This window comes from Copidosoma floridanum, unplaced genomic scaffold (assembly GCF_036245765.1).
Source record: "Copidosoma floridanum isolate Cflo_tuat_1 unplaced genomic scaffold, Cflo_Japanese_pri ptg000019l, whole genome shotgun sequence".
NCBI classification, from domain to species: domain Eukaryota; kingdom Metazoa; phylum Arthropoda; class Insecta; order Hymenoptera; family Encyrtidae; genus Copidosoma; species Copidosoma floridanum.
In genome coordinates, this window is record NW_028321896.1 from 1,582,544 (window position 1) to 2,735,976 (window position 1,153,433).

General features: G+C 37.5%; 58 protein-coding genes and 2 long non-coding RNA genes across 77 annotated transcripts; 23 read left to right on the forward strand and 37 right to left on the reverse strand.

The window, feature by feature from the left end:
• The first annotated feature begins 26,453 nt into the window (after positions 1 to 26,453).
• LOC106636909 (endocuticle structural protein SgAbd-6) lies at positions 26,454 to 27,401 on the forward strand. The gene is made up of 2 exons (XM_014349458.2): positions 26,454 to 26,462; positions 26,976 to 27,401. Exons 1-2 carry the CDS (start codon positions 26,454 to 26,456, stop codon positions 27,399 to 27,401), a joined length of 435 nt encoding a protein of 144 aa, XP_014204944.2.
• A 6,158-nt stretch (positions 27,402 to 33,559) lies between these two features.
• On the reverse strand, positions 33,560 to 36,189 carry LOC106636908 (larval cuticle protein 1-like). The gene is made up of 3 exons (XM_089593581.1): positions 36,165 to 36,189; positions 36,009 to 36,070; positions 33,560 to 33,880 (listed from the first exon to the last, which is right to left on the reverse strand). The coding sequence occupies exons 1-3, from the start codon at positions 36,187 to 36,189 to the stop codon at positions 33,560 to 33,562; spliced, it is 408 nt and encodes a 135-aa protein (XP_089449707.1).
• A 2,395-nt stretch (positions 36,190 to 38,584) lies between these two features.
• Positions 38,585 to 39,026, reverse strand: LOC106636907 (larval cuticle protein 1-like). The gene is made up of 2 exons (XM_089593582.1): positions 39,021 to 39,026; positions 38,585 to 38,905 (listed from the first exon to the last, which is right to left on the reverse strand). Exons 1-2 carry the CDS (start codon positions 39,024 to 39,026, stop codon positions 38,585 to 38,587), a joined length of 327 nt encoding a protein of 108 aa, XP_089449708.1.
• A 3,935-nt stretch (positions 39,027 to 42,961) lies between these two features.
• LOC106636906 (A disintegrin and metalloproteinase with thrombospondin motifs like) lies at positions 42,962 to 47,318 on the reverse strand. Its single transcript, XM_089593583.1, has 14 exons — positions 47,285 to 47,318; positions 46,695 to 46,768; positions 46,543 to 46,600; positions 46,254 to 46,468; positions 46,090 to 46,179; positions 45,793 to 45,988; positions 45,600 to 45,711; positions 44,565 to 44,718; positions 44,334 to 44,515; positions 44,167 to 44,228; positions 43,959 to 44,085; positions 43,237 to 43,383; positions 43,028 to 43,154; positions 42,962 to 42,973 (listed from the first exon to the last, which is right to left on the reverse strand). Exons 2-14 carry the CDS (start codon positions 46,743 to 46,745, stop codon positions 42,962 to 42,964), a joined length of 1,533 nt encoding a protein of 510 aa, XP_089449709.1. The 5' UTR covers positions 46,746 to 46,768; positions 47,285 to 47,318.
• Positions 47,319 to 48,709: 1,391 nt separating this feature from the next.
• sona (sol narae metalloprotease) lies at positions 48,710 to 78,642 on the reverse strand. The gene is made up of 17 exons (XM_089593417.1): positions 78,621 to 78,642; positions 77,481 to 77,578; positions 71,536 to 71,596; positions 69,980 to 70,191; positions 68,664 to 68,753; positions 66,151 to 66,355; positions 64,962 to 65,094; positions 63,437 to 63,566; positions 63,106 to 63,248; positions 59,725 to 59,780; positions 56,371 to 56,497; positions 55,975 to 56,139; positions 55,685 to 55,811; positions 55,479 to 55,583; positions 54,050 to 54,207; positions 52,728 to 53,191; positions 48,710 to 50,169 (listed from the first exon to the last, which is right to left on the reverse strand). Exons 2-17 carry the CDS (start codon positions 77,574 to 77,576, stop codon positions 50,036 to 50,038), a joined length of 2,406 nt encoding a protein of 801 aa, XP_089449543.1. The 5' UTR covers positions 77,577 to 77,578; positions 78,621 to 78,642; the 3' UTR covers positions 48,710 to 50,035.
• A 103,774-nt stretch (positions 78,643 to 182,416) lies between these two features.
• LOC149374478 (uncharacterized) lies at positions 182,417 to 185,376 on the reverse strand. Of its 3 annotated transcripts, none has more exons than XM_089593421.1 (9): positions 184,810 to 185,376; positions 184,572 to 184,702; positions 184,321 to 184,473; positions 184,082 to 184,210; positions 183,846 to 183,962; positions 183,645 to 183,767; positions 183,476 to 183,571; positions 183,261 to 183,398; positions 182,417 to 183,157 (listed from the first exon to the last, which is right to left on the reverse strand). In XM_089593421.1, the coding sequence occupies exons 2-9, from the start codon at positions 184,669 to 184,671 to the stop codon at positions 182,772 to 182,774; spliced, it is 1,242 nt and encodes a 413-aa protein (XP_089449547.1). In that variant the 5' UTR covers positions 184,672 to 184,702; positions 184,810 to 185,376; the 3' UTR covers positions 182,417 to 182,771. The 3 variants fall into 3 exon arrangements, with proteins under 3 accessions (XP_089449547.1, XP_089449545.1, XP_089449546.1); XM_089593419.1 differs by having other exon boundaries at positions 184,082 to 184,213; XM_089593420.1 differs by having other exon boundaries at positions 184,082 to 184,213; positions 184,572 to 184,723.
• A 4,755-nt stretch (positions 185,377 to 190,131) lies between these two features.
• On the reverse strand, positions 190,132 to 208,930 carry LOC106636976 (ornithine decarboxylase 1). 3 transcript variants are annotated; one of them, XM_014349567.2, is made up of 8 exons: positions 208,370 to 208,930; positions 194,175 to 194,350; positions 192,981 to 193,247; positions 192,819 to 192,895; positions 191,888 to 192,061; positions 191,460 to 191,799; positions 190,566 to 190,983; positions 190,132 to 190,466 (listed from the first exon to the last, which is right to left on the reverse strand). In XM_014349567.2, exons 3-8 carry the CDS (start codon positions 193,165 to 193,167, stop codon positions 190,223 to 190,225), a joined length of 1,440 nt encoding a protein of 479 aa, XP_014205053.2. In that variant the 5' UTR covers positions 193,168 to 193,247; positions 194,175 to 194,350; positions 208,370 to 208,930; the 3' UTR covers positions 190,132 to 190,222. The 3 variants fall into 3 exon arrangements, with proteins under 3 accessions (XP_014205053.2, XP_089449544.1, XP_014205052.2); XM_089593418.1 differs by lacking the exon at positions 208,370 to 208,930 and adding an exon at positions 207,539 to 207,648; XM_014349566.2 differs by lacking the exon at positions 208,370 to 208,930 and adding an exon at positions 196,065 to 196,383.
• Positions 208,931 to 210,766: 1,836 nt separating this feature from the next.
• LOC106636904 (nucleolar pre-ribosomal-associated protein 1) lies at positions 210,767 to 217,919 on the reverse strand. Of its 2 annotated transcripts, none has more exons than XM_014349452.3 (15): positions 217,840 to 217,919; positions 217,089 to 217,628; positions 216,425 to 217,019; positions 216,046 to 216,342; positions 215,691 to 215,981; positions 215,269 to 215,595; positions 214,856 to 215,183; positions 213,639 to 214,787; positions 213,244 to 213,567; positions 212,659 to 213,180; positions 212,464 to 212,591; positions 212,184 to 212,393; positions 211,890 to 212,122; positions 211,409 to 211,805; positions 210,767 to 211,330 (listed from the first exon to the last, which is right to left on the reverse strand). In XM_014349452.3, exons 2-15 carry the CDS (start codon positions 217,613 to 217,615, stop codon positions 210,800 to 210,802), a joined length of 5,859 nt encoding a protein of 1,952 aa, XP_014204938.2. In that variant the 5' UTR covers positions 217,616 to 217,628; positions 217,840 to 217,919; the 3' UTR covers positions 210,767 to 210,799. The 2 variants fall into 2 exon arrangements, with proteins under 2 accessions (XP_014204938.2, XP_089449542.1); XM_089593416.1 differs by having other exon boundaries at positions 217,089 to 217,650; positions 217,840 to 217,911.
• Positions 217,920 to 222,021: 4,102 nt separating this feature from the next.
• On the forward strand, positions 222,022 to 226,648 carry LOC106636903 (stimulator of interferon genes protein 2). 3 transcript variants are annotated; one of them, XM_089593109.1, is made up of 11 exons: positions 222,022 to 222,535; positions 222,635 to 222,734; positions 222,982 to 223,055; positions 224,370 to 224,423; positions 224,761 to 224,951; positions 225,026 to 225,139; positions 225,586 to 225,721; positions 225,801 to 225,943; positions 226,044 to 226,233; positions 226,314 to 226,427; positions 226,497 to 226,648. In XM_089593109.1, the coding sequence occupies exons 2-11, from the start codon at positions 222,685 to 222,687 to the stop codon at positions 226,583 to 226,585; spliced, it is 1,155 nt and encodes a 384-aa protein (XP_089449235.1). In that variant the 5' UTR covers positions 222,022 to 222,535; positions 222,635 to 222,684; the 3' UTR covers positions 226,586 to 226,648. The 3 variants fall into 3 exon arrangements, with proteins under 3 accessions (XP_089449235.1, XP_089449234.1, XP_089449236.1); XM_089593108.1 differs by lacking the exon at positions 222,022 to 222,535 and having other exon boundaries at positions 222,598 to 222,734; XM_089593110.1 differs by lacking the exon at positions 222,022 to 222,535 and having other exon boundaries at positions 222,598 to 222,734; positions 225,903 to 225,943.
• Positions 226,649 to 229,426: 2,778 nt separating this feature from the next.
• Positions 229,427 to 231,964, forward strand: LOC106636902 (sting). The gene is made up of 7 exons (XM_089593589.1): positions 229,427 to 229,457; positions 230,766 to 230,886; positions 230,965 to 231,097; positions 231,185 to 231,327; positions 231,431 to 231,620; positions 231,698 to 231,811; positions 231,891 to 231,964. Exons 2-7 carry the CDS (start codon positions 230,812 to 230,814, stop codon positions 231,962 to 231,964), a joined length of 729 nt encoding a protein of 242 aa, XP_089449715.1. The 5' UTR covers positions 229,427 to 229,457; positions 230,766 to 230,811.
• A 1,268-nt stretch (positions 231,965 to 233,232) lies between these two features.
• On the reverse strand, positions 233,233 to 243,097 carry LOC106636914 (macoilin-1). 2 transcript variants are annotated; one of them, XM_089593625.1, is made up of 12 exons: positions 242,508 to 243,097; positions 241,038 to 241,179; positions 240,833 to 240,959; positions 240,632 to 240,761; positions 240,487 to 240,553; positions 240,197 to 240,404; positions 239,841 to 240,069; positions 239,544 to 239,762; positions 239,282 to 239,458; positions 238,923 to 239,201; positions 238,657 to 238,850; positions 233,233 to 238,568 (listed from the first exon to the last, which is right to left on the reverse strand). In XM_089593625.1, exons 1-12 carry the CDS (start codon positions 242,585 to 242,587, stop codon positions 238,306 to 238,308), a joined length of 2,115 nt encoding a protein of 704 aa, XP_089449751.1. In that variant the 5' UTR covers positions 242,588 to 243,097; the 3' UTR covers positions 233,233 to 238,305. The 2 variants fall into 2 exon arrangements, with proteins under 2 accessions (XP_089449751.1, XP_014204949.2); XM_014349463.3 differs by having other exon boundaries at positions 239,841 to 240,090; positions 240,194 to 240,404.
• Positions 243,098 to 245,347: 2,250 nt separating this feature from the next.
• On the reverse strand, positions 245,348 to 252,632 carry Thor (eukaryotic translation initiation factor 4E binding protein thor). Its single transcript, XM_089592736.1, has 3 exons — positions 252,416 to 252,632; positions 246,853 to 247,011; positions 245,348 to 246,136 (listed from the first exon to the last, which is right to left on the reverse strand). The coding sequence occupies exons 1-3, from the start codon at positions 252,543 to 252,545 to the stop codon at positions 246,081 to 246,083; spliced, it is 345 nt and encodes a 114-aa protein (XP_089448862.1). The 5' UTR covers positions 252,546 to 252,632; the 3' UTR covers positions 245,348 to 246,080.
• A 5,308-nt stretch (positions 252,633 to 257,940) lies between these two features.
• LOC106646223 (uncharacterized) lies at positions 257,941 to 261,830 on the reverse strand. Its single transcript, XM_089593590.1, has 3 exons — positions 261,551 to 261,830; positions 259,141 to 259,377; positions 257,941 to 258,419 (listed from the first exon to the last, which is right to left on the reverse strand). The coding sequence occupies exons 1-3, from the start codon at positions 261,828 to 261,830 to the stop codon at positions 258,178 to 258,180; spliced, it is 759 nt and encodes a 252-aa protein (XP_089449716.1). The 3' UTR covers positions 257,941 to 258,177.
• Positions 261,831 to 272,688: 10,858 nt separating this feature from the next.
• Positions 272,689 to 289,703, reverse strand: LOC106636901 (orexin receptor type 2). Its single transcript, XM_089593591.1, has 7 exons — positions 289,335 to 289,703; positions 283,372 to 283,551; positions 282,492 to 282,607; positions 281,465 to 281,617; positions 280,478 to 280,663; positions 279,100 to 279,234; positions 272,689 to 272,938 (listed from the first exon to the last, which is right to left on the reverse strand). Exons 1-7 carry the CDS (start codon positions 289,701 to 289,703, stop codon positions 272,689 to 272,691), a joined length of 1,389 nt encoding a protein of 462 aa, XP_089449717.1.
• Positions 289,704 to 307,623: 17,920 nt separating this feature from the next.
• LOC111642846 (uncharacterized) lies at positions 307,624 to 320,713 on the reverse strand. The gene is made up of 8 exons (XM_089593592.1): positions 320,632 to 320,713; positions 308,948 to 309,114; positions 308,853 to 308,878; positions 308,662 to 308,760; positions 308,184 to 308,274; positions 307,973 to 308,106; positions 307,760 to 307,892; positions 307,624 to 307,677 (listed from the first exon to the last, which is right to left on the reverse strand). The coding sequence occupies exons 1-8, from the start codon at positions 320,711 to 320,713 to the stop codon at positions 307,624 to 307,626; spliced, it is 786 nt and encodes a 261-aa protein (XP_089449718.1).
• A 9,618-nt stretch (positions 320,714 to 330,331) lies between these two features.
• On the reverse strand, positions 330,332 to 733,999 carry LOC106636928 (aldo-keto reductase family 1 member B1). Of its 2 annotated transcripts, XR_016293104.1 has the most exons (6): positions 733,890 to 733,999; positions 732,638 to 732,923; positions 731,255 to 731,655; positions 731,013 to 731,161; positions 730,702 to 730,929; positions 330,332 to 330,347 (listed from the first exon to the last, which is right to left on the reverse strand). XR_016293104.1 is itself a non-coding variant. In XM_014349486.2 (5 exons), exons 1-5 carry the CDS (start codon positions 733,959 to 733,961, stop codon positions 730,887 to 730,889), a joined length of 951 nt encoding a protein of 316 aa, XP_014204972.2. In that variant the 5' UTR covers positions 733,962 to 733,999; the 3' UTR covers positions 730,697 to 730,886. The 2 variants fall into 2 exon arrangements, 1 of the variants encoding a protein (XP_014204972.2); XM_014349486.2 differs by lacking the exon at positions 330,332 to 330,347 and having other exon boundaries at positions 730,697 to 730,929.
• LOC149374479 (uncharacterized) lies at positions 344,291 to 417,184 on the reverse strand. The gene is made up of 5 exons (XM_089593593.1): positions 416,989 to 417,184; positions 414,394 to 414,657; positions 345,873 to 345,975; positions 344,509 to 345,462; positions 344,291 to 344,426 (listed from the first exon to the last, which is right to left on the reverse strand). The coding sequence occupies exons 1-5, from the start codon at positions 417,182 to 417,184 to the stop codon at positions 344,291 to 344,293; spliced, it is 1,653 nt and encodes a 550-aa protein (XP_089449719.1).
• On the forward strand, positions 417,367 to 462,013 carry LOC106636900 (Dpr-interacting protein beta). The gene is made up of 8 exons (XM_014349447.2): positions 417,367 to 417,448; positions 438,698 to 438,855; positions 446,631 to 446,816; positions 448,009 to 448,201; positions 450,348 to 450,476; positions 457,249 to 457,368; positions 457,985 to 458,155; positions 461,724 to 462,013. The coding sequence occupies exons 1-8, from the start codon at positions 417,397 to 417,399 to the stop codon at positions 462,011 to 462,013; spliced, it is 1,299 nt and encodes a 432-aa protein (XP_014204933.1). The 5' UTR covers positions 417,367 to 417,396.
• On the forward strand, positions 493,940 to 497,328 carry LOC106636899 (protein dispatched). The gene has a single exon (XM_014349446.2). The coding sequence runs from the start codon at positions 493,940 to 493,942 to the stop codon at positions 497,213 to 497,215; it is 3,276 nt and encodes a 1,091-aa protein (XP_014204932.2). The 3' UTR covers positions 497,216 to 497,328.
• Positions 536,122 to 560,549, forward strand: hts (adducin 1-like protein hts). The gene is made up of 15 exons (XM_089593159.1): positions 536,122 to 536,231; positions 537,926 to 538,057; positions 538,635 to 538,821; positions 538,894 to 539,276; positions 539,348 to 539,794; positions 540,157 to 540,293; positions 540,455 to 540,572; positions 541,842 to 541,955; positions 542,030 to 542,122; positions 542,200 to 542,395; positions 542,488 to 542,625; positions 542,726 to 542,797; positions 551,456 to 551,523; positions 552,428 to 552,557; positions 558,463 to 560,549. The coding sequence occupies exons 1-14, from the start codon at positions 536,151 to 536,153 to the stop codon at positions 552,539 to 552,541; spliced, it is 2,280 nt and encodes a 759-aa protein (XP_089449285.1). The 5' UTR covers positions 536,122 to 536,150; the 3' UTR covers positions 552,542 to 552,557; positions 558,463 to 560,549.
• Positions 567,432 to 662,225, reverse strand: LOC106636960 (protein Fe65 homolog). Its single transcript, XM_089593182.1, has 14 exons — positions 661,738 to 662,225; positions 607,110 to 607,425; positions 579,147 to 579,278; positions 576,433 to 576,677; positions 576,239 to 576,354; positions 575,955 to 576,067; positions 575,670 to 575,868; positions 575,456 to 575,583; positions 575,242 to 575,247; positions 574,680 to 574,930; positions 573,451 to 573,653; positions 571,809 to 571,985; positions 571,266 to 571,436; positions 567,432 to 568,663 (listed from the first exon to the last, which is right to left on the reverse strand). Exons 1-13 carry the CDS (start codon positions 662,069 to 662,071, stop codon positions 571,287 to 571,289), a joined length of 2,370 nt encoding a protein of 789 aa, XP_089449308.1. The 5' UTR covers positions 662,072 to 662,225; the 3' UTR covers positions 567,432 to 568,663; positions 571,266 to 571,286.
• LOC149374480 (trypsin-3-like) lies at positions 632,279 to 634,757 on the forward strand. Its single transcript, XM_089593504.1, has 6 exons — positions 632,279 to 632,410; positions 633,178 to 633,242; positions 633,323 to 633,414; positions 633,847 to 633,988; positions 634,075 to 634,179; positions 634,258 to 634,757. The coding sequence occupies exons 1-6, from the start codon at positions 632,353 to 632,355 to the stop codon at positions 634,588 to 634,590; spliced, it is 795 nt and encodes a 264-aa protein (XP_089449630.1). The 5' UTR covers positions 632,279 to 632,352; the 3' UTR covers positions 634,591 to 634,757.
• Positions 636,667 to 638,915, forward strand: LOC149374481 (trypsin-2-like). The gene is made up of 6 exons (XM_089593183.1): positions 636,667 to 636,787; positions 637,269 to 637,333; positions 637,413 to 637,504; positions 637,578 to 637,701; positions 637,785 to 637,892; positions 638,296 to 638,915. Exons 1-6 carry the CDS (start codon positions 636,730 to 636,732, stop codon positions 638,635 to 638,637), a joined length of 789 nt encoding a protein of 262 aa, XP_089449309.1. The 5' UTR covers positions 636,667 to 636,729; the 3' UTR covers positions 638,638 to 638,915.
• Positions 663,696 to 665,827, reverse strand: LOC106636962 (cytochrome P450 6l1-like). Its single transcript, XM_014349529.3, has one exon. It carries the CDS (start codon positions 665,825 to 665,827, stop codon positions 664,319 to 664,321), a length of 1,509 nt encoding a protein of 502 aa, XP_014205015.3. The 3' UTR covers positions 663,696 to 664,318.
• On the forward strand, positions 678,769 to 680,366 carry LOC106636898 (cytochrome P450 9e2-like). Its single transcript, XM_014349445.3, has one exon. It carries the CDS (start codon positions 678,844 to 678,846, stop codon positions 680,350 to 680,352), a length of 1,509 nt encoding a protein of 502 aa, XP_014204931.3. The 5' UTR covers positions 678,769 to 678,843; the 3' UTR covers positions 680,353 to 680,366.
• LOC149374482 (cytochrome P450 9e2-like) lies at positions 681,261 to 683,158 on the forward strand. The gene is made up of 3 exons (XM_089593596.1): positions 681,261 to 681,264; positions 682,190 to 682,710; positions 683,066 to 683,158. Exons 1-3 carry the CDS (start codon positions 681,261 to 681,263, stop codon positions 683,156 to 683,158), a joined length of 618 nt encoding a protein of 205 aa, XP_089449722.1.
• On the forward strand, positions 683,942 to 685,402 carry LOC149374483 (putative cytochrome P450 6g2). Its single transcript, XM_089593598.1, has one exon. It carries the CDS (start codon positions 683,943 to 683,945, stop codon positions 685,326 to 685,328), a length of 1,386 nt encoding a protein of 461 aa, XP_089449724.1. The 5' UTR covers position 683,942; the 3' UTR covers positions 685,329 to 685,402.
• LOC106636896 (cytochrome P450 9e2-like) lies at positions 691,733 to 700,811 on the forward strand. Its single transcript, XM_089593599.1, has 3 exons — positions 691,733 to 691,985; positions 699,772 to 700,040; positions 700,158 to 700,811. Exons 1-3 carry the CDS (start codon positions 691,733 to 691,735, stop codon positions 700,809 to 700,811), a joined length of 1,176 nt encoding a protein of 391 aa, XP_089449725.1.
• LOC106636895 (OTU domain-containing protein 7B) lies at positions 705,457 to 710,731 on the reverse strand. Of its 2 annotated transcripts, none has more exons than XM_089593259.1 (9): positions 710,483 to 710,731; positions 709,325 to 709,732; positions 708,722 to 708,980; positions 708,504 to 708,654; positions 708,024 to 708,392; positions 706,818 to 707,131; positions 706,574 to 706,732; positions 706,439 to 706,499; positions 705,457 to 706,358 (listed from the first exon to the last, which is right to left on the reverse strand). In XM_089593259.1, the coding sequence occupies exons 2-9, from the start codon at positions 709,572 to 709,574 to the stop codon at positions 706,206 to 706,208; spliced, it is 1,716 nt and encodes a 571-aa protein (XP_089449385.1). In that variant the 5' UTR covers positions 709,575 to 709,732; positions 710,483 to 710,731; the 3' UTR covers positions 705,457 to 706,205. The 2 variants fall into 2 exon arrangements, with proteins under 2 accessions (XP_089449385.1, XP_014204929.2); XM_014349443.2 differs by lacking the exon at positions 710,483 to 710,731 and adding an exon at positions 710,001 to 710,286.
• On the reverse strand, positions 716,653 to 720,605 carry LOC106636975 (cytochrome P450 4C1-like). The gene is made up of 9 exons (XM_089593600.1): positions 720,390 to 720,605; positions 720,202 to 720,311; positions 720,014 to 720,104; positions 719,669 to 719,933; positions 717,901 to 718,042; positions 717,748 to 717,826; positions 717,555 to 717,667; positions 717,232 to 717,469; positions 716,653 to 717,118 (listed from the first exon to the last, which is right to left on the reverse strand). Exons 1-9 carry the CDS (start codon positions 720,550 to 720,552, stop codon positions 716,766 to 716,768), a joined length of 1,554 nt encoding a protein of 517 aa, XP_089449726.1. The 5' UTR covers positions 720,553 to 720,605; the 3' UTR covers positions 716,653 to 716,765.
• A 955-nt stretch (positions 734,000 to 734,954) lies between the features above and the next one.
• Positions 734,955 to 737,892, reverse strand: LOC106636920 (aldo-keto reductase 1B). Its single transcript, XM_014349473.2, has 5 exons — positions 737,691 to 737,892; positions 735,904 to 736,386; positions 735,616 to 735,822; positions 735,392 to 735,540; positions 734,955 to 735,303 (listed from the first exon to the last, which is right to left on the reverse strand). The coding sequence occupies exons 1-5, from the start codon at positions 737,763 to 737,765 to the stop codon at positions 735,261 to 735,263; spliced, it is 957 nt and encodes a 318-aa protein (XP_014204959.2). The 5' UTR covers positions 737,766 to 737,892; the 3' UTR covers positions 734,955 to 735,260.
• Positions 737,893 to 740,345: 2,453 nt separating this feature from the next.
• LOC106636939 (aldo-keto reductase 1B-like) lies at positions 740,346 to 742,336 on the reverse strand. The gene is made up of 7 exons (XM_014349498.2): positions 742,153 to 742,336; positions 741,664 to 741,831; positions 741,394 to 741,510; positions 741,148 to 741,324; positions 740,867 to 741,064; positions 740,649 to 740,797; positions 740,346 to 740,573 (listed from the first exon to the last, which is right to left on the reverse strand). The coding sequence occupies exons 1-7, from the start codon at positions 742,219 to 742,221 to the stop codon at positions 740,534 to 740,536; spliced, it is 918 nt and encodes a 305-aa protein (XP_014204984.2). The 5' UTR covers positions 742,222 to 742,336; the 3' UTR covers positions 740,346 to 740,533.
• Positions 742,337 to 742,858: 522 nt separating this feature from the next.
• Positions 742,859 to 745,137, reverse strand: LOC106636932 (aldo-keto reductase 1B-like). Its single transcript, XM_014349490.2, has 7 exons — positions 745,059 to 745,137; positions 744,253 to 744,420; positions 743,946 to 744,062; positions 743,621 to 743,815; positions 743,316 to 743,513; positions 743,090 to 743,238; positions 742,859 to 743,009 (listed from the first exon to the last, which is right to left on the reverse strand). The coding sequence occupies exons 1-7, from the start codon at positions 745,125 to 745,127 to the stop codon at positions 742,967 to 742,969; spliced, it is 939 nt and encodes a 312-aa protein (XP_014204976.2). The 5' UTR covers positions 745,128 to 745,137; the 3' UTR covers positions 742,859 to 742,966.
• A 377-nt stretch (positions 745,138 to 745,514) lies between these two features.
• On the reverse strand, positions 745,515 to 747,965 carry LOC106636925 (aldo-keto reductase 1B-like). The gene is made up of 7 exons (XM_014349480.2): positions 747,805 to 747,965; positions 747,419 to 747,586; positions 746,608 to 746,724; positions 746,327 to 746,521; positions 745,910 to 746,107; positions 745,679 to 745,827; positions 745,515 to 745,606 (listed from the first exon to the last, which is right to left on the reverse strand). Exons 1-7 carry the CDS (start codon positions 747,871 to 747,873, stop codon positions 745,576 to 745,578), a joined length of 927 nt encoding a protein of 308 aa, XP_014204966.2. The 5' UTR covers positions 747,874 to 747,965; the 3' UTR covers positions 745,515 to 745,575.
• Positions 747,966 to 749,915: 1,950 nt separating this feature from the next.
• Positions 749,916 to 753,155, reverse strand: LOC106636926 (aldo-keto reductase AKR2E4). The gene is made up of 7 exons (XM_014349481.2): positions 752,973 to 753,155; positions 752,410 to 752,532; positions 751,438 to 751,605; positions 751,239 to 751,355; positions 750,569 to 750,928; positions 750,329 to 750,477; positions 749,916 to 750,250 (listed from the first exon to the last, which is right to left on the reverse strand). The coding sequence occupies exons 2-7, from the start codon at positions 752,488 to 752,490 to the stop codon at positions 750,199 to 750,201; spliced, it is 927 nt and encodes a 308-aa protein (XP_014204967.2). The 5' UTR covers positions 752,491 to 752,532; positions 752,973 to 753,155; the 3' UTR covers positions 749,916 to 750,198.
• Positions 753,156 to 753,941: 786 nt separating this feature from the next.
• On the forward strand, positions 753,942 to 755,588 carry LOC106636921 (cytochrome P450 6a2-like). Its single transcript, XM_014349474.3, has one exon. It carries the CDS (start codon positions 753,998 to 754,000, stop codon positions 755,516 to 755,518), a length of 1,521 nt encoding a protein of 506 aa, XP_014204960.2. The 5' UTR covers positions 753,942 to 753,997; the 3' UTR covers positions 755,519 to 755,588.
• A 3,344-nt stretch (positions 755,589 to 758,932) lies between these two features.
• LOC111642740 (nardilysin) lies at positions 758,933 to 765,051 on the reverse strand. 2 transcript variants are annotated; one of them, XM_089593177.1, is made up of 16 exons: positions 764,944 to 765,051; positions 764,740 to 764,837; positions 764,335 to 764,675; positions 764,128 to 764,195; positions 763,885 to 764,057; positions 763,694 to 763,807; positions 763,430 to 763,625; positions 763,143 to 763,348; positions 762,889 to 763,059; positions 762,461 to 762,804; positions 761,848 to 762,348; positions 761,603 to 761,753; positions 761,396 to 761,529; positions 760,875 to 761,253; positions 759,221 to 759,704; positions 758,933 to 759,143 (listed from the first exon to the last, which is right to left on the reverse strand). In XM_089593177.1, exons 3-16 carry the CDS (start codon positions 764,484 to 764,486, stop codon positions 758,992 to 758,994), a joined length of 3,225 nt encoding a protein of 1,074 aa, XP_089449303.1. In that variant the 5' UTR covers positions 764,487 to 764,675; positions 764,740 to 764,837; positions 764,944 to 765,051; the 3' UTR covers positions 758,933 to 758,991. The 2 variants fall into 2 exon arrangements, with proteins under 2 accessions (XP_089449303.1, XP_089449304.1); XM_089593178.1 differs by having other exon boundaries at positions 764,740 to 764,818; positions 764,887 to 765,051.
• Positions 765,052 to 773,510: 8,459 nt separating this feature from the next.
• Positions 773,511 to 779,425, reverse strand: LOC149374484 (uncharacterized). Its single transcript, XM_089593601.1, has 4 exons — positions 779,312 to 779,425; positions 779,148 to 779,219; positions 773,686 to 775,795; positions 773,511 to 773,590 (listed from the first exon to the last, which is right to left on the reverse strand). Exons 1-4 carry the CDS (start codon positions 779,423 to 779,425, stop codon positions 773,511 to 773,513), a joined length of 2,376 nt encoding a protein of 791 aa, XP_089449727.1.
• An 18,606-nt stretch (positions 779,426 to 798,031) lies between these two features.
• Positions 798,032 to 805,194, forward strand: ringer (tubulin polymerization-promoting protein ringmaker). Of its 2 annotated transcripts, none has more exons than XM_014349470.2 (4): positions 798,032 to 798,198; positions 802,878 to 803,242; positions 803,451 to 803,583; positions 804,326 to 805,194. In XM_014349470.2, the coding sequence occupies exons 2-4, from the start codon at positions 802,905 to 802,907 to the stop codon at positions 804,503 to 804,505; spliced, it is 651 nt and encodes a 216-aa protein (XP_014204956.1). In that variant the 5' UTR covers positions 798,032 to 798,198; positions 802,878 to 802,904; the 3' UTR covers positions 804,506 to 805,194. The 2 variants fall into 2 exon arrangements, with proteins under 2 accessions (XP_014204956.1, XP_014204955.1); XM_014349469.2 differs by lacking the exon at positions 798,032 to 798,198 and adding an exon at positions 799,013 to 799,355.
• A 1,860-nt stretch (positions 805,195 to 807,054) lies between these two features.
• rols (zinc-RING finger and ankyrin repeat domain-containing protein rolling pebbles) lies at positions 807,055 to 886,463 on the reverse strand. Its single transcript, XM_089593394.1, has 18 exons — positions 886,367 to 886,463; positions 818,334 to 818,746; positions 817,793 to 817,877; positions 817,421 to 817,591; positions 816,876 to 817,025; positions 814,902 to 815,069; positions 814,447 to 814,704; positions 813,228 to 813,368; positions 812,948 to 813,135; positions 812,589 to 812,867; positions 812,049 to 812,495; positions 811,754 to 811,960; positions 811,256 to 811,522; positions 810,875 to 811,170; positions 809,755 to 810,251; positions 809,373 to 809,674; positions 808,875 to 809,303; positions 807,055 to 808,789 (listed from the first exon to the last, which is right to left on the reverse strand). Exons 1-18 carry the CDS (start codon positions 886,461 to 886,463, stop codon positions 808,460 to 808,462), a joined length of 4,725 nt encoding a protein of 1,574 aa, XP_089449520.1. The 3' UTR covers positions 807,055 to 808,459.
• Positions 820,538 to 826,752, forward strand: LOC106636974 (uncharacterized). Its single transcript, XM_014349564.2, has 2 exons — positions 820,538 to 821,618; positions 823,629 to 826,752. Exons 1-2 carry the CDS (start codon positions 820,880 to 820,882, stop codon positions 824,804 to 824,806), a joined length of 1,917 nt encoding a protein of 638 aa, XP_014205050.2. The 5' UTR covers positions 820,538 to 820,879; the 3' UTR covers positions 824,807 to 826,752.
• On the reverse strand, positions 831,133 to 833,761 carry LOC149374485 (protein-lysine N-methyltransferase SMYD4-like). Its single transcript, XM_089593505.1, has 6 exons — positions 833,633 to 833,761; positions 832,399 to 833,535; positions 831,992 to 832,284; positions 831,750 to 831,920; positions 831,519 to 831,659; positions 831,133 to 831,384 (listed from the first exon to the last, which is right to left on the reverse strand). Exons 2-6 carry the CDS (start codon positions 833,414 to 833,416, stop codon positions 831,133 to 831,135), a joined length of 1,875 nt encoding a protein of 624 aa, XP_089449631.1. The 5' UTR covers positions 833,417 to 833,535; positions 833,633 to 833,761.
• An 11,098-nt stretch (positions 886,464 to 897,561) lies between the features above and the next one.
• LOC149374486 (uncharacterized) lies at positions 897,562 to 898,638 on the reverse strand. Its single transcript, XR_016293080.1, has 2 exons — positions 898,366 to 898,638; positions 897,562 to 898,284 (listed from the first exon to the last, which is right to left on the reverse strand). It is a non-coding gene; the product is annotated as an uncharacterized LOC149374486 (long non-coding RNA).
• Positions 898,639 to 903,531: 4,893 nt separating this feature from the next.
• On the reverse strand, positions 903,532 to 907,327 carry Ddrgk1 (DDRGK domain containing 1). The gene is made up of 3 exons (XM_014349506.2): positions 907,193 to 907,327; positions 905,899 to 906,147; positions 903,532 to 904,190 (listed from the first exon to the last, which is right to left on the reverse strand). Exons 1-3 carry the CDS (start codon positions 907,275 to 907,277, stop codon positions 903,658 to 903,660), a joined length of 867 nt encoding a protein of 288 aa, XP_014204992.2. The 5' UTR covers positions 907,278 to 907,327; the 3' UTR covers positions 903,532 to 903,657.
• Positions 907,328 to 910,732: 3,405 nt separating this feature from the next.
• Positions 910,733 to 911,463, reverse strand: LOC149374487 (uncharacterized). Its single transcript, XR_016293094.1, has 4 exons — positions 911,443 to 911,463; positions 911,119 to 911,360; positions 910,838 to 911,040; positions 910,733 to 910,769 (listed from the first exon to the last, which is right to left on the reverse strand). It is a non-coding gene; the product is annotated as an uncharacterized LOC149374487 (long non-coding RNA).
• A 2,431-nt stretch (positions 911,464 to 913,894) lies between these two features.
• eca (transmembrane p24 trafficking protein eclair) lies at positions 913,895 to 915,410 on the forward strand. The gene is made up of 4 exons (XM_014349500.2): positions 913,895 to 914,230; positions 914,339 to 914,559; positions 914,806 to 914,952; positions 915,049 to 915,410. The coding sequence occupies exons 1-4, from the start codon at positions 914,098 to 914,100 to the stop codon at positions 915,196 to 915,198; spliced, it is 651 nt and encodes a 216-aa protein (XP_014204986.1). The 5' UTR covers positions 913,895 to 914,097; the 3' UTR covers positions 915,199 to 915,410.
• A 655-nt stretch (positions 915,411 to 916,065) lies between these two features.
• LOC106636944 (eukaryotic translation initiation factor 4E type 3) lies at positions 916,066 to 920,074 on the forward strand. Its single transcript, XM_014349504.2, has 6 exons — positions 916,066 to 916,440; positions 917,292 to 917,412; positions 918,353 to 918,460; positions 918,623 to 918,745; positions 918,920 to 919,019; positions 919,736 to 920,074. The coding sequence occupies exons 1-6, from the start codon at positions 916,220 to 916,222 to the stop codon at positions 919,768 to 919,770; spliced, it is 708 nt and encodes a 235-aa protein (XP_014204990.2). The 5' UTR covers positions 916,066 to 916,219; the 3' UTR covers positions 919,771 to 920,074.
• A 23,377-nt stretch (positions 920,075 to 943,451) lies between these two features.
• Positions 943,452 to 950,901, forward strand: Reg-5 (Rhythmically expressed gene 5). Of its 2 annotated transcripts, none has more exons than XM_014349484.2 (4): positions 943,452 to 943,823; positions 945,640 to 945,811; positions 946,410 to 946,505; positions 949,432 to 950,901. In XM_014349484.2, exons 1-4 carry the CDS (start codon positions 943,710 to 943,712, stop codon positions 949,797 to 949,799), a joined length of 750 nt encoding a protein of 249 aa, XP_014204970.2. In that variant the 5' UTR covers positions 943,452 to 943,709; the 3' UTR covers positions 949,800 to 950,901. The 2 variants fall into 2 exon arrangements, with proteins under 2 accessions (XP_014204970.2, XP_014204969.2); XM_014349483.2 differs by having other exon boundaries at positions 943,456 to 943,823; positions 949,429 to 950,901.
• Positions 950,902 to 970,822: 19,921 nt separating this feature from the next.
• Positions 970,823 to 997,398, forward strand: LOC106636890 (irregular chiasm C-roughest protein). The gene is made up of 7 exons (XM_014349438.3): positions 970,823 to 971,207; positions 981,155 to 981,284; positions 987,419 to 987,618; positions 988,165 to 988,491; positions 992,019 to 992,525; positions 995,573 to 995,964; positions 996,893 to 997,398. The coding sequence occupies exons 1-7, from the start codon at positions 970,823 to 970,825 to the stop codon at positions 997,205 to 997,207; spliced, it is 2,256 nt and encodes a 751-aa protein (XP_014204924.2). The 3' UTR covers positions 997,208 to 997,398.
• Positions 997,399 to 1,000,078: 2,680 nt separating this feature from the next.
• On the forward strand, positions 1,000,079 to 1,001,558 carry Srp9 (signal recognition particle 9). The gene is made up of 3 exons (XM_014349502.2): positions 1,000,079 to 1,000,303; positions 1,000,401 to 1,000,469; positions 1,000,711 to 1,001,558. Exons 1-3 carry the CDS (start codon positions 1,000,232 to 1,000,234, stop codon positions 1,000,804 to 1,000,806), a joined length of 237 nt encoding a protein of 78 aa, XP_014204988.1. The 5' UTR covers positions 1,000,079 to 1,000,231; the 3' UTR covers positions 1,000,807 to 1,001,558.
• Positions 1,001,559 to 1,001,900: 342 nt separating this feature from the next.
• On the reverse strand, positions 1,001,901 to 1,002,970 carry LOC106636950 (guided entry of tail-anchored proteins factor 1). The gene is made up of 4 exons (XM_014349515.2): positions 1,002,744 to 1,002,970; positions 1,002,512 to 1,002,677; positions 1,002,378 to 1,002,445; positions 1,001,901 to 1,002,187 (listed from the first exon to the last, which is right to left on the reverse strand). Exons 1-4 carry the CDS (start codon positions 1,002,813 to 1,002,815, stop codon positions 1,001,996 to 1,001,998), a joined length of 498 nt encoding a protein of 165 aa, XP_014205001.2. The 5' UTR covers positions 1,002,816 to 1,002,970; the 3' UTR covers positions 1,001,901 to 1,001,995.
• A 2,840-nt stretch (positions 1,002,971 to 1,005,810) lies between these two features.
• Positions 1,005,811 to 1,008,909, forward strand: LOC106636889 (U3 small nucleolar RNA-associated protein 14 homolog A). The gene is made up of 6 exons (XM_014349436.2): positions 1,005,811 to 1,006,043; positions 1,006,112 to 1,006,310; positions 1,006,381 to 1,006,674; positions 1,006,736 to 1,006,987; positions 1,007,046 to 1,008,167; positions 1,008,249 to 1,008,909. Exons 1-6 carry the CDS (start codon positions 1,005,943 to 1,005,945, stop codon positions 1,008,765 to 1,008,767), a joined length of 2,487 nt encoding a protein of 828 aa, XP_014204922.2. The 5' UTR covers positions 1,005,811 to 1,005,942; the 3' UTR covers positions 1,008,768 to 1,008,909.
• Positions 1,008,910 to 1,009,180: 271 nt separating this feature from the next.
• On the reverse strand, positions 1,009,181 to 1,050,332 carry LOC106636888 (band 4.1-like protein 4). Of its 2 annotated transcripts, none has more exons than XM_089592912.1 (17): positions 1,050,219 to 1,050,332; positions 1,024,180 to 1,024,284; positions 1,022,760 to 1,022,899; positions 1,020,151 to 1,020,248; positions 1,017,931 to 1,018,051; positions 1,017,637 to 1,017,724; positions 1,017,092 to 1,017,208; positions 1,016,090 to 1,016,320; positions 1,015,379 to 1,015,684; positions 1,014,605 to 1,014,831; positions 1,014,274 to 1,014,352; positions 1,014,092 to 1,014,177; positions 1,013,577 to 1,013,936; positions 1,011,269 to 1,011,328; positions 1,010,881 to 1,011,193; positions 1,009,592 to 1,009,704; positions 1,009,181 to 1,009,323 (listed from the first exon to the last, which is right to left on the reverse strand). In XM_089592912.1, the coding sequence occupies exons 1-17, from the start codon at positions 1,050,330 to 1,050,332 to the stop codon at positions 1,009,287 to 1,009,289; spliced, it is 2,595 nt and encodes an 864-aa protein (XP_089449038.1). In that variant the 3' UTR covers positions 1,009,181 to 1,009,286. The 2 variants fall into 2 exon arrangements, with proteins under 2 accessions (XP_089449038.1, XP_023245138.2); XM_023389370.2 differs by having other exon boundaries at positions 1,010,881 to 1,011,189; positions 1,011,247 to 1,011,328; positions 1,013,553 to 1,013,936.
• A 20,830-nt stretch (positions 1,050,333 to 1,071,162) lies between these two features.
• LOC106636983 (uncharacterized) lies at positions 1,071,163 to 1,108,778 on the forward strand. 4 transcript variants are annotated; one of them, XM_089592554.1, is made up of 14 exons: positions 1,071,163 to 1,071,482; positions 1,071,906 to 1,071,988; positions 1,075,650 to 1,075,724; positions 1,080,594 to 1,080,596; positions 1,099,365 to 1,099,517; positions 1,099,687 to 1,099,800; positions 1,099,892 to 1,100,216; positions 1,100,578 to 1,103,478; positions 1,103,547 to 1,103,654; positions 1,103,727 to 1,103,822; positions 1,107,817 to 1,107,898; positions 1,107,979 to 1,108,168; positions 1,108,261 to 1,108,356; positions 1,108,440 to 1,108,778. In XM_089592554.1, exons 1-14 carry the CDS (start codon positions 1,071,377 to 1,071,379, stop codon positions 1,108,590 to 1,108,592), a joined length of 4,485 nt encoding a protein of 1,494 aa, XP_089448680.1. In that variant the 5' UTR covers positions 1,071,163 to 1,071,376; the 3' UTR covers positions 1,108,593 to 1,108,778. The 4 variants fall into 4 exon arrangements, with proteins under 4 accessions (XP_089448680.1, XP_089448679.1, XP_014205064.2 ...); XM_089592553.1 differs by lacking the exon at positions 1,080,594 to 1,080,596 and having other exon boundaries at positions 1,099,365 to 1,099,532; positions 1,103,547 to 1,103,650; positions 1,103,723 to 1,103,822; XM_014349578.2 differs by lacking the exon at positions 1,080,594 to 1,080,596 and having other exon boundaries at positions 1,103,547 to 1,103,650; positions 1,103,723 to 1,103,822.
• A 5,079-nt stretch (positions 1,108,779 to 1,113,857) lies between these two features.
• Positions 1,113,858 to 1,115,224, reverse strand: LOC106636969 (protein lethal(2)essential for life). Its single transcript, XM_014349552.2, has 4 exons — positions 1,115,117 to 1,115,224; positions 1,114,777 to 1,115,024; positions 1,114,547 to 1,114,634; positions 1,113,858 to 1,114,306 (listed from the first exon to the last, which is right to left on the reverse strand). The coding sequence occupies exons 2-4, from the start codon at positions 1,115,017 to 1,115,019 to the stop codon at positions 1,114,035 to 1,114,037; spliced, it is 603 nt and encodes a 200-aa protein (XP_014205038.2). The 5' UTR covers positions 1,115,020 to 1,115,024; positions 1,115,117 to 1,115,224; the 3' UTR covers positions 1,113,858 to 1,114,034.
• A 1,925-nt stretch (positions 1,115,225 to 1,117,149) lies between these two features.
• Positions 1,117,150 to 1,118,695, reverse strand: LOC106636970 (protein lethal(2)essential for life). Its single transcript, XM_014349553.2, has 3 exons — positions 1,118,426 to 1,118,695; positions 1,117,694 to 1,118,172; positions 1,117,150 to 1,117,602 (listed from the first exon to the last, which is right to left on the reverse strand). Exons 2-3 carry the CDS (start codon positions 1,118,145 to 1,118,147, stop codon positions 1,117,400 to 1,117,402), a joined length of 657 nt encoding a protein of 218 aa, XP_014205039.2. The 5' UTR covers positions 1,118,148 to 1,118,172; positions 1,118,426 to 1,118,695; the 3' UTR covers positions 1,117,150 to 1,117,399.
• Positions 1,118,696 to 1,119,991: 1,296 nt separating this feature from the next.
• On the reverse strand, positions 1,119,992 to 1,121,461 carry LOC106636913 (protein lethal(2)essential for life). The gene is made up of 3 exons (XM_089592707.1): positions 1,121,045 to 1,121,461; positions 1,120,899 to 1,120,958; positions 1,119,992 to 1,120,465 (listed from the first exon to the last, which is right to left on the reverse strand). The coding sequence occupies exons 1-3, from the start codon at positions 1,121,306 to 1,121,308 to the stop codon at positions 1,120,190 to 1,120,192; spliced, it is 600 nt and encodes a 199-aa protein (XP_089448833.1). The 5' UTR covers positions 1,121,309 to 1,121,461; the 3' UTR covers positions 1,119,992 to 1,120,189.
• Positions 1,121,462 to 1,122,846: 1,385 nt separating this feature from the next.
• On the reverse strand, positions 1,122,847 to 1,123,975 carry LOC149374488 (protein lethal(2)essential for life-like). The gene is made up of 2 exons (XM_089593220.1): positions 1,123,373 to 1,123,975; positions 1,122,847 to 1,123,045 (listed from the first exon to the last, which is right to left on the reverse strand). The coding sequence occupies exons 1-2, from the start codon at positions 1,123,837 to 1,123,839 to the stop codon at positions 1,122,862 to 1,122,864; spliced, it is 651 nt and encodes a 216-aa protein (XP_089449346.1). The 5' UTR covers positions 1,123,840 to 1,123,975; the 3' UTR covers positions 1,122,847 to 1,122,861.
• Positions 1,123,976 to 1,125,507: 1,532 nt separating this feature from the next.
• Positions 1,125,508 to 1,127,100, forward strand: LOC106636949 (alpha-crystallin A chain). The gene is made up of 4 exons (XM_014349514.2): positions 1,125,508 to 1,125,788; positions 1,126,123 to 1,126,204; positions 1,126,520 to 1,126,636; positions 1,126,825 to 1,127,100. The coding sequence occupies exons 1-4, from the start codon at positions 1,125,534 to 1,125,536 to the stop codon at positions 1,126,989 to 1,126,991; spliced, it is 621 nt and encodes a 206-aa protein (XP_014205000.2). The 5' UTR covers positions 1,125,508 to 1,125,533; the 3' UTR covers positions 1,126,992 to 1,127,100.
• Positions 1,127,101 to 1,127,892: 792 nt separating this feature from the next.
• LOC106636930 (protein lethal(2)essential for life) lies at positions 1,127,893 to 1,129,368 on the reverse strand. Its single transcript, XM_014349488.2, has 2 exons — positions 1,129,146 to 1,129,368; positions 1,127,893 to 1,128,654 (listed from the first exon to the last, which is right to left on the reverse strand). Exons 1-2 carry the CDS (start codon positions 1,129,216 to 1,129,218, stop codon positions 1,128,149 to 1,128,151), a joined length of 579 nt encoding a protein of 192 aa, XP_014204974.1. The 5' UTR covers positions 1,129,219 to 1,129,368; the 3' UTR covers positions 1,127,893 to 1,128,148.
• Between the last annotated feature and the right edge of the window lie 24,065 nt (positions 1,129,369 to 1,153,433).

The window sequence follows — 1,153,433 nt, forward strand, 5'->3', positions numbered from 1 at the left end:
GAATGTCTTAGGACACATGGCTGTTTCTACTTGGAAAGGCAAATGTATATTTCAAAGTGTTACGATTCAAGTTCATACAATGCTCCACCAGCATTGTCGGAGCAACCATGAGAGAGAAGATTTTTCAGTAAAAGTCCAAGCAACACAACACGTTCCCGTCATGTATCTTATTGAAGCATCTGAACGTCGAAAGGACACACTGCACGTACATTTAGGAAATGTATCAGAAATTAGTCACTTATGGCAAATCGTATTCGCAGAATTAATGATTCAGGATTTTATTCTATTATTAAATTGAAAATTGAGGTTTTTTTACAAAACATACCCACTCTAACACAAGTCTAGAGCCAGTGTGGATTTTATTTCGAATGATTTATCATTTTATTTAAAAACGGACACATAGAAACGTAGATGACTGTCACGCAGATAAACCATTAAACTTTACGAATAAACAGGCAGTTGGAATATCAAACGAGTACGTGATTGTCTTTTGAATGAAGCTCCAAAATGACCTATCGAAACACATCGAATGTAAACACAGAGAATCGGACGGAGAAGGGCAAACAAAAGAAAAATCACGGAAAAAAAGCAAAGGAGCAGATCGAGAGGAGGTTCGTTCAAACGGAGGGCATTCCCACAACTGCCATTAGCATAAAGTCTCTCCAGACGAGACCAACAGCTGCCCGTTGTACACGTGTACGCTTCCTCTGTCTCTGGCCCTCTTCGTCCCTATCTCACTTTCAACCACATCGAACCCCAACTAAACTATCAGCTTTATTGGTACACGCAGCGCTTTTAACATTACACTTCCGTGCGCGCAAGCTCCGACCCTGGCTCGTTTCCGCAAGATGCGCTTTCTCTCTCTCCATTACAGTCTTCCCTCCTCACCCCTTCCATTGCACTCATCGTCCGCGAAACTGCCTCCCCCCCTTTTGCCATCCGCACAGCGCGTACGCGTGTGTTTGTGCTTTCACGCTAATTACTTTTTGCGACACGACGATGCCCCGATGAATATTTTAGCTATCGAGGTCGCGCCAGCGCCGGAACGAGTGCGAGGGAAGGATTTGCTCTGGTTGTGCATTCGATTCCCGCTCGGCTTCGCCCGTGGAAAATTGCCATTCGGAAAAACCTGCGTCCTTCTTTTTGATGATGATGGCGATGCTGTTATTAAGGTCTCGTTGACGTGACCCTTCCCGTTAGGCGTGAAAAATAACACGTATCTGAAAACGATTTACGTTTCATTTGGCGTCTCATTGATGGGACTCTTGTACAACGATATGAACAACGGTTCAGGCGTATACATGGTTACAGTGAAAGTATTTCGATGAATCAATACGTTACGATGAGCCCCGGATTTTTCGAGAGTGCATAAGTTACAAAGAAGCTCTTGTAATTGTATATCTACAAGAAAGTACATTTCCCGAATAAACGTGCTGTGTGTACTTTTGCCGTTCAGATATTTCGAGAAGATACATGACGGGAATATGTTGTATTTCTTGGACTTCCTCTCGTGGTTGCTCCAACCATCGTATGAACTTGAATCGTAACACTTTAAAGTGCAAAAATACGTTTGCCTTTCCAAGTAGAAACAGCCATGTATCGTAAGATGTTCGTAAAAATTAAAAAAATAATTTTGGAAATAATATAATAGTGGATGTGAAACAAATCCACGTATAGACAGCCACTTTGAGCTGTTTTCGACTATGGCTGTATAGTTTGGAGGGAGAAGCATGAAAAGCCTCCTTGTACACAGTGTGCAATGAAATACACGTAGACGCGACACACCCGCGCACTTACACGTATACGTACAATGGCATCACTCGTGTCCGTCCAAGTGTTCTCTCTCCTGGTTGTTCCAACAATTTTGGTGTATTTGAGGTATTAGGATGAATTGGTCTTTCCAAGTAGAAACAGCCAAGTGTTGTAAGGTATTCACAAGAAATAAGAAATAATTTGAGAAATAATATTATAGTGTAAGTGAAAAAATCTGTGTATAGGCAGCCACTTTGCAATTATGTATCTACAAGAACATATATTCCCCAAACGGACGTGCTGTGTGTAATTTTGCCGTTCGGATGCTCTGAGAAGATACATTGCGGGGACGTGTTATGTTGCTTGGACTTTTACTGAAAAATCTTCTCTCTCATGGTTGCTCCGACAATGCTGGTGGAGCATCGTATGAACTTGAATCGTAACACTTTAAAATATACATTTGCCTTTCCAAGTAGAAACAGCCATGTGTCCTAAGACATTCGTACAAAATAAAAAAAATAATTTAGAATTAATATAATAGTGTTAGTAAAACAAATCTGCGTATAGACAGCCACTTTCACCTCTTTTTGAACGTAGCTGTAGAGACTAGAGAGGGACGCATATGCCTCCTTGCACATAATGTATACGTGTACACTTACACGTATTCATGTGATGGCATCACTTGTATCCGTTCAAGTGTTATATCTCTTGGTTGTTACAACAATTTCGGTATACTTGAAGTATTAAGATACATTTGCCTTTCCAAGTAGAAACAGCCATGTATCGTAAGACGTTCGTAAAAAATAATAAAATAATTTTAGAAACAAAATAATAGTGGAAGTGAAACAAATCCACGTATAGACAGACACTTTGAGCTGTTTTCGGTGATGGCTGTATAGTCTAGAGAGGGACGCACAGAAGCCTTCTTGCACATAATGTATACGTGTAAACTTACACGTATTCATGTGATGGCATCACTTGCATCCGTTCAAGTGTTATCTCTCTTGGTTGTCCAACAATTTCGGTATACTTGAAGTATTAAGATACATTTGCCTTTCGAAGTAGAAACAGCCATGTATCGTAAGACGTTCGTAAAAAATAAAAATAAAAAAACAACTGTAGAAACTATACGATAGTGTATGTGAAACAAATCCACGTATAGGCAAAAACTTGGAGCTATTTTCGGCCATGACTGTATAGTTTAGAGAGAGAAGTATGAAAAGCCTCTTTGCACCTTATGAACAATGAAATACACGCAGACGCGACACACCTGCGCACTTATACGCGTATCGTTGCGATGGCATCACTCATGTCCATCCGAGTGTTCTCTCTCGTGGTTCTTCCGACAATTCCGGTGTATTTAAGATATTAGGATATATTTGCTTTTCTGAGTAGAAACAGCCAGGTATCGTAAGACATTCGTAAACCGTAAAAAAATAATTTTGGTAATAATATAATGTAGTAAGTAAGACAAGTCTACGTATATGCAGCTACTTTGATGGTTACCTCCATCTACCTGGCCAAAACTGAAAGAATCTAACACTTTGGTGTTCCAAAGTTATTGCAAAAGATTAAAAAATACTTAATACGCCGCCTTTTTTCATCTCATCTCTTTGTCCTTTTATTCAACTTTGATTTCTCTGTCCTTAACTTTTTTACGTATGTTGTTATTCTTAGTATCATTATCTTCTTGCATGTGAATTGAAATCGTTACACTTTGAAGTATTTGGATAAATTTGAATTTTTAAGTAGTAAGAGCCATGTATCGTAAGACGTTCGTGAAAATAAAAAAATAATTTTAGAAATAATAGAATAGTGGAAGTGAAGCAAATCCACGCATAGACAGCCACTTTGAGCTGTTTTCGGCCATGGTTGTTTAGTTCAGACAGGGATGTACGAAAAGCCTCCTTGTACATAATGTGCAATGAAATACACGTGGACATCCGCGCACTTACACGTATACGTATGATGGCATCACTCGTGTCCGGCCGAGATAAGATAAGACCCAAGGTGACTCTCCTGCGCCTCCTTCCTCTAAGCGAGGAGCTCGTTATACTTGAGCTGCCGGTTGCCGCTACCGTCGCGACATCCGGAGGAGGACGATGGGTACAATGATATCCTTCGCGTCATACAGCAGGAGCGTGTTTACCGGCACATTACCGTACATAGTGGCCTCACTGCTGTTGTTGGCGTATCGCCTCCCGTGGCCTCTCTCTCCTCACTCTCTTTCCTCGTACAGTGTACGTAGCTTGAGACGCCGAGATGTGTATGTATACGTAAATTCTCCCCCCCCCCCTCCCCTACCTCACCGCAACTGTACTGTAAGGGCGAAGTGTATATAAGCGGAGCTCTAACTAGTGACCGCTCGTGTGTATACAATATGAACAGATGCGGTCTCTGCTCGTTGTTTCTTCTCTTTCCTGCTATCTTAGTGATTCCCATGTTCCTATTCTCGTAATTTGTCGGCTTTATATGTTGTGTAATAGGTGCGGCGCATTATGTTAGGGCTGTGCTTGAAATTTCGCCTGAGGACTGTTGGTGATTGGAGCTTGGTCGTGGGGTATGTCTCTACGTGCTGGTACTCGGGTATGCACGGAGTTGCCAAGTTGTCTGTGACGCTTTTTTTAAATAATGATGTGAGCTTTAATATCGAAAGTAAAAATAACATCTCGTATCGAGTTCTTTGAAGACAATTATGTAAATTTTTTTGTTTCCTTAGATGAAGCAATTTAATGGCCAAAAATCACATAATTGGATAACTTTCTGTGCAAATATGTTTTCTAAAATTTAAAAACTGAAAAAAAAATGTCTACCCGTGTATGTATGTGATCAGTAATATTGCGGAATCCTTCGATTTTGTCCAATTTTAATGCAACGTGGTTCTTTTTTTGTTCTGTTTTAAGATTTTATTTGTCGCTGTTGAAGAAAATTTGTGGTCACTGTCTTTTTTTTTTTTTTTCACAAAAGAGTTGGAAGTATTGTTTTTTTTTTTACGTTATTTCATTTGCAAACAAATAAAATTAGATCCTGTTTAGTTACATATTTATAAGGCATAGTGACAACAAAAAGCAGATTTTCATTACTTATGGATCAAATATTGTCGATAAAAATCTTTTACATGTTAGAATAACTTGTTTACGTTTACCTGTGTTTTAAATTTACTTTATTAAAATATCTCACTAATTGCATTTGCGCCATTCAGTAACAGTTACAGCTGATCCAATAAAAAAAATAAAAAATGCTCCAAAAATTTACATCCCACAACCAAAAAAAACAAAAAAAAACCCAGCTTTCAAATCAATGGTACCTTCTGCAAGCTCTGTTTAAAACAAACATGCCCAACGAACATTCGTGAAAGTACTTTAGAGGGCTTTACAATCTCGAAAGCAACTTTCGCGTGTCCACGGTGGGCTGTGTATGTAAGCGTACAAATACCTACACCCCCACCTCGGGAACTCTCGAAAATGCAAACGAGCACCGTCTAAGGGCAAAAGCAACTTTGCCATTCGAACGTTACCGCTGATAGCAAGGCGATTGTACCGTCTAGCGTTTGTGTAATTGTTACAAATGACTTTTAGCGGAGCACTCGAATTCTTTGCGTTATTCTTTTCTATTCACGCAAAGTTTTAAGGGATGATTAAGCAGATTTTGATGCGACGAGGAAGCCGATAAGAGCATTGAAACGGGGATGCACTCTTGATTCAGCGAGCGTTTTTTGAACGGGCTCCCTTGGAATTTTCTGAAAAAACGACGATCATTAGCGTAAATAAGATACGATCAAGATGCAGCGCAAAAAGCTCCGAGTGCAAAGCGAATTAAAAATCGGAGCACGTAGTGACGGTAAATGTTTCAAATGTGGACCAGCGTTGCTTTTGTACCCTCACTCCCGAAAGAAACGTATGGAAAAAGAGTCGGTAATGAAACAGAATAGCGAATGAAAAGCTCAGGGAGCAGCGAAAGCTCGCGAAGGGAACGGCAACTCGAACAGTAAGTATACATACAGCGCCAGAGAGAAGTTAGGGAATGGTAAGGCTAATGTTACGACACGAAAATTCGCAGCAGTATCTGGCACTTTCGACGCACGAGTACGGAACGATCGTGTTTATTGCGGCTCGTCCTAAATTAGCATTACGCGCAACTGCACTCGTGCCACATCTGCAATAACCCTTATTCCCCCCTCAATTAGCATTTGTCGCTTTTGCTCAAAAATACCGAATTATTCATAACTTTCTCCTCTCCCATCTCCTACGGGGATATACGCGATGGAAGAAACATGCCCAGCTTGCGTCACCACATCGCTCGTGTTCGATGGTCGGGGCAAACTTTACTCCGTACGAAAAGCATTTTCCAACGTGATGCTTGACTCAACTTTGCGCAATTGCTTGAAGCCTGTGTAGGGTAGTAACAGTGTGGCTGGAAGGATAAAAAAAAAAGAAAAATGTTTGAGACAGAGCGATTTTTGAGTGTTTCCGTAGACTCTCTATTTATCGTAAAGCTGCCGCTGCAAGTCAACTGTATTTAAATGGCTGTTTAGCGGCGCGATGATATTTTTTTTCCTTGTCTTGCATATATGCACCCTCTCAGTCGTCTTTACTGGCTGGTCGTGCTGTTATTTCGACGCTTGTTTGGGCTTGGGCTGTATAAAGCGTACATTATGCGCGTGGCTTTTCGATGCTCCCTCGTGTTTATTATCTCGCCCGCATCTTTTGTTCTCGTTGTCGAGCACGGCATTTTACGCACCGCTTTATTTGCATTAATGGCCTTGAAGTTTGTTCGCTTTTTACAACCTCGTTAAAAACGACATGGTTATCTTTGCCTGCGCGAGAAAGTGAGCACATTAAATATGAAAATAATCAAATAACATGTATTTGAGACGCTTTTCTTGGCAAAGTGATTCGTGTCTCTATCTGACATTCAGCTCAGACGTAAAACGATGGTCTCATTTCTTGCATGAATCGATATCAATTTTTCCGTAAAGTTCCCGGATACTCTTCTGTTTTAAATTTTACATTATTTACTCATAAAAATCTTTATTTGTTTGTTGCTGTACAAATTCTAATATCATATTTAAATGATAGATACTGTTTCCCTAAGAAACAAAATAGATGGTTTTTACGTTTTTTCATTTTATTTTTTGAATACGTTAAAAGTAGACGTTTTTTGAGAAGCTGCTGGCATTTATAGGGTATTTAGATCTGTTCTTTCCATTTTTGTTTCATCGACAATGGCTTTAGCACTTGTGAATTTTGGTTTTAAAATTATTCACATACAAATGTTTCTTATCTGAGATTAACAATTCAGCAGACTTCATTCGTATGCATGTTAGAGCTATCAACTTTGATAAATAATCGATTCTTTTTTTGAATAAAGAACAATGAACATTGAAATTTTCAGAACAACACCATAATAATTTATACTTAAACATGAATGAATCTCAGCGTGAAATCTTGAGATTGATTAATCTTGATACTAATAATAATAATAATAATAATAATAATAATAATAATAATAATAATAATAATAGTAATAATGATAATAATAAATATAATAATAATAGTAATAATAAAAATAAAAAAAATAAAAAAATAATAATAAAAATGATAATAATAATAATAACAATAATAGCAGTATAAAATAAAATGGGTATAGACTTATATAATGAATATTCTTTGTATCAATTTGTAAAAGGTAGACGAGAACAATTATTTTGAATATTGTATGTGTGGTATTTATGACCGACCTAATTCGATGATTTCTATACCTTATGTCTACAGATTTGGTGTTTAACAAAAAGTGGGGTTGATTTGATTATGCCCCAAAAGGATTCACGTACCCACTAGCCTTATCAAATATTATTAGTTTTAGTGTTCAAGTTCCTAAGGGATCATTCAAATTGACGACTTGCTCGTACACTAATTACTTTTTAATATAAGGGCTACAGTGTTTAATGCCACTATCAATGATATCTCGTGCATGTACTACAGCCTAATGTGGAAGGTAATAAAAATACTTCTGATTCCATAGACGACTCTAATTATATTAATTAATCAACCTTGTGAAGGTGGGGGTGTTTCATTCCCCTTTCTTGAATTTTTTGTTTTTTTTTTTCATAGTTTCCTCGCAGTATAGAAATAAAGGAAAAAAAATTTTTTTTCCTATCGTCTCGTAAAAATTATAGCTTAAAATTCTTCCTTCAATTGTTGTTACATTTTTGCTGTAACAAATTTTCCGTCTCAAACTCTTCTTACAAATTATTAAGACCAGATATAATTATAATACACGCTTGTTCTATGTGGAGCGGCTTCGAAGGGGCATTGTTATACACCCTAGTTGTTAAAAATCTCAACAGCTAATCGCATAAGTTTCGTACAGTTAAAGAATAGAAAAAAAAAAAAAACATATCAGCACTTGAGTAAGAAAAAAAACAACGCTCGAAGACCCGCACCCTAAGGTGTCGGAGCGTGTGTGCAACGTAAATTCCTTTTCCTCCTGTTCTGGCGCAGTACGATGCCACCCAAGCTTTCCTTTTCTCCTGAATCTCTTTTTTTCCCTTCTCTCATTCGTTTCAGTTATTTTTATTTCGCTTACCTTCGAGACAGAGAGAGAGAGAGAGAGAGAAAGAGAGAGAAAAAAACTTTGAACGAAAAGATCAATAGTGCAAGACCGTCTTTTCTGCAGTTTACGTGTGCGCTCACTCGCACGAGGAGCAAGTTTAAGAGAGAGAGAGAGAGAGAGAGAGAGAAGTGAAATTTGTGTATGTGCATACGTATGCATACACGATAAGAGGAGATCGTATCACCGGAGCGAATTTCAAGAAAATTGCTGCCTCCTTCTGCTGCTTTTCTTACTCCGCGATCAATGATGCTGATGAACATTTACGACCGTGACGCGATTCACAGCTCTAATTTACAACAACGTCGAAACGATCATTATCTCGAGTTTTAAAAGAACACGTACATAAAGACGTATGGGGTCGGCAAAAAATTTTTTTCGCAAATAGCTCGCAGAGTATACGAGCCAAGGCAAACATTTGGCCTCTCGTCGGGGTATAATTCTCAACTTGTGCCACTAGAAAATACGCCAGCTTTTAAAAATACTTTATTTTCTCCTCGGGCGCACTTTGCGCCACTAGGTCCGCGGTCCGCACGACTCGCCCGATTTTCCCCTCCAAATACTCTCCTGCGTACAAAAGGACTCCTCACTAAAATTCATATAAATAACCGCGACTAGCTTAAAAAGCAACCGCTACTGTCAAACGGCACCAAATGAGGGGAAAAAAAAATATAACGAAACGGAGCCAGCCAAGTAAATGGTTGTACGAAGTGGAAGTAGCCGTGCTCTCCCGACGCGAAAATCCCCTTCGACTTTCATGAAGATTCATTAGATCCCGGAGGTATGGCCCAACGCATAGCCGTACCCCCGCAATTAATCAACGCAAGTTCAACAGGCTCCTCCTCGGCCCACACCCTCCCATCGCCCGGGCATCCACCCTCGCAAAAACCAAGCGGTACAAAAGAAGAAACAAAGGAAAAGCTGCTCGCAGTAGGTCGAATACTCCAGGAGGGGGGGAGCTTTATCTTTGCGCCGAAAAAAAGGGATGACTCGACGCTGACTAATTCTTTCCCCGGACCGGCCAACTCTGCGCAGTTGCTCTCCTCACGCAGCGGGAAATTCAATTTTTTCGCACTCCCGAGAGAGGAGCGAGTACATACCATACACCCTCCCTTATATTAAAGCGTGCCCACGTCTCTTACGAGATATAAGTAGCGGGAGGTCGCATAAAAGTGACAGCGAGAGGGTGTATGGGTATGACTGGAGGTACATGGACGTAGAGGCCGAGAGATAGAAATAGACAAGGGAGGAGGAGAGAGTCCATAAGGTTAGCTTATGTTATTCCACGCGCTATTACCGAGAAGCCATCCCCGACTCGCCGAGGAAATAAACCCCCTCCTCGGCGCGTGTAGGTATTATATACAATAACGCACACACGGTCCGCGTACATGGGGCTTCGGATTTTTTCTTATTATCCTCTTGTTCTCGTGACTCTTACTCGCCTTGCGTTTCTCTCCTCTTTGCAGTGGGGGTGAGGTTTTTCTTCCTTTCGCCCATACCCCGTCCTCCCCGTTTTTTCTCTTTTTTACGCGCGATGGAAATTCTATTTCCTCCAGCAGGACAATTTCACGCATCCCTCGGTCTGTTGCGATTTTCTTGAGAAATGGAGTCTCGAGATAAGTTTTCCAAAACAACAACCCACGGGCCTCGCAACCTCAGCAATTTGACGGGATTTCAACTTTTGCACGCGACTCAATCAAATGCGAAGGTAGCAACATGCTTTTTCTCTTTATAGCTGTCCACCTGAAAAATTTACAATTGCATTGACGATTGGAGCCCACGACTTTGAATTGATTGCGAACATCAGGATGTCAGTGTTGATTCACTTTTTTCAAATTTTCTCGATTAAAGTCACGTTAATATACACACTAAGGCTGAAAAAATCGAAACGAAGATCCAAGGTTTCCACAAAACGTTGACTCAACGTTAAACCCCCGCACGTATGCATACATCTGGGAGAAAAAAAAGTAATATTTATCATTTCAATTTGTTGTCGTGCGTACAACACACCCCCTGGGCAAGCATATACTCTCGTTCGAGTTGATTACGACAAATATAAGCAAGAGATACGACTCTCCGCGCACTCGGCTCTCTCTAGTTTCATTTTATTACGCCCAGCCGCGCCTGTTTGCTCCCTCTCTTTAACGATCGTGCTCCACTTTTTATTTGTCCCCTCGTTTCACCTCGCGCGCACATACACATCGCTGCATTATATCGAGGGTGGGTCCAAGTCGGCGGCGACGAAAACCTCGAGATGGAGCGCACGAGGTATATGTACACGAGAAAGAGACGACGAGCTCGTACATAATACGTGAGCTCGGGCTAATTTGGGGGATAAGGCGTCGAGTTATTGGTCATTCGCGCGAGGACGTAAATGGAGCTGCGCGGAGCCTTAGAGGGAGAGAGAGAATACACTTACCCCCCCAAGGATATGGTTGCAGCTGATATTGCTGGCCACCTGAAACCCTGTGTGTGTGTGGTATCTGGTCGTTTGCTCGTTATACTTTTTCCCCTCGTCCAACGTTATTAGGTACATACACGTACGCTATTGTGTGTGGTTGTTTGTGTTTGCTCAACCACGCGCTGCTTCAGCGAGTGTATTATACCGGAGTCTCGCTTTGGCTCTTCCCGGCTTTCTTCTTCTTGGCTCGTCGGCCCCTTTTTTCTCCTTTACGCGTGTATACCCTCTTTTTCCTCCCTTGGACAGATAAATCGCGAGATAACCTCGCCTTCGCGGAGATTTAAAGAGGCTATTAAGCCGCGTAATGTATTTTTGCGACTCGTAAAACAAAATGTACATTTTCGCGAGAGGACGAGCGAAAGAGAGAGGGAGATACCGGGACCGATTTGCGCAACGATGACTATTTAGGTTGGGTATACGAGTATGTAATATAAATAGGGATGATTGTTGTAAATCTCTTTCGTTTGCGGAAAACGTTTGGCGACGCCGCTCGGGTAGTTTTACTGCTGCGGATAATGTGAACGATTGTCGGCGATATTTTTGGGTTATTTACGTTTCATGTGATTTTTCTCGTGCGTGCATGGGTATACGTGTGTGTCGATCGAGGTTTTAATTTTCATTTATCGATGTAACATTGGGAGTTGTTCGGCTTAATGGTATAGGTGCATTGTCGAAACAGTCGATTGTTGGCTACGTTAGAAATTTTTTTTTTTTTTTTTTTTATTGTCCTGATTTGGAGTAATTGAAAAAACAATGTGCAAGGAAAACGAGACGACGTAACAAAATTAATTGGTACCATCAACCACAACAGTTGAAAAAAACTGTAAGATTTTATCTAACTTCAATATTTTGGCGTTATACTGACTTTTTCTTTAGGAAAACTATAGTAATAATAATTTCAAGAAACATACGTATGGTCTTGCAGTGGTAGCACTGACATACGAAAGTTTTGCGAGTCCAACTTTAGTTATTTCTTCACAGCCAAAGAAGTACTACCTAAATACAAATTGTTTTGTAATCCAACAATGGCTCGAAATTCACCCAATACGAGCCATTAGCACTGGACGTGAAATGGAAGATGCTACTTACTTACGTTTCAAAACATAATGAAAGTTTTACCAAGTGTGAAAGCAGAAATCCTATAGCGAGAGCAAAAGAATTCAGCACAACTTTCCACGTACAGAGAGATAAGGGAGGAAAAAAAAGCTAGTAAAGCTTACACTTCGAGTCCAATCTCGTACACAGCGCTAGGAAAAGGTCGGTGCATGTGTATACTCGTGAAGTGCATTATTAAGAGACCCTTTTGCTCGGCCGGCTCGCCATTGCGATACAATTTTTATTCACACTTTTATTTTCCTTCCTCTCTCTCTCTCTCTCTCTACGCCTGAGAACGTGTTACTATATATATGTATGCGGGTCCGTCCACTTTACTATGCATTGAATTGAATTCAACAGGAGGCGAAGGCCGGGAATAGAGAAAAACAGAATTGGACGTTCCGACGTTTCCGTCATACGTGAGCACACAATATGCTGGTATTTTCGCGTCTTCCTCTTCTGCGTTCATTTCCTTTTATCCTTCATCTTCCAAACTCAGCTGGAGATGGGCTGCGAACTTGCAACTGCTTTTACTACTTGATGTTACTCTTATAAATGCTCACGCATTTTTTTTCCCCCCATTATACACGAGCAATTTTTTCATCACTAGAACTCAAGTGGCCTTATTAAAATAATAATCATCGAGGAAATGAAGAATCCCCAAGTGGCTTTATCGCTGAGTTCCATATCTATTGTTAAAAATGGGAGCTTTCATTAATAGCCAATCACTTGTAAATATGTCATTGAATCATGCACAAGACTTGCTTATGGCATACCAGCTTCTTAGTTTTTTGACCCAAGGCCATCCACAGACAAAGATAACGAAACCATCGTTCGTTACTTTTAACAATATAATACGAGCTAGATTGTTTGCGACATTTTTATACAACAGCACAAAATACAGTGATAAAGAAAAAAAAAATCTTATTTGTTTCTAAATGATTTCGTGATACTGACCGAATTCAATACAGTTATAATTTTTAGAACAACCTCGGTTTTATTTTCTGCGACAGTCTTATTGTAAATCTTAGTACGTATATGTTACTCATATACCTCGCCTCATCGGTTCGTACACTGTTTGTGGTGCCACAAAACCACGCACCGAGACAAGGATGCCAGTTACAACGCATCATCATGGAAGCTGAAAGGAGCCCAACTCCGACGATAAAAAGTTACTATCTTACGCGCGTCCGGCCTAACCGGCCAACGGCTTTCTAAAGCTTGTAAGTAAATCTCTCTGCAATGTCCACTCTAACAACAAAAGGATTCGCAGTCCTCATCGAGTGTATTTGGTTGCAGGAAACTATGCTGAACCAATGACGACGGTAGCTTACCTGTAGGATTACATGCGTGTGTGCCGCCACCGCGCTGGCTCAGTATGACGTGAGTCGTTGTTATACGAATCCGTCGTCGAATCGCGAATAAAAGTGTTCGAGTGTTCGAAAAGCTTGTGTCAGAATTGGAATCAGTCTAAACGTTTCTGAGGGTGTTCTGTGGATCATTGCGATTTGCAGACTACGCAAAAAAATCCAAAAACTTCCACCACTTTGGTTTGTCCTCGGTGGCATTCTCCTTCGTTTCTTATTCACTTGTTTCCCGTAGAGTACAAAAATCGAGCTGCTGGTTCCCGATGAGTCCTTTCAGCTCGGGGCACAGGCAAACGTTGTTGTCAAACAACTCGTCCAGTCTCGCCTTTACCTTGTCCCTCTCTTTGCTGCACCCAGTATCTCCGCACAGCTTCAGGAACTTTTCCACGCGAGCCTCCATGTGCACCTTGACGTTATTCGCAAGATTTGTGCGGTACTGATCGGCCAACTGTTCGGCGAGTCCCCCTCAACATGCATTGCTGTACAATTATTTTTCACACCTCGCAAATTTTTGTACGTTCCGAACAAGTCTACAACACCTTGCGGTAAATTTTTACTTGCTCTTTGTTAGGTACTAGGTATTAGGACGTTGAAATGTCTATGAGAGGTATTAAAAATATTATTTGAATTAATTTGAAAAGAATTTCATTCGTAGAGTCTTTGATATTTTTCCTCATCAAATGAAGCCATTGTTGATTAATTCTTCGGTAAAACATAAACGAGATAAAATTGTATACACTCTACACATGGCCTTTTATCGAATTTATTGAGCCAATAACATTAAACACTGTATGTTGTAGCCAGTAGGCTGTACCGTTGTATACACCACGCATTATTCCATTTACTTGTGTAACCTGCCACAGACGTACGGCGATACGATGTTTCAAGATTTCCAGTCGGTATAAATTATAGTTTTATAACCAGCACAGCTGCATGATGGTTATTGCGCACGACCCTGTTTATTGCTGCTGCAAAGGAGGAGTAAAAATTTTGAAAAAAAAAAACTTTCAAATGAATTCACAGATCGAGGATCCACCAAGGCCGTGTTTACCTTGATATTTGATCGTTGAAGCGTTGTAACTTGAGAGATTTGCTCTAAAAATATACGAAAAAAAAATTTCTACTAGATGATATCGTACAATAATTTTGATTCCCCAGCCTCTTGAGCGTACAAGTGAAGTTTTACCAGAGGGACCCAAGTGTCTTGTTAAGGAACAAGAAGTTATCTTATATTTTGAAATTTAATTATGAATATATCAAACCTGGAATGTACGGCCTCGCACAACGAAACACAGTCTGGAGCATGAGCGCAATAAGTAACGTCAATCAAACTATCCTGCGTATGCAAACTCTTACGTGAAATGCATACACATTTTATATGCATGCACGAAAAATGACAACAAGGCTTTAATTTTGCTCTCAAGTGTATCTTTTGCTCCATTTTCAAGTCCCTCAAAAACTTCAAGCTCAACAAATTTGATGTGCGGACGAAAATGCATACTACTCGAGACGGAATTGAAGCTGCAAAGAGATAGAAAAATAAAAAGAAATTGACAAAACGAAGCTTGGCAGTACAGGTGCCGTCGAGTCTGCATTCGTAATCTCAGCTCAAATCAAGTTTTGTATATAATTAGTTTTTTTCCATCATAGTTGAACATTTAGATGTATTTTCAAATCTTTGAAATAATCCAAGCCCAATTAAATCAAACTTTTTTACGAAAGTAACACGTGGTCCTATAACAGAATTTTAATAACACCTACTTACCTTCTACTTTGCTGCACTGAAAGAATATGCTACAGTGACGAGCATAAATGCTCTAAAATTGAGTAGACTTGCAATTTAAATTAAATTTTTAAAAACATAAAATTTACGTCATAATTGATCGAGGCACATCAATTACTTTATTCTATATTTTAATTGAGTATTCGAAGGTCGTGTAACTTATTTCAATTTTAATCATTACTTACTTTTCTCTTTAGGGTCAAGGCACTATAAAGATAGGTTTACGTAATGTAGGTATTATTGAATTTGCCCTTGGCAATGCTCCTGAATAACAGGTAAATAAAAGTTCACGAAAGAAGTATTTGGAATTTCAGATGATAAAAATTTAATCTCCTTTTAATTACAAGGAGATTAAATTTTTTTTAGGAAAGTTACATTATTAAACTATAAATACAATGAATCACTAAATAGCACGATGAATTAAAAGTTTAAAGCTATATTAAGTTTACTTCAAACAACAATATTTTATAAATGTTATAAATTCTAATATTTAATTGTAAAATTATAAATTCACACTATTATGAACATACGTTTATCTTAATATGAAAAATTGTTGTTATTTTATAAATGATATGTTAATTAAATGTAATTATTTGTACGCTCCTAAAAATTAACTTATTTTGTAGTTATGTGCGTCCAGCCGTAATATATTAATACACCAATCTGTTAAATTAATTGAGTTTTTTTGGGAATCTTTTTATTAAACTATTTGATCGAACATATTGTTACAGTTCTCGCATGGAAGTAAATTAAAAAATAAGAAAAAGATATTTTGATTGCATCAATTTTATTTTATCGGTTAACCTCCATATTCTAGCGGATAAAGTGATGAACTTTTCAAACTTCCTCGTTCGAAACAAAAATTAAATGTTTTCCAACGGAAATGAAAAAAAGAAGAAAAAAAACAGTAAACACAATAGGCGTAGCTCTTTGATGCAACGTAAGCGTATCTTGGACTCTTTTACACGTACACCGACCCTGGGGCTAAAATTTTGAGAGTAAGAAGCTTTTATGTATTTCAAGCGCGTTGGGGACGCGCTAAACTTCTGACGAGGTGACGACGACAACGTTGGCAGCATCTCTCCCTTACGATCGTGCGACATGAGAGAGAGAGAGTGGAGGGTAGGACCGTAGAGAGAGAAATAACTCAAGAGTGAGCGAAAGAAAAGATGGGTAAGCCGGTACAATGGGAGCGAAGAAGGGCAGGGAGGAGGGGTAGGCGCGTCCTCTGGCCCATATTAAACGGCTTTCATCAGCAAAGTTGGAACAATTTGTCAGACTTACGTCTGAAGTATGACTAATTAGTTATCTCACCTCTCGTCATTATACTACCAAAAGCTCCGCCTTGCTTCCCATAATATCGCCTTCCTCCTCCTCCTCCTCCTCCTCCTCCTTCTATACTTCTAGGAAAGCTCGATTTTCTCTGCATCAACTATCTACCCCCTTCGTTTGTGCGTACGGCGCATAATTTTCCCTCGGCAATAGCTTGTTAGTTTCCAGTTGGTGTAGTCGTTACGTATCAAAGCAGATATTTATAAATTTTGATTGACGCTGCCCGTGTCTACTGATATTTTACACCTAGAGAAAAAATGTATGTGAGTATTCGCTGTATACGCAACGGTAGTCGTGACCAAGGAATCTTATCTATAATTTTTATCATAGCTTCATGGTAATTTTTACCTTACAAAAAAACTGATATTGCTCAGCTACACTTTTTACGCTGAAGTATGATAGTTTTACCTATGCAAGTATCTGTATAATATTACTGACATCTGACTTCATTTTTTTCTTAAATCAGGAGAATCACCGAAAAAGTTCATCGTAAAGCTTCGATTAATATTATAGTTACAATACATATAGTCCCAACTTAACCACTAATTTTACGGTAATATAAATCATGGTCCTTTTTTCCCCGTTTTCGTGAATCACATATTCATATTTTTAACGTTAGCATTTATTTACCTTTCTTTTTTAACGAGTCCTCCAATAACCCTTGACAAACAAACATATTGTCACCAACTATTCCATGGATTATTGTTCATTTATATTTCTGCTTGTATTTGTATTTTTGTTTTTACTCCCCAACGTGATAAAAAAGTCACGCATAGGCACTCGTGCACCCAACCAAGTAACAACATAAGCTCTCGCTCCGGCTCTCCAGGCATTAGTATACTTGCAGATAATCCAGAGTCGTAGGTAGGCAAGCCCCTGAAGTAAACGTGAAATTACGACGTTGCGTGGCCATAGCGACAGTCCACGGCGCAGTGGCCAACCGTAAAAACTACATCACGGAAGTACGTGGGCAAATGCGTATGTGTGCTTGTGCGCGAGTATATAAAGAAGAAAGTGAAAAAAAAAATCACGAAGGAACGAAGTGTAGTCGTAAAACGCGAGCTTAATCAAGGGTGTCGTCGAGAGCTTTTGCGTCGCCCGTAACACACGCACATACTACCTGCTTGAGTCGCTCTCTTACTCTCTTTTTTTTCCTTTCAAAGGTCGTTTACGCTGCTCATCGCGTTTATGGGTGTATAACGTGGCTACGTACTACGGAAAAAACTGCGGCTAGTTGGCCTTTTTTGCTTCTACTTATACGAGTACCACCGAAAATTTAGAAGGATAAACAAAAAAACGTTGTACTCTACTATGCTGTGTACTACTTTTTTTTTTTTTTTAATAATCCGTGCTTACAAGCATTTTCAGCCCATAATCGCACAAGTTAATGCATAATGTAATGTATAGTATGCTATGCAATATAATATAAAGCTTCGACTTGCAGAACCAACGTGAGTCCAACTATTAGTCACGACCAACTTTAAGTTACCAATGATAATACAATAAAATCTCATGTTGTCAAGGATGATGATAAAGCATTTTTTTACCTACCCTTGTTGAAGCAGAAGGTAGCCACGAATTTTGAACTGCATCAAGGGCTTGCCAACCAGAAGACGAAGACGAGGTGTTCTGCCAAGGTATCCAGTCGAGCCAATAAATTATTACAAGGTATGTGCGTATGTAATACACAAATTGTTTTTTGATATCTACACAAAATTGGGTTCTCGATTGTTAAACGGTGGTGCAATCACTTTCAAGTCGTGAGTGATGTCATCCAAGTCTTAGTACCTTGTTTTTGGAATTGATAAAAGAGGGAGGCAATACTGCATTCATACTTACAAAATTTTATCTTGGACAAAAGATTAGGAGAGTTTGTCCATCTTGTCGTCAACAGTGGCGGACAGATTATTCAGTCTAGTTGCTGAATACGGTGAATATGCCAAAAATGATGACAGCGTCAGTTACTTGCAAAATGTTGTTCATGAAATCCACTCTTGACGATATTTTATTAATTTTGTAACATTCGTGTATAAAATTTCAGTAAATTTTTTTAATTGATAAATTTTTTTTTGATTTTTGGTATTGTACTTGTTTATATATTTTTTTTAATGGAGCTTTTGTATTTTGCTCCTTTTGTGTATTGGAATAATCAGATTGTAACCTTTTGCTTGGTACTTTTGTTATATAACCAATACAACCATCTTGACTGCCGTGACTCGTACATAGAAATGTGAACATGAATCATACAGATGTTTTAATGACAATATCACGTTAAAGTAACTCCTTTAAAATCACTCCCAAAATGGATAACGTTTTGTTTAAGTGAGTTATACGGAAATTGTGAGTTAATGATGTCGAAAAAAAAAAAAAAGATATGGCTGACTAAAAAGAATCTATCTTAAAGTAGAATTTCACTTAGTTGCTATCAAAGAGCTGAATCCGAAGAGCAGAATCTGTTTAAAATCATGTTCTTACGACCCAATAGCTGACGTGAGACTTATCATCAAAACTAAAAGGCATTCCTCAGCTTACCAGGAAAATTTTTATAAATTAAAATTGTTTCTCAAAGAGGCTGAGAAACTTCGGTACCTTCGCATATTTCTTTTAGCCTTGTTCCATCTGTCTTTGAATATCAAAGCCAATTGAAAACCAGCTTGCCCATGCATATGTATTATTCAGTCCAAAAAAAGTCACATCAAACGGCAAAAAAATAGAAATCCGGAAAAAGGGTCTGAAAATAAGCATACATCTTGAAGATATTCCGAGAGAGTGAAAGAGAACGAGGAAATAGGAGGTGGCGAAAGCCACAAACAACGATTCATGCTAAAGCTCTCTCGTGTTTTTTTTTTTTTTTTTTTTTTTTTTTTTTTTTATTTGGTATAGAGTCTAATTTGATGCGTATGAGAGGAGATGAAAAGAACGCCAGAGCACGAAAAGGACGTTCCCCCGAGGGAAGTGAGAAAGAGGCGAGCTGCTAATGCTGCGAACCCGTAGTGCGTGCTCTAGTCGACGAATATGTATAATCTGGCTTATATTTTTTTGAGCTTAAAGCTATTGGAACTGAAATACGCATGATACTCACATTCAAAGACCAAAGGAGGAAACTGTTACACAAAAAATTGTATTGATAAAGTACAAACTATAACTTGAAGTTTAGTTGAGAGACTATTTACTCCAATGAATTTTGAATTCAATTATTTATTTGGCTGCTGTGTATAAATTATTGACCTGATGTATACATTTATTTTATATTTTCTAATGTTTTACCTCATGGTTTTACTTCTGATTTTTAAATCATCTTACAAACTGTGTTATAAAATGGTGATACACACGTGGCGAAGGAAACAGTTCATTCAGGTATTAAAAATTTTTTTTTTCATGGTGAAAGCCAGGAAGTAAAAACCATAATAAATTTTTGAAATTTAAAAGTGTAGTTGAGTTTTTATTCCTGAATGCTTGTGTAATCCTACTGATTTCTCAAAGTTTTAGATAGCATTTTTTTATAAAAGATCTTAATTTATGCATCTTTTCCAAAAATTTTAAGGCCTAGATTACCCCTCTGGTTTGCTTTACTTCTGATAAATTTATCGTAATTTTACACTTAATTGTTGGTGTAAAAAGCTACGAATGTCGGTATCCTTATAAAACGTAAACTCAGAACTACAATTTATAATCTATTTTTTTTCACATAAGAAATCACGGATGTACCATGCTAATAGATGTTGTTCTAGATATCAGACAGTATACTAAGGAAAAGTTCCAAGCTTCTTTCTTTCGACGCGAGCAAAAATTTTGCGTTATCACTTTTCAACTCACCATCGGAGAGTCTTAAAGTTTTATAGCTCACAGCCTCGAAGTAAGAAACCTACAGAAACAACTGCTTTAAAATTCAAATTGTATCAAAATTCCTCCTCAAACTCCGCAAGTCACATTGACGCAAGGATAAAACCGAAACAGCGGAGAGAGAAAAAAAAGAAAGGCCTTCGGGAAGAGCTTATCAAGCTCGCGTGACTTTCCAGTGGCAATTTCTCCGATCCATAAACGTCTCGCGTTCTTCTTTTCCCAAACTCCGCGTCTGCACATGGTGTACGGCGCGTATAGACACAACATTTGGCTCCCACCCCGAGCCGAAGTAACTTACTGCTCCTCGCCTTTAAACAATCGCCCCTCCGCACTCGTAATTTACGCATAAGCTAAAGTGGCGTTCCTCCATACATCGTCCCCGAAGCAAGCGAAATTTTCCGTACATGCGCATCCCTTTACACGCTGGAAACTTCTTCGTCTCAATTAAGATTCCCGTCCGGAGACTTTACTCGCGTGCGTGCTTGTGCTTTGTACATTGATACGAAAGCCATAAGGTTGGTTGTTACGATGCCCAAAGCTCGTAAACAAGGACAGATTGATTTTGTCTCTATTGGGAGGAGGAGGAGGCGTCGAGGTGCAGTTGAGAAAATAAGTCGATGGGAGCTGAGAGACAACGAGTATGACTGCACAGTTTATAAAAACAGTCTCGTCTTCGTTTTTGATTTTTTGTTAATTAACGGTCCAGTTGTTAGCTTTATCTCCTATACAATTGAGATATATATTTTTAAATACCTCAAAATACTTTTTAAAACGTATTGTTTGCCACACTTTCAGTTAAAAGCCTGAAGTCCTTCTCAAGCCTGTATGAAAACGTAGCCTGTAGCAGTGTCTATGCTCATTAGTTATTAATTAATTTCTCCTCTCACAGGCATCTCCGAGGTGTCAAAAGGATTTAATATAAAAAAAAAAAAAAAAATAATAATAAACCATCTTTTCACAAGCATATACAAGTATAAACAAGTATCAAAAACATAAAAATGAATATTTTGCCACTTAAAAATCCCAAGGTACAAAAATTTAACAAGGCCTTTATTAAAAAAAAGGTAAAAAAATTTTTTCATCAATACAAAAAACATTTATTCAACAATCATGAAAGTGTTGTGAGTACATTTAGCAAGTAAAATACTACACACGTGTATATACATATTAGTTTTCTTTTTTTAATTATCAAGCGTATTCCTCGGCAAAGAAATAAAAATAAAAAACAAGTAAAAAAAAGTAGGAACCTTTTTTACGTATAGGATAAATTATTTTTTCGCAAAGGCAGGCTTGAACGGTACAAACTGCAGCACGGGCTTGTAGCCATTTTCGTCGGCGATGTAGGAGACACCGTGATAATTTCCCTTTGCGTCGAAGAAACCGTACGAGCCTTGAACTTTGTAAATGATGTGCTCCTCATTGGTTTTGGGGTCACGGACAAGTACGGCTTCGGCCACTTCGTTCCGGTTCTGGCCGTCGGACAGCTCGTAGTTGAAGTTGTAACTACTGAAGCCGTCGTTGTTATGCAGCTCTTCCTTAACAACGGTAATTGGTTGTTCTGCGTCGAAGGCGGGGGCAGGGTCGGCGAATTTGACGGGACTCTTGGTCGGGGCGAGAGTGACATGCTCTACGTGCTGTGTTGGCTTTGGAGTTGGACGTGCGTGGCCGGAGAAAGCGAAGACTGCTTTGGGTTGTAATCGGCGAATGTTCGCGGAAGCTTCAGAGACAACGATAGGCTTGAAAGAATTTGCTTTCGAGAAGGTGGAGGAGAGTTGGGATCGGATGGAGGAGGCCAACCGCGAGTCGAAGGAACCGGCAGATACGACGGCCACGAGGGCGGCGAGAGCTATGATCTGGAAATGAAACAAGTATTTTATGTCGATTGACGCAATTATGAGATTTTTGGTTACTCCAGTGCAACGTAGGAATCATTTGAGCCATATATTTCAGTTTTAATGAAAATTTAGAATGCAGTTGTCTTAGTTGTGTAATAAAATATGTATTCGATCTCTCTTACTACTATAAATCGTAATCATAAAAATAAAACAGCTCGTGGCAAAAAAAAGATTCAACGTTCTTGGAAATTCGGATTAGGGTACGCTTGAACTTATAAATGATTTTTTCTGTAAAAATGCCGTGATACATCTTAATAAAGTTGAAGAATGTAAAACAGAAATAAAATATAAAAACTTTCATCAACGACAGCTTTGAGCTTACAAAAACTGTAATTATGTATTATTGGATGCCTGTAAATTTTTTACAAACAAACTCATTTTGAAAGAATACATCAACAAATAAATTGATATGCTTTTAAATTTTCTGTTACTAAAACTCTGATTTCACTGATTAAAACAAAAAATAGTTATTTGATGGAAAAACTATTGGTAAAAATATAATTGCTCTTACCGTTTTCATGGTGATTATATTAGACTAGGAAGTTCTAGATCGAAAGACGAGCTGAGAACTGAATGGGTCTGATGTAAATGTCTCGGGCTTTTTATACCTGCTTCTCCTACTGCCGAAAATTTTTTCTCGCCTATCAAATTTGTGGCCTTTGCCGGTCATCCTTTGTTTGTCGCAACTTTCCCGACTCTTCCATTTCATGGTAAAAAAATTATCGTCCTCTTCAAATCGGGGGGGGGGGGGTGAATCCTCGCATCATAATCTCTCCTATTAACGCATATTTGTAAATCTCGTACGTATTCATGAGTTTTCGCCAGCGGCGGAAACTGTTTCCATGTCTCACGTTACGAAAGAATCATCTCATTATCATCTATAGTAACCTTGATTGGATATTACCGCACATTGTATCTTCTGATATCCAAAACATTCACGTAGTTTTCCACCTTTATAATAATTTGATATTAAAATTAAAATAGTCTTTAGTATTCACCTTATGAAAATTTTTAAAATCTTATTAAAGTGAGTATTCACTATTTGTTCTTGATAAAAAATCCCTTAGTAAATTGAACCATAAGTAACAAGCATTATAACTTTTATACCTTTTCCTGAAAAGTAGTATTGTCAAAATTTTTAATTCATGTACACTGTATAAACAATAAAAATGCAACTACAGTTAACCCATGGCATTTGGAGAACCTCTTATGTAACTCCTCGAGTATTTTTTAGTGTGTAAAACATAAATAAAAGTATTGGAAATCGACAAAGGGCCCCTTCAGGTGTGGTAGGCCTTGTGATAAAGTAACCCCCCTCCCTAATCTGACTGCAGTTGCAAATGAGATTTGTTTTAAAATAAACAAATTTTTGTAATGACGAAAATTAATTTTTTTCTCTGTTTTTTTTTTGCCTTCAAATATCCACATAATCTTCAAATATACAAATCCATAAACCGTTTTTTATCTGTCCCATTAGGTAATGTAATAATTGTATTGTTACTCAGAAATACATCTATAAAGGTAATTTATACTCTTAGTAGTACACTTGCATTTAAAATCAACTGCACAAAAAGCAAGTACAGATTGAACTGGCGCTCGATTAAGACGTAATGTTTTAGCATATGTATGGCATATTAAAGTTTTAGGCAGCTATTTTAATGACAATATAAAAACTATACATCATAAAATAAAATATATTACTATCACAATTATTAACTCTCGACATAAATAATACAACACATTACTTTTTAAATCCTTACTTTTGAGCTCGTAATGATGGTATTAAAAATATTATCTACATTACATATTTTTCAGCTTTTTAATTAACTATCAGTTTACTGGAAGCATTAAATCAACCGTGAAAAGACTACATAATGTGTAATAGTCCAAAAATATCGTAAAAACGGCACTTCTGACACGTATTTTTTCAAAAGTGTAGGCCGAAAGATCAGGTTTTTCACATTGATATACAATTTCTAGAGGAGGATTTCTGTTTTCCCGAACATATCGAACGCCCCAGAGAAGATGGGTATACACCGTTGCGAAAGAGCCCGTGTAAGAGCCTGTGTTGCCGTATGTGGTGGCTCGCAGTACCTTCTATTAACATAGTATTGATGCTCTGCCTTTACTTTAGCATTTTATATTTTAATGAAATCAGAAATTCTCTGAAAATTACAGTATCGGTGTAATAAATATGCCGTTTTTATTTAGACCATAAGTAAATATTGTATTACTTAATAAAGGTGATAAATAAGCTGTAGTTAACTGTGCAGAGTTTACCATTAAAGAAAAGGGCGAGGGTGATGGTACGAAAATGCCCATCTTTTCTCAAATGCCGGTATCGTGACGGGAATCTGATGCACTCTCATAAAAAACATTTTTTAACATCTGAATACTTACCACCGTCAGGTGTTAAGTATGTTGTGTTTTGTACTTAAGTTGTGTGCATTAGTAAGTGGTTCATTCCATTCAATTATTTCTGTTTTTAATATTCAATTAGTTATATACTATTACATTCTAATAAACAACCAAAAAAATTGATGATTCAGAAACTTGTTTTTACTGGATTATAGATTATATTTCTACCAAATCAAATGCACGCTTAAAATTGTATCGTAACAATTTTACATTAATTTTGAGTTATTATTTACTAGTTAACTATATTTTCAACAGCAGAATAGTCACACCAAACTTTTACCAAAGTAGTGATAAAATTTAAAAGATATATTTTTGAAATGAATCACATGCTTTTTTTTATATCAAGACATTATTAGATCACATAAAGTTAAACAGTCATATTGAAGAAAAAATTTAGATCTATCAAAAATAACTGAGAAAAACTGCAGTGAAACGAAATTTATATTTTCCAGTACTATTTTATTATCGTAATCCCAAATTTAAGGTTACTACAATAATGACGATTCAAATATCGATGTAACTTTGCTAACTATTAGATTTTGGGGAATAAATAATGGTTACAGTGTCATAAGATTGTAGTGTGAAAGAATGATTTATGAACACTTTTGGTTTTGTATGGGTTAAATACAGGTCTCATGGAAAATCATGTATTATCTCATATTTGATCTAACTTAGTACTTGTAACAAAAGAATAATAAAAGTAAAGAGTTCACAACTCCCGGCTGCTTTAGCACAACTCTTCTTCACTAAATATTTTCTCAAACTTTGTACCAAATGTTGGGACTTGAAACTTCACTCTCGTATTTTTAAGATACGAAGGAATGAAAACATTATCTGATTCTTTAAAGTAAGTCACAAACGTTTTTGTAATAAAAATTCGTATCGGAATGTTAGAGTTTTTTCTGGTTGGATAAAAAAATTGTCATACCTTTGGTACAAACTGTTAAAAACTCAATACAATGACAATGAGCTAAAAATGATTTCATAATTTTTGATAATAACTATTCAAGTATTTGTAGTGATTGTATAACTTGACATTAATTTTTATCAACGTTATACACACTTGATTACTTGATTGTCAAGTTGCTGATAGTACTACCTTGAAAGAAAAGTGTAAGACTGGTAGAATTGATGTTAATCGTTACAGATAATAGTAGTTTTCGTTGCATGAGCATCATTTTTAGTGAGGCCATCTCTATTTTCTTGAATGGTTGTATAGTTGGATTGTACCCATGTAATACATAAAAGAAAATAGTTCATTTATAATATTTTTAGCATTATAATTTTCTATTATATCAATTCTCTTCTTTTTTAATGGTAAAATCATGCCCCATGACAATGAACATGGTAATTATTAAGTCACTTTTTTATTTACCATTATAAATAAATTTATTTATAATTAATTACAATACTATGTGCAAAAAAAAATAAAACCAAAGAGTTTACAGTCTCGAAATGATTAACTAATCAATTACGAGGTAAGAAAGTACAGTATACCTGTGTCAAGTGGCTCAAGCCTACTGTAACGGTATCCAACTAATGTTGCGTTGAACTGATTTTTTCTGATCCAATACATCAAAAATAGTATTCACCGAAATCGGAAAGTCATTAATTATACGTGGAATATTCCCAGATTTCCATCATTAAAACTCATACTGATGTGAAAATCCAAAAATGGTAATTTTTCTAAACTAATCGACGGGAGAGAAATTCAAAAAATCGACAAACAAATGAAGTTTAATGAATTCAGCCGCTTACTCATTGAGTGGGAAGAATATTTTCCAACAGTTGAAGAAGTGGGTATAAAAAGTCGGGGAAAATCGTATTTGACACATTCAGTTCTCAGCTCATCTTCCGATCTAGAACTTCACTGCTCAACAACGAGCACAGTCATCATGAAAATGGTAAGAAAAATCACAATGTTTGAAAATAATTTGGCACTTGGGGATAATATTTTTACATCCATAAGTATACGTTTAAAAAGCAATAAAGTAAATTATCCAGAGCAATATTTAATTTTTAACGAAAAATAATCAAGAAAAATTGCCAAAAAAATCTATTTACCGTTTGAATTATTGAAGTAAAAATTATTTATTCATCAAGCTTAATAAGATGAAAGAACCTTAAATAACTAATGTTAGACAAAAATTTTGAATGGATAAAAAAACTAATTTTTTCATCTTTTATTAATTTTTTAGTAAGTAAATTGAGATATTTAAAAAAGGGCAGTTTAAGTTTTATTTACTGTCACATCTGATTGGCCAACAATTAACTACTGAATATAACTCGAGCCAATAAAAATAAAATGCAAAAAATTTTTAACTTAATAAACGCATTTTTGGGACATATTTCATCAAACATACAATAAATCTAAAAACATTGAGTTCACTGAGATAAAATACTTGTTCCATTTCCAGATCATAGCTCTCGCCGCCCTCGTGGCTGTCGTTTCTGCTGCTCCACAGCGTGAGATAGATACCTTTGATGCTTCGCAACCCTCCTTCTTCCAGAATCCTCTCACATTCGTCAACACTGCCCCCTCCTACAACAAAGGAGTAGAAAAGATTACCATTGTTAGTGAAGAGCCGCACAACAACAATGGCCACAGTCCTTACAGATTCTCTTACCAGCTGTCTAATGGTCAGTTCCACAGAGAAGTCGCCGAAGCCGTGCTGTTCCGTAATCCCGAAACCGACAAAGACTTCACCGTTTACAGAGTTAAAGGGTCATTCGGTTATCCTGACGGAAACGGAAACATCATAACCGTCAACTACGTTGCCGATGAAAATGGTTTCAGACCCGAGGGAGAGCACTTACCTAAGAATTATCACAAAGGAAAATAGTTTTTTACCTAAGATTTTATTTTATTGTCCTTTGTCTCAGCATCTGTTTGAATGACTAAAATGAAAGGCATGTTTTTCGTGTCTCGTATTGCTGATCCTATATATAGATATATGGTCACGTATTACAATTTTCAATACTAAAGCTGTTAAAAAATAAATTACTGTATTTAATGAATTGTTGAATAAATCAGTTTTTTTGTTGAAAACAAAAGATAACTTGTTGGATTTGTAAATCAATCGGCCCATCCTTTGTTTAATCCATCGATGTCAACTGCGTGGTATACGGAATGGAGCTAGCCAGTAATGTGTGATGAGCAAAAAAGCGTAGAAACACCACTGTAAGATAAGTTTTGGATACAGTAGGAAATTATTTAGTGTGAAAAAATTAACTCCAACCCTATCAATTTTATTAAGCGTGTAGGAAAACAAACTATTTGAAAAACTGATTTTGATTAATTATATTCAACCCCAAATCACTAAGTACACGTGCTTTTGTCTAAATTTTAGTATAAAAAAATATATAAATTTGATGTAGGATTGCACTTATTGAGTAGGGATGTTTTCCTCTTCAAATTCATTTACAAGTATTATAACCATACACCAAATATAGATACTATTGATTGTCCTTTTTTTTACAGAAGTGCATAGAATCAATTCATGTTCGTAAATTCGTAATCAAACGATGAATATCGTTAAAAGGTTTGAAATAATTATGCTAGCATACCTCCATTCCAAATGAATTCTCAATTGTAATGTTCCAATCGATTGGATACTAGAAAACATTTACTTGCCAGACGATCTCTCATTCAAATAAACCTTCATTATACGTAACTGGTCACCTATTGCAACGGTCTTTTTCCATCAGAAATCCCACAAAAAGAGTAAATAAAAATTGACAATGTAGAACGCTGACAGCTCTAACTGTAAAAGGAACAAATGGAGCCAATTAGGCGATGCGTATCAGCGGCAAAGTTACTCAATTACTCATCCCCCTTTAGCTGATATTTTCCCTGGCAGAGTCATACCCCAAAGATTTTGCAATACAACGCGTATCCATACATTACAGTAAAAACTCATAAAACCGACGAAACTTTCGTTTCGAGAAAAAAGAGTCGTATTGGTCGTGCACGGGGCTAGATAGTCGAGCCATTCCCAAAGATATATGTTTCGCATGAATGGCGAGGGGGGCAAAGACTAAATCTGCAAGCTTTTATTGGCTTGTCCAAACTCGGCATTACGTGTCGACGTACGTATACCATGCACGAAACGGGAAAGGGCAGCGCACACAAATGGACACATGTACACACGTGTCCCAAAAGAAAAGAAAGGAAAAGAGAGGGGGGAGGGGGTGGCAAGATTGTGGCATCTATTACATACGAACGGAAGATAGAGAGGGAGAAAGAGAGAGAGGCGGGGCACGATTACTTTTCGTTGGGTCGGCAATTCGATACCGCGATCGACGGGCAATTAACATCCACTGCTGACCTTGCACTCTGGATCAGTGCTACTCTCCTTGTAGGTATACACTCGTGTATGGGCACCTATACGTCGATGTTCCGTCAATTTTCTTTCCTGCCGCTCTGTCTTTTGCTGCCTCGTTTTCGTCATCACTCCTACTCTACGTGAGCAATTACTCCCTCCGCTGGTTGTAGAAAAGATAAGGAACGCGAGGGTACATACAATAGTCGAGAAAAGGTGGGGGTTGAAAAGAGAATGGGTGGGGGGCACATAGCAACAGCAGGCGCAAGCGACGCAAGACGATTAGATGACTCGGACGCCATCGCTCTCTTGGTAATTTACTCGTTCATTCTCTCTCTCTCTCTCTCTTTCTATTTTACTTCGCTTCATCTAAGACCCCTTCCCTTACTACCACCATCACCTCAACTTCTTTCCCTTCCTTGCTGATATAAATTACATGCTTCAATATCAGCTGCCACGGAAAAAATGAGTTCCATCTCGGGGGCCCGAGTGGGAGCAAGTATTGCGTAAAACTGTCGCTCGTCTTACTTTTCTTACTCTCTGGCGATAAATAAGCTGAGTGGCTTTCTTCCAAAGTCCTCTTACCGTCTATTCGTATTGCGGGCTTGTTAAAACGCAAGGCTAGCTGATTATCTGCAATGTATTATTACGCTAGCTGTTTTATTTCAACGTAGAGTTTTCGTGTTTAATGTGAGACTTACCCTGGAAAATAACCGGGAAACTCACGTTAAAAAAATGTTAGGTTTTTTTTTTAATAGCTTGTCGAATTTTCTGATGATATAATGGGAACTCGCTATTTTTTCAAAAAAAAATTCTACGTTAATCTGAACTGGACATTGAAATATTTCGAGAAACTTTTACAATTACTGTTAAAAAATACGTTGGGTATCCTTCAAAACTACCGAAAAGTCCTTGAAACGGAGGTCGGTAAGCTCGAAAAAGCTCAATGAGAGCCAAGTGCTTCAGTTGCACAGTCATACGAGAGGGAGAACTGAAGAGAATGTTTTTAATGAAGCAGAAGAGCAGCTGTAGTCCGGACAAGAGAACAATTTTACAGCACCCACAAGCCTATACCTACAAGTGCACACGATGAGCGTTTTTTCTCGGGAGATTTTCCGTCCTCCCTCTCTCTTTCATTTTTGTTCCACCACAAATATATCTCGCGTTCGTGTACTCCAGTTTTTTTTTCCCCAACCAAGTGACTTCCATTATATCTTTTACGTACCTAATAATATAATATTCTACGTATCTACTTAAAAAGAATAAAGTTTTGATGACTTAAAAAAAAGATTACTTTGTTTAGAAAATTGTCTTTGAATTTGCAAGCTTATGAGAATTAGATTAATTCAAGTGTTTGCTATCGATGTGGTAACTGAAACTTAAGATAAACGTATAATTTACTAAGAAATAAACAAGTTTTTCAAGCAATAATACTGAAAAGTATGTGATCTTTCACTTTTTACAGCTGTTTTCATTTTATATTTTCAAATCTATTCTATCTACAATCTCAATTTTTCTTGTGACTTGATTATCCACTCACTTTTTATTTAACATTTAATTATAGCTTAAACCTCAAAAAGGGAAAAGTGTCAAATAAGTCTTGAGCCATAAGCTTCTTTTCATTTTGTTTCTTATTTAAGTTGAGCCATGAAAGTAATTCGTTTATTATTGTTGAATCAGTTGAAACAGTGATAAATGATTAAAAGTATTATTTTACCTAAAATAATATTATTAAATCGTTCTGTTGATACAAGTTATGTTGTTTCAATAATATTTTTGAAAACATAATTTCTTAAAATAGAATTTAAAAATATTCCATTTCAAAATAAATTTTTTAAATTGATTTATTTGAAAATAACATAATATATGCAATGTTATATAGTATATACATACTGTTATTTTATACTATAAATTGTAATATTTATTTATCAAATCTGAATTTATTTACATTCGTAGCAGTTTTTCAAAATGTATAAACAAAAATGTGAAATAAAGTAATATGTTAAATCTAATACAAATCCAATGGTACAGTATGAAACTAGATGTTACAATCATTAAATTTTAGTTTCTTTCGTTAACTGTTTAATTTAAAAAAAAATTCTTATCCTCGCAAATAAAATAAAAAACTTAGAAACACTTGATGTCATTGAATTCTCGTAGGATGTACTCAAAATTAGTCTTTTCAAACCTTAATTTCCGTAAGTTTATCAAAAAACTTTTTTTCCCAATGTGGATACTACCGAGCGACAACAGTTTTCACCGCTGCTTTTTCCCGGGAGGTATAAATCACACTGGCCTTGCCCCTCTTCTCCCTTCTACTCCCTTGGTACGAAGGGTTGCTATTGTAGTTGTTGCGACGTACTTCTGCAACATAAACTGACCTGCCCGCCGGACCATTTATCAATTACTTTAGGGCGATTTTTTGCCCACACGTGACTTGAGTTTACACGATGGTCGATTGTGTACACTGTTTGAGCTTTGGTTATTGCAAACGTTCAAGTCAGAGTAAATTGATTCAAGATTTCGTTTTTCTACGAGTTAAAATACAAGATTTTTTTTTTCAATCCAATCCAGATTAAAATATGAGGGATTATATCATTTTTTTGGTATTCATGATGATGGTATTTATATGTTTCCATTACTATTGCTTCTAAAATTTTACATCATCAAACATTCACATATTTTTTCGTGGAATAGGATAATTTGTATGTTGGTAAGACAGCACTCTGTTTCCGGTATAGCCAGTATACTTTCTCAGCAATTCTTGAGGTGTCACCACTTTCCAGACAGCATTGTTCTGTCCAATGTCTCACTACAATGTGATCTTGCAGTATTGTTTTTTAATGATTTAGAATAAACCCTATTTTATCTGAAACTTGCAAAAAATATTATTCACAATCTTCTTTTAAAACAATTTTACTTTGTGTTGAACAATGTTAGAGGTGGCTTTTCACGATTAGTTATCAATCCCAAATAGCACCTACACAATAAAACTGATTGGTTTTTCTGGTGTTAGGTATACGAGCCTCATTTTTAAAAAAAGCAACGTAAGCAAAATAAATTTTATAATCCGTTTTAATCATGTATTTTATCATAATGGTATTACAGTTTATAAAGATTATTTTATTTATTCAACGATTTGATAACACAGAGTATACATTATAAGTATGTATATTGATTTTATTGAAAGTAAAAAGCAATTATGTTCAGTGGCTTCGCGTAAACAACTGGAACTGTTTTTTTATACAATCATTCATAACCCTTTTTTTTCAATTTACGTATGAAAGGATTTGGAAATAAAAACAAACCTATAACAATGTGAATCAAATGAAAACCCCTCAAGTCACAAAGCTATATTACTGATTCATATAATAATTACCAATATCCAAGCATAACGTATTCATGGTGAATTAAAAAAGAAAATTTCTAATGCAAAAACTATCTTCTGTCTGTACGAAGCACAGGGATTTAATTATGTAAGATAGCACCAAAGACTTGAAACTATGCCTACAAGCCAGGATGACCGAACCCAGGAAAGGGTATGTACAAAATGCGACGTCGACCGAGCAACACTCGATCACGAAAACTGTTCGGGCTAATGACGGTCGATTAAAAGGGCGCAGGCCCGGCAAAACATTTACGACCAGCATACTCGGCTCGTTAACGCGCGAGCCCCGGAAGGACATCGATTTACATCAAGAAGTTGGGGTGGGGGTGGGAGCGGAGAGCCAGCGCTTGATAAAGACTTTTGCAGTCTTGGTAAACGACCAAAGTATACAGGGAGAGAGAGCAGGGAAAGAAAAGGGAGGTGCTGCTGCTCTCGAGGTGATAACTTTTGATTTACGCTGTTGCGCTCTCTCGGGCGAACGGGGCTCGAGAGACGAGGAGAACTCGAACTCCAATTAAGTTTTAATGGCAGAGATAGGCAAACGTATGCCTTCAGCACTTTTCTTCGTCTCCGCGGCATGTACGGCGGGTTATGTCTTTTGAGGCCTTTGCCGGTAGGCCGATCGAGGAAAAGGAAGCGTAAGACCAGGAGTGGCAACTTGTCAAGTCGTTAAGCTTCGCTTTGAGTTTGCGTTTAACAATTAATTCAACTGAGCCGGCCGAACTTGCGGGAATAAGGTATGGAGGAGTAGGATACTGGGAGAAGGAGGTGCACTCGAAGCGTCTTGGGAGTTGCTTCTTAGCCGTGATGTTATCAGCCAGATATATATATCGCCATGGCTTCTGCGTCCATACGTGTTTTCTTATGATTATGGAAGGAAATATATGTACTTCGTATGGTGGATCGTAATTTGTCGCTAAATATGTCTCACGGACTCTGTTTTTTCGCTTTCGGAATAATAAAATGTGATACTTATACTTCAGTGTTGATTATGTGTTTTATTAGTTTCCGTCCATATGGAAAAAGTGTACTTTTTTCTACAAATTTATTAAGTAATGTTTGTCTCTAGTGGGTTTTAAAACTTTAGTCTTAAAACATATTGAAACCAATTTTCTTTGAATCTTACTTTTTCTTTAAGATGCCAAATCATTGTTTTGAATGACATAATAAACAACTAATAGTTTACAAACATAATAGTTTACAAATAGTAATTTATTTTTAAAAAACAGCTAAAGATGAAGATGAAAGAGGAAGAAGACCAAAGTCGACTACGAAGAAGAAAAAACAGTCTTTATTTGGGCAGATGGTCTCCCTCGGGGTGGTAACCATTTTCATCGGCAGTGTAGTACACAACGAACAATTTGCCAGTTTTCTGGTCAACGTAGCTGTACTGGCCTTGGATTCTGAGAATAGTGTGGTCCTCGTTGGTCTCAGGATTACGGACCACCGCGGCCGTGGCAACTTCGCTGCGAGCCTGGCCATCGCTCTGTTCGACGGAGAACTGGTAATCACCGATACCGATGTTGTTGTGCGGCTGTTCTTTAACAACGTATGTTTCGGCGTCAATGGCAGCGGCAGAGGCTACGGCCACGAGGGCGGCGAGGACTACGATCTGGAAAACACAATTTTGTTGAACGTTTGTAATTTTTTTTGGCTTACGTAATTTTGTTTGTTTTGTGAGCTATAACGACTATAATATTAATAAAATTAAACATCTAGTGTATTTTTATAGTCATATTTTATACGATAATTCGACTGATTGTCATAAACATACTGTATTAGTTTCATTTTAATATTTAATATTTATAAACAAAATAAGTATTTTTAAATCTTGTGATTACATGTGTACGTATTGATAAGTATTAAGGTGACTAAAAGTACATTGATCATTTACCAATTTATTCATTAAAATGATAATTTTATCAAAAAGTTATAATTAAATTCCTAAGAAAAGATAGTAACGAATAACTCAATAATTGACTTGATAAATTGTTATTTATTGGTTAAAAATAATTGACATTCATACAACACTCATTTAGTTAAGTTTTTACATTCGATTTTTATCTAGTAACTTTAAGTAAAAATGGATATGGAAGTTACTAAAGAGATTAAATGAATACTTTTATAAATATTCATAGCATGGTACCAACATTTCCAACAAAACCAGTAAAACAATTTTGTTTTTCTTTTACTTTTACGTACAAAATTTTGCAACAAAATTTTTTTTCAAGTTATTTATAACAATTAAAAATGTTCTTACCACTTTCATGTTGTTTTTGGTCTGGGATGAGCAGTTTAAGATCAGAAGACGAGCGAAGCACTAAATGTACCGAAATCTTCTCAGGCTTTTTATACTGGCATGTCCAACTACCAAAAAGCAATTGCCGCACGCCTTACCCGTTCTTTCATCATAACTTGTTTAGTACATCGATTCAATAACATAAAATTATCATCTTTTTACCTCAACAGCAGAATCTGTGCATCCAAATCGTTTGCCTTGACGAAATTTTATGAATTTTTCCCAAAAACGGGGACCAATTGCTGAGTTTCTGCTCATGCATCATCATTTTGAATGCTATTATGTACACGTGTACTGTAACATTAGATAATATACCTATTACAACGTAAATGTCTTTTGCCGAGTTTCTTGTTTATCAAACCAAGCATTTTCTACTTTTTTACTGAATTTTAAGTAATGTTACTAAAAGAAAAAATTACGGTTTTTACGGTTTGAATGTTTCATTTATTTTTCTAATCTAAATATTGCATTCAGTTGACATTACTAAGAACTTGGTGAAAAGTAACAATGTCACTTAAATATTTTCTCTTTTCTAAAATTTTACGTAAAAAAAATTTGAAACTCTATAAAATTCGTACTTACTATTATTTAGATTGCTGTTCATAGCTTTAATTTTTGTAATATCAAAAACGTTACTAATACAAAATCGAAAATCGGTTGTAGTAACCTGCATGAATGTATTTTCATTCATTTGATGAGCGTAATCCTTTCTAAAAAGTATTGTTGGAACAGTAAAAGAATCTTAAAATATATAACGATTTGTTATGGTTATAGAAGAAAAAAATACTGGTATGATACCTTAGAAAATAACTAAATTTTCAAAATCGATACCCAATGCTATTCTTTTACTGAAAAAGTGGCATTGTCAAATTTTCTACATACATATTAATCTTGAAATTCTGAAAAAATTTTCCATAATAATTTATTTAACTATGTTTTTTCTTATTTTTTTTTTTGTACTCAATTATATGTGTATTATTATGATAAATATTAAAAAAATTAGTGTGTATTTAAACTAGTCTAAATATTGTTACGGTTAGTGCTTATGAAAATTTATTAAATACTATAATTTTTTCAAAAAGTTTTTGTATTGAAGAACTTTATACTTTCAAGATTTAACATTTTAATTATTTATAGTTCGTTTTAAATATTAGATTATAATTTAAAGTCTCACTATGGCTTATATCCATTTTATTTTCATTTTTTTAATTTAGACATTTAATCAATCATTGGAGAAAAAAATTTTACTCTACAAAAATATTTTTTGGACCTTCAATTTTACTGTTTTGCAATTTTTCGTCTAACTGTAATTTATGAATCAATTTAAAAAGTATTTTTTTTAACTACTTATGGACCCTTGCCTTTGGTTTGGCAGCTTATTTGAAATCTTTATTGTATATAAAATTTACTTAAGCATAGTGTACACCATAAGAAAACTTACTTTAACAGCTTCTTCATCAATTTCAAACAAAGCTATCTCATCAAATAAACATAATATTAAATCTAAAGAACATATATTTTGAGTTAAAATTCATCCAATAAAACGAATGGTAAAAACAATATATGTATTTCAATATTTATATCATAGAAAGCTTACAATCTACATCAATTATAGCTGACATTGGACCTACAGGACAACCATCCAAAATAAAAAAAATTTTTACCTAGAAAAACAAAAAATACACCTTGGCTATGATTAAAATACATTTAGGCCTTACAAAATTCCAGTACTCAATGTCTAAATTATTAAAAAACTTATTGTAGTTATGACACGAATTGGATGTAGGAAAGTGTAAAAATCACGGTCTATTCATAACTGATCGACCTAACAAGGTTTGTAGATAATGTTTGTTCAATTCAAAAGACTATAATATTTGAAAATAGAAAGAAAAACAAGAAATGCTTAAAAAAATTGACGTTAGATAGAAGCTGTAACTGAAGTAACAAATCAGTTAGAACAACTATTAATAGGTATAATAAGTGTAAAAACCATAAAATACTATTTTCATATAATAAGTAAAAATTACTACGATAAATAATTTTTAGACTAGATTAATCTAAACATAGGATGGACTAATATTTTAATAATATACGTTGGTTTTAAAGTCTTTAAATTTTTAAATCGCTTTTTTAATCATATTCCTACTAAACAAAAAAAGTTAAGTAACTCATGAAACTACCTCCTTTATTCATAAGAGTCCTCATTTAGACTTATGACCGTATTTATTAGTATGTCTGGCTAAAGCCAAATACTCCTTATCTTGCTTCTATGAATGTCACTTTTATGTTTGTTTATTATTATTATTATTATTATTGTTATCATTATTATTATTATTATTATTATTATTATTATTATTATTATTATTATTATTATTATTATTATTATTATTATTATTATTATTATTATTATTATTATTATTATTAATACTCATGAAGATTGTCATAGAAACATTGAATTTATATGCTACCCCAGAGTTAATCTTCGAAGAATTTGTCTTTGCCTAAAAGTAAATTTATAAACATCAGTAAACACTATGTACATATTATATGATCACTACTTGGAAAGTAAAATTCTGAAAAAATTTTTCTACTATGAAAAAAATTTCAAGACAATGGATCAATAACGAAGGTATTGATGGTGAGTTTTAATTGCTTACGTTAGTAATTTTTTTTTTGTATTATTGGTCTATGGCAATCTAAATTCAATAATCTTTGAAACAACAGAGTCAGGGTACTTATTATTTAAAATAAATTTGTTTTATCATTTTCTATTAATATTGATTTAGTCTTCATTGATTCAGTAATAAGCCTGCATCTTCATTTTATTTTAGTAAACGCTATGTATCAGTGAACTGCACTTTTTTTTGAGGTAAATTGCTCCACCAATTCTTAGTCAATGGATAAAGTCTAAAAACAATTTTTAATTGAAAGCAATAACACATTTTCTTACCTATAATGTATTTTTTCTAATGTAGTATTTTAGAATTAGGAATAACAGATAACTGCTGATGAAACTTGTAAATACACATGTAAATACACGGCCAATTTGCTACTGTCAGTGATATTTTCAGTGAAAATGCAGGTGTGTTTCTAGTTTTACATTAACTGTCTGAATAATGAGTTTCAGTTGTTAATAAAAGACTATCATTATTGCTGACATTAAAATTAAATTTCAAATCTCTTTTTAGATTCTTTCAAATTATTTTTGGAAGAACTAATGACAGACATTATACCTAACTGGTTATAGGCAATATGTTTCGACTATTTATTACTAAATATTTTATTATGCTATTAAAAGCAGCACTATTTGAAAAGTTTTTTTTAAGTAAGCATATCTCTTGACTAATCCAACTTAGTCTAATATATTCATTTTTATGTCTAAAATACTAATTTCAGTGTTATTTAATCCACATCTTAGTTGCAAGAGCATAAATCATTAAATCGAATTATTTTTTCTTAGAAAAATTCAATCAGGAAACGGTGGAGAATTTTGTCATGCTTGTGAAACATAACCTTATATTGTAACTACGCCCATCAAGCTCCTAATAAATTTAATGCTTAAAGCTTCTGCTAAATTAAATTTCAAAAAAGGAATATGTCTGCTTGGAAATAGTTTACTGTTCCTCCGTACCACATCAGAAACAGTTGATACAAAAATCATCGATGATAATTTACACGTAACATTTTTTTTTACTTTACTGTTTAAAGCCGCAAAAATTCTTTAGTCAAGCGTATCTAGGATCAACTGTATATTCTAATAATTTTGTCCATACTCTACTAAAGACACCAAAATAGTATCTTCAGATGCTCGATACGGTTCCATTGTTAATTTTCATGTCGATCGTTATAATATATATAAATCAACAAAAAATTACAGACCAAGGGATAAGGTATATTTAAAAAGTAATTCAAACGCAGGATTAATAAAAAATAGTAATTTATTTTTAAAAAACAGCTAAAGATGAAGATGAAAGAGGAAGAAGACCAAAGTCGACTACGAAGAAGAAAAAACAGTCTTTATTTGGGCAGATGGTCTCCCTCGGGGTGGTAACCATTTTCATCGGCAGTGTAGTACACAACGAACAATTTGCCAGTTTTCTGGTCAACGTAGCTGTACTGGCCTTGGATTCTGAGAATAGTGTGGTCCTCGTTGGTCTCAGGATTACGGACCACCGCGGCCGTGGCAACTTCGCTGCGAGCCTGGCCATCGCTCTGTTCGACGGAGAACTGGTAATCACCGATACCGATGTTGTTGTGCGGCTGTTCTTTAACAACGTATGTTTCGGCGTCAATGGCAGCGGCAGAGGCTACGGCCACGAGGGCGGCGAGGACTACGATCTGGAAAACACAATTTTGTTGAACGTTAGCTATTATTGTTGTTCAGGTGATTTTATTTTTTTTCTGGGCTATAAAAACTTTAATGTCCCATACGATGCTTAGAGAGTCTATTTACTCTCATATTTCACAATAAGTATAACGTTAACATTTTTTATTGATAAATTAAATTAAATATTAATTATTTATATTCTCAAGAAACTTGAGCAGTATAAAATAACTTTTAAGTCAGTTACAACAGATTAATTTAAATAATAAAAATTTTTCAATATTGCAAATGCATTCTATATAAGTAAAGTAATAAATAATAATGTAATTTAATTAAATACGAATGATGAAATATCGATTTTCAATAACTATTGATGGATGAAAAATGAAATTTAAAAAACAGTAATACTTCTCTACAGAATGTTGTTTCTGATTCTAAATATTATAAAGTATCGATGAAATTTACAATCAAAACTTTACATAACTAGTCAAATACCTACTCCTTTAATTTTTATTGTATATTTTTTGAATGGCACGTAATCTTTTAGCACATTGCAACAAAAAAATTCTCTTTATCTTTTTACAAGATAATAAATAATCGCATGACGAATAATTGTTTACAAAACTTTGAATGTACCTACCACTTTCATGTTGACTTGGTGAAGGAATAGACTGTGCAGTGCTATCTTAGAAGATGAGCAGAGAACTGAATGTGCTGGAAGCGATTTCCTCAGGCTTTTTATACCAGCATCTCCCACCATCGAAAAAGATTTGCTTGGCCTAACGATAGCATGTCGATCACCTTCACCTTTTTTTTGTTACAACTTGTCCGGTTTATCGATTTCCAAAAAAAAAATAATTATCATCTTCCAATCGTAGGGTTGGATCTTCGCATGTAAATCGCTTGCTTTGACGTAATTTTATGAATCTTTGCCAGAGGAGGGGACCGATCGCCGTGTCTCTACTCATGCATTATTAATTTTAGGGGCAATCATTCTCATACTTACCTTAAACGTTAGATAACCCACCCATGAGAAACATACATTTCTTGTTAATCACAATCTACCATTTAAATTTCCTTTGTTCGCTGTATTTTAAATATAATACTTTTAAGCAGATATTGGTTTTACAGCAATGCTATTTTTGATCAATGTTCTATCTTTTCACACAATCTAAGTATTGTATTCATTAAACATTATGACTAACTATGAAAAATATATTGCAAATTGTACGACACATTACAATTTTACAAAAATTCTCTAATTTGAGAATTGGTAACATCAATACAATGTAATTTTCAGCCTATTTTAATAACAATAAAAAGTATTATTACAGCGTATAACAATTAATGTATCAATTTTTTTTAGAGCGTCTCATATGATAAGTGCGCTTAACGTCTGTACAAAACGTTGATCTATATATTATATTTTAATTATATTTTTAAAAGATTTACTAGTTGTATTCTAAAAACCTTGAATAAAATCGATTACTCCGGTATAGGTTTTTTGTAATTATTTTTTAAAACTATGTTTAATCGCAAAATGTCAGTAAACAATGCTAATCGCATAATTACAAAATTACAACGTATGTCTGCTTTTCTATGGTTGTTATGGTTCTAATTTTTAATTATTTTTCACAAAACAGTTTTTTTTTAAATTTCTTTTTACAGCGTAAAAGCATTGGAAGTATCGGTAGAACGTCCTTCAAGTAATAGAACGAAGTCAAAAACCTTCGAAGCCTTGCGTGACTTCGAATGAATTTTAATGATTTTTCAAAGATTTTGAAAGTATTTTTTTTACTGTCTTTGTGAGTGCTCAGCTTCGAAAATGCCCTTAAAAAGTTCTCATTTTAAATACTTTAAATTAAAAGCTTAGGGTTTTACAATTCATTTAGAAAAAATAATTACCTGAACTCAAAAAAATTGTATGCCTCTTGGGTTTTCAAGATGTAGACATATCATATCTATGGTATTGAAATAAGAAACTTTACTAGATAAAATAATTTTCTCAGCCAAATAAGAGTATGCCTCAATCAATCTAACCAAATTGTAACTAAACTTTTAACATTTGATACACAAATTTTTTCTTGGTTACTTGAATTTTCAATAAATATTTTGTAAAATCCAAAATTTTTTATTTCAATCTCCATATAAAATCTACCATAGATCTAAATATTTCAGTAACTCAACCATTAAACAGATAAGTGCTGTAAAAATATTACTTAACATGATTGAGTATTGTGACATATTATGTTTCACAGAAAAAATTGTTTTTTTTCAAAAGCAGCCACATCCATATGCATGACATTTTTCAAACAGTTGCAACAAAATATTTTACTTGCAATACTAACCACTAAGAGAGGACAAAACATTCAACCATAGAAAAAAAAATCACCGAAACAATAAACCAAACAGAGTTTTTTAAATTATCTCTACTCATCATTCTTGCACCAAAACCTTAAATGTATGCATCAAAAGACAAATTCATTTTACGTCATCACGATATGTAATGAACACTTGGAAAAAAATGGTCGAGGAACCCGATGAAAAGTAGTTATTCAAAAATCTCGCAGCGATCCAGCTTTCGAAAGTTCTCAAGAAGACACGGTAGCAGCATCATCTCCCGCGTGAACTACAAGAAAGCAATAGGCTAGGAATTACGCGAGGGGGGGGGAAAAAAAAGTGAAAGGAAAAAGGCTCGAGAAGAAGGGACCAGAGCCGGAGATAAAAAAGACCGAGCGAGGCATAGGAAGAGGGAAAATAAAAAAGGTCACCTGTCCGCCCGTCGCTCGTTCGTATTCCTGAAGGTGCGCGCTCGCACATACACGCGCGCGAATATTATCCATTTTCTTCCCTCCCTTCGCCGCACAGCCCCCTCTGTCTTCCCGCCCCGTGGGTGGCTTACGCTCCCAAGACGTTACGTGTACAAGGGAGAGACGTCGTCGCAGGCGCGCACACCCCGACCTGAATATAAAAAAGCAACGGCGCACCCCCGGAGCCAAATGTCACCTCGACCGGGGCTCATTTTCCACGAGACTCTCCCTGTACCTATACTCCACTCTGCTCCTCCGCGTGCGGGCTTTAATAATTCGGCACCACCAGCGCCGGCCGCCCTCCCACGTGCGCCTTGTTTCTTTTATTTCCCACGTCACATATCCCGTTTAAACGAGAGGAGCCGGCCGTGTCTTCCTGTCTCCGTCCTTCGTTGCTCGTATCGCCTCCGCGCTACACCAGGCTATATCTTTGCTGTACCTTCTTTTCCTCTCTGTGCTCCACGGCACGGCTATACCCCTACACGAGTCCGTAGCGAGATTGCTCCTGCCTTGATTTTTCTTCCCCTCCCCCCCCCCACCAAGTGTAATATGATCTCTGCCCTTCCCTCCGTTTTCATTGCGAAATTTATCGCTTCGCTTATTAAATCTAGATCGAATTGCTGGTCGTGATTGAACAACATTAATGTTTATTTCTCTCCGTTGCACGTGGCTCGGTGACAACTGTTGGGTATATGTATGAGTGTTGTTTTTATTGAATATCCTTCGTTATGTTCATGCACAATTTGACAAATTATTACGAGGTCCACGTACATTTGCTCACTGATAAGATTATGTACAACAGCTCAGGTGCAGTATAATGCAACATTAGAGTCAGCATTTGGTACCAGCCTGGATAACCATTGCGCGTTATTCGATGGTGTTGTTCATGATTGTTGCACCATACACGTGTATCAAACAAAGATTAGGTTACACGTCTCTATAATCTTGCGGGTGTCGAGGATTGGTCGGGTAGCGATGCAATTTCCAATGGGATTGTTAACGTCGTCTCATGTACGCATTTCCCGTTTATGCAGAACTAGAAAACGAAAAAGAAAAATGTATTTCCAAAAGAATAAATGATTACCACTACTTTATTGGGCGATGAACTTACATGTTGTGCACCACAAGAAGAACCTTCAGCAGCTGCAGCAATTGGTATACACAGACCAACTTGACGATCGAAGCAGTCCAAGTGAGTACATACACTACTATCGAGCTGGAAATAGATACATGTCAAAAATTACTATACGTCAATCTCGATTAGTTAAAATTCTATATTTGTGTTTAACATAAAAAAAAATCCAGCCATCCCAAAAAAAATCTTACGTTACAAGCGTGCGATGCTCCTATCCTCTTGCATTGCTCGTGAAGCGACAGGATTCTCCCGGGCAGGATACGGGGTGCTATCGAGCCTGCGTGAGGCTCATTAAACAGACACTCGGCTTTGGGTGAGCTAAAAATGTGGAGAAAAAATGTTACTTTAACTGCTCGATTGTAACCATTTGTGTAATATTTTTGAAATCATTGGCAATTACTGAATAAACTCTTTCAAATACTCCGCACTGCAATGAGACCAAATAAATGAATTTTCATTGAACGTCAAGCTGCGAGACATAATGTATCCGTACGAAGGACAAAGTAACTTGTTTGCTTCTTTATATCCATCATGAGGAGCACCGAATCTGCAATATATTATATTCCACAGAGATAAATCATACGTGTCGGATTTATCTATGTGATTAATAAGTTATTCTTTGCAAATTTCTTTAATACTAAACGAGACTAAGAAATATTGGTAATCAGGTATTTGGCATTTTGATTGATGCAATGACAAATATAGCTTGTCAACGACTCTCAAAAGATATTCAAATGTGTTACTTAATTTAAGAAAAAAAGCTCAATCATTGCGTCTATTGAGCCAACACCTGCGGTGTGATGTCTTCTTGTAAAATCACTCCTTTAAAATTTTTAAGCTAATATTGAGTCTTTCACCACACCACAGATTTTATGGATTGTACTTTCTATCTTTTATCTATACTTTAAATCTAAAAAAAAAAAAAAAAAATACAGATGCTTGTAAATTTAAGAGGGAAATGAATTGACAAAAGTATCCTTGGCTTATCATCTAGCGATGGATTGTCCAGTAGTGAAGGACAATCACATTCACTTTAGTCATCAGCTGGAGAACAGTTCATTACAAGCCCTCCACAAAACAATTGAGCAGCGAGTGTACGAGCAGAACTTATTCGTCACTTACAAATGTCCAAGTTCATGGGCAGCTGGAACAATTCCCGTGTACCCAGTGCGATCTTCCACAAGGCTTACTGCCTCTACCAGTGATTCGACGGCGTTTACCGAGCAAGCGCCTCCGCGGAAGGAATAGCCTACGATCGTAGAATAAATTATCATAGATTTTTCTCCGAAACTTCACGTAATCTTGGAATTATGTACGATGATACGCATACCTAAGGTGGCACAGTCGTCAAATGGGTTATTGCCCGCGGGCTCGCGGTTACACAAGTTCAATCTGTGGAACGGAAAATTTCACGTTATTGAATATGCATGGATTGGTTAACACTCGAGATCGAAATACAAAGACACAAAGCCGAGTGATAATTTAATATGGTCATACTTGGTCATTATCATGATTGCATCGTAATTATCCGCCAGAACTAATCTCTTTGCGTTTGTGTTCGTCATCTCGTCGTAAAAGTATCTTCCCGAGTGGTTCAGGGCTTTGTCCGCGTCGACGCTGGCGAGTCCTTCGGGGTCCGAGAACCGATGATCCGTCAGATAAGGAGTCGCGTTGGCATCCTGGAATATAACATTGACTTGACATTTTGTGAATAATCCCTGGAGTTACGTCGAACAATTGGAAGCTGCCATGTACCACTGGTATGACTATACCCGCGATGTTTATGCGGATGTTTGGGTTTTCAAAAACTCGATATCGTAAATCAACTGCGTTCCAAAATGACAAAATGTACTGCATCAATGCTTTGGAGTTTGGCAAGGCCCTTAGCAAACAAAAAGGTATACTTCTCAGTTTTTTTATAAAGTAATTTAGTACATTAGTATAATGAGGTACACCAAGTCAACTGATTGATACATATTTTATCGTGTATACGATTCATCCCAATTTGGTTATACAGTAGTATCTTATATTTTTCTTAGTATAAAAAGTGTATGTATACTTAAACCAGCTGACAACCATCTGGAGGGCGAAGAAAATTTTGATTTAAAAATTAAGAGGTGCTGATTTTTCAAAACCAGACTTTCCCAGATTACCATATTGTACCATCGGTAGTCACACATGATAAGTGCATTGATGTATCGTAATTTTAAGGATTAGTCAATGTTAAACAAAAAAATACTGGAAACAACAAAAATTGTATTGATAAAGATGTCGTTGTATAAGGGTGCCAAAGAAACTCGTAACAAAAATAAATTAGTAAGAAAAAACGGGAAGAGGACACAAAAAAGTAAAACAAAATATCAAAAGACTATAAAAAATACACATAAATAAAAAGGTGTAAGCATCACGTTGAAAATGTTGAATTTGAGTATATTTAAGGGTAACAAAGGATTTTTGATTGCACTACTTTTAAAAAAAAAATTTGAAAAAAAAATTAACAGCACTTTAACAGGCATTATATTTCCAAAATTTTATTAAAAATCAATTTGTATAAAATGACTTGTACTAATAAATTCTATATGTTCATCATAAAGTTTCCAGAGTAACTAAAACAATTATCATCGACTAGATTGTTGTAGTTTCCAATTAATCTTAAATTATTTTAAATCTCCATCTCATGTTAAAACCATTGTAGTCACATTTTTTACGAGAAAAAAGGTCATCGCACAAAATGAGGGAGGATATTGTTGATTGCTTACTTACAATCTGATGTCATAATCGATGACTACCAAGATCTGTGGAAAAATCGTTGCTGGCACATTCATGTCGCGTTTCGGCCGTGACGGTCCCCTTTTCGAAACATACGGACCAGTTTCTAAAATGACCACCACAAGCTGAATAAAATAAACTTTTCGTTACTGAGTAAAGGTGAATCAAAAAAATTCTCAACGCTTACTTTCTCGCGTTCGGTCGACCGACATCTCCGGTATCTCGATGAGTACATGATCATACTCGAGATCGTCGCGATACGTCGTGCGGAAGTTTTGCGGAAAATCGTTATGCAGGAACGCGCTGCGTCTGCCTCTCAACAATTTAACTCGTAATTCACTCGGCAACTGACGGATAACTAAGTTATCGCCAATGGTTCCCTCCTATTATTCAAGTTTCTTTTATTTCATTGCCACGCTAATGCCGCACTAGACAATCGCGTTGTCCGATCATTCATGACGTGGACCTTTGATTTAAGACTTACAAAATGAACGTTGCCGTTCTCGTCGTATCTACTCGTTATGGCTGCCTTCTGGTGGGAGTCCTGGTAAACCTGGATAGCATCGTTTATCGCCTGAAATTTAATTTAGCGTCCCTTTTTACAGTGCCATTTTACTGAAGATTTTCAAATACTTTTTTGCTTCTCACATTAGGGATTTGAGTGTATTTTACACCCAATGGGGCATCCCTATGGCTTTGTACTGCCCAAACAGGCGTGTCTTTTCCAGCCAGAACTCCGTTAACGGGTTCCAAGTACAGTCTAATATCCCGATTCAAACTCGTTATTTGTAATACTCGGACGTCTGCATTTGTCGTATCATCATTGGTGGAATATGCAGTACTGACAACTTCGTAATTAGGAGCTAAAGTATAACGATTTATTTTCAATTAAGTTTAGATACGAAATTTTCAATGTCAAGGTGGTACGTTACGTTACCTTTTTTTGTTCCAAAAATCGATGCCAACTGTTCATCGGAAATTACTACATCACTAGGCTACTATGTCCCATTCGAACACAGAAATAAGTATGCATGAGTATAATAATAAAAATAATAGAGTGATAATACAATTTTCAACAAATTTAGATACCTGAATGCCGTTACTTGAGGTCACTAGTAGACAAATAAAGAACTTTAACATTTCGTCACTTTTCTGTCTGAAAACTAAAGATTAAGCGGATAACGAAAAAAAAAAAAATAATAAAATAAACAACATGACGCGTGAAATAAAGCTAATTGTTTTTAAATTATTAGTTTTTCTAAGCCATGATAAGTAAATGAGTAGTCACATGTGTGTTTGTTTGATTCATTAAAGAACCATTTACTTCTGAAGGTATTGAATAATATTTTTCATAAACTCAGCGATTAATAAAATTTACCAGTGTTATTTTTAGAATGATTAATTAATTCTTAAATAATGTAATTTGGCACAGTTATTAAATTGCAGTTAACACAAATGTACACAAATAATATAAAGTATTGAAATTGTTTGCATACAAATAATGAGCGAAGTGACTCACAAATAATTTTACGAACAAAATTTTTTTTTAACTGTGTAAATGACAGCCTCTCTTTCACAATAGTATTATACATCGTTCAAGTGGCTGTGAAAATTATTTATTATATGGATACAGACATTTGTGACTGGTAATATAATATTTATTTATTTCTAAAGTTTACCTTAAGATTTTATTCTCTTGTACTCCGATGAAACTATGTGAAATCAAATTTGATTTGGGTTTGGGAATATGGGTTTCAAAATATTTCATAAAATTGTGCGTAAACAAAAAATCAAAAAGGATTCTGAAGGGCTTATAAGATTCAGCCAATTACATTTAAATAATGATAGACGCTCGGAAAAAATCAAATGGTCTTTGGTACTCCACATCTATAACGTGCTATTTATTAAATACACTTTGTATTGGAAGAAAAAACTGAAAAACCGATATTTTATCACACCATAAACACTGTTTTGAAATACAATAAAACTGAAAGAATTAAAAGTGTGACAATTGATGCTTAAAATAAAAGTTTATAATGTGTAAGGAGTCTGCTTTTGTTTTTGACAGAAAAGCTTGCTTGTTAATCTGAACTGCCTAACGGATCTCACACAACTGACGATGTTTTTCTACTTGCAATGCTCTATCCTTGAATTTTATAATCTAAGGAAGTAAAAAAAATTGCAAGTCAGTTCTACTCCGTACTGTTATGCTGTAGATGAGTAAATACCAATTTATTTGTGCAAGTAAGTATATAGCGGTGAGTTGTAACAGCTACTTCAAAGAAAATGATACAGCTTATGTACATCCTTTTAACTCTTAATTTCTGCTTATATCAATTACAATTTCATACAAAACAAAAATACCAGGTATTTTTGTGTGTGTTTATATTCTATGGTAATTACAAGATTTTTTCTTTAAAGGGAATGGTTTGCTGAGGATAAAAAAATGAACAATCTGTACTTATTATTAAAAACATGTAATTTTATTAAATATACTATTGTTTGTTTTTACCCCAAAAACATTAGTAGTCCTCAATTAATGGAAAAAAATAACACTATCAAATTTTCAATAACATTTATCCCTGCCAATCTTAAGAACTGTGATGTGAATATGTACGTTAATAGTTAACAAAATAGAATTGTATATTCTTTAACTGAAGTTATGACAGTTCATTTTCTCATACGTTAAATCCAATTTTTAATCCTATTTCGTACCAACTTTTTTACTTATTCTGTATTTTTTTTATTTATTTTTTTTTATTGTAAACTCGAGTAAAACCATTCTTTAAAGAAAGTTTTTTTTGCATCGTATACAATTTATTTTATATAAACTCAATTTTTTACGAAAATAATGAAAAATGACTCGTATGAACAATATTTAAAATTAATATAAAAAAATTTTACTTTATGTGCAGGTATTACTTGAGCAACATAAAAATCGTAAGGAATAGAATATCTTAATAAATTAAAAAATCTCACATGTATTATACATGCAAAGTTCAGAATCGATACGTAAACATATTGTAATAGACGATCAGATATCAATGAAGGGAACAAATGAATTAAAGCAATTATTACTATATTATTAAACTCTACAGTTTATTCTTTATGCTACAATGATTTTCGTTTACAATAATTATTGTTTGTCGGTGAGTTTTGCTGCTCCGATGGTAACAAACGTATATATAAACTGCTGGGATGTCGTCGTTGCGCGCGTTATTCGACGCTTAAAAAACATACTTTACAATAAAAATTAAAAATAAAAAAAAAATAAAAAAAAAAAAACAAAAAAAAAGTAATAAATTTGAAATACACTATCGTGCGCCAAGGAGTCAAGCCTCGACGATGTCGCACATAAATACAGACTTAGAGGTAGAAAAAAAAAAAGAAGTAAAATATAAAGGAAAAGTATTGGATAGAGGCCAAGGTGGAGTGGTATTAAGGTGGCAGGGGAAATCAAACATTGGGAATAGAGAGGGAAGGAGGAGCGAGACATTTCTCGTGATTTTCTCGGTGTACGAGTAAAAAAAGGGCACGCGTTGAGTTGCTATTGCGCAAGCTCGCCCCAAAAAGCGAATAAAGTACATCACTTTTTATTTTTTTATTTTCTTCCCTCCTCTCTCTTTCTCTTTATTTTACCGTCTTTTACATCCTCTCAATCCACCTCTCGTTCTTGCTTCCTTTACTTGAAAAAAAAACCTTACTACTAGCTTCATGTTTTTCGTAGGAATGGGATACAAAAAAAACAGAGGCATTTCAACAGGGGAGTGAAGTAGGTAAGGTGCAGGTGGAGCAGGAGATGGTCTACTAGGGTAAAAGTTATGATGAAGGAAGAAGAGATGCAGAGTATCTCTATATGCCTCTATCGAGACGGGTATCCTTCTTTTTTCTTTATTGCTATTTTTTAATGAAACTTTTCTCGCTCTACATGAAATTTTCATTTCATTTTTGTTCCTTATAGTTTTTTTTTTTTTTTTTTTTTTTTCTAAATGCGTATGTATATATAAAACACTCTTTCACCTCTCACGTTAGGGATAAAGACCAAGAAAAAAAATTAGGGATTTTAACATGGTGCCGTTCGCAGAACGCGTTTACATTCTATAAATTTTTTTTTTCTTCGTTCTCTTTTTACTTTTTGTTCTGATCGCATTCACATTTCAGCATAACAATCCCAATCACACAAAGTTACTGCGCACGGTGATGCAAACACCACCTCGTTGCAATCGCACTCTCGCTCATTCGTATTTATTTTTTTCTTTTTCTTCCTCACTTTTTCTATTCTCATTCACATCTTGTCCTCAGCTTCTCAGTCACTCTAGTGACTCCGATCATGCATTTTCGTTCAAGCGCGATATCGAGCCACTTTCTTCGTGTCCCCTTGCGTTTGCGTGTTTTTTTGCATTTTTCACCGGTCGTAGTGTTGGTTTTGTTCAGCAAATTGTTTTCAGAGACTCGCAACAGTCGGCTCTCACTGATTGCAGACGGCACAGCCATATCCTCAGCCTGCTGATCAGCTCCGCGCAGTTCGTACCCTCCTTGTCCCGGCATTCACCGGCCTCTGTTTCTGCATTTGTTATAAACAAAACATACATTAGGATTTATCTCATCAATTCACTAGTATGACTATATCGAAACAATGTCATGACAAACCATTTTTAAACTTAATGCCAAACCGAAAAACAAATAACTATAACTTAATATGTAATTATATGCAAGATGTTTTACGTAAAATGTCCACTCAGCAGTCATTAAAACTTTATGGTAATTTTACTAATTTTTACTACCAATTTGTTTTTTTAAAAGAAAATTATTTAACAATGGCGCAGGTATTAGCCGTGCTTCATATTTATTATTCATTTAAGCTCTTTGTGAACAATACAAAAATTCTACTACAAGGATGATGAAGAGGAGATTTTCTTCGTAGTTTGTGAGTAAAAAATCAATAAATTTAAACCAAGAACACTTTTTGTAGCTTGTATATTTTTTACAGGATAAAAGTTTTATTTAAAAAAATGTTAAATAAATTTTCAAACTGTATATAAATTTAATATCGTTAATAAAATATTAGCATGATATTGAAAAACCAGTAAAATATTCGTTTAGACGTAATACTGCTAGAATATTTAATTTGCTCTCTAACTTTATGTAATTAATAAAAAAAAAAAAAAAAAAAAAAACGGTTTATATCTTCTTGAAACTTAGGATTATTATTCAGAAGATCTAAGAACCATATTAAATTCAAAAATAGATATATATTTGCTGTAGAGATTAAGTAGAAAGTTAATATTGTCTAGTAAGTGTCCAAAAACTTCAAAATTTTTTTCTTTTTCGAGAACTGCAAAGTAGATATTTTTGTGTTACTGCATTTTATAATGTTATTTTTTTATAATAAATGTAATACATTAATTTAAAATACTTTACGTGAAAATATTTTTATACTACCATAGTAAATGTTCATAAAAGGATGGGGTTAAAAACCCATTAAATGTAAATATTTTATAATTTTTACTCTTAAGTTATGTAATACATAACAGTTAATTTTATCAATCATGAATTTGCTTCAACATAACAATAAAAAAAATTATACGAATTATAAAATTGAGAAATAGTAATTCCAAAAGAGTATATAGTTTTACAGTAGTACATAATAGTGATTACATGATAATATGTATATAGTCGATAGTAGTTTTTGTTAGAGTAGATCTTTCCAATGGTTATCCAAAGGGTTCGCAAAAAATCATTCCTTGTTTTACGGTGAAAATATTTTATTAGTTAATAAAAATTACTATCGTAAAACTTTAGCTATTGTTTAGCTTGATTATGAAAATACAATTCTTCAGACCATTGAAAAGATTATCATTTGATTTTATTGTTTATAAATATTTACGTAATATAAGTTAATATTTTATGAGTATTTAAAACACATTGAAAATTAAAAAATAAATTTACGAAAAAAAAAAATTTTTAATAAAATTATTGTTTTCGGTATTTATGTTGTATTAGTAACAACAACATTATTTTATAGATCGTATTACCAAGAGTATGTTTACTTGTAAATAGAATGAAAAGTGTAAAATTTAGCCATACCATAAATTGTAAGTCAAGGATGTAAATTATAGTTTATTATTTACTCGAGAGTCCCAAGTACGTGAAATAACTGAAATTAGAACAATATGTGTATGCCAGAGGAGACTTAAAACAGTCGATTTGTAGTATTAGAAAGAAAAGGACTAACCTAATACCCTATGTACATTTTTTTTGAATTTTTAAATTTAACAATTAACCAAAGAGCAGAAACAACTAGTAATATTCTTCTATTTGGAATATGTTTTTTTTGTTGCAGTGTTCCTGGTCAACTAAAAATAAAAATACTCGAAAATTGATAGTACCAGAGATGCATAAGAAACGAATAAAATCAGGTGCGTATTTTAAAGTAAAATTCCACTAACCATGCCAGAAATAAGAATTTGAAAAGATTTATGATGAAATATTTTTGAGTCATATGAGAATGATGCAAAAAGAGGCATGCATGAGCATATTTCGACCTGAAGAATTTTTGTACACTTAAAAACTAAAAAAGGTTAGAGACTGAAAGTCATGTAATAAAGTAGTCTTGAGAACACAACACTCATTTATATTTTATTATAGAGATAAAAATAAAAAAAATAAATAAAAAATTTGCTCATAAGTAACGTTGTACTAAAAAAGTAGAATTCCACCTGGAACAACGTATTGAGTAGTCAAAGATCATTGAAGAGTAAATTTTAGAGGGAATAGCGAAGACAGCAGTGGCAAAATAAGCGTCAGCTAACAAAAGTGAACGAAATTGAAATTGGAGCAAGAAAGTTTCCAGTCGATGAGATGAAAGAGATTTCATGGTGATTTGTGCAGAAAATTGTAAAAACGCAAAACATCTTGAAGAAAAGTACCAAAGAATTTCCAAGGGAAACCATAGAAGGCGAGGTAATATACAGCGTTTATCCCGTATAGAAAAAAAAGGAGATAAAAACAGGGGGTTGCTGGAAGCGAAGTATATGTAAGATTTTACGAGACAAAGATGACAGGGGCCAGCATACGATAAAAATAAACATTCGTATGCTGGGAGTCGTAGAGGCTCCTTACCGTGGGCGCGGTCGTGAGACGAGTACTGAGCACCAGCGCTACTGGACAACCAGTACGAGGTCGATCTCGCGGTAGTGCTTTGGTACCTGAAAGGCGTGGACTTTGAGTAGCCAGGATCGTTCGAGGTACTACTGTAAGTCGAGTGCGAGCTGTACTCGTAAGGTATCCTCCTCGTGGTAGCGCGGCTTGTGTGCGAGTTGTAATTTTGGTAATCGTTACTATCGTAATTGTAACTGAGTTTCTTGTATTGTTGGTCGTCATTTATCAAATTACTGATTGTCGAGTGGTGATGGGAGTTGTAGCGCGAGTTGTATGAGAATGGCGTCGGAGCCGTTGTGTAGTACGGTGTTGTTACGCCGATCTCCTCGTAGTTTGTACTACTTGAGGTCGACGCGTGAGGCATTGTGTATTTGTACGCCAAATCGTACGAGCTCGGACGCGTTGTCGTACTGGCCCATGGATACCTGTTTAGTGCACAGTAATACTCAAATTTTTCCCCTCTGATAATTTATGTTTTATGATCATCAAGAAAATGAATCTTTCACGATGAAATCACTTCAATACTACACGGTTTGTTTTATGTTAACAATCAAGATATTTCAATGAATTATCCTCTTGTGCCAATTGTATTATTATATTAATAACAATAATAAATAACTATTCTATATTAATTAATGTTTTAATTGAATGCATTATAATATATAATACAACAATATATTATATTATAATGTATTCAATTAAAATATGAATTAATACATTATTAATATATTATGCAATAATATCGTATTTTCATAAATTATTCATTTAGATTATTATTTTCTAAAAGATATGCAATCTACGTTTTGCATGATACACCCCAATATCTGTACTTTTCAATAATGTAAGTTAGAGATAACTAATTTTAGAAAAAAATGCTAAAATTTAAATAATGTACAAAACTTATATATTAAGTACAAGTGGTAATGAAAAAAATTGTCCCTGAGTGTAGTTGAAATGTAGAAAACGGAAGATTGTACACTGAAGACATTTTTTTCAATCATGATCGTACTCGATAAGTTTGGTATTAGTGATTCAATAATACAGAGATATATGATTTTTCAAAAATATGGAATAAAAAGAAAAAAAAGCTATTCCCACCTCGATGTAAAAAAATTGGTGTAAAAATGGATTAATTTCATTACATATAATTTTCGTTTTTATATGTTACATTTATTAATTCTTCCTACCCATTTAATTGGTAATCGTTATTGTAACTGCCTATGTAATTATAGTGAAGCACACGTGTGCCAAATGAGTCGAACTTATAAAGTTGAATACTTTACCTGTATTCCGTCGTACTGGTATTGTATCGCGTGTACAATGACCGACTTTGCGTCGGGGCGTTGTAAAGGTTCTCTCGCTGCACGTACATCGGTATGTTCTGTGTGTAATCGGGAATAATGTTTTCGTGCTCGGCAACACACTTTCCATTCAGGCAGTACTAACAAAAAAATAATATAATTATTTTACGATTGTCCATACATTTTTTCTTCTGTGTTGCATACGTGTTTGTGTATATCGGTATTCTTACGAGTAATAAGAGTCCGACCGTTGTCTGATAAACAATAAGTATCTACTGTTTGAGGTTACAAAAATTGTACATATTTCTTTGTACGTTGATTTATCAAATTATAATGTAATTTAAAAAAATTCAACCACTTATTAGATTTTTATATAATAATTTAAACAAATTACCTGTACGATAGACTGTTGTTGATTTATAACAAAAATTTCTTTACTCGTCACTTTGGTAATAAACGGTTTAAAAATTATTTAAAAACCTTCATGTCAATCGGACGTATACTTTTATGTAATGCAATGCCCGTAAACCTATCAGCACGACGGTGATTCGTTACCTTGAAATCTTAAATTTGTCAGTATGGATTAAATTTATATTTTAATAATTTACCTATCTACTGTATGGATATTGAATAAACAATATATAATTTATTAATACTGTAGTTGTTTATAACCGTGTAACTATTTATTAAAAAAAACAATAGTAAAATCTAATTGAGTTTGAGATAGAAACAAATTACTTTAGGAATTAGATGTTTAATTTTAAAAGCTATAAATCAGTAAAATGGATAGTCAAATGTTTTTCCACTATAAATTAAAAATATATTTTGTGATTAAAGTCAATTTTATTACTAGTCATCATAAAAATTTAGGATATAATGAAGAGCCTATTAATGTACAGGATATTTTCTGTGATTCTACACTATTTTTAGAAGTTTTTATTAGTTTAATGTATTTGTTAACGTATGCTCTGTTCAGAATCTTAAAAATTTTATTATAATTATTGGCGAGGCTTTTTCTTGTTAATCGTTCTCATTTTTATTGAAAAAAATGTAACTGCACTCCATGATTATGTATTATTTATAATAAAAATATTTAGTCAATGATAACTTTCTTAACTTATATGTAAAATTTTTGAATCCTCATACAAAACATAGTTAAGAATGTTTTTAACTGCAAATCATACAAGTCTTATATTGTTATTTAACTAAAAATGTCAAGGGTAGTATGTATCCAAATTTGTTTAACAGAATGTAATTACGAATTACATTTGTCGAACTGAACTACAAACGTAATACATATTACGTGTACGACATATGTAAAACACAGTAAAAAAACTTTGAAAAACCAAAAACTTTGCTGCACCGAAGCAGGTATTTTAAAACCTTTCATAGCGTATCAACAAACACTCACTTGGCCGTCTCCACAAGGCGATCCCTCAGCTGCTGGTCGATACGCCACGCAGTAGCCTGAGCCGGCATCGAAGCAGAAAAGCTGTGCACACACCCGATCATCTTTCTGTAAAATGCAAAAAGGAGAAAACACGGATTTAGAATCAGTGGCACATGATAAATAAAAGCTGGTGTATGAACAAGGCGTGTTAAAGAAATTGGTCTCACGAAACAGGCGCTCGTTCCTCGGTCCTTTCGACATTGCGCGTCAAGTGACAGCAGCTTTCCTGGCAAGACTCTTGGCAGTGCCTCGTCCTCGTGAGGTGCATTGTAAAGACACGTCGCTGTGTCCCCACTGAAAATTTTTTGCATTCCCTCATGATAATACGCTCGCAGTTGTTGTACAAGCCCTAACTCTCATTTGGCAATATCGCGTTTTTGCATTTTTTTTTATGTATTAAAAAAAAAAAAAAAAAAAAAAAAAAAAGTTACCCAACAAAAGAAGCGATGTATCTTACTTCAAAAAGTGATGGAAGGACGAAACGCTGCAGTGGGACCATTTGAAGCCCTTCTCCGTGTGCCTGAGGTCGCTCATGATGTAGCCGTCCTCCCAGCGGCACTTTTCAGCTCCCGGTCCTCCAAGGTAGCTCGGCGGCGGCGATCCATCGTGCACAGCGCCCAGCCTACACGATTTACAAACAACCTTAGTCACATGCTCTTTCATCTTTCTATCTCCATGAAATTCTTAAATTTAAAAATTACTATCATAACTATTATCATTGGTATTAATAGTCCAAGTGGCATGGTAATCGATGGTTGACGCAATATAAATGCATGAAAAAAAAAAAAAAAAAAAAAAAAAAAAAAAAAAAAAAAAACATAAAAAAAAGAGAGCTGAGTGAAAATTTACTTACAAGTGGCCGACTTCGTGAGCAGCGACGATAATGCCACTGAAGCCTCCCGTGTCTTCGATTATAGCCACAGAATTAACTTTTTCCAGTCTCTTGTTGACGACGCAAGCACCACCCACGTACGCAAAACCTATTTGCCAGAGAATTACTTCATCAGTTTTTCGTGCTGCTCAAACGCGTTTGGTAGAAAACGGTTACTATGACTATTGCTTAGGTTGTTTTTTTTTTTTTTTTTTTTTATTATTTAGTCAAAGGCTGAAGGAAAGCATGGATAAGTACTTGTTGGTTATGAGATTCGGCGGAAGAAGCTCGTTTCGGACTTGCGGTTAGATTTGAGTTTTTGATTACGAAGCGAAATATTATTTTAATTATGTACTGTAGAAAAATGCTCTCACGCTTTTGGTGATAAAATAATTTCTTTTTTTTCAACAATATTTATAAGTAGAAGAATGAAAGCATTCCTCGTTAAGTAATACTGTTAGCTTTGTTAACGTTATTAAATTCATTATTGGTCTTCAATTGTTATTATTCGAAGCTCAAGCTGTACACGACCACGCGAAATTAGTTCGAGCCCGACGTTAGCGTTAAATATGTTGTAAATATAGGTAGTACTGTCTTGCAGTATTCGTTAACTATGGTAATAATTGTTGGCTGTTAAATCCGCGTAAGCTGCATGCATTTCGTGAATGCTCATTTCAAACGATGTCGATCGATTTAACACACATATTCGACGTTACACACGAATGGAAAACTCCAATTCTCAAAATTATCACTTTTGGTTGCTAAAAAATCCTCAACTGTTTGACATGCACGTGAAAATAACAACCTACAATCCGTGATAAATTTCGCCCGACCAAAAGTTTTGGCTCTTTTTTTGCGTGTCCTTAATGTCACTCTATATACGCATATTAATACATATATATTTTTTGTTTCTCACAAAGAAACTTACCGACCGCACTCCAGAACGTCAGTAAGGCAGCAGCCAAAAAGAGAGAGCAAAAAGGTTCTTTAGAGTGACAGGCAAAGTAGAAGGGAGAAAAACACAACATTCACTGTACACACGAGACACACACGTATTTCGTTTTTCATGGCACGTTAAATAATCTCTCTCACTTCAGGGACATTTGACAATTGTGTGATCCCAGGTCTCGCAGTTGTTCGCGCCAATTACGCGAATGTTTTTTTAAAAATTTAAATAACAAATGAATCATTGGAAAAAAAATAATAATGTCACGTAGGTGTAACTGATATTGACGATCGATTGAATATGTCAGAAAGTAAAAGTCAACAAGTGTTACGCAACGAGATTTTACAACAGTATAATTTTGACACAGGAAGTATCTGCGAGACGCTGTGTTGGGGAGCTTGTAAAAACTAGACTATCAGCACTTTCTCTGGTGAACGTGAAAACCATTTTTTTTTTTGCTCTCAAGTACTGGAAAATCATGGAAATTATCTTATAATAACTGGTTAATGCCGTGGTAAAGCGCTTTGAAAAATAAAAATAATAATTGACCAACACGTAGGTATCAGTGAAAGTGCTGCAGCGTAAAATTTCTCATCAATTTTTTCTTTTATCATACGTATGAATTTATCATGTGAAAAAATTAAGTGCCACAGTAATCAGTCGTTGAAAGTGGGCAGAAAAAGAGAAAAAATTTAAAACTAATGTAGGCGTGAACATGATTGTGCAAAGGATACATAGTAGAACAGCAAGAGACAAAAATAATTAAGAGAGTAGAGAAGGAAACTTGTACTCGTAGATTCAGGCTGGAACTCATAGTACTATATTGCTTTAAAAACTAGATCATGAAGGTGATTTAAGTGCTACCTAAGATTACCCTTTAAGTTTTGGTTAAGATTGAATATAAACCCAAGTAAAACAAAATTTTTAAAGCAACTTTAAAGTAATCTGAGCTACCTTTCAGAACATTTTTGAGCTCAAACTCTAGTTTTATACTATTAGCTGAATCTTGAGAACGGCTAAAGTTGCCTTTAAATTGTGTTTCAATCGTTCTCAAAATTGAATTAGAATATAAATGAAACTAGATCCTATAAATGACTTAAGCATGTCTAAGTTACCCCCAGAATTATTTTGAAGTTGAACTTCAAATTGAGTTTCAATTTAAGTGAAACTAGAACTTAAAAATGACTTTAAAAAAGTATAAATTATTTTTACATCGTTATTAAGCCGTACTTAAAATAAAGCTTAAAACTGGATGAAACTAAAGCTTAAAAGCAACTTAAGAGTATTTTGAGTTGTCTTTGGAGAGTTTTGAATGTATTTTTAAATATTTAGTTTGAACTACACCAAAGTTATAGTTGGAATCTACTGTAATTGTAAGATTTTGAGAGAGACCTGAGATATTTAAAATTTTTTTTTAAGTAACTCGTAAAACTAAGTTTAAATCTAGATGAAACTATATTTTCTTTACCTTAAAAGCAACATAAGAAATATCTGAGTAGTCTTAAACTTCTCTTTTAGTCGTTCTCAAAATTAAAATAAAGTCTTTATGAACTTTGATTTCGAAAATAATTAAATCGTCTGTAGTCCTTTTAAAAATTTAATTCATGCGTGGATAAAACTAAATTAGCAAATATTAACTTAAGAATAACTTCCGTAGTCTGTAAGTTAGTGTCCAAACTTAGTTGAAGCTTAGGTAAAACAATATTATGTTAAGAATGACTAACTTTACTGATCTTTTATTTGTTCTCAAGATTGAGTCCAAGCAATATGTTACTATGAATTCCAACACTATTACACCTTTGAAGTTCTTTAGGAAAATGAAAGAACGAGCTGCTTTTACCAAAAATTTTCGAAAATCCATCCAGTGTACATTGCATTTTTCAGTGACGTTGAAGCGCTCTCGTAGTGCACCACGTACACTCAAGATTTTTTTTGGTAAATGGAGCTCGTCTATTCGGATTCTTGTACTTAAAATCACCCAAAGTGAGCTTTAAAACTTGGTAACAAGATAGTATAAATAATACAGATTGCAGGTATGAATATTTGACAGGTGAAAAATTAGACACAACAGATATAGCAAGTATCATTGTCATATAAGGTGCCAGAAGCTTAGATTTGGAAAATACGTTGAAGAGTATTGAAATATTGTACAGTAAAGAGTAAAATGAAAGTGGTGAGCGAAAATTCGTTGCCTAAAGATGATAAGCTCACAAACGAACCAATGGTGAAGGTACTTATGAAGAAAATACGTGTGAAAGAGTTCAGGTGGAAAAAAGACAATAGCTCGTTGCATACTGCGTCATAGTTTCAACATATACAACATATAATACTATGATACGGTGTTGAAAAATTGTCGCTTTTTCTGTTCATTTTTCACGAACAAAACGTACCTGCGGTTCCTCTATTGCACACTTCATTCGCGTATTGCCTCCTGCACATATCTAATCTGTAACGCAACAACAAAAAAGCTTCTTTTATTATCGTTAAATCATCACTATTTTCTTGTGAGACTCAACGGTGAAACATTATCATTACTTAAAAGAAGACGAAAAAAAGAGATTATGCACGTAAGAACGTAACTTTGTACGATGCACTTCTTCCACGTTCTTGACTCCACTTGAAGGGAAGTTTGAAGGGTGGTGACGATTAAAAAAAAAATTGAAAAAAATTTCCTAGGAAGTCAATTAGAAAGCGAAAGCTGAACCAGAGAGAAAATATATACTAAAGTGGTGATGCATGATTTGGAGGATACTTGTGTCTTATTTGAGATCTTTTCGCAATTTTTCATTATACTCCAATCAACTGTCGCTGTTTTAATTTCATCCCTCACTCCTAACATTTTCCCTCGCAAGTATAGATAGCCGAAACCTATTGGAAGGAAAGACGATGAAAAATCTCATCACAATCGAGATGCCATTAAAGTGCAGTGGATTTTTCGGTGAAAAACAAAAAGCAATGATGCACGTGTGGGAGCTTTTAACTTTTCCCCCCCCTTTTTTTGTACAGGTGCAGTGCTTTCACAAAAATCCGCTCTTCTTGACTATTTACAAATACAATACAACTTTCCTCGAATCCAGTATACACATCCAGCTGCCAAAGTATCTCGTCTATCATTCGGAGGTAAGGTAAATCTTGGCTAAATCTTGTAGATTCCTTCTCCTGACTAACTCATCGAAAAAATCACCAACGCACATTAATTTTGAGTTACGTCACATTTTTACATTTATATATATATATATATATATATACTTGTTTTCAGTAAAGTGGCTGTTGCTCCGAGCACGTTCCACTAAAGAACACACACACACACACACCCACACACACAAATTTAAGGTGCACGCGAGTAGGCGTGAGTGTAAGGCGCAGCTAGCACGTGACTGTCATACTTGAGTCGGGCTCACACGTATAATACTTAATACACGTATTTTTACACAAAAAAGGAGTTGAAATTTCTACAAGGATGCGCCGCTGCAAATGTAGTCACGTGCTGGCCGATATGTGATTTTTCGACCCCTTGGCTAGACGAGGAACTGTTATGCGGCACCCCAGTCTGTGTGACCTGGAATCTTTTGCACACTTCCCCTTCATTACTGCATGCTAGCTTTGTGCTATAAAAAAAAAAAAAAAAAAAAAAAAAAAAAAAAAAAAAAAAAAAAAAAAAAAAGCACGTGCCGTGAAAGTTTTTGGCAGGATACTGCATCCTACATTCGACAGTCGTTGTATACGCAGTTGTTTATTTTCATTGTACTCGATTGACTTGACAACAATTATTTAATAGGCTTTCATACATAATGTGAAATAAAATACTACTGTAATTAGTTATGATAAATAATTAACTTTATTATACATTATTTTTATAAATGTTCAGTTTACTTTATTAAATTCTTTAACAGTACTTTTTGCTTGAAAAGTCTTTTTTTCAAACTTAATACATTGTTTTTTATGGAATGAATTAAAAAAAAATACTATTTGCTAGACAATAGTAGAAAAAATATTCGTAGTAAAAATGAATGAAATAGAAAATATATTACCGCGAAAAACGTTGGAGAAAAGGTTAATAGCCAAACTACTGGTCACCCAACCTCAGGCAATCAAGCCAATCAAAATATTTCGGGATCTACGGAGACTATGCACGAACAAAGGAGTCTCCTGTTCGTTTTTCAACGTATGGGTACGCAGATATGTGTTCACGTTGGAACAACTAAATGGCTGCGCACGCGATCGACTTTCACAGCACGTGTCTTGACTCCACAAATACTACGTCCAGTCCACCACGTAAAAAGCGATTTTCATTATTCCGTCCGAATCCACTGTATGAAGAGTAACAGGAAAAAAAGTCACATTTGCCAATACTAAGTAAAAAAGAAAACTGCGTTTCGTTAATTAACGCACGTTGTAATGAAAATCGCTCTGTTTCGTCGTTACCACTGACCCACTTAACAAAAAACCATGTGTGCACCTATTGGCAATAATTATTGTTTGTGAAAAAAAATCCATAGGTGTATCCAGTATGTGAATTAAATGGTTAAGTGTATATATATACAATGTTGGTGAATCCAAACTACGTATGATGTTGGTCAAATAACAACAAATATAATGACACGCATGTAACAACGGGCAAACTAGTTGTTAAGTGACAGTAAAAAAAAAAAAAAAAAAACAAAAAAAAATATGCGTAATAATTGTAAATAAAAAGGAAAAGCGTGAATCGCTATGTAATAAACCATACCGGCAGTTCCCTTAGTGCAGCGACCGCCTTTCCTACGACGGCACATATCATACCTGTTTTGCGAAATGGAAAAAAAAAGTAACATGGGCGCTATGTAGTCATCATCATACAGCTTAGTAGGGCTAAATAATGTAAAATACCTGCGTGACTGCACTGCTAAACGCAGTTAATTTAAGTGATTGTGATTTATTGCATTTAAATAGATGCGATATGTGTATTTTATTTCTCTTAATTGATCGTAGATAGTCTGATGATGGCAAAGATTGATAATTAAAAGTGACAAAGTTCATGTGCAGCTTAAGATTTTAATGTATATCAATACTTTTGATGGCCTTCCTTCAAATAGTAATCAGAATTGTATTTGAAAAGTTTTTACGACATAAATTTGGTATTGAATATTGTTTATTTTCAATTGAAAAGCAAAAACCATCAAAGTATAAAGTATGTACAATCGCTGTTGTAATAGAATAAAATGAAAGAATTGAAGTAAATATTTTCTTTTATATACAAGTAATGGTAAAAAACAGTGGTCAGCAGAAACGTGATAGATGTACAAAAATAAAGAGAATTAATCAACCAAGAATTAATTATTTTTTATCAATTACAAATAAAAATACTTGAACATCTTATTATTTTTTAAAAATACGTTTTAAACACTGCATTTTTAAAGATAACTTTTAAAATGTCAGAACATACTTGCTGAAGTCTTTTGGAAGTTTTTTCATATAATTTTCCAATAGTTCAAATTTGTGTTTCCAATGAAAGATAATTCTTTTGTCTTATTATTTAAACAACTTCATAAGCTCTTAAAATATTTCTTTTACAAAGGTATAAGGTCGTACAATATTCTAGTCTTTAAAATCATTAATAAATAAATGGAAAAAACTGTATGATTAACAAAAAGTTCCAGCAAAAACTTAAAAAATACCGCTGTTTGAGCAATTTTTATTTTTTTTTAATTTTTATTGTAAATATATATGTATACATTAAGTATTTTAGTAAAGTCTACATGAAATAGTAAGGAAAAATAGGGCAAACTTACTTAGTGACGGCCACGGCAATGTCGTAAACCGGAAGTCTTCTTTCTCGAAATAGGTATTTGCCCATGTCGGTCAGTGCTGCCGCCGAATCAATTGCATCTCGTCCCACGCGGTTCCTCTCCAAGTATGGTGTGGCGTCTCTCCCCTGCGTGGCAAAAATCAAGTCTCATTACCCGAAAATGTCATCCAAGAATGGGGCATCGAAAACCAGATTTGACTAGTCAAATGTAGGATTTGATATTAAACAATGGCTTTGCACAGTAATAAAATCATTAAAATAATGTATACAATTGCACATCTGAAAATAATCTCTGGCAGTTAAAAAACACTCACGCGCGAAATTATGATGCCGGCTATGCTGATGCGTATCTTGGGGCCTTTTAGCAGCTTGTACCTGAGATCCACTCCGTTCCAGAACGACACGAAGTATCGTTTGATCTGCACATTATCGCCGCCGTGCAATCTGCGAATGTGACAATAGTACTTGCATGTGAGAAAACGTGGAAACGCAAGTCATAAAAGTTGAGACGATATTGTCCATTTTTTTGGAAATCCAAAGTAGTAATGGAGATCCTTTCAAGGATTTTGAGAAAACTATATTGCACGTGGTACTGATTATTCTAGGAAACTCGAATGTGGGCAGAGGATTGGAGTTGAAAAAATTTCACACCAAATTCATTCGAATGATTGTTTGCCGAAAGTTTTTAGTATGTTCACAAGTAGTACGGTCAGTTTTCGTGATAGGTATGTGCTAATTAAAAATTAATTGTACGAGACGAACCTTGAGAGTAATTTCTATGGAAAAAGGTTGATATTTACACAAATTATTGTCAAATAAGTTTGACGTATGAATACATTAAATAATGTTTAAACATGAAAATTGTTGATTAATTGTCTATGGAAAAAGTCCAAAACAAGATTTTTATGGCTACCGTTTATTATCCAAATATTGACTAAATATACATTTGTGTGTGTATGTTTTTAGTTTTATTAGAGGGGCTTCCTTTGCTATCTATACTCCGTATGCCAACCCGTGCGAACAAATAATAGTACATCATATGTATTTTTGCTAGAAATTTGTGAATCACTAGATTTTTTTCTTAGTTAAAGGTTTTCTCGATTAATTAAGAATCTTAGTAAAGCATGTGTAACATAAATAATGAAAATAATAAGACTGTGATTATGCAATCTTTGCTGAAGTTAGCAAATTAATGCTGATGACATTAATGATCAAAATAGCTCAGAAGTGTTAAGATTCATATTTGTATTTTAACTTGACCTTAGCTCTTATATTTCTTTTATTTCTAAGCCAACATGTCTTTGCTTTTCAGTTTCTTACTGTACCAATAGACATCTATCTTTGTACAATTTTTATATTTGTTTTTGTCGAAATCTCGATGGTTTGGATATTTTTGGTCTTTATACCTTTGTATCTTTATTATTTAACTGCTAAATCCATACATATTCAAGTTTTTTTGTGAAAATCTTTAAATTTTTTAAATGCTGTATTCGTTTGTATGAGTGTTGGTGCTCTCTTTTTATCTACTTATACGTATCTTCTATTAATTCTCTAAATGCGTGTTTATTTTTTCATGTCTTGGATTCCTAAACTCTTATTCATTTTTTTTTTTTTTTTTTTTTTTTTTTTTATCTATTTTACGCAATTTAAGAAGAAATTGGTCATGGGATTAACTTGTAAATTCAATGAATGATGTACTCGTACAGGTGTTAAAATCAGTAAGATCACGAGACATGTGCACCAACAAAACATATGGATTACTTTTATGGCAGCATGCGATAAAGATAAGAATAGCGAATAATGCCAAAGATAATAAAGACTCATTTGACGTGCACTTACCTATAGCCATCGTAGTCCACAATACAGAGGATTTCGGGGTAAATCACATACGGAGCTTCTCGCTTGGATCTACTAGTACCAGTTGACCGCTTCGATCTGAACCTCTTCGATATGTGATCCGGCTCCATAAATGCTGCGATTTTTCGGAAAAATAAACGATCATTGTTAAACTACGCAGAATCCAAGTAAAATGGTGCATCCAAGTTAAAGAATACATATCACATTTAGAATCACGATATTTTGTAAGGTGACAAAAAATACTGATCCTAAGATTTTTTTTACGTGCCATAAACTTTCTGTTCACCTTGAGTCTCTCATGAATAAAAAAATGTTGTTTCTTCATTTGTATGAATTAATAAAACTATATTATTGCATGAGTTTCTTTGTATCGTTACACCAAAGATTGCGGTAAATAACAGAGTGGTAAACAAAGTAATTTGAATGTTGTTATGTGGGACTGAGAATCATCATTAAAAGCACTAATATTTAGTTTTTTTTTTTTTTTTTTTTTTTTTTTAAAGCAAAACAATAAGCGTTAAATGATATCGTAATAGCTATCTTCATAACCATGATTCAAATCTAACGTAGATATGTGCTCTTCCCTAAAAACAAGTTGAAATGTTTACAGCTTGGATTTTACAAAAAAATTTGTTTTGCTAAGTATATTGAAAAACGTGAAACTTGAGATTTTGTAAAATTTTTGATTAAAAATTAATGTGAGGTGTACCATTTTATGAAAAAACAATGATGGTTGAAAGCAATTGGCATTGTTATTCTTGATTAATGATTGAAAAAAAATTACACTGTGTTTCAAATAAAAATTACTTATAATAACGTGATTTTTCTAGACCTCCAATCTACGTCTATGTAACGTGATACCTAACGTATAAAAGTATTGTGATCCCAACCACTGACATTTCCGTATTAAAAATAAAACTTCTCATACAATCCAAGAAAATTTTAGGGAAAACAAAATTACATGATTACATCCCTTCTTTTTATTTCCCCACTTCCGCATAACCACAGATACATATAGTAATCTATGTTTTCTAGAACAAAGCACCCACTGAAAAAATTCAACAAAAAACTTTTTTTTTATTTTTTATAATTTAACACACTCGAACTATTCAAACAATTAACTTGCCCGCAAAAGCATTGCAAACACAAGATAAAAGCGAAAGTAACTCACCGAAATCGCCGTACTCGTCGTCGGCTGGTCGCGCCGCTTTTTTGTAAACGACGTGGTGGTGCGTGTGCTCAAGGGTGTTGCGCTTCGTCCTCGTGACGTTAGGCAGCAAGTGCGGATCGTGCAACTCCGGGACTTTGCTCACGACTTCCTTAACGATGCGCTCCGGCAGTGGCTTGATCACTAGATCCGACCCTATATTACCCTCCTGCGTTTGAAAAAACGATTTTATTTTGCTTCTTTTTCCAATACAAATGTATATTTTGGGGCCCGAGCACCAAGACGAAAACTACTGACTCTTGTGAAATTTTTTCCATGTAAATAAGCTGCTCGTTTTGTACGAGTATTCGTTACAGATACACGTTCGAGCGGCTGCGGGATCGTAAAAATGACGACACCGATTGCACAAGCGCACAAATCAGTTCTTTGAGAAAAAAAAAAAATAATAAAAATAAAAATAAAAAAGAAAAACCAAGATGGGCATGTATATACACGCGCAAGTTATCCAACGCTCGCACTTAATACATACACGCAATCAAAGGAGCGTCATGGCCGTAAGGTTAATTCGAGTGCCCACTCGCGGCGTGCATCAATTCGCCTGTATACCACGTATACGGTCGGCCGAATCACTTTCATCCACCTGGGCAAAAATTGAGATGCAGCGCTTCGGATTCACCTCCCGGGCCCGTAGAGACGCGAGTGAAAGCGAAAAGGTCAGAAGACTCCGGGGCGCTGTGGGTCGCGGTTTATGTAAGTGCAGGCGCGCGACCTACATACAAGCGGCTGAGTGGCGCTTGCGTGTACTCGCCCTCCGGGCTGTTAAAGATCGGCAGGCCAGATTTTTCGAGGAGAGACGGGCTTGCTTCCGCGTTTTTGGTGCTTGCTATTATTGGCTGTTGGTTTCATTTTTGGCATATGCGTTGAAAATAAAAGCGATTGACCATAGCCGTCCATTTATAGTTCTGCACGCAGAATATTATTGAGGGCCATCACTTGGACATCGCACTGGGCGATTGAAATTAAAAAAAAGAAAAATGTAAAAAACCAAAAAAGGGAAAAATGTGTTTCCTGCTTTGGGCGTTTACTGCGACCTCAGTAGAAAAAATAGCGCATCCAACCAGGGCAAGCACAAGGGGTCCCTCGGGTCTGGTGCTTGCGCCCACGGGTTGTCTCGGCACTTGAATAAAACTCCAAAGTAACTTTTAGTCGCGTATTTTGGTTGAAACATGCATGAAACAAGAACGAAAGTGATTGGCATCCAGCGATTTCTAAACGGTAAGCGTCGCTCAATTATTCTGAAAAATGTTCAACGAAACAAAGGTTTCTTTTTTTTTCTTTTTTATTAAATCCACCTTCCCTCGACATGCACCTCTGCAGAAACAAAACTCGTGCGAGTCGACTTCCACCGTCACTGACCCATAGGCGGTAAGAAATCTAAACCAGCTCGCGTTAGCATTACCCACGCGGCTGTTTCGTAAATCCTATTGTCTCCTTATCAGCGTTCAATTGCAAAAAAAAAAAAAAAGAAAAAAAACAGAGCAAAAGAAAAGAAAGGGTGAAGTTGCGAAAATTGACGGGCGAACGGTCCAGTTTGCCTTTTTTTTTTTTTTTTTTTTTACCTCCCAGCGGTCCTGCCTGCGCTACTCGGCCTTTAAACGTCTCTTCCGACCACAAGCTCCGATACACCGTGTCTTTCGTATCCACCGTATCGGTAACCTCGTGTTACCGCGTACATTGTACGATATACACACTCGTTGCGCAAGACTACGGTATTGGCCAATTTCGGATCCGTCCGATTGTTTTGACCTTATCTCTGCTGGAACGGAACGAAAAAAAAAAAAAAAAAAAAAAACCACAATACGCTATCGAACACGAGTTATGCATTGTGCGCCACTCGGCCAACTTTATCTCGCTATACCCTATCGCACCCCAGCGAAATTTACCTGTCAAAATTATACGCCCTAGATATATACACCAAGTCGACGCGATCCCGTTGTATTTGGCGAGACAAACGCGTCTCGGGCGCAGTGGCCAGATACCGAAGAAGTGATAAAACGCCGGGGAAAAATTACCCAAATGGAGGTCAGGCGGAGAGTTCTTGGGCAATCGACGAGCCCGCCACGGGAGTACCAACTTCCTCGCGCGTACGGTCGGTTGCACAAAGTCGCGCTAAACCGACGGATTATGAGAACAGGAGCGGAGCTACTTCCATATACTTGTTATCAGCTGTTTGGGATCTCTCCGAATTCGGGACAATAAAGACCAAGCGAGCCGAAAACGGAGTGTAGATTCAGATCGAGGCTGGCGGCCGATCGTGGCTTACAGGGAAGGATGACAAAACACGCGTGTGCAACGCCCCGCTTTTGTCTCTCTTTTTTCTTGAGGTGCAATGTGAACTAGTTTTATTTTCCTTATAGAGCCAAGAAGGTGGGATACCCGAGAGAATAATGGGGGGGGGACTATCGCTGTTCGTGTCGTAATGACATAGCCCAGAGGATTCGATGATAGTTACTTACGACAGTCACTTTCCCACTGGCGTCCCGGTGCATGAGTATGGAAGCCATGTTCTCCTCGTCGTGGTACACGTCGCCGATGTCGGCGTCTTTCTGTTGAACAGACGTCAGGTTATGGTGGCGGAGAAATGAAACTATATTTTAGCATCGAAAAAACAAATTATTTCTCCTGTGACTCTGACATTGTTTACCGTTTTCTTGGCAAAAGTCACGTGAACTTGCAATTTAACGTTGTTTCGAATGCAAGATTTAGTTTCACTTCTGTTATGGAACGGCAGAAGATTACAAATGCAATATGACGACTTTGTAATTGTGACAGCTATAGAACAACGGATATTCATTTATACTTTTGAAATGATGTTTCAACTTAACCATCGACTGGCCTTGGCGTTCCGTAATAGCCATTACTGCGATCCTCTGGTAATTTTTTTGCAGTTACGGTTACGTGCCATTTACTGTAATTGTTGAACATTCCACGTCGGGTAAACAGAACAACAGCGATAATTTTTTTTTATTGAATTGTTGATGAGTAGAGGAAAATTCGTATTGAAACAATTACTTTTCATCTCTAAATATAAAATGAAATGATGTTACACGCGAACGCAAACGTAGGCATTTGAACAGTTTGTTATTGCTCTGAAATTGCCTTTAAAATCTTGTGTTTCAAAAAATAAAAATAAAAAAAATACGTAAATAACGTACTTAACAGAGCTATTGAATCAGCTCAGTGAAAAACTTACGTGATAGTGATTAAAATAGATTTTTTTTTTTTGTAACAAGACCTATTCCTACATCATTCTGTTTTTAAATAGTATTTAATGGTAAACCAAAATGCAATTGCAAAATTAGGCACTTACTTAGAAAAAAAAGATTCAATTTTTTTAGCTTAACAATAAGCTACAATTAATAACAAATTTTAATTTGGAATTTTTCTTAAACCTACTCACACGTATACAGTCACAAATAACAAAAATCTCTACCCATATTAACACAAAATGGCTTCATTTTATTGTTAAAGTCATAGGGTTTTGTCCATCACAATGTTTCACAATCAAACAAATACCAATTCATTGATAAAACAAAGTATAAAAAATCGATTTAAATAAAGTAATCAATTCCAGAAAAATCTATAATTATTTCAAGTCTAGTGTTAATTGGTACCAGAATTAAAGTGGAGAAAAAAAATGTATGCGATTGTCTGCAAGAATCTCGTTGTAAAAGCCTGTACGTAAGTATTTTCCAACGAGGGTAAATGCTGTACGTGTAATAATATGAAACCGCAATAACCAATAAACGCAACGCCATGAAATAAAAAATACCTCCAGAATCCTTTCGTATCGCAGTCCATCGGGAAGTGAATTATTTCGCTCGACGGTCCACATGCGCAAACTGTTGCCCGACACGAGACCATCGTTGGGCTTCAAGTACAGGCCGTAGTATTTACCGAATGCGTTCAGATGCACTTCCTGCTCATCTTCCGGACTCCGCCTGTGCACAGAGTGCAGGACCCGCACTACCTGGTAAGGTGGAACTGAAAGCACAAGCAGAATGGGATGTTGGGGTATATGGCTATACGTCGATGTTACTATGTGTTATGCGAAGGATTAACTATGTAAAAGGTACTGAGGGTCTTTTCTTCGTCCAAGTCACGATATCGGTAATGTTTTTTTGACTGTTTTGGTACTTTTTTTCGGGTATAGATTTCTCATTTCCATTCGGCCATTGACAAAAGACATCAGAATTCATAAACGTCATTTCATTGCTTTTATGTTCACAAGTTATTCATACCAGAGTTGGATGATGAATCCATATGAAAAGAAAAAAAAAATTTTTCCATACAAATGAGATGATTGACGGTACACTTTTTTTTGTAGCTTGGATCACTTTTGGAAAACAAATGATAAAACTAAATACTCCTACTTGGTTTTTATGTCAACGTTGGATCGATTCGGTAATGGTACATGATGGTCGTTTAGCGAAATGCACAGTTTTTATTGCATCAAAGTTCGGCAGTCGCAGGAGTATAATTTTTTCTTCAGGAATGGCACAAAAAATTAAAAGATGTGTAAAAAAAAAAAAAAAAAAATAGGTATAAAACACCTTTTGGCGTCGTTATGAGGGGGAATTGAAAAACTTTTTTACGTTTCAGCGGAACACGTATAAAAACGTTAATATCTTTTCTTACTTCTCGTCTTCGTTGAAATTTCGATGTTTCAATACCACAACAGGATACTAAACATCCGGTGATGAACACGGTAAAAAAAAAAAAAAAAAAAAAAAAAAAGTCAATGTACAGAAATTCAACTGGTCCCACAAACGCGACACAACATCGGTGTCGATTAACGAAAACGTCGTGAAGTCACAGTGGAACGACCTAGTTAGTGTACAATCGTACTTTCTCTCGCTGCAGACTTACATTTTCCTTACGTCTCTTATCTTTTTGTCGTAAGTCTTCCGACTCGCATGGGCTCGCTGATGTAATACGAACGACGGCTAAGGCAAACGAGTGGAATCGCTGCTTGGACGAATATGGGCAAATAGAGCAGATAACGCGAATGAAGGTGCACATATCTAATAGTTATGGATTCAAACAGGCCACTCAAACTTGTGGCTTGATTCTGTAGTACACATTTTACTTTAGTCGCTCTGTACTGTCAGAATTAAATCTTTCAGCGTAAAAGTGCATTTTTCTAGTCAACTATGTTGGGATATTAGTTGCGTACAATCTATACCTCGACATCGAGAAAACAGATTTATTTATGTTACAAAAAATTGACCCTACTGACAAAAAAATAATGAAAAGTGAAAAAACCGAATTCAACACTTGTTTATTACTCGTCGTGATTTGTTATGTTTGTCCTCTACATATACTCACCAGATGCGTGACCCGCCTGAAATACCGACATCATCTCCTCCTTCGTCATGTGTTCGTGAATCTGAAAAAAAGGATATAAATGTGCCATTAACTGATCGTATGCTTGTTGTTGTGTCTAACATTTTTATTTATTTTCCTTGCCCGTTTAAAAAAAAAAAAAATCTCTTAATGATGTGCCCAACATTACCAATACATAGCTTTACAATGAAAATAATGTGCAACCTATAACTTATGATTGAATAATAAGTAAAATCCCGTGACTATAAAATCTTCCAGTAGAGCCAACAACACACCATTGTTGATAAAGAAAGTAAGTTGGCCTGACTTTTTAGCTGTTACCCAATCTCAAGTTACCGAAGTACGGAAATTGGAAATCCAATAAAACATTTTAATGACGCAAGGGAAATAATTTATTTGTTGAAACTCCAAGGCGATTGCACAAATGATATAAACCTATGGTACAATGCAATAGAAGAATAAATTACCGAATAAAAAAAGCGGATGCCTTAACCTTACGAAATTTCAGCACGTGTGAAAAATGTATCACTTTTGACAAATATTGTTGACAAAAAAATTTGACGAATATTGATACACGTGAAGCTGAGCAAGATTATCTCTATGGCCACATACGTGTGAATAAACTCGTATCGACATCAGCGAAACTCGATAGACGTGGCGATCATATATTCAACACCGAGCAAACGCATAATGCTCATGTTTCCTTCCGTGAACTCTGACCACGTTTCCCTTAACTTTCTCCGAATTTCAACAGGAGAAATTAATTAATGCCCATCGCTCTTGGTGGTGCTGAATTTACAGTCTTACTTTAATTAAAATTAATGGGAGTACACGGCCGCTTGTGAATGAACCACACAGGAAAAGAACATGAGCATTGGTTGGTTGAACATTTTGAGCGCAGAGATGCACAAATGAGATGACCAGGACCTCAATAAATGGCACACGAGCTTAAAACTTTGAATGTAATTTTTTTTTTTTTTTGTTTTGTTTATCTTTTCTTGGTAATTATTTAGTTCCGTGAGCATCATCTCTGTACTTATTCTTGGTGAAACTTGATCAAATTAAATTCATTAACAAAATAATATCTTTGCCAGTAAAGTTTTTATTTCTTAGTTACTCTAGCTTTGTTTATTTTCGTATAATTTTTAGTTATAATGTCATCAGAAAAAGCAAAAGCAACGGAACTCCAACGACTTTGTCTGTTGAAGTATTGTGAAAAAAAAAAAAAAAAAAAAAATAGTAACTTGGGAATCCCAAAATCGAATCATTTCCTTAGTTACGTGTATACGTCATATTCGAAATCATAACGGTTGTGTTAGATTTTCAACAGTCCTTTTCTCACATTTCATGGCTCGAACCGACGCCATCTAATATTTTAAACAAGATACACATAAGCTTATCGTGACACCAACTAAGCTGTGTTAGATTTAGGGTATCTAGTGATCTTTTGATATTTCAGTCAATCGTAACAAAAATTGCAATGCTTTTGAAACTCACAATCAATGACTTTCACAAATCTTCTCTAAAGCATCAGTTTTCGATCAGTAAAAAATCATTCTTATTCACAAAAACGTAACCGTTACGACTTAATCATTGCCACCGGTTGGTTTTTTACCTACCCTTTACCCCTAACCATTGCCATTTCAATCGTTACAGAACAGAAGAAAAAAAGACCTCAAATCTATACACATCGGTGAAACACATCGAACGGTGCAGCTTCGATTTGCAAAACAGCCCCATTGATCCTTTTCAATTCATCTCTGGAGCATTTAACGCCGCTTCGATTACGCATAAAGTGGATAATCGTAAATCCACGGGTATGAGCAAATCTGTGCCGAAACACACGTGTATTCACACGCAAAGCCCATTCAATGGACTATGTATACGAAATATCGACAATGCGGGTTGCACATGTGCGGCGTTGAGTTTACGACGCCATCGAGAATCGATGGATCATCCGATTGGTAGATGGAAAATGGCAAGTCAGTTGGGATTCTTCTTTTCGGCTTGTCCCAGTATTATTGTTACAAGAAAACCAAAGAGTTGTAAATACGTAAAGATTTGACTCATTGTGATGGTGGCTATTGAGAACTTTTTTTAAGGTAAGAATCAACTATCCCTAATTGTGTTATTTCAGAGCAATAAATATTGAAAGTACTATTTGTCTTTACATTGGTAAAATATAATTTAACTGAAATAAAACACCCAATTTGAGGAAATCTTTTCCCACATATTCTTAAAGGCCAACATTTCCGAAACGAGTTACCGATTCCTTTCGGTTGTTGAAATTTATGTTTATGAGTATGATCATGTAATGTTGCCATAAAATCCGCCTTCGTCGATCCAAGACGAAATCATGCATCTCCGCAGCTGCACACGTTACCTCATTGAAATCCATTCATCGTATGTACGACATAATCTTTTTAATATTATGCACGTCAAACTCCAATGGTCTTTGAACATTTTATGAAAATCCACATTCATAATGCATAGGCATGTTTTATGCCTCTGGTGCCGAAAAATTTCCCTAATATTTAGAAACTTGCTCAAAAACACTCGCACGTACTTGGTATCAACTTTTCATATAAGACCTAATTTCAGACCTAAATAACTTTTCAATCTTCTACATACTTTTAGTGCAGGATCTAACGTACGTAAGTTTGATATATCAAAGTGATACTGATATTAGGTACATGTTCGCGTTATCCTGTAATCTTTCAATGTTATTGCTTGATTGTGCCTTTCAAATACTAACATTTTAACTTTTTGACGGTAGTTTTTTTTTCTATCTGCCTCATTCACGACTTTTATAACATTTTGATCTACTATATCGTCACTTCCATAGGTATATATACGTTACATACGCTATATAAGCCACGAACCCTTGGTTGTAACAAGTAAGATTTATGCTTTGAGTAAAATCCCATGTTTTACACGCACAGTGAGGTTTCGCGTATAAACTACGGCAGTGTATAGAACAAACCACCCAATGATTTTTCCTCTCTCGTGAAATCAGCCACCCCCTCGCTCTACTCTAACAGCCAGCCACTCTTTTCCTTGCCCACGTGATACTTCTCATGCCAACTGCCAATATTTACTGCCGCGCGCTCCATTCCCAGTCGTCTCCTCGGCCCCAGGGCGTAAAAATCGGCGTCAAAGCGCGCCCGTGATAATTCATCCGGCTCTCCCAGTTCCACCACCCATTCCCATATACACGACTCTGAACCACATACTCGCGCAACAAAATGTTCTCCCATGGGTGGCTTTGCTTTCGTTCGCGCGGTTCCTATCCGTAACTCGCTACCCACAAGTATACATAAGGGGGTATGTACCTTGTAAAGGTCGTGCGCGAGCGCCAACCCGATCACGGCTGGACGATAAACAAACTGGCCCGAGAAAGCGGCTCGACACCTTGCGGGAAGCGAAAACTCGAGACTGCAGCTCTGACGCCCCTATTGTTTCGCGCCGCGCGTGGAATCGAGATTGCACCTTGTAATTACACGGACAACGAGAGAGAGGCTTTCCGCGGGCTGTCACTGCCATTTGTCCCCCCCCCCCTCATCGAATGGGTGAATCGGTGATGAACTTGAATAACTAAATTCCAAAAAAAAATAAGGACAATTAGTCGTGTGATTTTGATGTAAGAAAAAGTGTAGCATGTCTTTTTAAACGTTATGGATTGTGATTGCTTCTTCTGAAACAATTTCACGATCCATGGATCAATGGGGGTATGGTTTTCCTGGTACACGTGAGAGTTATTGTTTTGCGTTTTTCGCGACATCGTAGATGGGGTGGCAGTAAAAATGAAAGGGGACTGTCACCCCGAGAGAAATTTAACTCATTGAGCGATGAACGAAGCAAAATGTTTCGAGTTCGTTTGGGTTGTCTTTCTCACTCGAGAGTTGGAGGATTGAGAAACGTTTGTGGTGTGCGAGCGGGTGCTAATGCGTATATTCATCGAAGATTTAACGATGATGAATAATGTTGTGCTCGCTAACCGGTTCACTGGATTTATGTAATGGATGGATTACGTATGGGACGATAATAGGTGATGCCAAAGTGGGGATCTCGCGGGTATTTTAAGGTGCTGTTTATTTAATTTTTTTTTTTTTTTTTTCTATTTCGGAAACTTGTGCTCTCCAACAGCAGATTGGTATGCGCTTGCCGATCCATGCAGATTTCGTTGGCAAGTACTTTACAAGCGAATGGTGAAATATGCGGCTCGGGAGAGGGTACATCGCCTTTTTTTTGTTGTCTAGTTTGAAGCTCCACACGTGGAATTATGACGGAGTATCGCGGGAGATTGGCTTTTCGCTTGTTACGTGAAGTGTGGAGGCTATCGCGGTGTTGACATGGCCTTTTAATTATTCGCCTTTCACGCCAAGTGTGCCGTGTACACCGCTTGAAGGTAGTTTTTCTCAAAAGATTAACGGTCACGTGAGAGATGGAACCTCTTCGTTCGCAACTTGATTGACCTTTTTTGATGAAAAGTTTTTCAACGGCAGACGATTCGAAAGTAATTGAGCGTTCGTAGCTGTGATTCGCAGCAAACACAAATCAAGGGCTGAGCAACTTCATTCGTTCGAATGACAGAGGGAGCAGTAACCAAAAGTGTAGATATAAAATATAAATAAGATAAAGGACATTAATGGAAAGTTATAAATGGAAAATAAGAGGTGAAATCTTTAAGAACTATGACCATGAAAAGTATGAGTTCGAGGCTACAAAGGCAGGTCAGGAGATAATGTCAAAAAAGTGGGAGCAAAGCCGTCAATAATACAGCGATAGAACGCTGTGAAATGGCATTACATAAGGATTATAAAAAGTTAACAGAAAAGCAGATTAAAGTCAGAAAAGAAAGATACGGGAAGTACGAGAGAACACCATAAAAGAAGTTGATGGGCTGAAGAAAGAATTAATTAAATTATCGGAGAAGCGTTGAATAATAAATGAAGAGAAATTCGACGTGTTAGAAGAAGAGTTTATCAGGATGAAAAATGAAGTCAATCCACGGATGAAAGACGTAATAAATGGCAAATCAAAAAGGTATCCTGAGGAGAAAAAAAAAAGCAAACGTGTGGTTTCAAATGATTTGTTCGGGGAAACGAAAAAAAAAAAGAGGGAGTTGAAGGTTACACGGAGTAAAATTTAAAAGTAGATGTATAATGACAGTAACAAAAATAGTTGGAATAAAGAAGAATGAAAGAGGTACAGTTCTAATGTAATGAGCAATAATAGCGATAACAAACGATGAGTAGGCAACCTTACGTTGAAAAGTAAGGGTCAATGATGATTGAAGTTTTTGACCTCTGATATGAGCATCTTAATTGCTATTTTATAAATTGTTATTAGTCATAACAACAAGTAGCAATACAATTGGTTCTTTAGATAGGTACTCTAATCAGGTGATGATGGGATACTGTGAATGAATATTGACGAATGTTATAAATGAACCATCAATTACGACCTAGTGCTATGGAGCAATGGAAAAAAAATATGTATATGAATGTTCTCTGTTAAAATAAATTTAAAATCTCAAATAATAGTATTTCAAGCAATCGTAACAAAAATCTTAAACTAGCAATTCAGGGAATTGTTACTTCATTGCAATCCAATATACACAATAACGACCTTAGATCGTAATAATCGGTGCTACGATTGTTTATATTCAATGTCAGAATAATGCACAGTACTATATCCATGATAAGTAATTACACATTGTTCACACCAGTGATTGGCGATTCTTTCCAATGCCATTTGTTATTGAAATTAAAATGTGATTGCAGTAACAAGCATATACGGATCCGGCATTAATTTCAGATGATCAACATCACGCTTATTGTAACGGTATACAGTGTTACCTTTTATTGTTTGAATCGATAATTCGTCGATGTAAATATTAGACAAAAGAAGAAAAAAAGGCTTACCTTGGTGCATTTTGCGAAGGGTAGGATCGCCATGCACAGGAAGACGGCGACGCGAATCATTTTGCAGAAGAGAATTTCTGGTGTGTTGCGCCACATCGCTGCAAACAAAGAGAAAATCATATTAACGCATGATCGGTGTTTCTTTGTTTCGATGGATTATGTGGGCTTTTTTGCTGTTTTACATAAAAAAGTATCAAGTTCTGTATTTGTTAACAGCATTCAGTTAATATTTTTTTCGATTATATAAAACATTGTGGAAAATCGTGAGTAATAAAGAGTATTTTTCTTTCCACGTGCCTCCAGCGATTTAACTGTACCATTGTGTTAACAAATCGTAGTGCGACATTTGTACATAAATATTGTCTTGGATGTATACTTAAAGAGTAGAAAAAGATACACATATCTAGCTGATATATCTCAATCTCGAGCTTTTACATAAGTTGCATTGTGGTGCGAATAACAAATGCCACCGTATGTGTCTCTCTAGGATTCAGGTTTTGTTACCTCGAGTGACCACTTGCAAGTATAGTTACGTACGAGCGTACTATCGATGCTTTGGGGCCCTACAAACCCTACCCCCTAGCGATAGTAATCACACCACCAAATGCAAACAGTCAAAACGACGAAAGAGAGTTTGTAATTCAAGTGCAAAACAGCAAAAAGTAAATAGATCCGATTAATCCCTCCCCCCTATGAGAGCGAAAGATACAAACTCGTTTCGCGTCAACGTTTCCTCCAAATATCAATCTCAAAGCGCGCTCGAGTAATTAAATTTTACAGCGCGCAGGCAATCACTCATCCCCGATTAGGAAGAGTTTCTCCACCGAGAGAACCTAATGCGCCTGCGATTTCCTAATTGATAAGCCAACATCGATTTATTAATACGGGAAACGGACGATGCGGCGAGAAAACGTATCGCCCCAACGCGGATTTAAAAGGCCCGCCGAGTCGAGCATTTTCACGAAATCGAGAGTTTTTCAAGATAGAGTTACAACGTGAAAGTTCCCATCGGCTCAAGATTTATTTTTCGATCCTCTTTCCAACGAGGTAAGGCATTACGATGGTCCAATAAAACTTTCAGCGGCTTCATACACGGCTTTCAGAGAAAAAAAAAAAAAAAAAAAAGGAATCAAACACCACCTATGCTTCCCCCGATCAGAGAGGAGCTAGAGGTGCGTTTAAATCTTTGCTTGCATTTCAAAAACTTCATTCCCGTCATGTATACACTCCACCCTCGCCCGTGGCGAGCGTGCCCTTAAGCTCACAAACAACGAGCGGCTTACTTCCGCGTTAGCTAATAAGCGAACGATCATGTGTGTGTATGCATATGTATTCGTGTGCGGGTGCACCAATGATGGTGGGGCACAGTTCGTTAAAATACCCTGACAAGCCCGACAACGTAAGAGTTTTCCACGCTGCTCTCATTTGTGCACTTCGCGTGTATGGTACTTACAGCACCTACACATATACACACTGCATTTACTTCCTCATCCGCTTGTTCCGCCTCGGGTGTACACGTAATACGCGCGGCCTTACCAGACTCGGCTGTTACTACTGCGGCTGATGTGTATAGGTGAAATTGGCGTACGCGCGCCTATACGAGGGAGCTGATAATATATGGTACGCGAGTCCAATGTAACATAGTGCGTTGCACCGACAGCACGTGTCCACGGCTCGAGCCAGGGGGGTGTGAAGGTGTTTGCCTTGGGTGCTGTTAATTTTAATGACGCGCTAATGGGTGGCACGAGGAAGCGAGCGTGCCTTCTTTCTCTTTCCTTCCTTCCTAGATTCGAGCCCATTGTTGCTACTGTCTCTGATGATAATACTCGGTCATTTTCAGGGTTTTTCAAGAAAATCAGGTTTTAATCTGACTTCCTTGATTGCAGTGCTTTCGTGACTACCGAATCGAGTACACCAAGTTGTTGTTCATGTACGTTCGACATCTTTGGATTGGATAAAAAAACGTATGACATTTAGTGGACATTGGCTGAAAAGAGACAAAGCACTCAACTGGAACGAGATACGTTATATTATAGTTATCCACACATCCCTTTGACAGAAGGTATGAATCCAAGCTGTGAGTATTCTGATTCACTCGCTATCTTGACCTGTTTATGAATCGTATTAATTTTATCCAAGTGTTGAGTTACTTTACATCAGTTCACACCCCTCCTCCCCCGATACGGTGTGACCCAAGCATTACCTGAAAATTTGTAAAATGTGCGCGAATAATACAAGTAGTAACTGTCCTTGTATGGTAATCAATCAAAGAAATACAAAATCATCATTGTCGCGGACGAAGGTGTTGATTTGCAGTTAGGTAATTGCAATGCATCCGATAGTACACATAATGTAGTGATAGTTACAATTAAGTGGTTAACTTTTTCCCAAGCTAATCATTTAATTTTGTATCCGTCCGAATCTTTTTATTCCTTATCTACCCTAACACTACACTTACGTATTCACTTTCGATTCGGCTTAAGAGTAGTATGAATTTGAAAATATGATTATCATACATGTTTTGAGAATCGTTTCAAAATAGGACATAAATAGTGTCATTCTTATGTTCCGTTTATTTTTGTATTACACTCTATAATCGAAAATATATTTTCACAAAAAGGTTGAACTGACATTGAATTTGTTGAAGTAAAAGAAAATTAATGACAAGTTTGGACATTGAGCAGAAGATCACAACCATTCCACTTATTAAGGCAGTGTATCATCGGCAAACAACAATCTCCAAACAATCCAAGCACAAGTACAACGATAAAACTCTACGATTTCAGTCCTGATGTACACCGACGACTCTCACTTGGTTAGCAAAGCACCAAAGGACAACTGGGCATACTATCCGATCGTACGAGACCAAAAATCTTAGCGCTTGTTAACACCGACTTGGACAACGGCCCGCTGTTCTCGACGCGTTACGGAAAAACCTCGACGATTGCGCAAGCCTCCGATCGCCGGGTTAGCTCTAGCCAACCGGACTGCCGGACACGTATAGCGAAACCACAAGAGACAATGAAAGCCGCGAAAGGGAGAGATAATAGATGCCGGCGAAACGAATCGTCGATTCGGCGAGTCCGAGCACCGCGCGGACAATGGGTCGACCCGGAGAAAGTCCCAATACCGTAAAACGGGGCGATTAATCCGATCGTTCCTTCACGCTCGAGACGATTTTGGCCCTCTCTTTCTCCCGGCTCTGCCTGTGTGTCGGAGAAAGCCGCCCGGGCTAATTTAGTTGGTCCGCGATGCTATCGGGACCGCGAAAACAAATCGTTTACACGGGCGCCCGTATCGGGAGGACGGATCGGGCCCCTGGAGCTGCGCGGGTCAAACGGCGCCTTCTCTGGTACGGTGGGCGATTTGTTGGTTTTATTTCCGCGTTAACAGTCATACCCGTGGACGCCTATACCAACAGGTCGCGTTGAGCGTGACATTCCAACCATCGGGTCTGTTGACGTTGGGTGGAGTGAGGAGTTTATCGAGTGGTTATACTTTCTTACCCTTGATTCCGTCTGTGCGTGAAATTTTTGTTTTCTCGGGCTTGCGTGTAGGCGATGTGGGAGATCGATCGTGTGACATATTTCAAAGTGGCCGTTTTCTGCGAAAGTAGGTTGAAAAATAGTTGCGATAAACATCGTTTGGAAAAAATTCTTGGGAAGAAAATTTCTTAGTATTGGGATCATTTGTTTGCTGAATTTTGACAATCAATCATGCCTTCGATGATTACGTTTTTAAAACAGTAGCTTATTTGATGATATTGATGGTATAGTTTTTACGATGTCTGTGAAGCGTCAAATAGTTATGAGGATGTACGTTTGTGGGGCTTATTACCATTATAATAATTGTGCTTTGATAAGATATAAAAATTTTATACGAGTACGTAACATCATTTATGGCTGGATTGGCCATTTTTTACAACAAGATCCAGAACTTTCAAGTACCAACACATTTTTACATTTTAGACGGAAAGTTGAAATTTGTACGAGTTGGAAATTGATCAGGGTAAACAAAACTGATGATAGTATCCACAGATAAGAAAGTTGTGAAATCGTAAACGTGCCTGTATGTTGTGATATATACATTGCATTAGAAACTCTTTGGATTACTAAATACACCAGAACTTATAAAGACATCGTACGCAGTAGCAGGTCAAATGGTTCGACAAGTGACACATTGGGTATACATTTCATCAAATAATGGGAGCCAACGACTCAAAGGAGCTCAGTTATTTTACTTCAAAAACTAATTACTAGGCTAAGACGTTTCAAATGATGTGACCATTTTTTATGCCATGGACAAAACTTATCCACAGCCATACGATTCACACCGTAAGAGAAATGCGTCATCAACTGCTGGATGTTTAGGAACTTACGCAAGTATATTATCACCGATGATTCAACAAAACAGTACACCTATGTGATCTATAGGAAACGAATTTTGATAAAACATTGAGAAGTGATTTCTAGTATACCCCATGTTGAAAACACAATGTACAAGTAGGACAATCTTACAGGCCTTTATATCATAGATTTATGTTACAACTTTTAAATGTATATCGATGTTAATTTTTATTTTCATTGCTAAGCTAATATAAATAATGGATTACTTTGATTAACAGACATTAATGAAAGTTTCATGCAAATTATTTCAATACAATAGAAAATTTCCCTACGTCGATCCTAGGATTTTTACTCTATGATGAACAACGGAATTTCAATACAAATTGGCATTTCGTAGCTCTTATTTGACTTCCATAGCTTGCCTTTAGAGTATGATTTTATGACTTTACAGTTTAATTTCACATTCATATTGTAGTTATTGTCATTAAAAACGTAGACAGTTGATTGAATTAATGTCCACAGGAAGAAAAACATCAAGATAAACACCAACACGAAGAACTCACGAAAATTTTGGTTCCGATCTCTGTCACCGAATACTTATCACTTGAAAAAATTGTAGAATGGCTAATCAATAACAGCTTTTGTAGGCAAAAACTTGGCTGACAGTGGGTGATACGTTTTTTCTGACGCTTCTCCTATATTTCTTTGTCTTCCTCCTGGAACTATGTGTCTGGTCCTTCAAAAAACGCTCCAGTTTTGGCAACTCCCTCCGTATTGAAACCATAACCGTCGAAATTATTGAACAGATAACAATCGTGATCGACTTGTGACACTGTAGATTGTAATGGTAAAAGAGCACTTTATTCCTCTTGAACTAGAGCCGTTTTTTCATGATTTCACATCTCAAGAGCACCAATAATACTGCACAATATTCACTATTTTCCTATTGAAGTTAATTGATGGTATAACGTCTCAAAAATGCGGACGTCATGATCTCCTCAACAAAATCTTGATTACTGTGGCTGGCTTTGGCCAATCGCTGTCCAATTTGGAGCTCTAGTCCATATTTTATTTTTTATCCCTCGTCACGTGAAAAAATTCTTTTAATTTCATCCCAACAGCTCCAAACAGCGCTCTGACCAATCAACACGTTGTTATTTTCGATCAACAGCAATAAAAAAGTAAAACACACTTTGATCGAAGCTCTTTAATGGATAAATGCTTATGCAAATTAGTGAATACATTACGTTTGATATCTATACAGTAACAGATGTATCTTAAGTAACTTTACTTTGTAGTATCATCAAAATAATTTCCTGTAGTTTTCTCACGTCCTTTGGGACTGACAAATTTGGATGATGACAGAGAATTTAGGCTTAGTTTTTGTACGTCAGCGTTTAAACTTTAACACACCACGTATTTACCGTTTGTTTTGACAGAACAGAGTCCAAGTATCGCCTGTCAAGCTATTGCTTTGCTTAAATGGTATTTTTTCTCATTCATAGGCATTGCTTAATTGTTACTTAAAATTTAATTATTTTTAATGTTACAAAAATACACTGACTAAAACTACTGTGTGCAACTTGTTAAATAATAGCAATAGCGCCATATGATTTTGGCACAATATATTGTTCATCCGATCTATAACACAATTATTGAGTAATGTGATAGGATACTAAGTCTTTCACCTTAAAAATTACAATTGTTACACACACTACAATGTAAAGTATTTACATATACTTTTATTATGACTAATTATTTAATATTAACACTTTATTTTTTTTGTGCAATGTGTATTAGTATATAAACCAAATGTAATCAATATCGTCAGAGTTAAGGAAGAAATAGTTTACGTTGATGGCGTTACTTAAAAGGTGACTACGAAAAACCACTAAGAATAAGGCTGCCTATATCTCTTTAGTAATAAAAAAGGGGTCTATCTTGATTGATTTACAAAAAGAGGGCCACTACAATTTATTTACGAGATGGCCCCCTTTATTTACGTAATGTGCGTTTACGTATCGTTTCATAAACACCAGTGATGTGGTGTTCAAATGGTTTTTGAATGAATTTTGTTTACAGGTTATCAAATGTCATTTATTTATGGAAAATGGGTGCAATAACATTTAACAAATCAAAGTAACTGTTTTTTTTTTTTTTTTTCAAAGCTCCAAAAATTTCTGGAGCAAAGCTTGAAACGAAAGGATTTGGTTGCTACCAAAACGTGACCAAACTTTTGTTTAAGCTTGAATTTCTGTTCTTATTACCAAATTCAAGTTTAACCCCAATTATTATTATTTTTCATCCAAAGTTATGATTATCAGAGTGGTCCTATTTATATCATTTTTTAAAACTATTTAATTAAACTGCAACTTAACAATCCACAGAAACCATTGAACAGAAAAAAAAAAAAAAAAAAAAAACGAACCTTTACAAGGTCTGCCTCATGCATGCCCGACCTTACACAAATCCTCCTTCCGAAGAGCACATCGTAACAAGGAAAACACTCCTGCACCCGAACTTTTAATACTTATCACACAAACAAACCAAAAAAAAACCTGACTGCCCACCTCACTTGCAAACGCGCACACCACAGTCTTGTACCCGGAGAAAGAGTTACATTAAAATCCTACACGGTTTGAGTGAAAAAAAAGAAGAAAAAAAAGTGTGAGATTAGAAAAATCAGCGCGAAAATACCGAGCTATCGCCAGCGGGATTGCTCGGCCAGTTGCGAGCGAGGCGACAGCTCGACTGTCGGGCTCTCCTCAGACGACGACGATGACACTGATGATGCTGATGAGCAAAACCCACACACATATATATATATACACGCAGAGACGAGAGTCTGGTGGCGGGAGAGGCAACAGCAATTTGCCAGAGGGATAAAAAAGACAGAGATAGAGAGATAAAGGAGAATCGTCAGCAGATCGGTCGACGCGATTGCCATGCACGTCACTTTGTGCAGCTGCAGTGTGAATCGTGCACGTAAATACAGGCTACGGTTGAGGAAGTGAGCGAGTGTTTGTATTGCTTCGGGTCACGCGGGGTCGAGAATGCACGTAATCCGGGCAGCAGTCAATCGTACGGACTAATTGATGCGACTAATCGTGATATCTCCTGATTTAACAGGGAGAATTCGGTTATTGGGTTACCTACACAGTGGTTTTTCCAAGTTGTGGCTCACACTGATTGACAACACGCAATCGCTTACTCTCTTACTGGCTGGCTATTAGTATTTTATGTTTTTTATCACGAATGGACAGTTTTTTTCTACATTCACTTAATTTTTAGAAGATGGAAAAACAATGCCTTTTCAGGCTTAAAGATTTAAATTTTTTACCAAGCCACAGTGAATGAATTTCAAAAGGTTCAAGAAGTTTAGAAGGTAATAGTTAAAAGTGATGACTGGTGTTTGAAGCTTGCCGTGGATACTTCATAGAACAAATATTTTTACTTCCTCAGGGGTAAAGCTTTTTAATGGACTAAAAATCATATACCTAGATAACATTCTACAAACATGTTTTCCGAACTTTAAAACTAAAGTACATTTACTTTGGTAAAAATGTCTATCTACGTACTAAATTGTGTGTGTAATCAGTCATACGTTCTGACTGATCGAAATCGGTTTCTTTCTGGCAACCGATTTCGACGTGACGTTGCTCTTTTTGTTTTAGAAGTTATATTTACATTTAAAAAAAAAATTTTTTTCGATGTACTGTTTTATTTTTGATTTTTTAACGTAATTTCTTGATTTAAATCGATTTTTCAAAATTTTTTCACTAATTTAGAATATTTTATGTATGAAAATCTGGAAGATTATGTGAGTTTTTTTTTTGTAAAATAGTACTTGGATTGTAATAAAAGAGTTCACGTGATTTGTATTTATTTGTGTTTGTAACTGATCGGTAATGTTTCAGCGACATACAGCTACAAAAAAAGGATTATGAAATATTTATGGAAAAACTTTAAGCCGAAATTATTTGCAGGGACTTTTTTTTCTTCGTAGCAAAATTTTTTGTGTAGTTGGGTAATTTCTTATTGTTGTTTTTATTATTATCATTACCAGTACTAGTGACGTTATAAATATTTTTCTGAATAATTTAAAAATTCCACTCAATCAGTCTAAATACCACGTATTGAAGTTTCGTTAAGTTACGTGCGTATTACTTAAAATCTTTGAAAAATCTGACGTTAGAGGTAACAAATGTGTTATTAACAAACATCACTATATGCTATAGATATTTTTCATTTAACACTGTGCATTTTATTCCAAGTTATTTATATTATATTTTTCGTCAATGTACTGTACCGTAATTTGAAACGATTTCAGAAAATTTTGCCCGTGTATAATTTTTCGATTTTGTCAAAAATGCTAGTATTTAATTTAAAATAAACTTTCTTCTCAATAATTTTTACTCTACTCCCCTCTAAATAAAAGTCGCAAGGTATCCTTTACACGTGTATCTTTTTTTTTTTTTTTTTTTTTTCGTAAACAACAGCCAAGACAAAAAGACACGAGTATTGGAAAACCGGCCGAGTTTCACTCTTCCAGTGACAATTAATGAAACGAAAAAAAGGTCATATTAAAAACCCGCCACATCACGCGACTCAATTGCGCTGTTCGGCCAACTTTCTACATTTGCTTAATCCAGCTCTCCTCGTGCCCAACCGTCATTTCCAAACGAACCAACAGCCAACGGATTTTCCATCGAAAACGCAATTCCGTCGCGGAAGAGGTGAAAATCAATTTGCAGCGAAGCAACAATCGCGATTGTCCCGGGCGCGCGTCGCAGGAGGCGACGGTAGGGGGCACGAAAATTTCATCGCGTGCCTTAGTTTTACGTAACCGAGAGAGCGCGCCCCGAGCCTACAAATGCGATTGTGCAAGAGATCGGTCGGCTCGCCCGATCGCTCTTTTCACCCGCCGTATAGGTCTGTTCTGCCGGTGGCGTAAAAGCATCGAGGAAGTGTTGGATGACTGTCTCCCGCCTATACACGTACTCCCGATATTAGCTCGCACGTGACTCGCGGGCTTTTCTTTCGCTGAGGGGCTGCATTTGACCGGCTATTCATTAATTTTCGCGCCTCCGACATGTCACCTTAGAGATGGCCGCTGTGACAATTTAACTCGTGTACAGCCCCAACTCGTTCAATAAAAGTGGAGGATTTTTATTTCGTGATGAGGAAAGTTTGTACTTTTTTGAAATTCGTTTTCAAAGATATCACAGAGCCTCAACATTGAACTTCCCAGTGATCCGATGATGTGCGTTTTTAAGTGTCAACTGATTTATTCGGAAGCTTGAGTTGACGGAAGAAATCTATCGCCACATATGGTTAAGGGATCATCGATCTCAAAAAACCTTGAAAACATTTGGTGGTAGGATACAGATTCGCTCACTTTTTTGTTTGTTGTCTGCATTTTTTATACCGTAAAAGTACAAATTGTACATCTGGGGGTAATAAAAAGCATATTATTTGTACACGTAAGTAGAAATAATGCGTCTAAAATCTAAATAGTTCGGTCGATTCCTAGTGAGGGTTAAATGATAAATTACGTATGCATTGAAATGAAACATTAACCAATAGTATGAGCGTTTAGTTTTGTATAAACTTTGGCAGGCCACCAACCACGTAACGATTTCGTTTGCCAAGCATCGGATAATGCCCGAAAAAGCCTTTCAATGATCAAAACTACTTTTACGAGCCACCAAACTTCTTCATTCGCCATCACTCTACAGCTGAAACTATCCAAGCTCGTGTATTAACGAATAACAGCATCGACGGCAAAAAGCAAGCCCCCCCCCCCCCGACTCGAAATTCCACGAATGCCCCGCCGATTTATACCGATCTTTTGGTCCACGTAACACTTGCCCACGCAATTATATTTCGCGTAACAGTAATTGCCGCGTATCGTGTAATCTGTCACGATACGCGATCTTACCCGAGACGGATGATCGGTCTCCATGGGACATTCTCACGATATCAACGACTGCCGATCGCCGATACACGCGTGTGCCATTTGTTGCGTAACCGAGCGGCTGGCTTGATTTCATCGTGTTCCGCGTAATGCAGTGCTCTTTTTAACGATGGGGCGATGCACGAGGGTGTACTTGCTTCAGCTGCCGGTATGAAATCGGATTAGCACTCGACGATCGAAAATCGATGAGTTATGTCATGGCGCAAGTAAAAGCGATTCCGGCGCAGTTCGTTCATTATGGACACAAGTGAGATAATGACGGGTGGTAGATATATACGATGGTTCGGACTGGCGCGTCTCTGGGAAGGAACAAAAAGCACTCGCGCTTACATTTTACAGCTTAAAACGTTTTTTGTTTCATTTTCGAGAAAGCTATTAAGTGAATTCTGGTTTTCACTCGCGTGGATCGGGCGACTTATTGACAAGAGTCATCGGAACCGGTCCCTCCCCAACGTTGATTAGTGCAAACTTTCCCGCGCCTCTGTACGCCTGGAAAATACCTCGAACGATATCACGAGCATAAATATATATGTGGGGGAGCATTAGCATGCAGATAATGGGTGCACCGCTCGTACAAGTGTATAAAAGTGCAATTAATTAAGCGGCTATACGGCTGGTACTCGATATTGGTCATTTGTTCTCAACCTAATTACCGAGATCCTTATGCGCGAGCGTTCAAGGAATTTGCTTTGCATACGTAACGTGTAGGTGTATGTATGTACGAATGATTAGTTGTCTCAGCTATTAATTATCTGCTCGTGAAATTATCTAGAAATGTATGTCAATAAATATACAAGCGCGAGTGTACACGCATTGTTCGTGAAATTTTTACTTTTGCTTCGACTTTTGATCCCTCTATCGATTTTAGGGTGAATACATGGCTACTCGCACATTGGCTGTCAACAATGGAAAAAATATACAGGTGCTGTAAATACGTTCAATTGGAATATTGGAGGGAAAAAGAATTTTAATTCCAATAGTAATTATTGAACAGTATTGGACCCTTGTTTATTTTATTTATTTATTTATTTTTTAAAATTTATTTTAGTATTAAAAAAAAGAGTTGACCAAAATAGAGCACATACAAGCTTACAAGTGGGGGTCAAAGACGTCAGAGTGCATTAGTTTTACATGAAAAATTCAGTTCATCATTATGTTACTAAAAAAAAACTACGTGTTTTATATTTTTTTTTAATTTGTCTGATGACCTCTGAAGGAATTTTTTCATGGACAATGAAGATTAAAAGCAAGATTTTTAATAACTTGAGCACATTTTATTTCAATAAGTGTTGAATTAAAAATTAGAACAAAATATTTTAGTTTATTTATATCATGATTTACCATAAAACTTAGCTATCGAATGATCGTTGTTTTGATCAATGAACAAATTTAATAATGATTAAAATACTTTTCAAGTAAGAATTAAACTTAATTGGGCATTAACTCATACTCTAATTAATAATAAAATTCAACTTTGAATTAAAATAATTTTGATTGATAATCAAATTAACATTTTAAATCAGTTTATATTTTAATTATCAATCTAAGTATAACCGGAGTATATATGGAGTAACGGGAGCCACACCTTACCAACTTAACAATTCTAATTTACAATACAAATAACTGATAATTTTTTTGTAAAATACCACTCGTAAGGACATATGTATGCATGCATGTATATAAAATGCTGGGTATTTTTTAGAAAATATCTAAATAAAGTTGTTTAAATGCAATTTTTATTCAATGACCAACTCAATTGTCAATTTAAATTATCTTCGTTTAGCAACTAAATTTAAGAATTCTTTTATACATCACTTTTAATTAAGAATCAAAATAAAATTCTAACTGTAAAATTAGAAAATGAATTATTTTATAATATTGATTAGTAGTGAGCTTACTATGGGAGAAAAAAAACACACACAAATGATTGTGGTAGTATTGTCAAGTTAACTGTTTTTTCTTTTTTTATCTTAGTATATAGCTGTAGCCTCAGCGATGGAAGGTGACTTGTTTATAATTAGAAACTAAAGAATTCGATATTTTCTTAACTCTTAGAAACTACCGAAAAAAAAGTAGCATAAATGTATACGTTTTAAAAGCCATTTCGTTTTCCCAATGGTGATTGACGGTAGCTACGAAGATTATCATAATCAGCTCTAGCTTAAACATCCTCGACAAGAGACACATTGACGAGTGAAAAAACTTGTAATAACAAGAGCCCCACCTCGCTGAGATTTCGATACGTCAGATGTACGAGACGCATAAGCCGAGAATGATGAAAGGGAGGTGGGGACGAGAAAAGGAACCTCATTGTTGACGAAGACGATGACTAGCGCGCGCGTTGTGTGTACTACTTTTTTTTTTTTTTTTTTTTTTTTTTTTTCTTTGTACAAAAACGGAACGTGTTGCGTTTCTTTTCGCCGTGATCGCGAGGCGTTTGCGCTTGATCTTGAAAGTTTACTGTCATGCACTTTTGTACAAATTGCATTGAACGATAGGTCAGCGTGATACTCTAACACTGCCTGCAAATCCTACAATCTTTTATTTTTCAGTAAAACAAGGTGCCTCATCCCGACGGGCTTACTCATTCATAGCAATGGGCCCATTCTGGCATTCAGATGTAGAGAGATTTCGGGGAATCCGGTGTCGTATAAACTTTGTTTTTTTTTTTTTTTTTTTTTTTATCAAAGTACGGTATACCACTCGAGGTTGTTTATTTTTGGCCCCCTCGCAAACAGCTAATCCGATTCGGCATGCAAATTCTTTGATTCACAATGTGATTGTTACTATCAAAAGTATATTTCCAAAAGAGTAATAACTTGGGGGATACGAACAATGCACAAGTGGAATGTGTAAGTGTGCAGAGGTACGAGACGAAAAAAATGGGAAGAAAATTGATTACGTCTAATTTGTCAAGCAACGGGATATCCATGGCATCCTGTTTTAAATATTATTATTCCGAAAATTAACTCTCACTTATAAAAAAAAGTCTCGCGCCGAAAGGATAATTACAATCGAAAGACAAGCGTCGCTGCTACAGGTTACATTACATGAATTACGGAAGTGCGAGCTCGGCCGGCACAAGGAGCGAGCAAACGACGGGTACGTATGTCTTCCGGCTGATTTAATGAATTAATAAATAATCAAGACAACTCGAGGTGAGGGAAGATGAGAGGCTTGAAAATCCGCCTCGAGTTGCTCGGTAATGCGTATTCGTCAATTTCCCTATGAAAAAAAAGAGAGAGAGAGAGAGAGAGAGGTAATCGAACCGTACTTTATTAGCATGTAATTAACAAGCCATTCGATCACATCGGCCCGTACACGTGAGTCATCCGTATACCCGTGCATAAACGCTTTGTACGAAGCGGATAAATCATAAAGAATTCACGCACAATGGACGCGCGCTTGAAATTACAATTCGGATCCTTTGTGAGCTTTAGCAGCTTGTAATGAATCAAAAGACAATGAGTCTTCTCTATTACCGCTTTCGCGCCTCATTTATATGCATTGTATACAGGTGCATTGAACGTACGGAAGTTCATCATGTAGTAAATTTTTGGAAGAACAAAGGTAGAGGGGTTGCCGTGCTGTGGAAATAAAGGGTATAGTGTCATGTGTAGCGGATTATTGCTCGCAGGGTCAATTACAAATTAGGTTTTCTGGGTGATATTCCACTCGTGAACTGCACGAATTCACGAGTTTCTGGTTTCCGTGGATTTTATGGAAAATTATTTTTTGTACTCCGTTATGTAGTGTGTGCTTACGTGCTGGAGAAACGACATTTTTAATCACAGAAATTGGCCCATCAAGACTTTTGGTACGAGTGTTTTCTATTCAAACCACCGTCGCTTCACTTTAATTAAGGTTTTTATTATTTCCAGCAGGAAATCGAATTACAAAGCTCAGACTCCTATTTTTTAGGATATCAGTGAAGAACGTTGGGTCTTATAGTGCTCTGTATTAACAGTTTGCCTCTTTAAAATCAATGCTTATTAAAAATCATTACTGATTCTTCTAATGACGTTCGATCAATTTGACATGGTATATCAGTCTTTCACGCAATAGTGCGTTAGTCACTATTTACCGATTTTACCGTTAACTGTTGTAACGATCAATGGATAGCCAGGGGGTAATTTAAAATTTGGAATGAAAGGAGAAAAGGAGAAAATTCAGTTTTTTACATGAACCGAGATTAGCAAGCACATCTAACGATTTCCTCGTTAACCATCCGATTTCTACAACAGATTATACGTATAAACTATCGTTACTTTGAAAACTTTAGGACAAATTGCCATTAGATCGAACCGGTTTTGAATTACTATTGTTACACTTTCTATTGTTGTTTACTAGGTGTTTTGTTTTACTATTGTCACCCGTGGATAAATCAGGCTCGACTATGAATTTGGTGGACTGTTGGCCGTGCACTCCGATCAGTCAGTCCCCTGTGTCTGTTTCTTCTATCATAAAGATTAATATTTTTCAGTCAAAAGAGTTCTTTTGTTTGCCTGCATCTCCTTTCCCTTTCCTTCACTTTGAAAACCACTTCCTTAAAATTCACTTGATTATATGCAGCTCGATACGTTAACGATCACTGGATGGTTCGATGTGTATATGCTCGAGACTTTTCAGGTGGCAGGTCAATTTTCATTTTAGTTCTCTTTCATTTCTCGATAGTCAGTTACCCATAGTAGCATCAATCTTTTTTCGACCACCCGGAGATTCTGGTTTTTTAAGCATCTTAAAACCTCTTTTAACTCAACCTTTACATCACTAGTAACTTAAACAGTTGCCTTACATCAAGATTTCAAACCATTTGAACATAGGACTTCATCATTGAATCAGTGAACCATATGTGGTGTCCTTTTCGATAAGTAGATTAATTCCTTACAGCTAGCATTGACCTTGGAAGATATGTTGAAGTTGATTCTGGAAAAGTATTCCATTCACTCTCTCCAAGCTAAACTAACGATGATTTATCAAAGAGGAGTAGACGGGGAGATGGTTTTAAAATAAAGTAGAATTGATCACACGGTATGCTTTAGAGTATCGATTTCCCTGAGACGTATACTAAAAATGTCCTTGTTGCCCCCAAAAGTTGATGAACCTGTCAATGTTGATGGCGCACTGTTAGCTCGAGCAAGATCAAGTGGCTGTACTAACAAGTGAGGGCACAAGGTACATTCAACCATTACCTACGGCAATCTTCATAAAATGCACCTTGAGTATTTGGTCCACCAAAGTGTGCGTTCCATTACATGGTCACACTTTGGTGAATGGTAAAAATTATCATTTTCCTTTATTTACTTTTCAACCAGAAGAAGAAGAAAAATTACTTCGCTTCTAGTGATAAGTGCCGTGTTTGTTCTCTCGGCTGAGGATTGCGTAAAAAGAATGCCCTGGCACTACTTGCCAGCTGAAAAGGCTTTGTACACGGTAAACACGACATGGATACGGGGTAAAACGCCGAAGTGTGTTTATGTGCATTGTAGTCGAGGAACCAAGGCCAGTTCAAAGGAAAAACATGCACACGTCTCGAGCAGTTACATTATTACCCACTGTTCGTTTCACTCGATCTTCGAAAATTAAAGGCAAAAGTATAGCTCCCTCAAGCTGCTCCAGCCAATTTTGCCTACACGCACAAAATCACCAAGTTTTGCATAGACATCTGATCTACTTTTGAGAGGATAATATGCCAAGCTCGTTTATGCGTGTGCAACTGATTTGCCGGGCACATGTGCAACCTTGTTTTCTCTCAAAGCCATGATTACGAGCGCGGTGTGTTAATTTTGTTTCACTATTCCCCCCCTTCTATTTTTAACGTTCGAACGTGTCGTTACTATGTGCTTTTCTGCCCATTACGTGTCCCTGGTCCAAACGGAAATTAGCTGCGGCTCGATAATGGACCGAGATAATGCCATGGGAAAATTAATTGGGGCCTAATGCTCGCGTGTGCACGCGGATATGCTGTACGACTTCGATTGTCCCGGGGGGAGGGCTTGGGGTAGGTTATACGCTTGTGTGCAGCTTTGGATTTTTATTGGAAATCGCAACGATTGGGTTTCGTTTGCGTGCACGTGTCGGACGGAGGTTTCGGTGATTCATTGCCTTGGATTTCAAGAGCTACTGCTGGAACACTTGTATCCGAAGCACAGCTCTATTTGTACAACAGCAGATTTGTGGGGCATGAAAAAGTTGAAATTTGTGCCGTTTAACAGGAATAACAATTTTTCCCGAGGACCCTGATTTATGGCTCACGGGTTGAATTTGACCAGCCGTGGGGTCGAGCTGGCCTGTGTCTACCCATAAATCGTATCCTGTACCACGAGTACGTGCAGTATATAGTCGAAAAATCGCTAAACACGATTTAATCACCCGAGAGATCGGGAAATTTAATTATCGTGTATAATTACGTGCGCTGTAGTAAGTATCACCGATGCCAACCCAAGTGCAATTTGCCACCGGTACTATGCAGCTTTGTCGATTCGTATGGTTAAATAAAAGTAGAAAGTATAATTTCGCGGTAGGTGGAAAAAAAAAAAAAAAAAAAAATCGGTATGAAGCGTAAAAATGTGGGCAATCGAGGCGAAATTCAGTGCCCACGAGTACATATAAAATCGTGTGAATAGAAAAAAAAAACTCTTAGCTGTTTCGCAAATTTCTTGCAAATGTCGCATATTATGCTGGAAGATGAAAAAAAGGGGGGTAAATGAATCACACGCGGCGTGCAAGCAGAGCTGCAGCCAATAAATCTGGGACTTATCGGCGAGCGTTCCGCTAATCAGCCTCGCTCGTGCACACAATTAGGTTTACGCGTTTCTCTTTTTCTCGCGCTCACCTTATATATATCCTCGTCATAACGCGCATGTACGCCTTGTTGCACGGGTGCATGCGCGGAAAGGAGGAAAGAGACGGTCGCTGCTGTTAAATTACGTCACGGGAACGCCTTTTTACAACGCAACCACGTACGAATTTATAAACGAAAGAGGCACGGATTGTTGTAAAAAACAGAGATGCGCTTCGCTCAGCTTGATTTGTTAAGTTAGGTATGAGATAACGCTGCTGGTGCATTTGGTAAGGCCTCAGGGGCCACCGGTTTCACTCATCTGCCTCGGACGTATCAAAAGAGAGAGAGAGAGAGAAAGTGAAGAGACTTTCGTGCACACGCAATGCATGTGCTCTGTTGGTAATAATTACGTCAATCCGTTTTACGAGTTAGTGGGAGAGGAGGCATACTTTTGTCTGGCTACGAAATGCCACAGTTGCGTTGGTTTCGATTCACGGACAAATTGGATGGATGCATACGCGGGATCGGTTTCGCAACTACCCGATCGTAATTTTCGCTTGATTTAGGTGCTTCTCGGGGGCTTACAGGTGGGTAGGCAAAGGGAACTTTGGTGCTGCAATGTATGTTTTTATATACGTATTAGTATACGTAAGGAGGTAAGGTGGTATTGGTTACACCAAAATCAAGCTCAAAAAATATTAAATGCAAGATGTAATTGTATTTAAATCATGGATTAGGTCAACAAATACGTCTAGTATCAATTACACATGGTTTGAAATCAAATTGTACAAGTACGAATGCCCGTAGGAATAATTTGATTTCTCAAGCTAATGGAAACAACAATGTAGAGACACGTTTTGCGTAATGAGTGTCATATTACTGTTACGCATTAATTTCTCAAAAGTGTAGATGATACTTCATAGACATGGTTATAAAAATTAATTTGTGGTTAGATGTTCCCTTTGCGTGTTAAATTTATGAAAATGCACTCAAAGTTGCAGCAATTTGTAATATCTAGCTGGTGAGATCAGTTAACGCTGACGACATAATCAAATAATCAAGTCCAATTACCACTTCAAGAGATTTCCTCTTTATGCGTTTGGACAAGCTATCAATTACCCAAGCTTTAATGAAGACTGCAGTGTGAATCTCAAGTGTGCAGTAACGTGCAACTTCCTCAAATGGATTATTAATCCGAAAAACTGTACTTCTTTCTCACCGATTGCCACGAAAGCTCTTGTGGTTCTCGATTCCTCGTAATTTACCAGCGGCAAACATCGCCCCGTCAATTTCAACTCGCATCTCAATGGAAACTGGAATTCTTCACGGGAGACGGCCGGCCACGTCACCACGTTCGTATGGGTAAAACAAATAACGACGCCTTGGTATACTTATTGCGTAAGCGCGAGGGAAGAGCACACCGCACAATGACGACGCTTGGGACGTATCGCGCGAGGGGAGCGACAATGCGTTAATTATCGACAATTACAACCATATACGTGGACCTTCGGACTTTGTTTACATGAGGCTCGTTACACATAATAATAAAACCAACGCTGAAGAGCCGGTGTTTTTTTAATTAAGGAACGAAGAAAAAATATACATATCAATCGGAGACCGCGAATGCACGGACGACTTATTCTCAGGGTGACAAGTTGCGATTTGGTACAAGGTGAGGATCGTGTTGTGGTGATGTTAACAAGAAGCGAATAGGTATAATAATGAATGTAAAAAAATTGTATAAATCAGGGGAGGGGGGGGGAGAATGTGTGTACGGTTGACAGCATCTCGTACTTATGTAATAATATTGCAAGTTGGACGAAAGCGATAATTTCACGGTCTTCTTTTTCGCTTGAATGTCTCACCGGTAAGGCTATCGCGCGTTTTTCGGATCATAAATCTCGAAGCATGTCGATCCTTATACGTAGCCCATATTTCGAGTTACTACATTTTCCGTACTTACGAGACATTCCATTGGAGCAGTCTCTTTTGCATTACTCGCTTAAGTAACGAGACCAAAATTGTATTTACATTCACCCTAAATGTCATGTACTGAATACTACATTCAGTAAGAGCATCTTCTTGTGTATGTAATATTCAATCGGATTCAAATGGTAATGCGCATCGAGAGCATAAATAATTCATAAGCCAAAGTCAATAGGACTAATGCATCCAAAGTTTCCGCGCATTCATCTTTCCGATAGTGTACTTTGCGCGTTAAGTGCCAAAAAGTGGTTTTTCCCCACGTCTGCGGAACTCCAACTACCCTTGTAATTAAAAAAATTTTCAAAAAATCAGTGGATGTAACACGTGCAACATAAGTATGCTCTTTATGGAAATCAGCCTTGTCCAGCACCATTGATGACTCACGGATACAATCCTCGTGTAAGAAAGCAGCAAAGTACCAAAAAAAAAAACCCACGAGGATCCTCGAACACCATCGTATACACACGTGGCGGATAGTATAAATTTGGCAAGAGAGTGGGTGTACTGCAACCGCAGCTCGTTGGCCCACTAACTCCGAAAATGCCCCTAATCTTGTTCAGCCATCTCTCCTGGTTCTTTTTTTTTTTTTTTTTTTTTTTCACTACCTTCCTTCTCCTCCCAGCGATGCAAAATTTTTCAACACCTCGGCTCGTCGGCTCGACCCAACCACGTGTCGCAACTGCGCGTGCACATACTACTTCCACGGGCTGCTTTAATAGGTCAACGAGTTTTATCCTTCTTACGCGGCGTTGTTGTTGCTTTTTTTCCCCCTTCCCCCTTCTTTTTCTCTCTTTCTTTGCCGCTGCACGACGGAAACTCGCGCCAAGAGTTCCCATGCATGCCGCAATCTCCTCGGCACGTAACGTACCCAAGACCGTTTAAGGTACACGTATACGTATACATGCACAAAAAGGAACAGGTAAGCGATCAGACCGACGTTTTAATTTAGAGGTGGTCGAGGCTATTCCTCGGTGCTTCACTTTTTTCCATGCCCCTGGCTGTGGAGCCGAGAAAATTTACCAACACCCATGTGGGGGACAAAATTTTGGCTTGAGGGTTCGTTGGACTGATTAAATGGCTTTTATGGGAAATGTCGGCTGCCAAGGGTTATAAGTGGACATTTGTGTCATGGAATGCCACCGCATGGTTATTTTCATACTGGCTATGCTTTGTGTGTCAGGATAATGGTGACTACGAGCACCAAAACAGAAAAAGTTTCAACGCAAGAGGAAAAAGGATGTATATTTTTTTTATCGTCAATTTGTGGGGCGGTAAAGTTTACTTTATCCCTCAAACAGAGATTCTGTTTTGTTGCTGGGGATGAAGAGTTTCAAGGGGCTGTTGACAAGTATACGTTGTACCCGCACTTTCATCCACGCAATTTTACACGTTTAAGGATGCAATTTGTTATTTACGCCCTTAAAATGTATTAAAATTAATTGTCTAAAACATAGTGAAATATTACATACAAAAGCCTTTCTGAGAAATGAGAGTCCGTCGTTCCTAATTGAAACAAAAATCTACTGTCGTAAAAAAAAAGCTGAGGTCAAGAATGGTGTTGTTAAGTAAATCCTTTGCCATTCGTGTTCTCAAAATCACAGATTGTCGGCAAAAGTTGAAAGTAAAAATTGGCCAGAGAATTATTGATTAACTTCCTCGTAAGATTGAAACGTATTGAAAGCTATCCACAATAGGATATCCGATACGACTTTTTATTGGCGTATAACCATATATCTGAAAGGGAGGATGGTAGCGAAAAAACAGAAACACGCAAGATATGTTTTGAAAGGCTCATTTTAGCAGTATATTTTTGATAGCATTCAAAGCTTTTTTTCCAATGCTTTGCCAAGTGAACAAAAAATCGACACAGATTCTTGTCCCTAAAAAACATTTTGAGGAAACATCCATTATAAGTATCATCCTAGCGATGCATCCTTGACAATAATATCCAATACGTCAATTGTTCATAAATCCTATTTTCCCTTGACATCTGCTATGCTCGCGCTAAGTTTCGGTAATTATCGATATGGAGTAAAAATTATTTTTCCGTCATGAAAATTTCAAGACTCATTCGCACGAGACACGTGGAAAAGTAAGAATCCTTGCAACAGCAGAATCATACGTGCAGTGCAAATGACTAGCCAATGCCACTTCTTTTGACGTTACGTAAAGTTTGTCGCCTCGGCTGATTAACGCCCAAGTCATCGTCATCGGGCTTATACGTGTGTTTGTAGAAGAGGGAGATCAACAGTGCATGTAAGTTGTGCTTCGACTTTGCTCGTACGCCCCGATTCTTCATCTTGTCGACAATACACTATTGATACTTTTACACACGGAACAGACTATCGACAACAATCGAGATTTAATGTCACTGAAGTGGTTGTACAAATTACTGTGTTTCATTCTTTGTCAGTAGGGGAAAAAAAAAATTCCAATCCAAGTCATCGGTACGAGAAAGCATGATGTTTACACTCCAAGCACCAATTCAAACATTTAATTTGTAGAAAGAAATTTTTTTTCCAGAGTTGAAAAACGCTTTTGTTGCAAAATTGGTAATACTGTGGTGTGCACGGGTAATATTGATAGTTTGACGCAACGCCGGATTGAACAATGTCACAGGTTTCAGATTATCCTCGAAGGCCAGCCGCAAAATTATCCTGAAAATCATGAAAGAAGTTGGGAGATACTTGGAAGCTGTAATAAATGGTAACGTTTCACTCATAGTTCTCGAAGCTAAATTTTGTCTTCCTTTGTTACGATATATTAATGACAATTAAAGTATTTTGGTCCAGTTCAATAGATGAAGAATATTACTCTTTTACAATGATCGGAGGCTTTACTTAATCCCAAGGCCCGAGTCCTAATAATTACTGAACTCCGATTGATAAGTACCACCTGAGATTCTCTCCCCCAATCATTTTGACGGTACAAAAGTGATTACTAGGATTTTTTTTTTTTTTTTAAATGCGACAACCACGGGATGACTCGGTCAAACGTAAAAAACCTATAATTATCGTCTACAAAAAGACCACCACGAAATTACAATGTCAATACCACCGGGCACCACAAGAAGAAAAATTTATCGAACGTTCGGTCACTCGCCTTGAGGGTCAAGGCTTGAGATTCTGAATGAAGGTTCGTCGAACTCGACGTGCCAACGCTCAAAAATAAATCTCACTGTCGCAGGCGAGTGTATGTGTGTGGGTACGTGTCTAAAACAGTCCGAGAAAAATTTTTCATGAAAAAAGAAATTGAAATAATACGAGCGTCACAAACGTGCCTGCAATTTTCAAAAGCAAAGTGATGGAAAAAAAAAAAAAACAGAAAGACGCGTAGAGCACGGGGGGAGTAAACTTTTTCTCTCAACAAAGGAATGTTGGGCCATATGTCATCTACGATATCAGACGGACGTCGTCTCTTCCTTTTCTTTTCACCCGTGACAAGGTTATCGATAAAGAGCCAATCGACAGCTCTTTCATTGCGTCTTGAAAGTCCTCGAGGGATGGGGATGGTGGCACTGGTTCAATGAGCCGTTGACAATAAACTCTCTCGTACATCGTACGTGCGAGGCATTCACCACTATTCTCACTTTTTTTTTTTTATGTTACTGTCTGCCTGTTGTTCTTCTCGATGTGGTATCTCAACAATGCAAAGTTTGAGTGTAGGGCAAGAGGACGGCTCTTTCCAACTGGTTGGACCAGAACTCTTGGGCCTGACGTGAGTCACACTGGTGAAGACACTTTATGGAGGAAATTAGGCTTTTTTTTTCTTTTTTTTTGAGATGCGAGTTGAATTTTTTTAAATCATTCAATGCACTCCAGAGGTTTTGTTTGGTATAGCGTGTTTGGCTATTGTATTTTGGTCCCGGAGCCAAACGCATCCCAAGAGTCCATGGCAAAAAAATAACTCAAACGATATAACGTCGACGAGTTTGTCATCTTTTCCTCGACAATGGCACTTCATTTTCCGTCCTCAATTCATAAATGTGTCACGTCTTTTCAAGAACATACAGGCAAAGATAAAAACAAAGTAAATTAATAAGTATACCTTGGCTTTGGCAATGGAAAAAATTATTCATTCGCTTCAAGTATGGTCTATTCGGATGATGAAAAAATTATGCCACTGCATACCGTAGTGCTATCATTCAAAGACTCGCGATCCGTCGTTATATTCAGATAAGACTCGTTGTTGACAATGCGCTATTGATGAATTCTGAGCACGACATCGGAATTGATCACTTTCGATGTACCGTGCAATGGAGTGCACTTGGTACTTTGACGTCACTCTGCGGAAACAAAGCTTGTTTTTATTGCAAGCACGACACTGTAAAAACAAATTTATATCCGCAAGTAAAGCAATACAAAGCTGACGCTGAAATGAATTTTTCATTGTGCAGGAACCAGGTAACTTAGTGCATGCACGTGCACGAATGTCTTTTGATTTTCAGGACCATTTTAACTACCGTTAAGTGGTAAAGTGCTTTATTATAAACAATGACACGCAAAATAACATTGGCACTCAAAACCACGAACCAGAGAATGAAAAGCACAAGATTGTTTAAATACGTAAATTGTCATCTATGTCATCCTGTTTTTCAGAAAAAAATGAAATGAAGATGGATACTCGCAATGACTAGTCATGGTAATTTTACGTAGTCCTTGATATTAACTGCAAATTATATGCAAAGTAAAAAAGAACTTACGGATTCTCTTTTTACGTATGCGCTGTATTAAGTAGGACAGTATCGACAAGAGTGCATAACTTCCAGGAACGGAAAACAAGTTCTGGTAAACACAGCATATCATTTTTCGTAAGTAGCCAATTTGATTATGAAATAGAGTATTTATATGAGCCCTGAAACTCGATCAAAAGTGATAATTTACTAGTTTTTACTGAAAACAAATTTTTCGTAATTTAGTGCTCCCTATATCAAAAGTTATAGCACATCTAAGATGTTAAACATCCAATCTTGGGTTCCGTGAAACATTTTTTATTATCTCTGAACCAATTTTTTATGAAAAAAAATTTAATTTGAGGACGAAAATTCTCAATAGAAAGTACTAACATTCTGAAATTTAATTCATACCTAACCAAAGCATCTTCCTATACTGTAGCTTATCTGTAAGCATAAACAATGTCACGTCAATTATGTATATCGAGACACAATTAAAATGTACAATATCTCTTGCGTAAGTCTATGTAAGATGATTCTTGAAGTAAACACTTTCTTTCATTGTAAAGCGCCAAAAATTATCTCCTGAAATATGATTTCAATTTATTTCTTGAGTATGAAATATTTTCTGTCCAATTACGTCTATGTATAGCATTAACCCCTTAAAAGAAGGGGCTAGCATTCCGTCGTGACTTGAATGACCGTACCGTAGTTGGGGTATTCCTATTTTGATTTAACGCGTTTGGAGACTTCAATGCTTCAATGTGACCACTTGACTTTTGAACGCGCTGTGCTTGTCTCGTGACTTCAAAAGAAACAACAGGTGCATGAAAATTAAAATAAAACATGTGTGACGTTTACTTGTTTGGTTTCAAGATACAGGTGTCATTCGGGAAAAACCATACTGGTATAAACTTTTTGTCTCTTTATTTGATCAAAACTCAGTTAAAGCTCATGCAGAATATTATGTATTGAATTTGATAGAAAAGAGTCATGTTTATCTATACCTCAGTAATATATATATATATATATAAAAAACGTGTACGCAAATCTGAAAAAATAAAACAATGCTTCTAATGTAAGCTTAGTAATCTGCAAAATTCAATCACACGTAATCACAATTATGTACGCATGTAACACTGAACCAGACCCATTCACACTTCCGTCTTTTAGTGTGAACTACTTGATGACGATTTAATTACTTCCATATTTAGGAATTCTTAAATTTATTCGATCAGCAATTCAGATAATAATGTGTAATTCGTGACTTTAAGGTGATGTTCTTTGTTATGGAGCTTTGCATGTGTACACATCCTCACCACCTACCAAATTCAATAAACATTTACACGTAACTGTATTTTTATATCAGATTTTATTTTATACTCGGATGAGGATATCCATTAGCCTTGAAAATAACCATACTCATGTATGAATGATAGCATCCGCTCTCGATCGTCGATTTGAATAATACCGGACTCGTTTCTTCCGACAATAACAGCTTTTTCTTAAAATCCAGTATTTCCTTTACCGTAACTTGGACGATAAACTGATAGGTGAGAAAAATGGGTATAAGGAGAAGATAATAATCCCACGGGATACAATCTTTTTGTACTGTTTCAATGTCAACGTCAACCGATGGGGTAAGAGATGGTAGGTTACGTATGTAAATACTGGACATTGGCACAAGCGTGACGAAAAAGTAATGGAGGCCTTGAAAAATCTTGCTGTAGCTTTCGTACTGCTTCTTCCATCATTTTCAACCAAATATGTATATGATCTCTTGATTTATGACAATCTCTTGGAAAAGCTATACCCACAACGAGTGTCAACGAGTTCACGTCATCGGAACAAACTCGTTTTCGTAGCCAACTGTGTTGCGGAAACCTTATCCTTTTTGTAATGGAGGGGAAAAAAAAAAAAAATTATAATAATAATAATTTGACGCGAAATTTATTACCGATCTCGAAGCAGATGAAACACCAGCCGTTGCCTCGAAGCAAACGAAATTTATCGATCCTCGTATCAGAGGTAACCATATTTTACCCGGAATAGCGCGCCTCGTGTGGGTGCTGGTGTTTCTCGGGCGTTTCGAAAAATTTTTCGTAGGAATGCAAATGAGCGCTAAACGCTGTTTTAATTATACGATCAGGTTTTTCCCAAAATACCGATTTACCTTAAAAACGAAGCGAAAAAACAAATATTCTTCCATTAAACGTTGAATCTTCCGAAAATACATACAGACGCACCGGTTCAGACCAACCTACACACACACTATGATTTTTTTAAATTTCAAAATGACGCACTTTAAGAAAACAAGCACCCGATTTTTCGCCTCAGCGTACATGTAAGCAAGACCTCTCCTCTTCCTCGGCTCTTACGTTTGCATTGGTAGATGTGTTTCCGCACACGTGACACTCGATTTTCTGAAAACACTCCCGCCACGCAGTACCGATCACCTCACCTCGATTGTTCCTCGAATCTGCCTCCTTTTTCACCTTCGCCGTACCGATCATCAAAATATTATTGTATTTGTATGTCACTCGCGGTTGCCACGATGTGCGGACTGTCTCCCGTGCGCGAAAATACTAAACGATCGGAGATTCAAAAAACCGCAAAAAATAATGGAGAAGAGGAAAAAACCGGTTGGTCGCAGTGGTGAACAAAAAAAAATATCCAACTGTGAGTAGCGCACGCGCAAAACAATTGCCGTACGCGGCGAAAACGCCGATGGAATTTCGAAACGTTTGGCTGCTGGAGGCTGACATTAGTTTTCCAACACACCGGAGGGGCTTTTCTGAATCACGCACATGGCTCATTTTCATTATTGGCTGATACGTATACACATCAGCGGAGGAACTCTCACGTGGAGACAGTCCTATACGAAAATCGTACATATGGATGGTAGGCATCGTAGGAAGATTCCATTGCGAGTGTCGGTCAATGACCATTGAATAATTTATAATTGCCATGTGTGTGTGTTTCTTTTAGCCGACCGTAGTTGCGAGTGTGTACGCGAGTATATGAATATGTAGGATTTCGTCGTCTTATACCTACTTTTTGCGATCGTTTCCTCGAACGTCCGGAATACTTATATTTGTATGAATGTAGTCACGTTCCGTTCAGATAGGATGGTATCATTTTTATTGATGGGAGAGCAGGTGAGGAGGCTGACGTTGTCGTCTTTGAAAGTGTGACTCACTGCGAATCGGTAATTTAATTTGGCGTTAGACTAACGATAGTTTAGTATATGGATACTTTTCACAGTATCAACACCGTCCATCTGTGCGTGTGTCATTCAAGCTCCTACACGTATCCTAACGTTTAATGAATAAACTAATTTTATTGATCCATTATCGATCATTTGAACAGCTCCACCTAATAAAAACAATTTCGAATCAAAAAAATAACCGAAGAGGCTGAGGATACCAAACGTCTAGTCGCAGAGTTAAAGGACCTGTAATTTCACTATTCTGGGGAAAAGTGATTCATTTTGTATACTAAACGTAAAAACAGCGTGCACCTGTTGCTGTTACACTTTGGATCATTTCGTTTTGAACGAATCTTTTTTTTTTTCGTTTTTACTTTTTCATACATATTGTCTGTAAGCATCTTTATTTTACTTAGGGTATATTATCAATGTTCTCATTGTTGTCTTATTCCGAGGATTCTTTTTTTTCATAAAAATAACAAAAAAAAATGTGTACATCACAATAATTGTTTTAACACACGAAGAATAAGGGTAGCTTTACGTAATGCGTTGAGGCCTTTGTGTTCCCACCTGAAATAGATATTTGTTTTTTTTTTTAATTTTTAACTTTAGTTGTGTAGCCTTAAAAAGGGGGTCATTATGATATATCTGTACTTAAGCACACTACCCATTTGCTTCTCCTTAAAACGAAATTAAAGCAAACATTTCCAACTCATACAGTTGAAAATATCACTTTTAATGGAATGTACTGCAACTCTTGTGATAACTACATCAAAAACGAATTATTCAATCAACTATAAACTATTTCTCCAGCTTCACTGAATTAAACTATTTTTTTGGAACTATCGCCACATAGAAAAAATACGAGTTTCCTTCTTAATATGTTTAATTTAAATTGCTGTGATGCAATTCATAATGAATGAAAATTTGAATACGACTCTTGGGTTGATGACGTAGCACCAAAGTCGGTGATCTTGATTGCTGCAACATACGGATAAGATCGTCACGTTTGGTGTACCACACGACGTAACTTCCAACGATTGCTCTACCGATCAACTTGACATTGTATTTTATACTCGTTCCGTAACAGCCTCATTGACCTCAGGTACATAAATAATGGCGATCATCAGTTTTATATGTTTGACCAACCATCGCCATCACTGATTGTTGTTGCAACGCGAACCAAGGGATATACATTTTTTTTTTTTTTTTTTTTTCAGACAGAGGCAGGCCTTTAGTTTTATCATCGCTGATAGAATATCTAAGAATTTTGGAGGATATCATCAAATAAATTTCATAAAAAAAAAAAAGACTCTCAGTAATTAACTAAAAACAGAGAGTTCGTAAAAAACGTCCTCCATAATGGAAACAAATTTAGTTTTAAAAATAACTCCGTATGTTTGAATGAGATAAGAGCGCATAAGAAAGATAAGTTTGGCGAATTGATTACGCAAAGTATAAATCTTTGTTCGGATACAAGTTGGAAGAAAAAAAAAAAAAAAAAAAAAAAATATGCAGTATAAAACATCGAGAACGCTGACTATTAAAATAAATCAATTTTACCTGCAACGCGATCGGCAAATTTTTCTTACTCTATTTTCCCGGCCGAGCTAAAGTGGCGATTAAAAATCTGTAAAAACAAAACGCAGCTTTTATATCTCGCCGCGAGGCTGTTTACTGATAACAGTTTTCAAAATAAATATCCACAAAATTGGTTTTTATACCGCAACTCCCCCTTCCTCCCATGGCCCCAAAAAAATTAGATAACATCTCGTCAGCTCCCATTACTCGGTGACAACAAAGCTAAAACTATTAATCCTGACCAAAATTTTTTCACCAGCACACAAAGAAACCTAAACACACTCAGGTATCGCATGTCACGTTGAAAGTAAAAAAAAAAAAAAAAAAAAGTCATCGAACAAAAAAACTGTTTTCGTGGATGACACATCTATAAAAATCGCTCAACAAAGACACAAAAAGACGTTGTCGGTGTTAAGCGAGCACCTGTTAAAAAGATATGAAAATTTCAATGGATCTCCATCTTCTCCTGCGAACCGCTGGGAACACTGATGGTAAGAGTATCATCGTACGTGTTCCCGGAGCACCAGGGAAAAGGCCAAGTTTTACTGCCGAGCAATTTTACGATGGACTTTTATCGAGCGTCGCGAGGGACCTGTTAACGCAAGGAGCGCCTTTCGGTCTTCCGGAGCGCGCTGGCCTCGAGTTTTTTTCCTTTTTTTTTTTTTTTTTTTTATTCATAAGACGAGCAAGGAAACTCACTAATTATTGCGGACTTTCTCGTGCGTGGCTAGTTCGCTTCGACGAAATTGAAATTGCATTAATCATGCGTCTCTGTTTTGCAAAAAGGGGCAATGTAAACGAGCGTTTTTCCTTTTTCATTTTTCGCTTTTCGACCGCGTTGGAAAACAAGCGCCGTGTCCGTTCGTTCGAGCGCTTGATTAGTGGGAAGTCTCAATTTATCGAGTCGGTGCACGGTACATGGGTTCCGCGACTGAAATAACATGTTGGGCTCGACGAGCAAATCTCACGATTTTTTATTGCAGTGCACAATTAACTCTCCATTGTACTGATTTTAATGGAGTTTTCTCGAAAACTTACGTAACTTTGGGAAGTGTTTTGGACCCAATGGAACACTTACCTGAAACAAACAAAACAATACGTTTTTCATTATTATTGGTACAGAAAAACGATATTTTTTAAACAATATAAAAATAAAACAAAAATGTGTGTAGACGAGGTGAAAGAATCTCGTCAAGTGTCTTAATCCATTTTTAATGTTTATTTCAAAAAACCCCCCTTCACCCCAATCGTTCACAATCTCTGTAACAATTGTTATTTAATACAAAAATGTTAAATATCTTTTGCATTTCATAACTAACTAGGAATATGTAAAAAAAAATTTTAAATCCACAGTTTAGTAAGAAAAGCTCAATAAATCATTTAAAAATTGATACAAATTGAAATTCACTCGTAAATAAAATCTATTAATTTTTTTAATCTGTGGGTTGTTTTCTTCAACCATCATACACTATATAGTTTTTCAAAAAGATGGTTAAAATAATCTCTATTGGATTTTAAAGAAAGATCAAACTTGTAGGTTGAACTAGTAACTTTGAAGCTCAATATTTCTTTTTTGCCCGTGACAGCTTGTTAAAATTTTGACAGCATATCGAGTAGATGATTCCATTTCCGCAAAAAGCTTATTTTAAATGCATCAAATCATAAAACAGCTCATCAAGTGATGTATAATAGCCAGCACGAACCACATTGTCAATTGTACACTGTTATCATTGAGTATTACTGAAAGTTAGTTTTCAACAACAATTTGCCGCTCATTGTGTATTGTCTTACGTAGATATGTCTGCGAGTGTCTCTCAAACGATGCATACCAAGGGACCCTAATTTAAATGACTCAGACGACAGAGAGGGAATCCGGAGAATCCATGCGAAGGCAGGAGAGAGGATAAGGAATCTTTTTGAATATATGCAAGTGTGAGCCGAGAAACAATGCCCTCGTCTGGAGAAAGGCACGCGTGCGACGAGAGAAACAAAAAAAAAAAAAAAATTACACAGCACTCGCAATGTAAGTGCTTACGAATAGATAAGCGGAGCCTCTCGAAAAGGTCGAAAGGCGCAGCAGTGGCAGAAGAAACAACGACGACGATGACGACGACGATACGTAGCATTGTTATACCTGCGTGCAAAGCTTCGCTTCCATGGCTTCCTCCTTGCACGCTGGCTCCAACGAAAGCGAAGAGATCACGGAGCCACACTTTCTCCGAAATTAAAGAAGAGAGGAAAAAAAAAAAAAAAAAAAATATCGCGAAAAGCGTGGAGGTGCAATTGTAATCGAATCGTGGATGAACGCGCGCGCGCGCGTGTGTGGGTGCACGCGTGAATGCCCCCGATAGTCGAGGAAAGAGACGCGGAAAAAGAGGGAAGCCCGACGAAGCGGAAGTGACTCTCGATTCAGCTGTCGGGGCTACGTGGTTTATGGACGCCCTCCTGCGAACGGGTACTTTTACGAGTTTCGGCGCTTTAATTAATGAAAGTGTTGGGGACTGATGCCGCGTTAGCTTGGGCACGAGTGCGCAAATGCCCGTATCGGTAAAAGACTCGTTTGTAGCGTAGCAAAGGTTTGGTATCTGAAAAACACTTTTGGTTTTCATTTATGTCAATACAACAAAGTACTTACTTTTGAAACTTTAAGTATATTGCACACAGCGCGTTTAGATCTATTCAAGGTATTCTCAAGTATTACCTAATGAAAATAATTCTTTTCTGTATAGCATCACAAAAATTTCGATGTAGTTTTTATAAAATTAGTCTTACATTTTCAGCCAATTGATAATTTTTAATCTATTACCGGTGGAACACGTCTTTTAGTTCGAGAAATTATGGAATTGTCATGAGGATACTTTCTTTCATTTTAGAGTGAGCCCAAATTTTATTCCATAATTGTATTGAGCTATTTTCAAGGAAAGTCAATACGATTTTTCTCAACTCCACCAAAGTAGTACTTAGATACCTTTTGGCAACAACGGATCTACTCTTCCTTTTTTTTCTGTTCTTTTCAAACCAAATCACCTATGCCATTTCCGCATGTATAATAGAAAAAAAATCAAACCACTAAGAACTTTTAGGCCTCTTGTTTGATTTTCTTATTGGTTTCACGGACTCACGTAACGCACATGTACGTACACCACTCGTCACCGCTTTACTCCCTTTTGCAACAGGTAACGCACACTGGATTAGAAGTGAGAGCGTGCGAATTGTTCTCATACCTATGTATGCAAGCGGCCAACACGCTTCCACGGAGAGAAAGAGAGGAAATGGTATTTGCCTTCGAACACATTTAGGCGTGTCAACTATAGCTAACGAGCAAAGGAGTGCGGTTTTTTTTTTCTAACTGTTGCTGCTATGCACAATGCCTCTCTAGGTAAGTGAATATTTGCAACAGGTAGGTGTGTGTGAGTACAGCAAGTGGCTGCTGTGCTCCATGAGAAAGAGACGCTCGGAAGGTCGGAAGGAGACGAGTCATTGCCTCTAAATGAAACGGCGTTTTTCCCCCGATTGAACTTCCATACGATTTGCGGTTTCGTTTTTCTTTTTCATCCTCGTTGGGAGGCTGTGCTCTTTTTTTTTTTTTATATGATTGTCCAACCCACCCGTTCAACTTTCGATATTTTCTTACTTGCAGTTTTTTTTCATTGTTTCATTTTCTCCCTTCCACAAGACGATTTCAATCTCACGACGTTTGATTATTGGCTTGTCGTAGTTGGAACTCTCTTTCTCTAATTACTGATTAGTTTAAAAAGTACAGCTGTGTGACGTGTCGAACCAGTTTTGTTTGGGGTAACAATGAAAAAGCAAACAATAAAAATTTGGAATCGTTTAAGCAGCTAAAGAAGTAGCTTTAACGTAAATGGATTGGCGGTTAGTGGTTGCTCGGAGTGAAATAATTGAACACGTTGAAGAAGACTTTCACTTAGTTACGAGAAGTAAATTTATAAACGACGAAACAGTGGTACTGGCAATTAATTCCTCCTTGAAAATCAATCCAGTACAATGATGTACGTGCAAGTAGAATTAGGAATCAAGGGTATAGTGTTTCTCAATCCAAAAAAAAAAAAAAAATTGAAAGTTTGACTCGAAAATAGAACTAAAAATTGAAACTGGACTACTATGATGTACCTCGTATTAGGTGTACAACCCTCCGAGTACATAAGCCACAGTTTACATTTTATTTTTCGAAAGGTTTCAAAACAATACTATACATATAGAGATGAAATTGAATTTGGAAGTGAGTAATAATTCTAATCATCGAAGTAGTATGTTCACACTGCTAAGTATTTGCATAATTTATTTTTAGGTAGTCGGAGGCTTTGGAAATACCTTAAGAAACGTGAAGGTGAAAATACTAAACTGCTTTGAGAGTATTAAATTTAACTATGGACGTAAAAATTAGAACAACATTTGAATCATGGAAAATTTACTACTCAATTGAAGAATAAATATCAAGCAAAAATATAAATTGAAATAAAAGCAGTAAATGTCCACGTTCGGTGAGAGCAAAGGCGAGACAAAACCAAGACCTGCTCTTAAAAAACGGTATCCTGTTACTGATTTTTTTTTTTGTTCTTCTCCTGCCTCAAATATTTGAATACCATCCCATTTTTTCACAACTCGTTGGAAAAAAATAAGACAAATACCGATTTAGGTGCACCATTAATGTGCTCAAAAATCGGCTCTATTTTTAAAAATACCTGATTCTCGATACTTTATGATAATGGCACCAGCACCCACGTGCATGGAATTTCAGTTTATCGGTCGCAAAACCTGCAGAAAAATGCGCTTTTTTTCTCTAAAATTTTGAATATCTCAGTTGACCTACCGACAGTGTATACTCAAGTCGCAGTAATAAAAAAAACGATACAACATTTCTAGCAAGAAAATGTACTTAAAACTGATGACTCAACCAATTGAAGGAGTTTCCGATACATATTACAATAAAACGATAAAACAGGAATAGATTCGAGTAATCGCTTGAAAAACTTTTAATTGCCAGAATTATTACGCACAAATTGAAAATATCAGCAGCCAATCAATAACAAGACACATTCGATTTGATCGTATTTTAATTTCCACCTCCGCTAATAGGAACGAATGAGTCATCCTGTATAATTTCTCTGTTCAAAGATAGATCGAAAAGACGGCACGAAGCGGCAAAATATTTTTGAATATATATATATACACATTCCATTTATATGTGGAAGTTGACTCAAGATCTAATTTATTGGCCGTCGTAAACTTGTCGCTTGAGCGTATAAATAAACAAGTGTGGCCGCTCACTTCAAAAATATACTTACCTCTGATGACTGTAGAAAAATGTCTCATGTATAATTAAGGCTTTTAGGGAAAACATTTTCACAGCGGATTCATTCATTACGTTTTACAGTTACGTCCTGCCACTTTGAACTCATACAGAAGTGGCTATTCAAAATCTCTTGTCGTCCTGTCCAATACAAGAGTTGAATACCTCCGTAACTGTAAGTACACGTTTTGTACATGTAAAAATCATTATTTTCTCCTTACCCATCCCAAATTGTTATTAACGAAGGGAGCTATCACCGCAACTCGTACCAATTATTTCCAATACAATGCCTCTGTTGGTACCCAAATCATCATCAATTATACTTTACCGTTAAAATGCTCATATTCACATTGAACTGCGGCTAAAAACGAAAAATTAAAAAAAAAAAAAAAAATACGCATAATCTTAACTGCACACGCGTGTAACAAGCAATTGGCAAAGCTAATAATCGTGAGCCGGCGAATCGTTCGCGGAGCCTGTCATCAGCCACTCTTAACGCCGGAAGCTCGTCGTCGTTGTCTTAATGATAGTGGTACATAAGGTAATCGTGACGGTGCTCTTTTATTCTTTCGAAACGAGGTGTGCAGCCTGCCATGGGTCGCTATGGTAAATTGTGCAACGCCAATGTTTTTTTTTTTTTTTTCTCTTCTTGCCAACCTCCTCCTTTTTTTCAATAGATGCACGCCCTTAAAGCTCTTTATAACTGAACTCCATGGCGTGGTGCTGGTAAACATGACTCGTGGGAGATGTAATGGCTTTTTTGTCAAAGGTGACAAGGCGTGCGCTATTTGCTCGGTCTACCTCTTTCTTTGGCTCGATCGAAGGGAATCGTGTGCGGAGTGTTTTTTCGCTGCTTGTTTTTTTTTTTTTTTTTTTCTTTCATTGACAGATTGAGCTGTTCACACGTTGTAGAAAAAGGAAACATTTTCGAGTAAACGTTGGAAAATGCTAGGAGAAGGGAAAAAAAGTCGTTTTAGTTCTTCAAAGCAAAAAGAGAGAGGGATGTAATTGTTAGATATTTTATCCGTACAACTTAAAGTGTAGCCATTACGCAGAAATAGATTGTTCATACAATAAATGAATAACAGCTTCTTTTGAAACAAGCAGCAGTGGAATATATTTATCGTCCTTTTGGCACATTAAATTTTTTAATCTAAAAAGGCATAGAAAAAAGCGTCCATCAGCAACTACTTCCAAAATTTTGCTCCGTTGACTTGTAAAGATCTACCAGCTATTTTAAAAAAAGAGGGAAAAGGGTCACAGCTTTTTGCAACAGTGGTCATGTCAACTTTGAAGAAGTTCATCAATAACAATCACTGACAGTTATCAGACTATCATTAGTTCAATCGATAAAGACGATGTGAAGCAACACATGGTCAATTTTAGTGACAATTGAAATGCAGGAGTATTTACTCTACAACGAAAAAAATTGACAGTCACGTCTTCGTGATATATTTGTTTCCAATCACGGGATTACGATCCTCAAGAAAATGTCAACCGATAAAATCTAGGATGCAGGTCACAATTGGCGATACGTTTACCACAGAGATAGAAGGAAAAAGGGTGGCAATCTTAGTAGAGAAAAAATAAAAATTTCTGCGAAACTCCACCACCTCGTACCTTTATAACATACACCTTTCCGCGTGTGCGCACGAGACGCTCGAAGGCACGATTCACTGCCGCGCGCAGCCTGCAGCAACGGACCGAGACTTTCTTATCGAGCCGGGCTCGCAAGGATAACAACTTTTCTGCGGTGGCAGTATAGACGAAAAGAACGAGGATAAGAAACGGGGGAAGGTAGCCGTGTAAAAAAATGTTGCAAAATACAAGAGGGGGGGGGAGCAGGACACGCTCGATGAGGAAGATATGATGAAAACGAGCGCACGAGAGAGAGGCTCGCGAGGCGTGGGGGGGGGAGGATAATTAAAGCTTATTAAATGCTTTTTCCTTTCCATCGCTGAACACCCGATGAGGAGAGCCTTTGCCGTTGCGAAAAACCACGCGAATCCCTGCTTGCATCCCGATGTTTCTGTGCACCACCGAAAGCTCTCCAAGTGCACGCACATTTATGTGCGAAGAATGAAATTTACGATACGAGATTTAGAGACCATATATACATATGACGAAACTATGTATAGACACGCCCGAGAGATGAACGGATTCATGAATTACATACGAAGCTCCGATGATGCCAACAGAGTTATTTTCGTCGACGATGTAATTGCCGTACGTATGGATTTTCATGACAGATTTTTTATTTTTGTTGTCCCCAAATCAGATTCCACCCGAGTTGTCCGACCGTTCGATTGCCGTAGACCTCCAATTGCTGTGAATAATCGTTGAATGTTTTTGTAAAAAATCGTGTACACTCTGCTTCTTCATAGTTCGTTTACTCATACAAATCGAAGTAAACAGAAAAAATTTCCCGTCAAATTCCCTAGGGGCGTATAATGCACAGTGCTAGGGTGCCATCAGCAAAAAGCCTTTCGAAACAGCCAACAATTGAGGGCGAGGGGGGGGAGAACGGGCAAAAAAAAAGGCCAAAAATGATCAAACTCCTGCTAGACACACTCGCACAAAGAGGGGGAGTGAGAGGTGGTGCACAAAGAACCTTTGCACAATAACGATTTTGTGCATCAATAGCGAGCGCGAAGAAACAAAGTACCAGCAACAGCAGGTATACATGTGTATGTCATGCACGTAGGTAAGCCCCACCACGAGAAGGGGGAGGGGGGGGGCTCGGGTGAAAGGGAAGCGAGAAAAGAGATAAAGAAGACTTCATCCGCGGGAGAGACGCCGACGAGGATTTTTAATATGGACGTGACTCCTGCGGGGCCTCGTCTCGGCTGATGCACGAGTACATGCATACACAGAACTCCAATGAATCTTAAAACGCGGAAGGGAATCTTTCTCGCTCCCGTGGGCAGATTGATGGACAGGGGAGGCGATGCCGATGCTAAACGAAATTTCAACTCCACGACAACGACGGAGATAAAGCAAGGCAGAGAGAGTTAAATGGCGAGTACGAGAGAAAGAGAGAGAGGCGAGCTTATACCGATTATTCATGCATTCTATACCCTGATGCTCTTGTCTGATGAAACTTGGTCGACGTCGAATTTGTTGTCTCGCGCGTGGATATATACTGCCGCATGGAGTTGCAATAGAGTTGATGTGGTTTTGTATTACGCGGAGGGAATGGAGGAGGACGATCGAGGTGCATGTGGCGTGGGTTTGTGTGCACGAGTTCGATCGTCTTGTACGAGATCGAAGATCGTGGAACTGTACACGTGTTTGAATGGATACACGAGGATGTTTCGGATGTATATAGGAGTCCTTTTGTCGGATTTTCAATCTACCAATCTGGATATCGGTTGAATCGGGTATGAAGTATTGTTGACTTTGTGTTTGAGATTAACAAATCTGTGTATGATTGTGTTTCTAGATGGACGATACATACGTGAATGAAGAAAAAAAAAAAAAAAAAAAAAGGATTGAGACAGCTTTCTCTTCAACGCTAGTAAACTAATACTCAATTGTTGATTATGTTGTTCCCAATAAAAAATTGTTACGACAAAAGGAGAAAGAAAATTGATCTTCTTCTCTCAAAGTACCAATTATCGGGAGGTTTCGGGTGCAGTGTACGATAGCTCTCATGAATACACCATCGCATGGCATATCATCAAGTTTATTTCAAAGCAAAAAGATGATTTTCATCAAGTTAAATGTTTACCTAACGAAATTGTTCAATTGAACGTGTTTATCAAAGATTTTTTTTCCTCGATCCTTGAAAAAAGAAAAATTTAACGCATATATATAAGTCATAAGTGGCTTAGTAATTGGTGTACTAACTATAAAAGAAGTTGGTGATAATGGGTTGGATTCCTCTTCAAAACTTTCCAATGATTTTTCCATAAAGATTGACTTCATCCCTTAGCCTTTTAAACTGCATCACTCTTTCTTTATATTTAAACGGCTCTATATCTCTGTATTGGGTTTAGTTTTTTTTTTCTTTCCTTACCGTAATTAATCAAGAATGAATACGAATGCAATCGATTGAAAAAATTACCCATTTCTTCCATGCAACGTCTCAACTGATACATGGGATGCGTTGCTAAACAAGTTGCAAGGATTCCCCGAAGCTTGCGAAGTCGTATCCGCGAAATTATACGCGTGAGCATGAACCATAAGTTAGTTTGGCTCTCCGTTTATCATGCACACCATGTAATTACATCCAAAGTGCTCTTTTTAATAAGGATATACTTTAGAGCTTGAGTGAAAAAATGTGTATTACGTAACTCTTACGTATTTTAGACATTCAAAATACTTGGCTGGATTTTTTAAACAAATTAAAATAAACAATGCAGAAATGTTAGATTGTTTTCTACTTGTCACGTGTAGGATTAACTCCGCACTATTGTCCTTTTTCAATTGCTTATGCGGTACATTACATGTTAATTTCAATCTCATGTCCTGTATCAAAGTTAAAAATAGCTATTTTCATGATTATAACATCCAAATAATTGGTCTTGTGCCAACGTCACTGCCATACCTACCACCTTAAATATAGGATTTTAATTTGACACAAATCGTTCCGTCATGCATACCTACATTTATATTTATTCAACCTTGACCCAATACATACAGTAGTAGTTCCCGAATCGTGTCTCGCAACCAAGCGAATTTCGGTATTCCAGTCAATTTCACCTGTTGTTCGGTGTAAGGAACCGTGGCGTCGGCGTCGCGAAGCACGACAAGCATATTCAATTGTGGGTCGGACGCAACTGTGACGATTAATCGGACTTTCGTCAAATTTGTACACCTATATACTGCTGTTCTGTCGGTCCCATTCATCTTGGGACAGCCACAACAATAGTTTACATCTCAAGGCGATAATGTGTTTTAGATTATTATTATGCTACTTTTTAGCAATAACACGTGATCTTGGAATTTGTCATAATATGTACTCGTCGAGGATATCCTTTCAAAAATAAACAATTTTGCTTTCAAATACTTTTGAGCAACAGTAATATTGTTTGGACATTATACACTTAAGCTTATGGTCATTGCAGGGATGTACCTATCTTTGTTACACCATTGTACATCTTGAGGTTCGTTTTTTTTCCCCCAGATCGATAAGATATGAACAAAAAAGTTAGCATTTAGTTTTAAATGGTACGTTCTTACAGCAACACTTGCAATATCAGAAGCTCCAACGTTTGTTATCATCTTGTGGATGATTAATGCAAGACAAGGTTTGTAGCGAATCATTAATAATTATGATGTAAGGAAAAATGATGTCCCTGATTGATGGCGAAGACGCGAATTTTCTTTCGCACGAACTAGCAATAGAAAAATCTGTTGACAGTTTGTTGGAATGTCAAATTCGTACAATCTACTGGACGGTGAATAACAAAAAGATATATGAATTTGAAAGAAAGAGACCCACCACAAATGATTCCAAGTTGTGCATATAACAAGGTATAAATAGATTTATCTCTGAGTGAAAATTGTAAGAAAAAGCTACTATTGGACTGGAATCAAACTTTGCATGATCTTGCAACACTCAACCATCGAGCATCTACATTTGAAATGGGTGGGGGGAGAAAAAAAAAACTTGTAAAATCATTTCAAGCAGCTCGTGCCATATTTCGCGACACAAAACTCATTCAGAAATACCTGCATAATTTTTTTCCATCCTCCACAGGTGTACGCACGCGTCTATTTAAATTTTTTTCAACACTCTCCGTTCGAGCCGAACAAAAGCTTATTAAAAATCCACCGATGGATCAATTCATCAGCAAAACACCCGTCAACTCGGCATTCCGCACTCACGCACATTTTTCACGCGTACAAACAGCTCGCGGTCTACTCGCTACTCGTTCGGTTATTGCAAAATCCGCGGGTATATATACATATGGATACACCGAGCGAGAGAAAAACAGCGATTCTCAACCTTGACCCGTTTTTCTCGTATATACCGCGTGTACACACTCGTTACACCGGCTGTACTCGGCTCACCTGTTCACCGATATGCAAGGGGGGAAAAAAAAGTACATTCGCACACACCCACTTATAGGCACACCGAAGGAGGTCTTTATGTGTATACATTGTTGTTGCTTCTCAGTGGTAACAGTACAGGCAGACACACCGCTGCCACCGAATCGTGTCGAGGATCCACGACGGATAAGTATCTTCAACTCGCTAGCAAGTAAGTAGTGTTCCGACAAACACGCCTTCCTCCTTTTTTTCCTCCTCTTCATTCTCGCTCGTTTGTTTCTAGTGTCCCTCGTTTCGATGTATTTGAGCCATCAACACCCGAGCAATCACTGTTCTCGAGAGACAGGATATTCGACGAGAAATTGGGCTCCGAAAATGACTAATTTGCCCATTTTTTCGAGCGTTTACTATGTACAAATTTATCATTAGGTTACGTCTTTGGTCCCGACCCCTGGAAATATAGGATGTAGTTTTGAGTGGTTGGGGTGCAGCGTTGTTGAAGAAAAATGGCACTGGCCATTGTAGCCGGTGGCTTTTTTCGGCAAATGAATAAAATTAACAAGTTCCGCAAAATGGCACTTGGCAAATTAAATTAGCAGCCGGTCACCAGGCGCTTTTGCAGGCATCACCGTGCAGGTACCTAATAGTCGCGAGGGAGATAATATCGGAAGTTTCCTTATTCTTACAGCGCTCGGAGAGGCAAGTCGCGGGGTGGGGGGGTTGGAAAAAGATGGACGGGAAGCGCGCGTTGAATGGACGTGTTTTAACGAATGGCTCAATATAATGACGGTATCGTCTTCTTTAGATTGTAGATATGCAAAAGATGAATGGACTTCCTGTGGATTTTTCATCGTACGTATACACGCTCACACACCCATACCTATAACCAGCTGGCCTTCGAACGCTGCAGGATTGCCGCCTAAATAACCCGCACAGCTGCGCGTGGCACAATATAATGTTTTGTTTTTATTGCTCATCAGGCGGTTTAACGATGTGAGACTCGAAATCGAGGTTTTCTTGGAAAAGTGCGAGGTATTTTTTTCCATTCATCATCGGAATCGACTGCACAGATTGGTAGTTTTTGCGGTTACGTTGGTATTGGTGGGTCCAGAAAATATTGTCTACATCGATTAGTACAGTTTTACACTTAATGAATTACATACCGAAGTATTTTTCTTTCCAAAACTAATAGTCTCGAGCTGAAAATAAAAACGAATAAACAACGCACCCAAGTTTGGTTCGACAAATCGAGTTGGATAAAACACCCCATTCTGATCAACCAATTGCCGTGCAATTCAGAGTCCTTCGATCTGTCGATCTTTCTTTAGGGAAAGGGAAAGATGTTGGATAAAGTTTTTTTCGGTTTTTCAACATTGAGGCCCAAGCTATTGACACGTCAAGCTTGGGTTTCATGAAAGATCGGAGATTTACTGGCCGATTCGATACAAAAGTGTGTCTCGCATGTATCAACGGTAAAAGACGCGACAGGTAAGAGCCTGAAGATGATTGTAATCGACACCGATTCCCAAAATGAGCCAACTTTTGACGTGTGGGCTTTTTTTTTGAAGAATACAGTGATTCCCACAGATCGACGTTTCGTGAAACATATCTGCTTGACTTTTGTGGAGGAGCGTGAGTTTTATCGTATGATGTTTGGTATTGTTTGAAAAAGTGAATATCCTTGGACTAATGGTAATTACGTATTCGACACAAAATAAAGTGTGACTATCGGTTGCTACGAAATGCCATTATTTTTATTACCTTGTGAATTAAAAACCAACACTTTTAGCACTTCTATTGCATTAAAGACTTTTCTCTTATTTTTCATCATCAATAGGAACGTAATATTATATACCTACACATTGTATTGTCACATTATGGTAAAGTTAAAATATTGACGATTTGCTGGAAAAATTTTGACATCGAAAGATTTTTCAAGATATTTTTTATTCTGTTGATGCAAAATAAAATAGTATTCGTCAAACTTACAAACAAGCTGAGTATTGATAAGGTAGAAGACTGGAAAACTCACCTGAAACATAAAAGAAAGAAAAAAGGTATTAAAACAATTGTTTAACGACTCGTACGTGCAATTAATAATTTTACATATGTATGTATTCCCCTTGTTATCCCTTGTAAACTCATCAGTTCACCCAACGTATGATTCCAGACTAACAAAAGTATAAAGAAACTCCACCAACAGCGAATCGTCTCCACACGCGAGATCACGGTGTTCACGACCTCGTTGTAAGAGAAAAAAATAAAATGACGAATCGTGGAACAAACGTTTTGAAAGTCCACACTGAAATTCGGCTCTTTTTTACGTAACCCCCCCTTGCGCGACCTCAGCTATACCGTATGGTTATTAAAGCTTACGAGAGACGTTACGCGTCGTGCCTCTAAATCTCAACGCCGACCCATTAACCCCGCAATTAGAGGACCAACGATTGCATCGCACAACAGGTACACACAGCTAGTTTTGGTAATTGTTTGCTCTCGAGAGATTATTGTGTCCCATGGAGAGGGGCGACGACGCTCAGTCGGCCAATGATTGCGTTCGTACTATAGGTGTGAGAAATAGGCTCTACATGAAAACAGAAAGAAAAAAAAATACAAAAAAAAATCGGATCGAGGAATAGCTCTCTTGTGTATGTATTATACCTATGTAGTTTCGACACGCTCGTCCGAGAGAGCTTATCTCTTGCTGCTGCGCAAACAACGGAGCATTTGAATGTAACGTGTGCACGAGTGTTGCAACAACGAGAGCAAAGAATCACGGCAACATCGAAGGCGTGCTTTTTCGATATAAACACTCATTAAACGCTCAGCATCTAATGTATGGACGCACGGACGAGCGATGGAATTCGAGTAACGCGCCGATCGGTGCGAGTCTACATTGTTAATAATCTCATTTGAACGGAGAGTCGGCGCGAAATAATTGACGTGTCTCTTGGTCGCGGGTAATTGACCAAAGTGATATTTTCCAACCACCACGCAAGGGTACGTACATAACGTATATGTATATACGATCGAATACGCGCACCTTTGCGAGGCCCGTCCCCCTCTCTCTTTCTCTTGGTCTCGCGCGGATAAGTAGATCCCAGAGACAACGACCTTACGTATTATATGTATATGCAGGTGAGAGCGAACGAGCTGGCGAATCGGCCCCCAGTCGAGTTCACCCGCGCGAAAATTTATCTCTCGGCATTGGCATCCATCTATCCGTGTGTGTATGTGTATAAATACACGCTCGGTGTGAGAATAGGCGCGGCTGCGAAACTGTTACCGAACCAATATCTCTCGTATAAGTACGTAAAAGCCAAAAGGCCACACGGGCGACTGTATCGCGAGCCGAGATCGCTCCAGAAAACGTGTACGCCCCGGGCATTTGTGCGGAAAAATCCAGACACGCTGGACCATACGTGCACAAGTTGCGGGAGCTACCTCCATCCCACCCGTATATTTTATAATTGCCCTGTCGGACACTTCCGCCTTTTTCGCGTGTATTGGTGGATACGCACGAGAATACTTTGTTACATTACCTGTAAAGACGTAGGTGGTGGTGGTGGTGCGGTTACGTATACGTATTTACAATGCGCCGGACGCTTTTTTTCGATATGTGGAGCATTGGTTGTACCCAGTACTCCTCTTATACAGCGGACCGATTCGCTCGCGTAATCGGTAACTCTCCCTCTGTGTGTGTGTCTAACGTGCGTCGGTTCGTATATGGACGTTTTTTCTCGGTTCGGCGCACATAAGCTTGAAACAACCATATGGGAAAATCGAGCACTGCAGCCGATCGGTGTTATGTGCGCGCGTGACGTTGTATCCAAAGAGGAATTTAGAGATCGGTAAGATAAAGCGGCACGTAGGTGTTGTTGTTGCTGTTGTTATCGATGGTTACTGTACTATATGGTTGGCCGACGAAGAATTTTGTAACAGGGGGGGGGGAAGTTGGAAGACAATATGTTGTACCGAGGAAGTGTATTTCATAGTACGTGTGTCCATACTGCAGACGATACCTAAAAGCCGATTGATTGCTCCGATGTGCGGGTACGCGATTCAAGTCCCTGTCGCCCCACGTGTTTGTGAGAGAGAAAATAAATATCGCGGTGTTTGGAACAATCCAATGTCAATGCGGGTACCCAACGTGTGATTGAAAATCAAAATAATAATTCACGCCAGCTCATCGCGGGACAAGCACGTAAATTGATTTTTTACAACTTACGGTGCGATTCCTATCTTGGATAACAAAAACAAGAAGAAAAAAAAAGACACAACTTACCGGCAAGAGAGAAGGAATTCATCGGTCTCCCTTTCAAATTCGCGCGCGTCGACAATGTCCAATCGGCAATAAATATACTAACGATCAAAGGTGGACCGAACCGAAACCGAGCGGCGGCCCTGACAAAAACACCCACGGACTCATCGCACTCACAGGCGATGTGAAATGAAAAAAAAAAAAAAAAAAGCCAACGGCAACAATTAAGCCGTTCCTCTCGGCGAGAGCCGGACAAAAGTGAACAACTGCAGCGCTCGCGTACACGCAAAGCGCGCGTTATCGGAATCGAGGAAAAAAAAAAAAAAAAACACCAAGCAAGTACACACAATATGCAGCACAGGCCAGAGATACACGCCTCTCGCGAGGCGGCTGCCCCTTTTTTTTTTTAGGTCGGTTGCGTTATTTCGTCAGAGAGACTCTCTGCAGCAGGCGGCTTTGATGTCATTAGAGTACAAGGTATAGGTATACCTCTACCTGCGCACTCTAATTATACGAGCTGCAGCAGAGCCCCGCGACGCTTACACTGTACACACTTGCCCGTGTCCCGGCGGCGCAATTACTCAAGTGTACCTATTTATACATATATATACATATCCAAGTATATTGTACGTATAATATACACACTCGCGCTATTAATGCTGCGAATGCAACTCGTCGCTTGGCTCCTTCGTTCGCGTACCCGTAATCAATCTCCGCTGTATTCGTCGCTCGTATATAAGTACACCATAAGACACACGGGAGGACTTTGCCGATGCTACTGTTTGCTGCTAATAGCGCGGCTGATGAGCCGAAGGAGGCACTGATTATATACGCTTATCCCTTATTACCGGCTGGTGCTGACGACGCATGTCCTCGAGAACGTCACCAGGGCGGAGACCTGCGTGCGGCTGTTCGTTACGTGGACAGGATGAGTCTCGGGTGAACGGTGATACATACAGCAACGACGGATTGATCGGTACGTGTACATATGGTACTCGTCCCGATTTCAACTAAATGTCACTTGTGGGTTGGGTCGTGAGTGTCCGCTTGCATACATGGTTTTATTTCATCGTTAGCGGCTGCTTATTATAAAATAAAAATGCTACCCTGCACATCGTTGGATGGTACTTGTTTACGTGCTCGATAGAGTAGGGAAATTAACAATCATTTGTTTCTTGCCTCGATAGCTTCCAGGGTATTGTTTTGCAACTACATAACGAGGGAACAAATCCTTTTTTCTTCGTTACGATGATTTGTACATGAATTCGTTCTTTCTGGAATATTGTTACATCGGTTATTTAACGACACCGATCAATTTGATCGCTGTACGTTCTCAAACAAACAAAATCCTCTTTCTTATCTCTCGTGTACTTTTCGTGAATTCCTTTTTTCTGGAATCCATGTGATGTCCACTATAAATTTCCCGAGTTATCTAAAATAGCTCTAATCCCACCTTAAGAGCGATTGATTTCTAAGTCAAACGGGTTATTATACGTGCCTTAAATGATGTATGTTTGCGAGACAATGAATAATTTATACCTAATAATCATCCTCCCAAAGGTTGTGGCCTGTGATGACGAGACCCTTAAAAATGATTTAACTACTTTTATTCGTATTTTGTACCTAAGATGTTACCATACACGGGTGCCAACGAAAATAACACATCCTTTTGTATTTCTCAGTTTTACAACCCGGAACTTAAACTCATACTTAAAACAATTTATCCTTTGACTGTTGTTTCATGCATCATAGCCACTAATCGAATCACACAATCTCTTTTCTTTTCTGTCTAATTACACGTAATTGCAATGTTTTATCAGTGGTCACTTTGCCTCGATTGCACTATACCACGTGTTACATCCACTTTGGTACTTTTAATTCTTAGTTCTTCAGTTTATCGTAATCATAGACATTCTCTTGACTATTACGTTGAACTGCAAATCTTGCCTAATCAAATGTGATTTACATGTTGATGTGCCACATCGTCCAACTTTTCGTTAAACTCACTCGATGTGAGCTCCACTGGAACATTATGACCTCACATGGAACCGCCCTTTCGTACAAATATTGCGTAAATAAACAATTTTGTCCGTTTCACTCTGCTCCATACTCCCGCGTCATTTGCATTCAATGAACGTCGCCTTGCAACACACTAGTGCCCCCCAGCATTTAAAAGCGTGCTGTTCGCACCACGCAGCCGACCTTCGGCCACTTTAGCCTTAGAACCAGGACCGAAACCCTCGTCGCAAACCAAAGTTCCAATGATTGAGGAGAGGCCGCACGGTCCGTATACCAATGTGGCGGCAGAAGTTGGATGGTCTAAGGACAAGTGGACTTTGGGGTGTGGAGAGGAGGGCGTGGAGGCATCGGCCTTGGCTCGACAATCGAATGAAGAAATGCTCGCAGTGTGGCGGTGAAGGCGCGCGCCGTGTCCTTTGTCTCTCCGCGGTTCGCGTACTTTGGGGACGGTGGTATAAAAAATTGCGCCGAAGGTTGTAACTGGATCCGTGACGAATTGGTCGACGCGCTGATGTTTTTGTGGTTCACGGGTACACGCGTTTCAATAATATAATAGTCAAGGTCCCTTTTGCCGCCAAGGGTCAATGCATCCCACTTCCGTCCAACTGAACGACCAGTTTGGTTGAAGCAAAAATGGATTTTAGTTAACTTTTGTTTTTTTATTTAGTTTACTTAGTGTCGAATCGATGCCAATGGAATAGCTTCGTTTCTTATATTTTTTCGAATTCACGCTAAATTTATACGATGTATTATTAAACAATCGTTTGATATTCATGCGAATGTTCCTTGTATATATATATTATATCACTGCACTGATAATTGTTTTTTTTTAAAACATGTGTGAACAAATCCTAATGAAGTAGTGCTGCCTTGTTGACACTGTGCCATTTCTACTCTTGAGAAAATTTCTTTCTCTCACATCACCTTCCAATTATATACATATACCACTAGTTGGCGTTTAGATGTGTGTACTTCTGATGTTTGTAAAAAAAAGAAAAAAAAATAATGTGTGTCACATCTGGATCACCAGCAGCATTAGTAACAGCAGCAGCTGATTGGAAGTGAATTAATGAATTATCAACAGAGCATGCAACGGATGTTTGTTTGTACGGAGCACCTGTTTGAGAACAGCTGATCAGACAATGATTTCACGTCAGAGCTGATTCGAGAACGCCAGCTACGACAACTGCAGTGAATCTGGCCTATAAAGAAAAAAAAATAAATAAAAACAGATAACCGAAGATACTAACGCAAGCCTCGTTGTAAATCAAACTAATGAGCGTCATCGTTACGAGTATGAGATAGAGTCGTTAAAAGGCAAGTTAACGAATTTAACGTCCTCCCGAGATGGAAAATACATCGACAATCGTCATAAGTATCACGGTGTTTTTTGCACATGTTTTCCATAATATATACTATCATATGGAGGGACGATTGAATGCGCTTGGGTGTATGCCTCGTGTGTGCGCAGACATCGATACCTGATTCGAAAGTAGAGGCGCGAGCCATAAACGCTCATTTAGAGAAAACAATGAGCAGCGGTTAACGGGAGCGTTATAAGATAAATCAATGCCCCCCCCCCTACTTCTTTCAAGCACCGTCGCGCTCGTTTTGCGCGTCAGCAATATTGTCATATGGCGCGCGAGGAGTTTTTTGCCACTCGCCGGGATGCATTCTCCCCGAGCGTATTTGTATATCGTTCAAGGCCCGGCGAACGAGCCGAGCTTCGATGTAGAAACTTGTGCAGTGTGGTACTTTACGGCCGCGCGTGAGATTACGCTGTGTTGGTGCAGCGCAATAGAGCGGCCCGTAGAGAGAGACGCCTTTTTTCCGCTCGAATCGCAAGAGTATAGGTACTTTGATATGTATATATAAAGTTCAGCGGTGGTGAAATTCTTGCCGCCATTTGCGAAATTTCAGAGTTCGGGTTGGCTAATCGGGGATGGGTGGGTGTTTTCTTCTTATTCTTCTTTTTTCGCGAGTAGGTATATAATGCAATGCGGTGAGGATGTTTAGCTTTGAAACATTTGATGGTCAATTTAATTGGCCAAAGTTGGGGTAATTGTTTATTTGCATTACTTGCGGGTAAACGCGACAGATGGTACTATTATTGCCTTTGCAAAGCCCATGCCAAGCTTTCGAATCATCGGTTCTGGTGTCGGCAAATAATTACGATCCCGTAGGTCCTTTGCATCCTTACGTGCTTTGTCTCCTGAAGACGAACCGAGACCAGAGGCTTATTGGTGCTTTTTGCACCGTATACTTGAAAGTCCTGGCTGATAAACAAAGGGACCAAATAATTTTTTAACTGGTCGTCGGTCCTTCTTCTCAAGACCCACATGGATCGCACATCAGATGTGTTCGTTGGTCAGCAGATCGGATCGCTTTATCGCCAGAAGTCGATGGAACTATTTACCGTTAGCTCTCGCGAGCTTTACTCGTCAGCCTTCCGATTTAAAAAAGACTCCCAGCTAACACTCACTGCGATCATTCGTCCAAAAACATAAAGCTGAGAAAAGTGTTGAATCGACCGTCAACGATGAAAAGAATGGATAAATTCACAAATGGAGAGGTGTGGAAAATATACGAGCCACACTCTCATCTATCTGCGCAACGAGAAACTTTTTCGTCCAAATGTTTTTTTTCTAAAACCATCAATCTTTGCTTTCTTTGTATTGGGCAGTTAACCCCCGACTTTTAACAAAACTCATTCGAGCAACGGGTACCATCAATATGAAGATCACCGCACCTACATCCAAAATGTTGTCTACCGTCTCAATTTTTTTTTTTAACGACCAGGACGCGAAAATTCCTCATCCTGTAGGTAGGTATACCTCGTTAGTGATAATAACCTATTTCTATTATATGCGCATCCTTTTGTAACGGCACGCAAACAGAGAAGTGAAGGTATTCCATTGTTCGGTGTTACTCGTTGGAGGAAAAAAAAAAAAAAAAAAAAAAAAAAGCGAAGATAGAAAAGGAGGGACAAGCAAGCAAACACGAGCTGGCTGCAAATTTTCACGCGCGAAATTGCCGGGATGGCAAAAAAAAAGGGGGTGCACTCTCGTGTCAAGGTCACGTACAATTTCCCGAACGTACAGCTTTGACTATCCATTCCTTTTTTTCCCTTGTGCTTTGCCGAGGTAGGAAGGGTGTATACGTATGTGTACGTGCAGGTGGGATTTGCATTTGCGAGCCTTTGCGTGAATTTTAACGATTCGACGCTACCGTACGTCGTATAACTCGTACACGTGAGAGGTACCTATTGCGACAAGCGGACAAAAGTGAATTAAACGATGCTACCTCGCGAGTGTATCTTGTATACTTTATCATTTTACAAGTACTCGTGCGCTCGGAATTTTTTGCGACAGGAGAAACGTTTAGCTTATTTTTACGAACCGGCAAATTCAGCTCCAAGGATGAGACTATCCTATTTGGTAATTGGATGTCGATGAACGGTGGGTAGGAATATGATATGTGCGTTTTTTGTCAGTGTTGAACCAACACAATGGTGGTTGTAAAAAGCAGCGTTCGAGGGAAGGATGGAAGTGTATGGGTGCACCAAAGCCATGTATGGCAAATTGAACAGCACAAGTGTGTCTAGTGTAATGTTTCGGAATATAATATTGTCTCTAAGAACACGAATGTCGCGTGGGTTTTGTAATAACTGATACATGTGTACGGACAAGTATATAAAACCGTGTAAAAGGTCCAACGGGCAAAAAACGTGTGCATGATTTTGCTCGCTTGTTCGCTCAACCAGAGGATCCGAGGGTGCAGTACACCACTCGTCGATTAAGATCTGCAGCTGAAGCTGCCTCTCGCGGAATATAGGATGAAACAGATCCTCTTTAAGTTTTTTTTATCTACATCTACCTTTGACAACACAACGTTGCAGGAACGAGCCCAGTGACATCGAAACGTCATCGACCGAGGCGATCGCTCATCTCCAAAGGTCCCGTTTCTTTTCCAACGCCCTCGTCTCTTGACAACCTCTGGTTGAAAACCATTGGCTCATTTGGTCGCATTGTTATTCACGGAATCGGGCACCTGCCAGTGTTTCGATAAAAAATGACCCCACATCCAGAATATATACCTATAGTATCGAAGCTATGTTCAGTAATTAGCCAGACGTGTCTCGGTCGGGCGATGAGCGTCCGAGCCATTTTTGGTGTCCATTGGATTGGGGGGAAAAAATTGGTCCCTCGTGGTACACAACTTCGGACAGCGTGACGCAACCGCGCAACGAGGAAGTGAAAAGGAGAGGATCGAGGAGAGGAAGAAAGTTATCGGGCGCCGATCAGCCGCGGGAAAATGGAGGCTCGTTAAGGGGCCATTTTTACGAGCAAGGCCAACAGCGAGCAAACGCGCGACTTTTCAATATCCTCGGCCACCTGCGCGCGTGACGGTTTCCCAGTGACCGGTTGGAAGAGAAAAAAAAAAAGAACCAAGTAACAAGCCTTTATAGGCGCGGTCCATTGTCGCTGTCCCCCGCTGCTGTCGTCGGGGCTTTCGGTGCCTTTTAACGGGCCGCGTCAGCCCGAGTATACATACCCGTGACGTAATTTAACACGTACAACAAGCGTATGGGCACACATAAATTTTCCTAGGAGACTCGAGTGCTCGCACTGCATATAATATACGGATAGTTGAAGGTTTTGACGCAATTTGAGTTGGTGGGGCACGTATAGCTGCGCTACAGGATATAATATAGATGCGAGCGATAAGTTTGCTGTGTATGTATACGTACGGGTGTAACGATGGTTTCGCCGTTTGGGAGAGATAGGGAGTGTTTTTACTACCTTTTAAGTACAGCTTGGGGTCTTGAGGAGCGGGTATTGTTGGATTCGTTGCTCCGAAATCGCTGATTGGGAAAAATATCCTTTTGGTTCTCAAACGATTCTCGCAAGTAATTGCTTACCGTTAAAGTTGGTGTGTGGCTTTGTGTGGTTCGCTCATGGGGTGTGCTCGTAAAAAAATTGTCTATGTACATTGGTAATTGACGTTTTTTTAGTGCATGGTCTTGGTGTCTCGTTTGGATGGAAAACCCCACACGAATGCAAACAGGTTGAAGCATCACGTTTAGAAAAATTTGACTTATTTTTTCGAACGAATATTTATTGACATTGTCCTTGGCGTAAGTATACAAGTTGATTTGTTGGATTAATGACTTATGAGTTACAAAATAACTATATGTATACATGGTTCAATTAATTAGAGTATTCATTTATTCGTATTAATAATACACGTTGGTACGTACACTTAAACATATTGTTACTTGAGACAAACTGGTCGATACTTGACATTATTGAATTGTGTTGAGACTTTGTGTTAAACAAAACTGTTGATGATGTATATTACGGAGGTTCAGTGGCTTATTCAAGTTAGCTTGTTAGAAAACCATGTGAATTTTTCAAGTATGTTATATCGGACGATTATTCATCCAATAAAGTCCGAACAATTCAAAGTGTTCTCGTAAAAAAAGTACTTTCACTACTTGACTTTATAGATCAGAAAGTAGACATCTTCAAAAAAATTTGGTAATTTTGCAAAGCATTTTGTAACCTAGCATCTTAAAACGATTTAAGTTCTTCAAATTATTTTTTTAAATAATAGTTTTATAATTATCGAGATGATTGTAGTAATAAAAACGAATTTTTTTGCTTTCTTTCAACATTCATTACTTAAAGTTAAATTTTTTTTTCAACTCTCACAGTATTTTTATTTTTAGTACTGTCAAATTAAAAACGGCCACTAAAATTTTCACTACAAAAAATTGATTAAAAACTGTAATGTTGATTTTTTGTTATTTAAATAGATTTAGTAGTGAAACATTTTGTAAGAATAAGTCACTCTATTCTGATAAAATCCATACGTAAAAATAATCTTTGTCATGCTAAAGTATGAGTCATAAAAAGCCACTGCTAAACAAGATTATTTTTGTTTGAATTATCGTTAAAATTTATCGTTGTGCACCGAAAGATTCGATTTAAAGTATAAAATAGTTTCATAAATAAAAACTTGAAACGTCTCATTATTTTTCTCAATCTTAATTCAGCCCACATTTTAATGATACGAGTTTTAATCTAAAAAAGAAAAAACCAGGTAATTATTCAAAGGAAAAAAATTACTAAATTTTGTATACATACATTTGCAGCCATTTAAGTGAAAAATAGTACCAGCTATACAATTATATTCTTCTTAAATTGCAACTTATTTTTCAAATTACTTCAACTTTCAATATTAAGTTTTTTATATATTTTCGATAAAGCTCTCACTCGAAGGTGTAAAGCTGACTGATCGTGAAACAGTACCCCAAAAAAACATTGAGAGCTTATTCATTCCTCGATAAACTTTTCCAATAAGCAAATGTACACTGATGTTTTGTGATGACACAGCACTAACAGCAATTTATATACAGGTTCCTTCAACGCCAATGTGACAAAAACATTGAAGCAAGTATGTTCAGGCACATTCTATAAATAGTTTACCACAACGTGATATGAATAAAAAAAATATCAAGGCGATAAATAAGTTTTCTATTTACTTATAACTTTTACGAACTATGTACTGACCTATGATACTTATCTATAGCATAATTTACCAATACATCTTTTCACAAGAATTCCTGAACTTTTGCAATTTTTTTCTGCCCATAAGAAACACATGTTAGTTTTTTTTTTTCAAGTCAACTAGTACATTTATTTTTTAGACACATTTTTTTATTGGAAAGTGTGGAAAGCGATCTAACTGAAAGAATTATTTTTGATGCACGGCTATGTTTAATGTGTTATTATTTCTGTTACTTTTATTATGATTTTTATTATTTTTTTTCTTGTACTCATCTATTGTAATACTTACTATTAGAATTAACAAAATGTTATTTTGCGTAGACATGTTTTCTATCAAAATCTATATTTTAATTTTGTCATTAAAAGCATGTACATACAAGCCTTATTATTTTGTTTTAACATCACTAATAAATTGGTGTACATTACCCTTTTTCTTCAAAGTGTAAGTAATTCTAATTTTAGCGTGATCTGTTTTTACACATTTCCTTTTATTTTACGACAGATTTCCTTAATTAAAAATCATCATCCTTTGCAAAAATGCCCAATATACAACTATATTACTATGCTATTATCCCTCGTAATTACTTTAAACGGTAGGTTTTGCATAATGAAATACTGCTTCATTAATTCTAGTACAACTTAATCTCTAATGAATCTGTTGGGTTTTATTGAATTATAATGGTCTTGTTCGTTTAACGATTGAAAAAATCTATGCATTAACCAACCAGGGGACCAGTAATATTATGATGCAAGAAAATGTTATACGTTAAGTAGAGGAAAAGTATTTAAAAATTTCTAAAAAAATCCTTGATTTTAAAAACTGCAAAAAAATATCAAACAACAAATAATACTCGCTTTCAAGATTAAAGATGTTACGTCTGAAATTACGTAGAAAATCATTCAAACAGTTTTGTCCAGTTTTTTTTTTTTTTTTTTTATTGACCTTAACCTTGCGCGACGGGTCGGTCGATATATCGACCACTAGTCAGATTGGGAGCCCCACAATGGAACTACGTTAAGTTGTATAAAATGTTCAACCTAAAAAGAATCAGTTGTAACTAATATTTTTCAACCATACAAAGGATGATAATATATTAGATTTGCTGAATATTATTAGCTAAGTATTAGTACCTGAAACTTTTTTCAGTGTAACTTTTAAGTTAAGTCATCGTAATTGGACACAATTTTTGTATTATTCAATATGACAGATTTTTTTAGAAAATATTAGAAACATTCAAAATTTTGTCAAATTATAACTGTGGTATTTAAAATACATGATGAAAATTGTATTTTTTCAATTATTTTTCTCCTTGATTCCTGAATTGAGAACTTGAATGTGTCAGAATTACGTAAACACTTTGAATCAATATAATCCCAGGTGAATCTAAATACTTTTAAAAGGTTTGGCACATCACAATTTTGTCACATTAAGTATATGGGACGGGGACGTCATTTTATTCCATTGGAATGTGCTTTAAGTACAAGAGTGAATTGAAGAAAAGTAAATTATAGATTAAATTTGCTAATATTAATTTTGTCGTGAGTACTTACACATCCAAAAATATGATTAACATCAAAAGTCTACCACTTATAAGTGGTTTGGATATTTTATTAAAATATATTTCATCTATTAAGTGCTATGTAAGAACATAAACGCACGATGTGATAAAAGTAGATTGGAATTTAATTTCCCCATATCAATACTGTAAAAAAAATACGCAAAATGGTACTGTCCCTCATAGAAGTGTAGGATAAAGTTTCTATAAAAATTGTATGTAAACGTTGCGTATACCATTGGTTGTATAAAAATTAATATGTGTTGTATGCAAACTACTTTGAAGAAAATGTTTCATAAAAATTATGTAAATATTATATGTATTTGTAATGAATTACATGATTATGTTAATATTTTGTACTAACAAAAGACTTTTTTGTTTTCAAATTAACGCATTATTTTTATTAATAATTGATTTACTTCCTATCTAAAGCTTATATAAAGTTCCTGCAATTTCTGGTAGGACTAGTATCGTGTAAAATTTTTACACGAGACGTTCTACAAAAAACTAAAATATACGTACGTTGCGTGCTGTCTACTCTAGGCTCAATGCATTCCACGCAAAATTGTGGTAGCAATTATATTTAATTTTACTAATATTTAATTTTGTATTATCTAACAAGCCATTATTATAAATTTATCTGAGCAAAAAAAAAACTAACCAATGGACACGTGTACTGAAGCCATCGTGAATTGTTGGAAAAAACGCAAGTTCTCTACTTCCTGCAAACAACCTGTTTCGTTGATAATTTGTGAAAAGCTTATTGATCCTCACTTTCTGGGTGCTAGAGTTACGTTGACCACAAAAAATTACTCTCAAACAAACCAAAAATACCAACAAGTAAAATTGAATAAAAATAGCAAATATCTGCTTGTATTGAAAAATTGTAGTTAAACTATTGGCGAGCTTGGAAAATCGAAAGAAAAAAAAAGTAAAAGCAACAAGACACGAAGTTTAGTTTAACCATTGCCACCTATAATCTGCTCGCATTCTCGACCGACTTGTAAAACTCGACGTAAGAGTGCAATATAATGTACGGCTCTTGAGAAATGTACGCAAACAACTGCTTCATTGATCCCAATTCAATAAATTTTTGCTTGGCTGAAAAAAAAAGTAAATAAATAATCGCTCTTATTAACGTAACGCGTGTAGCCCTCAAAATCCGGCATTGGTGTGCATTGTGTATATAATTTTTCTTTCAATCCCTGTACATTTGTTATTTTCGCTCCGTTAGGCGTGTAATTATTAAAAAAAAAAAAAAAAAAAAAAAAAAAAAAAAAAAAAAAAAAAAAAAGAGCTTTGGCCACCTAAGCGTAACGAGTATCAGATGTGGGATGACACAATGGCAATTATACAGAGCTGTGTGCAATTACAGTTGTTTGGCTTCCTCGAGCGAATTGAATCGCGAAAATGTACGTCGGCCGGGATTTACAGGTATTCCTATATTTAAAACGCGAACGACACAACTTCGAGGAAACTGAGAGCCGAGAGAAAGTCAACGGAGTTTCTCAATCAAAGAAAACTTATCGCGCTCTTTCGAGCATAAATTACGATGGTTCTTAATGCCCGGAGATGCTGTGTTTTTTTTTTTTTAAATAAATTAAAATAAATTATAAAAAAAAATCACTACTTTTCCCCCCTTTTTTCTTACTTTGCATTACGCATTTTAGTTATCATAAATTAAATTTGCATCCCCGAATGACGTACGTATGTACTTACGAATGAAATTTTGGCAGGTAAAAGAAAAAGTCCAAATTAATATCGAACAAGCAAACAACCAGTGGTGTCGAGAGAAGGTAAATAAGAGCTAAGGTGCTGCTCTCACTTTGATCGACATCATCTGGGAACAAGCGTGTGGAGAAGAAGGAGATGCAAAAAAAAAAATACAATCACGAAACATAAGGGGAGCACTTTCCATTTCTTCTCGGCTGATTCTGAATCACACACACACTGCAACAGGTTGGAGATCGGCCAGAGAGAGAGAGAGAGAGGCGCAGGACGAAAAAAGAGTTACGGCCGCGCCCGTCTTTTATACATCTATTATACATTACGTATACGTATGTATCCGATTTCAGGAGCACAGAGCTTTCCTTTTCTCCTTTTACCAGCCATGGAATCGCAAAGTTTGACACCATCGCGTGATAAAAACTTTTCACGATGAGGACAAGGGAGACTTACGTAAAATCACTGAAATCACCGAATCGTGTAAGTCACTCTCTCGAGCGCTAACTCTGGACGTCCTTAATCTACTTGAACCCGCACTACCGATCTTTTCACTCGGCCACACCACCCTTACATTCCTCTCCGCAGTCACGACGAAATCCACGTACTCGGCGAGAAATAAAAAAAAAAAAAAAAAAAAAAAAGGAAGCAATGGTGATACACCTCGAAAGTAAAAGCAAACGAAAAATCTCAAAAAAAAAGGCCCAACCACGTTACGTGTACGCGTATACGAACGCGCTGCTTTTGCAAACCCCCACCCCACCTTCCCTTCGGAGATCGTATCGTTTTTCACTTTCTTCCGCCGCCGTAACTCCACCGATGTATTTCCTTGGCCCCTCCCCCGCCCAGGGTTCACCATACTCACATCTATAATCTCTACCAGCGATAAAATCACCCAGGTTTCATCCACAAAGACGCGTGGTATTTTCCTACGAAGGACCGATACCTCTATGTCCATCGATCGGCCCCCTGGCTATCGCTATCGGATGTATTTCGGTCACTCGTTCTCTGCAAATGGATCAAAGGACCACCTGACGCACTACACTTGGTAAGAAAACAAAAAAAAAAAAAAAAAACATCAGAAAATTTTCGCCAGCCCGAAACTCACCTCGAGCTCGTGGGTATATAGGTACGTGTGTACTACGTCTGTAAAAAGAGGTATAGAAAATCAAAGCACCGGAGAGTGAGCCAAGCCGCGGAATGGAATGGCTGCAACAGCCATGCCTGCAGGAGTGTGTTACAAAATATCAGCTTTCACCGTGTATCAGCGCTCTGTGGCCCTGCTCGCTCGCTCACCCATACTACACCTATCCGCGTGTGTAAGTGTGCACACACATTCATCACACGCTCGTGGGTGTATAGTGTACAGGTGGTGGGTTAGCAAGGAGAACCGAGCTGGTGCAAAAGTCGCGGGACTCCACTTTGGCTCGGCTCGTTTAATATGCTATATATGATCCATAAGGGTGACATGCACGGGTTTGCATTGTCAGGACACATCCATACGTAGTGAGAGCAGTTTCCGAGGATCTGCTCCTGGTGGGAGTCGCCGAATTGTCCAATCGGCTGGGAAACACCGAATTTGACGAGTATGGAGCAACGTGTGTACGGTACAAATTCATCCGCGAATGGTTCAATTTCGCAAACAGTTGGTGCTGGCTGTGGGCTTTTTTTCCCAAAGAAATTCTAAGCAAATCGATCGAGTTCCCGTGTGTACGTATGCGTTCTCGTGGGGTAATAATATAAATTACATCCGCGCGGCGTATGCAAGTTATATACTGGGCAAGAAGTTTATGTAACGCGGGATGTATACAATATTTAAATGCGCGATTCTTCAGGCCTGCACTTTGTGTACCTACTCACTCTGTACGAAAAGGAGGTATTTTGTGCCATGTATGCGTGGATATGGAATCTATTTAGCTTGGAGTGTGTGCACGGGTGAGGTATTAACTTCTCTTTCTTCTTGTCCCAGTGTATATATTTTCACTCGTGTAACGGAGAGTTGTGCGTATCTTTATGGGGTTTTACCATGAATTTTTAACTTTTCGCGTGGTTGCAGAAAGATGACATTTGGTACATGACATTTTTTTTGTGGCTCAAATAATGTTTATCCCACCTGCAAATTACCAGTTTAATGACTCAATTTTTTTTCTTTTTTTCTCACTATACTCAATTAGAAGAAGCGATGTTTTTTTCCCCACCTAAGATGACATTTTTTAAAACCCGCTCACTTACGAGCGTCGAAGTAAACTTTTGGCAAAGACAAGCGCGCTCGTCTACTTTTTGTTTTTTTTTAATCCAAAAAAGTTTCAGCGTGGATTTTAATTTATTCTAAAAGTAAAAAAAAAAAAAAAAAAAATGAAACAAAAAAAGGTTTGATAAACGAATCGATGAACCAATAATAAAAGGACGCGAGTGTAATAAACGACAAGGACCGCGCCTAATGGGGACCTAAACGATTAAATTGCCGGTGAAAAGCGATCTCGCTCGTTAGGGAGTGTGAAAAAAAAAAAAAAAAAAAAAAAGCAAATCTGGTCTCGAGACCTGAAAATCGTCCCAATTATCTTTCCACGCTCGCACCGTGCACTGTGATTAGAAAAAAAAAAAAAAAAAAAAAAAATGGCACTCTGCTGTTTTCACACTCGCTCTCGTACAGAATGTACCGTACAAAGAAAACAAGAAAATTCCAATTAACAATTTTCGCGTTTTGGATCACCGGGAGACACGAAACATTCCGTCACAGCGAGCCCGTGTCCTTGAACGCATATATATATGTTGTACCGATTTCAGATCTCGCGCGCACGGGCGCCAAAAGAAGCCGCAATCGCAGGTGCGCGAGTGAAAGAAAGAAAGCAAAAAGAGAGAGAAAGAGAGAGAAAAGGAGATCACCAGGACGAGAAACAAACAGGCATCACGGAAGCGAAAACGAGAAGGGGGAGCGTGGAATGCGAAAGGGAGCAGTGACGGCGCCCGCAGCCACCCACCCACACTCACGTGGAACGGCGCGTGAGCCACATCGGGAGGGAGAGCTCAATGGCACTTGCAGGCTCTCTCGCTCGTGGAAAGTGAACTTTTTTTTCTCCCCTCTGCTAGCTCGATGCCAACCGGACACTCTTGCTCTCGACGGTACCTCCTATACGTGTACACACACACGCGCGCAACTACCTCGAATAATGGCAGCGCTATGTGTACCACCGCGAGGCTTGTCTGCTTTAATAGTGGCGTCGCGCACGACGCGAGAGATATCTCGTGTATATATACATACGTACATTCGTACAATGAATACCAGGTATGTGCGCTACATCTGAAATTTACAGGTTCAACGAGCCGCGACTGTAAAACACCGTGTTGTCGCGTCGCGCGCGCGGCCTCAGATGTATATAAATTATTTTGCGCTCAGCTTGTTATAATGGCCCAATCCCTCTCTCACCACATTGTGCAACTTTTCCCCCTCGCAAATCGAACTCAAAGAGGGTTTTTTCTTCCTCTCATTCCCGTCTCCTTTGTAATCTAATTCGAAACCTTTGCGACCGTCTCTCTGAACTCCGTAAACACCTGGACCAAAATTGTAGCTCCGGTGAAAGTCTATACGTACGGACGCGCGAGTGATTTTTCGGGGGAAACACAAGTATAAATCACGTCAGCTTTCGTTGTTCCATTTTGGGAGATTTTTGTACACCCATACGTATCTCTAGTATTATTCGATTACAAGATGCAGTCGACACCAGAATTGTGAATCGTGTTTATATATACGTACTCTGCCTTTTAAAACCCTTTTATTCCGCTTGAATGTCGAATGCAAAAAAAAAAAAAAATCGCGGTACACGACGCATCGTTAAACCCAACATTGGACAGCAAACACTATGCGATGATTTCGTCCAACACTTGTTCTTGCACCTGTGCGCACGAGTAACGCCGGTATAGCAATCCAATGTTTCTCTCTTTGTCCGTCTCTACGCGAGTGTTCCCGTTAACGATGGATCGCGTACATGTGCGGTTCAGCCAAAAACGCCGATGGGCACTCTGATGTAACGCAGATTCCACTGTGCGCACTTGCCACTGCGTTTCTCGGATTCGCTTGCGCCGTTCGAGCGGTTTTAATTAGGAGACGCTCGAGAGCCACCGAACAGGCCGATCGCGATCGCTTCTTGAGCCTTGTGTTGCAAATCGTGGCTACCCTACCTCGGGTTGGATTTGGGAAACTGTATACAGAAATGCCCAAAAGTACAACGTTGTGCAGGTTACGGAGGTGGGTAAATTTTACTCAACGGCAATGTCGACAAATCGCGGTAGGCTCACGTACAGAAGAAAAGTTACATTTAACATGAATAATAGGAATGGATGAACAAAAATCATCTTCTCAAAGTTTGGTCTGATGACGCCTCAAGATTCGTGCCGACGAACAGAGGGCCAGGTAACTTTGGCTCTCTCTCTCTAAATGGCACCGTAGCCACAAATAAGCAGGGTGTAACGTTCTCCACAATACTTGGGGAGAAAAGAACTTTTCATTGCACATGTATAATGTACGTATGCCCATGAATGGGCCATTATAAAATTATAAGATTTTCATATTTTTCTTTCATAAAGGGGACATAGTTGACAAAGGATTTAGTTTAGCAATCATATGGACTTTCCATAATGGCACGTGCATTATGTGCTGCGGAACCTTGACACCCAAGTTATATTCGTTCTATGCTGGGCACTTTTTTTTTGTCCCCCGCAATAAAGCTGTTTTTGTTGATGTAATGTACAATTCATACAATTCGAGTATATGAATGAGTGTTTTGAAAGGACGAGCACACAAAGATTTAAATGTCACCGACACTGGCGAACGTAAGTGACTCAATACAGCCAATACTTGTTTTAAACGTGTGTCATTTGTGACGTATTCCATACGCGACTATTTTTTTTTTATTTTCCTAATAATTGTTCATTGACATCATATGTTCATCTGTAAAGACATTTCCGCGCACATTTCCTCCAAACCCTTCCGTACACGGTAAAGTTACGAACCCCGCGAGCAAAGTGTCGGTATATTAACGCTTCGAAGAGAAAAGAAAAAAATAATAAATAAAACGATGCCCATTCCATGTGTCACGTAATTGAATATGCATATACGTGCACGAAAAAAATGTTTTCACGGGGGAAAAAAAAATATATATATACGTCGTCAGACCTATAAATAGAACCTGATGCCGTATCGATGAGTTGAAGCGCAAAATCGCTCATCCCAAAGTTATAATGTATACGCTCATGAGACGAAATGAAAGAAAAAAAAAAAAAGGACACCTCTAAAACGGCGATTCCCGATCGAAATCATCCAAGCGTCCAATATATATATACACCCGTCGAACTGTCACCATTTCGCTACGGAAACAAATCGAGACCTCAATAAGACCGCTCATTCGCCTGGTATTATACCAAGAATCGTATATATATTTTTTCTCCCTCCCCGGCCGACTCTCGATGAATATTCAACAGCTTTGTCCGTTCACACGTATACGTGTATACTTATACTCCCATGGAGTACGAGGACAGCGTAGCTTGGGAACAAATAATAAATAAAACAACCGCAACATTGAGCATCGGTATAGCGTCGAGCAAAGTACCGATCAAACGCACAGGAGTTTGATGAACTCTCGCGTATACGTGTATATAAATGCAGGTACAGGGTGAGGGGGGGGGTTCAGTGCCTGACTCCTCGCGCTGCGCGGTTCCTTTAAACAATCGCTGTCACTCCCATCCTTCTTCGCGCATACGCGCCTATCTCGTTCCACCCATACCGATCCGTCTCAAACCCGCACATGGATTTTCCGGTGGATCGCTTATACGGAAAGGACGGTGGGCCAGGTTCTTTTGTCACGAGATTTTAAGACAATGTTGATTCTTAGCTCACACGATTGTTATCTTATAGGACGACTTTCAACACCAATGACCCAACTCTGGATTCGCCGATCAGTCGAAAAACCCCGAGTATGTATATATTTCCACAGCAGTACTCCCCGAAAGGGGCCAGTGTTGCAACGCCGAAATTTGCGCGATTCCAAGTGCATTATGCAACCATCGCCGTACACATGTGTATCTACTACGTTGCCTGCCCCATTGAAATGACCGAAGAAGAAGAAGAAAGAGGCCAGAGTCACGTGATTGACGCGCTCGGCTAATTGGATATGGCGACGTCGTCGGTCATCGCAAAGGGAAGCCAATTAAAAAGCGACTTCGCGTCGTGTGTATCTGCTGTGTTCCTAATGGTAATGATGCAAAAATCACCGTGTCTTCGTGCGAGGCAGGATCGCAGAAACAGATCACCGGTCGAACGAGTCTGGGGTACGTACGTGTAGATTATACACTGTATACAGCCATCAAGTGTTGCACCGAGAAATCGGCGATTCGCTTTTTTACTTTTCCAATGCACCGATGCAATTTTGTATTTGTTGTTGCGCGCTTTGGTTTCCCAATACGCTTACCCGGCAGGAAAACTGTTTTGCGATTCAATTTTTTCGGAAGAATCTTTGTATACGCGTGCGGATGCAAACTGGAGCTTGTTTTCTCGCTCGGCCGAGCGTGGCATAGCGGAGATGATTTTACGTTTGTACTGAAACACCTCGGGTGCAGATTTCACTGAATTTCTGATCCTGCGTGTACGTAGGATACGGGGAACAATCACTTTTTTCTCCAACTCGCGAGAGAAGGACCGAAATTTGGTGTATCAAATAACCCATCAATACACGAATCGCTGGGTCACGCGGCTTAATTGAAATCGCACTGTTTTATGAAACCCATTGGAATGAAAAAAAAAAAAAAAAAAGAAAAAAAAACCTCATTAAACTTGATTATTCCGCGGAGGCTCTCTATGTTTAATTTAGTACACTTACACGTGTAATTAGCGCGCTAATGATTATGTAAGTCATTAATAGCAGCGTAACTAATTATATTCGAATGAAAAACCGAAAGTAGAAAGCGAAGATGTAACGCTGGTGTACACGTACTCAACTTTTTTTCTTCCTTTTTTCAATTTTCGTACAATTATTTTTCTTTCCTTTAATAAAAAAAAAACCACGTTAGTCGCCACGCATTTTTTCCCCTCATCTTCCTTCTCGCGCACATACATGAAAATAATCAATAAATAATCAACACACGTAATGACCCGCCATTAGTTGGCCACGAAAAACACATTTGGCGCATTGCGATTCGTCGGCTGCCCGTCACTTGCGCGAAAACTGATACCCCTTGTTTTTTTTTCTTCCCCCAGCCGCTCGAGATTTATCGAAACAAACGTTGTTCCCTCGGCTTTGGTGATTTATCTTTTTAAGCTTCGCACGAGTGTACAAAGGCAGAATATTGTCCCCAGCTGGGACGAAACTACCGTTCCAGCGCGCACAGAGAGGCGAAAACGATAAATCGGTTGGTCGAAAAAGGAGGCAAAAGGAAAAAAATGATCGGTCGTCCTGGGGCGTAAAAAAGGAAGAAAAAAAAGAGACGATGGGAGAGAAATTCGAGAGAGATAAGAAGAAGCCATAACGGTTCGAAGCCTGGGGATTCTGAATTGCAAATTTGCACACGGGTGGGGCGATAATGACGAGGATGGACCGTTAATGTTAGCTCCGTGACTCTACATGCACGTGTGAGGATAAAAAATTATAACTGCAGAGACACGGATAGACGCTGGGAGGACCTTTCTAACTTACAAGGTTTTTTTTTTTTTTTCTTTTATTTACTCTGAAGTAGACCTAATGAAAATAGCGAATGTTACTTAAATAATACAAAAGTGCCGATTTTTCTGATTTTGTCTACCATTTACAACTCAATTGTTGGTCGAAGCAAAACTTTTTCATTTGATAAAAACAGTCTGATTTCCAGTAAAAATTTGTTGATAGCGAATAATGAAATCGTACATTATTGTTTAAAACCAAATAAACCACTTGAAACAGAATTTTCAAGTAATTTAAACAATAAATATCCAGAAGTTGGGTGTTGCAGCAAGTAATTTTGTCGATTCATACATTACCTTTTTATTTCCCAACTCCACGTCTTTGGCTATTTTCGAAAAACCGGGGGAAAACTTTCGACCATGCGTACAACATTTTTGTCGAATTTTCGTGTATTTATGACTTTAAAAAAAAAGGGAGAAAAAAAACCAAACGACCCAGCGGTCCATTGGAATTTCAAATGAGACACCTTTCGAGCTGTGCAATTAAAGCCGTATTAGAGACACACACGCCGCGAACATTGTATAATTACGGACGCCGATTTCACGTTAATGTGTATACGCAGCTGCGGGCAATCATCTCGACAAATTAAATAAAACCCCGGCGAGCGAGATCCGATTTCTTTACTTGCCATGTTTTTTCGCTCCCACGGGGGGGAAAGCGAGCACCGAAATCGAGATCAAAAGTTATTAGAGGTCGCATTGTTTCCCGGAAAAATCGGTATGTGCACTCTCGGATCGCGATAAATTTCCAAAACGCGCATAACCGTAAAAGCGATTTATCGATCGTAAGAACAAAAAGCAGCTCGGGATGATGAAAAAATCGGATGCTTTCCCGCGGGTGAAAGTATGGAGCTTTGCTTGCTCTCGTATTGCATGAGAATCCAGTATATATTAAATATGTATGTATCCGTAAAAGTACGACGCTCCGATGGGTCGTTTAGTGGTTATTAATTTTCAGCCAACGAAAAAACAAACGCCGAACGGAAAAATAGTTTCGACGAATCACGCGAGGGTAAATACATTTTCTCAACCAAATTGATCGCATCGTAACGACGCGGACGATCCGAGTCCCGATTTCGAAAGGAAAAATGAATTACCGCGAGGTTTTTCCATGTCATCTAATTAATCGCCGAATCACTTGCAGCTCCCATAGCCCGGAGACGCAACGGCGTCAGGTGGTACCCGAGACTCTTGCACGGGGAGAGGAGGTGTGTAATAACGTGTACGTAAATATGCTGAAAGTCAGCAGAGCGCGAGTGTATGTACGAGGGGAGGGACGTGGGGAACGGGCCCATACATACATATATCTACAAGAGAGCGGAAGACGGAAGGAAACTCTCGAGCGCCCTGGAGTATAGTAATTAGCCGGCATCTGTGTGCGCTATACGCGGGAGAGGAGACGTGAAAGTGTCGCTCGTAGAATAAGTAAGTTATACGGGAAGGGACAATCGCACGATGTTTTTTTTTTTTCTCTTTTCTTTTCTTTCAACTTCCAGGGATGCCTATTTTACGTAACACTTGATCGGATCTCTCTTTTTATGGATCAATTATATCCATGCTTTGTCATTACCGATCTTTTAGTCGCACACAGCGTTGATCCAAACTACTTGCAGTAAGTACATGTACTCGATGGGCTAAAGAAAAGGCACTTGGTAGCTTTCGACAACGTGCACCATGTAAATCACGTATACGAGGGACAATGTACGTAAAGGTGCGCTGTTCCCCCTTTTTCTTCCTCCTCAAATATATGATCCGTGCAGATTGTATATAAGAGAACCCACAGCCGAGAAATGGAGATCGACAACTCCAATGTCAAGCCGATTGCTCCACAAATCGAATTATGATTTCACAAAGGGTGTACATGTATATGTAACCACTTAGCTCCTGTCATTAGATATATAACCCGATAAGACGCTCGTGTGAATTTTTGAAACCAATGGTCGATTAATCTTTATTAAGAATTATAAATAGTATTGGCCGGCCCAACGACAATATCGGTATATACATAGAGTCTTGAGCAGCAAGAGAGAAAATAATATAAAAGTCTGAAACAACGAGAGCACAACGAGGGGATACTTATTTCTCAAGCGATAATCGGCCACGGGACGTGTACCTAATACGCCTATACGTATACCGCAATCGTGGAAAAAGTCTGAGTATAACAGAACAAAAAAAAATGTATGAATACTCCAGTACCGATCGGACCTCCGTGCGTGCGTATATATTATGTACTCGCGGAATCGACCAAAGATCGGTAATGTATAACAATGCTAACAGTGTCATTAAGGTAATGGGACGTCCGCGAGTACTGTTTGTTGTACGTACGTATACTTTGGAAGGAGGAAAAATGCCTCTCACCGCACAATAACATCGTAGCGAGATGTGTAATACGTAACGATCGGGATCGGAATATATCGGACGATCGTTACGGTGCAGCGCGTTCGGCCGCGTCAAAAACGAGAGTAGATAGTCATGTACGGCGAGTGCCTTTCCTCTCTCTCCCTCCTTGAGTCTGTCCCTCGTTCGCAGTCTCCGAGCGCAGGTATACATGTATATACGTGTGTATAAATATAGAAGGCTGTTGGTGGAGAGGAAAGTGTAACGGCTTGGATTGTGTCAGAGAGAAACGAAAGTGCTCTCGGGAATTGTTTGCTCGCACGACGCGGCTGTGGGTAATGCGCTAACAGTGCGATTAATTTTTTTTTTTTTTTTTTTTTCTGGATTTCATTTTACCCAAAGCTCTATTGTTTATAATGTATATATTCCGGGTGGGGCTCTCTTTGCGAGCGGACGATTACTGTCGTCGGTAATATAATTACGTGGCGCTTCGAGGAGAGAATCGTCGGGACATTGAAATTTCGTCGCCCCCTCCCTGATCTTGTTAGCTAATAACTCGCTGCGAGGAGGTTTGCGTCACTCGTGCGATTCTTCTTGGGCTTTTTTTCTTAGCGATTCGCGGAGTGTTGCGCTTTTAACGAATTAGAGTCGTTTTGAGTGGTTTGTTGTTTAACGATTCCGTTTTCATTTTTTTTTTTTTTTATTGTGTAGCGTAATTGCACAATTGCCGGAATTGCACGCCCATAACGCTTTGCGCAACCAACTGACAAATGTGTAACGAGAGCGGCGTTTGCTAATCTTTCGATCGTTTTTTGGATAAAAAATGCTTTACGCTCGGTCGGAAATTGAATTCTGGAATTTCTCAATTTTCGTTGCGTCAAATATAGTCTTGGAAACTCGCGAGGTTTCCCTCAATACGTTTGAGCCGAAATGATGTACCCATTGCGACAGTTTGGCGCTGAAAAATTTATTTGCCGTTGATTTTCAGTTTATTGTGTGCTACATTCTCAAGAGAAAAAAAAAAAAAAAAAAAAAAAAAAAAAACTACAACTCGTACGTCAATGTCAAAGTGCGACAGTGAAAAAATGGTTATTCAAAGCCACAAGATCTTTCACTACAAAATTTAGAGAGTAGGTATCATTGGGTGGCACAAAAAGAGGGAGAGAAAAACGAATTACCGATGCATCGGACTGCAGTACCGGATCCGCGGAAAATTCGTCTGAGAGGTGTGAATAACACGTAGATTCTTCGTGTGCGTGCTTGTCGATTTATATCGCGACGAAATAGGTTTCATAACGTGATCGTCCAACTGTTATTTCCTTCACCTGAGTTGTATAAAGTGAAAAAACTACAGGCTTTTTTTTTTTTTTTTTTTTTTGTAAAAATCAGAGCAATAAAATAAAAGTGTACGTTGAATAAAAATTTTAACTGTCAAATAAAATACTTGAGTAACCTGTAAAAAATATTCGCTCATAAAATGCACAATGTGGCACCAATTAATTTTTTCGTGGCAAAATGGTTACCTAATTACCGAGCACAAACAGAAAGGAAATTCGAAAGTGACAATCGATAGATCGACGCAGATCTTAACGATCTAATAAAAGCGCCAGAGCACACATGGGTTGCCCGAATAGGCGGCGATTGAAAATTTCTCTTCTGTACAACGTGACGAAGAGCAACCTTCGATAAAATCAATAGACAGCCACCATCGTTGCCCTGGAAAATTGTGCTTTCGCTATCGTTTGGCTCGTGGACGTATTAGTTCAGCTCAGCTACGGGTAATAAGCAATACAAAATTACACAAGTGCTAACAACTATCAAAGTAATTAGAAATCGAAATTCTGAGTTTCGATATTGACCTCCAATAACACGAGAGCATTGACGCCTTCAGCTTAAAAAGTTTCTTTGTATACTTTTTGTACTACCCCAGCATGTATCTATACTTTTTTTTGTCATTAATTTTTTTTTATATTACATTGAAGGGATCTGGTCAGGAAACGTAAATACGTACGTGTAAGGCCGAGACGGAGAATCAAAGAAAAAAAAAGAAAGTGGGATAAATGTACAAAAGAATTGAATAAAAAATTAGATCAAAGGCAGTGGACAAAAAGAGTGAAAGTTGGAACGAAAATAAAAGATGTGCTTCGAGGTTACTGGTAGAATGAAAGTGAGAAAAAAATGGCAACGAAAACAACAACAAGAAAACCATATCGTAACATTATTGACAATATTCTATCACCAGCCCCAAAGGAGGGAAAGATGGGAAATGTGAAAGTTATTGTTTTTTTGACGACGCCAGTAAAAATAAAAATCTGGCTAGTTTGTCACAACGTGCACGAGCGTCGTCATTATCTATGCTGATCCTACTCTATGCGGAGCGTGTGCTCACTTTGTATCAACAGCACCTTTCTACGAGTTATATTTGAAAGGTGCCGTAAAAAAAGTGAGTATGGCAGCAGTCACGTATGTTCAATCTAATCTTGAACAAAGGATTTATTGGGAGATAACTTGATTGAGATAACAGGAATAAAATGAAAGATAAAAAGAAGGGATTTTTAAATATTTGTCAAAAAGTGAAACATCTGAAATGGAATAAGGGAAAGTACTTGCTTAGGGAGAAACGATCGAAAGATAACTGAGGAAAGGAAAAGGAGGAAGTGAGGTAGTCTGAGTATGCGGCAAAAATATTTATAAAAAATGTTTGAGAGTAAAAAAGGCAAAACGTGACGAAATAAATTAAAGAGAGTAATGAAACGGTGTCGAATCATAAGATACAACTTTTCGTCAGTTGGGCTGCAATGAAATTATTAATAAGCTATCAGTTGATAAGTCACAAGAAATAAGGTGGTGAAAATAAAAAAATAAGTCAGTTTAAATAATAATAATAAAAGAAAGTACAAAGAAAAATTGGCTGAAATAATAGAAGAAACATTTTTTTAAAGTATCACAAAAAGAAAAGTGAAAAAAACTAGTTTGATAAGAACAGTGTGAGGGGGTAGAAAGTTGGAAGAACCTTGAATAAAAAAAAAAAAAAAAAAAAAAAAAAAAAAGATGAATTCGGAAAAGTTACGGCAAAGAAAATGAATTCTGATACATTTGCAGGCTAATGAAGAAGAATTATAAAAGCTTGCAAAAAAAGAGAAACACTTTGTGATGAAACTTTGGGGGAAAATGGAGAGAAAAAAGATTTGTTGGTGAAAAATGAGAAACAGTTTTGAAGAAAAATAGGAAAATAGAATGAAGTGATAAAAACAATAAGAAAGTTCAAATTTAATAAAAAGCAAGAGAAAGAGTTTTTAACTTAAAAAAAAAAAAAACTTTTTAAGTGCTTCAAAGTTTTTAATCTAAACAACTCTTGCATACCTTGTTTAGTAACTCAGTTTGACAAATACACCAGTTCCGGAGTATAAATGTTTTTGGGAGACAGGACGATTGTCAAATGCGTTATCGAGCTGAGACGCCCGTTCGTTTGACTTGCGGTGTAAGGATTGAAAATTGAAATAAAGCTCGTGTCAACGGTGAATCTCACCCCCGCGCGAAAATTGGAAATCAAGAGGGGCCCATTCGCCTGTTCAAAATCAACAATACAGGAATCCAGCTGCGACTGGTTCTCAGGCGGCTGAGCAAAGTGCCTTTGAAAAAGAGTTTGGGAAGCTCGCATCGTCCTATCGCTTCCTTCGCGATCACAGTCATACATCTCGCTCCTTTGGGTATGGAGCCCATTGTCGAGAGATAAGGACCGCTATACTCTCACTTTTCTCACTCTCCTGGCCACGGGTGGATTAATTGTGTCAATGGTTACCTCGAACGAACGGCAAGCTCGCGAGCGAGGAGGGGAAAAAAACATCCGACTCCTGAATGAGTTACTTTGGGTCGCTCGGATTTGTGCTTCGTCGAAAGCGAAAATATGGATAAGAGCACGGGAATGGGGTACAAATGCGTGGCCTTCTGGTTGCTTTTTACAATCGTTCATAAAAAAATCAAATCAATTAGCAATGCATTTCGCTGTGGATGTTGTTTCCAGACGCGCGCGCGTGTGTGATTGGATCGAACATAAATACAACTTTTACGAGTGCGGATTCGCTTTTTTTTTTTTTTTTTTTTCTTTTTATCAAAACGTTATAAGGATTTCGTTTCCTAATAGACAAAATAGAATGATAAGCTTTTGATTTCGTTAAAAAATGCTTGAATGGGAAACAGATGCTGAGACATTTAATGGAAAAATATTACTGCCCCGGTATAGTACAGATAATTGTGTTTCTATTGTATTAGAAGCTTAAAATTTTCCGTCGTGACGGACTTTTGCTCCTTTTTCGTGACCTGGACTGCAACATTTATCGCTTCAACGGCCATTTCACACAATTAGCAAGGCTCGCTTTTTTTTTTTTTTTTTTTTTTTTTTTTAATACAAAAAAAACACTCGTGCTTGGAATTCGCGATACAATGGCATACCGTGTCGAGAAAATTTAATCCTTGAAACCATTTTATCTGCAAATCTGTACAAACACAATCGAGTCCGTGAGTCGAATCAACAATCGCGAGCAAATGAGCGCAAGTACGAGTATTAATGCCACAAAACGAGGATTTACAAATTTTTCCCCCTAAAAGTTAAAATGATTCAAAGGTAAAAGCTTCATCCAAACGATGCATCTGAAATTCCTTGCTTCGCCGCAACTTCCCTGCGTAAATGTACCATTTGCCAACCTCAACAACCTCCAATTAAACCAAAAGTCATCTCCCGACGAGTCGAAGGAGGGACCGGATGAACCCCCATCAGCGCCGATTCGTCCTTCCATCACACGATAGATAACGAGTCGGCCTTTGCTCGGATGAAAAAAAAAAAAAAAACATCCGCTCCTACCGTTGATACGCACGCGCGAAAACACCACAAGCGCGGACCGGCGTGAAGTTTCATTTCCTTTTGCGCAAACGCCTCAACGCGAGAGAGAACGCATTTGCCATTCTATACGAAATCAACAATTGTAAAGAGAAGAAAAAAAAAAAAAATAGACTCACGTCATGTATGCTCGGCGGGCAAAGGGCGATCCTTGAACTGGTGCTGTTGCTGTCGCACTTTGACCCTCCTCATGTTTCCATAGCCAAGCTCGAGCTCCTCGTCATCCTCGTACTGCGCGATTTTTCTTCCACTGTGCCTCTTCTCGAGCGATTGTGTGTGTGTGTTTTCCGCCCAACTATATTGAAACGTCAATTGTCCCCAGGTCTCGCGGTGGTGGTGTTCGGATCTTTCGTTTCCCGGAACTAGCGGGGGATCCCTTTGATCGATGTGGCGCGAGACGGAGACGATTATGGGACTCGCTTCACCAGCACCCACTCCGAGGCCGCCTCTTCTTCCTGTTTGCGCATGAGAAAGGGGGGGGGGGGAAGAAAAAAGTCGCGACATTAGTGCATAATGCATATCGTGATTGCGACACGGCTTAATTTATATACCACTACGGGTGCAATTTTTTTTTTTTTCTTTCGTCTTACGGTGTCGCCATTGTCAGGCTGCCGTGAAATATTGATTGTATGCTTTCAGCTCGTAAGTAATGGAGATTTTTTTTTTTTTTTTTTTTTTTGACGAAGATTGTTTCTTTCCGAAACGCAGAAAAGCTATCACGGCTGGCAAGTTTGTTGAATAATTAAATTTTACGTGCTTATGCATTTTTTTTTTTTTTTTCAATTCTATTAAATTACAAAAAGTTGCTTCCGAGTACCTAATGGATCTGGTGCGAATCTACGTATATTCTACATAAATAATCATCAACATGAGCTCTTGCACCATGCCACTGTAATCAATTTTTTTAGTTTTGTGGTACATACTCTTTTTGTAACTGTTTTTGTCCAAAATTCTGTATCCGCCTTTTCAACGAAAAGTATTGAGTAAAAAAAGCTCCGAGTAGAGTCACTGTTAAAAAAAAACTCTTGCAATTTATACCAAAAGCAAAAATTTAACGGAATAAAACTTTATGACTATGGAAAGTGTACCCAGTAAAAACATTTTGATCTTTTCCTTGGAGGTTGCATCAAGTTTTTCCTTCATATCGTGGTAAAAATAATCGGGGAAACGACGGAAATATCAGTACAAACTGGTATGCATGATCTTGCGATGTGTAAACGAAAATAAAATCCTAAAAACGCTGATGATTTCGTACGATTTTCGAAAGTCGAATATAATATATACGCATATGCAAATCGACGAATAATTGAATATTATCCCTGAAATCGCGCCTCGAAAGATTCCGTGTGGAGATAAAATTTTTTTTCTTTTCCCTCCGATTCTGTGAACGCGAAATTTACACTGGGTTTTCCACATACTTTAATACAGCGATTTTCAACCTATGTATAGAGTAAAAAAAAAAAAAAAACGTATTTAAACTTTTCTCACTCATGTAGCATTTACTCCGTGACAAGTAAAAAATTTTTGTAAAAATGATCCAATTGAGCCTAACTTATTGTTTTTCCACAGTTTACAATGCATTGATATGTATCGCTTGCGTGTACAAAAAAAGGGGCAGATGCAAGCTTTGTGGGTCAAAATTGAAAAAAATAAATAAATAAAAATGAGGTGCAGGATTGCAAAAATCAAACGTGACTGTATGAACGATTTAGACTAATTTTTTCAAGTATCACAAACAATTTAGACGTGTGGGTTACAATTTATTCTCGAGTATTATATTTTAGTGTTGGTATAAGAAAATTAATAAAAAAAAACACGATTTTCCCCTTTGTTTCGTACACAGCATCAATATAACTTATTCTGCAATCAATACATTGGAAAAACAATTGCGAACTTTAATTTTTAATACCGATTATTTGGGGCACTTTAAAAAAAAAAAAAAAAAAAAAAAAAAAACTGATTTTTCATAGACCAGCAAGTATAAACGCACCGTGGGAAAATCAAAACGGGATCACGCAAGGGCCCATCATCCGCTGTACAATACGCTTAATTGCACCGGAAAAAGTGATTAGAGCAAATAGGTATCAACTATTCGACCGCAGCGCCTCGGCTCTGCTACAGCGTTCATTGCCATTTTTATCAACTTGAAAAAAAAAAAAAAAATCATCCAAGCGCCAACGTCTCATTTACCGCAGGCAACCGACACAATTACTTGCAACCAACTTTTTTTCTTTTTTTTTTTTTTCATACCTGACAAGCCAAAATAAAACCCCGTCCGCACGAAGGATACGGTCCGTGGAAGCGCACGCACGCACTTCGTAACTCCTTCGAGATTTATGCGGATCATTATATAAACTCGCTCACGCTTTTTTTTCCCTGATACCACGTCTACATAGCCACCGTCGTTTTACACACGCGTTATTCACGGACTTTCTAGCTGGAAGCTCGAGTACTGCCCAATAACGAGCGAACCATACTGGTTACACCCATAATACATACCATCACAAACGATTCGCGATCGAGGTCTCGCGAGAGGAAGGGAAAAAAAGCGAGTGCACGCGTACTCTTACGCAAGTGTCTTTTTTTATTTTTTTATTTTATTGACGTGTGGTGTAGAAAAATAGCGCAAGAACATATGTACAGCGAAGAGAGCTGAAAGCGGTTGGACGCGCAAAAGTGACTCGTGGTCTTTTAGACCGTGTTTTGACAGTCACGCACCAATTTTTTTTTGTTTTTTTTTTTTTTTCTTCCCCCTTTGACCCTCGTCGCCGCACCTCCACTCAAATGCTCCCGCGTGTATTATTTCTACACGCGCACAATACACATCATGCACGAAACTGGTATAATAGGTATACAACAAACTTTTGCGAGCCAGCGATTTGAAACAGCTTTCGCGCTACCCCGCGTTACGAAACTTACCGTGTGCGGCCGTGTGTCGGTGCGCGCGCTCGGCCCGCTCCTTACGTAAAAGCTCCCCCTTTTCTTCTCTGCACTTTTTCTTTTGTTCTTCGTCTTTTTTTTTTTTTTTTTTTTTTTTTTTTTTTTTTTTTTCTCCAGGTCCAAGACGAAAGACAGCCAATAAACAAGCAAACAAAAACAAAAAACACCGGCTCCTTTCTCCGCTGCTTCGGCTCTGCACTCTTTTCCTTCTCGGCACACTCGGGGCGCGCAAGGGCTGTTCAAAGCAGCGCACTCCGGACAACCAAACAAGTACACGTTAAGGTCTCGTAGGAGCGCGAAATCTATGGGTTTTACGTAAAAATCGGCGCACCGTGTACTGGAAAAAAAAAAAAAAAAATCCCCGGAGCGAGGGACCGGCTCGCTCGTAGTACGGGCGCGAGGGTATATATAATATACACGAGAGCGCGCGGCGCTCCCCCAAAATATACCAACGCGAGTGTGAATGCGCGAGCGGACTCGGTCTAACTGCGGCCCGTGGCTGAAAAGCCGCGCTCCGAGCCAACCGACGGATGGAGAGGTGGGGAACGGAGAGCGCGTGTGTTACGCGACCGGGTGTGGGACTGTTTCGCGGGGCCATCGGCCACCACCACCACCACCACCGCGAGCGTGGGGACTGCCACTGACACGCTATATACCTCTGTCTTGTTGACTTTTACTACCGCCACTTTTGCATGGTTCTCTGTGTGTGCGTCGATATGGCTCTTTCTCCCTTTCGTTCGCGAGAGTGATCGCGTCTCGATTGAACTGCTGGTATACGTAGGTGAGCGCGTACGTGCGCCAAAATAATGGGCCTTTGGGTTATTGGGCCCTTGCGTTGTACTGATGTCCATTTGGAGCCGGACGACTACGGGGAGAAAATGTGTACCTTTGTGCAGCTCTGGTTGACCTTTTCGGAGATTATTGGGTTCGGATGTGCGGAGGGCTGGGTGCACTTGGCACGTTGCGTTAAGCGGTTTGAGAGAGGCTGATGATTCATTACGACGGGTTTCTTTGATCGGGACTGGGGGAAGGAAAAAAAAAAGGGACAATGATCTTGGGAGAGGATATTCATTCGCTTGTGGACGTTTTTTTTTTTTACCAGTGGTGAAAAATCGGTGATTCAGCGCTTTCGTTGTAAGGTCAACAGGAGCAAAGGTTTTTTTTTTCTTTTCTTAGAAAATTTATTTGTCCTGCTTAGAATCGCAACAATTAAAGAAAAGGAATAATAATTGTAACCATCCATAGTCTTCAATTTAAGAAGAAAAGCTCGCATGAATCATACTTCCGTTACTCATATCTCCGATGTTTGTCTTGAAAATTAGTCACCCATCACAATGTACGCAATCAACTATTATCATTAGTAATTATTTTAATGTTTATTGCATATAAAAACATCTAACCCACACCAATTATAAATAAATAAAAATGTATGATAAAATGACTCGAAGCAATAAACCAGTCCATAATTAGTGAAGTCCATCATGCATTATTTTAATTCAACGTTGCGTTTAACTAAACCATCGCTGGTCCCTTCGGACATACTTTACTCTACAAAAGACTAGAAAACACTGACCCATACCTTCATAAAATTTGTCGTTATGGGCAAAATCGTACCTTCACATCGAATTCTTCATCAAGGTATAGCAACACGAGATTTCTCATGCCAAAGTTTGCTCAACTTTGACGGTAAATCAAAATACACGCTCTTGGACATTGTTTGAATAGTATGTTATATTGTTAATCAATCACTTAATAAACATTGTTGAAAAAAAAGAGAAATTACATTATGTAACCTCAAATTTCATACATCCCCAATTCATTGATTTTGACTTCAATCTGAAGTTAGTCTCAAGGTAAATTAAATACAATATGTAAAGACAGATTTATATTTACTACCCTTTTCTTTTTCTTGGCATAATTGACACTCTAATTCTTGTACGAAACCATAGCCTAATTAAAAATCATAGAAAACATATTTATTTTAGGAAATATAGACAGTTTCAAAAAAATGAATACCTCAGAAGAAGAATCGAAAAACCTTACAAGTGTCTTGTATATCATAATGAAAAAACTCTGTTTATTATTAAACATTCAAAGTGTAAGATCAGAACTAATTTTTATACCATAGCCAGCTTTCTCGAATCTATTGTCTTCCTCCTAAAAACCATATAGGTGTTTATCAATATTTGGGGATACATAGTCATGTAAACTGAATTTACAGTCAGCATCCACAAGCAAACAATAAAATGAGTAATCCCTTGTGACTCACTTCAACAGCTGGTGGATGCGTCGAAACTCACCACCTTTTGTTAAATACACGTGATTGTGATCATCGTTACACCCATGAATCATTCCGCATAATGTGCCGTTTAAGTCGTGCAAAATAATACGTACAACGAACGAACGAATGAATTTTCAATGCAACTACTACGTTTCCTGATTCTGGAAGCTCGCATTCCTCATCATCACCATGTGCCGGTATATTATGTCTACAGCACAGCTAACGGCATGACAATTTTTTTTTTTTTTTTTTTTTTTTACATTTAGCACCTTCGTAGACCTTTGCAACGAAAGCGAGGTAATAGATATGCGTCCAAACCGCGACACCGCAAAACCATCATGATTGAATACAGCATTTTGTTACCTGCAAGAGGAGAGATGATCCTTGAGTTGAAATGGTCAGGGATCGGATGATTAACAGTGTCAACATTTATTTAGCTTTACCAGTTAGATTCTTGTATTGACGTTTTAATTGATGTATACTTACACTACAGACAGAACGAGCTTTTGAGAACTTTCCAAGTTATTTTAAGTGATTTTTGACGTTATGTATGAGATGTTATGAGCCTGCTCTGGTTGTTTCCAAACATTGCCACATTATGAGAATTTGCATAGAATAGAGCCGCTGACACTGAAATGATGGAGAGAACTACTTGTATCCAATCAATGATTCATTGATTTGATATATTGTATTGATGAAACAAAAAAGCAAGTAGTGGTCAACGTATTGCTTGTGTTCTACGCTGGGCAAGCGACTCAAGTTGTAGCTTCGATTACGGTCGTTACAGAAATTTGACAGCAGCTCGTACTGTGGCCACATGCATGTAGGTACCTCAATATCTCACGTTGGCTTGCCCAATGTCCGGTTTTGCACAATGACCGGGACTCCAAAATTTTACCCGAGTAATAACACACGGGCCGCGGTACACCTATCAAACTCTACCGGTTCTTGACAGTTGTTTGGTAGAAAGTTCGAGCAGCGCAAAAACGCGCATAATAAATGGCCGTCTCTCAACGGCAAGCTGCTCGATATTTCAGTCTAGGAATTTTTTTTTTTTTCTTTCCCCACAATGTCTGGAGCCATACAGCCGCGTTATCGAAAGTGCGACTGGAATCTGGTTTTTTTTTCTCGTCTCCCTACGACAAAGACATTGTTTCCGTCAACCCGAAATCTATGAGATGTTGCACCCATATAAAGTGCTGATCAGTTTGGACATTATTTCACGGGGCAATTTTTCTTGTTACTTATCTCGTAAAGCCATTCTTCGCCATTTTAAAATCCATAACTTTTTTTAGCTTAAACGATATAGAAATATTATCAGAATCTGTGGACAACAATGTGCTCTATGTCCCTACATCTTTTTCTCGTGGCTAGTATAATTTGATTTGCGTATTATCTTTCACATGAACATAATTGAATTTATGTAAAACACGTAAACAATTCATACAAGTGGCTTATCGTGTTATATTTTACTCTCAATGTATCCAAATGTAGTACAAATGGTTGTTCTACTGATTGCAATATGTGAACAAAATCTCGGATTTGCGTACAAAACATGCAGCGAACTCTCAGGTATATTATATGGCCCCAAGCGTATACATTACACCCGTGGTTTAAGTCAATCACGTACAAACGATCATCTCTCGTCATTAAACCTCGTGAGAGAAAAATAATTTCGAGCTGGAGCACAACTCGTTATCCCTGGTATATTTATATGTACAGCTCTTGTGAGGTGCATAGTGCTGTTCCTCATCCACGACTCTCACTTGCAACGCAGCAATTACTCGTACACGCACTCACGAAATTGTCATACTCAACTACTTCCGTCTTTCTTACATATATACGTCGATCCGATACAGATTGCATATATACATATATATTCATCTTGTTATCCACAAGTAGTATTATACCGGGTCCACTTATACTAAATTTTCGTATATATCGTCTGGCTCTATAAAATCAGGAGAAAATTGCGGGTCCACGTGTACTTACGGCGTTACCCAAACACATGGGTACAATATATATATATATACGTGAGCATTATTATATTCCTCTCACCTTACGTCTACAGAGCACACTCACATGGGTTGGCCGATCTCAAAGACCTTCGCGAACCACAAAGGAGTGGTGGGAGCTTGGTGGATGTATATAATATTATGTACATACAAACGTACAATGCAAACACATGGGAACAGTTGCCCATGTGACAGTCGCGGTGCACACCTTAAACCTCTCTTTATTTATTTATTTATTCTTTTAGTCATCGGTGTATTTATTTCTTCTTTTTTTTTTGCCTCTAAATTTTTCTGTGCTTACGTAATACATGTCCATCTCTTTCACAGCTGGTGTTTCTATTTTTGTTTCTAGACTTTTTTTTCAGATCAGCATCTCCTTTGTATAGATTTTCTGGTCCGTTGATATATGACGACTGAATTAGATTACGTGCGTATATACTTATGTTTCTCGCAAACTGGTTTTTGATTTTTGGCAACTTTTATCGTGAAAGTGGTAATACAACATGCACGGAAAATGTGTCGAGCAATAAGTGTGGATTGTTTGGACGACAAAAAAATGCTCAGAAGCAGTATTGTAGTGTATATATAGGACACACGTGCACGCCGGTACATTTTTTATAGACGGCCTTAACAAACATGTCTGTTTCTACTGGCTTGAGACAGCCACATTTGTCTGACGAACGTATAGGGTTATATGCATTACATCTGTCTACGTTATAGCTGTACAGGCTACAATTAAAGCCTTAAGAAATATGAAAAATAAATATTTTCTTATTAGATTACTAGTAAAATACTAACAAAGTAATGTCCTTTGTCTTAAAGGTACAAGACTAACATAATTGAAATTACAAAGAAATATTCATTAAATGCCATGGATGTGGGAATGCACGAATCACGTGTCAATTTTTACTTTCAGATTAGCAAAATCAATTGGAAAAATCTAGATTGCAAATCACACAAGCACAGGCAAAAGTAAAAGTTAAGATATCAGTAAAGAAAATATATATAATATATACGCACAACTAAACTCACATAGTAACATAGATACACAAAAAAGATAGTGAAATAAGGCACGATGACTCCAAGAAAATGACATAGACATAGAAGACAAAAGTGTAGAATCTAGAGTCAATAATCAATAGAAAATACTTTGAAATAGCGACAAATACGCAGTTAACATCGAGTTTGACATATGAAGAAGCCCAGGGACCTCAACACTTGATAATTTATAGAAACATAGAAAAAAGACAAATAGTTTTGCAGTAAACACAAAAATATAAATTGTTTGATGAAAGATTCCTAACTCAAATACTTGAGGAATAAAAAGTCAATTATTAGTCATAAATTTTCAAAAAATAATTTACAATTCATAGGCTGTGGCTTTATAAATATTGAATTAAATTTACTAATGACTTCATAATATCAAAAAAAAAGATTTTTAAACCCAAAGCAGATTTAATAAGGTGGCAACTAGTAAAAAAATTAAAAGGGATTTGTAAATACTGAGTGGCAATGCCAGAGATTATAGAATATGCAAATAGAAGGATCAAAGGAACCAAGAGAGGCATAAAATCATACTGAACATTACACGAACAGACATCATAAAGACAAAAAGGTTTAAAAAGGAAACTTATGTAAAGCTTTTAAAACAGAGACCAAGACATGCTTCTTTGTGAATCGAAAAAACTAAAATAATAAAGATGAGTATGTATAAAAAAATTCGAGATATTTAGACAAAATACCAAAAACATAAAGATAGAAATGTAGTGGTTAGAAATTACACGCATGCAAAAAAATAATTTATGGAATTCAAGTTAGAGATATAATAAAACTACTAATGTATGAAGACACGCATTAGTTAAAATAAATGCACACTTAAAATACAAAGACGGAAAAACCAAAATTTAGATAGAATATAAGACTGAGAACATAATACAGACACCTAAATCTGTCGAAGACACATAATATCAATGATGGCTTTGGGGTTTCCCTATCTAGATGTTCGAGCATCTACGTTAACACACATCTTACGCATATAAAAAAAAAATAGCTCATCTATGCCTTATTTTATTATGTTCAATATCACTTTTCTTTTTTTACAACTTAACTAAACGATTTATGACTTGGGGGGCATCGTTTAACGGAAGATCAACATTTCAACTCATCGTGAAGGACTAACACAAAAGAAGATGCGTATCACCTTCACTCATCTCGCCTTGTCTTGGCTGCTTCAAATTTTCTTTTGAAATATTTAACTAATGACGCATATTATAAAATGTTAATCTGTTTTATTTCAAACACCTTTTTTTCAGAATGAATTAATTTTATTTCGTCCATTTATCGACATCGAAAGCAAAACAACGTGTTTTACCATTTAAATCACCATATGCCATAATTCTAGAAATTTTTTAATCGGAGGGCTTGTAAGATTTCTCAGGTTTCTTGTTTTACTCTTAAGTATTGACATTGTTACCAGTAAACGAAGAGTACGTCAATCGTCAGTAAAAAAAAAAATCTTCAAGTATACCAAAGTAATGAATGTTTTTACGTGAAGCTCCACGTGTAAATTTTGGTCATAATATATTTGAAATGATCTCACTTACACGTAAACGAAGGGATGCAGTACAAATTTATTTAGTTTTACCTTACTGTAGCACCCACATACTTACTTTCATGATGTAATCTAAATCACATTAAGATATCACTTCTTCGCATCTTGTTTTGTACCATAAATGTAGCTTATACAGGTTTCACATGTATTTTTTACACCGATTCCCTTGTAAAGACTCTATGTTTAATTAATTTTATTCACATGTGAATGAACAGTGAAATTTACAAGTAAAGTTTATACTTACGTGGCTACATACATAATAATATGTAGCAGGACTAATGATGTGAAATCGAGAATCACAATGTGTTGATGATTTAGTTATAAAATGATCGCTCGTACTGTGTAAGGAACAGACCGAGGATGCACATTCAATCCGACCGTGAATTTTTCTTTCGGTAACTAAAAAAAAAGTGTCGCATTACGAAATAACGAAGTTTCAAGAACATCGTCGGTACAATGTCCCATCGCAATCAATCAACTGTTATACAAAGCCACACAACGTCACCAAAAGCAATTTCACGAGCTAAAAATTACATAATACCGCACGTATACAGCTGACGGCTGGCGTGGCCGATTACATTGGTAAAACTTTCTTAAAGCCCCCGAGAATTCAAATCCAGGAGTATAACGTGTGTTACTCAATTCTCAAATCTTAACGCGAATGGCTCTGTTTTATTGGACCCCGTGGATGAAGACTCTGCTTTTAAACAAACTCGTCGTGCGATGTTTCCATGATTGTCAAACTCTTCCAAATTGCTAGCTCAAGTGGAGGTCTTTGATCTCTCCCTCCTTGCCATATCAGTACTCGGATACTACGCGGTGCTCGCGAATGACGTCATTTGATATATTTTTTTTTTTCTTTTCTTTTCTTCTTCTCGAAGAAGGGCGCATTAAAATACTTCTCGGATCCCATTAGCCGTGAAATATGCTCGTGACTCACCGACAACACGAGCCCATGCATTGAGGGGAAAAAAAAAAAAAAAAAAAAAAGCTGTGGTGTTTTAATTAATAACAGTCAAGCGCTTCCTGCCGATGTTCACTTTTTAATTTATCACCCATAAATCGGCTAAAATAGTATACGAGTACACGTCTTATTCATCATCGAAGTGGTTTTTAATAAACGGACCTACCGAACGTATCTCGCTCTAAACTTCGGCTAAACGCCTTTACGGTCCGAGATAACAGGTTCAGAATGGCATCGGCATGTGTGCGTGTGTTGTAAACTCGCGCGGCAAAAAGGCACGGCTGAAAGTATACCTTTTAAAAATCAATCATCGTTGGAAGGAAAGTCTCACCTGTTGGGCATGTGGCAGGTACTATTTTCACAGACTCGGAAAAAAAAAAGAAAAAAAAAAAAAAAAAAGGATAAAGGCACACGCACGAGGGGGTGACTGCGCGGGTATTAAAGGTGGAATTCAAAGATCAACCGAGTGGCCCATAAATGTGCCGCAATAAATTCTCGAAATCATCGAACACCGTATAGCCTGTTACACACTATGGGTTAACGTTTCCGTATTCTTACTGCCATGGCTGGCTGCGTGCCCTCCACGATACAGTGTTACGTCAATTTGGGCTCTGCGCGTGGCACGTTTATGGCGTTTTAAAAGTTTCCTGGCAGTTTCTCAAAGAAAACCTTAACGGATATTTGAGGTCTCGGTGGTGGAGTGTGAATCTTCTTTCCTTTTGGTTTGATCCTTGAATGGATTACGTAACTGTAAGCAAAACAAAGCTAATTAAAACATAATCTTCATCAAATTTTATGAGTTTTAATGCTGTCATTGTTTTCGATGTAACTTTTTCGATTAATGTGAGTTGAAATAAAGACGCTTCACAAATGATTCCTTTTTTTTTCAAATATTCCTTTACTGCTTTTCTTTACCACAATCTAGTTTTGTAGAGAGAAGTTGACAAAAATTTGTTGGACATGGCTAATGAACGTCTGCATGTTATATTACAATATTGGAAAGCTATCGTTCAACGACCAATGTCTCAAAATCAAACTTTTGAATATTTTAATAAAAATATGTTTATGGTTAAAAAAACTTGGATATGGTAACATTCGTCTTGAAAATTATTTTTATACAGAATCGACAGATATAGAACATAAACAAGTTCTTGAAAGTTTTCAACAATTATAGAATTACTGACATTTTTCCAAAAACTTTTAAATACTCAGTATTTCGTACTTTTCAAATCTTAGTGCTGTATAAATCATGATTTTTCGGCGATTTCCACATGCATAGGTGTTGATATTTCACAAATGTATTCGTGACCTCCAACGGGCTGTTATCGTTGATAATTGGATTTCAATTGTGCGATTACTCCCTTACGATACTATAACTTTATGAAATGCAGTAGTTTTTATAATGAATAATGTATGTACATACGTGTGTTTAATTTTACGTCCATGATACGATAATTCGAGAATCGCTGTAGAGATTCCAGATAGTCAGAGCCATTTTATTCAACCGATCTGATAATCAAATTGTAATGAATGCTATCCACCTTAAAAAAGCTCAGTAGCTCACTAGAGACTTCCCGGCGATAATTTTATTCTGGAAAAAAAAAGATTTTATTCACAAGCCGGAAAGGAAATCGGGAAGAACAAAATCGCACGATTTCACGCTTCCGGATCGGATTGTAGCTTCGCGTGACCACTACATTACCGTATTATCGAACCAGCTGAATTGAAGCCAGTATACCTTACAGCGTTACCAGTGCACGAGACCTTACACGAAACCAATTTTTTTTCCTTCTTTTATTACGTTTTGCGAGAAAAATCGTAACAATTTGCATTGATTGTTGGCGAGCGCAAATCCACACTCTCTCCCTCATCCTTGGGAGTAATTGTGTAACCATGTGTAATCTCTTCTTTTTTTTTTTTTTTTTTTTTTTTTTCGATAATATGTAGAATATCGTCATCACATTTGGCTATTTTTTCGAATCAGCTGAAATCAGACAAGATTAGATGAGCATAGACAGTTGGGCCATTTTTTTCTCCATCAATACCCATATACAACAATTATAAATATATACTTTACTAAACGCAAAAATCACCGCACAATACAATACATCCAGATGGCGGAAATAAAGTTCAAAATGAATTCCAACTTTCTACGAAAACCACCTGTCTGCAAATTCACACCCAAGTCTCAGTTTCACCAATGAAGGCGATAAAAAAAAAAAAAAAAAAAAAAAGAATCGCCCGAATCAAAAACTCTAATTTCAGGTCTTAATGAAAAGGCCCCCCCTTCTCCCGGAAAGCCAATAAAAGCGGGGCCAAGATTGAGACAACCCTGCACCAAGAGACGCACGCCAGGAGGTGTAGAGCAAGAGAGGAAAAGAGTGCAAGGAACGGCATCGAAATCGTTTTCCTGCTTCCCAACGTATAGCAGTCGCCGGCCCTACCTTCGCTACAACTAAGGCAATGCACCTATTATATTACCGTATACGAGTGTATAATATGTATAACACAATCCTGCGTGTTATATGTATAACGTATGTATATACATATATACATGGTTCTCGCGTTGGCCTCGCGCTTTGGCTATATATATGTATGCACACGTAGCTGGCTCGCACCGCGAGAGGGAAAGTATTTTATGGGCACGCTCGGCTTGGCAAGAGAAAGGGGACACGCTTTGCTCCTAATTTCTGACTCTAACTTCTTAACGGACAACCGGCAGGTATTATAAAAGTGTATTTTTCTTTGGGTGTGTGTGAGTGAATTATTATGTGCATAGGTTCGTGCACACGTAAACAGTGGTCTGTCGAATTCGCCTGTCTCTCGCGAGGGGGTTCACAACGAAATTTTTTTTAAATCATACTTGTAGTCTGGAGGCAATCACTGCACATGAGTGTGCTGGCTAACTGTTTGATGTAAAAATATTAAAATTTTTGGACTGAAACTTTATGTAAGAGTTATAAAACAACAAAAAACCTTAGAATCATTATCAGATTCCTTACATGTTTACGTAGTTGGCTTTTTTGATGTGGCCATTCGAGTGACAGCATCTTAAGTACGGGAGAGACCGAGCTATTTTACGGTAAAAATCGTATTTTAAAACCTTATGCTGTTTTACAAATAACATATTTCCAACACACAAAAACCTGTGTTTAACGTGTTTAACCCTTGTTACAGTATAGTCTTCAATGCAATCAAACGACTGATATCTTGTATCTTGTTAATCACAACTTTTTTTTTGATGTCAGAATATAGTTTCCCGTAAAATTTCAACTTTATGTCTCTTTGTATCTTTATCTGCTTATACTCACCACCTATATGTTTGTGTCTCTGTTACCCCAATTTGGTGAAGCGTAAGAGGCTACTGAAAAATTAGAAAAAATTAAAAAAATTTTCATGAATCTTTCCAAAGTTTTGCGCTAGTATCGTGGGGTACGAAAATATTTCTTATCAAATCATGGCCTCAAAACTATTTAAAATAGTAATGTAACATAGTTATGACGTACCGTATTATTTTATCTAGACTGTATCTACTTACATAGAAATATGTGTTTAATATAATACATACATTTATATGATTCAATTTTCAATATGACTTGTTCTTGAAGGAAGAGTCGTAGGATGAATCGTTTTATTTTAGAGCGTTTAATAGTACAAAGATATTTCATCTTAATTTTAATTTTCAAAAATATTTGCACTTTAGTAACGGAATAATTGGTTCTATCTATCAATATCTTTGTATAAAACTAGATGTTAGTACAGTTAGAATGGATTGCTGAAATGGTGTGTTGGATACAATGAAAACAAAAATTTGAGCTACTTACGGTAACTAAATAATAAATAAAAAAGTGAAAGACAATTTTTTCCTACTTACACCACATGAAGATAAATGTACAATTTTATAATAACTAAAACCAGGTAGAGTGTCGTAAGTCCTAATAAATGTTTCTCTATCACGCTATACGTATTAAAGTATTGATTTCGACGATTAAGAAAAAAAATTGAATAACATTGATTTCATGAATATAAAACGAATGTAACTAACGAAAAAACATCAAGTCGAGGAAAGAAAAAAAATTATGATTGAATAATACCACTTTACACGGTTTTATGTATCGACATATTAGTAAAATACCTTTCGCACATTGATACTATAAGCTTATGTAAAAAATATTGTACTATTGTTAGGACACTTGAAAAATATAACAAAGCAATAAACGATTCAATTTCCTAAACGATCGTCCATAAATATATTTTAAACGACGCGAATTTGACATAAGTAAATCGTAAGTCTTGTGTAAAGAGGTATGTATGATAAGACATTTTAAAAGTAAGCCAATGTAATTTACGTGAAATTCCCACAACTGTAGCTAGTGAACTCACCATCCAATTTACTTGTAGAAGTGCATAATCAATGTAGCAAAAAGTCGATTAAACGATTTTCGATTAATTCACATGCACGTTGGTCTTGAATCTCGAAGTAGTACAAAGAAATCGGTAAATAATAAGTGTAATAGAAAATAAATGCGAGTCTGGATTACAGCACCTATACCTACGATGGAAAGGCACTAATATGTATATCACAAAAAAATCTTTTGATTAATAGAATTGTACGTGATATTGAAGTGACAATCAATTTATTTTAAATTGCATTTGAAGTAGTTTGTAACTCAATTCATCTAGCAATTAATTATAAATTCAGTGGCTACTTTTCTGCATTCAAAGAACTATCACCAAGCGATTCAAGTACATTAAAAAAATAAAGTATATAAAGTATTAAAATGCAATGGTTATTGTCCATATGCGGAGACTTTTATTATAAATATAACTGATAACAAATCTATTTCTAGACCTATTTGTATGAGAAACTCATGAGAGCGACCAAATATTTTCAGAAATGTGAAAAAACACGTAATCATATTGACAAAAATTTTCCTATGAATAAAAAATCGCTTTTACCAAGTTTACTTTTATGTCCAGGACAAATCTTGCAATCTGATTTTTCAATTTTTTCACTTATCACCCCCACAGGTTTAGTTATGATGACTTGAAACCATACAATGTAACAAGTGAAAATTCTATGCAACTGTATTTACAAAAAAATTTGACAACAAAAAGTAAAAAAATCAGGAAAATGCTCGAAATCATCGATTATGCTCAAAGACGCTTGAGCTGCGGATAGCACTCGTGTACGTCAACCTCCTTTATTCGACCAAACAGCGTGCCACAGCCAATACATTCGGAATATGCATGATCTCATCCCGGCATGATTTCGACCTATTCTCCCCTACGGGCATATGTTATATGAAATGCACTCGTGGACCGACATCTCGTTCAAGCGGACACACAAACTACAAGATATCTGGAGCACGAGACGGAGACTTGGTGCAAGTACCACCTCTTAACCTTCCATTACGTTCACTTATTTATCCACTGCTGCGCATAAAAACAGTGCCCGCGTATAATACGTGTGCGATCTGTGCTCTGCCCAACTCCCCCGTTAATTATTTCACTATGAGACTTTCAGAAAACGTGAATCCCACAGGTGTATGTCAAATATGTGCAATTTAAAGCGCCGAGGGAATCGAAGCATCCAACGTACACAAATCGGCACAAGTATAGATGAAAATCGGTAATTAGAAACTCAGTTATGGTGGCACAGCAAACATTTTTCGACGTAATTATAATCAGCTCGGAAAGATGTTTTTATTTTTTCCTTCGAAAAATAAGTACCTGTGATACCCATACCAACTCTTCTCACGTTACTCGCAGCGAATAACCACCATCGTATACATTATACATATACGTACATACGTACCTCGGGGAAAGGTAATTACCTGTACTATCCCACCTGGACAGTCCAAGCGCGAATATGGATTGGGCTTGCATAACGATCGGGAGCAAAAGCGATGCACGAGATGCTTATTAGATAACCGCGTCTATACACACACATAGACGGAGAAACAACAACGAGCGCGTGTCTACTTATAGCCCGAGAGAGTATGTATAGCCTCTACAGCTGGTTGAGCGGATTAATAGCTTGTGTTACGGGTATATATATATATAGAGAGTAGCCCGTGGGGTTGTAACGATCACTTTGTGGGAGTTCTTGGGTGTACAGTGTTTTTGCTCTCCCGTGGCGCGTGGATTTCTTTTTTCGGAAGGCGCTCGTATACCCGTGCAACTCCCCTTGTTTATTTTCGTGTTGCCTATCATATTGTAAATATTGTATGCACACTCGGTTCTGGCGTCCGAGTAACGAGTTCATACACTTTCCGTACGTATTACAAACCGCGAAATTTCCAGGAAGTCGAGGAGGGCTATTGTGGGGGTTTTTTTTTTCTTTTTTTTTTAGGGGATACGTTGCTTGGCTACAGCCAACTCGCGAGTTTTTAAATATCAATGTTTGAAATATCAATAGCAAACGAATTGATGAATTAAAGGTGATAAATACAATTATAATAAAAATGATTGATGATTATTCGAGTCCAAAAATTCATGCTTTTACGCGTGTCATAATTATCGCACATTTTTTTAAATTTCAAATATTTGTTAGAAATTTTTTGTAGTAATCGATACTTAATTATTAATTGTCTCAAAGAAAAACATTGAACAATCAAGGATAGTTTGTGTGCGAATCATTAGACTCTTTATAGATAACTTTAGCCGACATGCATATACATCAATTAGTTTTAACCATCTAAGAATTTACTTGTATTTTTACAAGTATCATAGACAAAATAATTCTACATCCGTGTGATATCAGGAGTTCTACAAATCCACCCCCAAAATTAGAATTAGCACCCAGTTTTCTGCTCTTGAGAAAATGTATTTTCCTCTACGCATAATAGTATGGGAGCCCATGGGCGAGAAACGAGCCAGTAATCCCAAAGGTGCGTTTTACGCACGATATTGTTATAAACATGTCAAAATTCGCGTAAAAATAATGAATATGAGCTCCTACGGAACTTTGACAGTACGTGGTCTACGGACAACTAGTAACGAAAATCCATCCACTTACTACACCAATTGTGAACTCAACGTCTCAGTGGTAATAGTGCATAGATCAAAAATATAGCAGAGGGACGGCAAACTTAGCTAAGCCTGTAGCCTGATGCTAGTGGTGAGTCACGAGGGTCCTTAAATTTGCAGTGAATTTCGGAAACTCGTTTATCCCACAAGAAAATATGTCGAGTCCTCTCTCAGTGACATGCTTTGCCTCTCTCTTCTGCCTTGTACCATCGACAAATTGAGTCACGGGTCCAGTAACGTCATACTCTAGGAGCGTTCTCATTACATTTTTGCTTCTTTATTTATTGAACTACAATGACTTGAAAATGCTTATTAATAGTATTTTTAAACGACACACGTGGCTGTGATGTAAGAAGCCTGGAGTTTCGGAACGAGTTTATATATATATTTGTGTGTGTGTGTGTGTGTGTGTGTGTGTGTGTTACTAATTATTACGCTATTTTTGAATCGACCATTAATTGGCTATTAAAAAAATTTTTTTTTTAATCAATCATTATTTTACCTGAGTTTTTTTTTAGACATTGTAGTACTTTTTCGTTGTTAGTTACTGTCTACAAGCTGCTTTTTCATTAGTCATTTGACAGCTGTGCAGTAAAAAGCTACGTTTGTTTGTTCAACCGTTGAGAACTTAATATGTGCTTGTGTGTGTGTAGGGTAAGTGAAGATATTATTTACTCCTGAATAGAAACGTATCATATACGTGTCTAGTTCTATTAGCTGGTAATTTGTACAAATTATGGAACTGTGATTGGTCGTTGTAGTTGTGCGCACATCCTCACATAGTTCATAATATTATAGTATACATGCGACTCTTGGTTTGGCAAGTGTATTAACTCATACTTTTTTTCACTGACATTATGAACAAAAAAAAATGCTAAAACTTATTTGTGTTCTAAAGGACAGATGATTAATTTAGTAAAAATACAAATTTACCTTAGACGACTCCAAAAATAAACGTATGAATAGAAATATGCTAAAATTTATTGTTTTTTCTTAACAATGGGGGGGCGGGGGCACAAAAACTTACTCATTTTTTTATTTTACTTATGACGACCCATAATTTCATCGTTACGTAGATACATCTTCTCTCCAAAATTTTGTGTAGCTTTTAGATTAAATTTATTTTTATTATTAACAATCACACTTTGATTGGTTTGAGCACTCACGTATATTTTAATCACCTGTACTTCATCATTATTGTAATCCAGTGTTTGGTCAGACTCTATTTTTTACCTCCAACACTCATTTCGAATTACTCGAAGCGAAAGCCTCTCATCGCTTTATTTACCAAAGTTAATATCATTAAAGAATATATGTAACGAATTTCATACAAAAAAATACGATTACTTTGGCAAAATTAGTTTGTACTTAGTAGGCTAAACCGAATTCAATGTCACTTAGGATGCATCAAACAAATAACTTGTATTATACTCGGATCATGTATGGATGTGAGGTAAATCCAAACATAGGCTGTCAGTAGAAAAACATAGATAGAAACTCGTCAAAAATGTATGATTAGTTAATCACTTGCAAGTGACGTTCAAAGGTTTTTTTCATGTATCTGTAATTTGATTTTCAGGATATTTCAATTAAATGTGTAATAATCATAGCGGTCGTGTCGATCGTCCTTCTTTGCACCTTGTGGCACTTTAAATATTTTATAGTGCAAAAACTATTTGGGGCTGTTCTCGTGGATTGGTGGTGGCCATTCTAAGTTTCAAACAAACTGGGTAATCAAATGTGTTTTTTCAATGCTAAAAAGTTACTTTTAAAATTTTTTAGAATTTGAGGATACATCGATACGATTCGTTTCAATTTTTTTTTTTTTTTTTTTTTTTTTACAGATCAACACCTTTCTGCTAATGCATTGGGCTCATGACTTGAGCGCACCAACATACTTGCTCATTGTTCCGACCTTTCAACGTATTCAGGATCAGCACTGATGGTCAAAAGTTTGATGCCACAGCATTATATGTACACAAATACTAGATACAATCACTTTCTAGAGGACTCCTTACTAATGGAAAAAAAAAAAGAAAAAAAAAAAAAATTGTGTTAAACTTAAGCTGTTTTTCAATAAGTGGTTATCAAGTTGTTAAGGATACTCTCACCAAACGGGAATTAAATTTTTTAAACAGTTTTATTTTTTACACTACATATTCTCTAGTCATACTTTCGCTGTTCGCTTATACCAGTAGAACAAACACGCAATCATAGATGTAAAATTTATTTGTAATACTTCGTATCATGCGTAGTGACGATAAGAAGCTCATCTTTGAAATGAGCTACAATGTTACCACTACAAATAACGATGTAATGGACGTTAATAATAATAAAAAATTACATAATAGATGATGCATCTGATGATTATGAGTATTCACATTGTCCTTGAAGCGCATATGTGAAAATTTTCCATACCATCACAATTCATAGATTATTCAGTGGGGCACTTGAGTCGGAAAGATAACAATCGTCAAAAGAAGCCATTGGCCTCGTGTGACCAAGTGCACTGCACAACCGAAGTGATTGAATCCCTGTACATTATTCCATCCCTTGTACAAAACGCAATCGCATCCAAACGATTCGACAACTCCTTTGTCTCATCGTAGCTCCAATCTCCGCTCTCCATCGGCCAGAGTGACGCGTATCTATTGTACACACGGGCGTATACATATATACAACAAGTATAACGTACGCACACGGTGCACGAGTACAATAGGTGCACGGCGTAACGGTCGCGCGCTCCTCGGCCAGGACAAAACACTCCGTGACCTCAAGGCCACGAACGTTGTTTTCCTTATCTCCCCCTGCACCATGCATAAAATAACACACTACGGCACAGATATGACGTGTCTTGAGCCAAGGGGGACGCCTTTTTTCCCCTTCATTACTCCGCGAGCTCGAAAGTGAAATGGCGCTCGGTACTCGCGACCCCACGCTTACGCTTGTGGAAATCAATGTCCTCGAGGAATCGCTCCTTTTTTCACTGGTGGGGGCTATTATCGAAACAAAAAAAAGCTGTCCCGTACGCGGGTCCGGACGGATACGGAGGATGCCGAGCACCAAAAACGGGAATTTCGTCAGAGCGCTCGTGTATTGTCTGCAGCGAGTACCTACAACAACGTGGGAGCTTATTGTCGTGAGATGGGAAAATACACAACGTGTAAATATATATATATATATATATAGGGTTATTGCGGCAAGATCGGAATTACTACATGTGCAGCCTCGTTGGAATATTGTTGTATACGCACTCGCGGTAATCGGTATTAAATTTAATTGCGACCCCGTTGAGGAAGGCTGTTATCTCATGCGTTTTGCTATAGAAATCCACTTTGGACCGAATGAATTTTTTTCTTTCGCTCAGGGGTTCTACGTTAGAGGGTTTGTTTCGCTGTAAGTTTTCCCTCGCTTTTTTTTTTAATGTTTGCTCGAGACCCGTTACGTTAAATTCGTGGATTTAGTATTCGTTCACAACTCAGATGTGCCTGTGTTGCCATGGACATAGAAATCGAGTGTATGTTTCACCTGCACGTGTTTTTGTAAAGGAAAACTCCAGCGTCTTTGGCTATCAAGCATCACTTAATTTACATATATACCTACTGCGTGTATACGATATACTCACGAAAATACAGTAATCTTCCGTAAGTTTCTTTCACACGTAATAAGTATACCCAATATGGTTGTATAAAATCTTGGACTCATTTGAAAAAATACGGTCTACTAGTTCTCCATTGACTCTTCGTGTCTCCGTTCACAGACGTAACATCCTAATCCCTGAAGCCCGAAAAATCGATGCTTGAATGTATATCAGATTTCACGCGCGTCCCTTTCAATTTGCACTTTTTCCCATCAGTTCCTGCATCGCGGCGGGAGAACAATGTAAGTATATACTTGTCGAATCTCCAGCTACCATATATATATATATATATATATATATATATATATATATATATATATATATATATATATATACATGTATATGCTGTGCTCGACAAAGACCTCGTGTGCACACACATGATCTCCCGTTCTCTCGTGTATGTAATGAAGGTACGTACGTGCTGTCCATACGAAAGTGAAAGTCCAACTCATTCTTTTCGAGAGCTGGCAAAGGTATATACCTGCGTCGTTGCGAGTGCGCCAACTTCTCGGTACAGGCGTGTGTGTATCAACGCTAAATCCATGGCGGAAAAAATGAAAAATCCTTCCTAAATTAGCTGATGGGATGAAAGAGACGGACGCGGAAAAAGTGACGTGTCGGGTCTTTTACGCGCAACCAATGTTTTTTTTTTTTTTTCTTTATAATCGTATATTTTAATCATGAATTTTTCTACATTCGTCACTATGTTTTTTCATCCATTATTAGAGACGATAAGCAGAATCAAAGTTTATCGTAAACGCGTGTGTTTGGAAACTCATAGATAACTAGGTACGTCCGCTTGCGTATAAATAGTCTTTGGAGCGTTTTAACGCGTAAACAGAAATACATATTATTATTTTCAGATAATTAAGTGGGAGGGTTCTGATGATGAATTACTTTTACTATATACTCGTACACTCCAACTGCGGAAAATTGTCATATTTTTAGCGTCGGGTTGCACAAGTAGTAACAGACAGCTGCCAAAGTATCGTAAGACATCCGTCAGTAGAACGGGCAATGTATGGTAAGACAAAATTTTACATTCAGTGTTATTTAAATGCGTGACCAGAGTTTTTATTAGTGCTTACAAATTATTATTATTGCTTTTTCATTTATTTACCGATCGAAAAATTAATTTAAATAAATTAATTTAAAAATCATAAATGTAAATATCATGTATAAATAAAATGATGTATCATTAGATACATAGAATATTATGGATGAGACAATCCACTGGGAATTCAGTCATTATTACGAACATTCAGAGAAACTTTGAATAAAATTCATACAATAGAAATTTAAGGAAGAAAACGAAAATAATAAACACACAATTATGTGTTGTACAGCGGGAAAAAAACAAAAGTCTCATTTTTATAGACGAGACAAAATTGTATTGACAAAAAATATCCCAACCATCGTTCAAGAACGCATTATTGGAGTAACGAAAAAATTGTGACTGACAATTTTTTGTCCACGCGAAGAGTTTTCTCTCAGAATTTCCATGACAACAAAAGCCAAACACGAGGTGTGGGTCGATTGATAAGAAAAAAAATAATAATAACAGAGCCCAAAAAGAGGAAGCCACTGTTTTGATGACGCAAGCAGTTAATAACTGACCATGAAACCCACGGGCGCAGAAGGAGGGGAGGGGGAACCAACCGCTTAATATTCCTCCGAGCGTCAAAACAAAGGTGAGATTATCGAAAGGGAAAGAGTTCGCGCGCTCGTTATCAGAGCGGAGCCTCACGCGCGGCGGAAGGAAAGAAGAATCAATTAAGGCCCCACCGCACCGGCGAGCTTAGAAAGTGGAGAACGAATTCTTCCGGATCGCCCGATGCGCATTTTTCTTTCTTTCATCCTTTACCTACTTCCCATGTTTATGCTGTGCGTGTATATACAATGTGGGGGCGCGTATATTATTATCCATACGATATCTTAGCACATATGTAATATTATGTGTGTAATTACATGTATGATCGGTATAAGTGAGAATTGAATTTAATGATTCAGTTCCTATCGGTGTAATAAATACGGAGATGTAAGCAAAGATTCGCGTGCTTCTCCTAATTGATGTTGTACCATGGCAATGCCAAACTTCTACGTGTGAGATTTCAGGTATCTTTTATCTTAAAAAAAAAAAAAAAAAAAACAAATCCGGGGCTGAAAGGCGTGTAGTCTCTAAAAGTTTGTAAAAGTTCCACTCATTACGCCCGAGTCGTACGTTCATCAGATCTTGGTTATACGAGTAAAATGGGAAATTTTGCGAGGCGGAGTTATCGCGCTATCTCAGCCTGTGACTGCGATTTTTCGTGAGAAAATCATGCTAATGTTGCTGGCCCTTTCGGTAAGTCGACATACTCGTCACGTGAATTGCACATACTGTCAAGCGAGTATGTAACACTCGTGAGAGAAATGAAATAACCGTCGAGGCTGATGTGTCTTTTTTTTTGTGGTGCTTCTGTATTTGGCGAGTTTCGAGATAGAGATTAGCGAATACCCTCAGTCATGAGGTGCATTGATATGCTTGAGTGCTTTTCTCGGGAGTTTTACGGTCCGATACTTTTTTCATACTCTTTATGCCCATGTGGTTGTATGTAACGTAATAAAATTATAGATGTTAGTTATTCGAATGGTAACACCAATTTTATTTTATACACCGTTTAAGCAAAAAAACTAACGCTCAAAATATCGTAAAGTGATCCTCAACGTTTATGAATTATTAATACGTTTGACTTTTATTGTCTCGGCTGCTATCCATTAGTATTAGTACGATCTGACTTATTTTTAGAAATCACTGCAGGTAGAAGGTGTTGCATTGTATTTTTTGTGTTTAAATTTTGAAGGAACAATAAAAATAATTTTTAAACAGCTCAGTTAGATTTTCATGAAAACAATTAACTTACGTTTCAATAGGCGGTTACCAATCGAGATATATTCCACCCAAATGTATTTCACAACTGGTTCCTTAATATTAAATTTACATCAATAATTTGCTTGATGGATCATTATCATTGGTATCATTGGTATCATTATCATATGATGGTGAGAAATCCTATAAAAACGAATAAACTCCAAATAAGGTAGCATAGTTGGTCGATCCAAATGTGTGATTTTTTTCGCTCAACTGATGAACTGCGCATTCTTTTGAATGGTAAAAAAAAAACACCAAATCATTGTAGGATACCAAACAAAAAAACATACGCATCAAAATATCTTCGAATGCTTTAAAAAAAGTTCTCCTATCAACTAGCTTTCTACGCGCGGTGTTGAAAAAAAGACAGCCGTACCATCAAAAGTGGTACGAGAAGTTCATTTGAAGCAACAAAACTGAATTTGTATACGACAGTACTTACCTTCGAATAATACTTTATCAACACGATTGTACATTTTAAATGTAGACTCAATCAGCGATAGAGAAAATATTTACAAGAAGAAAAAAAAACAAAAATAACATTCGACACGCTTACAGCTGAGCATTTTTCATAATTTTTAATTCAAGAACAAATCTAACATATGCTGAAAACTAAAAACAACATTTGAGGATATTGAACTGTACACTCAGTTTTTACAACAATTTTGTTCAAGGGACCAACAGTTTAGCTATCAGCTTTGTCGCAAACATCCTATGATAGCGAGCACAAAAATGTACTGCTTCGCCAATGCGATTGCCTCGCTCATGGGGACTTACTTTATTTCACTTCTACCATCATATACACGAGGCATGTTGAGAAGAGGAAATAATTGCAGCAGAAAAAAAGTCACAATGAAACCAATAGAGTTTTTGAGGTAGTATTGCAGCTGCTCGATCATGATGGGTTCTCCGAAAGACCCAAAAATTTTTCCTGGCCAATCACTTGCCTAACAAAATCTAGATGGTTGGTGACAATTATTTGAACCAAAGAGGTTATTCAAGGGTAAAGAGGCACACTAGCCAATTTCATAACTTTCTGCTTCCTCAACATGAATTGTTAGCTCTTAAAACAATAGCTGCGTATACCGCAAAACAAGTTAAAGCTATTGGAAGTGTGACCACTGCTGAAGACAGTTTTTGCAATTTTTGTTTGAATCTGAAGAAATAATGGAAAGGATAGAGCAAAATGTCACTTACAGATGGTAATACAGCACTGTCAGAACAATTATGTTCTCCTCTACGTTAATTTATACTTATAGAGACAAGGTGCCGATACTCGGAGGATAGAGAGGGGACAAAAAGAGACATGTACATTTTTTTTTTTTTTTTTTTCTTAACTAGTTCAACTAATAAAGAATTTTACAGGCACCGTATAGAATTTAAAAAAAGTTATTTTTTTAATTGTTAAACAGCAATTGTTTTTTAGCGATACATTATTAGTACAACATTTAATCTTTTATTTTTTTAATTATAGAAGTACATATTATTCACAAGAAAACTTTAAAAGCTTTACACTTTTTTTATTGTTGAAAACAGTGTTTTATTAATATTGGTATTTGTAATTGATAATAGATAACATTTGACCTCTAGTTTCCATACATGTAAAATATGTCAATCAAATCAAAAACTGACAATAAAATTTTGAAAAAAAAACTTTTTATGCTGTGACATACAACAAATCAATATTCTTATGTAAGTTTTATTTAACAAAAATATCACTTTTAAAAAGCGACTGGATCGTGATTCTATTATCCGTCAAAGTTTAGAGGAAATATTTTATTGGGAGACCAAAAATTTTTGAGAATATTTTGATGAGAAATTTTTTTTGATCCCATAAACTTTGCCGTTTGGTATTACACTAAATTTTCGAAAGTTTATAAAGTAGTATAAAAAGTCTTCATTTATTGAAAAATGATATTTTATCTAACAACATATTGATATTTCTAGAGTTGTTACTATTTAAATGTAATTTTGGTTACTTGAAGTCCAAAGAGCAACGATCGTGAAGCATTTTGAAAATTTTTTATTTTTCCGGATACATAAGGAGTCAGAAACAATTGAGTACCTTTTGTTTTAAATTTCAATCCGATTTGAATTTTCGCACTGTAATCTGAACTTCTGACGTCACTTACATCGACCAGACGACTTTGATCTTCTTTGCCATGACCGAAAATGAGTGTTACAAATGTTTTTAATCCAAATTTACCCGCACCTACGTCCCCGACAGGTGATAATGCTGTTCCTTTTGTGTCTATTGTAACAAATACAAACTTGCTATAAAAATCTTCTAAGGTAGGAGCATATTTTGCACAATCCAACAAAAATATCTCGGTTTCTGCATATCTTACACCAGTATTTAGTTGATCTATGGTGATCATAAAAAACTGGATAAAATTTATAGCGATGGTCAAGTTTGCGTGCATCTGAAAATTATACACAAAATTAGAATGTAAGTTTTTCATACAAAGAGATTTTTGTTGATAACTAATTTCAATTAAAAATTTCTTGACGTTTTTACATTCTTAAGAAGTATTTTTTGCAAATGTTGCATTTTCTTTAGGTTTTAAACTTTTCTAAACTGCACAAGGATCTCAGACACTAAATATTAATTTTATGCCAAAGGACGGTCTTACCATCAATATTTTACAAGGTTTTTTTATCCATGAATATACTGTAATTTTTTATAGGTTTATAACAAAAAAGGGCATTGTACAATTTTTTACATCACTTTCACAGAACATCTAAGATTTAACAGTTTCTCAAGAAGTTTATACAAAAAAAAAAAACGATTTGTTTCTTTAGGCCTCGACTTTGGAAAAATTTTATGTTCTAGAGATTTATGATTGTCTATTAGTTATGAAAAATAATATCTTTACGTTGTGACATACATTCAGATTTTTGTAAATCATTATGCAACGTGATCTTAAAGACAAATTAATTAAAATCATATTATGTACTTTAATTATATGTTGAAAAAATGTCTTCTTCTTTTACTGAGAGCATGAATTTAGAATCTACGTTTTTAATATAAATCATTGGGGAAAATACTAAAATATTTATATATTTTTTTTGTTTTTTGTTTTTTTGTAATAATATGTCACGTAATAATATAAGTAACATTTAATAAAAACTAGTTACACCCAGAATAAAAAATCAATATTTAATCAAAAACATACAGTTTTCACTGTAGGATTGTGTAAGGATTCAAACCTACTTTAGACTACTCTAATGTGACAAAAAATTTCGTGTAACACTATAATGTATTAGTAATAGCATAAACTTATACAATCAACCTAAACTAAATTAATGAAGCTTTGTATGCTACAACTACACTTTATTAAAAAGTAATAGTGAGCAATCGATCGTAGGTGCAAGGAAAAGCATAGTTAAAAACACAAACACTACAGTATTTTGTACGTCATAAATTTAATTTTTTTTTTTCTGTTTGACACTCCTTACGTTAGTATTTTTCACTCATCGTTTTACGATATTTCACATTAACTTCTAGTCACAAAATCACATTTAAAATAAATAATAAAACTTACGTTTGTACCAAGTATGCGAATGCTGCGAAGAGTGGCCTCTTACAACAATCAAGTACTTATGAGAATCTGCCAATGCAGCATCGTTATATATATACCTTTCAACTATAATCACTTTAAACAGTAGAGCGCATGCGCTCGCGTAGCCAAATTTTTGTCAAAATGACGATAATCATAAAACTACATTATGTGAGACTATTTTATTAAAATGATGGCCAACTATTAAAATTTTTTAGTATTTACTTGACACTCGCAATATACATTTATAAAAGTACGCTGAGAGAAAAAAAATAACAAAAGTTGTAGAGAAATTCCAGCAAGAATTATCATTTTGCACAGTAAATCGGTTGCAAGCAGGCAAAAAAGAAAAAAATCATTATTTTTAACAGTAAAAATTATTGTTTTAACAGTTAAAATTATTGTTAGAACAGTAAACCTTAAAAGGATCGGTTAATAAATTGTACTTTACCACATAAAAATTTTTACTGTTCTAACCATAATTTTAACTGTTAAAACAATAATTTTTACCGTTAAAAATAATGATTCTTTTTCTTTTTTGCCAGCTTGCAACCGATTTTCTGTGCCTAGTGGTAATTTTTGCTGGGATTTCTCAATAATAATTATTATTTTTTTCTCTCGGTGTAGTTGTGATTTAAATAATTAATCGCCCACGATTAGTTTATTTAAATTTAAAATAAAAAATTATACTTGCATTTTACTTTCCACAGCAGAATTAAAAATCACTGTGTGCCAAATACAAAAAAAAAAAAAAACTCAAAAATTATCGTAGATGAAACTAAGTATATTTCTTTTAAAGTACGTAAAATAAAAAATGTAAAATTTTCTAATTCTAATCTAAATGATTTCTAAGCTAGCTCAAATCAGCACACGTATAGGCATCGAGTTTATTGACCCCGCTTTTCTATTTAAACGTATTTTTATGACTCTCAACAAGATAAAAACGAATCAGCTATATTATAGCGAGGCTTTAGAGATGATATATTTCAGACAGCGATTAATTCCTCGGGCATTATGAAACGAATTCGTTTGGTCATTTTTGCTATTTTTTAGTGGGCAATGAACTATCAGACAATCAGTGTAATAACGAAGTTCGCAGAATAGCAAGATAATTTGGTAAATTAAATTTTAATACAGAAGTAAAATTTCATCCAATCTCGTTAATGCAGCTGTACACAAAACTAAGCGCAATCTTTTTATGTACTTAAATCCGACCTCTTCACCAAAATTGTAATCGATACAATGTACGTTAAAGTGTGTAATAAGCAATAACAAAGGTTACTTTTGGCTGAGGACTTGAGAAATATTTTATGAATGTTTGAACACTTCAAGAGAAATTTTTTTTTCCTCAACTAAGTATACATTATTTTACTAAAAATGTTTTTTATTCGTCACTATTCTCACTACAGTACTCAAAAAAAAATTTTTCCACAAAATAAGTGTAATAATTATAAGGTATAAAGGTCAATTTTTTAAGTATTTGAATCAAAATATTAAAGTACTTATTTTTAATTACTTTGACTTTTTTTTTCTTCTTTTAAATTTTGTAAAAAAAATTTTGTTCAGCGGTGTTGTAAATGGAACTTGAAAAATTTTTTTTTCTAAGTAAGTAATGCATTACACTTTGAGCAAAAAATTTTGTTGAAAAAAATGGAAAAAGTATCCATCCCCTTACAGGGCTGTTATAATTTATGAATAAATTGTAGTTTTTACAATAAATCTTATCTGGAAGACCAATTGTGATTACTGTCGTTTTGTAATTATACTCAGAAAATACAACAGGAAAGTTGAAAAGGACCTGATAAACTATTGTGAAATTCATGTACTGATAAAATTGACACGCCATAAAATCGTTTTATTTTGTTAGCCATATGTCTATTAAAACTTTTCATCCCATTTTTTTGAAGATTCATTATAATGATTTTAAAATCTATAGGTTGTTCTCTTCCCTTCCACATCTCACGGTTTTTCCGACTCCACAGGGCTTTTTTCAAATTTCCAACATTAAAAAAAACAAAATTCACGAAAAACTCGACGTGTTTACAAAACACCCGGTAATACACGTACATGCAACTCGCGCTCTCGCACCGCGAATCCAACCCTAATGAGTTCATCACGCGCGAAACGAAGCCGCGAGCGAGCGAAGAAACGGCATAAGAATTACCCCGGTTTCCCTCAGTTGAAAATCGTTTTCAATTTAAATTCCACTGGCCTCCGAATTGCTCAAACGCTTCCCCCCTCATTCCCCTGCCCCTCTCGCTCCTTCCCGCGGATGGATTTCATTCCTCTCTCGCGCCATTAAAATCGAGGAGAATTCGGAGCAACGCGCCGGTGCGTACGGGAACAGGGAAAGAGGGGGGATACAAAAAATAAGCAAACTAGAAGGGATTTCGCCGATCTTGGGTTGCGATACACACGCCCCCCCGGGGCCAGGGGTAATGAGACGTCACGTTCGATCTATTTACCCCCTTCCCCCCTCGTTTCCTATTCAATCTTTACGAAACTAAGTATATCGGCAGGAGATCGGTTGACCGGCAAAAAAATAATCCATGCGTATCTGGCGATCGGTAACGTGTGCGTTTGGCAACGAAACGAGATCGTTGAGGAAACCTTGATGTGTGGCGCGTGTGTAAGGTGGAATGGCTTATTAAGTCCGGTATACCTGCGTGCACATACCGATTTTCCACCTGTCGAGCGTACTCGCGCATTTGCAAATTCGGTGTACTTCTATATATATATATACAAGTAGCGCCTGGATGTATATTTCAATAGTAGCGGTGAACCGGTTTTTGCGTGAGTCATTATTTTGCGGAAGAGTCACCGATTTATCTTGCGCACTTTTCGGCTAAAAACGCGTACAAGGATGAGGTAATTTTTTCGAAATTCATCTTTGCAAGCGTTTGATCATTACTTTAGGGAGAAATCGAAACAACCGCTTTGACCCTAGATCGGATGTGCGAATACATATACACGCGCAGTTTTTCCCATATACAATTAACGTTTCTGCAAAACGATTGCGAGACACCCGCCGATTTGCACATTGGGAAAAAAGCGAGGAAAAAAGTGGTCATACCGATCGAGAGACGACAAACGCAACAACAGCAAAACGACTCCTTGTGCAAAAAAAAAAAAAAAAAGAAACATAGGAAAAGGAACCAAACCACAAGTGATGTCTTAAAGAGCCTCGGAGGACCAAAAAACTGTCTTCATTGATCGCGACACATCGCTCGGAGCAAGATGGCGTATACATACGATGCTTACCCGCATAATATATTGGCTTGCGCAAGCCGAGTAATGAGAAAGAACAAAAAAAAAAGAGCCCGTCCCGAAAAAAAGACCGTGCAGCGAGGATGTATACGTAATTAGGTCCTGTCTGTCTGTATACGCGCGCGTGTATTATTATGTATCAACAAACTGCGCGAGCTGTACATCGGATCGTCCATGCGCGAAGCCCATGGATGTACTTTCGACGTGGTGTGTGCTTGTTTTTTTTTTTTTTTTTTTTTTTTCTAGCTTGCAACAATTGCGCAACGCTCCTTTGGTTCATTTTGCAATCCACAACTCGTGTACACGCGCGTGTGAGGATGGTAGTACAACGGGGTGTAAAATAGGCCCGAAAGAATTGAGATTGAATTTTGTTGATCTTTCCATCAACTTCCTCGTTGCCGAATCGGTTCAACTGGGTTATTTTCGTTCTTTTTCTTCCATGCTTCGTTATACATCAATAAACAAATTTATCCATGATCAACTGTATCGTGTCTCAAGGTAAAAGAAAAAAAAATTTTTTTATGTGAAAAGGCTGCAGGACATCCTGCCACAGATATAACACTGTTGCGAGTATAATCGAAAGAGAGAGTCGTCCGTCGTATTAGTTTGGGAGATAATTTTTTGTCTTTTCTTTTTACTGAGAAAAAAAATGATAAAATCGTGTTTTTCGTGTATACTTTGGCAGATTAATTATCATTCTTCTTTGCTGATTATTGGAATTTTGATAAAAACCATAGACCAAGTGTTTGATGATTCTTTATTGATGTGATCGACTTCACGGAGTTGTGCGGATCGATTTTGGAGGATATATAATTAATTATACATTAAACTGTAGTGCATATACATTTTTTACATAATATAAGACGGTCCCCTTGAACTTGCACGTAAAATATGTACACGTATTGAGATGCAGCCGGACGAGTTTGCCGGCGAGAAATATATTGTGGCATATAGCTCGCACTCGTGTATACTTACTTCCCATCAGCAAATTGCGGATTTATCAATTACACCTTTACGTCCCTGCGAATACATTTAAAAAGAGATAGATGCAACAATTTAGGGAGACCCTGATTAAGTGTAATATCCTCCCTTCTGCAGTGATTTTTTTATTTTTTACGATTTATCTTGAAAGGAAACACGTGCGTCTTTTCATACGTGTATTGGGCCGAGGTACATGAGAAATCGTTTGACGTAATTGCTCTCAGGCTACAAAATATTCTCGCTTCGACGTGTAATTATTGAATATCATATTATACACGCAAACACAGAAGAGCAACGCAAAAAAAATATATATATATATATACCTGTACTCGTTTTTACAGACACGCACATAATACACGCATACATCGTTTAAGTACGGGCTTTTTATTTACTTGCGGTGATCGGCGAGTTACATTCTCTACATCTCTTGTGGCATTTTACGGTCAATTTGTTCAATTTAATTGAAATGCGCGCGCCATGCTTTATTTACCGTGGAAAAATACTCGTGGTAATCCGGTGTGATGATTTTGTACATAATATAGTCAAGGTGACGAGTAATACGCCTATAATAATACCACAATAGTGGGCGTAACTTGATATAAGTACTCTCGTATATATTTATCGGTGAGCGAATTTACGAGAAAATCCACAAAGTCGACTTAAGTTGAAATTCGAGCCAACAAGTGTTTTCGCGAGTAAAAGAGTATTAAAAATATTAAATATACCATTTATGTAGTTTTAATCGCAATGAAAATTGAGGACTATTAGTGTCAAGTATTTGGATTCAACACTTCAAATGTTTTACTGCTTTTCGCCAGTTTGAAGTAGTTCATTCAGTGATTTATTTTTTTATTTTTTTATTTTTTGTTTTTTTGTTTTTACGAAACACACACTTTCTATTGTCATGGCCCGACTCTATGACTTATTTTTATCTTTAAATTATTGATGTTTAGCATTGGAAAGGAGAGTTTTTCTCCTTGAATTTTACTTCAATACCCTGGAGATTTCACTGATTTGGAGATTGAAAAAAAAAAATATTTGATCTAGACTTAGTGTCATCAAAGTCGATATGAGGGTACAGACTCCGCTAAATGTCCCTGATTGGCCAAAGGTGGACCCAGCAAACGTGTTCGTCCATCTCAGACATCCATGGGAACTTTCACCTTTGAAAATGTCTTTCAGGTGGAGATTTAAGTAAGGAATCTTTAGAAAACTTTCCTACAGGGCAGCAAAGCCAACAAACTAGTGCTGAACATTGGTAAAGATACCTGTAAGGGTATGGTGAGTCATGCACCTCACTGAATGCAAATAGCCGCATCGTATCCTCATAAAAGAAGAAAAACTAGAGGTGATAGCTTAACTGTAAGTATTTGGAGAATTTGGTAAATTTGTAATGTATACATTCGAATCGTGGGAGAGGCGCCAGAGAGAAAGTTACGCAAGCAGTGATAGTATAGTATTCGTTTTGCCGTTATTGCGACGGAGGTAGCGTTCGAAGTTGTCTTGATTCGTGAAATTAAATGTTTCTAAACTGTCATGGCGCAAAAGCCACCGTTTGCCGTTCTAGCAATTACAAGTTCCTTTTCCACGACACGTGCGTTTTTACCGAATCTAAAGGTCTACCTAGTATTTCTATTGATTGTAGGTGCTTATTTTTTAAGATGATGTTTTGGCAACTGCAAGCGTATGCATTTACAAGTAATGAATTGAGTGGTTTACCCGAATCTCAGGGTGCCAAAAACTCGGGAAAGCATTAAAAATAAAAGTACAAAAACTGTCTTGCTGTAAAATAAATGCGATAACTTTATTTTCTTCAATAACTTGATGAATTAACTGGGATATTCAATTTTTTTTACACTTTTATACACACTCGATACTCTCATAACTTCAAAGATCGATACGTGTTTACAAAATATGATATAAAATACGTAATCAATGTTAAGTATGCTACTAACGTGACTTTTAAGATAATCAACGTATTTGTAATAAATATATCAATCACTCTGTGATTATAAAAAAATGAGCTGTACAATGTTAAACTTAATCTACATTTGTACTCTCTTTACTTATAAAAGGCTGTTTTTTTTCAGACGTATTTACATTCTTTACGTACTCGAAAAGTTAATACTAGGACTAGTAACGTGATTTTTTACTATATTCTCGTTAGTCGTAATAATTTATGCTTATGCAGCTCGTGTTTTTCTAAATCTCTCCGAGTCTTAGTCTTATAAGTGCATTGATCACATCTGAAATTCGATTCTTTCTTGCAATAGCTGAAATGCCGCTTCAAACTCTGTATACTAGAAAAAATCTTTCTACACTTGATACATCTTTTCTCATCTGTTCCAAACTCGCACAGCCTTGTTCTTATGTGATACATCATACAACCGTAAGTTTCGCATTTAGCATGACATTTTCGACAGTCATAAGTCAACTTTGTCCTACAAAATGGGCACTTGGCATCGTTTCTTATGGATTGAGTTTCTTGTATATCATCACATGTTTGACAAAAGCGATTAAACAGTTTAGATGCCAACTCTGAAAATTAATATTCATTAGTCTTAATATTGAAAAGTACGCTTTCAAATGATCTCGCACATTTGAATAAGAAAAGTTTCTACGATCATTGAAGTATACTGACCTTTTTTGGTGGCATATTTGGATTTTTCAATCTTGCTTTTTTTACAATAATATGCTAAAATAGGGAGCTTTGGCAAGACCACTTTAGCATTCTTCAACAAAAACACCTTCCCAGCAATTGTCACTTGAAAAACTTCATCTGAAAAAAAAAATTTTTAGTTAAGTAATTGCAATTGTCCAGTGCAAATTTAGGATAATCTACTAAGGTATACACACTTGATAATTTTTTGGTACGATAGTTTTGTTTTGTTTCCAAATTAGTTTCCATTTGAATCGATTGATTTTCATTTGAAATCGAATTGAGCATTTCTTCTGTATAAATAAAAAGTCACATGTAAAAGATGCAATAGTTGGTTACATAGATTTTAAAAGAACAAATAAATACCAATTTCTGTTAAGTCTTCATATACTGAATAATCATTGTAGTGTTCGTAATTCACATCTTTAAGACAACTGAATATATCTTCATTATTATTATTTTTATCTTCCCAAATATCTTCGGCCACAACTGCAAAAACAAATAAAAAATATTGCTATGAGGCTTGTAACAGCAATAAATTTTTATAAAAATTACTCAAATAATTACCAATATTTTTATAATCTGTTAATTCTGGATATGTTGAATTGATACTTGATAACGTCTGATTTGATACAGATGGGTTCAATACATTTCCAACGAAGACTGCATTGAAGGAATTCACATCTGCAAGTATTTAAACGTAATAATCCTTTAAAACCAAGAAAATGATAAATTTCGAAAAAGTTGAAAGTACAAATGCAAGAATTTTTCAAAAATACGAAATAAAAATTATCCAAAGTTACCAAAAAACATTGAATTTTTATTTGTTGAAAAATTTCCAGTAAGTTCTAAGGTCTGATGCTCTTTGTTGAGATTGTACGACATCTCGTCGAGCCCGTCAACGACATCGTGGATGCCGTCTAGCTTCACATCTTCTGTAAACAAAAAAGTGATTTTAAATCGCGTTTAAATTTTTTTCATAGTAACCGAAAAAAAAAAAAAAAAAAAATTGCTTCTTGAATCAACACACGCTCGACAGTACCGAAATTATCATAAAAAAAAAGATCTTGAGGAGGAGCATCGTCGTCGTCGTCGTTCGGCATCGTGCACTGCCACAAAGTCTTCTCGACCGCGTTGTTGTTGTTGTTGTGACTCTGTACCGGGGCGAAGCCCAAAAAGTCACCCTCACCGTCGTCTAAAATAGAAACGTAAAAAAATAATAATAAACACAGTTTAAAAACACACGACACTAAAAATAACCGTCATATAAAAATGGGCAGCACGCAATTTAACCTGATGATAAAGACAAGTGACGACTGTCCGAGTGATTCGAAAACGTGGATATCTTCTCCATCGCCGCCGCAGTGTTCGTGGGATCATGAAGGACACTCATGTTGCGTCAATCTGGAACTGTCACGTTCGCGCTAAAAAAATAATAAACACACCTACACTGTCACAAAAATGTATGTATACACACAAATGTGGCATGCTGTGACACGTGTTATATGTTATTCAATAATAATTTAACCACCTGCTGCTCAACGGAATCCGATGGTACAAGCTTTAATAATAGGTAAGTATAGATGTATCTATGATATATCTAATAATGGCCCCAAGCAAGCGCGTATGTGCCTAGTGCGCCGATCTTTGTCGTCGTGTCACAACTTGATTCTTTTTAAACTGCACCTGACTGCACCTTCCTTCTGATGTAATAACCTAAGCTTCGACGATTCGTGAAATAACCTCTTGCATCACAATTGATAAACGATCACACTCAATCGGATTTTCCGCGGAAACGTAAGTAACGCATCTTCGTCCTTTTTTTTCCACATAGATTTAATTTACCACTATTTTCACGTGCTGGTACTGTTGTAGATGATGGCACAAGTTCTATTTACGTTGTATACGTACTTATACATGTGTACTTATAACTGTCGTTTGTCGTTTGATTTGGTAATTATAGGTGACACTCTCACGTCTCTCACGCTCCTCACGCTCAGTACTCAGTATATACAATACCCTACACCTACAACCACCGGTTTACGCATTACCCCCCACTGTACGTACAAGATTATACTAAGTATTATAGTGCCGGCGTTTTCCGTTGACGCGTTGACACTGTTGACAGTTTGCATTTGCAAGCACACGAAATTCAAACATGTATATGTAGGTATTAGGTATATAGGTATATTCACGGCTGAGTCTCGAATGCCAAATCGATAGTATCGATACTCGATGATCAAAGCTCATCAGGCGGCCTGATTCAGGCCAGGAGCAGCTGCAGCATCCGAATTCCGAATTCCAATCGCGCGCATCCATAGAGGTAGTATAAGAATAGAGGAGAAAAGGGAGCATGATAATACCTATGTGACAGCAGAATTCGCTACGTAACGGGGTATCTGTCTTTGTCTGGCAGTTATGTTATTGGTTGAGTTCTACATGAGATTGAATCAACTGTAGGATTAAGGACGAAGAAGTAGCCAATAACGTGGCTTTGCCAACAAGGACAGATGCCCCGTTACACTGAATTATATGCTGTCGCTGCTGCTAATGGGCTAGAATAAGGAGCGCTTTTTCCCTCTATTCTTATACCTCTATCTATGCGCGCATCTCATGATCTCATCCAACACTCACACACCATTTGGTGTTTATGTGAGTAAATACTTGATCGAGTCCAGCCGAACCAGGTTAAAAATGAAAAAATATAGGATATGATGTGCTCATGTGCAATCATCGAAGTATAAGGATATATATATATATATATATATATATATATATGTATGGTTTTTATAAGATTTTAAATAATTGAGAGTGAAACATGTTCTATAGGCAGCTAGAGGTGCCATAATTAATATGTGGATTAGACTCAATCAATACCAATGGTAAAATGATAACTTAAAAATTATTAAAATGTAGTATATATTCAGGTTACAAAAAATTTTCTAACTTGATAAAGCCAAAAAAATACTGCCATTCGTGTTATATTACTCATATTTTTTCAATTGTTTATATAAAATACTTTATTCGGTGAATTTAGAGTTTTTAACATTATTATTTTTGTTATTAAAAAGTTAATTTGTAAAAAGTAAACCTTTTTTTTTTTTAAGTTCGAGACCTACAAAGTTTTTTACATCTCTTTTGAACTGTACCACTATTTTTCAAACTTTACTGTGTACAAAAAAAAGAAAAAATCAGTAAAAGAAGTTCGACTAACTGTTCATCAAAATTTCCAACGTTTTTCTCTTTTCAACTAGATTATTCCTTGATATTTCTTTCAGATGCTTCAATCGATCATTATTTGAGTGGCATAGTTTCTTTGCAAGAGAACAAGAGAAAAATGAGAAATACGATCAAAAAGTCCATTGTATTACATTACGAGTCTAATTTTCTCTGTTTTTCTTGTTTGGGTCAATGCTTCGATCGGCTGCTCTGCAACACGTGTATGTATATACATGTGTAAGAAGGATTGATTGATTGTGGATTCAGTCGTAAACTTTGGATTTCGATCAAACAATCATCGAATCTCTAATCCGTTACGCAAGTATTCCAACCGATTTCGACGATCTTAGGAAAAAAACCTTCGCTTTCACCACCAGCTACTAAATTAGGATTACTTTCGTCAAGTTTTCGGGGCAACTTTGTGAAAGAAGCTGTGTAACGCAAGAATGTCTGAAATATCCGCTCAAGCATTAAATCGACATGAATTATATGCTTTGCCCATCGTGACGTACTCGGAAAAATATAAATTTATATTTTCGTGATTTTCACCCGATGGCAATATTTGCTTTGGTGCTTACCTACACTTGTTTACATCCTTACATTGTGTCAGAGTAATTATGAAGTCTTTTCTTTGTTTTGTTTCAAAGATTTTGTTAAAAAAAATATATTGTATATAGCTGCATTCAACGATAAATCAAAAAGTTTGTACTGATAAAGCATTTTGGATCTTTCTTACTTGCAATTGTTTAGAAAAATCATAATGCAAATATATTTGTGTCCAAAATGGGCACTCAAGACTTGGTAGTATGTCTGAGTTTGTAGCTACTCGGTGACAAAATTTTTTTTAGAAGATTTTTTCTCTGGTAGTGAGTAAAGTTTCTAGTCTCTATAATTATTTAGAGAAAAGTCAATCCAACGGTAAGGTGCGATATTTAATTTAATTTGAGCAATCATATACATATTTTCTAGTACAGTTAAAGCCTAACAATCCAACAGACTAATAAATGTTTTCAATACTGCTCAAATAATATTTGACAATAGATTGCTATAAATTTTAAAAAAGCATCGGAAAAATGTACTTTGATCTAAAATGTCGTATACCACTATATATGTATACACAAATAGCTGAAACAGACTCGATCTATCGATTCTTAAAACCCCATCCATGTTTCTTTGCATCCGGAAGTCACAATATTAATTTATGCCGTTGACAATTTTCTCAGAATCACTCACATAACGTGCTTGATTGCCAAATAAACAACCGATCAATCTCGTCTTGTTCCCAAATGTATACAAAATTTTGGAATGATTAATCAATTTTTATGCAAAAAAAAAACTTATCAAGATCGAATTTCATCCCAGAGTTTTTTAAATTTTGTTGAAAAATCATTGGACGGTACTTATGTATCCGTAAAATCCACGTGTCACTGCAGAGCGATCTGCCGATTTATTTTGGGCTGCAGCGCAGCGTGACAAGAAAACTTGATTGAAATCCGTTGCGCAATCGTGGCTGCCAACACTCGTTCTCTTCTCCTTTTTTTCACTGATGGCTGTAAATTTTTTTTTTTACCTTTGCAGTAACGATCTTTATCTCGGTGATAAACTGATTTGACATTGAAATTTGAGGGAAAAGTCGTTCACGCATTGTTTGTTTGATGCCTCCGTATTATCAGGATAATCATAATACGTATATATTCAGTCAAGCCGGTTTTTATTTTTTGTTTACATGCGATATTTTAGCGTTTATTTATTTTATTTTATTCTTTTTCGATCATTACAGGATATACATTTTTGAGGACGAGAAATAACGACACGAACAACCATAATTTGTGGTACGTCTGCAAATACATTTTTTATTGATCTACAGTAGTTCATTACAAGTGACAGTTCACGAATAATCAACAATAACAATAATTTTAATGATGACAATATTAAGTAAAAGGAATAATTAATTGATGATTATATATGATACAATAAGGATAATTATAATTATAGTAATGATAAAACCTAATTGTCCTTTTTTTGCTTCCTATGACAGCTGCCTCAATGCCTTTTTAAGGGTTCCTAGCACACCTACAGAGTTGAAATTTTGTTTGTCATTCTGATTATTCAATTTTATCGTCCAATTATAAAACCCAATTATCATATTCGCTACATTTGAATCCACGAGTTTTCGCCCTCCGAGTTCATGTACAAAACTACGGGGACGTTTTGTGCATCCAAAACTCGAGATTGAAAAAAAAAAAAAAAAAAAAGATATTGGATTTTCTTTTCACTTTGACAGAGAATAATGAATTATTATGCTTTTTTCCGAATTAGCGATCGAAAAGTTTCGAATTTTCCATGAAATTCTCGTACAATCCTTCCATTTGACTGTATAATCGCTCGTGCGGCCCCATAAGCCCCGGGTCAAGTGATTAAAGAAAACAAAAGTAAAATCAAAGCACATGTGACTTAACGTTAAAAAGAAAATAATAATAATGAAAAATAATCGAAGAAGAAACGAACAAGACGCGAAGAGAAAAATGCAAAGGCAGTAAAAAGAAGATCGGCTTACACGTATTTCTCGTAGCATATACACAAGTTGTAAAATCGGCTAGAACGACACGTGTAATTTAATTTTTTTTTGTTATAGAGTAAAATGCTCGCAATAACTTTTAGAAAACAATATGTTACGATTCGATGCGATGAGCCAATTGAAAAACTATTGTTTGTCATAGTTGTAAGTTTTGCACATTTAGTATACGATATTTAAATACGTGAAAAGAGCAACGATCGACTTATAACTTGTTACGTTTCTTGCGACATATATTTTTTTTTTTTTGTTTTTTTTTCTTCTTTTTCGTTTACTCAACTAACGATCGCACTCGATTAAGTACTACTCCAAACACGAATTACTCGATCCCTGCCTTGAAAAACATTGGTTTTTCTCCGTCTCTCGCCTTCATTTTCTTTGCACAATCTTCCCTCCACATTCCCAAACTTGTCACCATCGCGATATCGCAAACTTTTTGTTTGTTTACGCGTAAGCCCTTCCATTGTTCTGAACAATTCAACATCCAAACGGTGCATCATCAACAAAATTGTACCAACAAACAACCGTTCGGATCGTGAGTCAAAGGTTAACCATTAGCTGACAACAATACACAAGTTATACCGCGTCAATGACACTTATACGCTACTTTAGAAAATTTACGAATATACGTCTAATGTATAATAGTACACGTGTAATATCAATCCCAAATCAAAAGTAAAGAATCGAAAAATTTCGCTGCATCCCCTCTGTGGGCTCATGTACACGTAGTCGTAAGCTGCGTTGTACTTTTTTTTTTTTTCTTTTTTCTTTTTTCTTTTTTTTTTTTCTTGTAACACTTACAAAAGTCTCTCGTCCGCACGTGTGTATACGCGTACATTCCCACGGATGGGCTCCCACCAGCCCGTAAAAATTCAATGTAGCAACAATAAAGCTCTTTCGTACCGATGATGTATTAACCGATCGACGGATCGAAGCCAGCCTCGGTTCACCTAACTGGAAAACTCGTCAAGCACGACACGCCCTGCAAGCCCCGACGGTGGACAGGCACCAGCCGCGCGACGTACGTACAATACACACGTGCGAACAAACGCAAAAGGAGAAAAAGATGGAGCAACGGAACGGCGAGACTTTGAGGTGATATCGGTACAGGGGTGCAATAATCAGCGTAACGGCGTGTGCGTCGTCTGTCTCAGTTGATCGGGTTGATCTCGACGTAGTCGCAAAGGTAGGGCGGCGGGCTGTCCATCGACTCGACGGACAGCAACTCCTCCTCGCAGGAGCTGAGCTCGGGCGAGACCATGAGCCCCATGCCCGGGTTGGCCCAGGCGTTGACGTCGGTGCCGCCTATGTCCAGGCCCAGCTGCAGGTTGTCCGGGGTGTTGCCGATCACAAAGTGCTCCTCCGTCAGTGGCAGGCAGTTCTTCAGTCCCACCCTGTGCGCGAATCATATGTTACCATTTAGTTTTTTCGTACCTAATGCTTGAAGGAAGTGAAAAAATGAAATAAAATAAATAAATAAACGGAAAGCTCACCAGATTTCCTGATTGGCGACTATGTGGACCTTGGGGATGGGGAAGCCGTTGAAGGGCGAGGCGACGGGCAGGGTGTAGGCGCCCATGTTCTCGAAGACGATCCACTCGCCGAGGTCCATCTCGTGGAGCATGACGTTCTCGACGACTTGGTCGAGGCCGTCGCAGGTCGGGCCCCAAATGCTCGAAGGTACGAGCTTGCCGTGGCCCGGGAGCAACGGCACCGGGGTCACGTGCTGGTGGTCGTACAACAGGCAATTGAACGAGCCGTAAACCCCGTCGTTGATGTAGTACATGTTGTGGATGACCGGGCCGTTGCCCTCCGAGCGGACCCCGCGTTTGCTGTGGATCGCGGTCGCCAGGGTAAAGGCCGAGGCGACGAAGAAACGCCCTGGCTCGGCTATCACCTGCACGTCGTCAGCTGTAACGCACCGACCAAACGTATTATCACTCTGCCCGTCCGCGTTTTACAAGTTGTTTCACAAAATCCAATTGCGTTAAAGTACACGTTTAACATTTGAACAACAACAACCAAGTCTATATGGTACACCAAGTGGCTCACTAAACTGGTCACATGTGAATGAGAAAAACCAATGCCATATGAGGAGTGAAAAAACTTGGCTGTCACAGGTTCAAAACCCGTTTACAAGTGTGTAAAATCTGTGACATAAACATTTCATTCTCCATATATGTATAATCTTTTTATGCCAATCTTTGGTTAAAAACAATAGTTCAGTTTAGTGGTTTGGGTGAAATGTGGTTGGTTGTTCTTGAAAAGTGTATACTTTAACACGCTTGGATTTAATTAAGTGCAACCGGAAGGAAATAACGAGAAAGGAAGACGATGTTGCGAAAGAGCCGCTTATTGGGGTAAAACGTGGTGTACACCGGTCTTACTTGGAAAGTACTCGGCCAGAGCGCGGTTGACGACATTGGCGATCTTTTCGATGCTGGTGCCCTTGTCCCCTGGGTAGCCACCACCGAGGTCGAGGAGGTAAGGCTTGAAGCCGATTTCGGAGGCGAGGTCGAAGAGGCCCTTGGCGTGGCAAATGGCGCGCTTGAAGACCGGGGGGTCCTGGCAGCCGGAGCCGACGTGGAAGCTCACGCCGACGACGTCGAGGCCGAGCGCGTGGGCCAGCTGGAGGAGGGCCGGTGCCTCGTAAGTCGGATCGCAGCCGAACTTCATGCCCAGTTGGCACTGGGCCACCTCGGAGTCGCAACGGATACGGAGCACGATCTGGACATTTTTATTATTTTTTACAGTTCTGGAAGCAATTGAAGCGAAGGCGCCCCGAGAAGGGGTGGTACATTTTAATGTGGCTCACCTTAGCGGTGGGGAAGAGTTTTTTTATCTTGTAGAGCTCGCTCTCGTTGTCAACTGTCATGAGATCGACGCCGACCGTTGCTGCGTGACGGATGTGCGAGGCGGGCTTGGCCGGGTTGGCGAAGATCACGCGGGACGAGTCGACCCCGATGTCCAGCACCTTGTTGATCTCGTTCTACGAGCAAAAGGGTTTTTGTTTTCTCATTGAATGCTCGTGTTTTCTAAATCTTTAGTACTTATAGCAAACAGTGCAAACAGTTGGAGGGAAAATATTTTACTTTCAATTAGTTAAAGTCTAACTGTTTCCGTAGTAGTGAAAATTTTTCCAATCAGTAAAACGTAAGATTTTACGGTGTCTAATCCCAGGGTATGAAGATGCAAATGGGGGAAAAAAGCCAAACGGTTAAACGTACAATCTACTTGTGTACACGATTATTACACGCATCATCGATTTTTCCAAACGATTTTACAAATTGTTAAATAATTTGAAAAAAAAATTTTTTTCTAAATAAAGGGTATTTTTTTTTACTAAGAAAATTTTTCATCTTTTACTATTCAGAATACATTATTGGGAAATTTTTTTTCTTCAAAAGATAAATGCGAAACAGTTTTTACGTTAAATTTTATTGTAAAGTATTTGAAATTAAATATTAAAATATTATTTTAAATACTTTCACTATTTTTTCTTTCATTTTGTACATGAAAAAAGTATAGTACATACAAAAATTTTTAAGATAGATAATGCACTATGTATCCATAGCAAACAATCATAATTAAAAAAATTAAGAAATATCCTTGTTCGAGTGCGGCTATAGTAAAACTCTTACTAATTTAAAAGAGTAAAGTATTTCTACTGTGTTATAACTTTGTAATAACGATTTTTTCTTGTTCTAAATTCACAGAGTAAAAATTAGTGATTTAAAATGACTCACCTTGGACGCGCAGTCGAATCCTATGCCCAACGAGGCTAGTACTTCCAGTACGGTGATGTGGTCGTTGCATTTGACGGCTGAGAAAATTATCGCGGTTAGTTGGTTAATTTGTAAAAAGTACAAAAACGTCACGCAAAGACGATCCGTTTTTTTTTCTCTTACCATAGTAGGGCTTGACGCGCGGCATCATTTTGTTCCAGATTTGGTATTTCTGGACGATGTCGCCAATGTCGAGAACGTAAAAGGCCTCCTCCTGCAGGCCGCTGTTTGCGATTTCTTGGATTACACTCATCAAAGTGGAAGTGGCGTTCAGCACGTGGATGCGTTCGTCCTGGTTCATCACCTTCATTTTGATACTTTGGGTTTTTTCTTTCGTTTTTTTAACTAAATAATAAAATTTATAAAACTCTGTGGTAGCTAGGCAGCAAACTGAAACAGAAAAGTGATGCATCATTGCTTCTGGATTTTTCTTTGGTACATTATTGATTTTAGTTTATTTTTCTTTTCGTACGTACGCCAGAAAGAAAAATATCGAGTTTGAATGTGCCATGAATTTAGAAATTATACATGACGCGTATTTTTCCAGGTGAACATTTTATTGTTTTTTCCAAAAATCAGTACTTTGCACAAGAGGCGAATGTTTGACAATGAATTTGCGCAAGTATTTTGATTTTGAACACTTGAGTAACCACTAAGTTGTTTGAGAGATAACGTATTGTATCTGAAAGTCACGGTTGAAAAATACATATTTCTCTTTAATTTTTCCGGTGGAAATTTTTACTGCGATTATCACTCGACAGCTTGGAATGATATTACGTATTGTCAAATTGTAAATCAAGTCAGACAAACACTTTTCTTTTAACGTTACATTCGAGATATTCCGTTAAAGTAAAGAACGATTGTTATAAATTAAACCATTATTCATGTATTTTAATAAGAATAAAATTAAGTTTTCCTCGTTTCCAGTTTTGCCATATCGTCGTCTGATACAATATTCCATACGTTTCGTAATGAAGATAATTTCGAAATTAATTGTTCAAATATCACATCGATTTAACACGGTGCATCATCAAAGAAGCACAGCATGAATCACTCGAGTATATGATATTTTTCACGGCAGAATGTTGCGAACCAGGAAAATTCACTGATAATTTTTTAACATAAGCTTCCTTGTACATTTTTTCGCAACTACATTTTCAAAAGAATTATTTTCAATGCTCGTGATATTCATACGGTTTCTTCCTCTTATTTATTTTATGAAAAAGTCGATTTAAAAAGAAAAAAAGAAACAAAAGACTGAAATATGTAATGATGATTACGAAATTAATTTATTTACGTGTCATTGAGTACACTTACGAGGCAGCTGTCAATTAAAATGATGAGAGTCGTGGGGAGGCGGGTTTATTGTGAGATCTGTGGCTTTAGGGGTGCTAGCAAAGCCACGGGGGCTCTGCGTTCAGGGACAACTTCCAGTTGCCGCAGCTCAAGCACCCAACAACAGACTGGTCGACCAGCCTCTCGCAGACGGAACCCTGAAACAGAACAAAATTAAGTTTTTTTTTTAATAGTGCAAGAGATAAAAATTTCATAAGCACACCATCTCTCCGGATTGTAATATAGATACTTGGCTGTCTACTTGTTACGTCTTTTAATTGTTTATCTTTGGTTACAGCGGTGTCGTGAGGGATGGCTAGACAGTTGCACGCGTGTCGAAGACAAAAAAACCTACTTATCTTTCGAAGAAGCGTAATAGGAGTAAGTGCCAGGGATACGTTACCTATGGTGGGAGTATTTTAGCGCTTGATAATGTTTGTTTTGGGGTACGCGCGTGGCGTTATGTGTACACGTTATTTTCGAAGAAATTATTTTTTCTTTAATTTTTAAGCAGTGAAAAATCTTTATCACAAAGTTGTGTAGGTAATACGCTATTACCATAAAAAAACAGCTAAAGTTAATTTATTGGTGTAAAAATGTTATGTACAAAAAATTGTGTAATTAATCTGATTATGGTAAAATTTATTTGACATAAACTAGCTATACTTTCGAATAGGGCCAGTCAATTATCACTCCGTGTACAAGGATATTTTAGTACAGTACAAAAAATGCTTTAATACTATTTTGTCGAAAGCTACAAAATAACTTGAAATTACTTTGAGATTTGAGTATTGTGTTTGTATGAAAAAAAATTATTACTAGACATAGGGAAAATTTTACGAATTTAAAAATAACAATTTCTCTTTTGCCATCTAGTTGTGTAATTTTTACTATTTAAAATTGATGAATTTCAAGCGCCTATAGTATGGAAGTAATGTTAATACCTCAAAAAAGTTAATAATACAGTATCACTTAATCAGTTAGGAATAATTAATTTTTCAGAAATTTTTTTCGAAGCGACAAGCCAATGTCATAGTATTTATATACACCTCATTGATACAAAATACATTGCCATTTGGAAAAGTACTCCAACGATGAGTGTACCAGAAACTCGTTATTTTCTAAAGTGATTAAATCCGAGTGAATCCGTTTGGGCTGTACTACAATTCATTTTGTCATTAGTAAGTTTAAAAATTAAAAATATTGAAAGAGATATGTGGCCATCAGAAAAAGCTGGTTGGTCTTAGGTAATTTATATTTGTGTTCTAGTGAAGTATACGTTGCACCTATTGTATTTCACAAGATTATAATTGCTTGAATATTCTAAAATATTTAATTACTCGTGTGAATTGCGTGGAAAAATGTAAATTAGTTGAGTGAGCAAAAGAAATATGGTTAAAAAAAAAAAAAAAAAAAAAAATGAAATCGTTGTGCAAACCGATCATTGTTCTATCTATTGAAAAATAAGTATATAATTTGGAGCCAACTACTTTTCCATTTCCCCGTATTTGTTAAATTACGTCTTTTCTCACAAAAACACGACCATACGAACAAAATGCGCAAATAAAAAATATTTTACTACATTCATTAGTTCGTAATGCCAGAAAAGTATGTCCTACCACCGAAACGTGCAACATAAAATTGTACAAACGTAATCATAAAAGCAGGCATTAAAAGAGCTCCGAAGAAAAACGACGCTTTGATAACGGAGCGTCTCTCTGCCACGCGAGCGCTCGACAAAGAGCAAAAATAAAACCATACCGTTCCGAGAAACCGAGCGCATCGATCGGAAAAACTCCATTATCCTCGGTTTTTCCTTGGCAAGTGCACAATGCAGGGAAAAAACAATGACTAGTGTGTAGATGTACGAACCTTTACGTATGGCGTAATTCTCGTGCCGTCTTGATCACACATGCAACAAAAACCAACCCCGAGTCGAAGAGCCGCGTGGTCGGAGCGCGTGAGAACACAGACCGCGCGCGATTAAACCCTTATAGAGTCCCCCGGAAAAATCGGCACGCGAGCACTCGAAGCGGCACCCAACTTGGCGAGTTCAGCAGGAAAAGTATCGGGAAACGCCCGAAAAAGTACTGCGATGTCGAGGAAAAGTGAAAAGAGAGGGTGCCAATGAGACTTTCGGGACTGCCGGCGCGCACTGCGGGGGGGTTTCGACGCAACTCTGAGCCCGAAGCGACCGCCGGGCCCGATATTTATACGGCAGAGATAAGCGCGTTATCAGCCTTCGTAGCCGTGATCCCCCTCCCGCAAGGAGAGGGGAAGTACACACGTTGAGGGAGCCCGTTATCATCGAAAGACTGGTTACACGCGTGACACATTACGCGCGTGTGTACGGGTATCGCGAGAAGAGAGCGTCTACCGATACACATTTTGTAGACTGTTGTCAAGCATGGTGGGGGTGTCGTGTGCAGAGAGGCGGGGAATGATGATGATGATGTCGATAAATGATGATTCTCTCTTGACATCCATATTATCTCTGTACGCGGTGTGTCAATTTATATGTATGTATAAATGTCTGCTAGTGCAATTATTGAGAAACGAGCCCGCGTGTGTGTGAGTATAATACGTGATGGTGATTAATATGATTTTTGCGCGAAGGGAAAACACAAGCGCGTCGAGAATGAGATTGCTGCTTTTTTACGTTATAAGTACCCTATTGCTAATTATATGTGTGTGTGTTACACGTGTGTGTAATAAAAAACGAGATCTCTTATCAGCGTCGTGGGTCGGCTTAGCTTGGCGTGTGGCAGGTTCTTTATTATTTTTATGACGTTTCGTATTCTTTTTTTTTCCCGCTCATTGACGCATGTTCTTCAGGTGTAACCTCCCGAGGAGAGTTTTGTCGTGCGATAAGAATCGGAAAAAGACTGGAAGTTCAAACATTTGCGAGGAGAAAAGATATATTCTGCGAATCATCGTGTGTATCATAAATTTCCTCATTGGCACTTTTCGTTGGATTTCGTGGAATTTTTTTTTTTTTTTTTTTTTTCAATGTGCCGTTCGTAATTTTAAGGGTGCAAAAATTAAAATTCATCCTATATATCTTTGTATGGTAATGATCACAATATATTTAATAGACGTTATAATTTTTATGTAAATCATTTCCTAATACAAATTTTAAAAAATACGGGTAATTAAATATTTTTTAATCTCAAGTGTAATGAGTAATTCATTTTTTTTTTTATTTTAATTGGTTCATAAAAAATTTTACTGCACAGTAAAATTTTGATACAAATCAAAAAATTACAGACTTGCTGCTAATGAAATATAAAAAATACATGCGATTAATACTAATACATTTAAATTCATTTAAGAAAATTGTTTAATAAATTTGAATTGTAAAAATCTTAATAGTTAGCATTCATATAAATTTTACACTCTTAAATGAATTTTTTAACAAGAAATTAGAAAAAAATGGGTAAAATCAAATTCTAACAAGTATTTTTATTTTTATTTTCTCTACGAAAAATATATGTTTATTTGTTGTCAATAATTGAATCATGATTTTTTTTACCTCAGACATAGTTTTTTGTGATAACCAATAATTCAGATCTATATTTTTGAATCCATGTGAATATATATATTCACCAAGAACAATGAGAGCATGTTCTCAATCGTGACATACTTATGTAAGTGACGCGTTTACTAGAAATAGTATAATCTCAAATAATATCGTCACGTATTTTGGCGCGTGACATACAAAAGCGTCAATCGAGTATTTTATGAAGATCATCTAACAGCGATCATTACTCAACTAAGGTATTACGTACATTTTCGAAATAGTGTTAACAATTACTGTTCAAATAATTACTTAAAAAAAAAAAAAAAAAATTATATTCGATTGGTTTGACGTTTATTTATTTGAACTCATTTGAATTTAATTGCTCTTTAACTATTAAATTATGTTTTATTAGAAACTATGAATTTAACGCCTATAATTCATCATTTTTAGCGTTTTTTTACAGTAGATGTTTGTTCATGGGGATACTATAAAATGCCAAAATTTACAATGTACTCGTAAAAATGTTCTCCAATACCCTAGTTTGATCAAAATCAACATCATTTGAATTGGTATCAGCCAAAGTATATGTAAATCAAACTGTTTGACGCAAATACAATTTTTGCTCGAATGTTTAAACCATCCAGCAAAAGATTTCCATAACATTAAGCTTTAATCAAACACAAGATAATGGGGTTCATAGTTTTTAAGTTAGCAGATAATCATATTAAATTTTTGTTCTGCTCGCAGGTGGCCACGTTTCACGGAATATGATACGATTACAGTTCTCGGTACCATGTAAGGATAATCAATAGCAAGGCATAAGTAAAGTATAAATAGCTGTCAAATATTATGTTATTCATCAATTTACGTACCCACCAACATACGTGCGATTTTGACTTTTGATATTTGATTAATAATTAACAATAATACAATGAACTCGGTTATTTTTATGTATGTTTCATGAAAAAAGCTATCTACCATCGCAGATTGATATCATAACTATATTCATTGTCTCTGGATTAAAGTCAGCTAAAAAAAGATATGACTTGGAGAAAAAAAAATCCCAAAAATATGATTTCAATTAAGAAGATAAGTGTAGATTCCAATTATATTGTAAGATGTGTTTTTATGATAAAACGTATTTTTATATAGTATGCATCCAGCATGAGTTAGAGGACATGAAAAAAATATCGTGAATAATGTAATATCTGTAAATAACTTGTGAGTATTTCTAGAAGCACAAAAATATGCATACCAAACGAAATTAGTTTATCAAAACTTACTTTAAAAGTACTAAGGAAGACATGAGACGAATGAAATCTATGTCACTAGTATAACGTCTCTCATTATTTTCTTTTTTCTAACGATAGTCGTTAAAATAAAAATCCGAGCTTTTGAGCACTCGAACTCGCACTAAAGTTAAGAGATACGAAAATTAATTGCTGTAAGCATAGAAAATTTTTCCTGTGTTTGAAAAAGGACGAGGGGACACGTATATGATGATTATTGCACAATAAAATGTAGAAGCAGAAGTTCAGTTGGAGTAAATCGACAAAAGATTGATTAATGGTGTGCGAATCAGTCGTAACAAGTAAAAAGTTAAAACAGAAAAAAATCTGAAAATCAAGCCCTTTTAGAAGTATTTTCTTTTGTAAATGTAAATAATTACAAGGAATGATACACAATTTATTGATAATTAATGCATATATATTTGATAATTTTAGTAATTATTGAATTTTTGCGAACCAACCACGTGAAAAGCGGTAGCATAATATAATATCTGAAAATGATCAGGAAGATAAAATAATGGTTTTGTCAAGAAGTTTTTTCCTTGGAACAAACGAATCCATTTTTTTAAATAAAAAATTACAACACAAACACAATTAAAAATGAACAAACTCGTCAGTAAACATTTTTTTTTTCAGTCACTATCTGAAAGCAAAAACATAAATTTTTTTTATAACTCCGGAACAAACAAAATTTGTTGAGTAAATCTTGAGATGTGACTTGACACACGCACACACGAGAGAGAGAAGAAAGAAAAAAACAAAACATCGGTTTATTCTACTCGTAGAAATATCCAATGAAGAGAATAGATATAATATTCAATTTCTAAATATTTGTTAATACAGAAAAATGAATGGGTTTTTTAATCAAATACGTACGTAGAATAAAATTAATACGATAGCCATATATTATAGAAAACACGTTTATTTGAAGGAGATTAAAAATTTTTCAGAGCAAATATAAATATAAATATTTCAAAATGAATTTCCATATACTTTATTATTTAACAACTTATATATTTAATGTAACATAAAAGTGTGTTTATAAAATGAAAATAACTGATTTAATGTTTGAAAAGATATCAAGACAGTTAACATTGAATTTGGTTTTTCTACGCTAATCGTCAGCCCTGATTTTGAAAGCAAATTTTTTTGTTAAATATTTGACTGATTTAGTAACTCGTTGATTTTTATTTTAATAACTTGCTCTCTATTGCTCATAATTAGGATTTTTCTACTTTTAATCGCGATTCATTCGATTTATATAAAATAATTAAAAATGAATGTATAAGGTATGTATTTTATGTGTCAAAAATAAGCAGCTAGAATAAACTTCGTGGGGAAAAATAAACGAGCCTAACAATACTGTTTGTGTGCTCCATCCAACATTTCTTTCACTTTATGAAATTTATAAACACGGGCACGCGATACTAGGGTCACAAGTTTGAAAATTTTCGTGGTAAGTATGTCCGTTAGTATAATCCTAAACATTACATGGTGCACGATCGTGACAGAAGTATAAAAGCGTTCGGTACGTACAACAGACGAGACCATAAACAAATAGTGAAAAGTATGTACACTTCAAAACATCTATATCATATTGTTTCATAGGCAAGCGACTTGTTTGGCATTTCTCGTCGCAACGAAAGATACAAACTTTGCAGTGTTATCTGGAAGACTGCTTATTTTATTTTTATTGATATATATTACATTAGGCTGCGCGGGAATTTTAGAATATGGAATATTTATAATGATGTGTAAGTTATTTTCATTTATTAAATAATTACAGCAAGTAATTATTTTTTCTTTTATACGATTAAAAATGATCCACGAAATTTTTTACCATCAAAATGCAGAGCAAAACTATACCGATGACATTTGTCTAATAATGATAAAAATGTACGAAGCAATGGGTAATCCGGGTCTCGAAAAAAAATGCAAAACAATTTTTTTTTTAAACCTGGATTTATGCAAGTCAGGAAGAAAACTTATCCATTATTCTACATCATGATTTTTGCATTTATATTTCATATTTTTTATAATCTAACTTCGATTTCATTTCCAAATATAAATAAGTAACAGTGCAAAAATATAATATACAATCGTTTTATTGTAAGTTAGCACTTGAACTCTAAAGTCTCACTTTCAAGCATGATAAAATATTAATTTTAAACATTATTTAGAATTTTAAAAGGGTTGTGTCATAAAAATAAAAAATTTATGAGACCCTTGATAACATTTGTTTGAACTAAAAACCGTATTCAGAATAACATTTAAAAATTTTACGTACTTTAGCCTTACTAATTTTGATGAATGAGTAAAATAACGTATTTAATTAATTTTTCAAATACGGCGAAGCTAAGATGTTTGAAATTTTATATGTTAATTTGAAACAAGTGATTCTTTTTTGTTTTTTGTTTTTGTGATACAAGACCCTTAATAACAATGATACCGAGTGATACAACTGCTAATTTTGTTCTCACTCACACAATTCAATTAAATGTTTAGTTTTTTTTGTTTCATTTGAAGATGTAAAACCTGAACAATGAATAATCTTTCATATCAAAATCAGGTGTATTCTTGGTGGAATCGGCCATGTATCATTTAAATAGCAAAGCAATACGGATCATTGAGGGGAAAAAAACTAAAATAAATTTACGAACAATCAATCATGATCACGAGAGAGCGAAGGCTTCAATTAAGCACAATGTCAATGCTCTGCCCTTATCGTCCACCAAGTTCACTTAAGGATAAAATGAAATGACGCGATGAGAGCAGACTGCGTATTTAAATATACATATACACACATATTGAACGCAAGACCGTCACCGTTAATAAATAATATCCGTATTTTATTTTATCGCATTTGCACGAGCAATTCCACTAAAAAGCATCGATCAATATGGTTGAAAAATAAATTGAAACAAGGTTTTTCATTCGCTTTTTGTACCAAGTATACTAAATAAAAAGAGAAAAAAATAAAAATTTTGGAAAACTCTTTTTCTTTCACGATACTACGTTATTTCAAACAGAATAAGTCTAGATCAGTAGTTGAACAGAAACAATTCCTTACGATACAGATAACAATTTTTTTTTTTAAACTCCCTAAAGCTAAGTATTTTAAGAAATGGGTACTTTTTAAATGCCTTGTGTTACGACTGTAGAATATTAGTTAGTTAAGAAAAAAAGTTATAAATTTATTTTAAACGAAAAATTATTTAATTATAAGAAACAATTAAAAACATTTTCAAAATACATAATGCATTACATTTTAGGAGTAAAATTTTACTTTATAGCGACAATAATGTTGTCTAAGTCTAACAATGCACCACACTCGTAAACTTGATTGGTTGGTCGGAAAGAAAAACAAAAATAGAAAAAGAAAAAACTCGGAGATGAAGTGCCAGATCAAGCTGGCTTACATCTTACTATTGATAATTTTTTTTTTCTATTTCGAATTTCGAGGAAAACATTTTTCCACGCGACGGAACGTATACGTAATACACAGCTCAAGTAAGTACGCTATCATATAGCGCGGAAAAATATTTCAATGAATCCCTTGTAAGTGCATGGCACGATGTATCACAGTTACCACGATTACGACAGAAAAAAATCAGATGGCAATAATTTATTTTCCGCGTATCAAGACCTTGCACCACATGTGAGAGAGTACATATGTATAATAATAGCAGATTGGCACTATCCGGGCGTTGACGTACGAAACCAAAGAGAGTAGATAATTGAACCATCAAGGGGCATATCAAGTAGGACCAAAAATTTTCTCATATTGATGTTCATATAATGTTATTGATGAAAAAATACGCGCACGTCGTGTTGCTGCGACGTTGTAAGAATGGATTACGGACATATGGCATAATTGCGAGATGCATTTTGCAATACGTAATCGTGTAGATATTAGATAAGATTTTTTTCTGTTTTTCTTTTTTTTTTTTCTACCTACTGATAAAAAGGTCGATGAAACGAAAAAAAGTCGATAGCATCAAACAAGTGCAGAGTTGATAATATTTTGAAACAGCGTATTTTGTTTTTGTCTCTCTTGAAACTCATGTTTTTGCTTGACAAGAAACTTGTTTATGATTTTATTCGGCGTGTGTTAGGTTTTTGCACAATTATTTTATATTTGTTTTTTTGTTTTTTATTCAGTAGTAGAATACATTCTATATATTATGGTAGAAAATAGTAGAATATATTCTTAGGGATTAGAGTTTATACGAAACAATTTTTTTTCGAAATATTGTTTCTACTTTATAATTAAATGAATTTTTTTGATTGAAAAATTTTGCGTATACAGTATTATGCACTAACTTAAATACTAATAATTTAAATACTAATTTAAATAATTGTATTTAAATAGAAATCGTAATCCAAATTACTTGAAAAATCCCATCTTAAAAAAGATAATAATTCAAATGACATTCACGGTTAATTAAAGTAAACGGTTTGTAAATCATAACGACAATATTTATGTGATTTTACAAAATGTAACTAAAATTATAATTGGATAAAACTACCATTGACTTGGGCAAAAAGAAAAAATATTAATGACAGTACAAACGCTGTAATGTATAGATTAAGTACGTCACTTAATTACTTTTTGTATTTGCATTCAAAATTTGTTGCTCAAAAGGTACTGTGAAAAGATAATAATTTAAAACCTTTCGGGTCTCTGAAAAACATCACCTACCATAAGTGGTCTAGAAATCTGAAATTCGGCATGAAAATATCTTCTCAAATCGACAGAGCAGCACGGTTTATCTAATTCATATTAACTTTAAAGAAACATCGGTGTAACTTTTTCCATTTTCGACTGAAGCAATCACACATAGGTCTCGCTCGATCGCAGTGAACTAAATACTGAGCTGAAATTTTACAAGAATGAGACGTGAAAAATCAGCCTCGTGTACAGCTTATCTCCGACGCTCCAGATTTGTCATAAAAGTATAGTAAATTTCTAGAGCAGCAGGGAGGGTGCAATCGGTTCATACCGGTACGGTATACGAGACGGAGACGAGAAGCACTTCGATGCCGATAAAATCGTCGGGGTGATAAATCGTTAGTAAAAGCAGTATGTCAAGAGCATTCGTTCAATGACGGAGTTTGGGGGAAAAACGCCAACTGTCACGATTTCGCGTACCTGCGCGTCAGAAAACTGCGATGGACGTGGAGAAAACAAAATCACAATTTATCGTACTAATACAAAATTCAAGGGGGCAAGAAGTGATTTTTCATTAAAAAGCGTCTCGCAAACCTGCAAGTGAGTATTCTTAAGTGTCTACCTAAGCGAGAACTGTTATTTTTAGAATCGCTTGAGCGAGCGACAACTGTATGCAAACACAGGAGGCGTGTTGTCGCTTCGATATTTGTGTTACCGAGACCGCAACGACGGAAGTTGAGTGGGAAAAAAAGCATCGACGAGTGGGAGGTACGGGACTCGATTTTCTAAAAACGGAGTGATAGGACAATTGAAAAAAAATTCAACTGCTTATAACAGGGTTCTAACAATATTTAATTTCGAAGTGGTTTCGATTACCATCAGAACTCTATTCCAATAGTGTTTGAAACAATTCAATTGTTATTTTAATAACGTGTACAACCGACAGTTAAGTTGAATTTTATAGATTAAAATATATTATGAATACCAGTGAAATCCAGTAGTTGATCAAATTTGGGGTCAATTCGAAATGCTTTAATTAAAAGTTGTCAATTTGATTGATGTTTAAATGTGGAATAAACAAATGTTACGTAAAATGTTTAAAATCAACCGAAATCTGAAATATATTTTATTTATTTCGTATTTATATTATGTTTTCGTATTTAAAAACAATATACATCACACAATCCAGACAAAAAATCTAGAAAACGCTGTCCATACCTTGGATTTATTCAACAATGTATCATACAAAATTATCAACATTAAAATCATTGTCAATTTTCACGACTGTTTACTCTAGCGGTAATTTTAAAATTGGTAAAATGTTTTCTTTTTAATAAAATTATTTGTAGTTACTATTTTAGTTATACTTCAGCTGAGGATCAACTAAAAATATGTTCTTGGAAAACAAATCCAGATACAAGGTTTAATTAAGTATACCGAAAGAAGAAAAAATTGTTAAAAACTACCTGTGCTGTTCTGGAAGAGCCAAAGTTATAAATAATTTAATTAAATTGCAATTTAATTACAGCTTAACAAGGAATCAAATTTAATAGTTTGATTGATCCACATTTTAAATCAATTTTAAATTTAATACTTAATTGAAAAAATATCAATTGACCATTAAATTTAATTCTTAATTAAAATATGAGTCGAGTAGGAATCAAATTTTATTTTTAATGATTCAAGTAAAGATTAAATTGCAACAGGAATAGCAGAATCATACCTTTTAATCTATTCTCTAATCATGCATTCAACAACCCCTATATATGGAGAATGAAATTTAATTGTTAATTAAAATAACTCGATTTAATTTATTTTCGAATTAAAAAAATCATTTAACTGAATCAATGAACTACACATTTTAATTAACAGTTGGAGTACAAATCCATAAAAGTATTAAATTTAATCCTTAAATAAATCGTAACTTAGTTGAATTATTTAGACGATCGTTTCATCATTCAAGTGTCACGCGGGCAGCGTCTCCATTGCAAACGCTTACGTAGCCCTCGTTACACTCACTTCAACAAACTCTAACAGGTGAAATCAACACGAGTCACAATTCGCGTAACGCAGCTATTGACTTGAAAGAGCTTGTATCCATACGAAAGATAAAAATTCCAAGTATTTTCAACCACCCGCTCCAGGGACCAATTTGAAACAATTCAAGACGTAGACGCGCCGATAAATTTAATCACCGTTGTTAAAAATAAAAAAAAAGAGTCGCACCAACTCGACTCGAATATTTTGATGACACAAAAGTTCGAAAGCCACACGAGATCGCCAGTTATAGAACACTGTACGGGCACTGACAGATTAGGGAGGAAAAGGGGGGACGGGGAGAATTATTATTTACTTTCTTGAAGTGCGACGATTGAAAGCGAGCAGTTAACTTCGTTCAAATGAATACAGTGTTGATCGATCGAGGCTTTACAAGCTGCTATATACAGTAAAAATTGAGGATATCTGGTGAGATAATGTGGTCGACAAATGTTGCGAGGGAATGAAGGATGGCATTTTTACCATTGTTGTTTTGTTAGTCGGACGAGTTATGATATATTTTTAGTCATATAAATTATGCAAGATTTTTAAAGTCTGTGTGAATACTCGCGTTTGTTGAAATATTCATATTTGCTGTGAAACAGAAAATTATTACTTAGGGCTCCACAATGGATTTTTGACATTGAGCTCAATATTTTCGTAAACATGGCACCGCAGCAGTTTCTATATTTACCCAAAGACACGAATTCAAAACAGGAGACCCTAAAGTGACCTTCGGTATACTTACTAGGATCAAGGAATTTTACAGCAGTTTTCTAGAAAGAGTATAGGTACACACAAAGGGACAATAACGAGAGACGTCGCGCACGTGTGTTCTTTTCAAAAACATGTTTGTCGTCCTTGCGTTTTCAGGCGATAACTATACGCGCCACGGGTATATTTTTCACTTTCTCGCTGCGAGGGAAAGAGAGCTTATATGTACGTAAAAGTGTTTAGGATCCTTGACACAGGTATATGCTTTGGTCTCGGCTTTGGTGAGGAGCGACGGAAGGTTTTTACAAATTTCCATACCAATTTTATGATCGCGCATCATCTCAAATACTGACCATACGTTTATCCCATCATTTTTGAAATTCTAGGTTTTTATGATACGCGTTTGGGGGATCGTAATTCTTTTACTAGGGTAATAAGGGAAAAATATACCATTAAACAAAAAATTATGTTTATTTACTTACTTACCATACGCAAAATATCGGTTTAGCGACTCGAGTTTCAGATTCCTACTTTTACTCTAAACTTGAGAGAATTTTTTTTTTTTTTTTTAATTACTCAAAACCATTTATGTGTGGGAAATGTGTAAAATATACGTGTTATATCGTACAGTAAATCAAGTCATTTATTTTAGTTCCTAATCAATAGTTTGACCGTGTACACGAATAATTGATTTTTCTTTTTACTTCAACAGCTGATAGTCTCAGGTATTTGAATTCTCACGATATAATGTACCCGTATTTCCAATCTTATCGAATAAAGTCGATTGAATACGTCGGTAGAGTTGGGGTGTGACTATACAAAAAAAAAAAAAAAAAAAAAAAAAATGTCACAAGAGACTCAAACAGAAACAATAAGCAATTTTGATTAAAGCTGGGTTCACGTGAGCTACCACAAATAATTCAGAACAAAAAAAATGTGGAAAATCGAGTTTGCAACGTAACAGACAACAACTCAGTAGCGCGTAAAATGTCCATCGATCGGTACACTGACGGCGAATCAAATCACTTCTCTTTTCCTTGGTATGGAAAATTTAACTATAAAAAAAAAAAAAAAAAAATAAAAGAAAAAGAATAAAATTTAAAAATAACCATACCCAGAAAACTGCCAATTTTCGTGTGTGTTCCAGACCTCGTGGCTATTCACTACAATTTTTAGTTTTTCCGAAATCCCCCCCTGTCTCATGGACTCTCGAGAAACAACTACAGGAAAACCGTCGGAAAAATCCGAAGGACACCGGCAAAACCTCTAGGTGCTATCTTACTGTCATTTCACACGGTTGTTCCCTGTAACTTTTCTCTTTACGATGCACGATGGATTTCTCATCGACGTGACCAAACACGTGACTCACGTATTACACGGTCCTTCGCTACTTTATTACCGATGTATGTACATACATACCGGATCCATCGGCATTTCACACCAGACCGCCCCTATGTGTACGCAAACACCATTATATTATTTATCTCGAGCACGTACTTGTTTATCCGATCTCTTGGGTGTAGGTATACACACACAACACCGTAATAATCCTCATGGCCATTGCCACGGCTGCAGAACAAACCACAAAATCCAAATGCCAGGCAGGAAAAGTGGAGGCGCCTTTTTCAACTACGTACTTATATGTATAGGCTTTGCGCGAGCCCGTTTCACGCTGTCAAGTACAACATAATTTCGGAGTCGAAACATGGCTGAACGCTCGAAATACACTTTCGTGTATAGTTGGGTAAATCGACGACAACGATGATGACCACGTTGTATGAAATTTCATCGGTGCACCGTATTATATGATCGTCAAGCTCGTCGAGCGTGGGGGGGGGGGGTTGCACATGTATACCAGAGGACGACGTGATGTACCTCACGAGGAAAAAAAAAAAAAAAAAAAAACGAAAAAAAGAAGAAGAGGAATGTATATGTCCAGACTGACCTTAACAAAGTTTCGCCACCCTGGGGGCCCGCACTCGTTTAGTGGCGGAATGATGGAGGCTTTCTGTGACTGGGCCGTGAAAATCAGTCAGAACGCAGCCAATAGTCCGGGCGAGCTGGGCGCGCGCTCAGACCAGGCCTCCTCGTTGCTCGCTACGTGCCCTGCAGCTGTTGGCGAACCACAAGATCTCTGGCTGGACATTCGGTGGCCGATTGCCTTTTTTTTTTTTTTTTTTCCTCTTCTTCTGTTCTTTTATCTCACTGTCGTTCTTCGGAGCTTGCGACAGTCGCTTGTACACGATGTGCACCCTAACTGGCTCTCTCTTCCGATGTTATTTTCTGTGTTGCCCTCCTCTTTCTCTCGAAGGTCCCGCAGAATGTGGATGGGTTCGCGTGGATGTTTGCCCGCACTCGGGAATTTACACGGACAAACGACGACGTGGACGCTCGGAGAGAGAGAGAGAGTTTCAAACGCTCCGCATCTCCCGTGACGACAAGTGGACACTGTGCACTAGTCGATTACGCAGCACAAACTGCACGGCGAGCACGGCTGTATGTGTGTGGATGGAGGGTATACGGAGGGAGAAGCCGCGGATATATCGCTCCTGTGAACGGCGTAAAGGCGCGAGAGGGAAAGAGAGAGCTCGGGGGGGACTGCTCTCGCCAGTGACGAAGTGTGCGGTGTGCGCGTGTACGAGAGCTGCGCGTATGCGAGCGCGGTGACCCGAGCTTTCGATCGATACATGCTTACGGTCCCGGGTTCCGTTCGTCGGCATTGTCGGCAGGGACTTTGTTTGCTCGCGCGATCGAGCTTGCGGGCCGTGGGTTTGGCTCCGCGATCGGTATCGATCGGTATTGATCGGTATGGGTTCGGTTTGAAAAGGAGCTAGTGCAGGTGTTTGTTCCACTCGTCGATCCTCGGATAAAACGTGACGACGAACGCATCCGCGTCCTCGTCGTCGTGCCTGTCGTAAAAGTGCCGCAGTACCATCGTCAGCCTCTTTATATCGCTAGGCCGGTTCTTTTGGACCCTCCCGTTGACCCAAACTTGGGCCCTGCGCAAGTCCCGCTTGTCGAACTTGTCCGCCGACACGTGAATCACCTCGGCCTTCGCGGAGGCTCCCTCTTGGTTCAGCATGTCCATCGCCTCTTTGCCCTCGCTGGTGAGCAGCACCCGGTGCGCCATGACGTCCTGGTCCGAGCGCGAGAGGAAGCCCGTGACCGGTTTGCCCCAGTTTTTCTTGGAGTAGTTCTCCACGGATTCCGTCTCGCCTGTGGCCTCGGGGTGGGACGCGTGACCTCGTGGATGGCCCGCGAGGCCGTCGGGGTGCCTACGGCCCTTTTGCGACTCGTCCAGTACCTTTTTCGCGTCCTCGGACGATTTGCCGCGGTACCGGGCGCCACCACGCATCGTGTCGTGAACTATGGCTGAAAATTAATTTTTTTTTTTACTTTTCCATTTTTATTTTACGTTCAGATAAAGCAACGCGCGCAAAAACGAATGATCTAGTCGCTGGTTTTCTAAGGCAAAGAAAAAAAATTCTTTACCTGCGAAATCGAGAACTCGACATCTCTGGTCACAGTGGGATCGCCGTATGGATGGTACCGTGTAATTGTTACTTTTGCTGAGACGGTTGATTTCTGAAAAGATCGTTCAAGAGGTACAAAAGGGACCTGTTAATCGTATGAAAAAGAAAAAAAAAGCTCACGAACCATAATGATCCGACCAGTACTTCCGCGATCGTCCGCGTAGTATCCTCCTGATGACTTCGCGCCGCAGCTCTATCGGTTCGAAGCCCGTTTGCGAAGCGACGCAGTCGAACAGGCAATTATTCGGGTACAGAGTGCCTCGAGGATTCGGTTCTTTGCCGCCTTTCAGGGCAAAGTGTCCGATCGGCGAGCTGTTTTTCGAAAATTCCACGTCGATCGCCGATCCGTCCGAAGAATCGTGGCGTCCGTTGACGCAGTAGATGAGTCGTTCCTTCGACCACACGTTGATGGGACGTTTTAAAAATTCGCTAAGGTGCTGTAGGTGAATCAAACGCGTTGGCGCGTAGTACTGCAAGTCGCAGCTGGACCGCCGTTTTAGCTTGGAGCGAGAAATCAAAAAATAACCCGGAGTGCGTGGAGAACTGGAATTTCGGATCTTGACGCACATTTTTTGATGAGTCTCTTTACCCTTTTTTAAAATTTTTATTAGGTTTTTTTCTTTTTACACTTGAACTGATACCGTTACTTGGAAAATTTTGACGTTGGTACCGAAAAAATGGGTTATGGGTTACATCACGTGATGTTTGTTTGTTTACCAACGTTTTTATTAACGATTTTAGGATATTTGGGCAAAGAAAAGGGGAAACCGTCGCGTGAACAATAAAAATCAGAATATTTTGTTGCTCTTTTTACAATTATATTTACAAGCAAGTACAAAAAGTTAATGGTCATTTTTTGTTAAATTACACCAGTTCACTACAAGTTTGTATAAACTATCTCGAGGACAGGCATCGCCGTCGATTTCACAATGTTTTACGAATGAACACCCGAACTGTAGAATTGCCTCGCACTCGTTCACGTCACCCAACAGAATCTTGGCAAGCTCAACTAGATCCACCAACAGGTGATCTTTTGCCAGAGCATTGCAGGCCATTTTGTTTGTTGCAGCCTTGATCAACGTATTGACAAATTTGTGGAAGCAGTCGACTGGAAGGTTATGGTGAAAGCGCGACTTTGTCTGAAGGAGTATTTTTATCAACAGGTGGTGATGAGTATCTTTCAATTTGGTTTTTCGATGAGCATCGATGATATTATTTACAATGTCGATGATGCACGCGATTGACTCTGAATCACCCTTCTTTAGATTTGCACTTATATTGACCAGCCATGGTAACAGAGAATAGCCATTGACGAGTATCGTGCAGCCTCTCGTTAACCTTGTCGCCGATCGAATCGTTTGTAGAATGAGTTTCTGAAAAAAAAAAAAAAAAATTTAGCCACGAGTCTCGTAAACTAGCAAAAATTGATATCAACGAGGAATCGCAATTACTTTAGTCACATCATCTGCCAATATACAATTGTAGTAGCAAAATAGCATCTTGAAAAGTAGATACTTCAAGGCAATATTCATATCCTCGTGATCTTTAAAGCCATCGCGAATGATCTCGAGGATCCAGTGTCTGTGAGCCAAATGCTCGACTTCGGAGCTGTGAAACAGGGGCAGGAATTCCGGTATGATATCGAGATCCAGAGCCGGTTTGGCCATGAGAAAAGCGTGAAGGGGTGAGTAGAGCGGATTCAACGGCTGCGTCATCACGTTGGTCGCTCGGGCCAAGAAAGTGGCGATGAAACCGTTCAGACGAATGTTCTCCAGCGGCTGCTCCAGCTTTGCTGTACCGTTGCACAGGGCTTCGATAAAGTGGATCCACAAGAGTTTTTCTTTCGCACTAAGTAAAGTGAAAGACAATTATTTGGATTTTTTTCGACGCGAGCCTGAAATTCTTTAAAAAAAAAGCTGAAGAAACAAATACCTTTTGCCGAGTTGCTGCAAATGACAGTAGAACCTTGACAAGACGGTGTAGGCAGCCAAGCGAATTTTATCGCAAGCGCTGCTGCAAGCGACTATCGTGAGCGCGAGTCCACCCTTGTGTACCACCTTATGGCAGGGAACGTCGTTGCAGTCCTGCAGCAAGCTGCAGAACACCGCCAGGTAAAACGCGGGATCGTAGATCTGATCTGCATTTTCTACGTCCACCAAGTTTCCCTGCAAAAGACAGAATGTATGAGTATAAATCCTTTGCTCGTCATAGTTTGATGGTACTAACCGCCAGATTTCTCGTCACTGGGAAAAATTTGATGGTTCGCGAGATCGTTTCAGGCACCAGGTGGTCTAGAATTTGGGATATTGAGCGTTCTCTGTACAAGGCAGTATCCAAACTTGCCTCGGTCCCAAAGTGGGACTCGGCTGCTTTTCCCCAAAGAAAGGGCGCGTAATCCGAGAATCTCATGTTGTTCCTCTCGTAGTGCTGGAGAATCTGTGAAAAAGAAGGTTCAAGTTTTAATACCATTTCACTGCTGCGATATTTACATTGTTTCGACGATTACTTTTAAAATGAATTGGTCGCTTTTGCTGAGGGTAGCATTGTATGCACACAAGTAAATCGGAATGTGGGCTTCTGACATGATTTCTTTGTTTTTTCTCACAAGGACCCACAATAGTTCCACGAGATCACCTTAAAACGAATAAAGATACAATCAGTTTGACAAACAGTATAAAAACAAAAAGTGCTCATCCCTTACTTTTTAATTGGCTGTTACTAGTCATTGTAGCCTTGAATTCGGTGTGCAAAGTAACCATTGCAAAAATAGTTTTGACGTACTCTTCGCAGTCGTTATTTTTGTACGCAACTTCACAAGCAGCGCTCAAGGCTTTAATCAATAGTGACGGCTGCGAACTTTTTTTATCTTCTTTGATAGGTTTGAGACCTGATTTCAGACTGATTCGCACGAACTGGGGCCACAAATGGTTCTTACCCAGTTCCTCGAACGCAAAATCTGCCTCTTTGGATTTCAAAGTATCAATGGTGTTGATCAGCAGTTTGTAAAGGTAGTTTAGTTTTGCCAAATTTTTCGAATCTTTCTTCAACGCCGTCACTGTTACATGAAGTAGGAGCTGCGTGAAATTCTTCAAGGCGTCGGGGTTGACGCTTAGGCTCTTCTTAAACAAGCTGTGATATAATTTTACGTGCCCTTCTTGAACTGCGTCCAATTTATTTCCATTTGACAAAATAGTGTAACATATTTCCTTGCACGACTCAGAATCTGAAAAAAGTCATTTGAAAGCAAGCAAATAAGGTGTTTTTGATGCAAACTGTCTATACCTACCGAAAAAACTTTCGATTAAAAATACTACGGCTTGAACATTTTCATGAATCCAAGGAGCCTTGTCAACTTGGGGTTCAGTTAAATATTGAACGATGTCACTTTTGTGCGATTCGTAAATTTTATTGATGAACTCTCGATTCCATTGATACTTCGAATTGCTGGATAAGATTGAAAAGATTAATGATTTTTTTTGCAACATCCTCTTGCTACTGTCCGTATGTTTGATAAAAGCAGCGATGAACTTATCATTCCTTTCGCACAGTAAATTAATAATTTTTTCCAACGAGGGTGTTAAATTTGTTTCCAAAAGTCTCGTGAATAGTTCTGTAAAAATGTTCATCAGCATGAATTTTGAAATTACCAATTGTATGGAGTTTATGTTTATTGATACTTACTGACACTGATTACGGAAATGTTGTGTGGAAACTTTACCAAATATTCATACAAATTGTTCTCCCAAGAAGACACGTCTTGCTTATACAATGTTTTCAAATCCACCAGATGAAGGAGTAACTTTTTCAACAAGTTGTCCTGGATTGTGACAAACGAGCCAGACTCATTTCTGATTTCTCCAACATAAAGTTTGCTTATCAACTCGGGCACCAAAATTCCCCAAATCGATAGTTTGGATTTATCCAACAACACAAATTCATTTTTCTTCAAATCAAGAATCGCACTCAACAAGTCCACCATGCGATCGACATCCAATTGCAACACTTTTATCAACTCCGTAGGTATTTCAATATCAATTTCTGCGATATTTTCTTTTTGTTTTTTAAACGTCAATTTTATTAGATTGATGAATTTTTCTTGATACGGCTGGAGAAAGTGCGAAATCAGATTCTGTTCGTTGGATTTACAAATTTGAATAAGAAATTTCGTAATCCCGTATTCCGCTGATCCTTTAGTTTCATGGATAGCTTCAAAATAATGTAAAACAATCGGATGCTTGAAAATCCATTCAAGGCAGTCTTTAATCAAGTCTTCAGAATCGACTTCAATTTGTCTAGCAAGTTTCAACAGTGCCAATAAAATATCCGTGTAAACTGAAATATTTGGTGGTTCTACGCCATTTCTTCGAACAATCTGTGTCAAATAGAACATGACCATTCGAAGAACTGCTGTTACTTGAAAGTTCGTCAATTTACATTCAATGACATTTCCATCCACTTTTAGACATAGCAATGATTCTTTAACTTCAATGCTGCAGTTTTCACTCGGATCCAACAAAATTGTACTTATGCTGCGAAAAATATTCTGCGAGTCAAAAGGTTTTTTGATGGAACTTGGTGATCTGTCACTCGACCAGCTAGTTAAGTATTTTTGGGCTGGAGTTTTCAGGTCTTCGACCAAGGACAAGAAAGCTTTTGACGATACTTGGCAGTGCAGTGAATGTACCAAAATCACGGAAACATAGTGGGCCAAAGCATTGGATGGGCTCTTTTTCAAATTTTCTATGGCACCGTAAATGAGCAAGGATATCGAAGTTAAAGGTAACATTGACGTTACAGATTTTGTTTCTTTAAAGTTCCTTTCCATTAAATCTGGAAGAAATTATAAAAATCAATACTACAAACCAAAATTTCAAACGCTCACGGAAATATTTACGTACCATCAAAGATATCATCAATTTTATTGACACTAACAATCTCTTCCACTGCATTTTCTTCAACCTGACTGATCAAAGATAAATATTTTTCAACATTTTTAGAAACACGCTTGATAGTTTTTGCAATCCAATTAGATACTTCTAATTTATCTTCGTGGTTGTCGATGTAAGTTATTGCATCGATCCAGATTTCAATTTCATCGTTACATCCCTCAAAAATCCCACAGCTGTTCATTAATAATTTAATCGTGTTTATCACTTCGAAATCAAACGAACTACTTTCGTGTCCTACTTTCGTCAGTAAAAATGAGAGAGCAGACGTAAAAATTTCCTAGAAAGATTTGTAAATTTAAAAAAATGCCCAAATACTGCTTATGAACTATTTTTTGTTTTGAATACATATAAACGATAATCACCTCGTTGGGAGCAAAACTTAATGCATCAGAACATAATAAGATTTTCAGAGCTTTTACTTTCATCATGGTCAACTCTTCTTCAGTCATGCTTGGAACATCATTCAAGCTTGTTAGTAATATCTTTGGTTCGTTTTCAGCGTTTGAAGCACTAATCAATAAAATTTCTGGACAAATTTCACAATAAATCTGTAAAAGATCTAGTACAGCCTGTAATCGATCTTTGACTTCTACAAACAAATCTGTCTCATCCGTATCTGAACTTTGACCTGATGCTACAGATAGAGCTCTTTTCCAAGTAATTATAATTGTTTCAAAAGTTGGGATGTGCTGTAAAATTAACAAAAGCATAATGTATAAAATAGTAAAAACAAATTTAGTACGTTTTATTTAAAAGGCTCAAAAGAACAATATTATTAAGTCACCTTGGTAAGTTGTCCTAATAAATTAGTTTTCAAAGCAGGAATGTCAGTAATGTTTGATTTCACAGTGCCAAGTAGAGTTGAAAAGCTTTTTATCTTTGTAATCATTACCGATACTAGTTTAATTATTTCATAGTGAATTAAGGGATTGGTTTGCTCTAAAGATGGAATTATGGCATTCTTTATAATTATTTGCGGCATTGTCAGATTTGTAATTGCGTTTGTCAATTGTACTGTTGTCATATCAGGGGAACACAATCTTAAGCAATTTTCTACATTGATGTTTTCAATAATCTAGAAAAAATTGAGAATAAAATAACTTTGTTAAAAACTGTGTTTCAATAGGGTCTCAGACTACCTTTCTCAGAAATTCTATAAGAGAAACCCATTTTTTAGAAACTCTTGGAACTAGAAATGGTTCTGCTAACAACAGCTGAGATTTGATCAGATCTGGACAAGCTGACAGAATTTTGACCACTAATTCTGATGGTTTTGCATGTTCCCAAGGTTTTTCTAGTCTTTGCAAAACTGTGTTGATTAACTGATTGTGTTTGCGACTGGAATCGGATCCAAGTTTTCTATCATGAAAAGCAATACCATGTCTATTAGATGTTAACAAAGTAAGTAAAAACTCATGAACAGCATTAACTGCAATCTGTGAATGAAATTTTAGTTAATCTATCTTCTTGTGAGAAAAATTGATTTCAGACAAATGATAAACAGTAATTTGTACATACTTCCTTGTCCTCTGGATCCACGAATGCTGTTACTGTTGACTTTTGCTTTTTATTTCCTGTCCAATTTTTTGGACCCTTCCAATTATACAAATTAACGATTCCTTGGATAACTTGCGTTGAAAACACATGTAGCTTTATGGTCTTAGAAATTCCCGAGTTCTCCAAAACATATTTTTTTACTGTTGTCAGTACAAGCTGAACAGTATGAGGGAAGTCATAAATCAAGTCAGAAAAAATACTTGAAACCACACCACGTTTTTCAAGCAGTGTTCTTATGACAGACACGTCACCTTCAACAAGAAAAGCAAGAATAAAATGTATAAAACATATCCTGACATTTTCCGGGTCCGTTGGTCTTACGTGAGAAACTAAAAACTCTACGAGCTCTGAGTGCAGAGACAGGTGATTTAACAGTTCACGTGGAAATGGATCACCCAAAGTGACTATTGCAGCTAAAAGTTTCAAAACAACTTTGCGACTTTTTGCTTTGCTTTGACTAGACAGCATTGAGTGAATTGTTGATAGATGACTATTGATGAGATGATGACATGCCTGCTCTGTCAACTGTATCTGATTGGGAAACTGAGACAAGATTCTGAAAATAAATGAAGTTTGAATAGATATGGTATCATAGAATCAACCTACAAAACTACAAATCACTCACTTCATGATGACAATGTGCATTGCTGCAAACACAGTGGTGGCATTGCTGATATTTTTCTTCTCTGCTACATCAAGTAATTGAAGAATCTCGAGAACGCTGCCTTTTTCCTTAATATACTCTGCAGCCAAGTCTTTTCCATCATTTTGCTGGTGCAAAGCAACAAACTTTTCAAGTGCCTCAAACGCATTTTCTGAGCTCAATAACTTTCTAAAAGCCTTCCCTGTAAATTGTTTAGTTTCCTTAGCAGAATATTTGACAACTTGCTCATCATCTTGATCAGGTGCTTTTTCAAAATCATCTACATTATTTCCTGCATCCACCTGCTCTACTTTTTCCATTTTATGCTTCTTATTAGGCACTTTTGGCACATCACTGTCTTCTTCTTTTTCGTCTTTTTTTTTTTTCTTCCTCTTTTTATTCAACTTTACATCATTTCCCATGTTGCCGTTCAACTCAGGCTTTGGTACTTCATATTTACTCTCTGTCAGAATCTCTGATTCTTTAACATTCGAATCTGGCGCTTTCATTTTTATTTCTTCGCTTTAATAAACGACATTCAATTCTACAAATTAACAAAATGTAGCTTCACTAAATTTAATCATTGAGATATTATCTATGAATTTAATGCTGTACAAGTTGATTTTTTAATTTTTCCCCCAACGTGCTGATGTCATTTCAATAATAATAACTTGATATTAGCATAAGTACGTAATAGATATTGTTCCTAATAGTTTTAGTAGTAGGTACTTACTTTGAGAGGAAAAATTATTTTTGTTTGAGCAGCACGTTTCAACAATAACCTTAAATTTTTAAACACAAACATAAACGGAAGCACGCGTGTTTAATGCAGACGACAAATCTTATGGTATATATATGTAGTATGTTCAGCAACACAGTATACAGTAACACACATGAACACGCCACACACACCCGTGCCCATGCACACTCAACATCCATTCATATTTGTACTTTTAGAGGTCGATATTCAGATACAAGATACATTGTAAACTTGCCGCAAATAGCACGAAAAATGTTAACTTTTTATTGTTTGTTTATAAAATTAGTTGCGGCTGGTTTATATGTAATAAAATGGCTCTACTGGAAATTGTAATAGTTATTTATATCAGCGCCATCTAGCGGTCTTTATTTTTTGGCCAAAAGTGGCTCCTAAAATTCTCAATCAGAGCATTCAGGATTAGAGCCATTTAGTCAATCATAAACCAGCCGCAACTCATGATAAAGCTATAAAATAAAAAAATAACGATACATGTGTTTTTGGCGGCAAGTTAACAATTTTTTTTCTATCAAAAAATTGACCTCCTACGTATTTATACTTTTAAAGATAAAATTTCGGCAAAAGATATATTGTTAACCTGCCGCCAAAAACACACGTATCGTTATTTTTTCATTTTATAGCTATTATATAAGTTGCGGCTGGTTTATAATTGTCTAAATGGCTCTAGGCGCTAAAGCTCTGTTACAAAAGTTTAGAGCCACTTTTTAGTTCAGAAATCCGCAACGCTAGATGGCGCTGATTCAAAAATTATTACTATGTACTTACAGTAGAGCCATTTAATCAATTATAAACCAGCCGCAACTAATTTTATAGATAAACAATAGAAATTTAAAATTTATTCTGCTGTTTGCGGCAAGTTTACTATTTTTTACCCGTAAATTGACCTCCAAAACCATAAATTTTCTATTTATCATAGGCTTATAAAATCGACGACTGTACTTATTTACAAAATCACAATACTTTAGACCTTTTACCATTAACTTATGGAAGCACAAATTAATCAGTGTCTAAGAGACAACTGAAGAAAAAAGACCTAAAAAAGAAGCACAGGCACACGAAGTCTCCTAAGAATGGAGCATTGGATCTCACTAAATAAAAAATACATTTATTACAGAGAAGTCAATTTTAAGTATTATAAATAAACAAAGTACCCAACCGTCTCTGATTGAGTGAAATCCAATTCTCCATTCTTAGGGAACTCTTCGTGTGCCTGTGCTTCTTTATAGTACTTTTTTCTTCAATTGTCTCTTTTAGGCTGTTTAATTTACGTATATATTTTATCGTTATTCAAGATTTCTGTAACACAAATTTTGCTATATATACACTATGCATATAAGTTAACTGTTTATTCGAACTATAAAGTTAAAGGGCTGTGCTTCTATAAGTTAATGGTAAAAAGTTTGAAGTGTTATTGTCAATTTTAAAATAGGTATAAGATAAGTCGAATATTTATACTTTTAGAGGTCGATTTTTAGATAAAAGATAAATTGTAAACTTGCCGCAAGTAGCATACAAAATTTCAACTATTTATTATCTATTTGTCAGGTTATTTGCGGCTGGTTTATAATTAATAAAGTGACTTTACTGTAAATAGCAATTTTTATTTGGATCAGCGCCATCTAGCGGTCTTTATTATTTGGCCAAAAGTGGCTCCTAAAATTCTCAATCAGAGCATTCAGGATTAGAGCCATTTAGTCAATTATAAACCAGCCGCAACTCATGATGAAGCTATAAAATGAAAAAATAACAGTACATGTGTTTCTGGCGGCAAGTTATCAATCTACATTTATTAGAAAATTCATTTTTAAAAGTACAAACACATAGGAGGTCAATTTTTTGGTAGAAAATCAATTGTTAACTTGCCGCCAAAAACACACGTATTATTATTTTTTCATTTTGTAGCTTTATCATGAGTTGCGGCTGGTTTATAATTGACTAAATGGCTCTAATCCTGATTGCTCTGATTGAGAATTTTAGGAGCCACTTTTGGCCAAAGAATAAAGACCGCTAGATGGCGCTGATCCAAATAATTATTGCTATTAAGCTATTTACAGTAAAGTCACTTTGTTAATTATAAACCAGCCGCAAATAATCTTATAAATAGAAGATAAATAGTTGACATTTTCTATGCTACTTGCAGCGAGTTTACAATCTATCTTTTACCCGAAAACCGACCTCCAAAACCATAAATATTCTACTTATCTTATATGGCTTATAAAATCGACCATATTTATTTAATACAATACTTTAGACCTTTTACCATTAACTTATGGAAGCACAAATTAATCAGTGTATAAGAGACAACTGAAGAAAAAAGGCCTAAAAAAGAAGCTCAGTCACACGAAGTCTCCTAAGAATGGAGCATTGGATCTCACTAAATAAAAAATACATTTATTACAGAGAAGTCAATTTTTGGTATTGTAAATAAACAAAGAACCCAACCTTCTCTGATTAAGTGAGATCCAATGCTCTATTTTTAGGAGACTCTTCTTGTGTGACTGAACTTCTTTTTTAAGCCTTTTTTCTTCAGTTGTCTCTTTTAAAATGATTAATTCACGTATATATTCTACTATTTACGATGCTAGTTGAGACTTTTAACTTGTGCGTTGTCAAATTATTGTAATATGAAAACCTCACAATATGAATGTGTGATAAATTGCATAGTAACATATATAATATGTACATAAGAAAAAAAATATTACAGATGTCAGCGACTCAAAGTTTTTCAATCCAACATGGACCATTACAACGTTTTTCAGGATTAATCAAAATGAATTTTTTATATAAAACAACTTGCTGCTTGTATAATCATCATCAATTATTTGTTAAATGTAAAACAAATAAAGCTCTATGTTTGATTCACAAATTTTCTTTATTATCCAAATAAACACAAATCCTTAGCATAAAACAATGAATTTTCACATTCTGTATATCTGAAACAACTCTCATTAAGTGAGATCTAATGCTCTATTTTTAGGAGACTCTTCCTGTGTGACTGAACTTCTTTTTTAAGCCTTTTTTCTTCAGTTGTCTCTTTTAGACTGATTACTTTACGTACATATTTCATCGTTATTCAAGATTTCTGTAACACAAATCTTGGTATGTACGTATTATATAAATTAATTGTTTATTTAAACTATAAAGTTAAAGGGCTGTGCTTCCATGAGTTGATGCTAAAAGGTCCAAAGTATTGCAATTTTGTAAATATGGTAGATTTTATGAGCCATATAAGATAAGTGGAATATTTATACTTTTCAAGGTCGATTTACAGATAAAAGATAGATTGTAAACTTGCCGCAAATAACACAGAAAATGTTAACTTTTTATTGTCTATTTACAAAATTAGTTGCGGCTGGTTTATAATTAATAAAGTGACTTTACTGTAAATAGCAATAATTATTTGGATGAGCGCCATCTAGCGGTCTTTATTATTTGGCCAAAAGTGGCTCCTAAAATTCTCAATCAGAGCATTCAGGATTAGAGCCATTTAATCAATTATAAACCAGCCGCAACTCATGATGAAGCTATAAAATAAAAAAATAACGATACATGTGTTTTTGGCGGCAAATTAACAATCTATTTTCTACCGAAATTAGACCTCCTATGTATTTATACTTTTAAAGATAAATTTTCCAGTAAAAAATAGATTGGTAACTTGCCGCCAAGAACACATGTATCGTTATTTTTTCATTTTGTAGCTTCATCATGAGTTGCGGCTGGTTTATGATTAACTAAATGGCTCTAATCTTGATTGCTCTGATTGAGAATTTTAGGAGCCACTTTTGGCCAAAAAATACAGACCGCTAGATGGCGCTGATCCGAATAATTATTACAACTTACAGTAGAGCCATGTAATTAATTACAAACCAGCCGCAACTTATGTTATAAATATAAAATAAAAATTAAATATTTTTTGTGCTGTTTGCGGCAAATTTACAATTTATCTTTTATCAAAAAAACTGACCTCCAAAACCATAAATATTCTACTTATCATACATGGCTTATAAAATCGACTGTCTACAAAATTACAATACTTTAGACCTTTTACCATTAAATTATGGAACTATTTGTAAACATAAACTCCGAAATGTCGATGTAAATTTGACAGGTATCACCGAAATTCGGAAATTTGTTTATGCCAGCGTCAATCTACCGCCAGTTAGTGTAGGTAGCAGCGTTGCAAATTATTGGTAAACATAAGAATGGTATAATAACGCTCAATGTTACTACTTATGTTACAATTGCATTTTGAGCGAAGTGGAAACAGTAAAGTGTTTTTAGTGCCAGTAATAGTCACAACTTCTGACAGCATAAATGTTATTATACATTGTCTGCTAAAATATATACAATTGCTGCACAATAGTAGAATTAGTGAAAAAAATACTTCTCATAGTAGGGATGTTAAAATTACGTATTGATATTTTTTACTATTGACGAACGATTAATGTTAAACGACAAACACATATATAAACGTGTTATGTATAAATAAATTATGAGAAACAGCGTATCCAGTGTTAAAATGTAAAATAAATTTGCAATGGTGAAAATTCAAGGTTACCAGGCTTATTATCTACACCTGTATAGTACCGAGGGAACTTCATACTTCATACATGCACCGGCACACCGCTTCCGCAGGGTCCACAATATATAAGTATAGTTTCTAGTCGGAGTGTTATCACAATTACTCACAACTTCATGTAGTTAGTATTCATATATATTGTCTCTAAAGTGTTGCCCTGCATGTCTATAGGCTCTAGCTGTTGCGTTTATTGTTTACTTGTACTTATCACACGTGCATTGATGTGGATATGCTTAAGTGGTGCAGTCAGCTCAAGTTCTATATGCATGAGGTATGTAAGCATACATTACTTTACTTCGTCTTGTTTCGTTGAATCTTTTGTTTGGTTCAAATGAGATGTTTTTTACATCCAAATATCTGTACGTGGAGCTTGTTATAATAAAAGTATAAGTTATTGCCGTTTGCAGTATTTGCGTGTTTTCTAAGATGTTGAACAAAAGATTTGTACACGTTAATATTGCATAGTTTTCAGAGTTGTACTATGATTTAAAAATAAACGAATGTTGTGAATATTTCAGGGTGATAAAAAATACGCATACCAGATCAAAACATTATTGGATCAATTATGGCATTGCTGTATTTTTGTTCTCAGGTGAGTATAAAAACAAAAATGTTGGTTAGTTTTAAAAAAAATCAAATGACTCATACGTATGGTGACAAAATTTGAAAACTTTCTAGACTGCATGTATGCATATTATATTTTTGTACTAAAAATGCGATCAGAGTGCCTGAAAGAATTTTAAGGTAAAAAACCATTTCAAACAGAAAATTTTTAATGGAAGGGACTAAATCGCTATTTTTTTGTATCTAGTAGTGAATTTTTGTTTGTTTTTTTTTGCTCACTAAGATAAATTGAAGTACTTACACATTTTGACCGATCACACTTACCGTGAGTTATACAGAGACCTAAAATTTAGCATAAGAACATCTTTTCATTGTACTTTTTGATCCACAAAGTTTGAGTGAAAAATCGTTTGTGACACTTTGACCTTCCCTACCCGGCCACACACTTTCGGGACTTTTAAGGACTAAATGCTTTGAAGAGGCCAATAATACAATTTCACAGATGCTTTACAACGATAAACGTGAAAACCACAAAAACTATAATTCTAACTATTTTAGTTGTTAATAACATACAATGCAAAAGCAAAGAGTTACACCGACATAACATATGAGTTAATAAAATATGCTGTGTGTTTATTACTATTTGAATGATTGAAGATTAACTTCAATTTCGTTTCAATAAAAAAGCTGTGAAGCATGTGTTTATGTTGATAATCGTTACGTTTATTCCTATGGTGACTTGAAATTGTTCAAACATTTAGTAATATTCAATACCTTAAAAGTCCCGAAATTACGTACGTTTCTCTCCAATCACTTTTCTTGACCCTCAAGGCCACTTTTCATGCTGAAACTACAACGCTACAAAGTATATTAAGTTTCAACTTTATAGCATGTGAGCTATAGAACTAGTTGTAATACATTACGAAAGTTCTAGCGTTTCAGCGTAAACATGAAACGGGACCACGACGACTTGTACATAAATGTAGTAATCTAAAACAATAACGCCTCCTGCACGGAAAAAAGGGGTTTTACTAGATACCAGATTACATGCATTTTCCATGGAGACATAAAAACCATCATATTGGGTATCATAAATGCGTTAAAATAAAAAAAATAAAATTTATAACGCATTTATTTTCAAGCAGTTGGCGCTGTTCCATAGATATTGCAACATACAACGAATTAGTATTATTGTATACACAATACATTATTTATTCACCATACAACACTAGAAACACAAAACCTAATCATACCAGCACATTTTTATTTAAATTGAATACCTGCACCCATTAATTAATTTTCAGTTATTAAGAGCTACTAATTCAATATTACTAATTTACAGTTTGTGCTTATCAACTGCACCAGAAAGTTGTTCGTAAAACTTTTCGAGACACCTGTAAGCTTTTTACAAAATCTACAAAGTACATGCCGATGGCTCTAGACAAAAAAGTTATTTCAAAGCAGTAACCCTAGAAAAATTGGTCGTAGTTAAAAAATATTGTTATCACACATTCTTATTGATGATATTCTGGAATATTTGTTACTATTACATTGCTACTTTGTCCCGTATTCTAACTGTATTAATGATAGGAGAAAACATAGTTCAAAAAAGCTTTAGAGCTTTGTTAACTTCAGTCTTTAAAACTTAAAACTAGAATTTTTTTTCTGGAGCCGTTCATAATATTAGTATTGCATCCAACTACAATACTGTATTGTGCATTTTTTATTTTCAGTGTACCTGCATATTCTTTGCTTTACGTTCTTAATGTTATTCATTTTACTTTACAAGATTCGACTGTTTGTAGAAGAACTATTTTATATAAATGTTGATCACAATGGTGACTTCCTGAACGTCGTAAAAGATACTTTGTACTTTAATACCTCGTCAACTATTATTTTTACAGTTACACTTTCTTCATTTATGGTATTTAATCCATTATTATGGCTAAATATTGAATCAAGAAAACAAAAACACTAACTGCCATCGAAATGTTTCAGGTACTTTTAACTACTGAGGATCATTATAAAGCCTTTCAATTGCTACAATCACAGCCTTTAGCTACTTTGTTAGCGCTGGCCTTTTCATTACTGTTGCTTCATACGGTGGACATTGTAAGTGATGAATTCTAATAGTCTGTAAGAGTCAAGTGCGTCCTCAGTATCTTTTTAATTCGGATAGACGCATAAAAGATATTTAGATTCATTATGTCATGTTGAATACGATTCCCGATGCTGTTCCCTGTCCGAATAGATAATTGTTTGCGCTTCACATGTTTGATACAGAAAATTGTTTTTTCAAACAATTAAATTAATTTTCCTCGATTTGTAGTTTCGAGTAGTGTTTATCTACAACCCGTATTGTGAAAAAAACAATTGAAGATGGTAATCAACTTATGTCTACATATTCTTGACAGTGACATGCTATCTAAAATCGAGTTCAGCAACAAAAAATGTGTTAATAATGTCGGTTAGTTTCTCTGAATTAAAAAGCCAAAGGAATTCTCGCTGACTTTAATGGACCAAAAAAATTCTTATGCACTTAAATAAAATCTTTACAGCTCGGATGTCGAGCGACCAACGTTAACCGAGTATTTTCGACTGGAGGATTGGATCCTGGCACCGCTATGGCCGGTAGCTATTTTTACGGATATTTGAAAATTGTGCTTCCAGCAAGTGGAGGAATCGAAAGAGCTGGTAAGCGAAATAACATTTTTTTGCAATGAATATCATTTACAGCTTGAATGACTCTTGCAGTAATGCATTACACCATTAGGAATCCTCACTGCATTAGAGAAGTACGAGGCCATAAATTCCGTAAAAATTCCAATAAAAAAATTATTTATACTCATTCCATCTTCATCTTACATACCAACAGATTTAAAAGAAGTTTCTGATAAATGGATGGAAGCTTCAGGGGTAATGAGAAAAATATATTTTTAGACTTCACCAAATTTAACAGTGTAATTTTAATGTATAAAATAATAAATTTTACACGTACAATGTACAAATGTTTCAGTTACTGGACACAATAACTCTCGACAGGGCAGGTGTAATCAATCGCACCTATCATAATACGGTTTATCGAATTCGTTCAGACGGACCCGATATGACGAGTCCAAGTTCCAAATCCGTTTATCTTGCCGTTGAAGGGGCTACCCCTTTAAAGACATTCTTGGAAGTGCAGGATCAATCGCACAGATATGCTCGTAAGTTTTTGAATTCCTACAAAAATTGAACTGTTTGAATTATTTAACTATTAAAAAAATTTTGACATCAAATTATTCAGTTTTGTACAGAGAATACAATAAGGAGATAGTACAAAATTTTTATAAGGCTTTGCAAAATCTACTTAATGACAATCCTGACTGTAAAGATTATGTTGAGCTGGTTTATTACAAAGGTAAATTTTCCATTTTTTTTCTTTTTTTTTTCAATAAAAATATTTGTTAATTCTAAAAAATTTGTTCAGATTTTATTGGCAATAAACGTGTTAATGTAGCACATGTGCTACTGGAAAGAATTGCGGATATTCAAGCTGAAAATTCAATGACTCATTGAATATTTTAACATGTGATGCACAAATGATGACTTGTTATTAAAGAACTATCTGAAATTTTGTACTGTGATGAAATAATTTTATATTTTTGTAACTAAAAATTAAAAATAACTAATTTTCAATAAAAATGATTGGTTAGTGGTTTACATTTTTTTCCTTCGTCACATAAGAGTAAAAAATTAAATTTTTTTAAAAATATGCCAGAAATGTTTCTTATAGCTTTGACCTTATTATTGTTGGTATTTTTACTCTATAATTAAAAAATTATTTATCTTGATATTTATTTCTTGCGAACCAAAAAGCTTTTTCTAGAACAAAAATCTTTTGATTGAAAACTATAGAAGTATGTATTGAATCAATGGGACAAGTATAATCAATATTTCAAATCTTTTCCAAAAAAAATCGATAGAATATACATGTACATGAAGGAAGCTTTGTACTAATTTATTGGCAGTGGATTTTCTATCTATTTGTATAAAAATATAGTTGCACAATTAATTATTTTATTTTTGAGAATAAATTGCAAAGCATGGCGGGCATGGCTGAAAGAACGACAGTGCACTGCAATGTTGTAGCAAAACTACGAATAATCTTTTCAGTGACTTTGATTTGAAAAGAAATTAAAACTATAAGTAACAGCGAACCTTCCGGGAATAGGCATGAGCTCATCAAGTCTAGAATTTCAGTGCCTTAAGTGACAATAAGTCTTTGTTTGAAAATCGTCTAAAACATGCATGCTCTAAATAAAGGAAGATACTACGCACGTCTTAGTTGTACAGCCGTTGACGGTATGATGTTGCCAGTAAAAATATATTACTGTATCGCTATACCAAATATAAATGTAAGATAACAAGCAAGTACATTTTATTATGCTACGAAGAAGGCTAGCATATTTTACAAAAGCGTCTGTATGTATCTAACTAAAATAAATGAATATTTTTATTAAGTAGTATGAAATAATAGATGTAAAATCAGTAGCACTCAAAAATCTAATAAAATAAAATGTTTATTTTATAAATTGAAGACAGTACATTACATCTCATTTCAAGGACAACATGTATGTTTCTAAATCTTGTACTTATTTTACAAAATTTCGTTATTTTAAAAATTACTGTTGGCTTAAACTGTTTAAATCACTGTCATTCGATAAATTTTATCACCAAAAAACCAGTCATATCTTATCAACACTAATTGTAGAGAACGACAATAATTTGACCTCCAAACGAAACTTAATTATTGGAAAATGATGCGAAATAAGTTATTGATACCAAACGTTTGTTCATCTAACTACCACCACAATGTACCAAATTTAGATACGAAAGAAAATTTTATCTTTGTCGTCGAAATAATGTTTAACGTTAGTCTGTGTCGACAGCTAATTAGAAAAAATACTCTAATGACACAAATTTATGTCAAAATTTCTTTATTTTAATGAGTTTTTATTGTTGTTTTACCACGAGAACAAACAAATTCACAAATATTCGAAATATCAACGTAAGTTTTACGGCAGAACACTTTAAACTTTTTTTTTCAGCATATATTTATATATTTTAATAAATTTTCCACATAAATTTCTTATTACAATCTAATATGGCTTAAAATCAAATATACGGCTAAAGTATGAACGATGTTTTCTACGTTAAATCCCATAAGATCTGGATCAACTTTCGCTGTTTTGAAAAAAAATATAGCGTTGGTATATTATGTAGGGACGTTTTCAGTTACCAAATGAGACTTTTGGATGCCAAAATTTTTTTCCATACCTTGTAGGTTGATTAAGTAATACATTCTAAAGTATAAGCACATTTGCATTGTCTCAGTAAATTCTACTATGGGCACTTAGCACTGGGGAAAGGGACTAGGAAAGGGATGGGAGGCCTCCCATTACTGGGAGGGGGGGTAGGGGGAAATTAGTCAATTTTTGCTGCGAGAAGATTGCCTAGACCCTCCTCGAGGAGCATTGCATGGTGAAAAAGCACATGTGAAAAATCACAGAGGTACTTGCCCGTAAAAGTCGCGCTATGGCCGGGAATTGAACCACGGTCTCCCGCGTGCCAACCCACGACCCAGCCGAGCCGACCGAGCCACCGCGCACTCTTATCTATATAATTAACAGGGAAAATGCATGTATGACTGTCCATGGCGTTAAAGACTCTGTGGTTACCGTGTTAAAAACTTCAAGATTTATTTGCATGAACCGTTATGGGATCAAAGACTCCAGGATTACCGGGTTATTAAGTTAAAATGTATTTTTGAACTTTCCGGGTATCTCTATAGCTTTAGGGTGAGATTACATGGAGTCTGGCAGTCTGCAGACTGGCAGAATCGCGCTAAGTTTAAAATATGTTTCAATATTAATATTTAAAACCTGTTACGTTAGCAAAGAAATAATTATCGTAATACATTTGCATTTCTGTATTAACTAATATTTATGAAAAAAAAGGCGACGAAAAACGTTTTGTCACAGTTACATATTGTTGTACATACCAGGTTACATCAGTGACCTTACTGACCGACTGTGCGATTTTAACATAAATCTATAAAAAAAGTTATAAAATAATATTTGACACGTTTTATTGTAAATGAAATTGATTGTAACTAAGCCTTTATTCTGTTATGACAATAATTACAATTTTTTCTTTATTTTACTAAATTATTCTGAGATGTCATAATTTAAACATAATTTAAACTTAGCGCGATTCTGCCTTTACGTTAGCGCTGGCATTTCACGTTTGGTGTCTGGTGGTTCCCCTCGTGGGAATCCCCTTTCAGTGACGACACTATAGCTGGATATAGCTATATATATAGCCGTGGTTCGACTCAGCTTTTGTTCAGTTTGCATAAAATTTTTTAACGTGAAGTATCTGCTTATAGGTAAGTATATTTTGAAATTATTTATGCGAATACACTGTTATAAATAAAAATTAAGTTAACGTTAATGTTTTAAAATAATTTCACGTAAGTTTAAGAAATTTAAATAGTTATAAGCGTATAGTTTTAAATACGAATAACAAACCAATCACACGATATTTTAACTATTGTAGGATTATTACCAATACTTTTAGAAATTGTCTTTTGAAGCCGCTAAGGAGCAATTTTTTAAAGAATCAAATTTTTTACAGATGAGCATCCATTTTGCTCCGAGTCCGCTTGCAGTGACTTACCAGTAAATCCAGAGCACAAAGTCTGACCTTAAACATTTTTTTTAGATTGTATGAAAAAATTTTATGGTTTGTTGAAGCCCCCAAACTCCAATTATATTTTAATAATTGCAGATCAATCATCATAATTTATGTACATAGCGTGATTTGACACTTAAATAATAAAGAGCGAGAAAAAAACGCTGTAGTCTAGAGAAGACGTAAAAAAAATAAAAATAAAAAATAGTCTGCGGGCTCTGGATACTCTTGTAACTACTTATACTCTAAGTAGGTATTAGAGTGACTCTGAACAAAACACGTGGTCGAAAAGTTGCTCGAAGTGGCTTCAAAAGAGCTTTTAAGCAAATCTACCTCTATTCATATTATTAGGTAAATGTCAAAGTGTCAAGACAATATTAATAAATATTCAATAGTCCCAAATTTTCAATACTTGTTCGGGTAAGACTTTTTAACTAAAATAAAAGAGCTGTTTTAATTTACTTGAGTGCGTGGTTCAAGGCGCATGATATGGCGCATGACGTAAATTAAAGATGCTTAGTAAAATAATTGAATAGTATATACGTGACTCATTTGGAGTTATAAAATATATAGGGATTTCCAAGCAAGAGTGAATTTTTTAAAATTAAAGGCTAGAAAGAGCCTCGTCAAAAGAAATTTATTTCTCTACTTTGGGCGTTTAGTACAACTGATAAAAAAAATAACAAGGTTCGTAACTCGTGCATAGCTAACTATAGGACAAACACAATGGCTCCCTCGAGCCCGGTGTTTGCGTTGTCGACATGGAGCACCAGGTACAAAATTTAAAATTTCGTATGACTTTAAGTTGGTAATTAATATTAAAATAATAAACGTAACCGAAAAATAGTCAGAAATTTTTTAAATATTGTTATTAAATTAGTGGGTGTAGCATTAAAGCATATTAACACTAAGTACATAATATCAAATCTATACTAAATAAATTTTATTATAGTGGTAACTGAATATTGAATCAATACAAAAAAATCACAAACCGTCATAAAAGACTTTCAGATATCTAAACCACTGTGGATCATTGTGAAGTTATCAAAATGCTACATCCAAAGTCTTGGGCTACTTCTTCCTCGATCGCCTTTTCATTACTGCTTCTTTCTGCATGGGGGATTGTAAGTGATAAAGAAAACAAGCAGGTTAAGAAAAAGTTTAAAAAATTCCTTTGTAAAAAACAAGTCTTATTTTCAAAGCTTGGTTGTTGTGCATTCAACGCCTCAGAAATATTTTCATCAAATCTCGACGCTGGCACCTATATGGCCACTAGCTATTTTTATGGCTATTTAAAGATTGTGCTTCCAGCAAGGGGAGGAATCGAAAGAGCTGGTGAGTAAAATACAACACATCATTTTTTTTACAGTAAACATAACTAATATCTCGAATGACCCGTATCTTAACGCTTTGTATAAATAGGAATTTTCACTGCACTGGAGGAGTACGAGGCCACACATTCTATAAAAATTCCAGTAAAAAAGTTATTTATACTTATTCCATCTTCGACTTACATACCAGCAGATTTGAAAGAAATTTCCGATAACTGGATGGAATCCAAGGGGGTACTAAGAAAAATATTTTTTATTTAATTCGTAATTTAACACTACTGTTAAAATAAAAAAAACAAAAAACCCGTTTTCACATGTATAATATGTGGTATTTCAGTTGTTGAATACCATAACTCTCGACAGGGCAGGTGTAATCAATCGCACCTACCACAATACCGTTTACCAAATTCATTCAGAAGGACCTAATGTAACGAGTCCAAGTTCCAAATCCGTTTATCTTGCCGTTGAAGGGGCTACCCCTTTAAAGACATTCTTGGAAGTGCAGGATCAATCGCACAGATATGCTCGTAAGTTTTTGAATTCGTGCAAAAGTTGAACTGTTTGAATTATTTAACTATTAACGAATTAACATCAAATTACGCAGCTGTGTATATAAAATACAAGAAACAGATAATACAAAATTTTTACGAGGCTCTGCAAAATCTACTTAATGACAATCCTGACTGTAAAGATTATGTTGAGCTGGTTTATTACAAAGGTAAATTTTCCATTTTTTTTCTTTTTTTTTGTAATCGAGATTCATTTATCTTAACTTTTGTAATTTTTTTTGTTTTTAGATATCGTTGACAATAAACGTGTTAATGTAGCACATATACTATTGGAAACAATTGCGAAAATTCAAAAACTTTAAATTCGACGCTTTAATTATTATTACACATATAAATGAGTGCAAATGAATTACGTTACTACTTTTGAGCTATTTTTAAACTATTGTGCCTTATTGACTACTGCACAGTAATGTATTTTGTTTTTTTTTTACTATTTAAAAAAAATGCCCGTTAAACTTTGGTTCCCAAGATGATACTCTATTGTAATTTTGACTTACGTGACTTGTGCGTAGATATAGTTTGGTCCACGAAATAGTTATATAATACTACATAAGATACTTTGAAATTCGTAATGTTTTACATTTTTCTAGAGTCTAAAGTAATTACAAATGTTTGTTCAACAAAAGTTAATTACGAATATCTAGTAACTTTACTACTTCACCTATAATTCTGTTTTAGATTTTTTATAATTGTTTATTTGTACATCATGGAAAATGTAACAAAAATGTTTTTCACGTAAATTAATTTTTTTTTAATGATTTTAACCTTTTGATGCAGTATATACTAAGGCATTATGAATGAAAAAAAGGACGTATTATACATAAATTAAATAATTAAATTGTCAAAGTCAGTTTGATACTGATCAAATTTTCAAGTGTCTCAAAAAGTTTACGTAGCTGAATATTTTAAAAATTTATTAATGAAAATGTTCTTCCAAACTGTAAAATTTGCTACACAGCGCAAAAAAATTTTTGTTGTAAGTATTACGATCTGAATCATCGTAATTTTCTTTGAGATTTTAGCACACCTTGCCTCATAAAATTTCAGAATATTATCAACACTATTGTTTATCTAAATTTATATGCTATATAATACTGTAGGAATTCTCAGGGGAAATACTTTACTTATTTTATGAAAAAAAATATCGAGATTGTTTGATGATTATCGTTGATTAATAAATACACTTTTCCACAATCCCAAATACTGATATAAATTATTATTCGAAGTTTTATCATGATCCTTTTCCTCAAGAATTAGTAACGAATAATTTATGGATACTCCTTGGATGCTCATGATAACGCTAATAACTTTTATTATTAAAGCATGTTTTACAATTTTGTATTTTAATCAACTAATCCTTATTTGTATGTTTGTAAGTAACGAAATTAAAATAAAACATTTTTTAAACAAAACTTGAGTAGGACTTTTTTACTTCACTGCTCGTTCAAGCAAAAGAAATATATTTACATAATATATATTTTATCACTGTTCAAAATTAATTCAAAAATATGATGGCCAGTTATAAGCGTTGTTGTAATGGAATGAAGGAAGGATAATAATTAGAAATGAATTCAAGTTTTGAAATAGTTATTATTCAACGTTAAATTTTCAAAATAAAAGTTGTAAGTAATCTGTGATGACAATTTCATGTTCATTTTTCTTCGATATAAAAAGGACAAGTTATAAAAAGAAATAACCATGTATCATTGAGCGTTGACAATATTACATACACAATAACTATTGAATGGAGGAAAACAAGAGTATAATTTTTTTTTTTTTTTTTTTCATTTAACCCAAAAATGTCTTGGTTTTCTTTCATGCATAAGCTTGTGTTGTTTACACCGACATCGAATTCACACAATTGGCGTTTTGACAATACATTGTTATAACTAATTTTTTTTTACTCAATGTATTGCCACAACGATAAAATACATATATCGCAGTTTAATTATTCAAGAACATTGAAAATTAATTACAAATCACAAAAGAAAGCAAACCAAGTGTTTGACTCATACGATTTCGAGCTTCATCAGAAAGTATGAAATTTTTTTTTTATTTTTCCCAAGTCACTGCTTTTTCTCTATGGAGTTGTCAAACTTGAAAATGTCATCCACACTGGTTTTTACATAATTAGTCTAGTTTCACTGCCTCGACGTTCAATCGTACAAAAATTAATGAAGACGAAGGAAATGCAATATAAACAATGTATTTCTTTAGTCAGGGGATTAAAGGGACGACGTGATTCGAGAAAAACTGGGATAAAGTGACGAATGAGATTTTTGTTTTGTTACAATATGTACAGTTAAGGTTTAGTCGTAATGTAGGTATTAAATATTAATAATTATTGTTAGTGCAATAAATAAAAGAAAAGAGCGCAACGTAAATAGGAGACAATTTCCAAATTATTATTTAAACTTATACACAAGTCAGTTTTTTCGAGAGCGGCGTGAGCTCCTCTACATAGTCTTCTGATGCGCACATCGATTGATTCGCAATGTACTTTGTACTTTCACGTTGGATCGAGATTCAAAAGAAAAAGCAGATGAAAGGTTTGCAACTCACAAGATGGATGCAAATTTATAATAATTTTTTGAGATTCGTACAAGGAACGCGTGTGGTTGTTAATCGAATATTATGCGACATGGTTTTTTGGAACGGAAGTTGGTAAAAGTCGCCAAACAATGAGTTTCGTTACACAGCAAGTAAATCGAAACGCTCACAAATCATGAAAAATTTCACCGAAACGCAATAATCTTGCATGTTCGTACATTCGTTTTTCATTATAAATATTATAGTGTGAAGACAATCGCGAGCACAATCACGACTAATGAGTGAGATCAGTGTGAACATACATAAGATCGGCAAGTAGCCATTGTAACTTATATGCTAGTTAAACGAGAAAACAAGTGTTTCATTGTAAGTACATAGTACAAATCGTTGGAAGCGCCTTGTATGTTTCGTCCGATTTAGAGAAAAGCGTATGTTTTCATTTACATTTTTGACGGCTGTATCAAACTCTGGGAATTTGGAACAATTTTAATTTTTAAATATCTCTGGCCAAACAATTATCTAGGAGTTTTGAAAAGGAACCTTAATAATTGAATGTTGGGAAAGAAAAAGAAAAACTTTTTATTTTTCTATTTTGCTTGAACAATCACAAGTTTTATTAGAGAGAAACAGTGCGAAAAATAACGACATGAAATTCAAGAAATTTTACACATCCATCGATAATGCTCCTTTAAATTTATTGTCATAAACTTGAAAGTTACAAGAAATGTCTCTCTTTTTTCATTTTTCTTGTCTAAAAAAAGTAACGTGTTTCCGAAATAAATTACTATTTCTAAAGATTATGTCTGTTAAAGTCTTTGAGACGATCAGTCATGTCCTTGATTGACACAAACTTGAAACTAATTAAATTATAACTAGAAAAAAAAAATTAAAAAAAAAAAAAAAAAAAAAAAATGAAAGTTTCCTTTGAAATCAAATGCCATGCGCGTGACATAGGAAAGCGATAATTAAGTACTCGTTTCTAGCTTGAGTATGAAAAAAAAATAGAACTTACTCGTTTGACAAATCACGTGGTCGCACGATGTGTGCAATTAAATATATATGATAAAAGAGTAAATACAAATGGGAAGAGAGAAAAAATACAGCGCGTAGTGTTAATAAAAAGTATGGACGCATAATTAATATCACAAAACGATCGAACACGTTGAAACGACATCGTCGCGAGACGATTACTTGTTCCTTGCAGATCGATAAACCAATCGCATTTAGTTTCCGAAATAGATAAGAATAAGAAAGAAAGAAAAGCTGCAAGCACAAATAAGTTCTCGTCTCATTTTTATTGATATATTTTTTTTGTTCACTCAATGCTCAGTGGCTTCGTTCTAAAACACGCATACACCCTTAAAATAATTATAAATATGAGACGTTGCAGCTTATGTCAAACTAATAGGAAACGTCAATTCTTAGATTAATAAACAACCTTGTACGCTTGTGTGATTGTAGTTGGACCTCGCGAGTGTCTTCATACGCGGAAAAAGCAGTGCGTGACATTTCATTTTTTATTTGGCGATACATTTCCTACGAACTCTCACATTAATTTTAACTTCCGTTTATTTTCACCACTATTGTTTCCTCTTTCTGAGCATTTAGTTTTTCTTGTCGTGTCCCAGATCGCATTTAACCTTTAGAAAATATAAAAATAAGTCTGCTTTTGCCTATTTCTTTTTTAAATTCTTTTTCTTTTGCAATCTCATCGAGATGATACACGTGTAAGGAGCTAATTTGATTATTTCCTCCTTACTCTATCCATAAAATCTCGTTTATCTTGCTCTAAATCTGTTGTACTTAAAATATAATTACAGCAAAGTGCAATGCTTCAGTCTGAAAGTAAATTCGAGTACATGGGGGATGCTAATCGCTTGTTTTCAACTTATTCTCATTGAATGTACATCGTTGCGTCGTCACTGTAGGAAATAATAAAAAAAAAAAACGCCAAAGCCTCGATCTTGTTATTATGATAAAGAAAAATGAATGAGATTCTATGTAGTATTCATCAAGAGGCTCTCGACTCCAATTTTTTAAAATTACAAATACCAAATGCCTTAATAAATAATAGCTATACGAATATGAGCCTAACAATTCTAGCGCCGACATCATGAAATTTAATGATCCTGCGTGGTAAGAAAAAATGGAAGATTTATTGATTTATTTTTTGTAGACGTATTCTAATTGTATTTGTGCTCGCAGAACTTAAGATTTTAAGTTTGACTAGTTATCGTTTCGATGCTGTTATTAATTATTCAAAGGTTAATCGTCAAGATTATAGTGCTTATTCACAAAAGTACCACTCGACAGCTCATTAACCAATGAAACAATTACAACTATCGAAAAATCTCGATCACTCAGCCAATTTTTATTATTCTTATCATCATTATATATAACAACACTTAAAATTTTTATAATTTTTCAATTCAACAATAAAAAAAATGAGCAGAACCAAAAAAAAATTCACTACTCTAGAAAAAAGTAGCGTTTAAAGCTGAAATTTCAATTGATAAATCAAATCAAAAGGGCAGGACTCTTCCTTTTGTCCATAATTTTTTTTTTTTCTTCAACAACGATTCACAAACTTAGGGGCTAGCTCGGAAATCACACAACCCACATCGATGGCCATTAGAAGAGTGTCACGAAAATACAAACGCATTACAACACAACTAGTCAGTTGCAATAAATTTCGAATCATCTTATTCCTATCCATCGAGTACACTAACTTGAAGATATTACAAAATTTTGTTGTCGTTAAATATTCACTTGTTTGCATTACATTACAAGATGGTATACCAAGACAAATAATTATCATGAGTGCTCTCGAAAATAAAGTGTAAGAGTAATGTTTATATTATGAAAATTAAATAAATAAGTTAATGTCGTTGGTAATGTAATGGAAAATTACGTTAAAAGCATAGTATTAAAAGGATGCCTAAATTCAATTTGTTTGAAAATCCAAATTGATCCATCGAGGCAAATTGAACTTGAATTGATGATTATTATGGCTTTGTATTTGTCTTGGTATACTTTTTTTTCACAGCACAAATACGGTACCGATTATGTCAAATTGGTATGTCCCAAGCATTTTTATTTTCTCGTACATTTCCTTCTTGTTCACAGTTTTGTTAAGATTACTTGCTTTCCGTTAGCTAATCTCACTTTTATTCAAAAAGGTCATATAAATACAAAAATCTAGTTGAATTCTTAAGTCCTTAAGAGCAGAGCTTTTCTAGGATTAATCAGAAATTATTTAAAAATATTAGTGAATTTTGGTTGAGAATTTTCTTGTCCCTATTAATAATTTTTTTTCTTCAGTGCTTTATTTTTCAATGCCATGTCTTTTTTAAATGATTATAATAGTTAATTATGACGTGAGATCCATGATGGCTTAGTTGTTAATATGATTTTAAAATATTATGATTTTATGATGGACTAGCTTCATGTAGCGACTTGAGCGCAAATTTATGCAACAAGCTGTCGTTTGTTTTAGCCATATGCTGGGGAATAATTTTTCAAAACATCGGCAAAAAATAATTAGATATAGAGTAAAAAGTTGTCGACTTTTTTAAGCATCACAATTGTTTTTAAAACATTTCGCGTATGTTCAAAACAATACTCATAATTTGAAGTAAAGTTAATTTTGTTAATTATTATGCTTATTAAAACACTCGGTAGGTTCTGTGAACTTACCCACAGCATTGAAGCTTCAAAGTCAAGTAACACTGGTAATCAAAAACTTATGATACACGTGACTAACATGTTACACATTCAGTATATTTAGTTGAACTCCTGGCGGTAGACAGTATAAATAGCGTTTCGTACGAAATTTTGTGAAAAATATGCTATTAAAAAAAAAAAAAAAAAAAAGAATTTATTCTAATTTTCACTCAGAAATATTTAGAAAAAACTGGTATTTAGTATTTCAATACATCTTAATACAGATTTAAAAAATTGCAAAAAAATGATAGTAAACAAAACAGTGATCTTATCTCAAGCAAAGACGAAAAGTGAAGTCGATTCGGTGAAACGCGATTTAACGACCTAAACCCTGCTCTGTTAGGCTTTACCACATAGGGAAACGTAGCTTTCAAGCTTCAGTAGACGCTACGAGCGATCCTTTGGGGGTGTACACCGTTGCATTGGGGTCCAAATTTGACACAGTACAACCTGGACAGAGACTATCGTTTGCTCGCATTTTCGAACCGCCCACGCGAATATCATTGCCCAGGCGGAGCTTTGACGTAGAGCAGGTCGGAGTAGGACCAAATGTGTCTTGTGGCATGACAGCCAAGTCTTGTGCTATTTTAGCCTTTAACTTTTCAATCTCCTTATCTTGTGATCGAGCTAGACCTAAGTGAAAAAAAATACATTTTATCATCAACTTGATCGTTAGTCAAATAAATATTGCAAGTAGTATTCTACATGTGTTAGTACTTACTCTCCTTAATTTCTAGTTGTCGCTTCGCTTCGCCAAGGGCTGAGAAGAGATCCAGTTTAATACGCGTCTCCGCACTCAAACTGTTCTCCAAATGAGTATTTTTGTCTTGCAGCGCGTTAAGCGCTCCAAGTATAATTTCAGCTTCGCTATGATTTTCTTTACAATGAGCCACTTCTTTCTCGTAAGCAGTGCACCTGTGCGATTCATATAAAAAAAAATTAGCATACAAGTGTCAATTCAAATTAAGATTTAAGTATCGCTTTTACCTTTCTTCTTTGACTTTCAGTTCTCGGCGCAAACTCTTGAGATCCTGCTCCATTTGTGCTCGGCGCGACTTGCACGCGTCCGTGCACTCCTGGCGCACAAGTGGCGGTGGCGGTGGTGGTATCGCCGAACGCGCTTCTTCAGCGGCCCGTCGAGCTCGCCTCTCCGAAGCCAGCGAGGCTTCACAAGCCGTACGCTGTCTTCGTTCGTCAGCTATCCGTCGCTCCAGCGACGATATTGTCTGTTTGTCCAGTTGCCGAGTCGACATCATTCCGTGTAATCTTAAAAATTTAATGGTAGCATTTAGTTCATTGAAAACATACACAAACTCCCCCCCCCCCTTTTTTCAATAAGTACTAACTTGCTCTGTAACTGGTCGTTATCGTGCTGAAGTTGCTGAATATCACCTTTGGCTTGTCGTTCGCCACTTAACAATGTGTTTATTTGAGAACGGAGATCTTGTTCAACCTGTCGACTCGACTGCAGATCTGACTTTAATCGCTTAATGTCCGCCTCGAGTTTCCGACAAACGAGCAACCTATTTTTAAAGTTTTTATTCAAAATTATTTTTTTTTTTTTCCACTTAGACACAAACGATTCTCAATATTTTTAAGTATACATACCTCTGACAATATTCGTCTTGTTTATGTTGCTCGTTCGCTGCTTCGTTTGAAACTTTGGCTTGGCGACCTTTCTTTTCCCGATTATTCGACGTGTTTTCTTTGACGTTGTTCCACTTGCCAGTGGACGAGTTGTTCGATTGCGCTTTGAACGAATTGTGATTGGTACCCTTGACCGATTTGTCTTTTTCGACTTCGTTCGCATCGAAATCGTTTACGGAACTGTAACCAAAACGAATACAATTAAACACGGCTTTACAGCAAACATAGAGATAATGGAAAAAGAATTTGTATACTTACTTAATTCTTTCTATGTACTGTAATTCAGAAGATACAGCAGTACCATTTGTGTGAGCATACTTTTTGTCATTCTTATCAGAATGTGACGATTTATCCGAGTTATGCTTATTGTGTTGGTCCTCCTGTTTTTCTCCCTTGTCAACAGACTTTTTCTGATTGTTTTTGGTCGCGCTTTGCGTTTGTGAAGATACCTGTGCACTGTGGACACCACCGTTTTGCACATTTCCCTCTACAGAGGAGTTACCAACTCCTAAAATACAAATGAACCAATAATTTTATGCAAATTTCAACTTTTTAACTGTGCATTATCAACAAATGTGTGATGTAAGTATAAATTGTGAATAAATACAAGCTACCTCTGCTCTTTTCTGGACTTGGATTGTACTGCGGGCTCGGCCTGTGTACTTGTGATTTGGAATTTTGTTCTACTGATAACGTAGTTGTTTGTGCTTGTGATTGCACGTGTGCTATTTGCTGTAGATTCATTTGCTGTTCTACTGGCAATGCTTGTTGTAGCATTTGAAAATAAAACTCATTCTCCTTGGCCACGTCTTTTTGTTTTTTCTAAAATTCCGTACAAAGAGTATCAATTAGATCCGTAGTACTTAACATGTACTCAAAATAAAAGAATTAAGCATAAACAAACCTGTCTCATTCTGTAGCCTACGTAAGTTTTAAAGCCAAATCCTAACATCACAACAGGATAACCAATACTAAAAAGCACAATCGTATTTTTCAGCAATCATGATTTCGAGAGAAGAAAAAAACATACTATTTAGAACATTGATTACCAGTGAGCAGCAAACGGCCTACAAAGATCTAAGTGAAATGGCATATGACGTAGATCTCTCAATCGTACAGCTGCCTCTATGTACAAAAACAATAGCCACAGCATCACAGTTGGCAAGCACACGCCTTTGTCTGTTGATGCAAAAATTAATTATTTTTCATATGGATACAATAAATAATTCAACGTTTGATTCTTTACGTACCTGTGTTCCAAACGTACTGCACCCAAACGTATGTACTGGCAACGAAAAAGAGCCAGTGTACCGGGATAAAAAAGTAGCAAATCATGTCTGACGTAAGTGCAATACAAATAAAAAATACAGAAAAGGCCTGGAAAGTAAAAATGCCGTTGTGTGAAACAATCAGATGATAATATACGCATTATGTTTGGGCATTTTTTTTACTCACAAAGCCGTTACACCTAAAAGATTCGTAAAGGTTTCGAAGGAGTATCCAAAATGGCCATAAAAATTCAAATCGAAACTCTAAAATGAAGTCTGCTAGGATTACCATGGCCCATAGTAAAAGAAACTTCAGATACAACAGTGTACTGAAAAATAAATATTTTTTTTTTATTAGTGTTTCAATAATACTATTTGACATAAATATTAATACGTAGCTTTTGTATGGAAATTAGATCTATGTATCGCTAATTGAAAATTCCTTCAGCCTATGTTAGTATTAATTTATAAGTTCCACTCAAGATGTATTAATATTTAATACGCCAAACTAGGTGTAAAAAAAAGCATAGGTACACAAACTAACCATACACAAGGTTAGTCTCCCTATTTCATGTCAAAGCCAAAGATTGAAGTAAAGTTTGGTAATTTATTCATAACATCGCAATCTACTGGGACGTTAACAGCTGAATGAACGCAAAGATCATTGGGGAGCAAAAATAAAGATTGTTATATTTCAACTTTTGGGCACTCGATTTGGCAGCTGAAGCGACTTTCCACACTCGCCTCCGAACAAAGAAAAAAAACGAAAGGACCGTTAGCAGCTGCATTTTGCAGCAGCCTTTGACAAAAAAAAAAGGGGAACGTTGACGTATGTAAAAAAAAGTACTATGGCTGGCTCTTTATTTCAAGAGCGAGAAAAGCACCGGATGACAAGTTCCAGCACTAGCGTTCTCATCATCGCACATCTCTTGAAAGCTTTTGCAAGCTCCGAAAGCATCGGAGTTAGGGGGAGAAAAGGAAGGCGGAAGAGAGAGTAACCGCGAAAGCTCGTTAACAAATGGGCATATGTCGGTTTCGGATGTTACATACAACTTGGGGTATAGACACCAGGATATGGTATCCGTACTCATAACGCCTTCTCGCGTCGTTACGGAAAACGGCGGGATAACAATTCCTTCTTTGCCTTGTGTATACATACAGTACATATGTACATGTGTATCATTCCCTCCTCACCGCGACAACCGCGACATGTGTATAAGGAACTTGTATAACTGTAGTATGCGTTTAAGATACAAGAGGAGGGGACAACAGGGGGGCTATCGGACGCGAGATCGCGCGCGCTTTCATCGGCAACGATAACTTTTTTTTTTCTCCATCTCTGTTCGTTATTTTATTTTATTTTTTGTTGGTTATTTTTAAAAATAAAAGCAGCGTGCAACGAGAGCAAAAGAGAAGGACGGGAGGAGAGGAGGGTCGAGGTCGAAGAAATGCGAGATGCTGGTGCGTGGACCGACGATGCGGCCATTGCGGGGGGGGGAGACCTCGTCCTCTCGTCCACCCGGGACTTGGAAGACAAGTTTCAACTTGTCTCTCGACAGTGATGCGTTTACATTGCGGGAGAGCGCTTGGAGCGTGTATAGGGTTCATGTACACAAGGATTTTGGAGCAGTAGCTGACGTTTATTTCTCGTTCTTACCTGCCATAGATGCCTTCGGTGATTTTGTTGCGTTTCAAGGGCCTCCGGAGCTTGCCGCACTCGGCATTTCTTCTCTTCATTATCCTCGGCCGCTAGTCCTCACCGCTGCCAGTCTCTCTTTCTCACTATATACAATATATATATGTGTATATACCTGTAGGTATGCTTCCGCTGCTGCGAGAGCGTGTATATCCCCCAGCTATGAAGAGAGACTGACTCTCTCCGGGAGTCCGGATATTACACCACTAACACTACCCACCACCACCGAAACTGTACGAGGATGACTGAAACAGTGGGAGGATTACAGCTGAGCAGCAACAATTGCTGCTGCCTCGGTGCAGCCTCGGCGACGACGGTGATGACGCTGATCAGCACCAATACCGTGACACCACATGCATGAAACCACGGAAATACGCGCCCGGGTAGCAACTGTATGTGTAGAAAGTTCAGATGAACGACACAGGCAATTCATATGCTGGGCGAATTTAAGGGAACCTCGACGACGACGAGAGCGATCACGACGTCGTCGACAGAACGAACATATACAATTCAACTGCAAGCAGACAGACCAGCAACAGCAGCTCCTATGCACGCACTCTCTCTTTTTCTCCCTCTTTCTCTCTCTCACTTTCTACAATATCTACACCACCTATATATTTATGTTTATTTATAAAAGTATGTACTTCAATGCGCAAGCGCCGAGCGCCGATTGTCGGATTGTCCCAAAATTTGTGTCGCGTGACGTCACTGTCGTCCTTGTACGTTTTGTGACTTGCGCTAACGGTGCGTTTACATGAACAAGATTCTATGTATAGTTGGCGGGAGATTTAAACTGACCTAAATATTAATAATTTATTTAAAACAGCGAAATATAGTAGTTAACCTCATTTATAGGCTTATGTGTAATTAATTTCGATTCAGTTGGGTCTAGTTTTAGTTCGTTCTTGAGACTAATTTCACCTTAAAAATCAAAACTTTGAATATACTTCAGGACCTTGTTTCTCACAACAAAACCCTATGCTTCTGTTAACTGTAGCTATGTATTTTGGAGTTTATGCAATTAAATACTACCTTAAGTAATAATAATAATCGATTAATAACAAACAAGACGTATATTTTGACCTAAGACAAACTTAACAATTTATTGGCTGGATCCCCATGTAAACCCGACCTTTTCTTGTATCTTGTGTAAAAATATATATTTAGGGTTTGGAGCCCGTTAGAAAAAAAAATTTTGTTTTACAGCAACAAATAGGACTATTCTGTGGTATTGGTGTAAACTTCTGTTATTGCTATTCTAATAATAAAAGCAATTGTAAAAAATTATTAGTTTTTTTTCGCAAAAATTAATTTGTTTTTACTATTCATTTCACGCAACTACGGTGACTAAAGGTTTTTTTTTACTTACATTAAATTATCTCTTGTAATAAAATATATGTGTAGGGTATTTTCATGATTTCATCATAACTACACTATTCAAATTGCGCAAAACGTTTTTTTTTTCAGCGAAATAAGTTCAAACTAAAGTATGTCTACCATTGCAAACAAAATTTCTACAGTAATCTATGGAAATGTTACATTTTTAAAATCCTTATTTATATCTTTTAAACAATATTTTGTTAAATTTTTCTTGACGTCATTAAAAAGCTTGAAACCGTCTGCATAACTAGATAAAATTTCATGAAATCGACCAAAACTTGTTGATATTTCATCCTCTTTCTAAACAGTAATTCTATAATTATTATTCCAAGTTTGAGCAATGCTTTTAGCGTGACAATGTAATCATACATTGTATGTACATCACACGGTAATCGATTCCCAGAAGGTCGATAGCAAATGTTTGAATTTTTACTTTATTGTTGCATGGAAGTTGAGCATAACAAGTCAACTACTTAAATTATATTTGATTTTAAAATATTTTTCAAGGTTTTCCAAGTACTGTTTTTTATAGTTATTTTTTACATTGATCTATACTTTCTTATTCCTTTTTTAAATTTCCTATTACCGTTAGTGTGATTTTTAAATAGGAGTCCGAGAACTCGACTGACATTAATTTTAGCTCTCTAACAAAAGCAATCGTCTAAGAAAATAATTCAATGGAAAATCATTTCTGTGTAATTTCCGAAAACAATAACATAAATATGTCGTCAAGTGTATATGCATGTATTAATCACACACACAGAAATCGATTCGTTCCGAATGTTTTTGGAGCGACGTCAATGACATCGCATATTTAACTTATCGGCTCTTGTAAAAGTGAAGTCAATTCACTCAATATTTGAAACAAATCCATTTTCGTAAGTGTATGTATTTTGTAGATATCACAATTTTTTTCTTAATTACACATTTTGATAATGTTCAATTACTCTGAAATACTTTATTCGAAGTTTCAACCACATGTATGAGAAAATTTAATTACTTTATTTGAATAAAATACTTTAACTGTCATTACATCTGAAAAAGAAGTTAAAACGAAATAATGTAACATACTTTATTTGAATTTAAATGTTTTAAGTATTAAAACTTTATATTAGTAAATAAATACAACTTTGTCTAGGTTTAAGTACAATGAAAATATGAAAATTGTTTGAAAAGTTTTTGGTATTTCAATCATGATAAATAAAAACGTTTTTAACTTCTACTTTTTCTAACTGGACTCAAGTATAGTTAACCAAAATTTCTGTAAGTTTGAAAATTGCAGTCTGTTTTTCTTTTTAATTGTTGATATTTTTAACATCAACACAAATCAAACCTATGTATGAATCACTTTTAAGGTTTTAAAAGTACAATGTAAAATATTACCTAACAAGGCTGGATTACAATAAATTGAATACACAAAGTTTAAAAAAGATTTACTTTATTCACAATGACAACAAAATAATTCTTAAGTATAGTATACTGCCAAATGAAACATTGTCCTGTTACACATGTATGTCACAAAACTTTGAGAAAAAGGTAAGTCATAAAAAGCGGTAGCACACAGCTCGTCTTAGTTTATAATTATTTTTGTTCCAAAAAACTGACTTCTTTTTGTTACTTTTACAGATTACTGATTAAAAAAAAAAAAAATTTATTATAATACAAAGCACTTCCGCCAGCTTTGTATTTGATAAAAAAAATTATATATTATTCCAATGTATATAAGGAGATCATTCACATCGCGAGTTGTAACGCGATAACTGATTAAAAAAAGGGGGGGGGCTCCTTGTCTTTTATTTATGACTCAATTAATGGCAACAAAGTAACTGCGTGGTAACGTGCAGTTAGGAAGTAAAGCTCACTTCTTTGAGAAGCTTAATTATCATTCGTCTGATTCCTACTAGTAATCTTCTGATTGATTTTTAGTTTAATAATAATGACTTTTTTGATAAAAGAAATGCATCTTTTCTTGGAAGAGCTCATGATACTAGCTTCTTCTAGTTTAAAAAAATGTTATTTATTGCAATAAAACGGAAGTACGCACGCTTTGGCGATTATTTTTCAATGTGGGATCGAGATTTGTCAGTAAGTCAAGTAGGATCAAACAAATGAATACATTTTCTCAATCACAGACTTGCGCATGACTGTCGCCTCTCACTCCATTTCCATATCGAACTGTTCCGTGCTATCATCAACAGGTGCTGCTGCAGCTGCAATAAAAAAAAGTTACGAGTTAGAATCTTTTACGAGGAATGTTTTTTTCAATTGATCGATGTGGAAAGTCATGAGGAAAGATGAATTGTTAATTTTTTTAAACATTTTTATCGAGCCAAACATGTTATGTTTTGACATTTTTTTTTTTTTTTTTTTTTTTTTTTTTCATAAGCATCTTTTAAAAACTATGTCAGATAATTACTTAGATGTTTATCTGTCACGACGAGAAAAATTTTGTAAATAGGCTCAATAAGGTTAACAAATTTCTACAAACACACACGATGGTATGTAGGCATGATGTACAGTAAGTCTGAAACTCTGAGTTTATTGGCTAATAAGAACAACATCTAGTCAAAAAATCAAAAATTATCCAACGCCGTTTTGGGACCAAGCTTTTTCTTTTAAACTTTTCTAGTTTAAGAATATATTGAAAACTAAATTTTTCATTTAATTCAAGCTATATAGTTTTTTTATATACTTGCAAAAATTAATGCATATTCATTAACTAAAAATATTACTTAATGTTCCATCCGGCATTATTAATATTACAAATATTACATTACGTTATTATCCATTATAGGCTACAATATTGTAACTTTAACAGAAATCGGAACAAAGTTAGTTAAGAAAAATTAAAAAAAAATTATATTATTTGTAATACACGTAGAATAAAACATATGAAATATGCAATATTGAGTAGAGGAGCACCCACCTTTAGGTGGGCTTGGTGACTTGAAAGGCGACGTCGCCGTTATTGGCGAGTCCTTCAGAATACTGGCTGGTATTGTTGGCATGTTCTTTGGTGGCGTCTGAGAAATCGGCGAGTTTCGAAGATTCATAAGGAAACCTCGCTCATACACAATGCGCGTTCCTGTAACACATTTAATTTTTTTTTTTTTATAAAAGTTACACATAATAACATAACTTTGTACTTGATGATTTACTAAAGTTTTCAATGTGACTCAGTGTACGGGGAAAAAAATTTAAAGTTATTTTTAGTAGTATTTATACTACTCATCATATTCATTATTTTAATGAGTTAGGAGACTTTATTCATATTTTAAGATAAACTAAGTGATAAAATCAGTATAGTGATGGCATATGATGATCTCAAGCTATTAAATACATACTTTTAAAAAACGAGAAAAAAAATATTATCAATCAATTTTTTACAACAAATGGGTCTAGATTATATAACTATTCCAATGGTATGTTCAAAAAAAGTTAATACGCAAGCTGTTCGTTATTTTGGGATTTTCCAGCTTTTAATCTATTGCAGGTGCTTTTCTATTTGTTTTTCTCCATACACTAGCAAGATAATGAAATATTATCATCACGCTTCAACATTTTATCATACTTCTTCTACGCATTAGGCTGAACAAAAATAATATGCGATAAATAACAAAAACTAAGCTCGAAAGTTATCTTGTGATAATACGAACCGATAAAATATATGTCTAGTGTGTCTTTCTCGAATGCTTCGTTGTATGAATACTACAAATTTTAATCAAACTGACGTGGCTAAAAATAATTTACATCTCATACTTTTATAGGAACAACACTAATCAGAATACGTTTTATATTTTTTTTTCTAATAATTTAATAACCAGTGATATATCCTTAATAATTCGTAATGAACTTTATTATTATTTTTTATTTATTAAGGTAACTATTACAGGGAATTCATAATGAATCAAGTAATAATTTTATTTTATTTAATTAAGTCAGACATACGACGCATGGTTATATTCTGTGGCTTCAAAATGTTTTTAAATTATTTAAAGTTGAATGAAAATTATTCGCTGTGAACAGTAACATAAAACAGTACCATACCTCTACGGAAAAAAGCATCAATTTTGATCCAACAAGACTTATTATCTTTCTTTCTTATTTGCCTAGAAATGTCAAAAAAAAACTTGAACAGTAGGGACAGTATTTACAGATTACGTATTTTTTCATCATAGTTGAAATATTTCTATTTAAAAAAAAAATTTGTTTACATTATAATTTATTCAAAAAAGCGATTTTTATGCTTCGAGAACGTGCAAAAACATTATTGCCAACACTTTTTATATTATATTACTGTTATTTTCAGAGAATACGTTAAGACTATACTTGGATTTAGTGGCCCTTTTATTTTGCATTATTAATATCGACATGTTTTATTCAGAATGTTTGCTTTTCGTTCACTTTTTTTTCTCTGCCCAAAATGATCAACCAAAAATATCTTAGTCTACTTGAGTTAACCAATAGTATCTTGCCATTAATCAGAGTTTACAAAAAAAAAAATTTTCTTGGCTGTACTCCAAAGTAGCTCATTTTTTTGTGAACAGATAATTTTATAAAATTGAGAAAAAAATTAAACAATTTGTAAAACATATTGTTTGTACGAATTACAGTTAAAAATATACTTGTAACGCTTTGTACTTACAATCCATTTTTTTCTGGATTGTCGTACTAAATATTTTTATATTACTTCTCGTATAAAAAATTAAAACTTATAATTTTTTGATGGTAAAGGCAAATCTCAAGCATTTTGCACAAATATTTTTGTTAAGTATAAGAACACTAAAAGAATATTTTAATGAATATTGATTCCCTCCAATGTAAGTTATACTAATTTATACTTTTTTGTTTAATGTATACCTTATGCATTGATACTTTTTTTAGATATCGAAGTAATCAGAAGATACAACGTCTTCATGTAGCACATTTACGTGTCTTACACTTTTATCTGATTATAATTAATTTGATACTCGATATTTTGCTTATAAATGCATGTGCTGTTTAAGTATAACTCTAAGTTTAATAACTTTTTTAATCTAATTAAAATTTTTTTCTCAACACCTTCACTCCAGTTGTTTCTCAAAACTTTGTATTGCTCAAACTCAAATAAATGATGTTTCTTAAACATTTTTACATCCTTATTATTTTTTTTCAAATAAGTATCTCCTTTCTTGAGATATGAGTACTTTCCTAAAATGCATATAAGATGTACAGGATAGTTAACACTATATTTTTCTATGAATAGTAGCATCAAAAATGTAAAAAAAAAAAAAAATGCTAAAGATTTGGTCAACGCAATCTCTAAATCTAAATAAACAAAAATGTTACTTTTTTTAATATATTAGCTCATTTTGTACTTACAAATAAGTGAATTCGACTTGCAAATAAGTGAAATAATTCTGTTATATATAGAAGTAAGTACTTGCTTGTCAAAAGTCAAATTTTTCCTACATAGTGACTACAAAGAGAATAGGTAGAGTAATGAGTTATTTTCTTTTAAAGAGACTACGATTTCACTGATGGATAGTGTGACTGCTTATTTATTCTACGTTGTTAACTTATAATTTTTTTAAATACGTTTATGTGAAGTAAAATTTTACTTAGGCTTAAGGGGGCTCCTACGACTACTGCTGAGGTCAAAGACTAACAAAAAATAAAGTTTTGTTTTTCAATAAACAAATGCGTCTGAAAATCATTATGATATTTTTAATAACGTATGAAGTGGGAAAAATGATATTTATGTGTGTAGTTTAAGTTTGTACGAAAAATTTATTATTGTTTTGACCAGTCAAGTGCATACGAGGGTACAGTGGTACACCACCTGTGTTGGTGTAGTATAGCGATGTAATATATAGGTATATGGTATATATATATATATATATATGTCGTGTTTGCGTGCCTTTGCCTTTCTGTTATTACTCTACCTCTATAGTGTTTAGTATCTGTATGTCATTAACATCATTTAATTGATAAACAATGGATGACGGTCCTTCTAATCCACCAAAAAAAAAGAATACCACGCACATAGAGTCTCAAGAGGATGGAGGAAAGGCAATCTCAACTTTTTGAAAACTCGCGCGATTAGATGAACAAGTACGTCTGCTACCCACGTGACCTCCTGACCTCCCGGACACAATTTATTTACTTCTATCACAAATATCTCGCTAAAATGGTCCTTTATCCACAATTTTTAATACAGCATATTACAGAGGAAGACTTCATCTACAAAACGTATATATTCAGTCTGCTGGGACATTTAATTTAGGTTCATTATAAACGAAAACAAATTGTTTTTCACGCTGCCCCATAGGAACACGTGCTAATAGTTACAACTTTGAGCTTGGATTTCTCAAAATTTTGACCTATTCGAAATATAATTCAGACCACCATTAAATTCAGTGGACTTTTATTTACAAGAAATAATATATCTCTGTTTGGGGACTTTCGTGAAGGAGCCCCCTTAAGAAAGCACGAATTACTGATGTTTAGTATGATTGTTGCTTTACCAGGATCATCGTTGTTTCTTGACTTGTTGTTTCAGGTACCTTTACCAATATTTCATACTCATTGTTTTACTTTGTACATAATATTATTTTTGTGACTTGTGTAGGTATATTACGATAGTCTGAACCTAATGTTCATGTAATTTTGTCTTGCTTTAACTACTTTTTTAAATCATAAAATTATATATACACTCATAATCTATGCTATGTACCAAATCATTGATTTTAGCTCCCAGATCAGGGATATAGCAGTCCTGTAAAGCTCATTTTCTTTTTTTTTTTTTTTTTTCAAGGATCGAGGAGAAGAAGTCTTTAAAAGACATCCTGGTTATAACTAGTGGTAGTGTCGGATTTACCCGGAGGGTGCCTACCAGTCCATCAGAACTACTTGACAGAAATTTGTACACATATTTTATAATAGTTAATGTACATGTTTAGTTTCATTTTTTTTATCAGGGACAAGTAAGGGATTAATATTAAATTTCATCGTATTTTTCAAAGTCAAATTAAAAGTATAAAATTTTTTTTTCAGTGCCACAATGTTGAAACACAATGAACTTGATCCACTGCTAATAAATTAGCCATGGTCTCCCTTGAAGAATGCGACACATCAAATAACTGAATCGTATAATCTGCGCATATAGTTGACCTTGGGTGGGAAATTTTTGTAACTTCTAAAAATATCAGCCACGAAAAATTGCTGTGAAACTTGAAAAAAAAAAGTAAGTAATTAAATAAAAATGTTTTTGAACGTCACACTTTAGTTCTACAGAAATAACAGTACGCAAAAAACGGGTAGCAAAAATTTTTGAACAAAAGAGCGCTTAGTAGTCGTAACAACAAAATGCAAATTGGTTAACCAATGCGTATCTTTCAATCTAAATCTGTGACGGTGCGACAGGGAAACAATTTTTCTTTTTTGTGCACGTGCAATTGATAGATCTCGTCTGTTGATGATAAAGTTAAATGCTTAAAGACTGTGCACAATATAGGCGATGAATACACATACCACGCGAATCGTGTTTACTATCGCGCTTGTTTTCATCATTACGTAATTGGCAATACCTTACAGTCGCGCGATGTTGTTATTGCTCGTGCTCCCCCCGTCCTCGTCCACGTCCGTACCAATAGGCCGGTAAATTATGCAATTTACTAGTGGTGATAACGAAAACATGCGGCTTTTTTAATGCTCGAGCACGTAATGCGTTCCCGGCTGGTACATACAGGCATTAACTCAAGTTTTTGTCGAAAACACATCGTCACATTTTTCGAGATTTTTACCACGTATGATACTTCCTCGATTATTATTGATCAATCAAAAACACCAGATTCAGGTGGATGACTTGACAACTTCATTGTTTTTCCTTTGATTGAGAGGTAATTTTACAATCGGTAAATGGTAACTTAGCGCCAAACAATAAATGCGCAGTTCGTTGCTTGTGCGCAAATCAATATATGATGCAATTACCCGAATTCTGCGACCACGTGGTGGCTCGTACGATATAAAAAAAACACACTCCGACTAAACCATCCGTTATTTATAATGAAGAACGACGACTCAGGAGATAACAAAACAACAACTCATTTCGTTAGTTATTTTTCAAGTTGCAATGGATTTCTCCCTCCATGTAAATGATGATTGATGATTAAACAAACTTCTAGTGAATTTCAACCACAGTGATGAGCGAACAACTTTGTCGAAGATATTTTCGAATGAGTAGGGTGTGTATGCAAACGGTGGCCTTGAACATGATTGCTGCCCTACCCCCTCCCTTTTCGGTCGGAAAAAAAAATAAACAAAAAAATAATCCCTTGTACTCTTAAAAAGTTTGACACTGGAATCTTTGAAAACGCAACAATTGACAACAGGTGATGAACATTTCTTGGATACTAAAGGCGCGAGAACAAAGAAGTAAACTAAAAATAGAAGTTGTTGAGGATAAAAGAGAAAATAAGCAACAACGATGATAAGTGGATAAAACTAACCTCCTGGAGTTGTCGAGTAGAGGGTGCCACCGGGTGTCGAGGAATAGTCGATGGGCATCTGAACAGCCTCGATCTTCTTCGTCGGGATGTTTTGACTCTGGGTTTGCCTAGCGATCGGTGAAGCCGACATTTTTCTTTATTCTCCCTGTATTGTGTACTGCTGCAGATGTATTTCGCGCGCTACTTCCTTCCCCACGGCTCTGCTCCGGCAAACTGCGCACTCCAAACACTTTTGTCTCTTCTCCTCCCGACGCGACGAGATGTAGTCAGATGTAGCTTGGCTGGTGTGCTCGTGTTGACATATATATAAATACAATAGTCGTGTGTCGTGTCCATGCGAGTACCGAGTAGGCGAGTACTCGAGTAGTAGGCGTGTGTGCGTGATTGTATATATTATATAAAAGACGTGCAGTGTCAGGTATACCGAAAAGGGAATATTAAATACGAGCCAGTTCAAGCTTGTAGCTGTAGCCTGCATGCTATGTGACTCAGTGGGGTTGTTAGGTGAATCGTGAATCATGAAAAACAAATCTGCAAAAGTTGAAAGCTGCTTACAAAATGTGTCGAAAGAGAGAGAAAGAGAGACAAACATAAAATTCAGTGAGTTAGATGAAGACGCAATAATTTACGTGGTAAAGATCGCACCCATTGTTGTTGACAGTCGTAAAAGTATAACTAGCGCCCCTTTTGGTGACCAAAGAAACTGGCTACGTGCAGGTAAACAAAAACAAAGCCCAAAGTCACGGCAAGGACCAATTCTCATTTGTTAGTTTACCAAAATTCCGCATTGTTTCATTGTTTAGGGAGTTTGGATCCCTCGCTATAGTCCACGCAACGTTTTCTATAGTTTGGTGTATTATCTGTCTCTCTTGCTCTCTTGTGAAAAGTATTCTTAATTAATTCCTTCCCTCACCAGTACCCTCGAGATGTTTCATAAAATCAAGTATGATCATTAGATAGTTTTTTGATCAATGGTAAAATTTTTATCTAAAGTTCATTGTTAATAAGCGAGATAAATGCAATAGAAGCGCTCAAAAGGACAACAGCCTATAAGACTACATGAAAAAATCGGTTTAATATTAATATTAATTACTCAGCTCCCAGGAACCCTTGTGCCTTCGTATTTTGACAGCCTCATTTTCATGACTTTATTTACTTGTAAACAAATTTTCATGGACAAGGTATTGATAACAAAACTACCAAAAACAAGAGAATTGAAGAAAAAAATGTTTCAACAGCTTTGTTTTTCAAGGAGGCTTGGCACTTTCATTAAAGTACCGTGCATTTTATTGAAATAAATGTTCATGATAAACAATGCTGTTATCTACGTATATTTTACCAAGTTTAAGAATAGGCTGTTTTTGAAACTTTTGCAAATAAACTTTTAAAGTTCAGATTTTCAACGCGGCTTCTTACGAGTGTTTTTACTTACTTCGTACATACTTACCACGTATTCGAATAAAAAAAAACACAAAGGAATCGTAATCATCAGAAATCTGCAGCAGAAGTTGCTCTTGGGTAAAAACTATTACACAGACGAAATTCAACTGTCTATTGGCAAATGCGATATCTTTCTTACAAGCAATCGGTAATATAGTAAACTCTGTAAGCAATGCCCAGATAGCATCACGTGGAGAGCAGGGCGTGCAATAGCTGTGACCGCACCTTGTGCTGTCAGTCTGAACGTCTGAAGTCATGGTGCCGTCACAGTATGCTATAGCATGCTGTGCAGCCAATCTGTAGCTGAAGCGAAGTATGCCATGCGGTAGAACGTGTACGCATGCTGGAGGTATGTTGTGCTCCAGATAAGCTGCACGCACTATGCATAAGCAAGGAAAAATTTATATATGGCAAACAAATACATATATATAGCTATCATCTAAAGTCTATATACTTGTGTTTTTTGCTTCTAACGGTGAAGATCATATACAGAAATTTTGTCTAAATTTTACAGTTTATAGTCATTAAAATTTTTGTTAATGTAAAATAAGTGCAACTTTCAACTTTTCAAGTCATCTGTAAGCACATACACACATACAAATAGAAGGTAAATTTTTTTTATCATTATCACTGCTTGTCAATTTATCATACACTTTTAGAGGTTAGGATCTCTTACAAATGTAAAACATGATTAATTTTTAACCGATGGTATATTTTATGGGTTACAAAACGTTAATAATTTTTTAGATTTACGCTATTAATGTGAACTACGGTGTTTTTATATTATTAAGAGAGTGTGTAGGAGTTAGTAACTCATCATAAAAATTGTAGAGTGTATGGTGTATTTTATACAATCTTATAATTAATTATTACAGCAGTTAAATATTGTAAGTGACAAAGAGGCTCATCAAGACTAAAGAATTTGAAGAATGGTCAGCTACTAGCAGTGTGGAGGACTTTTTAGGCAAGTTTGAATTAAATCAAGTAAATTTCTTATAAAAAATCAAAACAACAAAAAAGAGTAAGAATGATCTCTCTTGTAATATCATTCTCACCTTTATTAATCTCACTTTAAACCTGCACATTTAATTATTTACATAATTTACTGACACCTTATATTCATTACAGGGACAAAGTATATGGATGTTGGATCAAGGACCAAGTCTTGCAGCTTTACATATAGAAAAATAATCATCTAAGATAGTAATATTTTACATACTTTATGAAAAGAAATTTATTTATACTATGTAGAATTACACTATATATTCGAATAAATTAATTTATTTATGAAAACACTTTCTTATTAAAAATTCTTTAATTATTAAAAAGCAAGGTTAAATTATTACATACCATATTTATTTTTCAAAAGTTGTTTGTATCAAATATAATAAAACTATAACTTAAATACGTATAAAAATGAGTTTTATTTTTACTTTTATACTCTGTTTTATGGCTGTTGCAACTCCAAAGATGGCGTAAGTTGTAATAGCTGATTCTTTTTTTTTTAATGTCTTGTGTAAAGACATAAAAGATAATTTTAATATTTTTTTACAGTATAATACAGAAATGGTTAAGCTGTCGACAAGTGCTTATAATAAGAGTGGTATAAGTATATTTCGATACTTTAGTTGGTTACAAAAAAATTAAATCAGTAATTTTTTATGATAAATTGATGATTACAATGTATTAAAATTCATAAGTGCTAATTTGATGGAAAATCAAGTGTTGGGAGCTGATATAAATGTTAACCATAAATCTGAAGAGACATTTTATCAATATACTATTTATTCACGTTATTTTGATTATTTATTTATCGACATTTATGCACAAAATGATTTTATCGGAACATCAAATCTTTATTTTTATTTGTAAACACTAAGCTAATTGTTTGTGCATGTACTCATTAAATCAGAAAAAATCTACAAGTGAAAAAAATTAATCTTTAATCTTATTTTTTGAAAAAAGACAATGCTTATTGAAGAGAAAATAAGTTTGTTTACTTATTACTCATGTAATTCCCTGAAGGGAATCTTAGACACGTACGCGAAACGCGTAATCTGCATCCTTTATAATCTTACCATGTACCTAAGCAAGAACGTTGGTATTAAAAGGTATTAATGAAAATAGTTATCAATATAATACACTATAATAAACACATCACATCGCAAACCAGAAATAATTTAAAAATCATTTTTTTCATCTCATCAGTAAATTGTTAGTTTACTGTGACAAAAAAGGAATATTAAAGCTATAAATTTCAAAAATATATTTTTTTTCTTCGTCTGTAAATAAATCTAAATTTTACTCTAGATTGCATTGAATATGCTTTGTAATACAAAGAAAGGTACAATCACAGTGAAACAATTGTTTTTTATTGATTATAGTAAGAAATTATTTTTTCTATAACTCATTACAATGATTTCAGACAACAAAGGTTGTATTGAATTTACCAATAAAAAAATTTCTACAGTATTTAATTTTTTGTGTATCCTATAATTATACAATTCTTGCGTGGGTGATGAATTAATTACTTATACTGTACGTTCAAAAGTGTTATCTTTTTTTTATAAATTCAGTCACTTTCTACTTGACATCAATAGGCATGAGTTTTTTTATCATTTATACGTTATTTAGATGAAAATTCCGTCTGAGTGGAAATATACGTATTTATGATACGAACTTTGGAAACCAAAAAGGAAAGCAAATTATGATACGTCCAAGTATATTTCTGAAAATAGGAATTTATTTTTGATGGTACGTATGGATAAAGTAAATAAAAACGATAAAAAAAGAACGATATTATTCGTATTTATAAATATATGAAAGTTAAAATAAAGTAACAAAATAAAATGTGTGTAGTAAAATAAAATTATTTCAGTTTCGATAAAAAAAAAAAATAAAAAATAAATAAATAAAACACACGATTTATGATATTACTCATGTTATTTTGATCTATTATTAAAAAAAATTGAGAAAGTATAACATAACTTTGTATATGATCACCCGTACTGTATGTTTACATCTTGTTATAAAACTATCACCTAGTAAAAGAAGGTTAGAATGTATGTTTACTTCAAAAATCTATACGAGTTAGCCTAGACATATTAACACTAATAGCTTCACACACGAGTAGAAATACGTATATCTTTTAAAGTGGCATATCAGGATAACCCGAAGCAGATACTCTCTTGCCTTCCCTTTTGAAGTTACAAATGTATCATGTTGCCTGCTCTTAATACAGTTTTTGCTATTTTTAGAAAACACTCATCTTGATATGGCTGAACTTGATACACAATAATTACGTGAAATATATTGGGATATTATGATATAGGATTATATTTTTTTAATAGTCAAAGTGGCGAATCCTGTACCTCGCAAAGCCAAGTAATTTATTAATTCATTTCAATCTCATTCAAGAATTATACAAAGTTATACTTTATTGGACTTCATTTTATTGTAGTAATTCCGATTTAGTTATTTTATGCTTACTATTTAATCATCTTATAATCCAAAATTATTATTTATTGATTACATTGAACAATATGAGGGCCATTTTAATTCTAAATAAACGTGATCCCTTAATTTTTATTTTGAGCAAGAGCTCCTGTAATATTTACTAGCAAAAATTTATGTACACTTAATGTAAGTACATTTTATTTTCTTGATAAACTTTCAACAGCCATTTGTTAAGAATAAATTCTGTTCTTGAAAAATACTTTAAATTAACTTATTGATAACAGTAAATAGATAGTTGAAAAAATTATTTTTCATTAAAAATCTCATAGATAGAATCTTTAAAAATTGTATTAAAAGTAATTTGTGGTATTGTAATGAGATAGTTAAAATAATTTATACTTTTTTTTTGATACAGGAAATTGTTTATACAATCATAGGTAAGTAAATCTCACAATAAACTTTTCACTTTATTTTATTATGAATAATTTATCAAAAATATACTTTAAATTTTCATCCCACTTGTTCGAAATTTATTAAGCGTATTGAACGTAATAGTTACTTAAAAACTAACTATTTCATAAATACAAAACAATTTGTGCATTCAAAAATAATCTATAAAAATTAATAGCTAAATCATAAATGACTCAAGATAATTATAAACACACAAAAACAGATACAACAGCAAGGAAACTTTGTACACTTTTTAATAAAATTGTTAATGACTATTTCGCATGCGAGTAAAGCCATACCGAGCTCTGCTCGTAGTTCCATTAGAATAAACGCAATAAAATATTAACTCACTTCAATGCATGTACATGAATTACAATCGTCGGCAATTTGTATACAAGATTAGATACCGTTTGTCATCAGAAATCAAACTTGTAACCATTACCGTTTACTTTGACGTGGGCCACCGACGGTGCAGCTGAATACGCGACTCCGAGTAAATTTGCGCTCTGCTGCTCTTGTTGCTGCAGCTGTTGCTGTTGAACCTGTTCTGGTACGTCGGCTGTTGCAGTTTGCTGCTGAGGTGTTAACCTGGATGTGAACAGTTGAGCGAAGTGAGCCTGCTGTTGTTGGGTCGCTCCATCGACAGGTTGTTCTAATCCTAAGGGAACACGTGACGTGGAAAATTATTTAATTTACGCTCTTAGGATACTTTTTTTTCCTACTTAATTTATTTACTTTTTTTCTTATATTATGAAGGTTAGAGATTTTTTATCAGAATCCTGCTCAACGTACATTCTTATTACAGGCAGGATGCATTTTTCGATAATTAGATGTCAATTATGAAATTAAAACAAAAGAACAAAAATATTACCTTACTACACCTTTTTAAGATTATTTTACGTATAGTTTCTCATGAAGTATTTTCCGTACCCTTATTCGAGTAGTGAATTACATGACGCTACAAATAAACAAAAAAAATTTTTCCTGCATACTAAATCACTTATTTTCTATAATGGAAATTGTCGGCTCTTAAATTTTGAATTAGAATCATTTTTTGAGATAAAGAGTTAGAGATTTTTATTTTATTTTATTATTTTAACGAGACAAACGCTGGATTTCATTTTCATTTTAATAAACAAGGAAAACAATTGAGCAATAACGACAAAACTTTTTGATCCAGAATGAATTTTAACTCTTGAACAAAAATTTATTCTCATCACAGTTTTCACCTAATTATTGCTCTAATTGAATCGTTATTATAATTTTAATCACTTACAACTTCATTTTTTATTAGAACTTTAAAAACACTTTGGATCACTGAAAGATACTTACTGTACGAATTTCCCGATGTAATATACAAAATCAATGATTATTATTACCAGAGTAAAACTGTTGCTGGGGTTGTTGCTGCTGCTGTTGATAGTACTGCTGTTGCTGTAACTGCTGCTGATAAGCCAAGGCCAAAGCTTGCTGGTACTGCTGTTGCTGCAAATAGTCAATTTGCTGCTGCTGCTGAGGTTGCGGATAGAGCTGTTGTTGATAAACAGAATTTGTGGCCACTGGTGCTCCAGACGCGTAAGCGGTAGTTATTGGTCCATTCCCATAGGCTACAAAACCTACACATTTTTTCGGGTGCTTATTATCTGATTTTTCATGTGATAATTTTGAAATTAGTATGAACAAAAATATTCGTAAGGACTTGAATATGTGTTTCAGTCATATGCTCATGTATTACGAATTTCGCATAAAAAGAAATTGATTAATGTTTCAGTAGTTAAATGTAGGGAAAATATTAAAACCAATTTTTATAAATATATTGAAGTAGTTCAGATTTTCAGCCAGATACCAAAACACAAGAACATAATACGAGAAAATAACAAAATACAAGAAAGATAAACTAATTTTTATTATGCAGCTTATTTGTGGCTTAACTAAGTCTGCAACATTTTTTTAAAATCTACATTTTGCGAAAAAAAAAATTTTTTTTTTTTTTAAAAAGTATGTATTTATTAAATTGAAAAAAATTTTAATTAATCGAACTTAGCTTCCAAAATCACTTGCTCATGTATTGATAATTTCAAATTAATCAAACTTCCAATTTCCAAATCGATAAAGTGAGTAGAATATTTTACTCACGAGTAAACAAAGGTGTACACGCAAATAAATAATTCTACTTTATACATTATCAATTTGGACATTGAAAGCTTTAGTGGTTTCAAATTTTCTAATTTTTAACTGAAAAAGTATGAACACATGGATTAAAACAAAATTTTTAAATAGTTTTCCCTTCACTTTGAGCTGAAAAATTAAAAAAATAAGTTTGTGAAAGAAAGTCGATAATTGTAATTTATTTAAAAAAAATTTACCTGTACAATAGATAAAAAGGTAATAAACTGTCAATCAAAACTTAAACGTTTTCCAACAAGGTGGTGTGAAAAAATTGCATCCAAATATTTTGTTAAAGACCTTGACTGATTTGACTCAGTCTTAAAGTACTAATACGAAAAACTGTAAAATAAAAACTGTGCATGCGTATCGACCGAACATTTGGAACAAGACTGTGATAAGGGAATGAAAAGGACATATTTTACATGAAAACTGATGATGTTAAAAAATTAGAGTAACTAATAATTGTTAATCATTTCAAGCTCGTAGTTATTAGTTATAGTTATGTGAATTCAATTTTGTTACTATGACAGTTAGTTCACAAACTGCTTTTAACAAAATTGCGAAAGGCATTAAGAATTCCATGTTGTTCATGTTAATTAAAATTTTTCAATATTGCGTGATCTATCCAAAGTCACGTAGAAATGAAAAAAGAAAAAAATAAAATAAAAAAAAGCTATTTAAGAGTTTCCAAAAAAAAACTTTTATTTGAAAACTCATTGACAGCTTGGAAAAAAAGTGTTACAAAAAATGTTACCTCAAACCAAGCACCAGTTTGGAAATAATGTGTTTTTTCTCGATTTTCGTGTTTCAGCGCTGTTGTTTTATTCATGAATGAAAAGAAAATGTTTTACAACACATTGTTTGTTGCGAGTTATTTGATTATTCATTTGATAATAATAACCCAAAAACTGCATACCTCTGAATTTATTTCACAAAAACAGCATACTAATACAAATGCTCCTATTCGTACGGAGAATCAAAACAATTGATTTATCGGCTCTCATAATTTAAAAAATAGGTATAACAATAGGGTGGAATTTTATCAAAACAAATTTTTTCTACCTGGCCTGGGTTAAAATCACTTCTTTGTACCAAAAATCTCATGTCAAAATTGAAAGTACAGGATTTGCTTTTTTTTTAATCCCACAAAGTACTCATCTTAAATTTTTATTTTTACTTTTCACTTAATACATAATCGTCAACAGTTTCACTTCACTCTAGTTGCATGATAAAAAAAAGAAATTAAAATATTTTGTACATAAAATTCCATAAAAATGTTAGGTATTTTGCAGCATGAAAAAAAAAAGTTCGATTGTGTTACTTAAAGTTTCCACATTAGTTTTTTATCCTTTTTTTAAAATTAAGTGATTTCTACCTGTCCCAAGTGAAAAAAAAAAAAAAAAAAAAAAAAAAAAAAAAAGAAAATTGAAAATGTACATCCACCCCCGTCAATTACCTAATGAATATCAAAGGCGCCTACACTCTCCAACAAAAAAAATACAACGAGAACTTCAACTAGTGGCCTGCTACTTTAAGAAGTTCTTGATAACGGAAGCTCTCCAATAATTCATCGAGTCGCAAACATATTAGGGCATTTAATACCCATATAATGATACGTACCTAATCCGGGATTACGGTAAGCCAAAGCTTGAGCCAGGCTGGGTTGCACTCGGTGTGCCAGGTGTGGATCACCAATACTTGAGCTGAACGTCTGATGGGAGGACGGCCCGTTGAACGCAAAAGCAGTTTGCGTCAGGCCTGGCCTCACGAAGCTGAACGAGGCATGCTGTTGGAGCCCGCCAAGTACATTGGCAGCTTTAACGCCGTTTATCGGTGTTTCGGCCATTGTTCTCTGGGTGATGCTAGTTATAGCTGTCAGGAGCCACAATCCAATCCTCATCGTCTGTCGGCGGTGATAAAAAAATTCCTGTACATCGATGGTGGTGTTAATACTTTTTATTAATTTTTTGCTTTCATATACATTTTTTTTTTTTTTTTTTTTTTTCTCAGCGATCAATACGTCTTATGCTTTACCGAAATATTATGGACAAAGAGCTCATAGTCCCTAACAATACAATTTTTGAAGCATCTATTAAAAGAATCTCCGCTCACGCTCCCAAATGTGAAAGAAAAATCCGGAACCGTTGTTGTTCTCATCCGTTACATTTTCATTACATTATTTTTTATTTATTTATTTTTTTTTTTTTTTCGTAAACTTTAGGACAATTTATTCAAAGTTTAATGAAAAAGCTCTATCAAAATAAATATACGCTTAAAATATGGATTTTCTGTCAATATTACAGTCAGTGATGATAAATCTATACCTTTTTTGTAATTTAGCGCGAATCTTTCATAGCTTTTTAATGATAAAATTTCAGAATTCATCTTTTCTAAAAATATCATCTTCAAGTCTTGAGCTTATATTTCAATATGAAATATTAACGTTTTTCTTGAAAAAAAAGAAGAAAAAAATGGTTAATTATACTTTGAGATTTTTATTTTTTCGGAAATAACACGGCCTACATTTTTTTCCAAAGAATACACATCTTTGCGAGCAGGATATTCATTTGCTGTAATCTAAATTATAATGGTTTCATTTATCACAAAATCATGTAATCTAGAACATGGCAAGTTGATGAAGTACGTATTCAATCAGTATTAACTATGATTATAATAACATACTTAAAAAATCATGAGTTTATAACACAATCAAAATATTTTGTTGTGATAATAATTCTGTTTCAAATGACATCCATACATTTTTCCAACACTCTTAGCAAAAAAATGTATGTAGTTGAAATAAATTGCACAGACGCAGGAGCCGAAGTATTGATTTTTGTACTTACTCTACTGTGTCTTTCAGTTTTTTTAATTTTTCACTATGTTAAATATATTTTTTGGAAACCTTTACTGTTTTTAGTTTGAATTAAATTCAAAAATTGTGGGAAAAAAATCTTATTCAAAAGTATTACATCAAGCTGTATTCCCTGCAATATCTTACAATTTTACCGTTGTTAAGATTTAAAAAATTTTTTTATCCACAATATTTGGACTAAACATTCGTGATACATGAGAGTTTTATATATGCTTCAAATACATAACATATACGTTTAATATAGATATTGAACAGTTACTTGAAATCTGAATAATCAAAATGAGATTTTTCAATAGCCGTAGAAAAATTTAAATCATCGTCCACTCAGCATTTGTTCGGGTCATTCATGCATGTAGCAAGTCAGAAAGAAAAGAAACAAAACTCGAGTACCACATGACGCCACGATGAAAGAGAAAGTTTAACAACGGCTCGTGACGTGCCGCGACAAGTTGCTTGGGTGAAATTCGAAAACAGAGTCCAATTAGGTATTCTCCTGGGCAATCGCGATACACCAGCGCCTACACATCTCTAACCGTGCGTGAAATGATAAGGGCATCGAAACATGTCTACTCTTAGTGTGTATAGCACATAGTGGCTTATTGGCGTAATAGACTGGATATGACTTTTTCTTCATCGTCATGTGCAAGCCACTCCCAATCCACTAATTCTTATTATTTTTTTTTTTTACAAACTTTTTCCTGCATTCAATAAGGAGCAATCTTATGATTTTAGTAGAATAAGATCACTGGTTTTCTCAAATACTTTTTTCCACCTCCTTATATCTATCTACTTTTAATTTTTTTTTTTTTTTCTTCATTTTCCTAATTTGCTCCTCCAGAAATTATATGCCACTGAAACATTTGATTTCTGAAGTTATAAAGTACTTACAATGACGATCGGTTGTTTCAAAACGAAGTTTAATTCAAGCTAAAAAATTTTGGACCATCATCTATATTGCTTCAAGTTCTCGCTACTAAACTTTATATAAAATTTGGATGCCTACTAGCTGTGCTGAATGATAAATACCATTCCAAAATTAATTCGATGAAAAAATTGTAAAAATTCCAAATTTCTTTTATCCATTGATTAATGTTTAATTTAAAATAATGTAAAAGTCAATTTCTGTTGAAAATGGGCATTAATTATTTTGAAAAACTTCTTCTACGATTGTGAAAATAATTTTAAATGTTGATTCAATAATATTTAAGTATACATTTTTTTTCTTTTCTAACGACTAAACTACCATTAAAAAAAAGATTTTACGTCACAGAACTATAACATGACTGAAAGAAAAATATACAAGTTTGTCTACAGCTACAGCGTAGACGTAAGACAGGTAGGTGTTTATTCTACTTTTTTTTCTAGAGTATAAAATTTTCCTCGAAGTAGCACTACTAAAATCTGTATTCCGGTAAAATTTTTTTGCTGCGTTTCTTCACATTTAAACGAATTCTTTTATTCAACTTGTTTTGCTGTCTATTGGTGTCTGAATGAATAAAATCTCGCTATCTATTGAACCTTTTTTTTTAATGCGTTGAAGAAACTGTTTGCTGGTAATATTATTTATTGTGGATGACAATGCAATGTAATATAAACGTACGGCATACTTTTTTTTAAAGATCTTGTAAATTGAAAGTTATAATAGTTTTCGTCATAGAAGCATCAGCACCATCGCACGGGGACTGTTTTACTACTGAGGGGTCCGTTGAGGGCCCAGTAAATGTCTGAATGTCACAAAAAAGCCCTGAGGTAGAACAAACATTTTAAATATAGATTAACTCACTTTAATTTCTTCTGCCCTGCATCTATCGTACGTCTTATCTTACTTGTCTGTCTCTACTTAGGTTTTAGACGATGGACTGCTATAGGTTGGAACTCTAATACATTGTTAACTGTTTTGTGTGATTGTGAATAAAAATTGTAACTCAAAAGTTTAAAATAAAAAAATACATGAAAAATATTTTAAATCACTCGAGTTGATGCATCTTCGGTACGTCTTACCTTACTAGTCTGTCTCTACTTAGGTTTTAGACGATGGACTGCTAGGTTGGAACTCTAATACATTGTTAACTGTTTTGTGTGATTGTGAATAAAAATTGTAACTCAAAAGTTTAAAATAAAAAAATACATGAAAAATATTTTAAATCACTCGAGTTGATGCATCTTCGGTACGTCTTACCTTACTAGTCTGTCTCTACTTAGGTTTTAGACGATGGACTGCTAGGTTGGAACTCTAATACATTGTTAACTGTTTTGTGTGATTGTGAATAAAAATTGTAACTCAAAAGTTTAAAATAAAAAAATACATGAAAAATATTTTAAATCACTCGAGTTGATGCATCTTCGGTACGTCTTACCTTACTAGTCTGTCTCTACTTAGGTTTCAGACGATGGACTGCTAAGTTTGAACTTTAATACATTCTTGACTGTTTTGTGTGATTGTACATAAAAATTGTAACTTAAAAGTTTAAAATAAAAAATACATGAAATAGTAGTTTTCGTCGGATAAGTGCCGTCGTCTCTGAGGCTACCTTACGTCCCTCAGGTCCTGCTTTACAGGTCCCTCGGGCCGCAAAATAGCCCTGAAGACAACGGCACTTATCCAACGAAAACTAATATTAAATCACTTGTGTTAATGAATTTTAAAATAGAAAATAATTTTGTCATCGTTAATCAAACCCAGGGTCTCTACTGGTGTGCTGTTATAGAAAATTAATTCAGTGACTACAACTTTTTCATTTTCTATTTTTTAGTTGGTTCTTAAAAGTGTATTTTTATAATTTTTCAGTATTTTGTCATAATATTCATCCACATTATCAAAAACCAATCAGTTGGTTTGACTCGTCAATAGCTTAATAACATTTTTTTCACTACACTTTTAAGCACTCCAAATTCCCAGTGAGAAAGGTTGTAAGTGTGGCCAGGCTTAAACTAAGAACCAATAAAAAAACAGTTTGTAAAAAATCAAAACTGTAATATAAAAAACAGCACTCACAAGTCAGATTTGGTGCATTTCCCTATGAAAAATGTGGTAAATGTGATGAGAAATTTTTGAAAATAAAATTTATTGTTTATTATTTTAGAACCCCAGAAGGCACTAATCAACTTTGCTGACAACAAAAAAGGACAAGTGCTCTTACGCTGTCAACACGGTACTTACTTTCAAATTTATTTGACTGTTTTTCATGGGACAATACTACGTTTATAAATTTATGACAAACAATTTTTTCAATAGCCATGCACTGTCCGAAATAACACGACTTACCGGCATTTTTTCACGAACTTCCGAATTTACGTGAGTATAAAAAAGGAGATGAGAGCGAAGGCAACACACAGATCACACTGTATAGTTGTGTAGTAGCACTGACTGTGACGAAAATCGAAGCTTGATTCAAACGGCCAGCCTCGCCGTGGGGCGTTAAATATGAGACGCAGAAAGCCGCGCTTTGGGGGGGAAACACTTTGGGCCTACGTGTTCCGAATATTGTACATTACTTCTGTTTAGTTCCCATTGATTGAACTTTTTCTTTTTTTTTTTTTTTCCTTCCTTTCTCTGGTATTTTCTGTCTTTTTTTGGCACACGCTACTTTCACCATTCCATCATTTATATGCGTGTACACGCGTGCACGAGCCAACGCAAAATTTTGCGAGTGTTGATAATAAAACCGAATAATATTTTTTCCCCGTTTTCATCGCAAGTTACGCTTTTGTTTCGTAACAATTCATTTGGTTTGCCTTTTGTGTACCTGACCGAAACTTCCCAAAACAAATGGCGTTGAATACGAAAGAAAGGCTTGTACCTACAATGCTACTCACGTTGTCGTATTTTCGAGGCAGGTAAATGATTATGAGTTACTTGCTATTTTTAGAGCGTATGTGTGAGTAACTATTAGATTGAGTGTGAAACTTTGCTTTTAATTTACACATTATTTTACAATATTTAATAGCAAAAGAGTTCATGCATCCCCACAAAGCTCTGAACTTCTTTTTATTTTTAAAATACTTACACACTAAATTGTAAAATTATCTAATTCGGTCTTTGGCCCGTTAGTTAAATAAATAAATAAAGCATAATTCTTACCAAAGCGATAAGAAAACCGCTTCTAATCAATCGATACAATGCCCCCTGAAGCTACATTCTTCTATTTTTTGTTTTAATTGTCCCTCTTAAGTAGAAAATATGATCCCAAAAGTGTAAACGCTTTACGAGATCCCTTGAGTCTGGTAATCCTGAGAAACATGTCTATTAGTATGTCCTTAAAAAAATTGAAAACTAAGATTTATTACATTCTACGGTAGGTGAAAAACATTAATACTCAACAAATGAAAGGAAGCTAAGAAGTTGTCAACGATAGACTGTGTATTGTAATGGAACAGACACAGACAAATGTTTCTACTCTAGCTTAGATATGTATTAATAGAAAAATAATAATTTGCACATATCAGGGTATGCTGAAATTTTTTTTTATCTAAGCTTTCATTTGTGGTGAGAAATCTTATTTTTACGAGTAGAATGGAACAAGTATTGCTGCAATATTTTTTTTGAAAATGATAACCGAAACCACTGAAGGTACAAGACTTGGCATTGCTGTGGCTTCTTCCATACTTCTGAATATAAATTAAACTCCAAAGTTTTGCACTTCGATCAGAAGCCTATTGTACTCTCCCGATGAATCGAAACGAGTCCTGTTTAATCAAAATAAACACTTTAAAGGGTACAAAAAGTTTTTTTCTTTATAATTTACTCGAATAACTAATAATTTTTTTGCAGTGAATTCAATGATGACAAAAAATGCTGATTCATCGAGTCAACCGAGTATTCATCTTTAGGTTTTGATTTCTACGTTTTGATTGCTCGCATTAAGTTTTCTGTCCGCCGAAAAGTAGCCAAAGTCGGTACTATATATATTTTATTTCTGAAGCCAATTGTCTGTATATATTGAAGCTTTGTAAGCTTAGAAACACGTTGCCAAAAGTATTGGTGGCCTCAAACCAGCATTGCGAAGAAAATAATTTACTTTACCGAACAGTAGGGCTCAATTTTAACACGTAAAAAAAATCTTTAAACGAAAGCCGACCTTTGTCTTTTTCGCTCGCTCGGCAGTACGTGTCATACCGTAAGTATTTGGATATCTCGTTATCGATTGCGTGAAGGTATGTACTTTTGGTGCATAATCGGGATGGAAATAATCGTGTCTCGTATTCACGTATACAGACACCGTAACCGAGTGAAAGTAACTTTCGTTTGATTGATTAAATGTGCACGATCGTCTCATACTTTGAACATCTCGCAATTGACCTGTTTTACGCCTACAAATTAATATAGTCGAGTCAATAATAATATTACATTATATTCCAGATTTTACATATACCTAAGATTTTACATAAATTATTCCGTATTTTGATCAATGAATCAAAATCTCCAACTATCCCTTCTATAATAAAAAAAACTTTTTCGACATCTTTGTTTTTTTTTTGCATGCCAAGTAAAGATTAAAATTGTTCCAAAGTTTTCATTGTATTGATTGAATGTATAAAAAATCAGAACTTCATTAATAACTTTTTCGTTCACCGTCAGAATTGAATGCTAATGGATTTTGTGATTGAACTTTGGTAATCAATTTACTCACAACGAAAGCTATCCGTGAACGTAAAAATAGTGTAGCGAAGGGAAATTTCAGGAATGTAAATTATTTTTCCCTCTTGCTCCATGGTAGTTCTTGAATTTCGATCAACTTAAGTGATCGATTTGCCATTATCAGGAAGTAAGGGATGATCAAGATTCTTTTTTCGTTTTTTTTTTTAATCTAATTTCTTAGCACTTAATAAATAAGTTGAACTTTTTGCCCAATAATAATTTGTGCTCAATTAATTTAATATCTGTAAAAAATAATGTAACAAGGAAATCTAGAACGTATTATGTAACAGTTTCCTCTAATACAAGCTCATTAAATTACTATTACAATGACGTTTATCAAATTTCCAAATTTTTTTTAGTCATAATGCTCACAGTGTAAATTAAAAAATTTGAATATGCCTTACCTTAAATACGAGAAATAGCATATTTTATGGATACTCCCCTCTTCGATTTAAAGCTTATTTGTTTTGATGAAATAATAATGTAGAAGTTAGATTATTTTTACTCGAATCTAATTAAAAATCTCATCAATCTGGTAATTGTGTAAGTTCACCTCGCATGTGCTGAAAAATATTGTCACATCTTTAAAAATTCTAGTATTTTCTCACACTTTGGGATTCATTAAACTTAACTAGAAAATAATGTGTAGTCCATTAGGCCATTCCTTGTAAACTTTACTGTGAAAATAGCAAATTTCGTCTGAGATTACATTTTCGTCTTCATAATTAGTTTTATTAATTGGTACTCTGGAGAACACGAAGGGAAAGGAAAAGGGCTTGTGCGTGAAGTGTCATTCAGGAATGCTTCAGTAGAGGAGAGATTATTAATGTTGTTCAACTTAGTCTTTGTAGTTCCCCCAAAGTTTACGGGGGAAATAACCAAGGGTGATTAATGCGCCTTGACGGCCCGCACGTGCAGCCCTGCTGAGTTATAGAGTAGCGTAGTGACGTAAACAGGCATTTATTTCATTCGTGGATATTTATACCGAAATCCATACGAAACATATGCACACGCCCAGGCTTAATAGGTAAATTAGTCACAATTAGAACTGATTACTTGTTACAAAGTGCGAATCAAGTGGTGCGGGTTGAGCTCTGTGATATTATATCGCACCTCATCTCTGACATACACGTAACGTACGCACATGTATCTACTCTAATAATTGTTTGTCAATATAAATCTTTGAATAGAAGATAACTACTTGCATTGATATACGTTTCTATTTTTCACATTCATTGTTATACAATACAATTTTTGTTAATTATTTATTTACTTCTGAAAATTACAGTATGCAATGTGCCGTATCAGGTATGTGTTAAGTAACGTTTAGATTTTTATATAAATTGATTGATTAGTAAGTTATAAAACCATTGAAAATCTATACGTATGAATACTATTTAATGTAAAAATTTTTATAGGTCATATACCATGAGGTTAGATAAAGTACTACTCTACGTAAATCCGTTGGTATGACATTTTAACACAACTTGTTTGAAAAAAGATCATTCTTTTGTTCGGTTTTAAACTTTAGTCGATTCGCTCGGGCGATTCAACACCAACTTTCACGATCGATGGCATCAAAGCGATCGCTCCAAGTTTCTAATGGATGGTGCGAGTATTTGCTGTCTTTAGGAGCGAATCCTGTGGAAAAACAGCGTGATAGTATTTTGTAGCTGAACGTACGTAAGTATGTTGTATTTAAGGCTGGATGATTTGATTTGCTTGTTCGATCATGTTCTAGAGAATATGACACATGTATAGATGTATCGGTTATAGCATCGGAGTATTTCACCTCACTGCAATTGATCTAGCGAAATTTAGTAGTATCAACAATAGGTCCTGGCTATATTATTTTCACACCTGGGCTGATTAGTATTGGTAGAAATATGGCAATGGCACAACACTTGTAGCACCGAAATATCAATACGTCATCCCGTACTGAAATAATTGGTACGTAATACGTACGTAAATTGGAGAAAATAAATTACTACCTATTATTTATCAGTGGGGAAAAGTCAGATGGACCTCCACCTCTAAAGATTATTATTTTTTACCATTATTGATAAGGTAGCTTGCAAATGAATAAGTGCTGAACCATCTCTCAGATCTACAAAGAAATCTGAATATAAATCGGCATAATAAGTCACTGTCAGAAATCCTTACAGTAATATCGGTTGCTATTGTTAGTTTTAGATGACTTTCAGAAAGTAATGATAACTGTTACAAAGTATTATTTCATACGTTACCATTTTATCGTCATAAATCACTTGAAAAACATTATCTTGAATAAAAGTAATAAAAGATGAGCCATTGTAAACGTAATAGAAAGTGAAGAGTGTGCATCTTTTAATCAAATGATTTTTGCAGATGTGTGTTATAATTTTATTAAAGTTTGATGCAAAAAAAGGGAAAAAAGTATAGCAAATATAATAATGCCTTTTAATAAATCATATGTTTTGTTCGATTGACATTAAATTATTAAGTTTATTATTTAGTTAATTAAGAAAATTATTAGCATGGACAAAAATTTTTAATAGAACCTCATCGCGTGAAAACGTTAAATAATATGGTATTATGAATCATTAAAAAATACAATCAAGCTTTGTTAACTTTTTTAAAGTTAAATCCAAGTTGTTTTATTACCAAAGATTTAGTCACACATTAAGATACATTGGACCATGTACATTTGTTCTCCCAACTTTTAGTTTTATAAATCAACGGCTTATACAGTTGTATGGAAATATAAATATTCTATACTTTTACAAAACATTTTACAATTGTACATTCGACAGAATTAATGTTAGCCGATTTTTTCCGTGGTATTTCATTAACATATAAGTTATAAATGTATCGAAGCATATTTTAAATGTGAATATTAAAGTGCGAAAATAGTAATGAAGAAATGTAGAAGCACAACAGTAAATTCAAGACGAAGGCAAAGTATCGTTGATTGCGTTAATGAATAATGTCGCTTTTGAAATTTTCTTACCGATGCATGGTTTGTTTATAATAACTTATCGTAAAGTATGAAAATTTGATTTTCTAAAATCACGCGTATTAACATTAGCCTTAACATTAATTTCAAAATACTGTCACCTACTGTCCAACAAAATCGTTGTTTTGTGTTTTATATTAATAATTTTTTTTTACTATTTCAAATATTTGATTTGTATTAATCTATCAGTATCAATATTGGTATTTAGATGTATTCACGATCCTCGTTCTTATCATTATTTTTTTCTTATGCGAAAAAACCATAAAACATAATTTTCAGTTTAAAAGTCCATGAAATTAAATTTTATGGTGATAACAAGAAACTCAAATTGTTCTTCTCTTTTTTTTACATATGCAAAAATAAAATTCATATTGATTGTTTATGCAAGCATGTATTTTAGTTTATTTTAAATAACATGTGGCTGATTCAAATAACTCATAGTATAAGAAGTATTTTAATGACATGTAGTTCTTATAGCTTAAACAACTAATTACCGTTTCAGGGCAACTACTGTTTTTGTACATATAACTTTAAGCATACTGTGTGAACTACTTTAAATAAAATCATAGTAAATAATTTTCTTTCCTTTATTCTCCAATTTTCTAGACAGAGTTGGATTAATTTTCAACCATAATATTAATTTCCACTAAATAAATTTTATTTATGTGTTATATGCAACATGTTACTCAGCACTCTACGCAGCATCATTATTTATGATTATACAGTCGTGGTTTTTGAAAAACAACAGCTTTCAGCTTTTAAAATGAGTTTTCTAGATCGAATAATTCATTGTATGAAAATAAGTGAATTAAAAATGGAAAATGAACAAATCTGATCAAAGCTTTAAAATTTTTTTTTCAAAAAAAATTTAAACCAAAATAGTTTTAATATTTATTGTAATACTCCGTTACTCTCGTAAAAATTACTTTGGTTTTTCCTTTAAATCAGTACAACCGATTTCAAGACTAGGAATTATTTTTTCAAATAAAATTACGGATATGGCTAACTAGATCACCACATTTGTTGCTTCTCTGAATAAAATGACTGTTAACTTTACACAACAAATATTGTAAGAAATTTTTATTATCTTGTACCTCGCTTTTAAAGAAAACGGATGAAACAGACAATGGAATTTCCCCTCAAACCAATGTCGCATTATCACAATCGGATTACGACAAAAACTTTTCCTACTTGCAACATCCCTTCCGCTTTTTCTTTTTGGCGCAGGCGTTGCAGCGCTGGGGCCACTCTCACAACACTATATTCTTCCTGACGCAAACTCCATTATCTATATTACCACTAGCAGCGCCATTGCTCGTTGGAGGTACCGAAGCATCGTTGCTGCCGTGGCTGGGTGAGCCCAGGCCAGCCGAACTCGTGTTCCCTTCATCGGGAGCTTTGTCCATTTGTTCGCGCACCACCCCTCCCTCGACAACGATCGCCACGCTTGAGCGATTGCTCAAACAATGGCCAGGAGCTAGGTGGTGACGGACTCCTGTCCTGTGGCATCGAATCAGGTCGCGCCAGTAGATAAGCCATCGATTTTTCTTTGACCTGTTGACAGATTGGAAAACACACGATTATCCCTCCGGGGTATTACTCTCGTATGCGCAAAATTTATCTCCAGCCAATCAACTTTGGCTCATTTGCTTGTTTAAAGTTTTTTCTTCAAGACTTTACCATTTTAAACAAAATAAGAATATTATTTCATCATATGTTCTGTATATGTGCCGTACAAGTGACATTTGTGATAACACCACTAGGCCAAGTCATTTGTAAACAGTAAGTCAATAGATTAAAAACTGTATCAAAAAAAATGGTAAGTACCGAAATGAATGTAGTGGTATGTTTGAAAAGTAGTTTTACAAATGAGTAAACCCACAAAAATACTCCAGTTTGGCTCCTCGTTGTTAAATAAAAAAATTAATGAAAAATTTTTTTGTAGGTATACCCTTAAGATGGAGTTTATTTCGCTCACAATGTCATGTACTGTGGAAAAACGGTGGAAAACTCGACTGACACTCGTTTTCATGATTTTTCCCTCATGGTAAATGGCACTGTGAGCAAAATAAGCCCCATATGGAGGGTGTGCCTAAAAAAGTTTTTTTATTTCAAAATGGGGGACGAACTCGGAATGTTATTTTTGTAGATTCACTCATATACATGAAGCTCATCAGGGTACCTTTATTGTTTGATATGTGCTCTTGTCTGCTGTGCAAAATGTATAATTATTCGTACTAACGGCGAGCTTGTTGGGTAATGCCAACAAAAGCAACGCAGGTATGGAGAATAGGATTGCAGCGCAGGGTGGGTAAATCGGAAAATAGGGGTGGAAATCAATGAAGAATTTCAAGAAAATCAAATAACTGGAAATTTGGGAAAATTCTTTGAGTATTGGTGATAAAATATTTTGATGATAACGTGTTGAGTATACGGTTGTGTACTTTTTTGGTGTGCCTCATGTGTGTAATTTTTAAATATTCTTTTCCTTACTATTGGTATTAAAATAAGTGGTGTAACTCAATATTGTTAAAAGAAAACCTTCAAGTGTATCAATATATTTGACTATGTCGGTAAAAATAATTTAGTCGCATAGCAACTTGAACAATAAGCTATGTGTGAGTATTTTTGGGAAATTTCCCTTACCAACCTAGATAGGATTTAGTATAAGATGGTATACAAAGAATATCGAGTGTAACGCATGGTTTACCAGGGATTATGTCATGGGGACAAAAACAATGACGCGTGGTGTTTTCCCTCCCCTTGTATAATGCGAGTGGCAGCGTTTGTTTTTGATTGAATCCCCTCTCCACCATATTCCATTTCCAAAACAATTTTTTTTATTTTTTATTTCCGAGTACTTGTCAACAGCTATTACATCAGAGTTGATTTATTTTCACGGGTCACCTGGCATTGAAACATTTTAGACATTTATCAAAAAAGATGGTTGTTACACGATTGATTGCACCATTATGATTCAATGATGATGACAATCCTATATAATTTATTGTTAAAAGTTTCTTACAAGTACGAGTTTGTGCATCGCTATGTAGTATATCCGGCGCTGAACCACACGAGTTTAACTCTAATAATATGGGTATCGCAGTGTGTGGCGTCCCCAAGGACATTGCAGATAAAAAACAAAACAAAAACTATAAGCTGGAGCACTGCAAAAGTTGCTGCTGGAAGCCGTGTAAAGTTTTCATTTTTTTCTAATGAACCAACTCGGGTTGGTAGGTGTATTAAATTATCACATGGTCTGTTTTTAAAAGCAGGACATTTGTGTTTCGCTGGGCAGGCAGCCTAAAAGTGAAAATTTCCTACTCAAAGTGGGTCTGTGAATCGATTTGTGACTTTGTCGATTTAATATCGATTATAACAAGTTGGAAGCAAACATTACTCCAGTGTAATTTTGGATCTGGGCAGTGTCTACGTGAATACTGATGTTTCCAACTCTGGTTTTCTCTGTGATTTTTCAGGGATTTTGGAGTGATTAAATTTACGGACAGTCTTTACTTTGGCAACTTCATAAAAAAATTAAAATAAATTCTCTAACGGTACTTCTTTAAATAAGAATTTCTCTATCGTTTGTGTCATACAGTATGAATAATCGTACATGCAATATCAATGGCGTACAACATCATGAGTTGTAAAGACTATTTTTTCGGCGATAACTAGACAAGTAACTCAATGAACGAACGCAGTATTCTATGAACTCTAGGTCTTGTCATTTTAAATTTCACAGTAGGAAAAATGTCAACACAACGGTGAAAGGACCAATTTCCTGTTGAGATACTTTTATTCAGTGATTACCAAGACGTTAAATGAGAAAATTATATGTTCCTGTCAACTGTCCAAAATTACACGCTACTAGAGCACGACAGTATTCTGTAGCACGCGTCTCTCTTGACCATCAGCCTGTGAAATTTCATTGTACAGCTAGCCCGACTCGCTTGCAATTAACTGTCCCGCATCCCTCTTACGAAATTCGGGGGAAATGGAAGGAAAGTCATAAATAATACGTCAAGGATGTGACCCGTCCTCATACAAACATTGCGCGCATTTACAATAACGAGACCACGACATTCCTACACTTTCTAATACATATATACATATATATATTATATATATATATATTTTTCTCATTTGTTCTCAACGATTTTTTGTTATTCATAATCATTATCTCTAATTTCTTCGTTCAACGCTATTTGTATACCAATCATTTGAGACTATTTGTGCACTTGGTCTTATAGGCCTTAACTAAAGCAAACAAAATTTAAGTTTATGCTAAAATAGAATTTCATTAGAATAATGGTCTTTCAAATATGTGCTACCAAGATTTGTTTTTAGTGCTGCATCCGAAATCCTCATTATTTATACAAGTATAAGCTTTATTAGTTCAAATGAAAACGTAGTACAATTGTTTTCTTAGTCAGCCTAGTTAGAAGTTGTAAAAAATATAATCTCTTTGTTTTTTGTTACAATTTTTTTTTATACCATTCCCCATTACAAAGCTTCGTTATTTGTATAACCTTGCAGCATATGATCTCTTTACCGTAGCATCTACCAAGCTACCCGATGGTTGTTTTTTTTCTTTTTTTTTTTTATCTGCATAATTCATCAAACGTGTGGCACAAATATCTGAAACGACAGGAAGCTTTAAGCAGGGCATTGAGAGATCTGTGGCAGCTGGGCTCACAGGTCGTATACTTTAATATCCTTATATGGATTGAAAAACCATCTCCACCAGTGGTGGGGACCTTGCCGAGCGCATTAGGTGCGTCGCTGCAGGGGAATATTCAACTGCTGAGAAAAATTTTTTTTGTAATGTAGTATACTTCCACAGTGACGGGAGAAATTTAACGACTTCTCTCAACTACGCTACTGGAATCATAATTAATTGTAATAGTATTTAAACTTTTATATGCTCTTGTAAGTAGTGAATAATATGTGTCTCGAAGGGTGACTAAGTGGTTAAGCATTAGTGCTAATGTACCATGCGTACAGGCTATGAGATTAAAAAATCCAATCTAAAGAGCAAAGTTTTTCAAAAAGTAATGTATCGAGTGACCCGAAAATTGTGTAAGGCTAATTAAATTTAAAAAAAAATTATTGTATGACTTCTGATAGAACTGAATAAACTAAGTTTGAAAAAAAGTTTTATTTTGATCACCAGCACGTAACCAAAAAATTAAAACATTACTATGGTAAGTATCAAATGTAGGGATGAATTAAATGAGGCGGAAAAAAGATGCATAATGTAACCTTTGAATATTGATTGGATCTTTCAACTTCAGGTTAATCAATACACTACTACAAAAAAATAACAGTTTTAGTTATCCAAAGCTGAAAAGTCGAAGGTTTTTGTCATGAAAGCATGGTCAAGTTACATACCAGTTTGAGTAGACGATGGAATATACGTGAACACAAAATGCTATTGATTCCGAGATTATTCAAAATTTCTTCCCAGCAATCGACAGAAAGTTTCAGTCCCTGAAGTAAGCTGTACATGAGTGTTAAGTTGTATAAATAAATATGCCGTAAGTCACCTATACGGGCCAAAATTTAGAAAAAAATATTCGTAACAAAAATAACTTTTGATGAAATGGTGAGAAGAGGTCATATAAAACTAAAAAAATAGGAATTAACTGTATAAAAATTAATGTAGGATTTATAGTATCAGTACACTGTTACTATCAGTCAGAAAAAAGCTGCTAAGGGTTTGGATGGATTTTGTATAATTAAATATACTACGTTTACAAGTTGAGATTCCCTAAAAATTTGCAAAGAGTTATAATTAGTTTTATAAAATAATACCATTGACAAATAATTCATAAAAGTTACGTTTAAAAACGGAAAAGTTGTTATATTACAATTTTATGAAAGAAAAAGTAAAATCTCATAAAATCCGACTTATGGAAAAAGCTTAAAAATGTCATGCCAAGTCGACTGTTGTAAATCTTGTATCTGTAAAATAATTTACAGATCTTAAATAGGTATAAAATTTTCAATTCTTTTTTAAGGTCAATTTTTATAATAACTCTAAAAATTATATCACAAAACCTACAATCATACTTAATTATTTAAGGTACAAGGTAAATAGCCTCCTTCGGTTTTTTCTTGCAATAATATTTTAGCTTCGAAGATTAGACTTGCTGTTTAGTGAATAATTGTTTTTTTTTCTTAGCATTTAAAATGATTTTATTTGTTTATTAACAGTAAATCAATGAACAAATAGTAAACAACACTTTTAATTCTGTCAAGTTTAGTGTCTTTGTACTTACTCTAATAACAGAGTTTAATGTTAAGTGAACGAGCTTCTTTTTCTTTGAATGGTATTTCAATTTCACAAGTTTATCTTAATTATCTACTGATAGAGTCTGTTTGCTGTTTCTTAGATGGGCTCCATTCCCTGCACTCCGCATGGAGCTGCTATCCCTGGGATCCGTACAACTTTTCTTCTGAATCATTTTTTATTTCTACGAGAATGCAAGTTTTGGAGCTTAATGTACGTATCCGCGCAAGTGCGTGTATGTAATATGGGAGTGAAATTAGTATAGAAACTTCAATTGTCATACTTCATGCCCAGACATGGTAGAGTGTATTATTTTCCACTGTTGTGGTTTTGTTTGGGAACTTTGTTGGATATCAATCTTAAATTCATCTGTTTTGAGAATGGCTTCGAGGTATCACTGCAAATGATTAGTTTGTAACTTTGATGTAACATTTATACGAGTCATACTTGCTTTCAGCAAAAACGATAAATCGCTGTAGATGAATGACTTGTAACCACTTCATTTCAATTAAAATTTTTTTTTTTTTTTTTTTTGTAAAAGCTTAAATAGCTATCATGCACTTTTTTGTTTAAATTAAGTTATAAAAAGTAAATGTTAATCAATTTTGTACAAAAATCGTTCTCTTTAGTCTACTTAAAAGGATTTATTTAACGATAAGGTTATCAGGTATTTTTGTATATTGGAAATAGTTATAAACAGCTGAAATTAGGTTGTATCATAAATAATTCTTAATTATGAATAAAATTCCTTATGGATAAAAATTTAAAAACTACAGTATACCTACTTATCTGTTTGTTATCTAGTGATTTTCCAAGTTCCATAAAATTTTTAAGATTATTCTACTTGTTAAATTATAACTTAAATAGAAGTTAAGTCTCAGTGGTCCTACAGTGGTCTCACCAGAGCATAAGAGATCTCGACCTATTTTCCCGTCCTCTCCACGCTTATCCTATCCCCTTTAATGCTCTTTAACTTTTTTCCTCCCGCTCTTTAGTAACCGAGACTACAATCTTTTTTCTTTCTCTATATCTTTACACTTGTACTTTATTTTCTAGTGTCATGGCCCACCGGTATTTAATTTCTGTTGTTGACATTTTTTATGCGATTTTGTTCGAAATAAGACGTAATTTTTTAGTTTCATACTCCAGCAGACAAGGAATATTGATATTCAGCAGGCATTTGTAATTTTCTTTTTCTCCCCTTTCCCATCTTATGTCTTACTTGGTAGGTGGTGATCATCATCACCGCGATGTCACGCTTTTTTTTGCACATTCCTTTTTTTTTTTCATTCCGTGTACACAAAATTCTCAACACTATACAATTTTTTTTTTATATGGTTTTTGTACTCAAAGGAATTACACTAACCTGTTGATTTTCCACGCAAAATAGATGCAAGGAGTCGTGAAGGCGGGCAAAAAGGCTAGCCAGATAAAGACTAGGTATACCATGTCCAAATGATACATTATGTCGTAAGTTTCCAGAATTCCTGGTCTCACTAATCTAAAAAATATTTGAAGATTTTATTTGTATTAGCTATAACTAATTTAATTAAAAAATGATACGCAATCTTAGTTTGGAAATTTATTCAAGAATTCGTGCATAAAATTTTAATGTTACTAGAAAACTCTGTCCTGATGATATTAATGTTTCATCTCATAGTACGCAGGATGGAAGCAATGATTGTAGCTTTTTTTTATGGTTCTTGTAGTTTAAATTTTTATTTAAAAATAATGATAAATTTGTAAAAATCGAATTAATGTTGTCGATGTACGGTTAGGAAATTAACTAACGAAAAATTCAAAAAAGAAATAATTCAGTTGTTAGAGCTCTCGATCAATGTATTGAGAGTTAAAAAGATCGATAGGCGATGTGAGCAGGGAAGAAAGCAAAGACATTTTGAGGATTAACTTAGCTATGTGAAATAAATGCACATGACAAACTAAACAACATATAAATTTCGTGTCAAGTCTGCAGGCTCAGCGTTATTGTAAATCTGAAAAAAAAAAATCCCGATGCTCGTATAAAAACGTATCATTGGATTGTATCTATAAAAAGAAGCGAAAATGGTATAGAGTAGTGCGTGAAAAATGCCAGTTGCAAGCATCGCGAGCAAAATGGAATGTAACTGGAAAGAGAAAGTATGCACATCGATGAGATTCAGAAGTATGCTGTGGGGTCGTTTAAAAGGTTTTTCTCGAATTTAAAGCGCTGACGTGGGTTTTTAGGGAGTATCGCATGGAATACCCAATGGAACCTTAAATATACCGAATTTTTTTTCCACCCCTTCTACTATTTTCTTCTGCATGGATTCACTCACTTATTTATACTTTACGAGAGTCTACAATAATATTTTTGTTTTGCTGCACAAACTCCACTATCGCAGAAAAGAACTTAGCACGATAACTTTTTGTTGATCTTAAATTTTTTTCGTGAAAAAGTCAAGAATAAAAGATAGAAAGACAGAAAACAAAAGAAGATGTTTTAAGAAAAAAAATTAATAGTAATTAAAACCAAAGGCTCACAATTCGTGCAAATGAGTGATGACTGTGAAACAGAGTTTGAAAAATTTTGTTCGCGACTTAATGTAACAGCTTAGATCATGCAGATTGAATAAGTAAAATATAAAAATTAATTATTAACAATTGTAAATTTTGTTCTTCATTCAAAGTCAAATACTTAGCGCACGGAGCGAACAGGAGGAGAAAATACTACTTGCGTGTGTACAATCTATGCATATATTTACCTGAGTAACATTAGGGGTCCGAGACAAACAGCGAAAATGATTATAATGGCGAAGAGGTATCTTTGAGTTCTCGCTTCTTTGAATACACTGTACTCGCCATCGTGAAGATCACAAGACGTCGATACTTTTGTAAAATCTACTACTCCATTTGCGCTTAAGCTTACGCTCTTTCTTTGAACTGGAACCCTAAATTTGCAAAAATTAAAATATCCATCGATTAAAGTGGTTCAGTACAGACTTTGAAGTCAAAGACGCAACTACAGCCTAAGGTGATTTTTATTTCACTGCTACTTTAAATAAAATAGGCAAAATATTAAGAAAATGGTAGTTTTTTGTATCATGAGCGCAAAGTATGACTAACGGCTCCCAAGGATCCGAGTTCTGATCGACGTTTTTCTTAACAAGGGCACAAAGTTTTTATTCGTGAGAAGAAAATAAGTACATATTATGCGTTCTCATCGAAAACTCTCACTGATATCCTCAAGAGGCTGTGTTAAGGAGATAATTTTAAGTCGTTTGTTCTTGTAATTTCGTTTGGAAACTTTATTTTAAATTTTACGTGTTGATGCATTTTTATTTAATAAACAACTTCGCAAAGTCTCATGGGTTTTCAATAACTTTGGATTAAGTACTGAAACATCTTAAACATTAAACTGATTTTATTATCTCTTATTTTTCTGTTTAAGTATGTCTAGGAGATTCATAAATCAAAGGAAAAATTTATATACTATGTTAATACTATTATACGCTCACGCATGTCAATTACAGCTACAATTCATCAAAATAAGTAAAATCACGATTATCTCACTAGCTTTATTTTATTTACGAATTAAAAAATCAACTTTACTCATAAAATTTAGTTTCTAATTTAAAAAAAAATTTTGTGAAGCAATATTAAATCCAAGCATCAATAATTATCGCAGCAGTGTTTTAATATAACTGTTTAAATGACTGAAAATCAAAAAAATTATTACAAATGATACTCACGTAATGTCATTGCTACTGTTACTTCCTTTGGGAGATGACTTCGTCTCAGACTGTCGAGGATCGTAAGTAACAGATAGAGGTTCTTCTTGATTTTTTAATTCACGAGATGACTTTATGTACATGTACGTGATCGTAGCTAAAGGTGCTATGTAACTGTTAAATATCATGAAAGTATTGTAGAAAAATATCAATTACGAAATCGTATTTTATAAAAAGAAAAAAAAAAGAAAATAAAATAAATAAATAAAAAGGAAAGAAAAAAAAAACAAAAGAAAATGAAATAATTTTTATCTTTTGTTGCATACAGCACAAATACAAGATTATGCAGCAGTAATATGTTGTACTTCTCTTTTGTGTACATAATGTTAGACTTTTGAGTTCAAATATATCGAAGAAAATTCGTTAGTGACTCTATTAATCATATGTAGTTATGTCGTTAAAAAATGAAAAAGAGTTCTCGAAATAGTCATAATTTATTACTAAGCCATCTTAGTTAACTTCTTTAAAAAAATTATAGCTGTAAATAGGATAAATAAACTATGTTAGCTCGATGTTAAACGAGAGACTAGCCATTATTAAGATAAAGTATGTTAACCACCCATGAAACAATTGACTTTGTAACTTTGATATCTTTTTTGTTTCATAGGGGTTATTTACTATAGTTTTTTTTTACAATCGATCACAAATTAATGTATTTTTCTGTATGTATTTAATTTGTCACATACAACCAATCATTTACGGGGTCCATAAAATGAGTAACAGCGTTACTTTACGTTACAATACAAATGTCCAAAAAACTAGAGTAATATTGACAACAACGATTGTTAATAAAAATTTTTTATAGTATTCCTTTTTTTATTACACTGCATTTTCTAGAACAATAACTTCATTAACGCCAGAAACCCATAGCTGTAGTATGAAATCAGAAATTCACAGTTAAAAGTTTTAACTAAGGGAAACATATCTCATCAACCGTATGCATACCTACAAATTACAATGCTGCAAGCAAAGGAAATGTAATACTCACGCTCCAATGAATAGACTTTTAACGTAGTCGTGTATGTCGTTCTCCAAGTTCGCCATACACAAGCTGGGGTATACCTGATTACTTTTCAGATCATTCCCATTTTCATTAAATTCTTTCTATAAGGAAAAAAAAGAAAGAAACCATAGCTTTAAATATTTTGAATTTGATCCAAATGTAATTTCTCTCTAATACTCTGACTATCTTTATAATAATTTATTATTACATACTTATGAATAAATTGACAAAAAAATATTTTTTATCTCCTTTTTAATTGAGTGATGAGATTTTCATGTCATCCTACAATGAGTGGTAATAATGTAAGGTAAGTATTTATTTCTTGTTTCTTAAGGTAGAAATTCATTACACGAAAGCCTAGTATATTGTCACACGAATGAAGCCTTTATTCGTTAAGTGATTTATCCGAATACATTACACGGTTTGTTTGTCAGGTTTTCACGAAAGTCAGTTGCATTAGACTATGAAAATAATTAAAATAAAATAAGTTTACTGTATAGAAATGATCTGGGGTGTGACCATTTGATTTTTTTATCCTTTTAAAGTTGACAACTAGACACAAACTACATTGTAGTAAAGTTAAGGTGAAATAAAATTGTATGCAGTATCATAGTTTTAAGTTTGGAATATACTTACATCACACACGTTTCCAAAATAATTTTTTTAACAATTATACGTTTATTCGTAACAAAAATAATTTTGTTTTTATTTTCAATCAACTCGGAGTGGTATGGAAAACCGATAAAACGTCTGCATCGTGGAATTATTCATGCAATAATTGATGCTGTTTGCATGTTAAACATTTTTTTTTCTTATCTAATCAATTCCTTATTACGTAATATAATCAATGTAAAAAATTTTTTACCTGAAGATCCAAAAAAGTCGGATAAATAGGGTGTGGTAGGGCAATACAAATGGCAAAAAACCACGTTCCCACGGAGCAGATGAAAGCAGGTATTCGTGGTTTTCTTGGATCATCCAAAAACCTGTATCTATCGACGACAATCAGTAGAAACGTCATCATCAATACGTGTATCGAAATGTCCTGAAAAAATGTATTTGAATATTATTAACTGAGCGAACCCAACACAAAAATTAGATTATGATAGTTTAAAAATTTTTTTTTTGAGCTGATCGTGTTCTTTAAATGTATTTTTTTTTTTGTAGAGTCTATAGTTTTCAAAACAAATTAGAATAATATAGTAAAATAAGTGTCTTTTTCTGTATCTGACGAAAGTAATATCAATAATTTTTAACTATGAGATGATATCTTCTCTGTTAACTCCAGGTATTCACGAACAAATTTAAATTCACTTTTGATGGGTCGAAAAAATGAACAATCATCCGCGAAACGCTTGTTTTTCCAGTTAATTGGTGCCGCGCATATTCATCGCTGCGCGAAATCGATCGGGTCTTTAATAATAGGGTTTCACTCATTATGTATCATTCGTATTTGACATGCGACGTTTTAATGTACTAATTATTTGATAAATAAATCATGCTTAAATGCTACGAGGAGGTAATTAGTGCTTTGACTGCGAGCTTCAGCTAGTTAAGATATATTTTTAATTTAAAAAAGCTTAGAGACGCGTCTCTTTTTCTCCAACCCTTTACCACTTTTCAATACTTCATAATTGGTAGAAAAATAATCATTTTTCATGCAGTATTCTGATTCTCTTTATATGCATTGATAAAAGAATTAATTCTTTGATGCTTCCACTAAGAACTGGTTCTGACAGAATTCTTTGCTTTTAGAAAATATGTTTCACTTTGATAGGTACTGATTTTCAGCTACTGATTAAGATTGCAAATACAATCAGCCGTAGTTAGTGGAACAGCTTTCTGCAGAAATATTTCAAAATTAATTCATACTTCAACCTTTGATCAAATTCACAAATTTATCATGCCAATTTAGAATTATTTCCATAGTCATTATGTTTTTGCATTTACTTGTTCACTTTCAAACATTTTATTACTTAATTTGGATACTAAAAATACGAATTGGTTGAGGTTTTATCTTGCTGTGGACAAAAGCTGTATTACAGAAAAAACCTTGCAAAAGTTATCAATTAATGCTTATGTTGATAAACTTTGAAAAGTCTAAATTTTTATGTGTATTTGATTATTGTACGTGCAAACATTGTATCTAAATACTGTATTGAAAAATGTTTATTTCCAAACTCAGAATTTTAAATACTTTGTTGATTGATCAACAACACTAAAAAGCAACATTAAAGTACATTTAATATTTAGAGGTCTGGTTAGGAATAGTTTTTAGCTTTATCACCCTACGTGATTCGCATTACACGTGGATTCCTTAAACTGCTCAAACCAATAGGAGCCATTCATTAATTATTGAAGGGTCTCAGGAGAGAGGGATGGTTCGAGGAATCTCCACGTGACCTTTTATTGGAAAGACAGGGTAAATATGATTCTTATTGCGAGTCGATTTGATCTGGAAGAGCCTTTTCAACACAATCACTCACTCGACACGTCTTTCACACGCCACCATTATAGAGAGGGTAGAATATAATATATGATTGTAGATAGTGTGGAAGATTCGTTGGCTTTCTACCAATTAATTTTACCATTTTTGGGACGGACGGGGAGAGATGTTGTCTCCTGCAACCAACAAAATACATGTTGGTAGAGTGAGGCGACGAGATTGACGATATGTGCACATAAATACGTAAATACAAATTCTATGAGTTAAGAATAATTGAATAGTTTACTGCCTTTGGAAATATTTAGGAAGAAAGCCCAGTTACAAGATCGTGCATCTTAAAATCCATTGTGAAACAATTGAAATGCATCCTTTTTGTAATAATATCTTTATCAGTTCTTGTAAAAATACGACTTTGTGCGATGCGTAGTTTATAGACGTGTTTTGCAATGTAAAGTAATGGACATGTAAAAGCAAAGCTTTGTGAGAAGCAACTACAAGACATATTTTTTACTCCTAATTTAAAATTATATTAATACATTTTTATCATAAAATTTTTAATTATTTTTATAATACTGTTTTGAAAATTTTTCGATCATTTTTACACTTTTCGACACTTATAAATAAACTTTTCTCGTATACCAACTTCATCACACGATTAATTTGAAATAAAGTAATCGTATTTCAAAGTAATATAAGTTTTGTGAGCTTGAAATCGGTATGATTAAATTACGATTTAAAATCCTTCAACTAAAAATAAATCCATACCATTTTTGGCTCACCATACAATGCGAACAAATAGCGTACACACTTCTTTTCACAATATACGAGTGCTAGTTTGCATATAAATTACCACCACTCGACGTCCTATTCTATTTTTTCACGAGTGATGCAATTTATTTTCATATACGTATGTTAAATTGCTACTATTTTAAAATCTTTATGTTTACATAATACTGAAGAATAAATTTTTTTTTAATCGAAAAATCATAACATGAGAGAACTGGCATCCAAGCATAAATAAAAAAGTTGACAATTGGTCTTACAAGTCATTGAGATTTTTTAGATCCAGCCGCAGTAAATGAAGTACTATTGAACTTTTCATCGAGCAATCTTCTGTACATGTACGTTAAAGAGATAAAAGCGTGAACAAACTATTGATATCGCAATACCTCGTTAGACTGTATCACCGGAATGTGAAGAGGTATTTTGCGCGCGTGTATTGATGCGTCAAATCTGCGAAGTCGCGTGGTCTAAAGAAAAATCATTTACTGCACATGCATTGTTGTGTGTCGAATATTTTGGTTCGAGTTTCTCGGTCAGTGGAGAAACATTTCGTTCAACGCTCGCGAACCAAGCGGATTACGGCTTCGGCACAGCTTTGTGCACATTTTTCACTGAAACGGCACGAGTACATATAGAAAATATATATGTTATTCTAGGACTCGGTAGCAAAAATTTACAGAACTGCATATGGTTTGTCATTTTTTTACAAAAAGCCACACGTAATTGTATCATTTCAGCAAGTTTTTTTTTCAAATGCCAGAGCTTTTTAATGTTTTCAAAGCACGCACGTAATTGTATTATTCCATAAAGTTTTTTTTTTATAATGTAACGAGTATACAAAGGTAGAAAAAAGATACGTCAACAATCATATTATTTTACTTACGCACTATTTTTTCAACAAAACCTATGAGCGTCTGAGTATTGATCTTTCGAGGATGCAAAAGAAAAATTTTTTAAGTGATGTGAGAGAGTACTCGACGCACAGATCTGGGCTTTATTCCAAATTTTTTCTGCTCCTACTTATAGGCACGATTATCGATGAAAAGTTTCACCAGGAAACATTGGTTTCGGGACCAAAACTGATTGTAGTCATAAATTTTTAGAACCATCCACTTCACGTGGTACTGTGCTATTTCCATATTTTACATATCAGAGATTTTTACTTATTTCCTTTACTTTACTTAACAGCAAAACTTTCCTGAAATTTTCAATTACCAAAAGGAATGGGACAAAAGTACAAATGTGCTTGCTTAAAAATATTTAAAGAATACCAAGTAAGGTATGCAAAAATAAGTTTTCGTTAATCAATTTATCAACATAATTTATCTATTTCTAAAATAGTGTTTTTGTGATACAGAAATAAGTTAACGACTACGTGGTTTTTAAAATTCAAAAGTGAATCAAACCTACGTAATAAATATTAGTTAATAATTATTTATAAAAAAATTCAGGATGAAGCAAAAAACTAAAATTTTGAGCTATAGCTCTATTGGTTTCTTATTTCCCAAACACATTTGTTGGTTACGGCTGGCTTACAGAAATGTCTTGAATTTTTACGAAAAAAAAAAATAGTTTAATTAGACTTAAATTGACTGTTTGGGATATGAAAAAAAATATTGATTCTCAAATGGCAGTTGTCTGAGTAAATAACGTTATGCTTGTATTAACTTTGTGTATACGTAATCAAGTTTTCCGACCAACTTTAATTATATTAACCTAACGAGGCTCAAAATTAGTAGATAATTTTATATTTATCCAGATTGCAAAAATAACGTAAAATAATTTAAACATTGGGCCACGATAGTAACAAAATATCAGATTAAATATAAATATTGTACATCTTAGTATTTTTTAGCATGTGACACTTTTCTCCACAACGTTATCCTAATATTTTAAACGATAAAAGTCGTTTTTAATTCGCCCAAAAGGTATTCAATCATATTTAACATTTTTATTTGTTATTTGAGAAAAGAACGTTGAATACATAAGTTGTAATTAATATACAAATACACAACTTTTTTGTATTGTTCATTTTATTTCACAATTTTATACCAGCGCTCTTAACAAGAGGAATCACTTTAAATGTCAAAAAAAAATCCTATAACGTAACTTTTGTTCTGACAAAAAATGTTTCGGTCGTGTCTCACAGTAAAAGCATAGTATTTTTTAAAAATTGAGCTACTTGTTTTGAGTCTCTCGATAGCTTGGGTATGTCATAAACATCAGCAGATGTTGCAGCTGTGGTAATTTTATAGAAAACTTTCTGATATCGTAAGCGAGCTCTAAATAGTTGGATAACTTCTGAAAGTCCAGAACTGAGCGGGAAACAAATTTTCCGAACAGGGTATGAGAGCAAGGGTTCGAAGTTTGCTTGGCTCAACAAAAGTTGTTTGTCCTTACAGAAATTGTGCACTCCGTCCGTGGATCAAAGTTAGATTTTATTGAATGTCATTCTATGAAACGTACAAAATGCTCCGTTTTCTATTGAAATTATTCAAGGGTTATGACTCACGAGACTTGATAGTGCCATTCAAACTGGATTTTATTTTATTATACAGATCCTTTCGTGTGTTTTTTACTCAATGATTTAGTGATGTATAAAAATTAATATCAAATAGTTTTTCTTGCAAGTATACGATCCCCTACGGTTTTAAATAACAAATAATTTTCTGGAAGGGTTCATGCATGTGTTTCTTTTTGTTTCATGGTACCTTTTACTCTTAAAACTAACTTTTAGTGAACTCGATGGACAATTGAGTTCTAAACAATACAAATCATGTGTATTTGTGTATAAAACTAAAAACTTTTTTCTTGCTAATGGTTCTGGTGCTTTAATATCATTAGGAGCAGCTAAGGGTAAGTATTGGTTCTATGAAAGCCGAAGTTTGTAATTGGTCATCTCATTAAACTTGAACTAAAGCTTGTCAAGGGGTGGGCAGTAAATTTAATATCAAAACACCGAAATTTCTTACTTTAAGGTGTTTCCTATAGGAAATTAGATTCCACTACATTCTATTGTGATAAATTTACAAGTAAGGTAACAGAAATGTGAAAAAAAACGTAAATAACTATTTCCTATGGTGCAGGGTCTCCGCACGTGGCGAGAAGCCGATCCAACAAACTGCTTCTCAACTTTCTTCTGTTGCACGAAAAGACTCCAAGTTTGATACGCGTACTCTTGAAACGTGAAGGGAAAACGTAAACAAGAAAATTTTTGATTTTTTTTTTTTTCAAGTTCTTCATATACTTTTGTTGTCTGAAGAGATTGAAAATTGCTTTTTCTGACCGAATAGACATTATTTCTAATTTTGGACATATTTTATAGCAAACTAGAGCACTTGGGGAATATCCTTGAATTTTTTTTCAAGTGGTGTTTCAGTTAAATATTATTCAAATTTTTCATGATAGTTGGCGTCGTTACCATATGAACAACCTCAAATACAATTTCAGAGTAACTTCTGTATTAAATAGCCACATTCGTAAACACTCACGTTAAAAGTACTTAACAGTTAAACAGTTTCTTTAGTAACGTACATTAGTTGTGTGGACAACCCCACGTGCGCCCCACCAGCAAAATAAATCGAAAATAATGAACAAACCTGTAGCATCGGCAGAAAGTAGCACATGAATTTTCCAAATATCCAATTGTACAGCAGCAAGTTGATGACGGTGATGGGCAGAGGGACGGCGACATGGAGCACATTGGCCAAGGCGGCGTTCACGAGAAAGCCGCAGGTCGATTTGTCAGAGTGGCCGTACCTGAACACGTGGTACACCATGCCGATATTGGCGACCAGACTGAAGACGATGAGCACCGCGTAGACGCCGATCACAAAGGGCCAACTGCTGTCGAAGGAGGGTTTCAAGTGTGGCCTTGTGAAATCGACGGTGTCGTTGCGAAAGCCGTTCAGATACTCGACTATCGTGTGGTAATAAAGATCGGCGTTTGTCGTGTTTTGCTGTGACATCTTCGGGATCAGAACGGAGCGCGGGAAAGACGATACGAACGGAGAGAAACCGGAGAGCTGTCCCCCGTACTATTCTGTAGCGTCAACAGGAGAGTGCTGGATATATAGTGCGAGGCGGGAAGCGAGAGACGGCCGGTCGTATGTGCGCCTCGCCTCCAACTGGGAAATACGACCAAAGTTGTTCCATTGTCTTAGTGGCAATAAAAACAGAGCGCCCCGCTGATTTTTTGTTGCTGCTTTCAGTTGGGCTCAGCTGCAACTGAAACAATAGTGCTTTTATTGTTTATTTGTTAGTCAGGCAGGTGGTTGTTGGTCTTGGGGTAGCATGTACGCGTGTTAGCTGCTCTGTGATGAACTGACGTGTACTGAGACTTTGTTTTTTTTGTGTACGGCTTTGAAACTGATTTTGTTTTCCTCAAAAATCTTGGGTGGTAAATGGGAAAAACGCAGTCATTCTGAATATAGTTGACATAAAACTCTTTTTTGTATTTTTCAAACAGATGGGAGATTAAAAAAAAATGTTTTTTTCGGTATATTGAAAATGGAGAGCTATATCTATTCAAAAATGGTCGAGTACTGAAAACGTAAAAAATAGAGTGCCTTAAAACTGCTTCCAAACGAGAATTTTTTGAGACTAAAAACAATGTTAGGTGAAAAAAAATGGTTACAGGCGTTCAATAGCTATGTCTCGTGGATGTTGATGAAAAAGCTTGAAAAGGTAACTCGTTTCGCATGTAACTTCTCATCCGAGAATTTTTTTTTTGACTCAACGTTAGAGAGCTTTTTACATATTTCATTTAACGAGCGTCCATTTTTTAACTAGACCCTGTGCTTCGGAAAGTGAATTAAAAATGAACCAACGCTTCTCGTACAAAAAAATTAGTCGCAAGAAAGGCATGTCACCAATTGTTTTTATAATAATTTTTCGATCAACTATATTGAATGACGAAAAATATAAATATAGACCCAAAAGCTTATCCTAAACTTAATTTTAATTTATATCAATTTATTTTATTTAAATATAATTTATGTTGATTTAATTTATATGAAAGAAATTTATTTTACTCCAATTTATTTTGGAACCAAGTTCGTCACTGATGATTTTTCATGTAATTGTGTCTATACTATTTTGATGAAGGGATACGGATACAATCAATGGTATTGCACAGTCTAGCTCATTGAATATCAATGTCACAGCTAACTTCAACATGTATGTATACAATCGGTACACTGCAAACTATCCGTCTGACCGAACGTTGACTCACACTACTTATTTTCTTCGCTTTGTCTCATTTTAGCTCCCGCCGAGTTTGTTTGTACTACCGAGTCGTTTGTTAAGTGGATTCCCTTGGAGTGACATGCGTCGCTTCCTTTTCTCTGCCCGTCTTTCTGAACTTGTTTTTTTTTTTTACGGCACCTTTTATTTTCTGTGTCATTTGTTATGTTCACACAGTCAGATTAAATGACGAATTCATCTTATACCACACCTATCGCTAGTTTTTTTCGTGACAAAGGAATCTTTTATAGTTTCATCTGAAGAACTTAACTAAATGATTTAATATTTCTTACATTAAAATGTAGAGTGTTTAAAGCATGGCACTGGATAAATTTATTAAATACCTTTAAGTTTATATAAAAATTTTCATATTAAAATGCGGAGTTTTCAGAAGTACAATACTTATTAATGATCAAAACTGATTCATTCATTCAAATGTTTTTTTTTTTTTAAACTTGTAATAGATAAAGATATTTCGTATTTTTTTACAGCAAAGAAGTTAGAATACTTAATGAAGTTCCAAAGCTATAGGAGAACTTCTTTTATATTACGTCAAAAACCAACTGCTTGACAGTAATTTACGTAGAATTATAATTTATTTACAAATGTTACAAAACTGAATTATCTATCAAGGAACTATGTCGATCTGCAATTGACGTTTGAAAATTTTTCAGATTTACTTGGTCATCAACAAAATAAATGAAAAAAAATCTAAGAGTCTCTTAATCGTAAGTAAATGTGGTTGAATACCGAAGGTATATATTTTTTTTTTTAAATTGGCTTGAATGATATCAGCAATTTCTCAAATCGAGTGATTGCTCGATCTACTTTATAAATTAATTAATTATTAAAACTGGATAGTTTATTTTCAAGGTGTATATCGTTATAATTTTTAATTTAAGGAAAAAATATCTTGAGTACATAGTCTGCAAAAATTTATTTATTTGTTTTTCTGTAGAAACAATACCTCATTTAATGAAATGATTAATAAATTATCATTAAATAAACTTTTATTTCTGCGGTGCTATAACGATACAAAAAAATGTTTTATCAATGGATGAATACAATTGGTCAAAAGTTTAGTTTCTCTAAGTATTCTCTCAGAAATAGGAAAAATATAGTAATTCAACTAAATACCAGTCGATTAACTATTAACTACTTACTGTTATAAATACTGTTTGCTTGGAATCTTAAGTCCAAAATCACTGTTGATAAATCGTTAATGAATTACAAGTAATAATTGATATCAGTGTATGATTCTACGTTCTGTTCTTTCTCTTTATCTATTTTATGGAACAACGAAACAGAAAACCAAAATCATAAAATTAATTAGAAATAGAAACTGATGTAATTCTAAAGAGAGTTAAAACAAACACGAAACCTTATTATTTGTAAATTAAGATGTTGAATAAAACTAATCGTCGTCTTACACCGAGTACAATATTGTTTGACTAAGATTTATCTCACACGTCTTGTTTGAACCTTGAACTTCATACATGGACTCTCGAGTGATGAGAAGAAATGTTAAAATAATAAAAATTAATTTTCTTAAACTATAGACATTGCATAATAAAACCGTAACTCTCTACACTACACTCTCATATTAAAACATCTCTAAATTTTCTGACACAATTTTACCAACAATCTACGGGATGCTCCGGTACGTAAATAAAAATGAATTTATACGTTTTTTGGGATAATTGTATCTTTTTGTCACTAATAAACGTACTCAAGATACATAATCAGGTATAAACTATAAATATACAGAATGACAAACCTGTTGGATTAAGTTTTACTAGTTTCATAAAAGTGCACTCAAGTAGGTAATAAAACAAATAAACGTCCGGAAATTAATTAATTTTCTTGTAAACTGTCTTGATCAGTAAAAAATATCAACAGTTCCTCCTTCCCGATAATCAATGTAATAGCACAAATATATGTAATAAGCTAATCACATAGTATGGACAACTATGAGCACCGACATCGTACGAACAGTGCTCGTAGGGTAGCGGACAACCGGTGACTGATAGCATCGTGCGTTTGCCGCTTGGACCAGACCGTGTATAAAGCCCTTTTGGAAGCTGTGTTTTCTGCGCAAGTCGTGCTTTTACTGCTCAACATCTGCTTACTCATAGAGTGCTCCGCCTTTAGTGATGGATATTTTTTGGAGCTTTTCGTGTCTTCGAAGCATTTGATCTAAGTGATTTTAATTACTTGCATATTTATATTGAAAATTTAAGGAGGAAAAACTTAATGTACACGTTCGTAGTGGATAGGTGTGTGTAAACTTTTGTATTATTTTATCATAACGTGATTGAGAAATATCGGCGATTTTCTTGTTCTTTAATCATCTTCATTGTACTTTTACATATTATTATTGTATGAAAACTAATTAATTAGCGAGTTAATTAGTACTTAGAGAAAATTTTTCTATTGAACTACTTGTGTTAAATAATAGAAGCATTATCTAATTTGAAAATAGGACAATTATTTTCTCTAAACTAAATGGTACAAATATTTAAAAAATTTACTACTACTAATAGTAAAGAAAAAAATTAAATTAAATTCTAACATAAACGTATACCTTAGTTACTTAAACAATTTTTTGAAAAGTAAAAAGTTTCTTGAAATTAAACTATATCATGTGTATTTTTTGGCTTTTCCTTACAATTGTATTTTATATAAAACATAACACTCAACAGGCGTAATTAATTTTTAACACAAAAAAAAGGCAAAAAAAAAAAAAAAAGAATTGACTAGAATAAACAAAGGAAACAACTTAATGTTTTGAGTACCATATGAAGAAGTTCAAATAACTTAAATTTTGAAAAAGAAGAATAAACTAAGAGATGAAATGTAATACAAAATTTTACAAGTATTTTGTTAAAACGTATCATGTGTCTGGTGTATTACTTTTTATTTACTTGATCTATATTTACCTGAGTACCAGTTACTCTGTGAGTCTTACATGTGCTTTTTCACCACGCAATGATCCTCGAAGAGGGTCTAGGCAACCTTCTCGCAGCAAAAATTGACTAATTTCCCCCTACCCCCCTCCCAGTAATGGGAGGCCTCCCATCCCTTTCCTTGTCCCTTTCCCCAGTGCTAAGTGCCCATAGTAGTGCCCTTATTAAAGGAGCCGGACGTAGAGCACTATAATATATAAAAAAAAAAAAAAATCTATATTTACCATCAAAGTTACTCTATATTTTCAGGTATGCAATTGGGAGTTTCCGAATTCCCTCCTTTCACTTTCTGGAATCCGTACCAATATAAATTTTTATTCAACCCTAAAATTTCTTAAGACTCGTAAATAATATTAAAAAATTCTAATACCTAAAAATTATAAAAAAATCTCTTTCCTAACGTACTTGTATTTAAAGAACAGTTAACAATTTTTAACAACAAAAATTGTATATTACGTTAAAAATTTGACTTATATTTTAAGTAAGCTTAATGCAAAACTATTTTTCATTTTAAAATAAAATATTAAATCTCTAGATACTGTAGCTGTTATTACTGTATCAATACTTTTTTACGAAATTAATCGATAGTGTTACTAAAAAGGAAACTGTGAAATAGCAATACAAGACGTTTCAACCAATAACAGGAAAACTGAGTACGTACATACTATGTAAACACATATATTGTCACATTACAACAAAAAATTAAAAATAATGTTAAAAATATACTGAAATAATAGGTATTTGTAGTTTCTCAATTTTTTTTTTCAATTTCATTAAAGGCTCAGTTTCTGCTTGCTTCGTATGCTTGCTAACTCCTAACTTTAGTTAGACATACATTTATAAAATATTTTAGGTGCAGAATCTAAGCTTTTATGTAAATTAAAATAATTTTTTTTGAGATAAAAGTAATATTGTATAAAATTATTAATAAAATAATTTGAATATCTGGAAAAATTAACAGCATAATGTTAAATTATTTAGTACTTATGATTCATGAAGTTAAAAAAATTGTATAGTTACAACTTTTCAAAACGAGACAAAGCTTCTTATTTTTTCTATGTGTCAAAATTGCCTTAAAATTAAAAATAACTTTGGACAAATCTTTGGAATGTCACTGACAACTCTCTCGCTCACACAAAATTACATGTACAAATAATAACGATTATTAAGGAACGACATACTTCAATAATTTTAGAATATTTTTTCAAAATATTTATACTCACATCTTATAATTGAAACAAGGATAATTATTTGTGTATCACATTATGTTAACACTGTTGCATTTATTACCAAACATAAATAATCTATAAATAATTTTCATTTACGAAATCTTTTCGACCAATTGTAAGTAATAGAAAGAGACTTTTACTATATCAGATAAAAAGGTTTTCTACCTTACTTAAACTCGATGCCCTTCTCAATTTATATTATCGTACCACGGTACATAAAATTTAAATTTTATTATTCGAAATTGAAATTAATAATTGAATTTAATCACACACAATTTTATTTGTAACTATTCTTAATCCTAAAACTCCGTTACTACTTATTCACGTTATAAATTGAATATTAAAATTAGTAATAAATTTGATACGTTGACACATTTACAGATTTTAACTTATTCCTGTTCCCTTTATTTTATAAAAGATTTGAGGTCTCTTTAATTGGGGGTTTCAAAAAAGTATGCTTCAAAAGTAGTTACTATTCTAATTTTTTCGAGGATATTTTTTGTAAAAGCTGTACCACTGTAGAAAGAGAAAAAAAAGGTTTTGACGGAACATAATCTTTTCTCAGAAATTCATGGAAAAAAGTATTAAAAAGTTTGTCAGTCATAAAGAACTTTTAATCATAAACGTTATAAAAACTAAAAATTCAATAGCATAAATACGTCTTACTATTATTGGTAAGTTTTGTTTATTACGAGTAGCTTTTGATCTGAAGCCAGTACATGAGCTGAGAATGTTGTGAATAATTTTTTTCTTTTATGTTTTTCCATATAAAATATTCAGAAACAAATGTAAAAATCTAAAAATTTCTCTTTTTCAATAAAAAATTGATGTAAAAAAACTAAAACAAATAAATACAATAAAATATAAAAAAATTTTTCCAGTAAACCTTATCTAAAATTAAATTAGCCATATAAAATTAAAATAGATGAGCAAAATCTTGGGACATAAAGGTGTACATAAAAACACAAAGAGACACCCACACACTCCTACATATTATGAATGTGTTTTCGATTAAACGCGGTTGTTATAGGAAATTTAATTATCTTTACACTTTTTCACAAGAAGTATCTAAGACTAACTATAATAGTTTAATTTTATTTCATTTTACCAATTGTAATCATACTTTTTCTACCTCGTAATACATATATTCTAATTTCGCAAAAAAAGATCTGAGTAATGTTCCCAACCTAAACATTATAATGTTTACATAATACCGTTGTTTATATTTTGCATTTTACTTTTCGTCCCAACCATGGTTAGTTTTTACTCTCCATTTTAAGATAAAATCATGACTAAATTGACCAATTCTGATTAGGTTGGGATTCATTTTTACAAAGAGCTGTTGGAATGCGAATAAACATTTTTACTTTCATCAAAGTAAGGAAAACTTTGGGATTAATTCATAATGTTAAGGAGAAAATATCACAATAAGGTATAACTTACATAATCAGACAGGATATAACGCAATTGTACAACTTTTTAAATCTCAATGAAAAAAAGAAGTTATGTGAAAGTATATTTTTGGATTTAAGAGATGTTGCCAAATTATTTAACTAAAAATTAATTGAAAAAAAACATATAACAAAGCCTACTGAAAACACTCGTCCGATTTAGGATACAAATTTAAATGGAATTTTAGTGCCCTTTGTCCCAACGAGAAATAACTCTTAGTAGAAGAGTCAAGCGCTTTTTGTTCTAAAATTATGGCAAAGAATCGAAATACCTTCTGATTTCCAATTGTTTCAACAAAATTATAGAAATAGTTAACAATTCATTTAAACGTACACATATTTCAAATAAATAACATTATTCAATAAACGTATTATAATTTGTTTAAGACCATTTGATATTGAGTTTATATCTCTTACTTCGACAAGTACCAAAGAGAATATGACTTTCGATTGTAAACTTTGATATGTGCTTAGCCTGTAAAAAAACATCGTAAAAATTTGAAGAGAATGTGGGCCGTGAAAAACTTATGAAGGTAATAGTGGTATAATTACAAAAAAAAAAAACACTTTCTTATTTTGCGTACGATATTTAATGATAGAAATATTGTATAAAGCTATAATAAAATACATAATAAAGGTTGATACATAGAACATGTGTCATTGTGTGATTGTATGTCATTTGTATTCAATCATTTTGTAATAATTTCTTGATTGGTTCAAGTATTTATTAGAATTGCAACAGTAATACTATTACAATATTCGTATAGATAATGGCCTCAGAGAGCTAAATTTGATATAATTAAATTTTTATATTGTGTTTATTGGTGTACAAGTAAAAAGTAAAAATAAAAATATTTTCTAAAGATCAAACTCTCTAGTTCAGGAGAATGTGTACAGTGATGGGAAGCTTATAAGTTTTCAAACTTTTGAGAAATACGTATGAGTATACTTTTGTGTGGAATTGACAAGAACCATGCAAAATATTTCTAATGAATCATCTATGACATCTTACTTTAAACAAAACCTGAAAGGCCATCGTGAACATTACTATAGTCTGTACCATCAAGGTCAGAGTAATTCACGAAGAAAAATAAAATCACAAACAATTGAACTACATATTCTAAACAGGAGTTGTAAATAGTGTGTTGGTTTGTTCTACATCGTTTCTCCTCGTCACCAAGAAAATCCATATTTCAAGTGTTGAATAATGAACATCGCGCGTAACATTTGTTGAGTCACATCTATAATTTGAATTATAAATAACTATTTCTGTTAACTTTCAGGGAACTTCATTTGACATTCGAATTCAAGTGGTCAAAGTGAAACAAAAATTTTTTTGGAGGCATTAAAGTACTTGGATTTATTAGATTCTCTGGACTCTTGTTATTGGCAAAAACTACTGCCGTACAGAATTTAGAAAGGTCATGTAAGAAAACGCTGATTTCATAATCTAAAAAACAAATATTTATATTTGCAATAACATATAACAACATAATTCTCACTTTGCAAATAAATAGAACATGTGTACTTACCAGTGCGTAAGTCTCGTAGTTTAAAGTGCAAAACGTCCCTGCCGTAAACATACAAGGTTGTATGCATCTATACCTTATAATTATTAGCAAAATTTTTGATTCCTTTGACAATCGATACCATTTGCACATATACCTACGGAAGTTAATACTTTGGTAAATCATCATAACAAGTTGTGAGCACATGTTCTTCAAATACAAATACAAAATACTTACGTTGATAAAAACAAATCTTCGCTTTCATTTATTAGTAATTGTCCAGGCCAATTTAGTACAAATAAAGCCCCTGCTACTGCAACCAAAAACGTACTTTGTCTGGCTAACTCATAAAAGTTGGCTGTTTCAAGTATCTGCAATATTGAGTTTTTCATTTCGTTCATGTTATTTGATAAGAAGGTATGAAATTGTTCATAAAAAGCAGACTTACAGTGACTGGTATGATGCTAAGAAATATTAACATTCCCAGAATACCAACGCCAAACAAAATGTTGAAGGACTCTTCAGTTGTGGTCACGATTCTGATTATTTTATCGAACAAATATAAAAAAATGAGTTTTATTTTTTCAGAAAAACTAGCATACATAAAAGGAATGTATGGTAATTTATTTAAAACCTATTGAACATGATGCATATATGTATATATATATATATATATATATATATATATATATATATATATACATATTTATCATGTGATAAATTCAACAGAAAAAAAAATTATACAGGCTTCTCTAAAACAGCCAACACAAAGGTTTAAGCCGAATAATAATTATTCTAATTTGGGAGAGATCAATCAATCTCGTTATTGTATGTTAGCTGAAAAAACTAATTCAAAGAAGCTGTGAAAATTAAAATTTTTTTTAATAAGATGTTTTACGTCTTGTAGCCTTTTTTTTAAAAGTATTTTAGTGGTCAATAATCATTTTAGTGATACTTTAACTTGTATGCATGCATATTTACTTTAAACAATCTTGATGTAATTTTACAGCAGAAATAATCATGTCATAGGATTCTTCTTTTTTCTCTGCAAGTTCCGTTGTTGCCAATCGTAAACGGTACCTAAAAAGATTTTTCGTCATAATTTTTATGATTGTAACGTTGGTACTACTCCAAGTAATTTATTTAATTTGTGTGCTTATGTATATCTTACTTGATAATGTTGAATATTCCAAAAATGTGATACTCGAAAATTAAAAAAGCGACGACAATAGATATTGTGATATAATCAGCAACAATCATGAGTACCAAACACGCAAAGTAGTGCATGAAATAATTTTCGTTTGGATCAGTAATGACATTGACTTTTAAAAACGCAATTCTTGGTCGAGGATCATTTAATGGTGCAATCAAGTCTAAATATACTGGTAATAAAGATGACAGAACAGCTATTATAAAACCCATAATTAAAATGCCTATAAAATAACATTGCAAAATTATACTTAAGCTTTTGTTGTTGATCATAATTTGTATTTGGAAGTTACCTAATATAATGTGTACGTAACGCAATCCAATATTGGCATATTTTATCACAATACCCTTTTGGCTGTAATTATTTATGGATATCCAATTATCCTCCAAAATTGTATACAACTTGCGTATCTTAACAAACGTAATCATGGTTTACTAATATTATTCATGTACGTACATATAAATATTTAAATTTAGACATAAACAATAATCTCACACTAGTACCTTCTTTACATTCAGTATGATGTAATAATATTCCACTTGTGTTCCAGTTAAAAACAGGAGAATAATAAAATTTTCTGCCCACACTAAGAAATTTTCTCTCCAGTTGTTTATTACACCTAATAACTAAAAAAAATAATTTGATATTTTTTTTTAATTATTACATAATAAAGTGTTTACAGAAATCGCTAGTTTATCGAGATTCATGTTAATACCAGTTTTTGTACCTGGTGGCACATGTCTCCAGGGCAAGCACTGGCCCCTAGGGACTTCTTGTGCTTGCTCTGGTTGGATGCGCCTCAGGTGCAAACTCTTTTTTTCCTACTGAGGTCGCGGTAAATGTCTAAGGTAAAAAAAGCCAAAAGTAGAAAAAAATGTATTTTGAAATTAGCGTTTGGTTGTATGTATGGTAAAAAATTTATTGCGAAAAAATAACTGTAAGATTGAGTATTCAACGTTCCATTTTTATGATAGTTTCGTGGGTGTGAAATAATGTATTTTTTTTTAAATAAAAAGATTGAAACATAAGTATTTACTACAAAAATGTATTTGCCTTGAGTCTTGACACATAGTCAATTTTCGAAACGTCAGTTACTTTTGGATACAACCGCACATCCTTGACACATTATTGCTTCTAAGTTGACAAATACTTATCATTGATACAATACAAAGCATCCAAGATTTACTAATATTTGTGCTTAAAAAATGTACTTACGGCAAAAACTTGACCGGATACCAGGACCGATGATATAATGAAATACAAAACTACCCTTTCAAACCTAGGTCTATGAAAATATAAGCCAATCACGGTATTCATATTTTTAATCATCTTTATATGTTTGGCATCATAAAAACTAGTTGGTGATTCCAAACTCATTTTGTTTTGTACTTTGCCGTCAATCTTGCTCAACACTAATCCCACCTTGGATTTCCGCCACGTAGAGGCCAAGATGTGATACTCCAACTCATTTTTTATTTAGACTTTTAATTTGCTTGCAATTGTAAAACTGCTATGGAAAACATTGCTTTCACACATACGCTTAATTGTTCCACAATTTGCATGCGTAACATTCGTATGTGCGTGTTTCTTGATGAGTCTTTATTGATCTGTCAATATGTCACGAGGCTTTTAAAAAAAGGCAAAAATTGAAGCTGTGATAAATAAAATTTTTTCTTTTTCCTTCAACATAGATAAAATAAACAAGCAAATTAGGGCTTTAAAACAGCTTTGTGAATATTTTTCCACTAAAACGACACGAGCAGGAGACAAACTATCGTACCTGCTTGAAGGTTTCTTTGACTTTTTGATGTTTTTTGAGTTCTATATTTTGTTGTTTAAACATAGCTCTGTTAAATATATGTTTTGTTTCCCATGTGCAATACGCAACTTTTTTGCCTTGAATTTTTTTGCCTGCAACTTTTCCACAATTTTATACCAACGGTCTAAACAAGAAAAATCACTTTGAATGCTAAAAAAATTCTATCACAGTACAGAACGCTTGATGTTGGAACTTCCGGAAAAATAACTAAATGTATGCATGTCATGAATTGTACGTTTTATTATAATTTTTCGATCAATTATATTGCATGACGAATATAGACCCGAAACCGTAACTAAAACTTAATTTTAATTTATATCAATTTATTTTATTTTAATATAATTTATTTTGATTTAATTTATGTGAATAAAATTTATTTTACTCCAATTTATTTTGGAACCAAGTTCGTCACTGATGATTTTTCATGTAATTGTGTCTATACTATTTTGATGAAGGGATACGGATACAATCAATGGTATTGCACAGTCTAGCTCATTGAATATCAATGTCACAGCTAATTTCAACATGTATGTATACAATCGGTACACTGCAAACTATCCGTCTGATCGAACGTTGACTCACACTACTTATTTTCTTCGCTTTGTCTCATTTTAGCTCCCGCCGAGTTTGTTTGTACTACCGAGTCGTTTGTTAAGTGGATTCCCTTGGAGTGACATGCGTCGCTTCCTTTTCTCTGCCCGTCTTTCTGAACTTGTTTTTTTTTTTTACGGCACCTTTTATTTTCTGTGTCATTTGTTATGTTCACACAGTCAGATTAAATGACGAATTCATCTTATACCACACCTATCGCTGGTTTTTTTCGTGACAAAGGAATCTTTCATACTCTTCGAGTTAGTATGCAATGTATTGTGGTGGAAAAACTACACTTCATGACTACTCTAATTTTCTACTTTTAAAGTTTTTCATGATTTTGAGTAGTTTAATGTTGTTAAAATTTTTATTTCATAATTTTTCAACACATATTTATGTAGTGTTTAAAAAAAACATACAATTACGTATTCATCTGAAACAGTTATTTTATATACGAGTTGAAAATTAATTTACAGTTTATTCGGATGCATGCATGTAACTTTGAAAAATTTACTACAAATAATAGAATTATATCCATATTTTATGTTCATTTCAAGAACTGACTTAATTGTATGAATATTGATCATTTATAAATGTAGAGTAATCAAAGTATGATACTGATTAAATTCATCAAATACCTCCAAGTTTAACCAAACAGAATTTCTGAGTTTATTTAAACTTTTCGGAAGTTTATATAAAACTTTTAATATTAAAACGAGAAATTTTAAGAAGTACGATACTTATTGCCAATCAAAATTGATTTATCCATTGAAATGTTTTTTTTTTTAATTTGTAATAGATACAGATATTTTGTTTTTTAACAACAAAGAAGATTAAATTCTTACTGAAATTCCAAGGCTCTAGGAGAACTTCTGTTTAATTTACGGCAAAAACCAACTGCTTGACAGTGATTTACTTTAAATTATAATTTATTGACAAATGTTACAAAACCAAAACTTACAAAAACAAACAATAACTTAATGAAATGATTAATAAATTAACAATTAAAAAACTTTTTTTTCTGCACTGTTATAAGGATAAAAAATTATGTTTTATCAATGGATTAATACAATCGGTCAGGAGTTTAGTTTCTCTAAGTATTCTGTACGAAAAAGAAAAAATATAGTAATTCAACCAAATACCAGCCGATTAACTATCTATTAACTACTTGCTGTTATAAAAATTATTTAATTGGAATCTTAATTTTTTTCTCAATTTCATTACAGTTTCGATTTGTGCTTGCTTCGTATGCTTGCTCTATACAATTCTTCGTATACAATTCTTCAAATCGAGACAAAGCTTATCATTCTTCCTGCATAGAACAAAATTTCTTTAAAATTGAAAATAACTTCATGATTAAAATTAAAACAAAAAAAAAAGAAAAATTACTAAATATCTAAAATTTAAATATAAAAGATGGTAGAAGTAGAAATTGTATTCTTGAATATCAATAAGAAAACAAAAATTCCACAATTAAAATTAATTAATCCTTGAATGTCACTGACAATATTCTCACACATACCAAATTACGTATACAAACAATAAAAATTATTTAAGAACGTCATACTTCAATTATTTCAGAATGTACATCAAAAATACTTTTACGCATATCTTATAATTGAACGAAAATCTTTTTCAACAAAGCATGATTATTTAGGTATGTTAACACTGTTGCATTTATTACCAAACATATATATACTATAAATAATTTTCATTGACGAAATTTTTTCGATCAGTTGTAAGTAATAGAAAGAGACTTTTTACTCTATATCAGATAAAAAGGTTTTCTACCTTACTTAAACTCGATTCCGTTCTCAATTTATATTATCGTACCTCGGTACATAATATTTAAATTTTATTATTCGAAATTGAAATTAATTATTGATTATTTTTCGGTAAACTTGATATTACTTTTATGAATGCGTATAAAAAATTTGTTTTTTTAATTACACACAATATTATTTGTAACTATCATTTTTAACATTTTTATAGAAAATTCAATTATAGTGTTATATACTACTCAGTTTTTTTATTTATTTTAAGGATAACTATTGATTTTATCTCTTTAAAGTACAATTTCTCCGAAACAAAACATGCATTTTACCGCTTAAATATTCATTTTCTTATAGAGCATGAAAAGTGTAAGTCACTAGCTTTTTCTGCACATGACTTCTTCAAACTGTTATGATCGATTTTTTGAAATCTAATATTTTAAACTTAAAATCAAATATTAATTAATTTTCAATGTGATCTTAATCCTAAAATTTCGTCACTACTCATTTACGTTATAAATTAAGTATAAAATCTGTAATAAATTAGATAAGCTTACACATTGTAGATTTTAACTTATTTCTGTTCCTTTTATTTTATAAAAGAGTTACGGTCTCTTTAATTGTTATTTGGGTATTTAAAAGGAGGTATTTTTTAAAAATTGTTATCCTAATCGCTTTGACAATATTTTCTATAAAAGCTATAAAAGCTACACCACTGTAAATAGGGAAAAAACATTTTTTTTGACGGAACATAAGCTTTTCTTAGAAATTTATCGAGATAACTATTAAAAATTTCATTAGATTAAAGTACTTTTTATCTTAGTCATTGTTAACACTACAATTTTAATATCATGAATCTCTCTGATTATTATTAGTGAGTTTTGTTTATTACAAATTACTTTTAATCTGAAGCCAGTACACAAGCTGAAATTGTTTAAAATTGTTTTTTCTCACGAAATACATACTGTAAGGAATTTTATAATGTTTTATGTTTTTCCACATAAAATATCCGGAAACAATTGTAATAATCTAAAAATTTCTCTTTTCCTTCCAACAATAAATTGATTTTGAAAAACAAAAATGAGTAAATACAAAAATACCTAAAAAAAAAAAAAAAGGAAATTAGCCATATTAAATAATAATAATAGATTGACAAAACTTTGGGACATAACGGTGTAAGTAAGAACTCAAAGAGGCACCCTACACACTTCCATAAATGTAAATATGTTTTTAATTAAACGTGGTTATTTAAGGAAATTTAATTAAAAATTATCTTTACATTTTTTCACAAAAAGTATTTAAAACTAATGGTAATAATTTTATTTTATTTATTCCATCGATTACAAGCAAATTTTTTCTATTTTGCAGTACATATATTCTTATCTTGCTAAAAAAAATACCGAGTAACGTACTCAAGCTAAACATTATAATTTACCGTTGTTTATATTTTGCATCTTACTTTTCGTCTTAACCATGGTTAGTTTTTACTCTCCATTTTAAGATAAAATGATGACTAAATTAACCAATTGTGAATAAGTTGGTATTCATTTTTACAAAGAGCTGTTGGAATGCGGATAAACGTTTTTACTTATACTCTTTTCTATTTTTCTATATCAAAAAAAGGAAAGCTTTGAGATTAATTTATATTGATAAAGAGAAAATATCCCAATATAAAATGTAACTTACATAATCAGACAGGATAAAAGGCATTTGAACAACTCATAAAATCTAAATAAAAAAAAGTATGAAGTGAAATGAAAGTACATTTTTCAAGGTTTTAAGATATGTTTTGACATTATTTTACAAAAATTAATTAGAAATACTAATAAAGTATAATGTGACAAAAAAAATGTTTGGGTTTAAAACCTTTTAAAAAAATAATTCGTACACAAAATCGCATGGAATCAAAAACCAGATACATAAAAGAAGCTACGAACGAGAATAAGTAAAAAGTGCATGGAAAAATATTAGAAAAGGAATTTTTATTGACCCGTTACAGCCAGTGAAGCAGCGGTTGGCTTTGACGGCGGATGCGTCTCCATCAAGAATCAAATATTAATTTTTTTTACGACCACAAAGCTGGTTCCAGCCTGTCAAATCACTGGCTCTGCCCATCTATTTACATGCCTCTTATTCCCCTTTCTTCCCTACCTAGCCCCTTTCTGGATGCAAGTTTCACATCAGATATGAGCGGATTTTGTACAACTGGTACAGCTCGAGCAACTTCCGTTCCGTATGCATGTGCTCTTATCAATTCACGTCAGCATGGAATTTTTAGCGCAGCTGTGTATACTGTACGTATGAATTCTAGAGAAAAAAAACCTTCGAAAACACTCGTCCGATTTAGGATACAAATTTAAATGGAATTTTAGTGCCCTTTGTCCCAACGAGAAATAACTCTTAGTAGAAGAGTCAAGCGCTTTTTGTTCTAAAATTATGGCAAAGAATCGAAATACCTTCTGATTTCCAATTGTTTCAACAAAATTATAGAAATAGTTAACAATTCATTTAAACGTACACATATTTCAAATAAATAACATTATTCAATAAACGTATTATAATTTGTTTAAGACCATTTGATATTGAGTTTATGTCTCTTACTTCGACAAGTACCAAAGAGTATAAATAAATTATGACTACATTTATCTCTAATGCACACAGTGTCTTTGTATACCGAAACTGTTCGAGGACTATGAGATTGCAAGGATATTGAAAAAAACTCTAAAACAATTTCTTTTTAATGTTGGTCAATTGGTAATTATATTTTCCTTTTGTCCCTTGATTTTCATTCTTTCGATTTTATACTTTGATATGTGCTTATCCTGAAACAACGTCGGGGAAATTTGAAGAGAATGTGGGCGTTGAAAAACTGATGAAGGTATTAGTGGTATAATTACAAAAAAAAGAAAACACTTTCTTATTTTGCGTACGATATTTAATGATAGATATATTGTACAACGCTATAATAAAATACATAATAAAGGTTGATACATAGAACGTCTGACATGAATATAAAACTACGAGACTAAATCTAGTTTAATTCTAAAAACACACGAGTTTAAAAAGGTTAAAAAAATTATTTTTCCAACAGTGCCACAATTTATTTTCCAAAAAATTAAACTATTGATGAAAGATAGTTAGTGGGAGTATAAACGCTAGGCATAACCAATAAAATATATTATAATTTAGTTGAAAATTAAGTAAGCTAGTGATGTAGCAATATACTGTCGTCCCTTTCAAGAGTCGTGGTACATTCGGATAAGGCATGCTGGGCAACGTAATGTCATAGTATACTGAGGACATGTTTATAAAGCTTTGATAAAAGTCCATTTTCTGTAAGCTATTGTTGAGTTGAATTTTCTGATCACCTCTTCTGAGAGTACCAAAAAAATATTTTGTAATAATTTCTTGATTGGTTCAAGTATTTATTAGAATTGCAACAGTAATACTATTACAATATTCTTATAGATAATGGCCTCAGAGAGCTAAATTTGATATGATTAAATTTTTATATAGTGTTTATTGGTGTACAAGTAAAAAGTAAAAGTAAAAATATTTTCTAAAGATCAAACTCTCTAGTTCAGGAGAATGTGTACAGTGATGGGAAGCTTATAAGTTTTTAAACTTTTGAGAAATACGTATGTGTATACTTTTGTGTGGAATTGACAAGAACCATGCAAAATATTTCTAATGAATCATCTATGACATCTTACTTTAAACAAAACCTGAAAGGCCATCGTGAACATTACTATAGTCTGTACCATCAAGGTCAGAGTAATTCACGAAGAAAAATAAAATCACAAACAATTGAACTACATATTCTAAACAGGAGTTGTAAATAGTGTGTTGGTTTGTTCTACGTCGTTTCTCCTCGTCACCAAGAAAATCCATATTTCAAGTGTTGAATAATGAACATCGCGCGTAACATTTGTTGAGTCACATCTATTGATTTGAATTATAAATAGCTATTTCTGTTAACTTTCAGGGAACTTTATTTGACATTCGAGTTCAAGTGGTCAAAGTGAAACAAAAATTTTTTTGGAGGCATTAAAATACTTGGATTTATTAGATTCTCTGGACTCTTGTTATTGGCAAAAACTACTGCCGTACAGAATTTAGAAAGGTCATGTAAGAAAACGCTGATTTCATAATCTAAAAAACAAATATTTATATTTGCAATAACTTATAACAACATAATTCTCACTTTGCAAATAAATAGAACATGTGTACTTACCAGTGCGTAAGTCTCGTAGTTTAAAGTGCAAAACGTCCCTGCCGTAAACATACAAGGTTGTATGCATCTATACCTTATAATTATTAGCAAAATTTTTGATTCCTTTGACAATCGATACCATTCGCCCATATACCTACGAAAGTCAATACTTTGGTAAATCATCATAACAAGTTGTGAGCACATGTTCTTCAAATACAAATACAAAATACTTACGTTGATAAAAACAAATCTTCGCTTTCATTTATTAGTAATTGTCCAGGCCAATTTAGTACAAATAAAGCCCCTGCTACTGCAACCAAAAACGTACTTTGTCTGGCTAACTCATAAAAGTTGGCTGTTTCAAGTATCTGCAATATTGAGTTTTTCATTTCGTTCATGTTATTTGATAAGAAGGTATGAAATTGTTCATAAAAAGCAGACTTACAGTGACTGGTATGATGCTAAGAAATATTAACATTCCCAGAATACCAACGCCAAACAAAATGTTGAAGGACTCTTCAGTTGTGGTCACGATTCTGATTATTTTATCGAACAAATATAAAAAAATGAGTTTTATTTTTTCAGACAAACTTGCATACATAATAGTGATGAGTTAAGAGAACATTAAATACACTTTAACATTTCATCATGGGTATAGCAGGTGACAAACTCAACAGCAGAAACAAATTGTCTAAATTAAAAACCTATAATAATCGAAATTTTTCTAAACGAGATATTTTAGATCTTGCTGCCTTTTTGTTTTAATTATTTTGGTGGTAAAATTTTTTTTTTTTAAGGCATTTGGTTGAGTTGCTGATGCTAGATAGATCTAGTTTATATAGTACTTATTATGCTGTTTGGATGCAATTTTTTAACCCACAAAAATTATTATGATACTTTAACTTGTATGCATGCATATTTACTTTAAACAATCTTGATGTAATTTTACAGCAGAAATAATCATGTTGTAGGATTCTTCTTTTTTCTCTGCAAGTTCCGTTGTTGCCAATCGTAAACGGTACCTACAATGATTTTCCGTCATATTTTTTTATGATTGGAACGCTGGTATTGCACAAAGTTATTAATTAAATTTTTATATTCACTTATGTCTTACTTAATAATGTTGAATATTCCAAAAATCTGATATACGAAAATTAAAAAAGCGAAGACAATAGATATTGTGATATAATCAGCAACAATCATGAGTACCAAACACGCAAAGTAGTGCATGAAATAATTTTCGTTTGGATCAGTAATGACATTGACTTTTAAAAACGCAATTCTTGGTCGAGGATCATTTAATGGTGCAATCAAGTCTAAATATACTGGTAATAAAGATGACAGAACAGCTATTATAAAGCCCATAATCAAAAAGCCTGTAAATAATATTAAAAAATTACACCCAATCTTCTGTTGCTGATCATGATGACTTATGTTGGAATGATTACCAAAAATAATATGTACGTAACGTAATCCAATTTTGGAATATTTTATCATAATAGCTTTTTCGTTGTAATTATTCACAGAATTCCAATTATGCTCCAAAATTTTATGCAACTTCTCAATCTTAATAAAAGCATTCTGAGTTTACAAATATTTTTTGCATTTGTAGAGATTTAGTTGTAAACAATAATCTCACAGTACCTTCTTTATATTCAGTATGATGTAATAATATTCCACTTGTGTTCCAGTTAAAAACAGGAGAATAATAAAATTTTCAGCCCACAGTAAGAAATTTCCTCTCCAGTTGTTTATTACACCTAACAACTAAAAAAATGAATCAATTATTTTTTTAAATTAGTGTATAATGATATTGTCATGGGAATTTTTGATTTATCAAAGTTTCTATTGGAAATGTTATGTACAACGAGTGTTTACTTGTATCCACTTAAAGTAAAAAGTTTACGGAGGAAGCACACTGTAACATGTACACTAAGTACTCAACGTTTCATTTTTTGTGACGATTTTGTAGGTGTGAGATAGTGAATTTTTTTGCAAAATATATTGGGACATAAGTGTTTACTCCAAAAAAGGGTTTGCTTCGAGTCTTAATGCATAGTATATTTCCAAAATATCAGTAACATTTGTACTCTTTGTGTGAAATAAAAATTCTACAAAAGCGGCAAGTTTAATATTCGAGGCAAGCATTAAAGTTTACTGCTTGACTTGTGTTCCACTAAATAACCAAACAATTCGCACTGCATTGGTCTATAAATTATCAAATGGGACCAAATGTAACAACTACTTATTTAACAAATATCTTGATAGATAAGCCATTTATGATGGAATATAGAGAACTGAACTGAACTGAACCGAATGTCATATGTCAGAATATTTAGAAAGTATTAGGTATTAGCTGAAATATTGCTAGTAAACAACCCAATCGTAAAAATTTCAATCTTTTCTCGCAACGGCATGATGATCAAGTTAACCTTAGTTAATAAATCGTATGTTCATTATCATCGCTTAGAATAGAGGTAATGTCTTGGATAAAACCACACATCCCTGACACATTATTGCTTCTAATATCACTGACACAATACAAAGCATCCAAGATTTACTAATATTTGTGCTTAAAAAATGTACTTACGGCAAAAACTTGACCAGATACCAGGACCGATGACATAATGAAATACAAAATTACTCTTTCAAATGTGGGTCTATGAAAATATAAGCCAATCACGGTATTCATATTTTTAATCATCTTTATATGTTTGGCATCATAAAAACTAGTTGGTGATTCCGAACTCATTTTGTTTTGTACTTTGCCGTCAATCTTGCTCAACACTGATCCCACCTTGTATTTCCGCCACGTAGAGGCCAAGGTGTGATACTCCAACTCATTTTTTATTTAGACTTTTAATTTGCTTGCAATTGTAAAACTGCTATGGAAAACATTGCTTTCACACATACGCTTAATTGTTCCACAATTTGCATGCGTAACATTCGTATGTGCGTGTTTCTTGATGAGTCTTTATTGATCTGTTAATATGTCACGAGGCTTTTAAAAAAAGGCGGAAATTAAAACTATAATAAATAAAAGTTTTTTTTTCGGCATATACAATTTTAACAAGAAAAAAAACAGATTATTTGACTATTAATTGTCTCTAAATACCATGGCATTCGCCCCACGCCCAAATTTTAAGATAGAGATCTTTTGGAGAGTGTTACTGCCAATCGAGCCACATGTTGATCTTGCCTTTGAAGAAAACTTATTTCCTTAACTAAAACGAACTGTTCAATATTTGATTCAAGATTGTTCTGGAAGAAAAAGATAAAATATGTCTAAATAGGAAGATAATAAGAAAAGTGACTTCTTGCTGCTGTATGAATATTAGTTAAATTAAATTAGTTCAAATAATTTTCTGTTAACATACTTGTACGTTGATAGTAAACAAATCCTTCTCTCAGTGTACAGTTTCTAAATGGTTATATTTTAATATTTTTATTACATTATACATATAAGAAGTGTTACAATAGATTTTACAGGTTTGTAAGCGTGTACAGTATTATTATTAATATTTTTGTATACTTAACAAAGTGAGTCTGACGAGGTTGGCGTTCTTTACAGATCATGTATCGATACAAAAAAATCTACAACTTATTATGTATTAATATAAAAAAAAAAAAAAAAAAAGATAGAGAGAGAAAAAGCTTTGTAGACATAGACTGGCAGCAGTTTTTTGTTTCATTTTAGCAATTATTACAGAATATCGTGATGAGTAAAACTTTTTCCCGAATACAAATTACAATGGTACACCTGAGAGTTTTAACATGTTGTAAACATTTTCATTTTGTGGGTGAACTCTCTCGACTCCTGCCAATAAATGATACGTATTTAGACTCTGTCAAGTCGAGCATCAGTTGATACCTCGGGTGTCTCTCGTATTTCTCTTCCTACTGCTGGGCTAATAACATAATAAACTGCTACGCTCGAAACAGCAGGTCGTGTATATGCGTTATGCAGTGATCACCAAAGCAATTATGCTCCATCTGATGGCTGCGGAACGTCGCGTATAATGAAACACGGCGTCATCGTCACAAGGCTGTGAGAGTACTTTGGGTAAAATGAGATTCCCGCTTCCCTCGCTCTATTTTCACGCGCTTAAACGGGGGCGAGATGTATTGAGCATGTACAAGTTGTTTCGAGAATAGGCAGTGACTTGTTATTATTGGACTAATCACCAAGCCGTGGAAACTGATCGGGATCTCAAGGCGGAATATTTTATGGTAACTATAATTAATTGATACCAACGGAATTTCTGGTTTTATGCTAAATATGTGACAAAGACTTTAGTTGTATCTTCTTGATTTTCATATTATGTCCATTTATAAAATAAAATAATCGAGTTGAGAAATTTTTATTTTCTCTTTGAGAATTAGGCTCAGATAAAACAAGTTTCAGTTTGATAATGCTTATAGCTAATTTTTTTTCTCAAAGGTATAGCATTTATAAATACGAATCGATATAAAGTCTAACAGTAGTAAAAAAAAATAGTAATAAATATAATACTGTATTTCAATATACATTTTTTTTTTTTATTGTATCTTGAAACACAATTCTCGTTGGTTCTTAAAAAAAAAAAAAAAAAAAAAAAAACATTATATTTTTAGAACAACTAATTCATATGTCAAGGTGTGAGTAAAGAAGATAAGTAGTAACTCTTTGATAACTAACAAAATAAGAAGCATAATGCATACAGTAAACAGAAAAAAGAGAGCTATAATCGGTTGATAACTTTTGAAAATACTGATGTAAGAAACATATCAAGAGACTGAAGCCAAGAGGTAGGTACGAAGAGACCCAAGCACGGGTTCGATGGCAGATGCTGAAAGACAGACCCAAAGACATGTCAAGGACCATAAGGATCAAATTTTTCAGTACAATTTTTCGATTTTGAATTGTTTAATAACAATCGCTGTTAAAACTCGTACCTCAACAATTGTAATGTTTGCAATTTTTGAGTAAGTGTTCATTAATTTTGCCTCGAATCAAGAAGCTCGAAGTGAAAAGCAAAATCGATTGAGATATTTATAAATGTGATCGGCTATAAGGGGAGTGGTAAATTTTAATCCAATTCTGATTCCAAGATGAGGTAAAACGAACATCCAATTGGCTGATCGTCAATACTTTGACCCCGACCATCCTCTGATTTGTCAGCCATTAAAAGGTCAATATTTCTCCTCTACTAAAACGAGGAATTGAATTTCAGTAGCTGATGACTTAATTGAAAAACGTGCGAGTAAAATCTGTTTTTGCAAAGTAACAGGTAGTAAGAGATTCGGGAAAATCCAAATAACATGCAAAAAGGTCGGTTTGCTTGTTTGGGTGCGAAAAAGGTCCGGCTCAGCGGAAATCCAGCCGGTATTCTCTCAGCTAATTTTCGGCAGTTTCCCCATGCAAATCAAGGATTTTCTCGTTATGAACGCCACTGGTGGAGCAAAATAAGCCAGAGACCGGACTAGCCCCACTCTCTTTACGTTTCGGGCGCTCTGTGTATGCCGTCCCTTGAACATTAGCAAGTCCTATTCGTTTCACGTGTCAGGTTGAATTTAAATTTCGGTGGGCTGCGGCGCGTTGTAAGAGAGAAAGCCACTTCTCATTCTTTTCCCCGTCCCTATCTTTCCCTCTTTTAACATGTGAAAATTTCCCTCCGTCTCTCATGAACATTCCGAAAGTACCCGCTCTTTCGACCCATTTGTTCGCTCACTTTTCTCTTCAGTTATTCTTGTACTTTTTAACTCTTTTTGAGGAAAAATAAGGAGCTTTCATTGTTTTACGAAACAATTATATAGATCTTGGATAGCTCATCGTGCGCTTCACGCCACGTCGAATCGAGTGAGTTGTGAGAACAGAGTAGCTCATTGCTATTTTTGAAATAATAATTCTGGCTCCGTAAATAAATAAAGATATGTCAAAGTACGGGGGATTATGAAGAATCCGAGTAAACATTGGCATAAAAAAAAACTAAAATGGATTTGACTTCTCTTTGCAGTAATACAACAAAGACGAACTCCTTACACTCTCTGGATTAAAAAAAAAAAAAAAAACAATAATTCGAATAAGCTGGTTTTTCTATTAAAATCTGAATTACTTGGTTGTTATTTCCCAACTTTTCTGAAATTCCATTTTGAATTATCTGTTTTGTGTACAAAGCCAAAGAAAACATGAGATAAACATTAAGTGATACAAAAACAACTCTCTAGCCCATCAATTTACTTTAATTTGCGAACTTTACTTTACCAGCACAAAAAAAATGTTCTTACAATTTCGCACCCAGTTAACTGTGGACCCAAGTACTTAACTATTCGTAACGAATCCCATCGGCTTTCTTTAGATAAAATCACGTTTCGCATGGAGTATCCAGTGAGATACGCACTCATCGATGCATCGTTAGCAAACCACACATGGGCGTCCAGTAGTGATTAACCACCAGGTATACACGCGCACCCTAAAAAAGCCCCTGATCAAAGAAAAGCCACCCCCTCGGAAGGAAAGACAAAAAGCTGTGCGCCTCGTATCTTCTTCGCCACCCGATGGATAGGTAATTGGGGTTGATACACACCCACAAAAAGAAAAAAAAAAAAAAAAAAAAAAAAAAGAAGAAGAAGAGCCAGGCGCTCCGATAAATTAGATTGGGCATGATTGGCCGCTCGCGCAAAGTGGCGCACACGTTCTCCTCCTTTCGGCGTATCCGTCAGCGCAGCGCTCACGGGCAAACGTGATTTGCCCGCCACAGGCCCGGGCCAACGAAATTAGAGGAACCGTGGCAAAGAGAGAGGGAGGGAGGGGGGCCCCTCGTCTAGCTTTTATTAGAGGGACTCGAAATAAAAATGAGCTACGTGCCCCGAAACGGGAATCACGCCAAGGACTCGGGACGAGCTATACAGCTTTTCTCCCTTCGGTCTTATTGGTAGTGTAGGCGACCACTCGATGGCTCCAAGTGCAATGGGAGTGATGGACTCGGCTTATTTATTTACTAGGGCCCTCTACTATTGTTGCTCCACTGCGCGATGCCGCACCCAAAACGTGACTCCATTTTTCATTCACGCGTGTTCTTTTTGTTTTCCATCCATCTCTTGATGAAGGCGTGGTGAAAACTTATAATTATCCCGAGCTACATAACGACAGAATATCTTGATAGGGATGCCAATGCAACACGAAACATCTGGTTTTTAAAAACTGACCGAGGAAATGAGGGAAAAGACACAACACCGTATGGCTACTTATGGGCCTAAAGTCCGTTCCTGCAGTGCTCGGGCTGAGTGCTTCTTTCTCTCACCCTCATCCGGTCCGAGTTCCGCGAGGAAAGGTCGTGGCTCAATCCCAAATAGATTCGACAAAAGTATAGGCGTGGACGAGAAATAGACCGAGCGGAGGTGGGGGAGGGAGGTTGTGCAGCGAAAGAGTTGGGGGCCGCAGAATCCGAGTCTCGAGAGTCGGATACGGTAATGGCCACGCGATTCGGCTTCCCTCGCCCACTTGCCAATCTCTCGACTACGGTGAATCGAAAAAAGGAACGAAGAGAGAGAGAAACGAGTCGTCAAAGGTCAGAAAAGGAGGAGGAGAGAGGAGTGTACGCATGCACGGGGGCTCAGACTGCTCGTCTCCCTGGTAATGGCGCCGGAAACTACACTTACCCCCATCCCTCCCTCCCAAGAGTTCCGGTGTTTTAAGCTTCGCGCTAGCTCCCCTTTGTCTTTCACTTATGTGCCCTCCCTCAGCTACCCCTGTATCCCAGCTGCTACGGTAGACTTTTTTTTTCTACCAGAGCCATTTGCTCCTTTCCCACCGTATCCGATGTTCATGAATCCTCCCCATCTCAAGCTCGAGACAGGGGCTCCCAGGGAAGGCTACGTTCATCGAGATGGACGCGGTGCCGCGACGTTTTAGTGCCTCCGCGTCCTTCATCGGAGTTTTTAATCGAGCCCCTTTCCCCTATTCTTTCCTTCCTCCTTTGCTTGCCTTACTTTTATACTGCTACCACAGAGGGTATGGAGCTTTACCTCCTCCTCCGGCCTTTAAGTCTGGCACAAAGTTGTCGGCGAGCATTACCCTTTCCTTTTTTTTTCCTTCCTATCCTTCGGTCGTGGTGCCGGAGATCGACAGGCATAGCCAGGAGAAGAGCTCAAGTGCTTCGGGGCTCTTTGGGAGAACGGCCGCTTCTGCTGGGGCCTGCTTTACTTTGATACCATGCGATTTGAGCTTTGACGTTCTTCTTCTTCTTTTTTTTTTTCAAAGAGGGTTGGGGGTACAAAGGGGGGAAAGAAATCACACTTGCCTGGTGTTCGATTGGTGTGGAAAAAAAAATTAAGTGCTCGGGGTTTAGGTACGGAAAGATGCTGGAGTTTGCAGAAGTTGCGGCAATCGGCGAGGCTCTTCTGGATGGTGTTTCTGACGAAACCAACCAACAAAGTCAACTGGAGTTATTAAAATCAATTGCAAATGCAATATATACAAATTCAACTTTTATTCAACGATGAAATTATTGGGAATTATGTGTGTTTCTACACGGTAAGCTGATAAATGTTTTAAGCTTTATTTGTAAAAAAAAAGAAGTGAATTTTGTTATCAAATGAGATAAAGTACGATTAAACTGGGTCATAGTATATAATTAACTATATCGACCATACATTTGTTTTAAAGCACCGATTATGATTTTTCTTCGTTTTATGACCATAATGAAAAATAACACCAAAGTTTGAAATAATCAACAGTGATCATATGATTTTTCATGTCGAAACAAATGTAAAAAATATGTATTGAAAACCCATAAAATAAGTTAAATATCTTCATTAAAATGAAAAATACACTGTATGAATAAAGTGCCAAAGTCTAATCATAAAGAAATAATATTGAAAGCAATGAAACTTTTCAGATAAACGTAAGTCACCCTTTGACAATTGTTTCGGTTACTCAAGGTGATACTTTTGTCCCAGAAAAGGGGTCAACCATCAAGTGTACCGGACCGACAAGTTCCAGAGCAAATGTTCTTTTCATTTCCCAAAAGTAAGCTCCCAGAGCTGCAATGAAGCTCCAACACTGTCAACAATTACGTGAAATCGAAACCTCCATGCAAGGGTGGTGCAACTCACGCACACACACACACACACACACGCGCGCTCAGAAACAACGAATCGAAGGTATATACGTGAGGCGTGTGTCTGGAAAGCAGAGAGCGCATTGGCGTTAATTACGGGCGAAGCGCCAGTACACCACGGCACACTGCATCAAGTATCCGGAGAGCGTGTAAAGAAGGGTCCCGTCCACCGCGGGTTAATGATCGCGAAAGAGAATGCGCCTCGCTCGCTCGAACAACACCCCGACCTTTGGGAAGGGGGTTAGGATTTCGATTTAATTTACTGCAAGACTGCCGTTCGATTCTATTATTTGGGAAGAAGTAATTACGGGGTGGTCCCAACCTCGTGGTTGCAGCGTTCGAGTATACGGGACTAATATGTATATATAAGCCACGGGCAATCTGGCACGTCACTCCGGGGTATCGAGCCGGAGGGCACGAGCGGACGAGCCAACTCTCCTATCTTTGCTCCTTTTTTTTTTTTTTTTTTTTTTCGATTTCTCTGCCTTCCGGTTTTCATCCGATCGTTTGACAGGTCGTTGACGGAGGGTTTTTTTTTGGAATTTTAGAGATCGTTAAAGTGTTGAAAGCACTCGGAAAGCGTATTGGAGTAGAACACGATTTTTTTTATAAAACGAAACACAACAAAACTTGAGGAAAAATAAGAAGAAAACAAATGTGTTGACGAAGGAAAAAAACAAGTGTCAGTGTCGAAAAAGTTTGGGAACCAAACAAGCTCACCCGTAGCCGATATGCGTGTGTACGACGTGCACACACGAGAGTAACTGTACGTTCATCGGGCTCGATCTGGCGAAATAGACAAAAAAACCCGTGGGTGATGGAAAATATTGTACACATAACAGTGTGGATTAACTCGGGGTCTCTCGTCGATCGACCTTTGTCATTCACGTACAATAGTTATCGGCAAACGAGGACACCGTTGCTATTAGAGCAAAAGCTAAAAGCTCCACAAAAAGCTCGTTACGCGTAAACGTTGGGATCTCCAAATATAATCTCTAAAACAAAAAGACCGGGAGCCCAAAAAATTAGCTCAATACAAAGTAAAATCATTCACGGGGTAAAAAAGCTGTAATTTGAAAATTCGTAAAGTTGAAGGTGTTGGTGAGGTCAAGTTTTGGGGAACTATAGAATTATAAAATTGATAAAATACATCCATTGTCTTAGACGATATTGTACCGGAAGTATTGACATTTCTGGAAAAACACACACCATTTTCTTTAGAAAAAAAAAAAAAAAAAAAACCCCAATCTCAAAACCATTGGATCCCCATCGTCATCATCGGGGTTCGTTTCGCAAATTCCTCCGCAAGCTCCTTCTTCCTACCCACACGTATGTATACAAGGAAAGGTGCGGGCAAAGGCCACACAGCACAAACACACACCCACCGCGGGCAGCTTGCGGCCTCATATCAGCGTACCTCCCTATATACGCTCCTTCTGCTCTCGCCATACCCCGAGAGCAGAGGAGCCCGATATAACCCTCCATCCCCCTTATGCTTCTTCTTCTTCTTCTTCTTCGCTGGCTCGTCCGAAACTACTCTCTGGCTCCATGCCCGCCTCGCGGCGTATCCTTCTTCTCTCTCCAACTTGCTTTTCTCGGGCCATCCGTCTTTCTCATACTCCCGCGCTGGTGCACGAGTCCATGGCCGCTCACCTCGTTCGCTTCCGCTGGGTATACTACACGTGGTGTGCACCCGGTGGCTGGGCGTGCACACACACGTATGTATACGCAGGACAAGGGGAGCAAGAGAGGCAGGGACTAGACTGGGCTTGCTCGCGGTGGATGTGTATATATATATATATACCTATTATACGATTCGAAATTAAACTTCCAAGGCACGCCCGGCATCCGAATAATGCGCGAAGCGAGCGGCTGCCTAAAACAGTAAAGATATTACGTATTATTACAACGTGCCACTGCGCGCCGACTTCACCGTATCTTGGCTTTCTGGCTTCCTATGTGTGTACTTGGATGGTTTCCTCGTGTACCTGTACCTATCTCTAAGTACGCGTAAATACGCGTTTACAAAAGTGTCAAGGAAGAGGAAGAAGAAGAAGAAGAAGAAGAAGTACAAACTCCGGAGATGTCGACTTTGTGTCTGTGGCTCAATTATACCATACCTTTCAATCCTTACTGCAAATTCAATGTCTTTTCGTGGCTGGCTTTGATTGATGTTGATGAGTGTCACGTTTGTCATTAGAGTATACACGAAACCACAATGCTATGCACATCCGTTTGATTTTCAAGTCAAAACTAATATTACGAACTAATTATAAAGCAAAGAAAACTTTATCATTTAGAATTTTTTTTCTTTTCTTTTTTTCCATCATCTAACTCTGGTTACAGCTTGAAGTTCTCAAATGATTTTGGAGAAAACCACCTTGTGCTTTCTGGTCTCAGGCAAGCCAACAAACTTTTTTAAACTTCAACAACTTCGATTTTAGCTTGAAAAAACTTTAAACATTGGCCGTAGAGTTGCGAGACAAACATTGAGATTGGCAATAAACCACTGAGTGGTGAAGCATTGTTTTCGAGTTTCAGTAACGCAGTACGTCGATGACTAGGTATAGATGCGTTCATACAACTTAGGTATCATTGTTTAGTCAAAACATGGATGATTCAGCCACAAAGTCATTGTACCATCTACAAGTTCCCGCTTATTTACACCCCAACACTCAATGTTGAAACTAAAGCTCTCGAAGTTTTGAAGGTACCTTTGAAAAATATTTGTGAGGTAAAGAGAAAATTCACTGAATACTCCATGCCTGTGGACCTCACTAGGTCGGTAGGTCGCTGAATGAGTGCCAATAGATCCTTGCACTTTCTGTGCATGAAATAATTTTAGGTTTTAGATAAAAACCCCCTTCCATTGGTGCTCTTACAGTTTGAACACTGTACTTACCACATGACTGAGAAAACATTTTTTAATCATCGATAAATTTTCAAAGTAAGCATTGTAAAACAACGTTTTCAACATATTCAAAAGAGGCAGGTGGTACAATATTCCAAAAATCCCGTACCACGAGTTAAATTAGATCACAATACCCAACGGCACTGCAAGCAAGAAGATTATCAACATACGCGTGGAAAAAAAAGAAAAAAAAAAACACAAATAAACGGATATCGATTTTATCCATGAGTGCGTGGCTAATAAGAGCGGTGCTTGTGTACACTGTAAAAAGGAAAAAGGAAAAAGAAAAGATAGCAACAAGGAGGAGCGGAAACAATTTCAATAAACGGCATTCCAAAAGAGAGAAATAGCGAGGAGGGCCCCGGGAGGCGAGGAAAGCAAACAAAAAGCTCTCACGTATAATATCCCTTCCCGGTCGGCGAACATACGGGCGGGTGGGCGGGGGTGTGGCAAACGCGAAAATTCAATCACTCCCTCCTTTGCCTCTCCACCCCTCGGGAGACTTTTCATTCTGCATTCTTAAACGATCCGCAAACTTCCGTCCCAAGAATCCTCGCCTCTCCCACCGCCGTTCCCTCGCTCGTGCAAGAGAGAGAGAGAGAGAGTGGCTGTAGAATGATTTGTAAGTTACTTCGGCTCCAACACTCGTCGATAAGCTCAAGCGCGGAAGGTTAATCTGTTTTCTTTGCAACTTATTTCGACAATGGGCCTCCTTTTCTCTCTTGCCGTGTCATCAATCAGCCGTCAAACGGAGTTATACTGGTACCTGCGTATAAGAAAAGAGCAACGAAATGAAGGAGGGGGGCCTGGGGTAGGAACATTGGAGCTCCGGGGGAAACGAGAGATTTCTCACCAAGTGAAAAGTTCAAAAATAGAATTACCTGCGGGTGCAACGTGCTGTTCCGAAATACGATTCAACGCGTTCGTGTGCTTTTGGAACATTATTTCCATTTCCGTGTCCATGGTAGCGCTCGTGGAAATTGTTATTATCGTCTTTGATACGAAAATGGTTTGGTCCCTTGGTGAATCCCAAGTCGAGAAATCGCGACATATATTAAGCTCCTTGAATGAACAATTAGATCTGTCATATTGTACCTAGAGCCCAATTGTACGAAATTAAAATCTGTACTTAATATTTCATTGACAGGTGAAATTACAATATGAAATTACCCTATAATTGAGCTGGTGCAGGGGTTATAAATGTGTAGTATTGCGGGCTTACAATTTTAGCCGACCAAGACACCGTGTGCGAAAATTAAATTTTAATTCAATACACTTGAACGAAACTTACGTTCACTGCATGGTGCCGTGGAAATTCGCAACCAGTAGAGGATAAAGTTCTTGGTGGAATTACAAATTTTGAGGAGTAAAGTTCCGAAAAAGGACGACTGTTGAAAAAAAAAAAAAAGAAGTAATTACCCGGCGTCTCTGATGTTCTGAAAAATAATTTAAAGAGAAATCACCCAGACGGCGAGCGTGGGACGAAGTTCGGAAGGCGAGAGGAGGGAAAGAGAGAGCGAGGTGGTATATGGGATTCCCGCGTTATTAATAGCACGCCAGTCTTGCCTAAGCGAAGAGGTGCGAAGGAACGCACAAAAGATGGGTCTGGGGCACCAGCGGTGAATAATACACGCGCCGGAGGCCCGAGCCGCCGTAACGAGCATAAACACGACCACTAATCAGTCGCCTGACGTCGAGATATTCGCGCCACGACGTGTTGTTGCACCCCCTACCGGCCTCTTTACCCAAGGCTCGCGCCAACTTTAACGCCTTTTTTTTTTTTTTTTTTTCAATTTCCAGCTTCGTTTTTTTTCTTCCTTCCTTCCTTCCTCCTTCCAAGCGCGCTGTTTCGTCTTCTGATGTATAGCTCGTTACACAACCCGCTTAAATCCTTGTTATTACACTGATGGATATTCCATTGCCATCTTTCAAAGCACTTTGTTTAATTTTTGATCGTGTAGGCATTCACGTGAGCCTATAGCTAGTGAAAAAACATTATCGTTTAAGTAATACGTGACATTAAAACCTCAGTCTAAAAAAACAGTCAGATAATATAATCATCATTTGCACAAAAGAAAAGTAGCAAGAATAATCTCACGCGGGCCGCAACATTTCGAGCGAGTATGTAAATTATATTACATGAAAAAAAAAAAAAAAAAAAAAAAAAAAAAAAAAAAAAAATCCTCGGTCTGACTATTCGTAGTTTGTACTACTTGCCCCAGCAGTGCGAGGCCTTGCCAGCGAGCAGCAAATTGCCCTTCTTTCTTCTCGTTTTCTTCCAACTCTCGTGTGCTCCCCCGCCAAGATACGCAGTAGTTAGCCCGGCCGAACAATAGCCGTGATGCATCTGCGGGCAATTTGTAGTAATTCCGTTAAAACATAATAATGCGCAGCAGCGAGTATATAATATGTAGCCTCTCAGGGTTGCCCGCTTGCTCTTCCTTAAACTTTGCTTGGTTTGCAAACAACACCATTCTCAGCACGTAATGCAGCACGTGTTTTACCATGTGCAGCCTATCCCGAGACGTAAGCCATCCATTGGATGGGTAATCAATTGCCAGGCGATTTGAACGAGGGAGTGATTTGCGATGATCGGTATGAACGTTTGCGGAAGAGCAGGGCTCTATTAGAGTCTTGGGGAGGACGCGGAAATGAAGAATGAGAAGAGAGAATTTCAATGCAACTCTCAAGGCTAAGGCCACAGAAGTCGGGGCTTTGTAACTTACGTCGCAGTGGCCGTTTTCATGGTGTTTATATTGGTTGACAACTGTTGGATTCTTGGTTTTATACTTTTTTTTTTTTTTTTTTTTTTTTTTTAAGTTTGCTAACAATATTAATTATGATTCAATACATTATGATGATTATTACAAATTATCATATCGTGTAATTTAGGAATACAGTTATTTGAAGTAATAAATCAATGTGGAAATGAACATTAATTTTTAGCACTTTTTAGATTGTGATTATTTAAAAAATTCAAACTTTTATTACGTTTCCACAAAAAACTTGTAACAGATCGCTTAGTTTCGTGAATACGTTTATTATGGCTACTACGAGGTTTACTATACCGTGGCCGTCTACCTGAAACTGAAATCGGCTACATGGAGAGAGAAAAAATGGTAAAAATTACTTTGCTGGAATGGCAATCTAGTTATCTTCAGTTGTCCAGACACTCTTTATACAATAGAAATTACCGTTCAGAATGGTAAAAAATTTTTTTGGCAAAAGTAAAATGTCCCTAGACGGCAACGGAATGACACCAGATTACCATTTTAGCACAGTAATTTTTATTATTTTTTCTCTCTCAGTGTATACATGTAAGATGTCGCACTCTCCTTTAAATAATCTCGAAACCTACCCAGTGCTGTATTTCTCGTCAAGTTATACTTAAAAAAAAAAAAAAAAAAAAAGAACGTTGGAATAAAACTTACTGGCAAAAGTTTAACCGTATAAGGCGTAAGCTCACACGTCCAAAAGCGTAGTGGCGTAAATCAGAGGTCAAGAAAAGGTAGATACTGTAGCAGCGGCAGCCACTCGGAAAATCCAACAAGTGCTTTTATTGCCAGCACCGTCCCCCCCCCCTCGTCGCGTGCGTCGACTTTCTCTCACCCTCCCCACGGAGACTTCTTGTTGCAAATGCCAGACATCCGAGCGCGCGAGCGATATCGACGATTCCCTCCGGAAATGCCGGAGCTTTCGAACGACTTTTGCGAATATTCGCGTGCAGCGAGGAAAAGGGGACGAAGGAGGTTGGAGGAGGAAAGCGGGAGGATTTATAGGTCGAGTGTCAACCGGAGCTTCCGGAAAACTGTTCCTTATTTCCTCCTCTTCTCCCCTCCCAGCTCGGTGGGGAAATCGCGAGGGAGGACGTGCGCGCTGGTAATGCAGCTTTGGTTGTTTTTTTTTTCCGTGTTTTTTATCCTCATCGGAGAGGAAAATTGAATGCAATGACCCAAACCCGTTCAACTGTCGATGTTATGTTGAAACGTGTGTTGGGTTTGATGGTTCCATGAATAACAGATTAAAGGTTCCGAAATAAGGTATTCGTCATTTGAAATCTCAAAAGCTTTCTGACCAACAATTAATAAAAAAAAAAAAAAAAAAAAAAAAAAAAATTTACACAAATCTTCAGCGACGGTAAGTGCGTCAAATTGCCATACCTTGAAAGCAGAAGAGTTAGTCTCTTTGAAATACTAACTTTTCTACGTATAAATCTGTTCATACAGAACAACTTTGAGCCTATCCGAGGCGCACATTACACGTTTCATTAATTAGTAAATATTTAAAGGTAACCCACAGTTGTTGTAACATCATCTAAATTGGTATTAGAAAAATACATTTGTTGTTACAGCAATTTTTATGATTGTAGGAAATATTTGATGAGATGAAGAAAAGGATTTTTTTTATTTGATCAAAGAATTTTTCGGTGTGACAATTTTTCCATCAGATGGTCAAATGAATGTTCAGGTAAGCACTTAGTGAAATCTAAGAATAACAATCAACATATGTTTAAAAATTTATATTCTATTCCATGCATCAACAATCAAAAATAATAATGAAATAATTTAAGTGCTAAAAGTGCCCACGTCAAAATGTACTGACAAAATAACTCTGTTGAAATTTTTGCGAGCCTACACTACGTGGGAGGAAAGTTGTGAATATTCCGATGGATAAAAGAACGATACCTTTTGCATCGTTTTGTTGGATAAAAATGTGTAAGTACTAGTACTAGTTCTTTTGGCACTCACACGCAAAAGAAGAGCAAAGAGCATTGAGCACGGATACCTCGAAGAAGCAGAAAGACTCCCGAAGAAACAAAAGGAGCGCGCGACAAGTAAGTAGAAGTAAGTACAAGTAAGAAGAAGCGCAGCTTTGCGCAAACACATCCCGAGGATCAAGGATCCGGCAAATTGAAAGTTAATGTAGCATAAGCGGCCTCTCGGCGAAATTAATTCATGAGCGATCTTGGACAGAAACATCCTTGGTAACTCTCGGTGCCCCGGTCAATTGCCATCTTCCTCCCTCCTCCATCTCGTTCTCGGGGCCCCCTTCCTGTCGCCCCAAATCTCTTCGAGGGAGAGAGCTGCTCCACCTACTGTCTCGGCTTCTTGCCGCGCACACCACACTCGTTACGAAACTTAAATTGCTCCGCATCGAAAAGTTAATTTGATGTTCATTCTTTGGGAGCGCTCGTCGAGAATTCCTTTTCACCGCTGTCGCAGCCGTGCACGGTTTTCCATCCCACTTTTGCCCTTTGTTTTTCTATTATTTTTATCGCGCGCTGGATCTACATTCAACAGCTGCCCAACAAAGTCACGGTTCCTTTTTTTTTTTTTTTTTCATCCATTGCGTCTGAGTGAAAAAAGTGCGTGGGAAAATGTGTCTTTGAATTTTTTGGAGCGCTGCGAGAGAAAAATGTACGTTCCACCTTGGGATGGGGGAAACGAATGGCCTACGTCGTTGAATTTCGGTGGTTTACTGTTTCGAATTACTTTACGGGGGAAAAGATCGGCCGGAAGTATTTTGGGCACGTGAAAAGTTTCGATGGTTCCCAAAAGTCGGGGTAAAATGGAATTTTCAACTGCACACGCAGTGTCGTGAAATTACCACATAGAGTTTTCATCCAATCAAATATAACGTACGTGCGTCGTTAGTTTCTTTGGTATTTAATTATTACTGCGCATGAAGTTTTTGAAGGATTCGGATGGTTTTTGGAACGATGTCGAACCATTGTTTTGTTGTCTCGAAATTGTGACGCAACAGCAATACTGAAATTTATGAAATAACTAAATAATGAAAGTTTTTGAATCACAGAAGGAGTAGAACAATGTTTCAAGTAGTCTTACATGATTTTTATGACTCTAGTCCAAATTGTTGAGCCATTTAATTCATAACTGAAATTGATTTTGAGAGTTGGAATTAATTTTTTATCAATTCATGAACCAATTCCTTGAAAATTCTACAAGTAGTTGGTTTCGAGATAAATAAACGGCAGTTTTCAAAGTAAAATGAAAAAAAAAAAAAAAAAAAAAAGGATTCAATGTAAGAGAATTTTATTTTTCTTCACAAAAGCACTCGGATTCCCAGACGTGGAAGTGAAAACAAAGAAAACCCCGAGATCAGGTGAAAGAAGCAGGAAAATCACGGGGTCACAAGTTCGCGAGACAAAACGTCGCTTGTCCGTGCACGTGGGCTGGGTAAGATCGACATCCGAGTTTGCCTATTTTTCCGTTTGCATACGTTCCGTGTACGTGTACATACACACGTAATCTCTTGCCAGTCCACGGGTACACTCGGGCCAAGACGTCAAGCTCACTACTGGCTGGCGAAACTCTATTGCCGCCGCCACCGCCACTCCCCAACGGGTGTACCTGTAATAGATCGCTGCGGGACCGTCGCTTGTCCCTGACGTCGAGCTTATTGCTCCCCAGCCCCTCTCTCTCTTTCACCCTGTTTACGCATTTCTGGTTTGCATGGAACGGCCAAAAGCTCGGGGTAGAAAGCCCAGGCAATAATCCGTCTGTGTTCGACCCTCTGTGTGAGTGCAAGCGAGGATACATGTTTACCGAAAGGAAAGATGCAGGAGCCCTCGGAATCTGTCCGAGTGGAGTTGACCGTGAAAATTGAGGTTTTATTGACAGCGACTTTTCATTACTACCTGGAAGCTTTTTTTTTTTTTTTGGTTACCAGATAGTGGTTTGATATGGGAAAGAGACAATGGGCAAAATAAAGAAGATGCGGGATATACGATGGAGTCGAGGTTGTTGGTTTTCTTTCATTAATTTCAGCTAGTTGAGCATGAGACGCATTGTTCTTCTGGATTATGTAATACATATAATTCGAAAGTTTATTAATTTACTACATAAAGATCTTTATTTAACATAAACTTTCTGTTTTACTGTTTGTATGAGCCTTTTACATCTTGTATTAACAGAGAAAATGCATAGGATGTATCGATATCTATGGTATAAAAGGTGATAGAAAAACGTACAGACTACGACACTGGAAGAGGTGTTCAAGAAATATAAAATGAAGAAAATAAAAAAAAAAACTTTAAATGAAAATAGAAGTAGATGAAATGGCTAAACAAGGAAAACACCTCTACCAATTTATTGACGCAAAGCTTCCTCATACACATATTTTTTTAAAGACTATGTTAACTTAATATATCCTTAATATATATTTTATGATGTCAAAACTGTTGAAACTTGTACATAGAATTACGTAAACAGGAACGCAGACTTATTGAGAATGTAAGTATGCTGAGACTAATTAATGTAAAAAAAAATTACAATCATTGAAGTAAAACCTAAAAATATACATATATAGACAGAAACATGATGCAGAAGCACTAATAAGGACATCAATCATATAAAAATATACGAAAATGTGAACAAAAGAACAGAGAAAGAGATACAAAGTCGGAGATTTTTAGAAATGAAAACGAGAAGCTTAGATTACAATAAAACTTGATAAAAACAGAGCCAAAGAAGTGATGACAAGAAGGAAAAGAATCAGAGAAAGTAATGCAAATACAGATTTTTGTAGCTTTGTTGCAGAGGCGGATGCGTAAGGCACAATAATACAAATTGAAAAAAAAAAAAACGAAAAATTTCAAGTGAGAGAGATAGATACGTAAAAATGGAATCAGAAAAACCTTGGAGACAAAGATATTAAGGCAGAAGATAGACACCTGCAAATAAAAACTTGGAGATCAATAGAAGAATATAGAGATCAGGAGACATCAAAATTTTTTTTAAATACTTATAAACACATTATAATTACAAATATTGGGGTTGGCTTGCACAAATTTGTGCATAACTTTATGAATACTTGTTTAAAAACAATTACTTGCAATAGATCAGGTTTGTATCAAACATAAGTAACCATAATGGTAAAATGACAATAAAAACTGTCACACTGACATCGAACATGGTAATATTGTCACGAATCAATGGTACGATTTTGTCATCACATAAACTAAATTCTCACGAGCTAGTTGGCCCATCTACCGATATGCTTCTCCACCTCTTTCCCGGAAATTGGCAAAAAAAAGGGTTGGTAACTGGCTAAGCCTCCCCATCAAAACTTGACTTCCAAGAGGAGGAAGGAGGATTAAGTTGGTGTATATACGTGCTGACACAACTGAGCCTTGGGCGTGCGTTAATTGGCGCGCGAAGCAGCCTCCAAAGCTTCCCGTGATTGCGCGTATCGAATGCCGTTTGTCAATCGGCCCTCCAACCCACCTCCCTTTCTCATCCCCCTCTCGGCTAACAAACTTTCCCACGCTCCCCTTCTCTGTCCCCCTTCAACACAGACCACCGCTGCGCTGTCTCCCTTCCGCTTCCACCCACTTGGCGCGAGTCCGAACGTCAGAAGCAAAGAGCAATTATCTCCCCGGCAGGTTCCGCGTCCGCGCATTGCCATAACCACGTGCAACGATATTCGCGTGCCACTGAATGCGCTGCCCCCGTCCATTTGTATTGCTCTCCTCGCTCTTTCTCGGCTTAACTCGAACACGTCGGGCGCAGAGACGTGCGGGCTCCTCTCTATACCTTCCTCCGCTACTTTTACTTTCGCTCTCTATCTCATCTCTTTGGCTTTTTTTATTGGATATTACTTTGGTTGCTGAACGATTTGGCGTCACTTTCGTAAATGCGTTGCTTCCCTCCGTTTTTACCTGCGGCGAACGACAATACAATTCTACGCCTGTATATAGGTACTTCTTGCGTTGTTCGCGACTTTTGGTGTTTCAGTACATTTCACTCCAATTTTTAACTGTGGAACCGTAGTGTTAAGTGTTTTGTGGGAAATTGTTGTCTTTGTTGCCTCTGTTTCTTTTGTTACTTCAAATTTACTTTTGGCCGCCCATACGCTGTGCCTAATAAAATTTTTTCTTTTTTTTTGGTTGCTGTGTATATTATAGAAAAATCATACTCAAATGTAGTTGCTTCAGTTCATGCATCATTCGTTACTTGTAATGATAAGAAATTGCATTACTGCAATATGTACTACAAAGATGTTTAAAAAGTAATGAATACTTTTAGTAACAAAACATACGCCAACCATTGGAAAAATGTATTATATTTTGTCAAAATTTTTAGATTTAATTTATCAAACTTTAATACATCACAAATATTTGAAAATTAAAAATTCGATTTAAATAAACAGTAGATCTTAGAAAACATGATAAAGTAATATGTCACATCTGGTAATTCTTCATTTTTTTCAACAAATTAAAATTTGTATACCAGAAAATTTTATTGGAACTGATTACCTGAAAAAATTACAATCTTTTCACGTTACAAAAAAAAAAAAAGAAGAAAAAAATTTAATTTTTACAACAGCAAACTATTTTCTCAATACCCAAATCTCCGTTATAACCAAAGGACCCTGCAAACCCTTTTGTTGAGAGGTCCCAGTAAATTTGAATGAAATTTGTACATTTTATTATAGATGTTAAAAAATGTCATTAATTACACACAACATATTCTAATCGCAAAATCTTAATCACTATTATTCTTATAAAAACAATTATTAAAAAAATTCATTTCACGTGCGCAAAAGTAGCTGCAGCTCATCCCCAACCACGTAACTGTCGACATTGTTATTTCTCCGTGACCTCCGCGAGAATTATCTCTCGTCTGATACACAAAATAAAAGTAAAACAAAAAAAAAAAAAAAAAAAAAAAAGAGAAAACAGTAGTAAGAGCAAATCACATTATTCTTAATACATACAGGCTGCTGCTCCTGAAAGCAGAGCACCCTTCGCCCAGACGGTCCTTTGCAACGGAGAAATAACTTGAAATAAATAATCGCGAAACAATAAAAAAAAAAAACAAAAAAAAAAAACGAAGAAAAAAGAAACGAAAATGAAGAAGAAAATTCCGCCGTAAGAAGCACCTCGAAGAACGCGATACAATAACGCTGGAGAAGAAAAAAAAAGGGGAGGCATAGGAGGGTGCACGGTCTGCAAAAATCCCGTGAATCAAGAGCGGATATAACCCCCCCCCCACCCGTGTCCCAGTCTCGTTGCTTGCAACTAGTTGCGCGATACTCCCGGTGCTCGTTCGTTACGAAAATCCGCGCGCTACGACTACAAAAGCAGCTCCCGGCCAAGCAGACAAATAACGTGAAAAAAAAAAAATAAAAATAATAACAGAAGCCCAGTAGAAAACGAGAAACAACGTGAAACAAAAGCAGTAGCGTTAAAAAAAAAAAAAAGAAAGAAAAACTCGTGGTACAGAGAAAGAGAGAGAGAGAGAGGGAAAAGGAGGGGAGGGCGCACGTGACGATCCACTCGGGTGGTGGTAGCGGCGTTGCAAGCTCGCGGCCGGCGCGAAAGCTCCCTTCTTCTCTCGCGGCGCGCTTAACAATTCGAAGCGCGTCCGCGTTAACAGCGTTACGACAACAAGCCCCACCTCTACCTGTACCTCCGGGCCCGGAGTTGTAGAAACTTATAACGAGAAAATAATGAACCTGCTTCGCCGAGTCTGATGCCGTTGCTGCTTGGAATGCGAGCCGGGCCCGTCGCTTGCCTTCCACTCTTACTCTCACTTCGCCTCTCTTTTTCTTTTTTTTTTTTTTTTTTTTTTACCTCAATTTCACCGGTTCTTCTCTTGCTTTATTTATTATCCTTTATTTTTCATATTTCCTTTCCTTTCTTTTTTTTTTTTTTTGTATCGTTCGTAGGGATACATTTTCATACCGAATCCGAGCTTCCGAGGCGCTCGTCGGATGCACGCGGTCCTTTCTTCTTTCTCGTTTGCAGTTTTATTCCCTCAACGGCGGTCTCGTTTGTTATTCCGTGATCTACTTTCCTTTCGACGTATACCTCATCATACCGCATTGTTACATATTTTTATATGCGATATCGATATTCTTTCCTTAAATTACGTTTTCCAAGGTAACTAACTCAATGAGACAATCTACGAATGTGGAGTGTGGACGACGTGTCTTTTGGTATGGCATACGAATGCGGCTATAATTGGAAAATAAATTTTGCCAGCCCGTGGATGTGTTTCTCAAGATTTTCAACTGGATAATCCAAAGAAAGTGGTTTATTAGCACAACTCGTGTTAATTTGTGTATACTATTGCTTTTGGAAAAGAGATAAAGCTTGGAGAGTTTCGAATTCTCTGATGATGGGAAAATTACTGTAACTTTTTAACTGCGTAAAAATGATAAAACTTCGAGAGAAGTGTTGTCGTTATATGTTGAGCGGAAATAGCCACGTATAGATGGAAATACCACGTTAACCCAATTGGCCAAAAACATAGATCTTGTGTTAAAAATAATTAAATGCTCATTGAAAAAGCGACGCGCATGAAAACGTAGAGCAGATTATATCGGCAAAAAGAAGGCCAACGATTGATCTTTCACGTTACGAAGCTCTCGGCTCTTTGCAAAACTAATTATATTTTGCACGCTGCGAGTAGCGCAGACCGTGGCGAATATGCGTACATGTATACATCCAAAAAGAGCCGGGCTTTATTAACTACACAGCGGAGCGCTCGGCCGATCGTAAAGAGGGAGTAGAGCCCGCACCGGTCCACTGAATAAACTAATTCGCCATCGAATAATACCGCAAGGACCACAGGCAGAGAGACACACGCACATTCGTACATGTGTGTGTGTGTATGACACGGTATATATTTGGCCAGACCAAACAGCCCGGAGACTCCGCTCCACTTACTACTTCTCCCCGTCCGACCACCCCCCACAGCAGCCGGCAATATACACACAGAGATCGTGCGAGAGGAGGGGTCCCCCCGAAGTTTCATCGCGTGCTAGCAGCCTCTATCTTTGCGGGGGGCGCGAGTCGCATTAAGCGCTGCGAATTACATCGGCGTAATTTCTCGCTGGTACTACGCACCATCACCGCCTCATGAATAAAATTGGCGCCCCCGCCTCCGTCCTTTTTTAAGCTATGGGAAAAGCACGTGTGGACCCTCCACCTCCGTACCCCCGGGCGCATAATTTTTCGTGTCCTCGGGGCAAAATTGGCCGCGAATGTGGTTCCCGGCCCTCCGGGACGCAACTTTGTTCACTCCCCCACCCCCTTCCCCGAAAAGGTGTAACTCCACTTCTTTCTCATTTTCTCACTTGGGCCGCTGAGTTACGGGGTAATTATACCTTTAGGGGCATTACTATACCCCCACGTGTGTGTACGTATAACTCGTGGTGGTTATGTGTGCCGGTATGGAGTAAACAAGGGGCCGGAGCCTTCGGGAGGATATTATCCGCGGGAGCTTCGAGAGATGCCGGTCTTGATTTAGGCCAGGAGAAGGCCTCGATGAAATAGATAGTAAATCTCACTTTTTTTTCAATCTCCGGATGTACTTTTGATCATTTTCTTGTGTATATCATCTCAATATTGATTCGCTGAAAAGTAACGGTTCAAAAGTAACTTGAAAATGAAAAAAAGCACCCATTGATCTTTTAATTTCGTATGGATGTACGTACCACGATATTTCCAGCTGCACCGAAGGGTAGTTTTGTGCATCCATTGTAAGGTTTTTTTTTCTGTTAGCAGAACGCAGTGGCAGCCGGCAGATTGTCCTGAAAATTCTCCGCTGTGTGGATCGATCTTCCTGCGGATGCACCAAAGTTAATCGGTCACGATTGCGCGTACTCGGAGCGTAGAAGAGCAGTGATCTGATGTGATCACCTAGTACGGGCAACATCGAGAAGAGACAGAAAAAAAGTATATGTATATTCGGAGCCGCAGCCAAGGGCCTGAGGTGGGATTCGCGGATGATCCGGATACCCTTGGTTTTTCTCTTTTTTTTTTTTGTTTCAAAGAAAGAGGCCCAAAGACTTTTTCACTCCGCGAGCAAAAAGGGTAAAGAGCTTTCCTCCCTTCCGCTGCACGGGATCGTATACTCGAATCTTTATGGGTTCTCTCGTCACTTTTTTTTTTTTTTTTTTTTTTTTTTTCTCGTGACAGAGACGTTTTTGCAGCTCTCCCGTAGCACCTGGATCTTTGTTTTGCTCACTTTGATGATTGCAGATTATTGTTATTTTATCAAAGTATACATTATTCTCGTTCAATGCTTGTAAACAAAAATTAATAAAAATGAATGGTTATTCATCAATTTGCAAAATCAAAACATATTTCTAAAAAATAGGAACAGTGATACATTCTAAAATTGTACAACCCTACACTTGTCTCCCGCAAAAACCGTAGTTGTTTCTTTGTACAAATTAAGCCTCGCGTTCATTTTTCACAAATCCTTTTCATCCCCGACAGCCAATGACGGCATTTCATTGCCACTATCCAATTAAAAGCCACCCCCCTAAACTACCGTCAGACATATCAGGCAAACTCTTCTTCCGACGCGCTTCTTTAATTTTGCCAAACGTCATATTCAATTCGCGATCCACGTGGCAGCAGTCACAAGTCGTCGAGAGCAGCGCTCTAAAAGCCAGGCGGACGCGCTCAAACTGCCCGAAACTAAAAGAGAAGGAAAAAGCAAAGGCATTCTCAAAATTAACCGATCGCCGGACGGCGAGGGGCAAACTTTTAAACATATAACGATGGTCGAAAAATTTAATTAAAACAGCGGTGAAAAGGAGGGGGGGGGCCTACTACCCCGGAATTTCGAGCGCGGACAGGCGAAGCGAGTTCCAAACCTCTCGCTCGCTCGGGCACCACCAGCGGCTGCAAAAAAAAAAAAAAAAAAAAAAAAAAAACAATGGCAGGAAAAAGACAGGCCCGTACGTTCTTCCTTTTTTCCCCTGGAGGATTCTCATCCTCGTTTTTCCTTTTTCCCGTTTCTTCCTCGCGGCACACTTTCGGCTGCAATTTTCGCGCTCGTGCAAGTCTCGGCCCACGTTTTCTGGGTACACGACCATGTATACGTACAGAGGGTAGAACTTGTGTTGCAAGCGTGTATTCGTGCATTTGGCGGATGCATCGGTTCTCCGAGTGAATCCATAGTTTTTCCGTCTCTTTTGGGTTGGAATGTATTACAAAAACTACAAGTTAGCCCTCTTTGAGCTTACGATTGGTTTGAATAAAAATGAGCTGAAATTGCGTGTCTCAGAGCCACAAAGTAAAAACTCACACAACCCGAAACCAAAAGGGTGAGATCCAAGGTAATAACGTATAATCCCTGGATTCTTCATTCGTACAGTTCGCAGGAGTGCACTCACACGTCAACGCCACGCAGCGTGAAAACTGAGGTCTCGACGATACGTACCATCATCCCAAGCGCGTCAAGCAAAGCAAAGCACCCCCCTTCCACCCCCCCCTTTCCGCAATGCACGTATTAGCTCGTCGAGATTAGCGGCGGCCGTGCCATCTCCTTTGCAGCTGCTGTGGTTTTCTCTGCGCCACACCAAGATTTCAGAGCAAAGAGAGAGAGGCCCTCTCAAGTTTGCTCCGCGCATAATTATTCCGAATGCCGCCACCGTAGGGGCGCCTACTCGCGTTTCACCGTAAAGCACCCCTTGCGTATCTGTCTCGCGACTTTGCGTATCGTTGCCACGTCCCGAGTTTTAATCCACGTGGCTCCCCTTCCCTCGCGTTTTCTCCTCTTGACCACCGTTCTTGGCCTGACCCCTAGCGATAACACGGGCCGTCTGTTGTATATTTGGCCTCTAAGGGGTGCGACAACGCGCGAGAGTTTACCCAGTGGTTGATGACCCGTGGACCTGTGGCCTCAGGATGTGAGGGCTTTCAATATTATTGCTGTATTGCTTTCCTTTTGTTTTCTTTCGTTTCCATTTCTTTGGTCGACTGGCACTTGTGTATTTCAGGATAAATGCTGATGCTTTTGTCATCCCAGCGTTTTAAATAGATGCGCAAAATGACGGTCATTGTTACTTACGGCATTAAAAGCTCGTACCAAGCTATTGAGTTATCCAGAAAGTCTCTCTTACATTTTTAAAAATAATTTTCCATGATATTACAAGGAACTGACGTATCGTGCAGCATCTTTGTCTACAACTGGGGTCACCAATAATTTGGCCTCAATAAGATTTTAACTCGACACCAAAGTCATAAAATTTCAAATTGAGCTTTTTTTCGATGTGAAGACTGACCCCAACATGTCACAGCTTTGCTCTGAAAGCTTTAGCTTCGGTCCTTTTTGATTTCCACACATGCAGTCTCCACAGTTTTTATGTACGGACATCTGAGCTGATGGTAAAATTATTTGAAAGGAGCCCTCAATGATAGATCCTATTCACGCCCTGCAACGCACTTCAACATTTTTTTGCCCACATTTTTTTGTAGGGTGGTCAGAAAAAAATAGCTTGACTTTACGAATATTTCTTACACTCTGTTACTAAATAAAGACCTTAAAAGTTTTTGTTTTTATTGACAAGTCTGGTATTTTTGAGTTAATGTATCGTACCTTGCACCCTTGGTACAAAATATATACTATGTAATTTTCTTAAGGATATTATGGAAAAATAAAGCATCTCAGGAATGCCTAATCCTTTGGGTGTATGTGCAAGTTGGTTATCATAAAATATTTTTCTGATATCTACGTCTATTTCTTTCTGAAGGAGCCACGTCAAAAGTCCATCATAACCGCACGATAGTATTATATAATTGTTTAATCAGTTCCCCAAGATAAGTACTGGATTATTTTTAAAATTTTCATTGCCAGTTTTTAAATACTTTCCATAAAAATTTCCTACCGCCTACAATTAATTGTAAGAAATTTTTTTTATTGTTTACAAGCGAACGTATTCGTTTATTCTTACATTTATTCTGGAATTCGTGAAACCATCCTCCTCGCTTGCATTTGAACCCCCGACTCGATTAAGTATCTCTCTCACCGTCAAAAGGTTGTCATAATTCTTCAATCTCCCTTTGAATTTCGCGCAGCAGCATAAAATGTAACGACAGCGCGGTGCCGATCCCATCTTCGGATTTCCTCGATGGAAGCTGCACGGCGAAAGCTGGCGTCGCTGTCGCCACCACTGCGTCTTCTCTTACGAAAAAAAAAAAAAAAAAAAAAGCAAAGAAGAAGCATCGAGGTCGGGAATGATGAGGTGTCAGCGACGCCTCGAACGCATGTAAGCGCGTCACTCCTTCGACGGTCGCTCTCTTTCTAAAGCTATCTACATTCGATCTGGTTCCACGATCCACTCTGGATACCGAGCTCAGACGAGCCCCGGCGAGCCTCTTCATAGGTATACATATATATTGTAGGGAAGGAGAGCGACATCAGTCTTTTCGTTGGCTACGTGGTAGGGTACGCGCGCCCGCTCTTATTTTCGTTTGCATGCCGGCATCAGGAATGCCGGGCTCGATTTCACCCCTTCTGGTACAAATGCTTCCCTCATCCTCTTACTCCGAAGCTATTTTCTCTCCCTTTGCTCGCGCACCGCCCGTTAAAAACTCTTGGCTCGCTTTTTTCGTCCGCCCCTTCCCTCGCTCTTTCGGCTTTTTATCTTTGCTACCTTTTTTCGCTCTCGAGGGTACAATGAGAACGCTGTTTCAACATTTCCTCAAACGCCGCGCTCGATCCTTACCCCAGCCTTTTTTTTTTTTTTTTTATTTGCAATTTGGAAACAGATTTTTTATCACTTCAGCTGTGATCTTTTCAATATTTTGTATGACGTTCTTTGTGCTGATTTTGATATGACTTTAGTTATGAATTCTTTACGAGTGCCTTGGTGTAATTTCTTTTTAGTATTTGTGGAAAACTATTTTAATCAATGTAGTTTTTCGCATGAAACTTTTGATACTTGTGGACCGTTTCGATTCATCCGCCGAAGGATCTATTGATATGAAATTGTAAAGAAGTCAATAAGCAGAAAGTGTACACAAAGAAGTTGGAAGCGAGCTTCCAGTTTGAGGTCAAAGTGATGAAAGTCAAACACCAATGATCGGAAAGATCGAAGCCTTCATTAATAACCCGGGAAATTTTTTCTTTTTCCAACTTTTTCCATTGACAAAAGGTATGAAAAAAAAGGAGATCAAGTATCTACGAGCGAAAAAATGAAAAAGAATTAGTTCAGCTGTCCAAGTTAGGCGAAAGAAATTTAATTAGCGTGACCATCGAGTTTGTGACGCTCCCGTCTTACAAGGAGCTGGTACTCAATTCCTCGATAATCAGCGTCGACTAATGAATTTCAAAGCTTTTTCAAATCGATTATTATTGCTATGATAATATCAAAATATCGTGAGGGTTGGTACTAAATTGGAATTTTTATTTAAAATAAACTGACTGCAGATGACAATTCATACATTTACAGGACCTAATTATTTTAATGCACTATTATTATAAACAGGATATTATTTATCCCTAGTCAATATTTCATCAGTTCAACTATAAATGATTTTCGAAATAACGCTTGGATGCACAACAGAATGAACTTTGGTTGATGCTCAGAATGTGTTTTATAAAAATTTAATTCGTAAATTATGTGCCGCCCAACAGATATTCTCTCTTTTTAACAAGATGTGCAAGGTGTTGTCCGCTTTGATATACCAGCAGCTGGAAGACATTGAAAAACTTTCGCATGTACGTGCAAAGGAGTATTGTTTATTCTGTACTTTCGGAAATGTATGTATGCAACGCCTTCTCGATAGCGGCATCAAGTTATGGGAGAAAAAAGTTGATGGCCTTGAGTGGGCGTGGCCGTAGAATGCGGTTGCCCTTAATGACGCTTCGGGAGTAAAGTTGGAATAAAAAGAAGAGTAAAAAAGGCCAGAGGAAAAAAAAACTGTTGGATCCTGTATTTGTATTTTGGTCGCGGAAGTTGTTACTGACTAATGTCTCAATTACGGTAAATTTTGAAACGATGTTGTTATTCTTTCATGAGAAAATGAGTACGGTAATTTCATTATATGTACTTACTTAAAGTACGAAATTTTTTATTCTATATTATGTATAATGTCTTTACTTTTTCGTTTTTCTATTGCAATGAAAGTAAAATTATTATAATAAATAGTCACTGTTAGTGAGAAGCAGAACAAATTTTCAACAAGAAATTATTGAACAATTTTCAGAAGTAAAGTCGATTATGTTATTAAGGAAGTTCCAGTAAAAAATAAAAAATATTAGATAACGCTGAAATGAAATTATGTTCTTTTTAAGAACGTTTTGTGTGCATACGAATTTTTCAACATTTTTTTAGACATATTTCCGAACAAAAAATTATTTAATTCCACAATTTAACATAGTCTCTCACAGGGGTCAGTAATTAAATTGTATTAAAACTACCATTTAAATGAATCAGAATTATTATTAAAGCAGTTTCAAAAGTTTCTCTTAGTTAAAAATGAGCTGAGTAAATATTTATAAGTTGTGTGTTAAAAAAAAAATAAAATAAAATTGATTTTAAAAAATCACCCCAAGTGTTAAAAAAAGGTACAATTTAAAAAATTTAATTAGTGAAGCCCACAAAAACGTATGTTAAATTGTGGAATTAAATGAATTTTTTCTCACAAATACGTCTGAAAAAAAATATTCAAAAAATTAATACACACATAATTATAATATTCGTAAAAAAAACGTAATTTTTTATTATTACTTTATTTTTTGCCAGAACCTCTTTAACGAATGAAAACCATTCTTCAAAAATCGTTATTACTAGTATTGTCGGTAAATTATTTTTATGTAATAGTGAATTGAAAAAGACAATATGTTCATTGTTTTAAAAAAATTATGTATTAGTATATATCACTCACAAACAAAAAGATAAGAAATACAATGTCCGTGATTATTGTTAAATTTTATAATGTATATATATATATTTTTTTAAAGTATTAAAATAGTATAAAAACACACGATAATTTTAAAATCATTCCAATAAAGGTTACTTTTAAAAGTTTAAAACTTGTATTAAATAGAGAGGAGAAAATTTCCCATATTACAGATTTTGATACGACAATGCGGTTACGTAGTACTACAAAACGTTATTGTATTACAACTACACTAATCAACTTGAAATGTTGGAGAGCGTATTAAAGGGTCAATGCTAACCCTTAGAAAGTACGTTTTTAGACACTTTTATACAACAATCAAAAATAAAAGATAAAAGTACACTACCACATGGATTAAATGTGTAGCCCAATATTTTTTAGTAATAATTTTTAAGCAAGTTTATCTTTTCCAATAAAAGTTGGTTGAATAAATAAAAAAAAGTGTTCGTTTCGAAAATTTACATCAGTTTTCATGTCAATAATTCAATACTTATCAAACAAATAATGCATTAAATGTACATGTTATACAACATTCATATCATATGCATGTAGTATGTATACGTTTTCTTAAAAGTTATATTTTTGAGGAGTAATGATCAGGGATGATGAAAAAAACTCATGTTTTAAAAAAGAAATGTATTTATTTAAATTAAAAACATTTTTGCAACGAAATTTTATACAGTATCATGATGTTTAACCAGTCATGAAGCACAACAAGTTCAGAAAGTAGTAACTAAAAAAAAACGCAATAAAGATGATATTTTATTGTCGATCCAGTCGTCACGATGATACGTCTTGGTTTAATAGTAGAAGCGAGAATAACCAAGACCGTATGCACCGAAGCCGTAGGGCTGGAAACCAATAGGTACAGCTGGGGCTGCGTATGTGGCGGCGATCGGGGCAGCAGCGTAAGTCGTGGCGATGGGTGCAGCAGAGTACGTCCTGGCTAGGAAACCGGGCTTCGGCTCGGCCGAGGCGAATACCAGAATGGTGGCGAGGAGGGCGAACAGTTTGCAGAACATCTTGCCTGAGTTGGTTTGCTATGTGGATTCTTGGACTTTGCAAGGATCGACTGATGCTGGACTGAAGTGACGGTCCCCTTTTATACGGGAGGAGGAACAAGGGATCGCGAAAGAACCCAAGGACGGCTGTTGTGGTTTTTTTCTGTTGTAAGGATGAAAGTCAGGCCAGCACGGGTTTACCTACACGAGATTGGTACACAAAGGATACACATTTTTTTTAACCCCTCTTTTAACTTGTAGCACTAAAAGTCAAGTATTTTTTTGTTAATAAAGTTGTTTGAGTTTGCATTGTTTGAGTTTGGATTTATTATGAAAAATAGTTTAGTTTTCGGGAAAGTGGAAGCGATTTTATTTTAATGTTGTTCTAAGATTATTGACGTGTTCGCATATAATTTATAAAAATATATACCTACTGGATTATTTTGAGTACATTATACAATTTTGAGTGAACATATTTTAGTATACAAGTATACTTATATACATCCAATTTTTTCAAAATCAATAACAGTAAAATCTCTGGTAGATAACAAAATTTATTTACACCGAGAATGCAATCATCTGTTTACAAGGAAACGAGATACAAAAAATTTTAACATACAATAAAACAAATCTATCTAGTTGCAAGACATTATTACAGATGCATAAGTCAACAAATAATTAACAAATATTATTAAAACATTTTCTGACATACAAGAGCTGTATGAAATCTACAAATACGAAAAATTTAATGAACCACTTAAAATTTAATTTTAAGAAAAATATAACATTTTTTTCTTATAACATAAAATATTGGCCGAATACTTGCAAATAATAAAAATGAAAAAATTTATAAACACTGAATTTTTTGCAAAAATACATTTTTTCCTAAAAAATACATCTCAGTCCGAGTAATTATAGGTCAACATCCATGATATCGGAAACGATAGTAATAAAAAATTATCACATGTAATTTATGTTTTATGACAAAATTTTATTTTTATCATAACTTTATTTTACATAGATTTTAATTCAATAGTTAATTTTTTCAAATTCGTTTCATGAATCGTAAAAATCAAAACAAAATAAAGGAAATCGAAAAAACTTTTTCAACAGCCGTTGTTGAAATAAAAATCTAAGCTGGAAATCGTGAGATCTAACTGATTAGATATATCCACACGTATGCCTTCTCTCGCACGAACACCCTCTGTTACACAAGTATTTACTTATCTGAGTGATTTTAATTCTAAAGTTCAAAAATGTATTCACAGCGTGATTATTCGTCTGTTGCAAAGTTTCCTCTTTAAAGAAAAAAAAAAATTTCTAGTAAAGAATTTTTTACACGCAGTATTGTTTTACTGAAAAAATATGCTAAAAAACTAAGGATCAAAAGTAGTTAACTAATCACTGAATTCTTAACTGACAATTTTTTTTTTCTCACAAAGTCCTTTTTCAGTATTTGTGAAACATTTGCAAAAATATCCTTAAAGTATTTCAATGGAATCATAAAAATTATTTACTGCAGTTTGAATTCATACCAAAGTTGTTCGTTGGTTTATTGACAGAACATTATTCTGGAAAAATATATTCATTGCTGCCCAAAAACCTTACTGATACGTGTGACGGGAGAATTTTGCTTACGACACTCAAGTCCCACCAAGCCAACCGCAAAATAAAAGGACCAAAGTAAAAAACAAGCGATCGATCCAAATCCGGGTACAAATGAAGCCCTAAGCCTTGAAAAGCCGGACCCTGAACAAGAGCAACTCCGCGAAAAGAGAGTCACGTGCCCGACCTTGGGACCGAATCTCCCGAGCATTCTCCCGTGCCTTCCGCATAGTTAGCGATATTTTTACCTCTCGGAGTTGTATAAAAGCCACACCCAACGAGCTGTAGGACAATCAGTCCGATCAGTGCATCCGCTAGCCAGACACACGTTCGCCAAACATGTTCCTCAAGCTCATCACCCTCCTCGCTGCCGTCTTCGCCTTCGCTTCGGCCGCACCTAAGCCCGGCTACCTCGCCACCACTCCGATCACCAGTACCTACGTAGCTGGTGCACCTTTCGCCTATACGGCGTACAGCGCGCCCGCCCTTCCTCTTGGCTATGGCTACAACTACGGGTATGGTCTGCCCTACTCTTCTCGCATCGGTTATCCTTACCTGTTTTAGACGTCTTGACACGACCAACGACCAAATTGGATCCACAGAGGAAGTTGAATAATTTACGCGTGTATAAATTCATTGTTTACTATTATTTTTTTTTTTTTTAAATCAAGTAACTTTCAAAATAAATCGTTTTACATTTTTTTTAAATATTATTTTTCACTCATTTTCTCCTTTCCTTCTTTTCCCAGAGAAATTCATTTTTTTTTCTTAAATATTGTCATTACTTTTTCAGGATTATTAGTAATTCAAAGTATAAGAAAATTCGTTCACTTTCTCAAACTACATAGTTAACGTTAACCATTTACTTCTTTTTATTTTATTCAATAACTTTTAAAGTCCATAGAATATTATAAAAGTTTTATAAACAATTTTTGTATTAAAACTTAAAACATAAACTACACAATAATAAATTCATGGATTTTATGATGAAAAAAATTTATTTTTTTAACACGAATAAATAGAATGCACCTACAGTCAGATGTATATCAATTTTATTTATTTTATAATTATTTTTAGATACACATTAATATCTTTTCACATAAAGTGTGAATTTGAAAAGATTAGATCATATGATTTGATTTTTAAATCGTACATTTTTCAGTATTAGTGATATAATACATCTTAGCTTACTACATTTTTAAATCTTTTTTATTCAATTTTTTTCATGCTATCATTTAACTCTGGCTCATATTTTTCTATGCTTTTATTCCAATTTCTTATTTTGGGATAATATTATCGACCATGTAAATCTCTTACTTACTTTCTATGTAATAATTTCAAAAATAATAATAATAATAATAATAAAAATAATAATTAATTTTACACTAAACTAATGGTGTTATGAAATAAACTTTGCAAAATTATCTCAAATATAGGTTTCATTATTAGAACATATTTTTTGTTTTTACTATATTAAGGAATAAGTAAAGATATTAATATATAAACATACAGATAAAAACATAACAATATAGGTACATAATTTTTTTTTCGTATACATAAAGAATCAAAGGAATACTTTAAATCCTTACAATTAAAATGAAATTGTTTTAAAAGTTTTTGCTCAATGAATTCAGTAATAATTATTCTAGCTCTTCTTTAAATTTAAATTCACAAACAGAATAATATTTACAGTGTAATTAATCTCTACGTTAAAATGATAAGCATAACTTTTAAATACATGGATATGATTAAACCTTTTTTTTTTTTTTAACAACCTATGTTAAACTCTTGCAACAAAATTTAATTGAAAATAAACACCATGGATAAAAAATTACTAGAACCTCCATCAGGGCAAATGTACAGTCTCGCAAGAACACGCAAAGTTCATCTCGGAAGCGAAACAAAAGCCCTTATCAAAATTAATGTCCAACATATCACGCAATAAAACCTGTCAGGAGAAAAATGTAAAGGCCCGCGTGTACTGTGCAATGGAGCCAAGCTGAAGCAAAAAAGAGGGAGAACAAGAAGAAGAATGAGAGCGATCGTGGAAGTAACATAAAACGAAAGACAGATAAAATGAACCGAGTGAAATGGGGATGGGGGGGGGGGAAGAAAAATGAAGATGGAGAAAGAGAAGTCATCCTTTATGAATGGTCCAAAGTTGCAGAGTTCTTTCTTTCAATTTGATATTCTGAGTCGCCTAAATCACTCGAACCGTCTAACCTCTTCTTGGCCCGTTCACGCGAACAAGAACTTAGGCGATTCACGTATTCCACGATGGAAGGAAAAAGATGTACGCGGGACAGGTAAGGGGAGCGTGGGGACTTTCGTGCGCCTACTCGACTGTTCCTTTTTACGACTTCAACTTTTTGAAGGATATGCATGGGTGAGACAATCAGAGAGAATTTGGAATTCGTGCTCGAGCACGTAGAGATAGAAAACGAGGTAAATTCGGCCGATAAATAAAGATGGTCGAGGAGAGTTGTATTTTCAGGTCCGTTGATTCTTTTTTTTTTTTTTTTTTTTTTTTTTTTCCTTCAGAGACTTGTGATTCAAAGAATTTTCTACTATCTGTTGAATTTGTTTCTTGCAATTTGGTTTTGTGTTTCATGGCTGATGTACTTCGGTGTCTTACATTTCCATCTTAATTACATTTTTTTGTTTTTATGAACAGTATTATAGTGACCAATTTTATACTTTTATTTCCAATGTTAAAACAATATTTTAATAATTTTTTCTTGATTTACAATGATGTGATAGAAAAATTAACTCAAGTTATTTATTCACTGATTTGATTTTATCAATTACTTCAGTGTTCTAGAAAAATTCATTAGTGTAAATAACTGATACAATAGCTATTTTTGCACTTGAGGTATGAATAAAATAAAGTAAGTGATGTCTTACATTATCACTTTTCAATATTTCCTCGAGTAATTATTTAGGTAATCCCAAGTAGCATAGAAAAACATTCAGAATTATTTCGTAAACTAAATAATCTCTTGACGATTAAATAATTTTAATAACAAACAACCAAATTCTACATACTTAGAATTTAAAAATAAGTGCGTGGAAAAGCAAAAAATTAATCACTATGTATATACAGATTGTGCATCTTGAAACAAGAAGGCGTGTCAAAGCTTTTTTGACACACGTGGCAGTGGAAGCAGTGTTGGTTGCGTATGTGGTTTTCAAGGTCATTGTTTCGAACAAAAGTTTGTGGGCACAAGTTACAATGGTGGAAATGATGAGTCTGAAAATGTGACATTAGATGACAGCGCCGGACAAAAGTTTGAGCACAAACATCACAAACAAAGAGTCTTTCGTCCGTATGACTGCGCTCATGCTCTTTAAGTTTATCCTCACGGCTAAACGATTTTGAACATGTGGAGCAAACGTAGAGCTGCTCGTAAGTATGAATGCGTTCATGTACTGTAAGATTATTCTTCCACTTGAATGATTTTGAACATGTGGAACAACTATACGGCTTCTCTTGAGTATGGGTGCGTCCATGACGCTTAAGTTTATCCTTACGGATGAATGATCTCGTACATATTGAGCAACTGTACGGCTTCTCCTGAGTATGGATGCGCTCATGCACTACAAGATTTCTCTTATCGCTAAAAGATTTCGAACATATTGCGCACATGTAGGGCTTCTCTTGAGTATGGATGCGCCCATGTACCGTAAGATGTTGTTTTCGACTAAACGATTTGGAACATATTGAGCAACTGTACGGCTTCTCATGCGTGTGGGTGCGCTCATGCACTATAAGATTGCTCTTATCGCCGAATGATCTCGTACATATTGAGCAACTGTACGGCTTCTCCTGAGTATGGATGCGCTCGTGCACTGTAAGATTACTCTTATCGCTAAAAGATTTGGGACATATTGAGCAACTGTAGGGCTTCTCTTGAATATGGATGCGCTCATGTACCGTAAGATGGTGTTTTCGACTAAACGATTTTGAACATATTAAACAGATGTAAGGCTTTTCCTGAGTATGGGTGCGTTCGTGCGTTTTAAGATGGTGTTTTTGACCAAATGATTTCGAACATATTGAACAGATGTAAGGCTTTTCCTGAGTATGGGTGCGTTCGTGCGTTTTAAGATGGTGTTTTTGACCGAATGATTTGAGACATATTGAGCAGCTGTAAGACTTTTCATGAGTGTGGACACACTCATGTATTCTGAGATGTTGTTTTCGACTAAATGATTTTGAACATATTACGCAACTGTACGGCTTCTCATGCGTGTGGATGCGCTCATGTGCTATAAGATTGCTCTTATCGCCGAATGATCTCGTACATATTGAGCAACTGTACGGCTTCTCCTGAGTATGGATGCGCTCGTGCACTGTAAGATTACTCTTATCGCTAAAAGATTTGGGACATATTGAGCAATTGTAGGGTTTCTCGTGAGTATGGGTGCGCTCATGCCTTACAAGATTGGATTTTTGAGTAAATGATTTTGAACATCTAGAGCAACTGTGGGGCTTTTTTTTAGTATGGGTGCATTCATGTATTGTAAGACTATACTTTCGACTAAATAGTTTCGAACAAATTGGGCACATGTAGGATTTCTCTTGAGTATTACTAAGCTCATGTACTGTAGGATTATCCTCAACACTTACTGCTTTTGAAAATCTCGAGCAGGTAAATAACTTTTCGTGAGCATGAGTACGCATGTGTACCATAACATCACTGGGCAAGGTAACATTTTTTGGAAATATCTTACATTGAGAAGAGCTTTCTGATATGCTTCTGCTAGGCGTGTCTTTGCGATATAAATCTTTTTCACGTCTTTCAGCCATATTTTTTAATAATATACTGCAGAGAATACCTGATACCAGATGTAGTTTGGTGTGCTGAGTAGTAGTTCGGACGTGAACTTTGCTATAAAGTTTTCGGAAATGGTTCTATCGATGCTGATTCGACGAGGATGCTGTTTTCCTGTTGGACATAGTAAAATAATTATTTATTTTATCAAAGACTTGTGTGCTTTGTTATTTACTTTGGGCAAGCAGTTATGGGATTAGACAATTCATTCCAACTTGTAGTACGTAAAAATTGTTCTGTATCATAATTTAGTGTGAATAAAAATTTAATACTCCATGATTAATATTGAATCACTGTTCGAACTAGTGACGAATATTATTTTTTAGTGATGTATTTATAATTTTCTAACTACTAGAAACTAAACTACAACGTAACACGTGTTTGATTTGGTTGACAAAGTTTACTGCATTTTATTTTAGGACTTCAAAAAATAAACTACAATAGAAATGTTTCAAAGTTTAGGGATCACTTCATAACAATGCTATTTTTATAGAAACTAGAATTATGATCCAACATAAATAATTAATAAATAAAAAAGATAAGAAAGACAGAAATAAGGTAGAAATACGATGGTCTACCAACTCAAGGATAAATAATCTACAAGCATAAACGTAAAAAAAGGAATAATTTATGAAACTAAACAAGGTAGGAAATTTAAGAGTATTTTTTCGTTTAATTAAAAGTAGTTAGATATTGTGTCAATGGATTTTTTAGAATTTTTAAGCTTCAAGTGATAAGAAAAACTAACGACCTGTATGAAATTTATAATTTAAACTAACGTGGGTCATTAGATTAGAAACATGCTTGACGTCAGATATCGTTTGACTTTAAATTTCTTGAATAATTTTTCTTCAAGTCGATTTTACTACGATAATAATTTATTAAATATAAAAACTCTAGTGGAGGTTCACAGTGCACAGTTTTCGAAATACTGATTTTTAAAGCTTCTCATGTTTTTTGAAGGAGAAATAATCTCCTTAGTTTTATCTTAAATATTTGTATCAAGAAATTATATCAATAAATTTTTTTGTTTTGCTTTGAAACACTTGGGATGATTTTTCTGTCTGCAAAATTTTTAACAGGATCTCGAGGAAACTTGAGTCTGTACAGAAGCTTAAAGTTTTGAGGATTCTAAAAAATTGTATAAATAATTTTTTTCCACTTAGGGTTTCTTTCAACTTAATTTAAAAACATTAAAAATTTTTAAAAAGTAGTTGTTGGTGAAAGCAATGTACTTTTTTTATGTATATACCTTCACCCTTTATTAAAAAAATTACTACTTTTTCTCTTGAATGTATGGGTAAAAGAGTCATATTTCGTTTAGGATTATGTACTGTATTCATTGTTGAGAAATAATAGTTTATGTACATATCTACGTGGTTGCTACACTTTTCTGTGGACGGTGCTGAAAAATCTACTAATGAGCAGTGAACACAGTTTTCTTCTAGGAGGAAGGCAAATAATTGTATACGCAACTGAGAGAAAAAATACGGTATCATTTAACGTACGTTGGACATATTTTTCTTTTGTTTAACTTGAAACTTATATTTAGAAGATGATGCCGTGCTTCTATCTATCATGGCATAATACATGCAATATCTGAGTTACGATAAAAAAAAATAAAATTGTCTGCCCTAAAGTAACAAAATTGTTGAACAAATCCTAAGGTACGTCTCTTTGCATACATAATACATATACGTAGCGGATAGAAAGTATCTTTTTCTGGTTGCCCGAACGTAAGTATATCGAATCCGTACGGAAATGTCATTTCTACAACTAAATTTGTAATACAATATTTCAAGTAGGATGAGACTAACGCAAAATGGTTAAAAAACTAAATTATATTTCGCTTAGATCACACGATTTTTTGTGGAATTGACATGTATTGTACTTTTAAAAATAAAAAAAAATAAAAAAAGTTTTTAGTTAAGAAAAATAAGCTTACCTTGCTACTTCAAAATCAACAATGGATTTGGTCGTTGTTTTATTATCCAATACGTTGATCGTTGAATTTTTTGTTGTGTTAAGTAGGATTTACTGTTGAACAAATAACAGGCATTATCTCATGTCACAAAAAAATTAAAAGTATATTTTGAGATTTACGTTCACTACGTATAAAATATGTAAGACTACATATATATATATAAGTATCATACGATTTTACATAACTCATCAAGTACTAATGAAAGACATACTTTTCGTGGTTGGATGCGAACTGTAATCCAGATGGCTGAACACTGAAAAAGCATATGCGTTTTTTAAAAAGGTAAGCTCTACATATACGTATTATCTACGTTTAATACTACGTAGCTAATAGTGAAATAATAGGCATTTAGTGTGCATGTAAAGACAGCTAGCGAAAGCTATGTGATAAACAGATAAAAAAGTGTTATTTCAAATCAGTGCAGTACTATATCAGTAATTATTTTAAATATTTTGTGTATCAGTAAGCTTGCCTTCACAAAGTTTTTAATCGTGCAAGTAAATAATTCAAATCCGTCGAATTTAAAAGAAAATTACAAGATCACCAGTTACACTTAGTCTAGGTACATTTAAACCGATCGATGGAATCTTGAGACAAATGTATACGGGCTACTGTTTTAAAGAGAGTATCAGAGTACTATCGTCAAGGTAAAAATAAATACAATTATAAAAATAAAAAAAAATAAAAAACAAAAAATTTTTTTTAAGTGTCAGAGAATGTTTAGTGTCAAAATGTTACTTTACATTACAGCTGTTTAAATACTGTTTCGAGGAAGGCTTATATCAAAAGTGAACTGCACTTAATCCGTGTTGAAAGCAGGGATCAGGAGAGGAAATATAAGGCTAACATACATTGTATATTTACAATTAATTAAGTAAGTGTATGTACATAGGTATTTTGATTAATGCGTTCAGCTCAACTGTGGTACCGTACTCACTTTGTCGTACAAATCACAATGGACCAAAACTTTACTTTTAAAGAAACCTAAAGTATCAAAATCGAAGGAGTATAAGACAAAAATAGCAAAAATTTAAGGACCGACAAACATTGATTACGCTCTAGACAGGAGTCTCTGTTTTGAAAGTTATCATACAGTATAGTCTCTCAAAATAGGGTACATTAAAGTTTTGGATGGAAAGACACAATACGGATGTTTTTCAGATCTTACGTACAACAATGTGCGACTAACAATGTTTTAATTCGAAAATTAAATTTGTCTACTTTGACACACACAAAAGGAAATCATTAATATAGTATTAAAGACAGCCGTTCAGTGAAAGCGATACGTAATTATGGAAGTGTCAAAAGAACCAACAGTAAGAACGGAAAATTATGAGGCTTCTTTGGGTAATCAGTGCTAGCGAGACAAAAGAGAAGTTATTGGTCCACGATGAAATTATTACCGCGTTAATACGTCTCAATGCGGTACATGTACGACATTCTTCCTTAAAGAGGGGAAGTAAGAGGAGAAGACGGTACAGTGGAGCTAGCCGTATGTTCTTACACATATACACCCTTAATTTAATGATTTTCGTTATTGGCTCGTGCAGCGTTTCCTCCTCCTCCTCCTCCTCCTCTTCTGCTGGCATGCCATAAAGCTATCTGCGCGCATCTGTTGCCAGCATCGATTTTAATTTTGTTTCCGTTAGCTCGTTTTATACATGTATGTATATTATGTGCGTATACGTGCGCTATATTCGAAGATGGTCGAGCTTTGCCGTTTTGCCAAGCTTGTGGAAGGGTAGCTACAGTCGTGTACGGTAAAGTTTCAGGATTTCAGATGGTTCTGGCTTTCTGTCCAGTTGTTCTCATATAGTTGAAAGTATTATAAATTAACTGAATTCATGGGTAAAGGTTTAGATAACATGTCAGACTCAATGTAAGTCAATAAAAAATCAATTTACGCTACAAAGTTGTGTAGATAATAAAAGAATGCATACGCCGTTGGACGTATTTGTTGTAATTAATGATTATATTATAATATTTGTAAGACTACTATTTATGTAAATAATAGTACATTAAAATAATTCGTAAATAATCCATTTTTACATGCAAACATTTAGATTAATGGTTAATTTCGGTTTAAAAAGATTTTGTTCATGTTAAAAGATTCTTCTGAGGAGCCTAAAAATTAAAATTTTTTCATGAATAATTCCAAACTCGGAATATTCATGCATACTTTTTTTCAAAGGCATTGATGTGTTACATATTTGAAAGGTATGTAATTTCATACATATTAATGTATTAATAGCATGGAATTTACAATAAACCCATTACAGCTTCTAAATTGAAATTTCATCACACAATTAAAAATTTATAACTGAGTTTTACCAAAATTAGAGTTTTAAATAAATAACAAGAACTGAAAGTATTTACTGGGGGAAAACAATGTCAACTAGAGATGATTGAAATATTTGATTTATTACAGTAAGCATACGTATAATCCCCAGTAAAGTGAGGACACGAGCACCATTGTTGTCTCTGTCAGACTTGTTAATGGAAATTTGTTCACCGGGCCAAAACATACGATGCCTTCCTCTCTCTCTCTCTCTCTCTCTCTCTCTCTCTTCCTCCTTGGCGTCTCGCGCACACACATCATACCCGACAGTCTCACCACTGCCTTCCTTCCTTCCTCATCCCTCCTCCACGATCTTCTCATCTCGAATAGATATCTCACCCACGTCCTCGCAGTACAAGGATATATATTTATGTGTGTGTGCGTATGTACATATATACACTCATTGCATATCAACACCACTCAAGCTCATGTATATATGCATTTCGATTACAGACTGGAATATTTGAGGGCCAAAGCAAAAGAGAGAGGGTAGAAAGAGAGAGAACAGGACGAGTCGCGTGCGAGATCTCCCACGAGATCGAGCTAGATTTTCCAATCCGCAGACACCTTGGAGCTCTGAACAAAATTTTTCGCAGTCTTGTATCGTACGCGTGGACGAAATTTCGCGCGATTTCTTTTTTATTTTCCAGAGTGGGAGCAGAAAAGTAGTTACGTAGGGTGGAAGGATAGTGCCAGGGTTGGCTTGGGGTCTGGCTTTTCGATTTTGTTTTATTGTTTACGTACCATGTTTCTTTCTTTTTTTTTTCTTTTTTTTTTTTGTGTCTGGTCTAGGATACGTGTGTCCTTGCTTCTTTCTTTTTTTCTACTCCTTGACATTTTTTAAGTTGGGATTTTCACTTGGCTAGCCGTTCTTAGCTCCATATATTCAAGTGTATGAACAATTTTTTTTTCTCCTGGGTATTTTTCAAAAGAAAAAAGTTGTGATGAAGAATCGTGAAATTGATTGGAATTTGTGATGTCTTGATGATAAAAATTATTTTAATTAATTTTTTTTTTAGAAAAATATTAGGAAAAAAAAGTTCAGCACTTGATTTAGGAAAGGAGAAAATTGCATTAATGTGACTTTAAATCAATTAAAATTTGTTTTCTTTTAAAATTGCAAAACTTTTTCAATTTTATTTCTAATACAACCTTATACGTATTACTTATGACTTTTTTCATATAAAAATTATTTTAATCTTGTATAGCTGGAAAATTGAAAAAAAAAATTTGTACAGCACTTACTTAATTCAAGAAAGAAAAGAAAAACAAACGAAAACGACCTTATGAAATTAATTTTTTTTTTTTTAACTACAAAATCATTTTTTTTTTTTTTTAATGAACCTTATAATTATGTATTTCGAATATAAAAATTGTTTTAATTTTATATTCTTTATTGATATCATATAAAATTATGAATTCAATTTATTTATAGTTAATGGTTACATTAAAAAAGTTTAATGTTCTTAGCTTGTTCGGGTAATAATTACTATTTTTAAAAAACTTGACAAGGGTAAGAAAAAAGTCCAATATCAAGACTGAAAGTATGAATTACCAATTTTATATTATCAGCTTCTAAATATACTTAATATATATTTACGTGTGTATTATAAACTATGAATTGGATTGAAACTATATTAATAGTAAAATTTTATTTCGTTACAGAAACTTTACTATCGCAAAACTCCATTTATTGGCATCAAAAAGTCACTGCCACATGATGGGACATAAATCTTCTTTTTACTTCTTATGAAATTTCGGTCATCTAATGCATTGTAATACGATGAAATTGTCCATTTTTTTTTTTTTTAATTGAATTAAAAAATTAATTGATTTCCATCGTTAAGTAAAACTTCAAAGGAAAATCACAAACATTAGTACGAAAATAGGACCAGATATAAAAGGGTACGGAAAACTTTTTTTTCAAAACGACGTGACAGATGATGTTTCACATCACAGAACGTTTACCCAACAAAACTTCATCTTCGGCCGGTGCAAAGCTTACTCGATTTGAAAGCAAAAAGCCAACATTTACACTTCCAACTCGGTCCTCCGCACCAGCATTAGTTGAACACCTCGCACGATCGAGTCATCCGCAAGCTTAACGCGTTTTCGAAAGGGTTATTGGCTCGCACAGTCGCGCGAATTTTCCCGGCACATAACGAGTGCGCGACGCAGATAGACGGATAGCGATCGCCCGGCACATGTGGCGCGCATTAGTATTACAGCCAGTCGGCCGGCCCGCGCGAGCGAGTTAGAGAACGGAAACGATTTATCTCCGGCCTAGCCGTTATTTCAGGCAGCTCCCTCCTAGCTCCGCCGAGGGCGCAAAATTGCATTAACATAAGCACGGCTGCGGTGGCTCGCGGGGGGCGGGGGGACTCTCAAAAAGGCCGCTATCGGCTCGCTACCGATCGTCCTCTCTCTCTCGGGTCTTTTGTGCGCGCCATACGCACTTGGTTATCGGGCCAGCGAGCTCGTGGTATCGAGCTCTTCTGTTCGCTGTATCAAAAACTACCGTGTGATAGTCGACGCTGCCGCTTTTGCTCTATAAAATTGCTTTATGAAACGCCGGGGGGGGGTGGAAATTTATTATGGGGATGTTTGAAAATTTGAGGGCTCGGCTGGTGTTTTGTGATGGTAGTCCTTTCATCGCACGATCATGGCGTAGTTATTTCAGGTACAGCGGATAATTCTGTCGCGCGTAATGAGCTAATTTTCCATACGTTTCGGTAGTTTATGCACGAAGGGAAGTCCACGACTTTTAGTACGTGGAACGGTCGATTGAGATCGAACTTTTTAGCAGAAAATAGTTGTGAAAACGCACTACGTAAATTGAAACCAGATGAATTATCGAGTTTATTTATAAAAATAACTAGAACTGTTGGAATTTCAAGCGTCTTTGTACAGTACCTACGAGATAAGCGTAGCTGTTACTTTTTAAACTTTATTTTGTTCTATTTTGTTAGAAATTAGACACTTTTGTATCTTAAATGTAATGATTATGATCTAAATAACGGTAATTAACAAAAATAGCTGAACACAAATGCTATCGTAGTAATATTGATAAAATCAATAATTCTAAAAACTCATACCAATATGGTTATACTTTGTGCTCTAGTAATAAAGATAGCAATCGTGCCTTGTATGCTAAAGTTTTATTATTCTCATAAATTTTACCACTTGGTTAATAATCTACTCAACGAACCCTTGACTGATGTTAATCCAATTACATTTTTCAAAATATATTATAAAATTCTTCTTTAAATATATGTATAATGTAAACATTTCTTTAAACGACACACTTTGATATTTATGCCATGAAACACGTTTATAATATGTTTAGATGCAAACTTCATTTTAATTCATACAATTTCCCTCTACAAAAAATAATGTTACTCAATACTTTAAAAAGAAACAATAACAACCGAAAGCTTAAAGATACAGAAAAAAAATATTGCTCATCATTACAGCAACACAATCACACGAGCTTTTATCTCATCAAAAATTCAAAGCGTAATATTCAAAGCGTCAAAAGAAGAGAGTTAAAGTGCCCGTACCAAAAAAGTTCCACCCATAAGACACGAAGAGCTCGAAGCGTGGGTAAGAAGAAAAAAAACAGGGGCTAAAAAAGAAAAAAAAAAAAAAAAAAAAAACTGGGGAGCAGGCAAAAATGACAGGCTTTCGCGTTCCCCGAAGAACATACACATAAGTGTCGAAGGGTCCTCGAGCGGTAAGGTCACTTTGGTGTTAGTTCCCCAAGCCAGAGCTAAGCGCTAGAAAAAAGGCTCGAGTGTTTTTATTCCATTATCGGCGAGGGCCCGTGTACGAGGAGAGAGGAGGCAGGGGGGAGCGCTCTCTTAACCACTTACTTAACCCAACTTCCGGCCTGAGCAAAAGCAGCGTGTCAAGCCACCAGTGGAGCGAACACTCGAGCTTCCCCGTTAGACATCTCAAATATTATCTGTCCTGAACGATCGAACTTCCCTATTTTCCCACCTCCTCTATCCCTCATCTCCCGTCTTACTCGTGTATTTCCGGGGATCGGTGTAACTATAGCACTTGCATTTGCTCGATAACACCGGCAGCCACAACGAAGCGTACGCACCGATGATGGAACGCAAACTGACGTCCAAAGTCATCAGTAATTATCACCTTGATTGACTTGACGCTGTAATTTGCTCCTTGCAAAGGCTGTGTGCCATTAGGGGCTCGTCTTTTTTGCGAGAAATCTCGTGAAGCTATGAGACTTGCTTAATGTAGGAAAGTTTGGTTATTAAGTGCTTTTAAGGAACACTGCTGTTGGGGTTTTCGGTTAAACGAGCGAAAAATCGATTTTCTGTTCCTTTGGTCATTGATGTGTCGTTTCTAATTTTTTGGGGGTAACTTTTATTGATGCAAGCTATTTTTTTCTTGCTACATGAGCCTCATCATCGTTGATTTTGTTGCATGAGAATGTTCGTTAGAAAAATAATACCAAACGCAGAGTCGGAACGTCGAAGGCTGACCATAATCGATCTTTACTACTGATTTTTTTTCCTTCTGCAAATACACCTACGAAGATAGAACGGTTTGAAACAAGTTGTTAGGAAAATATTAATAACACACGTTTTAGTTGTCGAGATATAGTCACTAGTAATTGCTTTCAGAATAGATTGGATGTAGGTGGTCTCTAAATAAGTAGATGCATCCGAGTTCGCACAGACATTTGTATAAAGGAAAAGAAAAAAAGCGGAGTATGGCAATAATAACTTAATTATACTGGGCGTAACTTTTGTACTATCACCATACCTAACTAATATACACATTTTTATCCATTAGCTAGTTAAGAACTATTTATAGAAAAAAAAAGTTAATAAAAACCTATTTTTTCTGAAAAGACTTTGTATTTTATTTGTGGTAAATCATCTTCATGAATATTAATAATAATTTCTACTTACAATAACATACAAACATTTGCTTTATCTTGTAAGTATGCATTGTTGTAATCAAATGTTATTGTTAAAAATTTTAAAACCCATACGATCTCATGTACATTTCATAAAGCACGTCAATATGTTAAATCACAAAATTCTTTGGCTTTTTTTCCACTGGGTAAAACTTCTATGACAAGTTTACCAAGCGATATGAAGATTCTAGCGACAAAAAACAATGATTGGTACGTAAAACCACCAGGGTACACCGTGCAAGTAACACCATCCAGATTATTATTACGAATCTCCTCCTTAAATTTCAGCTCAAAGGCAGCAGGTCGCGAGGACCCTCAGCGACTCTAACGCGCTTTTGGCTCGCGTCGGGGCCGGCCAGAGACGATGACGACGACGCGCGCGCACACTCTGCCCCTCGTGGAAGGCGGAGCTCAAAGGGACGCGCGCGCGCCCGCCGCCGCCCCCTAGCTCGGATGCTTGCACGGACCTTGGCTTTGGAGTGGGGTGCGTGGGTATGCAGTTTCCGACGGGACGTCGCCCGCGACGCCACGCGAGATAGCCCCGAGGACGGAGCTGCCGGTCCATCGTTCGAAGCTGTTTGATGCACCGTGTTGCTCACGACCGTGTTTTTCGCGCTTTGACCTCCAGTGAGCTCTTTTAATTTTGTCGATTTCTCCATCAGTCCACGTGTTTCGCTCGATGTGGGGGCTTAGTCAACGGGAAGTGAAAATGTGACACGACGGTCACCGAAAAGTTTGACAGCAACGCTAGAGTAGTTTCGACAGGACAGTGTTGCGTTGCTAAACCACAGGGGCTAGAGTACTCGGTGTGTCAGTGAAGTGCAGCTGGAATAAAATACAACTGGATTTCGAAGGATACACGAGAGTCCCGATGAGGTTGGTTACAAATTAGTTGTAAGCCTTGTCCAGATATAAAAACGAAAAATTCCTGTAGTAATTGAAATTCGGCGTTTTTCACCCACGTGTACGTGGTATAACGGCCACGCGTGAGAGAGAGGAAGAAGCAACTTTTTACGGCACCCCGTAAATCGAAGAATCGCGCACGAGGTCGAGTTTAATTGAATTTCGTGGAAAAATGTTTTCACGTCTGGGTTATCGAGTCACGTGAAATTTCGTATGCAAGGGTTGGCGCTCGAGGCGCGAGAATCAAACTTTTGACGAGCCGCAAACTACCTGCACAACAGCCGTGAAAAAAAAGAAGAAAAAAAAAAAAAAAAAAAAAAATTGTAGAAGAGAGGAAAATATCGAGCGCCTACCGCGTAATTGAAATCATGATGTAGGTTCGAAAGTTTAGCGGCGCTCTCGCGAAACTTCGCGTAACGAGATAACATCGTCGAGACGAGCGAAGAGCGGGAGTATCTTTGACGTCTTTTTTTTCGCGCTGAAAATAAAAAGGAACATTTTTTTAAAGTTCTTCATTGTTTTGTTGGGGGAGCAGCTGCTGGTCGATTTTCTTGGAAATCAGCGCTTTTAATTTGCAAGAGAAACTCTAAGTGACAACTAGAGTTGCTCCTCGTGTTTAGATGATTTTTTGTTTTTAGCTGGTAATTCAACTCATGTTGTAATTTTTAACGCAATTTCTCTTGCATCGGAAATGGTATGGAAATAGGTTTGAGATTAAATTCCATCAAGTGTCAGCTCATGTGGAGCGTATGCCACTCTTTACGTATGAAATTCAATTAACGCTGAACGTTCTAGATTGCGAACTCCATACGAACGTGGTTCTTTTAATTCAGGATGATTCTCTACTATTTATGCCCACACGATCACTATTGATTTTTCTAATAATAAAGATAAAATTGTCTTTTGGATTAAATAAGTATTTCACAGTATTTTCGTGTACTACCTTAGTTACATCGGATAGAAAGGCACTTTTTAATTTATGCTTCACACGAGAGTATTAGGGTCACCCGTTATTCAATTAAACTGTAGGATCATAATATAATATTCACGTGGATGCATCAGCACAGTAGCCGAGTCCGGTGTAACAGGTGATGACGTGGAGGATTAAATTTTACTCGCTTTATAAGGTATTTACTACAATATTAATGTGAAAATTAACGAACCGATCGCCATTGGGCGGAAAATGTTTTGTTAATTAAAATTCCGTGGGGCTATACAAATTTTTAATAGGACTGAGGTGCTTTGTTCGTGTCAACATTATTTATTGTACACATGCAATCAATACAAGGGTGTATCAGTTTATTATATACTAAATAAAAATTAGTTAGTTTACATTCGGACTAGTGATTACACACTTCATACTTGACCTCAACTCATGACAACTTAAGTAATTTTCTCCTCTCATTCATTTGTTAATAAAAAAAAATTTTTAAAATACAAGTTAATTGCATCATTAGAAAAATATCATGAAAATTTTTGATAAATAACTTTAGATAAATTGATACTTGCTATACCCATCGTAGCTATCAAAATCCTTCAACTACTGACGTTTAACAGACTACATGTGTAACCTAAAACAATAAAATTATAAGTACAAATACTTTATTACGTGATCATTTATTTAAGATACTTTTTGGAAAAAATAATTAGTTTTTAAGGTTTAAAATAAAATGAAAAATAAATTTTAAAATCAATTAGTTGTTGTAAAATTAAATTTTAAGTGAACTATCAATTCTGCAAAACGAAATTGTACTTTTCCCATTGATCCACTGGTTGGCGGCTCTTATTGCCTCTTTTAATTTCTCCGGCGTTTATTGGTTCTCGCATCGGATATCGAATTGCACCCTTGGGAAGGAGCAGTTAAAATATTTACCAACAACGATCGCCGTGTATCTCAGTAAGCGAAGACGAAGAGTAATTGTTTGCTCGAATAGCGAATGACGATACTCCAAGGGTGAACGATTAATTAAAATTAAGGTAAATTGGCGATCATCAAAATTACTCGTGATATATTTTTACACTGCTTAAGATCGTAATCGTGCCATAAAGTTAAATTTTTTACACAGAATTATTTATTTAATTATTAATATAATGTTACAACGAAAAACACAATTATTATCCAAAATAATTATTTGATTTCTACAAACTACGAGATAAAGAAATAAACAACTGTGTTTAATAAACTCGAATAATAGTATGCAAGAAAAAAATGTTAAAAAAAATAAACACACACTTATATTAAAGAACTAAAAATTTTAAAATATTTTATTATGATTAGTAATAGCGGAAGCCAGCACAATATATAACTATTTATAACAATACACTCTATTGATAATCAACACTTTTATTAATTATGCATACAGTAAAAAATTATTTTCTATTTCCTCGTTTACTAATAAAAAAATACATTTAAAAAATTTTTTATTTTCAACCTTATTATGAAAATTTGAACTTCGATAAAAAAACTTAACACCCATACTGAAAGTATAGCTCACTAAGAAATATATTACATGTGTGTATCACACAATAACACTTTGGTTGTGGTGACAAATATTTGCTATTTGATTTGCAAAATTCGATAATTTGGAAAATTCAGTAGAAACAGACAAGTAAGATAAGACGAGCCATTGACATGAAGAAAAATTAACGTTACCCAATCTGATCTGTACTTGAAATCCACTATTTTTAATTTACAAGTATTAAATTGAAAATAAATTTAATGCAATATGCACTTTGTTGCATTGTTTTTTGTAATGAATATGTCTGTCTGAAATAGTAGTTTTCCTGCGAGTTTGAAAAGTCTTTGTTTTCGAACCGAGAGGTTTGCGGCCCGAGCCGAAGGCGAGGGACGTAACGAGGTTCGTAAAGAAGACTTTTCGAACGAGTATCGGAAAACTGCTTTTTTTCCCGAGGAAGTACCAGCCTCCCAAAACCACCCGAGGGCGGAAAAAAATGTTTTGCTGATTTATGCAAAAGGTAGGTTATAACTCTGATATATTTTTTTTTTTTATCTCCCATCCAATACAGCTGAGTCTTCAAAAGAAGGCCAACAAATGGTAATACATGTAATTTAAAAAATTCCACCCCGTCGCATATCTTCCGAATTCTTCAGCTCTTACCCACGAACTTGCGTAAATTACAGCAAATTTCTTACATACAGGAACGAACGAAAAACCCTTCCCGAAATTAGATATCCCATCCTAACAGAGAACCAAGTAGAAGGGCTTTACTTTTTCCAAGGAAAAAAGTGCAGTTCGCGAAACACATCGAAACCGAAGTACTCGAGTAAGGGTTTAAAAAGAAAGAGGATGAAATCGAAAGGGAAATAACAGGGGAAAGAGACAGAGCTGGCGTGGCAAAAAAAAAAAAAAAAAAAGTTCGGAGTTCGGAATGCGACTATTTGGCAGTGAGAGGACGTGGGAAAGAAGTAAAGCGTTCCGCGCCTGCCCCTCGCATTCCTGATTTCGGCCGCTTCCGTGTTTATTTCATTTTGCATCTCGTCCGCGAGTCCTTTTTTCCTTGCCCCGATTTTCCTCCGCTCTCTCGGACCCCTCTGTTTTCCTAGGAGCTCGAAGGGGAAAAAGAAGACGGGCAAATGCGATTATTCGCGTGGTCGCTGTGTCTACTCACCGTACACCCACACCAGTAAGCAACTCCTCCCCCTCCCCTTTCTGGTGGCGCGCTCCATTTGTCACTTGATTTTCTTACCGCTTTTCTCTCTGCTTTTTCTGCCCGATGCGACCTGTTTCCTTTTTCTTTTTTTTTTTTTGGTTCCACCCCGTCCTACCGGGTATCAGAAGGCGACGACGACTGCTGCAAATGCCGGGACGATAAATTCTTGTTAGCACGAATTTTTTGTTTTATGATTTCACTTATCGGCTCGCGAATGCGTCTGTCTTTTCTCTCGTTGGGTGGGTGACGCGCCGCGGAAGCTTACGGGGTCGTAAATCACGAACAGGAAAAAGCGAATGTCGGATCGCGCGTTGAATAGGTAACACGGGTATCAGTGACTTCCCGGTGGTGTGGGCATTTTTTCGGTTGCCAGTTCTCGTACGGCGTGATGCTCGAACTTGAGCATGGCTAATTTTTTGTTTTTATATATTTCAAGTAGTGATTCGAAAAAAAAAATTTTTTGTATAATGTAGTGTAATGAAAAATATTTTTGTTGTGTAAGAGAACACAATTTGTAAAGAAATAGCCAAAATATTTGAGAAAATTGTTTCACCAGCAATATACTGCATGATTTTCTTGCGAGGAAAAACTTTTATTTTTGGTCCTATACTATAAAAAGTAATAAAAACAAGGTTTTTTATTCAATTCGAGTATTGATATTGGCTGGAATGTACTCTTTGGGCGGACTAGTTAGGAATTCGGCAAGGAAACCTGAGATTGGAGGAAAGACTTCCGTCTCGATGCAAAGTTGCAGCCGCAAAGAGTGGTTGGGGCATGATGGGCTTGCAAACGCGTAGTTAAAACTAAAATCGTTAAAGCAAATGAAAATTAATGTCGGAATGAGCACGAGATTGAACAAGTTGGGGGATTTTTCTTCCACTTCCTTTCATTTTTGCTTCGCAGCATCACGGCTCACTGTGTATATTTGAGAATATTAACTGAACGGTTCAAACTTGAAATTTTATGGGGATTTACTGAAGAGCAATAAGTCTGTTTCTAAAAAGTATGAAGTAAAGTATCGACGAACTATTTTTTTTAATCTTTACTTAAAACTCATCGATTGAAATTGACGATTAGAACGAGAGGGTATCATAAAATAACATCTGGTTTTTTTTCCTGGCACATTTGAATTCAGTGAAAATTCCACAAGAATCTCCACAGAAGCCGTAAGAGCTCGTATTAATAGATCTCATCGGGTATGTTTTTGGTACTCGATCTCACAAAAAAAACTTGATGAATTCTTAAAACATCTTCGGTATCACTTTTGTATCTTCAAAAGAAAAAAGTTTTAATCTCAATTTTTCATTATTATTTAATTACCAATCGAATAGATTGTGGATACTAACATTTTAAAGCTCATACCAATATAAACACTGAGTCGATGGATTCATTCATTTGATCATGCAGTATATATTCGTGTAAATTGAATAGTACTTAAAAACAATTTCCATCAAAACGTTACCCACCTCAAGATTACCAAAGTTCCAAACCACTGAAAAATAGCCTACGATCTTTGGCAAATAAAAAACTGTTCACCAAAGACCATCGACTGAAGGTAGAAAAATTTTTATCCATACACAACACGACCCCTTCAAATCGATCAATCCAATTCACAGATCCCAAAAATCAAAGGCCACTTTAGCGCAAAGTAGGCCCTCGGCCCCCCAAAAAAAGTCCCAAAAGTGTCCTATCACATTTCCCTGCCCCCATCATCGGAAAGGTTCGACAGTCTCACCGTCCAGTCGATAAGCGAAGCCCAGCTCGTACACCCACATTTTCAACTTTACCCAACGCACTCTTATCGCAGCCAGCGCTGAGCCCCAAATATGTACCGGTGAGTACAAGCGGCGCGAAACAATCTACAGCAGCCCAACACCCCTTCGTACACACACACACTCACACACGCGTAGCAAGCAGATAGATCCATATCAGCTCACGCGGCGCAATGGCCACGATTTGCGCCTGTATCGCATCGTGTGTGTATACGTGCACACACGGCAGGGGGATGTACTGCGAAAGTCGGCTCAGGCACACACATACACACACACACACATACGGCGTACAGATCGTTTAGCACGCGATGTTCCCGTAATTTTCGCGAGCCCTCCCCCCCTCCACGCGATCTTTGCTCCCTTATACGCGCGCTATCTCCAGCGAGCGCTCGTGTTCCGGCGCGCCCGCACCCGACCCTTTCCACCGGGGCTTAAACGTCCGCGTTAAGCGCGAGCTTGTGCAACAACCCCTTCCTCTTTTTTTTCCCTCCCCCATCCCCCTCTCCTGCCCCGTTCTCACGAAAGAAAGTGCCTTTCAACGACTCGTGTCCATAGACTGTGCGCCCTTAACTCGCTCCGTTGTTTCGTTTTTTGCCCCCCGCAGCTCGGGCTTTTTTCGGAGATTTATCTTGGCCCGTAAACACCGGCGAGGAATCGTGGTTGTTTATTGGCTTTCGGTAAAAGTGCGCGTCGGAAATTTTTGTTCGTTTCGAGGGGGGGGGGGCGTATAGATGACGCTTGCTCGTGAATTGACGTTGTGATCATCGACGAAGCTCCTGGTGATCGGTGATGAGCGTCATGAGCGAGCAAAAGTGTTGGACGCACGTATGATTTTGCGTCGGTTTCGAGTAAAAAGGAAATGTCAAGGGGATTTGATATTTTATCGACTCTACGTCGCTCCACGTGGCAAAAGTATATGATTACATTTTAACGATTGCTTAACCAACTTACCATTGTTTGCTACTCGATGTACTTGAAAACTTAAGAAATAATAAGAACAATAAAAAAATAAAAAAAAAACATAACACGTGTAGTACTTTGTCCTAAAAGTCTAAGATTTATTTAATCCCGTAAAATTTTTACTAAAAATCGAATAGATGCCATCTATACTCTTTGACGCCTGAATATTAGTAAACAATTGACTTTCCTACCTTTGTTTTTCTTGAATTTCGTTGAGTGCAATCCAAGCAATGCTATTCAATGATCCCTTGGGCCCTGTTTAGCAATCCTCTGTGTGGTCCCAATAGAGATGATATCTACGTGATAAAAACTGCTACATTAGCTTATTGATGCACTGCCTGGTAAGAATTTTACTGTGAAATATTTACCCTCAACAAATGACTCGTAAAAAATGAAAAATATTAGACAAATGATGTTAGTGGCGTGGATACTTTTTTTTTTTTTACTAAAGAACAATTTTCTTATTATTGTCACATTGAAATTTCACTTTATTTGGCATATGGTTATTATTGAAATTATACATCATGCAACTTGTCGGAGTTGTAATACAAATATTGTTAATTATCTCAGTTTGGTCGAGAAAGTATGTTTATTCATGTAAATTATTGATTGTACATTCCTAAGCTATGTTAATCACTTTGTAGTCGTGAGAAATACAGATATTTCACTTAGCACCCTTAAAGAGAAAAATATGATACACAACCAAGGCACAAGCCTTTACGCCTCTGAGCACACTTTGATCCCTATTATTACACCATACATTACTCCTAAAAAAACGTGTCACTTGTTATAATTTACGTTTTATATTTTCACAAAAATCAACGCAGACAGCAAAATAATGTTGCATGATTTGAAGTTCAGATACACACCCGGTCCACCAGGAGCCTCATCATCTCCCACCTTCTGATGTTTTTACCATACAAACATCGCACCAAAAGAACACGCACAATGCCATTATTAACTCTACGCTTGGGGAATTGGTAGTATCGAAAAGGAAAAAAAGTCCACTCCAAGAATACCACGGAGAAAGCTGGTGGCTCGTACTCATACGCGTCCACGCGTGATATGCCAAAACTGCCGTGGCCTCCAGCCGTGGAAACGTCGATTCGCACCCTTCGGACGCGCTCGTGGTCCCTGGAAATGAGAACCGCGAACGCCAAAGGGAGAAAAGAGGATGAGCTTTTTTTTTTTGGGGGGGGGGGGGAAAACTCAGTGACGCGCGAAACGAGCCCGTTCTACGATCGGCTGGAAGCGCCAGCGGGAGTGGTATTAAACGGCAGTAGCTGCATACACGCGGAAGGGGTGAGTTGGAGAGTGGGCAGGGGGGATAAAAAATTACGTGAATTAGTGTCAATTGGGCGACGGGGAGCGGCAGTTTGTGCGGGCGACATACTGCTCGCGGGGACGGGAGGGGGCCAGTAGCAACAGACGCGGAACGACCGAGTGAGGGATGACATGGGCGTACTGCAAAATCGCGGCCGGAGGGTCCGAAAGAGAGGGGAAGGAGAGTTTGCGGGACGACTGCGTGTGATTGATGAGGCAGTGATAGCGACGGGCCTGCACTCGACACCTCGCCACTGCCAGACTAAACAATGCATATTCATCGCACTCCTCCCCCGCTCAGTCACTCGCTGGCACAAAGGGGGAGGGGGCGCGGAGGGAGTTGTCGTCTGTTTTGGTTGTGAGCGTGTGTGTAGCAGATCTGGAAGGTCGGGAGGAGAGAGCCACGTATAAATAATGCCTATTTAATACATAAATGTACATCAGCTGTGTATGTGTAAAGGGACGGGGCAAGGGCAACTCTGTGCGAGCTGCGTGTACCACAATGACCGCCAGCGTAGACGTGTTGGGATGGATGTACGGTAGGTACGCGTCAGTTACGATGGGGGAGAAACTTTGCCTTACCCACGTATTTTATTTCCATTGCGTGGAGAGACGATCAAACACATTTACATCTCATCACTGCGACTCCACTTATTGATAACTGCAGCAGCATCGATTTAAAGGGACCAACTGGTTTTCCATCCACAGTTCTGGAGAAGGGTTTTTCATATGTGCAGAGTTGAGGATTAAAATAAACGCTGCAGGAGTTGTGCGTTGGACCAACAGGATCAGTTGTGTTTTTGGAGCCAAAACCGATGCTGTGGGGGAAAAAATGGAGTCTTCTAATGAAAAGGTTGAAAATAAATATGCCCTACCCTGGATACGAAGAAGTCAACAGGTGGATATAAATAAAGTATTTGATTAAACATTCAGTGATATCGAGACGAAAGGATCATCCACGCTATGGTTGCGCAGGGTATCGATGATGCGAAGCCGTTGATTTGCATAATTAGTTGGACGAGCCCCGAAGCGAATTCCGATATGGGTTCATCAGCTACGGACAATAATACGGCTTTTTGGATACTTAGGGGCAAACTATTTTCGGAAAATTGTTCCCTCGTGTTTTTAATGCTGAATGTAGTTGCGAATTACTCACTCGGCCGAACAAATGACCGCGCCGAGGGCAATTGCGGGCCATCTAATATTTCGATGCGTACGTATACCTACCCTGCCTTTCGCAATATTCACACGTGCTCGGCCTTGTAACATTTTATGGTAATATACGTCGGAGAGCATTTGAAATTCTAATACAGACATCGGAATTAATTAATTGATTAATTAATTAATTAACATAACAGAGTCACACAACGTGGGTGCACATACGTTGAATCTTTCACATATGATAATATATACACAACTACGGTTACTATAGGATGAATTAAAAAAAACGAAATCATTACCGTACTTTTGTCGTTCATTGACAAATAAGAATAAAAATTGTACGATTATTAATTGAAAGTCAACCCAAAGGTACAATTGTCAAAAATAAAATATCCAATAAATCCAAGAAATTCTCGGTGTAAGTACGAAACATCATTTAACTAATTCACTCTATTACCGAATTTTTGACATAACTACTACTTACGAGTACAACCTGTAACAATTCACGATTGTCGCCCGATGATACAAATCATCCTGCGAAACGGCAAGCGTGTAAATTCGATCAGCAGGGCTATCCAGAGCGAGCCCCGGTCTTATCGTCCACTTCAGTCTGTTAACACGGGAATAATCTCCCCGATGGCCCTTGCGATCGCATAATACAGCCAACCGCGCGCGTATCAGGGACAATCCTCACCTAATACGCAAGTCAAGCGGTTAGAGAGCAACCACCGGCACCGCGTAGAGAGAGAGTACATAAATTTGGTACTAGTCGGTACGCGTTTGTCCCGGGGAACTGACAATTTCTGTAAACACCGTCCCTTTGAATGATCGAAAGTAGGGAGTACCGAGTGACAAGAGACCATGGCTGTCCCCGTGTGTACGTAAAAGGAGAGCGAGCGAGCGATTACTTGCCGTCTGGCTGTCTTTCCGGGCTTTCGTGAGATTGCGCGTCCGACGGTATATATATCCGCGAGGAGACGGAGAGAGTCTTTATTCCTCCTCCCGAGAGCCGTCTCTTCCATTGTGCACGGGCAGAGGGCCAAAGCGCTCTCTTACCTATTATTTCCCAGGAGAGGGAGTTTAACGTCCAGAAGGAGCACGAGAAAGAGGAATGGCAGCGATCGGCAGATCGCTTCTGTCTTCCGGGTGTGCCCTTGAGCGTCCTGTCGCGTCTTTGGCAAGCTCGAAGCGGTCCTCTGGCTGTCCTTCGCGAGCGCGACACGCTTGTGGTATTTTCTTTTTTTTTTTTCTCAAAGATGGAGGGATCAAAGTTTGTTTGTTTCTTTGGTTCTTCCCGATCTTCGAGTTCCGTGAGGGGTTGTCTTGCTCGTGATACTTGTGGTCGAGTGGATGCTGGGGGGAGGGTCGATCATTGATATGCGGTTAATTGACGAGCGCTCTTGGGGCCATTTTTCACGTGGACGTGGTTGGATGTGCGATTGGTTAAGTTGAACGATTTTTCATGCTGATTTCGTGGGGACCGTCTTTCTTCGCTCATCGAAGATGACTTTTCGTTGAGTAATGTGGACTGATGGAGTTCTTTTGAAATCATTTACCTCGGCTTCGGAGAGCTGAATTGGTTTTTTAACTGAAATGTTTTGAATTGACATGGGTGCAATAGACCGATTTTTTTTGCTTATCTGGTGAATTTTTTTTTTATTTTATGATAAAAAATACCCCGATGAATCCTAAGCTCAGCACAAATGAATATTTAATTGAATTTTTGAGTGAATAACTAAATGAAAATATAAATTATTGTTTTATCATTCACTAAATACGTTTATAATTGAAATAAAATTTAACAAGCAGTCATTGAAAAAAATCTTATTTTGTAGTATGCAAAATAAAACTTGCAAAAAATCTAGCTACAATAATTGTAGTAGTTTTTCTACTTAATATAAATTATTTAAATGTATGTCTGTGAATTAAGTAATCAAATAATCTATACTCACGGACTTTCAATCAATAACAAAAAAACTAAGCTTTTTTAATGAATTTTTGAAATAAAATACATTATACCGTAATTGTACTTCTGTTATTTACTTGGACAATACGATCCTTGCAAAAAAATAAACCATTTTTTTCTTTGTATCCTTTCTGTGCAGGGCTTTTATGAATCTTACAGAAGAGTATTTTATACTTTGAACAATGGGTTTTATATCTTAACAATTCTTACTTTGCGTACCTATGGATCATTATCATTTATTATTACTCTGCAATTAAGTATTTTCATTATTATTAAAAAAAAAAAAAAAAATTAAAGTGATTATTCAATTTTTATCCTACAATTGAATACATGTTACCTACTTTATGAGTTGAAAATCTCTGGGAGATAAAATGCAAGCAACGGGAAAATGACGAAAAAATTCTTATTACATCTTCCGAAACGTACAGAAGAAAAATCACTGAAACTTTTCACATCATTTTCTATTTGGCTCGCACCACGGACACTTGTCTTTCTTACCTCGTTTGTAGTGACAGATGCTGACCTACATATTTACGCCAACCGACTTCTGCAAATTCATCTGTCAACTCCACTTGGATCGCACATTCTATAAAGTTCTTCGATCGACGAATGACTTATTAATTGTTGCAAATAATTTTATTTATCTTTAACGACTTGACACCTACGCGCATGATATAAAAATTAAAAAAAGACTAAATGAGGAGTTTAACTCCTTCAAATATTTAAATAAACTCACTTTAGTTTAATGGTAAACCAACAAACAAAAAACTTTTACGAATAAACCAAAAAATGCGTTAGTCTGACCATACGTTGACTATACTACTGAAATGTCAAAGCTGCGGTTTGTAGTATGCTGCGAGATGTAAGCGATTAGCACGATGTTATACTTCTCTAGTTATAAGTTATATCATGTTTCAAGGATGGCCAATTAAAAAGTAGATAGTATAGAGTATCTAGTAAATAGTTGTTTTTATTTTTTACATCGAGCTAAAACGTCACACAATACGGGTCACTGTCCTCAGTAAATTCCGTTTGGACTTTTTATAAAAGGAATATTTGAAATTTTAATTCTGCTTATTGGTAAAAATTATACTCTAAGTGAAATTACTAAATAAGCCCATTTTAACGTTTTTACTAAGGAAAATATTTTTTTAAAAACTAAAGAAAACAGTTTTGAATGATATTTAAATTATGTTAGAGACAAAAATATGAGACAAGGGGGCTAGCCTATAAGGCCATTATTTAATCAATAAACTTTTATTGTAGTGTTAACGTTTGTCAAAAAAAAAAAAAAAAAATTAAGTCCACAGTGAACTTTTAAAAATTAATCCTACAAAGTATGCAATGTCTATTAAGGTTTAACTTTTGCAAACACACACCTTTGAAGTTAAAACAGCTTTAGTCTTCCTTTTTGTATTTAATATGACTTTACTACAATAAAACAATCTCTACCACTTTGTCTTCACCTATTGATTAAAGATTATATCTTTGTATTTTTATACGTATTCTTGTTCGCACGTTTCCGTTTGCTCAGTAAAATATTCAGTTCAAGTCTGTGCGTTTGTGTCGTACTATTTCTTATTTACAATCTCGCAGAACTCGTCTCTAATTTTACTCTTACTCTTTTTTTTTCTTACATCAATATTTTTAACCATCTTTCTCTTTAGTTCTATCTCTGTATTCAATTTTCAATACTTGGTTTCTAGCTGTGCTCTTTAATCTTCGAGTCTTTATTCCCGGCTTTCTTTCGAAGTTTGAGATTCTACATTTATATATTTTTAAATATGCGACTAACTCTGCTTATGAGTCCTCATGCGTCTACATGCATTGAAATCTGTTTCTTTATTACTGTTATTTTTGTAATTCAAATTTTAGACACGACCACTGCATAAATGAGGTGCTTTAAGTTGTACTAAAAAAAAGTGTAACCACATTTAAAATCAGCAGTTTATTTTATGTCAAGGACTATGCTATTTTAAATGAAACATGATTGTAATAAATAAAACACGATGATGATAAAATTAAAAAAAAAAATAAAGTATTTTTCATGAAGCTGTTTAGAATGTGTAGGTCGTGGAAGGATAAAATAACAAGAAGTTAAGAAGAGCACATGAGTATAGACAATAAAAACCCTTATGTAACATAGAGACGTATTTGTTTAAATTTAAGAAAAAAAATAATGTAAAAACACCTGGCATTTAATTAAATTTGGGATTAAAAAGTCGAACGAAGCCATTTTTCGATCATTTCCTCTTCAACCCGAGCTTTTTTAATACCCAAACGCCCACGTGTCCACCAAAGTCTACACAGCCTAGTCACATTCCATCAGCAGATTTTCATCAATTTTTCAATTTCCCAGCCAGCCAATCGAAACCAATTACCATTTTATTCCCACCACGCGCTCTATTTTAATCAGTCCACCTGTTCCTGCCTCACGTCCTTCCATTATGTCATCGTCCGCACACGTGCATACACGTTACAATGATAAAAGCTCATTTTTCATTCCCCACGCCCGAGCAAATCAAATTCTAATCTTGAAGAAGGGAAAGACAGAGTACAAACAACAAGCTAGACCCATTATTGGCGTCGGGCTGGCATCACTCCTCCGGGGAGGTGCGAATTTTCGAGGAGGGCGCCAACCCCCGGATGTCGGAACGCATATTGACTCAAACTACTGTTACTTGCTGTTGCTGTTTGAGTTTGTTCAACAATGGCTGCATACGAGCTAACTAAAAGAAAAAAAAAAAAAAGTTTATTCACGATGTGTACCGACACGAGCTAGCAAAAACCGTGGTGGTACAGTAGCTAGGTAGAAACGACAGTGACTGATAGCCAGGCAAAACCATAAACTCTTGCCCGCTTGTGCTCTCGGAGGGATGAAAAATAATGAAAAAAACATAAGCCAGGGGAGGCAGAAAGAGCATGAATAAATGAATGAAAATTGTTTTCAGTTTCTCTCTCTCTCTCTCTTTTTCTCTGTATGCAGGCAGCTTCTTTCTTTCTCACTTTTTTTTTTTTTTTTTTTTTTTTTTTTTTTTTTTTTTTTTTTTTCAACGAATTGCTTTTCCCATGTCGTTTGACGTGTTTTTTAGCTCACGGATTATCAAAAGTGAATTTTTATCACTGCTCGCGCCCCGCACAGCGACTCTTTTTTTTTCGTATGCGTTAGCCATGTGTATACGTGTGCACGGAAGAGGTGGAATATTAATTGTTGTATAAGAGCTGGAAGAACTCGATTGGGCGTGGAATATTGAATCTCGTTTTTTATTTAAGTGTCAGTCGTTTTGAAAAATTAATAAAATAAATCGTCGAGCCAACGCTTACTTTTTGCTTTGTTTTTTTTTTTTGTTTGTCTGCTAACATGGATTTTTCGTGCAACAAAAAGGTACTCCGGAAACATAAATACAAAAGTGCCGCCAGTTGTTTGAAACTAAAAAGGAAGAAAAAAAAAATGCAAAGCCCAACAATGCCGTATGAATTTTCATGTGGATTTGCGATCTGAAATGTTTGTCGATGATTTACAAACGTGCATCGAGGGGACCAACAACAGTTTTATAAAACGCGAATCAGCATCCATCACCTGCAAATATATGTATATACAAGTAATGGAAGCATGTAAAACATCACGATTCATCCTGATGGTGCAGACAACAGTATACATCAAACGCGCCAAGTAGTACGTGTCAATCACATGCCAGGCAGTCTAGTAAACTCGCAACTGTACCATTAGCTGTACTTTCGTACCATAAAGAGATGTACAGTGTGCTATGAAACAAAGTAAGATTAAAAAAAATTTAAAAAAAAAGCATGTAGGTACAGTGGGAGGGTAGAGGGTACCACGGCATACATACCACGAAAAAAAGGTCCTGGTGAACCGCGAGAATATCGATACAAGCTTGTGCGTATAACATATCACATTGACACTTACGAACGTATGAATGCACAGATCGAAAGAGTGCACGGAGCCGCACGTACACGAAGCAGCTGTAGAGGTCGGAGCTTGGTAACAGTGGCATGTGTATATACACTACATAGCTCGGTGAAAACATAGAGCACGGCCACACACAAAATTACAGGAACACATCGTCAGATGGATGGTTGTGTGTGTGTGTGTGTGTGTACTGGTGAAAGTAGAAGGTGGAAGGAGGAGTTCTGTGGTCGCGAATCCATCGGTCAAACTGACGCCACTGGAGCCATGTATCCTCCTCCTTCTCCTCCTCCTCTGAGTTGTATCTATCTTGTCTCTTCGTGTCGTACGCACACGTGTGCCGTTGTATACACGTAAAAGGGGGAAAAGAAAAAAAAAGAAAAAGAAAACAGGCGGGCAAAGAGAGAGCAAGCTCATACACGTGTATATATATGTTCTTTGCTGTGGTAATCGATCTCTCAGTGCTCGTCGAGTCCCGAAGCTTGCGAGTTAACATGGGCAGCGAAACGCTCGTTACACGGATCCATCTACCGCTGCTGCAGAGCTATATTTGTTGGGTGGTGAGGTGGGGGAGGGGGGGCTTTTTCGGTATTACTTTTGATGGAAATATGACTTTCTGGGCTCTCTATTCGACCGGGCACGTTGTATGTGACTGCATCACGTCCGCAGGATATCCCTCTGTGTGATTCGTATTGAGGCGCGTGTGTTTTGTGTTACCTGTTAACATCGAGTATACGAGATGACGTGCTTTTTTTCACAATATTTCTCGGAGTCTTTGATGCCGAAATTAATTGGACTGAAACGAGTGAGACGCTTCCCTGCTTTCACGATGGGAGAAATGTGTAATCGGTATGAATGACTTTGAGGGCCTTTTCAGCCACAAAAAGCTCCCCGGGCTTTTCCTGGAAATTTCGAGCCGAGTGTACAGGTGATTTGTAAAAGCAAAACTTTGTCCCGAATCGCAAGAAAATTTGTTTGTCCGAGCGTTTCTATGGTCAAACTAAATTAACGGATCGACACATCCCAATTGAATGCTAATATTTGTCTTGAGAAAAAAAAACCAAATAAAAAACCTCAGCGAAACTCTTGAGAGACGTGAGATTCCCGCTAAACAACAGATTTGCTTATCTGCAGCAGCGAACACACGCAAAAACCGTTGACAGGCTTCGTAACCAAAAGTGATTTGTACTCGTGGAACTCGAGGAACACATTGCTCCGAACTACACCACGGTAAGTAACACTCGCATGAGCAGCCTCGGATCTCCCGAACATAAACCCAATACAACGAGGGTAGAGCGCGTTGAGCGACAAAATAACTGCGCGTATGACTTTGGAGGCTGAGGGTCATTTTCGGGGAAAAGAAATCGAGTTGCGGGTAAGAAAGGGACAAAGGAACAAGCATCGCGTGGCCATGAGCTAGAGACTCGGGGAGAAAGAGCCGCCGCAGCAAAGCGAGCGACGGTTAGCTACGAGGGAAGACGAGATAAGAGGCACTCGAAAGAGGGGCAGAGAGAGAGAGGCACCCTCGAGTTTCAGTTATTGCTAGAAATGAGCAGGGCCAGGAGGACGGCCCTCCCGCTCGGAGAAACGTGTTGGGACTCGAAAACATGGAAAGCGCTATACATTTAATTATCCGCTCTTCTCGAGGGCCCTCACTCCCCCCGTCTACTTCTTTGCTTCCCTACGAGTGTCGCCGCTTCTTCTTCTTCTTCTTCATCTTCGTGCACTCCATAACTCCCTCCTCGCGCTTTTATTGCTCGGATGCATGTATGGCGAGCCCCTTTTTGTACACGTTGTGGCGATCCGATAATTTCCTCGACGTTTTCGCCCAACTTTTTTTTTGCTCCCGTCCGAGGGCAAGTCAAAATTACCAGCTCGTGGAAAATGTTATGACCGGACGAGCACGGGTGGAAGGAAAACATTTTCCTCCGGCCGGCCGGGGACCAAGTGGCCCTCGTTAATATTATCGTTAACTTTTCCCGGAAAAGTCCTTTAGTCCACCCTTCCCCTCCCCTACTCTCGTCCTCCGAGGCTGTTAATGTCCACTATATGGACGTAACCTTAATGGTAATGCGCAAGATGGAAAAGTTCTGTCCCTTCTCTCTCGTCCCACTGCCTCCTTGAAACGTCTAGGTAGATATTTTTTATCAAGTGGATTAATATTTTTGGAGCTGTTAATGTGTCTTTTATTGTTTATTGTTTCGCTGTTGTAAGGTAGTATGGTCGGATCTCTTAAATCGTTTTTTTTAGAAAAAAAAAGGTCGTGGTAAGAAAAAAATGTCGGTGGAGAAAAAAAAAAATTATATGAGACACGAATATCGTTGTTGCAATGTTTATTGTTATAATAGTTTAGTAAATTGTTTCCTTGAAATGCTGATGTGACAATAGTTAAAAATTGTAATGCGAACACGGCAAGGCTTTCAATTGCATTCATTATCGGTGAATAATTAATAAAGGGTACGAAAACAGACAAATACCAGGATGAACCAGACAATAAAAAATATTATTGATACTAATAACATATTGTGTTCACCACACTTCAATATTTCGATCGTTTTCTGTTCGATTTGAATGCCAACTTAATTGGTAGCAGCTTTTCGAGGTTTCCCTGAGCAAAATAATGATTTTTTCTTTTTTTTTTTTTTTTTTTTGTAATACGATAAAGTACAATTAATTAAAATATTGAAATGTATAAGGATAATTACGTGCTAATTTCAATTGTCAGTGTAAACACATATTGTATTCATTTGAAATATGTAAAGGGATATGATATACTCGAGCATAACGTGACGCGTATTCTATTCATATGAGCTACATAATACATCGTTTATTTGCATGGATGCCATAAGATACAAGGTTTAATAAAAAAATTTATTTAGATGTATTTATGGTTGCATTAACTGATTTTAATAATTTTTTAAATCGCATATTCGTTTTTTCCTATAATAATTTTTTCATTTCTCGATGTTGATCAAATAAAACTTGTAAAGTGTGAAGGTAATTTGTTTATCAAGAATAAAAAAATATTTAGAATTGATGATTATAATTATGTATGTATTTGGGCCTATTTAATAATTTATATAATATACGGGCCTTAGTTTCTTATGAAAAACAAAATTCATACATTTAATTTTGCAATTATGTGGCTTCAACAGCATAAGAGAAAAAATAAGATAAAATAAAACTACAAAAAAAAAAAATAACCATTTTAGATTGATTTGGGGTTTATTCCATATAAAATTGATTTTTCTAGTTTATTAATAATCACTTTAATTAACTGGTAAATTACTTATCTAGATAAAAGTCCATAGAAGTTACCGTAAGATTAAAAGCTCCCATCATCATGAAAAAATCACAAAATTATTGAAGAAATTTTATGTCGAATTTTAGTGTACAAATTTATTTGCGAAAATTATAATCTTAAATATTTGCTCGATCGTTGGAATTGAAAATTTTTCAGTTGTGTTGGAAAAAGCACAGGGTAGACTGTTTGAATTAAAGTCATTTGAAGAAAAGAAAGTGAAGCGAAGAAAAGTCATTTGAAAAGATGAAAATAGTGTTTTACCAAAACTGTAAAGATACTTTAGGTAAACAGTGAATTTTTACCCAAAATAAAACGAAACTAGATGTCACTCACTTGTCACTGATAATTTAAAAGCATTGGAAGAGTATCCGTTGTAGAAAATCATGAAAAACTTGTAATTTCATACCAGAAAATCTGATACTAATTAACAGAACGGCGAATCGACAAGCCGACGCTGCGATACTCTTCTTGCCGTAATATTTCCCCCTTATTAAAAGAAATCGCTGAGGCGGTTGTTTTACGGGGAATCGGAGAGCGATGAGCAGAGCGTAGATGGACAGAAAAGAGTCCCTCGCTACGGAGACGAGAACCAGGGAAGGAGATATAGGTAGTAACATTATACCGAAGGGGAGTGGGAGGGGATGGTGCAATTATTCTAATTGTTTGCACGCCAAGATGAAATTCTCCATCGATTCGGATCCGGCGTGGAATCGTCGTTCTCTTGATGCTCCACATCCTCGCTTTATGATAAAAAAAAAAAAAAGGTCCAACAGGATGGGGCTGAGGCGAATTACCATTCGCTGTCGTCGTCCGAGGATTACTCTTTTACGAGCTTATTTAATTACACAGGGACAAACGGCTGAGACCGGGATTATCGGAATCCTGATGAGACTGCATGGCTACGCTCACGTCACTGAGAGTAGATGGTACCGTGAATGTGTACTATTTTAAGGATATTCAAAGGCAAAGTTCAGAAAATGGATAACGTACACTAATAAATGAATTGTACATTGTATGTTTCGGAGTTAAGTAGTGTGGTTTTAAAAATGTTTTTATGAAAGCTGTAATTAATTTGTTTGGATATGTTGAATTAATTTTTATTTTTTTGGTATTTCTTTGTTATAACTTATATCCGCATACATTTTCGTAAGTTTATTATTGATCCCATTTCGATGGACTTAAAAATATTTTAAAATTAACTAAAACTTGAATTTTTTCACAAACACTCCTAAATATCGCCGATATTTCTTCAAGCAATGTATTTCAATGTATTTATTATATGTTTATTAAAAAATTTTTTCCCCATTTTGTTGGCAGATTAATTTTGTTGTAAAAACATTTACACATGTTTTTCTATTAAATATAAGATAAATGTTTTTAAAAATATTTAAAAAATTTTTTTCGTTCTATTTTATACATTTATTGATAAATGCTGATTCATAATGATTTTTTAATCTTTCGAAAACATTTTTACTTTGAATAACTTTATTAAAAATAATCTTTTTAATACTTTGTAAATTAAGAAGATTGACTTTATAAACCACGTCAAAACCAATTGTCAAATTAGTAATACTGGAATTAATATATTTTAACAAGTTACAATTGTATCAAATAAAGATGTTTCTTGAAAACTTTAATCAAGCAAATTCTGTTTTTAATATATAAACAGTTTTAAACAGATAAAATACCACTTAAATTCTTGCAATTAACTAATATTAATTATAAGTACTTTTTATTTAGTAAAAAATGTGATTCACTTTTAGCAAACGTATTAAACGAATAAAATGGTTTTTATTCAATAACAGAAAACGTTTTGCATCTGTTATAATTGAAAATGTGAAATATCAGGTCTTGTTGATTAAAAAAAAAAAATAAAAAAAATAAGGTAATGAAGATATGAGAATAAGTAAATAAACATCTTAAATAAAAAAAATCTACGAAAAAAATACTGTAAATAAATGTAGAAAAATTAAAGTACGTTATTTTAACGACAACGATTTTTTTCTAACTATATTTTTTGACAGAACTATTGTATTTCGACGCTTATTCTCAAATTAAACTGACGGTTCAAAGAAGTAAAAACATTTTACTCCTAAGAACTTATTGGCACAACAAACTAATTTTTTAATTTATGGTCACCATATGGGGAGGGGGGGGAAGGTCGAATTGCCAGACGGCACGTTAATACTGATGAGCATATCGGCTTCGTTCACGAGACTAAATACATATTTCATACGATAACTAACGGCTACATTAACGATGTTTATGTGGTCCGTACATTTGAAATGAAGTTAATGATTTTTCAACAAATACTCATTGTTTTTTTTTTCTGCAATAGGGCAAAAAAGGGTAATGACAATCATTAACATTAGATTTAAAAGGGTAAATTGTTTTCAACCTTGTCTTTCTTTCATTATATATTTGTAACGGTGCAGTCATGTATTTAAAAAAAATTTTTTTTTTCAGTTACGCTGAGAACTGAGATTAACTAAATAAAGGTGGAGAGACACCAGGGAAAAGTCATCGTGTTTATTACGCGTACGTCAAAAGGCAGACTCTGATTAAAGGATCTCGGATCAATAGATCGTGGTGGGTGTACACACACACACACACATATATATATATATATATATATCTATCTACGAACTGGCCGGGGCTGGTGGCGTTCGTTTCAATACCCTCTTTTTTTGCCGGCCCCTGCTGACTGTAGCACTACCAAGCACGGGAGCCCGCAACGCTGCCAGCCTTTATTTATTTTTGCCACGGCTGAAAAGAATGGTCCGGGAGCATCCGGAACGAGATAGAAAGAGCGAAAAATGCGCAACAAACGCAATTTTAAAATTCCTCTTTGAGGGAGCTTGATGTCCGTGTGCGTGTGTGTACGCTCGTGGACATTTAGAAAATTAAATTTCGTTTTGCAGGTAGAGAAATGCCATACTGAATATTGATCTCTGTATGAATGTATCGCTATTGCGTTTACCATGAAAGGTATGGAAAAAAAAAAAAAAAAAAAAAAAAAAAAAATTATTTTTCACGTAACACTTGATTGCATGAAATGCTCGTGAAATTTTTGGCACGACAATGTCTCTTGGTTGCAAAGTATTGTAATATCACGGCATACAAAAGGTCACAAAATGTCACACAGTAGACTCACTTATTTCATGAAGAATCAATACACTCTCATTGTGCTCATTGCAAAGTTTACGAGACGGTCGTACGCTTTTGTCGAAACAATGAAATCTGGACTTCATCACGCGGTACTTTAATTAATTTTTTGACTTTATACGTGTACGATTTCTGTATAAGGCCATGTGTGTGCTAAGCTAATTCAAAGGGAGCCCATTGATTTACAGCCAGTAGCGAGAGCACGTGGGGCAGTTTTTAATTTTCCCTTTCGTACGTATTAATCGATGCATGGAGGATGTTCTTTTATTGCGTTTTCGGCTCGAGGTGGTTTTAATTAAAAAATATCTTTCATCTTTTTGGCACGGCTTTATTAATTCACTTTTACGGTGGCCCGTAACGAGATTTATCGATTTATTTATTTATTTTTTTGCCATGGAGTTTTCTTTCTCGATTCACGCAATAATGCAAGCAAAAAAGAGGTACTCTTGTTAACAAGAATCGAGATATCAAAAGGGCTTTGTTGATAGATTATAGTTCGACTGGTGTACTTTGACGGCTGTCCGTGAAATATTTTCCATCGAAAATTCATCGCACGACAGTACTCTACGACTCGGACGCTTCAAACTCTACGAGTTGTTAAATGCAAACGAGTCTCGTCGACCCGTAGAATTATGACCGGGAAAAAAAAGAGAAAAAAAAAAACGGGAACCAAACAAAACGCAGCGCTTACAGAAGTTGGAAATAATCCTCCCCTCTGATGGAGTATCCGAAACATGTACGGCTTTCGGATACTCGGATCGGTATAATATTCCCGGTTGAAGAAGTAAAGATATTCGAATCGGTCGAAAAGTAAAAGTACGGGATTGCACATATATATGTCTATGCGTAAAATATAAACGCAGTCGGTGAATTCCTTGGATGCCTTTGGATATTAAGCTCCGCCGAAAATCAAAAGCGGACGTATAGAGCAGAGCCGACACTACTTTAGTTTTCGGTGCCGCTGCTACTTCTCCGTCGGAATGTTCTCCACGCCCCAAGTATAACGACCCCCCCCCTCGCTATCTTCCTTCTTCTCTTCCTCGTCGTCGTCGTCGACGTAGTGACTCTGGGCTCCGAATTACTGGAGCTATGTAAATGAATTTCGTTTAATTATCCGGGAGTTTCCACTATCTCTGCCGCACGTCCCTCGCTACAGTCCTCCTCTACGGTTTTCTCTCCCTGTGTGGCTCTTTTGCACTCGATCTCGCTCGTGAAATTCTTGCGTGGTATTAAAATTTGAGCTCTACCGATGTTTATCGCCGAAAATTGAAAAAAATATCGAATCGATTAAATTTTTCAGCTCGACATTTCGTACCTGTCGTTGTTCGCTAATTGGAGTATAAATTATGGAAGCCGGAAATTTCATTACTACATTGGTTCTTCGGTTTTGGGCTAATGCTTGCTGCTGCTCTGAATTAAATTTGGTTTTTTTTTTGTTTTTTTTTCACCGCACAAAATCGAAAAATGAATAATGTTGGCCCATTTGAATTGCCCAACTGTTTCGAAAAGCATAAAAGATATTTAGTCCGCGAGGGTGGACATTTGGGTTTTCTAGATATTATACTGCAAAGTTCAAATTTAACATGTTAAACAGTCATACGTAGTTGAAATTTCTATTTTTATACTATGCGTAACAGTACTGCTTGCAAGTCTTTTAGAAATAACTAAATCGACCTAATTTCGACTGTTAGTAAATAGTTTGTAATATTATTGAATTAAATTTAAGCTGCTCAATTGAATAGACTGGGATTGTTAAGATAATAAAACGTTAATTTGCTTATTTCTCAAATGTTTATTAACATTGATATGATGCAACTTGTTAATATGTGTAATTTTTTTACTTGTCCATTAAGTTTGTGGAATAATCGCATGTCTAAATCAATCGCGTAAATTCTCATGGTACAGAGTTTTAATCCTAATAAAATTATGTTCTACCAACATTTTATTCAAACTCATAAAAATTGACGTTGAAATTGATACACTTTTATATATGAGAAACAAATAAAAACAAAAAAAAAACAACTTTTGGCCACATTCGCTGAATAACTTCAGCTCTCCAAGGGTTGATTAAAGGAAAGGGACAAAAACAACGTTGCTTGAATTAAATTCCCCATGAATCGCTTGTTTGTTCAATTTACTAAATACTTTAATTGATTTAAATTAATTATCGACAAATTGCGTGCGTAGTGGATCACATATCATCAAATTCTACAAGTGGAAGGGGCAAGATAACGGAAAGATGAAATTTAATCTCAAGTCGTGCGAAAAAAAAAAGAGACCCGCTATTACTACATAGATTCACCCTCAACGGAGATGAAGAAAATAACTCGACTCGAAGATACTAAGGCGAGGGAGGGACGAGAAAACACAGATGTGGGATTGCGTCGAGGGCAAGGCCATTTATACCACACGGGGAAGGCTCGGCGTGACAGCAGTTCACAGCCCCCTCCCATCCCCGCAGACACGGCAGCTCCATTGGGAGCTAATGGCCGTACCAACTTGATTTCATAACTTTCTATTGCTCCCCTTCCAATCAACCCCCCACCGGTGCTCCACTTTACTAGGACAAATTAAATACTCATTTTTGTTCGGAGCTGATCGGCCGTGGAAGGGAAATCCACGTGGATAAGGAATCGAGGCGACACTCGAGTGGCCACGAGCAAGTTTCACTTTTTTCCAAAGCACGTGAATCCTAGAGGCAGAGGATAACCATCACGTTGTCTTTGCGTTTGCCTCCTTGCTTCGTGAAACCAAGTTTTAGAAACAATTAACCAATAAACGCGCCCGTGCACAAATCCTGGAAACGTGATGAATCCTATACGAGTTGCAAAAGAAAACCCTCTGAAAAAGCGCTCCCTCCAACGAATCCAAGTGAAAAGCACACACACAGGGGCGTCAAAGAGCTTTAATAAAACGCCCCGTGTCTTATACGACACTGGGGCAACGAGCCGTACGCCGGGAAAAAAGGGAAAAGGCGTTAATTAAAGAAAACATGCGCAATGCCTAGTCCGCGCGTAGCTGGCAAAACAAAGGAGACGAAATGCGAGAGAGCGAAAAAAAAGGACCACGGGGCACGCGTGGCGCGACGACAACGGAGTAAGGGTGGGGGGGGGAGGGGTGAAGAAGAGCGCTCGGTGCGCGGCGCAAGGACCATGGGGGAAAAAAAGACGTCGCGGCTGGGTGAGTTTTTACACGCCGATAACTGCACACACGGGGCTTTTTGATGGGGCGCGCAATTTGCCGAGAATTCGAGAGACAGGGCCTCCTCTGACACCCAGCCCTTACACGCGTGTTATAAAATGCTCGTTATACTTGGCTGGTGCAGCCCGACGACGACGAGCTGCGGAGCTTCAACTAGTGCTGCTGTTGCTGCCAGAAAAGGGAGGACGAGGAGGGCAAGGAATTTAATTTAGAACTTGATTTATATTTTAGCAGGCCATAAAATGGGGAAATAATTCGTCCCCCCGACACGCGTATGAGCCTTGCTCCGCGAAAGCGTGTACGCGCACAGAGAGATGTAGTGGCGAGCTGTGCATGTAAAGGAAGGGCCATGAGAGAGAGAGAGAGAGAGAGAGATGCAGTGGTGTCGGTCACACTTGCACGCGCGTGTACGTACCCCGCCTGGCTGGTGCCGGGGCCAGTATTTTCCACTGAACAATTTGGCTGCGCTGCTCTTGCCCCCTCTGCTACCCCCCACCTACACCCACCCCTTTTTTTTTCATCGCACACGTGCATCCCTGCTATCGGTGGTGCTGCTGTGCTTTTTTTACGTGACCCAACCCAAGTGATAAAGTTATACGAGGGTATAGACGTGCTATTGTTTTTTTTCTTTTTTTCTATTTATATCGGAAATTCGGACAGAGCACGATACGTATATACATGTACGGAAGATGGGGGTTAATTTGACTTTAATTTCCGTTATTGTTTCGAAAGCGTTTCGCGCGATTACGTTTGGAATTTACGATTACGAGTTTCTTGCGTGGCGGCTGACGCTGCCCAGCCCGCGCGGACCAAAGTTTTCCGATACAGGCGCCCCCGGCTCTCTCCCACCATATCCCAACCCCCGTTTCGTTCCTTTGCGGGAGCTCTAGCTCGTGTTTATTTTATGAAACGTGAGCGCGCAAACTCTCGCTATGCTAATTGCGTACGCGCATATTAGCTCCTAATTTTTGCGTTATGAATCAAACGAACTTTGTCCATTTCGCGCTCTGTTGGCGCTTCAGTACTGTAGCGGGGGTGCTTTATTTTTTTTTATTTTTTGTTTACACTGGGGGATAAAAAAAAAAAACTTTGTTGTTTCGTTCTATGGAAGAGTATTCGTGTTAATGATAATGTATCATGGGTAATGGCAAAAATAATCTTGGTTAAACCTTTGGATTATTCTTTCTCTCTTGCTTTGTTCAAACATACGTAAGATTTAAAAGCAGCCTCGTTACGTCAAGTACAGAAAATTATGCGGTGACAAAAAACTTCTCTTTATTGCCCAGTACTATTTCAGCCGCGAGTAACCCAATCAAACTAATAGTTAAACATTTTTTGTTCCGACCAAGATTAGTATGTCTCTTTTCCTTAATAATTTATGTTTATCTGATTGATATTTATAATTATTAAATGGCAAAAGTATCACGAGGTTTTCAAGTGACCAACTAAGGCACAACTATACCACTATTGACTGTTAGTACAGCAAATTAACATGCAAAGAGCTAATTGACATGGCCAAAGCGATCGAAAGCTAGTTCCCACCCGCCAGCGTATCTCGTTACTTTCGGTCCGAAGTTCATCAATCCCGTGGCGTGCACCTCATGAACATAAGCCATACATCCCTTCATTTCCCCGAGACGCGCAACAACATCAGAGAGCAACGTACCTGATATCTCAAAGAGAGCTTTCGCATCGTCATTGGCGCACGATCGGTCGAGCGCTCAAGCTACCCCGGCTCTCCCCTCAATCGAGCCCCAGACAATACCAAAGCCAGCCTGTGGCCCCAAAATAACGAGAATCGCAGCTAAACGCACGGGTTCATCAAGCCGGCGACGATGTGTATATGCATGCAATCTTAGCCAAAGCTAATAGCTTCCCCGTCTGGGGGGGGGGAGCTCCAACCCCATTCTTCTTCCCCCTCCCTTGTGCCCTCCTACGTAATTTAGCCCGGCAGCCAAGGCTCGTCTTAGCGATTCCCCGCGTATTCGGGGCTTGTCACCACCGAATACCGGGGGAGAGGCAGACAGGAGATGAGATAATAAAGGGGTGTGCTTCCAACTCCCGTCCTCTGGTACCCGACAATGCGAGTGCGTTTTCCTTGAACCGATTCCCGGAGACGAGGAAGAAATCGCTCCACATAGCCTGGCTCATCGGCCGTTGCAGCTTAATACGCACGTGAAAAGGGAAAGTTGGGATTAGTCGGGGGCGAGAGGGGCGGGAAATCACGTGCTCCATCTTTGGGTGAATCAACTCTCAGGAGCAGTTCATTCCAGGTAGAGGGAGATTCTCGAGTGAAATGCATACGTATATCAAATAGCGCCATTGGGGGTGGGGGGGAGGGGGAAGAGCAGTGGTGGGTGCCGGGGATGGCACGAGATTTACTTTGGATCTTGGCGAAATTTTGATGCTTTGCTATGGTGTAGATAGCGGGAGAGCCGTAATAACATTGTACCGCTGCGTGATGGATGTGGACAATGTGCTGTCAACGTCTCTCGTTTTTTTCTGTATACTTCTTTCTTCGTTGACGTAAGTTTGTAGTGGTAGGATAAATGTGCTGTGTCAAAGGTGAGGATTTTGATCATTTTCATCTTTACCTTCGTAGTTTGAATTTTCCAAGATTTTTGCGAAATGTACAGCAAAAACTTTGATCGTAAAGTCCCTCAGACTATGAAGCTTTTTTCAGAATGATAAATGTCCTGGGAAGCCTTCTGTTTTTATAGTTGATTCGAGTCATTTTTTACCTTCACTAGGCTCTGAATGTTTGAAAAAAACGCATCATCTGCGGAAAACACTATACTAGTTTTAGAAAATTTTAAATTTGAATCATTAAAAAAATCGCGCAAAAGCTAGTCAAACATCCAGATCATCTCACTATGTTTATCACTTCTAGTTGGTAGAAAGCAATGAAAAGCAAACATGTACATGCCGACTACAGGATATTGTTAGTTTGCACGGATAGTTGTATATTCGCATTTACCCAAGTGCACGCGGGTATCTCTCGAGAGTTACTATTAATGGAAAACCAAGCGAAAATTAAAATAGAAACGAAACTACCGGCTCGAAGCGTTTGAAAACAGTTGTTACTTGCCGTTAATTCAGCGACGGAAGAAATTCAACGTCCAATCGAATAAAACTTCCGATAACTAAGATCCAAACGAATTCACGATCGAAGGCAGGAATGTACACGCTCTCAACTTGGGCGGCAATCTCGTAAATAAATCTCGTTTAAAACTCCGCGATTGCGAACTTTGCGGGGCGTCAATTCGATCGATTTCTCTAGGAAAAAAAAAAAAACTCGTTTCTATGGCACCTCGAGTCCTCTTGAAAATGTAAAAACCAGTCTGGAAGAGTTTTTCTGTTCTGCTTGAAAATAAACCAGTCTACGGTGTACACGGCCGAGTACTCCTGGCGTGCAGTTAGCCGCAGCCATGAAATTTGTCGAGGGACGGAGTGGAGGAAAAAAAGGGACTGGATGGCTGTGATTGTCCGAGTGAAACAGTTCAGGATCGTGCGGTGGTTTTAAAATGATTTAAGGTCCTGCCGCTGCGGAACGTGAGCGTCGGACCCGAAAGACCGAGGGAAGACCGGGGGGGAGACCGGTCACTTGTTGCCGTGTAAGCTGAGCTTTCGCGCTGGATGACATCCATACATGTCTACACTATCCACCGACACACGACGAGAGAAAAGTAACAGAGGCCAAATATACTAACGCTCATCGAAGCTGGACTGTTATTTTTTGATCTCCTGTTCGGTCGAGACTGATGGCGTGTATGTGTACACACCGTGCATGCGCATTTGTGGGGCTGTTCGATTTTATTGTATTTATGGTCGGGTAAAATCGAATTTTTCATAGCCACGGGACGGGAGGGGCCAAAAGCTCGGGAGCAAACGGCGCGTGAAGAATTGCAAAGCTATAGCATCATCGCCACCGTGCGAGCCGTGATGTACGAGCGGCGAATTAAGTTTACGAATTGACTGCTGATGCGAAGGGGAGGAAGAGAGATAGAGTGGTGAGAGTTTGGCCTGAACTGTATGGCGTTGGGTGTATCGAGGAGCGGCAGTGTGTGTATGCGTATATGCAGGGAAGGGAGGGGTTTAACGCTGTTGCTTCCTCCGTGGCGATTTATAACTTTGATTTGTGGTTCCATTTATGGGTGTGTGCACTGGGGAAGCGCAATATTTCGACGTACCTCTGTGTGCTGGAGATAAGTGTAAAAAATCAGCGAGTGTGTCGGCAGCTGCTTAATTTTTTACTATTTTTCACGAGAAAGCAAGAAAAAAAAAGCTCGTTTCGATGGTAAATGAACCAGATGGTCAAACCAACGATTGGATGTCGTTGACCGATGAAGCTCGTGTCTCTATGTAAGCGTTACAATGGCTCGAATGGTTTGTAATTTTATCACATACATTTCCCCACCTATCATTTGTGACGAAACACATTCTCCCGATTCCAAAAGACCAGACCGTAGCTTCTCCCGTACGATGTTGGGACGTGGGTTATTGGGCCTACTCATTTGCCATGGTTGTGGTACATCCTAAAACTATCAGCTTGGCCAAGTGGATATCTTATCATAGGTGAAGTCTTTTTTACTCGGATCTTGGCAATAATGAGCAAGTAACGATAAATATGCATCGTGGGTCTTTAGGTCAGCCACTGCTTGATTCATCCTTCATTGCTGAGCTTCCTTTTTCTTCTTTGCTGTTGCAAAGATTGCGCAACTTTCCTGGTTCCTCCTTTAGGAGGGAGGTTTTCATGGGGAAAAATACATATTTTAAATCTAACGATAAGTTGGAATTAAGCAGGGACAATGAGGGGACTTTGATAATCATAACTCTCCAAAGATCTTTTATAAGATCGGGTACCTGCGTCTTTCTTGACGCCACCACAATATTGATGACTTCTTCCGTGGTGATATTTAGTACGATTCGTATAAATAATACCTATGTATATCGTGCTTAAATGGATAAGCACTATCGCAATAAATTATCCAGTGTATATACTCATACGTGAAAACTAATATGTAGATAAATACTCTCATTGGTACATTGAACGAGCTTTGCGTACTTCCTCTTCCTTACAAATATTTGCTGCTCTAATAGCAAGAGCTTAATATCCTGTGGGTCCTCCCTTCGTTGCATACACGCTCACAAGCGCTTCTTAAGCCAAACGGAAGTAACACAGCAGCAGAGCGATTCCCAGTAGCCGGAATGGCCGAGCAGCACGTATAGAGAGAGACACAAAGCTGGACGCAAGGCATACGATGGGTCGATTGGTTTTCAAGCCTACGACTCGCCCAACTTGTACACCAGATGAAAGTGTACACATGGGAGGGTCGAAGTTTAGCGGTGAGTTGCGTTTACAAAGCCCATTGATGTTTGTGGATCTGGGGTCAGTCTGGTGTCAATTTCGCTGGTTGCGTTTGCTGGACGATTCTGAACGAAAGTAAAAAAATGTTTGGGCTCGTCGGGGTGGAATGTACTTTGATTATTCTAAAATTGAATGAGGAAGTGTATTTTTTTGTTTGTTTCCGCAAAAAGTGTGAAGCGAATTGCCATTGTATTTTTCAGTGGGCGACGGTTCAAGCATCTTCATTTGAACATGATTACAAAAGCGCATACCTACGTCCCATCGAGTCAACGGTAGATGAATTGGTTCTTACGGTAACGCTTATCGTTTCCTCGATCCCTCTCCCGGTCCTCCCTTTGACACGTACCGAGTTCACATGGATTCTAATCTCAGCTCAACCCCTCCGAGGGGGTACGACACACACGGCAAAGTCGCTTTCTCTATCTGCTAATTACAACCGTGTGCGCCACCGAAGAGGAGACACACGTCATTCCGATAGACCGGCCGGGTCAATATTGGACGCGTGTACGTATATATACCCGTGCGTTTATCTGCCGTGTGGGCACATCTGCGGAAGATGGTCGGGCTTTTTGCGCGTCAAGCTTTCAATAACACATTTTCAGATTTTCTCGTTGCTTTATTTTTGCACCCTCGCCGTAAAATTACGGAGCTACGCCCGCACCCGACCTCAATATTCAGAGGTGTCACTTGCAATACCAGCTTTTGGCTTTTGGCTATGATCGACGCGAAAGTATTTCCCTTCCTTGATTATTCTTTTTTTTTTTTTTGTTTCTTTCCCATTAGCTATACATCGTGAGATTGAAAAGGGACGCGAGTTTATTCAAAAACGGTGAAATTTCCTCAAAAGCTTGCCTATAGGAAGTCACTGCTAATCGAATTAAATTCACGCCCCATTAATTTTACGAACCGAGTTGAATTAATGTTTTTGATGAAAGTATAAAAAAGTCGTACTGGCCACAACATGGTAAAAAATAGGTTGTAAAAAATCTGGTCCAACTTGAAAGTGGATGAAAAAGGAAAAGCTCGTTAACGTAAATATGCGGACGATTGAAATGTTTTTATTTTATTTTTTCTTATTCTTAAAAGCAAAAAGTCCACGCGAGCTTTTTTCCGAACCAACTGAACGCCGTGTATATACGATACGCTTTCTCGATGCGCTGGTTTTCATTTGGATCAAAAATTTCTGGTGCCAGTGCGATGCCCTTTCCCGTTTCTCCTCAATCTCACTCTGCGCCCCTCTTTTCATCCACGTGCGCGCATTAGCCGATGACTCTTTGACTCTTTGTAAAAGGCACTCCCGATAAGGCCCTTTTGGAAAGCTTTAATTTCAAGCGGTATCTGCTGCACTGCGCGCAACAAAGCTACTTCTCGCTCTCTGTTTTTCTCTAGTTGCTTCTTTTTTGCTCCACTTTTTTTCCATCTCTATATGACATTACATGCAGAAAGAAAAAAAAACCGATTCTCAAAATCCAAAGTATTCTACAGGCACAGCTATGCAAATAAAAATTTTTCGTCTCTACATCGTAGTTTGTTTTTCTGTATTCTTATGCTTAGATGATGTATTGTTTTCTTATGTACTCTACTTGTATTTGGAATGCTTAATAGACTTTATCTAAATGGCTTTATAAAAAAAGAAAAAAAAAAATAGTATGTTTTTTTTTTATCTGCGCAACAATTTATAATACAAGTACACTCTCGCATCAGCAGGGACGCGTCATTGAAACAAAATCGAGACGTTCCAGTACAAAGTTTACCAAAGCCAACGTCGGAACATACATCAGACGAGAGAGAAGTCAAAGCAGGTATACCTATATATAGGTATAAGTGACGACAGAGATGGAACATGGGTTTTCGCTGATACAAGCATAGATTTCGTGGGACGGATCCAACGCCGAGAGGCAATTAATAATTGTACCAGCCAGCCACTTTGGTGCTCTCATAAGCCCCGTTCAAACGTACACGCGGTCATTTTACGTCGCTCATGGCTCCGTCAGAGAGTTTCTGTTTTCGTGCCCGGGTGGTGTACACCTCCATTACACATATTGTGTACAGAGCGCTCTGTAAAGCACATTCTCGACGGATCGTTCCGTAATGCGATATGATTATTATTTTTGTGTGCTTGGAATTTTATGGGATTTTGAAACATGTTTACATGGTACCTTTTTGATTTGTGGGCCACTGCTCTGTCAATAGCTCCGAGCGTTACGATTTTAAAGGTTATTCGTGTGTTTTATCTTGGTCTCGTGGAATACGAAATTTTTACCCCTCGATTCAATACACATCAGGGAGAATGGTAAGCCGATTTCGGGTGCCTTTTTACTTTGAAAAAGACGGTATGGTAAAAATAACCATGAAAAATATTTATACCCAAGGTTTATGCGTATAAACCGCAAAAAAACACGAGTACTCGACTTCAATGTGAAATATTTAGTGTGAGACGGGGCACAACTGGCAGTAATGTATGTAAAGTTCCTCTGTTGACTGTACGACGTCCGTGAGGCTTGCTTGAGAATCACAAGAGTCTTTGTACGGATGGGCTGCCACGATAAAGCTTTCCGGAGCCGCAAAGAGCCCCCGGGGCACAGTCAGATTTTTTAAACATGAAATAAAAATACCGCGGTTAAAGAGTTAGGCGATTTATCGTTGTTTGTGTGCAATCGTGTCGAAGGGCTTTGGGAGATTCAAATGGATTACAATTAAAATTTTCTTTTTTTAATGATTTCAAAATGATTTCACAAGCTACGTAGTGATAAATATTTTTATTTACAACTTTTTTTTTGTTTTACTCCGTGATGGTTTCAGCAATATTTCGATCATTTTGTAAATACATGGTTTTTCAGTGTAGTTCCCAATCCATTTGGTACATACTTTTTGACAATTTCAAATGATTATCAGATTTTTGAAAACCTAGAAGTATAGGCGATTATACTTAATTCAAATGTTAATTTTTTACTACTTTAATTTACTTTTTGACTATTTTAATCATTGCATATAATCATATCTGTAAAAAAAAATTAAATAAAAAATCAGCCCATTTATAGTTGACAAAAATTAAAAAACGTTATCCACACTAGTTAATCAATAATATTTAGAATCAAAAAAAAGTTTTCATTCATAATGGCACATTCAGAAATATAAATCTAATATGTTTGCTCAATGGACAGCCAGATAAAACTGGATAACAATACAGGAATTATACGCATATAGATATTGTAATGCTTTCATCTCGAAACAAAGCAGAATGGTGGGCTTCGAGCGGAATCCGTTGCGCAACTTTATACGTATAAAGGAGAAAATTAAACAGTTATATTTTCTTTTTTTTTTTTTTTTTTTTTTTTAGGCTGGTATACAGGGATCGTGGGGTAAATATTCGGCAAATTCCTTTGAGGGAAGTCATTTCAATGTAAAACTCAACAATAGATGAAATGAACTAGTTTTACCCCAACACAAACATAAGGTATACAATACAGAAAGACATTTCACTGAAATTTCGAGTTGATACTATTCCGTGGAATTAAACACTGTTGGTTCGCCTTCATTATTACGAACGTCAGCAAATTTTCATCCTTATGTGAGTCGAGCCATTATCAGTGACCCATGTAAGCGATTCATTGCCAAATAACGAATGGATTGTAATAATGCGTAATTACTGTTCATGTAAATTTTGCATTTGATTCAAGTATAGCCAATAAACCATCGCCTTGAATGTTAACTACAATTGCGCAAAAACTCCTTTCGAGTGTCAAAAGGTACAAAGCAGAGGCCAACAGTACGGGAACAGCATGAACAAGCTCCGTATTTTCCTCCCTCGAGCAGGAAACGCACGCATCGATAAATCAAGCTCCACTGCTCTTCCTTCCACTCGTAGGGACGCATGCATACAGGTCCGATCTTCGTCTCTGCGCGCTCACCTGCGTAATCCCATCTTTCCCCGGCATCGCTCGAACCCTTTCGCGAATCAATAGCTCGATTTGACTCGGCCTTGGCTCCCCCGTACCCCTTGTGTACGTTTTTTGCACAAAGCGAGAGGAGTAGGAATGGAGAGAGAGAGAGGGGGAAAAGGAAGGAGAATTCATTCCGCTTTCCGTTCACGAGAAGACGATGGAAGGAGCGAAGGAACAAGGGGGAGAACAAGTGGTACTTTCGAGCACCGATGCATCAAAGACGCTACTGATATTGGAAACACGAACCAGCCACCATCACCCCTACCCCCACGTGTCTGTTTTCCTTGACTACGCTACTGCTGCAGTCCTTTTTTTCTTACGTTCCAGCGACGTTTCGCGACTTTTCAGCCTGTCGTGTTTCTTTTGCCCCACCGCTCCACTTGTTTAATACTCAGGGCAGGGCTCCCTTTCTTCCCATCTTCCTCTGTTTTTGTCTCACGGTGCAGGGGGATCCTCGCTCTTCGATGACGCGAAAACGCCTAGCTGCGCAGAAATTTCGCAAAGGGGCTCGAATAGTTGCATTATCTGTGGGTGATTCGATTTCAAAGTCGGATATTGGGTATAGGCATCGCCGCGAGAAAGTGGATTTCGCGGAAGGTGGGATTATCATCGAAACTGTTGCTATTCTCGTTCCTTCTCTGCGTTCGAGTTTAGCAGCCAAGCAGGAGTTGCATAAGGATCGAGGAAAAATGACAATGGGGGAAAAAAAAAATTCAAAGTAACACTTCTAGAACGTGGTACAGGATTGAGAGAATTTGATGAATGACGATTTATGGTGACTTTTGACTTTTACCAATTTGTATTGGCTAGTTTTAACCAATAATTCAAGGACTATCGTTTTGTTGAAAAGACTTTGTTTTCCCTTACAGGTGAGTGGACGTGTCGTCCTGGTAATCCTTAGACTGCAAACCCCATGATTCTAAATGTTACAGTGTCGCATGACACATGTATTTGCGACTGAATTAAATGGATGCTTTAGATCTCCCAACATGTACCCATCCCATGTAATCTTCGATACTTGATAACTCCGAGCTGACGGATCTCCCGCACTAATTTCGTTACAGAGTAATATTACAAGCTCGCGCGAGTGTACCCATCGCTTCATACCAAATAAATACAAGTTGAACGTTTGATTGAAACTCGTCACTCGTCAGCTTCGATACGAATTACACATACGCCGAGCTTCGATATTGAAGCCACTTGATACGAGTTTTGATGATACGTTGCCTGTACGCGAGTGTAGTGCATGTGCCACATTTGCATGCACAAGCTAGAATATTGTGTTTGTAACATTAAAGTGAAAAATTTATAGGAGACGTGCTCTTCAAATAGAATTTTTGCTTTAAAAACGCGTCTACTGAATAATATTAGAGAAAAAAATTTGACGTGCACAACATACAAAACAAAGATCCGATGCTGTGTAAGTGCAAATTAGCACTTGATGCACTGAAATTTTTTTAACAAGTTTTTAAAATAATGTTTCTCCATTCTAGATTCGGGAGAAAAAATTACTAAGCTCAAAATGTAAAAAAGGCATTACTTTATCCTCTTATCGCGTTATAATTTTATGCTCAACCCTTGTATTTCACGTTAACCCTTGCATTACCAAGTAACAATAAAAAAAAAAATATTTAGTCCGCATAATGCATTGCTGGATCGTTAACCAAACAATGATATTCACAGAAACTGAATAAAGATTTAAAAAAAAGAAAGAAAAAAAATTAATCCACAATACCACCACGAGGCATATACATATATGCCATTGGCGGTAAAGTGCGAGCTTGTAATGCCAGCTGGGAAATATCTCCCACGCCATCACCAGCGAAAAACGAATCATCCAATAAATCATTCGCGCCTGAATCTGTAATACCGGGGCCGAATTCTATGCATACCGAAACACCAAACCCCGTCCTTTCCATCCAGTACATTGACGATTCTGGTCCATCCCGACGATGCTCGGGCTCCCCTCCGTAAGCGCGCCAGAGATTGGCCATCAATCAATACGGACAGCACGGCCAATTTGCAGTTACCTGCTGAACATTCGAAGGGTTAAACCAATCCGTGCTTACTTCCATCGTTTCAAATCATCCCCTCAAAACAAAAAACAAAAAAAATTAAGTCTCCCTGCATCCTTTGGGGAACGAGATCCACAAGTATGAGCCAATAGATTTGACCACACTGAAACACTTCGACCTCCAAAAAAAAAAAAACACATGACAGATGAGAGCGAGCAATGAAGAAGGACTCCAATCCCGAGCAATAAACGTTCTCAGGAGTGTCGGAGGGGGAAAAAAAAATTCGCATCGGTCACCTATGACCGTAGGAGCCAGCGTGAGCCGAAAACCAATTCAGAGGTGACTTTTGGTGTCGCGTCACGGAAACGCACGTCGAGGGGTAGATACGTAGACACATACGCGGAGTTCAGCGAAACGCGTAATGGGAAAAGAGGTTTCCAAAAAAGGAAGGGGACCAGCCCGGATAAAACACACGACCGGCCGGGATTGCGGGGGGGGGGTTGGAAAGGAATAGTACAAGAGGCTCGGATTCTTTCGCTGCACGATTGTTATGCCATTCGGTGGCCCGGCCGTGCGTGTGTGCAAGGAAACTGGCGAATTTTCGACGGAAGATAGAAGCCAGACGAGCGGAGGTGCCATCGTTCGGTCCTTTCTCGAGGGCAAGGGTGGTGGTTTAAAGGCCAACCACGTAGCCCGCGGCGAGAGACCGGGGCAGGGGGGAAAAAGGCGCGGCCAGCAGTGGTCAGCAGAATCAGAATGTCCAACCCCAACCCCCTCGTCAACACCCGTACACCAGCCACTCGACTCTCCGGCTATACTACATCGGCTTCCACCACTTTCTCCTCCTCCTCCTTTTTGGGGACCACCGTGGCTTCGTTCCCAAACAAGTGGCCCGATGGCACCCGGCAGAGTTGGTGTGGCCGCTCTTTCGCACTGTCGGTGTATTAGTTGGGGGAAACTGCCGTCCATCGGAATTTCAACTCGAAATTCGCGCGGCCAACCGTCAGTACGTCTCCAGGCTGTAAGTTACTTGTGTAATACGTGTGGAAGGGAGAAGAAAGTGTGCATGTCGGGCGAAACCAAGGGCTGGAGGGTACTTTCTCACCATTTTGTCATTGGATTCTTTATCGATTATTAGTGGATATACGAGAGAGTCACACAACACAATGTGAATCACGGCCACATAGGGTGGATCCATGGTGAGCTATTGTTGAATGAATTAATATTGGGCACGGAATACCAGTGATATCATAGAACTGCAGATGTTGCAATATCCTGTCGCAGATTTGTGATGGAAATGTGCGACAAAAATGTATAGGTACACTTTCTTACGAGGATCCTCAGAGAAAAGGGTAGTTTATTTCAGTAGGGCTAGTGAAATAATTGGCGTGTCCATCGAACGGTCTGGACTGTTGTGTTGATTGTCGGGTATATGTATATCTTTTTCGAGACGTAATTACACTTGCTAAACTGTGAGTCTCGCTGTAAGTGCTCGATATCGCGGTGACCACGACAACCACTTTGGGACAAAAGGGAAACACCTCAAGGTCACTTATAATACACGTTGTTTATAGTATTGACATGTTTGCCATGACATTATCATTAAAAAACCACATACTGAAAAAGTTGAAAAAAGTAATTATACCAAGTGTAGTCGGCAATTTCCTATAACGAATATACGATGTAAGTACTGTGTCTAATCCTTCTCGTGGTTTCCCGAAATATCGATTGCTCAAGGTTTTAAAAATTCCCTCCAAACAGTCCCGTTGGCTTCAAACGTTACATTATGTAATAGCCTCCCCGAGATAGCTTCCAAAAATTGAAAATCGATAGCTGCGAGTTCAACTTTTTAAATTATTCCACTGAGCTTATTCCGCGACACGGTACGTGCTTGCCACATCATTGAAAATCGAATCGGAGGAACTGTACGGCTCTTAGGTCGTATAAATAAAACGTCCAAGTTACCCGGTGGTGCTCGGGCATGTTATTAAGGAAAATCTTTGCAAACGTGGATGTGGAAAATGACCGGATCTGAAGATTCACCATCGAAATTCCCTTGACTCGCGTTCAATATCGATAACCATAGTATATATGCCTGCGATCCGATAATCGATGATTTTCAACGTCGATAATTCCAACGCTCAGCGTATGACACTCGAAATCCTGTTGGCAGTGATCCCCGACGCGTAAGCTCTTGGCTACACAGTGTGTCCGTAACCATTACGGTGGATGAGGGAGGAAAAAAAAACCCAACGCAGGAAAGGATGACTACCAACAGGAGGGAAGATAAATCGAAGCAAAGCCCGAACGGGAAGTGAATTAGGCCAATGGCACGTCGTATTAAGCTTGTAAGTTTTATCGGCTCTTCGCTCCCTCGTAAAACCCTCGGCGTGTGCCTCCTTCAACCCTTGTGCGACGTCAGCTGCGGATGTGGCGTGGACGACTAATACAGTGGGTGTGCAAGGCGATGAGCGCTAAATGGAAACTCGGCTCGGATAATATAACTTCTCCCTTACCCCCCCCCCCGCCCCTCTTCTCTCACTCTCTCTCTCTGTCTTTGGCGTTAACACCTTTTCCCTCCTCTCGTCGCACCGTGCACACGCTTTCACGAGTTTCTCGTACATATGGCCCGTGTCCTTTGCCCCCTTTCTCTGAGGTACACTTTTTTTTTTTTTTCTTTTGATGGCTCTTTTTTTCTCCCTCCGTACATCACATATTGGTTGATAATTTAATTCTTTTTTCATGAACATGACAAAATATTGGAAAAGGTCTCAAATAGCGTCTGATCTGCTAGTACAGTGCTTATTTTGTCGTCCTTTCCAAATATTTATAAGCCAACTTAAAGAATTAGCTCCAAAGAAAAGAAAACCTGTAACTTTGTTGATAATTTTAGAAAAAAAAAAAAAAAACATTAAAAATTACAAGAATATCCCTTTTGGTTCCTCTCGTATTTCCATCCCTCTTTGATGGTAGGGCAAGCTACGTTAAAATCTGCTTCAATTATGTGTACTGGTTGATTAACAAAACTCGGACTCCTCTCCAATCATGCGAACAAAGCTCGACCAACAGTATCGCAACTCCTGACGGAATTACCAATAACGAATATCGAGCAACATATACTGTCCAGGGGATCGTTTTTGTTTTATTGATATTTGAAATAACCAAAAAGTTACGTTTACGTTGGAACATTTCGGTATACGACGAGGCCGGGAGTAATAAATGTTGGGTGTACACATCGACAAACACAAAGAGTACCCCAACATACTCCCACGAAATTGGATGAATTACATATCAACAGCAGGAAACGTTACACGTCAATTGATAACTTGAGAGTAGACAGCGGTCGAAACAGTGCATATCTCCCATACCTGAAATTGGCTGTCATCGATCTGTACAACCGAAACGCTACATCCCCGCTAATTAATACACGCGCATCTAACCGACTGATTGTCGAAGTGACATGCAAAAAAAAAAAAAAAAGAAAAAAGTACCAAAAAACAAAAAACATGGTACATTGCGAAGCTACGCTGATCGAATTTACCAATTTTCCATCCTACCCCCGACCGATCGTCAAGCACAACCTACCTAATTCAATAAGCACATCCTCTCTCCCCAGCCCCGAGCGATTTTCCTCGTTCTTGCTTTTCACCGCAAGGGCGAAAGTTTGGCACCACCAGAGCCAAGTTTTAAAAAGGAACGGGGGAGAAGCGAACCAATCCCTTGTTCGCTCTGCAGAGAGTCGGCGGTGGAGAACGAGAGCCCAACAACGATGACGGTGTCCCCTTTGCTGCGATGCACACGCGTATACCGAGGGGTGTGTGTGTGTGTGTGTGTGAACGAATCGCACGTGCGAGTGAAACGAGGAAAATGACAAAAAAAAGGGGTGAAGGGGCCCGAGCAAAGCGGCTTTCCGCAAAGTGAAAATGAAAAAATTCACCGCTCCGAGCAAGAAAAGTGGGGAAGCGAGGAGAAAATGAAAAAAAAAATCCCGGCCGCACCACTGTCGTTCCTCTGTTGTTGGCTTTTGTCGTTTGTGCCCTTCGAGCCTCGCGTTCAAGTTGCTTTACATATTTTTTTCCACAAGGCGATCCAGCTTCTCTCGCGCTACTCAAACCTACCTACCCCCGCGCCTCATGACTTTCCTAGCTATATGTGCACCACTCGTCGTGTAAATTTTCAAAGTAACGGTGGTGGAATTTTCCTGTTTTTCCGATGATTAATCAACCCCTCCAGCCGCATCGCATTCCATGTCGTCACCTTTCAGCATGTTGAGCCGCGCGAGAATTCGATTAGCCAAAAAATCCAAAACTCCAGTACAGCGCGGGTCAGGCGCGCGCACACGGTTTCAATCTTCATGCAAAGTACGGCATTTTTATGCATAAATTTTTGCACCCCATCCCCCCCCCACACACACACACACCCAACACACCCAACACACAGGTATTATGCACGTACATCCGAGAAAGTCATGCAAAGCTTACAAGCTCGCGGGAATCCGCGTTGGGTATGTGTCACGCGTGTAGCCATCGACCCCCTTCCACGCGCGACTGTCCCCGCGGAGTACATATATACGGTATAGCGTCTAATCTCCAGTCTATACGCGTAAGCGTCAGCGAGTCTGTCGTCGTCGTTGTCGGGGCTCATTATGCAGTGTACGCACGTAAGCCGTTCCGACGACGATAACGCGTCTACGTACGTGTACATGTACGCACCACCAACATCCCACTCTCTCTCCTGGCACACCGAGGGAGAACCAAAGCGCAACAGACTTGAACGAATTTCCACTCTACCCCCGGTCCTTACCCCTTGCTTATATGTATATAGGTAGTGCATGTGCAATGAAAGTGGCACCTGGAAGAGCGAGTTCGCGGGTCTTGCTTGTCTTACCTAAGGATGTAGGTGCACGTGGTTGGATCATGGACTAAAAGCGCCTATAATATTCTCAGTAGCTTATTACTTAGGTCTTTGTCGGGTGTGAGATCGTTTTTAAAGAGTAAGGGTTGATGTCTGGCACTTTTCTGTTTGGTAAAGCATGGAAATTAAAAAAAAAAGATTTAAAACATAAAAGTGGAGGTTGCAGAAATACGAACACGTCAATGGAGACAAAGAGGGGACCCTATTGAAGAATAAAAGCATGGGGGTGGGACTATGAATTTTGAACAGCAACGGATATGCAGAGTTTGTAGTGCTTTGGTTACCAACACCGACTAATCCAAAACTCATACTATTAACAGGACTCATTTGGAGACATTAGTATGAGAGACAAGTAACACAGCAGCAACAACATCGTCATCATGGAGAGTTTGAAGATGCAGATATAAAAGTTCTAAGGTGTAATTTCATGTGGGAGCTGAGACACAAGTGTCAACACTATAAGAAATAAAGTTTTAATAACTGATATTACAAGTCCCAAAACAATTTCAAGAGTGAAAACCTTTACATCTGCGAAATAAATGGATGAAATCAAAGATGCGTGTGTAAATAAATCTTTCAATATTTTGTAGTTTTAAGTATTTCTTAGGAGTGTAGTTTTAATTATTTTTTAGGATACACGAACCAGCTTGAATTCAGGTGAATGAAAATTAAGTAAATACACTTAAGCTCAACATTATCTTTCGTAACGGTGTAATAAAACGTGAAATAAAAAAGTACTACATTTTTTCTCTTCAGTAAAAAGGTCCCTCCTTTTATTTCCAATCGAGGTTAAAGGCCATTTGCATCGTCACCAGTATTTATTATTCCCCCAAAAAATAACCCCCCCCCCTTTGAACACCCGTGCACCCACTGCGCACATATACGCGCGCGTTAGCTTCGGCTAGCAAAAATATCCATGAAAATAAAAATCAATCCGGACGTGATTTACGACGGAGAGCTTTTATTTCTTCCATCCGCTGCACGGCAGCCCGGGCTCCGAATAAAAGTGCCCCCCCCCCCAACAGGTGGAGCGTCGATCGATGATCCGCTCGTGAAAACCAAAGAGCCACCCCTCCCCCTCTCGATGATATTCCGAGGCGGATGATGATATTCGATTCGCAAAGCTCTCGCGCTCAGCCTAAACAAAAGCTCGGCGAACAAAAGGGACGACCCCCACACGGGGCGCGAATAAACGAAATCCAGCGTGGGCCGCACCTGCCGGCCAAGTGAGAGCTTTCGCGGACCCTCGGAGGCGAACACCCGTGATGATCGGCACTGGTCGATGCAAGGAAAAGCGAGAGTCGTCCTCGGCGGGAACGACCGACCGGTAACGCTTTAGACGCCAAAGCACCCCCCCGCCCCTTCTCTCCCTTGTTCTCTTTTGCCATATCTCTAAAGCGCTAACGCATTCAATTCGCGCAGGTGCGTGAACTGGTATACTCTCGTAAAATCGCGTTTTATTATTGATAGGCTGGGCGCGTATTCCGGCTTAAGCGCGCGAAATATGCTCCTCTATACGGTCTCTTTTCCCTCCTTTCTACCACCATGTCTCTTTTTTTTTTCAATTTTCTTTTTTTTTTTTTTTTTTATTGACATAAGGAGGAGTTTTTCACGTATAAGAGTATGTAAGTATGAAATTTTGTTTTCCCCTCGGCTGCGAAATAACGAACGATCACTAAAATTCAATCTAGCGGGTTTTCCAAATTACGCATATGTTCCGTACATATGTATACCCTGCACACGACGCGTCCTGTTGAGCCTTTCAATGGCAACACCACTTGTTTTCGTATCGAATAAAGCGTTTAAAGCTCCAGTTTTCTCTTATTATCCTTTCTCGTTTTTTCTCCACGTTTTACTCTTTTCTCCCCACTGTGGTACACGCGAGTGAGAGCCTCTTTTCAATTTCCGTGCACGTGGGCACGAGTTTTTTTTGTTTGCCGAAAGAAATACTGCTCAGAGGGGCACGCTAGGCTGGAATTCTACTTTGCTTGCTTTTGAGGTATTATTAGCACCGGTATTTTTTGTGTTCTGTTACCTAGAGTTAAATTATCTTTTTTTTTTGGTAAAAGTTCCATCGTCTTGGGAAAAAAAGGGGTAATTCGTTTAGCTGGGAACTTAAAGATTATTTTAAATTTGATTTTGAAGTAATAAATAACCAAAGTAATTGTATGAACTGCAATCTAATTCTAAATCCAATTGGTGACAGTAGTATGAGGAATTCCACTTTGACTCTGAAAGTTGGAAAGCCAATCTAATGAGCGCCCAAAAAAAGGATCATCCACTCAAGACAACACGAGAGTGGAGGGGTGGAACCTTCATCAAACACTTCTTTCCAGCTTGAGGCATCAAATGACGCAGTCTAATAAAATAAACTTTACGAGCTTCATCACCAACGTGTGCAGGTATACATGTACGGAAAGTCTTGGTAAACTTACAAATAAGCCATCTCGTCAGTCGAGAAAATGTGGTCTTTGGGGCATAAAACTCAAGGAAAGTGCAGCATGTGAAACGAGAGGCCATACGTAGACAGACGCGAAGCGTCGAGAGTCTGTACAACTCGGACACCTCCTTTTTCCTCCATTAATTTGTCCTTAAGTGTATGAGACTTTACTGCACGCCAAGAGTACCTCCAGCGTAATTTTCTGTACTATAACGGACGCCGCGACGTTTGGGCAATAAAGTACTTTATTAGCTGTAGTCTCGAAATTGGCCCCATCTCTTGCCATCACCTCGTCTCGTGGGCTATACGCTACAATTACCTTTACTCTTCATCGAAGAGGTTGGTAGTGGAGAAACAACTGGTGCTACTGAATTTTGTATCGAAAAAAACATTGTCTCTAGGAACAATAAATAGTGGATTTATACCCAATAATCGTTGCTTTAGAGGTGAAATTTAAAAATTAAAAAAACCTTTAATTTAGAAAGTTTATCAATTTTTTCATTTTTAATGGTATCCAAGTTTTTTTACTTCTTTTCAATTATCACTCAACATTTGGATCTTATCGTTATAAAGCAGGACATTTTTTTTCCTTGAAACGTAATAGAGATAGAAAAATTTTCGGTCAAAAAAGTTGATAACTGCTCATGGCATCAAAATTACCACTTTACAACGCAATACGAAACAAAGCTTTGACAAGAATTTGTAGTATTATGAAAAAGCTTCAAACATACGTACACATACAACGTGTGAATGATGCTAGCTTTCGCGTTTACTGTACGCGTTTGGAATGAAAAATCTGGCGAGCAAACATACAGTGTACATGCAACCACTCGTGACTGCAGCTATACTCCTTTTTGTTACGCCGCAAGTGCATTTCATATGGGATGAGTAAGTTGGAATTGCGCTGCTATTTCAACGATTAAATTGTATTTTTATTCGTACTTTTGTATTGCTGACATGTTTCCATACGACGTGTTTTCTTGCTGACCCGATATCATTTGACGATTAGTACCACAGGTTTTGAAGTTATGGGTAAAGAATTGATGATAAAAACATTAAAAAAGGAAGCCATGACTTTTGTCTCTGCAAACTAGTAAAAACAAAAATTTTCCATACCAAATGTACTTAACCAAATTCAACCCTAGATTAAAATCGTTGTTAAATCACTGCATATCAAGTGATGGGTGGAAAATGCAAAAGTTTAATATGTGTTAATCAATACCTCGTGAAAAAACCACTTGAGCGAGTATAAAGTCTCGGTACCAATCAACAGTATTGACCGTACAACTGCACCCAAAGTCGATCGGAGGAACATCAAAATGATGAGTTAGCAGAGAGCTCTGGTAGACTCGGTCCATGGACGTAGAATCCGGGAGGGATCGGAATCGAGGCGCATCGACAGTTGCGAAGGAGAGGGCCCGGCACTACCCGACGATGGAAGATGGCCATTAATTTCAACGAAATACCATCCACGATCGACGAGGACTTGTTTACAGAGCGACTGTTTTCGAGCTGTGTTTCGAGGATCCTGTGCCAGTCCCCCGCTACCATCTATACTCTCTTCCTCTCCTTTTCTGAATACATGTATATTCCTGTTCAATGGACATAAAATCGATACTGACGACCATTTGAAACATCGTTATAAAGATTTTGAAGACAAGAAAGACTTTTTAAGTCATCCAACGATGTTAAAATCATTTCAAGTCACGAAAGGACTTTGAGAGTCTCGCAAAGGCTGCGGATATCTTTTAAGCATTTATAGAAATTGATGTCCTCCAAGTCTTCCGAAGACTCTGAAAGTCATGTAAAGGAATTGTTTATCGAGGCTTCAAACAGCGCAGCCAAAATTAAAATGATTGTGTATTCCATCGCATCGGCGAGAGTATCCTTCGCCAACCCATTATTTCACGCGCAATCGATGCGCATAAGCGTAAATGGCCCCGGATCAGTATCGCGCCTCGAGATCGGCTCGTTAGCAGATGAAAATAAACACATACACGCCAAACGAAATAAAATGCGTCCAGCCGGCAAGGCCGATTTCTCAAACGGGCAAAAAGAGAGCACAACGAGAGATTAAGAACGAGTTTTCGCGGGCTAAAGAAAGGGACGGCCTACGTGGCGAACAAAGGACGGGCGAGCACGTATCCGCGTTAATAACGCACGGACCGGCCCATTAAAGCCCTTCCTTCCCCCTTCAACGTCCTTGGCGTCTGTCCCTCTGCCTCTTGTTGTAACAGCGCTCACTGTTACTCGGAGGCGCCTCTCCTTTCACCTCCTCATCGATGCCCCTCTTTACCCCGCGCACCACGAGAACACGGGCATCATTCGATGTTGATAAATATCAGCTCGCTTCGCCTGGCTCGTGTGACATTCCGCACGTGCCGGCCACGACTCCGGCTATACCTGCACCTTGCACACGCGATACACCGAGTGTCTTATCCTTCCCTTCGCTTGCCCAACCAGAGGGTAAAGGAGAGTTGCAACCTGTGTAGTCACGTGCGTCCGGCTGTTTCGTGATTATATTTACAGGTGCTTCGGTGAGAAAATTCATAAATGCGCGAATGCAGCAAGGTTATTTCACTTGTTTTTGTCAATGTTTAATAAGGAGCCGGCAAATGAGCTCGAATTTACGTGCATCGGTATTAAGTAAATGATCGCATTGCTTGACGTTCAACCGAGTTATCTCATGATTTTTTTGTTGTGTCATGGCAAAAAGAATATAGCAGCTGCAATGAACCGTGTATTTTTAGCTCATTAAACCGGTTCACTCGAATACTGTACAACGTAATCGTTTGGAGCAGTGAAAAAAGGTCCGTGCCTTTTCAGCCATGACTGTCGTATTTGGTATACTAATGACCGAATCTTCATTGCAATATTATAATGTCAGATGTGACCTCGCCGGCGAATTGTCGATGTTACTTTTGAATGCACGACCTATATTTCACTTGGGTACTGCGATAACAGGATTTTCTGTTCACCCCAGACCTACGATACACATATTTTACACTGTACATCTGCTTACTCCATCAGCTATCCATGACCATTTAAATAAAACAATGCGTACTGCCCCGCCTTTTTCCCGAAAATATCTTGTTGGTGTAGCCAAAAAAAAAAAGGGGGGATTTCACTCGGTGAATCCTCATCAGCACACTCTTCACATCCTATCCATTCGGTATTTCTCGCTCTACACTCGAAAAAAAAAAAAAAAAAAAAAAAAAAAAAGTGAGAGAGAAGGGAAGAAGAGAAACATTACAGCATACAGCTCCCCCGTGAAAGGAATAATGAAATAAAGCGTGCACTCGCTTACGCGGCAAAAAGTTCCCGCTGCCAGCAGCCACCTCAATACTAGACTTACTTCTCTCCCCTCCCCCATCTCTCATTCGTTCGCTCGGTGGTGTAAAAGCAAACTTGCCACTCGAGGCCCTAGCTTCTCTTCTAGCGCCGAACTCTCTTTCTTTTCTTTTCCCTTGTACTCTTCGGTAACGTCTCCCCGACTACTGTATAGGACTGGGCTACATTCCACCCTACATACACACGCTTTGCCTCTCGACTCCTCGACGATCATTGTCGCGGGCTCCCTCTCTCTCTCTCTCTCTCTCTCTCTCTCTCGTTAACAAGAGCACCACCACCCCCAACCTCTCTCTCTTGCTCGGGGTGTTTCTTTCCCTTTCATTCGTCACCCCTTCCCAGCCCGCCTGGTTTCTTTCTTTCGCCGCTTTCTTCGTTGCGCCATTATTATCGAGTTTTAACTTTCTCCCTCCGACTCCTTCTTCGCGCGAGCTGCTGGGGGTGGAGGTGCGGAGTATCAACCCTCGCGCTTTTTGTTTTCTCCCGCTTCTTCGGAAATATTTTGCGTTTGTTTGTTTTGCAGAAGCTTACGGGCAAAGGTAATAACAATACGTTTCGTTATTAAATGTTTTCGGAGCTCCGGTTCTTGGAACAGTTGAATATATCCGGATGGTATGAAAGTTCGCCTGGAGATACATAGTTTTTGTAATGCAATGAGTACAATTGTCTTTTTCCAACACTCGCTTTCATTGTTGCTTTAACGAGCAGGCATACTTTTGATACGCAATTACTTCACTGGGAGCCATTTTTTTTTTTTCTTCTTTTTCTTACTCTTTGCATAAGTACCATTGTGCTTACTTTTTGAGAGCTTTTATTATCTTTGGATTAGTTATGAATTTAAGATATGCAAAGCATAAGTTTCAGGTTCTTTATAGAGTTTGAATGGTTGACTTTACTGTAATTATATGTCTCTAGTATTATTAGACCTCTGCCAAATCATAGGAAAATTGCAAACTAACCAATTGAACGGACCAATAAATGAAACTCAATCAGAGTCGATTATAATTCGTCGATGCGCTTAGTGTTTACATATCGTAATCAGAATTTTCGTTGCAATAGATACGTGTGCATATCTGAATGGTGTTATTCCAATTAAAATTTAATAATATTCCACTGTAAATAGCCATTTACTTGGAACAAAGCGTGGGTAGGGTTTATGTTATTATTTCTTTATGTCAATTTTTCTTTATGTCACTTTTCATCTGCACATATTGTTACAACTGTTTTTTTTTTTTTTTGAGGTCTACTTTTGTTTGTATTTTTGCACTATTTTTCTGCCAAATGTGAGCTAAAATGAACACAAATAATGGTCTTCTTTAACGGTATTTGTTTTATCTAGTGTTGCCCCACTTTTCCTTAGACCCGCAATATTTCATTTTCCACTTCTTTATTTTTGTATAAAAAATAACACCAAGTGCTCCCATTACCCAGGTCGCCCTCGATCTCTTGATCCTCAGTGCTTTTCCATCTGATGCTACAAATCATAAAACGATGTAAATAAAAAGCGATCGGACCGTTTTTATTCCCAATCGGAGGACACGAGTTCTCGGTAAAATCGCGCGCAAACACCTCACAGCACTTTCCCCAAGTTTCCCCGTGCACTTGTCAAGGTTATAAAGCGGCGAAATTCGACTCGATTTAAAGTCTTGCCGTGACACTCGCGCGCCGGGGAGTAGCAGTAGCATGTCGACTCGCGTTAATGAGTCGACAGAGGGGCGATAGGGGGTCAGGAGCCGCTCTGAAGGATGTATATATACATACGATCGAAGAGTGCCGGAAGCGCGTCGAGCTCGGCAGATATTTTAATGGAAGTTCGAACTTGAGATATTTGGTGCGCTCGGAGCAAGAGAGGGGGCGGGGAGAATAAAAAAGGAGGGAGAGGATAAAATATATAAGTGCGACGGAGAGGGTAGAAGAGCCTCTCGGCTGCAGCGGAACGGGGAGGGGTGCCACGACGAGCCGCTCAAGTGTTCATAATGAGATGTTAATGGAGTGCCTGTAAAAAACGCGGGCGTCACGTCACGCTATCGACAGCTGCTCCTCCCTCCCTCCCGCCCTTCTCATCTCATCCCGGCCCTTCTATCGCCTCCTCTGCTTGCACACTACCGTTCCCTCTCTTCATCTCCTTGAAAGTCAACCCTCCTCCTCCTCTTCCTTCTTCTTCTTCTCACCCTCATTTTTTTTCCAACAGTCGAGGGCGTCATTGAAAGAGCAAAATAATAGGAGAGAAAAAGAGACGGAACGTCAAGCTTACTTGTAATCTATTTTGTCCTCTGCAGGCCTCCAGCCGCACTGAGTGTGTATAAGCCATGGCATTATGCAGTCGACCCAAAAGAACGAACCAAGTTCGCGGTACGTAATTGAGAAAAAAAAAAAAAAACAATAGTTCCCCTGTATCCCGATCTCGTCTCGCTAACTTATTTTTCTCGCATTCGCGCGATACTTTTTGAACCGATACTTGAAGAGATCGGCTGTGTATACGTGTTCCATATTGAGTACTGGTAAGAAAACGGGTGATGGGACGTTCGAAAAATTGAATAACCGATCGAATTCCCATCGAACGCGAATTTCCGTACCCCCGATGCGAATCGAAGCGTATAGCCGCACGTATACGGTATGAAATTCGGCTAACGAATAATGAGATTCGCTTGTGTATAAATTGCGGGGGGACAGGGGAAGGGGACTGTTATGATGTGCCCGACATTTATAACGAGTTTTCATTGACTCTTGACTCTTGCCCACTTCTTTCTTCTTCTCCCCCTACAGTACGGTGAGCTTTAATGGTTTCAGTCGCTAATGGTTCGGGGGCGAAGCGCCTTTAACCAGTGCTGGTATTTCCTGCCGCTAAATGGGACGAGAATTAAGAAAATTACAGTACATTTCGAAGGAAGGGTGCGCACAATATTGAGTGTTGTTAGTCCACGCGTACACAGTAGGTTTGTCTGGCCACTCAAAGTTGCTTGTATTGTATTTATAAAGTTACCCAATGCGAGGGAAAAATTTGCCGAAAAATATATAATCGAGGTCATTCTGGTATAGAGCTAACTGGTACAATGAAATTCAATGTGTTGTTGGCAGAAATGTCTGAATGGGGCACAATAAAATGATGTGGTATAATGTAATTTGTATAACGAGTCAACGTGAACTGTAGTTACGTCAAGTATTAACGTAACTACTGTTTTCGACTATCAACAATCAACTACGTTCAATTTCATTGTTGATGTATGCCTCCATTCCTCGTTAATTTCGCATTTGATCATCGATTTTGCACTATGACCTAATTTAACTTTTTTTAACAAAAATAACGTGCAGGTAATAATATTCTATGTACATACAGGACAATGTACATTAGCTGCTTTGTGTAAGCAAGTATTCCATCAGTTTTCCAACGAAAAGGCCTTTAATCATCCCAAAAGCCCATATCAGTTATATATGCTACAATATTACAGCGAGTGTGGCAGCAGCATTGGTCATATACCGTACATCGTATATTCCAGACATAAAAACGCATCGACATATTCAAAATCGCTGCCCATTTGGTTGTACAAATGTAATTGCATATTTTTCTTAACAAGGGTTTTTTCCCAAGACTGGATTGATTTTAGATATACATCATACTTTAGCATGAATGTACACACACTATTTAATTAAGAAAACACGTTTTTTACATGTAAATTAATGAGATTTTAGATTTTTTAACTTATAGTATTCGAATAAAGCAATAAAAAAAGCTTAAGAAATAACTATTTCTAGAAAATCGAAATGGTTAAACAAATTCAGCACTAATAAGGGTACGTAAAAACAAAAAAATGGACAAATGTTAAACCGAAATTGATCGAGCGAATCGAATATGACTGATTTCATATACACGGACAGAAAATTGTTGACAGAATAATGTAATTAGGTACTAAAGTTAGGAGAACATATTTAACAGTATGTCACATCGAAGCGTGATTTTTCGTCCATCACGAAGCTTCCATTACACGGAAGCGAAATGAGCTTACAAACGAGATAGAAAAAAAAGTCAACCCTCAAATCCTCGTTTGGTAATTATACAGGTAGAATCCGGGCATTAACCACTGCGTTTTCCCCCCAAAAAAAAAAAAAAAAAAAAAAAAAGAAAAAGAAAGAAAAAGAAAGAAAAAAAAGATGGGGCTAAAGTAGCAAAGGCGAGGGAAAAGAAAGAAAGGGAGGGAGGGAGGCGCATTAACGTGTCGTCGTCCGACCCGGTTCGTTACGTACAGCGAGCAAAGCCGCATTACCCTCATGCATGCCAGTCTTCAGCCAGTCTGGCTCGGAGGTTAGCGAGAGAGGAAGGAAAGGGAGAACAAAAAGAGCCTGATGGGGTTAACTGTAATTTGCATTCGGAAGGAAGAGAAGAGGTGCGTAATTGTGTGTGTGTGTGTGTGTGTATGCGCACACTTAGCTTTCTTGCTCTGTCTTTTCACCGATCGCTCACTCCTCGACGCCAGGCGAAGCACAAAATAGATAGTCGCACGAGTCAGCAGTGAATTTTCTCTCCTCGCCCTTTATACTCACCTTTATCCTGGAAAAGCCAAAATATGGGATCCCTCTCTCTCGTTACTGTGGACCAGACAACAACAACGCCCCATTGTTTTGAAAGTTGCGGCAACACTGAGTGTGCTTTTTGTTTGTGATGGCTGGTGTGTGGTGCAACCAAAGTTTGGACGATGCAAAATGCGTCGAAAGTCTATTTTAACTTTTAATGTAGTAATTTTTTCAAATTACATCTGTAGAGTCAGCAGAGAATTTCAACTTTTTATTCGTATCGATGTATTGGTCAACCGATGATCTTAGGCTATAACTTGGTGTTCGTATGATTTGCAATGCAGCGCCTATGAGTTTGAGTCTCTCAACTTTTGTTATATGTGTAAATAATATGTATATTTTTAAACATGCTATTGAATTTTCCTCTCTAAATTATATATCAACACTTGTTCATTAAAATATAAATAAAGAAAATTTATCTCGCTACTAAATTAATTAAGGAATGAGACTACATTTTGTGAAAATATTTTTTTCACATTCACTAGCTTTGTAATTTCAGCGAAATGTCAGGGCGAGGACAAGATAAATATGATTAGTGCGCATTATGCTCAACCAAAAAATGTACAAAGTTTACATTTTATCCACATACGAGAAGATATACTACTTACGTAATCTGGTAATACGCTTAGTTGAAAAATTCGTAATTTTCATAAAAAAATATCGGATCATCGCGTCAAATCGTCCATACTTTCGAAAAGTGTAGTAAATAAAAAAATTACCGACTGTTAATTGTACAACATTAAATCCATTATAAACATTATTGTATGACGTTTTTAATGACAATCCTGCAGTACACGCACTGAAAGGACAAAAAATGAAAGAAAAACACCAACAGAATACTTGATAAATGGTTTCGCGCGACTCTACCCATCTCGCGTAATTAGCAATAAATCCGTGCAAATTCAAAGAGCATAATACCAGGTCGGAAGCACGAGAAAATACCAAAACGCGTGTACCCGTGGCTTTGGTAAACTACTACCACCGTTACAACTGCACTGCAATTACGGTTGCAAAAAGTTCGCGAAAGCAACAGAAGCGGCAGCAGCGGGGATCGGGAAACGAGCTTCTTCAGCGAAATTTTGCTACCCCCGCGAAACTCGGTACCAGATGTATACATACCGTATACGAACGTGTGTCTACGAGGAAGAATCTTGTGGCAATACATAGCCGCTGCCGTTGCTTCTCTAAGCGTATTAACCGTGATTTCTGCGAACTCTCTGCCTACCCGGTAATAACAAAGGGAGAGCGAAGCGCACAAACCGCAGCCCCGGGGCGCATTAAAGAGAGAGCTGTTGGGATCGTGGTGATTTGCGCTTGGTTTTTTTCTCTTTTAGTTTTCGTCTCTGTCGTCAACGGTTAATTGGTTTTGAAAAAAGTGAAAGGGTAAACAAGTTTGGGTCGAGAAAAGGGAAAGGGACCTTTGCGTACGAGTTGCAAAAATTCATCTGTTTCCGATTGTCGGGCTAAAAATTTACTTTTTTTCTTTACGACGAAAAGCCCCATTTTTTACTTCTTTCGTGTCATGCAGTAGGTGTGTATGTGTGTGGAAGGGCATGGTAATAAATTTCCAAGTGGCAAAAGCCGAATAGGGGTTAAGTACCACTGCACGCGTTCTCACAAAAATCCCCCCCCCCTCGCTTGTCTTCTAGTTTTAACTCGCGCAACATGGGGAAGCTAGTTTACAGAGAAAGAGATGCTCGTGCAACGAGCGAGCGAGTCTTATCTGCTTTCGTTCCGTAATTTGAACTTTTCGGCGAGCCCCAAGCCTTAAATTATTCCGCGAGTTTGCGAAAATGAGAGCCGTGAGGGGAGCAAGGGGGCGAGGATTTTGGGCCGCGGGAGAGTAGTTGCTGATGCTTGATGACGCGCTGCTGTTTGGAAGATACTCGAGCTCATATTGCGGTTACATACAAGTTAGAGCTCACAAGGAGTTTTATGCGCGCGATGTGCTATGTTGCAGGTATTATACTTGCTTCCACTTGTTTTGAGAAAAAAAGAGCCTTGGTATAATTATCGTGATTCTCGCCTCACTGATTTTCAAGTTATTGTATATTAAGTACTTATAAGGTACGGGTATTGCGTTATCCTGAGACTTATGAGATTCTTTAAATGCGCCTGACCAATCATGAAGTTACACTACTTTTAACAATTCATCAGTTCATTAATTTTCTTTGAGTTTTCTTAAGATGTTCCATATACTTCAAAGGTACGGTGATTGTGTAATAATGAATCTGATAAGTTTGTTAATCCTGTCTGACTTTGCGCTGAGTTATACTACTTGTGAATAAGCATCGAAAAATTATACATAAAACATTGGCAAGCTTTCAAACGCTCACCAGTACTCATTGTTGCGTAATTATTACACCAATGAGTTTTTATTATGATGTCTGACTCAATACGGACTTATACTACTTGTAATAAAGAGTTACTTAATGACTTTTTGGATGAATACTTACGAAATGTTATGACTGCGAGATTAATAAACTGATAGTCTCTTTAACCGTATTTGATTAACGACTGAGTTATACAACTTGTATTTATATGATTGCATGATTATGAGACTCATTAGATTCTGTTACTGTGTCTGACTTGGAGCAGATTTACAAAACAACCTTAATTCTCAAATTTTTCATAAATTTTGAGCAAACTTTCAGGAACTTACCAATTAAAATAATTGCCTAATTTCAAAACTGAGAGGCTTATTAATTGTGTCTGACTTAACGTTGACTTATACTACTTGCGAAAAAAGCTCCAAGTAACAAATTATCTGTATGATAGTTGTGAAATTTATAGTTCTTATGAAATACAAAGATTGCATAAATACGTGACTGATGAGGTGTATTGGGCCTGACGTAAAACTGACCTACACTACTTAACATAATAACTTAACACCCATCAATAAAATTAAACTATCAAAAATTTCACATAGTAATGAAGTACACTACTAGTTAAACAGCTATAAATTCACAATTTCTTAAAAATTTTTTTGCAAACAATTCAGGTGTTTACCAGGTACTAAATGGAGACAGATAATCACGAAATACTATTTAAGTGTTAGAAAAATAACTCAGTGGGAATAACCAATGTAAGAGTGTCTGTATAGACCTGATCTTATCCAAGAGCGCCTGGATATATACTCCCCTAATCTACAATGACTGAGTGATTTCGAGGCTGATGGGATTTTTTTTCATCGTGTCTGACTTGATACGGAGTTGCACTACTCATACGATAAAATGTTCGTGAACTTTCAGGTACTCGTTGGGTACGATGATTGCGCAATTAAAAAACTAATAGATTTTTTAAACTTGCTTAATTTAACGCTGTTAATTATATTACACTACTTACAAAAGAAACATCAATTGAAAAACTTTCTAGGGATTTTACTAATTTAGCTTCATCGAAATTTTTTTTTATCTCTTTTCTACAACTTATTGTGGCGTTGGTCTACTGGTCTACCTAGATAAAACAAAAAAAAAAAAAAAGCAAGACAATTCGTGAAAGAAGAACATTATACTTTCAAGCGCATGAATTCGAAAAAATAAAATATAATACAAACACAAACCTGAATTTATTAACATTCATGCGATCCCGGAAGACTTTGACCATTTGCACATTACAAAGAACACTCGCATTGTTCACCAAAGCTCACGTAAATGATTCAAACAAAAATGCTCCAACTCGAACCTTTTGCGCTTTGAAAAATACGCAACACACGGAATACGACGCTCGTTTGCATATCTCCGCAAGAGATTGGAAGACAAAAATGGGGGAAAAATCAAGCCAGATAGCATCGTAGCTCGACGGCAGATCTCGCGAGAGGGCGAAAGTCGAGATAATTGTTTTGAAAACGAAATGGAAAACAGTCCCACGAGCACACATCAAAGTCATGACCCACCCATATAGTACAACCTTATACCTTATCCCTTCGCTAAAAGCCCTCCCGCGCAATACGTCCTCGAGAGTGAGCAGAGCCGCGACATTTCCGCCCCTTATCTTTTCTGTTTCGCTTTATAACCTACACCGGAGCCTTGCCGCGTACACCAACACATCAGCCGTAAATCGACTAGCTCGCAATGCCAGATTACGCAAACGCAGAGCAGCGGGCGACGGGGGTGGGGGGGGGGAGCGAACAATGTCCGCGTGCGCGGAAGCCTAATTAATTTCCGAGCTATTTAAAAGCCTCCCCCCCGCTGGCTGGCTTTCTCCCTCGCACTTCAGCCTCTCACGTGACTGCTACTCGAGACTGTTGCGCTAAGCATCGCATGCCACCCATAAACTTTGCATTTCGACGATACTCGCAGGCCTACGTACCTACCCTCCGCTACCACGGCGACTGGTGCTTGCTACTCAGTCGATTACGATCCTTGCCAGGAAACACCGTGTAATTGCACCCCTCATCCCCTTGACCTGCAAACGCAGAGAAGCCAGTTTGGGGGTTGAGGGGCTTGCATTGTCGACGAGGATGGGAAGAAATTTTTGCCGAAGGAAGCATTTTTCGAGGCGCTAATTTTTACACAAGTGGCAAAGGGGCATCATGCGGCAAATCACGCGCTCATCTAGTGTATTGAAATTGGTGGGTCGAGCATGACCGCAGGAATGCTTTTAATCTGATTGATTGCTTGTTATGCTGTCTGGCAGGGAGTTATCGATGAATGATTTCTCGTGACCTACATTCGAATATGTCCGTGTAGCTTTGTACACTAGTATCTGAGCTTGTATTTTAATTCTTAATATTAATTGCGGGAACTAAATGTAAGGAGTAGTAGAATAAGTTGTTTTTTTTTTTTTTGTTTTTTTTTCTTCAATCGTTTAGACAGCAGGCGTACCTGAAATAAATCATCTAATGCAAGTAAAATGGATAAACCTAAAATCAACTTTGCTAAAAAAAAAAAATAAAAAAAAAATATCAAAATGTACAAGTTGAAAAAAAATCAACCTACGGTGAAAAAAATAGCACGCTAGAATTTCAAGTCCGACGGAACGTTACAAATTACAGGAAGGCGAGGCGAAGGAAGCTCACCAAAGTGGCACGGCGAATGTTCACGAGAGTGAAGGGGCACACGAGCTACATCATGTAATCGATATGAGTATTTGCTGGCGTAAAGCTGTCTACGGCTGGTGTTGTGCCGCATTATACACTCGGCGTTTTCTCGAGGGAACGAACGTTAAAGACTCGTAAAACCCGCAAGACCTCACACATACGCACTCGGAGCGTGCACACATCCATCTACGAGCCCGAGACAGCAAACGTACTCGTAAATTTCACAGACTTATGGATGTAAGGATACTTGATGAGAAGTCGACGATAAAAATAAAAATTCAGCCAAACGCTCATCAAGTTTCTCATGATTATCTTTGGATTTCATACCATTTGAATTATTGCGATGTACAAATTTTTTTAGATCATTTTAATGACATTTATTAATGATTTAGTTCAAATGAATAGCACAAGAATTTTTTTACTAGTACCATTTTATTTATTTTGGACTTGATCAAACTGTAGAATTTCGTTCTTTGATGACAATATGAAATTAATAAATATCCAAATAACCCATAAACATCAATTCGCGAAATACGTGCAATACAGCTTTAATTTGTAAATAGCATCATGATTACTCCTTAATGGCAGTGCAATCAGTGATAGGTAATCACTGTATAATTGAATTGATTGATATTATATTAGTTTGTCATATCTTACGCAAAAATAATGGCATTTACTTGTACTAATCAATCTCAATTTTTATCTGATTGAAAAAATTTTAATAAGTTTTGAAACAGTATTTATGTTATCAAATTTTCACAACTTACTCAATCATCATTTTTTTTAAACAAGGTACCTTAAGTTACAAAGTAAGCTTGAAAATGTATCTGGTAGCCTTTAATTAATGTAAATTTTTTAATGACAAGTTTAAAGGGAAGAGCGATAAGATGTTGAGAAGTTTTCAAATGTACTTGAATCAATTTTCAACATTTCTATTAAATATCAAACACTGGAATATCTAAAGCCATGCAAGATTTAAAGCAGTGCACAATTATTATTTGTATTATTATTATTTTGACTCACGCGTTAGTTTTCGCTTATAACTCAAAGCTCTTTAATAGATACTTTTACTTCTGATGCAGGACATGTTTAGGTAATTCAGTAAATAAATAAATAGCCACTTTGTTATTTGATAAAAAAAAATTTAGAACAATAAAATTTGATACTTTAACTAACTTTATAGACATTAAACATTTTAATAGTACGGAACTGTTAATCATTAACAACTTATCGGCGTAATCGTATCTTTTGAACAAAAATCGGCCATCACCTTAAGTTATCTGCTATGGATTTCATGAACATTCCGAATATGGATTTTACCATAGACACAAAGTACGTGGCCCCTACTCTGGTATCATATTATCCGAAATAGTGGAAACGAGTTCTTGTAACGACAAAATAAAAATATTTTAAAACAAATTCAAAATTTAATCGGATGAGGTATCGTATTAAGAGAAATTTTTACTACTGTGTAAGTGGTTAAGTACTACTCGTGGCGAATAACTAGTGATTTTACCTCATGTAAGTGCGCAAGCAATTAAGTTTTTAGATTAACTAAAGTTACTATCTGATTGAAATTCAATTAAGCTATAATGGTTTGAAAGACGAATATCGTTTTGAATTGTCGAAACTTAAAAGTTGCAAGTTACACTTGATTAAAATATTTTATAAAAATTGTTCTCGTTCGATGAATAAATTAAAGTATATCCATTAAACAAATTCTTATTTGAGATTAGATTGAATGCTTATACTATTAGTTTTGCTTCAAGTAGCTTATATGTTGGAAAAAAAGTTTTAAATTCTATTACACAAACCTCTGTAGCTCAATCAGTAATGAATAATACGAAAACAAAACTGACGGCATAAAGTTAACAATGTAGCTAGAAATGTCGATGATACAAGTCGTGAGTTATCTTAATTATTAAAAGCAGAATGATAAAAAATATATGACGAATGCGTTTAAAACGATCGGTGAAGAAACATTTTTACGTGACTCTTGAAAATTGATCACATTTTTATTCTTACGAGCATACAGTAATTTATTACGCATGGTAATGAAAATCAGATGTTTGAATACAAAAATCTTTTCTTACAACTGTCAGAAATTTATTTAAAACATTTTTTTCTAATTCTTATAGATATCCGAAACCAGTGGAACATTGAATGTTGTATTTGCAACTTTATTGGCATCTTTAACATAAACTTCGATGGTGACTTTTGCATACAACTTTATTTTTCCCACAAACTCAAATTCAAAGTTATTATTACCCTTTTCCATGGCCTCCTGCACGTTGCGACGCACCGTATCCCAAGTGGGCGAAATGACACCCCACAAGTTTTCTCTAAATGACACACGATTTACCGTTGAATTAACGATGCACCTTACAAATTCCTTATGCTCTTGTTGACCCCTTCTCTTGGGTGACATCTTCAAAGTTTGGGAGCAAGTTAGCTGCTCTCCTTTCTTCTTGATACCTATTTCCCAGCGTCCGCCGATGACGAAAGAGGTGGTCACCGCAACGCTCACGAAAGCTACGGCCCAGAAAATTAGTCGCTTCGGAGGTGCCATTGAAATCGAAAGCTACTTTGTACAGTTCGAACACATACTAAACAACAGTAGCTACGCTTGACGTTTTTATAGCACGATCGTTGATTATACACTCCAGCAAAATTTTATCTTATCCAAACTGATTGAGGAGGCTCGAGCTTTAGTTGGATATAGTTCTAAAATAATCGTTAATGAAAAATTTTTATATATTCCTAGAGCTGTCTTCGTTACTTACGGTGTAATTTGAAAAATCAAGGTAAATTGCTTCGTTCGAAAAATATTATCAGGTTGAAATGCGGGATAACGTCGGGATTTTATATGGTAATGAAGATAAATTACAAATATTTCAAAACCTGAAAGAATTGCGGTTTTAATATAAATCCTCTTGAGACTCTTTAAGAAGATACATGTGATTAGATGTAGAAAATACAAAGGAGGTAGTCAACTGTTTAACAATAACTATTTGAAGTGTCAAGAAACTGTTTTAATATTCTTAATCAAAAAATTTTGTTTGTAAAATTATGACTCATATTACATGTTTTTAAGGATGGCAATAAATTTAGGCTCAATTTCCATCAATGAAAAAAAACGTGTAAAAAAAAATGTTGAAAAATTCACACAGTTTCCTGGTACTTAGGGGTTATTGTTAAAAGTTTTATTGCTTTCTCTGCATTTTGAAAAAATAATAGAGCCCTCCTTAAAGTGAACAAAAACTTGGTGTTACTGGTTTTTCTTTGGAAAATATTTTTTGAAAAAACAAACGTCAGATATGTTCTTAAATATTATAAAATACTTAGTATTATATTAAAAATATAAACTTTTTTAGCACAGTAGTCTGAAACTATTCGGATTACTCTCAAACTGTAAGTTGTAAAGCTCTGTTTATCAGTCGATTACTGCTTGAAATTTAATACCTGCTTTTTATATTAGTTTAATTATAAAAGTATTAAACTTGTTAATTGAATAAAGATATTTCATAAATAAGGATAAAAATTGCAGTTGCCCTAGCTAACTAAGCTAATAATTTCCTATTTGACATGTCTCACTGTATGCGAATCTTTAACCTAAATAAAAATGTTAGCTTGAATACGTGAATATTTTCCATGTAACGTACATTGGCTCAATTAACTTTAAATCCAACATAATGTTTATTGCAAAATTCCATTTTTTCAAACTAAAGTATAGTTTTTAGTGTAAATTATAGTTTCTTATAAGTACATAGCAATGTATTTTTTAGTAATTATCTGATTAAAATTTAATTTAAATAGATAATCAGGGCTGTAATTTATAAATACGAAAAAATTGTCATTACAATGTACATGTATGAAACAATACAGGTACACGCGTATGCTTACTATTGCTTCAGTCAATTGCAATACGACATTCTAGAAATGTAATTCTATAGGTGAATTGTCCTTCAACTCAGATATTGATAGTAAAAAAAAGTGATTCAGAGATTGATAATAGTCAAATAAATACAGTACAAAATTGCCAATAACATTCGCGATAATGATAACGGGCAAGCGTGAAGTGCATGCGTCAGCTACAAATCGTATGAAAATAACTTATTTAACTCTGGAAAATAGCTTATCCTAGCAATCACACAGTTATTTCTCATGAATACTTATCAGCTGCAAAAATACTAAATCATTATTATTTAATAGAACTAAAGAACTAAATCTTTTTACTGTCATATTACGTACACGATCAACGTAAAGATTTTTATATCTTTTTTGCTCTTCTCACAAATTTAAACTCAAAGAAATTTTTGTTTTGCATGGCATCATCCATGTTACGGTGTGCTATACCCCAAGTGGTTGAAATAGTATACATCTCCTTTGTTTCCGAAACCTGTATTCTAACGTCCGGTTGACATCGACCGATATATAGCTTCTCTTTCATACATTTTCTTCTAATTTTCTAACGTTCGGAGTTATCACTCCTTTGACTTTCACGAGGCTTAAAGATTAGAAAGGATTTAACTTTTTTAACTATCAAGTGTCTTGACAAAAAAAAGTCTAAAAATTAGTAAACTGCGATATTTAATATTCCAATATGAACACACCAAGACAACGGTAGAAAATAATATCGAGGAACAAATTACTTTTTTTTATTCATGTATTGACAAATAATGAGTGACACAACAAACTAATACAGCAACATAAAACATTCGAATGTATGTCTGAAACCAGGGAAATGACATTTTCCCGATGATTCTTCCTTACGAATTTGTAATGACGGAGACCGAAAAAAAGGACACCGAGTATCAAAAAAAGTTTCGCGTTCAATCGAGTGGTCCTAATTTAAACGGAGACTTGCCAATCGGTCCATTAAAATTGCGCAAGAAGCCTGAGCTCGAAAGCCACTCGAAGTGGAAGCCCCAAGATAATAAGCCTGTGTCCCCATCCCGTTCCACGTGACCTTCTCCCGCTTCGGCCCGTCCTCGCCGTTTATCACAATAACGCCATCTCCAGCACTCATATCTCGGGACTCTCTTTCGGTTGCAGGCATGTCGGCGCGGAAAAGGAGCGGAAATAGAGGTTCGCGCCTCGGGAGATGGAGTTGAGCAGATAATAAAGCCGGGGACCGAATCGCGAGACGAGTTTCGAGAAATAGAGGGGCAGCAAGGAGGAGGAGGACAACGAGTCGTGGGCCGGATGACGCAGCAACGCTCGAGGAGGCCAAGCAGAAGGAGGCGCGGTTGCTCGCCAAGGGGACGCACGATGCTCTGCCGGCGCTGCCTTGCCATTCTCTTCATCGTCAACGTGCCTATCGGTGAGTTTTTCGGTTCACTCATGCGTTATGCTCGCTACTTTTTGTCTTACAACGAGGTATCCTCGGTTATGAAAAGTGACTTTGATACGACGAGCCAAGCAGGAAAGGGTGTCTTTCATCGAGTTCAAACAAGTTCCGTCGCTGCCGCTGGTTATCTTTCACCAGTCATTTATTTTTTAGGAATGAATTTCCAGAAAAACTTCACTGATTTACCTCATCTTTGTAAGCACCACAAAAAAAGCCGACTATTAATTAAAAATGTTCAAAATTTGTTTCAACCTGATACAAACACTAATATACTTTCAACTGCAAGTTAATTACTTAGATGGGTGAATTCGATGTTTTCTCCCTGCCCACGAGAGTCGGGGGGCTCGTAATTAAACTCAGCTGAACTTACTTTTTCCCTCGCCGGTCTCATTCCTCGAGTACTGCCCGACCAGACGTCGGCCACGCCAGTCTTTTGTCTCGTTTACGTAGCGTCATATCGCGCTAAGGATCACACAAAGCAGGAGACAAAGAAAACAGAATGGAGTTAAAGGAACAAAAATAAAAGACAAATTATAGCAGTGGTTTAATTGAAAAACGGCTCATTTCCTTTTCCCTTCATCAGTCCAACGTCCTTTCATCAGTGTCGGGAATCAACAAATGAGCTATAAGGGACACGTCGAAGTGTTCACATTCCTTTCACGTTTCTCGCGGAATTTTTTCCTCCCTGATTTCTTTCACAGGAGCAGTGACTCTGCAGCTGAGATAGGATTGTTCGGGAAGAGCTACACCCACGCGTTCTCGTATCTCGAAACAACGAACTTTCCGGTCAGATTACCACCGCTACTCCACCCACTGTCTTCTTTGTCCCCTACTCGCGACGCGATGCGCTGATGTGATTAATCACTTCGTTTTGGCTTTCGTTGATGGATAAAAGACATGTACGTCGTCTCGTTCTTTTGTTTGGTCATCAGCGGGGATTTATTTTTTCTCCAGCGGAGAAATTTATTTCCCCTGAATTCGAAAAATAGGATATACACGCGATAGTTTAATCATCAAGAGTCATTGACGTTGATGGAATATAATCATTCTGCCACACTTTTTTTAGAACACCTCACCAATTGACTATTGCCCATCTCCATTTATTCCCATCAATTAAAGAGCGATTAAGTATTTATCTTTGAATCAATGCTATAAATAACAAAAAGTACCCAATGTTTAGAAAATACTCGAATATCCTGAAAATGATACAAAACTACAACTAACTGACCGTAAAAGAGATCCACTCATTTTTTACCCCTATCATTTAAAACTTGTTAAAAAAAAAAAAAAAAAAAAAAAAGAAAAAAAAATTAGTCACAGACCATTCATGAGAGTGAGATTCAACCGAAATATTCTTCTTTAGAAAGAAAAAGCAGACCAGACTCCTCTTCACAAACAGCTGAGACGAATAAAGGACGGAAGGATGTTGTAAAGCAACACAAGTCCTATCGGCTCAGGAACGAGGTGAATCGCTGATATAAAAAACAAGCCGCGGCTAGGTGTGAAGGGAAAAGAAGAGGGTGGAGAGACGATCTCCAAGTGCAAAGAGACGATAGCACAACGGTAGAGTAAAAAAAAAAGGACGAAGGTTCACAGGCAAGCGCGATGATCCAACACTCGGGGAGTGTTTCCTTTGACGAGGCTGTACACGCCACAAGGATTTCCTATTCGCGAGAGAAAGAGAACCTCCGCTGTATCTACTTTCTCCTACGTCTCTTTACGGTGTAGGTACATATATACAGACACACAGACCACGACGACGTGCCGTAATGCACGCGACATCTTCAGGACTGGCTGGTTGGCTGGCAAGTGGTGCGACTCGGCGTACAGTCAGCCGTGCTGTTTGCGTAGTCGTTTCCTCCCTCGGCAGCCATTGATCCTCTTTGCTTTGGCGCACTACCGCCAGACCGTACCGTCTTTCACCAGGATTTTCCCTCACCCCCAACCTCCTGGTTCTCTCTCTCTCTCTCCCTCTCTTTCCACCGTCCCCAGACAGAGATTGTTTATAAGACTTCCGTCGACTGTCACCCGAGTTTTCCCTCCCGTGAGTAGATGGCTAACTATAAGATGGTGCAGGTACACACGCGTGCACGCCAGCTTGGAGTCTCGCCACTGTCTGACACACGCTCTTTCCACAGAAACGGACCGCGAGCCTTTTGTACGGTCGCCAGGTGAGCTAGAGCTCGGCTCTTTCTTCGCGCAAGCAAAAGATTTTCCATTCGACTTATAAAAAGGGATACCGTCGACTTTGGGGCATTTCCGGACACGCGGCCTCACAATGCCCCGCAGAAGCCTATTAACCGTCGAGAGCTGGCTTTCCTTCGAGCTCTTGTCATATTTTTATTCACTGTCCCGAGCACGGGAGTCTCCAAGCAGCATAATGCGATCAGAGTCCACGTTGTAGTTCGATGCCAATGTGCGGTCGACGGGATCTATTTGTACGATGTCTTGGGTGGACGTTATTTAGTTTGACCCAGCACAGGATTTTTGATGCATCAAAGCTTGGAAAAAAACTGGCCACAGCTTCGTGGTGATTTTTTGTTGTTGTACCGATACAAGGTGATAAACCAAGATTTTAATTCAATGTTTGATTATAATTCAATATTTTGATTTTTTTTTTTGCTCTCCAACATAAATAAAATATACCAAAATACATTAAATTTAATGGCTCAGTAGACTGATTTTTTAGTTCCGCTTCGAAGAGATTTACCTTTGGGTGTCATAGTACGTATAACCCAAGACTTTAGTGCTCCATGTCGATAATCACACGCTTTCTCGAGCCTAAGGTAAACAGATCCTACCCCAAAGTTTTGTGCCCAGGTATACTCGGTATAACACAATGGTTCCGATAATTTGGTGTCCAAGAGCAGAATGGGGGAACATTGTAATGGTCAACCTAATGCAGTCTTGTGTATTTCGACACTTTGGCAGTAAACTTCCTTGAGCAGATTTAAGGAACAATGTGATTTTTTACCTGGAAAAAAGAGAATTTGAAACTAAATTCAACTATCAAATGTACTTCACTCCTTTAAACATGTTTCCCATATTCCAGGTATTTCCTTTCAATTTGCTCTGCTAACCGATGCACATGAACTGAAACTGTTGCAAAGCTTATATGAATGAATAGTAGAAAATTTTTTTTAATTCTTTAAGATTAAAGAAGTTGGACCAATGGCGAAACTTTCGCATGGTTTTATCAATCAAAGAATTTTCACGAGGACGTACACTGAATGGAGTCGGCGTGAGATTCCGCAAACTCGTTTCGCGTCGTATTGTTTCCGATCGCGAAACCAAGTGCACTTCGACACAACTAAAAGCCAGGTACGTGCGAAATTAAAGTTTCCAAACTAGCATCTCCATTTGTGCGGCAATCAACGGGTCACGGGCGATTACCGCCCACCGGCTCTAAACACAACTTTTAACGATAACTAATACTGTTTGCTCGTCGAAACGTTGAAAGCATCGTTACAAAGAAATAAACCGCAAACACACACACGAAGGCCATAGTTTGCCAAGTCTACGTGGAGCAAGAAAAAAAAAAAAAAATACATATATATATATATATATATATATGTATGTATATAATTTAGCTCGATGTAATAGAATGTGATGGCGTTCCATCATCGGGTGATAGCACAACACCGAAAGGAAACACACAGGGTAAACGCTGGATGGTACTGGAGAAAAGTTTTCACAGCAGGGGAGGAGTTTCGAGGTCGACCTTCCTAACGAACCAGGCTTTTTCGCTTTTTCCTTTTTTTCCAGCCGGGCACTAGCCAGCTCGCCTTTCTATTTGCACCGTAAAGCACACACACACACACACACACACACACACACACACACACACACACACACACACTCACTGGGCGCAGAGGAGCGTCATGGACGGGAGGAGCCGAGGATCTTAAAGCTGGCCGCTGGCTCTTCTTTTTCCCTCTGTTTTCCCATCTGCTGCTCTTCCTCCGGCCCGAGACTCTCCTCATCCTTGGTCCTTTTGACTGTATACGTGGAATTAGGCTGGGGTGGAAAAGGACCTTTTCCCCTGACCCAGCTCAGTTGAGTTCTGGACCGCGGTTATCCGATTATCACGAGTGTTTGTACGTACGAGTGACCGTGTGTGTGTGTGTGTGTGTGTGTGTATAACAATTTTGTGCTACATACATAGGCTGACACGGGCAGAGGGTGGCTTTGTGAAAGACTGAATCGAGAACACGCTGACGCCCGAATCGTGGGACATGACGAATTTCAAGATTAATTTCTTCGTGGGCTTGTACCTTTCTGTGTTAACATTTTTTTTTTTTTTTTTTGTAAAAAGGAAGGTATTTTTGCTGTATTCTCGATATTTTTTACGCGGATGATTTTGAATCATCCTTGTTCCGAGATGAAATGGGGAAGATTGAATGATAATATTTTCGAAGACAAGGCACGGTGAGAAAGAAGGGGTGTTGATTGAATTTCTGAGATAAGTTGGTATTTTTTATACATGCGCGGGTAACGCGAGTACGAGTGTAGGTACAGCTGGAGTATAAATCCATCAAACACATTAAGAGAACAAACGCACTTAGCATACCGCTGTGCTTCGGTCCCTCGTCTTTTTCCAGCTTTACCAGAGCAGTTAAAAGCTCATACTACACTGACAATCTTGTCTCGAGGGTGAATTTCGTGATGCACGATTCAATTTAAATTTCAAGCTCTTATTATACTTTCAAAGTATAAAAAATATGAAAATGTTGAAAAAATGTTACGTTAAATTTTTTTTTTTTTAATACCCAATATTTCAGTAAATTTTAAATGCTTGGTTTTTATTTAAAAAATGATGGCTTCCAGTGGAGTATCATATTTTTAGAAGAGCAAAAACTAAAGAAGAATATACAAATGATGGCGATAAAAAATTTTCCAAACGAACTCAAGTAATTTTTACCTCTTAGGTAAGAAATAATAATGATTTAAATATTGATAAAAGGCAGAAACTAAAATGAAAATAATGAAAATATCTGGTGAGAATATCAAAAATGAGAATTGTAATATACAGCAACGAATAGAGAGACTTAGTGAATGGAAGGGTAAGTTTGGGAAGAAGTGATTGGGGTTGTCCATTTTTAGATGTGATGAGGAACTAACGTTTTACAGGTAGAAAAAAAAACACTAAGGGTGACTGCTCGCAGCAATAAAAGGTGAGACTGAGATAAAAATGTGATGATTAAAAAAAAGTTACAGAAAACAGGTGCAATGCAAAAGGAATAGAAAGATGGCCTTGCAAGCACCAAGAATTATAAGTATAGAAACAACAAGTATGAATCACAAAAAACGAAACCCTAAGAGTTAAAGATGCATAGAAAAAAAAAAAAGTCAAAAAAAGATCAAGTCCAAAGTAAAGGTTCTTGAACGAGAAAGTGTGGTACGTATAACCAAGTCATAGAAACTTGTAGACAAATATGTACACACAGAAGTCAGATGGGCATTGATGAACTTTTGAAGATAAATAGACCGATGTAGAGATTAGAGAACAAATGGATATATGAGAAGAATAAACATCCCAGATACACTTGAAGATGGATGCAATGAGGATTAGAAAAAAGTAGCAAAAAATAAAGGAGCGGTAACTGAGATTTTAAAATACCTAAATGTCACTGAACCCTAGGCATAGAGATATCGAAGCTTTAGAAACGAACACAGATAAAAGCTAAGATTGTCCCAAAGTTTCAGAGACAAACTTCGGCAAGAGAAACCATGAATCCTTGAAACACTTCGACAAGTCGTGTAAGGAGTTAATTTTATCGAAAACTGCATTTTGGTAGCTTTTACCCACGCAGATAGTCATCGAAGTTGAATTAAGAAGATCGTACATTTTGTTTACAATTAGAAGTGTGTCGTTTGCCAGGGTGAGCGGTCAGAGGGGCTGATCCCCCCTACTAATATCATATAGCTCATGAAAAAAAATCACCACTATAAATCTTGCAATATTTCACTCTTGGCATTATCAATAAAAGCACCAGTCATCGTTTATACACGAAAGCGTATATATTTATCTACATTATTTCTAATTCCAGTTGTGTCCAAAATCATGCGAGAGACACGGAGTTTTAATTTTAGTGAAAACAAAGTTGTACGAAATATCGACAACTCACTCTAAGTCTCCGATACAAGTTTCTAGTCAAGAGACGAAGTCGCGATGATCCGTTTATGGGTTAAGTAACCGAAAACCGCACTCCACCGCGGGTCGACTTCCCTCCCGCCTTCGAGGAAGCAGCTCCTGCGGGCACACTTTTCGAAAAGCCACTGAAACACAGTCGCAAAAGCTCCAAGACGGAGGAGACGGGGGTGAGAGAACGACGGAGATGGGGGAGAGGAAAGACAGGGAAGTGTTCTTCGATGCAGCTCACGTTGCCGGACGGGGCGCTAACTTTCGAGGGATGCGAGTGTTTGGTACTCGAAAGAAGGGTCGTGGCGGTAGACGAGAGGAAGGAGTGTCATTGCTCGGGCGTTTATTTGACGCGAGACGATCCGGCGGTGTCTTTCGGTTTTATAAGAAACTTTTTTGTTTTTTTTTTTTCCATTTGATGTACGTCGAGGAAATAATGCAAATGGTATTCAAGATATTCGAGCTTGCTCTTTTTCATCGTTTTTCAGATCTACACATTTCATAAAAACAGCATCTCGTGCATTGCATTTTACGCGGTTACCAATAAAAAAAAAAAAAAAAAAAAAAAAAAAAAAAAAAAAAAAAAAAAAAATTAGCCTGTATTGGTGTGGGGGTGAAAAAAAGGAGGGAAACTCCTACCAAAGGGAGAAAATTAATTACCGGAAGCCACTATGCGGATTAATAAAAACACAATTTCCCCCCGCGTGTGGCACAGATCGCTGGCGCGTCATCTCGCCAATTTATCTCCAACAAAAACACGTGGGCCTGGATGAAACACCGGCCAGCCAAGCGTTTATTATCATTGTTGGGTTTATAAAACAGCTAGCGCAAAAAAAAAAAAAAAAAAAAAAAAAAAGACAATAGCATCGGTCAGCCTCGACGAAAGCACAAAGGGTGCATGTACAAGCTGGTATTGGGAAAAAGCCATTGATTTATTACAATTAACTGACTCGATCGGCTGATCGGACGTGTAACGCAGGCACGTGTGTGTATACACGGAGATATATATTATACATACGCACGGACTAAATGGGTAAAGTAGCCGCTGGGGGATTCCCGGAGCGCGAACGTGGAGCGAGCTATTGGCCGACTCGATAAATTTTCGCTCTGTTTTCAAAAGCAAGAGAGAGAGCGAGAGCAATTTACCCCGAAGGCTTGACTCAATTAGAGCCAATTAGAAGAGAACTGTGCCCCACTGCTGCTGCTGTTGATATAGCACCGTTTTCAGCAAGGGACGAGTGTGGCGGGGAGGAAGAAAAGGTGGGAATCGAGAGGGAGAGTTCCAAGTAAGACCCCTGACCATCGCGAATCAAAATGTTGTGTTTGTATATGGATGGGTGTATATATATATATATGGGGGGGAGGGAAGTAGGAGCAAACTCGTTAAGAAAAACGTTGGCGGAATATGGAAGGAGAAAGGAAGGAAAGAGCTAAGAACGAAAACTCATTAAAAATGAAACACAGGCAAACAGAAGGGAGGGAGCAATTCGTTCCAAACAATTGGATGGTGTTGTGCATTTTTTTTTTTTTTTTCCTATCGTTGACTTGAAAATTTTGTTTCGGTACGATTAATGGCGAAAATAGAGTAGAGTCGGCAGTACTGGTGCCGTTCTTTTTTTGAAAATGAGTGCTCGCCTTGAAGTTTGTCGTTGTTGTAACAATAAATACTGGTCGCTCTTTCTTTAAGCATTCATCTATTTAATAATTGTAATTTTGAACTTTTTTTTTTATTTACGAATTGCAATTCAATCGATTGCTTTTGGAGTTACAAACTTTTCAATTTTCTCTTTATTCCAATTTATTAAATATTTCTTACTGGTTAGAACAGAAATTCCATTTACATTACTTGGTACTATCTTTTACTACATTATCAAAATTCATGTTTGCTAGTATGCTCTCTTTTGTCCCAAAACTAGACCGTTTATATGGGGTAAAGTGAAAAAAATTGTTTACAGAATACAAGTGTATTTTTGCAATGATTTTTTCAACAGAACATCACACCTGCAATTTGATATACATCAACCGGAATTCATCCAAACAATGGATAATGTAATTTTTTGGCATTAAAAGTTATAAGAGATCATGTAGGTATTGAAATTTTTCTTAATAAAAAGTAAACTATGTAAATGTAACATAATGGATAATCAACCAACTTATAATAGTCTTCCAGTCATGGTTTTGTCTCTTATTTGTGAGCCACCCCATTTTTCAGATTCTTTAAAAAAAGGCTGCACAAGAAACGCAGCAACAATCGAAAAGGCAACAAAATCGAAACCGAGTAGACGCACTCGGAAAAAGGCACGTGCCAAAGAATTTCCCAATTACTGAGTCCAGCAGCAGCTCAGTCACAGGGAAGCTCCGACAGCGAAACAGATCGACCTCCCGACCCCAACCACCCCCCATACTTTCTTTTTCTCTTCGAGCACCTCTCGTTCGCTCGGCCAATCATACTAACGCCAAGTCAATCTCGAACTTCCCATATTCGCCGATCCCACGGAGTTTCGGGGCTAAAGCAACTTCCGAATCATTCCACTTAAAATTTCTCGTTTGAAATTAAAGTTCCCCCGAAGCGAAAAACCAACCCCCTCCCCTAGCCCCGACGGATTTTTTTCGAGCAGATCTTTAATGCAAAGAGAAAGAGGGAGAGTGGGGGGGGGTCGGCTCTTTTGGCACTTAATAAATGAACCCGGTAGACAGCTCTTGGAGGGTGAAATCAAAAGAAAAGAAATAGAAACCGAAAGAAAAAGAAAAAGTCGAGTGAGGATCACGATCGGAGTGTAGTGGGAGGGTGAAAAGGGAGGGTGAAAGGCGAGTCGTGCCTGAACGAGATCTGACGTGCGGGTGTAGGAAAGGAGGCACACGAGTTCCATGTCAACCGGATGGCACACGCGGTGATGCAGAAGCGCCTTGGCGTTTGTATGTAACTGCTCGGAGGGAGATGACCTGCACGGGGCTCTTTTTTTCCCCTCCCTACTCGTGTTCTCGTGGAGGATTTCTGCTGTCGAGTCTGATTCCTCGGCGGACACCGCGTTTTTCCACAGCTTCTTTGGGGCTACGGACAGCGCGTTAACTTAATTTCAATGAGCTGGCTTTTCGCTCTTCCCTCGCACGGTGGGTAACAACTGCTGCGTTGGTCACTTTCTCTCTCCTTCTGCTGAGATGGGCTTTTTAATCTTTTACACCACGAATTTTCGTAAGTTGGATTGGTGAGTTGTGGCTGTTTTTTTTTCAGAAAGTGCTCTCACTGATTGAAAATGTATCGGTAAAGGCGGTGAAAAAGTTAAACAAACAATAACAATAAATTGTAAGCGAGACAATGGATGAGACACCTATAATTGTCGGCTTCATTCACTCATCATTACTTATCATCATTTCTTACAATTGCTCACAAGTCGTACGAAATAGCTTTGTTTGATGAATGTATGTATGAATGCAAAATTACGTCAACTTTTGAATATCTTTGTTTGTTTTTTTTTTTTTTTTTTTTTTTGTTATAAAATCATTTCAAAACTTGAACAAAATGTTTCTTTCATGACGATTGTGTGGGTAGGAAATTTGACAAAAATAATAATGAGGTCTGTAAAACATTGTATAGTATAGTTTGAAAAATTAGTGGCACAAACTTACTTTTTTACTTGGCAACTTGCTTAATACAAACAGACGCAATCGGTAGCAGGTTTTTCTACAGCATTTTTTTTCTGCTGCAGATGAATAATGGAATAAGATCACAAAAGTACAAATGACCGAAAAACCAACATTCCAGAGTATGGACTTGATCCGAAACTTGTTCTTCGGCAAATGATAAGGCGGAAACAAAATCGAGGTGGAAATGAATGTAATTTCTTTCAACGAGTTTTCCTTCAAGATTCAAACGGCCTCGCTGAATATTCATCGATCCCTGCGCTTGCAAACATCACGGAACTAAAAGAAAAAGTTGTCCGTGAGAGAGGGAGAAACGGGGGTGGGGGGCTCGAAAAACTACTCGGGTAACAGTTTTTCGCCTACTGGCGTGAAAAACGCTTTATTCCGGTGGGAAGCAAAAAAGTAGAGAAATAAAAGGTAGGCGAGGACGAAGCGTTGGAGAAACAAGTACGCGAGCACGCGGGTGGGACGACCTATTAATGCCCAAGGCGGGGATGAAATCCGGCAAAAACAATTTTCTCGTTAGCAAAGTTCTTCTTGAGGTTTTGTTTCACTGTTGCGCGTCGGTGTGGAGGAAAGGGGGTGCTACTTCTTCCTGCATCCCCAGCATTCGGTTTGTTTCCCTCTCGCCAAGCTTGAGGCATTAAAACAACCCCCACCCTCTCTCGCCCTGACTCCCTACAACTCTTTGTTCCCGCTCGTGCATCTACTTTTTTCTTCCACCTCTCCTCTCTCGCTCCCTATTTTTATTTCTTACCTTTTTTGTTCTCCTTCCCTCTTTTCGGAGCAAATTTTTCCTAGGTCTTTTCCGTTTCGCGTCTGTCGCTCTTTATCATACCAACTTGTAGTGGATCAAGTTTTTCAGGTAAATAATTTATACAAGCGGAATTCCGGAGCGTTCCGATATTGAAATGCATAAGCCACTAAAATCCTAAAAGTAAAGTTGTTACGGGAAAGTTTCGTGGGTTATTAAATTTCTTGTTTACCAGTTAACTCTGTCTGTTTTCGAGCGCGTTTTTTGCTTCTTTTTTCATCTCGCAGTATCGTACAGTCCCGCCCAAACGTTTTACTTGGCTTTAATTTACTTTCATGAAAATTTCACGAAATTTCAAGAAAATCTCGTTAAAAACAAAGTTTAACAGGATGAAGTTTAACAAAAGTATGTTAAGGGACATATAAACTCGTAAAACTTAATGTGCTTAAGATGAAACGTCTTTTAAAATCGAATGTTATTATTTTTGAGCTTCATTGGAGAATAAGCTTGTGGGAGACGTACGAAAACACCAAATGATAAAATAAGGTTAAATGATCTAGTAGTGCACGATTTTTTTAATAGATTCAAAAAAAGGGCCTTGACAACATAATTGCAAACTACTGAAAAACACATCCCAGTTATTGAAGTTGAGTAACCAAAGGTGAAATGTACACGGAGTTAAATAAAATTCGCACGTCAAACATCAAATATCTGAGTTCATGTTTTCAATCGTATGTAAGTTGGGATAGCAATACACAAACAACGTTTTATACACTTGAATATTTTCATACGTGTTGGCCATCCATCTGTTAAATTTGTTTACTTAATAACGCCATCAATCATCTATCGACAGAAGTTTTTCCAATTATCGGTATTGTTGGGCTGACCGTGGTTCCGCTACTTTGGCCACAATTTTTTTCCTTCACCCCTAAAACTTATCAATTTTGATTGAAAGCAATTGAAACACACATCGATAATCCTCTTTTAGAGTGCATTCACAAGTGATGAATACGGTACCAACGGTGAGGCAATTTCCAGATTTCCAGCAATCCCCCCCTTTTTTTAAGCAACACGACAATTCAAACCTACGCGTATATACAGATATTTTTCCAGCGTTATTAATCCCTGCCCGGATTATGTCAACAGACCTGATCAAAAACTCGTGAAAGCCAACTGTCCCTTGGTGTACAGACCAACACCCACACCCATCCAGGACTAACAAGAATCGGTACGATTTACTTTTCCACATGTGTGGAGCAATATTTTATCGTGGACCTTTCAATGTATTATATATCTCGTTTACGTGTTTACATTACTCATTTTTACGTGCTCCGATCGTTTTTCCGCTACAAGATGAGCCAATAAAACGCGTCAAAAAGTCCATTTGAAAAAAAGCTCGCTTCATACCCTCGACGAAAAAACAGACACTTGTCCGAATGCCTATGCTTCGGCAAACATGTATACATATCCACCCTCAGAGAGCAATTTATTAAATGACAAAATTCGCGACGAACCTCTTTATTCCTCTGCGCACAAAAGAATATCCTTGCCCAACTAATGAGATTTAATTGCACCACGTGTATACGCGTGCGACGTATCCGTAGCCTGCAGTTGCCTTAATCTAATGATTCTTCATCAGCATGATAATGACTGAAGTGAGATCTGACACGATTGTATGAGACAGTGAGGCGAGTGTCTTTGCCATCGTGGCCATTAACGATCCGACGATTACAATTAAAAAGTCCAGAGCTCGAGTGTACTGCTGCCGCTGCGTCTTGTTACTATTGTTATGGTTACTGTGCGAGAAAAGGGGAGTTGAGTGGAGGGAGGAAAGAAAATCTCTTCCATACGCAGGAGAGCCAGAGAGAGAGAGGGAGAAGTCGATGGGCCTAAACCGTGCCATTTGTCGGAGGACAACGAGGACGCGCAGACATACCTACACAGACCGAAGAGGAGCGAGAAGGGGTGAGAAAAGGGGTGGGATAGCTGCGGCCCGTTGATAACGACTCCCGGCGCCGTTCATATTTTACGCGCAGGCTCATCAATAATTCATGCCGTGAATAATGCAGCCCTGTTTCGCGTTACTTTATACATAATACATACATACGTATACAATATAATATCTGCTCTCTTCTGTGCTCTTTTTCCACCCCTCCTCCCCCGTCATACCTTCCGTCGCGGAGTACACAGCAGGGGAAAAGCGTATGTGGCGCGCGGAGGCTGACGAAATTTCTCAAACACCCATTCGTTTGTGTTCGCATTCTTCTTACGACTCGCCCGGACAGGTGTGTATAACCCCCGGTGAGTGTCTGGTAAACACTTTTTCTACTTCTCCATCCATATATATTTCACGTGCTCTCCTTTGCGTTTTATTTATTTTTTTTTTTTTTCATTCCCTTTTCGATACTTTTTTTTTCCTTTTCCTCCTTTTGTGATGTATTTTAAAGATGCCGCGTGTATGGATAACGAGGAAATGTACAGCTGGAGATGATGTTCAGGGGGAGGGGGTGGCAGAGTTTCTTCGCGGAGAAGAGAAAAAGCACGTTCGCGGGCGCACGTGAGAGAGCGAGCGATTTGTCAGGGCACGCATTTTATTTATGACTGTACGCCCCGCGAGGCGATGGATGTGCGCGCGTATATATATATATGTTTAGGCTGGAAATCGAAAATTCTTCTTCTCCTTTTTCTTTTGCCTTCTAATGTTAAGTTTATTTCTTTTTTATGTTTGGTGATTTTTAAGTAAGGACGAGTCGAGAGTGCGGATACGGGGCGCGTTGGATTTATTGGTTCTCGGGTGAATGATGAATCGCGGGATGCTTGATGCGGTGGAAGAAATTTGATGCGAGTGGGTGGAGGGAGGGACAGATGGTGCCAAAGTTGAATTTATGATGGTACGATGGATTATCGATGAATCACGGGGGTCCTGTTATTTTTATGTGACGCTAATATTGAATGTCATAAATTTACGAGGGTGATTGACATGGTTCAGTTTTGGTTTCAGAAGTAGGGGGGTGTTAGCTTAATGGCTTCAACAGTTTTGACACCCATAAAACTGACTTGTGTGGTTTAGTCGCGGGACTATGTGTATCTGGAATGAAAAGCGTAAGAGTACAAATTAGGAAAAATTACATTGTACCCACGTGAACCCGACGTGGACATACTATGGCCATGTAGTTTGTTCTAGGGGTGGTCCTATGGACAAACTACAAGTCTACAACAACATTGGCTATCTTAAACAACAATAGCCTAGTGTGTATCTAAAACTTACTTAAATTTGACGCAATACAAACTGTTCAAGTGTATACAATGAATGTGCGATTCAAAGTCCAAAAAATGGATCCAAAGAAAACAATGGATTTTTTAAGCTAAACATCATGTGGAATTACGGCACAACCACCAAAAATTCACTTTTTTTTTACTAAAAAGTGAGAAACCAGTCTCCAGACATGCTTAAGTCTTCTATCACTTTAACCTTGTTCGTATACAATCATATTATGTTCTAATCACCAATCGTAACTGTAGACTGCGGTATGGCCCGAAAGATTAAAACAGAATTTATTATAACATGCAGCTGAAAGGTCCACATGGTCAAATGCTTTACTCATACCAAACAAATCAAGAGTGTACTTCTCCCATAATCATTTATAAACAAATATACTAAAGAATTATATGGAAAAGAAAATATTATTAAGAGTCCCTTGTCTACACTTGTCACTTGGTACGGTTAACGACGCAAAGAATCACATGAATACATGTGTCAAAGATCAGAAATGCCTGTTGAAAGACTTTGGATTTCTTAGATAAACAAAAAAAAATTCAGAAGTCACTTGATCCAACTCAGGTATTTAATGATAAATGTTTGTACCACCTAGTAAATAACACATAAAGAAACTTCAAAGAAAAAAAAGTCGATCTATCGACGAATAAGAAGCACTGGTGTAAATACAAAAACTAAGGTGATAAAATAAATCAAATACCGACGTAAATGTACTCGTATTCCCTCTTGACTTCGAAAAAGGGCGGCTCAAGCAAGTAAGAACTGCCTCTCCCAAAATACACTGCCGGACTTTCGACCCGTCTACTTATCATAAGTACAATATCCAAGAGTATAACAGATGGCGAAACTCCGGTGTAACAAAAAGTGCTTGGTTGGCCGATTGGCATTCACAGAGGCACGTGTGCAGGATCCAAAGACAATAATTTCATCGACGCCTATTTCTCGAGGGAGGGAACGCACGCCCAATAAACTTGGCCAGCCCTATCGCCACCTCGCGCCCAATGGGTATATATATACGTATACGTAACGCAGAAACGTCCCAAGTTGAAGTTCAGCGCACGAACGAAAAAAAAAAAAAAAAAGGAGGAGGAGGAGAGGAGACGTGTCGAATACCACGTAGGAAGAAATAAGAAAAAGCACACTTTGGAGACCTCCCCCGATTACGATGTCGCCGAAGAAAAATAAAAATCGCGCCTCCGGATACGAAACCAGCGAGCGACTGCTCGTCCTCCGCCTATTTTTCCCCTTTTCTTGCCACACAAATATATATATATACACATCGTCCCGATGAGAGTACATTACAAGTGGCAAGAAATATGAAGGACCAAGATACACAGGATAGTCAAAAAGCTCCCAGCTATACGTTCGTAAAGCATGGCTCGCCGGTGCGCATACCTATATATACGAGGGACGGGGGGGAAAAAAAAAGAATCGGGCTCGGCAGCGATGATGCGAGCTGTAGTCGCAGGGAAAATAAAGCTTCGTCGTTCAAGAGGGGGGGGGAGGAAATTCTCGAGGCTTTCACGTGTGTATTATTGCGTGCACATCTCGAGGGACGCAGCAGGCGGCGATCAGATCCTCCTCTCCCACGAGTGCCACTCGAGCTGTACGCACTCCCACGAGAGATGAGCAAACAAACTTTCCCGCCCTTTATCTCCCTCCTCCCTCCCCCCTCTTTTGCTGGCACATGCTCTTCGTGCACACACGGTGCTTGTCCCGCGTATAACTGCGACCGATTTCCATGTGCTGCTCATTTCACGCGTTTTCCACATTCCTTTTTTTTCTTCTTTTTTTTTTCTCCTCCCTTTATCCTTTCAAACGGTGTCACAAACAGATATTGGCTTACTCGTAGGTGTACGCACGCATGTGTCTAGTTGCTACGTAAAACGAAAGTGAGAGTTGCGACTCGGTGAATCGATGGAGGGCAAACGGAGTTTGGAAAAGAGAACAAAGTGCAGGTCAGAGGAAATCAGGTATCCAGGAAGTGCGCGAATCCTGAGCTTTTTCTGGTGCACTTGCAAAGACATGAGCTTTCACAAGACTGCAAGCCATTGGTTGCTCGTCATGTAGCATCCAATGCCGGGTCGCAGAGAAAAAGTTGCATCCATAGAGGGAAGGATCGATTAACGGCGCATCGTACTTTGGAAATCGAGCGGAACGTCCTTCAACCGAGCACGTGCATGCGCCCCACTAGACCGCGTTAACGATGGAGTATTCATTATTAGGATCCACTCGGCGCGAGTGTGGTCTTTCTCGGATCGGTGCAGTCCCTCCTGGCTCTTGCCTGGAAAATTTTGCGAATTCATCGGAACCACTCGCCTAAACTGTTGTCTACGCCTCTTACCCTCCCTTTTTTCTGATAATCTATTTTAGCGAGAAGGGAAAGAAAAACATAAATTGTTGGCCTATTTTCGGAAGATAGACCAGTGGCTTATAATTTTAGGATTATTCTATTCGATACGTGAAACGCCATCGTTGGAGCTAGAATCATCTTTTAAGGGATGAAAGGCCTGAGATACGTAAAATTTAATTGTTTTTTTTTTTTTTTCTTTAAAGGTAATTGTTATGTTTGTAAAATTTTTTAGAACAGAAAAAATACAGTGTAACATACACGATGGGTACTTACCCGAATCGACCATACTATACACTTGACTATTATTCAAAAGCAACGATTTATCTATGGTAATATTTTATTTGTCGCAAAATTACAAAGTAGGTACTTTTGTGTAGCAGTCGTATCTAAAAGGAGTATTGTTAATAATTAGTTGTCATAATTTGAGTACATACTCAATGGAAAATTCACACTTAAAGTCAAAAGTTGAAATTATGAATAACGAACCATAGTAAATGGAAGTTAATAGCCCATTGTTTGGCAGTGATGTTTCCAAGTGTGGAAAATTCGTGTAATTTTCATTTTCCATAAACAGAGGAATAAACGAGTGCAAAATCCGAAGAAACCTCAAGCATCTTCCTTCATTTCCGTGCCTCTGCAAAGTCTCTTCTACGCTCGCCCAACAGTACACCTAAAGCGCGCAAACGAAATCAACAACGGGCCACAGTACAAAAGAAACAGAGACGCCGCGATATGTATCTCCATCACAGGCTCGCACGGACGAATGGGTGCAGGTATCTCGATGCGTATCGGGTGATTTATTCTTTTCCGAAATCAGCGGGAAACCCATCCCGGAGATTATATGCGCGCTGGGCTCCGTCTGTTTTTCCCTTTCACGTGCACGGATCCCCCCCCCCCCCAGGGCAGCCTGCCTTTGATGTCTGACTTGAGTATCAAAGTTTTCGCGAAAATCACATACGGAAACACGAGAGGAGCCTCGCTCCCATCGTACGGAAAAAAAGAAACCAGCGAAATGTATATATATATACCAAAGGCTGCACGAAAACAAACGCCTATCCGGAACCCCCCTGCAAAGAGACTCGGGGATGCATTTTTCATTGTTAAACCACGCCGAGGCTCCGCGAGCACGAAGGATCCCGGGAAAAAGGCTAAGTTATTCCGCGGCTCATCCTTTTATGCGGCCCGCGGATGAGGAGCAAATCTTTAAAGCGACGAGCTTTGATTCACGCGCGTGGGCGGTCCGCCTCGTGTACAGGCACGAGGGAGAACGTGACCCGGCATTGAGTGTCCCTGTGCTTCCTCGCCGTGAAATATTGCGCTCGTGTAAATACCCTCGTAAAATTCGGTTAGGGAACGGTGGGAAGGAACGGGGGTAAAAGAGAGCGCCGAGCTAAATCGTCCAAGTGGGCGCAAATTGAAATTCGATGCGCTGCAAAAAAAAAGAAAGGAGGAGAAATCACCTGGATGGGAAGGAACGTGCCGCTACGTGGATATTATTTTCCGTGCCACCCGGAGAGAGAGAAAGGATGATTCGTTTCATCTTTTCATTTTATTATTTGCACGGGTGGGGGGGTTAACGCTATTTTGTGTACAGTGAGATTTTCCCTCCTCGGGCTTAGGGATAAAAATGCACGCGTAACGACATTTATTGCCGGTGTTACGGATAAATCAAACGCCTGGTTGGGAGACTGGAAATATTTCGGAATCGCGTGGCGAAACAGTACAACGCGTATGTCTCGAGTTACGGGTGGGTTTTATCGGAGGGAAAAAAAGCTTGCCCCCTGCTTTGAATTTTAACGAGCAATGAGTCAAGCCTTCCAACGTAGGGAATACAAATAGTCGAGAGAACGCGTGAGTCTTTCATCCCAGTGACAAAGGTACAATTAAAAACAATTCCGTGGGGGGGGAAGGGCGTGCAACAATGACATTTGCCAGGGAGACAGCAACTCCGCGCTTTTATTACTCCTTTAGCGTTGGAAATAAAATTCCTTTCTTTAAAGAAGTGAATGCACCGCTAGCTGTGCGCGGGCGCTTGTTCTTTTTGACGTAAAAATAACACTTCCAGGTTGGGGGAGAGGGAAAATTCACCTCACATTTTCTCAAAATAGGAGCAAAGCTCGACAATATGGAAGAACGAGATGAGTCAAAGGGTGAAAATTCGGTGGAAGCGGCAAAGCGTCAGCAACGCTTCTAGGAATATCTAATTTCATCGGGCCAATTACACGCCTATTCAGCCCCGAGTTATCTAAATTGATTGCGGTGGTAATTGCATTTTCCTTTCGGGAGGCGCGCTCTCTCTCTCTCTCTTCGACCCCCGCCCCCCTTGTCCTAAATTTGTATATTGCGCATGCAAGCTCGCATAAGCGTGAACTTACGTGCACGTACATATATACATATACGCGCACAAACGTACCATTTATTCACTTGACCCCTTGTCTCGACCTTTGACTCCACGGCTTAGCGCGATTACGGGGCAAACATCCGAGCGCACCCCGGGACAAAGCGACCGCGCGCAACGCTTCTATTCTCTCTCTCTCTCGCTTCTCTGCTAATTTCAATAATTCTCGTCGGCCCGGTCTCAAATTCCATCAGCGTGAGTATTGTTATTCGTTGTTGGGCCGAATTTCAGCGCGACTCGCAAGTGGTGCATGTTTACAAGTGGAGGGGTGTTATTTATTCGTTTCGTTTATTACTCGCGGGGCAACAGCTTGGGAATAAATAATCATCAAGCCAAGTATGTTAAAAGTCAAATTGCAAACTGTTTTGTCGTGTTTAAAGCATGAAATGAACTAAAATTGTTTCGAAGCTCGTTAGCATCAATGTAGATGATGTTTTGTTAACCGTTTACTTTTGCTTCTTTGGCTTCGTTTATCGTCGTTTTTTGCACACGTATCAAGCAAAGTTTTAAACGTACGAATTAATGCTCAACAATAACACATTACACGCACGTGGCCCAACTCAGAAGCGCCAGAGACGGTTAATTGCGTTATTTTTGCAGTAAGTAATGATACATATTGCAATATGGTCCTTATTCATTTTGCGGTTAAAAGTTTCAAGGGAAATAAACTCTACCCCATTTTGGTAGAGGAAACTCATTGTAACGCTTGCTTAATTTCATTAAACTCTTTATGCATTTGTTGTCTAAGCTGTATCAATAAATTTATCATTACGACTTTTGTTACGCTTAATAGATTTTGTAAAGGGTCTCAATACTATTGCGGAACGTTATAAATATTTATTTGTTCTAACTGGAATCGCTTGAGGTTCAACAGTGCAGTAAACAAAATTAAAAATAAAATATTCTTTTGGGCTGTAGCAACGAAAGCCGAGAGGACAAAAAATAACGGAGGAAAGTATAGGTAGTTTCGGATATATCGGCAGGACAACTTTATAACGCTTTCACGCGAACGTCCTCCGTTCCATGCGAGGGAGATTGCATATAACAACTATACGCTAAAACAGCCGCTCGGTGTTTACGATCGCAATACCACGTCAACGATGTTTTAGCATTTCGCGTACAAGCGCCCGTTTCATTCGCTCGAAATCCTTTGGGTACTATTCCAATAAAAAAAAAAAATCGAGTATTTCCCAGCCTACATTTGTACACGAGAGCATACGCATGTATGTAGTTTTGACGGAAATAAAAAAATTAAAAAAAAAAGTACGACGAGTACAATCTGCAGCAACGGTACACCTGCGCAGTGCCGCGTATCCTCTCGTATTGTACATGTACCGCATAATTAACAATATAATCGACTAGTCAGTTTTTTTTTCCAGCAATGAATATTTCGTTTTGCCAAAAAAGTGGGGTATAAGCGCAGCAAATGTTCCCAAGAATTTTTTTTATTCTTTGGGCTGCCAGTGTACGAATGAAAATGATAATTTTAATTACGAGTGGTCAGAGAAAACCCCACGTAAAAGTGAACACGGGCGCACGAAAAAGGAAATTCAACACGTGTTTGCTCGCCGAGTGCGAAATCCATCTGCAAAATTAAAAACAGGCACTTTGAGCGTGAGCTGCCTTTGCGCTCGCAAAGCAACAAAAATAAAAGATTAAAAGTACTTATAGCGAGTGCACGCAAAAAACGCCCTCAAATGTAAAACTGGACAAACATGGAGAAATGAGGAACTGGATAAAAACCAAGATTTTAGCTGGGAAAGCTGGGAAAAAAAATCATTGTAAACAATTCACATACTCGTGTTGTTCAGGTGCTTATTTAATGAAAACAAATTAATGTATAGAAAGATTTTCAACTTACCTGTAAGCCTTACTCTGAGACTTCCCCTTTTTTTATGTTTAAAATTTGTAAAAGTGTTTTTTCATTCGGTAGTGCAAGTCCCATCGATATTTTGGATCTTTTTAACGACAAAAGTATTTTCATAGCAATCGTTTACATTAGGGATCGTCAGGAGTCAAATAAAAATAGATAAATCACGCTAAACTTGGCAAATCTGTTTTTTTTTTTTTTTTTTAATTTCTTAAAACACTTTGAATTTTTTAAATATTTTCTACTAGTAATTTCTTGAAGCTTATAAATGTTAGCGTTAAAAAAAAAATGTTGAACGAAAGCAAAATATCAAATACTTAAGCTCTGCACGAAAAATGGTTGGCAATTAATGTTTGAAAAATTTATACAAATTTTAAATGGATCTGGAAATTTTTACAAAATTCACGTGTAAGTCTTTACAAAAAAAAAACGTCGACGTCTCATAACTTCCAGAGATTACCTCACACAAACTTTACAATATTTATTTGTAATTTATCGTTTATTCGTCACATCAACGTATGAAAATTACAACACGTATTTAACAGATGTTTAAAATACGAGAGTATATTATGATGAGTGAAAGGATCATTCACATACATGTTATAGCAACCATAAATCGGTACTAGCCAATCGGTTATTTAACATATGCTGTATTGATTCGAAAATCGCATATCATATCGGTGTATTTATAATTCCAAACAAATTCAAACTTAATATTAAAAATAAAACTAAAAAAATGTAGACGACGAAAAATTTGTGTTGAAAAAGCATGGTAATTTGTTGCAGTGACGTGCCTGGAGCCGGACTTCCAGTACCCGATGGAGAACATAACGGTGCCGAAGGGCCGCGAGGCTACGTTCACCTGCGTGGTGAACAACCTCGGCGGATACCGGGTGAGTTCTTCCTCCTCCAAGGGCAGTGATCAAGGTGGTGCCAATCCTCGGGTAACTATCATCCACATGACAATATTTCGCCTATCTCTCTCTTCTATCTTCAAGTCTGACGGTGATGCCCGCCTGCTGTTTGATGGGAACATTAATACATATATATCCCTCTCGCACCTCTTTCTCTCTCTCTCTCTCTCTCTTCTGTCGGCACCAAAAATCCATCGACTCTCACTGCCGCACACCTATACTCTCTGTCTGTCTGTCTGTCTGTCTGTCTGTCTCTTTTACTGTTGTTTCTTACGTTACATTACGAGCATTATGCCACCACCGTACTATTATGTAACCACTGCACTTTGTTAAAACTGGCGCACGCCAGAGCATCTCACGACTTGGTTTTGCTATCGTTTGTTGAATTGCCTGCACCACCACTTGTAAGCACCATAGGCATCATTACCACCCCAACCTCACCCCCAACCACTTTACTCGACCCTTTCGCAATTCTCGAGTATCAATGTAAAACAATTCTTCTCATTTTCCCTGTTACACGACCACGTGAATTATACATTCCGTTTATGTTGTATACGCTACCCTGTTGTTTATCTACCTGTGCTCTACAATATTTAGCTGCTCCCCCTTACAATTGCACTTGACAAACTGTGCGCTCCGGTACGAATTATTTCCAAAAGCCTCCTTGGTCTTTTGTTTTATTTTTCCGTCCCAACAACAAAACGTACCATCGCCAGCTCGAATGGATTTCCGAGGTAACTTTGAGGCCCTTAACTCGACGAGTTGCAACAATAAAGTTCCGTATAAGATCCCCTTTGAGTGCAATGTGCGCTCCGATCTCAATTTAACTGCTGGAATCGTGTGCATCGTTAGCGAAGGATTAAGCACTACGCGTACAAAACCTCGTGCATTGATTTCTACGCGCTTACAAGCGTCTACGCTGTTTTTTACGAGATGTACGTCGGAGGGATTTAATTTAACGGGGAGGCTTTTTCTTGGGTTCGGCAGAACGCGTGGTCTAATTTAATTACGAAATTTCCCACGTCGACGCGTCATTCGTTTTCATTTTCCAGCCGGACCCCTCCTCTCGCGCCTCGTTTTCGCAACAGCACACAGTTAGCAAGAACTTTTGCATAGGGGGGGGGGGAAAGAAGAAACAGCGCGGGATCCCACCATTTGTCAAATTCAGGAAATTACGGAACAAAAGTTTGGCCCCGATTTTCATTTTAATAAACACCGCGCGGCGTACGAATGATTTCGCGCCCTAATTGTGATTACCGCTGATTCCAGTTTTTGCAACTCCACGCGGAGGTTCAACGGAGTGCACTAGAAACTTTTTACTGCGGAAAATAAAAGCGATCTCACCGCTGAGAGCTAAACTTCCGAAAACGCCGGGATAAGCTTTGTTTTTTGTTTCGAAAATTTAGCGATAAACAATAAGCGCCCTTTTTTCCCCCACGACGGGAAGTTGGGAATTAGGAAATGAGGGGGAAAATCAATTCACGAGTCGAGAGTTTCCATACCGAGAGATATCCTCTCCAAATCACGATCAGACCCATGTAGTGAGAAATAGTCGCACCCCTTTCCTCTACGATCGCATCAGTTGGACCGATGCGCGAAACTATACTAAGCTGCACTGTTGAGTTGAATGAACAAAAAAAATAAAATAAAGTTTGCACTGTAACCTGTTACGTACCAGTTGTAGCGTGACCTGATGAACATGTCTCGTGTTTTCTTTGCATGTTGGCACCTTACCTTTGTTTTAAGTTGAAAAAAAAAAAAAAAAAAAAAAAAAATGCAAGGCGATAGTCTTAGCTGAACTTTTGGCACTGGCCTGTTAACGTCGTTTACATGATAGGCCTGCTTTTTTAATACCACAAACATTGTTTGGAAAAAAAAGAAAAAAAAGATCTTCATCGGCCCGCTTGTGTTTGAAAAGGAGCATTGCGAAGCGCTTTGTTTTGGCATCTTGGTTCACCCGAAATGAAGTTCGTTCGTGCGCGCCTGTGACGATACACACCATACGTTCTTGTTACGCAATGATTTTTCAGTTGTTATTTTGCCACTTCTCTCTCTCTCTCTCTCTCTCTCTCTCTCTTTGTCTCTTTCTCTATCTCTCGCTGTCTCTGGCTGAGCATTTTGAAGGTATCTTGCAGCGTTGTGAGAGATAGATTGTATTGCGGGTCGCCTGTCTGCGCGGGTGACTCGAGTTTATGTGGATTACGAAACAATGGGTATGGCTACATTGAATTATGAATACGCAAAACATCCTTGTTTTTTTACCGAACGAATTTTTCCGTAGTTGTATACTTTTCTTTTGTTTTATTGTATTTTTATTTTTCAATTTTTTGTTTGTTTATTTATTTTTTATTTATTTATCCTCTCCGTGGATTCTCGGCAGAGCAAACTTCAATTGAACCAGCTTCTTTTCGAATGATTATTAACAAGCATATACATCCATGTGTCCGTGAACGAATCATGACAATGTGAGCACTGCACTGAAGCACGTGTGCCTGTCGTTTTGCGAGAACTTTTGTTAAAAAAAAAAAAAAAAAAAAAAAAAAACGAAAATCGGCTTGATCGTGTTGCACCGCTTCTACGTACGGAGTATATTCTTATGATAAAAGAGATAAAATAGACAAAATAATGCACTGCGCAAAAAAAACTTGTCGATGGTTGAAATGCTGTTGTGAGGGACAACGAGATGTTATATACGACGCACCACGTTATACAAAGGCATGCCACGGTATTTTCATGCATGAGGTTTGATCTCGACGAGAGAAAGTAAAAACTCCGGACTGCATGTGCATGATCCTCTTTTCACCAGTTGAGAAAGAAAAACAGAATACCAACAATGGTGATCATCCTCAAATGCTTCGCGGTGAGAGAAACTACGCGGATTCAAGTTATACTGGTTTTTTATTTCGCTAATGTCCCACTTCACGTTAGAATCATAGAGCGACAGTTGATTTGGGAAAACACTTTCCGGGAAAGAAGTTACAAAGCTTTCTGAGGGATGATAATTTGTGCTCTTCGTGGAATATTTTCACTGTGGCGCTTTGAACTTTTATGCGAGAAGTCTGAGCTTTTTCTCATTATTTTAAGCGCCTCAGGTGCAAGCATTAATTTTTTTAATTCATGCTTGTAAATTTTTTTCATGTACTTTTTTTTACGCAAAACGTCATGCAGTCTTTTGATTTCAATTTCACTTTTTTACATAAAAAACTGCACGATTGATAAATGACCGAGGCTACAAGGGCCTATTTTTTTAAGATACATGCATACTGGAAAAAAATGTTTTGGAAAGTAAAAAATTGAAGAAATACTAAACATAGCTATAACATTAAAGGAGTTTGTTAGAAACACGAAAACTTTTTGATTGAACGCCCTCATTATTAAATAATTGCCTTTTTTTATTTTAATTCTTAAAACTTTTAATCGATAGCGTAATTTCAACTTTCCGTTCTTCGACTTGACTCGTTAAATTTTCTATCAAACCATGTCTCAAGAGAATACGAACCGAAACGGAATAATAGGGCGCTTTTTTCCCTAATGATGCCTCCTAAGAATTGTACTGTCTGTTGAATACTTTGGATATCTTAAATATTTTTAATTGGTTGTTAGTAGAAAAAGTCAACTTTATTCCAATGATTGCTTTTAGTTAAATCTTATGTTAAGCGACCAATGAATTATAATTTAAATACACTGAAATAATTTGTCACTATCTATTCTACTGAACTACAAAAACCACTTGACTTAGGAATGAGATCATCGTTACAAGCATGGAAACTAGGTGCCAGAACAAATAAAGAAATATATAAAATTAAAAATCGCAAAGAAATTTGCTTTCACGGAAACTTTTTAGAACAAGAAAAAAAAAAACAAGAATAACGTAATGATTATACAGGATGAATTCCTGTGCAGTTAATTTTTTTAATGAATATTTATTTATTTCTTAGTTGTCAAAGGGAAACCTTTAATTGCCAGTAAATTAAAAATCCTTCAACTCTATAATTAATCATCTGGCAAGGGTTTTCAATTAAATTTTAATTAATTAAACCCACAAGCGTAAACATACAGCGCAAAGGTAATCAGTAAGAGAACATTATGATCCACTTCGTGCAAAGCCGAAAGCGAAAGGTTTGCATTCCGCGATGGAACAACTTTTCCCAATAAAGCCCCGTATCAAAGAACACCGATGTACGGTTCAGACGGAATTTTGCGAGATTTTACTCGCTCGCGCCGGGGCAAACATCGCCGGCTTCATCTTTTTCCCGTCATCTGCGTTTCCAAAGTGCAAATCTGCATCAGCGAATCGCCGGCCAAGCGATCCACTTTGCAGCGAAAATAATCACGCGCACCACCTCACCAACAGAGGGTGGCGAGAACAACCGGGCCCGTGTAATCCACGCAGTTTCTCTCAGCGCGCGTGCCCGCACTTTTCCTGAAAAAAAAAAAAAAAAACCGCTCGGGAATCGTTAGACGCAGCAAAGATTATGTATTTAAAGGCAGCCATCGTTTGGTGCGTCAAAGCTTGTGCTCCTTGTTTTTTTTTTTTTCATTAAAAAAAAAAAAAAAAAAAATTTCTCTTTCGTTCAGTTGCCGAAGCGACAAAAGCGATCGTTTTAATTACGAGAAAAGGACTCGTAAACTCCGTCGAAAATCCTCGATATTAAAAGTGGCCGCGGGTGGCTGGAGAAATATACACCCACCGGCCGTACACCAGCTAGGCGAAACTTTTAATTAGCGAGTTTATCCATTTATCCGTGGCGGCGAGCGGTGCCAGCAGGTCGCCTCGTTCATATTCCCCTTGTTGCTCTCTTTTCTTCGTGTATATGCGCGCGTGTGCTCTGGAAAACGAGGTGGAAAACAATAAGAACGAAAAAAAAAAAAAACTCACGGAGTCGGGTGGGCGGAGCCGAAAGCGAGAGTGAGCAGGTGACGCTAGGCAAGGGTGGCTGTGGAGTGATCACATTATTCGTGAGCCTTTTTTTCCTTTGAACGGAAGTTCCGGCGGGGAATCGGAAATCCTATTACGCAATTGTCTGCCATATAGTGTTCCTAACAATGCACGATCTTTTTTTTCTTTTTTTTTTTTTTTTTTTTTTTTTTTTTTTTTTTTTTTCTTTCAAGCGAAAAAAGCACATTTGCGCGCTAGTCGTATCAAAATTATCCTTTGAAAGTAGCCAGAGCCTCGTTGAACTCTACGAGTGTTTTTTCCACCTCTTTGAGAGGAAAAAAAAAAAAAAGAGAGAGAAAAATTCTCCCAGCACCGTAATATTTCATCCTGCCGCTCTCTTTGCGCGTTGGCATGAAAAAAAAATCTCGAAATCAATGGCCAAAATGATGGCTCGCTTACGCGTGAACTCACTCTCGCTCTCGTCGCTCATCACCACCATTACCCAGACGATAAAAAAAAAAAAAAAAAAGAGCCCCTTCTGACCCTTTTCTTCCCCCACTTATCCGATCATCTGCTTCCAGCCATCAGCTAATAAAGAACCTCCTATCTCCCTCGCATCGATGTACCGATGTACGGCACTGAATGGAAAAAAAAGCCGGAGGGTGTCGGATTCACTGTATCCAGGAGGGAGAGGGTGGCTGTTTTGAAAGTTCTCGACGCAGTGGTCGGGCTGTTGTGTGGTTGGAGCTTTTTACGCTCGAGTTGATGGAAGAGGCTCGGGCGCGCGATGCATTAGCCGGACTCGTTCTCCGCGCGTGCGGCTCGGGTAAGGGATATCTCTTTGGCACGGTGCGCCGGTTCTTTGGAAATTTCGAATGTCACGCAAACTTCCGCGGGATTGCAGCGATAATGTGCTCGGGGTCTCCATTCGTTTCGAGGCGGTTTCGGTGGCCATTGAAACCAGCTTGAGTAATTGCGGCGCCTAGAGAAATATGAACGGATATGGTGAATAAAATACTGCAGTGTAAGGCGGAATCTTTGGCTCAACCGAGTCCATTGAACGTGAAATAACAAATTGTGAAAGAGATGACGGTGATGTCTAATGATTCATTTTTTAGGAGAGTCAGCACCAGTACGCATTATCGATGTTATCCATAACTCAACTACTTTTTTCCCTCCAAAGCTAAATGCTTTTTTATATTTTTCGGATAATAGTTTTTTTACGTGTTGAAATCGTATTAGCAGTAAATAAAAAATTACGTCTTCTGGTTTACATTATAGATTTCTACTCTATAAATTTGAAATAGTGCAAATTTCACTAATTGTGTAAATGAACGAGATTTTCACTGGTGGAATGGTAAAAAATAAGGGTTGTTTATTCGCACCCAGTCGATATAAATTTTAATTCTAATTATTTACTTATAATCCAATTAGCGATCTTGATCCAAACGAAAATAATTGTACAACATACACACATTATTTCGAGTGGCACATCAACAATAAGTTTACCAACGAATTGAAATACTGAAACGTTAACTTATCAGAAATAGTTCATGTTTACTATTTCCCAGCATACAAATATAGAAAAATAGTGAAATAGTGAAATTGCCCGCTTCACTGTTTAAATAACGTACATTCACTATTTTACGGTGTACATGCACTATTTTGAAAAATTTGTACACTTATGACTGTTTCAAATTTAGAGAGTACACCTTTTTTTGCGCAGACAACTTGGTTTTCGTGTAAACATTAATTTTCCCAAAAGAACCAGGATTTCGAAACTAATTCACGAAACACCGAGAGAACGAGTCCTCGCCTGGATGCTCCCGACTAATGAAAAATTCAAAACTCCCACGGAATCGTGAGCTGTAAAACCCAACCCAATCACCCGTCCCGATTAATGCACGGACCGCGAAAACAATTTTAACGCCCTTCACCGTTGCCGCGCTAACAAATTCACGCACCATTTCGAATAACCAAGCATCCACTCCGTTCTCCCGGCACGTCCCTCGAATTTCCCCCAAAAACCCCATTCAACCGCTCCGTCTCCCCGAGTCCTTGGCTCTTCGTACGTACACGCAGCAGCACCGAAGAAAAGGGAAAGACTGACGAATCGCGTTAGCGCGAAGCCGCTCTTTGGCACTGCGCTGTTTTTGCCGATCCGATTCGTCGGCGTGGCTTTTCCGAATTGCAAACGACGAGGCCGAGCTCGAGGGTGTTAAATGAACGCGGCGTGCAGATAACGAAATTGATGTTGAATACCGTCGCGAGACGCGAGTTGGCTGCTCTTTTTTTTGGTTGGTTGGTTTGGGCTGTATCTTTTTTTTTTCGTAGTTGTGGAGCGGGTCGGGCTTTTATCTGGGCCTCGATAGCGTTGATTTGTACGCGCGCGGCGTATTTCACTTCCTGACCGACGATTCGGGTGAATTGTAGGTTGTGGAATCGGTGCCGGTTTGGTCTCGCTCGTGGAGTTTTTTTTTTTTTTTTTTTTTTTTTCCTTTGTTTCACAATTTATTTTGTTCGATGATATCAAGCCAAGTATGGTTTTAACTTTGGTTACTTTTTGTTTTGTTTTTTTGTATACTTTAAAGCTACGTTCTTGGAGGAGATGAGTATACGTGACCCATGCAATTTTAAAACCACTCGATCATCGGTCTTTTTATCAAGAACACCGAATTATCCTCCATCAACGATGCGCATTTGTTCAATTTCATTTGGACAATAACGGATGGAATATTTTATACGATTGTCATTTGAAAGGACAAAGTTTTTTTTTTTTTTTTTTTAACGCCCGGCACGGCAATCGCGCGGTCAAATACATCAATCAATGTTCGTTCCCTGTAACCCGAAATAATCGTAGTATTGTGTGTTGGGTTTCCTTGGGGTTGGTTTGGTGCGCTCTGCGACGACAACGGACACGTCACAGGTGGCCTGGATCAAGGCGGACACGAAGGCGATCCTGGCGATCCACGAGCACGTCATCACGAACAACGCCCGGCTCAGTGTCACTCACAACGACGCGCACACGTGGACCCTCAACATCAAGGATACGAGGCCCGAAGATCGGGGAACCTACATGTGCCAGGTCAACACGCAGCCCATGAAGAGCCAGGTGAGCGCTTCCCTCTATTTTTATCTTTCTGCTTTTTTTTTTTTGTTTTTTGTTTTTTTTTTTTTTTGGTCGTTTGTTACTGCGTCGTTGGTTTTTACTACCAATTGGATACGTCTGCCAGTATACAGCGGTTTTTATTTCTTTCCAGGGAACGAGAGACTATTTTCACGCAAATTTACACCTTTATCTTCGGTTGTCGCTGTTTATTGAAGGCTCGATTATCATTGCTTATCAATGCTCATCATGAATTAATTACTTACTGTTGCTCGTTTTTTTACTGTAAGTTCGCTCGTCTTTATTTATTGCAATTTACTTTTACTTTTCATGGCTAATTATTGCCTTAAGGTCCATCTTTACTCATATCAACCATATTATATCTTGATCCACCTAAAGGTTTATCACTGCTTTTATTTCCCGTTATGACTTCGACGTCACTCGTGATTACTTATTATTGATTATCACTGCTTACCTATACACACTTACATTTTTTTTTTAACGTCATGTGTCACGGAATATGAAGTTTATTGTTGCCTATTGTCAATCATCACTGTTTTTCCTGGAATTCCTCTCATTTTTAAAAAGATTCACAACACTATCAATTTGAATTCTTCTGACCTCTCAAAATTCAGAGTAACCAATTGACTCTATAAGAGTATCTAAAAAAAATATATAAACAAACTCAGTCTTTGGTCATTTCAGATAAATCATCACAAGCTTGCAATGACATGTGCAAATGTTGATAATGTTATGATATGTGTTGAAAAAAAACCGTACCTGTTAGTCCATGACAATAGTTTCGCAACAAATATAAACACTATCTTCACAGAAAATATACTATACGTACGGATTATTTTTTTATCTCTTGTATTTCCTATTTACCATTTTAGAAACGTTTTACTTGACGCTTTTGCAGAAAAAACTTGCCCATCAAGCATTTATCATTGCTTATTACAAGTTTTGTATTGTTCATCATTAGTTGTCATACATTTATCAACGTGTACCTCGAGTTCACTATAATAACCAACGATTATTATTATTGCTCATCGATATCTATTAAAATTTGTAATTGGATTTTTGTACTAACCTGGTGACTGACCACCTTGTTTTCTAATTGGATACTTACAATGAAAAAAGGGTTTTGAGGATATTACGTTTATCTCTTTATGTATCATATTATTCTTGTTGTTTGCAGAGCGCATACCTGGAAGTCGTCATACCACCGGACATCATTTACGAGGAGACCTCGGGTGACATCATGGTACCTGAAGGAGGAGCCGCGAAGCTTACCTGTAAGGCGCGAGGTTATCCAAAACCGGATATTATTTGGAAGCGAGAAAACAGCCAGGACATTATCTTGAGGACGCTTAACGGTGGCAGGCATAAAGGTGAGATTTTTTCCCGCATTTTCTCCTTTTCTTCCTCCTGTTTATAAAACAAAGTAATATTACCCTTTAATCAAATTCAATCTTGACTGTGCTTTGAATTTAAACGCTTCCCAGATGATCCAGACAAAAAAACCCACAATTTTTAACGACATATGGTTCTTTTTTTTTTTTTTTTGTTATCAAACAAGTATTAAAATAAATATTTTAAAAACAAAGCACATAGCATGGGAGCGAGTTTTTGTTTAAGTACAATTATGTAAAAAGAATCGCTTCTAGCACTTTTTGTTCGTACGTTCTTAGTACTATTTCACAATCCATGTAACGAGGTTTTCCTGTGATCACGCGTTGAAATATTGATATTGAAAGGTAAACATCTCAAAGATACAAGTGTTTCGTTTACAACTACCAATGAATCAACACTGAAAGCTATTTACAATGAAATTTGTAATATTTCGTTTTGAAAAATTTTTAGTGTTCAATTATCCAGTGTTAAAACTTTTACACCAAAGTAATGTACAACTAGTTGTATATTGAAATTCACAATATTTATAGCATTTTGATTTCTACTGACTTATTTTTGAAAAAAATTTACGCAACTTTTATAAATCCCGCAAGTGCACTTGGTAAACTGTTGTTTAAAAAACAAAAACAAAAAAAGTTTCCTTTTACAAGCAACAATTGAATGACGTTAAAATGTTTGAAAAAATACAAACTGCAAACAACATGCATAGATAATAAAGCCTGTCAATGAACGACGCATATCTTGTTACTCTCGCTCTATTTCTCAATTTCGCAAACTTGTTTGACAAGCCAGTCGTTGTTTTTTTACGCAAACGCGGCTGTTTCGCATGTACCAACGGATGTAAATTTGCATACTGCCCTCATCCATACTCTTTTTCTACCCATAATTCTTGCCCCTTTACGAGCATGTCTTTTCATCGTTTCCAGCTATTCATTTTCTTCGAATAAACCTGTTTGAGATTTCACTCTTTTGAAAATTTTCAAAGAACGTACTAATACGGATAGGAGTCAATTAGATATAATGTAGACAATTAATGTTCTAGTAAAGAAAGCTTACAAATTTTATTAAAGTTGCACTTTAATCTTTCACAAAATTCGCACATCTTTAATATTTTCCATCTTACCAGATAATGAAGGCCAACGAATGGGTCATTATACATTTATGGCCTGTCTTTTCATGTCTTTACAATTGCATTAATTTTGTAGAGTAAAATTAACATTCAGTCAGAGTAAAATGTGATGTTTTGAGTGATACACGAGGAATTGCGGAAGATTCGGTCTGTTTGAATACAAGAACTAGGTCACAATCACATAGCACTATTTACATGTAAAATATTTTTAAAAATTTTTAATTAATTTAAATTGAGATGTGAAGCTTAAATGGATTCTTTATTTTAAAATATTGTGTTGTATATTTTGTACTCCACATCTCATAATGTAAAACTGATCGTTAATTACAAAGTTTTATTACTAAATTGACGATTTCATTAGCATCTGAGACAAATAAATGGATAAATGTTCCACAGTACTTGCACAATTTTCACAATGAAAAGTTTATCTGAAGTACACTATCCGAAATATTTTAACCAATGAATATCTCGACAAATAAGAACAAAAATAAAAAGTACTGAATAGCGATAGTTACCAACTTTTCATTCAAAATTACTAAAAAAAATTTTTGAAAGAAATTTGTAGAAAGCACAATGAAATCAAGACATATAATGCAGAAGAAAAAAAATTTCGTAATTTAAATTTTAACGAGCTAAGGTATCGTGAAGCAGAATAATGGAGCCTGCTTGAGGATTAATTTATATTTTAATGAACCCGTTACCTCTGAAAATCACGCTGGGGACATTTTTATGATTACTAAATTATTCTTGACTGGAATTCCAAAAAAAAAACACGAATAAGACGCGAATGTTGTGTTTGACACAGAAAACTACTGCTTCGCGAAATGAATCATCACATTTTCTCAGAAATTATGATGCGAACCACCAAAATAGACAATAAACACTCGATATTCAAACGTGTGTACAAAATAAACATGCCCGTGAGTCCTCCAGTTTATTTTCGTCAACACAGCGCGTCTCTTACCTTTAAAAATTTTACACCGCTTCTGTTCCAGTACCACAAGCCCAAGGCGAAGTTCTGAGTTTTCCGAATATCGGTCGGAGCGAGATGGGAACTTACTTGTGCTTGGCAAGTAACGGAGTACCTCCAACGGTGAGCAAGCGAATGATGCTGCAGGTCAATTGTGAGTAATTCATGGCAAGCTTTCCACTCTCTTTCTCTCTTTTTTTTTTTTTTCCTGTAGAGCGAACCGAAGCCATATCGATTTTTCATACGACCGTGGCAAAGTTAAGCTCTTGTATTACTTAAGTGGCTCCGCACTAATGTTCGCATACTACTTTTGAGGGAATGTCTGACTATACTCGATTCGTACTACTGACACAAGATTAATGCCAACTTGTTGGGTTCCTTTTATGGTTCGCTCTTTTTTGCACTGTCATATTAATTTCAGTTGAACGAGAGTGTACGTGCTTTGATACGTTTGACATGATCATTCATTTGAGCTCTATTGAAAAAACAAGAAAAAAAAAATGCAAATGAACCATCTTTATTAAACACGCAGTAGAATAAAGAATCACTGGGCAATCTTGAGATTTATAAAAAATATTTATGTATGACACTTTACTACCACCTTGTTAAATGTTTAAAAAAAAAGTTGACTTTTTAACGTAAAAGAAAAACCACAGGTTCCATTACTACTACTCCCCGTCATTTGGCTCCTAGACCCTCCCAGTTTCAGATCGTAAGCAGAAGGGACCCACGAGCGAATTACCGGGGAGTAAACTCTCTAAAGAAAGAATAAAATGAACCAAGAAATAAAAACGATAACTACTGTAAGAAAGCGAAGGATTTTTTTTTTAAGTGCGGGAAACACCTTAACACTGGCCCCTCGAGTGTAAGCCAGAAAATACACAAAGTAGAAGAGAGTACACAAGTAGTAACAGGAGAAAGGGGAGAAAGAAGGACAGCGGCGCAATGGACCGAGATACGGAGGGCCCTCAAAGAGCTGCAATGGCCATCGGTAGCCCGGGCAGTGGGAAGATAATAAAATTACGCCCTCGACCGAGAGATACAGTGTAGAATGAATTAAGAGCCGCGGTTACGGCGCAGTGCCCCCCCCCCCCCCAACCCTGCGCCACCACTCGTATCAGCGCGAATCCATCTGTCTCTCGATTCTTCGGCCCCCTCTATCTTCGCGGGAGTATATACGTCTTAGATCCACTCTCTTTCGGGAGATAGGTAATTTCTCGCCCGGAAATTGGATGCTCGCCTAACACACACCGCCCCGTACCAACAGCTGCGCTTCGTCTTTCTCTCCGCTGCTGTGTATACTCGTGCTGCTGTTGGGAAACTGCCGAGGAGGCCTTTAAGACGGACCGCCTCGAATAATTCGGTGGATCGACACCTCGTCTTTGCGCGTACATTTATATATACATCACCTGCTGTGCAGCGCAGAAGACTCTCTCGTTCTCTAATTGCTCGATTTTTAAATCTGCTATAGGACAAGGAAGGAGAGTCCAATTTCTGCTGACGCCCGCGTCCATTCGGCACTGATCGCTAGGACAAAAGCTTCGCGTCTTTTTTGCCGGTTTGCCCTTTAAATAGTCGGACAAGATAAGTTATTTCACATTCACGCGAAGCGCAATTAAAATTTTGGAATTGGCATTTGATGACTCGGTCACCAAGCAAAGTTAAAGGCTCGAGTTTTTCCTCGAATCGAGGCACTTTTTGCAAGGCGTGCCCCCATCTGTCTCCAGCCACGTTTATTTTCCAATTCCCTTCTCCATAGCTTTTGTTTCTTTTAACGAGAGACTCCCGGTGTACATCCGTTGCACCGTTACTCTTCTTCCCTCGATCTGGCAAAGCCAACGTTAAAACTCTTTCCTCCGAGCGCGCTAGTAGACTCCAGCAAGCGAGGAAGGAAGGAAGGAAGCGCGGCAAGTGTACGGTAGCACCATATACCATTACCGCGTGTATAAGGAGACCGAGAGACGATGCTGCTGGGACGATAAGATAAGGCACCCCCCCCTCGTGCCTTTCCGCCCCGCATTACCACCTACTCCTTCGGATGGGGAGGGTGAGTCGCGGTAGAGAGCTTGGAACGTGCCGGGAGCCCGTGCGGGCGTCCTGCCCGTAAACTTTCCCGGTTTTATACCCAGCTCGCGCGCCACTCTCGCGTCGCGCGATCGTGCGGCTGGCGTGCGTCACGGACCGTGGCCATGATAAAAAAGGGATTAAGAAAAGTGTACCAGAAGAACCACTCTCTTGCTCTATTTTTCGAGCCTCTCGTGTGCTCTCGGGAAAATCTCCCGCGTGCGGAGAGTGTTTTTCACTTAACGCTCTATCGCCCTTTGCTCGATCGCGAGGACGTTAATTGCGGGCCAGGCGAGCGAGCGATCCCCACTGTCGTGTGTACTCACTTACCGGGGCGAAAATGTCGATGGCCTCGGTGCTGTGCGTTTGCAAAAGGCACGGGGAGAATGGGGAAAGTTCGTCAGTTGGGGGGTACCTTTTTTTTTCTCTTTCTTGCCACCGGTGTCTTTACGAGCGCTGCAGTACGGGACAAAAGCATGTAAGTGGCTTTTGTACAGCGTTCCGATGAGGAGAGTGGTTTGTTCGAATTTTCAGTAGATTTATTTTATTTTATTTTTTCTTTGGTTGACGGAACGGAAATTCAAAGAGCTGTGCGTCAATCGATGGTGAGGGAAGCAAATGTTGCTAAAGCAGACAGCTCCAAAGAAGTTGTTGGGTTAGAGAATTAATGCGAGTATGCAGATATATTTTTGCGTATTGGAGGACTTGGACGGAATTATATTTTTAAAAGAAAGGATGACCTTTGAGAGAAATTACATCAATGTATATTTGGATCCTTTTTTTTTTTTTTTTTTTTTTTTTTAAGCAAGTGAAAAAATGTGCCTATCACCACTTAAGTATTTTTATATAATAGTTGATCGACAGACGAAACAAAGAGATGTATATGTGCATCTCGTAAGGCAAGGCTTAAAATCAGTCAATTTAAAAAAAAACAAATCAGCATATGATCATTCTCCTAAAGATCACTGAATCAGCGAAAATTGCCTGACCAAACTGCGACTTTTCTACTGATTTTTTTCTAAAATTGGGTTTATTTGATAAATACCATCATGAATGACTACGCATACAACTCGACTATGCGTCGTATTGATATAACTATGCGTACTGCTGGTTTATAATAGATAATAAACTATGGCAGAAAAACAGTAGTGCAGGTCAACGTATGGGGCTAAAAAGGTTGAAAAATTAGATTCTTTGTCCAAGGAGTCTGTAGCATTTTCGTCTGAGCTTTAACATTTTAAAATCCATTTACCTTACTTCAAATAATTAAAAAAAAAAAGACTTGTCACACAAGCTTGTAAGCATAAGTGAAAAACAGCACCAATCAGAAGTAAAATATTTTCAAAACTTCTTACCATAAATAATATGTTTTATTTTATGAAATTGAAAGAAAAATTACAATATTGATAGTTGATGGATAAATTTTATTCAACTAAGAAGTTACAATGTGTAGATAACATTTTCAAGAGTGTCATACACTACTGATACATGTAGGGCTTGTCTGTCGTCCCATACATTGACCTGTACTACTGCCCTTAAAGTTCGATTCTACTGCCTTTTTATCCCTTACCTAGAGATTTTGGGATCCATAACTTATGATTACGTAGCTGTAAACTATCATTACGTATGGTTTTCAGTTAACTGGACTGGAATATTTCTTGTAGTAAGTGGATCATTGACAACGGTGTGAAAGAAAACGTGGCGTACAAAAAACATAGTCACACTGTCTATATAATAATGTGTAAGATACGCTAAAAAATAATGGAAGTGAGCACATCTTTATCCTTTATGCAAAAAGTATCGACGTAAAAAACTATGCATCTATAAGAAGGTGTAAAAAAAAAAACATCGTGCTCGCAAAGTCACGAAGGAGAGAAGCGAGTACCGTTACAAAGTCAGACGGGGGTTAAAAGGTCGATCGCTTATCCGTTAATTGCCGCGTTAAGAAGATAAAGGTGGGCTCGCATTATTATGCGCCGGCAGGTGGCTGAGCTTGATTTTCTTATTTTATACGCGTGATATATATATATATATGCACTGTACACAGCAGAGGAGCCAAGTTTATAAGATTCTGTTTATTAAACGCTGCGTACTCTCGAGAAAAGCCTTTTTGTTAACTAACGCGCTGCGTCTCTCTGTTGCGAATAAGGGGGAGTGGCAGTGAGCTTTTTCTGCGGTGAAAATGATGCTCGCCTGCCCTCTTTCATTGCTTGGTCTTGTACTTGAAATCTAAGAATTACAACGGGGGAACGGGACTTGTCGTGGCACAAAGGGGCACAAAGGCGAGAGGTTCTTTGTCTTGATGGGCGGATTATTTGAATCCTGCCTTTTTGCTCCAACCCCCCACATTTCTAGGGATCACTTCCGCATTAATTAACTTGAAAATGATTCCTGTGTACTCCATTGCTCTATGAATGGATTAAACATTTTATTCAATGGTAATCTAAGAATAAGTGACTCCTGATGGTTGTTCATAAGATTTTTATGCTGTGAAAAATTTGCTTCGTAGTTTTTCAAAAATTAATTTCTTTTTCAATTAAAAGTACCAACGATAGAACTGAGTCATACTCTAGAGTATAAACCTCGGAGGTGAAACTTTGTTGTTATTCGCTCGATGTTGGCAATTTCATTAATGTTGATTGATCTTGTAAAAAAATCACTCCATCAGATGTACTATTTACTCATTTAAAAGAGTCCACGTATCGACACAAAGTTCGATTTGATCATTCAATTTATCGATGAAATTAATAATTTTAATTGAAAAATCATACGGTGTTACATTTAAAATATCAATTTAGACAAAAAAAAAAATCCAACCGCTTATTTGTACGATTCTATGATATGGATGGAAAACAAAAACAACTAACTCACTGCGTATAAATAAAACTGATTGCTTGGTGCGGATTTACGAGAGCGTCTTGTAATATTTGAGTAAATACGAAGCCCGCGGAACGCGGAAAAGCCATAAATTGATTAAAAGTGTATCAAATACGGCTATCGATATTCGTAATGAAAAAAGAGAGAGAAACGCATTCATTTTACACATTCTGAATATGCATTGAGATTGAAACACGTTTTGTGAAAAAACAATCAGGGGAGGAATTCCCATTGCAACAACGAACAAAGTAGTTTTCCAACTATTTTCATAATCTCAACGATTCATCACGGAGACAATATATGGTTCATCGGCACTTCCACATCCCCGATCGAATTTCACCCAAGACGCATACCAGGTGATTCATACCACTCCAAAACACATAAGAAAATCCCAAGGATTAGCGAAGCGCAAAGAAAATCTTGAAGGCATCAATGCCACGTGTCCCCCGCTCTGCCAGTAAGTGCAAACTCAACCCAGCGATCCGATGCTCGAGCAGCCCTTTCGGAGTTACGCACAACCGTAGGCTTGGAAATTCGCCGACTCGACGCAGCTACAACCCGCGGATTCATCCGATACGAGTCAAGCCATTCGACAACAACAGCAACGACGTTGACGACAGCGTTGGCACTGGCAGATAAAACGTGCCAATGTGCGTGGACAGAGGACGCAGCACAGAGACGGACGCTGCGGTTGGATTGATTTATGGCTGGGCCGCAGGAGTGTGCGCGCACCCGAAAAGTTTTAATTGCCCACCTGTATAGCTCTCTGCGCGCCGTTATCGGCCTATCCTCACAGCTTGGCTCTTATTTTCGTTGTTCTCGCTTTTATTTGTTTGTTTCGAGCGGATCGGGCACGCATATCGAATAGCGACAGATAGGGCTCGCCATTGGAGATCGATGCCGGTCAGCGAGCCGTGGCGGTGTTTACGAGTACTTTTCGTGAGAATAATTCGCGGGATGACGTGGCGAAGCTTCTTTGCTTTTCTGCAGATTTTTTTTATCGATGCGCTTTTCTCTACAAACAAATTCATTGGAATTTCATTTGCAGTTTTAATTGAAGCTCATCCAGTGAAGTAGACAAAATTAGATTTTACTACCAATCAGGGTGGAGTTGCTAAAAAAATTCGTGAAATATTCAACCCAACTGGTGCTCGTCAGTTAAAATTTACGAAATGATCAAAATAACCAATGAATTACACTGAGTTCATTGATTTGACAACGAAAATAGCGTTCACTGACTAAGTCAGAAGAATTTTCACCTACTACTCTACTCGAGGAAGATTCGTGTATAATTTAGTAGATGGCTTTTATTTTGGATTGAAAATTTACCCGACTCGTACTGTGTAAGCGTTGATTACGAAACGTTTTCATTCGACGTTAGTAACTAATTTAATTAAGGTTGCTCCTAATTTTATTAGTTGAAATAAGATTACTCCAAAAGTAAAACTTTTCAGATACTGTTTGTCGTTTTGCACTAAAGATGGCTTTAACGTTTTAGTATTACACGTCAAATATCCATAGAAACATGGGGCTGACGACTTTAGTCATGAAAAAAATGAAAATAAGCAAAGTATACATAAGCGTTAGAGACACGTCATCCACGCGAGGTGGACTGTCAACACTAATAAATTTTTACAATTGCTTTTTCCCAACGAATTTCCCCTAATTTTTTTTCCCTTCTACTTACGTGTACCTGTACTAAGTATTCTTTAAAAAAAAAAAAAAAAAAGTATCAGTAAGCATTTATCTTAGACGTCCCCATACAGTGTTCCTCACTTGGTACGACGCCTAGATTCACTTAACAATCAGAAATTGAATTGTTGTAAACACAGTCTTAGAGTACACACATGTCTCGAAAGACGAGGGTGAACCATAAAACGAACCCCCATATCCTGTGAAATTAGTCATTTGGGAGCCAAAATCATCCCCTTGGTAAAACTTTGAGCAATAGTAGGCGAGCGAAAGAAATAACCGATTGTTTGCAGTCCGGCCGCTGATAGAGGTGCCGAACCAGCTGGTCGGGGCACCGATGAACACCCTCGTGACACTGTCCTGCAAAGTCGAGGCCTCGCCGAAGCCGATCAACTACTGGACGCGCGAAAACGGTAAGTACATCGCGATACCTTGCGAGCCACCCACCCACGCATCCTCGTGTACACGCGAGCCCTGCAATTTCAAGTTTCGGGGGCCAGTGAACCACCCGCTCGCTCGCAACTTCCCCGTTCCATCGGCGCATTTCCAAACTCACGTACTCGCGGGGGCGCGCTTATCCATTCATTATCCACAACTGAATTTCAACTTGGCTCGTTTTCTCCGGTGTGGGGTTATTTCTTCGATCGTCCGCTCGTTGATGCCCGCTCGTTCAAGCATCTGCGTGCTTTTTGGCCCTTTTTTTTTTGTTTTTTTTTGTTTTTTTTTTGTTTTTTTTTTGTTTTTTTTGTCTCGTCATGATAATCAGTTTCTCGTGGATTTTTTAAATGCTATTTTTACATCCACAATCCAGGCACCGAGTGAAATCATGGCTGTAAAGTTAATGCGTGTCTTCCCAAGGCCAATTTGGAAATGTCCCATTGGTTGATTGACCTAAATCCCCCGAATTCCGCTGCGTATACAGATAAAAGCCATAGAACAAACCTAGCGCTCGATATTCGAATGTGGGGTGATTAACCACCAGGTGGATTGCCATATAGGTGTAGACGCGTGGTATGTTCTGGCTTGCAGGTGAAATGATAATCAGCAACGACAAGTACGCCATGTCCGAGGAGGTGGTGAACTTGTACAGCGCGTGGATGCACCTGATCGTCAAGAAGATGAGCAAAAGCGATTTCGGCGGCTACAAGTGCATCTCGAAAAATTCGCTTGGCGATGCTGAGAGCGGCATCAGGCTTTACGGTGAGTTGTTTCATACTCGAAACAAATATCTTAGAAGAACTAAAAAAAAATGCTATTTTTTTTTTTTTTTTTTTTAACAAAATTCACAATCAAGCTCTATAGTAGATACCACCGAATCGAATGAATGAATGAATGAAATGCATTCGTTGTAATGTGAAACATGCAGTTGATGTAACCTTTTTTGTTCGTGAAAGAGCGACAGAAAATACCTATAAATATTAAAGTAACCGACACGAGACGGTCGTAGGAGCAAATTCAATAAAGTGACAACTCCGTTAATCAAATCGCAGCAAATAACATGTAAATTCTCTAAGTGAGCCAGACAGCAGGGTTCGTTTGTTTTATTCAAAGGGACACTTTTTATTTTTTATCTATATCTTGCACATGGCGCTCTCACATATACATGTACACTCGTCGTTATTTCTCGTCGAGTGAGGGCAGAGGCCGCGTATAATCTGCTGTACACAACGATGGCTTATCCGCTCGTGAGACCGGCTGGGCTTTTATGAAAGGCTTTCCGCAGCGCCATTAAGATGATGCGAAAGACAAGCGAGCTTCGTTCACACCTGTAGCTATTTTTCATCCACCCGAGCATCAATGTTGATACACTCGCCTTGCAGCATTTTTTTTTTTTTTTTCCCCCCCCATCACACTCTCGTGAAGCTTTTATCTCCCTTCGGTCTTGCCTCTACCAAATATGAGAATTATAGAATTGCAAACGAGCTGCTTGTTTCCTCTTCATCTCGCTGGTCTTGCCTTATTATCTTCTTTGGCTTACTTGGTGTCGTTTCAATTACGTACTGCTCAATTGCTAATAGTTCTTTTAAAGTAGAGAATATTATCACTGCTATAGAAAGTTAATATTAAAACGACAGCTACAAAAATAGTGCTCATCTAAAAGCAGTTTGGTATTTTATTTGTAGTACGAAATTCATAAATTAGGCCCCGGTAAATTAAGAGCATCTTCGATGCTCTATATCAATCTCCTTTTTTTCCGATACTCAATTTTATATTGCTAGTTTTGTTTGCTTTGGGCACGTGTCTGTTTATCTCCATACAATTCTGCAGTAAAATTAGTAAGCATAGCATCGTTGTTTTTTTCCCTTAGTAACTGTGTATTTTTTTTTACATTTCTTTTTATTGCTTTATCAATTAATTAAGTTTTTCTGTGACTTGAAATTTGAATTCCTGTCTCTATTTCAAAGACACATTCTAATCCGTGCTCGTCTCCTTTCATTCTTCACCTCTTGACAACCCAAAACGTATCACTTTACACTGGTTTTCCTTCCTTGTATCAATATGATAGATTGTGGGATTCCGGGAACTGTTTATCCCAAAAAGATCATAAAACTATGTCTACTGAAAAAATGAAAATAAAAGGAAAAAAAAATGTTGTGCCCCCTGTGGACAACAAAAACACACTCACACCAACGGAAATCAGATTAATTTCGCGTTCTTGTTCAGCTTGACACAGCACGTGCGTACAGCCAAGCAAGCGAGGGTATAGCACGAGCGACACGATATTCACCATCCTACGCTTTGCAGCACTTACGGAAAGACCTACACTTACAAATAAAAAAAAAAAGGAGAGGAAAAAAAAGAAGTTATGAAGCCACGGTGTGTCTGCCTGGTTTCATATATATATATATATATATACACACCTCTACATACGAGAACGTAGAGTAGAGGGGAGCACACACAGACACACGGGGAGGCTTCGTAAGCAGCAGTTTAGCACTTATAACACTTGCCGTGGACTTTTATCGATCATGTCCGTGGCAACAGATGGCACGGCCAATTCTCAGTCGCCGCTACCGCTGTTACACGTGCGTGACGTCTATACGTGTGTGTGTACTCGCGCGCTGTCTCTTACCAGTTCCTTCTTCCCCTCCCCCTCCACCCGCGCAGGGTAGGGTGTGTGCGTGATAAACGATAACTAATACGGGCCGGATATTGTTTTCACCGACTTTGCCGCCACGAGCACCATCGCCACCACCGCGACTGCTGCTTCTTGTTCTTGCGGCTCTTATCATCGGGCCAGCTGCTACTGATGCAGCTTCCTTTCTTTTCTCCTCTCTCGTCGCTATCAGTGATAACTTTGTTCCGCCAATTTTTCTCTGGCTTCCTTTGTCGATTACTCCCTTTGTTGTGTACAAATCGCTTGTGTGGGTGGGTATACGCTGTGTACATGTAGGAGGGGGTGTTGTGTTTTTAGGCAATCGGTTTTCGCGTTTCAGCAGACACGGAGTGAAATTGGATTGGTGGATGTTGCTGTAGTTGGCGGCAAACTCGTTTTTTTTTGGGGGGGGGGCTGGAAGGGGGTGGTAAAACAGGGAGGGTAACGGGGAAAGGGTTACGCGAAGGAATTATTGTAACGGAAGCGCTGATAACGAGCTGTCGCTGAAAAGAGGTCGTGCTGCTGGCTGACGGGAGCTTTTTCGCATCGGCTTTTTTTTTTTTTTTTTTTTTTTTTCGTTGTTTTAGTTTTTCCACGGTTGCATGTGCGCGCGTTCGGTTTTTCGCTGCTCGTCGGTCGTGACGAGATATTATTCGGGACTTACCTACGCGGAGAGATTATTTGAATTGCAATTTGCGTTATCTCCTCGACTTTTTGTTTGGATGGAAATTTTGATGAATTTTTCGACGGTGCAATCAACGTAGAGGTATAGGGAGAGGGAGACTCATGAGCATCATTCAGTGTTTCGAAATTGAATATTTTTTATGGTCAAAATATCGGACCTACCTTCACTAACGACTGATATGGAGAACTTTATACGACTTTTGGAGGTCGTTGGAGGATTTTCAAGAGACACGTCGAATGAAAAACGTTTAATAGCAATGCATCTTTAGAAAAAACTTCATGACTGACAAAACGATAGGCAAATGCGGTTAGTAAGTTTTAAAGGGCCATTAGTACTTATTCATTCTACCAAGTAATTCAGTGTCACGTATAAATTTCGTCATGAAAAAAAAATACTCATATCTTTGTTTACGGAAACAAACTTAAAAAAACTGTAGTATTTATTACCTAGAAAACTTAAAAAAAAAAAAAAAACTATCAAGTAGGAGCTGCTAAGTATTTTCTAGACCGATAAAAAAAACGTATACTGCGTCTGTAATCAAGTTGGTACGCACGTATGTACAGCTATCAAATTTAAAAAAGCACGACGCAGATTTTACGTAGACAACAATGGTACAGATGAAAAACAATGCCAACATTGAAGAAAATTCAAGACTCTACAACTAAAGTTTTTTATGTTTTAGCCATCAATTTTTAAATTATTGACCTTGAATCTGATCGAGGTCTTCGATGAGTGTAATATCGTTGGGGTTTTTGACTGTCACGTACAATAGTGTGAAACTCCTTTATCCCCCACAATTAGAGTGACGGTCAAACTCGAACTCGATCGCACATACGTTGAAGAGCTTGATTAGACCTTGGTAATAGTAAAAGGAACCGGCAGGAAGTATAACTTTTCGCGACGGAATAGTAAAAAAAAAAAAATATTCATCATTTTCGATTGATTCTCGAAAGGAGGAAAAAAAACAACCCTTATTCTGTTCCCAGAAATCAAACTCCAGGAGCAGATGAACGAGCACGGTGGCTCGAACGAATTGAACGGCCGGGGCGGCAAGGACGAGCACAGCAGCAGACTGAACCACGTGTACCAAGGCTCGCTGCGTGAAAACGGAGCCGGGGGCTCCACCCTCGTGCCGAGCGATGGCAGTGGTAGCGCCGCTGCAGCCGCGGCGGCCGCCAGTGGCAGGCCCGCGACACCACCCTGCTTGGATGACCGCGCGAGCACCGGGCTGCTACTGCTTCTTGGGACTCTGCTCGTTTTGGTTACTGCGGCGTAGGTGTGTGTGATACTCGACGGCATATCGTGTGTTCACTTGGACGGATTTTTATTACAAGCGAGTGCCCGTGTGGTTTTTGGGTGTGCGCGTGGGTGTGTGTGGGGGTGGAAACTTTTTTTTTTTTTTTTTTTTTTTTTTACTCAGATAAGGAAGCTTGGTTATGGTGAAAAATTGGTGGCTTGGCTGAAAGCTTGAGTTCTTGCTGGAGCCTGTGACACGTGGGATTGTTTTGCCTTTCGATCTCAGTGCATGTTATTTTTAAGCTTAGGTGAGGTAAACAAATTTTTTTTCTTTTTTATTGTATTCATTAAAGTAATAATAACCTATTTTGTTTTTCTACTCATGAAAATCATTTATTTATTTTTTTTTTTTTTACTTACTTTTTCATTTGCATTCAGCCTCATGTTTATTTGTAGTAGAATCTTAAGCAGCTGCTAGTAAATACAAGTGTAAATAAACTCTTTCGAGAATAAAATCCAACCAATTTCAATTGAGAGACGAAATAAAACAAAATACAACGTAAACGATATTTTTTTTTCTCAATTTTTAAATCATACATGCAAAAATAAGTATTGACCCCTGGTAGAAAAAGAAAAGTATTGATAAAAAAAAAAAGAAAAAAAAAGTCATGTCATACAATATTATCAAGTTTGAAGAATGATGCTTTGACTGCAAAAGATAAACAGAAGCACGGAAAATCGGGCTACAAAAGTTGTGTGTGAAAATAAAAAATAATTATCATCGAATGGGCATAACTTTTTATTACCTGCTATTGCTCAATTTTTCAGCTTTTATGAGAATAACAAAACACAAGATTAGGATAAGAAAAATCATAAGAAATTATGGTGCCAAAGAAACACAAATCCTTTATTTCATATTATTTTATGCATGTGGTAGTATAATGTTTGGATATTTATTTGTTAAGGAAACTCCAGAGAGTATCATATTGTTGTTGAATTTCTGGCAGATGACCGTATAAGTGACAGTTTGATCAGCACCACTCTTATTAACATAATATACATCATTTTTACTCATATTATTACCACTATTTTAAGTAAAAAAAAAAAAATTATAAGAATGATAACAAATTATTTTCCGTGATTTTTGTTGTAACTTGAAAAAGATTACACAATTTGACAAAAAAGGAAGAAAGAAATAAAGATAGAGGGAGACAAAAGGTACAACATTGGTAATGTTTGAGCAAGAAAGCCACTCTCAAAGGCAGGATTATCCCTCCACTTATTACACTCCATTAAAGACGAGAGTTCGCCGCGAGCTCCCTTACAAAGCTCATCGTTCCACAATATTTACGTAACCGGAATTAGCTTACTCAACTTGGCTTCGCTTGATTCGTTGAATCGAGTTTATTTTCAGTGAAGAGATAATTAAATTCATTCAATCTGCACTTGACAATGTCATTTCAAGTAACAAGGTGCTAATTAATTTTTTTTTTACTTCGATATTTTATTCTTACATTTACTGAATTTTAAGTAGAAAAAGTATATCATAATTTAAAAATCCATTCGGAATTTAACATAGTCGTAGATCCATACCTTGTTCTAAGATCAAATTATAAAACATTTCTCATAAGTAGTGGATTCTAACTCATGGCTGTAACTTTGTCTCGTATTGATTTGCTTCAATTTATAAAGTGTCGAAAAAAAAGTACACGAAAGAAATACTACATGTAAAAATTTATTCAGCCACTAACTGCTGTTGATTGAAAACTTTTGCAAATGCAATCTAAATAGGTTATTTTTACACGAAGTATTTGAAGTTTAACTTGTTGATACTCCGTGAAGTATAAAAAAGGTGCACGAAATTGTAATCGAATGCTTTTTGTATTTATATTTTTCAAAATTCACTTTGATGACAAGTAAGCTTGCTAAGTAAATCTTAAAGAATAGGATTTATTGTTATGATAGATTTCAGTTAAAACATTCAATCATTCGATCCATTTAAGATTTACTATCACAAATGAGCGAAACTTAAGACTTTACTTAAAAGTTCAATAACGTGTTAAGTGATTCAGAAAAAGCGTCAAACCAGAAGATAATTTACTGTACTTGATAGCTAGCTTCATTTCAATCAACACTTTTACCAGAGCATCCTCCACTGAGCCATCTCGCCGTTTAAGCTAAAAAAAAAACTCAATCTCACCCCCGGTATACACACAAACAACCTAATTGGTACTCCGATCGCGCGGAGCATCGGCTTACACTGGCAATTAATAACGAGACGCTTGCTTCATCATCGCCAGGAGCGGTATCATAATAATTCGCAGCTCGGCGTTACCTCCTCTCGACCCAACCCCAAGACTTCCTTTTCACTTTTCTCGCGGGGTGAGCTTTCTTCTTGCTCCTCTCGCACTTCATATCGGGGATTAGCGAAGCACTTGTTGCTCGCGCCACCAGCGAGCTCGTTTCTCCTTTTCCTTTTCTCTCTCTCTCCCTCCCACTTTTGCACTGACTAAGAGTCTAATTGCTTCCTCGACACGCAACCTGAAACCTCCCGAGGATTACGTGTACATCGGTTATGAGGCAAATGAAATTCCGAGAGCTGCTCGCGTCGAAAGGTCTAATGGTTTTTGTTCGGAGTGAAATGAGTTTGGCGTTTCAAATGCTTCATTTTTTTTTTTTTTTTTTTTTTTTTTTGTGCATCCTTTGCTACTGGTATTCATAGAGTGGTGTCTTGGGATTTAACTTGGAATTTTTTACGGTCAGGTTTCTATATCAAATGAGAGTAAAAGTATTGGTATGAAAGTTAATTTGCATTTATATTTGTTTATTTATTTCTAATTAATATTACTTTGCAGAGTCTTGAAATTTATTATGATACAAGCAGTCAGTGTCAAGATTAATTATAGCGAATATTTCATTTAAATGACGCGATGATGTTCATAAAAGAAAAAAAATATATCGTCTTGAACATAAATTATTAATCATTTGAGTGCTGGACAGAAAAATCCATTGAGAAAAAAATTGTGAAATTTTCATTTTTGATAAACGTACGACCAGCTTCGAGATTAAACATTTAACGTTAATTGTATGTAATTTTGTCAATTAAATATATTCGTAACATATTTATGGAAACATATCATAAACGACATTAAGTTATGCCGACCAAAAAATTCCGCAAACATATGAAAGAGCTGTTACTTTGTATAAGGTTTGATATTCTTAAAAGAACGTTTTAATTAAACATATCTAAAAAAAAACTTTTTGAGAAAATAAAAACAATTTTTGCTACTTAACAAAAAAAAAATGTTAACAAACTAGCAACACAGGCACATGCAAATAATCATCATAAAGGTAGTCCATCAAAATTGCGCGTTACGTAATAAAAATAACCCCCAAACGATACAACTTGCGAAGCCTAAATTTGTTTTAATTTACTGATTTCAGTTTATTAAAAAAAAATAATAATAAAAAAAATTTTTAAAATAAAAAAATTACAATTTTATCGCATGTATGAAAAATGGATGCAAGTAATTATTAGTTTTTTTCGAAGCTTGGCTAAAAAACGAAAATTCGTACACGTTTTCGTTAAGCCGATAAGTATGATCGTATGTATTTCGTGTGTAGACGATGTAAAGTGTGACGTAACAATAGGCGAAAAAATGTCTCTCAACTCGTACATGCGATGAACTTGTATCGAATTGTTGGAGTTAAATGTTAACTAAAGTTTTATATATATATATATATATATATATATATATATATATATATATATGAGCTTATAACGGAGAAATGGAGTATATAAATACAAAGGCATGCGAGTCCGAGTGGTGGCAGCAGAATCAAACTGCGAGGTATCTGTCAATGTAGAAATCGCTAGATTTACTTTATACAGTTCGCATTTTTGAGCGAATGGATAAAAAGTCACAAGCAAAAATAAAAGAAAAAACAGTGACACACAATAATAAAAAAAAAAAAAAAAAAAAAAAAGGAAACGAAAAAAAAAATAGAGCGAAAGTATCGATTCCTTTTAACGCTTGTAACAATGGTATCATTTTCGAGGGACTTGCGTGAAATCCGATTATCGAGGCAAATCTGATTTTCACGAATGAATTCACGACTCCTGAGCCGAGCGATTTTACTCGAGCGCATTAACGTCTCGAGTTATTGTTTGTTTCCACACTAAGTGCGAGTATTTGCGTGCATCGCATAGTCATCCCACGCGTTGTTAGTATCTTCATTGTCATTATTAGTTTTACTAAACAAAATTGTTCGCGCGCATCAAAAATCCATGCAAGTTGAATTTGATTGTTGATATATATTGTTGATAATGTGCATGTTAAGGAGACGGGAGGGTTGTATATCTAATGAAACGGGCAGCGAATTTAGTGTAAATAAATGCGTCCTCTCCCCTGACCCCTATTATATACTGGATAAACAAAACTTGATAAAAATAAAACTACAATAAAATAGACGATTGAAAAATTGGGCAAATAAATAATGGTGAGTAAAAACAACATAGCGCCTCGCACACTGTACAATAAAATCATCAAGAACAATATCTGCGCACTGAATAAAGTAATGCATATACACAGAGAAAAAAAAAAAAAAATTTAGAGCGTTAAACAAGCGTGACTGATGAATATACATAGTAAACACGTATGCGTGAGAGGTGAACGCGCGTAAGCTGAGACTATACGTAGGGAGTAAGAACAAAAAAATAATATATATATATATGATTAAAGTTGTACCATAAGTTAAACGAAACGGTGTAAGTATATTGAGATAATATGAAAAACGCGATGCTACGTTAAGTTGATTTGTGAGTGCAAGTGCGCGAGATATGTGTATGAAGTGTGTGTGAAATGATATGGATGAAGAAATAAAGGAGTACGATGAACGAAGGTTAAAAAACCACGTCATCGGTGCATGGAGCTGACAGGGGACGAGAGAGGAGCGCACAAAAAATAAAAAGGACATTTGTATGTGTACGCGACACAATTTGACGACTGATGTACAAGTGCTGTTTGTTCGTTCGACGGTCCAGTTTATGTAATTATCGCCGAGTATGAACTACTCCGATGATGATTGGACGATTATATACATATGATCACATATATATATATAGCTGAATAAAAAAAAAGATATTAATGTAAAAAAATTAATCCAACGATCCTTATTTTTGCGTAATTCCTTTGATGTATGATTTCTCAATGTTGTGTGTGTTTTTTTTTCTTATGTTATCGAAAATTAATTTCGAATGAGACTCCAACTGATGGAAATTAATATTCTATTACATGATGGCAACTAAAACAACGAGCGCACAAGGAGCCAACAAGCTGAGCACGTAAGTACGAGCAAAACACCTGAAACGAAAAAAAAAAAGGGGCAACATTACCTTTCCTCCGATAAAGACCCAAGCACACCAAAGATCAGAGCATATACAACCCGTAAATAAAGCCGAGAGACTGCATTAAGCTCGCACGCGAGAGTTACAACCGGAATGCAACACTCCCGAGTACGTTTCCGCCTCGGCATCGAGAGAGACAAACAAGCTTGGCACCAACAGCCTCAATGGCCATTGAAATTAATGAGCTTGCGGGGCACGCGCCCTGGGAACGTGACGCGCGCACCGCAAGCTCCGCTTTATGGAGGAGCCCTGTTTCCTTTCCCCCCTTCGAGTGCGCGTCCTCCTCGATGCGTTGCAATTATTACGTATCGAAGTATTCGCATTAGTCGAGCTCGTCGAGTGGATTTGATAATCGCTGCTAGAGCGTCGAGGGCACGAGCGGGGTTTTGATTTGTTGGCCGCTCGAGTGTTGGTTTTGTCGAATTGGCCGGTGGTTGTTCGGTGCTTAATTTCAGAGGTGCTCGAGCTTCGAGGGTTTTCATCGCATCTAAAGGGATGGAATGCGATTATTTTACCTTTGATCCGGATGGGATGAATAATTGGTAGTTTTTTTTTTTTTTTATGACTTTTTAATTGATTTTAAGTTATGGTGATCGGTACTTTGAAAATTACGAACGATTCAACTTTTGAAAAAATCGAGTGTGGGGCGAATATCAAAAACTCGAGAGTCATTAATTAATTACACATAAATATTTGAGTAATAACAAAAGTCATTGAGTTTTCACGGTAATCGAGGAACGAATATCAGAATTTTGAGAGTCCTAAATCAATCACAAATCAATACTTGGGCAATAACAAACGATTAATCTTCCATGAAAATCAAACGCAACCAATATCGAAAACTCGAGAGTCCTCGATTAAATTTTTTTTCGTGATTATTATTTAAATTGAAATAATCATTAGTATAAGTTATTAAATTGAGTTTAAAAATAAACCAGTACGAATAAATAAATATTCTATATTTTGTCTAGCCCACGTTTTTCATTGTATTTTCTTAAAGACTTTTTTTATTTTGAAATATTAACCTGAGTATAGAGTAGTTGCTAATTGACAAGAAAGCACTTTCAGATGTATTCCCACATCGGGTATCCCATACACGCGTTTTGTACAGGCATGAGAAGTTGAACTTTACTGAAAATTTTTATTAGTAAGGACGTCTTTGAGATGGTGACAAGGCAGTCATATGGGGATATTCATATAAGTCAACAACGTGATAACTTGAGTTCCATGTATGGACAGGTAGTGAAGGTAATTGTGAGCATACACATCTGCACATTTCACAACATTATTATTGATTCCGTTGTTATCAAACATTTGTATTATTTTTGACCAATTAGAGCTTGATAACGCTTCCAAAAACGTGGTGGCACTTTATCGACTGGTTACCTTTATCGATGGATTGTAGCTAGAATTCAAATAAGTCAGAGACCGTAAATGTTTTGTAAGAAGTTAATAATTCACTGGCATAAAAAACCACGCAATCGTTTAATGTATTATTTAAAAACTATTGCTCTATATTTATTAGTAGACTACGCGGTTTATGTCTATTGTAATACTTATTTTTACAATATGTACACACATACATACGAGGACGATATTTCTCCTTAATTAAATTTTAATAGACCAGCTCAAAGCTTACGTGAGATTATTTTGTTCTTCATTAGTCGTCTACACGTATGTAAGTGATGCGCTATTGTTGTACTGATAAATATGACGCGTATATAAACTAAGAATATTTCTACTGTAACATGGAGTTTAGCATCGACCAAACAGCAAGCGAGTTTAAAGTAATTTTAACAATTGCCTGAAATGGGTACTATAGCAAAAATAAATACCTTTTTGATTTTTGTTCTAATGATTATTATCATAGAAGCCACTGGTAAGTAGTTTTTGTAACTGAAAAAAATTTATAAAGATATCATACTGTTGTGCTAGCCTCAAAAATCAGTCTAAACTTGTGAAAGAAAGACTTTAGTTACGTAAAAAAGTAAGCTAGAATTTATTGAGTACATTTAGCCTCTAACCACGAAAAACTTTATTCTAATTCTAAAGAAATATTTTAAAATATTTTTAAGATTGTGTTATAAACTAAAAAATAAGTATATCAAATGGGGGAAAAAACCTTTTTAATTTAATATATCGCTGCCATCATCCAACCTTTACTTGGAATACAAAAACTCTGTGCATTAGCCGAAAAAGAAAAATTCCTGCATCTTTTACAGCTGATGGTGGAATCTCTCAAGAATTTTCGCAAATCTACTGATTATGATACATTATATTATTCACTTGATACTTGAACAACTAATATCTTGCAGATACTCTCTATTTTACACTAATCAATTATTTCAACTTTTCTCTTGCATTGTAACTTAAACCTTACCAAAATCATGATTAACAATGATGAAAATTTATGTATTTTACCATCTACATGTATCTTACATATCAAAGCCTCGATTAATATCAAACTTAAAACTATTGGATGACACATACCCTTATAGACATAAGTTACTGGAGATAATAGGTTTTAATGAATAAACAAATCACAAGCCTTCATGACTATGAAGTACTAAACGATATCTAGACAGGATTTTGCCATATAAATTTTTTATTTCGTATTTCTCAAGTGTGGTAAATTTCTGATTGCAGTACGACATAAGACCACAGCTTGCTCTTCCAAGGGGATTCAAAAATGTGTTGAGATGTGCACACCACACGAGCAATTGGCTGATTGTTCTGTATTGTATGAGGGTTCTGTTGATCTGTTACATCACTTGATCAACCAACAACGCAGAGAAAATTGCAATTGCCGACAAGCGTAGTTTTTTTTTAATTTTCACTATGAGTCGATTAATTATTAAAAATGAGATAATAAAATAAACGATTTCAACATTCACACTCTTTTCTTGTATCAGAATAGACTGAAATCTGAGAATTTTTTTTTTTTTTTTTTTAAATAAAAGATCACACTAACGTGTTATTTTAGCTGTCATTAAGGTTACAGTTTGAGTTGTGTATGATTAATTATTTTTATTGACATGACTAAATCTGTAGGTGATGGTTGTAAGTCTCTGCAGAGTTTTGGGCCAATGAATTAAAGTCACGTGAACAAAGAATAGCTGACGTTGACATTTGTACAGCAAAATTTGTTATGTTTCACGATGTTTCTTTGAGAAAACACCAAAGAAGGACAGACAGTTCACCATAAGCTCTCGCAAATCCAAGGAATTTTACAACACTGAGTAGATGTAAAAAAAAAAGGCGACTCCAATCTCAATATACGAGAAATCCAATTGGCACGAAATGTAGGTCGATAAATAAAAGCAAAACACACCGAAAAGAGCACATGTGCACACACGGCGTACAGTTGGATGAAAGGCACTGCCTCGTGTGCTCAAGGAAAAAGAAAAAAAAAGAACATACTTCGGCCATCCTGCTCCTACATTCCTATTTTTTAAGCTTTAACGAACGTTGCAAGTACGATTTCGTGCTTGTGTGTATATATTATATCCTCGTGCGTTGCACTTTCCAGCGCCTGACAAAGCAATCGCGAAGAATCGACGGGAAAAACAAAACAGACACAAAGGAAAACAAGCAGCTCTGTGTGTTCTGTGTGCGATCCTTTTTTTTTTTTTTTTTTTTTTTTCTTCAACCCCTTGTTCTCTATCTAAACACGCGTAAGTATACACAGGCCGTAGAAAGCTACGGGCGAGCACACAAGGCTCGTAGTCAGAGAAAAAAAGAAACATAATATTGTAAATGGCTCGAAAAATCCCTTACGAAAGCGGGGCGAACTTGGAATTTTCTATCCGGGAGCAGCAACAAGCGAGTCGAGGGGTGATATGAATATCGGAAAGTTGCTGCGCCAAAGGGATTCCGCAGGTTCGGCAGTGGCTACTACACGGGAAGACGAAGAAGGAAGCAGAGTCTTGTGTATATATTCGCTGTTGATTATTTTTTATCCTCTCCCAGGGGCAGACTGTGCCTCGTAAAAAAAAAAAAAAAAAAAAAAAAAAAAAAAAAAAAAAACGAGAACGAAGAGCTAGCCAGCAACTCGGTGAAATCGACGAGGAGCCGATAAACTTGGCTTCAAACAAACAAAAAGAGGCAAACCTCTTTCTTCCTCCTCGACGTCCTTGGTATAGAGGATTGAAGCTACCCGTAGCGTAACTGTACGTGTGTATACTTACATGCGCTGGCTCTCGTTTCTGATCCGATAGTCGATACAGATGAAGTTTACCGCTTGGAAAAGCACACGTCTGTATCCCTATGCCATCGGTGCTCCATCCCTTTTTTCCCCATTGGCTCTCCGTGCTCGTGTAGTGACTGGATGATTGAAAATCCTTTGATGAATCAGCGAGCCTCGTGTTATCTTTCACACGTGTACGTATATATATACATCCACACGTGCTTCCAGCCCTTTTTCATATACGCGGATATATTGCACACTCCAAGTGCCTGTTTTCACCCCCCCCCCCTTTAATGGCTCTACAATCTTCGTTTCGTTCTTCCCTTTTCAACCCTTGTGATGCACAGCTCATTTTTTTTTTTTTTTACTGTACCTAATACATAGTAATTTTATTTCGGACGGTTCGTAGAGGGTTGCTGCGTCAATTTCAAGCCACTCGCTGAGCGTTTATTTGTATTTTTGTTGTTAATTTTAGGTTCGATGTATCGTATTTCGTTCGAGGTAATATTTACAACCAAATAATTGTTGTGCGGGGAAAATTTTCCGATGCAATATCGGATGGAGTTTGCCTCGCAAAGAGCTCCAATGAAATTTCATTGGTGATTACGAGTACTTTTAGGTAGAGAAAAACAGCCCTTCTACGAACACAGACAGAAGTAAACGTTGAAGTTGAACAAAAGCTTGTAATACATACTTTTAACCGAAAATTAATTAAAAACTTTTCCCGATTAAATTTTTTCAGGCTCGAAATATGCATAAAATGTTCATTAAAATATCGTACACGCAACTCAAGTTACCTCACAATTGCAAGTATTCAAATATTGCTGAAAAATATTCGAAAAATGGCTCTCATTCAAAACTCATCAACGTAAATTGTTTATTCGATCCGCGTGGCAATTACCACATGATTTTTTCCGCTCGAATTTTTTCATCAGCAAAAATCCCAGCTCATTACTCATGGTTTGCCACACCAAGTTAAAGAATGATAACACACGTAAACGGCACGAGGCGCCTTCCCCTTCGTCGCGCATTCCCACGCGTCATGGGGGAAAAAAAAAACCAAAAATCCGCGCAAGAAGAGAAAAGCAAAAAGCTACTCATCCATTACGCGCCAGACGGAAAATCTCGCACATCAGTACCCACGCCGAGAGCACACCGAGAGAAGTCAGAAACGCACGGAGGATTCCCGAAATACCGGAAATGCCGAGGGTACGCACGCACCCACGGTCGTAATTTGCTTACATACTACTGCGACCTCGCGTTTATCGCGCAGTGGTCGGAAGACAATGGAACGCGTAGCATACCGCTTGACGCTTAAAACGAGGTCACTCCGACACTTTACATCTCGTGTTCGCGTGTAGTATGTTTACGGAAAAGAGGAACGCGGCCCCACACCTGTACGTACACTCGGCAATGTGTGACAAGTGCTTTTTTTTCTTCTCTGCACTTCTCAAACGCTTCTCTTTTTACACAACCCCTTCTTGGCCGTGTCTACTCGGCCACCGCTGTGCTGTTTCTGAGCTTACGCTTCTGGAAAATCGCCTTTTGCAACGGCAGCAACGGCGACGATTCACGGCCACGTCAACTGGAAAACCGGTGATTCAACGGAGCGTCTTTGGGGGTAGGTCAGACGGGGCTCCCTTGCTCTCTGCTTTTGTAAATAGACTTGTCGTGTTCGCAAGGGACCGAAAGTAGCTTGGGGGGTGAGACGCGCAAAAACCTGATATTTTTACCCCTTTATACGGACTCTCGACATCAAAGTCCGATGTCGATTTGGGTGAAATTGTATCGTACAAAATTACTGGGAAAAAACGCAATTGAACATCAAACGATAATCTTATTAATTTTTCATACACTCGCTATTCGTGCATATACTAAAAGCTCGGTCTGTTTACCTTGAATGTTTTTTTTTTTTTTTTTTTTTTTTTTTTTTTTTTTTTTTTTTTTTAATTTCCTTCTCATCTATTTTTCACATTTAGCTGTCCGTATACTATAAATCGGAGAGCTAAAATATCGATGCGTGGACTAAAGCGCAACCGCCGACATACAAACCCCACAACTAACGAAATCCCGCGGTGGCGCACGCACGAGCTCCCTGTATATACCAGCCACCACAGAGTGCGCGCAGCTTCAGCACTGTCAATATTTAAAGCTGCGGACACAGGAAAATTAGGTGCACTTACGTATTGTATGTACAATCACGGGAGGGGGGGGTACAACCCTCCTGCTCCTCTCCCCCGTCTCGTGGGCTTGTCGTTAGTTAATTTAATTAAATGAGCCACCCAAAGGCAGGTCGACTCGGATGCGAGAGGGGGGATCGACACGGTGTTCGTTCCCCAGGAAAGCAGAGGGAGGTACAGCGCACGTAAGCTTTCGAGAGCCGCGGGCGAGTGCATCGGCGACCATCCATCCCTCGGTGCTCTCCCCCCCGCGGCGCTATTAATCGAGGCTGCACGGAGGCACAACAATAATAATAATTATCACAGTCCCCCGCACGCTCGCAACAACATTAGCGAAACAACATGACGATGCTTATGTATGCGCGCGTACAGGTGAGGCTTTTTTCGCGAAAAGACGATTCTCCGCGCGCACATTGCACGGTATATGGGGTGTAACAATGCACGTGGAGACCGTACGGGCGGCCAAAACGAGATAGCGGGTGAACAGGGCGGAGTCACGAGGTACAATGGAGCTTCATTAATCTACCGGTAATCGTTGTCGAATCGTCGGAGTATACAGTCAAAGGTACGATGACGCGCAATAAGAGGACTGTGGCGTATACTAGGGAATTGCCGCACAGGCTTGGCACGGTTGAGTTGATGGGCGCTCGGGGGATTCGTTGCTATATGCTCCGCGTTATGCTGACACGTAATCTTATTGCCAAACGGATCTTGTCTGTTAATAGAAAGTGTTTGTTGGATAGATACAGAATTGGGTGATACGTCGATACGGTTTATAGTAACGAAGTAATTGGTACGTGAAAATCAGGAAGACATTGATAATATTCAAGTGATACCGTATACCCTTGGGAGTTCTCACTTGCGAGGGTCACGAGGAAGCGAGATTATTATGAAAATGAGCATTGAAAAATTCATTGGTTGGAGAGGAGCGCAAGTTGGCGCAAGCTGGCATTAAATAGAGTCGACAATGGAGGGACGAGGAAAACAATACTTACACGTGGAGGCGAATTTGACGCCAGGTGATTCGTACATGTATCGGAAACCGGGTATTAAATTAAAAGCCGATATCACGGAAGTGCTGGAAAAATGATATTCCAATAACTGTACTCGATTTCCATTTCTCCTTTTTCCCATCACGACTCGAGAATTGAATTCGCCGTTGGCTTTTTCAAATTCAGCTATACGCGCACGTACAGGGTCAAAATTCATAGGCATAAATATTGAGGGGAAAAAAAAAAAAAGTATTCGCTGGTAACCATTGTTTCTGACAATTACTAGCTCGGTTACCCATCGACGACAGCAAACATTCACATTAACCCAAATGACCAAGACGAGAGTAAGTATACTTTGCAAGCCCTCGCGCTTCTGTTGAAAACAAAGCGCGTCTGACTAAACGCGGAGCTCTATCACTCAACCTGTCGCTTCTCCTGAAAAACATTCCGATCCAAGCGCGATGATTGCCAAAAAGCGCACAACCTACTGGTCCCGTTTTAGCAAGTAACAAGTGAAACAAGCAGCCAACGAAGGAAAAAAGGACGCTATTGAAGGAAAAAGAAAAAAAAAATCGAAAAAACCACGAACTGAATACAGAGAGAAAACCAAAGGCAGAGAGAGAAAAAGAAGCTGAAAATAAGAGACCCAATTTGCTGGGAAGTATTTTACTTAAGTTTTCCGTTGGATAAAGGAAAGAAAAAAGTCACGTGCATATATACACACATGAGGCATAAGAGCAAAGTCCTTGTTACAGCAGATATACAGCAGCTGCGGTGGTGCACTTACTTTTGATCTTACACCCCCGACCCATACACGTACGCGGCTAAGGTCGAAAGAAGCAAGTACATGGGTGAGTGTATACGGATATCGTTGCGGAGGAAAGAAATTAGACCATGTAGAATGGTTGATGGGCTTTCTCGAAGGTCTCGCTCCGTTATCCACCGGGACCGGGTTGAGGAATACCCAGGCTCTCTCGCCGGCTCTGAACCAACCGTTTTACGGCTCAATGCCTTTTACGAGCGCATCTGCAGATATTCCCACTCGCTTTCCCAACGCGCCCACTACACGTACAGCCGCTATTTCGCTTCCTCGTGTACGCGCATTAATACATGTGTGAGCTTTTTACTTTTTCTTTCTTTTTTTTTCTTTTTTTTTTTTTTTTCTCGCGTTACTTGTTCGTATACGCCATGGCTCTCCTATCCTCCCAGCTACGTGCTGCTTTATTCTTAACGTGGTAGATGGCTTGCTTTTCCCTCTTATACCTGTATAGGGTTGGAAACGGCAGCTTGGGCCTTCAATTTATATCAAACGTGTCGATACTACGATTTGCCTATTTGTACCATTCCGTAAAACGTTTAAGATTACATGGATGCAAATCATATGGAATTTATAATATTGCATGCGTCGAAACAATGTCCTGGGTGTTTTTTTATTCAAGTGGATGGAAAATTGTTTGAACTCGGGGATTGTACATTTCGGAGTGAGAATTAGTTTGGTTATTGCTATGGGGCAACGTGCGAATAAGCACCTCCTACGCATACGTGAAAACGCGCGCTCACTAAGCGCGTTTATGTCTGTCAGGTCTGAAATTAAACGTCCCGAAGCGCATAATTACTCATCGTGACGTGCTTTTCTGGGTATGGCTGTGAAAACACGCCCGCAGAGTCGCGTCAACGGTGGCGGAAGCCGTAAGCCCGAGACGCGCGTAAATTAACGATATACCCGTATCGTGGCAGACCCCGTCTTTTTGCCCAATTCCTTTTTGGATTTACAGTGCCGGCAGAAGCTGGGCAAATTAAATTATTCGTCCCTGGGAGCGGTGGGGTCTTAATTTCTCCGGTGCGCGCGAAATTTAACGCGGGAGGGAAACCAAGGCGGGAAAAAAAGAAAGAGAAGGATACGTTCGAAAACAATTTGTTTTCATCGAGATAATGGAATTGCGCGCCAAACGGGCGAGGAAAACGATGAATTCGTAAGGTCCGAGTGGCTCTCTTGCGCTATGCAGCTCGTCCTCGTCGTCCATCGAGTGGGCCTCTGTTTTTCATTCGTGAGCCGATGCAAATCTGCGAAATTGGAAGCTCGCGCCGTTACGTCTTTCCGTTGTTTTACTGTGGCTGTAATTTCAACTTTTTTGTATCGCGTGTCCCGCTCCTGTCAAAGATAACGATGAAAATTTGCGCGAGGCAATAAAAACTTGGGACTCGCTTTCTCTTTTTACCACTTTTTTTCTAGATCCAATTTCACCAGCGTTGTAGCAAGACAAAAAGATTTAAAATCAATGTGTCATGTTCTCAATTGAAACGGACAAATAATTTTTTACGGTAAAATCCTCAACGATTTATTAGTTATCAACTGTCCCACCACTACGACATAGATCGAAAATGCGTTCCATTATTGGTACTGTGCTTTTAGCAGGAGCAAAAAGGCAGTAAAAAAAGGTATTGATGAGCAAAATAAATTGAATGCCACAGTAATGGGAGTACACCGTCGAACCACAGTAAGACCAAAAATGGGTTAAGAAAAAGTCAGTGCTCTCTAAAAATTAATGCTTATTTTCCTACTTGATTCTGATAAAAGCCCTTGGATTCCGAAAAAATTTCAACGTGCGCTGTACAGTAAGAGCTTTACATCGCTGCTGATGGAGGAGATGTGTGAATAGATCGTTAATGGATCCAGTTTTAATTTTAAGTCCATGACCAAGAATTAAAATAAAAAATTAACGTCTAATTACGCAGGAAGGTACAAACGATATACTCTTTAGGCACGCGATTACACGTACACTTATTTTGATCTATAATCTGATCAACTAAAAATTGGGTCATTGTGTGTTCATAGAGAGTCTTGTTTTTACTTTACTCCGTGACTTTTGTGTTAATTTATCATCACCACAAAAGAGTTGATAATTGAGTTGGAATTTAATATCAAGCAGCAATGTAAAAGCGCGCAAGGAAAGCTCGTCTCTCGCTGGTGGCGTTTTTTTGAACCCAATGGAAGGAGACGAAGCGTTTCTTCGACACACCCGAAAGAGAAATGAACCAACGAATTCGAGCTCCTTCTCACTACGACGAGCATCTCGAGCGGATGTTACACGCGGTGCAGTAGCAAAGCGAGCTGGGGCTTGACCACCACTGCACGCACACCTACACGAGGGCTGCGGTACAGCGTTAGCCCTCGTTAATGGATATTGCCGCTGCGCCTCGCCCCCTCCTCCTCTGCCGTAACTACACCGCACGACGACGGGACTCCCTTTTGCCGCGGCGTTTCGGATAAATTAGAAAAGAGGCTGCAAGAAGCCCCTCGACGGGCTGGAGGCCGCGAATCCTGGCCTTTTCATCATTTTTATCTCGCGTTTTCTCTCCCAGCTGGCTACCACACCCCCTATCTTTCCCGAATTACCATTCCGCGCCTCCTCTCGCTCGGTTTTGCATGACAAACGGCCATCGCGCAAAAAAAAAGAGCCACCACGGCTACAGTTGCTTTAATTTTTAAAGAGCCGCGTTGGAAGAGGAAGCCCCGGGCGCGGCGAGCAAAGAAGCTTGGAGCGAGGAGGAGAGAGAGAGAGAGAGTCAATGGATTTTCCGTCCGCGGGTAATTGCGGCATCAACATTTATGGGGGTGGGGGCGTCGATTTATGCGTTTGGAAGATGAGGAGCGAAACAGACGGGCTTGGGAAACTTCATTTCGTTTCGATTCGATTGAGGTGTTGTACGGAGGAGCCCGGGTTGATTGTGGTTATTCGGAAGGGCTGGGGGTTTCTCGACATCGATGGTGCATTTTAAATGTCCAGTGATTTATCTCGTGGCAGTAGGTGTTGAATGTTGCTGAACGCCAACGGTATCGGGGAAAACGAACATTGTGGTTTTTTTAAAGTGAAGCTCGAGTTAAAACGGTGATTTAACAAAACTTTAATTACACGTTTAAACTTTCATTTTTATGTAGTCCAAATATTTTACTGATTGAACATTAATTTGGATTATTGTTTTCATGCTCCAAAAGTTTTTGTAATTGGTACATCGTTTTGGACGTTGGATCGACTATTGCAGCAACGGATGGGATTGGAGAATAGGATTTGCATACTGCGATTCGGAATCTGATTCACTTACAAAAGGAGCATTTTCATTGAATTCCATATCGAGTGGAGGGACATGGATATTCAATCAATGCATAAAATTCCATGTATGAGCCAACTATGAGCTGCTACTGTAATAATCATGTAGTAAAAAACAATCTGAATTTTTTTTTGCGTTAATTAAAACTGAGTATAAACGTTTTTCAGAAGTTTTTATTGATACTATTTGAGAGTACGTAGACAACAGTTTGGATATATATATTTTTTTTTTTTTTTATATTATAGTGCTCTACGTCCGGCTCCTTTTTAATAAGGGCACTACTATGGGCACTTAGCACTTGGGAGAAGGAAGGGAAGAGGGATGGGAGGCCTCCCATCACTGGGAGGGGGGTAGGGGGAATTAGGCAAATTTGCTGCGAGAAGGTCGCCTAAACCCTCCTCGAGGAGCATTGCGTGGTGAAAAAGCACATGTAAAAATATACAGAGGTACTTGCCCGAAAAAGCCGCACTGGCCGGGAATTGAACCACGGTAACCCGCGTGCCAATCCACGACCTAGCCGACCAAGCCACCGCGCGCTCTGGATATATATATAAGTAGAGCAAAAGTGATACATGTTTTTTGGGTCACCAATCATTTTCAAACAAAAGATCCATTTAGCCGCACTAAAGCATAAGTTTTTTTTTATATATTGTAGCACTTTACGTCCAACTTTGTTTACAGGCGCTTCTATGGGCACTTACGACTTTGGAAATGGAAGGATGAGGGATGGGATGGGGTAGGGGCAAAATCGATGTATTGCTTCCAGATAGGATGGAGTCCTTCCAGATATGTCTGCATATAAACACTTTTGTACGCCTAAACTACTGTTAAAAAAGTTTTTCAAAATGTATACTACTGCACTTCACCTATAAATCAAGTCAAGAAAGCAAGCTCGTATCGATCGAAAATCTTCGCATTTTCCTGAATCCCAGGAGAGCAGCTTCTGTACGCGCAGCCCAGTCAGACAGGATCGACATAAGAAACGACAAAAAAAAAGGTTGCGCAATAAAGACAGAAAAAAAAAAAAAGTAAAAAAGAGCGGGGCAATTGTACGTGGCCCATAGAAATTCAAATTTCCCCCACAGATAAGTCACGTGTACACTTTTTAGCCGAACTAGCTCCAACCTCGTTAGCCTCCTCAAACGACGACTCCACGCGGGCCTGGCGAAAAGAAAGAAAAGAAAAAAAGAAAAAGCTCCCAGGAATGGCGAGCACAGAGAGGGAGAGTCAGAGGGAGCTGGATGAGGACAAGACAGGGAAGGGGGTGGGGGGCGAATAAATTGCCCGATGAAATTTGCATATTAGCGCGTATATACTCGAGTAAGAAGCGGCCTCGAGCCACCCCCAACCGAAAACTCATCGCCTCCGGTACACTCGTCCGCCCCTTTCGTGTCCGTGAGTGCAGGGGAGAGAAAGAGCATCGGTGGAATTCTCGTGCTCTTTTCTCGCTTCCTGTTCGTTCGGGAGGGCCGCGGGCCTTGGCTTCCCTCTGACCACGTCAGAACGAGTGCTCGTCGTCGTCGTCCGAAAAACGAGGAAAGACCAGACGCGGGATTCCCGTGTATGTGCTCGAAATTCGATTGACGACTCAGCGAAAGCCCGGACTCGTTTTCACCAGAGGCGCGGTTTCCTTTCTTTTCCTTCCTTCCCGCGCGTGCTCGTCGATTTCCTTATACGCGGCTGCTTTCGATCGCTTTCGCGGCGCGTGCCGCACTCCACTATTTTCCTTTAGCCTTCTTCTCTGTGGGGGTGGCTTCCCTCTGGCACTTTTTTTTTTTTTACCTTATCAAAACACACGAGAAATATGTCGATTGTCGCGGATGGCGTTGATTGCGATTGGACCGTCGGCGTTTTTGCAAGCTCGCCTTTTTTCGATCTTGCTAATCCAGAGAAGGGAGAAGATGTTTGCTGGTGGGTTTTTTTTTTTTTTTTTTTTTTTTTGCAAGACGGAGAAAAGAGGGGGCATTTCTTTTATGATCGAGAAGATCCGCTGTGTGACATGCACACGCATACTACAAATCTAAGTAGTTGATTGAAGTTTGACCAAATCAATATATTATCAACAAAATAAAGATGTAATAGTATATTACTTACTTTATTATTTATTATTAAATAAGGCATTCAGCATTGCCTTCGGAGCGAGAGGCATGTGAAAAATCTTAACACGATGGCTGAACTTTGGCAAATCAACGTGATTAAAAATAAATTCATCAACCAAAACGAGAAAACTTTAAATTAGTTTCATTCAAAGCCATAATTTTATTTTAACCGAGTACCTCGTCCGGGTGTTCGTTAAACTTGTCTTGATGAAGATTTCAACGATACGACCGAGTAGAGTACTGCAAATAAGTATACAAAATTGAAGTGAAAGCTCCCAACTTGTACGGAAAAATCTCCCTCCCCGATCCCAAGATGCAGTAACTCCTTTGATAAAACGCCGAATAATCCCACGAGATTGAAAACTTTAGCGCGCCAGAAATTAAAATCCGTACACCATGGGAGCAAATAAGAAATCCAATGAAATTCGATCCCAAAACCTGCGCTCGTATGCACCGATCGCACCACTCGGAACAGCGCAGCCAATGCATACCCAAGCGACCGTGCGCGGGTTATCACGAAAGTTCCCTCGGCATCCACCACCTGACCCCCCCCCCCCAAAGACGCGTCCTGCCCTTTTTGGCATTCTGGACATCCCGAGAGAGGAAGCCCGGGATTAATACCGACCTCGCTATCCCCTCCTACAGAGGCAGACTGGTACATGACGTGCAAAGGAAAAGGGGGCAAATAAACCGAGAGAACGGATTTCATTTTTGCAAGTCTGTTTTATTGCGTCGAAAGAAAGGAGGCGCCAACGATTACTTAGGATCGGCAAGTATAATCGAAAGACTGCGCGTACAGGATACACTACGCTGAATAGGGTAAACACATTACGTTGTGATGGATCGTCCCGATAGATTTTGGAGCACTTGGATGTCTTTTGTTTACTGCAAGGATGAAAAAAAAAAAATTGGCCATTTTCGCGTGTACGTCACGCTAGCCAAGTGTACACAAACGCGCACGCGCGCGTGATTATCAAAGGCCATTGAGTCAGGTCGGGGATTATGTACCAGCACATGCAAAACTTTGCAATTGGTTCACTGAATTTAATCACGTTCTCTTGGAGGATACAACGATTCCTATGGGCGGTCTTGAGCGTGTGCTCGTATCCCGTATTAGCGGGTGGAAGTTAGATTGCCGCAGAGAACGAAATTCCCCACTGTGGACGAAGTTTTCGTGTTGAGATTCGTTTCGGGGATTATTCTTTCGCCACGTTCCGTTTCATCGATAGTTGATGACGTGGCTTCGATAGAAAATAAAATTTGAGTTGAAAAAAATAAATACATTCGTGTTACATCGATTGAACAATGCCGTGGAACATCGTTCAACATTGCCAAGACACCCGCGAAGCGTTTATCAAGATTGCACGCGTGTTTACAGGGTTGCCGTCTCGCAGGTATAACGTGTTAATGCGCTACGTGTGTTTTTCGTGGTAAACGCGTAGCTTATTTACCGCGGTTTTCCCTATGTATCAGGATTACACATCTTTGTGATTACACATCATAATACAGTTGCAATTTCATTCTCCATTTCATTTATGATTGATTTTATAATTTATTATGATGCTGTTGACAGTGAAATTCTTGAAAAGCTTTTTTGAACTTTTATTTTCTGATACCTTCTTCTCGTGTTCCCTTTCAACACTAACCTCAACATTCAATTGATTTTCTAAATTTGTTGGTAAATTTTTATCTATTCTCGTGGGTTTTTTCATCGTTTGATTAATTTTGTTCTTCAAGGATGATAATAGGTTCAGCCATCGTTCTGATCTTTCAGTCATCTGTCAAACTAATATGTACTCAAAAAATCTTAATATATATATATATATGTATCAACTAGCTTTTTAAGTTGACAATGTATAGTAAATTTTTAAAAGATGCAATTAACATTTTTTGTACAATTACTATTAATACAAAACCTTTTGATGAAATTTAAAAACTACAGGAAATATTTCAAAGTAGCCACAAAAATGTTTAATCGCAACTTTTTAATTTGACACTTCATTTCCACGTGTGGTCGAAAGAGGTATAAATCTCTGTCAAAAACAATGATTTGTATCATAGATTTTGGTCTCAGATATAATCTTTATGATCCAAATAACAAAAAAATGATTGAAAAAATAATTTAAAAAGTAGTTTTCTTTTTCTTGCAGTAGTGAGCAAGTAATATCCTACAGTCAATTCAACCAGGACAATCACAAAAGATCCTTATACATTTGTAGTTGAATGATAAATATTAAAATCACAAACTCCTTTAATACCACGTGGCACCACAAATCATGTTAACATTTCACTACAAGCTAAAACGTGAACCAAATTTTCATCAACATAGTGGATTGATTTTTGATCTTTTCCGATACGTACGTCCCACCTGAAAAGGTCTGCTATGGTTTCAAAATTCTGGGCTTCGCGTGACAACGCGCCACCAGCGATTCCCCTCTCGCAGCTCGCGCCAAATTTGATTGTGGGTGTCACGTTGCTGTAATCATCAAATCAAGAAAATGACCCGATCTTTGGACTGCTTGTTTTGTGAAATCAAACAGGGACCTGTAATTTCTCTTCCGGTACTCACGCGAAACTCCACCCCTGATGTACATCCTCTAATTACCGTCAATGGACACGATATTTTGTTTCACTCGTTCAGCCAAAAGGTTTCAAAGAAGATTTGAAATTAACAAAAATTAGAAATTACAAATATAATGTGAAACTTGCAAGCCAAAGCACTATTCAAACTACTGTTCCGATGATATTTCCGTAAAATGTACCAAACCAGGATCGAAACAATGTCGAGAGCACCTCATTAACATGCAAATTTTTCTCCACACCTATGTACCCCAATTTTAAATCCGTATATATATATTTTCCGTGCTCTAGAGAAGCAAAAAAGGTTCTAGTGCGTCATTGACATTGTTCTTTGATTTTCGAATCTCGGGTAAAATTTTTTTTCGAAAAGCGGATTTCCACGAAAGTTCATAGGTAAGATAATACGTGTGCACCCCCCAAGTAGCAGCGCTCGAAATAATGTTCCTATATATACATGCTTGGGTAAGGGCGACCGCGCAGTCAATATCCTTTATTACGAAGTGGTCTTTCGAGTGCTCTTTGGATCCCTTTTTTTCTCTCGCATCGAGCCCCCCGTCCCTCGCCTACTTCGTTCCGCGAAGAAGAGGAAAGAACGGAAGAGTATCGGTCAACAAGCTCGAGACTCTTGAGTAGCCAATAAGCCTCGCGGCTTCGGCGATTATTCGCAATAACCTCGGTCGCTGCAGTGCTAGATGACGACGGTATACCTACGTATAGGACAAAAAAAAAGGGAGACAGCTAAGGGGATTCTTTTTATAATATTCTCCCGTGAGGGGGACTTGTGGACGAGGACTTGCGGACAAACAGGACCTTAAATTTTAAATTGCGCTCTCGGGCGCTTGCAATATATAAGGATTGTGCTTTTAAGCGCCTTTTTTACTTTGCTGCTGCATCTTTGCTTTCTTCGGCTGTGGAGCGAATTTTAATTTGGTCAATCGATTTATCAACCAATTAAGTTTTACAACATCATTATTTATTATTAGTACACACCATAGCAAGGCAAGGGACGAACATAACGTGGTCAGAGAACTCTTGAATGACAGTAGTATTTTTATGATATTCTTAGAACTATATAAAATATTGGAAAGTATGAAATGGGATGTTTCTAGAAAAAAGTCCATATTACAATTCTGTTATCGTCGTAAGTTGACTCAAAGTCGTCTTTGTAGGCGTACCTGTACATTAGTGCCTTTTTCGCATTACTCATCATAAGAAGACGCTCAATATTACATCACTGTATGAAATCAGGTACACATATTAAACATATTAAAGAACACCAAATTCCATAAGTGCTGAGCTCATAGCTCTATGTAACAAAATGTAGGGATGGCTAAATGTTTTTCGGTTATACAATAAACTGAACCCAGATTTCTATGTATTAAGTGAATTATGTATTAACAGTCTTACAATACATGAACACAATCCATACTCAAGAGAAGCCTTTCGTGTTGCCAACATGTTTTAAAACATATAGTCGAAAGAATATACTTCAATAGTGCTCAAACTTTTTGTCATATTTTATCATCATTATCACCATTGCAACTTGTGTCCACTGACCTTCGGTCGGAACATCAGTCTTGAAAGTCACATCTCCTTCGACCCATGTTGTTACCTCAACACGCACAATATTTATATTCAATGCAAGTGTTAATCAAAAATAGCACTATACGTTGATTAACTCGTAAAGGCCCTACAAAAAATTCTATGGGATATTCGTGAATGCTGAACGAACTTGATGCAAATGGAACGGACAAGCTAAGGACAATAGCAAATGCACAACGCTCGCGATAAATATATTGGGTGTGAAACTGCAAGCAGATTACTTGATTCATCGTATGATTATGTTAAAAAATTTAAATTCATTAAATGGAAAAAATTTTTTGTTGGTAACTAAATACGTCTATATTAAAAACTTTTACAATGTTTTTTGATAACTACAAATATACTGCTACAATAAACGTTAAAAATTATTTTCGAACAATTATGTCCACAACGGCCATTACCACAATTATTCCAACGCATTTACAGCCACATGGAAAAAGAAACGTAAGATTCCATATATCATCTGCCGAATGACTTTTTCCCCCGTCTCCATCACCCCACACGGCCATTTATCTTCCTCCAAGTATATACAGCGCACATGTGGCAGCAGCGGAAGAAAGAAGCAGGTTCATCTTGCGAAACAGCGGGAAGTGCCAATTCGTCATAAAACAGGAACCGAGCGAGCGCGACCTCAAACGAAGGCCGGGGAGGGGGGGGGGCGATTTTATTTTACGATTTTTACGCCACCGGGCTAAGATTGAATCGCTCCTCGGGGACGTTACCGCCACCGTCGTCTTTCCTGGGGGGTCGCCACTCCCGAGACACGGAAGCACTTCTTTCCTCCTGTTCCAGCGCGCCCCTGACGAACCTGCAGGGGATGAAGAGGAGTGCACCTATACGACACCGGCGAGCAAAGAAAACGAAAAGCACCAAAGGGGGTGGGGACGAAATCTCTCGCCACGGGTTAATGCATAAGTCACACGTGTGCACGAGACGGGGCGCTACCTCCCTCCTCCTTCTACTACTCGTTTTTTTTTTTTTTTTTTTTTTTTGCTCTACCTCTCGTTGTTTTCCGCAGGTATGGGTTGTTTTTGTGGTCGTTATTCGCTTGTAGGTGCAGTACACACGCTTTCATATGATAATAAAAGTTTGAAATTCTGATCCAATGTTTTAAATCGAAAGTGAAAATCATCAGATCTTATACATATATTCTGCGCCAGACGCGCCATTGGAGACTCTGTCAGGATTAACGGTGTCTCACAAAGCCACGTGGTTTTTAGACGTCATTACCGTCGATTAAGTTGGGCTTACGTCACATTGCGTCGACTTTTCGACGTATTGTATACATCGTGATTCAGGCCCCTTGAAGCGACTACAAGCGGGGTTATTGCCAGGCGATAGCGCTCGAGAAACCTGACAACCAAAAATCGACAAAGATCAACTGGAGAATCTCTTATTGGTTCTGTTAATCAAATACACATGGACGGAAGATAAAGTTTGAAATACGCAAAAGCTTTCAAGGATACGCTCGTATTGCGTCCTTTTGTAGTAGTACTTGAGGCTCTGTGATCCTCGACAACTGGGTAAAGGTGTACAAAAAAAAAAAAAAACTCGGTTCCGGTCACCTCATTCATTTCCTTTCCCACAAAGTATTCCACTCGGTAAGGCTGCAAGCCATAAGAATTCAATACACCGATGATGCTCTTTTGCGCGAAACGCACGAGAAAAATCATAGACCGCGAATTTTAATTTTCCAAGTATAAGAAGGGGCCAGGTTTCATCTCGAGAGAGTGATAACCCGGGACTTGTGCTCCAGTTGAAAAAAGCAATCTCGAAATAAACGAAATCAGGGAAAGCCCAGGCGATGATGGTGGCAAGGGACGGTCGGTCGGAAGACGACGAGGCCGAGGAAGGAAGAAAGCCCCTGTATATATATATATATGTATAATATACACGTATATATGTAGGAGGGGAAAAAAAGCCGGCAACGTTTTAATTTAAAAAGTGTACATTCTCAATTACTATCATCTCTCGAAAAGCGAAGCGAAAAAAGAGCGAAAGGCGGAACGAAGGAGGAGGAGGAGGAGGAGGAAGAACGGCCGAGTAGGTAGCATCCCATCAAAACGGAGCATTATGCGCGCAAAAACCGCACCGAGAGCACTCAAGACGCGCTCCCTCGTTCTCTCTCGCGAGTCAACTAAAAAGCGCAAAGAAAAAAAGTAGTGGGTACCTATATGTAGAGGAGGAGGAGGAGGAGGAGGAGAGGAGTGTGTATAGGTGTACCCCTGTGTGTACATAAAGAGAGCGGTAGCAGCGGTAACGCTGCTGGAGCCCACACACAGCGCCCGAGGGGAGTCCAGGGGGAGGCTGGAGGACACAAAAATGTAGATGGCCGGGGGAGGGGGGGGGGAGAAGGCGAAGACACGCGAGTTCGCTCAAGGGGAGAGATTGAAAAAATAAAAAGCGCGAGAAAGCAGGGGCCGTGGCCACGATTTCTGTGTCCTTATGACGAGGAAAGAGAGGAACGAAAATTAATGGAGGACTCCGCGGAGGCCAGCAGGACGACGCCCGAGAATCGGAAGTAATCACGAGAAGTGGGGGACACATATGTATCTCTTTCTCTCTCGTGTCCGCGAGCGAGCGAAAAATACACTCCAACTCACATATACAGGTGCGTATACAATGGTACAGCATGTAATATATATGTATGGAAGCGAACGAGGAGACTAAGAGTTCCAGAACGGGAGGAAAGACAAAACCGAGCTATGTTACCGAAAAGGGGAGGAAGGAGGCCGCCAATTCCGAAGGAGTAGGTGTATACGTATATGTACATATATTGTGTATGGAGCGAGAAAGAGGAGGCTGTGTGTGAATGTATATAGTAACGAAGGAGAGCGAAAAAAAGCAATTGCAAAGGCATGTACACGTGTATGAGTGTACGTATAGCTGCAAGAGAGAGGGAGAAAGAAGTCCGCGAAAGAGCAGGAACCGAGTCGAGAGAGAGAGATCGCAAGAGCAAGTATCGCGCGCCAAGCGACTGACGAAGCACTTAGCAATATTATAGTAAAGCCCATATTATAAAGACCGCGAGGATCGGCCAGTATATAGATTATATGCCCATAGTATATTTATAGAGGGAAAAAAAGAGAGAGAGAGAAAAAAAAAAAGGACCTCGTATACATGCCGCCGGGCGTGCATATGATCCAGCCGCTGGTTTTCAATATTTCTGATTTTTCTTTTTTTTTTCTCTTTATTTTCAAGTGCCCGTCCCACCGGCCGAGTTCATTCATGTCGGGGCAATTTTTTTTTCAAGAATGGGTATATATGTATATACAACACAAGGCTCCCTGTCGTCGCTCGTCCCTTTCCTCCTTCATCTTTCTCCCTCCATCGGCGTGCGAGAAGATAATCCCGTTCGTCGACCGGGACGAGGCTGTCGAGTGGTCGTGAGAGCGTTTTTCCACGGCTCCGAGCGAGCGTGCTTTATTTGCTCCCAAATGACACGGGCAAGTGCAGGGACGGAGTTTGTTTTTCTCTCGTATATTGCCGAGGCTTGTAAAGCTGAAAGGCGGAATTGACACGTTTATGCGGGGGGCTTGGGGTTGGATGATATGCGCGTCATCCAAAACACATTTTTCGCTTTGCGGGCGCAGGTATAACATAGAAAGGGGGAATGGTGTGTTTTTGCTTGGCTCTAGCTGTAAAGTAGCACGTTGGTGGTGGTCATAGTTTTCAGATTTTTCGAGTGCGCGGCTTATTCGCTTCGGAGTAACATACGGTCGAATAACAGAGTCGGCTGGCCGTTTATTAGCAAGGCCACGCGATCTGCGATACTTAGGCTCATTGTTCCCCCCCCCCTCCCACTCACGAAATTGTTATGACACTGAACGTGCGAATTTTCGACACACCATTCAGCCTGGGATTTCTGATTAATCTTTGCTTTCGCTAATTGTGAAGTAACCTTTGTGTTGGTCAAAAACAAAGACTTTTTGGAAATATATTTTATATAGCGGTGTCTCTCTCTTTCTCTCTTTGTGAATTTGTGCAGGTGAGAAATCGTGCATGCAATTAATGATATCTCAGGACTCCCTGTTTGTTTGAGCCCTGTAATAGCAGTTGAAAAACGAAAAAAAATTAATTTCTAAAATTTTTTTGTTAAATGTAGTTGTTTCCATGTAATTTATTTCATATAATTAAGTGATATTTTTATTAAAATACATGCTAACGTCATGTTCGTCTAGAAAATTGGAGATTTTTTTTCAAATTTTTCCTAATTTTTAGATCAATATATCATTCGTACATAAATAATACTTCACTTTTCGATCTTACATATTATCAATTCATCGTTGAAAGTCCATGTTTTTAAAAGTTTTCTGGATTTTTATAGAATAGATATATATTTTTAAAAATGAAATAAAAAAAATAGTGAATTTGTATATATTTATTTCAAAAAAAATTCAAACTTTGGTTTATTATAATTTCATTACAGTTAATATTTGTTGGTTACAAAGAGTAAAATATGTTTGAATCAAATAAGAAATAAATTAATATCTGACAACAGTATACATTAAAATTGCAATGATTATTATTTATACTAGACCATGGATCATAACATTTTTTACGACCCTTAATCCTGGTAAATAACTGTCTTAAATTTAAAATTATTTTCTTCTTTCAACAAAATAACAACTTTTTTTGAGAAAAACTTTTCATTTTTATCTTACTAGTATCTGAAATACATCGAAAAGCTTTTTTATTGTTGAATAGTTTGAATCAGTTTCTAATGATAAAAAATAAGTTAAAAAACTTTTTTTTCAAATCCATGAATTAAAAAGGGTATAATATGTCTTAATAAATCATTTACCAGATACCCTAACTGTTAAAATTATACTTTATCTGACTTAATAAATCATTTACCAGATAATTATTAAAATTATACTCCATCACTGTAGAATCATTAATTCTGTTGTATCTACAGATTTTTGGAAATCTTGACATTATATTAAACATTTTATTTCTTGTCTGCAGTAATGCAACTTTTACACCACATGTTCATTCAACTGAATATAGTACTTGTTTCTAATGTAAAATAGTTCCAAATGTTATACATATATCTTTTATATTTATCAAAATATAAATTGAAAAAAAAATTTTTTTTATTTATAGAGATTACTTAGGTCAACGTGGTGTCTTAAATTAAGTATATCAGGTTCTGTAACTTGAATGTAAAATGGAATACCAGCTTTATCAACTTGACTGACTTAAATTAATTATTTGAATGAATTGTTTGTCACATAACTTTTTTTGACTTTTATTTAAAAATGTCAAGTATAGCATAAGTCTTGTCACTTTATTAAAAAAATGTTGAGAAATTTTAGTAATTATTTAACTCTGTAAAGCATAACAATAACGTACTTTAATGTCTTGTAGAATCTTTAAAAATTTCTAATAATGTTTTTCGGGTGTAACATAAAATACGTAATTTTTAAAAGTTTATGAATAAATAATGGTTATTTTTTACACACTCCAAAAAATATTAATAATAAATAAAATGTACAGTTATTTCTATTCAGCATAAGTTTACTGAAATAAAATAGTACGAAAATATTTATAAAAATAAAAATCTAGCCTTAAACAATTAAAATTTGTTTAGTCATTAATTATATATTTTAAAAAAATTATAAAAATTTTTTCTGAAAAACTACTGATAACTCAAACTATTTGTAAGATGTATTTATGCAACATTGAATGCAATAACCCTAAAAATTATTTATGTAAAATTATTACATGGAAACTATTTTTTTTTAAATTTAATTAACTATTATCTTGAAAATTAACACACTACAAGACAATACCAAGATTACTCTTGACTCTTGTAGAGCTCTAGTTTTTCGTAGTCTATATAAATTGTGAGAATCTTGGTTAATATTAAAAATTGACAATAACGAGTTTTCATTTATTTATTATTGCTACTTTGAGACTACAAATGTATTGTGGTGTTTTTGGCGATGTAAAAATAAACTTCTGTTTTTATACAAAAATGAAGAAAAATATTTGTTTTATTTAATTTTTTAGTTATTCATTTCTTTACCATTGTTTATTTTTTTTTTTTTTCAATGCATACAACAGATATTAATATTCGTGATTGAAAAAAGTGTGATCAGAAAGTGATATTGATATTACTGGCTGTTGTAACATAAAAAATGAAACACAATATATACATGAAGAAGAAAAATTTTTTAATCTTCATTAATATTAAAAACAAAAATCATCATTACAAAGACACGCATTAGTATATTTCGGTCTTGAACATTGATACAAAAATATTTGAAAAATAATATGTAATGTAAAGGATACCTTCGTAGAGCCCTAAAAAAAAAAAAAAAAAAAAAAAAAAAAAAGGAAAAAAAAGAAACAGTATTTTGAAGGAAAGAAAAAAACCATCATCATCTCTTAACATCTTATTTTAACGAACGAGCAAATCGCCACCACCGCGCTCACAGTTTCAAAATGAGGAAGAAGAAGAAGAACAAGGAGAAGAAGGAAGAAGAAGAAGAAGAAGAAGAAGAATCTATCCACAATACTAATGGATTTGCTCTCACAAAAGCGGCGAGTTTTAATTCTCCGTTCAGACCATTAATCTCGAAAACAGACAGCGCGATGCGCAGCGACGCGGCTATATACACATATATACATAATATACCCACACCGGGGGCCAGCGCGGACCGAAAGGAGCGGGGGGCCCCTAAGGAATTCGAAGTTCGGCAACACTGGTTTGGGTCAGTCCTGCGCGTCTCCCCTCTCTCGCCAACCCGTAGGTCCCCTTCTCTCCCTTGCACCTCCCCTCGCACGGCAGTAGGCATTGGGGCATTAAGCGGGTAGTCACGCTTGCGCCGCGAGACTGACAATATCGATCTGCCTGTGTCAACGGACGGGATTAATAAACGGCGTAATATATAACAAAAGAAAAGCCGAAGCGCTACAGGAGGGGGTGTAACTGCTTATCGGTTCGCGAATGAGCGATAAAAAGAAAAAAAAAAAAAAAAAAATTGATATGATTCGGCGTGACGGGTGAGGCGCGAGTGTGGGATGTGTACCTGTTGGGACTGCTGGTATCATCGCGCAGAAGGACGGAGCACATTATAGGAGGGAGCGACACAGGCATCCGAGAGTTACCGAAGAGCGAGAAACTGCATCAGGCAACCTGCGTGAGTATAATATACCGGTGCTCCCCCCGTCTCTCTTTTGCGCTCTTTCTCCTTCTTCTTCGGCTTTATATATGTACCTTCTTCAGTGGCAGTTAGCATGAATACATTGCGTCTCCCCCTTTTTTTTTTTTTTTTTTTTTTTTTTTTTTTTTCAACTCTGGCTCTCTGCGAGATTATACAGCGTTCTCGTTGCCGAGCAGCACTGCGAACGTTGGTTGAATATCGTTCGTGAAATTTTATCGATCGATTGAACATTTTGCTCTGGTCTTGCGTACCGTGATACGTATATGCATGTGTCTGGCAAGAATATATGGTACAGGTAGAAATTAAAAAGAAAAAGTGAGGTATTTAAACATGTGATGCTGTGGGTGTGCGGGAGTCGCGGTGAATTCAAACGCTTTCGAAATCGATCGGTATAGGTATGGAGCGAAATTTATTTGCAACAATATATCATGCAAATATGTGTGCTACACTGGTACATGCACAGAAAAAAATATACTTAGTTGAAAATAGTCGGATAGTTACTTATGCCATTTCGATGGTTGAAACAGTTATTGGTTAAATAAACTATTTTTTTGTTACAATGTAGAAAAAAGTTATGGCAGCATAACTATTTTAAAAAATGTATACAATATACTTTAACTATTTCAATCATTCAAAAAAAAAAAAAATTAAATAAATAATTTAAGGAATCTATTGATGAAATTTGTATGGATGACAATCGCATTCAGAGTAACATAATACCTATCAAAATTTCAGGCACCTTAGCTTTACTGTTTTTGAGAAATCACTTAGTATTTATTCAACGCGAACTCGTAAATATGGAAGAGAGAGTATTTTGCAGATTTAATAAAAAAAAAAAGATTATCTTATAAAAGTACATGTAAACTAAAAATAATTAATTTTTTGTAGGTGGTAGGTACCATTTTAATGTTACTTTGAATACTATTGTTAGTTTTTATAAAAATGTATCAAAGGAATTCTTATATTTATTATTTTTGTGATACAACCCCTTTAAGAGCGAAAAAGAAAAAGAGAACAACAATATTTTGTTACCAAACGTCAAAACATCGTAACCATTCAAAAACAAAATTATAAAATGCAATAACAACTTTACGTGTTATTAAAAAAAAAAAAAAAAAAAAAAAAAAAAAAAAAAAAAAATTGTTAAGCAACGCATAAACTCATGAATTCACCACCATATGACAGAAAAGAAGATTACAAGTCTTTTACGGAAATCAGATCGTAATTGTCAATATAATATTCAAGCTGTCATTAACATAATAAACTAGTATGGTGACTATCATATTTTTTTTGTGAAACCATAAATCACAGTTGTTTTAACAAAAAAAAAGAATATTGTAGCAAAAAAAAATTTTGTTTGGGTTAGCTGTATATTTTTCTCGTGCACAGCTTTACACCAACTATATGCACACTTGATTATTTATTTTCCAAAAAAAAGGTAAAATCCGTTAATTTTAAGCTCTTGCAATTGATATATTTTTCATCCACAAAGTCAATTGAAAATTTTTAATTCCTTTACAGGTAGCGAAGAAAGTTTGAAAGATGTCGACGTCGAGCGTGTAAACGTGTGATCCAGAAAAAAAAAAAAAAAAAAAAAAAAAAAAAAAAAAAAAAAGCCGAAGGAACAACCAAACAAAAATGGTGATATCCTGGTACTCGCGAGTCCTCGCGCACTACCCGTGCATCGTGCTCATAATTGTTTTCGTATTCTCGATGACGTGTCTCATCGTGCCATTGACCACGAAAAAATTTCCAGACTTTTCTGATCCGCAGCTCGGGTTCGAGGCGCGAGGAACTCCACTAGCGCAGCGGCTAACGGCGTGGAAAAATTTAATAGAGTCGTCGAGTCCCAGGGGACACCTCGTCGACAACCCTCTCGAGTACTACTATTACCTGCAGGACGTTCATCAGCAAAGGGAAAACTTGGCCAACGAAGTCAACGAAACACTGCCCGGCAGGAACAAACACAAGAAGCACAAGAAGAAGCACCGCAAGTACAAGCACAAGAACAAAAACGCCGTAAACAAGCACAGAATCGACAAAAAACGGGTTCGCAATGAATCGTCGGATTTGAGGATTAAAAGCCATCGCACGCGCGACGACGGGGAAGAAGACGACGACTACAACGAATATCGCAGATCAGTGAAGCGGTACTCGAACTACGCCGATGGATTTTTTTGCAACGACCCGAGCTCCGCCTACGCCAGGGTGGTCGTCACGTCCAAGAGTAAGAAGAAAACGAATTTGTGGTCCTTGGAAGGAGTCAGAGCTCAATGCCACATCGACTCCGCCCTGAGGGCCAATCCGCTCTTTCCTTCGATCTGCCAGCGGCAACTGCAGTACCAACACAAGTGCTGTCGAAGCTGGTCTCCGGCAAACTACATAGCTCTTTTGTCGAACCGGACCTCCTGTTCCATGGTCACCAAAGAGGATCTGGCCAGCGTCGAGAGCATTTTGAAGGAGTGCTTCTACTTTTATCAAAAACTCGAGTTGACCCCCGATTGCTCGGAAGATCTGAAATGCCAGCGCAAAGTGCCCGAGCTTTGCTACGCCAACAACAACAACGCAGTCTACCATCTTCTCCATTACCTCGTGGACGTAGATTTTCTCGCCAACAACGGCAACTCCACCGAATCGCCCTTGTCCTCCGTCATGATTATACTGCCCACGGCCGCGAGCTCTTCCAGCTTCGACTACTACAAAGACATAAACCTCGACGAGTTGACGTTTGACGATTACTACGTGCCAGCCGTACAATTTGGCTTGAAGAGCACACTCTTCGATCGACAGCTCGTTATGGATTGTGTTTTGCTGTTGTTTGGGTTCAGCATAGTGACGGTCTGCATTTGGTTTTACACCGGATCACTTTTGATCACGATGACCACGATAATAGCCATTATATTTAGTTTAGGTATTTCATACGCAATTTACACTCTAGTCCTAGACATTAATTACTTTCCTTTCATGAACCTGTTGACCATCGTCGTGGCGCTTGGCATCGGGTCCGACGACACGTTCATATTTTGTAAAATATGGGAGTGCAACAAGCGCCAGAAATCCCTGACCGTCAACAACAACTTGAACCGGCTCGTCCACGAGACCATCAAACACGCCATACCCTCGATATTTGTCACCACGTTGACAACGACTATAGCGTTTCTGGCTTCAATAATCAGCAACGTCACCGCCATCAATTGCTTCAGTCTGTTCTCAGGGATCACCGTCATCGCCAATTTCTTCTTGATGGTGACTTGGTTGCCAGCCAGTGTGATAGTTGCCGAGCGCTTCGGCGCCAATTTCATGTCATCGGAGAACTTTGTGGCGCAAAAGATAATCCGACCGCTGTGGTCCCTCGTCGACAAAGCCGAGCACTTGTTCACCAATTGTCTCATAAAAACCGTGCTTTCGCTCAAGTGGTTTTGGTTCTCGTTCCTCCTGAGCGTCGCGATCGGAAGTTGCCTGATCGTCTTCCACTATCCCGGCCTCCGACTGCCGGACACCCCGGACTTCCAACTCTTCACCAGCTCGCATCCCTTCGAGCAATACGACCTGTTCTACGTGAAACGCTTCCACTTCGAAAAGACCGAGCACGGGGACGGCAGCGAGGTTCTGCCCCTGCGCTTCGTCTGGGGAGTTCTGCCCATAGACAACGGCAACTACCTCAACCCCGAGTCAAAAGGAACCTTGGTCATGGACGAGAGCTTCAACGTGAGCGATCGCAACTCCCAGGTCTGGCTGGAGAACTTTTGCAAGGACCTGCGGACGCAGCCCTTCTACCGGAGCACTCTGGGACCGCTTCTGCCCAACTGCTTCATCGAGTCCCTCCAGCCGTGGATGGAGCGCCCCTGCGAGGACCCGGTCGACTCTAACGTCAATTACCTGCCCTGCTGTCGGAACAGCACCTTCCCGTACGAGCCGCAGATCCTCGAGTTGTGCGCCGCCGAGGCCGTCGCCGAGATCCACCGGACGCCCTCGCACCTCTGGAACTTCAAGGCCTCACGGAGCTCACCGACGGTGGGCCTCAAGTTTCGCAAGCAGAACACCACCGGGCTCAACGAGACCCTCGATGGCAACGACACGCTTACGACGATGATAACGAAAGCCGTGCCGGAGATCAAGGCCGTGATCGTCGAGTACGACAGCAACTTCACGTTCTCCCTGTCGTACGCCGAGATGAACGGCTTCTACGAGGAGGTCGAGACGTGGTTCCAGGAGCAGCTGTCCAAGGCCCCCGCAGGCATGAAGAACGGCTGGTTCGTCAGTTACCTGGAATTCTACGAGTTGCAGAGGGCCCTGCACCAAGGGACCATATGGGCGATCATCGTCTCGGTGGCGTTGACCCTGTTCGTGCTGGCCCTCGTGACCTTGAACCTCCTCGTGAGCCTGTACGCGATACTGGCGGTTGGGGCGGCCATAATCGTCACGGTGGCGACCCTCATCCTGATGGGTTGGAAGCTCAACATCCTTGAGAGCATAGCCGTGTCGACCGCGATCGGGCTAGCGGTGGATTTCAGTTTGCACTACGGGGTGAGTTACCGCTCGAGCACCGGGGACAATCGGATCGACCGGATCAAGGCCACCTTGGAGCAAATGGCGGGTCCGACGATCATGGCTGCTCTGACGACCGGGGCAGCGGGGGCGTTCATGTTGCCCTCGCAGGTCCTGGCTTACATACAGATCGGCCTCTTCCTCATCATCATCATGGTGATCAGTTGGATCTACGCCACGTTCTTCCTGGGCTCGATTCTGGCCATCGCTGGACCCTCGTCGCGGTTTGCCCAGTTTCACTACTCGAATTTCCGGCGGACCGTTTTCAAGTCGAACAGAAGGAAGGTCGCCGACCCGGACGAGGTTGAGAGTCACAGGTCCATAAGGATGGTCGAGAAGCCGTCGAGTCGGTCCGAGGAGCCGTGAGGGGGAGGTTTACGTTCGAAAGTGTAAATAGACGAATTACTTTTTCGGTGGGAACATTATTGCATTGCGATACGGACGTAGAGTAGTAATTACTAAACTATTGATATTATATTTTGTAACTTTGGAGCTTTTTTTTTTTTTTTTACATCTACGAGTAAATTATAAGTTGAATTTATATTATTAGCTTCGTTGAATGTACTGTGCAGGAGGAGGAGAAGAAGAAAAGTGTACGAATTGTGATATCTATGTGTACTTAAAGAGTCTTTGATTTAGTTTATTTTTATCTTGAAATGAAAATTGTACGAAAAGGTGTTTGGTAAGAAAAAAATTTTTTTTTTTCGTAAAAAAATTTAAAAAATAAACAAAAACAAAAAAAACAATTGTGTATATATTTAATTGAATAAGTATAAAAAATGTGATGGGAAGAATATTAAAATAAGTGTACTTGGGATTTTTTTTTTTTTTTTTTTTTATTGCGTATGACTGACGAGACAATGAGATGAGTATTGTGATATGATGACAGTCATTGCTTTTGTAACTGCGAACTTTCGGTAGTTAATTAACTGTGTACAAATGTGCAAAGTGGCCTAATGTAAATTATATTATATGCGTAGCTTACACGAATAAAAACCACTATAATTTGAAAAAAAATGTTTCAGTTAACTCGATTATTCTTCATGTTTTATCTCTTCCATTGTATTTTATTTTTATTTCCAATTATAAAGCATGACGTGTTATACAAATAAAAAAAAATTGATAAAAAAAAAAAAAAATTCCATGTCATTGTTCATACCTACATCAAAGTTTAATCACTAATGCATCCCTTCGCACCACTGGTAGAAAGTACCAAGAGGTACCGAATCACACTATACGACAACCGAGGCAATCACTCGCCAAGCTAGAATAGTCTCAAAGTCACCCACACGATCCAGAAAAAAAGAGCATCAAGTAAACATTGCAAAGAAAATTGAAAGCAAGCCCCGGAAGGGTCGAACGCGAATCCCCGCGCAGTTTTAGGTACAAGTACAGCTCGAGCTCATGCCATTGAATATCGCGATCGTCGAAAGCTCTGGTGAAAGAGCGGCACCACGAGGGGAGAGGAAGGGTTGAATTAAACTATACACACGCACCCTCCCACACACGAGAACACGGGGATGAAGAACAATATACACCAACTAAAACTGAAAGCCCCCCTCGTATTATACATGATACACTCGAACTATATATATATACACTGGCAAAAGCCCCGCTGACAGACAGACAGACGAGCGTGTATATAGACTTGTGCGCACTAATATATACGTTCAACTGGGCTCGTTATACATTATATTCGGGAGTCGTGCGATCAGACGAAGCGTGAAGTACATGCATGGGCGGTGCGAAGCCACAGCGAGGGTGCGGAGAATGAGAAGAGAGAGAGAAGGACTGGCATTTAAGGATTATGTGAGTTTAGCATAATATTAGCAGGTACGAATATAGGGATGTTCGCGAGTACAGAGGAAGGGAGTACTTGCGTATATATGTATAGATATCGCGTAGCGGAAAAGGGGGTTGGCTGCGAGGGGGGTCGGGGGTATTATTCATGGATTACCTTACTTGTCTCGGCCACAATCCACCTAAAGCCTCCATTAGAATAATTGCTTCTTCATCTTCGCGCTTACGCGGCTCTTTCTCTCTCTCTCTCTCTGCTGTGTGTACATCTCCTCTTTGGCACTCGTTTTCTCGGGGAGGTTCTTTTTTTTTCTTCCTTTTTCTAAATACACCTCGCACGTAGATGCTCGCGTGGGTGTACATCGAAGAAGCTACTCTGCTTTGCTTTCATACATACATATACGTAAACTCGCGCTTTCACCCTCGATGCGTGCACTTTGAGGAGCTTTTGGGCTATTAATGAATTACCCTAATTATTTTGGAAAAGAAGCTTTCAGTTTGCAGAAACGCAAGGATTTTCCCGTCTGTGCCCATTGCATCAAGATAGACGGATATTAATGATATTAATAGAGGGAGCGATGATGCTTCTTTTGTACGCCGGTGTGTGTGTGGATGTATGCGTCACGAGTGTTTCTAAGGGCCATTCAAGACTCGTTTTGACGGATGGGAGTGCGAGATTATTCATACGTGTGCGAAGTTGACGCGCGGTAAATATGAAGACATTAGATGTGTGTAATTAGTCTCGATGTTTATGGTGTAATGAAACGAGCTTTGAGTTTAATGTTATTGCAAGGCACGACTGATCGACAAAAGGATAGCCACACGTTAATCATACACTTTTCTATAGTTTGAAACGAATTTTGAAACTAAAGAATAAATTGAGGGTGGCCTGAGTTGCATCCCGGAGTGTGTGTTTCCAGGAAAAATATTACGCTGGAAAAGCCAGGCGTGAACAAAATACAATTATGGGTAGGTATTCGACATCGTCTCATCGATTTTTTTTGAGACTAAGAAAGATAAAAAAAAAAAAATGAAAAATATCACCGTGGCTAGAGTTTTTATCTGCTGTGACAAGGTGCAGCTCCTCCCAAACGAGTTAGCATACATTGCAGCAATGTTCTATACTTAGCGATTTTTCGGGTGCTTTTTTGCAATTTTTTTTTCCACACAGCTAACACCGATCGCCTTGTCTATCCCGATACAATTGCCAGATAAACGGATTTAGCCTGTCATTTCTTTCGCTCGAGTCTTTTCCGGCAGAAACGTGAGCCGATTCGCCAATACCGGCACTTACTCCGCTGCCGATGTTCCTGCGATGCTATCTTCGAATCAACAAAATTCTGCATCCGATGGAAGGTCCATCCATGTAGATCTTGCAATCAGTCACGCCCTGAAAATGTATGTGGCTACTTCTCAGAATGCTTAAAAATGTTCAACTCGTGTATATGGTGTAATTAGTTATGAAAATTACAAAAAAACTTGTGACACTATGAAAGTGCAGTTTCAAAAATAGTATATTACGCCACTAGGGCGGAAAGTGCTTCTTCCCGCCCGCGGGCGCACTTTCCGCCCGCCGAGTACTTTCGGCCCAAGGGCGGGAAGGCCTCCGCCCGAGTCGCGTATCCTATTTTTCTCCTTAAGGGCCCAAAGTGAGAACGTATTTTGTCTGGTTAATGATCACTTCAATAGAAATTTAACTACAGGATTAAAAATGAAAAATATTTACGGTGAATTCTAAGATATTGCAACCTCTGTTAAAAAATAACGGAGGTGTTTCGAATAGTGTATTGACTAGAATAGTTGAGTACGAACAAAAACTTAAAGCTGGTATGCTAGAATATCTTGACTGCAGTGTAGATATTAGTGAACTTCCCTATTTATAAATTGTGTTGTATATATAAAACTATGTTTATTGATTGAGATGTCATGAAGAAGAACGGTAACTCGTATTTTGCATCAATTATTTAAAATTGAGTATGATTTTATTTTTATAAAATAATAAGTCTAAAAAAGTAGTCGGTAAGGTAGGGAATTTTTAAAAATAAGTAAGAGTTAATTGTTAATAAACGAAAGTTCGCATCAAAGGTTGTGCGGGGTCCAGGGGCGGCAGCCCCTGGTGGGGGACCAGGGGGCAAAGCCCCCGGCGGGGGTCCAGGGGGCGGAGCCCCCGGTGGGGGGTAGGGGGGGCAAAGCCCCCCCCTCGTCCAAAAAATCAATTGATCGTTCGATTAAAAAAAATTTACAACCATTTCCCGAAAAAAAAAAAATAAATTAAATTAATCTAATCTCCCGAAAAAAAAAAACTTGGTGGAATGAGAGTATGAGTATCAAAAAATGGCAATCAGAGATATAATACTCCCTTATTGTAATATTATATTTTTTCTTAAGAAATTATACACAAAATATACTTATAATAGAATTTCATAAAATAATCAAGTCTTGTTTTGAAGATGTATAAAGAAAGATATTTGATAGATGTCGCATATAACATATTGATAATGTACAGCACCAACTACAAAATTTACTAATTTTTCTTATTTGCGGGCGGGAATGTACTTTCCGCCCTAGGGCAGGAATGTACTTTCCGCCCTAGGGCGGGAGGTTCCACTTTCCGCCCGTGAAATAGGCACTGAAAGTACTTTCGGCCCTCACTTTCCGCCCGAAAGGAGGAAAAAATTTTTTTCATCCTATAGTTAAGAATGATTGTTATTCAACGGGTGCAACCTTGACCTCCCGGTTCGTTGAGGTTTGATGGACGCTATTTTTTTGAAAAAAAAATTTCTTGAAATTTTTCGGTTCGTAGTGGTCATGGCTTTCTCAGATTCGAGTGTTTAAGAAGAGTTAACTCTCTTTGGTTAATATTTTTCTGCAAACTCTACAACATCTTTTTGGTTTTTTAACAGAATCACTGCGGTATACCAGTATCTGAAAATTTTAAACCCAGATTTAAAAAGCCATCAACTGCATAACGTTTTAACTGTGATATACATAAATTTTAGTGTGTTCTTTTGTTTTTTCTTTTTTTGTCAAAACTGTCTAAAAATTTATTTTTGCGTCGTTATTTTAAAAAAATTTTTCTCAAATGTTTTTTTAATACAAGTCTTAGTCTTAATTAATTATGTTCATTGTTATACACAGGTATACATACAAAAAATAAAATACATCAGCACTAGATTTAAATATAGCAAATTTTTGTTCAATAATTTTTTACGAGCTACCAGAAAAACTAAAAATAAAAAAATTCATTCATGCACAGATTGAATTTCCAAACAATTAACGACTATTCAACAAATTGTGGGCACTTGAACGAATAATCAATTATTACTTATGTCCTGCAGCAGAAGAATAGAACTTTAACGAAGGTATAACTATGTTGAGCTGCACCTCTTTTCAATTGGATTTTTCAATTATTACATAGTAAACAACAGTCAATGAGCTTGTAGATGAAAGCAGAATTTATTTAAAATAGCCGCTACATTTCCGACACTGTACGCTCGAAAACTATAGTATAGAGAGTCGGACCATGTTATTGTTCAACGGTGTGGCGCGACAAACGTCAATTATTAATTTAAAATGTAAGTTTCAATTCTCTTGTCATAATCTTCGTGAAAAATCAGTCAAGCTTTCAATGAGGAAAAAAAATGTTGATGGAATAAAAAAATTAGCAAACACAAGCGCACCTATTCCCAAAGCAACGCATCGAGAGTGTAATGAGATTTTATGGGTGCCCAAATGATTTTCCCAATAAATTAGCTGGGTCTAATTTAAACGACCCACTTTTCTAGCATCGAGAAATGATTAACCAAGCGTTAACTTTTCCCGCGCCCCAAATCACACTGCGTTTCACAATTTCCCATCAAGATGATTAAAAACCCATCAGCACTTCACACTCGGTTGAACAGATCTTGGAAGCGGCGAGACTGTTTATGAATTTTGCTGGGTGACGACAACATTTTTTCACGCCTTTGATTGTCATGTAATCATAAAAAAGGTACCGATTCACCAAAATCGATTTCAATGTTTCAGGAATCACGAAAATTTCCAAAAATACAAGACACAAAAGCCCATGGCAATCCAGTATCAGGTCAATTTTCCATACATCCCTCACTTAAAAGCTGCACGCACAATACCCCCACTTACCTTTTGAAGCGAGCAATACTCACCCGTGAAACTAGCTACAATTGGCGGCTAGACGGGGTCGGTGAAAAAAAAAAAAAAAAAAAAAAAAGAAATGATCACAAGCTGCTCAAGTGCGTAAAAGCTTTTTTTTCGAGTATCACGTCTCAGGAGTGCACACCAGCTGGCCCTGTTATACGCCTGAGCGCGAAAAATGAAACTTTAGGACCGTCGAGTATCTTTAGCACTTTGTCGCGCCCTTTGCCTTTGTAACTATGCTTGCACCGCACACCTCGTTATTACTCTTTCACCCCTTGCAGTCTAACAGTTATACATATATATATATATATATATATATATATATATATATATATAGTGCTCCGTGCTTTCGATTTCCTTCTGGATTTCGTCTTTTGTCCATAGGACGCGCTCTTCTTGCTTCGTCAGTGAAGAATTGCTCGCTCGAGTACTTACCCCAAGTACACAGTATATGTCATACTTTGGGTATGGTACAAACGGGATATTTTTTTGGACCGTTGCACCTTTTGCAAACTAGAAATTTCATGGGTAGTTCTTTTGAAATTGTTGTCGATGCACGATTTTGCAAAAGGTTTGCCCATAAGAAATTACCAGGTACTCAGGATGTATCGGTTGACATTTCAGTTTTACTTTCTTGGTACGAGTATACATTTCTAAAGCTTGTTCAAATTTTTTCAAGTGTATACCATACAATTACCAAAAAACTTATTTTTTAGTCCATTTTTTTTTTAGTTGTCTTTTTTCGACTGATTAATTTACGTATATATTTGATCGTTATTCAAGATTTCTGTAACACAAATTTTGCTATGTACATTTTATACAAGTTAACTGTTTATTGGAACTATAAAGTTAAAGGGCTGTGATTCCATGAGTTAATGGTAAAAGGTCTAAAGTATGGTAATTTTGTAAATACAGTCGATTTTATAAGCCATATATGATAAGTAGAATATTTATGGTTTTGGAGGTCGATTTTTGGGAAAAGGATAAATTGTAAACTGGCCGCAAATAGCATAAAAAATGTTAAATTTTTATTGTCTATCTACAAAATTAGTTGCGGCTGGTTTATAATCATTACATGGCTCTACTCTAAGTAGTAATGATTATTTGGATCAGCGCCATCTAGCGTTGCGGATTTCTGAACTAAAAAGTGCCCCTAAACTTTTGAACCGGAGCATTAGCGTTTAGAGCCATTTAGACAATTATAAACCAGCCGCAACTTATGATGAAGCTATAAAATGAAAAAATAACGATACGTCTGTTTTTAGCGGCAAGTTAACAATCTATCTTTTGCTTAAAAATTTATCTTCAAAAGTATAAATACATAGGAAGTTGATTTTTTGGTACAAAATAGATTGTTAACTTGCCGCCAAAAACACATGTATCGTTATTTTTTTATTTTGTAGCTTCATCATGAGTTGCGGCTGGTTTATAATTGATTAAATGGCTCTAATCCTGATTGCTCTGATTGAGAATTTTAGGAGCCACTTTTGGCCAAAAAATAAAGACCGCTAGATGGCGCTGATCCAAATAATTGTTGCTGTTAAGCTACTTACAGTAAAGTCACTTTATTAATTATAAACCAGCCGCAAATAATTATATAAATAGAAAATAAATAGCTAACATTTTTTATGCTACTTGCGGCGTGTTTACAATCTATCTTCTACCCGAAAACTGACCTCCAAAACCATAAATATTCTACTTATCTTATATGGCTTATAAAAATTGTATAAAAGTGATAAGTAATTTTTTTTGTCAACTTTATAATTATTTTTTAAAAAAATTTATTTATTGTGTCATGGTTGTATAACTCAAAGTTTTGACAATAAAAATTATTACTGCACTACTATAGAGTATGATCAGAGCAAATGACACCACGAGCCCCTCGGTCACGGCGTGATTACCGACTGGTGGATACATTCAAGTAACTTCCGTTGGTATGGTAGATTTACATCCGGTTACCACGTAAGCAACGGTTGATAACACAGCGCACATCACTTGCCCAGTAAGCGTGCAAAGTCAGTAAGTAAGGGAACTTCTGTTGCGGTATAGAAAGGGCGCAGTCGAGCCGAAAGCGGCCCCGAGCCCCGAAGAACTCAAAGCTCGCGTATATTCAGTCTGCTCAGTGCTCCAAGAGCGACGACAAGTTCTGAAGTAGTTTCCCTTGTTTTGTGTGCTAGTTTTTACTAGTTGGGTTCGAATAGAGAGACAAGAAGTTACTAAAGAGGATCAAAACACGAATAAAGCCAACCTAACAGAAGTCGCAAGGAAATACAAAAAAAAAAAAAAAAAAAAAGCTTTACTCGCATTATTGTCGGGGGCAGTCTATGCACAGGAAGCGCATGTCCTCCTGCATCAACTCGTGTGTCTCGTCGTTCGTGTACTCGGCCCGGGTTATCAGTATGCCGTGCAACACAAGCTCCTGAGTGGCCGTGCGTGAAGTGTAGGGTCGCACTGCCCTGTTTATCAGGACGAAAGCGAGCTTTGCCCCCCCCCCCCCCCGATAATTGCTAGTGCGGCAAGAGGAGGAGTGAGGGAGGCTGTTCGCCGCACGGAGGAGGCTGCAGCAGCGGCGAGTCCAACGATTTTCTCTGGGTGAGTTTTTTTAAGTCCACCTCGATGTAATGTGCATGGACCTCTGCGCGGGTACGCGTCCTGAACGTCCTCACCGCAGATAGCTCTCCTAACCTATTTTTCCGTCCGCCCACCCGCCGCCGCGTATCTTCCCTCGACCGTATCCTTTCGCTCCGAACCCCCTCTTCATGACACCCTGCCCGTGCCCGCTCTCTCCCTTTCTCTCTCTCTCTCTCTAACCGACTCAATTATTAATGAGTTCGAAGCCAACGGAAAGGGGCTTGCTATCGGTTTTTGCTTTTCCTAGAAATCCATCCACCCTTTCCCCCCTCTTTGTAGAGACGCGAGGGGCGCGGTGTAAAAGTTGCGAGAGAGTCGAGCTCGAGGAGAAGATCAGTGTGTCTGTATATCCGCGGCGCCGCGAGCGCTCTCTTGGCAGCGTGACGTTGAAGCTATAGGGGTGTGTCGGTCTCGCGCACACACACCGTCGCCGTCGTCTCCTCGAAGTAGTGTATAATATATATGTATATATAAAGTGTTTGACTCCGGCAAGTGTATTTCGGAGAGCAAAAGTCGATGTTGGTCAACAGTAAGAGGAGTGCCCAGCAGCGAGACAGCCAGGTTCTCCGCAGCGTCCTTTTCGAGGTCCTTTTTTTCAATATTTTTTCTTTCATTCGACCCAAGGACCGCAAGAGAGACCACGGATTTTGTTGCGTGCGTTCCTAGAACCAACGGCGGTTTCCTTGAATTCAGGTTAGAACGAGGGTACTGTGCGATTTGCGTGTGGTGCTCAGTGTGTGGGTGTTGTGAATTAAAAAAAAAAAAAGATGATAATAACAAAAGACTAGTGCCGGGAGGTTAGGGCGCGCGTTGCCACAGCGATTGATTACGCTTTGCTGGTGTTGTGTTCGCCGGGCCGGGTTCCCGGCGTCCGTGTGTTCTCTCTGCTGACTTTCCTTTTTCCTCTCTCTCTCGACGTTGCTCTTCGCCGACACACCGTTTGCCTCTCTTCCTCCCTCTCTCTCCACTTTCTGCCGTACAAAGCGGCTTTCGCGCGAGTGAGTGATATCTTTGTCTCGTGGGATATATACACTCGCCGCCATTTTCTCGATTCGAAGACAGAACCCATCGGAAAGAGAAAAGTATCCGGATAGCTTGTGCGCGCATTTCGACCTCCATGGGGTTGTAAACTTTATTTTGACTTTTTGGTTTAAGCCTACGTGTTTTGGTTTCACCTGTCGCTCCCGCGGGAGCCGGGGTAAGGGAGTAGTGTCCCAGTACTTCTGTACACCACTCGTCTATAAGTGTACCTGCCGGTCTTTACCCGTGAGTTTTTCAATTCATCCATGAGTTCAGTGTACTGACTTTAACATCTTATGACATTAATTCGAACTACTAATTATTTTTTATCTTAGAGTTTTATTTGCTATGCTAGTTTTGTTCACCAAACCAATATCTCAAAGCAAAACAGTATTTTTTCTTATGTAAATTATAGGTAGCTAGTTCATTTAAATGGAATGATTGAGCTGCCTCGTTGAATCAATGTTATCAAATATATTTGTGCAATACAACTTTATTTTCATCAAGTTTGTCCATTAATTCTGCTTGAATTTGGTGCAGCGAATATAAAGTTTTTCGACCGCTTATCGAATGTTTTCACCGACAAATGGCATGATAATTTACTCTAATACCTTGCGGTTTACTCAGCATATAATATCAGTTTTGACAATGTGGTGAGTCATCAGTTGATAAAAAAATGATTGGGAAAGTATGAACAAATCAATTCCCGTTGTTTTTTACAAGTGTACGTTGTTTGTTCAGCCTATACTGGGAATCAACGTTACAATCATTTTATTTTGAAAAGTCGAGTCTGATGCAACTAATCAACCTTAACCATCTCAACGCAACAGTGCACACAAAAACACAGATGAATTACGAAATTTTCCAGCGGCAATGGAGAGCGAAACGCATAGAAAAAAATAAAGCAAGCGGGGACAGAGGCTAAAACGATCGGAGCGTAAAGTTTCGCGTCTCGGTGCGATAATCAAAGCCTCGAAAAAGCCTCTTGCTGGCTATCGCTTGAGAGAAAACACGAAGCCATCGCGAGAGAGAGAGAGAAAATATAAAAAAACAGCACAAGCATCAGAAAGTCACAGAGGCTGCAGTGCAGAAGTAAAAAACCGGCGCGAGCGACCTGCTGCTCGCGATTGGCTCGCTCGCTCGCTCGTTTCATTTGTTCATGTCACAGGTATATATACAGGTATACAAAACACATCGTGTACACAGTGGTAGTACCACCAATAGCAACTGCATGGATGTGCAATACGACTTTCCGTCTTTCTCTGTGTTGTATTCACTTGCACCACGACGATAGCGATATAAAGAGGCGATGTACTTGTATATTATATGTGCAGACACGGACCAGGAGTCGAACTTGAAGTCGCTCACGGTGTATAGGTACAAAAAAGGGTGTCGAGTGAGTGCCTCAGGACTGCAAGCACGCAGTGTGTATATGTATATATGTATATGCGGTACCTACCGTTTTCGCCCCTTGCTTTTTTTCGTCGTGCTCGCGGGGGCTCCAAGTATTTTTTTTTTTCTTTTATTTTTTCGCTTCCCACACGCGCACGTCGTTGTTGTTCGTTGAGACAAAAGGAAACGAAACTCTTCATATACCATAGCCTAGCGCTTGATGAGAGGGTAGTTTTTTTCGTTACCGTATTACGTGAGCAAAGAAGAGCATAGTAGAAACAAGGAGAGCAATAAAAGAGGGGCTTGCGCGTAGAGGGAACCGTTTCACTCGTACTTTTCCGTAGGGGGATGCTCGTTGCGTTGGGAGTAACTACCAACATGGGGAGTGAAAGTTATACTGTGCGTGTGCACATGTTGTGTAAGTATACGTGTATGTATGTATGTATGGGCTCTCAGTCTCGTGCCCTTTGTTACTATATATTGTATTCCCCACGATTCGGGACTAAGGCGCACGTGACTGTGCCGGGTTTGAATGTGACCTTGAGAATTTCACGTTGTCACCGTTGCCGTGTGCTGTGTACGATATACTTAGGCAAAATTTTCAATGATGCCAATATCCGTGCATATTCCTTGCAATTTTATATTGCTCCTAATGAATCTGTTGAATATCCCTCGAAGGTCCTAATGTCATTGTTTTCACGAGCAGTTAAAACAGATTTTCTTAGGTAGCGCAGTTTTCCCAACTAGTTTGAGGTATCGCTTTCGGTCCCCAGAGGTGTCGATACAACAAACGCGTCGCGCGTGTATTTTTGGACTTTTAATCGCCGTCGTCGTCGTCAGGTGACGAGCGAGAAACGATTAAACGGAGTTGACGTACTGAATTTCAATATCTTCCGGTGAAAGTCCCTTTTTCGCCATTATACGTAATTCTGTGTAGTGTTTCTGTATTTGATTCACGGAGCTAAGCTCATCGTTCGGCTACAGACGATACTCAAGTCCGAAAGTTTAAAATTACTGGCACGTATGTATACACAAATTCGATTGACCGATTGCTCTTTAAAAAACACTTGAAACACTAATTTTGCGTGTAAATCTAAAAAACTGATTTTTCATTTGATCATGTTCATATCAAACTCACAATGTAGTTATTTTCAAAAATGGAACACCCCCCTCAATAAATACCCCCAACTCGGTTAATATAATTTTTCTTTCTTCCCCGTGCTCTCCAGTCCTCTAATGGCACGAATGGAGAAAAAAAAAATTTCAAACATTCTCCTCTCGAACGAGCAGTAAGTATTATTTCCTTTTTTTTTTTGTTTGATGGAGCGAGGAGGGAAAATCTTCATAGACACCCCAGCTAATCCGGTGGTAGTGTCGGATTCACCCGGTGTGTCTACCGACTAAAAACTAACCTCCCCCCGCATGGGACAGGTCCGTGAGGACCACTCCCCTAGAAGTCAAAAGGGCATATAAGAGAGGAGAAAGAAAAAGGAAAATAACGGAGAATTTCGGAGGCCGACTCGCTCTCGAAGAGATGAGAGGAGGGGGCACTTGCACATCTGGGCGAAGCTCGAATCTTGGCTTGCGCCGGAATAGAGTTATAGAGAAGCTTAGATTTTGTGTTATTGTATGTGTGTGTGTAGATGTGTGAGTCCGCTGGGTATTGTGTATTTGGAAGCGTACTTGTGATTAGTGTAAGTGTTGTATAGAAGTATTATTTCACCGTCTTCCACCAGCCAACAGTGCACCGCGGCACCACACGTCCCCCCTTGTCCCGCGAGATGAGCGCGCGCGCGCGTGTGCGTATATTTATGATAATCTATGTTTAAACCGTGACATCACCGAGATGCCAAGCCGCGCTGTTTTGCTGTTGCCTGCGACGCTCAGAAATTTCGAATCGCCACTCTCTTTCTCTCTATAGCCCATCGTTTCGCCAATGAAAGAAATTATTATATTTCGTATTTAGATCTCCTTTCTGTTTCTCTCTTCCAATCACGCATGACGTGCAAGGTACTTATACAAAGATGCTGTTTAATGGCTCTCTTTCGCCGGTCATTTATATTACCTCGGCAGCAGTAGCGCGCGCAGCTTGTGATTCTTGGAGCTGTACTTATTATTTATGACACCGCGTACGGATGTGTAAAAAGGGGGCGAGCTATTGTGGGTACGTGTGTGTGCGTGTGTGTGGTTATTGGGCACTGGTTGATGACGGTAGAGGAGCGTAAAAATGTTGGAGGGAGCACACTTATCGGTATAATTTTAGAACGTGTTTGATGTTAGCAGGCAGTCAGACGAAGAGCGGGTGCATGTTTTTCTTTTCTTCTTTTTTTTTTTTTTTTTTTTTTTTCAGTGTATGAGAGAGAGAGAGAGAAGTATTCCCGAATCGTTCGCTTTTTTTTATAAAATTTTTCCAACCCATGTGGAGCCTAGAATCGCAGAAGAAGACGTATATCTCGATTCCGCTGTTGCCAGATATACACGCGGTGTCGATGAAAAATGGGTATATGGTCTTACTCTGGCACACCTCGGCTCACCGTATAGCACACACGTGTTACGCAAAGAGCTCACTTGCCGGCGATAATAGATCGTTCAATGTCCCATCGTCCATTATCTCTCATCCTTAGTTGTCCCTTCGAAAACTATTGTTCCCTTTTTCCTTAGTTTTAAGGACTTTTTTCCAAAAGTTTATCTACAATTTAAATTCCTCTCTAACTTTATATTTTGTTTTCCAAATTGTTTTTTTACATCACAACTAGTATATGATAAAATCATTATAATGGTAAAGTTGATGTTTGTCGATAAACTTGGATCGGAAAAGGACGTCCTTAATTCTTTTTTTTTTTTTTTTTTTTTTTTTTTTTTCCGAATAAAAGCATGATACAAGCCCGGTTACTCAATCCCGTGCTCAGGCATGACTTCATATCCGCATTTATTCACTTGCACGACGAGGAGCACACTTTTGTTCGAACCTGTACACCTATTGCCGCATCAGAGTCTCTCTCATCTCTTCTTTTGATTTTCATGGTCTATTGTGAGCTTTGCTTCTCGCTTTGAACTGCGCTAGTGTATACTGTATACTGAATGAACGACCGTCTCGTACGATTTCCACACACTTGAACGAGACCAATAACTGTGTCACTTACGTAATTTTCGTATATACTTTTTTTGTTAGTAGTGGTATTTTGTGTTTACCTTTTCGTGTCTTTATCTCTGTGGTAATTAAAAAATCATCTGCGCCCGTTTTAGTCAAAAGAAGGAATTTTAATTGCTCGGCATTAAAAACGTGTTTTTTCATACACACGTGCACGTTGCTGTTCATTGACCTTAATAACCTAATCAAGCATCAACGAAGCCAAATACATATGTTTAAAAATGTGAGCCTAGTCACTGAAAGTGCCAATTCAATGTCCAAAAGTTGTGGATCCAAGACCTAAAAAATTTCGCCCAACTCCCTAAAATGTCATAAACATTCAATAGAAGCGATGCCCGTGAATAATCGGCGCTGCTGTTTCAAATTATTTTCGTCCATGCGACTGCCTCTCTATTCGGCTTTGGATCTCAGCCAGCCTAGAAAACTTGCAAAACAAATATTTTTACTTATCACTCGCTCGATCCTAAAATTGCTATTTCCTCGCGCCCCGTCTTTCTCCCCCGCGTGCACACATGCATGGTTACTGGTTATCGATACCCCCGTAGTAGTTTTAATATTCATCGTGTAGGACATAAGCTTGCAAGTCTCAGCTAACCTCGAGCTACGCCTCTCAATCGGTTTTCTTATCGGCTTATCTTCGCCTCAAAGTATATTTTATCGATTTCGTGCGATGTTACCACGGATTCATCGAGTTCGTATATTACATTATAAAATTCTTCTTACCCGTCTTTGGCGTTATTAAGTTTAGTGGTGACACAAAACGATTATCAATAATTTATTTTATTCCAAAAGACTCCCCTTCCTTCTCAAATGTATATAAATCATTTATTTAAATTCTACAAGCTTTAGAGTGTAAATTTATTTAATTACCGTTTTAAACGATAATATATTGACCAAAGATTTTTAATTAAATTAATTCACACTCCAGAGTTGTCTTATTTAAATTAATGAGTATCAATAGTAATCAATGATTGAGTACATCTATAGGCCAGAAAGTAAAGTATAATCATCGCTTGTGTGGCTGATTGCTGGTAGATCTGAAGACGATCAACTGAACTTTAAAAATGTGTATCAATCATTGAAATTGAAAAATTAATGAAATAAGTTTACCAACACGAAAAAATCGAGTCTTAAAGTGACTAAAACGATTCCAAAGTCTCGACCCGCATTAACATTATCATTATGAAAAAAATAGAAGGACCATCACGAGATGAATTCTAAGGAGGCTAAAAGCTTGCGCTTCAAAAAGCCTCGACTCGATGTCAGACCAGTAAGTGAAAGCGATACAAGCAGTTCATATTATAACCTCCACACTGTCGGCCTGGTGTGATATTATTTTCCTTTCGTCGTCTCTTCAACTTGGCCCTCACTTGCGCGTCGACAGCGACACAATCGATCAGCAGTCGAGCCACAATTAATTCCAATTAGATCGAGTATTTTATATATATATATCCCTCTCTCCTCGCTTCAATTTTCACGACGGTATATATACACACGACGATGATCCGACTCGTCTCTCTTCTGTACATCATCGGAACCGTCGTAACTCGGCAAGATAAGGGCGGAGTCGTCGTCACTCCTGTTTATACTCCACAAGGCGAGAGCGTATTATATGTAGGGTCGGTCAGATATACGTATATATATGCGTGCGTGTACGCCAGATAACGATGAGTCAAGCAGCAAGGGGAGCGGAACTGAATAACTAGAATGTTATGAAATACAGTCTATTTCCAAGAATATAACATATCGGCTCGCTCGTGCTTTTTGGGGGTCCGATTCATCTCTCTCTCTCGGCTGGCTTTGTTATCTGATGTAGTCAACTGGAAGAAATTTCTCGTCTCTGGACTTGACTGCTTGGTAAACATTTTTTTTTTACAAATATCTAAAAGCTCGTAAAACATATTAGTTCACTTTTATTTTTTCATTCTTGGTCCATACAACCAACGAAGCGTCGCTCGTTCCCTTATCCAGGTTCATTCACAATTGGTCAAACGTGAAACGTGCACGCCTGAAAAATCAGATCACGCTTACGTGAATGGTACGCTCTTATCTCTCTCTCTCTCTCTCTCTCTCTCTCTCTCTCTCTCTCTCTCTCTCTCTCTCTCTCTCTCTCTCTTGTGTGTTCTACAACCAATCACACACCAGTCGAGAGCTTTTCAGCGATTAAGTTGCTCGGAGGTATAGTATTGTCGCTACCTCGCTAGTCAAGTGTTTCACTTTGTTTAAAAAAATAAGTGAATTAATATTGACCATCAAAAGGTAATAAAAAAAAATTACTTCTCTCTGTACAGCCAATAGCATCATTCAGTGCCGATACCGTGCTCGTCTCGTCAAACAACACCTCTATATTTTCGTATCTCTCACCACTCAAAGTCTTATAGGCGTGACAATTTACACAAGATACGTTCCTAATGGATGAGCAGTGTCCTTCTATACTCCTCTCCCGCGACGCTCCTCCAATGTGTGCACTGCATTGCACACTTGAAAAGCTTTCAAACGAGGTTTGCTCTGCCGGTCGTCGTCGACTGGTAACTCGATTCTTTTTGCCAAACCAAACCATTCTTACTTATATTCTTTTGGCCTCTATTTCATGAACCACCATTACATTCGATGCACACCAATTGCTGTTGTGTAGGAACATGCAGACCAGCATCGTATTCTGCCTTCTCGAGAGGAATTAAAACGTCGATACAATGCGCACATCATCAAGAGAAATAAGGAAGAAGAGGAGAAGAAAAAGAGGCGTGGTCGGTGACTAGATTGACGCTGTGGTTACCTGTCGTTCCTTTCATTGGTCTTAATGTATTAGTCGTCGTTGCAACTATATTTGCCAATGTAACCAAAGACGAGTCGAACGGTGTATAGGTATGTGTGCGGCTGTGGAGCGAGACGGAAAGGAACATTATACCCCTGCAGGTCTAGTCTAGAGAGATGAACGGACGAAAGTTTATTTTTTGTAATTTATTGTCGCGCTCTGTTTGCCATTTACTTGACGTGTTTCCGCCGCCACATTCGAAGATGGATGGGAGAGAAAAAAAATGCGTAAAACTGATGCAGGTTGCTCCTTTTTGCGCGGAGACGCGAGAAAATTAATGGATCTTAGTGGGCTTCTGAGTAGTGTGAAAAAATTCCATGTCCCCGTGGTAGCCGTTCTATTGTCTTTGGTAATTTACGAGCACGGGAAGGATGTGTCGACTGTTTTGATGTTATCTCCCAACATCTTACACGTTTTGGTTCTACGTTAGAACTTGATGTTTGAGCTGTTACTAAAGTTAATTGCATAGGCATTAATGACAACAAATGATGTGCAATTTCAGAAATCAATTAATACAAGTAGTTTGTTGGGAATGTCGAAATCGGTTACTTATGTAAAAACTTTGACCATTGAAATTGTTTTCGAGTCAAGTCGAAATTCAGTATATTATTTCAACGGTCGGCTAGATCCACCGTCTGAAACTCTGTGTGCACAATAACCGATGTTAGCCAAGTCTTATCGTCCATCAGTTTCGCAAAAAGGCGAACCGCATCAAAGCAGATCTAAATATTAATATTGTTTACTCTGTACCGCACACGCAACACTACATTTTGTATCTCCTGAGAGATTCGATTTATCATTACTGTATGTGTACCTCGTCAGACATTTTTTACCACAAACAGAGAGAAACAAGGGGAAATGTGTGTATGAATATACAATCGTTGCATCATCGTCGACTGTACAAAAACAAGAGGCATCAATGATCTTGATCTGCTGATCAGCAGGTTGGTCGAGTATACACCGTTTTTAAACCAATACTATATGGCGCTCAACTTTGTATTGTACAACCCGAGATGATTTTACACTGATTGCGAAGCAGAAAGAGAGCAATGTATTCGCGTAAGAAGCATTTTGTAGCTGATGTTATTCCACCGGGTTTGTAAGACGATAAAGCAATCATTTATCATCCAACTGACACAAAAACACCCACACGCGAGTACAAACATAATATATTATGTACATTGTATCAATAAACAAGAAGAACGGTTGAATAAACCACGAACGGAATTCGCGTGCGAGCAAAAACCGCGTATCGTCTGCGCTGCGGTGAGTTTTAACTCGAGTTTTAATGCATGAAAGCAGTTGATTGTAGTAGTGCGTATCCTCGTGAGGATAGTTTTGCACGTGTGTACGTATAAAAACTCTCTCACAGTCTCACATGTACGATACGAAATGGGCACAGACGCCCCATTTAGTGGTGTTCGTCGTCGCGACACATGGCACGTGCGTCTCGAGGTCAGTGCACGCAGGCCAAAGATACGATACGTATAGGTATAATATATCCGCGTGCGTATATACTTGCAAGAGTTGCGTGCTTAACTTTAATACGAGTGTCGTATATAGATTACCTATATCCTATACGTGCACGTAGGTTTTTTTTTTTTTTTTTTTTTTTTTTTTTTTGTTGTGGCTAGCAACAGGACTCGTAAAAAGAGTGCTGTGTGAGCGTGCCGTGTACAACCCATACATCCGCGAGCCAGGAAATAAAAGGAGAGGAGGAGGCGTCACGTGAGCGCAGACACACACGGATGTGTATACGTGGGTGGAGGAGTGGGCCGGTCTCCTTGGTCGCCGTATATTTCTTTCTTTATTTCGTGCTTGCTACGATAATGAGGTAGTTTTCGTACGTTGGCAAAAAAAAGGTGACCTCAAAGTTGCTCGGTAGGTTTTTAACCGCTGGATCAGTTCCGTTTTGCTCGATGCGTCCTTCTTCTCTTCTAGCTTCTTTATTCATTCGCTGATGAAAATGACTTGTGTATGGTCAATTTAAATACATCGCAGTGAAGTTCGAACCAACTTATTTGTGGGGATGTACATAATCGGGTTTTAACGAGACTTGAATAAGGTGTTTTTACTTGCGTGTAAAAAGTGGAGATGGATGACGAAAGATGATTGATCGTCTAATCGTTTTTTAACAAGAGACTGAATAAACAAACATTAACAGTTGACAAATTATTTTTTTGGACTAAACATTACCGTTTCGTAACATCAAATCATCGGTTCATTAAGTGTCAATAATGATTGAATATTAATACTGAAATCTACATCCATTAACGGCCAATGAGCAGATTTGGCTACAGATAATTCGTGTCTCGATCAAATGAAAAATTAAAGATGAGGCTATTAGTATCGCAAAAATCGAGCAAAAATGATCATTCAGTGACTAAATCCCGATGATGAGTAATCGAAAGATTAAAGTAGCTTTCAAAATAAAGGCACACCGAATGACCCTGATAACTTAAAGGCACTTTCTGAGAACTTCGAGAAAAGAACTTTCTGAGAAAAAGGATCGATATTCAGCTGCACATACCGCGTTGCTTATGGTTCGTGCTCATGCACCGTATTTATGAATACGCGCATGTGTGTGAGGTTGTGCGTGTAAACAAAATGAGATAAAAGAAAGTGGGTGACGCCCATAAATTATTGATCGATACTGGGGAGAGAAAAGTTTTTGTTGTAACTAAAATGTATTTGAGGTCTCTTGTTGTTAATATGACTATTTATTCATCATATAACTACTTACTAAAATCATCAGAAGTCAATTTGACGTACTCGGCTTCTTGTGCAAAGAAGGATATTTTTGTCTCCTCAAATTTACTGCTAATAATGAATAATTCCTTCATCACTCGTAAAGTTACTTGTAATTTAAAAATCAATAATTAAGTTTGATAAGATGATTTAAATTATAAAGAGCAGTCCCAGAACGTACCAACAGTAATATTGAACCCAGAGTAATCGAATTGCTTTTCCTACATTTAATTTTAATGCTATTGTTTATTTAAAAATGCTATACAGTACTTTTTGATTTCCTTCAAATTTTTTTTGTTCATGGTTTCAGTTCGCTTTACTTACACGAAATCTTTTTTTCAATTTCAGGTAGCTTGCGGAGCTCCTACACGTAGGTAAGTAAAAGTTATTTTTAACACTGCACGAAATAAGTACAGTTTTAAGTTGACGTCGTCTCGGATGTCGTATAACATATTGAAAGTGGTTCATGCGTTAAATGATTTTTATCAGAATGAAATGAAACTATATCTAATTATTTTTTGAATTACAATGTAAAATCGTGTTTAAAAATTTAGTAAAATTCACAACATGAGACGTAAGAAAGAGTAAAGTAGTTAGAATAATGAAATAGTACTGTGTAAACAGTAGAAATCACTCTATTTACGATAAAAATTGGCATTTTTAACGAACAGGGCTACTCCCCTCATATGCATTCCTGCAGCGTATCTGAAACCAAGCTCATGAGACCCACACTCCTGCTATATTAAATCAATCAAATCAATATACGTACAATTTTTACACAACTACATGTAAAGGAGTTGTACGATTCGTATAGAAACAGAAAAAAAAAAAAAATGTCCATCAGGTTTGCTATTTGTTTGTCTCCTCGGCATTTCAAACATTCGTGTCCGGAAATAGATGCCGACTCGTCCCCTGTGGCATATGAGCACCTCATATTTGAAGACGTAGCCCGATGATGCTGGTATTGTATAGTACAGCTCAAGATTTGTATGTGTAGGCAGAGAAGAGTAAAGAGAGTTTGGCTACTTTTGCCGTTGGCACATACACATCGCCGTCATCGTCGGACGTCGGCATTACTTTGGGTCGATGCACCCGCAACTAAACAGCATGTAATAGTATATATAGTCTCGACGGTTGTTGGCTCTGTGTACTACTATGCATAACAATCCAATGATGATGCCTTCAATTGTCCGCGGGATTGTTATTATATATGCTGACTTTTCTTTTTTTTTTTTTTTTAACTCTTGTGGGGTCCATAATTACTGCATTTTAGTATTTAAAACAAGACATATAATTTTACGGAATACAAAAAATTTGCAAAACCTTTGATGGTAACGTCAGATGCTCTGGGGCTATTATTTTTACTGTTTCGTTTTCGGATAAGCGCGCGGAGAAACTTTCACCACAAGTAAAGTAGCCAAATCGAAAGAAAGATAAACTGCGAGGGTAATAGTAGTAGTAATCTCAATGGAAAGCAAAGAAAAAAGTGGGCAGACTCGCCTGACCTCGCGATAGCTGATATTTACTGCTGCACCAGTGACCGCTTGCCAATACTTTCTCGGGAGCCTCATAAACTAGGTACATCTTTCCTCTTTGTGCTGCATCTCGTTTACATGTGTCTTATGTGTATCCTACTCGCGTATAGCTCTACACGTATAAAGTGAACTAGAAAATGAAAACTCAAGCTACGAGTGTATTGTATCCTCTGAAAGAGTGCACTTGAGGTTTTTCCGTTCATTATCGAGATCAGCATTGATTTTTACGAGCGAGTGCAATACAATGGTACTACGAGTGAGAGAGAGCGCAACACCTTTTTGTATAACTCTAAATAAGAGCAAGGTCAGTTTCACGATCGAGTGCCTCTGGTGGTGATAGGTACAAGAGAGCATCATCGATGCGTAGTATAATACGCAAGTACGGGATGTACACAGCTATTCTAAAGAGATTGAGGTGAAAAAAATCTATACAGCGACAAGTCGCATCGGAAGCGACCGCGACGAATCGGCGTCACACAATTACTCGCTTGATTTGACTTTTGGGTCGGATGTTCAAGGCCCACGCTGTAAATTCAAGGCCCCGACCGAACTCAATGTTCATTTCCGCTCCTGGGTTGGGACTTGCGTGCTTTTTGTGCTTTTGTTCGTGTTATTCGGTGGTAACGTTTTTTTTTTGTATTTCAAGAAACAAGCATCAGCAGCAGATTCATTATGCAAACGCTCTTGTTTATACTTAGCTCCCGTATACTAAATGTCGAGGTAAACCGTTTTAGTGACTTCCATCGTCAATTGCAAAGCTGTACAGTATCGTTTTCGTTACCATTGAATGATTCAAGCGTTTCACCCCAGTGTTACGCAATAACGGCATTTTTTCCCGATAATTTAAACGATACAGCTACAAATGGACTACAAAAAAAAGGGTTAAAACATACATTTATTCGTTTCGTCGCAATTTCATGGTCTGATAATGGAAGGTCTGCTTTACGTTCCTGACCATCGCATGTTATCCCGCTGAAACTAATCCAAAGTTGTAGAAGCTGCATGCATACACGAGCACTGAAAAATGGCATACACATTAATTTTTTATTCACTTTTACATCCTTTTGTTTTTTTAAAGCTCTCTGTCGTCCTTCACTTTGTTAGCTCCATACGGGCTTTGTAACTATTACGATTGAATCTTCATATCACCGAGTATGTTACAAAGCTCATTTGAACGTTTCCTGCTCGTGTTCCTTTGTGGTACAAATCACTATTTTCATTTAATTTTTTTTAAATAACTTTTAAATGGCACACTTTTTTGGCTTGATCGTATAAAGCTTTCAATACTCGAAAAGTTGTGTTGATTCCCTAGTGCGTAATAAGATGTGCGATGATACAACTAAAACCAATACGTGATATACATTGATTACCGTAATTAGTAAATCGGATGAGAAAAAAAAAATGTTGTCTTACGTGTGAGTGTATGTACGAGTAGGTACACAGTGAATGGGCTACGGGCGCCCGACAGCCGACCCCTCGACGCCCCATATAGCCGCTTTAGCCACCCACACCATCTGTATACCTACGCCAACAGCGTTTCGGTATTGATCGAATCTCTCGCTCTCTCTCTCGCTCTCCTCGCAGGACGCCGCGACGCTCCGATGCGTGCGTTGTGTCGTCCGATTGGCCGGACCCTCCGACCGAGAGCCCGCCAGGCGAATCCTTTTTTTTTTCCCCTTTTGTTTCAACTGCCTTTCTCTCCTGTATCTACGTTTGTACCACCACTGCATGTGTACAGTCGTTTCCGCTTTTAAGCGATGTCAAAGAGAAATATAAACTTGTGGCTAGCCTCCGTAGAGTAAGTAAATTCTCATCACTTTGTTTCATTTTTTATTTCATACCATTTTCAGTATATCTTAATCAAGACGTATACATTAAAAGTTTGGTCAATTCTAATAAACCAGTAGGTATACATGAGATTTCAATAAGTTGATAATATGTGAAATGTAGTTTACCTGGGTTCTTTGAAACTCGACAGTACAATGTCGCTGTTAGTTGAGGTACCTATTTGTTTCTTTGTTTTTAAAATTCATTTATAGTTTTTGGAAGGCATTAAAACCTTAGAATTTTAATCGTCAATTTTATTGTAATTACTTATTACTTTAAAAATCATCGAGAAGAAAAAGGCAGTGTATGAACTGTAGACTGATGTAGTAGTACAGCTAGAGCGTATACCTAATAAGAGAGCCGATAGCGTCGAGTTGCGTAATTGCGGGTGTGCGACGCGCTGCTGTTGGTGGGCGATGGTACGGGCGCCCAGCTGGTCGGTATGTGGTGGTCGGCGGATCAACCGAGGCCCATATGACCCGGAAGCCGCGTATTCGGGTTAAGTGCGCGCTTCCGGCAACAGAACGCGCTCTCGTCGCCCGTTCCTGCATAAAATGTATCGTTTGTACGTGTACGTACATGCTCGTACTACGTTTCTTGCAAAGTCACTTACAATGATAATTGAGCGATTTCTATGCCAGATCTGAGAATTATTATCTCTTGGACCATTTTTCGGGTCTTGCAAAGTTTGATGCTTTAAGGTGCAAGATATAGTCGTCGTAAATCAATTGAACTATACTATACATCGATGAAATTGTAAACATGGTTCATTGTTTATCTGATAATATATGTGTGGAAATTTTTTAAACTTACGGTGCATGTGAAAAAAGTTACTCGTGTTTTAAATTTTGGGCAATTAGCACGCAGTCTTGCGGGATATCAATCAAGCACTTTGCATATTTAAAACTGTAGTGCACAAGAACTACCTATAAGGCCTTGATAAAAATCGATAGAGCATAAATTTCAGAAATATTTTGTATTTCTAAAAACGTCGAACAAAGTGCCTTTAAGGGCTGATGGTAAACGTTTATCATTTTAATATCACAAATAATAGTTCAGAAACAATACATCATTTGTTTGTAAGATTTTAATATTATTTGGCTGTACTTGTTACTTATTTATTTTCTTAATGGACTTAAGACTTTCTAAACAGAAAACTGTAAAGTAACTTTTTCCTTAAATATTTTTATATAACTGCACCTCGACTCTCAATTTGTATTCCAGCGTGCGAGCACTATCATTTGTAAAGTAACAACAAAAAAAAGTGAGAGCACCGTTCGCATAATTACACATCTCATGAGAAAAAAAAATTACTGCCGTCACTAGAAAGAGCAGGGAATTGCACGCATGCGTTCATTGTCTTGCGTCTTTCCCCATTCACTAATGTAAGTATACCTACACCTTATACACATTACGAGTCATTTACTCGATCCAACAACTGCGTGTGATATCCGAGTGTTTTTCTGTAAACCATATAAGTACGGCATTGCTCTTCAAATAAACTCGCAAATAACGATTTAAACTGCAAGTAGCACACCCTCTAGCTATATTTTTTGTCTTTCAACGAGTTTATATCGTTTGTGCCAAATATTTATCCAATTAAATTAAACTCACACAAATGATCAATTTTTTTCAATTTTATTCGATTTTTTTTTTTTTTAGCTTTGAAAAGCACCAGATGCTTTCCCGCGATTAAAAGGATAGTCTCGTTCGTTGCAATTTCCTTTAGCGTTTGCATTAGTTAAGAAGCTACTTGTCAGACAGATTAATTACACGAGATTTATTGAAAGTATTTTGTAGGAAAATGAAAAATGTTGTTACCGGTTTTGTTTTTCTATTTATTGAAAATCTGCCTGTAAAACTGGTTCAACTCTTGAACATGAATATAAACAAAATCGTCTCAGCCATTGACCACTTTTCATGCCTTTAGACAAAATTGGCATCCCACGTAATGTGGGTAATCGTTGTGGTGATACATAGACTATACCGCACGTTAAACCTTTGATTTAAAAAAAGTTGACTTAGCATTCAGTAAAGGTAAAAAATACGTAGAAATAGTAAAACTCCTCCAGAAAACAGAATATATTACTATTTAAGGCGCCCTGAAGTTGATGCTACACCTATACATACTTTTAGAAGCCCTTGGCGCTCGTAACGAGACTATGCTTATCGGCACACTATAATCTATCGGCTCGAATTGCATAATGGGCTACTATCCTCCTTGGTTACTCAAAGCACTCCCTCGTTTGCTTATTCATTGGCGCTAGTTTTTTTCTCTTTTTCCACATATTTATTTTCGAGCTTTCGTTTACGTGCACAGGGTCTTAAAATAGTATACAAGCGAGAGAACGAAGAATCGGGGGTGTGTGTGTGTGTGTGTGTGTGTGTGTGTGTGTTGTTTGTGAGTTGCCTACGCACTCGACGAGACGCGTGGGCGCCAGTGTTTTATCAGTACGGCACTGAAAGTGAGCTGGCACGGGGAGACTAGACCAGTATTCTGCTCGACTTTTTTTTTTTTTTTTTCTTTTCGTTGCGGAGATATTACATATTTTTCACTACTTCACCAAACTGTTATCTAATCAAAAACTTACTAAATTTTTTGTTGTTGCGTTTAATCTTTTTTAAAAGAGTTTTTCAAAATATTCTCACGTACTGCATCGTCAAGCACTGCAATTCAAAAACAACAAAGTCATCGGTAACTCGGACACACTTATACAAACGTACAAAGGGTGGATCTCAAAATCCATAAAATTTTCTTCTTCGATGGTATACAAGTGATATTCGAAATGGGAGAAGCAATAGTAATGTATTTCTGCGAGAGAAAGGAATAAACGCACCGCACAGATCCTCACCTTCTTTGTCCAGTGCGTTGCCTGACTTCTCCCTGTGGAGTATAGTATACTTCGCTCGGCGTGGATGCAATACGTGCGTACAACCACTGGTCGTGTGTGTCTGATGCTCACCCTCTTCTTTTTCTTCCACTCTCTAATTGGCTATATATGTACAGCGTGGCACCTGAGGTCACTCGACCCGTCTGCTATAAAAACTCACCCTACGCGTAGCGTGCACACACATACACACCTCCAGAGCCGTATTGCATCCACATGCGTGCGTGAATGGAAAGATATCGTACTACATTGGATTGAAAAGCGGAGGAGAAGCAAGTACATACAAGGGAGATTGATAGGTTTGATACGGTCGTCGGACTTTCACCATGTATACGTTACAGACGCGTACCTACAGACTAGTAGCATTTAGCTATATCGACCGTTCACCGAAGTCATCGTGCATTTGGATCTCCACTAAGTTACCAGGAAAGTGTACTGTACATATATTTAGGTCCGTGTAAAGAATATTGAATTTGACGTTTTTTTCGAATCCAAGATTGTACAGGTCGTGAATGATGCAAGAAATGTATAAGGTTTTTCTATCAGAGAACATTTCACCGGTACAAAGTCACAACTTCGTTGCCACTGTGAGCGAGATAATATTGCGTATGTGAGGGATTTGAGAATTTTTAGATTTTTAAATATAGAATTGTATTTATACATCGAAGCGAAAAAAAGGAGTGAATCGTAAAAAAGTCCAAAGGAGGAAAGCGTTAAAATGAATAGTTAGCACACCCATGCCTTAATCTCGAACATCTGTAGTGGGGAACAAGAAGTTGAAGTTTACACCGAAACGCTCTATTTTTGGATGTTAATCGGGGGGGGGGGGGGGGCTAATTGATCGCTGACATCGGCTTGCACCTTTCGTCGCTCGAAAGCAGAACATGTTGACGTTTTCTAACTGCAAGACTACACGTAGAATAAGATTCTTTGCTCCAAGCTATGCTTTTACTTTGTTACATTGCAGAGTCAATCTGTTAATGGGTAGTTTTATTATTTATCATATTCGCATTTTTCAATGATGATTAATGTTAAAATAATTTCATTTTATTGTAAATTCGACCAGTAATGTAAAAATTGTTGCAAGTACCGGTTAGTACCAGTTAGGCACAATATACAGGTGTTAAATCACGCGTCTTTTTTAATTCATTTACAAGATTTGTCAATTCGATGCGAATTAGTCAGTTGAATCTGAGCTCATGAGCAATGACACGATTAAAATTCAATAACAGCTATCAACGGTGTATCACTCGTATACAATGCTTGTTAACTTCTTCCATCTGTACTATCTCTTCCAAGCCATTGCAACATGTGCGCATACGCTAGTCTCTTTTTTTTCCATCCGCTATTTATAACACTTGCGACTCTCTCGAGTGTAATAATCTTTATTTGTCGTTTCATATATGCGACATTCGCAATTCAAGAGTCATTTGCCTCGGTTATATGTATCTGCGCGTGTCGTCATCTCCTCGTTCTCGCTGCTCGGCTGATAAAATCCCTCCTCCGCGTCGACAACGATTACGTTTTTATACTTGCACCTAATGGTAGATGTTTATTTTTCTCTTTAACAAATAAAAAAGAAAACCAAACACTTGCCAGGACTTTTCAACGTATAGTTTGGATAATTCTTCACTTTTCCCCGTAGTCGTAAGTCACGCGATGCAACTCCCATTGTTTTCACAAAAGCAACGTCTCTCTCCTCACTTGGCAATTATTTTCCGACCCCGACGCGCCGGATGACGATTATGTATATACTATCAATTTTGTTTTGCAAAATCACCTACATACAGCCACACCATAAATTTCGCATGTACGTGTGCTCGTCGGTGTATAAAGACATGAATTTTATCGAGCTGGTGCTCTTCATTTTGTATCATATTGCATACGAAACCACCAGTACCGACAGCAGCGCGTTGATAGGATTCCAGAGCACGCAATTTAACTGTCTCAGGCTTGTACACCACCATGCGATGCGATAAAGGTTCACTCGAGACCTAAGAGGAATCAACAGAACCGTAAGTTTTTTTTTTTTTTTTTGCCGCAGTCGTAAAAAAAGAGATTAGTTTGGCCAAGCCCTTTTTATTTAATGGTGACTTGAAGAAGAGGGGGAGGGGGAAACACGAGAGCCAGGAGAGAAAAGAAGCATCGGGCTTAGTTCGGCGTGGCAAGCGTAAATAGTTATATCTTTTATATACACATACGCCGTGCACAAATCGGATCAACGACGACCGTCGACAGCTCGAAACCTGGTGGCGGTCGTAGCCTTCGCGTGCAATAACCCCTCCTCCCCCTCGGCTTGGATGCCTATTGTTTGTCGCAATATTCACCGACGATACTTTTTTCATTGGTCTCGCATGTGTCGACGATATCACTGTAAAATCCAAGTGTGTTAACGTACGCGTTTACAGCGTGTAATCGAAATTTCGGTTTTTATAAAATTCATTATAATTGTCTTGATAAACATTTAAAAAACAACGAAGTTGATGCTTCGTGTACTATTTCACCTGTTCTATTAAACTAAACAATATTTTCATCAACGATTGACGTAAGAAGGATGTAGTGTGTAAACAGATTTTACACACTTGTAAACGGGTTGAACCTGTGACAGCCAAGTTTTTTCACTCTAATACATATCTTTTCTACATTTATTTTTTTCATTCAAATGTGTCCAATTTACCACAATGTGTTTTATAAAAAACAAAAAATTCAATTTCACACTTAAAACGTGTAATTTAACACGCTTGGATTTACAGTCTACGTGTGAAATAATTGCTTCCGTTGTTGGAAAATTCATTCATTTGAAAATTATTGGTGGAAAAACGTACGTTGAATTAATCAGATTCAGAATGACCAGTGATGGCTAAACTATCTTAAATCGCAGTCACGTGATCTCAGCTCCAACTAATTACGTCACGAATAGATTGGTTTCGTTCCAAGTAATTCTTCTTCTTCATGTAGGATATAAATACTCCTTACTCGAATAACCTTTATCACAAGTGAGGGGTGCACTCATGGTCAAAGTGTGCGAAGAGGAGAGAATTGGGAGCGGTTCGTTGTACACACCCTCTCCCCCCTGTTTTTCGTCCATCAGTTTGCTTCACCGCGGCAAACTCGCTTTTTCTCTTTTTCATTATATCTTCTTTGCTGTCGTGTCGATAAGTCCGCGTCGGTGGTACACACACACACATCCGGCAAGAGTCGGTGGTGCCGATGAACAATGAGAACCGAGAGGCGTCGTCGATCGACCCGCGCACACTGCACCAACACCACCAGCCCACATTAGCGTAATTAAAAGGCGTCGTCGTCGTCGTCGTCCCTTTTTATATCTCTTCTTTACTCTGTTCTCCTTTTTTTCTTCTTTTCATTTACCTTCTCCTCCTTCCTTTTCTCCCCTGCGTATATATATATATGTGCATTCGTGTGTGTCGATGATGTCCAAAGGAGCGTGCTCCGTGTAATATAATCATTTTGCTCGATCGTGCCAATGTGGGTGCGTGTAACTTTTGACGATTGTACAGTTGTTAATATATATTTTCTGCAACGTTGTTTATTTATTGGTCTCAAAGTGTCGAAACTCACGCACAAGTATAGGGGTTTGGTGGCCAAATTTTTGTTTGCAGTGTGCAGTGTAATGACTATTTTTTAATTACGAAATACACGTAGAGCAATAGTTTTCAAAATTTTATTGAAAACAAATCGATAAGAATATGATGGATTCTCATGCATCAACACACGCTCGGTATGGCAACCAGATTTTTCTCTCTCTGCAACTATATACTCCGACAAAAAGTTATTTCTTTAGGTTATTCGGGGACTGATGCAACGTTAGTCTCGATCGATTGACCTTGGTGTGCCGCGAAGGAAGGAAAAAGGGAGAGAAGCCGGGAGATGCAGTTTTTAGTTGAGGTGAGCGTGAGAGAAACAAAAAAAAAACACCCCCCGAGTGCAAGAGTCGGTGCCACTTACTTACTGTGCTAGCTGCTGGCTGCTGCTGCTGCTGCTGGTGTTATACCTACGCCCTTTACATCCGACCTGTGTGTGTGTGAGACACTCGAGAGACCATTGTTGGGTCGAGTTGTGATGCATTTTTTGAAGTAAAAGGGGGCGGGGATGAGTCAGCGAAGTAAGAGAAAACAAGCTGATGCTGTGGGAGTTAAGAAGGGGAGACGGTCAGGGAACTAGATTTCTTTCTTTTCCGTGTGATGCCAACGAAGTTTGAAGGGAAATATCAACAGAGAAACTTTTCTACTAGCGCTTCGGTGCTTTGTAGTACTTGAATTTTTTATTTTTTTTTTATTTTTGAGGGTTCAGGTAACGTTATGAATTATTTTCAAACAGCCGGAATAAGATAAAACCATACAGAATTAAAATATTTCTTTGCAATAATGTCCAGCACTTCTCAAACGACAGAAGTTATATATTCTTGGATCTAAATAGCGGACGAATCTCTATTAGTCCTTATAACTATGTATTGTAATACAATTTGTAGTTTAAATAATTTGCGTTGTTTTAAAAGTATACTTTTAAAACAACGTTTTCGTGATTCAGAAATTGGATGCTTTTTAATTTTACATCTGTGTCCAAGTATAGGGTTGTTCTCAGTTGTACTGGCCTCTACAATAACAAATATTTATTAGAACAGTACCAAGTATATCTTTTTTCATGCGAAGTCCGTCCAAATCTCCAAACTACTCAAGTATGGTGAATTGAAATGACCAATTAATTCCTTTTTTTTTTTGCCGTACTGTTCAACAGAATATACAATTTTCAGGCTACCTTCTTATTAACCCCGTAAAAGTCAAATTTCCTTGATCTAAAAAATTATCCCACGCGCGAATCTTGTACCGCGAGATAAGTAAAATCAAACAAAACAAAACGTAATTCTCTAACAAAATTACACCGTTATCCGCAAGAATTCCATCTCAAATCGAGAGAAACGCCCGCTGGGAAAGATTTATCGATCCATCGAAATGGCATACGCAAAACGGTAAATCATAATCCCTTCACGTGTACATAAAGTCATTGGAAGAAAAAAAAAAAGAAAAAAAAATCAAGAAAATCGCGCACAAAAGTATAGAGAAACGTTAAAGGGGGAGGGAAGAGAGAAAAGAGCCCACGGCGGTACAGCAGGTAGTTATAGTACACGGTAGACGCTCGTGCGTCCGAGCACATTACGTATGCCTGTAATATCGCCGCCCACGATTATCACTACTATACTCCGCGCACTGCCCACTTAGAGGCTCAGCACATTGTATGGCATTAAGAAAGACGAGCGCGCTCCTCCTTGCAATCTCCTCGCTTTTGCTTCCTTCTCTCGGCTCCTTGTCCGTATATAATATATCTTTTAGCGCCTCTTACGGTAGTCTTGTTCTCAACTCGTTGCGTTACGCCATCGAAAGTATATTGTATATGGGTGGTGGAGAGAGTAGCGTGCATACACAACCTTTGAGTGCTTAACCGTTGTACGTGAAAAACTCGTTTTACCCGACTGTAACCGAAGCAGCGAGAAAACTCTTTTTTTGGCCGTCGTTTATTGTTGGCGCATGGAAGTGAAAACTGTAAAAAAAAACACGTGCCTGTGTAGAAAAGGCGATAGAGAGGAACGGAAAGTATAGGGAGAAAAAAAAAGATTTGCGTGCGAGCTGGTCGTAGGTGCACCACCGGTCTCCTCGTCGAGAGAACCTTATATAACTTCGCTGCTGCTTTGACCACCGGTTGACTAATCAATCATCGATAGTGTTTCGATGTATTTTCATTTTAATGTGTTAAATGTGTTTCGTATTTTTATTATTTGTGGTTCACAATAATTTTTTTTTTTTTTTTTTTTTTTTCAACATGGAATTGCTTTTGGCTTAGAATTTTTTAAATTTAAATTACAATCGTAGTATAGCCGAGGTGTCGTAAAAAAATAATAGATCTGTTGGAGCGCAGAAAATTTTCATAGCGCCAACTTACCTCTCGGGCGCAAAAATGGCGAAAAAAAAATAACCTCGTTTCTATTTACGATTTCTGTTCGCGGAATGAACAATCTCGTCCGACTTGGGAATTTTTATTTGGGGTCGTGTATTGTGTTACAAATGTAGTAGTTACAAATAATGTGTATGGCTTGTACAATTATCTTTATTTGGATCAAGATCGCTAATTGGATTATCAGTAAATAATTAGAATTAGATTTATATCGACTGGGTGCGAATAAACAACCCTTATTTTTTACCATTCCACCAGTGAAAATCTCGTTCATTTACACAATTAGTGAAATTTGCACTATTTCAAATTTAGAGAGTATATTTATATTGACATACTCAGAAAGAAGAAGAGAGAAAGGCCTCGCGGAAGACGACGGTCAAACCGGCATTGAAACGAAGCCACACTATGCGTTTACGTTTGTTCACGCGTCGGTCCGTGTACCTACACATTTAGAGAGAACACGCGCACAATTCTCTCTCTCTCTCTTTCTCTGTGCCGCACGAGGAACTTGAGGAGGTGAGGTCGCTAACCCGATGACTCCGTCCCTCCACCTCTCGCGTTGGCTGCCGGTGTTTCCACACAACGTGCGCACCTTCGTGTGTTTCTCTCGACTCCTGTGCCATGGCTTTGCGCCTGCGTCTCTCTCTCTCTCGGGAGAGACCCTTTCTTTCTTTCTTCCTGCTGATCCCTTTTCCACCTCTCTTTCTTCCCACCACGTCTTACGTAAGTAGTGCATAACATTACGACTCCTCTATATGATTGTTCCACCCGCATGGATATATAAAGGGTGATAAATGATGATTTACTGTATACACACAATCTGGTGCGTGTGTTCCGCTGTGTGCATCACATAGTAAAAGCACGCGCGCCAAAGTAACGGGCTTACCGCGTGTTTTTTTTTTTTTTCCTGCAGTACACTCGCTTGTGGGGCTTGAAAGTGCACGCGTTTGGGGAAAGAAACAACACGCGAGTAATTTTAATTCTGCAATTTTATACAAGCACGTATATTTGCGTGTGGCCGCATGATTCGGACTGATTTTCGTGGTTGATATAGATCATAAGGTAAATTTACGCCTGCTAGAGCTTTATGTATATTATGAGTGGAGAAACTCTGCGGCTATATCGTATAAATGCGCTGCAGGAGTGTGTATTTTAGTGCCAGGCTCTTTCAATTATCGTCCATTGAACGCCTTGTTGCTCGCGCGTGCTCTTTTATCTTCTTCGCTGATTAGTGGGTAAAAGAAAAAAAAATTCACACGCTCGCGTTATTAATCAGGTGACCCTCTTTTGTATGGTGCAAACTACCTGTGGAATATATTACATGCATGCGCGTATTCTCTCTTTGGGTTGTCGGCGTTGCTTTTCTCATCTGCGTAAATTGAATGTGCACGTGGAGAGACGAAAACATGCAGTTAATAATGGTGACGTATATGTAGGTATACATGTGAGTTGTATTGTGTTTTATTTACGAGCTAATTTATAAGAAAAAGCGAAAATTATATTGGAAGAAAAGTGCTTTGCTTTATAATGATCTCGAGGGGTGTATTGCATGTATACACACACATCCGACAATTTTCTAACTTAATTATAATCCGCGGTAACTAGGTCAGCTTTCCAACTATGAAATTCTGAATTATCTGGTTGCTTACGAAGCGCAAAATTAAACGCACGAGTTATTTATTCAATCAAACTAGTTACACAGATTGGTATAAATATTGCATTTGACTGGTGTCTGGCCTGTACTTTTTTCCATGTATTGAGCTCAAGCTTCAAAATTGATCAATCACCCAAGCGTTTTTTTTTTCTGGAGAGAAAACTACCCTCACTTTGATCTGATCAATCAAATCAGCTCTAAATATATTTAACAACTCTAAGTTTTAATGGAGCTCTTTCCATATTAATGTAAATGTGTTTCATAATGTGTGTCCTGAAAAGGCTGGCACACCAGGGTAGCGAATCGTCACTCGTTTGAGCAATTATTTTCATCTTTACCCTCAACGGATCCCTCGATTTATGTGTACCAAAATAAAACAGCCAGAAAACCAAAGTCAAACCCTAGGCTCGTTACACCCCATAATATATTAATGCTAAGTACAAACCTATGCTGTATGCAACCTTTAGATATTTCCTACAAGAAAAAGTACAAACCTTAGTATCGACTAGTCAGTCTTTTAAAGTAGATAATATGATATACCACTACAAGTTTGTGAAAAACAACAACCTTCTCAAATTCGTGAATCTCATGATATACTTTGTCTTTGTGGACCCAGTACGATATGGTCCTGCTCTTGATAAGCTCTTGTGTTTCGACACTGAGCGACCCAATTCTTTGAATCAATAAAAATTTCTTTACCCTCATTCCGTTAAATATTTTCTTTTAATTGAAACAAATTTAGTCGATCAAAAAAAACATTTCGTACAACTAAATGAGAAATTCGTAATTAAAAAAAGAAAATTTTAATTTAATAAAATATTATTTTCAATTAACTTATATTTTTTTACTCATAAGAAAAAATTTAACGGAATGAGGGTAAAGAAATTTTCTTTGATTCAAAGAATTGGGTCGCTCAGTGGATGTTTCGACACTCTGACTTAAAGTGGTAATAATCAGATTATGTAAGACTTTCACTGGGTCTAATACGTTTCCTACATCCGCACTTACGGTGTACGACTTTGTAATGATGGTTTGACAACAGAGTAGTCCCATAATCCAAATAGGCCTCCTCGATATTCTCGTTTCTTTCATATCAAGGAGTTGCTGGACTACCACAGTGTATATGAAAGGTTGGTGGATTTTATAGCTCAGAAAATGTGGTTGTGGAATAAGAGCAACAATTGACAAATTCTGGGACCCTTTTTCTTTTTCTTCTAAGAAATCATAGTTAAAATTACTTAAACTGCTCGGTTTCACGTAGTTGTGTAAAAAAAATCTTTCTTCGCAGAAATGGAGACGGTGTAGGGACCAATTCATAACACCTGAGCTCTCCATCATTGGTAAACTAAATAAAGCTCGAAGTCACACGTACTGAACTCGTAGCGATTTCAGTTACAACAGTGGCGCATAGCTTTTTTTTTATCCCTGACTAAATCATCATCCATCACCACCACATCTGACAAAGGACAAGCAGATACTAACAACAATGTTCTAAAGCCAACATCATCCGACCAAAAGGCGTCGCGGAGTGGAATTCACGAGATGGATACACACATGGAATATATGTACATATAGGTGCAAAGTACATGTGACGTACACGGACACGAACACATGAAAGCGCATATCTCGGGCGCTGGAAATTATCCGTCTGGGCTATTAATAAATCTAGCGTGATAGAGAGAGAGGGTGGATGCCACGCCTACATAGGCCGCTGACTTGCTCGAGAGTCGCGAGCTGTATCATGTACGACTGCCCGTGTATATCGCATATACGAGAAAATAGCAGAATTTTTCGCGTGTACTGTGTTAACGCACGCCTGCGTGACCGAGTGCGTGACTGTAAAGTATAATGTAGTTGGCACTGGTAATTGTGTGTTACGATGATAAAAGCTGGGTTTTTTGTTTTTCTTTATTTTTTATTTATTTTTTTTTTTTTCGCTGCGAGTGCGATCGATACGTTGGCATGGAATTACGAGCAACGGCGCGCTGTCAATGCACCAAGAATCGGTATATTTTCCCTTGGTTTTTTTGTTTTGTTTTTTTCATTGTTTTGGACTCGGAGGGGAAAATGAAATGGACACTGGAACCTGTCACTTATTCCTTGTCCAGTGTACGTGTTGTTTGTCGTATTTTTAGCTTAACTTCATTATTTCCAACGAGTCATGTAGTGAAAAAAAAAAAAAAAAAAGTAATGATGTCACGGGAAAATTTCGTACTTACCTCTCTTATTTGTAAGGTTAAACTTGCGTAGTGGTTAAGATAAAAACACTCTTCACACATATTTTTTATCTTTGAAAATGATAAAGTGTTGTTTTCCTTCACCAACATTTGGTAAGACCATTGGAATTGAACAAAAAGGTTTGGAAGGTTGTACAGGGGTTAAGACCATCGGGAACTTGATCCTTGATATGAATTTATTCCACGAACACGCATGGCGAAGTCAACCTTCTTGGAGGGGATTGACAGACTGCCAGAAAGCTCAGGAATTAGTTTATCGAAAGTAAAAATTTATTGCGTACACTAATTGATTTATAATAATAGATATATTGTTTTTTCTTCTCTCAAACATACATAACTCATCGGCTCTTGGTGAAGTCGTACTTAATATGTGTTTTAAATGATAAAATTTTTCCTAAAATAAACAAAAAAAAAAAAAAAGACTTGAGATAAAGCTTATCGAATTATGATATGATTGGTTCAACCTGCAATCGTATGACCATGAATGAAATGCGTAAAAGACCCAAAAAAACCCTGACTAGTGATACATAATTTAACAAACAAAAACAAGTGCATCTTATGTAAAATAATAATCTTTTTATACAATACATGAAGGTACTCTGGTACTGGGATACTAAAATCTTAGTGACTGTAATTTTCTCTCGAATTTTCTTATGACAAAACAATTAATTTTTCTTTTGCGACACGTACACCGTACTATAATGTAAATCTTTAATGCTGTTAAAGTGTATTTTAAATCACTGAGGTGTAAATCATTTTTTATTTTTTTTTTTTTATACATCACGAAACTTAAAAAACAATTCAAACAATAAAAATTCAGCGATTGCCCATATGAAAATAATATTTCCTATCGTAAAAAAAAACAGTGAACCATACATTTTTTTGCCACTAACATTTATCTTTATTAACACCCTCTCTCATTGGGCGCACAATCGAAGCACAAATCTCTTTTCGAGAGAACACATATCATTAAAAAAGTCTCGGGACAAACAAAACCCCCAACGGTTCGTAAAAAGTAGGGCAAAGCTCTACGGTGACAGACGCAGTCGAAGCACGCGAAAGCTAGACGACCAACGAAAAAAAAAAAAAAAAAAAAAAAAAATTAGCGATAAGAAAAAAAAGGTAACTGGTACAAGTCACGCGAATAACGCCGATTGAGAATCAAATGGCGAATACGCCGTGAACGTCGTCAGTAAATGACCTTCTTCTTCTTCTCGTGCTGTGTGCGTAACTCGCGTACTGTGGCGTGTGCGTGTGACACACACTCACAAACAACTCCCTTGCGGATATTACTCGGAATCGCGCGAATCGAACGAGCGGGAATCCGAAGCTAATTTTAGGCAAGTCGGGCTCTTTGGATTCCCACTCGCTCGCGAGTGTGTGACGGATAAACACAAGCACTGCCTGTAAATCTCGCGGGGCCACCCGGAGATGCGACGTCTCATGATTCGATTTATCTCTCTTATACGCTCTTTCTTGCTTGATGCAACCACTGCCCGGTTGATTTTTATTATTTTTTGCTCCTTTGGTCATCGTACACTGGTAGGAGTTTTTTTTTTTAATTTTCGTGATTATTCAGTCTCGGCATATCATATTTTAAGAGCCAATCGCGATTTATAAAACGCTAGCATGAATCAGTCCGTGAAATCTATTGGACTTTTCGTAATGAAATCGTTCTGAAATGAATTGAAAATCACCATTCATTAAAATCGTATCAGGTGTTTCACGAAATCATGAAATCCAAGTATACAATGAGTAAATACATTTCTCGAACTTTATTTGGTACAAAGAGGGGGAAAAAAAACAATTGTTTTTGAAATCACTTGGGTATTTTTTTTACACTTTTTTGAAATCAATACCGAAATCATATCAAGTGAGCTTAAATCATGAAATTATAAAACAACACTTTCAACAAGTAGACAGTTTTTAATACGAGGACAGCAAGTTTAATCTACAGGAAATCCCTTTGAAATCGATAAAAAAATCTTAAATCATTATCCTCGCAAAAATGAACGAAAGAAAGTGAACATGTTTTTTTTTCTAATCAGTCGAGATCACACGCCACCTTACTTTGTTCGGGAAAAAAAAGAAAAACACAAAAGTTGAACAGAGACGTGCCACGCCTCATCTAAAATTCAAATGAATCGTACACCAAATTACAAGCCGAAGAGCGTAAAATCGACCGATGCCACCGTGCAATCGAAAGCTCTCCCGTTGACCAAAACATTGGTCATTTAGACACCACAAAAACAACCGATCAAAGCTCACTTGCTCATACACTTTCTCGCATCGGCTCGTTTTCTTATCGGATCAGATCACGCGACAAGTCCCCCCTTACCTGGCTAATGACGCGCGATTAAATATTCTTTGATTCTCCATCTTGTTTTTTCTTTCTTGTAATCCCCTTTTCTTGTTGCTATACCTCGCCGTGCTTGCACCTCCCCACGCTCAAACCGATTAGCATATAATATACTCGCCCAAGCTCACAACTACAATTTCACAGCCAGCGCGTGGAGTCTCTCCTCCTTCGTTCACCTGCGCGGTTCTTCTTCTCACTTTTTGATCCCCTTGTGTGTGTGTATGTATGCTCGCGCCTGTTATTCCCACGTATATGTAACCAAGTTGCACTGGGTCAAACGCCGACCCGGTGATGCAACGAAAAGCAGCCAAGTCCGGATCTCGCCGCCGCCGCCGTGCTGCTATTACTGCTCTTTTCCCTTTCTCGCTCCGCAAAAACCGATCAACCCACTGGCGCTTGCATATTATACCTACATGCTGTAACAGTCCAAGCGCGGAGCTTTTCCAAACTCGACGTGCAAGCTCGGACTCGCGTCGAAGTAGAACAGCACCGAAAACGGACCGATCCCCCCCCCCACTCGCGTTGGAAGCTGCGCGTATACGGTTCAGCAAAGATCGGCAACGAGAAGGGAAAAAAAGGGGGGGGGGAACGAGATCGCTGCTGATTTATTTTTTTTTACGAACGAAGCCTGACAGCAGCAGGAACGGGAACGCGCGTCAATTACGCGGTGCGCGCGGTGGTGGGCCTACTTTTACGTAACCCCGGAGCCGCCAGTGCACGAGGCTGCAGTCTGTCGCGCGCCAGTTCGTAAAAAAAAAGCGCCGGCTGGTTGTTTTTCTCTTCGGGGACATGTATGTTCGAGTGATGTGCTGGTGTCGTGGGCTGTTATCGTGGCTTTGTCGCGTGTGGAATCCCGAGGATGATGGGTAATGGGTCCTAGCCGTGGAGCGTGGCGATTGGGTGTTTGCGAGCAACGGGTCTGCAGATGTTTGCTAGAGAGCCAGCGGCGAGGAGGAACGTGTGGGAGTGTCGGCTATTGTGACGGGGGAGGACACCTGATCGGTTTACTTTCGGTCGTTTATCGTTTTCGTTTGTCGAGAAAAAAACAAAAGTGCCTCGACTTTGGGAGTAATTGTTTTTTTTTTTTTTGACTCGTCGCGTTAGCCAAAACACTCCCCAGTGACAATGGCTATGCTGCATTTGACTTTGGTCGCTAACGAGATGAACAAGAGAATGCTCAAGTCTATATCGAGCCGGATCGACTTGGTAAGCCGAGCATTGATACATTTTCCCCGTCTACTCCGTTGTACAATATTAATATAAGCATATTGGTATGTCATTTGCGCTTTGTGAATTACAATGTCTATAGTTGTATCTGGTTCTACGACGCGAGTGAGGATTTTTTACCGAAAGGACAAAGACAAAAACGATCTCTGCACCTGGGGAACTTTTACCGCGTCTCTATGGTTGAATTTTAAGAAAATTACATGCCTATGACACGGTGAAGATGTGATATCTCATCATATTGCTGATCATCAATTTTCACCCGCTTTGTTTTCGTTAATTTTTTTTTTTTTTTTTTTTTTTTTTTTTTTTTTTTAATGAAAAGTAAAGTGCATAAATTACGTTTTCAATCAGCCCATTTAAAGATTATTTCATCTCATCGAAAAAACATCATGCAACTTTGAAATGAAATTTTACCGATTGCCAAATCGTTTTGCGCGCTCGTATCCATAGAGAAGTTAAGTTACCACGGCGCTAAAAACGTAGCTACGTCTAGAGCTTTTTTTTTTCATTTCAGAAATTACTTTGAACGTGCGAATCGTTATGCAAAAACGACGACTCGAACAACAAAACGCTTTTCCCCACTCGTTTATTTCGCTTAAACGCGTTCCGTTTCTACATGCCGATAATTAACTTTGTGTTATGATTTTGGCGAGCTAAAAACAGAGCTAGTTTATTTAAGGAGGTTATTGTAAAATCCAATTTGCTCGAGAATTTTAAAAAAAAATGTCCGTTAGGCAGTTTTATTCGAGGTTTTATTGGTGCTCGCGGCTTGTAATTTTTAAAGAAAATTCTGAGGAAACTCAATCTCGACAATTTCATCACTCAAGTATACACAACATATTCTTACTAGAGCGACTGGTGTTATTTTTTTTTTCATTACGACTTTAAACAATGTCATTAAGAATTATTCTCGGAAATCATTATAGTGTTACATAAAAGTTTCAAAATGCCTGTAAAGATAACATTAAAAAAATGTGATGATAATTATACGCTTTGTGATAAAATCCGAATGCTATTAGAAAGCAGATTGCATTTACATTATTTACTCGTTTGGCCATTTAATTGTTTCGCTACTACGTAATCTCTTATCACCACGTAACACGAAATTTTAACGATATCTTATCGAAATCGGGTCGATTGACACCCAAATGACATTTGAATCTGTAAAACAATAACAAAATGTTTTTTCCTATCAAAATCGATAAAGACCATTCCTAGGTTACGGACGTTATCTCCGATGATAATATAATTAACTAGGGTATAACCGATTTTGAACTTTATATGTACATAAACATTGGAAATAGGAACGACATATAGGTACTACGTCATATGTTTGTGCGCGTGCACCGGCTTTTTTAATGCCTTTTTAATGATTATTTATCGTAGTTATGTGCATAAGTCACGTCAAAAAATATGTGTAAGTGCCATCACATCGACATTAATAATACTACTCTCCTGAAAAGTATAGGGACTTTGATAAGTAATCGCAGATCGCAGTCGGTATAAGATTAAAATACACGTTTATTGCACACATGACATGTACGTTTTTTATAAGTGTTTCTAATAAAGAGGAAAAATAAAGTGTCGAGTCGTCTGCAATTAACGTATTCCGTGTATCTTTATTGCAGCGAGTTCTTGCTGAGTACGAAGACGACGACGAGGAGGAGGAGGAGGAGGAGGAGGAATACGAAAAAATGGCCGAAACGAGTCAGCAGCAGCATCAGGAGGTCGAGGAGCCCAAGACGAACGGCATCGACCTCACCGAGGATGAGAAGAGCAAAATGAGGCCCGCGGATATTGACGCTGTAAGTGCAGGACTTGCTTTTTTACTCGTACTTTGGTATAATTTTTACGGTTTACTTACTACGGATATGAGTGTTGTCTGTTTTGTGTATAGCATTTTTTTAGAGTTTTTGTAGTTTCATAATAAGGGGTCGGATTTAAACATTTTTAGGTTAAGGACGGCTCTGTTTGTGCATATTATTATGTGTTTTTTGTAATTTTTTTGTGTGTACAAAATAATACCTCGTGTTGATCTTTGGTGGCTTTATTTACTAGAGTGCAAAAGCCAAGTATATGTATAGACTCGACTTGTTGCTCGAATTTTTCTAAAAAGGAGATTTTCCACCCCAAAGACGTAGATCGGTTCTTGGGATTCCATTGGAAAGCAGCCAAGTGTGCTTTATTTGCCAAGCCAGGCCATATAATTTTAGCTAAAATAAAAGACTTAGCTTCAAAGTTTGATGAAAAGTATTTATTTTTGTTGCAAACGATAAATTACGCCATCAGGAGTTTTACTATAATAAATGAGTTTATGTGCAACGAAAAATGACATAAACTACTTTGAGGTTTGACAATGACATTGTGAATAATCTATTGCAGGACATGAAAGAAATGGAGAGGAGAAAGCGAGTCGAGATGATGATAAACTCGCGCCTGTTCAGGGAGGAGCTCGAACGTATCATAGAAACTCAAATGAAGGACGGCGCCGGTCCCAGCGGACTACTGCAGCAAATCTCTGAAATGATGGGCTACCAGGGAGCTCGTTTCAACAGCAATGTGTTCAAAAGTAAGCGCCGAATCATCTCTGTTTCAAACACAGATGTCATTACAAAATCATCACTTCATCATTATCTTGCAGATTCGAACTGCGTCGTCCCGATAAACGACATACGCGGAGTCGAGAGCATGGGTTACGCCAAGGGCGAGAAGCTGCTGCGCTGCAAACTCGCCGCGGTCTTCCGGTTGCTCGATCTCTATGGCTGGACGCAAGGCGTTGGGGGCATGATAACCGCTCGCCTCAACCAGGATCAAGAGCACTTCCTCGTCAATCCGTATGGCTTGCTTTACCACGAGGTGACGGCCTCGAGCCTCGTCAAGGTTGACATGCAGGGCAACGTCGTCGAGCAGGGCACGACGAACTTCGGTGTACACATGGCCGACTACCAGTTGCACTCGACCATTCACGCCGCGCGTCCAGACATCAAGTGCATCATCCACATCGCGACGCCCTCCGTCACAGCAGTGAGTAATCGTGATTTGTGTCGGATGAATTGTTAAATTGTTGACAGTAATTGATGGATCGTGATCCGCAGATATCGTCGCTCAAGTGCTCTCTTCTGCCAATCAGCCAAGAGAGCATAGTCATTGGCGAGGTGAGCACCCACACGTACACTGGCAGTCTAGAGCCAGAGGAGCGTGAAAAGCTCGCGCGCAGCATCGGCATCCTCAACAAGGTCCTTCTGTTGACGAATCAAGGCGCGCTCTGCTGTGGCGCATCGATCGAGGAAGCCTTCTACAACGTTTACAACACGGTGCTGGCCAGCGAAACGCAGCTAAAACTGATGCCCGTTGGCATCGACAATCTCGTCCTGATCTCGGACGAGGCACGCAAGGCCATCTACGAAGCGTCGCGGAAGGCACCGGTGCCTCAGAAGAGCAGTGTAGCTGCTGAGTCCTCGGGTCTCGCTGAAAAGGTCGAAAAGCGCTACCACGTTGGTGGCACGAAATTCGAGGCCCTCATGCGCATGCTCGACAATGCGGTTAGTACTTACTCTTTTTTACATTGCTCTGTGTATAAAGTACATCTTGGCTGGCTATATATCTTTATCTGAATGTCGAATGGGAATGGAGTCGAGAAAGAGGAGGGGTCAGAGGTCATTATCGGAGAGTAGCTCGCTTGTTTACTACTAGAGGCTTATTTGAGCTTTTATTGAATGTAATCGAGATTGCTGCGAGTATGACAGAGAATAAAGTACTATACCGTGCTGTGGCTAGTTTTCGTTTCGCATCATCAACGTCTTTGATGCCTATCGAAAAAAAAAATTTGGCTCTTGATTAAATACGGGTGACATCGAATACAAACAACAATTAATAATCTTACTAAATGATGTACTCCTTTTAGGGCTTCCGTACGGGATACATTTACAGACAGCCTTTAGTCAAAACCGAACCTCCCAGGCCACGTAACGACGTCGAAGTACCTCCTGCCGTTTCTTCCCTCGGCTATTTGCTTGAGGAAGAGGAATTATACAAAACTGGGTAAGACATGTCTACGTACTTTTTATAATACCAATTTTAGCATCGTTAAACATTGCTGCCTTTATACTTATTTCATAAAACTGTGTTACAATAGTTTTCGATTGTACACAAAGAATGATGGTTCGCGACTGAGATGTATTTTAAATAATTTTTCTTTTAAGAAATTGGAAATTTGGTCGCAAAGGAAACGACAGAACACGTTGGCTGAACTCACCAAATGTTTATCAGAAAGTAGAAATCCTAGAGACTGGCACACCAGACCCAAAGAAGATTACTAAGGTAGAAGTCATAACTTTTGAAGATAAGACGAATTAAACCTTTTTTTATAACAACCGGACTAAATTTTTTTTTAACTAATATATAGATATATATTCGCGTAGATAAATAAGTATAACTAACTAAATTTTCAAGACGCTTAGAATCGTTAGCCATGTTTATCGGCGTTGCTTTTTTAATATATAGATTTTATGGATGAACTTGCAAAGATCTTATTTATACAAATAACAAATTAATTACAACTGATATATAAATGTATATCAACGTTACGAAAAAAAAAAAAAAAAAATCAATCAAATGATATTATAGTGATCTTAAGAGGAATCAGTGGTTCAGTGCTTTAAAATGCTCTTTGAGATTTTTTGCTTCGATTAATGTGAAAAAAAACCTTCGAGCATTCCAAGAATGCATTCCACTTTTATTTATTAATATACACATATTCTATTTATACTATTTTGTCGTCTTTTAATTGTTAAGTAGTTTCAATGTTTTTAAATGTGCAATTTAAATTTACATATATAGTTATGTATACATCAGTGCTACGTACAAACAAAAAACTAAGTGGTGAGATACCGATATTATTAGCCTAGTTCCTCTCAGCACATCGCTGTTGAAAGAATCGTATATCATATGAGTATATTTGTTTTTAAAGCGTGAGACGTGAACAAATTACATCTATTGTAGCTTTTTTGATGTTTCAATAAAAGTAAATGCTATTGAACAAATCTTTTTTGATAACTACTTAAATAATCCTTCCTTGGCAATCATTAGTGGTAGAAGTAGAAATAACACTCTAGAAAAAAAAAAGTATGAAATTACTTGAGCATGAAAAACAATTCCTCTCTGCATACTTCTAAAAATATGACTCTTCAAACAAATGTGTGTGCCTGTTGGTCATCATCAAAGCTTTCGGTGGCCTCGGCATCAAACATCCACTGCATCCACAAAACCAGACATCGACTAAAATAAAGGAAAAAAAAAATGTAATGCGTTTCTTTATAGAAGCTCCAAGTACGTGGAATACTTTATAGAACACTGAGATGCGATATAAAGTGTAAAGTCGATGTGAAACCGGCTCCGCAAGCTTTACTTTGGGACTAGCAGGCACACAGCTCGCGTTTTAAGAGTTGCCCAAACTTTAATGATTGTTTTGGAATGATTATTCGTAGAATTTCTTTTTTTGCTTACATATAAAAGCAAAAGGGAAACGAAATTTTGATTAGAGATACTATTATTGCGGGGTCTGGTGTAACGTTCTGGTTTTGTGCGCAGTGGGTGTCAGATGGCTCGCCGACCCATAGCAGTACTCCGGTCAAGATCGACGGTGCCCTTATGTTCGTACCGAAAAACACAAATCCAAAGGAATTCAAACAACTTCAACAACAGGTGCGTTACTCTCTACATGTCAGCATTGTTCTCTTTATGCCTATAAACTCATCGTATTACAATTTTCTATTCAGATCAAAGACTATCGAAGAGCTGACAAAATTTCAGCTGGTCCACAGTCACATATTTTGGAAGGTGTTACGTGGGAAGAGGCAAAGAAGATGCAGGTCCGTTAAAGTCAGATTAATCGTGATATCTTATTTTACAACCGAATTTTAATACTTGAAAAAAAAAACAATTTAAGGATGCAACAATAAGTGGAACTGGGGAACAAGTCGTCCTTGTTGGGGCCGCTAGCAAAGGTATTATCCAGAGAGGTTTCCAACACAACGCCATGGTATACAAAACTCCATACGCAAAAAATCCTTTTGATCAAATCACGGATCAAGAGCTCGACCAGTACAAAAAAGAAGTTGAGCGCAAGACTAAAGGAGATGGATGTGCGTACATTTATAGTGAAAATGTTGCTTTGTTAAAGTTTTTTTATTCTCGTACAAACATTTTTACTTAAAATTTTACTGTACATTTGCAGACGATGAGTCACAGTCAGAATCAGAGGGTCTTTCGTCCTTCAACATCAGCCGCGCAACTCATGATACGAGCACTGCCAAGAGCCCCGTTCAGTCGCCAGTTTCTGTCACCTCAGAAACGGAAGAAGAAAGTAGAGATGGTAAATTTTTTGTTTTTTTCTCTACATATTTCACATTTTTTTTGTTCAAAGCTCCTCAGAGAGTAATTTGAATCCATATATGTTGCGTTTGTCCAAACAGAGCCTAAAGTATTACGGATAGAAACCAAACAAGTGCCTGCGCCGAGTCAACCGGAAGTTGTGCTTAGCGATGGTGAGTACAATCTATTTTTCAATAACAAAGCATTGGTTTTTTTATGAGTGTTTTATTTTTCGGCATTTTGATGAAAATTTTTTTTTTTTTGTATTTCAATTTGCATATCTGGTTATTCAACTTTAATCGAATGATGATCCTTTTCATATAAAAAAAAAATGAATTTAAATTGCACGATATTCAATGCATGAGCATGTGAAAATTTGTCAATACACAGAAAAATCAGTAGAAATCTCGGTGGTGGATGGTTCATTGACACAGCGGGTTGATGTTAAAACTGAGTCCGTGAAAGCTCAGATTGGGATAAATATGGCAACAGGTGAGAATTAGTAGCAAGTTTAAACACAAACATCATAACGACATTATACATATACTCGTAATTTAATTTGTTATTACTTATTCATTGTATGTAACTCGAGCTAAACTCCAGTATAGTTTACACAAAAAGTTTTTTGGAATTTTTTTTAAACACTTTAAAAAATAAATTTTTAAGCCATTCATTACTGATCATAGAAATTCGTTTTTAACACCAACGTTTGCATTACCTCGATGCCAATTTTCATGTAATTCATATGACACAGTGAATGCTGATTTTCTCAATGAGCAACGCCGCTCCGAGACGATGACCCGTAGTAGGAATGCAAATGGACGAGGTAAGTTCTGTGGGGGTTTTTCATTCTGCAGAACTAAAAGGATCACGCTTTCGTATGCTTTGATTGTGCTTGCTACTAAGAATGTCACTCCCAATGTGTAATGCATGCTGTAATTAATATTTTAACATTTTATGTTCATAACCTGGCACTCGCACCTCTGGCTACACGATACATATTTTCTTAGATTTTATTTTAATCCTTTTTTTAAATTAGTTTTAATTTTTTCCTTCCAATGTTTACCTCAATTGCTTATATTAGCGATTTTATTTAACACGACCTCTCATCTCCTGATCCTACTTACTTTTTATTATTTTGTTTACAATGTCAAATTTAAAAAATTCACATGGTATACATGAGTACTAATAAACAATATCTTATAGAAAGTGTATACTTTCTTTGTACACAAGACTAACAAATAATAATTTTTTGTTTTCCACATTTTTATCAAGTTTTAATGTATAATTATTTTGTACAATTTTTTTAGTTAATTTTTCTTCATAGTACATTTGAAAGGAGTAAAATATAATACTAAAAACATAATTTTGGAGTGAATGAATTTTTTTTTTTTTTTCAAAGTGGATGTAATGAACTGTGAGTCACCAGCAATCGAAACATATTCGTTAATAGTTTTCAGCGTAAGAGTCCTAGAATTACAAACCCATAGAGCTAACTGTACTTGTGGATAAACTTCATGAATAAATAAGAATTATGAATGAATTTTATCTACATGCTCAAGTTTACATTTTTTATTCGATATTGTTTATGTCCACTCTTTTAGAGTTAAAGTTCCACGGTTGAGTTAGATCCGCAACAATGTTAGACCAAGTTGCGTTCAGGTCATCAGAGGTCTCGTAAAACTAGTAAAAAAAAAAAAGTGCAAAGCAGTCGGGAAAATAAGGAGACAGGGTCCATGGCTAAGGGGTGCGGGGACCTTCATCATGTGCTGTCCAGTGTTAACACATTGCTTCCTATACCACCCGACTACAACAGCCATTTGTGTGCTGGGCCGATCTGTCGTTGCAGGAATGTCCGGTGTATGGAGCTTTAGCAGTAGCCGCAGCCATTCCAGCGAAGATTCCGTTTCCTCATCGTGGATGCACGACGGCAGCACAAACGGTCTGTGTAAGCTCGAAAGAACTCGATCTCAAGAACTGGCTCGCCCGATGTTCCCTGTATTAGTTGATGTTGCTGGCAGCTCAACTGAGTTTAAAAATCGAATTAGGAAAGCCAAGTTTTTCCAAAACTACGAGAATATGATGAAGAAAAACATAAATAGTAATGGCTTGATTGTCAAGAGTGAGAGCGATTTGAGTGCCAATAATGTAGAAGCTTCAAGTTTAGACGAAGAAGTAGAGATATCAGACAAGTGCCAGACCGCTGAAGAACAGTTTGAACAAAACTTGGATATTACACTAACCGATGTCAAGTTTACAAAGAGTGCTGACGTAGATTTTGCTGAGAAAGTGGACTTATCCTTGAGTAGTACCATTACAGAGAACAAAGATGACACATTACTTTCTCCAAGATTAGTTAAGCAGAGTATGGAGATGTGTAAAAGCAAGGACAGTATTATCAGTAACTTCAGAAAATCCTTGGACAGCGTTTTTAATTCTCTTTCTTTGGAAAAAAACATTGGAGACGATAATATCAAATATTTAAATGATGAAAATATCGTAGAGTCCGATACAAAAGAAAAAAATGATGAATGTACTTATAAACTAAAAACAGACTTGATCAATACTGATAATCTAGTGAATAACTCGAAAGAAAATGAAAAATCTGGTGATGAATTTGATGATTTCGAAATCGTTAATAACGGGGATCAAAGAACGTTAAGTGAAACGAGTGATACAATAAACCATCTTGTTCCAGGAGAGTTTGTTGTTGAAAAAGATACTAATGAGGGAGAGCAATATGTAAGTGAAAAAGATCTGCTAGTCAAGAATGAACCATGTACTGATAATCAAAGCATAATTATAAGTAATTCAGTAAACAATATAAATGTCACAGTGGGTTCAGAAGCAATACCAAGTCCAAGGGATGATAATAATAAGCCATTGAACAACAGTCCCTTGAAAGAGAATGAAAAATCCATTGATGAATTTGATGATTTCGAAATCGTTAATAACGAGGATCTAAAAACTTTAAGTGAAACGAGTGATACAATAAACCATCTTGTTCCAGGAGAGTTTCTTGTTGAAAAATATTCAAATACCAGTGAAGGAGAGCAATATTTGAGCAATAAAGAGATGTTTGTCAATAAAGAATCATGTACTGACAATCAAAGTACACATAAACATGCTGAAGAAAACTATCCTGAAGTCACAAGAGAAGACGCTTCTATTTACAGCAAATGCAATGGTGCTTCAGTGCTTGAAAGTATCGCAGATTTATTTGAAAGTCCAGTACAAATGATAACAAATGTAGAAAAGGAAAATAATAAACATTTTGGCAATTGTGAAATAGAGTCGATTATCGATGAGGAGCAAATAAACAATGACTTGGACGAAACTGTTGATAAGGAACAACAATATTTAATTGAAAGGGATACAAATATCATAAATCTTATGGAAGAAGGGCCTAGTATCGATGAATATATTGGTACCAATGAAGTAGAGCAATATTCAAGCAAAGAATATCTGTCTTTCAATAATGAACTGTTTGATGGCGATCAAAATGTCGAAGAAAATAACGTAGAAAGCGATTTAGAAGATACAATAGAATTAGAAAGAACTTCAAGTTCTAATAGTAGCCAATTTGATGACTCAATGCCTGAAAGTATCACAGTTTTACCTGTAAGTCAAATGCAGACAATGACAAATGCAAAAGAAAAAAATTATGAACCATTTAGAAATTGTGAAACATACTTGACTGAAAATGATGAGTCACTACCCAACAATCACTTGGAAGAAAATGAAAAAACTTTTATTCAATTTGATTATACTAAAACTGTTGGTGTCAAGAATCAAGACATCTCTGAAACAAATGGAAAAACAATTAATCTTGTTGAAGAAAGACCAGATGTGAACGAATATATTGATACCAATGAAGTGGAGCAACATTTAAGTAAAGAAGATATCGATAATGAGTCATGTTTTGACGATCAAAATATGGAAGAAACTACTGTTGAAAAATATTTAGAAAATACAAAAGAATTAGAAACAATACCAAGTTTTCAGAAAAGTGATTATGATAGTGGCCCAATGCTCAAATATTTCATAGTTTTACCTGTTAATCAAGAACAGGTAGTGACAGACACACAAGAGGAAAACAGTAAACCCACCTACAGTTGTGAAATGGACTTGATTGTTAATGATGAGCCACTGAACAACGATTACTTAGAAGAAAATGAAAAATCTTACGATAATCCTGAAATTGTTGATGGCAAGAAACGAGAAATTTCAAGTGAAACGGATGAAAAAATAATTGATCCCTTTAAAGAAGAGCCCAGTATGTATATGTTTACCGATACCAAAGAAGGAGAGCAATATTTAAGCAATGAAGAGCCATTTGTTGAGAATGAACTATATACTGCCAATCAAAGTACAGAAGAAAACTATCCAGAAGTCACGAGAGATTCAGAAGCAATATCAGCTCCTAATAACAGCAAATGCGAGGTTTCAATGCTAGACGATTTAACAGCTTCATCTGTTAACCAAGTTCAGGAAATGACTTTGATATCAAATGGGTATTATGATCAAACCAGAAATTCAGAGATGGAGAGTAGCTCGATTAGTTCAAACCATTCAAAGCAAACCGAAGTAAAAGATCCATTCGTGGAAAACTTGATGGAAAAACTGGGGAAAGTCGAAAGCGATGTGGAGTCGCGTTTCACTTCGGATCAATCGCAAGATGAGACCGTCCACGAAAGCGAGACCACGGACGGTCTGTCAGATGGCTCCGTCAAGATTCGCAAGAAAAACTTCAGCAAGAGAGCTTCCGAGTCACCTAGTGTCAACAAGAACTACGACAGAGACTCTTCCGACGAAGAATGTAATGAAAAAAAGTCCCAGGTTCTTAAATCCTTGAAACATCTAGAGATTCTCGAGCTTACGTACTCCGAACTCGAGCGCAGCAGCGATAACCCGTCGTCCAGAAACAGTACCGTGAGTTATGACGATCTCGTGGTAAAGCGAGATCCAGATGAGCGTCGCGACAGCCTCGTCGAACTTATCAATATGTGCGTTGACAGTAATCGATACGACACTCCGAAAAGGCCTTCCACTAGAATTACTCTCGAAAGGCTGCAGAACGCCCAAATCTCGGCAAAGTACAACAAAGACATGAAGCACGTAACCGACCTGTATCGTTTGAATCCTGGATACGAAACCAGTCTTGATTCCGATCTCGACACGACTTTGAACACAGTAATCGATAATCGTCAAGTCAACTCTGAACTTTTATGTGAAAATCAATTTGTGGTGTCTGGTGATGTGGATAACAAAAATAGCTTTGGTCCAACGAGTGACGAGGAAAAAGACACGGAAAATCGAGATTATTGCTTGCAAGACGAAACGGAAAGTGATGTCGATAACGAAGACACAGACGAAAACAGCGAAGACATCATTTGGCTTGAAATTTCCAAGGGAGATGAAAACGACGCTAATGTCGAGCGGTCTGAAGCTTCTTTCCAATCAAACGTGTCGAATCAAGGCTCCGATATTCTCGAGTTGTCGTCACAAACATTTCAAGAGCTCAAAACATCCAATCACGACGAGTTCATTAAGAACATCAGTTCATCGGTGGATGAGATCATCGAAGAACTCAATAATTCTCCGGACGACAAGAGGGGATCCAATCTTGCGCTGTTTGTACCGAGCGACGTCACCAAGTGTTCGGCACTAGAGTTGACGATTTATGCCGAGCAAATAGCCATATTGCAGTTTGTTAAGCACATTATCAAAGATTTAGTCGATCGTTTGCCCTGTTACGGTGACGACTTCTTGACAAGCTCACAGGTTGGTAGTTGCGAGGTGGCGAGAGCATACGAATCTACAGACTCGAGCGTTTATGTGATTAGCGAAGTAATTCACCATTTTGTTGATAAGGAGGCTGGTTTAGATGCGCACGATTTAAAGAGTAAGATTATTGTTACCGACAAGGAAGTGAAAGAAAGCGTGAATAAAGAGTTGAAAAATTTGAAGGACGATTACGATGCCGAGGATGAGCAAAGCATGAAGTGTTCGACGCCAAAACACTCGCCGTCTGTGTATCCAAGTGGAAGCAACAACTTTTCCGAATCTTCAGAAGAAGAAGAAGAAGCAGAAGTTGCATCAGAAATACTCGGTGAGAACGAAATTTGCGGAACTGTTATGGGAGTTGCAACAGATTTGTCGAAAAATCAGCAGGTGCCGATTACAGCCGCTGTGTCCTCGGTTTCGTCCTCATCGGCGGAATCTCATCATCCCGTGGAGCCCGAAACAACCGATAACGACACTAAATCGGATAACAGCAAGGAGAAGCAGACCGACAGTTCTGAAAACTTGAAAAACCAATCAAAATCCTCAAGCGATCATTCCAGTTCGAAAATATCCTCGGACTCTTTGAATGCTCAGGCTGACGAAGCACAAGAGGAGTGCACCGAGTTGGAAAATGGTGTCAACAACAAAGTAACGTTTAGTGTAATCAGTTGTGGAAATAAAAATGATTCTAACATCTTACAAGAAGGTAGAGCGTATTCAGAAAGCAATAGCCAAGACGAAGGCGAAGACACCAGTAAAAAGTTAACCTTTTGCATGATTCATTACAAAGGAGAATATACCACGAACTCTGAGGACGAATCCAAGGCTTCTGTCGAAAATGTAAGTGAAAACGATCTAGACTTTGATACGAGCTTCAAAGAACATTGGATGCAAAATCAAGAAGAGTTGGACCAGTTGTGGGAACGTACCGATGCACTGTCGGAAGAGATATACAAAAAAGAACGTATGGCTGTGGACGGTGGTAATGCCAAGTCGTTCAGCAGCGACGAGTGTGACGAAGAAATTCAACAGATAAGCCGAGAAATCTTGAAAAACATATCACCCGAATTCTTTTCCAACGAAGAGTTAAACTCTTTAATATTCCACGACGATAACGACTACGAGGATGCGACGACTGAGACTCACGAGCAATTCGAAAAAGTCGATGACCTCAAAATCTGCACGTGCTGTCACAGCTGCACTTGTTGTCCCAACGCATCCAACAGCACGATGGTGTTGCAAAACATGCGTAGCAATTCTCTGTCACCTATAAACGAGGACTCGGAGCCCGAGGACAGCTTCGTGGATGGTTTTGTATATCGCGAGGTCGACTCTTTCGAGACATTGCCGCCAATATATGCCGAGAAAGAAGACAGCTACACCACTGACACGGCCGAGTGCGACTCTCGAGTCACGGATTTCTACTCGTGTCAGAACTCCGAGTCCATGAATTCTGCCCTCGAGGAGCAGGAAATTTTGGAATCAACGCACTCTCTCTCGGCCGAAGAAGCTAGTGACTACGACAATGTAGTATACATGGCCGATGTGTCAGCGAATAACAACGCCTCGGACGTGTCGAACGGAAACTCCAGGGACGATTCAAGTGTCTCGGAGCGCATGAATGACAGCGATCGGAAGTTTAATGTAACCGATAACCTCGCCGATGAGTCCTGTATCAGTCCAACTCACGGAAACCACAAGTCTTACATTATCGAGTGTCTGACCGTTTCCAGCCACGTGGAGTTTTTAAAGCTGGAAAAACAGTGTTCTGACGATAGTTACGCTGCTGGTGGCACGTCAGAGCTCGACTCGTCGCTCAACAATTTATTCAAGATTGAAGATAATAGAATTATTTGCGAAGCTTTCGATGCCCTTCTAAATTAGGATTACAACTTACCAAGAGTCCAAAGATTTAATCCGCAGCTGGATTGCGGAAATTAATTTTTTTTAGTATTACAAATAAAAATAATAGCTTTTATTAAAAATATATACACCCTATGTGATTATTATATTCAAAGTCTGATTGTTGTGGTTATTAAACTGTACCTATTTTAGCGGGTTCATTTGTGATTGAACGTATTTTATTGAATAGCTTTAAAATAAAGTTGCAATTGTTGCCTTGTAGAATTAAGGGTTGAAATAGTGCCTTACAAGAGTGATTAAGTTAGATAACCTCAAGCTGCCAAAGATTAGAATGTAATAAAACGTGATAAACTAAAATTATAAAATTAGTGCAGCTAACACAACAAAGAACAATTTAATTACACGGTGATTAAAAAAAAAAAAAACACAAAAAAAATAAATTGTGAAAAATAGTTAAGTTAACGTTAATTACCATAATATTTACTTGCAAAATGTAATTTATCCTTACATATACCATTGATTTAATGTTCCTTTTTTTATAACCTACTACATTGATTATTTTTCAAATAAAACTTTCATTTCATTGCAATCCAAATGTTTATTTTCACCATTACCATTACAAAAATGCAATATTCCAGAAATGATTCGATAAGATTCTGAAAGCTGCACAAGATGTGTACTCGAGTAGTATGCTAATGACATTGTTTTCTAACGTACGCTTCTAACATTTTGCATTACCACTAACAATGTGCTTGACAATGAATTGGTTTTTATTAGTTTTACGTACTGAGATTATGGTTCTAAATGAAAATAGCTTTTGGAACAATGCACAGCAAAAAGAGTTTTTATTTTCATAAATAAATTGCAATAATTTAATCACGGAAAAAGAGAATAAAAACTTTTCTCTACAAACACAAAAGACATAATAACTATGCTCTTGTGGCGTTTGGTATTTCACAAAGCATGCTATAGTCCCCAAGATTCCCTGTTCCATAATATGAGAAGAAAAATCGATCCATCCTTATGTATACAACTAACAGGTAAGCTTGGTGTCATTTTTTTTTTTTTTTTTCGTAAATTCATGGGCTACACTTATATGTATTGTATACGCACAGTTGATTAACAAAAAATTATTGTTTTCCAAATAAAACAGATATTTTAATATGAACGATCTGTTGCAGGAGAGAACACGGTCAACGGAGATCACTCGGATGCCCATCACAGCACGTTCTCTCACAGTAGCAAAGAGGTATTTTTACACGATTTGTATACTTACATTCTCTCGGTGTTCACACTTGGTGTTTCTACTCTTCAGCCTAAAACGGGACCTTCTGACCATTTTTTCGACATTTACATTTCAATTACAAATTCAATTTGACTAAATACTTTTTTTTGTATATATACTCGTTTTATTTCAAATTTCAATCGGCAAATGACAAGTTTTGATTTAAAAAAAAAAATACTGTCAAAATGGTCCAACACAAGTTGTATTATAACACGTGAGTGTTGACCCAACAAAGTTGTTTTACACACAAGTTGTTTGTAAGTCCTTGCAAATATGTGTAAATATATATTTTACAACAGTGTCAGCAACGAGCGTTCCATGATAAATGATAAAAAGAAATACGTCCACATTCATACTCTCAATCATCAACTTCGTACCATAGAAAGCTATCGTTTTGTTCATTAGATTATGCTATTTTGTTTGAATAAAGCCGAGCTTTCTCGCCGATACGCTGCTTACATGCATGACAATTTTTTTTTTTGCTCTTTACCAACTCTTCTGTCAACACGTTAACTGTCGAGAAAAAAAGCCAATGAGTTTAAAAATTTTTTTTGTAATTGTATAAGTTCAAATTTTTATGTGCAACAGAAAAACTTGAAAAATATTTCATTTCATTCTAAACTTTAAATAAGTTTGGGAACATGAAAAAACTCATTAGTTTGTGTTTCGCATCGACGCAACATACACGTCCACGCATACATACCACAAGTACGAAAAAGAAAAGGAGAGAAGACGATGGTGTTGTTGCAAGTTTCATGTACTCACTTACACACAATACAATAAACACGAAACGAAAAACTGCATGTGCATGTGAAAGAGGTTTATGGTTACGGTTGGGACCTTCCATGTTAAGGGTTCCATGTCGCAGGACGTGAGCGTTAGCGAGGATACCCCGAAAAAGGAGAAGAAGAAAAAGAAGGGCCTGCGAACGCCGTCCTTCCTCAAGAAGAAAAAGGAGAAGAAGAAGCCGGTCGAGGCGTAGGTAGTTCGAGCTTCAGGTAAGCTGTCACATCGTTTATTATTCTCCATCTCTCTCTCTCTCTCTCTCTCTCTCTCTCTCTCTCTCTCTCTCTCTCGTCCATCTGTTGCGCGAGAGAGTCTTCTTCCACCCTACGATTTCAGAGATTAGTAGAGAGATTGCTGACTGCAATGCTACGGTGCGAGTTCACTTTTGGCCACTGTTTCGAGCGCCCCGTCGCGGCCAAGCGGTCGAACCAGGCACACATATTTTTTTTTTTATTTGAGAAGCGTGGAGGGGGTATACCGAGTGTGTGCCTACGGATTCGCGTGGAAATGGGCATGTAGGCACATACTTTGGAGACGCGTGGAAGGGGTATACTGAATATGTGCCTACGGAGAGAGGAGTGGTGTGTGGTGCATGGAAATGCCGACTACAGCTATATAACTATATATTTATACCCGCGTAAATCATAGCGAAAGAAAGCGACGAGTCTTTCTCGCTATATACATACTAACTTCTTAAATAAGGTCTTAGAAATTAAGGGGAAATAGAGAAGAAAAAAAGATTTCACATCTAATATTTGTAAAATAAAAAAACCTGTTTTAATTTACAATTCTCTATAACATATGAAAGTATAAGAGAGGCTAGCCATATTATTTTTCGAAAATTAAATCATACAAATAAATGTTTACGCAATTGGAAGCTCAGACTTTCAAGGCATTTATTTTTTAGTTCTTCTTATATACTTTGGATTTTCGTTTAGTACTGCGTATCAAAGTACGTTGAAAAAATATTTAGCTTGAAATATTTTTTGAGGTTGATAGTATGGCTATAAGCACCTTAAATATAAATTATTATTTTTACTTATCATAATCGCTATGAACTGTAGGCCAAGCTCCGGAGGGTATCACTGAACATATGTGACTTTAGGTTATACAAGGTCCGAAGCTTGTATAGCTGAGATGGCTAGGGTTTATGCCTTCGACGGCATATTTTGGCGATTTGGGGTTCAATTCTGATTGCCTTTGGATTTTTTTTTTTTTTAATATAATTCAGTATTCTATTTAAATTTCTTATTGCAACTTTCATTTTAATTTATGAATATTGTCAACACTTTTTTTTCGGACACGTTAAAAAAATTTTATTTTTAATACTGTGTCACGTACATAGAATCCTACGCAACAACTGACTATTAAATAATTTATTACGTTAATAGTTATAGCTGGCAAGGCTAATTCATAATTTTAAAGGTAATAATTTGAATGATAGTTACATTGATAACTAACTAAATACTTGGTAGATTATATAAATCTTTATGTGCGTATTCGTATGCTTGCATGTGTTTGATCTCAGACTTTTTGACTGATGTCAATGATTCAGGACTCAGAAGGATTACTTTTTCATATTGTTACGATGGCTTGGGAAAAACAATCGTCATAGCTTTTTAAGGTTGTCATACCTCTTGACGATTTCTTGATTTTTTTAAGCAGATTGTTGTATTATTCAGGTGAAAAAAATATTCTTATACATATTTTAGTTTTAATAAGGGAAAATTCAAACAATTACATTTTTTTTAATCACTCCATACGTTATACAGTTTCATTTTGAACAATAAAACAATTTTTTTTCTTTCGATTCATGCATTCAAGATTAGTATTTCAATGAGATTTATAGAACAATTCCCTAATTTGTAATTTTAATTACATTCTTAACAAGATCTTATTTCATACAGTACGAAAAAACCACATTTTCTATTTTCGCACACTCCATAAGAGTTTTTTTTATAGGATAATTTTACTTTAATGTGATAAATATTATGATTTCATTGACAGGTTTTACACATCTGAGCTTGTAATTTATATATGTACATTTTAATACTTACTGTAGCTAAAAAAAATAAATGTAGTTTGGTTTGTTCTTAAATATCTTGTACGATTGTTTCATTACAAAAAACTTTAGATTGCAATAAATGACTAAAACTTTTAATTTGCTACTCAACATAATTTAATATTGTTAAATAAATTTCTACCTGCAGAGAAAATACTAAAACATTTAACGATAGCTTTTTAGAGTGTCAGAAAACTGAGTGGATTTTTGAAAATTTTGCACTAAAAATTTGTTTATTGAAAGTAAGGCCCGATTTTTATTCATAATTTAGGATGTGGTTCAATTTTTTTTTTTAGTCTTACAATTTTCTGAATCGCTGAATAATGTCGGTGGGTCAGCGCAAGAAATTGTCTTTTCAGAGTAGAAGACATGAAAGAGCTTTTTTAAATCAAGAGGAAAAAAAGGGTTTCTTTGAGTAAATTTTTTTTCCTTTAACTTCAAGTTGGCAATAGAAGTATGTATGTTTATATGAAAATAATAATTAAGCATTACTTAATAACACTGTGGTCAATCTCTATGTAACATAGGTCACTTACTGGCCACGTTGTTGAATAATTAATACAACATTTATTAATAATAGAAAAGCGTATTACCACATCATACGGAGTATGTACGATCTACTATATCAATACAAATTATTGCTTTATTTATGTGATTATATGCCAGAAAGCACTCCGCTTTTACTCTGTATTTCTCAATAGCTTCCAATGACTTGTTAATCAAAAATTTTAATTTTTTTATACAAATTTCTATATTAAAAAAAAAAAATCTAAGCTTATTGTTTCACATAATTTCTTTTATTAGAGGGTATAATGTTACCAATAAACAAATTTTCAGTGCAAAATTTGGGAAGAATTCACACAATTATCTAACACTGTAAATCGCTACCGAGAAACATATTACTGCTTTCTCAGCAATAAAAAAAATCGAAAAAATAATCAAATAAGCGTTTAAAAGTACATATAAATAAAACGTTAGACTAGTTAAATTTTTTTGAGGAAAGCATAGTATTTATTTTATTAAAATAAAATTATTATTTGATGAAAAAAAAAATAAAAGATCTAAACACTTTATGGAAAAAAAAAAAATAAAAATTAAGCAATTCGAGCTCTATAAAATAAAATTATTTCGAAAATTAAATTGATATTACAAACAAGGAAATTGTTGTATCAATTTTAATAATATGTAAAGTTTGCATGAATTTATCAAAGCCACTGGTGCAATTTAGATTGTAGGATTTGATATAATTTTAATATCTATGTGCTCACAGCATAAAAATATTAAGCACCCATTTTTTTGATTGAAAAAATTTTATTGTAGAAATTTACTGGTAATAATTGTTGAGAAAATTATAAAAACGAAAGTAAATTTTTTGGGCCTTTGGCTATTTTCTGTTAAAAACTGGATGTTTATAATTTTTGGAAAGTTTGAAACCATTTAAATTTTATTCATAAGCTTAAAAATCATTTGTTTGGTATCATAAAATTATTGATATCGTTAAATGTTTTAGTATTTTCTCTGCAGGTAGAAATTTATTTAACAATATTAAATTATGTTGAGTAGCAAATTAAAAGTTTTAGTCATTTATTGCAATCTAAAGTTTTTTGTAATGAAACAATCGTACAAGATATTTAAGAACAAACCAAACTACATTTATTTTTTTTAGCTACAGTAAGTATTAAAATGTACATATATAAATTACAAGCTCAGATGTGTAAAACCTGTCAATGAAATCATAATATTTATCACATTAAAGTAAAATTATCCTATAAAAAAAACTCTTATGGAGTGTGCGAAAATAGAAAATGTGGTTTTTTCGTACTGTATGAAATAAGATCTTGTTAAGAATGTAATTAAAATTACAAATTAGGGAATTGTTCTATAAATCTCATTGAAATACTAATCTTGAATGCATGAATCGAAAGAAAAAAAATTGTTTTATTGTTCAAAATGAAACTGTATAACGTATGGAGTGATTAAAAAAAATGTAATTGTTTGAATTTTCCCTTATTAAAACTAAAATATGTATAAGAATATTTTTTTCACCTGAATAATACAACAATCTGCTTAAAAAAATCAAGAAATCGTCAAGAGGTATGACAACCTTAAAAAGCTATGACGATTGTTTTTCCCAAGCCATCGTAACAATATGAAAAAGTAATCCTTCTGAGTCCTGAATCATTGACATCAGTCAAAAAGTCTGAGATCAAACACATGCAAGCATACGAATACGCACATAAAGATTTATATAATCTACCAAGTATTTAGTTAGTTATCAATGTAACTATCATTCAAATTATTACCTTTAAAATTATGAATTAGCCTTGCCAGCTATAACTATTAACGTAATAAATTATTTAATAGTCAGTTGTTGCGTAGGATTCTATGTACGTGACACAGTATTAAAAATAAAATTTTTTTAACGTGTCCGAAAAAAAAGTGTTGACAATATTCATAAATTAAAATGAAAGTTGCAATAAGAAATTTAAATAGAATACTGAATTATATTAAAAAAAAAAAAAATCCAAAGGCAATCAGAATTGAACCCCAAATCGCCAAAATATGCCGTCGAAGGCATAAACCCTAGCCATCTCAGCTATACAAGCTTCGGACCTTGTATAACCTAAAGTCACATATGTTCAGTGATACCCTCCGGAGCTTGGCCTACAGTTCATAGCGATTATGATAAGTAAAAATAATAATTTATATTTAAGGTGCTTATAGCCATACTATCAACCTCAAAAAATATTTCAAGCTAAATATTTTTTCAACGTACTTTGATACGCAGTACTAAACGAAAATCCAAAGTATATAAGAAGAACTAAAAAATAAATGCCTTGAAAGTCTGAGCTTCCAATTGCGTAAACATTTATTTGTATGATTTAATTTTCGAAAAATAATATGGCTAGCCTCTCTTATACTTTCATATGTTATAGAGAATTGTAAATTAAAACAGGTTTTTTTATTTTACAAATATTAGATGTGAAATCTTTTTTTCTTCTCTATTTCCCCTTAATTTCTAAGACCTTATTTAAGAAGTTAGTATGTATATAGCGAGAAAGACTCGTCGCTTTCTTTCGCTATGATTTACGCGGGTATAAATATATAGTTATATAGCTGTAGTCGGCATTTCCATGCACCACACACCACTCCTCTCTCCGTAGGCACATATTCAGTATACCCCTTCCACGCGTCTCCAAAGTATGTGCCTACATGCCCATTTCCACGCGAATCCGTAGGCACACACTCGGTATACCCCCTCCACGCTTCTCAAATAAAAAAAAAAATATGTGTGCCTGGTTCGACCGCTTGGCCGCGACGGGGCGCTCGAAACAGTGGCCAAAAGTGAACTCGCGCCGTAGCATTGCAGTCAGCAATCTCTCTACTAATCTCTGACGATTTCCGACTGATGCGTCGATTCTTCTCTGCACTGAAGATCAAAGAAGGCCGAGTCGTTCGATCTTAAATGTACTTATAGTCTTGTTCTAGCGATGATTCAACAAATACATTACCTGTACTTACCAAGTACTTATCAACTTTTTTCTGCTTGTTCTTATTGTACAGTGAGATTCGATAGTTTATAGTGAGTACGTAGATTTTGGAAGAGTGGACCGATTTCCTTTTTTTTTATTTACACCAATATTTTGCAACCTTTATTTAATTTTTTTATTTTTTATGAAAATTTAAATACAATTTAATTAGTTTGAATTGATATTTTGCGGTCCACTTTAACATTATTATTAGAATTGTCAAATAAGAAAAAATTGATTCAACCGAAGCTATAGAATAGAGAGCAGTTGCTACGCCAAACTTTTACGTGCATACTGGATGAACTTGTTACTTTTAAATGAAAATTTTTCCTAGTTGGCTTGCAAGAGCATCACTGCATTTGTTGGAGACAATGATTGAACCCTTTCCCCCCCAAAACAGTAAACTATGCAAATTTTACAAACGACGTAAAAATCACTCATTCTCTTCACCCTCTCTGTCACGATTTGCATAAAAAATAATCCAAGGGTTGGGTTGAAATCATTTGGTCGATTGATTTTTTTCAGACACTGCCACAAAGAAAAAAAAGCTTACTTTAAGTGAAGGAAGAACAATCAAATGCAGCAGCAGCAGCAGCCGACGACGATGACGACGATAAAGCAGAGCGCCGGGAATAAAAAGTAACATTTGAAAGTCTGTAGGAGAAGTCCTGGGTGGAAAGTAATGAACGAAGATCGAGCGGTGTGCGATGCGGTATTTTTTTTCGGAACTCGAGACTGCCACTTGACACAGCCACTGCGAATCATATAGCGAGACCTTTTTTTATACATAATATGTACACACTACGGACACATCCTCCAATGCGCGTATTATATCATACCCATTATACTGTCGAGTACGCCTCTTTTTTCCATTGACGATACCTAAAAGCGTAAAGTTTTAGCTTAAAAAAGAAAAATTGTAAAACAAAAAAAAAAAAGACTATTGTCGCGCTGCGCGAGAAGAAAGTGCCGCAGCAAGTCTTTGTACCATGTCTTTTAAGCGCATACCTACACCCAATGACGAGGAAGGCCGATTTCTCACTAAACTTTTTTAAATGTTAACGCCAATAGACGATCATCACGACGACGAGAATGTGACAAATGCGCGTCTCTTTTATACCTACAACCGCATCTTTTCCAAAACGGCCTACGATACGCATTAACTATCAGATGTGTCGAAACAGAAAAAAAAAAAAAAAAAAAAAAACCAATTGACGATAAGGCGAGCGCAAGGAGAGGCTTGAAATATCGCGGTACTCTCTGTTTGTTTTAACCTTGCGCGATTGCCGAGTTTTTTTTTAATCCGAGGAAAGAGATGAGTCGCGCAAATTGTCAAAAATACAAACAAAGGAGAAGAAAAAGTATCGCGCTATGTGTGTATCAAAGGAGGCATGTAGTGTTACGTGTGATCCGAATGATATTTGGCTTTTTGAACGCTTGTGCTTGCAAATTGAATAAAATATAACATAAAAAAAAGTAATGAAAAACCGTGAGAGTGCTTTTAACGCGTTTTATCTTCAACCTCTACGTCTACTGTCTTTATCAATATACTTCGCTCTACCAGCTGGCTTGTAATCTCGTACGAACTTTTGACTACTCGGGAATGACGCGTCGTAGTAAAAAGTGTAGGGGCAGAGCGGCTGTAAAGCTGAATACAGAGCCAGTCATGAATATGTAAAACAAAACAAAAATTCAGCGTATCTTGTTTTTATTATTATTTTATTTTTTATTTTTTAATAAAGATAATTAAATTAAGCTAAAGATGAAGGAAGCCACGGGTACGAAACTGTAGGGTATAAGTGCTAAAGAAAAAAAGAAAAAAAAAAAAATTGATAAATAATACAAAACCCATGTGACTTGTCACTGTTCAGTTGCTGACGATATATTTTATTTTTTATTGTTCTATAGTTTAGCTTTTATCGAGTAATCATTGATATAAAATTACGATTTAGGGATGGACGAACTGCAAGAATGTACGTTGTCTTGAGCTTGCTTTGTACAGAGAAAAACTAAATAATGATGAAGTAAATGATTTATTAAGGTAAGTGCGCGGGTGAAATTTACGCTCTTCCTTCCTTTTTTGGAAAAGAAATTTTAATAACTTTTATTCGCTGCGAGTGCCTTTCGTTTAATTTTAACATGCGATCGATCAACCGACCGCTTGAAATTTTGTTATTAATTTACAATTTTATCAATTTTTACCACTTTACTACCATCATTTTGTTTCTTTTCCTTTTAAACTACTGCAATCAATTTACCTTATTAAGTGTAAGGCTTATGTGTTATGTATCGTCGTTGTAATTAGATTTTTTTTATAGTCATAATAAATTTTATGTTTGTAATTCGTCCTTGTCAGACTTCAGTTTCGCGAAATGCTTGATGGAAGGCACTTGGATGCGTGTCATTTTTCTCGTTGTACGTTTGCACGCCAATCAATTGAGATAAAAAAGATTTTAACAAATATTATATTATAAATCGCGAAAAATTTAAGATAATTATAGCGTAAAGCGTCAAATATGTACACACAAATACACAAGAGACAACTCACGAACAATTGTATGTACACAGAACACAGTAAAAAATTAAAAAAAAAAAAAAAAAATTAAAAAAAAAAACAACAGAAAACACTATGAAATACTATCATGCATAAACGATAATGATTGTATTATTGAGCGATAAGATAATTACAGTTTATCATTGTAATAGTTGATATATATTATGAAATAAAATTAATATTATTAAAATAATACAGGTCAAGTGTTTCATTCCATGATCCGCCTCATTAAATGCATTATCTTATGTTGAACAATTTTGCCGAGTGAATGAATGAAAGAAATACTGTGAAAATTTTGGACCTCAGAATGTATTATTGAGTATTGTACAATGAGTAATATATCATGACTTAATTTTTTCTCAAATATTACATTATTCAATGATTTTTTTTATTATATAACCTATATCTAACATTTAAATTTACCATATCAAAAAACATCTTGTACTGATAAAATTAACTGCTTATATCTTGAAAATACGTTGTCATCGTTTTTTTATTAGCTTAGTATATCCTGTTACATGAAGTTTGTTGAACTGTGCCGTAACGTGCTTTGTTGTAACATGCCGGCCGGCACCTCCACTGCACCGGTAACGATATTGTTACACATTTAGGATGTCTGCCATGTTCGGTGCTACTACAAATACGAGTTTGAGTTTTATGATTTTGTCTGATTTGGTTTTATTATAAATGATGAGACAAACAATGATTTTCATCATAAATGTACGTACAGTGGCTGAGGAAGAAAAGCTTAGCTCATCACGAGGCCAGATAAAGACTAGCTTATCTCGTTGCGTTCGGATGTACACAAGTTTAACTCACTACGTACGAACAAAAAAAAGCTTACCTCACGAGACTGGAATGATTGGATGAAGAATAGCTTTGCTCACCGCGTTCGGAGGAAGACTAACTTTAATCTTCACGCTCGGAGGAAGAGTACCTTAGCTCAACCTTAACTTTTATTTTTCTATATTTTAAATCATATTAAGTATCACATATAGCGTAAGTCACTCATTTAACTCCACCAATTGATCTTAGCGTAAATTTTATGTTACCATATTTTTTAGGATGAATGTTGTCGTTATTATAGTTTTTGTTGATTATCGTTGATTTTAAAGCTTTTATCAAGTCTTGCTACAGCTGACTACCAAATCTTGATTAGTGTCTTGACGTTTTTAGACTGTTCAAGCCTAATTAAAAAATATCAACACTAAATAATTGTGTTGTTTTGTTGAACTCTTTTTAACTTCACTGCAGATTTTGTATTTTAAAAGACTCCAGCTTTTCTATGGTTGCTTAAAGTATTTTCTTTTCTAACTTTGTTGTTAGTTGCAAAGGTTGTGTTCCTAGTATAGTTGGCTTTCCTGGTAAAAGTATGTATGTCAACAATAACAAAGATGCTTTAATATGAATCGTGAAAGTGCGAAAGTAGTATATTGTAAAATACAAAATTTCTGCTAAGTGTGAAATTCATCGTAAAAATTACGATGCACTTACTTTTTTTTTTTGCTAAAAATTTTAACTGCTACATCACCACTTGGACACTAAAAACGATCATCATAATATGGGCTTAAAAATTTTATAGCAAAAATTTGACACAAAATCCTATATAAAATCAAATGAAGGAATTGTTCCGTATTTATGACAAAAAATACTAATAGTGTAGGAATTATGAGTCATTGAAAGGTTACATTTAATCATGTGGACAAATAAAATTATTCAAAAGAAACAAATAGACTTTTATTCACAAGAGGCAGGTATATAGTTACACTGTGTTATGTCATTCCGTTGCTCCATGTACAATTATAATACTTGATCTCTCTCCATGAACTTATATAGTAATAATCTTGACTACGCAGTATTAATGAGCGCGCAAGCTCTGTTCTCATATTTTCGTCAATTTTTAATTGCAAATATCTCAAAAAAGACGTTTTTTTTTTTTCGCTCTTATGTGTATCAATATTCGTGTAGAACGTATTATTTTATTCATTTCCACCATCATATTTTATATTTTAATTTCAAGCGAACCGTAACTCTGTAGTCTGCCTTATTTTAATCTTTTATTTGTTTATTTTTTTCTTTTTTATTTAGTTAACGAGCAGAGTTATGTATTTTTTTTCTTTCAACATTTGCAGCTAGGACCTTCAATTTTATTTGTATACTGCAAATTTTTTTTTTTTTTTTTAATATATCCATAATAATAATAATAATAATATGGTCGTTCCGACAATATAACGATTCATTGCGCAATCCACATCAATAACAAAGAAAAAAAGCTCACCTAGTCGCGAGATTTTTTAATTCTTATTTATTTTAGCTTGACGCATCTGAAAGTTTTTATTCGCTCACTTCCCTTTGCCTGGTACATAGTATTTTTTTTTTTTTTTACTCAGCAGTGAATCAACGAATGATACATATATAATTTTTTTACGTGCATATGTATATATTTCGATTTATACATAGATTAAAATGATAGAACAATAAAAATAATAGGATAGATAGGGGAAAGGGACATAAGAACTGAGTAGCCTTTTGCCTCGCAGCAGCGCAATAACTATTTAATATCGTTTATAATTTATATAAATATGAAAAAAGCAACAGTGCGGCACGACACATTTTATCATTTATATTTTGTTGATTTAATTAATATTTTCATTTTTTTTTTGTTTTTTGTTTTTTTTTGTTTATTATTTATCAAACGCGACAATGTGACGAGGCGATAATATATTTAACAATTATTACAACAGCATCTCCACGATGGTAGATGATTGATTTACATACAAGTATAGCAGCGTTAGAAGCAGCAGCGCTCGTGTGAGTTTACAATTAGCCGAGTGCACTATTAATTTATATATTTATGTATGTATGTGTATACAAATGACAGTGAGTGAGCTGATGATGATAACCATACTGTGAACGCGATAGGTAAAATTTTTTTTTCATTCGTACACTCATGACTTGGTTTTTTTAATCGTTTTTTTTTTTTTTTTTAGTACGTCTTTCACTACCAACGCGCGGTTCCCATAAACAGTGTCGGTACGGTGGTATCATGTTTTATGTTCTAGGTTTTTTTGTGCAGAACAACTCACTATCAAAAAAAATTCACATTAATGTACAGTAGTTGGGTCTTGTAATCTATACTTCATTTTGTTTACCCCGGCATGTTTTTTGTTTGTCATTTTTTCTTTTTAAAGAAAAAAAATACTTAGAGTGTGTAGTGTTGTTTTTTTGCTGATAAATGTTTTTTTTTTTTTTTTTTTTTTTTTTTTTTTTCTACACATTTATCGTGTAAACGTGGCTCATATCATACCAATTTATTGATTTTTTTTTCAATTTGACTCATCGGTTATTTTGAATATTTCGTGATAATCATAAACTCTGAACATTTCAAAACTAACGTGTTTCGTCGCTTATCAATGCAAACTCTATGAGTTCCATTTAAGTTTAAAAATTTTTTTTTTCAGATAATAAAGCTCGTATGATAAAAATTAATTTAAATAAATTTTGTCTTGCTATACTTTACAACAGTTAAGATATTTGAAAAACCGCAAAGATGAATAGACGTGTAGGTACTATTTACTGAAAAACATTATTGACAAGCCTTCAGATTTTTTAATCTCTAGCTTTACTTTCAGTTATTGGTGTGTAATTATTTCTTCCGGAAAATATTTTACGTAGTACTATAAATAAAAATTTGAAGAGCAGCATTTCATGTACACTAGAACTTGTAAAACTTTATTCATCGAAACAGACAAATGAATAAAAATGTGAAACGCATACATTTCGTTTTTTGTATCTTTACAAAGAAACGTGACGAAATAAGGTGTGAACACTTATGTATTGAAATAGCGTCAAAACCGCATAAATTCCATCCAAACATCCTATTCTCATATCACGTAAGAAAATATTTTGCATCCCAGACATCTAATGCAATGAATACTCTTGTACTGTTTACCCTATATCCTTTTTCAATTATGGTATAGCCTTTTCAGGCGTACGTATATAATCTAATATGTCACTAAAAAAAACCAAGTCTCTTCACGTACTTGTTTTTATGTTTTTAGAAATTTTTTGCCCCATAGAGCACAAGCGTCGGCATTGCAATGTCAGCCTGTTGAAAATTTCCTCCCAAGTCTGATGTGTGGGACCGTCTTGAACTGTTCGCGCAGTGTCACGTATTAGTATATAAGGTGTATGAAGAATATGAATGGACATTTATATTTGCACGAAGCCACACACGAGAGCGGAGAAAACGAACGCGACTGCATCTATAGAACCCTATATGTATATATATATATATTAATATAACAGTCGCTTTGTCTTTTTCTCATAAATTTTTTATTTTATTTATTTATTTATTATTATTTTTTTGAAGCTCGTACGATAAAAATGCCTAAGGATTTACGTGTGAGGAGGTGCATGAAATCGTGTTTATGAGTGTGGCTGACGACTAATCTCTCTTTCGTTACGAAAGGAAAATTTTCGTCTTTAAATGACATTTTATCATACGTCACGAGTGTACGGAAGCCCGGTCACAACATCTGCATAAAAACGCTTAAGCACGAACAAGAACAAGTACTTATGTCACCGACAGTTAGCCTCTGAATCTATCATTCTGGTAAAGAGAGCACGGTGTGAGATATACGGGAAGTTATGTGTAGTAATGATAGTAATCACTACTAAGTAGTGCCATATGTTCGATTTTATTAAACCATATAGAATATCTATACTTTTGGAGGTCGATTTTCGGATAAAAGATGTATTGTATCCTTGCCACAAATAGCACAGAAAACGTCAACTTTTTATTCGATATCTATTAGAGTAGTTGCGGCTGGTTTATAATCAGTTACATGACTCTTCTGTAAATAGCAATAATTATTTGGATCAGCGCCATCTAGCGGTCATTATTTTTTGGCCAAAAGTGGCTCCTAAAATTCTCAATCAGAGCAATCAGGATTAGAGCCATTTAGTCAATTATAAACCAGCCGCAACTAAATTTTTTAGCTATAAAATGAAAAAATAACTATACGTCTGTTTTTGGCGGCAAGTTAACAATCTATCTTTTGCTCGAAAATTTATCTTCAAAAGTATAAACACATAGGAGGTCCATTTTTTGGTAAAAAATAGATTGTTACCTTGCCGCCAAAAACACATGTATCGTTATTTTTTTGTTTTATAATTACTGAAATAGTTGCGGCTGGTTTATAATTGACTAAATGGCTCTAATCCTGATTGCTTTGATTGAGAATTTTAGGAGCCACTTTTGGCCAAAAAATACAGACCGCTAGATGGCGCTGATCCAAACAATTATTGCTATTTACAGTAAAGTCACTTTATTAATTATAAAACCAGCCGCAAATAATTTTTTAAATAGACAATAAATATTTAACATTTTTAATGCTACTTGCGGCGAGTTTACAATCTATCTTTTACCCGAAAACGGACCTCCAAAACCATAAATATTCTACTTATCTTATATGGCTGATAAAATCGACCATATTTACTTAATACAATACTTTAGACCTTTACCATTAACTCATGGAAGCACAAATTAATCAGTGTATAAGAGACAACTGAAGAAAAAAGGCCTAAAAAAGAAGCTCAGTCACACGAAGTCTCCTAAGAATGGAGCATTGGATCTTTCTAAATAAAAAATACATTGATTACAGAGAAGTAAGTTTTAAGTAATATAAATAAACAAAGACCCAAACCTTCTCTGATTAAGTGAGATCCGATGCTCCATTCTTAGGAGACTCTTCGTGTGACTGTGCTTCTTTTTAAGACCTTTTTTCTTCAGTTGTCTCTTTTCGACTGATTAATTTACGTATATATTTGATCGTTATTCAAGATTTCTGTAACACAAATTATGCTACGTACATATTATACAAGTTAATTGTTTACTGAAACTATAAAGTAAAAGGGCTGTGCTTCCATGAGTTAATGGTAAAAGGTCTAAAGTATTGTAACTTTGTAAATATAGTCGATTTTATCAGCCATATAAGATAAGTAGAATATTTATGGTTTTGGAGGTCCGTTTTCGGGTAAAAGATAGATTGTAAACTCGCCGCAAGTAGCATTAAAAATGTTAAATATTTATTGTCTATTTAAAAAATTATTTGCGGCTGGTTTTATAATTAATAAAGTGACTTTACTGTAAATAGCAATAATTGTTTGGATCAGCGCCATCTAGCGGTCTGTATTTTTTGGCCAAAAGTGGCTCCTAAAATTCTCAATCAAAGCAATCAGGATTAGAGCCATTTAGTCAATTATAAACCAGCCGCAACTATTTCAGTAATTATAAAACAAAAAAATAACGATACATGTGTTTTTGGCGGCAAGGTAACAATCTATTTTTTACCAAAAAATGGACCTCCTATGTGTTTATACTTTTGAAGATAAATTTTCGAGCAAAAGATAGATTGTTAACTTGCCGCCAAAAACAGACGTATAGTTATTTTTTCATTTTATAGCTAAAAAATTTAGTTGCGGCTGGTTTATAATTGACTAAATGGCTCTAATCCTGATTGCTCTGATTGAGAATTTTAGGAGCCACTTTTGGCCAAAAAATAATGACCGCTAGATGGCGCTGATCCAAATAATTATTGCTATTTACAGAAGAGTCATGTAACTGATTATAAACCAGCCGCAACTACTCTAATAGATATCGAATAAAAAGTTGACGTTTTCTGTGCTATTTGTGGCAAGGATACAATACATCTTTTATCCGAAAATCGACCTCCAAAAGTATAGATATTCTATATGGTTTAATAAAATCGAACATATGGCACTACTTAGTAGTGATTACTATCATTACTACACATAACTTCCCGTATATCTCACACCGTGCTCTCTTTACCAGAATGATAGATTCAGAGGCTAACTGTCGGTGACATAAGTACTTGTTCTTGTTCGTGCTTAAGCGTTTTTATGCAGATGTTGTGACCGGGCTTCCGTACACTCGTGGCCGCAAGTGTATGACATTCAAGTGTACACTGTATTGTGTTATCGTATGGGGCGCGTGAAAAAACTCAAGCATCGCCTGCCTCGCGACATTTCCTCCTTCTCTACAACGCGAAAGCTTCAGTATATAGCCATAAGTTGCATGAAGCAGAAGAGAGAAATTGCTCCTACGCGCTATTGTTTCGATTTCGAGTTTTTCTCGCGCGCTCAGCTATTTTCTTTGTTACTGTTATATTTTTTTTTCTCATACATATTTATAACCATATATTTAATATTTATAGCGCGCAACTTCGAAGCACGGTACTCAACGCGCCACAGCAGCTGCGGCATTTGTCGTTGGTTATATCTCTATTTTTATCTCTGTTCACAATTACCCCGTTTGTTTTCTCATTCTTGCTTTTTCTACTCGTGTGTTTTCTCCGTTAAAATTTTCACCCCTCGGCCACATTTCTAACAAGTGCCGTTGTCAGTTCTGTGAAGATACAAACTCCGCTCTACTACATAGTTTATATTTTGTCCCTTTTTCGCGTTTTCCCCCTTCGAGTATAACTCTCGCTCCCTTGCATCGAATTACGCGTAAAAAATAAATTTCTCACCAGATCAGCTAAACGCGCTCTTGTCCTGCGTGTCACCAATTTTTTTTTTTTTTTTTTCCCCTCGAAAAAGCATAGCGTGTTCTATGTAATCTCGAATATGTACACAGTTACTACCCTTCCCCTTTGCCCCACATTTACGTTTCCAAAGTTGGTTGGGAGGGCACGCAGAGTAAGGGTAACAATGCAGCATCATCCTCCCTTTTCCCCACACCCCGAAATGCACACAATAATTATCATTAACATGCGAGACACGTACGATACTTGACTAGAAAAAAAAAATTTTTCACCCCCACCTCCATTTTATTTTATTTTTAAATTGTACCACTCGCTCTAGGACGTCATTAATTGTTGCTCCACGCATTTGTGACCGGTTGTTGCTTCGTTTCGTACCAGAGTTACGATAATCTGCATGATGAAAACTCGTGTTTTCGTTCTCCTTCTAAGATTTACTGCTCTCCCAGCGGGCGATCTGGATGCGCCGCGAGTCGAGGCTGGGCGAGAGCAGGGACTTGAGCGAGGCACTCGGTGGCGACGTTGCTCCGAAGTATTTGAGGGTCAGAGGTGACTGCAGGTGTCGGTGTCGGATGACCTCTCGCTCGGCAGGCAGTGGCCAAAGTTCCTGGTTGACGATCATTAGAAAAAAAAGCATTCGATTAGAGACTAAAGGTTGGTTTTTATGGCGTGAGTTTAGAGATTTTTATTTGAGTTGGGAAACAAATCGCTGGAAAAGGTTAAGCAACTCGAACCATGCAGCCCGAGGAGATTGCCGAAATGTTTGACTGCTGCATCACTGACAGCTTTTTTTTTTATACAAACAGCCTGATTTCGAGCTAAATTTACCTTTGTCGAGTTTTAAGATTCGTTTTGGAAAATACAAGTTTTCAATAATACAAAAAATAAATCGTGTTTTTGAGATAAGGGATGAACCATTCATGAGATAATAGTATAATTATTACAACAACAAAAAAATGACTCACAATTCATTATATTATTATTTTTGAAAGAATAGAAAAATCTGGTTGATGTAGGTTATTAATGCAAAAGTTAACGTAAAGAAAGAAATACTAGCTCCAAAATTATTTATATTCATTTATTCCATCAATTTTTTAAATTAAAAAGAATTTTTGAGTATCTACTCTATTCTACTTATTATATTATTTTTGAACTAGTTTTGTTTTTATATATTTTAAAAGTGTTCAAATACAATTTGTTTCAACAAAAAATTTTTTTTTAAATCTAATATTTTACAATTCATACTAATTTTCATTATACCTTACCAAGCAACCTAATAACGAAACTTGAATATCACTTCAAGGAAATTTAGCTTTTTGTTTTTAAGCAAACTAGTAAAGAATCTAGAAAATGTAAAAAGCGTTGCGTGCGTGCATTTTAATTACTACCCTAGGATGTGATTGGCGTCAAGCTAGTTTGCACTCTTGATTTTAAAATTAGAATTTTATTTATCGAAAATAGTGAGTTATGACTACATGAAAAATATATAAGTATATTTTTCAATAATATTTTCTCAATACGAAAAATCGAATGAGTTTAATGGAAATAAGTTATTTGAAATAATATTAAAATGAAATATTGTATGAACGATTGGAATCTTTTTTTTTTGGTGCGAAATGAATTCGAAAAAATTAACTCATTGTAAAAGCAAAACATTATTTTTACTGTTTTATGAATGAAAGTAAAAATGTTGATATGACCATGCAAATGATTTAATTGTACATGGTTATTTTTTCAAAAGCTCTTGTTATTTTATATTAATATTCATAAAACGATAGGCAACATGTGCCAGCAGGTGGCAATAGTGTGACGATGGAAAAAAGTGAGCTAAAGTTTAAATTTAAAAATCAGCGAAAGCACTTTTATTTAAACGTAAAAAATGCACCTCAAACACAGATAATTATCTGTGTTATTTAATTAAAATTATAATTATCGTATAAATAAGGTTTTCGCTTTGTGATAAAATTTGAAAGAATGATACTTGGAAGTTGTAAAAGTTTTTGGACAGCACGAAATATACAATAGAAAAACGTGTTGATAATTAAATTTATTAATAAATAATACTTCATATTGATCAATAAAAGCTTCAAGAATTTATTAAAAATTTTCTTGCGTCAAAGTAAAATACTCTAAAATAATGTAAAATATTGTAGCATATCATAATAAATAATCACAACATGTAATAAAATACAACGTAATTTTTGTGCTATCCAGTAACTCTTCCAATGCATGATGGTCTTTCAAAGCACATCACAATATAAAGAGTGTAATTCAAAGATGAATTAAATTTACCTTTATAATGAATTATAAATCTACATGTGAGTTTGTAATCAAATGTAATGCAAAATAATTTTTTTTAATGATAATTCTGGTCATTTTTTAAATCCAAAACTCGTTATACTATAATTTAATATCATAAAATATAGGAACACAGTACCACCTGTGGACAAAGTGTTCCCGATTTTTTATTCAAATTTGTATCCACCCCCCGTAGGTGTTTATTATCAACGATTGATTCATTTGAGAATAAAAAAAAAGTCTTTCTTGGGGTTAAACTCGAGCTTATAAGCTAAGTACTATAGTACTTAACATGAATATTTCTATCTGTGATCTAATAAAAAACTGTTTTCTACATGTTACCTTTGTATCATTGGATTATTGTCAATGTACATACTTATAAATTTAGAATTTAAGAAGTAAAAAACCACGAGTCCGTGAAGCTTTACAGACCGAGTCACCGCAGACTTTAATCAAACTATCAAGTCTCAACCGAATCGTTAAAGATACATCCCGTCAAGTGCAAACCTCACGAAGATGCCACTGTATTGTTTTTTTGTTGTTGTTGTCATCAGTGACTACTTTATATAGAGATAATTATTGGCTGGTAAGTATACATAACACTACTTTCATTATATAGTTGTTGTGGTCTTTTGAAAATCTAACCTATCGCAATATATCGTATCTCTGAGAACTTTCTTTCCCTCGCTCCCTTAAACAGCCGTCCGGTCGTGTGCGGTCGGTTGCGAGGAGGAAGAAGAAGAAGAGCAAGAAGAAGAAGAAGAAGTGTAACGGCCATAGCGATGAATGAGAGGTAAGGGTCTCGTGGCGTTGTTCGACCTAGCAGCGCGTCCGGCGATCAGCATCGTCATCGGCATCGGCATCGTCTCGGCTAAAGCGGTCTTACATCTCGTGGATGAGCTACTACACACCTGGAGCGAGAGAGCCTCATCTCAGGACTCGTTCTGCTTGTTCTTCCGGCCGGTGATCGAGCCGACGAACGATTTCAAAGTTGCTCCCAGGCCGCGGCTGCTCGGCGTATTGGCGCTGCTGGCGTTCCGAAAACCCGGCGGGTGGGCGTCCAGACACTTCTGGTACCTCAGCTGAAATTTTTGTTTCTTGTTTTTATTGATGATTTGTATGTATTTGTATGATGTTTTTACCACAATGCAACATTTTATAGAAGGTAGATTTTACATTTTATAATTGTATAACACTATTACCGCAAGTTTAATGCTGGATGAGAGTTTTTAATGAGGTTAGAGTGCTTTCATATTACATTACAATATAGTTAACTTGTTTTTAACTACATGTTTATTTAATGATTTCACTGCTGCTACACGATATATTTTTAATGATTTTCTAGAAGTATATTGATCTTCTTTCTTCTTAAAGAAGGAAGGTATGGAACGGATGGCATTTTGCAAACATAACCTCTTTTTTGAAAAACCTTTAAAATCGTTTATTCTCGTTACCTTGCAGGCGGCCTCAATCGTTTTGCATAGTGCACCACTGCTGGGCTCGCTGTTGAACACATGCGCGAAGAAAAGGTCCTGGGCTGTGTGCATTATAAAGGCGCATTGTTTTGGGTTCTGTCCGATGCCCAGGAACGACAGATAACGCACTCGACACTCGACTATTAGTTTGTCCTCCTGAATCAGAATATTTGAATGAAATTTAATTTTAATCTTTACTTATAGTAATTGTTTGTATGGCATAAAATTTTTGAATGTTGAATCGAATCAGGGTTTGAGTCTCCCTTGGGTAGTGCGGATTTCAGCACATAATTTTACTAAGAATAAACAATAAAACTATGATTCGATCATAGTTGAATGGCATAACATCTAAATACTTTTTTTAACATAACCATCCAATCTTTTAAAAATCCAGATAACTATCTTAGTGGGAGTTTCAATAGAAATTTCTTAACGAAAGAGCAAAATTGCTAAATCACATAAAAGTCTATAAAATACCGTGAAAGGTAAATTTTTTTTTTTATAATTTCTAGGGCCTACATGTGCAATGACTACTACATCGCTTTTTAAATTTTATAAACAAAAATTTCGCTTTTCGATTTTTCTTGTTTGAACGTAGTTATGAATTCAGCCTGTAAAAACTCGGTAGCTTACATTAGATTGATAAATACTGTATGACGTTATGAGGGAGAAAAGTGGTACATTACCGTATACGTGTCAATTGCTAACTGAGGCGAAGCTGAAGATTAACAATTAACCTTAAAGTAACTCCTTTAAACTTCAAATTCAGGAGGTACGTAGTCAAGATTTAAAATTAATTATTCATTCATCTCAAAGTAATTGTATAAATATTTTACGGTGGATTCAAATCAATTTGGTTTAGCCTGAAAAGCCACCATAATTATCTTGAAAATCCATCTAAATCGATTAAAAAGCCCTCAAAAATAAAACCAAATCGAACAAAAGCTACCTGGATTGGCTGTGAAATCTAGTAAGTTTCGTGTGTTTGTATTTATAGTAACCTCAAAATCCAGTAAGTCGTATACTTAAGGCTTTCATAACCTTAAAATAGAGTAGGTTACATGATCCGAGCTCGAATAATCTTAAAACCAAGTCAAATGCATGCTTTGAGCTCTAATAACTTTGGAACTCTGAAACTTTTTGCTAGGTTTTATAGTTAAAAAAACTTGTGTAGTATAAACCTACTGGATTTTGAGGAAGTGAGAGACGTTCTATCATCAATGGAAAAAGTAATAAGAACGAGCTAGGCAGTGCGTTAGACTGCACAGCATGAGTGGACTTGAATACTTAAATTTACTTTTCAGCAAAAAATTAGAATGGGAATGCGAATTTACTGCCAGGGTATCATGAAATAGTACATTATACAGCCAGGGGTAAAAGTTAATTTCTTAATTTATTTTTTTCAACACCACTCATGAAAGACAAGTAATTCCCAGAAAATATAAATTATCTAAATTTATCCTACGAAACATTATCTTTGCGATCAAAAAAGACGAAAACGCCCAGATAGCAAGTAGTAAATAAGATTGTTTGGAGTAGCGTAAGAAAAGTTTCCAAATTAGAGCGTGCCGTGAAAAGAAAAGAAAAAAAAAAAAAGTTAAAATTCAAGTTGTATGCGTACGTTTGGCGTAAGAATGGAGATCATGCTGGGGGCGATGGCGACGTTGACGTTGCGCCACTGATTGATAGGCGTGTTGGTGGCGACCTGTTCAATCGCGTCGTTGAGCACGTCCATGCCCGTTGCCTGGGATACTTGGATCGATCCGAGATACTGGGCGCGCAGCACTTTTTTCGGCTCCTCCATCGGCGTCGGGAAGGATTGTGCTGTGAAAAAAGAAAAAAAAAAAAAAAAAGAATCAACTGCCTGCTTTGAAGAAGGAAAAAAAGGGGATGCGAAGGGTTACACTTTCGAGACTTTCCCGTTAATTACGTGGAACGAGGAGCGAGCTTTGTTTTTAGGGGAAAAAACTAGCTGGAAAGAGGTAGGACTGAGGGTGTTGTGATGTTCTCTTTGTTACTTGGTGGAAAGGCAGACCATTCCGGCTGGGAACTGATGAAATATTCAGACTCTTTGTCACTCTCTGCTTTGATAAACAGTCGGGTTTTTCGAAAAGCTTTCTTTGCGGGATGTTAGCGAGAGTGACGCAGTTTAAATGTTTGATGAGTTACGCACAGTTACAGTACAGAGTGTCATAATATATGCGGTAGTGAGAAGGCAGATTTGGATAAGGTATATGAAATATGTCATTTTTTCGTTGTGTACGAGTTTATCGTAGGTCCAAGAACATTATTATACGCACGAATTGCGTGAATCAGGTGATTGATGAAAATTTTAACGCTTGAGCGACGTAAAGGTCAAAATCATTTGAAAAATCATCGCATTTTAACTTGTGATCAAATCAGGCTCTCTTTGCACGTTAAGGTCAAAAAGTTAAAAAAAGTCAATTGGCAAAAGTAAGTGTACAAAATGGCAATGTCAAGCATTACTGTGCAAAACACAAAATTTTGTACACAGTTCTAGAATCGGATATTTTGCACGCTCCGAGTAGGCAGGAGAAGTTGAACTTCACACAGTGAATGCATGTAAAAATAGAGTATAGCAGGTGAAAAAAGTACAGTATCTGAGAAAAACGAGGGTTTCACCTTCGAGTGCCCTTATTTGTGCAATTGTACGCAAATTCGTTTGCGAAGTTTCAAGCTTTTTGTTCAAACCGATCGCTCAGCATACCCTGTGCTGTCACGTGAAGTGGAGCTTCGCACATTGGGCGTCGAAAATAAACACTAGTACATACATTGAAGAAAAAAAAGGTCCCGTTGCAAAGTTGTCGTGCATACGATGTGGATACTTACTGACGAGCGCCTGTCCATTTCTGTGGAAGCGCCGATGCTCGGTGGGCAGGTTAGTCGGTCGGGTCACCGAGTTTGTGCGGCCGTTTATGTCGACCGGCTTGGCCAAACTCTGGTGGAGCGAGCGCTCGATCATGATCTTCTTGCAGATGTCGCGCAGCGTGTTGGCGATCGTGCGGGCCGGTATGTCGCAACGGAACACGTGGCACATGTGCTTGCGCGTGCTACGGTCACGCGCCACGTACGCAAAGTCCCTGAAAAATACGTTGATCCATTTTGGTACGCCCTTGGGTCTTTTTGCAAATATTGTGCGATATGTCGCAAAAGTCGACGTAATGTGACCTGAACTTAACGATGCCTCAAAAACGTACGACTTTGCAAGATATCGGGTATCGTGATAAACCCCCCGGCGTTCTTTTCGCTCGAAAAAAACTCGTTTGACCCAATCGACTGGGTTTCGTGATATAATGATGCGGTTTATCCCAAAGTCTCGGACATTGAGAGTCATTTTTGAGCGATCGAGCGCCAACTTGTGAGCTCCTTTAGCCAAAAAGACAACAATTACCTTTCCCTGTAACGAAAAGGATATCCATCCAGAAGAGGAGCGAGCAGAAGAAAAATCAAAAATGTCACAAATACATTAGTGTTGTTCATAGCATTGGATCGAAACAATCAAGAATATATAAGTACTTTGATAAATTTTATACAATATACATAAAAAACAATAGTCAAAAAAAGCCCGAATCTGAAAATCATGGACTTGTATTGCGAATCCTTACCGTCCGTGGTCTCGACCCACGCCCCAAACTCGAAGAGTGTGGATGGGCTGAGTATTGAGCACCGTGAGATTCTCCGGGTCTATCAGTTTCAGGGCTCCCTCGTCCAAATCCATAAACAGATCCTTGCCCTGAGAAAGGACGAGCGATCACGTACAGAGACAGATAAAAAAAAAAAAAAAGAAGAAAAAAATCATTTTCAGAGTAAGAAACTCACATCACCCCATCGTCCGACGACGTCGAGCAAGTCATTCCTCCCAAGCGAGAGATCGACGATGCACTTGTTGACGGCCTTACTGCTGCGCTCGGGCGTCAAGTCCTCCTCGGCTATTTCCGTCCAACCGAGCGACCGCACCGCGAACCTTATCGTCTTGTTTCTGTCGTCCGAGTCGGTGCGTGCCGGGTAACTACGCCGTCTACGAGCGAAGGCTTGCGTTCAATAAAAAAAAAAAAAAAAAAAAAGCGCAAGGTTGCCAAGCTACACATGTTAATATATACTCACTTGAGTGCCAGCTCTTCTTTTCTCTTGTTCTCTAACTCCTGGTCCAGTGCGTAGCTCGTGTTGCTCCGCGTCACGGTGTTCCCCAGTCCCCCGATGGAGTTGAAATTGTTCACCTGGACGAGTTGGAAATGCAAATGAACCCCGTTAATTTTTCTCGATTCGTTCAAAAAATATTACATGTATATATTCTTTGCAGAACACGCTGCTCATTAAGAGCGAACAAAGGGAAGCACTTTGTTTTGTTTCGGCATTATTTTTTATGAATCCGTGTATAAAAAGCTCACACTGTCATTGTCCTTGATGAAGCTTCTGCGGGACTCGGGTTTCGAAAGACGAGCCTCCGGTGGTTCGCGCTGAATCGTGCCGCTTTTGATGTGCCAGTAGTACGGGCCATCTTTGTCTGTAACCCAAAGTGGGAGACGAATGAAAAACCGCAAGCTTCAATCTCATTTGCGACTGTTGAAAAAAAGCTTCTTACCCTCGTGTTTCTCCCAGCCGGGGGGCAGATTCTCGTCTTTGTCCTCGGAATCGACGCTGTTCTCGTCGACCGGCTTCTCCGGTTGGTCAGCGTTTTTCTGCAAGATCTGCTGGGGCTGTTGTTTCTCCTGCTTGGGGTGGCGCCTCTTGACGGGCACGTTAGCGTACAGCTCATTGTTTACGCCTTCAATGTGCGGTACGCCGCCCATGTCTGACTTTAGGTTGTTCTCGGTTTTCTCGCAATAACTGCGCTCGCAACAAACAAAAAGAGAAAAACGGAACCGCGTTATGCGGTGGTAAGTTAGGTTGTTTTTTTTTTAAAGTAAATTATTTGATGAAAGAGCTAGTTGGGATGGATGGAGTTGGTAACGTAGGCTTTTTGTATGATTCGGTGAAGTGAGTTTGGTTTGTCGAGGAGGAATTGGAAAACGTGCCGAGGTAGAGATTCAACAAAATGTTATTTATGCATTCGAGAAGAACCGATGGTACTTATTTGCCAAAGTAGCCTATATTTTATTTACTCGGGTACTCTCTTTGATCTTTGGAAAGGCAAGAAATATTCATAATTAAGGGAAAAGTTACTTAATTTGAATGGGAAATTTATTTTCAAGGAATACCGGAAGCAAGGATAGGCTGTGCCATTCCAAATCTCAATAAGATACGCTGAAACATTGTAAGGACTCAGAAGTTATAACACTTTTAAATGTGTTTGAGATCTTTCAACGTAATTCGTGTGAATTTAGTAACTTTTCTCCGACTCTGAATGTTTCTATAATATTGTTGGACAACTTCAAAAATTTTCAAAGACTTTGCACGATCTCAAATGATTTTAAAAGAAGCCATTGCAAGCCTTGTAAATGTGTTCTCAGATGTAAATGGTTTGTGAAAGATTTGTGGTAAGTAGGTAGGTACAGGTGTCATTAATCTTATAAATATACATCATGGCTTAATATTAACAAAGTTTGAATTTTACTCTACTTGGCAGTCACAACTCAAAAGCTCAAGCAAAGCTAAACAAACCCCCTTTTTATTGTTAAATTTTTCTATACAACATTTTGTCCAAAAATCAAATTATTGTTTTTTTTTTTCAACGTATTCTTCGTGCGAACCCAGTTGACACTACTTTCGTGGTGGACAACAATTCGGTATAAGGTACGCGCTCGACAATTAAGAAATTTCGAGAAGCCAGAAGCTAGACGAAGGTAGCCCTTCGTTCCCAGCTCGGTGGCACTCGCCGCAAAGGTCGGGTAGGGTCAGTGGGGCTAATCCGAGGGTTTTGCCGGGAAAATTCCTCGCCCCCGAGCTCCTGCCTCTGTGCTGTGCAGTTGAAAGTGCGAAGCTTCCCTACCGGTTTATCGGTGATGAAAAGCTTCTAATTAAGGGAGAGAGTCGATGCATTTTCGCGGTTACGGCATTGGCTGATTGATGGGAGTCTGGAAAATGATGTAAGGGGTGCTGGGTTGGTTCGAGCGGGTCTCGAGACGCGTGAGATTTATGGGTGAAAAGATTTTGCTTTGGTGTTTTTTATTTTTTGTTATTTCAATACGACGAGAAGTAAAAAAAAGATTTTACCTCTGATTACATATGTATTAGTTTTTTTTAATGCCAATACTCGGAAATCGCGTAATTCATAAAAATTTCAATCCACGAATTTTTCTTTCTTGAATTTTAATTACTACGGAATTCGCCTACCGAGAAAATTAAAAAAATTAAAATTACTATGGAATAAAAATGTACTTTTAGTCAAACAGTATCTTGCGAGCCACAGTAGTACGAGTCGTTGACAAGTCAGGCAGACTCTTGACTCCAAGTTCTGCTGCCGAAAAAGCGTGAAGCAAGCGTCAAGCGCAGAAAAATAAGCCAAAAGAAGAAAACTGTTGTCAAAGCAAGGCTGAAGGTAAAGCGAGTTTATGTAAATACAATGTGCAAACGCAGATCGAACGGCGTCAAACGACAGACGAGTGTTTTGTTTGAGCTGCTTTTTCAAGAGCAACGAGAGCACTTGACTTCCATTATCCACGGATCTTTTGTGCCACCACTGCCATCGAACCTTTGAATTTGTCGAGCACAAAGCCACTCAAAACATTATACGTTACCTAACAATTTTCGGGAGGGAAGGTAATTCACAGCAGTTTCACACAGTGAATGAATTTTCTTTCATAATCACAGCACGTACAATTTTTACAAAGGTTGTGTGTTGATCAGCCTCACAACTATCATCACATACGAAGGTATTTTGTTTAATCTACGAAAGCGAGTTTACATTTTTAAAGCGATACAAGCACAAAGACGACGACAGGAGAATCAAACACACGCATGTACGTACAAGGATATGTGCGGAATATACATTACAAAATGGGTCTAAGTATCAGTCATTCGTGTGCATCATGGTTTATTTGTTGCAAAAGCTAAAAATAAATTGCATTTACGCTATTGTATGACATTCTGTGCTCACATTTAGTGCACATGGTGATAAAATGTCGCTGTATAAAATTATGTGGAAAACAATATAGTTTTAGAACAATTAAAAAAAGAAAACTCACGATGCACAAAGTGACTACAAGTACGATATTAAAAGCTTTACATATAAACTTTATCTGGTGTAGCATTAAATAGTGGATGAGTCATCCAAGATCTTACAAAGCGAGCACACAATACACGAGAGCAAAGCAAAGGGGTAGGGTGTATGTGTATGCACTGCGCGCGCAGACGTACTTTCCAACGTTGGCGTGGTCGAGTTGGGGGCGAGGTGTCACGTCCTCCGGAGTCTTCTGCGGTGGGTTCCCGTTGAGGGTGTCGTCGATCAGGCTTGACTCGGCGAAGCTCCTGTCCTCGCCACTGCCGCACCTGGACATCGCCAACATGTTTGTGTTTACTACAGATGTACTTAGAGAAGAGAGAAGATTATCATTATCGGGCGGTCTAAGGAATTTTTTGTAGGAGTAATTACACGTGGCAACAATTTCGATGTTCGAATTGATACCCGACTGGGGTGCTCCAGGCACCGACGCTGCGTCTCTGTCTCTGTTACTATGATTATTGTCTCATCTGTAAATTACAGCGCCAGTGGTGTTCCAATTACGATGAGAGCTCTTGGAGCTCCATGAGAACGAAACATGTCCAAAAGGACGTTTTCGTATGTTGAAATTCCTTTGCTCTCCGAGTGAATTCAAAAATTTCGAGCGAAAAAACTTTTCCGGCCAAAAGTCATTGGGGCCGAGTGGAACTCTCGGGATGTTTTGTCGGATTTTGGCTCCGGCATTTACGTACCTACACCTGCTGTTTCTGCACCCGCAAACAGCCGGAAAATATTCAATTTAGGACAGCCACTTGGAGATGCAAGATGTTTTATTCATGGCCCAAAGTTTGTACTCATAATAAAACATAATGTAATGTCGTCCAATCGAAAACGTTTACCCTGAGTTGTAAAACTGAACTGACGAGAAAAAAAAAAGGAAAAAAAAGATTATCCACGTAAAACAACAAAAATACAAATGTATATACAAAACAGGTAGAGCAGATACAAAGGCCGGCAGTAAAGCTCAAACGAAGGCCAATCCGGGACGAATATCATTAACGAGGCAGAACACGCCCCCTTCTTGCTAATCCACTTGATCATCCGAACGCAAGCCAAGCTGTCTTTCGATCGATCGCTCTCGGGGAAAAAGACACATTGCACACAGCTCATTTCCTCTTTGGTCCGATCGAGCGCGTCGCCATTGAGGCGCAATTTCCTTTGTCTCATCTCTCTCTCTCCCATCCTGGTCCGTTGTTTCGGTATTCATAAAGTTAAAGGTCGACCGCGAGATAGGGTCGAGGGAGCTTGCAGGCCGTTTTAATTAACGGCGTGTCGGGGGTCTGCGTCAAACTCCCCGCACAAAGAGCGCCTCACCGGTGTAATTGAGGGTGCAATCAGCTTGCTCGTCTTCCACACGTGCACAACGCTTCATACTTTTCTCGCTCGAGCGTGCACTGTTTGCCGTGATTTCCTCTTCCGTCCTGACAAACTATTTACGTTTATCACTCAATCTCGACAATACATTTGCTCACACCGTCACTCATTGGATTTTTCCTTGGATCAATTTTATCAGTTCAAGTCATAATTTTTTCACTAAAAGATAGTTTGTTGTTTCTCTTTCAATCAATTGAAGGTCGTTCTTGCCATGTCTGACCAAAATCGAGTTGTACTACTGTAAAAGATGGACCCTTTCTTTTCAAACAAGTTTCTCCCTGGTAAGCGAATTTAAGTAGAAATTTCCAATCACAAGACAACCATGTCAACAACGAGTTTTTGTTTTTTGACCTCCATGTACACGGAAGGAAAGAAAACATCTCCCAGAATCAAGAGCACAAGGTTTTCCAGAAAAACTTTGACAATTTCTAAATACTGTCTCATTCGGAATGCTTATCCTTTTTTGGGAAAAAAAAAAAATACATTAAGTATTTTGTTCCTACTCGTGCCCTCATAAGCCCACCTTAACGCACCATACGCAGACACAGCACACCGTTCTGCGACAGCACGACAGATGCGTCTAGCCATCGAACGGTAAACTATCAATTAGCGTCAGTCTGGCTGGCCGACGCAACCAACGAGATAAATAGTAGTCCCGCCACACTTGGGAAGGTCCCTCTCTGTGCAAGCCTGACGAGTGCGTTCTTGAAACCTTAAGCTTACCGTGTCTCGCGATCAAGCCGTTTTGTGTGGATGAATGGATTACCGAGATCCCTGACTTTGATTCCAACGTCGGATCCAATAATCACGTATACCCCCCGTTGGACTGTTCGACGCGAGTGATTGGTGAGAGGCGCTGCTGGTTGGAAATGCCGATTATTTTACGCGTTAGATGGTAATAGGGTTCCTAACTGCAGGTCGTGGGCGATTATTCCTGGTAATGTGGACACTCCTCTCTCTCACGCGACGGGAGGACTTGATGACTCAGCGTTGGAAAATTGGCTCGTAATTTACACTGTGTCACCGTCACGCGATCTTTTTTTCTTTTTTTTTTTTTTTTTCTTTCGTACGTACCCTAAAGCTTTCGGATTGCAGTTATCGTGCTGGTGACGCATCGAGAATAAAGTTATTCTTGGAGTTTAGTTAACGGCGTTTTGACGGAAACTATGCTAACTTTAATTTATAGGGTGTTTATTTCGTTATATTTTCATACAAATTGAGTATCGAATTTTTTTTTGCGACTGAGATCTTGAAGAGCATTAAAAATAGATTTTCGAAAATATACATAACAGTATCGGATGAAATTTGCTGTTTATTTACCCTTACGGTTTATCGATTGAAAGGGTTGGGAAAGTCACGTGGATCCTCTAATGCATATTTAATGTCCCATACGGGTACGTGTTGAGATACTGATACACGTAGAGATATAAACTCTCACGAAGATGAAGTTACACGTAGTCGGAGGTGTGTACGAGATTTTTTCGAGGTCTAGAAAGATTACCATGTATCTTTCAAAGTAGGTTTAAGGAAAACATTTTTCATGTGATAAACAAAATTCATATTTTTTATAACGTATGAAAAAAAAGGAATAAAACCTGTTAGTTAAACGAAAATGATTATTTTGGCTTCAGTCAAGTGACTGCACACTTTAATTCCTGACGGCAAAGAATCATGACTATTTTAAATTTACTCTCAAGAAGAAAAGTATTTTGTTAAGTCTTGAATAATTCTGGTACTAATCATCCCTATATTTAGTGCTGTGAACGAAGTGCTAATGCCTTTGATTAAACTCACAACAATTTATCACATTACGTTTTGCACCAAGTAAAAATACTTAACGCGTTTTAGAAGTTTTAGCCAAAGTCCTCGAGTACCGGGTAAACGGGATCTCGCAGTTTTCACTGCTCTCAATCAAAATAAAGACCATACAAATTGAAACGGCGAAATGCAGTTCTGGTGTTCTTGATTTCAACGACATTTCCAATCCCATTAAGCCAAGCCGTCCAGAGCGAATATTTAATGTTTGATTAAGAGAATTCCATTCCCACAGTGGGTTCTAATATACCCGCTGCAAGTTGGTAAAAGCTTTCAACTTCCACAAAGTGGTGGTTTCATTTTAAAACCGCTCGGGCGCTCCTCGCGAACGAGATGAACAATCACGAAATTTCACATATCTTTGGTACAACATAAATTTTGATTAAAATAAAAATATCATAAATTTTAGTTTGCCGATAAAACCTTCAGCTGACTTTTTCCCAAACTCGAGCGTAAAAACCAAAATCAAGAGGAATGTAAAAAGGAAAGGAAGCTCGAACAGTCCTGATATAAAAGTTTCCCTGACCCGCGGAATCATTGCACCCCGTGAGAACTCGCGCATCGACCTTATTCCTGCTTTAATTGCAGTCCGGCTATCGTCTTGCCACCTGACCCTAATTTCGAATATCTCTTCACTAAAGAATTCACCTCAACAAAGTCGCGTCTCCTATATCTGTGAGGTCTTGCCTTTCTCCATCCCTTGAAGTAGTACTCGAGAGGTGAGAACTCGAGGCTCTCGCTGCGGCTTCTAAACTGCACTTGGCCGTGTACTTTTTGAGAATTTCCATGTATACAAGCGTGGGGCGAGAAGTCGAAGGGGGCGGGAGGTTGAAAATGGCTCTCTGAAGGAAAATTTCGCGTCACGCTCCATAGCGCCAGACGCTTCCTGGGCAATTTCAAGCTTGACAAGCTCGCGGTTGCGTTTTCTTTGGCGCACACGGTATTTTCTTCGGGAAATGCTCCGCTCCTTCCAGCGAGAGATTGTGAAATTATAGATGAAGGCTGTTATCGGGAACGCGTTTTAAGAAAATTGTGGTGGCTATGGGAATCGGGAAGTCGGAGTTGGAGCAGCCCGATGGCATTGCTCTACATTCGTCAGGGCTGTTTTTAAACATTTTATGACCATGGCTGATTACGAGATGATTATTTAAAAAAAGAAACTCCAGCTAGAATCTGCCTAAGACAAGAAGCAAAATACATATTCTTTATAAGAAAAATAAATATTTAATTTGAGTTTCATCAATACCCCCAAATGGATCGGGCTGTGCGGAAAATTAAAAAAACTTAGTATGTTAAAAAGACTTTATACTGATTTTTGAGTATGCCAAATTAAATTTTTTGTTATTTTTTAATACTGAATTCACAGAAAAAAAAAATGATATAAAAATAAATGATCAATTAAATAAATTTGTATTATTGTAACCATTCACTCGTCAAGTAATAATGTAGTTGCAAAGGAGTCGAACAAAAACGCCTGGGGATCATTAGCGATCGTGAAATCCAACGATGAACAACGAAAGTACAAAAAAGAAGTAGAAACCAGAGCTTTTAATGATCAACGCCTTGCAAATAAATCAGAGACTTATCGACGCGTCGCTGTGGTCACCCACACCGGAGACACGCATAACAGAGCACAGAGCTCCTAACTCAATTTATAACCCGCATAATCACCATTTCCCCCTCCATCCCTGAACGATTTAAGGGGCCGGCGAATTCGAGTGGTCCCATTGACCTCGTCTCCTCCATCACTTTTTGCAAACAATTTTCATACCCAGGCATCCCCCGATCCGAGCAAGTAATTGTGCGAGTTTCGGATACTTGGATTCCTCAACCTTACTTTTCCGAGTAAAATAACGAGGACGATTCGGGGTCGAAGGATCTTGACTCTGCCTTCTTTCCCCTTCAGCGAATCGCGAGAGGAAGCTTACTTTTGACGTTGCGAATGACTTTGGAAGCGTATTGAATACTCGACAAAGTAAAAGCTTACGTATATATACTTGCACAGACGTGATTAAAAGGAATTCGGGTTATTGGCCTCGGAGCTGTCAGAGCAAAGGGAACACTAATTTTGCATTCGATGGGAGCTTTCGTCGAAAAGTGGGTCATCGATTGCTTTGTTCATTGAAAAATATTTGACAACCAGATGAGGCTTTTCTGACATAGGTCAGGATTTCTGTACACCATCAATTATTGATTGTGATCAACATTAATTTTAAATTTATTTATTTTATTCCAAGTTTTACACTAATGTGTGATTAGCCAAGTAATTAACATTTAAAAGTATAAGTTATTTCATGTTGCCAAGCTTGCAGGTAATAGACAAAATTCTGAATGATAACATATTCCCGAAAGTCTTTATTGACTTCTCCAATTAATGAGAAACGAGTACGAGCATAGCGTCCCTATAATGTCAAATTAAATTAATCACCCTCTAGTTGGCCGAGAATTCAGGTTAATACTTTGCATATATTCTCCCCTACCTTTGCCTCGTCTTCTCTTACTCTCTCTATCTCTTTTTCTTACGAGAATCGAGAATCCATTATTCCTGAAAAATTTATTATGATTTGAATTTCGCTCTAAACCTATAGTACCATCGCATTATTATGGTATTAAGTGAAGCAAAATTCACTGAGAAAAGTGTTGTCGAGTAAAGAAAGGCAGTTTTGGGAAAATCGGTACCGTAAATGGAAGAAAGAAGGGAAAAAGAAAATACCACTCAGAGTAGTCGAAAGTCGTGATGATAATAATGATAAATAGTGCAGAGATAATCGATTTCTATGTGTGCTGTTTATTACAGATACACATAAAACTAGGATCTTCGACTTTAAATTTTAAAAAACATATAATTATGAAATCTTTTTCCACGTTTCAATTTTTTCTAGACTTTAAATCAGGTAACTGTGTTCTGCACTGATGGAATTACACTCAGAATTTTTTTAGCTTTTTTCGCATCATTATTTCAAGCTGAAAAAATTCCAATCCCGTTTCTAATAGTACGGTTGAAAAAAAAAAAAATCGTAACGTGGTCGAAAATGTGTCATATTACATTCACGGGTATTTAAAAAGAAATCGATGTAAAAAAAACTACCTCGCTTTTAGAGAAAAATTGGATATTAAAGGTAACGGTAAGCGTTAATTTTTTAAATGTTGTATTTTCCTAGTTAGACACATTATGTTTGGTGAGCGAGAGGTGAACAAAAAAGTGTAGTTTGAGAAATAGTTGCAGAAAGGGTTGCAAGGGAAGTCATATGTTTCTATTGCTCTGTATGTTTTGTATACTCTGGTTATAAATAAATAAAAATAAAAATAACCAGTACCCCCCTTCTAATAAAAAAATTTGTATGAATAACTATCCTTGATAAGCATGCTATTTCTAATCTCTTGTGCAAAACAAAAGCTTCGAGTACACGTACTCACTCTGTGGGGCAGCTTTTGCCGTACAAGAGGAGCACAATACAGAGCTTGCACGCAAAGAAGTGAAAGAGAGAAAGAGAGCCGGAGCCCAGGCACTGATCAATACACAACCACTATACTGCACTGTTGCCTTCATCGCTCCATATAGGCCTAACCGTCTGCTGTATACCTTTTTTTTCTGTTGTACGAGGCGTACGTGTGTCTGCCAGCGTGTGTCAGTTGCTCGTCTCTTCCAAGCTATAGAAGCTTGCACACCACCTACACGTCTACAGAAGAGTCCAGGCATTATTCCGTACCAATTTTCTTGTCCATACCGTTTTTCCACATTTTTTAACTGTACAGTGCTTTTCCTGCAATTATTGTTTCACTTTTGTTTTTATGACACATTTTGTGCTTTACAATTATTCATTCGATTTATTTTCATCAGCGAAAAGCAAATATTTGCAAATAATATGCATCGAATTTCAAGAGTTGATCACACTGTCAATTTGTATAGGAGCGAAAAAATTGATTTCGAAGTGCGGGGGGTTGCAAAAAAAAAAAAAAAAAAAATTGTAAAAATTATTCAAACATAGAAGAATCTACTACATTAAAATGTAAAAACAAAGTTATAGTCACAATTAGAGGCTTGAAGATGGATACAAGCATTTTTATAAAATTTAAGACACGCTGTAGAGACGTACACACAGTCACTATTTAATAACTCAGTAAAACTAGATCATTTTTATGTAAGTACATATAATTAAAAACCATAGGCAGCAGGAGAATGCCCCTTTGATTAGAGGGGGGTAGATGGCAAGAGAATTAAAAACACAAATAAGTCAGAGAGTGTGTGATGATAACAAAAACAGATAGATATCAAGATAGATATAGGTAAAAAAGGACTTAAACATATGTAGCTGCGGGTTATAAGAAATAAAAAATAAAACAATAATTACTTAAGAACAATTTAATGTGATAGAGACAAAATAATAAAGAATCAATGAAATAGATTCACATGCTAAAAGGTCACGTGTAGAGATATAATGATACTTTATGAGAAATACATGAAGACAAAGATATCAAGACTTAGCATATGATGATAAAGATATGGAGAATTGAAGTCAAATTTATTAAGAGTTTTAGGATGAAAGATATATACAGATAAATATATATTGATGACGATAAAGATTTATGAGGAATTAGTATTGAAAAATCTAAAATTAAAAAATATATAAAGATATTTATACGCAAAAAAAGATTTACCAATGTTAAAACGCAATGATAGAAAGTCTGTGAGATAAAAAAAAAGATTATCGTGCAAAATGTAATAATTGAAGCAATAAGTAAAGAGAAAGTAAAATAAAACTAAACAAGATAGAGTAAAAGGGGAACAGGAATTCAAATACAATAAAAAAAACACAAAACAAGACAAGTAAACTAAGACAATGTCAATGTATTTAGTTTGCAAAGGAAATACTAAAATGCAAATACATGGATCAATCCAAAGACTCAAAGATATACGAGTAAAGATTAAGAATCAAAGACCAAAATAAGGATGTAGAAACATATACAATGTTGAAGTACATATGGTGGAATCAATGACGAATGTAAAATATATTTTGATGCTTTCAGATAAAATTGAAATATTACAATCATAAAGACTTAGAGATAGAAATAAAGAGATTAGTATTAAGAAAAAGTCATGAGCTCAAATGAATGATAATAAAGACCATGAGTAGAAAGAAAAAATACAGAAGTAAAAATTATACGTAAAAAAAATTATGAATATAATGATAGAGCCTGTGGTTCTCATACATATATTAAGGAAGCTTATGTGAAAAAAAACATAATTAAAACAAAGTTGAAAAAGTACAAACAAAAACAAAGAAAATAAGGAAAAGAGACACTATGACGAAAACGTATTTCATCTTTCATTTTGGTTGCACATGTTTTTTTTTCTTAGTACGTTGTGTTATTATTAAAAAAATGAATAATATGCACTAGGTCTCCAAAATTAGATATGGCTTTCTTATAAACCAAATAGATTCGTCATTGTCATTTTTGGACGTAAATCTCACGTCTTCTTCATATATATATTAAAAACGAGAAAATCACTCTGCAAGAACTGCACAATCTATTTTTTGCACACACCTGGATATTACATGCATGTATGAGCTGTAACCGAATCGCACAAGTGCGAACAAGAGAAATGAAGATTTTTTAATCTGGATGTAACCGTTGGAATAAAGGCTCCATTTGTTTTTTACTTTTCCTCCCACGATAGTTCTGTGCCACGTAAAAAAGGTTTTATTACAGAATAAGCCGGAATGACAGGATGAAAAAAAATATATGTAGTCGCGCGTTTCAAATGAACTCCCAGTCAGATTTTACGAATCTCGTAAAGTTCCTCTTCTTTTATTTCTTTCTCCCTCTCTTTCTTTCCTATTTTTTGTTACTCTTCTTCCGACCCATCCTTTGTTGAATACGAGACGAAATGAGTGTACTTTTTCTCTTGACAAGATTTTCATCTAACTTGGGCCGTAAAATGCGAATACTTGTAAACCAACTCGCTCGACTGTCAATCTCATCATTGCAGAATTCGACAATTTTGATAATGTTTCAAGTTTGATTCTGGTAATCAATATCCAAAGTTATTTTTTTTATTACTATTTTACAAGAAATTTTTTCAACTTTTATGATTTTTACGCCAAAAATATGCATAAAATGTGTTATAATGATACGAATATTTAACACTAATATCGATTCTACGATGAAATATTAAAGACCACTATGCAATTCATAATTTACTCCATCAAAATTTTCAATTCTATCTGACTTTGCGAAACCTGACTGTATAAAAAATTCAAGCCATTAGTCTCGGTATTTTCGGACGTCTTATCTTCGTAACGGAGTACAGCCTTTCTCCCCCCTTTTTCACCCACACGCTGGTGCGTCTGCTCGCCCCCATAAGATTCCGATAAGACCAGTTTTAAATTGCTTCGCTTTTTCATTTTGCTCCGTGAAATTCCCCTCCCATGCAAGCTCGCTTTTACTTGTTCCGCACTGCAGTTTTTTTTTTTCTCATCCCCCCACCAACAAGAAAACTTATCGAGTGGTCCCTCGCTTCCGGATTCGACGTTTGCCCAATCCTACGGTCTCGGTGCAAGTACGGACATCCATGTCCTCTTTTATTTTTCGGTAGTGTGATTCGTGCTTGATTGGGAAAAAAACAAGATCCAGTTGGAAGACATGACAGCCTCTGGGAAATGAGTACAAAGCTTTTTTTTACTGTTTTCTGTTGCTCTTTGAAAATTTGGGGTGAACCCTAGAGAGGCATACAACTACTTCACCCTTAAAAAACAGAAATTTCACGAAATTTCCAAACCCCCTATGCCTCATATTTCTCAAAAAGCAATGAAAACGAAAAAACAAACAAACAAACAAAAAGGCCAAAGAGCAGCAGTTTGTGCAGGGACGAGCAAAAATTCCACTTTCGCTAGATTTACGGCCTCATCGGAGGACCAACAGCGCCGCGGTGTACAGCTTCCACTCCGCGTAATAGCCCTCGTAATTTCTCAACGTTACGCGCCCGAGAGCGAACGAACGCACGGCACGTGTCGCGCGGCGTTACTGTCTGCCCGTCCCACGCAATTCGAGCTGAAAAATAGACCCGTCACGCGTCCCACGTCTCTCTCTCTCTCTCTCTCTCTCTCTCTCTCTCTCTGTCTGACCGAAATTCGCCGAAACTATTCTTAGTCTGATCCCCAGCTTATTTGAAAAGCGACAGGCCCTCATTCGTTACACCATCAGGATATTCCAACTAACCACTGGCGCGTGTAACGTTATCGAGGAGTTTGTCGATGTTCAGAGACTATCAATCATCCGAGTAAACACGTCTTTTTTTTTTTTTTTTTTTTTTTTTTCTTTCATGCGAAATAGCATACAAGGTACGCGTATTCGTGCTGTAGTGTATTCCCTTCGCGCGACGGAGTGGAGCGCCATTAGAGGTGGTCGTGGCGCGTCGAGCTCAAAGGGAAAAAGCGGCACCTCCGAAAGGGAGATTCAAGTGCTACTACGGCGATGCACATACGCGGGCGAAAGGAAGCCGCGAGGACTGTGTGTACATGTGGCAAAGAGGGATCCTAGGGGCGCGTTTGTATAATGTGCACGGGAGCGTAGACGCGCAAGGAAAGAGGGATCGGAGGCGCGAAGTGGGCGCTCCTTCAGAGGAGCGCTCCGAGAAATGAAATTGCGCTTCTGAGGGTATATATTTATATACATGTGTGTACGGGGTGTACGTATGTGCTTGCTCATGCGAGAACTTTAGGCGTACTATATATATATATATATATATTTATACGCGCTCCGGCAGGGATAGAGAGGGTTGAAAGGCTCGAAAACTCGCGCCCGAGATGTTTGCGAGCCACTGCTGCTTGGCGCTCTTTTGCGCCCTGGCCGTATCTACTCTGGATATTCAATTAACTTGACGGATGTTGCTCTCTGTAAAATTTTCCGAATGAGCGGCAGAAAGAATTTTCCGGGAGACGAGTGGAACGGTATCTTTGACATTTATACCTCAATTTCAACTTTTTTGTTTTTCAAGAATCGATTTATTTTGAGAAATAGATTAGCTGATCGAAACTACTCATTTCACGAAATGATAACCAAAGTACATTTACTTTTTGCTTTTTTCAATCGAAAAATACACAAAACGTTCACAAAAAGCCTCTTTTTCTTTGAGTCACAAAAAGTCTATGTGCATCCACGCGAGTGAAACATCACTTGGCGAATCTTTGCACTCGGCACCATTGCGCAACGCACTTTGGCGATTAACGCTCTTTAACCCCCACGGAAAGCCTCATTTCGTAACCAGGCATTAATAAAACATTCAAAACGAGCCACGTGTACGACAAACTCGTAAACCATACCAAAAGAGCCGGTAAACGCTCGCGTACACAAAGAGCCGCGGCGCATGACAAACGGAAATTGCTCGGCGCATTATGCAAACGACGCACTCTGTTTTTTGGTTTTGTTTGTTTGTTTTTAATCCCATATGTGTAGCTTAATCGACTTTTGTTGGTTCATACGAGAAAATAAAGAAAAACTTTCTGGCACAGCTCTCATAGTGATATTTTTTTTAAAAACTTTTTTAGCATCTCTTATGCTCGATCACTGGCACGATCGTTATACATTCTAGAAATAACTTTATCGACAATCGTCATCCTTCGTACACCTATAGTCAATTTCAACTACACAAAGTAAGCTATAACATACGATCAGAGCAAACTGAAGCTAAAACCTTCATTTATAAGCTCGACATTGTTTACACACACATCCCAATACACTTCATCCAGAACAACAACTGCCATGTAACAAGACCAAGCGAGTATCCTTCCCCTCGTCCGAAAACTCGCACATGGACTTACTAGGTAACGCTGTCTCGCTCTCGTCCCCGCAAGCACCAGTTCACCACCCCTCTATACATATATGCCTGCATCCACCCAACCACCCACCCAATCTCTCTCTCCTTCGGTGCTCGTATCGATCTGCCGTCGCGTTTCTCGGCAGCGCCTTCAGCGATCTCGTTTACAGCTCGCTTTGACCGGCGTTTCCTCTTTTTTGCTTTGCGTTTTAGTTGGTCAATCACGTCAGCGTGAACCTAACCTCCACCACGAGATTCTCCCTCCGTCTGACTATACGTTGACTTATATCCCTGTATTTCTTTGTTTCTCGTTTTTTCCAACACCATTTTTCTTTTTTCTCGTGTCACGTGTCTCCCTTTTTATTTTTTTATTGAGGTTCCTACCACTACCTGAGGCCTTTTTGTAATGGATGGACGTTGAAGGACTGCTCGTGTGTATATCTATCGAAATAAAGAAGACGCCAGTAGATCGAAACGTACACGTAAGGAGCATCATGGCAGTACTCTTTTAAATGGTCGATGAATCTTTTTCTTCGAACCTTTCGATAGACCATAGTATAATATTTATCGATCCATCCAGAGGTGCCAGCCCAGTTGGTCCTAAGAATATTTTAAAAAAAGCTTTACCGAACAATGACATAGGACCTTCGTCGACCGTCACACATGTGAACAATAGCATAGATCGATGAGAGAAGGAGAAGCACATCGATGCTCGCGCCGACAACATAAGGAGAGACGCGATCCCTCCGTTCATGGTGTAAATACAGAGGAAGAGAAGAAGTAGAGAGAGAAAAAAAAAATTTCGTTGCGCGCGTTCATTATCGGAAAAAGCGAGAGTAAGAGAGAGAGAGAGAGAGAGAGAGAGAGAGAGAGAGAGAGGAGGAATGTGCGAAGGGGGACAGTACACACTGGAGACGGGGAGAGACTCACAGTCAGCTGCCGGCGGGTGCTGCTCTCAGGTGCGGTGACAGGCGTCGGGCCACCAGCTCGACCTCCACCACCAGGCCACCCTGACTGTTATTGTTCATCGAACCTACGATCTTTCGTGTACGCGTTTGCTCGTACGGAGTGAAAAAGTAAACCAATGTAAAACAACACGCGTTGTGGAGGGTAGACACGCGAAGCACACTTTGCACCGTTCGCTCGATAATCTTGCAAGTGTTGTAATTCCTCGTTGTGCTGTTGAAGCGGAGCTCCGTAGGTTCGACCTCCTTTTCCTCACTGCCGCTCAGCGCGGAAGGGTTCAAACGTCAACCCCGAAGAACCATAGTGGAAGAAGAAGAAGAACAATGCGGAAAATGGAAAATAGGATTGGGGGGGATGGAAAAGAAAGGAGAGGACAAACAAAAGGATAAACGAGGCTTCAGAAGCTTCCTATCCGTGCTGTCCGTTGTACGGCCAAGTTGTGCTGGTGCAACACATTTGTCCTCCTTTTTTTATTCCCCCCTCGGACAAACACCTCCTCGACTCGAGCGAATATCGCGAAGCTCCGTCGTTCTCGCGCCCCGCCGCAAACTGGATTCGCCGGCCTGCGCTCGCGCCACCCGCCCCTGCGACTCGGGACGCTTCGGCCAGGCTCGACAGTCTCCGGGGCACCCCTTCCCTCCCCTTCGTTTGCGTCATTTTCTTCTCGTGGGTTAGGGGGCTCCGTTGTTGGCGTTGCAGCGGTATGGACGAGCTCCCCTCCCGAGTCGCGTGCCCATGCACTCTCCCTTTTTTCTCTCTTGTGGTTTATCTTTTATTCTCTCGGTGGGTGGTATGTACTGGCTAGATGATGGAATTGGCTACGTCCTGCGTTGGGTGGGAAAACTCTTTGGGGATATCGATTTTTCGAAGGATATAAGTCGCGAATGGCAAATCACGCTTTTTCGAGGGAGGCTGGGAGCGGATGGGTTTTCGAATTTTCGCGACATGTGATTCCCTGCATGTATTATGGAGTATGCAGGTGCTGTGCATCGCCGTTATTGGGAATTCCGACCACGTAGTCCTTTGGTCCTTGCCATTAGCCGAACGACAGAGGATGAGCCATGTCGTGCAAGGCGATCGCGGTGTATGATTTTGCCTGTGTTGGATTTTTCTCGTTGCGTTACTGATTTTTGGTATTGTGCAACATGTGGAATACACTCACGTGACAATTGTAAAAATTTCAGACCCACAGGAGAATAGTTCTTCCGTTGATGCATGATTTTTTAATAATAAAGGCTATGCTATCGCGGTGTTTGCAAGATATTAATTTTTTCCTTAACTTGTATTTGATAATTTCAGCATTTATATGATAATTTCGATATTATCAAGATGTGTGTGTCAGGAAATAATTGTCGATACTAACAGTGATATAAAAGTTCAAGTTATAAGTGTGTTAACAGAATAATGCTTATTTTCTCCACAGAGTCGATTTATATGTAATTAAAAATCTATTTTTTCACTCGTCTGACTAAAATCGGTGATTACTACTTGTTTTTAAATATTTTGAGTATCATCAAGTTTCCAGTTTTTTGGGAGGGAAAAGGGGAAGTAGTAGTCAAAATTTTACTTACTGACATCCGTATCTAGTTGTAAAAGCAAGTAGTTTCATTGGATTCAAATGTGTTGCGTGATCAAAGTAATGAAGCACAAAGGAATACACCCCACATTAGGATTTATTTGACTTAAGACAAGAGAAACATCCTTTGTGCTTCACAGCTTTGTTTTGTCGTCAAAGTAACGAAGTACAAAGGAATGTAATTCACATTAAGATTCATTTCATTTAATACTAAAGAAACTTGGTGTCAACAAATACACCCTCCGTGTATATCCCAACTAATTTCGAATAAACTCCAGTCTGAACACCCCTCTTTTATAGTATTAAAAATTAAAAAGACCTTCATCAAACAACCACCTCTGTAATCAAAGGAGAGAAAAAAAAAAAAAAAAGTTTTTCCGAACCTTCGTAAGGCCAATTTGATGCCACGCGCAAAGTCCTCAAGTGAGCCACGTCGAGAACGACTCCCTCGGTATTTCGTGCTCATTAACGATTCAGAGAGCAGCCGGGTGATAACCAATATAAATGTGCTCGGAGATTGTGTCCGGCAGTGAACGAAGACACAGGAGACTTTGGCACGCGTGTCTACACGCGCGAGGAAGAGGAGAGGAGTTAAGGTATACGGGCCTCGACGAGGGAGAAAGAAATATCGTAGTATACGCAGGGGTGGAAGAATCGAGACGGAGAGTGTACGCGGGGGGTGCGAGATGTATGGCGTTGGGCGTGTGGGCGCCGTGGAAATTACTGTCGAACAACCCGAGAGCCCCCTCCTCCTCGAGAACTAGATTACTCCCCAAAGTAAGCCACGAGCCGCGGGCTTCTTTGGCTGTGGCGGTGGCAGAGCTACATCGAGGAACGAGACGCGCTTCCCCTGCGCTTATTTTCTCGTGGATGGAAGCTGGCACGGGTTTGGGTTGCGGTAGACGCTGTTGCGAGAAAAGGAGCGAGCAGAGTCTGGTTCGTCGTCGTCATCGGGCTGATCGATAACACGCGTTTTTACGGTAATACGCATTGCAACGGAGCAGTGAACTCACGTGGTTTGCGAGCTCCATCCACAACGATTTTTCTTTTGTCCTTCCCTTTTTTTCGGGGCAGGGGAAGAGGGGGTAAAATTACTTTGTCAAGAGATTGGCTCCTATGTATTTCATGAAACAGCCGTACTTTTTGCTACCTTTTTCTTTTGGAACGATGAGAGAGGGCTAAACTAATTTCTTTTTTGCAGACGCGAGTCACGAGTTATACATTACCGAGTGATGCGAGAAAATTTCTTTTCAATTGTTTATTTTTTTTATTTTTTTGTGCTTGACGTTCAATGTCAGGTACATTAATAACCTGCTTGCTAGCAAATACAATAATCTGGCCGAAATTCACATCCAAATTTACAAATAAAGTCATCAAGAAGGAAAAAAAAAAAAAAAACCAACCTATGCTCCCCCAATTTTATTTGTTCAAAAGTGAGTACTTAATCGAGAACCCTTTTGTAGACTAGCTGCACGTCAGCAGGCAAGTCGTTACTGGGTTGAAAGAAAGCTTTAAAAATAACCTTGCAAGCTTGGCCGTACAAGGGACTACAAAAAACCCCGTACGCGTAGTATATGTACATGCGTGTGCATTGAAAAGCGCCGTGCTCGCATATAGTCAATACCACCGGTGTGGGCCAACTCGGAAGTTTTCCTTTCAGAGAAGAATGAGAATGAAAGAAAAGAAAGCGAGAAAAAGGAGGCAGGCGTGATAACAGCGCGAAAAGGACTCTCTCTCTCTCTCTCTCTCTCTCTCTCTCTCTCGAAAAAAGGAGCGAAGGAAGGAATATAGTCGGAAGCACAGAGAGGAGGGAGAAAAAAAAGGCGCAAGCATGCGAGAAGAGAGCCCCGTGATAATGGACGGGAAAAACACGTTCGTTGAAAGGAGCCTGGTGCATATAACTTACTTTCGTTGAAACCACGCGCGTTTTTCGCAACGGTCCCCCCCGTTCCCGGTTACACGCACTTTTTTCACGCTCGAAATCTTTATTGCACGGTACGTATTATACGCCAAAAGTATTCTGTTTCCGGTTTGGGCTCCCCTTTGCTTTTGGTTTGCAAACGATGGCGGGAGACAACCCACCGCTGCTGCGGCTGCAATTTAAAATCCAACCCCCGTGAGGCGAGGGAAAGGAGGGGGGGTCGTAATGGTCGTGGTTAATTAATCCATACTAGATTTTCGCCACATAGTGTCGTGCATGCACATGCACGTTGTGTACTCGCGTTGCGGTAAACGCATGCATTATCATGTAAAACATCATGATAACACGAGCGATGGCGATTCGCCCATCCATTTCCAGATTTCGATTGACGAGCGACTGTGTTATCAAAGTTGGCGCTCGCTTGCTGATGTACGATCAACTGAACATCATCAGGTAGCAATGTTACAACGGAAATTCGCTTCAGCTCCAATGGATGACAACCAATTAGCCGCAAAAGAGCCGCTGGTGTGGGTGTTATGCAAAGCACGTTGCTGTACACGGAAAATGAGATCAATAGCGCGCCGCTGACCAGAGGTAGAGAGATATCTCATCAAGTCATTTCGCGAGCTCACAATATGCTCGTGATGGCTGTGGGGTGAAGCCCCCCCCTCCCCTCTTCGAAATTTATGATAATGACCCATCGTGGGGGAGAGAGAGAGATGGAAGGAGACAGCGAAGTCATCCAGATAGCGCGTCACAGCGGGGCAGTTCTGAAATTCATGCGGAATGGATGCAGCCATTGCGCCAGTAGCCTCGATACGGTGGTGTGTAGATCGAGGAATGGAATGTCCACCCGAGCAAGGAGAGCTTCCAAATTTCATACGTATTGTATTCGTGTGCTTGTGAAGTGGGCAGGGAGAGGGACAAAGGGTCAAGAGAATACTGTTGGAATCCAGACCAATCAATATGGAAGAGAAAGACAGAGAGAGAGAGAGAGAGAGTGGTGGGTAAGGGTAGCACAAATTTGAAAGAAGGGGTGGAGTGGCCGTTCTTGTTCTCCACTTTGCCTCGGACGTGCTGTAGTGCAGAGGCAAGAGTCTTTATATCAAGTGCATTCTCCTTATGGTACACACACATCCAGTACATATAGGAGAAAGGGTTGCTCTCTCCCTTCACTGCAAGGACGTTGCTCCCAAAGCTCTGCTCCCTTTTTTTCTTGAAACTTTGTTTTTTTTTTTTTTTGCTTTTTTTTCATCGTGTGTCAGCTCTCCTTTTTTCTTTTTTTATCTCTCTCTCTCTCTCTTTTTCTGCTCTCCCCTGGTATCTCTTTTTTTGCCCTTATTTCGACGTTAGCTTTAAAATAAGTAAACTGTCAAAACAACTACTAGAATCATTGACTAATTGAGTAAGACCAAGATTGTTAGGCAAAATTGCTCATACAGCTAGTTGTTGGAAGATTCTTAGAATATAGGTGATCAAAACAGGAACAGCTAATCATCTAAATTAGTATTTTATTTATTCGTGAAATGAAATTACCTGTGCATGTTGATTTTAAACAGCTTGTGTTGTAGAGAGAGTTTTCGGGTTACAGTAGCTCATCAAAGTTGTGGGATAATTATTTATAGACGACACTGATTAATTTTAGGGTTCTTAATATCTAGGGTTAAGGATACAAAACGATAAGAATAGTAGATTGGATTTAGCACCCAAAAACATGTGAATTTAAGTTAAGATGTTATTTTTTTCATAGGTTTGTATTGTTCCACTCGAGGCTGATATGTAATGAAATAGATTAATGACTTACATGTGATATAAGATACAATAAAAACACACAATCTTAGGAAAAAATCTTAATTTAGTCACTTTAAAGATGTCGCGAATGAAATTCCTTCACATTGTTGAAACAAAGGTATAGATATAGGTGGCAGGTGGCTGAAAGCAAAGTAGCTACTTCGTGCTCGTCAGCCAAGGCTAAACGAATTCCCTCCCTTCAAGCGTCTCCATCCCCACCTTGCAGTATATTACAAGTAGTACAGGTCAACGCTTTCCGACATGCATACCTGGCTGACCTATTTCGACTACTTTGCTGCTCGAAAATACAATGTTGTCCTCTAAGATCAAAAATTCTTGATTGAGACATTATAATTGGAAGTTCTATACAAATTTCCCAATGTTAATGTTACGTCGTATATTTCTTTTTTTTTTTTTTTTTTTACTTTAGAGGATTACTTATGGTCTACGATTAGCTTTGTTCTCTACTACAAGATAAATATACTTGAACAGACACAGTCAAAAAGAAGAAGAGTGAATGAAAAAGAGGGAGGAAAAAAACAAGAAAAAGAACCTGTAAAAATAAGCGTGAAGGCAGTGATCGATTTTCCGAAGGGAACGGACGGCAAATCTGTTTTAATAAAAGAACAAATCGGCCAGCTTTTGGAAGGGAAGACGACGACGATGGCGGTGAAAAACGAGGTCTAACACTCCCAAGAAGATAAATCTTGGACCGGCTAGCTCCTTTATTTTACTCAAGCCGATGAAAGGAGGGCCAAAATCAAAGGAAGTTGCCTCGAGGGGAGGCCTCGCACCCCTATAGGGAGGTCCAGAGCGGCCGAGGGAGGGAGAGTCTCTCAAGCTATGTATTTGGGAATTTGTAGGAAGTTAAGGGAGAGCTATCGATGCGGAGTTATTAGCGTGGATCTTGGAGACACGGGGAGTAGGGTATGAGACGGGGACGAAGATAATGGGACTGATAAGCTGGAAAGAGAGTACGAGAGAAGAAAGTAGATAGATGATAAAATCTTGATAAGCTATGTTTTTCTAGCTTGATTTTGTAATTTTCAATTTCAATTTTTAATTGATTCCTGCTGATCAGTCGATTATCAGGAGTCATGAGATTGTTTCGAATGCTAATTTTTTATTAGAAAAATAAAATAGATAGGAGTAGTATGACAAGTTGATGCACGACATTTTAAGGCAAGACTGTAGAGTAGTTTATGGTCTCACACAAGAATGAGCGTGATTTTACCGGAATCCCACTATGTTTACGTAGTATAACTTGCAATGTTTTCTTGTCTGACAATATATGTACAATGGTGATACAACTTATTCTAGCAGATTTCTTCAATTTATAACAAATCTGAATGAAATTTAGAGTTGTGTAGTACAATTGAATAAAATGGTATATTTTTTTTGTGTTTTCAAGAACAAAAGTCACTTTAATCACTCCATCATGCAATAACGTTACAAGAGAGTAACACTTTGAACTTTAAACTTTTTCATTCATGAAATTTTTATTTTTACTCCATCAACTGAAGCATTTCAAAATTAGTTGCTTGAAATCATCCATACGTTCATAGTATATGAGCATATTCATACACAAAGAAATGTATACATCAACTAACTAAAAATAATACACGCTTCGAACGTTTTTCACAATTTTATTATTTAAATTATATTCACCAACGTTAAATATTAGTATTCCGAAATTTCTGTCTACTTAATACCACGTGATTCATCATCATCAGCCCATCATAAAATGCTTGAAAAGGAGCCTTTAATTAAAGTTCATGAATTTTTTTCCTAAAGAACCAATTTTCAGTAGTAAGAACTTCGTATAGTCAGCCATTTATCAAAAATCATTAACTAAACGGAAAAAATATATTAAAAAATCTACAAAAATTCCATTAAAAAACTACATAGTACAAATTCATTTTATATTATTTGCATAGTTAATAAAATAGAAATCACCGAACTGTTAATTTGTAGCAACGTACACTATTGGAGGGCCCAGCGTCAGTATCTTCGAAAAATATTTAAAAAATTTTTTTTACTTTCTACTTTATTAACGAAAGTATATTTTTATGCATTTCTTTAAATACTTTTCATTATTAACTGTTTGGCTAAAATTTCAACCTAAAATTACGTTTATAATTGAACTTAATATTTCTACGTTGGCTACAATACAAAGTGGAGACAGGCCAGTAAGGTAAGACGTGATATCGATGGGCGTACGAAAAAATAAGGATGTTTACCCCAAAATGTTATACTATCAACTTGATTTGTGATAATGAATCAAAACTATTAGTATTAAATAATTATCATAAGTCCAATTTTCAGTAGTACAATTCGTGTATGATCAGACGTTTGTGAAAATGTCACGGTGATGCTTTTTGGTGTGCATCTTTATGATTGGTGTTTGTGTTTAGAATAATTAGGATCAATTCAAGATGCCAAATTGATGAGAAAACCAATGTAAGAGTGTGATAAGAAATGATCAGTGGTAATAAGTTTATAGTTATTGGTAAAATATAAAAAATTTTGTAATGAAAATGCAAAGATAAACAGATATTAGCTGATAATCACTGAATTGTTTGTAATTAATTAAATTAATTAAGCATTCCATTTCTTGATTTTTTGGCCCTTATTGAGATGACTAAATAATGATAAGAACGTCCACTCCCTTAATATTGTTTACAGTGCATGACAAATCTCACTGCTTATCCAGTTTTTCTGTCATACAACTCACTTAAAGTCAGTACCACGTCACTAAACCATGAAATGAAATCATCAATAATCATACAATCACAACGTATTCTGTCATAAAGAAAAATTACTTTACCAACTACATCGTAGTTTCAACAGAACGTAGTTCCTACGAAATCTCCTCTCTGAAGCTTGTTTCAGACGGGGTGTCACTCAAATTTGAAATTCCACACCCTCACGCTCACCCTACCCCATCGACCACCCAACAACAACAACAACACCAACACCAACAACAGCAGCATTACCACGTCCTTCCGAACGCGAACAAGCCGCAACAGCCTGCTTAACGAGCTTGACATCACCACCACCGCTGCCGCAGAAGAACACCTCATGTTCCTACCCCACCCCTCAAATCCCGTAGCTGCTGCATAATCCATGCAGGTGCTTTCCTTGGAGCACGTGCATGGGCGAGCAAGGAGGAAGGGTATTCCCCACAGCCGAATCAACAGCTCGAACTTTTCCCTACAAAACAGAGATAGGAACATTCGCACGATGATAGACAGCAAAGATTACCATTCATAACCACGCAATGTACTGCCAACTACGTACTCGGGCCAACGACCTCCCCTTACATACCGAGAGCGACGAACGCGCCGTTCTCCTTTTTTTTCCATTCGCCACGTCAGAGTGCACGGTGGGATATGGACTCTGACCCCCTCTGTGTAAGTGCAGAGCTGCGGTACCCATCCGTCTCCCAACAATACAACTCGCGTCCTCCTTTCCAGCTATACCTTGGCGTTCGCAAACTTCCCGGCTATACATGCACGTGCTTCGGCTCGATCTTCCAACTTCTTTTTCCCCATCCACCTGTCTGTCTCTGTTGGTGGATATACCCACAGTGTATATCCGCTACTCCACGATGCAGATGCTCAACTGTGCGACTCTCGCGGAGCACACGTGCACGCGCGTATTCATCGATCACTGAACTTTCCACTGCGTTTGTTTGCCGCTTTTTTCCGAGACTCGTACCGCTTCCAGGTCTAGATTTACTTCCAAGTTTTTTCGGGCTGGCTTTCGAAAGTTTCAGCCCCGGCTGTCTGGCAGCTCGTTGTTTTTCGGATTCCCGGGAAAGTTCACCTCGGACGGTGATTGCCGAAATTGGAAGCAAGGGGTTGTTCGTACGACATGGGCACACGCGTGGGTATTTATAAAATTCCATTTTCCGCGGCGTAGGTGTCTGTTGTCGAAATGTTCCGGTTGCACCGCGAGGGAACTACTGCAGCTGGCGACCTTATCTGCATGAAAGATAGATGAGCTCCGCATGCATGCGAAAAAAGAGAGAGAGAGAGGGGTGGAAGGCTCTTGGCAACCAAGCGAGGGAAGGAAGGGGGACGCATTGCGAATTCAGCCTGGCTTTCTATTTCCGGCGAGCCTTTTCCCCGCGTGAGTTAACCCGTCCCGTAGGTGCTTGCTCCTTCGTCTTCTTTCCAATTCGCGTCGATCATGTGTGTCTGTGTGCGGGTATACGAGGGACTGTGAATTTCACAGGCCCAGAATTATTTACGGAAGGTTATGGGGCGACAGTGGCACTTTCGACACTCGCGTTGAGGGACACGTCCTGGGCTTATCTCCGAGTAAAGAAGCCAACGCTTTTTTTTTTTTTTCCTGTTTCGACGGGCTTACCTGTGAGTGTACCAGTATACCTGCGCTGGTGGACGGTGAAAAACGGTTTTATGGACGGTAAGTAGTCGGGGAAAAAGGTTATTTTCACTCAGACGTAACAGACGCGCGTCAAAGTTACTTTTTTTTTTTTTTTTTTTTTTCTTCATGTGTTACAGTTGATACGAGTTGTTTCTTTAGATATTCACTATGAGTTTCGACCATCAATTGTCATTCACAAGCTTCAAGTAAATAGCTGGTGGTCTCTGTACTTTAATGAATAAAAGGCGTTTGTGATTAAACTTAATGACCCCTACGGTCATTGGAAGAACTTGTAGAAGGTAGTCAAGTAAGAAACAGACTCAGAGCGATGACTTTTTTGTTGCTTACGACTTGAGTGTTTGGACATACGACTCACTCATACAGTTTGCTTCGCAAGTTAGGGTGCAATGAAACAAGAATACGAGTGGCAAGTTGATGGCGGAGTAACAAAAGCTATATACTACTGCATAGAGCAGTGAGACGAGTTTATTTATATTTCCTAACGGGTATAATAAAAAAATGTTGTAAATAATAGAGTGAAATTCTTAGGAAGCAAAAGTACTCAAAGTTAACAGTGGAAGTTTCAAGAAGCTAAAGAAAGTTAATTCGAGTGTCGGAAAATTTAATAATTAAATGGAATGCTGAATTTATTTTTAAAACGAAAGTGGTGGTAACACATTTATATTTACTTTTTGATATTTATCGATTAATATTTGTTAATACTTTCTCGCACAGCGAAATTTTAATCATAAACGTAAGCCATGACACGTGTATCTTCCCTGTCTGACCAATTTCAGGCCATACTACTTAATGTAAGAAGCAGGTACTACAAAGTGAGATAGCACGTCTAAGCCTTTATTAAAACAAGTTCCATAGAGGTGCAAGCGACAATCTTAAGCTTCAAGCATCAAGGTAACGACGTGGGTGTACGTATACGCACGACAGGCGAAAAGCTGCATCCTTTCGCGTCTAGAATTTCGTAAGCGAAGGTGAGCGTTTAATGCGCATCTTGAGCCTTTTTTCCCCTATCGGACTCTTGGCTTTACTAATTTTTCCGGGGCGAAAGATTTAACGATGTTTTTCATGCCTGTAATGGCCTTTGAGGTTGCTCATGAGCAAATTTTTGCTGGATAGAAAAGTGTAAGGATGAGACGGTTTTTAGACTGGGGTTTTTCTTTCTCTTGACGCTAAGTTGAAAGATTTAAGAAAAATTATTTTATGGATTTTTAAATAGTTTTAAAGAAAGCCATTTTTTCTTGGATAAACGACATTTTTTTTGTTGAAAAAATTTTTTATTCACCACTATTTACAATACTGAGAGAAAAAATGATTCCAGGAGTCATGTTTTGAGATATTAAAGTTTATTGTAATTTATTTAAAACATAATATTTAATTTTTTAAAAGTATTTCAGACACTTCTGTAAATTTATTTAGCTTTATTTTATAATTATGAATCTGATGTAAAAATTTATACAAAAGGAAGATATTTGTGGGGTAAAAAATTTTTTTTTTCTAAACTGGCGTACCGTATGCTAAGTAATCATTTAAAAATTTACGTTTTCATACAAACAATCTTATGTAACTGTATTTCTAAATTCGTCTTTAAGATAGTGTATTAAATCAATTTGACGTAGCATCAAGAAGTATGTATCTTCGGTAATTACGAATTTCCAATATCGACCACATGCCCATTTTTAAAGGCGTAATGAAAGTATTCACGTTCATTTTTTTTTTTTTTTTTAGTATTCATGTTCGTTTTTCATCTTGTGGTATATTTTATACTACGTAATTGAGTTTCAAATTATTTTTAGTGAACGTGAATACTATTTGAAAAATAATTTGAAACTCAACTACGTAGTATAAAATATACCACAAGATGAAAAACGAACATGAATACTAAAAAAAAAAAAAAAAAAAAAAAAAAAATATACTGGCAATGTACCAAGCTAACTTTGAAAAATATTTCTCTAGATTAAAAGGCAAGAAACTTTGGCCCACGGAAGTTCTTTCAGAATTCATAAAAGCAAATTGAGTTTTGCATTTCTCGCTCGCAAAGTAAGATGGGTGGAAACAACCCACCCCTTCGATGAAAGTTTTTAAAATCTCGAATCCCAACTTTGCGGATGCATCGAGCACGTGGCACACTCCAAGCAAATCTCCGCGAACGTGAACGAGTACGTGAGCACGGAAAGAGGAATCATGTGATGTGGCCATCGCGGGGGGTCTACGAGTGATGTATGGGAATCGTTGTGAGATTGGAAAAGAGAGAAAAACCGTACATGCACGTTGAATAGTAAAAGATACTGATAGTGTAGCGCGTCGACTGAAAATGATAAAAATTGGCAGAGTTTTGTATGTACAGTCTGATGATGTACATGTTCTCGTGACTCGCATCAAATGCATGAAAGAGGGACGGTGGCTGCAGTTCCGTGGCTTAATTATCACCGAGGCCCAATTACGAGAAAGTTGCCGACGACAGGCTTTTTCGAAAAGCAAGGCCTGCTCCAGCTGCGCGTGTACGATTTTCCCTGCTTTGCCCTTCTTCGTTAATTTCAATTAGGTCCACTCTCTCTCTCTCTCACCCTCTGCCGCGTGTGCGCTAACGACGGAGCGAGATGCTCTGCTGGGGGCTTGTGTATTTTTATTTTTACCCTTTGACATGTTTTTTTTCTTACGAAACGTTTGAGGTGCTGATTTCTCTGAAAGTTTTTTTTTTGGCGCCACCATAATTACGATGTTTGGTCTTTTTTTTTCTCGTCGAATAAAATGGGCGAGTGCAATATTGCAAATTAAATTCGAGAAAACATAGATAAATCGAGTGGTCTCACGTTCAGTATACTTTTCGTACACAAATATCACACTACGTGAACAATTATATTAAAATTATGATGTGGGTATAAAATGAAACCAAAAAGTGTGTAAAATTGATGAAAAAAGAAGGTAGAAGGAGACTGAGACAGCGAGATCTATAGATTTTATGACGCTGTGGGGCGAATATTATTTAATTTAATATAAATTAACTGTTCCCAAATAGAAAAAATATGAAAAATTTCTCAGATTGGAAGATCTATAACATTAATTTTTTTATCTCTTTTAAGTTCTTGAAACATCACACACGTGGAAATGGCTATTTTAAACCTGTGCATTACACTCATGTAAATAAATGATTACTTAAAAATTAATACATAAAAATTGTTCCGTTTATTTTGACTATAGTACAGGGTTGACTCGTAAATGTACTATAGAATCTTTTTTACGTATCAAAAGGACTATTTTAGTTGTCAAATTAAAATTGTTGTTAAATATGAAATATCTAATGATTTAAAATTCGTTCTATGACATTTCGTGTCTCCGACAGACTTTAAGATCCTCAATTTTGTTCAAATTATTATTTCAAACAGAAAAAATTCCATGATTTATTACAGTGTGTGCATTAATAATTTGAAGAGTATTTCTGCTTTTCATCTAAAACTCGTTGAACCGGTGTGAATTTTTTTTTAATTTAACTATTTCTAGTTTCAAATGAAATTGCAGACCAAATTCATATTGGATCCCACAGTTTGACTCCGCAGTACGCACCAATTCACAACCCGTTTCATTCAAACCTTCCCGTGAAAAAGATTTCAATCGGTCTCGTTGAGTCGAACGAAGCAACGATAAAAAATAACTGTTTTTTCAACACATCCATCCTACCGTATTAGCGACACTCCAGCTGCATAGAAACAACAAAAAGAAACCAACCCTGTCGCGATGCATCATCGTCACACACGTAACATCGACAGCCCTATCATCGATCGATTAACCCGAGCATCAAGTCCAAACGGGCCGATAAAATTAAAAACCCCTCCCGAAATACATCATTTCCAGGACAACGGAAGCAGAACAGCGGCCATTCGTCAGGCGCACCCCTCGAGCCATTAACATAAAAATTCCTCCACCTCGAATTCCCACCTCGCTCTCTGATTTATAAGCGGCTCTCTCGAGCATAACTATGCACCACTGACACCACTAACGGCGCGCCCCGCGTGCACTATGCACTTATGAAATATTCCAGCAGGAATAAGTAATATCGATCCCACCCTTGTACGCTCGTCTCTCGTACACGCGCATACGCCCGTCTTTCTTACGAGCCGAGGAGGGAGACGCTTCAGCCGAGGGCCGGCGTGTCTGACGCAACGAGACCCCATCCCCCTTTATTTCATCGCAGACGAGATCGCTAATGGCAGCCCCTCACGGTGGAAGAATTGCCGCGAGCGCGTATTCACCCGACGCACCACCCCTTCTTTTACAGGTTCCTTCCTACGTCTCGCTTGTCGTTGTCGTGCGTTGCTTTGCCACGAGGACTTTCAGGCAAAAGAAATGATTTTAACGAGTCCCACTGTATCGTTGGCTGTTACAAGTGTCAGGGTGAAGGACAAAAGCTTCTCGGTCTGCCCGACAAATTTGCGTATAACACGTGGTGAATAGTAACGTATAAAAGCTCTGCTCGTGAACGCTGATTCGCCTAATCGCTTTGGGTCGAACGCGGAGAAATGCACCCCCCTGTGGCGAGACAAAAAACAGACGAACGACTCGACGCCCTCGTTGTACACGTCGTCCGGCGAAATTGTATCATGATGCTTTGAAAGAGAACGCGGTGTACCGTAATGGGGGGCGGAGGGAGATAGAGAGGGAGGGAGTATGAAAACGAGGTAAACGACGCGACTTTGTCTGGGGCACGGTCGTCTCCCTTTCTGCCTCTTCTCTCGCGGACTGTACGTTTTAACAACGTTAGCGGAGAGGCAGCAGAAGGGAGAGAGAGACGGTAATGGCTTCTCTCGCGCACAATGCCTTTTGCCTCGGAAAATTCGATTTTCCGCGCTGCTTTCGGCTTTTCGCCAGCGATCCGTGCCCACCGCTCTCTCTCTCTCTCTCTTCGTGGGGCGACCCCTTCTACGATAGGTTGCCACAAGCCAAAGTTGGTATTGTCCACGTGCAAAAAAAAAAACGAGCCAGCGATATAATATGTACATTGTGTCATCATATGGGGAAGGAACATTGTTATGCCTCCAAAGATTATTTCTCTCAGTGGAAGGATCCAGTGTCGCTTCTTTAATACATTTTGTGTATACCGTACCCTACTTCACCCCTGGCTCTCGGAAGTACGGAGATCTGAGGAATTTATACGACGAGGAATTTCGTTAACTTGGTCGCAATCACTGGGAACCTTTTCGGACATTGATCAATTAATTAGAACGACACATCATCACCGTAGCAAACAATTTTTCTCAGCGTGCAATTAATATTAAATGCAATGAAAGGAAAAAACCAACCCAACCATATGTATGCTTGCTACCCATTTTGGTATGAATTGTATGGAAAATGTGGTCCACCTTCCTCCAACTAAACCAGCAGCCTTTACAAACTGGCTGTTTCTCTAGAAGGCCAGAAAAAGTGTGAAGACTCACCTCATATTGTGATTCTCGCTGTTGTCAGGTGGCATGACGATGTTGGCAACAGTGGGATCCTGAGTAAGAGGTCCTTGGGTCACGTCGACACCCATGCTGCCTATGTCGAGGGAAGCGTAAGCTCTACGTCCCTGGACCCTTGTGCTCTCATTGCCACCAACTCGGACGCCGACTCCCCCACCGCCGTTGCCGACAACTAGTTCTTGATACAGCTCGTCGTAGATGGAACTGCCGTTCTCGTTGCTGTTGAGGGCATCGTCGAAACGCACCGAGTCAAGGTGATAGTTTGGATTCTCGAATGACAGCAGTCCGTTCTCTGCAAACATAAAACATGGCTCCGTCAGTTGGATCGTTAGCGCTTCCCTTTTTTGACTACCTGATGAGAGCTATTGTACTAGATGAATTACTGCATGAATGGTATCTTGTCGTCGTATTTTATTTCAAAAAGAAAAGAATCGCACGTAGACGATAAGTTGGAGGAATGAAAAAAGTATAGAAAGCATAAGAGGTAAGGATGAAGGATTTGTAAAAAAGGAAGACAATAAGAAATAAGCCAACGAAAATTGGCTCTACTGAACAGTGGTGTGGCGAGTGAATAAAAACATTTCAATGAAAAGACACAAATCTAATGGCATTGAAACATCCTACTACGGTATGTAAGGTAAAAAATCATAAGACCTCGGATTCATCGATCGATTCACTAAATTTATGCAAGAGTGATTTTTTTAGTTGTTTATTTTCTCTTGATGTACACAACACGTTTACATGTATATTCTCTGTTATTTTGTAAAGGAAGTAAGATTTACGTATCTATAAGCTGTTAGCTTACGAAGGAAATTAATATTGAAACAGCGTTTAGTGTACAAAACTATAATCGAACTCTTAAAATCAGCAAAGTTTCGACAGAAGCAACAACACCAGTGCTAGTTGGAGATTAATCAAACAACTGTTTAATATTTTCAAAATAAAAAAAATAAAAAAACTTTCAGCCAGTATAATAGGTCGTAGTGACGGTGCACAGTATCACAAATCTGGCCTTGGGTCGCTGTTCTAGCTCAAGTAACAAAAGTCGATAACGACACGAGCTTTAGCTACTGAAATTGACACTTGGCAACAATAGTTGTCGCGTCGTCGCGAGCTGCAAATCTTGTTACCATCTCAAACTCCCCGAGACGCAAAGGGAAGTGTGAGGAAGGAAGAAAGCTTATTTATCCACTTGACACCTTACACCCCCTTTGCTTTAAGGAACTTTGCATTTTTCTACGCAAAAGTCTTGGCAATCTGCAAAAGTCCAAAATAAAACGAGCAAGCAGAGAAAAAAAAAATGAGAAAAAGAAGCCAGGTCGAGGATGAGGAAGAGCAGTAGGAGTATATAGTCAAGAAGAAAAGGAGTGGCATCGGGGGCTAGGCAAGGAGCTCCCGAGTCCTGGGGGAGAGTGGGAAAGAGTTTAAAAGTTTGGACACGCTTTTGGTGTTAGAACAAGTGCCAGAGTCCTCGAGAACGAGAACTGAAAGAAAAAGAAGAGGATCGGGAGGAGGAACGAGCTTGAAGGTATACGTACATAAATGTACGTTGGAAGAAATGCAATACCAAGTAATGGAGGGATAAAAAATGGCAGTAGAATTTCTATAAGCTTATTTGTTCTGCGCACGGGGTGAGGGTGAATAATGGAGCTTTTCTTGGTGAAGCATTCAATTATTACACCTCTCGATGGATCTTAATTTTTTGGTACGCTGTGACTATTGCAAATACAACACTTTGGTGTTTACTTTCGAAACGAAGCATTGATTTTTTTTTTTCTAAATGCTTAACTCATTTCTTCTTAAAAATTCTTACGGGAAACCAACTTGCTACGGCAACAGGTACATAAAAATTTAACACGTAGCTGAGAAACTAGAAAAAACAGGGCTATCCATAAAAGCTCGATAGCCTGATGAACAAAGCTGCCTACAGGAGTTCTTAGAATACCAACGTGTGCTTGATCGATACGCTCTTTTACATAGTAATTTGTGATGTATGTCAATTTTCCTTGAGGAATAATACTGTTGTATAATAATTAGAATCAGTACTGCTTACAACTAGAACGTAATGGAAACGTGAGACAGCTACCTTACCCGGAAATCCGCACACTTCCCATTGTCTGTCCTCACGCACGCCTAGTGAGACCGCGTAAGCACACAGTGGTGTATACCTATACTTACGATAAAGGTACAGACTTACGCGCTCGCTTACAGTATACAAAAGCTACTAGTAGGTGTAGAGCGTGTACACACGAAAGAGGGGGTGGAAGAAAAATATGTACCCTGTCACTGCCCTCGATGAGTCACCCTCGGCATCGAGCTTTGTACGTGTGTATCGATCCCTCCCCTCCTCGCCCTCCGTCGCGAAGCTCCACGGCCCGATGTCAGGGAAAACTTTCCGCTGCCCGTGCACGCGAATGTAGAGCTTACACGACTACCAGCTCGTGTCGCTTGGCTATACCTGCCTGAATGTGAAATATAATTTGTGTTTTACATGGAATATGAAATTTTGAAATTTACAATGCACAAGTGTCGCTAAGTCTAGATGATGGATGTACTTACAAATTTTATCTGAGTTTTCATACGTATCGGTATACTTTGGGGATCACACAAGTGATAAAAGCGAGATAACAACTTTGGTCATCAACCATACAAAATGACTTTCGGGGGTGGTTTTACGTAAAGTTGGAGAGCATTAATTTCCAACGCCTCCGTTTGAATTGATACTCATTTGGAAAGCACTTCATTACCAATGCAGCAATATTTCGAGCCCTATTTGGCTGAAAGCTTGCAATTATCATACAACGACCAGATTTTAGCGGCCGTCCGAACTCTATTCCATTAAAATCTTAGTGCTTTCATTAAAATTTTACTGTAAATGCAGGCTCGCTATTCATCTGATTTTACAAAAGTCGTAAAGTTTAGTGAATGCTTTGGAAACTGTTGTCACAATAAACTAATTCGAATAAGAACATATATAAGGAATCACAACGCTCCTCGAAACGAACAATAGCTGTCCAATAAACGGATGCCCTAAAGTATCAATGTCGTCAATTGCCTCCGGAATATCGGCCCTGCATCAACTTTCCCTGTCAACCATAGCAGAAATCGAACAAACGAAGCTCTCTTTCGCTCCGCTTCCAGCCCCATTTCCTGCCCATTCCTCAGCAGCCCGCGAGCCAGCAATAACCGTTTCTTCAAATACGTTGGTTTCCCTCCTTGGAATATTTATACGCACGGCAATAACCATATCGGAATCCCATGGAGGTATACAAAGGGAGGAGGATGTCGAGAGGTACGGAGAATCGATTCCAAGCTCATTAATCGGGGGTTTTATATTCCGAGAGACGATGAACCCGCTGCTGTACGGATGCATGCCCGTGAGAGCGGAGGTGGAGGGTGGGGCTCAGACGTCGAGGCGCCGGCTATGCGGCGCCGCACGCGAGCTAACGGCCCTACAACTACTCCCGCGTTTACGATACATGCATGTTCCGCGAGATCGGGGCTACTGTGTGCCTTTATTCGTGCTTTGCTTCTGCTTCTATCATTTTCACTTTTTTCTTTCCATTTTTGTTCAGGGAGTTTTTGCTCTGTAATAACAGGGGGATAGGTCGATAGGCTGTAATGGTACATTGTTTCTGCAACAAATCTTTTTTCTTGCATTTTGATGGATGTGAGATTTTTTTCAAAAGTTGAATTCCATGCCAAAGTTCCCGGGACGAGTCATGAACGCTAGTGACAGTCACGCGAAGGCTGTCTTGCTATTTCAAAAAATAACGAAATAAAGAATCCTAGAACAGCTGAGATGAATTCAATAGGTAAACGTGTAAAAGTATGAGTAGTAGAGAAGAGAATAAAAAAAAATACACAAGATGAAAAAAAAAAAAATATATTTTATTCAATGCGACTTTCTCCTCAAAGATTGGTATACCGCGAGTAGCTTCAATACGCCCCAACGATGTGCTCGCCACAACCGAGGATCTATAAGGACCTTTTTGGCCCGTGATCAAGAGTGGTATGCAACGGAAAGTAGAAGACACACCGTAAAAAGCAAAGTTAGCCATCGTCTTTAGCTTACCAGCCTTTCACACCCCCGGCAGCAAACTTCTTTCACCGCACCTAGTAAAACTTGGGCATCCGCAGGTATCAAAGTCTCTGCTGCTCGTTGTCTCTCAAGTCCTATTCCAAGAGCAGGGCGCGTGTGGCAAAAAATCTCCACTCCTCCATCGAGCTATGTCCTTTTTTTCTCGTGAACTCCAGATACGTGTGTTCACGAACAGCCTTCGCTCAGTACGTACACACAAGCACAGACCGCGCGACATTAACTCCACGCGAATCGATAGTTCAAGGATATGGAGTGGGCCTTTTCGAGTGCAACATTGAGACACAAACTTACCCACACGCCCGACCACCTGTACGTCTCACTGGCGTAGAGTTACTGTGTTTAGCCTGTACATACACACGTGGTGTGTGCCGCAATCGATCGTAAATGTTCATCCATGTACAAACCAGACCATGGAGTTTGAACGAACGTGACTTCTTGAGGGGGTGGGGGTGCTATTGCTCACTAAAATCTTGGTGACGTCCGTTGTTTTGCTATCGCTAGCATTCCTCTACTCTAATTTTTCAGGAATACCTGCTCTGATCTACTGTATCGAAATATAGCGAACAGCCAGGGAACGTCGAAGCAACTAGAAATAACTGAAAGTGAGCTTCGTAGACATCACAAGGTTGTCTCGGTTTCAAGTCTAGCACATCTATAGAAACTCAATGTAGTGATTGGGGCTCTTTAAAGTGGCCCTTTCAGAAGTTTTTTGCAATGCTTGGGGGTTGTTACATCTGGCTTTTTTGGTTATCGTTGGAGTTTTTTTCTCAAGGGAATAGTAAAGTTTGTAACTGGGAACCTAGAACTGGGAAGCCTCTAATCAGTTTTCGATAACTCATCGTTGTCGTCGACGTCGTCGATGGAAACCGGAGCATTGGAAACCAAAGCGCGCATACGCAGATGGAACGGAAACTGTCGATGCCCAATGGCCCCTAACTTCGTTACGCAGGCGCGGAGTTAATCACTTTCCCGATAACCCGAAATAAATTTGAGCGAACGGACGAGGTTTCACGCGTGCGAGTGGAGGGGCGGGGAGTACTTGCGCCTAATTACGGGCATAAATTTGGAGGCGGGGGGAGGAGAAGCGGAGCCGTTGGTAAAGTTTCGTCGGAAGCTCCATCGGAAACGCTGAATCGCAGCAATTTGCCGGTCGCGTGCAGGACTCCTCCGTTTGCTACTACTGTCTGTGTTCCGATCGCGTACGGCTGGGTCAGCGGAAATTTTTTTCGCCCTCCCCTTCCTCTGCTTCGCCATTGAATCGAGGATTGTTGTTGGTTGTAGGGGGTTGGGTAATATTTTTGATTTTTGTGGCCTTTGCGGTGTGGGATGAACATTTTTTTCACCCGCGCAATAAACGTTTTCAGCCGGGTTTATCGAGCGTTGGAGTAGGTGACGCATTTGCGTCTGTGTCTGTGTGTTGTATACGGAGTAGTGTTGCCAGCTGGTGACAAAAGTTTCAAACGAGCAGGGGAGTGCGTAGGAGTTGTGCAAAAGTTTTTGTACAATATGAAACGCGCGCTGCTGCTGTTTGTTCTTGAAACTCGTGCTGAATGAGAAATATTCAACGTCGATTTAATACCGTCGAGCTACATTTTTTCCATTTTTTATTGAGAAAGTTTAGTCACGCGTATGTATCCATTTTGAAATTTTCTTTTGTTGGATTATTTATGTGTTGATCGGCTTTTTTTCCATCGAGTGATGTAAAAACATGCGTACTTTGCGATTTCTTTGCCGAGGAATTTTGACGTTTGGACTTGACGTTTTTTTTTAAGTAACGATGTGAGTCGTATCGACTAAATTGACATCGTGTTGACAAGTTTAAGTATATAATGTCAGCCTTTAAGTAAACAATTCATTAAAATATAAGGAAAAAGATGGAACGTCAAATTTCATTATGTAAATACAATTTCATTGTCAATTTAAGTAGATGATGTCAGTTTTGGTCAGACATAAATTTTATGCCAGAATAAGACAAAGTACTGCAGCCATACTTTAAAGAAGTGATATACTTTACATCACGTAAAAGCAATAATGTGAATAGCACTGATCCATCTAAGTAGATCATATCAATATTTGGTAAGACGATTTAATGTGAAAATAGTACAAACTATATTATTGCATTTTAAATCAAGTGTTTCTGCTGAGCAATCGACTTGTACTCAACAACTTCACATCAATAGTGTGGTAATGGTGTAAATAATACGGCGATTAATTTAAGTAGATAGTATCCAGTTTTAGTCAGCCATCAGTAGATTTGTATAACAATGTAAATTTTGCTATGAACAGTCTAAGTAGATCTGGTCAGCCTTTGGTCAGACGGTATTAAAACACCAAAGAAAAGAAGAATTTTCCGTATTTTAAAAAATTCACTTACAACATACCGTTCAATAAAAGTTACAGAGTAAATAAATATAGTTTTCTGATCAATTCAAGTAGATACTGTAAGTCTTCGATCAGACATTGGTTTCTTATTAGAAAAATATATTTGATTTCTTCAGTATTTCAAAACAATGAATAACTCTATAAAATGTAATTATGACGTTAGTAAACGATTGCTAACAAAAGTATTAGTAAGTATTAGTTAACGATCGAATATTTTTCTGCCAAAAAAAAGGATTAGGTTTTTTAAAAATATTTTAGTAAAAAGGCTTGTATCAAACAAATCTAATTAAAAAAAGTAAATAACTTCACTTTAAATAAGATCGCAATATAAATCAATCTGAAATTGAATTAAGTAAATATATCAAATACTGGTCAGCCATTAAAAGAATATTGAAAATAAGATAATTTTTTCCGTATCTAAAAAAAGGATACAATTTGACGTTTGATTAAAGCACTAGTGAACAAAATAATAGTTTTATGATTAATTCAAGTAGATCATATTAGTATTTAATCAGACATTTATACTTGACAAGGAAGTGTAAATATTTTTACTGAATTACTTTAAGTCAAGTTTTGGTAATAATGTTAACGGGGCTGTGACTGTAATTAAGTAGAAGAAGCCAGGCTTTAGTCCGTCATCATTAATCTTGTATAAAAATAAAGATGAAAAGTATTTTGAAGAATCATACAAAAGTATGTAACGCTTCTTTATATTAAAGAAACCATGAGAATCATGTTATAATTGAATTAAGTAGATCTTGTAAGCCTTTGGTCAGCCATAATAGACTTTATTAAAATATTGCTTGAAAAATAATCGCATTGCTCGTGTATAACTTTACGTTTGAGAAATGTAATAAAAGTAAGTAAAAATACCGTTATGATCGATTCAAGTAGGTTATGATAGTTTTTGGTCAGACATTAATTTTATAACACTATAGACCATTTTTTTACCAATGGAGATGGCGTACATACATGAATGCCATAATAATATACAGCAGTATAGAACCTTACAGGGTAATATCTCAAAACGGTTGTGAATAAGAAAATTTATTGATAAAATTAAATTAAGTAGATCATGTCAGATTTTGGTAAGACACCAACAATTTCATGTACGAAAAAAGGTGATAAATATTTTTTCAAATTTCATGTTATTATATATCTTAGATGTATAATGCAATTCTTTTGTTAGAGTACAGTAATTTATTTTAAATTACTTTTTAATGGCATGTTAATTATATTCAACAATAATATAGTAGTTTTCAACGAATCATTGCTAGTGATTGCCACCTAAAGCATGGCTATATATTCCAGATAAGAGTATCTCATTATAACTTAACAAAGACTTTTAACTGCAGCCAAGTGCATTCAGCATCTTTTTGACTCGAGTGTCTCATTAATCTTGAGTAAAGTGGAAAAATGTTTGGGCAAAATATTGGATGGAAAATAAAGTCGGAGACGTTGAAGACGTAAAAAGTTTCACACGTATATATGTACACGAATACGTCAATAGTGCTCACTTTTGCTCATTAAGTCCAACTTTCGCAATCATCACTTACATATGTAATTAGCGACAACGCAACCTAAAACTAAAAACAGAAGCCCATTTCACCGATACTTGATCCACTTGGATCATCCCAAAAGTATCTGTGAACTTAAGCTTTGCAAAACTGTCCTCTTCCAACTAAAACTCAATTAAAAACCCAGAAAGTTGAAGCCCGTACTTTTTTTCCTCCTCTCCATCCACTCCACGAAATTTCCAGCGAAAGAAATGAACGAGCAACCAATTGCAGCGTCTCTTGCACGTCGCGACCTCATTAGATTCGCATTAAGATACCACGGCGTCACCGAGCCGTCGTCGTCGTCTCGGTGCACTTAGGCTTGGCGAGCCGATAAGTCGAGGGTCGTAATTCAAGCTAGAGTGCTACAGTGACTACCCTTTTTGCGATAGTGTAAAGCCATGGGCGTTAGGTGTGTGCATTGTTAGCCCGAAACAAAGTCCGCGATGGCGTGCTCGTTTAAGGCTTCACGCGTGAGCGAGGGCTCATTACATTGCGTTCAGTTTTTCACTCTTGGAGTTCAGAGTATGGTATAAACATCGTGCACTAGTATTCATTGGTTTTGTTGTGAGTGACGTGTTCATTTTTTTTACTGCAAAAATCAGTCGAAAGTTCTTGAAAAACTAAAAAAGCAACGATCACACACACAGACATGTTCGAAGTTTTTCTTCGGCGTTATCAATGCGTGGGTCGTACAAATCTCTGGCCTACTAGATCAAGTGCTACCCGTAAAAGCAAGATGGCCCCAAAGTGATCCAGAAGGAACACGTTATCTGAGATACGTAGCGTTTAGGGATTCCATGTTGATGGATGTTTTGGTTACGCTGCGAATTTTTTGACAATCCAAGCTCAACTCAGGAGTGGTGCCAGTGTAGGATATAACTGAGGGATTAGTCTTTCTCATGGCTCTCATACGAGTGATTAATGCTGTAATACTTTTGCATGAAATGTTGCATGGTTATGTGTTGTTAATAATCTTTTTAATGGTAAGAGTTGATATGGTTGGTAGTTTCGATTCGAAAAAAATGTTTCCCACTTCGATGCTCTTCATCAAAAGTTATACCAGCCTAAAGATATGAGTATCAAAATATTCACATAAAGTATCAAAATCGAGCTGCAAGTGCAGATATGATAAATGGCACAACCGCAGTGGAAGATGAGCAAAAACGAATAATTACGAGTAAATGCCTTTTTTCCTGCGCGTTAACTCTCAAAACGTCATCAGCAGATGTTAAAAGCAACGATTTCTCCTGAGAAACGTATAAAATTAAACGGTAGGACATAAAAATTGAAATACCCTTCCGGTTCTCGTAAAGAAGCATCAACGGAACCAGTTGAATGAACTCGCTTTTTCAACGTCAGCACTGCTCTACCAACGTGCACTCGAGTTTCGAGAACAAACCTCTTGCTCCGCCACATCATAGTCATCCAAACAACAAGCCAACGTGGAAACGCTTTGTTCCGTGCCTACGTACCGATTTCAATTCTTACGCGTACTCGAGCACTCAACTGCAACTCTGGAGTTCCCTAGTGGAAGGAGAGTGAATTTATTCTTCTGGAGCAAGAACAAACAGTCGGTACACACATGCGCGACACTGGGCTGCTCACTCTGGATCGGCTGGAAATCGAATTACCCTCAATCTAATGGGCAAAGCATACGCGAAGCCAAGGGAAAGAAACAGAGAGCGGATGGGCTCTTGATACAGTGGCCCGGTGATATTAAAAGCTGGTAGTAACTTTCCCGCTCCTCCTACTGTACTCTTGTTTTTTTTTTTTTTTTTTTTTTTTTTTTCTTTTTTCCATTTCCGCTCTAGCGCGCATGTCGTAACGAGATCAGCAACGGCGCGAGCACGTCTAGGGCTTCAGGCCCGACAGCTTTTTTTTTTCTTCCTCGGAGTTTCGTTGCTCTAGGCACGAGGGAATTTCTGCTCCCAGCTTTTGGAATTTTTTCCCATTCCCGAGTCGCTGTTACGGAGATGGCATGCTTTGAAAATGATTTTGACTCGTTCCTTTAGAGGTGAACCCAACGTTTGTGGTTTTGACTAGCACATGTGTGTTCGAGTTTCGATAGTTCAAGAATGTCTTTGTAGAAGGTTTTATTGCACAAGAATTGATGGGCCCAAACAAATGTGTAACGAAATAGTAAATTAATCTTCAGTTCGTTTCAACGATCTGTTCTTTCACTTCGATCTTGAATACCAATAAAATCTTTGTTTTTATAAATTGAATGTACAAATGAATATCTTTAAAAATTACGCGTCAATATATTTTATTACAAATGACTAATAGGTACAAGGCATATGAAGTAACAAAAAGTTTTCAAAATGTGTTGTGCTGATTAATGCAAGTATGGAATACTTGAGCAATTCTTTGATGGTTTTGGGATTGTAATATCACATAAATCGCATAAAAACAAATTGTATTTATCTTATCAACCTACGTACCGTCATCAGCCGTGAAACATCCACCTACGATTTTTGGAAAAACTCCATGAATCTTCGTTCAGTTACAAGGTCTTCGATACTATTTTTTAGCCCCTCACTTGCCCATCTATTGCACAACGCAAGTGGGCACAAAACTCGCGGACTATAAATTTTTTCCTGACCCTAGCATGTAGTTTCACATCTATAAGTATTCAGCCTTCGTAAGAACTGGTTAATCTTGTTACCAGCGAAACCAAACGCCCCCCCTAATCCTCTCCTCTGTCACCACTACCTCGATTTCCCGGCAACTCCAAAGCCGTGACGCCTAATCGTTCACTGAACTCGCTCCCTCCATCTTCAATGATCGAACGCGCGTTTCTTTTTACCCGTAGCCATTCTTATTACCACGTACCGTGTATAACCTGGGGGGGGGGATAAATTAAAAAATTCCAGAGCCAGATATACACAATTGATGGCCAGAACGCGCGAGTAACACTGGATCTTTTGTATCGTCGGAGAAAAAAGAAAGAGGGAGAAAAAAAAGCTCCATGGCACCTCTCCTGGTTGGGTTGCTGGCAAATTGCTATTCCTTCGTGCTTTGCAGCTGGTGATCGAACACACACCGACTTCTTTTTTCGCTTTTGGACTCGGAGCTTTGTTCTCTCCGCCCAAGGAGTGCTGAATATTTTACAGAGATGGTGAGTAACGATTTATTAGTAACTGAACCTGTTTTACGACCCGACTGTCATTCGTGAGATATGAGCTGCTCTACCTGCTTTAGTCGAGGCTTCATCCTCCCTTTCCCTCTCCGGAGCCAGAGTACCTTTCTTCTATTTGTGTTGATGCAGCAAAGAGAAAATTACTACTTGAAAAATTTACAATTTAAATTTAACTTTTTTAAAGCCCCTTCGGTCATCCTACCTTTTATCCGCTGTTTTTTGTTATATTTTGTACGTGATTTAATCACTAATTTTAATTGCAAAGTCGCGTAATGAAAATTACAAAGTTTTGATATTGTATGAATACTTTGCGTGATAGAATTTTGAGTGATCGAGGGAGAGCATCACGGAGTTTAATTTAAATTACATCCGCAGTTGGTAAACTTTTTAACAGAACAAAAAGTGGTTTTATTCCATTTAATGATTATGAACGTTTAATCAGAATAAATTATGACGAAAGAAATTTTTCAAGTTATTCTGGAACAAACATAAGGAATGAAAAAAAAAAAAAAACTAATCTTTGCTCCTGTGGATCCTCAAATAGGATCATCCTTTCAATGCATGTCTTTCAACAGTATCTAAATACGTAAAGGTATAGTCCATTTGATATCTCCTACCAAATGAATAGCGATGAGCACGAATTAAAACAAACCAACTCTGTAAAAACGAATATCATCCCGTTGAGGAAAAAACAACAAGTCTGAAAAAGGATAAATTCCATTCCCGTCTTTTTCCTACCATTTCGTCCATCCCCACTAATTCGTATTGATGACGAAGGCTCCTGTGTATGGCTTCGGGTATCCACACACACACCAAGTAAAATACCATTTTCAAGAGCCGCTCGCGCGGCTTTTTATTGCCGATGATAAAGCCGTTTATCATCGGCTCCCGTCCACGGTCCGCCCACCCCCGAAGCTCATCCGGCCGCGCCAGAGGGAAAAAGCGCATTATCGCGGCTCCTCCTCTCCACCCTTCCATTGTTCGGTTTCTCTCTTTTCCTCGTTTTTCCCCTCCGAACGACCGAGGCGTGAGGACGACACTCGTCCGAAAAGATTGTGGGCAATAATAAAGAAGACCTTCATTTCTTCACTTTACTGTACCTCAGTTGGTTCGTTATTGCCTTCGGTAACACCCAATGTTTCATCACACGAGGACATAATCAATTTATCTCTTGCCTTGGAAAAACCGTGCTCGCACACACAAAAATTCAATCGTATGGCTGACCAAAAAACGTACCCCTGAGCAAATAAGAGCCACACAAGCGACCGAAACATCACTCGAGGCGTGAAAATGTTTGCAAGTCTGGCAAGAAAGCGTTCTCCCGGAGCTGTGCAAATGTACCAAAATGCTTGGACGCTTGCGATTGTACGCCCTCGAGGAGAGGGAGCCCGGACTAGCCTACTTCCGCGAGAGCCCCTGGGGGGGTGGGAAGGTAGCTTTGTAGGAGGTGGGCAGAAATGAAAGGGCGATAAAGCAGCGGAAAATGGGAGGAGGAGAAAAAAGAAGCACCGCGCCGTGAGTGGATTGTTAAAGAAGGAAAAGGTACAGCCATGGTCATGGAATGGCAAATTCATGTATTAGAGGGGACACTCTGGGAAAATGGAGTTGTATGTGCGCGCTGCTCTGCTCTTTTTTTCTCCTCTTCGCAGTGGGAGTAATGAAAATTCAGGGGATTGCTTGTCACGGATAGCCAAACGGAAGGAAGTTTCTCCTTCCAAAAGACCCCAAGCGAATTTCGTCTTGTTGCGCTGGCACTGTCAAGCAACTATCGTACACACTAATGCCACCCCTAATAACAGCATCTTCTTTTCATCTTGCACCATCGAAACGACCAAAAGATACCATTGGGAGGTCAATTTAGTTGTATTTATCGATATTCGCTTACTTGCGAAGTAACAAAATAATGCCCAAAGGATTTAAAGAGTTCAACGTCTACAGTTGTTTTTTCAAACAAAGCTCGAAAAGCAATAGTCCGTTTAATCAGAGAAAAAAGTCTTGAGACCGATCGAGTGAGCGCCCGACTCGAGATAGGGTTGAGCAGTGCAGGCGGCGAAACGGAGAAAAGAACGAAAAGCAGCAAGCGAGCGGGCCAAAGGAGCGCATAATAGAATGCATTATTCAAGGAAATAGGCAACAAGAGGATAAATACACTCAAGATAGCCCAGAGGAGCAAGTGAGCGGGTGCTTCAAGGAAACGTATAGCCAATGGGTGTACGGCGCAGGGAAGAGAAGAAAGGAAGGGCAAGAAAAATGGAAACAGTCAGGTCTGAGTGGAGGGAAGGAGTTAATGAAATAACGCTGGAAAAACGCGAAAGGAGGAAAGGGGGTATGGATCAAGCGAGGATTGAGAGGGTCTCTCAGGAGATGGACAAACTTTTTTTTGAAAGGGGAAGAGCAGTGAAGCTGGTTGGTTGTTTCTCCGTTTCCTTCGTCAAAGTTTTTTTTTACCAAAGAAGTAAAAATAAGAAATAGCGTGGAACTGATTGGTCCTGGGTCATTGTAACATGTTACCATTTTATCCCCATTATAGTTCTTGAAATTTAGCTACAGTGGAGTAAAAAAATGTTGATCAGACGTACAACTGGTTTAAATCGGCAGTAATTTTATTAACGGTCCAATCAATAATTTGTCCCCATGTCATATGCGTATGGTAAGAATATTAACTTAAAATGTCAATAATTCAAATAACTCTATGATACTATCATTTTTAATGATATAATCAAGGTAAACAAATGTCTGGTGTGACTTTTCTACTACGGTGCACAAGCACATCATTATACCTTTCAAGAAAAAAGTAATTTATTATGAAAGTCAAAGTTTATGTGTACATAAATTACTACTTATATCTTTGTTAAGTTGAGATTGATGCTGTCTTTATTATTTTATAGATGTTTGTAAATATGCGGGTAATGTAAATAATAGAATCGATGATGTAATATGTGAGGTATCTCTGGGATCTATGTATATGTATGTATGTATGTATATATATGTATTTCCAGATAAAAAAACTTTTTTCATTACGTTACAGCCAACACTTTTATTGGAAAAACCCTTTTTATCTCGTATCCCGACGGGAAATCTAAACAAACGACTGCTCACACACTCACATGCAACTCCGCGCATGCGAACGACGCCGTAGTTCAACTCCTCCCACGAAAGAATAAACCATTACAGAAGCATCGCTCTAATTGCACAGCGCGGAAGTGACGCGGAGCCAAGCTCTGTTTTACCGTCGAGTTTTATCGATCGTAAAACACTATCAAGGTGCTTTATGCTCTTTTGGTGCGTCTGCGAGAGCATGGGCTTATCAGTTGTAAAATATTGTCTATATTATGCTGGGACAAAGAAAAGCCACCCCAACGCGTCTGTACAACAGATGAATACGTAAAAACGGATATCCGAATGGTGAAATGACTTTTCTACAGCTTGAAACTTCCGGCTGATTTTACTTCGCAGTTCAGCGACGAAAGCTCGCTTCCACTTTGGTCTATAGATAGGGTAGCTTATCAGGGGATGGGGTCGAAACCACCCTATGGCTAACCTCTTCGAGTAGCCCAAAACGTTGAAAAACGTTTTTGTTATAGTGAGGTGACGAAAACATTTGAAAACATGAAAAATTTTTTACAAATTTTGGTGATTAAAAATTACTCGTGAACCTTCTTTCATGTAGCCGAATTATAGGTAATATTATCGCAGTGGCAACATACAATGTATTAGTAGTAGATGTATGTATGTAGTAGTAGATTAAACTACTTTATCACAGTTTTTTCCATAGTTTGAATAATTAAAATTTTATATTACTATTGCTGCTGAAAAAAAAAATAAAAAATAAAAAAAACTTACTCTAACATTTCAGATATTATAATCGAGATGGTAACATGTAAATTCACTTGCTACGAACCCAGAAAAAACAGCATAAATTTTCTACGTTTTCAGTACATTTTTGTTATCGTTTTTGAAACGTTGTGTACCGTTAGAATTGTCTCGAGAAATTAAAAAAAAAAAAAAAAAAAAAAAAAAAAATCTTTATACGTGGAAAAACTTTAAAAACAGCGATCCAACTTTTTATTTTTTCTAGACAAAAAGATAAAAAAAAAAAGAAAAAAAAACATTACCTTCCAACATTAAAAAAATAAAGTAATCCGCGAGAAAGTCGAAATACCTTGCAAGAGCGGAAAAAGCCCGTGACAGAGCTGTTTTCGGAGGCAGAAACCAGTCGCAGCAGCACCTCGGGCAAGAGCTTAAGAGCTTCGGCATCGAGCCACGGAAAAACGTACAAAAAGCAAGTTGTACACGAGCCCTCGCGTATATATATGCAACACCCAGAGCCCTGCCTTGCCGTGTAATACAAAACGCGTCATAGTAGGAGCTTTACGAGTAACAACTCCACAGACTGTGCACACACGAGTACACGTATACACCCTGGGACGCGGAGACGAAGATACGAGCCCCGGCGTCGTCGTATATCACGTTTACGCGTACGTGGTGTATTTTCACGCCTCGTACGCGAACGGCTTTGTTTCCTTGGCTCTCTTTTTTCGTTCAGAAATGCGAGCAACCTGCCGTGTATACTTCCTCGCGCGGTCAAAAAGAGGATCGGGCGCAGCGTGGGCAGAAATCTTGGCTGGGCATCATAAAGATTGATGGTTGCGGGGCTATCTCCCATGGAGGAAGTGTGCGCCGGTGGTAAAGTAAAAAAAAAAAAAAAAAAAAAAAAAAACGAGTGGGCAGGGGAAAAGCAAATTCGGGGCTATTGGTATTTACTGCCCTGGCCAGCTTGATTACTCCAGAGAGTGATGAAGAGCTTCGTTCGGGATTTTTTTTTCTATTTTATTTTATTTTTTATTTTTGTTTTGATGAATGCTGTGTAGTCTAGAAATAATCGATGTCTCTATTATTTGTTAAACTATGACGTCCCTAAAAATAAACGTCTCCATTTCATCTAACGTACTTTATTGATTTCAGCGGATATTTCTGCTTTTTGATAACCTCGCAAGAGATTATATTTTTTTTAAATAAAACTACACTCATAACAATCCCGCACTAGTCCACTCGGATGTAATTCATGCGAATGTTCATTCCAACCCAAATCCAATAACTTTAATGGCCGAATAATACATCCGATGGATCTTTCTTTTATCGGGATGCGCTTAAAGTTCCTAAGGGAGCTCGCCATCCATCACAAACGCCACCATCTCAGATTATACGATTCTTCGAAATCCGCATAAAACTGCAGGCAGAGAATGATAACCCCCACCCCTTCCTCCAAACTTTCATTCGTTTGTTTCCGTAAGCCAATATCGCTGCTCTGTAAATCAACGAGAAAATTTCCTGATAAATAACCGTGCCCCTCTTTCTCCGCGAGCGAGCACGCACGAATTCTAAAAGGGACGCAAAAAGCGCAAAAATATTCTCCGGTCGTCGAAGTAATATTTGCGAGACCTCTCGAGCGTGGCGATAAAGTGCAGTGGAAGAGCAGGGGCGAAGAAGAAGTTTTCCAAGTGGACGAATATACGTGTAGGAAACGCCTGTCGACAGGGGGTGTGGGGGAAATGAAGGGCTGCAAAGGTGCTCTGTGGAAAGAAAGGACGAGAGGAATGAATGAGAAATGCGCGCGCGTGGACCAAGGCGAGGGAAATCGTGTTTTCCGCCCTCCCTGGCGTACTTGGGTAATAATGTTCCCTCGTGGGACCGATCGACTCGAGAGCACGTACCCTTTCCAATCTCGCGATTCGAGCCATACGCACCCGCGCGTGCATACAAAGGGACGGACGAGAATTAGCCATCCAACAGAGCCCCCGGACACACCCCTCCTTCCGTTGTACTTTTACGCCTTCAAGATCTTTCGTTCGCTTTTCTACCCTTGTCTCAAAAATGTCAGGTTTGCTCTCAGGACAGTCCTCCGTAAATTTGCATTGATTATTCTCATGTACCTCAACTATCTTCCCTCCTCCCTGCATGTTGTATACGCTTCCTGTGAGCCTCGGCACCCTTGACTTTCTCTCAAACTCAATATCTGCTGGATCATCGATATTCGAGCTTTGACGAGGTATACCTATACGACACCACCAGGCTCCACGAGGGTGACAAAAACTACCCTGGTGTGTCAGGCAAATTGAACGATCTCTCCGCACCGACCCGATTTGCGATCTGTTTTTTCTACGATTCTCGAGAGTCTTTGCATCTGCAAGCTCGGACCTTCGGGGCATCATTTGTCGACAGAGAGGAGAGACCAAAGGTGGGCTTATAGTTTTTGAATGCGCCAAGAAAGCGAAAATGTGGGACAAAAAAGGAAAGTTGTCGAGGTACTAACTTTACATCAATTGGCTGTATATTAAAACGCTATGTTTACTGAAGCTCAGCCCAACCGTTGTTACTTCTGTAGGATCGAGTTATTCCTATGTTGAACGGCGAATACAGACGATACGAGACAATCATCTGCACAGTTAAATCGCTGAAATCCAATTCGATGAAACAGCTGCTTTGGTATAAAGTATTACTGGGCGAATTGATGCATATCTAGTTTCCAATTGACACGGCCGATGACGCGTGTTTTTGTACCTCGCTCTATTAACTTTGTGTTAATTCATGTGCACACATGCTCTCGGGACCGCCAACTCGCAGCAAGTTTTGATGATATTGAAATTCGACGTTGACGTGCATAATCCGTGAGCTGCTTTGGCCACACGTGTATAATATTACGGCAAGGGGGGGACGCTCTTCATGTAGCTCTATTAATTAATATCAAACACGGGATGGGGGAGGGGGGAGGGAGGAGGTTCTCGTAAACCGCTTAGGATGATTGAAGCGGCGACAGGGGAGAATTTGAGCGATATTAAATTTGGAAGCGCTGCTCTGGAGTGGAGGGCACTCGCACGTGCTCTGGCGGGGATTTGCACGCTAGATTAGTCGGTTCTTCGCTCTTTTTCTTGGGTTTTTGGGCGTCCAGTGGGTTCAATGGGCTCGTTGCATTGTGGTTTGAGTTGTTAGCTCGAGACTGAATAATAGAGTTGGAATATCTATGCGTCAACTCGAACAATCGTCGCTGTCCGACACGACGTTGTCGTTGACATTTTTTTAAGGGGATGGAGTAGTTTATCCGTGAAAAAGAATTAAATTTTAGTCACTAAATAAATTTTTTCAATTGTACCATTGCTATCTGAACGAAGTTTTTACGTTGCACATGTGTGGGTCCACCAGGTTTTGTCTTAAACTATCACCTGGTGGCTTTTTCAGGGCATACTTTGATGGTACCCCAACCACTGTAATCTCAACTGTGACACCAAAGTTGAACAATTATAAAACTAAATAAAACGATATATCATCGATAAGATAAATAACTTTTGAACTAACTCATGCTCAATGCATTTTAAACATGAGTGTTTACTTCACCCGGAAGAAACCAATGAAAAAAAAGAAATCCCTACAAGTAAATAAACATGAAAAATGACGATGCACCTAATTAGGGACACACCTAATTCAGTGTCAGGTACGACGAGAGATCTATTGCCCCTCCGCACGAATAATTAATACACCATTTGCATTCCTGCTCCATTATTTACAAACTTCATTACCCAACAAGATCCCATTTAACGACTCCCGCATAAATTACAATAGATACAAGCCACTATACTGCACACCCACGCGTACAAAGAGAGAAGGAGCCCCCAGATCCAGGGCCGCAATCTAACTTGGAGAAGTTATATTATACGTCGCATGGATAAGGAGCCTTGCGGTGCCCCTCACGTTTCTTAAAACTTGTGCGTCCCCTCGTATCAAAAACCCGCGACGAGAATGAAAAATTACCCGTTTGAAAAACAAAAAGAAAAAAAAACAAAAAGAGAAGAGTCGAGTCGCAAAGTTGAGAAACGAAAACCAGCAACAACGACGGTGGCAAACGGCTAGCAATAAAGAAGCACAAGTTCGTCTCGGGAAAAGTTGCCCGCAGCAGCCAGTGGTCACAGCCCAGCGGTTCCGTCTCGCGTTCCCACCGAGCCGGAGTGGAAGTACACGTACACAGGGCGGATAACGCGAGCCAATTACGCCCCGCGTAACGAGACCCTAGCCCTGGACGTCAACGCCGCTTCCTCTCCCGGCCAATGATGCCGAATAACTTTTCCACACATACACACGCGCTCGAGTGAGCCGGAGACATAGTTAGAGGAGGTGGTAAATAAGAGCAGACGTGAAATACGAGGTGGGGTATCGTTTAAAGTCCACCGGCGCGCTTCTCTGTCTCCATTTTCTTACTCGTCGAGTCGGAGCGACGGAGCAGCAGTTTAGGCAAAAGTTTCGGCGCGAAATATTAGCAGTAATAACAGTATTTCTTGCGATATTAGCTTGCAAGCGAGAAATGAAAGAGAGAGAGAGAGGGGGTAGCTGGGGAGGTTGGAAAGTTACTTTTCCATTGGCTTAGGCTGGGCGCCGGGAATGGCTTTTTGTCTGATTAGCGCGGAAGTAGTTGTTTGCCTGGAGTTTGACTTCACTTCGTTAGTTGATAATTTTCAGGGTTGCGATAAGTGTTTTTTTTTTTTTTTTTTTTTTTTTTTGTTTTTTTTTGTTTTCAGTTGTGTTATTTAAAGGTGATCTATTGATACGCTTTGTTTTGAGATTGATGTTTATTTATACGATACAATTTTTTTACTAGGAGGGGTTGTACATCGTGTGTGGAAATGAATGAAAGAGTCAAAGTGCTTACGTTATTACGTCCAACTTATAAAAAGTTCATAAATATTAACGATATTTAAGATTTTAGAAAAATTAAGGAAAATACACACGTAGGAAATTATGTTTTTTTAAAGGTTTCACTCAAAAAATACCTTATAAGGAGCATCTTTTGGTGCAAAAAGCGTTATGTTTTTCAACAGGAGGAACACTGTGGAAAAATGTATAAAAAGATAAGTAAATTGCACAGTAATTTTGAAAATTGTAAAAATGTATAGATGTATATATATTTATTTTTTAAGATTCATTTTCATTATTCTTTGCGATTTATTCTTACGTACATGCTTTTTTATTTTGAAACTAGATTAAAATATTTTGAATTTAATCGTAATATGATTGTTTACGTTATAAAAAATGCTGTTAAAAAACGGGAGATATAAAAAATAATAATTGAAAAAGTTTTCAGCTGAAACATCAAAAATTAAGCAACGATATCGATTTGTGTCAAATAAAGTCTAGTTGAAGGATTAACGGTGGTTAGAAGTACTGTTATCAGATTTTTTTTTTTAGTGAAATGTCGAATTGACAAGAATTTCAACTTGCAATCTGTACCTATAGCGAATAGATATCATCACCACTCACCAAATAAACCCAGCATTAGAAAAGAAAAAGCCCAAGCAGCACTAAACTTCCCATTAGCAGGTCACGAGACTCGCAAAAGCCAACGGTTCCACGATAAAACTGCGCCATCAAAAGCAAGCCCCTTTTCAATTTTATATAGCGCACAGATAAAACCCCCTGTTCATGTGTCTGTTGAAGAAAATATTTTCTTTCTATCACTCCAGCTCGTAAGAAATAGCTGCAATGCGGAAATGATACGATACACTCTGTCTAAATGCACTGACGAGGCGATTTTTTCTTGGCGTCTGACTAAAATCGATTTTTATCACTGAATTGCTTTTAAACGCCACGATGAACTGCTAGAGTGTCTTTGTTTGCTCAGAAAACACATGAAACGTCTTATTAGATAAACAATCTATCTAGCAAAACACAACCATGTACCGTTGCAGCGGCTGGAGACGATTCAGTAGTAAAACCTGAGTTTAGTCAGACGTCAGAAAAATCTACACTGATCTCATCGGAGTGATTCGAAGAACAACTGAATATTAATTTACCCGTTTTTTTGTTAAATTGACGAAGATCCGAAAACAAACAGCCACAACGTCTAAACACACAACACAGAGTCAGTTCACCACCTGGCAGTTCGTTTTTTGCAAGTTCGTAAATTATACAATAGTCCAGCTCCAGTCTTCTCTTTTCGCTTCACGCCTGTGGTGTACATGCAACAAAGCTACCACGGGCTCGCAAACAAATGAACGCACATGCATGTAGAGTAACACTTGCAGCGGGTGATGTAGGTCCTTCCTTCGCGGCTGAATGTACACACACACGTGTGTACAAGCGTGTGAGAAATTTGCAGCCTCGCTGTAGGTAACAGTGTAAATGCGGGGGAGCTGGGGGCAGGCGTTTGAGACGAATGAGCTACTCGAGATGCATCCCGAATGAGATCGCGCGCCTGAGACTCCCTTTTCTTCCGGGATTAATACACCTTGCTCCCGAGTGGTACGCCGGGGATCTTTTTTCCCCCCTTTTACGCGCCACGCCTGGTAGACCGGAAAATTTTTCTTCATGAAATTTTACGCGTAGCTGCGCTTCGAGGGGTGTGTTCCTGTTTTCTCTGGGTCTTCGCCTCTTATTTTTTTTTTCTTCTGTATTGCTGGTTTGTTTACTGCTTTTTTTCTTACAAGCAGTTGCGGGTGTCTTGTGGACAAAGTTATTCACAGAGCTCTCTTTTTGACTTACAGCGTGAAATTTGCAACATTATTGATGTGCCCCAATTAAGCTTTCATAAAAACTAAATTTATATGTAACTGTTGTGTAAGGATTCTACTATCGTATTTTGTGACTTCCATTGTTGCCTGAGAATCAGTAGCTTAACGTAGCAAAAAAAGGTTTAATTTTGATTGCAGACAATCAAACGTACCAAAACCTCTTTAAAATTTTTGTTATTACATCACGTGATTTTGGTTTGAGAGTCGTTTCAACTAATAATTACATGAGATAATACAAAAAAATATCTGACAAGTGTACTCAAGACATAATTTACTTTGGAGAAAAAAGTAAATCCGGAAGATGTATTCGCTCTTTATGGCAGCTTTGAAATTAGGTCTGTTTCAGATTTCACTTCGTCAAAGTTAAAGAGGGATTTTACTTTATTTTCATAATGGAACCAGCATTGCGATTTATTTCATCCTCATTTCTATCTTCTAGACGTTCCTAGCTGCCATTATTACACGACCGAAATGTTCCACCTACTTAGAGAATCCTTTGGAACGTCCTCTATAAAGCTCCAGGACAAAAAACCAGAGGGTAAACGTGACCTGGTTAAAAAAATTCTTCGAAAAGAATCTCATATCGCGTTTTCGCCATCGATTTTTGCATCGTGCATCCAGCCCTCTATTCAAGTCAATTTCAACTCTTCTCCAGCTCTGTACAGTTTTTTTTTTTTTTTGTTTTTCTTTCAAAATTGATGTCTTTACGAGAAAATAGGACACACGGACATTCGTTTATCAAATAAATGTGAAAAAACAATGTGACTTTAAAGCCCACAAAAATAATGTACGGGCTAATTAAAATTCACGTCACGTGCGCCCATGAAACGCAAGCCACGGAAATCAAGTGATAATTACGGAACAAGAGCCAGAGGAAGATGATAATAGAGCGATACCCTCAACGGATTCATACGGAGGGCAAACACCATTTAATAAAACGCTAATGAAAAGCAAACACCCCCGCCCATTCTCCACAAGTGGAGTAGGAGGTAATGTCGTCACTTGTATGCTGTTGCAAAACAAAACATGGTTAGCTGGTCTTTCATCCAAAAACGCAGTCTGGAGGATAAAAAATCCAATACAGTCCGTCTCTGTGGCGGAAAACGAGACGGTAAATTTGTGTCCATCACCCGCTCGTTTTCCCTAGAAAATAAGAGGAGGCGTGGGCGACATTATTGGTTTCGCATCACGACCGAAGCTTCGATACGTACGTCCTTCCCGGGGATGCGCTACCGAATTTTTTATCTCGCACTCGTACAAAAATCCCTAGCACGTTTTTACGCTGAACGCGGTGTCCTCTTCGTTTCGCTGTCGTGTATCATATTTTTTCCTTCCCTTTTCACCTTCTCCATTACTCATCTCTGCGCCACGTGATGCTTATGATTTAATATTTCTCCCGATCGCTCCTATGAATTCCAATTTATTCGAGTAATCTTTTTTTTTTCGCACACGTGCGCAATCCATCGCCATTAGCGTTGTCGTACGAAATATATCTTTAATGTACATCCTGTACGATTACGTGTGGGACATACGCTTGAAACTCATACGTCCCCATGGATCCTGTAATTTAAAGTAGACCCATAGAATTCCACCGCGACCGCAGCGTCCAACCCTCCGACACAATGTACTGCTTTCCTCTCGTAAGCTTGGGCCAAAATTAAAAGGTGCGAGCGCACACATACATTTATGGGTGGAATCAAGCACACCTCGCGGGATCCTTCTTACGTGTGACTGTGGCTTTGTTTCGACTTCAAACATTCCACATGCTCTGGCCACGATTTAGGGCTCCGCGAGTTCTCGAAAGTTCGCCCCCCCCCCCCCAAAGCGTGCAATACGGACACCATCCTGCTCTTTTTCTTCCCGCACGGTCCTTTGTCGAGGCGAGTTCCTTCCTCGCTGGCCGCGACTAATGGTGCCCGCCAGCCTTTAGCAAGCCGAAATCCGAGTATATATACCTGTACGGCCTCTTTCCCTCGCGCGGTCATGCATTATGCACGAGCCGAGCAGAACAATATGTCCACGGCCCTCGAGTTGATCCCTTCTCTTTCTTCCATGGGGTGCACGTGGCGTCATGTGAGCCTTTGCATGGATACGCGGATTTTTTTTTCCTCCCCCAGCAGTGGAAGCTTACTTATTCCGAAAAAAAAATCTCGGCTACGTCTACGGGAGAATTGAGACATTACGTCCTTAATTGCTACTTTTTTTTCATCCTTTAAATAATACGGTTTCGTCATGGATCATCAAGGGTTTCGTATTTTTTTGTTTTCATACGGTGTGCTTACAAAGTACATCTTGGTTACTGTAGGTATACGCGGCTCATACTGAATAGTTGTTATTTATGTTGAAGAATTTAGATGATTTTAAAGTAGGTACTGTTGTTTTATGGAGTAATAGAGTATACTTGTAGAAAAAAAAAGTTTGATTTTGAACGAATGTAGCATGTGGTGAGTATTAACATTACATATTTATTAGAAAAGTTTCGCCTCACTATGCCGACTCCCATACTTATAATGCAAAGCATGATGTTGCTATTGTTATTTTGCTTAAAAACAGCTACAGACTAATGGTCTTAGAATCAAGACTTTTAATTTATTGAATTGTGTGACTTAACAGCACGACAATTTTTCAGTTGCTGCTTTCTTTAGTATCGACAATGAAAAAAATTTGTTAAATCCTCATGTTTATTGTTTTCATTCAAATGATGTCCTCTTTTATACCACGTACATAAAATCTTAAAAATCTTAAAAAATTACCACTTATTTCACATAAAAACACTTCCGATTACACCTATGTCAAATAAGTAAAAATAATTAGTGTTTTCAAGGAATCCGAGTTGTAAATTTTCCAGTTATTCACTGTCTCGTGCACTTAAACAATAGCTGAATAATTAGAAGTTTGTATGAATACTTCTTACAGATAATTATAATCACATAAAAAAAAATTTTTTGTTTGTTTCAGTACATCCTTTTACCTGTAAAAATTTTCGTTCAAAAAAGTTTTTGGTTTACGACTTGTTTTTTTTTAAGTAAAAGAATTCCTCAAAAGCTGTCGAGTTCATTAAATGCTACAATAGCCAACAATTTTTTAATATCACTTCTGAAATTAGTGAGGTGATAATTGTAAGGAAACATATACATACATAATTATCAACGTTAATACTACCAGGGCTGTTAGAAATACGTTGATTTGAAAGTCGTGCTTAATGGATTTATTTCCTAAGCGACGTACGTCAATGAAACATCAATAAAATTTAAATCTAGTCGCATTTCATGTTCGTCAGTCGTTCTTATGTCTCGAAGTAGTTGTAATCTTTAGTAAAGCTGACAAATTGAAAAAAAAGACATTCAAATATTCATATAGATTTTAGCAGATTTTCTGAAAGTCGTGTTAGGTATTGATATCATTGATCAAATAAAAAAAATCTTTTTTCTAAGAAAATTGAGACATTTCTTCAAATTCAATAACCTACTTGAGCTGTACAATGATTTTTTGGATTATCATATTCCTAGTCGCCAGTTTTCAGGGTGCCTACAGTTACGGTAAGTAAATCCATATAAGTAGTGTAAAGTTTATTTGTTTCTCACGTTTTAACGTAAATAAATTTTATCAAGATTAATAATTATTTAATTCGAGTAGTAACTAAAAATTGTTATCAGCAATTCCGGAGGAAATAACATAATCCTCCATGAGCAGACATTTTTTGACAATCGAGCACCAAGTAGTCTTTGTTTCAAAAGATTGCGCAATCAAACCTCACTTGAGGGTGATTTTTTCTTTCTCGAATTCGATTGGTATAGTTTAATGTAATTGCCGTATTTTTAAGAAATGTATACTTCAACATTTAAAAATGTCCATTTAACAAAATGTTTATTTGGAGAACTGGTTACATTGTGACTTGATGTAACAATTACACTTCCACTAGATGCTCGATTGTCAAAGAATAATTACAAATGCACAATTAAATCAGTCCCTCAGTGATTGCTAGTAAAATCTTTTAGTTTTTCTAAATGTAGAGGACACTAAAAATTATACTAAAAAAATTATTCGAGCTTTTCCGGTTACGGTGTCATAGGTTGTCTGACTATTACTTTTTTCCTACCTCTGGCATTTTTGAGAGGATACTGCGCCCTAGGTAGGAAAATTAGGATTCGCCACATGAGTGCCATCGCACCACGGCTACCTTATATCCACCACAAAATAGCCCCAGAGACGATGGCACTTATCTGACGAAAACTACCATTTTTCTACTGTTACATTTTTAAATCTTTATTTATGTGTTATATTTTTAATAAGATTGTGTTTACAGCTGTATTGGAAGATTCCACACTTGATGACGAGAATTCAATGTCAATAAAGGACATGCCTTATCTAGTAATTACTTTTTCAGTTGCAATTTGTCAAGATTTTTCTTTATTCCATCATACTAATTTATTTCTACCAATAATATTTAGGCCTCACTTCTTATGAATGGAAGATATTACTGTGGTGCTACAATCATAGCGACACATTGGCTCATTTCTAGCTCCTATTGTTGCCCTTTCAAGTAACTATCTTAGCAAATCAATTATTTTTTCTTTACTCAATCAGTATACACTCAAGATCAATCAAAATATTTAACAGATGGCTTACGTCTATTTTGAAGCATTATAAATTAATATGATTGATCAATGCCAAAGTTTAGCATTCGTATATCAAATCCAAAGTTGTTAAAAACATATCTTACATTATTTTTACTTAACATTCTACGAAATATAAATTCAAGACAAAAAATTTATATATATATACATGTAGTCACGTTTTTTACTTTGTGTTTAATTTTTTAGTTTTAAAATCATTTACTAAAAATTTTTGTTAGAACGGCCTCTTTTATACGGATTCAATAACTAAAATCCATTTTATTAGAAATACTTTGATTGAGCAATGAGCCTGTCGATATAGAGTATAAAACTATAAGTAATTATATCGCTGTTTTTAGTGAAACTAATAAATTTTCCGTTTTGACTGGTTCAGCAGAACCTGAAGCTGGAAATTTACATAATATTGAACGATTTTTCGTTCATGAAGACATAATTAGTATTGGAATATCAACATCAGATTTTGGTGTCTGCTTAATAAGGGTGGGTGCATTCCATTATTTATTAGCTCAGCATTAACAATCACTATTACTTTTATCGGTTGAAGTAAAAATCAATGATTATTTCAGATGAAAAAACCTATTGAATTTAATCAGAAACAAAACAAAATTAACATGGCTGATTATGTCTATTCTAATACGTCATTTAATACGTCTGGATTTCTTTTACAAAGTGTAAGTTTTATCTACACATGTTGATGTGATTAACAGTATAACGAAAGCTCTTTTCAAAAATTTCTGTCCTGTTTTTAGTTGGAAGGCCCAGTGATATCGAAATTGGAATTAATTAATTTGCCAATGACAGACCAAGAAACGTGTAACCAAATATATAGTCCAACCAAAAATATGTTTTGCGCTGGAGATGTGGATTACAATCCTTGTGTTTCTTATGGTAATCCTGCTGTAATAAATCATGAACTGGTTGGTTTTGTTTCTACACCATATGGATGCGTTCAATCGAATGTTTCTAGCATATATTCTAGTATTTACGACTATCGCTGGTGGATTGACTCAGTCATTGAAGACTATGACTCTCTTGAAGAACATCACAAAAAGTTTGTTCAATCTTATGTCATAAAACTCTAAGAAGTTGAGACAATTTTTACTTTTTTAGTAGTGTTCACAAAATTTATACTAAAACACTACTTGGTTAAAAAATTAGCCTCGATAATTGACTAATGTTTACATGGATAATATTCTCGATTTAATTGCTGCTTTAGTAAAATTTATCACACTTTTTGTCACAATTTATACACATCAGTGATCTTATTTCGGTATACTATTGTATGTACTTTTAAGAAAAATCAAAATAAAGTTTGTATAATCAATTGAAATGAAACTAACGTAGCTTATTATTGCACCCTCATGAATTATCACCCCATTCGTTTTTGCTGCGTGAAAATAATATTCTTTGTCCTCAACAAGTTCAAGAAAAGTAAGAATGCAGTGTGAACATTCAAGCTTTAACGTTGCTGGATATAAAATGCATAAAAAATTGAATCAATAACTAGGGAAATGTGCGCATAAATACTCCATACTTATCAGACGTATGGTATGAAACCAAGGGTAAAAAAAGATTTTGATATTTTATAAGTCAGAAAAAATAGATAGAACTAGATCTAAAAATGTGGAATATTCTCATCCCAACATGCACTTTTATTGAATAATAGTATCTTGACGAATAAATTTCCAAATTATCACATCAACGTTACATAGTGCTGGCAGACATTTTCCATCTCCCTTTACCTTCAAAACTACCCCAAAAAGGGTAAGAGGGTTCGTTATTATCATCATTAAACTGTTACCTATTTTATACTGCTTTACAACAGATGTACAGTTTTATTACATGTTGGGTCACTTTAAATAAAAAATGGCCACACTGTCATAAACACATAATACCACACGGCAGAAAACTAGGCTTCATACAAGCATTGATATGCTAAATTTCAGACTATTGAAGTGTTAGTAATTTTTATTTGTTTCAAATTATATGTGTATTTTTTGTCAAAAAAGCAGACATGGTAGGTGCTTAGAACATTTTGAGTGTCGTTTAGTTAAATTCCATTTCATAAATATGCAAAACCAAGCCACGTTAAGTGCTACAAGATATTAAAGGAACGTAGTCATTTTATTTCAATCATCTCATTTTTTAAATATAATTAATACCATGTGAGCATACATTCTTTTTATTAATTTATTAAACCTAACATATGCATGTTTTCGACCACATATTTGCCGATCATGAAAGCAACCGAAATTGAAACATTGTCATTGTTATCTGGGAAGTTTCAAAAAAAAATTTACAATCGCCTGTTTAAGTGTTTCTACTTTGACAAAAGAATATCTTAGAATTTGTATTAAATGTAGTTCGTGATAAACATGCACGTACCATTTTATCAGACAAAGAATAAAGCTCCTTTCAAATTATCTGTTTGATTGTTATGTCTTTGTTAAACGCACCATATTTTACACAATCGTCCAACACACGTATCAGCTCCTACTTAGTCGTTATCACCTTAAAATACTTTATTTTAACGATCTGTGTAGACTGTAGCCGAGGAAAAAATAATGATGGCGCGTTTTTTACTAAATTCTTTGTGATTTTAGTGAAATTTCAGTAGTACTGATTGAAATAATATGAATAGTAGACTTTGCACCCGGGCTTGAGGTGCTCCTTGTGCTTGCCCTGGTTTAATACACACCCTAATATTTTTCCAACTGAGGACGCGATGAATGTCCAAAAGTACTTAAAAAAACGTCCACAGTAGGCAAAAGTATTTTTTTGGCTTGCACAAAAGATTCGTATACTCGGATAAAGTGGAAAGAAATCGGAGAAAAAAAGGAATACGGTGGTAGAGGTGGGGATTGGGATACGTAAATGACAAAATACAAAAAATAACGGAAAACAAGTTTTTGGAAATATATTATCAGTTAATCTATCAGAACTTACGATTTAACACGTCGACGCGGTATCATTAAATATTTATTAACATTGTTTCAATTCTAATTTACACGATAGTGTTTATTAATGACTGTGGTTTCTTGCGATAAGCTTTGAAATAATTTTAACAAGGTGAGCATAAAGTGATTTAGAAATGTATTAGAATATTAGTAGAGTTGTTGGTCGCGTGTTCAAAAAAACATTCAGTTGGAAAGTGTACAAACGCTTCATTTCTTAATAAAGTGAACAATTCATTTCATCTTAACGCAAGCCTAAATTTTACAATGTTTTTATTGATTTATTTCATTCTCATCGTTGGATGCCAGGCTGCAAATTTACCTCGTGAGTTAAATTACAAACTTTACGTATTTTTCTGCTTTCTTGCCATTGAAGCTTTATACTTGTCAGAAATAAGATTTATTTTTTTGCATCATCTTTCTTTTATCATAATTTTGATAATAATGATATTGAAATGCGTATTGATAATATTTGGAGTAATATCAAGATGTTTTACGTTACATCACAATAAGAACTGGGATAAAATGCCGGTTATTAGTTGTTTCTAACTGTGGCTAAAATGAAATTATTACTCATCTTGAACATGAAAATCAGACTTACAAATTGTGATAAGTACGTATGAGTAGTTAAAGTCTGGCAATGGTGCACATTGTGCATTTTCTTTTATAAAATCTGCCATCCAATGAAATAATTTCGTTTGAAAATCAAGATTGCTTAAATAAATTAAAAAAAGAGAAAAAAAATATGCCACGGTAGCACCATTGCACCACATAATTACATTTTTTTAAAAGGTACATAATTAAAGGTTCATCGAGAAATCGCAGAGCTACAGGAAGTAATTATGTAGATGTCAAGGATACACCATATCAAGTAATACTATTATTACAAAAACAATTTTATAAAGTTTCTTAGTATTTTAATTTTGTTATTCATTTCTGACATCAAACAGGCCTCAATCTTGGGAGATGGCAAGCATATCTGCGGTGCCGTAATCATACGTGAAAATTGGCTCATATCTGCTGGGCATTGTTTTAGTGATAGGTGACAATTACAAAAAATAAAACTTAAAAAATTGATTTTAAAAGTATAGACACGTATTTATCTATGTTTTTAGAAATACAAATTTTGCCGTCCTGACGAATTCAACATACACCGAAGAAGGTAAACTACACAAAATTGAAAGAGTTTTTATTCATCCTGCATATAAAATATTATATGATGACATCAGCCTTATACGAGTAAGAATACACATTATTTTATAATTTATCTTTTGAAACAATAACTTTTTTTGTACTATTAATTATACTGATAATTTTTTCAGTTGAAAAGAGCTATAACATTTGATGAGAATCAAATGACTATCAATATAACTGAAAGTCCACCTCAAGTTTCATCGATTCTCACGGTTTCTGGATACGGACAGGAGGATGTGAGTATTTTTTTTAATTTACGCCCGTTTTAAAAAAACTTTTGTACTCATGAACATCAAACGGAAAGCATTTTTAACAGTATTTTGATTACACTCTTTTAATGGGTGCCAGTTATTACGTACTATATGTTGTCATAATTTATAAAGACATTCGCAGAACAAAAAACTCAAGTTAGCTCAACTGAAATTGAGCTGGAAAATTCGTTAGTTGGTAACACCAAAAAAAAATCGTATTTAATTTCTAGTTAATCCAACAAAAAACTGATTATTATTACCGAAGAAATGAATCGTGTAGGGATAATATTAACGAAAAACTATGAAATTGAAAGACATTTATACATAATTATATTACTTACTATTTGTGTAACTGATTTGTAGCGGTACAAATGATATTTATTTGCAGGTTTATAGCGTAATGTCGCCACAATTGAAAAAAATTCAGCTCCCAGTCGTAAATGAAACTGAATGTCAATTTATGTATTCTGAACTTGAGATGACCAACGGAATTTTTTGCGCTGGAGATGGATACGATAAGACTTGTGGTGGAGATTCTGGAGGCCCTGCTGTCGTTAACCACGAATTAGTTGGTATTGTTCTTGGAGGTTATGAATGTGGAAATTTAGCTACTCCTACCGTCTTGGGTAATATTTACAACTATCGCACATGGATTTTGTCGACGATTGATCAATACGACCACTTTCCCCCTCAAGCAAAAAGATTTCTTACATTTTTTATTCAAGTATAATGAAACACAAGCTGTAGAGTTTGTAATGTAATTTGAATCCTAAAATTGTCAGTGAAAACGTGTAATAATGTTTTTTTAAATGTATACAAGACTTTTGATACCAGTTCAGCATAATCTCTCGAACTCTTGTTATCTTTGATTTTGGCTGGAGTGTCAATTAACACCTAAGAGAACATACCGTACTTTTATCCCTTTTGACATAATGTACTACAATCAAGTAGCAGGTAAACACCGCTTGTGTAATTAAACAATGTTTAATAAAACTTTTTGTGAGAGTAATAAAATCCTTATGAATTTAAAATCAAAATGACTATTCGCAACTTTCCCGTATCATATATATTGTTTTGATATGATTTAAAAAAATCACAAAACATAATAACTAAAATTTTAAATTAAAGAAAGTCTAGCATCAGTGATGAATCATTCTCATTTTAATCGGACTGGGTCAATCAGTCCAAATAAAAAACTTTTACTATCTCTGGAGGCTGATTTGATTTTCAAAAATTTTAGAGAATCTCATAGTTGCTCTTGATACTGTTGTTTAAAAATAAATCGAGTACCTACGTTGCAGGACCTGATTGCGGATACAAAGCCTTTTACTCTCCGTTCATCTGCATAATCCTGGAAAATATGAGAACCAATTCGGGCCAAGATGAATAGAAAAATAAATTTCGAGCTAACTTTTTTTTTCGAAAATTAAAAATTGCACTCCCGGTTGCGTGTAATTAAAGAGGTCGGATCTGAGGCTCCGTTCATTTTATGCGTGGGATAGCATTGGGCATCCTTTAATAATTGTGAATGTGATGCATGCTCTTTGTACCAAAACCCTGTGGGTAACATTAATTTTTGTTGAAGTGGAGCAGCATTAATTTTGCCATATAAACGATCCCTTTCTGGCTAAAATTGTGATTTCTCAGTGCTGGTCGTAAAAATTTATGATGATTATTACTTTAAGTACGATACGAAGGGTAAAATAATAATATCAATCCTGCGGGAAGCCTTGGCAAAAAAAAATTTCTACGAAACATTTTTCATCGTGCACAAAACGTAATGCTTACATCACGTGTGTAATAATAAAAAAAAGTAGGCTGCAGCAGCGCCAAAGGGAAAACTTCAGCTTGGCAGGGATAGTTGGAAAAGAAAGAAGGTTATTGTACTCACGGGTACAGAATTTCGCGCAGTTCCCTTCTTGTTGGCTTCTCGCGTGAAAGTCAAGAAAAAAAAAAAAAAAAAAAAAATTTCATAGCAAATTGTTTTAGCTGTTGGGCCACCTGGTGCGGCTTGATATGTAAGACTGAGCGTGTACCACGTGTGCACGACTTTGTAGGTGCTAGTGACTCTCGTATCGTGGAAACGTAACACGTCAAAATATATTTATAAAAAAAAAAAGTTGTTGACTGTTGCTGCCAGGCATTTTGGATGCAATAATATTCAATTTTGTTGAAAAATCATTGTAAAACTTTTAATTTCAAACGTATATCTTTGTTCATCTAATCGCTTGGTTAATTTTAATTTCAATATTTCGTTTAGAAACCAAGAAGTTCTATATTATTATTTTTACACAATTATAGATACATTTAAATACCAGAACAGTCGAACCATATAAATATCAGGGATCATCGTTAAGGATTCACAATTCTGAGGTCCTATTTCACCAGATTTGTGTGAAATTTCAAAAATTTCGGTGAAAAATTGCAATAAAATTGTAGATCCCCGAAAAGTGCTCAACATCGGTCTGGCTCTCTCTATCTCCTCACATAGTACCGTCTGTCGTCAAGAGAACGTACCACCGCGTGAGCAGCGACGGGGTATCAAAAATACACCCACACACGAAAAGTACTTCAAACTCGCGCGCGTCATCCAAAAAGCAATTCCTCCTCCACCGCAGAGTTTCCCTCGTCGAGGACCCTCCTCTTCTTCCCCAACATTCTCAAGAGCCAGCGACTCCTCCGCACTTGTCCATACCATATACACATGTATGCATACGTATATGCAATAATCTCGCGGAATTTCCAAAAGTTGTGAAATCTCGTGTCTCGTGTACACACCGGATATGGTTGGTTCGCCAAGTCGCCCAATTTTACGCTTCTCCACACCCACACGCAGCACGTGGAAACACGTACGAGAGAGAAATGGAGCGCCCATTACTCGGAGATCCGTCGTTTCCGCGGGGGCAGGAAGTATGCGGTAACGACGATAACGGCGATTATACCATACGCGAGAGCAAGGGGTCCACGTACTAGCTTGCCCGTCCATCCCTAACCAGCCAATGGTGCGACTACTGCTATGGTGGAGGTTTCGTAGGGGTTGGAGGCACCGCAGCCAGTTGCTTGGAATATTAACACGAGTCACCCTCTCCCCCTCTTTTCGACCAGCGTTTCATCAAAAGCGTCGAATCTTTGATGTTACGGCCAAGTTTGCAAAGTGGACGCCACTCCGGGAGCTCAGCTTTTCCTCCGCTACTCGCGGAGTCGTGCTCTTTTTTTTTTTTCCTCATACTTATACCATCGAGTTCGAAAGTGAGGAGGAGAAGGGAAAAGCAGCGGCTGACGACGTGATCTTTACGCCACACTTGGGTATACCGGGTACGAATCTTTTCCACGTCCAAGCGCGAGTTATGTTTCAATAAGTTCGCGGAAGTGGCAAGGAGTTTGGCAGCTTTCACCCCCCCCTCTCTCTCTCTCTCGAGTGTAAGAAAGTGGTGCGGAAACTTTTCGCTCCGCTGATGGTTGTTTTACTTTTTTTTCTTTTCCTTCCTCGGCCACTGGCTTTTAATATCGCGGATTTGTCTTGTTTTCACACGATCGGGAGGGCGGGAAAAACGAAACTGCTTTTTCAGTGGGAAACAGTGGTTCACTCGGAACGTTTGGCACGACGAGGGTTGAAAAACCACCATCCCCCCGTAGCTTGAGTTTGGGAATTGTGGAACAGTGTTTGATCGGCAGAGGGATATGGCGGCTTGGGTGTATTTGCCCGGCTGGTGTTTGTTCATCGTCCGAGGGCTTTTTGATGTAATTGAACGGAAAGTTCTCATCGCTGTAGTCGAGATTGCTATTTTTTATTTTTATTTTTACACACTCCGTTGTAATGAAATGTTGAAAATCGTTGGTACATCTGATAAACTCTGCGAATTATTTTTTTCTAAAACGATAAGCTCGAAGTGGTAAAGTGAAAAATGTGACAGCCATGTATTTTAAACGCTTGTGTGGATGTTTTACTCTTTTATATGAAATCAAGTCGTTGATATTAGACCGCAGTGAGTCAGCGAATGGACAGTGGAATAATCGGGAAAAATGTAAATGTAACTTGTGAATCAAGAACAACATAAGTTTTACTGATATTTACATTGGTAATTTCTTTTCTTATGAGTAAACGTTAGTTGCAAATCTGTGGAACTCCCTCGATGTTGGTCCGTAGTGCCGTTGATTCGATCGGCACAGTGACAGTAAAATCGGCAAAAACAGTCGCAAAAAAAAAGAAGATATTTCAAAAACCTCGTGGCCGTCACGATCGGGCATTTCAAACGCTCGTCCAATTACCAAACGCGCTTGTCCGCTCCGATCGAGCAGCCCGAGAAACTTTTAATTCCGTCAAAACTTCGGGAAAGCGCGCAAATCACAGCGCGATATTTGACTTGTTTCTTGCCTCGGCAACTCGTTCCCTCCACTGTTTTTTTTTTCCCCCACCCCCTCCTCTGCCGCTGGCGTTGGGTTGAGCTAGCGTGTATATACACGGGGAACAGGTATTTGCTCTTGGCCCGGGGCGGCGCGTAAACACTCGCGAACGTGCCGATTCGTGATTTGCCTGGCGCTTCTCGCCTGTGTACCCGCGTGTACACCAGATTCTCCCTAACCTCCTCTCCCGGAACAGGGTCGGCAACTGCAGGATGTTGGATTGGTTTGGATTTATGAAGCGTGTGTATTTTTTATTCTTTTTTGTACCGATTGGAGGGTGCTTTGGAATTTAAAAAAATTTTTTACTATCGAGTGGTCGGTTCGTTGGGAACTTTTTTTTATTGTTGAATTACAGCGACGTGTGTGTTATTTGATAAGCCGGTTTTTGGAACACCGACACGATAAAAAAGTCATCAAGCTCACAGCCGTGATATTACGGTTTCAAAAGCTGGCGTTTCAATAAGAGAAAACTTTGAAGTATTGAGCGATTATGTGCGCCACGCAATGAATTGGCTCGGAAGAAATACAATAAAAGATAAAAATGTAAAAAAAAAACTTTTTTTTTTATGTTGACGTTAATTTGTTTGTTTGGAAAGGAGAGTAACAGATATTCGAGTCACAGATCGATGAAACACTACTGTCAACACAATAAAACTAACCGATTATTATTTGCTATGAAGCTAACACATTGATGTACATAATAAAACTGACGCAATTTTATCTTCTATGTTAAATTGTACCTAATAAAATTGACACACTACTTTTTCATCATGAAATTGATGATATTAATGAAACTGTTAGATGTGCTTGGCACCAATATACGAGGAGTAACAAAGAATTGGACTTTTCCATTGTTTTTCCAAAAATAAATGAACCAAAAATAACATTAAATTTATTAACATTTATCTTTCCTGTTGCACTTATACCCCAACCACATGCAATAACATCATATTATATAACCAGGTGCCAATAAAAGCTGATTCAAAATCTCAGCAACGGAGACAATTTAGTCATAGATCAAAGCTTTCAAGAATTTGAATGAGAAGTATGCTGTGATGCAAATCAAGCTTGGATCAATAACTAAAAAGGGGTAGTCGTTTTAAGCAAAAAGTTTAGAGAAAAAAAGGATCACTTTGAATTCTAGAAATGAAACTTGGCCGATTGCTTGTTAACATAAATTTTTTTTTATCCCTCGACTACAAGTCAGCATGTATTAAAAAAAGGGTCTCCTGAAAAATCTCCATGCCACCAATAAAATTCCCTGCGGACATTGGTTCTTTTGGCTCAAAAAAAAAAAAAAAAAAAAAAAAAAAAATTTCAAGCCAGCCCCGTATTGATCCGAAAAGCGCTCCAACTTCAGGTACAATGGCTTGCGTGGCAACAGGAAAATCCTCTCAGCTCGTCCACGTCGACACTGGGGCGCCCCACTTGCACCACAGCCTCGCTCTCGTATTTGTTTCTACAGCGTTGCTCCACTCGTCCGCAAATTGGCCGCACTGCCTTTTGGATCGGGCCAACAATCAGCTAATGCACTCCGAAGCGCTTCTTAGTCAATAAGCGCTTTTTGCCCAAACACGCTCGTGCTTTCGCAATCATTGGTCGGGCACTAAAGTGCGTTTTGTGTTTTTGCGGATTGTTCGGGAAAAAGTTGGAGGTAGGCGCGGATGGTATAGTGTGTTTGGGGATGACATTGTTTGTGAATACTCGGCAAATAGCACTTGAACGCCTGGGAAATGGATTAGGCCGAGAATTATCGGTATGGGCAACTTCACAGGGCAGGGAATTAAAGTTTCGTCAATATTCAGTGCTTGCGAATCGCAACAACAAATAGATCTAGTGTAACCGTACGTACACGTTGTACGTGGAGAGGCTAACTTTCGTGTGATATGGGGGAAAAATAACAACATGACACTATTCAAAAGTACGATCATGCTACCACCGAGAATTACAAAATTAATAGATTATGTTGTTATTTAAATCAACAAATAGTTGTCACTACAGTTTAAGAAGAGCTTAATTGCAATCGATGGAGATAATGTACTTTCAGTACCATTTACGAAATAAAAAGTAATTGTCGATTTTGCAGAACTTAATAACAAACTCGTTGAAATTATATTAACAGTCACTTAACATACAATCATATAATTTTAAAATCATTTCAATAACACATCCCATCAAGATCCTTCAGATAATGTACCGAATGGTATTTGAAGTTTGGCTCATTGATTGACTTATCAAAGTTATTCAAGAGCAAAATGATTTAAACTCTTATCTCCTATGAATCGAATCAACACAAAAACTACATTATTTCCATATCCAATATGATTATAATTTCAACACGTTTCACCCCCTTTTTTACACAATTACAACATTCAAATACTATTTCTATATAAAATTTATGAACCGAAGGATCAAACTTAGATTTATGAACCAAAAGAACCATGGCGACCATATTATTCGAGTTTCCCGTGAGGTGTATACACCCGTACTGCACTGCAGGCACTTAACCGCGCGCAGCATCAATTAGCTTAAATATTTCGCAAGCACTCAATGGTGAGCTTTGGGGAGCCTGGAGCTCATTGTTCCCGGCAAAGCGACAGTCCCCCGGTAAACTCCGACGTCTCCTTGCCGTCCGAACCGATCAGCCGAGCCTGTACTGCATATGTATGTCCGTACAACCGCATGTGCCGGTAATTGCACTCTATATAAAGCCACCCCCTTGGCCCCCTAGACACTGCAGGGAACGCGCAGAATGGGTGTGGGGAAGAAGGGACGGAGACGCCTCTGTAAAAGTGACGTGCCACTTCGTAGAAACCCTATGCAGGTACGACCGACCCGAGGACCATTGGCTCGGAGCCAGAGTTGTTTTTTTTTTCTTCTTCCTTACTTCCCGTTTCTACGACTTCGGTCCCACCCCCCCCCCCTCTGTCAGCGGCGACTGCTTATCGACGATTTTTCGCAGAGCCTTTCCGTGAAATAAATGCTCGACCCCGGAAACAACCTTGTCAATCCAGCTAATTGGCGAGGAGAATGGAGAGATAGAAAGTAGTACATTGCCTGTCCATTCGGTACAAACATCGTCACGGGTGCAGGCTCGCCTTATTTCACCTTGTCCGATTGTTTTCACGATTTGGGGTTTCGAAAGGAGTTTACTCCCCGGAGTTGAATCGATTAGATTTGAGGGCATTCAAATGGATCTTTTGTTTTATCGAAAGAAGGAAAGTGTGGAAATAGAGGGTTGTTTCACGGTGCTCAGAAACAAAACATCCTCAATGGGTAATCACAGACATTAGAAAAGCTAAGCTCAGTTAGTTGTCGTTATGGTACATCCAAGGGGGGGGGGAAAGAACTCCCTCAACATATGGTGGATAGCAAATGATCGATGGGGACGTATTGCTCTGGAAAATCCTCACCAGCCGTTAAGCAGATTTCGTACTCGATTGTGGTAACAACGGCAGAATGTATTCCAGGGATTTGCGTCGGATGGTGTACACCCCACTAGGTCCATCGCGCGTATTCGGGCACCACAGGATCCACCCATAGTTGGGCTGGTTACGTACTCGTGCGCGTAGAGAGCAGAGCCCGGCAATTTCATCGATGTTTAGCGTTGTACGGCCAAACTGAATTTGCCACTTGCAAGTATTTTTGAATCCCCCATTGGGTGAGTTTAATGAGCGAGTTTGGCTAGTGAACATTACAGCCCCTCCTGCGAGGGTGGGTGTGGTAAGTTGTACGACGTATGGATAGTGTTCCAAGGGGGCTCGGTTCGCATGTCGTAGTCCACAGGTCCCTAATCCACGATCTCGCGTGTTGGGAGCGATCGTGTACGTACACGTACGAAAGGTGGGCCGTGCGAGAAAGGCGCGTGACGCTGGGCGATTTGCCTTCTGTGGTGTACAACTCGAGCGATACCGAGATTCTGGTGCTTTTTTTTTTTTTTTTTTTTTTTTTTTCTTCTTTTCATCGCATGCAAGTCAGGAAGGGTTGGGGTTTTAATGGTACTTTCGGTGTAATTCTACTCGGCGCATAAAGTAGCCCGGCTTTTGTTTGCGGGATCGGTTTCAATTGGCTGCAATTCGCAGTCTTCGCGGATGGATGTTGCGTATAATTGTTTTTTGTTTTTTCTTGATTCTCTTTCGTCAGGAAAATCGTACAGGAACTGTTAAGAAAACACAAATTTTATGTCCTCATTAAGGAGTAGGAATTTATTTCTGTTTAGTAAAAAAAGTCGAAGCTCCGCGGAATCGATCGCGATAATTTTTAGTGCATGCATCGTACCACCAACAATTTATCCATATTATCCACGCGTTTTAACAAATATTTGCACGTAACACTTAAACATTGTGTTTTTACGACATGTTGGTAAAAGAAAACCTTTGTCCATATTCCAAACAATCACTGGCACCAGGTAAATACAAGTTACTGCGGATAACTGAAACTTCCTTCAACCAACAGAACCACCAAGGAAATCCCAATTCTACCGGAACCTTAAAAACTTAATCGTTCCTTGTGTTAAAGTAAGAAAAAGCCACCCAGACAAGTGCTAGAAAATAATTGAAAAGGCCGGCGCGGCGATCCACTTGAAAATTCGCCTCAAAGGCAACCCTGACCCACATTCGGCACTCGGCCCCCTTCCCGCAGTCTTCATTAAAACTCCGCAGTCCCTTGCCACTGAGACGATTTTCCCCGAAAGGGGCAACTACAACCACGTGGAGGTTTCCACAAAATTCCACGGACACATGGGCGTAGAGGTGATCGACACAAGCATGCAATGAGTCTAAGAAGTCGGAAAACTTACGGTTAACTCCGTGAAGGACCATCTTGGCTCGTCAGCTGCTGCTTCGGTACGTCCCTATCAGGCACGCACAAAAACACTCTCCCACCAAAGTAATACCCGAGCTTTCACGCTACCTCAAACGAGTGTTTCGCTACCGCAAGCGGAAAAGTGTCGGGCACCCTGTCTCTTTAACTCATGTTTCTCCCCTGCACTTTCACTTTTGTCACCCCCTCTCTGCGAGCCTTTTTGGAAATAACTACTTGGGAAGACTCCCAGGAGAGCCCGAAACGATTCCCTCACTCCGGTCCACGTGACATGGTCTCGCGTGTGCGTCACAGCTGCTGCTGCCGTTACTCCTCCAGCTTCGATTTTCCAATCTGCCGAACCGAGTGGAGCCACGACTCAAGGACGCCACACACCTTTGCTTTGTTACTTTATTTTTATTTTATTTTATTTTTTTACACTGTTATTATTATTTTTCTCGCTTTGGCTTTTTACGCGTCGGAGTGTAGGTCGATCAACGAGGCGGTACTTCCGATTACGAATGACAACAACGGAGGGTCGAAGAAAATCGAACAACACGAATAAGGAGCGGAGGAGAGAGCAATCAAAAATCTATCACGGGTGACTCACGTTACGATGCGCGGTCAACGCGAGGTGATAAAATACACGCAGCGTCGGAGGTAAAGGCAAAACGGGGAGCAGACACGGGTACAGAGTGGTACAGTCTCGCGCTACGGGCGTCGCAGTGACTGCCGAGCGTTGCGACGCCACCCCCTTCCTTTCGCCCAACCTACCCCCTCCCCTTGACTATACTGCAGCTATATACCCTCTATTGCTGTATCGTACCACCCCCTACCCAGTGCCTTCTTATACCCACGCGCGCGCACTCACTTGTCTTTTCTCTCTCTCTCTCACTCTCTTTAACCCCTCATTTTTTTTCCCCTACAACGCTTTCGTCTTCGTATTTCTTTCCACCTTCGATTTCTCCTTCGCTTCTGCACTGTGTCTTACATTTATACGTATATACACGTACGTGTGACGCGCTTCCTCCGTGTGTACCTCGTTGGCCCGAGTTTCCTGGTATTTTTTATTTCTCCCCCTGTGTATTTGCTTTTTTCGATTATATTTTACTCACACCCCCAACTCGATCAAAGTCCTTTCGTTCGTACATTTTTTTTTTTTTCTCTAATACTCCCAACTCTCCCGACGTATCGACGCTCCAAAGCAGAAAGAGGTAGCTCGGTTTTTAATACGAAAGAGGAGTATAGTGGCATCTTGATTTTTTTACATTAAAAGGTATCTTGGATGAATTCAATTTGAATTTTTCCTTTTTCTTTCGTCAACAACTTTTGTAGTACTTTGCTCGTTCGTATCGGTAGGTCTATCTTTCTGTTTCTCATTCCTTTTGAAAATCCAATCATCTTCCAGGAAAATAATCAAAAGATTCATTGAAAATCGAGCAACTAATTGTTCGACCTCGCACCTCAGCTGACTCTGGTCAACGATTTAAGGGCTGCTCCTTCTAAAACTACCCCATTCCCCGTAAGGACGCCAGTTTAGCTCGGCACACGCTCCGAACCTCCCATCCCTCCCTTCCAGCCTCTTTTTCCACGTTATTGTTTTCCTGGTAGCTTTTAAATTAATCATCCCCGGCTTGAAATTCCGCACCCCATTTTTTTCCCCTTCGCTTTCCAATTAGATGCCCGAAAACGGTAATCCACCCCTATCCCACCCTTTCCATTATCGAAAAACCTCCCTACGTGTCCATCCCACCCGTGCGTCTGTCGCTCCGCTTTTACATTCGTCCTCCTCCGGCACCCATTTATCCAACCCTCGCTCCAACAGATGCACTCCTCCCTGAGCCATCCCTCTCCTGTACAACTCGTCGTCGTACACACATGGCACACGTATACCCACACAGTGAAGGGGTTGGCTGGTGGTCACGTGACGTGCGCGTACGGACCAATGGATGGGCACACCGGTAATACGTCACTCCGATGGTACATTATGTATATATACACGCTCATTGACGCAGGGATGTACAGAGACACGCTTACACGTAAGTATGGAGGTGTTTGCGAGTGACACGGAGAAGAGCAGTGGGCTCGTAAAACGCATCGGAGGCCAAGCGCCAGTTTTCGGGGGACGAAAAGCTCCCTCTTCTGTCTTTCGGCGAATGTGTACGTATACACGCGCACACGGATGGCCATCAATTTTTGTTTTACGACACGACTCGATCGCCGCGAGCTATGTGGCCCTTTTTTTTCTCCTGAACACGTCACCCACGGGAATTCCGATGAGTTGGAGGTTTTTTTCTTTCCCAGTATACATGTATGTACGTGCGTTCTCGAGTGATACGTTGGCGAGTGAATTTTATTGAAATCGACGGCGACGCTCCGCTGGTGTATATATGTATGTGCATGAGTGCTACCGACTGTCCCGTAGACCGGCGATAATGCAATATAAATTGGAAAATTTCCAATAAACGCGTTTATCCGTCCTTTTTTTTTTTTTCTTTTTTTCTTTTTCCACATTATAGCGCGCGAATTGTTCTTTTGGATTTGCACGCGAGCCCCGAGACGTAATTGCTCGATTATGCGAGTTTTTCTTGCGCGCTTGTTGCATTATTCATCCGCGCCGAGCGTATGAAAATCGATATTCGGCTTCTGACACTCGTATACTTTGTGGGCATGAGTTTCACATGATACGGTGGGATGGTGAAACGAGAAAGAGGTGGAACGTCAATAATGACGATATGAAACCGACTCTCGATTGTCGTCGTCGTCGTTACGTTGTACGTATGGAAATGTAATTTTGGGCCACGGGTCGTTTGACATTTATTTTCATCGATGAGCATTAAGAATACGACTAAGCAACTGCAGATGGAATTCAATAAGCTCGTGCGTACTGATGTACTCAAAGTGCTCTCAACCTTTTTTTAATAAGGAAATGTTAGAATGGATTACAAAATTGTGATATACAACAAAAAATTAGCTTCAAAAATGAGGTTCAAGTGCTTGCATTTCGAGGTTTGTACTCTGTGGAATTTGCAGATCAAAAAGCTTGCGTTGACAAGAATTATTGTATTTGAAAGCTATTGCCAAATAGACTTCAGCTTGCGTTTTTACGTAAAATTGTATCGAATTCCATGGTGTGGGATTATCATAGAATTTGAAAAGCTTGTTTGTCGGATCCAAGGCGTTAAAAAGTTGAAAGTCATGATGTATGAAAGATTGTATTGGAATCGTTGCACTTTTTACTATTCGGTGATGAGGGGTAGGAGTTGAATAACCTCCATACTTGTGAAGGTCTTGCGGTATACGAGCTATACCTATTGAATGTTCAAGTTTCCAAGTAAAAGATTCTTTAACCTCGTATCAGGATACAGAACTTTTTTTATTTGAGGGTTCGAGTTTTAGAGAGCTTGCGAAATTTTATAATATTGTTTATATAAGCAAAAGTATTCGAAATTTGTTTACCACAGCAGTGACAGAGTTTGAAAAATCACAACTTGGGCTTAGGCAAAGTCAAACATGCATCGGATGGGTTGTAAAACTTAAGGGATGAAAGCTACAGCTCGTAAAAGCTTGCGTTACAATGTTACGCAATTCGGGAGCTTAAAATAAAGGGGTTATAGGATCTAAAAGGTCGTTTGATGACGTAGTCGGTGGTGTAAAAAATTCCAAGTACGTCTGGGCTGCTGTCAAGATACACTAAAACGTTAATATGAAACTTTAACCCGTGGGACAATTTTCAAACAAAAGTCATAATTTACTTGAAAGATTTAACGATCGATCTTTCATTCAGAGCAAACAAAAAAAGCTCTCACTTTACAACCACCAACGGCTCTTCGTATACAGTTGAGAGCCAATTAGCCCCAATGCTGGACGTGACCAAATCGCATATTAGCATACAAACACCGGGTCTATGATTGCAAGTGCAAAGTCAACAACAACAATAGTTATGGGACACTCTTGGGCCCGACCAACTTTCCCAAGCTTTCGAGCAAAACTGTCTCAAGTCGTAACCATAATCAGCACCTCGAGTTCAAAACAAAACAAAAGTCCAAGAGCCCACGCACGGGGTGAGAAAGCAGGGGAGATAGCCAAGGGGTAGGAAAAACAGATCGAGTCTAGCGAAAGAAAGGCCAGTATTCTCGTGGTTGCTGCGCGGTGGGCCGAAATGAAATTCCTTCGCAATGCACGCAGCCCCAGTGCAGGCAAGCACAAGAGGGGTGCAAGGGGCACAGGGAAAAGGGGATGATTCGCCTATGGCCGTACAGCAGCTGAGATAAGAGGCCGTGGCCGTGCGCCGTATAAATCAGCCGGGATTTCTCGGGAAAAATTTTTCACCCCGGCGCTTTTGTCAAATGCTTGCGTGTATACATACATGCAAAAGAGGCACACACGTACATGTACGGGGAGCAGAAGTGGAAAAATCAGAGCTTGCGCAAACAATGTGCACTCCGACGCCACTCCAGCGTTTATTCGCTCGATCTTTCGTATTTTGTGCAGTGTACGCGCGTGTACATGCCACGGATGCGCATTTCGACGCTCTTCTCCCCTCTCTCTATACACTTGTAGGTATACTTTTGTTTTCTCATCCCCCCCCCTGTTTTTTTGCTCGCTTGCGAAAACAAAAGGCAATTTTGATTATTTCCGGCCGAGTGGGGCGTTCCGAGCTCGAGAGCAGCCCGGAATTTGACTGACGCGACCCGATAAACGAGTGCGCGCGGCCACGAATATTTATTGCAGCCTGCACGAGGGCACTTTGCTCTGCATTGGGGCGCTTTTATACGTTTATACGCTCGCTTTTATCCAATTGCGATTCGTTTGGGGTAACGATCGTTAATTTGATTTTAAATAGAGATTTTTAACCATCGACGAATATGAGTACACCTATAAGGATGCCAAGAACGTAATCAATCCTTAGTCTGCCGGTCGAAGGCAAGTGCGATAGCAAAGCGTTAATCTCTCGACAGCTCATAAGCCGAGGTCTTTTTCTTTCTCCTCGGCAAAGCCGTGCTTTCAGCAGTTGAAAATAAAAAAAAATTGCGCTCACAAGGACACGTTTTTAATTGGTTGTCCTTCAGACGCCGGGATGTAATTAAATTGCGTCCCCCTTCGCTTTTGCGCCACATCTCGGATCTCATTTGCCTGGGCAAGATGTGGCGGCGAGAGAGAAATGAAAAAGGGACAGAGGCAGGCAGAGAAGCGGAGCAATCGGAGGGACATTTAATTGCGTTTCACTGGAGATTTTGCAATGTCTCGTGGTGGTGTGCAAAAGATGGGGGTTGATCGCACCCCAGCGAATGGTGACTTGGTGAGCATTGATACGTGGTTATGGTGCACTTCCATAGAACACCTTGATTATAATGCTGTAATGTAGTACGCTATAATCGTTCAATAAAAGCTCTAAAGGTGTAAAAGGTCTTTTCTAGTTTAATAAGCCAGAGAATATTGAAAGTGTTCCAATGAGAAGTGAGCGTTAATATTGTGTAACCGTAAATGGGAAAATTTTACGCAAATCTGAAAAAGAATTAATAAAAGCACTTACGTAACGCCTGATTTTCATCAGCGTCACATTCTGACTTACAAATGATCGAAAAGACGGTTCATCCAAATCTTAGTTTCTGCTGTAACTATGTACTACAAGGGAGTCAACATTATGGACTTTTTGTTAAAAATTCATAATATTCCATCGGTTGTTCATGTATCCCTAAAACATAACCCGCGACGTATCCACAAATCGCAAACAAGCAAGAAAAGTTAAGGGCCCTGGGGCAATTAAGTCCCGACAATTTTATTCGTCAGCAGCATGTACTGCACCTCTGCTCCCGACAGCTCGCACACATACCCATCTGTAACCAATACCGGCGCGTTGGTGCGAGTACACGTCGGATGCGGCTGGAATTTACGATCTCGAGGGCGGGTGGTGGCGTGCGGCTGACGTTAAACGGCGAGAAGCGAGCGTGCCGTTCTTCATCCGCACCTCGCGGGGCCATTGGCTCTGCTCTGCGTTCTTATTACCAGTGGCACTGGCTGGGTTCGACGAGCGTACAATGCCGCGTTGTCTCTCCATTGTACGAGCGGAGAGCTTTCGGGAAGACGCACTATGCATCACGATAATGTTCCGACGTGCCATTGCTGTTTGGTGCGGCTACGAAGGCAGGGCAAAGGTGCTGATTTGTTGGAGAGAAAGAGGGCCCATGTAATCGCATTTCATGATAGTCTGTATACCATTGACGAAGGATACAGGACACTGCCATCTGACATTGGAACCTCGACATTGAGTTGTCGATATTCAGAGCTTTCTATCCTCGAGAGATTAAGAAATGTTTCGTATTGGTATTTCCTATCGTTGAAATGGATTAATCGCATATGTATTCCTATTCCCCCTAGTGTTTTAAGTAGAAAAGTCCGCGTATGGTCAGGCGTTGAAATGGATTGATCGCATATATTCTGATTCTCCCTTGTGTTTTAAGTAGAAAAGACCGCGTATGGTCAGACGTTGAAATGGATTAATCGCATATGTATTCCTATTCCACCTTGTGTTTTAAGTAGAAAAGTCCGCGTATGGTCAGACGTTGAAATCTTTCAGTATTACACTTGTACATACGGTATCGGCGACTGTTTTTATCACGTTACTGGAACATCAATCGGTAGGTATGTTTAATATGCCATCAAAATTAATATCTGAATACACAGAATACACTGGTTATTAGATACAAGTATACAATCCAAGATATAGATCGATTCCCGGCCAGTGCGACTTTTTCGGGCAAGTACCTCAGTGTATTTTCACAAGTGCGTTTTCACCACGCAATACCCCTCTTCCCTTCCTTCTCCCAAGTGCTAAGTGCCCTGTGTAGTGCCCTTTATAGGAGCCGGATGTAAAGCACTATAATATAAAAAAAAAAAAAAACCATCCAAGATAATAATATTCACCCGACACGCATGAGATGACTAGATCGAATACGACTCTAATATTAGTAATAAATTAATTATATGATGAAATACATGTTACTAATTACCAGTCATGCGAAAATTGTGTAATGTTTTCACTTTTTCATCAATTTTTTGGAAAATAAATATGTAGCTGCGTTTATTTTGGAAAAATTTTGATTTTTTGCATCCCCTTTCATCTTGTGAGATACGAGAACCTTGTACTCTGTAAAATAAACATTTGGTATAAAGTTTGGAAAACAGTATGATCAATATTTATTTCGCTGCATAAGAAAATATGATGCATCGAATAAAGTTGATACCCCAGAACACAAAACTAAAATAAACAGCTCGAGCTCGAGGTAGTCAAGCTAAAATTTCTAGAAGCAGAAATCCCTACCAAAATCCGAATCCCCACGTTCGTCCGCAACGGCATGAAGTCGCGCGTGAAAATCCATTACACCTCGATCCTCGACCCTGTCACTGTCTATTCTCTGGCTCGAAACACGAAGCCGGAGTCACGACAGCAAAAAAAAATGTATCCATCCATGTGTCTCCCTTTCTCCCATACTAAAATCTTGAAGATACGTTCAAACAGCTGTTGCTCTTAATTTTTTTTTTTTTTTTTTCATTAAGGAAGTAATTACTTTGTCACATGGGTTGGTAAACATAAAGAGGACGCGACTGCTTTGATATCGAATATCCGTGCGACAGCATCGAGGATGACATTCATTCGACTCTTGCTCTCGCGCTGCAGACTCTCATTTCTGTTTGGCGAGCTTGGCTTTCCCCGCCACGCCAAGCTTGCTTTGTTAGTTACACAATACCACCCCTCCTCCTCTCTCCGATTATATTTCTCTGTATTAATCTCGCCATATAGTTTCCAGCTGGTTTTCCTCGCCTCATATAGGTGTCTCTTTCTGTAATTCTGTTTTTGTTTGCCGCGCGTTCACGTATCACGTGTCAGCATTGCATTGTTTGTTCCTTCCATCTGTTTATTCATCGTATCAAAATTTATCGCGTGCTTTTGACGTTTCAGCAAACACGGGTTTGAGAAATGTTAATATCGTAGAGCAGCATCCTGCTTACGGTACAACGCATCAAGTACCGTCACCCACGATTCATCAGAATCACATTTGAGCTTACATTCGATCGTTAAAGTGTTGATACACATTTAACATGAGCTTGTGATGATTGATTGTATAATAATGATTACGGCATGCCTGTGAGTCTATCTCGTGTCGGAAAAGTTCATTAAAACTCATCCAGCAAAATATTCAGTAATGAGATGTTAAACCTTGGGGTGCAAGCTTTCGTACTTTATTTTCATTCTACCCGGATCGCTTAGCTAAGTGACCTGAATCATTTAATTCGTTTAATGGCTTTGAAAAAAAAAATAATAATAATAATAAAAAAATATACCTCTAAGACTCCAAGTGTTTGGTTAGTTTAAGTATAACTTTATAAGGAAAATAATTAACGCTTGCTCTTAAAAGGATTTGTAGGAAACTGATGGTAGCTCGGACTAAAAATCAGTTATTTTTACGCACACGTAAATGTTCGAGAGCTAATTATTTCCGCGATTTGGTGCCGAGCGTGGAAAGAGACAAAGAAAAAAAGGGTCGATGAAAAAAGCACGAGTAGGAGAAATGGTCAACCGATTTGACGGGAAATTATTCATCCAATATTGACCCGCCTGCCGTGGGTCCATTCATTATGTACAGCTAGTGTGGTGGAGAAACACGTACGTATCCCGAATGGGACAAAACCTTGCACGCGGGAGCCGCAAAACCGAATCGAATTCCAGGCACGGAATTTCCCCTCATTAACGCCTGGCACGCTCCGTGTGCACGCACGCGCGAAAAAAAAAAAAAAAATCTTTGGTCTCCGAGGAAAAAAAAATAAATAAAAAGAGCTTGGGATTACGCGGCTGCTTTTCAAACGCTCCGAAAAGTGTGTCGCATTAATTAAAGCCAGGGGGGCTCTACTTACGTGCACACGTTCGCGTTGTGTATATATAATACAAACCCTCACCAAGCTTAATCCCACGCCACTCCACCTTTAACGAACATGTATGCTTATCGCCTGTACCTTGCACGTCGTCGTCGGATTTTTTTTTTTTTTTTTTCATTACTATTCACAGATAACGACAGTCTTTTCATAGCCTTTTTCATCTATTTTTTGGCTCTTGCATTTTTTTTCCAAGATATACATATGTAGGTGGCCAGAAAACATAGACCTTTAATGTTCCATCCCCTAGCCGAAGCGAGAGAACAGTCGAGTCATGATGTTTTCAGAGTCGTACTTATATTTATTGCTCTTTTTTTTTCTAATCTGCTTTCCTTGGAATTTTGGACTATACTCTTTTACGATTACGTGTTTACAGCTTCGTTGGGATATTTACGAACGCATTACAGGAAAAATAAGACTAAGCAAGAGCTCGGAACTAATCAGAGAAGATGCTGGCTATTCTTCTTACTCCGTTCAACTCGAAGGAAAATAAAAGTTGAGATTCTTTTTTTTTTAGTACGGGGATGATGAGGATCCAAGTAAGAACTATTGGATTACTTACCGTCAAATCGAAGATTCCCTTCATTTGAAAGGTAATTAATCGGACGTTTGATTCCCCGACAAATTTATGCAAAAACGGTGCGGTACTAACTTATACTCTCAGAGGTCAGAGAGAATCTAACGGGAAGGGAAAAAAAGATCCTCGTCTTAAATTTCTTACAAAAGATAAAGGGGGCAGTTGCTCCTGCAGGAGCATCGAATGGCTGGGACGAATCGAACTTTGATGAAGTCTTTTTCGCTTAATCAAGGAAATTCGCCGGGAGAATGGCCTGAATGCTCCGGCCGGAAGGGGGGGGGGAGGAAGGCAATCGCCTCCGAGCAATATCCGTCCTCGAATTGAAACGTTATTGCGTTAACTCGCTTGTATTCCTTCTTTCCTCTGTATTACCCTCTTCCGATTTCGTTCAGGGTCTCCTCACGCACTCTATGACCTGGTCATTCGACATTCGTATTTTGCTATTATTTTTCCTAACACTCGGACACTGTTTCCAAGGACTATAAATCCTCCCATAAATAAACATGAGCTCTTGGAATTCACCAACCTCAAAGAGACTATAATCTGGGCCTTAAGGAGCCTATATAATGTAATGCTGTTACAAGTTCTCTAGTCAGGATACCTTTCATTAGATGATATAATCAAACAGTGATTTTAAACAGTAAAATATCTTATAAAGTACCCTAATATTGAATATTTTTAAAATATTTAAATATTTAAAATAAACGTAATCATAACGTATAATAAGTGCACGTTTCCATTTCCGAAACAGAGCCACAGTTATCAAAATAGCTCAACAAAGGCAGAAATTCCCCGGAAAATCCAGCCTCAGCTAAAAAATGTAATCCCCGCCGTAGCGAAATTTTATTTTTGGCTCCACTCGCGGGAAATGAACTGCTCTTCCCCCCGATGCAAATATTGATCCCGAGAGCTGGTGTGTAACACGAAAAACAAAAAGGACAAGGAGAACGAGATAAGGATCTCGAATTAAAATACCCGCACCCATAGTCATTCGATATTCTTGGCAGCTCGTCAAGCTCATAGTATCCATACGCAACTCGAGCAATCAAGATCAACCCTCTCCCTTACCCCCCCCCCTCCCCCTCGGGTTATCTCTGTAAGGACCAACACAATGACGAAAGTGTCTTCACACGCATGCTCGTAAAAAATTTTCACAGTCGGCTGACGTAAAGAAGCCTCTACATAAAAGCCTCGCCCAAGCCAACTTTCGCATTCAATAGAGCAAGGGACAGAGGAGCAGTATTGAATCCCCGAAAGCTCCCCCGTTGAAAAACAAAGGAAAAAAATCGTCAACCTCACCATCTGCCGCTGTTATCCCCAAAATAACGATTGTTCCACACCAAGCCTCGGGCGTTCTTTCTGGAGCCGGTCCAACGCCCCCCCCCTCCCACCTACCCCGAGCAAGCGGTACTCCTCTCTTGTTTTTCAGTGTTTTTTACTCGCCAGCGGCGCCGCTCCTCATTCTCCACCACCGTTCATCCATCCCTGCCCTCCCCGGTCTCATTTCTCCACTAGCTCGCGAAATAACGGTGCCCGTTAACAATCCCCTTCCGTCGGTGTTTATCAAGATTTAGAGCTGCACCCGCCCACCGAATTTACCACACGCGCGCGGATGGAAGCTGGCGCGAAGAGGAGCCACCGGGAAATAGGAGAAAATTCGTCTAGACGTCTTCGGGAATTAACTAGGCTTCCCCCGCAGGTTTCTTCGATTGCCCCTCTTTTTTTTTTCTTTTTCTTTTTTTTTTTTTTTCTTTAAGTAGTACACGCGAGGAGCCTTTAATTGAGTGGTGGTTCGCCACTGTGCACACCTTACAGATCTTTGCATCGGTTGCTATTTCGCGGGTTTGAATGATTCGTTTGGGATGGCAAAAACATTTTGGATTCACTCGCTTTGAATACTCTCTCTTCTACTTCCAGTGACTGAAACTGAAATATTAAAAATCCTTTTTGCACTTTGTGCAAGAGCTGCTGAGATAAAAAAGGTTACTGCTACACTCTGTTTCGGATAAAAAATTCAAAGCTACTATACCCAACAACAACAATAAAAACAGCCTCTCGTTTAGTCTTGTGACACAAACATTTATTGTATGGTAGACTGAAAAAAGAAATCACAACCTCCTCTTTCTCCAGATTGAAAAATTCAGTAGTACAAGTCAAGCTCGAGTCAGACGATCAACGGATGCTGTTGTTATTCGTTTGTTCGTGGCCATACACAAGCGTGCAACGTTTTGCTTTTACTTTCGAGGGCCCATGGAGCGTGTATTTTCCTCGTTATCCGCAACAACAACAACCCAACTTCGACAACAATGCACATCGTTTTACGCACTTTACGTGGCGAACTAAATATTTAGCGGCTCGTAATGGAGTTCCAAGCCGGGTTACGACAACATTGACAGTGAGATACACAACGGACATGTGGACTCAACGATCAGTTGAATCAGAACAATACGACAACAATGCCAGCGTTCCCAGATGATATATATGGTTCAGGAATGTACGGGACGAAGGGATTATCATGCAAGCTCAAGGTGCAAGTATACCCTGGCAATAAAGTATTAATTCTTGTGTACGCTTTTGATCGAAGGGAAAATTTTACGTGCAATTTGCAGAATTTTTACTCGCATGTAAGCACGACACTCATCGAAAAAAAGGGAATGAGGCTCCAAGAGTCGGGGAACAAGCGCGTCCCAACGGTGTACACACGTCAACGTGAAAGAAGAAAAAACACAAGTAGCTCTCCTTTTTGACAATAAATAAAGTAGAGAAAGAAGCGATACGGAAAAAGACGAAGAAGCGTAGTGCGTAGTGGCTTTTACATTACTTTTTCTGCACAGGTATACATTTGTATACATGCTTACAAAACGACTCGTCCATCTTTCTCCTTTCTCCACCCACAATCGTTTTTTTTTCATTTTTTTTCTTTTTTCTTTTTTCCACGAATTCACGTATCCAAAACTCCCATCCCTGCACTTAAAAAAAAAAAATTCAGCCGTACACAGGCTTCTTCTTGCCAAAGAGGGGAAAAGCGCGCGCCACTGTTGGATTTCTCTTTGTGGAGTTTTCGATAAATTTTTGCAGTTTTTTTTTTTTTAACATTTGTTTGAGCATTTTCAAGAGAGATATGTGAGCGCGTACTCTGTTGTTTGGAAAAACAGTTCGTTAACTCGATCAAACCTTTCGTTAATAATACGTTTGTTTTAAATTCGATGCTTTTACGCCCGCCTTTGATGCTGTTGTTTGATTTCTACGTGTGTGATTGTTACTCACAATAAGAACAAAGAGTTATTATACAGCTATTGGATTTTATATCGTGAGTTTTTTTTAACTGTAAAATTCAATTAAAAAAAATTTTATATTGTTTGTTTGTTTATTAAATCAAAGTGTTACTTAGATTTTACTATTTCAATCAATTATTTCAGGTATCTCAATTTAAGAATTATTTCATCGTCTCTTATTATTGACAATAAGAACAGGAAGCATAGTTTTATGGACGAGTTTTATGTTATTTTATTTTTAACTTGAAGACCAAATAATAATACATCAGATACGTGTGATAATCAAAACCCTTTGAGGTAGGTAATAAAAACAGAAAAAAAAAATTATTATAAATGATAGTTAATCAGAAATCGAGGCATGCGTATGAAAATAATTTGTTAGTAGTTTTCTACTGTGAAATTGTCTCTCAAATTTTTACTAAATTTTCGTCCTGAAGACCAGACATCCCCCTTACCAGATTTTAAGTCTCCCCCTCTTATGCCCCCTTTTAATTCTTTAAAATAATTTTAGTTATAGCAATACTGAGAATGTATTCAAAAGATAAAACATTACAGTAACAGAACTTTTTGAAAGATCGTACAGAATTTTATTTGGAAACTACAGTACATCTAAAGTTTGACAGATATTGTAAACATTTTCAGGGAGTGAAAAAAAAAAAAAAAACAAATAAAACTAAATCCTGCGAATAACATATTTTACCAACTAATAAACTTTTGTATAATTATGAGCTGTAATTATCATCATTGAGTTCCATACAAATGTACAAAGTTGTTTCAATTGTATAAAAACTCTATAGAAGAGAAACACGAATGTACCCTATTTTCAAGCAAGTGAATGGGGCCGACTTTGACTTTAACGGTTGAGAAAACTGTGCTGTAATTAAGTCTCAAGTTTTAATACGAATTTATTAACAACTTAAAAAAAGAATATATTTTAATGGTTTTTCATTTTATAACGCAATTGTTTAGTATAATGAAGGAAAAAATTACACGTCTTTCATAATATCCATTGCGAGTAGATGTTTCCCTTGCATGCAATCATACACAAAGGAAGGTAATTTCGCGGTAAAAAAAAAAAAATTAGTAGGGATATTTTTCATCTTATTTTTTCAGGGCTCGACATCATTTTTATTACTTTTTCTCTCGAAACAAAAGTCGATATATATCCAAAAAAGAGCAAAAAGCAATTTCACTTTGTCTCAAAACAAATAATTAGTTCCGCAAACTCGACGCGTAACAGAGAAGCTAACACAGCAACTGTGCCGTGTCGCGTCGCAGTGGCCGCAATTTCAGCTGGATTGTGTTGATTTTTATTATGCTCGCGCTTCAGCCGAGCACTCGCTCGTTGTTTTCAAATACATCTTAATCATTTGTTTTTTCCACCCGACGATGTCGCCGATGGAACTCGTCCCTTTGCATCTACAATGTTTACGCGAATGAAAGTTTGGCCGTTTTTCAACGTTAATTTAGCACTGCGGCTCATCGCAGCTCTATTTTTCTATTTTTATTGCATCTGTTGATACATCTCCTCGCTCGGCCATCGTCGAATAAACGAAAATTCAATTAAAACGACAGTCAAATTAAATTACGCTTTTTGTTATTTTTAGTTTACTGCCAGTGGTATAAATGAAGAGAAAGAAAAATAACTGTATCGTATCGTTTTATTGAAAGCAATAATAAATATTGAGTTCCTTACAACTACCTACGTCGGAATGGAAGAAAAAAAAAGAATTTTATTGAGTCCTTCGTTGTTTTATTTGTCCAATCAATAAACATCAAGTATGTCCGATAAAGCCCCATTCTCAACAGCTAAAACGATTCTTCCCCCCCGAAAACTCACCGAGCAGTACATCCTCGTCAGGGTCGCCCTGCAGTTCGAGCTCAAGGTCCCCAATGCCGTGGCGATTGTCGAAGGGCTGCATCTGATGCGGATCGGCCGCCATGTGTCTCAAAAGCGCGAGTCGCCGCTGCTCCCGGAGCTCGGCTGCAAGCCTCACCTCCTCGAGATAGCTGGCGGCGAGAAATTCGGCCAGGATGGAGACGTAAGGCGAGCCGGTGACCGGCCTCGAGCCGGCCTTCAGACAGCCGGGCAGCCCGAGTCTGACGAGGCCGCAGGGCACCGAGACAGCACCTGCACTCGCGAGCCCACCGTTCACCAGCTCACCGCACAACATAGGGCCCGCGACCGGCGTACAAAGCTCTCTCGTCTCGAGCTCGGACTTGGCTGTTGGATTTTCGTTTGGACTGATCGCCCGTCAACTTCTGGACCGTTGGTGGGCACTGTCTAACACGGGAACGAGAGTGGCTCTTTGGTGGGTGACTCTGTCGTGTTACCTGTAAAAATAACGTAAATATTTAATTGCTGGTGTGGACAACAGTTTATAGAAATTTCAAAGTCATCGAGAAATAATTAGAGTAAGTTTTATAAGCCGTTATTTTGTCTATTCTGATAAGTACTTAATCAGCGGATTAAATATAAAAAGAGAGCACTTGCGTCTTTAAAGCAAAGCTTTCGTGTTACTCTTTTTAACACAAATTTTTATAAATCAAAGTTGATTGTTTGTTCAAAAATTTGCTTAAATTTATAACCACATGTACACTTACAAGACATTAGTTGTATCGATAATAAAGTGATAAAACTAAAATTACTTTACTTTTATCTTCATGTCTGTTGGCGTGATATGACCTGGCGTGATATTATTATTGTCATTCCTATTTTACATTTCATTTTTATTTTAATCCATGATAAAAATAAACACAATGTTCTCTTTATTTTTTTATAATTATAGTCATGCAATCTATCGCTAATCTCTGAAATATTTAGTTTGTCGATTAAACAATTGCTATTCAAATTTAATTTTCAATTTAAATTCTTTTCATTCAAGAATCAAATTAAAATTTTTAATTGATTGGTATTTCAATTAACAACCAAATTTAAATATTTTGTAAAATACGTCATCAATAATAATTTGTCTACTCCTATTTGCTTTTTTCTTGAAGTGTACTTATCTATCGGACTCGATTGACGTTGTAAATTGTATTCAATTCAAATAATATGTGATTCATAGTTAAATCATATTGTAATCAACAATTTCATTTAATTCTTGATTGGAACTTTTTTCATAAAACTTTTTGATTTGACATAGCATGACAGTTTTCATCTACCAATTATTAATGGCTGGAGCTCCAGAAAAATTCTCTGCATCTTTAATCATCGATTGCTCTAATCAACCACAATTGCAGAAAAAAATGAAATAACAAAAATAGACGCGCTCCTTGCTTTCGAGGTAACATCGTTTACCTTTCCTTCCACCACCACCTGAACTGAACCTTAACTCTTGCCTCCCTCAACCCACTTCCTACAGTCCATCCCGTGTATATACTATGGCTTTCTCTTTGCTCCGCTCCATTTCACTTAATTTAACGGCGACGTTACACGAGAGCACGCTATCGTACAACCTGGTAGTTGCTTCGAGCCTGAAAACTCCCTTTTTTCAGCACTTTCATCTCCTTCTTTGTTATCGTTCTTTATTTATTATTGTTATTTTTTTTTTTTTTAATATCCCCTGAATTTTTTTTTGTAAATCCTCCCACTTTCATCACCTAGACGTATGCTTGTCTTATTTAACTTTGAAGAGAAATGGAAATGGAACCTAAAAAGGGATAAAATAGTGAAACAGTATCTAGGCTTACAGTATGGCACTTCATGCCCTATGAAGATTTATTGTAATTAAATAAATAATCAAATGTTAAGACTACGGTTTTATGTATAATTTATAGCATAAAGTTATGTCATCTGTCTATTTGTAATACCGGTATCGGAACATAGTCTTAAGCTGTTTTAACTCCACATTTGTAAATTTATTTCTATTCACACAAAAAACTCCTTGCATTTTGTCATATGTAAATTTATTATTTGATAACCATGTATCTAAACTGTATGGATCGTATGGTAGACAAACGAGCTTGTAATAAAATCACTTTAAATCTCCATCTTTATCTCACTATCCTGAGTTCTAATTAAGTAAAAGATTATCGAATATTAAGGATTAGAGGTAATTAAATTATAGATGAAAATCTAACGGAGTAAAAATAATTTTATTCGGTTTGGAATCAATAACGTGTTTAAAACTTCATCGACCGAGAGCTTTCATTCATTTATGTAAAATCTTTATCTCGTTTTCATTGTTATACTTATAAACATTCAAGCATGATGATATACATTTAGCAAGCGCAGTTTTTACTGGGAATAGATGAGTTTACATATTTTTTTCAAACAAAAAATGTAAATTAAAAACTTATTAGTTGTATTCTTATAATTTAAGCATTAAAAATATCATTAACACTCTTACACTTAATTTACAATGTGTAAATAATTACAAAACAATATTATAATGTCGATTCCTGCAAAACTTAACTACCTAATCATGACTCTTGATCGTTTCAAAGTTCACCCACAAACCATCATCAACAACCGCTGCAAACGTGCTAGTATTTAATCTTAGGGGTCCTTTCATCCTCGGTGATTTCCGTAAAGTATAGTTTTTCAGCAATACAGCAGTTATGGCCTTCACAATCATTGTGCCCATCCTTTTTCCCGGACATACCCTTGGTCCTGTCCCAAATCCTAAAAAGGTGTATTTGTGCCATTTTGATAGGTTTTTCGGATCAAATCTGTCAGGTTCAAATTCCGTGGGATTGGACCAAAACTCCTCATCCATGTGCATTCCCATGGTCGAAATGATAACGATATCCTTTGGTCTCAGCTGACAAGACAATTTGTCGTACCCCTCTAATGTGATTTCACTATTGCAGATCTTGATAATGTCACCAAACACCGGGTGCAGTCTCATTGTCTCCATCATCACTTGCTCCAAATAATCAAGATTATTTACAGCTTCGTAGGTTAATTTATTATCAAATCTGCGTAATACTGACATAACTTCTTCGCGAGCCCTATCTTGTACTTTTACGTTTTCAGAGAGACGGTAGATCATGAATCCTAGAACGGAACTCGTGGTCTCGTAACCATCGAAGAGTATAGACGTTGCCTTGGCTATCAACATATCCTCGTCAGTTACGCTCAGATCTTCCATGGAAAATTGCAAGTAATCACCACTTACCTCTCCACTCTGCAATCTTGTCGTGGCGAAATTCTTAATGTGGTTCTTAATAAAATCACTGGTTTCCTTTGGTACGATACCTATCCTCAAGATCTTAGCAACCTTAGGTAGGAAATATAGTATCAACTGATGAATGTACCTCACAATACTGGGGTCAAAAATATCTTTGGCGATATTAACGATGGAATAAGTTCCAGGCTGATTCTCGAAGCTGTGTCCCTCCATTCCAAAGGCCGAATTGGCTATAACTTCTGCACTGACCTTCGAAAACAGATCCTTCAATTCAAATTCAGCTCCACCATCATCCTTGTGAAATTTGTTTATGTGTTTCATCATTTTATCGCACACACGTGAAACTACAACAAGCATGCACTTTAATCTTTTGCCGGAAAAGTTCTTGGACAATAACACTCTTGACTCCATCCACAAGTCATCCTTGGCGAAAAATGGATTCTTGGATAGTATGGGATCCTCGTGCTCGTGCACTGATAGTAGATTATTGCAAAAGCTTGAAAAATTACTTTGGAGCACGTTTTTTATGAGATTTGGATCACGTAAAACTATCGCCGGCGTCCTCATGACGTAGCATCCGTACATGCTGCTCTTGCCCATGGCCAGGTGGAACTTTTGGACCAACGTACCCATGTGGTGCCGTAGAGTGAACAATGGCAAAATGTGTCCGAAACCTGGCACTGGATACCGTTCGTGGGGTACATTTTGCTTGCACCAGTGGTTGTAATTTTTGACTAGATAAAGGTATATCAAGAGACATATGACTGAAGAAGGTAAGATAAACGCTAGATCCATTGTCAGCTTACTGTTCTGAAACTCCGACATGTGAGTAAACTTTATATACTTCTCAATAGACTGGACTACACGTGATCGAGCTCAAGAGATAAGGCTTAAGATAACGTTGAATGTGTGCCTTTCATCGATGCAATTACTGACATTATTCACCTCTCAAAACAAAAGCTTATAATACACAGACTTCCGAGTGATTCGTTATTTGGGTGAATCTTCTTAATTTCGGATATCCCTCATGGATTATAATTTATCTTATCTTTGGTATCCTTAAAATAACTTATTTCTTTTAACAGTCTCTGTTTTCAAGCGGAGTAGTTTTAGTTTTAGTTCAGTTGTTACAGCTTAGTTAATGTTTCACAACGTTGTTGCAACAAAATAACTAAATAGCTTCAGCTTGAGTAACTAAAACAGAACTCATCCAATAGAAAGCGAACACACTTGACACAATAGTTTTTTAAATAATTTTTGTCATCACTATTGTCTTTCAGATATTTATTTAAAACACGTACCTCAAACCAAATAATAATGATAAAATTTACAATAATTTTTATAAGGCAGCTTCTTTTCAATATTAGTTCATGCTACCTGTAAGTCAGTGCAACAGTTGAAGTTATCAATTCTTAGCAGTCATAGATACTATTATTGGAAAATTGTGAAGTAAAATTTCTAATCACAGCATGCGAGCACACAGAAAGGTTTGTTTTTTTATATTAACTAAGGTAACATTCGTTAAATTCTGCCTTGTCTAAAGTTTTAATTTACAATTAATTTTTTTGAAACACAAACTTTCTCAAAAATTAATAAGTCTTGAAAAAATTGAAGTTGTAGGGATATTAAAAAAAATAATAAAAACAATGCTTCTAGAGTAAATTGACAAAACAAAAATCAAGCGTACATTGTACTATTTTAGAGTTGGTAAAAAAATGTAATCAAATATTCATTAATACATCACATAAATTGTTATGTTAAATAACATAGAAATAATAGACAATATTCTAATCATCATGTAATCTCTTGAAGAAGGCGCTTGCTCACATTATACCCGAATCTGAGTTAGCGCTTTAAGTAAAAGTAAGAATTTAGAGTTGAGTGACGTTAGATTTGATAACTCATTTTACGCAGCTAGAACTTTTATTTGTAATGCAGGACACAGCAAGAACAAAAAAATTTCAAGTCTCGTGTGGTCATTGTTTATTTAAATGGAAGCAAAATAAAAATAACATGAGAAACTGCATAAAACTGCGGCAGTTAGTAAACGAGACTTAAGTGCAACATCTCTGCCGAGATCTCTGCTTCACGCAAGGACGACGACGACATAGACGACGAAGAACTGATCCCATTTCGGATGGTTTTACGTGCGTGTATGGGTGTGCAGGTGCAGTGTAATACGCACGGATCAGAGAGAAAACACAACAGGAAGGAAGAGAGCGAGCTCTCGCGAGACGCGATTTAGCAGCGACGGATATTTTCGTCGTCGACGTCGTAAAGCCAACAAACTCGACGTAATTGTATCCCTTCGTCCTTCCCGCCGTCTGTGGCCAAATGAGATTTTACCTCAGCTATACGCGCTGCTTGTCTTCCTCTCGCTGTAACTCGCATCCTTCCTTTCTTCCTTTTTTTCCTTTTCTTTTCTTGTCTTTGTAGCTACTCTCGGTTTTAGCAATATGTTGACTTTCCTAACTGCACTATATAGATCCTTCATTGTATACCTTACCGGACGACACAAACTTTTCGTAATTTAAAATGATCGCATTGCTGCTGTTAGTGTTTTTATCATAGCTCCTTCGTACGCATAAATGTATCACCTGGTGCAGTGGAAAAGTTTTTCACCTCTAGCAAAAATAAAAAAAAATGAAATGAGAATCCTGTTAATGTGTACGTAACAATTGCGATGTTGCACAATGAAAAGTGAATTCCAAATTTATACGAAACTTATTTCACGCTTTTGCTCTGTCAAAATTCTTTTAGGCCTCATATTGCATATTTAAGGACAGTATTTGATGTGCAAGCACTGCGTTGAAATTAAAAAGCTCATTTATTTTTTTCAAAGAGACTCAAGTTCATGTAAGTTAATTAAAATTCAATCAAGCTTTAGACCGTGCCAAATTAGCCAACTAAGCTTTTACAATATTGATCACTTTAAAATTACTTATTATAATCGACAGTATCTTGCTCTACATTAACGTCTAAAATAGGATATAATCAAACGTTAACAGCATATATCTGGCGTGCAAAAATTTTTGGACAAAACAATAAGTTTCTAAGTTTTTTTAATGGTGTTTTTCATTTTACAGTTGATAAAAAATAAACAAATTTTTTTTTCAAGTTGGTATTTTAAATCAATGTGTAATGAATAAAAACCATTGATTTTTAATAAAAAATCTCTTACCCTTTTTTTTTACACGAAAAAATAATTGGTTTTTGTACTACGCTAGAAAAAAACTGATCAAAAGATTTTGAGATCAGTTTTTCAAAGAAAGTGACACATTTTTAGTATCAAAGAAGAATTTTCAGAACAAAAAAAAACGTTTTTTTGTCATTTTTTGTTCGTGTACAATTATCTACGTGTCTTCGAAACTAAAGATAACTTTCAGTAACCTAAAAAACTACTGCCAATTTACTGGCACAAAGTTTTCTTGAACTACGGTTTCTTTCAACAATCAAGCTTGATTTATCTCCTGAAATGTAATGTACAACTCTTTATTCTTCAATTAAATGGCTGCTTATTTTATGAATAATGTCGAACGTACACTAATATTGTGGACAAAAAATATGTGATTCTTATACAAAAAATTAATTTAAAAAAAAAATAAAGTAATCAAACTACCATAAATTCATACTGTAATGATAATTTTATGTACGAGTAATACATATTATCTTATCAGAATTTGATTGAATCACTATACATATTATACATATATTCCAGTGAAAATTTAATTGAGAATAAATTACATTTTTTTTTATTAAGGATCCATAGTGAGGTGAAAAATTGTATTTTTATATTTAGTCTCCAATGAATATAAGAAAACGAATATTTCCAGAAATAAATCATTAAAATCATTCAGCTGTTTCCTGAGATATAACTAATTAAAAAACCGTAGGATTTCAGTAAAAAAAAAATTCTTATATTCTACCAGAATAACTTGGAATAAAGACTCAACTCAACTTAATCATTTTATAAAACAATTTTGATTTTATACCCAAAATATAGCATGAAATTTTTAAAAATCATAATCGAAAAATAGTTTGAAGATCCTTGGTGAGGTCCAAAATGGTAGTTATATTCTAAGTAAATATTATCATTTAAAAATAAGTATTTAAAGTCCTGGAATTAATTAAATAATTAATTAAATAAATAAATCAGTGCTGTGTTAATAAAAAGGATAAAAAATCAAAAATAAATCTATTTTTATTCGGTATTCCTCAAGTAGAACTACTTTAAAAATAAATTAAAAAACTTTTTACCAAAAAAAAATCAATTTTTTTTTTTCTTTCATTTAAATATTGTAATAACTTAAATTCACAATTTTTCGTATTTTGTTAATAAAAAAAAAAATAAAAAAAAAAATAAAACTGAAGAATATGACACAGTTATTAGAAAATTTTAAAAAGTTATTTTTATGTTACATAGAATGGAAATATTAAAAAAATATTAAATGATGAAATCATGGTAATAACTTTAATCAGATATAAAAGTACAATTTTTAGAAAAAATTTGTTGGGGTTTGCCTGATTGTTCACATTCTCACACAGAGATATTTTCTAAAGATTATTTGTATCTTGTGTACTATAAAATGTATTTCGAATGTTTTTTTTTTTTTTTTTTTTTTTAAATCTAGTTTTTACCAATATAAATATAATAATAATAAAATACTTCGTATAATTTTGAGGGGATGATACCAATATTGTGTGTTGTACTTTGCAGTAGACTTGCCTGGTAGTTTTTTACACAAATTCAGCATCCAATTAATTTTTATTAATTAATAAAAATACTATGAAAATATTATACTCAACGTACCGACCCCTCATTAAATCGTACTCCTGTTCATTAAGCTTTCAGTTCTATAAGTTAGCTCAATTGATTTGTTTAATTAATTAAAAAGATTAAAAATTGGTTCATAAAATATTACCCATACACCTGGGTTTTACCCCGAATATTTTTCAGAAAATACTCGTCCACCCATTGTCACCTAGCTCCATCTGATAGGGCTCAATATTATTCTCATATTCGATGCCCTGGTAGGTATAACGCAGTGGACAATACCAGACCCTTCCTCTCAAATAACTCGCTTCCATACTGCTTGTCTCCTCATAAAAGGGGATTTCAAGGCATTGTGCTAAATGAATTTAGAATCGACCAGAATGTAGAGGAGGGTAGGAGACAGTTCAGAGCGATATTGGTTATTAATTTTCTGGAGTTTGCTGGTCACTGAAAAATTAAAATGTAAAAGTGTAAAGGCAAAAATAATGGCTGGCTTTTTGTGGGTATTTTTTATGAATAAATTTCTTTTGTGGGTTGGCGGTTACGACCTGAAAAGCATATTTCAGTATATATTTTTTTTTAGCTGGCCACTGTCGCTTCGATGAGTATTTGGATTTTTTGGGACATGGATAGTGGTGTGAGGAGATCGATGCAGATAATTCCTTGTATAGATACTTGGAAACAGATATTATAGTTTCTGGTGTTTAATGACACAAAAATTTCATATTTAAATTAAACCTGTATTTTTTTGTTCAGCACAAAAATATTACTACTATATTTTCTGAATCTCTCGTTTTTATTTAAATTTTGAAAGGTTAACAAAAGATCTTAGTTCTTTAGAGCTTCAGTCGAAAGAAATTCTTTTGCTAAATAGTATAAATGTTTTTTTTATGATATTGGGCGTTAAAATTAAGATCACAGACAGTGTAGCTACAAACTGTACATATGAACTTTTTTTTCTTTTCCGATATATATTCCAAGATCACGATGGAAGTTCAATGTTTATTTTATATTTAATGTAAAGGTACTAATATAAAGTACAATTTGAGTTTTATATCAAAGAACGACCAGAGCAGTTGGCAAAAGCGATTCACACTAGCACAGCGTACTAGAATTGCTTGGAAAAAAAAGTACACGCGTAAGCGCAGTAAAATAAAAGTTTGTATATCACGTGAAAACTTTTTCCTCGCGATAAAGAAAAGATAAGGTAAGTACGTCACGAGACGAGTGCGTGAGTCAATTTGTAAATTCCCTGTCTGCTTGAAAACAACGGGAGCTCAACATTTACACACACACACACACATACACACAGAGAGTTTTTCTGCGAGTCATTGTCTTAGCTCGAATTTTCATAAACACTCTGACGGCCTGGAGTTAATTTATCCAAAGGTGCCTATCAGTGAAGCACGAGTCGACTCAAGTAAACTTCCATTACGTAAAGGTGTATGCGTCGGAGAATGAGAGGTTGATTGATCGTTGACCAACAGCCAGGTTGTCGCCAGGCAACTCAGGGATTTCCAATTGCAAGCGAAAAATATGCTGATCCACGCAAAAATCTGTCTTTTGCTTCAGACATCTCTCAACTAAAAACATTTTTTTATTACCATGTTTGAATCGAACAGTATAAACAGTATAGTAAAATCTGGTACTTCTTATATGAAAACCTCACGTCAAATAGTTTAGTGTCACGTTGTGTTTGGACGTCATGATGATGTATTCCAAAAAATGAAGTAAAAATAATTCTTAGTTCATAATTTTTTTATTCATCAAATTTTTAATCATCAATTATTTTTTTATGTAATTATTTTACTTCAAGACATATATTAAATACTATAAAAAATACAAAACATAATTATCCTGTGTGACGAATGGGACCTCGGCTACCCACATTTGTCTTTACGAAATAGATGGATGTTCTGACCACTGCATTACCAGATATGACTGTAATTGGAATGGACTGGGATCGAGTTTGTAGACGAGCTATTAGCACTATAGTTGAGTCACTTTTTCATACGCATCTTTCACACAGTCAAGGTCACGAGTGTATATGACACGCTAAATCATCGAAGAGTGCACGCGTACGTAATGTAAATCATCTGTGCTTCATTGAGTAAACACATGTGGGAATTAGGCGAACTTGCAATCATACTAAAAATGTATTTGACAGTCAAGCTCGCCGATTAAATGCCAACTATATTTTCAACATCAGCCGAGTGGACTTAGTGTTTTGGGCAACATTATTTATTTTAATTGAATAAAAACTGTTAGTTGAATAGGGTTGCCAATCAGTGTGCATACTAATTTTTTGATTTTTTATTGAATTTTTGAAAAGCAGATACCGGGGGGGTGGGACAACATTTTTTTTGTAAATATAAGACAAACTTTGATAATTTTATTCCTTGTCATATAAATTACTCGGTGCAGTAGGTGCAGCGTAAAGAAAAACACCATTATAGATCCTTACTAAAACTATTAGCATCAGTTTTTGATTAGACAAGAAGTCTTTAATCCATTTTTGAATTTATTTGCAATTAATGAGACTTCAATTAGAAGCAGATTGAATGGAGAGGATGGAGCACACGTATGTGAAAAATAAAGCTGATAACTAAGCAAGCCTGCACTTATGCTAGCCGTCATTCAGCAAAGCCGAGCGTGCAACCATTAATGCTCAAAGAGTAAGAGTTTTGACGGGACATTGTTTACTGTAATAGCGAAAATTGTATAGCAACAGCAACTCTGTGATCAATTGATAGGATCCAGCAGGTGTGCAGGTCTTTGTTGATAAGAAAGCAAATAATTTTCAGAAAACGGATTTTTAATGAGACTTTGAAATAGAATATCGAGTTCTATGTGTAACAAAATATACATGAATAAAGGCCATAGCGAGATGTGTTTAAGCAGTTACGTCATAATAATATCAATTACGTCGAAATGACCCACCACCCAAAATTCTGTTTAGGAGGTCAAAATACATTAAAAAAATTAATTAATCGAATGTTTCACCCGCAAAATTTATTTTTGGTATTAAATTTGATTGAATTATTCAATATACCAAGCAGTAAAGAATTGTCGAATGTAAAACGTTCTTGTTTATCTTGCATGCACCCCAAGCCACGGTTTTTTCCACGTAACAATACACTACACGTGAAAATTAAAAGTCTTTATTTTCTTCTGCGAGTCAACATAGAACCTTTTGGCAAGGTTTTTCGAAATAATTTTTCGTCACAAGACTACAAGTTAAATTTTTATAATAAAACAGATCCTGAACATAATGAACCCTGTACGAGTACACGCTGACTCAATTAAGGAGGTGACATCATCATTGCCATCATCACGGACGATTTATCCGCTGCATTATACTGCGCAAACTTGGCTCGAAAAGTTAGCCCCGAGTCTTCTATACACCTACACATAGGATCAAGCGGTTCTGGCCTGCTGGTACTTATATGTATATATACCGTCCACGTACAGAAACTAATTAGCGCAAAAATGAAGGCAGTAGCTTTATGAAACGGTCGTCCGGTAAAAGCCCGCGCGTACCCTTGGCTATGAAAATTACTACGACAAATTGTCCGTGCAAACAAGCCGATTCGCTGAGAGTCTATTTTTTCAGTGTGGGCACAACGACTCTGTTTATGTAACGGCGCTTTAGTGGATAAAGGTACGGGGTTCTGGTTCTGCGATCGAAGCACTGAAAAACAGATATAATGTACGCGTATACTGGGGGGGAGGGAAAAAGTGGAGGGACTGGCTCTCGTTCGCATAATTACTCGCAATTCAAGGAGGAACTTTCCTGAGCACGTAAACGTGTATATATATATATATACACAAACTAGGGTAAAAAGTCACGTGTGTACGTGTGCATGCATGCGTGTGTACGTAAAAGCTTTCAGAAACTAATTCGACGCCGGCAATAATTACGGGCCGTTTCAGAGCCCTCTACCTCTAAAGCTTGTGCTGTATGTGTTTCGTTCGCGTGTCTGCTATTCTGCGGCTTTGAAGCTTGACTTTGCTCTTTTTTTTTTTTTTTTTTTTTTTTTTTTTTTTCTTTCTTGCACGTTATGCTTTTTCAAGCGATAAATCGGGGCGACGAACAGCTTGTGATTCATGGTGGAAAACGCATGTTGAGTTATTCGCAAGCAGTGATCGTTGACCGGGAAAATCATAGCTACACGAAGGAAAAAGTTTGGAAATTTTTACAATGAAAAATCGGTCAAGTTGTGACAAAACGTCATTTACTATAATTTTCATTCTTTATTAGATCAATTATACAATATGGCTGTTCCTTAATCAAGGTAAACTCAAGGTAAACTTCCTACGTTCACGTTTCTGTAATTCATTCTGTATAACTAAAAAAAAAGATAATCAGAAAGATCGATAGTGTGGAAAAACATTAATCCACAACATTAATTATAAATTGGAAAAACATTAATCTATAAAATTAATTATTATTTTTTGTAAATATGTGCACAGCAACAGATAATGCATAAAAAGGCGTATGCCAATAAAGAATAATTCGATATTCTTGTATTCTTTTCACTCTTTCTCGTCATAATCGGTACCAGGAAAATTTTGTGCTCAAGCTGGGCTCAAGTAATAAAAAAAAAAAAAAAGTATGAAAAGTCGCTTTCGAAGATAATGCGATCAAAGGAAAGATTGGGTTCTGAACTACAGGCGAAAGGAGTAGGTTTAATGGCAGAGGGGTGGGATGAAGGACAGAGACGGATAGATAGAGGGCAGTGGTTGAAGCTCTAAGTGAGATTTGACGTGATTAAGGGAAGATAATAAAAGGCTTGATCGACATCAATGAGGTGAATTGGTGTCAATACGGGCTTTGAATACTTTATTCAGCAGCAAGATTTTTGCATAGAGATTATTGGCTGGGTTAAACACAAAGCATGATATTATCAGGAAATTAATGACCTTTTTTTTGTCTTTTCACTGATAAACTTAATTTGAAGATTTTTTCATTAATGTAATCAAGTTATATTTACAAGTGACACAGTATTTTTAAAGTTGAAATCAGTTCCGAGTTTTTTACTAGCAGGTTCAACAACGACTCTACCATTATTACATCATCGTGACATAAAAGAGATTTTTTTTATTGCTGTGACTCCAAAAGAATAATACATACATATGATATCATAAAAAGTCACATTATGCAGGATCTAACTGATAAATATTCAGAATTTTAAATCATCTTATGTGTCAGCTGTCTCACCTCTACGATCCGTATAACGTAAAAAAAAAAACAAAAAAAAAAAAAAAAAACTTTCTTATGTGTGTCGAATTGGTCTTCCTTTGTCAGAGAGGAATCGTGATCACATCAAACGTCCGTCAAGCACTTCTTGCTTGCCTTAAGAAAAAAAGTGAACGGATGAGCCTTGCATAAGAGTCTACATCTCCGATGGAGCGCCGAGATTTTCGCGTCAACTTCGTTAAGTCCATAATCCAAGAGAAAGCGAACGAGAGATGGAGAAGGTGGGGTGGTGAGCATCTCGGGCGAAATTACGTGCCAATACGCTGACGAGCCTAGAGTTCCCGTATCTCTCTCGCCTCGCGACAATCTCGACGGCCGTCTCTGTCCTCTCCCGGGAAACTTCGTTCCCCATCAGCCCCAGGCAGCCGCGCCAAGTGTCTATCCATCTTCGCGTTCCACTTAGCACCACTTCGGAATTTCCAGCTTCGATAACTGGTAAGCTCTACCCCACCACCTCGAGAGGACGCATTAAAACTCCGTCCCACTCAAAATTCGCCTGCTGTTGCACCCTTGTTATATAAACTCATCTTTTTACTCTCTCTCTCTCTCTCTCTCTCTCTTGGCACAATCTTCGTTAGGCGTTTTTTTCGGTCCAAGGGGGATGAAACTTTGACTCGGCGAGTTCTTTACCAAACTATTGTACGTAAATGTGTTTTCGGGAGAGTGTAAATCGAATGCGAATGATCTAAAGGTGACTATATCGAGTTACCCTGGATTGCGAACCAAATCTCTCGATCTTGTGGATCAAATAACCATTTCCAGCGCTTTGGCGTATACCTGAGCTCCCTGATGTGTATTACAAGTTTAACGACCACGTACATTAAACAAACTCGCCTCCTTTCATTAGCAGATCTTGGTGGATCGTTATCCCTTAAATGAAGAGACGCAGGGGCCAACTTGATCTGAATAATGCATACATTCTTTTTTCGTATGCCTTGGTAGGTTAAATTATCGTTGAACTTTGGCCGCTGTGGCCCGTGAGCTGTAGTTTCCGCTCGTACGTGCACTGCTTCGGGTATTAGAATTTTCAGCTGAGCGATAAATTGCGCGACTTCCGGTTTGGAGGGCGGGAGTTGTTTCTTAATTGTGGAAAAATGGTAATAATCAGTCCCTGCGCCTGACGCGTGTATCGTACGTGCAACCGATTCCTACTGCCTTTAAATTGTACTTTTCAAGCGCTTTCCGTGAAAATTTATAATGGCACTTTGAAAGCTATTTTAGAAACGTTTTTTGAAAGGAAAAGTTGGGGAAAAAATAAAAATCTGCCGGCCTACTTCAAAGATTTCGATTTACTGGCTTGGAAAGGCCGTTAGATCCGTTAATTGAGGATTAAAGTGCTGCGCAAATGAAACTTCGATTCCCCACAATTTGTTCAATAAAACAGCCCATACTCTTTCTCATCGATCCTTTGTTTTGTTTTCATCCATTTTGTTTTTAATTCGTATGCATAATTGAACAACCAATGATGTGCATTTAAATCATGCCACTAATGTATCGACAATAATGACAATACCAATTTATCTCTCCTGAAATACAATAATACCAATCAATGTAAATCATCTTTCATCCCACGAGCTCTCATGTCAGGTATCAACATCCGAAATCCCAATAATATTCCACGATGAAAGCGTAATTTCGGTTTCTTGACGCCGATGTGAATTGTTGTTTGGCCAAAATTAAGGTAAAAGGATCTCTCTCGGCACATAACGGAGTTGGGCACTAGAGGGTGGGTCCGTAGGTTCGAGTTGGCGAGACTCCGAGCCCAATAAGCTGTAGTCCTTGATAATTAAGCCCTTGCACCCCCGCACGAACTGCAGCAGCAGCAGCTTGTTGTGAAAAGCAAACATGGCTGGTTTGGCCCAGCGATACGATGAATACATCGCGACAACTCTATCAGGCTCCCATTGCTGGAAGCATATCTCCCATGGCTGGGCTACCATTGTTCTCGTCCCTTTTGCTAGATATACCCATTCTCTCGTACCATAACCATCTGTGTACACAGTGTATCCTCCTTTTCTCTCCTCGTTGTCTCTATCGGTGTATCTGCTTTCTTGCACATATAGACGCATGCTATGGAACTACTGCTAACCATTTTCATGTATATAAACTGGTACACTGTGTACCTATGTACTGGAAAGCTGTTGCGGTACACTTTGAACGTTCAAGTACCCCCCATTCAATCAATATCACCTGTATCGATCTCGATACGCTCGCTATTTCTCTCTTCTCTCTGTGTTTCTTTTATACTTTGCTTGCTTGAAGAAAAAACCATAGTTCATTGTCTCGTTTTGCCTGATACTCATTGTTTTAGAAAATTAGCACGGATGTACGAAACAAAGCTGACCTTTTTGGCGTTAATTTTTTCCACAGCTTGATAAAAGGCTTTTAGAAGCTCATACGTTTTGAGAAACGCACGACGATGTGTTGCTCGTTACTTTCCTCAAAGAAAACTGATATCAACATTTTTTTATCTAAATTGATATGGTATCTCGGCTAATTTTACACGTTTGCATAATAAGGTTAAATTGTTGACATCGATGAAAAATAACTTTCATGTAGTATACGTTTTATTGCAGAATGTGATATTGTTTTCAAATCTTCGAAAAACAATAAAAAAATTTGAATCTCAAGAAAGACTTTTCAAAATTGTACAGTCGATGCAGATGATTGTAAATATATTTTTTCTAAGAATGCCATGCCATATCTTTGCAGTGGGTGAAACCTTAAGAAAATTAATAAATAATTTAGCATCACATGTCATAATGATATTTTTATTTGAATAATGATTGATTCATAGAAGTAATATTTTACATTTTAGTAATTTTATTCATTTGATAGTTAATTCCTACTTCTGCATTTTCATCCGAAGTAAAGTATGCAATAAACTGTAGAAAATACATGTAGTCACTAAAAAACTTACATTTAATAATGAAATGGTAGAATATTGTTATAAATTAAAGTTTTAGGTTTTTTATTTCATAGAGATACATAAGAACTGGGCAACTGATATTAAAACTAAAAATAAATTGAATTATTTAAATCTTTTTCCTATGCCTAAGTCTCATTTGCAATATGCATATTTAAATCGGTGATATTTTTTCCCGACGTCATCGTGCCAGAGCACAATGACATATGACCAACTTGATTTAACTTGTTAGCGTTGTAGAAAAAAAATACCTACTTGATTTCTTACGTCAAGTATTAAAAAATTATTTTTGTTTTACAAGTTCATGCCAAAAAACAAAATTGTAGTAATACCGCTGTAATGCACAAGTAGTTTATTTGTATTTCCCATTCAATCACTCATAACTACTTTCGTATTTTGCTTTTTATACGCTTAATAAAACTACTTACAGTTTAAAAAATTTTGCAACATTTTTTCGCTTTATTTTTTCGGTAACTTCATTGATATTTTAATCGAAATTTAGTAATCAGAACAAATTTTGTTTTTAAGGCCAAACTATATGATACTTCTACTAAAACGTGTTGATATAAAGTTGTCCGCAATTTCGTATTACATAACATATCGCTACTATGTGCCAATGTTTTTGTGTGACGTACTACTGAAAACGTGACATGCGCTAACATTGATTGTAAAATTGATAGTCATCACACATCGTAACAAATTACATACAAGTCTCGACTGCAACACTCACCAACTGATTTAATAAAACGCTACGAGCAAGATACCAGTTTCTTCAGATGATGTCATCACGAATAATCTCACTGCAGCCTTCGTTCCATTTAAATTTCAAGCAGTCGTAATTCTGCAACAGAATGGATATCACGTGGGTGCTGATTGCGATTTTATTAGCTTGCATAGTAATATATAGGTATTTGACATTAACTTACAAACACTGGAAAAAACAAAATGTACCATCTTTACCAAATCCGTTGCCAGGATTCGGACACATGTGGCCAGTTATTTCCCTTAAAAATAGTTTAATGACGTTTGCTGTGAATGTGTATGAAAATTCGAAAACTAGTATGGTTGGTTTTTACTTTATGCGAAAACCAGGTCTAGTTTTATGTGAGCCGGAACTAGTAAAGAGTGTTATGGTTACAAACTTTTCAAATTTCAGTGCCAACGGTATTGTGTTGAATGAAAAATCAGATCCTGTGTTAGCAAAAAATCCTTTTTTCATTGCTGATCCTCATCGATGGAAACAGTCAAGGGCCCGTGCGATAGGCAACCTATCAAGTAAAAATATAAAATCACTTCTTAACATTGTTAAAGATGTGTGCCAAAACATGAATAATTACGTTGATCGTAAAATTAAAGAAAATAATGATTCATTTGAAAGTGAACTGAAGGATACCTTTACTCGATATACTTCGGAAATAGTGGCAAATTGCGCATTTGGAATGGAAGGACATAGTTTCGAAGATAATCCAGATCCGTTGGCATTCGTTAATATTACTAAGACACTTTTTGAACCAACTTTCATGAATGGCATCAAACAAGCCTTAGTTTTTTATTTGCCAACTTTAAGTAGTGTAATTAACGTAAGCTTCATAGAACCAAAGACGGATAAATATTTTCGAGAAAACTTAAAACTTATAATCAAACAGAGAAGACAAGCAAATCTGATGCAAAATGACTTTCTTCAATTTTGTTTACAATCAAATCCTGAAGATGACTTAGATAGTACTATAGCTGACATTTTGATATTTTATGTTGACATTTATGAAACATCGAGTACAGTTTTAGCCATATTGTTTTATCATCTTTCACAAAATCAGGAAGTACAAGAGAAACTTCGTTCTCATATTGTTTTGTCAAAGGAAGCTAACAATGGAGAAATAACGTACGAATCTTTAAAAAGTATGAATTATCTTGACCAAGTGATATCAGAGTCGTTACGGATACTGCCACCAGTATTCGCACTAAAAAAAGAATGTACCAAAGAAACGACTCTCACAGGATCTGATGGCCTACAGTGTCACGTTCATCCTGGCACTGTTATTATGATACCACTAATGGGATTGCAAAATGACAGTAAATATTGGGATAAGCCTCATGTTTTTGATCCTGACAGATTTAATCCCGAAAATCATGCGAATCACCGCGAAGGAGCCTATTTGCCATTTGGTGATGGGCCTAGAATGTGCTTAGGTAGACGACTGGCACTTATGTTGGTGAAATTAGCAGCAGCCACATTATTAACGAATTTCTCAATAGAAAATTCCGCAAAAATGAAGACACCACTTGAATTGGAAGCTACTTCAATTATAACTTACATCAAAGGAGGTTTATGGGGAAAATTCAAGAGACTTTCAAAATAGTTTTGATGAAACGTTTGAGTTAATTGTCAATTTTTAAGTTGATTGTCAATTTTCCTGGAAAATATTTCTGTGTATTGAAAAAGAATTTTAATTGTTACATTAAAATTTACTGTTGAGGGTTTTTTAAAATAAATTTCATTGTCAATTCAGTAATGTTATTAATAAATGCATACATAAAATGTAGTTATGTATGGGAGTCAATTAAAAACATCAAGAATTAAAATATTTTATACATTCAAAAGTGTTATTTTTGAAACTGGACACCTATCACTTGAATTACTATTTTATCGTAATTCCATGCACAAATGGGGTTTTGGCAAGAATTGCTCAAATAAGAATCTTTTTCCCTTTTTGCTATATCATTTAAAATGTTAAAAATAGTTATCTTATTATTATAAATTTTTATTAGTTATTTATTTATTCATTTATTTATTTTATACGTAAAATTCTTTCAACATGTGTTTGCGTAGCTCTGAGATCCTAATTTTACCTTGATAAAGAAGGTTTATTTATGCACTCAATATGTTAATGATTTACTTATTTAGGTAATAAAAATCTAAACTTTCCTACGAAAAAGTTGTATTTTATTGTTAAAACAAAAACTAACAATCTTTAACTCAGGACAAGGTCCAGTAAAAACATTGACTTGAATTCTTAAATATCCAATCTAAAGATGCAACAAAATCATAGCTCCAAGATTAATTATTTTTATAAGATCCAAACCAAAGTTTACAACAAGGCTCTGTATATTTTAGTTGTTAATTTAATAAATTAGTACATTTATCGTTTTGCATGAAAAAAAAAGTTGTTATACAAGTTTTTTCGACCAATGACGACCATTCTTGATTCATAGTAGAATATAAAAAATAAAATTAGGCTTAACAAGAGAAAGATTTTTTTGATTCAACATGCGTAAGTAATAAATCTCTTTTTATGTTACCTTGTCTTAAATATTTTAGAATGAAAAAAAAAAGTTGTTTTCGGTACTCCTTCACAGTAGGGCCAAACAGGTAAAAAAATGTTTAAAAGCAGCTTAAGCCTTCAATTATTAATCGATTTTTAATTTTTTCACTTAACTTTGAGATTATTTAAAAAATAGCTTAAATCCCAATTTTTCATTTTGTAATACAATAATATTCAATATAAGCATAAAAATTTGAAAATCATATTTTTGAAAATAAATGCTAGTTTTCTTTTACTTTAAAAATCTAAAAACACTCATTTCAAATCTTGTTGACATAGTACATTAACTAAAGTGAGTATGAGCATATTTAAAATAATTTCCGATACTTTATATAGTTGGGTTACACAAATAACTGTATTTTTTTAATGTCAAGAACTAGAAAATTTTCTTCTAAATATAGAAAAATGTGTCTGATTTTTCACTGTCTAAAATAAATTTTAATGAGTTATACGGTAAGAGATTTTTCCACAAGTTTTGAAGTTATGTCTGAAATAATAGAAAATTTCTAATTTTGACTTCCAGGAGACCATTAAAACTCTGAAAAAAACTACAATAGCTTAGTACATGCGTTAACACATGTACTAAGTATACATGTATTATTTCTTTTGTTCATATAATTTTTGACCTTATATAACGTCCGTAAAATTCCTACAGATAATAATACTAACAATTAGTATTGTAAGCTTCCGTTTGACAAGCTAATTTTAAAAATTAATTTTTATATTTTTCAGCCATCTAAAATAACTAGACAAAAACTGAATGCAATAAATTTCCTCATACACAGTATAAACTGTTAAACTAGGTTTGTACAAAGTTTCTTTGAAATCCTGAAGTATAAAAACTTAAACTATAAAAACCATCATTCACTGAAAGTTTATGGAGCTTCAAAAGGTAACAAAGAAGCTAACAAAGGATACATCACTTTTGAATCTTTGAAAAGTATTAATTATCTTGATCAGGTGATATCAGAGTCGTTACGATTATTGCCACCAGCATTTGCATTTAGAAAAGAATGTACCAAAGAAACGACTCTCACGGGATCCGATGGCCTACAGTGTCACGTTCATCCTGGCACTGTTATTATGATACCACTAATGGGATTGCAAAATGACAGTAAATATTGGGATAAGCCTCATGTTTTTGATCCTGACAGATTTAATCCCGAAAATCATGCGAATCACCGCGAAGGAGCCTATTTGCCATTTGGTGATGGGCCTAGAATGTGCTTAGGTAGACGACTGGCACTTATGTTGGTGAAACTTGCAGTAGCCACATTGTTAACGAATTTCTCAATAGAAAATTCCGTAAAAATGAAGACACCACTTGAATTGGAAGCTACTTCAATTATAACTTACATCAAAGGAGGTTTATGGGGAAAGTTTGAAAATTTTAAAGTAAAATAATTATGTATTATTTGAACATAAGTTTATTGATTTATAAGTTATCTGTACACGTTAATATGTTAATTAATACAAAACCAATTTGAACCAATAACATAACTTCTTAATGCATTGATCAGATTATAAAAAATTAGTAAACTTGATAACCTTAAGATGAAATACTGATAAACTATAGTACTTGAAGTTCATTGTTTATTTTTTTTACTAATATCATGGGTCAATTATTTATATTTGAAAGTAATTAAAATACATCGATTCTTTAAAAAACGATAAAAATTACGTATTTTAAATACGAAATCACAATCTAACCAACACAAAGAATGATTAAACGTTCTACTATTTCTAATAGAGCAAAGAAGGTAGAGAAAAAGCAGAAATGGCGGCTAAAGAAAAGAGTGAAGGCGAGTGTCAGCAGAGCACGATCTTCTTAGTAGACAGTTGATGGCCGAGATTCTGGTCGATGGTGACCAGCTAGGCTCGTACGTACCCTGGCTCTCACTGTACTTTTTCTGTGACTCTATTAAAAGCCAATCGCAACGTAATAATAATATCTAAATCTTATTTTTTTCGTACTTGTGAAAAAAAAAAATTCGAATAACAAATCATTGCAGAATTTATAGTATATTGCCATAGGTCAAATAAAAAAAATTACTCGAACAAAAAGTGTTTTTATTATTCATCAACAAAGGACATCTATTGTTGCACATGTACAAAGATAATTTTTGATCTAATACACTCTAAAACGTAGTTTTACTCGAACTTCCTTTCCTTTACACTTTATAGATAAAACTGCACTGGTTCTACAAGCACTAAAAGAGTCTCAACCGAATCCTGTTTTTCCCTTAATTATGATCTAGGAAAATTAACATATAGTATTGGTATATTCCACAGATTCAACTTTTCATAAGGAAAAAACGCCGAATACAGTTACTGATGATTGCATTAAAAATGTTATCGAAAATTCGGTAGTAAACCACAATACTTTAAACTTGTTGCATCATTATCTGATTACACAGTTTTTTGGGGAGAAGTTAGTGCAGAAAGAGACGAAAACGCAGTTTAAAATTTTTCAGTATCGCGACGGCAGCACAATGGAACTGTTCCTTTCGTTGTTAATACTAATAGTATTAACATTAGTTACATATTGGTTTGCAACAAGACACTACAATTATTGGTCAAAACAACATGTGCCATCTCTCTCTAATCCTGTGCCCCTGTTTGGTCACATGTTGCCCGTTATTACTTTAAAACAAAGCATGAGTACGTTCAGCAAAAACGGGTATAATAAAACTGACGCAAGTGCAATTGGTATTTACTTCGTGCAGCGGCCTGGCTTGATTATCCGCGATCCAGAATTGGTGAAAAGTGTTTTGCAAACACACTTCAATAGTTTCCACAACAACGGACTCCACTTGGATAAAAACGTTGAAACAGTTTTTTTGAAACATCCATTCTTCGTTACTGATTTAAGCACTTGGAAAACAGAAAGGATGCGAACTGGCAGTCACTTGTCGGGCAAAAAATTGAGACATCTCTTCGTGATTGTCGAAGAGGTATCTTCCAAAATGGATGATTACATTGATCGAAAAATAAAGGAGAATAACGGTTCCTTTGAGTGCGACTTGAAGAAAACTTGCTTGAAATATACAGGTGAGATCGTAGCAAACGCTGCCCTTGGAATCGAGGGACAGTGTTTCATTGACGAGCCTGACAAATTATCCTTCTCAAGTGTGGTAAAACTGTTACTCACATCATCGTTGATCAACGGCATCAAGCAGGCCTTGGTGTTCTATCTGCCAAGTATCGGAAATTTCCTGAAGGTGAGTTACCTCTCTGAAAGGGCAAATAACTACTTTCGAGAGAACATCCTGGCCGTCATGAAGGAGAGAAAACTGTCCAATATCAAGCCAGACGATTATCTGCAATTCAGCATAGACGCAAGCGGCGAGGATGACATCAACAGAATCATCGCCGACGTTATGATCTTCTACGGTGATGTGTACGAAACCTCGAGCTCGACCCTATCCGCGTTGTTCTACTTTCTCTCGCAGAACAAAAATATACAAGTTAAGCTGCGCCAACACATCCTCGACGTGCTCAAAAAGAACAATGGAGTTGTGACCTACGAGTTGTTGAAGGACATGAACTACATGGATCAGGTGATCTTCGAGACATTACGTCACTTGCCACCCTTTGGCACTCAGTTCAAGGAGTGCACCAAGGAAATCACGCTCATGGGATCGGATGGGCTGAAGTTCCACCTGAAACCGGGTGACCTCGCCTTCATACCAGTATCGGCTTTGCATATGGACGAAACGTACTGGCCCGATCCAGAAACCTTCGACCCGGAGAGGTTCAGTCCAGAAAACGTGGCCGGTCGCCATCAATTCGTTTACCTGCCCTTTGGCGAGGGTCCGAGGATGTGCATTGGGATAAGACTGGGGATGATGCTGGTGAAAATCGCGGCAGTGAATCTGCTTATCAAGTATTCAGTGGAAAACTCGGAAAAGACAAGGAAGCCTTTGGAGTACGACCCAGCCTCGTTGATGATGTACATCAAAGGTGGACTTTGGGGTCGTTTTGAAAGGTTGAACCGCAATGATTCTACCTAATTCCATGGCTTTTTTCGAAATAACATTTGTGTGAATCGGTCATTTGAATAAACATGACAAAAAAACGATAAATTTTATGTTGGTCCGTTTATCTGCTTTACGCAACGCTTCATGTAAAAAAAAAAAAAAAGAAAAAAAAAAAAAAAAGAAATAATAATAATAATTCCAAAAGTTTTAATTGCAAATGCTTCTTGTTTTTCTTGTTTCCCCTACTTCTAGATAGTAATGCACTCGCCTTTACTAAAAATACACGACGGCACGTATGTTTGCATGTCATGCCAGAGATCCTTATCATTTGCGTGAAGTCAGTCCTTAAGCAGTGAATCATCGACAACCCTTGATGAACTCGACAGCCCGGAGCCACCTTGCATAGATCTCGATCTAGGAGCTACGAGCCCATGCAGAGAAGCAAAAAATCTTGGTGTCAATTAATGCAACCCTTTCGTCACATCTAGCACGTACACGTGTAAGTCGGTACACATCCACAAGAGCAGCTGTACGTGTACACTCGATCGACCGTTGCCGCAGGTAACTCTGAATACTAAGCCCTCCTTGTCTCCGATAAACCAATCGACCCGAGCTTAAGCTTCCTTCTCTCTTCGTGTACTACAAGCGTAAGCTGCTGCTCCTGACAACGGAACGATGATACCAATTCAAGCTGGCTATACTCGCGCATGAACCCAAACTCGATACAGCCACGTAGAAGATGTAGCGCAAAGTGCTCGGATTAGAAATGAAAAAGGGCGAAGGAAGCATACACTATTGTATCTTTATGGCCGCCAGGGAAGGCGTATAGCAGTGGCCTTATCTCTCACGTACGGTACGTTTTCATACCCCGTACAATCAGTTTTTTACCCATGGAACGACCTCAAGCACATACGCGCGGCAGTGCATCGTCTTAAAAGGAAACCATTTTCACTCCGTACCATAGAGCCGTAGCGTGAATAAACATGACTAGATAGTGGCTCTGGCATCCTTTAGCTGCAGGCAGGGCAACGGGCGTACAGACAGCTCGTGTTTGAGAATCTTCGAGACGAAGTGTCGTATGGTCGAGTTTTGTCCCGTTAATTGCATTTGAAATCGGGAGTTCTTAACTTTTGCGTAATGAATACGATTGGCAAAGCTTGACTTTGATACAAACGCGTGATTGCATGCCGTTGTTTGTCAAGTTCATATTTTGTTGTTGAACAGTTGATTGTCGATTATGCAACTTTGCTTTCTCAAGAGCATTTTTTTTTATTGTCATATCGCATGCGGACGCAATCGGATTCCTATCAAGATCTCGAATTCTCTCGCGTCATACTGAATGGAAAAAGAACCTCTGTGATAACCCTTTTTACCGGATTTACAAAGGAAGAGATTCGAGGGCTCAGTAATTTGTGCGATGCAGATATTTTGGACTTTGACTAGGGATGTTTGATGGAATTCAGTTGATTAACGATTTGACCATAGAAAAATTTTTGGGTTTAAAAATATAATTATACATTTAGAAAAGGTATTACTATTGACTATCAATACATACAGTAAAAATAAAAATCAATCAGCTCTCATTTATCTTCATTTTTGTGAAATTGCTTTTCTATTCTTGCAGGTAGAATTGAGAACTTAAGCTTTAGTAAATTCAAGTAATTACTAGAGAACAATCATCTTTTGTATATTAAATAAAAGTAAACCCGATAACAAAGAAAACCATTTACGATCGTTAGCAAAATATTCATCATGCTCAAAATGCCTTCAAGAAAAAAATGTGTCAGAGGAGCTCGGTCGTATACGATGTATATCAAACGCTATCAGCTCGCATTTTATTATTTTCAAGTAACACAAAAACTTATTTTGCGATAAATGTAATATACCGTTATAACGTTTGGCACAACTGTTTCAAGTGAAGACCATTTTTTTCCAAAAGTCAAAAGTCAAGATTAAAAAGCGTATTTTTTGTACATGGAGACGAATAACGTCAACAACAGATAAGTGTACGATGTTGATTAAATTTAGATACGCAGTGACATTGCAGTTATCAAAGTGACGATTAAACACTCTACACTTGGCATATTATATATATACTTTTTTTGTTTATTTACTAAAGGACGTTGTATTATATTCACTTGCTTATCAATTTATTATTTAATTAGTAGAAAATTATAAACTCTATTGATTCATTATTGTTTAATTAAAATTTTCCTTTTTTTACACGTGCGTATCTATGATCTGTCTATACGTTATTGAATATCTCAATTTTAAAAATATTTATTAAAGTAATTGATTAAAATACACGTACCATAGACCAAAGACGTATCGTTATCAAACATTATAAAACCAATTTTATTGAATTGAATGAAATCAGATAGCATAAAATAAATCGATTCTTTAATTTTATAACATGCAGTAATTTTTTTAGAAAAAACTAATTGTTTATCACACACGGTGACTGAAATTACCTAAATATTTACACTGGAATCAATATTTGATGTAACGTATATCTAGCTGAAATATTATTTAATCATCAGACATATTGTTTTAGATAAATGCTTCAAAAAAAAAAAAAAAAAAAAATTTTTGAAAACAATTCAAATTAAAAGGAAATACGTATATTTTATGTTTTGCAAGATGCTGTTATTTATGTAATTGAGTTGAATTTTTCTCTAAAAAAATAACAACAAATCATATTTGGAAAATAAAAAAACTACATCAACACCCTGAAAGTATATTGCTACATTTCCATTTCAGCTACGACTTAAATATTCATTGTAGAAAAAAGGTAGGAATTATAACATATTAACATGGATACAACTATGTAAAAATTATGAAAGAAGTTAAATTAGACCCATTAAAAATTTATTCAGGAATATAGAACTGCGAATTTCAGTTGTTATAAATAAAGATGTACAAAGTCATGATAACAGTGAGATAAAAATACGTAGTTGATAACAGGGACGAAGCCATTAAAGTTTATCAAGAAACAAATTTTTCCCGGAAAGCATATACACAGAGATTTTTGCGTAAATATAGTGGCATCAGAATAAAAATAGAATCATGGAAAGAGATAAATGAATATTATGAGTCGATGCTGTATTAATTTTTTGAAACCTTATAACAAAAATTTTGTAAAAATATTTTAAATTAAGTACGTTGAAAATAATCAAATGTTGACGAAAAATTGATGTACAGTGAAAATTATAAAATTTTCTTGGAGAGGGTGAAGCGCAAAGTGCGTATAGGGGAGCAAAGCCGCACTACTACACATACATGTTAAAATTATTATTGTTTTTATGACCATTATTGTTACATATTCTAAGCCTGCTATCCTATTGTTTCCAAATGTTTCTCGTGGGTATGACTATTTACATACATCTTTTCATCGTCTAAATGTCTACTTTCTCTCTCGCATTCATACGTTAATCGGCGCTGTGATTCAATAGTAACAAAATGCCTTGCAGCCAATCAGAAACGGTTGGCAATTTTTCCAGTCATTCATACTAGTACAGTGTTACAAGATAAAATATCAATAATAATAATTATGGGGAGATTATAACCACTGGAAATCGCTCATTATCCTCTTTCAAAGTATACTTCTCTGACTTCAACATTTATAATACTGATAAAACCAACGAAAGAGCAATGAAAGTTATTACCATTGCATAGAAATTCGATTGAGTGTCGTAAAAAACAGGATTGATGTGAGAATATTCAAATGAAAATAAATTCGCAGTTTTGAAAATCTAATTTTATGCACATATTTATATGGTAGGGAAAAGAACTCGGACCATAAAAAAGCCCGTACAGCGGCAAGCACTAAATCCATCAAGCTCGAAGATGATGGCATTCGAGCACTTTCCCCGTCCACGCGTGTGGCCCGGAGTATATAAATTTTTATCTGCAAGCCGTGCACACGGGAGTACAAACTATATCCAGTGGCTCCACCGCGGCGCTCGCATACGCGTCGATATTGCCCGGCCGTCGCAGTTTGTAAGCGATTGCTGCGACCGAGACACGCGGCGCCAGGTTTAATTTCGCTCTACCGCCCGCACACGAGCAACGCCAGGGCGTCAAAGCCCATGTGTTGCGCGCATCCGTCAAATGCAGTCGGAGACGATCCGGCCACTCGCGTCTTTTTTACGATCGCCCTGTTGATCGGATAAACACTTTTATTCCCATCGCTCCCGCCTTGACCGCCTATTAGGAGTACTTGACATTAGGGGTACATCACTTGAATGAAACTAATCTCGAACGTCGCTCCAATGAATGAATGAAAATGAAAAAAAAAAAAAAAAAAAAAAAAAGTAGTTTTCTCGCAAGGCCATTACGTCTATTTCCTCGTATGTTCCCCCGGGGATTATAAAAAATTCAGCCCATCGTCCTCGCAAGCTGTCAAACGCGCACGCGACGTCCGAGCGGTACATTATAGTCTAATGAATCCACGCACCCAGGGTCCTCGGAAGCCGGATGAACGAAAAAAAAAAAAAAAATCTCTGCTCGCGATACCGAGTAACATCGATAGGAAGCTGTGTGGAGTGTCGGTTTCAGTAGATGATGTTGGGTTAAGGTCAGACGGGCTTTTCCCTCGGCCCCGGGATTGAGAGACGGCGGAAGGGGCCAGCAAGAGGAAACGAGTCGAGCGCGAGTATTGACGTGCTGGGTGGGTTTTTTTTTTTTTTTTTTTTTTTTTTTTAATATTGCAACCGAGTCACGTTTCTCTCACCGTACCAACTCGTGTCCTCCTTTTTCCTCCTCGGGTACATCCTACCTCGCGCGTAGCTCTCTCTCGCTCGGCGTCCGACTCAGCTGAACACTCCCTGTACGCGGTCGTTTCTAGGACGCGAAGGGACCAAAATGCGGCACAATCTGTATAGGGAGTCCTTCGGCCTCTCTCTTTGCTCTTGTTCTCTAAGAAAAGAGGCAGTATTAGAGGAAACTGAAAAAAAAATAAAAAAAACAAAGCTCAATACCTGTTAGAATCGAAAATCGAGGCACAGTGGTGTTTTTGCCCTGCAGATTTTGGTTTTTGTTTCAAAAAACGTTGTAAGCTCCTCCAAAATATACATGTGTTAAAAGTTGAGCAACCGCTGCAAGCTCTGATGGTTTCTTCAAAAGTGTCCCTCACTGATAAGTGAAAAAATTGTACGGTATCGATTTTTCCCTGCTAACAGTCAGTCCAACCACCTCTCGCCTACTATATCAACATGTAACAATACCAAGACAAAAGTCCAGCTGATTAAAAAGTAACCGGCAAAGGGTGGCGCCGAGCTGCCGGGAGCGCTGAGTCACCCACCGCAACCTTGGCTGCGAGTTCAAGGTTGTCCTCCTTACATCGTCCTTCGAATCCGGCCCGCTCCCTTTGCTCTATCAACGCGTTTATCACACCACCGGTCAAAAGAAAAAGTCGCCAAGGAAAAGATGATCAGGTGACCCTATATCTCATCCCCCTTACAATCAACTGTCATCACCACATAAAGAATTGTCGCATCTTGGAAAATATATAGAAAAAAAAAAATGTTCTCCCCTCAAAGCTTGCAGTCGTTAGTGCTATTGATTTTTTTAGAGCGCAATAAAGACACGAGTTTTTTTTTTGCTTTCAGGATTACGTCAAGTTGCAACTGTAAAAGTTAAGAGAGAACAAAAAAAAAAAAAAAAGAATTTCAATTCAAATAAAGCAGCATGCAGTTAGGCCTTTTTTTAACTAAGCCAATACGTATGCACACAACGGCCAAAAGGTTATTAAAGAAATGCGGTATCGAGTGCGTGTATTATTAATGTGATGTATTATTAAGCTGAAATCCCAACGTGTTACACGCATGAGCGATATATGCGTACTCCACGGACACCCTCTCCCCCTACTACCTAAATGGAACGTGAGAGGGGAAGGGTAGAGCGTCTATATGCACATACGCGAGTCACGTGCGCGGCCTTGCTACCCCCTGCTATCTCCACCCCTACACAGTCGAAAATTAAAGTGTGCAAAACATATGCGGGGAATTTAGATCTTGATGCGCCGATCTGGGTGGCAGGGGAAAAAAAGGCAAATAAAGAAACTCACCAAGCAGCTGTCACGTAGAGTCTGGCTTCTTGAGAGCTGCGTTAAATTACGCGTGACGAAGCAGGAACAAAAAAAAAAACAGATTTCCCTTCAATCTAATGATACAGCTGAAACACCATAGATCCCTCCAAGTACAAGGTATAATGTATGATCGGCGTGTGTATAAAAAAACTCGGGCGCCGCACTTCGTGTAGTTAATCCTTTGGTATCGTGCGCGTGTTTACGTCCACTCTTTGTCCGACGCGATGCACTAGCGCCCCTTGACAACACCGCACAACCCCAGCACGACTCTCCTTATTCCCTCGACGAGCAGCTTTTGCAATTCTCCTGCTGCTTGTTGTCGTGCGGTACGCGCACCAACCACTACCACATGACCATCACTACCCCGAATTTCGCTTGTCCCACAACGGCGCACACTACGAGCCCCAGGATTGTGGCGCGATATTCTATCTTTGGTGCGCTATTTCGCGAAGCAGGAGGGAGGGTTGATACTCGGTCCTGCGCGTCGGAGGATACTCCGACCCTTTCCTCTGTCGATGCGAAGGTTAACGCCGAAAAAGCTACTGCCGCCGACGGCTGGACTGGTGGAGTGGCAGCAGCGAGCAATGAGGGGGTTGGTTTTGGTACGTCAGGATAACGCGTAGGGGCGCCACCTTTACCTTAGGGGGTGGATGGATGGTGTGGATGTACGGTGGTTCGACGACGAGGCGGGTATGTATAGAAGACCCTTTGCGAGTCTTGGTGGTTGTCGTAAAAAAGGGATGGAGAGAATAAATTACAGGGGGGGAGTGGGGAAATGACGGTGGTAACGTCGAGGGAGGTATCTGCCCCTCCAGCCGCTCCGCTCTGTTTTTGTGGAGGGTCAGGAGTGTGGGTAGCGCGAAATGAGCCCTGTTTGATGGTTTTTTTTTTTTTCGAGAATCTTAGCTCTTTTACCAAAAGTTGGTGTCTTGGAAAAGAAAAGTTTTGCCACTGCATTTTTCGATCTTTTTAGATACTCTATGACAGTTCAACCTTTACCTTTAAGTAATATAGAGCAGATTTTTACCCAGTACTCTGGACTTGCTGTGTTTATTGTTGAAAGGTTTTTGACTATCATGCCATGGATGTACCATGTGGTTTCAGGCACTTTTCACCTGTTTTTGATACTTCAATGTACGTTTTTTTTTATTTAAATACTTACATCAGAGATGAAAAGGAAAAAATTTCATTGATATTGATTTTGAACTTGTACCCAATCATGATAATGTTGTGATTTCATAGGGGGTAAATATATGATTAAGCTGCCTCATAGAATAATTATTAAAGAAATATAGTAGTTAATGCTAGCAAAGTATCATTTTCTCGGCTGCAGGATGTGAACTTTCATGTTTTATTTTCAGGCTGCCTGGATCGCTAAGTGACCTAAATTATTTAATTTCATTTGTGACTTGGCGCGAAAAGTGACGCAAAGCACTTAGATATGGAAAATTCATACAGGAAACCATTAATACCTTCTGTAAAATATTTTGGAGGGAGGATTAACAATCTTTAATAATTAATTTTTGAATCAAACATATTATCAGGTTATGTTCCTTTTAAACCATATTCACCTTGAGCAATTTATTTTATCCTGGTATCAAATTTATCTTATTCGTACTAACAGTCGAATAGTTCCTAATTTACAAAATTTTATTAAAAATTTTTATTCTGTGCTTAAAGAGAGGTACTGCACGACAAAAAGCTTAGTAAATGTGTAAAAAAATTTAGTACATTTTTTTCAAACATCACCTTAACTCCAGCTTCGTGCATAACTGATTTTTGGACAGTGTATACTCAGTTGAGATGGTATTTTACACAAAATTTCTTGTAGCACAACGGTGATGGGAAGATAAGGTATTTTATATTTAAAAAATCAAACGTTCCTTAAATTTCCTAACAAAGTCCATAAACTCTGATATAAGGCCTTACCCAAATAATTTCCAAGTGAAAAGTCTAGACATTGTCTGCGTTGGCTAAGTTTTTTTTCTACCACATATTCTGACCTTACAAAAGGTGCAATGAATTCTGAAACGTGTTAATTATAAAAAGATCGGATATCATCTGAGGAACTTAAACTAGTAAATAATTATTTATAAGTGATGGAAATCGATAATAAGAAATAATAAAGTGCAGATTTGAGACTAAGAACAAAATTTGATAATTGTCGTCATTAGTTATTTTTATTAATTTTTTTAAGTGGCATATTGGAAGGTGCAAAAAAAACTATTAACTATTGTAAATTATAATTAACTGAAACTTGTAGTTTATACGTACCATTTATTATTAATTATTAAAACATTTTAGAGCAGAGAATAAAAATTTTTACAAAGTATTTTCTGTTATACTTATAAAATTAAATTCTACTAACTCTTCACAAAAACGATTTGTTGTCGTGATTTCGTAAGGGAACGAAAATAAACTTTTGGGTTCAATTTTCACAAAAAATAAAAAAATTATATAAAATATTACTTACTTATGAGAAAAAGAAACATTATTTATAGTCTCAAATCTGGACTTTATTATTTGTTATTATAAGTAGTTATTTTTTATTTTTCTTTATAAACAATTAAGTGAATGAAATAATCTTCACTTGGGAATCAAACTACGTACATTAACACGACCATAAGAAAATTGTATAAATAAGTGTGCAAGAGTAAACAAAGACTACGAACAGGGGTTCATTACCTATATACTTCATCAAATTTTTTATGTCTACAAAATTTTTATTCCACTACATCAGAAATTCATGCATAATTATTTTCGGTACTTCACATAATAATTTAATTTAATAGATGCTCAAAAGTTCACGTTCCAACTGCATTTTATCTTGTATGAATTTTAAAAAAGCTGAGTTATGTAAAAAGAAACAATTAGGGAGATGAAAAATAATGCAGCAGCACTTCGATCCCTCGTTAATTAATGAACAATAGAGAACAAAAGGTACGTACGTATAGTATAGGTATAGTGGTTGGATAGAGAATGATAGTACGGAAGAAAGAGAACCAAGTACACCATCTGCGCACAGGTAGTTGACTCTGTATATATACAAGCAAGAGTTGGGCTGATGGTTCTGCTTTACTGCGGTTTCAATCGATTTTACGACGAGCTCTAGCGTGATTATTTTAGGATGTCGATGAGTGGAAATTACTTTTGGTCGATTGAACTTGTTGTCTCTGGATGATAACAAGAAGTTCTTCCTGTATAGGGGGTGCGAATAATTTGGATTTGGTGATAATACCTTTTTCTGGTTTCGTAGCTGCGTAAGTGGAAAATTACTAAAAGTTACGTAAGGTGAAAAGGCCCATTATCTGGACTCTTATTCTGAGATTTGGTTATTTTAGTTTCTGAAACACATTATTTTTATATTCGATTTTGAAAGGAACATATGTATTTTTCAATATTTAATATTTTTTAAATTAATTTTCGAAATAAACACTGAAAAATCTAGTATTGGGACAGCTATATTTTTCAATGGATCCAGATATTCGTGCCGCACATCACAGTGACAAATCATAGAATCAGTGGCTAAATATATACCTTATATTTTATGAGATTGCTGGTGATTTTAAATCTATTTAAATTAATAGAGAAATTTTTTTGATATTTTACGTGTTCCAATTCTAAGAACAGGTCTACGTAGCGGCATCCATAAATATAGTATCGAAAATCTTTATTTGCGTTCTGTCTGCGATAAAAAGATACGATTGTTTTAATTTTTTTTTCATTACTAAAGAACTGTAACAGCCTTCTGAGAAGTGTACCAATTACCTATCTGAGTATGAGATATAACATCTTATCTCATCAGTATACTGGATAGAGATCTCAATTTTTACACATACGTGACAACTGAGTTACGATCAACTGAAATTGTTGGGTCTTAAATTTTGATTTTGATGTTAATCAATTCATTGGGAGACGAGAGATAAGCAATAAGAAATTATTATCACATTATCAAGCATAATGCAACCCTCCAACAAAATTTTGATTACGTTTAGGCTTTGAGCAAATACTTGCAAAACTTCGCCTTCGAGAACATTTTGGCCTCAACCAGTTAACCTGCATGTGACTACGAATATCTAGTCATGGTCATGATAAGTGTGAAATTACAAAACTACGACTTTGCATTTTTCTCTTCAAATGCTTCAACGTGTTAGATAACACATTTTTTTTATCGTAGAAGTTATTCACTTTACTCTTTTTTCTCTTTCTCATTATATCACACAATTTTATTTTTCGTTCAAATCGGCAAAAAGTTACGTGGACGCCCAAGTAAACTGCTAAATCAACGCCGTGATTTCAATCGTCCAAAACAATAGTCTTTGATGAAATAATATCTCTAAATTTGTTTATGAATTTTCAAAGCACGTACTATTCCTTAAAGGCCACCCACAAGCAACAGAAAGAGGAAAAGCCAGAGAGCATCGACCCGATATCCCATGAATTTCGATATCCCAGCCAAAGTATTTCGTCGTCATTTCCCATCCCTTCTTATACCCCCTACCAGTACATTCCCTCTTAATCATGCATCAGATAGCAGTCTCTTACCATACGCTCGCTTCAGAGCTTGCCTATACAGCAATATACGTATGCAAGTGATAGGATCGAGAGATACCTTATAGGGATACTTCGTAGACAAGCGTAGGAAAAGCGGCAAGTTGATGTAGGGGTGGAAGAGGCAGCTACGCACTTATATAATATACATTAGGGAAAAGGCTGATTGTAATTTCACACATGACGAAACGCGGGCTTCCCTGGCCCTGCACCTCCTCTCTTTTCCGTCCGGGCACTCCTCCTTCTCCTCCTCCCTTTCTTTCGGCTTAGTCTCGATCACATGCACATGCAGAGTCCATCTGGAGGTAAGGGAGTTGTAGATACAGAGAGAGGGTGAAAGAAGCCCTTTTCTAGCCCATCTCTCGCTACCCCCTTTGTTTCTCCGTTTTACATGCCGGCGTCTCGCATTTCTCAGCTCTCCATCTATTGGGATTTGGTCTTTCGTCCATCTAGTGCGCAGAATTTAGGGCTGCACCCCCTTTTCCTTTTCTAAAAATCAAACCCCCTCGTTTGCATCCAAATTTTTCAAAATTAAATATGTAACTTGTTCCCCGTTAATTTTCCAGATGTTGATTTTTTTAAGGAATAAAGTTCAGTTATGTCCTGTCTCCTAATTTCCTCATGAAAATTACTCCCTACGTACCTAATATAAATCCGTCTCTTGTTTTTTATTCGACGGTGTTATTTTTTTTTTTTTTTTTTTTTGTCTTTATGAAAGTGGGAGTGCACCGTAACAAAATACACAAAAAAAAGTCTTGGTGATATTTAATATCTCCAGCCCAGTGAAACAGCGACGGCAGTTGTGCCCCAGGGAGACGTCTTGTAAAAAAGATCTGCGAGAAAGGAGGCTCGTAGCAAGGAAAAAAATGGAAGGAGAAGGAACAGATGTTGGGTAAAGGGGGGTGGGAGTCGGAAAAATAAAAAAGACCGCCACAGCACGAGCTGGTCCGCCTTATCAAAAATTAAAATTTCATCCCGCCAGACGGCTTGGCGTTTTCTTCCTTCTGGAAGCCTGGAGGAATGAATACATTCGCCCGCACGAAGCGTATATATATACATGCTTATCAGAGGGCGATACGTGTTTTGGGAATCCTCAGGCTCTCAGGGAAGAATACGGATGCGGCATAATAGCTACTGGGAAACTAACTTCTTCGTTCTTGTGTGCAAAAGAGGGGGCCTCTCCCAACGCCAGGGCTGGAACTTGCAATTTCTGAGGCATTGGTCGTTAAATTTCTCTTGCCTGGTGAATTTTGCTTCTCTGATTGTTTCCAGCATGACGCCGTTGAATTTTTAATGAAAGTTTTCATATCCATACACCGGAGGAAGAGAGTTTCAGGAAATGTCAAACTTTGGGAGTCAGAATAATTGGTTCACATTTTATAAGGTTTTGATTTTTTCAAAATCACGCAGATTTCCTGGGGCTACAAGCGAAAAATTGAACCTTTTTCATTCGAAAAAATGCTATTAGCAACAACATTGTATCAGCTACATGTGCAACGAAATATTTGGAAAATGTTACGAATTTTAGAATAGATAAAAAAAAGAGAATGTGTGAAAGAGAGTATGGCAGGGTTCAGGGAAAGAAGAAAAATGGGAGAGAAAAATTATGTAAATATTTTGTAGACTTTAGAATAACGCTATTGACAAAATAATTACGGAAAAGATAACTGTGAACAGAAAATTTTTTTTAAACTGTCACAGACGTAGGGTCGGAAGAGATAGTAATGAGTCTTGAAGGTACAGGAAAAATGTTTTGAAAATAACACGTGAATCAAACAATAAGATACCAGTATATTTAGAAAATAAGAACCTAAAAAGTCTTATGAATAGAAATTGAAAAAAAATCCAAACACGTATTAGGAAGAGAAGTTAAGGATATGTAAAAATTATTATTTATCAAAGTGGAATATGATACTAGAGAAAATCAGTCATAAATTTTATGAATATTAAAAGGCATGGTAAAAATACAATAGGGAACAAAAAAACTTAAAAAGTATAAGAAAAAAGTAAATAAGGGTGAAAATTAGATCAAACAAGAAACCCAATCTCATTGGAATAAATCAAATTAATTTTGACTTTTGGACAACTAATGAACTGAAAAAAACAACAATTGCAGAAAAATACTAATAAAATAGAAAAACCATTGTCATTTGACCGGAAAAAAACCATCGCCACGAGGACTTTTTTTGTAGCTGGAAGGCCAGAAGGGTAACCTCGATTATGTAACAAATACTATATTTTGCATATCGATGGTGCAGTAAATGTCTAAAAGTCACCGTTCAATTTAAATGGATTTAATATTTTATAATGTCAAAATGCGAAAATGTTGAAAAAAAACTTTTATGCACTCGAAAAAATTTGAAAAGTAATAGCCACAGTTTTACCACACAACACACAACAATGCTGAAATTAACGTTTTTTCCTGATGTAAGATATTTTTACAATAATTTTTTAATTAAAAATTATTTGTAAAAAACGTATAATATGACTGCTTTTAATAGACATATACATACACATAGACCTACATTCAAATTCACACAAAAATATTTTTATTTTTATCTGAAAACATCACTTTGTAGAAAAATTCATTATTTTGCAGAAATTCTAATACAAATATAACGTACGTTAACTTATCCCACGAAAAAAGATTTAAAAAACCAACTTCTTGAAAAAAAATCTATTTTCAAAAACAAAAAAAACAATACAGTGAAACCCAAATTTTACTTAAGAGTTATAGAAAATGTTTTTAAAAGGAAGACCAAAATAGAAAACAAAGGGTTCAAAGGGTTAGCTGTGACATATGTAAAAATTAACCAAAAACACTACAGTATGTATATGAGGAAATCCACAAAAAGTATCCCGTAAAACGAGCCCGGTTTCAAGGGTGTGCCTCAAAAAAAATTTTTTATTTAAATCGGGGATGAAAACATGATATTTTTTGTGGATTTACTCATGTACACTGAACTCTTAAGAGGTTAAGAAAAAAATCAGACAGAAGTGGATAAAGGATGATTGATGGAATCAGAGGTAATCCTTGATAAGATATGATTTTGTAAATGTTCGAGAAAAATCCAATTTACAGATTTGTAGTTACAATAAAAAAGGTTCACTAAATAAAAAACTAAATTGAATTTGAAAGTACTAAGAATTTGCAATGCAGGGGACATAAGATAATTTTTACAAAGAGATGTAAAAAATGATTTGAGAAACCGATACATATCACAGATAGCATATGAGTGCCAATTGTAATATTCTGCCATCTTATGAATAAAATGCCACAAACCAGAATCTAAAGTATGTAGATAGTATCATTATTAATAATCTCACTCATGCCATCGTTACATTTACTTTTTAAGCAGTCGAATTTCTGAAACAAGATGGATCTCACATGGACGCTACTGGCGATTATTGCAACTTATGTAATAACACATACGTTTTTGACTAAAACTTACGACTACTGGAAGAAAGAAAATATACCATCTTTACCAAATCCGTTGCCGGGATTCGGACACATGTGGCCAGTTATTTCACTAAAAACCAATTTAATAAATTTTGCCGTAGACGTGTACGGAAATTCGAAAACTAGTATGGTTGGTTTTTACTTTATGCGAAAACCAGGTCTAGTTTTATGTGAGCCGGAACTAGTAAAGAGTGTTATGGTCACAAATTTTTCAAATTTCAGTGCTAATGGAATTGTGTTGAACGAAAAAACAGATCCCATTTTATCGAAAAATCCTTTCGTCATCACAGATCATCGTCGCTGGAAAGCCGCAAGAGCTCGTACAATAAGTAACCTTTCGAGTCAAAACCTAAAGTCACTTTATAATATTGTTAAAGATGTGTGTCAAAACATGAACGATTACGTTGATCGTAAAATTAAAGAAAATAATGATTCATTTGAAAGTGAACTGAAGGATACCTTTACTCGATATACTTCGGAAATAGTGGCAAATTGCGCATTTGGAATCGAAGGACATAGTTTCGAAGATAATCCAGATCCGTTGGCGTTCGTCAATGTTTCTAAGACAATTTTCGAACCAACACTAATGAATGGCATCAAACAGGCTTTAGCTTTCTTTTTACCAGAATTAGTTGGTATACTTAAAGTAAGCTTTATAGAACCAAAAATAGACAAATATTTTCGAGAAAATTTAAAACTTATAATCAAAGAAAGAAGACAAGCGAATCAGATCCAAAAAGATTTTCTTCAATTTTGTTTACAGATAAATTCTGAAGATTTTGATAGTACCATCTCGGATGTACTGATATTTTACGCGGGCCTTTATGAAACATCGAGTACAGTTTTAGCCATTTTGTTTTATCATCTTTCACAAAATCAGGAAGTACAAAGAAAACTTCGTTCCCATATTGTTTCCATAATTCAAGCTAACAAAGGACATATCACTTTTGAATCTTTGAAAAGTATGAATTATCTTGATCAGGTGATATCAGAGTCGTTACGATTATTGCCACCAGCATTTGCATTTAGAAAAGAATGTACCAAAGAAACGACTCTCACAGGATCTGATGGCCTACAGTGTCACGTTCGTCCTGGCACTGTTATTATGATACCAGTTATGGGATTGCAAAATGACAGTAAATATTGGGATAAGCCTCACGTTTTTGATCCTGACAGATTTAATCCCGAAAATCATGCGAATCACCGCGAAGGGGCCTATTTGCCGTTTGGTGATGGACCCAGAAAGTGTGTGGGTATAAGACTGTCACTTATGTTGGTGAAACTTGCAGTAGCCACATTGTTAAAAAATTTTTCGATACAAAGTTCCACAAAAATGAAGGCACCACTTGAAATGGAAGCTTTTTTCGCGATAACTCACATTAAAGGAGGTTTTTGGGGAAAATTCGAGAAACTCTAACGGTTGACTTATTACATGAATAGAAAAATCAAAAATAATTTTATCCACTTTTGAATGATGCGTTGCTTAAACACAGTATAAAGTAAGAGTGACTTGGAATTATAACATTATGGATATGCCTGCCTATTGATGCAATTATAATAAATATTAATTAGTCATTACATAACATGCATATTATCACATTTCTTCATAAAATGTAAATTGTTTTAAATGTATTAACACTTTATTTAACAGATGAATTAAATCAGTAGAAAACAAAGTCTCAGTTACTTTTTACAATGTCTTTTTTACAGAAAAAAATTTTTGTGTGTACAGATAATAATTACATTCATCGGTTCTACAAATGTCAAGGAATATCCTAAGAAAATGATTTAAATGGCCAAAACAAGTTTTTCTATCTAGAAACAACGTAAAAATGATACAAAAATGTGTTCTTTGTAAAACTAGTGGCAAAGCAAAGCAATTTCTTATATAAAAAAGATTCATGTCAATGAAAAATTATCGTAACTTGTTAATACATATGTTTATTATGTTCAACATCAAAACAACCCTTTACATCCATGAGTATCAACATAATCTATACTAAAAGCATGCCATGAGATCAACTGATTATTCCGAGGTACACTATTTTTCTTGCGTTGACTACAAAACAATATTTGAATAAATTGTATTAATCTGGATTTTCCTACAATCTGGTGGACATATTTCTTTTTTTAACCTGAATGTTCCAGATAGTGTAAAAATGCTAACATAAACTTATCTTAATTCACAAACAACTGCAAATTTACCTGAAATTTTTGTTTGTTTTCTTATTTTGTTTTTTTAATTATTGTACGTTATTTTTTCTGTGATGCATAAACAATTATTCGTGCTTCTGCACGAGGAAGAGATGCCATTATTCCACGTTATCATGTTTGTATTCCAACATGTGACTACAGTTGTAAATTCATATGTTAATTAATACTCATTAAGTTTTTGTTTCAAGATTTTCTTAGTTCACAAGTGTAATTACAAGTTAATGTTTAGTATTATTTATCGGTGAAGTAATTAAAAAATTAAATGTTACACATTACAATGGTCAAAATATGAGTCACTATTTTTATAATAAAATACCCAAAAAGGGGGAGAGGTCAAGTATTTTTGAAAAAACTGTTTAAAAATTGTTTTTAAAAAATATAGAAAAATACTCTAAAAAAAAATTTTTTTAATTCAGAAAAAAGCTTAAAAGAGCTAGAAAAAATTTTTATTTTTAATTCAGAAAAAACTGCTTAAAAACTTTTTTGAAAATTATTTTAAAAAGTTCAGAAAATAATACTTACAAGACCGTTCAAACAAATTTTTTTGTAGTTCAAAAAACACTGTTACAAATAATTTTCGAAGAAATTATTTTTAAAAAATTCAGAAAACAAAATTTAAAACAACATTCTTACCAATTTTTAAAAAATTCATAATATTTAATATTTTTAAAAACTTTCAAAGAAATTTTTTTTAAGTTAACAAAAACAATAATTAAAAAACTTTTAGAAATTATTTTTATATTCAGAAAAAAATACTTCAAGACTTTCAAAGAAATTATTTTTATTATTAAGAAGAAATACAAAAAAAAATTTTTTTATAAAAAAAATACTTCATAAATTTCAAAAGAAATGACTTTAAAAAAAATTTAAAAAAAATTAAACAAAATATGATAAAAATTATTTTTTTTAATATTCAGAAAACAACCCTTTAAAGAACATTTAAATCAATTTGTTTAATTCAGAAAAAAATATTTTTTTTAAGTTTCAAAGATAACATTTTTATAGAATTCAGAAAACAATACTTTAAAAAATGTTTTAACTAATTTTCAAAAAATTCAGAAATAACATCTTTAAAAACTTTGAAGAAAATTATTTTTAAAATAAACAAAAACAATAGCTAAAAAAAACTTTTTAAAAACTATTTTCATTTTTAAGAAAAAAAATACTGGAAAAATTGTTTTTTTAGTTAAAAAAAATACTTAAAAAAGTTTGAAAGACATTCTTAAAAAATTCAGGAAAAAATTTTGAAACCATTATAGAAATTATATTTTAAGAAATCAAAAAAAACATTTTAAAAACTTTCAAAGAAGTTATTTTTTAAAATTCAGAAAACAATACTTTAAAAAAGTTCTAACCAATTTTTCAATAATTCAGAAAAGATATTTTTAAAAAATTGTAATGAAACTATATTTAAATAAACAAAAACAATAATTTAAAAAAACTTTTAAGTAATTATTTTTATTATTCAGAAAAAAATACTTTAAAAAATTGTCTTAGAAATTATTTTTAAGAAATTCAGGAAACACTACTTCAAAAAATTTATTTTTTTTTAAATGTAGAAGACAATAATTAAAAAAACCTTTAGAGAAAACATTGTTATTATTTAGAAAAATAAAACCTAAAGAATTAAAAAAAAAAAAAAAATTAAAAAAAACTTGAAAAAAAATTATTTTTGAAGAATTTAGAAAAAAATATTAAAAAAAAATTTATGATAATAATTGTTTTTTAAAAATTCGGAAAACAATAATTAAAAAATTTTCAAAGAAATTTTTTTCATTAATCGGAAAAAGTACTCTAAAAAAATTATTGACAATTAAAAATACTTGAAAAACTTTAAAAGAAATCATTTCAAAAAAAATTAAAAAATTGCAACAAAAATTGTTTTCCTTTAATTTATAAAATGACACTTTAAAAGAAGTTAAAACCATTTTTTTTAATTCAGAAAATATATTTTAAATATTTTTAAAGAAATTATTTTTAAAAAATTCAGAAAACAATGCTTTAAAAAACATTCTAACCAATTTTTTAAAAATTTAGAAAGAATATTTTTAAAAAATTTCGAAGTAATTATCTTTAAAATAAACAAAAACAATAGTTTAAAAAACTCTTAAAAATTATCATTATTATTCAGAAAAAAATACTGTAAATCTTTTAAAGAAATTATTTTCATTATTAAGAAAAAATACAAAAAAATTTTTTTATTAAAAAAAATACTTCTTAAATTTCAAAAGAAATGATTTTGAAAAAAATTAGAAAAAAATTAAGTAAAATATAAAAAAAATTTATTTTTCTAATATTCAGAAAACAATTCTTTAAAGAACATTAAAACCAAGTTGTTTCATTCAGAAAAAAAATTCTTTTAAAGAAATTATTTTTATAGAATTCAGAAAACACTTTTAAAAAAAAATTTTTTAAGAAATTATTTTTAAATAATTCAGAAAACAATACTTTGATAAATATTCCAAACCAATTTTCAAAAAATTCAGAAAAAATATTTTTTTAAACTTTCAAAGAAATTATTTTTAAAATAAACAAAATCCAAAACTGCAATAAAAATTTTTTTTTCAATTCTAGAAAATAATACTTTACAAAACGTTAAAACCAATTTATTTAATTCAGAAAAAATACTTTAAATACTTTCAAAGAAGTTATTTTTAAGAAATTCAGAAAATATTCATTATAAAAACCTTTAGAGAAATTATTTTTAATACCTAAAAAAAAGTAATTAAATATTTTTTTTATGAAAAAAAGCACTTAAAAAACTTTAGAACAAATTTTTTTTTTAGTTTAGATAAAAATTTAAAAAAACTATTGTAACATAGTTTTTCAGACATTCAGAGAGCAATAACTTACAAAATTTTTAAAGAAATTATTTTCATCATTCAGAAAAAATGCTTAAAAAAATTTTTAAAGAAACTGTTTTTTTTTTTCAAATTAGAAAAAATACTTAAAAACATCAACAGAAATTATTTTTTAGAAATTTATAAAATAAAAATCAAACAAAATTAAAAAAAAAAATACTTTTAAAAAATTTTTAAGAAATTGTAATTAAAAAATTTAGAAACAAAATATTACAAAATTTTTGTTTGCATGTGTTAAGTACTACATAAATAATACACTCATAATGGCTGTATTAATCGAAATTCTATTTCTTTGATGTTTTTCTAAAAATATCGAGGGTACCCTTGGAAATCACACAAAGAGATGTACGGCTTAGATAAGTATAATAAAATAAAAAATAATTGAGCTGATAAATAGATTACCAAAAATTAAGGTAACATAACTTTTTGTGCCTACAATGCAATTACTACACAGGAAAAATATATTTCGAATTTAATAAATGTTAAAATTTACCTTTTTGCACGTTTACGACGTTTTATATGAGTGATGAACACTTAAAATAATTACTACAGAAAGTATGCTAACATGAAAAAAAAATTATAAGGAAATTTTTAAATAATAGAGACATTTTTACGAATACGTACCAAGTTTTATTTATGATATACACTAATCCAAAGTCAGAATCGTTAATTTTTTTTGTATTGTGTCGAGTTACTACATCAAACGGTCAGAAAAGACAATATTGAAAATTTTAACACAATTAAAAAAAAAAAAGAAACATTGTGCGCGTTCGTGGAAAAAAAATCAAGACATTAGGAGAGACAAAGCAAATCCAAGACGTGTCCATGGTTACCAGGACACTGATAACTAATAATCCAATAGCCCTAATATAAGGATGCATATAGCACATAATTATGATGATGCGTGGTCTTCTGAATAATTTAAATTTTTAAGGTGGCAAATAAAAATAATGTAAAAAAATCAATTGTTTAGAAAAATATTTTATTTTTTCACACATATTTTTTAACTATACATACTTTTTGATACATGTACTTTTTTTTATATTCTCATTTTAAATTAATTTTGATCATTAATCATTGAAGAGATTCGCAAAAATATACTGTGTCGTACGCTTCAATTGTTTATAGTCGTTTATGATGGTAAGAACTACGAAGCACGTGATTGAAAAAGAAAAATTTTAATAACTTAAATAAGCGTGACGTATTGTCGAGTATTAATTATTTTGTTATGGGCGCACAAGGCAAGGCAGGATTGTCGTTATTGATCCATGGGTTCAAATACTCTAGTTAAGGTAGGTAGTTCCGACATTAAATATTTTTAAAGTTCGTGAACTTTTAACTATACATCAATATACGTATATTTTTGGCATAACGTCGACTGTACCTAATTCAAATTACAGAGAAATAAAAAAATAATAAAGTACAAGAATCGTACGAAAATATATTTGATCACGAATTTAAGTCGCAACACATCAGTAGGTGAATTGAATAAAGCTCTAATTTTCAACATGAAGCTTAAAACTATCTTACGTTACTTGAGGTGTAGTTTACTTCATATAAACATGAACTTTAATAACATTCGTCGTTGGATGGATTATGATAAAATTAACAAAAGTACAATCCTTTTGCAAGCTACGTCAAGAAAAGAAATGTGATTGAATACTATATGCGCGAGTAGAAAACGATGAATTGGCTTGAAGCTGCAAAATCGTGCCGAGAACAAAATCAAATCAGGCTCATTTATTTTTTGTTTGACAAAACTTATTGTCATAAGGTAGCTTGAATTTCGTCTCAGCGCCGACGTCGGACCAACACTGCGAACAATAAAATTGATTTTCGGCCGAACCAAAAAATTTGCAGTCTTGGGTACGACATTGTCTAACTACGTTCTATTAAAAAATAAATTGGAAATTATTATTTAAGAAATCGGACGGATAAAATGTTATTTTCCACATAGTTTGATGCTTACGATATCGGTGTTGCTCCACGATTCCGGTTTAGATTCTTGTGTGTCATTGTAAAAAGTAGAACTGCAAGGGATTACAAAATAAAAGAGTAATTAGATTAATTTTGATGGAAAGTGAATAAAAAAAGAATTGCTTACTTGGACAAATATAGCGTTTGATCTTTTTTGGTGCTTGGAGCTGAAAGTTTACTAACATTAGCGTGACTAACGCTATCAATCGAAGTGTAAAACTTTGATTTACCAGCCCCGTAATTCATTTCACTGTAGGAGTGATTACTCTTATTATCTTTTAGGTACCTTAATAGCAAAAAAAAAAAAAATTTTAATCATACATTATAAAAATAGGAAGCTGAGAGTAGACGGCAAACTTTTTTCGGCGTACCTCTCGTGAGCGCTTTCCAGGTAGTTTTGTAGCATTTGATCGACAAATTTATGCCTTTTGCTTCTAATTCTAACGCAGAGTAACGTATCGCCGTAACCTCCCGAATTGGAGGCCGTGTGGCTCTTTGGTCTTTTGGTCATTGACCAGAACTTTTTACTGACCGATTTGCCAATCGATCCAAATTGTTTGGCTACGCCCATCAGCTGCTTTGCCGTCTTACTTCGCGCAGCATCTGACTCCGATAACCTGTCCATCTCATCTGGCATGAATACCTGATACTCGCACTGGAGGTATTTTTTTATGAGAACTTCCATCTAAAAGTATAAGCTTTTCTTTACTCGCTGCTGTAGATGGTTTCCTAGGATTTATTTTTCGAATGGCTGGGAAGGCGAATAAGTTTTTCAATATCAATTGTTTAGCTAGACGCTTTTTCGATTCGAACGAATTTCACTAAAAATGCAGGTCGCTAAAATATTCTAAATTAACTTAACATAAAAAAGGATTTTGAAAAACAAATGTTAAACGTCATTGACGCGGTTTTTACAGTTACGCATCAAAAATTTAAAAATCTGGATTCTCTGTAATATATATTCTTAATATTTTAAGTTACCCATTAAGAAACTTTTTTACACTTCAGGTGCGACTTTTTTCACTAAAAAAGTAAAAAAACTACTTTTTAGCACATTTGCGGATTTCTTTTGTCAGTTTTTCATACACCGGTTTTCTTGAAAGTACATGAAATTTGTTTTCGCGACTTCTTTCTTAATTATCAAGTTGAAAAAGAACTGAAGATTTTTACTTTAAAAATTCGCCGATTTTGGAGCAAATCATATTTTTACAGTAAAAATTTTTAAAATAATATAAATTGCATATTCATTGGGATTTGAATTCAGCTAAATCACTAACTACCAATAAAAATTTACATAAAGTATTTTGGAAGCTGCAAGAGTAAGCTATAAGACATCTACGCCCGCGATCTTTGTGTCCTTATGTATTATGGTGAATATATAAAGTTCACAGTTCAGAGATCAAATCCCTATATACGCCAATTTTTAAATAAATCAAAGACAAAGTTTAATCCAATAATTTGAATTGCAGTTTATCAAAACAGAAAACAAAAGGGATTTACGAATAAGCAGATCATAAGATCAAATTATAATTATTAAATAAAAATAGAACATAACAATAGATTAATATGTTACTAACAGTTGTAGCTTCACAGGGCAATAGATCCTGAGAGGCAGTCCAAACCCAATCTGGACCAGGATCCACGGCAAATAGTACTGGATAAAGTTGGCCAGTGTCGGGATCTACGAGTGGTATACTGTAACCCTCGATGCTACCCTCACTCGGATCCGAGCTACTGTCTACCGTAACGAGAGGCGAAAAGTGCGCTGAATGATATGCCAACAGTAGAGGCGTCTTGTGACAGCTAGAAGGAGGTACCTCAAAGGGCAGATAGATGCCACCAAAGGGTATCGGAGCCATTGCAACACCTTCCGAGTCACGAAGCATCGTCTCCGCTACAACGATTATCGGTCGCCGTAAAATGTGCGCCAACGTGAGAATATGTATCTAGAAAAGAAAAAAAAAATTGATTCTTACTGATTGTGATTGTGTTTATGAAATTCTTATGATATGATAGTGCCATTCTTAATAGCAATTCTTATAAAATTTTGAATTTACCTCTTCCAAGCTTTGGTAAGAAGTGCTAGTATGATTCCTAGGATATGCTGATGCCATGTCAACAATGCTCTGCCTTTCAGACATCCATTCTGCTTCTGTGTATGACAAACCAGCTGCTGCATTTAAATCCATTTGCCTCCATCTCCACCTCCTAGAATGAATAAAAATTATTGAGTAAGAATAAATTAAAACTTCCACAAACAAAAACTCTAGATTACCTAAAGAGGGCGAGACGATATTCTCCTTTTGAAAGTGTTTCGTACAATGTTTCTCTCAAGGAAAGTTCTCTGTCGTGAAAACCCCACATTCCTAAAGATGCAGCATGAAGAAGACAGTTCCCGTCACCAGTTGTTGCCAGTGGCCATAATACCCTGTTTTTTCCTCCTCCGCACCACCAATTCAGTCTTCCAGCATTTTCCAGTGAATTCAAACATCCCACTTCTATAAGTTCTTTTTCCAAAAATTGACGAAAGTCATCTGAAAAATGAAAATTAAAGTGTAAGCTCATTGATACTTACTAAAAGATGGCACTTGATCAAGCAGTTTAAAAAAGGATGGCCTTCATGCTCAAGTTAGTAGAACAATTCCTTGGTTAGAAAATAGTCTAGCCTTAGCAAGTAATTAAAAATAAAAACCATATGATAGTTCCCGTTTATTAGCAATGGAATTTTCTCTTGAACACTAGATACTAGTTTAAATAGTTCTTTGAAAAATCTTTCTCAATTACATTGGTATCTAGTGATATGTACATGCATTAAACAATGCTAAATCCAAACGTGAAGTAAAATTCAGAAAAATAAGTAAGCCTTTAAAAACCTTACCTGGATAGATGGATAAGTCAGGCAACGAAAATGTGAATTCTGGCATGTCAATAGAACCCAGTTCCAGTTGTCTCCTGGCATACTTGACGATATCAGCATTCTCCGTTGCCCTTGATATGCCTCTAGATAACTTTTTGATAGCTCCTTCATTGGCAGTAGGCTCTAGAGCACTACCATTGGAGGTACTTTCCTTATTGAGGGTATCGTACATCGATAAGGCACCACTCATTGCAGTATCGTGTAACGACATTTGAAAGTATGGTTTGCAACGATGCCCCTGTCACTTAACTTGGAGGTCATATGTCAAGTTGCTTCACATGAATACTGATTGTGTACATTGTGTCGATGAACGTATGCTCACATTGTACTCTTGGATGCAACAATTGTCGGATTCAGTTACTTATATACCTGAGGATGAATGAAAGAATCTCTCAGTTACAACAACAAATCTCAATCACTCCTTATTCATCACATTGCCAGCTTTAGCTTAAGGTAATAAGCACTGGCATTGTGTCATAACCACTGATAGGAAGTAAGAACAGTTCAAAGTAACAACTGTCAAATGAAAAATGAATCACAGTCCAAGCACAGGTAAAATTCACACAAACAAATGGTACTGAGTCCAATGAATTAGACTTAAAATACACAGTAGCATTCACATTCTCAATGTACTTACAACTAATCAAGTAAAGATGAACACTGCCTGTTATTTTCTATTCTCTAATAATGTGTATCTCGCGTCTGTGTATGCTTATGCATATACGTATTCTGCAAAGGTTGTACACAACAACAAGACGACGCTATCTTGCAAATTGTACATGTTTTTAGTTATATTTTGGACAGCAAAGAGTACAACAGTAAATTAAAATTATGAATAAAATCAAAAGGGTAAATGAAAAACAAAAGATGTTTCACATCAAAAAAAGCCAAAAAAGTGATTGATACGTTTTATTCCAACTGTCAGTAAGTGCAATAATGTGCATTAGCTATTGGTAAACAAAACAGTATCTAGCAGACGACTAACTCTTCGCAGTATATACGTATATATATATGCGAGGGGAGAAATCAATCAAATATCTAATAATCAATTGATGGATCGGATCAACATCTTACACTGCAAAGGTATGTAAAGAGGTACCAGCAATGAAGTATACGTACTGTTGTTTTGCTGCGCTACTCTCCTTGTATTAAATATATATCTTCGATGGTTTCTTTGACTGATGATGATGAACTAAGTAAGTAACTTTGACCACAGAATCTGCGCACCGTCAACCAACACCATTATACCTGCACCAATGACCAAAATACACAAACAAATAACACACCTGCATGACGCATGTGTGACCACAATAGGTATCACCAATTCACCACCACAGTACCACACTCGCGAAACGAAACTCCAAAACACGCTCAATCGCACACGCGCCGATTGGCTACTTAACTTTACTTACGTAACGCACATTATATATTTCAAGTGCGTCTCACGGTCAACGGGTTATTGTATAGGTATAATCAAAAGAAGCTGGAATAAAAAAAAAAGAATCCCGTGGTCATTTAGGTAGAGCCATAAAAACGTCAACTGATAGTTTAGTCAGTATTACTTTGTTATAAGTAGGTATAGGTATTTTTGGCACTGTAGGTTGATACAATAAAAAATATTTGTCCATAATAACTCAATTAAGTTGCATCTCTAGGGCCCTTTGATTCTCATTCTTGTATTTTTAAAGTCTGTCAATAAATGTGTAGTTAACTTGTGATTTTGGCCAATAAGGGTTCAGTTTATCGATTATTCGAGAACAAGAATAATTATAAATACTTAATTAGTCAAGGTGAAATAAGATTCATTCGAAATCGGTAGTATTTAATTCAATGCTTAATTTTTATTCAAATTACTTTGATAAATTCATCATTTTATTAGTTGACTTCAATCAAATACTTTATTTGACATTATTGTTATTAAAATAAAAATTCAAATAAATTTTTTAAATATTTTATTTTAAATATAAAATTTTAAATGTTAAAGAACGTTAAAACGACTATATTTAATCTAATTTAGAGAAAATTATCAATTACACATTTTAAAACATTGGATTCAAGTGATTAAAATAAATTCTTAACTATAAGTATAACTTTGAACTATTTTTAATTGTTTTAATTATTTAAATACTACAACAATAACTGATGATATTCATTTAATTTTACCTGCTACAAAAGTCAATGACAATTTATTTTGATTAATTTAATTAAACGTAAAAGTAACTAATACTATAATTCAAATAATTTGAGCAAACCTAAACAAAATATATCTTAATGAACAACTAATAAGTGATGAAATCCGATGATAAGAAATAATAAATAAAGTTCATATAATAGACTAAAAATAAAATTTAATAACTGTTATTATTAGTTATCATCAATTTTTTTTCTTCAAAAATAACTAGTAGCTGTTATAAATTACAACTAATTCCAACTTATAACTTCTATTATACATTATTTGTTATCAGCTACTAAAAAATTTGTAAGTAACTGATGAAAATTTTTATAAATTACGTCTAATAATAGAAACGATTTACTGCTGTTTTTTAATAAGCCTTAAACTTTAACTTCTTTTTGTTATTATTAATTTTTATTACCTTGTTATAAATAATTTAATGAGTGAGATTTTGCTTGGAAATATGTATATAAGTGTACAGGTAAAAAAATTTTTTAAACGAATGAGATAATTTTTGCTCGAAAATATGCACATAAATGTACAGGTAGAGAATCATTACAATAACTTTATTTAATAAACAAACGAAATAGTTAAATAAGCGTTTTCATGAGCCTACCATTTAGGTAAAAATAGCGTTTAAACGTTAAAAGCTCTTAAAAGGAGGTACGTACTGAAAAATGTTTTACACGATCGTCGACTCGATTCGACGAGTACAAAAGCTTACAAAAGACAAGTTTAAAAAATTTGCTCCAATATATTAGTATTTGCGGCGGATTTTTTGCATCAAAACTAAACAAAATTTTTATTTTTAATTATTTTTACGCCCCTTTGATTGATACGAGCCGTTTCTCTCTATGTACTTCCTTTTTGTTTGGGTTTACGTTTGATAAAAATAGTTTGAAATAAATCATATAAATTTTTTTATAATTGATAAATTAATTGAAATACAACATTAATTAGTTTTCATTTAATGTAACGTAAATAAACATACATACAATTGAACTCCCTTTCTTTAATAATTATTAAAAATTATTTATCTCGACGACATATTTAAAGTTAAGTGATTAAACACATTATTTTTCAAAACACATTCAAATTAATATAATTAAATACTTCTGATTTTTGTTGAAGTTATTTTAAATGCTTGTATCGTTTACCTTGAAAAATTTTTATTTTTTTAATGCTTAGTACAATCCTGACCATCTCTGTTAATTATAACGTATGCATTGATGTATCTAAGTATGGTAACATTTTTTAAAGATATCAACAAATAAAAAATGCGAATTTGTTTTCAAAAAATTTTAATTTCTGCCAATCAACCAGAACTATGACATACTCTTGAAGTGAGTTTTCGTTGAATGTATATTCAAAAAATTATATATTTTTGTAAGTATTGAAATTAAGCCTTAATTACTCACCACCAGATTTTATTGACTAAGTTAACATATTTGATAATTCAAGAACATGCTCATTCCCGAAGGCTTATTCTATTTGTTACTGATTTAAATCTTTTTTTTTTCATTCTTTGTGCAAGCCAATGTCATCAGAAGTTAACGCTAATTTAATACTTTATCACATAATTTTTCATAATACGTTTTACTCTTACTAATAACGTTTTATATATTTATTAACAGCATACTTTAAATAAATTTTTTCTCAGAAGGGTGAGTTCCAAAAGGCAAGTCCATCTTTGGAGTATTAAATCTGAGTGCAGTAATTTGGCTTCTAGTAAATACTTAGCCAAAATAAAATTAAACACTCAGTAAAACATTGTAAAAAATTTCATCTGAAATAATTTGAACCTTCCTCTACAGATGATTATCACAAAGAGTAAAATACAATTCTATTTTCTCATTAGCGGGCCGTAATGTTATATTAGCTACCATTTTCATTTCAGATGGTTTCAAAACACTAGAAACTCTCCATTTTCTTAAAATGGCTGTTAATACAGTTTTTAGTTCCAAATACGCGAATTTTTTTCCTATGAAGTTCCTTGGTCCTGCACTAAAAGGAAAATATGAGTATATGTGTCGACCCTTTGAATTTTCTGGCAAAAAACGGTCAGGATCGAATGTTTCAGGATCTGGCCAAATTTCAGAGTCATGATGTGCTTGATAAATGTTTAAACTAATTGATGTGCCCTTTGGAATAACTATGGTACTGAGTAACATAATAAATAGACTCATATCTACATCATATTTTTTTTTATACGTAAGCTTTTATATTCAGGGATTCTCTTACAATTTCTTAACGGCCAATACATTTAATATAAATTATTATAATAAAACAAGAAGTGTTTTAATTTGACTAAAGTCTCATTCCAAATAATCATCTGGTATTTGAGTTTCTGTGCATAAATGTCTTGAAATCAATTGCGTAAAAATGTTTCGCCATTTTATATAAAAAGTATAAAAAAAATAATTTTGATTCTGAGCATGATATTAAAAATTATGGGGCTTTAACACTAAAAAGAGAATCATCGTTCGCACTAGTTACAATACATTGTATACCACAAGTGCCCGAAATACTTGTTCTGTGTGTACAGTAAGTCCTTCGTGAATTTATGCATAAAAAAAAGTATAAAAAGTGATTACTTTGCGCCCTTGTGCATACAAATTTACTTTACCCATGAGCACGAAAATCAAGTGTCTCGTCAACTCTGTGCGGGAAAGAAAAATTTGATTTCTTTCGAATGTCATAGTTTACGTCTTTCATCAAGATGATGTATAAAATGTTGGATTTCATTTACCTGAGTATGATTTTTTATTTATAATCTAAATAAGGAAGGCTTAGGATATCAAGTTAGAAGACAATATTTATACTGTTGTGAAGATGACAACAGAAAATTTATTTTAAAAATTAAATAGAATAAAAGTAGATATTCTCGGAGTACAAAGTGTTTGGGATCGTAACCTATTATGAAAAATAGTTTTATACTGATTTTATAGCTGTAATATTAGTTAATTATAATTTTTATTTTAAAGTCAGCAACAAATTTTACATATAATAATGTCTCGTGAATAAAATGTGATGAGTGAAACAGTTGGTGAAACTAATCTTCATCGTACTCGACAATACGTTTGTGTTTGGATCGTGGATACAATTATTTTGTTCAGACTATTACAGTTATGTATGAAAATGTCAAGCAAACACACTTGTTTGCACTGATTTAGATAAACTGCAGAGCCATAAGGCTTAGGTCTTTCATCAACATGCTTTCTTATTCTTGCAAATTTTTAATTAACCCAACAACTGGAAACTTTTGAATATAAGAGTAAAAGTCAAATTCCAATAGTACGTTGTAGTAGAAATGACCATGAATATTGCACTCCAAAAAGTGGTCAAAAGTTACTCGAGTACCTTCAGAGATCTCATTATCAAATTTATGTATCTATAAGAACCTTACAACATTTCGGATATCTCGGCCACTATACAGTTCATGGTTCTCTTCAGGAATAATAATTTTTTTTAATCCTACTATTTGTATTTGTGTTTCGAAATACGAACATTCTAGAAGCTAAGTCATGCATCGAAAATAGTTATGAATAAAATGAAGAAATTTAGTGGCTTTTTAATACTTGATAATCACACTTTGATCCAGCTAGTAGTTTTTTACTAACACTAGTAAGCTAATCGTTGATGCTATGAAGTGTAATTAAGTGAATTTCGTGAAGTCATGACACACTTTAAACTCAAATTATTTTCAGTTTAATGTCAAGTACTATTAACAAATTTTTGGATTTGCAATGGGTAGCCCTGTAAGCTCCATTTTATGATATCTTTATATGCAGCTGTTGGAGACAAAGTTTTGAAAAAAATTGGACTTTTATTGGACTTTATGATATACTACAGGTATGTGCAACACGCAATCGCTTTTCAATAGTTATAATAGTACTACTTGATTTGCGTATAACATTATGACAAATAATAACATGTGTTTTCCGGACTAACAACTAATTCTCCAGAACGACAGCAGCATCGTAAGAAATTGGTATAAAAAACTTAAATTTTCTAAAAGGTGTTTAAAATATCTGTCACACAATCAGTGTTCCTTAAAATAGGTAAAAATTATACATTGATGGACAGCATCATATAATTGTCACAACCCATATTTCATAAAGATAATCTAAGATAGATGATTAAATTATTAGTACTTCATAACAATTACTATTCTAAATTCATTGAAAAATAGATATAAAAAAAAATTGCACTGTTTATTTAACGACTTTCACTAAGGCACTTCAGTAGCTGTGAATAGCAACAACATATCCCTTCTTGTTTTTTCAGACTTTGTATATTTTAATAATAACACTCAAAAGATTACTCAAATTGCAAATTTCTGTTACGTTAATAAGTATTAATAAATTAAGTTGCATTATAAAGTTACGGCAAGATATCACAACGAAGATGAAGGTGGAGGGTATTACTTAAACTAGACTGACATAACTGTATTAAAAAAATACTCAGGCCAATCAGCTAGGAGTTTAAGAGTAAGAGTATAGTCAATACACATATATTATGAGAGATTTTAAGAATAAATAAGAACGATGAGATCTCTGTCAGTATTCTGGATGTGTAAAGCATATCTAAGATTCTGATGATGTTAATATTTTTGATACACAAAGTAATCTTTACTAGTACTTTAAATAGAATAGCTGATATACAACGGTTGACACAATCTCATCCAAATCAACTACGAATAATCAGATAAAATTATGTATGAACACACGCATTACCCTAATTTTATACCTATTATCTGACACATTTCTCATTATCCTGCTGGACTTTTCATTGATGCAGATCTTTTGTGAAAGCTCTTGTCAAAACAATTAGCCAGAAAAATCTCGTAAGTAGTTGTAAGCATTATATAATTCTTATGTTTGTGGTAGTGATTATAAAGCAGAATTAATTTAGCCACTAAAACTATTTAGTGTAATTAAAGAATGATGTGTCACTGATCAAAACTTTGCAGCGTTCGTATAAATACATTAATATGAGAACGAGACCACTAGAATTACTTAATTATTAAACCAATACCATTACTCAAGTCTTTCACTCTAATATATACTCGCGAACTAAAAGAGTACTTAATACTTTGTTTATAATAGGATATTAACTCATACTTCAGTAATAAAAAACTATCAACGTATAAAGATTGCGTATAGCGTTTTTGCATTTAGTATGTTGGGCTCAGTTGTGCCTGCAGTAAAAAATTTATGTAAGCAATCGCTACAAATAGTTATTATGAGGCGTGAAATACAATTCTATTTTCTCATTAGCGGGCCGTAATGTTATATTAGCTACCATTTTCATTTCAGATGGCTTTAAAACACTAGAAACTTTCCATTTTCTTAAAATGGCTGTTAATACAGTTTTTAGTTCCAAATACGCGAATTTTTTCCCGATGCAGTTTCTTGGTCCTGCACTAAAAGGAAAATATGAGTATATGTGTCGACCCTTTGAATTTTCTGGCAAAAAACGGTCAGGATCGAATGTTTCAGGATCTGGCCAAATTTCAGGGTCATGATGTGCTTGATAAATGTTTAAACTAATTGATGTGCCCTTTGGAATTTGATGACCATCTAAAAAATATTTAATAATAATTAATTTTAATAAAATTGCCATAACAAGATTTTTGATCTCTTAGTTCATAATAAGTATAATACAAGAGACAAAAAAATAATTCAAATTTTACCAATAACAATCTCATGCTCGGTGCTTCGACTAATTGAAGGAACACTTGGATATATTCTAAGAGCTTCCTTTATTACACGGTCCAAATATTTTAATTGTCCTAATTGACTTGCTGTTGCAACTTCATCAGAATCACCAACTACTTCTTTTAATTCTTCGTAAACTTTTTCTTGTATTTCAGGAGCATTGCTGAGAGCAAACAAAGCATTGCATATACCCATAGCAGTTGTATCTTGACCCTAAGTATGTATAATTAATTAATAATCGACTTAAATCTTAAGGTAAACGATAATTTTTCATTGAATAAGAAAATCTCATAATTACCGCAAACATGAATGTATCAACTTCTTCCCTCAATTCCTCCAGAGACAATGGACTATCAGCATTTTCACTTGCATCTAATAACAGATCTAAAAATGCTTTGGGTTTTCGTTTCCCTATTTATAATAACAAAATATTAAAATTGTACATGTATTACTAAAGGAATAAAAAAATCAAAGGTAAGTTAAATATTTACCGTAAACATTATCTTCTTCAATTTCTGTGACACCAGATATTTTTTTTTCAGCACGTTCCCTGTGCTTGTCCATTATCACCTACGTGTACATAAATAGATTCTGTTTAGAATTCATTTTTAACATTATATCTACTGAGGATCATATTTTTATACTTTTTCTGTGAATTTATGCATGATTTTAACAGCTTTCCGAAATTGTTTACCACTTGGTGTTTTGTTGTATATGAAGTCTGACGCTAACCAAAATCGAAGAACTCTTTCAGTGAATAGTCTGGTGATACTAAAAATATGCAATCAAGAGTTATAAAGAATATTTAGCAAATAGATGAATTCTATTTTACACAGTGTAAGTGAATTTTAAAATAATCTGACCTTGGTCTCTATCAATATTATTTCACTGTTATGTAGACTATCGGTAATATAAGTGTGAACATTTATTTTATAAGTAGCTTTAAGGGCATTCAGTATATCATCTAAAATTTCTACTTTACCCACTTTCCTATAGTAAGAAATTATTGTTAATAACTAATTATATAACTACTTAAATCCAAAATGATGAGAACAGCCCCCAACCTGGTACTTTCAGAATTTAATCAAGCCCAAATTCAATACAAACCGTTGCAAATTGAGAGAAAAAAGTTACATTTCAGACTATGCACACTGACCCACTCTTTTCTGATCACGAAATGTAACTTTTTTCTCTAAGTTCGCAACAATTTGTATTGAATTAAGGCTTGATTGTTTCTTCAAAGTACTAGCTTTGGGGCTTTTCTCGTCATTTTGGGTTTAAATGGTAGTTTTCCTACGAGTTTGAAAAGTCTTTGTTTGCGAACCGAGAGGTTTGCGGCCCGAGCCGAAGGCGAGGTCCGTAACGAGGTTCGTAAAGGAGACTTTTCGAACGAGTTCCGGAAAACTGCTTTTTCGCCCGAGGAAGTACCAGCCTCCCAAAACCACCCGAGGGCGGAAATAGTTATATAATTAGTTATTAACAATAGTTTCTTATTACAGGGAAGTCGATAAAGTAGAAATTCTAGATAATATACTGAATGCCCTTAACAGTCCTAAGGTTAAGATATTTCAAACATAATCAGATTATGATGCAAATTAAACGTTTATAGTATCTTTTTTTACTTGTGTCTTAAAAATTCAAATTATCGATCAAGTAAAATAAGTTGAAATTGCAAAATCGTAATTCAAACCAAAATCTTATTAAAATTATATCCAACTAACAGACTATTTTTACTCTGAAGTGGGTGTACAAAATTATTATTTAATAGCATAATTTGTAATGACATAAAAAGAGCCAATCTTCAAATAGAGCTGTTAAAAAATTTTGATGTAGTAAAATTAGTAGTGAATAATATTTATTAAAAAAATAATAGTTTCCTAGAATTAAATAAATAAATTTTTTGGAGTTACGTTACTTTTTAAATTATTTTTGCGTAAACACTTTTTTTTGCAAGTCAGTGGTCTTAAAAATTTTTTCTTTAAGTCTGTTATCATGCATACTTAGATACTTAAAAGATTGATACACGTAAAGTAGATAATAGACCTCAACATACGCTATAAAATTCATATTAAACTTTTCATCAACATCTTTTGATGAAGTCAAGGGACCAATATTCTTTGATGTGCAAATTTATTTAGAATGGCATGAGCTTAATTATGTTAGTTTTTCATTTACTTCTAACAAGTAAAGTGTTATTTTTTCCGTTAAGCATGTCAAAAAGGCCCCTCCCACAAAACATATTTGTTACAAAAGCTATTTTTGACAATTTTTACGAATGTCCTTATCTGAAATGATGAAAGATAGTGTAACCTAATAATCAATTTATCCAACCTTAAATTTAATTCTAACGACAATCATAAAGACCTCGGATAATAAGTGAATTTAAATAATATTTATAGGATACTTCAATACTTGTGGAGTGCCTGGCAGTATTCGTTATCCGGTTGTTGGATTGCGTTAACACTAACACCCATAGCTGTTTCACAAATTGTATCAAGAGTGTATCTGCCAATGATATCGAAAATGTTAATGGGAGCTTTTGGATTACTGTGGCATTCCTTGTCTATAAGTTCAATCAATGCTTGGACATTTTCTCTCATTACTGCGGAATACTCCCCGAGTACACCAAAGTGAAATGCAGGTGTTATCAGTCTTCTGTGATTAAACCATCTTGTGCCTTAAGAATAAATAAAATTTCACTACTTTTGATACCCATAAATGCATGCATAATTGCGATCAAGTTCTAATTTGTATTACCTGTAGTCGTTATCAAACCTTCACCTAGCCATGGCTTTATAAAGTTATAAAATCTTGATTTTTTTATTATTGTTGTACTTGTTAAAATTTTCTGAAAATATATTTGACGTAGGATAAGTTATTTGTATTATATTTCTATGGGTAATAAGACATTTTAAAAATATTATTTTACTAATAAAAAACATAACCTCTATCTGATGAGGTTTTCGAAGTACAACTGTGGGTTCAGTACCAACCCAGAACAGAACCATACCATTTTTGAATTGGTAACATATTTTGTTCAACTCATTGAGTCGGTCTAAAAAAACTTATTTTCATCAGAAACATTTTTTTTTCACTACCGTTAATTCTCATTGCTTTCGTAAATTATGATTACCTTCAGGAGGAATACCTATCATGAGTGGAGCAATGCCAATAAGAGGATATTGTTTTGGTCCAGGTACTGTTTCTAATATTTTACGAACTTTCATATAATTTGAGAGCCATTTCTGTATCAAAATGACAGCTAGTACGATAAGTACGAGATAAATCGAGACCATTCTCAGATACCTTCACAATCGTCAAGTCTTCCAAAATATTATATTGCGAACCTGCTTTTAGGTAAAATTACTTCTCAGCATATATTTTTCCAGTTGGAAAAATCTAGCTTTGTGGGCTTACCCAAAAACTTAGTAATTTTTTTTATTAGTCATTTAGGAGTTATTAGTAAAACCATTAAAATGTTAACATTAGTATGCAAAGTTTTTTAAATTAAATAATGATACTGTTGTTGCTTATAGTTACAGAAAAAAAAATTATTTCGGTTACAAGTGCGAAAAAGACGAAGAAGTACAAGTGGTAGAAATAGATTAGCACAAGTGTCCAGTTGTCGGAAACGAATGCAAGTCGTAGGCGTAGCTTGAGTGCGATAACTTGGCGAAAGCTACCAGCATCAGACATGTGTACAATATTATCACAGAAGTGTTAAAATAATGTCTGTTAGTTTATGGCAAACATTTCTCATGTTGTTTTCTATTTGTAAATACTTATTTTCTATACATAACTACAAACAAATTTAAATAAACTGGTGGAATTTTTCCATCCAATAGCTTTTGATACTTACAAGCGGCAAAAAGCTTCGGTTTCGAATAAAATTTTTAGATTAGTCGTACAGTAAGTACGTTCCATTGATCATAATTTTTTTCTTTTTTGTGCGTAACTTGGCGAGAAAATTATAGATAATATTTAAATACAATTTTTTTACACGGTACGTGCTGCTCAAAAATGTTTGATATAAGAAGTTATAAATCTGAACAAAATACATCTTTGTACATACTAAATATATTTTTCAGAGTAGTTTTGTTCTAAAACTGCAGACGATAAAAGTACTTTTAAGTTGATAAAAAAAGAATTCTTTTACGATAGCTCAAATTCTTAGTTGTAATTGCAGGACTAAGTGTCAAATCTAAAGTAGTAAATCTCAAAAAATACTTGTTCATGCAAAACATTGTGTACATCGCAATGAAAGCTCTTTCTCTGGTTATTAATTTATTAACTATGCTTTATAATTATGTGAAAACCTAGAAATATTGTTAATTTAGACCCTTTTTTTCATATTTTACTTTTAAATTTCATTTTCTCGTATTAAAGTACGATGTGAAGGAACACAATAAAATTCAACGATTCCTTTAGCCACATTACTAATTTACTTGTAAGTTCATTATTTTAACAGTTTTTCCAATCACACTTAAATATATTTTAGTTAGAAAAAGAAAACTAGAAAAAAACTTTATAGTTAAGGATATGCCCACATTTCATGCCATAATTCTTCCAATATTATACTCCCCCCATATACTCCCTGCGTTAAAATAATTACACAAAAACATACGATCACTGCTTGTACACTTAATCCATTGAAATACTGCGAACTGCCTTTGGCTGATGTAGCAACTTAAACTGAATGAGGCAGCAGAATATTGCAGACTGAGATCCGCTTAAACAAGTTGTCTCTCCCCTTCCTTTTTTCCTCCTTCCTCGCTCTCTCATGAAAGTATTTTATATCCATGACAGACTTTCAAACAACGAGATATCATCTCATCCATGATCGTTTTTTATATCAATATTGGATTTTTTACGATAAGGCATAATTAAAACTATTTTAAATAATTGGATCATTTTTTTTTAGAAAATGCTAATCTCCGAAGAAGTAATTTTTCCTCCATTCAAGTTGACAATTATGATGATTATTCTGGTAAAGTGACTCCAAATTTGTGTACATTTATAATTTTTTCTGAGTTTCACGATACAGGTGTAGTTTTTTTTTTTTTTGCATATCTTCAATATGTGAATCGATCGTAGCTTACTCATCTGAGGCTTGAACTAGTGGTAGAACTGAGATACGAGTGATCAAGCGAAGCGTATAATTATGAATACTAGTCGGGTATTAACATCATTGAAACCATAGAGGTATCATACATTTTTTTGTTTCAAATAGGGAGACTAAAATGTTTCAATGCTGAAGAATGAAAATTAGAAAATGTGTTACTAAAGAGATTGTCAGCGATAAGATTGAACGTTGTGTATTTACATTATGATTACAAATGTGGAATGCATAACTTGTCTCATGATTTTCTTACATCGTAACAAGGCTTATTTACTTGCATGGCAAAATATTTTAAAATCGTTTACCAAATTTTGTTGTTAAGACTTTTAAAAAAATTACTCAATAGCGATATCATCTAAAGCTAAATCAAAATAAGAGATTGAGATATTTTGCAGTAGTCTTACAATCTTTCAAAAAATGGAATATATTATTATTACTAAAAATCATTAAATAACTCAATCATCTACTATTTTGATGCGCATAAACACTTAAAGAATCTAGAAACGATTAAAGTCATAAAAATTAGTGGACATATTTAAATTTTCTTAGACAACTGTAAAACTTTATTAGGGTCTTTTTTTAAATACTACTAAGTTATTAAAATATTGTATGCTTATAGGATTATTTTCATCATTAAATTGAAATGTTTTGCTCCTACTAGACGAAGATTTGTTACTGACGAAAAATAACGTATCGAGATAATCTATTATGAATATGTTAGCTACTCAAGCAAGTAATTATGTATGTGTGTATATGTGTGGATGAAGTCAGCCATAATTACTACAAGATTTCCTCGTACAAATGTGACCCATCAGTGTTTATTTTTTGTTTTAATTTTTTATGACCGCAAAAAAACGTAGTTTGTTGAGAATGTAGAATATTTTTATGAGCAAATATTTAATTACGTAAAGGCATTATAATGTATCTGGTGTATTTGAAATTGTATCACAAAACGAATAAAAGGCCATGAAGAAAAGTTAATGAGAAAATTTCGTGTCAATTAATTAGTATTTTATTTATTTGAAAAAATTAAGATGTCTCAGTAACAATTAAAGAATAATAGCAATGCCTTGGCCTTATTTCTTGTTTATTGGTGTAAAAAAAAGTTCTAATCTATTATCACCTGGTTTCAAAGAGAAACTAGAAGTCATTTTAATGTCACTAGGATTCAGAAGACTAGAAACGCGCCACTTTCGCAAAATAGTTGACAGTACAATTTTTACTTCCAACATTGCTAATGTATCCCCAATACACCGTCTTGGTCCGTGGCTAAATGGAACATATGCATAAGGATGTCTTCCCTGGCAATTTTCCGGCAAAAATCTATCGGGATCGAATGTTTCGGCATTTTCCCAAATTTCAGGGTCTCGGTGTAGTTGATAAATTTGAATGTTTACGGTGGTCCCTTTTGGAATGAAGAAATTGTCTGAAAAAATATGATTTTTTGAGACTTGTAATCTTTACAATAATATGAATATTTGATTTGTTTAATACGTAGATTCGAACAAATCTTTCGAAATATTAAAATATTGATTTCCATCATTAAAATATGAAAGATGGGTGCAATTTATCAAAATTTATATTGAAATAGTAATCTAATAGTTTCAGCTTAATAAACAAGTTTGTACCACAAATATATTTAGAGTAAAAAAGAGTATATTTTTTAATCATGCCAAACACTTTTAAGTATTAAAATAAATTTCGAAACAATTTTTTTTCTGGTCACGGGATACATTGTAATCATTAAATTTTTAGATAATATGAATTGATCAGGTAAGAAAAGGTCATACCAATAACTGCATGATTATTCAGTGAACGGCCAATTATTGGTATGCTTGGATAAAGCCTTAGGACTTCTTGTATAACTCTATCTAAATAGTGTAATTCTGTTAATTGTTCAATTGTCGCAGGCATTCCATCTTCACCCAAAACATTGTTTAATTCTTTTAACAATTTTTCTTGGACTTTTGGAGCATTGCCAAGAGAAAATAATGCCCAAGAAATCGCTGATGATATGGTATTGTATCCCTTTAAAACATAAAAAAATGATTTTATGTACGTAAGTAATTTTTTAATTGTTAGTAATTAATTTCTTACTAGAAATAAAAATGTATCCAGTTCCTGCCTTATTTCTTCAAACGTCAGTGGCTGTTGAAAGGTTTCGTTTTTATCTAAAATATGATCTAACAATGTACTACTTTCCTTTGTTTCTGTATCTAAAAAAAAAAAAAAAAAAAAATCAAACAACAAATTGCATCGTTTTTTTAATTTTATTAATGAAAGTAAAGATCAAACGCCACATTTACTTCTTTCACCACGATTTTCTTCAACACTTTGTTTTTCTCTTTGTCGCTCTGTTTGCTTTTGTTTTAATACCTAAAGAATGTTAAATACTATATTAATATTGCATCAAATGATTTTTTTTGATTCAGCAAAACAAATTTTTACATTTTTAGTAAGATCATGCAAAATCTTCACAGTTCTTAACATTTTTTTTCCAAGTTTTTTTCGATAAAAAATGAAGTCGGATGTCACCCATGCTCTCCAATATCTTTCTGTGGCTGCTTCACAAAAACTGTGTTAACATTAATCAAATCGTAAGGTTTTTTTATAATCTAATAATATTAAACGATTGTTTTGTTTTTATGTACAGCATTACTCTTTAACTGCCCTACTGCATGCATTGTCTGATTTTTGCAACGTATCTACGTCGATTCCTAAAACTGTTTCACAGGTCATGTCGAAGGCGTATTTCATAGCCAAGGAAAATATATTGATAGAAGACTTCGGTCGTACTTTTGCACTTATTTGCTTCATTAGTACATCTACTTTCTTATTTATTGCTGTTAGGTAATGTTTCAATACATCTTCTTCAAATCCGGATCTTACGACGTGTCTATGAATGTGCCACTTGTTGCCTACAGAAAAATGAAATAAGAATCTATTAATCAGTAAAATCATTCAATAATCATTATTAGAATTAACATTAGCAAAATTAAAAAGCCACCGGTTTTTCACAAATGAAAATAATAATAAGACTTGTATAAAAAAACCTTTGGCCGTGAGAAGTCCTTTTCCCACCCAAGGTTTCAGAATTCCGTAAGTTTTTGATTTGACGACAAACGTGCCGCTTCTCAGAATAATCTATATTAATTTTATAATTTAAGTATTTTATAATTTAACCAGAAGTAAAGCAAAGTATTTTAACGTACTTCTATTTGCTGAGGCTTACGAATATTTACGAAAGGCTGCATTCCAAGCCAAATCACAACCATACCCGAAGGATACTCCAAACAAAGATCGTTCAGCCACTCGAACCGATCTATAAAAATTAACTTTGTGAAGTGAAATTTTTCAAAAATTTTTCAACTCGAATTTTATCAGAAGTTATTTTTAATCCACCTTCTGGAGGGATTACAGCTATTTGCCAAGAGTGTCCGATAAATGGCCAGGTTTTCGGGCCTGGTATGAACCCCAGAACATCTCGTAAAGTAAAATAATCAGACAACCAAAAGTACAGTGCTAGTGATATCATAAGTACAACTAAGAAAATAAAGAGCATGAATACCGGCCACATGTTTTAACCAAAAAATTAAAATTTGGACCACCAAAAATTTATTATTATTAACACTGATTGACAAATTTTTTAAAATTCTGTGTTCCTTATTATTTGTGCAACCGGAGAATCCAAATATGCGAGCACCATAAGGTTTACGTTTACGTAACGTCCTAAGAACCGCACGGAAGGAGGGTCCATCGGTGACTGACAATTTTCTGCGATAGAGCGGGGTGGATTCATCCACGTTCTTCCCTACTTTTGGACTTGGGCACAGATAAAGTTTCAATTTTTTTTGCAATACAGTTTTTTGACAAAAGTGTAATGCATTATTTGTGCTGAAAAATTTTTATTTAATAACCATTTACAACACAGTGCTCAACAAAATTTACTCAGTAAAAACAATGCATTACAATTTGAAAGATAGAAAAAATTTAGAAAAAAAAAAGGATCATAGTATTTGAAAAAGTATTTAAAGATTTTATTTCAAATACTTTACAATAAACTTACAGGTATAAGACATAATTCTTTTTTTTTTTTTGCAAGAATTAAAAAAAATTTTCTAATATGGTGTTGTGAATATTATCCAAATAATATTTACATTAAACACATAAAATTTTTAGCAAGAAAAATATACTTTATTCTAGAAAAAAAAAAAATTTCCGATCGTTAAAAATCTATAAAATAATTGTGCCCAAATATCTATACTAGAAATAAATTTTACAATGTATTACTGTAATTATTCTTTATTGTTGTTTACTCATTTAATATGAGTTTTGTAGACGTTGTAAATAAATGTATGAAACTTGATGAGAATCACATGAAAATAAACGTTAAAGTCCTTTATTTTACTTAAAATTATAATATTAATAATCTGTGAGTTATTGTACATTTGATGATCGTAAAAATAAAACTTTTTCATTATGAAAATATTTTTCATATTATTTTGTGTAAAATTAAGAATACACGAAGACTAAAAGCAAGTTGTCCGATATTACTTTCACGAGCTCGAAACGTATCCTGCAGCCTACTGGTAATTTGATAGGAAGCCTGTACAAGTGTGTATATATAGCACGATGTATGGGAGTTCTTTCGTAACTTCAAGGTTGTTGGGATTCGTTCCAGCAGTATTTATTCGTTCAATTTTTTAACCAGTCGAATGCATTTATGAAAAAATTTGGAAAAAGTTAATTTTATCTTTATTTGCATGTTGTATAATTTTATTTATTTACATATCTATTTATGCACAACAATATTTCCTGCAATAATTTAGTTGGAAATGAAGTAGCTATTTTTTATGAATAAGTAAACATTTACTCATAACAGAAATAAATATTTATTTATAATTTTTACAATGATTCAAGTAACTTTTCGTTGTTGAATCTGACACGCGTACGTGACTGAAAATCACAAATTGCTTCTTACCCAATGTTATTGTCAAAATTTTCCACTAAAAATTCAATCCCTAAAATCTACGAATTCTCGGACCACAGAGGCTCGATCACATTGCACTTGACAGGTCGCAAGGGCGGCGGCAGTGTTGAGGGCAAACTGTTGGGCATGAACTCACCCGGCCAGAGGTGCAACATGTCCAGCACGACGAGGCCGTAGAGCAGTCCACGGACCACAGGTACAACAAAGCTTTTCACTCGTGCGTAATGCGATGACTTTTGCGGCCATATGAATATCAACTTTGGACCACCTACGGTTGAACGAGCTTTATTTGCTTTTCATCGAAGAAAAACACCAAGTCTCTAAATACAAAAGCTTGCGAATCACTTACCCGTGAGTTTCTTAACTTTTCTCACAGCCGCGCGGAAAGGGTTGATTCCCGAGGCTGAAAACGCGATTTCCGGCATTGCTTTTCTGTACTCGTAACCGTTAATTTGCTCCTGGTTTTCAACCGCATCGAAATAAAGAGAATCTCTTTTATCCTCGATATCAATATCTGAATATCTCATACTTTCGAAATTTATTGCAAATTTTACATTTATTGTTGTATGAGAAAAATAAATTTTTTAAAATTACAAGTACACGCGCGAGTACACGCAGAGACGTCGGAAGAAAATTTGTGAAATTTTCGGAATAGGTTAAACATTAACCAAATACCTACATTCAGGTCGTTCTGAGATCCCAATTTTTTTTTTCCTCAAGGAAATTTTATTTTTATTTTGTCTGATTGTTAACTAAACCAAGGATGAAAAAAAACTAATTATCAACGGACTTACCAAAGGTGGTTTGAAAATTCCCTAAATTATTTTTGCATCTACCTATACAATACCGGACAACCGTCGATTACACATCAGTATAGAATATCATACAAATTTTTGCATCATGCGATAAACAACAAGACAAATACTTACTTAAAAATATTTAGCAAGTTTTTTATATTTAAAACATCGACTCGAATTTCGTATTGGATTCTCGGTACGGGCGCCAAAAAAAAAATTCCCAACCAACTTCAAACCGTAAACTTGCATCGTTCCAAATCCAACCTAAAATAACCTCAAAAGCCAGTAAAATTTCCCGTGCAATATTCACCCAAGCCGGCAAACAAGAAAATCGCAAGTGATCAGAAAACATGGCATGCAATAACCCACGTAAGCAACCCCCATTCCGTCAACGAAACCCTCAGAATTACCAAATAACCCCGTTGATTAAATTGATTTTTATAGACGACTCCAGCACAGACGCCAAGACCCCATGTGGAAAAAGTTAGAGTCCTTTCTACCCACTACCAATATCATGACATTTCGACTAATCCACCGTATCCCACAAACGTAGCCCAGGAAGATGTCACCGAGCGTTGCCAGCCCTTCATCCACAATGCGGTCCACCGCTACGAGGATCGGCACCAAGAGCTGGACGAACGTGAGCGCCTTCTGGTCAACAAGACCGGCATTATGGAGCGGTGCATACCCGCTCTGCTGGCCATGAAGTTGTCGCAGACCTGCGAGGGAAAGGACCCTGTGAGCGCACTGGACAAGGTACGGGAACTGATGAAGGAGCTGCTGCCCCAACCGGATCCTGCGGACGAGCTTGTGACCCAACTGGAGGACCAGGTGGACCAACTGAACAAGGAAACGGCCGAGTTACACGTAGGTACGGCGCTCGTGTCTTGCGTGGAACTAGCAGAGGTATCCCTCGCCAAGTTTGATGAGTAGCGTTGCTAACTATGGGTTTCCCCGAGTTCATCGGAACGAGCGATGGACGAAATTGTAATTGGAGGATCAATTGCTTTGCCATTGTAATTGAAATGTCAAATTGTAGACCCGTTGAAGATTATGTACATGCAATGTCAAGGAAATACGGGGGGGGGGGGGAATGAAAAGTTCAAATACTATTTCGCCCATCCTCGATCGAAGTCACTGTTGTTCGAGTAATATTGTGCTTTTTTACGTGCAGGATAAGATAATCAAAGCGGACGTCGAGCTCGAGGAGGGCAAGATGGAGCTCGAGTCTCTGGAGCTTGTGAATTGCGAGCTCGACGAGCAGATCAAGTGCATGGAGGCGAAGATGTGCGTGAGCCTCGAGTCCATCAATTCGGACGACCGGCTTTGCCTGGCGGAATTACGCAAACTCGGCGAGAACGAAAAGAGGATGAAAAAGAACATCAAACAGCTGGAAGAACGCGAAACGGCGCTGCGAAATCAAATCGAGAGGATCTTTGGTGGTGGTTGCCAGAAGGTTTGCGACTCTGTGCAAGGCCGGAAGCACCACGCGCACAGGTCGAGGAGTCACAGGAAGAAGGACTGCGTAAGGATTCTCGGCTATAGGGACTCATTCTTTAATTTTACATGAAGAAAAAGAGTGCCTTTGTTTTTCAGCAAAAGCTAGAGAGAACGGTGGAGGCTCTCTTCGAACGAGATAAGGCTCGTGGGAAAATTCACTGTGGCAAGCTCGATAAAGTCGCGGAAAAAAAGAACCCAATGGTGCGTAATTTGAAGGGTTTTCTGAAATTCGCCTTCTCGTGTCTGCACAGAGTGTGCGTAAAGCGGTTACTTTGTACACAGTGTGTGGAAATCAGTCACTACTTTGCCCACGTCGTTTGTAAAGTCACTATTTTAGGCACAGGGTGCGGAAAGTGAATGCTTTGCGCATCAGGTGTAGAAAGTAACTGCTTCGAGCACAGGTTTGAAAAAGTTGTACAAACACAAGAAGTTATTTACAATAATGTCCACTCTTTCAGGCGTGCAAGTGCCAAAAAAAGCCGAAGCCATGTCGCAGAAGGACCAATTCATGCGAGCGGGCGACGCCAAAGTGCTGCCGCAAGAGACACTCGGAGAATCCATGTGGCATGGATACCACTGTGCAGAAGACGAGTGCTGAAGCAGCGGACAGCCCGTGGTGTACACCCGAACTGATAGCACAACAATCCTGCTCGTCACTACCGAGCAAAGCCGATCCTAAGAATGGCCCTCGCGAATCCAACGCCCCCTGTGCGGTGATAGTGGTTAAGGCGTGCGAATGTCGCGATAAATCTCGAGAACGCGTGGTACGAGAAACGAACCAGTCGACGAAGATCGATAAAATCGTCAGCACCATGAGTATTGCGAGAAAGAGTCCATGGTGCACATCGGTCGATTGCAATTGCGGGGAGATGCCGAGCTTTGGCCAATCGGTAGAAATTTGCTCCGAGCAGTTGGCGTTTTACAAGGAGACTTGCACGGTTACCCAGCAAAAAAGTAAGGTCGACTGAAAACAATCTCTGTATAGCTGATTTCTTCTAAAAACTGAAGTTTCAATGAATTATACACACACATCGTTTACCTCAACAAGTTTCATTTATTAGTTTGTTTGTTTGTTTTTTACTTTCATTGTGTCTCATGCCACAACGTGGATGTTGCTAGAAAATTATGTAACATCTTTTGTAATACTATTTCAAGTATCAAAGGATAACAGTAAATAAAAAATAGTGTGACATTTTTTTTTTAAAGAAACAATTGTACGCAATGTTAGAACTCCTCATGGAAGGGATAATCTTTGTGCTCCACGGAACTGAAATTAAATGACATGGAATTATTTCACGAGATTTTTAATTAGTTTATAAAAAATATATATATATATATATATATAGTCACCTGTTCATCGGACAAACTCGCCAATTGCGATCAAAAGAATGCAGGAGGTTGATGTCTTCCTCGGAAAGCTCAAAGTCGAAGATCCTGGTGTTCTCCTCCAGTCTGACCTTCGAAGCAGATTTCGGGATGACAATGTGGCCTCGTTGAACCTTAAATAAAAAAGGAACGAATTAACTTTCGTAGAAAAAAAAAAAAAGCTTTTCCACCTCAACAGTGTAGGAATTACGAAGATTCTTCACTACCTGATAGCGCAAAACGACCTGAGCTGGCGACTTGTTGTACTTCTCGGCGATACCCTTGACCTTGGGATCCTCGAGTAGACTGGGATCTCCAGGCTGTGCCCACGGCCTGTCGGGAGAGCCCAAGGGACTGTAGGCTGTGATGAGAATGCCCTTGGACTTGCAGTACTCGGACAGCTTGACCTGAGGCAGGTAAGGATGGCACTCGACTTGGTTGGCCACGGGCTTGACCTTACAGTTGTCGAGGAGCCTGGCAAGCTGCTTGGAATTGAAGTTACTGACGCCGATGTTCCTGGCGAGGCCCTTCTCGTGCACCTGCTCCATGGCCTTCCAGGTATCGACGTAGTCAACGTCACTGAATTGCACCTTGCCGTCCGGGCCTTCGGGAAACGATTCTTCCAGCTCTAGGGTGAAAAATAATAGGTTGAGTACATGCGTTTCCATGAATACGATATAACACGGTTGTGACATTACGCGAGGGATACAGCTCGACGATCACTTTGGTTTTCCAATTTGGTGAAGAGAGAAAAAACGCGTATCCAAGAAATTTTTTTATGCTCAGCCTGAAGGACTTAATATATATTTTCCATAAAAAATCCCAGTTATTTGCAGAAAAATTTATTGAATGCAAAATAAAAAAAATAAAAATTTTTTTTGTATATAATATTGTCAGTAACTTCCTAAATTTAGATGAAATTTAATAATTAAATATTCAAAATTATTTAAATGGTGATATTTAAATATATTTTTATAATTGAAAACATAAGTAAATTTAACAAAATTAAAAAAAATTTGTACCCGATATGTTTTTTTGCTACTTATACGAGTAAAATTATCTGTATGGACTATTTTTAAATATGGATAAAAAAATACCTTTGAAAAATGGTTTTGTTCAATTTTTTGAAAAAATGTTCCAGATGAATAAAAACAATAAGAAATACATTTTTTCTGCAATAGGTACACAGTCTGTTGAGACCGTGATTTTATTTAATTTCTGAATTAAATAAAATCCCCACCAACTAAGCACCTCCAATTTAACATTTGTCCGATAGCAGGAGTGCAGGAAAAAAAGGGTTTTAAAACCTGCATTTCGTCCTAGATAACTAAGTGAATTTTTTAATAATCTAGGACGATACATTGGTTGAAATCCTTTACTTTTGACTACCTTGCCTTTGCACTTCTGTGGTTGAACCAATGTTACATTGAACGTGCTGAGTTACTAAAAATTTGTCAATTGAAAAATTATTGATCAAACTGTCAACAGACCGTGTGCCTGTTGCACTAAAAATTTCTTCAAATATTATCACAGTGAGCAGAGACTATAAATCAGTTTAAAAATGTATTTTCTCTTTTTTAAAAACGTTATCCTTAATAAATCACAAAAACCTTTAAAAGCAAAGGGCCAGTGGATCAGATAGAGGTCCAAGTACTCCAAGTTCAAGTCCGACAAAGTTTTCTTCAAAGCCGCCTCGACGAGATCGGGCCGGTGTCGGGTGTTCCATAGTTTGCTGGTGACAAAAAGGTCCTCGCGTTTGACGACGCCCTCCTTCATGAGAGCCGTGAGCGCCTCGCCAATTTCCTTCTCGTTGCCATAAACCGGCGAGGTGTCGATGTGGTGGTACCCGATGCGCACAGCATCCTTGATCACCTCGACCGCCGTCCCACCTTTCGACTAAAATTTTCCAGAATTTATTGACAAAGTGATAATAATCTTCCACGGCTTTATCTTTTTCCAAACGCGTATACTCACAAGCTATACTTTGATAAAAAAAATTTTTTTTCACCGATACGCGGTTCTCAAATCTATTTACTTAAGTTAAGATATCCATTCTGTTTAAGCATCATCAATCATACTCAAACAGGGATAAGAATATTTCGCAACTGTGTGCCATTTTGTATTTATACAAATTTTATTATAAATTAATCAACGATTTTTTTTTTCACACTTTCAACATTGGTTTTGGTATTGAAAAAATTTTAATCGCACAACATTTTTCATGGACTCAACTTTACATATACATATTCATATATTTACAATTGGAAAAAATAAAGAATCAACTATGTCTGCTGAGTGGGAATGAGAAATTTTTTTTTTTTTTTTTCCACACGTTAACGCTAACGATCAAGTCCATGACTCAATTGTTGCAACGCCAACCGGCATTCTTTGCATAAGATAAAAAGCGAGTGAATCGATAAGTAACATCAATAAACACTTGGGTTTATCAAGCTCGCTGGGAGTTAAACAACAAGTTGATTTTAATTTTTGTTCGAAAAATAAAAAATAAAAAATAACAAAGAACTAATTTTTTTAATAGGTAGTATTTATATCATACAGTATTTTATAAGTAGCTGTTTTTTTTCAAAATTCTCGTAAAAATGGAAAAAAATGTTTAAAAAATGCCAAATATTCTATGGCTTATTTCATCACAATCGTTGAAAATTATCATTCATGTAAAAAATTAAACTTGTAAATATTTATATTACACATAACCTACATCCACTATTGTAATTCCAGTGTAAAGTACAATCAAGAATTTTCAACGACGAGCACAAGATATCAAAAATATTTATTGTAAAAATACTTGGGTCATTGAGAGAGAAAAAAAAAAAATTCAAAACACCCATTGAATTCACTCACCTTCCAAGTGCCAAGCCCAAGAGCGGGCACTTTGTTTCCATTGTAAAACGTAACCGGTTCTATCTTACTCATGATCGAGCTACCGACTAACTGTTTGAGCTTTGCCAATAACAGCTTCATATGCGCGTACCAATACACGCGCAAAGCGCCGCGTTTTTCACACAAAAATGAAACTCGACGAGCTCGTCCAGTGGTATTGGTGCCACCTGACACACGGAGAAGTTTCAAGGACGCGTGGGCGTCGTTGAAAGATCGACATAGTTGAGAATGTTAGCCGCAGCTGGTAAGTATTACCGTTTGCCGATTTCATCCGGTGTATACTACAACTTGCTTCCACGATAACTATGGATATAATTTCTATATCATGTTTTCCACATAACGTGTAATTACGATATTTGCGTCAAAGCGACATTGAGGAATTTTTGCTTTGAAAAAGACTCCGTTGCCTGGTACTTACTAAATACAAACTGTAGAAGCTTGTATTTTTTTTTTTTCGTGTTTCATTAAAAAGAACTTAAGTACGTATCGTGATTAATTTTTGGTATAACTAAATATTTATAAATTCAACAGGCTCCCATGGAAATGAACTAAAAAAATTAAGATGAATCAGTTTATATTTTAATTTCAATAATATCATGTCAATTATACAGTCGAAGACTAGCCATTATTAATAGTTACCAATATGAATTCATGACCAAAACTGCAAGGATTTCACTCAAATTTACTGAAATTGCATTAACTGTAGCATAAATTAGGTGTACTTTTATAGATCACGTAGGTTCTCATAAAATATACGAGTAAAATTGAAATGAAATACCCGAGTTAAAATGCATGTTAAACATCGAAATGTGTGTGCACAGACGGAAAAAAATACCCAGCATTATACAATCACTTTGTTGTCATAGAGCTAACTGTGCGGAGTCATGTTTAATCATCACTTTCCGGTTATCTTTCAACTAATTCCATTTTAAATTATGCAACACCTCGAAATGTAAATTTTCACACCTATATGTTTCAGGTTTTCAACGTGTAAAACCCGTGATTTTCTAGGAAAAAAAGTTTTTTTTTTTTTTTTTTAAAGTACTTTATTGGTAACGAACGAGAAATAGTTTTTTATACACTCCATGAAATCAACAGAATTAGCAAAATCATCGATGTATTACGAGCGTAAAACAGATAAGTTTTCGTAAACATCGTTGAAGAATATTGCGAAATTTCGTGACGCAGCGTCTCGAATTCATCTTTCAAACGAAGTATCACTGGAACGATATCATCTCTCCACAGTATGCATACTGTTGAATAAAATTATCACTTATCTCTAATCAGCATGACTTAGACACTAATATAACTCTTTGTACTCTTCGTTCTCATTTAAAAAGGGATGGCGAAAGGAAAGTGGGGGCTCGACTCGCATCTGGAAACAAAAAGTGATTTCATGATTGAAAAAAAAAAAAAAAAAAAAAAAAGAGCTTCCAATAACTTTTTCATTCAAGACAACTCACCCAGTCATCGGGCATATTCTACCGTTGCAGTCGAACGAATCAATGTAGGCAATGTCTTCCGGACTGAGCTTAAAGTCAAAGACCTGACTGTTCTCGAGAATGCGCGACTTGGTGACTGACTTCGGAATGACAACGTGGCCTCTATCGAGCTATCCAAAACAAAACAAAAAGAAACTTAGATTTAATCTGGAAATAAACGAAACTAGTCGGAGCTGCGTACGTACTTGATAACGGATGAGGAGTTGAGCTGGAGATTTTTTGTACTTCTGGCTGAGCTCGAGGAGTTTCTTGTCCTCCATCAGTTTTGGATCGTTGGGCTTGGCCCACGGTCTATCCGGAGATCCAAGAGGACTGTAGGCAGTGATGACAACTCCCTTGGACTTGCAGAAATCCGACAGTTTCTTTTGGGTCAGGTATGGATGGCACTCGATCTTAAACACCAAACGGAGACATAATACGAGGAAAAACGAACTCGCGAGAAAATGGTCACAAGTCGACAAACATGAACTCACTTGATTGGCAACCGGTTTGATCTTCGAGTTCTCGATGACTCTGGTGAGCTGTTCAGAGTTGAAGTTACTGACGCCGATGTTCCTGGCGAGGCCCTTCTCATGTATCTTTTCCATGGCCTTCCAGGTGTCCAAGTAGTCAACACTAGGGTCGTGCAGGGGTTGGCCATTCTCGTTCTTGGGAAAGTTATCGGGGCCATCCTTGTAGGCGACCGGCCAGTGGATGAGGTAGAGGTCGAGATAGTCGAGGTCAAGGTCGGCCAAGGTCTGTTTCAGAGCAACCTCGACGAGCTCTGGCTTGTGGTAGGTGTTCCAGAGCTTGCTCGTGATGAAAAGGTCCTCTCGTTTGATCACTCCCTCGGAGACCTTGGCGGCGATGGCTTGGCCAACTTCTTTCTCGTTAGCGTACACATGGGCGCAATCTATGTGCCTGTAGCCGATGTCGATTGCGTCCTTGACGGCTTGGGTTACCTCGCCGGGCTGCGACTGTGGGTTTTTTGCTGGTTTTTATATCACTCGTTTTTTTGGATTGTCATGTGAATTAGGAGAAATTTTCATTGTTAGGAATTATTTTTGAAAATATTGTTGAATCCTAACAATTAAGCACGCTTTTGGATGTCATGGGGGAAAAAACTTAAACTATTTAAATTAATAATAGGCATGACCAAATAACGATCATTTTTTTTTTATTGCGAATGAAAGTATTTTTCTGACGAAGGTTTTTAATTCTTAGCAATGATTATTTAATGTTTAACAACACACTTATTTACCACTAGTAAGTATTAGGAATTTTAATACGAGTTCAATCATAATTGTACACCTATTGCAATTGTCACGCGTATAGAATAAATAATTAGGTTTAATATTTTAATATTCAAATAGTGCAGTGACAAGTCTGAAAATTTACACACCAAGTTGTCAGCCGTGAATGGTTATTATGAGGAACGATTATGCCTTGTTAAACAAGTGTAATTGTAACTAATTAGAGAAATTTGCGCTTAAATTATATATAATTAATAACATTGAAAAGTAAGAAATTAGTTATTTTGGTGTCCAAACATAATCCTTGACTCGAGCAACAGCAATCAAGTTAGATAACAATTTCATGTCATGAACGAACGAAGGGCAACGTTGTCCAATATTTAAAATAAATTTATAATAAAATAAAATACATATAATACATATTTTCCAAGTTTTATGAAATTCTTCAAAAAACAATGAAAACTAGATATAGTTAACTATATTCGATTTGACCAGAGTCAATGTATTACTTAAAAAGAAGCAAGAAACACTTAAAAAACACCAAACTAACACAAAAGTTTAGGCCTTGAAATGTATCGATTGATTTTGATACATTCAAAAAATTGTTTTTTTCATTATGAAATACTGATACGAAAATTTGAATTATGCCCCTATCACAAATGACATCAACAAATACAGATATTGTGATGGATAATTTTTTAACTTTACAAGATCTACTGCGATTTCACGTTAATTTACAAAAATGTTGATTTTTTAACTTTTTTACTTCTTCTATAAGAAAATTAATGAAAAATGGTTTTTTATTTTGAATTAAACCTTGAAAACATTTTCTCAACGACAATATTAATTTCATGCTCTTGCCGATTATCGGAGAAGAAAACAAAACCGGTATTTTTCGAATTTAAATAAAATATTCGATCGAAAGGTGCCAACTTATAACCATCAGATAAAAAAGTCAGGTATTTTAATGAGCAAAACAGATTACTATTAAATAATAACAAAACAAGACGTTTGGTTAATAACCTCACCTTCCATGTTCCCAAGCCGAAAGCAGGAATTTCGTCGCCGTTGTAAAACTTAATTTTTGGCACGTTCAAAGCCATCTTCGAATCAGTCTGATTTTTCGTAACTTCTTTTGAGTGCAAATTGGTGTGTCAAGTATTCCTTTTAACTAAACGAAAAATTCAGAACCTCGTGCGGCACGGAATTCTGGAAAAATGCACCTCTGCTGCTACTTATATCGTTGCCACGGACTGCGGCGAGGGGCATATCGATGTTATCGTGAGTGCGTGCATGTGTACGAAACTACTAAACAGAGAACGATTTTGTACATGCAATACGCATAAGTACATGGGCCATTTCACAAAAACTGCAACACTCCATGACGCCTTTCTTTAAAAACAACGGATTCAATTATTTCAAGTCAGTACTTTTTTTAAAGGTGTAAATTAATTTTTCCTAAACATGTTTTCGAAAGAGAGTCGAAAAATTTTTTGGCGTGACCCTTGGTACTTCTGTACTAAAGTCTGAGTTTGAGAGTTGATTTTCACAATGGATCATCACAAAAAAATTTTTTTTTAAAAACACGGGACGTTTTAGTCATAAACTTTCAACACTTCTAAGTGACATACAACAAATGATTCAACGTGGCCAAGTTCTTTGACGCTTGGAACGGATCATTTTATATTTCAGAGTGAAGGAGAACACCATCAATTTTTTTGCACTCCCTAATTCTAATGCGGCTAGTTGTAGTAGATCATGTGTTCCACAAAATAATCGGTCATTACCGTAGTGCACCTAATATCAGTGGTTTTCTAACTATCGAACAGGTTACCATAGCGTTGGGTACACAATTAGGGTTTCGGAAATGCAAAAATAGCAGCATTACTAAAGTAAAATAACAGTGTTTTTTTTATCTTGTGAAAAATTGCACGAAAAATTAACAATAGTTTAAGAATGACCGTAGAGTCGAGCTTAACAGTTTCCAGTTTGTTTAGACGTTACATAACACTTTTAAAAAATAATAGAACAATTTTAAACACTTTATTTAGGAAATTTCATGTGGCATTTTAAAATATTTCATTTTTGTAAAATGACCCATATATTACAAATATTAGAGTCACTCCTAGTATTTATCCCTACTTTCCTCTGCTTTTGAACTTCATACGTTCGTTTATTTTATTCTCTTTACACGAATTAATTTTAATTTGGCTCAAATGTAACAATAGTTTAATTTCTCGCGTTGCAAACACTATTTCCTTATTTTCCGTTAAACTTAAGTTTAGACACTATCGAAAAAATTTAAATGCAAATTTTCTATTTTTTAAAATTGTAATAAATATTTTATAACATTCTAATAGCCATTACCGATGTATTTTACAAGTAAATATGGGTATTGCTTATGGGTAATTTTTTTTCAAGTAAAATTTAGCGAAATAATTCAAGCGATTCTGTAGTTCATCCCAAAATTTTTTTTGTATTTATTTTTATTGCCAAGAGTTATTTATATCAATTAAACATTATTGATTTTGAGTAAAAAATTGTTAGAAATAAACAAAACGCACTATAATAATGTACTGCAAATCAGAAGCTAGATAGTAAAAACCGTCCTTGAGTAATAATTAAACTTATAATTCACAACCAAAAAAATATTCCCATTCAAAGTATTATACTGATACATACGGTTAAAATTATTACGAACAATGAACCTTTAAAGGCATCTAAATTATGAATTTAATAAATTATATTCTGTAAAATTTGTAATGTTTCTCGTCTAATACTTGAGTCCCTTGTAGTAGACTAGATCTTAAATACCCGTACGCACCTAAAGCGAAATTTACTTTAATTTGTATGAATTTGTTTTTTTTTGTGTTACACTTATTATTATTGTGATGAGAAACCACGATAAAATTTCAACGAGTTATAAAAAAATGTGTAAAGATTTTTTTTCTGTTAAAATTAGATCTAATCAGTGGCACTTGGCTGTCAAAATATCAAAAAAGTGTTTTTTCGCCTTCTAACCTCAAAATAGCACCTTCGCCGCTTGATTTTGGGTTCTCAGGTGAAAAAATAGTATACAAAACTTGTTCGAAAAGGCTTCTTTACGAACCTCGTTACGGCCCTCGCCTTCGGCTCGTGCCGTAAACCTCTCGGTTCGTAAGTCGAAGCCTTTGCAAACTCGTACGTAGTATACTATATGATGTTTACCATTTCTACTTGAGGTTTTACACAAGCATAAATAGCCCACTAGGCTAATCAAATCATAGTTATATTATGAAAGTTAATTTTGACTTTCAGAAGGTAACTAAAGGTTAAGCTTATATAAAATAACTTTCTATTCTTTGCCTGATTAGTTATTTATTTCCGTCAGCTAGATATCCCATCCAACTAACTTTAATCTATAAGCTGTGTTATTTTGATGTAATATCACCAATGCTAGAATCTCAAGCTGACTTGCAATGGTGCATAAAATTGAACCTTCAAAAGAGACGAAAAAACATCACCATATTGTTCATAGAAGTTGTATTTTTTTCTTTTAAAGTTACTAAGTCTAATTTTGAAAATATGTAAATAATTTTTCATCTTCGATACTGAGGTTACAGTAAATAGACTCTCATAGCCATCTTTATTTTAATTAAAAAATTTCTAGTTTTAATCAACTTAATTTTATTTTATATACGACGTAGATCCACAGTAGTATCGTAGTGTCAATATTTTTTGTGATTCTCCTGATATGTTGGTATGTTACCAAACTATTTGGTATTGGCTTGTACCACAACACATTTGTTTTGGGCTGATTTAAGATTCTTCGACTTGTAATTATTAAGAGCAGTTGCTTAAACTTGATAATAAGTGGATGTTGTAAACATTACTAAGCAATATTAAATGGATAGTACTTCGCGTCTTTTAGTCTGAAAAAAGAGATATAACAAATTAATGCCAAATATTTTCAAAGCAAGACTTAATTGAAATGCTATGAAACTTACTCATTGAGTGGTACTACTCTGTCTCCAGATCCAATATCTTGAAGTGCATTCATTTCTTCATCCGAAAAGTTAAAATCGAAAATGTCGAAATTTTCCATAATTCTTGTCTTTGAAGAAGACTTTGGTATCGGAGCTGCACCCATTTGGAGCTAAAAAAATTTTTTCTAATCAATAGAAATTTCAGATTTATGAAATGTTTCATTATGTTGTGTACTAACAACAAATCTTAAAGAGATCTGGGCAGGAGTTTTGTTATATTTTTTCGACAGTTCCTGAACCTTTGGATGCTGCCATAGGTCTTTAATATGTGGTCGCTTATTTGGTTTACCAAGTGGCGAATATCCAGTAACAGTGATATCATGATTTTTGCAAAATTTTATCAATGATTTTTGATTCAAATTTAAAGTTACTTCAATCTGCATTCATAAAGAAGAAATTTAATTACCAAGTCCAGTTTACTTTCGATGGTTACTCTATGAATGTTTAACATAAAAAATACCTGGTTATTAACTGGTTTTATTTTCGCAGCAGAAATTAACCTTTCAATCTGCTCAGAATTAAAATTACTAACTCCAATACTACGAGCAAGTCCTAGACGTTTGCATTCCTCCATTCCCCGCCATGTTTCAATATAATCAATATCAGAAGGTAATACTTTCTCATTATCATCAGTTTCCTGATTAATAAAAAAAAATCTTTAACCATCACTCGTTAACATCTTAAATTAATTGTATTATTAATATACCTTTAGGGATACTGGACTATGTATAAGGAAAAGATCAACATAGTCTAAGCCAAGCCTTCTTAAAGATTCTTTGCAAGAAACTATAACTATACTTTCGTGATGTGTTTTCAAATTTAACTGAAATGTATAATCATAATATTTTCAGCAATACAATAAATATCATCAAGTTTCATTACAAAATTAAACTGAGCAAATTAAAGTTACACTAATTTTGTCCATACCAGTCATTTTCTGCTTTGATAATATAATTAATATTTCAAGCCAACTGACCTTTGTAGTAATGAAAAGATCTTCTCTTTTTACAGTGCCATCGTTTATTTTTTTTCGAACTGCGTTCCCAACTTCTTTTTCATTGTTATACAGATATGCTGTATCAAAATGTCGATAGCCAATGTCAATAGCATATTCAATAGCAGCTTCGGCTTCATCTCCTTTCAACTAAAACGTAAATTGGAAATACTTGTGGTAAGGGATATCAGAAAATGTTAAAAAATATTTAATCTTCTCATCTTCTGATATTATAAAATGGTTTTAGTTTATGTTAGGTAACTTATATCAAATAAGTGAAAAAAGTGATACAAAACCCTACTTTAAAGAATTTTAAATTACGTATATTTTATGAATTATAAAAACTACAAATCAATCCTCTATCGTCAATAAAAAAAAAAAAATTTCTTGCTTCAGAGTAAAATCATAAGGTCATAAAATTTAATCGTAATTAACACAAAATAAATTCAAACTCTTTTCAACGCTACTTACTGAATATGTGCCAAGACCAAAGAACGGCATTCTATAACCATCATTTAGAGTAACATGTGGAACTTGCATTTTGGAAGAGTGTTAATAAACAACTGAGCATTCACCAAGAAAAATTTATTTCATGACCCTCTGTCAAATCAGCGATATTATATTCTGACTGGCTGTCATTGAATTGGCAAGTGTGACGTTTACTTTTAAAAGATTAATATTGATAAGATAACCAAACAAATAAAAAAATTGAAGGTACTGTTTTTATCTACCAGATAAACTCTATCTCAAATTAACATTAACATCCACAGAAATTAAGATTGGCTTTTGCTTTGTGTGATTAAGAAAATAATTTACTCTTTGTATAAAGGTAATGCACATCACTACAACATACCGTAGTCGTACACGGCGGCAAATACGATGTTTACATTGTGAAATAAACTTATTTGTCATCAGAAATGCAAAGAATTATATCATACTTGATGAAACAAATAATCTGGATCCATTTATAAAGTTTATCAAAGTAGTTTTAGTAATATATAATTTCATTTATTTATTATCCTAAAGATCAGAAAAACTATGATTTCTTATCAACTGGCAGACATTATTTAATTTAAAAAATTAGTAAAAAAATTGTCGTTTTATGTAATTTTGAAAGAGTCTTATTCTTATAAATAATACATACGACATATCTCAGTATAATTTGGTCTGGTGATTTATTGTATTTTTTTGAAAAATGATTGAACTGTTAAATCACACAATAATTTTTGGCATTTAGATTTTTTGATCTGGGTAGCGGTGATCTGTGTAACGGATTTACTCTCATCTAGTAAGGAATGTTAAATGGATAGTGTATGGATTCTTTAGCCCTGAAACATAAAAATAAAGAGCAAATGATTAATCAATTTCAATATTACATTACGCGTCGTGCATGATATAAAAATCTTACTCTTTCATTTCCGCAACCCTTTCACCGGTCGAAATTGATTGAATCGACTTGATTTCTTCGTTAGTCAAAGCAAAATCAAAGATATTGAAATTTTCCTTTATACGCTCTTTTGTTATGGACTTTGGTATTGGAGCTGCTCCCATTTGAAACTAAATTTTTTTATTTTGACATGATTACTCTAGCTCTACCAAATTCATTCAATAACCGTCTTAATTAGGATACTCACTACATATCGACATGCTATTTGGGCCGGTGTCTTCCTATATTTTTTGCTTAACGATTGAATCGTTGCATGGTCCCATGAATTTTTGACGCCATAACGATTACCGGGTCTTCCAAGGGGTGAATATCCAGTCACAGTAATATCATGTTTTTTACAGAACTCAATCAGGGGTTCCTGATTTACATTTAAAGACATTTCGATCTAAGAAAAAATACCATATAAAGGTATACTGTTAATGCTATCGAATTTATTTCATATAAAAACTAATAATTAATTATTAACTTACGTATTTAAAAATACGCATTTACCTGATTGTTCACTGGTTTGATTGTTGCTGCTGTGAGAATTCTGGTAATTTGCTCGGAATTAAAGTTGCTAATGCCAATACTTCGAGCAAGCCCAAGGCGCTTACATTCTTCCATTCCTTTCCAAGTGTCTATATAATCGGTGTCAGACAATTGCAATTTTCCAGAAGCGTCTCTCGGTAATAATTCCTCGCCTTCCTAAAAATTATGTTTAAAAAATATTTTCTCGTTATAGACCTGTACGAAATGCTCACTATAGTGAATGATTACTGTAGTAAATTTTCATGTAAATAAAGTATTAAAATAGGTATGTATGTATGTCATTTACTTTGAAAGCAAATGGCCAATGAATGAGGTAGAGATCAATGAATTCCAATCCCAGATTGTCTAATGATTTTTTGCAAGTAGGAACCACTTGACTTTCTTTGTGAGCATTACTCCAGAGCTAAAAAAATAATTTTGAATTATTCAATACATAAATGAATATTTCAATTCACCGATCATTCGACATACTTCATGTAAATAATTTTCACAATATTACTGTTAACTGTTGTTAGTATTGTGAAATTTTGAAATGAGAAATAAATTGTTGAAATAATTTTGATTTATAAAAGGTTGTATAGTTCCTTATTAACCTTTGTAGTTACGAAAACGTCATCTCTTGTTATGACTCCTTCCTTAATTTTTTCTCGAATCGCAATTCCAACTTCCTTTTCATTTCCATAGAAGGATGCGGTATCAATATGTCGGTATCCAGTATCGATTGCGTATTTGACAGCCTCTTCTACTTCTCCTGGTTGTGACTATATAAATATTTTATTTAATTATAACGAAAATACAATTATGCCAACAAAATAGAGAATATAAAAATTTTTTGTAACAATTTCGACTAATCGTAATCGCTGTACGTGTAAGTAACTAATTAAGATTATTTTGTTAGAGGACGATCTGTTGGATCGACTGAAAACCGTTTTTGAATTATTAAGTACTAAAATGTATTTAATCTCAAAATTAGAATTTATAGACTTGCGAATAAAACTACTTTTTGTAATACTGTATTTGTTTTAGATAATCTATTCTTCAGAAGTAAGATTATCAGATATATTATTTAAATAGCCTGATGTCGTATACGTTATTGAGAAACGTGAGCTCATCTGAAGTATTAGAAATACGTTTTCTCTACACCTATACACATTAGGTATAAGCGGTGTTAAATGAGATAAAAAAACCACTTTACCCCAAATGATCTATATTTATTATTGGTACATCTCAGCACTAGTCTAAATAGAGGGTATCAAGCAGAAAAATCCTGTATTGGTAAATAGTATCTAAAACTACCTGAGTAAGGTTAGGATGTTTATATTTACTGTAGTATTTGAATATTAATTATAATTTTGTGAAGAACATTTTTTCATAGGAATAACAGTTTTTGTATTCTTACCAAATATGTTCCTAGACCAAACATGGGCATTTTATGCCCATTACTAAATGTTACAGTTGGGAGAACCATGTTCGCTGTAAATGTCACATACACGACTACCTTCATAAAATGTTAGATTCTTTAGAATTATAAGGTGTATTTAGCACACTAGTATTCAGTTAGTGATGAATATATAAATTATTAATTAGTTTGATCTAATAAATTATTAATTACTGATAAAAATAGATGGTAAAAAAACAAAAACAACTTCAAAATTAACAAATTAACAAATAAAGATGAGTCTATTATAACAGTCAATAATGATGTCTTAATTACTAATAATTATTATCGATTGAATTATTTAAGATAATCGATTTTCTATAGGTGGAGTGTATGAGAAGCAAGTAAAAGGTTTTGGAATATTTTTTATATTATTATTATTTTTTATATTATTATTTATACAGATTTATGTACAAGGTAACTAATTATATGTAAATACTTTTTAGGATACAGAACATTCTTAAATATTTACAGACCATCAAAATGGATAGTATTTGGATTCTTTTCCTCTAAAAACAATATTAAAAATTAGTGTCATCATGTAACTCTAAATCATTTAATTAAGTTACTTTATTTCTTACTCAGAGAAAGGTGCTACTCTAGAGCCAGTGTTTAATTTCTCAATTTCTTGAAGTTCTTCTGGAGTTAGATTAAAATCAAAAATATCAAAGTTCTCCTTTATTCGCGACTTTGTTACAGACTTAGGTATCGGAGAAACTCCAGATTGCAGCTGAAATAAATATAAACATACATTTGTTTGATATACATTTGGGATCATCACTATATCCAATTTATTGATACGATATACTTACGATGAATCGGCAGGCAATGTTGGCAGGAGTTTTGTTGTACTTATTTGCAAGACTTTGTATTATAGGTTCATCCCACAAGTTTTTAATTCCATAACGATTCCCAGGTCTACCCAAAGGAGAAAACCCAGTAACTGTTATCTCATTCTTCTTACAAAATTCTACTAAACTTTTTTGATTTAGGTTTAGGGTAATTTCAACCTATATTTTTTAAGTAAAAAAGATAACTAGTTATTTTTAATTACATATATTTAAAGTAAAAAATGAACCATTATCCTATATTCAATAGTAGTTTACTCAAAACTATGATTATCAGCTTCATGAAATCTTGATAGAATAAAAAATCCAGTAAAATTTTTCGAAAAACAAGACACATGATCTAAAAACCTATTATTTATCCTGCAACAGTAAAACTCATACCTGATTATTGACTGGTTTTATTTTGGCCTGAGATAATAATCTCGCAAGCTGCTCAGCATTGAAGTTACTAACACCAATACTTCGAACGAGATTTTGGCCCTTACATTCCTCCATTCCTCGCCAAGTTTCAAGATAATCTGTGTCATCGAATTCAATTTTTCCGGAAGCATCTCTTGGCGTCAGTGCATCTCCTGACTGTAAAATAATGGAATAATTTAATATATTTATAACGCTTGAGAAAACAATAAGTTGGTATTCTTTCATACATTAATGCCTTTTACCTTGAAGGCTATGGGCCAATGAATAAGATAAAGGTCAATGTAATCCAAGCCCAAGTTTTTCAAAGATAGCTTACATGCTGGCACAACTTCATGCTCTTTGTGACTGTTGTTCCATAACTGTAAAAATTAAATAAATATTTTAGGAAATGATACTAATATTGTAAAACATAACTGGGTATTCAATACATGATCCTCGCAGGAGAAAAATTTTTTTTGACTGAGCAACGTTGCATATATTATCAAAAAAGAGGTCACGCGGCTGAACTTCTATACTTTTTCAGGAAAGCTAGCGCAAAGCACTTGGTTTCCATCAGAGAAGGTGGAAATATAATATCCACTATACAGAGTACAAAAGTTGAGTCTTGTATTTCAGGTGTCAATAAATTTTACGTGGTTACAAAAAGGTTTGGAAATTAATTATTTCCTGATTAGTTTTTTAATGTTTGTTTTATATATTTATTTATTTAAACACGTTTTTGTTTTTGGGCTTACTTTAATTTTAGTGTTTTTCAATCAAATAAAAAAATTTTTTTTTTAATCTGATGAGTTATAGATTGTATGTACAAGTAATTTTTAAAACTTTTAGTAGTGTTGTACAGAATCAGAATTTTTGTTTTACAAGAATAGTCATAACTCTTTGTTCTAACTTATCCAAAAAATTGTATAGTAGGAAAACTCAAAAAATCTCATCAAGTTTATTTTTAACTACCTCAATAGCAACAGTCATAAAATCCCTTAACTACTTTTAAAAAATTTTGTATTGAAGCGATTCGTACCTTTATATTAAAAATCTAAATTAATATTAACTAACCTTTGTTGTCACAAAAATGTCTTCTCTTTTTATAGTTCCATCGTTTATCTTTTCACGAATGGCCTCGCCAATTTCTTTTTCGTTCTCGTAAAAAAATGCTGTGTCAATGTGCCGATAGCCAACTTCAATCGCATACTTTACTGCTTCAGCTACTTCTCCAGGCTTAGACTTAAAAAAAAAAAAAACATTTTTATTATTATTGTATTTAAGCATACACGCATACAAAGAAAAGTTTACTCTTTTGGCTCAAGTTCTACTCGAGCATACGTAAAAGTAGAACTCAAACATTCTGAACTTGACATTGCAGCGGACTTTGATGCATGTATTAGATTCAATGAAATTTGTTCAAATACATTTAAATCAAAATAAAAATTTTTTTAATTTACCAAATATGTCCCAAGGCCGAACATCGGCATTTTGTTTCCATCGTTGAAAGTAATACTAGGCACGACCATGTTTACTGCATGAAAAGTCCCTTATTTTTTCGAAACACTTGCCGCGCTACTTCGATGGTTATAAATACGTAGATGCTGCGCCAGAGACGTCTTTTATGTAACTGAATAGTATAGCGTGTACGAAAAATTAATATTATATACAACAATTACTGAATGTGAGTTTTCTTGCAAGAACTAGTAAACTTTTACGTTTATCGAGATAAAAAAAATTGATTTATGTCACATCCACGTAAAAGAAGTTTTATAATTTTGTTGACACGACAGGTGATTAAGATAATAAATTAGTATCGTATTATGGTATTCAGCTTCCAATCCAATGATCTTTCAGTTGATGTATACTCTTTTTCTTTTGATGGTACTGAAAAGATTTTTATTTACATATTTTTTTAGTTGGATTATACTTTATGCATGTAATTTTAAAAAATTCTTTTGTAATGAGAAAGTGAAATATCCTTGTATATACTCATACAATAAAATACTTTTGAGTAGACGTACTTGACAAAGCACTTACTAATTATCAAATATAACAAAAAAACGTACAATCTCATAAGCTAGTTTAATTCTGTCCAAAAAATTAAAGATACGTCAAAAAAAATAATAAGCATCTTTTAGTCCAATGAAATTTCATGACTATAATTTCAATAAATATTATTGCCGAATGTGCTAATTATAATTAAAGAAAAAAATTTTCTTCTAATTTATAAAACAACACCATATTATATTATAAATTATCATCTCCAAAAAAAAATGAGGAACTAAATATGTTATATTAATTTTTCTAGAAATAGCTGTACTGATAAATGATACTCATAATGATAATCTAAATTCCACAAAAATTGCAAACTAAAAAATACTTAAATTCTGAATTTTAACAAGTTTCATTTATGAATTTTTTAACAAGTTTCAAACGTTTTTTGTACTTGATGTATCAAAAAAAATTTTTTTACTTTCCTGTTCCTGTTTCTCAAAATGTACCACGTAATTACAATGTTAGTGACCTCATCAGAGCCTTGGTACTTGCTTTTTATAGCAAGTGGCGTGTACCAAACTTGAATTTGGATATTCACATCTATCATGCTACTGAATACCCATTTTACAAAGTTATTAACATTTTCATAACATTTTCTAGCTTTCTTGTATTACGGAAGTGTTGATACAATATGTTCCTCTACCATCTTACCTGTTATATGAGGAAATCCACAAAAAATATCTAATTTTTGTCCCCCATTTCAGCACAAAAATTTCTTTTGAGGCACACCCCTGAAACCAGACTCATTTTAAAAATAGGGTATTTATTGTGGATTTCCCTATATAGACATTATTCAACTACCGTATACATCTTTGTATTTATTTTATTACACTCATTACGGACTAAGTATTTACTTTTGGATTAATGTGGATAAAAGCTCAAGTATAAATACCGCCACCACAATAATAGTTACTATTTATTATAATATGCGTTTTATGGTGAAAAATAAATATAAGAAACAAGTAAAAAACTGTATAACTAAATGATACTCCTTTTTCATAAGTTTATATGTACCTTTAATAGTTATTTTTTTAAGGATACCAATGTTTCGTTCTGAAAATATGTTGTGTAACAAAAATTTTTATTACCGTTCGTATTTTTATAAATACGTATGTTATTAACATACACTCCCTAAATGTATAACTTCTCAAACGTAAAAACAAACGGAATTTATTATTTAAAAAAAAACAGACTATTGATTCCTATTTATTATTGATACGTTAAAAAGTCAAATTAAAAGAGAATTTTGATGAAAAATTAGCTAAGGAGTGTTTGGATGCACTTTTATGCATACTTAACTCATTTTCGATTTAAACTACAAAAATAGTTTCAAGTCCACAACTTAGTAGATTTCCAATTATGGAAAATAAATTTTGAATGTGAAATCAACAATATTTCAACAATTGATTAATTAATTTTAGTGTAAATAGTGATAATAACAATTAATCATAACTTATAATCATGCTATATTTTTTAAACAAGTCTGCATAGAGATTGAAAATAAAGACAACCATTTTTGATAGTTATTAAAGCTTTCAATATATTATCACCTAGAAAAATATTTCATACTTATAAATTTTGTAATACATAGTGAATATTAGTATACATGCAATCTCCAGTTATTATTTCTAAAAAATATTAGGTCTCTAACTTAATACATAAAACTATTTTATGTATATCCTAAGTAGTTACTTAACATCTTTACTATCCCAATAAAATAAATTTGTGCAAGTAAACATGCGGTTATAAATATGTGAAATAAAAAAATTAAAAACTTTTATTTACAAACTGAGGTTTTATTTCTTCTTTCTGGGCTCCTGGAATGGATATTCTTTGAGATTATTAAACCTAAAAAGTAATAACAATTATAATATATTATATTAAACAAAAATTAGAATAAAAAAATTATTATCCTAGCAAACGTACTGGGTGGCAGGACAGGTCCTGAAGCCGCGCTCAAGTTTTTCTATTGCAGATATTTCTTCCTCTGTTAATTTAAAATCGAAAACGTCAATGTTGGACTCTAGGTGTTTTTTTGAGCTTGACTTTGGTATAGGAATAGTGCCAACATCAATCTAAAATTCGTAACCATACAAAGAGATTTTCATTTAATTCAAATAACTTCGTTAAAATCATGAATTCCAACGAATAAAAAATAAAGCTCACCAAATATCTCAATGCAACCTGAGAATTGGATTTTTTGTACTTTTTGGCGATTTCAGCTATGACGGGTGAATCAAGATTGACTTCAGGACCAGGTGGTTGGAAGACGGAATCACGTCCAGGAGCACCGAACGGACTGTAAGCCGTGACAGCGATGCCCTTACTGTGACAAAATTCCCGCAGTTCCTTCTGATTCAAATTGATGTGGGCTTCGATCTGGTTCATCACCGGCTTTATACTGGCTGAATCCAGAAGCCTCGTCAGTTGCTCGATATTAAAATTGCTGACACCGATGGAGTGCGTGAGCCCCAGCTTGACACACTCTTCCATGGCTCGCCATGTCTCGACGAAGTCTACTTCATCCTGTAGGAGAAATCGAATAAAGCAACGTGCGATGGAATTTTTCCGATGGCGCGTCACGTGGAATCACTAGTTGGAACGGATGATCTGATTCGTTTTATTGTTTGCTAATGTTGTGTTTTCATCGTGTTTACGAATTTTTCACAGAAAATTGTGAATTGTTGTTTTATATATTACAATAACTCATGATTATTGCTTAAGAGAAAATCGATAAATTAAATTTATTGAACAAATGCATCGTAAGTATGTTTTCGTGTTTCACTGCATATGAATTGATAAGAAGTTTAAGATATGTTTATAATTTAAGACTTACGGGATAAGAAAAAGGCCAATGAACCAAGTACAAATCGAGATAATTCAAGCCCAGTTTCTTCAAAGATCTTTTGCATGCCGGGATCACTGCTTTTGGATCGTGTTCATCATTCCACAACTATGAACATTAATTTAAATTCGATAAAATACTTTTTTTAAACGTTTAAGTTTATTTACTAAAATTTTACTTGATTATTTACTTTTGTGACAATGTAGATGTCCTCTCTTTTTACCACTCCCTCTTCGATTTTTTGTTTTATCGCCTTGCCGATTTCGTTCTCATTCCCGTAAACCGATGCGCAGTCAAAATGTCGGTAGCCAAGATCGATAGCTAATTTTACTGCATTTTCAACCGCTCCCGGATCATCCTTAGAAAAAAGAAAAATAAAATATTCTAAGGAATTTATAAAACTTTTGTATCAAAAAATTGCAAACTATGATTAATAATTTCTTAAGAGTATTGTTTAAAAAAAGCTTAATGTGTCTATGTTGTACGGAAATAAACTAAATAAAATCAATACTAACAAATTCAATAACAAAAAAAATAATAATAACAACAACGATATACTCTAATTATAATATGTGTGTTGTGCAATTATTCTAAATAACCAAATCTTTACACAGTACAAGGTTTAAAAAAAGGCGGAGAAAATTTTTTTTTATAACTTTATCACTTTGCATTTTAAATGAATTTTTTTAAAATATTTGCTGCTTCTTGTGACTAATAATCACTTTTGGACTAATTTCCCGTTAGTTTTTACGTGATTAGTGATGTTACCCTATAAGTGAGAATACGAACATTAAAGAACTAAAATACAGTAGTCCCACTATTGTTTAAATGAATAAATTTAAGTTAAATTGTTATCACTGAAAATTGTTATGAAAACTTTAGTCTTATATGCTTTAAGGGTTATCGTCTGGACGGTAACAGTTTCTACTACTTAGTTAATTTCAAAAGAAGACCAAAAGTGATTTGTAATCACAATAAGCAGCGAAAATTTTAAATATTTTAGCAACGTTATCACTACATTTTTTTAAAACGATGGGAAGCTGATAAAAAAAATTTTTTTTTTTTCATTAGCATTTTTAAAACAGTGCACACTACTTATTAAGAAAAAATTGGCTCGAAAACTTTCGTTTTTGACAACGTAGAGTATTTATTATCTACTTACAGTTCCCTGCCATGTTCCAAGTCCCAAGGCAGGAATTTTATGTCCATCACTTAGCGTAATAAGATTTGCTTTCAGCGACATTGTGAGTAAGTTCTCCAGTACTACTTCTCCCGTTGCTAAATGCTATTTAAAACTCAAGATGTGTATGTTTTCTTACCATTAACGTTTGAATTTATCTGTTTATTCGAAATTGATAAGCTTCGAAGAAATGATAACCGTAATTTGACGTACGAGTCGATTAATTGATGATTTAAAAATATGTAAAACTTTACATGATCATTACTTTAATAAATATTGCTAAAAAATTTGAACTTACGATCGTAGATGCTCTATGTATAAGCTATAAATATTCTAATCAATTTCGAAAATGTTTAACACTTTTGGGACGTTTCTTAATTCTAAATTGTGTTTAATTTTAAAGTTTTTAAAAATAACTTGCAGTCACGATAATAATGTACTTAATGTTATCATTTTATTAACTAATCAATAATGAGTTATTAACCTTAATTCTTGTTAGTACTTTAAAGCCAATAAATATTCATATAACATATTTTTAAGGTTACCTTGTGGATTATACAGTGTATTTCAAAATATTCTACGAATAACTTTTTAATTTTATTCACTCACACACTTGTAGTAAGATATTTAAGAAAGTTGATAACATACACATGCATAATATATTATGTTTGTAGTTAATAAAAGAGTAGCAAGACAGTCACTGCACATTAAAAAAATATTTTTTTAAAACAAAGTGATTGAAGTTAGTATTTAGTGTGAATGTGTTATGTACAGATGGCCATATAAAATTATTATCTTACATCAACGTGTGTCAGAATAGAGATCAGTGTTACCCACTAGCAATCCAGTACTTTTCATATTTTGATATGGTGTTAGATGGGGTTGTTACTTTAACTTTATCATTAGCCATTAGTGATCCTCCCTTCGATCAGAAAAATAATTAAAAAATGTTAACTAGCAATTTTTAAGATAATCATTTTTTGATTGATTAAAAATGTATTGTAATAATAAAAAATTAGTTTTGTGGGGTAGGTTTCAAGCCTCCACAAAGGGTATGGTAAATAAAGATACGTCATTATTTTTGTTTATTGTGTAAGTATGAATCAATTGGTTTATTAGTCATACAAACGTATGGATTTATTGATTAAATTCTTAATTAATTAATTAATTCTTAATTAATTAATTAATTCTTAAAATTGATTGTATTTAATAAATAATTTTTATAAAAAAAAAGAAAAAAATTCTTACATTCAACACCTTTCCTTCAGATAATAATGATTAAATTCACCAAGTAGTACATGCCGATCAAAAGATTAGATTCTTATAACTGATTACGTCTTTTACAAATTTTTAAAACTATTTAAAAAATACTGGATAATTCTTGTTATTCAAGATAAGGAAGATTTTTCACTTTGACAATGACATTGACGTAGTTGTTAAAAATTTGACACTGAACAAAATCACTTTACACTTGTTACATCATTATTTGATAACGACTTCCTTACGTATAGACTCCGTGCAGATGAAACCGAATAGATCGCTAGCAATTTAGTATCTCGGCAACTGCATAATGGAACTGTTCCTTTCGATATTATTACTAGTCGTAGTAACGCTAGTGACGTATTGGTTTTTAACGAGACCATACACTTATTGGGCAAAACAGCATGTGCCGGCCCTCCCTGATCCTGTGCCCCTGTTCGGGCACATGCTGCCCATGATAACTTTGAAAAAAAATATGAGTATATTCTCCATCAACGCGTACAAGAAAACCAACGCGAGTGCGATTGGTTTTTACTTCCTGCAAACGCCTGGCCTGATTCCCCGCGATCCAGAACTGGTGAAAAGTGTTTTGCAAACGCACTTCAACAGTTTCCACAACAATGGATTCCGCTTGGATGAAAAAGCCGACCCGGTTTTTTCGAAAAATCCATTCTTCGCTACCGATTTGAGCGCTTGGAAAACAGCAAGGACGCGCACTGGCAGTCACCTAACGGGCAAAAAATTGAGACATCTCTTCGTGATTATAAACGAAGTATGTTCTAAAATGGATAACTACATCGATCGGAAAATAAAGGAGACCAACGGCTCCCTCGAGTGCGAGTTGAAGGAAACCTTCGTGAAGTACACGGGTGAGATCGTAGCCAACGCCGCTCTGGGAGTCCAGGGACAGAGTTTCAGGGACGAGCCCGACCAATTGTCCTTTACGAACGTGGTGAAGCTGTTGTTCGCACCAACTCTAATCAACGGCATCAAACAGGCGTTGCTGTTCTACGTGCCGAGGGTCGGGAATTTCCTGAAGGTGAGTTTGCTCGAGCAAAAAGCGGACAGCTACTTCCGCGAAAACATCCGTGCCGTGCTGAAGGAGAGAACAATGTCCAACGTCGCGCCGAACGACTACCTGCAGTTCTGCATAAATTCGAACGGTGAGCGCGAGATCGACAGCATCATCGCCGATGTGTTGATTTTTTACGGTGACGTCTACGAAACGTCGAGCACGACCCTGGCCACGCTGTTCTACTTCCTCTCGCAGAACAAAAATGTACAAGTTAAGCTGCGCCAACACATTCTCGACGTGCTCAAAAAGAACAATGGAGTTGTGACCTACGAGTTGTTGAAGGACATGAACTACTTGGATCAGGTGATCTTCGAGACCATGCGAATCCTGACACCACTGGGCACTCAGTTCAAGGAGTGCACCAAGGAAATCACGCTCATGGGATCGGATGGGCTGAAGTTCCACCTGAAACCGGGTCATTTGATCTTCATTCCAGTATCGGCTTTGCACATGGACGAAACGTACTGGCCCGAACCAGAAACCTTCGACCCGGACAGGTTCAGTCCAGAAAATGTGGCCAGTCGCCACAGATTCGTTTACTTGGCTTTCGGAGAGGGTCCGAGGATGTGCATTGGGATAAGACTGGGGATGATGCTGGTGAAAATCGCGGCAGTGAATCTGCTTATCAAGTATTCCGTGGAAAACTCGGAAAAGACAAGGAAGCCTTTGGAGTACGACCCAGCCTCGTTGATGATGTACATCAAAGGTGGACTTTGGGGTCGTTTTGAAAGGTTGAATCCCAACGATAATCACTAGTTTTGTGGTCTGTTTCCTGATTATTTTGTTGTGATTACGTCGTTTTAATAAATCTTACAATGAAACAAAATATCGCGTTCTGTTCCGTTCATTTGCCTTACGTAACACTCCACACTAAAGGAAAAATTTCTAGTTTGGAAGTGTTTATGCCTTACGTTTTTTTTTCTTTCTACCACTTATCTTTGCACCCGCAGTTACTATTGACAGATTAAAAATTCAACTTCAGTCTAAGATGACGCATGCACTGATAAATTCTCGCGACTCAAGTCCTGTCAATGAAAAATGCTCGCAAAACGAATCTGTCAAAATTCAGACGCTGATTTTCAGTAATTTTAGTTTTAGTATACTGTAATAGTTATCAAAATAGTAACGAATTTTGAACGAGAAGTGCAGTACTGTCAAGTAAGTAACTTATCGGAGAAGAAAATTAAAAAATAAAAAAAAAATAACGATAGTGGTTGGTGTAAATAGCACGTATAGTTTTGTGGATCCCACAATGACCTAATTTTAACTGCTAAATTAATTTAGCATGTAAAATTAAAAAAAAAAGATTATGTTGATCGTAACTGAAGATTATATAACAATTTCGTAAAGAATCTTTATCTATGTCAAAAATAAAATAACACGTATTTCGTCGATAAGAGTTGATTTTTTCTTTGTGTATTAGTCAAAAATACATCTATTATGTGCTCGCATTTTCTTGTTTACATTACTAGCAGCAACGTAATAATGCCTTTTTCCTTCTAGTTTAAAAATCTATATAAATAAATATACATGACATTTAGTGTGACTGTAATGATACAAATATTAATTTTATTCTAAAGTAAGGTAAGGATTTTGAGCAACATGAAAGGTTTACTTGCCATCCTAATTTTTGCCTTGGTAGCCGTAAGTAAAAAACACTTTGCTAATTATTATTTCTTGAGATATAGAAGAATTAGCGATGTGTGACTGTTTGTTGTAATTTTTATCTTTTTTAATTTTTTATCCACTTAAGGTAGAAACATCTGAAATGACTCAGAATAAGGAAACGGAAGAATGCAAAATTGAAACTGGAGCAACTAATGGTTTAATTAAATAGAAAAAATTTATTAGAATGATAAAGTAACACACTTTCTTAGTTTAATTAATGTGCACTTTAAAAAATTTACAGAAAAATTACAGGATGGTGAAAATCCTACCGCAAAATGCTTTTATAATTGCCTCTTAAAAAAACAGGGCATCGTAAGTATAACCCATGGGATATTTCATTAAAAATGTATTGTTTTGATGTGAAGTTAGGTTTCAAGGTTTAGTTTAAGAAAATTGAAAAAAAAATTTTTTTTAATTACGTAGATTTTAACAAGCTGGAAACTTTAAAGTCTGGCTCATTCTTTATTTTAAGAAAACCTTTGATCATTTAATTTGCAGTATATCTCAAAAACGTGTCGCAGCGTAAGCGAAAACTATATCAATGAATTATCAGTGATAAATGATAAAAACCAATAATAAGAATTAATAAAGTCTGAAAAGAGAATTTAATAACTGTCATTATTAGTTGTTATTAGTTTTTTTTCTCAACATATGTGACACATCGTAAGGTACAAAAAAACTGATAACTATTATAAATTATAATTAACTGAAATTTGTAGTTTATAATATGTGCTACTTATTATTGATTATTTAAAAGTTGTAGGGCAACTGATAAAAATTTCTACATATTAATTATTCATAAAAATGATTTGATAAGGGAATAAAACTAAATTTTTCGATTTTCTTTTCATAAAAATTTTCTTAGAAATAACCAATAATATTTATTAGAAAGATAAATATTATGATTGTCTCAAACTTGGACTTGTTATAATTAGTTTTTATTTTTTATTTTTCTTTGTAAAACATTAAATGTAAAATTTATAATTTTTTTTTAATGTGATGTGATTGCAGATTGTGGATGGCAAAATATTGCTAAGAAAAATAATAACATTTTTTGGGAATCCTAATGATTCTAATAAAGGAAAAGAAGCAATACAAAATGTAAAAAATTGTGTTGATAAAGGTAAATAATCCACTTATAAATTGTATGTTGTATGACCTAGTATTTTTAAATTTAATACTATTTTTGTCAATTCAATTATTTTACATTAATTTATTACTGCAGCCAATCAACAGACTAATTGCGAAGTGGCTTTCTCGTACTTTAAATGTATGAAGGAAAGAATGATTCCTGTCATTGGTCAAACTCTACCTCCAGATTAAGAAATTGTTTTGTTTTGAAAAATATATGACTTAAATGCATATATTCGTACTATACAATTATTCATATATTTAAAATATACTATTAAAGTCTTTTTATGTATGTTAGTAGTGTGTAATCACTTGTAGGATTTTTTTCTCTATGACCCTCTATTGCCTTAAGGCAATAATTTTTATCATGTATTCTTCTAAAATTATTAATTGTTACTAAGGTTATTGGAATATTTATTATAATAATCATACTTTAATCTACCTTTCCACATTTCTGAGTTCCTACCTTGGCATCTATGTTAATACTTGTCATTCAGAACTCCATTTAAGACTTTTTCGAATAATAATTTAATTTATATTTAATGATGCATGACTATAGTGTCTTGTTAAATAATTAGTGAAATTCAAAAAATAAATTTTAGCTAAAAAACAATAATTTTTAGCAAATTAACAACTTTTTCAAAATTAAAATTATTGAATGCGTTAGTCGTAATGCAGAATATTCTGCAATGCAACATATCTTTTTTTTAAACTTTATTTTATATTTCCATGCATTTGCTCTTATGTAAATATCCATGTTCTTTCTACATCTACATGAACATCTGAAAAAAAATCATGAATACCAATGTATTCGTTATTTTTTATTTTTACTTTTGCAAATTTTTGCTTATTCGTTGCACGTATTTTTTTTGCAAAAGAGTGATTGTTGAGCTTGTTAAGAAACCATGAAAAAATTAACATGTGCATTCAAACAATAATTCTTAATTTTTAAAAATGTCTTTTAAAAAAATTAGATACATTCCGCTTAAAAAAAAAGAAATAACTATCATCGATTTCAGCGATTTTTTATGTTTTCCTGTGGTTGTCATGATACATGAAAAAAAAATTCCTTTCCAAGTAGCTTGGTGAGAAAATTAAAAAAAATTTAATCTCAAAAATTAAAGTTTAAATGATGAATTAAAAAAATTTTTTAATATTCAAATTCATGCAAAAACACTGTTTTTGATTAACCAACAACTCACGTGCTCACTGACTTGATTAAAAAAAATTGGAATTTAATTCTTAAGGGATTTGTTTTAATAATTGTAGACTAACTTACAGAAATAGTGAAGGATTTAAAAAGGTACAACAACTATATTAAACATTTGTTTTAAATTAAATTAAATTTATTATTCAATTTAATCACTTGTACCAAATTATCATAAATCTATTTTTATTAATTTGAGTTCATAATAGAATGGGCTTAATTTTTATAGACGTGTATTCAACAACTTCAGTTTACTTTTAAAAGCTTTAATATCTGTAATGGAGGCATCTGAAGCCTTTTTTTCCGCACCATCTTCGAGAGTTAAAAACTGTAAGCAATATTTTTCCTTTTCCTTATTTTCTTTCTCACAAGTTTCTAAAATATTCAACAAGTATAATTAATATCTTAAAAATATCTCGTGAAAATTAATACATTAAAATATAAATATCTACCGATATTCTTGTCATCAGTGGATGGATTGGCAGTTCCCACTACGTGTACACTCAATTTTCTGAAATTTTTTCCTTTCAATGAGTGATCCTTGAACCACTGAATCAACTCGCTTTTCTTAATAGATTCTATGGCATCGATTTCCTTTTCAAATCTATCAAAAACATACTTGTTTCTAGTTATTTCGGACCAATTTCTAGAAACCTCCTCTTTGAGATTAACATCCACGCATTTTTTGGTCTCAATGAGAGACTTTTTAAAATCACCGTATTCTTCTTGAGACATGCTTTTGAGGGTCTTCATCATGCCTTGAAGAAAATTTTCGATACTTTTGTCCACGTGATCAGTAGAAAACTTGTTGGCTTGAGTGCAAACGGTTATTGAAAAACCGAGAGCATCGTACGTGTCTCTTAGCATACACGAAACATCGTAGCCCAATTGCTCTTGGGTTCTAAGGATATTGAATACTGGTTCTTCTATGATCAACTAATTCCAAAAAAACACCATTAAAATTATTGTATAGTAAAGTAAATATCAAAACCTCTTGTGCAGCATTAAGGTTGTTCTGTCGTTTTAACAAAGTAATGAGAAATCAATGAAACTTTTTTCATACAATCTTTATGCAAGTCTCAATCTACGATCTGACCAAATTTTTAATCGCTACGTTAGCTCAAAGCACAGCAATACATTTTCAAAGAATTAGTTATTGTTAACTTCAGTATATTGTTCCGTTTGCTGTACGATTATTCTTTGCAATGTTTGATAGGGTTTTGTTTGCTAGATCTTGAGAAATTTTAATTTAAAAAGCGTTATTTAAAATTTAAAACCATCATGGGTTTTGGTACTTCAGTAAATCTCTGGGATCTAATTTTAAGTTTCTTTATACTTCGTACGTAAATAAAAATGTTTGTTAATTTCAATTAAATTATCAAGTGTTATTTGTTACTCAAAATTTAAAATTACTAACGTATAAAAGTTAACAGCAAACAGACCATGATTTATAACCGACAATAGAATCCTTATTTTTAAGATTTTAATTCCAACTAACGCGAAAAACAAATTTTTATCTAATATTTTGTTTTCAATATACAGGGAAACACCCCTCGACTTTTATCCATGCATGTATACGACGACTGAACAACCTTAAGTTTCGTATACATTTAAAATTAGGCCATCTATCCATGATACACCTGCAACACTATAAAATAGGAGGGTACACGTCAATTTTGTGAAGTAAACGATAAAAATTTAAATACTTATCAGGCCCCAGCTGTAAATGCAGCTACTAAAGTGACATTTATTTATTAATACATGCAAGGGAAGCTTATTTGCTAATTTACGAATTTTTAGATATAAAATATGCCCTACTTAAATATTGGTGTGTTGTTGGGTAAACTGCTTGAATAAACTGTTTAAAGCATGAAGTACCCGAGGATCAAACTCGAATTTCACATGTTTCACGAGTTTCTGTATAGCCGAGACTTGAATAAAAATATCGTTTAGCTGAAAGCTTATAGTATTTAGCTACTGAACCAGTAGAACACACTGATAAAAGTAAGTTGCATCGAACGGTTTCTTATCAAAACATTTTCAAAATAAGATCAAAAGAATTGGGACGAGTTGGGATAAAAATTCAAATGGAAAAAATTGACTCACCATTAAAAGATCAATCACAACAGATAGATGGATAGAGTCGAGTCCAGATTGATATAAATTGGTCACAACAGAGTTGACATCTTTGGGTAGGAAACTTTTGACTTTGCAATACTTTTCCCCAATCGGTATCTCGTAAGCTAGTATTTGTGGGTATGCACTGGAATCTAATTTGCTGAATTTCAATAGTTCGGTACACTCAAACACACATTTCAGCAAATTCTCTCGGGTCATGTTTCCTTGGGCGAGACACTGAATGTACAAGTTATCCATCAGATGCTCAGCGAATTGGAGATACTGACGAAAGTCTATGTCGCAAAGGGCAGTATGTTTCTCAATTGCTGTTGAATAACCTTTAGTTATGATAGATAATCGTACATCCCTGAAATACGGTTTCACAATTTTTAATCACCAAGTTTGTTTGTAAAAACAGTTTAATACTGAACGCTAACACTTACATTAAAAAAATTCAATTTTTGAAATGAGCCCAGTTTAACGTAAATATTTAAAAAACTGATACTTACCGACAAAGTTTATTTGGTTTTATAAAGGTGTTGAATTTTTCTTTACACTGCTCTCTTTTCATAACATTAAATAAATCCTCTGTGGTTAGATCATGACAGGTGACAATATGTTGAAATATTTTTTTTAACAAAAGCTGCGAAAACAAATAATTATTTAGAATAACAAAAGTAATTTGGGAGTAAAAAATTAATAGATTAATTACTAACAGGTAATTTTTGATTGAACCCGTATACTTTGATGACAATACCCTTCTCATGTGAAACAATTTCATAACTCAATTCAGCAGCTGATGCAGGGTATAATGACGGTACAACTAAGTATTTCAATACAGACAAATATATGTCCAACATGGCAGAGCTGATAAAAAAAATTGTACGGAAAAATAATGTAAATATAAATAATAAAAATATTTTCTCAAAGAATTATAAACAAAATGAATACTATGACTTACGATTTCGGAGATTCTGTTGCATAAGGAGTTTGCAAAAGCAAGTAAATGTAACATTCTGGGAGACGGAACTTGGGGTCCATTCTGTACCAAATTTCTGTTTTTTCGTCATGATAGATTTTCGTTGGGTAACTTGGTACTTCGGCAGGCAAATCTATCAAAGTGAAATCATCCGTGATAAACTCGTTGGGTTCAGGCAAATGAAATTCCTCAAAAGGTTCAATGTCTTTCCAACGAGAGACCCATTCCTTGGGAATATCTTCACTAAAATACTTTGTCTGGAACCACGGTTCCACTTTGTCAAAGTCTTCCTCATTGAATTTCCGATCAAAAAGTATAATATTGACTTTTTCTGGGCTCAAGTCTTCCATACATTGTTTTATAGATTCCGGATCATAAAGAGAATATAAATTTTCTCCTGTCAAAAAGTCTTTCGATGGGTACAAATGCATGTTTACACACAAACTTTCAACATACTCTGCAGGATCTTGTTCATCTTGGAATCTAAAAATATTTTTCTAGCTGTACTGTAAAGTAATTATTTTGAAAAACACGTCTCAAATGAATTGAGCAATTGTAACATTACATAGATGCAAAAACCAAACTCTTCAATTACCTAAAATTTATTTCTTCGACTCGTTGAATTTCATCAAATACTCTTTTACTAGGTCCAACTCGACGTAAAAAATTTATATAAGAAAACAAAGCGTCTAATACTTCTCTCAAATGCTCACAACCATCATCAGTTAGTATTAAAGTTGTACCAAATAGAGCATACATAGAGTTGTGTTCAAAATCTCCTTCACTGTTGCCACTAAAAATGTCTAAACACCACAATTTCTTACGAAGGTAATTTATTAGGGAACCCTCTCCTTCATGTCCAATAAGCCACGAAACAACTTGATGGGGTTTACTTTTGTACAAATGATGTAGCGGAGGCATAACCCATGTTAGTTCAACCTTAAAAATAGTCGTCAATAGGAAATTGGTATCATTTTTATCACAAAATCTCTCTCAAATTAACTTTCATTCATAATTACACACTTGGCAAGTCTCTGTGATCGGTTTAACTTTGTACAATTTGAAAAAATTTGGATTATTAAAAGAATCTTTGCCTTTGAATTCAGAAAAATCATCACACGACAGATGATTAACAGGCACACTGGAAAAGCAGTCTATGACATATTTCTCCAACTCATCTAATGATAGTCTAGCCTGTACAATTAAACATAATAAAGAATATAAAATTGGGAACAAGAACGTCATTTGTATGATTTTTAGAACAACAGAAAACAAACTTGAACAGCCAGAGTCATTCGATGAGCACTGTAATGCCTGTCTTTGAACTTATGCAATTCTGAATACAATGTTTCTTCTTCTATATTATCTTTTAGCGTTATTAAATTACCCCACGAAAATTTTGTGGCAGGATGATTAGTTTTAGCACAGCTGCAAAACAGTTGCTCTTTTCTGTAGAAATCTGATGGTAAGGCCATCTTGAATTCTAAAAAACGTACAAAAATCGTTGTTCAAGTACTTTATCTCAACTCAAATCTACTAATATTCATAAGTGTGAAATACCAACCGCTCTCTATAGCTTCTCTTTCTCTAGTGATGGCACTTCTTTTCATGAGAGGATTTATAAAAAATTGGGCGAAACGGTCCATGGCAGGTAGTAAATGTTTTTCTTGTATCTCAAAGTAAAATGTTGTGTGCTCACAGTCAGTGGAGGCATTGTCACTACCACCTTTCTTTTTTATAAACTCGTCAAAGTCGTTTTCCTAAAACAAAGATCGTTATCAATGAAATATTCACAGTGTGAATTTACATATACACCAGAAATAATTACCTGAGGATACTTTTCAGAACCCATAAACACCATGTGCTCAAGAAAATGAGCCATACCTTGAATTTTGAGTGGATCACTAAAACTTCCAACGTTTATGGACAAGGCACATGCTGCCTAAAAATTTTCAACAAGTATTGTTACTTGAAACAAGATACATGTTATGTGGTACTTGTAAGACAACAAAATAATACCAATTTTTTTTCTTTTTTGTAAGATTTACTAGTAGGCTTTTCATCTCCATCTTCACAATCATTGGCCTTATTCTCTCCATCATATTCTTCCTCCTCTTCTCCACCTTCACTCCCATCATCCTGTGATCCATCATCACCGTCTTCCTCTTCACTTTCGCTTTCCGAATCACCATCTTTGATATAAAACTGTGTTAATGACTACAAACGAAACTGTACGAATGAAAAATAAGTCTCAAAATTTACCTGAATCTCCAATACAATGAAGATCAGAAACTAGTAATGCTGTCAATCCATTTGGCAGTCTAATAGCTCTGAAAAATCACACATACCAATGCTGAGTATTTACTTTAAATCAGGTGCCAAGCAACATGCATTACATGTTCGGATTTTTTTTTTGATTCTTGACAAATAAATATTTTAGCTGTGGATGGCTCTAAAATATACACTTACCTGTAATCTTTTTTATCACTCTCTGATTTATCAGGAGCTTCAAGTTGTATTTTAACATCAAATGTTTTTTTGTCATTGTTAGTTGTTGGTTCACTAGCACTACTGACTGACTTGGCAGATTCTTCTGCAGAATGAGCTTTGGCTTTCGGCATTTTCGAGAAAAAAATTCTTATGTATCAGAGACTTTTGATTTTGAATTAATAAACTAGTGAAAAATCGCTTGAACATTCCTATGCAAGAGTACAATCAATTTACCATTATCTGGTTTTCTCTCTACTGTTTCACTATCTCGTGTCAATCAAATTTCAATAAGCTACAGATAATTTACTAGTTTTCTACAACTAAAATGATTTCATTTACATTCTATGATTGCATAGATGAAATTTGTAATCATTAGTTACTTACCCACGTGGTCGAGGTTATTATTATAAACTTTGACAGAAATATGTTTAAAAAAGTGAATAGTGTATCTTTCTGAGTTATCCTGAAAATTTTCACGTATCCTATAATTCATGTGGAATTATTAAAAACAATAAAATATCGATTACACACAACTATTTGCTGGAAAACACTTGACTGTTGCAATACTCAAAAACTCGAGACACTTACTTTAAACTTTACAAAAACCATCCAACTATTATTATTAACCACGTAAAATCAACACACTTTCATCAAACGACACGCAGCTGTCTGCTGCAAAAGTTGTGCAGCAGACCACATGCATGCACGCTGATTGGTGCAAGCTATGGGTGTTTTCCGCAATCGCCACCAGCAAGTAATTGAAGGTTGCGCTCTACGCTACCATCAGGTCGGTAAGTCAACTACCTTGAATTAAACTGGCGCTCTATTCCGTAATCTGGACAGTTAAAATAGCAGACGACAGTCAACAGCGATGAAATCTTCACTTTTTTCTTGACTTTCACGTCGTTTGCTGTTTTAACTGGCCAGATTACGAAAAATAGCCCCAGTTTAATTCAAGGTAGTTGACTAACTGACCTGACAGTAACTTAGAGTGCAAATTTAAATTACTTGGTGGTGACGATTGCGGCAAACACCCCAAGCGGCGTTACCACCACGACCTACATAACTTTACAGCCTCTGATTTTATCATTCTGGTAAAGAGAGCACGGTGTAAGATGTACGTGAAGTTATGTGTAGTAATTAAAGAAATTACTACTAAGTAATGCCATATGGTCGATTTTATTAAACCATATGAATATCTCTATTTTTAGAGGTCGACTTTTGAGTAAAAAATAGATTGTAAACTTGCCGTAAACAGCACAAACTACGTCAACTTTTTATTATCTATCTGTAAGATTATTTGCGGCTGGTTTTATAATTAATAAAGTGACTTTACTGTAAACAGCAATAATTATTTGGATCAGCGCCATCTAGCGGTCTTTATTTTTTGGCCAAAAGTGGCTCCTAAAATTCTCAATCAGAGCATTCAGGATTAGAGCCATTTAATCAATTATAAACCAGCCGCAACTCATGATGAAGCTATAAAATGAAAAAATAACGATACGTGTGTTTTTGGCGGCAAGTTAACAATCTATTTTCTACCAAAATTAGACCTCCTATGTATTTATACTTTTAAAGATAAATTTTTCAGTAAAAAATAGATTGTTAACTTGCCGCCAAGAACACATGTATCGTTATTTTTTTATTTTATAGCTTTATCATAAGTTGCGGCTGGTTTATAATTGACTAAATGGCTCTAATCGTGAATGCTCTGATTGAGAATTTTGGGAGCCACTTTTGGCCAAAAAATAAAGACCGCTAGATGGCGCTGATCCAAATAATTGTTACTTCTTATATTAGAGCCATTTAATCAATTATAAACCAGCCGCAACGAATCTTATAGATAGATAATAAAAAGTTAAAATTTTTTGTGCTGTTTGCGGCAAGTTTCTAAATCAATATTCTACATATCTTATATGGCTCATAAAATCGACAATATTTACAAAATTACAATACTCTTAACTTTTTACCATTAACTCATGTAAGCACAAATTAATCAGTCCATTAAAGAGACAACCGAAGAAAAAAGGCCTGAAAAAGAAGCACAGTCACACGAAAAGTCTCATATAAGAATGGAGCATTGGATCTCACTTGATCAGAGAAGGTTGGGTTCTTTGTTTACTTATAACACTTAAAATTTACATCTCTGTAATAAATGTATTTTTCAATTAGTGAGATCCGATGCCCCATTCCTAGGAGACTCTTCGTGTGGCTGCTTCTTTTTAAGACCTTTTTTCTTCAGTTGTCTCTTTTCGACTGATTAATTTGCGTGTATATTTGATCGTGATTTACGATTTCTGTAACACAAATTTTGTTATGTACATATTATATAAGTTAACTGTTTATTGGAAATCTAAAGTTGAAGGGCTGTTCTTTCATTAGTTAATGGTAAACACTGCTGGAAAAAATCAGCTGATTTGTCAGCTGATTAATCAGCTGATTTCTGATGCCAAATCGTCAGCTGATTTTTCGTACTTAAAAATTTTTGTCTGTCTTATTTTAATTTAGTCATAATAATCTCATAAGACTTTAAAATAATAATCGCAATTTGTTACTCGCTAAAAAAATGTCAACGGACACTTACAAAAGTAATAAGTACCGCTAGTGCAAAAAAATACAAGTCCCAACCACAAAAAAAGCCCAATTTCGTTTCGATAAGTGTGCGTTTTAGGTCAGTTTGAGCGGTTTGCAATACCCAAAAAACGGCATTTTTTTTTTTTTTTTGCACCCATTAAAAATTACAAGTCCCGATGTAGCAAAAAAATACAAGTCCCACGTGTGCGAAAAAATACAAGTCCCAACCACAAAAAAAGCCCACTTTCGTTTCGATATGTGTGCGTTTTAGGTCAGTTTGAGCGGTTTGCAATAACCAAAAAATGGCATTTTTTTTTTTTTTTGCACCCATTAAAAATTACAAGTCCCGATGTAGCAAAAAAATACAAGTCCCACGTGTGCGAAAAAATACAAGTCCCAACCACAAAAAAAGCCCACTTTCGTTTCGATATGTGTGCGTTTTAGGTCAGTTTGAGCGGTTTGCAATACCCAAAAAATGGCATTTTTTTTTTTTTTTTGCACCCATTAAAAATTACAAGTCCCGATGTAGCAAAAAAATACAAGTCCCACGGGTGGGAAAAAATACAAGTCCCAACCACAAAAAAAGCCCAATTTCGTTTCGATAAGTGTGCGTTTTAGGTCAGTTTGAGCGATTTGCAATACCCAAAAAACGGCATTTTTTTTTTTTTTGCACGCATTAAAAATTACAAGTCCCGATGTAGCAAAAAAATACAAGTCCCACGTGTGCAAAAAAATACAAGTCCCAACCACAAAAAAAGCCCACTTTCGTTTCGATATGTGTGCGTTTTAGGTCAGTTTGAGCGGTTTGCAATACCCAAAAAATGGCATTTTTTTTTTTTTTTGCACCCATTAAAAATTACAAGTCCCGATGTAGCAAAAAAATACAAGTCCCACGTGTGCGAAAAAATACAAGTCCCAACCACAAAAAAAGCCCACTTTCGTTTCGATATGTGTGCGTTTTAGGTCAGTTTGAGCGATTTGCAATACCCAAAAAACGACATTTTTTTTTTTTTTTTGCACGCATTAAGAATTACAAGTCCCGATGTAGCAAAAAAATACAAGTCCCACGTGTACAAAAAAATACAAGTCCCAACCACGAAAAAAGCCCAATTTCGTTTCGATATGTGTGCGTTTTAGGTCAGTTTGAGCGGTTTGCAATACCCAAAAAATGGCATTTTTTTTTTTTTTTTGCACCCATTAAAAATTACAAGTCCCGATGTAGCAAAAAAATACAAGTCCCACGGGTGGGAAAAAATACAAGTCCCAACCACAAAAAAAGCCCAATTTCGTTTCGATAAGTGTGCGTTTTAGGTCAGTTTGAGCGATTTGCAATACCCAAAAAACGGCATTTTTTTTTTTTTGGCACGCATTAAAAATTACAAGTCCCGATGTAGCAAAAAAATACAAGTCCCACGTGTGCGAAAAAATACAAGTCCCAACCATAAAAAAAGCGCACTTTCGTTTCGATATGTGTGCGTTTTAGGTCAGTTTGAGCGGTTTGCAATACCCAAAAAATGGCATTTTTTTTTTTTTTTTGCACCCATTAAAAATTACAAGTCCCAATGTAGCAAAAAAGTACAAGTCCCACGTGTGCGAAAAAATACAAGTCCCAACCACAAAAAAAGCCCACTTTCGTTTCGATATGTGTGCGTTTTAGGTCAGTTTGAGCGGTTTGCAATACCCAAAAAATGGCATTTTTTTTTTTTTTTGCACCCATTAAAAATTACAAGTCCCGATGTAGCAAAAAAATACAAGTCCCACGTGTGCGAAAAAATACAAGTCCCAACCACAAAAAAAGCCCACTTTCGTTTCGATATGTGTGCGTTTTAGGTCAGTTTGAGCGATTTGCAATACCCAAAAAACGACATTTTTTTTTTTTTTTTGCACGCATTAAGAATTACAAGTCCCGATGTAGCAAAAAAATACAAGTCCCACGTGTACAAAAAAATACAAGTCCCAACCACGAAAAAAGCCCAATTTCGTTTCGATATGTGTGCGTTTTAGGTCAGTTTGAGCGGTTTGCAATACCCAAAAAATGGCATTTTTTTTTTTTTTTTGCACCCATTAAAAATTACAAGTCCCGATGTAGCAAAAAAATACAAGTCCCACGGGTGGGAAAAAATACAAGTCCCAACCACAAAAAAAGCCCAATTTCGTTTCGATAAGTGTGCGTTTTAGGTCAGTTTGAGCGATTTGCAATACCCAAAAAACGGCATTTTTTTTTTTTTGGCACGCATTAAAAATTACAAGTCCCGATGTAGCAAAAAAATACAAGTCCCACGTGTGCGAAAAAATACAAGTCCCAACCATAAAAAAAGCGCACTTTCGTTTCGATATGTGTGCGTTTTAGGTCAGTTTGAGCGGTTTGCAATACCCAAAAAATGGCATTTTTTTTTTTTTTTTGCACCCATTAAAAATTACAAGTCCCAATGTAGCAAAAAAGTACAAGTCCCACGTGTGCGAAAAAATACAAGTCCCAACCACAAAAAAAGCCCACTTTCGTTTCGATATGTGTGCGTTTTAGGTCAGTTTGAGCGGTTTGCAATACCCAAAAAATGGCATTTTTTTTTTTTTTTTCACCCATTAAAAATTACAAGTCCCGATGTAGCAAAAAAATACAAGTCCCACGTGTGCGAAAAAATACAAGTCCCAACCACAAAAAAAGCCCACTTTCGTTTCGATATGTGTGCGTTTTAGGTCAGTTTGAGCGGTTTGCAATACCCAAAAAATGGCATTTTTTTTTTTTTTGCACCCATTAAAAATTACAAGTCCCGATGTAGCAAAAAAATACAAGTCCCACGTGTGCGAAAAAATACAAGTCCCAACCACAAAAAAAGCCCACTTTCGTTTCGATATGTGTGCGTTTTAGGTCAGTTTGAGCGGTTTGCAATACCCAAAAAATGGCATTTTTTTTTTTTTTTTGCACCCATTAAAAATTACAAGTCCCGATGTAGCAAAAAAATACAAGTCCCACGGGTGGGAAAAAATACAAGTCCCAACCACAAAAAAAGCCCAATTTCGTTTCGATAAGTGTGCGTTTTAGGTCAGTTTGAGCGATTTGCAATACCCAAAAAACGGCATTTTTTTTTTTTTTGCACGCATTAAAAATTACAAGTCCCGATGTAGCAAAAAAATACAAGTCCCACGTGTGCGAAAAAATACAAGTCCCAACCACAAAAAAAGCCCACTTTCGTTTCGATATGTGTGCGTTTTAGGTCAGTTTGAGCGGTTTGCAATACCCAAAAAATGGCATTTTTTTTTTTTTTTTGCACCCATTAAAAATTACAAGTCCCGATGTAGCAAAAAAGTACAAGTCCCACGTGTGCGAAAAAATACAAGTCCCAACCACAAAAAAAGCCCACTTTCGTTTCGATATGTGTGCGTTTTAGGTCAGTTTGAGCGGTTTGCAATACCCAAAAAATGGCATTTTTTTTTTTTTTGCACCCATTAAAAATTACAAGTCCCGATGTAGCAAAAAAATACAAGTCCCACGTGTGCGAAAAAATACAAGTCCCAACCACAAAAAAAGCCCACTTTCGTTTCGATATGTGTGCGTTTTAGGTCAGTTTGAGCGGTTTGCAATACCCAAAAAACGGCATTTTTTTTTTTTTTGCACCCATTAAAAATTACAAGTCCCGATGTAGCAAAAAAATACAAGTCCCACGTGTGCGAAAAAATACAAGTCCCAACCACAAAAAAAGCCCACTTTCGTTTCGATATGTGTGCGTTTTAGGTCAGTTTGAGCGGTTTGCAATACCCAAAAAATGGCATTTTTTTTTTTTTTGCACCCATTAAAAATTACAAGTCCCGATGTAGCAAAAAAATACAAGTCCCACGTGTACAAAAAAATACAAGTCCCAACCACGAAAAAAGCCCAATTTCGTTTCGATATGTGTGCGTTTTAGGTCAGTTTGAGCGGTTTTCAATACCCAAAAAACGGCATTTTTTTTTTTTTTGCACGCATTAAAAATTACAAGTCCCGATGTAGCAAAAAAATACAAGTCCTACCAGTGCAAATAAATACAAGTCCCAACCACAAAAAATGTCCAATTTCGTTACGATATGTGTGCGTTTAACGTTAGTTTTAGCGGTTTGCAATACCCGAAAAACGGCATTTTTTTTTTTGCACGTATTAAAAATTACAAGTCCCGATGTAGCAAAAAAATACAAGTCCCACGTGTACAAAAAAATACAAGTCCCAACCACAAAAAAAGCCCAATTTCGTTTCAATGAGTGTGCGTTTTAGGTCAGTTTTAGCGGTTTGCAATACCCGAAAAACGGCATTTTTTTTTTTTGCACGCATTAAAAATTACAAGTCCCGATGTAGCAAAAAAATACAAGTCCTACCAGTGCAAATAAATACAAGTCCCAACCACAAAAAATGCCTAATTTCGTTACGATATGTGTGCGTTTAACGTCAGTTTTAGCGGTTTGCAATACCCGAAAAACGGCATTTTTTTTTTTGCACATATTAAAAATTACAAGTCCCGATGTAGCAAAAAAAAACAAGTCCTACCAGTGCAAAAAAAAATACAAGTCCCAACCACAAAAAATGCCCAATTTCGTTACGATATGTGTGCGTTTGAGGTCAGTTTGAGTGGTTTGATTGAGGCAAAAAACAATTTTTTTTTTACACAATGAAAATTACAAGTTATTTGTGTGCCATAAGTCTTTGATTTTTTCACTTGAAACATGTTAAATACATTAAGCTTACCTTACTATCTATGCTGACGGGACATCCATTAACCATGGAAAAAAATTTTTAGACCAGTCTTACGTTATTTACTATAGATATTTGATTGGTGCAATGTCAAGCCATATTTTATTAACACAAAAAACTTTATGAATATATATGTATATATATATTTTTATTTACATAGTGTACAATCTAGGTGGTTACAAATAATCATTGCTTATTATTAGTTACATACTAATTTACAAATTAAACGTACAGAATATAATAAAACACACATCGTGTGCAAGAAAAATCGTTTCGAAGATTATATACATTATTATGCATAGTTTAGTTATTTTTTATGTATTTCACAAATGTCACAGGTCTTATATTATTCGCTGTGCGCGAGCCGTAGGAGGGGGTACAGAAGAGCGACAGCAGAGGCCATGGTGAGTGGAAACTGCAGACTTGCTGGACACTTTAAGGCCTAAGTGCACTATTTACTGTGAATTATTGCGTTTTTAACCACTTTAAATTGTTAGATGTAACGATAATGAGGATCGTAATAAGCGCATGCCTTACATTATTTTTATTTAAAAGGAATCGAAGTAAATAATTAAACAGTTCATTAATACTGATTACAGTAAAGCGGACTGATTTTCCACTAAGATGACTTCGCAGGACGTAATTTACTGTCACTCGCATCATACTTGCGTCTCGTCTCGGTACTTATTACTTCGTTCTGATTTAACACTACTAAAACAAGGTTGTCTTACCGGCTTTGGTTTCATCTTTATTTCGTTTATCCGGACGTTAGTGATTCTCTTTCATTTTATGTTTTATACTATGGACAACTACCATATTTACTGTTATTGGGATTCATGTAGTGTTTACGCTTAGAATCTTAATCAGGCCGAAAACTAATATTATTTACGTTACACAATGCATTGAGTCCCTTAAATGTCCGGCATGTCCGCGCTTTTATGGCATCAGATGGCGCCAATACACTTGTACAGAGTGAATACGTCAAAAGGCGAATGTTTTTTTTTTTATTATCACTTAAGGTGATTGAGGTCTCAAATTTAAAAACAGGAATCTGCCTTATCGATAGAATACAGTTTTTAAGCCATGTTGCTATAATTAACATAATTATCACTTAACGTAAATACAACGGCACTAGGTAAAGGCCTAATCTACCGCCTGGTAAAGTTCCGAGCGAATATTTTAACGGCAACCTAAAAAGTATTTTGTCCGAAATATCGAAATATTCCGCAATGTCAGGATAGATCGTTTTCGGACTAAACTTTTTAGCTTGCTATTGTAATATTCATTCAGAACTGTACCAGGAGGGAGATTTGGCCTTTACCTAGTGACTCTGTATTAGCGCTTAGCGATATTCATTTTAATTATAGCAATATAACTTTAAAACTATATTTTTTCGAAAAGGTAGATTCCTGTTTGAAATTTCGAGTATTACGTCCTGTTAATATACCATCACATCATTCATCAACATTGGTGCCTTAATAGTTATTTTTCTCTTTATTTTCTAATTTTTAAGCTCATTTACATACTATAAACTTACATACAAGTTTTTACTTATACTATCATGGTGTAGTCAATAAGGTTGCGTTTCGAATAGCATCAAATTATTTAGTCGACGAAGTAGACTAATCTTTTCGAAGTTCATTGAAGCATAAAAGTACAAAAATCAGATATAAATAATTGCTTATCATGTAGGGCAGTTCTGGCATCATTACTGTACATTACCGGTCACGTTGTTTTAACTTTCATTCATTTGAAAAAATTTTTTTTTCTCTAAAATAGCTATTATTGTGCACAAAAAAAGGTTAGATCAGTTCATTGGTTTGAAAAAGTAAACAAAGGTTAACTTAGGGTTGATTCTGTCTTAATAGTGATATGAATTTGGATTTGGATTGTGTCTTAATAGTGATATGAATTTGGAACTGCACAAATAAACAATTGATGCTGAAAATCCAAAAAAATACAAATTGATTTTATACATTTTGTTGGTATGATCTCAACATTATCTTCAATTTTGTAAACCTTTTTTAAATACGTACAATTATTTCCAAATTTCTTCGTATGAATAATATTACATAACGTATATTCTTTCTTCGTCTCAGTATCGCCTACAAACGCCTCAAGACGTACATACCTACCATCACTTAATAGAGCATATGAATTATTTGATCGACTCTTGGATTTACCGGAGGTTTCGTACATGCATCCATTTTTTATAATTTTGTGATATAATTCTGCATCTTGAGACAATGACAGACGAGTAATTACTTCTTGTGATGGTTTACTCGCGTTACCAAAATACGATGTTGTAGATATTTTGCAAAAATTCTTTATTCTACACATCAATACATCATCGCAATATAATTTGACAACTTCACTGCAATGTGGGTATACTTTTTGTTGTAAAACACGTGTATTGTGATTTAAATTAACGTAGCGGACAACTTGTTGAGGCACACCTCTTGCGCAATGAATAGCGTTTAGTAGGTATCTATTTCCAGATTCAAAACCAAACGTGGAATGTGCCCACAATGGTCCAAAATCTAAGACACTTTTACACTTATGCACTTGCTGATGAAGATTGTACGTCATACTCTCTTCTCCAAAGTACTCTTGACTTTTAGCAACAAATTCATGTAATAATTGATCAGCTCTGTCTAACTCCTGTATAGTTATATCAGATTTCAATAGTGTATATAAGCTTTCCGCAAATAGTAACCAGTGATCAAAGAACTTCTTACTTAAGATTTTATGAAAAATAGGAGGACTGTAATACAGAGCAAAGTTCTCCCACTCGCGTGCCGTCCAATCGTTTCTTGTACTTATTGGTCTACTAAGCCGAGAAATTTGAAGTGGGACTGATAAGTGTTGCATCATATTATCAATCGTTTTTATTTCACTATCAGATAATTTAGACAGGTAGTAATTAGAAAATTGGGGGACAACGCCCTCTAGATCACAATGTAAATAGTCAGGTACAAAACTGGATATTATTTTAAAATGAGGCAAGTTAATAAAAGCTGAGGGATATTTTATTCCTTGAATAGGATTTGTTGAGTTTGCAGTAAACATTTGATTTACTGTTGCTTCATCCTCTCTGATTCGTATTGCCTGAGGAAGCAAAGTATACCTCATACTTCCAAATTTACTTTCACCTGGATGAAGACACCAACTGCAGCCAAAATGGCCATTGTACTGCTTGATGCCTTGTACTTGTGCTCGAGCAGGACTGTCAACACAACAAGCAATTATATACATTTTGACTATTCGTTCTTCTTTTTCAATTTCACACTTAATACCATCCTGCAAGAGCTTATTAATCATATCCACAAATGGAGGCAGAAAAACACTCATATTTGGCTTATGTCTATGAAAAAAAAGACCACACGTAATCAAATTTTCCGATCTTTCTTGGAAAGGAAGTTCATTTAGCATTAAATACAAAGGCCATACAGAATACTGTGAGCATTTGAACTTTGAGGCCCCATCCGTATTCACTATTGCTGTGACATAGTTACGTTTTTCTTGGTGGGATAATGATCTTACAAAATTTTTATAAAAATCACCATCGTATATGTCTTTAATATGACCTTGATGGGCTTGCCTTTCGTTTAATACTCGGTTAAAATATCTTCCATGAATGTTTAACAAATCGGCTATTTGTATGGATGGATTAATGAGAACAAAGAAATTTGTATTGCTAGGCTGTGACAAATTTAAATTTTCATGACAAGTGTTACATTGTTCAACCAATTTCACATCTTCAAATTGGCCTATATACGCTGAGCAGTTGTGACAAGTAGCATGGAATGAAACGTCGCTTTTAGGATTTAACAATGTATCGATCTCGTACTTTGAGTCAGGTAGAACATTTTGCTCAAATATACTATTTACTAATTTGAAAAGATTCACGATTCCATTCAAACTTAAGTTGTTTGACATGCTAAATCTCAGGATCATGAGCATGACTTGCCCAGGAGTTGTAGCTACTTTTGTGCTAATTATTTTGTCAAACTCTTCAGATTCCATAAAGTCTAGAAGTGTTTTCGGATGTTTTGGGTTGGTAGAAGTGTCATTCATTTTCCTATTTGTTGGAAACCAATCTTGAATGATGTCGTATTCAGACCCATTTGGTAACAAGATATCATCCTAAAACACACGAGTTTGAAATTGCTCATTTATTCTGATTTTTTAAATTATAATAATACTCATTCCTAACATCTTCTCATACACTTTTTTGCACAACAACTATAGACAATCTGGATTATTGTATCTTACATAGGCTGGGTGCATGCCAAATGGTGCGCTGTTCTTGCAGCTTAGCACCTGAAATATTGTGGTAAAAAAATTCAATATGTATAATAAAACAGCTTAATTCACTGCGGACTTTAACCCTCAAATAAAAGTATTTTACAATAGCACTGACAAACGTTCTTTGAAAAATTATTTAATTGTTGAATAATCTTTGTACTTGACATACAAAATCAGTTCTTGTGGTCAGCTGTGCTGTTCCATAATATTTTACGTAATTTTCACCACGTTGTTTCGGGTGCTAAGTCACGAGAGGGACAAACGTTCGGCGTTTACCTGGTCTATAAGAGACTTAAATATTAATACATTTTAAACCATTTTTTCAAATTTACGGCATGTTTACTGCATAATACTACATAAAAAGTATCCTTCAATACATCATGTACCAAACTTACATTTACAGTAAGACTATTTTATTAGTTCTTTCCAACATTGCTACACTTGGATACTGTATGTAATTTTCAGAGGACTGTTACACTATAAAAACTGACTCCAGATTTCAGTGAGATTTTTACTGTAAGTGCTCTTTACTATTTTAATTATATTGGCCTCGTACAAAACCAGTCGCGACTACAGTGAGTCTAGAGACAGTGGGACAGACGGCCGCCATTTATAGCACATGTCAGTGGTGGTTAATTTGAAATTACTGAATTCGTCAACCAAATAATTTATAATTTTTTTTGTCGTGAGTACAAAGGACTTTTATAGAATATGAAACAATTTTTAGATGATTATTAAAAAGCAGAATTAATGTATAAATATATTTAGTATCGTCGTCATGATGTACGTACGTACAAAAAAAAAAATTATTTCACTTGACAACACAAATTTGCGAATACCATTTAATATTAAATAAAAAAGTATGAAAGAATCAATTTGTTTTTATGTTAAACCGTTTAATGTGTATAATAGATCATAAACTTCCTTTAACTAGTTGTGAATTTCCCACCGATCTGGATGCCACTTTTGATAGTACTGGTAATGATATATACTATAGAAGTAATAGAACTGTATATCTATGTATGCTGGAAAATGGTGGGAGGTGCTATAAATGGCGGAGCCAATCAGCACCGCGTGACCCTATCTGCCGCAGCGTCCCAAGACCCACTGGGGTCTGATCGGGGCATTCGATATCTCGCAAAAGGAAGCATTTTTTTCGATAATCTCACGACTGCGCATGCGCTCATTAATTATTTTTATAAAAATTATCGAATTATCGTAAGATTATCGAAAAAATGCTTACTTTTGCGAGATTTCGAATGCCCCGATCAGACCCCTGTGGAGCTATTCACATAGACATTTTTTGCTTATTTCATTGCGAGCGTTCGTAATGAAAAGGGGGTTCCACTGTTCCGCTAAACTCAAATTGAGTGAACAGACTGAACAGACTTATACTGTGTTCTCTGTCAGTCAACAAAGCCTGGTGGAAAAAGAGGTATAGGTCTGTTCAGTCTGTTCACTCAATTTGAGTTTAGCGGAACAGTGGAACCCCCTTTTCATTACGAACGCTCGCAATGAAATAAGCAAAAAATGTCTATGTGAATAGCTCCTGTAGTCGCGACACGTACAGTGCGACATCTGCCGGATAAAGTTGGAAAACCAGCCACCTTTATTTTCATGGGAAGTATTAGGCCTCGTTCAGACGCAACGTCAATAGCAATCTGCAATCCATTTGTACGAGAGAGAGGGCGAAAAGATGACGGATCGTTCGCCCTCTCTCTCGCATCCGTGCATTCAAATCGATTGCAGAAAGTATTGGCGTTCCATCTGAACGCAGCCTCAGAGTAATTGATGTGTATTGAAATGGATTTCATGTTGATTTTGATGGATTTCCACGTGGAATTCCATTCAGATTTTTACGTATGCTTTTAATTCACATGGATTTCTGCGTGAAAATCTATGTGAACTGTATGAGTTAATAAGCTTTCATAGAAGCACGCGTCAAAATTTGTATGTTAATTGTATGTACTAAATTATGCAATATTTGTATGTTGAAATATACAAATATTGCCGATAGGAACTAATTAATGTCAAATATTTCATCAGCAATGAGGCAAACGTACATATTTACGTGGATTTAACGATCAGTTCACATCTTGTTGAAAACAATGTTTCTTTTGGGTGAGAATCGATGCTAATGTATTACAATTTTTTTTTTGCAAAATCTATGTGCATTTTCACGATAAAATCCAGGTGGATTTCAATGTAAAAATTCACCATAGAACCCACGTGGATTTTCATGTGAAAATTGAACAAAATCCATACGTATTGCTACGTAAAAATTTGCGTGGATTACCACCTTCGTATTTACAATTGGGTCAATAGTTTCGGACTTAGATTTGTGACAACTGATATCCATGATGACTGTTTTCCTGTCATTTTACTAAGCTTAATGTAATTTTGGATCTTGGAGCGTACACCCAATGCCACATAATTCTGTCCGGAAGTTATGCGGATTCCAGAGTGAATCCAGGACAGAATCACTTATTATTGGGTGTACATACAAATTCATATTCTTAACTCAGCTGTATTGGTGATTAGTAATAGGCTAAAACAGCTTTAATCTAGCGTACACTCACTTCGGATATCAAATATTACTATTCAACATCACTATACAAATTCAATTTGATACTTTGGCTAATATATCAACATATTTTCCAAGTAACATGTCTACATATGGTTTTTCCCACTTTAAAAAAAAAACATGAATTTTATACAGCTTCCATACGTACACTTCTCAATGCACCATGCAGATGGTACAAACAAATTGTTGCACTAGGCAGCTGTTAATTGCACTATACAGAATGTCAGCCACCCTACCTTATTATAAAATCACAAATCATTAGTTACCTACATTAATCATAATTAATTACATAAAGCATATATACTATGGGACCACTGCAGTGCATCCATGATATTATTATTATTATTATTTAATTCTTATCATAAATATCAGAAACTTGGCGAGACACGTGGTAATATGTCAAACTCCATATAGTTACATATAGTGAAGGTTGTTATTTGTACAGTTAACCCTGTTATCTGTAATATCTTAGAGTTTAATAACCTTTGTACATAGACCTTCATAATTTAGTTGTAATTACGTAAGCCTAAGTTTAATACTGTTATTATCTGGGGCAACTTATAATTAATAAAATAATTAGAAAAATACTAATGTATATATATTTACTAGTTCCCCATGGATACATTCAGCACTGTTTACATGTGAGTGGTCGTTCTCGTGCACTTGGTCATTTTGTACCTGTAAATAAGTATTCGTGTTATCATATAATGGGATCGTAAAAAAGAAACGAAAAAATTGTAATAGCTTTCAAATATATTTATCATACTAACCTCGATAAAATCGTCAGATTCGTCACAATCGTTGAGTACATCTCTGTATCGACTAGCAGTTCTTTTAGTTATTATACTGTCTCCATACTTCAAATTTAACGAGTATTTCCACATGTTTCTAAATAATGATTAGTCTTTTTATGAATACGAAATATTAAAAGCTGTATACAATGCAGTTAATTTATGAATCATTTACTTTTTGAGCCAACTACAAGCACCTATAAGCTATACAAGGCATGACGCTATATATAGCATAGTATAGCGTCATGCATACATTATAGGTTCGTTCAAGCGCCCCCTTGGTTCGGTTCGGTTCGGTTCGGTTCGGTCGGTTCTGGGACCAAAAAACATAAAAAAACACGCGTTCACGAGAGGTTGGTCCAAATCGGACCTTAGGTTCTAGAACCAACTCTCGTGAACGCGTGTTTTTTTATGTTTTTTGGTCCCAGAACCGACCGAACCGACCTAACTGAACCGAACCGAACCGAACCAAGGGGGCGCTTGAACGAACCTTATAGGAGCGTGAAAAAAATATGAAAGATTGTAGCTTAAGTCCAGCCGGGGATGGTAGTGCACCCTGCATTTGGGTACTATACATTATATTATGCGCATAATACAGTGACATTTCATAATAGTTCCGTTCCCGACATACTAATTACTAGCACAGTGGACTGTGAAAGGCGCCCATGGTATATATACATACCATTTTATTGGCACGACTGGACTCAATGCACTGTTTACGAGTCAAAGTTGAAGGCACCTTTTGTTTCTCTTCCCTTCCATTTTCTCGTGTGAAAATTTTAACGTCATGAAAAAGTAGTTGAATTATGTTATAAGACTACAGTTTATTAGGTAATGAATTTTATATCTACCATCACTTCAAAAGTTGGCGTAGTAAGAATTGAAAGTTACTTTTTAGAACACAATAAGGTATTATAACATGTAATATTGGTTACAATTTTTTTGCTAGAACCTCCGTTTTATCAACTATGTATGCATGTACTTGTCTTTCGATACATTTTAACTCTGTACTGCAGTGAGCAGTAGTTGTTTAGTGTTTTGCTCTATCTTGCTAAATTTATTTGTATCTCTTATGTTTGTATGTATGTCCCACGTGTAGGTCTGAACAAAATGGATGATAGACTTATTTCACTTGATAGTGATAAATGCATCTTAGTCGACTTTTGCGATGAAAAAACTCTTCAAGTAGGATATATATCTTGGCTATCTGTAGAGGATGAAGAAAATATTAATACTATTGTGTCTACCAATAAGATGGTATGCATAAATTGGCCAGATTGCGAAATTGTGCCATCGAAACAAATGAAAAAATTATTAAAGAAAGCATCTTTTCATCCTTACGATGCTACAATTGTAGCCAGAGGAGGTGAGTTTAATTTACTTACTGATTATGCTACAGACTGTTGATGCATGTATCATACATATATATATATATATATATATATATATATATATATATATATATATATATATATATATATAAATATACACTTATACTTTTTTGTTTATGCAAGAATAAAAAATATGAAAGCTCGTCTTAATGATTTTTTTTTGTATTTGTATAGATTGGAAGACAATGAAAGAGAAATTACTTGCGATGGAAAAGTACGGAGATCATGGAACATCAAAGGAAAATAGAAAAAATTTGAGGAAGAAAAAGCTAGATGATATTTATGTAGACATAGAAAAAGATGTTTTTAAAGAATCAAAGATAAGTGTGAAAAAAAAAGTAAGTAAATAACTACTACATTTCTTCCAAATTCTTTTGTTTATAATGTTGGTCTTACGATAACGAAAGATTTATTTTATTGTAACCGGTACTTGTCACTAAGTAACAAATGTTTTTTATTTCAGAAAAAAATACTATCTGAAGTTGTGGAGCAACAGAATAGTTCAAACATTCTTCTGAAATACAAGCAGAATACTTTATTATCCACCCGCAAGTCTCTTTTACAAGTAAATGATAAGGAAAAAAATTTTAAAACCAAGGAGAGTGCAACGAGTATGTTATTATTAAAATTTTAATCTTACATTTTAAAGGTAAAACAAAGCGTTTTGAAAAAGTTGCATGCATATTTATATAAAGTACATGTTCCGTTGATACATATGTAGTCGATCAAAAAAGTTGAAAAACATTAGTACTTGAATTGCCAACCGTTAGAGTATCAAAATTTTTCCTGTTATATTATCCTTGAAAGTCAGTGAACGATTCTGAATATTAGTTAACCTTGAAGCTAATGACTTAATATTATCATTCGTAAGTTAAAAGTAATGCAAAGACTACGGAGTACTCCTTCTGACAAACGTCAGCTGACATGTCATCCGATATGTCATGTCAATATGCCTGGGAAATCGTTACTGAAAAAGAGTTCAGTTTTGTTTTGTTTTTATTTTATTAATTCCAGTATTGTGCAAGCCTGTGTTTTACATGTGAATTCATCCAAATTCAGTCTAGCGCGAAGGTCGAAATGTAAGTTACAAGATTGACCACCATTTGGACTGCTTTTAATGGACTTAACAAGTTGTTCAGGTCTCAGAGGCTTATGGTTATCATGTTAATTAAGCCTTGAAGACCTAGACAACAATTTAGTCTCATCAAAAGCAATTCAAATAGTGAAAAAGCTTGTATCTCAGATTTTGACCCTCGCGCTCAACTGAATTTGGATGAATTCACATGTAAGACACAGGCTTGCACAATACTTAAATTAATTTTGATGTGATTGCATTGTCATCCAGGTCTCAGAGGCTTGTAGTGGTTATTTTGAACATAGTATTAAATATCAATTAGTTCATATTCAGAAATATTCCAAAAATATATTAGAATCTTAAAAAAACTAATAAACAGCAGAAATAAAATATACACCACAATCTCCTATGACCTGGATGACAATGCAATCACATCAAAATTAATTCCAGTATTGTGCAAGCCTGTGTCTTACATGTGATTTCATCCAAATTCAGTTAAGCGTAAAGGTCTAAATGTGGGATACAAGATTGACCACCATTTGGACTGCTTTTGATGGGCCTAAACTGTACTCTAGGTCTTCGAGGCTTTTGGTTATAATTTTTAACATGGTCTTGAGTATTGATCAGTTGAATACATTCACATGTCAGACACAGGAAGAGAGCAGAGAAGTCTGTTTATATATATCTCTCCGTCTATAGACTTATCTGCGTTTAGGTAGCATTAGCAATCATATCTACACGTTGCTGCACGCCTGCACACTATACATATATACATGCACACAAACGGACGGCACAATACCAAAACGCACATCTATATACATTACGTACATAGATATGCAGGGTATTCGGCATGTTAACCCACTAGTAGCACCGCCTGGTGGATGAGAAAGGTACTCGACATGAGTACAAGGATTGCATTTAAATTTCAATTTGTAACTTGAATGTTTGAAGTACTTATAGTCAAAACAGAACTGAAAATGAGCTATCTAGTTTCGTTTACAGATTTATTAGGGTACGTGGGAAACGTAAATTTATTGAGGGTTAAAATGTTTTAAGTGCTAATCACATTCTACAGTGTGGCATAACCTCGAGAATGCATTCAAAAATAGAAATTTTGCTTCTGTGCGTGAAGACTAGCGAACTGTCTGGTATTCCTGGTCGCCGAGCCGAACGAAATCGCGTCTCTCTCTTTTGCAAACTCTCCTACAGGATCTTACGTAGCGCAGGGCGCAAGCATTTCCGTTGCATGATGATTTCGTTTGGTCCCCGATGCAAATTTTAAGCCCTACCGCGCCCATAGAAGTTAACACTTCAAAAAAAACCTAATTAACCTATAGTGATTTTTTAAAATGAAAAAGAAAGATATTTTTATTTTCTACAAGGTATAATCATTTTAAAAATTAAATTTGAGCTGTATCATCTCGGTAATCGCAAAATAGTAGAATTCGTACGTGTTCGGAAAGGCTTATATTTACGAACCCAAATATTTACGGCACGAGCCGTAACGAGGTTCGTAAAGAAGCCTTTACAAACAAGTTACGAATACTATTTTTCCGCCTGAGAACCCAAAATCAAACGGCAAAGGTGCTATTTTGAAGTTAGAAGGCGGAAAAAGTATTTTTCGAAAATCGAAAATACGTCATAACACCATCAGTAAGGTATAAAACTAAATTTACATTTTAGAGTCGCCATAAGGATAAAAAAAACAAAAATTGTAAGCCCTGAATGATTGAAATCGGTTAAAGGGTTCCTCAGATATTACTGATTACACACACACACACACACACACACACACACACACACACACCTATACAGACAGAAATTTACCAAAAATGATGTTTTTTGATTGCATGCACCCCAAAAAAGATTTCTAACATGTTAAGAAAATTTTTTCTGACCGATACAAAGCTTCCTTAACGAGAAAGCAAAAAGTGTTAAGGTAGAACATTTTTATTAACGACCATTCACCTAAGGTACATATTCGCCAAACCTCTCAAAATTAGTGATTTTAGTTATAGAATTCTGCTTAATTCTTTGTAATACTTGTCATGAGGAAAATTGTTTTAAAACTTTGAAATACTATTTACAGTGGCTTGCGAAAGTAAGAAAAATATTTTTTTTTATTTTAAAGGGTCAGCTAATACAGTAACAACTTCCACAACAAAAGTGGGACTGGTTTTATCACGGAATACAAGTGCTACATTTCATGAAGCTCCCCAAACGCACTCACGATCTCCATTATCTTCTCCCGGGCGGCAGCGTAACTTGGTGCCCTCACAGTTGCGCTCGCGGTCTCGTTCTCCTGGACGGCAGCGTGACTCAACGCCCTCGCAAGAGCGCTCGCAAGCGCACTCGCTATCTCGTTCTCCCAGACGGCAGTGCGACTCGACGCCACTGCGATCGCGCTCGCAGTCTCGTTCTCCCGGACATGAACGTTCTTCCACACGCTCGCGGTCTCGTTCTCCCGGACGGCAGCGCAACTCGACGCCCTCGCAATCGCGCTCACGGTCTCGTTCTCCCGGACGGCAGCGTGACTCGACGCCCTCGCAATCGCGCTCACGGTCTCGTTCTCCCGGACGTGAACGTTCTTCCACCCGCTCGCGGTCTCGTTCTCCCGGACGGCAGCGCGACTCGACGCCCTCGCAATCGCGCTCACGGTCTCGTTCTCCTGGACGGCAGCGTGACTCGACGCCCTCGCAATCGCGCTCACGGTCTCGTTCTCCCGGACGGCAGCGTGACTCGACGCCCTCGCAATCGCGCTCACGGTCTCGTTCTCCCGGACGGCAGCGTGACTCGACACCCTCGCAATCGTGCTCACGATCTCGTTCTCCTGGATGGCAGCGTGACTCGACGCCCTCGCAATCGCGCTCGCGGTCTCGTTCTCCCGGACATAAACGTTCTTCCACCCGCTCGCGGTCTCGTTCTCCCGGACGGCAGCGCGACTCGACGCCCTCGCAATCGCGCTCGCGGTCTCGTTCTCCCGGACGGCAGCGCGACTCGACGCCCTCGCAATCGCGGTCACGATCTCGTTCTTCCGGACGGCAGCGTGACTTGACACCCTCGCAATCGCGCTCACGGTCTCGTTCTCCCGGACGGCAGCGTGACTCGACGCCCTCGCAATCGCGCTCACGGTCTCGTTCTCCCGGACGTGAACGTTCTTCCACCCGCTCGCGGTCTCGTTCTCCCGGACGGCAGCGCGACTCGACGCCCTCGCAATCGCGCTCACGGTCTCGTTCTCCCGGACGTGAACGTTCTTCCACCCGCTCGCGGTCTCGTTCTCCCGGACGGCAGCGCGACTCGACGCCCTCGCAATCGCGCTCACGGTCTCGTTCTCCTGGACGGCAGCGTGACTCGACGCCCTCGCAAGCGCGCTCACGGTCTCGTTCTCCTGGACGGCAGCGCGACTCGACGCCTTCGCAATCGCGCTCACGGTCTCGTTCTCCCGGACGGCAGCGTGACTCGACGCCCTCGCAATCGCGCTCACGGTCTCGTTCTCCCGGACGTGAACGTTCTTCCACCCGCTCGCGGTCTCGTTCTCCCGGACGGCAACGTGACTCGACGCCCTCGCAATCGCGCTCGCGGTCTCGTTCTCCCGGACGGCAGCGCAACTCGACGCCCTCGCAATCGCACTCGCGTTCTCCTTTTCCCGGACGGCAGCGCGACTCGATGCCCTCGCAATCACGCTCGCGCTCACGGTCCCGAAGATCACGAAGATCAAGAACACGGAGACACTTAAGATCTGCTAGATCTCGACGACGTAATCAGAGTAAGCAAAGAAAACGCAGAAGAACATCTACTGAAAATAGTGAACTATGTCTTATCAAGGATTTAAAACCAAAATTGTACAAGACTTACGCAAAAATGAATCTTCACCGTCCAAGAGGTACAATATTTATATTATTGGTTCCGTATGAAATGTATTTTATGAAATTTCGCAAAATATTGAATCTGCTCACCGCAATAGGCTTCCTGCGCGTAGACGTCAGTTCCTCTTTATTTTTGCACGCAATCTTATGACATCACCAGATTTACGTGGCGGCCACCGCTTGAACTAATTTTCTGTTCAATAATAAGTAACATTTGCTTTCAGCAGAAAACGAGGACAGCACTGATGCGCAAGAGGCCTATGACATAAAGCATACCCGTGTACTAAAGAGTTATTTTGGGCATAACGGTTTTTACTAAGTACTAAAAAAAGCTATGTTTATTTATCCACGGGCAATCTATTATTACATGCATTTTATCAAAACCAATACAAAAGCAACAAAACAATATCATTAAATAATTTGTCTATTAAAAGCGTATTGAACTCTAAAATATACAGAACTCTAGAAAATTTATGTACATAGTCAGCATACATAACCACATAAAGGTGGATTAAGAATGTTTTAATTGTCGATTATTGCTAACGTACTGTTGTTTATTAAATTTATTAATATCGGAATTTTTAAGTTGTAATGTTTTTCGAGTGATTACGATAACATACAGTTTTGTTGGACACATTGGGAATCTAATGATTAACTGACATTTTTTAATAATTTTTATATTAATAAGTCCTCAACTGCTTGTAAGTTTATTGTGACTTGGTATTCTCCATAAGCAAAGCATCACATACCCAATTGAAAAAGTTCCATAAAAACTGATAGAAAATATTTTTGTCGGTTTCTAGTCGATTTTTGCACTAGGAAAACCATGTAAAACACAACAACGTTCAAAATTTAATGTTTCTCAATATCTATTTTTTTAAAAGCACAAGATTGAACATGAGTAAATGTACAACATTAGGTCCCACCATCCGGATGGTAACACCAAAACTGGGGGGTTCAAGTAATTTTAAAAGAATTATACTAAAAACTTTTTTTTTTTTTTTTTTTTTAATTTCATGTTAAATAGTTGAACCCTACCGTTTTCGTGTTGCCATCCGGATGGTGGGACCTAATGTTGTACATTTACTCATGTTTAATCTTGTGCTTTTAAAAAAATAGATATGAGAAATATTAACTTTTGAACGTTGTTGTGTTTTATATGGTTTTCCTAGTGCAAAAACCGACTAGAAACTGACGAAAATATTCTCTATCAGTTTTTATGGAACTTTTTCAATTGGGTAGGTAAAACCCGTTCTGTCCTATACAACCTTCAGTGTTAACGACAGTACAACTTATTTAAGGACGTTCACAAGCTACAGCAAAATATGTATGATATGGCTAAATTTTGGATATGTTGTAGTTTGCTATGAAAAAATTAGGCTTGATTTTTTTCAGATTTTTTTACCACGTATTTCGGCACATATAAAATGACAAAGTTAAAGCTTCAACGTGGGCCCTTATGACAATTTTTAAAAAGTTTATATCTTTTGACTTGAGTGTACGATTTTCAATCTTTTGGGCTTAAATTGTTGGTATTTTAAAAAAGAACAAATGTTTTCAAAATAAGAATTGCTTACCACGTAGTTATCTGCTAAATAACAAAATACTGTTTCTGAATTTACTGATATTGGTAATGCGCACCCGAAGTTCTTCTGCTAGCGCGGCAAATGCAAGTACGATTTGAATCGTTAGCGATTCAAAGTTTGTGGATATTATTAGATCGATGTGTGTGCATCAAAGATAAATTATGCTACATATTTACTGCTTTTTTCGGTGGTATACTGTCACTTCGTGATGGTGCACATTCATAATTTTTTAATCCGAGTTTCTGTACTCTTAATTAATTGTTGTAAGTCCTGTAACACTGGAACGGAGTTTCTTTTGCTTTTCGTCCATTTTTGAGGTTACTTAAATAAACAACCGCTCTTTGTCTCTCTTGTATACGTTCTATATATACTCATCACCATGCCTGTATATATGTATGATATACATATTGTGTTAGGCAGTGCTACCAACATTTATTTACTTACGAGTCTTCCTCCCTTCCCCCTAAAACGCATAACCCGCAACGAAGGTTGTGAACATCCTTAAATTATAGGTATACATAAAAGTTTTTATAGTCTGTAAGCTTTCTACGCTATGGTTTTATTTTATATTTCCAGTGTTTCGCAATCGGTACCAGAGATATGAAGTATTTCAGAATGAGGTAATAAAACGGAGAAACATACGTAAACCTTAGAAATCAGAAAAGCACATAACGATTAAAAATCCAACTCTTTTTATATTTTATTTAAATTATCGTTCAACTTTTTTAATTACATAGGTATACCTTGGGTTGGGAAGAAAAGTCGGAAAAAAGACATGGTCCATGATGAACAGAAAATCAAATGGGAGATTCCTCAGAGAATTAGCCAAGATTATGTGGAAGTCAGACTTACCATACATATGCTTGGATAAGACGAAACAGACTTGTGCTCAAGAAATCATGGATCGTACAGTTTTAGTACCTCCGCTTGAACTTGAAATATATTTAAGTAAGAGTGATTTAACTGTTATGTTAATTTCGTTAACGCAAAATGTAGATGCATGCAATTCAATTAAAAGAAAGTGTAGTAAAAATGTGTACTTAATATTTGTTTCATTATTTTCTATAAAACATTACGGACATTGGGATAAAAATTGTATGTACGTTTAATTCGAGGTAGGACCCACTTCTTTGCGTTAAAGAGCTGTACGAAAGAAAATAAAGTGGCCAACGGTAGAAGTAAAACCTTTCCAATTCAGGAGGTTCGCCAGTGGGATTTTTCGTTCACAGTAGTCGCAGCTCAGCTACTATATATATCGCGGCCTCGCACTCTCGCTGTGCTGTCTGCTATAAGTATAGTAGCATCCTTACTCTCGATAAATCCCAAAACAGTCCACTTCTTGGTTAAATATCTCAATAAAATTAACGCTAACTCCCAATTTTTTAAGTACGAGGAGAAAGAAGCTCGTGATCGTAGCTATACATCTGTGGTTTTTAATTTACTGACATGAGAATTTTTACAATTATATTTATCTAGTTACGGTAAGAATCAATTAGCTCGCCATCCTCGATCAGTGTGTCAGTACAATCTTCGCAAAGCTTTTTCGCCAAATTTTTCACACTAAAAGGATCTGAAATTTTCAGGGTAGGTTCATTGGGACTTCAATAACAACCTCTCAAAATTTCATCAAGTTCGTGAGACTTTTTGATTTACTGCTGAACCACCTTAAAGGTCTATTTTCATGGACGCTAGATTCCAGCAACTAGCGTATTGTACACGTGATGGCTGTCGGTAAGGTAGTTTAGCGTTTAGTTGAGTAAGTTTTCATCTTTTTTTTCTTTTTTTTTTATCCTACTGCTGGTCGCTAGAAGCTGAAGAAGAAGCTGTGGGTGCGTATACACGCTGCTGAAATTTGCGCGACAAAACTCTGGCGTCAGTACATCAGAGCAAATTCCTTACTAACGATTATTTTCCGCTCTGCAACAATTTTTCCGATACCTGTGACAGAATTTTTCTCTTACATAGCCGATAAATAATACTAAACTAGTTACTAATAGATAATTGTATGCATCAGAGTCTCTAAGAATGAGTGAGACAGTTCAAGTGCGTACTTGTAGACATTGCATGTGGTACATATAAGTATAAATATATAAATTGGTTGTACCCACAATTTTCTTTTATTCTTGCTGTTACTGCTAGATAAAGCCACGTACATAGCATACAAATTAATCAAGGCTTTATTTATTTTCTAACTTCTTAATCGAAGCATTGGTCTCTTGTACATTTATTTGTTTCAAAATGCACAATTGCAATACTTTTTTCCGATTCATTATAGTTTTTTTAGTTTCGCAAAATTCCGACGGGTCAAGAACCCTATGTTTACATGAAGCGGAAAATTCCGCGACGGAAACTTCATGGTTCAATCAACGTGAAGCTTAAGAAGGATCTATCGGAATAGCTGTGCTCTGATTGGTGTATGAAGTTTCCGTCGCGGAATTTTCTGCTCCATATAAACGTAGGGGTCTTGATCTGGCGTGACAGAAATAACCGTTGATGAAGGATTTGCTCTGATGTACCGACGCCAGAGTTCCGTCGCGCAAATTTCCGCACCGTGTCTACGCTGCCTAAATGTGTCAAGCTTTCTCAACTAAACGCTAAACTATCTTAAAGACAGTTATCACGTGATAAAGACGTATACAATATTTTTTATACTCTACCTGACTGACCGAATACAATTTTTCATGCAATATTCCAATTGTGCCGAATAGTTAACTTTCAATTCGTACACAGTACTGCACGTAAAATAAATAGCCAGGTGGCCACTATTACAGTGTCTGAAGTATATATTTGATTATTTCAGGTATATACGAAGATTTTTTGTATGCGAAATACAAGACTGCCACGAAAGAGTGGATTGAATTTGAAGTGAAACAAGCGACTATAGTCTTAACTAATTGTATAAGAGACTCTAGAAAAACTTTGTAATACTTTTAAATGTTCACTATAAAAAAGTTGATAGTTTCTATTAAATGTGCATTAGTTGTTTGAAGAAAATTTGATAAATAAAGATTATATTTGCAAACTGCAAAAATAATAATTATTGTACAAAGACCTACAGAATGAAACTACTGATACGTAAGTAATAACAATAAACTCCATTCTATTGTATACAATAAATACCTACTTTAAGAGAATTTTATATTTGACAAAATGTTAGTTTTAATATAATTGCTACAAATAAACTACTGCAGGAAGTTAGAAATTTTTTGCTACATCGGGACTTGTAATTTTTGACACGTGCAAAAAAATTAAAAAATGCCAATTTTCGGGTATTGCAAACCGCTAAAACTGACCTTAAACGCACACATATCGAAACGAAAGTGGGCTTTTTTTGTGGTTGGGACTTGTATTTTTTCGCACACGTGGGACTTGTATTTTTTTGCTACATCGGGACTTGTAATTTTTAATGCGTGCAAAAAAAAAAAAAATGCCGTTTTTTGGGTATTGCAAATCGCTCAAACTGACCTAAAACGCACACTTATCGAAACGAAATTGGGCTTTTTTTGTGGTTGGGACTTGTATTTTTTCCCACCCGTGGGACTTGTATTTTTTTGCTACATCGGGACTTGTAATTTTTAATGGGTGCAAAAAAAAAAAAAAATGCCATTTTTTGGGTATTGCAAACCGCTCAAACTGACCTAAAACGCACACATATCGAAACGAAAGTGGGCTTTTTTTGTGGTTGGGACTTGTATTTTTTCGCACACGTGGGACTTGTATTTTTTTGCTACATCGGGACTTGTAATTTTTAATGGGTGCAAAAAAAAAAAAAAAAAGCCGTTTTTTGGGTATTGCAAACCGCTCAAACTGACCTAAAACGCACACTTATCGAAACGAAATTGGGCTTTTTTTGTGGTTGGGACTTGTATTTTTTTGCACTAGCGGTACTTATTACTTTTGTAAGTGTCCGTTGACATTTTTTTAGCGAGTAACAAATTGCGATTATTATTTTAAAGTCTTATGAGATTATTATGACTAAATTAAAATAAGACAGACAAAAATTTTTAAGTACGAAAAATCAGCTGACGATTTGGCATCAGAAATCAGCTGATTAATCAGCTGACAAATCAGCTGATTTTTTCCAGCAGTGAAAGGTCAAGAGTATTGTAATTTTATAAATGTTGTCGATTTTATGAGCCATATAAGATAAGTAGAATATTGATAGTTTTGGAGGTCGATTTTTAGGTAAAAGATAAATTGTAAAGCAATTTAAATTAAGTGAGATCCAATGCTCCATTTTTAGGAGACTCTTCCTGTGTAACTGAACATCTTTTTTAAACTTTTTTTCTTTAGTTGTCTCTTTTGGACTTATTACTTTACATATCTATTTAATCATTGTTCAAGATTTCTGTAACAAATCTTGGCATGTACATATTATATAAGTTAGCTGTTTATTTAAACTAGAAAGTTAAAGGGCTGTGCTTCCGCGAGTTAATGATAAAAGGTCTAAAGTATTTTAATTTTGTAAATATGGCAGATTTTATAAGCCGTATAAGATAAGTGGAATATTTATACTTTTCAGGGTCCATTTACAGGTAAAAGACATATTGTAAACTTGCCTCAAGTAGCACAAAAAATGTTAACTTTTTATTATCTATCTATAAGATTCGTTGCGGCTGGTTTATAATTGATTAAATGGCTCTAATATAAGAAGTAACAATTATTTGGATCAGCGCCATCTAGCGGTCTTTATTTTTTGGCCAAAAGTGGCTCCCAAAATTCTCAATCAGAGCATTCACGATTAGAGCCATTTAGTCAATTATAAACCAGCCGCAACTTATGATAAAGCTATAAAATAAAAAAATAACGATACATGTGTTCTTGGCGGCAAGTTAACAATCTATTTTTTACTGAAAAATTTATCTTTAAAAGTATAAATACATAGGAGGTCTAATTTTGGTAGAAAATAGATTGTTAACTTGCCGCCAAAAACACACGTATCGTTATTTTTTCATTTTATAGCTTCATCATGAGTTGCGGCTGGTTTATAATTGATTAAATGGCTCTAATCCTGAATGCTCTGATTGAGAATTTTAGGAGCCACTTTTGGCCAAAAAATAAAGACCGCTAGATGGCGCTGATCCAAATAATTATTGCTGTTTACAGTAAAGTCACTTTATTAATTATAAAACCAGCCGCAAATAATCTTACAGATAGATAATAAAAAGTTGACGTAGTTTGTGCTGTTTACGGCAAGTTTACAATCTATTTTTTACTCAAAAGTCGACCTCTAAAAATAGAGATATTCATATGGTTTAATAAAATCGACCATATGGCATTACTTAGTAGTAATTTCTTTAATTACTACACATAACTTCACGTACATCTTACACCGTGCTCTCTTTACCAGAATGATAAAATCAGAGGCTGTAAAGTTATGTAGGTCGTGGTGGTAACGCCGCTTGGGGTGTTTGCCGCAATCGTCACCACCAAGTAATTTAAATTTGCACTCTAAGTTACTGTCAGGTCAGTTAGTCAACTACCTTGAATTAAACTGGGGCTATTTTTCGTAATCTGGCCAGTTAAAACAGCAAACGACGTGAAAGTCAAGAAAAAAGTGAAGATTTCATCGCTGTTGACTGTCGTCTGCTATTTTAACTGTCCAGATTACGGAATAGAGCGCCAGTTTAATTCAAGGTAGTTGACTTACCGACCTGATGGTAGCGTAGAGCGCAACCTTCAATTACTTAACCGACGGGAGGGGAACGAGGTAATATAAGGCCCGGCAAGCTTCAAAATAGGGAGAACGAAGGAAATACTCGGGCAGACAGGCAGAACGAAGGGAAGACTCGCACAGACAGGGAGAGTGAAGAGAACACTCGGAGAGATCGGGCAATTAATCGGGAACACACACACGCGTCTTTGCCTTATAATTAAGTATCTTGAATAAAGGTCTTTAAGGTTCCAAGGTTTTGATCGTTCTCGCGAAGCACCTCCTTACCTTTCGGTTTACCCACGTAACATCACCAATGGTAAGAAAAAATTCATTTCCCAAATTAGAAATTCAAACGAGAACGGTAGGTACTATTAATACAATAAAATCGATTCATGTTATCAGCACATTCGCATGCCAACGAACTGCGAGTAAACCATGCACGTACATCGACAGGTTTTGACGCGTGTGCACGAGCTAATAAGACAACCCCAACTATGTACATTCAACAAACCCTTACTTTCTCCCCATCAACTCTATTGCTGTACATATAAGTCGAGGCTGGTGCTGGAATGGGGCTATTGAACGTCCTTGACCAACTTTTCGTGTGTTGGTTCTGTATACTCTGCTGTAGCTGTTATTTTTATTGTGTACACGAACCCCTCAATTACACGTGGATTATACTTACAAACTTTACGGAAAGAATTTTCGTAGTGGCTGAATGAAATTTTCGTTAAATAGAATCCGGTAGAAAAATGAGCAAATAATATTAAATGGCAGTATTGATTAGTTTTTTGTGGTAAATTGACCTATTAGTAGTTCAAATAAATTAACAACTGTATGTTTGAGATGAAAAAATTAACTATTGATTTTCTCTTAGTAAAAATAGTATTCCACTAGTACAGGGTTGCTAAAAAAGTTGAAAAATTACAAAAGTTTAGTAACGTTGTTAGTCTTTTCTATGCCACAACTACATTGGATGAAGTAAATTAGAAAGAAAAATTTTTGATCGAACCGATTCAAAAAGATCAATAAAAACTTAACTTCAACTACGAGTTCAAAAATTATGGTGAAAGTTATTTGAATTTTTCTGGTTTTTTTGTTGTTGTTTTTTTTTTACTTCATCAATAACGTGTAAATAAAAATCCACTAAATTTTATAACTCTTTAATTACATCCATAACTACTTTTTTTCTAAAACTCGCAGTTTAAAAAAATATTAATTAGAGCTTTGCAAACTGAAATTAATGAAGAAAAATGAGAGTTTAAAAGCAATAATGATTGAGAATAAGCTACCAAATTAAGAAAAAGTTTGGATCACTGCAAAATCTAAACACAATTAAACAGTAACGGTTTCAGCGCATAATATATTCAAAATATTTAATAGTTTCAAAAAATATCTCGTAAAACTTTAATAATACAATTAAAAGATGTTTTGTTACTTCTGAGTTTTGAGTGGAAAAAGAAAAAAATGATCATATAGACATGCCTCACAATGAAATTGATTAATTTCTAAATTTATATAAATCTTTGTCGCGCATTTTTCTTGTTACAAAACATTCCAAGAACAAATAATTGTGAATAACTACAAATTTAGATAAAATGTTAATTTTTAAACTATTTAATCAGTTAACATATTCTTGTTTATTTCTGATTACTTCGGTCACTAAGTTGAAGAAAATAAGTTAACAAACTGTCTTATTAGCTTATTTTCATACAATATTGCTCAGTGCACATCAATAATGTTACAGATCGAAAATGCCTTTTATTGATTGAGTATTAAAAATCTTTCCAATTTAATATTTATTCAATATCTGTATATTTTAAAGCTATATAACAAAAGAAATTGTCTAGTCATCTTAAAAAATAGTAATGGCATCATAACTTTTGGTAAAGGTGAACAATAACATGTGTTCATAAAAAAAAATTTATGAAAAATATCGGTTTAATGTTCATTAGTTATTAATAAACGATATTACTCGATGTCGACTTAAATGCTCACTGCTGAGTTTTATATTTTGAATCAATTAAATTTTTCCAGACAATTAAGAGTCACTAAAAAATATGACGTTATCTTTATTACTATTTTATTTAATTGTTAAATATATAGTTTTTAATAGAACCTATCAGTAAATAATTTTGTCGATTCAACGATTTTTCACTTATTTAATCAACAACATTTTAAAAATCGACCAATAAAATTTTTTTAACTGAAAAAAAATCTAACACAGCTAGTAAATGTTAAAACTAATAAAAAAAATTTTTTCAATTGTTTTTTACCATAAAAAAAACTATGAGCTGTGAACACGTTTATACGTCCGATAATAAACACGGTTTGAAAAAAAAAAAAAAAAAAAAAAAACCGCTTTGACACTTTGATTCTATAATACAAATATGCAAGGGCAATAACGAAAAGTTTAGATAGGAAAAAAAAATCAAGATTTTTCACTTGGTAATTTTGTTTGAGAACAAAGCAAATTGCATACACATCACCAAGCAGAGCAAAAAATAAACACGTAAATCAGGTCGTAAAGGGCTCGTGTGGAATATAGGTTGCCAGACTTTGGTAACGGCATGCATGTGTACACGTCTATAAGTACTTACGTGGGGAGAAAAAGAGTCAAGAGTGTATGTATATATGCACTACAGGTGAGAAATAGAGAGAGAGAGAGAGAGAGGCACAGTTTTACATGCAAGAGTAGACGTAGGTATACACACCTACACCCATCCCTTTGTCTTCATTCGAGTACCTATATCTATACATATACTTTCGATGGGCAAGAAAAGAGGGTGGCACATATTAACCGACTCCCGCAAATAATCGATCACTTCGCTATGGTTAGCTGCACGGCAAAGGGCACTCCCTTTCAGCTCTTATTACTACATGTTTTTTTTTTTTTTTGTTTTTTTTTTCTATCGTGTAAGTGAACTCTTCGAAGAGCTCGATCTGGAAATCCCATCACTGATGGGTAGTACATAATTTCTAGAGAGAGTCAAGTTCCTGATTTTCTTCCGTAGAACACATTTTATTCAAGGCTCTACACATTTTATACAAATAAATGAATTAAATTCTGCAACATATAAATCTGTGAGCATTGGATCAACAGCTAAATTAATTTATCCCCAACTAATAAACCAGATGTAGTGAATCATACAAATTTTCGAAATGCCGAAACTCCTACAACAGACCACGAGGATGCTTGGATTTGGAAAAGTTAAAAAATAAAATTTATCGATATTTGACAAAGTTTTTATTAAATGTAGTGAAAAAAATCTCTATGCTTGTGTAAATTACAAGTAAAAAAAAATTTTTTTTTATCGATTAGTTGCCACAAGCTGATTAGCACCTGTCTGTGTGTAACTTGGGTGGTTGGGTGGCCACGGGTGCTATTGAAATGAAACATTGTAATTGCAGCTTTTCGTGCTTGCGGTGAGGGGTTTTAGGGTGTACCATGACACGAGTGATCTCGTACACACGCAAATATCTCATTAGTAACACTAAACGTACGTAAAGTCCATATCCAATTTAGTACCAAAATGTACGTTTTCCAAAGTCTTTTACGTAAAAAAAACCTTCAACATGCACAAACAATATTAACATCCGTACCAAAATTCAGTAATCTTCAATCAAACGTACGCACTTTTTCCGTACACGTGAATAGATGTATTAGTTTATCAATTTGAAAAAATGAATAATCAATTTTCTTCTTTTGATCTCATCGCACTGTACAACCAGTCAATTTCAATATTTTTATTTACGATAAAATGTGTGCCCTCCAGTCCATGCAAACACTTTTAATCGAACAAACCAGAAAATACTCCAATAAACTGTCGACCCCTCGACCGTACACTCGATCTCACAAATAAAACATACAATTATTGCTCGGCACACAGTGTACAGGCATCCCCCGACAGTTTTCACGGCCACGGTATAGGCCTTAACGAGCGACAATATCACATATTTATAAAACACACATCGTAAGCTTTAATGCCGCGTGCGCCGTGTACAGGTACACGTAGCAACGATAGATACACGCGCTCATCGGATAAGTCCTCGGGCTTGTGTATGTAACGCAACCAAGTGTGGAGGATACATAATTCAAAGTCGCAGGGGAGTGGGGATCGATTAAAAATCGCAATTGAGGCCTCTGTGCGCTCGTCTGTGTCACACTTACTCTGCACGCATCGCATGCCATGCATATATTAATTCGTAGACGAACTGGGTATATACGCATATGAGCTTTAATTTGTAAAGTTAATCGGCTGTGCGATCGTATAATGACGCGTGAAGCCATTGACGATGCGAGTGCCCTACTGCCTTGATCTTGGCATGATCTCTGCTATGCGCTCGCGGTCACTTTGTTCTCTCTGACCATTTTTCCTGGTTTTCAACGGTCAACGTTGTTCCCCCATCAAGTTAACGAAAAACTCGGATGATGACGTGGTTTTTACCTCTACCTAAGGTGAACATCGATCCGACCCCACATATATATACATATATATATATATATATGTAAATTGAGTGACCTTCAAGTTTTCTTAATAGTCTCACTTGGGTGTAACCCACTTGACAAACAATATTTCGATTATCTCCCCTAGCTTCGGCTGACAAGTATTATATCGAATGACAATCTTAACTTAATTTCCATCAACTCCAAATCCCTTGATGGCTACAACAGAATTAGCTGAGCGGCATCAATGCTTCTCGTCTCCGTGGTGTCAGGGAATTTCGGGATATGCATCCAATGTCGTGACGAGCAAAAAAAAAAAAAAAAAAAAAAAAAAAAAAATCGCATGCTACAAGTATGTATACATAACTCGTCTATCGTGACAACGACCGATTTATAGATATATCTATGCCTATAAGTACATGACAATGAAAATAAGTGACGCGGCCCTCAACACCGTCTCGTCCTTTGGGTCACACTTTCCAGTTCAGCGCGCAACAGTTGAGCTTTCGGACCAGGTGGTAATACATATTTATACACGTTTGCAAGAGACGCGCGTGTGCTATCAGTGCTCGCGCCTACGCGCACACACGTAAACGCGCGTGTGATTGCACTAGGCGTGGGGAGGTCGAGTCCTTCCAGCCGAAGCGAACGAAGCGTCAGCCAGTTTAGCCGAGGACCGCCGTCTGGGTGGTCGTTATTGGTCTTGTTGTGCTTTGCGCCAAACTCACCTATAGATCGTACGCTCGCGGTGGAGCTTTACAGCTTTGGGTTTCGAGGGCTATTTTTTTTTCTGGTAGGCCTATACAGTGTGGTTTTTTCCACCTCAGAGGAGACCAAAGATACAGGTGATTGAAATCTGGACTTTTCTTTCTTTTTATTGTTTATTGTGTGCGTGTGGATTGTGTAAATGTTCCATCAACGAGCAAAACAATCCGAGGACCGCGACTTGTGGGAGCACAGTGGATTTTTGTCCGCGTTGCGCAACTTCCAATATCGTAACGCACCGGCGGAGCCAAACTCGATTCGTAGCGATTGTGTCATCGAACAGCTTCCCACCGATGTCTTACTCCTCGGGATCGACAAATGTGGCCGTGACGTAATTTCTACGCAACACTCGACTCGAGTCTCTTGCCTTTTTTCGATGAAAGCACGCGAAAAGCAAAATTTTTCCCCAAAAACAATGGCACGCACCTCCGAGCCACACCTACGCGTGTACGCGCGTGCAACAGAGCTTCCCCATCTCTTCCCGAAAAAAACCGCAGTGGAGTGAATGATGCGATACCGCAGTATTGGCCAGCTGTCAACAAAGGTGTCTCGGTCCCTCCGTGGAGCAGCTTCCCTGGCCTATACGCGCGTCTGTCCCCCTGTAGAGAGAGAAGCTCGTTAGAAATTCACCGCGCGTCGGCAAACACGCGTAGACGCGGATGAGAGGAGCCATTTACCGCGTAGGTAAAGAAAGAAAAAAACTCGGTGAAAATTGAATGAGGGCATTCTTCTTCGGTGGACTTTCCGGTGATAAGGGAACGGGGGATGAGGGGGTCCAAAAGCTCGACAGAGGGGATCGATAGAGGACCTGCGCGCTCCAACGTTTGCCCCCTTCCTCGCGAGATTCGCGGCCGGCGCAGTTTCCGGAGCGCAAGCTTCTACCGCTTTCTCTCTCTCTCTCTCTCGCTGGGGTGTTCTGGTTTTTTTTTCTCTCTCTTCCCTCTCGCGTGTGGTATCGCACACGTATACGCGTGGTCTAGATTTTCCCGTGCGCTAATGTATGGGTAGCAACGGCGCTGGACTCAGTTTTACGCGTGGAGCTTGCAAGCTCTGGTGCTCGGACGGTTCTATTTTCGGGAGGTTTTTGCGACGCGCGTGTGGGTTTGGATTGCACGGGAGCAGTGCGTTAAGTGCCCTGGAGTGTTTTTTCGAGCTTTTCTCGCCTGGTTTTACCTTTGCGGTAACACTGCGACAAAGAGAAAGAGCTTTCCGGCAAAGTTGGTGTACAAGTGGCGAGGTGCGTTGAGCGTACAGTTGTGTATGTTGTTTTTTTTTTTTCAATTTCTAAGTCTTGTGTCCTGTGAGGATTATTATCTTTCGCATGACCCCAGGAATGCGGGGAAATTCGTGAGCATTGAGTGACTAAGGCTTTTTTAAGCCCTGAAAAGTTTTATCGCCAAGAGTACTCGAGAAATGTGGGGGGTTGCTAAAATCGTAAGTTAAATCAAAGTCTAGTTGAAAAACGTTAATAATACTTTTGTCAGGTTAATACCCAAAGGTGTCTGCAAAAAAAAACATTCTCTCTTTCTTTCGGGTTTCTTAATGGAATTGATCACGCATATTTATATGTGTGCCGGTAAAATCGCAAAAAAGAGAAACCACGTCATAAACAAGTGAAATTTCCGTTTTTCTTACACCTGCGAAATTTAATCCACTAAATATCGAAACAATTAAGTACCAAACTAAACTATACGATTGGAAAGTACATATAACGTGAGAACACAAATAAAATTGTACATAAAAAGTAAAACTACCTCAGTATAAGTTAGTGTACAGTGGAAAGGATGAAAACAAGGCAACTAAATAGATGATGTATTACTGCAGTCGTCGGTGACTGAATTATTAACTTTGAATTTGTTAACAAGTGTAGAAACACGCAGTACACGGGAACGAAGCACGCGACTCTCTCTCTCGCACGCGCGCGTGCTCTATTAATTTTTGATTTCACGCGTCGCTTGTTCTTGGCTCACAAACACACCGTTAACTTTCATTTTCAATTAAAAATATATCCACCATCAAACTTAACTACACGGTAATTTTTGTTAATTGATAAGTCGAATTTTTTTATGGTACTACTATTCAAATTCGTACCTTGTATCGATCGCAAAATGAGAGTGACTACAACTATTAAATCGTAAACTTCTTAAAATCGATTTCAATAGTATGGTCATGTATGGAAATGAATTCCTAAATTTTTTTACGAAATTTTCAAAAGCATCCTTAAAATTTTGTAACCTTTTTAATTTCCATGCAAAAGCTTTGTAAGTATTTTTTACGTAACGTCTTGAAAACAAGACGTAAGAATTAATTTTCAGGTGTACATGAAATATTAATGGATTGTAGTGTAAGCTTTGTAATATCAATAATATTTCAATAACGTATGGAAATATAACCCAATGATTTAAATTATTCATAAGGTAGCTTGTTACAAATCTCATTAAAATAATTTGTTTATCAAAAGGCCGAAGAAATTAACAAATTTTTGTCTTAAATTTAAAAATGTGATTTGGATTTGGGACTTGAATTGCATTGTAACTTTAACCTTATAAAAAATTCCGTAAAATTCAGTCAATATTACGTCATTTAACCACATATAACGAATGTTACAAGTGATCATGACGGCACATCTATAGACGGGCGAGAGAACGATGACAACAGAAGTATAATAGTATACAACTTACACACGCAGTTGCGGTAATTTCTCGATAAGACAACATGTATACGTATGGGTATGCCCGTGTAATCTCCATTTTTAGACACGAATCGCGAACACCTCGCGAGTTCCCGCACGTACGACATGTGTTTGAGTGTATTATACAATGTATACATATCGGCTTTTTTATTTGTACGTACAGACGTCGATACATCAAAAATGACAAGTCTATTCTCGAAGATACTATACATAGATATGATGTAAAATTTTGGTACATGAGATAATTCGACCATTAAATCTATATTGTAATTGAAAAGTGCTTAGCGTGTTACTGCATCTTGAATGTATTTTTTTCATCACGGTTTGTGCACGAAAAAAAAAAAAAAAAAATGCCATAGCAAAAAATTTGTGTACACCTGCGTGTACGTGTCTTCCACGCAAGGAAACAAAATACAATAGGAGACAGCTTCATCTATTACCTGCACGGGGTTCTCTTTAACCGGTACGATTTTCCGCTTCTTCTCCTGGCTCTTATGGCTGTATGCTTACGTGGGTACCCTTGTCTGAGTTTTCTTCTCTTTCTCTCGTTTGAAAGCCCATACGCAGGTGTGTAACAGTGTACGTGAGAACCAAGGGGCTTTGAGGACTTTTCTATTGTGAGTGTATGAGTAGGTATATAATATATTGCACGCAGTGCAGAGATCGTTGAATATAAATATATGCATTGGGACGCGACGAGGTGCGCGCGATAAACGAAGCGTGCGTGGAAAAGCTGGATATCGTGCGTGTACGGTACTTTTTAATTTTTTTTTTTTTTTTTTTTTTTTTTTTTTTCGCACCGGTGTGGGATTGCCCCCTCTTGTTTGTGCACACACAGTGCGCACTCATTTAAATATTTGCACGTGCAGTGTATCTTGTGCACGGCTTTTTTTATAATTGAGGTTTGCAATTAAGCCAATTAGGCGTTTCTTTTTTTTCTTTCTTTTTTTCACGGGTTGGATTCACGTACATGGTTTGCAAAGCATGGGCTTTTCACGAGTCTCGCTGCCAGCGATTCACATTTGGCGAGATAAACGGAAGAATACGGTGATTACATTAAAATTGACCACAAAAAAATTATCCTTAATGGGTGCGATGATTTTGTTGTATGATGGAAGCGAAGATAGTTAAAACTCGGGGAGAGCGATGTACGCGCGCTCTTTGATGGAATTATCATTTAGATTAGATAGAGACGATGTACACCGCGTTGATCTTTTGATGCCATCGGAATTCGTGGGTTATCCAATAGAGTATATACTTAGCTTTGCGTGGTAAGTTTTTTTTCTTCCATCGGATGTGTTTGCCGAAATTTCGCAATGTGGTGTAAAAAAAAAAAAAAAAAAAAAAAAAAAAGATAGAACATCCTTCGCACTTGCGGTGCTAAGCTTACAGGTTGCTTTGAGTGAGCATGTGTTTTGCGGATAAAATTTTACATCGACTGCAGGTTTATAGTTTTGGAATATTCATGCGTTCAGTGGTTGCGTATATATATTATGTACGTTGACGCGCGTGTAGCGGATGCTCGAATGGGATGAGTAATTGTTTTTGAGGTCGGAAATATTGTGAAATAGTATCTTTATTGGCGCCGAAGCGTATATAATATATTTCTTGCACTATTAAAATTTTTCTGGATTAAACACAAGTGCACGCGTACATGGAGAAAACTAAAGTTAAAATATATTGTTACTACGAACTTGATTAAATTTTTTTTTTGTATTGAAGATTCACAATGTAATCAATCGCTTTTTAATTTGACTTTCAGTTTAAATTGTTTTTTTAATTGGCAATTAAACTCAATTGTCAATTAAAATGCGAACAAACTGAGAATTAAATTTTAATTGTTTCGCTAAGAAATTTTAATATCGCTGAACCTTAACTGGCACAACTGTCAAAAAACTTTAAAATAATTATAACTTAATCAAATTGTGGTGAAAGTAAAAAAAAAATTAAAAAAAAAAAAAAAAAAAATGGCGCAGTAAAGGGATCTGATATTCTCGGTAATATTCAGCGAAATTTCGTATCGGCAACTAAAAAATAAAATCGTAACGAAAGAAACATCCATTGCAGTAAATCAAAAGAGAGTATACCGACTGAATGATGGCATCGGAAAACAACGTAGCCAAAAAAGACGAGCCGCCCAGCAACAACGAGGAGAAGCCAACCCCGGCCGAGGCGGCGAACAACCTGGCCAACGATGTGGCCAGTTTAAAAGTGGCCGAGGCCGAGCAGCAGCGCCCGGGCAGCACGAGCCCTTCGACCCCGGCTGGCTCCTTCCTCGCGGGTTTCAAGGCTTTCTCCAAGTTCGGGGACACCAAGAGTGACGGGAAGCACATCACCCTCAGCCAGAGCGACAAGTGGATGAAGCAGGCCAAGGTCATCGATGGCAAGAAAATCACCACGACCGACACCGGCATCTACTTCAAGAAGCAAAAGTGAGTACGTTTTTAAAATGCTTGTCTTAAATGCTTGTCTGATGGAGGAAAAGGGTCGTCGGCTCGAGCGAAGGAAATCCGTACTCCGAGAAACTCGGTGAACGACATACACACGTATGGCTTCGGTGTGCTTGCACGGCTCGAATGTGTGTCAAATATGTATACACCTGGTATTGAATGCCTTTTTTTTTTTCTCCACCGATGACAGGTCGATGAAGCTCAACATCGAACAGTACAAAGCCTTCCTGGACGAGCTGGCCAAGAGCAAGAAAGTCGACCTGGTGGCGATGAAGAACAAAATGGCCAACTGCGGCCCGCCCGGGATAACCAATACTGCTGTGGTATGGACTTTACTTTACCTCTGTTCTCGGCTTATTCATCTTGATCATCCAAAAAAAATTTTCTCTTTGTCCGTTAAAACTAAACTATACAACGCGATTTGACACACGCCAATTCCACGCCTCGAGGGACGATTAATTTCTTTTTTTTATCAATTACACATTGCTATTGTTGGCCATCGAATAATGTCATCGGAAGCTTTATATATTTACCGGGGGGTTTGATTTTGCTCAATTGATCGCGGAGTAAAAGTTACATCAACCGTTTTTACCGTGAAACTGAACTAACCACGGAGTCTTTTTATCATTAGGGAAAATGCATGTGTCACTGACAATGCCGTTTATAAACTCTGTGGTTACCGGGTTATGGTACGGGATGGTGATATTGCATTTTGATCAATCATCTTGCTACTCCTTTTTCTTTCATCGTGATAAAAATCACCCCCAAGTATAGATTATGTACGTGCCTACCTCCATGGTACAAAAATATCACCAATACAATCTTAATTCTTCCGATTGATAAGTTTATCCTACGGATAACAGTCTAAGGTTTATCAACTCTGGCTAAAAAAACCTTGTCCGCATCGTATCTGAATGGCGCGTACCCGTATCTAATCTTCGTTGAAACCAACGCTTGGATGACGCTTTGAAAGAAATTTTCTCATGTTTAAAAAAAAAAAAATATATATATATACATATATATAGATACATGTGTATGGAGTGAAACCTTGAAATGTGCCAACAGGGTGGCAAGGCAGCGTCGACGGTGGACAGGCTGACCGACGTGACAAAGTACACGGGCTCGCACAAGCAGCGCTTCGACGAGTCGGGCAAGGGTCGGGGCATAGCTGGCCGTAAGGACTTGACCGACAAGTCGGGCTACGTGCAGGGCTACCAGAACAAGGACACCTACAAGGGCCAGTAGAGGACAAAGGAGAAAGAGAAAAAAAACGATATCCACACCTTGGACGTCTCCGGTGTTTTTAGTGGGATGGCGTATACAATGGAGGATACACACGTCCGGGGAAGAGATATACGAAATTTTTATGGAAGTTACAGGAGGGGTGACGTTAAAAAAGGAGAGAAATCCACATTTTCCACGTCGCTTTCGCATGCACACGCTCGCGAGTTTAAACGTTTAGGAGTGCAACTGTTGATTTGGGTGGTGTACGTGATGATTATGCGTCTATCCGTGCAGTTTGCATGATTTCCGAAAATGGGGTGGTTGATTCATTCACCCTCTCGCGATTAGAACGTCAGGGTGGCGGATTTCGGGTTTGGATGGAACTTTGAGGAGTGCCGGAACTTTTAAGTATAGCCACGTGCCTCTGGACTCTGAGTTTTTTTATATCCAAGCAAATAAACAGTTTAAAAATAACACTTGGACGAGCATGATGATCTTTGTTCGTCCAATATTTGGTGAATATTCCATCAATGTCATTAGGCAAAAATGGCACTTACTTCCATGGTCACGCCAGCGAGAAGGAGTTAATGTATTAGCAGTGCATGTAACTATTTCATTGCGACTTTTTGCAGCTTAAAAATACCTAGGTCCTAATGAGGTCGATTGAGTATACCAACGAAACATTGAACCAACAAAAATTACATACATAAATCTGGAGCTGTTTGGCAATATTGATATCTAAGTTTTTTACTTCCTAAACATTGCTGGACTACCAAAAAAGTATATATAAGAAAAAACATCGATTGAACTGTTAAGACTTGTGTCTTGATCGCATTCAGTTGTGGTGTTCCAACCTTGAGAAAACTGAAGTTGAACCCTCAAGACTTTGTCAAATCCCTGTATCTTTTAAACAAGAGCTCTAAATAATGAAACATATCTGTACTTCGAGGTTGTTACTTTGGTTTTGATTTGCACTAGAACTTCCTGTAACTGTTGCTTACGTTTGAGACACCAGTACGAGTATAAAAGTACAATCGACATTTCTCGTTATACAACTGTGGCTTTAAAATAGCCGAACATCGTGACTTTTTCTATTTATTGGCACAAGAAAGCATAAATCCCAAAGTTTTGTATAAATCCGTAACCCACAACCCTGACATCATTCTAATTATCAATGGGGATCATCAGCACAAACAGCAATTTTAACCACGTCGTTATTTTTAATATATAATATATATGAGTGATACGAGTTAGCCACAATAGGATTAAATCCCAGGAGACTTTGGTGACTCTCTGCAGGCGTGCATTGTGTGATTGCCTCTTTCGTTAAAATTTTTACATACAGTTTATTTGCAATTTTTGTATGAATTTTTTTTTTTTTTTTTTTTTTTCTTTTATTAAAATGGCATGGAGAAGAAGACAATTATCGTTTAAATGCATAGATGTTAGTTTTTACATATGCGTAGTGTATGTGAAGATGTGCTTCACATTCATATGCATAATATATAAATGGCATTGGTTGTATGCTGCATTTTAAAATAATTTTGTATTATTTTACAATTCGTAGTGTGAATACTTTGATGTTAGTTGTACTCTAGAATTTAGCGGTTGCCAAAAATATTTTATCCCCGAGTCAAACAAGATTTATTTATTATGTTAATGTCACATGTATGAAGTCAACTGTTAATAATTTTCAGTTTTTTTTCTTTATTCATTAGTTAATTTTTTTTGTAATAATAATTTTAATCATAGTCTGATTTTAATACTTAAAAATTCAAGTTAATACAAAAAAAGATTTAGGTAATCTTACTGTTTATACTACTCTTTTGTCATTTTTTATACACATATGCATTTTTAACGATCGAAATAAGAAATTTTTATGTTTCAATTAATTATTGGAAATTTTATTGCGACGCAGAGTATTATTTTTTTTTTTATAAAATAATACATTGATAAATAAATTAGAAAAACATTTTTAAAAAACTACTCTGTTCTTTCTAAAGGGTATAATTTTTTTGACAATCCTTAAATTCCAAGGTATAAACATTTAATTTTTTTTTAATCATGTAAGATATATGAAAATGTGCTGTTAAACGACGTAATATTCTAACAAATAATTAATAAAATGGATTAAAACATTATTTCATCAATTGTTAAATTTTGATTATCTGTATATTATATGTGTATCGCGAAGTTTACGAAAAATTGACTTTGTACGTTGAAAAAAAAAATTATTAACAGTACTCATTTTCAATCAGTCAGTGTGAAACCAAAAAATAGCTCTTCGATGTCGTCATCTTGCATCTCGGTCCAAACGTGATTTTTTAACCGCGTAGCTTGACTTCGTATCGTATTTTTACCTACTTTTACAATTTACCATGTAATTTTTAAAACGAAAATACACTCGTACAGAAATAATACATTCATTCCACTGGAGATAATGTATAATCTAAATTACAAATAAAAATATATTATTAAGTGTACTTATCTATTATTTGGTGGAGGGTAACAACAAACAAAAAAAATTATTTTTAAAATTCGAAAAATTGTCATTTATTCGATTCACCGGTAATACTACCGGTACAACGTATATTATAATAATCGTAACATTTTTTATGTTCGGCAAGACGATGCACAAGTAGGCATAATCTAATACAGACTTTAATTATTCCATCAGGATGGGCTTGTCCTTTGCAAAATTTACACATTTTCTTTGAAGACAATTTTCAGCTGCAAGTGTAATTCTAATACAGAATGCCCAACTAATGTGTCGATAAAATATCGATATGAGTAAGTATACGTATGCGATAAAATTTTAATAAATATATTTTTCAAAAAATCAACAAGACTAAGTAAAATTCTACCGTGGATTGGATACACTCCAAACAGACCAATCCAAATTCAAATACTTGTTTGGAAAAAAATTTTTTTTTCTCGATTCAATCCACCTCGCAGCAAAAATTATAAAATTTTACGCTTATGCAAGCCGGTGCATGTAAAAAAAGCGCCACAAGATTAAATAGTGTTCACATGGCGACGTATATAAAGCGTTTAACTAATTATACAATTAAAATGAAATACTGCGCGAAGAAAGGAATAATAATACTAATGTTTAAATAATTTTGATATAGTCTCGTGTGACAACGCGATAAAGAGACATTCTGCTCGTGTTCGACGGGTACGTGTATATTATAATACAAAAAAAATATGTTCGTGATGTTACAAGATGTTATATTAAACTCTCTTTTTATTTTTTATTGTCCAGTGCCGTTTTACAAACTAAGAAACATATTTTCCTACCGCAAAGCGTTTTTCGTGACATTTGGACGTTTACTGCAGGCTTGGCAAGAAAAATAGTGTTTACCACGTAAGCGCCATCTTGTAAGGGCTATCTTTCCGTCTCTCGGGTCCAAAAATAGTCTCGGTGGCGATGGCGATTCTGTGACGAAAACTACCGTTATTACACGTATTTCGAAGCGGAAAGAGTATTATTAAAGCACTCGTTTGGAAATAGATTCGGCAAACTGAGGCTTTTGAGGTTTGCTTCTTTTCTAAATAGAGTAATATAACATGATTGAAAAACTTGATGAAGAACACGTAATACGACTCCCCATAAGTAAAAGTTAGGTTAGGTATCAAGTATGAGTTTTTCTTAAAACTAAAAAACATCAACGTCGAGCGAAATACTTGAGATTAGCATTTGAATTCCACATCTTACCTAAAATGAAATTCACATCCTCTGAGGAGGGTCGATTGTTTAAATTCTATCATTGTCGAAATTGTCAAGTACATACAAATATAAGTACCTTTAAATCTATAAAATATCTTTGATGTCTTTCAGCTCTTTACAAGCAAATAAAGGTATACAGATCAATAATAATAATAATAATTACTACGATTAATTGGACAAAAAAAAAAAATAATAATAATAATAAGATACAAGGATCTTGAACAATAAAAACAATAATGAGAAATTTAGAGCTCGGTAAGGGTATCGAAGGACGCGCGTATCCTACTCCTCGTGCCGCAGCTACCGCTTGCGCCAACCGTAGCTGGCGTCGATTTGCTGCTGCCAATACCCGTGCCCTCGATCTTTGATATGATTTCGTCGCGCAGCGACACCAAGACTCTACGGTCCTGCCGGTTTTGCGGCGGCGCCAGCCGCAAGCCCTCTTCAATGTCGTCCAGTGCCTCGTCCAACCGATCCGCGTCCAATTTGGCCTTAGATCGCGCGTAATATGCCTCGTACGACAATGGACGAATCCTAAGGGCCTCGTCCGCCAACTCGATCGCCTCTTCACACTCCTAGAATTAAAAAAATTTTTTTAAAATATTTTACCGGTGTTTCATTCTTTTCCTACCGGCGAAAACATAACCTATAAATACCCACCTGCATCTTACGCTTGCACCTGCTGAGATTCAGCAAGAAATTTATCCTGAGCTGAACAAACGCCTGCGCGTGCATCAGGGCGTGATTGTGGTCCTCGTGCTCGGGTGGTTGGCTCATCTGGTCCGGCGACGCAGGAAATTTACGCAACGCGTACGCATAACGATGCGACGCCTCCTTCAGTCTGCTTTTTCTAAAGAGCACGTTACCGTCCTCCAACAGCTTGTTCATGAGTATCAAGAGAATGTCGGGCTTGCCCGCGGCCATGGCCCAAGTGGCCGGGCCCAGTTTGGCACCGCGGCGCAAGAAACACTGCACCACGGGGATGTTTCGACAGCCGATCGCTCGGTCGAGTGGCCGCATGCCGTGAAGGTCAACGTGTTCGATAGCCGCACCCCGCTCGAGCAGTAGTTGGACGAGTTTTGGATTGCCCTGTAAGTACATTATAATGTTATCTTGCACTTTATGCGTTAATGAAAGAAAAGACCACGATCATTTTACCTGAAACGCGGCCAAATCAAGAGGCGTCCTTCCAGTCTTGTCGCACGTGTTGACGTCGGCACCTCGATCGATGAGGCATTGAGCAGCAGATAACCTACCGCGCACGCAGGCCCAAGCCAAAGCGGTGAGGCCCTCCTTATCCGTACCCTCGAGCATGGCTCCCTTGTCCAACAGCAGAACTATGAGATTCGTGTGGCCCTCGGAAGCTGCTAACGAGAGGGCCGATCTACCGACCGGGTCCTTTTGTTTGAGTAATAATGTCGTTACTTCAACATCTTCGTCCGTACTCATCGATAACGAACCTGCGTTTGAATGACGTTGATTCAACCGGTTAATGGACCCATATGTATTTGTGATTTGTCAACTATTTCCAAACATTTACCTTGAAGCAGTCTTTCGGAAGTACTGTAGTGGCCCTCCCTGGCCGCGAGCATGAGAGCCGAGAAGCCCTTGGCGTTCAGGACTGTTCTGTCGGCTCCACGAGCCAAGAGAGCCGAGACCGTGGCTGTCGATCCGTTAGCCGCAGCGATCGTCAGGGCAGTCTCTCCGATCAAAGTGTCGGGTCTGTCTACAACGACCTCGGACATGTCCAGTAGATACTCGACGATGGACTCGTGGCCCTTGGCCGATGCGGCAACGACCGCCTGCTGAGCTGCTTCTTCCCGGCTGACTTCGGGGGTTGAGGATGACGATGCCAAGGAAGTCGACGTCGAGGTGGAACCGGAAGCTGTAGCTCCTTCCTCGTGGTTTGGTGAAACGACCCAGTCGCAGGCCAACAGGTAACCGACCACGGGTAGTCGACCATGACGCGCCGCATGGACGAGTGCACACTGTCCTGCCATGTCAGTGTGGCCTAGCGATGCACCGGCTGCGGCTAACCTATAATTGTGATTACAATAAAACGTTTGTGATTTAAAATTTTTGAAATTTGTACCGTGCCTTATGTAAAGTAATTAATAAATATTCGCTTGCAAGTCAAGTTGACACAATTTCGATTAACTTTTGTGCTTCAGAGTCTCGTATACGAGAGTTCTTCTTGATTCAAAGAATGATTTTTTGTAAAGTCTAAAAACAATTGTTTTAATCTCGTTTGTGACAGACTTTTAAGAAATTATTGCACCAGGCAATGTCTTGAAAAAAAGTCTACCTGAATTTTGCGAGCAATTTCACACAATATTTCTGTAAGAATCAGTTGCACGTATATGCCACAAAAATTAGGAAGCAGAACCCCTTCTCTGAAGTCTGCATGGACTATTCTACGTGGAGCCTACATGGAATTAGTTCATATAATATGGCCTACATGGTCGTTGGAAACTAGGATAACCAATTCCACGAGTATTCCATATTAAATGTCCATTTGGAATTCCACTTGTAATGGCTGGTGGCATTTCAAATCCAAAACCCCATGTCATTCCAAGTCGAATTACGAAAATGGAATTGAAAATACTCATTCAAGTGTTGTTACATATTATTTGCCAGAAGGGATTATACTCTATACGCACCTTCTTACGACATCACAGTGTCCACGAGCAGCCGCCAAAATCAAAGCAGTGCAACCTTGGCTGTTGGTAAGTTCCACATCGGCTCCAAACTCCAGTAGCAGAGAAACCATCTCGACAGATCCTTCATGAGCGTACATGCATAGCGCGGGTGCATTGCCCAGATATTCTGTGATGAAGTTGGGTGACGCACCAGATAGTAGCAGCAATCGCGAAACCTTGACGTTTGGACTGTAGACGTTGCGCAACGTACACAGAGCTGACGAAACACATCCGGATGATGATGCTAGCCATGCAGCCTGTTTCAGCAAGTAATTATGACCGTCATTTGTGGTTTATTGCAAAAGTAACGTATCGCAATGATCGGGAGGGGGAAAAACAAACCTGAAGATCACGAGGGGGCCAGACTGGCGTGGCACCTCGGTAAACGTGAGCTTTTAAGATGTGGTGTCCGAGCTCGAGTGACTTTTCCCCATCCAAAGGTGCTTGAAGTCTGGACAAACGGAAGGCTATTGCAGCGTGGCCCAGACGAAAATCGCAGAGGAACTTTGTCGACTCGCCCTCATCCCTTATCATCAACCATTCCCTGAACGATGGATGGAAGAACATGTAGGTATTGTCAAGTCGTTTCACAAGGAATCCAGAGAGCATCTGTAGGAATCAAGGATTTTCGTGTGAACATCATGTTAAACGACACTGTACAATTCAATCACTGCTTTTCAGAATAGAAGCATTAATCCAGATCAACTACTTACTACACCAATCCTTTTAATCATATGGATAGCAGAAAAAAAAATTTGTCATTTCGTCAGTATTATTTACCCACTAGTTCGAACTGGGATAATCGACAATGAAAAGGCTGCGTCGCAGTTTGCAAATTACCTTAAATCTCTGCATGAAGTCTTCCCAGGTGATCACGAAGTTATTGTTCAGTGAATTGACGGAGTAAAATATTTCCGGCAGAGTTAGTGGATTCAGAGCAGCCAGACATACCCCCAGCAGAGGCTGGACCTTGTCGAACGACGTCGCAGTTGGAAATCGAAGATTAAAGTGCAACAAATAAATCTGAGCCAACGAAACTGGCAGGACCTATACGAAACACACCACAATGCGTCCTCAAGAAACGTATGCCAAACCATCGCATCCATACGGATTTCAAATGTGACGACTTTCTCACCTTGTAACTGGTAGACTTTGCAACGAGGTGACCGCTCTCGAGAAGATCCAAAGTGAGCTTGGCAAACAAAAAACTCCCGTTGGCCAAACTGAGCAGGTGGCTGGCGAACCTGGTCTGCGAAGTCGCACACGAGGACTCGGTCTTGCCGTTGAGAGTGGCCGGCGTCACGTTGGCCAGTATCGCTGGACTCTGGGCTAGTCTGAACCCAACGTAGTCGGCCACGTCCTTACTGACCTTTGTGCCAGACGCATCGTTCGCACACCGGTCCAGGCAGATCCTCGTGTAGGGCAGGTGCTTCGTACACTCGGCCAGCTGGCTACGCACCGTCACCACGAGTTTCAACCAGCTCGGGAAGTTGGGGGCATGCCTCGTTAGGAAGGAAGCTATCGTGTCGCCCCTATCGGGTCTATGGTACTCTGCTTCGCACACTGCGTCGATCAGGATTAGCTGTTGGTAGAAACAGATCAGTACGAACATAAGTATAACGCTCTCTTTTGTTTCGATGGTGGATTTTATAAAATCGTTACGAGTGTGGTGTACCATATTTGTATCGGGCAGTTTTCCAGCTTTCTTTAGGCTAACGAGTGGTTCGATGATACCACGAATAAGAGCGAGATCTGGATCGACGGTGCACTCCTTTTGCGACAGGGAGCCCTGCAGGTGAGGCTCGGAGAGGAGATACTCCTGGTAGGTGGCGAGCTGGGGTGCCTGGCAGAGCTGCGCGGCTAGGGAATGGATGAGATCGGGCACGAGGCAGGTGCAATTGTTGTCCGCCTGACAGAAGTGGTAGGCCACGACTTGCGATGCCAATTCGCGTATCTGTTGATTGTTTCGATACCCGTTTTAAGTACACTTGTCATGTGAGTTTGACTTTATATACAATATAAACTGACACATACTTTCTCGTTGGTCTTCTCGATGTTCATTTTCGCGGTCATGGCAGCATCGTACTCCTCGATGATGTCAGGCTCCTGCAATTCGGTCCTAGCTGGAGCTTGGCTGCGTTTACGGCCGAAACAACTGTAATCGACGAGTTGGAGCACAAGGGCAGTTTTACCGGTACCCGGTGAACCCGAAATGCATCCACCTGGTTTTTTTTTTTTTTCAAATTAACGACATTGTTATTATAAAATAATGTTATTGGTGTGAAAAATATTGATTTTTGTAGTATTGATGTACCTGGACTTGAACCATCAACGAGATTTTGTAACTCTTGTAGGAGCCAGTGACGCCCGATGAAGAGAGGGTCACTTTCGAGAAGTGGTACTTCGAAAAACAGGGGCTTCAATGTTAGGTGTGCGTGTTGTTGTAGGAAACGGACTAAAAGAGAGAATCATTTTTAGTACAAAAAAAATACATACCTTCTTACCTTGTATGAAAAACAAAACTTAAGTTTTAAATATCTACATAAATCGTGTCTCGATAGAAAACAAGAATTGGGTCATATATACATTAAACTAGTGTACAGTTCTTCAAAAATCCCTTTTTTAACCATGACTCCTGTAACTAAACAAAATATGCATAGTTCTCATGTAAGTTGTGCCACTTGTAGCATGTGAACGTGATTGGTCTATAATGTTAAAGTTGGATGTTTCGATGTACCTATGCAAGTGTATTTATGGCCAATAAAAATTTTTTGTTTATAGAGATCCGACTTAATAACCCGTAAAATAAAAGGTGCACGTATAGTTGATGGGAATAATATATTGCTTCTTACGTAAAAACAAAATAATAATAATATATATCTCGACCCTGGCGCGGCATACGATAGTCGGGATGAAATATGATTTTTTTCGAACTTCGACGTCGTCTTGCTCCTTGCCGATCGCGATCTTATAATATTCCCAGGGAGAAGAGAGAGGAAGGGAGCTTTCACGTGTGTAGCGGCGAGCGCGAAATTCAAGAAGATAATTTATCGGGCGCAGCTCTTAAATTACAATTACGAGCGCCGTAAATTGAGACGGGCTGAAAACAATTAGGAACGAGTTTCTGCGAAAAAAGAAAGGGTTATATCAGTTGTGCTCGAATCGATCGGCGCTTGTGACTTTTTTTCACGTACCTGTATACGTCCCCTTTGCTCGAAAATTTTTTCCACTTGCACGCTCGATTGTTGCGTCGATGCGTAACTCGCGATGGTTTTATCTCTCGCTTCGTAACTTTATTACATTATGGGTGTATGTTAATTCTGTTTTTTTTTTCCCCATCGAGCTTTGGTTTTAATTTGAATTTTTTAGCATTGCCTCGAGAGAGAAGTTCATTATCCGATTGTACGTGAGGGAATGAATTACACATCGGTAGCGACCCACATACCATATAATATTTAGAAAATAACTCAGAGTTGATACAATTCGTTGGAGGACCAATTTTCATATGATAAAAACGTACGTGCAAGACTTACTCTTTGGGTCTGGACCGGAGCCTTTGGCGTTGGCAGCGCGCGCCGATCGCCTGACGCAGACGCGCCGATTTCTGAAGGCGTTCTCGTCGATCTGGCCGGGTTGCGAGGTCGTGACGGAATGTCTCCTCGAAGCCAGAGGACTGGAGCTTCCATTCGACAAGCCAGAGACAGACATTGACATGGACATCGACGTAGAGGCGGATGTCGAGATGGACGCCAGGCTACCGGCGTCGCGCGTCTTTTTGCCCTTGGACTTTCCTATCGGCACCGATTTTTCAATTTTTTAGGGGTTGGTCTAAATTATTTGTCGGTAAAGCAAGATATCGTTTGGAATAAAAATATTGATCGAGCCCAATCTAAGGTGGACTCGACCAATAATTTACGATAGTCCAAAATGCAAAGGAAGCACGTTAAAACCGGACTGAGGGTCAATCGATTTTATGTTGAAAAATCACCTTTGGACTTGAGCGGACTGCGCAGGGCAGCTGCAGCAACTTCGGCCTCGCTGGAGGTTCCGGTGAGGGTGGACACGGGACTTGTGTTAGTCGAAGCGTGAGTGCGCGCTTCGAGACTCGCGAGACTGCTACCGATCGACGCATCGGGGGGTAAGGCCGCCTCATCGTCTGTAAATGAAAAAATTTAAAGATTCGTTATTTTTTTTTTTTTTTTAAGGATATTTCGGTGATTAATGGACGAGTATTTGACGTCAAACGGAAGGAATTGTGACAGCTTACTCTATTAGATAACTCAATAGATTACTAGTTATGAAGAGATTCAAAATTTAAATTTATTGCGAAAAAATCTTCATTTTTAAAGGTAAACATCGATATCTTAGAAAAATAAAAAGTTGAAAATAGCTATCTCAATTTCATGTAGAAGAAGTGACTATCTAAGGTAGTAAAGTTACTGTCTTTATTAGTTATGGGATATTATTATGAAGACAGACAGCCATTTTGTATCATAAGATTGCCTTTAGAGTAAGAAATATTCTTAATATGGTCAACATATTTACGAGGATGATTTTTTTTCTTTAAGAAATTTAAAAAGCTGCTATTTTTACTGAAACTTAAGATAGCTTTCTCTTAACTCCACATTTATTAATTTTAACGAAAAAATAATAATTTTAATATTTTTGAGGTAACTGTAACACAATAAAATTGGTTGGAAAAAACTAAAGTATGAAAAAAAATACTGAATTTCGATCAATTAATTTTTAAAATAAACATGCAAACAAACGAAGTATTTATGAGGAGATACGTATGATTTAAATTTTAATAAATACCCTTATATATTAATGTTATAATACTTCTTATAATTAATGTTATAATACTTTAGTTACATTATTCATAAGATCATATATGCACGTTCTTTTATTTTATAGTTGCTTTCAAACTTATAATCACTACTTCTTCGTATCCCCTAAGAATTCCAGTACCTTTTGAAAAATTTATTCCAGGTACATGTAAGGTTTTAACACAAAAAAAAAAAAAAAATTACTTATACAAAAATAAACGTCAAATATTAAAAAATGACTTAATTAAAATCAGAAACCTTTTTTTGATGGGGCAACAATTGGGAATTTTTTTTTTTAATTAAATTAAATTTCTCTATATGTGCAACATGTCCCAATTCACAAAAAAATTTTAAAAAAAAATAGAATTATGGAATTTTTAGTGAATTAAAAAATTACTTTTAATTTTTGTGTTGTTTATCTGTGTTAAGTTACAAAAAAAATTCGATTAAATTATTTATGATAAAATGATTCCTAAATATAGCTATGAGGAATAACTTTTGAGATCTGGGACTGATATCTTTCTTTGTACAATATCCTTTTAGATGAATAGTTACATTTAAGTCTACCTGCGCCTTAATATATGTACTTGTTATTGTATTATTCATATTATATAAACATGAAATTTACAAATAAATGCCCTCATTATTATTCAAAGTGAAATGCAAAAACGTATCACTCTCAATTCAACAATGAATTCTGAAAAATAACATGAATTAGTAAAAAATTCACAAACTGCAAGCTTTCTCAAAGAAGTTTTATTACTTATTTGAGAGATCCATTCTCTACGAATAAATCCGGGCAAACGCTGGTGAACCAAGCCGCTCAGCACTAAAAACGCATTCAAAACTTTAGCTTAAGTTTAGCAAAACTGAAATTAAAAAAAAATTATCATAAAACGTGATACACAAACCAACACAAATTTTAAAACACACCAAAGTAAAAAGAAAAAAAATTAAATAAAATAAAACAAAGAAAATTACAACTACCAAGCAATGCTTTTAATTATTATTATATAAATTTTAATCATAAACTATGGGTACAAACGCTGCTCAAAACAAAATTGTCACAGCATACAAGGAGCAAAACAACACATCACAAACAGAAAAAAAAAACACACGCGAGGTATTAAAAAAACCTGTGTTCCTGCCTGGTAGTTTATTCGAAGCGTCGATAAGCTGATTCAAACCATCGCTCGCTGATCCCTGGCTGCTGTTCCACAGAGATCGGATTTTGCCGAGTACGAGTCCCGGCCACTTTCCTTCCCAATTGGTCGTGGTCATCCAGGCTATTTTCAAATTTGTTTCATATTTACATTCACCGTAACTTTTGCACAAGATTCACGCTTCCTATGATACCGGATTCGTTTAATATCTTTCAGTTTATGGCACAAAATGTCTGGTTGTTACACCGTTTGGGCATCTAAGCTTGCATTGATTATCTTATCTCTAATCGGTTCGAATAACGATTTGGATGAGGCAAAGCGCTTAAAAATCCTTACTCGCCTTGAATAAGTAGCAAACACTTTTATTTACCGTTGAAAAAAAATTTCAAAGATCGTCATAAAGTGTGAGATTTACTTTAATGCGCCCCACTTAACTCGGCAAAATACACAATAAAATCCCGCAACCAGTAAAAGCGTAATAGGTATACATTTGTTAAATAAAAATAAAAAACACTTGCCAGAAAGTGCAGAGGGATTATCCGTCGAAGCGTGATCTTGCGGTGGCGTCGGCTGCGTTGGCGTTGTCTGGACCTCGTCTCGCTTGGACTGTCGAACGGATGCGAAAGGACTTCTCAGCGCTTTCGCGTTCAGGAAGAATTTTTTGCGCTGAGTTGGCGGCGTTGGACAACCTAAAAAAGTTTTTACTCTGTTACATTACACTAGACATGCAAGAAGAAAGTTGATGTGGCAATTTTTACCATGAAGTAAAGGTAAACATAAGCCAGAAGGAAATTTTTCCCTTAGTTTAATAAGTTACATGGTAAAATCTCAATGTGTCATGTAAAAATTTGATTGGGACAAATTTCAGATAAGATGTTGCAAAAACTTACTTTGAACCATGTCTTGAACCTTATGGCGTGATTCAGGGAGAATTGGAGGCTTTCCTTTCAAACACTTTCCATCGTCATTTAGTTTCTGAAAAAAAAATTTTTTTAACCGTTTACAAATAGTAGTTTAAAAAATAGTTTACAAAAATTCGGCTTACTGTTGAATTTGACTAATAGTGTTAAGCAAATTTTTATTTAATTTTTCACACTTTCCAGTATTGATTCAAAGCAAAACGAAAGGATGAGGCATAAAATTGCCAAGTTTCACGGCGGAAGGCAAGAAAAAAAATAACAATTGGTGGGATTTGAACTTCAGAATCCACTTTTTGAAAGCTTTAAGTATTCACCGCAATGTGGAATATGTGCAAGGACAGGGGGATAGGTGGCGCTGATGTCGGAGAACCTACTCTCACAGCTTTCGAAATTCGCCGCTTCGCGTAAATTAACATTGGTATTTATCGCTTCAGCTAAGTTCAAATCCCAAAGGTATTCCAAATTGTGCATATCAAGTTTAAAAATAAAAATAATCCGTTCGCTCCCTTACCTGGGCTCGCTGTGCCGGTGGATGGGTTCTCGCCGCAAACTTCAGTCTGGGCCTTGGACTACCACAGAGTGAATTGGCCGCCGACGAACTCTCAAGCCAATCGAGACAGTGGCTGGCGTTAAAGTAGCGCCCGTTGTGAACGCCGTTACTCACGGGTAAACCAATTATGGCTTTTTCGTCGTCTTCCTCGTGTTCTTCCTCGACGAAGTCGTCATTGTCAAGGACGCGCCTGTGGACCTCGTTGAAGCACAGAGGGCATGCCTCGTTGTGGAACATGCACGAGTAACAACGCTCGTGGCCACAGGAATCGATCAGCCGGCGTTTTTTGCCCTTGTCGAAGGGCATGTCGCAGGACGGGCATACTGAGTTTAGGGCACCGGTTGATTCTACCAGTGCTCGGATCTGAGCTAAATCTGCAACAAAAAAAGTAAAAAAAAGTACATTTTTGGTTTGAATTTGAATCAATTGGTGCAGAAACATGACCGATTGTTACAAACAACTCATTGAAATTACTAAGTTTTTTTTTCATGTGGTAATTCATCGCAAATCGACTTAGGCAATGTTAAACACAGCTTTCATCCGTCTACATATCATTGTAGAATTAATTTTTGCTTAAACTGATCGCTTGTCTTAATGCTAACGCTTCAAAGATACTAAATTAGTTTTAAAATTGTTTAATAGATTTTTGAGAAAATAATATACGTTATCATTGTCAATTATGTGTTAAATTAGTTTTATTGCTTATTATGTATGTATACATGTAATAAATTTTTGTCAAAAAACCATTTTATTCTTTAACTCCAAAAAAAATTATATTCACTGCCCTCCCAAATGTCAATTGTATTTTTTTCTTCATTTGAAGCTGGGATAATATGTATAATAGTATTTTTTGGGTCATTTGTTCTTTATCCTCATAGTTTTTAAGCAGAAAATTCGTAAAATTAATAGAAAAGTATTTTTTTACTTGGTTAATTTTTAATCGAAGAAGTAAATGTAATTAAGTGTTCAATGTATATTTATTTCAATCCAAAAAAACATTAAAAAAAATTTTTCATTCTAAAATCAGCGAAAAATAAAATTTTTTTGTATATTGGAATGCTTTATATACGTTAAAAATATAAAATGCATATATTCAAGTTGTGATGAAAACCCCCTACCAGATCCCCACATCGAACCCAATTCGATTTTGTGCATCAAGTCTCCAGTTTGAAACAAAGCCACTTGCATGGGAAAAAGACGGCTATGTTTACTTACTGTTGTACATTTTCATTATATACTTTCTTTTACTGTAATAAAGGAAAAAAAAAATGTAAAATATATATTTATGTAACAGAGTAGGGCTGAAAAACAGATATATCGCAAAAAATTCAAGGTTTAATGTATTAAAAATATCAACAAAAAAGTATGAAAGACCATAATTGATGATTAAACTCTCATTTTTTTCGTTAACCCAGGTTAATACAATACACGAAGCGATTTGATATCCGAGAAACATATATTGATACTAACCTAAAAAAATAACCCAATAATTCATAATACCAATGAAATTGCTTTATTAATTCATCCACACGATGACAAAAATTATTTATTCAGTATGTATTGTCTACAGAAGGAGTCGAGTGTCAGAGTCAATTTGCAAATCGCTCGGCGGCCCGGGCGGCTTCTTGACCGCGCTGGCGCGTACATTTCGTTTAAATTTCGGTCCCATCCAAGACTTCGCGAACCATCACCGAAATTCGATCCCAAAAATAGCTCCACCCTCGAGGGTTGTAAAGATATTTCCCATAATCCCCAGTCCCCTTGTCATTTGGTCGAAAACCCCGTACAACTTCCCGACCACACCAATAAAGGCACGACGCTCGGCATCAGAACGCAGCAGAACGCTGCACGGGAAATCGCTTGTGCGAGAGAGACAAAGAGCAAACTCGTTCAATGCACCCATGCATATACATATACGGAAAACATGATCCGCGTGTGCGTTGCGCACGCATTGAGAATTATGAGAATATTGAGAATTACGCTACACTACACTACATATCTATACAGGGAAGACGTGTGCGAGAAGGATAGAACGAGGGGTAAAAGGACACCTCTTTTAGCTTTCGCCTTTATGGCGTTAACGTGGGGGAGCGACAAAGATAGAATTCGTGTGGTATATATATGTAGACTCTGTATATACACGTCATGTGAAGAAGCGAGATAAAAGTAAGTGCTCGGCCGTGCAGTGTTTTTCGCGTCGCTCGACGGTGTGCGGCACGTTTTGCTTGTGGCCAATGTGGCCATCATCTGTGTGTTTGTGTGTGTACGATACAGCAAATAACACGCTCGGCCTCGGAGCTCTCGGAGCATGTTCATGTAGGTCATTGCAATAAACCAAAGTCTGCTTGGGTATACGTAAGTAAGGTGTACTTAATGGTGTAATACACACAGCGGCACCGAGTGCAGTCAACGTAGAAGTCGTAGACGAACAGCGGGGGACGAGCAGCGAGGGGCTAGGTGCGCGTCGTCACCGGGGGAGCGTGTGTACGGTATATAGTGTACCCGACATGGCGGCGGCGGCGGCCTTGTCGTCGCTCGAGCTGAGCGCCGCCTCTTGCAACAACAGTAGCGTTATAAGCGGCGGTGGAGCCGGTAGCAGCAGCAGCAATAGCAGCATCAGCAGCAGTGCCGGCACTAACCCCACATTGGCTAATGGTACTGTTGGAAGTGGTACCACGGGTCCGGTAACCCTTTCGGTGTCGCGCGCCCGTCGTCGTCCGGCTCGATACTCGCCTGAGCCGATAATCTCAAACACGAGCATCAACAGCAGCAGCAGCAGCAGCAACAACAGCCACCACAGCAGTAATGTCCTGCTGCTGCAGCAGTTGTCCGATACGAGTGGCACGGCTGAGGCCCTAAGGGATCATCGTGATGCCTTGGTCGAGCACGAACAGCTGATGCTTCATCAACAACAACAACAACAGCACCAGGAGGGCGACAACAGCGAGGAGGAGAGCAACGGAGCCCTGGTTAACGGGGAAATGGCACCAGCCGCTGCTGTCGCTCCCACGAGGAGAAACAAGCACAGGACGAAGCGCAAGTACAAGAAAAGACAACAGCCGAACCAGAGCGTCGAAGACGGGAGCAAGAGGCCGCGCGTGGCAAATGTTCTGCTTGAAAATGAGATGCTCATCGACGAGATCAGGGACAGAAAGGCCCTGTGGATGAGAACCCACGAGCAGCACCACTCGAGTTTGCTTACGGCACCGCTCTGGGAAGAGATTGCCAAGACCTTGGATACCACACGTAAGTTCCATCCTGTCTCCTGATAAGGCAGTATACTTAGCTGTTTTTCTTACCTGTTTCACTTTTGTGGGGGAGAGGTACTTGCAGGGGGATGCATATATTTTGCGTGGGTTGTTTGTAGGTTAGGTTAGTGGATGCGGCTTACCTTTCCACGATTATATTTATGTTTACACACACGATCGTGAGGGTGCAGACAATGGCAATAACATTTAACGATTGTTATTATAAACCGGTCTGCGTTGTATATTTGCTTTCTTGGCTCTTTTTTTTCATACATTTGCATTGCAGTCATAAATACTTAGTAAGTGTAGGCTTGCGCTTCACCTGGCTGACGGATCGATAAAACTCGTGTGCTAGTGCGCAAAAAGTGAAACACTGCATGCTCGCTACAAGTATTTGTTTGGGTTATTTGCTTTAATTCATTGAAACAAGTATAAGGAAGTGTAAGTGCTGAGAAATACTTGAATATTCTTTTCGACACTAACAATAGACCAAACTTGTTCGATTGTAACGTAGCAATATATTTGTGTCAATGAACTCTCTATTTGTCATTGATAAGAATAGTAAGAAACATTATTGCTTAAACTATTGAACTTTTTTTATGTGCTCCATTACGTAATTAAACTTGTAATTTTAATGTAAGTGTAGTACTAGATGAATTCCTTATCAATTACAAAATGTGATGTGAAACTCAGTTACACATAGAAACTAATGAAAATTGAATCTAAAGAAGCTTTGAATAATTCATGAAATGTAACATTTTTTTTTTAATTCTAAATTTAAGTCATCAGATTGCATGCACGTAGTAATAAACAAAAATATTCAACATAAGACAAGCATTGCATCACGCTTCATCACAGAGACTCTTTTGTAGTTATATTCATAAGTTTGACGCTCGCTATTGTTGGTTTATTAATTGCCTTATCAGCATCAATTGAAATTCGTTGCATGCATAATACATACATTTTTTCTATGACCAAACCCAAATGGTTGAGAGTTTCCCTTCCAACAACTCATGTTTTCAACACAGTTAGTACATCTGTTCTTAACTAAAAGTAGTAATATCTTGGCGTCTCCGTAAGTTACGCTCCTTTCCGAATTCTTATCGTTTATGTTTACCCCTGTGACGTTATCGCCTTATCTTCGCTCTTTAGAATGAAACGCTCTACAGTATGCATACCAAAAAAATGTTTCTTTTAAAATCTATGGTATTCTGAACGTAGTGCATCAATTTGGGCAGCACCTAAATGTATGCACAAATATACTAAACTTATGTTAATGTGACCTTTGAATATGTACGTTTTCTTGGTAGTCTTTTTCAACATCTTTCTTTTTTTTAAACATTAATTTGCTACTGAAAATTAAAAAAAAATACACCGTTTTACAAATACAATTAAAAAACAAAAATTTCAATTTTCAGAATAGTAATGCGACTTTTAGCTTTGCAATCAATAATACCAACCATCCACAGTACTCGAAAATACCCTATACAATTATCTGCACTCGCATCAGCAGCAACGGTCACTTAACGGCTACACTATACTCATTTTCTCTAAAATACCCTGCATGTTATACAGTATACGCTAGTTATTTTGTACTATAACCTCGGTTCCTGCGGGGCGAAGAAGCACAACTGCGTTAACATGCTCTCGTGCAGATGCCTTAGTTTTTTTTTTTTTCTTACATCTGTACAAGAATGTTCAATTACCGTCTTCCTACGACGAATCGTCCCGCAGTGAAAGCACTTGAACCGAGTTATTTAATCGATACGAGAATCTTCGTCATCTCGACGAGAGAAAAGTCAGTTTGATCGAATTAAGTGGCGTAGCACACAGTCGATAGCTTTTGTACAGATTTTATTAAGAGGCTTTGATTTATTTTTTAATGATTTTCATAAATTTTTCGTTCTTAACTTCATTTGTGTTGTGCTTGAATTGAATTTTGCCCTAAGAAAATGCATGGTATTGATTTTTTGACCAAGTTTTTAACCATTTGACGTATATTTTACAGACGAAAACATTCGACGGAGATGGAAAAGTTTAAAGGATCACTACAGGCGAGAACTGAAGAAATCCATGACAGATCCAACCGCGCCACCGTCGTCCTGGCCCTACTACAAGAAGATGCGCTTCATGAAGAGCCAAATGTTTGTGTCGCTACGCCGTAAAAACGGCGAGGATCACCTCGAAATTTTGAGCGACGATGAAGACGAGATGAGCAACCAGTGGAATGGTCGAGTGGTCACAAGCAAGATGGAAAATGGCTCTGATACAATGGATGCCTACGAGCTTAGTCAAAACTACAACGAAATGGTCAAGTACGAGCAGCATCTGCAACAGCTCAACCAAGAAGGTGAACTCGAGGGACCAGAGGAGGAGGAAGAGGACGACGAGGAGCACCCAGAGGATCAAGACGATCAGGACGAACAGAGCCACATATCGCCCATACCCACGTTACAGAGCGAAGAGGAGCACCAGCTCTCGGCGCTGCAGCAACAGGCAGAGTTGACGAGGCTGCAGCAGCAGCAACAGCAACAACAACAACAGCAACAGCAGCCGGTGATAACTAGCGACATAGCGACCATGACGACGATGGTCAATGGTATCCCAGCCACAATTGTCACCACCACGTCGGGCAGCCTGTCTGCACAACAGCGCGAACAACTGACGAACCAGCTGAGCGAGCTGCAACAGCAGCAGCAACAGCAGCATCATATTAATGCCGCGATACAGCGAGGTCAGTCGCGCGAGATCTCCCAGGAGGAGGAAGATGAGGAGGAGGAAGAGGACGACAATCTCGCCGAGATGAACGCAAGGCACTCGCAGCTGGCGCAGCAGCGTGCCTCGATAAACAACCAGCTGAACGACATACAACGAAGGGCGAATATGTCGGCTATCCATCAGCGAGCCAACATCACGGCCATGCACAGGAATGCCGAGATTGCGACGATGCAACATCGGGCAGAGATGCAGCAGCAACGTAATGGTGGGTTGGATAACACGAGCGGCGTGGAGATAAGCGACGAGAGGGGAGCCATTTCAGACGATTATCACTTTTTTATGAGCCTCATGCCACATGTCAGACACTTTACGTCGCTCCAGAAGCTCAAAGTTCGAAATCGTATACAACAGATAATTATTGAGGAGGCGTCCAATGGGCCACAGTACGATCCACTAGCGAACTGTTGAGGCTAGTGCGCGTAGTGAGTGTGCATATGGACATACTGGTGAAAGTATGCGAGTGCATCCATTGATATCTGAGAACCAAAGTTTTGTGCATTTTTTTTATGAAAGTTGAACGATTGTATGTTTTTAGGGTGTGTGCGTTTTGCTTTTACCGATTATGATTTTGAATACTCATGTTTGATAACATTGGTATCTTTGGCTATTATTACTCGATGGTATAAATTTTTATTATTTGTCCACCATGTAAACATTTATCATTTTATGCAGCGAGTGCATATTGTATAAATTGACAGCGTTTTGTGTATCATAATTTTACAACATATCCGAGAGATGCAATTTATGTAGCAGAACAGAATTAAAATCGAATTACTGTTCAATAAACAAAATTTACCAAAAAATTCAAAAAAAAAACAAACAAACAAAATAAACCATGTACATAGATAATCATAATTATCACGTAATGAACCACGTAATATCAGATCTGTTGATGTGTTACTGTCACGGTTCAGTTGACAAATAAACTTTGCATAAAACTTTTGAAACATCGCTTTTTGTGTTCACAAAAACATTTTTCACCCCAAAATACCACCCGCCAGTCGAGCGTGTACCTGTACAGTTTGTCGAAATATCGTGCATCGACCGATAAACATATACTTGTGTGAAATAAGGAAGGGAAAAACCGTGCAAAGACGAATAATCATAATAATAATAATCGCGGGGCCGGGGCGATAAACCTAGCACGCTTTTTACCGTTGTTTCTCCGTATTGTTCTCTCCTGCCGCTAAAAATCGCAGCACTGCATCTCCGTAGGTATATAGATTGGCTATGCTTTCTGTACAACGAAACGCGCTTCTCGGATCACGAGCTCGTAGATCACCGGCGAGCGACCGAAAATTACACAGCGCGTCCGTTTGGCTCGAGCGATCCTGAAATATCGCCGATAAACCGTCTATGGTTCGCTTTATTCTTTTTTTTTTAATTCTCGAAGTATATAATATACGACTTGGCTCTGCTATGCACGTAGAAAGCGGGGTCAGCTCTCAAGATCGATACTGACTTTGATTGGCAAGTGCAAGACTCGAAGAAACTATGATTGTGCGTTCCGACGTATACTAGTATTATTAGCTCTTGGGATTCGTGAAATAACGTCGAGTTGTACGTCTTTTTATATTTTTATAATTCATTGTCTTGGCGCTTAAGCTCATCGACACGATACCAGGTAGTACATAACGATTCACGTTTGTCGTAATCGTAACATTTGTACATGATGTCACAAAATGTCGTAAAGTTACAGGGAAATAATCTAATATTTTTAAAAAGACGAACAAGTAATGGAAAAAAAACACATATTTCATTTGGACAAAGCATGAGTACAACGAAAGTACATAGTTCTGCAAATACAATTATATGAACGCAAAGTGTGGACGATGATGTAAATATACATTCATAACGATTTCCATGTCGATCGTGAGTACCGAAGAAAAAGATAAGGCGAGCTAATTTTTCTTTTTTACTATGTATACTATATATAGGCACACGAAGCCCAGCGAGCGGGCAAATAAGTAAGAATATGAGCGAAAAGAACAACAGAGGAGGAAGAGAAGCTCGTGCATACCCATGAGGTGCAACGACGCGAGAGAAGGGCGGTGTAGATTCAAGTCTCGCTCTCTCCCTCTTCTCGTTTCTGACCTTATCCGCGCTCCGACTGGTATTGTAATATAGTCTCTGGCGATGGGTTCACACGTCAGGTGCGTTATTATATCCGCACCACGAAGAGTAGAGAACTCGAGGCTTATTACGATAGGTCAATGCACTAGATGCACGTACATGTGCGCCTTGGCACTTTTTTTTCTTCCTTCCTTTCGCAATAAATTGTATGCGTGTACATTATTTTGCTCCATCTCATTTATTTTGGTGTTCCATATGTTGCATACGAATTTATATATATATATATATATACATCCAGTTGTAGGTGTGGATCGTTTAATTTCTGTGTTTTGTCATAGTTTTTTATTCCTTTTTTTGATAGATCAAGAGAAATATGTATACTGCTTTTGACGATTATATAAATATATTGTGATCACGACATTGATTTTTATTCACTGTATCAAACCGTGTATTGTGTGTGGAAGAAGTATAATTTTTACTGTAAGCACGAGTGCCAATAATTTGCGAGAGATCTCTTCTATTGTAGCTCGCGACCGCGAGGGTGAAAAATTTTTATACACGTGAGAAAAATAAAATTAACCAACGATTTGAACAAACGTATTGTACGTGGAGTTATTTTATACCTCCCTGATTTTCCATTTCTACTAGTTGCTAAACAAACGAACGAGAGGCAAAACGAAAGTTCACGAAGGAGGTTAGGAACACACACGCCGCACCGGCCGGTGTAAATACAGAGGAGAGGCAATCAGGGTCAACCACCTGGTACGAGAAACAAAAGCACGTAATCGGTGCCTAACGCGTGTCGATCGAGCTTCTGATGTTTCCCCTAATGGCTCAACGGTGCAAATGTAGTCAAAACACGAGTTGTCTACCGGTTTTTTTCCCTCGATTAGCCATGAAAAAAATCGATTGTACGAAACCGGGATGCGCGTGCATACGATCGGTAATATTGCGAAGTGATCCATCTTTTGCACAAGTTGCAACAATAATATTACCGATCGCGTCTTGTTATCGTCAAAGTCGTTTGTACATACACGCACTACACAAATGGCTGCAGTTAATAAATATCGAACGGACACAGAAAAAAAGAGGTGAAACAAATTAGTAAAAAAACGCGAGCCATCGATTCGTATAATGATTCGAAATTGCCGTTCGCGAGCAGAGCTCTTGCATCATCGTCGTCTGGCCATATCCCCTGTGTAGCAAGTCGATCGAGCACAAAAAATAAAAGAAGTCGCGGACTCGCGAGTAGCGGCACTAAGTGTACCGCGTCTCGGGCCACCTGTCAGTCTTCTTCTTCCCTACACGGAGTAACCTGACCACCGCGAAAGATGAGTTTCCGCTCGATCTTGCTCCGCTTTTCACCAAGACGACGACCTCAATCGAGAAACTCCACGCGATCGGTTGTGTATACGCGTTGTTGGGGGATGCTCGTAATTTTATGTACATCGACGGGAAACGATTAATTTGTGCCAGGAAAAAAGCCACGCCACGTCGGTTTTTATTTATTTTTATTTTTTTGTCTTTACGATTGATTATTTTTATCGTTTCGGACGTTCATGTTTACGAAAAAATGTACTTTTTTCTGTTTAATTTGTAATTAAAACTACATTGTAAATTTTCATAAAATGTATACGTACTACCATAATATTACAGAATATGCATTTCATATCATCTATTATTCATAGACGCGATTTCTTTAAACGAAATGAAAAAAGGGGGGGAAGAGCAAACAACAAAACCATACACTCTCTCTTACTTCGTGTGGTTATTACACTTGAAATTGCAGTATGCAATAATATAATACGTAGGTATAAAAGTATATTATACCCTCGTTTGCTGGTTCGCCGAAAACCGTGAAGTCTCAAAACCCCAAACGATCGGTAATTGGGTCTTTACTCCGCGCTTCTTCTCTTTTCTGCGAATAAAAAAAAAAGAATGTTATTTCGCACTGCTGTTGTTGCTGTACGCCCTCAGGCGTCCTCTTCGCGCGTGCGAATATGTGCGCCACGTGTATATACTTACGTGCGCTTCCGTTACGCTCAATCAGCGCGCCTCGATACTTAAGTATGTACTTGCACGAGAAACGAATCGATACGCTCCGAGCATACGAAAGACAAAGAAAAATCGGCAAATTTCAGATAAACGTACAGAAGTAGGCACCTAACCAGTGTGTTTAATTTTAAACGGCTGTCAAACTTTTCGTTAATTTCCTCCGTTTTTTTGTCACTATTCTCTCTGTGAGCGTTTATTTCTAAGTACAAGTGCCTTGTTTATTGTTCATACTCGCACTTGCAATGTGATCGTGCGTCAAAATGCGGAAATTGCGAAAAATGCTAAACAAGCCTGCGGCCCGCTTTTTTTCGGTTTCGTCATTTTTAATGAGTTTCGATCGAGAAAACAACTGGTGTTAATAGATCGGCAAACTATATATATTGGCGGCCTTATACCGAGGGCACACTCAATCTTTCGGCAAACCACATAATCAGCGGTTTTCAAGGTTCATTCTTGGCGTGTGTAAAGCAACTATCAAAGTCGATGAAAATTGTTTGGTACAAATCGAAAGACAAAAAGTAAACAATTAGTAGTGAGAAGATTTAATCCCATTCAATTTTTGAACAAAAGGTATGTAATTTTTTTTTTTTGCTTTATCATGTAACGTTTTTTTCCGATTTGATTAGGAAACTGACATTTTTACCCTTAAATGATGTATAGATCAAAGCTTACACAGACCAATACCATACATGCCCCTTTAATTTTCATTTCCTCGCTATAACATTTGGAATTTTTGTACTTATACATGCAATACACATGTTATGCTTGTAACATCGAGAGGAGAGAAGGGAAAAAAAGTTACGTGTATGTATGACGTATAATATTCATAGCAGCGTCTGGTTTACCGTTACATGGATGCGACTTAAGGTATATATATCTCAACGCTGTTGTTTATTACTGCGAAGGATGAATAATGGGAGAAAGGATGCATGATTTAGGAAAAGCCGGCGCCTTTGTTGCTCAATTCTGCCGATGGATAAGTATCTGAATTACGCTGAACTTCTTTAAAACCATCGGTGCACCATAAATATATAAATAAGACTCCGCATTCGCATAAATAGAGAGAGAGAGAGAGCCTGGATTTATCCGTACCTATGTACGTATATACGCGCAAGCACATTTAAAACCGCATAAAAAGTATCGTATATACTGTTATCAAAATTAAGCGATCCGATTAGCGATCTTCTCCTCTGCATGAGCCGGCAGAGCTCGAGATCAATAACATTAAGATCGTGCATTTTTCATTCCACTTTACACGCGAGCTACAGCTGCAGGATCAATTAGGCTCGGGAATATTTTAGGGAAGCATATAGGTATACGATGAAAGAACGAGAAAAAGAACAAGCACGCAAAGTCGAGGCACTCGGAGTAACTAATTGTATCCATTATGCGTATCATTTTGCAAAACTATCGCGGTGTATATGTATACTTATGGCAGAAGGGAGGTAACGAGATTCTATGCAACTGTGCCGGCGATTAAGCATATGTGCCCGGCCGGCCGGCCGGCTTATCTACCGGGCACGTTTTCATCGCGCAAATAAGAAATATATATATATATATATATATATATATTACTTATATACATGTATTTTGTGGAGAAGCACGTATTGAAGAAAACGGCTGTGTCTTTTCCTTCGTATTACGAGAGCGTAGGGAGAGATCGTTAAAAATTTAACGCCGACTCCGAGAAGTATCACAACCACCCGCGAGACTTCTACTAATAAATTTAATTATGAATACGCGTATGTATACGAGTGTGTGCCTCTTTGCAAGCGCTAAAACAGATTTTTTCGTAATTATGCGTTTTAGCGGTTTAACGGGGATCCTGTGGCTTTTTTTTTTTCTCAGAGGGCACTGCTGCATCCTTATATACAAGTCGCGTTAAATTAATACTATATGTGAGTAAAAGAGACGGAGGGAGATTTTGACGAGATAGTAAGTAGCGAATAATAAGAGCGTTATTTATTGGATCGCGCGCTCACTGTGTTTGGAGTGTGTGCTTTTGAACGGGTACTTTGGTGTACCGTTGGGCTAGTTAGGAGAACGTTAAATAATTATTATATGCTTGGTTGGTCATGGTAATGTGTATATGGACGCGGGAGTGAGATTACTTTGAGAAGGCCCATTTTTTTTACTTTACGAGATACAATCTTTTGTTCATTAAAAATCGGGAAAGTATGGCCATGGACATGGAATAGTTCCGAATCCAACATGTTATCATTTTTTGTTATTCAAGACAACAGAAGGTAAAAAAATATATGTCATGGATGTTTTATAATTGGTAAATCATAAATCTGAACAACATTTTCATGAAACTTTATTTATAGAATTTTGGTTGTACACGGTTAAGATTATTTAAGAGAACAGTACAAATAAATATTGGCATCACTTTTTATAAAATTGTGCCAACCTATAAAAAAAAAAATGTTTTTCCAACATGCTTGAAATTATTGTTGCAATCAAAAACTTTTAAATAATTATGAAAACATGCAGTTAAGAATATTTTAGAAATTGAAAGATTTTTTTTGAGTAAAATAACTGTTATCATATATATACATTAGAAAGAAAACAGCACTTTTGGAACAAGAGAGGCGTTAAATATATTATCAAATTTCAAATTTAATTCCGTAATACTTTCGCAAAGCAAACTTAAACAAATAAATTGTACTGTAATATTCACTACTGGGATTACAGTTAATTTCATGCATTTTAGTGATTGCTCTAGTTAGATCGTTAAAAATGTGAACTGCGCTTCCATCAGGAATATTAACTTTGTCAGCAATGATGCTCCTCCATTTGTCACAGTTAAATAATAACTCTGCAACTTTAGCCGTTTCTTTTTCACTGGTAAGCATAGACTAAAATTTATATGCAAACAAATTAGAAAATGGTAGCTTGATGATAATTTTGTTATAAATTTTGCTTGTTTAACTGTTTTAAAATCTACGAATACATGTTGAGAGGCAAAAGTGTTAAAATTATCATAACTTACACTCAGAGATGGTAAGCGTTCTTGTAAAGGCCACAGTTCGTTACAGGCTTGGCAATTACACTCAAAATAATAAGAACGTAAAATTTCATCGCGCTTAGATTTAGGGTCCATTTGGAACGTAGCTCCATAATTACTAAATATCTGAAATAAAATCAAAGTAATTTCTGTGCAATTATCAACGTTGAGATGACATTGAAGTTTAATAGTTTTCTATAATTTTTCCTTGATTACCTGTGACCCTTTTCGAATAGGTTGCAGAGCTAACACTGCTTGGCCTACACTATTATCTATGAAAGTTGAAATTCTAACAATATTTGGATTACAACTATGGTTCATTAAGCTGGTAACAGAACCACATACACTACCAAGAATAACATTATCAAACGAATTAAGTTCACCCACCTGTAAATAGGAACTTTTAAAATAATTGTTCAAACCAAAAAAGAAATAAAATTATAGAGGTTGATAAGAACCTCGTGACCGTTAGTTCCAATTTTCATATAATTTTTAGCACACTGCTGACTAAAGAACAAGGCATCTTTGTTTTTACGTAAAGCAGATATGCTTTTGTCTACATTACCAAACAGATTGGTGTATTTGTTGACAAGAAATATAATTACTGCTGAGACCAGCGAAATATGTGCAATACGAGGTGTAATAGAAGCAAATTCTTTTTTGTTATCTACATGTGTTATAAGACTGTACAATTGCCTGTACTGATCACTATGATAAATTCCATCTTCAGAATAACTTTTTTTCAGATAATCTAAAATTTCATAGCAAGCGCATAAATTATTTTAATACTAGTGTTATATTTACGAGAGTTAAAAATAATACAAAGAAATCAAGTGTTATTGAATATGAATCCATTAACAATTACCTTTACAATCATCAATTTTACTTAATTCCTTCCTAAGATTTTCGATACTTCCATATTCCCTAAGAGCTAAAAGAGTCAATTTCATTGAAAATATTCCCATATCAGGTGTGCCTGCAGCAACCAAATATTTTCTAACAGGGCACTCAATGTCATGGTACATCTTCCAAGCATCACCTTTGCATTTCTTAGAGCAATACATTGCATAAATGCAATCTTCGCAAGGTATACCATCCCACATTCTTTTGAAACAGTGCGAACAGTATGTATAAATGTTGACTGGATTCAAATAGTTAACATATGGTTTTTCAGCAATAAGACACTCTCCACATTTAATGTCACGAGTAGCAACGAAGTGCCGGCCAAAGTTATCGTTAAATGCCAAATCAATAGCTTCTGAGGCAGATGGAATAAACTTGTGTGACACAAAGCTAGGTAGTTTGACAGAAGTGTCTTTGAGCTTTGGTGACTTTGCAATCTTGTCAACAGAATCAATTCTCGCTTTAAGTTTTTCCTTCATCTTATTGTCTAAACTCAAACTCTCCAGCAGAGTCATGGCCTCTTTGCAAATCTTGTCTGCATCAGTACGACCCAACGTCTTTAGACACTTGGCTTTTCTTACGAGCAAATTTGGCTTCAGATGATCAGGATAGCTGCCCTCCAGGGCTCTATCGATGTCTCGCAGGCACTCCTCCAACTTTGAAAAGTTAAACAGAGCACAGGACCTGTTTGCATAGGCCTGTGCCAAGGCAGTGGATGACAGCTCGGCAAAGGCAATGCTTTTGGAATACATTGTAATGGCATCGGTTAAAACTGACTTGCTCTTCTGCATTAACTCATCCGCTTCCATTCTCAGTTTGACAGATTCGTCATTGTTTTTGCTCTTGGGAGAACATGGCAAGGGCAAATGTTTCTCCAGGACTTTGAGCATATAGCTTATGTGGAATTCAAAATCTTTGGTCTTTGTCAACTGCTGCATTATCTCGTAAATATCCAAGGTTGATATTATAGACTGATACATGACTATTTTAGACTTTTGAATAAATTTATACTTCCGAATGATGCTCACGCAGGATCGTGATGGACTAATTTTGTATGTTTATAATGAGGATTACACACACAGAACTGACAGATCTGCAACTTGCATGTAAGTACTTACATGTGAGATGATGACACCAATTAATGCATGCAGGTATTTAAGTATTACGCCAGTATACGTCATGTCGAGAGTACCTACCTGATCCGATGTGCATGCAATTTTTCCTGTAATTTTTCTTTTGGAACAAGCCAAACAAGTCCTGAATCAATTCAACACTAACAATGAGAAAAGTTTAATAGGTTACTTACTGCAGCACTACTAGTTCATTGGTTTCCGCAAGAAACAGTAGCCTTAGGGTGCTTCTAGATAGTCACGTACGGCCGGCACGGGTACATCGTGTATCCGACCGCATTTGACAATAGGGGTATGGGGGCTATTCTGCCGCTAGGGGCACTCGCCATCACATGTGGTGTAAAGGTATATATATATATATATATATATATATATATGTGTGTGTGTCTATAAATATATATTACGATGCGCATAGGCATATGAAAAATATAGACTGATCGTTCTTATTTATGGCGCTGAAGCACAAGTAGAAGGAGACACAGCATCGAACGTGGGTATCTGTGATGGGAGTGTGCGAGAAAGACATATACCCACGTTCAATGTTGTGTCTCCTTCTACTTGTGCTTCAGCGCCGTACATACGAACGAGCAGTCTTTATTATTTCTTAAATGCTATGACGATGCGCATATGCACTTACATAAGATATAGATATACTATGACGTATGTGATGGCGAGCGCCCCTAGCGGCAGAATAGCCCACACCTGCCTTAATTTACCGACGTGGTATAGAGCAAAGAATTAGCGGGAATAAGTAGAATAGGTATCATATTAAAAAAAAAAAAAAATCTAGCTGACAGCCTGACTAAAACTCACCCTGGGACCCTGGGATTAATTAAATTAGTCAATAGCAAACCATTATTTTGATGTTCTAGATCTAGAATTAATTTATAGATAAAAACAAGTGGGTATATATGCAATACTCATGGTTCAAGAAATAATATGTATAGTATTTATAGACATACCATACAAAAACCTAAGAATTAAATAAAGCTTGATAACCTATAAGAATTTAAAATACACTCGGTATAATTATAGGTTCTGTTAAATATTAGGTTAGGTAAATGTATTATGAGTGTGTCTAATCATCAAGGTTGTGTATTCTTTTCACGCGTGCACGTAACTTGGTAGCTTGTGTAACTTCTTGATTTTACATCTGCTCGATTCACTCTCTTGTACGTATACTACAATTTTATCATCATTATTATTAGTACCAAGAACTTCCACCGCAGCAATTATAGTTCAATCGGTGTCAAAGTGTAGGTATGTATATCCACAAATACACTAAGTGACGATAAGTGATATAATAGCGTCTAATATTTCTTTTTGTTATGCACGAATATTAATGTCACACACCTTCAGGAAGAGTACACCTTTTTCGATGCCATATATTATTTGTATATACATACGCTACAACCCGACCACAAAAAAGCAAAAGGAAGTCCGTAAGTATGCGGTCACAGAGTAGGGGCCCTATAGCTCTTATCTCTCGCGGTAGCTAGTGAGCCTTATCGCGTCGTCTTATCTACTCTCCGCTCATTCGAGAAGAGAAACGAGATGAAAAATCATGTCTTCCGCGCAGCAACGTGTGTTTACACACTAGTTTCATCTATGTTGACGATTTTTTTTTCTCGCAATGGGGTACACGGACATTCGGATGATAAGTGGCGAGCTCCACCTCGTCTAACGTACCATTTGTACGTGTATTACACATGCGTGTGATACACGTATTTTTTCGCTTCGCTTTTTTATATATCCACAGAAAAAAACGATCGAAGGAGAAGATTACAAAATAATTGATCATTTAAATTACTTTTGCGAATCGGCTGTACCTACGTTATACGCGGGCGAGTGATTTGCGTTATTAATTCTCTCGGATCAGCGTGAGCTTCGTCTCGATTTTCCGCATCGATGTAAGCATGTATTATAATTATTAATCACACGGAAATCATGTTTCACGATCATCACGCATGAGTTTTAATTACAAGTAATCAAAGGATTTTCTCGATGAAACTCCGATGCGGTAGCGAAAAAAACTACTCCATAGTCGCCCACACTGATGTTGGGATCGGTAGATCGGCAAATAAAGCCGTTACATCATAGGAGGTTCAACAACAAAGTCATTACATGTCAAAGGAAAAAAAAAATCGTTGTCAAACGTTTTATAAGACACGCATCTATATTAAAATTGTACGCTTGGGTTGTATGTTTATTCATCGATGTATAAGTGGAGCGCGCGCGCTTTATATATTGTACAGCCTCGACGTGCGCGCTTGTATATTTTAATACAAAGTAAGTAAAGGCCTTTAAAAGCTGTCAACGCCCGACGAAATTTCGCTCGATGAAAAAAGTCAATCATGAGGTTATATGAAAAATGCGCCGCGAAAATCGGACGAGCGATCGGGTGGGTCGGCTCGCTCTCCTTTCTTTTGAGTATCGCACTTGAAAGTAAAAAAAAAGGAGAAAAAAAAAAAAAAACTGAAACGTGTGAATTAAGCGTTGCAAGAAGCGTTGGAAAAAAAGGGAAAAAAATTATCTGGGAGTTTCCGAGGAGTAAATGTAGGAAAAACTACTGCATGTATGAGTTGAGTGTATTGCATTTTTTAGCCATTAAATTGTTGGGTATATTAAGTTGAAGTCTACAATTTTTAATGTTTAGTAACGTCCTGAGCTTGAATTATCTCCACACATGTCAGTACAAATTCCACACCTCTATGATGTTTGTGCTTTACGTGTTTCATGAGGCCAAGAAACCAGCCATTCTGTGATTCAAAGATAAATTTTAATTTCGCTTTTCATGCGTCCTTTCAAATTCTAATCCTCGTTTAGTTTAAAATTTTATCCAAAGGAGAAAAAACGAGTAAACACATCTAGCAACGTGACCGTCACAATGCCTATATCAAAAGTGAACATCCATCTCAGTGGCTTTTGATTAAAGAGAAAGCACACAATTATTGCTTCATCTTCATCTTTCTCTTTCTTTGCCATGTACCCCCCAAAAGAATAACTTCCTCATCATCGTAGCTAACGACGACAAACGTCGCTCGGAGAAACGGTACGTACATGTACATTTAGCTTGATTATTGATGATAGTTAACACTCTTTCACAAGTTGAGTAGAGAATCAGTGATTTGTTTGGTTGCAACATTCAAACTGATAATTCATTGTACTGAAAATAAGTTACGGTGACGAATTTCACGTGTCAAAGCTTACTGTTAATTTCCTTCGCAAATCTCGACGTCAAATATAATTGCGCTAACCAGATTTCTTTCACGCGTACATTCTATTTGTCGTCATTCAAAAAGATAGAAATTACAGGTGAGCATACAGCGAGAGATTATTTTTTAAGTTTAACACCGAAGAACTCTTTTTCATTTTTCTGCTCCCACGTACGACAAAAAAAAAAAAAAAAAAAAAAAAACACCTCCGTTATCTTCAGTGTCCAGTCGATTTCTGACAAACTACCAATAATTACGGAAAATTTCAGAGCTGGCTCGTCACAATCGTGCACGTATACTTGATACATAGAGGGGCGAGAATGAACTCCTTGCAAAATGTCAGAACCGATTTCCCTCTTTTATCATGAAAAGTTGTATTTCTCCCTTGTTCTGCAGAGGCGAAATACCCTTACTTTCGACAAACAAAGTCACTTTTTTCTCTCTCTAAAAAAAAAAAAAAAAATTAATGGCATACAAATAGAGCACACGCATTGTGAAAACAATCAGATATGAAAAAACCATCTCGTCACGGACCAGCACTTTCCCTTTGTGCCAAAATCTTGTTGCTGCAAAAACCCTTACTTGTATACGCACAACCGCACATTCGCAGGCGCAAGAGAGTAACAAAAAAAGAAATACTTGCGGAGGTGCATCGGCAGGCGGCGAGTCTTTAAACGCATTCGCGTGTACCTGCAGTAGATAGGTACATGCTCTAAGTACCAGGAAAGGATTACTTTCTCTTGTATACATATAACACAGGTACACGGTCGAGCGTACGTGTGTATATACGTGCCCAACCGTTCATTACGCGAGACTCGGGACGAAAAGAAAAAAAGAAAAAAAAAGGTAAAGAAATTACGCGCATCCCTTCGCCCGGTGCTGATGCAGTCGATCCATTAGTCCGTGAGTTAAGTATACAAGCGAAAACGACGACCAGTTGCTTGCCGATGTTGCAGTTCGCGTTGCGATCCACGTGAGGAACATCCAAGGATCTCCAGGTGTCCCGATTTCGTTTTTTTCACTTTGGCTGGCCAGCGAAATTGGAAAGGGTTCCAATTGCGGTCTTACGGTTTAAGGCTCGATAAAGGGAGGGGAGTGGGGCGTTGTTGGATAATCAGCTCCGGCGATAGGATTGTTTTAAGTTCACGCGCGAACCGCAAAGTTTTAGAGAACATAAATCGAACTTTATCTCCCTCCCTGGCGAGTCGGGGAAACTTATGGGCGATAACCTGTTGCGAGTAGTTACACCTATGCGTGTAATGCACGAGGCGAATAAAAGGTATTTTCAATTATATACTGTCCCGATCCAGGGAGATTGCACTTCATCAGGTTGCGAAAGCAGGCAGCTTTATTGCCCTTTGCTTTAGATCCGCGACGACGAGAAATCCGCGAGATGATATCGATAAACGAAATAAAAAAAAATTAAATAAAAAAACAAAGTCTACAAAGACATGGAATACGTGGTTGTGTGTGAGCGCACGTGTCCGCGTGCGTTTCGCAAACGGTGTACCTGTCGGCTGATATTTTAGGCTTTGTTGGGCGATAATCATCTCTGGCGTTTCCCTTTGTGATTTACGATGCGAAAAAATACACAATCGCTGAATTCACCGAGTCACTTTTGCGTGGTGTATCATGCGTGGCGCGTTGAACTTTCGCTTATCAAAGGAAAGGACGAAAAAATGAACGTCCACGTGACCGAGTACTCGAGGATTTATCTTAAGTGAAATTGGGAGGAGGTAGCCCGTTTTTTTTTAGACTTTGATTACTCCGGACAGGGAAGATTACCGCAACGATTGGTGACCCGATTTTCATCGGAGACGCGTACCCCTCGGCTCGTCGCAAAAACAAACACGCCGAGGATGTGGGGCTCCTCTGGACCGTGTCAGCGTCAAAAGTCCTTAACCACACGAGAACCGCGTCGATCGTCATTTAGTCGAGGTGAGGAGGAAGAAAGAAACAAAGTGAACTGGAGGTGTACGAGGAAACTCTTCAAATTGAGGGGGACAAGTTTCATCATGCGGTCGGGGATCGAAAAAAAGGGGATTTTAAGAAAAACGAGGCTCGAGTATCCCGCTAATTTTAATCGATGTAGGACACGTGTGAAAAAAGATCTGTTAATTCAAGATTGAAAGAAGAGGATGACAACTCTATCAGACCAAGAAAACTGATGTAGATGTTTAACCACGGAGTAAATCAATTGGAAATGGGAATAGTAAGGAACAAGGACGTGTAAAAATTGGATGATAGTCCTCGCTGCTTTGTTGCTACTAAAACTAACTTTCGAGGTTGACTGTACCGCTACGACTCCCTGAATAGTGATACTAGATTTTCATTTCGAGCATCGAAATCGTAGTTTTGTTACAGCCACTGAATTTAAATGTTAAAAAAAAAGTGACGTGGGTTGTCTAAAAATACCGGTTACAGATAGGCTCAAAAGTTTCCAGCTCATTTGGGCCTCACGTAACTTGGAGTGCACGATGAGAAAAAAAGAATATTAGATTTATAAAATCTTATTTCACCTGTCCAAACATTTTTTTTTTTTTTTCGTATAAACCGACCCATATATTTCCTTCTTGTACCGTACGCTCGGTCTTCCTGTCTCCGACAACGGAACCAGTATAACCCATCACGAGACATCCAAAAAATCGCCGACTGGTCACGTACAGTGCACGCCACGTGTAAACAAACTCGGAAACGTCCACGAACAGTCACAACAGCGAGCGTGACAAGTGCAGGACGGTGCGCGAAAAAAAAAAAACCCCTCGCCGGCATAAATTTCAATCCCATGAATGTAAAATTAACGGCGCGGCTCCGTCAACTCTGGCCATGTGTCACCTGACGTACTTAATACACCTTCTACAGCCCCGAATATTACATGTCCACTCGAGGATGACGAGACGGCCTTTTCGGAATATCCCTTCGCAAGACGTCGTTTTTTTCTTTTAATTCAATCGTCCGACTCCCTGCTGCCACTGATCCTCTCATTAATTGATACTTTGAAAGCTACCTGTTAATTTTGCACTGTATGCTGTACTCGAATTTAAACATTTTCAACTAGGAGAATAATAAAAAAGAAAGAAAAAAGAATCGGAAAAATTATCTGTGTACCGAATAACGGTCCGATATCTCGCAAGGGCTCGGCTCCGCTATACACGGTTCGATTGATTAATGCACTCGGGTCTTATTAAACACGTAATATGTACTATCCGCATCGCGAAATCTGTTGGAATACAACCAAAGTCCCGCGAGTCGAGCCCATATACATACGATAGGCATCGCCAGCAGACTTTGTTGCAATTTTTTTTTTTTTTTTTTTTTCTTCCATTCTAACGCTCTACACCAGCACTTTGTTAAGTTGCAGAAATATTTTTCCAGCCTTATCTCCGATGATTCCATCGGCAATATCGAAAAGTACAACAAACGAACCCAGCGCGTGATGGTTTATTTCGCAATGCGACCAACAAATGAGTTCCAGCGGGGAAAATTATTTTCACGCCATCACAGAGCTGCCGCGTGAATGAACGTTTTTCCCCCGACGAATAACCGTATACTCTGTCCATTGACAAGCTACATTATCTCTGTGAAAAAAAAAGGTTTCGAGTATATCGGTACAAAATAAAAACAGATAGGGGAGAAAGAGGCAGAGTTAGATACGAGAAGGACTAGGCCAATCGTTGAATCGTAGCGTCATAAATAACGAAAGGCCTCTATCTGCCGCTCATTGTCACATGAGACACGTATTGCACGTACACAGGCAGTATACCCGAGTCTCAATAACAACACGACACTTTCATCACTCGGGGCCATATTTTATATATACTATGAATCCAACGAATGTGAACTTTGGAGAGAAAGAGCGACGAGACGCATGAAGAGGAGCCGGCAACTTGATCAAATCTAATTTTTTCGATCGGCACATCTCGAATAGTTGCGATTACGATTCATTATATACGGGGGACTCTGTCGCTCGTGATCCAGTTAATATATTCGCTTATACTTGCGTCACACACACATACACATGTCTATGCGCAAGACGTCTGAATTGATCGGTTTGTTTCTCAATCACGCAGAGACACATATCCAACGGTCGTGCGAGCAACTATTTATTAAATTTTTTTTTTTTTTTTTTTTTTTTTTTTTTTTTTTTTTTCGTATATCTATTGAAACACAGACAGCTCGTTAGCTCACTTTAGTTTAATCAAACAGCAATTGCACGCACGGGCCCGAAAAATTACAGCTTTCGCCAACACACGCGCACACACATATCTTATGTGAATGAGCACTTTTTCCTCGCTCCCATGTGTGTCAATGTCAATGGGTGCGTGAATTTATGAAGCAAGTCGACACGTCCTCCGATTGATCGGGGCCATTAGCTCGAAAGAGCTAGTTATCCGGTGAAACTCTCGAAACCGGCTGGAAATCTCGATCGTGCCCCTCACCGAAGAAAAAATCTCTAGAGACACAATGAAGGTGAAGTTTGGGTGAATCCTCAAAGAAGGAAGTCGATATGTCGTATATTGCATTGTATTCCTGGGATGCTTGGAAAAGCTCTCCCCTTGTCGTCGCGTACGAGCTAGTAAACGTATTACGTGTACACAACCCATACCGAGAGTGAAAGCGACCCGACGACGTGAACTCTGGCCGGTGAAAAATCCGTACAAAACGAGAAACGAGAGTTGGCATATCTACAGAGCGCTAGCTGGCTCCGTATATCATTGTTTGTATAAATGGTAAAGACGATTCTCGTTGTGCGGGCTGGTTTTAGATAATACCTACATGTATTTGCGTATGGATGAAACGAGAGAGAATAAAAGTTTCGAGCTTGAATCTCTGGCAGAACTTTAGTCTCATTAGAGAGTCATTATAGAGAACTGCATCGAGGTGAACCAACGTCTGATCGATTTGCATGCCAGAGTACCTGCACACGTATAATAAACGTGATGCATCAGAGACGGAACGGTAGGTACCTGTGTGTACATGCACGTGATCTGGAGCTTATAATTATTAATGCATTTTATCGGGGTCGTCGTTAGGGATGGTGGGAACGTTATTTTATTTTATTTTTTTTCTCTCCCAGTGAGTATGCGTACGTGGTGTACGATGTTGCGCGATTAGTCGCGAGCGCTGGCTTGTTACAGAGTGAGGTAGCAACTTTCATAAATTAATAAGCACGTTATACATTACACCTCGTGTGACTTTTTTTTCTAGAAGCCGCGGCGACCGCTATGATTGTGAAATGCATTGTTGGTACATTATGTACGTGTAATGTAAAAGCGTACAGGTGCCTCAGACCCGGACGTTTCTCGCTATTATTTCGTGATTGAATTCAAGGATGAGATGATGGAGCTTAATTCAGTCCGAAATGCAGCCTGCTTCTTCGAGATGTATAGTGTTGGGTGATACTTTGTCGTTGGGATGATGATCGTGGGTAGTTTTTCTTTATGAGATTGAAAATCTTGGGAATGAGGTGCTTGGCTGGGTGGATCAAGGGACTCGAAATCGAGATGGGAGATTTTACACTGTCATACTGTGTTGGGAAACTATCATTGTTTGAGATTAATTTTGTACATTAAATTTAATGGATCTCTCAACTTTTTTTTTTCTTTTGAATTTTGAATCAAGATTGGGAATATATTTTTTACAACCATTGCATGTTAATTTGACTAATTTTCACTTAAAGGCATATATATCCGTTAGTCGGTGACTATAACATTATCAGTAGGAATATTAAATTTTTTGTGAGTAAAGTAATTCTGATACAAAAACCTAAGCAAAAATTATTTCAAGAAATTAACGGTCCTCTTTTGAATTCGTTTTAAACTAACAAATTTATTTTCACACATAAAGGGTATTATCGAATAAGAAAGGTAAAAGTGTCCCAACCGATTTTTTGACTTAAATTTTGTGGACCAACAGGTAGTATAAGAATATGTTCTTAAAATTTAAAGTATCTAGACCACTTTGAGTAGGTGTGATTTTAAGCTTTTTTTACATTTCTTTCGCATTAGAAAAGCGGAAAAATACCAAAAGTCTAAATTATAATTTTTTTACCTGTTTAACTGCTTTAAAAAATCTGAAAAATATTTAAAAATTTATTTTTTATTTCTGGCTCAATAATCAAATTTTTGGAGGCGTTTAAAACTAAAACAAAAAAATTTCAGAAAAAATCCTTTTCCAAATGGTATAACGAAAAAGTTGTTTTAAAAAATCAAAAATTGTTTGTATATCAGTATGAATTTTTCAGATTTTTAAAATTGTTAAACAGATCCACAAAAATTACGAACTGCATTTTTGTAATTTTTTTGCATTATATCTATGACAAACGAATGTAAAAAAGGCTTTGTAGGATTTTTTTTCAATAGAGTTTTTATGGAACTTAAAAAAAATTTTTTTTTTCGTATAGGTAGAACAAAACAAAGCTAAAAATCAGATTTCTAATTTTTGGACCTGTTTCACAACTTTTAAAAATCTGGAAAAATTTTGAAAAATGTATTTTTGAATAACTAATATATAATACTTTTTTTTATAATTTTTGGCTTAGTAATAAAGTTTTTTGAGCCATATTTTATTTTAAAAAAATTCTATAAAAAACCCTTTATCGAATAATTTACCGAAAAAAAAATTTTAACAAAACACAATTTTTTTTTATCAGTAAAAATTTTTTTGAATTTATTAAAAGTGGTAAAACAAATTAAAAATGATTAATAACTGCATTGTTAAAATTTTTTCCAGTATAACTACGAAAAATAGATAAAAAAAGGCTTTCAAAATTTATTTTGAACAGATGTTTTATGGAGCTTTTTTTTACATTTTTTCGTATTGAAAGAACGGAAAAAGGGCAAAAGTCTAAGTTGTAATTTTTTTTACTTCTTCTACTACATTAAAAAAGTTGAAAAAATATTGAATAATTTATTTTACAACAACCAATACATAATTAATTTTTTTATGATTTTTGGCTCAATAATCAAATTTTCGGAGCCATTTTAAATTTAAAAACAATTCTAGAGAAAACCTTTTATCGAATGGTACACCAAAAAAATTATTTTAACAAAACGCGAGTTTTTTCTCATCAGTACGAATTTTTTTTAATTTTTTGATAGTGGTAAAACAAATTCAAAATAATTAATATGTACATTGTTGGAATTTTTTTGCATTATAACTACGAAAAATAGATTTTAAAAAAGGCTTACAAAATTTATTTACAACAGATAATTTATGGAGCTTTTTGTTACATTTTTTTTTGTACTGAAAGAACAGAAAAAGGGCAAAAGTCTGGGTTATAATTTTTTTTACCTGTTCTATTACATTAAAAAATTTGAAAAAATATTAATTAATTTTTTTTCCAACAATTAATACATAATTAATTTTTTTTTTAATTTTTGGCTCAAGAATCAAATTTTTGGAGCCATTTTAAATTTAAAAACAATTCTAGAAAAATCTCTTTATCGAATGGTACACCAAAAAAAATTATTTTAACAAAATCCGAGTTTTTTTTTATCAGTACGAATTTTTTTTAAATTTTTTAATAATGGTAAAATAAATTCAAAATAATTAATAACTTTATTGTTGGAATTTTTTTGCATTATAACTACGAAAAGTAGATGAAAAAAAGGCTTTATAAAATTCATTTTTAAAAGATGTTGTTTGAAGATTTTTTAAATATTTTTTTCGGGTAGGAAAAACGTAGAGAGGTAAAAAATCGAAATTATAATTTTTTTTATCTGTTTCACTACTTTTAAAAATCTAAAAAAATTAAGAAAAATGCATTTTTCAATGAATAATATTTAATAAAATTTTCGAAAATTTTTGGCTTAGTAATCAAATTTTTGGAGCCATTTTTATTTAAAAAAAAATAGTAGAAAAAATTGTTTTAAGAAAATATACAAACTTTTTGTATCAATAAAAGTTTTTTTTGATTTTTAAAAGTGGTAAAATGAATTTAAAATAATTAATAACTATATTATTGGAATTTTTTGCATTATAATTACAAACAATAGGCGCAAAAAAGTATTTAAACATTTATTTTTAATGTATAGTTTATGGAGCTTTTTTTTACATTTTTTTCGTATTGAAAGAGCGGAAAAAGTGAAAAAGTCGGAGTTATAATTTTTTGTACCTGTTTAAAATCTGAAAAAATATTGAATAATTTATTTTTGAACAACTTATACATGTTAATTTTTTTTTTTTTTTTTTTTTTTGGCTCAATAATTGAATTTTTGAGCTGTTTACAATTGAAAAAAAAAATTCTAGAAAAAACCCTTTACCGAATAGTATAACCAAAAAAATATTTCAACAAAATACAAATTTTATTTGTATCTGTATGAATTTTTCATATTTTTAAAAGTGGTAACACAGATTTTAAAAAATTACAAACTGCTTTTTTGGAATTTTTTGCATTATAACTACGACAAATAAATGTAACAAAGGCTTTGTAAGATTTCTTTTTATATTAATTAAACAGAAAACGGCCAAAAATCGGAGATATAATTTTTTACATCTATTTCACAACTTTTTAATATCTGAAATTTGAAATTTGACATACGAACATATTTTTATAGTGCTTTCTGATCCACAAAAAAATCATTTAAGGCACTTTTTGCCCTAAAAATGGTAATGGCAACTATCGTATACGTGTCTTTTACAACTAAAAATAAAATAAAAAAATAACGAGTTTTAAACTTACATGACAAGCTAACATAAAAAAAAAACAAAAAAAAAGCATACTGCAATAAAAATCCAGATGTGCAATTATAATTGCAATAATAAAAACAACTGTAACACACAAAAACGAAGGTAAACTCAAGATCAGCGTCGTAAATGCGGTGCAATAAATCATGTACCCTTGCATAAAACACACAATATCCTCTTGTACAACTTATCCGTTACATATATACATACTACTTGTTGTTTCATCTGTGCAGGTACCTTTATTTATTTTTTTTTAAATTACCCTGCTCACGCTCGCATTAACTTCGTATATACAGTTATACAAGAGAGACGCTTTCAAGAGGGAAAGGGAATCCGAAATTTACAGCTTAATTTTTCATCCCGCGCGAAACAATGCACCGCTGGTTTACCGTTGGTTCTCTTACACAAACCTTGAGTTGAAGAAAAAGAAGAAGAAAAAAAACCCAAACAAATCATCCGGATTCTTCCAACTTACTAACTTTCCCTCACCTCTCACTTGCTCCTCAATAAGATCGAGAAGAGGCCGCGCTTCTCGATGAGAGTGTAAAAATAATCCACGGCAGAATAGAAACAATAGACGGGCGCTCCGCTTTTTCTGAGCCTGGGCGCGGAAAACAAGTGCACCGCTCTCAAATTAAACTCGATCGAAGACTTTCCAATGCACCCTCAGCTATACTGAGAAAGAAACACACGATATATACCTCGTGCAGCATCAACAGCGTATCTTTTTCGCTCTCGAAAAAACAATTGTGGGTTAAAAAGGCAAGCGCGTGACGTCATTAACGCTCTCGTTGTACAACAGTACACATTATACGATCGAAAGAGCCTGTTAGCTCTCCGAAAACAAAAAAAGCCTGTTTGGCAATAGTCCCACACGTCGTCGCGTGTTCGATGACTCCCAATCTGCTGGTTTCGTGTTCCTCTCGTCCCCTGCCCCCTTTTTTTCTCCCGTCTTTTCGTCGTTTTATTTTCGCGCGACCGTGTGTGCATTGCGAAACCATTGATCGTATACATACATGTGTGCATGCATCGACACACCTGACGCCATCAACTGGTCCTCTCTTTTATTTCTCCGGTCTGGGCCATTTGTGCAGAGAAGAAAAGAGGCGTTTAAATTCGGGTGTCCTCGCACGTGAAAAATGATGATCGAAAGTTGACTCTCTCTTTCTTTCTTGTTTCTCGATCGTACTGTGATATGCTTAACAATGAACGAAGAAGCTGCAAGAAGAGACTCTTCGCACACATTGTGTATTGAATTCGTTTGTTTTCCTATGGATAAATTTAAGCGAGGGTTGTTGAACTGGTTTAGAAACCGAACCGGTATTTCGGAATGGCCAAAATCTTCCCTCGAGACATGCAAATCGAGAGGTGCTTCTTTATTTTGCATCGTTTCAACGATAATTCAACAGGAATTAAGGCTGTTTTTTTTGTTTTACGTGGTTTTTACATTATAAGTTCGCTATTAATGAACAGAAGCTTTCTTTCGGTTCGCAAATCGTGATAATAAAAATGGCAGAAAAGTATAATTAAACAGATAGGCAAAGTTGATTATTCAAAAATTCTCAAACAAAATTTTATTAGCATCGTATAATCTTGTGGCTATTCAATACACTGGAAAGAGCTGTTTTTACATTCATTCATTGTACAAACAAAAAATAATTCCAGTAACAATAAGATGATATCATTTTTAAAGTTTGCATTGTCACTACTGGAGAGTCAACATCATGTCGATTAAATCACTTTCAAATTTTTTTGCATGAATACACTAAAAATCCACAGCGTTTATTTAATTTATTTTTACTTTGTAAAAACACGATATTCCTCATCCAATTTTTTTCCATTTTTATAGAATTAATAATATTCATGTTATCTCGATAAGGAACCAGAGTTTTATTAATAGCATAATTTGCGTAAACAATATTACTATACACAAATTAGAATCAATTAATCTTGTAGGCTTTCTTTTTATTCCCAAATAGCTTGACTGTCTTAATCCCAAATTAAAATTAATCATTCGAATTTTCATTCAAGTACATTTTCATGTCCATTTTCATCATTTTCTCTATCATTCGTAACATGGCTTTGATCTTTAACTTCATTTTCTTTGAAACTAGCTTTTGTTGACACATCTTTTCGTTTAACGCTAGTGCACTTTGTAATGTCTTGAATAATTACATCAACACGTATATAGCTACTACTATTTTGTTATGTACCAAAATGGAGTACGTTAAGAGGTATATAAGCAAAGTAAAAACGAATAAATAATAGGTAAAAACACACTATGATAAAATTATTATCAACACCACTTATAATATAAGTATATAGTGTTTTTGGAAAATACTGTGGGGAATTTGGTTTGGTATTAAATAATTGTTGCCACTGACATCCGACAGCTTAGACAGGCCAAATTTAATTCTCGATATACCTGATACATGTTAGACCCATATTGAGATTAGCATTAATACATATTATACGTATATTGTACGTAGCCACTAGGAATTTGATACTTTCCCGGATCTGTAAACAATAGTTTGCTAAATTTTAACCCTGCGGATATCAATACACGTGTTCATACACACTGTGTTCTGAAAACCAATAAAATAAACCTTGCATCATATTTTTTTCATCCCCAAAAACGTCAAGGAGTTTCCATAATTTCTCAAGACAAAGGGGTAAAAATTAATGTACCTACACAAAACAACTTGAACATCACTCAAATCGAAGATAATTTGGAGAAAAATAAATCTCTCGGCGTGTAAACAAAGCGCTGTTTGATCGAAAGCATCGGGGGTCGAAAAAACCCCCTCCAGACACTTCCAACGGGGTATCCCTTTCCCCTTGAAATATCAATGGTGAAAGGGAAAACTATAACATTTTTCCTCCCAATGGCCCAACGAATACCGGGAAATTACAACGCGGCGCACACGAACGATCTTGATTTACGAAGCGGCCCGGCCACTGCCGTTGTACACGTATACGTATATATATATATATATATATATATATATATATATATATATATATATATATATATAATGCCTGTCTAATCTCCAGGTAATTAATCGACCGTTCAGCCTCTCGTGTGTGCATGTGCATGCATATATATAGGTATAATGTCCGCACACGAGACGTGTTTCAGAAGGAAGCGAGTGGGGATATGCCTAATGGACCGAAAAACTAGTTTTGTCTCACCGCCCCGTAACTTATTACGAATTTCACGCGCACCCGCTTGATCCTTTATCTGGCGTTAATGCGATACGTATACATACTTTTTCTTTTTTTTTTTTTTTTCTTCAGCTAAAAATATCCACTCCCTCTTCTATATATATAAAAAAAAAAAAAAAAAAAACGAACCGAGACGAAATGAATCCACACCAATTGTTACATTCAACGCGCCTTGAGCTTTGCACTTTTGTGGTACATACTTTTCGGATCTGCATTGTAAACGAGTCCTAGCTCTTATCCTCTTATTTCGCGAGGGGGTACATAAGTACAACAATCGAACGACATTGCGCGCAAGCGTGTACAATATAAATTTTATGCTTATCGATGCGAAATTCGAGAGTCCTCGGTTACACGGACCTAAGAAGAAGAGAAGGAAGAAATACGACGCGGTCGAGTGCAACTCTCTCACGTTTCGGGCGCCCCGTGCGTCGTACCTGTAAACGTACACATATATATATAGTTTTCCACTCGAGGGCCTATACACGTATACGCGCTTTATCTACGGTTTCACTTTTGCCGGAGCAGAGAAAATCGTAAATCACGCGTGGAGTGACCATTTTTCCGACAACCGAAAACTCGGGGACGCGCGCGCGCACACGTGACTCCACTCGTAGGGATTATCCTTAGGAAAACAATAATAAAACACCAGGCAACCAACTCCCGTACGGCCATTTATCCCCCCCCCCAGGTTTCCCTGGCACTTGCTGCATCACGCAGTCTCTGTCTCGGACAAGACCGTCGGAGACTCTTTCCCCGAACTTATGTAGATTTCAGAGGGACGGGCCGAAAAGGAGATGACGAAGACCCTCTGTGTAGACTCTACACGGGGAAGAAAAAAAAAAAAGAAAAAACTAGTCCCAAGGGATCGGGGATGGGTGCATGTGTATATATATCTATAAGTAACAAGTGTGGATGGGAGTCACGCCGGCTTCTTTCGTCTCGTGGACGCCCACTGGGGGTACCTGTATTTACCTACATGTGGGTTCCAGGGCTCGTAAAAGTTTTATACTCTAACCTTTATCTACATGTACATGTGATGCACTTTTTCCCTCCCACAAGCGAAAGTATGTATCCGATTCTATGGATATATTCCTCCAAATATGAGCTACACAAAGGTGATGGGGCGCGTAAATTATCCGTAAGTACACTATATTATATTGCACTGGCTTCCCGGAGGTGCAGGTGCGATAGATAATTAGGTCTTGCTGGGAATACACCGAGTTATCGAGTTGGAAATCGGTTTACATGAACTCGTGTGGATGGGATTATAGGCGTCGACGAAGGTACACAGTAAATAAGGCAAATTGATTGTGCTTTCAAGTGTGGATCTCATGGTTTTTACCGTAGCTTCGATATTAGGCTCCAGGGGCCGCCTCATGGCTACGAGCATGTATTTTTTGTCTTGAGAAGAAAATCGGTGCGTCACGCCAAGTGAGCTCAACTTTTTCCGGAGGGCACGGGGATCATAACTCGTCGTAACTCTCTCTCACCTTGAAGAAAAACGATCCACGCTCCCCTGGCACCGCTTTTTAACCGAGAGTCATCGAAATCGTAGACTGCCCCCCTTGTTGAAAGGGCAGAGGTGGATGTATCACGTCACAGAGCTGCGTAAGAGTAGTTCCACGAAAAATCTCACTATTCATGGTGAACAAAAAATACATTTACGTACGCTTTAGGTAGTTTCACAATGGGTACATTATCATTTTGTTACACCAAAACAATGCACCGGATTTCTAGGTCAAAATCAGTTCCACCAACTGTTTATCTATTTGCGAATTAGAAGAAAAAAAAAAAATTTTGTTCCGATAAAAGGATGTAACTTTGATAATGGGACGATCATCGAAACAAATTGTTTTGCAAGAAACAAGAAATACTTAAATGTTAAACTCATCTTGAAGAGTCACTCAGTAATACTCGAATTTAAGCATCAACGTAGTCCATGATGTTTGTTTGAAATCTGTTGTCTTACCGATTCATCGGGTTCTCAAAAATTGGAGAAAAAATGGGCCCAATTAGGCAAATTCGGTAACAAAATGAATCATTAGGACATTGTTATTTGTCTCATTTATTTGAGTCATACTTGAAAGCTCCCCTTGAACTTACGAGCTTTTGCCCTCTGAGTATGACTTGTGCTCGAAAAAAAGCATTTGAAAAACGTCACAAGTGTCGCACCAAAAAAAAATGTCTCATGAATCACATGTTATGTACCGAAAGGGAAAAAAAAGGTACCGTTTTCAAAAAGGGGAGTGGGGCAAAGAAAAAACGAAACTTCAATCGAGCATTACAACGTTCTTTTGTCGAATCGCCCGTTCATTGTATCATCACCTATATAGGTACCTGCAACGTGCGTTAGCAGAGCATAGACAGAGGTGCCTCGGGTATTTTATAGGATTCTCATGCACAGGACGGTATAGAGCTGGGGACCTGTCTGTTGCTTCTTCTTCTTCCTCGTCTTCCTTTATGTTCGTACACGCACACGTATGTACACGTGCGTGTGTACCTACGTATATACATGTAGTAGCGGAGTAATCGAGCAAGTGCATTGTGCCTCCTCTTCGAGGAGGACTCCCATATATATATATGTACACATACACTTTAAAAGTGCACCCAACGCACACATATGCAGGGAAAGGCGAGCCACCATACACCAGTCCTACCGGTCCCTTTTTCCACACTCTGCCTCTCATTCTCGTATACCTTTGCACAGAGAGCCCCCTCTCTCTCTCTCTCTCTCTCTCTATCTGGGCTCTCTCGGCCGCGAATAAGGAGCTGCAATGGAGAAAAAGATGGCCTGGGACGGGCTATGATTCCAAGAAACCCGCCAAGTTGATCCCCACAGGCCGATGCGCCTGCTCTCTCCTCCTTCCTCCTCATTCATACGAGAGAAAGAGCCTCATACTGCCCAGAGAGAGAGAGAGAGAGCACCTCTCAGCTTCTTTTGCAAGTTCGTTAACTCCTTGTGTATGTTTTCTTCCTTCTCTCTCTCTCTCTCTCTCTTTCGTTCCATCCTCCCACATCCGGAGTGGAGTGGAATCTCTCTCTCTCTCTCTGTTTTGCTTCCAGATGATAATGATGATGACAATAATGGGACTCCTTCTCGTCTATGTCTACACTCGTTTCCACAATGTCCATCTCCAGAGTATATCATTCGAGCCTTTCGTTTGCTGCTGCAATGTTACTTACTTTTTTAGTTTTCATTTTTTTTAGCTCTTCGTTTTATGTTGACGCGCTGGTCATGCGAACATTTTTGCACTCGAGAACACGCGCATTGGTACATGTTATACTAATATAATATGTTGTACACGCGCGATTCAAGTGATGCTCGCGACGCGACATCTCTTATCGTCTTACAACTGCCCCTGCGTCCCTTTACGACGATGTACGTGCACTTGTACACAAGTATTGTAAGGTATATAATATAAATGTATGCTCAAATATTATGATCAGCTGCATGTATCAAGGTTCGTCCTGACAAGTGTCTCTAATTTTTTTTGTCGAAACACCAGATAGGAGATCTTTTACGATTAGAAATTTTAGATCATTGGCTAAACATAATCAGCTACCTAAATAGTGATCCATAGATGAAGTATGAGTCTTACCTATATACATATATATACCTAGTGATCCACCTTAATTGGTCATAAATAAAAGTAAATGCTTAATTCCTATCTTTAAAACATTTATTTGCAATACGTATCGTATTATTTCCGTAGGATTTTATGGTACTTGATACCAGGATTACTTTTTTATTGATGGAAATGTGATGGACTCGTGGTAAATGACATTTTAACTATTCGTAATGAAAAAAAAAGGCTTTTTACGATCGAGTGCAATTCACTGCGAGACCATTTAAATGGCCCAACCGTGGACCCGATTAAAACTCGATCAGTTGGCTTGAGAAGCTTTTTTTCCATCGCTATACAGCAGTAATAACAAATTGCCTGACAAATTTTCTTAATGACGACGTTCTCGGGTAGAAATTAATTAAGCTTGTCCCCATGGCAATCAACGCGACACAGTTTTCTCTCTCTCTCTCAATAACGCCAGAATAGTGGAGCTTCTTTTTTTTTTTTGCTTTTTTTTTCGCGTCCGAAAAAAAGCAATCTCACGCGAGTGGCCTATAAATTTCGCGAAATACAAGAAATTAAATTAGCGGAGCGAATGTAAAATTGTCCGACTTTCGCGCACCAAGTGCCGGTCCGGTCTCCCTACAGGGTCTAACAAATCACTTTCTTGGACACCGCTTGGTTTTTTTTAAGGAGACCGAAACCCCAGACAAACAACCGCAAGGCGGGAAGCGGACCTTTGTGCCGGTAAGAACTCGCCCGAGCGATTATGTCGTCCGATCCGAGGTTGGCAACTTGAATGAGGATATATTCCTCCCAAAGGATCTGCCGACCTTATTTCACACGTGTCCTACATCGATTAAAATTAGCGGGACACTCGAGCCTCGTTTTTCTTAAAATCCCCTTTTTTTCGATCCCCGACCGCATGATGAAACTTGTCCCCCTCAATTTGAAGAGTTTCCTCGTACACCTCCAGTTCACTTTGTTTCTTTCTTCCTCCTCACCTCGACTAAACGATGATCGACGCGGTTCTCGTGTGGTTAAGGACTTTTGACGCTGACACGGTCCAGAGGAGCCCCACATCCTCGGCGTGTTTGTTTTTGCGACGAGCCGAGGGGTACGCGTCTCCGATGAAAATCGGGTCACCAATCGTTGCGGTAATCTTCCCTGTCCGGAGTAATCAAAGTCCAGAAAAAATGGGCTACCTCCTCCCAATTTCACTTAAGATAAATACTCGAGGACTCGGTCACGTGGACGTTCATTTTTTCGTCCTTTCCTTTGATAAGCGAAAGTTCAACGCGCCACGCATGATACACCACGCAAAAGTGACTCGGTGAATTCAGCGATTGTGTATTTTTTCGCATCGTAAATCACAAAGGGAAACGCCAGAGATGATTATCGCCCAACAAGACCTAAAATATCAGCTGACAGATGTATTATTTGCGGTATGCGAGTGGAACGTATAAGTACATTATCTTTGTACTCTCTAAATTTCAAGGAGTGAAATCAGAGCTATCCGAAATTTTAAGGTAGAATTTTCTTTAAAATACCAGCAAAATTGTTTTGAGCTGTAACTTATCCATGTGAAGAAAATGTTGCCTTCTTTTCATTTTTAGACATTTGTTTTTTGTGTACTTACATTGTACTAACCAAATTTTTAGGCCCGATCAATGTATACGGGAGTGACTTATTTTGAAAATTAAATAACTGATTCTCATACTTGAAAGAAATTTTTAAGTTATTTGAAATAAATAAAAACAAATAATTTTTAACTATAAATGTATAAAATTCCTTTTTGTATAAAATAATTTTAAAATTTGAAATGTGAATAAACCAAATAATTCAACAAATTTATTTTTAATAGCGCATGTAAACATGTATAAAATTTTTCAACAAAATTTGTTTAATTAATATAAATATTTATTGCTTAAAGCAGAATAATAATGTTTCCTAACGTAGTATTTTTTTCAGTGAAAGTAAATTTTTGTCATTTTAATATCTTTTCATAAATACTTGTTGAAATCTACCTTTTTCTAAGTTCAGAAAAATAAATAAAATATTGATTAAACCTGAACAAACGTCGGCTTTTACTGCACTTAGTTAAAGATCTTAATTATCATTTTTTTTTGTCTGAAATTTTAGTATTCTCTGATACACAATTATTTATTAGATCTGAATATTTTTTATTTTTTATTTTTTATTTATATTTTTATTTCTATACATTTTTATGTTATATGTAAAACACGTACATCTAAGATGAATGCACTCATTTTTATGTTTTATTTTTAAACAAATACATATTTACTTATTATTTTCAACTAAACATAAGATGATAAACATTTTATCATCTCAATAAAAGTTCTTTTTTTTAATTTTCATTTACGTTTGTATTTTTTATTTTTACTCTTTAAACGTAACAATAAATTTTAAGGGCTGACTTTTTACTCTCTATAAGATAATGAGAATACTCTGTTCCTTTCAACACTTTACTCGCAAACCTCTATACTCGCTGAAAAAGTTATTAAATTCCCCACTCTACGCTTACTTAAAATCGATGGTGTCAATTAAAAAAAAAAATAAATTAAAAAATAAATAAACCGTGCAAAGCAAAAATATGTCACCTCATCAACGGTATCTCCCAAAAAGCCCAGATAAGCTGCCGTCAATGTACGTAATAATCCCACGTGCGCTTATCATCACTCTGTCGCGTCACGTACAACCAAATGGAGCTTCTCTCGAGCAAAATAACGACGAGATCAATTTATACATGGAAAAAAAAAAGAAAAAGTTATTAAATTCGTTTTAAAGCCAAGGACTACATGCAGACGTACATTTTGAAGGGCAAAGACGAGGGAGGAGCGCACCATACGCTTATACGCAGGAAAGGCAGCGGCTACTTCTGGACGATAAAGCGTGCCAAGCTGTTCATAAGCAGGCGCTTTAAATTCAGGCACGGTCTTGTATATACACATGTGCCGGGGTATAAAAAAAAAAAAAAAAAAAAAAGAGGAGACAGACCGGTCGCGCAGGCGAGTTCCTTTTGGGTTCGAGAGACGACGGAGAAAAAGGAAGCAGTAGAGTCGTGTATACGTATATATAGCAGAGCGACGCTCCGCACCGATGAATCATTCACCTGAAAAGAAAAAAAAAAAAAAAAAAACGCGGCAAGCGCCTGATGATGCCTCGAGAGTTTTTAATTGACCAGAGCTGATGCTGCTGGTACATATGGTTATACGTCTGGTGAGCTGTGTGTAAGGCGAGAATGGATGATTTCGTGAGACTAATTTGTAATATTTTTTTCCTTTTCATCCATCAACGCGTGTGTAAAACAATACCATTGCTCTACCGTAAAAGACTGAAAATCCCAGTGACGGACAAGTGGAAACAAATCCATCACAACTCACACGCTAAGACATACATTAAATGTATACAAGCACTCGTTTAATATGAAGCTCGTTCGTGTTGCATTGAAAATCTTGTCACGAACGAATTAATAATAGGTATTGTAAAAAAAAAAAAAAAAATGTTTTTACCAACGTATAGAGATAGCAAAAGCCGATTCAATCAACTAAAAAGTATACCCTCCCTAAAACGAGCTTAGGTTCGTATATAATATAACGTACCATTAACGATGCCAATTACCGTTCGGGGAACGCGGTAGTTCCCCCCGGTGTCCCTCTAATGCGCACCCACATCGCTCATTGTTGCCGGCTGGAGAGCCAAGCGTTCGCCAATCGGCAGCGTAGTTTATCTTGACCACCGCGCAAAATATGCACTCTCTTTCAGCCAATCATTGGAGCTAAACATCCCACGTCTGTACGTACTATACGTGCATGTACGTATTATATATAGACGCAAAACACGTAACAATGGCCTCATCGGTGGATGACAATATACTCGATCTGTATATATATATGTACATGTACAAGCGGGCGTACTTTTCATATCTCTGTCGAAGGGAAGATTTACAGCTAGTGGATCGATTTATACGAGGAGAGAAAGAAGAAGAAAAAAAAAAGGATGCACGAACGGGATAGAACCGAACGAAACAATTGTGCAACCGATCTCCCTGTTTATAGGAGCGAAGGGGAAAAAAATGTATTCGCAGCTGCCGTTTTATATACATGATACACTTGCTACTAAAAAAAAAGCATCATCGAGTCCTCGAATGGTTTATTCGAGCCGCATGACTTGTAAATCGCGCCCGGAGCCACGGTGAATCTACACATGTGTATATATATATGTGCGGACGCGCGGGTGCACTCTATTGTTTGTATAATGTATACATATATAGTTGACACTATGACGCGACGACGTTGAAACGAATGTATTTCGCGTATAGGTATGTTTTACATTTAACATCTTCATACCGTATCTATGTGTATACTATTGACAAAAGTCTGAGTCGAGATCGATCAACAGCTTTTAGCGTCGATTTTTCGTGTATTTTTAGCCCCGAGACAAGACTCAGCATAAATATACCAATACACGAGGCTAAAAGAACAAAGAGAGGATGGAAATTAATAAAAGTAAAACGAAACGTGGGGCGACGTGGGGTGAGAGGAGAGTTGGGACAGAAGTGTATATTATATGTAAGAAAGGCTGCGCGTCAGTAGTATAGGTATAATAGGAGGAAAACGAAACACAAAAGCGACAATCGTAACGTACAAAAACATCAGGTATATAAGTAAGTATACGTACACATTTGGATAGTACTCGCTAAGTAAGTTTTCCCCCTTACGGGTATGATCGGGCGTCTTGTGCTCCCCACGGCGAGCCTCGAGCACACCGTCACGCTCCGAAAAGCGCAACAGGACTTGCGACTCGCAACAGGTGTCCTCGCCCGGGTACGGTATACACAAGCACACATGCATATAATATATAAGTACTGGTATTATATATATACATATATATTTGTGTAGGTACAAGAGCGACGCCGACTTGTCTGGTTTGCATAGACTTTTACGAGCGCGAGTGTTGCGTTATGCTTGTCGCGCGCGCGAATGCATTACCTTCGTCCGTAAAGTCGATCGGTAGGTGTTTTTTTTTTTTTTTTTTTTTATGCACTTTTATTATTGATTGCGCCGATCGATCGGTAACGGACAGTTACTCAATAGTTCGACGGGACAAGTTCGCTGCTCTCCTTCTCTCTACGCGTTTATGCGATACCAATATATATATACTTTGGTCACATTGTGTTTACACGCGCGCAATGGATGATGTGGGTTTGGCTGCGTATCGTTACATTGTATACGTATCCTGTCTTAGTTATTGTTTTTTTTTTTTTTTTTTTTTTTTTTTTTGATGGGTCGATAAATTATTCGCGACTCGACGATTGATAACGCATGTGTATTTACTGCATAATATGCGTGGTGTAATACAATTGTATTAAAATGATAGCCCAATTTGGTGATGATTTGATCAGACCGTGTAATTATGTTTACTTACGGGAATTGCAGGTTTTGTGATGGAGCGGCCGAAAGATCGAAAGTACAAACGAAAGGTCTGATATGTTTGCACACTGTGCTTATTACGTTACGAGCTTACGAGCGGCATTCCTTGACAAAATTTGTATGCGAGCGGCTGATTGCTGCCATGCACGCGTTCGAGCTGTTTAATAGCCGTCGTCGTACAGATAGCCAATGTATACAACTTTTAAGTGGAAACCGATTTGTACAACATATACAGTTTCCTCTTTGCGTACGTACAGTACAATACAAAATAATACGTACGTTACTCATGGTGTGGTTAACAAGAAAAAAGAGAAAAAATAGGATATGTACTGTACGTTTTCGTATTGTAATTTTCATCGAAATCGAGTGGCATACACCTTATAATACGGTTGCCGATCGATTTTCGAGAGCGCACAATACGTAATAACAGACACGTTCGATTTTTTTTTTTTTTTTCTACCATCGATGAATTATGCTAAAGAGTCAATTGTGCAAGGAAAGGTATATTAGAATTGAAATTCGTTGGAAAACGCGCGTGTAATATTATGTGGCACATATACATGATTCGCTTTGCATATGCATAAAAAATCAGCCATGAGAATCCTGCTCAGCTACTGGTTTTAGAAAAATCGACTGTCATTGAACGAGGCTGAATACTATGTAAAAAAAAAAAAAAAGTCATCTGTTATATAGTTTATGTATGCGCAACATCGCAAATCTATTAACGGTCGAATCGATACTTCGAACGCCCTCTTAACCGCGCATGTATGTAACGTATTCCCAATAAACTATCGTTGAAAATCACATCAAGACCCGAGCTTTGGAATAACTCACTCTCGATACGTTACACGGCGAGAAAGAGCAAACTCCCCGTCCAAATAGAGATTGTACACAAATCACCGCTAGAATAGTGGAGGGGGGGTGTCTGTTTGTTCTCGAAAAAAATATCCTCGAGCTTTCAGGAGTTTCGCGAATCTCGCGTTTCGTTCTCCCTTACGTAAGTAACGAAACGCTTCGAAACAAACAAGCGTGGAACGATTGCGCCACATCAGAGCGACCCTTGGGTGGAAAAAAGCGCCTTTTTCCAACGTATAGGTTATGTGCGCACTTCCGCGCCTTCGTAAATTTATTTGCGCGAACCGGCAGTGTGCCGGCGTCTCTGAAAACACGTACTTACCTTGTATAAGTTGTATACTCTCTTGTGCACGTGCACGTGCACACACACACACACACACACACGAAGCATCATATACTATTCCCGGGCGCAATTTTTCGTACCAGCAGATGGACGGAGATAGGAATGAGGCGAAGTGCTCCGGAGAAAAGGCACGCGTGGTGATTCGGAAAAGAAACCGGCCGGCAGATAAGAGGCAGGGGGAGATGCACGGGACGAGATTCATTTTAATGAGCTATGTTATGGCGATGGAAACAACAGCTACGCGTGTGTGTACACGATGACGCTTCCGGGAGATTTTTGTGGGTTTTCGTGCGTAAGATCGCAACCACCGATTTCGGAGTGATGGTAGGTGATGAGTATTACAACGCGGACCACCCGAAAATCTTGTTCTGTGAGAGGTACATTCTCTTGTATGCGTGAAAGGACCTTATTTATGCGTTCTTTTTGTTCTCTGTGGAGGGATACCCAAAGCCCGACATTCTTTTGTTGGGATTATTATGATCGACCACAAAAACAATTGCCACAGAAGCCCGTGATTTGTGTCGTGTTCTTTGATATTTGCTCTTGTTGGATGAGAGATGTTTCGTGTCTGACAAGTTTTTTTTTTTTTTTTTTTTTTTTTTTTTTTTTTTTTTTAGTTACGTGTACGACGTCGGCAATTTGCCCTGCCTTCTGGGTCAAGGGAATTATTGTGGTTCCTTTTTTTGACACGGATTACATGTTTTTCCCAGACCCACGGGAAGTGATGCGTGTCGAGCGCCATCACAAAAAAACATGTACCTTATCTCTTGCCTGATATCTTAGTTGCCATTCACAAACGTACCGAGCTTGCGCAAAAGTAAGAATACGTGATTTGATAATGTTGATTACACCTTCACTTACTGGGCCAGGCCATAAATATATTTTCAGGTCCATTAAATTGTCAACACATTATTGCTAAGAATTGAAAATGGTGAGTAATTATATTTTATAATAATTGTTTTTAAGTATCATACAGACACTGCATTAAATTTAAGAAATTAAAACTTTTTTTTTATTTCAAAGGGCGTGATGTGTTTTTCAACTATACAGGCAAGATTTATAATTTTTTTAAATTGATTAGAAGTCTACAGGTACTTACAATAAAAATTACTGCACTGAGCAGTGAAGATTAGATTGATTGAAAAAAGTGAAATAGGTATACTTAAACATTAAGATGTAATTTTTAGGTAGGAACGTCTGTACCAAAAGAATGCCTTATATTTATGTTTATTTAAGCATAAAAAAAGGGTTACCATACACATAAATTGTATAAATTTTGTCCAGACCAAATCAAGTAACTTTCATCCCATCGAGCTCAAATTTTTATTACCACGTTTTTTTGTACTTGAAAGCGAAATATTTCTCACACATTTTTTCACTTATTAAGTAATAATTTACGTTTTTTCTCTTCGCACGTATACTTTGATAGCCATCAAACTTACAGGTGACCAAAAGTAAAAATATTACCAAAATTATTAGCGAGAAAAAAAAGTTACAGTTCATTCGAGCACAAATCCTTAACTGTAATATATAGGTGATAGAAAAAAAAATCGCAGCTCAACTATGAAATTCAAAATACGTATAAAATTTAAATGCCCAAGTGGAGAGGCCTCGTGTCCACGTAAACGTATACCGGGACACTTGTAGCTCACACGCGCTATCAATTTTAACGAGCAACGATTAAGTTTCTCTCTCCGGTTGTAAAGCGCGAATTTTTACGCGCCAGAGTCCGTCATTTCAGCGAACCGCGCCTCCAAGTTTTCGCTCATTAGGGACTACTCCCCGGTGATCGGTCGGTCGAGATTTTAGAAATTAGCGACGCCAACTGCGATATGCATGAGTATCAGCCGCGAAACGAGCTCTTTCTCCAAAAACTATACAAGCCATATATCCATGGATTTTCTAGGCGCGTAAATTTTCCCTAGTTGCATGTGTTTTTGATCCTTGAAATCTCGCGACTCGACGTTTCAATTAGCCGAGTTTTATTAACGAGCACACCGTAACTGCTGTTGCGGTAATTATTAAAATTTAACGCAGGAGCGAACACTGACCATCAGTTATGATAATAAATTTTAATCATCAAAAGGGACACGCCGTAAAACACGTCATTTTTGTCTCACTTCAATTGAATAAATTTTTAATTTATTAATAATTATTTGTTCTTTACTAAATATTTACAATAATAAATTATATCCACTAAAGAGAAAAAGACACCAAAGTCATGAATTTGGGGTTTTTGTATACGGTTTACGAGTCTTGGGTGATACCGATCCCCAAAAGAATTAACCTATAATATATTATTATTATTATACCCACTTTTCACAACACTGCGAGTACTAAGGTGTGTATTTCAACTGCAAAAGCATATATATTTGGGTTGGGATAGGTATTAAACGTGCAGGTTGCAGGTGTCTTTTTTCCAGATTTAATCCCGAGATTTGCGGAAGATCGTTTCCGAGCTCGTATCTCTGAAACTCGACTGGTCCCGATAAGATGGAGCTCGTTAAAATCCAAGATGTCTTTTTCGCGTGGCTGTATCTCGAGCAAATTTTTTCGCTCTAGCTTTCTTGAACCATCCCAACGTAAAAATGACCCCCTGAAGCAATAAATACGTAACGTATATGGTCCTGGAAAAGATAGAAACGATATTCATGCGAAATCGGTACGGTATTTCATTTCCCTCGATCATCGATGATATTTGGAAAATCTCGAAAAATATATTTATCCCTCTTGACACCATACATCACGATTGAGTGACCCACTCGCAAGAATGTGGGGCACGCGAGAATTGCTCTCTATCTGATCGATTACACCGAGTAGGTGTGCCTAATTTCGGCGTATAAAATTTCGAGGAAGCGAAAGTATAGAGCAGTGGCGCTTTATGAATGAGAGCCCAGTGTCATGGACCAACCGGTCGTTTCGAAAAAAACTCAATAAATCGAGAAGGCAATAATAAAAAGCCGATCGCCTTGCGCAAGGGATATTTCGCGAGCTCGCGGTGTCCAATTAATCCTAAATTTTAATCGAAACGACGCGAAAGTAATCTTGGATTATAAGTAAAAAAAAAAAAAAAAAAATTTAAACAAGACCGATGTTCTCGCGCATGCAGTATCGGCTGTGCTCATCCAGTGGAAAAGAAGCGAGCACATGTGTCAACACACCTTACGTCACTCGGAGGCGTCAGTCTCAGGTGTCGGGAGAGAGGCGCCGCTTCATCCGATCGTCATCGCTGACAACCCACGCGTACATATATACATTTATGTAATCATGTGGCAATATCGTGCACGCAAAAATCGTGACCTTTTGGTGTACTCACCGAAAATCGAGTGACTGCTGCCGTGTTGGCTCCGCGAGCGAACGAACCTGTCCGGTGGCGCCATAACTCTCGCGCGTCTCTCCTCGAATCGCTGTCAATCGCGCGCGCACACACACACTTTCGATTTTTCTGATCGTCCCTCAGTCTCACTGTGCCGTGGGAACATTGCACTCGCGATGCTCCAACATCGGCATGTTGTCGCTACTGACAGCCGGTTACGGGCACACTACCGATCTATTATACGAGAACTCGCGCACCAGAGATCGGTAGGCCATACCGCCTCCTCCGGTCACTCGTGCTCTTTGACATCAGCAGCGCACTGTCATTAACTTCGTGGTCGTCGTAATTTTACCTCGTTCGAAACGTGGAATCTCTCGCGTGTCGTAATAACAGAGCAACAGGTACACGCACAACACCGGGCGAACGGGACATTAGACGGGCATACTCGAAAGAAGGGTCTTGGCGATGGAAAGGTACTCACAGGAAATATGGTAAAATAAAAAAAAAAAAAAAAAAAGAAAGGAAGAGTAGAAAAGAAAAGTACAAAGCGGAGCGAAGAGCGCAGAGGTATGAGTTGGCGGCTCGCTCGCAGCTTGAGTACTGATCGAAAGGCTCGGGGAATCGCGCCGCGGCGAGACCGGCCGAGCGCCCCATCGGCTTTTCTCTCTTTCTCTCTCTCTCTCCGACTGTTTCGCTCTCCCGGAATGCGTCTGCAGGTACGGAGACCCTGAATGCGGCGCCCCACCCTCCCCCCTGCCCTTTGGGAACGTTTTTTTATTCGCTACTTACTGACTATGTGTGTGCCTCGTTCTTTTTTTTTTTTTTTTTTTGTTTTTTGCGTGAGAATTGTTGGGCCATGGGGCTAATGTGTGCGCGCTGTATAGCTTCTGTTTGACGTTTCTGTTCTCGTAGAGGAAGACGAGCTTCGGGCTGAATGCAATTTGCTAAAAGATGAGATTTTTCAGTGGTTTCTTTCGTGTTTTGAGGACTAATTAAAGATTTGTTCGGTTTCAAGAGCCTTTGCCGATTTTCGTGAAGGAATTTATTACAAGTATCATAATATGGTTGATACCGATTTTTTAAATATTACCTAGAAGAGCTATATTTTCAGGGCTTCAAAGTTGAAATAAGTCCAGGCCTTGTAGCTACCAAAGTATCGCAACTTTATAAGACTCCAAATATACGACTCTACTTCAGATGTTAAAAAAATCGGTAGCACATAATGGTGCTTATTAATCAATTTTTAGTTCTCGGATGAATTTATTTATTTTAAAAACTGTATGAAAGCACGAATTTTTTTCCCAAAATCCGATCACTTGAGCACAATGTTTGCCAGTGCATAGAAAATCTAAATTTTCTTTGGCTGAATCGGTATTACTCGTTCGGTACGTATCTTTGCCGATAAGCTCATTGACATCATTTTCTCCGGTACGCAAAGAAAGTCACAATGGCAATCCATCTTGACTTCAATATTACTAAACGCGATTCTTTTTTTTTTCAACTTTCAACTGTAATGAAGACGCGGAGTATAATTAATCTCATTCGTACACGCGCATCGATACCTCCTGCACTCGATCAATCGACCCGCCATAAATAACAACTCGATCGTGAAAAAATCCAAATACTCACTCACTCTCTTTCTCCCTTTCATTGCAGTTTGTGTATGCGTATGTGCGCGCACAAAATTCAAGAAGATAACATTGTACCGGCACCAGCACATATAATACGAATCGTAGATGCCGGCAGACTCCCGAGGCGCGAGAAATTTTCTGAGGCCTGAATCTCAGCCGAGCCCGTCTAGCCGATAAATCCCGAGCCCCTCGCGTAGCCACTAAAGTATGGTTTTTTCCCCCTCATGTACTTACACTTCGATCAATGAAATAATCGCCGATTTCACTTTGGCGAGTACCTTCGGCTCGAGATACAGGCGCGCGAAAAATCGACGCTCAGAAAGTAATTTCCATCCGTTGGTTATCTCCGAAAGGGTAACCCTGCGTATAACTCTGAAAACACCAAACTTCGGGTAATGAAAGTGCGATGCAGTGCAACACGTCGCTCCGGAGGAAGGTTGGGAGGAAAGGGTTGCTGCATCAAAGGAGGCCAGCGATTGAGGCGAGAAAGGGAGTATGAAGCGGAGGAAGCCGGAAAGAAGGAAAACCGCACGCGCGTCCATTTAAAGGAAGGAAGGAAGGCACGAAATCGTGCCGCCGAATATATTCGTATGGTGCGTCCAATGATGGTTTCGTGGGCTGTATATACCTGTTAGATGCAGGGGGTATTATATGCACTTTCTTTTCTTCGTGTACAACGCACTGTAATGACGTGTGTGCCGGTCGAGGATTGTTGTCGGATTTTGATGGGATTCTACTGGGTTTTTTTGTTCCCTGGTCATGGTGATGAAAGTTCTCTCTTTGAGGGGTATAACGAGGAGTCGTTGCAGCGAGCAAAAGGTGATCCATCTTTTTTGCTGAAACGAAACATTTACTGCGTCGACGTGAAAAGAAACCCGAAAGTGGCCGATTTTCCTTTTTGTTTATTGTTCGTCTGTGACTTCACGCCGATATTTCCGAAGGCGAGTCGAATAAGCGGAAGTTATGGGTGTTGGGGCACGAGCGTGCATCTCTCGTTCTTTTGTCTGTGTTTATTTATTTCGAACGGATGTGACGTAAAGCAGTGTCAAGAGTATTGATTTCAAACAGGCGGACAACAAAAGATAACAATGAATTATTTTGAGGGTTTCATTACTCATATATTCTGGTTTCATTAATTTTTTTTTTTATTTTATCTAAAGTTATGAAAAAAATATATATATATATTAATTACCGTTTTAAATTACATGTTTTCTGTTTCAATGCCAAATGCACACTTGACATTTATTTTTTTTATTTTGTATCTTTCTCTTGAACGCTATTACATTTTATTTTTGTCTCCAAATCTTTGTAAATCTTTGTTTCTCAGCTTCTGTGGGACTATACTACTCGGTATCTGTCTTTCTCATGTTTGACCTTTTATTTTGTTAAACTCTTTCTAAATTTGTATAAAAGTGTCTCTATTTCATGTTATCATTTTTTTTTTGCATTCCATTGGTCACTGTATCCTTTTCTATCATTATGTGCTTGGTATCTTCTTCATAACCACTGCTTTTTTAGATTATTTGTAATTTGCACTTCTTGTTTCCGCTTCTAAAAATTGTTGTCTCCATACATCTTTATCACTTGATGCCTTTACAAATAAACCCTTGTTCTTGTATCTTTGCTATGAGTTGGAATTTTTATTTTTTTCGTTTTGTTCATACAAACATCTGCCTTTTTGATATTGCTACACGGAGATTACCACTAAGGCGGCGTGGAGATTATCCACATTGAAAGCTTCGACCTAAGTCTCATGGAGCTCGAAAATTCACGTAAATGACGTAAAAGCTGACTCCATGGGGGTTATTGGGTAATAGAGCTTACCGTATGACCTTATCAGGCTTTAAAGATTTATGTTATTATGAATATTTAGAAGCTTTTGTTACAAGGAAAACATGTTCAAAGTATATGTTAGGGATACACAGTATGTTCAAATAATTAAAAAAAAAAAAAAGGCAACTTTCATCAACCAACTAAAGAAATATGGTTATTTATTAATAATCTAACATCATGAAGTGAATTTGGTGTTTTTATTCGGTTCAAGCTATCCAAAACTATTAAGATGAATTTTATTATCAAGATCGCGGTCTCAATTCCTTCCTAGTCGTGTCAATTAACTTTCAACAAGCCATAAGCACGAAAAAAAGATACTATCCACATTTTATCAAAAAAATAATTATTACTCAATCTTACGTGCAATATTAGCACGTTAATACATCATCTGCATCCGCATACGTATCTGCTAGACATTAGAATAAAAAACAATCATTAACAATAAATATTAATTGCTTTAAATACGTGTATAAATCACCGGATACTCTCGCCTTTTGCACTGAAAAAAAAAAAAAAAAAAAAAAAAAATGACGTGTAAATGATTTCAAACAAATCACGGGAGATCTATTTTTAAACCACGACTTCATAATACTCTCGACGCCCAAAGCGTACGTGTGCACACACACACACAGACCTTGAGGGGTATAATATATAAGTCAGCGTCGCCCCCGTAAAAGCTGCGTCCATACGTATAAAATACATATACAGAGTCAAGAGGAACCGGAAAAAAGGTTCTCTCTTTCTTTCACATGAATATACATGCACGCGCGGAAGCACATGTGTATATGACACTCATACATGCAGGAGATGATGGAGAGGCGGAAGGATCTCTCCTCCACTCGTTTCTCCCTGTACCTCTCTCGCGCGGATGTACGTATTAATTAGGATACAGTAATGAATTTATCGCGAATAAATTACCGGGATTAAAGGAATATCGGGAGCATCACCCAGCGTTTTCTTGTCTCCGCTCGGAGCGATGCTCTTTTTTTTTTTTTTTTTTTTTTTTTTATCAGTCCGATGCGTAAGACAAGATTGATATCTCCGAGAGCGGATTCACGGCGCTGGGCCTCTTATTTCCTTTTCCATCGTTTCGGATGGGCCGTCGAAGCGGGCGCGAAATTGAGCCGTGAACGGACGTTGCGTAAAAAAAAGAAAGTCGCGACTTGTGCGCGCGAAAAAAAGCGATTCCTTTTGCGCAATCGGCGCGGTTGTGGGTTATTTTTGATTTTATCTCGGCCCTTTTTATTTCTTTTTTTTTTTTTTTTTTTTTTTTTTTATTGATACCGAACATTGTTCGTAATTAATAAGAATCGATGGTGATTGATTTCCCCTCGACTGAGCATTACGTAAATAATTGACCGTAAATTTTACGGTAATACATGTGTATGTATATATATATATTTTGTGCTCGCAAGTGTGTTATTACCTTAACATGACGATTATAATAAGAATATCGTTTTTCATATTTATCGGCGTCGAAGTTGGCGGTACGTTGTACTTTGGAAACACGGGCGCGCTTGTATCGGTCACAGTAGTACACGGAGCTTTGGTCTTGAATATTGAATAAAAGAGATTATGATTTCTAAAAAAAAATTTTATTGCTTACCGTGTGCACGCGAATTGAATTTGTGAGAGCCGGTGTTGCGCAATGTGTTATAAATTACCAATGAGACGTTGTAATTAACCCTATCTCATTGAATTTCGAGCTTTCTGGCGCGATAAATAATTTATGTAATGCAGTACAAAATAATTGCCGCCGGGAGTGTGCGAGCGATGTTTCGACAATGGATTTTTAAAGGTGCAAGAAATTCGCGTGCACGAGCCGTATTAAGTAACTAAACATTTTTATCGTCGCGTAAAATTTTATACGTGCTGTAAAATTATGCGCGATAAAAATCTTGAGAGATGAGTATACGTATAGTAAAAGGCTTTACAAGGCTCGTGCGCTTTCGTGGATTTTAATTCCTTCGGAATCAAACGTGTACTCGAGCATTTCACTGGCTAAGTATAAAAAGTATATTCTCTTGAACTTCTGTCTTACTCTTGCTCTTTTATCATGTACATTATGTTAAGTAAATTTAAAATGCACACATGATTAAAAAAAAAAAACAATAATTCAGTTAACTCGTTGGTTGACTTGACCGAACAGAATTTGTTACTGTTACTATAATTTTTTAGTTAATACAACAATAGTTTGGTTATCGTAACAATTGAACTATTTAACTATTTTTAACAATATTTTTTTTCTTAACTCAAATAATTTTTTTTCCGTGTTGTAATTAGTTGAGCACAACATTTAACTACATTCAAGGGCTCATGGTTCTGTTGTGATTTCACATGAGTAGTACAGTAATTGCTAGGAAATTTATTGTCAGATTAGCCATTGCTTCTTTGGGAAATTTACAATAAACTTCAAAAAAATTAATTTGCTTCAATTTTAAAATGCAGTTGCATCGATTACGAAGCTGGAGATTGTTAAGTACAGAAAATACAATTGGTGGAACAAAAAAAAACTTCAGTAACAGTTTGGCATGAAAAAATATTTGGATATTATCACAAAAAAAACCAATCGTAAAGCCTGAAATTTAATAACTACAATTATTTAAAAAATAATACGCTTTTATAAAAAGTTTTATATTCATTCATCATAGTAAAATTATAAACAAGTGTGATAGTTGTATTATTTTTCTCGCAACAGCATAGCCCCGGAGATGACATCAGAAGCATGTCAAAGTATGGGAAATAATTATTCATGAAAAAATAAATTGTTGATTTTTATAGGTGTATATATCCAATAAAATAACATGTATATACGTTTAAATTACTTTTATCACAAATGTTGTAAATATAGAGAGAAAAAAATCTTGGCTTGTTTTAAACAAACTGATATTTCGCTCGATTCCACCAGTGAACACATCTATAAATTTAGTTAAAAAAAAAAAAAAGAAAAAAGGTGCACAACACTTTATGTTTCTCACACCCCACCGCGACTCCGTAATATTCAACCGAGACACGATTCTGCGAAAAAAGAAGGCCCCTTGCATTTCAAGGCAATCTCTCGGCCGAATTTCAGGACATCAAAGAAAGAAAGGTATACACGACGACAATTACCCGAGATCTCGGAGGTATAAGCACCGCGAAAATTAACGCGATCCGTAATGAGAATTCACGACGACTACTGTAATTTTTATTGCCGCGTCGGCTCGTTTTTTATTAAGTCGCTTGATACGCCGTGTGTATTAACGGTTATTTAAGATTTCATCAAGAGGAAAGGAAAAACCGAAATTCGGACAAGATTGCTGGCGTAGGAATACGCATACTCGCGAAAGCTTCGTGTAAAATTTCGTTTATTTTTCTATTCAGTTTACCGATGAACCTTACACCGAGCAAGGTTGACTAGAGTATCCTCTAAAAAAAAAAAAAAAAATTAAACAAACAAAATAAAATAAAAAAAAAAAAAAAACCAAAGGTATAAATGTAACCACGAGAAATCAACCCAAATAGTCCTTAAAAGAAGGCGAAGGTTGCACGGATTATTTCGGAAGTATAGCGGACACCGTACAGTCATGAAAGGAAAAGCCCTCCCGAGACCTTGCGCGTATACATGCAAATGCGAGGGCTGAGATACACATTACACGTATAGGTCCACCTATGCACGTCCACGCGTCGTTGTCGTCGTCTTAAGTTCCGCTGCTAACACACGCGAAAACGGATGCTCGTGGGCGGACCGGGATTATTGCGTCGAGGCGCGACAAATGGCTCTTATACAGAGGGAGAAAGAGCAGTGTTCCTGTACAGCTCGTACATGTAGCGGTCAGCCTTTTTTTCGCGCATATTCGCACACAGAAAGAGAGAGGGACCCATAACGCGTGCTTGTGTATAAAGTGTATGCTTACGGGTTCTCTTTTTCTCGGGTTTTAAATAACCTCTTGCTCTATGCGGTGCTCGTTTAATTCGATAATTAGAGGCATCTCCTGTGATGGATGTACGAGGGGATGGACCAAGAAAAAAAAGGTTTTTGATTTGTCGAAAATTTGTGGACAAACATCTTGAGTCTTGTTCCAAGGTGCACTGCTTATGAATTGAGAGAGTAACACATTTTTTTTTCTTTTGGTATGACTATTCAATCGAATCATCAATCCTAAAGCATTGGTAGCGATGTAATAATTTTTATTGGTCTAATGTTTGTTTGGTGCTTAAAAAAATTTTCGATATAGCATAAAACATATAAAATGTGCTCGCTTCGGCTTTACTGAGGCTAATTTTACTTTTAAAAATTTTTAATTTTTTGAAAAATTTTAAAACTCGATCAAGATTACGTAGTCCCAGCCCAGTTCATTGGTATTAAATATATAATGAAATATTATTAATAATATATGTTATATAATATAATATATTAATATATATATATACATAGTATTATATAAAATTATTATTATATTATATATTTAATATACAACAATATAACATTAAAGAATTTTCATTTAAATTCAACATAATATCTGTTTAAAAAGATTTTCCTTGGTAAAAGATTTGTTAATAATAATTTTTGTATCATGTCACAAGATTTTTAAGGTCTACTACTTAAATTCCAATTAAAAAATCTTATTTTATATTCGAAATTTCTTTACGTTATTGGTAAAATGTACGTTGATTGAATAGCTGATTTAAAAAAATTGAGATTTTTTTGTAATATGTTTGAAAATATCACCGTCTTACCATAAAAAAAAAAAAAATATTTATAATATTAAATAAGAATTTTCTTCATTGTTACTGTCAAAATCCTTTTGTTATATATTTGTATTTTATGTATTATTTTAAATATTTTTCATTTACACATTTACTCATTATTTATTATTCTCAATAAACACAACAAATCTTAAACTTTTTTTCTCTATTTTTACATTATATTAACAAGAAAATAAGCGATCAAGGTTAAAGCCCAGTGTAGTTACATAAGTCATTCTCATCATTATAAGCTATTATTTATTTTATTGTTATTATTTTTATTGTAACGATTGCTGATTTTCTCCTTGACATTTTTTTCTGGTATAAATTATTTAATACTCTGAAAAGTTTTGCTTACCTGATTCTTCTAGCAAATAACGGCCAATACTAACGATTTAAAAAAAATTTTTTTTAATGGTACATGCAACGGGAGAACGCCAAAACTTTCATCTTTTCCATCGCATTCGTCACTATATACATAAAATAATAATACCCTGCACGGTTGTCTTTGTTCCACATTTATGTATCCGTGACGGGGCCGCATTACATAATATATGAATTACATCAATAATTGTGCCCTTGCGATTCTTTTGGTCCATAAAAAATCGCTTTCCTATATATTTTATTGGAAATTCACGTCCCCGAAATTTATGTGTCGCTTTAATAACAGGGTTGTCCGCAACACGATGCAAATTAAATGAAAAAAAAAAGTGATGCACACGTGTGACTGCAAAAATGTATTATATTTCATTTATTTAATTACACGTGATAATCTTCTTTTCTCTCGTCGTCGTAAAAGCATATTCTCTCTTGTAAACACATAAAATTACTGGAGTAAAAAAATCTTTAGTCGAAACAAAACTAATAAGCCGTTAAAGCTCACCCAAAGTTACTATGGATAAATATTATACCGCGGAGTCAGTGTATTTTACGAAGATTTTTTGTTAAATATTGTGACCTGAAAATTCATACACGTGTTTTTAAGACCTGATTGAACAATGCTATACGAAAAAATTGTATTTGTAATTGTATTAATTTTTGCATAAATGATAATTATTATGATAATTTATGAATATACGTTGTAGTCCTACAACTACCGTGCAGCACGTTAATTTTTTTAGGGACAATCACGATAAAAAACGTTTTGTTTTTCCCCTCATTTGTATTCATTGAGCACATTCATGAGTACACGTAGAATCACATAAACTTCAAATTCCCATTAGATTCATCCAAACCTAAAAATTTTTTCATAGACCGTAAAGGCCCTATTAAGCTTTTATCGCTCAAGTTTTAATTAGCGTCACCCATACAGCTCCTTGCGATTTTGACCGCACACTCTACCCCCATCTCCTTTCATCTCCCACAAATATATGCACGAACAAACGGGCGTAAAAAGAAACCTACGCGTCAACGAGGCTAGAAAAAAAAAATCTCCTAATTAAATTTACGACTCGCTTGCAATTCGTGTGTATTCATTACCCACGTGCCTTTGCATCATTTTTGTCCAACATTTATGCACTGCCGTATACTAATTTGTACGTACATATACATATCGTATATATATATGCCAACGAGATGAACTTTCGCATAGCCGTTCGTCGGAGTTCCGACGTAAGCAGCGAGAAAACCCGAAACTTTTCTCGCTGTCTCTCCTTCTCGAAAGTACAAAATAATCCTCGTCGGTCCAATTGACGAAAATTGTGTACCGCTTGTTTATTTGCATTTTTATTCCTTTTTTTTTCCCCCTACGTATTTCTAATGACGTAAGTACACGCCACTTATATGACTGTATAGACGGACGGGAGAGAAGCAGAAAATTATGTAGATAGTAAAAGACGGCGCTTGTTCAACAACGCCACGCACGCATACTCCCCCTTCCCCTAAATTGGATCAGTCAAGCGTGCAGTGATGCGAAAACGCGTGCACCCACGACCGTCGGTATACCCGTGATTTGCGCTCGATACCGTGGTACAAATACGTATACACACGCAGAGGATTTATCAGTGGCTTTTCTCTCGTTGGTTTGATTTATTTACCGCCATATTCGAATGTTTTGCATAAATTTAGTTTCGCGCGTTGAGGAGAAAATAGCTCAATTTTCGTCCGATCCAACTATGGTATTCGCGTATCTGCTCGTCAGTTTGTACAATACATGGGTATATACTCGTTAGCTGGGCCTTTTTTTTTCCAACGAAACTGAACAATTTTACGGCGTTACCCGTTTGGCTCTTTAAAACCGCATAAATGAGAGAAAAAAAAGAGACAACGGTTGCTCAGACCCCAAAAACCGCACATCAATAACGCTTTGCGAAACGCGATAACTCGTGGTAGAGAAGAAAATCACAGTACATGGAAAAAAAAAAAATGTACACACATTGAAACGAAACAACGCGACGCCGGTGCCATCAGCCAATGACAAATGACGGAAAACGCGATAATGTTCATTACCCCGCAAATTGGTATAAGCGCATGCGGGCAATTTTCATTTCCAACGATGAGGTTTCTCCTCTCTCGTGCCATTACTAATGTATTTCTGCACGCGATGGGCCCCCAACTTATTTGCGCGAGAAAACTTACGTACGAATACCCTAAGACGTGCTTCTCGGCCAGGGAAAAAAATTCCTCGTTCCATCAATCAACCCTCGGACTCGTGTGCCAAAGCAAAGATATATACTTAATATGTGTGTTATCTCGGCGTGCGAAGCCTAAATTGGGTACGTATAAGAATTACGGTGTACCGATGACAGGAGCAACCAGAGCCAACTATGAGGCGAAACACAACAACGTCATTATACGCTATCTCCGGTCTCTTAACTCTTGTGATTGTGGGTTGACGATAAAAAAAAAAAAAAAAAAAGGTTGCGAGCGTTCACCTATGGCGATTTTGAGCCGCTGATTTTATTAGTACTAAGGCATGTTTACTGCCCTGGGCAGGTCAAGTTTCACGTTGCCAATCGTAACAAACCAATAGGTATTATTGGGGTTGGAAACTTCTTGTGTTATAATTTCTTCGTTTCATGAAAATGTTTAGCAAAATTTCAAAGACACCAGGTGAACATTCCATAAGAGGCGGAGTAAAAAAAAAAACAAAAAAAAAAAAACGAGTTGATCGCCCAATGATACAGAGCCAAGGTGCTGACTCGGTTAACGATTACACAAGTCTAAACTCGTCCGTTAAATTTATACCTCCCGGTAGCGAATGAGAACGAACTTTGACGGCACTTTTATTTCCTTTTCCACAATGCAACTCAACGACCGCACCATTAGGCAATGTTTTAGCGAAAAAGACCGTAGTAATTTCTTTTTTTATTTCATTTTTTTCATACCGTTAGAGCTCGGAGTCCTCGTTTCGTCTTCGTAAATTTAACGATGGAATAACATTTTTCCAAGAATTGCAGTCCATTGGACCATCGCTGCGTTCCAATGCTCAACGTTTGATTACACCATCCTCGTTTGGCGCTCAAAAAGTGTACAGTATACACACAATGTTCGTTTGAAAAATACTCTTCATTACTCGACATTTCTCGTACGCATTTGACCTCCTTGAAAAAGTAAGTCCCAAAGCCCAAACGCGTCGCAAGACCGGCCGGAGAACTTCGAACGCGCATTGACGATTTTGCACGTGCGATATTCCACTCTCCGATACATCGATGCTCGCTTGGAAATGGAAATCTTCCCCGGCCCATCGTCGTGACATGTAAATATATACACCCACGCACGAGTAAGTCTATAATCCTGTGTTCTCCCAACACACGCTTATATACCAATAAAGACCTGTCGTAAGTACATTATCTCATTCAACGTCCGATGTACTCCATTGTACGACACAACAACGGCAAATCCCGTGTGCCAAAGAGCTATGCAAAATATTGTCCGTGGTAGAAACCAGGTCGCATTCGTAATGCGCGAAACTCTCTCTCTCTCTCCTCCTCGAGTGAGAGGGGGGCAACACAGGCAAATACACGGTGTATGCGTAGCAATGGTATATCGTAGTTGGCTTCCTATGCGCGTGAAAGAAAACTCGCGGCTTTATCTCCCGGCAGTCAGGACAGACACTCCGGCGCGTCGGACATCGCCACCTTCGCGCGCGCGTAGGTATCTATGTATATACGTGTAGCGTCGTCCCACGCAGGAAAGTTCGATTATGCGTGTACGCGTGACGGCAAAAAGAAAAAGCCAGTCTCTGGTGGATCGCCCACAGTGACCAATAAGTGCCCGTTACAATACATATGTATATGGACAATGTGTCGAAATCTCGGAAAAAAAAATCTTGGACGATAGACATATACGCGCATTTTCATGATTTCATCGATAGAACGGTTGTTCCGTCGATGCTCAATGTCTCTTGGCTCATATATACAGTAATGTTTACCTCCCCCCTTTTTGTGTTTACTCTCGAAGAAGCCCTTAAACGATGAGTTTAAAGATGTTAAACTTTGTATTTTTTGTTGCAGGGGCACATTAATATTTAAGAAAGAAGTTAAAGTCACAATAGCTTGGAGACAAAGCTGTGCGGATGGACAATTATGGGTGCAGGCAAGCTTAGAGATTCAGAAACTGAGCTATGCAAGAAAAACATTCAGAAAGAAGCACAGCGACAGAGATTAATTTATAAATAATTGATATTGAGAGGATTAAAATAAGGCACATAAGAAGAAATATGAAGAGAAGAAGTTGTAGACACAGAGACGAGGGATTATAAGCCACGAAAAAAATGGCCCGTAGGTAAAAGCAATGGTAACGAAGATAAAGAGACTGAAATGTGAGGACATTGAAGCTTAGAAACGTGATTCCTCAGCTTACTCCTTCGTAGCTGGAATAAACTAGTGACAAAAATGACAAATGATTACAAGTAAATTTGCGATCAACCCTGATCGGTAATGACGAGTAGTTTTGTAAATCGGTGTCTTCCATTACACCCATCTTTAAATGTAACGAAGTAAACAACGATGGCATTAGTATAAAAGCATCTTTTTCCCCTCGAGCCGTAAAACACGCGTAATAGAGACACATCAGCTGCATCTTCGTTGCCGGCAAGATATAGAGCCCGACATCAAAGGTAATTGCTCATACAGGCCATTCGTGTTTTCACTGGTGGTAAAACGTAACTTTTAAATCGAGAAACAGATAGAGAGTGCCCTCTCGGCAAATGCGGGCTGCTGCCGCGTACAGCGTCTCATGTACATTGGTGGTGTGTACAAATGGCCCCTGCCGCCGCGGAATTAATTCAAACGCCGACGCTTAATTTCTCATTCCACCTGCGCCTGTTGCCGAACTTTTATCCCCCCCCCCCCCCGACGAAACGCGACGCTAAATAAATGGCACCGCGGATACATGTATACGTGTACGAAACTGCACGGCGCAAAATGAAAATATCGGGACTCATAAGATAACTTTCACTTTTATCCGCGCGGCCCATCGGAGATACACACATACCATGTATATACATATATAAAAACACGTGCGGTGATTTGTCGTCGTCTATCCTCCACTTCGATCCCCCCTTTCTCGGTTAAAAATCGGCTGCCCGCATGCATGAGTCTCGAGACCAAATAAAAAACAAAAAAACACACTGTTGGCAAAACGAAAAATAATCAACGCACCTACTACGTATATATATGCATCGATAATCGACTTGCAATTGAGATCTCGACCCGTAAGTAGTAACTCGCGTACGTGCGTTATAAAGGCGAACATGTCGCCACAGCAGCGCATGGGGTGTCGATCTGGATCTCCTCTTTTTTTTTTTTTTTTTTTTTTTTTTTTTTTCATAAGTTAACTGACTAAACGCACATAAACACACGTACCTACACACTGCACGTAAAAGCTCCGGGTTTCCCGGGGCGTAACGCGAGGCTCCCCCGTCGGGTCCTTTTTGCTCTATCTTTCGACTTTGTACACATATATACAATATTACGCGCTTACATGTGTGTGGTGTCGTACGGTGTCGCGTCGCCGCCGGTTAATTATAGCTGTAGTGGAAGGAGTGACGTGTGGGCGAGCTTGCGCGTATACTTATAACGTATACATGTACGTGTATGTATATTCCCCGGGCACTTCCTTCCGCTCTTCTTTTTTTCGAGCCTTCGAATGACGATGACGAAGAGAGAGAGGGTGGCGTTCCACCGCGGGCGTGGGCGGAATTGCCGACGTCACACGACCGAGACGCCATCGTCGTCGTGGTTGTGTACACGAGTTGTTGTTTTCATTTGTTTATCACTCGACTCTTTTGTGTATGTATATATATGCAAGTGTGGACAAAAAGTAGTTCAAACGGAGGGTGTCGAATCGGTGAAAGTGCACGCGGAGATGATTGGGGGCCCGTCGAGCTGTTGGGTGTGTGTGGATGTAATATGGGCGTATACGCGAACGAGTGGGTGCGGGTGAATTTTGCCGATTTTCAGCGAAACTTGCCCTCAACCGGTGCCGCTTATCTTTTAGAAAGTTCGTTGGTGTGGGTCGCAAGGATTCCGGAAGCCCTGGTAATACGTATATACACATTGGATTTATATGGGCATCAGGTATAGACGTACATGCATAATATATGTATACAGTGACGCCAACTTGGGCACCTACAGCTTATGCGTTACGGTAATAATATAGTTTATCGTTATTTTGTTGGATGAAATCTTCCGTATGGTTCAAAAGAGGCATATATATGTCTTGTTTGTTTTTCATATGCGAAAACGCGAGCTTTCGACGATCATTATGTTTTATGGATGTCTTGGGATTTACATGGGTTGTCTTATGCCAGATTGTAATTACGGGCCATAAAACTCAAAAGGACATTATTGCAGAAACGAGGGGCGTTTAGTTACAAAATCCTAGGAATGTTTTTTTATCTTACGTATAGGATGAATAACAATACCAAGAGGATAATTGAGTCTTCAAAGAGGAAAAATATGAAAAAAACTTGCGTCGTCCCCCAAATTAACTCTATTATATTTTTTTTCAGAAATCCTTTGCAAGCTCGAGCCGTGAGATAATCAAGGTAACTTTAACCAGCTAACCGTTGTAAGTACGTGTACACGCACGCTCGATGCGCCTCAATTACAACTGGCTTAACAGTAAAAAAAAAAAAAAAAAAAAATGCCACGTTATTCCAGGAATCGAGTCCGATGCGCAAATCGGTTCGACACTTTACACGCAATGTACAGCGAGTCAATTAAGCTTGCGGCGGTGTGCACGATCCTTTTGCGAGGACAACAAAAAAAAAAAAAAAAAACAAGTCGAGAAGACAAGAAGGGCCCATCCGAAGAAAAACGCGGAATCCTGTCTTTCGGTCCATGGTATGTATACATGTATATGTATATATATATACATATATACGGGGGACGCCTTGCCGATTTTTCTCTCGCAACGAGCGATCGCGATAAACAGCCAAGGGCTCGTTGCTTGGATTCTCGGTTAATGTTGCCCCGTGCCATTGCAAATGTAGTACACAACGGGCCCCATTGCGACGATAATTTTGCGTACAAGTGGACGTGTAACGGCACTTTTGGGCACCGAGGCGTAACTGTTATATTATACACGCATTACGGCGCTAAATTTATGCCAAAGGCCGATTATTGTTGTTATTAATATTACTACAATTACAGTCAGCTATTTTCATGCAAGCGTATGTAATATACGTAAATATATGTTGTCCTACGTAAAGGCTCTCTTCAAAGTTGGCAATTAATTTTGATTTTTCCTCCCTCAATCTTCACCGTCTGTGCTAATGAATTTATCTTTGTATATGCACGGTGCTCGGCTCTATCTCGGTCTGGCGATCGGACGACAATAAATTTCAGCTAGACTCCGCGGGCCTCGGGGGCCCTAATGAATCTTGTTCGCCTGTGTGTGTGTGTGCACATGGAAATCGGGAAAATTTTCGCGGGCATAATATGTCGTGTCAAATCTCCGGGCGCGCGTGAGAAATCCTGAAACTTCGCGCCCACGTGTCCCCCTCGTATGTGAAGGAAGAACGGGAATCTGCTCTCCGTGCGAGGTATGAGAAATGCCCGTGCTTATATGGTTTCGGAAAAACATTTATATGGGGGGGGGGATTTTTCGAGCGTTATTTATGAAACGGAGGAAACTTTACCGGTGTATGTTTTTGTCTATATCCTCGCGCTTACGCGTTTTTGATTACTTTGTGCATATCGAGTGAAATACAGCGCGAGGCGGTAAAGTTACGCGAGAAGGAAGCTTCCATTCCACCCTTACTTTTTCTTCACTTAAAAACTGGGAAGGTCAAAATTACCGATTAATTTTTAACTGCACCGGTATCTCGAAACAACATTTTGCGTTATTTTACCAGATTTAAATTAAGCCGCATGAAAGTGTACCACTTAAAGACGTACTCAATATTTCCCGATACTTATGGGATGTAAAATCGGCATCTTGAATATCGATACTTTAAAAAAGGATCCCCCGAGCAAATGGAGGATTTCCGATTTCTAATTTCAACGCTGAGACGCGCAAGAAAGAACCGCGAAGGGGAGAAAAAGAGAGAGGCTAATTGCACGGCGTATGCAGGTCTATCTAATGCAAATCGGTAGCGGACAAGTATGCCAGCCCGCGGTGCTGAATAGTTCACGCTTGCCTTCATTATACGTACATACATATATATGTATATATGGACGAGAGTCAATCAATTTTGATTTGAGTACAGCTGCAAGGCACGTGTACACGCGTACGTTCGTACAATTTAATCATCGTAATATCTGCCCCGTGTTATAACGAATGAATATATTCGAGCGTTGAAATTGTGTTCATCAATCAGACGGAGCGCATAATGTGCATATAATCCTTCCAAATGAAGTTTACTTGGGCAATATGTCTTTTAAAAAACAATCACAAAGCCATATCTATACATTTTCTTTAGTCCATTACCTTCTCGAATTGAAATACATTGTTATAAATTGATTTCTATGTGAAGTTGGGAGTGAAATAAAGATCATTTGGTTCAACTCTTACGGTATTTAACGGTATTGTTTTTTTGCTCGCCACTCCTCGAAGCCCCAAAAGTCCCCAGCTAGGGACCCCACTCCTCACTCTCCTCCAACAGCACGACCAAACACTCACCCCGGGCGACCGCCGGCGCCAGACGCTGACGTCAGAGGTGTCTGGAAATTACTCACCCTTACTACTCCTGTGCAAATTTTCTCATCACCTTATGTGATTTTACTATTCAATGTTGACAGATTTGTCCAGAATCCAATGAATGTTGTACTAAAATTCTGTAAAATTTATTATTCATTTATTCATAATAGAATTTTAATCATTGCTGTATTTCAAGGAGTCTCTATGGTAACTTTTAGCATCCACAGTTAAATGGTGCTCCTTCAAAGTTCATGGCACCGTTAATACTTGTGGAGTAATCGTATTTATGAGTTTTTGATCAAATTATTCGATATATCTGAAATATTTTTTCTCAAATAGTATTAAAATAAAATAAAATACTCGATATCAAAAAAATACGTGACAGTCATTAAAAAAACACACAAAAATGTTCGAGTTAGCTTTTGCACTGTGCAAGTTTATAAAAGGTTTAAATTGTAGCCTTACAAATAATTAAAATATTTATTCGTCTTGTAGTACCATTGTGGTTGAACGATTATTTTAATGACAATAAATCTATTAGATAATTATTTTGAGAACAAAAAAAAGCTTGGAATGTTGGTGTACGTAAATAAAACACCACTATATAAAAAAGGTCCTATTTGATTTAGCTCCGATTATACACACTGCTGAGCTTATAAAAAACTTCAATTCCTCGAAACTCGCGCAAATTAAGTTACATACCTGTATAAGATGATCAAAGGGTCTCATCGCATACACACATACCGAACTGCATCGCTCACGTGCGATCGCACTTGCTCCAAAACGAAAACTCGCGCACACGTGAAACCTCGTATCACCAAGATGATATCTATGTACCAACCTCAACAACAAGAACAAGTGCACCGAGTGAGCCACGCATGGGGGATGGTAATAGGTTGCATGTATACGTGTATTTACGGGCACGCATAAAAAGCACGCGAAGAGAGTATACGTGACCTGTACACTATACGTATACGTCTGATATAAGAACAATTCCACAAAGCATCTCTACCAAAGAAATTCCAGGATTAAAGAAAAGTTTCTCAAGACTTTTTGCTACACTTTAAGCTAAGTTCAAAGAAATTTTTTTATTTTTTCTTCAAGTTTGTTACATGGTACAAATGTTTTTAAGATTTTTTCGCTTATTTCAAGTTAAAACAATATTACCAGTCAATTATTTTTGTAAGCACCATGGCGCTCGGTCTAAACGTCGTATAACTTTTAAACTCAAAAACCACAAGATATTATATCCCAAAAAAAAAAAAAAAAAAATAAAAAAATAGATAAAAAGTCCAAAAACACCTCGTAATAACCCTTGATCACGTATTTCTCCACATTCCTACGGTATGAGGAAAAGAAAAATCTTCATGCCGGAGAGGTGCGCCTCGAAAACCACCGTTTTCAACCCCCGGACACATCCAAAGGAACATTTTTCGTGTAAATATTCATGTAATTTGCTCACATAGTAACGCTGTGGGCAAAAGAGAGCGAAAATGACATTCTACACACGCACTCGTTAGCTTGCACACGTAATGCTCTCTCTCTTTCTTTATCTCTCCGCGCGCCCACTCTTCGCTCCCACGTTTGCGTCTATATATATATATATATATATACACATCACGCGTGCAGCGTTATTCCTTCTTTCTCGCACTTGGTTCTTTCTTTCTCAGGTGTACCTGCACACTGTACCTACCAACATATATATTACGAGTCCTCCTTTTCCCTCCTTCGTATCCTCCCCCTCTTTATCTCCAAGTTTGCATCGCTGCCCTTCTTACATTCAGTGCAATATATGCGAGGCATCCATTTTTTTCCTCACGGCTCGCAAATTTGCCCACCACCACCACACGTACCTACCCATATATACATATATGTATTATAATAGGGAAGTCTCCACCTCCCATCGACTCTATATATGTATGGTTACATTTTTTTTTTTTTTTTTTTTTTCACTCGTATTTCATACCAGTATACAATGCACGCTCCCCCATCTCGTTCTCTTGGCGGCATCACGCTTTTAAATTTTATTTCTATTACCACCAGCCCTACACGTTTATTATCGGATCTCCTTTTTTCCCCGCTAATCTCGTCTAATTACTTATACGCCTCTGTATTTCCCGCCTTTTTGCTCTTCGTTATAAATATTGTACGGCCCACCTGGGCGTGTGGGAGACGAACGCGCGTTTTTGTTTTTTCCCTTTGTTTCTAATTATAATAATATACACCCACTCGGGGGGGGGGGTTGCTTTATTTCACGCTTGATTAACTTGAACTCGTTCAAAAGGGGAAAAGTAAAGCGACGGTCTCATCAAAATTTTTCTTTTTTTTTTTTTCTTTACTATACACGTAAGGGCCCTCGATTCGCACAGGTAGCGCGTTTTCGTTCCTCCTTTCTCTCGCATGTAGTTATGCACGAATTTTCGCCACACGTATAATACAGAGACACTCTTTGCTAATGACTTTTTTTTCCAATGTCAGTCTCGAAAGACTTTTCCACTTGCTCTCGGAGAAAGTTTAGATAATTCCACCGATTACCTCTGCGAGTGGTGGTGACAGTTTGCAGGTTTTTCCCGCTGTTTGTTTAATACAGGGAATCACCGAGGGTATCGCAGGTGTGTTTATATTAGTGGGTATAAACCGATCGTCACGTCCGAATGAGCGGATAAACCGTCGAGCCAAGATTTTCCTTTCGCTCGTATAACGCGGCAAGAAGTAAGTCGTCAATCCAGCGAGTTGTCTAAGTCTCTTTTTTTTTTTTTGTTTTTTGTTTTTTTCAAAATGTTCATCGGCAACCCACGCTCGTTTGAAAATAGCGAATTGCAAGCCATGTTACTTTGTGAGACTTTGAATTCATCAGTAGCCTCAGACAATTAAAAAAATTTTCAATAGTTTTTCGTAAACTGTTAGAGACTCTTAAAGACCTTATGTGACTTCAATGACTTGCAATTTTTTTTCGATACTTTGTTAGTCTTTGAAAAGTAATAAAAGTCTTGAAAACCATCAGTACTATTGGAAAATTTTAAAATTTTTCAATAGTTATTCAATATTTTTCGTAAACTGTTAGAGACTCTTAAAAACTGTATGTGACTTCAAATAACTTTTCATTTCTTTTCTTGAAATCTTTGGAGTATTTGAGAGACATTGGGAGACGTTAAATTCATCAAAAGTCTCTATGATAACTTTACGAGATTATAGCCACTCCCCCCCCCCCCCCGTAATTGTAGCAAAACTGTCCGCAAAAAACCATTGTATTCTCGGTTATTAACTTGAAAAAATCCGGTCACCCAATTTATAAAATCTCTTCACCTAGAACTCCTATGTACGCACGCGAACAAGCTCACCGATGAATTAACCCTGCGAAGAGCTCATCAGCCAAAAATTTATACACGTCCCACTTGCTTTTTCACTTGCTATCATTATTACTCCCATTTGCACCCTCTTTTCCATCCATACGAGCTCCACAACGTATGACTCTTTCTCCGGCGACGAACCGGTCACCATATACGTATAATAATTTTATGCACTTACACACAGCGTAACTGGCCCTTGGCCAGCGTGTTTCATTCACGTGAAACCACACGCAGATATAAGAGAGAGAAAACGAAGCAGGGACTTCCTCTTCTCTCTGTCCCCCATACCTATATACTTGTTTTTCTTTCCTTCATTCAAGCCGATGGACGACACTTATAGCGGTCGTGCACGTATAATCGTATACATTGCGCAGTGGACCCAGCCCGGATGTGGCTACCGATCAACTTGACTCTGCAACAACACTCGCTGGACAATGGAATTCGAGAGAGCGGCAGCAAAGGAGGGCTTGCATGGGGAGGAGGCCTATATTTTATGGTTATTGAACGCATGAGGTGTACACTCGCGAATTAAGGACGGTGATTGTGGTGGACGCTCCTTCTCGAGGGAGTGTGGGTAGAGATATACTCATGTGTGTGCTAATGCCTGCAATTGCACCGATGGGACGCTTATGGGGTGTAGCACGTACGTACGTATAAGAGGTTTGAATGAATGGCACGTGCGTGCTCGAGCTCGTTCAGAGGAGCTTGGGTTGTAGGCGATGACGTCGATTTGGGGACCGATTGGTTAATGCCTTCGGTTGGACAATAAATATACTGCTTCAATTAACACGCGTTTCGCGCGCATTTTCGGTTCTTTTTTTTCTACTAAATACTTTTCAGGAGAAAAAAAATTCAATTTTTGGCTCAACACAATTGGTGTTTCAAAGATTTTAAAAAGTTTTGAGAATTATATGATTAAAAATTTCAGTCTATAGTAAATGGGTCATATGTTCAATATCAAAGTGCATCGCAGAAATATTATACACACAATATTATTACTTTACAGTATTTTTATCAAATTTGATAATCTAAAAATATTTTAAAAATGTATGTGTGTTGATCGAATAAATCGTGCGTTTCTTCAGAATTCTTATAATATACAATTTTTTTTTAATTATAGTAATCTTAATAAATTGTAATGTATGATAAAATTTTTAATTAAATGATAGCCTTTTTGTAATAATACAGTGGTTGGTAATTTTAAATAAAAATACATCCACGGAGAAAATGAATATGCTTGAAAAACCGTTTTTTTTTTTTTACATTACAAAGGAATATGTTTGCAGCGTTCTAGTGGATTAACTATCAAAGGGATTGTACAATTTTAAAAAAATTTACGGTTAATGACTTATTTTTTATTTTTTATAATTATCACTGGAATAAATTAGGTGTTTATTAACATCCAGATATCATCTACTAAATCAATGATTTTTTATTGGAATTATTTATCATTGATTGAAATTTATTTGTAAACTTCAAAAACTTCATAACCCACATGTGATATTTTTAAAACAAAGAAATGTAAGCTAAGAATAATTTTAATTTTACATGAAAAAAATGCATTCCGTTAACTTGCATGAAAATATCACACTAATTTTATTTGTTTGACAATTTGGCATGGCCTCTCAATTTCCTAATGCTCATTTTATACTAAATGATCTTGTAAAAGCCAAACGTATATTTGAAAACAAAATTTAACCTCAACCAGATTGATTTCTCCTGGACTTTAATTATTGACGTTAAAAAATCAAAAATACTATCGAAGGTTCTATCAGAGTAATAGTAAATTACAATGACGTTTAAGATTTTTCAATGCACATCTGTCAAATATATATTGTTAAGCATTTTTCCAAAATTCTGAATATTGATAATCATATTTACATTATAAAAAAGCTACAATAAGTCTTTACTATGGCATTAAACAAACGTTTAACTATTCATTCAATAATTGAACTGTTGGAATGGGGGTTTTTTTCTCTCAACGATTCGACATTAAATTACTGAATTGGCTTCTGTACTAACAAACTCATTCAGCACCAAAATAAATAATCCATAAAATAATTTCAATGAACGGTTACTTACCTTCATACGTACATATATACACTTACAAGTCACATGTTCGTACACGTAACAAATCGATGTAGTAATTACGAAGGAAACGAGCAGTGACACCAATGATTTCGAATAGATAAAATCCGCACGTTACTCTAGGAGAGTGCACTAATTTTTTTTTTTTTTTTGTTACTCTGTTAGGCTGTACACGAGATTACAAGTTTTAAAACGCTAATCGTTTCGTTTCTCATAAGCGTCAATTTCACTCGCATGCATTAACCAGTCGCTACAGAGTGCGGTATTCTCGTTATTAAAAAACGCTCTGATATTTCCATTAATTATATAAAGCCGCAGTGGCAAGCAAAAATTAATGAAGCGCCTCGAGAGCGAGGCTGCTCTCGATGTATCTCATGACGCAACGGCGTGCTATTAAAAATCAAAAACAATTGCGAGCGCGGTCGCGCGCGATAATAATATCAATGAAGTAACTAAGTATATTGTGCACATCAGGGTGGGAGCCACGGCGCCGGCGATAAAACCATTTATCGCGTGTACACCGCGCCGAGATGGCGACGTCCATACAACGACGATATGGTAAGGCTATTTTCTTGGTCTCACGACGACACCAGTGGCGTAACCATAGGGAATCGCATGAATGCTCCACAGTTGGCTGCTCGGCGTTATTGTTAGTTTTTCCTCTATCGCATATATATATATCGAGGTTTTTGGAATTTTTTCACCGATGCAAGATGCAAGATTCGAGTAAAACGTTTTGCTCCAGCCTCCGTTTGAGTAACCTGCATCTTTCAACAGCGAGCATCAATATTAACGATAGAAACCATTAATTTTATTAAAAAAGTCGAATCGGAGTCGAACTCCTATAAATTAACACTAAATTCGCCTTACAAATCTTCAAAAGCGCAACATAGTTTCAATTGCACTCATATGATTTATATTCAATTTTAGTTTATGATTTATTCTCATTTCAATAAACATATAGGTACAACTCACCTTCTCCTTAAACGTGAAGTCACGTTATCCCGCGGATCTTTGCTATACATATAATATGTGTTTATTGCCGTCCATCGAGACCCACGAGATAACCAATCAAATCGTATCAACCTGTACAGCATCGGCATGTTTTTCGCACTACTCGGGAAAAAAAAAAAAAAAAAAAAAAAAAAAAACCTCTAGATGAGCATTCGTCACAAAGATTACGAGCATCCTCATTTGCAAGTCAAACAGCAGCACTCACTTGACTCGGCTTATCTCGACATTTCGCTGCTCGTCGCTAATAGCACCCCTAAAAGTGGGTTACCGCAGTAACGGACGGTGCAGCGGCCACAGCCGAAGGCCACGATGCAAATCCGCGTTTTCTCTTTCTTCGCGGCTCTTAGATGCATACCATGTGTATATATATGCACTCAGCTTAACTAGGATGATAATCTATATGCTCACCGTTTATGTACACTTCCGCGTTGACCAGAGTCTCCTCGTCGTCTGTGTCGGGGCCCAGGGACACCGGCGTGTACACCATCGACTCCCTCGACCTCATCTCTCCGGTCCGGCTATCAGTGGGAGAAAAACAGTAAAGCCGGGTATAATCGCGCGTTCGCCATCTGCAAGCACAAAATAAAAAAATTTAAAAAAATAAAAAAAAAAAAAAGAGGAATGAAAAGTGACATTGGCAATTTGAGCGTCGTCGATTTCATTAATTCGGACGGGAGCTGAAACAAGAGGCCCCCCCCGATACTTGCGCGCTCAAACTTTCTTTTGACTCGTCTTGTGTGTATCCTCCCTGACAACCTGCGCCAGCGATGATAATAACGCGCTGACGTTTCGATGTAATTTTTTTCTTTTAATTAAACATTAAATCAAGCGACTCTGTTGATTTTACTCATTGACAGCTGGAGGGTACAGCTCGAGTCGCGGCTTGTTAAACCTCGTGTTGATCAATAACGAGGGGGAAAAAAGAGACGAGTGTCATATACGCCTCGTGAGCGAGTTTGGGCGTGTGTACAATATAACTTTCAGCTATACGCGTAATCGGCTCGTGCTCGTTGCATATTGTGCGAATAAATCGGTAAGGCGAAAATTAATTTTACATCGATTTTTTTCCCCCCTGGGCATCACTCATGCTTCAACTGTGTGTACGCAAGTACTTTGGGCAGTGTGTGGGTTTGTTATCTCCGCAAAAGTGATTAAAACGTCGTTAGTGTTCTTCGCATTCGTGTTACGTACACTACATATTTCGGTCTTGCCAGCAGATCATAATTAGATCAAAGTACGGAGCGGCGTATTAACGGAGAAAAAGCTTTTTTGATGCTATAATCGCGTTGTTACGTTGTGATGTTGTGTTACTTCACCGTCCGGCAACAAAGGTTTCATTGGTTATACCTTTAAAGATATAATCGATAACTAAATGACTAAAAAATTTACGGTGGTACATGACACGAAATTCCATGATGGGACAGTAACTCTTTGCTTGAATTTTGTAAAAAAATAAAATGGTCAAGTTCTTGCAATCGATACCTATCAGAGCAGCCCAGTGTAAAGTCCTTGCACTGTATACGAGGTCGAGGAAATTTTTCGGGAACACAGATGAAGGGATCAGAGTCAGAGGGTGACAAGTATATGCATTAGGGAACACTGCTGATTATCTGTATAGAGTCAGTGTATGAGGAGGAAATGCATTGTGGATTTTGCTTACCATGGCGAGCACATAGTGAGTGGGACATGGATCTTCGCTTTGATCTCAAGATCAGCGTAATGAGAGGTAGCTGCTGTGCTCTAGAGTTTCAGCTTTTGCTGCTGGTGTTTTTTTGACACGAGTCTTTGCGCGCTGGGTTTCTTTGATTACGAGGACTCGCGGCAGCGAGTTTGATTTATATTTTGACTGCCACGGCTGGTGCAGACCTCGTCTTGGGCGTACTGGCGTCATGATTTGTGCGTGTAGGTGCTTTCTTTAAAGGGGAGATTTTTTTTTTCTTTTTTTTTTTTTTTTTTTTTTCATCGAAAAACAAAAATGGCTATTCTGAGCGGTGACTGATGTTTTGTAAAGATTTTTTGGGATTAATAATTTTTGAATAAACATAGTAGGTATCGGGAAAATGCATTTTATTTTCATTTTGATGTAACCTTTCTACGTGTTAATCATTTGGTCTGGTAATAAACCTCAAAGTATCCTCCCAGTTTGAAACTTAGTTACAAAAACATACTTTTGTATGCCCATCATGGGATCTACTGGGGCCATTTACTGTCAGAAATTATTTTTCCACTCAAAATGGTGTTTTTATAGGGGATTGCGCTTTTTTCTCCGACAAAAATACAACATATCACCGTATATCGGTCATATACCCAAAAAACCTTTGCACTCGGAACTGGTTGAAAACAAAAACCAACCTTCAAATAGAAATAACAGCATTGAGTAAAACAATGGTACTTCCATCCTTATTTGGTTTTATTTCAGGACTCCGTAATGAAGCTGTAATTTCTTTACTTTTTACTCAAAACTGTAATTTCGTAAATTAAATATTTCCAATCCAGCCTCGACATCATTTAAATAACCTACGTCAGATTCAGTTGGTCATAGATATCGATGATAAAAATGTGTCCACGCACGGATCATCGCTCATAATTTCTCGATCATTGCCAAACACACATTTGACGTTTCATTGAATTTTGAAATTAAAACTGCATATTTTTAATACCGATACTGCACACAGACGTGATCGTTGCGAAATCGAATGAAAAATGTCACCTCACCGCCGATCGTTTTATTAAAATCGAAGTTTACGACAACTTATCGGCGGATAAAAGCCGCTCGGGCATCGAATGCAAACTACACGACATTATCGTACATGCCCCTGGTGGCGATCGAGGGGGAAGAAAAAAAAAACTTTTATCGCGACGTGCCCTACTACCGACCATCAAGCGCGCAATACACGTATACACGTATCGAACGAGCGTGTCGGTGGCGTTAAAAACGAATTGAACAGCCTCTGAAAAAGAGAAAATTAAACCGAGGCTACACCGTTGACCCGCACCTAAAGGTACACACGTATAAAGGCGCATCAAGTGAATACTTTTTACCGATACCCTCACCTTTGCCTTCGAATCGGTTGACTCGAAGGTCGAGAGCCGTCCGTTCGAAGCGAAATTCATTAAGCGAGTCTAAAATAAACCGGGCACACGCGAACACGCGCCAGTGGAGATTAGATCAACGCTCTCGGTTTGTACTTGAATTCGCGCTTCCGCGAACGGTGTCCCCTGATCTTGCCCTCTCTCGCTTTGGTGACGTTTATAACATAGAGTGCACGTGTGCGTGTAGTCCGATTGTTTTATAGAGAGCCCCCCCCCCCGTGGTAGAGCGACAAGACAGGCAAGGGGGAAAAATCGAGCAAGTCCGCGTCACGTGCTCGGATGCAAAGCGATGCGTCTCTCGCGTCTATTTCCGGCTATACTTTTCCTCTCTCTCTCTCTCTCTCTGTACCTACTTACCATCCGGCTAGACGCAAGAGCAGTTCGGCGTCTAGACGACGTTTGGATTCCCCGGAAATTTCGGGTACAGCGGTCAAGAGGAAATCCGATGTCTCTTGATTTTTCTTTTTTCTTTTTTTTACTCAAAAGGAAGAGAAAGAGACCCAAGTTGGCCGCAGAACTCTGTCTCTCGTTCAAAAGGGGATGACGATGACAGCCAAGTGTCCCGTTGATGCGATGCCGACTGGGACTTCCAAGACAGTACATCGAAAGTTCACCGTAGCCATGTAGATATTGAATCTAGTACTTATAGGTACTTGGACACCCTTGTAGGGATGGAAATTCAGTTAACGAAGGGTTGTCAACGTTTAAAAATAAAAAACCACTGTTACAAGTGAAATCGTCCACCTGATTCATCATCCGATCGATCGATTTTCCAGACGATCAGTACTCGCATGGCTTGGGTTTAAGCAGCATGGCGGACACTCGCCAAGTCAAGCTCGTCACGATCACACCCAAGTATATACTTATACACGAGGGGGAACTCGATAATTACGTCCAAGAGACAGGCGACATCAGGAGCGAGCATATAATATATACCTATAAGTACGTAGCCCTGAAATAAAAGAACCCACTCGAAAGACAAGAGGGAGTGAGTATATATATACATCGACGCTCGCGCGCATCAAAGTATAGTAGTATATATACTTATGGAGTAAAGAATAGTCGAGAGAGCGCCGGAGAATCCGTTTATTCTTAGCCATGCACGCGCGGCGAGCGGGCATTCGCCCACTTTGGAAGCCCGTGTTATCTTTACTTTGACCTTTTCTCCCCCCCCCCCGCGCGCGACTCTGTCCTCGTCATTTCCTTTGGCGTCTCTTTCCCCAAAAACTATTCTTCGCTCGCATTGTTTTCTCTTGTCTCACTTTTTTCCCCTCCGGTACGAATCGATCCTGAAGGAGGAGGCACGCCAGTGACCCGCTTCCGATGCCCGTGGGTGCACAAATTTGGAAATGGAATGTATACATTATGCTCTCGCGCGCCTGCATTTTTCGCCGCCTCGTACAGTCGTGTGACTAATAGAGTTTCACCCCTTTTTTCTCGAATCGGTGAAAAGAAGAAGCTGCATCCGAAAAAGAGACTCCGATGCGGAACAAAAGCCGAGGATTGATTTCGATTTTCGACCTTACAGTGATGGCCCGTACATGCGTCTGTATACGAGAGGAGCAGTGAAAATTAATTTACGATCGCATATACAACAGACCCGAATGACGAGGAAAAGCCGACAGACAAGTAATTATCACCCACGTGCAGGGTATACAAGAGGAATTCGAGTGCATCTGCTGCACCGTATATACTTACGGCCAAAGTTAAATAAACCGTGAGTCACATAAATTACGCGGACATGTGTACCCGAGCGTTTAATGGGCTACTGCATAAACAAGGGCGATCATGAAAGATTTTCCTTGATGGTTCATTAAAGAAAAAAGAAAAATAGAAAATCACTGCAACTGTAAGCTCGACTTGTTTTGTCACTCGCCTGGTTTCACTTGACGATTACGTGCCAGCAGTGCGAACGACAATATTTGTTTATGGGGAAAATATTGGACGTAAATGGAAGATTTGTAAAAGCCGTGAAATATAGTGGGGTAGAGAGGAGTTGTTGAAAAATGCATGTGGTTCGAATGATTTTGAATATGTCTACGAGAACAAATACATTTTTCCAACAGTTTTCTCGTAAATTATCTGCCTTGGACATCCTAGGGAGCTTTAACATCTCTTTTCTTTCTTAACTGGAATTGATAAGTAATTGGTTTGGGTGACGTTGAAAGCGATTAAAAAATAATGAAAGAGGGTGTGAGAGACAATGTGCACACTATATTTGCATTAGCAATTGAAAGTATTTGATCTTCAGTAAAAGCTGCAATAACTTGTACAAACAATGGCTCTGATTATTCAAAAATACATCCACGGCGAACGGTAAAATCGAAAAGTTGCATTACAACCCTTTGAAATGAAACACAAGTACAAATAAAACTTTCAGCTGCTCATTTCTTATCCTCATCAAATCCCATACGGAGTCCGCCGCGAACACGCGAATCCGTACTGTGCTTCCAAAATTAAAACCCGTACTTTTTTTTCATCGCAAAAAGATCGGCCTTTAAATATAATATTACACTTCTCCGACCCTAAGCCCCTTTACAGAAAAAAAAAAAAAAAAAAAAAGTACTCCTACGTGCACGAACGCGAGCGAGGCGAGCTCGAAAAAACACTCCCCCTCCTTCCTCCCCATCGAAAAAGAAGAGCCAAGACTCGCGTGCGTTCTATACATTTCTTCTGGTGCAACAGGAACAATTAACCGCGGCGCGACGTTTGGGGGTTCGCGGGGGGTCTCGTGGAAGCCGCAGCTATATAGCACACATCCGACAAGAAAGTTGAACGAACTTCTCCTCCCCGCCGCTAACACCGAGGCACTGCACGCCTTGTAAAATATATATACGCCAGCTTCTGAGTGGAAGGGGGAAGATTCCTAAATGGGGTGACTCCCCGTAATGTCTCCTCTCCCGATAGTGAAAAAAAAAAAAAAGGACACGCTTCCCTCCCCACTCCGAGCGAGGTTTTATAAACGGACTCTCGCCTCGTGGTGTCGACGGCGCACGCGTTTTTCCTCCCCTCGCCCCTGTACAGCTCGATCCTTGGCGCTTTTTTGTCACTCCGTTTTTTCGGTGCTGTGTTACGGCGAGGGGGTAAAAAACGGGGCCCCTTCTGACTTTTGACCTTTTGGCTTTTTCTTGATGCTTATTTGTAGCTTTTGAAACTATAACTGCTTTGATGGAAGTGGCATTTTTTTTTTTTTTTTTTTTTTTCCAAGGTGGTTTTTTCAACTTGGCACTTTTTTCGTCACGTGAGAGCTGGATAGGAACGAAGAGGGAAAAAATAGGGCGGGTTTCAACGGTTACGAACAAGGGGGGTGGGGCACGGTTGGTGTGTTACTTGACTCAGTTTTTTAGAAATAGACACATTGAAAAATGATGAAGCTGTAATGCGTTACGTTTATCGTGGCACAGATGTATTATGTCAAGTTCGACAAAAAAAAATGTCACATTGGGGTCATCCAAAAAAAAAAAGAAACTTTAATTTAGTATCTTAAACGCCACTCCAAAACTAGTCTTATTTCAATCGGTGTATTATGAAAATGTTATGAAATCAGGAAAACTTTTATTTATTTAAATAATCAGACACATTCATAAGTCAGAAGAATTTCTCAAAAAGTGTTTGAGTGAAAGAAATTAAAAAAAAAAAAAAAACTAAAGACAATTTTAAAATTATCCAACGAATAAATACATACTTGCAAAGTTTGATTTGCTTTAATACGGAAACTTTTTATGCATTCGTAATAAACAATAAAACAATGAAATATGTGTCAACAATCTGAACACAAACCTCAAACGTGTAAAATAAAGTTATTGTAAAATTGATTATTGAGTAACAAACGATAAAAGAAATTGTCTAAAATATTTTTCAAATGCGTACATAATGATCGCGTAAGAGTTATAATAATGCACACAGAGGTAAGAGACAATATTAACCGAAAACTTAATATTTTCCGTTGATTTTGAAAAACTTAGCAGGGATGTCTGATAACATGTATATTTTATCATCGAAGGGCAAGTCCAACATGCAATTTTGCATGGCCAAAGCTTTAAAGTATCCGTGCATTTATATAGGAATTTACTAACTAAGACTTTTAGACAAGACTTTTGCTGTGTTTTTTCTTTGCAGTATTACAAATCCAAAATTAAAAGAAATAAATTTTACTTTACTAAATACTTGTTCTACCTCGAAACAAAGCGACAATTTTTTTCGCTCTTCAATAAAAAAAAATGCAAGTATGAAAATTTTTTAACCACTTTTTTAATTGTAATTATTTCATAGGGATGGTCAAATGAATATCAGATAATTTTTCGGGCTTGTTTAAATTAAATCGATTTTCGAAAATTTGTGAATTTTAAAGGGGATTTCACGAAAAATGCAATTTTTTTAGGTAACACGTGACCAACATTTACATTTTACGATCAAGTCGTTAAAAAATAGCATTATTTCTATATGATCTATAGTATCCTAAAAAAAAAAAAAAAAAAAAAAAAAAAATGATTGCAACAACCCTATACTTTTCATTTGTTTGAAAGTCAAAGCTCACGTATCGCTTTGGAAAAGCGTCCAATTTCCACAAAGTCCCATCATAAAGTGTAAAATCACGCATGGCGCATTCGAGACTCGAAAGCTCATTGCAAGCGTCATTAAGCTCCGCATCCGTCCTTCTCTCTTCCTCCCACCGGTGCACCTATACTCCCATACACCATTCTAATAGACGTATAGATCTTCTCGTACAGTCGTGACGTTAATTCGTTCAAGAAACCATTCGCCCTCCCCAATTTTCCTTCATGTTCCTCGCGTACATGCACCCGTGAAATATACGTGTGTATCGTTAACCAAGAGCAGCATCAACCTCTTAACGTATATATATGTGTCGCCCGTATAGGCACACGTATACGCGTATATACATCAATCTATCTCTCCTCGTATAGGGATGACAAAAAAATAGGGAAGCCGGCACTAACTGATGCTCGCGACGGCGAAGCGTGCACGAGCGTGTACAATACCATGTATATATATCCGAGGAGAGTGACTCGTGGTAGTGGCGGAGAGGAGGATAAAAATAGCGCGCACCGGGATTTAAAGGTCCACCCTCCTCCCTTGCTCGGCTCGAACTTCCGCTGCTCCATGCGTGCACCGGGAAGCCTCTCGATTTCGGAGCGATTAAGGGGCCCAATTCTTTATCGGGGGGGAGGGGGGTCTATACCAACTCGCGCGGGGGAGGGGGCGTGAAAACTCGTTTATGGGTATAAGCGAAACTTTGGCGCACGTGGTGTGCACGAGGTTGTCTTTTTCACGTTAAAGAACCGAGGATTTGCCAGTGAAAGATTACGAGAGAACGCAGGATTTGGGAGGTGTCCTCGCGTGCATGGGGAGGGGTTCTGGTCTTTGGCCTTGTATCTTTTTTTTCCACCACTGAGCTTTTATTTCGGGAAATCGAGATTTTGGGTCCTTGATCATATGTATACTTATCCTATACTCAACTTATGAAACGGCTCTTTATAGTTTTTTTTTTGTTTCAAGAATACCAATGACGTCATCACGTTCGGGTTATTTTTACAAAGATCTAATTGCGTTGACTAGTTTTATGCGGCCAAACATCCTTGACACCGCAAGTGAATGGCCATCGCAGCGAAAAAATTAAAAATATAAAAAAGTTACGATTTCTAAGTCAATCGAGACGGCCACTGCAACCGATTCGTGCTCATGAACTCTGGACGCATGAAAGCTCCATAAGCTCGCCGCCTCTGGCAGAGAGACACGGAGAGTATAACCCCGGGTGAAAAGCGCCCAATAAAAGGTAAGGAAACTCGTGCTTCCCGGCTTCATTTACTTGTTCATTTTTTGTTTTTTACGCGTATAGCAAGCCAGACTACGGACGCTCGTTTTCGTTGGCCGTCCTGCCAAATGTTCCAGCTGCTCGTTTAAAGCTCGTCAGCTGCTTGCGCATAGTATACACATCATTATATACATGTGCAATCGCCTGCAAAATGACCACTCGGATGGCGTCTGCGCTCGTAATGAGCCGGCCTCACAGGGGTCCTTGCACTTTGACGGGGGGTGAAAAACTGAGGCAGCTTTTTGGAAATTAGAGTACATATGCGTTCTTTTTTTTTTTTTATTTCTTAATCCACGTGTGCAACGATTACGGTATTTCGAGGGCTCAAACCGCAGCTTTGATAACCGAAAAGCTGGATTATTACAATTGCACTCCGTGGAAAAAGTATACTTTTCCAAGAAGCCAAAGCTCATCTTGCCAACAACTTAGGCACCGTAGTCGTACTTTGCCGTTTCCGCCGCAAGAGCCGGCTCTTTTTCCTCGAGTTTAAACGCACCGGTGGCTCAACGCGTCGGAATGTCGATTAGCCCTCCGAGACAAAATATTATCAACCGAGCGGGCGACGGCGCGACGAGAGTGGATAAAAGGAACACACGCGTATATACATATGTGAACCAATGCAATTACTCACCAAGAGAGAGCTTTTAAAGCTTAAAATAACTCTTTTCACGCGATCCTTTCTTCCTCCGTACAGGGAGAAGCTGCACAATCTCTCGAGGTGACCTCCTCTGCTACTGTTTTTTTTGTTTTTGTTTTTTTTTGTTTGTAGTCTCAGAAATCACGCACCACACGATATAACTTTGTTTGTTTTGCCTACTTAGTAATTAAGTACGAGCGAGCGCAACTATATTATTATTTTACACACTACTGGAATAAGCAAAGGTAAATGCACACAATTCACCGATGAGCACACTGGAATAGACGCGAAATAAGAATGTAAAGCTATAGTAAAGTAAGAGGAACAATCGGTACAGGTGATAAAGTCCGCGGGAGCGTGTACACTTGTAGGAACGATAAGTGAGAGCCGGACACGCGGTTGCGAGCGGGAGATTCAAAGGTGGAGGCGCGACAAAGTGTTCTTAATCTCCTCGCTCGCGGTCGGGCGGCAACCGAATGGGACGTCTTCCTTGGCGTCAAGAGTGTGTAGGTACATAAATGCGTGAGCTCGACGTCGCGACGCTCGAGAGGGAGTAGGAGGGAGGTGTATATAGGTGGTGCCGCTGCATCCGCTCGTCTTCACGCCCTCCGCCCGGGGGGATACTTACTTGCGCATTTAGATCTATTTCTTTTTTTACTTCTTGAGGTGTCGGTAAGAGATGGGAGGGGGGGGGGGGCTCAGTCAGATTTTGGGTTTTTCTGTACAATGTGCGTTTATGCCTGAAGACACGTGCACTCGTGGGTGACAGTGTTCGGTTTGGGGATAATTTATGTATCGTTTAAGAGGTCATTGAGGCTTTTTGGGTGCGGTAGTGGTTAATGTGCTTGCGCGTCCCCCATTATGAAAATATACAGGAAAATCCCGTGTACCTATAGATTAGTGTACGTAATGTAAGAATTACGGCCGAGGAAGAAAAATTACTTTTATTTCCTTACATAGTAATCAAACTATGTCCATAAAGTCAGTGTGTTTTTATAATATTTGAAACGGAAATACTTATTTTTTCATCAGTTAACATAAGGTAAGTTAAAGTAATAGAAGGCAAAAAACATTACAACTTGTGTTTGTTGTTACAAATTTGCGTTTTCTTTCATTATTATTACTATTATAATTATTAGTGTGTTTGTGAAATAAAAAGGATTGATTTTTTTTTTTTTTTTAATTTACCGATTACTAACTTATTTTATTTATTTACTTATTCTTTTCAAAGTACAGATTAATCTATTCTCATGGTAATTTAGATTTTTCGCTTTCAATTACTAACATTTTCTTGTCGTACATTATCCGTATCTTCAACAGACAACAACATTTATGGCATTCAAATAAAAAGAGACTACAAAAAAAGGGGAGTACTAATAACTATATATTCAATATTTTATCGAAAATTTTTATTTTATTTATAATAATAAATAATCAAAATGTCATTTTCCAGCTGTTTAGTTGACAACGAAAACTATATCTTTGGCTTAATAGAATATTATAGTAAGTAAATCTTTTAAATATTTATATAATGAACAAATATGTATTCCTGTACAGCTAATATACTTATACCAATAGTTTAGAAAACCCATTTTTTTAAATTCAAAATTCCACTTACAAAGGGTACATCTGTATACATCACAAAAAACTACGTGAAAACAATGGTAAGACTCTTAAGTATTGGCATAAACATTCGTTAAATCTTATTTTGAAACATTGCTAAATAACATGTATAATTTAAAAACAGGATTAGTTCACGTATATGTATTGGCAATATTTTTCATGGCATCACGCCTATCTGACACCATCTGCATAAAATAATGTAGTACAGGTATCAGAAAAAAATAAGCATTCTTTATTTACAAAAAAATGTACCACAATTTGATTTTTTCCAATTAGACATGCCGGCAAACTTTCTTTTTTATTTTGAATTATTAAGCTTTTTTTTTAAGTTTCTATAAAAGGCTTGTTTTTGAAAAGGAAGGTAGTTTTTTTTATAATAAATCAAATAACGCTACTCTTTTGTCGATACATCGAGTGTTAATATAATAATTTTTATATACTTTATTGTCAGAGTCAAGGTTTATTGTTTGTGCATATTTTTAAAACATGTAAATAGGTTAACGTATTTTAACTGAAGGGATGGTGTTAAGATAGCCGTATAAAAACCCGAAAAATAATGTTAGTAATGGGAAAAAAGGTTACATTAAAAACGAACCATCGTCATCGTCACTCCCATTGCAATACCAATTCGTTTTTCAATTTTCCAGTATTTAACCTTCATCGGGAAAAACGAAAACTTTCTGTCCACTCTATACTTGTACGAAATAAAATGAAAATCATCCCAAAAACTCAAGTTGTTACATCAGGTATCGAAATTGTATAACCGGCATATAAATGAGGTTGGAAGGGAGGCGGGCACTGGAAAAAACATTATTATGGAAAAGAGGACAAGGATTCGCCCAGTCGAGCTAATTTTCTTTCATAAGATTTAACATTGGACGGGGGGTGTATGTAATGAGGGAAGCACCAAACTTTTACGCAGCGTCATAAGCACAAGTTTGATTCTGGTGTACATGTTGAAAAAGTAATTGATGACTTTGGCAGGCGATTCAACGCCGTGTCGTTGCTCAAAAATGGTGCATGTCCGCGAAATTCTGTTTGTCTTTGAAAACTGGACCCCAGGCGCCGTATTTACCGCCTACGACTTTGCTGGTGTGTTGCTTCGAAGCGCCAGGTGTTGCTATCTTGTCCTTTTCTTTCCTGCGGAAATGAAAGAAAGTGCATTAGACTCATTGAACGTTGTGATGGAAAAATTCAATAGTTATTTGTTTATTTATTTACTGTGCAGTCTGGAAGGTTGTTCCTTTGTTTGAGAGAGATGCTATTTTTTCTTGGACCATCTTGATTCAATTTTTTTTTTTTTTTTTTTTTTTTTTTTTTTAGATATCTGTCAAAACTGAAGGATTTCTTTGGTGTGATTCGATTCAAGGAACGATCCTCGCAACGATGACGATGGTTCGAAAGCGGCCTTGATTTGTGGTTGAACTAGGTACTTCGTAAGTTCAACGTTATTGTAACTGCGAGGGCTGCAATCGCAGTTGTCACCGAGTTTTTTCCAAACTGAAAATATTATAAAAGTATAATGTAGGATTTTAAAAAAAATATTTTTTGCGTATGTATTTCATTGAAATAGAAATTTATCTTGTTAATAAATTTTTTTTCTTAATCTTATTTTAGTTAATTGTTCAGGACGCGAATAAAGAAACATTTAACTAAATACAATAATTCATGTAAAAATAAATAAAATGTAACGTAAATATTTTTTTTTTGAAAAGTTATTACAAGTCCGAATTTAGTATCCCATAAAATATATGAAAAAAAAAAAAAAAAAAAAAAAAATATTAAAAGACTTTAAAACATGCAGTCGTTCTTTTTTTATTCTTAATAAATAAAATTAGAATAAATTTTTACTTTGACAAAAATTATTTGCATCATAAAACTTGACGATTTTGACGTGACTTAGAAATTACTGAAATAGTTCAATAAATAAAAAGTGAAAGGTAAAGAGTCATTATAACTTACTCTATGGAACACGATGCAGGTAGCCGAGTACTAATAGCTCTAAGCGATTTCCAGCGTTACCACGACGGCTTCCTTTACGTGTCTTCAGATTCTTCGCTAACCTGTAGTCAAAAAAGTTATATTTGTTTTTAGTAAATATTCCTAATGATTGGTCAAAGAGCTGATCAAAAGTGGTTTTTATTTCAATGTATCAAAACCAACTTCGTTTTCCTTGTAGAAGCTGAAAAAATCAACTCGAGGTTGTTCTGACGTAATGAAAATACATATTTTATAATGCCGAAGCAGGTATATTAGTTTGCTTATTTACAAACCAAAAGATCCTGTCTCTTGTAGATTACTTAATTTTTTTCTGGTATACATTAATGTGACAAAAGCTAGAAATTACACATTCTTGAACGAGATGACGCAAAAAATGCAAATTTTTTTCCATCAATAAAATGCAACCAATTTTGTTTAGTGTTCAACTAGGAATTATATTATTTATTTGATTCCGCGAAAAATTTAATTAAGCAATAGTCTAGCTTTACAAATTTTTTTCTATTGTAAAGAATTGAAATTTTTCACTCAAAACTAATAAATGTTGTACAATGTCGTAAAATACGAAGCTGTCATATACAAAGTAATTGTTATATAAATTTCAATAATTATTTGCTACGTTTGAATATTATTAAAAAACATCTGCAACACAAAACATAATTATTTTTTAATAATACGAATACTGATAAACTTAAAGATACGTACACGCAAAAGTAATAGAAAATAAATAATAATAATAATAATAATAATAATAATAACACTCGACTGATAAGCTTACTTAAACTAACAACCTAATCACGTAATAAACTAATAAATTGTAATCTTCTGAGTCAAAAGTAAAAAATCCGATTTCACAAATAAAAAATGAATTTTGAATGATTACCTGATATTTGCGAGAAACGTCGGAAAGTTTCCTTGACAGTCTAAAACCTTGCACTTCATGGACACATAAGTGATGTCAACAATAGTTTTACAAAAAACTGCCGAAACGTTTTCACTTGTTCAACTAAAAATGAAACCAATTAACACTTTGAAGTAACAAAATTTTGTTATAAATGTTTGCGAAACTCTTAATTGTTCGAATTGAAAAATTTTGAATTTAAGAAACTACTCGTTAAGGTCTTGAACAAAAGACTGGGAGCTCTTCCAGTGATGCTGATGCTTTTACGTTCGATCTCTCGCGAAAGATCCCCCCCACCTATTCCAATTCACCTTGTACCGTGCCTTTCGTATCGAGCCGCAAAGGTAGGGAATATTCTCTCGCAAATGACCAATGCAAATTACTTTTAGAAACTATTGAACTTATTCTGCTTGGGCAGTATCATGTAATTATATTTCTATAGAAATTTATTTTAACTGATTTTTTTTTTCTCATAGTAAAATTAAGATTTCCCCCATCGTTCAACTCTTATTCATGAATCAGACAGAGAGAATGTTGAATTTTTTCATAAATTTATTTATGTTTACACTTGATTAATTAAAAAATTTAATGTAGAAGATTAAGCAAAAAATGTTCAAAATGCAGTATAATTTTCCTTGATAAAATATGTTTGTATCATAACAATCTCAACCAGTGCTCTTGGCGCAACAACAAAATGGCGAACGTTAACGTTCACTCGTATAAGAAACCGTGAATGTTATTTTTTTGTTTACTAATATGTTATTTATTTTTAGAAAGCAATGCAGATTGGTAAAAAAGATAGCTGATTCATCGCAAAAACTACGTTTGACGCGCTTATAATGTGCAGTTAAGGCAAACTAGAATCTGATGCAACACTGAAATCAGTGGCGTCAGATGCGCCATATGCAGATATCATGGAACATTCTCTTTGATGTTCGTAATAATTATGTAGAAAAACTGCGACGTTTACTTGGCCAAATTCAACTTAAAAAATCTTACGGTCAATTTTTTTTTTTTCTTTGTATTGACTATTCATGTGGTAAAATTGCTGTTTATACTGTATTCTTGTTCTGTTTTGTCAAAACTACAGAAACTTTAGTACTGAGTTATGTTTACACAAGGAATTTCTGCATCTTTTACAGATCCAAATATAGTCACGATAATTTCCACTATTTGTTCTGTAAAAGTTTAGTAATATTCAATACTCACAAGCTGTCCAAAACGAAACACGTGAGTGAACCTGTACGAAGAAAAAATACATCTTACCTATCAGTAATTTAGTGTTTGGTAATTTGGTAGTATATGGTAATTCAGTTTTTTTTTTTTTTTTTTTTTCAATTTTTTTAAAGGAATTTTACACTACAAAATTTTATTAATTATAAAAACTAAATTCAATGTCGACAGAAAGTTGCTAAAACCTACGTGAATATCATCATTATATTCAGGTCATCTCAACTTCACTTTAATGTAATAATAATCTAGAGCGCTTGTGGCAAATAATTTTTGTTTTTGTAAATTATAACTATCTCACTGATTCCCATTTTCGTTAAAAAGGTACTTAAAAGTTATGTAATACTGTGTTTTTCTTAAAAGAACATGAAGACCATAAATTGTATTCAGTTTAATAAGAAGATAGGCAACAGCGTCGTCCATTGGAATAACTAATGAGCAAGTGCAGGATTTCATCAAAATTTTTTGTTATTTCATATTAATATTTATTTTAATAACATTGATGAATTTGCAAATTTTTGATATTAAAGTAGTCTCCAAAGTATGACGTTGCGAAATTATGTAGACTAAAAAACTACCTTTACGAAACAAGTTTGATTTTTTTTCGATTATACGAAGTATAGCCATATATGTATATATATATATATTTATCTGTTGATTCAGGACGCGCTCGAGAATTTGAATAATTAATGAACGAATAACGTTCCCCGTAACGTTTGAATTAGCATCGACTTCCTTGTGGTACTTGATGTCAGCCGAGGCAGGCACGTAGACATACAAATGGCAGGATAAACCTACCCATATCATACCATGCTCACGCCTTCTTTGTTCTCTGGACTCGCGTACGTGATGACGTTCACGCGTTTCCGAAATGATTTGACCTTAAAAATGAGTCAATATCTCGGAAAGGAAAGAACGCAGTTTTTGGCTTATTTTTAGGAGATTCCTAACATTAACATGCATAACTATTATTTATTCTGTTTTCCTCGTTTTTCTTTAAGAATAAACAACTTATTAATCAGAAAGTTTATTGAAAGCAAACTTTATAAAATTTTTCAAACCAGTTTCTATACGCTCTTTGAGTCGGACTGTCCAGTCCACTGGTGTGATAATTAGAAATCGTTATTATGTTGTTTGTCTTATACTCAAGGTAACACGTTTGCCTTACATTACTTATTTCTTTGTTTGATAAAAAAAAATTTTTTAATTCTGTTTTATTTCGTGGGCTACGTCATGGATTTTGTTATTATTTTAATTAAAAATTTTCCTTTCAACACATAAGCTCGATAGAACAAGTTTAGCTTTATAGTTTTATATATAAAAACATAAAAATATAAAAAACAAAACGTGTATCATAACATTGAGATGTTACAATTCTATGAACAATTTTTGAAATTAAAAATAGTCGATGTCTAAAATATATATTTCTATTATTTTATGTTACCGAAAAGTAATGGCCATTGCCCTCAAAACTCGAAGTTCATGAAAAAATATTAAAAAATGAAAAGAATTTTTTGTAAAAATATTTTATCCACCATTTAATACTTGGGATCATGTACAGTTAATAAAAATTATACATTATTAAAATATTAAATTTTTTACATTTTTTAAAAAAAAAGTTACTTTCATGCCATGAAAAAAAAAAAAAATTCAAACCCTAATAAATTAATTAACAACTTAATAATATATTAAAACGTTATTATTTTTATTGTTTTTAACATCCAACAACATAATCGTGATCAAATAATGTTCAGTACAGCTATATGCTATCGTATGTAACACATAATAATTAGTATTATTTTATACAACTATGTAATAGAAACAAAAAAAATTATAAAATGTAGCGAAAACAATAAAATTAATATTTGTAAAAAATTATTAATATCACAGTAAACGGTACAGTTATTGACACCTTAAGGTAGTGATTTACCCCTGTATGATTTGTATATCTATATATAAAGGCTCCATTTAAAAATACATGTGGTGGTCAATCACTATCAGGGGGTCAACAACTGTACCCGTTACTCCTATAAATTCTAATTAAAATTTTTTTACCCAATAAAAATTATAGCAGTAAAGCCTTGTGCGTAGAAACGCAAGTTTCTTTTGAATAAATTTAGCCACTTGGTGTTAAAAAAAAAAAACTAAAAAAAATTTCCATTTCCATCAACTTTCCATCAGAATGCCATTCACCATATTTTAAACCAACTGTTTGGAATTGGGGAAAAAAGATACGGTAAAAATACCAATCGTTGTATAGAAAAAAAAAGAAGTTTTTTTTTATTAAATAACGTTAAAAATATATATTCAAGTATGTACATTGATCCCCACGAAAGATCCAATCGTAATCCCCAATCCCAGTCACGTCAGCAGCTACACGTATCCTAAGCCTCGACAGGTTTGCACTGAGTTCCCGGGTTGAGATTGATGAGATCGTTCGACTTCTCGGCTAACTCGGCGATGCTGACCCGCCCCCGCTGTCGGATGAACTTGGCCACGGCCTCGAGCTCCTCCCGCGCTATGTAAATAAACTTGCCACGGTCATCGATGACACCACTGAGTATGCCATCGGACAGCATCTGCTGGATTCGCTCGATCGCGTGGGTCGTCCTCAAATTGAACTGCTGGGCCAGATCCTCGAGAAGGACGACCTTGCTGCTTTTGATGTAGTCGACGAACTCCTGGAGCAGGTTCCTCTCGGCCTCCTCGTCCTTTTCCTCGTAGCCTTCCCCCTCGATGCTAAAGGCCTCTTTGAGCTTGAGGTACTCCTCCTGCTCCCGCCTCTCCTTTTCCTCGCGAGCCTTTCGCTCGGCCTCTTCTTGTTTTCGCTCTTCCTCGCGCTCGAGGGCGCTCTGCTTGTCCCGCTCCTCCTGCTGCTGCTGATCGCGGCGTTTGCGCTCCTCGCGCTCACGCCCCTCTGTAACATGACAATTGGTTAAAATTAAGAACTACGAGTTTTTTTTTTTTTTTTTTTATTACACATTTTTTGACATTAACGTATGTACCCTAAATGAAACTCATTAAATCGATAAAAGTTTCATGCAAAAGTCGTACGGCTTAACCACTTGGTGACCATGATTTTCAAAATTTTTTGAAGTATAACTCATTTTTTTTTTTCTTTTCTTATTTTTCTATACAATTATCGAAAGGTGTAATAATTTTGATTAAGCATTTTTCTATTAAACTTTTTTCAATGTACTAATGCAGTCAAGATCTTTAATTGACTCACGCAGTCAGTCTGCGATGTATCGTCACAGGAATAAGCTTGAGCGTCATAGTTAATACTCTCAACTTTATACCTATGCCTTAAAAAATATGTACCTTGACGCGTTAAGTAAAAAAGTTACTAAATAACAAAGTACAGAGAAACTGGAGGTTCATTGGTGAGCTTCCCTTAACCAGATAATTCCTATACTCCACGCAGTCCACGCGCGTCGTGTGATTCACTCACACAGTTTACGTGTATGCAAAATGAAAGTTCCAGCGCCGATGATTCTCTTTTTACGGCATAGACACGCACGGGGATCTTGTATGTATTTTAGCGTCTATTAGCATTATTCATGTTTTTCATTGCGCGCTTCTTTTAAATATGGAACTCTCTTCGTTTTCAGGTCATTAAAATTATAATTCTCGCAATTCTGACTATATAGTGTTAGGAATCCTTGTTACGAGACTTTATAATCATTCAATTTTTTTTACTTATTCTCTTTCAAGAAAATAATCACGTGCTTTTTAAATCCAATCACGTGATGGATCACGTGATCCTATCTACGCAGGTATAATTAATCACGTGACATTAGCTGTTTTTTAGTCGGGCCACGCAATTAACTGTCGTGGGCTTTTTTTTTGTGAATCTAGTTTTCCGAAACTTTTATAAATAAAAGTATGATGCATTAATACATGAGAAAGGTAAATATGTTTGTTGTCAAACTGTGTTATTATTTGTAAGAGAATTTATATTTCAAATGATATAAATCTGTTATCTGTGATTTTCAATAAATTAAACTTTAAACCACTATGTATACCCAAAAATAGGTATTTTTGTTTCTTCATAGTCAGAAAAGAAGTTTTACAGGTTTAAAAAGTCATTTTCTTGAGTAATATCTTTAAAAATGTAAGGCTTGCGCATTCGGTGTAACAAAAAAAATGGATTAAATTTATTTGAATTGTAATAGGGATGGTCTCTCCTACAGCCTATGTTTTATATTTATATGTGGTCCAGGAAAGTTGGAAACCTTGTTCTATTTATTTTCATTACATATTTATAACTAACATGTGATCATTACGGTCTAAATAACGATAATCAATAAAAATAGGTGCAAAACTGATGTAGTATAGTGTTGACATTTATGAATTGAAATAATTTAAAAAATTACATACTAATATGGTTACACTTTTTAATTTAGTAGCAATTAAGCAATCGTGCCTTGGATACAAAAATTTAGTTTTTCGCAGTAATGTTACACATACAACTGCTCATTTCAAATTGTGGGTTTGGTAGGGTGTGCAAGAGAAGGGAGTTCGGCTGAATTTATAAGTTATGAAACAAAAAATCCTACTCAGGATTAAATCGTGTGTATTAGACAACCAAATAGGTACACGTTTGAAATAAATGGTAAAAATACCTATTTCTCGTTGAGCCTTGCGCTCAGCCTTGGCCTCCAGCTTAGCACGCTTTTTAGCACCAACTTTGCTCAGATCGGTAGATTCTTCGGCTGGAGTTTCATCATCATCCTCGTTGGCATTGTCCTCGTGCTGCTGCGGTTCCTCCAGCGCCCGAGCTGGCGCACGTCGTTGACGAACTCCACGGACACCAGCTCGTCGTACTGCTTCCTGTCCTCGTGCGGCCGGTGCACCATCGCGTTGTGCTTTCTCTGAAAAAATTTTATTTAAACAATATTATTTAACAAAGACATAAATTTAAGAATGTTTCACTAGCTTTAATTTGAAAATCCTTCCAAGAGCCTAGCTCATTTTTGCAAACTTGTTTTTCACACCAAATACTTTCAATCCTTATTTAATTAATTAACTTTTTATTTATGAAATACAGTCAGCTTGTAAAAAAAACGTACATATGTGAAGTAAGAAATAACAGAATATGTATTTATGAAATTTTCATTTATTATTTTTATTTATGTTGTGGGCTATTATGTTAGTTGTCTAGTGTAACTTTCACGTTGTTTTAGGCTGATAGTTTGCAGAGGAAGAAAAAATTAATGAAACAATTATTTATGAAAAAATAAACATGAAATGTTATTATGCAACATAATAACACAAAGCCAACAAATACTAACAACATATTAAACAGTTAAGAATTAAGTGAAAAGAGATAAGTAGAAATGGAACAAATGTGATGAAAATGACTTAACTTTAACCTTAAGATGTATTTCTTACAATCATACATTTCTTGAGTTAGAGTTAAAGAATTGCTTAGTACAAAAAACAAAACAAAAAAAGGATTTTATTTTACGTCAGTAAATAGTAAAAAAAATTGGTTAGTTTGTGACTAGAATACAAAAAAAACTAGATTGAAATTTGTATAAATGTAACCATATATTTTTATCAACGGCGTATTTCATAATTTATAATACAGATACTACAATAAAAATTTAGTTATCTTCATGCATTGAATTGAAACTGTATTTTACACTGTTGTAAATTTTAAAGCATTAGTTATTAGGTAAAGATCACAAGTTTTAGTCCTCCATATTATTACACATGATTTAGAGACTAATATTTCAAGAAAAAATTAACGTGGAATTTGACAATAAACTTATGTTACTCCAATTACACTAACTAACTATGAGAAAACAAATTTAACATCTGTTGTAGATTATCAGAGGTTACATTCACAATTCTAATTTAAAAAAATATGTAATAAAGTTTATAAGATGACTATTGAAAACGTTTGATCAATACTTGTGCCACGTTTCGAAAACCATGTGATCCCAACAATCAGAACAACGAGCAACGATGCAATTGATATTAACAAAAGAATATCCATTTTGGCAGCTACAGCATCAATAAAGAGAGACACGTATAGAAAACAAACAGGGGAAGTGTGCTTTCTGCTTGAAGCCAACCTAACCTTAACGGGTACAAAAGCAAAACTAGAAGAAGACACAACATCAAACGTGGGCATCTATCTCTTTCGCACACTCCCACCTTTTGAAATGTGCAAGAGAGACAGATACCCTTATTCCATGTTGTGTCTCTTTCTACTTGAGCTTTAGCGCCGAACATGAGAACGAGCAGTAAGAAAGTATAGTAATTTTGTAAACTTCGATTAATGTAAAATAACGTGGTTGGTGAAAACGGAAGAATAGGGTGACCAAAAAAAAAGCACGTTTGACACAACCTAGTTTTAAATATTGATAGTGATTATAAATTACCGAAAACTTTGCCCTCCTTTTAAAGTCACTGCGAGATTCAGTTCTTTCTTTGAACATATAAGATATTATAGAGCCGCTAATCTTTTTCATCTCCATACCACATTTTACTGGCACAGTCATTATTGACACAAATTTCTAACTGGAAAAAAATTATAATTCGACACTGACGACCATTGATAAATTTAAAAAATAAAACGTTAAAACGAAATTAGCTTAATAAAATTTTTATGAGCCATACAAAATAAGAAGAATATTTATGGCTTTAGAGGTCAGTTTCTAGATAAAAGATAGATTGTAAACTTGCCGCAAATAAAACAGAAAATTTTAACTTTTTATTGTCTATTTACAAAATTAGTTGCGGCTGGTTTATAATTAATAATATGGCTCTACTGTAAATAGCAATAATTATTTGGATCAGCGCCATCTAGCGGTCTTTATTTTTTGGCCAAAAGTGGCTCCTAAAATTCTCAATCAGAGCAATCAGGATTAGAGCCATTTAGTCGATTATAAACCAGCCGCAACTCATGATGAAGCTATAAAGTAGAAAAGTAACGATACGTGTGTTTTTGGCGGCAAGTTAACAATTTATTTTCTACCAAAAAATTGACCTTCTATGTATTCATACTTTTGAAAATGAATTTTCGAATAATTATAGATTGTTAACTTGCCGCCAAAAACACACATACCGTTACTTTTTCATTTTATAGCTTCATCATGAGTTGCGGCTGGTTTATAATCGACTAAATGGCTCTAATCCTGATTGCTCTGATTGAGAATTTTAGGAGCCACTTTTGGCCAAAAAATAAAGACCGCTAGATGGCGCTGATCCAAATAATTATTGCTATTTACAGTAGAGCCATATTATTAATTATAAACCAGCCGCAACTAATTTTGTAAATAGACAATAAAAAGTTAAAATTTTCTGTTTTATTTGCGGCAAGTTTACAATCTATCTTTTATCTAGAAACTGACCTCTAAAGCCATAAATATTCTACTCATCTTATATGGCTTATAAAATCGACCATATTTACAAAATTACAATATACTTTAGACTTTTTACCATTAACTCATGGAAGCACAGCCCTTTCACTTAATAGTTCCATAAACAGTTAATTTATATAATATGTACATAGCAAAATTAACGTAATAAATGAATAAAAACGTATAATAAATGAATACGAAAGCAAAATTTTACCATCATTTTAACACAAAATTCTACACTAATTAGTTGATTTTCTTTCTATCAAGTGTATATTTACTGCACTTTTCACAGATTTCTGTAATTGACAACATAGTAAAAGACGTAATTGATTATTGAATATTGTTCGGCAGATTTTCGGGTGCCGCCATCTGAAATCGGAGCATAAATATATTTATGGGTGTATTCCGCAAATGCTGCCAGCAGTTAAGTTACGTAGGTCGTGGTAACGCCGCATGGTCGGGCAGCGCTAGCGTCAACCTGTACTAACTGTCGGTGGGTTCCGCATGTCAACAAACTTTGATATTTTTTACTGTTTTCTCTCCCATGCCATCTGATATTTCGGAGTTTGTTGACATGCGGAACCCACCGACAGTTAGTACAGGTTGACGCTAGCGCTACCCGACCATGCGGCGTTACCACGACCTACGTAACTTAACTGCTGGCAGCATTTGCGGAATACACCCATAGTCCGCAGGCTAAGTATACGTCCTTAACCGCCTTTTTCACTAACGTTTAGAATAATGATTGAGACAATCAATGATTGTATCATGAGTTTTTGTATAAAGTTCAATTTATACAAATAAGTTGGTAAATATAGGCACACATGATTAATATTTAAACATTTTAAGCTGTATAAATATATAACATAGATTCCAAATATGCATTATTACCGCTGGAATATGCTAACAAAACCAAATATCCGTCTTTCTCACCCAGCAAAATAATAGGTATCTGTATAATCCTGTATCAATTTATTGCACACATGCGAAATGTTCAATGACAGTAAACAATGACATAATTTCAAACTTTACTTTTAACTCTTCATTTCACACGTAATTTTACAATGCAATTGATAAATTATTATTCATACAAAAGTATTAATATTCTTATAGGAGGTCGATTTTCAGGCAAAAGATTATTTGTAAACTTGCCGTAAACAGCACAGCCAATGTCAACTTTTTATTTTCTATCTACACAACTAGTTGCGGCTGGTTTTAGCGTTTCAGATTTCTAAACTAAAAAGTGGCCCTAAAATTCTGAAGGAAAGCTTTAGATATTTTAGGCCCTAGAGCCATGTTGTCAATTATAAACCAGCCGCAACTTATTTGACAGATACAAAATGAAAATTCAACATTTTCTGTGCTGTTTGCGGCAAGTTTACAATTTATCTATTACTCGAAAGTATACATATATAGGAGGTTAATGTTCGTATAAAACATACACTGCAAACTTGCCGCAAGCAGCACAAACATCGTTAATTATTTATTTCGTATCTATTTCAAGAGTTGCGGCTGGTTTATAAGTGACTAAATGGCTCTAGGGCTAAGCTGCCTACAGCTCTCCTTCAGAATTTCAGAAGCAATTTTTGGCCAAAAAAATCACGACCGCTAGATGGCGCTGATCCTAATGATTATAACTACTTATAGTAGAGCCATTTAATTAATTATAAACCAGCCGCAACTAATTTCGTAGATACAAAATAAATAGCTAAAGATAATTGTGCTACTTGCGGCAAGTTTGCAGTGTATGTTTTATACGAATATCAACCTCATATATATTTATACTTTTGGGTAATAGATGAATTGTAAACTTGACGCAAACAGTGCAAACAACGTTAACTTTTTATTTTATATTTATGAAATTAGTTGCGGCTGGTTTATAAGTAATTAAATGGCTCTAGGGCTAAGCTGCCTAAAGCTCTCTTTCAGAATTTCAGAAGCAATTTTTGGCCAAAAAAATCACTACCGCTAGATGGCGCTGATCCAAATGATTATTTTACTATACTTATACTAGAGCCATTTAATCAATTATAAACCAGCCGCAACTAATTTCGTAGATACAAAATAAATAGTTAAAGAAATTTTCGGTTCATCAGTATCATTCTTTATGGCTGCTTTTAGTTCTACCATACAGTTATTGAAAAGATTGGTGGATGTGTTATAAATATGTAAATTAAAAACAAAAACATACCTTTAGCAAGAGGAACAGCTTTCAAACTACATATCAATATTTTACTCAAACAAATGTTTCTTTCTTCAATCACAAGAAAAAAATCTCCATACAATTTTCCATTTTTGTAGTCATTGGCTAAAACTTGAAAATAAATCTTTTTTGATACTTGAAACAACTGTCTTATAAAATTCAAAGTATTATCTGACCAGTCTTTTTGAACACTAAAGGAATTGATTAAAATAATGAAACAATGAGATTTTGTAAGCATGTATGAAATCCATAAAAAAAATATATGGTACCAAAGTTTCGAATCAAGAGGCACAATATTATACAACCCAACAGTTAATGTGAAGTGCTCTACTGGAACTTGACTGTCTTTATACTGTACAAGAGACTTGGTAGGAACATTAATAGCTATGCCATAATCTATAAGAAATACTTCCGATGAGTTTGAAGTTGTGTCAGTAACAATACCTCTGCATATCCAATCAGGAAGGTCATATTGTTCATCATTTATGCTACTCAGTGATACAATCACATTCTAAAACAGTTAATGAAAACATGTGGCAAAAGAGCATTGAGGCAGTGAATTTCGTGCTGGCAAGTATACTTACATTACTTACATCACCAAGAGCAATACTTTTTATATACACCAATATCGACCTCCCTTATATTTACACTTTCGGGTAATAGATAAATTGTAAAGTTGCCGCAAACAGCACAAACATCGTTAATTATTTATTTTGTATCTATTTCAATAGTTGCGGCTGGTTTATAAGTAATTAAATGGCTCTAGGGCTAAGCTGCCTAAAGCTCTCCATCAGAATTTCAGAAGCAATTTTTGGCCAAAAAAATCACTACCGCTAGATGGCGCTGATCCAAATGATTATTTTACTATACTTATACTAGAGCCATTTAATCAATTATAAACCAGCCGCAACTAATTTCGTAGATACAAAATAAATAGTTAAAGATAATTGTGCTACTTGCGGCAAGTTTGCAGTGTATGTTTTATACGAATATCAACCTCATATATATTTATACTTTTGGGTAATAGATGAATTGTAAACTTGCCGCCAATAGTGCGAACAATGTTCACTTTTTATTTTATATTTATCAAATTAGTTGCGGCTGGTTTATAAGTAATTAAATGGCTCTAGTATAAGTATAGTAAAATAATCATTTGGATCAGCGCCATCTAGCGGTAGTGATTTTTTTGGCCAAAAATTGCTTCTGAAATTCTGATGGAGAGCTTTAGGCAGCTTAGCCCTAGAGCCATTTAATTACTTATAAACCAGCCGCAACTATTGAAATAGATACAAAATAAATAATTAACGATGTTTGTGCTGTTTGCGGCAACTTTACAATTTATCTATTACCCGAAAGTGTAAATATAAGGGAGGTCGATATTGGTGTAAAACATACACTGCAAACTTGCCGCAAGTAGCACAAACAATGTTATCTTTTTATTTTGTATTTACTAAATTAGTTGCGGCTGGTTTATAAGTAATTAAATGGCTCTAGGGCTAAGCTGCCTAAAGCTCTCCATCAGAATTTCAGAAGCAATTTTTGGCCAAAAAAATCACTACCGCTAGATGGCGCTGATCCAAATGATTATTTTACTATACTTATACTAGAGCCATTTAATTACTTATAAACCAGCCGCAACTAATTTGATAAATATAAAATAAAAATTGAACATTGTTCGCACTATTGGCGGCAAGTTTACAATTCATCTATTACCCAAAAGTATAAATATATATGAGGTTGATATTTGTATAAAACATACACTGAAAACTTGCCGCAAGTAGCACAATTATCTTGAACTATTTATTTTGTATCTACAAAATTAGTTGCGGCTGGTTTATAATTGATTAAATGGCTCTACTATAAGTAGTTATAATCATTAGGATCAGCGCCATCTAGCGGTCGTGATTTTTTTGGCCAAAAATTGCTTCTGAAATTCTGAAGGAGAGCTTTAGGCAGCTTAGCCCTAGAGCCATTTAGTCACTTATAAACCAGCCGCAACTCTTGAAATAGATACAAAATAAATAATTAACGATGTTTGTGCTACTTGCGGCAAGTTTGCAGTGTATGTTTTATACGAATAATAACCTCCTATATATGTATACTTTCGAGTAATAGATAAATTGTAAATTTGCCGCAAACAGCACAGAAAATGTTGAACTTTCATTTTGTATCTGTCAAATAAGTTGCGGCTGGTTTATAATTGACAACATGGCTCTAGGGCCTAAAATATCTAAAGCTTTCCTTCAGAATTTTAGGGCCACTTTTTAGTTTAGAAATCTGAAACGCTAAAACCAGCCGCAACTAGTTGTGTAGATAGAAAATAAAAAGTTGACATTGGCTGTGCTGTTTACGGCAAGTTTACAAATAATCTTTTGCCTGAAAATCGACCTCCTATAAGAATAATAATACTTTTGTATGAATAATAATTTATCAATTGCATTGTAAAATTACGTGTGAAATGAAGAGTTAAAAGTAAAGTTTGAAATTATGTCATTGTTTACTGTCATTGAACATTTCGCATGTGTGCAATAAATTGATACAGGATTATACAGATACCTATTATTTTGCTGGGTGAGAAAGACGGATATTTGGTTTTGTTAGCATATTCCAGCGGTAATAATGCATATTTGGAATCTATGTTATATATTTATACAGCTTAAAATGTTTAAATATTAATCATGTGTGCCTATATTTACCAACTTATTTGTATAAATTGAACTTTATACAAAAACTCATGATACAATCATTGATTGTCTCAATCATTATTCTAAACGTTAGTGAAAAAGTAGCGCTAGCGTCAACCTGTACTAACTGTCGGTGGGTTCCGCATGTCAACAAACTCCGAAATATCAGATGGCATGGGAGAGAAAACAGTAAAAAATATCAAAGTTTGTTGACATGCGGAACCCACCGACAGTTAGTACAGGTTGACGCTAGCGCTGCCCGACCATGCGGCGTTACCACGACCTACGTAACTTAACTGCTGGCAGCATTTGCGGAATACACCCTATATATTATCGAAGTCGGTGACGTCGTCGTCGTGGTCGTGTGTCGGTCATCGGTCTCTTTCTCTTTGAGGTTGAGTTGGTGATACCTACATTGCGGGAACAGGTGACGTGTGCCATTTCGTATTTATTTTGCCGTGGCCGCTCACCCATATTTCATGGTAACTCGTTTATTTTCACCAATTATTCGAGTGTTTCGCCAAGCCCAAGTTAATCAGAGGGCTTGACGGGTAGTTAACCAATATGTGGAACGCTCTGCGTTACCTGATAGCGCTCAGCGTCGTCTTCGAGTGCACGTCCGGTCTGTACTTTCACATCGGCGAAACCGAGCGAAAATGCTTCATCGAGGAGGTCCCCGACGATACCACTGTCCTGAGTAAGATTTCATCAAATTATAATAATAATTTGGTCCCTATTAACATTACCCCTTAACGTCCGTATGTGCACGGTGGTGATAATTAACCTTTTTTACTCTGTACACCAGTGACCTACAAAGTTGAGCTGTACGATCCCAGAAGTCAAGGATTCATGCCCAGTAGTCCTGGAATTGGTATGCACGTCGAAGTCAGGGATCCAGATGACAAGATCGTTCTGTCCAGGGTCTACAGTTCTGAGGGCCAAATATCATTCACTTCCCAGATTCCTGGTGAACATTTGATCTATTTGTACTCAAACAGCACTGCATGGTTCAGTGGAGGACAATTGGTGCGTATGATACTGTGACAGTGTGTGTTTTTGTCAATTACACTGCGGTTAGTTTGATGTCTATAAACTTAATTTACAAGTTTTTATTAACAATTAACGTCCATACAGAGATAAACTTGTAAGCCAGTGATGCTGAAGTTTGAATCTTAATCTTTGACACATATTGTAATGTTGCATTAGGCTAAAAAAAATTTTTTTTTTTTTTTTTGGAGTAAAGTCACCTGCATACAATTTAATTATTTTTAGAGGGTACATTTGAACATCCAAGTTGGTGAGCAGGCCATTGATTACGCTTACGTTGGACAAAAAGAGAAATTATCAGAGCTTCAACTGCGAGTCAAGCAGCTTTTGGATCAAGTCGTCCAAATTACTAAAGAACAGAGTTATCAAAGAGTGAGAATAGCTTTTTCTTCATTTACATTAAAAAATACTCCTAGTTGTAGTGACGTTTGTTTATAATCATGAAATAATGTAAATTTATTTTTTCAGTACCGAGAAGAAAGATTCAGACATACTTCTGAAAGCACCAACAGCAGAGTGTTGTGGTGGTCACTTGCACAGACTATTGTTTTGGTTATTATGGGTTCTTGGCAGATGCGCCACCTCAAAAGCTTCTTTGAGGCTAAGAAACTTGTTTAATTTTTCTTCAAGTATGAAACATCACGTGATACAGGAACTGAACTTTTTCCTATGACGAGTAAGAGCCAATGTGCAGTACTCAACAACATATTTGTATTAAAAGTGAATACTTTGAAGTTTTCACGTGAGATGAACAAAAAATTAATAACGAGAACGTTTTGTTGAGCCTTGATTTAAAACGTTGTGTATGATTAAAGATGATGCGATTTTTACCTGTTGTAACTAAATCGCGATTCCTCAAACACAATATCTTCCTCTTGAAAAGATGTAAATATTTTCATGCCACATCACACAGTTAAACTTATCCAGATTAATAAAAAACTCAAGGGTAATCTAATAAGGCTGTAAGTTTGCAACACTTTAATAAATGAGGGACAAGCTTGTTGAACAACTTGCCTTTGCATGCAAAAAATTTAGCAAATAGTCGCAAACAATTGAGTTGTTAAAATCTGAGTTTCATGTTTTTTGCAATAACTAAGCGAAAATTCCGGTTTCGTGTACAAGCATCTAGCTTGGTCATTGTTTTGATTTCGGGGTATTTTTTAATTTATAAATTACAAGCAGAATATACTTTATAAAAATAAACTCTCCATTTATAGTACGAATATCACTTGATTAATTATCTTGGAGAGCATAAACCTTTGCATTTAAAAGAAAAAATTCTCAAATATTCATTGTAGTGTTGCCAAATGTTGGCGTGCAGTACTGAAAGTTTTTCCTTATCTTTCTGTGTAAGTATTGAGATGATGAAACGTGAAGTGATCTCACAAAAAATCGTGAAATCATGCAAAATTGACGTCCCCTCCCCAATAATCCATAATCACACACATGGCGCCTCCCGTTTAAGCATATATAGACACAATTTGGTGTGTATACGTTTGTGGCGCGTCGATCAAGTTAGCTCTGCAGCGCTCATCCTGGCCGCGCTTGGTTGTAAACACCAAGTACAGAACAGCTCGCAAATATTTAGATTAAAGATATAGAAAACCAGTGAAGTGAGCAAATACACAGAGCGTGAAATATGTCCGATTCGGTGGTGATGGAGTGCGAAAAAGAGCTAAAGATAAGCGACGAGGAAAATGAAAACGGTGTAACCTGCCCTACCATCAACAGCAACGGCGATAACTCCTTGGATGTCCTGTCCAAGTCACCGGTCTTCAGCAGCGAGATCGTCGACAACATCAAGGAACATGATAATGCCGGCATACCTCTACAGACACCCTGGACCTTTTGGCTCGACAAGTGAGTCGTTTTTGTGTCATCTTTACTCTTAATGTTTGGTGTTTACATTATGATGTGCGTATTACGATGTATTTTTAGGAATATACCGTACTTTGGTTTTATTTCATCTTATTGCTTTTATTTTTTTTTTTTTTTTACAGTAATCACCTTGCTTTCATATTCCTTAACTTTCAAGTGTATTAAGGATGCATGTATTTGTCAATTTATTCCTTAAATCCTTACCCGCGAGATGTTTTTGCTCTTGTATCGCATATTTCATGGTTTTTATTTATTTCTTAAAAAGCAGAATTTACTTATTTTGTGGATGAATGTCAGCTGGCGGTGAATCATTGAGATAATAAATAAATATGTAAACACGTACCACGGAGTATGCACGCAGCTTTTCGATTTATCGGCCGTAGTATTAAAAGGGATCGATTATACTTACAGTCACGCATCTGTAACGGAAATTTCCAACGTACCGACCGTGGCTTAGTGAAATCCCAATTTTTTCACTTCTCGTTAGGTAAAACCTGTTATTGATCATTTTAATCTTTTTTTTTCACTGTAAAAACTCCCAAAGTTACCTTACACAATAAAGTGATGAAAAAAATTACTAGTAAAATAATATCTGTTTTTTATCGAGAAAAACAGTTCAGATGTCTTTCACTAACAGAATTGATTTCGTGTGAATTTATAATTTATGATGCAAATTTCCAACAATTTTGTTTATCATAAGTAACACGACACTCAAAAAGTAAAAAAAAAAAAAAAATGATAAATTGTGTTGAATAATAGTGGATAAATTTATCTCTAGCAATTGTTTAAAAATTCTAATTATTGTACGTAATATCAAATGGAATTGAATTTAGAGCGATTTCTGGGACAACCACTGAAGAGTATAAAGCTAACTTGAAGAAAATTTATACGGTCAGTACCGTTCAAAGTTTCTGGGCAGTCTTCAATCACATTCCCGATGCAAGTCAAATGCAGGTAAATTGTCGTAGATTCTCTTTGTTTTTGTAAATATTTTTCCTCTAACTATTCTGAACTCCATTTATAATGATGTATTGTCCAAAGTAAAATTAATAAATGAGGTAGCACTTTTTTTGGCATAGTTGAATATTTTAGCCGTGTATTTCTTATCAGGTGCATTGGCAATATTTCGATGTCAAAATCAACAAAGTAAAAACATGGAGAGAAAAATCGAAAACGCCGCAAGGGATGTGCGGCTAAAAGGAAATAAATACCGTTATTTCCATTAAAAAGTCTTTTGTCGAGCAATCGTACCTATTGATTTTAGCTAGTTATCATTTTTTTTCACTCTGCAACGTTTCGACGGTTTTTCTTTCTTTTGACATTAAAAAAAAAAAAAAAAAAAAAAAATTTTATTTCAAATAATTTCTTCTATACTTATAAAACTTTTTTTAAAATTATATTTCAAAACGTAATTTTGGCTAAAAACATTAAATAATACTCTGTATGCATTTACGACACAAAAAATAATACCAAAAATGAAATACACCATAAAAAAATCAAATCACACAGATTTTCTTGATTATTAACGTTGCATCTCACTCAACTTTCTTTCAATTTTATTTTGTTTTACAGAAATTAATCTAATATCATTAATAAGTCTATGGTTTTTTATTCGCATTTTGTGTTTTTTCTATTTTTGTTACATAATTTTTTAATAAAAAGTTCTGGACGTTATCAATGTTTAAACTCTAACATGCATCTAACGTTATATGTTAAACTGCATTATTACGGATTTACTGTGCATTTTTTATGTGTTCTTTATAAAACTTTATAAATATACTTTTTAGTTACTAAAAAAGAACCCCTGTCCGTATTTAATAACATCTTATGTATAAAAAAAAAAAAAATAGTATCCTAAAGCGATGCACGAAGGATACAAAATAAATGATTTCAGATACGATTTAGTTACCACCTGATGCGAGAAGAGCGATACCCGTTATGGGAAGAACCGTACAATCAAAACGGTGGTACCTGGCGCTTCAAATGTAACAAAGATGACACGGTGAGCTTCGCTTTTTCTCCATTTATTTCGTATCGACTCTCATTCGAATACATATCCCGTTCGATTGTTGGAGAAAAAAAGAAAAAAAAAAAAAAAAAAAAAAAAAAATTCGCACGTCAAAGAATGTGAAAACGATACTGATTGATGCGCATTGTTGTGCAGGCAACCGTGTGGAAAGAAGTCGTACTGGCGTCGATTGGCGAGCAGTTCACCGGCCATCTGGCCGAAGGCGACGAGGTTGTCGGCGTGACGGTGTCGATTCGCGATAGAGACGACCTCATTCAAGTAATTCAATGCACAATCACAACACAACTTTGCGAAGGGGCACTAAATTTGTTATTTTTTTTTAAATTAAACTAAATTAAAAACTCTTTTTCTTTATAAATTGCAGTACGCGAACGTTCGATTGACTTATCAAATTTATTGTTTAAAGATGATTTTTCTTTTTTCTTCGAAAAGGTCTGGAATGTAGATGCATCTTTGGCGGCGAAGGCTTCCGTCATGGAAAAGATTCATGCTCTCCTTCCTGACATTACGTTCCTCGCAGAATTTTATAAACGTAAGTTATTTAATAATTAATTTATAGTCGATTAGTAGGAGAATTTTTCGATGTGCGAAATCAAACAATACTACTTTTTATTCACTTTTTTGTACTACTGTTGAAAAAATAAAACTAAAGAAGAAATTAATTGTTTCAGATAAAACAGTTGAAAAATTATTCTGATTTTATCTGTCAGAAATCACGTTTAAACATGACATTTTTGATCAGTTATTTTTAGAAGGAAACAAAATACTTTCGTAGCAATTTGTAAAAAAAAAAAAAAAAATAGTAGATTCATTGAAAGTCAATACTTTGTTGTAATTTTAAACTATTGAATCATTACTTTTTCGCCAATCGAATACTGTGTAGGCTGTAATTAAAGTATCGGTAATAAAGATTGATTACTCGTGCGTGAAATTGAATGAGCGTACATACTTGTGCTATATGAGAAATTTGATACCTTGGAATTTTAGCAATGTGATCGAAGAATCGCTCGAGTGGGTAATTCCTGTATCATGTAATAAATCTATGACTTATTAAAAATTGAATGAATTCCAGGACAATGAATAGCTCTGTTATTAACATTGATTTTAATTTATAAATGACTTCTCGATCTTTGATCAAACTCAAATAAAAAAAAAATAAAGACCCCAATAGTCCTATAAAGTATAAAATTAAAAAAAAAAATTATCATGAATAAGTGATTAAAAGATGACAATAATGTTTTGTTTTAGCCCATCAAACTCATCATGCCTTCAATCGTCATTGAGCGATGATCACGTTGTTTAAGTCGCCACCGTAAATATATTTTTCAAAAAAATCGATGCACGTGGAGCAGAAACCGACGATGTGATACCAAAAGGAAGAAGCCCGACGAACTTTTTTTTTTCTGTCAATGAATACTCCAATTTACCATACCTATGGCCTTTGCTTCGTATATTTTTACCTTTTTTTTAAGTTAAAAAAAACAAGTGTAAATTTTTGCATAACCATAAGTTTTAATATTGTCTGCTGAGTAGCGTATATACACGCAAAGTGCGTTAAAGTATATTTTTATATTGACAATTAACCAAATAAATAAATAAATTGTTTCTACACTTTGTTTCCGCATAAAATCATTTTTCTTTTTTTCTCTTACCCAAAAAAATATGACACCTGCTTCTACAGCCGAAAATTCAAGCGTGGGCTGCGCATCTCTACGTAAACGTAAAAAAAAAAAAAAAAAGAAAAAAAGGTCGAAATACCGGAAGCAATCGTGCGTTTTGAAAAACCAATCCACGCGCGTATGATACCCCCGCCCCCCTACTTCTCGATTCACGAAAAAGAGGTGACAAGTATATACCTACCTACGTGCGACCTTAAGTCGTGCGTCTGGCGCCAGCGAAATATCGCCTGGAGTGGGAGACACGATTGATTAACCGGTCTAGCTGGTGCTCGGCATTGTGCACACATACATGTGGTGTACGGTGCCACCTAACGGATGAGAAATTTTTATACTTTACCGCGCCATAAAGAATTGGCTCCGGAACGCGAAAATTTTTCAACACATCGGGACACGAAAACATTTTTTACAACTTTCACGGCCTTCCGGCGTCGACCACTCGTGCAATTGTATGGATGTTACATTTGCATGCGTTACGTGTGCTGTTGTCCGTTATACTGGCGAATGCTGTGTTATCATCTCGCGCCGTTACTCCCTGGGACGACGGGAACTATTGCACAAGAGAGTCGCGTATGTAAGGACGTTGATTAGATTAGCGATGGTGCAGGGGAGCGTATCTCCGATGAAAAATTGACCTCTTGCTCGTGCGTTCGATTAAAATATAATCGAGTTTCCGGGGATTAACTGCGACGTAATTTATTGAGTTGTAAAATCCATGGGTGGGTAAGACGGATGGTGGTGGATATGCGCTGACGGACGATTTTTCGAGGAGATGAAGGGGGTTGGACGTTCGGAAGGATATTTATCGAGCTGCGGCGACAGGTGGACTGAACTTCTTATTCGGAAGCTTCGTGACTCGATTTTCGTCGAACGGCCTTTGCGGCTATGGTCGTAAGCGTTTCGACATCCGGTGACACGTTGCATTTTATCGCACGGCTGTAATTTAAACGGCGTCGTGGAGTTATGAATGACAAGGACTTTCGAGGCTTGTTACGTCTGATTTTTTAACGTGAGGTTTTGGAAAACTTGAAAATCGTTGGAATTTTACAATAGTAGTAACTGCACTCCAAATGGATATCGTTACATGCATCAAATATTATCAATTCCTCTTTGTAGAAAAACAATTTTTTCATTCGTATAAATTAAGTATGAATATTGTGAGAAAAAGGATAAACCATCGCCTGAGAAAAAAAGGGGTATAAAAGAAGAGAACATCTTCGATTTTTGAAAAATAAGGGATCGGCTTCGTTTTGAAATGAAAAAAAAATACTGCCAAAAATCTCGGGTAAGCGGATAAAAGAGAAACAGTTTTTTGGAGCTAAAATACGATTTAACCTTCGAGTATTTGCGTAGTAAAAATGCAGTCGAATTGAATCGAAGTCTCGCTGAAGGTTGCTTTTTTTTTTTTTTTTTTTCGCAGATACTCATGTGAATCTTGCACCATACATTAACGTCCTTAAACCTCTTGCTTTATGTAAACTGTTCCTTTACAGTTTAAATTCGAGTTGTCCCCCAATGGATTATTTATATATTTATATTCTAGACAGAGGAGTCTACATGATTTCAAAATACTTGTAATGATTTCATTGGTTATCCTACAAAAAGTTACTTTGTTTGGTAAGTGGTATTTTTTTTATTTTATACTTACTTTATTTTACATACATGTACCTATTATAAAAATATATACATTTGAAGGACAAAAATAGGTAGTTGTAATATTAGTACTATTTTTAACACGCTTTTTTAACATAGTGTTTTTTATTTGGTCAAAAATCATGATACTTGAACGTATTAGATGATAACTGAATGATTTTTCGAAGATAGTCAGACTTCGGCACAACTATTTTATGGATTTTTCAATGTTTAAAAAGGAAATTTTTTTCCTGAATAAAGTGTATTCTTTTATCTAAAAAAATATCCCGTTCAAAATATTATATTGAGAAAAATGTTTTCTTGCAAATAAGTGTATTTAAGATATTACAAATCATTGTTGAGTACTTAAAATCAAATAGTTAATTACTTTTTCAAACACTTGGGCAATTATTTTTTGAAAATATTTTTTTTTTCAAATTGTAATGCATTGTGTTTACTGGAAACAATTTTGTGGTGCACTGTGTTGTAAGTATTAATTAAAAAACAATTTATTTAGCGAATGTAATGGATTACACTTAGTAAAAAAAGTATATCTAAAAAAAAACTATACTTCTTTAAGTCTGACCAAAGATTTATAAATGATTTCAAATTTATTCAATTAAATGGCGTCCAAACGATTTCACGGACTAAATAGCCCCCTGGGTTGCCCCCCCCCCTTTTTTTCTCTCAAACAATAAACACATTTTTACACTTCCATTTCCTCCAGGAGTACAGGAATCTATTTTGGGTTCTCCTTATTCGTGTACCCACCTGTGCTCGATTTCCGTGTCTTTCAAACTTGTACTTATCTTATTTTGGCAAAAAGTCAAACGGTGCACGTGCCTAATACAATCCGATCAACTGTCACAAGCCCGGAGTCACACTTACCTTTGATTTTTATTTTTTCCCCTTTTGCATTTGCGGTATCTGAAAAAAATTCAAATATTAATTATCGAACAACAGAAAATACCTAGAATTTCCAACGAACGATTGAACATTCACGCGATAACTGCGGCGAAGAACTTGCCGAGGAAAACTCGCTGTATTGATATCGGGTAAACATGAAATGCGAGTCCCATTGGTGCCGTAGACAGGGAAACCTGTTCAATTCAGAAGGGAAGTCGATATTTGCTGGTATCTATACTCTTGAACGGTAAAAATAACAACTTTGTAAAAACCTTTGAAGCACTAACCGATATTTTCTTTTTCTCTTTTTCAAATGCGATGAATATAAATATTCACAAATTAGACGTTCGATGAAACCTCGAGCTTACTTTATTTCTGTCTGTTTGTGTTATTGTAAGTAAATACCCATCAGGAAATCAGAAATTAGTTTAAGTACCCCATTCGTAATGTTTTCGTGAAACAACTTTTTATTTTTTTTATATATGTATTTATATATACGTATACATTAATATTATCAAGTACGGGCGTTTTAATAAAAATGAAGCATTGCTTGTTTTCGAAACTTTAAATGAAAAACGACATGCGTCCCCAACACTGAACTACTTAACATAGAACTCTCCGCACGAGGACCGCTTTTTTTCTTCTTCTTCATCTTCGACTCAAATTATTAATCCACCTCGGTAACCCTTTTTGCGTTTTATACATATATATATTTTTTTCTCTGTCCAACAAACAGCAGCACCTTCGTTGACGAAAAAATATATTCACCTCCGCTAATACACCAAATGAAAAATGTCAAGGATGCCCATACACGTCTCGAGAGCTCTTTTAATCTCCCAAGTGTTATGATTCCTTAATGGCGCCCCGCCACACTTCTTCTGCTCCCGCTGTTGCTGGCAATAAAAATAATATTCGTGTCTCGATGTACAAGGCAAAACAGGAAAAAAAGAAGAAAAAAAGAAAAAAAAAAAAAAAAAATTTATACTTACCTATACGGTCCCTCGCGCAAGGAGGTGAACGACCGACCTCGCAAGGTCGCAACCACGCGCTCTGCCAATGGATACATACTTATATGCGGGCATTTTTAATAGAGCGACGTGTCCCTTATAGTAGAGTATACAGTTACGAATCATCTGCTGTATGCGATGGATGTAGGAATAATTACCTTCATTTATATTTCAATGGTGTTCGCTCGATCGACTCCTCATTAAAGAATAAAGTACAACACGTAACTGTATTGTATACGTGCATGGGGAATGGTATTTACGTATTTTTCCATGCGTTTAAAAAAAAAGAGCTGCAAATATATGCGTTTATACAAAACTTATGGTACCCGTCTTCAATGGCCATACGTATAATGTGTGGACGTATAGACAGAAGCGTAATAATCGTCGCGAAAAATAAATTTCCGACGCCATAACATGTATAAAGCTGCTGCCGGTCGTGCCATCGCGTTATATTGGAAAAATACCGTCGGATGGGGCGGATGGCGCCAGAGCGTCGTTGCCGCCGTCAGAGGAAGAGAGAGAGAGAGAAATGGATAGCCTTATTCTGCCGTTCGGTCGGACGCGCGCGTGGTTAATATAATGTGGCCAATAAATCGAGAGGCGCTTGCAGATGAAAATAAAAACAGATTTTTAATGCAGGAATTTCGAGGGTCCATCCGTACACGGGGGACAAGGGGGAGCCTGTAGTAGCTTGATTATTTCGGCGCGCCGTCGGTGAGCTCCGCTTCTTCTGCTGTTGATTATCGATTATGCGACACGGATTATCGGTGATATTCCCGCACGTGGAAATTAGGCTCCGCCTGAGTGTCCTCATCTTTTTTTTTTTTTTTTGTTTTTTTGTTTTTTTTTTTTTTTCATACCGCTTTGGTTACGCAGGGGGAAGAGTTTTTGTAAAATTGTAGCTTTTTTTTCTCGGTGTATGAATAAAACTTTAAGAGAATTAACGAGGTCACAACGGGAAATTTTCTGATTTTTATCAAACGTGTGTTTCGAGGGGATAACTGAACGAAATCTGCTATTGTTTTTAGTCAATGGAATATTTGTTTTGGTTTTTTTTTTTTTTTTTTTTTTTTAGCTGAATGCATAGTTTTGGCACAGAAATTTGCAAACTAGTACTTTTAAAAAAAAATTTATCCCCAAATACTAACCAATGCAGCTGGTTTTAACTTGTGACTTGAAATTACGTTAAAGTAGTAACTAAGTGACTGATTTTACAACTAACAAAAATAGACGAAAATTACTTTAAAAGGGTGTGAAATACTTACATGAATTTTAAAATTTCATAAAGAGCACAGTGAAAGTCCTGTAGAGTAATGATGAGTTGAAAAAAACAGAAGGTGTGAAAATTCCGTATCACTAGGGCATATAGTAATACCTTTTAGAGCCAATTCATACTAAAGTTCAAAATATTTGCAACACATGATTTCACCTCTGTTACGTCTTTGCTCTACTCTCTCCGGTGGTATTTAACGAAAAAGTTTGAAACTGTGTCTTGTCTGACGCGATGTTTAATAAAAATATTTGAACATTATTATAATATGCTAAATTACTGTATTAATAAATCGACTTCCCATGTGTATACGTGATTTTGATCATGCTCAGGGTTCTAAATGATTCAATTATTTCCTAAGTGAAACACAGCTCTATCAAGAATGGGAGTTTATTGTTTAATAGATTCATAATTCAATCAATAACAACACTAAACAACATTTTTTAATTAAAAGTTAAGAATGAATTTTTTTCATGGTTTTACATAAAATTAAATGTTGTTGAACCCCGTAGTAGACGCACTACTCCTCAAGTTGTTATTCAAGATGTATTGTACGTTTGTATTATATTGTCGTGCATCAATAATTTGAAGAAACTTTAAATTAACAACTCAATTGAGTGCCTAATGGAAAAACTTTAAGTTGAGAATTATTATTATTATTATTTTTATTTTGTGTATGTTTTTTTTTTTTTAACACTCCGAAGAAACGGCAATGTGGACAAGATGGGAAGTGAAATTTGTAATCAGATGAGTGTTAGTTGTGTTTCAATAAAAAAAAAAAAAAAAGCAATAAAACGATCAATTGGACGTCTTTTGAACTATAAATAAGCGGAGCACAAACTTCTTATGACGGATGAAGACAGTAATTACGAGGGGAGGGATATACAAATGACATGAAATATTCGCAACGAGGATTACACCTATCGCTTACTTTTATCGTGACCGATGACGCCCCGGCGTAATAAATGGATTGGTTAATTTATTATTTTTTTTTTTTTTACTTTTTCAACCGACATTGTACATTCATCACTTGATATTTCCCTAATGCGAGTAGCACACTTTTCCACGGATCCTCTGTTGAATGTTTTACTGTTCTACGTGACATATATGTTTGATTAAATAAACTCTTAATATTGTCACAAGAGATATTGAATAACTCGGCTTCGAAGCAATATTTGTATTCATTAACCGGCCAATTTTCGGTTAAGATTCCATTACCCATCCTCAAGGACGTCGACGAAACTGCTAACAAGTAGCACATAATATATTTACATTTTTACGGATCGTCCCACTTTGTTAAAAACTACGTTGTCGAGACATTGTTAAGGGTAGCGGATAAAATTACATTTAACTTTGTAATTCCAGCTATTTTCTGATAAAATTCGATTGGATTGATTCTTAGACTTTTCGAGGGGCTTTCGAAAACTCCCTCGAACAATTTCCGATAAAGACAATATTCGAGCAGAGCAGCACCTTGGGGAAAAAAAAAAAAAAAAAACATACACGGAGGAGACCGAAGAATTTAAAATTCAGAAATTCCTGGCGTTCCTCAAAAGACACACGCTTCGGAAGAGACACACAAGGCATCAAGCAGCCAGGAGCAAGTGCACCTATACGTATATATAGAGGAGATAAGGCACGACACCAGTGGCAGTCACAGTCGCGCCAACGAGGTCGTCCCTTAAATATCAGACACTAGAACGATAGGTCGGAGGTGGGAGGGAAAATGCTCTTATCACAGAAGCGCCAACTAGTTTTACGCGAGAGCCCCGTCCTAGCTTCTTCTCATTCTCTTTCCGGAGCAGTGATGGTAGGAGGCATAAAGTACTCGGGGCGAAAAGTTGCCTTCGCTCGCGCCAAGAATGACGTAACGTACTATCGAGACGGAGCCACTTTTCCCAATATTTTTTTTTTTGTTTTTTACTGGTTTATACCTTTACCATCAACTGCAGTAATACACCTTATGCTGTTCGTGCAGGCGTGTAAAGGTTCCCCACCGCACGTACATTGAATTTTCGTTGGATTGCACGGGATCTTCGGCACCCTACCGAAAATATGTTCGTAAATACTTTACTCTTGTAAACCCAGCTATTTTTGGGAACATTATGATAAAAAACTTTTCTACGAGCTACCCCATGTCATTTTGAAACAGTCGACATGTTGGATTGTTATTTACCCTGTTTTATGAAACTAGTAAAATTCTTTTATTTAATACCAATACAAAAAAACGAAAGGTGGTCCACCGTATTGCATTTGAAATAATGTCACATAATTTATTGTGATTTAGGTTTGGTATGCAAATTTCATGGTTTGTTCTTTATTGACCAAACACCTTTTTTTATCAACACTTTAAACTTCACCAGAGATCAAACTGAATTTCGTCTCTTACTTAATTTTCTAATTTGTTCATGTCACGAATTTTCTTCACATATCTTTTTCTTCTACATTTATTGACTTGGTATTCACCCAATACAAGTCAGCAACTGGTTCCTACCAGCTCGTGATTTTTCCAAGATCTCGACATATGTGTACCCTGCACGCGGAGCTTCGTCCTCCGTCCCTATTGGGACTTCTACAACAACAGCAGCAGCAGTAGCGACGTCGCGCTGATTTATTGCATTTTTATCGCTGGCAGATGCGAGCCAGAGTTTTAGCTTCTCTCCCCGTCCCTGCACCTATATTCCTTTTTTTTTTTTTTTTTCTTACATCTGTGTGCTTACAGGACTGTGCATCGTAAAAAAAAAAAAATCAACCTTAAAGACAGTAAAGCGCATTCCTTTCTCTCCGCATCAAATTTTTTTTTTTTCCGGCAGCTGATTTTTTAATGGGCTCGCTGGCGCGAAAAAAGGCGCTAATAGAAAGCGGAGATGCAAATCGCGAATTAACGGGGGAATTCCACCTATAGCCGAGGAATTATTATGTTTTTAGCCGATAAAGGATTACTGCAGGGTCGTGGCGTATAAGCTCTTTTCTTTCCTTTTTCGATCCTCCGGCGTACGCTGGGTAGCGCCGTTTTCTCATTTTAATGAAATTTCGCTTGTATTTAGTACTTGGTTGCATATTGCGACGAAAAATGTAATTTTAACGTGATTTTGAATCTATTTGAAGGCAATACATGAAAATACTCCGCACCATGTGTTTGATTTGTAATCATCGCTTGCGTGCAAGTTAAGCGTAAACGTATACTTGAAGCGATAAACATATATATATATATATATATATATATATATATATATACACGTATTTGATATTGCTTCACTCACCGATACATTTACGTATGTACATAATCATTGATTCCGTATATTAACTTGATCGGACGAAAACTGTCCAAAGGTAATTTTAATACACGTTTAATTAATGTGCACATGCGGGCTCGTCCCTGTACTACGGCTTCGTGTTAATAACGCTGGCTTTCACGCTTAGTCGACGAAATCACCGAGTCGAAATTTAATTTTGTGTACATGTGTGCGGGTTTATTTTACGATACGGGAAAAATAGAAATGTGTAAATTGCCGACGATACATACGGGGAAGCGCAAAAAATTAGGAAAGTCGGATGTTTCGAAGGACATTTTTGAGCGTCCGTTTGTGTCATTTTCATAATGTATATACCGTGTAATGAGGCTTTTTTCAATAACTTTTCAAACGCAAAGGGCGAGAGTGTAGTTGTTTCTTTAATTATTAATATTATCTTTTTTTTTTTTTTATTAAATCGCTACAGTAAATAACTAAACTGCCAAATTACTCAGAAATACATAAATAAATATATCCTTCTGCGCAAACGTGCAAATATCAATTCCTTTGGATATACTTTGATTTCGTATGTATAATTATAATTTTTTTTTTTTTTCATCGAAATCATATACGTTGAGTAAATGTTATCTGAATTGAAAATTGCTGACTACATGTTATATTCTGTTTATCCAGTAAAGTACACATTTATGGTATGTTATAAACGCGTCAGTTGTTACTTGTGGAAAAAGTAATAAAAGTTCGATTGAAGCGGTATGTTTTTTTATATAAACACGTCACGGTTAAATTTAATTTATAAGAACAACTTACCGTGAAAAAATTATGTTCGAACAACATGTAAAAATATATATCTATAGTAAGCAAAAACGAAGTCATAAAATTTACGAAACACGTAACATGCCTAGCCTTTTTTATTGTAGGTATAATTTAAAACTTCATTATCTTCTCACTTTCGTGAAAATACATTATTACAGCACAGAAGTTGATTACAATTCAACAGCGAGTCTGCGTCCTCTAAACTATCAGGTAATAATATGTATTCCAGACTCTGGTTGGTCTCGTTACATGCGGATTAAGTACAATATTTGACTTTGACTATATTTATGTTCCCATCAGGTCCCTTTAATTTCTCAGATGGTACAAGCGACGGGCCCTGGGATTGAACAGCGAATGAATGGTTTCAGGAAATTGGTTAGCTAAGACAACTCCGAACATCAGGATAATGCCGTAGTAGTTGAGAACGAATTTATTGGTGTACGGCGTGTAGATCTGGTGCAACGGAGAGCCTTAGCTTTGATTGTGCCAACTTACATTCAACTGCTACATTTTTGTAATTTTATAGTTATTCCTGTTATTTTTCACCAACTTGAAGCCACATAGCTATTCACTATGAATCCATGTCTGATCTTCAATGTTTCAAAATGTAATACATTTTGGAGAAAATCGATCTCATGACATATAAGTATACAATTTTTTTTTTATCATCTTAAGCAAAAATGTACTATTTTATATGACTATTGTAATCTATCAAAAGAAACATTATTACTTAATAAAAGTACAAAAAAAGCTCATTACATTTTTCACCAATAACAGCCAACTATTATAAAAATCCAATATAACTGAAAGATAATTATTGGTAAAGGGCTTCCCACAAAATAAGTAGATTTTCGAAAATTTCAAAAGTATCAAGTGGACCAAAAGTGATTAACATTTATTCGGCATTTTGGTTTACTAAAAATTCATTCAAACTTTCTTTGGACACATGTTTCAAAAAAAAGATAACAAAAGACTTTTTTATGCAAAGTAGGCCAGTGCAGATGAAAAAAAAATTTATTCGCCACCAGAAACATTGATTTTGTTATTTTCAAACAATCCAGCTTTTACTCAGCCGCGGTCACAAGTATTCCGAACAAAAATACTTCAATGCGACTTTTGAGTAATGCTGACTATCCGCACTTTTCCGAAGCTTTCCGAGACAAAGTGCGCGATAAATGTTGGCCAGCGAGTCCCACGTCAAAAACAATGACAGCACCCGCGAAGGCGACAAATTGTTTTTGTGTTTTTGTTTTGAGGCTCGATCGAGCGCAAAAAGCCACGCGTAAGAGTATGCCCGCGCTCGTACGTGCGTGCCCACGTAGCTGTACCGGAGGAGAAAAAAAAAAAAGGAAAAAATCGGGAATCCTGTGATATCTAAATAAAAACAGCATTCCAGGCAGAGAAAGAAAGACAGACGAGATCGATAATTTATGGAGAGAACGACCTTTGTCGAGCCCAGTCTTCTTCATTTTCATCGTCTTCCTCTCTCCCTCCCTCGGTGTTCCTATTCTTCTCTCCATAGCAGCGATTTATTAGCGCTCCGGGCACGCGTCAAAACGAAAAGAAATAAAAAAAAAGGTGTGCTCCAGTCATGCTCCTACACTCACATCTCACACTGTGTACCCATTAATTAATTTGCGTCACACTAAGCTCGCTAAGCCTCGGGATTTCCATTCCGTCTCTCCTTAGCCCGCGTACACGAGCGTACGTAAAAGCTGAAAAATGTATGTAGTTCAGATCTCTCTCAGGGGATATATATTCGCGATCCGCGTTAATCATTTCTCATTCGGTGATTCTGGAATCCCATTGCTCCCACGCGCGTGTGTATTGTTTACACCCATATACGCCGCGGCTCCTTGCGTCGTATACGCGTCTTTTCCATTGACGTTCGTGTTGTTTATTGGCCTTTCGTTCTTCCGCTTCGATTGTTGTTGTCAACTATTGTACCCTCGTAGCTATTATTCACGTACGTACGATATTTTACAGGCGGAATAAGTCCCTCTTTGGTGGAATTCAAAAGTTTATTTTTTTTATTTTTTTTATTTTTTTTGGAAGCGCGTATGCCTGGGAGTGTGCAAACTATTCGAGTGTGGGCTCTTTTTTTTCCGGCAATTTCCATTTTCCGTCTCTTCGCTGGTAAAAGAGGCATTGGAACAAAAGTAAAAACTTTTTCTGCCGCTGGATTTTCAAGTGGAACATGTACTCCCTGTATGCGCTGCTTTCCCATTACCTTTAATTGCCGGAGGTTTCTTTTTTTCTTTTCCTATCTTTGAACAGCCGTGGGTACTCGTACGTTTGGAGAATATAAATTATTCCCCTTGCCGATTTACATTCGTTCCGAAGACGATGGAAAAATGTTCGCAACAATCGCACCACGTGTATATAACATGTTATGTATAAACGTGGGTTATGAAATCTGTTGCGTTTGTTATTGTTCGAGTGGATTTTTCATTGAAGTAAGATAATCGTTGCTACGCGAACGATCGTGTGGGAGAATTTCGCAATGGCGTGCAGGTTCACAATCAAGCGCGAATATTCTCGGTCGTAATTGTTTGCATGCCGTGGCTCAATCACGTGCAAACTTGAATCCCCTCACTTCCCTCTCGAAGTAGTGGAGCGTGGTGCCATTTATTTATGGTTTGTAAGAAAACTTGAAAACTATAAAGTTGTGAATCCGACGTGTACAATTTTTGTTTCAGTTAGAAATATTGATTTTTCGTGAGAACAATGGCATTTGTGCACAAACGGAATTTCATTATTACAATAAATTTCAACTCTGGTGAATAAATTTCCCAGTTCTCACAACAATTTCAAATTTTTAGCCAATATTTATAACCGTTGGATTTTTAAAAGTAACTTTTGATACTCGGTGTGAGAATTTTCAAATTTTACGTGCCTGCACACCGTGTGTAAAATGATATTTTTCTCACTACGCCTAGATACCAGAAAAATCGCTTGAAAGTTGAAACCTTTACACTCGAGTGTGAATTTTATCGCCCGAGCAAAGTGAGCCAATTAATGATTTACTAAAACCAAGCCCTTCTTCGCACACTCTGGACACGTATGGAAAATTATGTTTCGTTAGTATCAAACTACTGAATTCTTTACGAACGGTGTTTAATATCATTTTCAAAGTAAAAAAGCCCTACCTCTTAGAAACGAATAAAGAGAATGTACTCAGTCCCCAACGTTTATGAATTTAAAAAAAGTTGTTTGTTTTGAAATTTTGAAAAATTTAATTTAAGCAAAAGTATCGTTTTACTGGGACAAAAAGCATTTTTATTACGCAACAAAACCTCAATATAACCGAATGAACGTATATCCGACACACTGGCGGTTACAAAACTGTTTTCCTGCTTTCCTACCCCTGGGCTAAGAGCGATGTAACGAAAAAAAAAAAAAAAAAAAAGTGACTGATACCACTGAGTCAACTTTCCATTTTTCTATTTAGCATTTAAAAAAAAATTAAAGGATCCTAGTGAAGTGATGGCAAACTCACCAACTGCTGTAACATCAATAGCCAACGCCTACAAGAAATAAAATTTTTATGAGGTTGAAACATTGAACTAGTTAACATTGCCATTCCTACTTTACAAGTGCCATTTTTCAGCTGTCGATTTGATGTAGTTCATAAAAAAAACCAACGGGCAAGTGGTTAGTATTTATCAAAATTAAAAACAAAAATAGCCAAACACTCAAACGAGGCGTAAAATTTCAAAAATAACTTTTACGCGCAATAAAAATGTCGTTCCCAAGCAAACAAGAACAAGAGGTACATGTTTACATACACTTTACCACAACAGCGCATAAAAAGACAAAATATAAACGTGCACACACACACACAAAATTTACCTTTGAAATCTTCCGGTAAAGATTGTCGAAAATTATTAGTGATGCAAGAACGAAAATCCTTGAAAATGGCCCATTAAAATGGTAAAAGTACGGCAACGAAGAGGATACCGAATATATACTTTTAATTAAAGCTCTGCACATTTTAAGCACCCAAGAGCCCCTTCTTGACCCCCTCCTCACCATTTCGCGTCCCTTTGAAAAAGAATATCGAGCCGGCTTAACAATTCAATTCAAAACACGCTGGACGATTTTCCGCGGAAAAAGAAACGAAAGAAAGATAACCGGGGGTGGAAGCACCGGGCAAATAAAGGAACCGGGGGAGCTAAATTAAATCGTTTGCCCGAGCTGCGGGAGGAGAATAAAGTCAGCGCCCGAGAAAAAAAGAGGGGGGGGAAGGCACGAGAAAAGCGGAGCGGAAGAAGAAAGCTCCGAAGATAAAGAATCGGCAAACAAGCAAACAAGTTAACTTTGGGCCGAGCCTCGTTTCCAACCCACTATACTGTTGTGTATGTATACATGGATGGCACACAATGCCACAAAAAAAAGGGGCGACCCAATTAAAGGGCGAGTCCCGCAGTCTCGCGCGGACGGACAGACAAGACGAAGCGCTCTCGGCAGGGCTAAAGAGCAGAAAGAAAGAAAAAAAAAAATGGATAGGAGGACGTGACTCGACGCCGGAAGTCGACGACCGGGCGGGGGAGGAAGCGATGCAAAAGGAGCAGTGTAGCGGAGGAGCTGAGCGTAGTATACACATGTATATATGTAGCAGAGGGCGCGCAACGGGAAATGCGCTCGAAAGCGCCACACTAGGTTTGCACGTTGCATGGAAGTGACGTGTTAGCTCTCTCTCTCTCTCTCTCTCTTTGCTCCTGCGTCTCATGTATGCACCACGTGAATGCGTACACACTATATACACAGTCATTGGCCTGCCCCAGGCGATGGAATTCCGCGTTCCGTTCCGACGTAATTCTTCTTCTTCTTCTCGTTTCACCGGCATCTTCTCGCGAAGCCGGTTACCGATTCCTTTTTTTTTGTCCTCTTCCTATCCTTGTCCCTCTTTTGCCACGCGGTGTAATCGTCGTTTTTTTCCGAAGAGTCTGTGCGATGCCGTCTCTTTTTCGGACGAGGAGCACAAAAACTTCCCCACAGAAGAGCACAAAAACAGTGTCCCGCGCGCGTCCGACCAACAACGCGCACACGATGACGAAAATCGATGTGTATGTACATCGTCGCCGTCGTCGTCGCGACACGGAGGCGCGTCTTTTCTCTCCCGTTTCGATTTCGCCGGCGTATGTATAATGATGTATTCGTGATGTGTAGAGGTATACCCATTACATTATATACGCACACTCGCACGTTTTAATCGAAGCCAAAAAATTTTGGGAGGTATTAATTATAATGACGCCTCGTTGCCGGGGAATTTATTCGGAATGCGGAGAAAATTCAAAGCAGCTGACACTAGCCTTGTTTTTCTACTACTTCGGCGTTTTTTCTCTCTTTCGATTTAATGATCGATTGACGATCGCGATTTCGGAACGAGCGCGCTGTGCATAAATTTGTGTGGTCGTTTTGCGCGCTGCAGATATTGGGCACTTTGGAATTTCGGTAGTTCCCACTATGGATGTGTGTCCCCTATATAGGCAGTGTTTTGTTTTGTTTAATGGACATTTTTTTATAACAACGCTCATACTTTTATTCGACTCGTAATACGTATCGATCCATGTGTGATTCTTTGTGTCTGTGGCGGAATCAGTAGAATTTTGTAATCTACGATTTTTAACTTACTTGTCGATTAGTTAAAAAATTTTTTTTCATAAGACATGTTTATTGCACATCACAATGCAACGTAGTTATTACACGAAAATTCTTTTTTTACGTTTAGTTTTCCTACATTATCTCATTTCTTGACGTGTCGATCGCTTGTCTAACCTTACTTATCTGTTACTACTTGAGTTTACAGATGCAATGCAATGCAACGTAGTTATTACACTAAATTTTTTTTTTATATTTAGTTCTGCCACATTATCTCATTTCTTGACGTGTCGATGACTTGCCTTACCTTACGTGTCTGTTACTACTTAAATTTGGGGATGCAATGTAATGCAACGTAGTTATTACACATAACATCTTTTTTTATACTTAGTTCTTCCACATTATCTCATTTTTTGACGTGTCGATGGCTTGTCTTACCTTACTTGTCTGTTGCTACTTCAATTTACGGATGCAATGCAATGCAACGTAGTTATTACACTAAACACCATTTTTATGTTTAGTTCTTTCACATTAAATGTGATCGATCTTATTTTTTGACGTGCCGATGACGTGTCTTACCTCACGTGTCTGTTACTACTTAAATTTAGGGATGCAATGCAGTGCAACGTAGTTATTACACAAAACTGTTTTTTTATGTAGTTCTTCCACATTATCTCATTTTTTGACGTGTCGATGGCTTCTCTTACCTTACTTGTCTGTTGCTACTTCAATTTACGGATGCAATGCAATGCAACGTAGTTATTACACTAAACACCATTTTTATGTTTAGTTCTTCCACATTAAATGTGATCGATCTTATTTTTTGACGTGCCGATGGCGTGTCTTACCTTACGTGTCTGTTACTACTTAAATTTAGGGATTCAATGCAGTGCAACGTAGTTATTACACAAAATTGTTTTTTTATGTAGTTCTTCCACATTATCTCATTTTTTGACGTTTCGATGGCTTGTCTTACCTTACTTGTCTGTTGCTACTTGAGTTTACGGATGCAATGCAATGCAACGTAGTTATTACACTAAACTTATTTTTTTAAATTTAGTTCTCCCGCATTATCTCATTTCTTGACGTGTCGATGGCTTGTCTTACCTTACTTGTCTGTTGCTACTTCAATTTACGGATGCAATGCAATGCAACGTAGTTATTACACTAAACACCATTTTTATGTTTAGTTCTTTCACATTAAATGTGATCGATCTTATTTTTTGACGTGCCGATGACGTGTCTTACCTTACGTGTCTGTTACTATTTAAATTTAGGGATGCAATGCAGTGCAACGTAGTTATTACACAAAACTGTTTTTTTATGTAGTTCTTCCACATTATCTCATTTTTTGACGTGTCGATGGCTTCTCTTACCTTACTTGTCTGTTGCTACTTCAATTTACGGATGCAATGCAATGCAACGTAGTTATTACACTAAACACCATTTTTATGTTTAGTTCTTCCACATTAAATGTGATCGATCTTATTTTTTGACGTGCCGATGGCGTGTCTTACCTTACGTGTCTGTTACTACTTAAATTTAGGGATTCAATGCAGTGCAACGTAGTTATTACACAAAATTGTTTTTTTATGTAGTTCTTCCACATTATCTCATTTTTTGACGTTTCGATGGCTTGTCTTACCTTACTTGTCTGTTGCTACTTGAGTTTACGGATGCAATGCAATGCAACGTAGTTATTACACTAAACTTATTTTTTTAAATTTAGTTCTCCCGCATTATCTCATTTCTTGACGTGTCGATGGCTTGTCTTACCTTACTTGTCTGTTGCTACTTCAATTTACGGATGCAATGCAATGCAACGTAGTTATTACACTAAACACCATTTTTATGTTTAGTTCTTTCACATTAAATGTGATCGATCTTATTTTTTGACGTGCCGATGACGTGTCTTACCTTACGTGTCTGTTACTATTTAAATTTAGGGATGCAATGCAGTGCAACGTAGTTATTACACAAAACTGTTTTTTTATGTAGTTCTTCCACATTATCTCATTTTTTGACGTGTCGATGGCTTCTCTTACCTTACTTGTCTGTTACTTTTTGAGTTTGTGGACTAAGAGCTCTCGAGTGAAAAGGCGAATGTATTGTAGTTTGTACGGATCAACCGTCACTAAAAAGTTAAAATAATAAATATGTACACTTATTAATTATAAAAATGAGCTTTTATTTATCAGTAAAATGTAGAAAATAATTATTTATCGTAAACATTGCTGATGATAAAAACGAGGGTCTCCTATGATGTTTATTGCTCTTAACAAAAAATTTGATAACTCTCTCTTTTATCAATTACGCATACAATGATTTACTTTATAATACTTAATTTTATTGTTTTTGTTTTATGAATAAAAACATATTTTATTACTTTTTAACACTATTTTGTTGAAATATTTATAAATTTATTTTAGGGATACAAAAAGCTTTCTTTGCTTAAGTTTTTATAAGTTGTGCCAATTGTGTTACCAAGTTGTACCTCCAGAATGAAAGTGATCAACTTTATCGAACTCGTCGACTTTCTCTTTCGGAACAAGTTTTTTTTTCTTACAGGTAAGATTTGTGATTGTCATTAGAAGATTTAAGTTACAGGCACTTATCACCCTTGTTTCGGCTGTTTTAAGATTACTAAGACATTACATTGCAAATTATGTCCATGACATCTTTAAAAAGACTGATCTCTTAATTCTCAATGAAGTACATTAAAGTAATAAGTTTTACAAAAGTGTGGTAATCCATAATTTGTCGATAAATACCCAATTATTTAGTATCCGTTAGTAGTGACCATAATACAAACAACTTTGAAACTTTCAGATCGGGAAAGATGAAGAATGATGTAACTAAACCCCTAAATTTTCAACTGGCATCTTATAAAGATAAAGTGCATTATAGACCTGCCCGTAAAGAATTGCAGGGACTTTTTAATGGTATCAAGTGCACTAAAGTGAAGTGTATGAAGTTACGCGACACGATTAGAAAGAAGTTCTAAAAGAGATTTACGAAAGGGCTTCCGAGGATAAAAAAGGATCTAGGTCTCAAGTACAACCGTGTCCAAAATATTAAAGAAAGATTAGAGAAGCAACTACATGGACGATTTCATATCGATCTGTGCACAAAGATTTGGAAAACTGATAAGTATTTTATGCAATCAAAGTTGACTTTTATTTGCCCTGAAACACTCACCGAAGAACAAGTTAATTCTAGAGAACAGTGAAACTGCGCACTGACAATGTCCAAGCCCATCATGTAACACTCCTGCAATAACACGAGCTCGACCTAGCATAACTTAACCACTGCATAATCAAAGTATTGAGAAATCGCAGGAATATCGTTTCCAAATGAAAAAAAAAAAAAATTTTTTTTTTTACGAATTACTCCACGTTTCGTAAAAGTTAAGTAATTTTTAAAAAAGAAAGACAAGAATAAGTGAAATGTACAGCTTGCAAAAAAATAAAGTAGTTGGACTTGGATATTTATTTGTTCTCGAGTGCGAAAAGATAATTTAACGACCATTTTCACAGCATTATTGAGCCGTAAATATTGTATAATCACAATTGTAAATCAGTCAAGTGTCTAGTACAAATGCTCGATTAAGATCTTACATAAAACGTGCGTCAGTCCTGAATTAAGTTGCTACGTACAGTTTGTTAGCTTCAATATTAATACTTTATTTTATTCATCTATGTATGGGTACAATAAAAATAGCTTTTATCGAATGTTGGCTATAAAAGTACACTTTCATGCGTTTCGTTGACATGAAATACCGAGACATTTATTTTAAAAATTATTCGATTCCTTTCGATTATTTTGCTCCTTCTCGACATTGGCACAGTTATCGGTGCATCATAGAAACTGGGAACGCGAACTCGGTCTCGGTCGTCCCGATTATAAAATCCAGTTACGCCAACCCGCCGGTACGTCGGTAAGCTCAAAGCGACGATCACCAGTTTCGTCAATTAAAACAATGTTGGCCCCCCCCCCCTTTACCATTGGGTGGCAAAATTTATTTAATTCCACTACCGCAGGTGGAACACGATATCTTTGATGTGTAAAAAAAAGAGCCGCTCCTCGATAAACATCGTTTCTTCGTGCTAATCTCGAGGAACCACGTTTGCATGTACATCGCAATGTTTTTCTGCGCAAATCAAGCGAGCTCCCATCTGAAACGAGCAGTCGACCAAAACGTGATCTGTTTGCTCGCGTGACGCTAAAACACGTGCATCGGAAGGGAAATTTATGAAACAAAACACATTGTTTCTAGTGCAGTTAACGTATACACGGGACAGGGATGTCAACCGCACGACCGCCGCAGGGTCAGCTCGGTCGGGTCCATGGAAGGACGCCAAAAAATAATCCGACCACTCTGCAGGGTCCGTTTGCTTTGCATTTCTTGCGACACGGACGTGGTAACGAAACAATATCGTAACTCAACGAAAACGTCAAATATGTCTGGTGCAGCTGGACAATGAACGCTTGCCAAGATCGTCTTCGTCCGATCGGTGACCATCTAGATTGACCTCGTCAACTTCACCACGTGCACTTGTTTATTTTTCCATTTGTCGGCGACCTCGGCCTGTTTATCTTTTCATATCTGCATAGAGCCGCGTGGGTGTAGGTACGTATAGCGATCCCATCGTCCTTCCAAAGGACGCATCGCCGTGGGCTCTTGTGGCGAGTCAGTAGCGGGAGATCTCCTAATCGGACGCTGCGCCGGTGCTGCTCGGAATCGGCATCACGGCTATCCTTAGGATCGGTCTGGCGGTATGACAAAAAATTGCTTTTCTTTTATTGTCTCATGTTTTCAGGCGTGTTTTTCGCTTTTTTTTTCACGATTCCATAGGTGATGAAAAAATGCTATTGTCGGCCGCAAGAGTCGTGTAGGCCGAAAAAAAATCGCGCCTGTAGTGTTTTTGACCCGCGAGACACGCGGTGGAGATAATCTTGGTTTATGGGTAACTTCTCGCGAATGCAGGCCTCGAGGAATGCCGAAATGTTATTTTATCGGCTAGGAGCGCGTGTATGCGTCTAGTCGAGAGGCGTCGCGATGGCGTCAATGGTTTTTGTAAATAAATGTGTCAGCAGCACGATGGTACGGCTCTCTGGTGTCGGGTTCGCGTGAAATCATCGTCTTTTGCGCGCTCGTTGGTGTTTTTTGTTGATCTGTTTGGGTGATACTTGTTTTTATGACCGACGCATCGCGTTGCTCACATTATATGCACGCGTAGCTTGCAGGTGGGAGTCGTTGCGGTGTCCGGTTGGAGGATGACTCTATTGTGCGACGGCGACGCAGTGAAAATTTTCCTTTTGCTTGAACGCCTGGATTTGGGAATTCCGTCTTTACGCTTACACGTTTTTTGCGTTTCATTGACCTTTACAAGATCGCATTGTTTTGTAATTCAACAAACAGTACGATTACAAGTACAAAGTAATTTTTTTTTTTTTTTTTTTTTTTTTTTTTAATAAGAAAAGTCTTAAATTAAACATGTGATGAAAGTACAACAATTTGAAATTAAGAGACACGATAGTAGTGTTTCGTTAGAAATGTATTTTTAAAATACAATTAAAAACTATTGTATTAATTTTTCAACTTTTTGGAGAGAATATTTGTGTCAAAGCGGTACGTGGCTACCGTAACTTTAAAAAGCTTTGAGCTCCTTAATATAGTCAGATGTATATGAATGTGTTCTTTAGAAAATTCTTCAGTTTTTATGGTACTTTATTAACAAATTTTTTTGAATTTTAAATTTGCTACTCATGTTAAACGCGTTTCGCGTGATCTGCACCACTGCGACTGTACGTACCACATTCCAAAAAGAGATCACAATTTTAGTTAAATTTATACTCATTTTTTCGTCTTTGCAATCGCTCTTTTACTAAATATTACAGATGCAATGGTTGTATTGCCACTCATATTTTGCTTTAAGACAACTTTTAAATCGAACGCCATAGTATAAATAAATCAACAATGATTTTAAAATGTTTTTCCTAATAAAAATGTGTGCAAATTTGTGCATTTTTTAAGGAACATTCAAACATTACGCCTAATTTTATTTCATCTAAATGAAATAAATTTTTTTGTCTAAATGTGTTTTTCAGAGTAAAAACAAATTGAATACAGCATTACTTTTGATCACATTTATGTTATGAACTTATTCCATTTTAATTTTTGCTGAAAATTTTTTGGAATTTTGTATACATCATTCTATTTGATTGTGTTATTTGTAATTTCATCAATTGCATTCAATTGACTAAAGTCCAAAACGTACACGATATTACGTCCATCTCTTTTTTCAATTTAATACAATAAAAAAATTGCATGCTCCTCTGAGATAATTTTTAACTTGTCATCGAAACTTTCCAAAGATAAAAAAAAACGCACGACGAACGACGCGATCAAAACATGAAAACATCAGATTAAACGTTAGTCCGGTCTCCCGTACTACAGCACAAAGTTAAAAGCTTCGCAGTCTCGCCTTCAGCTCTGGAGGAAAACATTGCAGGTCAATCGCGTAAGCTTCGACACACTTTTAGTTCTCCTCAACTTGAACTTGAAAGTGTAAATATATGACACTTGCTCTCGTTGCGTGTTTGTACACGTCACTCGATACATTTGAACAATAAATAGAATATACGTATACAATTTAAAAAGCACAGAAGAGGCGAATGAACGAACGTATGGACCATCTCGAATTTCCGCGTTTCACAAACTAATATGCCATCTGTATACGTATAAGGTCACTCGTAGAAACGAAATTTTCCTATCCTCATTTCGGTATAATATCCACCGTAGACCGCAAATATATTTGAAAAAAAGGACCCACACCGCGTAAGATCGAAGAAAGAAGAAAAAAAAATAGGCACAACAATAAAATCCAGCGACATTCCTCGCTCTGTGGGCAGGTAGAAAAAGAGGAGTTTTCTGAAACGCGCGAAGCCACGGCTCGGGGACAATGAAACAGAAACGACTGTATACGGTCGCGCGCTGGCGCCTCTCACGGGCACGCGCATTCATTACACACACGCGTACGGCCGGTGTTAGCGTCGACACGCCGCTACATTATAAATATCCATTATGAATTCCTCACCTGATGGGCAATAACGCAAGCACCACCAATACCCGGCTTTTATCGCGAGAAATTCTTCTTTGTTTTTTATTCTTTTTTTTTCCCCCGCGACGTGCGAAAATCCGTAAAAATAACCTTGACTCACTGTGTACACGGACCGAGCGAAAAACCCTATAAATAACACGCGTGGACACATTAATGTCGAAAGAATCAAACTAATGATTCCGCACATCCAGTCATCGTCATCGAATTCCCACGTCACGTCCACACGAGGATCCTAAGAGCTATACATCCGCAGCAACTGACCGTGTACTATGACCATTGACCTGCAGTATTATTTTTAGTCATTCGTTCACTCTTTGTTGTAAATAATTGTTTTCGTATTTGCTTTGTTTCATTCAATTTAAAAAAAATTTTTTTTTAATAAGAATACCCACTTTTGTTATTGCAAGCTTGTATTGAGTAGTCAATGTCAGGGCAATTTTCCACTGTTGCCCGGACCACGTCTGTTTATTGGTCTTTAGTAAAGATTTCATGAGTTAAAAGAAAAGATATGGCTGTTGGCATTACTTTCATCGACACATTTACATCCACTACCTACATACTGTAGGTATACACTGTCGTATGAAGGACGGGGTACAGTGAACTTAACCGATAAAACGGACTATTTGGGTGTCCCACAGAACTCGATCCTCATAATCTTGTTGCTTTACCGATGTATTACAGAAATGTTTAAGCCAACTTTGGCTCTGGATGACCTACAAATTTTTTACTTTGCTACGTTTTGCATTACTTACGCGGAGATGTAGTCGAGTTAAGATTTCTGCGCTGCTATTCCCTCTCGTTGAGACAATTGCTCGATCATGTCATTGAGCATCCAACTGCTACAGAATGACTGAGTGCTCGGTACGTTGTTGATATACAACAAGGGCTATAAGTACATCATCTCACCTCAAACAGGAGAATCTTTGATGTGTAATTATTTTGTGGAAGAAATGATTTACACAGTTTTTTGAATGCGTTTAAGGCTATTAATATGTCACACGTTTTCCCTCAACAATCGGTATTGTTTTACTGTGTTAAATGAATGAAATCTGTTCATATCCCATTTAAATGCACACCAGTAGAGTAATTCATGAATGACAATTTTTTTTTCCTTCCTATTTTAATTTATGTATTATATTATTATTTCTTTTTTTCATACGTAACTTTTTTATTTTACTACAAATTTATAAATGAATGTCCCCAAAAAATTTGCAAACGATTATTCTTGACACATATACCCTGTGATGTGTAAACTTTTCCATTGTACATTGACATTTTTATCGTGACATTTAACGCGCGTTCACGCGCACGTGGAACATTCAACTCTCGTACTAAAGCGAACCGCGACGCTTCGGTAATTGCAATTCCGTACGAACCGCATGAGCAACACAATCGCACGTACATCCATCGGATCATCTCCGCATTGCGTAACAAAAAAGAAAAAAAAACAAAAAAAAAAACAAAAAAAAATTATTCGCGATCGTAAACCACGGGAAAAACCAGATCGGGCCCCGCACGTTTCCCGGAGGTTTGACGCGCGAGAGAGTCCCGGCGCCTCCGATCGGCAAAAAAATCCGAGGCGCGTACAAACAAAAAGACAACGTCAACGCAAAAGGAGGAGGAGGAGGCCGGTTGTTGTGATGAGCTATACGCGCCGAGCATGAGGGAAAGGCCGATCGTCCCGGTGGGGATCTCTCTCTCTCTCGCTCGAGACTCTTCTTCGGCCGAGCGCATAAAACCAACGACTCGCCGACTGGCGCTCAGTTGACTTTCGAGAACCGATTGCGAGAGATCGCGCACGATTATACCCAATTGCGCGTTTTATCTTCCATCATTGCTCCGACCTTCCGAGCCTCGTCACTAGTGCTACATTTGTGCATCACCGTACCCCGCGTATAACGCTCAGTGACCAGTGAGGAACAACCAAACCAAGACGATGGAAGCCAGAAGCTTAATATTGCTGCTCGCGGCCGTGGTGGTCGCGTGCTTCGTAGCGTGCGCTCGCAGCTCTGCCATTCCCATGTGGGAGTTCCTCACGAGGGAGGAAAAGGTGAGGACCTTACACCCCCCTTCGCTGTATATACGCGGTATTGTTTCCCGTACAGTGCACAGTGCGATTATTGGTTGTGGTAACGCCGCCGACGCGAGCCATACCGATATCCGGTCCGATCCGAGGGGACGTTTGCCGAAGATCGGTATAATCGCGACTTTCATCTTAAGGCCGCTGGACACCAGGCGAAGTTCAAGAGCGCGGGTTTCTTTCTCCCACTCCCTTCATCCGGCCGACCGGACCGCGGCTCGGCCAACTTTTCCCGGGGCGCGGTGTGTGTACGGCAAACAATGGGCCCATCGCTTCTGCTCCGGCGCACTTCAATCGAGCGCGACAATGCGCGGGGAGGCTTTTTTCTCCGAGTCAATTAAAACTTTTAATTTTCGCGGATGTATACGAGGGGGAAGAAGGAGAGAAAAAAAAAATCGGCATATGGTTTAGCTCGGTGGATTTATCTGTGTGTATATATATGTAGATCGACGCGCGCAACAAAGAGCGACGCGGCGGCTTTCCGCGCTAATTACGTCCCATCCGGCGTTCGTCGCCCGATAGCTTTCTCTCGGCACTCGTCAATCCCGATTTCACGTACACGCAATTATCGGCGTTCCCGATCACAAATGTGTGTGTGTGTGTGTATATATGCACGCGCGTAAAACCGGGCCACATCACCCCCGCCCTCTGCGATATGTATTTGGGTCGAGCGCGCTACAACGCTCACTATACGGATTATTTGTCTCTTTTTCGAGCGTAGGTATACGGACTTTTTTCCCACTCGAGCGAGCGCGCGCGTCCTCTCAAAGAGACGCGTTGTTTGTTTCGGAGGGAAAAAAAAAGTTGCGAGAGCTCGAAAGAGAGAAAAAAAAGGGAAAGTTTTCCTTCTTTGCCGAGAGATCGCTTATGAGCGCTCAGAGCCGAGAAAGCCAAATAACGAACACTTTGCGCTAACTGATAGTTACCCACGTCGTTAAGCCAAACTGAGTAGTGTTTGCATTGCACTGTGTATATATATGTAAGTGTTTTTCTTGCGGTTCCCTTTTTTTTTTCTTTCATTTATTTATTTATTTTTTTTTTTTGTAAAAATTGGCCATTTGCGAAAAGTATCGAGCAACGTTGTTTTTGCGCAGCGGCTGTACGTGACGAACATCGAGCGCGTGCGAGTTGACAAAAAGCATCTACACATCGATTGCCCGTGAGTAGAGGAGTTCCCGAAAGTTCCGCCGCTCGTTCGGCTAACCCAGTTAAGGGCCGCCTTTTCGCGGTTAGTTAGCCACCCCATCGGTAACTTCAGTTTGTTCCTCAAGTCAACTTTTCGTTCTTTGCTCCCTCCCCGATTGTTTTCGTCATCGATTCTCGAAGCCTCCCCCCCTCCTCCCCGTTGCAAAATTATTCGACTCGCGTGTGTATCTTTTATTCTCTTGGACCTCCGTTTTTCGCAAGCTCTTATACGCAGCCGTGCACGCAAGAGGATTACACAACCACCGGTGGTGTCCCTCGCAAGGGGGGGGGGCAAGTATTGATTTCCAATCGGCCGCTTTACATTTGCACCGCAACAAAAGCGTCTCGTCAATTACCCCCACCACGTGACGTGTACCAAAGTGTCGGGCCGATAAATTCCTGCGTAAATTCCTCGCGCCGCGCGCTGATTGTAATAACGTAAAAGACAAAACATAAATGCCTCGAACCATAGATCGTTCGCACTGCAGTTGTACGCCGGGGGATTCCCCGTGCCGGCAATTATCCCCTCCGCAGAGTCCATACTCGTTTCGGGATATTCCTGATGGGCCGTAACAATTTTATGTTCCCCCTGTGATTGCAGATGAGCCACTTGTACCGGATCTTCAACCAAGAGGTGTCCGAGTTTTGCTCGGAATCGCCGATGCCCGACTGCAACAAGAACCTCTTGATCACCGGCTTGAAGAACCTCGCCCACCTCGACGACGATGATCTCGACGGGATGGACCCCTACCAGCGCGGCGCTAAGGACATCAGTAAGTGTACACCGTATTATTGTTCTTCTCGCTGGCAGATATGAGTTTTCTCTTTCGTGACGCGCTCCTCTCTCTCTCTCTCTCTCTCTTCGTCCCTGCCCCTCCAGGGGGAGGGATACAAGTGGCGTTATTAACGTAATTACACGGTGATTTCTCTCCCACGTGGATGCTGGTTTTTTTTTTTCTTCTCGGTGGCAATTAATGCGCCCCGTTTTCTCGGAAATCAATTACGAGCTTGGATGCCGTTTGGATTGATCATTCGCCGAAAGTAAACATCGCCGATTTCGGTTGACCGGCAATTACGCTAGCGCATGGAATTTTTTTTTTTTTTTTTTTTTTCACTCGTGGTAAAACATACTTTTAAAAACAATTTCACCGCATCAGCCGGTAGTGGATGATGTAATATATATGCGCCCGTGAAAAGTCGGGGAATGAAAAGAGAGGTAATATAGAGCGGAAAATTCAATTGAGAAAGACGAGGAGGAGGGAGAAAATACGGAAGATTAACGTTAAAGGGGAAAGGGCCTCGGCCGAGCGTGAAACGCCTTAATTAAACGCGGATTTTTCACCCCACGCCTTTTTCTTTTGTTACCCGCAGTCTGGCGCAGCATCGTCGGCAACAGTAGCGGCAGACAGCACGAGGCCTCGCGCCTCGGTCAGCACTCCTTCCACACCACCGAGGACGATCCACTGGGTAAGTGCACTTTGTTTATGTTTGTCTGTCACTGTACACATACACGCGCGTGTGTGTGCTCATTTGCCTGCTTCGTACATTCCGTGATTGCCTGGCGCGTATATCTCCTCGTTAGCTCCGGAGAGCTGCTATTATACACCCCCCCCCTTGATACCGCTGCAGGTGAAATTTTCGCGTGTACAAGCACAACGCGGGAGCTTATCGATCGGATCGGATCACGCGTGCGTGGGTATATACGTGCGGCGAGAGAGTTTTCTTCTTTTCCAGGGGAAAGAGAGAGAGAGAGAGCGGGAGCGCTTTCTAATTTCACGAGACGAGCCGTTTTCGCCAATTTGCGGGAGCTGTATGTGCGCGAGTGGTTTCATATCGAGAGATCGGAGGCTTCGATGCGTGTAGGTCTCGATTGTCCGGGAGAAAAATAAAAGTGACTCGGTATAATTTTTCATCAGATCTTCGTTTATTTTCGGCATGTTTGTTTTTTTTTTCCCCTTTTGTCTCGTGGGCGAGACTCAATCTGCGCTATCTCAGCCGGCGATCTCGCGGAAATGCATCAGCCACCGTGGCTCCGGTAGACAGAACGACGAAACGAAGATAAATCTGAAAGATCTCTGAAAAATCCCACAATTCGCATCTTCCGCGTGAAAAAAAGGAAATTCCGCTTTATTTTTGATTAGCCCTTGTTCCCGAAACCCAATTTGCCGATGAAAAATCTGTTACTCCCGTCGCCTTTATCTTTCAACCCGAAATCACAAACGGGGGCAAACAGAAGGGCGCGACTTTTCCGAACCCTCTGCCGCGGAGACACCTCTCGAGACTCGCACACACACATCACGCATTCGGTTTCCGGTTACCAAAGAAAATCGGCGTTCCAGCGTATACACGTATACATATATATACACGCCCATTTCCCGAGACTCGCGATCGCAATCTCTGTCCTTTTGTACGTACATATATACACATATACGCGCGCACAGAAACACTCGATCGACTCGACGTAAAAGTAATCGCGCCCAAGAGACAAAATCCGCAGCGCACCTCGCAAAGGACACGTATACGAAGGAAGGAGGGAGGAGGACCATATGGAGAAAATAAGAAAGAAGCGCACCCACACATCCGGAAAGAGGAGGAGAGAAAATAAAAAGAAACTCTCGAGTGCAGGTCTATATACACACGTAACCCAAGGGGAGGGGCTCGAGAGCGTATACGGCGTTTCTCTGGCGTTCCCGCTGGCACTGCAGCTTTTCCTCCGATGACGACGTCAATGGCACAAAGAGAGAGAGAGAGAGAGAGGCCCATATCGAACGCTATTTCCGCGCTCTCGCTCCTACTACTCGCGGGATCGAGGTCACTTTTTCTGTTTTCTTTGCCTCGACGACTACGATGACTACGGCAGCTCTTCGGGGGAACGAAGAATGGGCCTCTGCTCGCTCAGCTTTCACATTTTCTCTCGGCTCACTCATATAAGTATATACCTCCACGTGTATCTTACACGGCGGAATCCCAGTCGCGCGTTTTCACGTGTATATATACACACACACAGGAGGTGCTGCGAAAGCACGAAGCTGCCCTCGTCTTTTTTATTTTTCCTCCCTTACCCTAATATACATGTATGTATATATAACAAAGCGCAAAGCAGCGCAAGCGTGTGTACGATGTGACCCTTTTGTCGTACCTTGATTCTTCGCTCGTTTAGATGGGGCAGTTATAGGGCGCTCCTCCTCTTCCTAAGCCGAGCGCGACTCGTTCTTTTTTCGAGCACACGCGACTCTTAATTTTTTTTTGTCACCGTATCTTGATATTCCTTTTACGCTGTTAGGTCTCTTTTCCCCCTCCATCATATACCATACAATGACGAAAACACGAGGGGTGTATGAGACGAGAAATCGAGCGTGTAGTAGATGTGTAACGATCAAGCGCTTGACACGTACATCCGTCGCATGTGAGAGCCGTCAAATCGTCCGTTCGATTTGCTTCGACGAGGTATAATAATCGCTTACCCGTGAATTACACGAGAATAAGGATGAAAGAGGAGGGTGCGAGGGCACGCACAAAAGGGGGGCATCGGACGAGGATCATTAGGGACCGCGTGTGCAATGTATAGTGGCAGTCAAAGGGAGCGACAGCGATACCCTCGCCGAGGGTGCGAACAAACGCGTGGGAGGAAAAAAGGGGCGTTTTCTTTTTTTCGCCAAAAGCCTCTCTTTCTTACCGCGTCAACGTAACCCCTGACGGACGTCCATTGTACGGGGGAGCTTCGGGATGGACGCCCCGGGAAAAAAAAAGGTCGGCTTTTTTTGTATACGCAGTCCAGAAAGGGGAGGGGGAGTGTCGTTGTGTGTGCTCGTCGAGAAATTTGTTTCGCGAGCATTGCGACATACATCGCCCGTGATCATCAAAGTTTTACACGCCTGCGTGACTTTTGGATCTTCTTCTTTGTCTTCCTCTACGTGCACCACTGTAAATCCTAACGCTTGAATTTTCATGTAACTATAGTTGCATTGTATGGTGCACCAAGTATGTCTCACCAGTTTTTTAAGGGGAAAACCCAATGTAGAAAGACCACATGGGGTGAAAAACCTGGCTGTCACGGATTTACCGCGCTTATACGGCAAGCGTGTTCAATATGTGACAGAAATAACGTACACGCCTTTTCGCGTCAATCTCTGAAGAAGAAAAGATTTTTTTTTTTCTTTAGCTCCGGTGTTAGGTGAAATAAATCGGCGAAGCATCGATTTGGTTTTTCTTGAGACATTTATCAGCATTCCTGTGATGCGTTTAATAAAATAAAACAGTACTTTTAACGTGTATGGCAAACGTGTTGCAATCACTCGTGTACGCTTTTTCATCACTCACAATTACAATCGAACAAACATTAAAGAAAACTATAGAAAAATCTAACAGAGAATTTTTATTTTGTTTACAGCAGTCGGTGACAACCAGCTGACCCAGGAGTCCACGTCGAATAAAGACTACGCCCACCCAACGGAGCACCGGGGACCGTATCTGACGGGTCCAATGGTGATCCGCGTGTACCCCGACGGCCGGCCGGTGCCCAAGGAGGACCAGCGTCCCTTGCCAAAGGACGAAGACATCGAGGACATTCGCTCGGCCAGCCAATTGCCCACCATCGTGGAACTCGAGTCCGGGACGGACAAGGCCCAGATCAGGGTGCCCTCTACCGCCATCCTACCGCCCCGAAAACGCCCCAACGGACGGAACTACGGGCCCTGGTTCTACCCCCGCGTCGCTCGGCCCAACAACAACAACCTACTCGTACGCGAGAGGTTCTATTGACAAAAGGGACCGTCCTTCATTCACTTCGAGCAAAGACTGAGTCGATTTTAATCAAGAGGAGTCGCACACGAAAGAAGAGGCTTCTGCTCTGCGTTACATTCGTGGAAAGAGATCGGCGTCACGTACGCGTAGGTATAACGGACACACAAACGTGACTGCGGGAAAAGCCGGGACGATCGATCGGAAAACTTTTCCGTGCTACATATATATATACCGCGAAAGCGGGGAAAGATCGCGACCGGCATACCGATGACGTGCTCCGGAAAAGAGGTTCCAGATGTCTGCGCGTGTGACCGTACTTGGAACGAGCTCGACAAGGCACACGCTTTTTGATTAGCAAAGGAGTGTTTGATCGAAGGGCGCGCCCTTTTTTTCCCGAAGAACGAGGCTATAACTCTGTTATCTTTGTTTTTTTTTTTTTTTTCCTTGCAATGTTATACATGCACGTGTGTGTGTTACGTCTGAGGATAAACTCTTGTAAATATACATGTATACATATATCATCGCACGCGTAATGTGCTCATTTTGTAAATACTCGAACGTGCTTTCCTTTCATCGTCGTAGGATTAATAGGGTGATTGCGCGCGTTGCTCATTTTTTTTTTATCTACGAACTTTGAGCCATCGACGCTGTACCTCACCCTGTAACCAACACCTTTATGGGCGTACGAAGCGTCGATTTGGCGTATAAGCAGAGATTTCTTTTTTTCTTTTCTTTTTTTTTTTTTTATGTGCACACACGTCGAAAACCCGAGGCGACCTGTTTGCTCGCCGATTGATATCCAACGCGGGCATACAGAAGTTGGGGCAAACTTTTTTTCGCCGATTAAGGCAGCCCTTTTTTTCCCCTGCAAGCAATCACCCCTCGCGTAACGTCACTCGAGATGTATTATTAGCTTTAGTGGATCGAGTAGTAAATTATTGTTATTTATAATTACTATGTCATCGCCCTTGTTTCTTTTTTTTTTTTTTTTATCTTTCATACATGCGAGATTAGTTTTTAAGGTGAGTGCTTTTTGTATAGCTGGTATTTGAACGATTTGTTGAAAATGTTTTTTGTCCGATGAATAAAGCGATTGACCTGAACGTTAAAAACAAACCGAGACTGTGCGTTTTATTTGTTATTGCTGACTCCTCGACTGAGAAATAGTTGCATCTTCTTCGTTGGGGAAAAAAAAAAAGTTATTTACGAAGTACCGAGAAGTTTGTGCTTGATTGGTAATGGCAGCTATTGGTGCGCTGATGGGAAAAAAATTAAATTTGTTGGAGGATTACAAACAACTTTGGTAATAGATTATGGTTATTGAGTATTTTTATAGGAGAAACTTTATGATAACAGTTTACAGTCAACGAGATAATTAAAACTTGACGTTTTATAGAATTTTTATTTGATTTTTTACCCGCACAACTTTTTTTTTTATGTACGAAAAAGAAAATTTATGATTTATCCTTTGTCTTTGTTAACTTGAATTATTGATAACACGAATAACTACTTTACGGATACGAACCTACCACGTCATGATTGATAATAAAATTGGACGTAATAAATAACTTAAAATCTACCGGTACACTGGCATATTAAAATTAATTATCTTAAAAATATCGGAGACAGCAAATTAATTTTCAGCCACGACTATTTAATAGTAAGGATTTATTATTTAAATGAGCTTAAAATTTGTCGAAAGCTTCGTCTTCCAGATATATTAGAAGATTGTGGTTCCTACTCGAAGATGTTTCATAAAAAGGGAAAAAAATTTCCAAATCTTTTACCATTGGGAGAGCTGAAGGAAAAAATTCACAAATCAATGGTGTATATAATTGAGTATATGTTCCGAGAGAAAGTTATCGGTCCCATTTGAATACAAGTTTGTTGTACAGTACTCTTTTATCTAAAAAATCGTCAAACATGATTAAAAATAAAGTAAACAGGTGGATTTTTAATTCATAATGGTAATAAATCAATGTTCTATGCGACAAAGTGACAAATAAGCATTTCACTCTGGGATGTAATGCGGATGATCTATAACGAAAAAAAATAGATTTCATCCTATTATAGGAGAAAGTGAATATTTTACCGCAAAGTATTGAATACACGACTTGCAAGTATATGTTTGAATTAAAATGTTTTCTTTTCCCTTGAAGTTTTCCACATAGGATATCATCTTAACGCTTTCAAATGAAAAAATCGTTTTTTAATTATAAGCAGAATAGTATATTACGCCACTAGGGCGGAAAGTGCGCTCAAGGGCGGGAAGGCCTCCGCCCGAGTCGCGTATCCTATTTTTCTCCTTAAGGGCGCAAAGTGAGAACGTATTTTGTCTGGTTAATGATCACTTCAATAGAAATTTAACTACAGGATTAAAAATGAAAAATATTTATTCAATGTCTATCTAATGTACACAAAGCTTATTTTGCATCAATTATTTAAAATTGAGTATGATTTTATTTTTATAAAATAATAAGTCTAAAAAAGTAGTCGGTAAGGTAGGGAATTTTTTAAAATAAGTAAGAGTTAATTGTTAATAAACGAAAGTTCGCATCAAAGGTTGTGCGGGGTCCAGGGGCGGCAGCCCCTGGTGGGGGACCAGGGGGCAAAGCCCCTGGCGGGGGTCCAGGGGGCGGAGCCCCCGGTGGGGGGTAAGGGGGTCAAAGCCCCCCCCCCTCGTCCAAAAAATCAATTGATCGTTCGATTAAAAAAAATTTACAACCATTTCCCGAAAAAAAAAAAATAAATTAAATTAATCTAATCTCCCGAAAAAAAAAAAACTTGGTGGAATGAGAGTATGAGTATCAAAAAATGGCAATCAGAGATATAATACTCCCTTATCGTAATATTATATTTTTTCTTAAGAAATTATACACAAAATATACTTATAATAGAATTTCATAAAATAATCAAGTCTTGTTTTGAAGATGTATAAAGAAAGATATTTGATAGATGTCGCATATAACATATTGATAATGTACAGCACCAACTACAAAATTTACTAATTTTTCTTATTTGCGGGCGGGAATGTACTTTCCGCCCTAGGGCAGGAATGTACTTTCCGCCCTAGGGCGGGAGGTTCCACTTTCCGCCCGTGAAATAGGCACTGAAAGTACTTTCGGCCCTCACTTTCTGCCCGAAAGGAGGAAAAATTGTTTTACAGCACATAAACATTTTTGAACACATTCAATTCTACAGATTTCAAATGCAATGATGCAGAACTTTTTGTAATCTTCTTCCATAAAGGCAAGTTATATACAATTTTAACATCGATTACAAGTGTACTATATGGCCAGTAATCGTAAATCATAACAAATAAATTGTGGGTAAAAACATATAATCTACAATTGTTTTTTTTTTCCTACAACAAACATTACGGTCCACCTTCATAAAAATCTAAGTACTCTCGCGGTCTTTGCAACCACTTGAAACAATCGCCGAGTTTTGCTCTACCGATCGAGCTGCGTTTACAATCTGATATACTTACATATATATTATGTGTAATATAATAAAGTTTTTTTATTATCATTAGAGTCGTGTTAAAGTATGAATGGCAATTTTAATCAACAAATTCGACCGCTCAATCATGAAATTCTCAATAAACCGAATATTCCTGTCAAACAAAAACCTGTGCTATTTCACAACTGAGACATCCAAGCATACCGACGAAAACAACAGATTCCATGGAGATCGGCAACTCAACGAGTTACCGATCAAACCCTTACCGTCTCGATCGGCAACGCGGAAACCTACACGGACCCATAAACTAAAGAGTCCCAATCGACGTTATAGTTCGAAAAATACACAAAGCAGGTATGCCCATCGCAGGTGCGATGGCGCACAATACAAAATAATGACAGCCTCGTTGTTGGCGGCGATGTTTTCTCGAAAAAAAGGGAACAAAGGGGATCGTAGGGCCATGTGTGTAAACCATGACTACAATAGGGGCACGTACCGGCTGGCAACATTGGGGACCAGCTGTCTTGCTCCAACACTATAATATACATAAGTACAGGGAAGCTGCACGACCCAGTGCGTATAATTGTGCTGCAAAATATTGTAGGTACTAGGTATACGCAAGTGGCGCAATGTCACTCACGCCTAAATGTATATAATAAGGTAAAAAGGTACCCATGCAGGATATGTATGTATACGTGTACGTACATGTGCGTCTGACGTTTAATCGTCTTCATCGTCGCGGTTCATTCGAGTATATCAAGTGCAGTGCATTCAGACGGATTAATTGCGCATATGGCGACGCGTTCTCTTTCATAGGTGCCTATATATTGTATATACCTGCAGGTAGACGTGTACATGATGCACGCTTTGCGCTCTCAAAGAACTCGCTACTTTTTTTTTTCTCTTCTTTCTTTTGCTTTGCAGATGGTGTGGATGCAGGGGACATTTTTCTCTTTTTTTTTTTTTTTTTTTTTTTTTTGTGAGCGAGGAACGCTTACTTTCTTTTTTTTTCGAGCTCTCGTGGAAGCTGCGCGCTCTGGTGTAAAATTTTTTGCGCTCACCCGGGAAGACTTGTAAGCGCAGATTTATTTTTTGATCACTTCGGTGTTAAGTACACACACACGGGGGTTAACGAATTGGCTATATTTATGCTGTGCTTTGATGGAAAATTTTTTTTTTTTACGGTGACTTGAATTCGATCGGAGCATCGTTGTGTACTGAAGCAGTTTTAATTTTGTTCAGGAGTCGTGCATTAGAGAGCTCGTGGAAAACGAATTTTGTATTTTGACATTCAAATTTTTAATTTCGGAGGGCGGATGTGGTTGAGCAATGCCATCCCATTAACACTAAAAACGAACAATTTTGGTATTTGTAATTTTAAAAATGGTCAGCGTGCAAGGTCTACGAAATGACTTGCAATGACGAAATGAAAAGTACAAAATAAGTAGCCGTGATTTTTTCACTTTTTTACGCCTCTCGATTTAATTTAGAGCGTGGCCTCGGTGACCGAACAAAAAGTGAAAATGTTTCGCTGGAAAAGACTTCGTTACAAGACGTAATGACAGCCAACAAAACAAAAAGATTTTTGTCTTACACAATTTGATAAATTTATTTTCGACTGATTCAAAGGTGATTAAATTGACTACTTGATTTTATAAATAATCATAGAAAATAGACCAATTCTATTTATTTTCAATAGAATTTTAAAATAACATTGGAAGGACACAATTATTTTTTTTTCAATTTGAATTTTAATGGCAAACCCCTTTCTCTTTGTACACGTGCTGTGGACAATTTAAACGTTTAAATAGACACAGTAGATTGAAAAAAAAAAAAATTCTGAATGATTGGGTGCACTTTGAACAAGAAAAAAATCTCTTGTAACTTTTAAAAGGAAAATTTTTTCTCGCTCAAAGTAAGCGAAATACAATCTAGAAAAATTTTTCGTTTATCTGCAATTGTTGATAATCTTTAACGAACAACATTTTGAAATCCGACGTATGGTTCCCAGACCGAAGCAACGCACATCGTATCGCAGTCCCACGTAATTGTATGGATCCATTATCGCGTATACGCGCTATCTTTGCCTCCAAACGCTCTCACACCCGAACATAATCCCGGATCTATACAGTAAAACGCACACACCACGAAAGTCCCTAACAATTCCACACGAGGAATCGAACAAAAGCAACCAGTCCTTGCACGTGTTTTTAAAATTCATCGAACGCCCGCTCGCGCGCTCGTGTTCACCTCTCCCCATTTTTTTCCCCGACATTTCCCAAAGATAAGTATTATTCCCCTCCACCTCCATTCATCGACTCCCTGAAATATTTTATTTCACTCAAAGCTCGCGTCAGACACCTGACCCACGGTACACCCACACTCCCTTCGTCACGTAAAACCTTTCAAACGCAGTGTCGTTCGCGGAACAATGTAACGTTGAAAAATGCCGGTAAACATACCCATGTGCATACTAATGTGCTTTTAACGAAACACATGCCGATACACCCCGTATACAACATACATTGTGTACACCAACGGCACCGGGCGGGTTTCCCAACTAAAAAACGCATCGCTCGCGCACAATATACGTTAGGGAAAAATGAGACCGAACGCAAAATCTTGATTAATAAGCCCAACGGAGTACGTGTATAGCTTGTACACGGGAGTGGAGTGCAAAAAGAATTCTTAAATATTGCATTGTTCGCGTGTAATAATATATTCGCGCGGTTGTGCAGTTTCGCGCGCGGGGAGAGAACGGACGGTCACGCACACGCGCACGCGAATAATACAGGACCCCCCCCCCTACCTTTGGAGAGTTCCACGCGCGCGCACCCCCGTATTTTTCGTTAAACAATGCTCATTAGGAATTCACAGTTACGTCGCAACTGAAAAGTAGGTGTTTCGGGGCAACGGAGGAATGTCGAAAGTGGAATACGTGCAGCGATTCGAAGACGCTTTTTTCCAAACTCTCTCTCTCTCTCTCTTTCTCCGAGTGGCTAACTACTTATTGTGTTTTTTGTGCGATATGGTGTGTGTGTGTGCAGCTTTGCTTTCTTTCTTTTTTTCGGAAGTAAGAGTATAACTATGTGTGTATATTTATATGCTTACAGTACTCGCGTGTCGAGGAAAAAGGGTTCGAACTTTGGGTGGGTGGGTGTATAATATGTAATATATATAGCGAAGCGGTAGATTATCTGCGAGGAATTATATTACTTCATTATTGTGTCGAGCGCGGATGTCCGGTCAGTGGGTTTATGTTTTTTCGTGACTCCCCCGCCTTATGTGTACCTGTACGTATACCTTTGCGCCGTAGATAGGATACACCTGATTATTATAATTGCCGGGACTGTTTTCCATATCCGGGCTTGAGGTTTTTTTTTTTTTTTTTTTTTTTTTTTTTTTTTTTTTTTTTTTTCATCTAAGAAACCAATTTTTTTTTCAAACGCCATTAATTCACTACTTTCTCGTTGTTTCTCGCTGACCCTGTAATTACACATGATTTCTCGTGAAATTATTTATCGAGGTGTATCTATTTTCGGCAAATCGGTGGGTTTCGCGTGGACAATGAAATATACGTTTTTTGATGAAAATAGTGGATTATTTTTGTTCAAAGCAAAGAAACTTTCTTGGTGGAGCGAAAATTTGATTTCCAGGAAGCCCCAACGAGATTGAAAGCAAATAGTGCGTTTCGTCGGCACGTACAATGCATGAATCCACAAAAGATCTTTCCATCAGCGTGTGCGTACATGTATATAACACAAGCGAACTGGAAGATGACAGGATTTTTTTTTCGACTTTTCGGTACGACGTTTAATATGTAATCATTTCTAGAAAAAAAAATTTTTTTTTTTAAATAACAAGAAAGAAAACTTGAAAAAAACGAATCAAAAGTTTTCTTGTGATAAAATATTCGCTGGCAATTTTATTTTCACTTTGGCGTGCAACTATAATCACTTTTGGACTATTTTCGCGTCAATTTGTTTCTAGTTTTGGGGGGGTTATCATCTGAGTTACAGTGCCTTACAATATACGTTAGGGAATAAATAAAATACAATTAAATTATTGCAAAAATTATTATAAATTAGCCCAATTCCACACTATACACATATAATTGTTGTCGTCCAGATGGTAAAAGCAATCACGTTCTCACAAATTACAAGAAACTTAACGCGAAAGTTAGCAAATACAATATTTTAAAAACGTTTTTACAACTTTACAAAGTTATGAAAACACCGTCTTAAATAATATTATAAACAGCAGGTACTTATCAAAACTCTGTACTGCAATTTGTTCAATTTGTACTGTAAAAAACAAAACTATGGCTTCCACTTTATACATACCATTGCTTATAAATATTTCACTATTATCTTTTTTTTACATTGGATGGAGCTACGCGTTGAAACTATTTTCCATTCAATGTACAACACACAGTTATATCCTTTGTCCCGCAAAGTCGCGATGTATACGTATATTTCACCTTAATGTGCCACAGACGATCCAGGGTTACGTGTTAATTCAAAAAAAAAAAAAAATGACCGATTACCCGGGCGCACAACAAACGCATACCTACTTACATTTATGTACACAAAAACGAGAGCGGGACGACGCGACGTTCCATCTTCTTAATTCCATTCGGTGGAATATAAATAGCACAGGTGGGCGCACAATACCCGAGATGCCGTCACTCGATAATTGCCCGCGCGACGTCAAAAAATTTCACGCCAATGAATCACTATAACGCGCGCGAGAGTGAGAGACTGTCATCGCTGTATGAAAAAAAGGGGGACGGTCATCCACGCATAGCTCTTTTTTTTCCTCTTTCCCTCGAAGACGCATCAATCAAAAAAAAAAAAAAAAAAAAGAGTGGAGGGGAGGGGAGAGACAGAAGAAAAAGTGTAAAAGGCCTACAAAAGACAAGAGGCGAGGGGATCGCGGCCTCGTTACAATAACGCGCGCCGCGAGAGACGCTATCCGCAGCGTAAACGCAGGTTGGCGTGTAATTAACATACAGAGAGCGCCCGACGACGACGGCTCCTTTACACAAAGTCGGGGAGTATGTAAGATAAAAGGTATACATACGTGTGTGTATATATATCCTCGTCTGTCGTACGTATATAAACGCGGGCGCGTGCACGCGCGCTCTTATGCAAAGAGTAAAAAGATCGAGGGGCACAAAAGGAAGAAAAAAAAAAAAAAAAAAAAGAAATTCCCTCGCGCTCGTAAATTATTATTAAAGCAACGCGCGCTGAGCGTCGTCCCGGCCTTTTTAACGCGCTCGTGTGTTCGTCATCGCTCCGGTGTTTATAACGGCGCGCGCGTGGATCGATTAATTTTGCAATTTCAATGCCAACTGCGGCCACTGATTTTCATACCTTTGCTTAGGGATGAACTTTTTTTTTTTTTTTTTCTGTTTTGCTGTTTGTAGCTGCGCACCCGCGCATTGTTAAGTCGACCAATGACTTTTTCAAATATTTTAATCTTTTGACGAGTCGAAAGTAAGTATATACTGCGAAGGTCTTGAAAAGACTACGGTCTTGAGACTTGAAAGTGCGCCTCGGGTAATACTTACCGAAGACATAGACGTACAGCTAAACGTACAAGTAAAAAATGACGCTCTCTTTTTTTCCACGCGGATCCATACGAGGTGTATATTATGTAGGTACACGGCTGTCGCTGGTCTGAAAGAGCATCCTTACCCCCGAAATCCTCTCTGCCTCGGAACTTGTAGTATATATATATACACAAGGATGAAGAAAAGCGCGCGCGGACAATGGCTATATACACACGTAGGTATACAACGGCTGTCTCATTTTGAAGAATTAAACTGTCCACGGGTATACGTGTATGCCAAACCCCCGTACAAAGCGAATATTCGAGCTTGTGTGTATACACACTTTTGTGCGCGCGGGGGCCATTGTGTCGTGGTTTTTCCGTGGAAGCGATTCGTCTCGAGGAGAGTGTGTGTGCGTCAACGCGGTTTAAAGAAAAAGTAGAAAGGAAAGGATATATATATTTATGTATATATATGAATGGGAAATAGGAAGGAAAGGAAAAAGTATAACAATACGCTTGATCTGCTTATACGTGTCTGTATAAGAACCTATCTACTTGTACTTGTCTGCCCCTCTGTTTTATGTGAAATTCGGTAAAAAGTTTCGCTTTTGTCCGTAAATGCCTGAGCTATACAGGTATGTCTGTACGTAAGGATTAGAGAGCATTATGTTTCATTTTCGCTTAATGCCCGTGTGTGTGTGTGTGTATGCGTGTGCGTGTACGTAATAGCCTTGTATTGTACGTGCGGTCGAACGCGCGCGCATAATGCACTTTTCTTTACGTAATGAAGATTCAATTGCGCTTGTCTCGACTTTCTCTAGTGAAAAAGTATGAGAGAGGGAACGACGCGCTCGCTGTGCTCCTCGATTTGCGTCTTTTGTGTGAGGTACAGTGAGAAAAGAATCCACCCGGATCAAATAAATGTTTGGGCCGTATCGTCAATCTTGTACAAGTTTCTTTTTATTGGAACACTTTTATTTATTTCAACGAGTCATTTTTGTTCGTTCAAGGAACATTTATTTACTTTTTTGCACTCTGTGTCCAAAGTATTTAACTTCAAGTGCTTTTTTCTTTTTTTTTTTTACACCAACTGCATTAAAGTGTACCATGTAAATCCAATAAATTAATTGATAAAATTAAAAAAACAAGTTCTTATGTAAAGACATAAATATTTTTGCTCTCTTCAAGAGGAAGCTTTGTGTCAATTGAAAATAATTATTTTTTTTTTACAACATGTATAGAACTTTTATTCAATTCAATTTTAATCATCCAATTTTTTTTTTCTCCCTATAGTGGATCTAAACCAAAAGTGCGCTTTTTTTACCTTAGTAGTGTTTTTACAACGATTTTTTCGATCTTCGAAACGGTAGATTGTTAGTATGGAAATGAAGTTATCAGGAAATTTTCAAACTCTTTCATTGGTTTGCCCAATCAAATTTATGATAACAATCTTGTAAGCAGTACTAATCGCGTAATCCTATTTTTGCGCCCTTATTTATTTCATCCTATTATTTTTGACGTGGAGTTAATGAGGTATTGGATTGCTTGGGTTGAATTTCGTGCGCAAAAACACAGGGCTGGGGGGCTGAGCCTCACCTTCTTCCCCAACTTCGTGAGCTCCAGGCGAATCTTGCTTTTCCGACCCGGGGGCGCAGCAAACTTAAAATTAAAACAAATAACACTTGAGGTATGGAAAAACTATAGTATTAACATTAGTCAATTTCGTTATACACTATTCATCCATATGTGAGTCCAGAAAGTAGGTTCGTGTGGTTTTCTAACTCGTGAATATTTTAAATACGTTACTTTTTTCTTCAAAGGCTACAAAACTTTATCACATAATCTTCGTAAAAAATTCTCGCAAATTTGTGACTCATCGTCCCTTGAGTCCCCAGTAACAAACTCCACAGCGAAATAAATTAATTTTCCGAATTTTCGACGAATATACACACGGGGGTCGGTAAATGTTGTATCTGCGAGAGCCATTCGTAATTTCTGGCAAAGTTAATTACACTTATTTTTAAAAGTTGGAGTAAATTGATTTAGTCTCCGGAATGACAAATTTTCAAACTCCGAAAGCGCCTCAAACGCGATCCAGGACACACGATAAAATGCAGTAATGAGGGAAGTTAAAAAAAAAAAATTGGCGAGGGGATAAATACAAAGTAAAATGTAGGGTAAAAGTGCAAAAGGTTTTGAAAACAAAAAAAAAAAAAAAAAACGAATTACACGCCAACAATTATTGTTGTTCCCTTCCCTTGCTTCTGTTTTTTTTTTTTTTCTTCTTTCCACCGCGAGTAATAAGCCTTTACCGATGCCGATCTCGCCGTTGTTCGGTGCCACACTTCTCGGTAATTATACACGGACGGACGCGTGTACATTTTCCCTCGGCGTTTCCTCCATGTTTCGCCGTTCGCAACAGAGGAAATTTCGATCGAGCGATAACCCCTTCCGTGACCCCAAAAACGGGCCATCAGACGTTGCATCCGAAAGATGCAGGATCTCAATGTCATGTGCCGGAGGCGAGTGAGAAAAAAGACATGGGGGTAGGACTCGTTGTGAAATTCAATTGTTAAGTCGCCGCCCACAATGGAACCGGACCCCACAAGTTCGGGGTGTCAAGGCTCGCGCGCACCAAAAGCCGTATTCCGTGATTCCCCGTATTAACTCGCGTCGCCATCACCGGTGCGCATAGCAAACGGCAAACGCTGTTATTGTTACCCCCCCATTACTACCCACTATCACGTACGCGGGCCTTAGTCATGCATTACTCTCTCGACAACGGACCGAAAAAAAAAAAAAAAAAAAAAAAATCAACTTTGTCGCAGTGCACAACGGCACAAGGCATTCCCTCACGTCCCGGCGCTCATATACACATCCATCCTCCTATCCGGCTTATGTACATCCATTCAAAACCACTCCCCCACACACGTATATATATATATGCACGGTGCATGCAGTGCACGAAAAAAAAAGCCACAATGTCGTATTAAGTGTGCATGCACGGAGGAGGAGGCAGCGGTGACCGTCTCTGCGTTTCAATTTCAAAATTCGGCTCGCCCCGACTTTTAGCTATACGGGGCACGCTGGGTATGTTATACCTATACGCGTCTGCTCACAATACTTACCGCATGAAATGTAGAACAGCTGAGCTGTATAGGTACACCATGCATATATACCAATACATATACATGTAATATCGTGGGTATGTGGGTAAGAGAGTATCGCGTATTACGGTCGCTGGTACATGCATACCTACACACGTTCCTGTCTCTCTCTCTCGAGTGTGCCTGTATAGATACCGAGTTACAATCAAGGCGGGGCACACCAGTTGATATGTGTGGCGAAAGGCCAAAAAATGTAAGGCAGCAAAAGCAGAGAAGGGGAAATAAGGGGTCAGCCGCACTCGGCCGCAACACACTACGGGAGTAGAGGCTAAAGCCCAGCGTAGCATGGTATAATGATAACACGCTCGAATAATGAGGATATAGGATATAGGATGTACGCAACGTGTATAGGATAGGAGGTAGTTTAGTGTTTCTCCTCCTCTCTCTTTATTATATACATTTTCGCTCTGGCCGCGAAGGGAGATAGAGGAGGAGACAGGGTTGGATACGCACGCGTGCCCAGGGAAGCCTCGTCTTCCGCTTCCAGTTGGCCTTTTCTCTCTCTCTCTCTCTGCATTTTACAGTACAATCTCTCCTGTATATATGTTGGTACGTGCGAGGCCCGGCTCCGGCGAATCTAGCTCTCGGGTGTTGCACTAGGTCGCATGTATTCGTGGGCATTGTCTGTATATGTATATGTTATATACGTGCGAAGTAGAGGGAATTCGACCAAGAGGATGACCACTGTTTCGTGTGCGGACACATACGTGGGTGTAGATGACTGGGGCTTTTCTACTGTACCCCGAGGAGATGTCCCGGGTTTCCGTGCACGTTATTAGTGGTTTTGCAAAAAATCATGGTTGCTTTCAAGGTTTGAGAATATACATACATGGGTTTATTACGCGTCCTGAAAACTTATAGATACTGCTTGGTTTGTTGATTGAGCAAAGGATGGCATGCTTATTTGGATTTTTCTCAACGAGTTGCTTTTTTGACTTGTTGCGCCTGTAAAATATTGTCCATCGGATCAAATGTCAATACTCTGTGGATTAGCGAATGTTATATACCTACTCGTCGAGATTCATGGATGGGTTCGATAAAGCGCCTGTAGCCTTGTTTTCATCTGGGCATTATTTTTCAACTCTACGAGTTTTATTTGGGAACTCGATCGGTTAACATTTCTTGGCGTGGATTATTTTTTTTTTTTTTTATTTTTTTTTTTCATGCATATTCATCCACCCCGACGGAGCAGAGAGCTGCAATCGACAGGAGAGTGACGTTTCTCTTTGACTATTTATGTATACCTCTTCGATGAAAAATGCGAGCTAGAGGTCGCATTGATTCATTTTTCTTTTCAAGTGGGCTTAAAAAATTAGTACGTAATAGAAGTTATTGCCTTATGGTCACATAAAAATTAATTAATTTTTTTTTTTTTTTTTTTTTTTTTTTTTCATTTAAAATCCATTAACTTTGGGAAAAAATGTCCGTGACAACTTTTGCGAGACAAAAACCCTTTTGAACGACCTTTAAAAAAAATGATAGAAACACAACTTTCTCCTCGGCTAATTAAAGGACGACTTTGCAGGACTAATGAAAAAAAAAAAAAAAAAAGTTCCTATCAGCAAAATCAAGAACTCGGCGGAATCACTCGTATATGAGCACACAAGCACATGTTATCTCTGTACTCGTGTGGGCACACACGCGTGTCCTCTTAATAATACAAACGCAAGCAAGAACTGCTAAAGTATACAAGGTATACCTATATATGAGACACAAGTCGCCTCTGTCCGTATACACACTATACTCTTTGACTTTGATTTTCTCTTTGGACGCACGCATGGCCGGGGCCCGGATGTCGGTGTCTCTCTGTGACTCTCCGTTTCGCTGCTTTCTTTCCTTCCTTTTTTTTTTTTTTTTTTTTTTTTTATTTCATTTCGCTCTTCTTCGTATCTCATTTCTTTTGTGTAAAATAGCGAGAGGGACGAACATTTCATATCGACAGCCAAGATCCTTCGTAGCTCAGATTCCGGGCGAGTAGTTTTACGTGCAAATTACTCCCGGCATCCCTTTTGCCGTTCGTATACATAACACTGGACGCGGTACACATGGTGTGTGTGTGTACATCCAAATATGAAACATATTATGTGCGCCTTAACTTGAATTAACAACGTTTGACAAACTTTTGTCATTTTCCATAATTTTCAAAGTTTTTAATTCATATTTTTTCACATTTCATCAGACCTTATCAACGTGCAATGTAATATTTCTTACTCTAGATAATTTTTTTTTTTTTTTTTTTTTTATGTAACTTTTTTCTAAAAAACGATGTTTTATTTGAGCTTACTTGACAAGTTTTTTTCCCAGCAGAAACAATGTACAACAAATTGAAAGGAAAAAAAAATATAATAATTTGAGTGAGTACAGACACGAATAAATACTTTCCTCCGCAAAAACAGTTCCCATTACTCGAGAAAAAAAAAAAAAAAAATTGCATTTTCTGTGCCACGTGACGTGACGAGCGTACATCATTGACCCGTTCGACCAAAAGCCACGGAGAACCAATTTAAAAAGACACAGCGCGCGGCGCCCTAATTTGCAAATTCGAGAGCGAACCGCTCCCGCGTATACATCAGTTTTCCAACATGTATACCCACTTGTCGCAAAATTCCAGCTCCGCGGTGGAGTGACGTAAACACAGTTCCCTCGTAACACCCATATCCTTTCGCCTAACGCAAAGAGCGGCTTTTCCGTGAAATTAAGTAATTACACCCAACACCGACGTGAAACCTTTAACATACGTGTACTGCACCCTGAAAGCGTGTCTTTCAAAAAGCGGCAGCGAAAATTTCCGAGAACGGCTAAGAGTACCACTGTGTACCGTAATTTCTTAATTCGCGGCTGTTACTTATCGGAACGCACGCCACGCCGCGGAAAACGGACACTTGCCCACTCACGCGCACACACCCGCCGGCCGGCGAATCTGATTTCGAGCTGCACGCTCGTTAAAAATAGCGGCAATGTAACCACCGCTGCCGCGCAGTTGGTAAAACGCTAGCTCGTTTAAAGGTGAGAGAGGGGGGGTGGAAACAAAAAAAAACAGCGAAAAGAAAAAGACCAGAAATGGAGTTTCTAACTCCTCCCGACTTTCGTGGACGAGCGCACGTGAGAAAGATGTTTTATTACCCGAGGTATACCCTGTATACACCTATAGGAAAGACTATTCGAAAAAGAAAAAAAAAAAATATCAGCAACATCGATAGGTGGGTTTCGAACAACTACAATGCACACGAACGACCCCCCCCCCCTCCTTCTTACCTTCCGGTATGGCGCACAATTGCTGCACTCCACGTAACAACTTATATACACGGATACATACACCACGTAACCCCCCCCCCCTTTGTACTGTACGGTCAGTTTTTCCAATGTCCCTTTTTTTTTTAACGTACCAGAGAACCGTGTAGTAGGTGTATTTATAGCGTGTGCACGCAGCCAACAACCTACCAAAAGGGGGATACACGGGGGTTGGGTCGATCTCTATATATGTACTAACTGTGCCTAGTCTCACGTTATCGGAGCAATCGCGCACGTACACACACACACACACACACATTCATAGAGCACTTTTCGGTCGGTCTAGCATGGGTATGTATATATACACACATACACTTTTTATATGTAGTTGAGTCGTTGCCACTGGTTCGCGATGATCGATTGACTGACGCGAACCATTGTTGGATGTGTTTCTTCTTTCTTTTTGTTCCAACTTATACCTCCTCTTTTTCCTTTTCCTTGGCTTGCCACATTGTGCGCTTTTCGCATTTACGGTCGCCCGCTCGCACCCTATATACATATATATATATATACACACACACCCACCTCTTGTATTTTTCTTACAAGTGTATATTATGGGGTGTACATACACGGGTGAGTTACATTGACCGTTCTTCTTCGACGATCGAGCGCGAATAACCGAGCCTATATATATATGCAGCCTCTCATCGGGTATCACAAAGGAAGCAGAGCGTGTACACAGGTATACGTGAGTATTATATATATGTGGCCGGTTTGCGCACAAGAGACATGCATCACGTTGTAATGGAAGGGGCAGAAAAGACTGCAGAGAGAGGAAACCGAGACATATTGTGCGTATATATATATACCTACGACGGGGACTGTTGGGTCTCCCTCGTATGCAACCGCACACGAAATAACCCCGAGGGACGGAGGGACCCTTTCCCTGAAAGTCTCCGACGCTTGCCTTCCGATGCAGAAACGATATACGCACCAGGCCTGTATATATATTGACGAACGTATCGGTATCATCGCACCTAATGCCCGAGTGGTTTTTGAAAATCCGATAATCTGCCGGGAGACTCTCCAAGAGCGGAGAGGGGGGGGGAGACAGAGGAATTCGTGACGGCGATCGTTAACGCGAGACGATGATGGGTCCCCCTGTGCGCTCCGGCCAAGGGATAAAAGACAAAAGGCTGGGACCCAAGGGCTTCCAAAACGACTGCGGTTTTTGAGCGCAAGTGCATTTTTGGGCCCTGCGATACGGGGGGTAGGTAGCCCGTCGGGGTGACTCACGAGCGCGTCACGCCAAAAAAATTCTTTCGGCGATCGGTAAGTTCCTCGGGGGGGAGCGCGCAACCAGTGTCCCCTCGATTCCAGTAGTGCGCTTGTACCCGCGTGCAGTTAGCCGCTCTCTTTCTCGACGTAATCAAAACACAGCGGCCAGCGAGCGTACGATACACCCACGCACCAGTCTATATATATAATGCACTTATGCAGTGGAAATTGCGCGCGCTCCGAGAGAGCGGCTCCCTACGGTTTTGAAAAGTAGGAGGGCCGACGGTGGCGCCGAGGCGCGGGTGGTGGACGCGCCGGGAGACTCCCGTGTGCACACGCAACGCGGGCAAACGCCCCATGGGCATCACTCTGTCAGAGGAGCGCGCCCGGTACGGACGTGCTCATGGTACGCCTTGGCCTCTTTTTTTTTTTTTTTTACAACAATATTATACACTAAAGCGGCTTTCTCCCCGCTCATAGTTGCATTTCTATACCTGCATCGACGTCTCTTTGGCGCGGTCGAGTGTTGCTTCGTTTGTTTATTTTCAGTGTAGTGGCGACTCTTTTGCAAATCGTCGTGTACCTACTACGCTTTTTGAGCCTTTTCTTTTTTTGTTTTTTTCTTTTTTGTTTAGTTGAGGCTTTTTTCCGTTTTCGAGTGCGCGCGAGTGTTTTTGCCGTTCGCAGGGTTTATACGTAGTTGCTGTTGTCTTTCTGTTTTATTTTCATTGGAAAACACAAGTGGTTTGTTTTGGTACGCCAGCTTCGGAAGTTACAGTGTGTTTGACTTTCCAGTGACCGGTTGAGGCAGACAGTATCAATACACACATAACACGCGATGGGCCATACCGATGACGGAGATCGGTAATCGATCGGAGGACAACCGTGTACGTGCATCGTTTTCCACGCTGTGAAAACACACAACAATTTTTCACGGACGATCGGCCAACGATGGGACCGGCGGTGAAAGTCATCCGCAGCAGCCGATCATCGTCGACGCCGGGGGAATAAGACGCAACGTAAGTTTGCAACCTGCACTCGCGCATTACCCGCAAGGGGGGAAATAATAGCTCACGAGAAACTATAAGCGCTCCCCGAGAGAGTGGAAAATGTTTCTTTTTTTTTTTTTTCTTTTTTTTCCACAGCGCGCCTCTCTCGAGTCCTTCGAACTCCGTCCGATGCGAGGGAGCGCGTTTTTTAACGACCCTCCGCTGGACATTTCGGCGGGGGATCGGTAACTTTGCTGGCGACCCTCGGGCGGTCACGGGATTATACGCGTGTATAAACAAACCGGCGAAATCATTATCCAAAGGGGGGAGGGAGGAACGAAGAAGAAAAAAAAAAACAAAAACGTCAGACTGTCGGGATGCGTGCGTGCGGAGAAAAAGAGAGGAGATATCGGTAAGTGCGAAAGATTGCACGGAGGAACTCGAGTGTATATAGGTATATTACACGCACGTGTATACGCGTATATAGAGGGAGAGAAAAAGTAAAGTGGCCGCTGAAGGGGCGCACACGGGAGGAATGCCAATCGCGGGAGAGAACAGACGGCTGAAGCGGGTGGAGGAGGGGCAGAAAAGGCTCACCGGCGCTCTTGCTCCGCGAATTTCCCACGGACGCCCCGTCGAACGCCCGTGAGGCGAGAGAGTACTTAGCGCGCCTATGTATATACTCCTTTTTGCAGTGCACGTATACATATATATATATACACAACGAAAACAGCAACAACGTATAGGTATAATATATGTATACGCGCGCCGAGAATTAAAAGGAACTAACAACAACCAAGCGAACTTGTGTGTATATATATATGCTTATATGCGGGGTACCGGGTGAAAGTCCGAGAGTGCAAAGTATATAGATGCAGTACGTGTGTATCCGAATCGCAATGTGCTCCCGGGGTCCGTGTTTTACCCTAGATAAAGTTAAGTGTACCGCGCAAGGAAAATCTGCAGGAATATCAGGGGGGGCCGCGCCTCGAAAGAGGGACCACTCCCCTCGCTTTTCCGCGTCCAACGTACGGGTACAGCGTGTACGGTGGTCCGCGCCTATATAACGATGCACGCGCCCGAGCGCAAAAAAAAAATATATATATATATATATACTAGTGTATAAGGGGCGCTGATTAGGTGTACGGTCGGGAGGGACGAAAAAAAAATCGGTAGTGTGTGTGAGAGCGTGCAATACGTGCAGTGTATCGAGGGAATGCACGAACGGAGAGATGATCGATCGGCGCTCGATCGTTTCGTTCGGGCCTCTTTATCTCTCGTACCTTTTTTTTTTTTTTGTTTTTTTTTTGTTTTGTTTTTTCCCTCCTCGCAGATCGGAGATACACAGTTCGGAGGAGGGCATGCGTTGCGTGCTATCCTCGTTTTCGACGGACGGATATGGCTGGGAGGCAGCAGAGGGATGGGGAGAGGAAGGTATATCTCGGATCGGTGTACAAGGCGAAACGCGATCCCGCGGGGATTCGGCTCAAGATATATATATATATGTACAAGCGACTGGGATCGTGACGGATCGGTATCTCTTGCCTTGGCTGGTCATTCCGTCTTCCCACCGCCACCACTCCGTTTATTATTTCGTTATTTCTCAGCTAAAGCCACGGGGCAACGATATCCTCCCGAAGGGATGATGCTACGCTCTTCTCTCTCGTGCGCCGATATTTAATGTAATGTAATGCGTTCCCCTGACAAGGGGTGTATTTATACATATATATATACCTATACCGGTCGCCGTTGTGGGAAGCACGCGATTCCCGTATCTCGCGGGCTCGAGGTATATTACGTATCGTATACGAGCGATTTTGAAACTCATTAAGTCGTGCGTACGTGTGCGGGAAGGGGGGGGGGTTGTACACTGCTGGAAAAGCATATAGCCCCCACCCCTCCTTCAGAAAATTAAGCTCGCAAAATTTCAAGCGCGACTATAATTGCTCTGCATCCCAAACTCCCCCCCCCCCGCGATCACGATTTAATACTCCCTCTCTCTTTTTTTCCGGATATGTATGCCCCTGTTATTTATAAAACGTGTCCTCACCATACACTCGTGCATATGATTCATACTCGCGTCCCGGCCTATTTTTCTATGGACCGCGGATATAATAGCGCAATGATTCACACCCCCGCACCCCAACGCGTTATGTATATAATGTATATTTGACAGTCAGCGTAACTCACGTGCCTGGAAGATAATACTTTTTTGTCTCTCTCACCCTTTCGCGCCGATTTCCGTATTATATATAGGGCCCAGCTATAATTCCCAGCAACCGCACGGAGGTAGCCAATAAAATTCCCTTACGTCCCCTTCCCCCTCGCACGTGTCTCTTATCTGCGTCAGCCGATCCCAAACCGAATATATATATCGCGCGATCGCATTTCGCTCTTTGCCGATATCCTCTCTCTCTCTCTCTCTCTCTATCCTTTTGCTCACGATCGTCTTTTTACCCGGCACCAGCCTCTCTCTATCTCTTCGATTAACGATGTGCCCACGTGAACCTCGTCCATACACACATATACACACAGACGGTCGCTCGAGTAGCTATATTATATATTATCTTCGATCGCGCGCGCCCGTGGCCATTGAGCAATCGAGAGCCGATCGATCATCTCGCGTGCGATGCTGCAGTCTCTGTCTCCCCCTTTGCCCTTCACTTTTTTTTTTTTTTTTTTTTTTTTTTCGTCAACGATGATGATCATAACAACGCAGAGCAACGATGTAATGATTTTCCACTGTCTTTGCCGATGCTCGGTCCCTGCAACCGAACAATCGATATTCGGGGAAACTTTGACCCCCCCCCCCACGACGACGCGCACATATATGGTTCGTATGTATAAGGTCGTTAAGAGCACAAAGCCGGGTGTGGAGGGGGTAGGCTAATCACTTTGTAAAATTGGCGCTCGGTGGCATCATTAATAACCCACTCCTCTCCTTTGCTGCACGCGTGCAAGCAGTATCGCATTGCCAAGAAGTGGGGGGCGTGGGGGGCAGAAGTAATCGATACGCGAATGTATCTACAAAACTTGTTTTTTTTTTTTTTTTTTGTTTTGTTTATCCGCACAAGAAATCTGTGTACGCTCGAAATTGCCCCGGTTGGAGGGTTCGTTAATTATACACCCCACACCTGCGCGCGGATGAAAAATGAAATTGGGGGGGGGGGGGGCTGGAGAGCGCAGAGAATAAAAAATGCGCCTACGATTTGTGTTCCAGTCCATCGATCGATTAATCATCTCTGGACCGAGAATCCACGGAGCGACAGTATGAGGCGCCACTGAGGGAGCCACGCACTCGAAGGACTCGGCGTAGAGTTAAGCCAAACGGACGAAAGGTCGACGCAACTCGGTCGAAATGTCGAGTCCCCCCAAGAGACGGTGGCTCGCGGTGCTGGCGTTGCTGGTGGCGGCGAGGGCCCCATCGGCACTGGGTGGCGGCGAGCAGCGCTTCGTCGAGACACCGGCCCAGTACCAGGAGGTCTCGAGCGGCGAGGACGTGAAGCTGCGCTGCCGCGTCCAGGACAAGCGCGGCCAGTGCATCTGGCAGAAGGACCGGAAACCCGTGGGGGTCCACCCGGACAAGTACGAGTGGGCCGGGACGCGGGACGGCGACTGCACTCTGCTGGTCAAGAGGGCGAGTCTCGACTTTGACGACGGGCTGTGGGAGTGCCAGGTCACGCCCGGGGACTTTACGCGCCAGGACGCTCTCACCTCGCCCCCCGCCAGGCTGCTCGTTAGAGGTTAGTACATTTGGGCTACTTTTGCACATGTCTCTACATATACGGTCTTATCTCTCTCGTCGCGTAGGTATACTCTAGTGCCATTTTATGTATGTACCTACTTTCCTGTTGGCTCTCTCGTATACTATCTTGGTTTCTCCATTTACTCGCGCTCGTACATGGGTATATATATATATGCATGGGTACATATATGGTTTTCTTTTTCTTGTTCTTCCCGCCGCAAGGAGGAGACCGTACTATACATATGTATACAACACGCGTTAACTCTTACCTGTCCAACTTTTTTCACAAACACAGAGGGAGAGGGGGCACTTACGCTTAGTGGGTTGACAATGTCGTCTCTCCGTGCGCGCGGGATTTCACCTTTTGTTTTTATGCGTGTAGTGTATACATATATACTCTTGGTAGTATGGAAACGGACTTTTTGCAGTCCGGGATGCAAGCCTTTCGTCTTTCACTAACAGTCGCGCGTACCAAAACAACGGCATGTTTTCTTATTTTATTTCCCTTTTTTCGAGCGACAGAAATTGCATCATATAAATGATTAATGCATTTCGCCATTTTTCTCTTTTGTTTCCCCTTCTTTCGCTTCGTTTTTCGTGCTTTATTATATTAAACACTCTCTTTGTGCCTCTGTTTGTTTACCCTCCTCCTCCTCCTCCTCGAAAACTCGCGTAAGCAATTAAACACGCCAATGCTGATGCGGATATCTCTTATGAAAATATCGAGTATAAATAAAATGCAAATCGACGCGAATAACGAAATGTAGGTCATCAATATTGACGGCTTCTCTCTCTCTCTCTCTCTCGATTTACATCAGAGGGCTTTTGTACGATGTATATATATAGAAGCGGGCGATGGAAAATATATGTACGTATAAATACCTTTTGTGTCGCTTTGCGCTAAAGGGATAAACGCGCGTTTGATGAATTTTTTCAACGTGTATTGTACAATTACTATACGTAGTGTATACATACCAATGTGCGTTTTACCAACGTGTATTGTGTATACGTATACGTAAAGGCTCTTAGTGCCATTATTTATCGTTTAGCTCTCGGGTGCGCGCGCTACAATGGCACATAAGAGCCTTAAGAGATCAAGGCTTGATTCTTATTTCTTGAAATTTTCACTGTATAGTAAGTATGAGAGAGGAGGCGTGGTATTACGGGATCACGATCCTCTACCTTTTGGCAAGTTTCAGTGACATTCCGTACAAGAGCGCGAAAGCTGTAAACAAACTTAAAAAAAAGCGATTGATCGTTGATCATTGATCCAAGTGGCGAGAAAGTTTGTATTTTCTCTCGAATAGGCGCTTCGTCGAAGCGGACGGGATATATATAGCTCATCGGACAAAGAGAGCGCTTACACACCGGCAAAATCTGTCGGGGCGAGCAAACAGTCGGGAATCGATAATGCGAAATTAAATCGCTCGAAAATTCATTACCGCTCGCTGTGTAAAAACTCGCGCCATCCTGTACACGAATCGGGTGGATGTACGTATGATTTTTGGCAGAGCGAACAATAAATCGTCTACTTTGGATGTTAAACTAGTTTTGAAAGGGTGTTGGTGTATGCATGTGGGGGTAATCGAGTTTTTTTGGACTGGTTCAAGTATCTGATTGAGGTTGAATTGGGAAAATGATTTTGTGATTATGATCGAAACTGATCTCGGTATCTTTAGGTGGAGATCGTACTCTGAAAATTTTTACTTACTACAATGTTGCTAATGAGAAAAAGAAAACGATAGTTTTTTTTTAGCTTAATTTTTCATCACATGATCCTTTGTATGCTTGAGTTGGAAAAGTGAATTGTACAGACATCGATGAAATCCAACTTTTTATTGTTGTACGTTTTGTTGTGTCGTACAAAATGTTAATACAAAAACAACAAAAATCCTTTTTTTTAATTTTTTGTATCACGTCAAAAGGACGTAACAATTCCACAACAAAATGCAAAAAAAGTTAGTGTTGTAAAGTACAATAGAATTCAACTTTTTTTTGCCCTACATAAAATTTCCTCTAAAAATCGTTTTGTAGCACCCAAAACTTTCTTTTAAGCTTTTAACATTACAATGTATATTTTACAGAATATTCTATACACGTACATACATGACATGAAATTGTAAACTTTATAAAAAACTGTGTACGAATTGTCCATCGGAAAATTTGATCGAGACTCTATGGTATCACATACTTATTAGCGAAAGGGGGAACAAAAACGCACGCACAGTCGACTTACGACATTGTACGGGTAGAAGCTCGAGAACAAGCCCTCGAGGGCCGTTCTTGATATTTCCCGCAAAACCCACGCGATTGTATTCAAATCCGAGCGGCAGAGAGTGCTTAAATAACTGCTAGGCAGGAAAGGTCCTTCTGTTCGCTAAGAGCAATAATCAGCGGAGCAGCGAGGACATAAAAGGGCGGCGCGCGGGGAATTCACGGGCTCGGATCGCTTTCGCCGGAACGGCCCTTCCCCAGACATGTATATACCACGTGCAAAAAATCAAGGCGTGCATTCAAAAAATGCTCGCCACGACGTCAGACGACGACAATGTCAACCCCCGAGACTTTTCGGGCCTTTATACTCCGCGAGCTGCGCTGTATGTTTTTTCTCCTCTCCGCCATGGGCATGTCGCGCGCGCTCCCCTTTGTTTCCCGCCCCCCCACCCCTCGTTTCGCTTTATATAGCCGTGGGCTTCGTTGTCGTCTTCGTCGTCGCTGATGGTCTTCCTCCTTTTTTTTTTTTTTTTCGTCGTCGTCGTGCCCTTTCTTTCTTCCCCTTCACGTCTTTCTTTATTATACGTGGTCCGCGTGTACAACCATATATATTTTTTTTCCCCTCGTCCTGCCCCCCCCCACCCCCCCGTCTTACATAGTTTTTGTCTCTTCGAGACGAAGAAGAACAGGTATAACAACGACACGGTGGCGATCTTCTCGGAGAGATAGGCCGCTCAATTATATTCCTGGTGTGCGCACGGGTGGTGTCGGGGGGACCGAGAGAAAATTTTGACAATTTACTTGCACGCGCGCGCGCGCCCGCTTTTTGTACACCCAACAAGGATACAATAATAATAATAATAATAATAAATCCAGGCCACCTGACGGCGCAGTAGGTTTTCCCTCGCTTTCTCGGACGACTCGGAAAAATCACTCGACTCGTCAAACCTGCCCTCGGCGCGCGGGAATCGTGGGTAAAACAGAGTGTTTGTGTCCCCCCCTCATAGCGAATTGGCGTCACGTATGACGCCGCCGGAGATCCGCCAAGATTTCGCGCTAGTGGATGGGGGGGAGGGCCCCCTTTGCCCCCCACGCGCGCTTGATGGTTTTTTTTCGAGGCGTGTGTGTGTACTTTGCTCTCTGGATGATAAATTAATTTGCAAAACGCTCGCGTGCGGTGGGAATAAGCGGGACGTTTGTTCCCTGCAGCTGTAACTTGTTTTTCTCGGGGCAACCGGTTGTGCGCGACAGACGGAAATCGGTTCGCAGGAGGGGGAGAAAGATGTAGGGCAAACGCCCGACCGCGGACCCATGTATAGGTGTGCGGTCACACAGCACGAGAGAGAAATTTTCCGAGCACGTAATTACGATCTTTGCCGATTTCGGATACTGAGATTAAAAGAAAAAAAAATGAAATAAAGTGTGTTGCAATTTATCGAGGAGCCAATATTAGAAAGCTTGTATTGGTTCTGGGCGCGCTTATCGGCCGTCCCGTTATTTTGCGGATCTTTTCGAGCTCGTACCTGTTGTAGTATACGCCCACGGTTTCGTTTTTCCGATGTACAGGAGCTGCTTTACTCGCTCCCAACGTTCATGGTTATCGACTACTTGCATCGTGTAATCGTGTGTTGTGCGATAATTGCCGTAAATTGTGATATGCTTTTATGTATATACCTTTTTATGACGCGGTACCGAAAAAATTAAATAATCCTACTCTTGCGAGATGTAATTTGCCATTAACTCGTGACGAATGACTGTCATGAAAATGAGCAGCAAATATGTACACGTACTGGACTTCCCTGATGGGGATTCGCATGTTTTTCAATTGAACCAACACCCACGCAGCACCGTCCTCCATTCGAGGATGACAAAGCGCTCCACAAAAGCCGTTCCTACACGTAAGAATCTTCCCAGCCGTAAATCAATATAAAAAAGACATTGGAGAAGATGATAAAATCATCGCGACGAAAAAAAAAAAAAAAAAAAAAAAAAAAAAAAACGGTAGACACATTGGATTTAATCATCGCAAATCGGCCACTTTGGCGCACATATATATACAATTATTCAATTGCCACTTTAAATGTGTATACATGCCTATACGTTTACGTGCACGGGTCCCCCGAGCTTTTACACTGTTACGTGTACGCGCTTACTTGCCTGCAGGGAGTAATAAAAAAAAAAAAAAAAAAAAAAGAAAAGAAACAATGTGTAGCCGAGCAACCGGAAGATATCGCGCGTCGCGGAGGAACACACCAAACCGGTCCCCATCACGATAATTGAAAAATCCACCTGACGAAATAAATGAAAAAAAACTGCGATAGCGTCGTTGAGGGGGAGTTTGGCGACAATACCGTCTACCGCCCCTCGACGAAAGATCGCTCTTGCGCGAGGAGGAGGAGAGAGAAAACCAGCTCGGAAAGCGGGTTAAGGGAGGAGAGACAATGCAACTTTTTTTTTTTCCACCCGGAGAAAACGCTGAATTATCATTTTCCTCGGCGCGGCAATGTATAGCCGCAACTCCTCGTTGGCCAAACGAGCAGTGGTTATAAACACACGTGTGTGCAGAGCGCAGCTAAGAGTCCCACGGGAGTTTATGTGTGTATATGCGGAGGCAAAAGTATGGGTGGTGGAAAGGCCTTTAGAAGACGTGGAACGAGCGTGTATGCATATATACATACATGTACGACTGTGTGCGGCATACAAGTAGTCGACGCACCTGAAAATGTTAATTCAGACGCGCGCGGGGTGTATGATTGTTTAAACGCGCAGCGCGTGCACGGCATACCCATATACGAAAAAGAGCCTCGCGACGATGATGATGCGTGTGTGCGTGTGTACGTGGGTAAACTACATAATCGGGTTGCTGCGGGCGGTGAATGAATGGCATTGTGTATATATGTATATATATATGTATGTATATGTACGGATGAAAAGCTCGGGTGTACCTATACATATATACTGCACGTACGGTGCAGATGGGTGAAAAACGCGAAACGAGAGTTTGGGAAGGAAAAAAAGGAGGGTAGAGGGGTGAACTTTACTCCACCACCGACCTTCCTACACGTGGGAAAAAAAAAAAAAAGAAAAAATTGACGATACAGGGTGCATTCGAGCCGTAGAGTGGATTTACGCACATACGCGAAAGTATAGATATACGTATACGTGGTACAGTTGCGCGCTAATTACGCGAGGGAAAGGGGGAAGAGAGAGAGGGAGAGTAGGTATTCATTGTCTAAACGACCCTATCCTTCATTACCATCGGGGAATTTAATGCTTATGGCCGTCGTTTTGCGGGAGCGCTCCTTCTCTCATACCCATACAGGTATATGGCAGTCCCGTACGCCCCCGTACCTGTACTACTGCACACACTTTTGCAGAGGGGGGGGGCATTTACGGGAGCTCCGGCTGTCCGGCTCGTACCCGCCAGAGATGAAGCAAAAGCGAGGGAAGCTCCGCGAAGATAAAGCCGACCTATTCGCGAATAGGAGTCCATACTACATAATATATATATACATATACTACACTGGTAAAGTACCATGGCACGGCTCTCTGTGGAGCTGCGGCGATGTGGTTTGTGTTCTCCCGATGGCTGGAAAGTATAGTCGTCGGGATGGTAAATTATATTGCCCCATACTGTAGACGTCGGGGAGGGGGGGGGAGGGGCCTAATGGAGCGAGATTTCTTTTAATGCCCCTTTGCTGATGTTGCGGCGCGCAGATAGATGTATATACTTACGGAAAAGGCTATACCCCTCCGACCAGTCTGTTCGACCGCGGTCTATCTCATATATACACAAATGCGCTTAAATGGGCATCGGCGCGTTCCTCTACGGCTATATATATATACTCTCTTTCATTTGCTTGTATACATTTTACGGGAGCTACACAAACGAACGCTCTAATGGGGGTAAAGGAAGAGTTTATCGGCCAAGGGATATTGTTACGCGCTGCGTGGAGCCTTGATTTTTTTTTTGTTTTTTTGTTTCCTATACGTCGTTACGGAAACCAAGATTTTTATTTTTCTCAACAACACCAAAGTTATCTCCTCTCTTGTTTGCTAATGGTATCCATACACGTGCGTATGGGCTAAGGCTTCCTTGTTTTTTCATCGGCCAACATCGAGTCTTTTATCACCTGCACATTATGTGTATACATCACATCGCTCAATTTTATGGCGCGTATCGTTAATGGAGTTGGAGCCACATTTGGAAGCATGACCCACCGCCGCGGAGGTCCAGAGAGCCTGCAGTCCGGGAGGTCGCGTGTGGTTTAATTTTCGCTAAGTACACACGCCCCCTCCCTCCTCGGGTGCGACCGAGTGTCGTGTAATACACACCTACACGTGTACACCAAGTGGTGCACTTCTCCTTAAGTAATGGAGGCGTTGCAAGCCAAACGGATGAGAAAGAGGAAAGAAGTCGCGAAGGGGCCGGAGGATGTAAGAGGGGGAGGAAAAAAAGAATAGTTGTTTATGTAAAAGCTTGGCAGGGACGGTAAAATTGTATGTATGTTTCGAGCGGAGAGAGAAAAATAAATCTCGACAGCCTCGCCTCCAAGGGAGGACGGGGATAATATTTTCCATTCCCACCCTTAGCGGCGCGAAGTGGTCTTTTTAACGAAGAAACAAGCGTATCTATATACTTACGTTATCCCCATTAAAAGTTATCCCATATCGAATGGACGCAGTGTACGGGTATGTATATATATAGGTTTCTGCTTTTCCTCCGAAAGTTGGCTGTACGTGTCACCCGGCATCTTGGCTCTGAAAAATTCATACGTCAACTCTCCCGGTGTGTATGCGACGCGGCTTGGGGGTGGAAGGAATTTCCATAACCTTCCGGCGTATACATTCAACTCACGCGAACAAAAAACACAGGCTATAGGCGTATACAGGAGAGAGAAATTTTATTTATCAGAGGGATCCTTACTTTCCCCCCGCTCTGTTTCTCTCTCGCGCGCGGGAGTGGTGATTTTGGTTGGGGTAGGTATATGGTGGGTGAGAAAAAAAAAAAAAAAAAAAAAAAAAAAAAGAGAGAAACTCTCCTTATACATTTTATATACTTTACTCGACAAAAGTGCCAACCCACGTGTATATATATATGTATAAATGTATTCCGCAATGCCGGTGGCGTCTTAATAAATTCCCCCTCTCTCAACTCGGGGAGTGATGCATTCAGGCTCGGGTGCCCCGTGCAGTGTCCGATATTGCATCCGACGTGTGCAGATGTCTTATATATGTATATTCTCCTCCACCTCGGCTCTTTTTAAGGTAGCTTAACCAAATAAAAGCACCGCGCGGAGAAAAGAAGCTGCGAGCGGAGCAGAGGACTCCCTACCCAACATGTGCATGTATACGTATATACATATATATGTATGTGTATGTACTCCATAATAATAAACGACAACGACAACGACGACACGTCGAATGCATTGCCATTGTGCCCGCGGCTATATGGTGTGTGTGCAGTGCCGAGAGACGAGGAGGAGGAGAAGGGACATTGACGGCTCTCCTCTGTATATATATACGTATACATATCCGCGTGTAGCTGTATATATGGACTGGGCAAGGTACCGAGTTCTCCACCCCCGGCCCTATTGTCCACCCGGGAGCTCATTCTCCGAGCTAGCCGGCTAAAAGCTCTTCTATCTCGTTCGTTCGCTCGTTCGCTTTTTTTCTTCTTCTTCTTCTTCTTTTTCTTCTCCTTTTTGTAAAGAGCTGCTACTACAGCAGCTTGCCCATGCAGCTTCTAAAGTGAGCCCCGCGCGCGCTCAGCTGCACACACCCACGCGCTATAGCTATACCATATATATATATATATATATATAGCTCTGACACCTCTGGTATAACTGTATGTATACACATAGATGAAAAGGAAGGAAGAGGGAGGGTGCTGGGTAACGGTCGCACGCGGCGTGGATATACTTAATTCGTTTTCCGCTTTATTATACTTGTCCGGTGAGAAGGGAGAGAGAGCCTTTTGCTCGGCTAAATGCTCGACTGTGGCTTTTCCGAAACGTCGGGGATGTCTTTAATTGGCGCGTTTTGTGTGGACGTGTGTGTATACCTGCGTGTGTATATGTATATATTGTGGTGCAAGGTTTTTCAAAATGTGTCCTGCAAGGGAGGGACGTATACGTGCGCGCGCGAGTGTGAAAAGGATATACTATAATGTATTGTGCACTGGGGTCACATGGTCTTTTTGGAAAATTTTGCACTCTTTCTTTATATATATTATATATATATATACAATTTACCAATAGAGTCTTTGAACCATGTGGTCAATTTCTTTTGAAAATCTCCAAGTATAAAATAGAATGTGGCCCGTTACGATTCGGTTTCCGTTTTAAATGTGCGCTTCGAAATTTCAAGCGCACACGTATATATAATATGTATATGTTTTAAAGAAGGGAATGTATAGGTGTACATATATATATGTATGTAAAACCCTCGACTGTATTGGCTGGGTAATTGGGTTATCCGTCGAGTTTTAATAAAACTAAAGTGAAGCGGCGTCTATGTGTATATACATTTAATACCCGCACTCCGGAGTACGGGAGAAATGGCTGCATGGAATCGAGGGAAATGCGGCTCGAATGTATATTATATAATACAGGTACCGACTGCAGCTGTGGCGGAATTTAGTCAGCCCTTACAGATGTGTATATATATAAAAGGACGAACGACGACAATCTTTTTTTTTTCTCCATTTATTAAAAATTCATCCTTTCAATATCTATATTAATTCAAAACTAATTGTCAAGTGACGAGTGTGCACAGCACCGAGATTCGTTCGCCACTTGACCTCCTCCTCCCTCTACCCCCGGAGTCTTAAACGCGCTTCGTTTTTGTCCCACATCTCCACGGGGGTGTTACCTATTTTTTTTCTTTTTCCAATTCACGCCTCAACGAAATAAATTATACAACACGAGAGGGAAAAAAAAAACGCGTTCGCGCGAGATAAACTCATTCCGAAGCCTCCTCCTTCCCTTATATAAATATATATATGCATACATTCGCGTTCCTGCAGCTGCTCTGCAACATATAAAATGATGAAATGCAAAATTAATTAAATACCCTCCGTCTCTAGCTCGCGCGCGAAATAATTACTTTTCATTAAAATCGCGCACACGTGGACGCGAATGGAGTATGTATAATAATAATAATAGATGCGTCCATTGCTAGCACCGTTCGTTGTTTTGGCTCGTTTTTAAAGAAGTTATCTACATTATTATGGTTCAAATTTCCCATTTTGCTATCTAAGCGCGAACGCCCGCACACTCATTAATTGGCGCATTCTTATACACACCGTAAACTAATTGCCCTCCAAGCACGGGGGAGCCAATTAAACGAGAGGGGGTGGGGTGGGGTAAGAAAAGTGAATTAACCGTGCAAAGCAGAAGAGTTGTGGAATAACGAAAGGGCCCGAGGTTATATTTAACATAAATTCACGCTTCGCTCGCTGTACACCCACACACGCGCACGTATATGTATGTAAACAGAGCGGGTGCAGACGGACGTACGCCATCCGGAGGTCGGGGAGTCCTTTGAGGGTCGAAAATTCGTTGTACAAACAGGTGACCTGCTCTGGGTGTACAAAAAAAAAAAAAAGGGGGGTTGGGGGCGACCCCCCGCGTATTGTATTATTATACGTTGGTAGCCGAAAACGTGTATGTACATAACATATGGTCCAAGTAAGTATTAACGAACCGTTTGTGCATTGTGATGTTTCAGTGAAGCCAAGGATACCGCAACTGGAGTACGGTGGCGCTACGCTGCAGGGGGCGCTGACTCTGCGCGAGGGACAAGAGGCCACCGTGTCCTGCGTATCGAGATACGGCAACCCGCCGGCCCTTTTAAAATGGTAATTTAATGGCTATACATGTATACTTACGTCGGACCACTCTCTTCGCCGCCCTCGCATTCTTCCTTCTTGTTGTTAATACTTTTAACAAATCTGAACTATCTGAAGTAGCTTGTCCCTCCCTCCTCCCCCCCCCCACTCTCATGTTAAAAGGAAAGCCGGTCTATCTCTGGACCCCCCCTCGAGAGAGCGCAACAAGTGTCCCTCTTTTTCTTCTTGTCCCTCCTTCCCGCATCGCGTTGTTGTGTGTTTCTGGCCGTGGTGTTACGTCGTCGGACTCGTCTTTGGCAATAACAACAATAATAATACCTACTAGTAGAGGACGGTGTATCCCCCACGGAGAAGGTATACAATATATATATATATATATATATATATATATATATATATATATATATATATATATATATATATATTATACACGCGCCCTTTATCTCCTTTGTTAATTCCGACTACACCCGAATGACTATGTAAGCTACTGCTGCGCTTTCTCGTATACTCCAACGCGTGTCCTTTAAGAAATGCGGTGGTCACTCTGTGCCTTTTCGTAACTATTGCGTGACGCCGCAATACAAAAAATATATATATACCTATGCACTATATGGGGGCAGGAAAGTTTTAAGGGCGGATTTTTGTTTTATTATGCCGAAGTATATTCCGCGGGTATACATAGGTACGCATTTGTGTCATTTCGCGTAGCGTCTTTAAAACGTTTTGAAAGTAGTAGGGCCCTCGTAAAGATCGCGGCGAAAATATACATGGTGCCTTTGCCCCTCGGAAGAATGTAGGTACGTATAGTCTGAAACTCGTTTCGGTGTGTGCAAAGAGAGGCAGGAGTCATTAAACCGTGCCCCGATAAAAACTTTTATTGTGTTAAAATTGGTCGGATCCTTGCGCGTGTATACGCTTTCTAGCCACCGCTTTTAACGTAGAAACGGGGGATGTAGAGATTTACAGCTTGTTGTAAAAGATGTAATATAGAGTATACATGGGTATTCGTAACGCGCGTGCTTCGAAATATACGATATACCACCTCTCTCGTCCCGCGTGCTCTAAAAATCTCGAAAATCCTTCCGAGAATCCTTTTCCGCCACTATCATACGTGCATATTTATACATGTGCACCTTTATGTATAGATGGGGAAAGGTTTTTCGTCTTCCGTGCCAAATTAGCCCGTTGTGATCGACGTACATATAGGTATATATATATACAATAGCTCGAGTTTCACCTCAGCGTATATGTATATACGCTTCGTTATAGCACGAGACGCGCGCGCTATAACTATTCGTTATGCCTAATGAACGCAAATTTATTCGCCACCCACCGCGGACAAACAACATATAGATATACGTCACGTGTACATATACTTGATGTAAACCCGAGCTACCGAGAGGGAAACACCGATGTCTAATAACGCGTTTACACGTAGATATAACGAATGTTCGGGTTGACGCCCAGGAGGGAGGGGTGAAATATTAAAGCGCTTAATATTACCGATATTGCAGAGATCGTGGCGCGATGACGCATAAATTTTTAGTCAAGAAAATCCGTCAGCGCCCCGGTTATTGGGTGTTGGGCTACCGTCGCGCGGTTGTATTACTTCTTTTTTTTTTTTTTTTTTTTTCCAGAGATCTGAAGGACTCGGTGTATAGTGAAAACTTTATTTTTTCTCCCTTTCTGGACTCGACGAAAGAATCTCATAATTGACGCTTCGTGTAAGGAACACGAGGTTGGGGGCTGGAATATCTCCGTAAATCAGCCGTTTTATCTGTTTTACTTGGGCAGTACATTACGTACGAGGATCGAATTTTTCATCGTTTTCCCCCTAAGAGCCACCTTATATATACAGCGCAGGTTCGGAGAGGGGAAAGAAAAAAAAAAAAAAATGAAAGAGAACTCGGTCGCCGGGACCCGTGTCCATAACTCAATAACTCGGGGTAGCTCGGGGAGTCGCGACAATCGGAAGGGAAAGAGAGTACCGGGGAGTTGACTAGGGAAAAAAGAAAAAACATAGCGGCGGGGGAGGGAGCTGCTGTGGGGGGGGGGACAACAATAGCGCGTCGCGCAAAAAAAATGCTGCTCGTCACGACCCTATACGTACAGAGCCGATCGATTGATTCCGCTCTCCTTTCCCATCCATCAAGTGACCGGAGATAAAGATGACAAAAAAAAAAAAAAAAAAAAAAAAGAGAGAGAGAAAGAGGATAAGCCGCAAGCCACGGGGACCCGCTATAAGCTCCGTAATATCCTCTCTGCTACATGTATAACAATACACAGTGTAGGTACAATTGACGGATATCCCTTGAGGGAGCAGAGTGCGTAAAGGTACATACACACAATGGCGCGTATACCATACGTAACATATACACATTTATCCAAACATAAATTACACACGTGTAATAGACGCGAAAGGGGTAACATGTACATAATATATACATGTTATCGGCAGGATCGTCAGCAGGTAGAATTTCGTCGCGCGAGGGACCACCTATCTGCGCGTGTACGATAATAACACACACACACGCGCGCGATACGCGCTTCCATTACCTGCGTCATTATCATCGCGAGTGGGGCTATCGGAATCGGTTGCTTATATATACCCACATACAGGGGAGGGCTATATATTATAATAACATGAATATATATGTGTGTACGCACAATGGCACCGGCAGCAGCATCAGGAGCCACAAACGCCGGGTCATTTATTCATGAAACATATACGTGTATCTCTTCTCCTGCCACCCGCGCCCCCCACCCCCCTGGAACCGAACATCATCGATCACGCAGAAAGAGAGAGCCAACACAACAACAACGTCGGAGAGGCTGCGAGTGCTCTGCTCGACCGAACGAAAATAAACGATCGCGAGTATACGCTGCACTCCACACACACACACACGTCCATTAGTGCTCGCTGATTGCACTGCACACACACAGACACACTATGGGTGGTAGGGGGCCGAAAGGAGCGAGCCCGCCAGAGAGAGAGAGAGAGAGAGAACAATTGGGAAAAAAACAGAAAGAAAAAAAAAGTCCAGCCTCAATTAGCCGCGTAATTAAGCCGCGCGCGTATAATAGTTTTCACCAAAACCCCCGCTACCCCCTGATGTATATAACCCATTCCACGGGGGGCCTCCCCATCATCAACCGAGCGAGGGGGTTGGGTTTTCTCTCTCTCTTCTTGCCCGCGCTGCTCCAAATGAAAATAATGACTCTCGATTGGAGTCCTGTACCCATGTGCAGGGGCCGGCTTTGCAATTTTCCTCGTCTCTCTCTCTCTCTGTTTGACCGTATGTTCCCCCTTCGGTATATGTATACATGTATATGTATCGTTTGGTGAGCGCACATAGCGTGTAGGTACGTATATATACATACGCGGGCCACGTTACTCCATATAATCCACGGACCGTATAGGTACATGTGTATATAATATATATATACACATGAGTTAAAAGGCAAGAGGCCGTAACGTCGCAGAGGAGAATAATACAGCCACTCTGTACCTACCTACGGGCGCAAAGAAAGGAAAAAAGAAAGAAAGAAAGACCATTCTCTCTCTCTCTCTCTCTCGCTCTGCAGTGCTCTTGTGTAACGAGCGCGAGTGTACCTGTATATATATATATATGCATACAGGGCCGAGGATGGCTATCCCGCGTCTCCTGCGCGCTTTTAGTTTCACGGTCCGGCGAGTCGCCTGTTGCGGCCGTGTATAGCTGACCGCGCCTTATCTCTCTCTCTCTCTCTGCTCGCCTTGGAGAATAATTGAGAGAAGAGCGGGCAGTGGTCGAGAGCCTTAACAACCGACCGCAGATAGATAGATAGAGCGAAGTAGAACGGAGAAAAAGGGGGCGGTGGGAGGCAAGGGGGTCCACCGTACATATACACGCGTAATCACTCCCCCTAGAGAACTCGATTCTAGTCTATGTGTATCCAAATGAATTCAACGTACCCAATATATTATATACCTACCTCGCTTGTACATTTACATGTATATTATACGGTGTGTCTGTATATATATATTATGTACTCTTTTATTTATCTCGTCGTCTTTTGTGTGCGCATGGTTATACTACGTACTGTACGTACCGTTGTTGCTCCCTTTGGACTGTCATTGAGGTGATGCTATACAGTTAGCACAGCTCTCTTTTCAATGGAGAAAACTTGAGGCCTTTGTCGAACGTGATAGTTGTACTTACGCAGTCCAAGGGGAAGAGCATATACGTGTAATTTCTGGAAGGCGAGGCGCCCGCGTCAAATTTTACATTACAATAATGCTCTTCTTTCCCTCGAAATTTGTCGCTTTTCAAGGCGCCAAACAGCTTTGGTTCTTTTTTTTTTCTCCAAATGTCTCCTCGATCAATTATACATTTCCATTACTCGCGAATTTTTATAATGCATTCGGAGCCGTTGTACGTGTTATGCATATTACCGCTAATTTTCGAGCTCCTCGCACTCGAATGCGCCAAAGGAAATATCTTCCGATTCACGAATCCGAGATCCGGTAAAAAGAAGAGCGAGTATAATTACGCGCGCGAGCGAATGAAAAATCGTGCCCCCGAGGGAGGAAGGAAAAAAAAAAAAAAAGTCACGCAGCGGAGGGGGGGGGGCAAAAAGAACCAGCAGCCATACATAAAGAGGGAAAAAGAAGAAAGAGGAAAAAAATGGGGGGGTGGGGGGAGAGCCGCGAGTTTAAAATGTTTACATTCAAATTTAATGAATAGCCGCGTCGTCGCTATACGCTGCAGCTGAGTCTATTCACTTCGAAAGAGCCCCCCTTTTCCCCCATTTTTATATACATGTATATTGATACTCGCGGGCGTACTATATACATCGTTCATTAAATGCCGTTGCGCGCTCCAAGAGAGGATTTTTATCTCCATCACCGGCACAGACATCATAATCAGCACTGTATGTAGCATACACCTATACTACTGCTGCAAGAAAAATAATAATATACACCCACAAGCGTGGTATACGTGGACACACATTCGCCGAGCGTCAGCGGAGCATTTCGACCGAGACTCCCCCCCGGTATTTAGTTCCGGCATCACCGCGTCTGGTTTCGCGTGCACGTAGGTGGCATCGGTCCTCTACTTTTTTTTTTTCTTATGCATCCCAATTCCCCCCACCCTGTAATTGGTAGCCCTCTTTATTTCACCGTCCCCCGAACTTCCTCTCTGGAAGCGATTTCGAAGCCGCGCTTTGACAGAAACAGAAAAAAAAGGTCTTTTTTTCTCCCACACCCGAATATAACAGCAGATTTCACGGTTGACCGCGTTGTTTCGCGTGAAAATCGGCGGGCTTTTACGACCGACTTCTCGCCTCTGGGAACCCCCGAAATATACGCTCGCTCGAAGAAATAATAGACCGTACTTATATATACCTATACACCGAGGGACAGGTAATTAGATTCGCGCGACGCGATCGTTGCAATTTTCTGATGTCGCCTCTGGGCTTTTTCGAGTCGTCTTCCTACTCTGGATTGTGACATAGAAAAGAAAAAAGACAAAAAAAAAAAAAAAAATTACTACGTTGCAGCGTAACGGTGTGCGCGGGTTATGTGGAAAAAAGGTGCTTTTGTTAAACGACGGAGGCACGTCTGACGGCGCGCGTGTGCTTTTGAAAAAGAGAGGCCGGTACGCGAGGGCGGCGACTTTACGACTCTTCCTTTGAACCTGCCACGGACAGTTTCTTTAACCATCTTTTTTTTTCTTTTTTTTTTTTCTTTTTTTTTTTTTTTTTTTTGCATCCTGTACTGAAGAGACACTTTTTTCCGTAAATGCGTTTGTATACACCTCGTACGTTTTTTCGAGGTGTACTAATTCAGGAAAAATATTTCAATTTTTAGATAACTTTCGCTCAACTTTTTTCGTGACAAATTCCAATGCTTTTGCAAAATTTGCACACGTAAATATCACGTGGGTTTTGTAATATTAAAAAAAGAAAAATAAAAATACGTACAAAGGAACTAAAGTTAATTTAAGCATATTAATCTTTGAAAATACCATACAATACGTGTACTGAAAGAAATCTTACTTTTCACCAAAATTACATTGCTTCGAGTATAACCCTTCCAAAAAAAAAAAAGAAAAAAAAAACATCTTTCACCTTTTTCATCATTCCCCCGATTGTCTTAGGTTCATAGGCAACGACGAGATCGAACCGATGCGGGAACAGTCGAACGCAACTGAGCTGGACAACCCGAGAACCTGGGCGGCCCACAGTACGATCCGCGTTCGTGGCAACCGGGAGAACCACAACAAGCCCATACGCTGCCTCTCGGTCCACCCGACGAGCTCCCTGCCCGAGGTTGTCGAGTCTCGCTTCGACATACACTGTAAGTATACGTCATTATGTATTGTATATATTATATACCATCATCATCGACACCATCGCGTTGTATTTGCACATCCGCTGGTATAATATTATATATGTCGGTGCAAAAAAAAAAAAAAAAAAAAAAAAAAAGAAAAAGGAAATAAAACAAACAACGCCTCCGTACAAAACAGCTTTATCATCGTGCGAGTCGTGTTTGTGCAGGGGCATCGATTCCCGCACAGGAAATAGAAACCGAGAGTATACCTACGTATATAACGCGACGTACCGGGAATCGATTCGAAAGCTAACTTTTCACACGCAATCACATCTGAAATTACTCTTTCTTGCGCGTCTGCATTTTGCATCGTTGCATTATTATCATACCATCGGATAATGAATATCGAAGCTATATACACGTATTTATACACATACAGTAAGGGAACAAGCAATCACACACTTTCCCCTCCCATGTATGGGACACAATGAGCTCCCGTGTACAAATAAATGTGCTTTGGCGGGGAGTGATGAGCAACAAAAACTCACGGGCGTTGTCCATTGCGTACAGATTTCCCGGAAGTGAAGCTAGAGACGAGTCCGCGGATGCTGGTGAACGCCCTGGAGGACAGCTCGAGTTTCGTGAGTCTGCGTTGCGTGGCAGATTCGAATCCGGCGGCGAGTATCAAGTGGTTCAAGGAGTCGTCGCCGATAATGGTGTCGAACGGCAACGTCATGCCGATCGGTTACAATCGCACCCATCAGATCAACGCGACGATCGTCGAGTCCGAGGTGCGCTTCGAGCCCATCAAACGCGAGGACGCCGGCTTGTACAGCTGCAGGGCGGTCAACGTCATTGGGGAGAGCGCCCCCGCCAACTACAGGCTCGACGTGCAGTGTGAGTATACATTATAAATACATCTGTGTGCAAGGTTTTTTTTTTTTCCTTAAGTTATGCATTTACATACATCTGTCGGTAGACCGGAATTTTTTTTTTTTTTTTTTCTTATTAGAAAGCGTACGGAAAATAAATGTTGTTACTCATCGCTATTCATACCACGGGATATTAGGAAAAAATTTTTCTGACAAACAAAAGCGAGATATTTTTAATTGAATATTTAAGTACTTTAACATACTTCTGCTTTTTTTTCTTTCTTTTTAAAGTTGTTTTTTTCACGAGATAAAATTTGGGTTAAGCACCACGTTACGAGTGTAGTAATTACAAAAAGCATAAATTATAAATACTGCGTTACACTTTGAGCAAAAAAACTTTTTAAACATCCAAGTCTGAATGTATCCCTGGGTGCTCATCATTTTTGTCATTTAAAATTCTTTGGAAACATTCGTTATAATTTAAATGCACTTGTCAATGAGCTTCGAAAATGGGTTACGGTAATGACTATAGACTCTAACTAACCAACATTGTTGACCCCCCATCCGGCAATTACCGTACCGTTTGTACGCTAACCAGGGGATGTTGTCAATGGGCGGGTTTACATTTGTTGTTCCTACTTTGGATCGAAGTAAGTAAATCCTAGCACTTTTACCTCGGCTGCACGTAAAAACATGATGACAAATTGACGAAGAACAAAATTGATCAATTGAAAATTCCGTTGAATGGCATTTTGACGGAAGCTTTAAAATAACAAAGACCTTTCATTCGTCCCTTCAGCTTTCACTCGCTGTACTTCATAATTAAGAATTATGTTATATTTTTCTTTCGTTGTATGCAGTCCGCGGTAAAAAAAATACTCTATAAATTTCAATTGTTCTCTACGACTTTGGAAGCGAATAGATACGTATAATGTGGCTTTTATTCACGTCTCGATCGTAAGGAAAGTAATGCCATGCCGCAAACGTAACAAGTACTCCCGACATTGCAAATACATCCGCAGAACCGATAGTCGAGTTAAATTGAAACTGCGCGTAACAAGATGGAAAAGAATATATATATATATATATATATATATACGCGACGTTCCCGAGCTGCGAAAAGGTCCAATCCAAGCATCCAAGAGTCGACCACTCGACCCCCTCGTTACCAAAGCATTTCCATGTACACCCCGTGCAATTAAAAAGTGTCGTGATTAGTGGCGACGGAGTTTACGCGGGCCTTTACGTCGCGGACAACTTTTGAATTTCCTCGTAATTATCGTTTACGGTGAAAAGATGAGTTTGCAAAATATACTTGGAGCCTTCCAACTCGATGAAGCGGCAAAACCAAACTCGAAGCATAATATGTATACCTATGGTTTCGGACCTCCAAAGCTCGAAACAGAAACGGTCCTCCCCCACATACGTGTACATATGCTACAGAGTCTCGTTTGTCCCATCTGTGAGAACCGGCTCGATCATCTTCCTTTACATATACATTCATAAGCCATCCAGATACCGAAAGCTCAATCGAGCGCGTCATTGTCTCTCCCCCTCTCCAACGGTTCATTTGAACTTTCCCGACTCTCATCCGTACGTGTCCGCCTATTCGGTACATATACATATATATATATACGCGGACGCGTGCACGCGAGATACATACATGTATATATATATATACTTCGATGAGAAGCGGACGTTTCGCTGATTGGATTAGCCAGGCCTTTAATTCCGAATTATTCTTCCCCCGTCCCATCTTTCTCCCGTCGTCGTCTGTACGTTATATTCGAGCGCTCCTCCGTGCAGCGAAGTAGCAGAGGGAGGGAGGGGAAAAATAAAGCACTCGCAAACGACATTCAGCCCGGATTATTGCCCCCACTGCCCTATGCAGCTGTTTTCAATTTCCAACTCGAGCATCGGCTCTTTACTCCGAGGAGAGGAGGGTGATGTACAATTGCCGAGGGAGAGAGAAAAAGGGAATTAAATGCCATTCGAGTTTGCATAGCTAATTAGTTTTAACGAAGCGGGGGGGAGGGGGGAAGGAAAAAAAATAATAAGCATCACATCTTTGTTATCGCTTCACAAAAGGGAGGAGGATTCCGCGAAAGATGCAACGATAAGGCTATTTCTTTTTTTTTTTCTTTTTTTTTTTTTTTCAACCAAAAAGAGGGGGTGGGCAATGGGATATATAATTATATAATATCTTGACGCTGACGCGCGATAGCGCACAATTTATTGATGCATACCTCGGTGAGATAAAAGTAAAAATGATCCCTTTATCCAACGAGGTGGCATAATGTATAGTTACGGCGTAGCCTTAAACATGCCGGTTTTGCCGAAATAATTATCCCCCTGGCCAACCTACTTTTGACACTTTGTTTGACGAGAAGGAAAGGGACAAAAAAGGAGATTTTCATCGTCTCTACGACCCAATTACGCTCGTCCTTTCCCTCTGCGTTAACGAGTTACACTGTGCGCCGACAAGCGCTCCACGCGGCAGTGAAAGGAAAAAAAAAAAAAAAAAAAAAAAAAAAAAAAAAAAAAAAAAGAGGAGGGCGGTAATTAGTATAATCACTGTTATAAAATTAACTAGCCTCCTCTCTCTCGCTTGGCTATTTTTTTTCTTCTTCTTTCCTCTCCGTGTACCACAGCCCGTCGTCGTGATTGGCTGGTTCTCGCATGCCTTTAAATTTTCGATTTTAATGGCGAAATTGCTGCGCACAAGCGCGTGCACATCATACATACACCCCGGTGTACTCGTGTATATACGGGGCATTAGCCGCGGAGCTCGCGAAATTGAAAACAGAAACCCCCCCACTTTGCCGTCATCGTCGTCAATCAAAAATGATGAAACCACCAACTTTGAGAGCGTAATTTAACTCGGCGCTTTTCGCGCCCCCGCGTGTTTTTCGATTTTACAAATATACCCATGCATATAACAGCATACATCTATACCATCCTTCTCTGCTCCACTATAATGAAAAAGGGCATATTACATATACACACATGCGTGAAAGAGCCTCGATCCATTTTATTAATTAAATTGCGAATTATTGCATTCGTATACATTGATCCATATATTATATATGGGCACATATTCACCGGGGCGTCCCTGTATGTATATATGTATGGTCGTTCGATGGAAATCTGTTTTGCAATCAAAATTCGATTTCGGCAAAAGTGCATGAACGCGTGTTTATATACACACACCCGAATTCGAAGTTGAAATAGACGCCGTGAGGACCACCGGGTGGAGTTTTCACTCGAGCGCGCAGGGGTGGGGGGGGGGGTTGACGGATTGTTTGTTTATTTTATTTCCCAGCGTTAATTAACGCTTCGTTGTGAATCAAAATTCCGAAAATCAATCGATGCCCGTCGAGCCGCTCCAATTTGCCGGCTCCTCCCCGATGCCCTTTCTATTGTTCAATTTGAAGAGGAAAAAACAAGAAAACAAAAAATAATGGCTAACGAGGGAAACAAAAAAAAAAAAAAAAAAAAGGGTTCCTGGTGCACTATTTTTCCCAGTATAACGAAGGTGAATTGTGTGCGCAGACGGTCCCAAGCCCCGGTCGAGCGAGTCCCCCTCGGACGGGCTGTCGGCGCTGGACGTGGTCGAGGAGCAGACGTCGCTGGGGTCGAACATCGAGCCGTTCGAGTGCCCAGACTTCGAGGCGAATCCACCGGCGCAGTACCGGTGGCTGCACATACGGGGCGGCAACACCGACACCATCGACAACCGTAACCACGAGCACGCGCTGGACGGTGGGCGGAGGTTGCGCCTCGAGAACGTCGGTTGGGCGGACGAGGGCGAGTACAGGTGCGTGGCTTACAACGTGATCAACGGGGTGAGGCGAGAGATGCCGAGCGACATGAGGTTCGTGTTGCACGTCATCGGGCCACCCGAGATACAGGCGAGGCCGTCGGCAGAGACGGAGGACGGAATGTACGAGTCCATTGGCTGGACCGGGGAGCCCGTGCACAGGCTCAAGTCGAGGTTTTGCTCGAGACCGCCCCCCAAGATCGTTGCCTGGCAGTGGGGCAGCTTGCACATCAGGGCTGGTGAGTTTATCGTCCATACGTTCTCCTTTTTTTTTTTTATCCCTGCAGTTTCGAGAGTAGACAAGCACTACAGTTATGTTAATTTGACGAACTAGTTTATTGTCAATGGTTTTTACAACTATCTGCTTATACGGATTAAATTCCAAGCGAACCATTTTCAACAAGTATACTTAATTATAAAAGTTTTCAGAGCAATACCCTTAACTTTTTTTTTTTTTTCCTCCACTGAGTTAATATAAAACAAGCGAATGTACCTTTTAAGCTTTTTCCTTGCACTTTTACTTGATTTTGTGCCAAGTACAGTATTCAGTCACATGGTTCAATAATTTTCGAGGGTTTTCAATAAAACTGTATCACTTACTTATATTTTTTTTTTTTTTTTTTTTTTTTTTTTGCAAACAATATTCGAGCACCCCTGTACCATGTACTACCCCTTTCATATAAATTAATTTTGCTGAAACTCAAGTAAGCTTATACTTTTCCATTATGTAGGTCATGCTGAAAAGTTATCGAAAAAAGCAATTCTGCCAAAGTAGAAGCACTTACGTCTATAATAAAATGAAAAAAAAAAAAAAAAAAAAAAAAAAATTAGTAGGAATGATAAAAACAATCGAGAGAGGATAAGCTTCCGTGTCTTTACATAAATATCCGCATCAGCGAGCGAGGTATAAAACGGATGAAAAGAGGAGATCTTGGTTCCTCGTTAAAAATCCCTTTCAAGCTCCAATCCCCGGGACGGAAAAGCTTTTACGGAGAGCAACGCGATATTATTGAAGATCCGTCCAAAGAAGCCTGTTATACTGCCATCATTTTTTTTTTTTTTTTTTTTTTTTTTGCTTCCTTTCTTTCTCGAACAAGAGATGCAAGTGCCCCCTTCGTTTTCAACTTGACGGGCGCACGTCATAAAAATATGTGTGTGCATACGCGCCCGTATATACAGCACAGCATCTTACGGCGTGACTTTCAAAATGTGTATTATACATATGTGTGTACCCTCGTATGAAGCTTATCTCCTACTTCTCGTCCGACGCGGATGAAGCGCACATCACAGGTACAACGCACGGATTGATTTATGATTCCGTAAAAGCCGATCGATTTACAAGCCAAACGTTTTTTTACATCCCGAGTTGATGCTCTCTTATCTAATTTCATCGAAATCTCGTGACACATCGCGCGGGCGATCGGAATTTAATTGTTGATGGCTGCAACAACGCACACAATATAATATACGGTCGAGGTATGCATTGTCCGTTTTGTTCGTGTATAATATATATGCGCGCCGTGTGAAACTTTCGCTTTCCTCCATATACACGTATATACCTACAAGTCCGGAATCCAAAGATAGTTAGGGGGGGGGGGGGCATTCAAGCACCAATAAATCGGTAAAATTAAATTTATTTACAGACCACATCTGATTGATCGTACACCCGTAGCCGCATTACGAAGTTATACACACACACAAGGCGTATCCGCAAACGCATACGAGAGCGCTTAGATAAGTTTTAGTTGGCGCGCGCGAACCTTGAGCCATGTATATACGTATACAAACACACGGGGAGCCTTTCACGCGGATCTCAGAGTGCGCTTTGTATAAATCGAGCGTGAGAAAGGCACTGGGCACGTGCTTGCTTTATATTATATGTATGTATGTATCTGTTGTGCACATGCATATGGTATATATTGTGAAAATTCAGTAGTTCAGTACCCTGCATTTGCACACAAGTTAGTACGTATATTTGTATACGTATGAAATTCATATTAAAGGTGGATGTTTGCAACGCGAAACGAAAAAAAAAAAAAAAGAAAAAAAACCTAGCTTTCGTTTCATTATTCCGTTCCGTGATTTATATTATACGACGCGCGTATGTGCGTCTGTCCGCGAACTCTGTGTGTATACGAGATTGCAGGAGGAGAGTGCATTGTACGTGTACGACCTATACTTATACATATATATATATATATATATATATATATATATATATATATATATATATATATATATATACACGTACGTCGGGAGAGGGTAATGACTGACCGTTCCATTTAGCCGGGGCAACTCCCCGCGCACGCGGAGCGAAAAATTGAAACTATGAGTACACAGTTTCCGTTTTCGCATGGAAATCGCTGGTCTATAATATACGCGAGCTACTGCCGTTGCGAAATTGTCGAGCGCGCCGTTTAGCCGTACGTGTGGGAGTCCCGTAAAAAAAAAAAAAAAAAAAAAAAAAAGCTAATGCACGATGATTTGGCCGACGTCGCAGAGATGGATTTGGCTGTGGGACGTCCCGGGGGTGATTCTGTTCGTTATTTTACTCTGAATTTGATATTTATGTGTTTCGTGGTATTTTGGAATCGAGAACAAAAAATTACAAGTTATTGGATAATATAAAGATTTTTTTTACAAACCGTGTATTCCAATATACATTAAAATGTAAAAACGGAATAATTGTATTTGAAAGAAGCGTTTTAACATATTTCGAGGCTCATTTTTTCTAATTGGTAAATTAAATGCGTTATTTTAAGGGTGATCCCAATAAAAAAATCTCTTAAAGTCAGAGAACGTAACATTACCCATTTTTGTTATACCACCCGTCCAGGATTCCCCGTTAAAGAGCCCCTGGACAGATAGCCGTGAATTTTCATGTCAAGTTTGATAAAAGGTAACAGCTAACGATGAAGGGTTTATTACAGCTGTGAAAGTAACAAAAATTGATTGATCAATGCGTATTGAGTTATTGCCCTTTACATCAAAACTGTTGTCTTGGCGCTCAGCGGAATTGGTGTATACCTTATTCCTCACGAATGATGATGTTTCGATCACATTGACGCACGATAGAACCCCGAGCTTCCTAGTTTACAATAAAAAAAAAAAAAATAAATAAGTAAATTAATAAAAATTGTATTCTATGGGTCGAGAAAGATTGTTACAATCTTCACACCCATAAATAAAAAGCCATCGGTAGATGCTTGTTGGTGGAACAAAATATCCTTAAAATCCGGCTCGAAAATGGCCCACACGTAAAAATGGCCCTACAATTGAATTGCAGGCGAGAGCATAAGCCCAAAGTACGAGGCTCTGCCCCTGGAGCCGATAATCGAGAACAAAGTGGTGACGAATTGCTACTGGGCGAAGCTGGAGATCCGCGATCTGCAGACCGCGGACGCGCGCATGTACACCCTAGTCGTCGAGAGCGACAAGGGCCGGGACTCGAAGAACCTGAGGCTCGTCGTGCGCGACCACACCGAGATACGGATGGTCGCCGCTGCCGGTGCCATTGGACTCATCGTACTCATTTTCCTGGTGCTCGTGGCCATCTACACCCTGCGCTCGAGGCGCAAGCACAGGGAGTACAGGCGGGAGGACGAGGAGGAGGGCAGCGTCTCGACCACGACCATCGAAAGGAACAACGGGCAGATCAAGGCCGCCCTGCACTCATCGGTGAGTCGATTAGAGGATCAATGTTTTTTTTCTTTTTTTCTTTTTTTTTTTTTTTTTTTTTTTTTTCAATGGTGCAAGGGGTTTGCACAACATTTTCGTTCCGGTGCTCCTGCGCAAATGATAAAACATACCTCTGCTGACGAAATGCTGTCTCACATAACATATACACGTTTCACACGTGCACGTAAAAATGTGGATTTATATGTATAACAGAGAGGTGGATACGCGGCTCGCGAGATGTGCTTTTTAAATTTTCATTACGGCGCAACACCGCGGGGGCAAAGTTATATTATTCGTTATTCGGGTACGTTGGCCCCGGGAATGAAACAAAAATGTTTTGTGATTGACGCCGGGGTTATTTGACTGCCGGACAAAGTGTGGCTTTATACAGCTTTATATATGTCTTTGTTTTCGATGCGCCGAGATTTTTCTTTGCACGCGCCGTGAAAATGTATGCCTCCGAATTTTCACTCTTTCGAGCAAGTGTGGAAAAGTGAAGTGTGCACGCTCGCAAGGAAAAAATGGAGATTGAGATCCAATAAGTAGTATTTACGCAGATTTACCATTCAGTTGCTGTTGAGTAAAAATAAAAAACTTGATGAACCCGATGAAAAGTTTTTTAATTAAATTTTTTTTAGAGCCTGTTTTCTGTACTTTTTGAACGATTATTTAATCATAAGCTTGATAAAGTGCAAAAAAAACTGATTGCAAAGTGCAATTTGTTACTGCAAATGGACGCAAACGCTTTCGCCGTGTACTCGAGTAATTACCCCTCAGTTAAATATAAAATCTTTCAAGAATTAAATATTGGCCAACGATCCGCTCCTTTTTGTAAAATAAACTAAATCTAGCATGTGTTAAACAAAAACATTTTTTTTTTTTTTTTTTTTCATCTCATTTTTCTTATTAGAAATTATATTTACAACAGCAACCCCAGCCGCAGCACCAGTCCCAGCAGCATCAGCTCTCCCATCAGCAGCAACAGCAGCAGCTCCATCACCACCAGCAGTACCAACAAAACACCCTCAAGAGCATCATGGTCGGCGGTGGTATGGTCGGGGGCATAGGCATGGGCGTTGGCTATCCCCGCAAGCCCTCGGTCAGCAGTAGCATAGCCGACGACGGTCTTGCCGTTATGTACGATTACGATCAGATAGCCTGCAAGTCGCGCCAAACCATGAGCCCTGAGGCGTTGAAGGTCCGTCGTGCCCCGGCGGTCCTCCAGCCGCCCACGATCGTCTGATACCAGGAGGGCAGATTTGCCGTTTTTTATGGCGCCGAGCGCCCCGACGAACCCACCCAACTGCCGCCTAGTCCACTTTACGCGGCCACCATGGAGTTTGCCGATTGAGCTGATCATTACCGCTACGTCTGTCTATCTACATACTTAATCACTCAATTAATACGTATATACAATACACATATGCATATATACGTGTATACTTTGTGTTTGGCGTGCGAGTTTGCGGGATAATATTGTGTCCCGTAGCAGCAGGTAGCAACGGCGGTGACGTTTTTTGCGCGACGCAGTAGCACACCCTCGGATTTTTCCATCCTTTGAGTTCCTGTCCGCCCCCCATTCCCCCAACCGCAATGCGCCCGAAAGGAAAAGGGGGAGAAAAGTCGCGTCTTTATTTTCTCGCGACGGAAAAAAAGCGAAGACGCCCCTTCCTTGTTTTACCGTTTTTTATAGCGGCCAGTTCGTTATACCCCACCTCCCTCCCCTCCACGGATTTGGAGCAAAACTGGGGGGGCGAGGGGGGGGTCTTCTCCCCACGCTTGCAGCGCCCGAAGGGGAGTTTTATCGCGGCTGAGTTATGAAGCGCAATTACGAAGGACGGATTTTAGAGTCGTCGTCGCTATATTTTAAACGATGCAGGGTGCGCAGCTGCGACGCGCTTGTACATATATTTTTGTACATACATACACACGCATTCCCTATCTCTCTTTCTCTAATCTCATTACGATGTACCGTATATACTTATAGAGTTGGACTATTGAACATATATGTGAGTACCGATTTTTGAAGAAAGTTAGCGAAACTTTGAAGAAAAAAAAAAAAACCATGAAAAGAAGATTTAACGAGTCTTAATTGCTCGGGCGATTAAGACTATACGTAGAGCTTTGGGAGGATCTAATTTTTTTTGCTTCTGCGAGCCAACAACTGCCCCTGCGCGGATTGAGATTTCGCAGCTTAAAGTTATATACACACGTATTGTCCCCCGATGTGTTCAGAGTATAAATTAAAACTATCCGTGTCTCCGACGACACCTTTTCAAACTGCAGGTCGCGTTTCTCGTAAATTTCGTCAAAACGCGCGAGAATGTGTGTGTGTATATATATATACATATATACGCGCGCGATAAATCAGAGAAGAGGGACGAAAAATGAGGGAAAAAGAGACAAGGAAAGGCGCAACAATAAATCCACGCCGCGGAGCGCAACGTTTGTTGTCTCCTTGTTTTTTTTCGCTCCGACTTATACACCTATAAGGTACGAAAAAAAAAAAGAAAAATTGTTATACCTATAGAGTAAAAGTCGCGCGGGTATACCTAGGTTTGAAAGGAAGGAGTAAAAAAATTCGGCGGAAAAAAAGGAGAGGAGGTGCAGGGGAGCAATTGTTGTCCGAGGAATCCTTTCCTGACGGATGCGCGCCGCGCGAGCTTGGAATACCCGAGTCTCCTTATCGAGATGCGGGGCTCGTGCGTTCCTTCGTTTTTTTTTTTTTTTTTTTCGGAGGAAAAACTCCGCGGTGGAAATCCCTTAGCCTCTCCGCGCTATACTGTCGCGGAGTTTCTCTTCTTGGCGGCAGTGCGCCTAAAACGCTGCCGATCGAGGACACGATTTTTCTTCCCCCTCCCATGCGAGTGAATTTTGAATCTTGTTTTCGCTCCTTTTTTTATTTTTTATATCATTTTAGATGGTTTATAACATGGTTTGCGAGTCGGAGTGTCATGCGAGCACGTGTTTTCAGAAACTTTCCCGTTGTATATTGATATAACTATATTGCGTTGTTTGTATCATATTGAATAAACAAATAAATATATATATGTATATGATTACTGTATCTGTACCCTCTAGATGGATAATTGAATTTTTAAATGTTTATGCATACGAGGCGCAAAAAAAAAATTTATCCTACCAAACCGAGGAAGAAACCTCTATTATATACACGATTTACATAATTATATTACTATCAATTATTGATTAATGCGTAAGCTTTAAATTTATCTAATCGAAACGTCGATTGAGTGATCGATGAACGTAAAAAAAGAAGAAAAAAAACCAATTAGAGTCTAAATGTAATTCAATGCTCTGTTGTAATTGTATGGATTCAAAGTTAATAAATCGTATCAATAAACATTACTCTGTTTGGAGCTGTAGTGGGCTTTGAATAGGAATTTTTTTTTTTTTTCGATTTTTTCGACAGTAAAGTAAATAATGCGAGCGTAAGATGTTTCCAAAGAGATAATTGTAGTTAAGTATCTTTAATTAATGTTAAGACAGCGTATCGAGAAATTCGTCGATAAAAAGTGTATCTCGTATTATCTTCTGTTCATAATACCTATTGTCTCTGTCAAAGTAAAAAGTACAGGAATAGCGAGTAAAGATCAATTTTTATGTGAGTACTTAAAAAAATAATAAAAAAAAAAAAAAAAAAACATTAAAAAATTTATTCGTACAGCGAGATTTTACGTATATATGAATATACATGTGATTTATTTATTATTAAAAAAAAAAAAATTGTTGTATTTTTGACTGATTCCCAGAAATAAAACAATATTAATCACCTAATTGGAGTAGTATTTTAACCTTCCATTTTTCAAACTACTAGCGTTCTATTTTGCAATTTAAATAATAACTAACAAAAAACTAAACGAATTACTTTGGTCTCGAGTGCTCATGATATTTATGACAATCAAAACGCGAGAAAAATTAAACAGTCATGCACTTGACCTCATCAGTATGTTTGTATCTACAGCAAGTAAAGTAAGTAAGAGACACCCTGAACAAACGACATGCTGTTGCCATCTGTTACTCCAAAATACAACCTCTACAGCTCAAGTGCACGTGCGAATGAGAAAGAGAGAGAGAAAAGAGAAAACAGCAGCAGCAGTTGCAGAAGAGGGGGGAAACTGACAACATGACAAGTGTTCGGATTTTCGGCGCATCCCTCGACTGCTGCAGTCCGTCAATTTAAACCTTTGATGTTTTAATATTATTGTTATCCCTGTGCGTATTTTTAATTAAACTCTCCATCAGCAAAATGACGTACCTGAGCTCATGGGAGGAGTTCGAAAAGTGCGCCGAAAGGTTATATTTGCAAGACCCGATGAAGGTAAATTTTCCGGAACAGCTGCGTCGTACAACCTGTTACTTGCGCTTGCTTATTGTCTGATGATTTTGTTTCATTACGATATTGTTTTCATGTGCAGACCAGGTACACGATGAAGTACTGCCATCAAAAAGGCGTGCTATGTCTCAAGTTTACGGATGACCGAACGGTGAGGAAACACTTTTCTCGCATCCTAACCTCAATGCGTAGTTGTGTTGTGATATTTGAATAAAAAGCGTGTCTTGGACATTAAAATTTTACTCATACCATTTCCTTCTGATTTAACCGATTGTGGCGATTAGTGAAAAATGTTGTTTCTTTTTAGATACTTGTTGTGTACTATCTTGTTGTTTTGAAATTATTCAGTATCTTAACAATGAAAGATTAACTATACTCATTTTCCATTGCAGTGCTTACAGTACAAGACTGAAATAGCCCAAGATGTCAAGAAGATGGAGAAATTTATAAAGAATCTTATGAGACATATGGCATCAAAGGACAACTAGACTTTCAAGTGTATCACTATCAGGATATTGAAATTATCAACTTTTCACGTGTGATGGAAAGTTGTGAACTACAATTACTGCCTCTTCATAAAAAGTGTAAAATTTACACTGTAAAAAGGCTGAGGCTCTGGTGCCCAGTGATGATAAACATGACACTGGCATATTTTTACAGTTTACAATGGTCAATCCAGCACTGTTCTTACAGTGCCCTTAAGACAACATTATTTTTTTGTAGCCACTATTAAATTATAAACATTTTAATAACTATTGTAATTGAAGAAAGTTATTATTTGGCAGCAACATTTGTTTTCCATTGTTTCATGGAGTAAGAGTACAAATGATTATGATTTAAATGTTTAATATTATTAATTGTAGCAAGTTGCTTCAATCACTTAAGTTTGCTTGTTTGTACATTATGATTAAGCATGTAATTGAAAATCAAGTTGAGTTTATTATGACTGAGAGCATTTCTTGTAAAACAAACATTACAACTACCAAGTAGCTCATCAATTTTGATATAATGTACTTTGTATGTTAAATTCTTGATTAAAAATTAGATCTTTGTCAACATTAAAAAAGAAGTATTTCTACATTATTGGAAAAAAAATTTACGTATAGAAAGTAATTACTAGTGGTTACTGTAAAATGTCAATATTACTAACAGGTAACACATAAATCTAGTTTTACTACCGTAATAAGGATGTAACATATGTCTTTATACAGAGTTTGTACGTTAACATAATAATAAAACTTTTGTGGGAGTACATACATTTTTTTTGTTTATTTCAAAGTGTAAAAATATTTACTTTAAAACGAAATGTACTTGCAATCTAATATGCAGTGTACTAAATGCATCTATCCTTAGAAAATTTACTATGTTTTGTGTTCCATACAAATGTCAATCAATAATAAGTATAATTAGTTCAATTTTTGCCAATTCCACTTGTTTTCTTACTATAAATAGTACGCCTTTTTTTTATCTTACTTTGAGAATTAAACAATTTCAAAACTGAGATGGAGACTTTCTGTTCCAACAATTTATTGTAAAAAAGCTCAAAGAACTCACGAGATTCAAAAATTGTTATCCTATCTTATTAACATGCACATTCACAATAAATTTAATGTACCTATATCATTCTTACGTTTTACTGTACAATAATTAGTATTTACATCATAAGTTATACATCTATCACGGTTCACTTGCTTTTAAAAGAGATTGCACACTTAGTCTCATCAAAATAATCCATGATGGCAAAGAAATGCAGCCTTTGACACCAGTTGGCCAGCTTAGAAACGATTCAACAGGCCAGAGGTAGCCAGTGGGAAAAATAACAACAGGTTCACTTCTATAAGAGAACACAAGGATCGTTGTAAAGATTCCCTGCAGTAGAGAATGTAAACTACAATTAGTTTTGTGGGATTAAAATTGTTGAAGGAGTAAGTACAAGATCCATTTAAGAGCCTAGCTCAAAGATTATAGGAGCTCTAAACAGCTATAAGTGTAGATGTACATTTAAATGGAATAAATTTCAAAGTTTGACCTTAAAAAAATCTAATGAATATCAACTTACGTTTAAAATACGAATGCCATATGTCAGAGACATTTTTAACTTCATTCTCGATGTTGATCTAGCGCTTACTGAAATTAAAGAAAGAAACAAACAGTTTTGCTGGTACAAGCAGCCATTTAGTATTCACTACTCACATTTCTCTTTGATGATGTCTTGTAATTTGTTACATTTTCTTTGGATTTTTGCATACTTGGAAAATTCATCGACCATTGATAAGCTGCTCATATCTTTTCTCAAAGAAATCAATTCTTTTTTCATCTCTTGATCTTCATCCGTCTCTTTGCAACACCATCCTGTGATCTAAATTATGTGTAACAAAAATTATCATGATCATAAAGATTGTTTAAAAAGTACATGCAAACTTACGAATTTGATGATAAATGCAGCAAACGGATCTATTAAACAGCTGACAGTTGCCAGAAGGAATAAGATAAGCATTTTCTTTTAAAAAGTTCATACAATAATGGATAATGACTTTACTCAGCAATAATATCCACAATTTTTTTTGCTAAAAGGTTAAATGTTTAATTCTTTTTCATCAATGTTTGTTGACAATGGCATACACTTTGGATCTGACGAAAAGTATTCACAATGACGTGTTTTCTTTTGTTAAAACTGTAACATCAATGAACATTTTAAACGCATAAAAGTCACTGCGTTAAATCCAAAAAACAAACTAAAATAAAATGACTAAGCTTAGTTAATTTGCATCGTCTTCATGCATTAGCGCCTTTAGCGGGCGATTATGGTCTCGAGTCTCGACTGTCTCGAGCTGTGACTCGCCACTCTAAAAGTTGGGTTATTTGTTTATTTATACCACTAGAAAATACATTGCAAACTTGCAAATGGCATAGAATAAGTCAACTTTTGATTGCATATGTACATAATTAGTTGCGGCTGGTTTGTAATTAATAATATGGCTCTACTGTAAGTAGTAATAGTTATTTGAATCAGCGCCATCTAGCGGTCTCAATTTTTTGGCCAAAAGTGGCTCCTAAAATTCTCAATCAGAGCAATTTGGATTAGAGCCATTTAGTCAATTATAAACCAGCCGCAACTCATGATGAAGCTATAAAGTAAAAAAATAACGATACGTGTGTTTTTGGCGGCAAGTTAACAATTTATTTTCTACCAAAAAATTGACCTTCTATGTATTCATACTTTTGAAAATGAATTTTCGAATAATTATAGATAGTTAACTTGCCGCCAAAAACACACTTATCGTTATTTTTTTACTTTATAGCTTCATCATGAGTTGCGGCTGGTTTATAATTGACTAAATGGCTCTAATCCAAATTGCTCTGATTGAGAATTTTAGGAGCCACCAATGGCCAAAAAATTAAGACCGCTAGATGGCGCTGATCCAAATAATTATTGCTATTTACAGTAGAGCCATATTATTAATCATAAACCAGCCGCAACTAATTTTGTAAATAGACAATAAAAAGTTAAAATTTTCTGTGTTACTTGCGGCAAGTTTACAATCTATCTTTTATCTGTAAATCGACCTTGAAAAGTATAAATATTCCACTTATCTGATATGGCTCATAAAATCTACTATATTTACAAAATTGCAATACTTTGGACCTTTTAGCATGAACTCATGGAAGCACAGCCCTTTAACTTTATAGTTTAAATAAACAATTAATTCATATAATACGTACATACCAAGATTTGTGTTACAGAAATCTTGAACAACGATTAAATAGATACGTAAAGTAATCAGTCGAAAAGAGACAACTGAAGAAAAAAGGCTTAAAAAAGAAGTTCAGTCACACAGGAAGAGTCTCCTAAAAATAGAGCATTGGATCTCACTTAATCAGAGAAGGTTTGGGTCTTTGTTTATTTATAATACTTCAAATTTACTTCTCTGTAATAAATGTATTTTTTATGTAATGAGATCCAATGCTCTATTCTTAGGAGACTCTTTGTGTGACTGTGCTTCTTTTTTAGGCTTTTTTTTCTTCAGTTGTCTCTTTTAGACTGATTAATTCACGGATATATTGTACTATTTACGATGCTATTTGAGACTTTTAACTTGTGCGTTGTCAAATTATTGTAATATGAAAACCTCACAATATGAATGTGTGATAAATTGCACAGTAACATATATAATATGTACATAAGAAAAAAAATATTACAGATTTCAGCGACTCAAAGTTTTTCAATCCAACATGGACCATTACAACGTTTTTCAGGATTAATCAAAATCAATTTATTATATAAAACAACTTGCTGCTTGTATAATCATCATCAATTATTTGTTAAATGTAAAACAAATAAAGCTCTATGTTTGATTAACAAATTTTCTTTATTATCCAAAATAAACACAAATCCTTAGCATAAAATTATGAATTTTCACATTCTGTATATCTGAAACAACTCTCATTAAGTGAGATCTAATGCTCCATTTTAAGGAGACTCTTCCTGTGTGACTTAAGTACTGAACTTCTTTTTTAAGCCTTTTTTCTTCAGTTGTCTCTTTTCGACTGATTACTTTACGTGTCTATTTAATTGTTGTTCAAGATTTATGTAACACAAATGTTGGTATGTACGTGTTATATAAGTTAACTGTTTATTTAAACTATAAAGTTAGAGGCTGTGCTTCCATAAGTTGATACTAAAAGGTCCAAAGTATTGCAATTTTGTAAATATGGTAGATTTTATGAGCCATATAAGATAAGTGGAATATTTATACTTTTCAAGGTCGATTTACAGATAAAAGATAGATTGTAAACTTGCCGCAAGTAACACAGAAGATTTTCAACTTTTTATTGTCTATTTACAAAATTAGTTGCGGCTGGTTTATGATTGATAATATGGCTCTACTGTAAATAGCAATAATTATTTGGATCAGCGCCATCTAGCGGTCTTAATTTTTTGGCCATTGGTGGCTCCTAAAATTCTCAATCAGAGCAATTTGGATTAGAGCCATTTAGTCAATTATAAACCAGCCGCAACTCATGATGAAGCTATAAAGTAAAAAAATAACGATACGTGTGTTATTGGCGGCAAGTTAACTATCTATAATTATTCGAAAATTCATTTTTAAAAGTATGAATACATAGAAGGTCGATTTTTTGGTAGAAAATAAATTGTTAACTTGCCGCCAAAAACAAACGTATTGTTATTTTTCTACTTTATAGCTTAATCATGAGTTGCGGCTGGTTTATAATTGACTAAATGGCTCTAATCCTGATTGCTCTGATTGAGAATTTTAGAGGCCACTTTTGGCCAAAAAATAAAGACCGCTAGATGGCGCTGATCCAAATAATTATTGCTATTTACAGTAGAGCCATATTATTAATTACAAACCAGCCGCAACTGATTATGTACATATGCAATAAAAAGTTGACTTATTCTATGCCATTTGCGGCAATATTAGATTGCGTTGATTAATTTTTAGTTAAATATTCATATACATATAGTATACCACCGAATCGCCGGAGCATCGGAGCTCGGAGCTCGGAGCATACAATGACATACACACACGTGGGTTGTGTTTTTGCTTACTTCCATGAAATATCTGTCTGTTAAAAGTTTTTAATTGTCAAATTGTGAAAAAATGAGTTCGTCAGAATTTGAGCTTGACGACAGTGATGAAGATGCAACCGACAATCATGAAAAACTTTTGGAGGCTACAAACAACCTGGACAAAGTGCTCAGGTGCGTGCAAGATTTTTAGGTTATTCCTTGTGAGTAAGAATTTTATCAAGTATTGGTTCCATTTTCAGGATACAAAAGCACCAGAGAAGTGAATTAGCTTTAGTAGATTCCAAATATCATTTGACGAAAACTAAGTATGAAAATAATGATCAAACAAAGGCTCAAGAGACTTTAAAAACATTGAAAAAAAAAGCTAAAGAGGAGCCAAAAGTTAATACACAAGACAATGTTTTACCCAAGCCTTTGGAAAAACCGGTTGCAGAGAGAGTAAGTATTTCATGTAACTAGTTTTAGCCACATTTTTGAGTTTTATCCTTAGATTGTCGAATTTTTTTAGATACAACGCATAACCGGGTATGAAAACACGAGAAAAGAACTGAATAAATGGAATGCCGTTGTAGCCAACAATCGTACTGCTGCATGTGTTACTTTTCCCTTAAGTCGATCTTCCATAAAACTTACACCTTCCAATGAATATGTGCAAAGGTATCGTATAAAATCTGATTTGGAAATACACATGGCATCCTTGAAGCCAAAAGAGGAATCTGAAGAAGAAGATGACAAATTTCAGATGACTATGGAAGAAGCAATAGAGCAGCAGAAAGAGATTGCTAAGCTTAAGGCACAAGAGGTAAGTTTTTCAAAAGTTTTTATTTTATGTTATAATCACGAAGTACTTGATATTTTTATAGAGGCATAAAGCAGTAAAAGCTAGGAGACAGAACAAAATCAAAAGCAAAAAGTTCCATAGAATACAAAGGAAAGAAAGAATGAAGAAAGCTATGGAAGAGTTTGAAAAATTGAAAGAGACTGACCCAGAGGCGGCTTTGAAAAAATTACAAGAGCTAGACAATACAAGAATCAAGGAACGCATGACGTTGAGGCACAAAAATACTGGCAAATGGGCCCAAAGCCAAAAAATTAAAGCCAAATATGATAAAGAGGTAAAGTTATTTACTTTTAATAATAATACTGAAAATAACATACACTTTTTAACGGTAGACGAGACAAGTACTAGCTGAACAGCTGGCAATTAGCAGAGACTTGACACAAAAAGTGAAGGAAGATGATAGTGATGAAGATATGGATGATGTACCACCTATACCACTGTCAAGCAGTGATAAGGAGAATCCTTGGATGTATCCAGTAAAACCTGATCAGGAAGTTACAGACTTGATCAACAAATACAGAAAATATTGCGGAGAAATAAATAAAAACGAAAAAAGTAACAAGTCATTTCAGGTATCAGAAATTTGTGATTCGACTAAAAATTCTAATTCAGTTGAGCAGCTTACCAAAGAGAGTCCATGCAGTCAGAATGGCGTAAGTGAAGTGAACGGTGACTCGGGTAAAACCTCAAGTGTTGAAGAGCAAGCACTCAAAAAGAAACTAAAGAAAAATTTACAAAAAAAATCAAAAGATAAACTCAATATTAAATCACCGAAAAGTAAAGCTGCCAAGTGCCAAGAATCAAAAGTGAAAGTTGGAACATCTAGTTGGGTCGTTTCAAATAGTTCAGATGCACCGATTCCCAAGAAAGAAAAAAAAGTTCAAGGAAAGAAAAAATCGTTCTTACTGTCTGTAATGAAACAGAATTCGGATGACGTAGATGATATTGACATTGATGAAATTTTTGATGTTATGGAAAATAAGGTACAGGAATCCCTTAACAAAAAACTTGCCAAAAAGAAACGTGAACTCGAAAAAGAAGAGAAAAAGGAAGAAAAGAGGAAAAAGAGGAGAAAAAGTGATAATAATGTCAATGAACTAGAAAAGCTTGGTTTGAAAGGCCAAAGGATTCAAAGGCCGTCAATTCAAAAGCCCATTGAAGAGTCCACAGGTTTAAAACCGCAAGAGAACGACTCAGAACTAGCAAATATAACAAGTATTACTGAATTCAATAAAAAAGTAACGTCTCAGCCAAACAATGCTGAAATAGATCCGCATAAATTTATCAACATAAAGCCGAAACACGTGAAAACTGTAATACCGAACGAGATTAGTGAAGCACACGATGCAATGGATGATGAAAGTGAGCCAGAAGAAGATCAACAGCAAATAATTAGTGAAGCTTTTGCGGATGACGATGTGGTGGATGAATTTCGACAAGAAAAAAAAAATCAGGTTGGTGTCTAAAACACGAAGTGGCATTAAACTTTACTGTCTCTTATAATAACTCCTATGTTTGCACTTTTATTGTTTCAGATTGAAAACTCGCAGCCGGACAATGTGGATCTGACACTACCAGGCTGGGGCAGCTGGGGTGGCAAAAATATTCAAATACCAAGTCGAAAGAAGAAACGTTTCATTCTAAAGTTTCCGAAAGCCGAGACTCGTAAAGACGAAAACAAGGGTGACGTCGTGATCATAGAGGAAAAGAATCCGAAAATTAAGCAGCATTTGGTCAGTGATCTGCCCTTCCCCTACACGAGCGTCCAGGACTATGAGGCGAGCTTGAGAGCACCTATAGGTCGAGAATTTGTACCTGAAAAAACATTCAGTAAGCTCATTACACCTGCTGTCAAAACGAGGATGGGGGCGATCATCGATCCTATGAGCGAGGACATCCTTGTCAACATCAAGAGTGATCTGAAGAAAGGAAAAAAACTCGCAAAAGAAAAATTGAAAACGGTGAAAAGCAATATGAACAGCAAGCCTGGCAAAATAAGTAAAGCTGGCAAACCAAACGTCAGAAAGAAAGCTCAGAACGCCATCAAAGCGTGAGATTTTCATGTAAATATGAAAGTGTGGAGTATTTGTTTGCTTATCAACTAGTTTGTCAAAGTTTAAATGTAATTATGTTATTCCATAAAGCATTAATTCGTTGAAATGAATTTTTTTCCTGTTTAATTAAAAATACCTTCAAATTTGTACATTTAATTAGCATCTACATTTTTAAATAGATTTTATTTTGAAATTATACATTTTCTGATGGAATAGTTTGTTTAAAACGATTTAAAAATAATGGAAATATATTTTTCACATTCAAATAGTAATTGTTATTTACAGCATAATCCAGCATTTAGAAACATGATGAGTAAAATAAATAAATAGATTTTGCAGCCTTACAAAAGGCATAACATATGCTTGTATTAACTTTTGTATGGTTAAAGAAATAATACTTTTAGTGGGAGTATACAATTTCTTTTATTCTTCGAAATGTAAAAATGTTCATTTTGAAAAGGAATATACAATATGTGCACTTAAAATACAACAGCAAAGATGCACCCATCCTTGGCGAATTTATTTAGGTCTAGTCCGTCGTCTTCGAGTCAATGTGCTGCAACAAAAAATTATTGCAATTTTTTATAATTACTTTACAACGTCGTAGATAACATAGAAATCACATTTGCAGCAACCGGTAAAAGAACAAGGCCAAAACCTATCTTACCGATCTCATTTGGTACCACAACTTGTCTATATAGATGGTAAGTTTTTAAGTTTTTATTATTTGCCAAAGACTTGTAGATTTATTAATTGACGGTTATCAATAAAATTTTTCAGTGCGATTTAAGTGCCGCACCAACTTGGAACTGAACGATACTTACGATATAATTGGTTGCAAAACGGCATCCAACGTTGCGTTGCTGTTTGGCAGATTCTGCTTGGATGTATCAGAAGGAAGCTTATAATATCCATCTTCGTCTAATTGTCTTTGCGTCTATACGGGTGAGAAAAAAATTTGCTTTACTACAGAGCGTTTTGTCTTAAATACGTGTTTGATACCACAAAAAAAAATTTTTGAGTACTTAATGAAACTTTATCAAGAAAGATTATTGGGAGAAAAAAAATATTTCTGTACCATTAAAAAGATTTTCGTTAAATTTGCAACATCGTTTGATGATGTGGTTAAATGATTTTGTTGTTCATTTAGTTTTGATATTCGTAAGCTTCTTCTGATCACTTTATAATGTTTTTACAATTCATAAAACGAGAAATTTGGTTGTCGTACAATAAACAACCAATGATAACTTTCTTTTTATTTAATAATTTTTTTTTTTTTTTTCTAGCGATTTGCGAGAGCAAAATGAATTATGGAAAATTGAAACTAAACAACAAAAATATCTATCCACATAAGCAATTGAAAAATGCCTCGAACAAATTTTTTTTTTCGCTTCCTGTTTCTCAGTTACTAGGTTCTGTCAAACTATTAAATACTAACTGAGCCCCACGACGAAAAATACCAATAATGAAATCTACTTGTACATTAAAAAAATTAATCCCAAGTGTAAAAAACAGGTACATCTAAATAAGATAGTAAAATCATCCCCCTAATATTTCATCCTTAAAATTGAAAAGTCCGATTAAAAATGCACTCCCATGCTCACGCGTTCGTTTCGAGTAACGAGATTAAAATATATATTTCGCGTGTCATACTACAGACGAAGGGAGATTTGAAAGGCAGCACGTACGCACACCCGTTCCCTCGAGAATCGTCCTTTCTCGGGGACGAAAACTTCATCAGGCAAAAACCTCCCCGACACGACTGCGATTTCTGATTTTTTAGCGCATCCCCAAACAAAATGAAACGCCACGCGTGCAAGGCACGATGTCACGTTTTTCGATGTATTGAACAAAAAAAAAAAAAAAAAAAAAAAAAAAAACCAGCCAACAAATTGTACACACGCGTACACGGATGTGATATTAAATTGCAATCCAAGTCGCGCGCGCCCGCGTCCAATGTCTATACAGCTCTGCCCGGCCTAGCGTGAAATCACAAGTGTCGCGCATCAGCGATTTTCCGGCGAACATATTCTAATTTCCAACCTGCAGCTTCCACCCCCCTCCCCCCTGGAAAAAAACTACTTTGAAAAAAAAGAAAAAAAAAGGCTCGTACAACGCGTGAGTGCTTGGTACTGTCGGCCGAGCTCGAGCAGCAGCTGGAAAAGTCCTGGGTGGTGCTCTCGCCGAGGCCACTGTCGGCGTTGGCGCTGCTGAGTACCGGCAGCCGGCAGGCGCTGCCGCCTCGCGCCAGTAAACCGCCAGTGCTGCCAACGCCACCGTGACCAACTCCGACGATCGACGGCGAGGGCGAGCCCTTTCTCGAGGACGATGAGCCGTAATAGAGCTCGTGCCTACTGCCGTGCAGGTGGTGCAGTTCGGTCCTGCTGTTCATTCGGCCCGACATCGCCGTTGGCACGTGGTGCTGGCTACCTGCGCTGTTTACCCCGTGCTGGTGATGGCTGTGCAGGTTGGATGATACCCTGGCGCTGGTGTCCTGCTGCTGTTGTTGGCTGCACTGGTACACGCTTCGCCGATCGCGTTTCACCGAGAAGCCCACGGCTCTGAAATTTTTGGTTCATTGCAGGTGGGGAGCCTTGGCTTTTTCTCTCTTCACGTTTCACGTGTCGAGCTTATTCGCGGTTTCGATTAGATTATTGGGTAATGCATGCGTGGACGTACTTTTTGTCGAGCTATTTTGGTATCAGTGGATTTTTTTTTCTTAAGGAAACCTAAATGCATCCCAAATCACTCTCCACAAAATATTCAGGACCAGATTTTAGTTTTTAGAGCTACTTGTAAGATGGACAGTTTCAGCAAAATCCAGATATTCATCAAACTGCATGAATTTGCAACTCATCAATCGAGGTACTACCATCATTTAATACCTATTCCTCAAACTTTTTTTACTTTGCCCCAAGGTAAATCCGTGCCTGAATATCGAAAATCAATGATTATTCAATGCAAAAACTAACACCAAAAAGTTAAATTAAAATCACACTTGTAAAACACACTTATGCTGCTTCCAAATAAGAGTTAATACACAAAAGCTAAAGACAAAACGTTTATATGGACAAAAAGTTTTTCAATCATATTCATTACTTAATCAATTTCTAAAAAGTTCGAAGTTGAACAAATCTCGCTTTTTTCGATGATAAAAAACAAACCGATCGTATCGATTCGAATGAAAAACGAGATCAAAACCATATTCATCGAGCCAAGCTTTGAAAGACTTTTTTTATAGTTACACGTGAATAAAAGAGAGATTTGATCGAATCATTAAAACTTTCAGGGATATTTCAATCAACTAATCGAATGAAAAAAATGAATACGCAAACGTATAGGTACGCCGTTGCAGGCAATAATCAAAGTGTTTTATTTGGGGATTCGTGTAAAATGATTATATATATATGTAAATAAATACCATGCTTGTTTTAAATAAAAATAAGATGAATAATCACATGCTTGAGACCAAAACAACGATACATACATGCTGCTCGTACATGATCTTTGTTATCAAGAATTAAAAAAAAATTGTATGAAAAAATTAAATTTATTATTATTGTTATTGTCATTACAACTAAGTATATATAAGCATGCACTTGTAGTTTTCGCTCTCGCGAGTCGAAATAAGTATTGTGATTAGCACCATTCACATTAATATACATTCGATGATGAACTTTTACGTATATGTATAATATTTATAAATATCGTGATCACTATGAAAGTATCACAAGCTCATTAGTTTGATAAAAATTGAAAATATTCATACACCCTAACAAATGTCGATGTACTCGAATTATCGATAAAAATTGACTCAATAAAGTGTAGATATTGTGTATAGTTGTGCAAAATAAACCTAATACGAGGAAAAAAAAAATCTTTGACACTCTAAAAATATATACGTGCATCCGTTTTTTTTTCTTTATAGAAATCTCATTTAACAAAGAAACTGCGGCCCCCACGTAGGTATATAATTAATGACTCGGAGCTATGAGACCACGTCCACAGGTCTCCCACCGGTGCGAAACAAAAGCGAAAAAAAAAAAAAAAAAAAAAAAAAATAGTTAAAGCCGTATCATAAAGCTTAAAATGAAACTCGAGATTCATAATGTCGGAGTGGTGGGGGGAAGGGGACGGGAGGAAAGGGAGGACGCAACTCGAGTATAGCAATATTTTTATCAAAGCACCATACAGGAGTGTGCACTATATACGACTCTTGGCGCGGCAAACATTTCCACGGTCCGTCGGCCTCCTGTACAGCTATTTTTTTCTTTTTTTTGTTTTATTGTTATAATAATTAAGAGAAAAGAAATAGATTCTACCGACACACAGTTATACATATAAAAAAAAAAAAAAAAAAAAATTAATAAACAGTGGAAAGAGCGAGGATGACATTCCAAGACAGAGTGTGGTATCAAGACAAAATGGACCAATTAAAAGTTATAACGATCACCGTTATAAAAGGCGCGTACTTATGAAAAATAATGACGACAGTACAGGGTGAGCGATAAGGAGGAGAAGGGGTAGGGGGGTGATAAGACATTCTCGTTATACTAAAATAGTGAGTTGGCAAGACCACAATGATGATGATGATGGAAGAGAAAAAGGAAAAAATGAAGGGAGAAAACAGAAAGAAAGAAAGAAAGATAGAAAGAGGAAAATCTAAAACATTAAACAATGACTACGGAGCCCGTGTCGTCCTCCACCACCTGGGGATGACTGTTCTGCTTGCAGGCAGTAGCAGCATTGGCGACGGTAGCGGCGCTCGTCTTGAGATCATCGTACCTAGGCTGGCCCGTTTGGGTCGACGCCGAGGACGCGCACCTCTCCGGCTCGTCCAGTCTCGAGTTGCTGCTCCTCAATTGGGCCAAAGACCCGGTACAGTAGCTGCCGTGCGACAATTGCTGCTGACTCTGCAGCTGGTGATTCTGTTGGTTCTGCTGTTGCGTTTGTTGCTGCTGGTTCTGGTACTGCGGTGGCACGGGCTGGTAGTGCTGTTGCTGTTGATGGTGGTGAAGATGCTGCTGCTGCTGCTGCTGCTGCTGTTGTTGTTGCAGCTGCTGTTGGTGGCGGTGGTGGGCCAATTGGGACTGGACTACCGTGTACGCGATCTCGCGGCGCTGCTGCTCGCTCATGCCCGAGGTATCGACCAAACTGAACTCGAGGTGTCTGTAAAGCAAAGGCCGAGGCAATACGCTCGCTTTACCATTTTTTTTTTTTTTTTTTTTTTTTCAAACAAAATACTTTAAGCGAAGTTACACATCAATTGTGTAGTGTCTACTCTTGAATAATATATAATTTTCTTGCAAGAGGGTAAATCTTACTTTCTCAGCTCGTCGGGCAGTGGATGCTTCGAAGACGGACTTCGGTGTTTGCTTCTGTGCCTTCTCCTTGGCTCAGTCGTGCTTATCTGTATATTGACAAAGCCATTTTGTGATCGATTTGCCAGCAATGCAAAATAAATGTTTGACAGGTGTCATCGAAATTTATAACAATTCATACTCACAACGGCTCTTTGGATGATTTCGCCCTTTCGTCGCTGCGCTTCCCGCCACTGTGGCGCCGAGTCGACCATTTCGTGCCTACTGCGATTTTTAATGCACAAAAAAAGTCACAATCGCACAAATAGATAAGTAATTTTCAATGTAAAAAATCAAAGGGTGGACTTGATTTATTGAAATTGATGCGAGATCAATACTGATTGCGTGTATTGCAATAAACTTTTTAACTTGAAGGATAGCAAATGAAGTCGTTATTGAATGTCACGTGAAACCGTTTAGGTAATGAAAAAAGGAAAAAGGAAATTTGTTAGAAAAGCAAAAGTGTGCAGGGTGTACCTGGAGTGTCTCGAGCTCCTGTGTCGCCGTCGGTGCTTCCTGTGTCCGGACTTTTGCGTGGAGCCGCGCGACAGCTGGGACTCGCAGTCCGAGTGTCGGTTGTGCTTGCGGTGACCACGACTGTGGCTGCGCCGGCGATGGCTGCCGCCCCCTGTGCCCCGGCTGTGACTGTCCGCCGAACTTTGACTCTCCACCGAGCTGCTCCTCCGGTTCAGCCGACTGAGGAGCTTAAGGGATTTATTCCCGCGTGCGAGCTTATTTATCGCTCTTTTGTACCCCCCGTCCCACCTCGCCCCGCTCATTGCAACCGGATTAATGGACACGGTTATTATATTTTTCCGGGGCGCCCGCGCGGCTTGTTTTACTCTTTTAATTGGACGATACCGGGAACGTTGGCGGAAAACGGATGATCCCCCGTGGATTGTCCCTTTTTCTATTCTATTTTTTTTTTTTTTTTTTTTTTAAGATTACTAGATCACTTTAATAATTTAAAAAACACGTCATCTCAAAGTTATAACACCATTTGGGACTCACGACTTTACGCGGTTATTTTTGTTCTCACGTTTATTCCGAAAAATGTAGGTGCAATTCCTTTGATGCTAATAAATATGGGCGTAAGGACGGCTTTTTTAAATATCATAACGTTGAGGTTTGTTTTTCAAAATGCACCGTAACTTAAATCAGCCGCGTTTCAACGGGGCAATGAAAAAAAAAAAAAAAAAAAAAAACCCTTGCGGGGGAAAAAGAAAACGACACGCATTTGTGGGCACTTACAGCTGGCGCGGTCCCGCAAGACCTGACGGATCTCGGGCTGGACGAAGTGTACAGTCCCCGGGGTTGGCTCTGAGTCCACGGGGCGCTTCTCGTGCTCCTAGGACTGGGGTTGTTCCTCGATGCCACGCTACCCCCGTGGGCCAGGCAGTTCTGGCTCTGTACGATCGAGCCCTGGATGGCTGACTGGCCACTCGGACCCTCCACGAAACCCGCGACCATCTCCTGGCCTTCGACTACCCGGCGCTGGGCTCTCCGACTCGGCATTCGCTGGAAGCTCGGCTGCACCAGTCGTCGCACATTGTTCGACTGGATTTTTTTTTTTTTTCCCCAAATCAACAAAAAAGTGAGATTGAAAAATGACTAGGATAATGGTAAAAAACACAATTACAGCGGTCGCTGACCCGCGCGAAAACTGAGGCGCTCTCGAGTACTTTTGAATACATTGAATATATAGTTGGCTTCGATGGGCTTTTGCTTTTAAATTTTTCCAGGTCAAACATTGTAGTTGTTTATTTTTCAATTTGACAAAAAATGTTAAGCAACGACAAATTATCGTGTTTTTATAAAATAAGAGCAATTGACAGAGAAAAACATGCGGATGTCAAGGACGCGTGAAGTTTTTCTTGAGCTAAAAGCGCGACCAGTACTGTAACATGGGACGATTGGCCGGATGCGTTTGTTTTTCGATAGAGATGCAGGAGAGCAACGTACCTGTAGCTGCTTCTCGGCAAGCGCTGAGCCCGCGGTCATCGGCGGACTGTACGAGCGAAAACGCGAGTACTGGCTCAGGGGTGGTGGTCCCGTGGCCATCAGCCGGAAAAACGCCTGGTGGTCGATGCAGCAGCGGAACAGGTGCCGGCAGGCGCCCCGCGACGGCGTCTCGAAGCCGTGCGTCCGGTCGGCCGAGTTCTTCTCGCTCACTCGCAGCATGAAGTACTTGCCCTGCGCAACACGTTGTATTCGGCATATGTTTTATATGGTTACACAATTTGTCTTGGCTCACGCGCTATATAGGGATCTTATAGGGTTTCACCGGGTGACCGTGCCTTTGTTGCTTTGGTATAGTTTTTTTTTTCCTTTACGTTGCACCGAAGCGCGAGGAAGTTTGGCTCGGTTGTGATACGAGAGCAGAGGTGTGGCTTTTTTTTTTTTTTTGGGTTGTCGAGACACACAAAAGAGAGGCCCCTCACGAGGGAAGCTATTTTCGGGGCGCTGGACGGTACGGGTGGTGCTTTCTCGCTCACGCTCTACTCTGATTTCGCGGACGGAGTCGAGTGTCAGGATGTCTGGGATTTTGCTTCGGGGTGGCTACGGGCAGTATTTTGGCGTAATCTGGTGAGCGGTGGGATACATTTCTGGGGTTTTTTTTTCTGTTTCAAAAAACTTGTCTCTCATTTGTCGCTGTTGAGCTTGAATAAGTTCATTGTCCCCGGATAAAGTTGTATTTCAAAGAATTTTCCATGTATATCATTCGTGAAACTGGTACTAGGGAAACATGATTTTTATGTACTTGTAATGGATTTTTCTAAATTTGTTTTTGATTTCCTTTTCATTTTTTTAAAAATTTTGAAGTCAACTTAATAGCCCAAACAATTTGTGCAGGGGACGAAAAAAAAAAAAGTTGGTACACTTAGCAATGACTCTTCCCAATAAATGGCCCCCCTTTGCAGTCCTATATATTATTACGAGGCAGTAATTTGAGCAGAAACTTGCCTTGTGATAGATTTTGTTGATGCGCGGCCAGTAGTAGTTGCCAACTTTGGTCTTGTTCCTCAGAAGAATAATACCGCTTGGCGTCAGCCCGAGAAAGTACTCGACGCAGTCCTCTCCCTTTTTTTTTTCGTCCATTCCCCAAACACGCAGAGTGATCAGTTTGTTTCAAGAAAATTAGCTGATTGATATCACAAGTGAAAATAACAGCCAAACTTGGGCACATAATTTTTCCATTTTTTTTTTTTTTTTTTTTTTTTAACTATAATTTTTTCCTAATAATGTAATGCGTTATTTATGCTAAAAAAATTGTTTTCTAATTACTACTTATAGTACAGTATTTAAAATTTTTTTCGTTGAATGTAAAAAAAAAACATTGTATTGTAAATAGTAATGAATGAAAAAGTTTTTCTGCAAAAATTATTCCGGATAAAAAATTTTCTTCCAAAGTATTTATAAATCCATAAAATAATAAGTTGTGCCCAAGCCAGGTATTTTAAATCTCGAGCAAAAAAAGGTATAAATGGCCAAAAGGGAAGTGCACTCACCAGCACCGGATGTAGATCGACGCCGTACATGTCTAGCCATTTCACTTTGTCCAGGTAGTTCAGCTCGGCGGCCGATGGCAACTGTCCTCTGGGTATCAAAAAATAATTTGTTTTTTTTTTTAACGAGCAAACAAAAAAAAAAAAAAAAAAAAAAAAACTAAAACTAATTAAAATTTGTCGTCTAAAGAGCTTCCCTGTAATTAGCAAAAAGGAAACGAGACGAAGGAACAATGGGGATATCTAATCATCGGAACATAGGTAGACATATACAATGAAAGCAGAGTATCGACTTACACGAGTGTCTTGTGCAGCTCGACGATCCGCGCCTCGAGTTCGGACGTCTGGTTCGAGAGAAACCTGAACTCGGACACGTAGCCGTAGGAGTGACGCCTTGGATCGTAATCACCGAGCTCCGCTGGAAAATATCCATCCGTATAGCGTTATCATCTTTACTCTTCGACTATTTTTTTTTTTTTTTTTTTTTTTTTTTTTCTGACCAAACGAGCAGCTTCTGCCTTTACACTGCGAAGCGAGCGTATCGGTTGCAATTTATCCACGCCGCTCTCTCGGCTCTTCCAATTATTTACCCAAGTCGGTACGCATTGTTCTTTTCGTTGAAGAGAAGTCTTTCTTTTTTTTTTCAATTTTTTTTTTTCTGTACTCGTCTCGAAACTAGTAGTATTTGTGGTATTGTTTTTAGAAAAAAAGTCAAGGGTTGTCAAAGATAAAATGTAATAGTAATTTTAATTTCATGCTACTGTCACACATAAGGTCAATAGTTAGTGATTTGTATAAATTGTTTCTCAACTGATCCACTAAAATACATCATTCGTTTGGTGTAAATAAAATTTCACGATACTGATACGAGGCAACGTTTAAAAAAAATTTTGTATTGAAAAATAATATCTTTAATTTAATATTTTTAAATTTAAGTGTTCAATAAAAGCTTGTATTAATATTTGTGATTTCGTTAAATCTTTATTAATACGAAGCTTACAAGAAGTAAGCATTATGAAAACGGATCAGCAAAAGAAAGAAAAGTGATCGTAGACAATAAAAAAGACAAATCTAAACGGCAGAGACTGTTTTCGTTTTATTGTGTAGAACAATGTCAAAGTTGGCATTTGCGTGCCTATACTAAAAATATTTATTGTATACCAACCCTTGCATGTATAACACCAAAAGTTGCATAAGAAAAAGAAAATGAACCTTCTTATTCATTGAATCTGAATCATAACCGAAAAATTTCCTCTAGGAGTTAAAAAAACAATCCACCAAATGAAATCCAGAGATAAAATGTAAGACACTTGGCCGTAAACGCCCATCACCCAACAAAACTCAAACGAGGCAGCCGAAAAACGTGTTATCGGATAACGCGAGAAATACTCTTGCGTTTAGACGGTCCCCAACCGCCCCGATCGGAGTCGCTGCAATATCGTAAAACGCAGCTGGGAGGAAAAAGAATGGGGGTAAAAAACGTCGTAAAGTCCCAGCTTAATCCGCGGTACACAGGGAGACTCTCCGGCGATCGGCGAAATTCAATTCCAGGGTGCAAGTTACACAGGACAAACGGTATGTATAAATACGGCAGTATCGCGGCCGGGGAATCTCCGCGAAACGGCCGAGATCGGCAAACACGCCGAACGGAGCTAGCCGTATATATACACATAGGATATAGAGAAAGAAAGGGAGGTAAACATAAAGCAGATTAGAAAAAGCTCCCTCGGCCCATTACTCCCCGTGGAATTAGACCGAGTGCCACAGAGACAGAGTTTCCTTATCTGTCCACCGCAGAAAGACACATCAAGAAGTCAAGACGACGGAAAAAAGCTCAGCGAGACCATCATCTTTTTCCCGACGCAGTACGGATGACGTATGAAATAAGTACAGAAGACGGGCTGCTGCCGCGGTAGGGAAAAAAAGGGCCGAGGTGCATTACCCGTATCTCGCGGACGAGATTCAAAGTCCGCGCAAATAGAGATAGACTCGTATGTTTGCTGCGTCTCGTAGCTCAAAAGGGGAAGCCCCTCGTCGTAGGCACATTGTATAATATGTGCACAGGGCGATGGGCATTGGAACAAGACGCGGGGGTTGGCAAATTTTTCGTGTCAAGCGAGCTGATGATGATGATGGCCCAGTGCGCTCGGAGACTCGTCTCCGCTTATTTTCCGAATGAGAGGTAAGGCTCGCGAGTGAAAGGCTTGCTCGCGACTGTGTAAGGCTGATTGACGTTGCCGAGAGTAAGTACTTACATTACCTTTTTTTTCGGGGTGTATTTGCAAATGAAGAGCCGGCGTGGGTTCTGAAAGATTGGAGATATGAATGTTGCAAGCTCTAATCAGGCCCATCGCGCTTCGGCTAATGGGGATTTGTACGAGACCGGAGAGAGAGAGAGAGAGAGAGAGAGATGAGGGGATTTTTGTGTTTATAGGGCGGATGGAATTGCCACTGGTGCGTGCGCTTGGCTGTTTTTTTTTTTTCCTCTTGAAAAGTATATAGTGTGCGTGTACTTACATTGAACGACGTAGGCGCCGAGCTCGGCTGCGAGGTCGAAAGACACCGGAAGTCTGCCCTGGAGTATGTCCTGTTTGACTTGCAAGAAGAACTGATACCTGCAAATGAGACGCGTGAAATGTTTCTTTTTTTTTTTTTTCTGATTAAATAACAGGTTTTTTTCTTTGTATTTCCGTGCTACTTGCAATTTTTACGCGCGTGTACAAAATATTTCTCGTGACACGGATTTTAATAATATTAAACACCTCATCGTTGCGTTGCGAGTAATGAGATGTAGTTGATTAATGTTGTTATGACTTGGGGCTTCGAGAAAACTGTGATGCCATCTGTCTATACACATGTATCAGTACCTTAGTATGTCCTCAAGGCCTCACCCAAAAAAATATTATTAATTGTTTTAAAACACGTGTCTCATATAGTGTTAGTTGAAAATAAATATTTAGCGGATGGATTGTTATTAATGTCTATTTGTTTGAATGAAACAAAAATCAATAAGGAAATGTGGTTAAAGTAATTGAAATGTCGTAATCACTCAACGTGATTAGAATTTAATTTAATATTGATTCGCACAAGTTTTTTCGTTTCGAAAAATTTCTGCAATGGATACCTACGTGCACGTGCAGTAAGTAATGTTATATTGATGATGTGCCATAGGAAAAAAAATCTATCCATCTAGTAATTTTTTCCGTCGAAAAGTAAAATAAAAGGGCGAGCGAAACATGCAATTATTTTACGAATTCAAATAAAATCCGAACTGTAAAGCGTTTCGTATTCCAACGAATTTTTTTTTTTTTTTTTTTTTTTTTAGTCACAGAAAAAGCAATTACTCTGAAAGATGTGCAAGAAAAAAAGAAAGAAAAAAAAACTCTCACGTATAACGATTCGCATGTAGTTAAAAAGTTCGCGAAATGCGAAAAATTTTTTCATTCGCGCCGAGCCGAACGTCCGATACAAAAGCTCACAGTTATTGGCTCCGACTATTCGTTTTGAAGAATTTGACGGTGTGGGACGGACGAACGCCAGCAGCTGCACTCGACTGGTCTTATGAGCTTTCCTCGCCCTCCCGATCTCCGTTTCTCGGCGCATTTTTCACGAGCCGATCCAACGCATACTTTTCCGAAATCACTTCTCCCCTGCATGGATTCCAAATTAAAACCCGTTATTCGTACGCGTAGGGAAAAAAAAAAAAACGCGAAATACGTCCTTCGTTCACGCAATGGCATTTATTTCGTTGCATACATTCGGATTCCTGTATCCATGAAAAAGCTATTGATTCAAAGCCATACGTTTGAAAAAATAAATAAATAAAAGAAAAACACAGAGGGCTTCGAACCCGAAATCGCTTTTATCCATCAGCCAAAGTCAATACGCGAATTTATCAGCGGTGCGTGCCAAAAAGAAAAAAAAAAACTTGTATATCGTATAGAGAAGTATGATAGCAAAAACAAATAGTCCCTTAAAAATACCCGCGAGCCTGGACGAATAACTCAAAATCGAGCGCAGAGATCGGTAACATTTGTCAGTGACATACGGCGGGGATTCTCCGAAATCATAACTTTCGAGGTATCTCTATATGTATACCGGTAAGGGAAGTTTTCAGTCCGAGGAGCAAATAAAACCAACCCGTACATGATAAATATATTGATGAGGATGGCTGCACAACGTATCGATAGGAACCAAACGACGGAAAGGAGGTGGTATAGGTAACACGAGTGGGTCGGCCTTGTAATTTTCATTTTCGACTAGCCGGCAGGTAATCGGAGAGCCAAACTTAATTGCCGGGGGTCCCTTGGGTACGGCCTTGGGGCGCCGAGCTCCTTGGCCCTCCTCCCTTTTTTTTTTTCCTCTCTTGTCTGCCCAATATATATGATGCGTATACCTCGTCGGCGCTCCAGCCTCCTATGGATCTTGATTTTTCAGACTTTGAGAGCTTATCGGCCCGAAAAACAAACGCCATCAGGCGCGAATAATTACGCGCACCCCCACGCTGTCGCACGCGCCATAATTAATTCGAGTGTACTCGGGATACGCGTATACAGTGTATATATATAATATATGGTATGCGCGTGTATGAAATCCATCGCGTATGGGTACACGCATAATCGTTCAGAGTTGCGGTGCACAAACATACGGAAACCATATATATAAAGTACAAATATGTATCGCGTGGAGCTAACGAGAGCAAAAAGGGATAGGGATGGCAGGGGTGAGGGAAGGTAAGGTCGACCCGAGAAATTTTTCATTTATAATTAAATCCCACCCCCTTCCCGATGTAGAGAGCCTCGATACCCCATGTGTGTGTACATATGTATGGGGAAAGCGAAGGGGGTACATATATACACGCGGGAAGTACAGAGTCGATGTACGGCCGATTCCAAAGTTCGAATTTCCGTGGATATATATTCTAATTATAGATTTTTCTTTTTTCTTTTTTTTTTTTCTTCTGAGTGCACCGACTGTGTCTCGCCGCGAATTAATTAAAATCGACGAAGCCAAGCAGTGGCTCTCGCAACGCGTGTGTGCATATTACATCAAGTGTCGGGCGATACAATGACACGTGTGCGTGGGCGTGTATTTTTATAAGTGTGTATACGTATATGTACGAGTACCTGGTGATTTCCTCGATGAGCTTGCAGGGGTCGGCCGCGTAGAACTTGACGCAGAAGTAGAGGGTGTGAGCGTCGGGGTTGAGGTCGCCCTTTTTCGGCTTGAGCTGCTTGCCAATCTTCTTGCTCGGGTCGAGCCATTGCTGCGACGAATAATTTCGTTTTCGAATTTCATGCATTACATAATTTCACGTTTTGATGGATCTACGAGTATATCGGTGTATTATACCCACGTAGGCATACACTCAGCGAATTCAATTAAAAAGGGATGAAATTATACAAGAGAGAGAGAGAAAGAGAAGGAGAAAAGGTCGTTCGCAGGAAATTGTCTAATTAAACGCGAATGGAGACATTTGCCCGTCTCTGATGGCCCTCCCGATCCTCCTGACGTATATATGCATATATATATATGGAGTATGGATATTCATCGGTGCTCAATTATTCACACGTACCTCTGTATATATATATGTATTACATCAATGTAAAGTCCATCCGAGAGTTTGGTCAAATGTCTATATATGTATATATTGTGGATTAGTCTGCCAACGCGCTGTCGCGGCCCTCGGGCCGTCGAGAGATCGATTTTCAACAAAATTGACAATTTACTTTCGCAGGCAGACGCTATTGGTACACGCCCCCACCTGGCACTCGTACTGCTCGTCGCCACGTTATTATTTACGACTTAGCAGTTTGTCACTTTTCAATTTGACGATAATAGACCGGCGTTTGAGGGAGACATATATTCTGTACGTCACTCCGGCTGTCAACATCTGATTACTATTTGATTTCGGCGATTCGAGGACTATTACGTATAAATCCGTACGTATACGTAATACTCGGCTCGAGAAACTTTTAACGAGACGTTTTGCGACGATTTCGACGAAGGGATTTTATTGAAAATAAATATTCTCCTCGGTTAATGTTACTATTTCTTCATCCCTTGGTTTCTAAATATTACCGACTATTATGCAATTTTCACTACGTGCCACTATTTATGGTTAATAGGAAGATCTTTTTTTTTTTTTTTTTTTTTTTTAATATCAAATTTACACATCCGCACTACCCGAAAGGATGAAAAGTTTTCTTTCAATTTTTCGCTCGTTTAATCTTTAGGACTGAGTTAAACGTACCGATGCAATTGACAACTTTCGGTTTCAATGCCACCATACGAATGCGAACGAATAAACAAATTTCGAAAACAATTTTTCACGATCATTGTACAATGACATTGGTGCATTTCAGTGACTTGAGGTTTCAAATGACTTGGGTACAAGTATTCAAGCGACTTTCGAGATTTCTTTTACCGATTCAAAAAACAGACACCCTCTCTCTCTCTCACTCCGCGTGAGGGGACCGAATGAAAAAATAAATATCCCACCGCTACAATAATGTAGCGTAATAATTAGAAAAGTGTAAGGCTTACCGTTTGGCTCTCGTGGTCGAGATAGCGCAGTCCAAAGTACGCAGTCTCGAGTAGGTTGAGGTGCCGGAAGACCCTGTCCAGCAACTCCTGGCCCAAGTTGGAGTTCTGCAACAAGCAAACAGACACCGAAAACATGAATCTGACAAGTCGGCTCGGGGGAGATGAAAACCAAATGCCCAATTCCCACAGCCACCACTCTTCTCGCGCGCATATATATATGCACGTATATTACATGTAAGATTACTCCGGTACTCGATCAAACGATCAAATCCCGACCCCTGGATAAAGGGAGGGGGGGGGAAGAAGAAAAAATAGAGTCTGGAAATCGCGATAAAAGCTCTTTTGCCCATATATGTGACACAATCGTAAAATATACACACACATGTGTGTGTGTGTGTACGTAAGTGTCGTATAGATAATGCACCCTATTCGAAACAGATCCCACACCAACCCCCGCTGAGGGGCTTTTTACGAGTCTACGTAACGTGTACCGTATATATATACGTGCACGTGATTGTATGGACAAAAGTATCATCATCTCTGCAACTGTATATGCACACATAAAAGGAAAAATAAAGTCGAAATGGAGAAGAAGTAAAGCGCTCGCACGTGTGTACCCCATGGATTACATGCTAAACGCGTGCGGGAGTAGAAGTATATAGAAGGAGGAGGGGTGGAGGCTCGGCAGCGGGAGAAAAAAAAAAAAAAAAAGGGTCGACGCGTGCGTGCGTTAGATGCAATGCAAGGATTAGACGACGTCGCTGTCGACGTCCCGTTACACCTATTACGTATACCTATATAACCAGGGGAGGAGGGAGTCAAGTGATTGGGTGGAGCGCCACTCTATATATATGTATACACATACAGAGGGAGAGATGCGGCGTGTCCCTTTGGGTAAGGATGGAGAAGCGTAGAAGATGTATATATACGCGTGTGTGTGTACGTGGAGACGATATCGTCACGGCTCGGCGCAGACCCTCCGCTGGGAACCGGAAAACGATGATTCCGATCTCTTCGAGTGATGCGCCCTGCTGCAGTGAGCACCCATATGTGTGTTATATGGGCACATTGTGTGTATATACTTGTCTATATGATGATGGTGTGCCGCGGATAATGCTCCTCTCTGTGAGTTTGACTTTTCACGGGGTTTTTTTTTTTTTTTTTTTTTTTTTTCGTACGAACGTACTTGCCTTGCTATGGAGTCGTACAAAGGACGTACTTTTTTACTTTGGATCTCTTGGAAAAAGTTGAGACTCCGGTAGATGGTGAAACGAGTTGAATTTCTTGTTAATGGATGCACCGATGGATCTTTATTTTTTATTTTTTTTTACGAAAAGTGCATAAATTTGATTTTTAAATTTAATTTGAGTGAATCTTATGAGCTACAGTTCAATGAAAAGGAGAACAATTTAGAAAAGAAGCCTTCAACATGACTATGTGATGCAGGAGCGAAAACTATAAAAGGTATAATAACATTTCTTCCAAACTGTGCATAATAACAGTGGATTATATCATTGGTTTTCAACATCGCAAAGTAACGGTTGAACTCTGCGACAGTGTTATTTCGTTAAAGTTCATCAGTAACGAAATGCCCGTGCACCAAGTAAAAACAAAAAAATTACCCACGGTAGATTCGATGTTCCAACAAAAGTTTTCCCTAAAAAAAATGTAAAATTCACGCTCGTACGTACACACACGTAAGGTATCGTTGCGCGAGAAAAGTTGGTACCTTGGTCAGTGCAAGAACGACGGAAAAACCACGAGTATATACACGTACAAGCCGGGGAGCACACAACAACCCTCCCCCTCGGTGACTCCCCACATATTATGTACGTATATATACACCCACATAGCCGCGCCGCGAGGCGATTATTAAAATATTAAAGGGGGGTTGTCTCGCACACCCCTGTATACATACACTTTGGATTTTTCTTTTGTTGGCCGCCGCGCCTATTATATCCAGGGGCGCATCGGATATGAAAAGGATTTGTTTCGCACCGGGGAGGAGAGACGATATAGGTTTACGCCGAGGCGAAAAAAGGATCACCTGCACGGTGTGTGTATACATGAGACACACGACGAAAGAGACCAAGAAGAAGAAGAAGAAGTCAAGGAGAAGAGGTTGGAGGGAGGGGGCGAGCGTAAGCCTTGCTGGAAAGACACGGGGCCAAGACAAAGGAGCGTATTATATACATACACATGGGGGGGGGCTGGTGCAGCTCGAGTGGGGGGTGGAAAAAAAAGCCAAGAGTAGCACGCTGCAGAAAAGTACAAGTACACGACGCGACAGACGACGACAGCTACGAGAGGACGCGTATATGTATATATGTATACATTATAGGTTGTACATGCGTAAGTAGAGAGAGAGAGAGAGAGAGAGAGAGAGAGAGAGTTGGGTTCTGTGTCTCGGGTAAGTGTACACCTTGCCTCTAAAGTTGTAAGTAGTATCATGCACCCACATGTATACAGTCGCCCGGACAATTGGTCGTCCGAGTATTTTTTTTTTTTTTTTCTTCTTCTTCTTCTCAAACGAAAACTCGGGGAGCGAGGGCGCATTATGAAAATTGAAGGGAAGCCAGAGAGAGCCCTATCGAGCGCGTGATCAAAGTTTTGCGCCTGACGTGTACATATACACGCACGCCGGAGCTATGTAGGGTGTACTTTTTTGTAAAATCGATCGATCGAGTCTTCGTGGCTCCGATGAATGTCGTATACTTTTTCGGTGTGCATTACGCACATCATTCACTTTGCGCTCTTACGGGGAGGGTTGATTAAGATACGTACATGCGCGCACTTGAGGTCCAAGTAACGTCGTAATAACGAGCCTGAGGTGTAATTACACGGTCCTCGTGTAAATGTGTTTGCGTCACATATAACGAGCGGCAAAATCATTGACAGGCCACCGAGGCGCGAAATTATAATTAAGGAGCACACATATAATGGGGAAGTTTGACGCTCCGTTGATCAAATATATTATACAACTTGTCATACAGCTACTTTGGACGAACTATAAAATGTATATTTATATACGTATGTAAAAAATATACACAAGTGCGGATGAAAATTCGTGTTTTTCGACGCGCGTAAGAGTATCCGTGTACAATTACATTGTCTATAATTAATACGGGTTACTCCTTTCGCGCTGGAACGGCTCCGCGCCGTAACTAATTAAAAGCAGTGTGGGGGTGTGGGCGAGCTCGCGTTTAAACTCACCAGGAGCGAAGAAAAATCCAGCACATACGCGTTGTAACCCCCTTTTTTTTTGGGTGGGTGGGGGGAAGAAAAAATTTGCTGATAACATAGACGTGTGTGTATACTGGGGTAATGTATAAAACACTCCGTGGGGGAGAAAATACTTCATAATTAGCAGTTTTTCGCTTAGAAAGTTTTCTCCACCATCGTGTATACATTAGGGAGTTTTTCACGAGGAAGTGGGGATTTTTCTCGTATTTTTCACGGCAGAGTTGATGTTGGTTTTTTTTTCTATCTCTTTCTGTGTAGTTCTATTTTTGGGGGTGGATTTATGCAAAACTATACGGAGTGGTCTTTTTCAATAGTCGTATTGACCCAAACACTGGGTGGAAGAATCTTTTGGTACAGGTGGTATACATAATTTGCATGAAACTACGGTCGCTGTTGCTTTTGACTACAATTAGACTTACGGACGATTATTTTGTGGATTCAAAAGAAAATTCTTTTTTTTTTTAATTTCATGTGCGCCAGGGTGGAAAAAAAAAATCCAAAATTTTTTTAATCACTCGGGCAGGTTTCGACTTTTGTTTCATCTCGCGGTGTCTAGCCCCGGCGCGTGCAAAAAAAAAAAAAATGAGAGAGTCCAAAGGAAAAGGGTGCCCCAACGAGGCTTGGTTTGGTTTTCCGGAAAAATTTGCCCTAGAAAAAGCTCTACGGTTGGAAAAAAAAAAATACCCACATACACACTTTCCTAGACTGCACCGAGGGTATGTTTTTTTTTTTTTCGAAGAGAAGCGATCTCCTCCGGACGGCGTCTCGCTCGCAAACACTTCGTCTGCCCTTCGTGTTCTCCACGAGAGTTCACGCTTCAGGCCATAGACCCCCTCCCGCTATATACACGTGCACGACGACGACGACCAAGGATGAGCGAAGGAAGGCATATATAAATACACGTACGAGCGAGAAAGAGATAGGAGAGCGTGTGTCCGGTGTATTATATACATACATCCGAGAGAGAGAGAGAGAGAGCGGCGCAAGTGACGCGCGACGACGACGCCACTGCACCTATATGGGTACGCGAAATAAAGAAAAAAAAAAAGAAGGGATTCGCGAGGTGTGCGCGTGTGTGAGTGTTGAGAAAGGGAAGAAAGAGAGAAGGTAGGAAAGGATGTAGGGGGTATAGGAGGGTGAGGGTGAGGAAGTGGAAACAATGCAACACGTATACGTGCGGATACAGTGCAATGAGCCGGCCCTGCGTATATATACATATGTACATACGTCTCAACGAGCGGCTACAGGTATATTATATACTATATTCCTCTTTATATAATGTAATATATTACATATATATATGTGTGTGCGTGCCGTTTTCCATCTCCTTCATCGGTCTATTCTTTGCCCCTTTTTTCCAAATCTCTTCCGTGTGTTTCCCTTTGCAAACGACGGAATCGCTCGAAAAGACCCTTTTTTCCGGATTCACCTTCTCTGCGCGCATACGGTCTTTTTTTTTTTTTTTTTTTTTTTAATTTTTTTTACCGCTCCACGCAAAAGCCGGTGATTTCCGTGCGCGCGTTTGTTTTTCCTTGCCCACCTCCCTTCGAGGCTCCCTGGGTTTTGTTCAACAATTATTTTCCACAGAAATCCGGCCGGACGTGAAATCGGCGAGACGAGCCCTCCTTTCTTCCCCCCGGCATACACCGTACATAAGACCGACCTGCAGTATACCTGTAATGTATACACAACAACCCCCCTGCGAGTACACGGGAGGAGGCTTTATTTAGCGGAGCGGCTCCCTTATTAGCTACCGCTTTAAAAATGTACCCATCGCATATAGGAGCAGGAGAAGCGTTCTTCCTCCAGGATGACTCGCGACAAGGGGTGGGGCGTTGTTCTTTTGTGCGAGCCTTATTATGTTTTACTTGCGGAAAATTGCTTTGGCAACTCTTCTTCTGGCGGCTGCCCCCCCCTGATTGAAGAGCGGCCCCCGGCTACCACATAATATACATTATGAGTATACGTCCAGTCTTTGTTTCTATTCGTGCTGGTGATGGTTCCTCCTTGGCGCTCCGATTTTTCGAGCTCGGCGTCACGGGCCTACAGTCGAGATATATTATATACATGTATACGTACATTTTTCAGATTGCGTTGTTAATTGGTCATTTGTAGGGGGGCCGAATGGAGATTTTTTCAGGGAGGATTATTCATGTACCAAGTTTTTGATTAGTATAGTTAAAGTAAGATTGGTCTTTTTTTTTTTAATTTCGCGTACTCGCGTATACACGCGGTGGATGATGAAGATGGTTTTGGAAGTGGCAAAGAAAGTTGTTCGATTGCGCGGGCTCGTCCCAAATGTTAATTGGAATTCATGGAAAAAAGGGTAGGTATACATATTGTATTCAGGGGATGGGGAATAAAAAAAAAAAAAATTTTTTTTTACAAAACCATTACCCTTCCCCTTGAAATCATAGCTTGGGAGGCAATTTCCACGAGAAAGACGTTAAAATACTTTTTTAGTAAGCGGTAAAGGGTAATTTTTACCCTCGTTTTCATCTTGTATTTACGTCATCGAAGGATGGAAGGAAACAAGTACCCGAGGGGAGCTGCTTAACCTTTTTTTCCTTCTTGCGAAATATAATAAACTGATACCTCTACGTTTGTACCATTATTTCCAATTTTTCCTCAAACGGTATACTTCACCTATACCCTGCATCGTTCACTTGCGAGGCAAGGAAAACCCGAGATTTAGAGGCACTACTGTGTGATACATACCGTTTGAAGCCTCAAGATTTGAGTTACCTTTGAACCCGCAAACGTGTTCTGGGGTAACAATGGATCATAGCACTGCAGCGGTGCCAAAAAAAGCTAAAGCGAGAGAGCCAAAATGAGCGCAAGTAAGACGCAATGCACCCCCGCGTTTTTGGGACAAAAGTCGTCGCACCCACGTATAAAGCTTCGGGAGAAAAATCACGCCACACCGTGCGAGTATGCATTCCGTCTCGCCCTGAAATGGCGTAAATTAAAAAAAAAAAGGCCAGCATCGCGCGTCTCTTGTTTTCTCACTTCGCTTTCCACGCCAGTGTATCAAAACGAATGCACGGGGAAGCAACGGTATCGCCGTATTGTGATGATTGTGAAGAAAAGAGGGAAAAAATGAAAGAAAAACACGCGAGATTTTCCCGTCCATCGGCTCTTGCACCGTTTTCAGCGCCATCCTCGTCCGAACGCGAAATAATTTCCATCTCGCGCGCGTACAAGACAGTGGTGTATTACGTATACCTGAGAAGCGAGAAGAAACGCGTGTTGGTACGCAGACGACGACGCAGACGTACGTGATGGAAGAAAGAACGAGGAAAAGCGCGCGTACAATGCTCTCGTGGAGGGAAAAAATACGAGCGCCCTCTCTCTTTCTCTCTCTGTGTATTTTGTTGTACGCGTGGGTTTTTTTTTTATTTTTTTATTTTTTTTTGTAACGTAGATGCCTCTTTTATAGATAAAAGAAAGAAAGAGGGAGGGAGTAATGAAAATAGAAGAAACGAGCAAGCCAGTAAAAAAAGTGTACGTGTTTTACGCAGTGTGTGTTTTGTTATTAAAAAAGGAAGAAAAAAAAAAAAAAAAAAAAAAAAGAAGCAGAGACAGTGGAATGGAAAGGCAGAACATATACATACATGTGTGTCGAAAGCTCTCGTGCAAACGTGACGGGGGCGTGTCGCGTTGGACAACACAAAAGGCATAATGAGCGCTTGGGCCTCGTTGCGTGCATATATATATACATATATTTACAGTGGCGACTCATATGCCCACCGCCGGAATACTAAATTCGCCGTGCAGTATGTTACGTGTGTGTACACTGGACGACGACGGTGACGCTCGAGCTTCTTTACATGCCTCCTTCTTCGCATCCTCCCCAATTTTTTTTTTTTTTTTTTTTTTTTTTTTTCGCTGAAAAGGGTTTGCGTGCCAAGCTTCGTGTTGCGCGTGTACCGCATGTGTACGATATTTTTTAACTAGCTGCTGTGTCCTGATTTTTCATGCAAAGTTTAATTGTCAGGGGTGGGAGCTCGGCGTTTACACAAATGTGCACGTCTGGCCCGGAATTCGTGGAGATCTTTTTTTTTTTTTTTTTATTTCCTGGTGGGTTTTTATTGGAAAGTTTTAACGTTACTAGTTTTTTATTGATTTTGGCGGAGGCGACATTTTTATTCGCGATTTTTCGGCTCGAACGTGACTGTGTGTAGGGAAAAATGTCGGTGGGGAAGTGGTAACGCTTTTTTTCCCAAATTGTACGGAATTTCTCAAAATAGGGAAGCAATTCATCAAACCATGTCCATTGCTACTCTGCAACCAAAAGCAGGAAAAAATCATAAAGAAATCAAATTATTATTCTACGGCACACAACTATCAGTTTTTTCCAACTTTCGGCATCAATTAAAAAGTCTCGGACTCGCGTAAATTCGAAAGATTTCAGTGGCAGCCAAAAAATTCCTACGAGCGGAGTAAAAAAAAAAAACAAAAAGTCGCAAATGCGAATAATAGATGGCAAAACTTCCAACAAAGTCACGCGCTCGAGCACGTGGGGTATACACTTTTTTTTCCGGCGCCCGAAGCCGGATTCAACCGAGAATTAAAAGGGTTCGCAAGAAAACGCGCGGATTCTTACTCTAGAAAAATAAATCGCGCGTCTTCTTTCTCGGAAGTATAGAAATCGCTCGCGTCCCAGAGTCTCGCTCTACGAGAAAGTTGCGTCAGTATACAAGTATAGACAAGAAAGGGAGGGATGGCACGTTCAGCAGATGAATATCATGCAGAAGCAAACTCGGCCGGTTTTTGCGTTTTATTGCAGAATGTAATACTGTCGGCGAATAATGGCACTCTCTCTCTCTCCCCTGTATTTGTTTCTCTACTTTTCTTCATAACAAATCTGGGCTTATATTTTTTCTCCCTTTTGCTATACACTTGCATATACAGAAGAAATTCGTGTAAAGACCGGTATTATTAATTTTATTTTAATTTAATTGTACATTTTGTATGCATTTTGTACGAGGGAATATAATACATATGTTACATGAGCAGGCTCATAAATTAAAACCAATTGCAACGTTTCGCAACAACGTTTCGTTTCGTTTCGTTGAAAATTATTTCCAAGCATAAATAACGCGTTGCACTTCAAACGGAAAATTACGTATAAAAAAAAATTGAAAAAATATTTGCACCAAATGTTTGCGATAGGTCGGAGATTTTGTGGTACATATAGATATTTTTGCAACTTCAAGCAACAAAAATTAAAAAAAACTCTCTGTACAGTAGAGCGAAAAACAACCACACTCGAACGGAGAAAAACCCTCATCAACCATTCGACAAACACACCACTCGAGTTAATGGCAAGAAAAATAAAGGAGGCAAAAAATAAAATAAACTCACAGGAGCCGATCTCGATCTCCTTTCCCGGCACTTAGAACAACGCACCAAGTCAAAGCCCACAGCTCCTCCTTCCTCCGTCGAACTTTTCTCCCACAAATTACACTGCGCGCTCTCACCACACGGTAGGCACTTACACACACAAGCCGCACACCTAACGATTATGTCGTTACCCGCGTAGCCGCTGGGGGTATGTAATGCACAGGTACATCCACACACGTACGCTTGCAATGAAAGACAAGTGCTCTAACAGATAAATTTGAAAAATAAAAGTAAAGAAACAATAAATTAACGAGCAAAGGCACCCATCGTTAATACTACACTCGTACGCGTGTAATGTGCGTATCGAGGCGCGTGATTGATGCGGTGAGAAGAACTCGCGCGGGTACCCGTATACTCACCTTTACACATGTGTTCCCAGGTATAATTACGCTTGATGTGGAGCTTTTGGTATGCGCCAAATGGAGTTGGGTTTATTATTTGCGTACGCGTATATATTAAGCAGATGCGTCGACTGCAAAGGGGGTGTGGTACCTCCGCACATGCATCACATGCTGCGGTGACGATGAATTTTTTATGCGTGTCTGCACACCCCCCATCCCCCCCCCCCCTTTCTCGACTCTCACGCCGGTGCTGATCGCGCCACTGTGTAAATATTTGCAAATGCAACGATGAATAATTAAAAGCCCGTTGCTAAAATTGATGGCACGACGGTCGTAGTCGTGCTACACGTGTACATATATACATATACACTCATATATGTATGCGTAAGCGAGGAGGAGTCATCAGGTGAATAATTAAAGTGGCACGCCGATGTAATACTTATTGGGCCCGTGACCCGTGTTTTTGTCGTTGGGCGAGTTGTCGCGTTGTGTGTGCAGGGACTTTAAAGTTAATTAACATGCTCGGTTTTGTTGATGATATGGTGTACCTACGGCGCGAAAAGGGATCGCGGAGTAGGGAAATTAATCAGTGCTCGATGATTTTTAATCGGCACAGCCGTGCGCCCGGAAAAAAGGTCAATTACCTTTCAATGATCCCGTGTGTATGGATGCATGGGATTTACAAACGAAGATACGTCAAAATGTATCTTTTTTTTTTTTTTTTTTTGTTTATACGTGTACACGAGAACTTCTGTGAAAAAAAAAAAAAATCCAGAGTGGAGTCTTGTGTAGTTGAAAAAAAAATTTTTTCTGGTGGCACGTACACGTTGTGTGCACGTATACATGGGACGTGGAGAACTGAACAAATACGCAATAACTAAATACCAATGTTTTCTTTTAATTATTCTAATAAAAAGTTTTCACTCGAATATTTGTTAAATTTTTACTCGGGGAATCTAATATTTTTTAAATTGGAGAAATGTTTGTTAAGAAGCTTTTTTTCATGACTAAAATTTAATTTAAAATTTAAAATTAAAATTATATGACCACAAAATCTAACGAAAATCCAAGAGAAAAGACAGAACCTAATTTATTTCACTCTCATGATAACTTTCACGAGATTCCTCGAGGCTACATCTATATTATAAAATAAAAGAGAAAATATCCTCGTCGCAAAAACACCTCAAAAATAAATGTTATCCCCAGATGGACATTTTCCGGGGAATCCTTCATACGTCTGTGGTGTATTTCATTGAAAATAAAAGCACACACGCGAGCGTGAACGCGTGATTCGCTTTTTTGGATTAAAAAAAAACTCGCACCAAACCGTTCCGTAATCCATTATATTCCCTCCAACCCCCTGGATACACTACACCACTCTTGTCTCGTTCGAAAAAAAAAAAAAAAAAAAAAACCGCGCTAGCGAGCTGCAACAATAATCGCGCGCAGCCAAAACCGAAAACGCAAATCAAATTTACCCCGCGTCGTCTGAAAAGACCCAACTCGCGTGTTGCATTCTGAAAAAACGGGGGGTGGGTGAAGAGAAAACTATAAAGGTGAAGCTACACGTCGCGCTGCACGTGAATGATAACGCGCGAGCGGGAGAAAAACTCACCTATACCTATCCTCGAGGGCGTGGAGTCGAGTGGGCGCGAAGAATGAGGGGGATGATACGGCGGCGGCGGCGGTGTCCGTAGCGAAGGTGAAAACGCGTATATGTGTACATCCACGTATACGCGAGGGAGGAAAGAGTTATGCGCTTCGTGCATTATATACACACATATATATATGTATACATATGTATGAATGAAGGTGGTATATATACGTTGGAAGGGTGTGCAGGTGTAGGTATATCCCGGCTAGTTTGTGTCGCCGGCAGTCAGCCAGCTGGAAAACGGACTGACGAGCCGGAGGATTTTCAAGAGCAGCGGGGCTCTCTGAGCACGTGTGCGTGGGATGCAGTAGCGTCTGTATACTTACTCGCAGGAGCTTTCGCTCATTATCCTTCGGCTCTTCCACCCGACGTTGGATAGCCATTTTAGTTGATTGGTGACTGCGCCAATTTTTTTTTTAATTTCAATTTCTAATTTTGCAGTAGCAAGTATTGCTCTTTTTCTCACGACTGCAATAAAAAACGTACGCTGCATTGCAACTAAACAATTGGGGAAAAAAAACTCTTCGAATTAGCTGTGTCTTCAACTCCATTGCAAGGGTTGAGATTTAGGAGCTTTTTATTTGGGTGAAGGTGATGATTGAAAACCAACTAAAAAAAACCTTAATTTTCACCACGTAATGTAGAACAACTGTATACATATTATTTAAAATTCTGTAAAATCTTTGTCATAGCTTATAAATTTTTCCTAGTGTTATTATTTAAACTTTGTTTGCCGGGGTCGGTTTTTTCTGTGCCAAGATCAATTGGTAGGATCGCCCCACTCTACTTTCTTAATTGAACCCAGTAGTTTAGTTCTTCCAAACCAAATCGTACAAAATGTAAATGAGATTGTTTTTTAATTTTACAGATTTCTTTTTTTTACCGAAAAAACTCTATGGACGTTCAAATTTAAATATTACGCAGATCACAGCAAACGTTTTTTTGTACCTCACTCAATAACCCAACATCATCCCTTACAAGATAAATGACACAAAACAGAGTGCACGTAGCCTCCCTAAAACGCCTCACCCGCAATGATTATACCACGACCCCGAAGATTAACCCGCATCCTCCGTAATGCACCAGTTGGTACAAAAAAAAGAGTACTCCCCAGCAACCAATTTTCCTCGCTCCAAAGGCATATCGGGTCCTACGGGTATATATTACAGCAGCAGTGGTCCCTTATATACACTTAATAAACGCACGTAATCCGAGCGGAAGTTAAAGCTCGCGCAGCCGAGAAAATGAAGATTTACGGGTGAATGAATGGGATTACCCTCCCGAGCCGGCGGTGTACCAGTATAATGTATATAGACCCAAGCAGCTACGACGAAGTATGGGCGCGAAAAACGACGCCAGGCCAAACACTTGTTGCGCGAGTGCTCGGGTTGATGTGCACGGTCCATTGCAGCGCAATCTGGTTAGGTATACATGTGTACACGTGACCTTATTTCTCGAGCCTGCAAGCTCGACTCCTGCTTTTTGCCAATCGCTGATGAAGCACTGGTACGTACACACACGTAACACACGTAGGGAGGAGAAAAAGCGCCGTCCCGAGATTACGTCTCTTCCGTTCGATCGAACTTTTTCTCCTGTTTTTCGCATCACTCGAGTTAATAGAGTCGTTTTTCGATCTTCAGACTTGCTCTCGAAAAACCTACGAGCATCGAGTTACGACGAAATGGTACAAGGTTTCTCGCGACGCACATCGCAGCGAAAACAACAAAAAGTAATAAATAAAAACAGCAAACACTCCCCTCTGGCCTCAGAGAAGGCAATTCTCTGGATGTGCCGGCCGGCTCTTTTGAATTGATCGGCCCGCACGGAAGCAAAGGGAGTAGCGGCTGACGTGCTGTGCAAAAATACGCCCGTGTATTTGTACTTACCACGCGATGGATCTGAATCAAAAAATACATTTTTCTCTCGCTCAAGAATTTTGCCGGTAAAAGATGGTGCAAAGTGCAGATGTCAAGGGAAATGATGGCGTGGTGGAAAAGGAAATGGGCAGTAAAATGATCGTGGGATGGCTGCGTGACTCGCTTTTGCAACATAATATCGGGGGGTGAGGGGGGTGAGGGGGTGTATTAAATCTTTGCTACCTGGGACTCTCGGCACGAACCTATACGCCGCAGCGCTCTTTGCTCGGGTAATTGTTCGAAATTGAGGAGAAGGTGAGGGGCAGGAGAGAGAAAAAAATGGAGCAGATCATACGGTCATCATCGGGTAAAAATGCAAAGAGAAGAAGAAGAAGAAGAGTAAGAAGAAGATAAAGGAGCAAAAGAGATAAAGGCAAACGAAGGCAAAGGACTGCTGGGTGGGAAAAGGGATCGGAATAAGAGTCCTATAAGAGGCAGTGCAAGGCTTGCGGGTAGCGAGGAGAGTAGTCAGAGGTATATGCCCCGCGGGGGCCATAGAGTGCACACGGAGAGCATATATATATATATATATGTACCGGAGCAATCATCTTTCGGTCGCTTACGTGGGCTGCGCTCGCGTGCACCAAACGATCTTTCGCTTCGTCCTCCCTCCGCCCCATGTGTATACCGTCAGCGTCTTTGCTTCCTTTTTTTTCGCTCGACCTCTTGCTCCTCCTCTTACCGAGGCGGGTATATTACGAGCTCGGGGCCCCGCGTTTGGATTTCAAGCTTCCTTCGTCGTCGCCATCGTCGGCGTTCCACATCATTTTTCATCTCTGCTCTATTCGGGCAGCACGAGCTCGACGCCGGCAGTTAGCAACCGTTCATTTGGGAAGGAAGAAAACCCTCTCTCTCTTTAATGGCGGAGAACAGCACCCCCTGCGGCTGGTTTCGTCGTGGGAACCCATAGCTCCGGGTTACCCGCGAGCGAGCCACCGGACTGACCCTTCGAACGACGCTCATCTCGCGAGCTTCTATTTTTTTTTTTTTTTTTTTTTTTTTCATTTGTTTCTTTCTGGCTCTTTGATTTACGCTCCTTCTCCCGTGCGTGCGTTTAAAAAATAACGAATTTATGCGCGAGGGAGATTTTTTCTCTGAATCTCGACTGTATTTTTAAGTACATCCTGCGACATCCCGTATCTTCCTGATCTTAGCTGTAAAACAATGGGAAGAAAGGTGTGAAGATTTTTGATGATTTCAAAGTGATTCTCTTAAGAGTTCATGGGAAATCCATTTTTTTTGTCCAGTTAGAGTTTGAAATGGCATAATTTTTAAAATAGTTAACATACAATACAGTTTTTATGATTGATATCAACAGATTTCAATAATTTAATTTGATTTCTTTAAAAGCGCGGTCCAAATCATTTCAAGGACTTAAATGGTCCCTTGATTCGAAGGGATCTCTACAATCTGGATGTCCGCACAATTTGGTGATTTTTCAATGATGAATAGAGATTTGAGAATAATATCGAATACTAAAATTATAATGCACACGTGAGAGTTAAAAATTTTCTTTTACCAACCCATTACCTGACCATTATCTTCCGATAAATATTAACTCGGTGCCAATAAAGATCCTTCAGTGGTCCATAATTTATTTTTATTCCAGCCCAATGGCAGGCATCAGAGATTTATTATTCCCGTGTACACATTTTTAATGGTAAAGCTAAAAGCTATTTTCAGATTTCGAACAATAAGGTCTTATCGGTGCATGTACCATAAAGTACCTTCTCGGGCATAAAAGAACGTTGAATTATAAAGAGCTTTCATTTTTTTCATAGCTGAAAAATATATATATTTTTCTCGCTATTGCTCTTTCCAGAAAAATAAATTTTTCACGTTTAGTTTCCCTTCTCGTTCGCAGCTGCATTAAACGTCATTTCAGCGGTGCGTATTTGCTTTCCGGCACTTTTTCGGATTATATCTCGGAAAAAGTACGCTCGTCCTTCTTCATATGGTTAAATTATCGTATATCTCGAAAACGAAGGTACAGGAAAGTGTTGATCTTTTGAATTTTTTTTCAGTAAGGTTTTATGCTGTGGATTTTTGAAATCTCTTCCAAAAGTCATTAAAAGCTTAAGATCTTCTCTTTTCACAATTAGAGAAAGTGGCTTTCAAATTCATTTCACATTTTTAACGAATGAAAAATTATTTAAGAATTAAAAAAAATTGAAACTTGGAAAAATAAATCGATAAAACAAAAAAAAAACCAACATCCCTGCAGGCAAAATTTCTGCACTTACAACAGCGATAACCGAATGCACGGCCAGACGAAACCTATCCGCTGACCTTTGTCTCCGGCCAAAAAGAAGGAAAGTTCGAGTATAAGCATCGATCGCGCCGAGCCCCATCATCACCTCTTCCCCTGCAGTATACTACCTACCATCCGGTAAACTTTGGAAAAACGTCTCCACCCGAATTAACCTCGCCGACTCTTCTCAGCCTGTATCTGCTCCCTCGTTGGAAATTTGAAACTTTTATCCCAGTCCGCCTGGCGAACTTTTACGCGCAAGCGAAAATTCAAACGGGGAGAGCTTTTCCAGGCTGTAAAGACTCGAAGACCAGGTCCGCATTTAGTTTTCGGACCTCGGCATCTCTGGACTGTCGTATTTTATCACGTATCTTTTTTTTTTTTTTTTTTTTTTTCATCAATCACCAATTTCCACAATTACTTTTGTACGTTTACATCGAGAAACAATCACGTTTTTTGAGAGAAAAAAAAGAAAAATTCTCCACGGACGTTTTCCTCCTCGCGAAAATGCATAGACACGAGCGCGCGCTTCATTTCCCTTTTATTCGTTCGTGAAGCTTTTTCCGATTTCTATTCGCACTTCTTCCCCTTGTGTACTCTGCACTTCGATCCCGGCGACGGGTGTAGTACGTAAGGTACTCCCTGAATATTCGTGGGATTAAATTGTGACGACTCGCCCTATTCTTTCGATTTTTCTGTCTTTGCGCCCCTTAGGTGATGCTCTTTTACATTGATACGTGTCAAGAGTTGTTCGAGGGTCAGTGAACTAAAATGGTAATAGATGGAAAAAGGGAATCGATGATTAACCGACGGGCTACACCCACGAGTTTCCCTTTTCACACGAACGGCGTGTGTTACTATACCTCTTTTTTTGCCTCTTATCTCGGACGCCTTTTGACTTAGGCAACCGATCGGTTTTTTTTTTTTTTTTTTTTTCAAGAGTTTTTTTAAAGAGATAAAAAGAGGAAAAGGGGAAAGCCGAAGGCGTTTCGGGCACACGAGACTCTTGGATGTGGGTTTCACTTTCAACTTGTTGATTCGGATGACTGGGAGTTATATATTATAGTGCCCTATTGGTATATATGAAATACGATCGAGCACGTTTGACTGCTAGCCTTTGCCGGATGTTTATAATTGTGATCTACTACCGTCGTAGATTGGTTTTAGTTGCTTTATCTCCTTATTTCGACGATATTCTCAACCAAACAGTTCCAAGACGATTTTTTTGTATCAGTGAAAACTGAACCTGTATAAAAACATCATTGGGGCACCAGAGTGTCAATTTGTCATCCCACATACGAAATACATAAAAACCTTGTAAGTTAAAGCGAAAAACAGTGGTTACGATGTTTCACACGTATCAATCGGTGAGCTGAGCTTATAACTGAATCTGTAGCTTTGACAACAACAAGAGGTCGTTGCTCAGTCGATTAATCGATTAAGGTTTGAATCTAAAGACAAAGCGTTCGGCTACGTTAGAGGGTTGTCCGTATGCGAGAAGGAGCACAGGCAGGCAGGGAGAAACAGCAGGTGGTCACAGTGCTCTATGGGGGCAGGTAAATGCCGTGGGTGTAATTTTTACGGGAATGAAAAATGTGATTCCAATGTTGTGTCACAGGGGAGTCTAAAAATCAAGGTAGGCGAAGATAAGCGATTTGGTGGTATGGAAACCCAACGCAGTTGCTGCATTTGTTACGAGATAGATACCGAGGACTTTTTTAGTAAAAAATTATGATTTGGAATTCGATCCGTAGCTTTGCGCATACCCGAGCCAAAATTATTACAAACCATCCGTATAGCTTTTGTTTTTTTGGGCAATTGAAGAAAATTTGGTGACTTGTAGGACGCCAAAGAGAGGAAACATTGTCCAAATGGTAATCCACCGTCCCAACGATGCACGGGAGAGTTGGTTAAGGAACAAAATCATCCTCATAAAGATGAGAGCAGCCACAGTGAGTCAACACTCTAGGGGGAGATGGATCGTTTGTTAAGATGGATAATAGGAGTAGATCGGATAAGCTATATGCCCTGTGTAACCGTACAGTCGGGGGTGTTGTCCTCACTGCATTTTATTGTCTGTGAATGCATTGGAAGAAACGTTTCCACCCAACTGTGCGATGACTGTACGAAAACTAACTTACACGAAGATTAAAAACCAACAAGATCGAGTGCACGACTGAAATTCATGTATTAAACATGATGAGTGCAGTTGGAGTGTGATGTGGTATAAGTCATGGAAAAACCAATGTATCTAAGATCTTGGATGATGCACACAATACGGTTGTAGACCGCAAGTGACTGCTTTATATTTGGGAATCGGAGTGGTGAGGGTTTTTTCCTAAGTAGAAAAAAAAATGTAGATGATTGTAACGAGGGGTCAAAAATATATGATAAGTAGTGCAAGTTTTACAAAAAAAAAACAAAAACAAAAAAAAAAACCATCACGATGAATGTGGATAAAAGTCACTGAAACATATTTTATGTGTATTGCATAATGATTTACGGTGGCGCGTGAGTCACGCAGGATACGGGACTAGACACAAAGTCACTCGACCAAATTGTGTTAAAAGTCACCTAGAAGGCACGCGGCGTAGTTGGTAGTGAAGCAATTTCCACATCTGACATCACTTGTAGTAAAACAATTGGACGTGTATGCCATGATTCCCAAAAGCACTGTTGATTTCATCTTGCCAACTGTTTCGGTGAGTCAAAGACATCGAGGTCGGATCGAACGAGCGATTCACGGCAAAGTCAATTTTTACCATTTATCTTGCGCAAAGCCTCCACCGGTCGACGAGCATCGAAACACGCAAACCTTGTGTATAGGCACGTATATCCGTCGTCAACGGTCACGAAGGTGGTAATTCCCCGATGGAAATTTGACGGACACCGGGGACGAGATGATGCGAAAAATGAAGTAGGTACTCTTCTCACGCTGCAACAAAGCGCCGGCGGGCACGGCGAAAAAAAAAGAAAAAAAAAAAAAATCCAAGCACGGGTTTTGTCGTGCCCCCGGGTGTGCGAGGTCGAAAACATTACGAGTGGCCAAGAGGCAATTGTTTCCAAGGAATCTCGTTGCCCCTTGAAATCATGCAGGAATGCCATTGATGGTATAGCTCGAGTTAAAAACCGGGTGGAGGAGAGACCGTTTAACGAAATTGTAAAAAAAAAGAAAAAAGGTAAGGAGGGAAAAGTCAATAATTTCTTCGTGGGCCTCCGAAAACTCGGTGAAGCAAAAACGAAGGAGAGGAGAGAAGCGAAGCCGCAGGGGAGGCAGAAGGAGCGTTTTGGGGGATAAAGAAAAAAAAAAAAAAAAAAGCTTGGCGAAGAAAGCAGAGCCAAGCAAGCGTGCACCTGTGTATTAGACGGAACCGAGGGTTTGCGTAGTGGTACAGTAATTCGCAGCTTCTCGGAGCTAAGCCGGAGAAACTGAGCGCGATCAGCACGCAAATTAGTGGGCCGGCTGGTAATTTCGACTGCGCGCGCGTGCTAGTGCACGGCTATCGGCCTTCTTAGTAATAACAGGGTCAGTTCGAACTCCTGCCGACGCATCTTAGGGTATAATGTATGTGTATGTATACATATATGTTGCAGACGGCTGGAATTCCAGTGTGCATATGTATAACTCTGGAGATTAATTTTTTTTTTTTTTTTTTTTTTTTTTTTTTTTTTTTTTTTTTTTTTTAATAGGAGCTCGCTCGAGTTTTGCTTGGACGTGTGCTCCCCTTGCTATCGATGATTGGAATTCAATCGTGAGTCGTAAAGAAAACTCGATGATTGCACTTTTGTCTTCTATAGGCAAAAATAAGTACAAAATTGCCATTAGAGCTTATGTTGTCACTTCTGGCTTGATTTCTTTGTTGATCGAAAAATCACTCGTCGAAGACTGCTTAAAAAATTTTAACTGATTCCTTACATCGTGCCCATTACTTTATTTTTTGGTGCAATACTTTTTTATTACATTAAAGTTAATCGTATAGAATTTGAAATAAAATATTTAAATAGTTTATCAAATACTTTGGCCCTTTTTTTTCAAATTCTAAGTGCTTTTCCTTTACTAGAGAAAACAAATTTTTGTTAAGCACTGTGTCATACAAGTATCATATTTTAAATAAATTTAAAAAGTAACCTGTATGCCCCAGGTACTTATAAGTACATAAGTATCGTTGGATGCTTATGCTTTTAATTTTGGCATTAAAAAGTAATGACTGAGTGGTAGTCGTTCGTCGTTTCGCTTTTAAAGAGTTGACAGAGCGTCCAAAGAGTTCAAAGACGAAATTAAATGCTTTTCTATGAGCATAATTTGGGACTTAACGCAAAACTACATGGAATCGTAGTCATTTACGATTAGAAAATTATATTTCTTTGCACGCATAGAGCGGACATTTTTAATTTGCTTTGAGTTTAATGCTGACGGAGTCTTGTTGATGATGAGTTTCACAAGTACTCGAGTCAACGTAGATAAATTTGTATTTGGAAGCGAATGGATATGAAAGAGGGTTTTTTTCCTGTCGTTCAAGTGTCACCGAGTATGAAAAAAGTGGTGGCCAATTAAGAGCAGGAATAATATTGCCGGATTATATTTCCTAAGCAATGCAATGCCGATTAATATTTAACGCTTACGAGTTACTTTTTGATTTAAAAAACATAAAATAAAGATTTATGAAGGGCTTCCCGATTAGGACTATTGTTAAATAAGATAATGTCAGAAGTAAAAAGTAATAATGTCTGTATCATAAGTAATTTTAAAAATTCTTTAGATTTCTCAGCTTTAGTAGACAATTTTTAATAAAGGCTTGAGGAGTAATCTTGAAGTAAACAATTTTTCAAAAACGAGGTAATGAAGGTAAGAAAACAAATGTAATAAAAAATAAAAATGAACAAATAATTTATGTGATGGTCGCAAAGCACTTCAATATAATCACTTTAATATACAATAATGCACGTTTATACATAAAAAACTAATAATTAAAAATTTATTTGAATTCATTGAAGTATTCTTAAAAGAAACAATAATCAAATTCAATTAAAACTTTTTCAAATAATACTCATGATAATAATAATAATAATAATAATAATAATAATAATAATAAAAAAAAGTAAATAACTTGAAAACAGTATAACAAACATAAACTATTTTATTTTGAAACCTAAATACAATGACTATTTAGCGTGACCACGATTTCTGTCATAAACATCGTGTGTTTGAACAAAATAAAATGCCATAAAAAAAAAAAAATCTAATTGAAAGTTGTGTCGTCCGAGAAAAAAAGTTTTACACATCGAGCCCTTGATACCCAGATTTCCCCAGATCTTGACATTCACAAGTTCCGTTGTAATTTTCTAGGCACACGTGGGTAATAGTTACACGTACATACGTAAAATTAAATGTAAATTCTTACAATTAGACGTGACCAGAGTACACACAAGTGCAAAATTACCCTCTTCCGTGAAAATAATCATCACCTTGGCTGGCAAGGCAACAACCCCCTTCTTTTCCCTAATTAACGTTCCCCAAGCACGGCAAGTACGGTTCATCGCGTAATGGATTTCCATGAGGTAAGTACTCAGGTCTAATTACAGATAATCAACTTGAATAAGCGCAGCACAGCACCCGTTAACAACAACAACAACAACACCTATACAGCTTGCTCGTACGTAAGTGTATATATATATATATATATATATATATATATACGCTTCACAGCTAAGTTGTACAAGTGCAGCTCTCGAAAGGAAAAATATACTTATGTGAAATAAACCCCCTATCAAACGATCGTACGAAAATGAAATCACTCAACCTTCTCGTCCCACCACGAAGTTACTAGTCCAATGCTCATACCGTCCCTGCACCAAAGCCCTCTAATTCCAAGCCCAAGCTCCCCATTATACGTCCAATTAAAGAAAGGACCCCGGGCGAGCTAAAAAATCCATTTACACCGAGCATGTTTTTTTTTTTTTTTTTTCATCTCACAGCATATATTTTGGCAACTCGAGCGTTATAGCTCGTATTTTTTCTCGGCCCGATCCTCCGTCAAGCTGCTCCTTGTACGCGTGCACACAACTGTCCTAAGTACTGCGGATGGTGACACCATGCAAACGTTGATGTACCCTGCACCCCCGCGCGTGCACGTTTATACACATATAGACGTACCATATGTAGGGTGGTATAGTTCACTCGAGCCCTATGCTATGCCCGGGCAGGTATAATTAACGAGGAGCGCCAATTAAGTGCGTGTGTGTGTGGTGTTATTTTATTCTGAGTCAGCGTCTTTTTCGAGAAGCAAAAACTACTGCTCTCTCTCTCTCTCTTTCTCTCTGTTGGATACGAGGGCTCCGGGGCCTTTTTTTCTTTCGTTACTCATTTCTCGTAGGAAAAAAATCTCTTTTTTTTTTTTCATTCTTTCTTTTGAACCACCAATATTATCTTTTTTTTTTTTTTTTTTTTTTTTAACCGATGATTGCCCGAGGATTTTTTTTTTCGCTGGCGCTATCGTATAAATCAATGGCTCCCTTACGCCCTCCCGAGAAGTGCACTACTTTTTCGCCAATGCCCTTAGTAATATTTATGACGGCATAGTATCCTTTCGTGTTTGTAAACCTACAATTAAAGCGCGTTTTAAAACAAGCCATCGAGGCACACTTCCTTGGAGCAAAACACGTTTGGATGACCGTTGCTCACGTGCAAACAAATTGACCAATAATTGGTTTCATTTGTAAAAATCACTGGACGTTGTTGACCATTCCAACAAGTTTTTTCGAGATCATTTGCACCTTTTTTTTTATAAATTTTTAATAATAACGTTTGTTGAAACGTTGCGTGGTCCAGATCATCATACCAGAGGGTGTACATCACATGATTTATTTATTTAATTTTTTGTTTTGTCCAAAGGATTTAATTTAAACTTGCGCTCCTATAGGTACTTGGTTTCTGCTAATTTTAATTCGACACGGTTGTTCTTTGATGTTTCATGGGTTTGAAAAATCATGGAAATTTTGCATCAAAAGTTTTACAACCTTTGGCGAGGAAGAAAAGTTGTTTTAAAACCCATTCATTTAAATGCGTTTCTATTGCAACTACATAGTAATATACCAACATAAAAAAACATAAAAAGCGCACCAACAAAATGAAATGAAAAAAAAAAAAAAAAAAAAAATTTACCGCTAAAAACCTGGTCTATAGAGAAACATTTCCTCGATTTGAGCACTCATTACTGCTCCTCTTGTTCTCCTCGAGAAAATTTCACCTCGTTATAAAATCTACGTGCGAATGGAAATGAGGGAAAAACGCGACCGCGGTCGAGTAGTGTTTAACTAGATGAATGTTAGAGCAAGTGCGAGAAACGAAATACAACTTCTTTTCATTTAAATGCGCGCGCCACCCGACGTGCCGTAATATGAACCTATGAAATACAAAGGCTCTATGCTCACGGTGTAGGCGTAGGTTTTTTAATTATAGCTTATACCCAGGTGTACTCTCACTCGCGTCTCCTTATAGAATCAACTTTTAATAAGTCACTTTAAGGGTTTTGACGCGGAAATCCAGAAAAATTTACGGGAATATTTCGACGGTGAAATTTTATTTTTGCGCAAAAAAAAAAAGTCTCGTTACACTTGTTTAGCTTAACGAAGGGTGTGCATTTGTTTTTTTATTTTACTGCAGATTGGGAAAAATTATTTTCAACGACGGTGATGTATTATCTTGTTGCAGATTGCTGCTTATGCGCGAATTTTCATTTTCAGAAGATTTTAATTAAATCTCGTTTTTGAAGTTCGAAGAAAAATAGTTATTTTGCTTTTGCAAAGTTGCGCTTTGTTAATACGAGTACAATAGACAGAGTCAATTCTTTGATACTCAACTTGTCGTGAAGGGTGATTATTGTTGACGTAGTTTGACAAATTTTTTATATTAATAGGTTAATTATCGTTTGAAGTTAAGAGAAAGCACTTTTGATTCTGGTGACTGAAGTTTTAAAATATCGGTTGTCCTAAGTTTACTTGAACAAAGGGCCCTTGCATTTTCAAAAAAGTATAATTTTTTTTGTTTATTTTGTAACTACTTTTTATAAAATAATAATGTAAATTCAATTTTTTTCAATCATAAGAAAACTCACCGAAATATTTCGGATTTAATTTCCAGCTAATGAGGTTTGATTATCTAGACAATGAGTGCTTTTATCATGATAAGTACTAGGTACTGATTATGTTTTTGCACTAAAGTACCGGTGATGCAATTCAACAACAACAATAAGCAATTGTGCCACCAACATGAACCTCTACAGTAATAACATTTACATAATCTTCCGAAAAATCTATTCCTCAGTAGGATCGTCTTCATATTTATTAGCCAAACCATCAACGACCACCAAAGTGTCGTCGTTATATACGTGACATCCGGTAAAATTGAACCAACAACGACCACCACCTCCAACCGAACAACCACGTATCCATATCACGTATAGGCAAGCCTATACATTTGCATTGAAGTGGTCTGATGGATATCTCCTGTGGATGTAGCCTCCAAATTGTTTACGTATGATAGCAGCGGCGGCGAACGTCAAAATGATGCATCGACGCTCAACGCCCATCGTACACATGTATAAGAGGCCGATGCACCATGCGAGCGGCCATCAGACTCCCATTAGGATCTTCCTCTGTCTCTCTCCTCTGCTTCTCGTGCACGTACCATTCAGTGTGAATAATGGCACGAGCTCAAGGTCGGCGCGATCGGTATATAATTCGGAGCCTCCTCAAAGATTACTCCGAGACGCGAGTACACGTCAGAGTGCGTGTACAATGTATACGCATTATATCCTCTCTTGCACATCGAGAAGCCATGTGTCCTCTCTTTCTCTGATGCATCTCGTGCAACGATGATATGTATACTCTGCACGTCGCGGATGTTGCCCCGTGTACATTACGGCCCCACGTGATACCGATCGAGGGAGGGGGGGGGGAAAGCCGATTTTACCGCGGCTCGAGAGAGTCGAGAGCCGATTGTCGTAGTAGCTGCTTGAGAGATCGCGAGTTGGCGCGAAATAACGAGAGCTTTCGGGGGGGGGGGGACAAGTGTATCGGCTCCGAGTTCGAGAGTACACTGCACAAGACGATCGTGAATTGGGCGTTTTGGGTTATTTTGGTTTTGTCGACGTAAGCTGTATTATTATATTATACGTGCAACTTATTGTAACCACGTGTGCAGGGTAATCAGACTGTTCTTTGTATAAAGTGGGGATTATCAGTGTATTTACGACTCTGAGTCAAACATATTTTATGAACGCTCGTTGCACACGTTACAAAGTCGTGTGTTTAACCCTTGCTACAATCGATGCACGCCTTCCTCATGGCACGTAGCATTTTAAAAACGTTGGAGATAACGTTGTTTTCCACATTTCTCAAAGTTGTAAAAAAAAAAAAAAAAAAAAAAAAGATGTAATAAATTTAATTGTAGTGTTCGTACCTAGTGACGAATAGTCTACGGCGCTCGAGGAATCTGCGAAGCAGCTCCCAAGGGACTCCTCTTTCCGTGTGCCTTTGCCCCGTTCGGAGGACCTGCACCAGATACGAGTGCTGTTTTTCTTACCGAGGGTGCAAAAAAAGGTCACATTGATTCTCATGCAAGACGCTCACATTTTGTGGTGATTTTTTTATCAATGATAATATATTACTTTTGTTTAAAAAAATAATATCTAGTACTTACAAGTATCTCATGATGAAAAAATTACCATTTTATTCGCCACCCCCACTTGAAACCCATAACGGCACATTTGGCCAAAATCTGCCGAAACGGTAATTAAACCCGCGCGCTCGATCGGCAATACGTGGTACACGCGATTATACTTACACCACCCGAATGAAAAGCTTATTTTTTCGGAATCAAAACCAAACTCCCTATCATACAGCTCCGGCGCATCAATGGCCAAAGCAAATGCATACCGTGTATACAGAGGCACACACCCGTGTCTCTCGCGAGGATCAATGCGAATCTTCTTTTCTACCATCGGCTATTCCATGCGCATACGTATGGCAAACATGGCTACGCTTACGAGTGTATTATACACACGAATGAAAAGATTCATTAGACGGCAGAAGCAATTACCCGCTTGGTTTTATTTTCTTCCATTTCCTTTTAGTTTTTTTCACTGCTCCTCTCTTATTTCATTAACGGAATAACAAGAAGACGACCCCGGCTGCGCCTAAATGCCGGGCTCTCCTTCCGAGCTACCAAAACGACGGCTAGAAAAGTTAAGAGGAAAAAAAAGGGTCCGATGGGTACAGGTAAATCGGAGGCAGTTGTTAAGGGGGAAGCGACGGACAATCAAAGCGGAAAAGCCTCCTCGAAGATTTTCCGCTTTGCGCGAGGTAAGGGACGTGGGGGTTGGAATTAAAAGAAATTCTCTTTCGGAATAAATGTCTTTTGATCATCGTCCTGCGGGGGGGGGGAGCCCGACTCGGTTTCTATGCAGCTTCTCGCAAGGGCTGAGTCCAGTAAATAATTAGCTCGACTGTTGGCGTCTTTTTCTTTTTTTTTTTTTTTTTTTTTTTTCCTTTCTGTCGCATCTCTGTTCATTTTTCTTTCGTTCTTTTTCATTGCGCGTGGCTACCCGAGCGAGCTTTTTTCGTCTTCAAAACAGATAAAAGCTCCTAAATTCGGTCCTATTATATACGTAAACTCTTCTCCACAGCTGTTTCGTCGATCGCGAACAAAGGTCAATACGGTGAATCGTGTTTGCATAAATTCCAATCAATGTATGCATATAGCAAAGCTCGATGAAATTTTAAAAATAGATTTATTGGTAAATCAAAGTTATATTGAAGCAGTACTGTACATACACGAAAATACAAAAAATACTTTGCACACTAGAGAGTTGGAATGGATTAAGTTGTGCGAAAAATGATTTATAAAATGCTGGAGGCTTGTAATCGAGGAGGCGATTAAATTAAGATCGACACTTGAACTCGCTGTTCCTTTATTTCAAGCGTCTTTTCCACGCGATTAATATTTTTTCCTGTTTTCCACAATAAATTTGGTTCATCACGAGAGGTCTATTCCATTTTTTAATTTTTTTTTGTTCATTCGCGATATAACTTACTATTCTCGAGTAATGTGGCTCAAAAGATCATTTCTAACAAGCGTTGGATGACTACATAAATACCAAAACACACGTATATATGTCCGACAGGATTAAAGAAGATTAGCGAGTAAAAAAAGTATAAAATTTACTCACAAGAACGTCCTGCAGGAGCTCGTACTCGTCGAGAAGGATGACCTTGCAGTGCAACAGCCGCGGCCTGCGATTACCGGAAGGCCTCAGTCCCGGGCACAGCCAGTCGACGACCATTTCTCCCTTTGTCCCTCACTCGCTCCTTCCCCGCCGATGATAATCCTCACCTCTTGTCGTCCTCCTCGATGTCGCGTATACGTGTGGCTATACTGGTCATGTGCCTCATGACATCGCGCCCAGCATCCTCCTCTCTGTAACAAGAGAAGTGCGCGAGACGTGGTCTTTAGGGGAATTTTGATATCTGCCGGTGTAACGCTTGAGCCAGAGCTCGCTCTCTCTCTCTCGTCTGGACTTACTCTACACATACATGTGACGGGGGAATCGCGGTGCCCTTTGAAAATAATAATACCTAATATTGGGGGCTATCATACCTCCTGGAGGTGCCCAAGTTGTGTATGAAATTTACTGGGAGCTTTTAAGAATTTTTACCATTAAGAATCTTAATTGGTGATTCAATGTACGAACAATCTTTAAGGAGTTGTTGTCTTTTTTCATCTTTTATATTTCTATTGAGCTAGATTTTCGTAAATATGGTTCATAGTTTTCCTCTTTCTTTTTACATTAGGTCAAAGTAGCCTATAACCGTACATAGTTGTGCATATAATTACAATGTAACATTAACTTTAAAATTTCTTGGATGACTGTTGAATAAATACTCGTAAGTTACCACCCCCCATCTTAATCGATAAACAAATCCTGTGTGTAATTCGTAGTGGATGTAGTATAATCCTTGAAAAAAAAAAAAATATTGTAAATGACCAACTCTCTAAATTTCATGATTTGCATAAGTGAAAAAGATTGATTGTCATTGGTAAAAAAGTGAAAAGTCAGGGTTGTTTATTCGCACCCACTCGATATAAATTCCCATTCTATGTATTTATCAGTAACCCAACTAACGATCTTGATTCAAATAAAAATAATTGTACAACATAGTTAGTTCACATAAGTTACAAGTATTATACAACTTTGAAACAGTGAAATCGTCCATTTCACTGCAAAAACATAGTGTACACTATGTACTAGTTTGAAAAAATTGTGAAAAAAAATTGTGAAATCCCAGTCAACGAACGGGTAAAAAAAAACCACACGGGAAACATACTAATTGGAGAAGGCTTCATACGCCGCAAAAGCTCCCGACTTTTCATCTCGTTTTCCGTAAAATTTTCTCGCGTTTTCGCGCGCCGAAACGCGATAGCGCGACTGACAACTACTCAGCCGCTAAGCAAATCCCGTCGCATCAATAAGTCAAAGAGAGCACGGAGCCTTTTTTTTCCCCTTCTTCTCCTCCTCCTTCTCTATACCTCGAGTCAACAGAGTAGGCGGTGGCGCACTTTATACACTCCTCCATCACCCTCGTGTTCGTCGTCGCCTCACCGTAAACTTCCGCTCTCCCCAAAAATAGTACGAAAAGCTCACGATCATGCAGACACCCGTACCGAAGCTAAAGCAGATTTTTTTCCCAAATTGGATACACGCGCCTTAATCGCTCGGCCGTTTTTACTTGTGCTCCCTGTATACACCTACACGTTTATACGCAGCAGCGACTAATTTGCCGTGTCGTCGGAGGGCTCCGAAGAAAGCTCGCAAGCTCCATCGTGCATGGGTATATAGGGAGGAAAGACGGATACATAAATTAACGCGTGCGCGCGAGTACAAATAGTCGCGGGGATGAAATGAAGGGAAAAAGAGGGAGGGGATGAGAAGTGATAATGTTGGATGCTGCGGTATAGGGGCGAGGGTGTTTTTCGCGGGATGCTTAGTTACAAGTTAAATGTCTGTGTATATATGTTCGTTTATCGCGCTGATCTCTCTCCCTCTTTTATTATAGTACGTATACGACGTACGAGCAAGGAATGGAAGAGATCCTGTTATTTGCACGCGTGTGTGTGTGGACATGTGTAAAATATATGTGTATGTTTTAGGGGTATCGTGCTTTTATAATGGTCCAATGACGAGGAGGGGGAGTCCGTGAAAGCACGGCACGCAGCAGTGGTGGGTATAAAAGTACGGAGTATAAAAGTTTTTCAAGCCCCGGCGCCTCGCTTCCTTATGTACCTGCTCTTTCTCTCGCGCTGCTTGTCTTTACCGTTACAGACTGCTGGGCGTCGTCGTCGTCGTGTTTTGTTGTACATTTGCATTTTCCACGAGTTGCGCGAAAGTGTGTGCCGTACGTTGTTGCTTGATGCAGGTTTTTTTCGAGTTGCCATGCGTGTGTGAGGCGGGAGTGAGTCCCATTAAGAAAAAATTTTTTTTTCTCCCAAGAGCAAGTGCATTATCCATAAGTGGAGTTTTTTTTTTTTTTTTTTTTTTTTTTTTTTCCAAGAGTAGCTGCACCGAGGATTTGGAATTTTACTCGCAAGAGGGCCGTGCTGGAGAGTCGAGTTGACGGAGCGTCTCAATTTGCGCTGGCTGTGCTGCTGATTTTTCAATTTTTCACCTTATTTGTGTATAAAAGTTTTTTTTATTTTCCTTTAGGTAGTGTGCTGTTTCTTGCAGCCGAAAACAACTTGCATACGAAATTTAATTGGTTACCTGATGTATACATACTTTTTCCAGGAAAAACATTTCTATTGATTCAATTCATCGATCTCTCTTAAAGATAAATAAATATTATGAATTCGCAGTACCCAATTGGTTTTCCATACATCATACAGACTTACACGTGTGTTTATAATACAATTAAAAAATGTTTCGCAAGTGAATAATACATATTTATTATTATTATTTTTTTTTTTTATTCCTTTGAACCGCTTATTTGCTATGACTTGCAAAAACATTACGCAAGTGCGAAAAAGGGTTGTATTTTATTAGTTTTTTTTTTTTTTTTTTTTTTTTTTTCAAAACAATATTTTATGTAAGTCCTGAAATAATGACTTATTTGTTATTCAAACAATTAATACTTGACGGAGCATATGACACACTCCAATAGATACATTGAAGTATTATTTTCAATAATAGCGAAAAGCTCAGGCTCGAGGAATCCGTGTACCCATTAATTATTTTACAGTAAAAATTCAAAGGCACGAAATTGAAAAAAAAAAAAAATTCCCAGAAAGATTGAAAATATCAACATTTTTTCGATCCCCTTTTTATTTTTGATCTTCAATTATCATGAGTCACATATCCATATAGTTCACTCGTTAGCACGAGATAAAAGCACCAAGGTAAAAAAAAAAAAAAGAAAAATCATTCCAATTATTTGTCGCATGCAGTGTCAATCCCGAAATCACCACGAAAGACGTGTAATATTCATGAAATCCGTGCGTGTTAATTGACGCACAACTCGTTAAAACGCACTTGGTAAATTTTTTAATTCCACCCGCACGCGCCGAACGCGAATGGTCCCCGAAATCCCAAATGAAAACGAATTTAACGAAGAAAAAAAAAAGCAAACACGTCCCGCAGGCGAGGTACAAAATACAAGCACGTGCACACGATGTATCATAAAATATAGTATACACACTATATTATACTGTTGCAGCAATCAAGTGGAAACATTAAATTTGTCCGAAGGTTTTTTCAAGCGCACTCGCAAACAGGATAATCTAAATGAGTAGGAAAAAAAAAAAAAAAAAAAGAAAAAACAGATGCGCCAACAAGTGCAAAAAAAGAAAGAAGCACCGAATACGAGGAGAAACTGCACAGGGGGAAAGAGCCCCTCGCTTGAAACCCCCTGCACTCACAATACACGTGCACGTATACATGTCGCTCGTCCTCCCTTTCGCGGCGTATTTACGCACAAATATGATACCTCATCTCGTCATTTCGCGATTTAAATGTAAAAATCGATGGGAAAAAAAAAAAAAAAAAAGCTGTATCCACACACGTATTATGCAACAGAGCGGCGAAGCGGATGAGGAAGGAGATGAAAATAGGAAAGAGCTGCGCTTCAGAAAAACTCCGCGCATCAGCAGGGAGAGACCGCGAGCAGAGTATATGTTCATAGGTATGTCTGCGTGTATGCATGCAGGGAGGCTCGGGCGTTGATGCAAACCCCGGTAAACGAGGTATATATGTGTATACACCCCGCGAGGGGAGAAGGAAGGGGAAAGGAGTAACAAAAAAAAAAAGGAAAGACAGGGGGAGCGTTGCTCTCCGCAACAGCAACCGGTCGCCTCCTCCGTGTGGATTATAGTTACGCACGTGCGCCTATAAAATATCTTTTCCTCGACTCCCTTGGCTGCCGATGTATAATTATTGTGTGACGCTACCCGCTCGGGAGAAAAGGGAAAAAGCGAGAGAAATCTCGCGCTTCCTTCTCCTCCTTGCCGGCTCGTCACTCACGGTTCTCCGGCACTATATGCTTGCGCAACCACCGCTGGGGTTTAATGACTCGCGACTCGCGTGTACTTACCTGTGGCTTTTCTTCGGTATATGCGACCAAGGCTTTTGATCGCGGAAGATGGTATATATAGGTGTTTGTGGATCTTCGGTGCGATCTGGGATCTGTCCTCATCGTTTTATCAAAGTTTTTAATAATTCCGGTGGGTCCGATCGATGAACGAGTGCGCGGGTACGCATGGAAATAATGCTTGGGTTGACAAATTGCAATTATAATCGCAATGTAGGTACATGTAATCGTTTTTAATACCGTTTTGTTCCGTGTATGTGTATTTGAAAATGATGTGCCTGGTTATTGGTAGCCTGACTAGGGAAACGGTAACTTTTTAATTTTTCGACAAACGTTTTTTTGTTCAAAGTGTTAGAAGTTATGAGTTGTGTGTTTAACGAAATTTCTTCCAACAAACGGAAGAAATAAATAACGTTTCTCCTCAACATCGTATGGTAAATAGTGGCGAAAAAAAAAATTTTCTCGTCTAAAATCATGTGCATATTATGCATTTATTAAATTGTAAAAAAAAAGTTTTTCTTTTAATATGTTTAAATTTAATTGTGCCCAAGTTTGTAATCGTAAGCACTGACAGGCTTACGAAGACACTACTTATTTATTGGTTATTACTTTTTTTTTACAGGCCGAGGAGAGCAAAATTTACAAAACCTCGAGTACCTATAATAATATAACTCGTATACGACTACAGTACTTGCTAGAGTAACAGTAACACACTCGTCTGCTCAGGTCACTTGCTTTGTACGTTTATCTCTTCTTTCATAATCCGCTCTAGAACTCAATGAACAATGCAACGGAAGTGCCATATTTCTCTCGAGGAAAAAGTCAATGACATTGTAGTGAAATCGGCTATTCTCATTTACGAATAGCTTGCGCTCAACGAGGATGTAACTTTTTCAAAGCCGATTTTTTTTTTTTTTTTTTTTTCATTTAAAAACTTATTGCCAATTAGCTTGTAAAATGCGAATTAAATGCTGATAATCCCAAAAATTGAGTAAAAAAAACCTGATACATCGCAGATTTTTATGGGTCAAATCAGTGTAAGCACACTGTCAAGACCACAATAAATCAATACTATTTGTATGTATATAAATAAATATATATATATATATTTTTTTTTTTTTCAACGTGGCGCGAACAACAAGGACTACACAGACGTCGGGAGAATAAAAAAAAGGACGAAGCGCGCCTCGCTCCTACACCCACCCCCCTCCACGGTGTGTAATAAAAGCCTGCGTATACACTAACGCACTCGCGCGTGGCTCTTTGGAAAACATAATACCTCCCCCTTTTCCGCCGTATAAGTACTGTATAGTCCTTGCGCGCGCTCGCACGTCCTTTTAATGCACACCCAGATTATTTTCTTTCTCTCTCTCTCTTCTCGCGCGCGGTTCTCTCCCGAGTATCCAAACATATTCTCTCTGCTGCAGGAGGGTCGGGGGAGAAAGGACGTCGCGCGCGAGAAACTGGTTCGTAACTGCATATACATGTATAAATACGCTCGTGTCGTGGCGGTGCTAATAAAATTTATAGCTATACCCACCCTTCTGGCACTTTTCGTTGCGCGTGCGTATATACATATATGTGTGTACGTGTGAAAAGATGGTAATGATATCAGTGCGGATTTAAACGAGATCGAGATCAACACCAAGAGAGGCCTTGCCACCCCCCGTGGCTATGGGTATATATAATATACACTCATAGGTGCGTATACACGTAGAGCTCGGAGTGTTGCCGCAGCCTCGAAACAAAGAAACGCGAGTGCACGTGCCAATCTGTCAATTAATCGGCCCTCTTCTAATTGATCCCCTTGTCAATTAGCATCGTCGAGTATTATATACGTCTGTGTTATATACATATAGATACAGTATCAGCTCTTGGATGCTCGTTCGGCCAAGGGCTTTTGATTTGCGACTACCCTACACTGTTTTCGCGTCGTCGAATTTCAAAGCGATTACGATCGATGACTGCTGTTGTCGTGGCGTTGCGTTCATTGACGGGATCGGCCTGGACGTGGAATTCGGGGTGGCCGAAGGGAAAATTAGCCAGTGTACTTATGGGGCTTTGCCAGGAATTTTTCGGAAGCCACAGACTTCTTCTCGATCCACTTGAAATGTATTTCGTTAATTTTTTTCAGTTTAACATATTTTACGTATTTTATTTGTCGATTGTGATAATTATGTTGTTAAAATTAAAGTGCTGAACAGTAAAGCACAAAGTGTTCTTACTTTTTTAAGAAATGCAAAAAAAAACAATGCTCATCTTCATTACCGTGTGTTGTAAGTATAATATGATATCTTCTGATCTATCAGAGTTTTTTTTTTGTCCTAATGGTGATCGTAAAAAAATATTTTTAATTTAAAAATTAAACAAAAACAAATACAAGCATTGATAAAGGTATTCATCTAGTTACGTCTAGAATAAAAATAAAATTAGAATTATGTTTGAATTATTTTATTATATTTAAATTATTATTATTTTATACACTTTATGTACAAAAAGAAGAAACTTTTTCAAATTTTTACCTATGTTGTACAAAGAGGTAAAAAGGAAAATAAAAAAAAGCGAAGCACCCGATGTTGCCTAAGGCTACAAAAACCAGAGGCTAATTTCATATAGGCACCTACGCATCCTGTTTTAACTTTTTTTTTTTCCAAACGGATCGCATGTTTAACGATGGGGGAAGTTGCAGCGTGGCTAGCAAGAAGGTTTACGGGTATATAATTTCGAGAATATTGAGAAAACATCGATGGTAAAGATTATCTCGACGAAGAGAACAACACATCCTGTGTTGAAAAAATAGGCAATCATAATAATTGTCTTTTGATTCATGAAAAGTGTAATTTATGCAATACAGTGACATAGTTTTTTTTTTTTTTTTTTTTTTAATAAACAAGTAAGATACGCATAGATAGGAATAAAAAAAAAAGTTAAACGTTAGTAATTTCTTCTCGTAAAATAACTTGGTAGTAGTGGCATTCTTCTGAGCTTTGCAAAAAACTGCCGTAAAATATCTTCAGTTTAAATCCAATGTAAATTTTTTTTATTCAAAAAACTGTGAGTAAAAAATGTACCAGGATTGGGCCACATGATCAAACAAATTTTTCTTTAGTTTTTTTTTTTTTTTTTTGATTAGTAAAAAATTGTGTATTGATCATTGTCAATTGAATCGTATTGAGAAATAAAATATGTTTACGAGAGCAAACGTTTCGTTCACACGGCTGACGCGGTAAAATCTCGTCTATGTCGATCAAACGGCTCAAAAGATACTTTTAAAACTCGCAATATTCGACGCAACGGTGAAATCGCAAGAGGGATAAAAATACCCGATTCTTCGACGTTTGCCCCTCTGCTATGCAATTTTCCAACTCCGAGCATCCTGCTTCAAAAAAAAAAAAAAATGGCTAAAATTAAGTACGTAAAAGCTGTATTGCTAAGACAGTCGTCGAAAACGGACCAAATCGAACAAATTCTCCAAATGCAAAATGTATAAATCCCCGGGTTCTAAAATGAATTTTCAAAAGCATTGTATTACAACTCACGTTTTTGTTTTCTGCCAACGAAAGCACACATCTGTGTTACGTTAAATCAACATCACAGGAAAACGAAGAACGCATGCTGTCACGCGAAACCACGACCTGATCGGTACAAGTACAACCTCAGTCGCGCAACAGCGCTCGCGTAATTGCACCGGATATACCCTACTTTTGTTTGACGAAAAAAATCGAGTCTTATACTTCTTAATATGCACACATTGTCAGTCCCTATACACCCAACGGATGTGGTTTTCTTCCAATTATACGGTTGTACTACTCAAAGCTCGTGTACTAATGTACACTAGGTATATATACGGTCTATACCCAAGCGTGTACATACATATAAACAAAATAGGGTCCATTTGAAAAATTCGAGCGGCACCGACAACCGCTTCGTGGAACGAGCCTCAATCCAAACAACACGTGCCGAAAGCTACGCGCCCTCGCTTATTAAACAGCACCGGAGAGCTAGTCCAGAGACGTATACGAGATAAAGGAGGGGGTTCATACAGGGGGGTCTCATTTTTCGACAAACGCGAATCGGAAGACGGTATAACTCGTCGTACAACCACCAGAGTCAGATGTGTGCCACATGAGGGGCCCTAAAAAAAAATATATATATATGTACCAACATATATACGCGTATGTATGTACACACCCGAAAAACAACATGAATGGACATGTGCGTAGGTATCGTGTTCAACGCGCCTGGTGGAAACGCGGGCACGTACGCGATGTACTCGAAAAAAGTTTCAAGAGCCCGAGAAAGACACGTAGGTGCCCTCGACGACGGGCGCGCCTGGTGTGTTGTCGATCATCGGTTGAGTTGGCTCCCTCTGCGCACACGTGTGTTTTTTTTTATACCGGTACATCCGTACACTGTAAAGGAAAAAAAAAAAAAAAAAAAAAAAAAGGAGCGCGTATTTATATAGTGGCAGGAAATTTCTTTCGGTGTGTTATGACGTGCGAGTAATATCGCGAAAATCCGTGGCCTTGCAACGCGCGCACAATGGGCTTCGCCGAGGGAGCACGGGAAAAGCGGTGCAAATCGGCGAAAAAGACGTTCCCGCGCTCGATAAGAGACATAATGTCGTACATAGAGGAGGAACGACGGTGCAAAAAAAGGGGGGGATGGGGGGTGGGAAAAAAAAACCCCCGAGTAGAGTAACGAAGACGAAAGAAAGAGAGACGGGGAGAGAGAAACGCGGGGGAGTCGGCTGAGCTGCTCGTTATAGGGACGCGAGACACGGAGAGAAGAGGCAATGGTGCGTCTGCATAATTGATCCGTTTCCACGAGGCACGTCGACGCGGCGTTTTTAAAACAATCGTACGAAATGTGCACCCATGTGTGTGTGTGTGTGTGTATACGTATAGGTGACAGGATTTTCCCTCGCGTGTTGTCACCCACATGTACTCGAACACGTGTGTACTTTTATACGAGTCATTCCGCAAAAACTTACCCAAGATATCCGTTTCGTGAAGCAAGTTTGTATGGGGAAAAACGGTGGTGCAGGATTGCCAAAACTATTATTATAATTTTTTTTCAATATTAAAGTATCCTTCGTGTATAGCTATACGAGGTGGTGGTTTTTAATATCTCGTACTTAAACAATAGCCTTTCATACAGCGAAACAGTGGCAAAAGAATTTTTTTTTTTTTTTATTTTTTTTTACCGTGGGTGGAAAGGCCTTACGTTTACCGTGCCTTAGCTTAAACCAATGAAATTTGGAATAAATATACTTGATCACGTGACCCATCAATCGTTTAAAAAGTACAATTTGAAAATAATGGAAAAAACCCATCCCGTCTATATACTTTTTGGGGTAAGCACCGAGGTAAGCACCGTTCTTCTAATAATTTGATCGCGCGCGGATTAAGAAAACAGGACCAATTGAAAGGGTGTGCTTGGAAAAAAAAAAAATTTTACCTAAACCTCATGACGAAGGATTTCTTCACGTATAATACCGCAATCTAGCTGATGCTGCACGTAAAAACTCCATCAGCCGCCGCGCATTGATTCTCCCTCTCTTCTCTCTTTTTGCCACACGCTGTATACATGTATATATATAATATACTGTGATAATACTCTCAAACACCTGTTTCCAATCCTAAATCCTCGCAAATCCCTTCGAACGTGCATGCACATGTTACATACACGCACGTATTAACGCGTATCTGTTCCCAACAATCATCAGTATATGTACAACAGCCTATAAATGCCCACTCGTATAGGAGCACGTATTTCCGGTTCGCAAGCTCTTTTTGCGCGCGAGCAAGCGGCGATCGCGACTCAAATACCATACGCGATGCGGTTTGTACGGCAAGCTTACACTACTATTATTCTGTGTGTATTTATATGTACATACGTGTATCTATGCATGTTGTACCTACGAGGCAAAGTGTGTGGCGTTTGTCGAGAGTTAGATTGCAAACTAGTACTTAACGAGTCATTGTCTCTTTGTGTGCAACGCGCGCCTGCGTGTGTGTGTGTGTCTGTGTGCATTTTATCATAGCGCCGGCTACCGGGCGACGTACCTATACTCGAACGCCGGCATTGAACGAAGAAGAGAGCGATATTGCCGGTGAATGTAAGTATGTAGGTATAATAATATAGTCTCGCGAAAATACTCTGAATTTTCACGGCAAAGACAAAGAGTTAATAATATACGTGTGGCGAGTTATTGTGCTGTGTGGTATGTATATATACTTTCTCTGTGCGATGGGTTACACGTCGACCCTCTTTTGTCGTCATGCGCGGATGACGGAGTGTTTGGGTACACATGAGCGATTTCACGAGGAAAATTAAGTACATCTAGGAGTTGTTTTTTTTTTTGTGTATGATTAATGCATTTGAGTAAAAAATAAAATTGCAAAAAAATTGAAAAAGTATACGTGGCCCAAATCTGTTTTAGATGCGCAAACGACGGCCTCCCTGTATTTTTGATCGTCCCGAAGCAATCGGCTGATCGTTACCAGAATTTTGCGTAATGGATCGATGTTGTTGGTGGATCCATTCATCGTCATTTCCCTGATGTTGGTATACATATACATAAATATGAGACTGACCGAGCTCTGTACCTGTTGGAACGGGCTAGACGCGCCTGATTAGTTTCGACGAGCTCTCGTTCCAGGAGCCACAGCTTTTCCACCTGTACTGCTGTAATGGCCCCATTGTATTCCCATACATGTATCCCTAACAGCTGTGTTTAGCTAATGAGTTCCGCAAGCCATTATCCGATGCGCTTAATTGTAATTTTCAGAAATACTTGACCCTTTGAATCAAATAAAATATCTTATTGTATATAATAGCTTAAATCTATTGAAAAAAAAGGTTTTACGCAATCTTTCATGAAATATCAATGGCCTCGTCACTGAAGCCTTTTTATTAGACGCGTGATTGGTTGCAACTGATCACGTGGGTTGCTTAGAGTGGGTGAATTCAAAGTTGAGCTTTTGAGAAATTAAAAAAAGAAATTGTAATTGTTTAGTCACACTTTGAGGCTCAGCCTATGAAATGGAACCCCATATATATTTACAAGAAAAACTTTTTGCAATCAATTTCAACGAAAAACAAGTATGACATAATGAGGGTTAGCTCAGTGTGTATACGTTGTTCAGTTTTGTACCTGAATATTTGCCGACACACCTTTTCTAAATTCAAATTGCGTCACGTTTGTTATTCTTGTATTAAAGTTGAAGTAATTTTCCGATCATACGCCTTTATCATCGCGTACATTTGCAATGCCCAAGAGACCGTTTTACCTTTACTCTTGTACCTTTATTTATCAATGTACTAGAAGTTTCTACTTTAACTTTTGTCTCTATAAATATTGCTCTGCGAGCATAGTATGTTAGTTAGCGCGCCGCGGCGGCAGAGAAAGCTTCTCTCCGCTTGCCTTGACTTGAGCACATTTTCATAATTTAAGCACTGTAAATATATTGTATAAATTTTTATTGCACATTTGCGTTACATTTATTTTCCGCCGTAAACCACTTCCACCTCTACACGACTGAACTGGATTGGGAGCAGCATAAAACCCCTTCCCTCGTGAACATACGTAATGAATTTCATTGCCTTAAGGAAGAAGAACGAGGACCGTGAACCGCGATCTTCCAACTATACAATGCATGAGATGGCACAAAGCGTTCCTTTGTCGTCCCACAGTTTGTGAACAATACAGTTAAAGTTATAAAGCAGCTGCTGTTACTGTACAAGCCTCTGTGAGGCAGATGCGCTCTGCACACGGCTGTGCGAAATAACTCGCTGTCTAATTGAACAAGTCTACGGATGAGATGAGAATTCTTTTGGTGGAAGCTTCTTACGCTGCTCTACGCTGAATGTGTGGGTAAGAAATGAGTTTCCGGTGTACTTTAATATCAAGAAGTATTTTTTTTTTTTTTTTTTTTTCCTAATGAAGGCTTACGTACAAGAAGTTGATTGTAATCATTTAAGCCTTACGTGCTGGAAAAAGCCTTAATTTGCAATAAATTGTTGAGCTGTTTGTCGATAATATTCAATGTGTATTGTCGATCGTTAAAAAGTTTTTACATCGTAGCTGAAGAAACTTTTGTTCTTTGACTGATACTGATTTTCTAAGATTTATTAATTTTGCTATTCGAAAGATACATCCTAAGATGACCAATCTATATAGACTATTAAAAATTTAAAAGAATATTTCGGTTTGTTGTGATTTTTTTTTTTTTTTTTCTTTTATTTAGTATGAAAAACTAGAGCTCATTTTTCACAAAATTAATATTATTAAAGTTCACTTCAACAATTATTTTTCAGACCCTCTTATTTCCTGTTACATGATCCATTTTTTTAAACGAAATTAAGGCCTCTTCTAGCATACGAAACCTCTTAAATTACAAGTGTAATCTCACGTTTGGAAGTTGGAACGAATATTATTCTCAGACGGACCTCCAGACACTTCATCAATTGCACACCGTGTAATTGCACGTAACCTGGATTATTAATTTCTGCAAAAAGGGAAATGTAAACCAGTTCACTTTTATCTTTATAATCGAGTGCTTGGTTACATGTTACACGAAGAGTTTTCTCACTTGTAGACTAGTCAGGTGGGATGTGGGTCGACTGGTGTGTACCGGATGCAAGTGGATCAAGTGTATTATTTTCGTCCGACATATCGATACAACTGATTAGCCACAGCTTGAACTAAAATACGTACAGTTGGGAAACATGCGTTGTTCTGTTCTCTTCTGAATGTGTATTTATCGTCGATCATTGCGTGCTTTTATTTGTGCGTTACTATCGGCGCTCAGTGGCTCTACTGTAGTAGCTTTTGGCCCTTTTCCTCCGAAAGATAAAGACACGGGGGTCATGAGTTAAAATAAGCTCGTCATGTCCGCACATATGTTTTATAATAAAGTGTCTTTTTACAAACACTGAAATTCATAATCCTCGACTAAATAATGAATATTACAACATTAACAGCTCGAAAACGAAGTGTCAATTTGACGAATGGCTTTTTCGAAAACCGAACGATTTGTTCGTCTATTTTTTAAAAATAGTTTCAGTTAGCTTTGATTAATTCTAACGCCCCGCTGCGTTTTTGGGAAACAAGCGAGAAAATTTGTAATTGCGCGAAACTGTCTGTAATTCCTCGTGCGTTTAATGGAAATAAAAAAAAAAAAAAAAAAAAAAAAAAAAAATGGGAACGATTGCAGCAATCCACTCTGACTATGATATATACATACTCGCACATACAACGCTGGAATGACTCGCTTTTAATAAACTCTATTTTTTGCTATAGCGAGTACACGGTAGGCAGAGCAACTATATACATGAATACGTACAACACACACTCGTACCACGCGCGTACGCTAGCGCGCGCTCGATCTCAAGCTCAAGGAGGTACTGAGACCCACGCTGAGGCTTACTTTCGAACCAGTCGCATTTCTCAAGTACCCCCCGAGCTCGCAAAAAGTACGACTGCCTGACTCTCTCTCTCTCTCTCTTTTTCTCTGTGTACCGCGTTTACGTCTAATGGCTTTCTCGAGGCTATTTTTAAAACGCAGACGCACACCATCCACTTATCTTACTCCCCGCTATCATCATTCGCTTTTTTGCTATTTTCATTTTGGTGGAAAATTTTATTTTTCGCACATACGGATGATGAAAAAAAAATAATAATAAAAACTTTGTAACATACACGGTATGGCCGGGCAATGAATGTGCACATAGTAAGTAGGTATATACGCTCGTATAGCGGCCGTTCCCGTAAATTCAGACTCCGTTAATTAGTTTTAGTTTGATTGAGCCGCAAATATTGAAGTTCACTTAATAATGACGGACGAATTAGCGCAGAGAAAATTTTCACAGTGGAAAATTATTTTACCACCCCCCCCCCCCTCATAAAAGCGTAGATCAGAGTGTCAATGAATTCGTCATTTGGCCGGTCCCGGCGACGAGCAAACAAACATGAGGCTCCGTAGCCCGAAAGTTAATTTGAATTCCACATAACTCTTTGAGCGAGGATAGATGAAACGTTGCGATGGAAACTCTCGCAGCTGGTGTGTATAACCTACCCTTCCGTCCATCCACGAGCTCGGAAAGTTTTCGGAGAGCTAAACTAGATCCGCGGCCAGATGGATCGCCTTTACGTGGAATCACTACCAGACGCCCTCCTCCCCCGACCTTACCCATCTTTTACTTCTCAGTCATATCCCTTGTGAGCCACGTCGTCGTACAGCCACAGTGAAATCTCTCCCGTTTTTGTTTGTGTGGGAGCGCCCCCCTCCCTTTCCTCCTACACGCAGCGGTATTTTCTATTGTTGCCTTGAAAGGCAAAAACTGAAAGGTTTGTCTGATTTTTTTTTCTTTTTATTTTCTTTTTTTTTCTTTTCTTTTTTTTTTTTTTACAAAAAGGACTCAAAAAGTTTATTAATTCGTACACTCGAAAACGCGAATCGCGCGAGTAGAGTCGCGCTTGTTGTCTTCGACTGCGGATTCAGCGGCACGTAATTAAATTCCTCTGTAATATTTGCCCTTTGAACGTAGGTAGGTATATTGTACATGTGCTGTTGAGTAAAAATATATATTGATGATAAAAAAAAGGAGGGGAGGATCCCCTGGCTTGCGTTGTGAAATCTATTCTACGTGTTTTCACGCGATAGAAAAGGGGGAATCCCCGATTTCAGTTATGAAATTCGTTTTTTTTTTTTTTTTTTTTTTTTTTTTTTTTTTTTTTTTTTTTTTTTTACGAAAATACGCGCTGGTAAAATGAACATTTCGTCGCTTGCAGGCATTGTCTCTGCAATGGCTCATTCATTATGGAAACAAATGCTTTTGATCACAAATCACGAAGTGTAATCGAACATTGTAGCTATAAATACGGGATGAACCGAACATCGTTTGAATGGGTTATTGTTAAACAAGTGCATTAATGTACAGCCAGGGGAAATGAGATTGAAATGGTATTAAATCACGTATAACGACTGATGCGTACATGCGTACTCTAAATACCTATAGTTGATTAACTACAGTGTTGGTAGGCGAATTGTTTATTTGAAACTTGTCAGGCTGAACTTCTCATTGTTCCATTCAAACGCGAACGAAAGGAAAGAGCCGGAACAAAAAAGAAAGTACTTGTGTTGTATCGTACTTTACTGTTTCGGGACGGCAAACCGTGAAGATTATTATCGGACCGTAATTTTGTATTCGTGTTCGTAGCACGCAACCGGGCGAGGTCGATCGAGCTGCGTGGAGCATTTTTTAAATACCGCATTCTTTTTTTCATCGCATTACTAAGTGCAAAGTTTCAGCCTATTCGCGTGGACTTGGCTATCATACTTCATTTATGAATGTTTACGTAAATTATATTGCATGTGATGATGAACAAAATCTAAAAAATCGTACCATTAAAGGCAAATCAACGAAATGTACAATCCAAATAATGTCATCGTTAAAGTAGATGTATGAAAAAAATTACACACACATTCAAGCATAAAAGAACAATAAAACGACAACAGCGCCCAGAGACGCGCGTACCTCTTGAAAGCCCGAAAAATCGGCACACAACAGCAGATCCGCTCGTCCTCTTCGCGACGTCCGGCGCAGGAAACGGCGATTCACTTTCACTGATAAGACGTCGACGCAAAAAAAATAAAACAGAGGACCATCAATAGCCTGTGCTTTTATGCCATTAGGTAGAAAATGCACTCATTGCACCAATGCACATCGCATTTGCCGCGTGTATGTATGATATCAAGTATCACCACTGCCTGGTTTTTTGGTTCTCAGAGCGTCAACGTCATGTTGCGCTTAATGGGCCTCACTTCCTTCCTGCGCACACATATATATATATACGTACAAACTTGTGTGTTCTCATTCTCCGGTTCTTCGTCAGTGCACAGGAATTTCAGCGACTTGAAACTTGCCGATAAGGCGGACCTTTTTTTTCCTCTCTCCCTCTCTCACGCGAGTGTACGCGAACAACCGATTTTTTCCTTCTCTTTTAACAGGTCTATGCTACCTGCGCCCGATCTCGTACGGGGGTAAACCGGTCACCGCCGATTGTCCGCAAAAAAAATTGGAAAACCGATCGAAAATCGTGGCCAAAAGAGTAGAAAACGAAGGAGCGTAAGGACGGTCAAAAATCGTGAATCGTTAAGAAAAGGAAAAGCCGCAGCAACGCGAAGGACGACGCGTTTATGATAATAATAACACACGGCGCGTTATACCCAAGCGAACGAGCCGCGCGACGCGACAAGAGCCACCAGCTGCAGCAGTCAGGGCACTGGCCTGCCGGCTTGAATCGCACTGAGCGCAGTTCGTGCCCCGCTGCAGAAGGATATATCCATCCATAGCCCGCCGCGCAACTCTCTCCGTATATACCTATCCTACGCTCTTTCGTGTTCTCTCTATCTCTCTCTCTCTCTGCCTCTTTCGTATCGTATATACCTACTTTATACTCCGCTGTTGTGGATATATATACATACGTACAGTGCCCATATAGCAGAGAGTATAAGTACTTACTCTCGCGCCGAGGCTCCGCCACCAATGGTTCGCCCCGCAGTTCTTTAGCCTTTGCTTTTTCTTACGTGTATATATATATTTATACATATATGTTGGTTTACGGGGCGCGAGAGAGCGGAGCAGCGGAGGGAGTCGCCGAGGGAGAGAAGTCTCTATATACTGCTGCACGTATGTACTTATTCTCTGGCTGCACATAGTTGCCATTGCCGTATTATACACACGTACTTATATGCACATGCGTGTGCACGTACGTGCAATATATGTGTACCTATACATATACATATATGAGTCGCGGTTACCGAAGTCTACTGCCGCCTTTTCGCCTTGTTTTATGGGATGTGAGGTATGTAGGTACATACGGGTGCACCCTCGCGAGCTGTTTCGTCGTCGTTGAGCAAATTCTTGGATTCACCGAGGCGAAACGCCTTCTGTACAAGAAAAATCGGCTCGAGATCGGTATCTCGTCGGGTGCGTCTGTGGTTTTTTTAAACGCGGCTTTCAATTTATATTCATAATATTGATGCTCGAACGGCTCTATTGTATAAATATAGGCACGATCGATTATATATAGATCGGTATTAATAGACTGGAATCGTTGGAAGCGTGTACGTGTTATTGTTTTGCGGAAATCGATTTTTCACGATCGTTGACATTTCCTTCGCTTATATCAATGGTTCGTCTGTTCGTCGTGAGTAATATATCTTCGCAGTAACAATTTCTGATGATGAAAATAAAAAAAAAATAAACAAAGCGAAAAATAGATCGGTTCAAGAATCCGGAAAGCCGATGTTACGAGTAGGTAATCTTTTGAGTTGACTACTAAGAAAAAAAAAAAGGCAAAACTCGTACCTATATCTTGTTACAAGTTTTGTTGCTTCTGTTTCGACACGCTTAATCCGTCCAGCGATATAATCAATCGGTACACGGAGCTTTTCAAAACCGAGAAAAAAAAAAAAACACGATCTAAACCGCTCAACCGTCAGTTCGGATCACAGTTATAGCGAAGTGAAAATCCTATAGGTATACAGCATGTGGAAGCTGCGTAAGACGAGATTTCTCGATTGCACTATACTTGATTAATACGCACGAGCACCTAATACCGAGTGCGTGTGGCGTTTAAATCGTTACAGCACTTGTCATGTGCAGTCTATAGTAGGTACCACAAAAAATATACATATATGTATAACGTGCTACAACACCACCCTCATGGTATACAATGGCACTCCAACTGCGTCGCACCTTTAATTTTTCTACCATCTGCCTTGCCCTTTGTTTTATTTATTTATTCTTCTTTTTTTTTTTTTTTTTTTTTTTTTTACTTCCACTCTGGGAGAAAGGGGGATATACTTTTTTTTACATTCGCGCCAATGTAACCATCCACGCAACGTCGTCGAGGGCCCATAAAGTCTTTGTTTATGGGGCTCGTAAAACTTTAATCAGACCCTTCGAATCTCGGCGTGCATTACGTGTCTCGGCTCCGTTTTTACGAAGGCGTTCAACGGACGCGACAAGTTTTCAATCGCTCGGCCATCGACGATCCTTTTACAAAAGCGAATAATGTATAAATGGCACGTGATGGAAAATGGTGGTTGCACGTTCATGAAAAGTGGTTTTTAATATAAAAAATTAAGTATCAAATCATAGAAATATTTTTTTTTTTTTTTTAGTCGTATAAAGGGGTTTTAATTTTAATTGAAAGTGTATGATGTGTGAATGATGTTGCCAACATATGGATTTTCCAATAGGATTAGCGATCTAGGAGCTTAATAGATCAGAAGTGAATTTGAAAGGAATAACTTTATCCGGCATGAGTTTGAATATGACGATGCTTCCACGCGTTTATCGAACTAAACTGATTGTCAATGAAGTGGTAATCAACGAAAGACTTAGAAATCCAAACAAGCAATTATTCGAGGCAAAAAATGACCAAAATGTATGGTAAAATAAAATTAAGTCCTTCGTTTACTCCTGCGATTAAATAGGTATGAAATTAACACAAACTATGAAAAAAAAAAAAAAAAAAAAAATTACTGAGTTACACTTAATTCATTAAAAGACGTTACCACGACAGATGAGAGTTGTCAAAATAGTTTTTGAAACATATGGATGATCTAACATAGACGTTCTTAAAACAGATATGATTTCAAGCAATATTTTGGAAAAATTTTTTCTTAACTCGTAACCCAGCACGCGCATCAAGTATGTAGTATTCAAACGCATGGAACGAAAGAAAATAACGATTCAAATAACAAAACATATAATGCGTATTGTTGCGAAGCATAAGAATTTTTCAAGCCTCAAATCACCTTTTGAATACTCAAATCTGCGTTTGTACAACAAGTCATGTTATCCGATACCTCGTGAGTTTAAAGATGTAATGTTCTTTAACTCTGTAATAGTGCTTTTTAAAATAAGCTTTAAATACATATTTTTTAGAATAAATGATTGCACTTGTTTGTTAAACATGTACGATCGATTGGCAACAAAATACTTGTTGATTAGGTAAAAGCATAAATATGTTTTGTAAGATTGATTCTACCGCAACTTTCTCAGATCAACTCGTATCAACTTCGAAATTGGGTTTAAAAAAGGATAGTTAAAAAATAATTTGTTTAATTATTTACTTTTGTAATGGTGAATTTTATTTTGCTGTAAATATATTTATGTTGCTAGTAAGTATATGGGTAAGCTCCTGAATTTTAATTGTTCCAGTCTAAACAAAAGTTGAAATAAAATCGTATGAATTAAAATAAAAGTTGTTCAATTTAGTGCCCATAATTTGTTACATGGATTTTGGAGAAACGCAACAAAAATTTATAAAAATTACATTACGTGGTTATTCACCGTTTAATATTACTAAGCTTTTATTTTTAAGCCATTGTGAGCTTCATTCATCTATGAGTTACAACCATCTAATAAATTATGCATGCAACTTCACTGTAACTAGCGCTAAGAGTGTAATATTGATGTTTACCGATAGATCTCGTAAAAAAGGGGTCATAGAACAAATTGCTGAGACGCGTGTTTTATATTTTGGCCCAAAAATGATGGAAAAAAAATTTGGTGAAGATTTGCTACCTAAAGGTATAGGCACAGCATACAGATGCTTTTAGAGGATGCACGTCAAATAACAGTACAAAATTGAATAACGTGTATTTTAATAGTGATTAATGTCCTTAAAAAGTATGCAGTGAAAACCCTCAGTGGTTAATAATTTGTCTAAGTATAGTACGAACCCCAAAAATTCAGACTTTAAAAATCTACCTTCAAGAAATCTATAGTACATACTTCTACTCTACTACAGTTTAATAGTGATATGCAAGTAAGCATTCAGGATAAAAGCATCATGCATCGCTGTGAGAAGCTTTGGTGAGCAACATTAAGTTTTCTATAGGAGTTGGAACCGACATTGTGACTCTTTTCTTAATTTTCTTCGTAAAATGGTGATAATTGTATGTGTTTAAAGCCGCAAGATGTAAAAATTTTATGGCGTTTAATACAACTCAACATTGTTAAAATATCTAAATTTATTTTTGTACGAACGTACGAGCGAGCGTAATTTACCTATGGATACGATTTGATAGTTTTGGCGGATCCATCCACATCCATATGTGTTAATTGCGGCTTATTTTTATTCGAACGAATTCAGACACAGAGTAGATACAAAAGGAATTTATTCCAGTCGATAGAATTATCGTACAGTGGAATGGTAGAACTCTACATCAATGCCACTTACAATCGTTGGTAAGCGAACCTCCTGCTCTATCAACAAACGGTCAGGCAAGACACAAACGTAAACAACTGAACAATTCTACTGGAACAGCAAACAACAAAAGAACAATATACAACTATAAATCTATTTGATATGAGAAATCGTAATCTCGAGAACACAATCTGTAACGTGGCATATTTATCCAACACCAAAAGTCAACAATCACCTATAGGGACATTCAGACGTGTCAGTCAACGAGTCCCCCAGCGTAAGCATATACTTACAATAAGACTTGCAACAGCAGCTTCACGGTGCTGCTATCGCGCGAGTGTGTGTTTGTGTTTAGAGTTGTCATTAAAGTGCGATCGTTTCATATCATATCCCAGCTGTCCAGGCGAAAAAAAATGTTAGCCCACCTTTCTGCAAAGTTAGTGTAGTAGTGACATTAGAGAATCGAAGTTAGGAGTGCAAATAAAGTGTTGACGTGGGCCTGCAGCAGCTAAGGCAATGGCGTGGCTCGGTGAAGGCCTGTCCAGCCTATCGAGCCTCAAGGGTCAGATCTCGAACTTCACCAAGGAAGTCCTCTCCGACGGCATTATCAACGAAATTTCAGGTGAGCCTGTGAATTGCGTGTTGCTTGTCGCCTGTAGTGTAGCAGCCGAGCCCTTTCACGTGTGACTCTGTGACGTATCTACTCTCTCGTTCTGACTATCTGTAGGGTTACTGACCACTGTCAAAACACTGATCTGTTTTACCGGTCGAGAATTCCATAGGGACTTTCGTGCCATTTTATACCGCATATAGCAAGACTGTTTTTGGTTCCATAGTTCAGTGGGAAATTGAAAATTCTTTAAAAATTGGCTCAGTGAAATAACATTTTTCTTTTACTACTTCTTAATCTTATCCAATATTTGTTGCAAAAATTATGTGAGTTCTTTCTCTCGAATACCAAACTATTTTTTTTTCTTTCATTCGTAGTAAAATATATTGGTGAATTACTTGGCGGAAATAAAATTATAAAAATTTATTATTTTAGATGAAAATCGTACAAAGGATCTGGATGAGGCTAACGCCAAATGCAATCAGCTACAGGAGCTGCTGAACTCGAAGGAAGCAGAGGTAAGTACATTTTTTGTGCATAATAGAACAATCGGACTATATTACCGTGAGTACAGATGCATGTTCGTTAGTAGGGTGCGTAAGTTTACGTTGACACTTGAAACAAATAATAAACAAAATAAGCTCTCTCTCTCAAGCAATCAGAAAACAAAAACTATGAAGATTGCCATAAGAATTTGAGCATATTGTCTTGTACTGTACTTCAGGACGCTCTTCGAGATGAAATGAACAGGGTCTTGTTTTAAAATTTTTCCAATTTTTATACGTCGATATTCAAATTAGCAACTACTTACTTTGTTATAAATTTTGGATTTTTTCTAGATTATGGCCCAAACAATCTTGTTCTTGAATTATTTTTTAATAAAAAAATATCCTCTTAGATTTCTTGACTATTACATAATAAATAATTCGATATCATAGTACTCCTCATTGTCCTTGACATATTGGTGCATCGTGCAGGTTTTATTTTATACTTAAAATGTATTAGTCCTTTATTTCCTATCTACCCCTTTTGTGTGGTTTCATAAAAGTCCTTCCACCATATGTGTTTATACAGCCACAAAGATAAGATTATTAGTTGACGATAGCCGTAATATTTTAACAGATGTCTACTTTTATCCAATGAAAACAATAGCAGAGTGCAGAGCAAACATGCTCAACTTTTACTTTTTAATTTATTAAACGAGGTATTAAGATATTAGAACTTTACGAACAATTTCACGTACAGGGTGTTTAGTATAATTCCTGATGCCAACAGTGTTATCATACAATTAATTTTATCAAAAGTCTTATTTTGCGTACGATGCTCTCACATGATAATTTTTTTGTTTTCCCCAACATAAAAAATTTCAATTGAATCACTCATAAAATTTCAGAGATAATTTCTTCGAAAATTCAAGCTTTTTTTCATAAATTCATGTTTCATTTTTGTCGAGTATACGAGCTGTGTTTTAAATTTATTACATTTTAAGGTTTAAATGAAGCCTCGCTTTCGAGAGTGTTTGATTGGCTTATTTTCAATTATGTGGTACAAAATTGTCAAGATCCTAATTCAAGTTAAAATTACATGAAAATAATTAAAAGAAAGAAAATTTACTAACATATAAAAAAAAGACTCATGTTATTTTCAATTGTTTTTATTTTTGTAGATATTTTTTTGCCAGCTGTTTTCCTGTGAATTAATTTCTTTATTATATTTTAAAAGCAGAATGTCTTTAAACGAACAAATATAGAATCACGAAAAGTTTTATCCGTCAATTTATTGATATTTATACCTCAAGCATAAATATTTTTCAAATGTTGCTCATTAATTAAAACAACTTTTTGCTTATACTAAAAAGCTTCAAAGTTTACTTTATTCGTCGTTTTCCCACACAATGCTATCGTATACTCGTTGCGCTTCGTCGCTCGAAAGAAGAAACGAGACCGTAAAGGTTTATACGGTTAACAACAACGAATTGGCGCGTTATTGCTGCGTCCGGCGTCGTTATCGCAAATGCACCTTCTTCCTCGTTTTGCTATCGTTACAGGTAAAAAAACGCAAAGATAGCCGATGGTAGCAAAAAGACCAGTTTTTCTAAAGTTTCTGTTCTGTCACGTGCACATGTGTACACATCATAGATAACGATATCTCAAAACGCGTACGAAATGGAAATGTTAAACAGTGTTGTATACTTCTGAACTTAATTTGTTATCTTTGTAATTGACATATTGTCGGTTTTTGCATTGGCTCCGTTGAGTCTGAAATAATGTACAGTTTTGCCATGTAATATCATATATATTATATGTTTAGTTATTTACCATAAACTAGTTATTTTTCTCGTTATTTCTACTTTTTTGTAAGCAATTAGTCGAGTAGTCTGGGCGCCAAGTTTCATTCCATTAGCTTCATACATGAATATTGCCATGCCTTATAATTATCAAATGTCATTTTTTTTTTTTTTTTTTCAATGAAAAATAATTACTTTTTATAACTAAGAAATATTGCAAAACTTATTATTTTAAATAAAAAAGTTCATTTGCAATTTTTTCGTAAAGTGTGCAATTTTAGTAATAAATACATGTTTGTATAAATAAATAGTGTAATAGAGATATAATTATCATGTATTTATGTTGTAATCTATTTATTGTGACTTCCGTAATAAAAATTATTTGTTATTACACGAAAAAGTTACTTATTCGTTTAGAATAAGCATTGGTATATTTTTTATGGAAAAATTTTATTTCTTTGTAAAATATGTAATTCTTCAATTAAACAATTGACATGAAAACTTAATTCTAAATCGAAATTTATTTCAATCAACCATTAAATTTAATTGTTGTTTAAAAATTTTTCAAATTAACCATTGAATTGAATTATTAACCAAAAACTTTTTCATCTGATTATTTAATTCAATTGTTTAGGTGTTGTTATCAAAATTAATAATTTAATTTTACTTGTTAAGATCTAATAATGTATACATGAAAAAGTCAAGATATAAACAATCAATGTTATTCAACAAAAATAAAAATTTAGAAAATGTTTAGCACACTTTGTTGAATGGAAGCACAATTTCGCCATATGCCCATACTTTGAACTGATCATTTTTTCCGCCCACACCGACAGATTTTGCGATTACGAACCATACATGTATGAAAGAAGAAATTTGTAGGATCATCTGTAATTTTTTATACTACTTCAATTTTTTCGTTATTCCTATAGTTGAATACAGTGTGATCTCGATAAAGTACCCAGGAATGACAACTTGTCTCATAGGATTTTTCATCCTGTGCAGATAATTATCGGACATATAAAACGAACATTATCGTGGCTGACGAAGCATTAAATGTTTGAGCCATTTATTTCTGCACCCCCCCCCCCAAAAAAAAAACGTATTCTTCCCTTAAAGGGAAAAAAAGCATCAGCAGCCGGCTAGAAAAGGTGCACTATACACACAGGCGTACAAGCGTCAACGGCACAACCTCAGCCTCTGTGGAAGGGAGGCTATTGCAGCAGCGACTCTTATCGCAGCGTAAATCCAAGAGAAAGATAAGGGCGGCAAACAGAGAGAACCAACTCCCGGCCACGACTTGCGTACCATTATGCCTCCCAACATGCTTTCCCGTCAAAACTATATGAAGCAGAACTTCCTTGCAGCGAAAAAGAGTGCCCGTACTGTTGGTAAACTGTCCCTCACCCTCGGTTTTTTTTTTCTCTCTCTTCTTTGGTTGTTTGCTCGAGTCGCCCTTTTTCGAGTACACACGCACAGTGTGTCCTTATCACTTTTTGGTCCTTACAAATCCCTTCTATTCCTTTTTCTTTTTTTTTTTAAATTTAATCCTGTACTGGCTCGACATGTACATATGTGTTTGGAACCCTCCTGCTGTGAATATAAGTTGGCCTCACAGCTACGTGCAAACGCATGTGTTTATTGACGTAGGTATGTGTTTTACTGCGTGTGGTGAAGTAGACGAAGGGAGAAAAAAAGTGTTAAAAAGTTTTTTAGGATTTATGATATGTATTTTACGAGTTCTTGGTTTATTTTGTTCAACGTGTGCAATGTGTACTGTAAAATAAAATGTTGAATGGTTTGAAGCTTTTTAGTTTACGGTTTAAATAGTTTAAGCAATCATGATCTTGATTCAAATCATGTGAATAATACCTTGAAAAAATATTTTTCAGATATCGATACTTCGAAAACAGAACAATGAGTTACAAAAAGTGGTCGTGGAGTTTCGCTCGAGATCCAACGAACCTGTAAGTATAGGCAGAACTTGATTATTTTTTGTCTTGAATTTTACTTTTTTACTATTTACCTACAAGTACTTCAATAATAATCCTGTGAATTGCACAAGTAAATCAATGAAGTAATATTCCGATAGCTTCAAGAGTTTTATTTCTTTGAATAACTAATTTTACTGCTAGGTAAGTTTTTACCCCAAACAGATTGTATAAACATGAAATAAGGGTATTTAGTGAGCTGGAAACAATTTTTTCATACAAATTGCATTATACGTTGATTAGTAAAAAATTCACTTTCTGTCACAGAGACTTTGCTAATCGGTTTTAATTTTTCAAAAATTATTTTTCTCCTCAAACAATATTATGTGAAAAATCTAAATTCAGTGAAAAACGAAAAGTATCTATGATTTAAAAATATTTTTTAATGATCAACAATATTAATGTAACTGTAATATTAATATATACTGTACAATATACTGTCTGTCGCAAAACATTATCTAGGAAATTAATTATCAAAAATTAAGTTTTCTACACTTCTGAAAAACTCTTCCAACTCGAATAATGTTATATTAAATAATGAAAACGAAATAAATAAATAGTTTAAAACAAAAAACTGCTTGATAACAAAGGCGTAACTAGTACCTATAGAACACGGAGCGATGCGTCATTGTATACCATACAATTAAACATTTTCTTGTAATGTTTACAGACCGCAATACGTCCAGGTAATGTTTTATGCGGGTACTTACCTCTTACCACGGCTAACTACTATTCAGGCACAATAATTAAAAACCAGCATGTTGTCTTCGGGCAGAATTTGAATAAATAAGCTGTTTAACTTTTTCTCTGCACTATTTATTCTAGTATTGGATTCTTACGGAACATTAATTACATCAGCCCTTCCAACATTTTTTAAAATGTACATTTGGTGTTTGTAAGAAAATTCATACAAAACTGTATCACAAAGATGTATAATATTAATATCTCACGCCCTATGCTAATCGCTATACTTATAGTTGAAGTCACATTAAGCAGCGCATTAATTACAAAAAGATCGCGGCGCTCGCGTCGGAAAATGCATCGTATTGAAATTTCGTGAATAAAAATTCAAATGAAGACTCGTGCCCAAGTATGGGAAGCAGCGGTGCGTTGAACGTAAAAGAAATTCGAATTTTTTTTTTTTTTTTTTTTTTTTTTTTCGAGAGTTTAAAAGCTAAAAAGGTGCTCTCACTCGCGGAAGGACCGGCGTATTTCACGACTATCTCTCGGAGCCCCGCAGCAAACAAAGAATCGGCCCTTCGCTTGCTCTCGCGCGAGTATATGCGTTTTCGGCGACGTCTCCCGCTGGAGAGGCCCTCTCTGTCTCTCTCGCGCTCTCACCGCTAGTGTGTATGCGTGTTCTTGGTTAAGAGCGTCAACCAAAGTGTTCTTACTGTGGGAGTAAAATTAAGGGCGTTCTCTGAGTGCTGCATAGATGCATTTTAATACATTTCAGCTGCATTTTGGTAAAAAAAAATTGTTTTTGTACTGGACGTACTATGGTTCCCTTTGTTTTTTGTTTCTTTAGTGGAAGTTGAAAAGCTAGAGTTATCCAATACACTACGTACAGAACAATATTGTAAGAATCGGAAAAAAAAAAAATTCATTCAACACTTATTGCAGTAATGTAAAGAAAACTAAACAGACCAAATTTAAATAGCCGAAACAGGCTTGCTATCGAATTGCCAGACAATGTATTATCTTCTGATGGTGGGCTCATATCGTAATAGGCGCTTATTTAACTAGCAAAAAAATATAATGACACTTTGACAAGAAAATAACAGTACCATTGCGTTTTCAACGATTATCGAAAAAAAATAGCTTAATTATAAAGCTGTGGTCAAGGCCCGTCATTGCCGTTAATTTTATCCTTATCAAAAAAGTGCTTTAAATTATCATCATGCTCGTTTGAATAACGAACAAATAGTTGTTTTTTTCTTAGTAGTCTATGTGAATATGTAGCTCAACTTATTTATTTTCTCAAGTAATATTTCAATAAATTAAATTTCATTACGAAATTTCGTAATGAATGAGATCTAGTGAGTGTAAAAGAAAATAAACAGTTTTATAATTTTGGATTTCCTTTCATCAATTTAGAAATCAACCCGTACACCAGTGATAAAAGCATACTTGTACGTAAAGCAAAATTTTTTTTTTATATACACATTATGATCACGTCTAAAACGCATTTATAATTTTTCTTAGATACTAATTTTCTACAATTAGTTATTTCAATCAAGTAAAAAAAAACGAATTCGAGTTAAAATTTTTTTTTTTACCTCTTTGAGTGCCTGCAGGCTCACTCGTACAAATTTATGCACCACAAATGTTCAAAGAGAATTTGGACACGTAGGGACATGAATGCCCAAGTGTTCGGCCCGAGCGCGACAGGATGTTCCCTTTTTACCGTCAATGTTTTGTTCACCTGTCCACCCGCAGTACCCGCTTGTATGCTGAAACTAATTGAAAAGAAAAAAAAAGAAAAAAAAAAGACAGATTGTTAGTGAAAAAACAAAGACACGTTCCGAAAGGAGAGAAAAATTATCTAGCTTTGAGGAAATGTACTGTGAAAATGGTCTTTCGTAGAGGAGGAAAACCTAAATGCTATAGATGTAAAACGCAATGCAATGTTTCTATATGTAAATCACAATTGTACGTACAAAAACACAAGATTTTATCTGATACTCTCTGAAGTTGAAAGGGTGAAAATTTCATTTTTTTTTACCAACTAAGTATAAGTTATTACAGTCAAATTTATAAGATTTAACTGTCACTCTAATTATTGCAATATTAACAAAAAAAAATAAATTGAAACAATAAGTTATCTTTAGTATATTCAAGTTTGTATATTTTATTCAATGCTGCTGATTTAAGAAAATTAGTTTTTAGTGTTTAAATCATAGAAACATTTTCTACAACATTTATAACTTACGCATAGTTTTATGATTTTTTATAGCTGTGATTATGATACATGTAATTTCATAGTCGTAAATGAGGTGTATAAGTTATTTTTGCACATAACTAATAATTATTTTTAACTACGAAATAACCTTTTTATATTTTTATTAAAAGATTTGTTATCAGCATTTATATTACAAAACTTAATTATTAATCGAGTGTACCTCTTTATTCACCCAGTTGAACTTTAACAGTTTCTTTCCTTTTCTTTTTTCATTGACATATCAATTATAATGTGTTGGAACTTTAACCAAAGAAAGTCAGGATGATAAAATACTCAAACGTATAGTTTTTTTTTTTTTTTTTTTTTTTTTTTAATAAATTCAGTTTTTAATAAACGCTGTAGAGATGGAAACACTCATAAACAGAAACAACGCGCGATGAACTTGATTTATCGCTATGAATAATGGATTAATCAATAACAAATCTTACATACATGCTTCAACATGTCATGCATATACGACTTACGAAAAATATTGAGTCAAATATTCCAAAAAAATCCAAGTTTTAGATTTTCTCATTGCCCAAGATTGGCCAAACGTTGGCCAAACGTTGGCCACATGAACTTTGGCAAAAGTTAGGCCAAACGTAAAAATTTTTACGCGGGAAGTGATAAGTGCATCGAAATCTTAATGATTGGACTCTACGTTCGATAACAATAATTTTCGATCATGGAATCATCAATTTTAGAATCTAGCAGTAGATTATACTACAGCAAAGTTCAAGGTAACTTGATACATGTCATGAACAATTACCAATGAATCGTGTAATAGGCTGTCATGGTATGCAAACTTCACGATACCCTTCAAGATAAAATTACACATATGTATATTAAAGATTATGATGTGTATATTGAAAAAAAAATTTTTTTATGTTCTACGATGTGCAAAAAAATAATTATTTAAATTCGAGAATGATAGTATATGACACTGAAAGAAAAAAATTATAAAAATTACTGTGTTTCAACAATAATTTTTACTGCTTAGAACATAAAGTTTTATCGTAAGTTCAACGATTTTTACTGTTAGTACAATAGAAATCACCATCGTAGTAAAAATTAGGTTACTTGTAAAAAGTCTCTAGACAGATGAATGTATGTCCGCATCTGTGAAATGGTTATTCAGTGCTCGTACGTACAAACTTTTTTCTTGAATAAAAACACGTATACCGCATGATATTTCAGGGACTTGATAAAATTGTAAAATACAATCATGCACTACATATAATTCGATTTCATATTGACACAAATCAAATGGCTGTTTCTTTTACTCGGATGATTATCAAATTTAAATTTTGCAAACCCCATCAGCAAACACGATCGTCTTAACCAATGATACAACTAATAAAAAACTGCTACTGTTAGTTGCCAATCAGTTTTTTAGGATAGAATAGAATAATTATAAATTTTTTAAAGATCAATCGACAACTGAGTAAAAATAAATTACAGTTCATGCCTGTAGTTGTAAAAAAAATTAATGTATGTATATAACGAGTACTATACGTATCGCAATAAATAAACAATTTAACCAACATTATCCATGAAGCACGGAAAAGCACGTCCACCTTTCAACATACCCCATAACTCTCATAATTGTGCCTTTTATCTCGCACGTTTTCTGCCAGCTCGGACCAATCGAGATAGCTTCGCGAAATCGACCCGCGATGTATGTGTTAAAAGTGTGCCTCGCTCATCTATCACAAATGTGTCCCGAGTCTACGAAAAACTGACCAAAAAAAAAAAAAAAAAAGGAGCACGTACATAAAGAAGAAAGGGAGTCAGAACTCGTGAGAAACTTCCTGGGCAGCACCGAGAATATAAGTGAGGGAGGAAGGGAGGGAGCCTCCGAAACGCGTATATATATATATATATATATTGTATACACAGAGCGTGTTACGTATATGGGCGTACAATACTCAAGCGTGAAGAAAAATGCATACAAGTCAAAGTGGCGTGGCCGGCAAGTGGAGGGGTATATCCCATCAGGTCGGGGACGAGCGAGTCGCGGCGCATGGCACCGATGCGCCAGTCGAGCGGAGCAACTGCTGATAATCGGTGTCGCGTTTGATACGTATCTACCTGGCGGTCTACACGGGCGACCGTAGAAGCTACTACCCGCTGGTCCTCGGGACTCGCAGTCGACGCTCGGTGCTCGCGCGGGGCTCACCTCCCCGTATAACCTTCCACTCCTCATTTGGCTCTCGGTGCTTCATTTTTTTCAAGACTTGAGTAAAGGAGAGAAAAAAATAATCCCTTTCCATTCGCGTATACGTGCGGTGCCGAGGAGGGCCATTTTGCGCTCTCATGGCGGTGACGAATTTTTCGAGGCTGGTGATCACCGGTTCTCGGAGCAGCCACGACTCGACATCTAGTCACGTGTAAGTTTCTTTTTCAAGTTTTTCTTTTATTCCTACAACCAACGAGGACACCATACTCCATGGGGTCATTTTTTACCGTTTTGGGGAGTTATTTTGCTTTGGGGTGTGCCACCGATTTTTGTTCGTTATAATATTTGAAATGAAATAAGAAATGATTGATATTATTTCCACCATCAAATCGTGTACAAACCTTGGTCTCTCTGAATCACCATTTATTTCCCGACCATTCGGAGCAAAGGCAGCGCGTGATAAGAAAAAAAAGAGAGAGAAATAAAAACTCTTACATAATCCTCGAATAAACAGCACGCACGGCCGATACGCAGGATACGGCGCTGCAGGGGTACCGCACACGCACTGCCGGTCGTAAAAGTCGCTCTAGCCGATGAGAGGGAGAGCCTTGGGAAGCCCAACTAGCCATTTTTTTTTTTTTTGCGATCCGTTCGCTCCGTCGCCAATTCACTTGGTATATTACCTAGCGCGAGGCATGAAAAAAGTCTCCTCTTCGACGCGAGTGTTTGAGAAAACCGGACGATTAACATACGGCACAGTGTTTTGCAACTGCATGCGCGAGCCATCGTCGTTTGCACAGAGCCTTGTTCTTTGCGCTGGGCAAACTCGGCTCTGCGACTCATCGCGGTTTCTGTTTGCCCTCCCACAATTTTTTTTTTTTCCCCCCCGTCTAAATATTGAAGAGTCCGCAGCCGATCCGTGTTTTTAGGTTCGGGTGGATGAGATCGGTTTCCCGTGTTTTCTGTTTTCCGAAGAAAAGACGATCGATTTCTATTATCAATTCCTGAAAGGTGTACACTTACACTGCACGTTTTTCAATACCAATAGTCCGCGTAACATTTAGAGAACCGATGACACCTTGGTGTGGATCTGATACGCGTGTTTTTTCCGTAACATGTAATGTACAATAATCGCACCGTGTGTCACCCGATTTCGCGAAAAAACGTTGCGTGCAGGAAAAAAAAGAAAAAGAAAATTCAGGCCGATCTTTTCAGATAAGGGAAAATTAAAAATTCTTCCCTAAGCTCGGTACGCCGAAGTCAATTACAACGGAAATGTTTTAGTCGCGGTGATAATTCCCTACAATTTGTACCTTTAGATTCCATCGATCGGCTATCGGTTGTGCACACCATTCATCGGCAAATGTGCGCGTGGGGCTGGTTTGGTTTGAAAATCCTCGGCCCCGACCTGCCAAACGGAACAAAAAATAAAATTCATGCCCAACGTGGATCACGCGAATCCACGACGAGGACGAACGTAACGCGCAAGCAGCGCACCTATACCGATAAAGTCGTTACGCGCGCTGCGAGGTCACCGGTATACATTTTTTTTGTAAATAAGCACAACATATGTACACCGCGTGGAGGGAGAACTCTCGCGAAATTAGTTGAGTAATAATTCCGATGTATACGGAGCGCTTGCGCGTCTATGTATACTAGTGCGACGGAAAACGATGAGGGAATCGGACGCACCATTGAACGCGCGGTTGCGCTGTTTCTTTCTTTTTTTTTTCTCTCTCTCTCTATGCGCACTTTTTTTTAATTCTCTTTATTCTCGTAAAGGAGCACCGGTGGCCTCTGCGGAGTTTAATAGGACAGAAAAGGACGCTGTCGCGCGCAGGAGCCATGCAGCGTTTCGATCACTGCGCCGAGGGCACTCTACACCTTGTGATACTTTTTTTTTTTTTTTTTTTTCCTCACCGTCGTCTCATATAGCGAGCGGAGCGCGAAATCGCGAGACCCGCTAGTGCGAAAAAACATTTGTAAGATGTACATATACATGCGACGATCCGATTGTCGGTTCATCCATCGGTCCTCGGTGTAAGGGGTCAAGGGAAACGAAACAACCGTCTGTCGCACCCCCTCGCCCCGTCGTTGTTTGTCTTCTTACACGAGTCGCGCGCGCTCTTGATCTTCGCTCGAGCGCTAATAGAAGAGAGAATAGCGCAGCAGATACTGTAAACGTGTGCAGGTCCAAGCGAGCGTGAAAGGTGTAGTCGGCGCGAAAAATATAGCCCAAGGCGAGGAAATTCTCGTGCGAGCGCGGGGCGATTCAACGCTTCGGTGGTCGAGCGTCGAGGAGGAAAAACGTCGCGGCTATGGAGGGGGTGTAACGCGTGGATCATCGTATGGATATCGATGGAGACGTCGGTCGTAAAGGGGGGATATGGGGGCTTTTTTTCTGCAGATTTTTTGCATCGAACGATTTCGCGAACCGGGAGTTATTTTTTACAAACTGTATTTCAACGCAAGTGTATATCAATAAATATAATGTTACTCACCCCAGACTTTTTAACTTTGTATTCTGGAGGAAAATAACCCATATCACCCCAACTTTGAGTATATAATTGAGGTGATGTGGGTATGTTGTCTGAATATCGTTTAATTCCGCGCAACTTGTTAATAATCGTTAGATCTTTTTTTTCAAATATATACTCGAACGACCGTTACCTTGCGTAGGTTAATTGAATGCTGCAGGGGTTAAAATTTTTAGTTTCATTTGCTAGTGTTTGAAAAAAAATTACGGATTATTTTATAGGTACGTACATGAAACCACTTGGAATCGTCGTGCAATTAAAATCAGATGCACTTCATAAGATGCAGAATTTGCAGTGGAAGGAAAATATACTAAAAAATTACAGGCAAATCGTGTAAAACTTTTATATTAGTGATACTGAATCAAAATATCATCATATACTGATCAAATTAATTAAAATTCATTGTGAGTGTCACTCAAACAGAAAGAAATTTGTACAGCGATGTATCGTTACCTCGATACGCTGGTATGGCAATTACCGATCATTTTCGACAGATCCAAAAAACATCCGAGCCAAAGTCTATTAATTTTAACTGTTTATCATCACACGTACCTCATATGTTATACGTATTGTAAACATCTTATACCAATGACGTGGTAATCCATTAAACACTTATCTCCCGTTATCGTGGATCCACAAGTTAGTTCGAGCACGATAAACACAAGTGACAAAATCATTGGTCGCACAGTCTCCTCCGGCGAGTCTCGATTTCGAGCGAAAGAAAAAAAAAATGAAATAAAATAAAGCCGAAATAATCACCATTGTGCGACGTGTAATGTGCATGTTTGACGGAAAGTCGCCGTGTTTTGTAACGCGCGCATGTTAAGCTCAGCGTTTCCTGCTCGATTCGCGTGTCGTCGTGGTATACTCTCATAACAATAACGATCTCTCCTTCTTTTTTTTCTCTTTTTTTTTTTTTACTTTTCTGTACAATCGAGTCAATGACATCATTAGTAGAGCGGAAAATTGAGAGGTCTCGGATGAGGAGGGGGACACGAGCGTGCCTATTTTTTTCTTTTCGATACGAAAAGTGACTTGTGTATACATGCACGCGTGCGTATCAATATCGAGAAATACATGCCTGCGATTGAAAAAGAGGGGGGTGCTCGAGGCTCAGAGTTTTGACGATCGGTTCGAGCTGGGTCATGTGACAAAAAACAGATTTGAGTCAACAAGTTGCTTACTTGGGTCTCGAGTGTAAATAATCATGGGTATCGCTGACGAACTTTACACTTCAGAGTCGAAGGCGCAACTGTCTCGTTGCCATCTCTACAGACATTTTAATTTCGCAGTGTCTGCTTTATCATCGGTATCTTCCAGTACATTTGGAACATACTGATACTGCACAAAATTATTTTTCTTACGATACGCTCCTCTTGTTTTTACTCAGCTAAAAAAAATACACGTGCTGAACGAGTGATTTTCTATGAATAGTTTATCAAAATTTCATTTGATTCCAGAAACGATCATTTTGCTATTAAAACCAGAACCTTGAATCTATGCCTGATAGTTAAATTTTTCTGAGATTGAGGTATCTCGAGTGAGTAACTGTCTTTCTATACGTATTGTAATTCTGATATGTCCATCAAACGATTTGACGATTTCTCTTTTTGTACATTGAAAAAAAAAAAAAAAAAAAAAAAAAACCATTTCGCAATCATGTATCACGGGGAAAAAAGCACTTGACTAACTCACTATGAAGTAAGAAATAATTTTTTTTTTTTCCATAAAAACACAATGGACATTACTCGGGGGTAATTAATTGTGGCAACACTGCGCCAAGGTAAAGTTGTGCGCCAGTAAAAATGCATACTTGTGACTTATCTCGGCGATGTTGTTTTCTCATTTAGATCTTTGCTCGCTTGAGCAAATGAGAAAATGGGTACTTCAATTGGCACATAATTCCTGTGCTCAATATGTTGCTGGTGATACTGGAAGGGACGATCACATCTCACTTCGCAAAAGGAGAATCCGTGATTGGCACGTCGTGTCGTCGCATATAGTGTATACAAAGTCCTTTGAATACGTGTGCCCTGGTACAATTGGCTCGATCTGCACTATCCACTTATAGTCCTGTGAGACGCTTGGTATAGATCTTCACTTGCAGGTATACGGAGCAAAATATTAACCACCGTATACGACATCTTTCTTGTTATGTTTTCCATCGACTATTGCTTGAGCGTGATAATATTATGTCTTTAACAAGAAATCTGTGTCATTCCCGTGTAAAACTGTTGCGTAGTTTATTATAGTAGCGTTAATGCATTTATTGACTTGATGCGTATGGATGACATTTATATTTTATAGTGCTATTCTAATTTTTTTTTTTTTTTTTTTTTTTGTTTATTGTCATCCGGTTTTAATCATGCAAAGCTTTGCTCATTCCTTGAACGATTTCAGAATTTCTCACCCGGAATTGTTGGACAAACTTTTTCTATCGTTGGCATGTGATATCGTTCAAGGCATGGAAGAAGTCTCGCAGAATTGAAATCAAATGGTGTATAGTGAAACAATGGAATATGGCAAACTTGACGGGAAGAAAATACCTTTTTCCGAAGTCCACTTCATAGTTAGAACATAAGATAGTAAAACTTTCTTGTCGCAGATCCGCACAAAATTGTCCTTTTTACTCGTAAGAAAACCAGTATTGGCAATCTCCAATGCACCCCGAGTCAGTTGGCTCACCTTTTGCGAAGGATACACCCTATAGAACGTCATGTCGCTTTATTATCGGTGCAAAAATACCCGCGCGACATTTCTACGTTCCACCCCACTATCGTACAACTCGTTGCCTTGAAGAGGTATAGACTACCAATCACTCGCGTAATATGCGCGCTTAGGAAAGTTTGAGAAATAATTATAGAAGGTAATTTTGAATTGATACTTGTGGAATCACCACGAGCTCTCGTTGCACATCAAGATAATGTATTAATCGGTTGCTCACACTCGACACGCACAACCTCGCCATCCACGTAATTCCAATCGTACCTTTAAATATTTCATCAATCGACAAATCAATTAATTTTATTCCCACTTTTTTCCACGCCGAGTAAAAGCCACCCGAGAAATTCTTACGACTTGAAAAGTATAACCAAGCCACTCTCCGTCACAGCTCGGATGTAGTCGAAAACGGATCAAAAGATGAGACTTGGGTATATCTGCAATGCACGTCGACTTGTTACACATAATATATTATACGCTCAATTGTACACAGAGAGAAGTTTATCGCGCTGACCACTGTATTCTTGGTATTAAAAATCGTTGAACACGACCCAATGACCGACGTCGCTGCTCCAGGAGTGTGGGACCCTCGGTGGTGTATCGCAGTAGCCGGCGTACGGGTATACATAACATTATGGATGGGCTCGACAAGTTTTTCATGCGACACTCGAATGGCCGCTGGGACGGAATCAAAGTTGCAATCCAATCCCCCGGTTTGCGTCCTGTTTCTTCTCTGCTGGTTTTGATAAACACCCGCGGACGAGTGGCGGGGGGCAGTTTCTCGGAAACCGAAACGCCGAGCAAGCGAATCTTGGAACTGTTGGTGAAAATTACGAACGGACTGTACATAGGTGGGTGTTGGATTTTGTTCGCGTTCGCTCTTGATCGTTTTTACGCCCGGAGATGGGAATAACCGCAAAGTTTTTGCAAGTGGTTATCAAACGGTGGGTTAAGGGGTGAAAAGAAAAAGACGGATGGGTAAGGGTTGAAACAACCAATAGCGGGACAAAATCGACAGAGAACAAAGTTCGTTCTCGATTCACGACGAGCAACTGAGTTATGATGGATAAAATAGAGCTTTCTCTGTTGAGAAAAAAAATTGAATCAGTTATTAGTCTCATAAAACATCGGTTCATTCAGTTTTGAAGATGAATGAGTGATGAGTCGAAGGAAACGGAGGTTTCTTACTTTCAATCACGAGACACATGTAAAAAACAAAATCAGATGTTATCGTTTTCTTCAAAGTCAAGAAAAACAAGAAAAAAAAATCGAGTACCCTGTATCCTTTTTTTTTTCTCTTGTAATTCGTAGCGAGAATCGAAAGTTATCCTATATGCTGTCCTCCTATCCTTTCTTAGCCGAGACCGGAATTAAAAATCGGCTGGTACAATTTTTTTTTTCCGTTCGCTCGAAATGACAAAAAATGGCGTCCGTTTTTCCAGCCAACACTTGAACAGTGCTCTCCATGTTTCCCCGTAAAAAAGCTGCACACACGTACAGGTAACGAAACTTCATTCCATGCGATACCGATTAATCAACTATTTGTAACGCACGCGTTGCGCGGTAGTAAAATATTCAAAAGTTTCGCAAACGATTCGCAAAAAAAAAAAAAAAAAAAAAAAAGTGAAAATGTACTCGTCGAGCGTCGTAGATAGGAGAGGTTGAGCGAGCGCTCGTGTCAGAGGTTAGCATACATTATATACGTGCAAAATCGGCCGATCGTCTCCCAATAGACATGGGTTGTCGAACTATTCGAGAAAAAGCTCCGGCGAGGCCTCCTCTCCCTGGCGTGACATTTTCCGATATACGTGCACGACCCTGGAATACATATAGCTGTTGGAGGCAGGTATAGGGGCGTAACACACCCGCCCGGAGATGATGTGTGTGCGCCCGCGTGTTTATTATGCACTTGCTTTCCGCTTCGCGACGGTGGACGAACACACGTGCACACATGCGGCGTTTCATAACTCCCGTGGCTTGTACTCGATGATGGTATAATGATGGTGATGATGATGATGTTGAAATATACGCTCTTGTCGCGTATACGAGCGATTCTGTTGAAAAAAAATTTGCCTTTTGTGGTGCAGTGGAGATGGATTGATACTTTAATTTTGTACTATTTTTAGAAATGGTATCATTTCATACAACAAGTTCGTATGATGACTAAGGAAACAACTTTGAATAATCATTGATGGCGAAATCTGGAGCACGGGGTGGATGAAAAAGAAATTCGCGCAATTTTAAATAAACATTTACAAAATGTGGTGCTTGAACGAAGCCTTTGAGAGAGACAAATTGTTTTTTTGAGGCAAAAATTTATAATAGCTACGATTAGCTAATTACAGCTACGGTAAACGAAGTCATTTATTTATATATTCATTTTATTTTATTTTATTTTAAACTTTGTTTTCAAAATCGCTTGCAAAATGTGTCATACCAGCTTTTTATTTTGACTATTGTTTCAGCATTAATTAGGTGACATTTGAAAAAATAAAACGAGGTGTACAAGAAATTTCACTTGAATTTTTTTTCTAGATCCATAACAGAGGACAATTTTTTGTACAACTGCGCAAATGTATGCAATCTATACTTTGTTTCTAGTTTACAAGGGTCGAAACGGCAAAACCTTTTTGCGACCGATTATTGAAGTTAGGATCTTAGTAGGACTGAAATTTTTGTACATATTGCAAAGGGGAAAGTATATGTACCTGGTATCCAATTTTGAAGGACATGTAACGAGTCGAAAAGTATAGCTTGTGTCTAGTTGTAACGATTGCGAAACCCATACGTTGTCTCGTTCGCATGCATATAAACGCCACTTTCAGGGCCACCTTTTCATTGTGCTGTGCATGCTCGGAGTCTCTACTTTTCATTTTGACCGAATGAAAGAAAAAAAAAGTGTAGCTGATTCCTCACGTTTGTTCTGCAGTTTGCTGTGGCCAATTAACTCGCTCGGGTGTGGGCATTTTTTGGAATTTCGTCCCAAAACTTTCTACAGCCACACCAAGAGACAAAAATTCATTTCCTGTGGATTTTGAAACCCACGCAGGATCCACCCATGTTTCCACGACGAGCTTGAGCAACCGAAAGAGAAGTATCTTACGAATCTCGGAAACTCCGGTTTCGAGCAAACCGAACAGATAACGCGGACTCTTTGTTGACCTTTTCTCATTCTTTGTTTTTTGTTTTTTTCGGCCTCGTACATGTATTCAGATAACATTTTTTAGATTCGCTTCCGTCGTGCCTTCTTACACCTCGGCTCGTCGAGATAACAGTTACCTCTTCGCACTTACTATACATATATAACTTGTACAAAGTCTTTTAAACGCTACTTTCGTCACACTAGTTTCCGGTGAAATTTCCAGTTGGACGCCCATTGCCTACATCTTTCACTGCACGAAATCAGTTTGTTTTTGGTTAAGAAAAAAAAAAATTTGGATAAAGAACACGTTACTTTTTTGTATACATTGCTATGATTTTATAAGTTAAAATGTACGAAATTGAAACGACTTCCTTATGTCTCTTTGTACAAATGGCGAAGGCAGGAAAAAGCAAGATAATGGAACCAAAGAATCTCTTCTCGGCAAGTCCCTCCTATGTTCGGATGGACAAAAACCATATTATTGTATAAATATATGCTTTTGCGAAACGACACGCGTATAACGTACGGAACTATTCAGGAAATATGACGAAAAAAGTAGAGGATGGAGTGGAAGGAGAAACGCGCGTGCGATTGGGCAAAGCAGTGGACGAGCGCTGACGATACCACCCTTTGTTGTACACACGGCAACTATATGCTTGTTCTTTTTTTTTTTTTTTTTTTCCTTTTTATTCTTCATTTCATCGCCGTTGTCTCGCGTATTACAAGTATATAAGTGCGCATACATGAGCTCTTGCGTACACATTGCGTGACACACTTTGGTGCGGCTAGAGTGTTCAGGTATATACGGTATAAGGTGAGCCGACGGTTTCGCATCGGTGACAAAATCGGCCGATTTTAAAAATTCACTTGCCGAGTCGTCTACAATCGAGTCTTCCATAACTAGCACAAAAATAAATTATTCAATACAAGTGCCTACGCTACATAATATATATTATATCATATTATACATTTTGCGTTAATTGCCTCGTGCCCATTATTCATCTGTATGTAAATTATTTATCCTTACGTATATTATATTCATCTTTGAAAAGCGAACGTGGTGCACCCCGTAAGGCCTGAATAAGTACTTAGTCTAACTCTTTAATGCGACCACCCGATCGATGGATCAACTGCATGAAAGATTTACGCGAACGGAGTTATAATAGGAGTAAAGCGAGACTTTAAAATATGTCATTTGCAAAGTGGAGGAAACTATTGTTCGACGACGTACTTACACCCGGAGGAGAAAGGAAAAGAAGACAGAAGCATCGCGCAACTGGACTTTTCGAAATTATCGACAATACTATACGTATAAGTACATTCATTGGCGGAAAACCATGTCACGGAGTAATTTGCTGTACATACCTGTACGCGTGGAGTTGAAAAAACTTGAAAAGCGTTGCGGTGTATATTATAATAATCGATAGCTTAGAAAACTCGGGGTGTAAGTTCGTCGTGCTCGATATATATATATTATTTAGGATTGGAAAACTGTTTGGACGTGCATGAATAATTTATTTTTTCAACCAATCGCATTTTTTTTGTCTCGCATGCACGTTCGATCGCATTGTACTCGGAAAAATGAAAAATATGTATAAGTTTCCCGTAGCGATAAAAATCATAAAAATTACCAACTGTGCTAGAAGATAAATTGGTGACATAGGGACTTTTTACTTTCTGGAACCTTATTTTTAACATGCTATTACTGACATTTTTACACCTTTTTTTTTTTTTTTTTTTTCTTATTGTGGTTCTCTGAAACCATTTTGCTATTTTTGGTGCTGTAAAGGTGCTGTAAAAAAAAAATTGTAAAGAGATTACTGTCCTTGGCTTTAAAGTAGTGGAATTCTATTGTCTAGGGACTTTTTGCGAAGGTTGCAGAAAATTTTATCAAAGACAAAAGTTTCATCAGTCCCAAGACTGTATAACTTTAAAAAAATTGAAATTAGTTTTTTGCGTATAACTTTTAAATGAATATTATTGGTCCATGCACAGTCGAAAAAACTTTAGATTTCAATGAACCAATAAAAGATATTTCAATACTTTTATTGGAATAAAAGATCAAATACTTTTTAGGTAATTATAAGTTTTTTGGGTATATTTTAAAAAGTTAAAGACTTGCACATTAGGTGTCCAAAACATAGTGTGGATCTCAATTTTTTAATTTATTTTTCCAGAATCATCTTTGCATTTTAGATGTATAATAAATACATGATGTTTCTATAAATTGGTAAAAAAAAACAAAAAAATTATTAAAGAAACAGTCGATAAAGCCCGCATTGTCACTACAAAGGACGAGTGGAAAAAAAAATGAAAACTAAACTACTATAGCAGCTGTTCCCCTTTTTCGTGAAACTTTTTCTTGTTGACAAAAACACCTCGAGTTCGCGATCCGAGAGGGGTAATTTTTACCTCCCATTTCCCTCTGCCCAACTAAATTAATTGAAACGCGAGCGAGTGAGACTTCTAATTGAAAAGAAAAACCGGATGGGCGTAATAACGCGAGCAACCGCGCGCCTAATGCAAAATCAAATTTGATATCCCATCTCACGATCGTCGACGTTGTAAACTCGCACTTTCAATAATCGTAAATAACTCGGTGCGCGAGTGGTTCTTTCGACACGCTTGGACGGAAAAAAAAAAAAAAAAAAAAATTGGAGGTGGCAGGGGGCAGGGAAAGAGAAAGAACATAGAGAGCGACAAAACGACGGTGAGTCAATTCGAAGGCGAACTTTAGTGCGTTTTCTACTTGCCTTGGCTGTCGCGTATATACTGCAAGTGCAACAAACGAAATCGAAGCCACACACAATACATACATATATATATATAGCGAATAGTTCGCCATCAACTCGACGACTACATGTGTATACGTTATGCGCTTGCGAGACGGTTTTTATTACCCGCATGGAATATTATTCGCATATGCGCGCGGCAACGAAGGCGATGGAAGGAAAAAGTTCGCGCAACGCAAGCGTTTAAATTGTGTCCAAGGTACATATAATAGTATACGCCACACCGACACCAGTAGCTTATTTTTTACGTCAACGAAGAGTTTGAAAATGTGTTAAATATTCCGACGTTGGAGCGTGCGTGTGGGAGATACAGGTGATATCAGGTGAAAAGCGCGCTCGGCAAACAAGTCCATGTGGTGCATATACATTATACCATATAGACACTTACAAATTAATAGTGGCGACACACTTGGCTCGACTCGTCGATCCATCTTTTTACTGTTGGTCTCTTTGAAGTGTCACGAGCCACGAGTGCGTGTACCTGGCGATGCGTAAGGGGGGTTCGGACGGCGGAAGTCTTATCGCGACCTCCTTCGACCGGCATCCACGACGCGATAAGTATACTATACGTGCACGGGCTTTGGTGGCTACGTAGTTACACCGCGCGTTTTATGGCGGGCTTTTTTTTCTTTCGCGGAAAACAAGGGCTATACGGTTATTTTTACCGGGTAACCGCGGCAATACGGACCTCTAGCGTGAATTAAGGAAATGTTACTTCGCAATTGTGGCAAAACCTACCCCGAAAGGGAAACAATCATATCTCAACTTTACCGTAGTTTCAGGGTGAAAATTATCGATATAGTTCTTGTATTCGTGTCCAATGGTTGCATCGCAGTCTCATCGATGACCAGCGAGTCTCTGTATTGTTACAACTGAAAAACCACACAGCGAAGTAAGTAAGCATGACTATAGGGGGTGAATCCATTATATCTACCCTCGTAGAGGCTCGGTTTGTTTTAGCGCTTTCGCGATCAAAAGTGTTCACGTGCGAGTGCGTTTCTTTGTGGTGCCGCGAAAGAGCGTTGCGTCGGGAAAGTTGGATGATAATGGGCAGGGAGAAAAGCGACGGTGCGCGTTTGCAAAAGTAAAACTGAGTAATGCACGTGACGAGTGCCGTCGTATATATGCCACGGAAGCAAAAAATTGGCCTGGCGCGCGTGGGAATATGATGGATGAGAAGCGAGAAGTGGCCCAGTGTGCAGTAGAGGGTGTTTTTTGTTGCAGTTGTTTGGGAAGTTCCTTTGAAATTCATTTTGGGTCAGGGTGTTTGTAGCGGGACAACATAGCTTTTTTTTTTCACGCAAATTAGTTGGATATTGGTCTTGAGATGTGGGCTGGAATCTGTGTTACGCGGATTATAACAATGGTGTTGTGATTTAAACACTGACCGAGTCAGCGGAGCGTGGGCTATTGAATAAAGCATCCGTGGGGGTTGAGATAATTATCATCAATGTACGGAGGGTATAATAATGTGATGATGATGATGATCTACTTGGGAAGTAATTGCTTTTTCAATTAGTCTTCTCAAGGATTTTCTACCTTAAACGTTTTTTGACACGTTTCGCATTATCTTCATATTTTTCACAGATCCATGATCAAACGTAGTTGGGATTATCGAGTTTGGGTTTATTTTCAATCAGATTAACTGTCTCCTCTTATTTTTTAAGAGAAAATTTATGATCGAATTAGCTTTATTATCTTTCTTATGAAAATTCAATTAATTTAAATTCTCAGTTATTGGCTCTTTAAAATAAGTAATCTTCTCTGTAAAATTTTTTAATTATTAAAAATATTAAAAGCACTTCTAATAACGGCAAAAAAATTAGTTCTAAAAAATTTTGTAGAAATCATACATAGTTTTTAAATATTTTTTCAGTCTCTTTTTTTACGGCTCTAAGGTTGTCAAAAAAGTCTAATAAATGACAACTTCAAACAGTTCAACCCATAAAATCGGTAATAAAATCCTAATCTTATTTACGTAAGTAGTGAAGCCTGCCAAAATATAATTAATAGTATGAGCATTCCAATAAAAAGACTTCATCCTGCAACCCCTATTCTTTAACAAAAGACAATGATTTATCAAAATATTTTTGTTTTCCGGCAGACAAAGAGCTGCATGCATATTTTAAACATTTGTAACAATTGTTTGTACGACATATACTTGTATTGTATTGGAGGAAACTTCAAGTAATACGTCATCACTCGGTGTGAGTCACTTGAATCGCGTGACACATTTCGACGAGACGATGAAACGTATCACAATCTATAAACGCTTGTGTCGTCAACTGTAAAATTTATTTATAGTTGTATTGAAAATTTGAGTAACTTAATTGGATGTAGATTAACCAAACCATCGTAACAAACTAATTTAGTATGAAAAATTCTTTTTCAACTGACGCGTGTTGTGCAAATACCGATAAAAAAAAAAATCTTATTATCACTTGCATACCTAAAGCAACGATCGAACGCGTTAAAAATCAATTAAAATTAATCCTCAAAAACAGGCAAGCCGATCCAATGAAATTTTGCCAGCGCCATGAAAAAATCCCCCCGCGGACGCCATTGTGCCGCTCTCGCGTGTGGGTATATTATACACCCATCGACGGAGAAAAGGACACGAGAGGCTGAAAGATGGGGCGATTGAACCGTTTTATAATAGCGTCGCATCTGCGCGCCCATCAGAATATATACTTATATATATTATATTTATATACTACACACGCGTATAGCGACGACGAGACAGCGGCACTCGATACCCTTTGGCACAGCCTGTGTCAACACAGACTGCAATAAAACTTTACCCGGTTCGTTTTTTATTTCTCTCTCTCTCTCTACATATGATATATATATATATATACACTTACTCATTCGCTTTCTCGGTGTACCATCATACGTATACTTGTAGGTACGCATCGTTCTTGTCTCTATATTATCTAAAATACAATTGTCTTTCTTTTAGGTATCATACGTGATGCATATGGAAAAAGAAAAAAAAAAAAAAAAAAAAAAAGAAGAAGAAGGAAGTATAGGTATGGGTGTAGCTCTTGTATTCCTTTTCTCCTTCCGCGCGGGACTTTGTTACACTTGTACTGCTCCTCTTTTTCAACAAAATGCTTTTGCCAATTCTCACCTTATAATATACTGTACACTTGTGCTCTTACGCGCTTCGAGAGGATACGAATGGGAGTTTAGCTGTATATGGGTATGCAGTGTGTTTTGCGGGGCGCACGATGGTGATCGCTAATTTTTTGGCTCGTCCAAGTGTGTCGGGCCGCGCGTGTGCTCTAATGGGGGATTCTCGCTTTTGACGAGCCTCTGTGAAACGAGACGCTAACGCGAGCTACTAATTGCTCCGGGGAGCTGCTGCATGTGTTTGCGAAACCTTTGCTCCTTGATTTTCGACCTCAACGATTGTTTTCTCGGGAATCGGTGGTTGTTGAAGCTGACAGAGACCGATTTCCCAAGCTTTCGACGGAGGATGATTTCGTTTTTGATTTACTTATTTGCTCCGTGGAACTGGGACGAGTTGCGTCTATACGTTTAGTTTTTGCTAACATTTTCCTTGGAATTTCAACGAAAATCATGTTCCCAAGGATTCTTTTTTTTTTACAGAAGAAACAAGACAGGCTATACAAAATAAATTTTTTGTGTCATACAAGTTAGCAAATTGCTTTCTACATTGAGACATTGAGTTGAACGATTTCGGGAACGCGAGAATCACAAGAATTTAATTTAAAGGCTGTAGTTTTAAATTTTAATTATTTATTTCAATTTTTATGAATTAATCAATTAGTCAATAATTATTTGATTGTATAAATTGTACAAAGTAAGTTAATTTTATTCATTTCTATTTGTTTTACGTTAAAAATAACACTATGGTAAAGATATGTAAGAGCTTCTTGTCAAAGTATGAGAGTATAGAGTGTATGTCAACAAAAAAAAAAAAAAAAAAAAAAAAAAAAAAAGTCTAGCTGATGGACTAAAAAAAACTTTTTGTTTGTTTGAGGGAATCCAAATGGGACAGAAATCTGTGAATTTTGAGAATATAAGCTTCAGTTGTCTATTCCCTTTTTGGAACAATTTTTGACATACCAAATCTTCTTTAAAGGCATTTTCCAGTCACGAGGAAAAGATACATTTTCCCAATCCTTCGGCAAAACCTGTTTTCGAAATTGTCCGGAAAAACACCATTGCCCAGACAAATATCTTTGGTTAACCATTAAACACTAAGGTGCGTCAAAACTAAAATTCATACAGACAAGGGGTAACAAACAAAAAGAGAAGAAAAAACAATTTTTGACTCACGCAACACGCGATTTATTCCACACTGCACATTACAATGAATACTTAACGATCGCCCCAACGGTATACCCTCAGTTCGTCGGAGAACACTCTTTCGACGGACCGCAAATAAATCGATTTTATCTCGTTCGCGACCTCACGCACGCGAAAATTAATAACCGAACGCCAAAGAGAGGGATAGAGACCAACTCGAGCCCAGAGTGACCGCTCGGTACGAGCAATTTAATCGCCGCGTGATTAATCTCGCGTTCCACTTTTCCGATCGTATATGAGCATAATTAATCCGCGCGATTGAAGTCATGGCTGATGCAATTTCAAAACTTCGCGATGAAGACCGCCGCCGCGATTACGCGGTTTTACAAGCGACTTGGTTTTTAAAAGTGCAAGGCAACCCTATAACTTAACGCCACTCAGGGCCGAGATCGTCGCTTTACTTCCATAAGCATCGTCGCCGTTCCGGTAAAGGTTTCCGTTCCCACGTTTACCTCGCTTCTTTTTTTCTCCGTCAATTCTACCATATACAATACCTGCAGCGATAATCGTTTCGAAGCATACCGTGTCAGTTGGGTGCACGTTCGCGATTTTTTTTTTTTTTTTTTTTTGCAAGATAGTATCTGTCGCAGCCGATTTGTCTCCGGACGCTCGATTCTTGGTGGGCTCACTTTTTCCTCTCTTCATTTCTACCGTTGCACCAACTCCTGAGTGATCGGTACGGAAGTACTTGCACATACTTATGTTGGAGTTGACGAAAAGTTACACCCTTCAATATGAATTTTTTCTAATGTATAAGTTAGGTTGATGTCAAAGTCATGTGGAATTTTCGATGTGATCGCGTGATCGGAAGTCCTTTGCAAGTAATTAAAATTAAATTACTCCTAACTGTAACCGTTTGGTTTAGGCGTTCGAGGGAGAGAAAAAAAAAAAAAAAGGAACCTTTCGAAAAAAGTCAAATCGACAAAAATTGTGTCTTGGTCGCCCTTTGAGTCTCATTGGCTCCAAAGCCGATCGTCGAGGAGGAAACGCGCGTAGAACTGGGTAAATCGCGTATAACCGAGTCGTTGTCGAAACGAAAGACGAAGCTAGAAAAAAAGGTCGGGGAAGAACACGAGAAGCATAAAGCGGGGAAACGTCCGAAAAGCAAAAGCGTGACGATCTTTTGTCGAGAGGGACTGACTCGGCTCGTTCGTCGAGCGCATGCAAGTCAAACGACGCATTATTCCTTGACCCGAGTCTCCTTTCATATTCATTAGCATCGCCAGCTATGTTATTACTACGTACCACTGCCGACTCGTATTTATATAATATGTATTATGGCTGCGCCAACTCTTTGGACCACCATAGCGCTCCACCTCGTTTTATATACTTACACACTATTTTGTTTTCCTCTCCCTCATCTCTCTGCAGCTCTTTGTCACCTTCCGCAGCTTATTCGTCGCTTTCATGCAAACATAATATACTTACTCTCTGTTCGCGGTGCACGTGTATAATATAAATAGTATATTTCCAGTTCTTCCTGGCGATTATAGCGTGTACGAACGAAAAAAAAAAATACAATGCGTCCGTCTCGCCAGCGGTTGGCCAACCGATTCCTAGTGAACCGATCGTTTCGTACATTTGAAAACCTTATCGCCCCGGACGATCGGCCCGTAGTTTACAAGTCGGACCTCGAAGCGACCGTGTATGTGCTATCGATTGGGTCGCGATCGGCATTTCCGTCATCCGATTTATACTTTCATGCCCGGGATATCTCGGAAGGGCCTGTCGTTGGATTTGGTATTCTAATCAACTACTCACTCGTCCCGTATACAAGGCCCTCGAGCCGACCGCTGCTGTAGATCGGTCAACTTTGACCGGTTCTTAACGTGCACCTTTTTTTTTTTTTTTTTGTTGTCGAGCCGACGTACATGAAAATCATACGACGGCTTTGTCGATTTTTACCCGAATGCCGTCATGGTAGGAAAAATTGGAGGTTCCGTAATTTAATCATCCTATGGATTTCATTGCGAACAAGCAATGGAACGGTTGACGACATTGTTTTCGTACCATACTTTTCACCAATATTTTACAGTTTGCAATTCAAAAGACTATACAACGTCCAAGCGTGTCCAGGGTGGTCCAGATTAATAGTTAAAATTTTCCACCTTTGTAGTAAAGTCGATTTTATATCATCGAAAAAAGAAATGACCAAACTCGGCGATATTGATTGATTGATAATTGATTGTCCAAAGTGAAAAATGAACAATCATTTCTGACTTATATATAATATATGAACCTATATCTGTGATCTGATAAGTTCACCACCGAAATGGTCAAGCTCTATTATATACTCAGAGGATAAGTGACGAAGGGTTTAGTATCGTTGCGGGTCATGTTAGAGTTAGCTTATATATTACAACTCGCGGCCTCCGATCGGCTTATCTACTTCCTGCAACACCTACTCGGCCCCTAACTTTTTATCAGGACCACTTTACTCTATGTTTTGAATTATTAAACCTTTATGTGAAAAACAAAAAAAAAATTTTTTTTAAACTGATTCAAGCTCCATCATCAAAAGGCGGATACTACAACGGTTGAAAAAAAAAAAAAAAAAAAGTAATGTTACTCGCTCGTTATTACCAATACACACATCGCAGTCGCACAAACGCAGCAGTGGAGGATATCATTGTTTCGCAGCGGATGATTCTTATGTAAAGGCCTCCTGATACCCCACACACTCCCGACTCGTATAGCGCCTAATCACAAGCCTGCAGTTAATACACGCGCGTTGGATGCATCCTGTCTCTCGTGGCCTCCGATATATGTGTACGCCCGAGAGTCCTTTAAAACCGAGAATACAACGCTCGTTGTGCAATTCACCCATCGCTTTACTTACGTCTCTCCTGTATGATTTCGTCCTTGAATGTTGTTGTCTTTTTTTTCTAATTTTCATCCAACGCACCTTCGCTTTGTGATCCATACCGATATGGACGAGTACCTGATGGCCGCCCTTACTTTTACAGAACAATGGGAGCCACGACGAGGACGGGGCTGCCTTCTTCTGGGACCCGCAGCCGCAGGCCTCCAGGAGCCGTACGAAACTGCTGCAGGACCAGCTCGACCAGGCCACCCTGAGGATCCGGGACCTCGAGTCTGAACTCGCGCTAACGAAATCGGTAATCGCTCGCTTTGTACATTACACATATCACGCGTGTCTCTTTTACCTCTACTGCTGTTTGCGAGAGAGAAAGAGTCTATTTACCTGTTTCCCAGAGCAAACTCCCCGATGTTTTTTTTTAACATTTTTTTTATTGCACGGTTGACCGTGAAATCGCTCATTCGCAGATGGACCCAACGAGCGATGCGCACCACCCGAGGGAAGAGGGAGTCTCGCAGAGAACGGAGATGCTGCGCGCGAAGCAGGACGTGACGAACCGCATCATACAGATTGGCGAGAAGGTATACATATAATTATGTGTATAGGTTTTGCTTTTCATCACTAAACCTCCCACTGCGAATCACGTATCATCATATGGCCGACCTTTTGCAGGGTCGCGAGGTCGAGAGGAGCGCGAAGCGCCTGCAGCAAAACGAGCAGTCGTTGGCCGCCGATTTTCGCGCGGCGATCTCGAAGCTGGCCTCGGCTGAGCAGTACGAGCTGGTCAGTTCGGCTCTTCGGGCCCTGGAGACCGAGAGCCGGGAGTTCCAACGAGAGAGCGGGGAGAGGGAGAAGTCGGACTCGGAAATCGAGCTGAGGTCCGAGAAGAACAAAAGGGAGGACGAGCTCCGGAGGAGGCTCGAAGAGCTCGAGGCGGACAATCGGACTCTGGCTGCGAGCATGGAGGAGTTGGACAGGCAGAACGCGGAGTCCATTGGTACAATCCACGCGATGGAATTCCGTTAAGATTTCACGTTGGGATTACCGGCTGATTTCCACGGGGTGGAGGGGTTTGACGATTGACGTTTGGCACTGATGTACATTAATTGTTGCCTCTAAATCCATAGTATTGCATAAGCTTAATTGCCGTTTGAAATAGTTCAACGTCAAACATTTGAGTCCTCCTTCTGTCCTTTTTTTTTTTTAATGAGGGTATGGATGAATAATTGACACATCAAAGCCTAACGTCGTCACGTTATTTCCACAAGACCAGAATCCTCCTTTAGGATTCCAGGTGGTAATTTCTGCGGAAAACTTCTACTGGACAGTCAAATGACCGAGGACCAATTTTGTTCCAGAACGCGTTCTGTCGCTGAAGGAAGAGCTACAGAAGAAGCACCACTCGTTACAGAGCGCGTACGAGCACCTCTACGTTGATTACAACCAAGCCCTAGGGACGATCGAGACCCTCCAACAACAGAATTATGAGCCATCGAAGCCGCCCACCAAGGAGTCCCTGAACTCCGCCGTCCAGACTACAATGCCACTTACGGTGGACCAGGAGACCGAGGCGACGGTCAGCAAAGAGGACAAGGGGACCGAGGCGACGGTCAGCAAAGAGGACAAGGGGACCGAAGCGTCCCTCGACAACCAAGAAGAGCCCCAGCTCGACGCGTCGGCCGAACTGAGGAAGGTCCAGGAGGTCGTGAAAAACAGCTCCCTCCAAATCCCCGGTCGGGACGAGCCAAGCGGCTCCAGCTCCGAGGACTCGTTGTTCGTGAGCCTAGCCAAGAGCGCGGTCGAGCTCAAGTGGCAGCGGGACGCGCTCGAGCACAAGTTCACGGAGCAGTGCCGCGAGTTAAAGGACAGCCACGAGCTGAGGGACGCCCTGCAGATGGACTGCGAGGACTTGCAGCAGAACGTCGAGTCGCTGCTCGTCGAGGTGCAGCGGCTCAAGTCGAACCTGCCGTCCATACCCGAGGCGAGCGAGGAGCGGGTCGCCTCTCTCGAGACCGAGACCGAGTCCCTCCAGGCAGAGGTGCGCAGTCTGCGCGAGATCAACGCCAAAATGTCCCGGGAGCTCAGGGCCATCCGGGAAGCGGTCAGGGACTCGGGGGCCGAGATTGACGTCGCGGCGAGGATCGAGGCTCTGTTGACCGACAGGGAGCACCTCAGCAGGGACGATCCCGCGGAGATGTTGCGCGTCGCGTTGGACGAGAACGTAAGTCTGCGGCGCAGGGTCGACACCATGGAGAGCGAGCTGCGGGTGTCGGTCGAGCGGTGCAAGGGTATAGACGAGAACCTCGAGCTGATCGAGGAGTTGAAGCTCGACGTGGAAAACGCAAGGCGCGAATTGAAGATCGCGGCTTCGAGCAGCAAGCGCCTCGAGAACTCGCTCAACATGCTCCAGGAGGCGAAGATCGAGGTAGACGCCGAGAACGAGGTGTTGGCGCGCGAGAAGGAGCAGCTCGAGGCCGATCTGAGGCTGCTGCGCGACTCGGACCTCAAGCACGGGGACGCCGAGGCGCTGGCACAGCTGCGGGACGAGCTCACCAGAGGCCGCGAGGAAAAGGACGACCTCGAGTACGACCTCATGAAGATGAGGCAGGAGCTGGACCGGGCGTTCGTGGAGCTCGAACTCGCGAGGACGGGGGCCGAGGAGCTCCAGGCCAACGGCGACAGACTGGCCAGGGAGAATACCAAGCTACAGGACCAGTTCGCAGAGGCTCAAGCCGAGAACCAGGACAAGCTCGAGCTCCTCAACACGGAGATGTCTCTGCTGAAGCAGGAGCTCGACGGCTGCAGGGAGGAGCTCGAGTCCGCCTTGGAGGCTCGGAGAGTGGCCGAAGAGAGGGTGGCGGTGCTCGACACCGCGAACAAAGACAGCGCCACCAAGATGGACAGCTTGGAAGTGGAGAATCGCCGCTTGATGGGAGCACTGGACGAAAGCACGAGCAGCTTGGGTTCGACCACGGAAAAACTGAGGACCAGCGAAGAGAGAAACTCAGCCCTGGAGAGTGAGAACACGGAGCTGAAGAGCGAAAATCAAAGGCTGGTTGAGAAAATCGACGAGATGAGGAACAAAGTACTCGAACACGAGGAGGAGATCGGCAGGCTGGAAGAGAAGCTCAAGTGCGCCGAGACGTACAGATCGACTACTGAGTCCGAGTTGGCGAAGCTAAAAGTGGACGTGATGGAGTTCAGGAGCTCTGGGAGAGAAATCATTTCCACGCAGCTGCAGGCGGAGCCAAGGGAGGTCGAATCCAACGGGGTGCCTGGTAAAATTCCGGACGAGGCCGATGGAGAAGACCGGCCAGTCGAGACGGTGGATCCCGACAGTCGGCAGGAGCTTATGAGCTTGCAGCTCGCGGAGAAGTCGAAGGAAATCGAGGAGCTGAGAGCGACGATGGCAAAGGACAAAGAGTCCGTCCTGATGGCCCGCGAGACCGTCGAGAACCTGTCCCAGCTGATAAGCGCCAAGGACGCCGAGATAGCCAAGACGAGCGCGTCGCACGCCCTGCTGAGCGAAGAGCGTGGCAAGCTCGTCCAGCTCGTACAAGAGAAACACTCGGAGAGCTTGCAGTACCACGCCGAAATCCAGAGACTGACTCACTTGTTGGGTGAGCAGAACACCAAGCTGCAAAAGATCACCGCCGAGCGGGACGCTGGCGCCGCGGCGCTCCAGGAGAAGGAGACCCAGCTACTCTGGACGCAAAACGAGATGCAGGTGCTGAGACAGCGTCTCCAGGAAGTCGAGGAGGCGGGCGACCACGTCGAGCGCTGCAGTCTTCCCGAGCACAGTGTCCTGGGCAAACGGACCTCGGAGCTGGAGGAGAAGAATAAGGCACTGGAAGCTGCCGTTATTCAGGACCAGACGAACATGCGCTACCTTCAGGAGCAGCTGGTGGAGGCACAGAGCAAGGAGTCGGCCGCTTTGAAGGAGGTCGAACGGCTGCGCAACCACTTGGTCGAGATCGAGGCCAATTACACGGAAGAGGCCTTACAGACCGAGGAGATCCGTAACGCTCTGGAGGCTAGGTTGGTGCAGGCTGAGGAGAAGCTGAAGAACAGCTCGACCATGTACACCTCGGCCAGCGTCAGGGCGAACCAACAGGTCGAGACTCTGCAGCAGCAGCTCGCTCTGATCGTTCAGCAGAGGGATGATCTTCAGAACAAGATATCCACGGCCGAGGATAAGGTGCTCTCGTACACGGCCTCGCTGACGAATCTACAGCTGGTTTTGGAGCAGTTCCAGAGAGGTAAGCAGCCGTGTGATTTTTTTTTTTTTCTTACAAAGTGGGAACTACAATTTGAAATGATATTTTAGATAAAGAGAAGGACATTCAAGAGGCAACGACAAAGTTACGTGCTCAGCTTCAAGACTCTTACAGAGAGCAGGAGGCGCTCAGGAACGACATTATCAATCTCAAAGTTCGTTTTGCTCGTCCCGTGTGTTATTGGGTGGGTTTGGAATGAGACTGATCGCACGTTTTTTTTCTACAGGCAGAGTTATTGGAAGCCAAGGACGCGCTGAAGGCGGCCTCGAGACTGACCGAGGAGCTGGGGAAGAAATCGGAGCGCATCGAGGAGCTCGGCCAAGAAGGTTTGCTTTGACTCGTTTTTTTTAAATTTTTTTTTACTCTTTGGATCTTTTGTTGCACTTTATTTTCCTCTTCACGCTCTTTGTGTGTGATAGCTTCTGTTCTGCTGCTTTCTTTTATTACGTATCGCTGTCCGTTTATCCTTTTAATGCATGGACTTTGATTCATTAGATTATTCTTATAGTAGCCTTGTTTGTTCAAGTCCACGTGAATTTTACATGTATACACGTGGAATCAACCACACACGGAAATGCTAAGTTTTCAGGTCTAGATTTTATTTAAGATATATGATACTTGAAGACTTGTGGTTGAAATAAAAGTATTCAGTAAATTGGACACTTTTTTAGTTTTCTTTTTAATAGTTTTTAATAGAACTTTAGTATTTTTTTCACATGCATCAGTAAAAAGTAAATTTAGAATTTCCAAATTTAGTTGATTCAACACGTGAACTCGAGCGACGGGATCCTTAACTTTGTTTCACTGCACATTGTTCGGTAAAAGCTGCTTTCAATGAACTTGTCGACGAGTATTGTTCTCGCTGTACTCAACAGATTTTCCTCTTCGAATTTCTCTGAATTCTCCGTAATATTTACCAAATTTTCTTCACAAACAGCAAAATTTCGTTTTCTGTACTGTGAATGCTGGGCGGCCCTCATCCTATTTTTGGATCCGATAAAAAAAAAAATGACTAATTCTCGCACATTGGCATTAATCCATACACGAGCAAAAAAAAAAACAATGTAACAATAATTGCCGCAATCCAAGCCACAGTATCAGCGAAAATTCTCATGCAAGAGCACGAATTCACACACAAAACGCACGACATCGCCTGCGTCCAGTCACGTAGTCAAATATCAGCTGGTAATTCTGGGATTCTTGATTCGCAGCCCCAGGGTTCCTGTTGGTATATGCCTACGAGCTGGCTCTTCGCCTGCCTATACAAATCGCACTTCACTTAAGAATGGAGTTACTCTCGAGGACGCATATATCAATACCACACAGTTCACCACATGCATATTCTTTCATATTTTTTTTTATAAATCGTCGGTGCTGGTTTTTAGATTTTATTGGCTGTTTGTTCCTCGTGCGGAGGGATCATGAAATTATGTGGCTGGGCTTTAACTGGATTAATCCCTGATGTTCAAGGCAAACTAATCAAACGTTCCGATCTGTTTGTGGGCTGTATCGCTGCATTTGAGTTGGAAAAACATACATGTGTAACGATTAATTTTTAAACAATGGTTTTTCAAGCTCAAAGTCATCTTTGAAAAATAATGGCGCATTCATGAGATTTGTGTTTTTTTTTTGGTTTTTCATAATATTTTTTGCTTCGATAATCAAATTTTTTTTTTTTTTTTTTTTTTGTCATCAAACATTGAAATTTTTATTCATTAAGAAAAGAAAAGTAAGTAAGATATTGAAGCGGGAACAAAATTACCTCGGATACAAGAATCAGAAAAAAAAAAAAAAAACTGTTCGGATAATCGCACAAAGCAATACTTGGGACGAATTTTGGGTAGCGCCTGAGTGGCTAATCTCATGTGGTAACTGTGAGTGTGTGTACTTTACTCATATTACCTCGTGGGGTTGGCCACCCGCTACCGCGATTCTACGAAATTGTTCGAGGGCCGTTTTTTTCTGTAGCCCAGCCCACGCGTGATTATTTTTCATTTTTATGCCTCGTACCTACTAATTTATAATTTCGTTTGGAATTATTGATATGCGTTGTAATGTATGATAATTGTTAATAATTTTGCAGTAGTATTTTTTAAATTTCCTAGGCTTTAATGGTACGACGATCCTTGTCGATGTGTATTATTCGAGTATACTGGAACGAGAAAAATTTGTATTAGAAAATATTGTAATTATTAGATTATTAATAATTCCCCTAGATAGAATCCTGGTGAAGTGTAGATTTGTAATTGGCTTGTTTTTTGGTATATAAAATAAAGTCTTTGGATTAAACGTAACATGAACATTATATTTCGTAGACAAAACTAACTAGAACTAGATGCTATAAAAAGCTTATGCACATACATTTTTATTTTTTTAATGATCAATCCTAACATCGATCGAAAATAAGCAAAATTTGTGTCATCAGGGTTCTAGTGTTTAATAATGCAACGAAACAATTGCAATCAAAATTGTATTATCAACTGATTCAAGTTTCCAATAAAAATTAAATCAAGTTTTATGGTTGATGAAAACAATTTTCAATCAATAGTTGAATTACATTTATTACTTTCAAAACTTTTTAGATTAAAAAAATTTTTTTTGTTGATTAAAAATTGTTATGATTATCAATGAAATTTAACTTTCAATTAAATTGTTGTTTTAATAAGTTATTAATTATAGTTCCTAGTCGAGCGAAAATCGAATTGAGATTCAAATAAATAATTTATAATCCTGCTTGTAATGTCGAAACGTTATATTGTACTCTGCATGATGTTTTATTTATTAATCGATGTAATAATAAACTTTCAAGAATCTGTTACACTTTCGGCTTGTAAGTTGCGAAAAGTTATATCACACACTTAATATCAGCATGATTTGACGGCTTACAGAGAAAACAGTCCAGTCAGATGATAATCGAATTGTTTAGTTCACACAAAGGCATGCAAAACTGAAAAAAAAGTAAAACATGAGAATGCAGCATGCGCTCAAGCGTAAAAAGTGCCAAAATCCTGTAGAAACAATGCAAAATTCGAATGCAAAAAAAAAAAAAAAAAAAAAAACAAGTCGAGAGGGGGGTGTGAGTATTACATCAGGTACTGGTGTCTTGATCACTGCAACCAGTACTTGTGTTATACTTGCGTTCGACTCTCAATGATCCTCCTCCGCTGCCTATCGAATGCGAGAGCCGTAGTACTTACTGTCCACACAATGCCGCCCGTTTGTACATGTGCATTTGATTGATTTTTGTAATATTAATTAAGTATACCTGCCGTTGTTATTTCACATCAGTAACTTTTGCTGCATTTCGTAGATTTTAATTTATTTACTAATTTTAATAATTCGTAAGTAGCGACGGTATATTTTGTAGTATGTATATGCGGCTTGCAGGCCGTAGAAATCGGTATTGCTTTTTTTTTTTCGTAACATGTGTATATTGTATAGTTCGTAAATGTATATCTTAGCGCAACCTAAGTGAAAATGATTTTAACGAATAACTGAAGATAAGTGATATTTAGGATCCGATTGTAAAAATTAATAAATTCCAGATTGAAACTGAGAATAAAGTTTAAATAATAATTGTTATCGGTTACTTACTACTTTTTTACTTTCGTTCTGAATGAAATCTGTGAAAGTAAAAGAAAAAGTAAGTTACTACGAAGTTTTCAAGAAACTTATAATAATTTTTATAAATTATAGCTAATTGTTCAAGAAAATTATTTGCTCATATTTTTCAATTCAAATTTTACAAAGATAAAAAACAAATAATAATAAATAAGTCTTGGAAACAGTCATAAATAGCATGTAATAGATTAATGATGAATATTATTACTGTCTCAGATCTATAGTCTTTATTAATTGTTATCATTTTATTTTATTTTTAAGAATAGTTTAAAAAATGAGATTGTTTTTGCTTGAGAATTCATACAGAGAAAGTTTTTGTAATTGTTTCACACAACCAGACTTATAGAGGGCTGTCTTTGAAAAAATATGGTGTGTGTCTTTAACGAAATGTTTTGAAATCTCTAATTTTAATTGTGCTCAAATCCGTCCACAGCACGATGGATATAATGAAAAATAGTATTTTCAAAATTAAGTAAAATTATAATTGCAAAAAATTCTCATATTTTTTAAATTATAATGATTATTTTGATATTTATGTAACTTGTACGAGTAGAAATTAAAATGAAAGTTAACATGTACACTTTCCATTATAATCATATATTATATATACATATATATTTGTAACAATTTTTACATTATTTTAATAAACCAATGTTAAAGGTGAGAATGAAAAAATAACCCTTTTTTTCTCATTTACAGTTAATAAGCTGACTGAGCTCGTCAACACGGCCGACCAACGTATCGAGGAAGCGAAAAAGAGCGGCGAGGGAAAAGTCGACAAGTAATTAAAATCTTTATAATTAACGTCAAGTGATATTACCTGATTCTGGACTACTAATAAGTATTTTTTTCCATTCACAGAACTCTCATCAAAAATTTACTGCTGGGATACATATCGTCACCAGCAAACGACAAATTATCAGTGCTAAGGGTCTGTGCCAATGTTCTTGACTTCAACAAGTCGGAAAGAGAAAAATCTGGTCTCGACAGTGGATCTGCGAAAAACAGCTGGTTCGCGTCCTTAGTAAACAGCGGCTCGTCTTCTGGCACGGTAAATTTTGTCGAATGATTGAAATAAATATTTCTGCTTACAAGTATTTTTTCTCAAATATTGCATGTGAGTGATTAATACAAATATTTCAGGATCAAGAAGCCTCCTTATCGACAGCGTTTATTAGGTTTTTGGAAAACGAGTCACAGCCTAAAGTACAATTGCCAGCCATGCAATTGTCGAATTCGGTAAATTTCAAAGAATCAATGGATTTATTATTTCAATTAATTGCAATGTTTTGAGTTTACAATGAGTTTTCGTGGGTTTTCAGCCCATCAATCGGCCAGGACACAGTCGACAACATTCGTCATCGTCGACTCAATCATCCCTTTTGTTGACAAATATCAATCTTCCAACATTCCCAGACTTTGTTCCAGCGAGAAATACTGGTTCAATTTTAAAAGAAGTTCTTAAAGACAGTTGATATTAAATACCGTTAATTTATGAAACGCATATTATTTTCTTTTAGAGTAACTATTTTTTCTTTAGGTTTATTGTATTTTTGTGGGACTTTTTAAGCGCTTGTTGTATTTAACTGCTGTAACTAAAATTTGTAAATAAAAATAAATAAAAATTTGTATCATAGAAAATTATACTCTTGCAAAATAAATTTTCGGATAAAAGTAACTAATCTATGTATAACCAAAATACACTTTAAAGTATTTATATAGGTCATTATAATACATTTACTGAAATAACAATTGTTGACTATCTTCGGCAAAAACATCTACGACTTTGCATCACAGAACTGAGAAAAAATTGATGGATACGTATATGAAACCGATATTTTTGTAAACAGTTGGTCGATCGGGTTTGGTGCATTATAACTGTCAGGTAATTCGTCGCCTTGTAACTCCGAGATCCCTTGAAATCCTCTTCCACGATCTTCAGACATCCTTCGCGATGATTTTTTGCATACACTTGCACACTGTGTAAAAATTATAGCTCAACAATCCTTACCAATAAAATTAAATCTTTATTGTTTGTCTACAAGATCAGTTGCGGCTGGTTTATAGTTGATTTGGTTTAAAGTGACTTTACTGTAAATAGCAATAGTTATTTGGAGCAGCGCCATCTAGCGGTCTTTATTTTTTGGCCAAAAGTGGCTCCTAAAATTCTCAATCAGAGCAATCACGATTAGAGCCATTTAGTCAATCATAAACCAGCCGCAACTTATGATGAAGCTATAAAATGAAAAAATAACGATACATGTGTTTTTGGCGGCAAGTCAACAAGCTATGATTATTCGAAAATTCATTTTCAAAAGTATAAATACATAGGAGGTCGATTTTTTGGTAAAAAATAGATTGCTAACTTGCCGCCAAGAACACATATATCGTTATTTTTTTGTTTTATAGCTTCATCATTAGTTGCGGCTGGTTTATGATTGACTGAATGGCTCTAATCCTGAATGCTCTGATTGAGAATTTTAGGAGCCACTTATGGCCAAAAAATAAAGACCGCTAGATGGCGCTGATCCAAATAATTATTGCTATTTACAGTAGAGCCATATTAATAATTATAAACCAGCCGCAACTAATTTTGTAAATAAACAATAAAAAGTTAAAATTTTTTGTGTTATTTGCGGCAAGTTTACAATTTATCTTTTATCTGTAAATCGACCTTGAAAAGTATAAATATTCCACTTATCTTATATGGCTTACAAAATCTACCATATTTACAAAATTGGAATACTTTGGACCTTTTAGCATCAACTCATGGAAGCACAGCCCTTTAACTTTATAGTTTAAATAAACAATTAATTCACATAATACGTACATACCAAGATTTGTGTTACAGAAATCTTGAACAACGATTAAATAGATACGTAAAGTAATCAGTCGAAAAGAGACAACTGAAGAAAAAAGGCTTAAAAAAGAAGTTCAGTCACACAGGAAGAGTCTCCTAAAAATAGAGCATTGGATCTCACTTAATCAGAGGAGGTTTGGGTCTTTGTTTATTTATAATACTTCAAATTTACTTCTCTGTAATAAATGTATTTTTTATTTATTAAGATCCAATGCTCATTTCTTAAGAGACTCTTCCTGTGACTGTACTTCTTTTTTAGGCCTTTTTTCTTCAGTTGTCTCTTTTCGACTGATTAATTCACGTATATAAGTATTTGATCGTTATTCAAGATTTCTGTAACACAAATTTTCATTGATACAAGGAAAAACCAAATTTTAAAAGAGCAAATGCATATTTACGGTATCAACTGTTATGATTAAAAGTTATGAAACTTAAACAATTGCTTTATTCAAACGTTTTATCAAGATTTATGTTTCACTTTTCTCGTTGTTAAATCTTATTAGTTCACAAATTTCTCTAATATTCTTCTATTTGTGATGCTAGTTGAGACTTTCAACTTGTGTGTTATCAAACTTTGTTATTGTAATGTTAAAACCTCACAACATGAATGTGTGATACATTGCACTGTAACATAACACTGAAAGTTTTTTAAATCAAACATAAACTATTACATTATTTTTGAGGATTGATCAAAACGAATGTATTATATAAAACAACTTGTTAACTTTCAATATTTAAAATCATTTAACAGTGAACATACAAGGTCATTCCAATTAAAAAATTAATCAAGGTAGAATTGATAGGATCAGCTACTGTAGACTAACCATAAGTGCTTCCATAAGTTAGTGGTAAAAAGCTTAAGGTATTGTAATTTTTTTTTCATGTGGTTGATTTTATAAGCCATGTAAGATAAGTAGAATATATACACTATTACATGTCGATTTTTGGCTCAAAGACAAATTGTAAGCTTGCCGCAAACAGCACAGAAAATGTCAACTTTTTAATGTCTATCTATAAGATTAGTTGCGGCTGGTTTATAATTAATAAAGTGTCTCTACTGTAAGTAGTGATAGTTATTTGGATCAGCGCCATCTAGCGGTCTTTATTTTTTGGCCAAAAGTGGCTCCTAAAATTCTCAATCAGAGCAATCACGATTAGAGCCATTTAGTCAATCATAAACCAGCCGCAACGTATGATGAAGCTATAAAGTAAAAAAATAACAATACGTGTGTTTTTGGCGGCAAGTCAACAATCTATAATTATTCGAAAATTCATTTTCAAAAGTATGAATACATAGAAGGTCGATTTTTTGGTAAAAAATAAATTGTTAACTTGCCGCCAAAAATACACGTATCGTTATTTTTTTGTTTTATAGCTTCATTATACGTTGCGGCTGGTTTATGATTGACTAAATGGCTCTAATCGTGATTGCTCTGATTGAGAATTTTAGGAGCCACTTTTGGCCAAAAAATAAAGACCGCTAGATGGCGCTGATCCAAATAAATATTGCTATTTACAGTAAAGTCACTTTCTTAATTATAAACCAGCCGCAAATAATATTATAAATAGACGATAAATATTTGACATATTCTGTGCTATTTGCGGCACGTTTACTATTTATCTTTGAGCCAAAAATCGACATGTAATAGTGTATATATTCTACTTATCTTATGTGGCTTATAAAATCAACCACATGAAAAAAAATTACAATACCTTAAGCTTTTTACCATTAACTTATGGAAGCACTTATGGATAGTCAACAGAAGCTGATTCTACCAATCCTACCTTGATTAATTTTTTAGTTGGAATGACCTTGTATGTTCACTGTTAAATGATTTTAAATATTGAAAGTTAACAAGTTGTTTTATATAATACATTTGCTTTGATTAATCCTCAAAAATAATGTAATGGTCTATGTTGGATAAAAAAACTTTCAGTGTTATGTTACAGTGCAATGTATCACACATTCATGTTGTGAGGTTTTAACATTACAATAACAAAGTTTGATAACACACAAGTTGAAAGTCTCAACTAGCATCACAAATAGAAGAATATTAGAGAAATTTGTGAACTAATAAGATTTACCAACGAGAAAAGTGAAACATAAATCTTGATAAAACGTTTGAATAAAGCAATTGTTTAAGTTTCATAACTTTTAATCATAACAGTTGATACTGTAAATATGCATTTGCTCTTTTAAAATTTGGTTTTTCCTTGTTTCAATGAAAATTTGTGTTACAGAAATCTTGAATAACGATCAAATACTTATATACGTAAATTATTTAGTCGAAAAGAGACAACTGAAGAAAAAAGGCCTAAAAAAGAAGTACAGTCACAGGAAGAGTCTTTTAAGAAATGAGCATTGGATCTTAATAAATAAAAAATACATTTATTACAGATAAGTAAATTTTAAGTCTTATAAATAAACAAAGAACCCAACATTCTCTGATTATGTGAGATCCAATCCTCCATTCTCAGGAGACTCTTCGTGTAACTGAAACTCTTTTTTAAGCTTTTTTTCTTGAGTCTGATTAATTCACGTATGTGTTTATCGTTACTCGAGATTTCTGTAACACAATACATATCATATAAGTTAACTGTTAATTTAAACCATAAAAAGTTAAAGGGCTGTGCTTCCATAAATTAATGGTAAAAGGTCTACGGTATTGTAAGTTTGTGAATATGGTTGATTTTATAAGCCATATAAGATAAGTAGAATATCCACACTTTTACATGTCGATTTTTGGCTCAAAGATAAATTGTAAGCTTGCCGCAGATAGCACAGAATACGTCAACTTTTTAATGTTCATCTGTTAGATAAGTTGCGGCTGGTTTATAATTAAAAAAGCGGCTCTACTGTAAGATAGTAATAGTTACTTGGATCAGCGCCATCTAGCGGTCCTAAATTTTTGGCCAAAAGTGGCTCCTAAAATTCTCAATCAGAGCAATCAGGATGAGAGCCATTTAGTCAGTTATAAACCAGCCGCAACTCATGATGAAGCTATAAAATAAAAAAATAACGATATGTGTGTTTTGGGCGGCAAGTTAACAATTTATTTTCTACCAAAAAATTGACCTCCTATGTATTTATACTTTTGAAAATGAATTTTCGAATAATCATAGCTTGTTGACTTGCCGCCAAAAACACATGTATCGTTATTTTTTTATTTTATAGCTTCATCATAAGTTGCGGCTGGTTTATGATTGACTAAATGGCTCTAATCGTGATTGCTCTGATTGAGAATTTTAGGAGCCACTTTTGGCCAAAAAATAAAGACCGCTAGATGGCGCTGATCCAAATAATTATTGCTGTTTACAGTAAAGTCACTTTTTTAATTATAAAACCAGCCGCAAATAATCCTATTAACAGATGATAAATAGTTGACATTTTTTATGCTACTTGCGGCTAGTTTACAATCTATCTTTTACCCGAAAACCGACCTCCAAAACCACAAATATTCTACTTATCTCATATGGCTTATAAAATCGACCACATTTACTTAATACAATACTTTAGACCTTTTACCATTAACTTATGGAAGCACAAATTAATCAGTGTATAAGAGACAACTGAAGAAAAAAGGCCTAAAAAAGAAGCTCAGTCACTCGAAGTCTCTTAAGAATGGAGCATTGGATCTTACTAAATAAAAAATACATTGATTATAGAGAAGTAAATTTTAAGTGTTATAAATAAACAAAGAACCCAATCTTCTCTGATTAAATGAAATCCGCCTAGAAAATTAATATTAGTTGCAGCTGAAAATCAAAATGAAAGTCAAGTTAAGCAATGAACTTGTTTCAAAATTAGAATTATTATTTATTAACGAATTTAGAGGATATTGTGTGTGAAATAAAAAAAATTTGTTTGTCGATCAACGAACACTTCTTTCGTTTTATTACAAAAAACAAACTTACAAATAAATTTTCGTACAGTCTTGAAAACACTTAAGTTTAATGGGATATCTTAATAATTATGAAAGTAAGGCCGAAATTCATGACTATTACTCAGTTTAAAGTAAGAAATCTAATAACTTAAAAAAAAAATACTTTAGTAAATTTACTTTTTCTTTTCACATTTTTTTGAATCACAGTTTTCTGTGGACTTCTTTTCGGATTCACGAATCGCTGGTTTTCCGGTGTGCTGCACTGAAATAACTTTTTCATTGGTAACTTTTGGTTGTTCTTTGCGTGGAGCTGTGATGGAAAGTACTCCATCAGATGAAAGACTGGAGGTAACCGAGTCGATGTTGCACTGTTCTGGGACCATGTACTTTCGAATGAAGTGTCTTGAAATTGTGCCATGCTCATCTTTCTTTTCTTCATGCTTTCCTGCAATGAAAAAAATGCATGTATATTTAAGATTTGAATGAAAAATAGTCGAAGTTATAAATATATTGGTCGAAAGAAAACTCAATTTCGATCAAAATTGATCAGGAAGAAAAAAAAAATACGTAAGAAAATTCATAATCAAACGAATTCAAAAAAATCACATTCACCGTCTTTGAGAAAAACTCGTAGAAAAAAAGTTTTAAGTTTGAAGTTGTAATGCTAATAAAAAGTGACAATTACCTTCAACAACGATGTACTTGTCGACGACTTTGACGGTCACCTCCTCTGGTTTGAAATGGGCCACATCCAGTATCACTTCGAACTTATCCTGCACAAATTAAAAAAAAACGAGTTTTCATTAATCACGTCTCCAAAAATGTGTAATTTGAAAGATTTTACTGTACACACTATTTTGCTCTACAATAATTAAAAAACACAGTCAGAAGCGAGAATTTTAGACAAATAATCACCTTATCAGCTTTCACCGTGGAAGTACCGCCTCCTTCAACTTGCCGCATCAGCTCAGCCCAGGGACGATAATACGTGGACAAAGGATGTGGTCTTCTTTCGTAGGGCATTAAGTATTGCTCGAACATGCTTGGTCGAACGAGTTGGTTGGCTGTCAAACCTAGACCGAAGTCCTGGTCCAGGAGCCGATGTGGGCGCTCCAGGTCTTGCCACCAATCAGAAAATAACAGTGGTACGAGAGACATAATTGCTAAAAAAAAAACAAAAATTGGTTTTCGACTTAAAAATAGAACTATTATTCTTGAAAAGTTTTATATTAATTTCTTCGGAGAAAGGCCTTACCTTTCGTTTGCTAGACGTTGACGTTTCCAAAGTAAAGTGAGACTGTCAATAGATGCTTACGCTTCGATTGCTCAAGTTCAACTGAAACACAACAGCCGTGGCGTGCGTATATATATAGCCGTTGCTGTGGTTGCCGCCGTTGCCGGGTCGACGGCGTCGGCGCTCGATGCTTCTCAAAAGTTCTTGGGTTCTTCGCTCTTGCCTGCGTGCTAGAAATGTATCGAATTTTCGCGAATTTTCGATAAACAATCAGCGGTAGGGACTAAATGTAAAATGAAAATTATGAATTTATCGTTAATAACGTTTGGTAAAAGGTGTAATGCGATGGTTTATTGGTTTTAGGTTCAAATACGAGTGATGAACGTATACGTTTATTGACGTTTGCTCCAAAACTCAATCCACAGGTGACAGGTCGCTGCGGCGCATTTGACTGAATGTGTGTGTATGTGTACATACCTGCTTATTATAGGCTTATACACACAAAACGCCGACTTGACATGTTTACCAATAAACGATTTGCAATGTATTCCCTTTTTTCTATGTTTTTTTCATCATTGAAGAATAATCGTGCAAGATAATCTTCTGTATTCTTAGCTATACTTAGTTTGCTTTGTCCAATGGCCTTATAGTTTAAATTGGTGACTACAATTGTACATGTATACTTAATAAGAATGTGCGTAGTACGTAATAATAATTCACAATTGATACACAGACAGACGTGGTATTAGTTCCAATACACAAAATATTTAGTCAATCGACGTGTATTGTAAGGTGACCATAAATAATTTCAGTGGGCACATGCATGAGTGTGAATATAATAGCGAGTTATTATTGAATAAATATTTATGTATCAATAGTTATTGAAAAGTTTGCTTATTTGTGGCAAATTTATTCAGAATTCTGCTAAGTATGATATGATGTAATTTGTGTATCATTTTTCTTCAAGTCAAAGTTTCTTGATTAAAGTTTACATTATGAAATAGGTTTTCTCACATATACAAATACAGTTTTATTTTTAATTGTACACTCTTTTCGTATCTTACAATACATTATCGTCAACATTCAACAAAGGAAATTGAAATTGTTGTGCAGATGACAACCTGATGAGAAAATACATAATAAAAATTACTAAAACATCTACATGAGGTTCTCGACTTGTTTGTAGGTGTTAAAAGCACTTGTAAGCTGGTAGGACAAGTTAAAAAATGGGTGATGAGTATATAATATAAGGTCACTGTTAGACAATAACAAAAGCGAAAACGAATTTCGTGAGAGTCCAGTATTTTCTGGTACATTCCAGTTACTTTATTTTCTCTCCCAGTAACAAAGAGCTTCAAAAACCGTTGCATCGGAGAGGGAGAGAGTCATATATATGTATAGGTAAATATTATGTTTCGGATTAGGCTTAAATGTGTATTTTATATGTATACCTTATATTACAGGTATTATTTACTGTACAACAACAGTACAATACAGTGGTTTTTGTTTGCTTAATTACTAAATGTATGGATACATAAATCAAATGTCTTTCATCTTGAAACTTTACCGTGGATCATCTGACATGTATATGACTGAACTACATTGAAATTATTGAATTATTTATAATAAAACGTTGGTTGCATATCATTAGAGATTATAGTTCATTTTATGTATGAATTACACAGTGGGAGCAATCATAAAAGCTGGGTGAAAAAAATTTACATAAAAATCAATCTGCAGTCGTAGTATGCTCAGTTTTTGAATTAATGTAAAAAAAACTAAAAATATTTTTCAATTTCGTTAAATAAAATTTTTATTGAATTAAATTGTGAATATCATCGAATTTTTTAGAATAAACTGTATTATGCAAAAAATGAGAACATGTACTGGTTGTCCAATTGTCATGAATAAAATGATTTTTATCGATTGCTGTGTACTGCTATGTATTCTAAAAATTAGTAAAAAAATATTCCTTACTTTGCTTTGATTTAGTTTTTCACAATTATTTGACATAATCATTGAAAATTGAGTAAGGAGTCAAAATGAAGACAAGGTTTTTATAGAAAAACACTCGATTTATTCTATTACTTATAAATTATCCACATGTACTTAAATACAATCATCAATGTACAAAACTTAAGTACTACTGTTTATCTTTAAATAATTCACAACCATTAGTATCTAAATTTTTTATCTTAATAATTACTTGAAAATTTAAATGAAAATTCGTTAAAAAAACGAAAGGAACTTGAAAATGATGATGGAAAAAATGATTGAAGAATTCGAATACGAAATTAAAATGATTTAAGCAGCTTTGACTGTTGACTTCTTGCCACGCTGAGGAACTTGACGTGGTTGGTTCCCTTCCTTGGGCTGGGCATTTTCTCCAGAAGTAGAAGCTTCTGACTGAGCAATGGCTGGCTCACCAGTGTGTTGAATTTTAATGATTCTTTCATTAGATTCGAGTTTCTGCTCTTGTTTCTTTGGTGCAGTGATGGTGAGTACTCCTGCAAGTAAAGTTGGATTTATTTTACTGGATGCTGTTGTGTCAAAAATTATCAATATCAAAACATTATATTAAATTTAAAAATTACTAACCGTCAGAAGACAAACGGGATTCCACTTGGTCAATATCGCATTGGTTTGGCACAAGATACTTTCGAGTGAACTGCCTAGAAATCCAGCCATGTTCATCCTCTTTCTCCTCGTGCTTGGCTTCCACAACAATGTGATTGTCTACCACCTTTACATTGACCTCCTCTGGAGAGAACTGGTTGACATCCAGATTAATGCAGAATTCGTTATCTTTGGCAGACACCACCGAAGATCCCTTGCCACTTCTACGAGCAAGACCATGGAGGAATGGATGGTAGCGTCGAAGTCTGTTGTGCAGCTTACTTGGTTTGTAAATTACTACTTCAGATCTTGAAGGGGCAATGCGATCAATGAAATCTTCCGGATCCAAAGGTAAACCAAAGTGTTGATCAAATATATGGTGTGGACCCTCAAGGCTGTCCCACCAGTCGGAGAAGATCAGTGGTGCAAGTGACATTATGTAGTCTTTTCTTCTCTTGCTCCTAATCAAAAAAACAAAACAAAAATTTCTTATTTTCCAGTGATACATATTATTTAGAATTTATTTGCAAGGTCTTAGTTATTTTTTCTAGCAGAATAAATTTTTTCTATCTCAGTAATTATCAACAAATTTAATTGAATGTAAGAAAAATACACCAAAATACTGAACTTTTAACTACATGTTTTTTACAAGTTAACTTTGATGGTGCAGATTAAATTCATCACTGACAATTATATTGTAATTATAATACTTACTTAACAAATTAACAGTGCAGAAACACTCTTACAAACAACCCTCGATTCAGCTTGATGACAATCTATACGTCAAGTTGTATTGAACTTTGTCGAAAAGATTAGTCAATTTTACACAGATTCGGCAACGTTTTTAAACAAAGCAATACACGTTATGCACAATACGCAATTACGTATAAGAGATTGTGAACAATACAAGTGTACTTTTACTTGCTCACGACGAGACATCAACTGAAGCCGAAGGGGAATGCTCATTGCTTTTATCACTGCAGAGTGCAGGCCCAGCAGGCACTGCAGGCGGTCACCGTCGGGTGGGGAGTGGGGAGACTCCGAGGGGAGTGTGTGATGGAAGTGGGATGTGGGAAGCTGGGAAGAAAAGAGACGAACCTCCCCGAATGTTCGAGTCCTCTCGACAGCTCTCGAGACGCTGTGTGAATTTTCAAGAATAGATCCTATAATAAGTACTTATGTGGGTTAATTTAACAAACACTGCGGCATTTTCAGGGGTGTAAAAAAATGAGGTACTCAAAATTCAACATTTCGAGTTTTTCGTTTTTTTTTTTTTTACATAAAAGTCAACGAGCTAGAAACTTTTGAGCTCGACTTTACTACTGTCATTTTTGAAAAATCCATGTTTGTTTAAATAATGTTTTTATAAATTAAAAAAAAAAGGAGACAGCAAGGTTTGTCATTACCATATACTTTTTTGTCAAATCCAAAGCCCACATGGGAGTTTGCAACAATTGCAACGAAATTTAGCCTTTATACACTAGGTTACTTAATCGATACTTTGAAAAATCACATTACGCATTACGGTGAGTAATAATCGTTCACTTTGTATTTGCGACGAGACTGGGGTTCGGAAAAGAAAACGATCAAGTGTCCAAAAAATGATTACTTTGCCAAATATTAAACAATTTGTCTCCCGCAATTCAAAAGTATCAAAAGAGCATAGAATGTAGACGCTGCCCGCTGGACAGAGAGAGAGATCAGAGCCGACGCAAAGAGATCATAATTTTTTCGAACTATTTTTTACTTGTTTAATCTTTCATCATTACGTATGACTACTTTGGTGTTTCCTATAAACTTCAATCGAAAACAGCTTTTTAATAAATTTACTAAATTTCTTATTTTCGTTTGGTACACTCAAATATTTATTTCTACAATCTCACGTAACAGACTTTTATAAAAATCCGCCAAACAAACCATACGTGATGTGTAGTACCAATCACGCAACGAATAAAATGTATATATTTCTCATTTTCTTCAGTACTTAGTATATTTCAGCTAATTTAATCAACAGCAGTTGCTAAACAGTCGATAGACAGCGTTTACCTATATGAAGTCACTGTTAATTAAAATTGTAGGTGTCACTATACTACTTAGAAGGTATGTATGACTTTATTCATCAATGTTAAAAATTTACGCATTTATGCATACAATTTGTTTCACAAATGAAATATGTCTTGATTAAAAAATTTTTTTTCTCCTAGTACCATAAAAAAATTTTAATTTCTGTGAAGAGTAATAAAATGGCGGGGTAATGAAAATTGAATTACTCGAATTATAAAAAAAATGCTTGTTTTATTTAAGTTTAAAAAATAAAATATTTAGTACACATAGTTACTTGGAATCACAACTTACTTTTATCAAACGAAATTAACTCATACATAAAAATAACTTTGATCTTTGTCTCACAAAATTAGTTATGTTAAATAGTTTTAGTTGAATGTTGTTAACGGAAAACAATATTAATGACGAAAAGCTTCATTTGTTCTCTTCCTCAGTTTTCTTTTCTTGTTCTTTGATGGCTGGCTTGCCGGTATGCTGGATGTTAATAACGCGCTCTCCCTCGACTGCCGGCTTGTCTTTGCGAGGAACACAGATAGTAAGGACGCCGTCTGAGCTGAGTTTAGACTCTGCTTTTTCTATATCGCACTCATTAGGGATCAGGTACTTCCTGGTGAAATTTCGTGAGATGAACCCGTGTTCGTCTTGCTTCTCCTCGTGTTTTCCCTCGACGACGATGTACTTGTCAACGACCTATAAATAAAACAAACTTCTTTAATGAATGGGCTAATTTCTGCTGAGAGAAACTTTATACATCATGATTCACGTGCTATTTTAAGATATTACAATTTTGTTGGGTGCTATTTACGCTCCTGCTCTTACCAAATAAAAACTCGGAAGAGAAGACCAATGTACAGTGAATGGGCGCATAAAAATAAACTTTTCGCGGAAACCGTGAATAAGAGGCACGATATACGATTACATTAACATATGTATATATATCTATATCGGGTATAATAATTTTTTTTTTTTTTTCATTTTTGAAAGCTATAATTTTACTCAATGCAAGATTCGTATAACTGATGGAATCAAAAATAATTGACGTAGTGAATAGTTGAATCGTGGCAAAAACCAGGAGAAAGGATACTTTTTATAAACAAAATAGAAAGCAATAAAAATTGCTCACCTTTACGTTGATTTCATCAGGGGCAAATTGCATGCAATCCAATTGGACTTGGAAGGCATCCTGTAAAAACAAAATTTCAACATATCTTTTAAAATACGGTGCAAGTACTCACTCAAGTACTTAAATGAGAGTGTCTCTATACATACCTTATCAGCCTTGACAGTTGAGATACCGGATTCATCATTGCGCCTGAATAACTCGGACCAGGGCCGGTAGTAGTGGCCATAATTGCTGGGCCTGAGGCTACTGTTGAAACGATGACGGGAAGGTCTCGGGTCGTCGAAGAAGTCTCGAGGAATCACGGCCAGACGGTCCGGGTTCAAACCCAAACCGAAATATTGGTCACGCACGTGGTGCGGCCTCTCGAGATCTTCCCACCAGTTGGAGTAGAGCAGAGGAAGGAACGACATCTTCTCCGGGTAGGGCAAGATTGCAGTGGTTTCAAACTTTGAAAGACGCCGGTACTTTGATACAAATTCGGCAAAGGCTCAAAAGCTACTAAAGTTGGGGAGAGGTTCACCCGGCACTTCCTTCGCACTCTCCGCAGTAAACTGTTGTCGTGGGTCGTGCCGCGTGCACACGTATACATATACATATACAGCCTACGAACTTGAAGCTAATACAATAAAAAAAAAAAAAATAAATAAAAAAAAATACTGAGATACGTGATTTTTATTGTAAATTTTATTTATTCAAACGGTTAGATTTGCTCAACTCTTCTACGGTGTGACCAAAAAAGTAATACCCGTCTGGCGGCAAATTCAAACGTACTAATATCAATACAAGTTCTCACACTTTACCACAAGTGCTTTAACTCCATAATCTGTACTGTAAAGGATTTAAACTTAAATGTGTGAAAAATTGAAATAACTATCGTCGTTAAAAAATGAGATGCAAAATAAAAATTTGTAATAAAATTATTCACTCCCAAGCTCTGAAGCCCTTTCATATTTTACCGCAAGTGCATAAGCTCCACAACCCTGCATGTACTTTATGCAAATCAAACGTAATTAACTAAGGCATGCAGTTAAATTAGTTACATTAAATTAACTAATTATAGTTCATAACTATTTATAATTTTTCCTAAAAAATGGTAGAAACTTACTATGTTGTAACTTTATAGCATCAACAATCACGGAAAGTTGCATATTCCAAGGATTAGTAACTTCTAACCTTGGTAAACTATTTTATGAAGGTGATCTTATGATGTGCAAGTCGTTTGAATTTTTTTTTTTGCCATAACGTGTTCTATAAATTCTTACGACTAAAAAATAAAAGTAACTATAGTATTATAAGTCCCCCCCTCCAGGTCATTGAGTTTGAACCCTTTGGAGTATTTTATTTGTAAGAAATTTTTATTTATAAATTTTTGTTCATGTTTGAATACTTTAGAATATAGGATTAATTTTAGTTCTAAATACATTAGGAACAAAAAACATAAGAAATTGAGTAGTGTTAGTCAGATTCGAGTAGATTAATTATTTTGAATTTGTAAATATGATAGAATTTAAATTAAATAATATAAAGAAACAATCACCAAGTATAAGAACAATGTTATTAAGGATGTATAGTAAAATTAATATTCCCATACTAAGTTTTATAAATTTATTTCACAAAAAACGTTTTTCATATAACTGTACATGACTTAGAAAAGTTGAAGTTACATCATGTATGAACTATCTTATAATAAAAAATATTTAAAATTACAGATTTATTCTGATGTTAATTAACTTAAAATAAATGTGAAAAGTACAAACGCTTCCAAACAATTGAATAGAATATTCAATCATACAATCATACGTAACATAAATACGGATAGCTTTTAATTACAGCTGTCACTCAAAGTCTGGAAGAGAGAGAGAGAGAGAGAGAGAGAGAGAGAGAGAGTTAGAAACAAAGTAAAAAATTACAATAAATTAAAAAAATAGTCTTTGAAAAAATTAGCAACGGACGCAGAGACAATTCACAACTCCTTGGTCGTTGATTCCCGGGTGGTAGGAGTTGCTGTACTGCTGCTCGAATCCTCCATCTTCTTGTCGCTTGGCTCCTCTTTGGACTTCAGTGCCGGCTTGCCTGTCAGCTCGATTTTTACTTTCCTCTCGTTCTTATTCTCGGGAGTATCCTTGGTGGGCGCCTTGATGGTTAGCCTGTCAACGGTGACCAATTAAATTTTAAAATACAATTCAGGGACACTGATTGTAGTAAAAATATTTGTTTCATTCGCAGGCGAGTCCACATTAGAGGGCAATTGTACTTAAAAAATATGTAGGACAAAAATGCAGGAGTTGTAGAAAAACGTTGAAAAAGTGCAGAATCGTTAAATACTTTTTAAAAATATTTTAAGTATGAATAAAAATAGGAAAGAGGGCAAATGAAAATTCGCGAAATTCCAAAAAATATTTAAAAAAAAAGTGAAAAATCTAACGAAATGCATACTAAGCGTAATAAAATTGCAAAAAAAAAAAAAAACTCACACTCCGTCCGACGATATCTCCGAGGAGATGGTGTCCGGCTCGACGTCCTTTGGTATTTCGTAACGCCGTACAAACTGCCGCGAAATCAAGCCGTGCTCGTCCTGCTTCTCCTCGTGCTTGCCGGTGACGACGACGTAATTATCGATAACTTTGACCTCGATTTCCTCTACTTTGAACTGCTTTACGTCAATGAGCACCTTCCAGTCGCCGTCGTTCTTGTCCCGGTAGACCTTCGAAAGTCCCCCGGTGATCGAGGAACGGAAGACTTCGGGAAACATCCGGAGGTAGTTGGAGTTGTCGAACAGGTCGAAGATGGCACGATCCCGAGCCGAAAGCGGGTAGTCGTAGTGGGAGAGGAGCAGCTGCTCCGGGCGAAGACCGACTCCGAAGTCTTGGTCGAACAGCCGGCTCCTGTCGCCACCGAAGTAGGCCGTCGACAGGAGCAACGGTAACAATGCAGTCACCATGTTTCGTTGTTATACACCGTCTCACCGAAAATTAATACTCGAAAAAGCTTTACCGATAACCAAATGAAATATTCGATTGACGAAACTCTCTGTGATTATCGCGGAACGCAAGTAAAACGTATGTAGGTATACGAGCGAAGCGAAAACAGCTTCCAAAGCGTCGATCTCTTCTTCTGTTTTGAAACTAGCGGCACTTCGGCGCGCACCTTTTTATATATATGTGCCGCTAAGTACGCAGAGATATACACAGCACGTTAGCGGAGAGAGCGTCGGCGCTGTAGGATAGTCGGAGGGCGGGAAGAAAGCACCGGGTGGGGGAGCAGGACAGGGAGCTTTCCAGAAGCGACACGTAAGTATATTTTATCGAGATTCGCGATGCTTCTCGAGCCACAACGATTCGCAACAATTTGGGGGTAGGGCTACGTGGCGCACTGGAAGGTCAATACGTGTCTCGTTTTTAGTGGATTGTTGACTGATTTCAGTATATACCCCTAACATTTTTCGGGATGTTTCGGCGTGTTTTTTGCTCGCCTATGTCATCTTTCTATCTCTCACAAGTTTTGGAAGAATAAAGGTATCGTGAAACAAACATGCCACTAACAAGCGATTCTCGTACATTTCAGGGGTGACGTGTTTTTTACGCACTAGACTTTCGAATTTATAAAATCGGCCGACAAATGTTCAGCTTTTGCGTGTAAGTATATAACACCCGATAGATTCGGTATTTGTTATCTACGTCGATTTATCCGAATGCAGAAATGAAATTTTATTCACATACGTACAGGTATACTTAAAAGTATCCAAGTTTTTTCTGACAACTTTAATATTTTGCTCAATTTAAAAGTGACAGTCAAAAATTATTAGCCGCAAAAATAAGCTGTAATTACAATAGCTATCATCACCTACAGTGTAGCTGTGAAAAGGTGCAAAAACATAACTATAAATTGTAAGTGTTTATGATAACACCAAATTGGGGGTGGGGTTAAAGTATTTGTGTGCAATTAAAAAAAAAGCTTATTCTTATAACTAATATGATTTTTGAGTGAGGAGGAAGCTCGTACGAACGTTTCTTAACGTTCATCGAAATTTATGAGCACCGATAAATTCGTTTCCAACTTTATTCCAACTTTTAAAAAGGCGCATTTGCATTCGTATCCATAAAGTGCATTATTGCGTATTAAAATAAAAAGAATACCCGAAAGTCACTGAATTTTGAAAAAAAAAAAAAAAAAAAAAAAAAAACTGATCGAAAGCTCGCAAGTTCAAATGATAGAACGATACCAAGCATTAGGTAAGAATAACGTTGGCTTACGTAATTGCTGGTGCGTTTATTTCAATACTGCAACAATAAAGATACTCAGTACACATTCGAAGTTCAAACCCGACAAAATATAATAAAAATCTCTGCAACGATTTGCAAGCTCCGAGTAATTTTAAAACACAATACAAACCGAAGGGAGCGAACAATTCTAGAAGAGCCGAGCATCTTTGAGTACCTTCGCGACGCATTTAGAAAACGTATCGAGTACGTTTTGTTTGCCCGTACGGCGCATAAAAAGCGGCGTGGGGCGGGTGCGCTCTTCAGTTAACGTTTGAATTCCGAAGCGAGAGCATCGAATGTGAATCGCCAATCGTACTTGGTTAAAATTTAATTAATTTCATCCCGTGAAAGTTCAGCAAAGAAGCTTGCAATAATGAGATCGCGAGTGTCACTGATCCCGAAGCTAATGACGCAGATGTGGGAGCAGATGGAAAGGCCGCATCGGCTGTTTGATCAACACTTTGGTCAGCACTTCATGATGCACCCCGAGTCGTTTTTCACGCCCCTCGAGCGTAAGATTTTCCGGGAGATGCAGAGTCCGTTGTATTCACGAGCTTTGGCCGACTTTTATCGTGACCAGGAGCAATATCAACGAGGCCAGTCGGTGATTAAAGACGATAAGGACAAAGTGAGTTTTTTTTTTTTTTCTTATTTGAATAGGTAATATAGATTTAACTTGTTTGGAGGGTGTGATTTTTTTTTCATGCAAGTACTTTATTGTTTCTATATTGATTTTACTCATGTTGATGCAATTTTCATACCGAAACGAAATGAAAAAGATCTGAGGTGGTGTTATTGTTTCGACATTAAATGTGTATAAATTGCAAATTAATATATTTTCATTGAAAACGCAATGCTAGGGAAAGTATTCGCGTTACTGTCAACGACTTACTTGTACATTTTTATTAATTTTAACAGTAATATGCAACTGTCTATTTTATTTAAAATTTTTTCCACGGCAGTTTTCAGTGCAGATAGATACCAGTCAATTTTCTCCGGATGAAGTAAACGTTCGTGTTGTTGACAACCAGATCATTGTTGAAGGTAAGAAAAAAACACTTTCTTCAGTTCAAATAATTATCTTTCTTTCTTTTTCTCTCTGAAACTAATTCGATTCGTTACGATATTAATTTAATTATTTAACCATAAAAAAGTTCTTTAATATGAAAATGTTAATGTGTTCTTAGTTCACCAAGGTTTATGATGAAAGTTTCGGCAAATTGAAGTAATTCTTTCGAAAATTTTTTCTTATTATGTCTCGTTCTGTTTTTTTGTTTCTTCCTTTTTTTTTATACGACTGTTTTATTTAAATATTATCTGTGAACGGTAAGAAAATTAATTTTTTTTTACATTTTACAGGTAAACACGAGGAAAAACAAGATGATCATGGAAGAATCTATAGACACTTCATCAGGAAATACACGGTACCAGAAATCTGTGAAACAGAAAAAGCCACAAGTACTCTCTCAGAAGATGGTAAATATTAACTATTTCACTAAATCTGTTTTTTTTTTAATTTTGATTTTTTTTAATAATTACGTTGGTTTTTTTTTTCACAATAAAAATCAGTTAAATGAAGAACAAAAATTACTGTACATAAATAACAATTAAAAAAGTTAACAGAAGTTCGATTTATTTAAAATTTTGATCGATTTACTTTTCAGGTATACTTTCTATCACTGTCCCACGAAAGCCCGAGTCGATCGAACACAAGCGCGAAAAAGTTATAAAGATCGAAAAAACTGGAAAACTTGCCAGTGAAAAGAAAAAGGAAGAACCCACAGAAGAAACCCAACAGATAGAAAACACAAAGGTTGCCCAAAGTCAATGAACATCTGCCCCGTTTATTCCCGGATAAGACTGGTTTTCTCCTCATTCTCTTGATACTTTTGTATATTCAAAAATTTCATGTTTGTTAATACCACTAGTAATCTTTTGTAAATTCGTGATTGATAAGTATTATTATTATTCAATCTACAGTAGTCTATAAGTTGTAAGCTTTTTCAGTAGAAATGTAGATGTATTAGTTTGTTAAAACGATTGGTAATAAACCAAATTTTTTTCTAATACTCAGTCTTATTATTAATTTTCTCAATATTCGTATTAGTATTTGTTATATTTTTATTTTTTACGAAAACATCATTTTAAGTACATACATTGCAAGTAAAAAGGTTAAAAAATATTTTGTGCACAATTAATAGCTTTACAGTATAACAAATTTTTACTCCTAAAATTAAAAAAAGGCTACTTGAAAAGTGGTTCATGTTTGTTGATTTGAGGTTCATAAATATATTAGACACAAAAGTAATTATTAAAAAGGAGCACATACCATCTCTCATTGTTCATAAAATACTAAATTGAATTATAGTTAACTGGAGTAGTACAAATTAATATTGTGTGCAAAAATCATACGTAATTTGTTAAAAAAAATTTATATACGTTTAGATCAGTAATAATAATAATACACTTATATTAAGGTGTTAACTTAAAAAAGTTTGGCAGAGGTTAACAACTTAGGGCACGTTATTTTGAAAAAAATTTTTTTAGAGCTGCTCATTGACAGCATTTGTATATTAGACAAAATTATCGTTAATGTGACTTTTTACTGTAAGTTTGGTATAGTTTAATTCAAGAAGATGTATATACAGTTGAAATATTCATTGTTGTGTTATATAAAAATGTTTAAGGTCAAAAAAACAATACAAGGACCATTTTGTGTGACTTAAAGTTTATTTATCAAATACTTGAAATCGACAATAACGAGAAGTTGTATTTTGTTTTATACATAGTAAATAAAAAAAGATACGAATAAATGGAATTTCATTCACTATCAACTACACACTGTGATTTCAATTAAACACTCATCTCATTCTTACATTACAGATTTATCGCTCAGTCTTAGAAGTCTAATTCTACAAACGAAACGCGAGTACTTTAATAAAAAAAGGAACAAAATAATGAAACGTGGAATTATCAGACTTTGAAAGTTCACTTCTTTTCTTCAATCTCCTTTTTCTTGTCACTGCTCTCTTTGGGTTTCAACGCGGGCTTGCCCGTCTGCTCGATCTTAATGACTTTTTCGTTCTCGGCCTTGGGCTTCTCCTTCTTGGGCACGACAATACTGAGTACACCATCAGAGCTCAGCTTTGATTCGGCCTTCTCCAGATTACAGGTCTCTGGGATAAGGTACTTCCTAGTGAATTCTCGTGAGATGAACCCGTGTTCATCCTGCTTCTCTTCGTGTTTGGCGTTCACGATGATGTAGTTATCTTTGGTAGAGACGTTTATCTCATTCGGAGAGAATTGCTGGACATCCAAGGTAACCTTAAAGTTATCTTTGTCGGCTTCAACAGAGGAAGAGCCTCCACGCTCTGTACCCCGGAGCAACTCAGCCCAAGGTCTGAGGTAGTTGGATCGCAGCTGAGGTTTTGGCATGTATAGTTCCACCCGACGTGGTGTTACAAGTTGTTCAGGGTAGATTCCAAGGCCGAAATCTGAAATGAGAAGGGACATTTTTTTTTAAATTTTATGTTTATCTTCACACATAAAACAAACAAATAAGAGTCGCGTCGACAATTTCTTTTAATTACGAACTGTACAGACTACTATAGAGATCCACCAGGTAGATAATCGCCAATTATTGGGTAATTTTTATTATTTCTCGAAAACAAAGACAAAGCGCTTTAAAATTTCCACATAAATTGCGGATGCCTTATTGTGATTTGACAACAACGTACGTACCCAATAATTTTTGATAATGTACTCAATGGACCAAAAAGTTGTACGTTTTTTACTAACATTTTTCTTTACAAGAAGGAAGGAATTAGAGAAATTGACACTAAACACAAGCAATTTAAAAAAAACGCTATGCCAACATCGTTTTGATAAAAAAATACTTTTCTTTAGAGAAATTCTAGAAAAATACATTTTCAATCTCAACTAATTGTTTTAATATTGTAAAATGTGACAAAATTTTTTTACGAACCTTGATCCAATAACCTGTGTGGTCCGTCAAGATTATCGCACCAGTCGGAGAACAGTAGTGGAATCAGCGACATGTTTCCTTGATTTGGTACACAACACGAAATAGATAAGTATCGTCAATAAACAATTGATTCACCGTAGTGAGAATAGGATTGCTTCGTAATCGAACTTTCGCTCGAAGAGATGCTTTCGCTTCAACAGTTGAATTCTGACTGAGGTTACCGGGCAAACGGGTTTCTTATATATCCGAGCGCCTCCACTCAGCGCATCTGTCGCGATTATTCGAGAACTTCTCGAGAAACTTCCAAACAATCTTTTGTTCCAAAACATGGGAGGGTACATGTTATTCAACATTATTGAGAGGACCGAATGATTACAACATTGGTTTTGATAGAATATTGGTTAAAAGTCTTAAAACAATGCAGGAATAACTAATTATTTAATTTATCTAGTTTTTTGTATACTATGTTAATTTATTTTATTAGATATGAATTAAAGTATGGTTTTTTATCTCCCAAACGTAGAAGAAACGTTAATTGAAAGCAAAGCAATACTGTGTGAAAATGTATGACTGATGATTATTGTTATTTGAATAAACTTAGCGCATTTATTCTTTCATCATCAATTTTAACACCATAGTTACTGAAAATTTGCTATTTTCATTCTGTAATACAATCGAGTAATCATTCAACCACGATGTATTTAAAGATTTTTCGTGAATTTTAACGTAACAAAGAAAGTATTTTGAAAAGCCGGTAAAGTGCAACAAATAGCCGAGCAAATACCTATATCTCTAGAAACGAGATTTCATGCACCTTCTAGAAAGTTAATCGATGTTGCGAGAACGCTGCTGTGTTTTCGTTGTTTTCGATGACTCAAACGCCATCTATGCTGATAATTAGTACTTCACTCAGTCGACGCCTACGCTTATGGTAACAAAAAATTTCTATTTATCATGCTTCGAGTTATCATGCTATGATATGTTAAAGTACTACCTTATCATTGTGGCTCTTACCATGAGTTGCAAAGGTATAATCTGCGTGCTTTGATTCACTCTCTAATTTGAAGTATCTATAATTTGAAGAATTTTAGTCTTTCAACATTATTAAGGCATCATAAAAACAATTTATAAGGTTTTTGAACTTAATGTCTTATAATTTACACTGTCGTTAATCAATTAAAAACGATGTCGATTTTCTTAAAAAAATTTAAGAGAAAAAAAATTACTATTAAATAAAAAAAAATTGATGTAAGTTTTACTAAGGAATTTAATTTTTTTTTTTTTATCTGTAAAAATAACTTTACGATAAATCATAACAGGTTTAAGTTACTTCTGAACAAAAAGAAAGCTTTTATACTTATGGTTAAAAACAGTGGTGTCAAAACAAAACTTTACCCACAAAATTTTTTAAATTATCAGAATACATGATTACGTGCCATACACGAGAAGATAAATCCGGATTACACTAATTTTTTTTGTCCAATCAGTTTCAGTCATATATTCTGACTTACAAAAGAAAATAGTTTTGTTTAATTTAAATAAACCTGTTTTAATAAGGTGAAAAATCAAACTATTGTAGTTTTACATGATTTTCGTTTGTCTTTACTTACTGCACGGAACACTGTGCCTTTTTCTACCTTCTTCAGATGAATAGCACACAGCTACTTTATTTTATAGCTTTTTTTATTTACGCAATGTAAAACCTTAGAGGTGGAACTTTGTAAACACGTTTTGTTTATTTATTAAAAAACCAAATGATCCGTTTTCAAAGATACGACGTGAATAAAAAAGCTCATGAAAAAGTATCTCCCTATAAGTATTTACCTTTATGCTTCATAAAGAAAAGTTACGGCTCTTATTATAAAATTTTATAAGATACTTGTTTCATGACGCATAAATCGACGTATTTTTAACAGATATTCTACTACCTATGTTGATACAATATTTTGAGTACGATAATTTATACAAAGAACTGTAATTCAAAACATTTAGTAATAGTACACTGATAAAATAGATAGGTGCTGAATAAACTTTGTACAAAAAAACTCTGTACATACGGAATATTCTACACCTATATAAACTTTACTCAAAACCGACAGTCAAAAAATGATTCTAAATAAATGTAAATTTTGTTTGCTGCTTGAATAAGCCTGTACAGTTATAAGCCGTCGAGACCAGTGTAAGAGAAAATTATAAGAAATCAAAAATGGCAAGATATTTAATGATTGTTGTGCTTGAATTTTTTCTAACATTAACAATGAGATTTCCCTAAACTTTGAACTTTCGGTGGTTGATAATTATTACTTTTACAGTTTCTCTAGAATTTTCATGATTTGGGAGTTGGACGTAAGTTTAAAAATATCCTGAATTAACGACTTGGTGATTTAACTTAACGGTATCGATAATAAACTTAATACTCAAGATAAGATCTTTGAGTAAAGTGCCGAAATGCATACTCGCGCGGTGACACATCCAGAATTCCAAGTCGAGTGTACTTAGCCATCAAGTGGTCAAAAAAATCGAAATAATTAAAATACGCTACCACACGCATCGATGCTCATAATTCCCTCTAGCGGACTTATATTCACCTCACTTGTTCCTGCGTTAGTCCATTTTACTCGCTACCCATCAATCCTCAGTTATACTCCCGTTTTAACCAAACACTTCTCACCAGGTCTTTCCTTTTTTTTTTGCCTCGTTCGAACGTTCACGCATATTCCCACAGCACCGCGGAAGCGGAAAAAAGCTAAATTTATTTAACGCGGAGCCTTTGTCACCACGACACAATGACCCTCTCACTCGCGCTCGCGAGGACATTTTTATATTTATGCCTTCCGCTCGGCTGGCGAGCGTTTCCGGAGAATCGCGTTTTTCAATTTGTCCCGAATACACACGATGCACACACGCATACACGCAATGCCAGTGTGCGAAAACGCATTTCCGTAGAAATTGCTAATTACCAAGGGTACGGGGAGTCAGCCGCGCCTTTAATCGATTTATACGCCCCTCGAAATCAATGTCCTTTGTGGCGGTGATTGCAGGCCGATTCTTTTATGCCAGGGGTGCTCCGTATGTATATACATATACGAGTGTGGCTCGAGGTAAATATTTATGCGGAATATAGTGGTGAAGAAAATTGATTCGAGCACGCGGCCCACGTGGGAGACCCGGGAGCTATTAAAAAACTGTCAATCGCAAAGGCGACAATTTCTTTACCAAGGTATGGAATAGTTATGATCTCGTTAAATTTACGCCGTGTTGTGGGAGCAAAAAAATTTTTTTTTTTTTCCTCGATAAATTGAGCGAGTTTTTGAAATTGAGGACTTTTTTTCCCAAAGGAATATTAATATTAAATGCAAGCTTTTACATAAGTTTTAGGTAAGTTGAGTATTTTTTTTTATTTTATAAAAAAATGAAATTTAAAGTTAACCAAATGTATGTATATTATGATAATGCTTATACTCTGAATGAAGACATTAAAAAAAATATGGCACACGAATCAGAACACATTATTTTCCGCTTGTAAAGTACTGTAATTTTATCAAATGATAATTATGTCCCAATATTGCAAATGCCACTTTACTTTCGTGTTTATAATGTCTTTGAATGAAAGCACTTAATTAATAGTTGACTGTTGATGTTACCTCGCTTTACCTAATGGATTTTATACACAAATATTTATTATATTATTTTTATAACTTACTAATGTACTAAAAATTGGTTTTGCCATACGGACTTTAAGTCCTTGGCATACAAATAAACGTGTTTCAAGTCAAGTCAAGTCTCTCTCTCTCTCTCTCTCTCTCGTACACAGCTAGCAGTATATAAACCCACGTAAAAATTTTAAGTTTCTTTAAATCCAAAAACTTTTACCACTTTGGTTTGTCCTCGGTGGCATTCTCCTTCGTTTCTTATTCACTTGTTTCCCGTAGAGTACGAAAATCGAGCTGCTGGTTCCCGATGAGTCCTTTCAGCTCGGGGCACAGGCAAACGTTGTTGTCAAACAACTCGTCCAGTCTCGCCTTTACCTTGTCCCTCTCTTTGCTGCACCCAATATCTCCGCACAGCTTCAGGAACTTTTCCACGCGAGCCTCCGTGTGCACCTTGACGTTATTCGCAAGATTTGTGCGGTACTGATCCGCCAACTGTTCGACGAGTCCCCCTCTAAATGCATTGCTGTACAATTATTTTTTCCCACCTCGCAAAGTTTTGTAAGTTACGAACAAGTCCACACCCGCGCAATACTCGTACAATATTAAATGTACTTGTTACATTAGTGCATCAATTCGACCTAACTTTGCAGCATTTACATATTTGGGAATTCGTATTATTTAGCGTTATTCCTAAAAGCTTTCAGCATGTATATAGTAGTTAGTAAAAAATCCGTAAATCCGGACGGAAAATAGAATTAACGTGCTAATGAGTGATAGTGAAAATACATGTATGAAGAGATTAAATGCAAAACATCTCTCTCGCGCGGATCAATTAAAATGGATTGCATGTAAATTGTGCATCAATGAAATAGTGCTTTTAAGATTAAACGCGATGCGGGAATTATCTTTTTTTTCCATCAACGAGCTTAAGTCGTTAAAATAAACTGGAAAATTGATGCAAATCAATTTTAACAAAGAAAAAAAGAAAACAAGTTGGCAAAGAATGATTGCATCTACATACAATAGCTCGAACGCGACTGCCTGTTTTTTCGCGCTCGCATTTTTGACGCCACGTCCAATATTTGCGCCCTAGCTGTCTGTATACCGCCAGGGACGTTTTTTCTGTCATTCACAGGGAGGTGCCAGCTGTTTCGAGTCAGCCTGGGCCTCTTTTCATACACCAAGTTTTTTTATGTTTCTTTCTTTTTTTTTTCGGTGCCAGGCAAAGATATCATGAAAATTGGAAAAAAAGTGTCCCGTGAGCATTAGTTTGGCTCTCATTTCTTCTGACTTTTTCCTTTAATTTCGTGCACAAATGTTTCTACATCATAATCAATTGTTGTTTATGTATATTATAATTATTTATAATATACATAAAAAGTTAGAAAAAATTTTTTTTACAAACATGAATAATTTTTCTTATATAATATTTTATGTACACTTACAGTATTATACAATAATTCGAAAAGCATTCTTTCAGCTTAGAAGTTGGCAATTATTTTAAGATTACAGCATTAGATCATATTATTTCAAGTATGCTAAAAGAATACTTTACACAATGCCTATTAGAATTCTTTTCGATTGCTTTTAGAGCAGTACAAAGATCTCATAAGAATTGTATTGAAGCGGACATTCAAGTGTTAAAAAAGAATTCGTTCTTCTAAAAAATTTACTTATTGGGCTGCCTACGTTGAGCAAACTGCTTGAAAATATTATCCTGAATAAATTGAGAAGCCATGATCTAGATACGAAAATAAAATATGAAATAGTGTAGTTAGCATAATGCAGTTGTATAAAAAAGAAACGTCCTCTATGTTTAACCAAAATTGAAACAAATTGATTCATTCGCAGCCCTCAATGGACCACATATTCTTTGCCATCAATATCAATACACGTAAAATGTGCTCCCTATACGAAGACGCGTCCAACGACCGCTTAATCATCAGGTCCACACGGCATCTTTCCCTTCCTTAAACGATCCTTTACCCGCCCTAATTCTCAGGCAGCAGTAAACGCTCATTATACCCCGTGGAAGCTTTTCCACGGCAAATTAGGAACAATTTCCCCCCGAAGCCACAGTCAGCTTCTTCCGTGAGCGCTAAAATACCCTTCGTCACTTGTATGCACGGCATCAGCGGCAAAGTACAAAGAGCTGGCGCCAACAGGGCAGTGAAGGCTAATTTATTCGCTAACGCACGCCAGCACTCACGTGTGTGTATGTGTTAATGGGCCTCGTGCACTTCTCGAACCATTTGTCCGCATTAGACCGTATCTGTCCGCTACTGTTCTCTGGCTTGTTATGCCGCGGAGGACAGAGTGCAAGCCGATGAAATATTTGTCGAGAAGATCTCTAGAGCCGGGGGCATCTTTTTAGAAAAACGTATGACTGATTCGTGGGCAGCGCTTTGCGTGAAGATGGAAGTGCCGATTTGTCGGCCTTATGGTCAGGAATTTTCGAACGAGGCTTCTCCATTTACACGGAGATTTTTCAGAGACTCTATTGTCGTGGAGGTAAATACTGTTGTCGGAGGCAATTTATGACCGTTCCCTCGAGAAATTACCAGCCGCATCGTACTGAGAGGAAGTAGAATACTTTTTTCTCTAAACCCTCGGAGCTATTATTTTGTTGGAAAATCGAGGTCTCGCCCTAAGTAAGAGTTGCGACATCCATTGATTGGGTTATTTTTTGTTTTCAATAATTTACTGTGTAGCTGTCAAAGCTGTATTTGTATCACACACTGCTTAGAAATTAAAAGTACAAAACGTTTAACTCAATAAGTAAGCCAACGGCAGCTTTTGAATGAGATTTTCCTCGTTCAAAAATAACAATGAAGCTCGGTCTTTACATTAGAAAATGTTGTCGTTGCATGTAATTTTGAAATAATAGCTATAAACACAATCAAAATAGATGCATTGATATTGCGATGTAAAGAATCAGCGAGCGAGCAATAGTGATACATAGGGCGACGATAGGGAATACGATAGATCTCGGAGGGATGAAAGAGATGTTGGATGAAACACGAAAAGAAGGCAAAGGGAGTTGTGGGGCAGGAGTATGCGGGAGGGGGTGGGGCATAGACGGCTGGTGGATAAAATATCAGGAAAAGACGTCGAAGCGCGTAAGTTGGCTCGTTTAGGGCACCGCGGGATAAGGGCGGGAGAGGGATATTAAAATTAAAGTACGCCGCAGCTAACTTATCTCATTAGAACAGCTTGTACAAGAGCGCTCGGCTCTGCTCGCCCCCGCCCCCTCAGCTACTTCCTAGCTTTCTTTCTCTCCTCGGCGAGCTTCCCTTTTCTATCTCCTCAACTTTATCCCTCGTATACATCGCTCGAGCGCTCGCACGGCCTCAATCTCGTCAGCACGCGCGTTGTGAGTCACAAGCTATAAGTCGTAAGCGGCGAGGCTCGAACCGAGGCTCCTCTCGTGTCTTGATTTACTTTACTCCAAGAGAGAGAGAGAGAGAGATTGAAATTCTTACTGCCGCGCATCAAGTTTTGGCTTTGTGTTCCCGAGTTTCGTGTCTTACTTCTTGTTACGAGAGTTGCGGTGGTGCTGGCTGACATTCAATACGCCACAATTGACAGCTGACGGTTCTTTTACCGTTTACGCGCGTATGTACCTGTCATAAAATTTGAATAAAATCAATTTCAGGAGGTTTGTCTGAAAACTACGTAGTTGTCGTTTTTTTTTTTTTTTTTTTAATATTGGTATAGAGAAAGTGGGTAAATAATTGCAAATGAACATCCACCCGTGATGTTAATAAGTAAAAAAGAAAGTATTATTCTTTTCAATTTTATTTAAAAAATCTTTTTTAATATCGTTAAAATATTTGTATTCATATCGGTGAACTATCATTATTATCATGCAACCATGTACCTTTAGTAAAAATGAAAAAACTTTTCATAAAAAATAAATAGATAGATATTGAGAGATGATTGGAAGCATGTTTAGCTGTTGCCAAAATTTGCAACATGTACTTATAATATGCATTAATCCTACATACATTATGAATCCAAAAAATGTATGAAAATATCTTGCACTTAAGCAAACATACATAAATAGATAGGTATACTTGCATGCATAATAGATGTTGCGCAAGTGCATTACGGGAACAGGTGGTGATGCGTATACGGATTCTCTGAGAGTTCAATGATTCCAATATTCGAGGCGAGCCGTGATTTATACGTTGTTCGTGTGCTGCAGCACCAAGCCTGCCTTCGATCTTCCACTCGGTGTGGTGATTAAGGACGCGATGCTCACCCCCTTCCCTCCCTCAAAGTACTTTGATCATTTTATCGGAAGGCGATTCAAGGCACTTCATCATCGACAGCTGATTTATTCCGCGGCATAAGTCTGGCTCGGATGCGAAAATAATGCCTTTTTAATCGAGGTCTTGCAACTGTTTACCATTTTACCCGCCACTTATTCATTTATTCGTACTTTTTTTTCTTTTTTTCTGTCTTCTTATCATCATTCGACCATTCAAGTTTTTGAGCGGGTCCCATATACGTACACATGACATGCAAAAGCGCTTTAGCAACTCGCCTCGATCGAGAAAGGACAAATCGATGTCGCGCGGCGATCGACACGTCCATTGTTTCGCTTATATTCCCATCATACCTATAGGGCAAAACGATCGTCAGGCCAAGCTTTCATATATACGTAGGGCGTGTAATCGTGTGTGCATGAGAAGCAACAGCAGGGAGATGGAGGGGGATCGCGCCAGTTTTGTAACAACAATAAAATCGACGAGCTTACCTTCCCCTCGTTCACGCGTACGTATACAGAGCAGAGAGACCGTGTTTTCCGTTCGCCGGGGATTTGACGAATCCACCCACACCTTCGCTTTTTTTTTTTTTTTTTTTTTTTTTTTTTCAAGCTGTACGCGCTACGTGTGCTGCTGTGATTTTAAGAGGATCCTTTTTTAAACTCGATTATTCGAAAATGACGTGGCGAATAAAAGTGGAAGAGATACACAGAGGGAGATAGAGGGGGGGAATTTTTATTGCGATTTCGGCGCTAACGAGCGTGTACGATGCTTCACGCGAACGCGGGCACCCATCGATCGAACCACGAGGGCTATTCAGTTGCCGCAGGATATGGTTTTTTTTTCTTTTTTTTTTTTTTTTTTTTCGTTCCATTAATTTCGTTATTTCAAAAAGCTCTCGTTGTCCGGATGAATAATACAAGTCACTAGAGCGCGTGCGTTTGTGTGGAACAGATTGGAACACTCTCGCACCCATACATAGTTCGAATGACTTCACTTTACGCGCTTTTAACAATTTTTTTTTTTTTTTACTGCCTGTAATTGCACATTTCGATAAAAATTCTCAACCACATGCTTGTAGGTATCATGCGTTTTAATTTTCTTTTTTTTTTCATTTCCAATAATCAAGATTGTCAATCAATGCAATGGTTTGTGTTGCCGGTCAAACGACCTCGTAAGAGGTCAAAAAGAAGGGAAATGAAACAGTTGAACTGAAAAACTCGTCAAATACGAGCCCACCGATAATACGAGGCAGCTTCTTTCCAACTAGGCCGCTACTTTTATAGATCGGGTGGGCTGTACACATTGCGCGAGATTTTCCTCTCCCCCCCCCCCTTCTCGGACTCCACGAGAAGTCTAACTTGTTAAAAAAGTCTTAGGCAACAAATTGAATTTAAAATCAAGACCTTTCATCCCCGGAGCGGAACCTCAACAGAACACGGCCCAAGGCAACCGGGCGTCCCAACTTGGCTGAAAAATTGGAGCAAAAAAATTCTGAGGGCAGCCATTAAAATAGAGAGTACAGCTGCAAAAGAAGAGAGAAGCCCCGGTATATACGTATATCTGTGTACATCTTTGGCCAAAGGTAGTTTGGAGTAACTTTATTGCAAGCAAAAAAGAGAAAAAGAGAAAAAGCAGGGAAAAAAGAAGCGCTTGCACTTGGGCTCGATAGAAACGAGCCATAGGTCTTCGCTGGCAAGAGGAAGTGGAAAAGTAGAATGGCCGTCCCGAGGGCTTCCAAATTGGTTGAGAATCAATTAAGTGCGGTGGCGTGATCATCGGTGTATCGGGTCGATTCCTCCCTCGCCCTCTCGTCTCCCTCCCCTTGCGACAGTCGTCGCAGGCCGCAAGTCGGTGCGGAGGGATAGGAAAACGGGAGGGGAACAAGAGATTCACGTCCCAATCAACTGGGTATGCGAGTATTTACGAGCACCCGAGCCGTCATGATACTTCTGTACTTCCGTTCGTACCTGTTATCTGAAAAAATTAATCCCACAATTTTCCTACAGAGCTTAGTATACAGATTAGAGATGGCGAATCACCGGGTTACGAGTTTCGAGCAAAGCACAGGTGGTTTGGACAACAATTATTGTCTATCCTTTTGTTGAGCAAAGAAAATATCATTAAGAATACATTTTTAGACGTGACCAACAAACGAGAGTGCCTTATGTTCTCCTAATTTGTCTTTTTTTTACTTTTTAGTTTCGACCAAGCTTTGATCAAGCTCTATATTTATTGCTACTATTACGACTATCCATCACTAGTCAAGACAGATGACTCGTGGCGATCATGTGAGCTGTAGAATAATATGTACCTTACCATACTTTATTATAATCGTGAAATCCCCTGATTTGATACCCAAGCAAAGGAACTTGTAGTGGAAAAGCAAATGATCATTGTGTTAAATTGAAAAAAACATTTCACATAGTTTGGTATTTTCTGTGACTATGGATGTTGGAAAATGGCAGGGAGACAGACTGACTTGTGTCAATAGTCAGACAAACCTATAAAGGTATAGACAGGAAAGTACACAGATGGGCAAACAGACAGAAAAAATGAATTTAAATAAAAACTAGAAAAATTGTGCGATGAATTGCATATCATTGAATGCCCAACCACTTACGAAAACCTATCAATAAAATGTATCTTCGTGTATAAATATGCATCACGAAATTTCTCTCTCATGCTTTTATTTACCCGAAAATATTATTTTTTCCCTTTTTTTTTACAATTACTAATTTTCTCCTGCATTTATAACATTCGGGAGCAAAACTGATGACCACCCCAATTCGTATACTAAACGCTTTTCCTTTCGCTCACTCGAACGTGAATTTTAACGCGCAACTTTTCAAACGAACCCCCGCATTGGCTTCTGATTTGTATAATCGAAAAGACGCTCGAGACGGATAGCCTCAACGGTTTGTATTTTACCCAAAGAGTTGTCACCATATTCATAAGAAAACACGAGCTCAATGAACATGAATTCCTTCGAGGCGACTGTAACGTTGTCATCGTTCCCAATTAGGGTTCGACTCGCTCCTCCCGTTCTCCCCTGGAAGTAATTTTTCACGCGAATTGTAAAAACCATCAGGTATTTATCCCCGAACTGTCAAAAAACCACAGCTAACAAACTGATGGAGTTTACGGACGCGAGATTGGAAAGCATCGGCGTCAGAACGCGCATACGGAACGAGAGCAGGGAAACCGACCGCGCGTCCAAAGCTCTCCCCGGCAGTTCGGAAGACATCCGAAAAGTTTTCCAAGAGCAAGCCTCGCAGCGGTGGCGAGTCGTCGGTGCGCACATACAACAAAAGTCGAGGGCTGGGGGAGAAAAATCCGAGGTAACGAAGGAAAGTCTTGGCAGATCTTTGGAGCGGCTGTCGGGGGATATCTTCGCGGGCACCCCTAAGTCTGACTGTTTCATATTTAAAGTACATTTCCCGACTGCGGCGTACCTACGCTTGCTCGAGGGCGGGTGGAAGTCGCATTCGATCGAAGGGCTGGATGTGGGCATCATTTCCGCTTGCTTCCTCGATGAAGGAACCTGCCAGTCAGATGTAGTTGTACCTCGGTATCGTTTCCACATGGCTTATATACTCACACTCTCGTGCCCGCATCTATGTAAACATACACTGGCAAAGTTGGATCCGCTCTTCCGACTTGCTTGACTTACATAAGATTCTTCCTTTTCTCCGGCAATGTTTCTTTTTTTCATTTCTTTGTGTTTACACGAGTTGTGTGCACGGGGTATGGCGTCAAAATAACGTGATTGCCGGAATACCCGTACAACTGGGAAAAATTCGATTGAAGTTTCACTCATTGACACATCACACTATCTGTTTATAACATCGGAGCTATAGTTCCAAAGAGTATTTTATGCTGTACTATCTTTTTAATTGATGACTATCGATTGTACCATGCACACTTTCCAAATTATAATTTTGAAAAACTGGAATCTGTATTGGTCAGATTATCATTTATAAGCTCTCAATATTATTTTGAAATGGCTCAAACATTAAAATTATCAAGGTTTTCTTTGACTGATTTGGAATTCATTACAACAGCTGTATTCTGATTCATCAAATTAAATTTTCTCCAAGCAACACCATCAGACTGGCTTCCTTAAACGAAATAAAAAAAGGTCTCCACCCTGGGAGTTGTTTCCCCCCCCCCCCCCAGCGTAAGAACAAAAGTTTCGCGCGGGTAAATAATTTTCGTAACGCCACAGTACCTTCAGCTCACCGTATAGCAGTGAATAATAAAAGAGGGCCGCTGCAAAGTTTCCTTCGTCAGAGGAAGTGAGGAAGCAGTGCGTATAGAGCGGCGCGGAAGAAGGGGAAGATATCCACGTGGGCTGCCGTTCTCTTTTACGGATCAGGCAACAGAAGTTAGGAATTTCACGGCAAGCGCGAGTCAAAGAGTTTGATATATTATTCCATATAATCAAACAAGGCGCCTGCGTGTTGTTGCGCTCCGCGCTGCTGTCTGATGGTCCTCTCCTGCCCTCTGTGTGCTGCGTTGTTGGCTGATTGGGCGCAGCTGTTGCAGAAACATCTTCTCGACGCGTGCACGCGTGGAGCTCTTACACATTTTGAACTTGAGCTCTGATGTTGCTTGATATTATGCCGCTCGACCGCCCTTCCAGCTCCTTAGGCAAGTGTAGAGGCTGAAGCACGTATACCAAAGTGTCGGAGTCGAGTGTTTTTTTCTACGCTTATTTTGCCACATGAGTTATTTCTTTGGGAACTCGGAAGGGATTCCCAACTATAGATCATCCCGTGATGTTTTCGTGGCTCACATCTTTGCGGGTGAGTCGAAAAAAAACAACATTTTTTGACACTAAAAAGTGCTGTAAGGTTCACCACCAATAACCCAATAATCCTATTCTCCCACAAATTACCCTTGATACTCAAGGGGCCAAAAGTTCCAGAACCCAATTGAATCCTGCAATTCCAGCCTCAGCAGCTCAATTACAGTCACAAATGACGTCGATGCAAAGGTCGAGGATTGGGAAGGAAAAAAAGACGGCTATTTATTATTCCTTACCGTGGCAAAAGGTAGTACAGCGCAGAGCGGAGCAAAGCCCAGGTCATGCATCATCGACGTGCATACAATGCTGAGAAGTTGGACCAAGATCGCAAGATTACAGTAGCGTAGCAAGGGAGAAGGGAGCCCGTAATCCGCAAAACTTTCCGCGTAATCCCCGTCCACTAGCCGCGTCGAATCAGCGTTATTATACATATTTGAGGGCTGGCTTTTAAATTTAACGAGTTTTTTTGCCGACTCCAGAGCAGCCCTTGAGTCGACTTCGTTACACCCTGTTCCTGCTGCTGTTACTACTGCCTTCGACAGATGCCAATTATATACCGCCGGTCTCTTCCAATTGCGAAGCCGCGTGATGCAAGTTTCGAGAGTGGGTACGAGCTGAAGGAGGGGAAAGGTCGCGTAATACTTTTCGCTCTTACACCGCGTTCACGAGGGCGGCGTATCCTCGAGTGCGCCACGGTCGGCTACACTTGTATACGGTGCGCTCGCTCACTCGTCGCGGAGCGTAACGAGGAGCGCGCCTCCCATCATTGAGCTTCGAGTGGTCTGCTGTCCAAATACTTCTTGAAGTAACGTTGCAAAGATGCGGAGAGATACGTGGTCTGGGATTGCCTTTGATTTTTTTTTTCTTTTTTTTTTTGCAATTTAAATTCTTGGTTAAGGAAAGATCAAGTGTTCGTTACGAATCGACTGACGAAAGATTTTTCAAAGAAATTCGTGTGTTTCATAATTGTTTTTATTAACTAGACGGGATAAATGTACACAACCACAAGCATACAATACAGTTCCGCTCTTCTGGGTTGACTCTCATGAGTGTATTGGTCAAAATAAATCATCTTTACGATATCTAATATGAACTGCGATGTTACTTAGAGCTCACATTGTGGGTGATTGCTGTTTATGTATAAAAGTCCATTATTTAAAATTTATTAATGATTTTTTTTTTTGCTTACGATATCGAGAAAATTAAAAAAAAAGAAAAAAAAATTATGCAGAACACGCTGTAACTGATCACACTTACGGTAAGATCTAGAGATCTAAAAATTGCCATCAAAATATTTTTTTATAGTATCTTTCTTCTTAACATTTGAGTGTAACTATCGATGATGCAGAAAAACGAAAAAATCGCGGTTTTTTAATTTTTTGGACCTGTTCCACTACTTTGAAAAACCCGAAAAAATTCAAGACAGTAGAAAAAAATGTGTTTTTTATTAAAAAAATAGTTCCATTCCATAACTCAAACAAAAATTATTTCTAGAGTTTTTTTAAAAACTACGAAATTCACTAAAAATTTTAATTAGGTGCCAAAAATTAAAAAAAAAAATTCTGTACATTTCATTTGTAAAAGAGCGCTTTTTGAAATTTTTTACAGTAATATGTGTCCAAAAATTTTGAGTAAAAATATTGATAACACAAAAAAACAAGAAAATCGCAGTTTTTCAATTTTTTGGGACTGTTCCGCTAATTTTAAAAATCTGAAGAAATTTATCATGATAAAAAAAAATTATTATTTTGTTTCAAAATGTTTACTACTGCATAACTCAAACAATAATTTTTTCTAGAATTTTTTAAAAATTTCAAATGTCTCTGGAAATTTTAAATGGGTGCCAAAAAATTTTAAAAAAATTTATGTGTATTTTATTTATAAATTACACTTTTTGAAATTTTTAAAAGAATTTTTTTGGTAACTAAGCTGGAAAAATTAAAAATAAAAACTGATAAACACGTTTCAAAAAATAGTTTTGCTGTTTTTACCTCCCTTACCTGGCTATACCATTTAATATGTCTTTGTTAGTATATCATTCTTATCCAATTACACTGTTAGACTAGGAATATTTATACTTGTGACCAGCAATAAAAATTATTCAATCCTTTATTTTTACAGCTAATTCTTAATTTTTACCTGAATTGAAAGTAATAAAGGACATTGTTTCAATTCACCCTTTAGAGCATTATTCATAAAATTTTCAGAATTCAAGGCAGTATCAACTAGAGTGCTCGCGAAAAATAGAGAATTTTTTCGCCACAGGCTGATTAAATCAGGGGCGTATTCCTAGGCCGATTAGCGGGATAATTCAGCAGTCCCACACATTGTTTAATATATACTCTTCGAAATATTGTGAAAGCATACACGTCCACGCTGTGAAAATGAATTTCCTCAGATTCAGATTGCAGTTTCCGGCTACATACCTACGTATGCACATATGTACATCAGTCTCGGATAACCAAGGAAAAATTCTCATGATTCGATTGCCTAGCTGCATTTGTGCCTGAACGAGGTCGATGCCACCTTTCTTTTTTTTTAGTCAGATAAAAGTCCTCGCTCTTTCGAATTTCGTTCGTACCTACATTCCCGAATACGACTAGCTTAAATATTCATGAGAACTGGTTCTCCCTCACCCATCTGATGGTCGCCGACAGAGACAAAATCTTGTGCTCCAATTTCTTGTTATTTACAACCCGGGTCTGATGTCAATTTACGCGTGCCAAATAATTATAGATGAGTAACAGAACAGGGCTAGCGGATAAATGAAATCCTGCAGCATCAAGAAATCAGTTAACCTCAAGATCGGGTCAGTATGTTGGAGATGAAGGTTACAACCAGTGTTTTTTCACTACCAAAAGACCTTATTTTACAAGTTGGTGAGCTTTATACCTTCTTTTAGGCTTACTTACTAAGTATGGTGCGGTTTGCGACGCAGAACGTATTGACAGCTTTCAAAAGTTGCAAGCTCGATTCGGTTCACAAAAAGACTACATCTGCTCTTGGTGCTAGTATGCGAGATTGCACTGCAGAGACTTTTGGGTCAAATGTATGTTGCTCCGATTTTTTTATGCGTGTGACTTGATTATTTATATGAAATTTTTGCTAGCTTGTATTTCTATTTGTGTGAGAATTCTAGATTTTGAGCTTAATACGATACACATCTATGTGATTACGAATATATCAAACATATTTCCAAGTAACGCGTCTCGATTTATAATACATGTACTGTAAATTGTTAAAGACTCAATAAAGGTTAATCTAATCTAGTGTAATTAAATGCAAACTGACATTTCATCGATTTAATAGTGATGGACTTTCTGCAGTAATAAAATGTATAAAAACAAAATCGATGGCGCTTCAAAAACTGAATGCTTTCGAGGCAAGCGAGCCAATCTCCCTTTTGTATCGTTACGAGTGCGACCTAATATTGACACGAATAAAAAAAAGTTCAACGACCCAGCTGTTTTTAAAAAGCTCCCTCGAGATTAATACTCGTTTATACCCGCAGGGCTCAATTTCTAAAATCGAACGTTATCATCCCTACGATCGGTTGTTGTCAATACGTCACAAGCGAACTATATATGTACCGAAACTAAAGAAGTCAGGTATTAGGCTCAGCTTATTCATGACTTTTTTTTCACACTAGATTCTAAAATAGGATCATGTGCTGGGAAAACAAAAAACAAACGATTTACTCTACGTTCAGAAGTATCCTATGAGTTTGCAAAAATCATGTGATTCGAATTTTCCGATGAATTGTAAGGTTTGAAAAATCCTTTAAAGGTGAATGAATTGAATAGTCTGGTTTGTACTCCATCAGATGGTAAATACCTTTATTTTTAGGAAGATTTGACACTTTAGTGATTTCTCGTACAAATAGTCGCATACGGTAAAAACACACGTTGAATCCGCGACAAAACAAAGCCAGAGAATCTCTGTAACGAAAGAAGACGCACTCGAAGGAAGATATAGTCACTGAGAAAGATGGCTTAAATCTGAAGAAGAAGCCAAACTAAGAGTTTGAGTCGAACGGAGCAGAGAGAAAGCGGCGGAACCGCTGAATGAGACAAGTTTGCTTTTGTTCGATGATTACGGGGGCACAATGAGCAGGCGTGAACTACACTGGCCATCGAACGACGCGTTCCAACTAATATGAAACTCCGGGCGAGTTTCTCTCCTAATCGAATTTATTTCTATTGATGCTGTCCTTGGCTAAAGGAACGTAACTAATTTTTCGAGTTAAAGCTTACCATTGTTCTAAACATTTTATTTTCAATGTACTCGAATCGAGCAGGACAAAGGTAATTTCTACGAGTTTGACTCGTCATTTTATATATCTTGGATGTTTAAATAATTACTTGCAAATACAACGACCTTCAAAGACATTTAGTAATTAAAAGATCAACAATATTTACATCTTTTTATTTTAAAATAAAATCCATAATTAAACTCCTTCATTAAAATCCATGCACGTACAGTGTTTGTGGATTGAATAAAAAAAAAAAAAAAATCTTGATTTGCAGAAGCCGTTGATGAACCCCAAAAATATCTTTACCACCTAAAATCGGCAATCAAGTTAACCCTGAGTTTCCTTGCAATAAAATCACAAAACCAGAGTGCAGATATCGACTGTCGTCGTTTTTATACAAAAGGATTATTAGCTGAGAGTCCTCCTATATATGCTGCCCTCGTTCACACCGTCTGCAAAAGTAAAACAGCAAGTCCCGAGCGTTCGCTCACGAGTAATACTTGATTGTATTAAGGGCGTTAGTATTCCGGTGGTGACCCGCTCCCTCTCAACTGGATGGGTATATGTACGGTGTCAGCTCCTGCTTCTTCTCCTTTCTGTGGCTTTTCACTTCGTGGCTTCACCGGCCATTGGCAAATATTTGCCCGAAATCACTGCTCCCCGGGTCGAGTGATTGTGCTCTCCCCCTCTCACTCCCCTAAAACTCTTGGCGAGGATGGCAGGACAGGTAGATTGGAGCCGATATGCTTGCACGTTCGATAGAGCCGTTCGGTTCGCTTTTGCAGTTTGGATGTCAGTAGTTCCCTAAACTGGGTTACATGCAAAGCTTATCCTAGCGCTATTCGCAAAAAAGTAGCGAAACATTTGTCGAGTACATATTCATAAGGATTCGGTAGAAAGAGTAATTAACGTATAAATCAATTAATGAACCTGTCTGTTTGGTGAGCAAGGAAAGTCTGTGATCAAAGTAAAATATTCTCCATTATTTAGAACAATTGTTTTACATAAAAAAAGTTAACGATAACATTACCAACACTAACTGTGAACAAATTTTTAGTGTACCATGTTTGGCTCTTATACATTAGATATTATAATTAGGTATCTCTAAAAAAATACAAGCATGAGAGACAATACTAGACTAGCTTTCCGAAATGTTTTGAAGGAAAATACAAAACATTCAATAATTTAGTAGTTTAGCCTTTAATTTAAAAAAATGTAATGATCAAACGCTGTGTCTGTGTCTTAGATCACTCCTGGATTGCAATGGATGTTTAAATGACGATAAGTATTAAAATTTGTAACATTTCCTAAAATAAACACTTGAACGCGTTTTCTTATTCTTCAAATTTTTCAAAAAATGACCAAATTTTTTGAAGCGTTACTTTAGTTTGTATGTTAAAAGATTAGATGTTTACTATGATTCTTACATCATGGATGTTTACGGTAGTTTTAGGATACTATGCTTTAGATACATCTTTAAAATTATAAAAAAATTATTTTTTTTTCTTTTCTTTACTCTATTAACATTTTTTGTCAGTTTTATAACACAAAAGTTGTTAAAAATGTTCAGTATGAACTTATGTGTTATAATGATTATTCGAAAAATCAACAGTTAAATTTTGAAGCTTTACATATTCAAAATTGTACGTATGATTTAAATGAAATGTCAATCTGTCATTTAGACAATCGTTTTTAACAATAACTCTTAGCTGAAAATGTGATTTGATCCATACAACCAATGTTATTTTTCAAATACATTGCATACCTCATTAGGCATTTACGGAAGAACTGTCACTGTCAGCTGATACGTGCATTTTCAGAATCATAGATGGCGAATGTTTTTATTTTTTCTATGATGCATTTTCTTTGAAAATAAAAAATTTCTTTTCTCGACTTTTTATTAACTTTATTAAATGCTTGTTCAGGAAAGATTCCATAAAAAACTGAACTGGCAAATTGTCTTACTCTACAATCCCAAGCACCAGCTCTTGCTACTTCCTACGATTTAAAATTTACAACCTTTTAGCACGCAGTTTATCATACCTAGTCATTGTCACGATTAGTCCATAAAAAAATCATACCGAGTCATTGAAAGTGTAGGATTTACTTTTACTCGTATGCATCGCTTATTTTCACAATCTAGTATCTTCATCCGTACAAAATGTAGTAAAGCCAGAAAGGCACTTAAATAAATACATCCGGTTCCCTGCACATGAGTACACATCATGTACCCGCACATCCTTACAATATTTTCCACCCAAGGGGAGCCATAGTGCAGAGGCTCTAACTCGATCAAACCAGACGTCACGTGAGAAGCAAGATTTTGACGACGCCTCGACGTCTCTTTCTAATCTTCAACAGAGCCGAGGCAATTTCCCGTCTTCGAACGGCTATCTCCTTCCCCCCTTTTCCTCGGACAATCTGATGGACGTGTCCCGCGATTAGGGGACCACTATCACTACCTCTGACGAGACTATACTGACGATTCAATTTATCTTGGACCCCTTTCCCTGTGCACGTGTTTATCAACAATGTTGTAATTTAATCGGTCAATCAAAGCAGATACTCTCATTACTCGCTTGATGATTTATTTCCTATTTACGTAGTCGCTCGTTGGAATCAAGGGCCATTAATCACAATGCTACGTCTATTTCTTAGCCGTGCAAACGCATTTTTCAAGAATCATCGAGCGTCTACCGAAGCCTTCATCATACATTCCGTACTCGTATTCGATTAAAAAGGATTTACCGAACGATCCTCATCAAACCAGATCGGGATAAAAGTACATATATCAAAGGCAAAGCCACAAAAGATTAACTATCTGCTGCTTTGGTGGCGTGCATGGTGGTCAAGCTACCGATTCTCTTTGACTGATTTTCCCAATCATGTCTCGGCTAGATTTTCAAATAACTGCTGACATTGCCGACGTGTACGGCAATGGGGAAAAGAAAATAAAAGAAATGAAATAAATAAACCATCCACCAAGGTGAGTTTTTTCCCTGAAAATGTAGACTGTATTCTTCGACGAATCTCACGCGTTAATTGCTGCATATCTGGAGGGTAGGACAAAAAGCAAATCAGCCGAGGAGGAGGTATTTACATCGTTAGCGCCATGTCAGCCCCTTACTTACACCCCCAGTGTACACACCATACACAGCTAAAGGTCGGAAGTTAGCCTGGCGTGCCCATGGATGGATAACCCGCAGAGTCATACATATATATAGGTGGGGGAGCGAGAGTCCAAATAAGCGGGATGAACGTCTCGGAGCAGGACGTGATCTTTCATAGCAGCTTGATTGGCTCGTAAGGCGCTGGTCGGGCCGTACGGCCGGCCTGACGAAACATTTAACCGAGGAAGGCGCGCTGATGAAATCAACGAGACTCGCGGGTGGGAGTGTAAGAGGCAACCAGTGTACCACGTTGTTCTCGTCTCGGTAGTTCTTTTTTCAGGGCACGTACGCGCCTCAGCTTTTTCTTCCTTCCGTATACCGCGATATCTCCCTCTAGTGAGCTAGCTTTTATGATTTTTTATTTTTATCATGTATATATATTAGACTCTTGCTCCGGGCCGAGGAGTCTTTTTTATCCAGTGTGTGGGTGATGGGGGAACGTGGGTCCATGCTAGGAGTTTTTGATACCCCGGTTTTATGGCTTTTCGGGGAAGCCGCTCGTATTTTCTTTTCTTTTTTTTTTTTTTTCCACTAGCAAATCGTTCTTGCTTGTTTGCCTATTTCCACCACTGAAAAAGTTTATTTGACAAATGTTGCTGCGTGTTTTAGATTATTTAGGTAGATTTTATTCTTGCGTATTCACAGCGATTAACGATTATTCTGTTTAAAAAGGCCTTTGCTGTACTACCTACGCGTATTCTATAAAATTGTTATTTTTTTAATAAACTTTTGGAACCTTGCAATCAATCATTTTCCCTTTGACTATTTTATTTACACGGGGATTCCTTTGAAGTCAACCGCAATACCAGTACCATTTTTTCGTGGTTAAAGAGAGGGTTTGGAAAAATATTTCGCGAACTATTTGATTCCAGAGTTTGATTTTGAAATCAAAAAGCATTTTTGGACTAGAAAAAAACATTTTTTCATCAAAGTGTGGATTCCGAGGTGGATTCATCTGAAAAAAAAAATTTATATATATGTTTCGAAAAATAAACCATTTTTCAATTGAAAAACATCCAAACGTAGCAACATGCTTTTTTCAAACAGGTATCAAGTATTAAATCGACAACACGGATGTTTTGTAGGATGTGCATTAAAAGTGGGGATTAGATATACCTCTGAAGTATGAGAATATAGGGTTCTTCCGTGCTGATTCTCGCTCAAGTGTGACCATGTAGATGTATATTTTATTGACAATTCTTGTCATCATTGTGTCCTTCAATAAAATATAACAGTCGACCGCAACAACGGTGGCTCAATAATCACCCGTACCAATAGACCCAACCCCATAAAACACGACCCTTCGACTTCCAGCACGTCACATGCGTTGCACCATAGGTGGCATCGACAAAAGATCAAGAGATTAGGATGCCGTTTCCTTGCATCATCGCGTCGCGAAGGGATACGTTGGTCCGAAAAAAATTCAATGACCAGCCGGCTGCTACACTGCTGTCGCATCTTCACTGAAAGATCGAATGACGCGGGGTATGGCGCGCAACAGCTGTCGGCGTAAATTGGCTGTTTAGCCGTGAAATAATGTCCCTTCGACACAGCACTGTAGATAAATACAAAGGGTGAGGGGCTTGGGTCGTTAGACCCGCATGTATGCGGCGCGGTCGTATAGTTTTCGTACCCCATCGCTCATTTTCCTTGCAACCGTTGCTGATGCTATACCTTTGTCATAGCCACGCAGGCGCGTTTTTATCGGTATACGACAGGGCTGTTAAATCCTCACTTCTTCCGATTCATTCCTCTTCTCTCGTATATTACTGTTTTGGATTTTTTTGGAATCTACGGGCGTAAAGCTTTGCCTTTTTTTCCCCCCATACATTTTTCACTTGTCATTTTCTGCAGCGTAAGATTGTTTTTTTTTTTTTTAGTGCGTTTTTTAAGTAGCTTTTTATGAAGAGAATTCAATTTTGGTGTTTAATTGTCTTTTTTTTTTAAAGGGCAACAGTCGAAAATACGTAGGAAAAAGTATGGGGCATAATGAGTCTAAAAAAACGTATAACGTACCTTACTTCGTATTAAAAAAGGATTCTTTACTTCGATGTAAAATTATGCACTGTTTTCCCTTAATATTGAGAAAAAAAATCATAGCTAATTCGCTGTACGCTAAATTTTGTAAACTGTCATACAGTGATCATACAGGTGAACTGGACGGATATCATTTTGACATAATTTTATTAATTTAGACAAATACGTAGAATCGTAAGAATCGAGCATAATCTATTTTCACCAATTTTTCCGAAAGAAAAAAAAAAATTCTCACTCAAATGACGTACATTGATATTCGAACCTTTTGCAAACAATGCCACAACTAAGCCCACGTAAAACCACTTAGCTAAATTGAAAACTTCACCTGTTACTGGTTTCACTCATCCATGTTTATACGCGTTTCCTTCAACACCATCCGAAAGATGATAAGCCGATTTCCATCTTATATGTCCTATCTTGCCCCTTTCGTGCGCAATTCAACAAAATAGTGCCATCGGTTCACAGTGGTGGTGGGTGCTTGCGTTTTCATTAAACGGTATCGGCTGTACGTGTATGAATTACCGACAGACTGGACGTGCAGCCTATCTGCGGCCTCGATGACTCCGCGCACACGCTTTAGGGGAGACAACGCGACGCGATATCGGCGGCGTCGGAGTTTGGGAATTTGTGGCCGATGCACGCGGAAGCGATAACCGAGTGAGTTATCCCGGGGGAAGGGGACAGGGAAAAGAAAGTCGACGAGCCTCTCGTTGGATTCTCAAAATTGCATTTAGATTACTCCCGTCGCCCCTGAGTCGAGAATGATGTTACGCGTTTACCCCAAGTTTCATGCACGCAGCGATAAGTCAAACAAATGCTCGATTACTTTTCGATCGTTGTGCCGTTCAGTCGGCTTTTGTTTGTAATTTCACGAGGATCCAAAATCCTTTCTTTTTTCTTTTTTTTTCATTCAATAGCCATCGTACCGTGATCATCTGTTTTTCGAAGCCAAACAAACGGGTCCCGTTATTTTCAAAAAATCCGACAAATTACCCCGCAACAGCTTGAACCGAACACGTCTTCGCGAAGCTATCGGTGCACAGCAACCAGCCACGCTTCTTCGTCGTCGATCCATCCTAAGCATCAAGGTATACATCCAAAACTCTGTGCGGCAGCCGCTCAATCGACCTGTGCACGTGTACTCCCCTCCTTGCGAGCGTCGCACGTGGGGCGCGGGGCGAAAAATTGCGAAAACGTTTGGCGAGGACCGGCGCTGTCGCCCGACATCCCATCCATCCCCTCTCGCGCGAGCAACATGCACAATGTACTCCACACCCCCCTACCCTTGCTCGGCATCTTTCCTCTCGCGGGAGCTATACGTTTCCACGGTACTCATCCTCTCTCTGCTTTCGTATTCCAGTGTTATACCTGACCGAGCGACCCTGTGGATGTGTTTATACGCGTACACAAGGTACCCCTATATATAGTGTGGATGAGGGTCGCGGGGGGGGGGGTGGGCATGACATCGCGTATGCAAGAGGCTCGCACGTCCTTGCCACGCCGTGTATGAGGCATCAGGCAGCAAGCAGCGAGGGGGGTGGGAAGAATGTTGGTGTAGCCGGGAGTGATGCTCCGTCCGTGCGTCCGTTCGGGAGCGCGTGCCGCCAACGGAAGTAGGTATGCTCGGGACAAAGGCTGCATTGCCAAGATGGTCCGCTCGTGCGGGTGGGTGTGTGTGCTGGGTGTGGTTGGCCCCGGATGATCATTGCGGCAATTCTCGGGCTGCCGTTGCAGTTGGGAGCGAGGCAGCAACGACTCTCAACGTGATTTAGGGCTTTTCATTAGCGGTGCTGGTGGTGGTGGACGCGCGTGAATGTGTACCGTTCTCCGGGAGGGAACGCGGGGATGCTGCGAGTGTCTCGCTATCTTTGTTTCTTGGCTGTCTTGGTGATTCTCTGATTGCGACAATGGGAACGGGGTGGAAGAAGAAGAAGAAGAAGGGGTGGCTGCGAGGAGGTGAGAGTTTGGCGGTGTCACGTGCGATTGCTTGTCTGCTGCTCTTGTCGAGCAATTGATGTTTATTTCGGCCTCGAGAATTTAGAGGTGCCGAGGGTAGACTTGATTCATTTTTTTTTTTTTTTTTTTGCGATGTTGA

What these genes read in the sequence shown, in the direction of transcription:
- LOC149374484 (XM_089593601.1), bottom strand. Translation starts at nt 779,425, where the DNA reads ATGTGGAAATACTCGTTAAATTTGAAGTATGGAGACAGTATAATAACT. An exon ending in AATCTGACGATTTTATCGAG is followed by an intron (nt 779,220 to 779,311) that starts GTTAGTATGATA and finishes ACTTATTTACAG; the next exon opens with GTACAAAATGACCAAGTGCA. An exon ending in AATGTATCCATGGGGAACTA is followed by an intron (nt 775,796 to 779,147) that starts GTAAATATATAT and finishes CGTGTGTTTTAG; the next exon opens with GATGATATCTTGTTACCAAA.
- LOC106636906 (XM_089593583.1), bottom strand. Translation starts at nt 46,745, where the DNA reads ATGTTAAAGTTCTTTATTTGTCTACTAGTGACCTCAAGTAACGGCATT. An exon ending in GGTCGACCGAACGCGAGAAA is followed by an intron (nt 45,712 to 45,792) that starts GTAAGCGTTGAG and finishes TGGTCATTTTAG; the next exon opens with AAACTGGTCCGTATGTTTCG. An exon ending in TGACGACTGTGCCACCTTAG is followed by an intron (nt 44,086 to 44,166) that starts GTATGCGTATCA and finishes CTACGATCGTAG; the next exon opens with GCTATTCCTTCCGCGGAGGC.
- LOC106636925 (XM_014349480.2), bottom strand. Translation starts at nt 747,873, where the DNA reads ATGGTCGTGCCTAGTATTACTTTCAACGATGGAAACAAAATGCCGATG. An exon ending in TAAAACCAGTCAATAATCAG is followed by an intron (nt 746,108 to 746,326) that starts GTATGAGTTTTA and finishes TAAAAAATATAG; the next exon opens with GTTGAAATTACCCTAAACCT. An exon ending in ACATTGCCTGCCGATTCATC is followed by an intron (nt 745,828 to 745,909) that starts GTAAGTATATCG and finishes TATTTATTTCAG; the next exon opens with CTGCAATCTGGAGTTTCTCC.
- LOC106636983 (XM_089592553.1), top strand. Translation starts at nt 1,071,377, where the DNA reads ATGGCGTGGCTCGGTGAAGGCCTGTCCAGCCTATCGAGCCTCAAGGGT. An exon ending in AATCGGTAATCGCTCGCTTT is followed by an intron (nt 1,099,533 to 1,099,686) that starts GTACATTACACA and finishes GCTCATTCGCAG; the next exon opens with ATGGACCCAACGAGCGATGC. An exon ending in TCATACAGATTGGCGAGAAG is followed by an intron (nt 1,099,801 to 1,099,891) that starts GTATACATATAA and finishes GACCTTTTGCAG; the next exon opens with GGTCGCGAGGTCGAGAGGAG.
- LOC106636944 (XM_014349504.2), top strand. Translation starts at nt 916,220, where the DNA reads ATGTCCGATTCGGTGGTGATGGAGTGCGAAAAAGAGCTAAAGATAAGC. An exon ending in TGGACCTTTTGGCTCGACAA is followed by an intron (nt 916,441 to 917,291) that starts GTGAGTCGTTTT and finishes AATTGAATTTAG; the next exon opens with AGCGATTTCTGGGACAACCA. An exon ending in AATGTAACAAAGATGACACG is followed by an intron (nt 918,461 to 918,622) that starts GTGAGCTTCGCT and finishes ATTGTTGTGCAG; the next exon opens with GCAACCGTGTGGAAAGAAGT.
- LOC106636930 (XM_014349488.2), bottom strand. Translation starts at nt 1,129,218, where the DNA reads ATGTCGCTGATTCCACTACTGTTCTCCGACTGGTGCGATAATCTTGAC. An exon ending in ACACAGGTTATTGGATCAAG is followed by an intron (nt 1,128,655 to 1,129,145) that starts GTTCGTAAAAAA and finishes TTCTCATTTCAG; the next exon opens with ATTTCGGCCTTGGAATCTAC.
- LOC106636970 (XM_014349553.2), bottom strand. Translation starts at nt 1,118,147, where the DNA reads ATGTCACTTGCACCACTGATCTTCTCCGACTGGTGGGACAGCCTTGAG. An exon ending in ATCCCGTTTGTCTTCTGACG is followed by an intron (nt 1,117,603 to 1,117,693) that starts GTTAGTAATTTT and finishes CTTTACTTGCAG; the next exon opens with GAGTACTCACCATCACTGCA.
- Reg-5 (XM_014349483.2), top strand. Translation starts at nt 943,710, where the DNA reads ATGGAAGCCAGAAGCTTAATATTGCTGCTCGCGGCCGTGGTGGTCGCG. An exon ending in TCCTCACGAGGGAGGAAAAG is followed by an intron (nt 943,824 to 945,639) that starts GTGAGGACCTTA and finishes CTGTGATTGCAG; the next exon opens with ATGAGCCACTTGTACCGGAT. An exon ending in CACCGAGGACGATCCACTGG is followed by an intron (nt 946,506 to 949,428) that starts GTAAGTGCACTT and finishes TTTTGTTTACAG; the next exon opens with CAGTCGGTGACAACCAGCTG.
- LOC106636920 (XM_014349473.2), bottom strand. Translation starts at nt 737,765, where the DNA reads ATGGCTTTGAACGTGCCAAAAATTAAGTTTTACAACGGCGACGAAATT. An exon ending in TCGGCTTGGGAACATGGAAG is followed by an intron (nt 736,387 to 737,690) that starts GTGAGGTTATTA and finishes AAAAACCCACAG; the next exon opens with TCGCAGCCCGGCGAGGTAAC. An exon ending in AGAATATGCCCGATGACTGG is followed by an intron (nt 735,304 to 735,391) that starts GTGAGTTGTCTT and finishes TTTTGTTTCCAG; the next exon opens with ATGCGAGTCGAGCCCCCACT.
- Ddrgk1 (XM_014349506.2), bottom strand. Translation starts at nt 907,277, where the DNA reads ATGGATATTCTTTTGTTAATATCAATTGCATCGTTGCTCGTTGTTCTG. An exon ending in GTTTTCGAAACGTGGCACAA is followed by an intron (nt 906,148 to 907,192) that starts GTATTGATCAAA and finishes AAATTTTTTCAG; the next exon opens with AGAAAGCACAACGCGATGGT. An exon ending in CAAGGCTCAACGAGAAATAG is followed by an intron (nt 904,191 to 905,898) that starts GTATTTTTACCA and finishes GTCATGTTACAG; the next exon opens with AGGGGCGTGAGCGCGAGGAG.
- LOC149374488 (XM_089593220.1), bottom strand. Translation starts at nt 1,123,839, where the DNA reads ATGGTGACTGCATTGTTACCGTTGCTCCTGTCGACGGCCTACTTCGGT. An exon ending in GAGATATCGTCGGACGGAGT is followed by an intron (nt 1,123,046 to 1,123,372) that starts GTGAGTTTTTTT and finishes CACCGTTGACAG; the next exon opens with GCTAACCATCAAGGCGCCCA.
- LOC149374482 (XM_089593596.1), top strand. An exon ending in GAAAGTTTGAAAATTTTAAA is followed by an intron (nt 682,711 to 683,065) that starts GTAAAATAATTA and finishes TATTTCTAATAG; the next exon opens with AGCAAAGAAGGTAGAGAAAA.
- LOC106636903 (XM_089593108.1), top strand. Translation starts at nt 222,625, where the DNA reads ATGTCTATAGGCTCTAGCTGTTGCGTTTATTGTTTACTTGTACTTATC. An exon ending in TCAAGTTCTATATGCATGAG is followed by an intron (nt 222,735 to 222,981) that starts GTATGTAAGCAT and finishes TGAATATTTCAG; the next exon opens with GGTGATAAAAAATACGCATA. An exon ending in AATGGATGGAAGCTTCAGGG is followed by an intron (nt 225,944 to 226,043) that starts GTAATGAGAAAA and finishes CAAATGTTTCAG; the next exon opens with TTACTGGACACAATAACTCT.
- LOC106636896 (XM_089593599.1), top strand. Translation starts at nt 691,733, where the DNA reads ATGACCATCACTACCCCGAATTTCGCTTGTCCCACAACGGCGCACACT. An exon ending in CAATGAGGGGGTTGGTTTTG is followed by an intron (nt 691,986 to 699,771) that starts GTACGTCAGGAT and finishes ATATTGTTAAAG; the next exon opens with ATGTGTGTCAAAACATGAAC. An exon ending in AATTAGTTGGTATACTTAAA is followed by an intron (nt 700,041 to 700,157) that starts GTAAGCTTTATA and finishes TTTTGTTTACAG; the next exon opens with ATAAATTCTGAAGATTTTGA.
- LOC149374478 (XM_089593419.1), bottom strand. Translation starts at nt 184,671, where the DNA reads ATGAGTGTCCTTCATGATCCCACGAACACTGCGGCGGCGATGGAGAAG. An exon ending in AACAGATTATAAAAATATTG is followed by an intron (nt 183,768 to 183,845) that starts GTAATTATTTGA and finishes TTGTTTTTGCAG; the next exon opens with TTGTGGCCGAAGATATTTGG. An exon ending in TGAAGACTTAACAGAAATTG is followed by an intron (nt 183,572 to 183,644) that starts GTATTTATTTGT and finishes TTATTTATACAG; the next exon opens with AAGAAATGCTCAATTCGATT.
- LOC106636913 (XM_089592707.1), bottom strand. Translation starts at nt 1,121,308, where the DNA reads ATGTCGTTCCTTCCTCTGCTCTACTCCAACTGGTGGGAAGATCTCGAG. An exon ending in CAACTGTCAAGGCTGATAAG is followed by an intron (nt 1,120,959 to 1,121,044) that starts GTATGTATAGAG and finishes TTGTTTTTACAG; the next exon opens with GATGCCTTCCAAGTCCAATT. An exon ending in CTGATGAAATCAACGTAAAG is followed by an intron (nt 1,120,466 to 1,120,898) that starts GTGAGCAATTTT and finishes TTTTATTTATAG; the next exon opens with GTCGTTGACAAGTACATCGT.
- sona (XM_089593417.1), bottom strand. Translation starts at nt 77,576, where the DNA reads ATGTGGCGCAACACACCAGAAATTCTCTTCTGCAAAATGATTCGCGTC. An exon ending in GTGGACTACGATGGCTATAG is followed by an intron (nt 63,567 to 64,961) that starts GTAAGTGCACGT and finishes TCACATTCGCAG; the next exon opens with ATTGCACGGCGGCGATAATG. An exon ending in ATTGCCGTGGCCGTCACTAA is followed by an intron (nt 59,781 to 63,105) that starts GTAAGTTTGCCC and finishes GTTGCGTTACAG; the next exon opens with ATTAGATATGTGCAGGAGGC.
- LOC106636960 (XM_089593182.1), bottom strand. Translation starts at nt 662,071, where the DNA reads ATGTTGTGCGGTGAGCTGGTGAACGGTGGGCTCGCGAGTGCAGGTGCT. An exon ending in TGACGAGGATGTACTGCTCG is followed by an intron (nt 607,426 to 661,737) that starts GTGAGTTTTCGG and finishes TTATGTTTGCAG; the next exon opens with AGAACGGACTGCTGTCATTC. An exon ending in TCTCCATTCTTACGCCAAAC is followed by an intron (nt 571,986 to 573,450) that starts GTACGCATACAA and finishes ATTCTGATTCAG; the next exon opens with GAGGACAAACTAATAGTCGA.
- LOC106636890 (XM_014349438.3), top strand. Translation starts at nt 970,823, where the DNA reads ATGTCGAGTCCCCCCAAGAGACGGTGGCTCGCGGTGCTGGCGTTGCTG. An exon ending in CCGCCGGCCCTTTTAAAATG is followed by an intron (nt 981,285 to 987,418) that starts GTAATTTAATGG and finishes CGATTGTCTTAG; the next exon opens with GTTCATAGGCAACGACGAGA. An exon ending in GTCTCGCTTCGACATACACT is followed by an intron (nt 987,619 to 988,164) that starts GTAAGTATACGT and finishes CATTGCGTACAG; the next exon opens with ATTTCCCGGAAGTGAAGCTA.
- LOC106636975 (XM_089593600.1), bottom strand. Translation starts at nt 720,552, where the DNA reads ATGGTCTCGATTTATCTCGTACTTATCGTACTAGCTGTCATTTTGATA. An exon ending in TGCATAAATTCACAGAAAAA is followed by an intron (nt 717,827 to 717,900) that starts GTATAAAAATAT and finishes ATGTACACGTAG; the next exon opens with GTGATAATGGACAAGCACAG. An exon ending in CGAGCATGAGATTGTTATTG is followed by an intron (nt 717,119 to 717,231) that starts GTAAAATTTGAA and finishes AATATTTTTTAG; the next exon opens with ATGGTCATCAAATTCCAAAG.
- LOC106636926 (XM_014349481.2), bottom strand. Translation starts at nt 752,490, where the DNA reads ATGTCGCTGAAAGCAAATCTTATTACGCTAAGTGATGGACATAAAATT. An exon ending in TTGGAACATGGCAGGGAACT is followed by an intron (nt 751,606 to 752,409) that starts GTAAGTAGATAA and finishes CTTTTTTCTAAG; the next exon opens with GATGATCCGGGAGCGGTTGA. An exon ending in AGGACCTGTCCTGCCACCCA is followed by an intron (nt 750,251 to 750,328) that starts GTACGTTTGCTA and finishes ATTACTTTTTAG; the next exon opens with GTTTAATAATCTCAAAGAAT.
- LOC106636889 (XM_014349436.2), top strand. Translation starts at nt 1,005,943, where the DNA reads ATGAGTTCGTCAGAATTTGAGCTTGACGACAGTGATGAAGATGCAACC. An exon ending in AACCTGGACAAAGTGCTCAG is followed by an intron (nt 1,006,044 to 1,006,111) that starts GTGCGTGCAAGA and finishes TTCCATTTTCAG; the next exon opens with GATACAAAAGCACCAGAGAA. An exon ending in CTAAGCTTAAGGCACAAGAG is followed by an intron (nt 1,006,675 to 1,006,735) that starts GTAAGTTTTTCA and finishes ATATTTTTATAG; the next exon opens with AGGCATAAAGCAGTAAAAGC.
- LOC106636900 (XM_014349447.2), top strand. Translation starts at nt 417,397, where the DNA reads ATGCTCTGCCGGCGCTGCCTTGCCATTCTCTTCATCGTCAACGTGCCT. An exon ending in AAGGTGGTGCCAATCCTCGG is followed by an intron (nt 438,856 to 446,630) that starts GTAACTATCATC and finishes GACACGTCACAG; the next exon opens with GTGGCCTGGATCAAGGCGGA. An exon ending in CTACTGGACGCGCGAAAACG is followed by an intron (nt 457,369 to 457,984) that starts GTAAGTACATCG and finishes TCTGGCTTGCAG; the next exon opens with GTGAAATGATAATCAGCAAC.
- eca (XM_014349500.2), top strand. Translation starts at nt 914,098, where the DNA reads ATGTGGAACGCTCTGCGTTACCTGATAGCGCTCAGCGTCGTCTTCGAG. An exon ending in CGACGATACCACTGTCCTGA is followed by an intron (nt 914,231 to 914,338) that starts GTAAGATTTCAT and finishes TCTGTACACCAG; the next exon opens with TGACCTACAAAGTTGAGCTG. An exon ending in GGTTCAGTGGAGGACAATTG is followed by an intron (nt 914,560 to 914,805) that starts GTGCGTATGATA and finishes AATTATTTTTAG; the next exon opens with AGGGTACATTTGAACATCCA.
- LOC106636949 (XM_014349514.2), top strand. Translation starts at nt 1,125,534, where the DNA reads ATGAGATCGCGAGTGTCACTGATCCCGAAGCTAATGACGCAGATGTGG. An exon ending in TTAAAGACGATAAGGACAAA is followed by an intron (nt 1,125,789 to 1,126,122) that starts GTGAGTTTTTTT and finishes TTTCCACGGCAG; the next exon opens with TTTTCAGTGCAGATAGATAC. An exon ending in CAACCAGATCATTGTTGAAG is followed by an intron (nt 1,126,205 to 1,126,519) that starts GTAAGAAAAAAA and finishes TACATTTTACAG; the next exon opens with GTAAACACGAGGAAAAACAA.
- LOC106636914 (XM_014349463.3), bottom strand. Translation starts at nt 242,587, where the DNA reads ATGAAGAGAAGAAATGCCGAGTGCGGCAAGCTCCGGAGGCCCTTGAAA. An exon ending in TCCAGAAAAGAGCAGAGGTA is followed by an intron (nt 240,091 to 240,193) that starts GCTTGTATTTAT and finishes TTTGTATTTTAG; the next exon opens with GAGTTGGTAACTCCTCTGTA. An exon ending in CAGTACATAGAAAGAATTAA is followed by an intron (nt 239,763 to 239,840) that starts GTAAGTATACAA and finishes TTTTGGTTACAG; the next exon opens with TTCCGTAAACGATTTCGATG.
- LOC106636969 (XM_014349552.2), bottom strand. Translation starts at nt 1,115,019, where the DNA reads ATGTCTCTCGTACCACTGTTATTTTCTGATTGGTGGCAAGACCTGGAG. An exon ending in CCACGGTGAAAGCTGATAAG is followed by an intron (nt 1,114,635 to 1,114,776) that starts GTGATTATTTGT and finishes TAATTTGTGCAG; the next exon opens with GATAAGTTCGAAGTGATACT. An exon ending in CAAGTACATCGTTGTTGAAG is followed by an intron (nt 1,114,307 to 1,114,546) that starts GTAATTGTCACT and finishes TTTTCATTGCAG; the next exon opens with GAAAGCATGAAGAAAAGAAA.
- LOC149374485 (XM_089593505.1), bottom strand. Translation starts at nt 833,416, where the DNA reads ATGTATCAGTCTATAATATCAACCTTGGATATTTACGAGATAATGCAG. An exon ending in TAAAATTGATGATTGTAAAG is followed by an intron (nt 832,285 to 832,398) that starts GTAATTGTTAAT and finishes ATGAAATTTTAG; the next exon opens with ATTATCTGAAAAAAAGTTAT. An exon ending in CTATTCGAAAAGGGTCACAG is followed by an intron (nt 831,660 to 831,749) that starts GTAATCAAGGAA and finishes ATTTTATTTCAG; the next exon opens with ATATTTAGTAATTATGGAGC.
- LOC106636898 (XM_014349445.3), top strand. Translation starts at nt 678,844, where the DNA reads ATGGATATCACGTGGGTGCTGATTGCGATTTTATTAGCTTGCATAGTA.
- LOC106636950 (XM_014349515.2), bottom strand. Translation starts at nt 1,002,815, where the DNA reads ATGCTTATCTTATTCCTTCTGGCAACTGTCAGCTGTTTAATAGATCCG. An exon ending in AGACATCATCAAAGAGAAAT is followed by an intron (nt 1,002,446 to 1,002,511) that starts GTGAGTAGTGAA and finishes CTTTAATTTCAG; the next exon opens with TAAGCGCTAGATCAACATCG. An exon ending in ATGGCATTCGTATTTTAAAC is followed by an intron (nt 1,002,188 to 1,002,377) that starts GTAAGTTGATAT and finishes TCTCTACTGCAG; the next exon opens with GGAATCTTTACAACGATCCT.
- LOC106636921 (XM_014349474.3), top strand. Translation starts at nt 753,998, where the DNA reads ATGGAACTGTTCCTTTCGATATTATTACTAGTCGTAGTAACGCTAGTG.
- LOC149374481 (XM_089593183.1), top strand. Translation starts at nt 636,730, where the DNA reads ATGTTTTTATTGATTTATTTCATTCTCATCGTTGGATGCCAGGCTGCA. An exon ending in GGGCATTGTTTTAGTGATAG is followed by an intron (nt 637,505 to 637,577) that starts GTGACAATTACA and finishes CTATGTTTTTAG; the next exon opens with AAATACAAATTTTGCCGTCC. An exon ending in ATGACATCAGCCTTATACGA is followed by an intron (nt 637,702 to 637,784) that starts GTAAGAATACAC and finishes TAATTTTTTCAG; the next exon opens with TTGAAAAGAGCTATAACATT.
- LOC106636928 (XM_014349486.2), bottom strand. Translation starts at nt 733,961, where the DNA reads ATGAGTAAGATAGAACCGGTTACGTTTTACAATGGAAACAAAGTGCCC. An exon ending in CTGGCCCTTTGCTTTTAAAG is followed by an intron (nt 731,656 to 732,637) that starts GTTTTTGTGATT and finishes TTTTCACCCTAG; the next exon opens with AGCTGGAAGAATCGTTTCCC. An exon ending in CGAGTTTGTCCGATGAACAG is followed by an intron (nt 730,930 to 731,012) that starts GTGACTATATAT and finishes ATTTAATTTCAG; the next exon opens with TTCCGTGGAGCACAAAGATT.
- LOC106636899 (XM_014349446.2), top strand. Translation starts at nt 493,940, where the DNA reads ATGGTGATATCCTGGTACTCGCGAGTCCTCGCGCACTACCCGTGCATC.
- hts (XM_089593159.1), top strand. Translation starts at nt 536,151, where the DNA reads ATGGCTATGCTGCATTTGACTTTGGTCGCTAACGAGATGAACAAGAGA. An exon ending in TATCGAGCCGGATCGACTTG is followed by an intron (nt 536,232 to 537,925) that starts GTAAGCCGAGCA and finishes GAGGAGGAGGAG; the next exon opens with GAGGAGGAGGAATACGAAAA. An exon ending in TCTCTCACAGTAGCAAAGAG is followed by an intron (nt 551,524 to 552,427) that starts GTATTTTTACAC and finishes TCCATGTCGCAG; the next exon opens with GACGTGAGCGTTAGCGAGGA.
- LOC106636976 (XM_014349567.2), bottom strand. Translation starts at nt 193,167, where the DNA reads ATGAAGGTGATGAACCAGGACGAACGCATCCACGTGCTGAACGCCACT. An exon ending in GATTCGACTGCGCGTCCAAG is followed by an intron (nt 192,062 to 192,818) that starts GTGAGTCATTTT and finishes TTTTGCTCGTAG; the next exon opens with AACGAGATCAACAAGGTGCT. An exon ending in TCTGGCCGAGTACTTTCCAA is followed by an intron (nt 190,984 to 191,459) that starts GTAAGACCGGTG and finishes GGTGCGTTACAG; the next exon opens with CTGACGACGTGCAGGTGATA.
- LOC106636962 (XM_014349529.3), bottom strand. Translation starts at nt 665,827, where the DNA reads ATGGATCTAGCGTTTATCTTACCTTCTTCAGTCATATGTCTCTTGATA.
- LOC106636904 (XM_014349452.3), bottom strand. Translation starts at nt 217,615, where the DNA reads ATGAAAGCGCCAGATTCGAATGTTAAAGAATCAGAGATTCTGACAGAG. An exon ending in CATTTCCGTAATCAGTGTCA is followed by an intron (nt 213,568 to 213,638) that starts GTAAGTATCAAT and finishes ACATTTTTACAG; the next exon opens with AACTATTCACGAGACTTTTG. An exon ending in TTGCAGCAACTCGGCAAAAG is followed by an intron (nt 211,806 to 211,889) that starts GTATTTGTTTCT and finishes CACTTTACTTAG; the next exon opens with TGCGAAAGAAAAACTCTTGT.
- Srp9 (XM_014349502.2), top strand. Translation starts at nt 1,000,232, where the DNA reads ATGACGTACCTGAGCTCATGGGAGGAGTTCGAAAAGTGCGCCGAAAGG. An exon ending in ATTTGCAAGACCCGATGAAG is followed by an intron (nt 1,000,304 to 1,000,400) that starts GTAAATTTTCCG and finishes TTTCATGTGCAG; the next exon opens with ACCAGGTACACGATGAAGTA. An exon ending in AGTTTACGGATGACCGAACG is followed by an intron (nt 1,000,470 to 1,000,710) that starts GTGAGGAAACAC and finishes TTTCCATTGCAG; the next exon opens with TGCTTACAGTACAAGACTGA.
- LOC106646223 (XM_089593590.1), bottom strand. Translation starts at nt 261,830, where the DNA reads ATGAGGATTGGATTGTGGCTCCTGACAGCTATAACTAGCATCACCCAG. An exon ending in TTACCGTAATCCCGGATTAG is followed by an intron (nt 259,378 to 261,550) that starts GTACGTATCATT and finishes AAAAATGTGTAG; the next exon opens with GTTTTGTAGCCTATGGGAAT. An exon ending in CCAGCAACAGTTTTACTCTG is followed by an intron (nt 258,420 to 259,140) that starts GTAATAATAATC and finishes GTGTTCCCTTAG; the next exon opens with GATTAGAACAACCTGTCGAT.
- LOC106636888 (XM_023389370.2), bottom strand. Translation starts at nt 1,050,332, where the DNA reads ATGGTCGTCGACTGGCTGTGCCCGGGACTGAGGCCTTCCGGTAATCGC. An exon ending in AAATCATCCAAAGAGCCGTT is followed by an intron (nt 1,014,178 to 1,014,273) that starts GTGAGTATGAAT and finishes GTCAATATACAG; the next exon opens with ATAAGCACGACTGAGCCAAG. An exon ending in ACCCAAACGGGCCAGCCTAG is followed by an intron (nt 1,011,329 to 1,013,552) that starts GTACGATGATCT and finishes CAAAAATTTCAG; the next exon opens with AGCCGTGGGCTTCTCGGTGA.
- rols (XM_089593394.1), bottom strand. Translation starts at nt 886,463, where the DNA reads ATGAGGTCGAGGGAGTCGATGGTGTACACGCCGGTGTCCCTGGGCCCC. An exon ending in TTGATTTGGCCGCGTTTCAG is followed by an intron (nt 809,304 to 809,372) that starts GTAAAATGATCG and finishes ATGTACTTACAG; the next exon opens with GGCAATCCAAAACTCGTCCA. An exon ending in GGTGCAAGCGTAAGATGCAG is followed by an intron (nt 808,790 to 808,874) that starts GTGGGTATTTAT and finishes TTTTAATTCTAG; the next exon opens with GAGTGTGAAGAGGCGATCGA.
- LOC106636974 (XM_014349564.2), top strand. Translation starts at nt 820,880, where the DNA reads ATGGCGGCGGCGGCGGCCTTGTCGTCGCTCGAGCTGAGCGCCGCCTCT. An exon ending in CAAGACCTTGGATACCACAC is followed by an intron (nt 821,619 to 823,628) that starts GTAAGTTCCATC and finishes TATATTTTACAG; the next exon opens with ACGAAAACATTCGACGGAGA.
- LOC106636939 (XM_014349498.2), bottom strand. Translation starts at nt 742,221, where the DNA reads ATGCAAGTTCCACATGTTACTCTAAATGATGGTTATAGAATGCCGTTC. An exon ending in ATAGTCCAGTATCCCTAAAG is followed by an intron (nt 741,325 to 741,393) that starts GTATATTAATAA and finishes TTTATTAATCAG; the next exon opens with GAAACTGATGATAATGAGAA. An exon ending in AGAGTAGTACCACTCAATGA is followed by an intron (nt 740,574 to 740,648) that starts GTAAGTTTCATA and finishes CTCTTTTTTCAG; the next exon opens with ACTAAAAGACGCGAAGTACT.
- LOC106636902 (XM_089593589.1), top strand. Translation starts at nt 230,812, where the DNA reads ATGCTACATCCAAAGTCTTGGGCTACTTCTTCCTCGATCGCCTTTTCA. An exon ending in TTCTTTCTGCATGGGGGATT is followed by an intron (nt 230,887 to 230,964) that starts GTAAGTGATAAA and finishes TTATTTTCAAAG; the next exon opens with CTTGGTTGTTGTGCATTCAA. An exon ending in ACTGGATGGAATCCAAGGGG is followed by an intron (nt 231,328 to 231,430) that starts GTACTAAGAAAA and finishes GTGGTATTTCAG; the next exon opens with TTGTTGAATACCATAACTCT.
- LOC106636901 (XM_089593591.1), bottom strand. Translation starts at nt 289,703, where the DNA reads ATGTCACAGCAAAACACGACAAACGCCGATCTTTATTACCACACGATA. An exon ending in ACTTTCTGCCGATGCTACAG is followed by an intron (nt 283,552 to 289,334) that starts GTTTGTTCATTA and finishes ACATTTTTTCAG; the next exon opens with GACATTTCGATACACGTATT. An exon ending in GGACCCCTAATGTTACTCAG is followed by an intron (nt 279,235 to 280,477) that starts GTAAATATATGC and finishes AATATTTTTTAG; the next exon opens with ATTAGTGAGACCAGGAATTC.
- Thor (XM_089592736.1), bottom strand. Translation starts at nt 252,545, where the DNA reads ATGTCGGCTTCACCGATCGCTAGGCAAACCCAGAGTCAAAACATCCCG. An exon ending in CTACTCGACAACTCCAGGAG is followed by an intron (nt 247,012 to 252,415) that starts GTTAGTTTTATC and finishes AATGTGTTACAG; the next exon opens with GAACGCGCATTGTGTATGAG. An exon ending in GTCACCAAGCCCACCTAAAG is followed by an intron (nt 246,137 to 246,852) that starts GTGGGTGCTCCT and finishes TTTTTATTGCAG; the next exon opens with CTGCAGCAGCACCTGTTGAT.
- LOC106636932 (XM_014349490.2), bottom strand. Translation starts at nt 745,127, where the DNA reads ATGGTTCTCCCAACTGTAACATTTAGTAATGGGCATAAAATGCCCATG. An exon ending in TCAAACCAGTGAACAATCAG is followed by an intron (nt 743,514 to 743,620) that starts GTAAATGCGTAT and finishes ATTTTTTCTTAG; the next exon opens with ATCGAAATGTCTTTAAATGT. An exon ending in AGGGTTGCGGAAATGAAAGA is followed by an intron (nt 743,010 to 743,089) that starts GTAAGATTTTTA and finishes TTTATGTTTCAG; the next exon opens with GGCTAAAGAATCCATACACT.
- LOC149374483 (XM_089593598.1), top strand. Translation starts at nt 683,943, where the DNA reads ATGTTGCCCGTTATTACTTTAAAACAAAGCATGAGTACGTTCAGCAAA.
- LOC111642740 (XM_089593177.1), bottom strand. Translation starts at nt 764,486, where the DNA reads ATGCCGAAAGCCAAAGCTCATTCTGCAGAAGAATCTGCCAAGTCAGTC. An exon ending in AGTGATAAAAAAGATTACAG is followed by an intron (nt 764,196 to 764,334) that starts GTAAGTGTATAT and finishes GTGATTTTTCAG; the next exon opens with AGCTATTAGACTGCCAAATG. An exon ending in ACAAAAAAGAAAAAAAATTG is followed by an intron (nt 763,808 to 763,884) that starts GTATTATTTTGT and finishes GAAAATTTTTAG; the next exon opens with GCAGCATGTGCCTTGTCCAT.
- LOC106636895 (XM_089593259.1), bottom strand. Translation starts at nt 709,574, where the DNA reads ATGTCGTTACACGATACTGCAATGAGTGGTGCCTTATCGATGTACGAT. An exon ending in TGACTTATCCATCTATCCAG is followed by an intron (nt 708,981 to 709,324) that starts GTAAGGTTTTTA and finishes TTCATTTTTCAG; the next exon opens with ATGACTTTCGTCAATTTTTG. An exon ending in CGTGGAGCAACACCGATATC is followed by an intron (nt 706,359 to 706,438) that starts GTAAGCATCAAA and finishes ATTTTTTAATAG; the next exon opens with AACGTAGTTAGACAATGTCG.
- LOC149374479 (XM_089593593.1), bottom strand. Translation starts at nt 417,184, where the DNA reads ATGCCTGCAACCGAAAGAGAGTCCCGAGATATGAGTGCTGGAGATGGC. An exon ending in TTTAATGGACCGATTGGCAA is followed by an intron (nt 414,658 to 416,988) that starts GTCTCCGTTTAA and finishes TCTGGGCCGTAG; the next exon opens with CTTTCGTGAGCGTTGCGGTG. An exon ending in GCAGGAGGCCATGGAAAAGG is followed by an intron (nt 345,976 to 414,393) that starts GTAATAATAACT and finishes TATGTCCAACAG; the next exon opens with GAAAACAGCATCCTCGTCGA.
- LOC149374480 (XM_089593504.1), top strand. Translation starts at nt 632,353, where the DNA reads ATGATTTTTTGGATTATCATATTCCTAGTCGCCAGTTTTCAGGGTGCC. An exon ending in TAAAGGACATGCCTTATCTA is followed by an intron (nt 633,243 to 633,322) that starts GTAATTACTTTT and finishes AATAATATTTAG; the next exon opens with GCCTCACTTCTTATGAATGG. An exon ending in TCCTATTGTTGCCCTTTCAA is followed by an intron (nt 633,415 to 633,846) that starts GTAACTATCTTA and finishes CGCTGTTTTTAG; the next exon opens with TGAAACTAATAAATTTTCCG.
- ringer (XM_014349470.2), top strand. Translation starts at nt 802,905, where the DNA reads ATGATGGCATCGGAAAACAACGTAGCCAAAAAAGACGAGCCGCCCAGC. An exon ending in ATCTACTTCAAGAAGCAAAA is followed by an intron (nt 803,243 to 803,450) that starts GTGAGTACGTTT and finishes CACCGATGACAG; the next exon opens with GTCGATGAAGCTCAACATCG. An exon ending in GGATAACCAATACTGCTGTG is followed by an intron (nt 803,584 to 804,325) that starts GTATGGACTTTA and finishes ATGTGCCAACAG; the next exon opens with GGTGGCAAGGCAGCGTCGAC.
- LOC106636908 (XM_089593581.1), bottom strand. Translation starts at nt 36,189, where the DNA reads ATGTCAGCTATAATTGATGTAGATT. An exon ending in AGCTATAATTGATGTAGATT is followed by an intron (nt 36,071 to 36,164) that starts GTAAGCTTTCTA and finishes TATGTTCTTTAG; the next exon opens with ATTTAATATTATGTTTATTT. An exon ending in TTGATGAAGAAGCTGTTAAA is followed by an intron (nt 33,881 to 36,008) that starts GTAAGTTTTCTT and finishes TGTGTTTTCCAG; the next exon opens with ATCGTAGTCCTCGCCGCCCT.
- LOC111642846 (XM_089593592.1), bottom strand. Translation starts at nt 320,713, where the DNA reads ATGGACACGGAAATGGAAATAATGTTCCAAAAGCACACGAACGCGTTG. An exon ending in GAAGATTTGTTTTTATCAAC is followed by an intron (nt 307,893 to 307,972) that starts GTAAGTATTTTG and finishes TGACTTTCGTAG; the next exon opens with GTATATGGGCGAATGGTATC. An exon ending in ACTACGAGACTTACGCACTG is followed by an intron (nt 307,678 to 307,759) that starts GTAAGTACACAT and finishes TTTGTTTTTTAG; the next exon opens with ATTATGAAATCAGCGTTTTC.